Consider the following 1124136-nt stretch of genomic DNA (forward strand, 5'->3'; position numbering starts at 1 on the left):
CAATTCCCGATCTCCCTTCCAGTGAATACAACGCTATTAATGACCTCATCTTCGACTCTGACGAGGATTCCGATGGGTGGAAGTCTTCAGGGGCGAAGGGGGGGAACAAAGAGAATTCTCCAAAGAAAAATAAAGCCCCTGTGATATCAAAAAGACTCTGTTCGTCTGACAAAGCTGGAAACAACGAGAAAATAGTTCAAGACGACGAAAAAGGTCTTGAGAGACAGGACTCCCCCTGGATCGATGACATTTTCGATGAATTTTCGGACTCTGAGGAGGAGGGCACCTCCAAGAAGATGACGAAGAAGTCGCCAGTGAGTCAGAGACTGCAGTCTGCAGACTCTGGACTCCAGTCCTTGGGACCCACCCAGACATCGAACTGTCACGACAAGGAGGAGGGGAGTGAGAAGCTCGTGGACTCTGGGGTGAAGTCAGATCATCAAGACGACATTGATGAGCTCTTCGATGATGACTGGGACTTGCAGAACAAGTTCTGTCTGGATCTCTCGGACTTTACGAGGTGCACGATCATAGCAATTGACAGGAGGAGAATGTCCCTTCATATCACTGTTGCTGATCCAACACCAGATTCCAGTGCCACTGCATTGGTTATTTGCTCAGGCACCTGGATGGACCTGCTGATAGCTGTTGGTGAGTCAATAATAATAAAAGCGAGGAAGTCCTTCGGTGAGTGGGTGGTGAATAACGAGTGGGGCTACTGCATTACCCAGCCCGACATCCTGGTGTCAGGTACAACAGTGTCTGCCAGCCTCTTCTGCAACCGCAAAGCAGTTCTGGAGGCGCGTTTTCCAGGCCTCGATAGTCTCCCCAACCTGGAGCCCTCCGATGCAGTGATGACCTGTGGAAAAATCGTCCACGAGATCCTGCAGACAGCTCTGAGGAACAAGCTCCACACACTCGAGGAGATAAAGGCCCTCTCCCAGAGGCTCCTCAAGTGCCCCTCCACCATCCGCATGCTCTATGCCTCAGACATCACCACGGAGGCGTACAATATCATGATGAAGGAGTACATTCCAAAGATCAACGAGTTTATTGAGCGTTACATTAAGGGAAAACAGCCGAAGGTTCCGGATAAAGATTTTACTGGACAAATCGTGGAGATCCGAGACATCGAGGAGAATGTCTGGCTGCCAACGTTGGGTCTCAAGGGAAAAATCGATGTGACAGTCGAGGTGAAGCTTCATAACAGACGAAGAATCATGCCCCTCGAGGTTAAAACAGGGAGAACTGTCTTCTCCGCTCAGCACAAGGGACAGCTGTACCTGTACACGATGATGCTGAAGACACTGGGGTACGATGTGGACTCTGGTCTTCTTCTGTACATAAAGGACAATCAGATGCAGGAGATCAAGAGCTCGATACACGATCAGAGGGGGTTGATATCCATGAGGAATCTGTTGGCTCACTACCTCGCCAAACCAGCAGCCAGAATTGCCAACACTGGGGCCTCTGAGGGAGAGCTGTCGGTTGAGTTGATGGAGCTCCCTGAACCTATTCATCATAATTTCTGCAGGGAGACCTGTCCTTATAGAAATATATGCTCTGTCTTTGCTGAGGAGGATAAGAATCTATCCCTGAGTGATCGTCATCCCATCTCGGTTGTTCGTAAGAGTCTCACAGAGGAGCTGACGAAGGAGCACATCAACTATGTGACAAAGTGGCTCGCTTTCCTGGAGATGGATGAGGCGCAGAATATGAAGGAGGGCCGTAACGATAACATTTGGAACCTGGCGCCCATAGCTAGGGAGAAGAGGAAGACTGGGCTTGTGTGCATGGAGGTTTCCAAGGTCGTAGCCGTGGACAATGTGTTTTATCACGAGTTCGTCAGGGAAAAGGGGAACGAGGAGGACTTTCCGGTGAAGGACTTTAGACAGGTAATAGTCTGCATGAAATTGTTTTTTTGGAAACATCTTATCTTAATATTTATTTTATTGACTTTTTGTCTGTCTCAAATGGTCGAACACAGAAAATTGTTCCCACCAACCTTTCCGGGGGACGATTATTCTGAAAGTTTCCCCATGTCCCTAGTGTTTTCATAAACAATGACAAAGTTTTTTGTTGCCCTGGTGAAGACATGCTGCACTCTTCGCATACGAATCAATCCTACTAATCTCATCCTCGGAGATGCTGTAATTCCCTTCCCCATGAACTCTAACGGTCATCTCAAACTTGCCCCCTCCGGGGACGACGTCCACGGAGTACATATATCCCTCGACCTTGCTAGAATCGTTCCCTAACTTATGCACATCAATAATTTCATAGACCCTACGAATTTTCTTAATCCTAAATGTCGCGCAAAGTCTTTTCCCCTTTTTATCATTATAATCCTTCACAATACTCTCCACATATTCGAGGAATGCATTCGTCGCATTCTCATGCACTTTATCCCGAACATTTCCCGGTCGCAATGCGGTGCAGGTGCACCAGTGGGAGGAAATCCCAGCGTCCTCACATCCCCTCACAGAAGGTACTGGTTTCAATAAACTGTGGCACGTGGGGCACCCAGTGCTGGCTTCAGCCTGGCCTCCAGCCTCGACGACGATGTCCCTAAGTGTCTCGTATAGGTCATAAGGCGATGTCAGACGATGCCCGTTGATCCTGAGGGACCTCAGTACTGATTCATCATTTTTCATCGACTCCGGGAGTCTTATATAAATAAAGGGCAACCTCTCCTCGTACCAGCCGATGAAAGTCTCCCTCAAACTCCCCCAGCGCATCCCGTGGTCACTCATGAACACCATCAATGCGTCATCCGTGACTCCCGATTTGGCGAACTTCTTGAGCATATCCAGGAAGTGGTCGTCCATTGATGATGGCGCGTTCAGATTCTGATGACTGACTGTGTTTGACCAGAAGAAACCGAAATATGGAGATCCAAGGAAGGTCTTGGCGAAGTCCAATGCAGAATTGAAGATTCTGTCGATTGCCAGTTCAGGTCCTGTGCAGTAGTAATTGCTTTGGAACTTCCTCTTACCTTTCAAGAACTTCTCGGCTGCTGTCATGTAGGGCCTCATGTAATAATCGGTCGGGGGATTGACGAATCCCACTTTCTGGTAGTTGAACGTGCTGATCTCCACCCAGTCCTCGGCGTAGGCGGTGACGTAGCCCGCGTTTCGGAAATTCTGCCATAGAAAAGGACAGTTGTCAAGACCATAGGCTTGAGTTGGTGGGCAGTTTTTGTATGCATCCGAGTAATTAAGACCCGTGAGAATCGCCATGAGGTTTGGGAACGTGTTGTCTCCCATTTTGTTGTATCCCTCCAGGTTTATCCAACCGGTGTCGGTCAGGTAGTGCTTGGTCTTTGGGAGGGCGCGTTGGAAGTTCAGGTTGGAGATACTGTCTACTCCGAGAATTATAATGCTCGGCTTTGGTCGTTGGTCGGTGGTTTGGTTGAGTCTGCTCTGAACCTTTGCAGGATTCCAAATGGCGTGAACGTTCTCGTAGAGAATGTGAGGTTTATTAGAATGGCGGGTCGATGGGCCCTTTTGTCTGCATGTCAGCATGACGATTTCTAAGTCAGGGGGAAGATCCACGCGATTATCGAAGTCCTGACATTTTCCTCGGCTGGAAGGGGGAGAAAGAGTTAGCAGAAACACTTGGAAACCGGCGACAAGATCAATAAGTATTTAATTTGTTGTCTAGATGTCGATAGATTTTTATAGGCGACCGGAGGAAAATCTGTCGTTTTGTCACGCGGAAAATCGACTTTAAGTTGTTCACTAGGTTCGGAAAGTATTAGGTCAGATGTCTGATGAGTACTCACTCGATTTTTGAGTCCCAGTGTTTCGGGAGAGGTTCCTGTAGGACAGGCCGGGTAATTGGAGTCCAGCAGCAGATGAACTTTTTATATTTCTTGGCGACTTTTGGGTCAATTACCAGGGCGAATGAACCATTGACTGATTTCTCAATGAAACTTAGGGGGGGACCTGTTGAGCAGGGCTCGAATTTTATTTTTTTTACGTACTTTATTATTGATGAGTCCAGGGGGTTTTTCGAGGGCATATGGCATTTTGGATTCCAAACTAGGTAGTCCTCGACTCCCTCTGCAATTGTCAGATGTCAGGAAAATTAGATGAAATAGACGACGTTTGCGTTCAAGTTCATTTTGGGAAGATTAAATTATCCCGAGAAGGATAACTCGCAAGAAAAAATATTTCTAGCAACTTTGGCAGTTTTTAGGGGAACATTTAATGCAGATGGTCATCCAGTGCAAAGAAATTTCAGTTTATCCCGAGGTAAATTCAACTACTGGCCATTTATCTAAATTGGTGGTTACCGGATGCGTCATACGACCGAGAGCAAACGATTGGCGGAATCAATGTCAACCACCAGAATGTTTGGAGGAAAAAAAAGAACATTCGTAAATAATAAAATCACAGTCTTTTACCGGTTTAACACGTACACAATTGTTTTAGAATTGAATCATGATAATTAGTAAATAGGTCACGTCAAAGAGGGAACGGGGGGGATTCGCGATGAAGTAAATCAGCAACAAAGTCAGCATGAGAACGAAATATTTATTGGATTTTTTTTTCTGGAGCTAATGAAGCCCTCCGATAAATGTAGTGACGAAAATTCGACTATCTATTTCTAAAGAATTGATTGCGCCATAAGTTATCTTATCTCTGTTTACCTCTTCATTAATTAAATATTGGAGTATCTGGACGAATCAAAACATAAATTTATCGCTTTGACTGAGTTTCGGTTGAAGTTGAGATGTTGAAAGATTATTTTATGATTTTTCGCCGAAGGCCGCAAGCGTAAGGAAACTATTTTATAGGTCATAAACTAAGGGCCAAAATCGCAGGAAAAAAGCTGGGGAAGACAGCAGAAGACTTTTGTTCGGTTGGTCCGAAGTGTAAAGTTCATTTGAGGATTTCCTCACTTGTTGCAGTGGTAAATCATAGGTTCAACAGACAGGAGCACAGTGGACCTCGTAAAACTCACCATCTTCTTGTAGATCATACGTTTTGATCTCAGCTGACTCGAAATTGAAGTACAACCAAGTAATGAAGACTGAAAAAGACAGCAGTGCAACAATCCGTAGTTTCTTTCGAAAATTCTCGACGCACCTGTGGCCATTCAATTTCAGATTATTTCGCAGTCTGCTCCTGGTCGGACGCTCCTCCTTTACCGATGAAGACAATAGTGCCTGAGTCAATTGTAAATCTGTGTCTCCTGCCTCCAAATAATTTTCCACGTCCTCATCACTAGAGCATTCGTTCGCTATCGCAGTTCCGGTGGAGCTGCTCATGGTGGCTTATTTGTTAAAATATTATCTCGTATCACTTGAATTTGAAGTGATAGTGATGTGGGCCATGCCTCGGTATTTGCTGTCAATCAAACAAATAAATATTATGATCAAATGCGGAGATGATCAGACTCGACTGGAGAAATCCACAGGGAAAAAAATTGTGAATTTAAAAGCGTCAATACTAATGCATTCGCGGAAATGACTACGTACGTGATTGATAGTGAGTGTGCAACACTCACGGACAATAACTTCTAAAAACATATATTTACCGTCGTACCATGTCCTCGGGGAAGTTTATAGCTCTGGCGAATTTTTCTAAGTCAAAAGTTGGGTATTAAATTCGCTGATAACCGTTGGACTTTTGCGAACGGCGCCTTTTCGTTGTCAAACGCTGCAGACTCGACATGATTATGATTCAAGGATTTTATTACAGCAAATGGGGCGCGTGGTTGACTTCTTCTTTGTCACGTCCACTTCCAGTATTTTCATTCTTGAAATTCACGAACACAATATTTATCGCTTCGGACTTACTATCGGGCACGTAAACATTTAATGATTTGACAGAAGTTGGTAGAATTTTAAATCACCATATTGGTGCAAACTGTTAGAAATTTTCCATTGTGCGAAAGAAGAGACAACATTATTTAAAAATTTTTTCCCCAAGGAACGAATGACACTAGAAAATTTACGATGATGCGTCGCAATAATCAACGAATTCGAATCTAATTATCGTTCTTCATTAAAACAGCGCGAGAAAAAAAACGTCTGTATTTTACGAGCTGCCCCAGCAGACTAAATACCGGGTGTGAAGACCAAAAGAACCGTCACCTATTGACAAAGGCCCTCAGTTCCCTCGCCCCATGAATTCATTTATTGTTTATGTTTACATTAACATTTGAATGCGTTTTCTAACACATACTCTCATTAACTGAGATTAAAAACATTAAGATCTGTAGTCCAACACTTTTGGACCCAATAATTTCCACACAATTGATAGTCAATTTTGCTTAATTAACTATCAAATTATTTTTTATTTACTAACACATTTCGTTACTACCAACAAAAAGTTTCCAAGAAAATCCAGAAAATTCCCGAGACCCTAAAAAGACCAAAAGGTGAGACGTCCATTTGATTTTCATAATCTTACAAAAACCCTATCATTTAATCCAATCATTGAATTTTACCGAATTCCCCAGGTGTTTCATGGCGACGAATATGTGACGATAAGTAGCGAAAAACGTTACCACCTCGCCTCAGGCTTCCTCAACGCCGTCACCAAGACCTCCCTAGGGCTCCGTCTGGAGCGCGACCTATCAAAACACGAGGAGAAGATATACTCAATAGATATCCTCTCTCTACGCAACCAACTATACAGAATTTTCGGTACCCTAGGAACCCTCTTGAGTTCGAACGATATAACGCGTCGAATGCGACGGCTAATAATCGACAAGGAGCCAGCACGTTTCACCGAGCCCCTCCCGAGTGACTTCAACACCCCAGGAGCGCGTAGAATCCTCGACAGACTGAATAAGTACCAGCAAGAAGCCCTGACAGCAGTTTTGACAGCCAACGATTACGTCCTGATCAAGGGAATGCCTGGAACAGGTAAAACGGAGACCCTGGTGGCTCTCATCGAGCTCCTCTCCTACTTGGGAAAATCGGTAATCATCACAGCCCACACCCACAACGCGGTGGACAATATTCTCTTGAAGTTGGACCAGAGGAAGGTGGACTTCATGAGACTGGGAAGTGACAGCAGACTCCATCCAGAGCTCATCCACAAGTCCGAGTCGGTATTGACGAAGGACTGTGATAGCCCTGAGAAGCTGGGGCTCGTCTACGACAAGCAGAAGATCATTGGCATCACTTGTCATGGGGCTGGGCACTTTCTTCTGGCAAGAAGAATGTTCGATTACTGCGTTGTTGATGAGTGTACCCAGGTGCTGCAGCCGGTGCTGCTGAAGCCCCTCTACAGTGCCTCGAAGTTTGTCTTCGTGGGGGATCCTCAGCAGCTGCCAGCAGTGATCAGGAGCATTGAAGCGAGGAGGCTGGGGATGGATGAGGATATATTCAATCGTCTGGACAGCCCCAACAATACCAGGAGCCTGAAACTCCAGTACAGGATGAACCAGACGATAATGAATCTTGCGAATGAGTTCATGTACAAGGGGGAGCTCTGCATTGGAAATGAGACTGTTGCCAATGCCACCCTGAAGTTCAAATGCCCTGAGAAGGTGGCAATGTGTGAGAAGTGGGTGCAGAGGGCTCTTGATAATTCCTTGGAGAAGGCTGTCACAGTGCTGAATACAGGGGAAATCGCAAATTTTATCGCTCATACCAGACTCCAGAGGAGTTCATTCCTCAAGACGAAGGAACAGAGTGAGGGTGCTACCAAGGGCACTGTCAATTGGTACGAAATTGTTGTCATTCAAAGGCTCGTTACTGCTCTGATTAATGGAGGTGTCAGCCCTGAGGAGATCGGTGTCATCGCTCCTTTCAGGGCGCAGATCAATCTCCTCAGGACTGTCATCAAGGAGGACGTGGAAATCAATACTGTGGATCAGTATCAGGGAAGGGACAAGAGTGTGATCATTTTCTCATGCACCAAGAGCAACCGGAGGATTGCCGATCTTAAATCATCGGTGGAGTACAGAGTCCTGGAGGATCCCAAGAGGCTCAATGTCGCTGTCACTCGGGCCAAGCACAAGATAATCATCGTAGGAGATGTTCCTCTGCTGTTGGAGTATGGGCTGTCCACTAAGGAACTCTTCACCATACTCAGGAAGGATGTCTGGGATCTGGAGGATAACGTCGACGAGTTCTCGTGGGACCGACTTTTCAAGGACTTGGTAGTGTCTAGGGGGGACGAGGGGAGCCAATCAGGGGCGTCAACGTCGGGGGAAGATTAATTTAATTTTTTTTGAGATTGAAGGAGTTTATGTTATCATTGATTGTTTTGTTGATCACTAATCAATAGGACGTTGCCATGCGGTCCATTGATTTTTTTGCAGCAGTTTTGTTCGTGCACTCGTTTCATCAGATCTTTTAGGAAGTACAATACAATATTTATAAATCCATTGTAAAAATATTTTCATATATTTGGTAATTGTTCAGGATATTTTTCCTTGACTATTGTTTCTTGTCACTGCAGATCTCAAATTTTGTGTACTTCACTTCCAAAAATGACAGTATTCTGTTGATCGAAATAAATAAAGTCATTGTAGAAATAGCCTCAGTTATTTTATTCTATGAAAAATAAAGGATAGAAGCTACAGGGGTCGAATTAATTCTCACTGAACGAATGAAGAAAGCTAGAATTTCCTCTTTGGCATTTTTTGTTATAACATGGAAGAATAAAATTTTTTTTCATCAATGAAGAAAGAAATATCTACGTAATTATTTTATAAAACTGTTATTAATATTAATACATTTTCCTATAATAATATCAGAGCCAATTGAAAATGCTTCTTTCACAGATTCATTTTAATCAACGACAAATACGAATGATTATAGAAATATTCTACTGCATAGACGTTATTCGAATCGTAGTATTTATACAGTTTTGTTTATCATACATCAATCATAATCTTTAGTTATTTTTTAAAATGATTTTTCCTTGCATTATAAATAATTTTAAGTTCTTTTATCGACGATAAACCAAATACTGTACACGTGGGGGGAAAAAGGATATATCTCTGCCTGTTTTTTTTTATTTCAATGAGCCAATTACTTCTTCTGGATTTCACGATTCTTCTGAATCAGTATTCTGACTGTAGGCATCCGCGGTGAGTAAACGGCTAATTAAAATGGTTAGTCCAATGCGGATGGCTCTCGTCTTTTCTCAGCATGTTTTTTTGTAAATTCCTCGGCATTTTTCAAGTATTTCTTTCTGTCTTTGAGGAATTCCTCAGCCAAGTCTGCTCGAAGGGGATGCTCAGGCTCGGGATCATTGACTAATGCAATTAATGCTTGAATGACTGAAAAATTAAAACAGTTCTATTGTTATTGGATTAAGAGATGAAACCCATACAGTGACATAAATAATGGAATAGACTTCCAGTGGGATAATTAAATAATTGTTCATGCCTACCTTGATCAGTTTTTGTTGCTGGCTTCCAATTCTCAGCAGTGATAATGGGTAAACATACCTGTCCCTTCTCATCAACATTAGGATGATATATCTTAGTCTTGAAGGTTATTCTCGGTGGTTTGAAGGGATACTCCGCTGGGAAATTAATCTCAATACGAAATGCTCCCTTATTGTACGGTGGATTGTCCTGGGAATAATTTTTATTCATAACAAAAACGAGTTCAAGCCAGGACAGATTGTTAAAAAAAACGCTAGTCATCTGAGAGAAATTGGCTGTTAATTGTCATCAAGATTCGAAATTCTAAATTAATCAAAGTAATCGTTAATTTAAATGGGCAAAATTGTAATAATTCTATCAATCAGTCATTTAGGGAGGGAAATTCACAATTGTATATCATGACTCATTTGATAGTTGTTAGCTGATAATTTTTTCCCACTCACTGGTAATATGAGTCCTTGCCAATTGAGAATATTAGACTCATCTACTTGAATATTTGTAAAATTCTTCATGGACGAAGCCCTGAGGTCTCCCAATTCCTGAAAACGATAAACAAAACAGTTGATCACTATGACACATCTCCAGTATTTAGAACAAAGTAAAACCCTCGAACGTGATTTTCGTCACAGATCATTGAGAATCGAGGTCATCTTTAAAAAAAGACAATCGTTCCGCTGAAAAAAAAATAAAAACAAAGGAAAGTTGGGCAATTTCACTGGAGAAGCAGATGATTCAACAATTCTCAGCAGAAAGTCACAGAATGATTGAATTCCCACATTTTTTTTCTGCAGAATTCTTGAAACGTCCACCTCCCATGAAATTTCATCTTCTCACCTCGCAATTTTTTTTTCTGAATAAAAAAAAATGTTGATTTTACCTTTTGCAATCTCCTTGTAGCTGCCATTTTGAAAATAAATTTTACTAGATTTTAGCGGCAGGCTTGCCACGAATTAAGTCTCTTTCTTTTTATTTTTTTTTAATGTGAAAAACGTGTCAAGATCTTCCTCTTTCGTTGTCTCCTTCTGATGCTCGTGTTTTGATACGATGACGGTGGCAGTTTACTGGGCCAAATCGATCACAGAATTACTCAATGTATCACTTGATACCAATGATTGATTTATTCACAGGTTATATCAGTTTTTTGCTTTCACTGTAATTGTTTAGGAGGGTTTAACTCATCTAGAAATAACTTTGCACTGAAGATTATGAATGATTTGCCATTTGGGGCAAGGGGGAATAATCAGCGGTCGGACGCCATCATCGCATTTATAAATACCATGATGATTATTTTTATTTTTACCCCAACAATATGGCGATTTGGGAGGGAAGGCACTAGATCGGCCCCAACGGTTTGTCGTTTATTTTTACTCTCCTCGTTGCAGTTTCGTTGTTCGATTTTTCTACCAATATTCACAGTAATGACGGTATTTCGTCATTCACTTCAGCTTTTACGGACGAGCACTAACGCTTTGACGTTTATAAATTTTGATTTTTTGATTTTTTAACCCCCAGCATTGCCAACAGTAATCCCAGAATTTTCTAGGGATTTTCCGGGGCGCCATTTTGGACGCCTGAGAAATAGTCACTAGCGTGCGCAGCGCGGTGCGCGGAACACGAAAAGTGACGACGCGGTACAAGTTTCGCGTTAGTTCGCGTTTTTCAAGGGTTTAAGTCGGTTTGAGTCGTTGTTAGAAGTTTAGGGATGTTTATTTGAAGTTTCAAGAGACAAACAAATGTCTAGATCCAGTGACAATAAACGTAGGACGTGGGACAAAGGGTTTATGAGTTGTTGGGTCGTGTTTGGCCTGGGAGTGGACAATGCACGCGAAAAATGGTGGTTTTTGCGTGAGTGGGACCCGGTTCTGGCCCTCAATAGGTAAACAATAATAAACAACCAAGGGGTTGCATGATACCCCAATAGTTTTCTTAATATACCCCTGATTTGATGAGAAATCTGGACTGAGAGGAAAATGGCGACCGATTCGCCACTCCGAAGTGTTTGAGGTGCGAGGAAAACGTTTTATTATCCAGCAGTGAATATAAACAAAAGTTTGTGAAGTGTTTGGGTAGTTTGGGCAGTGAATCACGAATATCGGAATTTGTTTACGTGATGCAGAGGGAACTTTGTTTATGAACCAACAGACGATGACGAATTATCGGATCATTTTCGTCGATAAAATAAATTCTAAAACGTTGAAGCCAAGAAGGGAAAATTCTCGTCTAAAACATCTTCCATTAGTGAAATAATTATTTGTGATGTGAAATGTTGAAAATTATTTTTATGTGCGCAGTTTATCGGATGTGTAAGTGCGTGTGTGTGTGTGTGTGTGTGTTTAGACGACCGCAGTGTTGTATCATATCATGATGTTGTCACTCCAGGAAAATCATCGTGTGGATAGGTGAGTTGACAGATACATTTTTCAAGACCTTTTTCTTAAAAAAATAATTTTATTGCATGATTAAATCACACCAACAAATCCATTCGTACAAATATCCTAAGGCATGGGTACTGAGCTTTTATAACAAATATTAAGTCATTAAAAAATTCAAGACCGAGGTAACAATTCATCGTTCTTGTGCAATAAAAATATTATCCGTAATCATCACTAGAGACGAGTAATTAGTAATATTGGACCCTCGAGGTTTTATCATGGAAGTTACCACTCGATTTGTAATTCAGTAAGTAGGTAAAATTGCTGTGTAAATACTGCTGAGTTCATCGTCATTGGCGAGCCATCGGACAGGATCCTGACGATCTTTGAAGGTGTTTACTCGATGATAATAAATATTAACACTTAGTAGCTATAACAAAATTTTTGAACCCAACCGGTTATCATTGAAATGTCAAATTTTAAAAAGACCAATCGAGGCCGTCGAGGTTCGTCAGGATCCTCCTTACGATGAAGAGAAGACATAAATAATTTGTTAAATAAGTAGCAACATAATAGTACAGAAACAATCACTTGAAAATTCCTAAAACTAGACTGTAAATTCTCTTTTTGTCAGTTGTCCTTCGGAAGGTTAACATTTTGTGATTGTTAAAATATCACTAAAAAAATTCTCAAAAGACTTAGTTGCACTCTCCTGCTCACCCTGACTGGTTAAAAAAAATCAGTGGGCATTGTCAGGAGTATTAAAAAATATACAAAAATATTTCTCGCTGTTGGTGTCATCCCTGAAAAGCCTCCCACAGGAATAATAGTCGTAATTCATAATCATCCCCCTTCCTCGGCCCCTCCCCGAGGCCGACGAAACGAAAATAAATGCAGAGAAAATATTTTCTGACTAAACTCCATCCACAAACAGAATCCCCATCTCCCTTAACTCTAAAATCAAGTCCATAAAGAAGTTGGCATCATGCCCTCGACCGTTCCAGCAGCCGGGGTGAGTGTCTCCTCTCCCAAAAATCTGAGTGGTAAATCGACCAAGTGTCCCTTAACCCCACCAAGTATTTCCCTGGCAGTACCAGGATCAGAATGACAAAGTCCAGCTTCATTCTGATAAATTTTAAGTGTCGAGAAGTCGGTAACCTTGTCCGAGGGTATGCAATGAAAGACCTCCTCATAGATCTCAGTATTGCTCTTGCTCCAGGCCTTCCAAATCCCCGACCAAAATGACTCTTTGATCGGATCATCAACAGATATCCTCTCATTGGACCACAGTAATCCCAAATGTTCCTTGAACAGTTGTTTCCTCAGTCCCCCCGCGAATCTCCCACAGGGATACGATCCCTGATTCATCCTCCCCTCGGTAAACTCTTCGTCATGAACAATGACAGCAATTTCACTGTCTCTGCTGGCAATCATGCTTCGGTCGTTGATGTTGGCAGAGCCGCAGATGACAGTTTTGTCGTCCACGATCATCAGTTTACTGTGCACATAGATTAATTCAGTGACCATTGTACCATTCAGCCTCGAGTGTGTTCTGAGACCATGAAAGCTGATGTACTCACTGGGATCATCTATCCCAGCTTCGATTAGTCGATTAAGAATAGCGTCCTTTCCTCGGGATATCGATGAATAATTCCAGTGAGTTATCGTGTGAAGAGCAGTCCCCGAAGGCCCTCCCACCTCACCCTCAAACCCCGGTAACAGTGGCATAACAACGAATACCCTGAAGACTTTTCCCTCCCTGTGAGCCCTCAGAATTCTCTTCAACAGTGTCTCCCCTATCCTGTTCTTCACATTATGCCTGTCCATTGTTGCCAAAGTTATGAAAAATTGATTCTCAATGTAAATGTACCTCTCAGCTTTGGCAATAGCCTCGATATAAGCCTCATGAATGCTTTGTTCCAGGGTGTCAGCCTCCAGGAATCCAGCTGACCATGAACTCACTGACCTCAACACCTGGCACTTGACATTCTTCAACATTCCATCCCCAAACACCTGAGGACTACCAAAATTGCTGTAGGATTTGGGCAGTAAAAATGGGTAAGTCGCATTCAACTTTGATTTTTCCATTTTAATGGCATTCCATCGCTGGATGAAGTGCCTCGCAACGTCCCTGGCACTGGCCCCTTGGACCATCATCCCGACATCATGCCAGGGCATTCTCGGGGTGGTGCTCCTGTCCACGAGATCCTGATAGGGCCTCTCGAGGTCATAGAAATCCTTGACGATGAAATTCGTGTAGTCCTTACCCAACCAGAGTTTTGCAGCTCCGGGAAGGCCCTTTACGATGTCCTCGTTGTTCCTGAGGACTCCCTCGATGTCCACTGGCTCATGAACAACGACATTGTCAACCTCATCCTCATCATCGCTGCTGGCAATCTCCTGGGGATTGTAAACCATATTTATCAGTTCCTTTCGCTTCATTTTTACGTTCTGCTTGACCCTGTCTACGGTGTTCTTGGCCATGTCGAAGAGATTTTTTTTCTGAGGATCTGGAGTGTTGCATTTTCGATGCTCCATTTCTTGGGGTGGTGATAGCAGGGCCGTGTCGAATTTGTGTTGGGGTGGGGGAGAGAGGGACTGACGTTTGGGAATCGGTAGGAGGGGGAGGCACTTGGTGGTGGCCATTGCCACGGTGTTGGTGGCAATTGCCAGGGACAGCAGGACATGACTGTCAGCTGGTGTCTCAATTGTACGCTTGCTACTTGTGCTCGTGATCTTTCCTCTGGTTGGGATGTAAATGCTGGACTGATGGACAGCACCCAGGTCGGTCAGACAGTGTTCGTTGGTGTCCCAACGACCATAGCACAGGTCAAGACCTCCTAAAAACGCCACTGACTGGTCCACAACAACAATTTTTTCATGATGCGCCCAGAGGAAGACGCCAACACGTGCGTGATCTGGGTGACGAAGTACTTTTATGTTCTCCGGGCACTTCTCAACAAGCCTCTGCTTACTGTAGTAACTATTTATACCCAGGGCTAGCTCCACTTCTTTGTAGATCATTACGAATACCTTGATTCCTTCTTGGGCTTTTCGCTGGAGAATTTTATCCAGACGCCAGTAGTCACCATTGATTATTGGACGTTTCATGTAGATTTCGGGGGAGAGCCACCAGTCGGCTATGAAAATCTCTTCTTTGGCGGATTCCAGGGCATCAGCAATTGCTGACATGTAGCAGGAACCGTCGATGAAGAAGGTTGAGGGGGTGTGAGGACGGTAGGGGGCGAATGATTGATGGGGATTCGGCTGGATAAATGGTCTTCCTGGAATTGATTAGATGTCTTTGATGATTAGGTTGATCAAGCTGATGACGTTGAAGCTAGTTAATTGTCCAATACATTTCAGAGGGTGTGATTAATGATTTAAGGACATTCTTGGATTGATAGGGTTTGAATTGTTTGGATTTATCAAGAATTTAATCGTAAGGACGGTTATTTTAAATCCCATTGTTCTCATCTCACCTTGATCACTCGCTGCTCTCTGTATGAATTCCAACCACTCCCTGGCCTTTCTACGTGTCCAGCACTTGATGACAATATGCCTGCTTGAATTCATAATTTGCAGTCCATTTCTCAATCCAGTAGCATACATACCCGAACTCACTTCAAATCCATTATCCATCAGTATCACTGACTTGATCTTTCCGTCCTTTGGTGTTATGTAGGCAACAAAGGTGTCCTTGACAAGGAGATGTCTTCGATGCCACGTACCACAGAGTGCAGTGCAAAAGTGATAGAGTCTCACACAGCACATGCCCTCAATGAGACCACAAAAATTGCATCCGGCTTTTGCACTTGAGCCTGTTCGCTTCAGAATTATTCCCTCCTTTCCCTTTTCACCCAGGTCCTCGATAAATGATAGGTACGATAGTTCCATAAAATTAAGCTGAAATATCGTTTCAATTTCAAGGTGACTTGGGTTTTTTTTTTCGATAAATTAGTCGGTCTTTGAGAACTTACTGTTTCAGCGTGACGTTTGTAAAGCTCAATTCTTAGTAAATTAGTTAAGTAATCCTCCAATTCCTTCATTCGATGACTAACAAGCTCGGAGGGAAGGAGTACATCAGGTCGGTTCGGAAATCTGAAATAATTTTGAGTAAATAATACAGTAAAACAATTTTTATTTGATATTCACAGTCACATAATTCTTTTTTTTATTGAAGAGTCATTTCAATATTTTTTTTTCTTCACCGTCTCTATTTGTTCACTTGTTCAAATACCTTGGTAATGCTCCTCTACGTCTTCTCTTCTTATTCTCCTCTAAATTCTTCAGACTGTTCCTTCTCTCTCGATGGCTTCTCGTAGGAAATGGAATATTCAGACTAGCTCTGTACATTTTCAACTGGTTATGCAAATGCTGAATGTGTTTGTACCTCTTCTTCACGGTCCAAACAAATGGCCCATGTTTAAACTCAATTGTGTATAAATTTGGATTGATGGGATGTGTGGTAACACTTCTTTCATAGTCAATTATGGTCACTAGGATATCTTCTCCTGGGATAAATATATTTCTGTTGGGACTTTTAAATTTAACTGCTGGTGCATGAATCGAGGAGAATGGAATGATTTTTCGATTATCCCGGTTGGGATGATCGTCAGTTATATCGGGTAAATTTATCGTTTCTCCATTTTCCATTATCGTTATGTCGAGGGAGTCTGGAACACCCAGATCATCATCGTACTCAGAGTCGTGGGACAGACCAGCGTCCTCACTTATTTCTCTATTTAACGTTACGTTTGTTTCTTCGGGTGCTGTTGTTGGCATTGTAATCAGTTTATTTATTCTTTTTTGTTTAATCTAGAAATGTTGGTTGGCAGGAAAAATAATCGCATAGTTTGAGGAAAATAGCGTTTTAAAATTGAACATTGTCTGGAGTCGTTAAAAATTCATATTAAATCGGTTTCAAAGTGGTAAAATAACAGTTAAGACGAGAATTTCAATTCTCATGTTTCCCAGGGCTTTTGAATACCCAAAAAATTTAAATTCATCTGGTTGGAAATAGACCTTAATCGATCCTCATTAACGACAATCAAAACAGTCACGACTGGTCTCATGAATTCTCACTCAATCATCATGCCCATCAACTTTATTGCTAATAACTCGATTCTTTTGTAACACCCTGAGCAGTTTCATAAAAATCCTTGAAAACTGAACACAATGCGCTGAATGTTTTTTTTTTTTACATCCTTGAGATTGAGGTCACTGTGACGTGCACGTGAAAATATGAGGGTTTACGTCAATTCGTAGCTCGTCATGAGCTATCGTAATATTAATTAATGAAAGACAAAGAGCTTCTTCGTATCACAATCGACGTAGGCAGAATGTCTTTAATTAATTGAGGAATTTAAAGGATACAATTATTTTAATCCAGAGGCACTTCCAGAGGTGGTTTTTCGGTCTTGGAGCATAACTGGGTTTACGTTAAGGTTATGTACGGATTAATTTAATGATAAAAAATCATCCTCTCGAGTGTCTAGGTCTATCGGCGATAAAAAAATTGCTGAGATAAGGGAAACGAACGTTTGTGTCACATTATCACGGGCTGAACTGCTAATTGACGGGGTTTACTCGGTCAGACTGATTCACAGTCTGACACTTCATCTGATTCGTTCAATGAGCTTATCCGTCGCGTGCTAAACGGGCATTTAACTGGCGATATGCCACGGGTTTACACGAATTTACCCGAGAGTCTGGCGCGATGGAGTTGAACTTGGATCTTATGACATCCTAAATCAGATATTTAAATGACGGAGGAGGATGACCCATCATCCGAGATTTTCTCGACGTCAATTTGTTGATAAAAAATTACTAGTATTTTTTATATTTGTAGACACGAGGTCATTTTGTAATCATTAATTTTGTTGGGTCTTGATAAATTTAAGCTGCAGAAATTTAAATTGATTTTATAATAAAATATGATATCTTGATGAGACAAGAATTTGTTTTGTTGAAGTTATTTGCATTATCTTTGAATTTATTTCACCAGTTTTCTACTTTCATTGTTTCGATTTCTTGGATCATGATGAGGTGATTACACTCATCATTCTGCGATTAATAATAAGGATTAGAAATGGAGGGAAATGAATTGTTGAGGTTTCTGGGTCACGATTGAAAGGCCTCGTTTAATTTTTTTTTTCATCGTTGATGCGCGACACTTGTTATGAACTAGACAACGAAGAATCAGATTTAAATTAGGGAAATTTAATGGTTCAGGTGGGAGTTTGTGATTCAGTTATTGGGAAGAATTGGGGTGATTAATCGGGGGAATTACAGCCTCGAGAAATTGGACGGTTACCGAGGTTTTTGTAATGTGGTGCAATTATGAATCAGAAGTGAATGGCGGTGATTAAGGAATTATCTTGGCTGATTGAGGCTGATAACAGGAGAAAAAGAGTAGAGTCAATTTCATCAGAATTTTCGTCATTAGAATTATCGTTCGGTGGACGAGTGACACCCGCGATTTTTGAATTTCACCTCACGGATCCACCAAATATTTTTTATCGAGTCACATTACATCTCCACGGGGCGGGGGGGGGGGGGGGTGGGGGGAAAGAGAGACTCTCGGATGGTCCGGATACATGATAACGATTGAAGTTGATCTTGATAAATGTCTCTTTGTATCAATGTCAGAGGTATTAGGACGTGTGGGGGATTTCTGTCAGTGGGAGGTAACCTGCGGTCACCTGACCGAGTTTCGGGGTGTGATTAACTATCGGTCAAGTGGGAATTGAGTTCCACCAATGTCAAGGGAAAGTTGATAATGATGGGAGTGATGGGTAGGGTATTACGGTGATATCCGGTTGTTTTTATTCTCTAAAAATTTTATTTTTCCGGAAATACGTTTTTTTGTGGATCATATTCAGGAAAATTAATTTTCTTCGGGGAAAATTTGACAGCATCGACGTTCAGCCGATGGTCAAACGTTTTGTTTAATTACGTATGAGTTGCTCGTATGAAAATCGTAATTAAATAATAGAGGGAGATACAAAATAAGCAGAAATTTTTGGGTAAAAAAATTTATTGACAGAAAATTTTTATTTAAAAATACAAATGAACGTTCAAGGGACATTTTTAAAATAATTATCACATAAAATAAGATTTTTTGGGGGCGTCTGTGTGTGGATACAGATGTTCTTTCCTTGATTTCCCATGAAAAAATTTTTTTTTTGCGAAATAATTCATTTTTCGTCTCGTTAATTGACGAAAGTTCTCTAATACTAATGATTTATCTTTCCTCACTGTATGTAATAGTAGAAAATAGGCTTTTTCGACTGTTTACGGTCGAGTAAATATCCATAAGACAGATTGAACCAACAATCCACGTCGCCCTGACTGACCGGCTTGAGTTACCCATAATCCGGACTTTTGGATTTAATCTCTGAAAACAGTGTGCGTTGTGCCCCCCAGGGATTAATCTCCCTCCCTGTCTTATTGAGCTTACCAGTAGGAGGGACTTAAATGTATCGTGGTAGGGTAAATTGAACGCAAGCGAAAGGGAAAATACCGCGGTATCATGGCACGTTCGCCACTTTATTTTTTGTCCATTTTCTTCCTTTTCGTTTCATTCGCCGACCGGACTAACACACACAAACACACACACACACCCACAATTTGTCTCTCTTTTTCCCTCGCCACTGTCCCTGCCCCGTTTTTTGACACGGCAAATTCGATCGGCTTTTCATTTTACATCGACACTCCGACTGAGTTCACCACTCAGGGGAAACCGGCAAAAATGAACAGACGAATGACACTTTGATTCTGTATTTCGCTGTCATCCCTCGCGAATACATCGTATCATCCTCATCTGAGTTTAAAAATTGTGCGGGAATTCCATCGATTGAATCTACATGTGATAAATCATTCGGTTATTTGTGCTGTGACTGTTTTTTTTAAAATTGTTTTTATCATCAATTTTGGTGAATAGTGATATGCCTGGATTGCACTGAAATATTTTCATTGAGGTAACATTTTTTACTGCAATTAAATAATTAATTAATTACGATTTTTGGTGGTTTTTATTGACTTTGGAATTTTTTAATTCATTTATTGCGGTATTTTATTGCAAATGTCTTTACGTTTTTTGAATAAAAAATTATTTTAGGGCGTAAAAGGGGTGATTAACTTTGCAGAAAGAGAAAAACTAATTTAATGGAGTAGTGGACATTCACGTGGTCCAGTACGGAATTAGAAACTCACCTGATAGTGCGATTGTCGGGTTACGGTGACAATACCCCAACTTTAATTGAACTTTTCACTCATTTTGTTTTTCCACAACACAAGTAAATTGAATAGAGAATTGAAAAAAAAAAAAAAAACAAGTGGCAGACTGAAACGGTTCCGCAATTTTGCAGGACAGAATGGAGAATTGTGGAATATTAACTGCGCGAACGAGATTAACTGACCGTTTCTTGGGCACCTGGACAGTCGACTTTCACGAATGGAGACTGACAACCAGATGTTCTTGTTTAAACTTACGTAAAATATTAAAATTTGTATGTTTAGGACGAGTTTGGAATCGTAAGTCGAATCATCATGAGAAAGTTTAACAAAATGTCAAACTTTCCATATTTTTTTTTTGTACATCAGGGAAAACATTTTCTATTATCTCGATCGATATTTTTCCTTCGAGTGGTACCATAATATTTTCTGTTGCGAGTGAGAAAATTCCTATTTTTCCATTCACCCAGAAGAAATAATTGAATTTACTATTTTTCCTCGCTAAATCGCCGGACTTTGTTGCCAATTTATGGTCAACTGTTCTCCTCATCAAATTAAAATTAATTGATTGACTTTTTCCATCGGAAACTTATATCGATATCGATAGTGTCATTGAATGAGATGAATCGCGTGACAATACTACGATATCTCCCCGTAACGGTTCCTGGTGTACGGCTCAACCGGATCCGTTTAATCCCTCACTCCTCCTCACCCTTGTGACTTATTGCCATCGTAGTCACGAATAAATTCTCCACGTTATCCAGGTCCAAGGTCGACAAAATTAACCGGATTAATTTGCCGAATGAATTGGCCACATAAATGCACCGAAATTTAACCAACAAAATCAAATAATTACATGTTTTTATTTATTTCACAATAATTTCTTTGGCCTGATTACATTTCGAAAGTGACATTCGCTTCAGTTTTGTCCTATCGAAGTGTAACAGTGAATTCATGCGCGTCCACGTTTAATGCAGAAATTAGAAAGTACCGGTGGATCTTCGGAATAATTTTTCCGGTTATTTTCCGGAGATTTGGAAAATTGATTTTTGAGAGTGAGGAAAATCGAGATATTACCACTGATATTTAACGTTTCCTATGACCTACCGCAACTGGTTAATTTCAATTTTGCTTATGTCATTAATTTTTTCAGGATGAGAGAAATAGATAAATGGAAATGACGTTTGTTTGAACTCACAGGTCAGACATCGATCATTCAGTCGTCAAAATAACATTTAAGAGTGAGATAGAGAGATTTAATGAAATGTTGAATGAATCCTCAATACTTTCTCGAGAGTGAAACTGATAAAATGAAAATCAACAGTTACAATGCCCCAAAGATGAAGTTTTTAATAAAAATTGTATTATTCAATTTTCATTGTTGTTTCAGAATGGCGAAGAGGTCTTGGTTTATGGCGATCGTCTTGTTGGCGTTGCTGTTCGTCACGTCTGATTGCCTTCGAGGACCTACCGCTAACGTAAGTAGACATTTCAAACTATCGATAATACACCGGTTATTACTTGGGAAAAACCTATCGATTTGTTGAGTGATTGTTGAGGGATTTCGACATACGTCGAGGGCTTTAAATTTCTGTGGAAAATCGCGGAAATCTCGGGTGAATTATTGAATAGCGTAATAATGTGGTGATCAGGGAGTGATTAGAGAAACGGAAGTTGTTACAATGTATGGTTGGATGGGCAGTTGTCCATATTATTGCTCCGGGAGTTGCTAACACTCGGATACTCACCGAGTAATTTTCAATTGCATGGGGTGGGGATTGTCATGCTCATTGTTTGCGTGTGTCAATCGTAAAAATTACCCCAACAGTTTATACGAGCGGTAATTTTTATTTTATATTTTTTTAAATTTAATCTGAGGCTTAACATTTTGATCTTCACAGTCCAATAATTTTTCTTTTTATGGTTATCATGTGTGGAGAATATTTATAATTTTAATCGTTAATTTATTCAGAAAGAAAGCAAAGTTGAAATGTATTTTCAAAATTTTTAAAATACTGTTTCACATTTTTTGAGCCTGACGTGAGGGACAAATTTGAATATAAAAATTTTTTGAATGACTTTCCAAATTCGATGATTAAATATTATATTCAAAAGTGTGGCACGATATCCAGTCAATCGTCAACGAAAAAAAAATGTCAAACGCTGTCAAAATAACATTTCACTCGTGTGTGGTCGATGGGATTGATTTTTTCAAACTTGTAAGTGACAGGAGAAGCGAACGGTAGAATTTTCGTGACAAGGGTTCCTTGACCCCACCGTCAATTACCTCAACACAAAATATATACTCTATCATATATGTAATAAAAATATATGATAAAATATTGTAATTTTACTGAGAATTTTGGCGCATCATCGAGAGTTTCTTTTTGGTGGCTAAAATCATTCACCTTTTCGATTATGAAATTACATGGGTAATAAATTGTCTTTAGGGAAATCATTGGATGACTCCTCGGAGAAATTTTAATGAAATAAAAAAAACATCTACCGACACTCTCCTCGAAGCTGTTCCTCCAGGAAATATTTAAAAAATAATCGTTATGAAACTCGAAGACTTTTCTTCTTGCTCCACTCCTCAGAGGAGAGAGTAGTACGTCATTCCTCTATTAACACTGTTCATCTAGACTTTTTAAACATTTTCGTTCTTCCATGTACTTATTTGGATTTTATTCGACCAATACAATCGCAAACTCATGGAATTTCCCTGTAAAATTGTGTCACGATTTTACTCCAATGGTCACAGGTCCTTTGGACGTTAAGTCAAATATATATTTTTGTTGTTCTCCATCTGATGATTTTTTAAATCAGCCTTCACTGGATCTATCATCTTATAGATACACCACTGCCACTGTTTCCCTTATTTTTCATTTAATTTTAAATTTCGATTTAAACTTCCAGAGATCACACTAATGATCTCCACATCCTTCTCGTTCTATTGATGATCTCGACATGAAAACTATCGTTAAAATTAATTTATGATCTTGCCTCATCTCAAATATACTCAATCGTAATGCGTTCACTTCGGTATCACTCATAAAAGGAATTTCCACTTGCTCCTTATGTCAGCGAAAGTGGAGGAATAGAAATGCCGATCGACAGCGTGAAAATCATCAATTTCAACCGTTACATCTTGTCTGGTAATAAAACTGTTTGATCGCACCTTTCAAAGGCCATTTTTGGAGCCACTAAACTATACATTATATACTTTCGTGTAATAAAATCTGTCAAACTAATTTTACGAGAACTTCCACATTTTTTTCATCAAAATAAAGAAATATTGACAGAATCGACACGTGAACTAAACAATAAATTGCAAATAATTCCAATCCATTTTAATTTATCACAATTAACTCATTAATAAGTCATTCAAACGATTCATTACGAATTTAAATAATTCATTAATAAGTACATTTATTATTTGTTTTGGAGCTCATTCAATTTAGCTGAACTCTCGGTAATTTCCCATAAATTCCCCAGTTAATTTCAAATCCTCTCGTTCAAAAATTCCATAGACAGAAACTTTATAAATATGCAATACTAGATTTCTCGTGCGATCACAGTCCACGCCTATTCGCGCACCATTCGCCTGTACTCCAGCATGTGAGGCAAAAAAATCTTAACAAATAAAAAAAAAAATATCTAAGCTCGCGTTGAATGCTGGGTGACCGCAGAAACTGTAACTCGTGCTGTACTGCTGGTCACGCTGGTGCAACCAGGACCTGACCTTTCAGCACTCAGATGCATTATAATATAACATTTTGTGACAGCACGCGATGTGGGGACTATTTGGAAATTTAGACAGTCGTAGGACACTTATTTCCACTTCTTTTAATTATCTTTGTGGTGGTGCGGATGGAGAAACTGTCCCATTAACGATATGTCATTATTACCTCGGAGATACCGATATCGTGGAGTAATTGGGGGTCTTGAGCTGACAGGTGGAGAGTATTTCCTTCTGATTGGTAGTTAATTCCCCGGGGAAGTGGTATATCATCATGTGTAATGGGATATTACTAATTGTTGTTTACCGGGTCAGTAATAATTTGATTTAATTCTGAAGACGTTGAAGTGGAGGGAGAATTTTATTGTAAAAGTCTTCGGGAATCGGAGTAATCGATTTTTTAGTGGTAATAATTAATTAATGGGGAAAAATTATATTTTTTAAAAATATTTGTCTCATATATTCTCTACTTTATGTACTATGAAGTATATTCGTTGCACTGTGGTTATATATTTTTGTTAGACATTTTTCATGGGAATTTTGAGGCTCTTGAGCTGTTGAGTCCCACGCTAATGGTTTTAAATAACTAAAATTAAAAATATTTCAGTTTAAAACCAAGTAACCACATTCATCCTTTCACTCCACAGCTGTTTCGAAGAATTTACGATGAAGAAAATAGTTTGAATAATGCGAGTGCAGTTACACTTGAGCATTGAATATACAGTGAAATGTGAAATACAAAAATTTTCATTGGACTATTATTTATTTGTTTAAAAAATCAATAATTGTGATGAACATAATATCCCAGTATTTTCAATGTTTGAATTTTCAGAGCATGAATTTCCGTACTTCTGTTTATTGAATTACCACAGTATAATAATCCCAGCATTTTGTGCCTCGTGGAAAGTAGATTACAAATGTATGAAACCAAGTTGCCACTCGATATCTCGTACCTCACAGCTGTAACAAATAAAACTGGCTCTTTCCCAGGTTTATGTGATCACTAGGAGTGATCATAGCTCGTTGAGATGTGGTCAAGTGTAATGACATTGTTAAAAAAAATTGTAAAAATTAATTTTCCATATGGAAATTTTTTTGCATTTTTTTATTTCAAAGTTTACCAGTGACTTCCGGGTTTTATCCCTCAATTATTGCAATCACTGTAACTTCACATTTCTCTCATTATGCAATCAAAGCAATTTACCGCCAAATAATATTTTACACTCGAGAAGAACAAGTTGTAGTACAATTTTCTATTATTTCCCGCATCGATTGACTCCATGTCACAGTTCGCAGTTCGTTATATCACAGGGTAGATCATGTTCTCGTAATGAGGAATTTAGTGGGGAAATCGTTCTCGTTTTGCTGCCCACTTGACTCTGGATTGTACCGTAATCCGAGGAATAGATCAGATTCACCGCAAGAATTACACCTGTCGTCCTCTACATTGATGGTAATTTTATTAAACGGTGCAAGGACGATGGTTTTTTTTTGTTGAGGCTTCGTAACGTATTATCAAGCTCATTGAGAAATTATTTATCCTTGAGAATCGATTGTGAAATTGATGGAGATATTTTTTCATTCGGTGAGTTACAGCCGGAAATTCATTTGCGTGTTATTTTTTTACATTTAATTTTCATGCGCTGAGCTGAGGGCTCTATTGACATTCATTATAATTAATTCGTATTCAATATAATCAATACATATTTAATATTCGGTTATTTAATTGTTTTTTAGGGGACGAACATTATTAACCGCGAAATATCGCGTGGGGAAAAAAAATTGGTTCTTTGCTGATTAAAAATAATTAATGATTTCTGTGAATTTTGGGAAATCGATCAGGTATTGGGCGGAAATAATCATTCGTTCACTAAATCAATCTGTCCGTTTTCCACGTTCGGTCCCCCCCGTCACCCAAATAAGTATTAGTTTCGGTATAATCGGATTAGAATATTGTGATCTAATCATTTAAACGCTCGATCAAAGTTCCCGCCATTAAACTAAGTAGCAGCGATATTAAATGTTGATAAAAAACGTTGTGATATCTCACTTCTTGTAAATGCCGGAGAGCCATTTATTTCAATAAAAAAAATTACTCCTGAAATTTGAAGGAGAACTCGAGAAATTTCTCATAACATAAAAAAATTAATCAAAAATAATTAATCATCGTACGTGGACGAATTCAGTTGTCGATTGTGTTTAGAACCGATGGACATCAATCATGAAACAGTTCGAGAAATTCCCCCTCAACTTTCGAGGCGACATTTCAGAATAAATATCGACATTCGATGCAGTTGAACTTTCATTTTTTTTTTTTGTTCCTTCGTTCGATTGATTTTTCTCCACAAATCTCATCTGAGTGTCGAATTGATCTTCTTAGTGAAAGCAAGATTGGGCCCAACTTGTTGGGTATCAGTGACCCCAATTCATCAGACCCTAGATGATGTACAGATAATCATCAGGAGGTTAACATCCAACAATTGTGATGACAATTTCACCCCAGTCTAGAGTCAAGTCTCCCCTGTATTCGATTTTTCAGTTTCACTTCATTGAAAATTCTCCACTTTCTCGTCTTGACAAATTGTCACGGATTTCCTGCTGTTGTGTCTCACCAGCTCTCGATAGATCAAATAATCCGAGGATGTTGACTAATGGGCCGTCGATTGATTGATCCTGTGCTCGGGCGCTGGTTGATCGAGTGGCCGCATCGATAATCGAAGTGGAGAAGACTATTTTCATCACTTCGTCGAGTAAATGACGGATTAGGCACTCGGGGGAGTTGATTTGACCCTTTCGCACTTGGTAATTAACGTGGGAGGAAATGTCCGACGAAAATTTTTGTGTTGATGGGAGAAAAGTGGCGGAAAATATTTTTTTTCGGGGGTAAATAATTAACTAAAAAATTATTTATCGTCCGGGTGATGATGAGGAGATCTCTCTCGCGTCTCTCGGGATGGAACAAAGGCGATAGTAATGTTTACACGCTTGGGAGCAATAAGTAATTGTGTAAACCTTGTAATACGTCTAGACATTAAACCGCATTCAGTGTTTTCTCTATCGTAATTACTAAGTCGTGGTTTCTTTGTTGAGTGCTGGGAGCATAAGTAATATTCAATTTCGTCAAGTCTGTGAATTACTGGAAAAAAAATTGAAAGTTTATGGACCATTGGAGGATAATTCAGTGGATTTTTCAATAATTATTTGACGAATATAATTTATTTTATCACAACTTTGGTTTTTAACATTTTTAAAATTTTGTAAAGGTCTTAATGAAATTCTATAACCCTTCCACACAGTCAAAAAATACCTTCGAATATAATTGACAACTGTCAGAATTTTAATTAAGAAAAAAATGAAGTGATTATTTTTTATTTCTTCTCAATTAGACGATTTAAATTCTAATGAGATAATCGTCAATAAATTTAAAATATTGGCAATGTCGATAAATCATTATCTGCTTTATGTCGTCATCTGTGTGACATAAAAAAACGGAAATGAAAAAATAATCTAGACTTTCGACAGCGATGGTCGTCTGAAAAATGATTATTAAGTCCTTGCACTGGATGTCTCTTCCTTGCGAAACTCTTACTCCGCTTTTCAATGCACCACCAGTTGTTATTTATTCCCTCATCATTTTTTCCTACGCATATTCCTACCTCGCATGCCGATTGAACGTGGTTAATATCTTCATACTGCACTTTGCTCGGTCTCCCTCGTTACAATGTAAAGAGAGTAAAATTTTCCGAGTGAGCTCTTCGGCGATTAATGCGGTCAGTCCAGCTCAGTTGCATAATTTTCTAACTGGTCTTCTCCTGTCGCAATTTTTATAATTCATAATTGCATTTTCATTTCTATCTTCGTCTGGGGAACGTAAGAGGACGTTGAGAGGGAAGTTTCAAGAAAAATATAAGTATTACGGTGGTATTTGCGGGTAATTCATTGTGGGAAATTTATTGGATTTTAATGGGTCTTATTCAACAACACGTATGTAAAAAATTATGTAAATCATGTCTCACGTATTTTTTATATTCTCTTTAGTCATTTGGAAAATGTGTGGAACGAGGTGGAGTTGTGTATGTGGGTTGAAAATTTTTTGTGAGGAATTTTTTGGAAATTTTCGGAAACTTGAAGGATTTTTAATGTCACGAGAGGGAAATTATTTGATAAAAAAATTAAAAAATGGGATTAAAATATTTTTTTATTAAAATAAAATTGTTGGTTGATTTCTAGGGAGTAATTTAACGTTAGAGACTTTTAGTTTAGGTTTCAGTTTTTGATTTTTGTTATGACTATGGGAACTTCCTCTGGGATTTCATGATTTATCAGGAATTGATCGGTCACGAGAGGTGAAGAGCAATTAAATAGAAATGTCCGCACTTTCCATTCTACGAGGAAGTTTATGAGAGACTGAGGATAGTCTCATGCATATTTATAGTGATACAAGAGGTTACTAAACAAATTTTTATTTTCATGTGTTTTAATTAAAAAAACCATTAGCAAGTTTCCAGTAAATTCACTCACTCCATTCAAAAGGCGAATCAATCAGAGTTAATCATCACAGATCAATCAGTCCACCACCTTCAATGTCCCAATAATCACTCGATTCGATAACTGATCACCGCCATTGGCCCCTCTCACATCTCCAACCAAAATAATTTTAGAAACCGATAATCCTTTTACTCTCGATACCATCAAGCTCACACACACCGAGCGTTAAATAGAAAAATCTTACGAAATATCATAATTCGATGCGTTTATGCTAATGTCGATGAGGAGTAGATAACACCTGCGACCTTATCTCAATATTTTTTATTGAATCAGAGAGTGAGAGTAGCGATAAACGAATATTCATATATCGTCGTGTGAAATCTTATTTGGCTCCTGTACCGCACCAATTGACTTTCGGAAATTGACAGGACCTCGATGAGATCAGACTTTGCGAATGACATTGACGGACACTCCTCAATTGTAAAATTAGCATAAAAAAAATTTATTAAAAATCCTTTCTAAATAAATCAGGGGAAGAATTATGTGGACAACGCGATATTAAAGTTCTCTTCATCTTCCCATTTATTTATTATTTATTTATTTATATCGAAAGCAATCAACTCAATTCAGTTCCTTTGCTGATAAAAAATTCTTCTTCCAAAATTTATTTCATCCATATTTTTTAAATTAATTTCTTCAGAATCGGGTGACCCTATCGTACCATAAATTTTTAATTTTCTAAGATTTTTGTAAAAAAATCAGTTTAATTACCGAGTGTAGCTGTTCCAGCTGTCTAACATATCCTCCGTAATACCGATTCTCATTGCCCCCCCCCCCTCCTCATCCCACTGGAAGCTGTACTCCAGGCGTTGAAAGTCCTACTCAGTAGTGAACCGTTGTACACTTCATTCGAGTGGACCCAGTTGCACTTCACAATGTACAACAAACGTGAAAGGACCGTCTCTGCCAATTTAGCAAGACCACGCCCCCCCGCTATATTTCCGAACGAGTTTTCAATGTTTTCAGGTCTCAACGTAAATATTTTGCAACAGTTTTTTGATTCATTCGGCTGTTGGCTCGCGCGAGGTAACAGAAATAATTCATAAAAATAACTATTAATTGTTATTATTGATAAAAAATATTATTGATCGTTGAGGAAAGTATTACAGAATTTTTTTGATGAATTTCAAAATTTTTATCCGAATTTTCTCTGAAAAATTTCTCTCAGCGTAAGAAGAGGAGAATGTTCCTGATGATTAATGGGATTGAAATGCCTGGAAATGACTACCTCGGAAAACATTTGCTCCAGCGTTTAAAGTCCAAGTTTTTCCCCCCTTTCCCCCTCCAAATGTCAAAAAAAAAATCTGTTAAAATTTCTTTTTAACGCGATGATCCCTGGATCGGTTTGAATGTCCTCCGAGTCAGTGATTCCTCAAGGTGCAGTCCCTAAAAAGCTGGCCCACTTTCTCCACAATACACCAATAATTAATTTTACTATCAGGAATGAGCTATAATAATGCACAACTGGTTATTGAGATACTTTCACTGGTAAGAATACCCGAGCGCTGTGATTAATGGATTAATTAATGACTCGGAGAGAATGTTAATTGATGTTTGGGTGAGACATTGGATGAGATTAATATTCCGAGGATTTGTCATTGGATAATCGAGACGTCTAGATTTTCCAGTGAGTCGATTTGTTCAGTTTCATTAGCCTTTTGTTGTAATTAATATTTTAAATATTTCTTTGTTTCACACGGATTGTGAGAAAATTTATATTTTTTCGTACGATGCTGGGATGAATTGCAATTAAATCGCATGTGTTAGTTGCACGATTTTCATCCGAATAGGATAATTAGATGTTCCTTTCATCACGAACAATTAACCGATCACCAGTCAACGTGAGAATAATGCAGAGTCATTGGAGGATTGAAAATATTGTGCGTATTAATTTTTTTTTTATCGGACTTTTCCTTTTTTTTTCATCGAGAGTGGAAAAATGGAGAACGATAAATTATGTTGGGAGGCACATTGTGCTTGAAACGGAACTAAATAGTTCAGGATTTTTCCTGGAGAACCGTTGGAAAGGGCTGGCCATTATTCATATTCATAACTGTTGTGCTAAATTAAAATTTACACTAACAGCTGTTGAGTAAAAGTCGCGAATAGGAGTCAAGCTACATCCACTTTTACTTCCAGGGTCAATTGTTGGTGGATATGTTGCTAAGTGGAGCTGGTGGGATTTATCCTGGAGTAAATGGAGATGAGATATGGATTTGGTGGTGATCGTAGGGTTTTTACTTCGCATTAGAAACTTCAAACTTAATAATTTTGTATTTTCCTTCATTTTTGGATCGAGATAATGAACATAATTTTTTTATAATTACAGAATCACTTTTTTTATTAGAAAGGGGTTTCAAAGATTTTTGGAATTCACACGTTGATTGATTAATTAATAAAGAAGTCTGTCTAAAAATTGCAGACAGTGAATTATGTGAAATTTCAAGGATTTAAAATATAATTATGCAGTTAAATCTGATTGGATTAAATTTGGCCATTTTTAATTCGATAAAATAAGTCTACCACGCTGAACTAAAATATGTACGCCTCCGATATCCTTTCTAATCGACGCTGGAAAATACCTAAACCAGATTTCCATGTGAAATTATCTCAAGTTTTCGAGCAATCGCTGAGAACTGCGAGAAATCCAGTAAATCGGGTATAAACTCATCTCAGCAACTCGGGGATGTCAAATTGTAAATCTACTGGTCATTCCACTTTCGTAATCAGTTATATCACTGCCAATAAACAAGACTGTTGTACAACAATTTGCAAACAATGGAAAAAAAATCCAGGGACCGTGGGCCAACGATTTAATAACATATTTCACGATATTTCCATATTTTGAGTCACTCGGGGCACCCGGTTGCCTCTTGACTCTTGGGAAATCGAGGATCCATGATCACCAATCTCAGATGTCAATTTGTTGATTTCAACTTTGCAGTTTAACCGACAAGTCGTGTGAACGTCATGAAACCAACGAGCTGGACGTAACCAGTCATTAGGGAATTCGAAGATCGGTTATTAATCGATTATCGATGGAACGTAATGACTGATTGCGTTCGAGGATGAACTGATCGGTTTCGATGCTGTGAAAATGTTATTTCCTCATCGCTTCTGGAATGATCCCAATGGGTGACCTGAGGGCTGAAGAAATTCTTCTTCAGTTGATTTTTTAAAGCGAATTAAATAAAAAATTATCGCTTCAAAAAAATTCTTAATTTCTTCGATTATTTATTATTATTCTTCAATTATTTTATTGAGACACTTTTGTGTCTGGAAAATGTCCTCAAAAGGTCCTGGAAGTCCAGATACTCTTCTTCCTCTGCTCATGATGGAATAGATTATACGATTTCAAGGCATTTGAGGATTTTTTCATTAACAAAATAGGTTTTAGAAGCAAATAAACCTTCGACAAAATAATTCTCCGATTCCAGGAGCCGATCCAATAGTACCTGAAGCCATTGACCAACATTCCATAATTGCACTAGAGACAGCTTCACGAGGCTCTTGTGTCTCTGATCATAAACGACCTGACGTTACCCTAATTACCGAACAATTAGCACTATTGACTCACTCGAGTCGTTCAAAATTTTGCGGAGGTCATTCTCAGTTCTCGTCAGTTGAGAAATAATGAAACAGTTTGGGTTTATGTATCGTATCAAAGTGATTGTTCAATTACCCCTCGGTCAGAAGCCTCAAGCGAAATTATCAAAATGTCTTTTTCATGAGGAATGGCCATGTTTCACCTCCGGGAAACGTGTCCTCTGAATTTTTAACATCAAGTCAGCTATCCTCACGATAATTGCGTAATTATACGTAATCCGTTTCGTCACTCGGCAAAATTGCTCTCTTTATTTCTTCATGATCTTCATTAACACATTGGCAACATTGAACCGACACCGATGAAGCCATTCAATTTTTTTATGCTAATGCACCTGGATTGCCTCCTCGTTGAAAAAAAAAAAAATACTGGAGTGATTGAAACCTGTTCAGCACTCCCAAAAGCCCCCGATGACTCAATCATCAAGGTTCCTGGGATTGTAATATTTTTTTTTCGAAAAAAAAAAATTAAATCCCACTCTAAACTTAAAATTTTGAAATTTCACTTAAATATTTCACTTAAAAATTGCTGAATCCCGTCAAAGTTTAAATTGTGAATTGAATTTTTTGTACAGCCTTCTACATTATTTACAACAAATTAATCAGGTGCGAATGAGAGCAATTTTCCAGTTGCGTTGGATCAAGGTCAGACGAAATTGACAGTTGTGATTGGCCTTATTTCAACTCCAGGATTTATTTCACTTCAGTTTATCGGCGATAGCCCTTTGGGGTGGATTACAACTTTCACGTGCATTAAAATTGTCAAGGACGACCGGGGGCACACCCGGATTTTCCATCGTGCCCTTCAAAGCTTTTAGGGGGATCAAAATTAATTGAACTCCATTGAAAGAACTCAGCTGATTAATTAGCGATCAGTTCAGATATCGGTTTTGTACTTGTTGACAGCTGGAACTTTCCCTGTGATATTGCCCAACAGCTAGGAATCACATGGTGGAGTTTCGTTAGTTGTCACTAATGAGTTTCGGTGTCTTTCATTAATTTAGGAGTTATTTCAAAATTTTTGAAAGCCTCGGTGTTAAAATCCAAACAATCAAGGAACATTTTGCATTCGTAACCCCATATTTTATATCTGACATTAAAATTACAAGTCTCCACACCCTTCCACCAGCAATCACTCATTAACCTGATATTTCCAGGTCGACGTTTCGCCCTCGACGACGATCAGAGCACGAGGTGGCTCTCGCTTCAGTCCGAAGGTCGAGGAAACACCCGAGACGTCCCCGCAGCCTTTCTCCTCTCAATCGAGGTCGAATCGTCGGGGGAGGCCCCCAGTTACCTCACCATCCGGAAGAGCAGCTGACAAGAAGACTGAAATAACTACCCTGAGAAGTAGGCGTGACCGTGATCGTAATAACGAGGTGAGCAGAAGTGGAAAATTCATCGCGGAAACATCAAAATCCTCTCGGGGAAGGGAGATTTCAGGGTCAAATGTCAGAAGAAATTCACCACCTAGAGGACAGGTGTCCGACCACGAGGCTGATCTTGCTAGAGCTGCGAGCAGTGACAGGAGATATTTACCAGAGGGTAAAGACAGGAGAGGAAGAAAACTCGATCCTGATGTGCCCCTGGAGCTGCCCAAAGAGGGCCCTAAGGTGAGCAGAAGACAACGAGGACGAACCAGTGATGAAGTCATCACCTCCACCACATCCACCACCTCCACCACATCTGCTAAGCCCAGACCTACGGGACGAAGTCGTACCAGAGACTCTGGTGAATCCAAACGATCCTCTCCCAGGAGAATCACTGAACGAAGTACTGAAAGACGAACAGCTGAGAAGGAAGAATCAACGCCGAGGACCTTGGGACGAAGAATAATCGAACGCAGCACTCGGAGGAGTGATCCATCCGCCGGTTCTGATCAGGCACCAGCTGGTAGTACCTCAACAGTGAAGACCACGACATTCACGTCGAGGAAAAGTTCGGTGGAAACTTCGGAGTATGCGGAATACACTCGACGATTTCCTCCAAAATATTCGGTGTTTACACCCGGTGAGTTTGAAAGCTTTGATCCACTCAAGGACATTCAGACGGATGTGAAGTCCAGAAAATCACCTGCAACGACCTCGTCGAAGCTTCGCAGTACCGGGAGAAGTGGTGAATCGATATCACGAAAGACTCAGAACTCAATTGAATCGGATTCATCGACGAAGTCTCAACCTGGGGCCAAGGCCGAAAAATATGCTGCATCATCGGAGAAGATTTCGCGATTCAGAGCGAGATCAGAGATCCCACAAGCTCGATCCACGAAAATTGAGATAAATACATTGAAGCCTAAGGTATCCGTCAAGATCGATAAATTAAGATCACCAAAAGGTGAATATCAAGCTCGGACTAAGGCCCCGGGGAAAATCGATAAACTGCGATTATCGAGACAAGAAATTACCCCAGAAACGACAACTCAGTTTCTCGATACGACGCCCGGAGTGACAACACTTCCACCCGATCTCCAGGACTCGACACCTTTTCTCGCAGCTGAATCATTTCAATCGTCGACACAAGTGTCACCAATCGCCCTTTCCACATCGATCTCTTCATCTTCTTCAAGCAGAGAAGGTAAAGAGACGGTGAATAAACGAAGACAGGCCCCGGTGACTTCAACCCCTTCGAACAGGCCATCGCAACCGCCCCCGCCGAAGGACGATTATTTCAATCATGGATTGGGTTTCCGAGGGAGAAAACCTCACGCAGCATCAGCTTCAGGGACACCCCAGGGGAATCCCACGAGTGGTAATCCAGGATGGACACTCAAGAGACGGCCTCATACCTACGCTGATGCCAATCAGACAGGAGGAATGGCTCCCCCAGTAGCTGCCAACGAAATTCCTTCTGCTCCTCGTAGACAGGTGTCCTCGGTCATCTTCAAAATAGACAGGGAGATAACATCTGATGATAATTATCCGCCTGAGTTCAAGGCCAAGTTGGCCACATTGGTGAGTTGAGGATGGGAATGGGAGTGGTGTGATAATTGAGACAATATTAATTATCTTCTGAAGCGGTTGATGAGGCTCCATGAAATGAGGAAATTAACGAAAATAATTTCTTTCGATTTCTCTGTAGAATCGCTCTGACCAAGATGTTCCTTCCAGCGGCTCCAGGATCACCGAAGTGAGTACATTTTCGTAATTAATTTAATTAATAAATGATAATAATTCACATAGAATAATCCTCCGCATGGATAATACAACAAAACTCTTCTACAACTTAGATAAATAATTAAAAAATTAATCTTAACTAAGTTTTTGATGCTTCAGTGCCTCTACCTAAGATTAGTTACAATGAAAAGTTATAAAACGGGGAAAATTTTGTAGAAATTAGTTGGATAACACATTAAGACGCTATTTATTCTCCCGAACCGTATATAGGACATAATGATGACTGTTATTCGACACTCACGCTCGGTCGACCAAAAAGCTATCGACAGTGCATTCCCGGAAAATGATCAATTTCCGGAGACAGTTTCCCCATTTCCGGTAGTGACGACTCCGTTAGGGGAACCGGAGGAGGCGCTCGACGTAAGAAATTATTCTTGCTCCTCGGGTGGATATATTTCGGGCTGCGTATTATTTAATGTGGAGCTCCCCATTGAGACTGGGAATTAATTATCGCTTGGGAGATATTGCAATTAATTGTTTTTCCCCCTGGGTTTTGGTGACATTTTCATTTTTTCGCCATTTTTGTCGGGTGGATGATGTCTAACTTATTTTTTCATTGCATTTCGGGAATTTTTAAAGACCATAGACTATCCAGATATCCTACAGATGCTCAGGATACCCAGTAACATAAATTACTTGTTATAAATAATTAGGCATAATTGTTTTTCAGTCCTTCGATTTTTAAAAATTTTCAATCAAAATCGAACCGTTGGAAAAATCGGGAAAAATCTCGAGAAATAATTAGAAAGTTGATTTTTGCTATTAAACAAATTCCAGTCATTTTCCATGAATAATTCATAAACCGTCAATTATCTGTCATAAAAGCCATTTGTTCAGAGTTGTAAAAACCTGATTTTGTAAATATTTTCAAAATAATCAGCATGTCAATTTAAAATATTTCCCTTCGCCCCTTAGCAACATCATTCATGTGGCTTAATGTGCCTTTGCATCCCTCCGATTCGCTTGCAACCCCCTCCTCCCCGAAAAATCCCCAATTTAAAGGATTCAATTCGGCCAAGAGCGGAGATTCCCCAGAGGCCGTAAAATCCGTGTAGCCCCGCCTGCATTAATAATGTGGCCGTTGATCTCTTTTTTTTCCCCCTCTCCCCCCCCCCCCCATCTCCCGGAGAAAGTATCCAACAGAAATTACAAGTGTATGTGTGCTATCGTTTTGAGGTGGACACGAGGTGAACACGATTCGATACGTTTTATCGGGCGGTCGTGCGAGAGAGAAATATATTAAACTCACAAACCAGAAACAGAATATTACACAATTGGCCATTAATTTTTACATAATTAACGTTTTTATTTGCACGTGAAGGATATACAGGAGTGATCTGATTCAATTTTATTCACTATTCAATCCATATTGTACATATATCCCGTAGTCCTCAGGGTCCAGCGTACGGTCAGATACAAAAAAACCATTAACTATTTCAGTTATTGTCATCGGCCATGAAAATGTGGTCCTTCGTCCAGCCATTGATATCCCGGATTGGCTCATACTTCCGTACAAATTCCCCCTCTGACCTCGAGTATCCCAAATAAACCTTTCCACCAATCGACAGATAAAAAAAAACCCTTATCATATCGCGTTGCATCGGAGACATCTCAAGAAACCGGACACTCAGCAAACAATCCAAAATTTAAATAATAATAAAAAAAATATCAATCGTTGATTTATTGAAAACACAATGTAATTCACGAGCCCGGGAAAGTTTCTCCGAGTGTTCATCGTGGAGTGAATGCTGGTGAAATGAAGAACTGGATGATAAAGATAAAGAGCATGCCGCTTAAGCCTAATTATATATGTGAAATATATCATTAAAGCCTAAAACGAGATGAATTAAAATCACAGTTGATATGGCACTGTGACATATCGTGAATAAAAGTGCATGTGGGCATGATGGAAATTGACAATTTCGTTGGCTTTTCGGATGATAATAAAACCGATAAATAAAGTTTAAACATCGGATACGCTTCGGTGTGCATGAGAGGTAACTGGATTGAAAAACTCTAGAGACGAACCGAAGACTTTTCAGGGGTCAAAGAAGCGTCCAGGGAGCATTCCAATATCAGCCAAATCGAGGGAGAAGTTGGCCATTGCCAGGAGGCTCATTAAACCGGAGATCATTAGCGAGGAGGTGATTGGAAGCCATGAGATAAGAGCAATTTCCTCGAGAACATCCAGAACGACAACTGCTAAGGCCCCGTCAGGAAAGCGATTTGGTACGTCAACGACTGCTAGACCATCACCAACAGTTCCAACATCGAAATCGTACACCAGGACGAGTAAGAGCGTCCAAAGGAGTAACGTCAGAGTGGTGGAGACCACGAGTATTCGTAAACTTCGACCGGACAGGACAACGGATGACAATGAACTGGTCCAGACGACCCTCCCCTACTCCCCGGAGCCACCAGCAGAAGCTGTCAGATCGCAGACAGTCAAGTCATGGATCCTGTCTCCCAGAGGGAAGAGTCCCCCCCCGGAAAAATCCCCAACGACAACCAGAAGATCACGATCTCAGAGCTCAGGGGAATCAACGACAAGGTCGTCATCTCTGGAAGCAGTGACCCATATCCAGAAGATTTCTAGAACAACCAAGAGACCTAGACACTGGAATGCTGCGTACATCGATAAGAATTGGCAGGACCCGTCGGAGAGGTTCTCCGAGTCAACGGAATCCCCAGCCACGAGAAGATCCTTCACCCCATCCAGGCTAACAAAACCCAGTTCCTCGGAGATATCGAGGTCATCGGAATTGGGATCAACAACGGTGAGACCTCTTCAGCCGATAAAACGACGAGAGTCTCGGCCAAGAACTGCCACTTATCGTCGACATTCAGAGGGGCCAGTGACCTCAGTAACCGCTGCAACAGTAGAAAGTATTGCGATAACACCGAAGATACCGAAATTTCATTCATCTGTGAGGTCTTCAAACTCCTCAGAGCGGCCGGCAAGACAGGAACCCGCGGTGAGTGTTGCAGAATCCAATGGTACTCTCATCAACGATGGAAACTCAACGGGTATTTTCCTGACTAATCGAGGCAGCAGCGGGACAGCACCTGGGGGTGATTCAAATATATTTAATCCTGCGAGAACTACGTACTTGATCAGCTCCAATGCCACCTTGTTGGAGCAGCTACGAAGCACTGTTGCACCGTTGCTGACGGCCCTGGGTAACCGGACGCCAATTTTCTCGGCTGCCTACAGCACCGTCGATCCTGGAGTGAGTTTACTGGAGGGGGATTTTTTGACTGTTCAGGGTTGTCCAGGAGATCGAGATCGATAATTATTTGTGGACTTGATTATGGGAGAGTCATGTATATGAGGAGACACCAGGTCTTGTTAAATCGAGGTGGTTTTAAATTTTTTTTAGGGTCTCATATGGGTCTCGTGGACAGCCTGAACACTGTCCTTGAATTCTCGTTCGTTTTCATCTCAAAATTATTAATTTATCAATTTTTTAAAATAGAATTCAACGCGGGTGACGCCGAGCGGCTCACCAGCAAGATTCAGCGCCAGATATCGTGGTGCTGAGCTGTTTGTGAGAAAACCAAGTGGCCTTGATTCATCAGGACCCACAACACCACTCACGTCAAGCCAGGTAGGATTTATGATGCATTCAGGTTTTAAATCTTCATTTTTTCAGTTTTTTCGACAGTTTTCACAGCACCATCTGGCATGTTGATTTTTTTTTTGTTGCAATATTTTTTATTTTATTTTTCTATTCAATTCTGGGCCTAATCCGTTGGTATAAATTATCCTTAATATGACAACGTGATTGTAAATGAAGTGAGCAGGAATTTGAAAGCTTTCAGATCTTGAAATTTTCGTAGATCAATCGAAAATTGAAAAAATCACGTTGATCACTGTCGAGTACCACAATCACGAGTTTTATTTGAATAATGGAAACTTAAAATTTCTCACAAGGACACACGTGCACTTATTCCCACCAGGATAGAACCCACCATGCACAAGTGAAAGTATTCGTTTCGCTCTCGTTGAAATCGCGTTACACACACGCAGCCACCTAAGCTCGAGTAATAAAAAAAAAAACTATAGTAATAATGAAACAACAACATAATATTTAAACACCAGTTTGACCCGTGAGATCTAGAGCGTTAGTGGGTGGATAATATATTAGCGGTGGAGAATGAGGTGGGGTCAGGAGTTACGGTGGGTGAACATTATCCACGTTATTGAGAGACTAACAGCTTCAATGATTTCGCGTTTAAGAAATCTAATAATTCAGCAGGTGGCGAGCTTTTATTTTTAACATAAAAATTCCGCAGCATGCGCTGAAAAAAGGTTCAATTTTCCTCGATGCGACGATGTAAATTCAATAAATAAAACATTGAATCAATCAGGAGCTTTTCCCCAATTTTCCGATACGAAATTTTAAAATTTTATTTTTTTTTATCCGCCTGTCAACTCACACTGACCGAATGCCTAAAGCTCGTCTAATTTCAAGTGTCTGACAAGTCCCAAACTCATCACCTTAATTCATCGAATAAAAAAAAACAACTGTAAATACAAATAATTTGTATGTTAACAATCATAAATGTCACTGCATGATTCACCCTCTGTAAATGTGTGTACAGCACCGGCACGCAATTTCTGTTCCCAGGACGGTTCATCGCCCCAAATATCAGTCTCAAGTCCTGGCGAGCCCAAAGTCATAACGTTTTACCAGGCCCTGGAATCAGCTAGTATAACCAACGAAATTGACCAAACAACTGACAACGTACGTCAATCGATAATTGATACGGTACAACAGGTAGCGACCAATAACGAAACTAGTGACCCTAACGTAACGCGTAACGCTAACAATGACACATCATCAACGATAGAGACAAGTGTAGCGCCAGTAACAACGATTGATAGCTTAATCAATGTAGATGATACCCCAGTCCCAGATATCACAACCGCGATTATCACAACAACGTCCATTAATCCACCTGACACAACTGAAGCCGCTGATGTCAGTGCGACTTCAGTAGCTAGTGACACGACAGCAGAAGTAATGTCTTCTGATTCCACTATGTCCACCCCTGAACCAACATCAGTCACACCCAAGTTGCCCGAGATCGATGTAAATACGGTTGACAGTCCCATCGATACCTCGACCATCGAACTAAGTAATGAAGTGAATGATACGACAGACCCGACGACGACTGAAGTATCACCAGCTTCGATGGACTCAACGCCGCAGATCATGAGTTCGGTAACGAGAGAACCGATGGAGATCCTCATGACAAGTCTGATCGATTCGATGATGGCGTCGATGGAAACAACAGCTGTTGATCTGGATAATTCGATTGTTGAATCGTCAACGGTCTCGCCAACTCCCGAAGAAGCTGCTCCTACGGAAAGATCTTCAGAGACAACAGAAGTTGGTTTAACAACTTCAGAAGCCACAGCTGCATCGGCAGAAACCACCGGAGCTTCTGCACCCACCGAAGCAACGACAGAAGCTCTTCCTTCGACTTCAGAAGCAACAACAGGATCTGAAACAACTGTAGGTGCGGCAGTGATCGAAATGACAACAGAAGCTGATTCAACGACTTCTGTTGGACCAGAAACATCTGCCCCATCCGCATCTGTCGAATCAACAACAGAAGTCCTCATCACGACCCCCGAGACCGCCACTACGTCCCTGGATAGTCTCTCTCAACTGAGAGAATCGACGACGATTAATCAGGTAATGATCCAGGACAGCACATCTCCGATATCAACTGAATCTTTCACAATGGAAATTGGCACAACCCAATCCCCCGAAAGCACAACCCTTCGCGATGAAAATACCACCGATAACGACGTAAATCTCTCGGATATCGACGAGACATTCCTGAGTGAAATGATGAAGAGACTAATGAATGTCTTCAACATCAACAGTGATTCGTCGCATTCACAGAATGTAAATGCATCGTCCGGCGATGCTGGCGACCCAGCCCAGATGTTAGGTGGCTTTCTAGATAACACAGATAGAAATCTAACACTAGAAGTAGAGACTCTAGGTCAAGCGAATAATACAGTAGAAACAACAGCTCTAGGAGCTGAAGTGGAGTCAGAAACAACACAAGCATCACAAACAGATAATCCAACGACATCAGAAATTCAAAATGTTGAAACAACACCTCCTGATGTCACCACATCATCACCACCCCCAGAATCAACTCAGTCCCCAACAAAATTAGATGAAACAACCGCTAATGAATCAACAACACTAACTTCCACCCCCGAATTATCAAATTCCTCAACAGAAAGCTCCACCGATTCCCCAAATTACGATTCCACAACAACAGAACAAATCGCGACGACCCAATCCCCAGTCACACCAACAACCCCTGAAGATACAAGTACACAGATCTCAACGACAATCCCCCCAGATCCCTCGACCCCACAAATGGCCCCAGAATCGCCACCCCCTACAGACAATCCTAATTTACTTGCCGGTTTCCAGGACCGAACACCAGCAACCGCCCAAACGACGGCGAGTGACGAGCTCACCCCAACCCCAGACCCATCTCCAACCACCCCCGTCTCCTCCCCAACAACCCCCACCACCCCAATTTCACCTACCACCCTATCCAGCACTATTCAGTCTGATAGTGCGACAACAGTTGCACCAGAGTCAACGTCATCGATGGCTCAAGCCTCGTCCGAGTCGTCAGCTACAGCCCCCACGATGACGACAACCTCTGGGGCCTCACCAGCCACCACTGGGGCCCCAGTGACCCAGTACTCTGGTCGTTTTGGTGCCACTAGAATGACACCAGCTCCCAGATTCAGCTCCAGTTCGTCCACTCTTGTCCCCCTGAGGGATTACCACGTTTACGGAATTTATCCGAACAAGACAATAGTGAGAAAACGACCTGAGGACAATCTTATTGATGCCCGAAATGTTGACAGCCCCTACGTCATCTTTGGCATCTTCCCTGATGGAAAATTGGTTCGCAAGTACCCGAATGGAACGGTAATACCGGACCCACCGAGCAATCCGGTAGAAGTTGTCTTCTCGCTTAGTACTACCACAGCAAGCATAACTAACCGGCCAATACCAATTACGTCTAACCCTGGGAATAACAAATCGAATGTTTTTATTAATAATCGTATTATGGATAATTTAATGAGTTTACCAATTGGAGTCAGCGGTAATCGTAGCCAGCTAAATCTTGGACTGTCTGGTAACGCTATCACTATCGACGGAGATGAACCCAATCAGAGTGACGTTTCCACTTTATTGCCGGGTGTTGGTAACGTCGGCAACCAGAGTACCAGCAATCAAATGGTATCATTTGCCTCTCTCTTTTTAAATTAGAAAACAAAAAAAACATATGTGACAAAAAGTGATGCGACACTCTCTGCAATTTTTATCTTGTTAATTACTCGATGAATTTATTGAAGTCATTGTTTATTAACGCTTTCTCGTTTCTTCACGTTTTTGTGTAATTCTGGTCTATACTAAAATTCTACTCGTTCTCTTGTGGAGGAGGTAATGGAGGTCAGTCGAAAGGTGACGAGTCTCACGGGAATTTGGGATAATTAGAGTGCTATTACGGCAATCAAGAAAATTTTTTTCGGATGAATTGTCTTCTCTATAATTACATCATTTTTTATTATGAAAAAAAATGTGAAAAGTCGAATTTTAAATCAGACGTCTTTCATCACTTATGAATCATTAATTTCTCAACATTAAAAAAAATAGAAAAATGCGTATCGATTATTTTTCATTCGACTTTTATATCAAATAGTTAGATATTCTCTGGAACTCCCTCATATCCGAGGAACAGATAAAATAACTCACGTCATATTTCGCCTCATCTTCATTTACCCCATCACCCCTGAATTTACGTCTCTTATTTGCATTCTGCAATGTGTTAACAATTCCGCCAGAAGAATGCCGATTAAATCCAATAATTTACGTAAATTTATTCGATTATCAAGTTACAGTATCGAATGAAGTGGCATTGAAATCATCCAGGGACAGCGAAAAATATCGAAATATGATACACCATAATCGGTGACATGTATATACATACAATAATAATATTCATATTATTATTTATTGTAAATTACTGTGAATATTCATCATGCACTTAAATTGTACAGGTTTTACAGAGATCATTGCACTCATTCGCACCTATCATATTTTTTTTTTTACGTAGTTTTATGGTGAGCCATGAATATCACTTTCATTCTCTTAGTCATCTTTCGATATTACACACTTTATAATGCACAAATGTCTCGCTGAATTTACATTATCTCAAGCAAAAACAATAACGCTTCCTCTCGACTCTGAATTAAGTAGCAATAAATTGACGATATTTGTAGAGTGATATTCCGTTGAATTCGCAAATGGAATTGTTGAATGGAACAACGGAGATGGGATTATTGACGACAGAGGGACCACCATCATCAGCAACACCCTCCAGCGTCAATCCTCAGGGTGGTCGGATTATTCAGGACAGAGAGAGGGACAAGGCCAGCAGGACTAAGGAGGCCGGAGGTCAACGCAGCAGCGTGTACATTGGACAGGTACTGCACTGTTGTTGTACGAAGACAGGGAGAGAGAAGAGAGAAATTTAAATAGAATAAAGACAGTAAAAGTATGGGGAGATGATAAAAAAAAATGTGTAGACTGTGATTTATGGCCGATAGATATCGATAAAGGTAAAGTGGCCACTGGCACTTGATTTGTTTCAGGAGAAGTTCATCAACTACTGGAGTGATGATTCAGCTAATAAGAATGATTCGAGGGTAGTCAGTGTGAAGATTAATTCAATCACGGTTGGTACATGTTCTCTAAAACATTTTAATGATTTTATTTTATTAATTAAGTGCATTGCCCCCTCTATGAAAACGTCCACAAATTAATATTTTTCATTCTTCTTTTGTCCCTTATTTTATTAACATAATTATAATTCCCAGAGTGCTGTGAACGAGGGTCCAGTATCGAGCACAGGTCCACTACCTCCCCTGGACATAATTTCCCAGGATCAGGTCACAGCTCCCCCAGGTTTCCCCTGGAAGGATCCATTAGATCAGATCTTCGGTATCACAACTGAGTCCCAAGTGATTCGAGCATCAGTTGCCTCCAATACCATCGTAAGTATATTCTCAACCCAAAAAATCACCACCAATTCCACCCACATCGATCCCAACGAATAAACCGAGTGAGAGAGAAAAGTTAAATCCCAGCCACGATGATTCCAATGTAGATATTATCAACGTCGGTCACATAATTATGTTACAGGACGAACAGAGTCCATCGAGATCCCCGATCACTGTGCCTCCCATAAATCGGCTTGCCGAGGTCTTCACCCCCATGTTGAACGACGCTACGTTGGCAAGAGACACTTCGATCACGACCACCACTGTTGCACCTAGTGTCTCTACCACATTCAGTACTACATCTACGACCACCTTAGCAGCTACAACCAGTACTGCTACCACGAGGCCAACGACCACAACAACAACGACAACAACCACTGCGGTACCCAGTACAGTGCCAGTGACAATCAGCAGTACAACATTGAATCCTACAACACCGTCATTTAGTACTGTCGCTGGACGACCAACACCCTTTGGAGCTACTTTCGATGATCTAGCCTTTCTCAATTCATTGGTAAGTCTATTGTAGCAGGGGAAAGTGGGGCAAAATGGAATATCCTCAGTAATGAAAAACCGAACGATTTTTTTGTCACCTCAGAGCGTAAAAAGACACTTTAAAAATAGAAATAAAATCGGGGAATTTTCGGGGCTCGATCACGAGTTATTGGCAGTTGACGAGTTTCCATTTGCATTAATTGTTTGCAGTAATAATCGAATGATTATTAATCGGGGAATAAATAGGAATTTGTACCGAATATTCGCCAGAAGTAAAAATACGATATTTATTCAGTTACAGTCGAACCAGAACGGAAACTTCATCAGCAGTTCTACCCCGAAAACTCTCAATGACGTGGAGAAACTCCTGGCGAACCGAGTGAGTACCTTTTATGTTAAAAAATCCCAACATTATCCGAATTCCGTAATTTTGACGGATTTTTTTTCACTCTGCGACGTATCCCCTTAATTTAAATCTTACTCAATCCACATCCGCTATTTCGAACTGCTTAATACCAATCAATATCCAATCATCTACGCACTCACTGGTACCTGGAAACAAAGTGAATGAAATAAAAAAAATTTATATAAAAATCTGCGTCACGGATATGTGAGGTGGTGGGCTTTACTAACATGAGATCAATAGCGATATGAAATCTCGACGGGTCTGGCTGTGGGGTCGTGGCTTCTTTCGAAATAAGCCCGACACCGAGATAAAACCATAAACACAGCTATTAGCGTCTTATGCGACTAGTCACCGGTGAACGGTCGACAGCGGCCTTGTCTTCGTCCTTCGCAACACGAGCCAGTGACGATTGTAGCAAAGTCTGAACAATCGCCAGATCTGCTATATTTCCTCTCCACCATTTAAATCCTTCCCTCCGCCCCTTTTTTCTCCCCTCGTCATTATCACGAATGCTAATCATCACCGTAAAATCAACACCAGACGCCAGACAACTCCTTAATTTCAATTAATTCAATGTTAACGGACAACAACATCCATTGCCACTTGAATTCTTCCCGCGACTTCCCGGTCTCCCGCGCTATTATTTAAAATACCAGAGTCGAAAGGAAAATTGAATTCAGGGGATTAATAATTCAGTTAAAACTGCAGGAATATTTTTTACAACAAAATTACAAAAAAGATTCATAAAGATCATTGGACTGGGGATGTAACGGTTGATCGGCGATGCAGGAATGATAGATTAATCGATTATCTGTCGCGAATTCCCGGAATTGTCTGATTTTATTTCAGGTAAAATTAGTCTGATAAATTTATTTTGCAATAAAAACGTTTCCGGCTTTCTGATATAACCCCGCGGTCTCTCCTCCCCTCGTCAATCAGATCGATTGACGTTTGCTACTATCAACAATTTATAGCAGCACTTTATCAATTGTCAACATGAGTATTCGGTATTGTTTGAATAATTAATAACAATGGATAAGTGAATAAAAAATACTGTCGCTCTGGGGATTAACGGTGGATAAGCACGGCAATAACAAAACATTGATGAATTATCCATAACAAATTATATCCGTCTATCGAACAATAAATACCGAGAGAAGTATCTGCGAGCTTTGAGATGTGAGTTCCAATGGTGGGGTGTGGTAGGGAAAGCAGGGAAATTCTTCATGGAAAATTTCGTTGCATTTTTAATTGTCCAATTACCTAGTCCAATTACTGGACTGACTCAATTAAAAATAATATTTAGCATTAGGTGCAAATTAATATTGGAATTTTTCTCGAATTAAATCAATTGACAGTTGCTAATCAATATTTGTACAGATCTTCTCATGATTTACAACTCCCCTCTTCGCCTGGAGTCAGGAAATTCTCTGCAACCCCCTCACCAGAATAAACCAACACAAAACGATTGTAGAAATTGCACGATCTCCGAGGTCACCTGCCAAGTGATTCGACCTCCTCTGCACCTTCTGAATCGTGCCTCACGGGCATCTATTTCTCCCCCCGCCCGCACTTCATCAATTCTTGAAGTATTTTTTTTTCTCCCCCATTTTCGTGTCGATCGGTCTCTATCAGAAACGTATGGTCGCGTGCGTGCACCCACGAGTGAGTGAATTCTACATCTAAATTTTTTTTTAGACTCATTCCACCTTCTCACCATTTTTTTCCCCCCTGTGCACTGGGCAATTATGCGAATCGCCTCGTCTCTGGTGAATCGCCAACAATAATTAACGTTTTACGCGCCATTGGCATTGGACGTGGGTAACGAGGATGACGTCAGTGGGTGCACGTTATCCCGATCTCCTCGGGATCCTTTGTGAGACTTTTATTTTCAATGGATATCTTTTTTTTGTTGTTGTTGGCTTTTTTTTTATCCTCGTAATGTTTTTTTTTTCGTGGAGCCCCAGGCGATCCTGATGACACGCTTAGTCAGTGGATACGGTGGATATAACAGACCGGCTAATTACAAAATCTCTCATGTGAAATTGTCTCTAGCATTTTAGGTTTTTTTTATATTTATTTATTCAGTGATTTTTTTTTCACTGATGTGTAATTCACGTGTAAATTCATTCTTAATTTAATACTCTGCCACTGGCTGTGGCTAGCGTTTATAGTCATCCAAATGTCGTTCTTGAAGGCTACTTGTTTATCCTGGTGCATTATCGCCAGTTACTGCGTCGTATTTTATGGACAACTGTGCCTTGTGTTGAGGTATAAGCACATGGTGTCTCATTTACATGGTGAATGCTTGTAAAAATATATTTTTAATCATTGATGAAGATTCTTGAAACGTGATTTCTCGTTACGGCCAGTTGGATAAGTAAAGGGATCAAGATGGTAGTCGGTTTACTAATTGAATTCATTTTTATCGGTTGTGCTATCGGTGGAAGTGATTATACACATGACTTATGCCCTTTTAACTCTGGACAATGGTTTAGGGATTTACACTAATATAGAGATTACTTGGATGTGGTATTTATCATTTACGGTAATTAATAACAATTAATCATTACTAACGGTAGGTAATTACAATTAATTACTCCATTTTTTCTTCAGCATCTTCGCCACCAATTTCAGAAAAACATTAGAGAAAAAATCAAATGTTCAATAGCATAAAAATCATGAGAATCTGATATTAGAATTTTAAATCACGAACACCAATGAGACTTCCAAATATTGCTTGTTAATTAATTAATCGATTAATAATCAACCATCGAAAACGGCTGATTGTATTCAATTCTTAAAGAGAACCCAGAAAATATTAAAAAACAATAGTAATAAAAAATTTAAAAATAGGAAAAAAATTACAATATTAATCTCATTGAATTTCTGATGTTCTATTCTCCATCTCCCAACGATTTCTAAGCAAATTGCTGACGTCACTCTGTATATTAGTCTACGATCAAGGTCTCCCGTAACACACGTCTTAAAACTAACAACAATATCGCCAGTTCGGTGTATAAAAATGTCATAAAATATCGGCACTGATGAGCCCGTAGTAAATAACATTAACGGTTGCCTGGAAAAAAAAAAACAATGATATTCTCCACAGATATTATCCTTGGCACTGGGTAATGCCGGTCCCACTCGTTCACCAAAGGCAATTCAGCCATCAAATTCAGCACCAAATTCCCTGGATCCATATCCACCAACTGGCAGCACATCGCAACCGATAATAATCGATCTTCTGAAGTCGACATCGAAAAAAGTAGTTCTCAGTACCACTAGTGCACCAGTGACGTGGAAGCCCACGGTCATTGTCACGGCTTCTCATACAGGCCCTAGATACACTGCAACGTCGACACTACCACCAGTACCAACTCTACCAACGTCATCTCCGAAAATTGGTAATACAGTTGATTTAACGTCAACACAGATTCCCTGGATGTTTCCCACACATCCACCAACCATGAGGACCACTAGTACCACCACAACAACCACGACAACACCTCCTCCAACGACAACGACGACAACAACTCCTCGTCCAACGACAACGACGCAGAGGGCCAGCACAGCACGAAGACCACCACCAAGGCCATCACCAACGCAGCCACCATTCAGATTTGGGGCGAACCTCCTTCAGGCGATATTCGGGAGGAACATATTCGCTCCCCAGAGCACTCAGAGGCCGACCATCATCAGGAGACCTCAGGTGACTGTTCAGATCACTCCGAGAACAACAACTTCCACGACAACGACGACTCCCAGGCCCTCCACCACATTTTCACCTGAAGATGATGCCAAGTTCCTCCTGCAGCTTCTCAACGCTGCTAATAACGAGAAAAAACCTTCGAAGGCGGCTGGTGAGTTGTCGAGGGACGATGAGAGCTTCCTGAGGTCGATTTTGAATGGACAAGCGACGGTGAAGACACCGAGTCCTGGGGGCAGCACTCCAAGCGACGCTGCCTTGTTAGCGAAATTGCTGGAGGCTCAGGGAATCAGACCCTCCACTCCTGCTAATAATATCAGGGATCAGCTGGATTTCCTGGTGAGTTACAATTTTTTTTTTATTGATTCGTCTAGTGAGATGATCTTGTCATTTACCTCACCTGTCTAATCGAAGTGGAGGAAATGAGTTGTTGAAATTGAAAAAAATAAATCAATCGCGATGAGAATTGATGACTCGTTGCTGCGTCTTTCAGTCGAAGGGGGGCTCGACGACGCACTCACCCAAGACGACCCCGAGAAGAATAACGACCAGCAGGCCGAGGGTAACAGACTGGGCTCCGAGCTCTACTTACCCATCTCCACTTTTCAGTAATTTTAATTTCGGGGCGGACAGGCCAAGGGGACAGGGAGGGGCCGAGGGAGCCGAGGGCTTCAGGAATCAGATGCTGAACGCCGCTATCGGGGCCACGCGGGTCTTTAGTCAGTTTCTTGGTGCTGCAATTACGGTAAATGAAATGTTTTTTTTTTTCGTTCACTGGAATTTCTGGCGCTCCAGGGAATTCCTCGCTGGAAGTGGCTCCGCGTTATTTCGTCGATAAATTCAATTGGAGTCAGTATTAACCAATTTTTAATCAACAAAATGTTAATAGTGAAAATAATGATAATTATTGGACTATTCGTTAGCCTAATTTCAAATTTTTTTTTCTTCACAGGGAGCAGCACAACAGTTGCAATCGATAGTGAGAAATGGCACGCGAATAGTCTCCGAGGTCGTTGGCTAGTCGACGTAATCGCAGGAAGGAAAAACCAATCAATCGAAAATAACATTTTCGTCATGTAATTAATTTTCATTCGATCGTACAGTTCGATAGTACTTCCCCGTGATCCTTGAATCATCCCGATTACTATCTCAACTGAAAACATGATTTTTTTTTCTATTGTATTTAATTCCTTGTAAATGATGCATCCTCCTGGAGACATTGTTTCCTTTTATTAATCCCGGAAGTGACGAATTGGCGTTTACGAATATTCCGATGAACTTGGGAGGATATTCGTATGTCTCGTGGTGATACAAATCAATTCTCACCTCTTGTAATTAATCACACAGCAGAAAATAACAATTTGTCATTGATTTAATTGCAGGGGCGGGAGTGAGAGGTAAAACAAGCGCTTTGCAAACGTTTCTAGGGTAATTCAGTCATTTATTAATGATCCAATAATTGCTCGAGTACTCGTGAAACATTTGCAACGTTATAATTAGTATAATTACTTGTGTTTTTCATAAATCCATCGATTGTATGAATTCTTACCGATTTTTTTTTACCTTCATTATCTCCGGTGTTAACAGATATTAGTGAAGCTTTAGTGTTACGTAATTATTATATTTTGTTATTATTAATTATTTTATTTTCTACTGAGTGCAGTATATTGTGCTCTCTGGGGGTCTTTGATGATGCAGTAATTACGCCTGTGTACATGTATTAATTAATCTGTGGGAGTACGTTGTTTTTTTTTTGTAATATAAAAGAAATTTTAATAAATGGAGATAAAAGTGAAATGTCAAATTTCCCATGTACATAAAAATTATCCTGAACAGAAAAAAAACAGCGCCCTCAGCTGTCAACGACTGCGTGGGATAATTTTTTTTTTCACAACACAGTTGGGTCTTGCCAGGCACACACTTGTTCCACTGATTCTTTCTCTTCGTTGATTTTTTCCCCTAGTTTGTTTTTTCGATGAAGGCTTTTTTCACATGTCTTCTTTTCGGGAATTAATCACCAAGTGCGACAAGTATAACGACCATTAGAGGAATTAGGGAATTCTTCTGAATGGTGTTAGGTACAAAGAGAAGGACTAATTGCTGCATTAAAAAAATGTGTCAGAGGGAAATTATTTCTGTTAATAAAGATTTTAGTTGAAAAAATGATTTTAAATTTATTTTATATTTTTTTTCATTCGAATAACAACTTTCTTACAATAAAATTATCATTGTCATTTTTATTTATGTATTTTTTATGTCAAAATAATGAAAAATTAAGGAGTTCTGGTTGACACGAGTCAGGAGTTCTCGATCGCCGGCAACTCCTTCATTTTCTAGTATTTTGGTAAATAAAAAAAAATTATGTTATATTTTTTTATTCGATACTTTTTTATATGCGACGCGGAAATAATCTCAAGTAAAATCACTATCGTTCGCTTTACTTCAGGAATTGAATAAAGAGATAATCGCATTTTATTCATATCCTGTTTCCCACAAAGGGTTTTAAACCGCGAAAAAAAAAAATATCAAGAATTTCCTTATAATTCGGTGTCATCCATGAAAGCTCACTGCAAGGTCAGTCCTTCGCGTTCCGTTGGCATGTCCTGATATCGAGAATGGAAGGCAAAACAAGAGTACCGAGAGCCCAGTGAGAGAATTTTAAACCGAAGAACAAACATCACTCGATAAAAATAATATTAAAGTGGAAATAAAGTTTAAAAAGAGGAGAAATAATGGTATTTAAATCGCAGTGGCCCGGTGGCAAAGGCGAAATCGATAAATAACAAAAACCACTGACAATGGCGAATCGGTGAAATGCCATTCGTGCGATGGTGGTAATTTAAATAAATTAACGCCGGCCCCCCCCTTGGCTGATTCTTCTTACCTCCCTCGTGTCCCCCACCGTCAGCTCGAGGGTGCGCGAAGGGAGTCACTGGAGAAATCCTCGTGGAACACCCACGCGTACGTGAAAACTAATTTTTTTTAATGCAGATAATTACGGCTAATGGCAGTCGTCGAATGCACCGAACACTTGGGGATTTTTTCATTGCACAGGAGACACCGAAAACGAGGAGAAAAAGTCGAGCTTTGGTGCGCCGTATACTTGAATGTGAAGCAAAAAATACGTAACAGAGGGGGGTGAGGGTGGGGGGGGAGGCGGGGGCGTCGATATTTAATTTATCGGCTGAATCCTTAAGCAGATACCATTATCTTCTGGTGCGCTCTGGCTCGGAACCTGGCGAGACTCCCCGAGATAGGATCGAGGGAATCGGTTGTGGTATCGACCGGTAGAATTGAGACGTTCGGAGTTGTATTGGGTAAATGGTGAATACAGGGGGGTAAATCACACCATTGGATACAAAAATGGCTGGGGAATTGCCCGGAATTAACGGAAAATAGATTCGGAAATTTTTTCCGATATTTTGGGGATTGAAATGAGATGTAAAATAATTTTTTAGGGGTTAATTTGGGGATTAAAATTGCAAAAGCAAATTTATCGTCAAAACATTTCTCTCACGATTTTTCAATTTTTTTTTTGTTCAGAAATTTAAATTATTATAAGGGAACAAATTTTTATCGCACAGGAAAGTCTTATTACATTTCGCCAATGAAATGAATTCCAATAATGACAGGGATGTTATTTTTCCATAATCCATTGGTTCGTCGACATACTCCCAAGATGGTTTACTCCTCTCCCCACTAATTACACCTCGTAACACCTATTATTACAATCATTACCTCATAACTCTTGCTCAGAAGTCACAGTTACAAGTTCAATAAGTGTTGGTCTACTCGTTGCTACCTCGGAAATCCCCAGGTTCATTTGAATATAAATCTCCTCAGTCCTCAATCGGAATATCAACCGATGTTCAATCTTCCAGTGATGAGTGAACCTCTGGTAATTACCATAAAACGTTTTCCATGAATTCCGTGGTAGATAAATAATAGAATTGATAGACTGAACGAAAAAATATGAATAATTAATCTGATGTCATCCAGGCCAGGTGTATTATTTTTACAAACTCATGGAAGAATCTATTCATTGTTGATAAATCGATTGATGTGATTATTTCAAGGTTATCTCTAGGACTAATTATAAATTCCACGATTGATGTTGGATTTCAGGATTTTTGGTTTGACCCATTAATTTTTGCCTCGGAAATTCCACTAAATTTTTTATAATAAACTACAGAGACTGTGGGAGATAAAAAAATGATTTTTCAGTTGTTAAAAAATTACAGACGTAATTTCTTCATTCTCTCTCTCAATTCTTAATTAACCCTTTCGATAAAAAAATCATCTCTACGATTTTCGAATAGTAAACAAATTTTATTAATGACAAAGACCACTCTAACACTTGTCCATTGCCACAACGACTGTCACAGAGACTTTTAATTCCCTCAATCTGGTTTTATGTTTATGTTGAGAGTAATAATATAGATAAAGATGGAGACCAAGGTAATGGATGATTGGCCTTATAAATCTTGTATCCCGAGCACTTGGGATTTGGCCCGCACTACGGACTTACCTCCCTTCCCCTGAATCCCAACCCCCCCCAGCATCCCTCGCCGATCAGATTAATTAGCTGAGATATCCACCATCCACGTGAGGTATCACGTGATAATCATCATCTCGGTGGTAAACACGTAAGAACAAAGTAATTTTTTTTTTCTATTTATCGAGTTGTTTTGTTCTGCTGTTAATTTTTTTTTATCGCATCATTCTTGTTACCTTCGTACTCTTCTTGAGAAAAGAGTGAATCAAGATGAGAGAAAAAAATGAGATGTTAGATAACGGCTTGTTCATCTTGTACTACGATTCCTGGCATTTGTTATTTGTTAATTTATGGAGTTATCTGACTATTCTGGGATTTTCGGTCGAGGGAAAATTGCGAGGAGTCGTATTCTTAGGATGGGGTATGTCTGACATTTACATTTCCCCGGAAAATTCGATTTTCCTCATTCAAATGCAAATGACACGATAAAAAATTAATTAAAAACCAATTTTAAATGGTTCTTACATTCTAATTAATAATTACGTGTCGTGGGCCGCCAGGAAATTCGATAAATCGTTAAATAATTATTTATTTAAACCTCCCAAACATTAAAAAAAATAACAATAATTTTTCTGGTTATGAATTCCCCCATTTTTCGAACTACATAAATCAAAATTAAATCATAAAACATCGGAATCAGAAATAAAAACAATTATTTGAAATATTAATAGAAATAATTGAATTCTTCACTCGGTCGTTAAACAATTCATTTTGTTGGTGAAATGCGTGGAATGCTAGTTGACGATGTACAGTCTTTTTACTTGTCTTTTTTATTGAATTGATTGTGCAATGAGATTTGCACTCGTGAGACAGCCGGAAAATATGTAGCTAACGCACTTTACTTAGTCTCAATGCCTTCATCTCCCTCGTATTCGTGTTGAGCCCCGAGCACGTCTCACCAGTAGCCCGCCTACTCCTCAACCATCCTCACATCGGTATACATTCAACATTCATAACGTAACTATACTCGTTTGAAAACGATGGCGAATACATTTCCCACGGTTGTTGGTATACCGATGTCGCAATCGCAACAATACTTCATGAAATTATCCTGGCTATGAGGGGGGGGGGGAGGGGATCGATCGAATTCCAATTACTGGTTTGCTATTCTTTTTTGTATTGGGAAAGGGGCGCACATGAAACGCAGAAATCTGGAGTTGACATGAGTCATCTCTGATGACAAATATTTATTAATATTAACGCAATACAAATTTTTATGTTGCGGTAAATTTTTAATAATTTTTTTTTGGGTGAGGTAAACTCGTTCAAGATTTTTTTTCCATTGAAATATTGTTTAAATACAATTGTTTTATTGTTTTTACTGCTGGAATGGAGTCATAGAAAGAGTTATCTCCACTTTCAGAGAATAAAAATAATTTCTGATGATTTATCCGTTTACTCGAGGTGGGTAAAATATGGTGGCTTAATCCAGTGTCATATCACCAGTAGTCGACACCTTAATCATCGGCTAGAAAGGAATGTAGCTCCTGAAAACATGGTCACCAGTAAATTCCCCATAAAATCCCCCCGACGTTATTCCATATTCTCTATTTTCCCTCCAACCATCTCCATTTTTTCCCCTCATCCTCCAGTGAGATTAAAATTCAGATAACTCGGCGAATCCCATCTCGTTAATCCAAACACGGTTTTATCCCGCGGCTTTGAGTCACTCCCCTACTTATGATTATTATAACTTTATTTGTTCCATCGTCATTTGAAATATTCCGCACTTTCCTTTTCCAATGAGAGGGAGCGTAACAACTTCAACTGCTGTCAACGTACTCTCGTCGTCCTTCTGTCGATAATTATTTCACCATTTTACGTGATGAAGTGAACACCCGGGCTCGCACTATCGCCATTTCAAATATATTACTCCCCCTGAATTTTTCAGAATTCCTCAGACTGAAAAGACCCCAAGGTATTAATTCATGACCGATAAACCTAATGGATTGCTATTAAACAGATCGTAATGTCACGAGTGCTCATTGTTTCCAGCGCTGGGGACTCGGTGAATTGATAACGAAGTGACACAAATATAAAAATACCGAAAACCACTACCAAACATGTCAGCCAGTATTAAAAATCCGAAGTCAGTCGCTTTCGTTGCACTTTCCCTCAAATAAAATGATAAAAAAAAATTCAAAATTCGCGGGGAAAATTCAGTAGAAAATTCCGACTGGTGTTCGCCTTGATCTCTTCATCCTCCCCGATCCTCCCACCCCCCCAACCCCCTCGTTGGGAGCCGATACACGTTGCGATACACCTCGATCGGTTGCGGGTTTGTTCGATGGCGAGTGAAAACTCAAAACCCGAGGAAACAACCGGTCGAAACAAAAGCCCCCACCTCGAAATAACCCACCACCGGTTAAAAAATAATAAACAAAAAAATGAAAAAAAAGCCCGGAGATAGAAGTAACGCAGGAGCAAAAGGCAGAAAACACCGGTAGGCAGTTTTGTAGCTGTTTTTATCAGCTTCTGGGCATCGAGGGTCCAGGGGCCCGACGCCGGGACGCATCTTGGGGGGTTCGTGTGGGAACGTACGTCTCTTTAGCGTAGTTTTATCTCTCTTATCCCCACCACTGTTGCCAAGGTACCTCTCCCACTTCCACCAAGTCCCATACACTCACTCTTTCTTTATTTTATTTTTTAAATCTTCGTTTATTTTGATTTTTCTTTTTTTTTCAACATTTTTTTTTTCGCTTCCCCTTCGTCGCTCTCTCCAGCTCTTTTGCTGGTTCTGTTCTGTTCTGTTCTGTTTTTATTCTCCTTCATTCCACTCTCTTTTTCATCCTGAGATTCTCGGGTATACGGTGGGGTCACTGGGGTCAGGCCCCACCACGGTTGAAACGATATACGCGGTGCCCTATATTTACGCACGGTAAGGGCACCCTGACGGGGGCAGGAGGCAGCCAGGGGTGAGGTGGGGTTAAAAAAGGAAGTGCAATATGACTGCATACCTCGGTGCATACATTACCATTCGTGTACCCGCAATTCACTGAATTTAAAGTTCATGTCGCAGTGAATAACGAATTAAGTTTATTTAAATTAAAATAATGTCGGATGAAATGGTAGGTTGACTTGTGGGGGGTTAATTTAATAATTTCATGGAGTCGCGAGATGCATCATTGATTTTTATATTTTTGGGGGAACTCGGGGGTAATAAATTCCGAATTGCGGGGGGTTTGTTTAATTATGAATATTGGCAATTATGGAAATTTTATGGAATAAATCAGGGACAAGGGGCGGGGGAATTTATTGTTAATTGGGAAATAATCAAGTGTGGAGTGATCAATTGGATGATTACTGCGTCGCGTCAAAAATATATTTTCTCACTCGTGTAATTCTAATCTTTTTACGAATTAATTAAAAAGGCGACTAAAAATAAAAAATTTTGTAATGTCATCATCTTGAAGACGTCACTTCGGTTGAATATAAATAATAAAATCATTAATGTCAATGATAGTTTCAAGCAGTAACCAGGGTACCAACCGCCGGGCACATCCACTCGAAGGCCGATGAAAAATCACCAGCGCATCTTCAGCGAAATACCTCCTCCAATTCCCTCTGAACAATGGGATTATGTCTCGCGGGGGTTTGCAATTATTATAACCGAATTACTGGTAGTATACCCCCTCAGTCTACCTTTTTTCCCTCCCTGTTTATTTTTCCTTCGTTTATGTACTCGTATGTAGTGCATTATACCGCGACTTGGGCTTATTGTTAGTTGATGGAGATAAGAGGGAGTTAATAACAATCTTTCGTGGAGGATAGTGATTCAGGTCTATCGATCCAGGCATTAGTGGTCATACCAGGGTTAATAATACCTTTTTATACCCCTCGGTTGGTTGCATAAGACGGGTAAAAATACGTTATTGTTACGTTTCTGTGATTAAGGGGAATAACGAGATAAGTGGACTTATGAGATTTTCGATCGTCCTTTGAATATCTACGAAATTATTGATGAGTGGGGAGGAGTTAACAGTGAATTATGAGAAAGTCACGGGAATTGCTGATTACAGGAATGGGAATGGGACTCTTATCTCTCGAGTGCTCATTGATAGATTGGGGGAATAAAATCGGCATTAAAATCGGTGGTGATGATTGCTGGAAAAGTAACGGCGTTAAATAGATTTTTATTAACTATTGGAATTAAAATTCTCGCTCTTTCACCGATTTCACAAAGAGAAATCTCTTAAACGATTTTTTTCTTGCAAAAAAAATTTTTTAAATAATAATTTACCACAAATTCCGGTACATTGTTTCGGTGTTGATTATTATTAGAACTTTTCCATAAACAATTCAATCGTTTATGGTTTTTTTTTTGCGAAACTCTAAGCGACTGAGGCTGACACCTTTAGACGGGAAAAAATTGCAATTTTCGATTAAAAAATTGAATTGAAGGGTTTGTGTGAGGGGAAGTGGGGGAAAAAATTGATCGTCTTGGTCCGGAAATTTTGGCAACATCTGTTCGTGTAACAGGAGCCGACAAAAATCAGCCCAACTTAATATTATCTTTTTTTCTCCCCCATTCGCACGATGCGTCTCACAAACGTCATCACAGTCTTTATTTTTCCCCCGTAGTCTCACGATTTTGTCCGCCTCTCCCCTCCCCGTCTGAACCCTGGCCCATTCCGAGGGCGATTCAATGCGTATGGTAACGAGGGACTAATTCAGCTCCGGGATTTAATATTCCGGAGTCTCCACGTTTCTAACTTTGCGATGACGCAAATTCAATTCACTTATTTTCTCCCGCAGAAAGTCCGGATATGGGCGGACTGTTTTCGTGGGAGTGAGATAATATTTTTTTCATTCTCCCGACATTTTTTAGCACCAGAATATTGTCTTAGCATTCCCTAAAAATAGTAAAAAAAGGAGATAAAAATCCTAGACGAAGGGAAACGTTGGGATTGAAAGGGCTAAGAAACATCTGCACCAAGAAAAATTTATTTCGTCCATTTTTTAAAAAACAATTCACGGAAAAAATGCAAAAATAAAATAAAAAATTGAATACAATTGTTGTGAAACAAAATAAAGGGGTCAAAGGTTACCTTGAGAATAAAAAAAAAGGGACATTGAACACGCAACTTTGATATCGCAAATTATTTACGTGAAGTGAGTGAGATGCCCTCGGGTGGGAAATAAATAAGTCAATGATTGCAACAAACAACTTCGATCCATGTAAATTTTTTTTAGTTTAAAAAAAAAATCATAATGCATTTCGCAACAAAATGAGAATAAATGTATGCCAGTACGAACGCGGAAGATTTTCCCTGCGTTGCCGTAGGCCATAGGCGTCACTCAGTGCTATTTTTTCCTCTTAATTGTTGTTTTATTGATTTCCGCAGAAACAAATGGCGTTGGCGGAGGGTAAAAATGTTTTGAAAATTAAATAATGGAAAGTTCTGGTTCTAAGTACAAGGGAAACCACATATCCATTTTACTCTATTTCACTGGTAATTGAAAATTCACAAAGGGTATTAATTAACTATTAAATTAATTAATACCCTGGGGATAGTCCAATATTATTCTCAACCTTGTTCGCTATTTTTATCTGCGTTTTCCCTCATTACTAAACGATTAACCGAAAGGACTAAACAATTCCTCTGAATTTTCTAATGAAAAATCCTTCGGCCTCCGGATGACGCATTGTTACAAACAATTATTAATTACATATTTTTTATATTTTTCAGGTACTTTCACATTCTCTCGAGAAAACTGTGGAGTGAATCCAGGTGTCGCAACGTGGAAAATCCCGGGATTGACCCTCCGGTGCTCTCGCAACTTACGTCAGTTCTCGGTACAGTTACGCCCACCGGATGTTCTTAGAACTTAATTAATTAACGTCGAGTGATGAAGAAAAAAGGACAAATTGTTTGACAAATGTTTGTGGCGCGTGTCACGAATCGATTGAGACAGCAAATCATTGAAACGCTCGATGAGCATTTCCCATCATTCCACGACTTCAGATAAACTCATCACATTATTTATTCTTTTAAAAATGGCGATTGTCAATTGCAAAAATATTCTGCCTGAAAATTTCTCGTCGCTGACGTCGCAGACCGTCATGAATACCGCGAAAGGTGTCGCGGAATTCATGTCACAATAAAATCTGAGCACTTGCACTGGTGGCTTTCATCGCCAGTCACAAAAGGCTATTGTCTCGGGTATTTTTTTATAATTTTCAGTTGATAATTCAATAAAATATCATCGCGGATCTAACCCTCGCCCACGCGATCACATACCTCAGCTACCAGCGATACGCGCCAATGCGCCTGACAGGGGACATTCAGCACGTCACAGGGGAAGAAATGAGTGATTTTTATTTCAACAGTTGTCTACACGGAATGAAAATCAATCTTTATTATTGCTCAATAATTATTGTTCGCATTGTTCATAAAGTCATTGCCCTGTGCCGTAACGATGAGTGAATGTCCCAGTTGTTCACATATTTTTGAAGATAATTTTTATAAAACAACAAATCTCTAAATGAAAATCAAATTCTCGAAATTTATCTAAGAATTTAAATTAATTAAAATGTCTAAGGGCCACCAGACCTTTTTTATTTATATAATAGACAAATGCGTAAAAACAATCAATGAAAAATTATCTTCTGAAGACGAAAATTCTCTCTCGAACATTTTCCAAAGAATTTTTTAGACCATCAGAAGGACCTTCCGAGGATCTTGTGATGATTTTTCCGGAGATTCCTCCAGGATTTACAATAAAAATTTTTTTTTTCAGCTCAGGAGACGCCGACAGGATCGTCAGAACCCTCCTCCAAGAGCCTCAAAGCGTCGATGTCTCCGTTGAAGCCTCAGCGCGACGTCGAACCTCATCTGGTGGGAGAGACCGATCCACCGGTGGGTGGGTGACAGCCCGATGTGCGCATGCGCCCGGGCCTCGAGGCTCACTCTTAGTAGGTCGCAGATCTCGCGTACCAGCACGTCGCGACTGGCTCTTTCAACGTTCACTCAGTCACACGTTAGCCCTCGTCGAACGCAGTGAGACGGACGATATTTGTGGAAAAACGGCCACGCGATACCGGGGACATTTGTTTACAATCGCACGCGGTATAACAGTATTTACCCTCGTATCGAATTGTGTTTTTTTATTTGTGAATGTGAACGATGACTCAGGCCAGCTGTTCAGTTTGTTGACGCGATCGTTAGTCGTTTAATGTTGTTGGCATTTTCTGATGCCCTGGCCTCATGAACAACTGGAGAAATTGTTAGTGAAATTACTGGAGTTAATCGGCGTGAGGGCGCGGGGATTTTTAATCCCGTTGGCTTTTTCTACTGGCAAGACATTCAGCGGAGAATCGGCGATTTTTCTTCATCGGGAAAATGGTGTACGGCGGCGGATTCGAGATGGAAACGGTGAGTCCTTTTATTTTTTATTAAATCAATTTTTCTACCGATCGAATTCCAGTCGATGAGATTTTTCGACTGATTCGATAAGTGCTTCGAGATATTGGAAAGTGCGTGCGATTCCTGGATATGTAAATTCCACTGATCATTGATTCATCCACTTTCTACCGATTTCCAGCGATCAATCGACATAAAACGCGATTTTTACTGCACCACAAACGATTTGTAGATTTTTTTGAAGAAGATAATCCGTCGGACGTTTTAGAATTTTCTCTGCAAAATCAATTGCAGTTGATTCCCGAGGTATTCCAGGTCGCAACGGACCAGTAATTTATTTCCTCGATTATGAATCAATTAAAAAATTAACGACTTGATTAATTCGCTCGATCGGAGGATTTTTAATCGACAGAAAAGTCCTTAGAGGAAAAATTCTGGCTCAACCACCGGAATTTTGTCGTAATGATTGACAGTCGTATGAGCAAGTAGATAATTCCCATTTGGCGCGCATTCACTAGCACGCGGCTGACCCAGTCGCGACGGCTGGCTCGTCTGCGCGCGCACGTACATGCACTACTGTGCGAGCAACAAGTAGAGAAATCGCGCTCTGGAAAGCTAGGAATTGAACTAATTTTCGCTGTGGAACTGGGACTTTTTTTGTCAGGTGCTCTCGAGGTGCACCAAATATAACTTTGTTATTCGTTTTTAATTGCACCGGTAGCTTACACTGACAGCAACACAGCAACAACTGGAATCGCGTAAAAAAAACCGTTTCTGAGGTCTTTTCTATTTTTTAAAAAATTCTTTCCGGAATTAATTTTATTTCCAGTCTCGTAGGTCTTTGCAATCAGATTTTTTGTGCATCAAAGACCCACAATGAATTTTTAAAAGATAATAATTAGGAAAATACCATTAATTGTTTATGGTGTGAAATATTATGATCACTTGAGTTTTAAAAAATAATGCGAAACGATTTTAATCGATTTTAATCCTTCAATCGACGGTTCCCACTGTCGGTCTCCCAATCCATAACCAGAAATGACAAATATGGCTGATGATAATGTTAACGAACTAAAAACTCACCGGCTAATTGCAAGAAAACCGCGATAATTATGGCGGTCAGTTAATTTCGTGAAAGCAATCGGTAAACCGTGTAATTCAGTCAGTGTATTATTCCACTCCCCGGCAATTATTTTACCCCATATTTCATCCTTATCATTCCTCAAAGTCCATTAACTAAAAATTATAATCACCGGGGGAAATACGAATTGTGAATTTGAATGAACTCCTCGCTTCTGTCATAAATATGTTATTTTATTTTTAAACTCCCTGGAACAGTCGAAAAAAAATATATTTTTATGTTCATTCGTCTTGACTCTGACAAAGGAATAAAAATCTGAGAAGGACAGGCGTATTAACGAGATTTTGATGTCGAGCGATTAATTTTTAAATGGCTTTGATCTCGTGAAATTCCGAGGGATAAAAAGCCGGGAGATATTCATCAAGGCTGACATGTATTTTTCCTTTAGACAACAAAAAAATTATTTGTAAATGAAATGGGGAATAATTAAATAGGAGAGATAACAGGGTAGACCCGGGGCATTACGTCATCACAGCACAGCTTGAGGTATATATACCATACAATAAACAATAACAATTTATCTTGGGTTCCAATATAATCGGCCCATTGACGCGTCTGTTCCCCCCAAATTAAAAAAAATCATTATCTCACCCAGACACTTTTTAATTTCCCAAAAGAACCTACCAAATACGCTCAATTAATTTCTCTTGTGCAATCCCTAGCGTCTAATTATTCAATCCCAATTAATAAATCAACTGTGACTAATGAATCAATCACAATAATAAAATTGCGTTGTCAATCGAAAGCCTCAACATGTGACACAAAATCTAAAAAAAATTATTTCCCTGATAAAAAAAAAATACAAAATAATTACAATAATCATCAATAATTAACAACTAATTAACAACAATTACAACTGACATATTCACTTCTGATTGAAATTTATTTTTGAATAAATTAAACAAGGAAATGTGTAATTACCGTCGATGCTGGATTGACATGAAATAGAGGCCTAAAGGCGGCTTAAAAATTAATTCAGTCTAGGATTAAAATGCGGAATTGATTATATTAATTATATTCAAACGTCCTCGCGTGTTACATAGTAGTTTATTTCTCTCTTGGTGTTTTCAACTCAAAGTGAGAGACGATGAACGTTTTGTGTGACGGCTGGATACTTGGGTTAAGAGACAAGGGGGAGGGGGGGGGCAAGGGGGAGGGAAAAGGCTGACTTTCGAATCTACTAGGCTGTCTCGCACCAGCGACGCCCGTAGTTCTCCAGCATATAAGCTCAAGCATCGCCGAGAAATTCATTCGAGTTGTACGTGATGGAAAATTTTTCGCGGTTTTATAAAAGATAGCAACAATAATAGGAAAATATCACTTGTTGACCTTGACTTTTACCAATGCAATTGATTTTACTGATCAATGGAGTTGTTCACTGATTTACCATGACCTTCACCCCTTTCCCTCGATTAATTATTATCGACACGTGAAATTATCGCGATTTGGATGTCAATGGGACGGGAGATGGAGGGGAATTGGGGGAATTAGATGGGGGAGGGGGACGAGAGGGGGCTTGGGAAGATCGTGGGAAAGAGCTTTTTGAGGAGCTTCTGCGTGATTTTTGAAAGATTGTTGAATTAATTGGGAGAATACGTGGATTAAGTTGAGGAGAGGTACGATGATCGGTTAGAGGCGATTAATCGGAGTTAATGAGGTTAATTATGAAATTCCGAAGGATGAATTGGGGTCATTATGGCCCTCTCTTCTTTCCCGGAGTAATCGAGGTATGGGAATCATGAGGAAGGGAAAAATATCGATTCATCAATTTTGATTGATCGATAGCTTCTTTATTTGTTAATGACAGTTTGAAAAAAAAAATCCCCCGATCTTTGTAATCGTATCGTTATCTGTTATTGCTTGATAGATACTATTTTCAATTTAACGCCTGGAGTCATCACATCCAACACACCCAGTGATTATTACCGTGTGAAGTGAGCACATAATAGATAATTTCTCGTAAAGATGAATAGAATTAGTCGGGGAGTGAAAAAAAAATTGTAATTGTTGATGCGCGTGGAGTTTTTATATTTTTTATGTCCTCCATTGTGATTTTTTATAACCCACTGGAATTTTCTCTCGACTGTTGATAGCCGTTGAAATTATTGAATATAAATGTCCGACTGACAATGCAACAGTCACATATAAAAGTATTATCGTTCTTACTCTGAACTTTGTACGTATTTTTAATGGTATTTACTATCGCAATTCCACTTTATTTGTTATTTTGACTTTTTAATCGTCAAAATTATCGGTTTATTCGATGGATAAATTGACTTGTTCATGTGCTCACTCTCATGATATGAGGAAATCAGGGTAATATCAAACATTAACGAGATAATTGCAGCAAATTTTTATTTTTATTCATTTTTTTTTACCAAAATTTTTAATTAAGAATAAAATTAATAAAAAAATTCCTGCACAGAATTTTTCGAATAAAAGGAAACGGCTATTCGTCGAGGTGGTTTATCTGACGATCTTGACGAATTGTTGGTGAAAATTTGTGCTGATAAGAAGTGACTAAACATTTCCGCGTGAATTCCAGAAAATCCGGGGATTTCCCTCTATCAAGAGACCGGAATCGTGATAAGACGATAGGTCGAATGTAACCGAACTTTGGGACAGATGTTCTTTGACTTTCGTGAGCATAATTAATCAGTCGGAATGTTATAGCCTATTTTAATTAATAGTAATGAATTTTGTGGGGAAATTTTAGTCCGGATGAGGAATTTTCATCGCAGCTCGAGAGTTTTCCAACTAAAATGCGGTGGAAAATGAAAAAAAAAATCACTGGAGAATTTATAAATTCCCGGAAAGTTAGCGTGTCGATGTTCACACGATTCGCACGGATTATGGTGCCTCCAGGGGTGTATGGAGTGCATGTGCGTGCGGCCTTAAGAGCTTGTGAATCCCCCGTAGTGCCCAATTAGCCGGGCAGCGCCGGTCACGCCGTGGAATCTCCTTAAGGATAGGACCCACGCTGTAGCATTGTATTATATCAGTGTGCGAATAAACCAACCAGTAGCCAATACAAATCCCACAAATGTTTGCCCCTTCATCAGAATCCCATAAATCCCAGCAAAAAATCCAGCGACGGAATACGGAGAAACGTCTTCTCAATTTCTTCCGATTTTATTTTTAAATTCTCATCCAATAACGATGCGGTCATCGGGTTTATTCGACGATTTGGGGCCTCTCTGGGTCAGTTGCTTGATCGGTCCATTGATGCGTCTCCGGCTGGACTCGCGGCATTTTTTTTTTAATATAAATCTTCCGAATTGCGGGAGATTTCAAACGATTGGAAGTTGAGATGATGGATATTTTATTTATGTTTATTTATGGTTAGTTGTTATTGGGTTTATTTAATTTTTTATAGTTATATTCCCCCTCCACTTTCTCGTGCATCGACTGCTCGAGGCGACGACTCGAGGCGATCGTTCATTTGGAATCAAAATCGAATTCATCTCGGGTGAAATAAAAAATTAACGACGAACGCGTCGTTAATCTTGTTCTTGTGTTTGGATCATAAAATATTTTTCTACAAATTCTTGGTCATAAAATACAGTGAGTTAGGTATCTCAGGGGAGAACATAAATTTATCTTGTTTTCGTCACGGAATAAATTTTTTGATGAGCAATTTTTTACATCGGGTGATTTGTACTGCAGATTTAAATTGTTGATTGCGAATTTGTGACGGGAGGCGATGATGATTCAATTTTTGAACACCTCCAGAGGAAAATTTACCCTCTAAATAAATCGTTTAAATTAAACGTTAATTGTTTTTTGGATAAAAAAAAAAATTTATTAGGGTTTTTCTTTAAGAGAAAAAAATTGTTAATCGACGGGTTGAATTCGCTTTTGAATTTTCCAAAAACTCCTCGAGTGTTTCCTCTTCCCCTCTTCAGGACGACAGTCTCCATCGTTAAACCTTTACAGTCCTTAACCTTATACTTGTCGAGGCATAAAAATTTAACGCGGAAAATTTCCACTCAGTAAAACTTTCCCCGTTTACCGATAATCGAGGCTATTCTATTTTTCTCCTTCCACTTGAAAAAAAAAAGTCGTTGTCACAACGTCAGTCTTTGTACTGAGGGTGTGATAGTTAGTAGACGTCCTTGCCACGCCAATTCTTGCTGTGTCCACGCGGTGCCCCATTCTCCACAACCCGAGGGCGTGGTTGGGACCGTTTTCCACGACATTTTGATGCCTGCAGACCACGTTCACCAGGGAACGCACGTAAAGCCACGAGGATATTCCCGTAATTGCGATAAAACTCGTTTCCAACTCTCCAACATTTACTCGTGGGGTCATCAGTGCTTTTTTTTTTTTCGTCATTACTTTTTACGAATGGAGAGACTGATCCTCGGGACAGAAACGAGGAAATATTTGAATTTTCACGGAGAAAATGTACATTTGCGATTAATTGCAAATATTTCCTGGGAAAATTACTGAGATTTAAATATTTGCAATTCACTGCACGTTTTTGTTCTGCATAAATAATTCGATTTTTAGTATTTTTTTGAACTCTGTAATTTCTGGAATTATTCGACGATTCTCTCGGTTAGGACAACCGTTAGGTTCTTAACTTTTTACCACACACACGTGGGGAGAGTCACGTATGTTTGAACCGCTGAAGGTGAAAGTTTAATACGTTCGAGTGACTCCGTGAATTATGAGGAAAACGCCGATAAATTATTTAATGAAATTGGGTTTTTGGGTTTTTACGTCGTCGCGTGATAGAAATTTTGAGTGATATTGCGTGAGAATTCCCGGGTAATTCTTTCGGTAAAATAATCACGTACCGGTACATGATCTAATAACTCAGTGACGGATGATGTTAATAGACATTTTAACAGGCCATTTCACCCACGAAATTCCTGATTTATTAATCATCAAATTTCAATAATTTTCGGCCGGTCCGGTTCAAATATTTCCCGCCGAATTACCTCGCTCTCGAAGTCATTATGCGTTAGTTACAGCTGGAGATTTTCCTCGCTCATTTTTTTAATAATTTTCATCGGTATAATTGCGACTTAATTTTTTAAGCACTTGAAATTTTATGACGAATGTCTTTACGAAAATTCTACGTTTCCCATAATCCACTACTGACCATTATCCCCTGAATTGCCTCACTTTGAAAGCAATTATCCGACATTTTTTGCGAATAATTTTCGTGGCTGTATTTAAGAAAAATGTTGAGTGCTGAAGATTACATGGTCTTTGCAAAGGATTTCTCCGAGCGTTCCCTGAAATAAAATTACGACTTAATTAGTTAATGATCCAATATTTTAGTAATGAACACCGCTAGGAGACATGTTTATGGAATTTCACGCGAGAAGAATTTAACGATGATTTTTTATCCGAATTTTTACGCTCGAACCGACTCATTTGAATATTCCCGTAAAATTACCTCATTGTCTAAACAATAATTTGTATTTTTTCTTTTGTCGGTTGTATTTCCAGTGAATCTTCGGTGCTGGAGATTACAGTGTCTTTCAAAAGTTCTTCCCCGACCGTTCCCTCCAATAAAATTATGACTTAATTTGTTAATGATTCAATATTTTAACGCTAATGTTGCTAGGAGACATGTTTATGGAATTCCACAGGAGGATCGGCTGTGTAATCATGCATTTCATGACGATATTTTTAAACTGAAAATTTTATGATCGAGACCTACTTTGACTAGTCTGATAAATGAAAATTGGAATTTCATGGATCACTCGGTGATAATTTTCACGAGAGCGATGGCGATTTGACTCGGGAGACTAGAAAATTATGAAATTGAAAATTGCAATGATTATTCAGCCTCAGGGATTTACCGACTGAGTCGGACCGGTCAATTTACCGCCCCTGAGTGCCCCATTACAATCCTCATCACCTCAACTTAAAAAAAAACCCAAATAACCAATTAAACTTTCCACCGACTCATTAATCAATCGACTCGATTGATTAAATCCCTCAAATAATTTTTAATTTACTATTTACCCCCCAAACAATTTTCTAAAGTCACTTTCCCCTCACAAAACAAAATTTCCATTGAGTCCTCTAATTTCCTCCTTCATCGGACTGATAATTACAATTTTATTCTATCGTGGGAAGTTTTTTAAATAAAAAAATTTACCTCTCACGTTATTTTCAACAAAAAAATTCACTTCATTTAAATAACTTTGAGCCAAGTACATCAGACTTATTTAATGTTACTTTACAACATCCGATTTTCCCCTTCGATATTCTCTCAAAGTGCAAATGATCACTCGGTTAATTACGTTCACCTCATTAACTTCCATTCTCCCTCCCTTGTGCCCACGCATTAACGATGCCACAAGTCCTTTTCAGGTGGAATTTCCAATCCCACTCTTTTCACCCCTTCTCCCCCACCCCCCCTCCCACTCCCTCCAACCCCCCACATAAATCGCCTGTCCTCCCTGATCGCCAAACAAGAGGTGAAACAAAATACCAAAGAGCAAAAGAAATATCTATCCCCTTTGTTCTCGTTACAAACCCCTCGGGTGTGAGGAATGAGTTGTAATTGTTGTTTCTTTTATTAACCTAACGAAGCGTGTATAACCATCTCTTAACGAGGATCTGCAGTCTTATTACTCCGGGCAATTAAAATAGCTCAGGTTGCTCTATCATTTATTGATTCTGAATCGTGATTTATGGCGAATGCACCGGGACGAGGACAAAAGTCACTTTGGAATTCTTCTGGAATTATTTATAACACTCCATAAAGTCGAGTTAATATTTACGTTGGGTAAACGCGGTGAGTTCTAGGGAATTTAATTTCCCGGTGGATGAAGGGAATTTCAACCCCCGAATTTCACAGGTTTTTTTTTATTAAAAATAATAAATCTGGGGATTTATTGAAGATTTGCGATATTTATTTTATTGAAGTGTGATATAAAAATCGAAAAATTATTATAAAATGATAGTAAGGGTTTTGTTTTACATTGAAGTAATGGGTGACGGTAATTGACTTTCGTATTGATGATAATTATAATTTCTCGTGGCGTTTTAACTCCTGAAAATTCCGTTAACACGTAAAAATTTTGAACCACCCAATAATTTTCTTCTCCACCCCCTCGGTGAATTGAAATTCTTGTGGTTTTAGAGAGTGAAGAATTAGTCGAAAGTAGTAATTCCAGACAACAATGGAGGAAATCTACGATACACCACTCTCTCCGTGGTTGGTTTATTATAGCAATCAAAAGAGGCGAGAAATTGCGGCGCGGGCTTCGCGCAATTAGCCGTCACCGCTTCAGACCTCCACTTCGAATAATTACAACAAAACTAGTATTATTAACAAAAAAAAAATTAGAAAAATCACATTGTTTACCCCTCCCCAGTTAGCGTGAAGGGAGAAGTGGCTTTTTCCGTTTTATCGATTTCCCTTTTTGGCGGGAATTGAAAGAAAATATTTTTTTTGGAACCCCTTGACCCCTGTTCTTCCTCTTGTTGCGAATTTCTCGGTGATATCCCTTTCTGCGAAGTCGGCAGGACGAGGGCGAACGGTCAGGGCCGGCGCGTTCCTTGCGGGAGGTCCCCTCCTGGGACAATGTACGTATCTTTGTCTCGGCGGTGTCGCAACTGCTTCTGCGGGAGAGTAGTATGAGAGACCCGGTAGGTAAAAGGCGCCGATGTGGATCGCCAAGGAGTTGTGATTCTTGTGCAACAAACACGACTATAACAACCCTCTGTGTATTCACTGGGTTAATAATAATCGTGTGAGGATTTATCGGCCTCCCAGGGATTTTATCAATGAAAATATTATTTTTCAGAATTTTTTTTTTCATATTTTTGAAGGGGAAATGAAAATTTCCAATAAAATCATTTTTTCGACTGATCAATCGATCTATTTAAACTCATCTTCGGTATTAGCGGGAGGAATTTCAAATTTCATCACGGAAATTGTTGAATTTTCTCTCTATTATTCCAAAATTAATGTAATCACACATTTTTTATTTAACAAAAATTTATGTGACCCAAAAAATCACAGAATATATTGGAAAAAATTAATAATTAAATTCAAATTGTTGTGATTTAAATTTCCAAAAATTACTCTCGTCATTTCAGCAAAAACTTTCATTACTATAATTAGAAAATCATTATCGCGAGCAGCAGATGATTAATTATCATCAGTAATCCAGAAAGGTCAAGCCCTCCGTAATATATCAATATCCTCCCCCCCCACTCCCTCACCATCCGATTAACTCGGTGAAATAATTTTTGAAATATTCATTTAACAAAATGAATTCGTTCTCGATAGCCATGAATATCGCAAATGACTTGAATTCACATCGTTGGGCCCATTATCGCGTATGCTTTGAACCGGTTACACTTCGCGTAACGACACCGTGACGCCCCTGACTCCTTCGCACGATTGATCAGACTCAAAATCTACCACATTAATCAGCGAAAAAAATGTTGAGTGTGTAGGTGAATGGATTTTATAAATGCGATAGGTGAATTTTGAATAAAATAACACAGCTTTAAAATCACGGTGAGCCCAGTGTCCCTGAGTAAAAATGAAGCCGAATAAAATGCGAGACCGGGGGAAATGGTTTTTGAAAGGCGTGTAACGATTGTTGTTCTCGACTTAAGGTCGACCACCTTCGATTAACAATCACGGGTAGTTAATCAAATGTTTTTCTTTATAACTTTCGAGCCGGTGATTAATTACAGGGGAAAAAATTGAATATTTTTTGCTGATCCATCTTCATAAAAAATAATGACAAATTAAATAACAGGTTGACAAGGAATAAATGAATGGCAATTGATAACCAACGAATTACTGAATAATTTCATTATTTAATTTCACTCCAATCAATTAATTTTAATCCTTAAACAAAGTCAAATATTTTTAAAAAAATGTTGAAATGTCCGATTTAAATTCATCTCCAGACTTGAGTCTTTACCAATATTTATCATTAAAATTAGAGTAAATTAACAATCGTTTGGATAATTTAAAAAATATTTATCTCTATAAACTCGAGTCAGCGTTCGTCGAAAATTTATTCCTTTGATATTTAACTTGATTTTTGATACGTTCAGGTGAAAGGGAAAAAATAGATAATACAGACGATAAAACGAACATCCAACAATATCACGCCATAAATTTGAGCTAAAAGGAAAAATAAAAATAATGAAATAAAAAAAAATGAAAAAAACAATTGTATACAGTCCGAGAGACGTTTTGGCCTCCCGGTAACGTGAAATTTACAGCTTACCATTACAAACTCGGTACCGATATATATTTTCTTTGTCTTGTCGTTTTCAGAGACAGAGACGAGGAAAAGAGAGTCAGTATTCAGGTACCTCTCTGGGTCGGACGACGGGCGCACGCCGATGGTCCACACAGAGAGGTACCCTATACGTTCACCTCTCGGTTGTACCCGAGGTCGGGCTATTCGGTCTTGCAAAACGATTTGCCTGGTGTGTTTCCAACTCCTCCCGCACCTCCTCATCCTCACTCCTCGTCCTCTAGTCGCTATTCTTCTCCTTTATTCTTCGTTGATTTTTTTACCCCGCTCTCAACTCATCTCTCGATCTTCAGCCGTTGGGGTCTTGAACTTATTTTGCTATAAAAGTTTGCCAATGCGATGGGGGGTAGAGATGTGAGTCAAACTGATGTTTTCTCACATTTGTGGGGGTTAAAATTAGCTTAATAAATTTTATTGACGAGGCCGGAGGTATTTTGGGGTCGGGGAGAGGGGTGGGGGTGCGATTGGGTGGTTTAAAAATTATCCGGGGACTTCAAAGTGAAGATAATTAATTTTTTTGTCACATAAACATTTGTCGAGACGAAAAAAAAATTTTTTTCCTCAATTCTCAAGCTTTTATTTAAAGTTCTGAATTTTTTAATAATCACACAGTGACTTTCATCCCTTAAATCGTGTTCTTCATACAAAAAATATCAGCGACACCCCCCAAGACGTTGAAGAACAATTTAATGATTTAACAAAAAGGAAATATATTTTTTTTTTTGCAAAAAAATTGTTTTTTAAAATAAGGAAAGACTCACACTTTTTTCAGTCCCCTATCCCTCCTATGAAGAATCATCTGCTCGCTATAAATCATTGGCTCATCCTTAATTTCCCACAATTTTTTGACCAATAAACCCCATACACGGAATGTTTATGTGCGTGTGTCCGCGTTCCAATTACTATAGCGGTGCAACAAGTAGCTATTCCAATATAAAGTATTCCATGTGCGTACGCAAGGAGCCATGTAACACGCACGTCTTGTGGAGTTTAATAGTGTCAGAATGAGGCAGAAAATTGCACACCAGTAAAAGACCGCCAATATGTGTACAACACTATTCCTCCATTCATACTGTCGACTGGCAAAATCGAGTGAAAATTCACCGGCATTCCCTTCCTCGCGCATTTCTTCTTCACCTCCTTATTCTCCATCAGTTTCTGGTGCGTTAACGACTCACGTACCGGCTATTTATCATCGAATAAAACACCTGTGTGGGGATAACCCGAGTCCTTTCAATATTCGACGCAATTCGAATGTTATTTTATATTTTATACCGTCGATCGAGGGAAGGAAAATTCATTTATCTCAGTGAGCGACTTTTCCGTTAATCGCGGAACGAATATCTTCGTGGTAACGGGAAATCCAACGTTGGAATGTCTTTCACAAATATTTGGAAAAGTTTATGCCCTAAAAAATGACTCAAAACTGCTGGAGAACTTCCAAAAGTCTCCAGGAATTTTAGGACGTGGTAAACCGAGAAAATGGAATTTGTGTCGAGTTTTGGGGGAAAATCTTTGAGTTTAAGGAGTACAACCGAATTTTTGGTCAGACTTTTTGACGGACGGTGGTGTCATCCCTTCCATTAACGGAATTCCGATGCTGGAATTTTATTTACAATGTGAGGTGGTTGGTATGCTACCCAGGAATGATGGGAGAGTCTATAAAATATATTTCCGTGAAAAATTTCTCGTTTACCCGACGGGCATTTATGCACCGGCACGCGTGTGCACGTGTGCCCCTTTCCACTGTCCATGTCTCTCAATCGCTTCCACGCATGCGCAATAAAGTGCATTTGTATTCACGGTCAAGTCCAAATAATCCTCGTAAAGCATGTCTCGTGTCTGTGGGAATAGGGGAAACGGTGTAATTAGGGGAAGTAGGTTGCGTAAATTCACTTGACTTGTTTTCCTGACTTTTCATGGCCTTGAAGATTAAGAGTGAATATTTTTTCCGAGGGATTTCAGGGATAAGTAGAGAACCTTCAAGTTCAATTAAAGATTCCGGTAATAATTCTATCATTTTTTTTATAAATTCAAACGTTTATTGTTGCCATCACAATTTTTTTTGGGTCGCTATAATATAAAGTTACGATTTAATTAATATTGTAATCACTAATTACTTAAATTGATAGTTAATTTTCATCCTGAGTATTTACAAGATAAGGGGAGACTAATAAATTTTAGTAAAGTTCAATATTGGATTTTATAAATATTTTTAAAGACACGAAAAAAAATTTTGTTTAAAAATTAAACCTCCGGGGGGCAAAGGGGGGGGACGAAGTAGAGTTCTACCCCAAAAATTAGCCCCCCAAGTCTAATTATTCCAACTGAACTTGACCTACAAAGTGATTAATTATCATTTCGTCCCACGTTTCCTCCTCTCGAGCTCCAATTTTAATCCAAAATTTCTGTGTAATTAATTTCAACTGGAACTGGAGGTTCAGAATAATTTTGTTTTCACGCTCATTGATAAGTATTGAATATTGATAATTTTGAGGAATTTTTTCATCGCATTTTTCCCTCCCCCTCCTAATCGACCTGTCTCGACCGTCGACGCAGGTTTCGCGTCTGTTGGGTTTTACTGTGGCATTTACCGTTACATCCCGACACTCGCTGACTAGGACGTAGCTTCTTTACCCCTGTTCACTCACTCCTCATATCTCTAACACACACATATACACACACAGACGTGTAGAACCATTGCCTCTGCGAAAATATTGGCAAAATCAATCGCCGGGCGGTTCGGGTAAATGCTGAGGGGAAATGACGGGGGTGAAAGGGGTAACTGAAGTTATTTAAACAAATTCATTGGGACAGTTGTGATTACAGTTGACGTTGATGAATCGAAGTGATCTGGGGAATGAGCTAGTCATCAGTGGAACATGTTTCTAACAGCATGAAAATTTCCGGCTCCATTCGATGCGGAGAAACTTGTAGACAATTCGAAAAATTAAATCCATCTGTTGGCGAATGAATTGAACGATATTTTCCACGTGGAAAAAATATTTAATAACAATTATCAGATGAAAAAAACGATATATAATTTTTTCGTTGGGATTTGCACGTTTTACACGTCGTAAAAATTATTTAATTGATGAAACTAATTATTTACGTCGTTCTGATGATTTTTGACTATTGAAGAACCTGAAAATTCATTTAATGAGTTGATTGAGGAAAAAAAAATTGTATTCACTAAATTGAGATTGATGAGTTCCTCAAACTTGTGTGGAATACTCACTCGAAAAGTAAAACCCTAGAAATTCCCTAGAACTCCCCATTTTCCAAATAAGAGAATAAAAATTCTTCCCCTAATCGCAATTACCTGTTTAATCACCCGATAATCGTAGGAAAATCATTATCGGTGCGAGTGAATAACTGGAAACAATTTTCTCCACAATTTCCATTGCATAAAAAAAAAAAAATTAGGAGTAGAAAGATAAATACATGCCTCTCGATAACTAGGCAATGGAGAATTCGTAGAAGTCGTTTTCACAGAGTCGTTATTGTCTCTGCGTGTCGAATCCGTCGTCTTCAGTGAGGAGTTTTGTTATCTCACAGCCTCATGAAGCATGTATGGATGTGTGGATGTGTACATGTGTACCATACTCGGTATTTATAAACAACTTCTCGTGCAACTTCAGCGGTGGTCACCTGATGGGCTTAAGTACACCGGGTTGTCAGGGGGTTGGAGACCTGGCTTATCAGGTATGAGGGCCTCTGTCGTTTTCTACCAGTCGTATATTTGATAATCCGACACTGTTATCATGGGGTAAACGATCTGGCTGATGGGAAGCTCGGGTGGGGATAATTTCTAATCAAAATGTTGAGGAAAAATTTGGCCCGATTAGAGAATTTTTCAGGGGACGACACCTCTCCGGCGGAATATTCATTCGGAATAATTAGATATCGATGGGTCGATGGGCGGGTTTACCGTATTGAGTACCGGTGACGGTAGACTATCGGTTGCCGACACTCATAACAATTTTTTAATATTTTTTTTTGTCTGCACGGTTCGGAAATTTCTACTGAAATTTCGAGCGAGAAAAGTTGAATATTTTCACGTTCACTTATTTCCGCTATTTATTGTACTTTGTTAGTAACAATCAGTTGAATTATGACGTACTTAACGGAACCGCAGTTTGTTCAGTCACGTGACAATGAAAACTGTCAAATTAATTTAATCCAAATGATTACATACGAAAAATTCTTTCGAAATTCCGCGATTACTTCGGTTGACGTGAAATTGAATTCGTGTTTAGGACGTGATTATTAGCTAATTAAAAAAATCATTTCACTATTTCACAATAGAGTTAATTCGCAGAATTCGCTGGCTGTTCTCCTATGAACGTTCGAACAATAATTTCTACCGTCCGATAAAGATCCCCCCGAAAGGATAATTGACAGTCGTCGGCGCTAGCCGATAATCCCCCGATCTTTCTCCCGTCATTGGCAAAAATCACGATAGATGTGTCCATCGATATTCCAGTTACACCGACACAGGACCGTTAATTGTGGAATGACTCGTTCAAGACAGATATACGAGGCGAATGTTGATCCTGGGTAAAGAAAAGAAGGCCCCGGGTCGATGAAAGAGGGAGATTGCGGTGGGGGAGTCATTTGAATAGAATAGAGACTGTGATTTACGTATCGCTGCGCTTGAAAATTCTTTTCATAAATATTTTCAACTCAGTTCCATATAAAAAATTCACGAGCTAATGCAATATCTCCATTTTTACATTCACTATCATCCTGAATATCTAAAAATTCAGTTCACCCTCGAAATAATAATCAACAATTATTGCTATCGCTCACATAAAATTGTTAAATATATTCTCCTATTAATCACACGAATATTCTCCAAATTAATTAAACATCTCTAACAATTCTCCAATATTTACCAAAAAATTTGGAAAAAATATTCGTGATAATCAACCAAAGCCCAGAATCACTTCAATCAATTTTTTACCGATTAATTAATAACCAAATCCATCTCCCTTCAACACCAATAACAATTAACCCTGATAATAACATTCCCCATATGCAACACCGTCTCCTCACTATTTTTCTCGATCCAAAACCCCCTAAAATTCTCAAAAAAAAATATTTCTCAATCCACCACCAAACTTCTACCCCCATCCACACTCACCCCAATCCACCCTCCCCCACTGTACTCACCACCATCAAAAAATACCCCCGAGAATTAGTACCAAATAGAATGAAGATACATCACAGCAACAAAGTGCATATATCGCTACTTAATCTACAAACATTCCGGATACGATCGCCCCCGGGGTCTTATGAATATATTTTCAATATATCGCCGCTTTCACTCCATACACACGCAATGGTATAAAAAAACGGCCCAGAGGAGCAGAGGGAGAAATGAATAAAAAAAAAAAATTGTTAAAAAAACCATGAGGCAGTCTTGGGATGCATTCAAGAGAGTCGCGCACGCCTGGACATAAATTCGAAATGCCTTGGGCACATGGGGTATTGGGTATGTGGGTATGTACACAGTAGGCAATAGGATAAGGGATACCCAGAGGAAAGAGGGCTCGGGACGAGGACGAGGGCCACACAGAGGCCAACTGCAATGCGCATATCTATCTGTTCTGGAATATAAGACAGTGGATGGGGGGGGGGATGGGGCATGGGGTGGAGGGTGAGGGGGGAGGGCGGTTTTCTGAGAAGCGGGAGGCCATTACCGGTGCCAAGCCACATACTGATATCTCAATACAAACCCTCCTCCTTAGTTTGAATCCATTATAATATCCGATGCCGACGAGAGAGAGAGCTGTGTTGCATACGGGGAGGATTGGCTGGTGCTATTCGACGAAAAAAAAACGGGAATGGGTTTACAATGGGGTGCAAAGGGGGTGAATAGGTGTGGGAGTCGATTGGGTGGAAAATATGAATTTTTGGGGGGGGTTCGATGGGGAGAAATGGAGATGGAACGACGAGGGGTGCGATAAAATGGTAAATTTCTTGCATCTAGAATTTAATTTAAGCAATATATATATATATTTTTTTTTTTTTTTAATCGGGGGATGGATGTAAGGTAGTAATGACTGATAATCCGGATTAAAAAAAATTTCTCCGGAGTAAAAACAAATCTGGACGAGAAGGGGAATTTAATAAGTTTTTTCTGAACGTCAGGTAAAAATTATCACGAAAGCATCTGCTTCACCCTCATCCCCATATTTTACTTCGATTTTTCTGCTCCTCCCTTCGCTTCTAATCCATTAATTCCACCGTATAAAATCGCGCAAGCTGAACCAGATAAATCACAACATTGTCTTACAACATAAACAACGAGACAAAACCCAATGAATCAGAATTACGGAGAATCTTCGTCTGATATAATCGTAATTCAGTGAAAAATATTCATAACTTAACGAATGTATAACCAATAAATAATGCGTTACGAGTATAAACACGTTTTGCAAACGTAGCTGAAAGCATTATCGGCTTCCGGGCTATCTATCTGGGGATTTAGCTCTATCAATACCACATGCAGGTACACAACACGTTATCGATGTACCAAACAGGGGTAAACGTGGGTATAAACCATTCAATGGCATCGGCCAAGGCCTTTGCATGTTATTTCAATAATTCACGGATCGAAATTCACAAGGATAGTTTGGCTATTTATTGATGATAAATGGGGGATAGAGTGAAATCGAAGGTGAGAGTGGTGCTGCTCATTTGGCTGAATGCATTACTGGAGGATGCAGGAGGCTGCCAGCCGACCTGGGACACCCTGCGGTGTGTACACGGCTTAATGGCGCTCGGTTTACCGCTTTCTGGATGTCCATCTTACCTGGGGATTTATCGAGCTCAACGGCATCTCCACGATTCCATAACTTTCGAGCGGACGAAGAGAGAAAAATTATTAAATTATTGAAGACTCATTCAATTATTTAATTATCCTATTCATTACCATAAGTTCCATTGTTATAATTTTTTAATTAAGTTCATGAACGTCCCTGAGCTCTGATTAATATTATTATTTATCTCAATGTCTCGAATTTTTTTTTTCAATGCAACAAAATAATTTTCACATTTTTCTTAATTAATAAAAATTATTCTATCGCACTTTAAATTGCCAAAAATTGATTTATGATGATGAAAGTTAATTTGACATTTGACGAATTTCATTTTGATATTAATAAAAAATACTTTTGCTGAAAAATTATCAAAAATGTCAACAAAAAAAATTGAAATATTCTTCAGGAATTTAAAACCACATCAGTGATGAAATACGTTAATGCTACTTAACGTCAAAGACCCGATATTTATTTGGAATTCTAGCTTAATATCTAAATCCACATAACTGTAGCCACTATAAATATATCAGACCCCACTTATCCTTTTATTCCTCCTCCTCCACCTCCCCCTCGCATTCTTAATATTCACAGTCGTCGCAAGGACTAACACTCATCGCGGTACCACTGGAGTCACTGGATCTCCTTTTTTTTTTCCGGATTTTCATTTATTTTTCATGCACCCGAGTGCATACCCCACTCTATTTGTATCTTCACCGGAGAGAAGTCACATCTTTCGCTCACTTTCTATTCGGTTTGTGTATCGTATACCTCGGAATTTCACGACTCAATTCTCTACCTCCTCATCCTTTCGCTGTCCCCTCTCGGGTGAGCCAACCAGACACCACAGAATGGGCACCTTCAAGGCCGCCAACCTCTCAGCTTTTCCAAATTGTGGCTCCACCAATGACTTCCTATTCCCGTCCTTTTCTCGTTCACTGCGAATGGATAAGAGAGACGAGCACTGACTTGCGTGACTGGATTGCGAGAATTGCGAGGTTCGAGGGAGTCGGGAGATATGAATTGCCTGTGTGGGCATGAAGAAAGGGATTTTACGAATTCTGATGACGTATTTTTCCCCGAATTAATATAATTTATTGGTTGTTTTTGAAGGTCTCGCCTCCGCTCGGGAAATATTTTTAATGGTTTTGAGTGGTTTTTTATATTATGGAAAATATACCGGGGATTTTATTGAGGAACGTGTGGAGATCGTTCGGGTAACTATCAGAGGAGCATTGAAATTTTATGGGGAGTCGTAATAACACTCCGAGGAAGATCATTTAATTTTGGAAGTAAAATCATTTTTCGTGAATATTTGATCGAAATTTTGCGATCGAACAAATCAGAAACGTCGATTCCCCGATTTTTTAACAATACCATACACTAAATTTTTACTTAAATGCGAATTTGTTATTCCAAAATCATACTAAATCATAAAAAATTCTCTGGCGACCGTCCACTGTACAAAAATTCCAAAAACGCGCCCTCAAAATACGAAAAAAATTTCCAAGAGCCGGAAAAGTCGATAAAAAAATTTACTCACTGCGGTTAAAAAATCGTATGTTAATTGTGAAAATATTACTAATTTTTGTGCAAATCTCTAGCCGCGTGTCACTGCTTTAACGACGTAATAAAAAATCACGGAAGTTGTTGCGCGATTACGACAGTTTAACATGGATAATTATTCGCGTAAATTGTCGGTGAGAAAAAAAACCGGAGCAACGCGGATATTAAAAAGCCATGATGTTTGGTAAATTGTTTTATGCTAACTAACCATCCGACTGCTGGAATACAACATTCCAATGGTTTTGAATCTGCGCCCACGGACATAGCGGGTGTACCCGGTCATAAACAGCTGAGCTACACCCCTTCATTTTTATGTTTTCATTATTTCCAACGATCGAGACAGCCAAGGTCTATAAATTGAAGCTTTAATTGTCAGTTCCTCTTCGACTTCGGTGAATTTTTCCTTCATCTGCAATTCTGATAATCCGAACTACAGGGAAAACACCCGACGGCCGATTAAATCCGTCAATCCATCACCTTTTCCATATTTTTTTAATTAGACAATCGTTGGGAGAGTCTCCGGTCAATTTGATATTCACATCAGGAGAATTTAAATATAAAATAAAATTTTCCTGGACTTTCTTCGAGATTTAACATTTTTTTATCAATTAAATTTTGGTAATAAATGGGACAGTGGGAGAGACTAATTCGCACGGCTCGAGGGAGTGAAATTGAGTCGGTAGATTATGCAAATAAATTACGTACGGCCTTTACACCCACATGTACATACATATAGGAGTGTAGGCATAACGAAACCGGGAAAGAGAAAGAATATCCAACAATGGTGGAAGTGAGACTCCTAAACTACCGTAGAATCTATTAATAACACTAGAGAATAGATTGCAGTCGACGACATGGCGCATGTAGAACTCTCTCACGCAATTTTTAATTTTTTTTTTAACGAGAAAAAGATAAAATCCTGAGGTAAAATAAAATACATAAACTCATATAATTTTATTTAATTTATTTACGGACTTATTATCTATTTATTCATTTAATTCACGAGTTAAAGTATTAAATGAAGAAGAATTATGCTAAACATAATTAAAATATATTTTTTTGTAGCTGAATTATCAATTATTCAAGGTCTGAATTGACTTCTGATTTTTTATTCAACTTTTACCGGTGAATTAAGGCCATTAAAAATATTAAATAATTATGAAATTGAGATGGCACCTCGTCAAACGTAAACCCAGTTAACGTGAATAATTTTAAAGCTCCTGTGATGCTACATATAAACAATTTTTAAATACCCGACAACGAGTGCGCCTCATAAATCACCTGCCATCTCCCCGGGGCTTGATAAAAACCCCTGAAAAAGGTGAAATGTTTGTGAAAAAAAAATAAACAAAGTTCAGCGCACGGTTACTCGACGTGATGATGCACCGCAGGTCGTTACAGCGGCGCGTTATGCCCCCATTATGCAGTATTATGTTACTATTTACGCTATCACGGAGCCACCTATTTATTTGTCTTGCTCATCCAGCCAGACCCAGCGGGACGTCTCTGCCTCCACTTTGATTTTTTCCGGGACTGATAATCCACGTTTTAATCTAGGATTATAAAGATATTCCACGACATTATGCCCAGCGAATTAAATTCGCCAATTATTTTCTCGCATTCGGACGGCCATTTTCATCGGAGATTTTTTAATTTTTAGGGAGGGAAAAAATCAATAAAAATTGCCAGAAGGAAATACGGAAAAAATTACGTAATTTTATGATTTTTTTTTTTGTCTCGTTAAAATTATTATTGAATGGTAAAAAAAATTAGATTAAAAATAAGGGGAATGTTCCCTTGGAGGTATTGTAATAACGATTTATTAGACCGCAAATGAAAATGCCGTTAAATCGATTGGCATTCAATACTCCGGTGACGCGGCGTGACTCAGACGTCCTCTCGTTAAAATTAAAATCAGTTATTCCAAGAGAAATGATAATGAGATCTGTACGGTAATTTAATGAGACTGGTGTATGCCAATTCTGAAAGAATTAACGGTGGCGAAATCGATGTTTTTATAGACCGATTGCATTGGGAATATTCTACTTGAGTGGAAATGGTCACGCAAGTGTCAGACGTGCGTAACAAAGTTACTCCCGTCGGTGTTCGCTGTGTTGGGTCGAGTGGAAGTTAATTAAGAATTCCCATTTCAACTAGAACATTAACATTATCATTTTATTATCGGAACTTCCGAAAAATAAAATGAATTAGAATGAGATATTTTTCGCAATAATTTATTGGAGCCGAGAAATTCAATTTTTTTCTCAACAAACGCACCGAAGAGTTTGATTGCTCTTTATCTATTGAACTGAGTGTATGTTAATTTTGCGCTAAAGCTAGTTTATAGTTTAATAGAACACATTAACCGTAGAAAATATTTTCCAGTCCAATTATTCTCATTGAAATCACTGAGAAATCATAAAAGTCAGATTTAACAATAAATCGCGTGTCGCGCGTTCCTGCAATTACATCAATTATCGCACTTCGCGATCTAGATTAAACGCCTGTCATAAATACATCTCCATTATCCCCAACTACGTCGATACCCTTACCCCATAATTTCGCCCCCCAACCTCGATTGAACTCATCAAATTAAATTCATTACCTGACTACCAATTCCAACTAAATTAATTCAGCGCCAGTTGTCGCCATTTCTTTCACAAAAATCTCGAAAACTACAAGAACTAACGAAATTTTACATAGAACCATTTTTGTCGGGTCAAAAGAGATCTAAAAAAAGTTACTTATCAATAACTTTGCTGTTGCCCTTCCATTTCGAGATATCCTCAAAAAACTAAAACACTACCATCAAAATTCAAGAATCCCTTCTATTAAAAATTCATCGCATAATTTTTTTCATTAATTTGGAGAAGAAATTGAACTCACGGAATTATTATTCATCCAGTAATTTTTATCTCAAGTCCCCGGGTAATTTCCAGACCCGTTAATCAACGATCTACGGATTTATTACGGAGAGACAATTTCAGTTCTATTATTTTCTCAAATAATAGAAAATACCGGAGATTAGAGGCTGTTCTCGGTGTGATGGGGAAATTCAAATAATTTTCACGTAGACAATCGTCTGTCTCTGTGCCCATATGTGCGTTTCAAATTGTCTGCAATCAAAAGACAACAAGGAGCGGTCGCCCACACGCATCGAGTGAAACGCGGCCAGTCCAGTCACATGGGTTTGGTTTATATACATATTATTTACGTACATACTGGGCTGGACGAAATGAGTGACTTTACGATCTACCGTTGGGGTGGATTATTACGGTGGTACGGATAAGTGTCGAGAGATAGGTGACAGGGTTTTTATTGCCATTGTCTATTGTCGGGGATACGCGCGTGTGCCTCTGGAGGAATGCGAATGAACTTTCAACTTCAGGAAATGAAAGGGAAATACATTGGGGTGACGAGTTGGTGCTGTCATCATTTTAATTCACCGTCGTCAGTCGATTTTATTACAAAACTCAGAAAAACTGAAAATCGGAGTGAAAATTGTGTCAATTTATTTGTTGTCCATCTTAACAACTAATTACGGTTCGATTCACATTAATAGAATTTTCAAATAATTATTATATATTTATTTATTAACTTACAACGTCAATAAAAAAAATCACGATAAATTTTACAGGAGAAAAGTGAAATTTTTCTCGAAATTTCAATTAAAAAATAAAATCTCTTTACTGATCAGAATAATCAACAGTAAAATTTAATTATCGTCCGCTATGTTTTTCCAATTATCACAAAATAATATAAATTCAACGGAATATTTAAAACCACTGAATTTTCTCCCTGAAAATCGCTCTAAAAAAATTGTAAATAATTTTTCTGAGTTCCTCCCATATCAGCGCTCATAAACCCAAAACTCTCCATTGACTATCACCCCCATGTAACCCGTCCCCATGTAAAGTGCATCAATAAACTCCCCTAAAATACAGTGCAACAATCTCCGTATAATCGCATAAAATATCGAGGACAAATAACCCCGGTATTCCCGATATTTTGCTCCCCTTTATTATCTCGGTCGATCCTGGCGCGTTCCCTACGCACAATAGCGGTTTTAAAAAATAAAAAATAGTCGAGTCAAGAGGGAAAAAAATATCCCCCAGATACAGAATAATAAAAGCACCATTGGTCGGCAAAATGTCAACTTGGAAATAGTAAAAAGTCCATGTGACACGCAGGAGCGTCGATGGTGCGCCCACACGTATTAGCATTTCACCTCCTAGTGCAACTCCAACGGCCGTAAAATTCCCATTGCGATTGCCATTGGCTCTGTACCTATTATCTACCACTGGTCACCAACAATTTCCCACCACTCCTGATATACGATGACTTTAAGCGCATTTATTTATCGATCTGAATTTGTTAAATCGCATGATGAAACAACTCGTGGGCATTTCAATGGAATTCCATTGTCATTATTTTCATTACAAAAAGATAAATAGTATTTTACACTGTTGTACACGTCAATGGGATTGTCATCGAGCAGTCAAGGCAGCGAATTCACGGTAGATGAAAAAAAAATTATCAGTCTGACGGAATTGTTGGTGCGAGTGAGCGATGCGATGAATAAAATAGAGAAAAAAATAAAACGATTTGTTATACTCTATCCACGCCGCGGGAATTGACCTCGGGACCTGCAAAAGAAGTAATAAAAAAAAAATATACAGTCCTCTTCCTGATTCATACGACGGCTGAATTGAAGGCTGAGAAGGGGAATCTTGGGGATTCTTCGCTGAGCAGAGATCATCTTAAACGCCACACAACTGTCATGGCAGGAACACGTGAGAGTTCGGGTTATCAAAATTGTTTGTGTATTTTTCCTGATCTGTAATTTGGTTTTTTTTTATCGAGGAGAGTGAATCATCTTGGGAAAACCGTAGCTCAATAGTTCATTTTGATGGAGGAATTGATCGGACGATCGATCACCGCACTGACGAATAAAAGTGATAAAATAATAGAATTAATTTTTGGATATAAAAAATTACCTCTCCCTATCACTCGACTAAATACGAAGGATAATAATGTTGATAAATGAGTCAATTATTTGCAGTACAATTTTCATTCGATTATTGAAATAAATCGCCAATTGATTTGCTAATGAACTCGATTTTTCAATAAAAAATCTCGTTATAATTCGTTCGATCGCAGGAAATCGAGTTTAGATTCAGAATTTATTTACGCGTTAAATAGATAAAGTTTGTTTGCTACTAAATATATACTTTCTTGATTATACATTCCACTTAACGATTTAAAAAAACATTTTTCAACTCTTCTCCTGATAACAACTGCATCGCTACCAGGAACTGGTCCATGAATTCCCCATCAATATATCTTCAATTCAACAAATCACATATAAACAAAAAGTTTATTCACTCAACCAGTGCAGTGTCGCGTATCATTGTGTTTTGTAAACTTACCCTCTCCCCCCTCTTCACCCCCGTTATTTTTTCACTATCACAAACTGATAAAATCGCGCATTAACACTGAAAATTCCAGTGTCCGATTCACCAAACTACCAGTTTCATCCTTTAAATCGTGATAGTAATCGTCGCATGTTTATACACTCGTTTGCGTTGTTGATCAATGTAACGGATCGTATAATATCCGAGTGATCGTGTACCGGTGGACGAAAAACTGTTTCACGTGTTACCGTGAAGAGGATCGAGTTTATTTATTCGAAAAATCGATAATTTACGACGATCCAACTGCGAGAGAGGAGCTCTGGGTAGTTTGTGGCTGAGGGGGCGAAGAAAATTGTCTCGGTGGATAAATATTCAACCGGTACATCTTAATAGGTGAGAGAGGTATAAAAAAAATTTAACATAATGAGAATAAAAGACATAATTATCGCCATCTCCAATGAACCTTAATGAAAGGTGAAAAAGTCGTTGGCGTTATTTTTTTTCAATTTTTTTTTTTTTATAATGAAACGATAAATCCAGGGTCGTGGTCCTTGAACCCCTGGGGGTCGTTGAACTCCAATAGACGCTTTGGGCTTGAGATATGCCGCCATGTTGAATCGCTCTAGTTACGAGGTTCTCTTGTCCCGTCCAATCCCAATGGCCGTTAGGTTCTTATCCACCTTTTCTTGCGCTGATCGTGGCGGATTCAGCTTCGATCGGTTACACGTAGGGGGAAAACTTAACGATCCTCGGACGATCTAAACTGTCCTATTTAACGCGCGTCAATGCGAGGGGGTGAAGGGGGGAGGGAGGGAGAGGGAGAAAAGACAAATGTCGTCTTTGTGGGAGATTTGAATTTTTTACGCCGATTTTTTAAATCCCAGGGCAGATACCGATCTCATTCGAAGATCATCACCATTTACTTTGATTTATCGTTAGTTTATTAGTAATATAGAATAATGATAATGTTAAATTTTCATGTGAGACCTCCTTGGGAGGAGAATTTAATTGTTGAGTGATGTGGGATGTGGGCAGTAATGACTGAGGATCGATGGAAAATTGTGAAAAAAAAATTATTATAGATCTGTTTGTGGGAAGAAATATATCGAGCGGTCCCGAGATCTCACGATTTGTCAGAATTGCCCCCTCCGTTGAATTTACATCGGCATCGGAGCCGAGTGAAAACAAATCTCGGGGATATAAACCCCTCAGAGCGATATATTCCTGGCAGTCTCGTATATTTTTGAATGTTTGGACAAAGCTGAGATCCTGAGACAGCACCTGATACGCCATAAGCGTATCTAGCCGGCTTCACACTGTGCGAGGGGACACCAAAACGTTTAACATCTTCATGAGCCTCATCAGAGGACAGACACTCTAGCATCGTAAAACATACGCGAGACCGGTACCTCGGAGTATATCATAAACTGGCAAACTTTTATCACCTAAGAACATAAATAATGGAGGATATACGGGAATTTCCTATTTCATGAATTTTTTTTTTCGGGTATTCGAGGTGTCGTTGACATTTTACTGCTAAAAGCCCTTCACCAACTGTCAGCATTTTTTTTATAATTTTTTTCCGGCCAAATACGATAATTTTTAGGGCGTTGAGGTCGTCCTGAATTTTCCCCGCCTTTTTGACACTAAAAATAACTCACAAAATTCTTAAAAAAATTTCCAGAAGTTCCAATTGTTCCCCCTACAAGTCACAATACATCTAGCATTCCCCATAAAATTCTAAATCATCCCCATCTCCACTAGAAACCCCCAAAAAATTATTTCTCATCCCCAATCAAATCCACTCCCCAAATTTTCGAGTCCTTCTCCCCTCGCCCCTGAAATCCCTAAAAAAAAATCCCCGAGCAATTGAATTTCAAAACAATTCACCGGTGGATATCACCTCACCTCCCCTCAATTTCCATCCCTCGTTTCTCTCAATTTAATAACAATAAATCACGCTGATTGCTTCATCGGATTAGAATCGAAAATCACGAAACACATCTTTGTATATGTATCACTCTATTCCCGAGCGAATGGCGTCTATCTCAGCGTTTCCCATAAGCATCACCGAGAGCCGTCTAATCCCCCTCCCTCCCCCCCCCCCTCCACACCCACCCAAACCTCCCCGTCCACCCCAACCCCCCAATCTCTCCCCCTCTTACCTTTAGATTCCCAAGTGTTTCTCCACTGAGTAGAAAAGGCATAATCGTTTATTTCTCAGTGCCCGACCTTTTGCGATGCACTACGTCAAGATGTCAGAAATGCCCGACCCCGCCTTGGCGTAGCGAAGATGCACTTGGGAACGCTGTAATGGGCTTACAAAGCGTAACAAACTGATGCGAGGTCAAGCACACGACGGGCAATAAACACACGCGCGAAGATAAACGGCCTGAAGCCCTTTCCCTCCCTTCACTCACCCTGGATTGACCATCTCCCTTCAACCATTCTCGTTTTCATTTTTCCCATTTCTTCATTCGTCTCTGTAAAACGAGAAAAAAAAAATCAAACGCGGGAGAAATAAATAAAATGATAGAAAAAAAAATAATAATAATGTCGGGGGAAAAGTGTTTTGGCTGCTCTGTGAACCGAGGATATTGTGTAGTTGGGCCCTCCGGGGATGGGATGATACTCGTTGGTGCAGATGAACGAAAGGAGTGGATGATACTCAGGGGGTGATTTTAATGATGACAGATATTGTTAACACATTTTAATGGCTCAACGCTCTCTTTAGGGGCAATCAGAGTTGAGTAATTGGGGGATTATTATTTTTTGATTTTTGGGGGAGGGAGAAGCCACAGGTTCTCACATTAATTTATATTTTTTTAATTTATCGAGAGATACCAGGGCGACAACAATTAATATAAAATTAAAAAGGAGATAATTTGGTGAGAGGAAAATGTAATTGAATTGAATCAAATTAAATCGATAATTAATTGAAGCAATTTTTTATCTTCAATTGGCCGAGTCTGAAATCGAACTTCATCGTTTATTTATTCGCCTGGATTTTTCTTATTCCAATGAGATTTGATGGATTGTTGTTATTTAAATGTTTTCAGATGCCACAAACAGTGCCAACGGCCGCAGGCTTCTCGCCCACATTCGACTACACGACCTTTCAATTTGATCTGTCCCTTCTGCCCGACGATTACACGACATCCATCACTCAGACAACCCTGAAGGCACCACAGATTAAACAAGAGGTGCACTCACCGCGTCCAGGATCCCCAACGACCTACCCAAGTCCCCCATATCCCGGTCTCACTGGCCAATTGTCCCCGAATTATTCACGTGAGGCATCACCGGGGTATCCTACAAGTCCTTACTACGTACCCCAAAGCCCCCAGAGTGCACAATTGTATCCGACGAGTCCGGAGCCAGTGAAGCAGCCGGTGAAGAGGGAGAAGAGTCTGGATCTACTTGCGATACTTCAGGAGTCGAGGTAAAAAATTAATAAGCGATGATTTTTTTGTTATTTCAGTCTTTAAATAATTTTCATCAAAAAACAAATTTTTTATTCATGTTCTAGACTCTTGGCAGAGAGTCTCGGTTATAAGGAAGACTCCACCGACTGCACAGTCCCCTGCACACCCCCACGCACCGAGGAAGACATCTACAACACCCTGGACACTGATTTCTTCCCCAAACGAGAGGAATCCAACCCTCTGCTCAAGGAGATTCTCTTCAAAGAGGAGCCCCGCTCAATCAGCTCCTCCCAGTCGTCCTCACCAGCTCCACTGGAGCTAGAAACCTCGCCACTTCGCACCCTCCTCTTCAAGGACACCCGGAAGGACTCGGTCCTGCCAGAAACCCCCAAAAATACTCCACTCATTCCGAAGATTGAACTCCAGGACGCGGATCCTCTCTGTCGGGAGGACGAAATATTCAAGGATAATCAGAAGAACGATCATCAACTGCTGAGGGAGGTCCTCAGGGACACCAGCTTCCAGAGGAAGTATAATCTCAGACCTGTGGAACTCGGGGGAGTTGGCACTGGATTTGTGGAGGATATGGACAGCAGTGAGTGCGTTGGAGATCTCGCACGTGAACAGATCGAACCTGTCCTGAGTCTGGCTATTCAACAGCTCCAGAAGGACTTCGATAACACTTGCGTCGCCCTGGGAATTCATCCTGGTGAGTTCTGATACATTTTTAGAAATTTTTTGTTATGAAAAAAAATTCAGGAACCAAAATCTCTCGGACGAGGAAATTTTTTGTTTTCCCCAAAGACGAGGACAATTTTATTGGTAGCATATAATTAATTACATCTTTGTGGTGATTTAATTCATCTCAAATTAATTATTCTGCATAAAAAACATGTTATATTTGTAATATTTTCATTTTTCATTTGGATTCCCAAACTTTTTGCCAATTAAAATGTAAAATTTCCTCGTACTCTCAATGAATAAGTAATTGAACTATTTTTGTTAACTCTCATCGCATATTTTCACTCGACATTATCTCCCCATTTTATCCATTTTCATTCGCCGGCACAGTGTCGCCTTGCCGAAGGCACTGTACCGTCAATCACGACCGGTTCTCTCTCGCACTATTGGCTCTATGTCTCGCAAATGACGTCACGCGTGGAATAAGTTACGAGAAAACGGCACAGAGCGTTGCCACGTAGATTACGAAATCCAATGATGGACGTGTTGACTTTTACCAAGGCCGTTGAGTGGCCCTCCGGTACCAGGGCACTTCCGGCCCCCGAATATTTTCACGATGAAACGAGCTCATGACTTTGGTACATTTTCGACTGACAGCAACATTTAACTGACGGGGAAATCTGATAAAGTGATTATTGGGATTGCGTCAGGGTAGAGTCAGGGACATGTTCATTGACATAAAAATCGGTGTGAAAAGCCCAACAAATTGATATAGAAAATATAAACAATTTATTACGAGATATTTAAGAACTTTTTCCTCGACAAAATGTCATTTTCTTAATTGATGTTCTGCACTTTGAGATATCGCTTCCATAGTGATTTTATGATTTGATAAATTACTCGTTTAAATTTACCGCATGATTTATGAAATTATTCTGGTCCTCGAATTGCTTCTGTCGGCCTCGTTGGAAATGCTGATTATCAAATAAACCAATGAAATGGAAATGAATAAAATCACAACTGATGTTTTATCCCCTCAGAGCCCCGTCGTTGGAGTGCAGCAGACGTAGCAGCATGGGTCCAATGGGCGAGGAGACAGCTCCAGTTGCCGTCGGTCCCTCTGGACAGCTTCAACATCGATGGCGCAACTCTTGCCTCCCTCACTGAGGAGGAATTCTGCCAGCGAGCGCCCCAGGTAATTTTGCAGAACGATAAAATTTCGGAGAAAAATCAAACGAGTCCAGTTATCGTAAAAAAAAAATTCTCATCAATCTTTCAACACTATATTCACTATTTCCCCACGATCTCACCTATCATTATTATCAGATAATGATAATAATAGCGGTGGTAATACTCCTTCATAGCAATTAAAAATAATTAAACGACGTGAAAATTTCGAGAGGATCCGCTTGAATTTGCAAAACCGTAATTTCTTCCGGTATTTTTCACTGGTAATTTTTTCTGGTAAACAAAATAGCCTCTGGAATAATTTGTTTATATCAAATAGGAGTAATTCCTCACGATGAGCGCTCGAATAATAAAATTGGATGGGATTTTCTGAATAATTTTCATTCAACTTTCCTCTCGGTGCGGTAAACAGTGAAATAATTTTTTTAATAATGAAAAATTCACAGACCACATCCGGAAAATTTCACCCACAATTCCCGTCATTACGCAAAAAAGCAATTCTCCTGGCCGGCTGTACAAAGGCCGTCGGTGGAATATACTTTCATTGCACTGAATGGCGATCCTAACGGTGCCCGGACCGCGTCATCACTTATTCAATTTCATGGAATTACCGAGTTTTAAAACCCCAAAGTCAAGATTCGAGCACCAGTGACCACTCGATTTCGATATGAGAGACTAAAAAAAATTTTTAGTGAGAGGGGGGTGGGGTCCAGGGGGCCCAGGAAAGTCCGGTGAAAGTGAATTTCTCGGAAATCCGTGTGCGCACTTGAGTCGCGGTGGTACCTTTTGCTGCGTTTAAATATACGGCGTGATACATTCAAAGATGGCGAGTGGGATGGGGACATTATCGAGGAGAATTTTAACATCGAAAGTGAAGTATTGGATGTATTATGGGCTGAACGAGCATTAGAACGATGAGTCGTTTGGTGGTTAAAATTGAAAGTCAAGAGTCAGATGAATTATTCAGTGGAAAGAAATTGGTTCGATGATTTTTTTAGTCGGGGGAGGAAAAGGGATTATGAAAGTCTGGACAGCATTGTTGGCGGGATTTTTTTTTCATGAAAGTACAGTGTCATTTCTTGGATAGATTGTGGAGTCTTTATCAAGATCGTGAGTGAGGGCACATCAACTGATTCAATTTCACGTCAAAAAAATATTAACATGGATTATTCTTATCAGATTTTCTAGGTGAATGTGAGTTGGATTGACTCGATGTGGGAAGGAAAATCACGCAGACGATTGGAGTTTATTTTTTATTGCTGTGGGTGCTGTGGGTAAATTGTAATTCGAAAATGTAGTTTAGAATTAATTTGAGAAAAGCACAAGCACGAGGGGACTCGTGAGCCCATAAAATTCTAGTTCTCTGATAATTCCGAAAACTTGTCGAGGTAAATTTCCCTGGCACGTTTTTTTTTTTTTTCAAAAATTTCTATTCATCATTTGATGAATGCCCTCCCCGCATGTGATGTAACCGGAACTTGTCGTTCGAGCTTCAGTATTTACTCGCACCATTCACGTGAGAAAATTTATCGCAAGTGTTTCCACTGACGCACGTGATGAAGAAATATAATCTATGAGCGCGAGAATTTTTTGAAGATTTATGATGCCCAAAAAATGGGAAAACCCGAGTCTATCAGAAATTATTTATTGCCATCAAGGCATCGTCATTATTTTTCCACATCTATTCAATAAAAAAATGACTCATATGTTCCGTAATTCTCCTCGAAATGTGGTTTTAGAAAATGTGAGGAAACTTTTCCGTAATTTTTACGGAACATTTGTTTCCTCCTACGCATTTTTTTTCTCATAATTTTTATTCATTTTTTTTCTCTCCGCAGCACATGATTATGATAATTTCTGAAACCTCATCATTCCGGTAAAAAATCGTCTGAGTAATTCCGTCTCGATTGTTTTTCTTTCCTCATTGGAAGTAAATAGGAAAACTGCCAATAAAAGTAACGATTTGAATGAGCTTCACGAGTCTTTAATTAGCCCGATCTCTCACATTTAGAACCGACAATTTATTTCCATCAAAACTTGTAGATTATTCTCTCGTATTCCCTAACCTTCAGCGAGTTCGAAAGTGAAATAAATCACCGATACAATTCTACCCGACAGAAATCTAAAATTACTCACATTCATCATGATTCTTTGTATTCCAATTAGAGCTGCTTATTCGTGCTGCACAGTCGTAAAAAATTATCCTTGATCATTCTCCGCAATTTGTCAAAGAGAAAAACGAGAAATCGAACTGAAAAAACCGATTGGACTTAAATTCTCAATTATTTCAAAATTATCTAATTTTATTTACCCCAATCTTGTAATTTCCACCAAAATAAATCTCAGACCCCCAAGAAAATCCCCAAAAACCCAGCAATTTCCATAAAACTTGACCGGATTTCCTGATTCAAATTTCCAAATTTACTTCCCCGAAAAAAAAAAAATTCCTTTCAATAAAAAACTGAATCAGAAAATCCCCACAATTTATAACTCCAAAATAATAAAATATAAAATTATTTCCCAGGAAAAACTCAATATTATTCCCCCGTATTTACCCAACTTCGCTCTTCCCCATCTGCCAACGCCAATATTATCGCAAAATACGATCTAAATCCCGCTCATGATTCTGAAAATGTCCGTAAACTCTATAAATACCCCCGGCCATCTATTTCCAATGCAGTCGCCATTCATCATTCGATTTTGAAATTCCACTTCAATCCCCATGTGAGAAACACATCGTAGCTAATTTCAAATCCCGCTGCATCCAGCCATCGCATCATGAAAAAAAAAATACCAGCGAAACAGAAACATCAACAGGACACAGCGCGCCCAGGCGATCTATTGCGCTTGCGCACTGGATCGAGTTGCGCGATCACGATCGATACATTTTACCCGGGATATTCGCGTTCATTTTTCCCCTCATTCAATGACTAAATGGCATTTCGTAACGCAGATGAACACGGTATTACATACCCTCACCCTCCCGCCCCCTCTTTAACCCCCTCCTACCTCCCCCTTTCATACAGAAGTACTGAATCACGTGGAGTAATGGCGTCATGGTACATAAAATTGTACATAACTGCAGCTGAGGTGCGTTTTCATCTCCCTCATGATCACCTACGTTTGTTAAACACATATGTACAACAATTTCAAATGTTTACCAACGGCCAGTCATCGTGCGGGGGATTTTTTTTTTTTTTTTTTTTTTTTCCCGCTTATATGAGGTGTTTTACCGCCTGTGTCCGATTGGCTATGGCCAACTGGCGGTGAATACAACGATATGAGCGGTAACCATTCGAATCGGTATCACAAGTAGGTCAGCCATTGCCATCGTGCCTGTTGCGTTGGCCGCTTTCTCTTTGGTGTTTCTTACCTTCATACTTGCACGATGAGAATGGAACGAGGGAGACCAAATTACTCATATCGTGAATTATATTTGTTTAGGCATTGAACGGAGAAAGGAATTAGCGAGATTATAATCCAGGTGGGGAGGAGGGGGAGGGAGGGATGAGATGAAATAGGTGGAGGGAAATGGGGGAATTTATGGAGCGATGGGATGAGGAAAAAATTGATAATTTGGGAAATTATTAAGCTCATGATCGAATAAAGTAGTCACGTGATTGTTCCTGATTTGTTTAAATTTGTGGGAACGAGTTTTTGGGGGTGACCTCATTTAGATGAACAAATGGGTGATCCATTTGTTGTGTGACATTTTTGTATATTTTTATACAATAAAGACTTCAGTCTTTAAAATTGATTAGTCAGTCTTAATAATTAATTTACTGTATGATATCAGGAAACTTCGAGTCAGATTGGTTTTAAATGAAAGCTCACATGCATCTTCCTAGTGAAAAATATTCAAAGTACTTAGATAACTTTAATACCATCATTAATATTATTTTATCCTCGTAAAACAATTTTTTTATTCCATCAGGAAAGCTAATTTCCTCGTCACTTGAACTTTACGCAGCTTTCTATGAGTAGACATACAGACGTACCACTTTATTTCCACTTCAGATAATTGATTTTTCACGTTTTATCTCTCTCATTGTCACAGTGTGGAAGTATGCTGTATGCACAATTGGAAATTTGGAAAGCAGCGGTTGAAGAATCACCGAGAAATACACTAGCCGCATCCTGGAGTCCAGCTGGTGTTGTACAGCCAGCGAGTAATGGGAATCCCAGTCCGTCATCGTCGATGACCAGCGCTGGACCTGCCAGTGTTACAGCCTCATCTTGTACCATGGACTACAGCGATGGTAATTGGCCCGTTCTTTGGCGGGAATATTTCAAACACAAAATAAATTCAGCCCTAATTTTCCTTGCAATTTTTAAATAAATATTACCATCGTTGGAGAAGGCAATTCGATCGTCAGTAGACAGAGTAAATTATCCAAAGATAAATTAACACTCATTAACAGCTAATAATGATTGAAAATCAATTTTAAAGGGATAATAAATCCCTCATTTAAGTCATGAATGCTCCCCTGGGAAATTATAATTTTTAATTAATTAATTTTGGAAAAAAATTAAGAAGTTGGTCCTTCTCTCTGCGCAGATGAAGATGAAGACTCAAGTCCAGTGCAGACCCCGACAGGCGGTGGAAAAATGCGCAACGGAGGCTCTCACATTCACCTCTGGCAGTTCCTGAAGGAGCTCCTGCAGAGCCCCGGACTCCATGGCTCCTGTATCCGCTGGCTGGATCGCACAAAGGGTGTCTTCAAGATCGAGGACTCCGTCAGAGTCGCCAGACTCTGGGGCAAACGCAAAAATCGGCCGGCGATGAACTACGATAAACTCAGCCGTAGCATCAGGCAGTACTACAAGAAGGGCATCATGAAGAAGACCGAGCGCAGCCAGAGGTTAGTCTACCAGTTCTGTCATCCCTACAGTCTCTGAACCCGTTCGGAAAGCACAAGGTAGATCTCGATCTTCGTTCCAATAAACACCTGCTGTTCTAATTAATCATCATCGATTCGTGGAGAGGAAAAAAATTACTCGAATAGAACCCTTTGCTTGCATGAAAAATCTCGAGGCAATTCGTCTTCTGGATGATCACCAGAATGTCCTCTCACGTTTACCTCGAGTTACTTATCTCCGAGATAATCAACTAATTATTTGATTAATTGGTCTATAGCTCATCTATTTTCATGATTAAATTAATGAAAATGGAACATTGATCGAGACGATGGATGACACAGTACTTCTGGCTCTTTCTCACGAAAGACTCCCGAAGTTATCGTGCGATTGTAAATTTTTGCGTGAATGACGAATCAAATTCAAAGCGATAAAGATTCAAGTGATTGTGATTGATGAGTGACTTAATAAAAAAGAATATATCCACCGTTGTTGGATCATTGCGTCGACAAGCGGCGTTGATCCACGGCTGGGTGATAAGAGTACGCCTATTTTCGGCGATCATTAACATTAAGAAAAATGTTTCAAGGATTTTTTTTCCTATTTTTTTCCCTCCCTTTTTCCCTCGTCTCCTCTCTCCCGATCTGCAGCAGTGGAGGTACGTCCATTGTTCGCGATAATTCTTTGTCTTTTACGAAAGTTCTTGATTATTCGTTAAGCGAACTATTGTTTTTTTTTAGCCTCGTAGATATCTTTTCTCACGATTGCTTGCTGGACCTCGTCGAGTTGCTCTGTCAGGTGAAAAAATAATGATTTCTTCGCTCCTCGTTGGTGCTGTCTTGTGCACGCGGAACTTTTCGCTGCTGCGCGACAGCCGTTGTCAGAATAATCGAAAAATTGATGCGATAAAATGGAAAAATTCATCGCAGCATAAATTCAGGCCTTCGATGAAGCTGTTGAAGGGCTTTTTAGCGTTTGATATTTTTTTTAACCGCAGTTAATGACAGTAATTAATAATTTTTCTCGCGATCTTCTGACACAACGATACAGAGCTCTTGGCTCGACTTGGTCCGGTGATTTTGGTCCCATATATCTATGATATATTAATCTTTGTATGTTCCATGAACGATTTAGATATTAAGCAAACTCACAACGTTATTACTTCACCTCAACTAAAACAACAACTAATTGCGAAAAAAAAAATGACTCAAGTGGGTCAGAAAAAAATTCAGTGACTAATCAACTCACAGATGAATTATTTATGAATTATTGTTTCACTTAATGCTCATATTATTTCTCTCTGTCACTGGGATTGCGGTTCGTTAACTAATTTAAATTTCAACATTTTATTTTTCCGTTTAAATTGTTAAGACTAATTATTCCATTCTTCTTAGATGCAGTTTTGTTTGATGTTTAGTTAAGTTATTTATGTACTTCTGCTCTCATCTAAGTTATGGTTTCTTTCGGAGGTATTTAATGGATGTTTTTTTTTTCCACGGGAATTTATTATTATTATGTACATAGAGGGGTAGATGTTGATGGAGGGGTATACACGTATTTATACATGTTTTTTGATTCCAACTTTTATCAAGATTCTCGCGCATTGTGAGAAAGTAAACGTGTTACAGTTTTGAGACATATAAGTATTTTTAAACTGATTGTGAGATACGTGACTTGTTTCACAGCTCGTGATTCACGATGCACTGAAATCCAAATGGGGGAGAGGGTGAAATGGAAATGTGAAAAAGTTGGATGGAGGTGATAGGTAAATCATGAGCATCACATGCATTATTCATTCGAATATTAATTGATGCATTGAAGCAACATGTTATTCCATTTCTGTTTGAATTTCTTCTGAGATCGTCACAAACTTTTACATCGAAATTGAGAAGAATTTGTTGTTAAACAGGAGCTTCCACGCGGTGAGAAATTTTTCAGGGAAATTTATCTCCATGAAAATTCTATCTGTCACGTGTGCGGCATGAAAAATCTCACCATAGGTATAAGGATGGGTAATTGTTTAAAATAGAAAAATATATTTTAATCACTGTTGAATACTTGAAAATTGTGAACCTGAAAAGTGCCTGAATAATAAATTAATTATGAACGGCGAGTGCGTGAGGTTAATTAGGCATTGTATGTCTATTTTTCGAGAGTGCATTTACAGCTGTCAAGTATGATAATGATAATTTGTAAACCATAAGATAATTAATTTCAAGGTATCGGACACAGTGCAAACATCTGGTTGAAATTAATTGTTGAGTGATGGCACTATTACCGGGAATTTTATATTTTATAATATACTCTCGTTGGGGGTCTAGCTCCTCTAAGCGCTGAGGAAGATTCTCCAACACTCTTCGGTTCGTTGTCGCTGCGAAAGCGAGTTTACATAATGGGATCGTAAAGTGTGTGGACTGCGATACTTACTTGCTACATGGGATGGTGTAACCCATCGGTTTAACCCGCGCGTAGGGTTTAAAGGTCTTTCCATCAGCCGTGGCAACCACTTTGACGTAATTCCACCGCGTCATCGGTAATAATTATAAATTAACTGACTGAAAATCACCGCAGCGACCGATTTTTCCTCTCATCGTAAATTTTATTTAATTAAAAATTGAGAAGCGAGGTGAATAGCGGAGATAGCGGAAATCTGTCAAGACATTTGTTGTAGCACTCGGTTGGAGCAACAAAAAATGTTATAACAAAAATTTCGATATCTTTATTAGACCCCGAGATATTCATAAAAAACTGGCGCTGAATTAAAAATTGACAAAATTGACACTTGGCGAGTGTGAGGGGGTGGATTTTTTCCCGATGATTTGTGACGTTAATGGGCCATTTTTAAAGATCATTAGGGAAGTTTACTCATGAGTTGGAGCAATAAACAATTTTTCTCCCGCATAAAATGTCGGTATAAACCGTGGGAAATCTCATGTACACAAAGTGAAGTACCACATAAATTGATATCAACATTTCACGATTCTATTAATGTAACTCCAACCTTACGATCTTTACGACACATAAAATTCGTACTTCTCCTTCATACAGATTTGCGTTAATGTACCCATTACCATGCTCTCTGACTTATCCAGAGGAGAAATGAATAAAAAGAGTAACGAATGTACGCAGAAAACTGAGCTACATTACCAGAATAATGTGCACGTTTGGGTACACTATCAAGGCTACATATCATTATCACTGGTGCCCGCCAGTCTGCGATTAATCTCTCCTTTATGCCAGAGAACAAGATATCGAATTATAACGTAATGTAACAAAGTCATGACAAATATTGTAAATTTTCTATTGAATTTAAGGTTTATAATACTGAAAAATTAAGTGAATGTACTCGTTATATTAATAACATGTAAAAACATTGGAGCAATATTCACCGGTTATGTTGTAAAACACTGGAAAAATATTTTTTATAAATTGAGAAATATTAAAAAATGTATCGTAAAGGGCTCTTGTATTTTATCGTTCCACTTCTTTCCCATTTTTCGCGTCGCACTTGGTGATTAAAAATAAATGAAAAATATCTGGGGAATTCCCAAAAATGTTTGTGCATTTTACAAACAATTTTAGTCCATAAAAATTTAAAAACCCCATTCCAGACACCAAAGTATGATAATTATTGTCAAAATTTCCCAGCAAAATATTGCGAAAAATTCTCATTTCCAAAATACCTCCATCAACAATTTAAAAATTGTTCTCTGGAACCCCTGATAAGGATATTTACCCCCCGAACACCCCTGTCACTCGAATGACCCTCGTGATTCCCAAAAAACTCCTCAAATACATTAATATATTTTTCATTGTCTTCCTGTACCTGATGAAAGCCTCTGCAGTGGTCTGGTGTCCAGTTCAGAAGTACAATGGAACGGTGTAATATCCCTTTACCCTCCCTACGAAGGCTCACGGTCTCTCTGCGGCATATAAGAGAGAAACTTGGAAGAAAGATAAAGAGACTTGGACGTGCCATAAATTCAGCATAAAGCCGACACGATCGAGCACCGGGGGAAACTCACTGGGGGCCTCGGGCATTCCAATTTGAGGTGGGAACACGAGGGATACATTTTTTATTATTCTATTTTCCCCCTTTTTTTTCTCCCTCTTCCTCCCTTTTTTTTTGCATGCAAGGGATAACTGTGCGATATGAATCACGAGTGCTTGAGCCATTTTGTAAAAAGGTATACGTTGCATTATAGATATACGCTTATGGACATATCGGGATGAGTAAACCCTCATTGGATCAGATGGAGACGCTGGAATATGAAGGGAGTCAAGGGAGGAAGATGAGTATGAGGCGAATAAGAAGGTGAGGTTGATACCAACTTTGTACTGGGGCGCGAGTTGTGGGCGTCTACTGGCTGATTTACAGGGTTTTAATCGTACAATTAATCTAACACCTTGTTACAACAACACCTCCACCAGCGATGGGGTGGAAGCGAGGGGGGGGGGGAGGGGGTGGCTCGGACTCGGGGGGATTGCGGTGGTGGGGAGGTGGAGATAAGGTGAGAATTAAAAATTTAATGAACTGAACACAAGACTGTCTTGAGGCACCGAGGGCTGATGGAATTTGTGAGGGGGTGAAGGGGTGAATATTCGCCCAGTTGAGGGAGAACGGAAGAATAAATAGGAAATTTACAGATTTTTGGAGGAAAAAAAATGACGGAAACGGCCACAGATCATGTTAATAACTAAAGAAATTATGTAATCAAGTTTTGGGCAGTTGTTTTTTTTTTTAATTAATAAATATTGTATATGACCTATGGAGACCTTTTATGGCTCTGTATTTGAAAAATAAAAATTTAGCCGATTGAAAAAATTGTTTTTCCGTGTCAACGGTTAATGAACCGATTAAGAAACTTATTATTCTGTCAAGACATGTTCTACCTCTAATAATAGACAACGCAGAGTGTGTTGTACCGCACATATTAGTCATATATGTTATGGAATTTTCGGTTCGTTTAGTATCGCAATTCACGTGGCACGATATCGCAACGATTATTGCAGTGTTGCATGTTATGGGAAAAAACGACAGCAGTGTCGAGAGGTCGAAGTCATTAATGATACGGATAAAGGGCGAGGCGATATAAAAGGCGCAAATACCGCTTATACATAATTTTTTTTTTCCTCTTCGTACCACCGATCTTTCTACGAGAGGTACCGCGTTAAGCCGGCCCTGAAAGTCACCGATATAAATCCGAAGGTTAACGGGTTATACTGTTTCAATATAAGCGACACCACTGTTCCTTCATTTATTGTCGAGAAATCATGGTTTATGCGGTGATTTTATCAATTTGTGATTTTTTAAGGGGGGAGGGATGATGAGACACACCGGGGGAGTGAGTCCTTTGAGTGTAAACGAAAGGGACTCAATGATTAATGAATATGAAGAGCGACGTTAAGACGAGACTAATTTGAATTAAAAAAGTCGAGAAATATTGGAGGGAAATTTAGCGTTCGATTATTTATATCTAAAAATTAATAATGAATTGGAAAAGTTATTTGTTGCCTCGCGAGGGTTCGTAATAAAATCGAAATAAAATTCTCCATTTTTTTGAGGTACCGCCATTTTGTCGCTCCCTAATTATTCGCTTCTTCAACTCCTCCAGCCCCACAAATAATTTATTTTTCATAAATTTATTTTAAAAAATTGATATATTGATTAATTTTCTCGCTTTGCAAGATTTCCATATATTTTTATATATTTTAATATATTATATTTAATTGGATCGATGGGGCGAATAAATTAATATACCGAAAAATTGGAATATCCAGGTGAAAGCCCTCTGCGAGGGTGTGAAGTTCTCCCAGAATTTTGATTACACAATCAAAAAAATTAATGAAAAAAAATTAGTTGGTATTCAATACATATTTTTGCTAATTTCCCTAACCCGCTATTCCAAGCCCATTGTTTTTAACAAAAGCACCCCCGCACAAAACGATCTCGCTCGACCGTTGGCACCCAAGGACAACAACATTCTCCATGAAACTAATTGCCAGGTAAATGTATAGATATACTATGTACCAATACACGTAGGTGTATTTCGTCTGATCCAATATACACAACGTGTTGAATTTATCTGCTGCGAATTTGTTGGGGGAAAGCGAAACAGCAAGTGGTGACAAATAATTCCGATAAATTATTTTGATTCCAATGAATTTCAATTTACATTATTCAACTCAACAGGTGATAGTGATCTCAGGGTAATTCCATATATTCTAGGATCTAGATAATTGTTTTGGACATTTATTTTATTCGGTCGTTGATCGCAACCAAGTGGTGAGTATTTTTTGTTCGCAAACAATTAATTTCTGGACAATTCCCTGACAGTTAAAAATGATCTTTGATTTTTTTTTCTTCCAGCGCGATGTCCCCGCTGATTTCTGAGTTTGGAAAATAACTTTTTCCCCACTAGACGCGTATCAAGTTGAACAAACATCCAGTGACATTTATTGGACAATTTTTATTACCTCGTAACAATATATTTAGAAGTTACCAGCATTCACGAACCTTATTACCAGCACAAATTACATGGAACAACTTACGAGACGACTGAGACCATACGTACGATCAATTATTCGGTGACATGGATTAATATTTCATTACGTGTGTCAGGCGATCCGACTGGGAAGTTGAAAGTGAGAAAAAAATTCTGTAAAAATGACCTGACAATTTGGCAATCCAATTCTGTCCAGAAAGAAAGAAAAAAAAATCACCGAAAATGACTCGACCATAATTTTTCTCTAATAATTTATAAAAAGTGGAGGTTTGTTAGTAATTTTTATCTGTGATTGGAAGTGAGTGCGGGCAATAGTTAATGATAAATAAATCAAACTTGAATTTATTTAAATGAGAGAATGAAGATGATTGAGGTGCTAAAAATACTGTCGATAAGATAACGCCACGCCGAGAGACTATTAATATTCTGAAATCCCTATAAATCATCCTAGATGTCCTTGAGAAATATACGCAGCGTTGTGAAGAAGGAATATATTGTTGAGATGTACTGAAATAGAAAAATATTTTTTTCTGGATGTCTTTTGTGATATCAGGGGCGACGTGGATACGTTTGTATTTTCGGGAAAATTAGACCGGGATTTTAGGCGAAAAGTTCGTTGTTTAATTATGGAATTCATCATACCGATGCGTAAAAACTCATTGACAGTTGCGGCACAAGTCCACCAACTGCCAGTCTCGGGGGTATTTGACACCTCTGCATTACGAAAATTACAGACCTATTCAATTCCTTGGAATTTTTAATCCAGGCAGAGCTGTACAGCGCCCACGTAACGTCTTGGCACTAGTGAGTGTATGAAAAATAAATGTCAGAGGGAAATTAATAAAATTAATAATGAGAGAAAAATTCAATGAAAGTCACCAAAAAAATTCGATATTGACATGACCCGATTTCCTCCACAAAAAAATCGAGGGAGTGAGCCTTCAATTTTTTTGTGAGAGAGAAAAAAGGTATTTTTTTCGCGATTTCGTGCATCTTGGAACCTTACTGACATTCAGGGGACCCTAAAGCGCGAGGACCCACTTGCCCCAGCGCCGAAATTCGATCATAACACGTTTCAGATTTTTTTTTCTGATAATACGTGACATTTTCCGCCCCTTTTACTAAATATTTCTCTCGTGAATGGGGTGACTTACCGCTATAGTTAAATTCTCAGCAGCCCATGACAAGCACAGAAGCTCCAAACCGTCACCAATGACAACCAACATAAACTGGAGTCTTGTAATGGTATCTTCTTTCTGCGGAAGAGAGCCAAAGTGGAAATTTAGCTCGGGTTAATGGATTGCAGATAATTAAATATCCGATACTGGTCAAAATTTCCTGATAAGACGAGTCGATCCCGATCGAATTCAAATCTATGATTCTATCTTCATTCATTACGACACAACCCATCGTCCCAATAAATTATCTCTCACCGTTCATTACGGCACAATAAATATTTATTACGCCGCATTTCATCAGAAGAATAATTCATCACCGGGTCAATTAAAATATCGATTAACCGCACATTAATTGACCTATCACACCAACAACACGCGAGACAATAATTTTCTGTTAACAAAACGATATCTGGACATGCGAAGTATTTCTGATTCTATGAATCCTGATTTCGCTTGATTTGAGTAAAGATTAGAAACAATTATTGATGTTCTAATTGAAATAATTTATTAGACTCACTCCGACGATGTGAATGCCTCCACAGGGGACTGATATCATCGCGACTATGATCGCTGTCATCAGCATCGGCCGGACAATCTTCGTCATTTCGTCTATGTACCTTGAAAGGAAAATCCAATGATCCCGGGGTCACTAGATCATCTCTTATCAGCGAAAGATAAACAGTTACCATAAAATATGCTGATGTATAATGATGCAGTCTTTGAGTTGCTGGGTATTGTTGACATTTCTGATGTTTTCAGCGAGAAATTCCAGTTGAATTGTCGCATACCAAAGCAGCAGGGACACTTGACAAATAAATGCAACGATGCAGGAGCACTGGATGGCCCCTATCGTCTCCACCAGGTACACAATGTCGTAACCAGGGTGATCATCAAAGGGAAAGGGATACTCAGCTCCGAAGGGCAGTGGCTGGTCCGTTATGAAGGGACCGAATATGTAAAAACCGACGAAAACAGAACAGCTGATGTGATATATCGAGTGAAATGGAACTATTCGATTAACGTAATTTGTGAGTATCTCACGCTCGTGAGGATTGGCATTCTCCACGAAGGTCTCCATCTCCGCAATCAAGTACTGGAAATTAAAAGAAATATTAGCAATTAATTTTCTGGTAGGGAAAAAAAAAATTCTGATATTTTCTGGCAGAAAATTATTTACCTGAAATCGGTGATAGTGGCACTTGCCCACTGTCATCTTCGTCATCACCTGGAGCAGACAGGCTGCCACTGACAGAAATTCTGTGAGATGCATAAAATTGTCCCGGTGTTTGTACCCCGCGTTGAGCAATGCGAGAACGACTATCGTGCAGATGATGTACGAAATCCACCAGCCGATTCGAAAAATTATTTCTGATAATCGTGAGGACTTCAAACTCGGCGGCCATCCGAAGGATATTCCAGTGGCATATTTAGTGTACTGGATGGCAAATTCTGGTGTCAATGTTCCGCTCATAACTACAAGGCGTATAATTTCGAACTCTATCTGAAAGAAATTTCGATTTTTATTTGGGACTCTGGGACCGGCTCGAGAGAAGCCCAGAGTCCCCTCATCATCATCTCCGAGGAAAATGACGTGGCCATAGTAGCCAATTAACAAAAAAAAATTCACGCAAAAAAATCCTGTCTAGATCCGGGGAGCGAAGTCTCGAGTTGGTGATACGGTGGCGTATACGTCAGGGTTGAAAGCCTTTGCGGCGCCTGACGTGTCCGGATCTTCATCCCCAACTGGTGGATCTGCTCCCCAGTTACTAGACACTAGTCACAAGTCGCAGACGACGTTATTACCTGAGCATCGCGCAGGCCTACTTGATCCGTTGACGGCTCCTCAAAGTCTGGAGTATTCACTTCTCCGCGCACGCAAGTCGTATTATTATTTCATACCGGGTAATTGACGCATGAATAACAGATAATTCTTCTACAACTTTTTCCGTAGTTTCGAATTCATGGGGTAATAAATTCATGAGGTCCCGGGAAATTATTTTTTTATTAGTGGAGAGACTCAGGGGAATGAATTGCGAGGACATTGTGATGTCGGAAGCCGATGGGAGCTGTGACCTCTGGAAATTATATTTTCTCGATATTTTCTCTAATCGCGAGCGAATATTCAGATAATCATTAATAACATCCTCATGTAAACGTTCTAATGAGCCTTAACGACTCAAAATAGTTTTGAAAAATCAGATTTCATCCCCATTTTCCGGAGAAAACAATCGTGTTTGTGTAAAAACTTCGAGTAATTTATCTCTAAAACGAAAAAAATTGCCGATCGCCCAAATTAATTTATTAATCTACCTAATTAAATTAAAACGTTCTGTGCGGAACTGTAAATTTACCCAACTTAATTTAGAACAGTTTAAACGTAATGAATGTTATTCCATAATAGTAAATTACAGTAATCTTTTATTTTCTGAATTGAAACGCAGCACGTGCGATGGAATATTAATAAAAGTACAGGAGAAAACAATTCAAAAATTGCAAATCTGATACAGAAAATGAGGATAACCTTGGGGCGTCGGTTTATCCGGGAATAAAAGGGTGGAGGTGTAAACTGGAGTTTTATGAAAAATTTGCACGATAGTTCGAAGACGTTTTCACCTGCGGTGCCGTTCTGAAACGACTGTAATCTAGTCTCGATCAAAGACGGTGAGGTATTTTCCTCGTTTCAGGTGGTACACGATGTGAAAAAGTAAAAATGATAAAAAAATAAAGGGAATCAAATTTCATGAGAAAATGAAATAGAAATTACAGTGGTTTGGAACCATACGCCATGGATAATGGCCGGTAATGATCCTCTGCCGTACCCCTGGGAGACTCCCCACGTATCGATCATTTTTTTCCTGTTTAAACGCTTTGAACTGCACTTTCTTCATTTCCACAGTTGTATGTTACAATAATTAAATATTCTAACGAACTATTTCAGTCTTAATATGTTTGGTGTCAAAGGCAGTACTGCAATCGTCCAATTTTATTTATTAATTTGTTTCTATGCTTGAACGAGCTTCCACTCCATTAAAAACCAAAATTAACTAAATTTCCATCGAGAATTCCATCTCGGACTTCACGTGGTCGCTATTCTGAGATTTTTATCGCCTGTAGTCTCGAAAAATGTCAGCAGATGTAAACTAGAGTCTCTTGACTGCAGATAAAACTAAAAAATATCGGTAGTCGTAGCGACGATGTTGGTGTCGACGGTGGACCTCCAACGGTTTATCAACATGCGAATGCGAACATAAATCCAAATTAGCGGCACCGTAACGCAGAGCCGCAGATCGATCGGATCTTTCATACTGGTTTATGTAGTAACAGGGAAGAAGCTACGGCATATTGTGGGTGGAAGTACCCCTGTGTCTTCCACACACCTAGAGCCACCAGATCTTCCCGATAAACATTTCCTAAAATAAAAGTCTCACACGAAATGAATTCATCAGGTTTTTCGCAGTAATTATCATTAAAAAAAACTCATCAGTACAACTTTTCCTTTATTCACTTAGCGCACTAGTGTTTCAAATATGTGCTACGTATCGATCTGTAAAACTAAATGTACAAATATTCCCGAAGTCGTACGAGTCTGAGATGAAAAATTTGAAAAATAAAATATCCCTCGTATCGACTTGGTGTCTCCTATCCTGCTTTATACAGACAGTGTATCGGTATTACTCTGAATAATAATAATTACAAATAATTATACCATGTGGAATTCACTCATAATTCAACGTACGACCCCAATTATCGTATATCCTAATTCATGAGAAAATAAAATTCTGAGAATTTATCGCATCGTTGAGATCAAGGGTCAAACACTCGTCGATTTTCCAATTATTTCTTTATAACAATTACCAAACAAGTGGCTAAACGATTCCAGTCTACGTAACAACTAATTTTCCTATTTTCTGTTGAAAAAAAATTTGCAGAAATTTTTTTCGTCAGAAATATCTCAATGTCCCCCCAGTCAATTCTACATCTGTTGAAAATCGTTCTGTCTCTTCTTCCCTGACATAAAGAAATGGAAATCCACGAGTGAGTGGGAAGACAAAACCTATTCTTAACATAAATCTGAAATTATCAATAACACAACCCCAAATGGCTTCGATAAATTAATCACGAAAGATATTATGCTTGATTGCTGTGAATTGCACACTAAGCTGCCTCTGCAAATTTCACTGAAAATAATGGACAATTTAAAAAATTGATAATTCCATCGGTGACATGTATCATACAATAAATAACAGAATTTTTTTTTTTGTGCATTGCGATGTACAAAAGCGTATAATTTCTATTGCTTATCACGTAAGAATATTTATCTCTATTTCATTTGATTTATCATTAAATCAATCTCCTGAGAAGCCGAGGTACAATCCCGCAGCCCTCAATCTTCACAATTAAAATAAAGTCGCATTCACTCCATCACATAATTGAAAATATTTTAATCGGACACTAAAACTTATAATATTTCACACGATAAAATACAATTTATAGCGACGTGATTAGGAGAGTTTTCAAATCTTACAATTGGGTTGCTTGAATTTTTTTTACGGAGTAATAAACGAATTACGAATTTTTAATGAAAAATGTGAGATAATTTTCTTCACTTCATGAATCACCATAAATTAAAGATAATTATCGCCTTTAGGGCGTATCACAATACCTCGTGCATGGACGTTTCTTGATTATTATTCGACGTTATTTCAATTTTAATTATGTTAATTTCCCATAATGCTGCATTACAAAAGTATCTTTCTCACATTTTTCATTAAATCTTGTCATTCCGGTTTTTAAAAATATCAAGAGGCCGTCTCCAAGGGTTTCAAAAATGCTATCGCGTAGAGAGAAGTGAGGATTTTTTTTCAGAGACAGATAGATTACGCTCCCAAAAAATTGATGATCTGTTAGATTTTCCCCCTTCTCCAATACGATTTCCCAAATACTTTTCCAACTCAATACTTTCACTTATGCAAATAATAATGTAAAACATAGCGGCCTTGTATTACCTTTAACCTCCTCACCAGCTCCATAGAAAAAAAATATCCTTAAACTTCCACGTCCCCCAGACTTCTCTCACCTGTCACAGCACTTTTTTCACCCTTTAAATACACGTAAAAAAAATTCAAGCCCCTTCTCTCGCAATCCTTGCAATTCTCCCCAAGAAAACTCTCCCCTTACCACGATTCAAGCCTCAAGCCTCCCTCTCCCTTGCCTCTTCCCCTCACGTACCCCTCTCCTTAACCTTCTTCTCCTCCACAAGTTTGACATCTGTCACATGTAAATTATGAATACTTCTAGCAGCAAACCTGATGACTCCTTGCGTGGAAACCTGGGTAGTGTGCCTGAGATCAAGGTTCTTCAAAGCCTTGCACCTCGTCAGATGCTCCAAGCTCATCTCCGTAAGCAATCGACAATTTGATAAATTCAAACTCACAAGATTGGCGATTGCTTGAGCAGGTGGAGTGGATATCTGGGCAACTCCAGCATCAGTAACTCTTCCACAAGAGCTCAAATCAAGTATCTCAAGATGTGGCAGATGCTGGGATATATATCTCAATGCAACATCAGTGATATCACAACCAGCAAGTGACAAATTCTTCAGATGCTTTAGCCTCGATGTTTTATCAATCAATCCAGGCCTAGAATCGGTGGGTGGACTGAGTACCTCCCTGAGACTGGAGTCATTGAGTCCAGATACATGAGAAAGATCGAGACTGACCAATGGTGGACAAGTGCAGGTTCTCAGGGCACAGACACCTGCCCAGGTGCATCCCTTCAATGAGAGAGCTCTCAATTGTGGGAGCCTACCGAGTAGCCAAGCCAATTGTCTCTTAGCTACGTTCGACCAGTCCAAGCAGAGAGTTTCAGGTTGTCTTCTAGCAACTCCAGTCAAATGTGAGGCTGTCAAATGTGCATGGGACATGTCCATTAGCTTCCATAGGGTGGGATCAATGCTATATCTTGCCCAGGTACGACAGACACCAGCACAATTTGCTAAATCCTTGGGTGACAAATACCTGAATACTGCTAGCAATGCTACTTTACTATAAACAGCTGATTTGTCTGTTAACGGAACTGGGGGAATTTGCACTGGTCTAACTACCACTACGGGACGCTTGAGAGATTTGTTACTTGATCCTGTTAATTGGGCTGCCAACTGGGTCCTCAGAGCTGATCTTTGGTCCCCTTCAGCAGCCTCACGATCATTCCACGTCTGGAAATAATTAATTAATTGGTTATTTGAAGGATTGAGGGTTCGGGGAAGACACAGACGTGAGGATTTTCAGAGAGTTTGAGTTCTACCTCTGCGGGGTCGGGTCTTGCTCGTTTGCTGGGCGTTGTTGCACGCTCCGAGTCAGTTGTTGGGGCTGAGGAGGCCGCAGAGGAGACGGAAATTTTTCGGACACGGTTCTTGGGAGGACGGGGACGGTGGTCCACGTTTCTACCACTTTGACAGCATGATGGACATTCCCAGCTGTTGGGAATGTCCTCGTTAACTGTCAGACGCTGGGGGTCTATGCCCACGCAAGTTGGGTGGACTATGTCGTAGCAGATTGAGCATTCCATGAGAGTCGAGGGTGTCACGGGTGTTGGTTTACCTGGAATTCGTTTAAAATTTCATTACAGACGTTAGTCCTTATGGATAATTATTGTTTTTTGGTATTTATAAAATTAATATCTTATAAAAATATAATTTAATAATATTTTTGAAGATATTTCAATAAATATTCAGATGCTTACCCATAAGTGGGGCTGGATGCTGTCCCCAGCCGTCCAATTGACAGACTTTACAGGCTGCAGTGACAGGTAACATCGGTCTCAGACACTGTCTCATCCCGCATGTCTGCTTAGCTCTCCCAGTGCCCCCAAACTTAACCATATCCTGACAGTAAACACACTCTCCACAGTCTTGTCGTGTGCAGGCTTCACACTTCTTACACCGCGTTCGTCTTCGTCGTGGCACTGTCGGTTTCGTCTCCTGCTTGACTTCGTTGGAATTGGCAGAGTTTGGAGATGAGCGCTTGGTGTAGGTCTTTCTTCCTACCTTCATGCGCTCTCTTTCCACAATCGTCATCGGCGGTGGTGTCGGTAGAATGGGATTTCCAGTGACGGCAGCCTCAGGGCTGTCATGTCTGTGCTGCTCCACAAGACACCTCACATCGTGAATGAGAGCGACAGGATCTCTGATTAATTCAGGAACATTTTTCTTGGTGCTGGGCAGCGAATGAAGGTACATAACAATACTCTTGAGTCCATGAAGCTCGAAAGGCGTCAGATGCTGATGTGTCTGAACAGGTGGTGTGACATGTTGCCTCTGTGTCTCAGAGATGTCCAGATGGCTCCTCCCCAGGAGCACATGAACATACCTCTCAAGAACGTACCACAACATCTCAGTGAAGAATGGATATCTGAATTTCTGTGGTACCTTTGTCTGCTCCTCGACCTGTGCCACCTTCAGCTGCTTATCAATGCCAAAACTGTGGAGAAAATTTCCACCGAAGACCAGCGAGTCCTGGGGTGTGTAGACAGCGTGTATCCAACCAGTTGGAATGAACAGTGTCATTCCAGCAGTCAAACTAATCCTCCCACATCGGTCCACCATGTCACCGAAGAAAACATCAGATTGTTTTCCACTCAAAACCCACTCCTGGTACAGTGTCAAGTTCTTCTCGGTAGGTGGAATCAACCAGAAGATTTTTCCACCTCTCAAAATGTGGTACCAGACACTGGTGCCCCCAAAGTCCACGTGGAAATCCGTGTAACAGCCTTTTACTGACATCAGACAGTACTTCTGGACCTTTGGATACATCATGTCCTCGAGGAGATTTGTCGCCTCCACCTGGGACTCCTTCAGATGTCTCGGCCAGACAGTGTCCACCCAATCCACTTGGCGAACCAGAGTTGGCGATTGCACGTAGTTTTCTAATTTTGTGTGGGAGAATTCTAAGGAGATTACGTTCAAGAGTCGAGCCTTGTTCGGATCTTCGTAGTATCTTTGCCACTCCTTCATCGTCATGTCTTCGTTCTTCTGAGTGTTCACGTCCATCACGTCCAGAAGTCTTTTGGAACCTGAGATTAATTTTTTTTTAATAATTTTTCTGCTCAGAGAAAAGGGCAAATGTGGCTTTTATTGAATAAAAAATATAATCTTTTAGAAAAAATGTAAAACGCAAACGAGACAAAGAGGTTAAGTCACATACCAACACATGTTCTGACATCGTTAATGGAAAAATTAGAACTTGGAACCCTGAGCCCAAGTCCTGCTTTATCCTTAAATAAGAGAGGAATGCTGAGCCCATATCTCTGCAGAAAACTCAGATTGAGTTCAGCCCCAGTCATTTCCCTGAAGAGACCAGTGAAGTTACTGAGGTTATATCTCTCACACTCGATCTTCTCATCGAGCTGAAAGGTCCTTTTGCCCTCAATCTCCTCATCCCCTAGGGTCCAGTCATCTGTGTAAAGCTTTCTCGTTCTCTCCCTCTGATTGAGACACAAACAAAAGAAAATAAAATTTTAAATCATATTTACAAAAATTGTTCTCGAGTTGGTAGTTGAGGTACTCCATTATTGGTTAATGCTGTGATTTTCAGCCATTTGTTTACCAATTGACGCCTCCTGGGCAGCGAGGTGGTGTCATCGGCCATTGCGTACACGCTGTCAGAAACGTATCACCTTAAGCTCATTTAAGACTCGATAATTTAATGATTTTATTTGTCGGTTTTGTTGAGGGATGTTTAATGGTTTAGGGAATCACTTATTAATCACATGACATGTCACTATTACGAGTTTTTTTTGTTAAAAATCAGGAGTTGATTACTCTGCTGAAGTGAACACTGCAAAACGTGGTCGCCATACTGGAAAAAGGAATACCAACGTCTGGGACTCGAAATCTCTAGAAATAAATTATCTCTAGAATCTAGGGACATTTGGTTTACAGTTGTTTGGCGAATTATTTAAAATCGCAGTTGTTATTTATTAGTTTTCGGTTTTTGGAACTCACTGGAGGCAGTGGAGAAGTTCAATTTTTTTTCTGGAAGATTTGAAGATTTTTGGAAAATTCGCAGATCAATGGAGTTGGAGGTTAGGGAGAGAAGGGACGCTAATAGTTTGATCGATAGAATATATTTCTCGAGGAACTCCGGAGCAGGAGGTCCATGAGAAAATCATGACGCCAAAGATGAACAAAGGACCGAAGAGCCTGGTTCAAAGGGCAGTTATTACTAAAAATCCTGAGAAGGCGATCTCTGAGTATTTTCAATCAAAATTGGAAGCTCGTCAAGTTACGTGAGTAATAACGAGTGTTGATTGTTAAAATCATTATTATACATTTCAACTACAATTAAAGAAAATATCCGGAATGGGACGTAGCGAGACATGGACCCGAGGCAGAGCTGATGAAGGCCCAAAGAGACTTGACTCAGGCTGAACAAGAGCTCGAGGTAAAACGTGTTGAGCATGAAAACAAACGCCACGACATGGATCAACAGTGGGCTGAGATGAGGAGAAAGCAGAATGTGTTTCGAGAATCGTTCGTCAAATTTGATCAGTTCGTTCAGGAGAACAGGGAAAAACGAGAGAGGGCTGATAGGAAAATTAAAGAGGAGGGGGAACGACAGAAAAAATGCGAAGAAGATGTATTTCTCATTTTCATTTCTTCATTAATTAATTCCCTAGTTTGTCCCGCTATGACAGTCAGTCAGCTTCGCATATGATAAACAAATATCCTTGATTTGTTTTACTCAGTTTCTTTATTTAAAAAATGCATACATTTTCAGTTGAACAATAGATCGAGTTGTGCTGGTTTTTACAGATAAAAATTCTCCGGGATAAGATTGAGCACATGACACGAGTTCGTGACAAAATGCAGAGATACGTTAAAGATTATAAAATGGCCCAGAATTATTTAGAAAAAGTTATAAGTGAAACTGGAGAATTTCAATCGATAAGTGATATTTTTAATCGATTTGAGAGCCTCGTGGAGGCGAGAAAAACGTTGACGATGAATCAGGACGAGAATCTGAATGCCCTGGCGAAGACTAGCACTGAAATGGTGAAGACAAATAAAAATACAAACTCTCACATATTCAATAACAGTCGAATAATAAATAAATGATAAAGGGAATTGGTGCTTTAGCAAAAACTGACGGAGGAAAAGGGACAGAAGCTGATGACATTGAATAATCAATTGGCGACTCTCGAAAGTAGATACGATCGTGCTAAGGCTGGCGCCCTAAAGTGGGAGGGAATCGTCACGAAAATCAAATCCACAGCTGGGGATAAAAATTTGGAATTAACGCAGATCAGGTCCTCTTGCTGGAATATCTATCAGCAGATTTGTAAGCGGAAAGGAGTTCCAGTGGAGGTCGCCAAAGGTGATATTGAGAATCAACTGGTGCATATTAAGAGCACGATTTTGGAGCTGAAGAGAATAGTGAAGGCAGCGAATAAAAAAGCGACGAAAGAAGCTAAAGGTAGGAAAGATTGACATTCAATATTCATTTCGACAAATGACAAATAAATTAATTATTAATTTCAAGTTACGAATTCATTATTGACGATTCCATAATTAATTAGTGCAATTTGCTACGATAACAAACGTTTCGTTTACCAACAAAATTCCCTCGCTTACGCTATTCCCAGGAAACGTGGGAGCGCCTGAGGATCGTCTCGCGTGAAGCAACACAGGCACGTCCACTTGAGGAATACAAATGATGATTCAATGTTTGAAATTCATCGTTAGTCATCCTAGAAATTTATTGGTATCGCCTTTGAATAATTTTTTTAGCTGCTGGTAAGTGACACCCCGAGACGTTGTGCAAAATATCCGCGTGATCTTCCTCGAGAACATTTTTCAACTTCTCGGTGACTTCCCCACGCGTCAGGGGAGCTTTGGGACCTTCTGTCACGACTTGGAACTCTTCTTTTTCAACACATCTGTTTATAAGACACCCACGAAAATATACAGTGAGAAAAAGCCATTATAATTCGAAGATTTGAAAAAAAACCTGAGTAGAAAATATTACGTGGAGTCTTTCGTCAATTATTTGAAAAATGATATAAATATCGAGGGAAAGTGGAGGAGGAATAAATTTAGTAGTGAGTGGGAGAAAAAAATTAGTTAAAATCTCGATGAGTCACACTCACAGATTTTTAAAAAATTTTCTGGTACCTCCACTACTGAATCAAAGGACTTACAAAGGACAGGGCTGGGTAGGAGCGAGTTGGCTTAGCGAAGGAGCTTTAAATTTCGATCTTTTCTCCTCATCCAGTCTCGGTGCATCCGTCTTCCCCGTCCCAACGTCAGCCCAATGAACTCTCTGAAACATCTCCCCTATTCTCTTCTCAATGATCCCCAAATACAGCATCACATTATTCATAGTCACATGAGTGTTATCCCCCAGAAGATCTAAGATAGACGAATTATCACACTTGACGTTATGAAACAGTGTCTCAATTCCCTGGAGTAGTTTATCGAAGGTCTCGTTGCACTAGAACCGGAAGGAGAAAATTGAATGAAAATTATTAACTAAAGAGGAAGTGAGGAGAGGAAAATGACAGAAAAAAAAATCTCTCCAATAAAATTAATGATAATACGCTGATTGATCTCTGAACAGAACAGATTTTTCAATGATATTACAAACCTCAGTGAGACCGGCTTCGGCATCGTCTGCCTGTGCCGTCTGCTCCTCCAGCTGTTTTGAAATCCTCTCGAGGGTCTCCGCCTGCTGGCAGCCCCGCAGTACGTTGATGGCACGTGCCTCGTCGATTTCGTCTCTCAATTGGGCCACACGTGTTTGTAAGCCCTCGAGCTCGTCATTCAGTTCATTCACGTAATTGAATAGGGCGAAGTTTTCTTCCTCTTGCTTCAGGAAGTGAGCTGTTAATTTATCGATGTCATCCTCGCCTAGAGAATAGAATAAACGAAGTGAAGTGGTTTTTCATTTCGTGTATATTTTATTGTTATTCACAAGCTGCGATAAACTGGTGTCTTTCTATTTTTATTTACCAAACAAATCCTGGAAGATTCGTAAAATATTTTTTCCATAAATTCTGACCTGTGAATTGTTTAACAAGATTTAAAATCTCCGTGTAAGAAGCAATTTTATTTTTCATCTCCTCGCGTTTAGCTTCTCGTTCGGCTTCCTTCTTCGCCTGCAAATCCGCCATTTCCCTGTGCTGTCCCTTTATCCCCAGGAACTCCTGGAGCTTCAGCTCATTATCGAGAGTTCGTTGTAATTCGCACATTTCCGAGGTGTGGGCTTTCAAATCTCTCGCTCCTCTTTGCCCGGAAACCGGAACAAAACAGTTTTGTTTATTGTAACAGAAAAAAGCGAAAGGTGAATAAATTTGTTTGCATTATGCGGATGCAAATTTCAAGGATATTAATGGCGTTCTAAGCGTAAGGGAAGAGCAGTCTTCAGGCAAAAGTGGTAATTACCGCTCTCTGAGTGCGTGAATCTTGTTGAGCTCCTCGTCACGTTGATTGAACGTTATCGTAGCCTGTTCGATGAGGTCATTGATGACGGACTTTCCAGTATTGAGCTGGCCTATCATTTTAGCCCAGAGGATGTTGAACTGCGCTCGCTCCTTCAGCAGACTGTCTATTTTCGCTCGCAATTGACAATTCTCAGCCACAACGACGTTAAAACGCTTGGTCGCGACTTCCAACCTGTTCTCCAGGGTTGTTATCATGCGATTATGCTTCTCCGATATTTCTTTTGATTGGGCGTCTGTCCGAATTTTCATTTTTAATTCGTGAACTTCTTTAGACACCTGGGAAAATCAGGATTAACTGGTTCTATCTAATATTCAATTTTTTATATTTAATTCTGTGTTTTAAATTATCCAAATCGGTTGTTGGAAAGCCTCAAACATGATTTTTTATTAATTATTGACGGACACACAATTTTATTGATTTTCCGCCAAAATATATTTTGTACTCAATATTAATTCACCTTTCACTGCAGATGGAGAGCTATAATATTTCTAAATCTTTAACCAACCGCAGAAAACGTTTTTTAACGATAATAATTAATCCTCTGAACAGGAGAAAACATCATTGACATTTTATCCCGTACAATGACGACTCAACAGTCGTACTAAGTAAATTCTCCTTATAAACTAAAAAAAGACTGGAAATAAAAAATTCCTCATCAAAATAATATCGTAATCACTGATCCGTGATGAATGTACCTGACGCCTTTCACTCTCTCGATATGAACTAGCTCCAGCTCACCTTAATAATTTGCTCCTGAAGTTCATCAATCTGTTGTCGTTCATTTTTAATCATCTCGATGTACTTGGCTCTCTTCCCCAGGAGGCACTTGAGTTTCTCATCCATCTCGTTGTCCTTCCTGGAATTAGCCTCGGATTTGGCCATTTTAATCCCCAAAACTAGCTCAGCTTTTTCATACTCCAATCTTCCAATCATGTTCTCCTGATTTCTCAATTGTAATCGAGCTTTTTCCGAGTACGTGATACGATCATTCTCCATTATTCTGTACTGACGTTTCAGCCGTGATAATTCAGCCTCTGCCATCGTCTCCAGCTCCACTTCATCCTGAACGGGCTGTTGCTTGTAGGCCATTGTTACCTCGCAAATTAACCGCAATTGTTGATGAGAAAATGCAGTTCGATTGATTGATGATTCCTTGTTACTCCGAGTGATCGCACGTTCCCGGAAGTTTTCAATAAAATTGATACTTCCTCACCCGAAAGAAGTGCGCGGAAAAACCGATGCCAGATGCCTCAAGGCAGACATCTGCCATCTCCGGGGCACACGACCAGTCCACCAGCAGCTGTACTTTTATTGTTATTTCTGAATTTTTTCTTCCTGGTTGATTCTGCTTCCAGTTTTCCAGTGGGAGGAGGCGAAAATATGTTGACCCAACGGTTTACAGTTTGTGGGTATCCATGGTTACTTGACATGCGATATTGCTGAGTGATTCGACGAAGTCGTTGATGGCAGTGGGATTTAGAGTTGTTATTAAAAATGATGACGATGAGTTGGAAATAATAACCAATTAAAATAGAGGATTTTTTTGTTGGGGTTTAAATCCTTGCGTGAGACCCTGCAAAAAGGAAACTTCCTTTTGAACTCAGTAAATTCCCGAGTAATTATCAATATCCATTACTAGAAGATTCACCAATTTTTTATCCTACAAATCAATGAATGTACAACTAGATAAGATAGTAATGAAGAACCAGAAAAGTAGAGCAATAAAATCATTAAAAAACGACTCGATGAAGAGATTCCGATTAAATTTTCAATCTCCAATTTTTAATTTATGTCGTTTCAATAAATGTTACGTCAATCACAGCAAAATACCCTTTAAATCCCTTTTTTAAAAACCTTTTGATTCCTCGAGCTCACGAAAACTTCAATAAAATGAAAAAAAAACAGTAATAAAATCCAAATCCTTTCAATCACCAAAATAAAAAACCAAAAATGTGACGTTTGAATGACGTCGCAAGCCAGACCTTTCCCATCAAAATATTGACAGGTCACCGGCCCACAAATACATTAACAACTCCTAAAACTACTCAAAGAATTATTGACCACAGATATAAATCAATTAAGATAACCCGACGACTCAAATCTCCTCCCAAATGTGGCTGACTCACGCCACGAATTACGTCATTGTAAACAACCTCAAAACCCTCAAAACTCGAAAAGCTACTAAATTAATAAAATATGGCTACCCGACACTCCCAAAAAAATCCTTCGCCCCCTCAGGTGCTCCCCTCCCTCGTCGAAGGTGCTGGTGAACTATAAAAAACACTTCGAGGTGGGGAGCCCTCGCTGGTGGGGACGTTCGCCGGTGGGGGAGTCACCGCACGCCAGGTAACCTTCCAGTGTAAGATGCCGAGCCCTGGGCTTCGTACGTCGCGTCTCTTTCACTTCGCCTCGCACTCGTTGTCAGTGAAACCGAAGCACAAATAAAAACGTTGAGCACTTGCCGAGCTCCCGTTAACCTCGACCAAAACATAGACGACGATAAAAAAATTCTGTTGAAAGGAAAACGAGTCTCAATTCAATTCCTCGTGTTGTCTGGAGTCCCCTGTTCTGCATTCTCCTCGTTCACCGATTCCATAATATTTATTTTCCGTGGTGACTCACCGGAGCTGCCCCGAGGACACTCACCGGGCTCGTGTGCGATGGAATCTTTTGTCTCCTGGGCCAGTAAACGTGCGAGGGTAGTACAGGTGAAGCTAAAACACCTCTAACCAATCACCAACCACCAGCAAGATGTGAAGAAGCATTTGAGGCTATTGGCGTCTCGTAAAAATATCGTATCCCCTCAGGACGTGTCGTGACGGTTCACCCAGTGATGCCGATGCCGGGAGTGAACTGAGAACCGGAAATTTGCGCTTGAAAATCGCGTGAGTGTTGAAATTGTCTTCTGGGAAGTCCTGAGATAAAGGAAAAACGGTACCGGACTCATCCCTCGAGTGTATCCATCTTCCCCCCAGTGAGTACCTGAGGAACATCAACAATTCCCCGTCGAATATCGATCGACTCCTCGTGACGTGTCGCAATCGATCACAAGTTACAGTTGTACTCGCGTGCTTACGAAAAAGGGGAAAAAATTCGTTGGCTTTTTTTAACAAAGACGAGAGCTTATCAACGTTACGAGGATGATCATCGACGCCAGCTGATCTCCAGTGGAGTGTAAATAAACATGAAATGTTCAGGACGTGGATCGAGTTCAAGAACGTAGCCAGAGGTAAAGCCCTAGATCACGTCGTGATTTGATTGTCAACATCACAGCTCTTTGATTATTTGTAGGTTAGGTTAATTTCAATTTTTAATTTCATTCCGAGCACGTGTCTGTGCTGAACGTCAAGGATCCCCCTGCGGGCACAATGTCAGTGTCTGGTGGACGTGGGGGAAGACTGAAATGTCATTAGTGAATACACGTTACGGTGACAAACCAGTTTACTGAATGTTGAGTCCACTTTATCAATGTTTTTCACGACTCTTTCGCGAGGTATAATCGTCGTTATTGATCGTGAAAACTGTTTATCGTGATTCCGGAGGGGAAAATAAGTGTACCAGTGTGTCAAGTGACATCTCCAACGGCTGACGAGTGGAGAATAATTAGTTTGACAGTTTTAAAAGTGAAATTTATCGTTGAAAGTGAAGTGCAGGGAATCGGTGATTAGGTTGTGCTGGGGTAATGGGTGATCGGGCTGTTGTCCTGGGGATTTACCTGGGGGGAGTGACGGTTTGACGGCCTCGAATGCACCTGACGGAGGGTCGATAACAATAGGGGGTAGTGCATCTGCTCGACGAGCAATAATATATTAATTTTTTGGGGGAGAACTGCTGTGAGTGGAGTGAATATGTTGCCGAGGAAAGAGGGACAGTTGGAGCCTTATGCTCTCGAGGATATGATCTCTGATCTGCAGACGAGGAGGAGTGCTCTTGATAGGGATGAGGAGGTTGGAGATCCTCATGAACGACTTAAGCAGAGCGAGAAGGATCTTGTGCTTGCTGCTGAACTGGGAAAAGCTCTCTTGGAGAGGAATCAGGAACTCACTAGACAGTCTGAGGCACTTGCTGAGGAGTATGGCAGCAAACTTGAGGTGAGTCATCGATTGCTCAGCTGATATATTTTTTATAGGTGCAGTGCTGTTGATATTTAATGCTGACGATTCAGACAGCTGTAGAAATATATGATATTGTCACTTTCAGGTATTTTTTTCGTTCCTCTGGAGGCAATCAATCGAGGGTTTCTATTTTGAGAAACACAATATCGTGACACATCGCTTGCGTTGATTGCGAGGATTGTAATTCAGTAGAAATAATTGATGATGGGATCTATCATCGATAATCCAATGCTCACGATTTATCGATCTATTGGAAATACCTTTAAGATTATTCTTATAAAGTTCTGAATAAAATGAAAATGCCTTTGAAGTCCAACACCAAAATTTTCGTTTGATTCAGACGTTTTTTAGTATCAAAAATATCTACGAAAGACACGCGAAATTACTGTAGATGTTTAATAGTTAACGTGAAGGACAGACGATTATAACATTTTGATAAGTGATGTCAGAATAATACTCCGTTGATCACGATTCACTGATACTCGTTGTTATGATAATCATGAAAGTTATAGTACGAATGAGTAAACATGAAACATTGAACTTTGGCGACTCAATATTAATGTGACCGAGATCTGCCAAAGCTTGGGTTGAGGTTGATGTAGAAAAAGTGTTTGCTATTTCATTAGCATGTTTTTTTAATGAAACGGTTGTACCGATACCCCCTTTCTCTTGGACACGGGCTGGTGTCTCGTGTCATAAGGCATCTAGGGGAATTTACGACCCCCAACATAGACCTCGATGCTAACACATTTCTTGGCCGCTAGCCAGAAATTATTCCTGGAGGCCGCAATAAAATCATCGGGTTGAAGACATTGTTCCTTTTTTTTTGTTTTACAATGATTTAGATTGCACAATTTTTATTCTGACACCCATTAACATTGTTGCAATGTATTTATGGCGGATAATTAATTCCAAAATAATTCCAAGATTGTATGGAGTCATGGAAAAATATATTGAGATAAAAATAGAATGATTGAGGTTCACTAAAATCGTTAATGGAAGAAGTGATAAATATATAAATTAAATTAGTGGTTCACTGGATGTTTATGCAACAACGATTGTTTATTAATAACCGATAACAATAATCCTCGGGAGTGAATCATGCACATGTTTATGTCCATTAACACTCGATGTGTGCAATTAATTTCAGTAGAAGAAAATAGAAACCGCTTTAATTGACCTCCCGACGAGGCTTTTTCACGTTTTACTTTCATTCCCCGTGAGCTCAATCGGGTGAATTTTTTTTTTATCACAACGAAAGTGTTAATTTTCGTGACTAGTGCGACCCTGACTGACGTAAATTAGCGCGTGGGGTACGTTGACATTGAGCTGAGTGAAGTCAGCTCAAGCCACCTGATACGAGTGCGATAACACCGATTCCATGATAACAGACACGGGTCTGTATAATTGTAATCAGACGTGATAAAATTGGAAATTCGAGGTGGCTGAATGCTTTCAATCGTGACGAGTAAAAAACAATGGATTATTCACGAATAAATTGTGAAATAAACAATAAATGATAGAGGGGATTTTCACTCTTTGAAAAATGAGAGAAAATACTCGTTTCTCCGGTGGAAATCATTTCGAATAAAATTGAAATGGAAAATTCCAATAATATGTTTATTTCTCAGCTCTGTGGAGTCGCCATGCACAGGGTATAATGAGATTCGTCGATGTTCGGAGAGCCACGAAAGCGTGGAAAGAAGGCAGCGGGACTTGGGCAACATAAGTTTAAAAAAAAAGAACAGAAAAAAAAAAAATATCGCATCTAACAATGCCCGGTACCACGCTCTGTCTGCCTTACCGTGCTTTTTATACCGTTTTGTCCCATTTTTGACCTCAATAGTGGAATCGACGATAATTGACCCAGTCCTAATGGTCCTTGAGCCGTCATTTTTTAATTTAAATATTTGTTGGCGGTAAAAAATATTCAAAGGCGCGACCGGCAAATATTTTAACGCGTAATTTTTTCTTACAAAGATCAATTTTAGTCAATAGATATTCCACATAATTCGCGGGATTAATCCCAGGCCTAAATGGGATTTAGGAATATCTTACGAATTTTTTTGCGACGTTCTATAAATTTTATTAAATAATTCTCCTCGTGGTGGCAGAAATTCTGTCGAGATGAGCTCATTTTCAAATAATTAATTTCATTTGCTCTTTGCGAAGACTCAACAACTGCTGGGGATATTAATTCAGGTGTATTAATGGTCGATTAATAATAGTTTTTAATTAAAAACTTCGATTGAACTCAAAAAGTCCAGAAAACCAATTAAATAACGGGATAAAAATTAAAGAAAAATCAAATAGATCTCGCAGTTAATTTTGAATTTATTAGCAACAACATCTCATTGATAAAAAGTACAATTGTCCGCTTATTTCAATTGTGGGTAAAAAATAATAAACAATTGTGAGGCAAGAGGTGTGAGGTTATCTGACTTCCTGCGTGCAAAGTCTTCGCCAAAGTGCGGGAGACATCAGGATGTGAATGCCGGCAGCGTCTTTGTAATTAAACATCCGGATATGTCGGCCACTTCACCCTCAGTCCAACAATCCCACTGTTATTACTTATGTACTTGTTAATTCTTGGCACGTGCCGGTATCATCCCGTAATCAGTAATTCATACCTTGGGGGGCATAATTTTTTTTAACTCCACGAAGCCGGAGAATTTATATAATTCTGGTGGATTTGAAATGTGGGGATTTCAAGCGGAGAAATGCAGGAAGTGAATGAAAATAGTGTACTGTAGATGAGACAAGTGTATTAGAGGTCTCTAAAGGGATTTGGATATTTCTACGTCGGTGATTCTAGTGGGGCTTCGTCCACAATACATGAGCAATTTATAAAAAACGAATGGTGAATTGTTATTGCAAATGGCCTGTGGGAATTGTTGAGACAGGATCATTTATTTGATTGGTGTATCAAGGGCCTCGGGAAACGGTGAATATTAATTTAAATAAATAAATAATTGTGCTCGTACAGTTCAACAAATGTTGAATATTTTTTTACGCAATTTTTTATTAACTTCATTTATTTATTTTTTATTAATTAGTGGGAGGGTAACAGTGACTGGGACTGAGGTTGTGGTAATTTCTAGATATTTTTAAAATTGTTTGAGCCCTTTCTTTTCATTTTTGACATCACGCGAATGACGTGAATCGAGGATGAATGACGTACACGCAAAACACATCCGGTTGTGTGTACACGCGAAAAAGAGTAAATGAAGATGAGCAAAGGATGAAGTTTAAATATCTGGTCTCGGTACTTTAGGATGAAGAAATTCCTGGTTATTTATTGTCTTTGTTTGTGGGAGAATGGGATGGTATTCATGAATTGCAGAGGGAAAGTTCATATTTTGAGTTGTTTATTTGAATTACGAGGAAGTCAATGAAAGGATACATCATAAAGGGGTTGAGTAATCAAAATTAACGTGTCTCATGCCAGTGGAATAAAAATAAAAATGAAAAAATTTGCTGGATATTTCGAACACAAAATTATAAACAGTGAGAATGGGAACAAATTATTTAGCTAATTTATCCAAGGACTCGATGATTTTCTAGACAGATAGAGGCATCATTATTATTAATGATGTTTATGATTAGGAAGATTTTTATGAATAATTTTAATAATATTAAACATAATACACTGGCAGTAATGACTTGGGAAAATCCACGTAAATTAATCAATGAAGAAATAATCCCATTATCATACGATTCGCCTTTTAGGGCAGCTAATGCGACAGTCGTTGTATTGCAATTTGTAATGACCCAATTGACAATTCATGCGAGACAAAAAAAAAATTGCACATGAACTCGAAAACAGCTGGCAATAAAGTAGAATTGCACGTCGTAAAAATGAAATTGGGTGAAACAATTGATTATATTTATTTCAGTTTTCTCTCAAATGATTTTTTAATGCAAATGACGATTGATTTTTCACTTGTGTACTTGACAGACTGTCATTTACACGGTATAAGTACACGTATACGTGATCACAAGCTGTATTTATGGTCCTTACACTGCTCTGTATGCGGAATAGTGATACACTTATGCTACACTGGGTGTTTTTACCTCTCGGGATTTACCCAGTTAGGCAAACTATGCAATCCACCAACATTCAGAGTCGCGTGAACTCTTTTCAGTGCCTCATGTATTTAATTGGCGGTGTAAGACCAGTCTAACCCCGTTGTTCTTCATTACGATAGTAATTAGTCTCCTGGAATTGTTGAGTTTAGAATTTTTTCCTCATGTTTTTTGCTTTAATTAACTGGCGTTCTTCCTGACCCAGTGGCAATGATAATTTTCATGTTTTTTTTAATAATCAGAGTGGGAAGAGCTTGGGGGTTTATGTATTCTCATAAATTTATCAACCCAATTGGTACTTGAATACTTGGGGAGGGGAAATGAGAGCAGGTGAGAGAGAAAACTGGGTTTTATTGGGGTCTTTAATTTTTATTTCAATTTAAAATCAGGAATTATCGCCTCAGGATTTTTTTTTATTTAAATAATGCACACTTGAGGAGGGGTGGAAGCTGTAGTACTTCGGAGTGACCCTCAGGGGGCTGAGATGAATTTTTTCACCCCCCAGAAGTCGATATATTGAATTTTGAAAAAGTAAAAGTATGATTATTCATTAATTAAAGTCATAACTGCAGAATTGCAAGTAAAAATATTCGAAAATATTCTGCTGACTCAAGAATACCTGTGCAGTCGTTAACTGACACCAGTCTCTGTTAGTTAACATTAAAAATATTGTAATTGCAATTTTATTGGGACCAATTTGCATGTTACATGATGGAATTTCGCGTTTTTACGATTTTTGAAAGTAAAAACGCAGTCACTTTCCTCTGGTGAACATTCGAGAGCATTGTTCGTTATTTACACTAGCCTTGAAGATACCCATTCAGATAATAGACTCGAACAATACCTCGAAAGGTACAATGCCGGTCCCATTGAGCCTCCCCCGGGGGCCACTTTCTGAGTCCCACTAAAATTCTGAAAGCCACCGCCTGCTGAGGTTGTCACAAAATAAAATTTTAGAAAATACTTCAAAAAATGAAAAAAATACTCCTGATGTCAGTTGCAGTTGCAATAATTCTCCAGTCAGAAACACATTAAGCAATGAAAATCAGTCTTTGGAGAATTGGAACAGTTGGGACATTTAACGCTGACAAAATTCAAGCGAAGCAGAACAATTGTTAAATATCGACACTAATTATTTCCTTAATTTATCAGCTTTGTGGAATTTTCAGGAAATGATTATTTTTTATTTGCTTCATTGAACTGACCTGTAAATGAACCAATTACTCTACTGAACTTTTTTTCGATTCCAGTAACAGCCGGAGTCGAATTTATTTAGTGTTGTGGAGTTGAATTCAATTTAGTCAAATGTTTAGTAAATTTTTTGTTGATGTTACCAACTCAAGTCCATAGAAATAAATGTCGTAATTGTTCAAAGCATTAATTTGACGACAAAATGACCAGATTAATGATTTATTTCTACTTCATCATTTTATCACGATTTTATTGATTCCATCGTCTTCAGAATTGAATTAATCGATGATTACATGGAATTTTATGGGATTATTAGTATCGTCAATAACAATTGAATGGTCCGCCTTGAGTTGATGATCGTTAGCTAATGAACAGGAGATGGAGTCATCAATTCCTGGAATGATTTCCTGGTGAACTCTCGTTACCTGTGTGAAAAATCCTGGCTGTACCTATTTACAATGTCAGAAGTACTCTCACAAGAGCTTTCTGAGTAGGAATAAACCCTCGGCCTCAACTCGCACTATCGTCGATCGATTCTCTTGTGCGAGGGGGCATGCAAAAAAGTATGAGGGAACCGGAAGTCCAAATGAGACCGTTAGCATAGGGCGCATTGTGGGAGCCCACCTGGAAGTCCTCAGTGTAATTCGCTGGTTTCAGACTGCATTCAAAATTTTTAATACTCGTTTCACCAATTAGGGCGTATTGTTGATGGTTATCATCGTCATTTAATGAATTACGAGAGTGCGGAAGCTCCATTATTTAATAAAAAATACTGCAAATCTCATCGTTCAGGAGAATTCCATAAAAAAAAATTATTTGGACTTTTATTTTTGTCCTCAAAGGGGAATATTATTTACCTGGATTATTTTTATAGCTATAAAGGGCAGTGGGGGTGGGGGCGGGAACGAAATGGGAAAACTCGAGAGGGTGTACATGGAAAAATAAATAAATTATTTGAAAAAAAAAAAAATAGACAGAAATGGTCGTTTTAAAATTTTTTACTGGAATTTTTAGAACTACTTTCGCTTAAATGATTATCGCCCAACACTTTTTAACAGTTACATTGGGGATAAAGGAAGCAGAAGCCCTTGATGCAACCACCATAATTACCCGTTAGAAGCCCCATGGTTGTTAGGGCGTGAGAATACCGAATGGTAAAAATGAACGCGTCCCAGGAAACGGGAAACGCGAATGAATGGGAAGAAATAGTTTGTAAAAAAAAAAAACGTTTGTACTGGCCTACAAACTGAGACCCTCTGCAATTATCCTGCTCACTCGGATTAACACTTTAATTACCATGTTTTTGGATCACTTAACAATTGTTTAGGTCTCCCTGTGCGGTGAAAAATTCTGGGATTAAAAATTAACATTTAATTTTCGATAGATTGGAATGGGAAAGTATTTGCGTTCATTTGAGTAGCGAAAACATGTACTTTATCGGTTAGATATGTGTGGATACATCGGCAATACGAGTACTTGAGATATGTATCCAATTGCAGTTGAGATGAAACTCGAGATCGCGATAAAAAAAAAAAAATCTTAAAAATGGCGAAGATACGAAGGAAATTGTCGAAATGATTTTTTTCCTGACGAAAGTGTTCAATAAAAATTGTCTAGACTTCTTAAGAATATAATAACAATAGTTTGCAGGTAATAAATAATTTCCGGCAACATTTGTCGACCGTAAAAACAATTTTTCCAGTCGTGAAAAAAATTAAATGAGATCAAATCGCGAAAGTAAATTAAATTTTGTAAATATTCAAGTCTTTGAGCGGTTAAATCCCACCCAAATAATCAACCGGAAGTTGATCAGGGAATGCAAGTCATTGTAATTTCAACTCATTAATTAATTAGCACGTGGGTCGATAACATCTGGTTGAAAATTATGAGATAAATGAACTCATTACTCTCAAAATATAATAATAATCAAGGTGAGCGTCGTCGATGGTGAGAAGCGAGGTTGCACCTGACAAAAGGTGAAACCTTCGTATTTTTAGTTGCGAAAAGAAACGAAGATGTAAACCGATCCGTTGACCTTGCTAATTAGAAGTCCAAAGAGAAACAATGTTGCACAATCGGTGGATGCATATTTTCCCATTACCGGTGATTGTTTAAAATTATTGTGCGAAGTCGTTAGTGAAGGGGTGTCTGAGGCCATTTGCCGAACTTCCTGAATCATCATTAACTGACGTTAAAATTATTATTATCCCTATTCGCCCATTAGAAGGTCAGGAATAATAAACAATGTGACGAATAAACTGAATTGATATTTTGGAAGATAAATAAAAAATAAATAAATAGAACAACGAGAAAGAGGGCGAAGACGATTATCTCCTTTTCTAATGAATTATTCGCCAATTAAATTCTCATTGCGAAAATAATTTTTCCTCCGTTATTGTTGCGATAAAAATTAATGAAAGTGAGAAATGCGGATTTTACTCTTGTGATAATATAAAAATCAGGGCGATCTATTCTAGTCAATAAAATATTGTCGTAAAATTCGGTGACTCTTCAGTTTTCGAAATTTCATCAGAAATTAATTGATATTTATCCTGAATTTTCCCACACAAAACAATCTACTCCATCGAAAGAATAAGTAGCATTTGCCTCGATTGAGAAACTCCTGAAACCTTTAACTTAATTGTCTTATATTTTCTGCCTCGTCATTGCTCAATATATTGCGCCTGATGGTAATCTCCTCGAAATTATCACCGGTCACTCACTGAAAACTTCGAAATCAAAGACGTTACGATAGACAATGTAATGCAATTTATGTCAAAGGGGTCGAATTATTTACTCAGGTGATTTACTCTTCTCTGTCTCGTCGTGATTCGTGGGGATTTTTTGTTTCTTCGCTTCGCAGTAGTCGACGTGGACCTACATCGGTCACGGACCATTGCCGCTGCTATTACGGCCACCGGTTACAATTATACCTTCTGCAACGATACACAGGGAAAGTGAATTGACGTGGGGTACAATTCTAAGACGTAATACACTTCTTAGCAATACAGTGAGTGCCCAATACTCAATCACTACTCTTGAACTGGTCACGCCAATAAAACCAGCAATTTTTATGATGAATATCCGTTGTGGTCATTTTATCGGAAGTCTCCAGAGCCTTCAGATTGATTCAAAATTTTTTTAAACAAAAATTTGCATTAAAATTATGAAAAAACAATTTTTTTCTGAAGTTCATTTTCTTATTTTCTTTAATTTCCATTTAAAAAATGACCTGAATATATTTCTCTGCCTGTCACAACTAGAATACCTACATATATACTATGTATAGTGCATATATACTCTATATAGTATATATATGTATGTGGTCCAAATAGTTTCATAGATAAAAAAATTAATAGGATTTTTTTAGAGTTTTTTTTCGATTCTATTTCGATTCATGAATCGCCCTCGTCGACTGCCCAGTGATTTTCAACTATAACAATTAAATATTGTTATTCACGATTGCTTGCAAAATGGCCCCATTCGACTCGAGACACTCCCCAGGACATTTTCCTCGTTCGCTGAGTCTCGTGCATAATTTTTACTTTCTATTTAAATGATAGGAACGAGCGCCGAGGCTTTACTGCAGCCTCATTGGTACAGAAAAAATTTAGAAAATAGTATGACGGCCTTTGGGTCCGCTCGTTGACTTCAAAATGTATTGAATTATATAAATTCATTGTACCTCATCCGTAAAATGCATCTCAATTCCAGTGATGTACACTTTCGTTCGATAACTTTCGTTCCTTTTAGTCGTTGAATAAAATGACGTATTGGACGTTTTTTCACCGCAAAAAAATCGGTAAGTGTGTAGGTGAAAATGTCAAAAAATGACGACACATGGATGTTTACCATTTAAAAGTGTAATTCCTAAGCTTATCGTATGGTAGTTTCATTTTTACGCAATTGCAATAAATATCCTGGTGTCGTAGACGTGTGACTCACCCGAACGAATAATTATCGCAGGAAAATCGATCGGAGCCACTTGCGATAGCGAATGTTTAGCGACTTTCCGGAGGTAATCCATCATTACCGCATAGTGTTCTTTGGAAATAGTTTATAAAAAAAGTAGGAGTGGTCTTTTCTAATTAACAATCGCTGTTAATTTTTTTTCTGAATTTTTCAGGTGAAAATCAGGTGGAAATTTAATTATTTATTATTTTTTATGCCAAAATATATTTAAATATTCAAAGTAATTTATTTAAATGATTGAATTGATTTATTTAGATAAGTCAATTAAGTTATTTCAATGTTTAAAAAATTATTGGAGGACTTTTGTCGAATTAACTATAATTTTTGGGGAGAAAAAGTGTTTGCGCTTCATCTGGGGAATTCGATGGGGCAATATAACAGGATAATCTGCGACACCATGTGCTCTCCCTCTCCCGGAAGTTAGAATCCTTATCGTCAGTTCATCCAAACCGTTGTGTAGACATTCCACTTCTCACGATCCAGTGAAAAACAATTGTTGCGATACGAGAATTGTAATTCCCTCGTATTCAGGCTCTACAGCGTTAAAAATTCATTGACACTCTCTCAATTTTTTTTTTGCAATGTAAAATTGATGAGGAAATAATACATGTGATGTGACTCATCACATTGGCGGAAGTGAACGGGGTGCGAGGGACTGGGGAACATGTGGGTCACTGTCACTGCCTCGATGCCACCTTCAATCAACGCTGATGGTATGCTGGGAATGACAATAATAGTGATAAGGGCAAGTGGGACTTGCGGTAATCAGAGACGACGGATGACCTATGACTCGGGTATTACGGGACGATATTTTGAGAAAGTGAAAGCGAACGCGAAATGCATTTATCGTGGGATTAATCAAATTAAATGTTCAATTGGGTGATGGAGATGATATTAATTTTGATCAATTGGAGACGGAAAAAAAATTATTAAAATAAAATATCACTTGTGTTAATTATGGTCAGGATTGTAGTTAATTCTGCAAATTTTTCCGGATTTTTTTAGATAAATTTTAATAGATTTTTTGAATTTTTAAAAAATTTTCTAGTGGATTTCGTTGTAAGGGAACACTTGAAAAATTTATTCGATTAAAAAACATCCTGATTGGATATTATTAATAATAATGAGTTTGACAGCACCAAAATGACAATCTCACAGGACAATGAATATGTCAAGGTGAGGGAGAGATTAAAAATCTCGAAAAAAATGTAAAAAACATTGAAAAAAATTTATGTCCCGTGTAAAGATTATCTGGTACCTTCGTAATAAATAATTTATGTTTTCTGAGAACACGAATCAGGGTTCGATAACAATAGAACTCCTCTTCCGTCGTGTCCGCCTCCACGATCAGACACGAATCACCTTAACGACAAAATCTTCTATTATATCGATATATCTCTGATAATAGTACACGTTGAAACTATCCCTGTGCATCTGTTGTGTTTAAAAACCGCGACTTCATGATTGTCTCGAAATTAACGAGGCAGAAGCCCCCCACAACAGCACTATTTAGTCACGTTAATTGTCGCAAAATCCCGTTAATTTCGGCCACCCGTTTCTCGTCGTAAGTGGAAAATAGATTGCACTGGTAACGGATCAAGTAAACGATAACAATCAGTTAAAAAAAACAAGAACATTCTAGGGAGGCTATAGATCACGAAGATTCCATGTTCCTGTCATCCTTGAGAATGTTGAAACATCTTTTTTAAATGTGGAACTGGATTTCACGATGAAAGGGCTCATGCAATTTCCTTCCACATTTAAACAATAAAAAATATGAATGAAAATACCGCACGATACTGTCTTTGTTAAAACGTTAGTGTTTTGATGTAAAAAATATTTTTTTACAAATTTCAATTCGTAATTTAAAAGCTAATAGCAATTTATTAATTTAGTAATTCACTAAAAAATAATTAATTATCATCCAGTCAATCAATTTATTATTCTTTTCATTTTTATTTCCTTCTCATTCATTTCTTCAATGGGATAAACAAATCGCGTTCAACGCATTGATCTAAATAATTAAAAGAATAGATCAATTACATAGTTAAGTCACAATGTTTAAACAACGAGGTTACGGTGATGGTGAGCTTGTGGCCAGTGACTCACACTAAAATACCGTTGGGTTTTTCTACCTCCTTCACGTGTACCTCCACCTCAGCATCTCCATAATGTCCTATACTCACTTCTATCAACATTAAAAACCGGATTACAGTATAACTACACGTCCACACACCTCTGATCATTGAAAATTATTGGAGTGAGATCACAGTCTGACTCACCGTATGATTTTTAATCGAATTACTCAAGCAATTGCGAAGATAAATAATAAATTTTCACTTTTACGAACAATTTTAATTTCTAATAAAAAAAATACTTTTACCGTTGTTAGGTTCTTGCGTGCGTGAGGATTCTTACGTAAATCTCATCGAATTACTCCATTTGTCATGACAAAAAAACATAAAATAATACGGTAAATAGTTCATTATTGCATTTTATGCCTAAAATAATGATAAATAATTGGTTAAAAAATCGTACTCACTGGGTTCTCCATTGTTGAATAAATCCACCCGGAAATTATTAACTCGTAATTATGATTCTTGTTAACACGTGAGAGAAATGATGATAATCCATTTTTAGTGACGACAGAAAGCCCCAAAGTGCATTCCACGTGAATGCAGTGACAGCAGTGACACTTTCACACGTCTTTATCAAATTTATTTTACCTTCGCCTTTGGGGGCATGTCCGGCTGCTAATTCCGTTGATAAACGATGGATTCCTGGCCTAATAACTCTAATAGCTGTTAGAAACGTAAATAGCATTGTTGAAACACCCCTGGATGTCGTCCTGAAGGTGTCAGTGATCGTTTGGTGTCGATGGATCAGGAATTTGGGGCAAAATGCTGGAGTTATTACCGATGGAATTCATTGTTTATTTCAAGCGTGAATTATAGCTCGAGTTTTCCTACCTTTCACGTGTCTATTGGCACTGCTGACTGTGAAATGTACAATGGTGTTGGAAATTGGTCGATGAGTAACCACGGGATACCAAGGACACATTCCCTTTTGCCTCGATAAAAACAGCCGATGTCTGGATTATCGGAGTAAATGAGGAAGAAATTAAAATTTTACGTAATATATTTTATAGATTTTCTTTTATATCGTTTTTTCGGGTCTATTGATATTTTTTAAAGACCATTAACAGTTTATGGTTTTTAATATCGAGGTATTAGTCAGGGAAATGTGGGGATTTATGGAATCATTCGAGTATTAAATCAATGTCGTCACAATAAGACACTAATTTTTTCCAATTTGTTGTCGATGTTCTGGATATGATAACCCATATAAAAAATAAGATGTAATGTATTATGAAGAGGCAGCACATGTTCTGTGGTCTTAACAATTCACTTCTTTCACGGTTCAGTTAATTCATGACTCACTTTCCCCCATCGTCTCATTTTTTTTTCCCTCGCAATATTTCTTCACAATTATTTTTACGTTTTCAGACTATTTATTGCACGTCAACAAAGACTATCTGAGTTATCATAATTCCAATTTTAAAAAATTTTCCCAGCTTGACCTGGATTAGTATTATCGCACGGAAGGGTTGAACATCTGTTCCCTGTTAGGTTCTAGGTGTTTGTTGCTTTACAGATCAATGAGTCCATTCATGCGTCAATATTTCGTTCTGTTAACAGATAGTATTGACTTCCAATCGATTTAAAAAAAATTCAGAGTCCGAATAAATTTGGAAAAATCAGCTGTTCTCCACTACTTTTGCAAATACGTTAATCATCGTGATAGATAATTACTCCAGACGATATATGTGTCGTCCAGACCACAAAAACCATGTATGTAATGGTGTAATAAAGCTGGCATATGAAGACAATTAAATAAAAACTCTCATTTTACGGAACTGAATAACATGTGAAATCAGGTAATTTCGGGTGATTGATTTAATTGACGTAATTTCCGGAAATAATAGTTTGTAACCAGGCAATTTGTATTAATGGTGTTGGCTCCAGGTAGGCAATGCAATAAATAGTTGGGAGGTAAATATTGGGGGAAGAAATGAAGAGAAAGTGGAGGAATGTGTACAGTTTTATCGTATGGAATGTACAGATGATGTTTTACTAACAAAGGATTGGCGACTCCATTCAATATACTTCAATTTCCCTTCAATTACCCGCCCTCAAGTCCTTTGAGATATTGATTACATAACGAGAATCATTTTTTCGTATAAATTCCACGTACGTGAGGATTAAAAAACATATATAAACCATATAATATAATTAATTAGGTGAAAATGAGCTGAGCAATAAAATTGATAGATTTAAAAATTCAATCAATTCATTAATGACAGAGAAAATTAAATTAAAAATTTCCAAAAATCAGAGAATAATTTCTGTAAATTGAGAAGCTATTTCCACCAACATAACATTTTTCCCCAGCCCATGGGCTAAGAATATCAACCGCGAGATATCAATCACTCGCCAGCTAAGTCTCCCATCATCACAGAACCCAAAGTTGAAATAAAAAAAAAATGAAGAGCTTCTAACATATCACGCAATACATTTGTTTAATTGGTTGTTGGCTTGGTAGTTCTGTTGCGCAACGATTAACAACCCGGAGGTGAAAACAAAGGGTTCACCCATGGACAATATTACGTACATACGTGGGGGATTCCCCTGTGTAATGAGACCGTTGAAAGAGAGAGAAATGAAAATAAAATAAAAAGAGAGAAAAAAAAATAGCGTTCACTCTTGTATCTTGTAAAATACGTACTATTCACCCAGGAAAGGCAGAGAATTGCCAGCTATTCCTTTTTCGTTGGGAGTATCCACCATTCCCCAATGCACTTCGTATTAAGAGCGAGAGTTCAACTTTTACTCTGCACAATAACGTAACGCCTCAGTCTAGGGTAATGGGGAAGGAAAATTGACGGTTTTTATGGCTAAATGTGCCATAAATCTCGAACATCCGCCGTCAAAAAAGCCGAAGATAAAAGACAGCGAATCGAGGACTGAACAAAGACTTTTTGCTTTTCCTGAAGGCCTTGAAGAAGCTGTTGTGTTCTTTACAGCAGTTATTTTCAACGCCTTTCCCTCCACTGGAGGAAGAGGAGATCTCGTGATATACAAACAGAAATAAAACTGGATTCTTGACTTAACATCGTGGGCGGATGATTCAGAAGCCTCAGTTCGTACGTCAGCACAACCTGGACAGAATCCTTATGATTTCAATGCGAATTATTGTTGGAAATGTCTTTGGAAATCCCATCACGTGAACGGGGGGCTGATGAAAGGAATGAAATTGCGAATCTCTTTCGTCAGATTTTTCCGTCAATCGCGATTTTATTGGGAAATATTTGATTAGTTTTTTCCCATTTGGAAGGGGAAATTCTACTTGACAAACCGATCAATTGGAAATATTGATATATTTAACACTAGGGTTTATTTATTGTTTATTTTAATTCGATGGATTTTACTGGATGGCAAAGGAGAAATCGCTAGAATCGCAAAATGATTAATGAATGATTTAATCCTGAATCATCTCCATCGTCATGATCTCAGGTCACAATTATCGGCATTACATTACGTCACTGAATAGTTACCTGAAGGGGCGGATCGATTTTTTTGTACCTGATTTAAAAAAAAAATAAAAATAAACAAGTCAAGGAATTAACCGAGAAAATGATTTATTTTTCAGTGCCTCGAGCAGGAGCGTCATCTGCTCCGCAGGAGACTCGAGGAGGCGAAGGGAGAGAACGAGGCCCACGTCCTGGAGCTCCAGGCCGACGTGGAGACCCTCCGTAGTCAGTTGGAGGAGCAGAGCGATCGGGCCAGAAGAGCTGAGAGGGATCAGGCGACGTTGGTCGCTGAACTCACTGCTCAGAACACCAGATTAGCTGATCAGCTGCGAGAAGCAGCCAAGCAGGAGGAGCAGCTGTTGGCTGAGGTCAAAGTACTCAGGGAAAAATGTGCTGTCAGAAGCACATCACTTCAGGATCATGTGAGCAGTTTGGAGATTCTCAGGGATGAGGTAACCAATAAATTAAAATAATGCAAAATTAAAATTTACGATTTGTTAGAGAAAAAGCAGTTCCATTAACATCGGAATAACTGATAAAAAAAATTAGTCACCTTCACTTCGTTTCTTATCTCTCTCGGTATCATCTTAATAAAATATTGTTGTTAAAAATAATTTTCAGGTGCAATTTGTATCAGCACAAAGAACAGAATTGGAAAGGCGATCGTTGGAGCTGCGTGAGGAAAGAGCAAGAGCTGTGGCAGCCCTGGAGGAAGCTGAGGAAAGGGCTGCGGCCTTGGAGAGACTCAGCCATGAAGCGGAACACCGAGCGAGAATCGCTGAACAAGAAAGGTAAACAACTCGCCTACACCTCGAGGGAAATATTGCTTTTGAATGAAATAAATGATTGGAATATATTTATTATTTTTTTTAATATATTTTTATAAGAAGTCCAGGTATCCTAAGATAAATATTCTCTCTTAATGTATTGAATAGAGACGAACTAGCGGCTGCCCTAGCTACGATCGAAGCAGAACAGAGAGGCAGGTCTGGATCGATACACAAGGCACCGAGGTCGTTGCAAGCGGAAATGGAGTGCGAGGTGAGCGGAAGTTCACTCGGTGAGCCAGAGGACATCAGGGCGGAAGTGACGAGGGCGTGCAAACGTCTTAGAGAGCTTAGTACACAGCTCAGACGTGGGGAAGACGATTCCGGACTTCAGAGTGACTGCGACGAGTCAATGGTCGTTATTGTCAACGGATCGGAGAGTGAGGTATTGATAGTTTCATTGATTAGTGGGTAAATGAAGAACTCTGGACAATACATTCATCCATAAAGTTGTAATGACTTGATAAGACAAGCGGGGAAATTTTCTAGTTGTTTAATGGGTATTTTAGAAAGTGGGTTTTGATGAGTTGATCGATAAAGCTGGAGGACGAGGGAGAAATTGAGGAGAAAATTGACAAAAGTGGGAATTTTTTTATTTCATTCGATTTTATTAGAAATATTCGATGATAGAATTAATTCTCTGGGTAATTAATAATTTAAAAGATTTAGAAACAATTGTAATGGGTAATTAAATAACTTTCTAGGGCCCTGGAGTGTTGTCGGACTTAGTCGAGGAGATTTACAGTCTCGCCTTAACCGGAAGAGGTGCGCCAGGTGAATTGAACCTGGCAGTTGAACTCCACCGAGTGACCGAGGAGCTGGATCACACGAGACAGCAATTTAAACAGACACAAGAGGAATTAAAGCGTCGAGGTGAGGCCCTCCTTGATACGACGAGTAAATTAAGTGTCTGCGAAGCTGAATTACGTGGAGTTAAGGAGGAACGTGATCGTGCACGTGGTGACATTGAGGACTCTGAACTCAACAGAGACGAAGTGATTGCCCAGGCATATACAGTGAGGGATCAGGCTGTTGCCAGGAAGAACAGGGCTGAAGTGGAGTTGGCTAGGACAAGAATAGATGTCCTTCAGGTCAATAGCCAATTGATGGAGGCGATACAGCAGAAAATTGAGCTGAGTCAGCAGCTGGAGCAGTGGCAAATGGACATGCAGGCACTCATTGATGAGCATGTGAAGAGTAAACTGACACCTCCTAGTCCACAGCTCAATGGGAGTAATGGGGGAGACAGCCCGGATGTGAGCGCTCCAGCGAGGAAGAAGAGGAGCACTGGGAGCAGTAAAAAAATGTTCGGATTCTTCTGATTTTGTGATGTGTAGAGAAATTTTTTATTTTGAGAAATTTAGAGGAATATGGGGAGTGTTGGGAGAGGTAGTTCAATCGATAATTAATTGGTTCATTATTTTGTGGATATCCCTGGAGCCGAGAGGGGTTTTTTAAAAAGTTTATGGTAAAAATCCTCAAAAGGCAGAATGTAGCAAAATAATTTTTTATGGAGCATTTTATGGAAGACAAACTTTTTCCAGGAATATTCGGAAAATAATGTGCAATTTTATGGTTCATCTATTTCTCTATTTGATTATCTGGGTAAAGAATAGTTTTATTACTTGAGACTATTCGGTCCCTGGATAATTAATTAATTAATGTTATTAGACTCAATTAAATTACTCTCCAGAATTGCTGGATGTTCCAGGGTTGATTTAAAAAATATTGAGTTTGTGGAATGATCTCTAGGCAATTTGAGATGACTTTATTAGACTAGTTGATTCTGAATTTATTTTCAGACCTGTACATAATATATGTTAATTGATCAGTAGATTATTTTATCATGTACTGTTGAATTAACCAATGAAGCTCCGTCCTCATCGCGAAGTGACTTAAATAAATTTTGAAGATATTTATATTCTAGGATAATTACGACAATCATGTACGTCATGATCATGGGGAAGGGGAAGAGATGAAGGAATTTGACGATTTTTTTTATTTGGAAATAAATTTGAAAGTGCAATAATTTACTGAGATCTGTACTTTTGAGTTGTAGAAAGTATTTTTCTTTATTTCTTGTCTATTACCGTCAATTCCCAATTTCTGATCAGGAAATAGGAAACTTGCATGCAGATCAATTCATTATAATTCTGTTAAATCTTGAAATTTTACGTGAACAGTTTGAAATTTAATAAATATTCATCTCAACGCCAAATTATGTTGTTTAAATTAAAAATTGAATTTAAGTTGAAGTGTTGCCCACATGTCCTGCAATAGTTAATTAGAAATCATGACAAGAAGAGTTGACAATTGAAAAAAAATCATGTGAGTTCCCTATTCGATATAATTGACCCAATAATTTTTTCGGTGAGAAATCTGTTTTTAAAAATCATCGGAAATTGGGAAAAATTTAGGAGGAATGAAAACAGAATTGTAATATTTTTTTTAATCAGTGACATATACCATTCAATACCGACAAATGTAAATAGAATCATTTTGTCTCCATCGTTTGCAGTAACATACGAATAAAGCTCTCATTTTATTCACAGAATTTTCTTGATACTTTATTTCTATAATTTACTCAATCTATAATATACAAATGAATAGTCGATCAAGTTACCTCCAAAACATCTATAGAAGTGGATTTATCGATCTATCTCCCCGAAGACAATGTCCATGGTACCGATGATAGCGACGATATCAGCGAGGAAATGTCGAGGGCCGATTTCCTGGAGTGCTGCCAAGTGGGCGAAACCGGGTGCCTTGATTTTACAACGATAGGGCTTGCTGCTGCCATCACTCACCAAGTAAACACCAAATTCACCCTTGGGGGCCTCGATAGCTGTGTAGGTGGCACCAGGTGGCACTTGGAAGCCCTGGCTGAAGAGTTTGAAGTGATGGATCAATGCTTCCATACTTGTCTTCATCTCCTGACGACTGGGGGGCACGATTTTGTTGTCGTCCACCTTGATTTCACCGGCTGGCATTTGATTCAGACACTGCTCGATTATTCTGAGGGACTGCCGCATCTCTTCGACACGACACAAGTACCTGAAGAGAGTAAAAAATAATGTAGAATGGAAAAAAGTATTTTTTTAATATAAAAACTGTAAAAAATGTTCTTAAAGAATTATAACGAAAGTAAAGAAAAATCATTGAATTACCTGTCGTAACAATCTCCCGCAATACCAATCGGCACGTCGAAGTCAACAAGATCATAAGCATCGTAGGGTGCTGTCTTCCTGATGTCCCACTTGTACCCAGATCCTCGTAGCATAACACCACTGAATCCCCAATCGAGGGCCTGCTGTGCAGTGACAGTACCCACGTTCATAGTTCTGCTCCTCCAGATGGTGTTTCTGGTAAGAAGATCCTCGACCTGGTCGATCTGGGCTGCGTACTGGCTAGCCCACTGATGAATGTCGTCCATTAGACCCAGAGGGAGATCTTGGGAGACTCCACCAGGACGAACGTACGCTGCGTGCATTCGAGCTCCACTCACGCGTTCGTAGAACTCCATGAGCTTCTCACGTTCCTCGAAAAGCCAGAAGAACGGTGTCATAGCTCCAATATCCAGGGCGTGAGTGCCAATTCCCATTATGTGATTCAGAATTCGTGTGATCTCAGCGAATAAAGCTGGAAGAATTTTTTTGGGTAGAGTTTGGGTTTGACAAGTCGAGGAAGATGAAAATGATGTAATAAAAAGCTGCCGGGTGAATGAAAAAAATTGTCAACTCACTCCTGATGTATTTAGCACGAAGTGGCACCTCAATGTTCAACAATTTTTCAATGGCCATGGAGAAACACTGCTCATTACACATCATGGAAACATAATCGAGCCTGTCGAAGTATGGAAGTGCCTGCATGTACGTCTTGTACTCGATGAGCTTCTCGGTGCCACGATGAAGAAGTCCAACATGTGGATCAGCATTTTTGACTAACTCTCCCTCGAGCTCCAGCACCAGACGAAGTACTCCATGAGCAGCTGGATGCTGAGGTCCAAAATTTATTTTCGTATTCTCAACATTTCTCTCGATTCGCGGTGGCTTGTCGGAGGGTGGCATGTATTTCCATTTGACACCATCATTGGGCACCATGAGAGGCCCCACGAACTGCTTCACGTAATCCTCATCTGGGTACCAGTGGGCATTCCTCTGGGGACTGATAAATCGTCGACATTAGAGGGAATGATTATTTGAAATAATAACAGAACGATTGACAACGCCAAGTGCGTAGTGTTGAGGTTATATTGTCGTTACATAATAGCCCTGGATTGTTAATGAATTTCTGGGTGGTATATTATTTATTCACTTACTTGTAGACACTCAGGGCCCCGGAATTTTGCAGGAGGATCTTTGCATCCGGGGCGAAGGCCCCGGATTTCTTCAAAACTGTCCGGAGAACACCTGCGGCCATCTTCTACCTGAGATGGTCCACAATGCGCAAGACTGATGTCGGCTAGCCGGTATTGGAGGAGAGAATCGAGGGGAGAAGGGCAGTGATTTTGAAATAAAAAATAAACGAATCTCCTTTTGATGTAAAATATTTTTTATATTCGCTATCCACGATACCCGGACATTTTCTGGCATCTCCACTTATCCAAATTCATCCGTCATCAGCGACGAATTTTTTCAAAAAATGTACAAATTCCCGCCGCAAAATGGCGGAGACAAACGCACAGGTGGCGCCGTGTGAGTGAGACAACGCCATTTACTGCGCGTGATAGAGAGCAACAGACGCCGCGCAGCAACTTTCCCCGTTAATTGTTGAGATAATACGGAATAAATTGTTCTAAACTATTTAAAAAGGTGTAATAATTAGTTTAAACAGTTAATTAATAAAGTGTTGGTGGTTTAGGGCTGTTGTGAGCTAGTTAAATGGTGAAATGAGTGTTTTTGTCGGGCGTAGAATTCTCAGACCTCGATTTGGTCTATTTATACTCTCGACACCATACGACCCACGCGTCGATGGCGGTTGAGCAGTTCAAAAGTGTTTACCCATTTCACCGCATCGATTCTACATATTTGCGACGCCGTACGCATTAACACACCGGGAGGGGATATATTTTGATATTTTTCGTCGTCAGCACCTCGAAACACCTTGAATCAATCAAATAAACAATCGAACTCGAGCCTGAGGGTTTCATAAACCCGGTGAGTCCTCAATTTGATCGATAATTACAGTTTTAACCTGAAAATAACAAAATCCGGCTCCGGCATTTTTTTTTCTTTTGTTTTGCTCCGTTACTTTGGAGGATTATTTGCATCTTTTTATTTATTTTCAATGCTTTCTGCGTAGATTCTGTTGCTCTCGTGGTACCTTTCCAGTGGCACCTGGGGATTGTCTACCAATGTAAGTCTGAATTATTTGCATGGTCGTTTGGACAATTTTTAATAATTCGTTTATTTTCATGGGAAGATAAAAAAGTCCGCCATATTTTTCCTAACACTTACATTTTACCCCACATTCTAAATATTCTACACACTTCGTTGACAAAGTCAATAATATTTTCAATACTATTTTTAAACCAATGGCCAATATTCGTATCCTTTATTAAAAAATATCTTACACTTTAATTAACAATAGCAAATGAAAAATCGCGTTAATTCCATATTTGTTTCATTTTTCTCTTTTTCATATCGTCTAGTCTGCAACAAAAGTAAGCAATAATCTGAATGTTTATCTCCATAAATTTGTCATTCTCTCTCGCTTTAATTGTGTAATTTGTGTAGGTGTTGGCTTTCAGTACTTAATCCACTCAATTCGACATTTGTCTTTTTATTTATGTGCATATGTTAGTTTCATTATGTAATATTTCTTCAACTAGAATTCATGTTATGCAAAATTTAACCCAGTTCAGCGAGAACTGAGTCGAGGTCCTCTTGGAGGGATAGGCTCGCTTCACGCTGCTTCACTAGGTCGTCTTTCAGTCTGTCCACCTGGGCTTTGAGCAGATAATTACCTTTCTTCAGGGATGACATTCTTCCCTCGTGTTTTTTCACGATTGACTGAAATTTTTGATTGTCAGGTCAAGTTCTAAATTCTATTGGATTTCTCTTGAAATATTCTGGAGCAAAGGGCGATTGGGGTCGACTTTTCTAGACAATTATTTACATTAAAATATTTATTTACCTGTAAATTACTCTTGCGTTCCTCTGGTTCGGCCTCTTCATCATCGCTCTCGGATTCCTCCTCCTCGGACTCCTCAGACTCCGATTCCTCCTCAGATTCACTCTCTTCCTCTTCCTCCTCCTCCTCTTCATCGTCAGCGTCCTCGTCGTCAGTGTCTCCCATCAATTTAGCCATTTTATCAACTTCCTTTTGAAGCCCTTTGTACTTCTTCTTCTCCTCTTTCAATAATTTCTGCTGCTGTTTTATTTGTTCCTTCAACGCGTACCTCTCCTTCTTGGCATTAGCAGCTTTGTTCCTAAAATCATGTCACGATTGTTGAACAATTAATTCATTAATTAAGCAGACATCCTTAAATCCAAATGAGTCTACTGATGCCTAGGGAAAGCTTTATCATTTACTTGAAATTCCTAATCTTTGTATTGAGCAATTTAATTTCCCTCTGCAGTCGTTTCTCAGCCTGTGCCTCAGGATCCTCATCCTCATCCTCCTCTTCCGATGACTCCTCCTCCTCCTCTGTCTCGCTGGCTGTCTTCTCTCCTTTATCAATACTCTTCTGTGACGCTATTTTAGCGACATCCTTGGCACTCGGACATCCTGCCAATGCCATTCCTGAAACATCGTACCAGGTCCCCTCTGGAGTCTCCTCTGGATATTCTATTATGGGCTCTGGCCAGTCCCAATAAAACTCTGGGTGGAGAGAAGCATTAATTAAGCAGAAGCTTTGGATGTTTAGTTTTAGTGCTTGTGGTTAGTGCAGGTTAGCAGCAGAGGTATTAACAGTTAATTTTGTTAGAATAAATAATATTAACAGAGTAAAATAACAGAAACACCTAGAAATCTTTGATTTTTAAGGGATTTTGTTCCCGAAAATTTTACAAAATCCAATATGAAGGTGAAATGGAGATCAACTACACTCACCAGCCTTCATGCGTCTCTCCAAATTAGCGTACATCCTCTTCATCTCCTCCAGTTCGATTTTAGTTTTATCCCTCTCCTCAGCAACAACAGCAAAGTCTTTTTCAAGTTTCTCAACATCTTTCCTCGCTGCTTCAGCTTCTTTCTTCAACGACTCCTGTATTTTCTCATCCTGTTTCTTGTGTTCAACGACGTTTTGCTGGAGCTTTGCTCGTTCAAGCTCAGCCTCCATGTTCAATACTCTTGCCTAAAGTCAATCAGTTGATTAGGACGAGGGGAAAATTTGGTGGGGTACTTGAATATGATGTTATTGTTGTAATATTGCAATGACAAAAGCAGGGTAGCTTCTAAATCTACCTGCAGCCTCTTGTTATCTCTTTCCAGCGCTTCCTTATTTCGCAATTCCAATGCAAGCATCTGTTTGGTACTCTGCAAATCGTCCCTTACAGCATCAATGTCGTCCATCTCGTCGGGTACGGTCTCGGCGATGTCGGGTGTTGCTTCTTTCCTCTGTATCTGCTCTTCGATTGTTAATTGTCGACGGAATTTTCGCAGACCCTCCAGCATTGGCTTTGAACGATCATTCGTTTTTACACTCTTCAACTTCACCCCGGTTTGAATTTGGTGTAACAGCTGATTGTGCATGTTAGACTTTTCCGATTCAAAGACGAAATGAGGTTGATCTGGTTGGATTCATTAGGGGAGTAAAAATATTTAATTAGTCTGGTGATTTCTGGACTTCGCTATTAAATATCTGACGAATATTGGCTGGACATTGGGGCACTGTGGTGACTTTAAAAAATTTTTTTGATATATTTTACCTTGTGGATCAGCTATAACTTTGCTAACTCTTTCGATTATTGGTGCACTTCTGTCGTTACACTTGACGTGTTTCAATTTCTTCCCACTCTCCACCTCCTTCAATATACACGACCAATCGGGACGTTTACGAGGCCTCGATTTAAGCAACTCCAAAGTTTTCTGTGCTTTCTCACTGATCGGTGGTAGATTCTTCAGTTCAGGAACAACTTCCCTGGATGGTGGTGGTGGCGGTGGTCTAGGTGGTGGTGGTGGTGGTATTGCTGCTCTCGATGAGCTTTTTGATAGTGTAGGTGCACCTGTGTGCATTTGTAAACAATGTTAAGGTGGAATTTGTATTAGGGTCGATGGGGAAATGATCGCTGACAATTTGAATTCAGAACGGTCAGGGCTAATTTTGACTGTGGGTTATTTGCGGATGGTGTCAATGATCGGTGATTCGTTGAGGGGTGTAGGGGATTCAGTGATAGGTGATGTGGTGGTTGAGGTGTTAATTCACGTGGCCGAAGGGATAGGCAGCGAATCAAGTAAATAAAATGGATTGAAATTATTTAGGATTAATTTTGAATAATTGTCCAGTATTTCCATGATAATGACAGCGAGGATTTTTTAATATTAATGGAAAGATCCCTTAATAGACCCTGACGAAGGAAAATTATTAATAAATAGATCAATGGTATCAAATAAATATTTATTTGATCGGTAGAAGGAATCATCAATATCTCAATGAATTGTTAAATGTAAAATGACTCAATAAGTCAAATAAAATTCGTTAATTGATGTAAATTAGTCGATTTTCAAAATTAACAAATTGTTAGTTGATGTTTCTCATTTGCGGTTAATGGTTTACCTGTTGTGCTTTCACTTTTCGATATTGGCACTCTGGTATCAGTGCGTGATCGAGATTTATCGATACGCGTTTGTCTCTCCAATTGTGGTTTAGAGGAACTCGTGGATTCAACTCTTCCATTTTCCCCTAATTTACTTGATCCTTTGTCTGTGCTTGCTTTTGTTTTATTAGCTGAAGGTTTGATTGGTGCATTACGTTCACTGTTTGGTTGAGCTGGTATTATTGTTATTTTACTCTGTTTCCGAGCTGGAGGCGCTGGCTCTGCTGATTGCGATACAGCATCTGCAGGCTTTGGAACACTCTGTAATTAATAGAAAATATTTTCCTATTTGACTTTGTCGAGTTTCATGACTGTTATTGGGAGTGGCGATGATCATTATCGAGGCTCGAATTTCAATTCAATTGATTTCGACTACACTCTTCATTTCTGAATTATGTGACACCCCAAACAAATGATTTAAATTCTTTTTTCAACAATCTCTCATTTTATTTTGTTTAAAAATTATTTTTCCAATTATTCTCCCATGAAATGAATAATTTTCAATTGGCGGATTCCCCCAGATGATAAAAATATCACTCGATAAAAATTCCCCAGAATTTTATCACTGATTATCTGATTGAAAAGACAATTTGATTGAATTACCAGGAGGTAGGAGGGATGAGTTAATAAAATATTAATAGATGTCCTTTTAATTTTCGTATTTCGACCCTGGGGATATTCACCCGACGTCCACCTCCGGTTTAGGACTCCAGAACTGGGCCCAGCGATATCCATTCACAAATTCCGACAGAATTAAGACGAAAAACTACGTCAATCGATGCGAAAGATAATAAATTAATGATTCACACGCCGCGAAATGACAGAAGTCTCTTGGACATCAGACAAATCGATTGTCTTTAAATAATTAATTCCTCCTGCCATCTCTATCATCGAATCATATCGCATCGTCACCCTCGTGATCAAATGTTACACATCATTCCGTTATTTATTGACAGCGGAAACGTTTGCCGTTAGTTAATATTTTTTACTGTAAAATTAATTTATTTAATTCTTTCTTTTATCGACATTCGGTCTAATAATCTTTCATTCAGGACAGAAGTCAATCATTTATGCCCTTTATTTTGGTGCGTTATCACTGAATTTGTGAGAAAATAATTCTGAATATGCAAACTTGACATTGTTAAGTGTCAAGTGTCAGTAAATTTATTATCATCCCACGTGGGCGGAGAATCCAGCAGCCAAAAAGTATTTCTATTTATTTTTTTTTTGTCTCCTTGTCGAAGTCCCCTTTACAAATTGTTGTTGTAAAAAAACAGAAGATGTTTAGGATCTTCATTATCACCTCTAGACATTGCATTCTCCCTTGCGTTTGTGGAAATATTATTTTTAGAGGATCTCTTCGTGTTTCATTTGCGACGTTTGATGGATTTTAAAATGCAGAAAACATTAACATCTCGGGGTCGATGTTAACTCGGTTAAAAATATAACAGACGTTTGATAGGTTGAAATTTACACCGTTTGACGCTGATTACTCCCTTCCGCAAATGAGAAAGACAGTTTTGGAAGGGGTGGATCATTTATTGCGCGCCAATTTTCATTTCTTGTTGCGGTTGACAACATTGCAAAATATGAGAATTCATATGTTAAACGAGTTATTAGTTCCGTCGAGTTAGACTTGTCAGCTTTGACGTCAATTGTCATGTTTATTGAATATTTGACATTAACTCGATTAGATCACTCGCTAAACGGGCCGGCCATGATGTCAGAGCGCGATTAAAATGTTTTTAAAGTCATTTTATAATTTTTAAATATTATTTGTTGCTAGCGAGGCGACAGCTCGTCGGCAATATCGTGGGGATAACAATTTTATCCAAATAATTCGACGGGAAAAAGCGTAAAGACAAGAATACGAATGGAAATAATTTCCAGCGCGTTTGGCAAAAATTTTTTATTGTTTTGCAATCGTTGGGAAAAAAATGCGGATTTAGTTGAGCCGGTCCTTCTCATTAGTGGGACGAATGAATTTAAATGGAACTAGTTCTGGAAATAGTGGACGAATGTTAAGAATTTTTTTTTTTTCATTCCTTTCGGTTTCGAAGGAAATTTGCAAAAAATTACGAATCCATCTGCGAATTTTTTTCGTGGGATTAATGAAAAATATGAATTTAAAACATCTTAATTCACACGAAATACGAGATTAAGAACGCAGTAGGGAGCATGCACAGTAGACATTTGAAATAGACCCCAGAGCTTGAAATAATTCGTGACCCAAAGTCTCATCCCATCCACTTTCCACATTTCATCTCCACCTCATCCTCTTCCTCTTTTCCATTTCCCCCATTCTCCTTCACTTTCCCCGAACCACCACAAAATTTAATATCCTCATTACCCCAGAAAAATAAATCCCCGTAAAAAGTCTCTAAATCATGAAAAAATCACCGGTTATTTTTTATTCCAAAAATCCACTCGACGATCGTTGAAGCTAAATAAAATTCAACGCATCATTGTGGCGAAGTGCCAGTAGCCAATATTCATAAACAATCAATCGGCCCCGAGGTCTTCAAAGCCCAAATTTTTTTTTATCAATCGGAGATAATTATATCAGCCCCCAAAATAAAATGACAAAAGTCATTACCTTCAATGTGACTTTAGTGAAAGCTGGTGCATCATCAGTTGTGGGTTTAGATTCTCTTCTGTTGTTCAATGTCCATGGAGCTTGAGGCATGGGCAACGGATTGGGCCCATCCTTGACCCAAGGTGGCCTGAACGTTGTCCTCTGGGGTTGTTGACCCCCGGCGCCCGGCATTTTTCCCTCAATTCCAAAAAAACTCCCCAAACAAAATTCCTCTTCACCGAAGAATCTCTACCTCTGACACCCGACCAAGAACTCACGGAATGTCTTCTCTGATCTTCAATTAGCACATGATCATTCCAGTCAATGGAATAATCAACAGATACCGGGAATACCAAGACACCAACGACGATGACGCCGCAACTGTTCAACTCCTGGTGTTCACAATTCCGCTGTGAAAACCCTCAAACGTGTGGGCGAAAACGACCCACTTCTCCCACCACTTGATCCTCCACCGTCACCAACTTCTCAAGATACTAATTAATAATTGTCTTCCGAACACGTCTTCGTGAATATCTCTGATCTACTTTTCAACGACTGCCTCGAGTCGCAGACCCTCGATGATGACTTCAAACATCGATGGCCACTACCTCTCGGGAAAGAAAAAAATAATATGAAAAAAATTCTAGTGTCCGGGAAAGATTGAGAAGCTGGATGAACCAACCGCCGTCACTGAGCCCCCACCTCCCCGCCTTCTTCTTCTCAGGTTCGGTCAAAATGTTGATATTTTTGGTGTGTGACGTCACGTGCCGAGTGAACAAAAATAGATTACACACTGAGTGCTTCTGGGACGGCGCTGGTCTTCCCAAAATTATGATCATCTTTCTCGGATTCTGGTCAGCAGCATAAGCCTCTTCTTCGTTGGACAGAGGATTGGGCTTTCATAGTGCATCACAATACACTTGTGTTTACAATGGCGATTGCATAAGTTTATCGATCCACAACCAATCACAGGGGCTTAGATCGTTTTGGATTTCCTGTTGTGCTTCCAAATGTGCTTTTCTTGGTCTAGTTTGGCTGACTCTGATATCAAATTACTGAATAGGAGTACTTGGCCGCTTCGAAATAACACAATGGTTCTTCCAAAATTTTCTCTCCAGGGCGTTTCGCCTTTTCCAATAATTTTAGTTCTCAAAAGAATTTGTACAAAATATTGATCGGCTGGTGTCAGCGGTGCGAGTGGTACATCTCAGTCGTCAGGGAAATTCTGTAATTTTCGGCTATTTTTTGAAGAAAAAATTCCCTTCCTGAAATACTTTATGATTTTTATCTCATTCGGATCTATTTGACGCGTCTTATGTTACAGCTGACGTAGATGATGTAGACGTTATGATATATAAATCACTCCCTACGTTCATTAAAAGGAGAGTCAAATTTATTGATGGCAATAGTTTTTAAATAAAATAGCTGACGAGGAAAGAATTTTCCTGAGGAGCAGAGAGATGTCTCCCTCCAAACGTTAATCGTTAAACGTTAATTAAATTTTTGTATCGATTCCCCTGTCTCCAGGAGATTGCTAGAAATTATTGGAATTGATGGAGAGAAAAATTCTTTAGTCACATTCACACGCATTAACACATCCTCAGGCTTTGATTATCCGCACAATCATAAATCTTTCAAAACTCTTCACCACTTCACATCAAAGTATTCATCATGTCGCTTAAATGTTCGATGTTAGAAATAGAAATAATCTGGGAATAAATAATGAATGGACCCAAATCACTTAGGGTCGGGCGACTTGCGGAGAGGCGCTATCAATTAGCAGCTCAGAAGCGTAACGACACAGCATTAAAATTCGATTATTACGTACAAGCTGCAAACTACTTCGAGCGTGAATGCGGAAAAGCAAAGCAATTCAATTCGTGGAACGTTGACAAAGTTAAGCCAACGCACTGGGATAATATCAGGAAGACAGAAGCACTTAACAGACGCCAGAGCCAACTTCAAGAACTTCTGAGGGCAGAGGACGAAGTTTATAAGCGTGAAATTGACGAATCCAAGTCACAAAAGAATACAAAAGAGGAGATAACTCTCGAGGCGTTGAAGGAGAAGTTGAGGCAGAAGAGAACAGAGCAGAGCTTGTACCATCCACGAACTTGTCGAAGGATCCAATCGTACTTCAGTTATCCCACCAGAGAAGATCGGGAACTGCTGAAGGAGGTGATATCCTCTGGGCCGAGTAAATCATCACGAAAGAGCCTTGAGAACACAAATCTTCGCGAAATGCAGTCGTCAGAGGTCACCAACGACAGCCCCCAGATGAAGAAGACTGGACATGTGGACTTTACCAATCTCGCGGATCAGGCGAGTTTCAACGTCAGACATCAGGAGTTCATGGACAATCGTGCGGCCTCCACTCGATCCAACTTTGGTACACTTTCCGCCCAGAGATTTCAGGATGATAAGAGAGATAGTGACAAGGATTCGTCTGGACGAAGTTCTGCTGGATCGCAAGAACGTACCGACTTTTTTGATGGACAACCACCACAGGAAGGATGGAATCTGCCGAAGAAGTTCGCTGAGAGATACGCCAAGAGGAGCCTTCAAGAAACCAACGTTCGTGAGACTGGAGGACCAACTCTGAAGCCCAACTTCATCAACGGAACACAGGAGGAAAGTCATGATGATGTCAATGATGTTGTGGATGATTCCGTTCAGACCGACAGCCAGGATGAATCCCAGGATAAAGCCGACTACGTTGCTGAGAAGATGAAGTCTGTAGAACTTCATTCGCCGGAAAATCGGGACAAGGATCAACCCTGGGTACCAGAGTCGTCGAGCACCATGCTCATGTATCTGACTCATCAGGAAGTGAAGAAGAAGATCGAGGATCTGGAGAGCAGGGAACTGAAGGCCATTCACAAACAGTCCTGGGAGGAGGCTCTTCGTCTCAAGGATATGAAGAATCGACTGGAGCTGTTCAGGGACAAACAGTTTTATCTCCGGGATGACATCAGCATCGATCCGGAACTGAGGAAGTTGGCACTGAAGAGCATCGAGGCCCGGACCAAACAGCTGAGTAATCGAGAACAGTTCTGTGTACAGTCACAGATGTACAGGTAATTTTTTTGAGTTATTGGGTTTAGATTTTTTTGCGGAGGAGTGAGGCAACATTTATCGATCCGCGATTAACGCAAAAATTTTTAAACACGATAGTTGAACGATATAAATTCACCGAGAGTCAAGAGGAAATCGATCGTGATGTTCAACCGATTTATTAACAAATTTGCAACAAATATCAGAGACTTTTGATTGACGTTTCGAATTTGTCCGGAGTGATATACATTTTGTCTTCAGTCGTGATGAATCGTCGCGTTGACATTTGAAATTTAACGGTGACTTTAACATTTTTTTTTGGTAAATCACTCGAGGAATTAAACGATGAAAATTTCAACTTCCAATGCCAAGGATATCGGATTAATTTTCGCAACTCTCGCACTCTGATTCATTGAATATTTATGAAGCCGGTGTACACTAGTCTCATCAGGATGTCGTGCCAAAATCACTGTCACACCTCAACGAAACTAAAAGCTACCGGAGTTTGTTTCTCAATAGACCACAAATAGGCGATCGCACGGGCGTTCAATGGGCTTATTAACGTACCTGAAGATTATTACATTCTATTATTGCACCGTGTTCACATCGTTATTCATCGTAAATGACGTGCCACTCGCTCCATGGTCATTTTCATTTGTTGATATTTTGTTTACATTTCGCTCAGTGAGGAGGCGAAGCTCATGTGGAGTGTGTGGGCTGAGGAGGACAAAAAGCATTCCATCAGCGATGAAAAAGATGAGAGGGATTTTCTTCTGCATCAGCTTGAGGAGGAGTGGGATATTCTTCAGCAGGAGGAGAAGCAGAAAATATTTTATGATTATATGCAAATCATGAACAAATCTTTCTCACAGCATGAGATGGATCTGCTCGCCAAATTGACCAAACAGAAGTTCTAATGGATTTCGATGGGAGATCTTTCACTGACGAAACTCACGAGCTTTTGGTGGATAGTTGGTTGGGTTGAGGAGGGGGCATTTTTAGGTTCATCACACGCATTTTGTATTTTGTTAAGAGTTGACTATGTTTATTGATTAATTTAAGATTAATCCGTCCCTGTTGAGGCATTCAGAGACTAGGATTTCGCTTATTGTGTGAATTTTTCGTACTTTCACTCATTTTCACCGACAATTTTGATTTTTAGAAAAAAAAATTGTTACGATAATTGAAAATTTCTGTATCTCTACTGCCACTCTTCGATTAAAATGATATTGATGTTGATATTTGCAATAACAATGCAACACTGTGAGCTTTGATGTTTGTAGTGATGTCGCGGCGATTTAAATCGTCCGCCATTTTTCTATGTTGCATAAATGAAACACTAAATAGCAATTTGGTCGTTAATTAATATTTATCCCATTGAACCAATCGCACCGGTAAAGTAGAGCCCTCGCGAGAGCAGCGAAATTTCTGTTCCCCTGATAGTCGGCGAACGAGAAATCGCCGGTCTCCACCCGACGATTGACCGACAGATGTCGGTGGCCGTTCGTTTAAACCCCCAAAATGCGTCGACCGGGGAAAATTTAATAGCCGAACAAAAATATTTTCCCCGGATAACGTCAAAATTCTTATTGTTATTTTTTTTTCGCACAAATATTTTTAGAAAAACATTTGCACTGTTTTTTTTATTTATTGCAACAAAGAAATTGTTGCTGCTCGTTTATTGTAATGACAGCGACCTTCTCCCGGGAAAATTTCAGCTCAAGGTTTTCACGAGTGTCTCGAATTACAGTGATTTATAACAAATCCTTGTCATTGTTGTATTCACGAATGAACTGAAATACTCATCGGTTATCCACAACCGCGAAAAATAATAAATAAAATAAAAAAATTCATTGAAAATCGAGTTCTTGCTTTGGTGCAACTATTCGTGGACAATTTTCCACTTATTCATCCCACAATGATAAAATTAGTATGATCGAAGTGGCACAAGGGGCTGGGATGTCTAATTTCCATGATGATAGTTGGGGCGCGCACGGGCAACCGGTGGGGGCAGGATCTCAATGAGAATTGACTTTTTTATTCTCATTCTGGTTGTGCTGGAAGCATTGATGGGTTCTTTTGGCAATCTTTATCCAAAGGTGGGAGCGAAAAATATTGGGTTCGTACGGTCGTGTGGCGTGCGTTCGTCATGTCCGGGACGTGTTATTATAGCCATCAGCTTCAGGGTTCCACCGTCGCTACTTCCTCCAAGCTCAGGGTGTATAATTTATTTTATATATATATTTTTTTTTGCTCCACTCCCGTCACTCCTAGGCTTCCTCGGAGAGGAGAAAATGCGTTTTAATTAACATAGCTGGCATCGTTGCATCCCTCATCTCCAGTCAGCTTTCACGGGCCATTGCACGCCCATATACCACTACCGTCTTTGCAGGGAGATTATTTTACTCGGATAAAAATTCACGGAAATTGGGCTCATTGGGGGGAGGGGTTAAATTAACGTTTATGAACGCCAGTCATCAGAGCAAAATTATTTGATTTTTTTTATCGTTTGTTAGGAGCGGAGGAAATTCGTTGACTGCGGGGGATAATTTGGATTTTTTTGTCAGTTTTCGTTGATTGAAAAAATTTTTTTTTGCAAATGTTGTGGCATGTAAACATTAATGCCTCAAATGACTATAATGTCCGTATTTAATGCCGTCAAAATGGCGAGAAGAACCGAAAGTTTAATTTCTGAAGTTCAGGGACATTTTATTTTTATTCAGAATTTATTTATCATCAAAAATATATTTCCAAATAATTTTAATATTAAAATATTCAATTATTACTGCATTGGGAGCTTCTGCCGTTGTTTATCCAGGTGAACAGGTGTAAAAAAAATAATAATTTGATTGTTTTTTAAGTAGAAAACTTTCAGAAAAAATGTTTGAATGTCATCAATGGAAAAAATTGTTTCGTGTGATTGGGAAATAAATTTTCAACCGGAAATTTCTCTTCCTTTGATTGACACAATTTTTTTTTTCACCCTAAGCTGTCAACTTTTTTAATGGAATTTTTAGAATATAATTTTTCCCGTGAAATGTTCGTGCCGACAGCAAATGCAGCGCGGTTTGATGCACGCTTGACGAATAGGCCGACTAATTTGGTCGGCTGTCAGGAGCAAACAGGGTGGCATGGTACGCCGGAAGACCAAATTAGCAGGTTTCAAACGTTATACGTGTGTTATTAGGTTTGTGTTGACGTCGGAGGGGCTTGTTCTCAAGTTGTGTCGAAGAGGATTAGATTAAAGGGTCTTACGGATTGAAAGGTGTTATTGACTACTGTTTTGACAGACGGATATCTCACTTCACGATGGCTTTTTTATTTTCTTACGGTACCTCATTTTTTTTTTCGGGAAGTGCTAATTTGTATGGGGTTAAACCACAGGTTCAGGGAGCTAATGATGAGGTAAAATAGCCCCTGCGAGTGAAATGGTCCAGAGGATAATATTAATTCGCCGATTAAAAGTCCAGGAATTAATTTTTGGTTTTTTAAATCCAAAGATTTTTCTGAGAAATATTTTCGTCCGATTATATTATGTATTCACCTCTTATTTTACTTCATAATTGATGATTTAGTATCCATTCTAATCATCACGTAGTACTATTTACGATTCAAATAATCAAAATTACATTTAAGACCTGAAATAATATTTTTAAACGTTTTTGGCAGAAAAAAAATTGTTTAGAAAAATCTTTTACTATTATTTCACGACTATTATTCCCGCGTTGTTACGAGTGTTTAAACATCTTCTTTTAAATTCCGAAGAACATGATTTCTGAGAAATTAACAAATGTCTCGTATATCACCACAATATTAAATCAATTTTTTGTGCTAGTCAATGTGAAAGAAAAAGTGTCAAAGAAATGCAAACATTTATAATTGCATAGTCGTATGTCTCTTTTGTCGCTGGTTCTAGTCCATAAATTTTATCGAGTTGGAAATATTTATTTTTCTCTCCCATTCAATATTTTTCTCTTTCATTTTATACATGTTAATTTCTCCTTTTTTTTTCATTCATTCGAACGCCCGGAGAGGGGCAATTTGACGTTGCGGGGGCGTGTTCCAGGGATGACGGCTGAGCCCCTGGCATCCATGTGAATGTATGAATGTGTATAATAGGATGAAGAGCGAGGGGGGAGGGCAGGGGGTGGAGGGGTTATTCATACGAGAACCGGATAGAGTTGCAGTGTTGACGGATTAGCCACTCAATGTAACGTTTTTTGTCTATTTTTTTTTTTGACAGGGGGAAGAACGATGTTCGCAGGAGTTTCAGAGTTCTGGGGAAACAGGGCCGACTCCTTCCGCTTAGAGGAAAGGAGGCAATTAACACTGCATATGGGCGACAGCTAGTCAATCATTTTTCGGGGGGAGGAAGACATACAAATTTTCTCGGTCATGGCTTATCGCTCGTGTGACTGGGATAATTAGGGTGTTTTGGACTTCCATCGTTATTAATGAATTTTGTGGTTCAATGATTTTACGTGATTTGCGGGGAAAACCCCGGATTGATTACTATTTTCTATCGATGGATATTGATGTCAGTAACGACGGGGAACAACGAGATAAATTTGATTATCTGCGAGGATAGTTCTTTGGAAATATCTGCGAATCTAGGGGAGATAGCGGATTTTTTGTCGGAACGTTTGTTGTAGTACTGGAGTCGATCTACAAAAAAGGTCATGATGATAATCACGATATCTGCCCTAGATTCCGAGATATTTATGGTACAAGATTTTTTTTTAAGTCAAAATGAGCTCTAGCCTCTGTCGGTTTCCCATAACGAGGGGAAATAAGTTAATAAAAATTACTGGGGATCTAAAAAATTATAGAATATTGTGGAGAAGCGATGTAAGTCCCTACTTATTATTTACGGAATATTCCGTTATTTTTACTTGACCTTCTGTCATTTTTATTGAAATTTTTCCTTCGCGTGGAATATTAATTCGCGAACTTCGTAAAATTGACGAATTTTTCAACTTCAAATATTCCATATGGAATCAGTTCTGATTTCAGCTCTCACCTGTCCTCATTTCTCCGACCCATCCCCCATAATTCTCACGGCGATCTCACTTTTTCAATTAAGAATCATTTTTTATTCTCCTCTCGTGAATTAATTCGCGGGGAAAATAGTGATAAAATTATGTTAAAACTCGCGAAATTTTTCGTGCTCTATCTTAACACTGGAAATCCGAAGCTTCTGCGTGCCTCGGCTTTTTACAACCCAATACGGCGAACGGAGTTTAACTTGGTGGGGTGTGAGCGATAACGAAACGAATAAATTTTAACCGAAACTCAGTCTTTTTCCCAAAGTTTCAGTATTTTTTTCTTTCTTTTTTCATTTTGCCGTGACCCAAGCGCATGAGAGTTTTATTATCTCGGCCTTTCATTCTTTCTCGAGGGCCCTGTACATAACGGTAGGCTCTTCAGTGTTGGTAACAGTTGTGCTACCGTTTTACCTCATTCTAGGAGAGAGAACACCCTCGCAAACTGTTCGAGGCAAATTGCAAAAAAAAAAAAACGGATAACGAGTTTCCTCCATAAAGAGTGTGTAACGACGCGCCGCAAAGATTGTTGGGCTCTCTTTTACATTTAACTCATAATTTTTTGGAAATATTTTCTTAATTTTATGGTGAAATAAATGTCGACGCGGATGCCATGTGATAATTATATTGCTGTGTAAATTATTTTTTGGGAAACATTAGACCTCCCAAGACTAGCGTTGTTTCATCGGATTCTGGGATCGGTAAAAATAGAGCGAATTACACTTTCGCCGAAGTTACGATAATTGAGAAGTGTGATAATTGGTTTATTGAGGGTAACAGCATATTTACGTGTCAAAGGAAAATTTCGGAGAAAAATTCTAGGGATTTCACGGGAAAAGAGGGGCAAAGCACTCGCAGTGAATTTTATTGAGTTAAATATGAACTTTTTAACGAATTTCGGGTGAGAATTTTTCCTAAAATTCGCGGAAATTTTTCTAAAAATCCCGAGAACATTTCGCTTAATTTTTTATGTCCTTCGGATGTGTTTAGTTTCCTAAACACTATAAACTATTTAAAGAAAAATCATTCTGAAGAAAATTTATTCCCTGAACGAATTTAAAAAAAAATTATCCGTCAAATTGTCAAAAAACCGGACCATAAACTCTTTCCGATTTTCTCCGACCCTCTGGTGACACCTAAAAATCCAACTCCAGCAAAACGAAGCGTTTTACTTCCTCAGCACTTGCCACCCCCCTTCGCCGCCCACAAAGCGCATTTTACTCCCCAAAAAACAACAGCAAAAACCCCCCCAAAATTGCCAGACCGGGCGAAGGGAAAAGGTGGCTCACAGTAGAAATAAAAAAAAACCCCCAAAAGGGAATGGAAAAAAATAAAAGCCAGGGGGAAAAAAATGGAAGAAATCACAAAATGCGAAAAAAAAAAATACATCACCGAGGGGGAGGGCTGAAAAATAAAACATATAGGAGCCACCAAGCTACGTACGCTTTCTCGCGTATATCGGGCGCTCGGGGGTCTTGTACGTGTTCGCGCGTACGTTTATATAGGTACACCCTGTCTATAGGTACCAAATGGTAAATGAGAGGATAGACGCCGGGTACCGGACGCACATCAGAGCTAGCGGCGACCCAAAGCTCCGTCTACCGCTGGCTGTATGTGCGTCTCTCCCATACAGGGTGTCCCAAAAATACCGACAACTCTGCAAAAATTTCCTCCGATTGTCCAAAAAAAAAAAGTTCAAAATTTTTCACATTAAAAAAAAATTTATTCTCCAAACCCTTTCAAAAGCTCTCCCCCCCCCATTGTCGGCATTTAATCTCCCTCTTGTTTTTGGTTTTATCATTTATTTTGCCTTCTCCTCGATTTTTTTATTTCATTTTCGGAGTTTTGTGTTTATTGGCTGGGGCCGTTCATCTCGTGGCGCGTCGATAAATCAAAGTCCAATGGTTTGGGAATCACGGGGGCGGAGGGAGATGTGAGGGAGGTGAAAGGAAAAGAATGGAGAATAAACGTGAGTCGTGAGCAGCTTCTTTCAAATGACTCGCCGAGTGTAATGACGCGCATTCATTTGGATCCGCACGACTTCTGGAGCGGGAGCTTTATTGACCCCCTCTGCTTCCCACTACCACCACCCCCCCCCCTCTCCACCATGGTTACTACCACTGTGCTGTGATGCCTACGGCGGTCACTGTACCCCCCCCCTGTACCACCCCCGGTGTGTAGCCAATTGCGGGTTTTATGGTGGGCATTGGTACAATCGAATTTAGGTTTATTTCGGTCTTGATAAAAATAATGAAACTGCCGGGGGTTTTTTTATCGTTTTGGGCGGGTTATGGGGGGGAGGGGGTAGCGGAAGAATTTTTTGGAGAGAGAACATTGGGGGTAATTAGAGGATGAATCATTGAAGGGTTGAAAATCCGGGAATTTTCGGTTTTCGGGGGCTGTGAGGGGGTGAACTGCGAGGGGTGGGTGGGGGGGTTGAGAATGTTTTCAATTTTTTGATAGATATCCCCAGTAGATTTATTTATTTCTATTTTAATTAATAAGTCACCGAATAATTAGCCGGAGCTTTCAGTTCACCGAAAATTTTCTTCTTTAATTATTGAATCGAGTTGGTAATTGAATTCGGTACTTTCGGGTCAATTTATCGATCAATAATTAAGTTTTGAAAAATTGACTAATCGCAGAAATTTCCGGAATCGTTTTCTTCCGCCTCGTGCACTCGATCCACCGCAAAACAAATAATGCAATAATTCAGGATAAAAAAATAAATAATTCTAGGAAGTGGCTGTCGTGACAGGTGTGTCGCGTGCCAGTTCGATTACCCTGACCGAAAAGTAATCGGTAAATTAATCGTACTTTCAACAGATGCATTACATACCAATAAAACCGATAAAGAAAATGAGTAAGACAGGTGGAGAGTTGGAACTTTAACCGAGTGATTATTATCTGTGGTGTTATTTTGCCATCATTAGGTGCTTGAATGAATGATCAACGATACAACAATTTTGCTTGTTTCATGCCAAGTGGAATCCTCATCCTCGTCAAATTGCCAATCGACTTCACCAGCGTGTTCTGCGGTGTTATTACATCAAACTGATTTTATCCCCTTTTTTCCCTGATTTTTTTCACGATCGTATTTGTATCAATTTTATTGAACAAAGTGGATTAGCAATTTTGCAGTTAAGGTTACACTGAGCGTTGCGATGTAGACGTAATTGTGAGGTGGGATTTAATGGGCCTCTGAAGCAGATTTTAGTGTAATTAATTTATTACTTCTTAATTGACTGATGGGTTCATCAATTTATTTCAAATACTTCGTCAGAAATTTATGGGAATTTTTTATAGCGAAAAAAAATAGTCTAAACGGTTTATTAGCGATTGAACAATCTCTCCGAAAATATCCTGATTGTGTTCAACTCATTGATTGAAAATGAATTCATAATTTCTTCATCAGTCATTGAACTAATTTCACACATAATTAGCTGGGTAATGATTGCATCGTAATTCTCAATCGCTCTGTGTTTCAGGTCGTAATTTGTAATTCGTACAGTTAATTTTGTTATTTTCAATTGCGGGGGGAAAGGGTAAAACGTATCCTGGACAAATTGACTCCTTACCAAGATTACACGTAGATTCAAATCAGAATTGAATTTTTCTGGATACACCACTGGGATTGTAGACAGGTGGAGGAGAACAAAAAAAAAAGGAATTTCTTTATAGATGATATCTTTGGGTTCGTTGTTTTCTGCAGTCATTACATGCAGGTTCTGCAATCAAGTACAGATCGTATATTCACGGGGGGATTCCCCTGCCCCCCTCGAGTGTTTTCTGATTGAATCGTGCATTGGAACGATTTATCCAACTGTGACTGCTTCAATTTTACACAATTTTTGTGCTTCATTTTTATCCTTTTTGAGGGCTGATTGAATCAGGGGATTAGGGTAAAACTGGAATTGCTGGATTTGCTCTTTTCTGGACATGTCGCAAACTTATGACAATAACCACAACTCAGGATAATTTTTATTAAATATTTTTCCCGATAAAAGTAGTCGCCTCAGCGTCGACGAAAATTCTGATTCAAGTAAATTTTCTGAGTCTAGTTTTCGGGCGATATCTTCAAAATTAATGGAGATAGCGAAATTTTTGTTTATACATTTTTTGTAGTACTTAATTCCCTCCACAAAAAATGTTTTAACAAAAATTTTGCTATCGCCCCTAGATTCCGAGGTATTCACCAATAATTGATCAGTTGAAACTGACTCATCTCGATTTATGCCTGTGCTATTGACTTGTTTGGAGGGAGGGAGGGGGGAGGGATCAGGGAAATTGAGGGAAATCACATCCGGAATGTCAGGGGTCAATTTTTGAAGAAGGAAAATATAGGGAACAACCTCGGTCACGTAGCGAGGCTCATCGTTTCGCTCCAGATAAGCGAAGGTGTGCTCCCAGGGAAGTGTTACGTATCATATCACTTGCCTTCCACCAAAATGGACTAGGATAGAAGTGCAAAAGGTCACCAAGGCTCCAACATTTTCCAACATAACCAGATAAGACTGTACAAAGGGTGCCGTGTGGTCTCAACAATCTAGACTGCATATTCAAAGGTCCTGGTACCACGTGTTGGTGAAGATAGTGGAGGAGATTTTCTTTTACTTTTTGCACATGTGGAATATGCTGCATTCACGAGCGCGTGCCAACTTTACTGGGTCAATGGAATGATTCCGGTCCAGTGAGAATGGGCTCTGGTGAGGTATAGTACACCGAGATAACGATATGCTGGTGATAAAAGGGTTGCGCTAGTCAATGGAACGAAAAAATGATAAAAATATCTTTGCTGGTGATCACGGGTTTCAGAGATATTCGGAAATTTCGGTTCGGTGCGATGTATTGTATTTGCATGTTGTGAAATGTTGTAATTGTTTAGTTGAAAAAGACTGAATAGTAATCGTAAGAGATAGCGTATGATTTCGGTCGATTTCATACACTTTTTTAAAGTATGGAATGAAGCAAATTATATTTCAGGTACATGAATAATATATCTGAGATATATTTTTGAAATATTTGAAGAAGTGAATTTTTTTTTCGCGGCATATTCTTTAAAAATGATTAATTGAAAATTGACAGGGAAATATAAAAACAAATTTAATTGGCTCAGTTCATACAACATATCATATTCCGTTCCAAAGACACCCCTTTCCCCCTTAACCCCAAAAATCCTTCACTACTCCTCAAAAAATTATCCTTCATCCCCTGGAATTCAATCCCCCTCCTTCAACCCCTTTTCCCCTCGTCCAAAAAAATCCCTTTCCCCCCTTGTTCAAAAACCTCAACTTTCCGCACCCCCTCATACCCAAACCCCCCCTAAACCCCTTCAAATAATTCTCATCCCCCAAATTTCACCTCACACCCCTACCTTTTCCCCACTCGTTCGAAAAGTCCCATTTCCCACACACCCCCCCGAGCCATCCAATTTCTCTTCTTTCTGCCCTTTCTCCCCCCCCCCCCAAAACCGAAAAAAAACCCCCAAAAAAAATAATATATATACACTCGAATCACCCGGTGTACAAGCTCTCGGTGCCGAGCGTGTGCTTCACTCGCGTGTATTGCGGGCCACGACCACAGCGAGATCGCTACGGGCCGTATCGGTGTAAGAACCGTGGGTCGATGGGATGAGAGAATCGGGTGGTATAGTGGAAGTGGCGTCCGTTACCCAGCGTCTATCCACCGAGTTGATAGGTTGTTCGAGCGAGTGAGAACGGGAGGCCGCGAGATAGAATTAGAGGGAGAGAGGACTAGCCCGTTACACACGGGTACGTGGCAGTATTCGAGGTGGGAGGATGAACGACAGAGACAGAGACAGACAAGGGGGTGGGTGAGGGGGACAGAGAGCTCTAAAAGAGTGGAAAGAGGGTGGGGGGAGAGTGAGGGAAGAGGGACGAAGTGGATGGGAGGTTTGAGTGAAGACAAAGGGGGATGGAGAATGGCCTGGGCCCCCAGGGGGGAAGGGGGGGAGGATGGACAGGGGGTGGGTGGCAGGAGGGACAGGGGGTGAAGGGAGGGAGTCAAAGGCAAAGTACTGGTGATAAAGAAAGAGGCAAGTAGAAATGGAGGTGGAGTTCCTCCTCTTTTAATGCTTTTTCTTTTTTTTTTTTTTCTCTCTTTTGAATCCCTTTCTTCCCTTTTCCACGAGCCGTCCTCTTCTGCGTTTTGCGCTGGACCGAAAATGAGAAGCTCACTCGCACTCTTGTGGACGTGGGGAGGAGGGGGAAGAGTACAGTAGGCAGAAAAAAAAAAAGAGGAGTTTTAAAGATGCGATGGGGGGACGAGGAAGGGGGAGAAAAAGGAAATGTTTGAAAAAAAATGATGGGGGAATGAGGAGGATGGGAGGATGGTGTATGTTGGGGGGCAGGACTCTGCGTAGAAATCGTCCTACCGTGCTTGGGATGCTGCTACTGCCAATGGCTCCTCCTTTTTTTCCGTGGGATACCGAGGTTTCGCATGCTCACACCTTTCGGCGAGGTTTACGGGTTTATGGGGGGGGGGGGGGGAGGGGTGAGGGAGTTTTAGGGGTGTGAGGGCTCGGGGATAGGGATTTTTTGAGATTTTTGGGGGGAATTCGAAGGGTTTTGAGAAGAAAATGGTGATGTTTTTTTTTTTATTTTATTGAATGGTAATTCTGGGTTATTGGAATTTTTTAGGGGATGAATTTGAAAATTCTCTTGATTATTTGACGGTTTCTGAAGGAATTTTATGGAAATTCATGATCGGATAAGTTTATTTGGAAAATACAATAATTTTTATTTTTTTTTCGTACAAATTTTTTGCTATAAAAATTCTTCCGCATGTGCCACTCCCTCTGCAATTAAAAATTGTCCTCTTGAACAACGCGAACACCCGTCAAACCTCAATGACCAATTTCCCGTCACAACTTCCACTGGCACTCGTTCTCCCATTCCACTTGACTGAGTGAAATTGTCTCCAGCAATATTCCTCACCAATTGTCCCCAACTCTTAAGTCTCAGAATTCCTGGAAGCATCTTGAGAGCCGGATATCCTCCAGATGAAGTGGCCGGTAACATCGACTGTTTCTGAAATTAGAAGGTGAAATAAAAAAAGGAAGAAAAAAAAAAAAACAGTCAAAGTGAATTATCGAAGGAATGAATGAACGAAAAACCAGGTGCAAAAATACCAGGTCGTCTGTCTGACTCTTTGCTTCCGTATCCCCTTAGGGCTGTCTGATAATGAACGCCTCACCTCAATGGAGGAAATCGTAAAAACAACGCCATGTTCCTGTTTCACAGTCGTAAATCCCTTTTTCCTCCTTTTTACATTTTTCTTCTGTTGCGAATTTCTCCTCCTTCCGTCCACCCCGCAGCCGACAATTTCCGTCGTTGCGTAAGAACCTTTCAAAGGAATAAAAAAAAAAAAATGGGGAAATAAAAATACAGCCGTGATGATGGTCATTATTTTGACGCGTCCAGGTGGCCTCAACACAGTTAATACACACTTGTGCTTTGCCCAGGAAAAATAGTGAAACAAAACTCAAACTCCCGTGGAATTTATCGCAATTTGATTCGGTAAAAAGAGAAAAAAAAAATTGGAATTCGTGTGGGCAATAGTAATATCGTAAGTTCCAACGGCAATTCGCTACTTAATGGTCTATCGTTGCGTCGTACATATGTTACAAGTCGTAAATAAGTATTTTGCACACGAGAAACTACCGCACCCCCGGAGGCAGACGGGACATTCTCATCAATGAACTTAATGATTCACTGGCCAATTTGTTATCATTCTATACCGGTCTTTTCGCGAGTTCTCGAGTCGATTTAAAGACAGAAATGCGAGGAAGGTGGAGGTGTCTTTGTGGAAATTATTGGCCATCGCCGATATGCGGCCGACATTCAGCCAACATTGGCGGAATCCCGGCCCAATGTTGGCCACTCACCATTACATCTGCTTCCATATACTTCGTTCGGTAGCACATTCACGAATTCCAGAGAATAATCGGGGCAGGGCGACGAGTCACACCCGAAAATGACAAGTCCAACAGATTGTGATCTACTCACCCATATCTTGACACTCGTCTCACTTTCACGATGTTGGCTGGCCCGCAGACATTTCGGTTCTACACACGTGCCATTTTTACTCCTCTCACTTACCCCTCCTCCATCCCCCCCCCCCTTCGTTAAAATCCCTGACAACCCAAACAATTATCTCCACTATCCTATTATTAAACTGAATTTGTTTTTGGTTGAGTTGAAAATAGAGGAGTCGAAGTAGAGAAATTTTTTTTAATTCTCTTTTCTCTCTGTTGGTAAATTAACACCGTGGAATTCATCTACTGAGTGGACACCATAAACAAATCATTACTCTAAAACAGCCTGAGGGGATTTTTTTTAAACTGACGAGTGTGCGTGAGGGGGGAGGGAGAGGGAGAGGGGAACAAATGAGGTGAATTCCTCTACGAGTCACATCTAGCACGTTGGAGCCCTGATTGCCTCGCCCAACGATTTTTCATCCGTCAAGCAGCCACATACACAGATATTCATTTTTCATTTGCTCCTCGGGAACCTCCCACCCCTCCCCCTCCTCCCCCACCACCACCCTGGAGTGATACCCCTTGGGCGGTTATCGATTGCGCAAATCGAACGGTGAGGTATTTCAGGTAACAAAAAATTCGAAAGACAAAAAATGATCTTGAGATTTTTTCTTGTAAGTTTAACTGAAAGGGTCTTTGTTCGTTGTTTTTTGCGCTTGTTTTATCGATTCCCTGTCATGTGGGGATTTGACTGAACGATGAAGGACTTGTGTCCTTTTTTTTTAACCTGAGGATTTTTTATTTTAATTTTTCTTTTGTTGGGAGGGGGTTTCGTGCAGTCGATTCAGTTTTTTTTATATTTCTGAATTCTATTTTTTTTCTAGTGATTAGTGTAGTTGGAAAATATATGTTTACGGATGTTTGTAGTGTATAAACATGTGTGTAGGGTGTGAAGAGTGTGGAGGGTGTATGTAAGTTTTTGAAAAATGTATGAAAATTTTTTTGGGGCATTTTCATTCAATTTTTCTCGCCAGTAAGGACCTCGATCATTCACGGGGGAGAATTGATATTGATTAGTGAGACATCAATGAAAATCGGGGAAAGTGTTGGTGGGGAAGTGGTGACTCGTGGATGGTCTAATGAAAGAAACAAAAGGTCGAATGGGTAAGAAAGGCCAAACAAATTGAGCACTACCAGCGGGATGTCGAGACCACTGCAGGGGTCGACTCTTTCTTACCCGAAAAACCTCGGCGTTATCCCTCCCCCCTCGGTCTCAGCGCCTTCTTTTCTCTTGATCAAAAGTTAACCGAGACTCACCTATACGAGCCTTGATGGCTCATCTCCGAACCGAGACAAATGAGCGGCATCCGTCTGCGTCACCTGTCCGTCAGAACGTAACTTTCGTCTCGCTTCGAACCGCCTCGAACCACCCCAGTAGTCAAAAAATATATATTTTGCTTTATAAAATTTATTGAACGTCGGGAATTTCGTGTATTCAATTTACGACGCATCGGAAAACTTTTTTGGGGTTTTTGCATTCCCCAGAAATTTTCATTTATATTTTTTTTTTTGAAAATTATTCGTTTAAAATGAGAAAAATTATGGGAAAATATTGAAAATTATATGAAAATTGAGTGCACAACTCTTCCGTAATTTTACCCGAATATTGTTTTGACTCGCTGATTTCATAATTTTCTCTCCGTGATTTTCATTGGATTTTTCTCTCCCCCTCCGTCACCTCGACTTTCTCATTCGAGAATCTCGAAATAAATAAAACGAATGCATAAATTCCCGTTGGTATTTATGGATGTGTTGAAACTCATTGAACCTAAAATCTTAAAAAAAGGCATTAGATTTTTTTTACTGGCAGTGGCACACGGGGATAAGTACCTCCGCGGGCCCCTCTTTCTCTCCCTTATGCCGGCCAAAAGACTTATGGATATCCATAGCAACCAAGTCAAAGCCATTAATAACTCGAGCTTGGTAACGCCCCATCCTCATCTCATATACCTTTTCTTTTAAGTCGAGCGTGCGGCTGTTGGTTGCGCGCGTGAGCGGGAACTCTTCGTCTTCTTCTCAAGACTCCGGAGGGAAAAAAAAAAAAAAAAACGACACACAACGACTTGAAACAGGTAGATACGTGTGGAATATATTGTTGAGTATACCTGAGAAATTTAGTGGTCTCGGGGCTGAAACGAAATTTCTTTTGAGGAGTCAATGGGAGTGTTCCGTGCATCGCGGCTGCATTCATACGGAGGCGGAACCAAAAGGCCACTCATTGTTCGCAATTTTCGCGGCTGTTCAGACTTTTGTGTGGGTTTTGAAATTTTTCATCCATTCGCGAGGAGAAAATAAACAAATTCGTTATTTTAGGATAATTTTCGGGTGATTTTTGGAGGGGAAATCCCGGAGAACGCGACGAGTCGTGAAACTTTCCAGTCGGTATTGTTCATCTTCGCGGATTTTTTTTTCATATGAAAATTTAATAAATTTTGGGGGAATACCCGTACCCATATCCGAACCCGTAATACCCATTATCAGAACCAAAATTATCGAAAAATTTAAGTGGAATTCCCATAAAAAAATGGGGAACGTCACACGATATCGAGAATTTCGATAGAATATTCGGTAAAATTTCTTCTCCGCAGGACATCTTTCATTAGGCTAATGCCCAATACTTATTTATAATTTCGATGTGTTTTCTCCTTAATAGAGATCTCCGAAATGTGAAATGAAATGATTTCCATCCAGTAAATTAATTATTCGTAAATTCATAAAAAGAAAATCCCCGACCACCGTGGTGGCACTTAAATTGAGATACGAGCGAGAAACTTCCGATTTAACGGATTACGAAAAGAAAAAAATCGATGCAACAGACCCATAAAACGATGTTCGTTAAAGATACCGCGCATCAACCAATGATAATAATTCCAATAAACAACCTCACGTCTCCGTTGAACTCCGCCCTCTCTCGATGTAACACCAAAAAGTTCAATGAAAAATCAAATTTTAGTACAGCCACGAATGTACCTTGAAATATCGTAGATTTCTTATTCGACAATGACGGCATATACCGTTGAAAGGCCACGTTAGATCCACTAAATTTCAACAGAATGACTCGCGCATTGCTCTCGTCTTAATGATCCCAGAATTTTCTAGCTCCTGGGGCGCGCATCGAAACGCTTACGCTGCGGCACAACGAGTGATCTTCCCCTCCACCATTATTACTCCCTTTCATTATATTTTCATTCCCGCACTTGACCCTCAACTCAAATACAACATTTATATTTTTCATTTCTCTTATTATTATTTTTTTTAATCAATAGCAATTTTGCCACATTTTTTTCGCCCAGAATTTACCCCATCCCATGAAGAACTCAAAGCGAAAACACCCCATCACCTGACCCTCGATCAGTAGTTTTTTCAAATGACAGTGTTGCCATTGATTCCCCAGTGAGTACATGATTAAACATCGAGTTAGCCGGGCACAAGGGAGTGAGAATACGCACCCGAAACCTACGGGGTATTTGGACCCCCACGTTTACCAGGGGGGGACCACTGCAACAAGTGTAGAGACACGATGGAGAGGAGAGACGCGCAGTCTACACCCGTTCAGGGACTAGACCCCTGTCGTGTGGCTTTTAACAGAACAGTGATTTTCAAGTCCACACTTCTGTCATCAACAGACACCGGGTGGTTCCTTGGGGGGGGAGGAGGGGGGAGAGGGATAAACGACGATGATGATAAGGCGGACAACATAGATCTGGGGGTGCCGAGAGTTCGATGGTTTGTACTCGGGAAAAAGGGTTCACGTTCCATATAATATATTATATATTATTATATAATATATCTTGTAGCATATCCCCCTTACACATAATAAAGTTGTCGTCAAGACCCTTCCCCCTCCCCTGGGAACATCGGCGTTTGTCACCGAAATAAATAAAGAACACGCCGACCGTCGGCCGACAGTCGGCCAACATTCGTCGACAGTCGGGTCAATATCGGCCGATCGTCGGCCCGTTGCCATCTCCTAGGAGGGTAGATTTAACGTTTGGGGGTTCGGGAGCGTTGCCACCCCCACAACCTTGTTATGATGTGTTATGTATGATGTATAAGATGTTTTTTTCTGGGGAAATTGCCTCAATATCTGTAACCGCCGATTGCCACTTTAGGGTGTCATCTAAAGGGAGTATTTACGCGAGATCTTTATTTTGTCCCCGTGGTGTACGTGAGCCAGAGAATGAGACCGTCTTTAGCGTGAGGGGGTGGATATCGAAATAGCGGAGTAAAGTGAGACGTGACGGGGTTTCATAATCAGGTCCACTGGGCTCTGTGACCTCATCAACTTTCATGAGCCCTCACTGTTCAGTTTAATTTCACACGGATTTTTTCAATGGCCTCAAGAAAATCGGATAAATTACTTGGGGTAAATTGGGGGGAGGGGGGGATGAATATTGAGGGTTTCGGGAAAATTGTGATGGAGTTTATTCGGGAATTCTGACCGGGCGGAAAATGCTGAGCTGAAGGGACGTGTCAATAGTTGTCAATCCGGACGGAAAATTTATTCATTTGAGTATCAGATTTTTTGATGTGTTAAAAAATGGGGGAGGGACTGGCCTCGATATATCGAACGGTCCAGTCGATGTGTTTTTGGTGATAAATCGAAATGGGAGTTTAATATGGTGACAGAGGTTTTTATTTAATATAAATTGACGGCGAATAGTTCGGTGAAATTCAATTTCTGTGATTCATGGAATATATTAAAATTACTTCGGACGTATGTTCGATATCCAGGACAACTCCCCGGTCGATAAATCCTGGAGATCCAATTAAAATCGTCTCGAAGGTGCTAGACAAAATTCCTGAAGACGTTTCGAGAAAACAAACGGCTAAAAAAATCGAAAATCCTTTGTTACCGAATGCATTTTGCATCGCTCTTGAAACAAGGATAACAGGGGTCTGAGGTTGCGCCCCCTAGTGGACGCGTCAGCGTATCACCCGGAGTCCGCGATGCACCACGAAAAATAGAGGGAGAGGGAGAGAGAGAGAAATTTCTCCCGCATCCGAGCGGAGAGAAGAAGAAGAGATGGTGGTCTGGGGAGGCTAACTGATCATCGCATGCATTTAAATTGGTTCATTAAAATCTTCCCCCCCCCCCCTTTGCACACCCCCCCATTGGCTGGTGTGTGGCTGAGGGCCTCTTGCGCGTGTACCCTGCGTACACTCGATGTAGATCGAGCATCGGAATTTCACTTGCGCCTAGGAAACCCGGTTACATCTCCGCAATAAAATTAGCAAGAGGGTGGAAAAAAAAACGCGAACGAAATAACGAAAGGAGCGAGGAAAAGTCGGGGAAAAAATGATCGTCTGGAGACGCGGGAAAATATGAATTGTTAGAGGTTTAAATTTTCATTCCGATAGTTCGAAAAATTTATTTACAATTTTACCACGTCATTTGTTAAACATATGTTTTTCATTGGAAAAAAATTGATTTTCTGCCAAAATCTGTCTCCGAATCTCGTCTTGAGTCGCCAAAAAGCTTTGGGGAATAATTTTTGGAAAATTCCGGTCTCTGAAAGTTTAAAAAAACGAACACAACATTTTTTATAATTCGATAATCATTAAATTTCAATTGAACCAACGCCCACCGATCTCCAAACACACTCAACATACGCCCACCGATCCCCAAATAAAATGTGCAGAAATGTCACTGGACTCTTCGCAATTCCCATGAAATTTTGTGGACAGCGGAGTGGGGGATTGAGTGGCATTGAAAAAAAAGAAGTTTGGAAAGCCGATGGCACGCACTGCGTTCCAGACTGCGGGTCGGGGGTTTCAACGTCGACGCGTGTGTCCGTGACACTCGGATAATGGACGAGGCGTGCTGCACGCGCGTCCACGTGCAACCCCTGGTGGCTACACGATGACATTTTTGCATTTTTTATCTGATCCGGTGAGACGAGCCGAGAGTGGTAGAATGAGGGACACAGCGGGCTGGGCATGTTTATGCGTTTAAAATCGATGTCATAATTCGTCAGTCCAATAATGTCCTTGTAAATGTTTTCCTATTTCATTCTCATTGACATTTAGCGATCAAAATTCACCAGGACTTCGACGAAAATAGCAAAATTTTACCAGAACACATTTAATTACATTAAATGATTTTTTTAAATATCACAATTCTCTCAGATAAATATATTCCCTAAATAATCATTAATAATTTTTATTAATTACAAGGACATAAGGGAAGTCAATAATTTTTATTGTAAAATCATTTTTAAATGAAAAATATTACAAAAACATTCGGAATTTTCCCTGAAATATCTGAAAATTTTCACGTTACCCCAATGAAATTTCCATAACTCCACAATTATTTATCAATAATTTCCCTTCAACCCCCATACAAAAAAAAATTGTCTACACACAACTGAGAATTGGGGAATCCCCATAATCCGAGTAAACGAGTCACAGGTTATTCCGTCAGTGAGTGACACGCGCGTGACGATTTTGTCCCATCGCGGAGCTCTTCTATCGCCGAAGTAGTTACGGTCACGCGTCGCAAGACCCGAGCAATCATCCACAGTATATTTTACTACCCCTTGCCCTACCCCTTGAACGCAGTCAGGCTTTTCTCCACGCGGTGAGTCGTTGCGCAGTTGAAATCACACTCTCTTGATCTCTCTCTATCATCCAGGTCGTCTCCCTCTTACCCACCCACTGGCGTTGGTGCCGCTCTTCGACTAATCCCATTGCCACTCGACTGACGTGCCAGGTATAACGTGCACAGATGCGCACGCGATTCTTTCAGGGTGCGCACACCACGTGGGAACACGGGGTCTGTTCAACGCGGGGGTAAACATGAACGATCAAACGCGGATCACCCCCAATCAACCGGAGACATTGTCTCATGTTTTATGTGACAGCTTCCGGTGGAATCGGCATTTTTTTCACCGCATTGTGCCATCAACGAGGCGACTAGTCCGTCTGGTAACGATTTCAGGAGAAGAGCTTTCGCGACGAGTGCAGAAAAGTCGTTTTTATGGGCGCGTAGGGGAGGGAATATTTTGCAGCGCAAAAAATTACTTTTCTGCCTCGTGGGGTAAACAGTGTTTATCCTGTCGTCGGGGTGTCATCGTTGGGTTATTTTTTAACGAGCGTTTGAACTCTAGAAATTCACTCAAGTCACTCAAGTGATGGAGTTAATTTTTTTGAGGCGCGTGAATTCGATTGAAAGTGGTCATGGGATAAATTTCAAGGTAAATATTCCGAGCAAATAGTCGGCAGATGGGGATCCGAGAGAAAGCGATTGAGTACTTGAAAAGGGATCTACGGTAGCGGTGCCATTTTCACATGCGATCACGTCGTACCACTCTCGACACGTTCGGGATTAATTTCCATAATCCGTTTCGGTATTGAAAACTTTGTTCTTTTCACGCTCTTCATCTTCGTCATTTCCTGAGTGAACAAATTGTTTGAGAATTACGGAGGGAAAAATTTTCTAAACATGACGTGCATTATTCGGTAAAAATGGCGGAACTGTCATGTGATTTTTTACTGAATGTTCTGGACTTTTTTCTGAGGGTTCGGTGAATTTTTACCGAAATTTTGAAGAATTTTTCTGTCCGTGGGAAGACCCGACTGGTTCAGATCATTTTTTTGAAAATATTTGGACTGAAAAAATGTAATTTCACATATTTTAAATTTATAAAAATATATTTCTGAATATTCGATACGTTCAGACATTTATTTCTGTCGTACAACTGTCGGAATTGATGGGAGTTATATCATCCCCTTAATATTTATATAACCAAGTGATATTTTATGAAGACACTACATGCATGACACACTCGAGGGTGTTTTCGTACGCCTTGAAACTCTTCTACGTCCGATGGCAACAGCAAACATGTCCCCACGAGTACAAATAAACTCTATGATCGAGGGGGTGGTGTAGTCGTTGGTGGGGGGGATGAAGATCGAGTGGTCGAGCACCCACTGGTAAACACGAGATGCACATTGGAGTGCCCTCAGGCCTGTGGGAGGTGGATTTGCCCAAGAGTTTCCCTTGATGGACCTGTCTCAAGCACACACGCATCTCCATCTCCCCTGCGAACTTCATAATCCCGAGAAATCGGCGGAACGTCGGCTGAAAAGTTTCAGCCCAGTCAAGTGAACGTTCGTACAAAATCGTGTACCGTAATATTACACTGTTGGAAATTTGTGAGTGAAATTGAAGGAGATCATGTGCTTCACTGAGATTAACATGATTTTCCACAAGTACATTGATCGGAAAATTCGATTTTTTTAACTCGCTTGACTTAAACAAACTTGTGTTTGGATTAACAATAAATTTAGTTGAGCTAAAAAATTTATTTTTCAGCCGAAGAACTTTTTATTAAATTTCTAGTCAAGTAAAGTCACATATTCCGAATATTTGAAGAAAAATTGGCTGAAAATTTTCATTTGTTAAAAAAAATGTAGTGCAACTAAATGTGGATTAGAATCTCATTATTTAAAAAATTAGAAAACCTAATAATTATTATTGATCATCAATTAAATTCCTCTGTCAGTGCCATTTTCCAATAAAATTTCCAGAAATCTCGAAATTTCGGTTATAAAAAAAAAATTTCCTCTGAATTGATTCCGTATTTTTTCATTGATTCAACAGTACGAATTGATTCAATTAATTAATCAATCGTCGCTCCATGACTCGTGTAAAAAGTGCAATGGAAATATAAACACATCTCACTGGAGTGCGATCCACACAACCGACATACGAAATGGTGGATTGACTGACACTGGTTGTCGAGGGGGGAGGGGGGAGGGAGAGTTGTGAGTCTAGATGGGACTTGGGGTTAAGGGGGCTCCATACTGGACCCCTACCGGGCAGTTTTGTACCGTGGCCCAGGGAAGAGAGGTTAGCCCGCGCCCGAAAGAGAGGAGCCCCCCCGGGGCGATAATTAGGAGCCTGCGAGTGTTTCTGGCCCTCGAGCCACGACCCTTGATGTTTCACCGACCGCCCTGAAAACATCACCAGTCATCGCTGCGCCCGTTACCCCCCTCTCACCCCCAGTTTTTTTTTTTTTTTCATACCGTTGAATGTATCAGTCATGCGACTGAATGCTCGTTGACGCGATGAAAATTGTATTTCACACTATTGGAAATGTTTCCCTTAATTTTCCGGGCATTTTTACCGAGTGGTGATTTCAGGAAAATTTCAGGTGATCAGGGCATCAAATATTCAGAGTCTCAGAAAAAAATTAAAGAGAATTATAAATTTATGGTCAATTTTTCCTGGAAAATTCAATGGAGATGACTTGGTAGGACGTGAGGAGTGGCCGACAGTCAGCCGGGGATGGGACAGCATCGGCGAATGGTATTCTCGTCTCCTACGAAAATCCCATTCGCTAAATTCGGGAATAGTTCGTTAAACTTGGGCGATACCGATTTTTATTTAAATCGAATAAAATTCGCAGGGTTAATAACAATCAGTAATTATTTAATTACAATTACCACTAATTATTTACATCACCCCCGCGATAACCCCGATAAATTCCGAGAACAATGACGGTATAAATATTTTGGAAAAATTATTTTCACTTAGTTCTCCTGATCAACCTCTTTCCCCCAATTCATATTGAATTTTTTTTCCAATATTTTTCTGCCAACTACCCCCTCGACAAAGGGGTTAACCACGAATCCATCAAAAATCCATTCGTCTTCCTAGCTCGTCTCCCTCTACCTCTTAATTTCCTCCGGGAGTGTCAAATGTACTCGAAGTTGTTTACTGGGAATTGTGTCGGAAAAACAGATGTTTCGTGAAATGTTTGATGCTCTTGGAGGCTGTGGCGTGTGCCCTGGCCACTATTTTCCCCCGTACACTTGTACGGAAAAGCCGGTCAGGGCGGTGGAGGGGGTGGGAGGGGGTCGTAAGAATAAAGAAGCCGATGAATGGTGCGGGGGAGAGGGACAATCGACGCCGGCAACCAGATGACAGTGCCATGACCTAGGGAATCCCACGAAATACCTATTTCTTGTCGATGCATGTGGGGTATCCAGAGGCCGCGCCGCCCCGAGACATGAGAAATTGATGTTCCCCAGACCCGACCGACTCTCTCCTTGCGGTCGTTGTGGTCGCTTGTTTCTCTCCTTCATTCGTTTTTTTTTTTTTTTTAATGTTTCGTTCGCCTCCTTCGACGGCTCTCTCGCTCCTTTTTTTTTCTCATGGGGCCCTCATTTTATTTCTTTTGTTGGGTTCGATCGGACGGGGGTGTGGCGCGACCTTCGATTGCTGATGGTCGCGGTGAGGAGCATCATTTGGACCAACGGCGCTTGTACACCGGCTCCGTGATGATCGGTAATCGTCGTGTTGTGATGCGAATTTTATTGGGGCCGTTGCTGATGTCGTTCAATTACTTGTAAACATGTAGATAAGGTTTTTATGGTGGGGGAGAGGCTCACTGGCAATTCATAAAAGTGGCGATTCGGTTATTAGGGGTGGGAGGGGTATCGGGGGAGGTTGGAATAGGTCTCGAAAAATATTTTGAATTGTACCGATTTATATAAATAAATGTATAGGGGTGGAAAGTCAAAACTTTTAATTATCTTTTCCAGAAGTTCTAGAGTTTTTTTAAATGCAAAAATAATTACTGTATATAATTATAATTATATATACTTCGGCCTCCAAATTAACTCATCAATAAATATTATTTAAAAATCAGTTAAATAAAATTTAAACAGTCACTTCCCCGAATTTATTCGGAGAACAGTGATTTATCCGAATAAATTGCAAATCAAGAAATTAAATTTTTCTATATTATTTATTTCTCACCCCTGAACTAGTACACAACTTTTGCAAAAGCTTTTTAACCCATAAATCCCTGGACTTTGCGATTGCAAGCCATCAGAAGTCGGTCTGTAAGCGAATGTCACGGGGAATGAAGCTAAAAATCGTGGTGTATACGGGTGTGTGCATATCGGCTGTCCTCCCTGGCAGTCGGTTACGGTGATTGGATGAGAAGAGGGAAATTGCATTATATGAAATGTTTGACTGTGAAGCATCACAAAAGGGGTAGGCAAATGCATGTGTGTTACGTGCGAGGCCGTCGCACGCATAAACTCGGTTAATCAAGTGGAACTGTCTGTCGGGGGGCCCCGTTGAGGACAAAGGGCAATTCACCGACGGGCAAACGTTCACCAACGCTGGCCAGACAGGTGGCACGGGTCGTATTAACCATATTCCATACGTCCACCGTCTTTCTTCTGTCTCACAATGGGGAGAAAAAAAAAAATTGAAAATTATTTGATAAAAGTGGAAACCCATCATTACAAAAAATGTCTCAATCGTCGGATGCGAATAATTTTTGGGAATAGGGGGCGGGGGGGGGGAGATACTTCCGGTTCTAAATGCTAGAGGAAAAGCATTCTTGATATTATTATACCCTTCGAGCTTTTATTGGATTACTATTATTATTATTTTTTTTTATAATGAGAGTCAGGATTTTTTAATTGATTTTTTGTTCATTTTTGTTTCTTTGCATTTTTCTAATTATTGTCAGTCTAATCTGACAAGTTGTTTTATTAAATTACCATGTAATCATTAATTTTGTTTAATTAATTTTTTTAATTTTAATTAATTATTTTTTATTATTTTATTCAGTGAAAAAAAAAATTCTACTCGACAAACAATTTTTTTTCGAATAAAATAATTACATGGAGATGTAGTATATAAAGGAACTATCGTATATCATATATAATATATAATAAAAATGATTTTAATCGGCATAACAAAATAAAAATCATAAAGATCCCCCCCCCCCGCCCACTCATTCGTGATTTCCAGTCCAATTAATCCCCCACCCAATCAGGAAAAGCTGTTGACTGTGTTATCGCGTCCGAAAACTTTGTAAATTCACCCCGAAGTGGATACCGTCCTTGCGGTGGATGGGAAAAGCGACGGAGGGAATCGTCGCACGGGGGTGATTCGTGAGGGATGTTGAGGCGATCAGTCACCGGGGCCCCGGTAGATAAATCTGACTCATAAGTTATACGAACGAGGGACGAGAACCTTCTCTCTCCCACGGGGGGTATGAACGAAGGGCTTTCGTGTGTATATCTCGGATGCTGGGGCATTCGGTAGCACCGTATCAAGATCTCTTTGCATTTCTGCTGGGGTGGTAGGGGGAAGGGGGAAGGAGGTGGAAGAGAGGATGACGTGCGCCGTTCTCAGCGGGTAAGAGGGGTGGAGGGTAGAATGGAGGGAAAGGGGCGCTTATCTCTGCGTTATTCCCGAAGGGCGAGCCCCAGTGTCGGCCTGGGACTCGTCAGATAACGCAAAGCACCCCCTCACCAACCCCCGCATTGGTCCCGCCATTTCCCCATCTGAGGACGCCAACTCCGAGGGTGTCGAACCCATCGTTGACGCTATCCTGAATTTTTTTTTTTCCTTCTCTTCCTTCCCTTCGCCCTTTTTTTTCCGCGGGAATGTCTCATACCTCTTTATTGGCCCTTCCAACGCACTTTTTTATCTTTAGTCGCGCTCATTCGGCACGACACTTCGGGCTTTATGCCGTCGGGGATAAGGCGATGTCGGGGATACGTCGGTTATTTAATTTTCGGAAATCTTATCTCCTGCGCCTCGACTTGGGTGATTTTTTTAAGATTTTCTGGGGAGGGGATTGAGATGAATTGGGGGGGGGGGGAGGATTCGGCGGCTGCAGTGGACGAGATTATTTGGAAGTTAAGTGGTTGTTGTAAGTGAATTGTTAGGGGTGGGGGATTTAATTTGAGCGTCTTCAGAGGTGTTTGGGGTGCCTTCAATTTTGAATCAATTTTTTGATTATTTGAGTTGAATTGTTCATCTGATTCGCTATTTTTTATGGTGCGATGAAACTAATAATTTCATTTGATTGACGTAACTTTAGAAAAATAGATTCAATTTTTTTTCATTCCAGAATCTGAATTTTTATTTTTCATCTCAAGAAAAAAATTTAGAAAAAAATTTGTCGAGTTTCGAAAGGAAAGAAACAAAGTTTCAGGTGAACATGTGATAAATTCAGGATGAAAATAATCAAAAATTTATTTAAATTAACGAAAAATATCTATAACATAAAATATTCCGTGATTAATTGTCACATTTTTCTTTGTCTCTTTACAAGATGAAAGTGTACCCCTCACTCCTCGCGTACGTCCAACTGCACTAAAAAGATAAGCCTGTATCCCTTCCTCGATGTGTGTTATAGTTTTCCTCAGATATAAACCTCGTCTGAAAAGCGGCTCACGTGAAACCAACTCTCTGGTTCTCTTCTCTCGAGGGTGGTCGCTCGTTCGTGAAATAAGCTCTGCAAGGGTTTTGGTGGTTGCGCCTGGGGCGGCTTAAAGGTTACAGGGGGTGGTTATATATACTCGGGAAAACGTTCGAGGCATTCTCTGCTCTTCTATTCCGCTCTCCAGCGCCCCCTCGTGGATAAAAAAAAAATACTAACCCTGGGAAAGGTACATGTACAGGCGTCGAACCACAATTTTGCGCCCCTCCTACACTGCGACCCCCTACGATGCCACGGAATCCCCAGCTGCCGATGACGTTTCCACGTGGGTACCCGCGAGGCTCGCGTGCTTTCGACATTGACCAAAGCCAGACCGATGATTCCATGGGGTTTATCCCCTCCATGGGGTTTGTACCTTCGTCATGTTTTACTTTAACGTGCGCTCGGGATGTGACTGCTCTTGATCGACAGGTCCTTCAGCCCTTGAGTTTGAAGGGGATGAAATTGATGGTTCGGAGGAATTCCCGGGATCGACGGATCTGTTCCGACGCCGTGAGGGCGACGAGAACGGAAAAAAACGAGACTAGACGAGAGTCTCATAACGATAATAACGAGACGAGGGGAAAATAAACGGGAAAAAAATTTATTCTGACAATTTTACCCCATCGGTGCGGTAGTTTTCTTTGTTATCAAGAAAAAATTCCCTTCATTTCTCTAACCTAAAATAAAATATGACTATCGTAACGTAATTTTGACGGTGAAAATAACCTCACGTTCCCAAATACTTTGGAAATTTCCTCCCAATGGTACCAAAAAATTCCCTCACCTCTTAAAATCCAATAAGTGATCGAAAAAAAATGACATTTCAATTTTCCGTAAAAACGTTTTATCGACTCCCCCTCCTGCTATTTAATACGAAATTGTCTTTTTCCGATTGCATTATGGGTAAATCGTATTTCCAATGCAATTTGTCCAAAGGGGAGAGCTGCAACTGACGATGCGAGGATCAAAGCCCGAAGGAAATTGGCGATAACTCGCTCTTCCCCACTCCACTGAATAAAACATCTCTCCTCTTTATTATATCCCTTTTGTCCGTCAATGCATTGGACACACCTTGGAGAATTTGAGAGCCAGTGAATCTGCCCGAACAACTTCAGCCGCCCTCCAGGAAGACCTCACCGGAAGGAGCCGGTGAGCGTCAGGGGGTCCAACCTGTCAGATATCAATCGGGTCAATATATATCACAATGTATTTTCAACGTATCCAACAATCGTCATTTCTCACTCACAGTGCGTCTCAAGGGTGGCAGCCATTCATCTCCATCTTGATCGTCTCGAGAAATTCATTTTTTTTATCTCCTCTTTTTTCATTTTAATGCGACAGGGGATTTAGTATAACTTTGTCCTCAAGGCACACCTGTGAAATTTGCATAAGAAGAGTATCACAACAGTCTTTTTATAACAAGTCAACAGATTTATCACAACAAAACTCAGACGAAATTCTTCTTCAGAATTTTTTCCGTTTAATTGTTTAAAATATTTAATAATTACGACTGACGTCCGGATGAAATTCCAACGATGATATACTTACAACATATAATATTCTACCCCAACATATTTATTTACCTGCCCCTGAAAAATTAATTAAACAATATTTTCCATTTCCAGTCCATAAAACTCAACTTTTTCATACGAAAAATGTCGCCAGTTCATCGAATCTTCCCCAATCGACTCAGAAATCCACCACCGAAATCACCCCCCTCATCACCTACAAAAATCCACAACCGAGAAATCCCCGTAAACGACCCCATAAAAATACCAACAATTCCGAATGCTCATTGAAACCCCGGCAACGCCTTCTTTCGTCACGCACAGTAGCTCATCTCGCCCCGCGTCCCCCGGAGCTTCTCCACGAGCAAAAAAAAAAAAAAATTATATCCAGTAGCACCCACAGACCCGCAGCACTCAGGTGACTCCCGAGGATGATAACCCCACAAGATGCATACACAGATATCCAACGGAGATACTCATCAGAATTTATTTTTATAACCCAGCACTTTGCTCTTCTCTCATTCACCCAAAGTAATTCTGTCCCCGGGGGTTACGGTCCCAGGGTGGGTACCACCGGGTGATGGCCTTGTGCCTGGGTGTGGTTATCCATCGAAATAGTATTTTTCGTTGCCCCAGGGCCAGCCCAACACCGGCATAACTGGTCAACCCGGCGATGAGGGAAGGGTGGAATGAGGGGGGGGGCGGGGGGAGGGGGAGGATAAACAGCCCGTGTGGCGCATAAGTGGTTTCCGGCTTTTTCGGTTTATAATCGGCCCAGTCATTATCGAGAGTAGCGTCTTAGGGACGGGCCGTGTGCCTACTGTTGTGCCCTGAGGGGGTGGTACAGGGGGTGGGGGGAGGATGGAAGGGGTTTCTCAGACGATATCGATAGCACTCGTCTCACTTCGGAGGTTTGTCGAGACATCGTGATGCACATCCTCTCGATTTCTTTCTCCTCTGGTTGGACTGGTGGGGAGGGAGAGGGGGAAGGGGGTTAATCCGGTCATGTTGAATTCCCTGATCGATACTGCCGATCGACAGTTGTACGAAGTGCCAAGATCGGGCGCTTAACCTGGGGCCGGGTCCAGACCGGATACGATTGGGTGAAGGGGGTGGGAATTTTTTGGGGAATTGGTGGGAGAGGAATTTATTCGAGGGGTGGGTGAAAGAAATTTTATGGTAAAATTGTGGCGATGGGAAGGGAAAAGTATTTGGTAAAATTGATGGGAATTTTGGGAAAAAAATCACCGGTTGAATTTTCAGTGTCAGCATTCGGTTTTTTTCTTGGTGACTACTGCGCCCCCTCACCCCGGGTAACCCCTGGATTTTTATGGCGAATTTCTCCGGGGAAAGTTGGGAAAATTATTAAATTCTGCAAAAAATCATTTTTCAAATTAATCAATGACGAAAAAAAAATTATTTTACCCTCCAAATTCCACCAATACCTCTCCCCATCCCCACCCCCCAATGCCCTCACACCCCTCTCCCCCGAAAAATAAAAACCACCCATCAAACCCCTCTAAATTCATTCCACAATTTTCCCCAAAAATTCTCACTCCCAAAAAAAAAAATCCATTCCCCCCTCGATCCCCAACTCTACGTAGGTGTACGTAAGCCGCAACGGGTTTAATCACGGGGGCTATCACAGTCCCTAAGTGGGCTTCCTGGGCCTCTCCGAGAATTATAGATAATGCCCGGATAATAATAACATCCCGTGAGCCCCGCACCCTGGAATCGCTGTTGTTACATCCTCAATAAGTATACGGTGACGATCCGTACACACTCGCCCCGTTCCCCAGTTTTGGGTCGTCATCGTTGCAACGTGGCCCCTCATCCCCTCCCCCCGTAAGTCCCCGATAGCCTCAGTATCCTGTATTGGTTTGTGTCGTTGATTGTGGTTATGATATTGTCGGGTGAATGCAGCTGAGGTACCTCCACCGTCCCGAGAAGATAAATAAAATAAAATAAAATCACAATAAGAAAAAAAATCGAACGGGCCCATAGTAGAGGGTGAGCGGTGTGTGGGGGGGGGGAGAGGGTGGGGTGAGGGGAGGGAGGATAAGTATAGGCTTGAAGGAGAAGGTGGACCCGGAGGCCTCGCTCCAAGCCAGGGTTACCTTATGGCCCGGAGGCATGGAAGAGTACACGGGAGTCGGGCCCAGCAGTCTACGGGCCCCGTACGTGCCGAGCCACGGGGTCAGTCAGGACTCCCTCTTTTATGGATATTTTTATTTATTTCTCAGTCAATTTTTTTTTTTTATATATTTTTTTTTTTATTATTTTTTAATGGTCTTTCACTCACTCCACTTGCCATCGCCGTCGGTTGGGCCTTGTTCCACTGTCTTATTCAGACACTTCTCTCTTCGGTTATCTACCCTCCTCCCCCCCCCCCTTCCTGCCCCCCGCGACTGGCACAGCCATTAATGTTTAAAACGCTTGCAAATCCCTTCCCCTGGGTTCATCCGTTACTTTCACAAAATACCAGGGAGTTACCGCGATCTCACTGAGGTGGTACGTGTTCACTCTGTTGTTTATAATATATGTGGAGGTTTGGGGAATTATACATTATGTATATGGGGATATTGTGCCAAGTACACGACCTCTGATGAGTGGGAGATGGTGAGAATCGGTTGGGTCAGAGGATGGGGAATTATGTCAGGGTGTGACGATGACGATGGAACGGGTCAATCAATGGGAGTTGGTGGGAAATGCGAGGAATACGAATATTTCGAGGGAGGAGAAGATTATTTAAGGGTTGAGTGGATGTCCGGTAAAATGTCGGGGAGAATAGGATTCGGTAAAAATTACGGTACAGTTGAGCAGTTTTTTGGTGAATTGATAGGGGAAAGTGGAGAATATTTAGGAAACGGTGGGAACGTTCGGTATTTATAATTTTTTGATAGTTTTACTCTCTGTGTGAGGGGTAATATGGGAGATCCTGTGGGAAAGATGGTCCTGCGGTAATTATTGTATAGAATTGAAGAAAAAGGAGAAAAAAAATGCGGAAGTTCAGTCGGTTCCCGGGAAAATTTGATAAATTTAAAGAGAAAAAAAAATAGTTCCTCAAGTTCGGTAATTTTAACAGACAAATTTACATAAATTGTCAGCCTGACTTTGGATTGATTTTTTAAACAATTTTCAAAGACTGGAAACCGTCGGAATTGAATGAAAATTTGCTGGGGTTTGATGATAGAAATGAGGAATTAATTTCCAACACATTTGCTGTGAGTTTATATCGTTGTGTTGGCGACCTCGTCGACTGTGGGAGCGATCGAGAGTCGTTCCAACCTCTCCGCGATGCTGCGATCATGAATGCTCGCGGGAAGTCTAAAAAAATCCGATGGGAAAAAAATACCGAGGATGTTTAGAAAAAAGGTTGTGGCTTTTTAAAAATTCAGGGAAGATATTCACGGGAGATTAAATAATACCATGGGAATTCCCCCAACTTCACGAAGTTTCTAATAATCAGGGAACGATTTTCTATGATTTATTGGCCATCGATCTCGCGAATAAAAAAAAAAAGAAATTTTTATTCCCCGATTTTTATGTCGATAACCCTCGCCGATGTGGGGAAAATTGGAGCAGTTGGGAGACCGGGGATTCTGTAAAATTGAGACAAATTGTTGGGAGTTAAGGGTTTAGGGGGTAAATGCATGATGCGAATTGGCTAATCGAGGTCTGTAGGAGCACAATATGCCCCCAACACTTTTATTCTCCCCCTAGGATGAGTGACCGTAGATCATTCTCTATGGGCTGGTGCCCCATTCACCCGCCTACTTACGAATTCCTCCCTCGTTTTCAGAGGGAGGGGGGCTACAGTGACGGAAATGTTAGCGCAACATAATGCATCATAAAGTGGCGATATGATATTCACCCCTGCGACCTGTCCCCAAGTGACACACCCACTCTTTTTAACGTGGACACCTGTTTCACGGATATTTTTTTGACTAAACGCCCACTTCGCTCTACCAAAGTAGAAATTATACAATTATTTCCAGCCCTGATTTTTAAATTTTTTCGGTAATTTAGGGGTTGGATCATCTCCCAAAAAATAAGCTCACCCGAAATCTGGGAATTTCATTTTAAAAAATGCTATTTAATTTTTTTTTCGTCCAATATTTATCAATTTTTTCGTCTCTCGTTACGTTTTTCTCTCTCGATGACATATTGGACCAAATACCTCCCCTAATTACCCCAAATTTCATCCGTCGGGTGGCTCAGATGTGAGACAGTTGCGAGCCACGGGTGGGCACCAGAAAATCTCTCCTTTTTTTTCCAGTCTTTTTCACTCCCCCACACCCCCGGGGTCGTGAACTGTTCGTGCGCACCGCGGGGTGCGATATGTCAGGGTTGAGAATACCAGCAACGATGGGGGGTGGGAGGACAGATGGTGGGCGTACCATTGGCTTGCACGCTTCAACGTGCTGACGCCTCGTGCATATCTTTTTCGCAAAAGCGCACGCTTTTCAGCAACCCCTCTTTCCTACAATTTTATACACTGTATGCTATTTTCCGTTGTTACCTGATTTCAAAGGGGTGATCCGGATACGAAAGCACTGATTTTACAAAACGACACGCAAACTCACGTCCCTCGACCCAGTTGATGTGTCACGCGATTTATTTTTATTTATCTTATCATCAACGATAGTAAATAAAATTAATAAAATCGAATATACTGACCGCAATTATTAAAACTTAATTAATTACATGAGAGAACATTTGGGAGTTTAGGGTCATTAGATTCCAAAGATATTAATGAGTCGTCAAATCCTCAAAAAAAATTATTTTATCAATTAAAAATTCTGTTAATGAGTTCATCAAATGTACAATAAAATTCAAAATTTTTAATCGATGAAAATTATTAAAAAATAGATTTATTCCGATAAAATCAATTTCTCGTCTTTCCTCAATTTTTAATTAATCAAAAGACATGTCCACTCTCCACCTGAATTCATTCCCTTCCCATCGCTATCCCATTTTGCCCCCGAAGAACGATAAAGAGGAGAAAACCCGCTGTCTAATACATAATGTCCCTAATTTATCCGCACCGATAGTTTGAAAATTACGCCAGTAACATTAAGGCTAATTCGTGGGTGGTTGATCTCCCCCTACCCCTCTGGAGTTAATGGCGCACGCCAATGCAGAGTTACAATTGTGTATATACCACTGTTGTACACAAGAGCCCAAGTGGTTTTGTACCCGATCGAGGGGTTCGTATCCCGGACAAAAAAAAAAGAGAAAGCACCCCGAGGCCATATCCATTCGGTCTGCAGTCGGGAGAAAAAAAAAGGGACCATGAGAGGGGGATGGAAAAGCGAGTTTTAATGCCCCCTCACAGAGACCCTTCCAGGGGGTGAGACATCAAAGGACACGTGATTGTAGACCGTGACGAAATGCCACTTGACGCAGGTATAATTCCAATGACCGATGTCATCTGTATCATCTCCAGCGATGAAAAAAATTATTTCCATTTCCCATCAGCACTCGGGCGAGAAATTTTCCCCCCCCCGAAAATGGCGCGAGTGATTAGAGATTAGAGGGCGGGGGATAAATTACTTGTGACGAGTGCGAGAATTTTTTTTGGAGTTTTAAGAGGGTCGTAATTTGACGGGTGATAATGACAATCGGTAATCGATTTTTTGAGGGAAATTTGATGGCAGTTTCGAGGGTAGTGATAATAATTATTTTTTTATAGTGATAAGGGAGTTTGATTGGGGTAAATACGGTGTCATAACGGGATTTTAGAAAAGGGCATTAGTCCAGTCGTTCGGTGCGATCCCACAGATTTTCCTCTTCTGGAATCAAACGTGAATTACGATGGGGGAGGGTGGGGTGGATAAGGGGCAATTGCATCAGACTAGGACCACTTGCCAGCAACACCAGAAATATAAAAGGGGGTTGGAGATATGGACGCGTGTATTGTTTAGTCACACTGAGATTGCACGCGTTTACAAAGCAAATGGCTTGAAAATAACCGAGTGGAATGCCCCCGGCGCCCTTCAGGGGGAGAGGGTGAATGCCAGTAGTGAAAGAACGCAGAATAAAAAACTGGTTCTCCGATAAAGCTTTGAGGTTCGCTAAAAACTGTAGAAAAAAATTTGGAGTTTATTTTTTCGTAATTTCCATTTGTTTATTTAACGAGGGGAGAGACCAGCATTTCATCCAAATATTTTCATTGATCAAACGATAAAATAATTCCTAATTAATACCAAATAATAAAATATACTAACAGTCATACTGAACATAAATTATTAAACTAATAACAAATATTTTCAGTACAAAAAAATAATACTTTTTGTATACAATAATTCTTAAGGGTTTTTTTAAACCCTCGAATTTATCTTTTAATTTGAAATGTTCAATTCGCCATAAAAACATTATCACAAATTAAAAAAAAAAATCCACAAGTGTAGACTGGTCGGTAGAGTCGCGAGAAATTGAGGAATAACTCGAAAGGGCCTCTCCAACCCCGAAGGACCCTCCAAGACCGAGGGGTAAGCGAGAGGGATAAACATTGGCAAAGCCCAACAAAAAAAAAAAGATAAAAAATGGCCGAAGAGAGACGGAAAGAGAGGGGGGCGGTATAATCGATGCGGACATGTGCAGTTCCCTTGGGGTCTACAGCAACCCCTAACTCGCCAAACCTATTTATACAACAATGCTGTACGTACACCCCCATAAACCAACCCCGTGGACCGCGATTGGAATGGGAATGGGGGGCGCTCTACGAGTCTCCTCTACGCACATGTCATTCACATTAACTCACAAATACATGTACATGAGCTTCTTGCGGCGGTCGTTACACACACAGTGATGTACCACCCCAACCCCCTTCAACCCCTCGAATTTTCACGGGGAATATTCTAGTACAGTGGAACGTAAACACACGAATGGGGAAATAAAAGCTGATGGGGTGAATGTGCTGGTGCGCCCTCTCGACACACATTCAAACTGGGAATATAATCAACCCCTGTAGAACAGTTTATCTTGTACTGGGGGATCGGAGGGGGGAGAAATGTGAGAAGGGGCTGGTATTTTAAATAGGGAATACTTATCTACGCGTCAAACGATTTTGATAACACCAGTGGAGAAATAAAGGATAATTTTTGATTGATGATTTGCGGGGGTTAAAATAGGGATGGGGGGAGGGGAGAGTGCGGCAAGGTTGGAGCGTGGGGGTAAGGAGAGTACCTGAACGAGTCAAATTTTTACGGAATTTAATGGAGGGTTGGGAAATATTTATTGAGTGAATGAAGTTACTGGTGATGTTCCGGTAAGTTTTTATTGTACCGAATATCGTGGGGAGAGGCCACGTTATGGCGTCGTGGGCCAGCTGAGGCCTCTGATAATCCGGATTTTGGATTAACGTAAGCCCCGGAGAACTCACCACGCGGTCACTCGCCTATTCTCGTCCTGTTGCGCGTCAGATACCACCGGGTACAGCAAAAAATAATTTATAAACATTCCGACACCGTTTGCAGACGTTTTTCGAACGTTGAGGGGACCCTGGATATTTATCTGAATTTGAGGGATGAATTGGGGTGTTTAAATTCGTAGAAAAGTCAGTGAACAATGTAAATAAATATTCACATATATTTTTAAGTGTAAAAATTATTTTTTAGGGAAATAAAAATCGTTTTCAATCGGACAAATAACGTCACGATAATTTTTGAATGAAATCACTCCCAATTAAGAGTAATTTATCCCTAAAAGGGGCTAATGTGACTCATTAAAACTGTCACTGGTCATCAGTCGCACACTACACCGTCGGCAAGGGCGTGATTTCACCCGGGATTAAATGCATAACAACTACAATGCTCGTCGTACATCGAGAGCGAGGGATAAGTTACCGTCGGGACCACAGCAGTGACACGTGTACAGACACGTGAGTATCAGACGCGTTGGACCGTGACACGTTCACCCCCTCGGGCTTCCCTTTCCGTCTTCCATTCAACCCCATGACTTCCCCCCCACTCGACAGCCTTCTCTTATCGTTGCACATCTGAAACGTTATCTCGATCGCGCTTTTCCCAATCCCACGGACGATAAACAATCGTATCTAATTGATCTCAAACTCAAAGTCCGAACGAATGAATCTGATTCTTGAAAAAAAAATTATGAAAAAAAGTTGTACCGGATTTACGTGATAAAATTTGTTGAAAAAGTAGAGATTCCGATCTGTGATTATGTTTATTTGCAGGACAAAAAATTCTGCGAAGTCAGAGGATAATTCCACTCTCCTGCGGACGGTTTAGATTTTTTTTTTTGTAATGCAAACGCTCAGAAAGAAATATTTATCATAATTTACCTTAAAAAAAAAATTAACAACATTTCGCAATTTTTCTTGAATACTTTTCTTCTTGCGAACGGAGAAAAATTAAATTATAAATTGCATTTGGAATGAATGGAATTTTTTTTATGTAAAAAAATTAAATCACGATTTTGGGTTAATTTGGCTCTGAAGATGATCTAAATGGAATTACCCGGGGTCTCCTCGGGATCCAGCTGCCTTCGTCGCGATTCGAGTGAGGGTGGGAGGTGTACGACAGTCTGGGGAATTTTTCAAGCGCACACCACTACCCAAACCCCGAGGGAGAGTTTGTCCTGGGAAGACTCCCGGGGGAGCGCCTCGGGGCGCTCGAAGGCGGGTCCGCATCTGTCGCACTCCAGTCTTCATCTAAAAATTATTCTCACATTGTCTAACGCAGCTAAAAAAACAACTAAATCAATGCGACAAAAAATTAAAAAAAAACAAAAGCAAAAAACTTAAATGTAAAAGAAATAATTTTTGCAAATTTTCCTGTCGATTCATATTTTTTATTACAAGTTCTTGTTGTAGAGAACAAAAATATTTTGCAAAAATCGGGGAATTATTTATTTAAAGTCATGCAAAGCCCTCTCAAACCCTCGCATTGAACTCATCTCCACTACTGAATTATTCTTAGTGAGAGAAGTGGACGAGGAGGGCTCCGATGTACCCGGGATGTTTGAGTTTCTCCTCAACTCCCCGAAGACCAAGTGTGGATATACAAGTGATCCATCTCTCCTCTCCACGAAAACAGCACCCCCGGGCGCAGAAACACATCAAAATCGAATTCACCAGATGTCCGAAACTGTATTTCCCCACTGGTCGTTTCATACTCCGGGGGTTGTACATAGACTTCAGTAACGATGTTACTGAGGGGCCGAGAGGGGGGGTGGGGTGTCGAGAAGCGACTCGGGAGACCCATGGAGGCGGAAAAAAAAATTGAGACAGAAACGATTGCAACCGGTAATAAAGCGTGTAACTACAGCGGGGCCTGGGAAGGGCCGGGGAAATAGCAGGAAAAAAAATTGCGTTAGGTGTTATTGGCAAATCCCTAGAGCACTCGACAACCGCCAATATCAAAATAACATTTTGTCGATTGCGGAAAAAATATGTGGATTAAATCCAGTGAAATTAGTTGACTAATAAAATGGACCCAGAATTTTCTCTGATAATTTACACCGATTTTTTATATATTTCTTGTTATAAAAAATATATATGTAAAAATATATATATATATAATGTATATATATATATGAGTGTCAAATAATTATGAGATATTAACCCGGTTCATTTATTAACAACACAATAAAAAAATTAATTATGTAAAAGTCAAATAATTCCAAGAAACCTTTTTTGGAATTTTTTTTTTTCAATTCTCGGACTTACAACCTCTGCTTTTGGCGCTGACCCATAATCAAGTCCCATTCACATCCACTAGAAAGGGAATAGGGTCAAGAAACCTGAACAATTACGTACGGAAATACGAGGTGGTTTATTATAATAATATTTATAATCGAAGATGCATCAGCGGCAATAACTCACCCACCGACACAAACAGAGCGAATATCCATTCATTTTTTGTTTCAATATATATAATTCTTTATTCTTTCTCCATTCACAAACTCCCTCACTCTCCCCAAATAATCAATTAAATCTGCCATATATTTAAATATTTACACCGATAGCCGTCTCAACAGTTACTCGTTACACGTCCTATCATTAAAATTTTTTAGTATTTATAATTAAAATGACAATTAGTACAATGTTCTTTTTATCCTCATTACTGAGTTAAGTTCATACGTGTCTGTGTGTCAGTGTAAATTTTTAGATTTTTAATTTATCTCTGATCCCTCGTGCAATTTTTCACTGTTTATTGCACGTGCGAGACAAAGCGATTGATTTGTTTTTGTATCTACAGAATGCCGCCATAATTAACGATTAATTATAATCAACAAGGGGGTGCGGCGAAGGAGGGGGGTACATATTACACGATCGGGGGGTTTAATTAATCTGATTTTATACACAATCATAATAATATCTTTCTCATTAATACAGTAATAATAATTAATATTGCCAAGTACGTGTGACAAGTGATAAAATAATATCAAATAACCGAATTATTATCGTCACAACTGACTTAAATAAATCGTCAGCAACTCATAATATTAATCAATAAAATCAATAAAAATTGCAATAATTTTATATAATACAAAACAAAAAAAAATTGTTAAACTCGATTTACCGGGACGAATTCACTTTTATAGACTCGATAGTCTATCACTCCTTATTTCATTTAAAATTCATTTACTTTGTTCGAGTGAATTTAAATTATCATCTGGACGCTTACGAATAGCTTCAGATGGTACGTTGAACGTCGGGTTTGGTAGCAAAAGAAGAGGCCACATGATTAATTAAATGTAAACTCGTTCTACCAGACGAGGCCCTCGTTCTGCATCTGGTGTTGCTCGGGAAAACCACCGCCACCACCGCCTCCACCGCCACCCGGACCACCACAATTTGCGCCCCCACTGGGATTACCCTGTCCACCACCTGAGGACAATACAAGAAGAGTCCGATGGTTAACACTTGAATAGGGTGGGGGGTGAAGAGGGAGAAAAATAAAAAAAAAACTTTGCAAACGGATTATCGGAGGATATTTCCGTTATCAATTCAACTGAAATCCGGGGATTTACGCGCTCCACTTTTATTTATTTAAATATTATAATATGGGGTTGGTCGAAAGTACACGACAATTTCATTGAATTTGTTGTGCAAAAACATTAATAGCGATTGTTGCACAAATTAAGTTGATTCAGTAATTCATTAAAATTCGTGGAATTCATTTTGAGGAGCGGAAAATTCGCAGGCGGCGCCACAATTTATTGAATTATGGGGTGAGATAATTTTGAAGGGGGTGTTTCCTTGGGGACTAAGGCCCAATCGAGAAATAAAGTCTCGACAGGATCGGGTGACGATGATACCGAATAATAATTGAGAGATGATTTTGAATGAGTTTTTGATAATTACCCGAGGGCGCTAGAAACTCCCCAGGGCTTCCACCCGAGGTCGGTTGAGGCCCTTGACCTGGAGGCCCTGTGAGGAACTCGGGAGGACCACCAGCGGCTCCTGGTGGTGGGTATTCACCTGCCACCGCTGCTGCTGCTGCCATTCCCGCTATACTGGCTGGATCCAAACCTGTTACAAACAGATTGGGAACTGTCATCAGATTACATCGGGCCTTGTTCACATCTCCGAAATTCTGGGACTTGGGTGAACTAAAAAATGTCTTCATCGTCTCAAAATAAATACAAAACGAAGCGTAATTCCCCTCAAATCAATGTTTCCCTTTCAACACAAGAAGAATAATTTTTTCGTGAAGAGAACAAAGTCAGTCCGCGTTTTGTGAAGATAATCGTCGGGAAAAACTCACCAGGGTTTCCCGGGCCGGGAAAGGGCGGTCCATGCGGATGCGGTGGTGGATGCGCTCCGAAGAACTCGTGGTGAAAGGCCACTGGGCCACCGTAGGGAAAATCAGCGAATTTTTCGCCGGGAAAGTAGGGAAAACCCGGTGGTGGGCCGTCCTCACCGCCCAGCGCTCCGTGATTTAAATTCAGGGGAAATCCCCGCATTTTCCTCGAGCCGTTGAAGAAGGGACTCCTGCCCATTGTCGTTAATTGCTTCAGCCTACGCTCTTTACTTCTTTTGTTTTGAAACCAAACCTGAGGACGACAATAAAAAATTGGAGTTTAATGACAACGAGGCCTCGAGGGTGATTTTATCAAACTGATGACAAAATAATAATTTAAGTTATAATTTCCTCCTGAACGTAAGTGAAACCTTCGTCCCTTTTGCGCCGTCAGAAATTTATTTTTAAATATTTTCCCGACTGGATCACTGATAAATATTTCAAGGATTAAATACGAAACCCTGCGATATCAATTGTCGGGAAATTTCTGGTGAAAATTTCGTTCCTTTCTCGGCTCTCAGATTTTTTTTTTTCGATTTCTACCTGTCAATTATTGCTAAATAATTTTCTATCGCGATAAACCCACCGGGAAGTGGGCGCCTAATCCATCAAAACTGTCTTAAACGCGGTAAAAGGCGCATTACGTAACCGGCGCCACGATCACTCTCTCATTAACCCCTGAATATTTTTTATTCACCGCACCTGTATCACTCTCATTGGCAGACCAGTCTCTTTCGCCAGTTGTTCCCTAATATGTCTCGTAGGTTTCGGCGTTGCCGAGAACGCAGTCTTGAGTATCTCCAATTGTTTCGCCTTAATAGTAGTCCTGGGTCCCCGTCTCTTGGAGCCAGCACCCCCGTCGCCACTACCACCCCCCGCCCCACCGTCAGGACTCTTGTTCTCCGTCTGACTATCCCTCGTCTCGGGGTCACCATCTAAAGATCCTGGAAAAATCGATCAGAACATTCAAACTCAAATTCAAAATTTTTCTCTAAATAAAACCAAAATCTCACAAATGAAATTAAATTTATCTGACGTCACCCCATCGAGAAAAAAAATTTTCTACCACTCACAAATACAACTAATCATCACAGTTAATCATCACCACTAACAATAAATTCCAATTGATGATTAGAATTAATTAGATTATAATATTCGTTCGCATCGATCACAACGAATTATAATTAATTCCACAAAGTTTTCATGAAATAATAGTTTATAATTATAATTATTTGTCAAATAATTTCCCTCGCGATTACCCCTCGTTGCCCCCGTCAAATCAAACGTCCACACCATCATTAACAATTTTTCCAATTACTTCAACCCCCTCAATGAAAATAATTCCAACGACATGCAAATTTCGTTTGACTCTTAAGCTGCACAAACAGTTAGACAGCAGGTATATCCCAAGGGCTCTCGAGTGATTATGTATACGTATCCGTTACCCATCGACGCGCCGACAATCCTAGGGGGTCCACCCAACCCCAACCACATACCCCCGGAAGCTACTGATACAACCAACCCCTCGTGCTGAGGATTATTACCAGAAGAGTGGATGGCCCCAAACCAATGGGGCAACATCACGATAATCTACCAAAATTTCTAGCTGAAAAGCCCAGGGTGGTCCTCACCGCGCCCGGGGACTGAACAAAAAATATGTTTGGACAGTGTCACACCGCACAGGGCACAACCCTCGCCCGCACCGATGCCCTAAAAGTTTTATCGGGGACAAAAGCTGAGGCGAGTGGATGGGAACACTATTGTCATCAGTAGCTTCACGATTTTTTTTTTCCAGCCCTTTGTTTTCCTCGGGTCTGTTCTCTTCGGCTGGCTTCTCCCTTCTTTGGGGGTTGATGGAGGGGAAGGGGAGGGTATGGGGAACAGGGTACCGAGGCGTAAGATGGAGTTTTGGGTATCATGCACCACTGGACTCGAGAGTGAATCGTGTTTGTTGATTTTGGCTTCTGGAGCGTGAGCCATTGGGTCCAGGGACTTTGCGATTAGGGGCACTAGGGGGTGAGAAAATTATCCAGGAAAAATAGTCCACTTTTTCTTGAAGATTGGGGGTGAAAATGGCGGGGGATTTTTTAACGCGTCATTTTTATTGACAACGAAATGGAATTTTTGAATTTTTAATTCCAGAATCTGCGATTTATATTTTTTTTCGGGTAAAATGTTAAAAAAAATTAATTGCAAAGCGAAAAAATTGTTTTCGATATTTAATTGAGTCTAGGGAACTTCAGGATTGAACTGAGACTGCAATTAATTAATTAAAGATAACGAATTTTCCATTTTCAATGAATCTAATTTTTTTTAAGAATAAAATCTGTTAAAAAAAATATTAAAAAACGAAAACCGTCGGAGGAGTCCCCAGGTCATGAACCGTACAGATATCCTGATCTTAGAAACTCCCTCTGGGGGTGTTGGACATATTTCTCTCTCCTGAATGTGTCGTACATGAAAAATTCAAACCCCAGACTCGCAAATAAAAAATATCCTCCGACTTACCCTGATCCTCCGAGTCCTCCTGCTTGCAGGAGTCACTCCCCAGGGGTATATCACCCCCATGAACAACCGATTGATCACTAGCACTCCCCGGTCCAACCCCATGTCCCCCCAGATGTCCACCGCCCCCAGCATGATGATGATGATGTCCACTGCCGTCGTCATCCTCATCCTCCGAGCCGGACCCCATCAGGGAGTCTCCACCTGTCGGCAAAATCGGCGATTCTTTTACGAATCATCGAAAGGTTTTTCAAAGGTTAAAACTCGATTCTTTCGTCCATCAATAAAATAAAAACTATTCCATTTTTTTAACCAAAAAAAAAAAAATGAAAAATAATGACGTTTGGCGCCTGATCGGCACGTTCTTTTCGGTGGAGTTGCCTTGTGGTTTATTCCCTGCGGTTGCCTGGCGGCATGCGACAAAAGGAAACCCACTGCGTAACGTAACGACCCCTTCGTGGTTGGAAAAAAAAAAGAATAAAAAAAAACCCGCGATTGAGCCGAAAAAAATGGAGTTAAAAATGAAGATGGGGTGGGGTGAGGAGAGAGAGGCCCTCGCTCCAACGCTTCCCCCTTTTTTTGGGTGATATAAGGGCTATGTTGGTACAATCATATGCAGTGTTTTCACAGCTTGTTCACCCGTCGGCTGCGTTTCACCCTGAATAAAAACTGATTCGAGAGACTCCGTGGAATAACAGGGGATGAAATATTTCTATGACGCGTTAAACCGTGAGATTCATTTAATTTCAATGTAAATTGCACTTTTTTAATTCAATAAATAATACGGGAAAATGTTCGATGAGAATTGCGGAAGTCGATAGAAATATTTTGGGCCTTAAAAAAAATTGCTGGGTATTTATATTAAATTTAGAAATTATTATTAAATGTGGGGAATTAATTATTCGTTTTTGACGAAGGGAATCTTTGTTTAGTGACTGATTTATTTAGGCTCATTATTTTTATATGGTTGATTAACACAAGAACATGGGGTTTTAATTTTTTTAATTAAATCCTACGTTAATTGACCGATTTTTATAATTTTTATTCAACAAAAATTGGAGTCTTTCACTTGAAATATCCGAACAAATATATATCGATTAACCCTCAACCCACCCAAAATTAAAAACTAATAACAGAGTTCCGTCGTTCTCCAAACTCTTCACTGATCTCAAAAAATCGCGTAAAATATCCCTAAAAATTTGATACCCCAGTTCACAGGTAGACTTAACAGTTTAAATTCTCTCCCCATAATTTTCTCCATAAATAAAATCCTAGAAATCAAAATTGTCAGGCGGACCATAAAAAAAACCTCAATAATTCCACCTGACGTCTTACAATGTATATCTCCACCTGTTCCCCGGATTTATAATTTACAACGCCTCGTAAATTCGTCAGAGCATCCAATAAACCTCACGAATGCCCACAGTTTGATATTCAAAAGAAAATAGTTAAAAAAAAAAAAAAAAAAAAATAAAATGAAATCATCCCCGAAACGCTGAACAACTGGTGAACCAGAAGGCGGTGAAAAAAAAAAAATATATGAATTTCTGAATAAAAAAATGGTGCGAGTCACCGAAGCGTTTTCTAATCCTCTCGCCATCAGAATGAGTGAGGTGAGAGGGTGGCAGGGGGTGGAGGAGGGGTTGTGTAGGCAAAAGACTTGACTCTTGAAAATGTGCCGTATCTTTTCCACTTGGATACGCCCGACGGTCGACTTACCATGATGTCCATGAGCGTGATGGGCGTCCGGCAGGGGCTTTCCCGACAGGTAGTCGTTCTTGCAGACAAACTTGTTGTCATCCAGCACGTAGAGCTCCTCACCAGTGCTCAACTGTTTTCTACATACCAGGCAGGTGAAACAGTTGAGGTGGAAAACCTTGTCACGTGCTTTTCTCACTAAATCCTGGGGGCTTATGCCCTGCATACAACCACTGCATTTTGTCCCGTATCTCCTGGAAGACGTGAAAAAAAAATCAAATTATCACGTGTTTTTGAATTGAAAATTTTTTGCCGGAAATTTTTTTTGCCGGAATTTTTTTTTTGGGGATTATTTACTCGGAACTGGGGGTTCTCGGTGGTTTTTATTTCATGTACATTGGAATGGGTACATTGGAATTATGTGGATAGGAGGGAGGGGGAAGATGAGGAGATTTATGACGATTAAAAATAAATTATTCAGCAATTAGATCCTCGTTATGAACAACTTTGTTGAAAACATTAATTTTTCCCGCGTCATTATCGAGATAAGAGGTAATGAAAGTGTGAAACAGCAATATTTTGTTGTTTTGATAATCACAGATAACAATTCAACGTTTGTAAAACAATAATAACGATTTTTTTCGTGACTTTGGACAGAATTTTTGAAATTTTCTGTGGAGTTGGGTTGGAGTCTTGCGAATGGTCGAGTGACAACAAAATCATAAACAATTGGACGTTATTTTAACTGAATATGAGCCTGTAGGATAAATTATCTATTGACTCGAAGAGTCGAGGAGAAACCGAGAAAAATTAAATATTTATGTTCGACCGTTGCCGTTAATCAGTTTTTTCCATTACCAAGTGCAGACGCGGTCTCGTCTCAATCCAGGTATTACGATAAACTCGAGAGGAATACCAACATTTATCCGTCAAGGAACGTTGCTACTCATCCACCTGTGACATATTTTTTCCCCGCAGAAGAGCTCGCCGTCAATTGGCAATTGCGTCTCACCGAGTAAAATCCTCCGCACTCCCCTCTGAACGGCAGGAAAAATTCAGTAAAAATTACCGTACCATCGGTGATGACTTCTTGCTCTGATAATTAGTTTAAACAGCTGTCCGATAATTTTTCCCACTGGTCAAATAAATTTTACGGCAATTTTCCGCGAAGGGAGAGAGGGAGCGCATCGCGTTTATCAAATGGTAGAGTTTTTCGAGTCGAATTTCCTGTCCGTGAATTTTTGAAATTTTATGGACACTCTCCTGCGATGATAATCGTAACGAAAACAGGTGTGACGAAGTGATTATCCGTCGCACGAAATCGAAGGAAAATTCGTTTCGCTGATTAAAATACCGTAAAATAAATAGAGTGGAAACACGAGGAGATGCGATGTATCGGGGAAACAATTGTTCAAGTTTATTTGAAATAAAACTATTGCCGCGAATTTTAATTACAACTTCGGTGGACGATGAATACAACAAAATCCAATACGACGGGAGAAACATTGAGCCAATGAACAATGCTATTTTAACAATGAAAAATGAATTAACTCGATGAATTTCAGTAAAAGTCGAAGTGCGATGAACGTGAGAATAATTAAAATGTAGATTCCTATCGAATAATTTTAATTGCACGAAGAAATTAATTATTTCAGTTGAATTGAGTGGTTTAGTGGAACAAGGAAATATTCATTCCCTCCTTCAAGACAAATTTAATAACAATTATTACATATTTTATATAAAAAATATTTTCCATTGAATTATCATTCCGATTTACCGAATGTTTAAATTAATCTATTTACCATTCAACAATCTAATATTCACCGGAACATTCTCAACATTCATTTACCAAAATTTCCATCTCCCTAAAATTAAATTTCCAATTTTTTTTCAATTATCCCAATTAATTCCACCTAATGACCCCAAAAATCCGAAACCTATCAAATAAATTCCACCAAAAATACTTCTTCTCCCCCTCCTAAATTCCCCCAAACCCCATAAATTTATCGAGTGTAAAATCAAAATTCCGCGAGAAAAATTTCATCAAATCCTCCCCCTCCCTAAAATTCCCCCATCAATTACTCATCACCTTCTACTAGACCGCAGGACCTCACCCAAAAGGCCGACGACTCTCCTCTCACTCTAGAGAGAAATCCCGTCGGAATTCCAGAAAGAAATATAGACCAGAGGTTCCTCAAAAAAAAAAATCTTTAAAAAAAGGGGTGGGGACCCGCGGGCAACGATTTGCTACGGATCGCCGCGGTTTCTCGTGTCCCCTGGACATGTTCCTCTTCTACGTACGTCGTACACTCGGGGCCACGTCCATTCCCCTGTCCATCGTCTGTCGGCCCCTTGTCCCACGGATAAACACTTTTACGTTTGTGTAGAAACGTCGAGGGGGCAACAGGAACGAGGGGGGAGGGGAGGAGGCACATGACATACGAAACAAACGCTGTGAAACGCATTTAATGGCTTCGCTTTTCCGCGCACATGTACTCGCGTAGTTTTACCCTTTAACACGATATTAAGGGGTGATTCCACATGCGGATACCCCTGTGTACTCAGTTGAAAGGCGGAAGTCCAAGTAAAGTCATCGTCTCGGTGATTTCATACTCCTGACGGAGATTATCGTCTTTTTGCACGTCACGAGGATGAAAAATAGATGAAATGCGACTGGAGAAAAGGAAATATTGCGATGCAAATTGCAATCCTGTGGGGGAAATGAAATTTTATATGAATTTTTCATTTTGAATTGTGGGAATAGTCGCAATCATTTGTTTGGAAAAAATGTAATGATGGTAGGAGAAAATTTTGAGGGATTTCCGGTCAAATTTTCTGGGGATTTTGGAAAATTTGCTGGAGTTGAGGGGAGATTGACGTTTAAGGGAGTGAAATTTTCAGTGTCAGCACTGGATTTTTTTTCTGGTTATTAATGTCAGTTTTTCTAGAAAAAAATAAAATTCTGGATTTTTTTTTTGACTGGGAATACGCGGGAATTTCAAACACAGTTTATCAACGAAAAATAATAATTTTAGCATGAATATTTTTTTTTTCATATATGTAATACATATAGAATGTCATACGTTACATAAAATGTAATGGCGGAGTAGAAAGGCCCCGAAAAATCGTGAAATAATTTTTTAGGATTAATTTTTTCTTGAATTCCAGACAAAATGAAATATAAATTATAATTTTTTACGGTTCCTTCCATTTTATGGCATGTTCTGTCCCATTTTCCCTCGATAAACCCCATATTTGCTGCATTTGGACAAAGAGGGGAGGTCTGACGGAGGGGAAGGAGTTATTGAAAGCCCAGGGAGGGGGGAAACACGTGGGGATCGAGGAATAACACGGAATTAACGTGCCGGAGGATCATCCGTCATTCCACAAATCGTTAGGCATTAATGCGCTGATAATTTCGTCGGGGAAATAAATACTCGATGGTGAGAGTGTGGTGGTATCAGCTGACTCTGCGTTTATAAATCAGGGAATGACAAATCTCGCGGTTCGCCGCAAAACAGTTGGCTCTTTGATTTTTTTACGGCGGTCGAGAGACGGTGGAAAGGTCGTGGGAAGGTTGTCAGGGTTTCCGAGGTTTTCAGGGGGTGGAGAAGCCTTCGGGGAGTGGTCCGAGGGTAGTCTGAATACTCGGGATCGAGGGGTAATTAAAGTAGGATATTTTAGAAATTTTTTAAACAATTTTTCCGTTCAATTAATCTTTTTTTTAATTACCGTATATTCAGAAAAATATTCAAACGAGGACGAATTTCCCACCAAAAAAAATCTAGGAAAATTCGGAAAATCACAGAAATCCCTCCCAACAGCTACCTCCCACCCTGAGGGGGTGAGAGCAACCCCAATCCCCTGATATTAAATCCCACGTTCCACATCACGTGGAAAAATTCCGAATGGGCCAGTGTCCCGGCGATTCAGCCTCCAAAAATTCAAAAATAATAACCAGAAAAATCCAATGAGTTGTCGAGGGGGTTGAAAATAAAAAACACTGGGAAGTAGAGGATAACCGGTCGTGGCCAGACAGGATCGTAAAGATCCACGCGACTGAGGAGCGCGAGAAGTTAAAACTCCCGCGGCACCGTTCCCCAAGTTTCTTTTCTCTCGAAGGCATCAATTCTCCGGAGGGTTTTCGTCCCTCTCCTACTCCCTCACTGTCTCTCTCATTCCCTCGTTGAGTTTGCATTGAAAACGCTGAGAAATTCAGGCGCAACTCCACACGGGGAGAGAGCGAGAGGGGAGGCCTATCCTCGCACACGTCTCCGGGACGCTGAGAACGTGGAAATATAATAAATGTACCGTGACGAGTTGGGCCCTCATTCGTGAGAGTCCGTTGGGCGTGACGGTTTTTCTGGATATGCGAGAGAGACGGAGATTCTAGACGCCGTCTTGCCCCGTCTATAACTATTCCAGGAAGGTCGGTGGCGATATGAGACGTTTGAATTTGGATAAAGTCGACGGGATCTTGTGACTTTTTTTTTTCTCATCCTCCGGGGGGAGGAGGGGGGGGGGATTATGACAGACGGGGTAACTGACAGGGTCACGAGGGTGTCAATCAGGATTTTTTAAAGGGCGACTTGACGTCCCTGAGAAGATTTTCATTGATTTTAGTGATTTTAATGATTTTAATGTTTAAGAATTTATTATTTTATTTGTAGTTTTTTGTTAATTGTTATTTTTTATTTTACAGTTTGTTAATCAGTGGAGTGGTGAAGTGAGTAAGGCGAGTGGCTAATAGTGGATTCCAGGTTTGATTGGCGATGGGGTAAAGGGGTGAGTTCCAATAATTTTATTTGTATTTCATCTGCGTCTCTTTTTTTTAGTTTAAATTTATAGGATTTTATTATTTTTTTAATTTAAATTTTTGAGGAGTTGACTTGATTGTTATGAGAGAAGTGGAATGAATGCAGGAATTAGTGCAATTAAAAAATGTAGTGTAATGAAGGGAATTAGAAACTTCCGGGTGATTTAGTAAAAATCAATATTGAATCACGAGGTGTTCGTGGAAACGGGGAAAAGGCGGTGTCGGTGCCTCGGAAAATCAAGATAAATGTTTATAACAGTGACGGCACACTTGCAGATACTCGGGATTGATGAATGACGGTCTTTGTGATGGTCTGCCCTTTTGATGGCTGATGAATTCGCTCAGTGAGCGGCTGCATGATGCACACTGACTCTGTACTTTATGAGGTACTTCGTATCCTCAATGAAAAATCCAGTGGTAAACTAGTTAATTCATTGCGGGAGCTACTGACTATTGCGATAAACAACGAAACTCTCATTCAACAAAAAATTTTCATCATTTTCCTCCCCACGAGGAGAAAAATTAAAAAAAAAAATTGACCCGCAATTTGAATAAAATTACCCGACCCTTTCGCAACATTTATTGTCCATTTCTATCCTGTGCAAATTCCTCTCTTTTAATTTTTCTCGGTGCAAATAAATTAATTAAAAAATTAATTTCATCCCTCAATCGATCGCGTCTTTCTCGAGTGAAATAAAAAATCAGTTGATGGAAAAATAGTTCAAAATTTTCCGCCCTTTCCCCGATTTTGTAACGGAACAATCGACCGACCGATCCACTCACAAAAACGAAAGTGGAATGGACCAAGATCGACTTCATAACTCGACTAATAAAAAATCCATAAAAATTGGCCTGAATAACACCGAGTCAGAGGATTACGCCGGTTGTTGAAGTGTTGCCTTTTACGAGAGGCCAACTCCCACGAAAATGTCAAGGTCTAACACATATATCGAGCTCTCTCTCTCTCTCTCTCACTCGGTTATATATTTTTTTTTCCTTCAAAACTCCAGTTCGATAATTTCTCAAACGACCTGGAGACTTTTTTTTTACTGGTGGGGAAGTTATTCTACGTGTGTCGTAAAAACGTCACGGTGACGCCGACAGAGAGTCACACTTATGGCTTTAGCCGCTGTTGAGTTCACTGATGAGGATAAAGATATATTGAGGGGAGGTATAATATCGGGAGTGCCTGATAAATCTGATTTTATTGGAGGTTTTTTTTTAACGGAATGGGTGAAATATTTTTTTTTTTATAAATCACCGGCGCTGTTTGGCAACAAAAAACGACCACCCGTGATCCGCAACAGCTGTATAATCGTGATTTTTTTATTTGTGGAGATTGTTTGTGAATTATTTATGATGTCGCAATTATCGAGCGTGTTCAGCGTGTACGGAGACTAGGCTACATCGTAATTACGATCGAACATTGTAAAGGGGCAGTCGGTCGTGAATGAAACATGAAAAACGGGGAGACATGAACGAAGAAAAATATTCAATAAATATTACGTATCTTCGGTAATTTTTCGAAGGCAAATGTCTTTCATGAGAAAAGTTCAAATGATATTTTACGGAATTTTTCCGAAATGTTCTGTCATTTTTACTGAATATTTATACAAAAATATTTAATTAATAATTAATTGTGTCAATTTTCCGAAAAAAAATGATCGTACGATGAATTAAATTCTCCCGATCACTTCCGCAGTCGATAGATGAACTTCAGGTTCGATGAAATCAATAGTTGGACTGCTCCCATCGATAATTAATATATTTTAATTTGAATTAATAACTCGACTACTGATCGAGTGAATTCGGAACTCGTGAATTTACCTGAAGAAGTCGTTTCGGCAGAAGATCTTGGAATCTCGGGAGAAACACTTCTCCGAGAGCTCCACCTGACAGTCGAAGCATCTGACGCAGTCGGTGTGCCAGGCTCGCTCCAACACGTTCACCAAATATCTGTCCAGAATTGGCTTTCTGCATCCTGCACAGGTCAGGAGCATTGCCAGACCGCTGCACCTCCCTGCACACATTAAATCACCATTTTTAGTTGCCACCCGAACTCGCCGATATAAACATAAATAATTGATCATACGCAGAAACAAATTTTGAATAAAAATTATCCCTTCAAAGGGCGAAAAATTAGACTTCGGGGGCTAATTGTTGTGATACAACAACCCTCATCCCTCCTTTCACCCCCTAGAGGTCTCCTTTCCCCCCAAAAGCTCCTCCCGCATAATTATTTATAAATAATTATTGTTTTCACTCGTTTTTTAATGCCTATGTCCCCTCCTGAGTTCACATGCCTCGCGTGGTATCTAGAAGTCAATCAATTCCTCATCTTCCGAGGAATTCCCGTTTCTCTCGCATAAAAAAACACTTTCATTATCAATTCAAGTGTATAAAAAATTAATCTCAAGTGTTGTACCATTTGTACAACATTTTACGTAATAAAAATCACCGTTTTCCATCTTGAGACGTAGTTTACAGTCTCAAGAGCGTTTGGAAATTCTCGCGAGAGAGTAAAACATCCTGTTACTATTTTTTTCTGTCAATCTTGATTAAATTATCGATCAATCACGAATCAGTGCAACTGTTGATATTTAATATCTAACCAATAGCTTTTTCAAATTTCTCTCGAAAGGCAGAAAAAGAGGTTAAAATATACATTAAAAACGTATAAAAACTTTAATCGTAAATTGATAATGTTAGTGATAATAATAGAAATGATTTTATAGGAAAATCTGAATTTTAGTGTTAAAAAAATGACAAATGGGAGAAAAAAAAATTACAAAACTGTCATCAACGAGACAACAGCCAATGCCACTCTCCTCCGTAAAATTCATAATTTATTAACAGTCTGTCAAATGCCAACAAAAGCCCATCTCGTTAATAACGTTAAGTCACAACCCAACTTCCAGGAACAGCTCAAACATGTCAACTGTATTTTTTACCCATAAACTGAAGCAAAATGAAGCAAAAATCAAGTGACGAATGCCCCGTTCCGGAAGAGCACTTCAAAATATGCAACTGCATGTCCTCGAGTGAAGAGAGAGAGAGAGAGAGAGACAGGGAGAGAAAGAGAGAGAGAGAGGATCGCAAAATTTGTCACTAGGAGTCACCACACCACACGTGTGGTCTTCCCCGCCCTCGGTTTCCGTGAAGACCCATTTTCGCGAATTAATTAGACGAGTTTTTTGCTGGATGTCGTCCCTAATGAGCGGTTAATCACTGCGATAAAAAAAATCCTCGAAAAAAAAAATGGGGATAAAATTGAGAGACCGATAAAAAAGTCGGAGAGGGGGAATCGACTGAAAATCGTGAGTCGAGTCAAAATAGTGAGGAATTATCCTGACAAGTGGATTAATTAATTAATGAGGCAGGCGATCAACTGCGGAAATTATTGTCTAGGATAAAATATGAGAATAATTAATCCAACACTCATTACCGCTAATTAATCAGCTGGATTTTTTTTTTATTTCGAATGAAATCATTGCGAGCATCGATTGAATGGTAATAAAGTCAATTGAAAAAATTGATGACGCTTGGAAATGATTAATTCGGTTTTGAGTGACACTAATTATGTCCATACATTTGCTCTCACAATAAAACTCATCTTTATAACTCAACATAAATGTCACATTTAATCAATTTTGTTCGAAGTTAATCTTGCCAATTCATTTGTGATTGTCTGCCCATCAGACGATGGAAATAAATATTTAATAATATTCATATTTATATTTATATTAAATATGAATTTAAATTAAATATTTAAACCCCGGAAATGACCGAATTTGTTGAAATCCCCGTTCTCCCTAAATTGACTGAAATTTCAATGGTAATTTCGCCAGCCATTGCACTACCAAAAAATATTAACTGACAGTCCCAATGAATTCTGCAAATTAACCTAAAACTTCCCCTTCAATTAACCGTCAAATACACAAAGAGAAAAATCCAAAAAAATTCCAATTTCCCCCGTGAAAATTCCGCGACTTTTTTATAATTATTTTCCAACATTAACTCAAAATTCAAGGTCATTTGTTAATCCTTCTCCAACCCTTCCCCTCGTCCACCATTCCTCCAACTTTTCTCCCCCTCCAACCCCTAATAACTGACTCCTAATTTTCATTTTAATCCACCAGTTGAATCCCCAATTTTCACTGTTACCATAATAATAATATTATCAAAAATAATTCGTCAATTAACCTCTTCTCCCCGTATCCAAATGCCCTTCAAGTTCCTCTTTAATCGCCATATCTCGCCCCACACAACGAACTCGAACGTTTCATCAATTTTCTTTGACGCTTAACAACTGTTCGCCAACGCTGTGCCAGAGGACTAAGGTACTGCCAGTGGTTTTCCAACTTTGAAACTGGGCGGAGCCAAATCCCCTCCCCCCCCATCCTCCCCCACCCCTATCGATAGTCCTACGGCTACTGGCGCCGTCAGCGGAGCAACCACCCCTTCTTCCGCCTGTCGACGGTCCCTGCCCTCCACGTTCCTCCCCTCCAAAGCCACCGACCTTCACGATTTCTCAATTTTTTTTTTTTTTTTTAATCACAAGACAAGAATTTTAACCGGCGACTTTGATAATTGAAACCAAAATTTTCTGACCATTTTATCACGGGCTCCAGTACCATTCAATCGACGACGAAGTTGTCGTGCTGTGTAATTGAATTAATAGTTTGGACGAGATTAATTAATGTCTTTATCACCCGCGAGTGTCACTCGAGTAATATTAATGAAGGCTATTACGGAGGTGTCTCTATCGTGATTTGATATAAATATATCATTTGTCGTTGATATTTTTTCTAATGAGACAGCCTCATTTTTTTTATTATCAGGGGTGTTCTGAGGCACAACAGTAATTAATAAAAATATTAACAATGAGATTATCATAATACAATGTCAACAAGAGAAAGACGATTTCATCAAAGAACATAAAATGGATAAAAGTTGATAATTATCTCCGGAAAATAATTTGTTATCAAAATTAACGCATCTTAAAATTGAAAATACGTTCAATAATTCATAAATTATTGTCTTGTAACATTAAAATAATTTTTTACTACATGAAAAATCATTAATATCACTCTCAGGATATTTTTCTACAAAAAAAAAAATCTTCAATTCCTTGAAATTATTTAATTGTTTCGATTTTTTATGGTTTTTAATGGATTTTTGACATTAAAAAATCGGTAAACAACGAAAATTGATGTAAATAATTATTAATAAAAGGGAACAGACTCCTAAATAGATAATACAATCCCCTCAACCCTCGGACATGGGCCCCATAAAAAAAATTTCTCCAATTCATCGACTTAATTTTAAAACCCCAAATGACGTGTGAATTTCCAACGGAGTTGGGCTTTTATGGCACCGTAATCCCCCCATAAAAATCATCAAAAATTTATAATAATTCCTTACCAATATTATGGGCCTGGGTGAGAGCAAGAGGAGCACAGGAGCGAGGACCCCCCAGGGTTGTCTCCCTAATCCTCGGGTTGTTGTTGGCGCCAACCCCAGGGGTACCTCCCCCAGTACTGGCCCCGTACCCCTCCACCTCCCCAGCCACGGCACCGGCCGCCCCTGCCCCCACTCTATCAATGTTCAGTGGGCCCAAAATTTGTCCCTCAATCGGCCCAAATCTCTCGAATAGTCCCGAGGGCCCCAGTGCACCCACTTTTGCTGATGTACCCCACACGCTGGCCAACAACACTCACTGGAGCTCCCTTCAGAGCTCCAATCGCCGAATTAATCCAAATAAACAAGTGCGATCACACTCACAACACTGAGGCACATCAACAAATTACTGACATTAAAAATATCAATAAAAATACGTTAAATATCTCACCCGTCCAGCGAACGGACGGATCGTGCGGACTCAGCGCGTGTCAGGACGAGATTTTCGGGCCGAAAAAAAAAATTATCTCGCAAGCTCAAGCTCACGAGAGTTGTGAGGCTTCACGATCACTGATCACTGAAATATGACATCCACCACTGGAAATCACTGGAGCCCGAGCCGCGCGATGCGACGGATCGTCCACAGCATCTCACCACTCACTAAAAAAGCCGCCGGCTCACAATCGGCCCGAGTTCACTCAAATCCCCCGGAATTCTCGCAATTCAATTCCCGAATAATTGACCCCCGATTTATGTCGTGTCCGTCAGCGGGCGATTGACATACGAAAAAAAAAAAAAAATTTCTGTATGCGATGTTCGACGAATCCCGGAGCGCGCTCGCCTCGAGGTTCGCCAGCCGACTGGCCGCACCTGCGGCCTCAGACCCCCCCGCAGCCGCTCGCAGTTACTCCAACGAGTGAGCCGATGATAGGCTCCGCCCACTGGCACTCGCGCACCCCCGTATACCCGGCGCCCATTGGCGGCTGCGGGGCGGCAGGGGGCGGAGCCAGAGGCCGACGCACACTGTGACATGGCCGCGGAATGGCTGCGCACGGTGAGCATCTTGGATCCTCTGATTGTTGGTGGGAGTGGGGGGAGGTGGGGACTACTGAGCGCGACAGTAGCGGCTGCCGATGGTGCCGCCTCGTGACTGGACGGCTATCGATCCCCGGGTTGTGTCTGGCTCGCTCTCTCGCGAAAAGGGCGCCGGAGGTTTGTCTCTCTTCGGGGGATTTTTTTTTTTTAAACATCGAGTGTATAAACGGCTACTGAGAAAACGCCACAGGTTACCTCGATACCGCAGGGAGATTCTCGCGTGTCTTACATCAAATGAGGGGGGATGGGGGATAGATTTTTGGGTGGGGTGGCGACGAGATTTATGGACGGGCCGAAAGGGTGATGAATAAGTCGAATGGTTTTCAGTTTTCAGGGGATCATCGGGGGAGGAATTGGTCAGGGAAATAATTTCAATTTATTTTCTGGTTTTTGAGACGTGGGGGGCAGCGATTTTGGAAAAATTTGGGGATGAAAATAGGAAAAATAAGTGGATTTCTCTCCTCTCAATTTCCCCTGAAAAATTTCCCAATCAATACCCGAACTTCACTTCGATAATTTTTACTGAATTTCCGTACAGAAATATCTCGTCCTGCACGACTGCAATTCCTCATCGTTTCGACCTTTTTTCCGCTCCTTCTCCGCTCACAAAATTGAATTACATGTTACAATGCTAAACATAAAATAACGGAAGCGTCACGTCAAGCCATCAGAAACCCTTGAGTTGAATCTCTTCAGTGAACGGTAATACTCATGGGAGACTGAAAAAGCCGCACTTTCCCATATCCAAATGTCCATTTCTCTGAAATAGAAACCACATTTGAGATTAGACACATGAATGAAAGTTCCAGTAGTACGTGCTGGCTTTACACCCGCGGTATATTTTTATTCTAATGGGAAAACAATAATAATATCGCTATTTCACGAACACACCTGACTCGAAATCGTTTTCAGTTATTATGCGCCATTGTCCTGTGGTCGAGTTAGCCGCAAAAACTGATGCCCCTGTGTGCACATGGTGAATGCAATTTTCACGCGTTTATCTCTCGCGGTGGCGAGACAATTATCTCTGGCTTTGCATGGCATAAAAATACCCACCACCGGTGCCTTAAACCACTAAAGAGAGATAAGACTTTCTGGCAATCAGCACAGTAAAATGACAATTACGTACCTGAGAATTTTCACGATAAAATTCATTTGCAATTTTATTTTTCTGGATTTTTTTCCACTCGGGTGACGTTACCAGGGAATGGGGAAAATAGTTGTACTGAACTCGCGGTTTTTAATGTTGAAAATAAGCGAGTGGATTAATTACGCGAAGGCGTGACTTGTTGGCAAGTGGAAACGGTTCGTCCCTGGTCAGACGGTATCACCATCCGGGAATTATCCACTTCAGGTGGGGAGCGACACACTGCGGGCTCGGGAGTAACTGAGTGGCTGCTGGGATTGGGGCTCACATGATAAATGACGCAAAACAAATTTAAAAATAAAATTATTATTGAATTCAGAGGCTTTCATTGTTTATTGTTTATTGGGGTAATTAGGAAAAATTTAGCAGACAAACCTGGCCAGAGATTTTTATTGTATTTGCGTTAAACTTTATAGAAAAAGTAAATAGGATGCGATTTTTTAAAATACATTCTATGGAGTTCTATTTGTTGCTTAACTTTTTACTATTTTTTAACTTTCATTGACTTGGTTCTCGTGAATTCCTCCTAAGAATACTAATAACGTTAAATAATCTGGAATTTCATACATGAATTCGTTTCTAGACTAGAGTTTTGCACACTAGGTAATAAAAAAAATCTAGTGATGTCAACGTCAACAATTCTATCTAATTTATTGTCTAATTATTAACAACTAGGAAAATTGTGAAACGTCATTAACGTATTACGTCACACCATGAGAGGGAAGGCCTCAAATGCCTCCAATTAACCCTTTCGAAACTGAAAAGTGAATTTTTAATTTTTAATAATCAACAATAGGGCAGCGTGGGGCGAAATGGCACGCCTTAAACTAAAAAGTTCATTAATAATCCCAACCGACGATGACGTAACACTTGAATGACTCAAAAAATAGTCTTACTATTATCTAGCAACTTCAAAGTCTTGAATAACAACATCTAATCGATCTACAATCGTCAATCCTCTCTGTTCTCATGAGGATGGTATCCAATCCACTGTCTGATGGTCAAATCCATGGCATCCTCAACGGCTCGATCAATTGGCCTGATAATCAATGGAATTGAGGCAAGTCCGACAGCAGTGGTGAGCCAGGGGCTCTTCATTACAATACTCGTGGCAGGTCTTTGCAAAAATCTAACACCAGCGCAAATTCGGTTTATCACGAGACCTGGAATTATCACAGATGCAAAGCTCTGCCAGATGAGAGTATCCGTTGCTGACAACAACACTCGTTTATTCTTTCCTTCCCCACTTTCCTTCTAAAATAAAAAATTATTGTCTTGGGACAGGGAGATATTATTTTCGTTAGTTTCAATCAATTCAGTAACGATCTTACCGAATACTCCCTCGAACCCTTGTGTATGGTATCAGCCAGAACATAACCACTTGCAATTGCGTAACTCAACCAGACGATGGACTTAGGGATGAGACTTCTGAACGCTTCACCAACTTCATTGGTGTACCCTGAGGCAAAAAATAATGTTATTGTATTGTAAAATGACAAAAGCAATTCCCTCGACCCCCTGAGCTCGTCAATCTTCAAACCAATGTCTTGTACTCCATTGTTGGAGATGTAATCGATTCCGATCTCCTGAACTTCTCAAAATAAATTCTTTAGTCAACTTCCGGTGGATCTTATCGAAAATCGACACCTCAAATATTCATTATCCATAAAAATCTAACGAATTCCCCTCCCCAGCTTGTCAAGCGAAGAAAAATCACCAAAAGAAGACTCACCCAGATACCTCAAGCTCGTATCCCTATAAACATCGATTTCCTTCCCCTCCTTCATTCTAATCCCCAACAACGACGATCCCAATTGTTGTTCAAACCCAAAAATACAACCTAACCAACAAAAAAAATTGGTTACTGATCAATAGAACTGAAATTGCCGCTCTGTCCTCTCCTTTCCCCGCGTCCTCTGGAATTCCCTATCCTGGGGACTTTCCCACTGTCATGATCACCTGACGTTGCAGTGGGTCGACATAACCTAAAAGCAAAGTGAACTGCCGATGATTCCACTTTCACAGTTCTCGATCTCTCCCGGTTCACGTGAACCCCCTGCACTCTCCCTCGGAGGTGCAATGGTGCCGGGAAATTGGTGAATATTCGCCGAAAGTATCAACAAATACGTAATTATTTAATGTTTTAATGAGGGAAGATGCTCGACATCGACACAATATATCATTTAATTGGCGAACAAATTAATGGTATTGGTGACTGGTGGTGGTGGTACGTCAAGGAGATATCATGGCAATTAATTCTTGCACCAATAGCTTACGTACTCGTATGTATATTTATTTATCAATTGCTGAAGAGGGTTTGTCATCGAGCATGGCAACTACCAGGACCACCAGGCAGACTTCTACTTGTAACAGCACATCCAGACGATGAAGTCATGTTCTTTGGACCAATGATATATTGGCTAACTAAATTAAGAAGTAGCAATGTTTACTTGCTGTGCTTCACCACTGGTACTTAACAATTCCCATTGCTTTTTTGGATTTTTCAATATTTATGTTAATGGCTCGGTAGGGGGCAGGGAAAATTTGATGATGTGTCACGCCCATAACCGTCTTTTTTAATTGAAATTAGTGAATGATTTTGTTGGAGAATTTTGTAATTTTTCTGGCTTTGTCCTGTTGGTGGCCAGGAACATGATGATGTGTTTCCATATATGTAGTGCATTGTAGGTGGACATAGGAAGAGGAAACAGGAGCTGTGGTCTTGCGCAAAGATCATGGGCATTCCTGAGGGAAATGTAACTATTTTAATGTGAGTTGACTACATTTTATTTATTAATTTGTTGAGATGTTGCCAATTCAATCATTTTTGCCACGTAAATCCGATCGGTTAGGAAATGTCGTTAAGATGTTGTTATGTTTTTAATTAAGGTAATTCTTCCAGGAATTCAGAGCTACCTGATGACCCAAAAGTACAATGGCCGGGAGAAATAGTGGCGGAGCATATTTTGCAATATATAGAAACATATAAAATAAATGCAGTAGTTACCTTCGACAAGCACGGCGTCAGCGGGCATAAAAATCATATATCGTTGTTTTATGCCGTTGCATCGCTGTGCATCGAGAAGAAAATACCCTCCTGTAACTATTCTCCACCTCCTACACTCGAGTAATGACCCACCCGAGCGTCAACACTAGATCCATTTCATTTAATTCACTTCATTAATTTTAGATTGCAAACTGTACATTCTGGAGTCTGTTAACTTGATAAGAAAATACGTTCAGCTTTTGGATCTTCCCATTAGTCTCCTGACGTCTTCCTACTGGTATTTAGTCACTTATGAACAACGTAAAGTCATTCACGTAAGATTAACAACAAATTCTTTGTCCCAATTTCTCGAAAAATGACCAGAAGTCGGTAATTGTTAATACTCAATTTTTTTTAGAGAGCAATGGCGGCTCACAAATCCCAATACGTCTGGTTTCGAAAGTTGTACATGCTCTTCTCCAGGTACACCTTCATAAACACCCTCCAGGAGGTGAATGCTCTCGACGTGGAGTTGGATTTTCAGTACGACGATGATTAAAAAAATATTTGTAAAATTTTTCTCCCATGTAACTTAAACTGTAAATAGACCGAATAAACCAAAAATTTCTGTACACATTCTGCACTGCAATATTCATCTTTATTACCTCATTCTGAAGTCGAACATTACAATACGTACCTGAACGCAAACACAAATAGCGATTCAGGTGAATAAACATTAAATCTCGATTTATGAACGATAGTTGAATAATCTCTCTCTTTATATAATGCACTTTACTCATTTATTTTGTAGATGGAATCTACTCAAATAGAATTAACACACATTTTAGACGTGTCTTAATGCTCAGTACCATGTGAGGAATGAATTTTAGCTGTCGTTTGATATGTAGACAGTGTCGACAGTTTAAATCGATTAATTCGATCATTTGTACGTGAATTTTTTGATCACCGATGATTTTTTCTTCGTTTGAGACAGTTAAACTCACCTAACATTGACAATGTCCCTAAACATCGCAGAGTCTCGATAAAGCAATAATATATTCATTATTTATCTATATAATCTATATAGAATTGCATCTATAATTTATCTTCGTAATGTTTTTTTATTGAAAAATGCTTTGAGCGAATGAGAACGCAATGAGAACAGATATAATACTTTCTATATGGACGTATGTCTGAGAATTCTCCTTTAACACAACTTTTGACTCTTTAAGCTCCTTAATTTACCCAATTCATTTAATTTGATAAATTTGGCACAGCAGTAGTGGTACTTTTTGAGAATAAACTGCTCGGGTGGAGTGAAATTTCTCGTGGAGAAGTGGTGATTATCTTAATTCCCAAAAGATTAATTATTCAATCGGGGAAGATGTTCACCCGAAGGTGATCAAGCTGTTAATGAGTATTCAAATCTTCCCGTGAATCTCTTTGTGAGGTAAAATCTCTCGATATGGCCTAAAACGATTTTTTCCCGCAATAATTATCAGGTCTGATTAAAATTTAACTTCTACACCACTTCCCCACTTTGAACTGTTCATTCGATAAAATTAATGTAAAACAGGGTTCCCAGTTGGAAACAAAATAGGAAAATTGGGGAATAAATGACGTAGGCAAGTGATAAAGTTGTGGGATAGGCCTGCGAATATCTTGAGCTGCTGAAAAAAAATGTCATGATTCCTTTCTCACAGCCCTCAGATTTTTCGCTCTCATTATAATTCCCTTCTTCATCACTCGACTACAAAATTCATGAGCTTAATTAACTCCAGTGGAGTATTATTAAAAAATCGAATATAAAATAAAAAATTATCGCCAAATTGTGGATTATTGACAGCTGTATGAAATTGGCCTTCGAGATTATTTGTGTTTCTGATAAATTTGTACTTATTGTAGACAATGTTCTTGGTTGTTGATTAACCTAGTACAAGTATAATTGAAAATGCAATGGATACACCAGACCGGCCTTTTTGATTATCGCAATCAAATAATCCCCCCTCCCCCAATCCCCCTCATTAATCTCTAATTTGTTATAAAAAAATATAAATGAACACACTTTGTGCAACGAATGAATAATCGTACCGAATATCCAATGAGCAAACGTCATTGTCAGTAGAAAAATAGGAAATTGTGGTACAACTTAATTAATACTTCCGTGCGAGTTCGTAGAATGCAATGAATTTGTGCATTTCGCAGTTATAAAATTATATAAATAATTTGCCAAAGCTTAAGATTAAATAAACCTCATGTAATGCACAATCGTCTTTCACGTGAAATAATAAAAAATGAAACTGGAAGATATGTTTAATTGTCACGTGAGGCTTTTAAAAATTATTCAACTCAGCGAAATGATTTCCACATCTCGTTACCTACGATATGACCTCCACTTATCGATTTTTAATTACTGACTTCTCTTGACATGTTTTTTTACTGATAATTACCAAAAACGTGAATTTCGCTTTTCCAACATTTTCTCAGTATCTTTCCTTCCCGCAAGATCTTCCGGTCGATGGATCCCCAACTGAATAAAATGATTTTTCCTACTATGGTTTAAAAAGATGAAGCCAAACCCTCTCGAATTCACAACGAAAAATGCAGAAAAATTATTTCTCTCATTTTTTCGCTGAATCAAAAATATCTTTGACTTCAAATTCTTCTTTGCCTGCAAGTGATATCTAGGCACCTAATCTATAACGATAAGGAATTACCCGAAGAGCGATTGATGTTTTACGGCGATAGAGATTCATTTACCTCCCCCAAGTGATTTAAAATAAATGAATATTAATGTGGGAGACTTCAAATGGGGGTCAGTGCGAAGATCTCGCGGGCTGTGTCCTAGAACCTGTCTTTGCTGCGATGATGGGTGAGTGTGCCCATCCCATGCTGGGGTGACTCCCCATCACCAGGATCCTGGAGATACTGGAGCTCCTGAAGCTCCTGAAATTTCTCGTGATCGCGAATGTGAGCGTAATTGGCTGAGAGACACATCAGGTAGTGGACGAGACTGAGAATCACTAGCATGGAGGCCGCTGTTGCCAAAATGAACATGGACTCAGCCTTCTCAACGCCGTCCTTGCAGAAGTCCTTTATTTCCTTGGGGCCGCAGATCTTCAGATCTTCGTCCCTCATGTTGCTGGGGAACATGAAAGCTGGAAAATATTTTTCAAGATGAGCCAACGACAGGAGAAGAACTATTTTAACAAACGTATCTTACCAAATTGGGTAAAATTTATACAATCGGCAGCATCCTGTATACGAGGATTTCCACACAATCCCCAGAATATCGTGAAGATCGACGTGGTAATGACCAAAAAGGCGAAGATCAATAGCCATCCGAGTGTCAGGACATAAGTAATCGTCATGAACTGCAGAAGAAAATAAAAAATCAAGTGAATCGAGCCCCAAGAACTCCTCAGAACCTAGTGCTACATATGTCAAAGGTATTTACCACAGCACAAGTGATTCGACCTCCAACCCTAGCCCTCCAGGCCCGATAGACTTTGTGCCTTGTAGCACCAGTGGCGAGACAGCCCACACAGAGTATCATGAAGCCCAGAGCAGCCATACAAGCACCCAGTGTTGCGAAAATCACCTGCAGGGCTTCTAGCCAGGGCAGTCGAAGATAAAAGACCTGCGGAGGAAATAAAAATAGTCGAATTAATTCTACTACTCCTGGTATTCTACGTCGTCTCCGAGAAGAGGCTGGAGAAGTACAAAGACATTTTTTATTTCATTCATACCTGCTGCATCATGAGTGTTGTGAGAGTGGCACCTCTGTACATGGTGCCACAAAATATTCCCACACCCAGGCAGCACATGATCGTGGCAATCACGGTGGCATAGGGCACCCTGGACATGCAGTCATTACACATACCTGGAATAAACCAATGGAAATAACAAATTGTTCGAGGGAAATGTGAAAAAAAAATAATAGAAAATAAATATAATTCACAAAATATTATTTTTTTACGAAAAACCTTTTGTCAGAAAAAACTAATTAATAGTTCTCTAGCCCGAAAAAATATTTTCAATCAGCGTTGGCCGCCCGGGCTTACCATCGTCCGAGATATCATGCAGACTATGTTCTGAATACCTATCAACACTAACAGCACTTGCAACTCTATTCCTCAATGGGATCCTCACGATTTCCTCCTCTCTGGCACTACCGTACCTCTTCCCCATGATACCCTTTATCCCTCCAAAATGAAAATCAACAAAAACCGATTAAAGAATCTCGAAGTCACCATGAAATCGTCCAAACTAATTCAGCAATCGTTCCAGTCCTACGATGACTGATCTATGACTAACAAATTCCCCTTCCCTCGTAGTTCTCAAATTACCAGGAAGGAAAACCAATCACAGATAATCGTATCACCGACAGATCGTGTTATCACCACGAGTTTCGATAAGACAAAGACTAAAACACGACTACAGACAAGTCTCTCCACTTCTCCATATCGCAGTGAAGTGTGAATCCTGAGGACTGAGTAATGCAAAAAACCAGAAGTTTCCAGGTGAAACAAACGTTAGTCAGTAATGTTCTTACCCATTGTTGATGGTTCTTGATGTTGAAAAAAGGGTGCGAACGCTTCTCCAGCCACCGAACTCTATCCTAACCTCTTCCAGCCACTGACACTGATTTCACAATTGAAGGACTGTCCTCTCCCTCAAATATCTCTAATAAATACCATCCCACACGCAATTACGAAATAAAAACTTCCAGGACACGTCACAGACACTTGTTTACTCTCTCATTACACCATAACGATTGAGGAAACAGTAGCCAACAGATCTTGTCGTTCCTCTGGGCTTTGGGAGGGATTCAGTTGATCATTCAGACTGATGAAATTGTCTGAAAATCCCTGATAATCCTTTCTAATGAACTTTGAATCACAGATCTGTTATTATTCCAGGAAAACTGTTTTTATTTTCATTGGCACGCAAATGTCATCGGACTCTGCGCACCGTGTTGCACTCAATGAATCCAAAATGGCGGATTTTACGGTGAACGGAGGGACTGGAAAACGTTGGGCTGTCGATGTTGAGTCGAGGTGTAGTGCTGAGGGTTTTGTCTGGGAGTGAATGGCTTTTTGTGGCCTCGGAGTCATCTGAATTGCCTGTTGAGTCGGCTCGGTGTTGTGGGATTATGAATGGGAGAGGTGGTTGGAAGGGACTTGCCGGGGATAGGGAAGGGCTGGGGTGGAATGGGTGACACGATTGTCGGCCGAGGCATGTGAATCAGTAGGTGGGGTATGTTAATTGCACATTACAACGAGGTCATTACGACAAGAGCTGGGGTATTATCATTTTGTGAGGGCCATCGGAAAAGTTTGTACAGTAACTGACACTTTTATTGGTTCATTTCTTACGGTGAGAGACCTTTTTGTTTATTGGGAGACCTCAAGTCTGTAATCAGACAGAAACCGTTGCACATTGTTGTAAAATAATATACTTTATTCATTCTAAAAAAGGCTAGTACTTACATACCGCTTTAATCTGATACAAAAATAATCCTATAAATTATATCTCCAATTCGTTGAAGCGTATGATACACATTCCACTCATTAATCTCAGGAGAAATTCTACAGCCATAAAAATTATCTCAAATTCCTGTATTTTGGTTGGGCGAGATGTTTTATGACAGTCGGTAGGTTCTTCAATTTTTGACTAACCGCATAAGGCACTTCTGAATTGTACTGGTGATTCTTGGAGTATCTGGTAATAGCCCCTGTTGTACTTTCATAAACTATTCCCCCTCCGATGCTTTGAGGGCTCACCATCAGTGATGAGCCGTCTTTGTACTCCACTTTGATATCACCGGATGGCATTTGAGTTGCAACTCCAATACCGGGAACATTCACTTTGTTGAAGTTGTAGGTAGATACGCGCATTGAATTCGTCTTCCGCGAACGTGTTGTTACGCCTGAGACTACTGAGCACGTAGCATCAAAGGAAGGCATCTTGAAAGAAAAAAATGAGGGGAAAATAATTAAAGAATATGAATCAATTGAAAAGAATAAATTGCAGAAATCATAAATGATTCCCCTTGAAATGGAAAAATAAATAAATCACTCACAACCAAAGGACTGCACATAGTTCTGGACACGTTCTCCTTCCCCTGAGTCCCATCGCTCAGGGCCACAGGTCTGCGTCCCACGATGGCTGGAAAATACGAATGTCCTGTTGCCGATTCCAACGAGGCCAGGGAGGACTCCAGGAGGAGGCACCTCTGATAGCACTCCTGGTAGGCCTCCAGGTACTCCTCCATCTCCTCTGGTACGTCTCCCTCACTGAAAATACGTCCTCCCTCTCTCTCCACAAGTTTAACAACCCCATCGACCTTCGTCACCTTGATCCCATCGTAGAAGAGCATTTCGCAGTCAGGATGGGGTCCATTCTCCATGAAAGCGCATTTTCCTTTGGCTGTGTAGAGCGTCAACTTCGATGTTTTTGATTTCGCAAGTTTCACGAATTTCGCAGCGTAAAGGTATTTTCTGTGGAGCCTCGTCGGGAGGCTCTCGTAAGAGTAGATATTGTCAGCACCTCGTGAGGGCAGGGGCGGTGGCTCGTCTCCAATGTCCCTGATGTCAGGCCGGTAGAGGACAATTCGAAGTCCATCACTGGATATTCTACAGACGTCGCTTATTTTATCAACTGAATTATTTTTCTTCCTCAAAAATTCAATGCAAACTTCTCCGTTATCCAAAATCGTCAGGATAAAATTCTTCGTCCTGTGACGAACGGGAAGGAGCCGTTGAGTGTTCAGGGGGGGAATCTGGAGCTTAACCTGGGGCTCTGGGTCTAGGGGAGGATTATCCCTGGATGGCACTGGGTTCTCCCTTCGCTTCTGCCTCTCGTCGCCTAACTTATTACAGCTGTAGCCACTGCGCTGGGAGCTTTGGACGTTCTGGGGGATCACCCGACTTCCTGGAGGAATTATCCCAGAGAGAACTGAGTTCTCCGGGGGGCAATCGATGTGCCGCGCCCGGGCGTTGGAGTGATGACTTAAGGTGATTGGGTCGGTGGTTGGATCACTACGAGCGGAGAACTGGGGACCCAGGGGAGTTATCAGCGCTGGGGCCGTCGAGGCCCGTTCCTCTGAACGAGAACGGAGTCGAGGCACCCGGCCGCAGGAGGAGAGAGTTCGCCCCAGACCCGAGTCTATCATTACATCGCCGGACATCACTCGCAACATTTTTTCATGATGAGGTCTCTCCTTATCTAGCCGAGCAACAAAAGGATGCTTCGATATGTCCTTGAGTTTGATCCTCTCCAGGGGATTTTTCCTCAGTAACCGCTCGATCAAATCCCTCGCCATATCCGATAAATGCGAAGGGATCTTGTAATCCGCCATGACGACCCTCGTCAGAGTACTTTTAACAGCATCTGTGTCAAATGGCGGTCTACCGACTAGGAGAGTGTATAGCATGCAACCTAGACCCCAGACATCGGCCTCTAATCCGTGGGAAGATCTTGTCGCCACTTCTGGGGAAATATAATTCGGCGTTCCGCACATCGTCATGTGCTTCTCGTCGGGCCTGGAGAGCTGCGTTGCCAGACCAAAGTCTGCTATCTTCACTTGCATGTCTCGAGTCAATAACAAATTCGAGAGGGACATGTCTCGGTGGAGGATTTGGTGACAGTGGAGGTACAGAAGTCCTTGAACGACTTGTTTTATTATTTGAGCAGCTTGATCCTCCGGGAATCCATGTGGATATTCAGCCTTCAAGAACCTCTGTAATTCTCCATTGTGGCACAATTCCAACACCATGTAGACGTAGTTAATATCCTCAAAGGCAGTGTAGAGCTCCAGTATCGCTGGGTGCTTCAGTCGAGAATGAATAGACACTTCCTGGGCCACTCTATCCAACATCCCAGCTGCTTCCATCATTCTCTTGTCGATCTGGAATTTATTTCCAATTCTAACTGATAATTATCTATATTTCCAGCAAAATAAATTGCTGAGGTAGAATTCTTAAGCTGTTTTTTGGTTTTAGAAGACAGGAGATTCATTTTATATATTTTTTAAATAAATTTAAATTTATACATTGCAGCAACAAGTGCTTAGATTAACCTAAATATTACCATTTTGATCGCCACTTCCATCCTCGTCTTCAGGCATCTTGCCCTGTAAACGCTGGCAAATCCGCCCTTACCAAGGAGATTCAGTACCTCGTACTCCTGAAAGCCATCCCCAGTGAATGAAACAATTTTGTAAACATGAAACTCCGAAAATGACGTTACAACCGGATGAAATTTGAATTTCTAACCTCAATACGTTCACCGAGTCCTCCTGACAGCGGTGGCATGCCAGAAATACACCCTGGAACTTCAGTTCTCGATTTCCTTGCACTTTCGCACTGAAAGTGCAACACTCCAATCACTTATCATAAAACTTTTATTGAGTTATCCACACAATCCTGAAAGCTGGATTTGTAACGTCAACAAACCACTGAACTTTTTTTTTTACGCTTCTGTCCTCCATTTTGATTTTTTAACGGACTGTCACTAGAAACATGGGGTCCCTAGAGGGTCCGCCATGTGGCCTTGTCGAGGGAAGATTATGAACAACAAAGTGATCGAAATGGATAATTAATTTGATTAATTGAATCCAATGGAGGGGTGGGTTTAAGGTAGAAACTTCCTCAGTAATTATTCCTTCAAAATAAAAGATGGCTGACCATCCAGGATTTTTTACGAAGTCTGGGGACTCGGCCGAGTCCAGCTCAACCTCATATACCGACTCTTTTCTGCAATTTTGTCCATTATTTCAATTCTCACTCCACACGATTCCCCAAATGATTATTTTCTCTTTCCTTTTCTCTCCCTACGATAAGCCCTTGATTTTTATTTTCAAACTCGATTGCCCTATGACCGGGAAAGTGAGTCTGACTGGTGCTGCTGTCCATTTCTCTTCCCAAAAAGAAAATGGCCGGCCTCCTCCTGAAGAGACGTCCACCCAGCCTAATTCACCCTCAAAAATCCCTCAAATTATTGACTGTTCAGCCCTTCATCGACTCCTTTGTCAGTTTAACTATAAACAAATCCCCCCGAAGTCAACGACAGGAAAAGTGAAACGAAAAAAACTCAAAATGGAGGACTGAGTGTACGAAATTGCAGAAATGATCGCTGCGTGAGGCCGGATCATCATCCATCTTCACCGAGGAAATCATTTACACTCGAGTACGTTCAATTTACATATTATTCTTCATACGTGACCTACCGTGCTCGAATAATTCGTGTTTTGGGAGCAAGTGGAGCTTGGCCATGACCAGCTAGGTAAGCAACGATTAATTGAGGGTTTGTCAATCCGAATGCATTCCTTTACCTCCTAATCGTTGTAAGGGGTGTTCGAAAGTGTTTAGCATTGTTGTTGTGTTCAGTTAATTATAAAAAAAATAAAGAAGAGGCAGCAGAGGGACGGCGATGCCAGTGTTTGGAAGGTGATGCAGTTGGAGGCTATTCCCAGGTAATTTAAGAAGCCTTAGACATTTCCCTAAATTCATGACATCATTTGGCAAATTTCTAGGGTCCCTGTCTTTTGTTTCTGATTGCTCATCGATTATTTCAGGCATTTTTGGAGCTTAGAGGATCTCTGGGGGTAGTAAATTCACCAGTGCAAGGGCATGACGACCTTATTTGCATGGAATTACATTTTTAGATGCCGTGAAAATGACTCCACTGCCCTGGAGTCGTCCCCAGGTGAGAATTATCGTTCGATTGTCTTGGGTATGAAATCAAAATGTCGGATCTTTCAGTCTGTCAAGGAAATCAGCCCGTGGAGCTCTTCGATCTCATGGGAAAAATAGCAGTCATCAGTGAGGGGTTAACTAATGAATTTATTTTGAAGAATATTCACTGCAGGATGTGCCAATAAGAGTATCAACCTTATACCCTCTGCTAGAAATCCATCCCAGGATTTTTTATGAAATAAATAATTCCAGGGTGTTGTGTACATCATTTATCCTCCTTCCAAATGCTCAATATCTCATTAAGGAGATGGAGAGGTCATGTCGTTCGGTTGAACGAGAAAAACTAGATGACAATTTCAGGTGCTGATTGAGGAGAGGATTTTTTATCGGCGATGGTTGTAGTCCTTTCGATTTTCCCATTGGTTTCCACCAAACACAAAGCGATTTAACATTTTTTTCGAATTCAGGTCTCATAGAAGGTGTCATTTAAGCAGAACACATTTTTTTTTTATTTTTCGAACTATATGATTTATAACTAGAGGGGATATTTAACACAAGTTTAATATTTATTTTTCGTCATTTTTTTTATTTTATCATTTTTTTTCTCTCATTTTATTCATTACCAACACGAAGATCTATACCCTAAAACCTTAATTAATACCATAAACCTAAAAAGGATAATAACTCCGTAAGTTCACAATTACCACCATGTTTTTCCAAAAATTTTATTATCTCCATTCGTCATTACCTTTTCACCATTTTCCTCATTAATTTCGTCACAGGATTATTGGATCAATATACAAGGTAGATTGAAATAATTAAATCGACTCACACCCCCAGGTGATCAATAAGATTAATTTTTTTTCTCATTTCTTTTTATACAACAAAATAATGGTCTCTATTATCATTAAATTTTCATTATGAAAATTTCATTAAAAAAAAGAGCATCCTCGCATTTCACGAATTATCCCACAATTTCTGTTTTTCCTGCAATTCTCATTCCTACTTAGCCCACTAAATATTTACACAACAGAAATAACTCTTATATCACACGCTTTGTACATCCTCGACGAATTAAAATGGAAATATCAACTCTTCTCTCACTCACTCGTCACAAAAATTTCCCTCCCCTCTAGTCTAAATAATTTTTTTTTCCCTGAACAGACGATAGTTCTCATCGTTCTGTAATGAATAACAAAAAAATACCGTGTGCTCGATCATCCTCCATACCACATTACAAAGTATAAATTGTATGAAATATCAGTATTTCTTTAGTCTTTGTGCATTGGCCATTGCTCACCCAACAATTGCACACAATGCGGTTGAGGAATGATTGTTCATTCTTCTCTTGATGATTACATTTGAAAATTACTTACAATTTAACAAATACTCGCTAATTTTTTTTTTATTTACATCTTTACATCGATTTTCCCTCACGTTCTCTACGACTCCACGTCAACCACACGAGTCCACACACACCTAAAAATTCACCCCTTCTTCAGGCACAGCGAAATCACGGAGAAGAACGTGGGGGAAAATCGTGCGACCTGATAAAGCCAACCTTCTTTCATTCTTTAATTTCCATGAATTAATGTAGAAAAATAACAATTTAGTCCTCGAAATAAAAAATAAAACGGAAATAAATGCGTGGACTAAACGTAAAAAAAAAGGCACTGATAAATCATGTCGCACTTGTTGAACAAATTGTGATGAACCGTAACTCAAGTCTTCAATAATTCAAGTTGCAAAATTATTTTAACAAAATCGTATACTCGAATTTATACTCATTAATTTGCCAGAATGGTCTGTACCACTGGCACCGGTTCATCAACTTGATAATTCGGCAGTTTAGTAATTCACATAATAGAGCAGAGTCCTGACAATTCGTGGCCTTTCTGAACCGGTGGCAATACCGACAATTTCCTACCTTGTAGAGATGCTTTCATGGATGCCGGCACTAGGAGTTGAGGATTTTCCTCTTTGGGGGCTTCCAATGGTTGGGGCTTCTCTTTGGGCTCCTCAGGCTCTTTGTTCGTTGTTATTAGGGTCTTTGTGATGTTTATTTTGATTTTTGATTGGGATATGGGTATTGATGATGCCGCTGATTCTAGCTCAACGTTACCGTCTATTGAACTCGTCATTGCTGCCAGAGTTGTGTCTACTGGGGCTCCCGATTCAGGTACAAGTGGTTCTGGTATGGAAAAGACAGGCGTTAGTAGAGAATACGGAGAAATTGAAACAATTTTTAAAATGGAAAATCATTTTTCGTTAGCTTTAATTTTAATTCGCAGAATAAAGGAGCATAAATAGTGAATATTAAAAAAATACTGATACCACGAGGAAAAAATTCCAACTCCAAATTTTGCATGAAAAATTAAAAAATTGCAAATTATCTCGAATTATGGAGATAAATCAATCAACATCACTTTTGAAAGACAGTCCAGTTAGACCTTAAATTAATTAATGTATTAAGACAACGAATTATTGACGCAAGAAATAATATAAAAATTAAACAGATAATTAAAGCCAGACAGCAATTATTTTCAATAATCTGTCAATAAAATAATTTATGGCATCTCCTTAGCCTCAAAACGATTCAAAGCAAGTTTATAACTTCAGAAGGGCACTTACTAGGCTCAGGTTCAGGATCAATGGGTTCAGCTTTTACTTCCACGTTACTGAAGTCAAACACCTGCTCGTCAGTCTCCATAAAGTCAATCGGTTCCTCCTTAATCTTCACGAATTCCAAAATCTCGTGTTGGACTTTCTCCTCGACTTGTTCTTCGCTTTTCATTTCGACATCACCCTCAGTCGTTTCTGCAGGGCTTTCAATATTTTCCTCGTCCCCTGTTTTCACTTCTGCATCAGGGTTTTCAGATGCCTCGTCCTGGTCCTCTGGTTGTTGTTCTTCTACTTGTTCGGTGGGCTCCTCCAGGGGAGGTTTGTTCTCATCTGTCGACTCTTCCAAGATGGATTCATCTTTCGGTTGTACATCCGGGTCTTTCACGTCGTCAATGGACGTGTCCATTGATTCGTTGGCGTCCTCTTTTTTATCATCCTCAGCGTCTGTTACTGACTCGTCGAGAGACATCGCGGACTTCTCCAAGGCACGCTATACATTTAATTTCATTTCATTAGTGAGGGGTAGAAGAAGTTGTGAGTTGAGGTCACGTCGGCTCAACACTACAACTTAATTAATTAGTTGCTGATATTTTCCACCAAAAATCGATTTTTCAATTGCTTCGAGATTTAAAATTCAATCTGAATGTATATGAAACTATCTTGGTCCCGAAAAGGCCCATTTTCCCCAATTGTTAATATCAATGTTTATTGGAAAATATTTAATGAGAAAAATCAAGAAAAATTGTTCTGTTGAAATTATATCTAAAGGAATGGCTTGAAATTTATCTTCTCCAAGATAGTTCTCTGACTAATAAAACTGTCTGTTCATCTATACAACCAACATGATTTAATCTACATCAAGTTCTCGATTCATCGCAGGATGAGCAGTTCAATATTCCATAATTATTATTAATACCAATAAAACGACTAAATTACGTTTGTCCCACTTTAATGTGTTTTACAATCAATCTGCTCATCCCCATATTTAAAAATCGACGAACAACAAATTCTACCAACAAATAAGAAACATCAAAACCACATAATGGCAAATGAGAATGAAAATATTAATTTACAATGCAGAAATAATTTTTAAATGATAATTAAGAAGCAACATACCGCGATACATTTTTCCTATATATTTGCAAGAATGTAAAGAAAATTAATGTTCATTAACGACGTGGAATTCATCACATTGAGGCAAAAGAATATGCACGAGGTTTCGTCAATGTAGAGTTAACTAATGATTTCCAACAAAAATTCAACTCTCACCTTGTGATCCTCTAGACAGAGAGGATGGTAGTTCTTATCCTCGAAGCTTACAGCTGGTCTCAAATGCCACTCCTCCTTCTCTTCATTGTAGAACTGCTCAAATGCATCATGACACACTTGACATTGTGCATCCTCATCACTACCTGTTGGGACACTCGGTAGAATTGTTTCCTGAGGGGTGTCCTCTGCATTAGCCCCTTCTGTCTCAGCATTTTGCTTCTCCATTTCAAACCAACTTCGAGCTGTAAAAATTAATAATTTATTATTTCTAATATTCTTCATATCTAATAAATTATCCGAGACCATTAACAATCAATCGAATCAACTCACCTCTATCATCAGATTCTTCACAAGTCTCAAACTGCGTCCAGTCACTGGTATCATAATACCAAGCTCTGGAATGCGCCTTCCTAGCAGAGTCCCTCTCCCTCCTGTTCTGCCTGAAGTGCCAATCCAGATGAGCACTGTACTTCATGGGTCTGTCAGGCCCAAACCTGAGACTACACGATCCACACTGCATTCCACTGTACAACGGTACAGGATTGGCACTGGTCTTGAGTGTTTCTGGTTTATCAAACAAGATGAGTGGTGTGTCTGACTCCTTCTTCACCTCCACCTCTTTCACATCAGCAATGGCCCCAGTTATCTTGGGAACAATGCCAGTATCAACGAGCCTCTGGAACAGCTCATTCAGATTCAAGTTCAGTGGCAACACAGGAGGTGCAGGACTGGCCTTATCAGTGGGTTCAGCCTCGTAGGACATGCCCGAGGCAGGTGCCATAGCAGTGGACAATGCTGACGACAGCATATCAAGTTGTGAATCAGATTTGCATCCGGACGGAATATCACTAGCGTCCTGAGATCCCGAATCCATCTCGAGTGCAGTCGATGTGCTGAGAGCTCCCCCAGCTGTCTCCATCTTCTGCAAAGCTGGGACATCATTTCCACCCTCATCAGGACTCTCTCCCCTCATTCCCGTGATCTTGATAGAGCCAGCACGAACTCCCCTAGGCAGCACCGAAAATCTGATGAAATGTTTTTTATCTCCAATCATAATGGGCTTGGGTAGTCCTCCAAACTCCACAGCAAAAGGTCTACCATTCAACATGACAGTTTTCAACGAATCAGTGAATTCCAACGTGTGATTCTGTCCATCGAGCTCGAATATCTGTGGCTTTGAATCGAGAAAAACTGGCACCATTGTCCTAGCATTGATGATAAGATTGATCTTGGCAATGACAAGATCAGTTCTCTTGACCGAGCCAATTTTCACCTGTGGTGGAGGTCCCTCAAGCTTGATACTGACTTTCTTACTACCTAGATCCACAGTAATAGATGGACCACCGAAATAACACTCGTACCATCTGTCATCAATGTACAATTCCCTCGTGGGTGCTCCAAGTCTGATTTTATGAACATTATTCTCATACAGAAATTCTTTATACGGTTCGTTGAAACCGCACAGTATCGTGTCCTTATCATCAATGAGAATCCTACGAATGCCGTCTTGAAAGCCAATTTCCCTGGGATCATCCCAGGACATGAAGACAACCCCAACAGACCCATAATACCTGATCTCCCTGGGCATATTATCAATGTTGATGGATTTCATTGTGTCACTGGCGATCTCCTCCAGTAGTTTTGGGTCTGGACAGGGGAGTTCCCTGTTGGTTCTGCCCTGCTCGTCGGACGATGACTTGTCCTCCAGTTGTGGTGGTGATGAGGCTGGTGCTGGTGGATTTACAGGATTGAGATGGCTCAGAAGATTTCCACGCGGTGGTCCATTCATCAGGAGACTAGCTGGACCATTCATACTCAGCGGATTGATGCCCAGTGGGCCCATAGGACCGTTGCCCATTATTCCGGGGATCATGGGACCGTTGGGGTTCATTGGACCCATCATTCCTCCCATCCGGGGGCCCATATTGGAGTTGAAGCCACCGTGGAACTGATTGAAGTCTGGACGCATTGGGAATCTGGGATTTTGCCAGGGGCCCACTGGTCTGAACTCAGGGTTGAAGTGAGTCGTGGGACCGAACGGTGGGTGGGCCCAGGGACCGGGCTGCCACGGCTGGTTCCAACGGGGACCGTGTCTTCCGTGATGGTCCTTCCTGAGTCCCATGTCCCCGTCGTTGGCGGTGTAACCACCGATGTCAATTCCCTTCTCCCAGACGAGTGATCCTATCTCCTTCTCCTTTCTCTGGGCAGCTCGCAGCTTCTGGTCCTCGTTCATCTGCCAAATTTCCTGGATCAATTTATGATACTCAGTTTTGCTGATCGATCCATCACGCCACTGCTCCTCCGCTTGTTTCATTATTATCTCGATGTTTCTTCCACCTCGGGAGAGCTCGGATTTGTCGGTGTCTTTGGCTCGACGGTTGGGGCGACTGTCCTCATCACTGGAGAATCCTCGACGGCGGTCTTTGGTATCGTCTGACAGCTTGTAGAGACGGGGACGACCTAGACGATCCTTGTTACGATCACGATCACGCTTCTCCTCGGAGCTTGGCTGCTTATCACGATCGTTTTTCGAGGGGGTCTTCAGTTTTGCCCAACTTGCTTTGTTGTCCTCGCCGGAAATTACTGGAGGTGGGGGCGTAGGGGGTCTTCCTGCTTTGGGGTTCGTCAGGGTGCGCAGGTCTACGTCTTCGTGGCCGAATAATCTGGGAGTGGCGAACGAGAAGAAATGATTTTGGAGTCGGTAAGGGCAGGGGGAGAGTGAAATAAAGGTGACGGGGATATAAAGTGAAGGACATGAATTTTTTTTGAGAGGATAAGAAATATTTTAGAAGATACATACGCGTCAAACTTCTCCGTTTTGGTCCTCTTGGATGATCCCCCATCGATATGTTCAGAACTTTGTCGCTTATTAACTGACGGTAGAACTCGCAGATCTAAGTCCTCTTCTAGAAATGAATGACACGTCCATAAAATAAATGTTCAGAGCTGCAGTAGCAATAAAAATTAAACATATCTAATCTACAAAATACAATTGGATTAAATACAGTTGGATCGGACATAATCTATTTCGTGTATTGCTGAATGACCTCGGAGCCGTGTAATGCTACGATAAAAATGCTGGAATTATTTTTAAATCAAAAAAGTTCTCTTGTTTATGGAAATAAGCTCCTGATATCCCTTCATCTCATAAAAAAATTATTCCCAAATTAGGGTCCTGTTATGATAGAATAATTATACTACACCCGACCTTGAATAATCTCCTCAGCAATTGAGAGAAAAAATTATTAGCAATTATTTTACTCAAGGGAAACTAGAGGCTGAATAATTGAAGCAGTTGATTTGGTATCATACGGAGCTTAATTCCACATCAATATAAATAGACAAAAGACGAGAAACAAAGTTGTCGAATTTCGCTCCCATCACCATAAAATAATAAAAAATAAAAACTCACTCTTCTCACTGATGACGCCAGCAGCACAGGGTGGTGGCAGAGCAGCCCTAAGATCTTCATCCTTAGAAGCGGACTCAATAAGACACTCGTTGTCATCGACAATTCCAGACTGTTCAGGGCTGGAGCCCGGACCCTCCTTATTTCTCCTAATATAATTTCTCTGTCTGGTATTCTGCCTGATATCTTTGAAAGTTGGTGGATGAGGAGGTGATACAATGAGTGAACCAGATTGTTCCTCCTCAGTAAGACCACCTGTACCAACGATTGACGCTGCTACCTCCTTAGTATTTAAATTACGTCTTGGAATACGATAAGGACTCTGACTACGTTTTCTCCCTTTACCACTTAATTTTTTACGATTCTTTGACAATGGGGATGAGGACTGTGGTGAGGTACGTAATGACGTTGGTGAACTGTCTGAGCTCTCTTTGTCACGTGACTTTGATCTAACTGGGCTACCCTCACGATCTATTTTAATTAATTTCGTTGGTGAATTTGATGGCTGTTTTAATCGCGTTTTATTACCTAACTTTCTGTGTGATGATTTTGAAGATACTGTTGTTTTATCACATCTAGATGACGATGTATCACGCTTACTGTCTTTAACTCTATTATCACTATGTGACCGATTAGCATTTGTGTTAGACGATACTGATGATAATAAGTTTGCTGATAATGATGAATTTGTCATAACACCAGATTGATTCATTAATTTTGAATTATTTATGGATAAACTATTGTTACTATTGCTAGAGGTTCTTTCTTTCTTTTGATTTGTACGATTTGACACACCATCTTTACACGAATTTACTGGTTTATTGTTGTTGGTTGGATTATCGTTAATACTAGATTTTAACGATCCTTCGCCGATCGGTGGATTATTCATTGGTGGCTTTATATTGCTACCCTTTTTCATTGTCAACTGCTGCTTTAATTGATCAGAAAGTACAGTAGTTATTGACGATGTTGAGGTAACTTGGGAGGTTTCCACTGGGGGCTGTTGAGGAGTTGACTTCAATCGGGGGTCACGGGATGTTTGACGAGCTGATGCCACCATCAGGCTACTCGCTGGCGCTATTCGGGGACCATTCGTTGCTCCAGCATTTTTTAGAAGCGATGCAGCTGCTGCTGGAAACTGCAAGTCCAATGGAAAAATTAGTCTTTGACTTTTAATTGCCCTTTTCCTCGATTTTTCATTCATTAATTTTCCATCTGTACTGACCTGCTTGGACACCTGTTTCACCACTTGACTAGGCATCACTGGAGCCACTGGCTTTCCCTGAGTCGTCTCAGTCGTGGGTACGACCATCGCTGTTGGTAATATCTGTTGATCGAGACAAAATCAGTTGGTTTTACTTGTTCTTGGTTTTTTTAATGATCGAGGGAGAGAGGGAGGATAATTACCATTCCTGACTTGATGACACCGTCCTGTTCGTCCAACTCCTTCTGCTGCTCCTCGAAATTAAGTTTTGCCTGGAGTAACTCAAGCTCGACTTTTTGCTTCTGGAGCTCCAGCAATTTTTTCTTCTGGTTAATCAACTCTTCGCGCTTTGAATTTGGCTTTGCCGGCGTTAGGTCAGGGGAGGGAACGGCCAGTGGCGTTGGTGCGGCTGGGGCTTGTGTCGATGACACCTGTGACTGGATGGAAGAAAGAAAAAAATGCGAATGTAAACGGAGACCCTTCATCATATAAATTATTTATGAAATATCCGGAAGCTTGTGCTCGAGGGAAAGCTCTGACTACAAAAATAGAAGTCCCTTAGTGAGGAAAAGTGCTCGAGTACTTGGATTTCTCAACCAATGAACATCCGGTGGGATCGAGCAGACCACGACCTCTAATCAATTTTCTTCGTTAATAATAATTTTATAAGATAGAAAACATCCTGACACTCCCAGAGGCTTCTTTGAAGACTAGCCCTGGTTGGAGGACTGTTGGTCAAAAACTATTGAGGATTGGAATAAAATAGAAGGAGTAATTACCATGGATAAAAATCTTGGATTCAGATGGATTGATCCCGAAGATATTGTCGGTGGTGATGCAGTGATGGGCCATGCTGGATCGATACTCTGGACTCGTACATCAAGTGAATACAATTTAGTAGCTGGAAAAACTCCATTCCACGTTTGCCTCAGCTTCCACATACTGGCCCTGGTGGCTTCATCAACCTGTTCAGTGACGAAACACCGTGTCAACTCACTTGAAAAAATTCCCTGGATAATGTCATGCAACATAATTCCCAAGGACACCAGGAATTTTTTTCACCAATAAAAGTTCTCGTTTTTACGACAAAAGAGAAGCCTGGCTTTTGACCCTACACTCGAGGCTATTGATTGTCTTTTATTGTAACAGAGGTGGATAGCCTCATATAGGTAGAACTATTATCTTATAATTCATCTGTTATTCAATACCAAATCATCCCACCACTGAAGAGTGAAAGATGAGTTTAAACTTTATTTCTAAATAATTATTTTCCGAAGAATATGAAATTATCAAATAATTAATGAGGAATAGAATAAATGATTTAATTACCTTCTCGAAGACACCACAAAATGTATTGACAATGTTTTGTGTGAAGAGGTTTAAATATGCTCCATTAACGTTCTTGACGATTGAGTCGATGAGATAAAGGACCGGTAGCTTGTACTTGCTTTCCACCTGAATAAAACAACAACAACACTATCCCACTGTTCCAACGAAAACCGCCATTTTCTTCAATAATTATCTATCAATGACATTATATTCGTCACCGAGAAATTCACAAGGTCAACGAGGCAACCTCTCATGCTCTCCTTGATGTGTCGTGACAAATGACTAAATTTCATTGCCGAAATTGTCATAATTATCCTTATTCCTTAACTATAATAATTATTAATATCTACACTCGAGTTTAGATGATGGAAGAGTTGATGAACCTCTCTTTCATTCGTGAATTGTCAACGTATTATTTATTTAATCACTTCGATGAGGAAATTTAAAGGTGTAAACATCCACTGTACTGTAGACACAAGTGACATGATTCTCCAAAAAACGTGAAAATAAAAAAATATAAAAAAAAAACAGCCGGTAGTTTAAGTTTTTTAAATTGTTGAATTATCGATTTGCACTCTTTCTATTTATTTGTTCGTTTAAAAATTCATATTATTGATAAAAAAAATATCAGTTTTCCTCGAGAAAAAATATTTTTCCCCTTTTATAACGTCAATTGAAATCGACAAACAATTCACAGGCGAAGAAGAGAAGAATTATTACAGAAGAGAATGTGAGATAGAGAAAAAAAGTAATTCAAAAACAAACGATGGCTGCGGTGAAATGTCGGTAGTTTGTAAAAAACGGTACTTTATTTTTGTCTCCACATTATCATGGTTATTCATAATACTGAATATTATCACAGACAGAAGTATTACGTCTTTACTTTTTTTTTTGTACCGTAGAACATGAAGACCTGGAGAAGTCCAACTATTTTCGTACCCTCACTCAGGTGCACACAGTGTTCTTTTTTTTTAAATCAATTCTGTACCAATTTGTGGACTCATTAATTGCATTCAAATGTATAACATTTACATGCGGAAGTATTTTAAGTATTTTCACGTTGTTGGTTTTTTCAAGGCTCCAAGTTTACAGTCGAAAAGAATTTATAGTGCTGACGCTAATTTATAGTTTCTCATTCATCTTGTAAAAAGTAATGATCGTTGATTTTTAGATTTTATGGCAGTATAAAGATTACTATTTGCTTCTTTGGAATATTTTTTGTGCTTTGAAGCGATAAAAAGATCCAAGAAATTGAACAACTTTTTATGCAATTAGAATGGCTAGTTTCACATGTATTTTTATTTAACGAAGAGAAAGTTTAATTAAAATTATAAACCGATCTTCCTGTCAAACTGTCGAGTTCAAAGGGAAATATGAAAAATATGAGTTTCGTGGCTTCAAAGGTGAAACCCAAATAATTTTTTCCATAAAAAAAAACAGTTTGAGAAAAACCTGCTAATGTTGTTTACAATCTTTGGATCTCTCTAAATCCCCAATCATCAAAAGCCACACGACGTGCACTGGATCAAAACATATCGACTAACAAAATATATTTATTTTTCTGCAAAAAATTACAGAGATAATCTGAAAAATAGTCGATAAATTTTCTACCAAGAGATCTGATCATGAAATCATTTGCAAAATCTCATCAGTTCCCTATCTACACTCTGCTACGTTGTGACTAGATGTGAAAAGAGTTCTCCCTCCCTCGTCGAAAAAAAAACTAGTGATTAAAAAAATATTATCGTCTGATCGATCATTCATCGAGCCTTGAATATTTGCCAATTGGCCTGAAGTTGCTGGGGCCCACGTTGAATTAAACATCATCGTCTCAAATTTTTTCATAACAATTTGTTAATCCAACTCTAGATTTAAAACTACGGAGAATAAATAACCTTTTGTAAGTGATTCTCAACAGCTTCGACGATCGCCTCGGCGTGCTCGACGTTGTCCTCAGCGAGCATTGTGAGCATATTTATGAGAGGCTTTGAGTTGATAGTGAGATCCTTTAGGGATGAAAAATAATCATCCGCTATTTCCTTTGCCTTTGTCGACGTCATCCTGGCGCTGATAAATTTATATTCTTCTCCAAAATATCTCTTTCTCTGTACTATCTATCCTAGATGGTTACGGCTCCCCTGGTTCCGATTTTCACGTATTCTTCTGCGACACATAAAAAGCAGAAACATTAATTTTATTTCCTCATTATCATCAAATTAGCGAGATCAGACGATTGAATTGGTAATTTGAGTGATTCTCCGATGAAAACGACAACATAATACGCCATGTTTTTGCTGCATCGGCTCAAGGATAATCCTTACGATGTCCGGTGGTGAAAATATTATTGCTTATTGAGGAAATTAATTTTTGAGGAAGGACTTGGGGACTGTAATAGCCCGTTAGATTAATCAATGGCGAGACTAACGAGCTCGACTCAAATAAATAGTTGGGGGGACGTATTCAACTAAAATTGCGTGTCTTTACGTGATTATCAATAATTTTACGAAATTATCGCGGACTGTTTCGGAGAAATTCCCCATTTTTATCGATCGGGTGAGAAAATTGAGGGAATTGGCTTCAAAACATTATGAGGAACCACTGACGATTGCTGGGGATGTTTAAAAAATAATTTTTGGAGAAATAGACGTACAAAATCAAGAATCTGTTTCCAGTACTTCAATTTACCTTAAAAAATATCGCATAATACCGGGATAAATTGCATTTTTATGCAGATAATTTCCGCGATAAACCCACTGTCCTCCGGCTTCACAGATGGAAAACTTTGTTATTACGTAATTATCATAGAACAGCGATTTGAGCACAGAATCTCAGAAGACTTGTCTCGTAGTCCACTGAACTCTAAAAAAAAAATATGACGAAATTCCCTGACTATTCCCCCAGAAGACAGTTAACTCCCTCCAGTCCCTACACTGTCCAATTTTTCTCCAATTAATTATTGCCCTCGAATGACGAAGATTCGCGAGTTCCGCAGACTGAAATTGTTGCATTGACATCACTGCAATTCCAGTTGCATCACCTTGTCAACTCCACAATTACCACCATCACGAACATTCTCAAGTACCTCAACGTCGCGAGAATTATTTAACATCTTCGCATTTATTAACACATATTCCACGAAACAGAAAATTATGAGAAGAACTCACGAGCTCATGTTGAAGACTGAACTGTAACTGAATTACAGTTGATGATAACGAGGAGGACATTCATAAACCAGAATAACTGGAATACAAATGCTGTTAAGAGGAGAGAGAGCAAGTTTTAAAATCGTACGACTCTTTCTGGTGGGAATGTCTTTGAAACTAGTGGGTCAAGAGGAAAATATCAACAAAGCATTTTAACAGTCCATTAAATGTCTCACAGAATAAAAAAACCTTTCAACGTATTCTCGTAAATTCATGCGGCAATTCCTCTGCAATGTGACTCGACAATTGCACAATTTTCCAATAATTAACCCGACTATTTGGAAATTTTTAATTAGCGAAGTATTTGGAAACTATGACTGGAAATTTTCCAGGAAAAACCGCAGTTTCAGATGTTTTTTAGACGTAGAACTCGAAGAGGGATAAAAAAATCAATTTTCTTATTTCAAAGGAGAAATTTATTTAATTTATCTGCATTGTAAATGGGCTTTGGAAAATTCTATCATTTTATCTAGAATCCCTGGATTTCTATTATCTATCGTTTATCTATTCATTTATCGCTGTCAATCTCGAATCATCAGGAATTCCCCGAGTTTTACTGGATCCATTAATATTTTTTCAACGTCCGCCAAAACAATATCTTGATATTCCTGTAAAAAAAAAATACCAAAATAATTTAAAAAATATGTGAGGCAGACAGCTTCGAGACTAAGCGTTTAATCAGCTAACCTATAATGGATGGAGTCCCTGGGAAATACCCCATAGACAAACCCTTCAATCTCTTTGGGTGAATAAAATAATCTGTTTACAACATGACCTGAATGATAATGATTATCCCTGTCCTTCCATTGTCACTAGTTCCTCATAGAAATAACTTCTCGATAATTAAACTATAAAATTCCTTGCTAAATGGTTGCTAATGCTACCTATTATTTACTGCTGGTCATTACGACTGTCGGGGGAGGGGCAGCGGATCATAATTCGGTGTTTAAATCCCTTTTTCGTAAGACTGAGGGTAATGAGACATTCCTGGATGGTCATTGACGAGGCTCCAACATACCTGGCGCCTCTGGGAGGCCCAGACCCTTCACAAAGATAATCCATCGACCCTCACCAACAATTGTAGATGTTTATAATGAGCAAAATAATTAATGTTACTCCACGAAGACTTTTCATTTTTTCATTTAACTACCAATAATTCCCCCCAAAATACTGCTCCCTTTTCGTAGGATATCTCGAAATCCAAGGACGCTAGCAAAATTTACATCAGGACCTTTTTTATAGTCCTTTTTCTCTTCTCCAAAAAAGGTCCTGCACAAAATATCGCTAACTCCCTTTATTCTTGAACTATTGGCTTTCGAATCATCGAACCATGGAATTACCTCGACCCCATTGTCCACATCGCCACCGATTCTTCCTGATCGTCATAAAAATGACAAAGTCCTCTCGGAGATTCTCCTGCTGTGGATATCGCCAGTTGCAAGACTATCCCAGCACCATCCATACCCCCCTCAACCCCCCTGGCATCCCAACAAACCGTTGGAGAAAGGCTCTCACCCCTGTTCTCCCCCGGAATAATTAACATACAATATTTTCACCAACAAACGGACGCTTCGATAAGAAAAACCACCCGACACAGCTGAAATGTCCAGTGACGCACTCGTTTGACTTTCCTCAACACACGTAGTAACCAGCCTTATCACCTTCGTCCCAGGCAAAAAAAAAAAGTCCAGTTTTCAACGTTGTGAGGAAAAAAAACTGCGACGCCCGAAATCCATGATCAATTTGACGAAAACCTCGTGAGGATGAAAATACAACTCGATATTTATGTAATCACCATGTCCCGTTGGTGAAAATCAGAACGGCCTTTTCTAGATGTCCCACTGATGCCATATTAATAAAACACAATGGGTAAACAAAAAAAAAAAATCTCGTCGATTACCATTTTGTTTAATTCAAATGGCATTACTTACAAATTTTGTTTATTGATTGCAACAGAATGACTCAGATACTCACACGAAGATAACGAAATTGATTTCATTCACGCAGCTGGTGTTTTATCCAACGCCCCAGAGCATTCATTCCACTTTTACACGAGTGAAAAAAAAAAAAATTTGTAAACGTTACACCACGAACAAATCACTCACTGATTGCCGATGATGTAGGAGTAATAAGTAGTTAGCAATTTACCTTATCCAGGCATTGTGATTGTTTTTTGTTATATACTGAGATTAATGAGGATCAACTGCTGCACCTTTTCGCAATATTAACACACGCACTACTGGTTACGCGGAACGATATTGCCACGGTAAAATGGCGACAGTTCAACTCGGACTGAGGTTGTGAGGTAAAATGAGTGTGAATGGTACGGGGACTGGCATTGGTCGACTGTCGAGCTCTCGGGGCCGGAGGGGGACGCAAGACAAACCGGAAGTGGTGGTGGGGGACGGCGTGAATTCGATGCAGGCGACACCTGGCGACGTTTAATGGCGTCTTAATTCCTTCAGATTGTTTTTTATTCGTTAAAATTATTTGCAAAACTTCTCGTTGAGTCAATAAATGAGATTCTTCAGAAGATATAATTGATTCACAAATCAAAAAAAATTTTTAGTCGTTGGGATACATAACCTCTAAAGTCCCGACATTTTGTTGCTAAAAAATGGTCTTATGGGACAAACAACATTCAGGTATTCATCTAGTTTCCTTCGAAACAGACTGCATGAGGTTCTTGATGTTCGAGGTAGGAAAGCTCTGATTAAATGAGCTTTCAGTTATTACTGGAGTCATTGGAAAGTCATGGAACTTCTCGCAGTGTCCCCTGGGACATTAGAATGTTTATTTGAGGATCATGGAAACTCCAGGACATTAGGCAAAAGGTGGATAATGAGATTTTCATACTGGTGGTAGATTTTTTATTTTGCTAGTCCTCAATCAACGAAACAATCAAAATATTTGCGATTAACAATCTGATTGCTTCAATTGACGCTTTCAACCCAAATTGTTTAAATATTAAACTCATGAATGTCAGTTTAACTTGAGAATTTATTCCTGTAACCGATGGATTGTCCACTAGTGACACAAATGGTGAGGAAGTTCATTTTATACAAAGTAATGCGGCTTCTTGACGGTGACACCGTACTCAGCAACTGCTGGACTGAGATCCTCCATTGTTAACGTGTACCTGCGATCTTTACCCTTTGACTTTGTATTTTGATTGGCCCCTCTTGTCTTGCAATGCTGCAGTGCGTCGTTAGCAACGTCTGAGATGAATTTTTGAGCTGCTACAGAGATTAACCGAGCTCTGGAAGGATCAATTCTTTTCATTACGGTGATCTTTCTCGAGGATTAAATCGGTTAAGGGACTTACATGCGAGGATCTGTTGAGTTGAATCCCGCTTGATGCAAGTAATATTCACTTATTGCATCAGGTACCTGGGGGAGTCCAATTTATAATTCATGAACAGTATAAATAATGAATTTCAGTTCAATGAATCCATAGTATCGATGTCATGTGTCAGATATTTGTGAGTAAATCTACATTATAATTTTTTTTATTAGAGAAGTGATTGAGGGGGACTCACTGTCGGTGTGTAATCTTCCAATTGCACTAGGAAATCTGATAGCGGTTGACCCGCACTCTTTGTCTCCTCATTGGTTGGTGTGGTACTTCCTACTTCGTCTGATTCCATTGTTGAATTCTTCGTCGCTTCATTACATGACAAAATCTACTATTACTTTGGAATCAATAGGAATTTTTAGAACGTGAGTTCCATAACCTAACCAACAATGTTTGTATTTGCAAAGTTCTACTATTTCAGCTCCATGACAAAAATAATATTTGTTTCTCCATCACGGTGATTACATCTGTGGAGTAATTACCATTCTATAATTTATTAACTGTTATTCATTACCTTAGCAATTTTATTTTCCTTGAACAATTGACAGGTTTGCACAGGTTAACGTCAACAAAGTCGGTAATGCAGGACACGAGGTACTCGTGCGGTTATCGGTAACAAGGGAAATTATTTATTGGGAATGAGCGACTGTCGCTGAATCATCTTCAGGGCAGATTGTTTGACTCAAATGCTGCCCTTTCTATCTAAATAACATTCTTTACAATTAATTAATAATTAAGTTGATTAATAAATATTTCACGTGTCATAAAAATAATTTCGTATCGGTTAGTCTCCCACGAATGACCATCGATCGGTTAAAAATTCAAATCAACCGCGGGAAACAAATATTTGGGCTCCAGGAATATGAAAAATATTTTCCTTTGGCCATCGCAACAAATGGTAATTCACTTATTCAGGGAGAGACGCAGAAAAGAGAACAATGTAACAGTAAATTTAACAATATTTTTAAAGTTCTCCAGGTTCAAACGGTAGAAATTACCAGCGGTAAAGTCCATAGGCTTTTGCATTTTTGTCAGAATGAACAGAATCTTCCGACGCTCTGGCAACGGTAATTTATACCACCGACAATTATAAACGGAATAACGTAATGTTTCGGATCTCGTCTTCATTACTTCACCTACCAACGAATATAGAAATATTTGACCGTAAAGAAATATTGTTGTACTTCCAAATATTATCACCTGTCCCATTTGTTTATCATTCCATGTTGTTAATATTAGCATCACTAGAAAATAGAAACTATTTGATTATTCGTCTGGTCTGGAATATTTACCGTACTACTCATCAGAATTCCCCTCTTAGGGGATGGAAAGTAGTTTTTTCATTGACTAATGACGGAGAATCCATAAATTTACATAATTAGTATCTCCATCAATTCCCAACCGAGAAATCATGATCAGCAGTACGGAAAAGGGCGATAACTCACGAGCACTGCTTGTGAAGCACAAATTGTTCATTAAATGACACATAACAACGACATTATACACCTTTTCCACGTGCAAACACATTCGCAGAAGGTGATTGTGTCGCCTCACGAGTTCATTAATTGGTAAATATTTTCGGTCGCCCGATTCATTAATTTCACTGAAATTCATTGACAATATTTCAAACTGTCCGCTGAGGTGGCTGATAATGTGGCAGTAACAGGCGTCATTTCCACTAACAGACAAGTGCGTAACGCCGAGTTGAATACTTTGCACAACATACACCATGTTCATACTCAAAGGAAGATTTGATGTCCAATAGCCGGCACCGAACAGCACGTGCTGTCCCGTCAAATTTCTACTGGTTACCCTGAGGTTCAGGGTGACTTTATACAGTCCAAACAGCCCGCTAATTAAGAGTGAACCGCCGAGTAGAAGGACAAATGATGCTGTGCCAATCAGCGAGCTTTTATTAACGATTTCACGAAATTTTGGACTCGTCGTTGTTGACCAATCGTGAGCTGTCGAAATTAGGATGGACTCTATGTGTCTCCAGTAAATTCTTGGAAGCGTTATCTTCACTATTCCCAGAAATCCACTCAGACCAAAAACAACTGACTCTAATGTTGCATTTATATTGTCAGACCTGATAAGGAGATCTACCGCAAGCATAGTTATCAAGGACATCTACAATCGACACCGAAAAAATCAGATTTTGAAGGAAATATTTTTTTTTCAATGTCGAATTGGTCCAATTTATCAAGAAAAGTTTATAGATCGACCAATAATTGACCAACAATCGACTATGCAACAATAAACATCTAGTGCCGAAGTGATAATCTAGGTCGAGCGATAATCGCTCGTACGAGCAGGTCGATCACTTACTGAGCCCTCAAATTATAATAAAACAACAATTAAACCAGTGCAAAAATACATCAAGTACCAGAATAATTATGAGAGACGTGAAGCGAATTTTGGAGAACGTCTGTTGACATGTAAATGGCCAGACGCCCATAATTCCCGCTATGATTTTGTATATCCGGAGACTGCGACGAGCATCTTCAGCCCACAGATCCTCCAGATTTTTCTTCATTGTCCTTGAAGAACCGGTTCCACCTGGGAACTCCCCCGGGAGGTATTACGTCGAGGACAAGAATATACTGACTGGAGAACACCAGCTTGTTGTGGCGCCGAAGGAACGGTGGGCGACGACGTCGGTTGGGAACCGGCTGCTGCGCAGGTGACGTGTCTTCTGTGGTCGTTCATCATCGTATGGAAAATTCATAGGCGATGTATTTTACCTAGAGCCATCAAATGGGATAATGACAGGGCGAATACAGTGTATGTACTTCAAGTCAAAATACAGGAGGTACCGCTAGCCCTCTTCGAGCGGTTTCTTATAGCTGCGACGTTTGGGGTGGACAGCAGAGAGCAAAGACTTCAGGAAAATCAGCAGAAGGGAACATTGTTGATAGAACAAGTGGTAAAAATACGAGAGAAAGAGTCGGAATCAACCGGATGTGACAATCGATACTTCGGAGAACTGTTGGGCTGCAATAAATAATTTCTGAATTGATGAACTATCGAGAAAAGTCGAAACACAAGACTGCGGTAGCAGACAGTTTGTTTATTATTGGAGGAACTATTTAAACGTGCGTTATATTTAATTTTCATAACTATTTTACTATACTATTATTGGATTTTTCGGCGGATAAATTGTTTGATTGTAAAACCTAAGGAAATTATTAAACATAAAATACCTCAATCGATAGATAAAGGATTACTCCAATCAATTAATTGGTTGATTACCCAATTGATGGATTAGGATTAATTACGAGGACAGATGAAAATCACTATCTGGTTCTAGTATTTTTTTCATCCGCGTACTATTCCCATTTCTACTATCAGATCAATCGAACTTTACTTTTGCAGGAAGAGTCGCATTAAGGAGAAGAGTGAGGCTGTGAATTTGACAATATTTTTAAAATTTTCCAGATTCAATCGATAGAGTTTGCACGCCGTGAAATGCATTGGGTAATTAGTCTTCGTCAGGATGAACAACACCTTCTGGCGCTCGCTCGCTGGTAGATCATACCACGGGTAACTATAAATTGAATGAAACAGCGCTTCCGTTTTTGTTGTTATGACGTCTCCTCCGAAGCAGAACAAGAATATCTGGGCGTAGAGAAATAGTGTCGTGGATCCGAATATCAGGACGTCACCAAATTCGTCATTTTTGCTCCACGTCGTCAAGACAATCATCACTGGAAAATAGGACTCAGTGATAGCCTCTTGGAAGAGCAAAGAAAGTCGTGTGGGAGTCGGTTCCCCGTCTCCATCAAGCCCTCGGTTACAACGAGAGTCCCCAACAGGTACCTTCAAATAATCTACTTACAAGCACTCGTTATGTAGCATAAATTGGTCATTAAATGACACAGGAGGACAAAGGTGAACGTCTCCTCCACGTGATGGCATATCCTCAGGAATCGATTGTGTCGTTTAATGAACTCATCAATTGGCGATGATTTGGTGTCCCTGGAATTGGGGAATTGGTCCAAATCCAGTCTCAGTATGTCCAACTGACCACTGAGATGACTGAGAATTTGAAAATACGAGGCGTCACTTCCACTCACACACAGCTGCATCAGAGAAATTTGAACAGTTTGTGTTGCATATGTCAAGTACATGTTCATGGGAAGATCTGACCTGAAGCAACCGGCTCCAAGGGCCACGTGGAGCTCCGTGGAATTATCATTTCTCAGTTCGAAATTGAGGGCGGCCTTGTGGAGGATCGTCAGCACTGAGAGAGACAATGAACCGCCGAGAAGAAAGAGAAAACCCGCAGCACCGATCAGCGACATTTTTTCCATTATTTTTCGGGATTCTGAGCTAGTGGTGGTTGACCAATCCTGCGCTGTTGACACCACGATGGATTTAATATTTTTCCAGTAAATTCTTGGGAGCGTTATCTTCACTATTCCGAGGAATGCACTAGGTAGCAACACAGATGACTCTAATGTATCATTGATATTACCGCAATTTTTGAGAATATCTTGCGCTAGCATTGTTGCCATTGATATCTACGAAAATTGATAATTGAAAATTTCGGATTTCGGTGAAAAATTATTCGGTTCAGTATTTATCACAATTTTTCTGAAATATTCGGTAGAAATTGCGGAAGAATTCAGGCGATTCGCGATGGAAAATCGGTTTCCAGGGGCAGAGAAATTTTCAGTAAAAATTACGGGTCACGAAAAAAAATTAAAAAATTCAAACAATTCCGTGAGGGCTCCGTTAAATGTTCTACAAGACTCCGCATTGAAATAAGATAACAAATACCTCAGACATAAATAATTAAGTACCAGTATTATTATGATAAGAAGAAATCGAGTTTTGGAAAATGTCTGTTGACACGTAAACGGCCAGACCCCCATGATTTGGGCTGCGACTTTGTAAATTCGAAAATGACGTCGGGTGCTCGCATCCCAGAGGTCCTCGCTATTCCCCTTCGTCATTCTCCTGAAGGACTGTCTTCCCAGAGCCCTTGATTCTCCCCAGAAAATTTTTCTGAGACGACAAATGATAAAAATAATTTTGGGACAACCAACCGATGGCTACACCGGAGTAAACCGCGAACCCGTCGCACTGTTCGCTGTCATTCATTATCGTACGAATAATTTATACCCCACGCAGCCCCCGCAATCAGTGGAATTTTGTCTAGAGACGTAAAATTAGAGGTAATGATGGGGTAAATGCATGACAAATGCATCACGCACAAGGGAAGTCCACTTTCTTTGTGGGACTTTCTACTTTTGCTTTTTCCGATCGGTTTGGATGTATCTTCTGTCTATCAGAGGGGCTATCACGAAGAATTGCTGCTTATAGACGTGACAAGCCCCCGGACGAGAAAAATATTCGATAAAAATGACTGATAACTTAAAAAATGATAGATCATAATAGATATATCAATAATATTATATAATATATTATATTATATATTATATATTTATCTAAACATGTTGACAAGAAAAGGAATAGATCGATAAGAAAATTGTCCAGATTTTTTTCCAGAAATTTCCAATCGCATTCCACCAGATCTAATAAATAAAAAATTCCTGATTTTCCAGGTTCTGATTTCGCGCTCTTCTAGACGTCATCAGGCTGAGTTTTTATGAACAACGACCGTTTATAGAGCCCGACAATTTAATACACAAGAGAGGAGGTTAACAATGTCGTTTGATTCCAATTGGTAGTTTTGAGAGAAAAAAATCAAACTGCGTAGTAATCATTCAAGGGCACGACTATTATCCAGTGACTGACAGCGGTGCGAGGATGGCAGCCAAGGTAAGGATGATTATAAACAATAAAAATCGTGAATCTTTATTTACAAAACTACTGTGCCCTCCAGGGAACGTGACATCGCAGTAAAAATACAAAAATTGAAATATTCGGAGGGTTGAAGGGCAAGGGGTGGAGAATTGTCAGGCACCTGGGGATGAATTCTCTATAGACTGACGAAACTGTCAAGTTTGTCAGGGCAAGAACAACCACTTGCGCGAGAGCTTTCTCTGCTGAATATTGCGCGTCTATTTTTAAACCTGACCTTGAGCCGTTTGAGGCACATTCCGATTATTAAAGTTGATTGGCAGTTAATTAGCAATATTCATCCGATTTAATCAATTCTGAGCTCATGAGGGGCTCGTGGATTTAATAAAATTTGAAAAATAATTTGGAGTGGAGGGTTCCCTCCCCCACTTCACATGGAATGGGGCATTTCTATTGGTCGGTAATTGGTGGGAACGTTTGATTATTAATTGGCGGGATAACGCACGTGTCAAAGAAAAATTGTGGAAGGTCGGGAATGTCTTATATATCGATGTATTATTTTATTTTATCTGTTGATTTATGTTTTTTTTTATTTAATAACTGATCTTGACCTGAAATCGCGGTTATCTGGTTTCGCCACTCCCCCAGGGGTTTAAAAATACCCCATTATTTTAAGCTTGCGAATTGGCTTGCTGTTATTTCCATACATTATCTCTCGAAATACTTATCTACCTGACACTCGTTCTGTCACCGCTGGAGCGAATGCTAATTCATGTCTGATGGCAGTAAGACTTTGACCGAACGATGAAGACTACCTGGAGGGATAGAGACCGGGTGAGGGTGAGGGGGTGATCGGAATTTGAATTTTTTTCTCTACTTTTCATCGTCTTTTTTAAAAATTACTCATTGAGACTTTGGGTCACCTGATTTTTTTATTTAAAAAATAAAAAATCAAGAACTTTCTGTTGACTGAGGAGATGTGTTTACTCTTCTGTGAATAACAATTGAAGTGATCGAACTATCGGCTGGAAATATTTATATTATTAATTTATCTCTCACCATTAAAAAGGATTTTCAAAAGCCCCTGGATGGCGAGACGACACTGTCCACCCTATCGAGAGCTCTTATTGCAACTCCAGTCCAGCACGCGGCTCTTCCAGGATTCGACATGGACCGTGATGACCCTCAGTATTATCGGCTGCAACAGGAAGTTGACTGCGCCGTCGTTTATCCAGGAATATTAATCGGGGATGCGTAAGGAATTTCCTCTTTATACGTTCGCTAACGCTATGATCTGAGTTCCTGGAATGAATTTTCCTCTTTTGCTTCAGGACCACAGCAAAAAATAAGAGCTACTTGAAACGCATCGGTGTTACTCACGTGCTAAACACAGCTGAGGGAACGCGATTTGGTTTTGTGCCCACCAACAGAGATTATTACAGAGATGTTGGGATGCAGTACTTGGGTCTTCCTCTGGCGGATTTGCCATCCGTAGACATTAGCAAATATTTTTACACAGCAGCTGTATTCATTGATGATGCCATCAAGAGTGGAGGTAAATTAATTAGCTTTCAAAAATTATTTCAATTAAAAAAATCATCGCATAATTCCCAGGAAAAGTGTTCGTTCACTGTGTGATGGGAATATCGCGTAGTGCGACCTGTGTAATCGCATACCTGATGATCAAACGTCACCTCCTCGCTGAGGAGGCGATCCGTCTCGTGCGAAAGAGTCGCAGCATTCATCCAAACGAGGGCTTCCTGTACCAGCTGGCACGATTGGACAATCAGCTTCGGCGCCATCGGCTTTAATAGCTTAACTAGTTCGATCAGAAATTTATCAAAAAACGCTTTGGGGAATATTCTAGGGTATTTATATTACTTATTTAATTTGCATGTAGAGGTAACATTTTACGAGAATTTATCGGAAATGAAATCGTTTCGTTATTCTGTCGCGGAAATTTATTGGAATAAAAACGGGATTTATCGAGAACCTGTTGTCAATGCGTCTTCTTTTTATTCAGGAATTTTCCCTGAGAATGATTACTATTTTATCTATTTTATATTTGTAAATATAAAAAGCATGAGTGATTTTTATGCATAAATAAGAATAAACTTGAAATATTTTTTGGTTAGGAATGTGGTTCGCTGGATAAATTGTTCAATAAAAACGTTTTACTATTTTTTTATAAGAAAACTTTGTCCTTGATGTTTGAAAAAACGCGGGAACATATCCTAGAGAATTAAGAAATACCAACCCGACACTAGGGAACTTCTAGGGTTTTCTTCTGCCCAAAGTGTTCCCCCACTGTAATTTTTTTGGCGGTTGGTCGAAGTAGTATTTTACAATAAAAACATTTCCATCAAACATATCAACAAATTCCGATCAATGTTTAAATAACTCACCCCCCACAGTGTCACAATGGCGTACATAAATTGCAATGTGAGTGGTGAAATAGAGCCAAGAGTCCCTAGACATCCAACAGCAGCACCGGTAAGAACCTAACCTCTAACTTTCAAATTCTATAAACAAAACTTGACAGCAAGGGCATTCTATACTAGACTGAGACTACTCCAACAGTGCCAGAGGTGTCCCTGGCATTCGACACTCCCCAACAAAGAGGGACATTCTCGAATAAACCTAGATCCTCACCCCTGCCAACCTCATATGCCCAGTGGAAGCAGCAAGTGCCCCCTCAGCCCTCCAGCAGTCCTAAAATCGACGATGGAAAAGTCCAGAGGATATTCCGAAGTAGTTCATCACCAGGAGCTCCAAGCAGCTCATCATTAGGAGCTCTAAGAGGGGCAAATACAGCCCTTGCGATAGCCGAAAGGCCCCAGAGGCTTCCCCCAGGCCCCTTCCAGAGGGACTCTCGCCTGAAGTTTTACCAAAAAGTCGGGCCAGAATGTTCCCCATCCGAGAACAAGATCCTCCCCACCAGTAACCCCATGATCTCCCCTTCAAGAAGACCTGCAAGCTCTCTCTCACTGGCGCCCCGACCACAGGGGCCCTCAGACTTGATCGCAAAAGAAAAAATCCAGTCATCGCCTCCTCAGGAAAAACTGGACCGAGTAAAAAGCCCCTGTGACTGCCACTCCCATCAGTCAGACAACAACGAGATAATAAACAAGTTGCTGTCTTTGGTCCAGAGTCAAAATGCCCAGATACAGATGCTCCAGGGACAAGTGGAGACCCTCCTCTCAATGAGGACCGAAAGACCCAGAGACTTTGATTACCAGAGACTTCCCTTTCCTCCCCACGTCTCCCCGACTATCAGTGATCCAGCTGTTCAGAATCCACGCCTCCAGTACCCCAAATCCCCCCGAGATCTTCAGGACTTCGAGGAGAAACAGAGGGAGGACAAGTGCAAGCAGCTGATAAAGGAAAAAAAAGTATCCATCGGAGTCATGACGAGCTTTGAATTAACAGTTCAGGACGCAGTAGTTTACAACGTCGATGCTGTCCCGACGGCTCCAGATTATCAGGAACCGCCCCCTCTGGGGAAGACCCTCGGGAGTAGAACACCTGGAGCGACGGCAGTGGCTAAAGGCCCTCTTGAGCAGATCATCGAGGATTCAGAGAGTCATATGTCATCGACAGTTCAAGCCAGCAATAATTTTCACACATACTCATCAGCCAGGAAGTCACTCCAAGGGAATCTCCAGGGAGAGTCTTGTGTGGAGCCACCGCAAATCCACCAGCGAACTCCAGCTGTCATTCAGAGCCAGCCAAGTCGCCTGACGACTGAACCCCCACGTTATCAGCAGCCAGAAGGTGTCCAGAGGGATCACCAAAAATTGTCCAGTGGAGGGAGCCATATCCCTAGTCAGAAAAATTCTCCAGCTCCTCCAGCAGTTCTTGCAGCCAATATCAGGGATGATCCACCCCCTGAGGTCGTCACGAAGACCCCCAAGGTCGGCTGGACTCTCTACGATAATGTCATGTGTCAAGTTAATGAAATACTCCACAACACGCAGGACGGGCCGGGGGACGAGGGCCAGGAGATTGTCCAGGAGACGAGTGGGTCTAAACTCCGACTGAATGGAATCCAACAGTCGACTATGGAGCAGTTGAAATTATTTGGTTTCACTTTTGCTGACACGTCTGGATGCTCCGAGGGCAGGTCCATGGTCGATGGTAGGAGGATGAACCCTATTTCCATTGATGCTTCCTACTATCCACGATTGGATTATCAAGCCAATGTCATTCAGACCTCTGGGTCAGTTAGCGACAGCAATACCAGCTTGCATATGAAGGCACTGGCGATGAAGTACTTGGGGACCAAACAACTGCCCAATGTTTCCAGCCATCAGAGGGGAATGGAGCTGTTCACCAGCATGGTACTCAGTAATCTTCAGAATAATTTGCCTGGGGGACATGGGAATGATGGTGAGGATTCAAATACGCAATTTTAATGAAAAAACGGTTTGTTCAGCCCCTGGAATTAATTCATTATTAATTATTGTTTAGCCCCTCAGTTTGATAACAATCCCCGATTCCAAGGATCACCGAAGGCTTTACCAGACTTTCAAGGTGAAAATTATTTAATGCCCAGGAAACAAAGTCCACACAATCGACACAAAATATTGGATATGTCAAGCTTGAAACGTCAGCCCAAATTGCTGTAGTTCATTCGTTTCGATTATTGTTTATATTCTGAGTGAGTAATATGAGTGGCATGAATTATTTAAGAAATAATTCTTGATATTCATTGGTGCCATTTACCATTCTTTGTTTGTTCCAGAGGTTAAAGTTTGTGAAGGACAAGATCGATCGGCATTATTTAATTAATTATATCTGAACGCATCAATTAAAAACATTGGACGTTGTGCGTCTGCAGTGTTACCTCATATTACGTAATATAATTCTCTCCAGTATTTATTTTTTATATTGTTTCTATAATGACTGACTATTGTTCGCGAAGTATCAGCAGATTATAAACAAATCTATAACGCTAAAAAAGGATTGGAAAAATAATTGAATCCTCACTTTGAAAAATTGAAAATCGTAAAATCTGTCAACAAAATCCATCTTCCGCCTCCCTATTTCCGTCCTCGATTATATCCACAACCGATGGAAGGTAAGGAAATAATTCTTTCCATTGCGTGCTCGTAAAAATCTGGAAATTGGGTTACGGATGAGCCCCGTCCCCGTTCCACCGCCAGCGATGCCGAATGAATCCGCATAAAAGACCATTTCAGAACAATTCAGTCAATAATCAGCGATTTCAGAAACTACTGTGTGCCTGGTTGCCATAGTAATCCCCAATTCGTACAACTCAAATATATATTACTGATATCTTCCGTCTAATAGACCGCAACAAAGTTAAGGGCAAAAAAATTTCCATCCGCTTCGTTCAATTTTAAATTTTCGCGATAATATCAAACTGCATTAGTTGCAATGTGGGTGTGTCGCGACGGTACGTGCGTAGTGTGCCTTTGCGCATTCATTTCAAACTCAAGTAATATCCGATACATAGTTACCGCCCAGTTGTCACAGTGTGCGAGAGTTTATTTGTCAGGATGTTACAGCACCAACACAGACGTATTTTTCAATTTTCAATTCACCGCCAAATGCACTCAGCGACACGCAAATAAGTTGTTATCATTTTAGTTCTGTCGAGTGAATTTTAGATTTAATTTAGAGGTAAAACGAGATGAGTTGGCTTATCTCTAAGTTGTTTTTTAGCAATATTTCATGATCTGAGAAAGACAGCGAAATTTTTGTTATTACGTTTGTTGTAGAACACGATTCGCTCCGCAAAAAAGGTCCTATCAACAAATTTTCTATCTGCCTTAGATTGCGAGATATTTATTAAAAACGAACAGTAATTTTATAAGAAATTGTCCCATTTTTCAATTAAATTTTCATTGAATCTCTCCACGTAGGCTTCAATTACATTGTCAAAAAGCAAGAGCAGCAGAAAATATGTTTTGGCTCAGGAAGATCTCGGAACATCGGTCTCAGGACCGGAACCAGCCCATTCATGCGATTTTATATGTCCGAGGACTTTCCGAACACTGGGCCGGGACGGTACGATGTCCCGGGGGCCTTCAAGGCAGTTACTTCGAAGCCCTGCGTCAAGAGCTTCAGCCTCAAGGGCTACGGAGGGCTGGGGAGATTCGCTGTTTCGATAGCTCATACCGAGGATTACCCAGCCCCCTGTGAGTACAATGTTCCCTTGTTCCCGGACAAAGTTAAAGAGTCCAAGGTGCCCTTTGGCTCCACCGCCAAGAGAAAGGGGTTTGATACCAATCGAAACCCAGGGTGAGTTGATATTTCCATTGAGGGGAGCCACAAATCAATAATATAATTTGTAAATCAGTAGTTTTTACTGTTTAATTTGCTGTAATTGTCTTCTGATCCTGGTTCCCTCCCTTATTTATCGAAGGCCCGGGCTCTACCGGAACATAACACCCCTGACAAGGCGCATAATATTCGACCACAGTTTCGGTGGACGAGTGAATCTTCGTCTTGGAGTTGAAATTAAATGCTGCAAACGAAATACAGATACGTGTGGCATTTGCGAGGAGAATCCCATCGGCGATTACTGGCACTTGAACAACCGGATGTACCTCTGCCGGGGTTGCATGACTGTTGAACGTCAGCGGCCCAGAAAGCACACGAAAAAAGAACTGAGTAATTTTCGAGTGAGTGGCTTTCTCATTAAGGTGGAATGAATAACAAATTGATTAATTTTATCGATTTCTAAATTCAGAAAATTCGCGACTGCTCGATGATTCACTCGCACGAAGGGACAGACGCGAAAATCTGGCTAATGCACCCTGGAGTCATCCAGAAATGGTCCCAGAAAGAGGCCTATCTGTCCTCTTACTTCAAAGACTAAAATTACTTTCCTTGTGAGCCATTTGTATGTGACATCTCATTAATTATCATTTGTTGTTGGAATTTATATAGAAAATATATATGGAATATCAGTTATCTCGGTCGTTTTATTGTTTCAACGTCACGTAGTATTTACACATTCCTTAGACCTACGTAAAACTACTAAAAATTGCCTTCTATTTACAGAAAGATTATATAAAAAATATGGTAAAGGTAAATGCGTCGAGTTTCCACTAGGTAATTACTCGTATTTCCTAATTGAAGAGTACGACGTATCTGTTTACTGTAAAAAATTCCAACGTCGTAGATGAAACAGTTGAAAATTCCCTGCACGAAGACTGCATTCTTTCATGCTTGTAGTTACGTATACTGGCATTCAGCTGGTGCTGATTTAACAATAAAATTTTCTGTTAAAAAGTTAGAGTGAATCCCCGCTCCCTCTAACGTTTGATTTACGGTGGAAGAGTCCTCAGAATTATTTTCTGTATCCCCAGAATTTTTCGTTCTCTTCTCATTCCGTTCTGAATAATCATTGAGATTCTCACGAATTACCTCAATTCCTCTTCCATTAAAATTCAATTCCCTGACGAAGAATCCTCAGGACGTTCCTTCCCTTTCATCAAGACTGGTCGCCCAGGATCCTCGACAGTATTTCCCCCATCAGGAGCTTGCCTGGAGGCAGCCGATACCGAGGTCTCTGTATTCACAGAACTACAATCATCGATCTCACTTCCACTTCTCAGTGTGTTATTCTCAGAAACAGTTGTTACAGATCCCATGCTATTGCTTGCCATCAGCTCGTCATTACACGGTTTATGAATAACAGTTACATCGATGTTCCCATCGGTATTCTCAGGTATTCCAGACGGAGTGACGCGAAACAGCTCAGTGCTCTCAACTGGTGACAGTCGAGTCCCCAGAGATGTGGATTCCCCATCCAAAAAATTCCTCAATCTCCCCAAGCTCTTGTTTATCGTAGCACTGAAGCTCTCTGAGTACCTGGACTCCAGTCTCTCCAGGGTGTCATCATCAGGCGTCAAGGATGGACTGGAGGTCTGACCTGTTGCCTGCACCTCTGACATTTCAGGTAAATCCATATCTGGTAGTGCATGTCTGTACAACAGAGGATTCACCATACCATTTGAGTTCATGTGTCGAATATTTGAGGTAATGAGATGTGTCGAGAGTTCATCGTACTCAGAAGAATCATTTTGCTCGTCATTAATGAGCTCTTCTCTGACAATTGTCGATACTTTCTCCCTCTTCTGAGTCTTCGCTGGGATCTCATCCTCTTTAAGACGATCCTCATCACCACTGGAGGTCGAATTATTCCTCTTTGTCTCGGTCTTAACCTCCAAATTATTCGGCTGACTATTACTGTGGAAATTCGTATCAGTCTGCGTTGGTACAGTTCGCACATTCGCCTGGCGATTGCACTTGATGTCGTTGGAGAAATTATTGTTGTTCCTCCTGAGGCTGCTGATCAAGTCCATGATGTTTCGTTTCATGGGAAGATTGGCAATGGGGGCTGGAGCTGTGGTCAGCTGCATCGAGAGCTTGTCTAACAAATGACTTATATGCATTCGAGTGCCTCTAGCTGGATACCCCTGATCCTCCAGTCCATTGACCACTGGATCGAGGTTCTCGGGATCGTCGAGGACCCATTGGTCGGCCATGTGGCCATTGGTAATAGTCTGATGAACGTTTGAGCCGGAAGAGTAGCCTGTGTCTGTTAAATTCGCCTCTGGACTGCTGGTGACGTTGTCACTGATGTTCTGGAATTTATTAACTTCAATCTGACCGATCACTTCCCCATTTCCATTCGTTATGCGATTGACCAGCCCATTAGCTGGGGAACTGGTGTCCACAAGTGCTTCTCCAGACGTATCTTCAATATCCAGACGATTTCCGTTGTTGTCGTCACCCTCAGGCTCACCCTCTCCCTCGATAAAGTCAAAATCATTATCGAAATCGTCTTCAAAGGCTGTACTCGTGACGTCCAGGAGGCGAGACTGGAGGCGCTGTTTGATCTCATCCAACTCCGTCAATTTCTGTTTCAAGGATGAGGACAGAAATGACATGGAAGCGTCGCCCAGCCCCAGGGCAATGTCGAAGGCACAATCTGTTGGGATTTGAGAACATTCAGCAGAGGTTTTAGGGGCAGTTTGAATGTCGTTCCTTCCAGCCATTCTCTCCAGATCCTCAGGATAAGGTGATGAGAAATTCGAGTGATCCACAGGGGCTGGGGCTCTAGAAGTCCCCCCACACCTCGAGATCGACGAAATATTCTCCAGCGGTGTCACAGAAACCTTCAGCTGTCCATTAGTCTTCCCAGAAAAGTCGTTTATATCGAACCATCCAGACACCACTGGAAAACCAGCTGTCAGAATCGACAAATCAACAGCAGAAAATCCAATCACAATATCTCTTTCTCGATCAATTCTCCCATCGACCTCAGCATCCACCAATCTCCAAACCTTCATAATCAGTCTCATCTTGTCGTTCGTCAGGAACTCAGTCGATAACTTTGTGTCGCACCTCCAGTCGTACCTGGGATTACAGCTGTAGGGACACACATCAGTCCTCTCCTCCCGACCCAAGGCCTTCTGGAGGGTAACATACGTGCTGGGCTCGACTGGTCCATTGGACACCTCCACAGTAGGCAGGTGCAGAGCACACTCCACCTCAATAATTACCCTGAAGACCTCCTCATCCTCCAAATCGTCATCTGGGTCTTCAAGTCCCTTCACCCCTGGTGCCTCATTCTTCGAAGAACTGGGGACGTCGATTCTCTTCCCGACGGCCCCTGGAGCCGAGGGATAATCAACGCGCCCAGTCTGATTGTTCCCTCCAGGTGACTCGTTAAACTCAGCCCCTACCCCCACACTCCTGTAAATCTCCCTCGATATCTCGAAATTATCTCGATGACTCTCGTTGAAACTGTCACCCGAGAGACTCCCACTGTTCGATGGATTTGAACTCATGATCTGAGCGTTTGGATTCATCTCCATGTGATGATCTGACTCCCTCGTGGGGACTTGAAACTCAGTCTGTGCCTCCTGATTCGTTATGACTCTGGGGGCAGTCAGGGCCTGAGCAAGTTTATCAACAATTGTGTGAAGAACAGCTGTCTGTTCCCCTCTGAATTCCTCCGCTATTTTGAATCTCGAATCTGAACTTTTCATGTCTGAAACAGTTGAGATCTCGGTCTGACACTCCTGACTGCGAACCCCGAGCTCTCTGGTGTCTCCATGGAGATTCAAATGTTCCCTGAGGTCGTCATCAGGGGTATTTCTCCCCCGAAGATCCCTCGTCATCTCCAGGAGGGCTATCTGATCAGCAGTGCCAAGAGCCACCAGGGCTGATAGCTCTCCACAGAGTCTACCAGTGACTGGATTTGTTATCGGGACCCAATCGTCGACACTTATCACTGGAAACCGAGACTTGAGGAGATTTGGAAGAACCAGGGGATCTCTGAAGGCCACGTACAACTGGTGAACTGACAGCTTCGAGATACCTATGAGACTGTCCACACCAATGGGGCTCTTGGAGTAGATCTCGGTGATTATGCAGTTGTCCTTGGTTCTCTCCAGCAACTCTGGACCATAAATCAATGGCATTATCTGGTGGAAGTTGTATTGAGGGGTAGTCCCAGTGCACAGACGACTCGAGGATTTGTCCTGTCGCCAGAGGGCGCGACAGACGATGTAACTGCTCACAGTTGGAATATTTCTCCCTTCGACTATGTGAATCAGTCCATGGAGAAGGGTTTTCTCATCTGGACGCACTGGAACATCTGTTTTCAGTCTCTCATCAGCCCTCTCCATGTCCCTCCCAGCAGACGAGGCCTCACCACTTCCCTCACGCCTGCCAAAGTCCCTACGATCCGGAATCGTTGCGATTCCTGCGCTCGTTCCACTCGTTTTGGACTCTTCTCCAGTAGTGCACCTGTGATGATTCCCCTGGGACAGCTCCAGCACTGGGATGTTCTCCTTGGCCATGGTCACCGCGTCGATGAACTGCTTCCCGAAGTGAATTCTATCACTTCCAAGCTCAATCGTCACCCTGAGCTCCCCTATCTTTATCCCCTTCTTCACCACCGCCAGCTTTTGCGTGGAGCTCAGGTGGGAGGAGTTGACAGCGTCCCTGATGTACATTGACCCCACCCCGAGCTCCGTGGGGGTCCTCTGCTCCAGGTGACGATTGAATATCTTGAATCTCAGGGGTGTGTTCATCTGGAGATGAAGGTGCGAACGAGGGAGACTGTAGACTGCCTCGTGATGAAAATTAATTGTCTGACCGTCCTGTCGTCTCGAAGATATCTTCACTGGCTTTTTGCCCTCGTTAATCACCTTCTTGTTGTACTTCTTCACGTTCCCGAAGGCCGCGTCGTACTGCACGAAGTAGGTAACTGATATGGGAACACCATCGCCTCGACACAGACAGGAAGACTTGACTCTTCTGTATCCGGCTGGAGTCAGTGACAAGGAGTCGATGAATATCCGGAGGCTATCGACGTAGTCCATGGGGGTCGCCTCCTTCTGCTGGACTCGCAGACGATTTGATAGGATTTCCTCGTTCAATTCATCTGGGAGATCCTCAGTAGTTCCTCGAGACCAGCAACGATCAGCTGGTCTGTCGTTCCTGCAGGAGGTTATCGTGTCTGTCGCCATGTCTATGAGACTTGGGGTCGGTGATGATGATCGTAACTTCTCCAGTGCTCGTTTTTCCTCCTTTTGGGACATGCTAGAGCCCATGAAGTACTTGTAGAGGTCCTCAGGGCTGTTCTCTGGGTGATTACCCTCCAGGGAATTTTCGTTTGTGTCTGGTGAATCCTCTTCTCTGGTTTCCTTCAGCAAAATTCCTCGGAGCTTCTGGGCTTTAGCAACTACCTGAGCCACTAGCTTGTCGGTAACCTTGGAGGGAAGTTTCTCGGTCGTTCTGTTCGTACTGAACCTTTTTTCCTTCAGAATCGAGCGGTAGACGTGGTCTTCAGGGCTGAAGATGTCTCTTTCGATGGTGGGGGAAATATTGTGAGTGTGAGGCTTCTTCGGGGAGATGGTCAACTCGCGGACACCTAGGTCGAGGCCTAGAAGCGATGAGGGGGTTGCTAGGGAGGATCTGGTGTCCTTTGACTTCCTGGGGGCCCTGTGGGCTTCGCATAGCTCCAGGTGAACTGGAATGTCTCCGATTTTTGTTCCCACTTTGTTGGTTATACTGCAGTATTCGATGTACGGTTTTCCTCGGAAGATTTCCGGGAGGTCAGATATTCGCGCTGTGCCGACGACTTCGTTCAGGGGTTCGGAGATTATCAGGAGGTCTACAGTACAACAATTCGTTAGGTACTCCTCGAACAAATCCAAGTTTGTTCTTATTGCGTAGATCTCGGTGGTCTCCGCTGTCGTACGAGTGCTGGACATGGCCGGGTCCACCGGTCTGGAAGGAAGATGAACATTGGGGAGGATTGTAATAAAAAATATTGTGGAAATTCTCGCTGAGATTTTGAGGTTATGAACCACTGGGTTTTCTGAATCCTTTTATTTTTCTATTCGAATATTTAAAAGAACTGATTTTTAATTGGAGTATTGAACCTGTTGAATAACATTGCAAAAATGTTTTTAAACAATTGGAAGATCCATTGATTGATGACAGTGGATGTTCGAACCCCTTTGGTGGACGAGAATGAGACGAGAGATGGAAAGCTATTGTTAATCGTCTGTTGTCGTTAATTATTAGTAATAAACACTGACTTACCTGAAATGAGCACTGTCAGTCTCACCCCACCAGGTTGCAATGACAGTGACATCCCCTGGCCGTGTCCGATGCCAAATCACTTCACTGATCACCATTTTCAGGTATCCGTGAATTTTCCCCTGGACTAGAGGTGGTAAATATCTTGTTGCAACATCCAGATCCATTTTCCAATCATTCCGATACATGAAACGCTTGAAAATTTGAGAGCTGGGTATACAGAGACGTCATTTACGGTGCAGCTAGGTTAGCTTGATTTATTTGACGAGGACTGGCCATAGATTATGTAGCAGAGTAATCGGGAACAAAAATTGTGATTACCCGACGGTGGAGCCACCGTCCATTTTGGCGGTTGGCAGCGACAAAAAAATTATCTATGTATCTATGTATAAGATGGTCTATTGAGATAACCGATAGAGAGCACGACACTCACTGCCAAATTCAAAATGTTAGTCCGTTACTGAGGCACGTTAAAGTATCATCAACTGTTGTTGGACACAGTGAATTTGTTGTCATATTTTACTGCTATTTGCTTAATTAATAATTGTTACAATAAATCAGAAAGTGAATATTCCAACAGTGAAGAGGATAGATAGTGAAGTCGAAGCTGAATATATCGTGATTGTTGCTGTAATATTATTTATAACCCCTCCTGGAGCGATGATAAATAAATAAAACGACCTCCACTCCGAGTTTACCCCCAGGAAAATTGTGTACCACCTTCGATTTACTGTGATCTATTGTGATAGAGATCTCGAGGGCAGCTCGAGCTTGTTGAAGATGCAAAAAATGCTGAATATGGAGGGAAAAAGTGGGATGCTCAATCACGTACCCTTGCAGCATCAAAATGGAGTTGCTGAGACTATTGCTCTCATGCAGGAGCACATTGAGTGCACCAATGGCAGATACCGATGGAGTTATGATGATTTCGAGCTGGGGGCACCCCTGGGCAGAGGAAAGTTTGGGAGGGTCTTCCTCGCTAGGGAAAAGCGAACTCACTACATGGTGGCACTGAAAACTCTGTACAAGAAGGAGCTCATCCAGGGACGTGTTGAGAAACAAGCACTACGTGAGATAGAAATTCAATCACACTTGAGACATCCTCACATTCTCCAATTGTTAACGTACTTTCACGATGACAAGAAAATTTTCCTGGTTCTTGAATTCGCTGCTAGGGGAGAGCTTTACAAGGAACTCAAGAGACAACCTGGGGAGCGATTCAACCAGCATTTAGCTGCCAAATACACGTACCAAGTGGCTGACGCCCTCGATTACTGTCACAAAAACAACGTCATCCACAGAGACATCAAACCCGAGAATTTGTTGCTGGATTCAAATGGAAACATCAAACTTGCAGACTTCGGATGGTCTGTGCATGCCCCATCATCAAAACGAACCACGTTGTGTGGAACCCTGGATTATCTACCTCCTGAGATGATACAAGGTCAGACGTACAGTATCTACGTCGACCATTGGTGTTTGGGAATTTTGTGCTACGAATTCCTGGTTGGTAAGCCTCCATTCCTGAGCGAATCTCAACAAGAGACTTATACAAAAATCAAGACTGTCAATATTCACTGGCCACACTATGTGACTCCTGGTGCTAAAGACCTCATTTCAAAGGTAAAATTAATTCCTAAATAACTATATCTATATAATTTATAATTATACTATAATTATAATAAATCTATATTTTTTTTCTTTGTTCCAGCTGATCAAGAAGCAGAGCAAAGATAGAATTTCGTTATCAAACGTGAAAAAGCACTTCTGGATTCTCGAGTACAAAGATAAATCGACGTGATTTCAAAAATTGTCATTTATTATCTAGACTCCAATATTTTTTTAATACTATATACAAACGTAAGTTGTCATTAACGAATTATGGATTAATCTGATATCGTAGCATTATATGCTGAAAGTTTTATAACAATGGTGTTTTCACTACAAAAAAGTCTGATATTTTTCTCTGGCCTTTTCCACTGGGTGAGCATTTGGACCTCTTAATGCTTGTCTCGTGATCATAGGGGATATTGCTGTTCACCAATTTTTCAGACAGTGTGACCTCAGGTATGTCGAGACTCGGTGCGAATAAATCCAGCTGTGATATTCGTCTTTTCAGTCTCTCCTCCTCAGCTGTGCACATTTTGCTTTTTTCATTCTCGACTGTGACTTCAGTACGTTCAGCCAGAACTTGTGAGCAATTCATGTGCCTCTCGTTTTCCTTCAGAGATTCAGAGAATTCAGTCTTGACAGATGAATCAGGAGAGTCTGGTGCCTCCTCAGGAGCATCATCTGCATATTCCTCCACCATATTCCTGATTCTCTCCTCTTCTTCCTCTTCCGACAACTTAATTTTGTGAACTGACCTCCCTCTATCCTTGACTCTCGCTCTAGAGTGATAAATCGGTTGAACCACTTTGTTCTTGGCATCTCCATCATTTGGAGGTTTAACAGTTGAAAAATACTTGGTCAGTGGTTTCATTTTACTTCGATTAAATAAAAAACGGTAAAAATCCGAATGATCGGTTGTCGACTCGGTCTCGTATTGACGCAGCAGTGAAAAGAGTCGAGAAATATCGACATTGCGATCCAGAAGATGCCAGTACATGGCCCCAACACTGTCTCGCAGCTCGGTCTCACCAAATGTAAAATAAACCATTGAACGTCCTGCTGCTGCAGCTGCCATTAGTTGGATCAGCACCTTGAGCTTTGGATTCCCTCGAAATGCTCCACATCCCCAATTTCCTGTCGCTATCGCTGGGAGGGTGGTGTTGGGCATTACAGATGTGCTGAAGCCAACGTAGGCCTTATTCAACTCTCGAATAATATTTTTCATATTAAATTGCGAGTCTGCCTGGGTAAAATAAAGGGCATCGATAGCAACAATTGACGTTCTTCGTCGTCCACTAGTGTCCCTGGGTGTTTCGTCCACAAAATTTCCAGCGAATTTAAAACTACTGCTGTAACCCTCGTACCTGCTGTACCTCTCAATGCCAGTGACGATGAGGGCTTCAGTGTCGTCGAGAGCCTCTGTCACCAGCATCGTCACCATCAACTCGGGACATATCACAAAGCGAATTTCCTCCTGAACGCAGCCCCAGTTCAAGACTCCACCACCTACGTATTTGTTAGCAAAGTCAACCTGAAGAAGTCCAGCTCCTTCCGTTTCTATCGTTCCTTTGCTAGTTATGTGCAATGGAGGCAGTAAATTATGCAGTTTATCCCATCTTGGGCAGTTCTCCCTTGGGATGTAGCGACGCTCGATTGTTATTGTACCTTCCGGAGCTGTGGTTGTTACTCGTCTAAAATAATGAAACAGACACTTCAACTTCTCAGCAACAGCTGCTGATCTATTGGGCCTCTCTTCGTTGTAGCAGGCGAACAGGTTATTTAAATTGATGTAAGGGTACATTGCATATTCAGACTGGGGATTCGTCGAGTTCCTCCTTGGAAATGTGCAGAAAAAAGCGTTGGCCAGGAGAGACGCCACTTGGAGTTGGCTCAAGCTGATCGAACAGTTTGTGTGCTTTTTCAATAGTGGAATTGGCCCAGTGACCATTGCTGGGAGTTGCAATGCCAACTGTATCATCTGTGGGAGCAACGACTTGAAGAATATTTCAGCCTCCTCCTCCTCGACAACGTCAGTGAAAAAATGGTGAAGAGCACTGAAGTCCCATCGATCAGCGTAATTGTGATTGTAGGATAATATTGCTGTCTCCAATTGTGCAGTGGACATGAAACTTTGTAGCAATGATTCCTGAATAACTTCCCATCTCATTCGAAATTCACGGGGTTTCTCGGCCCCGCGGTCTATTGGGTACAGACTGTGAGGAGAGTTGGGCATTCTCACGTACCCGACACTCCATTTGTCGAGAATGTTGGTGGGATGGGGCCTTGGGAGCCCTCGATTATCCAGGGGCAGACGAAATAGGACTGTGTGATCGGATGATGGGGTGATTGGGGGGTGTTGATGGAAACCGAAGGGACCCAGGCCCTTCTGAATCTCATCCATACTCATTCCTCGCCATTCTGGCTCATCCCCTGGGGGCTCTGGCTCTGTGGCCTCTCTTGAACTTGGGTAGGATTCGTCCAGCAGAGGAATGTTGGAACACTCTTGTGACTCAGGATCAGAGAAGAGGTCTGGTGACATCGGCCCTTCTTCCAGGGTTATTGTATTTTCAGTCATTACAAGAATTGTTCGTCAAACGTCAATGAGTGGATGTATGTTTATCAACGGGGTTTAACCTCCAAATTCTCGTAACAGGAAAGCAACACTGTCCACGTTGGCTTTCATGAGGGTTAAATACTATTTTCCCCCAACACTTTGCACATTTTATATCGGTTTGTAATGAAAAATTAATTGAAAGAGAATTTCACTGCTCATTCAATTTTTTTAACGTTTACAAAACAACTACCACGAATCGAGTATTCACAGACACCCCGACTCATGGGTAGCGCAAAGAGGATAGACTAAAGCGCCGCAGCGGCCACAAGAGTTCCTACAAGCGTCAGCAATCTCCCCCACAATCCTGCTCTTGTCAAACAATAATCTCTGCTCTTGTCGGTGAAACAGACACATTGACACTATAGTTTACGTAAGGAGGTATTCCTCGTGAAATAAAACATCTTCGAGAGTTTATTTAGACACCAGAGGTAATTTGTTAATTGATTTCAGGGTCAAGATGTCGATCCAGGGTTTGATCTACAACACGATATTTAAGCGAACGTCGACGTTCATGCTCGCCATCATCGGAGGCTCTTTCCTCTTCGAGAGGGCCATAGATGTTACCTCTGACACCATCTTCGAGACTTACAATAAAGGCGTAAGTCAATTTGCCATTAATTTTTTATTTTTAATTGTCTCGTTGATTGTCATTTTATTTCTCGTGGGGGTATTTTCTTGGGGCAATGGGGGTCGGAGATGTAAGTGTCCAGGGGATTGTTGAGGTTATTTTTCGAATCAATACAGTCTCAGTTGTGAAAGGACTTATGATTTTCATGTTCATTGAAGGCTCGTCGATAAATCGAGTTTGTTCAATGCCTTTTTTTCATGATTTCAATTTTTCCCTTCACATTGACTGCACACATTCATCAATATGCATGCATTCTCCAATAAATATGTAAATTACTTCCACCATTGCATGCTGCATTGCATTCTATTCATACCTTTTCAATTCCACATCCAATATATTCTCTTCAATCACGAGAAACCCCCATCACCACTCGACGTTCCAACTCCATTCCAGAAGCTGTCCTCCAGCCATTATTTTCAGCTCTTGAAACCGCTAATTAATCCGGTTTTGCAGGTGTTTTTTTCTCGATAGTTTAATTATTCTTCCCTTCAACGAATGTTCTGCAAATAAGTCTGAAAATAAATACGAATGCATTGCTAACTTCATCATCTCTTGTTCCAGAAATTATGGAAGGACATCAAGCACAAGTACGAGACGTAATTAATCACTCCTGAGTGCGACACCGCCTTAGAAACTTAGGAAAACCATAAATTAATACCCTAAATTCTGCAATTGTTACTCTCAATGCGCAATAATGTAAATAAAGCCAGGTGCACGTGAATACCAAATGCACCCTTGACTCAAATTCATTCTTATCACTCTTCATTTGTATTGCAATCCGACAAAAGCCAATAGAGTAATAAAATTCCCTCTGCCCACTGAAAATTATCTCAAATTTCCATTGAAAAGCTCCAGCCCATGAATGTCAAGTACGTTTTACAAATAAATCGCAGAATCCGAACAAAAGCTGACTTTACATCAAAGGAATTGAAATGTCAGGAAAAATCAATAACATTAATTAAATCCCGGTTTGGAACAAAACCAAATCTCTTTCCCGTACTCTCCCCAGGTGAATTGGAAAATCTATAGTCTAGGAACTCTACACTACCTTCCCCAGGAACGTATCCCACCCTGACCCATAAAAATAATGTCTATGTGATGGAAAAAAATTCGCCCTCAGAATTTGGCATTTTTTTCAGAAATGAAAAGGAAAGAATTTAGGGTCGAACCTAACCTCACTTCGGGGTTATTCAGGGATTTTTTATAAATAAGAACAAGCTCAGGGCTTCGCTATTGACGATTGTGTGCCTGTTGTCATGCGCAGTGGCTGAAAGCTGGCTTTTTAATAAACCAATACACCTGTACCGTAAACGGGGGGAAGCACGATGGTGCCGTCAGTCTCGTTAACGTATGGACGATAACGCAAAATACTGTGGGATGAGTTGAACATCTCAAGGACACATGTAATTACCGATATAAAAAATAATCTAACCTTGAGTTGTGTGAGTGTGATGGGAAGTGTTTCATCGAAATGCATTGCAATTAGCACAATTGCCTTTCACTTGCACTAATTACGTCACCTAGTGGTGAAAACATCTCTCATTTCCTCATTCATAACCTTAAATATGTCTCTGACGTTGTTACTCACTCCCGTGTTTGTAAATAAGTACCAAATCGAGATGAATTTTCACGGACAACTCGTCGAGTTGTAATCGTAAGTCTGAGTAATTGATTTGTGAGGTTATGAGAGATTATGGGGACTCTTGGAGATCTCGGGCTGTGAGGGGTTTGTTGGTGTGATTTTTTTTTTCTCCTGGGGAGTGAATGTTTTGCTGGGAATTCCTTGGGACTTCTTGTGCCTATGATTTTTACGGATGAGTGATCTTATCAAGATCGTGTGAAATTAGAACGATGGGAGTGCGGGCCGAGGGGATGGTGTGATAGTTGACGGTTTTTAAAAGAAGGTGTGGTCAATTTTTAAGATTCTTCTGGGGGTTGCGAGGTGACAGGCTGATAAGTCGGTTTCGCGGGGGTTTCGGGATTAAGTTCAGTGGGGGAAATTGATTATTATGAGCTGATTGGGAGATTATTGAACCTTGATTCTGGGTGATTCGATCGTTTGAGAGGATTCAGTCGTGGAGTGACGATTATTGGAGTTGAGGGAAAATTTTTCTAGCTTTAAGTGAATAGATGTTTGCCTGAATCTCGAATGATTGAAGTTAAATTCAGACTGTCATTTCTGAAAAGTTCAATTTTCACCTCTGAATTGAGCTATTTTCTCTATTTAAAAAATATTGTTGGAGAATGAGCTCTTAATGACTTTTCCAATTAAGATCATTTCTTTTCGATCGATGATGTATCATGTTCTAGAATTAATCTAATGACAGTCGTAAAATCTGTAGCAACACGGTCAATCGTTCTAAATTCTCATTCCAGAGGCACTGATACTCCCAAAATCATGTAACCACCCTCTGCCATGAGCGGCCAAGACCTCCAGGAGCACTCATACGTGAAAGTGCTCTACGACTTTCAGTACAAAACCGCAGAGGGTCGTGAGATAGCCATAAAGAAAAATGAGCGGCTGTACCTTCTCCAGAAGACGAATGCAGACTGGTGGCAGGTGGTGCGAACATGGGAGCAGCGCTCCTTCTACGTCCCGGCGACCTACGTTCGAGAAATATCAAAAACATCGCGGAAGAACTCGGACGAGGAGCGAGACAGCAGCTTTGAGCCACCAGACCATCCAAAATACAAGAGTATGCCAAAGGAGAGTCACTCAAGTGCCATGAAGAACGTTAAAAAATGGCTGGTGAACGCAATGGATACCAAGCAAGAATCTTCCAAGCATTCCTTCACAGACGACTCCTACAAGCACAACGCAATGGACTACCAATCCCGTGCTGAGTTGAAGGTCGGTTTAGCAGCTATAAAATCAAAATCCCTGGAGCGAGACAGAAAATACGGCCAGAGTGTCGAGGAGTCCTCGGACTCTCCGAGGGAGCGAAAGCAGTCGAGAGAGGGTTTGAAGAAGCTTCCAGAGGAGAGTGATACGGCAAAACCACTGACAAAAAGCTTCTCAACGAGTCCAAAATCCTTCGACATTCCTTCCAGGATGGAGATGTCCCTCCAGGATCCCTTTCGCAAGGAGCTCAAGAGCTCCCTAGACCGGAGGCGAAAAATATCCGATAACACAGACTACGATAAACTGATAAGTCAAAATAAGGAGGAGACGAAGAACCGGAGAATTCGAACTCGATCGTCACGATCAGACGACTCCCAGATCGACAGCGATTACGACGATAAATTTGATCGCAGGAAATTCGAGAAGGCCCACAACATCGAGGAATCAGTGAGTAAAAATAGGAGCAGTAGAAGTCTGGAGCTGGAGGCCCATCAGTTCCAGAGGACCGAGAGGAGCCTCAGCCCGAAGCCAACGTATGGTAGGCAGCTGACGATAGCTGGACACATACCCTCTGACAACGATGACGACGATCACAGAATTCTCAACGATAAACGACGGACCTGGGCTGTCGAGGAGCTCATGTCAGAGCTGACGCAGATGTGCAAGGAGAGGGGAAGCAACAAAAAGCCGAATATTCAGATCAAGAGTACGGAGATAAAAGGTTTCGATCCTCTTGACAAATTGACACAAGAACTCCACGAAATGAATCTCCTAAAGTCCGAGGGCCACACACCGACTACACCGGGTGATTTCAAGTCCAGCTCACCGATGAATATCTGCAAGATCTCCATCAATTCAGAGGAGACCAGCCCCGAGCAGAGGGGGAGGGCTCCCCTCGAGGACGACGAAAACTCCAATATATCGGAGACATCGGATATCTCGACTGAGAACTCACAATCGAAAGCACAATCGAGGCAGAGGAGAAAATCACCGAAGTCGGCCTTCACGTTCAAGAAAACCGAGGGAATAGTCTCGACGAAGCCCCTGCGTTCACCAAAATCCCCGAAGATACTGGACGAGTACAATGAGGCGAATATTCTCAACGACGTATCCCCGGATGAGTTGATCGATGACGTTCAATCGTTATCTCGCGATAAGCCAGTATCGAGTCACTATCCAGAGACGATTCACTCGAGTCCCGATGCCCTAGAGAAGCCATGCTATTCGAACATCAAATCCCAGGGCTCCGACAAAGTTAAGATGCGGCCAAAGTTGAAGATTAAACAGATGGAAATCGGAAGTGAATTGAAGTTGACACCGTCACTGGAGAAATTGGCGAGTGAGATTAAATTTCAACCGGCTAAACGTAGTGGTGATATCGGTGAGACAAAAATCAGTGAGAGTTTGAGTGACGAGGGACACTACGATGACAGTGGTATACAGGAGGGTATAGACAAGTCTGATGACTCCTGGAGTCGACTCGATCCACCAGAGCCACCGAGGGATTACGCAAAATTTCGCCACAAGCTCGAGTACACTGGGAGCTTCAAGACGAAACGAGAGGGGAAGTACTTTCGTCGACGAGAGGAGGACTCTGACGATGATGACGAGGGGAGTTGGAAGAGGGGATTGAAGAAGAGCTCGACGATGCACTGTGCGACGATACCAGATGCCTATCGTCGATTCAGGAGAGACAATGATTTTAAATCGTTGATGTTGATGTCGAGTAAGCGGAGGAGTAGGAGCCTGGGGGATTTGAACTGCCTGGAGGAGGATGAGGACGATCAACCGGAGGTGTTCAGCCCCGAGAAGTTGCCTGTTAGCAAACCTGTCCCTCTGCCGAGGACCAAACTGCCAGCGAAGCTGGACAAGCTCGAGGGGAGGGTTGTGCCACTTCCGAGGAGGATTCACAAGCGTGAGGAGGGTTTCTCCGAGGATGATGTGTGGGTGCCCAGGGCTGACATCTACAGAAATACCAGGATTCGACCTGGGGATATTAACATCGAGTCCAGCACTGCTGTTGGGTTTAAAACGCTTCTGTGCACGTCTGACAGTGGATCTGATAATTGTTTGCAATCGAAAGATCTGTTGTCCAGCAATGATGGACTGGATCACTGTCGGGGTGACAGGGGGGGAAGGAAGATGAGTACTGGAAGGAAGGAGGGAGACAGGGGGAAGATCAGGGAGGTGGATGAACAGGTGCTGAGCTCCAATGCCAGCTCGGAGGCACTGCAGAGCCAGTCGGAGTCGGAGGTCACTGCGGCTTTTGAAGGATCTTCACAGCCTAGTCCTGTACATCGGGAGGCCGAGGAGGGGTATGAGTGTGCCATCGACCTCCCTCCAGGGTGGACCCAGAAGTTTGATGATATCACTGAGCAGATCTGCTTTGTTAATGAGGCTGGGGATAGGGTGAGTGCTTTGTTTAATTTTTTTTCATCAAATTTCGTCTTTTCCTGGTCAAAGCCGCTCGAGGAAAAATTTCAGTCAATTTTTTTTTATGAAATTCTTCTCAAAAATAATATTCCCATAAATGTCGACAATTTTGACATGTGTATTCCCCCGAAAATTGTTTATTTACTCAGCTCCCAACATAGAACGCATTAGGAATTATAACGAGCCAAAATGTGTCAACCTTTTAAGATAAACACATGTGTGTTACGGACACACATACCCAACCCTTCTCTCACACAAGTACAATTTATATTTCGTGGTAATTTTATGGATGTAATTAGTGAAACCCATGGCGATGGCTGATGACATCATATCGAGTTAATTGGATGAAATGTGTGGAGAGAAACGCACGTTTTGCGCACATCAGGGATTATTATATGATGCGTCAAGAGCGTTGTTTTGTCTCCTTTGCGAAGGGTCGCGGAGTTATACTTGACCCGAAGCTGATTGAATTCGTCATGCGTCTGGGCCAATTGGCCGATCACTTTAACTTTGACATGTCCCTCATGATTATCCGTAGTTTACGATAATAAATAATAAAACGAGGAAGAGGAAATTCTTGAAACAATGAAGAACAACTTTGGATTTATCTTACTGAGTAAACAAACCATTCGAGGCAGTTAGCCCTTGGACGGATGTCAGGCCCTTCCCGAAAAAAAGGCCAAACGAATTCCGAGATGAAACCGACGATAAAAATTACGAAAATTGGATTTAAAAAAACTATTAAAAATAAATGGGAAAATTAAACAAATCAAGGAACATAAGGGACCATTTGGTCTTCTGTCCCTTCAAATAAATATAACTCAAATACTTCTTTTGTCTTGAGAAAAAAATTAAATCCCACGACGTTGACATTCTGAATAACAAACGACTAGTTCACATATTTTTTACATCAATCGAAGGAAAAAAAAATCTATTCCTGGCCGCGGATAAGATAAGACGAATTGAGAATTTATCATCCACTTCGTGAATATCCCGAAGAATTCCCAATACATCATGTCAGTCGTCCCCTTCAATAAAACGCAACAGAGGCCTTCTGTTGCACCCGCACGACGTCACAATCATGTAAGGAATATATCTGACGTACGGGCCGGGCCTGGGTCGCTTTTCATTTTGATACCAACGTCCCAAACTCCCTTCTCCCCGCCTCTCGTGTACCCCTCATCCACCCCCGCGTTTAATTTAATCCGTGTGCGTGCGTATTACGAGGCCCGCCCGGTTTGAAAATACATTGGCACTCGTAAAACTAACTGGCTACTGGGCTGTTTGGCTTGTCTCGTGAATCACATGTGCATATGCCTCGTCTTCTCCTCAGTAGAGATCATTCAGTTCTCAAACAGTCCGGACACTTCAGTCTCTGCGTTACGCTGATGCTTACGACGTTGTTTGGGACAACTGACACGTTCATTAAGATAATTTACCAGTGGTTAATTTACTAATGTCAGTGAACTCAAAGAGTGACGGCAAATTGTTATTTAAATTTCGGAATTTGGGGATTATTTATGGAGATCGTTGCCTGGGACGTTTTTTTTGCTGATTTAATTTTTTAAAATTAAATTTCAAAGTGAGGATGAAAGGAGATACTGAGTTCATTAACGTGCGGTGCTGGGTGATAGAAAGTCAGTGATCTCTGGATTTAAAAACTAACGTATAAGAAAAAACCCACCCCCCACCTGATCGAACTCCCGCCCAACCGCAGACCTGATATTTTCGAATCAATTTAGAAATTCGATTAAGCTACACCGGTGGTGAGCTCCAGAAGCCCTGAAATTCCGAACATCTTCTAAAAATACACCCTTCCGCCTCTCTGATACCCATTATCGCGTACCTCCCACTATCACCGCTGTTAAATTGCAAGAGTACACCCGGTGGAACCCTCTCAGCTCGCAGTAAAGCGAAGCAATAAAAAATCTATAATAAAACTAAGGTAGCAGCGAAATAAGACAATAATAAATAGTTAGAACACATCCAGCAGTGAGCCATCACCCACCACCTGTTCTCCTCTAAACCCCGATGACAAAAAACTAAAGTCCTGAAGAGCAGCAAAAAAAAATCAGTGAAGAGGCCCTTTAAACCTGGAGAATGTAAAAAAATCCAAGAAGACAGTTCTTCCGACGAAGCAATTACAACTCTCCTATTATTATCCATAAAAAAAAATCTACAAGTTTCCAGCGCAAGGATGTGGTTACGAATTCCGTCGGTGAGGTCATAAACCAGAGGAATTCATCGTATCGCCGCTCGTTATCATAATATTCCCCAACAATGGACGAGGAGACGTGCGTTATGGAGGAGAAGAGTCTTCTCAGTGTTCACTCGACCATCAGATCAAAATCCCATTCGCAGACTAGCCTGTCAGGTTTTGCAACAGCCGATGTGCCGAGCTACACGTGGCTACCAGACGATTTGCGAAAAAAAATTATTGAGAGCTGTGAGGACGTCAGGACTCGCCAGGGTTACCCCGTGATTGATTGGCTTCGGCAAATTCGATCAAACAGCGATTTCTACGAGGCTGGAGGTGCCAGTGACAACCAACGGACAACATCCTTCCTGGATGATACCACTGACACTGATTACGTAGAGTCACTTGCCTCAGCAGCTGGGGAATCAATCGAACTGGATGATATCACTGAAAATCCGGATATTGTCTGTAAATATTATGATGATATTGTCGCTCGCTGTGAGGAGGACTTATCGTCTCAGTTTTGTGACGAATTGTCGGGTGATAACAGCGAGGGCGTCCTCACGAGCTCCGGGAATAGAAGTTATCTAGGAAATTGTATGGGCGAGAGCTTCAACGAGAGTGGAAATATTCAGGGATCAGTCATGAGTTCCAGGATTGTCTGTTGTGTGGAGTTGATTCAGAATGAGAGGGGATTCTACTTCGAGAAGTTTGGAAATGACTCCGGGGAGGACCTACCGGATCTTGCCATTGTTAATGATGACGATTGTGCGGTTAAATCCTGCGAGAGGTTCCTGGAAGACGCCACCAGTGATTTTGGAGAGTTTCAGAGACATTTCCCGGAGGATATGAAGAGCTTCTGTGGGGACAGGAGGGAGTCCTTGGGTGGGGACAGTCAGGCTGGAGGTGAGGAACGTTATTTGGTTCAGTGCGAAGTGGAAGTGGGGAATCTTGGCGGAAGGTCGGGGAGTGGTGCCTCGGGCTGTGGAGTTTACCCGGATAATCCAGGGTTTTGCGGTGATGGGGAGAACGATTTCGAGTTGGCTGGTGGAAAGGAAAATTCCAGTGTCAGCTTCGCTGAGTTGGCAGAGACTTTCAATAATTTTCATGATCTCCAGGAGGTTGATGAGGAGGTGGTGTACGATGAGGTGGCGTCTTCCGACGAATTACTCTACGATTCATGCAATAATTCCGGGAATCTTGATATCGAGGAGACGGGGTACAAATACTTTGGATCTGGGAGTTTGAGTCAGCAGGGGCTGATACTGGAGTGTGATGAGGACACCTCGTTCGAGGGAAATGAGGAACATATTTACGAAAATTTGTGGGGGGCTCGGGAGGGCCATTGCGTGGATGATGGGTCGTCCTCCCCGTCTGCGGGGACCAGAACCTCGGAGTTTTGTTCCCCTGATTGTGATCGGCAGGAGACGGTTGATCAGGGGGACGAGGTGGTTGGGTTCAGGAAGCGAAAGGGATCCGCGGGGAGCGATATCGAGGCGTGGAAGGAGCTGTTGCTCTTCAGCTGCGATGATGAGGATGATTTTACGAAGGTATTTTGCGGATTTATTGAATAGGTTTTTTGTGGGAACCGGAATTGATTTTTTTCGCAAAAGTTTATCGTCTCATGAGTCATCGCTGTGAGGAGAAGTCGTTCTGTATTTTATTCCGGATGATTAGAGGTTTCTACGGACTGAGCTCCGGAATTTTTAATTATAATTTTCTAATTCTCCCGGAAATTACCGAGAAATTTCCATCAAAATAAATTTTTCACCGGGATTTAACAGCTCCGGCTGTGCTTCTCAAGATTATTTTGATTGAAATTTAATCCTTGTGCTTCCTAGAACTGACGTATTTCATCCGAATAACCGAAATTGATAATAATAATGACAGATCAAGTGATTTCTTGTGAAAGAATTCAAAATATTTTGAGAGTCTATGGCATATCCTGGGGAGTTTCTCTCATAATTTTTGTTCCTCATTAAATATTGAAAAAAAATCTGAGCTTACGGAACTGTATTCGTCCACTAGGGCCCACGGACACTCCTGATTTATTCTGCGAAGCCCTGGGCTAAAGGGGAGTCCCAATCTTCCGTCATAAAAAACCGCACATATGGGCTGTGATCACGGCACTTATTCCCATACGATATTTTTAACATCTGAAAGAAATAATTACATAGATTCGAATGAAAAGAATTAATTCAAATTCAAAGCGTAAAAATATTATCAATACGACTCGTCATCCCCTAAAAATATAATCCCTTTTAAAAAGAGCTGAGGGCTCTAATAAAAAATACCCCGGAGATCATTTCCATTCCCCCAAATCAACGAATTTATAATAAAAATTATCGAACGTTTCAGTGGTTTTCGTCGAACGATGCAGAAGGTAAAATATACTTTTTCGAGGAGAACAGCAACGAATCATCCTGGCTACTCCCTACGATATCCCCTGGAAAGTCCCTCCCGAAGGCAGTCCACCAGAGTGAAGAGAAGCTCGATAGAACGAGTACATCAACAAACGATGTATCCCTGACAAAAAATACATCGAGCACGTCACTTCCAGCGAGCCAGAGCCTGACGAATCGTGATCTACCATCGAAAAAATCAGGAACGTCCCTGAATGACTGGCCCCAGTTATTCGATGGCAACATGAGAGTACTCAAGGAGGGAGTGATAAGCCGAACTAAAATAACGGAAAATGGAAAGAAATTGAGAAAGAACTGGAGCACCTCGTACGCTGTTCTGACAGAATTATTTTTATTATTTTTCAAAGACGCCAAGACATTCACAACTGTGATGAAGAGTGGCCAATCATCGGTGGTGGCCAAGCCCGATATATCTGTTGATCTTAATGGGGCGTTAATTGAACCCGGAGAGAGAGCCAGTAGTAGGAAAAATGTGTACATGATTAGCACTGTACTCGGACTCCAAGTGCTCATTCAGAGTGATAACACTTCATTGGCGGCTGAATGGTTCCAGGAGATTCATGGAGTTATAAGGAAATTGGTATGGATTGAATGTTAATTTGTTGATTAATTTTTAATTCCGTACTTTAAGCCGGGGGGAAGGATAGAGTGATATAGAGGGCCAATTAACCAATTTATTTTCTTGAAAATGACTTTCGTTCTCCCTACGATTTTCAGCCATCGAGTTCTCAATCCCAAGCGAAACCCTTCGCCGGTCCAGCGCCAGAAATGCGCAAAACTAGTAACAGTAAATCTCCGGGGGATTCCAAGGCTTCAGAAGAATCGAAACGTTCGTCGAAGATCGCGCGATCGAAATCGATGAAGATGAAGGGACTGGACGATTCCCTGGAGGATCTCAGTGGCACCGAGAGACAGACGAAAATCAAGGCAAAGCTACGGAGATTTTTCCTGAGACGTCCCACTGTCGAATCTCTAGTTAAAAATGGAATTTATAAAGGTGAGATTCCATTGATCATTCGCAAGAAATATATTTATATGTATTCCATATTAATTATTTATCCCCTTTCTATTCGCTCCGTAAAATTATTATTTCAGATGAGCCAGCATTTGGTTCATATCTCGCCGATGTATGCCCCCCCGAGCATCCCCGTGTTCCTGTATTCGTTAAAACCTGCATCGAAGTCCTGGAGAGTAACGAGGACAACATGAAGACTGATGGATTATACCGTGCAAGTGGCAACTTGAGTCAAATTCAAAAAATTCGCCTCCAAGTTGATCAGTACAAACTCAGTGTTCTATCCCAGGAGGAGGATGTCCACGTACTCACAGGTGCCCTTAAATTATTCTTTCGTGAATTGAAAGAGCCCCTAATACCGTCGAGTTTTTTCAAAGAGGCATTAAACGCCAGTATGCTTAAGAAAACATCAGCCAAAATTCAATCCTTTCGAGAGATTGTTAAAGCTTTACCACCACCCAATTACGATACACTACAATTTTTATTGAAACATCTGCTGAAAGTCACGTCTTATCAGGAGTACAACAGAATGCATATACCAAATTTGGCTATTGTATTTGGTCCAACGCTTATGTGGCCAGCTGAGGAGAGTGCAAACATGGCTTTAGATCTTATGCAACAGAATTTAGTTATCGAATGCCTTTTGTCCGAGTACAATAAGATATTCAAATAGATTTAAAAAAAAAAACAATTTAACGAAATAAATGAAATTATTTATTTTTAGATGATTGCCGGTTGATTGAACGTGAAAGTATGATTAACTCATTCATTCGGTTGACTTTTTTTGCATTGAGAGGAGCAGAGAAATTTTTTTTTTTTTTTGAAAAAATACTCCCAGAGGTTGTGCTTTGAAAATTACTCAGAAATACGTTTCATTATTTTTTTCACAATTCTGTGTCGATTGTGAGCCACATTTGAGGGATTATAATTATTATTAAGCGTTGGGAAAATATATTTTCGAGATTTTACACGTGAAATTGAATTATATACGTGGGTTGAGGGATTTCTCTGCTCCCCTGGGTCGGAAATTTATAATTTATTTCATTTATTTAATTAAAATCATTCCAATTCAACGCTAGAAGTCCCTATACTGAGTGTTGCCGGAGAGCCAAGTATTTTTTTAGATTAACGATTTAATAACGAGAATTATGATAACTCGAATGGAAGTTATTAACTAACGAATTGCTAAATTCGTTAAAATTCCGCGTATTCCTTATTTTATTATTGGAATTCCTGCGAAACCTACAAAAATGAAAACTTGTGCACAAAAATTATGAAACTAATTTTTTAAACTAAGGGAGGAGGAGAAAAATTGATATATTTGAAGAAATGTGAATACACGTTAACAACTCGATTGTAATTTATGTAAATATCCGATTGAAAAATATTTTATCGATAAATCATCAAACTCTTGGACAGGTGAGACGTAAATTTTAATTGATATGTCACTAAGCATCATATTTAGAGATTATTTTTCTCGTTATCGTGAGAAATGAAGGGCCCGATGGAATTTTTCTGTGCCTGAATACACATTCCCAATTGCTATCGTCGAAATACTGTTCAAGGGTTTCGATTATTAATGAGAATACCACGCACGTTTATTCGTATCTAACATGTTCTTCATACTGCAACAAATCGATAATCACTTGAAATTATTCATACGTTTTTTTCAAACTACTTTTCAAATTGGAACCAAAAACAAAAATCAGAGGAAACCATAGGAAATGTAGGAGAATGTTATCTGAAGATTTAGGGTCCGAGAGAGATTGATTATGAGAGATTAATCAGTAGAAAAGTGATGAAATGATAATTTATGTTAATTATTTCTATTCTCCGGTTGTCGAGGATTTTATTTGAAATTTCATTCAGGTAAAAAAATTTTTTACAACAAAGTAAGGGTCTCTATTCATAGCTGAAGTATTCAAAATTATCACGAGACATTCCACAAAATTTCAATTGATTTCTGTCAGTTCTGAAGTAATAAAATTTCTAGTTCTGATAATGACTGCATAATTATGAATAGTTTCACCACTCGACTACTGAAATAATTGATTTATCACTGTTACTGTTAGTGCCATGGCAGATGCCATTGGTTAAAGTTTTGAGATGTAATATTTTAATGAATTTCAACGCGTCCATAAATAGTTAACTGACGTTGATGATTATTAATACTTGAATTCTTTAATTAATTCTCAGATAAATTAATGAACGAAATTCCGCTGAATTCTATGATTGATTGATGTCGTATTCAAGAGAATAAAATTGATAACAACGTTCTTCAAGTGAATCCTGATGTTAGAGATAATGAATAGTTGCCTTAGTGGTTGTTTCAGCATTAAAAAAAATTTATTCCGGATCAGTGTAGAAACTGTGAATATCTTCACATTTATTGTAACAAAGAGAAAAATTATTGAGATGTTCTTATATATCGGTTCGACAGAGTGGAAAAATTTATTGCAATGTTCGATAAATCGTGAGCTATATTTATTTTTATAAAGGATTATATCGTCGCTGGGATTGGAAAGATCAAGAGAGATGGACAGGGGTGACGATGGAATAATGATGGATCGACAATTTATCGAATCCAGTTGAAAACAATCCTATGATATTTTATTTCTATCGATTCTCTCATGCATGTCTAGACGAAGGAAAATAGGTGTTTTAAAGTGAATAAAAATAATTCTCATTTCGCTTCTAACACTTCCATTCCAGTGTAACGAGGAATTACTGAAATTTCATGAGTGTATTTCTTAAAAACCGGAAGTGTGATAGATCGTTTCATTAGCACATGAATCAGTGGTATTCGATCCAGTTTTAGGTTTTCAATTTGTCGGAGAATATTTAAAAAAATTATCAACGTTTTAGAGATAAGACTGTCGATTTAATATGTGAGCAACTTCCAACAAAATGTGTGGCAAGTATTAGATGAATAACGAAACAAATAAATGATAAAGTAATTTCCCATAGCTTCCATTAGTTTTTGGGTTTAAAAAGAATCAATGGAATACGAGAAGATTAAATAACTGTAATCGTTGAATTCGTGCTTGAGAGTTTAAACGTGCAATCAAACCAGATGAAAATCCATAATAAATATAAATTTAAATGAATAATTGAAGATACGATGAATCAGATTTTATAAATATGTATCATTAGAATGAAAAATATCAATTATTTTTATTGAAAATTTTACTTACGTTCTTTGTTTCACGGTTTGAGGTGAGATTTGTTAGTTAATTGAATGCGTTATATTTTGTATTGATTAAAAAACTTTGTACCAAGAAATATTTTTGTCCTTTTTTTTAAATCCATTTTTTTCAGATTGTTTTTGAATTGTATTGTGTTAAGATGTAGTGTTTTCATTGTACATGACCAGTGTGCAGTACATACTCAGAATAAAAGTTATATTTATTGTTATTAAAGATAAACAATATTTTTTATTTGGACGTGAGAGGACTTTTCTATTTATTGAATTCATTTACTATGATTTATCGATTTCTTCTGGTAATGAGAACGTGTGATCTGGAACCTTCAATATTCCGCCAAAAATTTATTTGTTAATGATATTTGGTTTGATTAAACATTGTTAACTCTTAAGGAATGATGTAAACGAAACCTGCATGATCCACAACTGAATTATGTTGACTAAAGGTAAGTCTGTGACATACGAACTCGATGAAGAGGACGCCACTTTAGGTCATGTTATTTTTTTACCTTTCTCGTATGACAGTTCTACCACCGAATTATAAGATACCTCCTGACGTATGATTAGAACTATTAAAGGGCCTAATACCCTACGTGCTCACTAACTTCACTCGACTACTTTGTTTATCAATCCAACAAAATATTTAAGGTAACAATTCTGTTCTCCCATCATAATATTTCATCCAGCGAATAAATCCACTAACCAAACAACTAAAATATCTCAGCAACCAATTGATAGTCAATTATTTCTCCTAATGAGGAATTAAATAATTGCACAATGGCATCAGACAACCTGGACCCAACCATATCATCTGTTGACGAGGCGAAGAGTATGGGTCAGCCACTGTCAGACTTCCTAGTGCAATTGGAGGATTATGTACCAACAGTAAGTTCCCTTTTCTTCTTTAATTACGAAAATCATTAACAATTGCCTCTGTCCAGATACCAGATGCAGTAAGTGAATATTATCTACAGACAGCAGGATTTAACACCACAGATCCTCGAATGTAAGTCCCCCAATAGTTATTTCTCTGACAAAACTTCTCTAATAAGGATACTCTCCCTGTCAGAGTTCGATTAGTCTCCCTGGCGGCTCAAAAATTCATCTCGGAAGTAGCTAATGATGCTCTGCAGCACTGCAAAACCAGGGGAGCTAATCCGTCAACAAAATCAAAGAACAAAGATCGGAAATACACCTTAACAATGGAAGATCTCACTCCAGCTATTGCTGAGCATGGAATTATCGTCAAGAAACCTCACTATTTTGTATAAAAGTTACGATTCCTCAATATTTGTAATTCCAACCTATCAGCTTTACCGGAATTTACAAACTCTTCATTTTTAATCAGATTTAATTGTTACTCCACACAATTATTACAAGATCGTCGTTTGTTTATTACTGAGACTCAACCAGAGAATAAAAAAATGAATCCATCGACCTTTCCAGCACACTCAGGACACCCAGAACACAACGACAACAGAATGTAAACCGTTTTACCAATTAAACAATTGTTTTTATGAATTTTAACCTCCATCCTAACCTCAAAATATCCCCATAACGAAGGACAGAAGTTCGAATCGACGAATAACTATTGCGATAGTGAAAACGTACCATAAAATCCGAGTTCTCCCACTAGAAACCTAAATTTACTTATCGTTTTCAATCGTAAATATCTTTTTAGACGCTCACCAGTCCACGCCTGCGCACATCCACTCCCTGCGCGTACACACAGCTTGATGATTATTTCCGTATTTTCAGGTGGGATGCCAACTCACTCGAAGTAACAACACTTCCGATAGTGAGTACATACCATAAAATCCGAGGTCTCCCACTAAAAAACACAATTTATTTATCGTGTTCAGTCGTAAATACCTTTTTAGACGCTCACCAGTCCGCGCATGCGTCCGCCCGCGCCCAGCGCGTCCTCACGGCTTGCTGCTCACTTCAGTTCGGACGCCAATTCAGTCGGAGCAACACCGCGTCGGTCGCGTCTGTCGTTATGACCGACGCCGTTTGTTTATAGCCTAATAATTAAGGCTAATTGAGGCCATTTTGCCATTAATGCGCAGAATATCAACCCACCAGTATTATTTAACCACCAAAACTCATTTTCGTGGGGGTACCAACAGTTCCGGTGGTGAGTACGTACCATAATATCCTCTTTCTCCCACCAAAGACCACAATGTTTTTCTCATTTTCAATCGTAAATACGTTTTTCGACGCTTACCCGTCTGCGCATGCGCCCGCCCGCGCCCAGCGCGTCCCCACGGTTCGCTGATCACTTCAGTTCGGACGCCAACTTAGTCGGAGTAACAACGCGTCGGTCGCGTCTGTCGTTATGATCGACGCCGTCCGTGAATAGCCGAATAATCAAGGCTAATTGAGGCCATTTTACCATCAATGCGCATAATACCAACCCCCCCAGTGCATTTCAACCACCAAAAATCATTTCCACCCCCTGTTATCGCGGTATGAAGTCCCAACAAATCGCCAATTTCGTTGCATTCGTGGGTGAGCGTGCAGTTTTTCACGGTCCATTTGTAACGCAAAATAGGAATCAATTGGCCGGCCAGAGAGCGACGTTAATCGCTTAACTCCAGTGATTGGTCTCCTCATCTGGCTGAAAGGTTTGCATTAATTAATTCATTATTTTGTCATGAGTTTATCACACCCCTCCTGAACGCAACCCACGCATAACCCAGTGTTCGTTGAATCTCGTATGAAACCTGTTGAGGTAATGCTTCCGAACTGGCGGGCACTCATGATTTATTATTATTGTCATATATATTTTTTGTTTTCTCTTTCTCGACTATTTTTCACCTTGAAACACCGAAGGCTGTTCGCAGCCGGTGTGCACGTACAGCTATTTTTATAACGCAACCGGTGCTCCCCTCATCTGCATTCAGATTAATTGGTTGTATCAGTGGTGGTAAATTGTGTCTGTGAATTGTGGAATATTTAATTAGTCTCGATCATAATCAAAATAGCCTTTGTTTTTGCACGTTTTATATGCAATTCTTGGATCAAAGTGTTTATGGATTGACTGGGAGTTTATTTTTCACTGGTGTTTGCCAGTGAGTGGGTGAATTTTACAGTTAAATACGTGAATCGCATTTTGTTTATTACTGCGATTGAAATTAATTCACCAATTTCGATTGGTCGGCTTGTTATTTTTATTAGCAACTGCTTTGTGGTCAGGTTGATGGTGGGTTTGTGTGTACTCTCAAGGTTTAGGAGCGATAAAAAAATTTATTTGGCACTTGATGTTGCAGAGCTGATGCGGAACGACAGGGGGATATCATCAGAAAGGTGAGTTGAAGGGAATTGATTATTTTTTGGTAGATAATGACCGTAAGAAATTGAAGTTGTGTATCTGGAGCCCATGAGGGTCATTACGAATCCAAAAATAAATGAAAAATGGCTGGGAATAATTCATTGTTGACGAGCTCAAAATTAATCCATCAAATTAGATGAGTCACTTGGGATTACTCATCAGTTTTTGGTGAATATCTCAAGATCTAGGGGGGATAGTAAAATTTTTATCAGGACTTTTTTTGTGGGGGGAATCAAGGACTACAAAAAGTGTAATGATGAAAATTTCGTCATCTCTGATAGATCGGGAGATATTACTCGAAAACTCAAATCAGATGAGCCCACTTGTCGTTTTAGCACTTCGACAGGGATATATTCTCTACAATTGCTTGGGAGTAGTGGAGATTAATCCACCACGTGTGATTGCAGACTTCAGACAGTGGGATGAGTGGTGCAGTATCCATGTATGATGGATTGGAACCAGAGACAGGGAGTAACAATGTCACCCTGGCGCCAGGTGGTGCGACGAAGAAATTGGCACGAGGTATATCTCGTGCCACTGAGAATGCTGCCATCGTATCCCATGCTAGGACACAGCTGGTGTCATTTGGGACTGTAGATACACCTGAGTTTACGTTTTCCTTGCCAGATTTGTCGGTTTACCCTGGTAAGTGACTCATTTATTTGAGATTGTAGTAAGACATTCGAAGGGAAATCGGAATAAATCGTTTCCATCGGGCTCAGGGTAATATCGACAGTGCAAATATGTCATCTGGTACCAAAAGAGACTGTTGGAAGGTGGCAATGTGATAATTAACTAAAATACATCCGTGATTGAGATTGATAACAATTAGTTTGGTGGATCATAAATTTTTACTGGCGATGACAAAAGTGTAAGGAAGTTTATTTCGGTGTAATGGAGAGATGAACAGATATCGCGAGCCAGGAAGTTCATTTCAGCAGGGTCTCTAGCATGAAACGTAGTGGTTGACTTTAGACTCCAGGGTCTGATGAACATTAGGGGGAAATTTATTCATATTGGGCGAAAACATAAAAAATTGGGTTTTTTTCTTATCGGTACTCATCCATAATGTATAAGGGATTATCAGGAATATTTTAAGAATTGTTATCTCTGATAAATAACGGAATTTCCTCATAAAAATATCTCCTATATAAAAAAAAATCACGATCTACATTTTATGGATAAAAGCATGTAACGACAATTAGATTTTTTCAATTTTTTCCAATTAGATTCCTTCCGTCAATTCCTGGAAAAAGATTTGATAGAGGGGGGCTGCTTGACGTCCTTGGAGAATGCAGGGAGATTGAATTGGTGGTGTGGTGGTAAGAACAGTGGTACACGTGTACTGTGGCCATTGGCAACAACCGGGGATGGAAATTGTCTTCTCCACGCAGCTTCTTTGGGCATGTGGGGCTTTCACGATCGATTGTTGACCCTGAGGGATGCACTTCACAATACATTGTCGAAGGGTGAATACAGAGATGTACTCTTTAGAAGATGGAGATGGAGGCAGATGGGTTTGAATGCAGCCGCTGGCCTGTCTTATACGGAAACTGAATGGTTAACCGAGTGGCAGGGTATTGTGGAAATGGCATCGGCGAATCCACGAGGCCAGACGGCGACGTCTTATCAGAGTCTCGAAGAGGTACGAATCAAACGGATATTTCATTTGGTCATGAATTGGGAGACAAACGTAATTATTGAGGGGGTGGGGTGGTACCAAGACATTAACTTTGATGACTTCTCTCGTATATTTTAATTTCGCTACATTTAGGCCGTGTTTTAGTTGTTCAGAAATTTATTATCAATTTTTTTATCGCTCCATAAAATTGTAAAGTTGTCAGAGCCTCCGGAACATCTGGGGAAAACCTCAGACCCGATCGCTTTTGCCCCGTATAATACGAGGAATTGAATTCTTTCCTATTTTTAGTTTTGAAGTGCTTCTAGCGCAGCAGTTCTCATACGATTTCTTTTTTTAAGTTACGCCACACTCTGAAGAATATTACGCAGTCGTTTCACTCATGAATAAATTATTTTGAACATGAGGAATGTTTCGTGGTTCTGTGGGACTAGAAATTCATAGCTTTGATGCCGTAATCTGCCATTTTTTTTTGTTCATAAAAGTTTGATTGCGTCAGTGAAATCGTCAGTTATTACAAATGAACATTTTAGAATATTTTTTTTCCGGAGCTCTTCGGTTTTTTAGATACATTTATCCTTGTGAGATAAAACAATACCCAGAGTCACGTTACGAGCGTTTATCGCACGCCTGGAAATATCAGTCCAGAAATTTTTTGTTGTTATGAATCGATGGAAAATTCCTACTCCAATGAGAATTATTGATGATTTTTAAATTAACTAATACCTAACACAACAATGGCAACGACTTTAATTTCAGTAATTTATTAATTAAAGAATTTTCCGTCGAGCGATATTATCCAAATAATAAAATTATTTTTTTCAATGATAAGAGAATGGGTTTGTCATGTTAATTACTCTTTTCAGGTTCATGTTCTGGCATTGGCGCATGTACTACGCAGACCAATTATTGTCATTGCTGAGACTATGCTGCGTGATTCCGAAGGTGTGGCCTTGGCACCAATACCGTTTGGTGGGGTTTACCTACCGCTGGAAGTTACACCGGAAAAGTGTCATCGTACACCGCTACTACTTGCTTACCATTCGGCTCATTTTTCTCCACTGGTAACCGTCGATGGGGGTAATGATTTTGGCGATGGGGGTGGATCGGTTGAAGGGGTTAGCATACCACTTGTTGATCCGGACACGGGACAACTGCTGCCTGTTTTATTCGCCGTCGATCCTGGCCCCGATTGGGACTGGAGCGTCAGCTCACAGGATCTCTTACCTTGTCGACAGGATACGGTGAGTTTTTTCGTTATTTTGTTTAGATAATTGAATTTCTGAAGAAAATTTTTTTTAAGTAAAAAATGAAGACTAGGGGACATTACTCAAATGGAAGAACGATTTGTAATCCATTAGGTGATTGGGGGGCACCAAATTCAAATAATGATAAGCAATTAATTGCTTTTAAATCTGTAATTTCCCTTTGTTTGATGGGAGATTATTCAGACCCGGGAAATCAGTCATTGACCTGGAGATATCGAGCAGAGTTTCAAGAAAATATTGTATCGATCCAACAAACCAGATGGGATTGACATTTTTACGTGGAAAATAAATTTATACTGATTATTATTATGTTACGGATGATTCACTGAGCAAATATTAGTCATTCACCTCTTGACAAGTGGATAATTACATGTGATGATGATTCATGACCGAAATAAGTAATGGAAACCAAGACTTTTTGGGTTTTGTTCCAGATGGAAATTCTTATTAGAGATTATTTAGACTGTGAATATCAGACATTAACCTCAGAGGATTTAGAGAGACTCTCAGAGACGGACGGATCGAGCTCCAATAAGAGTAGAACAGCTAGACAGCTCTTGGGTGTTGCTAAGCAATTTGGATCAATTGGAAAGTCTGTGAGCAAAAGACTGTGGTCAATGGCTAAGAGGCCAAAGAGCCCACCGGCATCATCCACTGGTGCTATAACGGAGGGTGTATTGTGTGTGAGATTGAAGAGTCGACGCCATCAGTACGTGGATCAAATGCTCCAGAATTATCTCCAATGTGCCCACTCAAGGTACCTATCTACCATAATTAAAGACAAATTAAAACAATAACAATTTGACAGAGAACATTAATTTATGTTCTTTCGACAAATGAGACAAAAATTTTAATCGATTGGATCTGTAGTGTGGATGAGAGGGGGTTCCTGAAGAATAATTAAATATCGTCAGTATCCAGTCCCCAATTGTAACTGATTACCTTTTCCAACTCACCCCCTCAAAACTCTCCAACAGTCTAGTTTATAACCCCCATTCTATCATCATTACCTCCATTATTTTAATTCCAGATACTTGGAGACACATCAGAATGACGCCTCGGGGACTGAAATGAATTACGGGGCGGGTAAATCCAAGTTTTACGCTGCCAGCGATAGTGGTAGTCACGCCAGTGTCAGTAAACTTCAGCCAAAAAATACAAGTAGAGATCGTACCCTATATCTCTCCAGGTAAATGCGAATAAATTAGATTTTCCAATGAAGATATTAACAACTCCATTTTATCTTTTTGCTCCAGGTCAACATTTTATAATAACGAAATAACACCGGAGGACGCGGAGACACCGGAGGGATGGAGAAACGTTGATGTGCACGATGTACGTTGAGCAAAAAAACAATGTCATCCCCAACAAAGCAATTAAATGGAATTTAATTAAAATTCGGTGGGGGGGGGAAAAAAATAGCGATAAACATGAAAAAATAATTGATTGGTTTTGTTAATATTTCAGAGTGTACCACGTGAGTGTCGCAGTGAGCATTGCCAATTTTTTGGTTCACCAGAAAATCAATACTACTGTTCGCAGTGCTGGGCAAGTCGTAGACAACGATGATGAGTCTGTGTAAATTCATTATTTCCTCTCCCACGGTGACCCCATGACAATAACCCAACTATTTATTTTGCCAACGTTATTGAATAAGTCTGTCCAGTCCCCGCGAGTCCCAGGTGATTAAAAAAAATATTATTACATAATAGAAGCATGAGGATGTATAAATTTTAATGAGATTCTCAGAGTTAATTAATCGTAAAGAGTTAACTATTGATTATTTGTTCAGCAACGAATTGCGTTGCCTTTTCACGTTTGAGCTTAAATGCTATTTCCAGTGATTTAGCTTTAATTTGTTAACAATTTTGGGTAGGTGATTCATTAGGTTTATAGAATTTTAGGAGAGGTTTATCAATCGAGCTCGACGTGTTCAAACTACGGACGTAACCCACTGATATTCATAAACCAGAGATAAATAGTAGTTTAGAATTACTTGTTTAATTATCAGTTTCTAGTGGGTATCGGTCTAAGTGTCCAGGGGATGATTCAGATTGAAATATTTGAGGTATAGAGTATTTAATGCCTGGGGACAATCAATTGAGACTTGAATAATATTATGCACTGGTAGATTTCCAGTTTCGCGAGGATAATTTTTTTTTTAATGCAAGACATAATAGCAGGGATTTTTACTGAAACTTTTCAATTCGTAGAATTTAATAAAAAAGTATACACAACGTTTTCTGTTGAACTTTATATCCTCAGATGAGAGATAAAGTGAAATAGAGTGGAAAACCCAAGAAATCCCACTCTATTTAAGGAAAATGGAAAACCTAGTCAGTGGTTCTCAATTAAATTCTTATATCCAACCGGATCAAAGGAGAATTAAAAATTTTCAGTAAAAACCCTCAGCAAATTCGATAGTTACTCTTCTGCTATTTTGGAAAATTCTCCCTCATCAATTTTTCAATTTTTTATTTGATCCCTTTATAGTCCTCTTCTTTTTACCGTAATACAATCCTTTTTCCTTTTTTGTTCTTCCTCCAATTTTATTATCAAAATTCCTCTCCTCCCGGATATTTAAACTGATAATCATTTTGAGTCTCGACAAAAAAATGAAATTAATGTTACGATTAAACACGTTGATATGTGCCTTGTTTTTTCGTATAAAAACCAATATTGAAGACAAAGAAAAATACTCGAACGTCGAAATGACCCAAACATCACATATATATTTTTTTAAAAGCTCTCGCTGTGAAAATTCAATTTCTTTGAATCAACTCTTTACTTCACAATGATTTTTTGTTCTACTTTACGTCAATTATGACATTGTCTCTGCCGAATTAGTCTGACCCATTTGTCGACCTTCGAATTAGACGATAATTAATGATTAATTGATAAATTGATGATATCGACTCTCAACGAAAATGTTATATCAATAATTTTTCGTTAACTATTTGCTTGAAAAATTTAATCATTAAAAATGCAAATGATTAAGATTATTCTGTCAACCTGTGTGAATAAAATGTGAAAATATTTTTTTAACAATTTCTCATTTTCTTGTTCCTCTCATTCCAGGCGAATAGATATATATGATCGTTGAGGAGAGCGAAGTTTAAGGGCGGAGGGGCGATAGATAGCACCCCAGAGGCCCAATTGCCCTGTCTGAATGTGACAGGTGAGGTACTTTACAACATACATAAAATTGTAATATGTGATTCCCTGAGAAAACTAACGGAGGAGGTGAATTTTAGTCACGTCATTTGACTGGCATTCCGCCTCCATTAGTGCTATAAATCATAATATTTTGCGGGGAGTTTAAATACGGGCTTATTTCCCATTTAATGGCTCGCGCATGTCGAGAATAGCTTAGAGTACCGGGGTAAGGAGGGAATCGACAGTCGGGATGAGCAGAAAAAATTAGGAAATCGTGGTCAAGAAAGAGAAACGAGACTTCAGTAAATTTTCATCACGACAGTCATTACCAAATAATTAATTTTACCGCTCGTGTGGAACAAATCCTTTTAAAATAATTAAAAAAACAAATTTTAACGATTAGAATGCTCCCATTTGGAAAAAAAATTAAATTAATGAAGTTTCATTTTATATTTATTGAAATGAAAACTTATATTAGTTTTTGCTGCGAGTGTCGGCAAAAAATGGCCCCGTTGTTCGGTTTCCGGGTTTCATTTGGGTTCTGATAAAAGGAAAAATGTTATACAGAGCTAAAGTGAAAGTTTGACGTGGTATTTTGAGGGAGGAGGGGCAATGAGAGACGCGGTATACAGTGAGGATATGGTAGAAGCTTCCTAAAATATACAGAAGAGTATACCTCGTGTATATCGCACTGCTAGGGGGACTTTCCTCTTGGGTATCACACTCGTAAAAACTAATGTCACGGGGTATACATGTATAGGGGATACTGAGTGGTAGGGAGGAGGACGAAAGGGAAAATAGAGCGAAAGGTGAATGGTAATGGTGGATGTGCGAAGGATACTGAGTCGTTTCCAACTGAGCAAACGTGAAAATTGCTATCACACGATGAAATGAGACCAAATTCGGACCATCTTCGCTCATCCACTCAATTATTCAGTACTACTGCGTATGAGCTGACACTCTGGGGGAGTTTTCATTTTTTTTTGGTCTCGTTTGGGTGCAACAAACGTGGTGCGCATTGCAGAAAAATTTTTTAAATTCAAATATTGCTCAAGAGATAATTAGGGGAATTATTTTACTATTTTATCCTCGTTCATCATCATTATAAATAATAATGATAAATATTTATACTTCGTAGGGGGAAATGATGGGTGAACTGATCACTCGGAAATATTTCAAATTTATTGAAAAAAATTGCTATATTAGATAAATTTAACCTTGACCCAATGATTCTCTTCCCCCAAATATAGAGTCATTATCCCAAGGCCGAAAAAAAAACCCATCCTCCAGCTCCCACGCCAAAAACTACGTCGTTTATTTAGAAACTCCACCTGCAAGCTGAGCAAGTAGAAATACAGATCTCAATTCCGACGTAATGAGGCACATAAATATCCCGGAGGAATACGATGGGATGCACCGGTGGTGCGCAAGTGGATATGGAACCGTCGAACGGTACTGCGATAATTCTCCTGTTTCCCCATCTCCATCACCCGACTCTGGAGCAGCATCAACACGTACAACGACGTTGGAAACGTGTTTTGTGGATGGAGTAGGGTCTACAGAGTGTGTAGAATGTGCATTTCAAAGTCACCAAGGTAATAACATCTCGCAAAATTCAGTTCACTCGGAATATATTTTGGTATATACATGCAGATGTTACGTTTTCGTGTGGTCGGAAACTGTTTTACTTGGGCCCCATGGGATTGAGAGATATCTGGTGGGGACACGATCATCTGACGTGTACTGAACTCAATTTTACTTGGGTGAAAGAGGGCGAAAGTTATTAAACTTGTTCGGTAGCATTGAAAAAAGGGGTGGGCGATGGTTTTTAATGGAGATAAATGTTCAGGAAAAATTATAAACATCGCAGTATTTATTTTTTACTGAACATTTTTCCCATTTGATATATTTATCCAGGGAATGATTTCAGTCAATTGAAAATTTATTTTGGATAAACGGATATTCATCGCCTTGTGCAAATGGGGTTGTAACCCAACCCAGGGAGATTCATCCCCAACAATTAATATTGCGAGAGATATTGGTCTCTGCGTGTACTTTATCCCCAAGTGGGAAAGGAGTATCACGTGGCCGGCGGTAATTTGCGGACCTTAATACCATTCTCCTCGTTTGTAACGTACTACTGAAGGGGGTAAAGAGGAAAGAGGGATTGCTCATCCCTCTCCCTCGCTCCTCTGACGCTTCAAAGTTAGTACCAAACCGCATTGTCTAATCGAGGGGGTGTGCTTTAACATCCGAACCAGGGCAGAAGGTATATTGCTGGATCACGTGAACGGGGGCATTTGTTCGGGTAAAATTTAGACGGGCAAGAAAACGAATGGACCTAGAGGGTGAAATGATGCCGGGGCACGTTGATTATACGCGAATGTAGTTGGTGAAAGGGGAAAATTATTGTTAAACGCTATTTGCATAGAACATGTCATGGCAACAATTTTTTTTATCACATTTCGTTGAATAGAAAGTCGAATTTAATCAGCCGATTTTGCACTAAAAACATTATTTGAACTGAAAGGAATATTTCCTCTATAGAATATTTTTTTTTAATATTTTTTTCTGTGCGAAATTCGGGGTGGGATATAATCAGTGGTTATGGTCCGTACTGAACAGCCCTAATTTCCTTGATTTCTTCCTTTATTAAGGAATCGCTCAACTGACTGAATATTCTTTATTCTCATGATTATTATTAATTATTAACGGAGGATATCGTTGAATTTTTAAATCTTTTCATGACATTTTCACTGAGAATTTCGCCCCCTTTTTCACCTCATCAAGGTCAAATAGGCTGAATATTCCATGACCACTATCAAATGCAGATATCCATTTGTCCCATCAGATAATCATAACCACTCAACATCCATCACGCTGATCGTCCCCCCTTAACAACAATTTTCGACGTAGATTACCCATAAAACATTAATCGCGATGCTCTATTGGACTTTCAGTGTGTAACTAGGAATAAGCAGTGACAGTAATTGCGTTGCATGGTGCCCTATATGACATACCAAAATTTTGCCACGACATTTTAATGGTTACGCGTTACCCCGCTGAAGGGACCATACCTTTCCCGTTCATTTTGCATCACCCTGTTTATACTGCATTTATCCCACTCGTCCCGACAATAAATGTAGGGTAGTGCCTCAATTACCCGCAATTATCTCGATGCGATATTTATGAAATGTTTATCAGAGACGGTTTATTGTATTTCCATTGGAGATTGTCACGTACCGAGAAAAATGGCTTATTTGGATCAAATTAAAATCGAGTAATTGGTAGCTGGGGTGATAAACATTTTTATTTGGATTTTTCGGGTCAATGAAATTGCAAATTTTATCAAATTTTTAGTAAAAAATAGGCAAATCCTTTTTTTTCTTAGTGTAATACTTTTTCTAATTATTATTCTCTTTCTCTATGACGTAAAAAAAAGTCTAATGTCCTAATAGTTCAGACTATCAAGTAGAAAGTATTAGTTATGTGGGGTTGAGCAGGTGATTGAAATAAGATTCACGCCAGTGCGGTGGTCGAATATTTTATTTCCCCGTTGAAGATACAATGAATGATTGCCCAAGGTAGATCGGGAGTAGTGTGTCCGAGGAAGGTAGAGGAACGACTGTGTAGAAATCGGGAAGAGTGTGGGCTTATAAAGGAAAAGTGTAGGAAAGGGAATGCCTTGGGATCCCTGATCTAGGGTTCGGAAGGCGCCGGTTCTGGGGAGTTCCCCAGTCTCTAAGTAATGGTTTATTGGTTGTAAATGACCAGGGTTTGGGGTGTTCCCCAAACTGATGATGGTCGGTGGGTAATTAGCCTCCGAGGGTCAGGTCCGGGGCTAGACTCGGTTGGGGAATTTCCCATCGAGTTGATGGGGTGTCCTGGCGACACTGTCACCACAGTACCCCCCTGCCAGTGATTTGGATCACGATGATGATGCTACTGTCCTGCCTGGTAGTGGTTGGTGAACCTGACGCGTCTTCCTGAGCGCGTTGTTGGTGGTGTTGCTGGTGGTGGTGGTGGTGGCTCTGGTACTTCCGGCTCGGGTGTTGCTAAATTCTGGGTGGCTTGTTGGAGACCTGCTTCATCGTCAGCGATGACATAAGCTGGTTTCAACCTGTCGATGGAGACGTTCACGTCCTTGCCCCTGATATGGATGGTGAACGTCTTGGCGCTGCGGCGGATGACCCTGTATGGACCTTGATACGGCATCTGGAGAGGTCCTTTTGGTGCGTCATGGCGGACGAAGACTTGCTCTGCCGTGGCTAGGTCTTTGAACACAAAGGTTTTGTGAGCTCCGTGTCTGTTGACCTTAGCCGGGCGCAGGTTGGCAAAGTGCTGGCGAAGTTCCTTGACGTAGTCCGCTGGGTCGTCTTGGTGATTGACAGCTCGGGGGGCCAGGAACTCTCCAGGTAGGCGTAATGGCTCGCCGTATGCCAGGTCGGCTGCTGATGCCTGGAGGTCTTCCTTCCAGGCCGCTCTGATCCCCAAGAGCACCGTAGGGAGTACCTCCGTCCACGTGGTGTTCTCGTGGCACTTGATAGCTGCCTTGAGTTGGCGATGAAACCGCTCGACCATGCCGTTAGCTGCTGGGTGATAGGCAGTTGTCCTCAGGTGAGTCGTGCCTGCCAAGCAATTGAGGTGCTTGAACAGGTATGACTCGAATTGCCGACCTTGGTCTGTGGTAATGCGGAGGGGAACTCCGAAGCGACAAATCCACCCCTCGTAGAAGGCTCTGGCGACTGTGGGTGCCTCCTGGTCCTCCAGGGGAAATGCTTCCGGCCACCTGGAGAATCTGTCGACGCACGTGAGGCAGTATCGGTAGCCCTCGGAGATGGACAGGATGATCAGGTCCATGTGCACGTGCTCGAACCTCGAAGATGGTGGGGCGAATTCTCCCACTGGCGCTGAGACATGCCTGGTGATTTTGGCCTGCTGGCACTGGATGCAGGCGCGAGCCCACTCGCGGCAGTCTGCTTTCACGGACGGCCAAACGTAACGTTGAGTCACGAGTTTGACCGAGGCTTTGACTCCAGGGTGCGCCAGGTTGTGGATGATGTTGAAGGCTGCTCGGCGGTATGGAGGTGTCAGGTATGGTCTTGGTGATGGTGATGACGTGTCGCAGAAGACAGCTACGCCTGCTCCTGGGATCTGGATTTGCTTGAGTTGCAAGCCTGATCCTGAGCGTAGGTATGTTTTCATTGTGTCATCGGCCTGCTGTGATGACGCCAGGGCGGTGTAGTCCAATGGTGACGAAACTGCGTCGATGCGGGATAGTGCGTCCGCGACGACGTTGTCCTTGCCGGACACGTGTTGGATGTCGGTGGAGAACTGCCCGATGAAATCCAGGTGCCGTGCCTGTCTGGGTGAAGCCTTTTCCAACTTCTGCCGGAATGCGAACGTGATTGGTTTGTGGTCCGTGAAGATCGTGAAGGTCCTGGCCTCTACCATGTGTCTGAAGTGTTTGATGGCGAGGTAGATTGCCAGGAGCTCACGGTCGAATGCGCTCCACTTTACTTGAGCTGGACTGAGCTTCTTCGAGAAGAAAGCCAATGGTTCCCAGTCCCTGTTGACTCGTTGCTGCAATGCTGCACCGACGGTGTGGTTGGAGGCGTCACAGATGAGCGCAAGGTTGGCGTCGGCCTTGGGGTGAGCCAGGAGCGCTGCGTCAGCTAGTCTGGCCTTGCAGGTGGTGAAAGCCGTCTGGGCTTCCGGAGTCCAGTTGATGGGAGTTCTGCCCTTGATATTCCCCACCAAGAGCTCGTTGAGTGGTGCCTGGTCCTGTGCAGTCCGGGGTATGAATCTCCGGTAGAAATTCAGCATACCCAGGAACTGTCGGAGCTGCTTCGCCGTTGTTGGTGCTGGATAGTCCAGGATGGCTTGGACTTTTTTCGGCAATGGACGTGTGCCCTCCTTGGACACCAGGTAGCCCAGGAACTCCACCTCAGGCTGGCCGAACACGCACTTCTGTGGGTTGATGAGGAGGCCGTAGGATTGGAGGCGTTCAAATAAGGTCCCCAGGTGCTGTTGGTGTTGTTCTGGTGTTTCGGAGGCTATCAGGATGTCGTCGATGTACGCGTAGCAGAAGTCCAAGTCCCGTAGCACCTCGTCGATGAAGCGTTGAAAGGTCTGGGCGGCGTTGCGAAGACCGAACGACATGTAGGGGAATTCGTACATACCGAATGGTGTGGTGATCGCCGTCTTCGGGATGTCCGCCTCGGCGACCGGAATTTGGTGGTACGCCCGAACCAGGTCGATCGTGGAGAAGATCTCCTTGCCTCGGAGTGCCTGCGCGAAGTCCTGGATGTGCCGCACTGGGTAGCGGTCCGGAACGGTGCGAGCGTTGAGCGCCCGGTAGTCTCCGCATGGTCTCCAGTCATCCGTCTTCTTCTTGGCCATGTGGAGAGGTGAAGACCATGGGCTATTCGATGGTCGGGCTGTACCTCGTTGGACCATGGCGCTGAACTCCTTTTTGGCATCGGCCAGGCGGTCTGGGGCCAAACGCCGTGGTTTGCTGGCCACTGGAGGTCCTGGAGTGGTCTGGATGTGATGCTTGGTGTCATGCCGCGGAGCTGTCCCGGTTCCATCGGGTCTGGTGAGGTCGGGGAACTGCTGAAGGAGCTCGTGGTACTGCGAACTACCTGTAACTATTTTAATACTCGATAGATTAACATTTTCGACTTGCCCGGGTGAGGTGAGCGAGGTGATGGAGTCCACGAGTCTGCCGTTGCGGAGGTCCACCAAGAGTCCGTAGTGGAACAGGAAGTCTGCTCCGATGATGGGTTTGGAGACGTCGGCGATGACGAAGCTCCACGGGAATGCTCGCCGCAGCTTCAAGTTGAGGTCCAAGGAGACCGTCCCGTACGTCGCAATGGTGCTGCCGTTCGCCGCCGAGAGCTGATAAGTCGACTTGCGTTGCGGCCCGCGCACTAACCGTCGTGGGAAAACGCACAAGTCGGCTCCTGTGTCGATCAAAAAACGTACCTTGGTTTCCTGATCGGTGATGAATAGGCGGCGCGTCGTCGAGGCAGAGTCACTACCCGCCATTAGTGACTGCTCGGTCCGTTTCCCTGAGCGGTGAAATTGCACGGTCGTGTGCACATTTTAGCCTCAGGTCCGAAGCGCCGATGGTACCAACAGATGCGGTCGGTTCCGTGCTGCCGGTGCGTGGAGCGCGACCTGGACCTCTCTCGCCTGACGTTGCGGCCGCGGGGGGATCCTCCGTCTCCTCTGCTCGACCGCTTCAGGCTCTCGATTTCAGAGCGTAAGTCGCCGAATTGTTCCTCGAGGTTGAGGGCCAACTGGGACAGCTTGAGGCTCAGGAGCGCCTCAATGCTGTGCGCCGCTGCCTCAGCGACCTGTGGAGCAGCAGGTGGGATCCTTGGTCTCAGGATCTGGATGGTCTTGTCGGCCAGATCTGCAGCGTCGTCGAGGGAGGCCTTGCGCTGGGTGGCCAATAACACCTGGACGTCGGCCGGAAGGCGCGTGACCCACAGTGTCCGGAGAGCATCGTCCGGGAAGTTGGGTCCCGCCAGGTTTTTTAGGTGGCGCAGAAACTGAGACGGTTTCATGTCTCCCATTTCTGCGCCTTCTAGGAGCTTCCTCGTCTTCTCCTCCTGGGAGGAGCTCAGGCGCTTTATGAGCTCCGTTTTTAAATATGTGTAGGGGTTGTCCGCCGGAGGGTTCAGGATGATATCCCTCACGTCGGTGGCGTACCTTGACCTGGAGAGCTTCCCGCAGATGTGGCCGAATTTTGTTGATTCGGAAGTGATCCCGGCTGCGTGAAAACTGCGATCGGCGATGCCGAAGAAGAGTTCAGGGTCCTCCGGCGTGAACTCTCCTAGCTGCACGGCTACTCGGTTGATTTGGGCCGTACTCTCCATCAGGTTCTGCTGCTGCTGTGGAGGCCACGTGTCCTGCGATGGTGGTGAGGTGCCCTCGTCGGATGGTGCTCGCTGCTGTAGTGGCCGCTCTCGTTCCACGACCATGTGGCGTCTGCTGGTGCTCAGTGTCCACGAACTTCCGCTGGATCACGTCGGGGTCACCAATTTGTGGGGTTGAGCAGGTGATTGAAATAAGATTCACGCCAGTGCGGTGGTCGAATATTTTATTTCCCCGTTGAAGATACAATGAATGATTGCCCAAGGTAGATCGGGAGTAGTGTGTCCGAGGAAGGTAGAGGAACGACTGTGTAGAAATCGGGAAGAGTGTGGGCTTATAAAGGAAAAGTGTAGGAAAGGGAATGCCTTGGGATCCCTGATCTAGGGTTCGGAAGGCGCCGGTTCTGGGGAGTTCCCCAGTCTCTAAGTAATGGTTTATTGGTTGTAAATGACCAGGGTTTGGGGTGTTCCCCAAACTGATGATGGTCGGTGGGTAATTAGCCTCCGAGGGTCAGGTCCGGGGCTAGACTCGGTTGGGGAATTTCCCATCGAGTTGATGGGGTGTCCTGGCGACACTGTCACCACAGTTATTTTTTAAAAATGATTTTAATAAGTTATGCAAATTTCTCCAATGAAATAAAACGACATTTTCACTCCCTCGAATTATCGGTGTCAAGCCGCCCATTATCAGAGCTACCACCGCTCTCACTGGCTATAATTATGCGATACACATGGCCCAACGTTGAGTCATTATCTTGGGCATGAAAAATTGAGAGAAAAAGTGGGCAAATGCGGTGGCAAAATAGGGAAGTAGGGAAAAAGAAGGAAACAGTGCAGTAGCGAGTGAGAATTATCGTGCTGGGATTATAAATTCAGGGCGACTCACGTGTACAACGTTACACCAGGCTACATCACAGAATATATAAATTTCCAAGTTATCTATGCTAAGTACCGTTTAAAGTGAGTCTAATTGTGTCAGTGCATTTTATCAATAAATTATTCTTGATTCATTTTTATAGTTCACGCTTTACATTCAGGGACAACGAAAAATCGCGGTTATTCTAGTTCAAGTTCCATTTTGTATTCAATGCCTCTGTAAATAATTTATCCGGTTACATTCAACGAAAAATAAAATACGAAAGTAGGTAAACGTAATAAATTTCCAATAGAAAATTGTTCGCGGATGCGCCAAGATTTTTCTTCGATTTATTTCACCCACGAAACCTTTGATACTCTATTGCGGTTCGATACGCAACTGATGTCGATGAGAACTTTGACCTCTGAACCAAACAGAACAGAACGAGAATGTAAATAGGCAAAAGTTGAAAGAACCGTAAATTGAATTTCAGGGGGGAAACTAATTTCTCCATTACTACTGTGTGGTTGGGAAACTGAAAACTCATTTCTTTGGAACACATGAACCACTTTTAAATTATGAATTTTCCGCTCCAATTCGGAGAGGTAAATATGTACCCGGGTAAATTAGAGATATCAAAGAGTTGGTGAAGTGGTGGAATAAATTTGTTTCATTGAGGAATTTTCGTGATGAAAATCATCTTCGAGAGAATTTTCGTGACTTTCCTAAAAGACGATATCTACACTCCTATAAAATAATATACCATTTTCTCCTCATAAATAAATTATAATTGTTTATAAGCAGGGGAAGGTCAGCGGAGTGATTTAGGTGTCAGAGAAAGATTTTTCTCAATTAATTATTTAAATGAAAATTTAGAAAATTCTGTCGCGTCCACTCCGGCAACATTTTCCTCCCCTGTCGCGAGGCAGATGAAAATACCAAGAGACCCCATGAATACCAGAGTACAAATGGTGGAGAGAACATATGAGAAGAAAACACACGTAAGAAAAACATCGGAACTCGAAGCGAAGGAAGATTTTCAAGGGTATCATGAGAGCGGTTGGAGTTGGGTAACTTGTCCCTGAAGTACCGTAACCCCAGTGAAACAGAACTCGCTCAGTTTTCAAGGAATGGGTTTGGCCCAAGAGGGGACCTTATGAGCCGTACAAAATGCATGCCCTTCACCTCCACACTCGTTCCATCCGAATGGCAGCTCTCTCGCGAAAGGACACTCCATTCTAAGCGATTTTTTACATTAAACATTTTTTTTTTCCGCCCCAGGTGATTGAAAAATCATATCTCCACTCAATGATTCAATTGTTTATCATTAAATAGCTTCATTAATTTTATTTGAGCTATTAAAAACACATTATTCAGTGTTCCAGAATTTTATTTCACAATAACTAATCATCAGTGATTAAAAAATAATTTATCGCGCCTGAAAAATCGTGAGGCATTTCCTCAAGTGAATCAAAAATCTCTGAGAAATGATTTTGGCAAATATTTTTTTCGCGCGACGTATCATAAAAAGTTCCTTTTATGCAACTCCATCGGTCGTTCTTAAGAATCCTAAATTTATTACCCTGAATTTTTTACTGCCTACGTCTGTTCATCGGCGAACTGGCGGCGTTAGAAGAAATGAAAATTTAATTCTTGATAAGTCTCTCGACTTGGCTTCATTCTCACAATCTTCTTATCTGTTTTCTCTCATTTTGTTCACCTTCGTTTCTTCATCTGCCTCATGTCTTTTTTAATATTCCAGTCCTTTTTTTTTTCACGCGAACAGCCTGCGGGAGATACGGCTTCCTGTCGTTCCACAGCGAAGTTTAATATCCTATGATACCATCCACGAGCAGGAAACGTGAAATTTGTGGAGTAAAGTAGAGGGATGAGGGAGGTGTACACGTGATGTGTAAATAACAGGCAAAATACTGCATTCCCCGGGAGATGAGTGTATGCTTCCACCAACTGCTTTCGTAACAGGAGGTGAATATTATACGAGTGTTATAAAGACTAGTTATTGTACTGTATAACAATGTAAACGGTAACATTAGCATGTTTGGGGGTTGATGGGTACGGGATTGTGAAAAATCTCTTTGCTCATTAGCATTTTACATTTTACTTAGCGAATTTCAAATGAACGATATTCGAGGGAGAAATTTTTATCGCGATCAGTTATCAATTAATTTTATTTTATTGACGGATAAAAAGTAATGAGATTAATGAGGCGGAAATCTGTCGATTTAAAACGTTTTATTTAGTGAATAATTAGTTAAATTAAAATTAAAAATCCACCGTCTCTTTATAGTGATAATTAAAATGATTCAAATTTTGGAAATTAACTCACCACAATTGAGAGTAAATGAGAACAAAGAAAACAATTTTATTATTTGAAATGAGGTAAACTATTTTGCTGGAGAATAATGAGAAAATAATACGGAAAAATGGAGATGAGACGGTTGATTTTTTTTTTTCTGGTGAAATCGGACGAGACACGACATAAGCCACAGACAGACAATAAAGGATGAAATATACAGCGGGTAAGAAGACCTGGGGCTGCCCTGGGAAGCCCTCGGTCTTCTCATCTCCCTTCAGTTAATTACAAAAAAGCCGAGAATCATTAAAACCACGCTCGTTCAACTCATCCCCACTTTTTTTCCTATCAACCATAATTTTTCAGCCCTTTATCCCTAATGTTTTTTGCCCCCCACCGACCCGAGAACGACGAGAACTTTTTTACCATTTCCACCGAATTATTTTCTCCAGAAATATAAAAAAAATAGATAAGCACTTTCGGTCTGAAGTTCAGGAGTCTCCAGAGCAGTTTTCTATGGAACCCCTTATCACTAGATTTTATTCGTTTCTCTGCATTCAACTGAAAACAACAATGGAGAGAAGATTATTCCGTAAAGTACTGAGTAATTACGCAAATAGTTTTCGATTGTTAAATTCTTTCTGGATTTTTTTAATGAATGATTTATGGAAATTAAAGGGTCTTTGGGGTTCTCAGTAAATGCAGAGAGATGTCCTCGTATTAGAATAGGGCATAAATTAATAGAAATGTTTTTTTTGAATGAGATTTCACTCCAGAATTTTTATTAAAATTTTTTTCTCCTCGTGATACCCTAAATATTCGAAAAAAAAATTCCCCAGATGGTGTCACCCCCTTTTTTTGTCAGACTGACCCACTTGAAAAATCCTCGAATCAAGTCCCGTGTTCCCTGAACCGTGAAATATTTTTTCCTTTGAAAAAAAAAAACAAAATTGGCGTTTGAAAATTTCGACATCAGTGTGATGACTCGCGACCGTCTCTTCAAAGTGTCCATTTCCCCATACTATTACCCTAGTTCTCGAGCAGAAATGTTTTTCTCTCAGCAAAGTGCAATATCCCTCTTTCCACTGCACTATCGATCGTCGCCCTCTCAAAGTTGTCCCAATTTCAAATTAAACTCTCGAAAAAAAAAAAAATGTCAAGAGTAAAAAAAAAACCCAAGTGCTTATAAACGACTGCTCCGCAGCTATCAAAGTGACAATGCGACAGTTAAAACATTACGACATTTCATCACACAAATTCACAGTTCAGTGCTGTATAACAAAGAAGGAAAAAAGATTGAAGGGCCTCTGGATCTTGCCGTGTAGTTTTTAAATAACTCCTGGAACAAGTGCCCTTTTTATTACTCGTGGAAATTCGTTTGCAGTCGTTGGCTATTTGGCACGAATCTCCGCTCCTTGAATATAACATTTTTAATACTCTCGGCCATTTCCTCCTCCCATCCCCCATCATCTCGCACTCGCGAATCATTCCCCCTAAGAAAGCTATTGTGCCTTTCGCCACTTTGAATTGTTAAAGGACAAATTAAATTTCATGGTCAAGTGATCGGCAATTGGATAAAACGATTAAATAATTAGGAAACTTCAGGTACTAAACCCACCCCCGGACGATACCCTCAGAAAAAATAATATCGCGATTATTTTTCATTTTTATTTTAACCCCCAAAATATCTCAAATTTTCATTTGTAATTTATTTAAAATCCTGTGAGAAGAATATTTAATTGCAAGACAAATTAATTAATTGCCTAATATAATGGAATTATTACCGAATGTACCCGACGCGTTTTCCATTTTTTACCCGAATTTTCCTAAACGTAAAAATTTTTCGAAATTTTTCAAAAAATCTCGCACTTTTTTAGATCAACTATTTCATTGTCACCCGCGTTGAAATCGGGGTTGAAGCGAATCGAGCCGCAAAAACGTTCGATGAATTTCCAATTTCACCCCCCCCTGCCCCCTCTCGTTTCCGTAATTTCCGCTGCAGTTTTCTTCCCCCCTGTTTACCCCCACCGTAAATTACTTCCCAATCACGGCGTTGCCGCGTGATTTATCGAAATGAAAATTTTCAACTTTATATTCGATGATTGAGTGCGAAAAAAAAAAGAATGAAGAAGTGAAATTGAAGGTGGCGGACAGTTGGCGGGGCGGCGATTTGGGAGGGAGGGCGACAAGTCTAGTGCGCACATGCCTGAAACTCCCGCAAGCTCAGGAGTGGGGGAGAGTGGTTTATGGTGGGGGTTAAGTAGTGCTGGTGCGCCCAGTTGGTTGAGGATCGGCGAATAGTAGTGGTGGTAGAGGCACACTGTTATGGCCGATGGGGGTAGTTCTCTCTCTCCATCCCTTAACCAGCGCCATCGCGCCATCTCCGTGAACTAGAGTCCTGAAGACTCGGGGGTTTCTCTGTCTTATAACCTTATCCTGGGCTGCGTGCTCGTGTGAAGTGACACGTTTTCCACTGGCTCCGGTAATTTTTCATTTTCACCTCAACATTCGCTCGATGATAATTAATTATTCGCGGATAGATTGTCGATAGCCGGAGTGATCAATGGAATGATTGGTCTCGAGTGGTGATCGATTATCGATGATTCGAGGGAATAATATTTTTCGTTGACGATCGTTCGGTTGTTTTATTTAATTTTTTTTTTCCGGTATTTTCTTCGTATTTTCGTCCCTCTGACGTGTAGTGAGGAGATTCGATTGCGCGTGACTCGTCAAGGCCACGCGCTAGGGACGAGGGGCGCGAGGGGGGAGATAAAAAGGGGATGAAAGGAGGTGAATAAAAAACGAACAAGAACTGTTAACCTCTGCCGTGCGCCGCGTTTGAACATTACGCAGTACAGAGAGTTTTTGTGTTATTGTGATTGCAGAGTGTGCGGGGCAAACTGAAAATAGTCGAGGGCACATCGTACACTTGAGCGTTTAGAAAATACAAACAAACGGGAGGAAATCCGGGAGACAATACGCGGTGATTCTTCATGGTGAGTTTTTGTTTACTATTCGTTTGCATGTTGTAGGGTGTCTTTGGTATGTTACAGTGAGGGAAAAATGGAATTGTGCTGATGAAATATTATTTTGATAAGAATTTTGAGGAGATTTTACGAGGGAATTTCGAACATTTCGATGGGGAAATAAATATTATTGGAAAAATGATGGTTTTGGGGGAGTCTGAGGGGTAGTGGGGTGAGAGGATTTTTTAGAGTGGTTAATTTATTTAGTTTTAATTGTGGGTTAATTGAATTTTGGGGAGAATTGGGAAGGAAAGAGGGGATATTTTATTTTGGGAATTTTGAGGGAGTTTTTTGTCGGGTATTTGAAGGGAGAAATTGTATACGAGAGGGGATAAATGTTTACAGTTAGGGTAGTAGATGTTTAAGGTCTTAGAAATAATTGTTGACAGTTGTTGGGCGAGTATCGGAATATTTAGGGATTCGCGGAATGAATTGAATCGACAGTTTTCACGCAATTAAACTGGATGTTTTTAATTTACAAAAATTAGTTGCAAAATTAATTTTTTAATTGACGATTGAGGTAGACAGTTCCATATCACTGGTCCACTATTAAAAATAACTATACAATATGTAGCGCAAGGGCAATTTTCCAATTGTTTCACCCGATTTTCTGTGTTCAATTAATGAACTCCGGTTTCTTCGAGAATTTATTTAATTCCAAGTGGAAATCCATTTTCACTGAGTGGAATAATTATTTCAATTTGGGTGACATCGGGTGATCGACCGCTCAGACATGCTTATTTGAAATATTCACGGTAACCGCGTATGAATTATTGAGGTGGAACTAATCAACTGTCGTGGTTCGAGAGATTTCAGTTTTTCATTCATTGAATAATTAATTATCTCTGCCCTACGGGGCTAGTGTACCGCAGTACTGACCAGGTAGAGCTTTAAAAAGTTGAGTAGGGGTAAGGGGATAAGCTCACGAAATATCGAAAATTAATATCACATTTTTTCAAAATTAATCCCGACATTTTTTTGCCTTCGACAAATGTTTGCAAATGGTGGGAGGAAGTCGGAGCTTTTTTTTTTCGTTTGTGCGGCCAATCGAGCGGGCGAAAGCACCCCCTTTTATATTTTATTAGATAAAATTCTGAGTGAAGAACAAAAGATTTTTGTCTACCCCTCGTTGAGAGGGGAAATTTTTTTTTTCCCGACTTCTTTCGTTTCTTCGGGTTCGCCTCCTGAGGAGGTCTTGCGGTAGTTATGCGCCGTTCGACTGTCGCCGGTGTCGGGGATGTGCCAAGGGATACCGAAGGTGGTAGCGAGGCCAAAGGAGAACTGGAAGGAGGTGTGGGTGGATACGGGTCCTGAAACGTGACTTGGATACAATATTTAAAAGCCAACTCTACGTCAATACTCCTCTCGCGACATCCTCACGCATCTCGTGCTACCATATTCGGCTCTCATCTCGCGTATTTTATTTTTCTCTCTCTGAGGCACCGGAAAGGTGTATTCGTACGAGTATGAGTACTCGAATGCATATCTATTATTCCACGAATTAAGATAATATTTCGCAGTTATTATATTACAACTGAAAATCAAAAAACAAATTAGGGAATTACTGGTCAATTTGCGAAAAAGTGATGACGAGGTTTCCGGAGTTGATAACTCGTCACCCGGACGGGGAAACTCTATGATTTTTTTCCCAACTTAAAGGGAAAAGATAGAGCTTTATAATGAAAAAAAAATCGTTCAATTTCACTCTACCGATCCCAAGTTATTAACAATTAAAGACAGTTCCTTTTCCTCCACTTTTTCCTCCCCAAAAGTGACACTTTTTTCTCTAAAAAATTGTTTTTTCCCCACAAGTGCGAAAAGGGTTTTTAAATTACTTTTCCACATAACGTCCTAATAATATATATCAATATTTTCCTCATAATAATTCGATACTCTTAAAAAAAAATATAAAAATCAAATTTAAACAATTTCAGTCTTTACACTGAAAAAAAAAATTTTTTCTCCTGGAAAACTTACGCATTCGGGTCCTCTCCCCTCTACCCCACCTTCTTCTGATTTTCCTCTCCTCGGAAAACCGGTGGTGCCGCAGTTGGGGGGGCGTAAGTGAGGGGGTAAATCGTTTGAGGTATCGAGAGGGACGTCTGACCTTAACCCGAAACTGGCAACCTCCTTCCCTCGACTCAATACATTTCTCCCAGATATATATATATGTATATATCTCTCTCTCTCTCTCGGTTCTCCCTCGGCTCACCCTCGGCTCACCCTCGGCTTCTCCAATGTCCCAGTGTACTCGTCGCAGTGTATATAGTGGTAAGCTTTCGGTCCTATCTTATTTGCTCGAATATCCGTGATATCGCGACCGGTTCGTTTTATCAGGCCAACGATTTCGTTTACTCGATTCCAAGAGCACCCATAATGGAACTCAATATGTGGCTGAAATCGAGAAGGCATTACCAACGTCAGAGAGATACATGATTCTATTTTTGGGATTTTTTTAAGGTGACGTGAGGATGAGGATTTATGACGGTATTGGAGTTATTTGGTTTGGGGTTTTGATAATCCCTTCGGGGACGGGTGAAAAAGTAAAATTCTCAATTTAAAATTGTTGGAGTGAAGAATTTGTGGATTTGTGGATAGTAATCTTCTTATTGCTGAGGTGTTTGGAATTTACTTCCGAGTGAAAGGATTTTATTTGACAAAATTCCAAATTTTTAATTTTTTTTTTTCGTGTCCCGACGCAGATAAAACATTTAAATGCACAGGAATCGCAGGGGGAGGGGTGGGGATGGGTGGGGGTTATTGTGTGTGGGGTAGATTAAATTGTCGATATGTCAGTAATCAATAGATCGGGGAGGATTTGGTCTTTGACAAGTGTAGGGAACGATATTTCTAATGGCATCGAGTGCTCGTCGTTTTCTTCATTACTCTCCGAGATACCGTAGATCAACGTTAATCCCGAGAGATCCATTTTGACCCACTGTCGTTTACCATTCTTATTCTCGACGGTATTGTCCGGGAGGGTATACTGTCGTAACATAGACTGACCTCTATCACTGACGAGTTAAAATCAGAGACAGCTTGAGAAATGATAACAAATCGTATTTGATATCGTTTACAAAATTTTTTAACATCAGTTCTATTCTTTAGGAGGAGTCAAAAATTTATTTAGACCAATTAACAGCAAAAAAAAAATACTTGGAGTAAAAAAAAACTTGGAGAAACAATTTTTTTTTATTCAATTTAAAGGGAAAAAATAGTTTTCAATTATTTCGGATGAAAAGAAAGGAAATAAAATTGATAACAACTTCAGAAATTCCCTCTTCTTTCAAACAGTGATAATAGACTAGGGGAATCGTGTCCACTGATCTTTCAATATTTCCCCCTCCTCCCATTGGGTAAAAAAAAATCTGGTACCGAATGTCCCTTCGTGTTCATAAAATCGAGGAAAATCTATCGAATGAAATGACATCAGTCATCGCTCCCTGAAAAATCAATCTTAACAATCGTTCACGTAATATTTTCCCATCTTCACTCCTACGATTTTTCAATATGCCGTCAGGTGTAATAGCGAGAATATTCAGGAAGTGACAATTATGGGGGTAGGGCGTGGGAGAGAGAGGGGGGGGGTTGAGAGGGGTTGATAGTGAAGCACTGGATGTGGAAATGTGCGCGTGATTGTGAGAGCCATACGATGTCACTGTGGAAGGTACCGGTGGAAATGAGAGGGATGAAAAAAGTAGTGATGGAAGTCCCGCTTTTCTCAGCCCCTTTTCCGGGGGCAGTGAGATGGGGTAAACATACAGTATCACGAGGAGCAACGGGAAATGTTGGAAACGAGTAGCTGTGCGACGGCTCGTGAAATGAAATTGGTACGAAAACGATCGTTTATAAATTCGTCGGAGTGATTCGTTTTTTTTTTTACCACTGCATAGACCAACCTTTTCTCGTTATGCAATTTTTTTTTCACCCCCGTCGATTGAGTTGTGCAGCAATGACCGGTGGGCTTCGCGTATTGAAAAAAATAATGCGGGAAAAATGACGGGGGTGGCGGCGGAAATTTCCGGTGTTGAAGAACGATTTTTCGGGGGAATTTACTGGGGTAGAATATTATTTTAATTATTTGATATATGAATCATAATATAATATAATGTTGGAAATAATTGTTGGGGGTGAATTGATACCTTCGATAGCTGGATGGAATATTAAATTGATTGATATGAAGGTAATTACGTGGAACAGTGAGGGATTAATCGAGTCATTAATACGCATCGGTGTTGGGTAATTGAGCTTTGGGGAGGAGTCGAGGGGTTGGGGGTGAATAGGGGGATTGTACATTTTTTGGGATCAAGACTGACTTATTTACGGGTCAATGACCTCTTTCTTTGGACTGGGCAGTGGTGAAAATAAAGATAAAGAAAGAGCATTCGTCAAGAAATTTTATCCCTAAAAAAACATTTTATTCATAAGAAATTTGTCCGGAATTATTAAATTAATTTAATTAATTAAGTTGATAAAGAACCCTCTCACCAGTTCAATTTTAAAATATTTTAATGCAACAACCTCTCAAATTAAAAAATAAATAAAAATAATTTATGGTATTTAAAATTCGATTAATATTTTAATACCGATAATTATTGAAAATCGATGAAGATTGTAATCGTAAAAAAATTATTATAATTAGGGATGATGTATCAATACCTTACCTTTGACTATTGTGTAGAATATAAAATTACTCGACATACGAAGGTAATTACCTGGAACACTGAGGGATTAATCGAGTCATTGATAGCTCATCGATGCTGGTGAATTGAATTTTGGGGTAGTAGTTGGTCAATTTTCCCTGAAAATTAGGTCAAACGTGTATTTCTGGGGATGAAGGCTCACCGATTTAACGACGAGAATCACCTCTTTTCCTCTTGTGAATGATTGAGCGCCTGTGGTGCTATTGTCTGACTAATGAAGTTTGAACTACTGCATTTGAAATTTCCAATTCAGGATGAGATTTCGGGTTATTTTCCCCGTCGGGGATTTTTTAGGCTCCATTTTTCATCAGGGTTTTTCATAGTTGAATGATTTTATTAATTATCATTATTATTATATGGGAAAAGGGCGTCTGGGAATCCTCTCACCATCGAATGTCGCCTTTTCCTTTCAATCTCTGTTCAACCCCTTTCATGCCATTTCCGTTTGCTAACGATGTTGTGCCTGAGCTAATGAGACCCCCAACCCCCCACCCCACTCCACCCTCCCACCCCTTAATTCAGCCGACGATAGATTAGATCCCATTAAAATACATAAATATTTAGATTCGAACGTTTGCTGAATTTATCGTAACTGCAAATACACACGTCAACATACCCCCATCAGACCCCGAGTTCAAGGGATGTTACAGGAATGAAATGAAACGTATGGTGAGTGGCTGAGGGTGCGTGGGGAAGGCGTCGCCCAGGGAATGAGTGAGTGAGTGAGTCAGGGAGGGATGAAGAGAGAGGGAATGGTATTTTCGGGGTCTGAGGCGAGATACGTCCGGAGGTGGACGATTTATGGGGTTGGGGGCTCTGGTAGATCTCTCGCCTCCTCGGAATTTGCAGAAATTTACAGGGAAACGGAGAAGCACCAGTGTGAGCCAAAGTGGGTTGCATGTGTCTGTGTAATGTTCTCACTAACGCGCTTTTGCTGCAACTGAAGTAAAAGTGGGTGATGTAGAGTGAGGGTGGACCCACCGAGTGGGTCTAGTGAGAGTTAAAATGTTAACACCCAACGACACTGCTAGAGTGCTACAGTGTTACCCCCGTTTTCACGGTGTCAGGGGGTGGGAAATTTTCAGTAAAAATTATGGCACTCAGAATCCAAGTGACAATATCATTATTTTTTAGGAGTTACTTGAGAAAAAATAATATAATGGAACAAACAAATTAATAAATTAACTTTTAGATCAATTGACAAATCGTATAATTTTTTTTTAATAGTAAATTAATTAAAATTAATTTTTATTGATTAATTTGGGCTTTTACAATCTTTTTAAAACTTTGTTTACATTTAATGAATATTGTTTTACGGTTACAACAATAATTGATCTTTTAAAAAATTTTTTTATTCAACAAATGAACATTTTTCCGGACGCCAAGAAGAGAAATAGCGGGGGTGGGTGGGGGATCCTTTCAAGTTGAGGGTGCTTTTGACACCCGGGAATTTTTTCAACCTTTTATTACATAACCTCGTTCCTCTGTGATGATATTTGGACACGTGGAATTATGGCGAGGTGGATGGAGAGGAAAAAAAAAAGCCGAGGGAAAAAGTTCTTTGATGGTGGTGAGAGGCCTTGGAGTTTTTTTTTTCTTGTTCCTCCCTTCTTTTTCTTCGATGAAGGGAGAACACTGAATACACCGACGAGGGGCTCGGAAAATGGACGGATTAAGGCGCTCGATAAATCATGATCCTTGGGGGGGAGGGAGGGAGAGACTGCCGGAGTGAAATACCTACACCTGTTTCTGGGGTGATTACGAAAGGGGGGAGGTGCCGTCATTTTTGGTTTGAATTGAACATTTACATTTTTTGGCGGGGGTGGAAGGGCCGTAAAAAATGATTGGCTCAGATAATTCAAGAAGTTCAAGGTCCCTGGAAGGTCACCATATGCTTTCATTCATTAATTTTCATTTCTCGGAAAAAATAAAATATAAATATCATTATTTTTTTTTCATTAAACGATAAATTATATTCTATTACATTATAACTAAATTATGAGGTCTTCGCGCTTTGACTGGAGCTTTTCGCGAATTATTGGTGAACCGCGAATGATTGAAAATAGATTTGGGGGAATTTTTGAATCGATATGTGGAGGATATTTGATTTTTTTCGCGCGGTTTGATTTTTTTATTTGAACTATGGAGCGTGAATTGTCTATTGGCAGATTTTGTAGGTATATGAGCGAAGGGAGAGGCTCCTTATCCCTTGACAAACGCGCCCATTGCGGCTCGTTTGTCCGGAATCATTCTCAGTACCAGAATCCCGTTTTATATTGCAAATACCGGTTATGTCCGACTGAGCGTACTAACTGTCAAAGTGCTTTATCGTACCGGAATGTTTCAGGGTATAAACTGGGCAAACTACCAATTGACAGTCCTGTTATTTTACCTCACCTCCCATTCACGAACTACCATAAACACAGTTGAATTCTGGGTTCCAGAGGTGTTGGTATGTTTGAGGAATGTCCAGTTGGATTTTTTCGAATATTGCTAAATAAACACAACTACAATCATCTAAAAATTCCCTAAAAATTATGTTGACGTCATATTCCCTAGATTTTGTGGGATTTTTTTTAAACCCCAGGAAAATGGAAAAATTCCCATTCAAGACAATAAAATTTCCAGCACTAGAATATTTCTTGATAATTTCTCTCTGGATACGTTGACAGATATTTATCCTGGGCTCATTAACCTCAACAAAATGACAAAAATCTTCGTCATTATCATCACGTGAGCCAATAAACTCTCAGACATTGTAGACTTATCTTGTGAAAAAAAAAATTTTCTCAATGGGGATTACACTTGAGTCATTATTTATCGAGCAATTCTCGTGGTCTCCACCGGCAAAACGCCATATTGTGTTCCGCATTGTGACGCTGTACCAGGAGGTGAACCGAGTGGTAAAGTGTCTCGTGGATGGTGGGTCGCAGGCTCATCACCACTACAACCCACTGGTTAGAACGTTAGTAACGAGGAGCCGGTTTTCTGGACAGTGGAAACGGATTTTCTACTTTGGGATGTTACATTGCCGTATGGTTCACACTAAAGCTCCCAAAATTTATGACGTGAATTAACGTAAGACTTAAATGAAAGTTTGAATAGAGCGAGGGGATTTTTCAGTGAAACAATAGGAAGTGGATTTTGGGATTTTTATGGAGATTAAAAAATTTCATTTGTTCGATTCCGACATTCTCCATAGGTTTTTCATTAATTTTGTTAATAATAAATTCGGTAATTGATGGGAATGAATTGCTGGGGTCGAGAAGTGGAGTTAACTCATGGGAGGTCAAGGATAATTAACGAAATAATCAGTGAAACAAAAATATTTCAATTTGATGGAAAAATATTTGGAAGAAAACGATTCTACGGTTCAGTGATATGGATAAATCTACCAAATAATAAATGAAAGACAGCTATTGCTTACTGTATAACAAAAGCCCTGATGTCTCTTTACTTCTCACCACCTGTCGACGGTCGATACTGTACCAGGAAATATCCGGCTTCATGTCCTCTAGATATATAGAAAATACACCCCGGGTGTACATGACATACAGAAAAAAAAATATCTGTACATACCAGGATTCACATAGAGAGGGTTCCAAGCACAGACAAGTAGGTCGGATACATCATCCCCCTCCACCATCTCCCTCCCCTATCAAATAAAAAACAAATATTCTAGGGATGAATTTCAAGCAAAAAAATACGTATAGATTTTTTTTTGAATTTCTTTCTGCCAAAAAAATAACAGAGGCGGGGGGGATGGTCCACAGGGGGTGAAATTAAATCAGTGAACTCCCAAAGAATTCAAAACCGGTGATATCACCCCCAGAAAAATAGTTTATTTCAATTGAATAATTTTTTTACATAAATTTATGTTTGTTAATAAAAGGCTCAGAATCGTGTGGGTAAATCTCAGGTTTTTTTTGTAAAATTTGATTTTTTTTGGAATAAAAATGCGGAAAATGAAGGGATTGTCGATTGTAGGTGGAATAAAATCGTCGAACGTTCCACACATGTGAACACCAAAGCCACCCCCTTGATGGTGAACAATAAAGTAGAATAGCAGTGTAGAGACTGCATGATGAGTAGGATAGCACAGTCTATGTGGTATTTTGTCGAATGAGGGGGGGGGGGAGAAATGCTAGAAATCGACTATTATTAGGAGTGACCTAGATTACTGGTACCATTGTTTTCGTGGTGGGTGCGGCTTGGTTGAATATCCGTCCACCTCCATATGGTATTCTCACTAGTTTTGCGTTCAATAGGACTCAACTTCCCTGGCATACGGTGTCATCGACCTCTCGGTGATAATGGAAGTTTCACTGCAGTGGTTTGGTTTCATAACTTGATTGTCGGATTCTTCTATTTGTGAAGTTCATTTTATTTTTGTTAGGGAGGTGGGAATGAAGAGAAATGAGGGATCAAATGAATTTCGGATAATTAAAGTTATTTTTGAGAGTTGGGGGACATCTTCATGATTAATTGTGGAAGTATAGGATATTTGACATGAGTTTGGGAATTAAGGGAGGTATTTTCATCCCTCAAAGTGAGAACGAGAATTTTTTTATTGGGACTTGGGGGATATTTTACGTGAAAATATTTATAAAAATTGGATCGAATTTGGGATCGATTTCTGATATTTTTGGGATTTATAAGGAATGGCAGGACATATCAACAAGTTCATGGGGACCATATGGGGCCCATCGACTCTTGTTACCCTGAAATCTCAGCATTTGTTGGGGGAGGGAAAAAAAAGCATAGGGGTAGTATCAGATTGATGAGGGGAGAAATCGTTTAGTCCGAGAGTCACGAGGATAGTGATCGATTAGTTCAGGATTTTATTTTCAACTCACACTACGATAAAAAATCATTTTAAATAAATAATGTGTGGGTTGAAAAATCACGGCCATATTTAATTCTCCAATTAAAAAATTTTCAAATTTACCAAATTAATGATGATTAATCAACTGTCCCCCTCGTTATCAACAGACGGGAAAAATTCACAATTTTAATTTACTACAATTACCCCTATAGTTAATTGATCAATAAAAAATATTATCGTAATTTCCGGGGGAAGGAAAATACGATAAAAATTTCCACAATTCGAGGGGTAGAAATTCGGCAAAAAAAAAAATAGCCAACAGTGACCATGATTGATCATCAATTCTCCTCGTTATCCACCCGATATTCACCCAACATTCACTCCCACCCTCGTGAATGTATCATTAAATTTACATTAAGAAACGAATCTCAATATCAAAAGCAAGCAGAGCACACCATATACCGAGGCAATGGTGATGTGCATATATTCGAGTTTATGGGGAGGCTTTTCATGCCAGTGGCCTCTGCATCTTTCTCTGATTTCCCGAGGGGAGTTTCGTTTGCTTCTACGCGTGTACCAGTCTAGGGCGATCCTGGAGAGTGGCCTTTCCTCGCGCATCCACACTAGAGTGTGAGAAAGAGAGAGGGTGAGAGGAGGAATGACAGAAGGGACGTGTAATGAAAAAGAAAAGTACTGGAGAAAGAAAAGGAAGTTGGAGGAGAATGATATTGGCGTGTCCACGAGCTGGTGTAGCTGGAGCTGGGGCCACCAGTGAGGCATGATTTATTTTATCGCTTTTCCAGAGCCAGCATAATTCCACCATCCGTAGAGAGTTATATTTTCCGTCTCCTTCGGGGTAACTTCACGTAGAAACGACAGTCCGGGAGTTACACCCCCTGCGTCATCTTGTCCCGAAGCTCTACAATTCGGAATTTTTTTTTTTTACTTGACTTTTTTTATTGGAAAATCGAGAATCTGATGGTAGATCAACAGGTTCATGGGGACCATGTGAAGGGCTTCGACGTCTGTCACGAGGAAATTTTGGTAGTCACTTGGGGAGGGCAGTACTTGAGGTATTTTGGGGGTTGGAAATATTCGATAGATTTTTTTCCCTGAAAATTCTGAGTTACAGAATTTTTTTTTGATTTAATTCTGGTCGTTTGAAGTAATTAGGTGTTGACAAAATTGGCGAATTGTTTATGTGAATCAAATGAATGATTTATTCATTGAGACAGTTGGAATAATTAAAATGCGATTTTTCGGGGTATCAGACCCAGTTACCGGACAGGCAGGAGAGCATTTACTTTACGGTAAATTTTTCCGTTCTAAATGAACAAATGACTGTGAAACCATTATGGTTACCCAGTGTATGGGATATTGGTGGGCTGTACCAGATGGTTGGTAATTGCGGTCGTTGGATATTGGGGGTTAAGAGACCACGGAACGAGGGAAATATGAGAATTTATTTTAATTCAATTTTTACCGAAAGATTAACGGATTTTCCATGGGACAGGGAATGCAAAATTGTGGAGTAATTTAATATTTTCTGGTAGTTATTATGTTGAAAGTACGAGAAATTAATGTTGAAATTAATTTAACTGAAACATCTGAATCTGGTGATTAATTAAATGTCTAATGGTACCTTATGTCTCCCTGTGCAGGTGTTTTCCGAATGATAAACCGAGCGAGGCCGAGGGCGTCCCGTACAACAACTCTGGTAAGTAATTTAAATCAACTTAATCCACTTCAATTACACACTCGAGGAGTTGGCATAATTACCAAATACAACCGGGAACTTTGTTTCGTTGATTGTCTTGACAATTTCCTTTTCACTCGTTCGTTTTTTTTTCACTGGCCGAGGGGGAGGGGTAAAAATTCTAATCTTTTAAATATTTATTTGTCGTTTGGGAATTTAACTTCAGAATATTTTAAAGAACTCTGGAACTTTTGGGAATACTTCGTGTGAGAGATAATTATTTAGGGCCTTTTGGTAACAATTTCGATTGATCGACTTTATGTCAGCTCCTTCAAAGGTTTGATAATTCAAACCAGTCCGAGAACTCGACAGCACCAACTTCTGGGGTAATTAAGTCAAACCGTCTAGTTGACAGGCCTCCATTGTACCCGGCAAATGGCCTGTTTAGTCTGGATACACGTTTCCACCCTTCTATCACCCCCTAGTTCACCCACTTTGTGATCGTGCACAGATCCACTTGCCAATCGATCATTCCACCTCTTACGCTGTCATTGTCGGATAGAGTAATATCACTAGCAGATGGAAATGTTTATTGCATCACAATTCTCCGAAATTCTCAAGAAACATGGGCCTTGAAATTATAAAATATTGAAATTATAACATTTTTTAACTTTCACTGGAATTAAGTAGTTGATAAACTCAATCTCTTCGTCTTTTAAATTTTTAATTATCTGCAACTTTGAATCGATGGATTGTAACGTGCAGAATACAAAATTTCTGTCTTCCTTCATCGTATATCTTCCTCCCCTATTAGTCGTCTTTAATTTTAATTGCATGTGGTCTTCAATGATTCAGGGAATCGATGAATCACTGGGAGAAGAATTTCCTCAAATAATAGGGGAGTTCGTTCACAGCAAATGACTCGTAGAGTTTGATATGAATGAGTGAACAGCTAGCAACAGTTAACGAATTATTCACTTGCACTAGTAGAAAGTTTTCCGTCACATTTGATGGAACACCAGGTCGAGATTTTCATTGAGTTGTATAGTAAAGTTTAATGGAAATTGAAGTTTCGGAGGTAGTGCATTAGCGACGAAACAGAATAATTCATATTCAGAGTGAAAATGTATGAAACAGTCGCGAAAATTTCACGAATCAGAGGGAATTAAAATTGAAGGAGAAATAATTACTGTTCGAAAAATTATATCGATTAAAATTTGACATGTTTAGGGAACGGCTTAGAGGGTTGAAAGACCCCACGTTCTGTCGTGTCTGGAACTGATGGAGGGAATAATTAATCGAGATAACTGCGATTTAGATAATTGGGGAAGAGTTTTTCCATGAAATTGATTATTAACAACTGTAGTTCAGTTCAAGCAACTGGAAAGTAATTGTGAACAGCGTTGAAAAAGTTTCTTTAATGGTAACGAACCTCTTGAACTGGTAACGATGGATGTAGCTGCATAAGAGCTTTTGATGGATCGGTCATTTGTGAGATGAGAGTGAAAGAAAAGGGCATTCGTGAAGCTCTGACGAAGCATTTCTCATTCTGGGGGAACTTGGATTTATTGAAAGGTCACTATTGGGGTCATTTTCACAGAAAAAATACCGGAAATGTTGGGAAAAATGTGGTCATAATCCTTTGAGAGAGTCAACAAAGGACAAACCCAAAAAATCACTATCGACTTGACTTGACTCGATTGATGTTCTTGATATAAATAATTGTTTTTTGTCAACTGAGTCAGACCCAGATTTTCCTGGATGTTCACTTTCACAGGTAAATAATGTATTTGTTGAAGAAAATATCCAGTGATGCAAACATCGCTTATCTCACCAACACCAACACCAGAAAGTAAAAATTCTCCTGGGATTGCTCAGGGTGATCTTTCTCGGTTGGTGTCTCACCGGATGTCGACTTCCCCCCCCCCTTGTTCAATAATCGAACGGTAAAATATTTGTCAACGTGACTTAAACAACTTTCGATTGGTAGATTCACCTTTGGTGTCAGGATATGTTCAATCCCTGGGTGAAAAGAAAATGTGGGAATGTTCATTGGTGTATGTAGTTGTACAGATCTTCTGGTGCCCATGGGACTGACCCTTGGTTTTTCTGGGCTTGGTCACATGTGATTGAGAGCCAGTGGTACAACAAACCCCCCCCCCCTTTACCTTTCTCTGGTCCCTTCTGATGCGGGTTAAATTAACCCCCTGGACTTTTCTACCAGATATATACTTCTGTCACTGCCCCTTGTGCCTCTTTCTGTCCTACGGGGGTTTGGAAAGTTCAACTGGGGGAGACCTCGAGTACGTCAATCGTTCCTTTTTCGCAGATTTTTTTTTTTTTATCTCTCCCAGGGGATTTCATTCCACGATTTCACTCTGGTTGATTCATCAAAATTGATGACCAGCTATTTCATTCGCTGATTGAATTATTTTGAAATTGAAGGCCAGATTTGCGGGGGTGGGATTGAGGGGGAGGTTTATTATTGCCGATCACTAATTCAATCGCGGAGACCGATATAAATTTTTTAGAAAAAATCCTGGGGAAAATTAAAGTAGAAATCGTGGAATTATTTTATCTTGAGGGAATCAATTCCATCGTATTAATTCCTATTGAATTATTCCCTGATCCTCTTTTACAACCTCTTTCGATAGTCGATATTTTATTGATTGCCATTTTCACTCTAATTTTCGTCGATAATCGACGCTCGAATGATATCCACAATTGCATCGTTGAATCGTTGAAATTCCCATTTCATTGACAGCGAGACGAATATCGAAATAGTGATAGTACTGATGATTCAGACATTATCCCAAAATGGAATCTCGACAGCTTTCAATATTTCCATTTCCGCTTGAATATTTTCGATAACCATTGGAACATTCAAAAATCGTATCACTGATTGCTCCACTTGTCAGCAAATTTCCGATCGTGAGAATTCATCACGAATTCAATTTTTGTAATTTAAAATTGATTTATGATTACCTCACTCGTCAAACGACTTTTTAATTTTGTAAATTCATTAAAAATTTCATTTCCTCCTCGATTTTCGAATTTTAAATCCTTCGAGGATGATTGAGTACTCAGGAAAAAAGTAAATGGAAGTCCTCAGTTATGAGAAAAAAAAATTTAAAGAAAAAATTGTCTGGAGTCTCGTCTGCCAGTTGCTCTGAATGCTCCCTGGGCTATGACATAAAAAAGAATAGCACCGGGTGGTGATGGTGCAAGAAGTGAAGTGCAGTTGGTACCTGTTCAGTGTGGGTCACCATCTACTCTCGTATCCATTGTCACGCATTTTACGCCCACCTCTGGAGGGTCACACAGAATACCATCTTCTGTTCTTGTTGAAACACTGGATGTATCACCATCTCCATCCTGCCCTCTTTTACCTTTTATTTTTACCAGTTTTTTTTTTTTCTTCGCTTTGTTCTTGAAGATATATCACTACCTCTCCCTCTTTTTCGTTCTTCAACACGGTAGACTTCCTCCTACATGTACTCTTTTAATCTTTGGAAAGATACTGGAATGGCTGAGGCCAGAAAAGAGCTGTAAGACCTCCTCCAATTTTGGGTATTTTTATCATCAAGAGGGAGCTGGAGCCCTAGATCATTTCTACCAAATTATTTTTTTTATCCCTTTTAAAAAATCCAGCCCAACATATATTTTCGCACTTTATTCTATCAATTTATTTATTATTGAAATAATTTTTTAAATTCGCGTACGTTTTGGGAAAAATCGATAATAAAATCTTTTGTCATTTCACTTGATAATTTTCGATACTCTGAATATCGTTAATATATTTAAAAAATGGAGCTTTATTCTGGGGATGGAAAAACATTAAGTGACGCACCCACACATAAACGGTATAGGGTAAAATACATAAAGGATAGTGCCTGGTGGTGTCCTTGTTCCTGGGTGTCCTCATGTCGTTCATTTATATAGTACAGTGCTTTATCGTCATGTAGCGACTTCATTACTCGGTAGTATTAATAAAAGGCTGGGGTAAAGCACTCACTGGAAAGCTCCATCTTTCTGAAACACTGGCATTTGCCACTGTTGCTTTATGCCAGGTGAACGTAAAATAGGGGATGAAAAAAGTTGAGTTGAAAATGTTACTGATGTCGTTTAGTCCACCCTCGCTGTGATTATCGTTGTTGCTAAGATGATTTCGTTCAGATGAACCGAATGAGTTGAGTGGAGCTGAGCTACAGCTGAACTGTTTGTTATATTTCTGGAGTGATGCGGTAAAATGGTTTAGTATTTCTTTACTGCATCATTTGGGGTGATGGGGTGGTCCTGTGGTTGAATGGACGAATCGTATGTCTGAGCAATTTGGTCATTGGCTGTCTCGTTAAAATAGTTAAATGAATTTTTTTTCTCTTCAATTTTTTCGATGTTTAATATAGTGAAAGTGTGTCGATGTCTCGGGTCGTTACATTCCCGGATGAACTAACCTTGGATATGCAGTTGTGAACGAGCACTCGTGTAAATTAAACCCGAGTCCTAGAGCTCTTTCTGGACTTCTCTCAGGCGTGACGAAGTGGTCTGGTCTCTCGTTCTCGTGTCATACTCCTCATCCCTCTCTCAAAAGAGTCCAAATTTTCTTTCTACACTTGAAAAAGAAAAAAAAAAACATTTTTTTCCCACCACTTCTCCATCACCAGTTTTCTTCCCACTTCCCTACCTGCGAGCTTTTTTTTCATGTATGAAACTCTTGGTGGTAACTTGCTCACTCTCCAACTGTTTGGTTGCACACAACGCTCAAGGGTTTATGCTGTTACCACTTCACCCATAGTTTACGAAAAAATTCACGACCAAGAAAAACTCGCAACTGTTTTGTACACATACGTGTATGCAGTGAGTTTTATTTGTGCGCGTTATGCACTTGGGGTAGGGACTCTTCTGGGAGATTTTTGAGAGCTCACGAGAGTTGTGTCAATTGCTGTCGTTGTCATCGAAGGGGGAGAACAGTAAATGAAAAATTAAAAATTATTTCTCCTGCTGATTATAATTTTCAAAAAATCTAGTTGATCAGGATTTTGTTATAAATATTCTTGGTCATATAGTAAAATAAAATCGATATTCCCTGGTCTGGTAAACATTTAATTCAGATGAGGAGAAATATCTGGAATATTCAATATTCAATCGAATTGGGTTCGTTCATCCTCTGATGGTACCATCCTGGTGTCTCTCTCAGTATTTTTCTGATTTCCAAAGATGTAAATAGTTTTATTTCATCATAATGTTTTTTAAGACGGAAATAACTGCAAATTGTTGCTATCAGTGAAGCCAACACTTATCGAGAATGAATATCGGATTACGTGTTTGCAGTGGTTTTTCTCATGCAAGTGAGTTAGCTGTTAAATATTTCATGTAGGACGTTTATTATTTTTTTTATCGATCTCTCCAACAAACTGGGTATTTAAATTCCCCTCGTGGCAATTGCAATCGATATACATTTGAAGTACATTTTGGGAAATATATCGATAAGATACATTGAGCTATTCTTCATTTTTATTGGGGTCCCTCATCGAAGCAGTTGGATTGGCCTTTGATGAGTGATTGCTTCAGTATTATATACTGGTGAATTGAGGCGATACGATGCTTCAGTATTATCGTAATTGCATCGTAATTGACGAAATATAAAGCTAGGGCTGGTGGAGTGTACAGACGAGAGCAATTGTGATGGCTAGCCACGTACTGTTATGGTGGAAGTTGAGAGTATTCCTGGGGATAGGGTGGAAGAAGGTATCAGGAGTGAGAGCCGCTGTGGGTTGGCGCCAGGTTGGCTGGACTCTCCGACAGGGCGATCAATCAACCTGCTGCTGTTGTGGTTTATGCCTCGAGCTTCACCTTCGTGGCTTTATTTTTTTTTTCTTTTATTAGGGGGCGAGGATACGGTGATTAGGAATTTGATGGTGGAGTTTTAGAAATTTTTTCGTGTACTGGAGTCAGGAAATAATTTTTTTTTCCTTTTGAAAACTGCAATTTTCCGGTTTTTTTTTATTATTGGGGAAGAAAACACCCTGAGAGGGCCACAATGCACCCCCCGAAATGGTACCTGCTTTAAAAATTTTGAAGGGGTTGAAATAGATTTTTGAAACTCAATTTTTTTTTCACATTAAAACTTTGACTGGAAAAAAATTTTATTTTGAGAAAATAAAAGTTATTGTCTTTTGTTGAACTGTCAAATTAATTTTTGTAATTAAATAATACGTTTAATTAGAATTCATGACTCATTGTACGTCGTCGCAAGACATTTTTCCGGAATTTTTATTGTTATGAGAGCCCGTTGAGAGTATTTTCAGAGGGAAATGTCACCCCTTGAGAAACATGATTAATCCACCTGATAATTAACATAAATTTTGTATTTTCTTTTTCATCATCAAACCAGTCTAGTAAAAGCATGCCTCGAGTGTCCAACTTCCCTGACAAATGACTTAGATATCGAAATTCTTAAGGGTGGAGTTTGCCAGTCAGACAAATCGTCCAAAAAAAAAACCGTAATTTGCGTTTATTATTCCAACAACCTCGACAACGATAAATATCGAGTTGAGTTCAATTCCCTCCCATGAACTTTGTGACAAAACACGAACATAACATAACACGCAACTTAGATCCTCGAAAAGGGGGCACCATAGAAAGCTCTATCGGCGAGTCAATTGGGGGAATTTACAGGATTTTAACTTTTGTACATTTAAATTGGTGTTTAAGTACGTTTCTCTCGCCGGAAAAAAATCTACTCCGATTTAACAACCGAGTATATTTGTAAAGAACTTTAGAGACAATTTCAAATACCCGTGAATAACTTTCAAAATTTCTACGGTAATATTCCTTCAACTCGTGAATTATTCAACGAGCCACCAACGACAGGAAATGGGAGTGAAATTTTTTTATATCACGGGAGTACATTTTTCCCTCATCCACACACTTTTCTCCTTCACAAACTAAATATCAGGCGAGTGGGGGTGAGAGCCTTACGGCAAAAGCCATGTGATTGTTATAATTTTTCTGTTATTAGTCTCTCCTCATTTTTGCCAATTTCATTGGTACCTTCACACGAGAAAATTATCAAAAAAAATTCTAGTTCGAGTACTGAACAACAATTGCAATTATTTATTGCTCTAGTGGGGTAAAATATCTCCCCCTCAACTGATAATTTAAAAATTCCAAAGACGTTTGCGAATTTTTAATAAAAATACTGGGAAAATTCTTTTTTCGTGATTAAAAAATGGAAAAAAATCGTTAATATTTTTTGTTATAAAATGGATTACTGGAAAAATTTGGGGTATGAATTTCTTCGATGATATGTCTTTCCTTTTGTTCCTTTGACTTCTCCCGGAGTCCAAATAATACAATTTCATCTCACTTCCTTCATTTATCTCCTGAATTCTATTCTCGAAAATCTCTCAAGATGAATTGAACAGTCATAACCCAGAATGTATCCAGCTTGCTCGTCTATAAATCGGAGAGGTCAATTTTCTTTTTTTTTTCTCCATTCTTTCCTTCTCCCGTATTTCCGTCTGGGTAAATATCCAACCGGCGATGGTAGCCCGGTTCAAAGGAGATATCCAACCGACTCGATATTACATCTGACATGTTCCCAAAGTCGAAAATCACTCAGCCGTGAACTGGTGGAATTGCTGTTGCAAACGCAGTGATCATGACTCAGGATGGTATTTTAGGATTAATTGAGACTGGAGGAGGACTCGAAGGATTTATCCCAGGTGGTAGCCAGTAGTGTTAAGCAACAATTACATTTTACGACAAAGTTCATTACCTTTGGAAAATTATTCGCATTTTTATCTATTTTTATCAGCAATAATTCTCATGATTATTTTTCAATTGAATAATTTTCTTTACATACGAGCTTTCAAGCCAATAACCAATTTAACGGATATCGATGATAGTGTTAGATACGAGCGATTGAAATATGGAAATAATTTAACTATCGATATCGTAGTGGTGCCCTTTAAATTTAATGACTTCATGACTTGGAAATGTTGTCGGGCGTGGGCGCCCTCAGGTATGCTGATTCCTCAGAATAAAATCTGCATTGTATAGTCTCAGCTGAATGTTTTTCCTCGTACGAATAAACAAGCCGGATTGTGTTACGAACCCACTGTCGTTTCACCACTGGCTGAACCATGGGCCGCGTCGCAATCGTACACGTCCCCGGGGACAGAAATTTTTTTTTGCTAAAACGAGATAGTTACGGCCCTGTTGCATTTGACAATGCGACGTGAGTGCCTCCGCACCCACGAGGTTGTTGGGCTCAATGGCGTCATGACAGAAGCCAGTAACCATTGGCCGGCTTCAACGGGAAGTGCTAGACCCGGTTTTCCAGCCGGAGAGATTTGTTGAATTAAAATTATCGATAAAAACGCAGCAAAATCGAGTGTATAATTAAATTTTATTGAAAAAAAAATCACACGGGATAGCTTAAGACTTTTTGGGTAAATAGACACATCTGTAGAAGAAAAAAAAATTTATTTCGAATTTTTAAAGGGCTCGAAGGGATATTTTGGAAGAATCAAGTCAGTAGGACAGTGGATTTGACGTTTGACCAGTTTTTCCTGAATATCTTGGTACCTGAAGGAGATAGGAAAATTATTGTTATTACATTTCTTATAGAGCGAATTGAGTACTATAATAAATGTTATAACAAAACCTTTGCTATCTGCCTTAGATTTGAAGATATCGCGCAAAAACTCCACCAAGAAATACGTTCTGATTTCAGTTTACCACTTCGGTACTGAATTTTCAAATTTTCATTATATTATAAACATATTATGATGATATACAGCTCTATATTTATAATTATAAATAATGTATATATATATATATATATACACGTATAAATAATTCTTATTGTTATATAAATAAATTCCGGACAAGAGAGTAAATTTTTTCATACAGATTTCGATGAATTTCACGTAAAAATAATGTTAATATTAATTACATACATTAATTAATGACATTAATTACATACATATACTAATATGTCTATTATTTTTTATTGTTACAGATAACCGGCACCTCATTGGCGCGGTAACAGACCCATTCGTTATAGTCGAGTTTCTGTGATACCTATGTTGTGCGGTGAACTTTTAAACGGTGGCTTCGTGAGTGCGGGTGCGGTACCCGCGGTACCCTGTGGTCTCCTTGGCCTCTGGATACCTGGTTGTGTACGTGGAACAAGCCCACGTTTACTTACATCCCCCTATTTACCTCTGCTGGCTGAACTCCTTGCTGCTGGCTATCTGGAGGAACGGCATCTCGAGTGCCAGTCCAATATCGAGGACATGGACCTCGTAACGCGCAATCAGCATTCAAATACCAATGGACAATCCTCAGATCTCGATCTTGACCTCGACAACGACGAGAGTGCCTTCCTCGGTGAGTGAATTTAACAATTGAAATTTATACATTCTTTAGTTAATCGCATGACTGCATGATCCGTTGCACTCTCGACAATCGCAAAATACCGGAATAATTGCGAGTAAAAAATTTATTTGAATATTAAGTTGTCATTGCGATGTTTGCAATGGAGATGACACCAGGGAAATGCGAAAAATTACGTGATAATTCTCATCAACACGTCCGCTCCCCAGATATTTTGATCAATTACTGTACGCGAATGAGTTACTCAGGTGACTCGATATTTTCATTTTTAAACATCATCAGGTGGTAAATTAATTTATTACCGTTGGGACCGGGGAATTTATTCATTGTCACGTACCTGTCTGGCTGTCCATGTTGTCGTGGATGTCACTGATATCCGGGAAAAATTATTTGCGATCATTTAAAAGCTCCATTGGTTCCCTTTTCATTTTTTTTCCTTTAAAAAAATTTCCCTTAAAATATTTTTCAAAAATCTGCGATAAAATTTTCCAAAGATCATTCACAAGAGCTTCCTGGTGACTCACCAAGACCTGCATAATATTTTCGTAGATTTCAAAAGATAATTTCTTGTTTAAAGCTCCTGAAAAAAAATATGAACTGTCCAAAATTGTTAATTGAAAAATTAATTCCCCCATTGAAACGACAATCAGAACATTTTTTGAAAAAAAATTCTGAACCCAATTTCAAAGACATATTTTACCCACTCTACCATCAATTAACAGTCCTAGACATTTTATTAATCATTCCCTAGTCGGTCGAGTGAAATGTCAGAAGAACTCCCAGAATATCAAAGAACTTGTCCCCCAGAATTTCCTATTTACTTTCTACCCCTCAATCCCATGGGATTCATTAGTAGTACCAGGACAGAGGAACTTAACTCTTTTGAGCTTAAAATGCGAGAGCCACTTACCTCAGCCACTGCAGTTGCATCAAAGTGGCTGTCATCAGGTCTTCAGTTGATAATTTATTCCCTGAATGAGACACGATCGTACATAACAGCCTAAAGAGGTTTCGTGGTATGCAGGGAGGGGGGAGGGAGGGTGGCTGATGCAGCTGGGGGTGATTGGGGCGGTTGACTGGGGGGTTAGATGGAAGAGGATGAAGTAACGAAAGATGGCAGGTAGGGGTTTGTCGAAAGTTGAAAACTATTTTGGCGCGGGGAGGGATGAAACGAGCGACGAATTCTCAGTGGCGTACTTGGCACGACTAGCCAAGTGGCTGCGAGTCGAACGTGCAAGTACTGCGGTACTGGGGGTGGATGGGGGAGGAGGGAGGAGGGAGGAGGAGTGAAAAGTTGGTAAAATTAAATCGACCTACCTTTCTCTCTTGTGTCTGACCTCGATCTTGCCATTTTCCCTTTAGCCCGGGTCTAGGGGAGGCAAAAGAAAGCTCGACGTTTCGCCATCTTTTTTACCCCTTTTTTGGCATTTTTGGAGATATCGATCTTCGGGAGCTTCTGGGGTAGTAATCTGCTCGTGGGAACAACAATTTTTGAGTTTTATTTATGTTATTGGGGTGAGGGAGGGAGTGAATTTGGGGTTTATGCTGGGATTATGTGTTAAATGGGATTTTTTGGAGAGCTTTTTGATGGCAGACGTCATCTTGATTGATGATTTAACTTTTAATTAGTGAGATTCAATTTTTAAAAATTTATTTTTTGTATTAAACGATTAATTTTCAACGAGAAATTTTCAGGAAATTCAGGGGTGAAATTAGTTTGAGAATATAATGACAGGAGCGTTGACAGTTTGTAACTGAATCCCCAAAATTTTCTATTAACTCGTCGATTTTCATAATGAACTGGGAAATTTGAATCTTTATTATGAGATTCGGGAAACTATTGTTCACTTTGTGAGATAAAATTCACCTCATCCCCCGTAATTTCGAAAATTCTCATGTTCCTGGGGAAAAATATCCCAACTAAGTTATTACTCAGGGATTCACAAGTACTTAAAACCAGTAACAAGGCTCCGCCCTTCGCGTTGACGACCCGGATCAAGAACTCTGTGGAATAACTCGGGTTACATCCTCATCACGTTGCTCCTCGTCTTTCTCCTCGAAAACAAATCATCCTTCATTCCACTCGTTGGGATGACAATTACGCCCCTTTCAGTCTCCCCACTTACCCCAAAAATGTCCCAGGCAATTAAAAAAATTAAATAACTTTCCCAAAATCTGTGGGACACGATATTTTAGATAAAAATTAGATCTCTAGAGGGGGAACTTTTATGTCAAATTTTGGAAAGTTAACTTTTGTGATAAAATCCTTCGCGGGACCTTCGTCCCTCGTTTCACCCCTTGTCCCAATTATCACCTAAATTTCCTATTTGTTTATCAAAATTCTGGTGATTTTTCCCCTCAAAAAAAAAAAAAATCTGGAAACCGACTTAAATTGTCATTCCCCACGTTAAATCCACTTGAAAATTCATCCCCCATATTAGGAATATTCACCCCTGCAGAGGATGACATTAATGTACGGTTCAGGATGAACAAAAGAATATCCATAACAATGGAAATGGAGCAGAGGCGAATGAAGCGGTGAAAATTGGGGTATTCCCGACATTTCCTCGTACCATTATTTTCTGTTTGCTGCGTTGGTAGATAGCCCAGTTGCCTCTATCTCCAGCTCTGTTGGCTTCCACCGATTTGCGTATTGCCGAGATCTCAGATTACACAGGACCCAATGAGCTCAATCCAAATAAACGAGTTAACGGCCCTTCACTACTGACTATGAATCGCTCTAATTAATTTTCTGTTTCCGTTTTATCCATTTCTCGTTCCATTCTCTCACGTCCCTACGAAAATTGATAACATAACCTTAAATAAAATTGCTCACGATAGTTACGGGTTATTCTACTTGCGAATTACTCGCTGAACAAATACCGAGGGGGTGAAAAACTTCACTGCGAGTCACTTCAATTTTCACGATTACGTGGCATGACGTTTGCTAAATAAACGAAACGAGCGCGATGTCTCATTCCTGGTGATGAGTCACGGGATTATGGGATATTTCCTTCTTCCATTTGTCGTTTAGTTCGATATATCGAGTTTCACGAGCTGGGGATCGTATTCAACGACTGACGAATTGTCATGAATTTCCAGAAATTTATTTTTAATTATTAGACACCGGAAATTAGAAAAAATTAGGGAGAAAAATCATTAGGAAAATGTGGAAGGAAATTTTGGGTAAAATGACGGGGTAAAATGATTTTTTTTTTACGTGGGGAACCATCCCCTTTACGCGATCATTTTCTCCTCTGAAATTTCTTTTTTTGACGGGAAAACGAGTGGCCCCCGACGTCGGAACTCGCGGAAGTGATTAACCGTCACGACGAGAGAACATCCATACGAATCCACCGGGACAGACGCAAGGGCTCTCTCCCTCAAGTGAAAAAAATGAGGGAAACTACGGTATAGTGGATGCAGGAGTGAGTGAAGCCTCGGGGAGGATGGGGCGGAGGGGTGGGGGGCGGGGGGGGCGATGAGGAGGCTCCCAGAAGTACAGAAATGTACACTCGAGAGAGGAGAAATGTCAAATGCACCGATGCATCAGCCATTCCGGGGGAAAATGATGTTAAAGATTCTCATTAATTTTGACAAAACCCCTGGGAAGTGGCCGCAGATGATATTCGAATGCCGAGGAATGATATTTATTTACTGGGAGTACGATAAAATTTAATCAAACTTTTTTAATTACTGAAATGGAAGTGGAACTGTTTCGCGAGTGTAATGTACTTATTTATTTATTTATTTATTTTTTGGGGGTAATATTTTAGTTGATAAATGCCTCACGTGTTGGTCTAATTAGTCAATTATTTATTCATAAAGAGAGGATTTAAATTAACGCGAGTTGGTGGGGATATTTTTAAAATTATTTTTATAAATAAAAATTCAATGGAATTTAGGGATAGGTATTATTATGTTCATAACAAATATTGGAAAAATTGAGTCTATCCTTGTTTTGAAGTATACTCAATCAATTACCCTGTTTTTTGCACAAAGTTTTCCGTCACGGTTCCATTAAATCATGATGGACTGGAGGAGATTGAATAATTGAATTGTTCATTCGAGTTGTGTCAGTCAAGGGAGTAGATTGTGGTGGAAAAATGATTGAAATTGACGGGAAAAAATATTTCTCCCCCGTAGAAACGAATACACAACATATATCTTTTATTTACTACTATAAACAATTTTTAAAAACAATTAATCGTAAATCAACTGCACGATTTCACACCCCACATAAGTAGTTACTCCCCGCGTCGGTAAGACACTCGGTAAAATAATTTCATCGACTTTAGTCCACGAGTGGTAGTTTTTCTCGTATTTTTCTATCACTACCCCTCGAGATGTTGTCATCCCCCTTTATTTCGGGTACGACACGATGCGATTGGAAGTATATTATCCAAATTCCGTCGTAAATCTAGGGCCGTCCCTTTTTTTTCATCTGAACTCGGTGGTGGGTCGGGTCAGAGAGACGCGTCTACCATCCCTTACCAATTCGAGGGGGGGTGTATGTAGGATGTAGAGTGGAATTTTTCCCGGGTGGAGGAATCACGTCCGTACCTTAAGACTCCCGACAGGTCGTTCGATCCTTCGCCGAGGCTCGAGGTTAAGGAGCAATTCCCCAACGATGAATTTATGGCTCCTCAGGATTAGCACGTTTCGTCTCCAATAAAAGTCACGTGGCATTCTTTCATCCCTTTCCGGTGGAAGGGGGGGGGATGGGTGGTCCTAAAGCTATCGACTTTCACCTTCCTCATCTCGAGTGTTCGCAGATCGACTCAGTGATCACAACGAGTGAATTTTCGGTGGTGAAAAATTGTGGGAAATTATTGTTTAAATTAAAAAAAAAAATTATATTTTCATAATCACGGGAAATACAAAAATTTATTTTTAAATGAATGAAGGGAGTTGATATGTTTATGATTTTCTTCGTCTCTGTTGAATTGGACTCACTCGGTTTTTTATTATATTCGACACTCTTAATTCGCAATTTTTTTTATTAAAAAAAGGGAACATGAAATTAAAGTGAGAGTGGGAATAACCGACGCGTTAAATTCCACACTCGAATCTCCATTCACTCCATTCAGTCTTTCGGATAATCCTCTTCCACCCATACTTCCAACATCGTAATGGAAAAGGGAAAGAGAGACCGGAACGTGTCGCTAACGCAATAACATTTCAATTCGAAGGACGGAAATTGCCGAAAGGCATATATATACCGCCCTTGCCAGCCCCATCAGTGAGAGGGATGCTGGATGCTCTCGTTCCCCGTTGAATTTTATTTCATTGCCGTCATACTTTGTTCACTCTCATTATTTTTTTCTTTATTTTCCTTATCGACTCCACCTACCTCAGCTTTTCCGCCTACATTTTCCCTATTTTATTCTTCATTTTTCACGTACGATATATTCGTCAGAAAAAAATTATTCAACACATCCGGCTTCCGGTGATTGAAAAATAAATTCTAATGGCTTTGTCCCAAGGGTTGATTTCCTCGAAAAAAAAAGGAAAAATGCTTTGAGGAATAAATAAAAATTGTCACTATTGAGAGTGAATTGGAATGAAATTTCTCTCGCTGTTTACTCATCTCACTGAAACATTCATTATTTACTATTGATTACGCAACATCTGGTTGCATTCACAGGCCTGGTATTGTATAAGATATACAATCACCCGATGTCATTCGCAGTAATTGGAAATTGCCAATTTCGATGAGTCTACGGTAAATTCACGAAGCATTTCCAAATGCCAAACAATGTCGAATTACTCGTCCGAGTGTATCAACCAGTTCAATTCAAATTTCATCAATTTCAATAGTTCCATTGTCTTGGGTTTCATTGTTCATTGGCTCACGCTAATACGATCATTCAGGTGGAATATCTAATGTGAAATAATTGTCAAGAGCTAGAACTGATATCAAATGAGATTAATTTCTAAAAAAAAAATATTTTTCAATTTGTTGCTCACCAATTCTTCGATTGAACGCAATCTCCAGGTGAATATCCCCATTAAGAGAAGAATTCTGTCGGTGTTAATTACGTTTGTCAACCCCTCCCCCAGATAATCCACCATTAATTAATAATTTAAAGTTTTTTTATTGGAAAATTTTTGAATTATTTTTCTCTCGACTTTTGCCGGAGGAAAAATGCAAAAATCACGATAAAAATAATTGGAAAAATTAGTATAGGATCACACGTTAATTATTATTAATTATCGGAAAAGAAATGGGGTGACAATGACTCATGACACTTTTATAAAACACTCGGGTAATTTTAACCAAAAATTTCTCTCCCCAGGACTTTATAACGTTCTTAATTCAACTTTCACTGATTTAATTCCCCTTTCGCCTGAACTCGTATCATCAGATTATCCATTACCTCCCCCTTAATTCCCCTTCCAACAAAGCCACGTAACACACTGCAACTTAATCAGAGAATATTGGAGCTCAACAATATTTCTTAGACCTGTTATATTGGTCCTGTTGTAGACACAGTCAGCCGTCTCATATAGTTGAATTTATCTTCCTCGGTATCTTTTACGAGCCCCTATGTTCTTCCCTTTTTTTTTTTCAAAATAAAGACCGCCCTTGAAGCTAGAACAAATTAAGCACTGGAAGGACAGGAGGTGCTTGGGGAAGGGACACTATTGCAGAAGACGCTCAAGTTCTCGGGGCGTTTGGTTAAGGTGGGATTTGAGTTGGTGAGGTGGAGGGTGGGATAGGGGGGGGGGGGAAGCATCGGGGGTGGCTGAGCAAGCAAGAAAGGCTTACGTAATTGCACTAGCAACCTGAAAATACTCCCCTGGGAGTGTTGTATATGGGTTTTATTCACCCTCGGGTTTTAATTAGTGCGACATACTTTTTTTCCACTACTCAAAACAGTCACATTTGCGTATAATTCTCACTGATGAAGAACTTTATTTATTTATTATTTTTTATTCGGTGGCTTTTGAATGAGAAAATGCCAGATGAGAAGTAAATTCATTGGTTTGAGATTTAAAGATTTACCAGACAGTTTTTAAATGTTTTTTTTTTGATAAAAAAATTGTTTATTGGAGATTAATTAATTATTTATTTTGAATGAAAAAACATTTCGATAGAAGTGTTTATTTCGGGGGATAAATGGTTTATTCAATTGTAAAATTATTTGTTTGATACAAATTACTAATTTATTTCATATCACAATTTTTTAAGTCTTAAAAAATTTGAATGAAGATTTTAATTCTATTTTTAAGAAAATTGTTTTAGGGTACAACATTAGCGATATTAATTTTTAGTTGTACTATTGAGGAGTACCACAGTTTCGTAGATTTATCACTGATGAACAAGTGAATCCAGGTTTTTTTTATTTCATTCCGTCGCTTTTTGAAGAACTGGATTCTTCCCATTCCCGTTCCCCGGTCTATTTTCAATGGGTTTTGTGCACTCTCGTATTCTTTTTTTTTTTTTTGGATTTGTCTCGTTTTCTCGTGTGGAGGTTTCAGTAGTTTTTTTCGCTGCTGGTAGTATGGCTTCGAGCGAATCCGATACTGTTGGCGCGGCTCATAGAAATTCTTTTGACCTGCGAGTTCGTTTCGATTTGAAAAGGTAGAGGGAAAGGCCGCGAAGAAGTGTGAAATCTCACGACTGATGAAAGGAATAAAAAAATATTATTGATGGACACCGATGGGAATCGAGTAAAGATTCACTGGGGATGGAGTATCACCCGGTGGGTAAAGCTGATTAATGGGGGTGGAAAGGAGATTGTGGGGTGAAAAACCTCGTATGCAAATAATGATTGAATTTTACGCGAGTGCTATCATTTTATTAATTAAATGCCAATTAAAAAATTGTAATGTGTATCATGTCATCTTGGGGTTGAACACCTTTGACATTTTGATAAAAATATACGGTGAGAGCCTCAGAATTTGGTAATTAATGCTGAATTAATTTTAATCCAGTTGCGTAACATTCTGGAGCGAGAATTAAAAATTCCTTCTTCGTTATCCATCCAAAACACGCAATTACGGTCTCAGAATGACGTCCTGGGGTTGATGAGTCCTGAGCAATTTCGCATATTACAAAATGGTGCAGTGCTTTGTGAGAGGGTATTTTTCATTAAAATGCAGGAGAAACATTTTCCGTAAACAATTTATTTCTCCAGACACACGTCAAACTCGAAGTTACAAAAATTTTGAAAACTCCCTCTTCACATTACTCCTCAAATCCAACAATAATAAAATAATAAAATAATAAATAGCCTTGTAAACTCTTCCTAATAAATTAATTAATCGATAACAATAAAAACTAATTTATTCAGTTTCACTTCTTCTGCTGAACTGAATAAATTATTAATTTATAAATAGAAAATTGGAAAACATAATTTTATTAGTGAGTCAATTCCCTGATCGTCCGTGAATCGATCGGCGTAAAATTCAGAATGAAAAACAACCCCCTGCAATGAGACAATCATCCACCCATCAAACCCACCCGACAGGTGAGTGGCTGGACATTAGCTCCATGTATCTGTCATCACCACACGTGACTCCACACCTCCAGAATGATTCATGGAGTATCATTAAGCTCAACTTTCATTCCCATCCCCCTATCACACTCTTCACCCCCTCGGCATTCATTCCCTCCTCAAGCGCATGTACTGCATCATACATTCGTTTCGCGTTTCAGTGTACGTCTCCTCCTCCCTCTTTTTCTCCTCTTTCATTTATATATTTTTTTTTTATCGCGGTGAACATCCCTTGGGATTCATAAATTTCTCGCCCCGGTCCGGCACCGTACAATCGAATTATTGTCCGCAATATTCCGCCCACTCGCGTCTCTCCTGGTACTGGGGAAATTCTTTGTTCTTGTTTCATTGTGGTTATTTCATTCGACAGATTGTGGGACTCTCGTGAAAATCTGTCGTCGTGGGGAGGTTATTTGTCCCAATTAATTTGTCCCAATTAATCATGAGAATTGTGCTTGCGATTATGAGACATGTGATGAGATAAAAAAATATTTGGGGTAAAGAAATGGTTAAATATTTCGTTTGAGTTTCCGAGAGGAAAATTTCGGAAATTTTTGACGTTTAATTTCTCAGAAAAATTCAACAAATTAACTGAAGAATAAATTTTTTAATTTTCTAATTCTATATGGAACTTGGAAAAATTTTGGAATTTCATAATTTCATTTTTATTTAACTCTTATTTATCCTCTCGGTGGAGTGGCCTAATCTCTCATTAAAAAAAAATCCCAGTCGGTCTATTAAAATAATAAAATAAAAATCCTTACGTGGAAGGAACGAGTGCCCCAGTTGTCGGATAATTGGATCTGTCCAGGGAGTTGAGTGAATTTTTTAATGAAGAAAAACCCTGGAGATGAGCTCCGGGCTAACAAAGATTAGACGCAGTCTCTTCGATCAGTCTCGTAGATGTATTAAATGTTCTCAGTAATTAATTCCCAGAAAATCGATTGAGCTCTGCAGGTGACACGACTGTTACTCCAGTTGATACTGGATGCAGTCTTCCACCATGTACCCACCCTTATCCTCGCAGAGGACGTCACATCAACCGCTACACCAACATCACTACCTCTGCTTCACAGCGCGTACAGTGACAGTACGACAGCCTAAACTCAGGACACGGTTATGGGTTTTCAAATTAAATTTCCAACTGATGTAATTAACGCCAGTTATCGCTTTTAATTATGACGGTGTTTCTCGGACTATTACGAGTGGAATAGATTTTTATGGGGTGTTAATGTCGAAGGGTTTTTATTTCCTCTCGAGCTGGGGTAAAATTGAATTAATGAAACATTTAGGATAATTGACTTTTCATGTTTGCATTTTTATTGAAGCAAGGGAGAAGTACTATTTGGATGTAATGCACATTCGATTATAAATAAAATATTCTCCTAATATTTAATTGAAGGGTTTAAAGAAAAATTAAATAATAATTACCGGGAAAAGGAGAAAAATTAAGTTTTGAAATTTAATTCGGGAGAGAAGTAAAATTCAATTAAAAGGGGGAGTCGGAAATTATTTTGTACAAATGAGCCAATGGGTTAAGGCCCTTGAGAAATAATTTCTAATTGCAAATTACGTAAATATTTCCGACATTTTCACTGAATATTTTCCTTCCGCAGGGAAAAATGTATTGAGTTCAAATAAATTCCCCCATCTTTTTTTTACCCCACGTCTGACAACAATGTGCCATTACTACTAAAATATCCCCGGATTAGCTGTCTCAGTGTATCAATTTTTAAATGCGCCACAGGATACTCGATAATGATATGATATCGGAAATGTATTTTACGATCTAACGATGGAGTACGATGGCTCTCGACCCCAGTAAAAAGAGAAGAAATTTAATCTTTATTGGCAGACTTGGCTTCGATCCGCTTTTCTTTGATGTCAAAGCTATCTCGTCGGTTGGAAAAAAAAAAAAATGAAAGAACAGAAAAATAAGAGGTGAGAGCGAGAGGTGAAGGGAGAAAGGGAGACACTGCGAGAGTATTAAATCTTTATTAATAGAGACATCGATCGACAGGGTATTTTTTCGGAGAGGTAACTTGGCCTAGCCCCCTACCCTCTCCCATTGCCCTCCATCACCCCCGTCCCAGAAATATATCGACGCGATACCCAACATATCGATATTTCATTGGTCGGGGAAATTTACGTGTAATTTACTGCGATAAAAAAAATAATGTGACATATAAAATTGAAAAACTCATTAAAAATGTGACAGCAAAAAATTTTACAGAACAACGATTTTACAAGTGAAAAAAAAAATGGCTGATGTGACATCGTAGGATGTGCGTAAAACAGCGGATTATGTTCGTCACATTTCAATGAAATTTTTAATTTTATAATCTACTTTCACCCTCCAACAAAATCTAATATCACTCCTCCAGAAATTATTACTCAACAGCCCACAAAATTTCAAATCTTCTCTCGTACCTCCCCCACAATATTTCATTCGCCGCAGCAACTTTAAAAAAAAAATTCAGATTTATCTGGTGTCGAAGGTATTACACTTTCAGCCTTAAAAATCTGCGTTTTATGGGAGAATTTGCGACCTCTAGCTTCAATGCTATGCAGCGAAGAATTTCATTTCCTCATGGATGTTAAAGTCCCATCCCTCCCATCCCACCCCTCGGCTTTTTGTGAGGAACTTAAGGAGCAAAGCATCTCAACCACTCTTTGAAATCCCGTTCATTCCTGAAAAAATCATGTCAGTGAGTTATTTCCGGCCTCTTCTACCTCTCCCATTCTAGTTCTCTTTTTTATATCCCTTGTGGAGGGAAAAAAAAATTTCCTAGGAAAAAAAAAACGTTAATAAGCGCGCAGTCAATGTATACTCGGGTCTGAATAATTTAGCTGGCGGTACAACGAGTATTTATACGCCACTCTCGGGGAAAATAAAAAATTACCCAGGAACAAATTGTGAATAAAGAACCTTCAGATGTGCAGGGGCTGCAAAATTTTTCACAATTTACCGGCAAACGATGATTTAGGGAATGATGCGGTCTCCAATGTTCAGGGAAACTAAGTTTTTTATGTATCTCGATCTTAACGGAAAATTACTGAATAAATATCCAAAATTAATATTAAAAAAATGTTGAAATACAGATACATAAATATCTCACTAGATATTATTACTTGTGACCTATTTCTACATTTTTTACAATAATTCTCTCCACTTCTACAACATTTCCAACCCATATTTCTTCAAAAATCATAAAAAAAAATTAAACACCGGAAATTTACCAAAAAACAAATCATCCCCCTAGAAATTTCTCTCCTAAACACATCTGAAATATTTCTAAATATTTCTACCCCATATTTCCAAATTTAAAAAATCCAAAAAATTATTCAATTCCTCTCTTTTCTCCCCCTTTCACCCCTGTCCGTAAAACTCCGTTTTCGGGACATCCCGAGAGGTCCTCCGACCCCCAAAATCCATTCGTTCCCCGCATTGAGCACCCCTGGATGACGTAGTCCCCCCCTGCGATTGGTCGTTGTAACAGTCACGTGGCTGGAATCCACCCCAGGGTAGAGTTGTGGGATGCGAGAGGGAGAGAGAGAGACTACCCCAACTTATCCCCTCCCACCCCCTGCACATCCATCCAGTGAGACAGAGAGGTCGTGAGTCGAACCGAGACAGACAGTGGAGGGGGGCCCACCCCCCTCCGCTCCTTCAACCCCCTCTGTCCCCTTATCCCGCCCCCTCCCCTTGGGATGAGCGATGAGGGGTGCGAGTTGTACGACTGAGTGAGGGGTGAGCATCCAGAGAGAGGACAACACTCTGTCATACGAGTATGAGTGAGATAGAAACTATAAAGCGCGCACAGGTACACCATAGTATGCATGTGCGCGTGTTGAAGTGAGACAGAGGGTCGGAATTGCATTGGGGTTGAAGGGAGAGGGCGCCGATGTAGTTCGCCAGTCACTGCGACGTTCGCGACGCCCCAACGTCTGCTGGTAGATTTTATTGGTCCGGTTTTCTTAGCAAAACGCATTCGCAACGTATTTTTTAAATTTCGTAAATTTTGATAATTGTTATTCGGACAGACTCGATATTATTTTTTAAATAATTGTAACAATTGAGACTGTTGGGGGATCGGTGGATAATGACTTAATTAGTATTAGTTTTGCAATTGGGGGTGATTAATGGTCAATTTATATTTAATTATTTTATCGGTTTCGTTGGGATATTGTTGAGGGGGTTGTGATTGATTGGATGAGCGGGGAGGGTGGAGGGGTGCGGAGGGCGGTCTTTTGAGAGTGACAATTGAATTGGCGTCTTTGTTTTGGTAATTTAATATTATGATTAGCCGGTGGATGATTGGCTGCCTCGGGTCATTGTGAGGTGGATCGAATGGGGATCGGGTTTCATTGAAAAGAATAAAAAAAAAATTATGAATTTATTTTGCTGGTAAAATACTCACTGAGGCTATTACCCCGGCCATACGAGGGTCAGGGAGTACCCGGTACGTGACACGTAGTTTTTTTTTTTTTGAGGGTGGTTTTGTTTTTTTTTTTATTTGGCGAGTGCAAGAGATCGAGAACGGTGGCACGATGGTGCTCCACGGGACAAACCGTAAGTGCATTTCATGTCTGTTTTTTTTTTTCTTTTTTTTTTCAAATATTTCCCCTCGTCCAGTTTTATTTGTTTATCGATTGAATATTTTTTTTTTCTTTCCACCGGTTTTTGTGATGGTTTTATCGACTATTTCTGGGCTCATTGCAATGTTGATGTCATGCCAGGGGTCTTTGGCTGGCGATGGGGTATAAAATCTCGGATTTAGCGATGGTCTCTTTGCAGTCTCCAGTGGGAAAACTCATGCGACCCTGACCAGGCTCACGAATGCAATTGGAGGGAATAATAAAAATGAACATCGCGTGACGTGATACACGTCCTCTGACCTTCTCAGTACTTCGTGCTTTACACGCGATTATTCTGTTTTGTTGGGGGGGAGGGGGAGGTGGGATTAGTTTTTGAATTGTCGTTGTTTGTGGAAGGGGGTGGAGGGTTGTGGGTGAATTTCCTGGGGTAAATGAGGAGAATTTGGTTCAATATAATTTATATATATATTATTAATTAATAGTCGAACAATTCAAATAAAAAAAAATGTATTAAATTCCCTGGCCCATCATTTAATAATTCGAAAATTCATAAACTTAAATTTTAAAGAATGTTCGAGATAAAAAAAAAATCTGGAGATCCCCTAAGTCTTAGTTTTATCGAAGAAGGGATACCAATGGATAATCCCTCGAATCCCATTAATCGAGAATTGTCCCCGAAGGTACGCGAATGATCCAAAGTACGCAACATAGATAATTCCTGGTTACTGAATGCCCTGCAGACAATTATGTCCGGTGGCTGTCACGTAGACCGGGCTAGAAATGATAGTGATACTTTATAACGAACCCACCACTGGGAGGTACGGTAAAATCGCACTTTATTGCCTGCAATCATTGAAACGGGGGAACAATCCAAGTCGGATATTTTTCTGTCCACCAGGAAGAGGGAAGTGAATGAGAATGGGTGAAACTACTGGGTACAGGGGGTGAAGACTCGCTGGGGAGGTGAACTCGTAAACTCACATTACCAGTGGAGATCCAGCCTCTGGAAGCCCCAATGCATTAGCTAATTGTCACCGCGATACACGCAATTTGTTCAATTTATCGAAGGGCTCGTACGTCACTTTGGACCTCTACTGCTCAATTGTTCAATTGTTGATCATTAATTTAATGGATTTTATGTGATTTTGTTATCGAATTTCGTGCGCTAAGAATGTTATCTACTAACGATTAGTGAATTTACACTAATTCCCATTTTTTTTTACAATTCTGCAAACGTTATGAAAGGGTTATTCGTCATTCATCTCGATCTCCAGCGTATTTTCAACATTTATCACGATATGAATGAAGAAAAACCGAGGGATGATCTCTTCAAACGTAAATTCATTCCCCTGAACTGGATACAGTCCTCATTATTTTTAATGAGGCCCTCGACAATTGTTTCAAAAAGCCTCGAGCATGAAATCCACGTGTGGCTGGGAGTGTCAGTTTATTCGATAACAAAAATACAAGGACTTGTGTCCGATTAAATGATGGCTTACACCCATTTTAATTCGCCGGGGACACTCTAAACGTCCAGTCGTATATATCTGATATTGTAGCGTCGCGTGTTATCGCGGGATAACACGACCTAATCCCACCAAAATCCCATCTCGATTATCGCATACCGTATTCTCGGTATTAAGTGATCGATAAACAATTATCGTTGTTCATCCTACCTGGGGTACATGATTCTACGGGAGGTAATTTTTTGGTGTATGAAAATTCAAAAACAGAGTGACAAGATTTTTTTTCAATTTATCAAAATTTTCCTGGAATAACTAAACCAGTGGACAATTACGGAATAATTATAATTACTAGGAAATGAGCTTGAAAGTATTTTTATTTAATATTCCATCTACACTGAATAGTTTTTCTTTTTATTCCCAAAATCAAAGAAATATTTTATTTTTTAATTACGAACTTGTTTAAAATTTTCCATAAATATATCAGGCTCTGTAGAATCTTCTAAAAAATATTTTCCAGAGCTTTTTGGAGATTCAGTAATCTCCAGAAGCTCACCCGAAGACATTTTTCATGAAGATCTACAGAGAACAATTTTTTATCAAATATTTTTCAAAGGTAATTTTTTTGAAGATCATCAGGAGACAATTAATTATAATTAATTGTTGTATACTCTTCAAAATAATTTTCATAATGTTCATAAAAAAAAAAATTGACGATTCTGTCAATACCACAACATATCAACGAACAATTCCGCATTACCCTCACCCCCACCCCCTCCCATATTCGATAACCATAACAAAGAGCCATCGGAGTCTCCTTATAAAACACAATTACGTGCTTTAACTAAGGAGAGAATGCACTTAATTACCCCAAAAGTTAGGGAGTGAAGCTGCCACTAGAAGATGCCACAGTCTCAAGGAACTTTCAGTTACCCAGGGCTCACCCTCGGAAAATGAAAATGGAAACTCCGATAGGCTACACCCTGAGCCCGTCGCTGAGTGTAATAATAAGCGTCTCACAACTCTCCTCATCTCCACCCTCTCATGCTTCGTTGCACTTTCTATATCCTCTTAACCCTTTGCTGATTTCCATGCACACGTATTCGCATCAATAAGGGCGGAATATCTAATCTAATCGGTGAGATGCATGGCCGGGACAACCTGCCATGTTCTTTTACCTGATATGATAGGTGGGAGAGGGGGGTGGGTGGGTGGGTGGTGGGAGGAGGGATGTGAGGTGGGCTCGGTGATAAACACCACTGTTTGTTGGTGAATGCCTTGACACTGTGGTATCAGCTGAAAATAGAGGGCATCTCTCCGGATGTCCTGGCTTTACGGTGAGAGAAATGGATGCTGGGCATATAAATTTAACGTGGATTGTGTATGCTCACCTGACATCTCGATGTCTCTTGAAAAATTTCACAACACTGCAACGAGATGAATTCTGAGTTATGAAATTATTAATCCACTTCAGTGAGGGATATAACATTTAAATATTTATTTTTCCGTGACTGGGAGGGAATGTTTCTCGGTGAATAACACGTGAAAATCCAGGACATTTACATTTTTGATGTACAAAATTGATGAGATGAGTTGTTTAACACCCAGAGGAATTTTTAAAATATTTTTTTGACTAAAAAACCAAAAATCCTTTTTCCTACCGAAGGGGAAGAAATATTCAGGTTAAAATTACCTAAATTTCCATACGAATAATATTTTTTTTAAATTGTAAACCGATGATGAGTTTACTAAACATTATCGTTTCTCTGGAATTCCAAAAAATGGGATAAAAAATTTAACAAAAAAAAATTAAAGGATATTTTTAGTTTGATAAATCAATGAATCTATTTATCGAACGATACGGGAGCTTTTCTAAAGCAACATGACAACCTGGGGGAAGCTGTAATTCTCTATTTCCAAGCTTCTGATAGAAAAAACATGGCAACACCCTGTGGAATATCACCAGCTTATCTGAATGTTTCTCCACCGCTTGATACAGCCTCTAGAATTTTCTCTGCCACTGACTCACCGAGTTGATCCATAAATTATGCCACATTGGAGGCTACAGTGACTGTATATGCATATGGCTCACTGGTCCTCTTGAAGGGGAATCGGTGTGCAGTCTCGTGTGGTGTCGAGCTTCAGGCTCTCGTGAGCCATTCGCCCCCCCCCTTCATCACACCCCCCAGTAAAACCACAAACACACATACCTATGAGCTTGAACATCCATGGCTTTAACCACGACCTCCAAAGGGTCACACTATTTCATAGGCCAAAATTTACCTCCAAATATCCCACCAAAATGGACGTTTTACTGCTGTTATTTATTCCTTCAAAAGAACTCAAATCTTCAGCAAGAATTTTTTTATAAAAATTACTTAATAAAAAATATCCAACAAATCATCGTTACCCCATCTCCATTCCACAATAAAGTTAAAATTAATATACGATAATGTGACTTCTGGCGAGGAAATTGTATTTTTTTTATTACAATTTAATCTTCGGTTAAAAAATCAATTAAACAATTGGACAAATGGTCTCGTTAAATCAGTGGTACATTAACGACTTCTTCGGAGGAGACAATTCAAAGAGAAAAATGATCTGGAGACGAGGGATTGTACAGAGGTCAGGGAGAAAGGGAAAAGGACAGTCTGTCCGAAGGGTAGAGGCTCGCGAAACAAGTCGGTGGGTCGGTACCGGTGCAGGGGGTGGGTAAAGGATGAGGGGGTACGACATATTGCTTTTCGCACTACATGTATTATGTATGAGTAGAGGATACCCCGTTAGGGAAGTCTATTAATTCAAAAAAATTGTTCCGCTGGCTTTTGCCGGGGGGTGAAAAAAGAATTTTCCAGCTCTTTGCTGTACTACCCCCGCGGGTAAATGTTGAATTGAATTTTCTTTCACGAGAAAACGGGCTCGTTCAGACGTTTGCGTCAGTCTCCTTTGATGGTAATTACAATATTTTGATTATTCAGGTCGTTTATCAAAGGAAGTAATTAATATTTTCCCCCCGGGGGAAGTTCTTTCGTTGTGATATCCTCCCCCGGTCTTTTGAACAGAAAAATTTCATATTTTTGTGATAGACTTGGGAACAAAATGTCTGAAGATGGATTTTAATTCATTCGAATTCAATTGAGAATTTATTCTCTATTAATTCCGAATTTGTTTAATTTTTATCGTTCCCCCCTCTTTCAATTGCCTTTTCGGTAATTATTCTCCCTTTCTTCATTCCCACACCCCCCATTTTGAAGATTTACACTGGATGTCTTTGCGTTCTATTCCGAAATTCAAAGGAAATATATCAAAAGGATTTTCAACTTGAAGCGATATGGCAATTTTCCAACTCCATCCATTGGCGCAGTGTGAAGGCATGTGGAAGGATTGAGGTACAAAAATAGTACATATACATTTGCCCGGAAGAATGGAAGAAAAGAGTGATGGGTAGGAAGAATAGAATATGGGACACCCGAGGGAGAGCAATAAAAGGACTCCGGGTTTGATGTGAAACCGATAATGTCGTCGGGTGTAGACTGATTGCAGCCTACGTGGGTTCTACATAACACACGTTTACTTGAATAAACATGCAACCGATTTTTATGACTACCGAGATGTATTAGTCTTCTCTATTTTGGGTAAATGTACCTTCGATGTTGGGCTAAATCTGTTGCACGAAAATATACGGTAAATGCTGGCGTCGAGGATATCTGAGATTCCCAAGAAGAAAAGCCGCTTTTCTTTGAAAGAGCCAGATATGAACCATTGCATTACACGAGAAGGAAAAACCAACCAGTGCACTAACAAGATAAACGACTAATGGGAGATGTGAAAAAAAAAACACCAACATTTAGAGAATAACAGGAGAGGGGAAGGAAAGCTTCTCGTTCTATTCGTACCGAGTCGTATCTTCGCACATTTTACGATGGAGATTGCATGTAACATCTACACTGTCGTTGGGTTTTTAACGAAGGCAAAGGCAAGTTGGGAGAGCTCTGGTTAATATAAAGAAAATAAACGTCAAATGCGAATGAATGTGCCACATATAAAGTTTACTGAGAGTGTAAAGGAGCGGGGAATGCCCGTATGCTTTTGCCGGGTGAATTCCTTTGGGGAAAAAAAATGTTGGAACTTTTCTCTACCCAGAGGATTAGCTTCACGAAACAGTTGGCAAACGAAAAGTAAGGAGGTACAGAGCCTTTTTCCACCTTTACGAGAGAATTGAAAGATAAATAAGTGGATAGTCCTGCGTTGTTCTTCGAATCCAATAAAACCGCGCGGCGTCCAAACACCTTTTTCGACAATACGTCTTGATGTGTATCAAAAAAACGAGTTGATTACCTAGAAAGTAGATATGTACCAACAAACGAATCCATATTTCAATGATGTACATCAATTCAGGACCGTAGGAAACGATGTTGAAGGCTGCGCATCAAACCGGACTGTGACAGGTGATTTTGGTCATCAATCAACGACTGCTAATCGCCCCGAATTCGTCCCAAAATCGGTGAATAGACGTTGTTAGGTTGTCTAGGGGTGTAATATAAGTCAAAGTTCCAAACCACCTCAATATTAGATTCACAAAGATACCGAGAAAGGGACGAAAAAACGTGGTATGTCCGGGGTCCACTGGGGTTGGTAGGATTATGGTGAGAATGCAAACTGTCGGGCGATTATGTGGTCCTCGGTGTGAGGCTGCAACTGACAATGGAGAGTAAGAATAGGTGTGGGGTATAGTGAATGTAGATCGTAGAAAGGCCGAGAATTCACGGGAGTACGTTGGCAGAGAAATTTGGGGATTAGAGGGAGGAAATGGAGGGACTAGAGTATCACGCCTTGGAATACCTTCCGGGGATCGAGAGCAACTCAGAATATTAATGCGGCTTGTGAAACCCATTCGGTGGATGATAATGTTCTCTCCTGTTACTGCTAGCTTCCATCATTCCATGCATCGGTTTAATTTACTTTTTTTTAACGTGTGGTTTGCTAGTATTTGTCCAACGATACTGCCAGTCACGAATCAATACCTGGGTGAAATTTCAATGTACATAGGCTTGTATATGCTTGGTATTGTGGTTCATCCGGTGGTAAAATCGATGATGAATGCATATACATGGAGACCATGTAATAATAATTATAATTATACTCTGATCCAGTATTGATTCCACTGGTTAATGCGGTAGAAATAATTTTCTGGTTTTTTGGGTGGAAATCATTCAGGTAATTTTGTACTTTACATCGATTTTACGATCAATGACTGTCTTAATTGTTAAGTGGATCTTCGTTAATTATTTTAATCGATATTAACAGAGGAAACTGGAACGATTTGTCTGGTGTTGATTGGGAAAATTGGAGGATATAAATCTGAAGTTTTGGTTTAGGGTGATGGTCAGTTAGGTTTTCTCCGATAGTTTCTTTTTTTTTCCCGGTAAAATCTTTGAATACCGTCAGGTTGAATAATAATGAAACACCAGCCATATTGGCTACGTTCATTGGATCGATACTGAACTATTTATGAATCCTCCTCGCTGTTGGGGTACTCTTTCCAGGACAAAACGTCGGGCGTTCACAATACGGTGATAATATTCAACATTCTACCACTGAAGTGGATACGTTTTCAGGGGTAGCTACTTACCATGAATTTTCAAATATAATCATTTGCATGGTGTCTCGTGCTGTGTAACTGTACTTGCTCTGTCGTATAAAAGTCATCCCCCTCGTACCTCTCATTTCAATGAATACTTTACATTGTCTAGAGCTGGCAACTCGTGCCGGCCACGAGAATCAATAGTCGAATGTACGTTGTGACACATATAGTCATTGAGGTAGTTCTTGAGGCTCTAGAGGGAAAGAGAGAGGGGATGGGGTGTTGATGACAGGTTGGACAGGTACTTCGTGTCTATCGACTGTAATTCTTCTGTCTTCTCCCTCCGCAAAATTAATTTATCGATAGTAAAATCGTTATTTGAAAAATATGAGAAATTATCGATCACAAAACTTTCTTTTCATGTAAGGCTCTACACGAAAAGAAAGTTTTGTTGGGAAAATTAGACTTAGAATCAAACTTTGTCCCTCGTCGTCGTCGTCGTCCCCTGGAAATCTAATTTTTATCTGAAATTTCTTTCTGCCCAAAATTTGAATTAATTCAATTTTGAAAAATATAGGATACGATATTTTGTTTGGATAGATTTTTGAGTAAAAAAACCCACAAACTCATTTCCATAAAACTTAAAAAACTTTTACGTAAATTGGAAAATAAAAAAGAATATGGATACGATAAGTAAATTGATCACAATTTTCTCTTTTCAAGGGGTAAAAAAATTGCTTTCGTAATAGTTTATTTTACTCTCCATACCATGATAAATGTCAATGCAAATGGGATTACAATTCCGTTTTATTCCGCAACATTTTGTCGACCAGTGCAATCGACATCATCACTTCATTTCACCTCTTCATGTATTTCTCGTTTTATTCTCTACGTTCTCACTCGCGTTCAAGTTATATGTAACATATCACGCGGAAACACGTATTTGCTCTTTGGTACTCAGTACCAGTGTTCTATTCAGTTCTATCCACCGTGCGTGTTCGTGAAAACGTGGATGAGAGAGATCGATTTATTTCCGAAATAAAAAAAAAATATATATATATATATTGTACATGTGTTTCGAGGAAGTTGCACTACCACTCGAGCTCAAATAATTTGCCGAGTTGGTTTATTGAAAGAGAAGGGGAAAGGGCACTCGTGAGGGCACAATTGAGCCTATAAAAATTGAGAATTGTTACCGTAAACTGTTTATTGGAGGGGGAAGGGGGGTATTGAAAATGTCGCGGGGGTGGCTGCACTTTTTTTTTTTTCACGATAGGGTGGTGGATATTTTATCGGCGTGAATCTTCATAAAAATGTCGTGTGCTGGAAAAATTGGATTATGGAAATATTACTATGCGTGTCAGTACAGCACCCGGGACATTCTATTTCTCACTGGAAGATAGACGAAGGGGGAAAATTTAAATATTGAAATAAACGAGAAGTGAAGTATTGGAAGATAGTATTGGTAAATAGGGGCTTTACAAACTCTTCAACTGCATCGGAAGAAATTCAATTTGCTTTATTCTGAAATAAAACATCGGGTGAATTGTAGAGTTTTTTTTTTGGTGGATGGAGAACGATTGAGGGTTGTAAGTACTAATGATTATGGATTTGTCGGTCTAAAAATTTATATTTATCAATTTTTTATGCGGAATGTCTTTGGCGATTGTCGAAGTTTTCCCCAGAATTTTTTTTCCAATTCGAGTTCTTTTAACTTCTCATTAATTAATTTAAATTTATTTGGCTATAGTCATGGGTAATTTGGGAAAAAATTGAAGCCAATGGAATATATTAGACAATTGTTAAATATTTTTCCAATGTCCTGTGTCTAATCTCAAGTCAAGAAATGTAAACAATCGAGAAAAAGCTTGACTCGATTGTGGCTGGTGCCCTTGAAAGCTCAAATTATTCCAATCCCACTAATGACGTTGGCATTCAACCGACGATTCGACTAACACCAAAATAATTAGTTGCAAACAGTACATCCGTGGAAATTCAAAGTAATTCAACAGCATACACGTTGCCAAGACGTGGTACAACCCAACCATTGTCTGTTGAATCAACCCAGGAGGTTACCCATAACAATGTTTTCATGAGTATGTTGGCAAGCCAGTATCCTACCAGTGTTGGTAACGTGTAAAGCCAGTGACTCAGTGGTGTTGTTGCTGAAGAGATACACCACCGCACTGGTACTCCCAACAATTCCCACTATTTGGTACAACAATGATGAGCATTCGAATGCAGAGGTGGACCAGCCAAATTCTCATGGGTATAATGGGATCTCAAGTGGACGGGTTGAATCGTTGAAAATGCAATGGAGAAATCCCTGAAGTCATTCATAGTTGTCCTTCATAACCTTCACCAGTGGAAATTCATACCCTTTGGATTCACTAATTGCTAACAGTTTAAGTATTACGTGACTTGGACAAGTTTCGTATTCCAGAGTTATCGATTTTCGATGTTAACGAGGACAGGATAAAAGGGAGAATATGAAATACTGAAAATTTATGTAAGAAAACTTTGGACTTGACAGTAGTGGGGCTTTAATTCTTGGGTCAATTGGATCATACGATATTAGGTTGTAATCGGCTGAGGGAAAGACCTTTCTTCAAGATAAAAATCTACTCAGACGAGAAATATGACTAATTGAATGTCAATCAGAAGAGTGACATCACGATTTTTCCCTAATTTCAGATTATGAATTTATTGGAGACATCCAAAAATTTTTCCAGTCATTCCACACAAAGTTATGCTGTACAATGTATTGCAAATCTTATAACGAGTGACAATATTGTTCTCAAAATCAATTCTTCCAATTTTATTTACTAAAAATCGTCTTCTGAAGGCGTTAGAAACATTTTTATTTCCTCAACACCGAGTTCTTCCGATGATTCTTCCAACAATTTCTGTAAAATCTTTGGACAAAAATTTTTCTACGCAGTTGTTGTTGTCATCTCCCATTTATCAACCTCGTCCCAGCAATTTTCATCGCACATCGAAGTTCCTGAGATTTGAAATTCTTCATTATCATTATCAGTCTTCAATCTCGTGCTCCCCTGGGATGTGCAATCTCAATTATTTGTGTTCTCAGCAAGTTAATTCCTCCTCTATGACCAAGAGGCTAAATAAATAACCATCTCTATCAGCCCCACCTCCACCTCCCACCCCATCGGGATTCCAGCAGCATCTCCCCGGTAGTGAAATAGCAAAGCCACCCCTAGGGGTCGTATCCAAGGTCTATTAACAAGATCCACCTAGGCTGTCTTATTCTCTCACTATAACTATCAAATGTTGGAAAGTTTGTTAGTCAATCTGGCCTCTGGACAACCTTCCAGAGGCCATTCATTCAATGTTTCAGTGTCCCAGGATCACAATTAAACCAACACTCCATAATCTGAGATTGTGACGTTATTCTCAGGGGTGTATTTTGTATCGTCCTTTCCTTGATAGACCTCACGTTAATGATAATCGCGTTGGCTATTTAGCCCCGATGTGCAATAATGTGTAAGTGGGGGGAATTAAAATGTGAACTTGATGCTTGGTGGCCCTCAAGAAATCCACGATGAGCTTACTAATCGCCCTTAATACCACCAGTTTCAAACTTTTTTTTTTATCTGATCTCATTGCTTACGAGTTTGAGGATTAACTTTCCATGATAAGGGGGGGGGGGAACATTTAGGGGACTGTCTCATGGCTTATGCTTGTATATCATACTTTATTTAGAGTTGGCTGAAGATCTGGGTGATATTTTTCTCTAATGGGAGCTCGAAAAATTAGTTTATCCCACTATTCTCTGCTAAATAATATTCACTGGAGCTTTTTTGGAGTCTTCTGGAGATATTTCGATGATTCTAACATGTGATCAGTCCCATAATAATATCATTCATTCAATTATCTGATATTCAAACACCTGGAGATCACGTGCACCACTGAATTCCACATCATCTGGACTGAAATAAAAAATAAATAAATAAATATCCCAGACGGGTAACCGGATTATCCCAGCAGGGATGAAGGTATAAACGTGGGATGTGGGCATTAGCCAACTTCGCTGGAAGGAAAACACGAAAGATGAGAAGAGGGTGTTGAAGAGGGAAACAAAGCATACGCACATGTATGCTCCATTTGAAGCCCCACAACACACACATGCTGGGTGATATGTGTGAACGTTGATCTCGTTAACGTAGCCCATAGACGAAAAAAAAAAAAAGGGCATTCCAAAACTCCAGTGCAAAAGCTCCCCGAGTAATTTTGTTTGTCCTCTTCTTGTTTACGCTCAACAGGGTTGGTTAGATCTTGAAGATCGATACTTGTAATCCCTCGCTCTTGGCTGCCAAACCGGAAATTATTCTAAGCTCGATGTTGCCTCGCTGTCGTTGGCCCTTTCTCCTTTCTCCTGATTTTCTCCCCCTTTTCGAGTTAGCGCCCGAGGGCTTTTACCGTGGGCGAAGGAACGTAGAACACTTCACGCATTTTACTACGTTTTATGGTTTGTTTTTGTCTTGGTTGGAAAAGTGGGAGAATTTGGAGGGGGGAGGGGACATTATTCTTGGGGATTACGTTGGAATTGGTCTAGTGGAATGCAGTAATTTTTTTTTTTGGTTGTAAATATAGCTTTTGTGCTTTATAATGACAGCTGAGGTATCATTTGGTCAGATGGCAATTGATGATGATGACTCGTGTGGTAAAATGTGGGGATTTGGAGGGTCTTTAGATAGATTTGGAGGAGTCTTTAGATTTTGGGATTCAAAAAGATCTTCAGATGACAAATTCATGTCGATACTGTTGATTTTTTGGGAGATTTAAGGGATGATTATGGTTGAAGGTCTTCAGATCCTCAAGTTTTGGAATTATGGACAAGTTCTGATACCAGAATGAACTTTTAACAAATTTTAGAGCCCTGAGGGCCTTTGGAACACGACGATTTTCTCTCACTGTATTTTAGTAGTTCGGAAGGACCTCAATATCACGGTCTCCTTTAATTTATCTCCTAATAACAGACTTCAATCGTCCTGGACGAGCCTTGTGAGCAATGAATCGAATACAAATTACTGGGCAAAAGAATTCTCTCCCTTCAGCTGTACTTTTCTCCCTGTGGAGATATTTTTTTTTTTTTATCGGTATCCAGTTCCAATCACGTATTGTTTGTTCAGCGCTCTTCATCTCCCTCCCTCCCTCCCCTCTTCGTTCACCACCAATTTCGAAGGATGAAAAACTAGAGTGGAAATTGTTCGCCGATAATTATGCGATGGTGAGACCCTGAATGCAAGCAATCTTGGGATTATTAATGGCTCCTTCAATTTCAGATGAACCATAATATTCGAGAAGTTTGTCAGCTGTTTCTGGGATCGATAGTTCACCAAATGTCGGTTTATTCCGACCAATTTCGTCAAAGAGAATGCAGTATTAACCTCGTATATTCACCCCTAACTGATAACATCACCTCCGGCTACGTGAACTTTCCAGGATATAATTTCCACGTTCAATCGTATATCGTGGAGTTAAAAGTGTTCAAGTTTTGTCAGGGTCTGGTCGGTTAAATTATCAATGGAATGTGGTCTCAATCCCTCATGTCACCCGTCACTGTCTGATTCAATTCATCTTATCTCAAACGGGTTGAGGCCAAACTCCTGATTGCGGACATTCGAAAGTTTCGGTTGTGGGAATTTCAGTTGAGTTTAACTGGGATAAGACTAATTAGGCCTGATTGCATCCGGGTGTAACCCGGAGCTGTTGGCACTTGTGCTGGAGGGCTGGAGCTGGGGGAAGTGAGGGTACCGTTCAGGTGATGAATGATGAGAAATTTCGAAGGAAAATTGAGATTCATAATTTTTTATGTGATGAGGATCTTAGGGAGATCTTCGGAAAAATCGTCGCGAGATCTTGAGATCTTTTTCTTTTCGGTTGTTGGGATTTGGAAGGAATTTCCGGAATATTGGGAGAGCTCGCGAATTTTTTTCGGAAAAATGGTAATGACCGACATTACGCTCAGTAAACCGTAAATTACGGTTCCCCTAGTGTAACTTACCCTGGGATTTTTCTTGGTATCATTGAAATAATTAAAGAATAAAATTATCTTCTATGTGAGGTAATTTTCTTTCTCTCATTTAAGAACATCTGAAACTCCGGAGTAAAATTTCTGATTTTATTTTTTTTTGACAAATAAAAACCCGAGAACTTTGCTCCGACGAGAGTTTCTTCGGGGTTTGAGAGGGAAAAAGTGTAAACAGTTGAAAAAAAAAGAGGAGATGACTTGAATCTCGGACTGAGCAGATTCTCATAGTTTGCCGAGGTGAGGCCTCCACTTTTTTCACTATAAAAATTTTTCCCCCCAGAGAATGCAAATGCCTCCGACAGTTTCATTCCCATATCTCGTCTTATCTCGACATTCATACCCTACGACTTGCTCTTCTAATTTTTTCCTGTCATAAAAAACATGAGAAGAAAAAAAAATGTAATCAGGATGCTTTTTCGGTGGAAAAGCTCTGCAGAATGCAGGTGTGGGGGATAAAAAAAACATGGTAACAGAGAGGGTTCTGAAAGAAATTTGAATATATTTTGGTGAGTGAGTTTCACGTTTGAAAAAACTCGAGGCTCAAGCCAAGTCGTCCGTTAAATCTCAATTTATCGAAAAAAAACCGCTGATAATATCGATTTTTTTCTCGTCCAGCCGTGAAAGCGAATGCATAAATTCAACACACAAATGAAATTCACGGGATCGTTCATTCAAAAACTCAACATTTGCAATAAGCCATTTTTTTTATTGCTCCGTCATTTCAACTGAAAGCCAAATATGGGGGAATCCCCAGTGGAGTGTGAAACTCCCCAAAATCATTTGAAACCAAACCCCAACATTTTCGTCACTCACCAACAATTTTTACACCCGAAGAAAACACCGGATATTCATTGGTCAACATAAGCCCCATGTGTTCCCCATCGCGGCGGGAAAATTCAAATGGGGTGGGCGCCCTCAGTCTCGTATCACCATAAAATCACAGTAATTCTCATCATCGATCATCACCACCATCATTCTCCTATCCAATCGTTTCATATGCCTATCCAACAATTGTCAATTATCACAGGCATGACAATCACACGAAGACATTGATTAGCGTTTCCAATAAACTCAGTTACCGGAAAATTTACGAGATCGAGATAAAAACAACGTAGCACTCATCTTTATCATGCCATAACATGTCCAAAGGGGATTCATGCAGGAAGTTGGCAGACTATAGTGTCTCTCCTCACCCCTCCCCACCCCCTCACCGTTGAGCCCATGGAGATTGCCCGAATAGTGTACACATATTTAAACAGCATCTCAGACAGCGGTTGTAATTCACCCCTAACGAGTTAAGTTAATACGAAAAGTGGACATAATAGTTGACTTAGACACACACAGACTTGGTTTATGCCTCCATAACATGTCGGAATAGTCGCTCGTTGATTTACTCGCTGTTGGCATGAGACAGGATGACGATACTCCACTTTAACCAGTAAAACTCACGCAATAATAATTCTCAAGCTTCAAAAAGCAAAAATAAATTCAGATTAGAAAATAAAAAAAAATTGACTAATGGATTAAATGATAAAATTTTGGAAATGGGATTGGTTTTAAGCTGCCATTAACGTAAAAGCTTTTTGATTTCGGATGGGAGTACTGCATTCGTCCAGTATAATGGGCGAATGGGATACTATCGAGTGGATGAATTTATATTTTCGGTGGTTTTTTACGATAATTGGAAAAATCATTGGTGCAGGTCGGGTTATAGTTAATTACCAAAAAATCCAGAAGTTTGATTAAATTTCAGGAGGACAGATGAATATTTAGTGAACGTTGGGAATTTTTTTAATGAAAAAATTCTGGTTCTCTGGGGGATTTTTCAGGGCAATGACTGCGATAAAAAATGGTCTAATTTCCACTAAATGAGAGTATCATGAGCTTCCATAGTCGATCTTTTTATGCTTCTCGAGTACACCGTAATTACGACAGGAGAGACATGAGACAGACCGTCGAGCGTTATCGCTGTCTCAAAAGTTTTTTCACCGTCTTTTCATCTGACATTAATGTGTTTACAGAGTTAGTTTTCTTTTTCTCTGGCACTTTAATAATTTCTTTTCTCACCGCAAAGTCGTTGGCATTATATCGGGCTTTCAGATGATACCTGGAAAAACTCGGTGTGTTGTTTTCCAAAGAGTTGATGGCATCAAAGAATATAATTAATGAAATATTATCGGTAACTCCTGGGGTCGGGTGTTGAGTCAACAATGGGAATGGTAAGAACACTTGGCACGTTGTAATGGACAGGGGCGGGAGGGGGGGAGGAGGGAGCTTTACGCAATTCAAGAAGAACATTATGATTGTACTGTGTATTGGGAGGGGTTGCAAGTGTCCAATTATTCATTCCCCTTTTATTTTTCTTTTTCCCTTCTCTCTCGCAATTTTAGTACTCAACTACCATACTCTCATTCCCTCGTTGTTTCCCTCTTTCGGGATAGACGGAGAAGTTTATGACAATCATTTTCTATTTGCCAATTCCCTTTGGACGAAAATGTAATCAGAAAATATTACTCAATTCTGGGAAATTCATCTCGATCCAATTTTTTTTTCTCTACGTGCTGTTGGGTGGAGAGAAATGGGGATGAATGAAGTACCTGGGAGAAATAAATTGTTTTTGCGCTGAGGTAAAATGTCTTGGAGATGTACAAAAATACACTGTTTTTTTGGGAACTGAGGGGGAGTGTCAAATAGTAGAAGTCAAGGATTATTACGTATTGGCGAATTTATTCGCAAAAATTTAGAGGAGAGAGCGCGTATTTATCTGTATTCGATAGCTTTTTTTGGGGGGTGAATTATGGAGCATCTTCAATGGTCAATTACTCGGAAACAGCAGAGTGAAATCGCATAATTTTTTTTTCGTTTTAAAGCTTGAAAAGGGAGCTTTAAAATGAAAAAAAAATCGCTGAAGTTCGTTCGATCGATCTCCAATTATTGGAGGTTAAAGATGTTTCATGATGTCTCGGATTTTTCGTCTGAGGGGTTGATTCATAGGAAAAATAAATTGAAAGATTAATTAATATTTTCTTATATTTATTTATTCTATTGAATACAATCGTCCACAAACGAGACGAACGTGACTGTGAAGTTCGCCAGAAGCCCGGGATAATAAAAGCGACAAAAAAAAATTGATAAGCCAGGGAATATGAAGTTGGCAGTGTGAGGGATGTATGAGCGGTACCGTAAACATCGTGCAGAAAATATACTAGCGGTAATTTAAAGTGAAGGGAGACCCAGGAAGTCATCTCGAGACCTTGCCGAGCTTTTATGCCACCTGGCCGTGCTCCAAGGGGAGGTTGCACCGATCGGAAAAAGCTCCCGCTAGTCAACCGAGGCACGTACCCTGTTAGGACTCACTCGTGAATGACGTGTTTACAATTTGTGGATTAGGGCCCAATGAATTTTCCCCAATCTAAAATTTCCAGTTCAAATATTGGTAAATTTAATTAAGAAATAAATTGGTTCGAGTGGGGAAGTGTCGTCCAATTTTTTGTCATCAAAGATAACGCGATAAGAACCACCGGGGAAATTATTAGACTATGTATCGTTATTTACTCTGCACGATGGCTTAATTAAGAGGTCAAAGAGGAAGTATATTCACTCTACACTCAAAGCTTAAGCTTTTTCCCTCGAATGAAGCTTCTGATTTTTTAAAATTTAAGTCTATTTCACAATTTTTTATCCAAGAAAATAAATTATCTGGAATTTTTTGGGACTAACTATCTATTAAAACTGATTAATTAGACTATTAATTATTGAACAATCAGCTTTTTTAACGATCGTCAATTTAATATTATTCCCCCCCTCATTCCACCAAAATTTTTTCAATTTCTCTCACCACGTGACACTGAATAATGAAATAATTCTCATGATTTATTTCCCCCCCCCCTCCCCCTCCCTCCCAAAATTTTCACAATAAAATAAAACTTTCGATCAACTTCGGGCAATTTGCATGAATTACCAATGCGCGTAGTCATAACTGTCGAGAAAAAAAAAATGTCAGAATATTTACGAGACATAAAATTCCCAGTCATACATTGAACTTACTTTATGTACCTAAATTCTTATTTATGTGAAAATATTTTCATCCTGTCTCGGCAATAGTTATTCACATTTGTACGTGAAAAAAGAACTTGTGCTGCGTGAAACTGTAACGTGTTAAACTATGAAATGCGTAGGAAGACTTTTCTTCACTGGGAAAAATTCAGTTCCTTTTCCTTCACCTGTTCCGACATTTTGTTCCATAATTCACCAACACATCCCGCGAGTCTTCGATAAATCCCGGGCTTTTGCCCTTGATATTTACGATATCAATAACAGGTGCGAATAATTGAAGAAGAACCGAGGGGCAAGTGTGAGGGTGGGCGGGAGGAGGGGGTGTTATCGTGGAAATAATGGCCGCTCCTGTAGTTTGTTCTCAACTAATTTTACGGAGATGGAACTTCCGGGGAAATTCTCTATCGTGAAAATTGTACGAGGCTTTTTCTTCGCTTGGGCGAGAGGAAGATTGAGACTGTAATTAAAGCGAGCAAACTCGTGAACATCGAATTGTAGAATAGGTGGAAGAGCCCTCGGTGGAGTGAAGCTAATTAACGGATGAGAGATACGTTGTTTGAGGGTTATCTTGAATGATCGTGAGGGGTAAAGCCCATTTGGCAATAGACGACACGATCTAATCGATTTTCCCCCATTTTTATCATTTTAATTAATAATATGGAACCCCAATATTTTATTCGATAAAAAAAAATTCCTCCGGTTGGGGGAAGTTTCAGTCTTTGGGGGATGAACTTGATCTGAAGAGTTTCGAGTTTCTTCGGAAAATTTCTGAGTTTTTCAGGGATCTTCGGTACAAGTAATTTCTTCGGTGAATTATTTTAATGAGGTTTTGACCTATCGATCGACCCCTGAGACAAGACACACACACACACACATACACACACGGTCAATTTTTCATTCCGAACTGGCTATCCATAGACTATCGATTGCCCCTTCGTGCTAGGGATGTGCGCCACTCTGTAAACTATTTCAAGATGGCGTCATGAGTCACAGAACTGGGGTAGAACGTTAAACAGGATTATCCCACCCACGAGCATCCAGATTCACCCCCACACCTTCACTCACCCGAAGAACGAGAAAAAAAATATTTTTCATTTCCGTAAGTGCTGGAGTAATTAGCAAAAATTATCGACAATTAGAAGTGCCTAGGACTGCGATCGGACAGACGATAGAATTTTAATTAATCACTGGTTTTAACTTCTCCCTTCGGCCGGTGCGTGACTTGTGGCCCACGTTCGATGGTAATTTTTCTCCGATCCATTATTCGTAATATATTTAATCAGACGACGGTTTCTGCACGACATTCTCCGCCGTTCACTAATTGCATAGGTTGAAAATTGGCGAATGAAGAACCTCCTCTTTGACATTTTAGCAAATTTACCCCTAAATTTTAATTATCGCGAACAAAATTTGTGAAATGTCAGAACATTTCCGGGATTTTTTATTTGAATTTTTTTTTTATTGGAATAATCTTGAAAAATATTCTAAACAGCCCCACAAGGCTCTTCGCAATAATTGGCATCAGATATTTGTCTCCATGGGGACACACTCCCCATTCAATTTCCCCAACAATCCACCCCATCCTCCCCATTAATAAATTCCACGAAGAATCGATACCCAATCGTGCAATTTTCCGCGAAAAAAGAATAAACCGGTTGGGTAAAATAAATGGAAAAAATTACCCAGAACTCCGGACCAATTTTCCGGCCATAAAAGGGCAATCTCCACCGACAGTCCGAGAAATTTCAAAAATTAAACCCCTTACTCAGTGGTAAATAGAAGCGGCGGGTGCTGAAAACAAAATACTAGTTTAAAATGTCTATCTATGTACGTGGAATTATTCAACGGGTCTTACTGGTTTAAAAAAAAAATAGTGGGTCTAGAGGTGATGCAGGGAAGGGGTATATGCCTCGGGGGGTGAAGTCAGCATGCGAGTAATGGTGTTTCAAGGCTTGCGTGCGGCGCCGTGCAATGGCTTGGCGTCGCGACGTCTCACCGCCGCTCGACGAACGAGCCCGTTAGCTACTAACCTTTCTGTATTTTAAACACATACTTACATAGCACAGACACTGTACAATTCACGGGGTTGGGGGGTGGGAGTGGGTAGGGGGGTGAGGTGGTTACAGTACGTAATGCTTTCGCGTGCTGATTCCTCGCGAAGTTACTCTGAAAATATTTGGATATTTTCTTGTGGAATTAATTGACGTAATTAATTACTTGGGGTATTAATTACTTGAGATAATTGCCAAGGGTGTCGTCATAGTCATGATAATTAGGTGAGAGTGATTAGAGTGAATCAGAGAAAAAATAAATTTGTCGGGTTCATCAAAATTTTATTATCAATTTATTGAGGGGTTTCAGAACGTAATTTTTTGGGGTTGGAAAATGGGGGGGCTTTGAGGGGTAGATACGGTGCATGAGGAAAGGGATTAGAAAGAAATAGATTATATATTGATGGAAATAAATGGTGAATTGTTTTGCAAGAAAAAAAATTGTTTTCAATGGAACTAATTTTTTTTTTAAACGAAATAAATTTTTTTCATTAAGAGTGCTGATAAATTTTAAGACACAATTTTATGGTAACACTCAATTCACACTGCAATCTACCCTCCCGTGAAATTTATTACCCCAGCACTACCGCAAATGTTTACGATCGATTTTTATGGAATAATTAAATTGAAATTTACACTTTCCACTGATTTTCTTCATCAATTTTTCAATACTCTGTTGCAAAATTCACTCAACACATTTTTATACCATTTCTCACGGACTAAGTTCAATGGTGCTTTCACCCGATTATTAAAAATTTTCCTCTCCATTTTTTCGTGAAATTAAATTCTATCAAAAATGGAAAAATTTCATAATAATTTATGTAATGACATTGGCCATGAAATTTCAATTTTTTTTCAACAATGTAATGCGCCGGGAAAGGTGAGAAACCTCATTCTTATTCCATTTCCTGGCGTCATTGACCCCTCATTCCCCTGAAATGTCTCCTCGGGTAATAAAACCCCCAACGATCGAACGTGGAAAAATACCACGAGTGAGTTTCCAACCCGAACGTTGAAAATAAAAATAAAAAAAAATCCGAAAAGTGTTGGCGAGTGCCTGGGGTAGTCTCGGTGGCCAGTGGAGCTTGCAGTCGCGTAGATGCGAGACGAAAGCCCCGAAAAATCTTGACCTCTCTTGTTCGCCCAACGTTTGGCGGATCGTAAAGCTTAACGAGCGCTTTTGGGATTGGTCTGGCCTTTATTTTCGGTAACGAGAGAGAGAGAGAGAGAGGGAAAGTGCAGACGGTTCCCTTTCATTTTTCTAATGTCGTATAGTCCTGGCGTTCGAGCATGATACGCCAGGATTAACGCTGGGGTGAAGTAACGGGGTTGGAAATACTCAGGGCAGTTTGGGGATGAATTCAGTGACGGGGAGGACGGGGAAAGCTCTTTTATCCAACTTTTCAGCTGGCAGAATCTCTTTGGAAATTTTGTCGAGTTGTAATCACTTTGTTAAGCCCCTCGGGTGAGGCTTCAGGGGGGGGAGGATATCGGTGGAAAATGGAGTCGAATATTCTGATTAAATTTCTTAATCACCGATTTAAAGTACAATTTTTCTCGTGATTTTCGCACTTTAAAAATTATATTTTTTATTTTCTCTGGAGCTGTTATTTTTTCTCGGTAAAGTGTGATTTTGTTTTCAAATTTCAAACAAACGTAAAATCCTCAAATTCCACTAAGTAAAATTCCCCCATGAATAAGGAATTCCCTCCCCTAAAATTCTCTCCTTCGATATGAATATCACCTCTCATATATTCGACTAAAAAACTGAAACTCTCCCTCCCTTATTTTTATTGAGAACCTCAAAAGATTTAGAGATAGAATTTGATGGCATCACTCCCTCCCCCCCTCTCAATTCGTATTGCAAGCTGTTCTCCCATGAAATTTAATACCCCAGTGGTAAAGAAAATGATGAAAAAGAGGGCGAGAGGAGGTGAGGGTGGAGGGGTAGGAAAAAAGTCGAGGGAAACCACAGTGGAAAGTCCCACTTTGTCGATGAGGATCGATATACACTCGGTGACTCATCGGGGGCGCAAGAAGCCACTGCTCATTTTTGAACCCCCCTCTCTCTCTCGCCCCCTCCCTTCCACTCAGCCACTGAGATTTTCACTCCCTTTTTTTTTTATCCACGTGTCCCTCAGCTCAATCCTCTCCTCCTCATCTACCGTCTAATACTGAAACCGTGTTCAGAAAGTTTCGTTATCAGGGGAAGGGGCTATCGCTTTGGGCGATTCTCTCTCAGCCCTTCTTTTGTCTACTTTTTCTACCCTCGTCTTTGTTTCACAAGTATTTTTCAAGCAACATCTGCATTCACACTTTTCACTCCCCCCCCCGGCCCAACAATCCCTTTTCGTTCAACTCATTCCTGTTGAAATTCTCGTGTCTAATGGCAGCTGGACTCCTCGAGAAACTCGTCCGAGTTTCTTCAAGGGATGTGTTGGGTAATGGAAGGGGTGAAGATATGAATTTGTTGCAGAAGGGGATTGCGATCGAAAGGGGATGAATTAAATATTTTGAAATAACATCCGTCGGTTTTTTCTAATATTTTTTTGGTCTCTGGAAGACATCGAACGAAGGAAAAATTTTCATAATCATTAACTTAAAAACAAGAAACTAAACGTGATAATAATTTAATTAAAGTAAAATTATTAATGAATAATTTGAGATAACAATTTTTTTTAATTTTAAATGAGAATGCAAATATTTTGCATTACAAAAGTTGTCGTGATTTTTTTAAGTAATTAAAAAATCTCTTCCTTTTTCTGGATATAAATTAAATTTTTAATTATTATTGTTTAGTTATGTTACAATTTTATAATTATAGTGCTTCTGCACCTAAAATCATCGTCCGAGTATCTCACAAATTATTATTTAATCATTCAAGCCTCATAACGTCTGTTGTGTGACACATGCCACCCACGAATGTCACTTTTGCATGTGTCTCATCGTGGGCTGTTGGTGATGGTGTAAAATTTCACCAACATGGCAGCTCACACATCGAGTTATGGACGTATTTTACCGATGTCTGTGCAACATCCTTCACCGCGGTCTGCGGCTCTTGAGGAGTTTGAGTGAGTGTGCGGTCGGACGTTGAGGCCGTTGGATTTATCTCTGGCATATTCGTATCACCGCAAAATGTTACTGACAACAATTCCACATATCTCATACACACTATCGATATATATATCATATATATCACATATTTACACGCTTCACACTTGTGCTTGCCTCGTCGTTTTGCGTACATGACATACCTTTTTGGCGAATTCATTCAACAGCACACGAGCACTCAATCGATGAAAATGGGGGGATGAAAAATTTAGGGGTGGAAAAATTGAAAGGAGAGGGATGAACAATGTTGTGAGCAATGTACACTGATTATTTGCTCCCACGATGTTTCAATTAAATCAAATGAATCCTTTTGTAAATTAAAAGCTCTGTTTACATCCCAGAAGTGGTGCAAAACTCATTCACGGAACATTTACCCCAGGGGATTTATTTAATTTCATTAAAACATCTCCTGGGGCGCAAATTATTGCTGAATGAGATGCAGTGATCGTCAGTAATATTTGTATTGTTAACATTTTTGTTCGTATATTTAATTTATCTGTCGAATATCGGAGAACAATTTTTAAAGAATATTTTTCGAATAAAATTCAGAAAATTGGAAAAATATTTAAATATTTCTAGAATAATTATGGAAATATAATCTGCAGACGAGAAAAAATAATTTAACGTCGCATTAAATGGAATCGGAATTACCGACGCATATTACAATTTTCCAGAATAATAATTATTTCCCTTAAATTTATTTCTGATTGGGAATTTATAATTAATTTATGAGTGAAGTATTATTTGTATCGTGTGATATAAATTGGCGATTTTACCTACCTCTGATTAGCTGTTCATTAAATTTAATTATTTATGTCTTACTTAATTATAATTTTAATGATTTCAGAGAACGGCCTCTTGTCCTTTGAAAATCCCAACTACCAGTTGGAATCAGCGCGCTTCGACGATGCTCTCAACAGTAATGGCACCGGTAACTCGTTATTCGATGAGTTTTATCAAGAGTTGGTGGTAGGTGGTGGCAGAAATGGTGAAGTTACAGGTGGAAGTGGTGGACGACACGCACGCAGAACGTATGCGGCACTAGACCTGGGTAGCATGGGGGTTGATGTTACACAGGGACCACTGACACAGGAGCCAGTGGGTGCAGAAACACCGGACAATACAGCCAATCACAATCTTGGGTGAGTGATACTTCCATGAAGTTATTCTATCAGTTTTATTGAGAGTAAAAACCGAGTAAAATAATTATTCATTTACGTTATTAAATTGAACGAATGTTGGGCTCTTAGGAAACATTATTTTATTTTTTATTAATTAAAATTATTTTTTATTAATTTTTTTGTAGTCGAGGAGAATTATTTATTCGGTATTATTATTTTCGGATTTATTATTTTTTTTAATTCAATGGAGAACTGAAATTATCAAATAGATTTATTTATTTATTTACGCGGTTTTTTACTCTCAATTAATGCGGAAGTAAAATTTGTCGTGAACTCAAGCCCATAAATCTCAACGCGATGGAAAGAAAAATGGCGAATCCCTCAGCAATCAAACGTATTGACAAGGTGTCAGAGCCTTCCAAGTGACTCGATTAAAATTCCCTGTAAATGTCGTCTCCTCTAAATTACGTTGGAGACGTCACGAACGTTTGGATGCCGACGTTTTCCCCGTTGGTAGACCCGATATCGCATTATTCTCTCGATCCCATTCGTCTAACTAGTCTCCATCGGGTATAAAAAAAAAGGGGGGAGGGGAGGGCAGATAGGAGAGACGATTTGCGCATAAAAATCCAATTAAGCAGATACTTGTCGGTTTTACCAGTCCATGAGACTGATTCCGGGGCTTGAGGGTGCGATGGACCTGACACAAACGCGTTTTCGTATTTTCGAGGCGAATCAAAGGATGAAATAACGAGATATTCCACGGGTAACGGTGTTATTCGGTTGAAATGAGGAGTTAAAGTGAGGGTGATTAACCATATTATGGGGATGATGGTGATAGGGATTCAAGGAAAATGTCACTGACGGAGGGAAAAACATTGGGGATGAGAGAAAATTAAATTGCTGAGAAAAACGAGAATAAATTTTCGATTAAAAATATTTCACCGCGACTAAAAAATATTTTTCCTTTGAAATTAAATTCTTTTTCCTGTCTATCGAGACGAGAACTTCTTTGCTTTTGACCTGATAACAATTCTTATTGACTGACAATTTAATAAATGGTAATTTCATATTTTTTTCTCTCAGTGAACATTAGAAGACGAATAGAATTCATATAAAATATTGTCAATATAATTCATGCGATTCTCCATTTTTTTACTTCGTCCCTCAGGGATAGAAATTTTTCCCTGAAAATTGAGGTGCAATAAAAGAAAATGCCAGTGGTATATTCTCCAAGTTTTATCCCCCGGAGAGAGCCAATATTTTTTTTCCCAACGATTCTTCACAGAAACTTTTTGATGTCACCAGTAAAGCTGGATGATTCTCTCCCGAATGCACTACGTTGAAATTCACCCCAACGTATCAATCCGCGAAAATTCGATAAAACTCGTTTTCCCAACTTTTCTAAATTACAGTTTCACCCCCCTGCATGATAGTGAGAGGCCTCCCTTACCGACCACCGGCTCAGGGGCTTTCCCGAGTCATTAAAATAACCGAATGAAATGAGAGAGACCGAAAAATAAATGAATTCTGTGAACGAGGTGCCATGAATTCTCTCGTCCTTCACTTTTCCATTTAATTTGCTCCACTTCATCGGGTACCGTAGAAATCTGGGACCTGGATCAGGTGGGGTGCATTAAATGATAAGTGAGAATTATGACGAGAGAAAGGGCGCGAAGTTTAGATTGAATTCAATCTAAAGTTGCCCATGAAGTTGGCCCTTAGCTATCTTTCATAGTTGTGTCGATCTCTGGACGTCGACCCTCGTAACATTCAGGGCTTTCACCGGATTTTCTCATTTTATCGTTACTCCTGACACCCCCATCACCCCCAACAACTCGGATGTGTCGCCCTTCACTGCATTTTAATCCTTCCGAGCTCAATTCAATTTTCCCAGTTTAAAAATTTAATTCCTAAACTAATTAATTCTCCTTTCTATATTTTTTAAAAATTACTTTTAACAATTCACGTAAAATCCTCCATCTTCTCAACCCTTTCAATTCCCTCCTTTTAAATTCCTTTGTGGTCTCCACAATTCGTCCACCGCCTCAAAAAATCATTTTTCCAAGTCATGACCTTTTTATCCCCAAAATAAAACCGAAAAATGGCGGTTAAAAATTCCAGAGAGTAACATCTCAGCCCCAAATCCTTTTTCAAGTGAAAAATTTCCAGTACCAGCGCCAGAATTTCTCGTATAATTTCCCTTCGTAAAGTTCACTCCATTGAAAAATACCATCACGACAAATTAAACTCCCGCAAAAGGTTGCAGTTTCCATTTCATTTGGTTAACTCCGATATTACGGATAATACAGTCACAACATAGTCATAATAATCCCGTAAAGGTCGTCTAGATATTCAAGGGATGAACATCCTGATGTTATTTTTTTTTTCGGGCAATCGAGGGAGTTAAGGGAGTCTAGCAGACGTTTGTACAGTGGTTAAGTTTTGTACATTTCGATAAGCGTCTGGGGCCGAAGTCCTCGGACCCAGGAAGCATAAAACCATAAGGAAAGACGATGGGCCATTTGCCACGTAGTGGATATGCCACTGGGTATATCGAGTGAACGAAGAAAAGGGCTTTTCCTAGTGGCGAATCACCCGGAGGGCTCTTTCTTCTTGTGTATATGGTGGGACAAGGCCGCGAGGACCTGGGGATAGGTATCTTAACGATCGTGTCTGAGGCGAGATACATTGGGCGTGAAATAAGGTGCCTTTGTTAGGTGAGCCAAGGGGTGAGAGGAAGAAATGCTTTCCTTCGGGATACCCACGAGCCCAACTACACAACCCTTAACGCCCATCGTCTCTTTCACGCTTCGCACTTCTATATACACCTTTTATATTTTTATTTTGGCCCTTTGTTCCCGGTTTTCGTTGTAGCGATGACAGGGGTGATATTGCGAATGCAAAGAAGGGGTGGGGGAATTTTTTTTCTGGGGGCGAGGGTGGAAAATCGGACTTTACGAACGAGGAGAGGAAGTTGTAGGATGTGATTGGATGGCGCAAAGGTTTTTAAGGGTTTTTATTCGATAATTAGGGGCGGTGAGGGGGTGGAGGGGATGTAGGGGTTGTTAGGTGGGGTAATGGGTACATAAAAAATTATAAATTATGTATTTTTTATAGAGGGGGGATGAGAGGGAGAGGGAATGAGGATTGAGTTAGCACTTTGCGGATAAAAAATTTAATTTGATATTTTTTACTGATGAGAGTAATTTATTTAATGAAAAGTAAGTTAATTACATCATATGAAGTGCGGATTAATTCTGTATTCAGGTGTTTATTTTGAAAAATTAGTGGATTAATTTTATTCGTCTCTCGATCTCCTTCGGAATTTTTCGAGTACGCGAAGCCCACGGTAAATGCTCGTCACGCCCTCATCCAAAAATCCAAAGTCATCCCTTGCCCTCTATCACAGCTGAAATAGCCAATATGGGAGACAATACTCCCAGACACACACTCCCCAGGAAAAAAAAAATGATATTTGTATTCCTGTTGGCGGGTTATACCCTTCGCTACCCATATGAAAGAGACGAGAAAAATGATAATTTGTAATTTGTATTCCCACGAGATTGGCCCTCAGAAGGGTGTCGCACACGTGTACCGCACTGGTTTTCTTGGAAGAAGAGAACTTCACATTTTTTTTTTTTTTCGTCCACTTTTACCATTTTTTTTCGCGAAAAAATTCAATGGCCAGTCGAGAAAGCATTCGCCAAGGAAAAACCATGACTTTGTTCCGCATAAATTGATTTGCGATTGGTGAAAGATGAAATTGTATTTTTTATTCAAATTGTTTCCTTTTTCCATTCCCGTTGCTCGATAAATCCCATTAGTTCGCCGACTCTAACGGCGCACACGGGGTGGCTTTTTTATCCCTTTGTAATGCCCTTTATATTTTCTTTATGCGAAAATTCCCATTATTGAAGGTTAGGGGAGCGATTTGCAATATTATTAAACATTGAATTCATGAATTCATGAATTTTCGAGAATTTATTCAACGAACGATTTTTATATTATTTATCAAATTCTCCCACTCAAGGAATTTGTTTATTACAAAAATACCAGAATTAAAAAAATTATTTTCAATGAATCAATTCAATTAATTAATTCCGTTAATTGACTTAACACTTGACCATGTTTTTCTCCCTTATTTTTCACACTTCGGCCCCATATCCAACAAAATATCGGGCCCTCCCCCCGTTCACATTTTTCCACATGTTCGTGAAAATGTCTGGGAAATGGCAGAGGTCGGTTACGAGTATAAAGTCAAAGTAACAAAACTAGGGGGAAGGAAGTCTATCGGTATTGGACACGTATCGGATCGTTTTCTCGGACAATGAATTCCCCCTGGTGAAGTTTTCTCTTCTTTACCGAGTGCATTTTACCGTCAGTGGGTTTGATTGACACAGGAGAGTACCCGAGAGGGTAGCACAAGGAGAATATACCGTCAGAATCAACGGAAAGGGGGTGGAGGCGAATTGTGGCATTGGCTCGGTGGTAGACGGAGGGGGGGGGGGGAGGGGTTAAAACGAAAAGGATGGGGTAGAAGGGGTGGTAGCACACATTGATATTCCACTGAGTTGCCGGGATTTCATTTATATGCTAAACTCTGGTGAGGTCCGTGAATTTTTCGTTTCGCGTTTAGGACTCGCGCGGGGCCAACAGCTGAGATTTGTGATACGGTGGTGAACAACGATTACTCTTGGTATTTCGGTAGACGAGTGGATGTAGTGAAGTGGGTAGTTACAATGGGGGATGAATTAGAAGATGAATTGATGCCAATGGAGGATTGAATAGTTTTTTTTTTTTTTTTAATCGTTCGAGGAATTTTTTTACTATCGACGGGCGGTTGATTTTGCTCTTCTTTATTGGTTTCATGATTTATTTAATATGAGATGAATTATCAGAGGTAATTACGGGACTTACGGGTTAATTAACGAGGGTAGAATCAACTCTGGAATTTTTAGGAGCCATTTTGGGAGAAAAAACGCGAAAATTCGCTCGTGAGAATAATCTCTTTAGTTTTATGGAATTTTTAAATAATTATTTAATTGTTTATCTCTGACTACAACTCGACGATCAACTGGTTAATCATCTAGGCCTCATTTTCTGCTAATGAAATGAATATCGGGAGTAATTAACCGCCCCCAGAAGGCGCAGTTCATTAAATTCAGCTTCAAGTTACGGATTAGTATGTCCCCCCCTTTGAGGACACCCCCTCAGCGCATCTGGATCCCCATAAGACCCTAATCGATGTAGCAAAGGACAAAGGCCAACGAGGACGTGCTTCACACCACAGGTGTAATTAATCCCACCTCGGGTTTCCTCTCCGCGTTGGATAATCACCCCTTCCGCAATAAACCCTCATCCCCTTCGAAAATTTCAAAGTTTGAAAAGCAATCGCCCGTTCCATATTCGCACAGACAAAATCCCACTGAAAATCATCCCCTCCCCAAACTGAAAATACCTCCCAAAAGGTAATTCAGACGGAGGGAACCCCAAAATGGATAGATTCGTTTCAGAAAATTTCCAATCCCCAGAAAAGCAATTTTTCATGGGGGATGACGTTTATTCTTTTTGCAATTTTGACTAAATATTTTTCTTCGTGATTTCAAGTCACTTATTTGACATTGGAAGTGACAGAAACTCTCGTTATTTCCACAATTCTTGAAGAATTCGGGGCCACATGTGTTTTGGATATAAAGGGATGAGGGGGTGGAGTTACGGCACAAGGTGACTCGTCGTGTGGAACACGTGTCGCTTGAACAGTGTCCTCGTAAAGTTCGTCATATATTTTTTAACACTCCTTTGCCTCTTCGCTTGCCCTTCGTTGAGGGGTAGGAGGGGGTTAATGCTGCTGTAGCAGAGTATCCGGATGGTTTCTTAAGGGTTGGGAGGGCTGGTGAAAACAGAATCAAGTTCCAGCGGTCAGGGGCGAACGTGTCATGGACGTAGGGATTTCTAGAAAAAATAAATGGATCAACTTTGACATTTCTACGTTCCCCAAACCGAGCTGACATCGTTCCTTCCGGAGAAAAGAATTATCCATTTGTGATGTTCCGGAGAATGAAAAGAAAAAGAAAATTTTATGATTTTTTTGGGGTTCTTTCCCCCTGAATCCCAAAAAAAACTCCTGAAATTTTCGATAATTCGGGGGAACCGTAAATACGCAAATTAATTATGAAGTTTTCACTTTCGCTCAAGTTCTAATGGCGCGTCGGTAATTTTAATATTTTTTCTGCATTGCCGGCGCGTCGGTAATGTCGGAATTGTGGTTAAATGATCGATATCCCATTCAATATCACGAACGGACACATAGTTAGAAGGTAATTAACGAATTTTGAGATGAATCTAATCTCAATCATTTGGGAATAGTTTAGGAAAGTTTAGGAATACATTCGCATAGTTTAGGAACTAATAGTTTATTTATAATTAATGACTCTTTTATTGGCGTATAGTTAGCAGGTGGAGCAGATGATAAGTTCGAATCTTAATCGGATTTGCATAGATCGATGTAACATAATTTGGGAAGTCTAAAAAACATTAATTCAGAGTTTAGGAATTAACTGTTATTATTTAATTAATGGTTTTCTAATTGTGACTGGGGGGCAGGCTGCGCATGCGCATACGCCCTTGTGGCCGAGGGTATACAGGGTCCAATTTAGCCTCCTGCTGGTGGTGCACCGGCATGTTTTGGGGGTAATTTTGAACCGAAAAGTCCTTTTCCACTTTTCGCTCGGACGCACCCCTATCGAGACATTGGGGTGAAAAGCACGGCCAATGGGGCGCGAGAGAGAGGGGGAAAGATATTTCTCTCTCACTCATTGGCAATTTCAAGAGAATCCTTGGGGGGGGGGGTCTAATCATCACCCCCCCCCCCCCCGAAACCCAGAAAACGACTATCTTATGTAAAAATCGCGAAAATGTATAAGTTTATTAATAAATTGAGGATTTTGGTTAAAATTTTAAATCCAATTATTAAATAAACTAATGGATTTACGGGATGCCACCAGAAGACATTTGTTGTAGAAAATTTGATTCTCTGCAAAAAATGTCTTGTGACAAAAGGCCGTAAATCCATTTGTTTACTTGATAATCAAGAAAACACGTTTATTGCTCCGGATTCCGCGAAAATCGCGAGCCATCCCCTGGGAATTTCGACATCTATTTCGACGATTTTAAACATTAATTATCTAATCTAATCACCTCCCCCCCCTCCAAAGGATTGTTTTAAAATTGCCAATGAGTGAGAGAGAAATATCTTTCCCCCTCTCTCTCGCGCCCCATTGGCCGTGCTTTTCACCCCAATATCTCGATAGGGGTGCGTCCGAGCGAAAAGTGGAAAAGGACTTTTCGGTTCAAAATTACCCCCAAAACATGCCGGTGCACCACCAGCAGGAGGCTAAAGGGGACCCTGTATACCCTCGGCCACAAGGGCGTATGCGCATGCGCAGCCTGCCCCCCAGTCACAATTAGAAAACCATTAATTAAATAATAACAGTTAATTCCTAAACTCTGAATTAATGTTTTTTAGACTTCCCAAATTATGTTACATCGATCTATGCAAATCCGATTAAGATTCGAACTTATCATCTGCTCCACCTGCTAACTATACGCCAATAAAAGAGTCATTAATTATAAATAAACTATTAGTTCCTAAACTATGCGAATGTATTCCTAAACTTTCCTAAACTATTCCCAAATGATTGAGATTAGATTCATCTCAAAATTCGTTAATTACCTTCTAACTATGTGTCCGTATATCACGATTGCGTAATTCTTTCGACATAATAATTATTAAACTCATTATAATAAATATAATTTTTAAATTCGGTTTGAAAGACGATGCGATATTTTTCATCCAGAATTTCCTCGGACTATTTTTATTTTTGTTACCCTCATGAGAAAGTAAATCCTTCCCACATTATACGGAAGGGGCTAAAGGTGAAGAGTTCGATACATCTTAGATACAACACCTGCACAATGTTATTTCCGTTGATACTGCGGGCAATCGTGAAAGGGCGTTAAATTCTCCAGTTGAGTACTGAGGAGTACCGGACTGCCGATTAAATCGCTGGACCGGAAGTTGAGTGTAGCTCAAAGCCGGAGGAGTCGAGGAGAGGACAGGGATAGCCGAGGGACATGGGGACGCCCACAAGTGCCACCAGAGTGTATTATTATTTGAGAGTCACCAGGCCCTGATGGCCTTCGTCATATCATGCAGGGGTTGACTCTTTATTACCACAATTTACTGCGGGTGGGTAATGAGATTTAAGACTTTACCTGTCTCCACGTACTCACCCGCGGCGATTGAGGGAAAATCGTTATTTGGGGGATTGAAAAATATCAACCGGGTGAGGAGGAGGAGGAGGAGGTGATGGGGTGAATTATCGTCATATGAGGCTGAAGATAGAATAAACCTTTAATTAAAATTGAATAATTGCTCGTATCTGCGATGTTTAAATAATAAAATCATTGCAAAGTGTCCGAGAATGGGGCAGCAGTGGGGGAAAAATATTATTCGGGTCATTAAATATTTTTTTTAATTAAAAAAAAAATTTTGAATGAAAATTAGACCTCCAGAGGGTGCGATAAGGGACGAAAGTTGGTTTTATTATAGAAATTAGTCCCCGAAATTCAATTTTTCCGACAAAAATTGACCCAAAAATTTGTCAAGTCCCATTTTCATTCAAAATTTCTTTCCGTATCGAAGGATTTGACGCACTTTTATGGCCCACCAATAATCCCATCCCCCTCCCCCGCTGTGATATCCCCCATCCCCTCGTCGCAATCGTCTATTCTCGAGTGCCGCGGGGTGGAACGACCAGTGTCGATACACAAGAGGTTGAGCATCGATATCTGGCATCGGTGGAATGCACCCGATAAGCCCTCCACAAGACCTGAATCGTCAGTGCGAGTGAGTGAATACGAGGGAAGCGTGAAGAAGTGTTGTGACATAAGGGCGGTGGGGTAAAGGGAGAAATGGAGTGGGAGGGCTGAGGTTGACTGTACCCTATTGATTGGTCGTCTCTCCGATAGTATCGAAATCCCGTTGGAATAATCTCGAGTGACGTTGAATGCCGGCATTGCCACCAGTACTTTCCGGCCAAAGCCCATCCGTACAATTCGTGTTTCCTTCTCTTTTCGGAATAAACAGTGCACCCAGTCGACGGGTCATTTCATTTGTTCCCTCCGGTTCCTCCATTCCCATTGGTTCGCCATGATTTTGGGATATCAGGGGGATTAATAGACTGGAGTGATGGGAATACCGCGGATCGATAAAACGTGGTGACAGGAATTTTTGAAATATCTTTAGACAAAATGTCTTTTTCGGAAAAATTTCTCACCCTAAAATCCCTATTTTTTTTTTTTTGAGTCAATTAGGGAACATTTAATTATGAAAAAAAATGAAGAAGTTCACTGGATGTTAGGTAACTCTTGAAGGAATTTTTTATTGCAAATATCCCACGTTCGTAATTTTTTTCTCTCGTTGTTTTTTTTTTTTTTCGTCTTATCGGGAACATAAATAAGGAGTTTGTTGATGCTGAACCCGTCTACTTATCCACTCAATCGGGCAAACCATCCCCACTTCCTGTCAGGCCTGCAGGCACGTCGAAGACGACCCGATGAAGTGGGGGAATCGAAGTTCTGAATTTACTTTGAACTGAAAGTTTTCCCTCTCGAAAATTCTGTAGGGAAATGTGGGCGGGGGTTAATTGAACCCAAATTCAATCGTGAAACCCTTTATTTATTTACTCATTTTATTATCAACCGAGGGAGTGAAATTTCACGGATAGTTGGAGGTAAGAAGGGTAGTTTTTTTTTCGCGATAAAATTATTGCGAGGGAAATTTCTCCCTCTGCACTTCACGCGGTAATTTTCCGTCACCGTTCGCGCAAATATTCTCGCGTCCAAATTTCACTGGAGAATTTTCGCAAAATTCTTCTGGACAGCACTCGGGAAGCGGGCAAGATGTCTCCCCTATTCTCTCATTCCTTAGCCATCTTCACTCTCCATTTTCCACCCCCTCCATAAAACCCCCGAGTGAAGGTGGAACCCGGCCTGGCATTGACTCTCCCATAACTTGATGCTCGCATCACCGGGGGCTTTAAATTTTCGCGGGGATCCAACGACGACGTAAAAAGTAGAATTTCGAGGAGAATGGGGCTGTGAGAAAGGGGGTTTACAGCAATAGCCATCCAAGTGTTATATATACATGTTCCAAGATATTTTCCATCCCCCTCTGGCGTCCTCCCCAGTGCCCGTTGAATACCGTCAACCGCGCAATTATGGAGAGACTTTGGCCGTTGGCAAGAAAACCCTAGCCAAGAACTCTCAGTGGATACAGGGTAGTTTCCTCTGTGGTTAGGGGCCCACTGGGGGGTGGGGGGCCACTCCCTAGGCACAGAATCTTATTTATTTTATGATATTCCGGTGAAGTTCCACAATCCCCTGCACGTCATACCGCCAGTGAAAAAGTCGAGCTGAACGAACGTCGATTTTTCTTTTTTTTTCTTTAATTAGATTTGAAGGGAATATTTCGGGGGATTAAAGAAGTTGGAATGGATGGATTCTTTTTTTTTCGAATACAGGAGTTTCTTTATGCATGGAACTTTGGGGATGACTGCCGCTGGGATCAAATTCTTGCGCAATAACACTTTTACTATTGCGCCAGGAGAGGGTTGTACGTGAGGTGAACTTGGGCGGTTCGGTTAATCATGAGATTATCCGGCGAGTGACTGGCTTTTCGGGGAAAGTTCACGGCTTTTTTATTGATTATAGATATCGATCACATAACACTGGTCTTAATAACCTCATTCCCATAATTTTTCCCACCCAAAAGTCCTGGAATAAAATCAATTTAATAATTATTCATTTGGAGAATCGAATGGAAATTGATTTTCCCTCATTTTTATGAACAAAAAAAATTTAATTTTAATGTTCTAGGGATGTACAATAACATAAGGCCCAACAAAACAACTTATCCCAATAATTTATCCCCCTCCCCCTCCGTCACCCGTGATAAACACCTGGATATCAATAGATTTTGGGGAAATAAAGTTCATTTAAAAAAAATGCCCCTGAAAAAAAAATGCACATTCTGTCATTCACACTAAACAATAACGATCAATGTCCACGGCTATGCCTCGGCCATTAATCATTCGTTGATACATCCGAAAATGATCGGAGTGAGGAGGGGGGAGGGAATAAAAACAAGTTATACAAAGCGCGAGCGCATGGATCGACTCTGGACTGCATAGTCTGCAGGATTCAAGTAGTAAAGGCATGCGATGGTACGGCCGGATGACGTCACTGGGCGGAGCGAAAATTGGCGATTATAACCGAGTTCCCCCGAAGTCATGCTGCCCCCGCACGAGCGATTCAGTCTTTCTTCGGCCACTGTGGGCTCCTGGGCTTATCCAGGCGTTGTCCATATTTTTCATGGCACCTTCCTCGTGATATTTTCACATTTTTTTTGACATTTTTGAAGGATTTATTGGGGTGGAAAATTTTCTCGATGTATTCTGATTGATTGGTGATTCGATGCCGCATACGGAGAGTATAATTGTGCCAGTCGTTAATCATTTCTCAGTCGTTCCAACAGTGGTCCTTGAGCTATTGAGCGAGTGCCGGTGAGACACGAGTTGTGCGGGGCGTTTACAACGTGGGGAAAAAACAGTTCAATACTCGGGGGCGGTTTAATATTTTTAATGAATAATAATCCGAGTTTAGTGGAGGTCGAGCTTGTGCCTCGGATTCCAATAGCCGGGGACATCAGGAGCGCCGGCAGCTGACTGTAAGTTACAAACAATAACGAATTTTTGGGTTTTTATTTGACAGTAATGAATTTGGATCGATTTGATTTTTACTACCGGTCAGATTTTGGTGATTTGCGAGGAATCGAAGGCAGATAGCGAAATTTTTGTTATGACGTCTTATGTAGCTCTGTCTTGGTACTACAGAAAAGGTATTAACGAAAATTTTGATATCTGTCCTCGTTTCGAAGATATTTATCGAAATAGAATCGATTTCGAGGAAACTGAATTAGGAGAGTTTGGGAAGGACTAGAAAAAATTAATTAAATTAGTTGTTATTATATTTATTTTTATTAGACTGAACATTAGAATTAATTTGTTTTTAACTCATAAGGAATGTCGTACAATATTTTCAAACAAATGTACTCATCTTTTAACTTGGCTCCATACAATAATTAATTAAAAAATTGGGAAAATTCCCCAGAATCTCCCGAATCGATAAAAAACCCCCGAAAAAAAAATAATAAAAATATGATGGCCCTTAAATAAATCCACTCCATGGATAAGCTCGACGTCTACATATCATCTTGACTCCTCAAGTGCCCCCGAATGGAGATAATCTCGTCTCGAATTTCAACTTCAAACTCGGTCGCGATATTTTCGTCATTCGTAGAAGTACAGGAGTCCCTGACATGCCAGCTGAGCACTAAAAATTACTTTTATTTGAACTTACGCCTCCCCTCCCCCTCCTCCATCATCTCTTCGGGAGCTTTCGCGAGATCAATACCCATTAGAAATTGTTATTAAGCACCATAAACCATTTTACGAGCGTCGTCGATCCCCACCCTCTGCTCTCCACTCAACGGAAGTTCACCCGAAGTGAACGAAAATAAACATCAATAAAATGTCTGACGACCAAAGACCATTTCCACTGTCTGTTCAGATACCCTAGAAAACTCAAAACAGGTACAGTGAGAGGTGCATTATGAAATTACGAGTTGTTTCACACCGACTGTACACTCATGTCCCACCCATAAATCAACCAAATGGAATTTCATTCGTCTTCACGTCCCTTCGCCATTTCTCTTGTACTTTATTTCTTCCATATTGGAAATTACCATTATTCGGTTGGAAAATTATTCCTGACAGTTTCAAAAATTGTTGATACCCCTAACAATCACTTTACCACTCCCCCAAAATTTCCATTCATATTTTTACTCATAAATTACTGGATTTTTTTTGTGACCGAGAATTTTCTCGGAATTTTTAAAATTCAAATAAAAATTCCTATAACATTTTTCTTCTAACAATATTTTTTAAATGTCCCAAAGCTCTTCGATACTTATTCACCCCCATTTCGTTCCTCCATCTGTCATCCTTACCTCTTTCACCATCGGCCCACTGCAGGACGTAATCGCACCTCCGGAAGCTCGTCCGCACGTTTGCGATAAGCCGTCACCCCTTTCCCCTCCCCATCCACCTTCCACCTCCTTCTTCTCGCCCTCACGGAGAGTAGGACCACCCCCAAAACTGCAGCAGAAAATTCCGCCAAATTTTTTTTGGAAATAAATTGCAGATTTATTCACCAATATCCACCATAATAATTTATTTTTCACTCCCCTCCTCCCCCCGGTCAATCTCCAGAATTTTTTCACTGCTGGAGAACCTTGGACTCCCTCAAATCACGGACGACCCGGTTTCCCAAAAAAAAAATTTGATGAAATCCACCGAAATGTGCATTTGATGCCCCACGTACTCGAGGGCCGATTCGTGACGTGAAATATAATGTTACTATATACATATCCCGTTCCTCACTGAATGTAATGTATTATTTTTTTTCTCTGAAAACTTTTTGCTCCCTCCCTCCCCCCTTCTACCCCTTGTCCCGAGTGATTTACGATTTGGCTTACAGTTGCAGAAGCCCAGTCATGAACCCAACGCCGTAACTACCGACTTTTTCTCCAACATTTATCGCAAACTTTTATATCCACGTTACCATAAAGTGTTTGTAACAAATGGGGTACGCGAGGAATAGTCGAATTTTCAGTTTTTTTTATAATCTAAGTGCATTTTTGGAGAATTGAGCGGAATGTTGGGTTTGCCGGAATTTTTTGGCGTTTATTTTGCGGGAAATAATTAATAAAATAATTCTAGCATAAAATTGACTGGAAATTAATTTTGTAAATTGAATGGATTAGAGGGGGATAATTATACGGAGTGAAAAAAAAATTCTTGAGGTTGTAAATAATTTATTGCAGGTAAATAATGATTTTATTTTATGCGTAATGTATTTTATATTTTATTTTTTGTAAATTAAAATTTATGTAAATTCCCTCTGACGAATCGATAGATCGACGGAAATTCCACCAATTTTTGATTCTTCCAATTTTCTCAACTTCAAAACAAAATCCAAGACCAAGAATTCTAGAAATGAGAAGGGGTGGAATGATAAATGAACATAAACTTAATTACTGAAGGCGGTGGGTGATCAACGAGTGCAGGAATTGCGAGGAGGGCAGACAATCGACTCGCTCGACCCCTGGTATTTCGATAGCGAAAACTTTGAAAGCCTCTACCACCTCTCCAGAAGTGGCAAAGCGTTGGAGAAAGGCTGGGAGGGAGGGTGGTGTGTGGGTGGAATGAAATGGGGGTGAATTGGGGCCCGTTTTACCTCGGGACTGACGTGGGGTTGCACGAGTGGGAAACGAGGAAATGGAGAGAATAGCAACGGCCTCGGGGCTAGGGGGGGTTGTACAGAGCAGTCGAAGGGAGAGGGATGGATGAGGTTTACTGGGGGGTTGGTGGGGGTGTTGCGCCGGTGCCGTGCGTATTGATCGAACGCGCGTCGTTCCGACGCCAACGACGCTGGGGATGGTATACTGACGTTCGTGTGTACTGTGGGGGTTACGGAATCGAATGGTTGTGTGTGAGAGAGAGAGAGGGGGTGGGGGCGGGAGGGGGATGAACTTCTTGTTTGCTAATGGGATCTATTAAAAATACCGAATGTAACGGGAAAATTTCATTTGTGGACACTGCACTTATCTTCATTTATTAGCGTGATGAGGGTTTTAATTACCTCGGTATTGACACCCGTATTTTTTAATTGAAAAATTATGGGGTTGCGTTTCAACTAAATGAAGTTGATTTTTATTTAAGGTTCAGCAATAAAGAATAAATAATTTTGCAGAGATTATTCCGAAGAAAAATTCTTTCAGCGACGAATCAAGAGATTTTTTGGAGATTTTCGAAAGAACTTTTTTTTTTAATCGTAAATCTTTGGAGTTTTGATTGCTTCAACCCTTAGACTAGTTAACTCTCCAGTTTTCGACCCTCGATGGTCTGAATTATCATTTAGTAATTTTTTTTTGCGAATTTTTCAGCAAAAAAAATTAAATTCGTAGCTGGGGTCACTTGAAATATCTTTAGCTCGTTCTTTCCCGCTCTCCACTTGAAAAAATCCTCCAAAATATTTTCCGAGAGGTGTGAAAGCCGGAAAATGCAAGGAGATGCACATGCGGTTTCCCAAGAGCCTCCTCGAGAGTCCATTATGGTGAAAACGTAAATGGCAATCGACTACAGGGAAATAAATGAATTTGGGTGAAAGGGCACGAGAGTAGTGCAGCGTGTATGTGGTTTTCTGTCTGTTTACTCTTTACAGTTGAACAGACTCAAGGCAGAGTATCTCCATTAGGGAGTATCCAGTGCAACGAAATACCGCTCAGGGGCTTACCGTTGAACTTGTAGTTCGCTCACCTCCGGTTGCGAAAATAAAATTAAAACGAGAGAGTTGTACTCGGTGGATCTTTCGTTTAATCCTTTTGATGTTTAGAACATGGTTAGCGAGTGTGTTGTAAGTGCTCGCCGGTTCTCTTTCGATAGTTAATTAGAACGGTAAATCGATGTTTATCTCTCCACAAAAACCTCACAATATTTTACCGAACGGAAATCAAAACCTCCAATAATTCTGCAGTCAATTGATTTTTTTTTGCAGTGATGGATTTTGGAATTTTTTTTGTTAGGAATTCCAGGCGGATAAAATTCCTCAAATTGCGAATTAACTCCGTAATTTTTACTAAAATTCCCCTGTGTATGAAGGAAGTCAAAAAAAAAATAAATTATCCCTCCAGAGCCACCATCTGACGCACAACTTCTCCTGATCCAAAAATATCCAAAAAATCGTTTTTCAAAATGAAAAAAAAATTCCCACCAATAGTAATCCGAAAATACGTGATTTAGGTATGGCAGCGAGGGGGCGGAGATAGCGGAGTCGGCGCTGGTTGACGACAGTCTCAATGGGAATCCTACACCGTCATCGGCACTGCCCAAGCCATCCGCGACCCTCGATGCCGCTAGTTCAGACCACAACGTCAGAAAGTACGTACTTGTAACAGTCGTACTAATCACCACTGAGTCATCCCCCACCTCCCTATCCCAGTATCTAGGGGCGGATGGGGTAAAATGGAACGCGGGGTAAAGTGAAATTCGCAAGATTTTGATTCCCCAAAAACTGCTAATTTTCATGTGACTATTTCACCCCTTATATTTTTCCTCCCACGGGGAGTCCACCCCTCGGACCATTACCTATCAATAAATAATCATAAAACAACCCTTGCAAAATATTCGCCTCAAGTATTCGTTAAAAATACTCTCTCACCAGTGAAAATCTGGAAATTTTACTGTTTTCAGGGATTTTCCTCCCAATTATTTATTCAACGCACCACAAACCGTTCCATTTTACCCCACCCTCCCCGAGTTGTGATTCTGCTTGTGTCGAGGCTTGAAAAAAGAACTATTAGCGCTTGATAAACCGCCCATTGACCCAGAGTATTTGTCCCGTCTGATTCGTAGCCACGAGACAGTCCTCCTCCTGTATTGAAATTCACGTGCCGCTCATTCCTCGCACCCCTTTTCCCACCCCTATTCGTCTGCATTTTATAGGCGATTCCGATGGACCGCGAGCCATGGTGGCAATAAAAGCTTACGATCGTTTCCCAAGCCGGTGTGGAAAATTCACTTGGTCATTTCCACTGGATAGAATGACGATAATTCCCCATTGGAAACAAGGAAAATGTGTCGTTAGCCTATCGTACAACTCCACCAATCGTTATTCAATGATGCCGATCGTTTGATTATGAGCCGAAGTGGGAACTATGGTTTTATTGAAGGTACATTTGTACCTCAGTGTGACCTAGGTGGTGAGGAGAATTTTAATGGGTCGCGTAACATCTGGGTAAATTGAAACGATTTTTCTTTATGACATCAATTCATCTAATGAGGATGACTGGGTCGTTATTTTTCGGTGGAGTATTTTATTGCTGATGCTGCTGACTGGCTTTGTCTGTAATGCTGATTTGTAGTGAAATTTCATCATGATTTTACAGTTGAATTAATTAATTAAAACATTAAGCTTTTGCTGATTGAGCTGCGATCACTGTACTTGTCCTTAATTAAATTATCCAATTATTTGATTAATTGAATTTACTGTGACTTGAAGCAGGACGTCAGGAGGTGCCTTTGTGACAACAAAAAAAATTATAAACTTCAGATTTTTCTTCGAGTCCGAGATTATTACGGAAATATCATTTTTTTCGATCACAAATTGATAATTACTCATTACATCGTTTCGTTTGTGATTAAAGTTACTGCGAGAAAGCTGATAACGAGCCAACAGACATGGGTGGTGTACCCCACGTGGAGGAGGCCCTGAACAGTGACATCTACGCGATTCCCGTGAAGAGGCGTCAGCCGAAGGAGCCGAAAAATGTCAGTCCATCGCAGAACACAACCGACAAAATCATCGACGGCCGGGACTCCGAGACGAAGGACGAGAATCTTCCAGCCGGATGGGAGAAACATGAGGGTAAGTAACTACCTCGTCTTCAAAAGTTTCTGGTAACCAACAAATGGCCCACGTCCGGTGACAATGGTCTCGGGATGCCGTCGGTGTTTCCGCATCGAGACATCACCCGGATCTTCCGAATAATTTATCGGCCAAACCACCCTCGCAGCAGTGCAACAGGTGACTGACACGCGCTTTCCTTTCTTTCGTTTTACAGACAAGGACGGCCCCTACTACTGGCACATTAAGAGTGGGACCATTCAGAGGGAACCGCCCGAAGTACCGCTCAACTCGAAGATCGAGAATCGAAAGAGTTTTGTCAAAGATCAAGACAGTGTGAGTAGTCTACGAGGACTGGGGATTTGGCCATGAGATTTAGAGCTTTTTCGTGTAGAAAAATATTGATTTTTTGAGTATATTTGGGACGTGCTTGAAAGGAGCTTCCAAAGATGCCCCTGAAGAGCTTTTTGGTGACCTCAAAAGGTTTTTAGGAGACGAATTCTTCGCGATCGATTGGGTGATCGAAAAATTGTCTGAAAGCTCCTCTGAAAATCTCTTTGGATTATCAAAAAGCTCTCCCCGACTTCCTCGATATTCGAACACTAGAAATAAAATTTGAACAGAAGTGTTTTCATCCGGAAGCATAAAAAATTGTTGAATCAACGAATTTAATTTTCTCAATTCAGATCAGCAATTTTCACTCGCTCGGTAGCATGGTAAACACAGTAACAAGAAGTAACACAAGTTCAGCCCTAGATCAGGAAGTGGAGAGCAAGCGGAAAGAGGAACTGGCATTGAAGAGAAGGAGTTACCCAGCTAGGGCTGACTCCGAAGGCCGCGACAAACCGATTAGGTTTGCGGTGAGATCCCTCGGATGGACGGAAATTGCTGAGGAGGATTTGACACCGGAGAGGAGTAGCAAGGCTGTTAACAAGTGTATCGTTGATCTGTCACTGGGGAGAAACGATCTCCTGGACGTTGTGGGACGTTGGGGAGATGTAAGAACATTTTGAATTCTGCTTAGGTCAGATGGGAATCGATGCCTTCAATGAATTAACATTTTTCATCGTTTCCTCCAGGGAAAGGATCTGTTCATGGATCTTGATGAGGGAGCACTCAAGCTGATTGATCCTGAGAATCTTACGGTACTTAATACTCAACCTATTCATACTTTGAGGGTCTGGGGAGTTGGAAGAGATCACGGACGGTAAGTCAAAAGGGAAATAATTACAGACTTAATTTTTCCAAAAAAATCTACGTGTTCACATGAAAAAATAAAAGCATTTCAGACCTACAAATACACAATTTGAAAATTTAACTCATTAAAAAAAAATGCCATGCCTTTTATTATGTTTTTGCCATCTCTGCGAATGGATTCAATAGCGAAAGGTAAATGGGAAAAAATGAAATGAAAATACCGGTGAATTGATGTTTCAAATTGCTTTCCTCACATTGAAATTCAATTTCAGGGACTTTGCCTACGTAGCGAGAGATAGATCGACTCGAAAATTCATGTGTCACGTATTCAGATGCGACATTCCAGCCCGAACAATCGCCAACACCTTGCGCGACATCTGCAAGAAGATCATGATCGAACGTTCACTCCATCAGAACCTGGCTAAACCAGTGGACATCAATGGAAGAACGAGTCTCGCAACGAGACCGACAAATTTACCTACCGAACATCGCCGGTTTCACAGAAACGATCAGCCTCTTGTCAGTAAGTCCAATAGCTTATCGATTACTAATCGATTGTCTCGAAGTTTTTTTTAGGAATTCATTACTATTTATTTTTATTCCCCAGCGCAATCATTCCCCACCCCAATGGAGGAGCCGAAGAAGGTCCTCCGTGCCCAGTACCTCGGTTCAATGCAAGTGACGGCGGCCTCAGGTATGGAGGTTCTCAACGACGCGATAGACCATACGGTCACAAATACCCCCATCAATCAGTGGCGAAACGTCAACGTTGCGGTTGCACCCAGCATGATCTCTATACTGACACCAAACGTGAGTTGCACACATTAACTAATTCCATCAAGTCACGCACATGGCATTTCCCCAGGTGCCATAAATCCACTGTGATTGCCCCCTGGACATTAATTTCGGAAATTACCTGAAAACATTTACCCAATTGTTCATTAATTTTTTAGGATGACAAACTGATAACTGAGTGCCGCGTTCGCTATCTGTCGTTCCTTGGTATTGGAAGAAACGTTAAACAATGTGCATTCATAATGCATACAGCACAGGATCTATTCATAGCACATATATTTAATTGTGAGCCGAGTAGTGGAGCACTTTGTAAAACTATTGAAGCCGCCTGCAAGCTGAGGTATCAGAAGTGTCTCGATGCCCATCCACAGGGCTTCAGAAATTCCAGTAGTCTCAGTACACCGAGTGGACGGGGAATTGGTGCAACGTTGAAATCACTTGTGGGATCACTCACAGGGAGGAGAAATAAACAGGGTGAATCCTGAGACGAGGCTCTCTCGCTGCAGGTAATTGGTTGATAATTCATTTTTCCCGGTAGTTTCATTCAAAATTGCATCAGGATTGAACGGATATTTCATGGAGAATTGCAATCGGACAATTCCGTTGACAGATTAAATGACCAATTGACCTCGATTGCAAATCTGTCGAAAATTGGAGGGGGTATTTTTTGAGATTTTTCGTTTGACGGTTCTGGCAGTCGAAATTATCTCGTCTGTTCCAATTTCTGGTGTGAGATCATTCAGAAATTTTTCTAATTAAATTTTTATGAATGCGAGGGGTTTTGCGGGGGCGTTGTAACTTATTTAGTCGATATTAAATGGAAATATTAATTTTATAGTTCGGTTTTTGGCTAAAAACGCGAGAAAAACACGTCCTGAATTTTCTTGGGTAATTAATCATACGCGAATCCCTTCGTTAAAAGAATTTCGTTCACTTCCGAAGCTGAACTGACTGATTCTACTCTAATTCCCAAACTTACCTGGATCCATTGATAAAATAAATTGAATAAAGTCAATGGATTCAGGAGCTGTGGCCACTGCCTGCCGAGCGAGAGGTGATAAGACACAGGCATCTCCAATCCCCGTTGACACTTAAATACTTCGGGGGTTCCCCGCCGAGCGCCTCACTGAGGTCCCTGCTATCGCCCTCGTTGGACACGAGACGCATTCAGCTTGCCCGCTGGGAGTCCAATCCCTAGAGGACAACCAACCTCCCATTTACGCAGGTAGAGTGCAACAAAGATTATTAATCGTTATACAAGGATGAAGGTACCAGTGATAAAACTGTCGAGAGATTGGGTGACTCCGTTGATCCTCAGAAAAAAAATATGAGGAAAGTCCAGTTTAAAAAAAAATTATGAACCAGGCAAATTTAACCAGAAAATAAAAAAATACAGATCAACCGACAAAAATAAAACGTCACGCTTCAGGCGATAATTCGCATCGACGCTGCAAATAATAAAATAAATTAATGAAAAAAAAAAACAATGTGTAAACGCCACGATTCCAATCGGTGGGATCATGCTTATACGTATTGTCGATATGATGTTTCTATGTAATGTCTTCGAACTTTTCGTATGGCGCCCAATCAAGTGTTGCTTGTCCTCAAGAATTTAAAAAAAAAATGCGTCTCTTTCTCGACTCTGGTAATAAAAGAATTAGATAGTTAACGTTGCTAAATTTATCAGAGTGAATATGTTTTGCTAAAAATGAAAGATAAAGATGAATAATCCTGTATATAGTTCAATGATTGTAATGAATCTATAGGCGTTTTTGCGGGGCGTGAGAGGGGGGAGGAGAGGAAGAGGAGGAGGGAGGGAGGGAGGTGTCAGAGATGAGATGGGACGGATGATAATGTGGTTATTGCGCTGCGAGACTGTCGTACCGGGCATTTCGAGGAGCTATAGAGGAGCTTATCGTAATATAATATACGTATTCCCCAGTGTACAGACTCTATGAGAATGCTTTCATGCTGAGTGGAGAAAGAATGATACATCCGGACTCTTGACACATACACAGGTGGAAGATAATTTTTTAGAAGAGTCTGGGAATTTTATAGAGCAGAAAAAATTATTGAAGAACTGGGGGAATTTGATATTTGAATTTCTGGTGAGAGATGCCTCTGAGGTATGACTGAACAATACGATGGGAATTCAATAGAATTTTTTTATCAGTTCACTCAGTTGAATAGCAGATTATTTCTCGGAATCTTTGCAGAAGTTCCTCTGCATGAACTCTCGCAAGGTCTCAGGGATGTTCTTCGAGAATTCCGATGGAATTTTTTTGGGGAAAAATCCTGGAGTCTTTTAGGAAATTATTTCGAAAACATGTAACAATGCTGTGGTGACACATTCACGATATCGAACTCGTTCGATACAAATACCCTGCCACTTCACAATATCCCAAACATCTCACACGATTAAAATTTAATGTTGAATAAAAATCACATAAGTTGATAGGGGACTTATTTTTTATGCAGAAAAAAAAAGAAAAAAAAATATAGGTGAGCTTGCGTAAGAAGTGATATGACAAATATTAGAGCGACAGATTTTTGGGGTCGTAAAAAGTATTATTGATATTCAATTGAATAGCCCGAAGTCGATGAAAATCAGTGAGTATTTGAAAATTTTTGATGAAAAAAAAATATGTGTCTAAATTTTGGGATAATAGGATGTTTATATTGATTGATTATGCTCACGTGTGATTAATCCGAGCGAACAGATGAATGAGAGGTTCATCAATGTGGAAAAAAATACCTACGTAGATGATAAAAAAAAACGAGATACGAACAAGACATGGAACAAAGCTTTTATCCAGCTGATGAACGAACAAACCCCTGTCCCATTGTTCTTAATAACTCGAAATGTCTTGAAACTATTGAAAGTTAGAGTCCAGTGCTCTGTCACGCCTCTATAAAAGTAAAGATAAGGGAATAAATCAAGGTCAAGGGAAACGAGTAGTATGAATTGATAATAGTGAATGGGAATGAGGTTGATGTTGAGAGAGATGGGATCAAGATTGATGTCGAGACATCGAGTAGAAAAGATAATTAATAATAAAATTAAATAACAGGACGACAATTCAACCTTCACACGTCGGAGTGAATGATTAACTAATCATCAGTATCATCGTTGTAAATATGGAAACGCTGACCCTTTAATTGTGACTTGAAACAGTAGTTGTGCGAGAGAAGTGAATGAGATCGGTTGATATTTCCCTGAGACTTGCCCAGTGCATGAGTGAATGATATTATGTAATGGGATGGAATAAAGTGAATTTTCTCGTACCCAACGGGCACTCGCTCCTGTCCTCGAGCGAATTCCTTGAGGATTTTACGGGGTAGAAGTGGGTGAGAGGAAATCCACTCTATCGAAATTATAATATGCATAACAGAACGAGACGTCATCGCAACGTTTCGAGTATTTAGATGTAAAACACGAAATCACCACAGCAACAATAAATTTATAAATTCACATGCGCAGCAGATGACGGGACTCAAGAGAGAGATTTTTAAAATTTTAATTACGGGAAATTTACATTTGATTTTGTTTAGTTGGGATTCCTGTCTCAAATTCAATTATATATATTATATATATTTTTTTTCAAGGACAAAGTCCGTTGTAATTTAAAAAAAAACCGAACGTTAAAGTTATTTAGAGATTTTTAATTGGACATTTTCTTATTCGCGCAAATGCACGAAATATCTCAATGATGTACGTCATGTGCTCCAGACACTCACCACGAGAGAGTGAAATATATGTATTTAACGCCTTAATTTCGTTCCATTCATCAACGTACACAAGAGACAGGAAGGATTTTCATAAAAGAAAATTTTTCAAGAGAATGACAACCAGTGAATATTAATCCGAATCGTGTTCGAACAATAAACCACCTTAAACGAGCGAGGGGAGATCGACCGTTCGCTGGCGATGGATATTAATGTATTAATTAAGTAAATAATGAGCATTGCGCTGTGTATGTAAATCCGCTCCCTGTGTGTCTCTCTAGACATTTGATATTTAATTTTAAAATGTGAGGATTGGAGGGAAAATTTTCATGGATAACACGACGAAATATTTGTAGATATTTTTCCGTACGTGTTTATTGTTTAACTGAGGACTGAACATGGAGAAAAAAGTTCGTTAAAAATTATCCTAACATCGGCCCACATTTTAACGGCCGAAAGATCATCGTGGGGTGAAAATTGAATGAGTAATTACGGCTCGTTGACGTGACCGCTGGAACTAAAATTTTTCTCCCTATAAAAATTAATTTTAAAATACATTCAACATCACATTCAATTCATCACATAAATTTCCAGTGAATCGACTGGACAATTGGAATTTTCACATAATGAGAATAATTTTTCTCCATCTTTTTTCTCCCTGAACAAAACTGCACTAGCACGACATTCGAATGGAGATGTTATTAATGATGGATTAACTGAATGATATAAAAATACTCACGAGGCACACGACATTCGTGTAAATTCCCTCTCGATGATTACTAGATCGAGGGATCATTGAGACAAATAACCGAGGCCCGAGGACAACTCAAAGTCACGTAAAATGATGACTATTAGTAATGACATCTAATATAATTAACTGTGAATTTTAATAACCCTCTAAAGTTGTATGGTTACGAAAAAAAAAAATCATGACTTAATTAAATACACTACCAATAGAGTGGGGGAAGTGAGAAATCATTGTTCTGCACAAAAGGAGAAGACACGAGAAAGCTTCATCGATAATTAGGGTTTTAAATCGAAATAAAACCTCTGTGTTGTCCCCAATGAGAAAATTTTGAGTGAATCATGTCCAGTCATAAAAATTTTTCATCCTTCGCGCATTGTTATCGATAATTTTGATTTTTACATATGTAAGAGGACAATGAGATTCCCTGGACACTTCGACGTCATTTCATGAGACAAGAAGATGAGGCACAGTGATGAGCTTTTGAAAAAAAAAAATGAGTTACAAAATGAGATATATTGAATGAAAGACGAGAGAAAGAGTCGAGGAAAATTCACTTTGATATGCACCCGCCCACTGTACACGCCCATTCGTATGCGTAGTCGGTTCGAACCGATTATTATAACAGAAAACGTAAAAAAATGGATTAAAAACGTAAAAAAAAAATTACCAAGGATATTATAAAGCAAACCGAATGAAATAATGTAGCTACACCTGCCTCTTGTGAATAAATGCCTGTTTGTTTCTTTTCAAATGAATTTTTCGATGTAAATCTTTGTTGGGAAAGCAGGTTATTTATTTAATTTATTATATTTACATTGTGGGGAGTGTGGGGGTCTACGACGAGGGGAGAATTTTGTTAAAAGGCACTCGGGTGAATATCTCGTTAGCCATTTGGGCGAAAACGAGACCGAATGTCTCCTCGTAGGAGCCCTTGAGCTCTTTGAAGAGGAGATCTGCGTTCTCGTTCAAGAATGTGTTCATCTGATTGCTCAGAACTTCATCACCGTCGAAGAGATTGTCAAATTTCAGGAGAACCTTCTCCGGGTTGAATTTGACGGTGTACTTGGTTATTCTCATGTAAGTCTCACCGTCCTTTTCGAATTTCTCACCAGTGAATATATTTTGAGTCTTCAAGTTCACTGAAATTTTTTTTTATTTACCCAGATTTTTATTTTTGGTTTAAATGGAGAGCAGATGGTGAAGGAGAGATAAATTCGATAGTTGGAGAGACCATAGGGTGAGTATTTTATATATTTTTTGGTACGTAATAAAGAAAATTAGTATTTAATTACGGAAAAATAGTATTTTTTTTATTTTTGTACTTACGCATGGTAATGTTGGACCGGCCGTGACCTCGAATGGGCAGCACCAGAACTTTTCCATCCAGCTCGTAATCGGCGACAAAATCCACTTGTGGATTGAAGGACATTGATTTGAAGATGAGCTTCTCAAGATCTACCCTAAAATCAGAAACGCATTGACAACCCATTTTATTACGAAGGCAAATTTTATTTTATTGATCTCAAATTTTTCGTTATTCAAATTCCTCCCCACAATTGTTACAGGGAATTTATGTCAAGGGTAACAGACTCTTCTTGAAGACGACCTTGTGGGACTTTTCCTCTCCAGAAAATTCGAAGGTATAAAAATGATCTTTCGATTGGATTCGATTGCTATCGTAAAAGACAGTGGAAAGATTCGAAGGTTGTAACTGACAATTTCTTACTTATAATCTGAGATTTCGAGGCCCTTGGCGAGTCCATAAAGTTTTATATTTTTGTACTTCTGCTTGAGGTTAACGGCTCCTCCCCCTTCGCCGATGGACACTGAGTCGACTGACAGGGGGTCGATGGGCAGTACTTTCAGACTTTTCAACCCTGAAGTGTGAGACAAATTTTAATTAATTTCTTTTCTCGTATTTCTTGCATTTGGATTTTTTAAATAATTTTTTTACCGGATGCCAGCAAACCGATCGCCTGCTTGGCAGCTTCGGCAAAGCACTCCTCCAGTTTCGGCTCATTCTTCTTGCAAATTTTGAAACTCGAGGCTAAAAAAAACGTGAAATTTATTTTATACACTCCCTACGTGTCTTGCAGTATTTTAATTTGTAATAATTTTTATGAGAGTTTGTCATTGTTCGAAATAAACTGAATTCCGCGTCAGCAAAAAACCTGCGCTCGCTATCGTGACAACCTCAGGGGATCAATGACATTGGAAAATCGTCAATTGTCCACGAAATCCCAAAATGCTCAGCAAAAATAACAAAAATCCAACCACATTGTTCCCTGACTTCCCGGAAAAAATTTCATAATTTTTGTTAAACATTTCCCTGCGTTAGCCTTCGTCAATTAAAAATATTTTTCGTTGTTAATAAAATAAATTTCACTCACGTAATTCAGCACCGTACGTCATCACACAAAACAGGAGGAAAATTCCGGTGGCGAATTGCATTGTTGATTTAACGAGTCAATTAAATAGGAAATAATTCAATCCTTAATTATATCGAGGTAAAGTCGGTGCAGAATTGTAGGAATACGTGGAAATGTCTCAGACTGTCGTTGGGGGTTCGTGTGAAGACTGACTCGACAGAGTCAATCATGAACAGTATTTAAACGAATGCCCCTCCAGGTCGGCCGGAGGTGTCGTTCTTCCGGCTGATGGCAATGGGGACGACAAAAATTCGCAATGACACTCCGCCAATTAATTGTCAGTAATTTCAGTTGTATCTCCCACTCATTCAGATTTGTCAATCAAGATGTTAAATTAAACCCCCGTCTAATGACGAATTATGACCCTCAATGATAAATGCAGAGGTGACTCGAGACACCGGTAATTAAAGAGAGACAATTCGCGGAATTGTTCATGACAATAACTTTTTGTGAATACTAAATAAAATATTCAGGAGATGTAGTTCAACGATCACTCTTCACGGTTGGATTTTTTCCCCAGTGAACCTGGTCTTTTTTTAAAATCACGAATGAATAATTATTTCACAGAGAGAAATAACTAAAAAAAATGTGGTGCTGGTGAAAAAAAAGAAAATAAAATTTGCTGGACAGTTTCAAGTCTCTTAAACTCTCTGCCAAGTGAAAAATTAATTAAAATTTCATAATTAAATTATGAAGTCCTGGGTACTGAACGCAAGTGCTGGCTAATTTTATTCAAATGTCGTTCACCATCACCAGTGTCTGTATCCACCAGGAAATGAGTCCTACCATCTCGCTGTTTACTTTGATTTTACCAAAGAACTTTTTTCACCATTGACACGTCTATTTTTTCCCAGAATTCCTGTCCTCGACGGTATAACAAATAATATCTCAGTAATCATACTACGAGATGAAAGAAAACAATCCACTGTTGCATCAGAGGTTGTCCTTGCTATCACCACAGATTGTTTATGAATCCAAATGATGCAGCACGGAAAATGATCAACTGGTTTTTTTTGTTCAGTGAGTGAGTTTAAATAATTTTAGAGGGTTGCAGAGACGTTAAAGGACATCTCAAAGTTCTCAGCTGAAATTCCTGGGATAAAACGTGTCATCACCTCTGGTCGATCGCTACAACATTTACATTTCTCGATGTTTTCAATTTCAGAGTCACTTCTTGTCTTCTGCACTCACTTCGGAGATAATAGCAATTCTTCTCATCGAAATATAATTATCTTAGGTATTGACAGCATTCATCATCATCATCATAATTAAGTTGCCACATGAATCAGTGATTGTTTTTTTAATTATCTAGTCACACATGAGTAGAATTTTTTTCCTCAGTAGAAAAAAACGCAGGTATCGATTCTCGACCCATGAATTATCGAATATGAAATGCAGATCTCGACGAGAATTATATAAATTGTACGTAAATAATTCTCGATAACCCCAGCAAAAGTCGATTATTTTTTCTAAAGGTTTTGATTTAATTGCTGATTGTTATGTGCAATTGATTTTCCAGACGAATGAGTCCAGACTAGTTTTTCAAGTTTTTCTAATTAAGACGAGTCTAATTAAGACGATGGAGAACAGAAGAATAGAAGAATTTAACCCAAAGAAGCCAAAGAAAATTTTTAATTAAATAAATTGTTTAAGATGGTGAGGAACCCTTGGGATTAACCAGATTTCATCTGGAAAATCTTCTTTCAGTTGCGTTAAGCGAGTGCTAATGCAAGACCTTCATATCGTGCATTCAAATAGATCAATGAGATTTCTATCGTGCAACGTGAGAAGTGATTGATTGATTAGTTGGAATGATACATGAGTGCCTGTCGCTTTTGTTGCCTGTGGAAGTCGAGCCAGCGTCGAATTATTGACTGAAAATCGATGCCGGTGAGTGCTATGGAATAAGAAGCATTAATGTACGCGTGAAAAAAAGTCATATAACATTCTAGCGATTTTTAAAGTGAATTCTAAGCCCCCGAGTGATGATGGAAAAAGGTTAATGCGATGTTAATGATAATAAAAAAATCTTTACGAAGACGAGAATCTCACGAATGCCTCAATAAATGAAAATTGCGAAACGTTGTTTTTTGCACAATTTTATTTGAAAAATTCCACGTATGACAGCGTGAGGGTATCATAAAACATCACAGTATTTAGAACAATCGGTTCAGTCCCTCGTGTGCATTATAAAAATTCATTACCCCTTTAAATTCATTGAAAAAATTATAATGTGCGATGATTCCATATATTCTCTAAATTTATAAACAGTATATAAAGCATATATACCATCCATATACTCCATATATTTCCTAAATGGGAAATGAGCCAATTTCAGATATTTTTTTCACCATAAAACTTTTTTCTCGTGACTTTATTCCCAAAAAAATTTATACCTCGATTAAATAAATTATACGCCGCCCTTCTGGTGCTTAAGAGCAAGACTATCAGCTGGACAATAAGTCCTGAGCACTCCAAGATCAACCGCATGTCCAGTGAGCGGACAACTCCTATGTCTCCCCTTGCTCCTCCCAAAAAACTCTCTCTTATTCTCTCTCACAATATTCCTCGGAAAGTAGTGAACCATCTTCATCTGGGCAGTGGCACAGGGCTTTAGAGAGACCACGATATTGTTCCTGGACAATCTCCCCACTGGTTCAGGAAAGAGTCGGTCATTCAGCTGGAATTGCTCCAGTGATCCCGATGATTCGCACGACTGTCCACCCCCGCCAGACTCGTGCGTATCAAAATAGTTCTTCTCCCTGAACTTCCTCAACTCCAGAGTCTCCCTATCCTCCTCAGGAACCACCTCCTCCACCAGGTGCGAGAGACATTGATCACCGTGATCATGATCTCCCCGGTCCCTCGATTTTTTCGCACCCCTGTGCCTCTCGTTCACCAGACAAGAGGCGTCGTAGCAGCTTTTTTGGCTCAACGTCCTCACGACCTTCTCATCCCTCTTCCTCGACCTCGCCTCCCCTTTCCCCTCATCATCGTGTCTCGTCGAACTTATCGTTTTCTTCGAAACATTTCTGGATTTGTGAGCAACTCTCGGGGGTAAAATTGTTTCTATTTCTGGCGAAAAGTCCCTCGGATGTTCCTCCACCCCCTCATCTCGGTGCTTTGACCGAATGGTCTTTGGAAAATTTTTATCTCTTGATTTATGGGATCTGTTGATCCCGGAGTCATCCACGTAGTCCACTGGAATAATTGATGAGGTGTCTGATCGGTGAACCTCAACAGGGACCTCGATCAACTCCCCAGGGTGAGGATCAACGATCGTGGAGTCGAGCTGAATGTTGATTTCATTTCGCTGATTGGTGTTCACGATGTCAGTGTCGTCTCTGGTGACTTCCTTGAAGGTTCTGGACACTCCACCCTCGCTCCCTTCGTTCTGAACGTCCCGATTGTCCTGGAAATTTCGGGAAGACTCTCGTAAAGATCGAAGAGAGGCCACGGACTCCTCGTGGTTGGTGCCCTCTCTGAATTCTCCCGAGACTTTTCGCTGAACTTTCCGCAGGAATTCTGACCTCGGGGTGTAGCTGATGCCCTGGACCTTCCTCAGGGTCTCGGAACTGACTGCTGGGGACACCGGCACCTCCGGAGGGACATCACCTCTAGCCCTGAAGACGTCAGAATGACTCTTGCAGTAGAGACAGGGCTCGAGGCCCTGGTGAATGGTATTGGCCGATCTGTACCGGACTTTCTTGGGTCTCCTGGTGCAGTAGCAACCGGGGACCGGCTGCCTCGGTTGGGAGGTGTCCACACGCTTTGAGGAGATCAGGATCCTCCCACCAAGTGTCATGCTTCCTGTCAAGGACGTGGGGTTCAGGAGGCCGCTCACACCTGATGAGTCGTTACGAGTTGTCCAGGTGGATGAGGTCTCCTGGGGGTTGGGGGCGGATACGCTGGCTCTGGGGGTGTTAACACGGTTAATCGTTAATTTTTTTATCTCATTCTGAACGAGTCTGGAATTTTCTTCTAATTCCGACAAGATTGAACGACTTTTATTTCGTAAAATGGTCAGGTTGGACCTGTAAACATCTGCCATACATGTGAAGTTGGGTAATTGTCGAACTCATGTGAATAACGATTCCTGGAGACGTGAAGACGTGGTAAGTATAAATATTCATCAAATAAATATTCCAATTTTTTCATTATTCCATCAATATTTCTTGAAAAAATTGATGCACTCCAATTTCTGTTTAACTTCGTGTTAAATTCATTAATTAATTTACTTAATCCAATTTTACAGAATGTTATCTAATGGTGCACTCAATCGAATCCAATCTATCCATTAAAGAAGCCCTTTCCTCAAATATTTTTACCCCAATAGAAAAAAAACGTCCGAAAGACCCAATCGAACCCTCCAAAAACGCGGTGTTGTCTGTCTTGATTGTCATATGCACATGTGTTTATTCCACACCTCACCATCCCCTAACCTGTCTCTCCCATCCGCGAGAATCCCCCCAAGTCTCGAAAAAAATTCGTCACAATGTTTATCACCTCCTCACTCGCTCCAAACCAGTACAACTACTTCCTTCACTCCTCAATTTCATTCATAAATCCGAATAACTCCAAAAAAACACAATATTGACATTGACTTCTGAGAATCTGCCATCTGTCGGCCCGGACAAGGCAATTGTCCGCCATATTGGAACGACGCGACCTCCGAAGGTCCCAGTGGCGCACACAGAATGCTCAGTCCCCACACACGATTTCGGTTTCACTTTATTTGTCCCCTTTTTTGACACAATTATCACCTAAACCTCCACCATCATCAGGACAATTAATTAAATAATCTGACCATGAACGAAGTGACAAGACAAAGGGATCAGAGTGCCAGAGAGTTATCGATAAAATTGTGTTGTTTGGACTGAGTTTGTCGGTGGAGTTGTGATTTTTAGGTTAGGACGCAACCTTGGCGTTGCGCGGTGGCGGGCTGTGTTGGGGTGCACGCATGATAGCGTTGCTCACCTTGTTTATTATAACGATAAAATGAATTTCACTGAAGTTCATGGGGTTCAGGGACTGCCACAATTTTCTGAACTAACGTCAAGGCCAAATTCAGTATCTAGCTCGGGTTATCCGGGGAGTTTGGCACTTCAGAGTGGAGGACAAAATAGTGTTTACACGACTGCAGCTGGATCAGATCATGGAAAGCAACATTCACTGGTAAGAATTGTAATTTATCAACTTCCTTCAAGACTAGAAGAAAGACTGAACACTAAGCCCCATTTTTTTTATTAAAATACAGACCATTGGATGTAATTAAAAATATCTATTGCCTCTAAAACCAAAAATAATTGGCCTGAAGGGCTTCCCAGGAGAGTTTAATAGATAAGGAGCTCCTCCCCCCTCATTAATTGCTTTCTGATCTGGAAATTCATTATTTCTCAGACAAACGGATCAACGAAATACCCCGGCTCGCTCCTGCCCTGGCCCAACCCCAACGCCCTGATGCAGCTGTGCGAGAAACAAGGCCTCCAGCCTCTGAACATTCCTAGCTACAGTCAGAATAATTCCCTGCTGTCTACCCAGCCCAGTGTCAGTAGTCTGCGACTTCTGCCAAATATGTACCTTCCTCCGACCCCTCAATCGGACTCCCCCACAATCAAACAAGAGGACATGCGGAGCAATGACTCAGGTAATCCCCCAACTGACTCCCCTCACATTCAGCAACACAGTGCCACAATGGCTGAGTACCTCCAGAAGCTCCAGGCCACGTCGTTACCCCTAACCCTCCAACAGATCATCAAGCTCCAGACTGACCCTATCAAACGAGAAGACTACAAGGAGGAGAAGTCTGAGCATTCACAGAACAATATCCTCAACATCCCAAGTGTGCCAAATTTTAGGAATAATAGCTCTCAAAACGGTAACTACATGAGTTCCGACCAGATGATGCCTGAGATCAATCCCATTGATCTGAATGTACATATGGATGAACACGAATCAGCCCAGGGGGGCCACCAGAATGTGCCTCAGGGACAGAACATTAAGGTGGAGCAGCAGGTGCAGACGGATTCTCCAAAGGTCGAGAAGAAGATGAAGTTCAGGGCGAAAGTGGGGGAGATTAAGATAGCTATGGCCCTCGATGGATCCATGCTCTACTGCTGTCCTGAATGTACACTTGCATTTGCTGAGAAGACGGACATTGAACAGCACATTCAGGGACATGTTCAGGTACGATTTACGTTTGGAAAGGTTTCTAAGTTGAGAATAAATAATTTTCAAGCTTTTCTGGGGGAATAATTGTACTAGAAAATTCACTTGGACACAATTTACTTCATTACGCAATTAGATTTTCTCGATGCATTTGATTGGAGTTCGAGGGACTCTGTTGTTACATTAATTTTACTATTTTCAGGAAAGGAAATATCAGTGTAAAGAATGTGGCGCGATGTTGAAGCGAAAGGAGCACCTGGACCAGCACATGAGGGGCCACTCGGACGAGAGGCCCTTCAAATGTCCAGTTTGTCAAAAGGCCTTCAAGCGAAACGAACACCTGACAAGGCACTACGTTATTCACTCTGGTGACAAGAATTTCACCTGCACAGTCTGTCAGAAAGCCTTTTCCCGAAAGGATCATCTGAATAAGCACACTCAGACCCACCTGGGCATCAGGAAATCAAAGTCCAAGAAGGAGTCTGGTATTTCTGACCTACCCAAAGACAGCACTGACACGATAATGGACATTCCGAAACAAGAGCTCAGCTTCCTGTTGAAAGATGGTAATTTCATGAAGCAAGACTCAACATTCCTCCAGCACATACAAAATTTACAGAAGGACCAGAATTTTATTCACACGTACTCGGCCTTCAAGGAGCAGATGAAAGAGGGAATACATCAGCAGCAGGCAGTTAATATGAACGAAATATTACCCCAGAACACGAGGTATCTGATGCCATCTTAGTTTTAGGTGAGAATAATTGTCATTTTGTCAGCGAAATTTTTTTCATTTATGTATTACCTGGTTAAACCTGATATCAAACGACTTTTAAGATTCTTATGATCGAGGGGAATTATTTAATAAGTTGTACAGACTTCAATTAACTTTACGGCAGCGTTTTGTAATTAAACAATACTCGAAACGTTTTTAATGAAGTAACAAAGACTCGCCAGAATAAGACTAAGAGTTTCAAGTGAACTGAATCGATGGTTGATACTCCTAACATAATAGACAGAAGATAAACCAGTTAAATGGTTTTTTTTTCGACGATAATGAGTGCATAGAGAATTGCCAGGTTAGTTTTCAACCTCTCGCATAGTACTAATAGAATATCAATAATGTTTAGAAGTTTGCCTTAATCAAGAATCAATTGTTTTTTTTTAAGTTCCTCAGAAGTAATGAATCTCTCATACGATAGAAGAAAATAATTGCGTGAATATCGTAAGGGGCTGTGAATCAGCTACGTGTTCGATTGATTTCATTAATCGCTCAAGCAGAATATTCAATGTGCCAGTAATTAGTACGTATCGGTGATGTTTTTTTAAAGCGACTAGTTCTACCCAATCACTCAGCAATTATCAGTACTTTTTCCACCCCCAGAAAATTGTGGATTCCATGGTTTTAGTTGATAAACGACTGGCTGGAAATATCATGTGAGTAAGCCATTGGTGGACTAGCTTTAAAATATTTATCAATTATTTTTTATCATTACATCTAGTCTGCTAGTCGCAAGAGTGAAATTAATGTTGTGAATGAATTTGTGAGATTAGGATTTTTTTGTGTAATCGTGGGTAGGCAGTGGTGTACTTAGAGGAACGAATATGCGAACAAAGTTTTTTATTCACATACTTTTTTACTAGAATTTTCTGATAATTGGGATTTCGTATTTTAGATGTGAATATTTTTATTTGGTAACAATGACAATTTTTAATTAAAAAAGATGGTAGAATTGGATGAAAATTCGGAGAGATCTTAATTATCAGAAACAATTAATGACAGGTAGGTAAAAATAAACTGTAAATATTTTAAGTGGAGGTAAATAATGGAGAAATGTTCTCATCTGATGACTCATTTTGTACTAGAAGAGAGGAATATAATTTCAGTGAAATTAAATTTTTCGTGAGAGGTAACAGACCCAGTGGATGTAATTTAAACAAACGTAATGGATTATGTTGATACACAAATTCGTTCAGTAACATTTGGATACACTAGATTTAATGATTTCATCTGCATTTCGTATCACAAATTTGAAAGAGCGAATTTTTTTTCTTGAGAGGCGATGAACTGCTTGTAGGCTCATTCTGATGAAATAATGCGCCTTAATAACGTCCTAAGGAATATCGCACGCGATAGAACCAAAGACTCTGCTCATATTTAACACCAGTATTTGTATCTTCAATCTTCCAATTCTCCAGTTATCCTCCAGGTTCATTAATAACCAATAAAAAAATTGGTTTCGACTTTTTCTGATGAACAAGATGAAAATGCAGTGCGTACACTTTTAGGTAAATTTGAATACTAAAAAAACAATTCAATATCTAGGATAATAACAAATTGTTATGTATAATACGCCGATTGCCAAAAAGGGAAAAGAGTTAAGTGTAAGAGGGAGATGATAAATAACATGTATTTTTCAGACCGAAATATTTTTTAATAAAAATAAATGTAGTAAGATGAATATGAACTCGTTGATTCACTCATTTAACGTGTGTTAATGGTACTTCAAGTTGATGACCTTGGAATTTGTTTGAGCAATGGAGCAAATTGTGAAATGATGTTTACTTCGTAACACATGAGTTGCCAGGCACTTCACGTGGGAATTGCACGAGGCATCGTGCATACTGAAGACTCATTTGCAATACAATGGCAATGGATTTATTTGTGTTGTGTTCGTAGTGTTATTGTGATGATGTGATTTGGAGTAGGGAAATTGGAGGTATATAACCTTTATGAGTCTCATATATATTTTCTATCTAATTATGTTTAAAATCTTCCAATTTCGTGAATTGTTTTCAGTGCTTGAATGAGGCGATTAATTAGAATGAAGTTATTAATGAATTTTCACTGAGAAAATGGTAAGTCGACAGTGTAATTGATCAATTAAATAACTAATAATTAACCAGTGGTTAATAATTACTTTACAGCGCAGTCGAGTTAGTGATTTTGAGATAGGCCCCCTGAGTGAACAATATAATCGAGCTTAGCCACCGTAAAAAAGCTCTCGCGACAGCCGCAGGTAATTCAAAGCTCGTTTGAGATTTTCCAGTTTCCTCGGACTTGTCGATATCATCTTCATTATCATTAAGCAATTCAAATTCACTCAGAGGCTCAACAGCCTCCACATCCGCCCAATCGGTCGCGACCCGAGAGATCGACGACTCTTTGGGCATCACCTCCTCGCCGAGAAGCTCCACGTACACCGGAATTTCCGCACCCTCTTTTTCGTTGGCCGAGTGGTCGGTCTCTTGGGAATTCGATAAAATAAATTTGTAGGGCTCTGTGTCTGTCTCCTTTGGCCTTCCAGTCGACAGGATCTTTCCCACGTTGCTCACGTTCTCGGGCTTCTGGAACACGAAGTCGTAGGTTGCACGAAGTTTCCCTAGAAATTTGTCCAGGGGTTTAATGTCACTCGTGCGACGCTTGAAGGCTATCCAATCTTCGACCGGTGCAAATTTCGTTATTTGGGGGGAGGCTTCCAATTCAATTTGAAAAATCTGGAAGGAAAATACGTCTGGGGTTATCCACCTCGCGGAAAATCAATTCACCTGATCCAAAACTCGTGGAAATCAGTAGGAAAAATTTATAAATGATATTTTCTTATTTTTAGAGGAAATAATTAATTAATCGATGTCAGTCACTCACGAAGAGAGTAAATACAGCAGCGAAAATTGAGAGCTCCATAATTTCGAGTTTCGCGAAGGGATTTTTAACGTAAATATGCACAACTGTAAATCCCACCGATTACCGTCAATCAACTGTGAATTTTGCGGATTGCCCACGAGCTCTTATAGTAATGAAACCCCCAATAGCGTCTAGTCGCCTCAGTAAACCCACAAATCCCATTTGGATGACCCTCGGATCGACGGCCCCTCTCCCGGTGCTGTGCCAGCCCAATCCGGTCGTTCAAAAATTACTCAACCCTCTGGATTCACCTCACGTAGCCCCGGTATTGTTCCCAAATGAAACAACAAACGTTACTCATCAGAAGAATTTATTGTCACATAAAAATACGAAGTACGAACTCAAAGAAATATTCAGTGAAAATTACGGAATTTTTTAAGTAATCGAAGCTGGTGAATTTTTCCTGGAGAAAGTGAAAGCTGTGGAAAATTAAATTACATTTTTTTTTAAATGACGTGTAATTTATATTTTTCTTCTCGTAAGTACATTTCTTTTATCGAACACTTTCAAAGATGAAAATGTTCACTGAATTGCTCTCTCCCTGTGCAGCTAGGGAGTGATCACTTGGGATGCAGAAAGCACAATAACAGCTAGTGAATCATATTTTGAACTTGAGGGGAAGCAGACGTCTCAGGTCACTATTCAAATTGCTCCCGGGCTCCTTGAGATCCTTGAGTGCCTCCGTTATCTTTGCTTTAGTATCATCCCTGGTGACTTCCTTACGCTCCACGATTTTCTCCAATAGTCGCTGAAGTTGGGGACCAATTCCACCCTCTGCACTGGTCTCGAGGGTACGCAGTACCTCGTCAGTGTAACCCGAGAACTTGACGAAGCCCTGCCTTCTTGCATCTTTACTCAGTGCATCGTATAGTATGGCTAATTGCTCCAGGGAACAGCGGATTGTTATCCTTGCTCGTTTGAGGTAGGCTAATAGACTTGGCCGAGGTACTTGGACCACCTTTTCACCGATCATCGTAAATCTACAAGGGGTGAGTTAAACATTATGAATTTTTTATAATTTATTCCCTGGTAAATTTTTAAAATATTTAAATGACCCACCTGTTCTGGTGATACTCCTCCCCCTCATTCTCCCCACTGTCCTCATCACTTCTCTTTCCCCCAGTGGATTCCCTGGACCCCGAGGAGTCCTTGCTCCTGTTCTCCTTGACGATTCCATAAATTTCCCTCACGACGCTCTCAATAGTCGGCTCACCCCTCTTCCCCGGGTCCCCATGACCCTTCCCAGTGTTCTTATCAGTAGTTTCCATGGTGGAGGCCTCTGGAGGTGCCCCAGCTGACCCCTGGTCTGTCGCCAGACCATCAATGGGGGACGTGGGGTCATCCTGAGGACTCGGCGTGACTGGTGCCTCATGGTTGGCCTCCTGAATTTCCTGTGATGCTTCTGGGGTCTCGTGGTTGGTCTCTGGAGTACCGTAAACAGCCTCCGGAGTTTCCTCACTCAACTCCGGCTTCTGCTCCAGCGCTGGAGTGCTGGAGGTGATTATCGGAGATTCGACGATTACCGTCGCTTGCGGGGGCTTCTCCAGAGGTCTCTCTGTCTGCGCCAGCAGCAGCACTGGGAGCGGTGTTGGGGATCCTGGAGGTGGCTGGTGCTGTCCTGGGGCGTGCGGAAGTGTTGTAGGGAGGGTCGTTGATGAGCTTAACTCACCCTCTTCCGGCGGGAAATTTCTTATCTGATCTACCGCATAGAAAATTACCTGCATTGCAGCTGGTAAATAGGAGTTGGAGTAAATAGGTTTTGAGTACTGGGGCTGTTTCCTCGTGATTCCGGCGTTCACCTGAATGAGAGAATAATTCCTGGTCATCATTCAATACGTCGATAATATCCATCCTTCCATTACTAACTTCGTAGACTCAATGGCTTTAATGGCTTTAAACCATTGACCCAGTTGGGAGACTATGAAATTCGCTGGTAGCTGGCGGAAAAGGGAGGTGGGCGAGTGTAGAACAACGAGGGGATACTAATTGCAATTGGCAATGTGCCCTTGGGACATCGAAAATGTACAGAGCCATACGGGAGTACTCGGTCCATCAATAATTTAATACAAGTTAATTCTACTTATTTATTCATTAACAGGCATTTTCGGGCACAATTGCAAGATGTGCAGCATGTGCTGTTGGTCGGAGAGATTAATTGCATTTGGGTAATTTATTATTGATTTTAAATTGGATATTTATTCTCTAATTCAGTTATTGTGGGGTTTTTTTTTGTGGTCGTTTTTCGTGAAGGATTAATAATTATCTGCAATTTATTTTTGTTAGCGTTAGTCGCAAATTAACACTTTTTAAGGAGTGCTGGGATATAGGAGCGAGGAGCCTGGGGAATTCCGCATGCAATTGGAACATGTACGTCACGTCGAGTTCGTTAAATTCAACGACGCGCAGTCGAGTTTAAGGAGCGGAAAATTAATGAAATTGAAGTAATTTGTTAATTTTCGGAGACGTTTTTTTTTTTCTCTTCAATTTTCGAGAATGCTGGGAAATTGGTGCTTGGAGGGAGTTTTTTTTTCAATTATCTTGTATTTTAGAAGGTTTTAATTAGTCTACTCACCCCGAGCGCCATAAAAATCACAAGACTGAGGCTAATTAACTTCATGATGAGACAATAATCTCAAGTAAATTTCCCCACCGTTTCTTTGTTGAGAATTTTCAAAAATTGACTCAGTCGTTGGGACGAGCGACAAACCGAGACTGGAGACCTCCTCGTTGTGCCCCGGTAACGGTTTTCAGGTCTTTGGCTCGGTCGCCTTCGTCTTCAAGTTTATATCACCAATACCAACGTCACCGGGGCAACATACTCGTGTAAGTGTTTATGAACGCGAGTTCGGTTGCCTCGATGTCAAGGCATTTCAAATTCTCGGCTCTCCTCGGCTTTCAAGTTCAAGTTCAGATGACCGATCATCATTAATCCGGCCCCGAGCCGATGGCAGGAGTTTCCATGTCCCCCCCAGGACAATAAAACATTTATGACAGACATTTTCGTCGGAAAAATCCGTCGGAACGCGAATAAGGAATTCAAAATGAGTTCTACCCGCCCTAATAATTTTCCAAATTATTTTCCTTCAATTTACTATCGAAAAATAATTACAAATTATTAATTAGATTTTTTTCCCGACTAGAGTTAAAAGTTGATACCCTTTTACATCATCTCATGAGACATTAAACCTCTTAACGAAGATAAAAAGAACGTAAGAGTCGTCGTCTTTGAACGAGACCTTCGACGTTCGATTTTTACCGGGTTACACTGACACTCTGATCGTAAAAGTGTATAACAAATAAAAAAAATCTTCATCCAATAAAGAACGAAGGCCGGATTGCCAAAGGGTCCCATGGAATAATCCAGGGGTAATAAAATGAGAGGGAAAATCATCACGGGGGTTCATATTGCCAGAGCAATCGATAATCTTCTTCACACGTCTTCGGACACCTCTGTGGGACGTTCAAGAGATTAAAACTCTCCATTACTATTGTTGTTATTATTTTATATAAAAATAATTCAGGTTGAATACACTGGCAATGTTCAAGGCGAGTCGGTGCAGGATTTTAACCGGTTCCTGAATTTTATTCTCGTTGTTTATTCTCCTCTCACCCCTCACCTGCAGTCCCCTCGCCCTTCTGATACCAAACTGCACACGCAGGTAATATCGTATGTATTTTGCGTTCTCGGATGGATAATACATTACGAAGAATAAAATTTTGGTGAAGATTTAGCGTTTATTTATTTTATTTATTTATTTCTTTCAATTTTGAGTCTTTTGATTGTCTCAATTTTTTATTTTATCCGTTTGATGGGGAAAGGGAAACATGTGGAGAGAATATTGCGTAAAATAAAAAGCAGGAGCCAGTTTTATTTGCTTGACGATGATGCAAATGGAATGCGGGTGCCCATATGAGATTATTTTACGCTGGAATTACTGCTGGAAGGTGGGAAACTTATATATTTCACTGTAAAATTGTCTGCAAAACGCAAATATAAGTCAGACTGAAGTTTCAGGTATTTACGAGCTGAGCTCATCACGTTGTTTTCGTATTTGTCTGCTTGATGCTGCAAACATGAGGAGCATGAAGTGCATTATTCTTTACGTGCTGTCCTTGGTGGGTATACCTAGTGCTAAATGTGAAATTTAAAGTCGATAGTAAAAGTGAGAAGTTTGAGAGGAGAAAAAAAAAGTCGTCGAGAAACTAAAATCCGCTGGAATTTTTCATCTTCAAATGAACTTAAAAAAATTAGAATAAGTGAGTGGAATTATTTGTAACTGGAAAAATGTAAATTTGGAATTCGAGGAGCAGTGAAAATTCCCCAAAAACTTTTTTCTCTCTCTCAATTTAATTTTTTATAAAAATATTCTCAAATGTCGAGTGAAAAAATCAGTAGCAAAGTGCTTTTTCCATGAATAATATTAATAATAATAAATCCTGTATTATTTATAATATTTCCCCAGTGTCTCCTGGTGAATACGAAGCCCCTCGGATCGACCGACTCCTCCAACAAATTGACCCGAGACGATCAGGACGACTCCGAAGCCGCGAACACGAGAATGCGAACGAGGAAAATTGAAAATGCTGTTCCATCGTTTTCCCACGACGTGTCCACCGATGCGCGAGATCTGGTGAATGAAAAATCACCAGTGGAATCCACCGACACTCAGCCAACCGTGAATCCATCTCCTGCACCGGTCACATCGCTCCTATCACTCCTGCAGCCGCTGATTAAAAATATTCAATTTTCCCCCCAAAAATTCTGGAACGATCGGCTGAGGCAGTTGCGGGAGACACTCGCCAGTTACGGAATTACGGTGCCAAATAATTTTGGGTTCAATCAGACCCTCAGCCGACAATTGGGATCCAATGGCCTTATCCATGTTACTGGCCTCGGTGATGACGGATTTTACACGGACAGACTCGAACCCGCCGGTTTTTTCAGTGGTAACGGATGGTTCGCGAACAAGGGCGGCCTCCTGGGCGGACCAGGTGCGATTTTTTCTACTGGATCCATTCTCACGGATTATCCGACCCCTTACAAGAAGTAACGATGACTTGAAATAATTCGCTGATCCTCTGGGCCTCATCGTAGGTCAGAATGTTGAATAAATAATTTAAAATATTTACGAAAAATTAAGAAACTCATTTTTAATTTATATCACGAGTTTTCTGTACCGAAGGTCGAGCAGATCGACTGTTGAGTTGATGTTGAGGCAGGTTATTTAATATAAAACCACCCGAAGATAAATATTAAGGGACTAGTCTGGGGGAAAGTGGAGAAATTACCAAATAAAATTGAATTGTACCAAAAAAAATTATTAAAAAATTATGATTTGCCCAGAAAAATTCACCGAATGTCACTTCGCTCCGGAGTTTCTTATTTTTTAAATAAAAATGAATACATGTATGTTTATGTAATGATTCATGACATAACATCTGATTTTCGCCCGAGTCATGAATCACTTGACCCCTGAACTGCCGAATAAATGGAAAAATCGGTTATCCCGAGGGAATGCGGGAGAGAAGATGGCGAGGAAATGGAATAGCATTGAATAGTGAATGGAAAACGACCGCCTGAGGAGGGCCAGTGGGTGGTGGAGGTCGAGGGATGAAGAATGAAAGTTATTCGACGTCTCACGGGGGGTTGGAAGTCTAAAAAAAAATGTCTGAGGACGAAACTGGCGTTTAGAGAGGGGGCGGACCGGCGTGTGAGACTGCCGGGACGTGGAGGGATGGCAATGCCGGATTGTCGGCTGCTGGTGGGGATAGAGTGAAATCATCGTAGCGCGGTGGAACTAGTCGACCGAGTGAGTTTGCCGACGTCGGTCGAGCTGACGTTGCCCCCCTCGACGAAATCGAACCGATTGACATTTTGTTTGTTATTAGTCCTTGGGGGGTGATCAGGGGGATACACCGGTGGAGCCGCCGAGGAGAGGATAATGCCGGTGATAGAATGCCGTATGAACCTGCTAGACTCCTGCCACATGCAGACACGGTACAATTATTCAATTTTAGTTGATGAATTTGTTGTCAAATGTGTTTGTTGTTCCTGGAGATTTTTTTTATTTCTCTCGTACGACATTTCAATATATTTTAGTCACCGGAATTTTTTGGGAACCGGAGAACTCATCGACTGAGGGCTTAAGGTCCTGAGGGCCTTAAGTCGTGAGCTTTTGTTGTTCCAATATTTTTAATAATTTAATTTGTTAGTTAAGCCTCATTTGGGGTCGTGGGGTCGTCCGGCGCTTGACAGTGGGACATTTAACTTCGTGTCTTGAAGTAGCTATAGTTGTAGCTATAGTTGTTGTTGTTGTTGATTCTCGGAAAGGTCACGAGGGTCAACGCAATGTTTACATGAGTTTTAAATATAAAATTGTGTTGGAGGATTTTTATGCGGTTTCATTATGCGATAAAGCAATAATTTTCCTGCTCGATTATGTTGACGCGCGGATACGCCGAGGGACCGGTACGCTACAGCCCACCGGGGGTAGATATAGTGACGACCTTGAGAGCAGCTGGTGGGTGGGGGGGGGGACTGCTGGAGATAGTTGGGAGTTGAAGCATGCGCGCTCTAATTTCGGTTTTTTTTTCCTCGCTGCGCTTTTTATTCGACTTTGCACTTTCATTAATCATTGAAGATTGCACGCCCCGACGACTGATCGGGGCAAGTGGGTGTGGGAGTTTTTTTTTGCGGCGAAGGGGTGGCGGGTTGATTGGGTGGGGTTCGTTAGGGCACCGGTGAGGGGGGTTCATTGATGATGCGATGGTAGCGGTCGGGGACGTTGACTTCGATTCAGGAAATGGCTCGAGGGGGATGGAACCCTCGGAATTCGGCGGGGGGAATATTCATAAAGTCAATTTTGAATGATCCGGATATTTAAACATTTAGCGAAGCACAAACAAATGTTAATAAAAATACGAAGTGAATGCTCCGTGAAAAATGATGATCGTTATCACTTGAAATTTCGGAGTCGATGCCCTAATCAGTGAACGATCCACCAGCGCCGTAATTACCGGCCATATTTTTTCGTGTTACCGTTCATTTCCTCATTCGATCCTTATCCTCATCCGCCTCCCCCCCAAAATTACCAATTATCCATTGAACCGTAACAACTGCTAGTCGTTCCCCGAAAAGTCCCCAGTTTCCGGAATAAATTGACTCCGAGATAATGAATCGTTGACAAAAAAAATTCCCCGCGGAATGTCCGGATTATTCACGACGGGTGAAAAAAGTTCTTGACCCAAATACTTCCCCTGGAGTCGGTGATGCCGTCAACCCCAATAATCCGCCTCACCATGATATTCGATTGTTTCCCGACACCTCTCCATACACATCATAAATTCAGGCTCGCAGCCTCTGGGGCCTCCACCGAGCCGCGACGATCGCTGGAGAGAAATGACAACGAGGTTCTTCCAACCAGCGGAATGAAAAAAAAAAAATGACAATAAAACAAAGCCAGCGGGTGAAAAAAAAATAGCTCGAGGTATGGGAGAATGGTACGGAGGGTATGGATGCCGGAGAAAGTGAGATGGAAGAGCTGGTATATTGTCTGTGCCTCAGTTCCAGCTCCCAGTCGTGCTCTATCGATTTAGGAAGGCATAACATGACCGACCTATACAGTTTTCCGTATTACGCCGGCCGTCGGCCAACTTGATTGCCACGTCGACGCAGCCGCAGACATATAGATATTCATTTTCTTCAAGCACCACGTCCTTCACGTTTCGTAATCTATACCACGATAAACATATGTGTAGAGCGGCTGAATAACATATGCGAGGATTTTTTTTTTTACCTGGACCAGTAAAAGCTCTTCAAAATTGTCTTAAATTTTTTTTTAATCCCCTGAAGACACTGGACATATTTTTTCCCGCCCTCTTGGGAAGAGATTTGAAAGGCCGAAGGGGGAGAAACAGATTTTCTTGGGTCTCTGTAGTGGAGGGAAAGTTCAAGGTCTTGATAATTAAGACGGCATGAATGCAGTGGTGGAAGCTTTCAACTGACCTTTTGCAGAATTCCGGAAGCGTAAATTTTTGGAAAAAAAAATTCATTGAGTTGAATATATTTTCGATTTATTCCTGCGGGGGTTGGAATTATTAACCCCCCGAAACTCTTTTATTTTAAAAAATCTGCTTTTGGGGATGATAACGTGCATCCCCCACGTGTCACGCGTCCCCGAAAGCTCTGAAAACTACAGGGAACAAATAGAAAAATTTACACCCGAAAAATTCCCCTCACGAACCATTCCCCAGTGCCATCTCCCCCTAAACCCCATTATTTCCATATTGTTCGCCGCCCTCGACAACGAAATATTTGCCCCCAACATCCCCATCAAATTCTCACAGGGTGTATGCAGCACACCGAATGGCGAAGCACGTGCTAACCCGTAATTACATTTACTGGGGATCTCTCTACCCTTGTGATTACGACCCTGCACCCAGATGTCCCTGAACAACCCTGTACGAGAGGTACTCACATTTGGATAGCACCTGTCACTTGCCTCCTTCAAACCTGCTGGTACTATCCACCCTCACACGCGTTGTTTATTACCCGATCGCTCGTGATGACATGGGTTGGCACCTCTCCATAAACACTCCATCGAATCTATTTCCGATGAAAAAAAAAACGGTTTTTGTGTCCGTTGGAGCTTTCGCATTTTCAGGAGCGTGTCAAGGACATTTGGAATGAATCCCTGACTTTCGGAGCTTTCACGATTTTTTTTCTGATCAATCGCCATTTTTTTGGAATTAAAAGTCAATATTTGAAGATTAATAAATTAATTTTTTATTTAATGAGTTTTTTTACATCAAGAGATATTTTTTTGGTTTTTCCGACTAATTTTTTATGTAAACGTTCCATTTTCCTTTTCAGGGCAAAAATGCGGACTCTTGGCAATTCCTCGACTGTTCCCTAGACCGAAAAACCGACGGGAGAAATTCCAGCGAAGAAAATGACGGCAGAACGAGGAGAAAAAGAAAGTGATGAGTGATAAGTGATGATCTAAACATTTTCCATATTTTTTTCGATTCACCTCACGTCTCGTCTCGTCTCCGAAGTCAGAAAAAAAAATACCGGATAATTATTTCGCTCAGTGATGTATCAAAAATGAGTACGAGTGGTTAATTAACTCGGATAATTATTTACGGGTATTCCATTTCGACGGAGACTCTGGAAGTGAAGCGAGGGCTGTTACCAGCGGTGCCTTTGTATTCATTTCCAGCGAGTGCTATCGAGAAACTCCATTTTATTGGTAATTTCGGAAAGACCCCATTGAAAGCCGGAAATTGGTCATTTACTCGTGGGAATGGAAACTCGGTGATTCATATATCTCGAGGATTCGGGAAAAAATACTGTTTCCATCGAGAGGACGATACTGGAGGACTCTCCGGGCGCAATGAAGCTCGGGGATAACAGGACAACTGTCAAAGGTGGGTAGAATGAAACGTCAAGTGTTTATAGAAGTCTATTTGCATGCAAATGAGCCATTTTGTTAATTTATTGTCCCCTGAAATACTGGATTTTCTTTCCCCGATGAGACGAGTTTTTTAACTATTTTATTTGTCAGTTTTTTCGCAAAAAAAAATATTGTTTTTCGCTCAATTCCTCCTCTTCACGGCCAATCCTCACCCTTCTATCAAATCACAAACGAGATCTCAACTTTTTTTTCACCGAACAAAACGTGAACTTCTCCCTCCCTCCCACCCCTTAAATTTCCTTTTTATCGTTAAATTTCCCTCGATTCAAGGCCGAACCCTCCGGGAATCTCATTAAACAGTTGACTTGAAGAGAGTCGAGGGTGCAAGCTTTCATAAGAACACCCCCATTATTCTCAAGATTAATAAATAATCCTCCAAGTTTGTTCCCACCTTTCTTCTCCCGAAGACTTATTAATAAAGAACAATATCAACATTGTTGAACAATTTTCCCAGCAAATTACCGCTCCCCAACTCCTCATCAACTGAGCAAAAAGAGATTAAAAATCCACCAGAATTTTTCAATCTAGTCCACATTATTTTATCATAATCTCTCGATCTGTCAGAGGACGAAAAGGACTTCCTTTCCCGATCCCGATGACGAGGTGGTTCCAGTTGAAATTCCAGTTGATTCATTGCTGTAGATCCTGTCAATTTAACAATTGCCTTCGGCCCAGTAGTACAGCCTGTCTACCTCGGGAAATTGCACCGTTCCTGATATGCTTGATGCTCATATGCATGTACTGCGTGTAATAACCCAGGGTTGAATTTCCGTATTGATGTATTCATACGTGGAGCTGAATCCATTGATTCACCCGGCGCTGCTTCCTGGCAATGGCTCTCTTTAATGAGACCACTTTATTTTTTATCGAATGCCGAAGCATAAAGGGAAACAGGATAACGGAACTTGGAAAGTCGGTTAATGTGTTTAGGACTCTGTTGATTTTGTATTCTGATAGGTCTCTGGACTGAGGGTTTATCTGGTTTATCTTCTTATCCATTAATTCGAGATTAATTAATTAAACCCCGGGGGGAGGAGTGAAAATAACTTCAGATATTTGTTTAAATATTCAGGAAAAATTTATTTCTAAACGTCTTCTTCAGTGAAAATTCTTCTACATCACTTTCTACGCGGTAAAATATATTATATGAAAGTCAAAAAGTTGTATATAACCCTATCGTAAAGTAAATAAATTATATGCTAATTTTTGTTTCTCATAAATATTTTTTTTTGCGGGTTTTATCGTCGCCAATTAATTTAATAGTTAATAAATATTCTCGTTGATTCGTGGTGATTTCTGTACTGGTAATTGTTCTCAAGAGACATTTATCTGTAGTATAAACAATTCTCCGCGGTTGAAACATAATATTCCGAGTTTTTTCAAGGATTTTTTATACAATTTAATTTGTAAGAGTTTATTCGCTTAATTACGAGCTAACCGATAGTGGGAACGATGAACACTGTTAATTTTTCAGTGTTATCCGAGCTGCAGAGCGTGATTATTCAACGCATCTCCGGGGAATTGTGATACCGTACTTGGACAATGAAATATCAATAGCTGAAAGGTTAAATGTTCACTCGCCTACGCAAGTAATCGTTGAAATGCAACAGCTCACGGGAAAGCGGGCGTTAGTGGAACATTGTAAACCCCGGGGCAAACGTTTTTCTAGCAATTTTTTTACCGAGTGATTTTTTTATATTCTGGCGAATCAATAGTAATGCATTATACCATCCAGGTACTGCGTCCAGTGCTCCCATGAAATCCCTGTCAAATCCTCGCGATTTTACGAAATAAAATTCGGCCCGTGAGAGCTTTTTTCGGATAAAATTAGTGAATTTATTCTATTTAATAATTACGCTGTGAAATTAATAATCAGGGAGTGCTCTTGTTCATTCTCTCAGTGGATCCACGACTATCTCATTAATTCATAATTAGGTGGGTCGGTCGTGAAGGAGTTTGGGAGGTATTTCATGATCCCGAGGGCGGGGTATTTTATGATAAGAAATTTAGGGAGTTTTTATGATGTGAGACTAGAAAATCTAGACAAAAATTATCGAACATGATTAAATATTTCTCTAGGTATAACTGAACCCAGTGACCCCCTTAAATTAATGTTCTCTCAATTATCTGCTTTTCCACCAACAAACTGACGAATTAACATCACTCAAACTCGAATTTTATCATTTTCCAGCGTGCAACCTATGGGGAGATGTTTGTCAACGGAAAACCCGCCCACCGCGAATTGGAGAAATACCGAGGTGAGTATTGCCAGCCTGAAAACACAACTTTGACACATGACAGCGTTGTTTCAAAGGCCGACAAGCCAAAGCGTCTATTTGTCCCGCAGCCAATTTCCCTTTTCCCCTGTTTACGGTTGCGAGAAACGAGGTATAGAATCCCGCTGGGAAAGTAAAACCACCGGGAACAATTAATGGAAAACTATTACAGGGAATCCAGTTGTAATTGAGTTCTTTCATCTCTCGGAGTTCATGGCGGGAGGGGGGGAGGGTATTTTTTGTTGGGAGATGTAACAGCTTCCGCAGTCGTGAACCAGAGGCAATTATTGTGATAGGGCATTTGGGTTCATTAATAAAATTCAGATTTTAACGGAGACCCTCCAGCAGGGCCGCCATTTCTAGAGACAATTTACGGTCAGACTTTATGATCTCCTAATGACCCCAGAAAAAATTCAAACGGTCACATAAACGTGGGAGACTTTAAAAAATAATATTAAAAAAAATATCATTTGAGATAATTCAAAATTTGTTTTTATTTATTTTGAAGACTAGAAGTTTTTATTTAATTAAAAATATGTGAATTATCGAAGAGACGTGTTACCTGTTTGATAAACATAAATCCGTTATTATCAGATAAATAAACTAGGAGATGCAAATATTCGAATAATAGGAATTGAAAGTGAAATAGTCGCTTGTAACATCCATCAACGTCAGAAGTTCTCTCACCCCGACGTGCGAGAAAAAAATTCAAACAACGAGCATGGCACCCAATACCTCCATTTTTCATGAGCTCGAGAATATTGATGACAAAAGAAAGAGAATAGAAAAGCCTGACAAGTACACAGAAGAAACCGTCAAGTCCACGATTCGTCGGGTCTTATCTCTGAATTTTATTTATATTCATGGAGACACGACCTCCATTTTATCAGTATTTGCGGCTGAACTCTCGTGCACGTGGTCTAAGTGAAGAATCGATGGTGAGATCAGCCACACATTATCCAGTGCAATCTACATGACACTCGATAGCTTCAAGGCAACATAACTATCTCATCCGCAGTTTCAATATTTAAAAAATTAAATTATCGCGGGAGATGCGACGAGGGCAACTGGCGAGTCAACTAACTGAGTCCATAAATAAAAAATAATTATGAGCTGATTGCAATCGTCGAAAGCGCTCCCTCGAAATTATGGCATCCTCCCCCAAATCAGTCTGACCACAGTTGCATCATTCCCCTGCACTTCTCCACCCCTTTTCCCCTCCCCATGTGTATCGACACGCAAATAGATATTTTTACCCCCGTAAAGCTTCGATACAAGGCCGATCGATTGAAGTGACCGCATGTTACTTCGATGCAATGGAGCTGAAAATCTGGTCAACTTGTGTTTGAACTGAATAAACTAAACACAAGTTACACTGAAATATCAATAATCACGAGTTTACTCGTCTGATGTGGCACATCAAAGCGCATACTACGAGTGGAATTCATCGATCCATGTTGATCCATTCTGAGAATTTGTGCCAGATAACAGACCCATGACGTGTTATGGGACACGAGTGCAGTAGAACAATAAACAAAGAAAAGTGTTTTCCATAGAAAAAAAAAAAAATACTCAACATCTTTTATTTATTCTATTCATCTCATTACTATTTTATCATTACCACCCCCAAAAAATATCGAATTCATCGTTTTAAGTTACTAATTTATTTCGAGCTTCAGAGATTAACAAAAAAAATTCCCACAAGTTCTCGCCCCTCTCAATAATCCAGAAAAAAAAATAAAACACAAGTGGACTATCCAAAAAGCTCTGTCAGCGAACCCCCAGTCCCTCCACGAAAGCTCCCCTCGGTCTTTCGGAGGTTGATTCAAATCCCAACTATTGAATGCACTCGACAGTTTATTTTTACCCCTCCATTAATTCACCCACCTCCCCTTAATAGAGACTAACGTCGAGTGCGAGAGTCTATAAGAATAATCAGTCATTACCCTAGATTTCTTATTACTACAAGCCCACCCATTTTATCGCTCCCATTCAGAAGAGAATACCACTGGGACGCTTATCAGGGATAATCGAACGAGTGAAAAACAGTCGAAGGAGTGACACACATCGACTGTACAGGAATAGATACTTATGATGACGATAGAGTAAAAGCTTTGATGTGCTTCAGTGGATTGGAAACTATCAGGGTGGCTTCGCCATTCGACGAGCTGTGCAAGCTCAACTGGGCTGCAATCTGCTAACTATATTTAAAAGCTGTAGACATTCCTATTCTGACTGCACCACTGGGGCTGGTGGCCTGAAAAGATAACAGAGACATCCATCGGATTTTTCTTTTTTTTTTTTGTAATTTACTGGAGGTGGAGGATGTCTGGTGCCAGTTGAAATCAATGGATTGATTATCGAGAGCTTTTTGAAGAGACTGAGGGGAGAAGGTAACAACCCTGGGAGGTGCCTGAGCTTTCGGTGATAAGTTATTATCAATTCGGAATTTTCGGGGCGAATGGACTCAATTTTCACGCGCCATTTCGGCTGTTCAGGGTGAGGGGGAGGGAGGGGGAGGTCCTGGAGTGTTAAGAATTATTTGAAAATTGATTATGAATAATATTTTTTAATATAAAATTGAGGGACTCGTGAGTTGAATAAATTACTGTCTTCAGAAGGGATTTGACAATTTTCCATCAGTCTAAAGAGCTTTTTTGCGACTTTCTTTGCAGAAAATTTTGGTATCCAAGATATCCTGCGACAAAAATCCGTCGTAGGATCTTTTACACATTTTTCTGAAGATTTCTGGAAGAGCTTTTGCAGATAAAAAATTTTTTTACTGATGTCCTGCGAAACAAATTTTCCCAGCTGATGATCTATCCGGATATTCACCATAAAAAATATTTCCACGTGGAATATCCCATCAAACATTGTAATTCGCTCGTTCACTGATTAAAATCCCCCTCCGGGAAAATCCCCTCGGAGTCACATAATCTCGAATATCAAGTCCTCGAGTCTAAAAATACACCTCGAAATGCCCATGATCCTGGGAATTATTTTCGGTCAATGGCACTAGTGCTTTTGATACCCCTGAATGTATAGTCCACCCCCCCTCCCCCCTCCGCCCCTCTACCTCGAGTAAATGCGCATACTTACTCGTGTACAAAGGGAGCCTGAACCAATAAAAAGCTCTTACATCAGTACAAAGGATCTATATGTGTTGAAGGAGTTCGCGTGCTCTTCACCGAGGTCGACGTAAAGATGTTCTACGATTTTCGTGCAAGGCTCTTGACGAAGGTAAAGGGCAGAGTCTTGCCGCCCTGGCAAGGGCTCATCGCAGTCTCGGTCAAGGTCCCCCACCAGATTCACCTCTATTTAACGAGCCCCTGTTATCCTTCCACTCGGTCATCCCCTCTCGGTTATTACTCGGTTACTCCCAGCAATCCACGTGTTTTTTAATAAGTTTTTGCACTCGTAAACTACTCGCTGATCGTTAATTTTTACCGACAAGTGGATACCGCCGCGATAACGCCGACAGTCGACGGGAAAACCTTGAGTATGTGCTGCGTTGCGTTAGGTAATTCCTAGGGTATGGTATGGAGGACTCAATTTCATGGAGATTGTAATTGGATTCCTTGGTGAGTCAATTGATATGGTATCGGGTGCTTTGGTGCCAGTGAAGTGTCAGGTCGTTCCCATAAATTTTGTGAATCAAGTGATTTGGGGGAAATTATTAAACTGACGGTGGTGTCACCAGGTAATTAAAAATTCTTGGTGATTATTTAGGAAATTTTCGAGAGTAATTACGGAGTTTTAGTCCCAATTGTTACTTTAGAACTAAAAAGCTGTTTTTTTGTTGGCGAAAATTGAAGGAAATTGAGCTTGCGGCTCCCATATGGATGAAAATGAATGTGGAAAGGTAATTTTTTCACGATATAATTAATTCTCAAACATGTAATTATTAGGATTATTTCTAAGAGCTTTTTTCGATCCAAAAAAAAAATTTATTTGCTTCCCATTTCCTAAAGCTCATTATTTCGAAGATCCACCATCAAAAAAGATGAATGAAGATAAATTTGTTAAGGAAATCGTTTTCTAAAGGTCTGAGGACGCTTTTGGATCACCAAAAAGCTCCTCGGACTAACGGTACGAAGATCCTTCCGAAAAAAATCCAAAAATTACCGCAATTTTCGCGATTATTACTCCCCCCCCCGTGGGACCTCTCCCCCTTCACTGTCTACTGAACAAAGAAGGAAACTTCTTAATGCAAGTGTTCAACGAGCCGTCGGGGGAGGGGATTGTACGGTGTCGCATCGTCGGTTACGCCGGTCGAGGAGGCGCAGTGGTAGTGGAAGGGAACACGCGGTCCAAACTCTGGGTATGAGTAGCCGGCGGAGACCACGCAGACCAGAGTCAGCCTCTGGATCTGGCGCAAGTCAGAGGAGTCACTCTCCACGTTATTCGATACATTAGTTATGTCAGTGATTTGTTGTTGACGATCGTGGAATTACGATTGTGCCAGCTGTCACGAGCGATTAAAATAATTATCAAAAAATTTCTCCAGTTCGGGATTTTTATTTTTATTTGCGTCGGGGCCTGACGAATCACGTGGTGAGGGGCCCAGTCCTGGTGGGGCATCGCGATTAGTCCCTGGAGAGCACGTGATCGTGATTTTAACTGCCCTAAATATTTTTTGGTGGGATAAAAATTAAATTTACTTTGAAATTTATTTTTTTATGATTTTTGAAAATTGTGAGTTGGCTGACTTCCACTTTCCTTTGCTACTTGACCTGAGGCGTGTGCTCGCTGTGACATTTACTGGAGACTGGGATTTTACTGGAGGTGAGTAAGAGTGGAAATTTATTTCGAAATTCGACAGCTTTGGAAATGCCTCGCAGCGCAGTTTTTTTCCTCCGGATATCGGGAAAAGTTTTGGTATTTTCTATTGAACAGATGGTTAGTCTTCTCTTGGAGGGCTGTTGGAAATTTTTTTTCATCACCTGAAGTGCACGAGGAGGTTCGGTAAAGAGAAATGGTGTCTTCGAATGTTTCTCGCAAAGTTTTCTGCTTCAAAGTTTCTTTATGCTTTGTTTTCGAATATGAGTGTGACAAAGGTGCAGAAAATTTTTTTTAAAGTTCGGTGGAAAGCTCAGTGGGTCGGGCTTAAGCACAAATGGGAGAGGTGAATGAGGCGGGAGAATGGCTGGATTGACGAGGGCTTTAAATCTGAGGGGATTCGGAGAGGCTGTGGGCCCGGTTAAACTTTGGAATTCATTGTTATTCGAGGCCGATTATTTATTCAGTGGTCCATGGCTGGCTTGAGTCAGCCTTTCCACGGTTGTTAATAATTTTTTAACAATTTTACAGCTCTTAAAACTGCCGGAGAAGTCGAATTATATTTTTTAAACTTTTGGATAGAGTAGAATCTAGTGGTTAATGGCCGGCTAGGATCAGACACAGTTCTCGGATATATTTTTTATGCAAAATTGTGGGTATGAGGATTTTCCTAGAATTTTCCTTTACCCATTTTTAAACGATTTAGATGATTTGAAAGAAAAATATTTCGAAACGGCCCAGGAATTTCTGAATAAACAGAAAAATTTATTCGGTTTTACCGCTCGACAGTTTAAATTATTCGACGACTTTTCGAATGTTCCAGGAATTTTGTAACATTTACCTGACCCGTGGGGACCGCGGTGGCATTACAAACCCACACGTGTTTTCCCATGACGCAAGAATCGATGAATTTGGTGGAATATTCACTCATATGATGGTCCAGTTTTTTTTATTTAAAAAAATGAATTCAATGCGAAACAATGGCAGAGAGGGATTACGAAAACCATATAAATGTTTTCAATTTTCAACTGTAAATAATTCCACATTGTTGACTCAAGGGGTTGCATTTCCCAGTATATTTGTAATTATTCTCTCATCAACCCACTTCGACTAATTACCATGTGTAAATTCCTGCGAATTTGTGGAACATTTTCGTGTACAATATTCACAGGGTAAGTAAAATAATTTCTCCGGCCAGAATGGCGGGGGATTTCGTCGGATATTTCTTGTGCAATTGGGATGGATTTTTTAAAAGATCAATTCCCATGAATTATTCATCGAGTTGAAATTCGCATTTGTTTTCACTCGAAGAAACAAGTTTATCAAAATTATACACCAAGAATTGCAGCTAAAATAGTGGTCTGGTTTTGCGTTTCTGTCGTCATGGGTTACACTATTGCATATCATAGTTCAATAATATCGCGGGTCAAAGTCATGATAGAAGCATCGTATTATGGAAAATAATATTACATTATCATGAAATATTTTTCGATGTGAATAAAAGTCGATGACACAATGAAAATGAAAGGGGGTAGTTTTTGGATTTTTTGTGAGAGAAAAAAAAGGGCCTTTTTTTGGGTTTTTCCGCATGTTAGGGCCTTTATGATATTCAGGGGACTCTAAAGCGCGAGGATCAACTTGCCCCAATGGTCAAATTCAATCGTAACATGACTTTATTTCTCTCACAAAAAAAATCAAAGGGGTAGTTTTTGAATTTTTTGTGAGAGAAAAAAAAGGGCCTTTTTTTTGGGTTTTTCCGCATGTTAGGGCCTTTATGATATTCAGGGGACTCTAAAGCGCGAGGATCAACTGGCCCCAATGGTTAAATTTAATTGTAACATGATTTTATTTCTCTCACAAAAAAAATCAAAGGGGTAGTTTTTGAATTTTTTGTGAGAGAAAAAAAAGGGCCTTTTTTTGGGTTTTTCCGCATGTTAGGGCCTTTATGATATTCAGGGGACTCTAAAGCGCGAGGAACAACTTGCCCCAATGGTCAAATTTAATTGTAACATGACTTTATTTCTCTCACAAAAAAAATCAAAGGGTTTCTCCTTTTTCTCCCTCCTCTTTCCATTTTTCCACTCAATTCCACCCATCATTTTAATAGACCACTGATCGTCCATGACTCGTAGAAATCAGAGTTGTGCCAAGTGACTAAGCTGTTTCATCTCCACAGAATCGAAGGCTCATTCCGTTGATGAACAACTAATTTATGTTGATGAGATGATCCCACGACAATTTTCCATCGCACAAAAAATCCCAGCCTTCGTATCACTAGTTTTTTTGTCCTCAGCTGGAAGTATTTCCTCGATTTATCCAATTCATCATCCCGTAATGAGCATTCCTCCTGATTAAATCACAAGTCGGAACAATTGCGTTGAATCGTACAGTCACGTGAAGAATCGTATCCTGTCGTTGTCAAGGAAATCCATCAATCCACCGACTGACTAATTTAGAGAAACAAAATGCCGCCGACGAGGGTGGGCCGATACAATCCGGATATTTTCACTTCCAATTATTACACATATAGGTCAAGCACTTGTGAATAGAGTGTTTCCTTTTTTTTCCTGACTCATTACCAGACTCATTAGCTCAACTGCGAGTGTGTTTGTCGTGCGAGTCCGGTGAATGAGGGGTCGATTGAAAAAGTCCGACGAAGATGGTGAATCTGGTATTAAAATTCCCCGACTAATTCGATTAACATTCGTCAATTTTTTTCTCCTGGTTCAAGGTCAGCAGGAAAAAATAACGTGTTTTCGTAGCTCTTGCGGTGTCATTGTTGGGGATGAGTAGATCAACTTGGTAAACAGCCTTTTTGCTCATGACAAGAGGTCTTCGACGAGCGATGGAGACGTGTGGACTCAGTGGCTCGTCTCCCGACGATTATCGAGTGATTGTTGATCGTTTTCACATGTGTGAACTCCCCATCAGTTCAATATTCCATTCGAGAGAGGCAGAACGATGAGTCACTCACGTAAAGTGAGGATAATCCGTCCTCCAAGTGTTAATTATTGACCCAAATTAGCATTTTGGGACGCAGAGTCTTTTTTGTATTCAGAAAAACATTATTGAACCCACACGATAATTTATGAGTCCCAGTTCTCTATTTATCGTTCGATAAATTATTGTTTATTCGGATGATTAGTGAGGAAGTGCTGATGATTACTCTGACTTTCTCACAGCTTCGTACTTCGTACAAGTTCCAGGTAAATCGCAGGAACATTAATACCCAGTGCTATTTGAAGGGAAAATAGTTATCTCCCTCAGGAAGTTCATTATCAAGCAAAAGGGAATGTGAAATTGTTTTCATTTTCCCAGTGAATCCATTACCTCTCATAATTCTTTCATTCGTCCCATCACAAATTCCATTTATTTGTATCAACTGAGCAGCTTCAGTGGACGTAATGGGTATTTTACCATCCTGAGGAGATAAAAAGGACCAGTTCATCTACTTCATCTCTCCTCTTGCCTCACTTCTTCACCCAGAACCTGTGACTCGTCTTCCCTCAGAAAAATTTTGCTCAAACAATTTTCATTTCGTAATTTTCTCTGGATTAAAAAATCCCAATCACGATAGTTAATTTTATAAATAATATCCCTCCAGTCTCTTTATTGTTTACATCAGATATTTTTTTATGGAGAATCAGACCATCAAAATTTTCTCATTCAACACGAGAGCTCTTACCACCCGATCAATTCAATCCCAAGGACACGAAATACTGAGTCAAAGTTTATCACTCCATCAATCAGCTCGTGCTATCAGACTAATCGATTACCCCCCTCCTATTTTATTAACCGACAGTGCAAATATTATCATCCTCCTTGCGTCAGTCTCCGCATAATATAATCCGTAAACAGGGGAATGATGGATATCTTGTTTAATGCCTCCTCATGTATATTCATTCCATGTCTCTTCAATCTCCATATTACATTCGATGATGTTGTTAACCAGAAATACATGACACATGCGTCATTCACTTTCTTTCGATTTTTTCGTCCCATCATTTTCTCCACTGAATATCCTCTGGCCAACAACATCATCACTTAACATCTGAGTGATATATCATGGATGACAAACCGATGGCTTCCGTTGGAACCGGTGGAAGTATCAATCAGACCCATAATTTCACTCATTACGTGACTGACATTTTTATTTTTTCATTGTCATTCCATTCTGGAATTTTTTTTCGCAATTGCTGAAGGCATTTGAGGATAAAAAACATTTTTACGAAGATTTAATTTAATTTACGAAGAATAAATATAAATATAATATAATATATGATATAAATATATTATATGAACCTTTTAAAGTGCAATTAGAGTTTAGAATTCAGCAGGAGATTTTTTTCTAAATTATTTTTACCAATAATTACATTGAAATTGACATTTCGCTGTCATTTAAACGGAATTTCCTCATTAATTGATATTAATTCTTAGGAATTTTGGGAAATCAATTAAAATTCATCCCAAAAATTTATTTAGTTCTCTGGAAGTCCAGGAAAAATACCAGAATTTAGCACGACAGGAAATATCAATAACTCAGCAATTTTCAGCATAATTTTTGTCAATTCTTCCCTCTGCACTGTACCCCTCTCGCCTTCCTGTCGCTTACGTAACCCTCCTGGCAAATAAATCGATAAATACCCCCGAAAAAGTCACCGCAAAATTTATCCATGTTTTCCCTCGTGAAGATAGAGTATCTGCGTCTGACAGCTGAATGCGTCCCATCATCTGATACTCACACAGTCGTTCGATGTCATGGGATGACGCAGTTCATCTTCCTCATCACTCAAGCAACCAACCCACCTCTTTTTCTACATATCCACAATGTCAGACTATACGACGTACATTCCCCTGACGAAGGTTACGTGTCTCGCATCATAGGTCCGACAATTTAAAATTCATATTTTAACAGTCGCTCCAGGGGCCATTTAAATTGCAAATTTCACTAGAAAAATACGACACATTCGCTCAATCAAGATCTGTCATTATCCACCTCATCCCCTTTATATTTTTATGAATAATTCCATTATCGTCTGACGATCCTTTCCACCAATTACTAAATAACCGAAAAATTTCTCCTGAAATATTGAAAAATCTCCCCTTAAACTCATGTCGTCTACAAATTCAAAATTAAATGTTTCAGACACGTAGCAGTCGACGAAGAGTCCCCAGGCTCCTCCTGCCGACGTTTACCATCGGTATCGTCGGAGGTGAGCTGCCCCCATCAGGATATATCCCCAGGATCTCCTGGGAGCACTGGTCTCTACGTCACTGGTGATCATCGGTCTCTGAGCACAAGTCATTCTCCACCTGAGGACATTTCTAAAAACTCAAGAAGGGTGACTGCTGGTGCTACAGCACCCGAGAGAATCGTCAGTGTTGATAAACGACTGCTGGGTGTGTCAGACTGCCAACAAATCACTTGGTTACCTGGCAGTGCTGGTGTGCCGGAGGTGTCAAATGCCAGTAACCAGAGAAGTGTTATTTCCACGATTCTATCTGTGAGGGACAAATTGTCAGGTAGCATTGGTACCCTGGGGGAACTAGGGAGTGTTGAGGGAGTGAATACAAAAATAAATTGGAGATCCTACTTTCGAGACAGCTCCCACCGAGATTCAGCATCAAATTCGATAGATATCGATAACCCCCCGGAGGCTGACGTAGATTCGAGGAAGGACAGTGCTGTCTGCCTGGATGAGGACGAAGTTCTCCCTCTGACAGCATCACGGAGGCTCCCCAGAGTGTCCACCACCTCCTTCAAGGACAATGAGAGCCTCGACGAGGATCCAACTCGTCGTAAACTGCTAGGAAAGTACCAGCGACCGAGACGAGAGAGCAGCGGTTACTCCAGCAACTTGAGTACCTTCGATGAGGACAGAAGGAGCTCGACAACTGATGCCCTTCAAGGCCTGTCATGTCTGCGTGAACGACGAAGATCCTCGACGAAGCGATTCACCAGATTTGGGAGGGACGACGAGATCGATAGAATGCCAACAACAGAGATCTATCGTAAGGTCTCCAGTGCTGGTATCGAGATGCCAAATATCGAGGAGCTCAAGGAGATTCGGGACACATTCCAGGAGGATCTCAAGGGCCCGACTAAACTCGACGCATTTCCGGATATACAAGTGACGAGAGAGCGACGGAGATCAGCGAAAAAATCGATATTCGATAAGTTTGATGACAGCGATACGGAGATGTGCAAACGAATCAGTGGTATTGCCGTGGAGATGCCGAATATCAATGAGGACGTTGAGCTGAATGAGGTTGACAGGAGGAGGCACCCGGGGGAGACGAGAGAGCTCACCAGCAGACCCTCGAAGACGACCCTGATCGGGAATAAAGTTGTAGAGGATCGATCCGCTGGAGATGTCTCGAAAAACAGCTCCGCGATGCTGGAACATCCGACGTCGACGTCACCTCAGGTCGTGGAGGCTCCAAAACTTCGAGAGGAGCTGCGGGGGGAGACTGGGGGGACGCTGGAGGGCCAGAAGACGCCGGAAGGAAGTCGGAGGAAGCTGACAGTGAGATCGGAGAGTGCTAGGCATCCGGAGGAGCTGGCAGGGAGTCTGATACGAGGTCAGAGGAAGCGAGTTGTCCATCAATTCAGTTCTCCATGCTCCTCAAGCCTGGAGCTGGAGAGGATCCTGGAGAAGCCATCCGAACATGTGCCGTTGGAGACGACTGGGCAGGGTACGATAATCGTCGTCAACGCTGTGCGAACACCTTCGTCGGAAGAGCAAAATGAAGATGAGTCGGAAAGTCCTGAGGAGGACCAGAAGACCCAGACGACCCAGAAGGTCCTCCCCAAATCTATTAAAGTGTATCAGCTCCTGTCGACGCAGTCCGAGGACCGGGGGGACGGTGAACCGAGGTTGATGGATCGACGTATCTCTCTGCAGATAACTAGACAAGAGGATGAATCACCGTCGGGGAGTCTGGCATCGCCAGAGGACAAGAGGCTTCTGCATGCTGACAGTGTTCCTCTTCTGAAAATTCCTGCTGTCCAGGAGCAGGGGGTGAGCGATGTCCCGGGGGTGGATGTGAGGGGATTGTCACCGGTGAGAAAGGTATCATCACCTGGTGAAGTAGGCATGACGCAGAGATTGCTCGGGGACAATAGAAACGTTGGGATCAGACCTATCTACCCTTACTGCCCCTATTCACCGTATGGTAGTCCACAGGGATCACCAAGAACAAGGAGACGACCCCTGCGGGAGAGTAGGCGGGTTTCCATAGACAATAGACAGGGTGCACTGCAACTGAATCAATACAAGTTGCTTGACACTATAGGACAGGTAATTGCTCATCGCTTATTGTTGGAATTATCTTGTGGGACATGAAGACGTTTGTAATTTGTTTTTTTGATGTTCAGGGATCGTTTGGGATTGTTAAACTTGCGTACAACGAGGAGGACGAGAGTCATTATGCCATGAAAATACTGAGTAAAAAAAAATTAATGAAAAAAGCTGGAATATTTGGTCGTATGGCACCTGGAAGAAAGGGGGCATCCAATCCACTTGCCAAAGTTTACCGTGAGATAGCATTGTTGAAGAAGTTGGATCATCCAAATGTGGTGAAACTTGTTGAGGTGTTGGACGACCCCGACGAGGATAATTTGTATTTGGTGTTCGAGTTTGTGCAGAAGGGCGAAGTACTGCAGTTGCCAACGGATAAGCCCCTGGATGAGGAAACTGCCAGAACGAATTTTCGTGATGTGGTTATGGGAGTGGAATACTGTAAGTTGCAGTTGTAGCTTTTGTCAAGTTAGTCAATTCAATTTCATCCATTTCCCATTTTTTTTGTCACATAACTTCCACTCGACTATGACAGTATTTTCCATTCACGTGAACATATGATAATTTCGTTTAATTCTGGACTGCGAGTTTATAGAATTTTTGAGTCTCAGTAAATTTCGTATTCACGACGAAATTGAATGTTAATAAAATTAATATTATGTTTGTGGTAGCATTCATGCATTTTACATTTCAATTTTTTAATTACTCATGTGGCTGAAGGGCATCGGGAAAATCCATGTAACGATGACGATATACAACGCTATTGACCAACCCCATTCATTAAATTTTAATTGGGCTCCTCTTAAATATTCCATAACCTTTTACATCCGATAATTTCATTAACGTCCCTCCAAATCATCCCCTGAATTCTACCCCGATTTTCGCCCCCAGAAGTATCACCGTACCCTCACACAAATACTCTCAATCGAATGACGTAATTAACTTCGATTCAACCAAAATATAGTCTAATTTTCACAGATAAAAAATTTCTGCAACTACACGTTCGCCACAGAAATAATTCCGCTAATTTTCCAAGAAGTTCTCTTCCCCCAGAAATTCTTCTTCAACCCTTAAAAAATTCCGGAAAGCAAAAAATAACCCGCACAGTCACTAAATCAGTAATTTACCCACCATGTAAAGGGCTTAAATAACAGATAATAAATTAATGGTCATGTTCTTCCCCTCGTAAGTCACTCCCCTGCCAACTTGACACGTCGATAAATAGTGTGTCAACAACACGTCCCGCAAACGCGTTGAACTTTTCTCATCACGTGCTTTTCACTCGCGCGAACCTAATTCCATCCATTGAATCAGTCGAATGTGTGCAGCAATTGCAAAACATGCTGCACATGAATATGCTAAACATCCGGGCCACGCAGAACACCCCTTGCCCCCTCCCTCCCCCCTACCTATTCCCGAGGATGAACGGAAGTTGCGGGAAAGTTCGATTTGCACATCATCCCCCAAACTCCAAGTCATCCCCAAGGATTTCGGGTGGATAAACAACATGAACAGAAAAATTAACGTGTTCGTGGTTTCAGTGCATTACCAGAGAATTGTTCATCGCGATATAAAGCCCAGTAACTTACTGGTTGACAGTGAGGGCCGTGTGAAGGTCGCGGACTTGGGTGTCAGTGCGGAATTGAGGGCATCCGGTGAACTTCTGTCTGGCTCAGCTGGTACACCAGCATTCGCTGCCCCTGAAACCACAACCCCAGGTGCTCAATATTCCGGAACGGTGAGTATCGACACCAATACCGATGGATAATTTCCATTATCGGTTATTATCGTATCACTGATTTTTCATCGTTTTTCCGTCTTACGAGGGAGGAAAATATTTAGTAAAAATTGTGGAACACGCGATATTTTCGCAAAAAATATTTAGTAAAAATTCTGGAACACGCGATATTTTCGCGAAAAATATTCAGTAAAGATTGTGGAACACGCGGTAAAAATTACGGAATGCTACGACAAAGTTAGAAAATTTTAAACATTTTTTTTTTGAATTATTAGAGGAATTGTAGAACTTTGAAAAAAACAGAAGTATAAATTGATACGATAAATTTGGAACTATCGAACTCCGTTTTTTTCTCGAAGCGAGAAATTTTTTTCTGTTCATTCGCTCGAATGATTTAATGAAGGAATAAAAAGACAGTTATTACGAGGCGGAAATTTAATAGAATCTCCATACGTGTTAAACGAGATAGAAAATGAGAAATCAATATTCCGTTCCATTATGGCGCCGTGCCAGAAGTGCAGAACTTGTTCTATATACAAAAGACTCTTTGCATAGCCTGCTAGGACTGATATACGACATGCTATGACCGACTCTGCAATTACCGTTGAGTCGTCTGACAATTTTGGTTAATAGCCTTTTTCGCGTTGTGACGATAAGAACCGAACGAGAAAACTTATCCGGAAAAATCAGCAGTAAAATCATCGTAAAGATCCAATTGCTATCGTGTCCTTGAATTTATGATGATTACTCCCCCTCCAGAAATGGCTGTCGTGCGTGGAAATTCATAAATAAATCACACGATGACCCACGTCGATCATTTCATCGAAATCACGTTCGTAAATAGGATCCATTAAAATCTAAAAAAGTCTTCTCGTACACGAGGGCAGTTCACCGAACTCCTATTGAATCCAATGATTCACATGGGGCCACTGAAGGCACGTGCGTATCTCTCGGTGTTACAAAATGTACGTACGTGTGAGAGTTAATGAAATAAAGCCACAGCGAGATGAACTTTTGCACGAACGACAGCCGAGGGAACCGTCGGGGTCGCACAGTTGTTTTATTGTTTGGGTCGGCGTTTAATTGGTTTGTTGATTGAAGCCAACTGTCCAATTCCATTTCACAGACTTATGAGACAGGACTACGCGGACTAATTTGTCGATCACTTTCGTCAATAATCGAGACAATGGAAAATTTTTTTTTTCTGCTGAAGATCACTCACAACAATTAATTATTAATCACCTGATAATTTGATTTTTTATTTGTTTTCTTCGATTTTTGATTGAAGCTGTGTGACGTCTGGTCAATGGGAGTCACCCTGTACTCCCTCGTAACCGGAAGAGTACCCTGGGACGGATCCGGAAGTATAATAGGTGTCCAAGCCGCTGTTCGGTCCGAGCCCTTGCGTTATCCCGATAAGCCCGTGTTATCGGACGATTTACGTGACTTGCTGTCGCACATGCTTGCCAAGGATCCGGCAATGAGGCTTCCATTGGACGCCATTAAGAGCCACCGGTGGCTGACCAATCATGGAAATCAACCACTACCCAGCGAGGCTGACAACTGTCGACTTCCGGTTACAGTCACTGATGAGGAAGTTGCACGAGTCGTTACTCGAGTACCAAAACTAGACACACTCATTCTCATCAAGACGATGCTGAAGCAGCACAGCTTCCAGGTAATTATTCACTCCAGAGGTGGGTAATTAGTCACCTCGTAACTAGACATCGTGTCTTTTTTCGCTGGGTGATTTACCCTTTCGATAATTACTAATTTATTAATCAAAGTCAAACGATTCTTCCAACTGCCTCCAGTTTATTTCTAATTATTAGTTTTTTTTTCTGCTCATTCGTGGGGAATAATTAATTAACGACTCTGCGTTGTTAAGGGGAAACGTACCGGAAATTCCAGGTAAAATTGACCCAGAATAATACTCACGACTTTCACTCGTGAATTTATTTATCTAATTATAACTCTCCGCGTGATTCACATCAATGAAACGTCTCTCATTCACTCAACATACCTCTGTTATCTCCATTCACGTCAAGACCAGGATTTCATTCAGATATCAACAGAAACATTTAATCGATCGTCGGGAAGACACTGGCAGCCCATTCACCTCCACCTGACAACGATTTCCCTCCAATTAGTAATGTCCCCTAATTAATTGATCCTCACAAAAAAAAACTCCATAAAATTCTAAAAAGTAAAGGAAACTAGTTGTCCTTCCACCGAGTCAACGAATCATAAATAAAAAATTCATAAATAAAAAATAATAAAAAATTGAACCTCTCGAATTTGTTAATAAAATCCCTCATAATTATTCGGCATTTCCACACTCATCCGAAAATACTGAACAACCAATTACCGACGGGCATGACATCGACTCCAAATTGACCTCGCGTTTCCCATAAATTCAAACAGTCGTCCTCGCATGTCAAGCCGACAGTACATTTATTACCATCGGTGCCAATGACTCGCGTTCACACCGAGAAATTACTTTCATTTTCTTCCGACCGATTTATTCAACATTTCGGGGAACGAGGGACCCGATACTTGACCTCTTTATTGGATGGATCGGTCAATATCACCAGGAGTTCAAGGAAGGCCATTGGCCCGACAAATGTTGTACTTTTAACGGCGCACGTCATTTAAATAATGGCGACTACAACATTTATGGGGGACTGTCCCCTTCTTCGAGGAAATTGACGAGGATTTCATGTTAATTATTGAATAGATCGATAATTAATTAGTACGTAACTGAATAATTAATTTATTCTGAATCAGATGTTAATTATTCAATTGGAAAAATATTTGGAAAACGATTTTTGTGAACGAGTCGATTATTTTTTTTTTAGAATCCATTTCTACCGAGGAGGGTCGGCAAACCAACGGCGGGTGACGCTGTCCCAAGCTGTCGGAAGACTCCAGGCCCTGGGGCCAGTGATGGGACCCAAATGAGGGAGTCCATGAAGACCAGAACCGAGCAATTTCATCGAGCTGGGAGAAGCAACTCCGCACCCGATTCTTACGAATGGCAGACGAATGGAAGGTAGGGAATTATTTATTGTTCCTCTTTAATTATTAATATTTCTTAAACAATTCTCCACGATCGGCTGGTCGTACCGGAAATCGGAGAATTTCTCCCACATCTTTGTTTCAATGATGATTTGCTCTGTAGGCAAGTGTCTGTTGACACGTCACTGCCACCATTGACAGAGGCCAGTGTTCAGGAGACGGAAATTGAGAAACGGTGACCTACACCACTCTCCATTGACTCAAATGCCATGAGAAAATGATAGGGTTAACGAATCAGTGGGGACCAATCAATCGTATCGTTGATTGCTACATCAACAATTGTTCAACAATTCGGAGGAAACGATCATCGCAAATCGTTCGTACGAACCAACGAAAAATCATCTTCCAGGTTTACTATATATCGATTTTAGTGGTACAGTGATAGTTGCTGGTGAGCTCGCTGTATGGAATGTACGTTGAGCGAGTGAATATGTGATCTTAGTGAGGGATTTATCGTGAAAAGCCCGGAAGAGAGGAGATTGCCGATCTAGAGCGGAAAAATTCGTTTACTCTTCGCGAATATTTGAAAGATTATTCTCTCACGAATGTCGCTGGGAAGTTGAGCAAAGGGAATTCAACTTTTTATAGTCACGTTCATCGATTTTGAAGGGAAAAACATCTCGTGGCTTTTCATTTTTCATTGGTTGGAGGAAATTCATATGCATGCGCGAAGGAAAAATTTTAATTTGCAATTCTTGCGCGTATATCGATTCTAGAGGACCAATACTCGGATATTTTTCACGGTAATTTGTCGTTAGTCGATGGTAAAGTGTGAATGTAATTATTTTGTTGCCAGTGAATTGACAGTTATCATTCTTAAATACCAAATTATCAAGATATTTATGTCTGAACTATTAACGCTGTCTATTTTAGATTTTATCCGTGAAATGATTGAGAATCATTTCTGTTTTATTCAATTATCGAGTAGATTCCCCCTTTATCTCGGATATTGAATAATTATGATTGTAAATATGCAAATATGATCTAATTGTTGTTATCAGTGATGAGCGGATGAGAATTGCAAACCGCAAATTGCTGCTCAATCGAGCAAATCCAGGCCAGACTCCGCCTGTTCACTTATTTTGATTAATTAATTGATCGGAGAGGGGGAGAGAGTTTTTTTATTCTTAAAATTATGTAGTTAAATGTTACGAGTTGTAAAACAAGGGGGAGGATCAGGGTTCGTTCATTAGAGAATCCGAATTGGCAGTCGGTGGTCGTTACTGAGACTTAGAGGGACCACAGAAAATAGAGTTTAGGCAAGTTGATGAATAATGTACTTTAAAAATGATATTTCCGGTATAACAATAACTCTCTGGACGAAATAAATATTCAGTTGACATCTCTGTCCAGTTCAAGGATTTTTTTCCCAAGAATGAAGTGGGTTTAATTAACAATGAATCAATAGAAATGCTTTAAATGCATAAAAACATATAGAAAGTAATTAATTCATGTTAAAATAAATTTAAAGACGAAGAGGACTTCATTGACGATTTATTTCGGACAGAGCACTCAGCGTATCCTTTACACCCGATATTTCCAATTCCTATGACTGCGATATTTAATAATCAAATTTAATGCCCCACGAAGAAAAAAAATATGATATTCTTGTCACTGAATATTTATGGAGTTTTCATATAATGACCAAAATAATTACGAACCCACAGAAAATATTTATCACCAGCGAATCAATTCCTTTCACATTTTATCGCTCGAACTGTGAGTGCGTCTGGGTGAATAGCAAAATGTTGAAATTGATGATGCAACAACTCAATTTAAAAAATAGAGTGGCAACGAGGGTATGCAGTGAGTGAAACTTTCATGTGATAGACAGGGTTATTACCACGTAAACTTAATTACGGGACTTAAGATTATAATTAAGAAGAAAGATTAATCACCGATGAATAACTGACGTTTTGAATATTACTCAGTACTTAGAATTCGCTTCATAAATTTTTTATTCTCAGTGTCAGAGAGTTCGAGGAAATTATCGAGAGGAGTTCACACTTTGTCTATTTAAAAAAATAATAATTAGTAATTTTTGAAAAATGTTTCTTCATTTTAATGAGGCAGAAAAAATTGTGGGATTTCCTCTCGATTTATTTTCACGAATGAAATAATTTTATTATTCTTCCATTGTTGACTGACTTATCGAGATCTCATTGCAGATGTTAAAGTAAATTAATGAGGTAGAGCGTGAGATTTCTAAGCAGTGAATTCGGGGCCAGTGCATTTTTTTATGAAAATAAAATTCAATTGCTTGTGGATGATGGCCCAATCATTCGGTGGGGTAAACGATTTTAATGGGGATCTTGTCACTGTAGGTGATAGCTACTTACCAAATTATGCACAAAATATTTTATATACGAAATTCTATGCACTCTGCAGATCAATTTCTCCTTGTGTCGATAAATAGTTCATTGACTTTGATATGCGGTGCGCACATTCCGCTCTTCGTGTGTCGTGATATAGATGATAGGCAGTTTTTCCGATCTTCAATTGATAATTTTTAATCCTCATAGCCACATTCTACTTGAAATTCAATTCTTAGCACATGACTGACAATCAATTTTGCATTATGTGAAGTAGTTGTCAAATGAAAGCCAAAAAATATCAAAAGCTCACGATAGAGGTGGTAATTTAATTCATATGTAACGTATAGAAAGATTTATTATTGTAATTAAAAAATTGTAATGCAATGGATATTTAATAATAATTCTTCTAAAAATTTTCCCATCTTATATTGATGTTATTCTTCTTTTCGACAGCTGAATTATGCCCCGGTCCCTTTGCGATGCGATTTATATTCTCGGAATGAGGTAAGTGGAATAATTATTATTTTTCTCGAAGAACAATATTAAATCGAGGAATTTAATTATCCTCTCAGTTTTGTATTTCTTCGGGGCTTTATTGGACCAATTCCCCCGGATTCCGCCCACTTCTTCTTTAAGGAGAGGGCAACGGTAATTGCATCACCTGAAAAATAAATCAAAAACCTTTTGTTCTTAAAAAAAATTAATCTCGATCTATCAGGTCGAGATCTACCACATCTTCAGGGAATCCCTGATTTTCTTATACCTCCGGAGTGTGATTTCCCACCTCCTGGACTTCCCACCGAACCTTACCTTTCGACTCACTCGGATATGGCTTCCTCGCGAACGTAAACGGTTTTTCAACCTCATCAAAGATCCTCTGATTAACTAGAGTACTATTGAATTTTTTTCCAAGTGCCAGGGAGTCGTCCAGTGCCTTCAAAAATATGATCCACCTCGGCTTGAAGTAATCCAACACAACCCCAGACCACTGTTTATTCGCGTAGTCTCTAATTTCACCCTTCGGGCCCCACAATGTTATCTGATTACGAGCATTGTACTCGTACAATTGGCGCTCCTCTTCCGTGGTGCCCAGTGATCTAGCTTCACCGATCCACTTCCCCAGGAGAAAATGTTCGTTCGTCGAGAGGATATTCTCGACGTAATCGAAAAGCTCCAAAAAGTCTCTCGAGACGTTTCGGAATTTTGTTAAATTTTTTATTGCGTACGCCCTCATCAGGTCCTCGTAAGTGTCATCGATTCGAAGTTGAATCGATTGTCTCGTGAGGTCCACGAGGTCGTGCTGGTAGAGGGTATTGTTTACTCTTCCGTGGCGAGCTTTTAGGAAGGTGGTCCAGGCACTCCAAAGCTCTTGTGGGTCGTACCAGCTCTGAAATGCGGAATAAATATTTCTTTATCGATTTCTGGAAAATAGTTCACGTTAAAAATGTAGTAATAATTATTATGATGTGGCTGGCTGTCAATGGCGGAGTAGTCGATGAAAATGTTAATGGATATTCGTATGTATTGATGATGGCTCGTGCCATGACCTACCCAAGTCTTAATATTCAAGCTTGGTCGCCTGGTGAGGACATAATGTCCTCGAATCCTCTCAATGCCAACGAAATTATAAACAGTTCTTCCTAAAAGCCGCCAAGCGTCCGTCGCATACTCGTTCCAGGCACCGTATCGCCTCGTCGCATAGTTTTCGAACCTGAAAACAACCCCTTAAATCCTGGACTGACTGTCAGAAGGGAAAATAAAATTTACCATGCGTTGAGATCAACTGGTTCACGTCTGTACGCCATTTCATTCATTAATTCGAAGATTACGTAATTCTGGTTTATTCCTTCTGGTGTCAAACCTGTCCCGATCATCGTACTTCCTTTCATACTTCTGGCGTCGAAGATTCGCTAAGAAATCAATAATGAAGTGGCTAATAAATTAAGATTGGAATCGAGTCCTCTAACAATTTTTTTAAAGGAAAAATTCAATTCTATAATTAATAGAGAAATAAAATTGATAGATTCATTAACTAAGTTAATTTATAAATTGTGATGACAATTGGAGAAATGGTTTTCGATCTTTGATTGCAGTTTAATCCGCAAATATCTCTGAAATCGATACAAATAATTATTGACAGATCTGGGAAATTATCGGTCCCTGCCACTGTCGATAGATTCTTGCACTGGGATTGGTGGAGATAAAATCGGAAAAAATTATAAAGATAATTCAACAATGACTCTGACTGCCCATGAACTTGGAAGACGTTATCATCAATCTTTCATATAATCTTAACTCATTGATAACGCTACAGGAAAATATTTACTCTGTTGATTATCCTGGCTGACCCGAACATTCCCAGTGTTCCTCCGAAATTCTGGAGCATGCACCAGATGAATGGCTGTCCATAATAGGACTTCAGCCTCGAATATTGTGGAAACTGTTCTGACTGGAGATCCAGGACGATCATCTTCCCCTGGAGCCATTAAAAAAAAATCTAGTCGCGTTCTCATCTCGATTTAATTAAATTAATTATGTTTTAATTATTGTCTGTCGCGAATACGTACGATTGGGACCGATGTGACGAATGCTTCGACCCTGGGTTCAGTCCAAAAATCCAGGGCGTTGACGAAAAGCCAGCCCTGCATGACCCTTCAAAGAAAATCGACTGCTCATTCAATTTCTGAGTCTTAGAAAATTCAGAAAAAAATTTGAGAGGGAAATAAATTGTTTAGTGACATTTGACGTGTAGTTTAACGAACCATATTGCCTGGGGGTCAACCTCGGTCATACTCGCGAACACAGCCTGCCCAATGTTCCTCAGGGACTGCAACCCAGTGCTCAAGGGCTCGTTCTCGTTGAAGGTGTCGCAATTGTAGACGTGATCTGTTCCAAATTCCTCGATGTACTGGAATGGAGAATAGATACAAGCTCCAGGGCGATAAAAATATAAACAAATATTACGTGAAAGGTCCGTAATTCCCCAGGTTCACCAGAGGTCCCGTAAAAATAGTGAAAACTCCAAAAAAATCGCCAATAAATTGCGGAATTTCCACGTAATTTTTACGGATAATTTTCCGCCCTCGAACTTACCGCACGCAAGAACTTCTGACCAATGACCTTGAAGAGGGGATCAGTTGGTTCCACCAGTAAAGGACTAGCGTAAAAAATAATTATTAACAATATCATAATTAAGGAGATTTTTTTGGAAATTAATACGGTCGTTGCATTAATAATTGCAATTAGGTAAAATATAAAAAATTACCAACAATACTGGTCTTGAAAACCATTCCAACTACCGATTTTCGTCATATTGGCCTGTGGAAAAATTCTGGCAAAAGCCCTTGGAACGTGTCCAGCGAAGGCTGGAAGAATGGGAATAATTCCAAGTTCCCTCATTCTGTCTAGTATTTTATGCTGAAGAGAAACCGTGTGCTCGTGCCAGGAATTCGGCAGGGGTCCTCCCCATCCCCTCATGTTTCCCATTCTCGTCCTAATGACAAAATGTTAACCCAATTATCCCCAATAAAATTCACCGAACAATCGTCCGTTTACCAGGGAAGAAAAGCTGGCCCTCCGAGATGCTCATCAACTTCCTCCCTCGTCATGTTCAATTCGAGATAGATCTTCTGCCAGATGGCCTCCTGGCCGTGAAATGCCAGTGCCAAATTGATGCCATTGAGGGCCATCCAGTCGATGTTTTTCTCCCACTGATCCCATGACCACCAGGCTGAACTGTACCCAGCTGTACACACGTTCTGGTAATAACGAAATCTGCAGCATCAAGTTTAGTTATTCGGTTAGGGCATCAACTACATCAGCTACATCAGCTAGAGCTCCATCGATTATTTAATTGGGTAATAAACTATCGATCACCTGTCGTTCGATGTCACTGTTACATTAACTTCGGGCAATGTGTTGGGTAATTCCACTTGCATTCCCTCCCACGCTATGTGAGCGTTACAATAGTGCTTCAAGTAGAAGTGGAAACCCCAAGCTGCTGCTACCCCCGTCGTTGCGGTTATGTGGAGTGTTCCCAGTGAGCTTTTCAAAAGCTAGGGGATGAAAATTCATCGGAATTCATTGGAATTTCGTCGATAATCGACCAGGAAGAGTTGGGTTGCAGAGACGTTGGGATAAAAAAATATCTAGAATTTATTTATCTTCATTTGGTACCTTGAAAGTGTCACGCCCTTCAGGGCCAATCGTAGAATCAATTGACACGACGAAAAGCTTCGAATTCCTCCCAATTATTCGAGAAATCAAATCGGCGGCAGCTTCCGCTTGAACTTGCGGAGAAGACCGGGGCTTCAAGTGGCCGAGGGTATGTTGGAAACCTAGAGAAGGGCCTTTGTGCTTTATATTCGTGAAGTTCAAACCTTTCAAGGGAATTTGATGCTGATAAGCGACTGCCCAAGGGATTAGGAACTGAATAAAATGATCTGGGAATTCTGAGAGCTTTTTCGTGACCCAAAAAGCTCTACCGATAGTTTAATCGTGTCATAAACTATCGATCATCAGTCCTTTGATGGCCCAAAGTCAAAAAGCCCTTCGGGAATTCCCCGAAAAATTGTGAAAAAAATTCCTAAAAATATTTTCCCTCGCGGAAAATCAAAAAAAAATTCTGCGACTCTTGATAAATTTCTAAGACCTCACTGACTTCGATAATTACTTACCATTGTTACTCTCGTGATATTCCCACGCGAAACTAGGGCCCCAGACCCCGAGGAAGAGGCACCACAGGGCAATCCTTCCCGTCATACTTCGATTATTCCGCACGACGTGCTCAGCACCGCTGACCCTCTTGGACTATCAAAAGAACAACCAACCGAGACCTCCTACCTCCCCCCCCTTTCATTATCCTCTTATCATCACTTCCCCTCGACCTCCTGGTTCGTACACTCGGCTCCGAGAGTCATTCATTTTATTCTCTAAATGCACACTCACAATCGGTTGACAGCGGCGATAGAGTATCTCGCGTTCCATCGACTGTTGAACTTCAAATGTCAAATTTGTCTCGCCGACTCGATTACGTTATTATTTTTTGAATGAACGTGAAGTTCGTGGGTCGAGACGGAGCCACATGGCGTGAAGGAAAACATTTACATAGGGAGTAACTCCAGGCGGATTTATTATGTACAAACCGAAGTTGGACGATGTTCTTATTGGTTTTACGGGATGGGGTACGAGAATTTATGCTGTCATGGGTATTACATGGATAAGTCCCTTGTACATACCCTCGGGGTATTACATATTGTGTAAGTGCTCGGGGGGAGAGTTGGTTTAACGGGGTTGGGGGTGAGAAAATATTCCAGGAGGAGAAATCACTGTCTTGAAATATATTTACGAAATTTGATAAAAATTGTCTCCGGAAGAAATCGCCTTCTGAAGATATTTTTTTATATTATTATTTATTTATGTTTATTTGTCTGACAAATTATGAATTATGACATGTAATAATTTTTTAAAATACCTTATGCCTTCGGAGAAGATATCCAACTGCCCAAATTTAAAAAAAAATAAAGTCTCTTGATATTTTGATAGTTTTTATAGGATAATTTCAATTCATCGTTTTTCGACGGATCTAACGACTTGTTTAATCGATATTTTTGATCGATTCTTCATGAATGCGTTAGGGGTGGGTCGCACTGGGTTGTGGGCATGTGAACCGAGACATCATCGCCGATTTTCACGTTTCCGGTTGAGTAAAGCCCACAATAGATTCCCATCAGCGGCGCTTTTCCATCTACTCGGATTCTCTTCTCATCCGTTTGCTCACGAAACGCCTGCAATACCGTCAACGGCTCTTGCTCATTCAATACACCTGTCTGAGGGTCAATTCCGACCATTCTGCACCTGAAACGTCAATTGCGTAATCATAAACATGAAGCCATTCATCGTATTTCGAAGCCCGTGCATCATAGGTGTTGATTTCTTCAATTTATTTCTCAAAAAAAAATGATTAAACTCGCCTCGGACAGGGTTTCACATTTCTGATGACTGCGCTGTCACCGATTTTTATCCACTCCCAGTTGTCCTCGTCAAATGGCTCGGTGCCAGTTACCACGATATTTGGACGAAATTGGAGAGGTGAGATGGGATTTTTCAATCGTCCGTTCAATTCTTCTACCGACGACGTTGACAGTAACATGTAGCTCGCTAAATCAGCGAAAAAACCCTTGAGAATAAATAAAAAAATTAATAAATAAATTAACGCATTTTGTAGCTCTACATTTCCTTGGAATTTAACTCTTTGAATTTTTTTATTCCACTCAAAGCTGAGGAAATAAATAAAAAAGCTGCTACGCCTCTTCTCAATCACTTTCACTGATTCTATTTATTGTACCACATAATGAATTAAATGTGCGAGTCTGTTTACCGTATCTTCACTCCTGAGGGTCTCGTAAACCTTGGTAAATCGCTCCCAAGGTCCCTTCAGGATATTCCTCCTCCCGGGGAGGGCGATACCCACCCTAAGCCCTGAGTCAGTCCCCGTTAGAAATCTGCAGGCAAATCCACACAACTTAAAATTCCCTTTGAAAATTTCTCATTTAAATTTCTTGGATTATTCATCGAACCTGGAAATCCATTGGGCAGGCGCCGGTCCACAATCGATACATTTCACCGGTTCCCCAAACCACATTTTACAGTTGACAGCTGATGAATCATTCGTATATTTCGGTACCGCAAACGTCACATTTGGAACTCCAGTCGCCTGGAGTCGCACGTGGGCCTCGTCCACGGCGACGAGGCTCACCAGGATGAGGGTGGGGTAATTTCTCCCCGTTATGAACTTCCCCGTCTCCTCATTGTATACTAAAAACATCCTAGAAGACATCAGCATGAATCCAGGGAATTTAAATGGCAATTTTTGATTATTTTTCGTGACTTGTTGGACTTGGACTAAATTTTTTAATTTAAATCTGGACTTAATGGACTTTGAATGGAAATATTATTCTGTAAAATTATTTATTCCGAGGGGAGTGGAGTTAAGTCGAGTCACCTGTCTCGCAGGGTCAAGCCAGCTTTATCCTCCAACGCAATTCCATATTCAGTGAACTCACACTCAGGAACCTCTTTTCCTCTCCCTGACTTGAGTGGATAAAAGTACAATTCCTTTATCTGTCCCACTTTGACCCAGATGGGCTGTGGTAATTCTTTTATTTCCTGTCCCCTGTCCCCACGCACTTGCTCCACAACCAGAGGTACTTTATTCCCCACTTCTTCTTCTTCTTTTCTATTGACTGTATTTATTTTATCAGTGGAGATGTACTTCATTCGATTCCAGACAATCAGAACTATTGCCACTGTGGCACCACAACTGACAATTCCAAGGCGCCAAGACTAAATAAAATTTATTTAATTATAATTATTTAATTAATTATGAGCTAAAAAGGCGAAGTACAGAACTTGAAATTTGGAGTTCCATTTAACACTTGATTAGAACCAAAGACGTTTGGTATTATTTTCAGCGATTATATTTTATCAGCAATTTTTTTATGAGTCTTCATGGCATCGTAAGACGTTATCAAAGTCACCAACTCACCAAAAACCCCGTCATTTCGTCGGTAACGGTGTCAACGATCGAGAACGTCACTCCATTTTACCAGTTAAATTTACACCTCACGATTCTTGTGCAATGACAACTGCAGCCGGTGATAAAGTGGAATTTTTTTCTCCTGCATGTGCTGGTTCATTGGCTAGAGACTGACCTCTACTGTTGTCTGTTACATCGAGCCTTCTCCGGCTTCCCCAGGTGCATCGGCCATCGTCACACTTCTGCTCGCATTATCTAATTCTTTATCAAACGCTTCGGGTTTTTAAATTTCCCTGGGTTTTTTCAATTTCAATAATCTACGGGGTTAATTAGTTGATGATTTATATTTAAATTGACCTCACATATGTAAATTGCAAATAATAAATAAATTAATTATTGTAAAACGTGGGGAAGCTTTTTTCTTGAATAATAAACGTTAGGAAAGTGTTTTGTAAGTAAAAAAAATATTCTGGAAGACCTTTAATTGCGAAAAAAAAATTCCAGAGATGGAACTGTCCAAGAACGGGAGTTTCCGGACGATTTTTAATAATTAATTCACTAGTACCAGCACAATTTTGAGGGATTCGAGAATTCAGGAGATTATTTTTAGAGTTTTCACAATAGAATTCGGAGAAGGAGATGACTGTGCCGATTGCGATGGCACTAGTTACTGATAAAAGAAGTTGGAACTGCGGATTTCATATTCTCCTATTGGAAACAGCGATAGAAATTCGTGTCGCCTGATCCCTGACCCCCACCTTGATAAGGAGATCTTCACAATGGAGATAGAGTGGTGGGATTTTCCCAGAAATCATTGAGAATAGAACTAGTGTTTGAATAATTCATAACTGTATTTTTCATACAAAAGAATTTTACTAAAATACAAAGACACTATTAACAGGAACAGACAGAAATATTTGAATAATAAATGCATAAGAAATTGTATTATTGTCCTCAGCTTCAAGATTTTTGTCGCCTGATTGTCCCTCGATTTTTTGACTTGTTATTTCGTCACTGAGAATGGAATACATGAATTTTCGACACGAAAAAATTCTAGTAAAATATGAATGATATTTTATAAATAAAAAGGATTATGGTAGTGTGTCCAGAGAGTGTGGCCTAGTATCACAAGCCTTTTAATTATTTCTATAATTATATAAGTGCAGAAATTTTATTTCAAGTTCTGTGCTGATCTGACTCGGCTTTGGATTTTTTAATCAGGGAATTCAGGGCCCCCAGGTCCGAGAGGTAGTAGTCCGCAGTCATGGGACGATTCTGGGCCTTACAGGAATCCAGTTTATCGAGACCTGAGCCGACCCAGAACCGCTGGAATCCACAGGATTCGGCGAACTTCATGTCTGCAGATAATCTGTGATAATTGAAATTTATTTATATAATTTCTATTTATTGATTTACAGTTTTTAGAATTTTTAAAATTTTGGAAACATTCACTCACGAGTCTCCAATAAAAATGCATCTCTTTGGGTCAGTTATTTTCAAGTGTTCGACTAAATAATTCTGCAGTTGTTCACTCGGCTTCGCACACTCGATTGGTTTCTTACCACTTCGTTCTGCAATAATCTCCGAGAACTGGCCGATACCTGAAATTTTTTCAATCCAAACGGTGAAGATTAATTAATAATTTAATCTTGAATGTGCCTTCTCTCAATTTGACATCGCCACGAATTTTTTCGAATTTTATTAGTGAGATTGATTGCTTTGTCAGTCCTCATGCACTAAAAAAATATTAATGAGTATGAGAGTCATTTGAAAGCTAATAGATTTGATAGTCTATTTTTTAAAAAAGTTATCCCTCACCTAATAGCAACAAATCCTTGGCCACCACCAAATCTCTGTCCAATGCACCCGTGAGATAAATGACATTGTCTCGTGCTAAGTATAACGAAGCCTGATAAATCTTCGCCCAACTTAAATTTAAATCGAAATCGAAGATAACAGCTCTGACGGCTGGATCGAGTTTTACAAGGGCTGGTATCGACTCGTAATTTTCTACAAGTGTCTCCGGCTAAAATAATTAAATTAACGATCAGCATAAAATCCTGGAGAACTTCAACACAATTTTTCAATGAATTATTTCATCGCCATGTTAAAGGCAGTAATTAATTTGTGATTGACCAAGTTTTGATAATTCTTATCAATTAGAATTATAATTATCTCAGTGATTCATACCGGCGAGATAACGTCGATTCCACCGTCTTTAAACACCTTAATAAACGGTTTAGTCCCGATGACGAGTGCCTTTCCATGAAATTTAATTTTCTTCAAGTACCAGAGAATGACTGATGACGGAATGACAATTTGTTCCTAGAAAAATTCATAAAAAATTATTCCAACGTTCACCATCGGGTGGAACAGTAGAAACCTGCCTTCCAATCAACTTCAGACAGATTGTGAATATCCTACTAATTAATTATTTACTGTAGCCATTAATTACTCACAGGTGTTGCCTCGAACTTCATTTTCCTCAATTTTTCAATGTAATCATCAACAAGTTGACAGCTATTGTTGGAAACGAAGAGCACTCGTTTACCGAGACCCTGCAGTGTCTTCAGACTCGCCAATGCGTCCGGTATTGGTGTAGTCAAGTACCATAAAACACCTCGACAAATAATCAAACAAATGTCCGTTAATACTCGATAACAATTGTTTACATTTCACTCCACTTTCGGGAGATATAAAAAATTTAGAAATCCGAAAGCACTCGTTAATGATGAAATAAAATTATGACAGAAATATCAATTCCGGGAAAAATTACCGATAAAAATTTCAGAGCAATAAACAAATCACAATTGAATTGAAAATAAAATTTCAACGTTTCGAGGAAGAATTTTAATTTCCCCCAATAAATCTCCCCGACACTGGAATTTTCGGGGGAGCTTTTCTCCGTCAAGTCACCACCCTCAATTAATTAACGAAAAATAAATTGCTGATAATATTCTTACCATCACAATCACTCATAACCGTATCGAAGGAGTTCAAAAAATCGTTCATCTCGTCAGTGGAAAAATTGCGAATGTCTTTGGGCCCGTCCATGTCGATCAATTCAGATACAAAAATCAATTATTCAATTATTCAATTGATGTATCCACTCTTCACAATTACTTCACCGTTAAATTAATTAATGCACATTGAATGGTCGTGCGAATTATTTCGAAGGATCTCAAACGAAACGTCAGACGGGTGTGTTAACGCCGGAGTCAATGCGGCGAGTGGGATTCCGTCTGACGACAGCGGAGGGTATACCTGCAACTACTGCGACAGTACAGTATATGACAATTCACCAATGAAAGCCAATGGGAGTCATGTAACACTGGATCTGGACGGAGATACCATTGTTGATTCACGATGCTGAGTTGCTGTGGTGATGCTCGAATTTCCTGGAATGCCTCTGGTGATGGTAACTGATGAAGATGAGGAAGAGAACGAGGTCCATCGTTGGCAGCTCGATAGACAGAAATTGGACAGTAGTAAAAGACGGCTGAGGTCGGCCTGCGCAGGAGCAAACGCCGTCGATGAAAGATGGATTGGGCGAAAGGATCTTTTTTTTATACTGAGGATCCTTCGGGGATCCGGAGACGAAAGATCTTGCGACGATTGTTCTGAAGGTTTGGGGGAAATATTCGGTGGAGAAATAATTTTTTTTATTGATTAAAAAATTGATAAGTGACAGCACTATCTTCAGGGCCGCTGACTCCAAACCGCGTTAATACTGAGTTAATAGTCCTTTATGATAGTGGATTATTCGACTAAATTGTAATTGCGTAATTGATTGTTAATTAGTATCTTCATAAATTCTCCTAAAAAATAAATACGTCAGATTTAATTTTGGAATTTATCCCCCCGAACAATAAATGAGTTAATCATTGCGATTATATCGATCGGGGATATGCGATAATCATTAATAAAAAATCGGGGATATCTGCGGAGCTTTAGTTCGATAAATATTTCTCTCGTGGGGCAACAGATGTCGTCAGCTGTTCAAAAAGTCATATCTTAAAAAAATTTTGTCTCGGCCAGGAGACGTTTTATCTGCAGTAAAATTAGGGATCAGTCGATGGCTATTAAAAAAGGATTAATGCATTGCGGTTAATAGAATTTCAATTTATTAAGTATCCCTAGCCGTCAGTGTCTTGATTCTCATTTACAAAGGTAATATATAGCTTTTTAGCAATAATAATAATTAATCAATGATAATTGTTAATTAGTTACTACCAATTAATCAATAATGATAAATTCATAATAATATTCCTTGTTAATCGACAATGATTAATTCGCGATCGCACGTTCTCTTTCGGTCTCTCTTGGATATATGTTTTGTCTTCGGAAAATGCGACTCCTTTAAATTTTTTTTTTTCAACGTTATAAAACAACGTATTCCCATAAATACTCGAAGCTCACCAGCTGAATGTCTGCTTATAATCGTGACAGACTCCGTTTATTCAGGTTTTTTTTTATCGCTTACAATGATTTAAGCGCGAGCTCTTGATAATCAATTCATTTATTTTCTCATTCTTATTTCTCATTGTGAATGTCTCGATTCACCTCGTTCTTTTTTTTCTGACTAGAAATATATCGCCCCCCTCTTAGATCAATCGTTATCTCTTCATTTTTACAATTATTACTCGTAATTCGTAAGCTATTCAAGGTAAATAATTTTTTTTTTCACGTACATATAGAAACATTCGATCTTACGTGAAGCATGGAAACGTGGCAAGTTATTTTTTTTAAGAAAAAACTTTTCTATTGCGAGGAAAAATGTTTGAGAGCATTGTTCATCGAATTTTTCCACAGAAAACAAATTCTTTATGTCAAAATGTCAAAAACATTGAGATTTAAATGTTTAAGAGACTAAAATAAATTAATTCTATTGGTTTTTTAATTTTTTTTCTTTTTATAATTTTTTCTTATTGTCAAAGACTATTTTTCTTCGCAGAATAAAATTCCTGGTAAATATCTTGCGATAAATTGCACTTTCAAAAATTTTTCCTCAATAAACGCCGAAGTTTTTTTTCCTGAGGTGAACCTCCCCTTAAATTAAGAACAAGAGCATTTTCTCTGAATATTTCCCGGTTGAGAACATGAGGACACGCAAAGGTATTGAATAACTGAATATGGAACGTTGGATGGCGAGGGGTGGAAGGGGAGTTAATTAAAAAAACAGGGAATTCCCTTCAGAAATAAAAAAAATCCTACCTCGATGCTCTTAAACCGAGAAAATTGTTCTTAATTTGAGAAAAAATATCCGTCAATTTCTTCATTGTCGCGTGAATAAATTCTCTTCATCGATATAGCGACAGTTTTTTAAATTTATTATTTTTTTAGCTCTCTCGTTGATTTGCTTGATCCACTTCACTTCTACTTAATATTTACTGGTATTCGTCGTTATGATAATTATCTTGAAAATAACTAAAGCTTAAATCAACTGCCGGGGCACGGATTTCGTTATTTTGTTTAATTCGTTATCAGTGGATTATTGTGGAGTAAGAATTTAATCTTCAGGGATTCAGACGACTATCATACATGGGAATATTTGGGAGGAATTCGCGGATCAAAATACCAGAAAATTTACTATACTACTGATATAATAATTTATGGCAAGATTTATGGCAAAAAATTAGGGAATTGCACAACAAAATCTTTAAAATCAACAGTATTTTTTCTGGCAATATTTTCTTTGCGTGGAAGGGTAGCTACAATCCCTGCAAAATGATCTGGAGAGGGAGGAAATATTTTAAAAATTAGTACAAGCAAAAAAATATTAATTTTCAATTTTTTAAATCAACATTTGTTCATCAAAAAGTTTTTTGATTTATTACTGAATTTTCTAAAACGAATTTTTTTGCGTGAGTCGCGTTAATTAATCAGTTTTCCAATTATTTAATTTTCCTCAGCAGTTCCATTTTGCCCCATTCTCCCCTAAAAATAGTCTCGATAAATTCCGTGGCCCGGCGCATCCCCGTTCCATTATTACATACCTACCTATCTACCTATCTATCCCATCGACTGATTCCCACATTTTCCAATGTACTCATAAAATTCTCCAGTTGTTCTCTCACATCTGCCTATTACATCTGAACAATAAACGCGTTCGTGCAAAAAACACATCATGAGACAGGCTATTTTACCTCTAATATACATATCAGTCACTCATTTGACGTTTCTTTGTGCCAAGTTATAACATACGTTAATAATCGTATGATTTATTCATTTTGTTTACGTCACTCGTAGGACCATGCAAAAAAAAAACGATCACCATTTGGATTCTTTATTCAATTCGTCACTTTATTTCTTAATCTTTTTTTATTCACTCTCCTCTTGTTGTGATTTCCCTCTCATTCGTAATAATGTAAATAATTATTTGCGTATTTAATCAGCTTATATGTATAATGTATGATAAACTAACGGCACACAACTATATACATTAGAGTAACAGCATTCTCATGTACTATTTATCATTTTTGTTTCAACGAGGACGAACAAAATTTCGCGGAAGAACTTCGCGAATTTGCGAGAGGGGTTTGTTCTATTTTTGCGAAGAAATTGAATTGATTTATTTATTTTTAATCCCTCGAGTTAATTAATTGCATCAGTTTAGGTTTTTTAATGAGAAGAAAAGGTACAAAGGCAAATTCTCTTGATTGTTTATGTCAATCAGATCTGTTGCAAATTTTCCATCAAACCTAGAAACTCAAAGGGCGAAATTTATAATAAAAATTGGCAATTTGCAACGCTCTTCAACGAAATAGTTTCGCTCGTGAATATTTCAATCAAACTGCGCACCTGCGCACCGGATAATAATTCAAGGATATTTCCTCATTAGGCGCAACACAATGTTTAGTCATCAATCGCGAATATCATGTTGATAGTGTTAATTTCTTGTCACATTATAATAACTGTCTGCGCATCAGTATTTTTTTTAAAAAGAATCATCTGTCAGAGCCGCACACGACCAGCGGTTCGTTTCATATATAACTTTGTTTCTTTAATCTTCATTTATTTAAGGAACAGTATTTGTTTTTACATCTCTATTTATTGTTTATAATTTTTCGTCATTAAACTTCATTAACATATTCATTGCTCAATGTCGTTTATATTTTCAGCCTGAAAATACATTATCGGGAATGAATATTATTCACTCATCATCTCTTCACTTGTAATTTATTATTCAAATGTTACTAATTAAAAGCTAACAATATTTTCATTGGCTCTTTAGTTACATTAAACTAGAATTAATGAGGAAAACAAAATGAGAAAAAAAAAAATATCTGTAAACAATTATTTTGTACACTGTATTTTCTATTTTAATAATTGAAAATAAAAATGTCATACAATTTACAATTTCATCATTATTTAAATGTACAGTTATGTACTTCCTGGGAAAGTTTTTAATTTCATAATTATTAATGTCTCAGCGTTACCAACTGCTATCAATGATTCATCCTCAATAATAGTCAAATTAAGATGATAAATATTATATCAAACGCAATGAGTCATTTACATTGATATATCAAATTTTTTAGATGATCTTTTAGATTTTTTTTTTCTTTGCAATCGACTGATCGATTCACATCAATGTATGACTAGAATTGAACCTCTAAGAGGGGAGACCTTAATCTCTATGCCCGATTCGACTAGGTCGATTAAAATCGCACGAGATCGACCCTGAGACCAATTAAATTGGCATCTCAACTGTTATTCTCTCTCTCCAAATGCGACGACAAATCAAACTCAATGTAAAGATCATTCGATTCGATGTCACGTGTCTCTTACGCTTCCCAATGCATCCGCTCAATCATTGCTGTCATCTCTCTCTCTCTCTCTCTCTCTCGCTCATTTTTTTGTTATCAATTTTTATTTTTATATAAACCAATCGTTTATAAATTAAGCTAGATTATTTTAAATCGAAAATTATTGCACATTGAACAAACGTTTACCAATAATTCTCTGGTGCGTATTGCGAGATTCTGAAAAAGTATGTTTCGTATTTTTTTATTAATTATCGCTCACTGTTTATTTATTTCATCTGCAATTAATGATCTCGTGAGTCTTGAGATTTTCATTTACACGCTACGTATTAATTTCGAGGCGCTGTTGGCCGTTTCACATTATTTTTTTAAACATCTGCGTTGGATCTTTCGTTTTTTTATTAATAATTTAGATTAATTTAGTTTTTAAATCTCATATGTACCCCTACGGTAATACAATCTGCATTAACGGTTTTTTCTTGTGGGCAGGCGTTTGTTTAATTCTCTTACGTAACTTTAGTTTTAATTATTTTATTTAGTTATGTTTCTTTTCATTTTTTTTTATTCTTTCACTTCTATAATCATATGTGTTTCTCTCATTAGTGCCTACTTATGGTTAGTTTAAGAAGGAATGTAGTTGTAGTATTTTTCATCCGTTTTCGCTTCATTAAGGTATTTCCTCAGTCAACATTTTTTTCTGGATTTAATTCATGGAAAACTGGAATGATTTTTCCAGCTTTCGTTTATCGTTCATTCGCGAAATTGGAAACAGCAGATTTTTCAAGGGAGAGACCTTTTGTTAATTATAATTTGAACATTTATTTAATGAATCATTATCGAGAATTTTTCTGGAGAAAAAATAGGCGATAGTACAGGATAATCAAAAAAAATCGAAGAGAATTTTTCTAAACAATTATTTCACACATTAAAAATTAATTGTCAATTAAAAAATAAGCTTGGGACTGTATAAGTAATATCGTTCTGTCCCCCGAAAAATGGTTTGTTTGAATTATATAAATGCGTTCATTCAGACCCAAATATTTTTTTTATTCATTTTATTCACACCAAATAAATAATTTTTCAACCATAAACAAATATTTCCTTCACTCACATGCAGACTTTATTACTTAGAGGCATAATAATTATCAGCATTTAAGAAACTATTTATTTTACATAAACGAAAAATTCATTGGATACAGAAATAAATTGAAACGAATACAAAATTTCAAATGCAATTTAATTGGGTTCAAAGTGTCATTTCTCGGGGTCTAGCAGACACTTTTACATGAAAAAAATATTTCCACCAATTTTCCGACACTGAGGAAGTACCTTAATTCGTTACCATTGGGCTGAGCGGGAAAACCTTAGGATCAATCGTGAAAAAAAACCGATCGAGCGAGTCCAGCGCGTTCATCGGGCGGGACAAAAAAAAAATCATCTCCCAAATTCCCCCATCACTAATTATTCCCCTCATCAATTCCTGGGACAATCGGTTCAAGCACTATTTCATCGTTGTATGCAATTACAAACATGAGAAAAACTGTCGCTCGATTCACATTACGATAAAACGTGAATAATTCCTCTAAAAATTCCTAAATAAATTCAATTCTCTGAATTTACGAGTCATATGACAAACAGTGTTCCCTAGAAAATTACGGATCAACCAGTTATTCCATCATCACCCAACGACGTACCATTTTCCAAAGTCTCTCCCCTTATTCTTACTCATCTCATCAACCGCCGAAAAGAAAAGAAAATACAAAATTACAAAAGAAAAGGGATCGAGGGAGGGAGAAGAAACTAACAAAGAATTTCAGTAAAAATTAACTCTCGTCGACCAATAACGCACTGATTTCAAAGCAAAATCGATTCTCCTTGTCATGGAAAAATCTTGAAGATGTTGACAATTGCTTTCTCACATCGCCATTGAGGCACTTGACAGCGTTTCAGCCCCCAGACCCACCCTCCCTCCCTCTATGTGGAATGACTTGACCCGTTTGTAACTCGTAATTCGTCGATATTAATATTTTCGTTAATTCGTCAGCGTCTTAACGCAGGAGCTATGATGACCACTTCAGGTAGCATCAGTGCTACCAATGGCTCTTGCAGCAATGTAACCGGATCTACCAGCATCAACGTCGCTACGTTTACCAATTACCAGTTGTGCACGTCTCTGTTGGCTTCTCGTTGTTGCCAATAACTTACGATTAACCGGTTGTGCCTTTGGAAATGAAATGATATTTTTGGTGATACCGTGTGCATCATCAACTCCAGATGACTGATCGTTGTATTTCTCGGATGATTTGAATGTCTTTGGTGATGATATTGTTTGTGTTTTAGTTGTCTCGATGATAATCGTTGATTCTGGTGATTTATCACTGGCTCTAATGTCTCGGGGTGATAATCGAGGATTGTTATCGTTTGGTCCGATCGTTGATACTGTTGTTTTCGATGTAGCGATATGCGCGCTCGAAGGGTCTGTGCTACGTAGCACAGAGGTAGTATCAGACTTTCTAGGAGGGATTGAGGGAGTCCCATTCCCCAAATCACCAGCACAGCCATAATCGTAGCTGCAGCATAATTGACCGTCCTACGGGCGAAGGTAAATAGCCGTTAGTCAGTTTGGTTTATTCAGCTGTTGGGAGAGGGGGAGGTAATTTTGACTCACGCTTGTCTGGTCCAAGGAGAATTTTGTCAATTCGATTGATTATTGGAGGAAAGGGGGAGGAGAAAGGGGAACGACTTGGGGGGGTTATGAAAATTGTGATGTGCTGCTGGGGCTGGTCAATATTGCAGAGAGAAGTTTCTAGTTTTCAGGGAGAAGTCGATGGATTTTGAAAAGAAAAAGTATTTTATTTATCTCATAATTTTTTTTGAGTCGTATTTTTTTTTTGAACGATCCCCAGAGGCGCGTCTGGACTTTGGAGCTTTTTGGGGTAGACTTTGGGGTGGTGACCACTACTGGACCAGGTCAGAATGACCCATAAGTCTCTCGTCATCATAGGGGACCTAGAATTTCACTCAGAAGTCTGATAGGTGATGGTCCAGAAGGAAGGTCTTCCCTAAAGAATTATTTTGTTGAAGTTAAGTGGATAATTCATTCATAGCAAGACTGACTGATAGACACACGAGTTTTATTCCGCGAGGGCTGTCCTGTAAACCAGAAACTTCTCGTCTTCGTATTGTTCAAACAGTGTCGACCAATGAATTCGAAATAACTGTCAATCGTAATCAGCTGTTATGCCATTATGCAGCTGAACTCGATAACATAGAATTGGACAAAATTGACCTTCGGTCAGAAAGACTAACGTTCAATGGGCGCGACTAAAACACATATTATGTGATTCATTGTTTCGTCAGTTGGTTATAATCAATTGATTCACTGTCACCTTCGGTGGATTTTTGGTCTTGTTTTACTTTAATATAGAATCACTACCATAATTCCCTCTTGATTCGTCTCCAGGGCCAATCGGGAATCACGTTCTGTTGCAAATTTTCTCGTTATTCGATGATTATTATGATCACAAAATTTTGAGTTAAAAAAAAACATCACATACATGCGTTACATAAAAATTTGGGGAACAAAACAATGAATTCCCATAGTATGTCTTGGATCTTACCGTGAATAGCTAAACTATAGTCTACGGGGTGACAGTACTTCAGTGAAAGGGGTGATTAGGACTTCAAAACATTTTTAATTAACAATTTCAGTCGCTGATTGATAAAATATATTTTTTTCCAGGCGCTGAATAATTCAGGAAAATATTAAATATTCATGAGTACACAATGTTGACAGGGAACTTTGAATTTCATGGATTTTCTCGTGAAGTCTCGAAATTATTATCAATGAAATTCTAATTCTCTTTGTTATTCTAATGATTTGCCTCGTTCACTTGAAGTTTTGTCATCGTAAGTAGCGATTGAGAGCGCCCTTGTGCTTCTAATACTGTTTTATGTATGCAGACGGAGGGAGTGTGCAAAAAGACCCGAGTGTTGATTAAAAAAAAATATATAGTTAAATAAATAACTCCAATGAAGTGTAATAAAATGTGCAAAATAATGCGAATATGTAGGCGTCTCCTCGTGCGTTTTATTTCTCTCTTGACCGATCCTACGGGTTTACTTCGTATCATAGAGTTTTAATAAAGAGAAAATAAAATAACTTATGGTGATTCAGCGTGCTAACTAATACAGGCAAATATCAAATAATACAAATGAGAAATAACGATCATGCCATCATTCAGAGCGTGCAATTTAGACCCAGGGGTTCCCTTTGCAATAAGAAAATTTATATTAAAAATTTTTATACGAAACATGTGTCGAATTTCACGATTAAATCGACATGAATTATTCACATGAATTGCGTGCTACGAGCAGATATCATCGAGGATGATGTTGATGTCGTTGATAGATGAATTACGAGACGTGATTTTGACAGTTGAAGAGAGAAAAAATATGGGGGAGGAATGGGGGGAGGCATGAGAGACAAGCAGGCCTGCAAAAAATCGAGCTCAAGTAGCTGATCTAAAGGAAAAATAAATAAAAATAAATAGGCAGGTTTTAGAAGATATAGGTGAGGTAGAAGTGATGTGATTACCGATGCACACAACACGCGCTATTGCTCACCAATTGGGCGCAGTACGGCACCTGCAAGGATACCCATTGTTAGGCTCGTTAATCGGTTAGTTATCACGGGGGTTTATTAATGGTCAAGGTTAGCGTATTCAGGGTGATGTGTTTGCACGAACCCGCTCGAACTTTTAAATGTATTTTTTAAGAGTAGTCTAGTAAGGTCATCCATCAAATAAACTACTGAGTTCACTAGGTACTGGGGTAGAATGGGGTGGCCTGCAATTTTTTCTCGATTTTTCATCAGCGATATTGATTTTTTTTTTACTAGAATTTTTTTTTTTATTGTGGCACGATGTACCACTGAAATCCATTCTACCCCACTTTAATTATTGATCAACTACTAATCAATAACTTTCTACCTCTACACGTCGAACGTGGATAAGGAAAATGTCCGATCGAGTTCGTTGAAATAAAAATAATCAGTAGCACTAATGATCCATGCAGGGCCGACCCAAAAGCACGTGCGATCGTGATCTCTTGATTAATTAAATAATTATTTCATGTTAATTTATGTAAACGATGAAAGCTTCAAAAAGCAAGCCAGCTGTTATTCCATCACTCAGGCCTCGATCGCTCGAGCTTCCCCACAACTATTATTATATCCTTTAGCATCATAACTTAATTAAATTCAATGATGACATATGTATCAACCTATGATGCAACTTTAATTAAACTAAATCCATGAAAATTTAAATTAAAAGAAACACTGATCTTGCTACAGTTTGGGAACGCCCCTGTAAGGATACTAGACATCGCGTTGTACAGCGACTTAAATGTTAAATATCATGTTAAATAATTATCTAGCAGTTATCATAGTTCAATAAAATATTAATTAGAAATTAATACTTCAGCGCATAGCCACAGTTTCGAGTTTAACATCAAGATGAGGAGAAGTTAATGAAATCAGGTGTTCAATGAAATTCATGTCTGTATCGTACGAACGAGGATTACCTACCGATATTTTATATTCATTAAAAATCAATTGATCAAAATATATTTTTGTGTCGCAAAAAATAATCCAACATAAATAATGATTATGTCAATCGATGTCAATGTCTTGTGGTTATGGTATGTCTGTACTGTTGGAAGCATTAAGGCTACACTGATTGGGAAAAAAAATCGATGACAAACCTCATCAGAGAATCTCATCCTGATAATTACTTTCAGCGATTTTTGTACATATTTATCTGGGCAATTATCACCACAGCACATGAAGGTTAATTAATTGCGGAATGAACTTGGAAAATCGAAGTTATGTTATCGTAATTTCTCGCAAATAATTCGAATAAAAATTACCAGAGTCTATCGTTCACGAAAATCTCCATAATTTTTCTTCCCTCAGTGTAATGAGCCACTTAGCATCATTTCACACAAAGTCCTACATATTAATTAACTAAAATCGTGCAGTACTAAATGCAACCTGTTACTCTGTACAGTACTGCACGATAATTATTGTCATTTCAAAGTATCTGCAGCAGTTGTTCATAATTTTGATGATTTATTTGGTCAAAGCGAAGGCGCTATACACTTCGTTTACTGACCTTGTTCACATCAGAGTATCATATCATAATTAATCACAAAGTAAGTGACAAGATACAGTGAATATATCAATTTAAATATGTATTTATTCATGGCTGCACTTTGAACTATCGCTATTCCCCCCCACTTATTCTACTTCCCGTTATCCTAATTTATGGACTAGGCAACAATGTAAGTATAAAGTGATAATGAAAATATGTTTTGGTAGGTTGGCTCGTTAACGGGCCCCCTTACCTTGCATTCGCACGTTGTGCATTTGTCATGCGGGTCCTGCCAAGAACTGCCACTGTCATGAATTATACCGGCGTAACTGCACGGTCGTGGATGACTTGACAGTGCGATACCGGTAATATTCGTGTGAATTTCCCGTGCACAGGGATCATCCTCACATCGTGGACAACAATCGCCATCCTCGGTGACGGGGTTCGTACAGCTCACTGGGGGACATTCCATTTGCCAACAGTCTATCTCTCCATACTATAACAAAGCAAAAAAAAAATTTAAACAAATGTCTAAATATCCGGAATAGAAATTCCTTAATTGAATGAATCGATTTTAAAATTGAAACAACTGATTTTTAAATAAATAAAACTCCTAATATTAATTGCAATTAAATATTCATGAGATGCAATCAATCGCAATGGTCGATTGAGTTACGAATGTTCATTAAATAACGAATTAGGGATTAGAGGAAAAGCAGATAATCAAATTCATTGAATAACTGATTGTATGAAAATTAATGACTTCCGAAGGCGTTTCACGGTTCATTGAAATGCTGGGAATAGCACCAGCAGATCCCCAAATATTATCATCAAATTTCCCACCGACAATCGTCAGTTAAAATATTCTAATGCACCTACCAGGCACTCGCATGTTTGACACTGATAAATCCATCTCTCTCCGCTCCTAAAAATAAGATGATGAAGCTCCTGATGCCTGCAAGAGGCAGCAGGATCGCACTGTGGACAGCACTTGTCTCGTCTGCTGGATGGCAAGCTGCAGTCGCAAATGGGATCCCTGCAGGAGATGACACCGTCCTTGCAGGTGCACTGTCTGCAGGGGTTGCCAGCAGGGGCCAGTGTCTCCCCATTACCCACCTCCCTGTCCTCGAACCAGCAGCCTAATGACAATAGCAACAATTTAATCGTGAGGTGGTGGTGGATCCAGCAGACAGATTACGCTGAATCCCGGGGAGAAAATTTTTTCCTACAGAAGAACTTCCTGAGATCTGCAGAGGATCTAAACTGATCTGTCTGTGGGTCCGGATTAATTAAAAAAAATCTCCGCGGGGTAGACTGGAATTTAATTTGCGTCAGGGAGGGAGGGGTGAACGAGAAATTTGTTAGCAAAGTGAAGAAAGACTTTGAAGCCCCATTAATAAGCAACGAGAATGACTATTTCATTATTGACTCACTGAGCTTGCACTCTTGACTTGTCTCAACACCTGGACAATCGCACTGATATCCCCCATCCGTATTGATACACCTGGCAGTTGGATGACAGGTGTGTCTTCTCTCCAGAGTTTGGTCATTACACTCGTCAATGTCCAGACACTGGGTACCCTGGCTGCTGTCGTGTAATGCACTTCTGTAACCGGGCTTGCAACGACAGTAGTACCAGCCAGGCATATTGAAGCACGTTGATGAATGGTGACATCTGTGAAGATCACTCGCACACTCGTCCAGATCAAGCTCACAGCTGTTGCCAATGTAACCACGACGACAGGAGCATCTGCCAGGCGCTATACACTCACCCCCATTTTGACAGGTCCCATTGCACACCGCTTTAAAGTACAATAGATACGATGTTAATCAACTGAAGCTATTGACATTAATCACGTGGATTTAAGGGATGAACACGTAAGGGCGTTACAATGTGAGTGAGGGAAGATTGGTGGCCAGTTTTTGAGGGATATCTCGGCATCTGGGGGAGATAGCAAAATTTTTATTATGACATTATTTGTAGGGCAATTCAAGCTCTACAATAAATGTTATTACAACAATTCCGCTATCTCACTTCGATTCGGAGATATTACTCGATAACTCGATCTCATTTTATCACTTCGCTACTGAGTTGTTATTGACGATTAGACTTAATCATTTTTTATTGATTAGAAAAATTGGGGTAATTCAGAATAAAATGCGGGGTAGTTTGTCGGAGAGTTCGAGTCAGTTGACGAATTTTTTTTCTCGTCTGCCCCATTATTGGAAACTCCACTGAATTTCAAGTAAAGTCTGACGTTTCTCAACTCAATTTATCACAAACAACAAAAGTTTGTTCTCAGTATGAAGTGAAATTAACGACTGTTCTACCTAATCTACCGAACTAATACTAAGTGATTGTCTTAAGTGATTGTCTTTACGTTTGCAAGTGTATCCATCCCCTGTGTATCCCTCCTTACAAACGCAGTAGTAACTTCCAGCAGTATTAACACAAGTAGCGTGCTCTGAGCACGAGTGCTGACCAGTCGCGCATTCATCCAACTCAGCGCAGTTGAACTTGTCCACCCTGTGATACCCAGGAAGACACTCACACGTGTACGAACCAACCACGTTCACACATTGGGTATTAGCATTACAGTGGTGGCCCTCGGAGCCGCCCTGTTGTTTGCATTCATCAACATCTGACGATAAGAATCATCAATTTGGTTATTGATTTACTCACAAAATCGGGGGTGATTGATTGAGAGGATGCGTCGGGGAAATTTCAGTCATCATTAGACTCTGAGACCCTCTGGATTGATGGTCATTGGTGGGGGCGATCGATTATGCCCCACAAAAGCCTGATTTTTATTTTATTCTTCGAATTGAATGAATAATTTTTTTTCGAGGCTCTGATGTCTCTAGAACCGGCTTAAAAAATTTATTTGGCGATTATATCGATGGGGGGGTGATACTGGGATGTTAATTAAGCCTCCCCAATTAATTTACGATCTTTAAAAATTTTTTATAGGGATTTTAAGTCACTTAAATGCAATTTTAGAAGACAAAAAATTACAGAAAATAATTAATTAATTATCCAGTACCTCCCTGGATGCGGGGAAGACTTTAAAATTTCCCTGACGATCCCCTTAATCATCTCGTTATTCTAGTTTGTTGATTAGTTTTTTAGTACCATGACAGTTTTGGCCGTCCCCTTGGAAGCCGAGATTGCAGTGGCAGGCGTAGGTCGTCTGGAGATTCACGCAAGATGCATTTGCATGGCATTTGTGGCCCTTAGCGCAATAGTCGACCCCTGGTTATTTTTGTTAATCCGTGGCGTCAGGGAAGGATTAATCAGCGGCATTAGTTACAATGGTAGATATAAGCAAGGATATCCGTTAACATTACATGAGGGGATTAATTAATCTTCAGGTGAGTTAGTATAAGTTTGTCGGCACAAAGTAGCGAAAACATTGTCCATGAAAAATAGTATTAATATCGAATCTTTTTTAAATAATAAAAAAAATAGTTCTCAATCACTTGGGTTGTTTATTAGTACAGCGCTGAGACAGCTGCTCATATCTTTGAGAAGACAGTTGTTTCGATAATTTGCACTCGGCTGTTGCAGTTTTCAAAATTTTTTAACGCAATTCACCCGCCTCCAGAGTGAAAATATTTTTAACTCTTTGATTGACAATTCCTACCTGGACAGAATTTGCAGCACTCGTCGGCCACAGTTATCTGCTCACTGGGTGAACAGGGTAATGGTGGACATTTTGTCTTCGTTCTGGAGCACTCGGACACTCCATCGATGCACTCGCACTCGAGGCATTGCCTCGGGGACATCTTCTCACCGTGATCGAAGATGACACCGTGAGTGTAACATTGTTCTAAGCAAATAAATTCAATTAAAAATCTCTCCTCAATCAGAACAACATTCAGAGGCGAATGTTTCCAGAGAGATCATCTGGGAAAATCATTTTGACAGCTGAATATATTTTTATTAGTGAATTTTCTCTGGGACGTTGTTTGGAAAAATTATTTTCATGCAGAGAATTTTTTAAATGGAAACATTCGATTGATCCAGTGCTGGGACGTACTCAGACAGATGGGACAACATTGTCCCTCAGGTATAAGAGGATATTTGCATGTTACTGGTGCACAGGGTATCGGCCTGCACTCGATTTCCCCGTGAACGCAGGAGCACAACTGACAGTTTTTCTCCCACGTTGCTCCATCATCATGAACAGTACCATTCTCCCTGCATGATTTTTGGCACTCGCATTCCTCCACTTTGCTTATTCTACCCTCTGCAGCAGCTAGCTAAAAGGAAGGACGTCCATGTGAATCCCTTCCACGTAAATAACTTCACAGTAATAAGAAATAATTTATCATGAAATATTTACCCTACGAGTCAATTCGTTTAAATTGTGCATAAGTTGTTCAACAGTATTCTGAAGAATTGAGAACTGTCCGCATGTGGGACAGGAAGTGTCGAGCTGAGGGCACTGCGACAGATATCCATGGGCGCCTGGAATAAGCTTGACGTCTTGGAGAGCACCCTAGTGTCATCACAAAAAGAATTTTTATGAAAAGATAAATGCATTTGAAAAAGGAAAGGCGGGATTGTAATGGCACAATGGGAATTATTCGACGGGCCATTAGCCAGGAGCCATTTCCTCCCTTTTGCTGCAGGAAGTGTTCGAGAGCTGAGGGTGCAACTGGGGCTCACTAGTGCTGAGTCACGGTGACGAATGACAGGAGTTCGTCGGGTGCAATCACCTTTCCGACTACTTTGGAGAGAATGAAAAAATGGGGACTCGCGAGAACTTGATTTTAAGGGATTTAAAAAATTAATAATTAATTAGATCCATCAGATTATGATCCTATAATCCATACGTTATAGTCTGCAGTAAATTTATTCACCGGAAAGGCCAGTAATTTGCAGTAATTTCAGCTTTCGAGTCGTAGGAGAGCGCGGGGTAACTAGGACCGTCTTCAGTGAGCCATAACTCAGAAACCGCAGAGTGAAATTCGATGATTTTTTTTGAGTTCAGAGCTTGAAAATAGAGCTTCAAAATGAAAAAAAAATCGTTGAATTTCAATCATCCAATCCTGAGTTATTGAATATTTATATTCAGCCCTTCAACCGATGGATGAATTCTGCCTGTGACCGTCGGCACATCCTCGACGTCAATGAATTATTTAATTTATCTTCACCGATAAATGAATAATTTATCACCTTGAATAGAAAGTGCTTGGCATTTCTCTGGCCGACCCAGAGTTGAAGTTGTGGCAGAGTAAAATTAGTATCTGGTGGTCCAGGTCTGAGTAGGCGTCTGTAAAGCGGATGACAATCGACGAGTAGCTCGACCTGCGAGCCACTGATACTCAGTGCAACCCTGTGCCACGCACCGTCAGCAAGACGAAATGGAAATGACTCGACGTGCACAGCACCATCACGTCGGGAAACGTAGTGAAGACGGAGCTCGTCTTTTCGGCCGCTGCTCTGCAGCTCCAAATACCTGTAACATCGATTAACTCAGGTGATTCGCCACGTCAGATGATGAGAATTACAGCCGACTCTTCAACGGGGAGAAATCGTACCTATTATTACCATGGGAGAAGGCTACGATTGTACCGGAATTAGCTTCCTCTTGGCGAAGTGCTGCAGCAACAGTGAACTCCGGAACCCGCCGAAGTAGTGATGCCGCTCGCTCAAAGCTCGTCTGACTCAACTGGAGATCCCTCTCCTCGCCTGAATTCATTCAGAGAAAAATTATCTCAAGAGGTTTTTAAATCATCCCCCGACGGATTTTACCCCGTCATTTGCACGTGTGCAAAACCCTTTAACAACTAAAGACGACAATTAAAAATAAAATCAACTGTTGTATTAATTACTTAATAAATTTCCTAAATTATCGATTCAGTCCCTCATTATCATTGTCCTTCGAATTATTCCGCTCAATTGATAAACTCATGGGGAAAAATGTCAAGTGCCGAAGCCAACGAATGTTCCCCCTCGGCAAGTGGATATTCTCCGTTAAACCATGCGCATGATAAACAACAATTCATTTTCCGTAATTCATCTCAAATTTCTCGGATCGAGTGAACTTAATTTGGCGCGTGCAGCACCTGCCTCGTCGGTACGTGCCGCACGGTAAATACAGGAGAAAAAAAAAAATACCACAATGTTGAGTCTGGCTTCGGAACCCAGTCATGAGTGCCCATCCCCCCTCGCACCCCCAATTTTTCTCGTCCACATATCTCGTTTCAGACGTGGGCCAATGGCAGTATGGTAACTAAACACCGTCAGCGGTAATAATCTTCTTTGCCGGCTGAGCACAACGACGTTATCACTTCCGGACTGCGACGCAGTGGATAAGTAGTAAATGCCTTCTGTGTGCAGACACTGTGATGAGGAGAATGGGGTCTTCGATGGGGGAGAGGAGGGGAATAGATCATTAACGGGGGGGTGCGTAATTACCAGACTGAGGGGGACGTGTGGCAGCCGTCGGGGTGGACGTTGATGGGAATTTTTCACGCCTCAATTGACGGACGAATTTGGGAGCTTTTGTTTTTAATGTGACAGGAAATTTTAGAAAAAAAAATGCAAAAAAAACCGGAAACCGTCAAATGAAATTCCCCTCGCAGCGGGAAATATTCAATATAAATATAATTGTTAATTTGCAATAAATCAAAACCGCATCATAATTTTGTTTTGGACGTTTAGATGTTCATTGACGCGAAGTCCTCGTGAACTTTCCAATTTTTCTGAACTCCGTTGAATAAAATAATAATTTTCCGCATTATATTAATTTTTTTTTATCGTTAAAAAATAATTTTAGGGGATAATATACTTTTAAAAAAATATATATCCAGCGGAAATAGTTTTTCCATATATTTTCGATGATAGTTTTTGTCGTGGATCCATCGGACCTATTCGAAGTAGATAAATCCTCCACAGAAAGACAGAAAGGAGATAAAAAACCCGAGGATTAGGTGGAAATCCCCAATTTGTATCCTTGATGGTATTCTCAATAGAACTTGATGAGATCCCCACGACCATCAGACTGGACCATTTGTAGTCGCGACACGAGGGGTTGTGGTGAATCGCAATATCAAACAGAAGGCGCGAAAGATGGTCACGAGAAGGGCCGTAAGGGGACAATAACCATAGTCACCCTATCTATCCGTCTGCACATAATATCCTCGATATCACTACCTTTATTTGTTTTCTCAAAAACCTCCATCGGAGGGTTGTGTTCGGTCCTGCTTTGTGAATTCTGATGGGTTGCGACACAAAAAAAAATATCTGCGATATTCAGGGGCCTAAATTGCGCCTCAGACGTCACTTCTTGCACTTCTCACGTGTTACGCTCACAACTACCGTAAATTAAGGTGCGATAACGGTAATTTACGATTTCGTATGCGTTAATTACGAATTTTTATCGAACTCATTGAGTTAAAGAACTTATTTTCAACACGATGGAGTATTTCACGTATTTTTCGATGGAAGATCTTCAAAGAAATAGGGCCTTACGGAAATACTCGAAAAACAAACAAACAATCAGATAAACAAATTATTTCTGGACAAATTTGTCTTCTGGAAATTTTTCTAAATATTTCCGAAACATATTCCAAGGACAGCAGCAGTTTTTAATTAAAAATCACGAAAAATAATGTTAAAATAATTTTCAAAAATTGGGGCCTAATATTTTCTCACCCCTCATACCCTCCCCCAGTACTCCACTTTTTATTGGGTTCCTCGACCCTTTAATAACCCAAGAAAAGATTTTTTTTTCATCTTGGTGTCTCATTCGGGCCACTTGACAGCCCCTTGAACACGCAACTCACCCTGATCTCACTCTACGTATCCATAATTGGGTGGGGCCTTGGATAATTGGCTGAATTTCCTCGAAAGACATTGCGTGAACTCATGCATTGTAAGGTACGAAATATTTCATGTCGTTCATCATCCAGAGAAGGAAAAAAATGGCCAGACTGTCGTTAAATTAATATGTGTTTTACTGACTAATCATTGTTATTTTGGGGGCACACTCACCCTGGAGATAATACGCAGGTTTGAGCCTGGCTAGTCCTGGTACCTGCGTAACCCCCTGGCGTGTTCTATTGTGCAGTTGTAGGGCAGCTAAGAGGTCAATGCTACCCCCGAGATCACCGAACACTCTCGTTTTACCAGGTAACACTGGTGGTGATGTCGTTGAGGCTGTCGTCAACGACGTTGCACTAGACGTTTCATCGTCTATACTGTCACTCGTCGCTCCCATCACTGAAAATTAAAAAAAAATACATCATTATCTTGCAATGTTAATGAACAGTGCATAAACATTTCTACTGTCACGTTGGAAATTAAATAAATGCGTTTGTCGTTAGCTGGAGAATATCGTTATCTAATCTATGCAGGGACGACAATTGATTCATCAATAACAATTGTATATTTATTTATTCATTTGTCGTAAGTGAAAATACAAACCTCGATCATTTAACTTCTCGGAAATTTAGTTGTAGTTCGGTAAAATTGTGAATTAATTTAATTTTAAGTAAATTGAGCTGAGGAATTTATTTCCATCGACTTTTCAGTTCTAAATTATGAAGTTCAAGTGGAAAAACTCAAGTCAATGGCATTGACTCTCACCTCGTAACACGCAAAGAATAATTGCCGAAGTTTAAGGTCACATAAAATACCCAAGGAAAAATTCTTCTATTATTTCCGTCTATCGATCCACCCCCACCCCCCGACAACGACAATTTTCATCTTTTAAAGATGTGATCTTCCTCACGTCAGTGGCACATCGTACCCTCGATTATCAAAGATATAAAAGCCCCTTTCAGTACGTGACAGCGTGCCAAAACGAGATTAATCCAATTGACAGGGTAAGAGTGCCCCTTGCCGACTCTCTCAATATCAAGGGCCGAGACAAAGGAGCACGAGAGAACAATTTTCCTCACCTTCTCGATTAGATTAAACAGTCTCTCAGCCCTCGAGCTTTTTTTTCTATTCGCCAACTTTTCTGCAGACTCCACAGAATAAAGTGATTACAGTCATTTCGAGTTAATTCTTTTCTTATGGGAAAAATATTGCGTTTTGTGGGGATAAAAGTTGACGAATATACCGAGACAATTTTATTTAATAAACAATAGTGAGTCGAGTAAAAATAATTATACCACTCGGGGAAAAATTCCCCAACACTTCCACAATTTTCATTAACTGGATAAAAATTGTTGTATCAGAAGGAAAAAATTTTTTCTGCGTCAGAAAAAAAATATTTATCACAAATTAATGTTTATAACATATTGGGGTAGAGATGAGGGACCGATGAGGCATCAGACATGTTCATGGAGTATTAAACTAATTTTTATAAACAATTTCTTTCCGTTCTCCCACGACTTTCCCCTCAATCTTCGATATTATCATAATAAAAATATTAATATTCAAATATTTCCTCATCTCCCCAGAACGAGACATTCATTGGAGCCCCCCCTCGGGGTCGACGACCCTCAGCAACTCCAAGAAACCTATTACCTCCAGGAGAGAAAATATTTTCTCCAGGAAGAACTATGATTCAGTGTCGTAACAATGTCCGATAAATTGATGGAAAGGCGTGCGACTATCCCCAGTATTTTCAATCCCTCCCTGAATTACGTCAGCCCGTCTGAGCACACATGGAGACAGAGCGTCGGCAAATAAAACCAAGTGGAGATGAAACGGGAAGCTCCTGATGGTGATGGCAGACTGCCGGGCGTCTCGACGTCGGCAAATTCATTCGAGCTCATTGTTCCCCTTTCGTATTCCAAACGCGAGCATTTTCATTCCACGATACGCGAGTCAATTATTTACTGGTGGATTAGTCCATCCCCCCGGTGAACCCTTCCTGGCTTGGTAGCACTGATAGGCGAACCTTCTTTATCTCCACTGACACCGGAATTTCGCTTGAAACTAGCACGACCGTCTGCTGGAGTAACGATCGATACTCGAGAGACTCTAGCATTCGAGCTTTTCTAGTTTTGTTGGGTAACTGGAGTTCAGTTTAGGGGATGATATGGGCGAAGGGAAAAATCAACTGAGGACGTGAGTGATAGGGAAAGGGTTGAGGTGGAGTGAGGAGAAATATTTCATCAATTTTTCGATTTTTTAATTAGGGAGATAATTAATTCGATTGGGGGGGAATAATTTTGATTTTATTCGTTGGATTTTATTCTGGAAGATTTAAAAATTTTTAGAGAATAATTTTTTATGATAGTGGGACTGAATTTGTTGATGAAGGGAAATATTCGATAGTGGAGACTCGTGAGAATTTAGCATCACCTGATTTTTCAAGTGATGAAGAATTGGCGGTTTTTCACCGTCATCAGCAGGTGAATGACGGGCATTGCATCAGATCGTACGTTCATTGTCTCCGGTTACAATGGCTCTCACGTGGGGGTAATCCACGGGGAATTGTCTGTTAAAGGGACGTCAATGAAAGCAGATCCGCTGTTTCATGTTTAAAGTATTTTTTTCTTGAGATTAATCGCGCGAGAAATTACAGATTGTTTAATTAAGATATTCACCTGAAAGGTAAATAAATGGGGGGCATATCCCCTGAGCCATAATTTTCCTCAGCCCATAAATTACATTTTTTTTGCAGCACTCGAACTACCATTATTTCATTTGCATTTTTATTTTTAAATTTTAAATTGACTCTCACTCAGACCTTCCGTATTTCACTGATATTTTTATCGTGGAAACCATGAGGCCCTCGTCAGTCTGTAATGAATTTTCGATTAGTCTGAACTTCGTGAATATTTGTAGTTTCAATTTGTCGGTAGTTTCGCAGTATCTACCCCAGTACCGGGAAATATAGGCATCGAACACGAACGAGAGTCGAGCTCGATCGACTATACCATTAAAGTTCACCTGAGTCAGTAACAAAAATTTCAAAAAAAAATTTTTACCAAAATCGTTAGCCTCGCGAAGCCAACGTCGAGGCACGACTCGACGTGCACCTTCATCTTCGGGATATGGAGGACTGCAACGACATCGGGCCGATGGTTTATCGAGTAGTCAGGGTCAAGGTCAAAGCTAACTCGATCGACCGGTCGACGACATTGACATTGTGTCCTTGTTGGGTACATTTTCCGTTTTTTTTTTCAACTAAAAAACGGATAATTTTATTCTCCCGAGAGAGGAAATACTCGCGGATGGGGCCTTGGGAGACTCCATCCTGGCGAGGATTTGTCGCACGTTGGGGTGATCCGATAAGTGGTACAGACAAGAGATCGTCTAACGAGTGAAGTACAGAATGAAGACCGTGAAGAGCTCGGTCTCGAGACTTATCGCTTCCTCAATCACGTGGCTTTTGTACCGACGACGACCGGGGAACCGCAGGGGGACGAGAGGGACGCACACAGGACTGCAAACATTTGACCTCAATTTTTATGATATTGTTCGACTATTAGAGTTAACGATTTTTTTAATTAAGGGAAAATTACCCCACCCTGAAGACATTTAAACAGAAATTTATTGAATCAAATTGCGCGACAGCTCCGCAATTTTCATTCCATATTTTTTTTCTGTGGAATGTAAAAATTCCGGGCAATTCAGACGCTCATTAACGAGATAATATTCTCGGTTAATTGAATAATATGGGGATATTCAGACGCGGATATTTGAACGGGTCAGTGGTCTATTGTGAATGGGTCAGTCACCATCGAGACGTGTCCACATTAAGTCTAACGGCTGTATCAAGGATACAGTTATTTAAACCGAAAAAAACAACATAAATTACGTTTTACTGAGCGCAATTGACGATGTGCTAAATGTAATCTACGCTCAACGTGAATAAGATGTCTGGTGGCTTTTTCCGTCATGAAAACCGGAATTTTAGCGCCGCGTGAGCGAGAGAAAAATGTAAATTATGATTAACTTCGTTAAGAATTTTTCTTTCTCACACTCGAAATTCCCACCGAATATTTTATCACGAAAAAATGTTGTTTACCCTGGGGGTCTAGGGATGGGGTTGTTGAGACCTCATAAAAGCCGACAACTTCCACCGGAAATTTATTCATAAACAGAAGCATTTTAATCACCGGAAGATCCGGAAAATCATTATCAATCGCGAGATGAATTCCTGGAAGTTTAACACCACCTTCAGCCCTTGTGGAGGTCCCGGGGGATTTTTAACCCAGAGATCTTAAGCTGGCGACGATGTTATCAGAAAATAGAGTGTTAACACTTGAGATTTGTAAACAGCAGTTGTTAAGTGACCTGTTGGTCAATATTTACCGAGATCGGACTAGTTTATGACATGTTAAACACGGGTTTCATTCCCTCATTTTAGACCATGCGACGGAGAAAAAAAAAGAAATCCTCCCCTAAGGGCACGAGAATTCCCAAAAATCGTTGGATTGCGCGGTAATTTTTCCGGAGAATTTTTCTCGGTCGATATTCCAATGTTCCCCGAGGGTGGGTTGACTTCGGAGAAGTCGGACCCTCGTTAATATCTCGTTACCTAATTTTTTTTCTGTCCATTCGTTTATTAATCGTCGTAGGAATTAAGCTAGAGACAATCGTGTTCCCGGGAGCTCATTAACATGGTTCTTACAAACCCCGACAAATATAAAAAAAAAAAAATACCATCGGCGATCACGCGATCTCGATGGAGCGGTGTTATCTCACCGGCGGATCTCAACCTGGTGCTATCGCTTTGAAAAAACACTGGAGCGAACCGTTAACAGCTCGCCCCCTCACAATATCTTTCTTTCATATTTTCCCCACTATATTTGTTCCATTCCCTTAATGGAAGTTATTCAAAAATAAGTGCACTAGATTTAATGGAGAGCCGTTGAATTGTTCATTCAATTTTCTAATTCCATTCGTTGAATTTTAAATTTAATTCCCAGGGTAGAAAGTTTTTGTACCGTAGATCGTCCAAAAATCTTCAAATCAGCGAATCATTCGCTCCAAATAATTTAATTTTTTTTATTTATTAACAATTTTTATTCGGAATAACATTCGGAAGGGAATTTTCCAACAAATATTTTCTGAAATAAAATTCTAAACATTTTTTAAACGTCGAATAATTTTTTTTTGGGTCAGACAGATCCTTTGGGACTTTTTGATAGTTTTTTGAAGATCTTCAGCTCATAAATTTTTTTCACTCGCGATTCTTATCAATTTTTTCTCGTTTGTGGGATAATCATTACGTAAAAGTCGTCGGTACTTCCCACGAGGACGAGAATGAATCCTCCATTAATTTTTCAACGACAAAGTTTATTTATAGCCCAATGGGATTGATTTTTACCTCGTCCTTTTCAGGGATTAGTTTAAAAATAGAGCGGGTAATGTGCATCGGGGAAATTCACGCTCGCACGCAAAACGATTCAGGAGTTTAAGAGGTGGTTCAACCCGGTGAGTTTCAAAGATTGGCACGCTATGAATTTTTATCAGGGGCTATGAAATCATTACAGAATGTGGGATACGTGTTACAATGGTCGAGCCAGAGGGGGAGGTGGATGTGACCCTAATATCATTCCCTCCCTTCCTCGCGCCGTGTGATATTTCCACCGGGTTTGGCCGTAATACCCAAAGGTCGGCACAGTTTGCCACCAGTTTTCGGATTACGGCCGAATGCTCGATTGAATTTTCACGCACGGGTGTACGAAATTCACGTGAAATTACCTCGATACCGAATATTATTTGCATTCATCGAAACACCGATATTTCCATATGAATAATCTCAATTTACGATTTTTTGGCAGAAAAAACCGACGAGAGAGGAAATAATTTTAACGTTTTTTTTTTATTTTACAGGAGACAATTTACCGTAACTGACCCATTTTTTTATATTAAATTTTTTTAGATCCTCAGAGAAGGATTTTGTCGGTCGATTTTTGGTTTCAAAAGAATTCAGAATAATCTCCAAAAGATTATCGACAGCTTAAACAAATTTAAGTGTTAAAAATTCCCAATTTTTAAATTAAAAAAATGTATTGTCTCAGTAATTGACAAAATAATTTTTCTTACTCATAAATATTAAGCAACAAATATCGACGTTAATGAGAGTATTGCCCCGCACCGTCCAACGTCCGCTCAATCTGAATTTTTCACCAGCATTTCCGCGACTCCATTGTCCATGTAAAAGATTTTTTCCAATTTTTTCCTTGCGGTTCCCTAATGGAATTTTTCACACGCAATTGTAGAACCGCCACGAGGAATGAGTTTATTACTGCGGTGACATGAAGAGGTGGACGCCACCAGCAGACGCGGAAGCAGTGCTTTGAGAGTGAGCAATAACACCGACCACAACGGAAAACATGGAAATGCAAATGAGAAGGCAATGCGAGTGTCATTTGGTCCTAATGGCGTTTGCGGAAAATGGCTGAGTGGGTCTCACTTGCAAATCGACAAATTGCGATACCATAAACCGCGCGTCTCTCGCACACAAGTCGATTGGTCATGCACGAGCCTCCAGGGGTTATTGAGATATAAATTTTCAAGTTGTGTCAGATACAGCGAGTGGGCTGCACGCAGGGGACTGCAAATTTCTAGTCCTTGAAGTGATTCTTCAACAAAATTACAAATCACAATTCCACGAAAAGGTCAAACGCGCGAGATTTAAATTTCCCTCAAATATTCGAAATTATTTTTCCCAAAATTTTTCTGCAAATAATTTCTCATTCCAAATTACCTAAATACGCCTCCCCCTCCTCCTCCCTCTCCTCTCCCAGTTATTTAACGAATCGTCGTATTATCAGCGTTTGAAAAATTCCCGCGCCGACGTCAGAGATCAGCGATCATCACAATCGACCGCACATCAAAGGATAATAAATGAAACGATAATCGATTCTGCTCAGAATCCGTGTGATAACGTAACCCCCGGGATAACCCCACCGTAAAATGCTTCAATCCAGTGGTGGTTGGAGTGTCTCGACGTCGCGGCGCCATCGAGTACTGCAGAATCCATAAAAAAAATTCCTCCACAATATTCCATCATGGATGACACTTGGAAACGATGATGGTTCAAACAGTGGAAATTATGGACGAGTTCGAATAGCAGCAATTTAACTCGCAACTCGCTTTGATGGTTCTGGAGATAAAAGGATAGTCAAGGAGTATTCAAAGGCCAGGCTCGAGTGTCTTTCCTCGAGTTGTCCTGGAGGGACTAAACGAACCCCTGATGAGAAGAGACGAGACCATTCAATCGATACTGAAATTCGTTTCGCTGTCATTGTTGATTCACATGTCGTGAATTTACGGTGCCCTTTTATTTCCCCAATGCCTTTGGCCAGCAGTCAGAGTGAGGGTGGAATATCCTCCGAATTTCGTTGTCACTGGAGTCGGGGACATGTGGAGCTGACAGCTGGGGCACATCTCCAATTTCCATTCGATTTCAATTCAATTTTCGGGCGCGATCTTACGAGCGAGCGCTGGATATATTCGCTGGACTCGAAATCCCCAATTTTTATAAATTATTATCGAGATAAAAAATTACGCAACTCATCTGGAATAAATACCGACGATATGCCGAATGATAATTCATCACAATAAGGGTGTTATGACAATGAAAACATCCCCCATCGTCTTCCCCCAAAATTTCAGACGAATTTCCTCGCGATTTGATTTTCCATCCCCATAAATGGGCTGTCACCCCGCGGTCCCGCTGGTCGCGACCATTTAAAGGTAAATAAACCAAGAATATTCACTCCTCCCCAACCCCAAGAGCCGAACAACCCCCAACCCTCCCTTCAATAAAATCGTCCGAATCACTACCCCTTCACTGAGCACTGCCCTTTTTATTTCCCCACGTTCCGGACGGCTGTGCCACTTGGGGAGGGTGACAATGTTTCCCGGTGAAACTCAGTGGTCCCCGGGGATGCTCGACGGGTCCCCGCAGTGAGTGGCCCCACCCCAATTCGTTGATCACAGTGTTTTCACAACACAACCATTACTCCGTAAATTTTTACAATCCACTCGTTCTCCGGAGGACTAAGTGGTCGCATTTGGAAGTGCTCGTTAGGGTATTCCCCAGGGGTTGTCGAGAGTTCAGGGGTAAATTGTTTTTTAAAAACTTGTCACAACCCCAGAGACGATTCTTCGGGGATTCAATGGTGAGTAATTGTCCCTTTTTATCGAGCACTCGAGGGGAGGGAAAATTGCTGAATTCTTCGTGAATTTTCCTCATTTCGAGATGAGCATTTCCCTCGTCATTTCCCCGGCTTTTGTCACGCTGGGTAATCTACCGCTGGTTGAAAAGCCATTCTCAACTGCGGCATTCACCAGGCGCTCGTTGTTCGACTCGGAATGGCTCCAAATTTTTGAAATTATTTTCTGTCAAATGCCAAAGGTCAGGGAAAATTAAGAAAAGCGATGGGAAAATTTCCGCGCCCGGGTGCTGTGTGGAAATATATTTCTGGAGACATCCCCCACCCCTACATCGTATTTATGACGAATAAATCCCGCCGTCGTATCGCAAAAAAACGTAATTACCCCATTCACATTCCGCGAAAGCCCATCTTATCCCTCTGACAATCAATAATCCCGATGATAAACAGCTCTCCCGTCTGATCAATAATGAATTCTCCTGCCGTGTCAACGTCGAATCGCAGAAAGACGAGGGAATGAAAAAAAGGTCATCAAACAGTCGAGGAAAAAAATGTTCGTGCGCAACCTGGGCTACAACTCTCAATAATTCAAATGGTAATAACCTGGATTATTACCCTGCCGTCATCAGCTCGGGCGCACATCACATGAAAAAACGCACGTCAATATCATCGAACATGACTGAATCTACTTAACATTGACGTCTGCCAACGTCATATGTTCCCTTCCACCAACGAAAATTTTCCAGATTTTTAAAAATTATTCTGAACCGCCAAAAAGCTCTCAAATAATCTCCAAAAGATTCCTCCCACCAATTAATTTAATTTAATTAATTTTACTGGACATATGCTTCGGCGGAGGGTTATAGAAAACTTCTGAAACATTTTCAAGTCCAAATACTTCAGTTAGACGACAAATTTTTAATTGAAAAACGTCTGAACTTCTCCGGAATCGTCGTCTGACCCTGACGGCCCGAAACCACTAGTGATTTCCTCCCTTGCGGCTGTCCCGTTACGACGGCGGTTAATAATGCGTCGGCGAATGCAGATGGATCCATCGAAGTGAATAGAAATGACTGCCGAAGGCGACGAAGGTGAAGAGAGTCGGTAACATCATCAATACTTGGAGCTACCACATTCCAATGAATAATTGTCAAAGCCCGGGCTGGGCCAAGGCCGCCCAATTGGCCCAAAGTAGTTTCACGCCGCTGATACCACGACCATTAACGTTTAATGCCATCTTAAATGCGGTTCAGTGGCCGCACTGTACTTCGACGAATTTGATAATTGTTGGACACCACTGGTGTCTGACCATCGGACGATACCGAAAATTGAAGAGGGTTAAATGGTGAGATTCAAGAGTCAGCTTGATGATAATTCATGGATGGATATACACACACACACATACAACCGCCAAAGCGGATAATTATGATGACTAACGTTGAGAAGTATTTCCTCACTGTCGAGTGTGAGGGGATTGCAAGCACGAGGGAAATTGGAATGAGATCAATTTCCTCAATCGGAAATTGTCGGCGTCGCGGGGGTGGAGGGGGTGTGGTAAGCACGACCATTTTGCCATTTTTTACGAGGTGGTGAGGGGTGAAATGGTTCGGTATTTTTTTGTGGGACATTTTAAAAGCTTGTGGGAGGAGGGAAGAGCTTTCGAAGAGCCGGAAGAGGTATTCACGACCTTCGGAAGACAATTAAGAACCGAAATGTCGTGAATGAGACAATTTGACGGTCGAAAAAATTCCCGAATAAAAAAAAAGCTCTCTAGAGCTTCTAAATTTATTTCTGAAAGGGTTCGTCCCCTGAAGATCTTCGAGAATCCCGAAAAAGCTCTTCAGAATATTTTTCCGAGCATTTCCCCCACTGTTCTCCCCAAAAATGAATTTTTACCAAATTAAACAGACACCAAAGCACAAAAAAAATAAATAAAAAGCTCAGAATCTTCCGGCACGAAACCGGAAGCCCCCGGCGAATGTTTTATGATGGGAGATCACAGGGTCGCTGATAAAGGCGGTTATAAAGAAGTGAAAAAAGGAGAATTGTAAAAAGCCTTCAATGAGAAAGGAGAAAAAAAAATGTGAAATTTGCAAGCCAAAGCACGCCAACCGCGTTACGCATATAATCGTCACGTGGCCTCGAGGGGGGCTAGAGTGCTGCTAGACGATGTTTTTCAGGGGAAAAACGAGGAGTGAGGGGTGCGCCATGTTGTCTGGCTATCCCGCATTGCGCCAGTGAACTCAATGAAAGCTCCGGATAACATTCTCGCTCTCTCTCTTTCTCTCGCTCACACTTGTAGTGCCCCTTCGCTTCCGGTCTCCGTAAACCAGAATAATACCCGGACGCGCCGTATTTGTTCCAGGGGGAGAGGGGGGACGATATCGGAATCGGTGCGATTTTCTTCCGAAGACGAGGTCTTTCTTCCTGACCCAACTACAAACGAGATTTAGATAAAAATATTTTTCCAGCGCAAGCTCACTCCAGCCCTTATTCCGAGGCACCTCATGAGGTTCCTCCAGGTGAACGACTGTGCTTTCAATTTTTTTTTTGAAAATTTGGGGGTTAATGCGGTTTGAACCGCAGGGTGTGGGAGAAAATAAGGGGGAAATGGTGGAGAAAGTTAAGGGACACAATCTCATCTACAAAATAATTTTAATTAATGAGGAAAGGGGCAATTAATTTCGCCTTTTTTTAGTCTGAATGAGTGCCCCGAGCCCTGATTCCTCGTCGTGTGAACCAGTTTCTGAATTCACCTTTCGGTTCAGAGGAGCGAATTGTACGTGTCCTACTCTTGAACTTCCGAACACTAGTTTCCGTTTTTTACTGGCACAGAAAGCCCTTCAAACGTTGCCCTGCAATTACTACTCGGGTCATGAATTCCGCTGATTTGCAAGCGTTTAGAGGAATCTGAGCTCGTGCAACATTTAATGTCACGACTGGAATTAATAGACGGATCGATAGGGAAGTAGTTTGAACGAATTGAGGGAAATGTCAAGTCGTTATTGATCAGTTGACGGTTCGAAGAACTAGGAATTCATGTGGGGAACGTCAGGAGGAGGAATTTCTTTCAATTTAGTTTGAAATTAAGAACAATTTTCTGTGCCATTGAATGAGAAACCTGAGAAAGTCGAATTTCTCTGTCCTACATCACCCGTCTGTCTGTCACGAAATTACTACTGCAGATGAGCAATGAACTTGCAATTATGGATTTTATTTGCTACACGAGAGAGTGGAAATATTTTAAAAATTATTCTGAGTAAATTAATTAATTAAAATTTCTCAAAAATAAGGGAAAATCGTCAACCGGGAGATCTTCTACCCTTATTTATCAATTTTCATCCCACATTTACGTGAATTATTCTTCTGTGGGGTACATCGTCCCCGAGGAATGTCACAATCATAAATCTCTCGAGTGTTCCTCCCCCATCTGCTTCCAATGCACCTTAAATTCAGGGAATTGAAGAAAAATCCAATTCAATATCGATCATCAGAGTGAATCCTTCCACTTATTGGCAATCCCTTCTGACAACGCCATCTGTCCCCCTCCCATTCCATCATCGTCAAATCTCGTCATCCCCCGGTCTCCAGTACACGACAGTCAATGCCATTCTCTTCCCTCTTCCGCTCTATTTTGTCGGTAAATCCCGCCGATTCTCAAAAGATCCTGAGGAAATAGCATCACGCTCCGTCGACTACGTCTCTCATCCTCTGTTTCATCCGACAAGAGATCCCCTTTAACCGAGGGAAAATCAATTTGGCGACTCAAGAAAGGAGAAGAACTTCAGAAGAATCGTGGGTTGGTGGTACATGCGAGAGCTTTCGGTGGATAAGGAATTAGGCCGCTTTTCTTCCTTTATTTATCCAGGAGAACTTGGCCAACTGGAAACGGTATTTCCCCCAAAGTTTTTCAATTCTTTTAAACCCACAATGACCTAAATTAAAAATTATTCCGTCAACGTCTCCCCCTTTTCCAAATTTCCCTATCATAATGAGACGAATAACCACCCCCTCGAGAGGGAGAGAAATATTCAGGAGAAATTACGTTTTTTCCGTAATTCTGGAGCGAAATAACTCGTCGGGAATTTTACCGAATCACCAGGAAATTTTTCTGAAGGTTCGGTAATTTTTTAATCAACTGAATCTACTGTGAAAAATTACGATATTGTCGCGTCACGTTTTCCAGTCTATTCCGTAATTAATGAGCGAATATTTCTCGCTGTACCTCAGGCAGATGATTAACGATGTGGTAATTTGTCCTGCGGTGATATTTTTTTAAGGGCAGAGGAGCCAGGAAATATAAAAAATCGAAATTTCGTCCGGAAATCCGGACAAAAAATTCAACATCGACGGGAATTTCTGAGAAGCAAAAATCTATCACCTCCCCCTGACATTGAATTAGCACTAAATTACTGTACGTCTAGTCGTCGCGTGACGGTGAGTCCTGTACATGCAGACGCGACAGTTCAAAAAGCCATAATCCCTGACGATCGTGACTCAAAAATAGTGCACGTATCGATCCCACCGGTTGATTTACGGTTAAACAGTGTGGAATAGTTTCAAATAGACGGTAATTTTCTACTCGACGCTTTCTTCGTCTGGATCATTAGGGGAACAGCTCGAGGGGGAGGAAAGGAAAATAGTGATTTCATTTTTATTTTATTACTGGGGTTACTCGTGGTCATGTGGCGCGAGTGGGATAATCTTTGAGGATAATACGGAGTGAATGGCTACGAGAATGCAACGGACGTTGAATTGGCCGAATGCCGAGAGACATTAATTTTTTTTTTCTCCTCCGGTACTCCATCCCCATCTTCCTACCGCAGTTTTGTATCACATTAGGCTGGGGGCGGGGAATGGGGGGGGGAGAAGGAATGGACGATGCGCCTGGTCGTTTCCGAGATGATGCAAAAATTTTAATAGAAGTGACACATGAAATTTCAAGCTTCTGCGGGATTTTAAGGCAAAGGGGGAGTGACGTGGGGATTAGTGGAGTGTAAAGTTGTCAAGTTAGTGGATGTACTCGTGAGAGAGGTGAAGGAGCGAATACGGAGGTTGTTAAATAATTAAAGACGCCGCGGTAATTATTTTTGATGTTAATTGATTGAGCTGATCGAACATGAAGGAGAATTCTCGATGGGTTATTTCGGGGGGTTAATGGATGGAAATGCGGATGAAATTGTTCACTTGTGGGGTCTCCAAATGTGAGATGTTCGGGGGGAATTTAGTAATGAATTTGATGTTAATTAATTGACGCGGATTTTGGGAATGCAATTTTTTTAATGAATTCTTCGTCTACGAAGTGAATTTACTGGCGGTCTATTCTTCATCCGGAGTTATTTTTTGCATTCTTCATTGAGCATATTTCGGAGAAGTTTTGCAAGGGGACAGAGGCGAAATCAAAGTAATAAAACTTCAAGATCCATCCGCCTCCGGGGAATGCGAAACTTCGGCAGTCGGACAGGAAACGTAACATAAGACCGCTGATGCTCCTAATGATGTCATTCAGTGGTTTCGGGTACATTCTGTTTCCTTATGTCACTCGACCACATGTGAGGAGCGAGAATAAGGTCATCAACTGTGAGAAGTTTCGTGATTTCGACGGATCACTTCATTAAAATTAATGAGATTTGAAATTTACTTTTTATGCGATTAAATTGATATAAGTATTTCTCATAATTTATTGTAGTTGGACATTTTTTTATGTAGACAGAATATTTAAATATATATATGTATATATGTCTGTAGGTATAGGTATATATGCTGTGTTTTATGGTGTAATATTTTTTTTTCATAGAATTTTTCAACCAAAACTGAGGAACAAAATTCTGCATCTGGCGAATGTCGCTGTTCGCGTGATTCTGGAAACCAGAAATTTTTTTTTCCCCTCAGGAGAACCACCATAAACCAACTAGAGGATTATTAACAGGGGTAAGATTACTTTTACGATGTTCAGTCATAAAAATTTAATATCCAATTCGCGACACACGAGATGAAGAGATAGCGCTGGACGCTAGCGAATTCCCAACGTTGAAAAAAAATAATTGACACAATTTTGAGGGGAAAAAAATCCATGGGGAAGATGGTGAAACGATGGGGTATCAAAGTACCCCATAAATTCCGCGTAGTTGTGGATTCGAGGCTCGTAGCTACGCGAAACCCAGGGAATAGCGAGTCGGAGACTCCTCACTTTTTTGGCATAACGCGGTGGGGTATAACTCTCGCATGACGATCTCCAGTGCTTCCAGCACTTGGTTATGATCACTGCGGACTACTTATGGAATTCTATACACTACCCGACTCTTTCGCCTCTGACCTCGGCCGCCATTATTGCTTCTAGACGGGAATCGGATGTAACGAACGGTTATTGGCGATTCGCCAAATTTGGATATCTTCTGAGAACCTCCGGACTCAGATGGAAATGATTGCGAGAGTTTTATTGGAGGGGGCAATCAAAAAGGAAATCGAGGTCATTAGTCTAGTGACAGTATTTCAATTTTTCCTTCCGAAGAGAAGCGGTCGAATTTAATTTTCAATTTTTTGGTGCATTGAGATAATTTTTTTTCTGGATTTCCGGGGGATAAAGTGATGGGATAAATTTTTTTTCTTCGAAATATTGATGTTGCCTAGCTCTACTCATCACTATTAACGATAATTTAATTTATTGATCGATCATTTCAATTTTCCAAAGCAAAAAAAAATTAAGTGATGAATTAAATTTTTTTTTGGTGGTTTTAATTGATTTAAAAATTCGTAAAATCCAATTAAATTCAAATAATGATGAATTAATTGGCGAATTGTGTAATTGTATTCGGGTGACAATTGTCTGAGAATCACTCCACAAATAATCATCCCCTGATGACTGGATTAAACCAGATCGTGAAGACAAAAAAAAATCACGTGAAAAAAATCCTCAGACTTTCGCTGATCCACAAAATGAATTTCTCATGCCTATTCATGTGGCCGTGTGACACATTTGCACCAGCTGGCAATGTGTATCACCCCGTTGAATCTACCTGCGAGTACCACCTGTCGTAATCCACTAATCCCCAGGGGGGAGCTACACATTTTTCCCGAAGCGTCACGGAATTCGTGTTTCCATTTGCCTTCAATTGAATTTTAAAAAACCGGGGAAAACCACCTCAACCTTCGCCCTACATATAATTCCAAAGTTATAACGCGGATGGTAGGGAATAAATACGGAGCGAGATATCGATTTTTCGCGTAAGAAATGAGAGAATGATAACGGGATGGAATGGGTAAGTAGGTCATAGGATCAAAAGCGAGTGAGAATTTTGTTCAACTCTGGAGTAATCTCATCCACAGTGGCTTCCTTAGGGCTGTCGGGCCGCCGGGGGTTTGAGGTGGTTGGGTAGTCGGGGGGTGGTGGCTCGTGAATTCATTATTTTCCGTTTCCTCCCCCCCCCCTGGCTCGCCCTGTTCAGGGACCTCTCACCCTGGGACGCCCTCCGTGATTGCCTTTACGTGCCGCCGACGGACGAAATTTTGAGAAAAAATTATTTGAGAGACGATGAAAAATGAAAGGGTTTTTTTTATTGGGGGTGAGCGAGGGAGGAAAAGGAAGGTATTGACGGAATGTGACTCATTAAAAAATGAAATTGTTCCCGGGGAATTTTCTTTTCTGTGGAAGAGACGAAAAAAATTGGGAAAAATCTGGGTCTTGGGTTGGGACTTTGGGGGGGTTGTTTTTGAATTTTTCCAACCCCCGGAGGATGCACCACTCGGTGTCTGGGGGAGAGCGAGGAGAATCACTGAATGAACGTGCTCTCTCATGTTGAATCCAGCCCACATAGAAAACACGGTATTTTATTCAGTCGAACTCTGGAATTTCAATTGAATGTGGATGCCTGGATCAATACTATTCAATTATGAAAGCTCGTCAATATTTTCCCTCGTATTTGCTGTACGTCTCCAGTATGAGCGCTTATTTTCCCACATTTCATTCACTCTTTCACTGAATAACACGATTTTTTTTATATCCGAGGAAAATTGGATTGTGAGGGGAGTAACGTATTTTCTTCAATATTTTACGTCTGTTGGAAGGGTCGAAGGGAAAAAATCCCCGGATTTCCCTTACTTTTAAAAATTTCCTGTTCTTTCCCCGTAATTTTACCTGCGGAAAATTCCAGGAACAGAAAATTTACGAGGAATAAAAATTCACAAAATCGTAAAATAAAATTCTACTCGGAGATGACTCGACTTATGTCAATTTCAGTTAATTTATCAATATAATTTTCTCGTCCCTGGCGACTGTAAGACGCCCCTGACACCGAGGTCACCTCTCTGCGTGTCATTATCCCTCACAATAGACAAAAATCCACCTTATCACAATAATCGAGAGGAGCTGCGATCCAGAGGGTGACCTTACTCGGTGGCGCAGTTACACTGGCCAAAAAAAAATCAACCAGAGCGCCCCGGGGGTTGCCTACACCTGTCGACAATCAGTACTAGTTCAATTTCGGTAAATTGCGAGGAGTGTTTGTTGATAACAGCATGAAGTTGTTTGGAGCGAAAAAAAAAACGAGGTGGAAAAAAAAGGTCAGCGAGTGGAGTTGATGTAAAGGGATGAGACGCCAGACGCGATCAGTCAGATGTGGAGTAAAATGGAGGATGGAGGGGTGAGGCGACGGCTTGCCAAGAGATGGAAAATAAAGAAAATGGTGGAAAAAAGTGGCGGAGTTAACCTGGCGCCGGTGGAAAGGGCGGAAAATTGTAGATGAGAATTGGATGCTACGTCTACTCAATCCAAGTGGTCCTCCAGAGGACACTTGGCTTGCACAACACTTTTGCATTTAAATAGTTCCCCTCATTTCATATTTAACATTTATAAAGACAATTTGTCACGTAATTTATCCCAAGAAAAATTGAAAAAACCCTTCAGATTCTCCCAAAAACAGCAGAAAAATCATCAGAATTTTTTTTCCTCCAGAAAATTCTTCAGATCTTTAAAAAAAAATAGGGAAAAGTCTTCAGAACATTATTTTTTTATTTGCAAACATTTTCGAGAGACTCCCCTGCAATATTTTGCAAAATAAAATCGAGAACATCCGATAAAAATATTGTCAAAGACCTCCTGTTAATTCTTTTAAAGATTTTGAAAAGATCTTGAGGAGAAAAACAATTTTGCCAACTCCCCTAGTCACATTACCCGACGGCGATGCTTCCACGTAGAATCTGGGTGAGTAAACCAATAAAATAACGTATCAAATGAGCGTGTATCAATTGGCGACAATTTTATTATCCCCATCTCGCCCTTTGAGAGAAACTCCGCCGGTGAGTTTGAGTTATGGAGGCTGCGTGTTGAGTACTAAGTGAAGAATTTATAACTCAGCACTGCGGGGAAAATCAAAACACTGAGTCCACCGCTGTACGCGGATAGTAAATCATCGTGTGCGGGTAAAATAAACAGCCCGAGATCGGTTGAAACACAGTCATATTTGTCAAATGATTTATTTCGGCTGCGCAGTGAATATTTATCGCGGTATCTTATTACGGCTATTCGCGGTTTATCCAGAGCTTATTAAATCGCATAGAGAGACTCATTAGGTGTTACACCCGCGATTTATCTATTGAACCTGTTTAATTGAGTAATTGTGAAGACGTGACGTCGAGAGCTGCGAGGAAAATTAACATAAATTGAAGTAACGGAGATGCGTCTGACCGAGTGTCTGTTTCTACTGAGCCTTCAAGACGTCTCATCGTCGGCAGTTTAATTGTATTTAATTTCGTATTTTTGACGGTGAACATGAATTAAGTTCACGAATAATTAAAACATAATCGAATTATATTTCAATAATCATTAACAGGCGGATAATTAATTATTTGGTTGAAAATATCAGTTCAAACCCGAAAAAAAAAAATTTTCTAAGCTCACAGGACCTTAAAATATAAACTACTAAAAAAAATGTATATAAAATATTATGTACATGATATATGTATCTATTTATATCAATAAAAAATTGAAAAATAATCACATGGGATGCGGAATTCAATTTTAATGAAATTTAATTAATTAAAAATGTTTGTAAAAGTCGACTGAAATTCCCTCATTTATTTAAACAGTAAAATGAACAATGGGAAACTAACTAGCGAGTACTAAATCAAAAATTTCTCCACCCTAGACCAATAAACCAGAATTTCACATGAGTGCATTAACTCTGAGGAGCTGCATAACCCATCGTAATGCCCATGAAGTGTGGGCGACTGGGAATTGGCATGTGTGCACTGGCGAAAGGGTTGGAAAAATTTTGGAAACATCCTAACAGCACCGCTGGGTGTGCTATAATATTACCGATGGTACAGACTCGTAAGTTTTGCAGGCCCCGTGTGCCTGGGGAAAATAGAACGTATATAGAGGTCCATCAATTTCCGCCATGCGGACATTTACGATGTGATCGTAAAACCCGCAGGGAGCGTGCTCGTAGGGGATAAAAAAAAAAGCCACGAGATATTCAGTTGCGCCCTGCTGAAGGGCTTGTGCAACTGCATAAGTGAGTGCATATAGCGAGTGCATTGTGATGAGTCGTGACATTAATTGGTTGGAAATAAATTTCCGTATTCGGTGAAGGGAAAATATCGGCGAAATCATTAATCATGACAACAAAATAGTCCAGGGGTGGGTGGGGTGGAAGGTTGTAATTTTATGGATTTTTGGGCTATCTCATTGGTTCGAGGAGCATTAACTTACATTTGAGGTTGTGGTAGTAATTGGGGATTTTTTAAGCGGTTAAATTAGTTTCTATTTTGGGGGTCGAGTAACGGAGCTTTCGTTCGGGGCATTTCAGTCGAGGAATAATTTATTATGAGTTTATTGTTCGAATTTTGCGAGGTAGAATTTTTAAGTTGAGAGCGAAGGGTTGAATATGCGATTTAAAAATTGTAATTTGGGGAATTGGGGGGCAGGAGGCTAATTATGAATTTTTCAAGGATAAAAAGTAGAAGGAAAAAGGTGGGGATCGAGTTTAGATATCGGATCGGAGCGAATTCGCCTTATGGAATAGTAAATACCGGCCGTGAACCCCAATTGGGGTTAAATGGACCCCAGAATCGAACCAGTCACTTGCAATAAAATTTTGCGAGCCACATTACCATCCGGAGACATTTAGATGTGCTTTAGTGTCGCCTGCGAAAGCAAAATGCTCATTCTCTTTGAGCGCTAGCCGGACTATTTTTGTTACTCCTTCCCTTCCCCTCCGGTGAATGTTTTAATAAGCTCGAGCTTTGATACATTTCACAACCACTAGGGGCATACGCGAATCAAAATTTCAGATGGAATTACAGAAGCTTCAGTGCAGACTGGAAATAATCCGAAATATTTTCGATGCCAGAAAATCTTGACAAAATGAAAATAATTAAAATATGATAGTGTCTAGCAGTGTTATTATAAATAATATAAATTTTCCGGTAGAGTAGAGATGGGAAGATGTAAATTTTCAAGAGCACATGACGCTCCTAAATTTAATTTTTGTCTGGGACGAGGGAATAAAAAAATTCTCTGAATAAAAATGAAATTCTCTCGATTCACATTCACCTCCAGCTTTTTTGGAACTTCTCGGAACTATTCCTGAGGCCAGACGATCTGTCGAACCGTCGATGACTCATTGCTCCACCCGATTGTCAAGAGACAGTCAGTTGGCAGGAGTCTGCCAACAGCTGATGAGTCTACGAGACGATAAACGAGAAAATTGATTTTTTGTTGAGAATAAAATCGTTAATCTTCCTCAGTTGCATTTAAATTTCAAAGAAGTGGTCCAATTCTCACGGAAATAAACAATTTTATGGATGTTGTGGGACGATCACCAGTGAAATAAACAATTATCCGAATTTCGTGGGCCATAAATTATTTAATGTTACGAGTTACGTCTAGGAAGTGTTTACGAAGTAAAGTTGAAGTTGAAATGAAACTGAAGTAGTGAAAATTCAGTCTAGGATTGACGATCTTCCCACGCTTTACCTCAGTACATATGGACTACAAGTGTGGGAAGTATATGTTTCTAATTCTCACACAAAGAGAAATGAAAAAAAAATATATCAAATTTTTTTTTCATTTTTTAAAACCGGAATCGCGAAATTAAAAAATATTCTTCGATGAAATTCAACCCCACCCTCCTCCATTTTTTTTTTATCAACCGAAGAAAATTACCCAACAGTTGATCGCTCAACAATTGATAAGAAATAAATTTTATCAATAATTTTTTTTATCAATTAAATTGAGGGTTAATAGGACTATTTCGCTAATTACTTGATACAATTTCCGTAATATTACGAAACGGAATCACCAATGTAATGACAGAATGGCGATCGCTGCCCCCGGTACCACAAAAAATTATGTGAGGGGTAACAATGAGAGAGTCTAGATAAACGAATACTTGGCACTGACGATAGGCCGACAGTCGTTGCGGGGCTGGCGCGGAAATTTGCTAATTATAGAAACGACTCGTTGGACTTGAACCAATCCTGACCTTCCCTGCTGCGTCATGCGACCTAGAAAATGCACATGAAGAGGCTCACTCCGAACACCTTTGACAAGTCGCAAATTCCCGCCCACCCCCCCGACGAACCCTTTGGCAATTGGGGGAAAAATTTTCGAAAATCATTTGACAAAAGGACAGACTGAGTTGTGGATGATTGGGGGCGATCGATGAACCCCGAGGAAACCCCGGGAAGTCGGAGAAGGAGTGCGTCTGTGCGTCAAAATGAATTTTTCAAAATAAAAAAAATATTCCATCAATAAACAAAAAAAAAATTTCCCTCGTTCGACAAATACGCGAAATTAAAATAACTTCACTCGATTCAAACGGCCCGTTCTGCCCCGTAGGGGTATCCACGAACATTTCTATGTACCTATTGTTATTTAAATAGTCCGAATAATATTTTTTTCAAGTAAAAAAAAATTAATCCGTCGTAATAAACAATTTGGAAATAAATATCTCACGTTGACAGTAATTTTTTCAACTGAAAAGATTCTGTTCCCGATGGTAAACAATTCTAAACTTCCTGCGAACTTAAAAATAATTCAACATCGAAGTAACCCCTAACTACGGTGCAACCCCTCACCCAATAAAATGACAAGTAACATTAAAAAAGCAAAACAATTCCAAACAAACTCCTCAACTCTTCCACCGTTGAATCGTTCTCGAAGTCAACGCCCTGCCAAGTTGGACTATACATTTCGCTTCGGTGTTGGCTGCATTATGCAACCCCCGAGCAACCAATAGCCGGCGTTTCACCACCACCATGCCGGCAAAACTCTCCCCCCGTCAACCCCTCGGCCAGTGTAACTCCACATATTCCTCAACCACAATGACAAACAATAGGTCGAAGTTTTGTTGCTTTTATGCTGGTGTAAAGCGTCAACCACCACGGTTAAAAAGGCCTCTTATACCCCCCCGCACCCCTTAGCCTACGTTGCCCCGACGGGTTGCAAAACACCCCCGGGCGAACAAGACTTGGACGGAATCGAAGGACACACTACAGGGCCGTATCCACCTTATCGCTGGCTGTGAATATCTTTCTGATTTTTTAACATTCAAAAAAATTCATAAATTAATTTCTAATTAATTTCGAAAGCACATGAGGAGAGAAGACATCTCAAAAATTCATTTAATTTTAGTTGATGTGAGGCGTCGCTGTATCGTCATAAAAAAATTGTCCTTTTGTTTATGATAAATACAAAATTTCATGACGAAAGTTCGACTTCAACTTTTCCTGGTGAAAGATATTTTATCGAAGTAGTTCATAGAGTTTGATTGGAGGAGTTCAGCCCAGTTCATGTGCTAAATAGTCATCCTCTACATGACTGCCATAATTAATTAAAATATATCCACAATATCCACGTGAATAATATATTTTAATCACCATTAACAAATCTATCAAGTGAAATTGACTCTCGTGAACTTCTGATTTTATTCCCGGAGTTTATCTCGAAATCGAAGGTCGATAGCAAAATTTTTGTCATGACCTTTTCTGTAGATCTTTTTCTGCTCTACAAAAAGTATTCTAACAAAAATTTTGCTATTCCCCTTAGAATCGGAGATACGGACCCCGAATGATTGAAAACTGGAATCGACTCGGCGCCATCAACCCCTTCGCTACTAAAATAACGAATAAAAAAATTTTTGATTAATTTTAAAACACTTGCAGTGATGAACATGTGCCTTCAATGCCCAGGCCCTATCGCCCTATTTTATACCAAATGTCTGCAGAGCCAAACACATCGCATTAGAGGGATTACTTCGTAGATCGTAGTGTTAGGGAACTCGTGGCTCGCAATTACGGGATTGAGATGGTATCTCTGAGCCAGGGGGTGGAGGAAAGGGAGGGCGATATCGCGAATCGATTCTCTCACTTTATTCCAATGGGTATGCCTGTGTGAGAGGGTTTTCAAGGCAGTCACTGACAAATGGCTCAACCTACATCGTCGGACTCTACAGAATAGCGATTTGAATGAGTGTTAGGGTAGGCCATCGTATTTTAGCGAATGGCCGGGGGATCAACTGGGGTAGGAGGACTGTGGTAATTAATATTGTAGTGGAAATAAGGGATTAATGGGGGAATTGATTATTGGAAGTGCATTAGGAAGTATTGCGGACGTTTTGTAATGGAAATTGATTATTCGGGAATTTTCAGGGCTCGTTTGGAAAGTGAAATTTTTATTCAATTGTTTTTCAAATGGAATATTGATTTATTTATGGTTGTTATCGATTGATTGATTGATTTATCTATCTATCTATTCATTTATTCAATTGTTATTTTATTAGATTTTATTTGCCTTTCTCCGACTGAAAAATATTGAAAAAAACTTCAGGAAAAATCGTGAGGCGATTTTTTTCGGAAAAAAGTTCTGAAAGTTTATAAAAAAATTATTGTTATGGTCCGGAATTGTTTCTGATCCTTCCACAATATTTCCTGACTGTTAGGGAATTTTTTTTCCAATTTTCCGCAATAATTCCACAATTTTTCCCGATTTTTTCTTTCTCCGCGCATTAACTCGCCGTAAAAATCGAAATTTTATTGAATAAAAACATAAATCGGCAGCTGATAAATTCCCCCTTTAACAAATCGTTTTCTTTGTCGTGAAAATACTTTGAAAAAATTATCATAATGAAAGGGCCAGAAAAAAGTCCATTATTTTTCGTTTCGAGTAATTCCCCCCCGTCTCGTACCCAATTCACCCCCAAGGACTTGACACTCGAAAGGACCTCCGAGAGCCCTTGACAGTCGAGTGCTTGCGTTCATCGCAGGGGAGACGGTTAATTTTTCCGTAACAAGAGGGCAAAAAAAAACCGGCGAAAGAAGGTGGAACAGAACAAGAATGAGAAAGTAACGAGTGAGAGAAGAGGAGGGAGGTACACGCAATGTGATGGCAAATGAGGGTGACATGGGGGAAATGCAGTCTCGAATGAGTTTAGATATAAGGTACGATGACTGGTGAGCGCACATGGCCGAAGCACTAGCCGTGACAGCCAGCTGTCATAGCCATTGCTGTGTACTGGCTGTACCTTGCCTCCTGGTGCCCTCACGGGTGCCTTCATTCTCCACTTATACTTCCATTCCACCCACTCGTCACTTTACCTCTTTGCTCTCTACCACCTAAGCACGTATTTTCCCAGATGACTGTCGGCTCTCCTCCGGCAATTAGCTTGTTTTATTTGTTTCTTCACGTGTCGTTGTTGTCGTTATTTTCTTTTTTCTATTTTAGAGATTAGACAATTTGGGGAGTTTTAAGGATTTAATTTGGGTCGGCTCATAAAAGATTCTAATTTTATTCATTTACCGGAGAAATAATTCCCGGAAATTGTCCTGAGATTTAATTAATTTTCCCGGAATAATTCACGTCCAACTTCCATTTTTTTTTCACATAAAAATTCCTGGAAATTGCTCTGGGGTTTAATTATTTTTTGGAAATATTTCCAGTCAGATTTTCCCCGGAATTTTTCCCGTCACGCGCGAGTGGTAAAAATCGCTCCTCCAATTTCCTCCCTCGGGTAAAAAAAATTTTAAAGATCAATATTTATAATATCTCGAGATGGGGATGACGAGACGTCGGCTGGCAAAATAGAACCTGTGGGAAATAATCTCCCCCCTCCCCCTTCCCCCCTCACGCAAATGGACCGAGAATTTTCTTATTATCCCCTGGCAGGACTGACAAGGTCACCCGGGTAGTTTTTGATCGTCTCAACAGCGATTTCATCCGACGAAATTTGGGTCGACGCACCTTGGGCTGCGCCGTCTGCACCCTCGACTGTCCCTTCTCCTATTTCTTCGAAAAATGTTCTTTCTCTCCTTTTAAATCGCCTCAGCGAGTATTTCGAGACTTTCTTTTCATCGCAAGTATAAAAGGGGTTTTAACTCGATCGACTGGGGCCACAAGGCGCCACGCGGGGTAGGGATGTTTTTATCCCCAGGAATCCTCGATTTTTATCCTCTCGCTGGCGCATTCCAAAGTGTAGTGAACCGAAAGATCAAATATTTCTTTTGTATTCAAATAAGAAAATCTCGTTACCTTTTTTCCGAATTAAACTTGAAAGAGGCCTTTCTCAGAATTGTGTCTGAGCACGAAAATAAAGTTCATTTAATTAAGACGTTTGTTAGAATATTTTTGGGTGGAAACCCTATAAATCGTGAGAGTCTTCGGGTTTTTTCGGTTTTTACAGCAGCAAATGCTGGAAATAATGAGGCGAAATCGGCTGGAGAGGAGGACAATTTATAATGTATTATGTAATTGATATTAAAAAATCGTGGAAACTCGCAATTGCGGGTCCCCAGATGGCGGACGATCCGGTGAAAAAAATCGTGGCACGATGTACTCAAGAGCTGATCGAAACGATCTCTAAAAACTATAGAAAGAATACAACTTGTGAGCAGTTTGTATAAAATGTCTAAATTTAAGAGGTAGGGGCTTCCGCCGTCGGCTCCTCTCTTTTCTCGAATCGAAGTGGATTCAGTGATATACAACAAACGCCTTGGGCGGTCCCACCGTATACGAAAAGACTGTGCTAAAAAATACTCACGACGTTTATAATTCCCCCTCTCGTAGGCCGAGGGTATAAATAATTGTAAACACATTAATGTTGTCGAGCGACAGAGCCTATCCATTCCCCCGGTTCCTTCCTCAAACCGAAAAAGCTGAGAGCTTTGATCGAGGAGAAGACCCCGATAGATTCTACACCATCAAGTGCATTTATGCAGCTAGAAGTTGGGCTAATTATGTTAATTAATTTTTAAGGTGCAATGATAGTCGGAAGGGTTTTTTTTGGTGGGAAATTCGGGTGTAAAAAAATTATCTCTCGGTTAAAAATTATCAATAAAAAATATTTTACTGTTGCCGAGGGCAGACTAACGTGAGATCACCCGAGGATAAATTCCTGGAATGAAATTGCTGAATCAATTGACCCGGTGAATTCAATCGATTGCTGCGGTAGGCAGGACCACCCGAAAATCATTGAGCGAGTAAAAATTGATCAATTTTTCAATCAAGCGAATCATCCCAGTTATTGCACCATTAAATGACTAAACGTCTCCGCAGCACTCAACAGTCTCGATAAGTGCACAGATTAATCACGCATTTTCTGTCAATAACACTTGACATTGAAAATAAATATTTCCAATTAAAATGTCTCTAACAAAAAAAATATCAGCCCGCCATTTTTAACCATAAAAATATTCCCCCACCCTCACCAAAGCATATTCCCCCTAAATACCCTTCAACCCCCTCCCCACAGCCTCTTCCACCCCCAGGTACCTCTTTCGCAAGTCCTGGTGCCCCCAACGGTCCCCCACCGCTCCCAACAAGAGTCCCAAAACCCCTTAGTCCCATTACCCCAGCCCATCCACCCCCTCCAGCGATTTCTCCTCATCTCCGTTCACCCGGTTGATAAAAATCCCCGCGTCTGGTGTAACGTCTCCACCCGAGGACACGAGACGTTCCCTCATTATTCCTGAAGTCATGTGTTATATCCCCGGTAAAAAAAAAAAAATACACTTGGCAGCGGGCATAGCGCAGACATGGGGATAAATAATAGCAATGAGTACGTGGGCGCGGCTCGAAAGTGTCTGCGAACGATATTCACGAGTATTTCGTTAGCGACAAGAGGAACTGCGTCAACTGTATCACACTTGGTGGGCCTGTAGTTGCAGTTTAAAAATTGCCACCAGAGTTATCCCCCCCCCCCCCATCTCCACCGATGTTCGTTCGTTCGTATTTCCCTCATCCGATTTTTAAAAAAACATCAAGATGACACCGGTGGTAATAACACCGTCAGCTGTGATCGATAAAATAATTATAATTAATTACCTGGTGATAATGCAAGTGCAATAAATACAGCGGCGGTTGCAAACAATAGAAATAGGTGACTCTCCGTTCTATCAATTCTCCTCTCGCGTCGTATATTTTTTTGGCAGCATCCACTGGCCCGATACACCCCAGTCTGCCTCCACTGGTCCACTTCATTAGCACCAGTAAGACACGTTTTACTATCCACAAACGTTTCACCATCAAGTCGTAATTTATCACGCGATGTTATCAATAATTCATCGATGATATCTCCATTAACTGGATATTTATCATCACTTGTGCACGTTATTATCGGATATTTACGACGCTGATGGGTGCGTGCCCTTTGATTTGAAGGGCCGATCATGGCCTGGACCGGTCCCAGCCGGTACTGGTCTCGTCAGCGTTTCCGGTATACGCCGGCTTCTTCCTTGCCTACGTACTGATCAAATGATCTTCGAGGCATCACCACAACCCAATCGCCAACACTGGTAACTGACAGCTACACCGGATAACACGAGACCGGTGATGTTGTCGTATTTTAATAATAAATCGTTTGTTACTTTGTTTAGTCAACTTGTCCGCACTTTAACGACTCATTCACTGGTTATCAATTTATCACTTTCACTGGATATTATTATTGTAATTATTAAGCCGATTGTGGTGGAGAAAGGGGATTGCCAAGTCGGATGATTGACGTGCGATTCAAGGAGGTACGTTGTACAGACGAGGGGGTGAGATACCACCGAGCGAAACCCTCTAACGGGGCCACCAACCAATCGTTTCCCTTTGCCCCTCTATTTTATCATCGAATATCGATGCTAATTCCCCCCACCCCCCAGTGCCAGTGGCTATTGTCAATTATTGAAAAAATAATAATCGAGTGATAATCGTCCAAATCGCACCCCCTGATATCACCTGGTGATTGTACGACAATCGGGGGCTGACTATTCACCGCTAATCCGATAAATCCCTTCCACAATATCTACCCCACGCGGTCCTAGGGTTTTCCAAACACACTAGCCCCCCCACCCCCCCACCCACCCCCGCCCCCCACCGCCAATTCACCCACCCACTGTCAATTCAGTTCTCCTGAACGATTGACAACGACAAACATGAGAGCCACGTGAGTTAAAAAAAAAAAACAATTCTCGAAAAATCGTAAATAAAAAAAAATTCAATAATAATAACAACGAAGGGATGAACTTCCGCGTTGTAGGTACAAGTCGCCAGTGGCACTGCACTCGCTGATGTTCTTGAACGTTATTAACATCAAATACCATGTAACACATTAATAATAATTCTCGTGACTGTCTCATAAATGTCCTGGTGATTAATCACTCCCGTTTGGGGCGTTTGTTGTCGATATATTTGTGAGTTAATTTTAATGTTCTTGGCGAACAATTTGTATACCGGTGTCTTGGACTTTAACGTGGACACAATACCGGCATTGGCTAATAGCACGGCGGGGAGCTCGTTGAAGACTGCCACGGCGCTCTGACTACTGAGCGCCGAGGGCTCGCCAGGCAGCATCGGCGGTAACGCGTACAACACACGGGCGCCGGCCGACAGCGACAGCGGGCCAACCCGATAGTAGTGGAGGGCTCCACTTTGCCCCGCACGCGCGTCGTCGTCATACAAAAAAAAAAAACGTCCAACGAAACCGACAGAGACGGAATTTACATTTGGTATCGCTGATGGAAGGATAGGAGACGACCAAGACGATGGTATTGGAGGTGCTGGTGAATATCTCGGGATGTGGTGAACTCCGAATTTCTATCTCTCTCGCGTTGATAGTGTCATCGTAGTTGGCTCCCCTCTTATTTTTGTGCATCGGTGGTGAGTCGCGGGGGGGCTATCGGTAGCCTGGGTGAAATCGTGTTGTTGGCTGGTGGTTGGGTGGTGGTGTGGTACTGCGGCGATGCTAGAGCACCACCGGGTGGGAGGGGAGGAGCAGCAGCGCCAGCGAACGGCCGACGCCGGCGGTAAAATACACCGATGTAAACCCCCCCTCACCCACCCCCTTCCGGCATTCCCACCCACCGGCAATACCACCCTCGCCGCACTCATACCCCACCACCAGCCACCACCACCCTGAAGCCATCGTCCTGTGGGCGAAATCGATGCCCCGTGTCTGAAGCTCTTTTCCGACCGGGGGTTATCCCGCTATATCGTCAGCAGCGGGACACTGCCGATCTTTCTTGGGAGGGGTGGAAAACCGGTGGAGAGGGGCTTGACTTTAAAAATTATTTTAACAATTTTTTTTTTAATAATTTTGGGGAGAGAAATTTTTTTTGGAGCTTGTCGTGATCTTCGAGAGATTACCGCCGATTTTTAGATATTTATTATCGGTATTGGGGAGAGTAAATGTGAGGGTAGTAGATAAGGGTGTGAGGACCACTCCTTGTGGTGGAAAAAATTCTGAGATTTTTTTTTTCTCTCGGAAAATAATTAATCGCTAATTTGTGACGATCGTGAACTTCCAAAATCGGTTGATTCGCGTCTTTAGATTTTTGATTTAATTAATAAAAATGTTTTGAGGATTCCGGACAATGTAATTTAATGAGCCTTAGATCGTGTCGCTCCCGGGAAAATATTTCGGCAGAACAAATTGTTTATGTCAATGGCGTAGATGAATGTCTTTGAAATTAGAGAAGACTTGGTTTGTTGAAGATAAATGTGACCGCAGAGTTCGGTAATGTCGGGTGCACCCGAGTGTGACATCGCGACTCCTTCACTCGAGGAGAAAAGAAATTTTTTGTAACACCGTTTGGTAAAGGTGGTGCGAAGAGTGGACACGAGGCGGTAGGAAGCATCTGGAGGTGACTGGGTGGTCATATACTGCCAGGTGGTTGCAACTTGTTGTGGCAGGGGCCCTGTGAGCGCACGGGCCCTTCCGGACTGCTCGTTTCAATGCCCCGGGTGGTTATGCGAATAGAGGATATGATTCAAATCAATTATCGATGGGGTAATAACCGAATTTTTCGTGGACTCCCTTAAAAATTGTTATTATAAAATTTTTAATTGCAATTGCACTTCATAATCTTATCATTTGAATTTTTATTGAATAATGAACGCATTCAGTTCGATGGTTATTTGGAAAATTACGGAAAAATCAGCGGGAATGTGTGGGGGTTTCGTTAATGAATTAAATTATTTAGGGGATCCCCCGAAAGTTTGATAGATCACCCTTGAGATGATTGACGATTGCATTGATGAAGCTGCAGCCCTTGCGTCATCGTGTCATTACCTTATTGCCCTTCCGCAGTTGCATTACGTGACGCGAATAAAAATTGAGTGGGGGTGGTTGGAGAAGGGGAGCTCGGGGGGTGCTAACACCAGTGAATCACTGGTGGTGTTTAGGGGTTCAAAGGAAAGTCGCCACCTCCAGCAAAAAAAAAACCGAACCCTTTTCCAAACATCGGAATAAATTATAAATAGAATTGCAGATGAATTTTTCAAAATTTTCGGTGAATAATTGGCCTAAAATTCGACCATTTCATCAATGTTGACCCACAGACAAATATTCAATGAATATCTTAATTATAATAATTAGTAAAAATCGCTGGAGTTGTTCCAGAATATTTCCAATCCCTTCTGTATTTTTTTTTTTAACTGAAAATGAAAAATTACTGGAATTTCGCGGGAAAAATTGGAACAATTTCTTTTTCAATATTGGAGGAGGCTTTATTTATTAATTTTAATCTTATATTCATAACCATTTCATCCGAGCTGTCCCTTGGATCCCACCTAGCGACCGAAAACACGTGAAAAATTGGCAGCTGCCTGACACGGATCATTTACTGCGTATTATACCGATCCCTTGACCATCGAGGGATCCCACACCAGTCCTATACCATCCTCTGACCGAATTCGAGTGGACTACCGCAATGAGCACTGTCATATCCATCAAGGAATCATTCCAAGAAGTCCAAGGGGACTAGATCCGACGAGGGCCAATTGAAAAGAAAGAAAAACATTCGAAATAAATCGAAGAAAAAATATAGAATAAAAAAGCAGCGGCGCCTGTCTCCCCGAACCTGGACACATGCGCTATTGGAAGAACTTCATGTTCCTCGAGTGCTCCCAAAACTTTTAGTCGACCGATTCACTCCATCAATAATCCAACTTTGGATGAAGAACGTTCAGCTCTTTTATACCAAAACTTTTTCATGGAGTATGAGAAGAAATATTTTTCCAAAGACCAGCAGATATTTTTTTTATATCCCCAGATGATGTCCCGACGTTAATTGACAATTCCATATCAACAAATTACACTCAAAAGCATCCGAAATGTATTTTTAATTTTTTTTTCTGTGCAAAAATCTGCTGGAGGCGATTGACAAATATTTTTAATCAGACAAACGATTCCCAGAATATCTCAGGATTGAGACGATCAATCCGAGTCATAGTTCCTGGACGAGAATATCTTCCTGGCTGTGAATGCATTGTCAAACATCCCCTGAATACCCATTCCCCCCCTGGACGAGCAAATATCAATCACAGAGAGGTCTTATCATAGAGGCTCCTGTTCCTGGAGGTGATGGAGACCCAGCTGATGGTCGAAAGGCCACGAGGGGTCATCTAAAAATACCATCAGCGATAACTATTCCTCTCTATGAAAGACAATAGAAAACTACGTGGGTAGACATCACGATGAAGGCCAGCGCTTCATTCTTCTTCCTTATCACCCGAAAAAAAAAATTTTTTCTCGTCTTCCGTTGGTTTTTTTTGCATATAAAACTGCGCATACAATGGCACTCGGTGACCATTAGATACATTAGACAAAACGACAATAAGTTATCCGGAGAGAATTTTTTTTGTGATTATTTTTCCCACCCAAATTTCAGCCAATAGAATTGCACCATTTGTTGATATTTTGTATAGCCTACCTCGAATATCAGCGATTATTTTTCCCATCCAAATCTTGGCCAATAGGATTGCACCATTCGACGTTATTTTGTATAGTCAACACGGTATTTCAGCGGATATTCTTGAAAATTACACTGGAAATTTTGCATGTTGATATATATAAAAAAAAACAAATGTTGAAGTAACCCTCAATTGTATCTGACAGATTAAATGGCAATTCGTTGAAAATTATGTCTCATGGTGCAATTCTATCGGCCAAGATTTGGATGCAAAAAATAATCCCCCGAATACCACTCGAACTTCGAAATTATCTGATATTTCCCTCAAGGTTCCCTGCAAACAAATAAGCTCGTCAAGTTTTCCAGAAAAATCACTCGCGCTTCGCGCTCGTGATTTTTAAACTGGAAAACTTGACACGTTCATTTGTTTGCAACGAACCTATCGGGAAATATCCGATAATTTCGGAGCTCTTGTGGTATTATATGCGATAATTTTTTGAATATTTTGGTAAACAAACGACACTTAACCAAATAAACCTCTTTTCATGTCATGGCACAATTCTCTTGGCCGAAATTTGGATAGGAAAAATAATCCCCTGAATACCACTCGAGCTTCAAAATTATAGAATATTTCCCTCTAGGTTCCCTGCATACAAATGAAGTCGTCAAGTTTTTCAGGAAAAATCACTCGTGCTTCGCACTCGTGATTTTTTAGCCTGAAAAACTTGACTCCTTCATTTGTTTGCAACGAATCTATCGGGAAATATTCGATAATTTTGAACCACTTGTGGTATTATATGTGAATAAATTGAATTCTTTCCCGAAATATTCAACGGAAAAAATTACCAAAGAGGAAATAATTTGAATCGGACGTAATTTTAATAATTATTCATTATTAATGATAGTTATTTTGTGATTATATATCAATATAATATGTAATTATGTATAGTAATAACTTCATTCGGCAAATTGGTCTGATAATTTCTAATCAAAATCCTGAGAGGAGAGATTAATTATAATAAATCCCCCGCGTGATCATTCGTCGCATTCACGGGGCAGTTCCAAAGGTACCAATTAACACCGAAGGGACACCCGTTTGCCCAGTGATACCCATTGATAAACCGCCAACAATGGAAATTCTGGTTCATCGAGATATTGAAATCAATGCAATTTTGGCAATTCCCCTTTGTATCCAACCGCTCAACTACGAATGAATATTCATACGGTGGGTGGCATAGTTTCCACTTCATCCATTATTCACATGGAAGGGCGATTATCGAGAATTGAAAAGCGAAGGTATTATCGCCCGTTCGATACAGAATCGTATTGAATTCGGGGGATAATCAGCGGGCTAATTGAACGCATTCACCCGAATTCCAACTCTTCCATTAAATTTTTCCGTTGTAGTACCGTAAGGTGGCTTATTCCCCCCAATGTTCCCCTCAAAAAATTCCCACCCCCACTGCCAAAACCTCCTAAACCAACCCCAACCTTACGACACATTAAAAATCCCCCGAATTCCCCTCAAAAAATCCCCCAAAATTCTTTCGACGCATCGCACGCCCTAAAAAATCAAAAAAAAATCGGAAAGTCGTCTTTCCTCGTTCACAATCGCGAAAAAAAAAATTTGGCAACATTATCGACGATGGTATCGTGATTTCTAAGTGCAAAAGCTACTTGCAAATCCTTACCACATTGAATATAAAAATTCCATCGCCCTTGGCACGATAGCGAAGACGAAACGTGTGCAAAGCTGCGGCCTTCGGCGTCGTGGTCGTGCTTCTCGAACAAGTGGGACAACCCTCCCACCAGTCGGTGAAAGGGGTTAGCCGCCCGGTTCAGTGACAACGGCAAAACTCGAAACGACATCGTCGGACTTGGCTTCCAGCCATTTCCCAGCTATTGATCCACGACGCGTTATATGACGCGCTTCGGGCCCTACGTGTAATTATAGGTGTATCACAAATTTGTTTCCCTATCGCAACGAATAGGGGCGGAGGGGGGGGGAGGGGATCCAAGAGAGTATTTTTTTTTTACTCACCCCCTGTCCATTGGTTCGTGCCAATGGGGCTGTCAACGCACCAGTGGTTTTCGGAGGGCCGTCTGTTGCGTCGCTCTCTTCGTGCTCATTCCTCGGGGATTTTGTCTTTAATTCTCCTTTGGGAATCGGATGTAGACGGACAGACACCCCTTTCTGACACAGTCGGACGGGCGAAGGGTCTAATGAGGTCTTGGAAGCACGTGTCAAAGGGGGAGGGGGACTGGAGAAAGAGGGGGGCACTGAAACATTCAGTGAGTGAGTTACGTTAGTTACGTGCCCCCTCTCTCTTTCTCGTCGTGCGAGAGTTATTTATTGTTTCCTCCAGTGAGCCCCTTCTGTTTAACTTTCTTGGCTTTCTTTGGGGTTCGTGGGTGTACCATTTCGTGACTGGGGGTAACGTCAATTTTTTTTTTTTTATTTAGAATTTTTTGGAGAGAGAGGACAGCCGCTGGTTGCAAGTTGAAAATTATTTGGGATTTAAAATCAAGTTTTTTATGTAAAAAATTAATAAATATTAGTATTTTTTTCGAGGGGAGGATTTCAAAAGTGGGAAACTCATGTTTTCATCGGAAAATGTGTCAATAAAAAATTTTTCCCCTCACAATTACGGTTAATTTAGAAGAAATGCCGTTTAAATTTCCCTCCCCCAATGAAAAGCTGTAAAAATCGTGATTTCGTTTTGTCCGGATGAGATAGATGTCTCATCGGGCCCCAGGTGCAAACATCGGGGTGCGAACCTTCACTATGGCCTTGTCCATTCTCCTGAAGGTTAATTGTCACGAGAAACTGGCGGAGCAAGCGTGCAAACAGTGCAACGACCATTTGTAACAACAATTCTCTACCCCAATACCACACAGTCATTTATTTCCGGGGTTAACTTTCATCAATACCACCTTTCACGCTTGATGAATAATTCGTGAAAGGCAATAAAAATTGTCTTCCCCCTCATTTAGTCTTATTGAGGCGCCGCGATTGTCAATGGATCTTCACTAATTGAATTATCAGACTGGGAGGTTTGTGATTCTGGTGGAGTAACAATTTGGGATTAATTCTCACCCGCTGGGAAATGTGAATTATTGTCAGTGTGAGGAATTTTCGTCTGACAATTAACACTGGGAATGCTCTGACATTTTCACAACCCCCCTGGAGCATTGTTGCGAGGTTTACCCTCCACCCGCACCTGGCTGTCTATTACAATTCGACGAAAGCGTCGGCGCTTGAAGCCATTCTAATTAATCCGTTTGCCTTAATTAGGGAAATTTTTCCCGGTGAAGTTTGAAATTTTTCTGCGGATCAACAATATCTCATTGAAGTTACCCCCGCATCGTTAAATTTCCCGATTATTCATTCACAAATTAAATTCTATTAATTATCAGTCGCTAACAATCACAATCAGCACAATCAATCACTCAATAAAACGGACAAACACCTTCGTTACCCTCATTTCCATCCAGACCGTGAGCCCAATAAATCCTCGAAAAAACTTCATCAATAATCCATTGTCACATATAAATGAATGATCCCCTCTAATGGAAATTATCGACCTGCATACACAACAGTGAATAATTGCCACTGGGGTAATAACTGATGCCTCGAAACTATCTGGCGTATCCCTGAAAGGATATGGAGAATTGGGTGGGGGAGGAGAGTATTGGGCTTGAAGCTAAACCGCATTGAGTGAACATACCACTGTTCCCTTGTGGCTCAGGGTATAGCTCCAAACGCGCGTACAATCGATAACCAGGAATTAGTCTGCCAAGCTGTCTCACGTTAATGCCCTTGTGTATTCATGCATACGTTGAATTCTACTGATGACTGAAACCTATTTGTTTATCTTCCTGTAATGCAATTTTATCTGTCATTATCGCTCGGTCGAGGAGAGAATTTAATTGTTGAAAATAACTGCGATTATCTGCGATTATGGGATGGAGAAGGTTTCCAAGTGAAGTTCAATTAATTTCAACAAATAATGCCCCTCACATCTGACAACAATTTTGCTCACCAGTCCCATTTACTCCCCCCATCGATTTCATCGATTACTCGCTGTCATTAGCATATGTCTGATGAGTTTCGCCAATTAATAACCTGCCCCTTTCCAAGTTGAATCAATAGTCACGCGTTAACCCACCCTAGGAAGATCAACGAACCTTTCGTCCTGTCTGATGCATAAAGGTGTTGGAAGGGGTGAGTTGTCTGCGGGCTTTTGCTCACGCATCGCCTTTTCCCTGAGCTAAACCTTCACCCGATTCAAAAACGAGAATTTCAAACCCATAAATCAGTCTAATGAACGTAATTAAAATTTTATCCGAAGGTAATTTTGGAAAATTTTAGAAGCTCTGGTCGTGCACGGGGACGACCGTGAGGGTATTTGCGAAAATGGGATTCCCCGAAATGAGGGACTACTATTTTCACTGCGGAATATTTTTAGGTACCATATCAGTAATTGCACGGTAATTTTCCATGCTATTATTTCGTATCGAGTTAAGGGCGGAATTTTATTGTGACGTGGAAACATTAAATCGGGTCAAATTCGACTGACTCGCCGATAAAATGAAAATTTAAATAATTTTACGATTAATAATTGTCAGGAGAGTCACATCAACTAGAAAAAAAGTTCAAATGGCCCTGATACTTAGAATTTCCTAATTATTATTCAAATAAGAACTTCCAATCAAATTCCGACTTCAACTCGAAGTTGTAATTGTTAATATTTAACTTCCACAATAAATGTCAAGTGTTGGTAAAAAATTCAAAAAAATATGGATGACACAATTTAACGAATTGGAACTTGACAATTCCAATCAGTCATAGGTAGTATTTCATTCCCTTTTATTGTAAAAAATACATTCCACATATTTTACGCACAATTAATTCTAACCAACATAGTTTTCTCGATTTTTCTATTTCTATGGGTAAAGAGGATGGACTAAGTGAATATTGAGAGGATTTAGAGGCAAGTTTACAGAGAATAACGACTCCGGCGCACCTTACTCATGGGCACGACACTTTATCTCCGTAAATAATACCCCATCGTTTATAAAACCCCCAGTGCAACCGATACCGAGTAAAACATGATACAAGTGCACACATGAATCGTTTAGAACAATAATTGCTCTCCAATACATTGGTCTCGTTCTATCGAGGTAAATATGTAAATAAAATTAGAGCGAACACTCTGAGGCTGTCAATTTTGAATGAGCCAATAGGAAAAACAATAAACAAAAATATTATTCGTGAAAAAGCCGGGGAAAAATCACTGGGAGAACTGGTGGAGTGAAAAGAAAAGGAAAAAAGAGCGAAAATGTGCGAGGATAAATGAGGCCGTGAAGCCGAGGTACCGAGGGAAATGTGAGTAGAGGATCCGGAGTCGCTAGTCAGGATCAATACACGGACGATATATAACTTTTACGATGCCACATATTAGTTAGATACTCGACGAAAACCATCAGTATAAATTTCAAAGGATTTTCCGAGCTCTCAAATCCTCCCTTTTCCTCCCAAATATTTATTTTCCCTTTAGAAAAATCCCCCTTCCCCTTTGCTGGTCGTTCAATGAAATGAAAAATAGGTATTGAATATGAAATATATTTTCCCCATCACTCCACTGTCAATAGGCTGCAGTGTACCCTGAAAATTGCATGGCAATTCGACTGATGCACTGGCCCTTCGATGACTTGTCCCTCACTCGAAGAAGTCAACGACTTCTGCGAACTCTCTTGCACGGGCCTGTGCATGTGCCCATCTCTCTTCGGCGAGTTTATCAGTCAGTCCCCATTTATCGTGGTAGACACGCTGTCCACAGCCCGGACATTTTTTACCCCCTGAAATATTCGGTTGTTTTTTTTTTATTTTAATCATGAGGGATTGAGTCGATTGTGCAAATCCTGTTCTGCATTGAGAATTTCATCCATCATTTGGGGATATTCGAGGAATTTGACCCTGAACATATTGCCATTTTAAATGTCCAGGTATGAATTTTTTATATCGATTGTAAGTCGTTAAAAAATATTTTTAGTCTTGAAAAAATTATAGAGTTACCTTCCAGGCGAAGATTAAAGAGAATAAATTGTAAGTGGCAGCTCCTGAAAATGAATTAGTGTTTAACAACATATTTATAATTACCATGGAATGGAGGAGTATTCATGTACGTTCTGAGACACTTCAGATGAAAAAGATGACCACAATACAGCTTCTCCACATGCATATCGGCATTTTCGTCCATAACCGCGTCTTCTGGGTTTGGGGGAAGGCATTCTGCCTTGCACAGCTGGCAATGCTCGTTTGGAATTTTTTTTATAGTTCTGGGGAAAAAATTACACTTTACAAGTTTATTTTCCACGATTCCATACCAATAACCAATTAAAATTGCTTGCATAATGCTCACGTTATCAAGAATGACGCAACGATCTTGAGAGAGGGAGACGGTGTGAATATCTGATTTGGTTTTTTCCTCAGTGGGGGCTCGACGCATTTACGTCCCAGCTCCCGTCCCTGGCCGCAGAGGAAACGACCGAAGAGAGGAGGGAGATTGGTCTCAGCGTCTGGGTTAATGCTGTAATTCAATTAATTCCATTGAATTTTCATTTGCCGAATTTCGACGTAAATTACCCGATAGGTTAAATTTTAATGGAGTTCTTCACCTCACTGATGATGAAGGGTAATCGTCTGGAACTATCAGCTTTGTCTTATAGTAATAGAGACCCTGATGTACCTCAAGATTTATCGTCGATAATTTTTGGCGCAATTTTAAGGTGTCTTTCTCCTTCAGGAGCTCTTTTACGGAATTGATTTCATCGTAGCAACAAATCAGGGGATTTTCGTCAATAAAATTCTTTATGAACTTCAATGTTGGCAGGACCTAATAAGAGAATAATTTTTAAACCAAGAAAAAAAATGATTCTTTCACTCTAAAAAGTGGATTTTTCAATTACCTGTTCACTATTATTAATTTATAATTGGAGAAGTTTCTCAATAAATCACTTTGATGATAGGGATAGTAGTTAATATTTACCTGTGCTTTTCCCAAGCGACTTTTGCACTCTTTTTCACAAACTTCAGTCAAGCCCAACAATAACTTTGGCGACAAAGTTTTACTTTTCAATTCTATAAGCAGCACGTCTGCAGGATAGCCTTCAGGGAACTGTATGCAGGTTATAATTTTCTTGAATGATGTTTTCCTGTTGTAGAGAGCAAAATCCACACGTATAATAAAACAATTAATAAGTAAAGTCGAATAAATGATTATTGAGACTCTGAGTAATATTTTTAATTGAATTTTGATAATGTATTATAAATAAAATAATAAATTAATTCGATTCACCACAAAAGGGCAACTGAATTCTAATTTTACAATTGAATTGTCATTAATATTGTCTCCAACTCACGTTATTTCCACTCTGACTTGAGTTGGCACACAGCAGACGAGTTTGCTACCTTCAACGACATTTTCGCACAGTTTTGAAACTTCATCGAGCTCATCATCAATAAATCCCATCGACGAAAATGTTATAAACAATCCTCAATGTGTTGTACACTCGCCACGAGTTATAGAATCATTGATTTCTGCATAAACACCTAAAGATGCAGAACATAACCTCAATCTCGGGGACGCCAATTGTTTCACAAATTGCTCCGGGACTCGAAATAGACGAAAACATTGGAGATTATGTATTAAAAATAAATGTACTGACCTTGGAACCTTGTGCAGTTACCCCTGGTGCTCCAAATTCTGTCCTGAAGTCTCGGAGATGAGGGAAAAAAGTGTCAAAGAATTTCCATGCAAGGACGTCCAGATTCACGGAAGTCCTCAAATATTTCCCATCACTCTTATTCACTTTATGCGACGAACTTGATAAAAATAAACCGATGAATTATGTCACTCGGGAATTTGCTGACCGGACGGAGCAAAATCAAGCGAAATATCCGTCTTTCCATAACATTAGTCCTGCTTTATCGACTCAGCGCTCACCCACGGAGTAAATTTTAGGGCAATTTTTAAAAATAAATTATAATGAAGAATAAAATTGTTCATTTAGTGTAGAATAAATTCCCCCAACAAGAATTAATCTCAAAAAAGTGGAAATAATTTTTTCAAAGTACAGGCAGTGCAAAAAATTAACTTTTTCGTAAAATACATTTGTTTATTCAGCCTGTTAGAAAATTTCTCGACAGGCATTTAAAATCTCAAAGAGCACAGCAAATCATTCTTTGTTTGCAAATAGCCATTTGCAATCTATCAGAAAAATATAAACATTATTTTTCGGGGAAGAAATCATGATTTAAGAAACTTCTTCGAGGAACAGATTTGGGTAGAATCTCAGGGCTTCGATTGTGTCATCTCTGCAGGCCCTTCCATGCTTCTCAGTCACCAGGAGTCTCTCTCGTGCGAGGACGATGGAGATTCCTACTGACTGGGCTAATTCTTCGGCAGTGATTGAGCCTCTATCTCTCAGCTGTAATAAACAAATATTTGATACCTTATTGAATAGGTTATCCTACAGACCATCTTCTGAAAAAACATTTTTATTTGATTGTCAAATTCTAAATTCAGTCGTTAATGGAAAATGACACTTACCAATTCAACAAGAGCCTCGACAACAGCATTATCATCATGTGACCTAGCCTGTAGCACCATAACTCCACTATCAAACACCCTGAGTACCACTGGGAGGCTCAGTGGTGCTAGCTGTCGACATGCATTGAGCAAATCCTCTGGTGACAAGAGCTCCAGACCTCTGGCTCTGTTCACTCGACAATAAACGTCCGTCAACGTCATCATTCCCCCAACTTCCTGTACATTAATGCTTCAATTGAATTAAACATGCATTAGTTTGTTTTTGTTTGGGTAAATAAATGTTAAAAAAATTACTTTCAATGGTTCCTCCAATATCTGCGAAAGCTGCACAGCAAGCTGTCTAAAGTACTCATTACTGGTTTTGTACGCATCTCTGGTGACAGGATCATCAATGCCCATGCTCATCAGATACGATTTAAACCTCACAGTCTCATCCTCAGTGATGTCTCCCTGTCGTTCCTGCAATTTTTCCACAATTACCAGTGTCCTCGGAACACTCATGCAGTCACAAAGCCGACAATCACCCTTATCTTAGCTGATATCGTCTTCGATATCGTCACCATGTCCTTCGCCATCTCCATGAGCTTCCGGAGATCCTGGAAGGCCATGGAGATGCTGTTGTCGGTGGCCTTCTGGCGTTCCTGAAGACTCCGCTCAATCCCAATGATTCCAGTTCTTGTTTTTATCGTTGGCAGCTGAGAGGCAGCTCCTGGTGGGCTCTGAATACTCATTTCGGACATCGATATCGTCGGAATCATCGGCATTATCTCCCAGGTCCTCTTCATTATCGCCTCGGCGAAGTCTGAGAGAAACCTGGGGTCCAGGCCCTCTTTGAAAGACAATTTTATGTACATGTGGAAGCTGGTGTCCACTGGCCCTGGTAATTTGTCTAGAAGGCAAGTCCAGGATTATTGGAATGGTCTTTATCTATCCCTAAGCTATATTCTGAACATTCAGAACATTCTGAAATGTTTTTGGGAACATGGGAGCAATAAAATAATAGTTAAGTAATTAATTCACCTGGTGCAGGCTCTGCCAAGTGCAAAACCACCTTTCTACTCCTGTTGAAGGAGAAAACCCTTGCACTGTCTTCCTCGAAGAAGACTACGTGCTTCAGTGACAGTGACAGACAGACCTGACCCTGGGCAACGTCCTGGGGACGTCCCCAGATCAGTCTGTGACTCGTCAACACGACCTCTCCACCAGCAAAGTTCGTCTGCAAGCGCATTTCAACAGGGAAAATTTATTGTATAGACTTTTAGGCTTCTAGTATCGAAAGAATATTATTCAAACAATAATTATTATTAATTGACATTAGACGTCAATCATGGACTAGCCTGATTGTCGATGAATGATCAAACCAACCGACTCACCTTCGTGTCCCCATCGTACAGCCTCACAGGATGATCCCTCCGGACGTAGCCCTCATGGGGCATTAGCCTGGACTCCCGGTACTCGAATCTGTTCATCCTGGATCGGATATCTGAGGTTAAATCATATGATCTGCAGGAGAACCTCCTCGAAAACTTCCAAACACTTCACAGTCATCGGACTCAATGTGATTTTGACACATTCCGATGCTCTCGTCGGTATAGAAGGACCGGCATTACCTACAGGATTAACGTCGCTGCGCGTGCGCTCGGAGAGATGCGCCGCGCAAGCCGCGCAAGGGAATTTACTGCGTCATTGTCTAAGCGTCGGTCGGCGAACTGACGCCATTTTTGTGTTGTGCGACGCCGGGCTGATAAATTTAGTTAAATCGGTTGTAATCAGTCATTATCGTGTGACAATTCGATAGATTAATTAATTATCGGAATTAAGTGAGTTGTGAATGAGCTTTAACGGTTTGGAAGATTATTTTTGGCGATTATTAATCAGGATTCTCGCGGTTGCGTCATCCATACCTATTGCCAATGAGTGTTTTTAGTAATTGTTGTTAAATACTTGAAAGGATGATGACAACTTCGGTATTGAGGAGTTTGTGCAGGCTACAGGCGCCGCCGAGACTGTGTCTGCACCAGGTAAATTTTTGATGATTTTTTTCGGTAGAAAGTCGTTGAAAAAATTTGTGCCGGGCTTTGGCGTTGAGGTTGTTTATCGAAAATTGCAAGTACACATGGGAAAGCTATTTTTTTTTCAACTGATGATTGATATTCTTGTCTTCCCCATGGGGTGACGACTTTAATTGGCAGCTCGAGGGAATTATTTTTTAATTAAAAATTATTAATATGCGGTAAAACCAAAAATATCACTATTGAGACGACATCATAGGGTATTTATTCAATAGTTTACAATTAATTTTTTTGTTGCTTCTACTCGAAGAAATAAATTCATCTGGAGATCATTTCCCCTAGAAACTCATCTTTATGAGTTGGGAATTAATGTATTATGACGTGATTACAGTCTACTTCGTATTTATAATTTAATAATGAAGTCTTGTCCATTCCAATAAATTGGCACATTACAACTCCATTTTATTAATGGAGTAGATCTCGAAATTGATCCTCCAACTACCTAAGGAATTCCCCAGTTCCCCAGGTCGGAGACTCGATCATTAACTAGAAAGAAAAATGTTCACAGTGAATTATTTTAAAAACTGAAAATTGGAAATATTTCAATTTTTTGGTGACATTCGCCAACTTACTCATCGCAGTAACAAACACCCAGTTCAGACATTTCCAAATTTATCACGCGACCCTGACTCTTACACTTTAACAAGCATCTTTCGCCAGGATTTAATTTATCTAAAAAATACAATCAGTATGACTTTTTCAAACTGGTGCACGTTTTTGAGAGAGACCTCTCTCTCATCGGTTTACCTATCTCGTAGGCGACGGTGCAAACTACGAAAAAGAAGAGAACCAGGAAGTTGATTAGTTTCATGATGAGTTAATACCGAAAACACTTAATTTTCGAGTGACACTCTCGCGAAAATGACTGGAACGTCTTCCTGAAATGCGAAGAACACATCACACACAGTCAAGACATTATTTTCAGTTTAATTTAATAATTGAAACACAATAGAAGAATCAGGCGAAGGAAAAGTAGGTATTGGACACCCTCTTGCATGCATATTAATTACCCAATTAATTTGAATGATTTAATTATTTTTTTTGCTTGTCCTACACTAGCTCAAAGAAATCCTTCCCAAATACATCAACACTGACTTGAAAAATTCTTTGGATATTACTCTGACCGAATTTGATGTGACAGCAATAGCTGATTCTATTTATAAAACCATTTGTTAAAGAGTAATTAGTATTTTTTGAAAGTCGAAATTCCAGCATCTGCCTCAAGGACGTTGAGTGGAAATTCACAGGTGATTACGACATCGATACGAGTTAATTTGGTTTTAATAGGGATTACAAGACATTTTGAATTGTTCATAAAAAATTCTCAAAATCAGCTTTCCCATAAATTCCTCAACTGTAGTCTTTCAAATTCATAAAAGTCAATATAAATATTTTTTCGCTGGTCACATATCATCAAAGGATTGAGGGGGAGGAAGTTGCGGCCAAAACAATAATTCTAAAACACACTAATAATTTATGCACGACAATAACTACACTGTCCTATACAAATCCAATTTTCTACTTGTCTTTAACTTTTACACAACTAAACCTCTGTCGCGTAATTTTTTTGTGTCCGAGAACCTGCGGAACAAAATTTCTTATCGTCTGGGTAGAGCACAGATATCATTGGGATGAGGGTAAATATAATAGGTACTCACAGCAGTCGCCAATGAAGACCTCGTGACCAATACCGTCGAAAACTTCCCACAAATTCTTGCAAAACCTCCTCACCGTGATACTCCTATCCTCTGTTTATTTACAATTTATGTTCCAACACGCTAACGTACCGATATGAGTTTATCCGAACGAATGTGGGCTCCTGGTGGCCGTCGAGCGTTTTTCTAGAGCCCCGGGGCCACAGATAGACAATCAGATACTGTGTGGGTGAAACGTCAGGTCAATTGATGACGTCTGTTGTCAGTTTTCAAAGCCATGGGGAATATTTTGGGTAGTTCACCTGCTAGTGTTTGAACAGGCTGATAAAGACTCAAGGGGGGGATTGTTAATTATCTATTGGAATGGAATATCTGGACAGAAATGAGCTCAGAGGCGCTCTCCGGCTCAGCAATTTTTTAAAATTACAATCATGTCAATACACCGACAGTTGTGGTTAGATAACTCGTATGTTTTTATGATTTAATAAATGCATTGATGTCTTCATGAGACTTCGGAATAAATTTCCTTCTCAGTTTCCTGGGAACGACTTGCAATTTTTTATAATCTTTAGATTTAAGTTACGTTTAGTACTTTAATCCGATAATTACACGCGCCATCAGACTCGACAGTACAGTATCTCAAGGATACTGAGACAGGAGGCTAAAGAGCCACCAACAACGAGGACTCTTCCCAAGCAAAAACTTGGCTTCCTGCGGAAAACCCCAATTACGTGGACGAGCTTGTTCGTTGGGGCTGGCTTGGGCTGTGGGTTTCTGCTTTATCTGTACTACTTGAAGGAGCAAAAGGATTTGTCGCTCGAGAGAGAGCGCAGAAGGACAATTGGGAAGGCCAAGATTGGGGGACGATTTGATTTGGTTGATCCCAAGGGAAAGCTTGTCAAATCTGAGGACTTTTTGGGACAATGGGCTCTGATTTATTTTGGATTTACCCACTGTCCTGATATCTGTCCCGATGAAATCGAGAAGATGGTCGTCACGGTTAATAAATTAGGTAAATGAAGCATTCGTACCGGTAATTATTTTTTTTTTAATATAAATATTTGTTGCTTCTAATTTATTAAAAATTCTCTTCAAGTAGAAAAATGTTGAGAATTTTTAAAATATTTCTCAAGGCTTTAAATTAACGAATTAAATTGGAATTAATTTTTTTCTGCTGTTTAATACTTATTTTAAAAAATTATATTTCATTCCAATTTATTTTCTCTTCATTTAATAGTTTATTTATTAATTTATTTGATTTTACTTTCATGAGAAAAGATATAACTCACCCTCAACCCTTTTCATTTTCATCAATCAGAACAAAAGAAATTCAAAGTCCAGCCGATATTCATATCGGTGGATCCGACTAGAGACACCCCGGAGGTGGTTGGAAAATACTGCAGAGAGTTCTCCGAGAAAATCATCGGACTCACTGGTGATTTGGAGCAAGTTGGTGCAGCTTGCAAAGCCTACAGAGTTTACTACAGCAATGGACCCAAAGATCAAGACGATGATTATATTGTGAATATTTTCTCGATTTTTTAAATGTGTTTATGTAATTTACATTTATATCCAGCGGTGCAATAAATTGGAATTTTGTTTGTTTCAGGTTGACCACACAATCATCATGTATTTGATCGATCCTGATGGAATGTTCGTTGATTACTATGGCCAGACAAATAGCCCAGACCAAATTGTTGACAGTGTGTTACTGCATAACGCTAAATTGGAGAAATTGAAAGGTGGAAACACCTGGATTCCCTCCTTCATGCCGAAAGCCGCTGAATCAGCCGCATAATTAATTCAATTGTTCGAACTGTACAGTTTGTTTTCCATTTTTACGTACGACACGTAGAGATTATTTAATTGTTTATAGAGAGGAATGAATGTATTTTCAGTTGCGCGAGACAAATAAATTAATACGTTATATTGGTCTTTTTTAAGTGGTAATCACTCAATTGATGACAAACAAACAACAAATGACTATAATTTTTTTATCTCATTAAATACTCTCTTGAAAATGAATTTTTTTGTAGGACATCGATATGCCTACAGCCTTCGTCTTGGGCTTGTCCCGGAAACTTGCGTTTCAAAAACTTTTCTACCCCGTAATAACAAAAAATTCCATTCTTTCCTTCAAAAGTTGAGGGAACATCAGCTTATGGAGCGAACTTCCTATCAGTACAACCCCTCGGAATATCCGGGGCGGTATTGAATAAGTTCTGTATTTTTTTATCGGTAACTACGCAGGATAGCAGGGTGTAAACCACCCTTCCTCGATAACTTGTTGACCGCGGTTAGTTGCGCTCTCCTTTTGCCACTGTATTATTTACCCTCTCGCCAATATCCGACGCGTCTATCTCTTGTGAAAGTTAGGGTGCCTGGGGTATCGCGAGACCTTCAAAACTGAGTATTATATGAGTTTGCTGAAGTAGTCGGGTAATTTCAAGTTTGAAAGCACGTCTAATGATGTTATAGTAATTTGTATCTCTAGACTCGATTGATCTGCTCTTCCTCTTGTCGTCAACCCTATACTTTCATATCACATATAATATTATGTACTTATAGACAGAAATTCAGTTGGAAATAATGAATTGAACAGAAAAACTCAAGTAAAAAAAATATCTCAGCCAATTGTGTTTTATTTCACAAAATAATTGAAGGAACGCCGGTATGAATGTTGTACCTCGATCTCCATGCTCATCATCACAGTAATTTTGATAAAAGAAAGTCATTAGGCAGATTGGTCTAGCCACAGCGGGGAATATGGAATATCGAAAGGTCGTTAAATTGACTGAGATAATTTTATCCCTCATCTTCACGGTTATTACATAAGTAATCACCCAATCATCCTGGGATCTCTCGTAGGAACCTAATCGACTCGGATGGCGTGCTCTCTGAACATTATGGTTAGACAAATACACCCGAACAAAGTGTCGGGGATGTTCACAGGCGAAAGCAATTGGCTCGCCTCGTTTTCTCTAAGTGTCCTTCGAGTAGTCGCGTAATTACGCATTCCGATGGTCTTTCTCATTTCATTCGCGATGGGAAAACATTAGTTCTTCTTCGTTTTATAATTATAATGATTTTATAATTAAAATTTTTTTTATATTATCTTTAAAGATGGAATGGAATAATTGTTGCGAAAGATGTGAGTGAAATGAAATGGAATTTAATGGAATAAAATAGAGACTGTAATGAGGTAATATTTGCGAAGGGAATTTTGCGAGAAAAATTGATTGCGCGTGTTCACATCCCTTCATTTATGTATGTCGTGTCTCGGAAAACACTCGGCCGAGGGTTGGGAAAATGTAAGCTAGAAGTGGGGATGCACTAGTGCTCCAGTTCACAAGTAGGCTGTGAAGTATGAGAGGCTTGAGCTCTTGATCTCCATATGAAAATCATAGTTGTGGAGAGCTCTTCACCAATGGATGAAACGTTCCAGCTTACAATTTTTCATGCACTCCGGATATAAACTCCAGGGTAGCACGTATTTTCGCAGTACACATCGTCAACGATAGTAAATTCGCATCCCCAATATTATCCCTTGAAATACCGTAGACAATTGAAAAATCTTTACCACTGGTTTTTCAAGTGTTGATAGGAGACGTGAGCCAATTTAAAAATGAGGGAAAATTTATTATGGCCCCGGAATCATCTTTATTTCGCGAAAAAAAGTTTACACGCGATGAATTCGATCCGCAACGAACTGCATGGAAAACGGCAATGTGCACCAGTGATGCGAACCGTTTTTCATGTTGGCTTTTCCACCCCAGTTCACATTTCCACGAGGAGATGGCGAAAAAAATTGAAATCGCATGTTTTTCCGGGAACTTCAGACATTCACGTCCGATACAATTTTTTAATGAATTTACAGTCTATTTTGAAGCGTGAAAAACTCGGTTTTCATTTTTTCATTCCGGAACAATTGGGAAATATATCGCAGCCCGCGATTCATGGAAAAAAATCTTTATGGATTTGAATGGGAAAATTATCGATTTATTTCTCTTCGAGATGTTCCCATTCAATTGATGGAATCAAACGCGTAGAGTTGTGTTTTATTGGCTCTGCAACGCATGTTCCTACTAAAATGAAATACGAGAACTGACTATTACACCGGACATATTGCATTTTGATCTTTGATGAAATGGATCGCATATTTTACCGGTGATATATTTCGCAAACCTATAACATCCAATAATTTCGTCGCACGAATGGACAATTTACGATTTAAACCCTGAAATTTTGCATAAAAACCCGTAAACTTCTCCAATATACAGCTATATAACATTGTGGTTAATGACGTTATCAGAATTTCCACCAGTTGACAACAGCTGTTTCGTCCACGTGAAGTAAACCGATTAAGGTTAATTGTTTGTCCGCCGGAAATGAGCCAGAAGGCTTGCGCTACGTCGAACGACTTGTATTGAAATCCCGGGTGTTGTACTTGTATTGTTACCCGATAATATGTTAATTCAATAGACCGGTCAATTTGTCCAAATACCCGGAATAAAAATAACGTATCCCTCTCCCCAGCTGTGAAAAGACGTTTTTCAAACGATAAAATTAGTTTCACAGATAAGGAAGTAGAAACGATTACGATCGTCATACTCACGATTTTCTCAATGGATCGAATGATATGATTATCGATAAAAATTAATTAATTTAGTGCTTCCCAAAATGCCTCGATACATGTGCCACCACTGAAGGATGGATTAGGTCATTCCCCTGAACGATCTAATCCCCGATAATGGCAGTACATCGGCCCATGTGGAAAGTCGACACCTTTTTCGTCACTTGACATTGAAACCGCGCGTTCATTCATGAACTCCAGGTGGTCCGATGTCCCCAGAGTCAATTAAAAGACATTTAAATGATTTTTAATTAAGAAAAGAATATTTTCCAACCCTCACAGAAAAAATTAATTCACAAATAATTACATCAAAATGGTATTTATTGTAAAATATCAATTTCGTTGGACATATCATAATTTCCATAATTTCAAGCATTAAAAATTTCTGACAATTAGAGAGCATCCGTAAAATTCACCACTGCTATGACTAATTGATTAGAACTGTCATTAGGTACACCTGAAGTCTGAGGTAACACTTACATCCCACAAAACATTAGAAAATTCATTGGAGTGATCGTTTAAACTGCACATCATAATTACCGATAATCATTAATAATACAGCGTTACTTTGGACATTGATGCAGGTCATCTGGGAGTAAAAATAGTGAGCATTGACTTGTCAATACGAAATTCTAGTCATACCTGATCGATCGAATTCGCCAGCGAATTCCGCGATATTAATTTATGTATAAAAATTATGTCTGAGGTTATTCGGTTGAATTGCTCTCCTCCGGGATGGATCATAAGGCTGAGCTGCGTCTCTCTGGGGCTTTATGCCTTGTATTCTGCACAATTATCACCCGCGATCTTCCTGAGTCGGTTGATCAGGGAATGTTCTGCGGATAATGATGCAATTCAAATGCCAAACTGCAGCACTCGTAGTCAGTGCTGCAGCGGTGTTCCTCAGGGAGCTTCTCCGTCTTATCCGTTATGCGGATTGGACAGGCAGATACGTCAGACATCTGGAATTACTCTAACATCAGTTTAGGATCCTGGGAAAAATTATAATTAGGAGATCGAAGCGGTCGTTTGCTTCCGGAAGCACTGGTGTACCCGAAAAATTCGCAAATATTTTTTTCTGTGTCTACATATAGGCGAAAACGTATGCAAACAATTTTTTCTTCTATTTTTCAATAATAAATATGTGGGATTGATTTTTTTTCGTTGGTGGGGCTCATCAGTTCGTAATAAATTAATTTAAATTCAAGTGAATGGTGGGGTAAATTAAAATAAAATGGGTCTGGAATTTGCTCAGGAACAATTTCGGGTGCAAATGATTTAACAAATTCAAATCCTCCGGATCTTCTCACGCCAGGAAAATCAGGAAAAAAGTTAATAATTTTTCACGTACATGAGAACAAAATGAGAGGACCGACTGATCCGTGTATTTGCTGCAGAGTGGTGAAGTGTGAGTAGTGGGATGATCATGGGGATCTTGGATACCTGGTCCAACGCCCACGGTATCGAGATATCCCCGGCTGCTCGCTAAACTACCACCCCTTGTCGCAACGTCTGCAAGAAATTTACATTTTTTCCATAAGAAAAAAAAATCAGCTTGAAATTAGAAAGCTCATGGCATAACCGAAGACATAATTTTATGACAGCCGTAAAAAAAAGTATGCATACAAAAACGAATCGCAGGGTTGAGGGTGGTGGTAAAAATGTCAGGATGTCGTCGAGGAGAGTCGTTAAAATTTAACGCATCCTCGGACTCTCAGGTTGTTGCCACAATTGTAGACAGGGGCCTGAGTTTTTCAGGGGCTTTCGGTGGCCGCAAAATTTTTAAAAAATTTATTTCTGTCATTTATTGGTGAAAGGGACAGTTTTGCGTTTAAATGGAGAGCGGGAAAATGACTGAATATTTCAGGAGACTGGGGAGTGTCAATCGTCGGTGTTATTAACGCCCGGAGCTGTCATCGCATTGACAGGAAAAACAAATTTTATGGGTTATTCAACATGAATATTCAGTGCCTCCAAATTGTTGCTCGATCCCCGTTTTTATCGAAATTGACGAACCAGAGATTTAAAATGATTTGTTTATTAGCGAGAAAGTTGAATGAAAAAAATTATTCCGACGTCTGGTGTCACGTTGTTAACGAGCTTTAGCTATAAATCAGTTAAATAAAATACCTTGTGTGCTCGCCATGGAGTGTGTTGACCGATGAATTGTTCTTTGATGAAATAAACCGAGCCAGGGAGTTTTCCACCAGGATTTACGGAGTTTTCCGGCTTTTCCGTTACAGCTACATGCGCTGTTTGATCGGGTCGAGTGTCGTGGGCCCCATCTGCCCCGCAATCTCGGCCACTTTTTGCTCCTCAAGACCCTCGAAAGCTCGGTCCTCACCTCCCCATTCAAAAAACAGTACAACACCGCTACGAAGAAGCCCTGAAAGTTATTAATTTTTTTACGGCCAAGAAATTAATTATGCAGACCCCCCCATAAATTTTTTCAGTCATTAAAATTTCTATATATATTCTTTAGTTATTTAGAGAATGTCGAGTGCTAAAATGTCAATATTTATTTGGCATTTTAGAATTAATTTTGCAATATTCCTTTTGGCCGACAAAATATTCAGTTTTGCGATAATGAAGCGCGTAATTTTCTCCTGATTGACAGACACTAAGTATCCAATTTATTTACTTTCAACAGCTCCTTGTGACTAGTGCAGTGTCAAGACAAATATCCTGAATTATGGGAAGCTAAGGAGTGTCGAGTGTAGTGGGACGATTATGAGCCTCCGTTAAAAAGGGGACATGACTGCCATTTTTGTCCCCATCAACAATTAATGAACCCCTGGCGCCGTGAGGTGAGTTTCCAGAATTTTCCTTCACCACTTTAATTAAGTAATTGAGCAACTGATAACTCCGTCATTGAATAACAATCGATATTATTTAATTACCTGCACTGAGAAAAAAAATCTGCGAATCAAAAGACCGTTGGACAGGAATTCAAAGCGAGCTTTTTAGCGATTGGCAGAATAATTTTTTTTTCTCAGTACAGGACAACCCGTGTGTCCCGAATTTATTCGCGGTAGTTAACTACAGCTGAAACACATTGCAAAACTCAATTACACGTCCACCGACTGCGTCATTCACCGTAGAGAACGGTAATCATGAGAATGGAATTGGAGAAGAATCGTTAAAACGTCAAAAAATACTGTGACGCAGAGAATAATACATCACGAGTTTATCTTTATTCATGAACAAGCCCCAATCCGGGATTTACGTGTGTCGTGTAACAAAAAAAAAAGTCAATTTCCGAGCTGGAGGATGATCTTGCTGCACTCATGCTAATTCCCGCCGATTGGACGATTTTCTAATGCAAATTGCTGTCATTTTCGGTTGATGCGCGCGGTATTCCGTGATATTTCTGTCATTTAGAAACTTTGGGGTATCAAAATTGCGGCATTCTCTTATCTCGGGGAACATCCCGTCAGAATTCTTGGAATGAGCGGAATTCAGTAGTTTCTTCCACGGTATCATAAACTCGGGCTCTAACTCTTATCTGAGTAACGGAATTCGCGGCATATGAACCGCTCGATGGTGACATATCATCAGTTTCACTTTTCTCTCCTCGAGGAGAAGAAAATGAGGATGAAAATGTCAAAAGTCTAATCGCTTTCTGAATTATCCAAATAATTTGGATTATTACGGACCTCGGCATTAAAAACAAAAAATATATATGACTTTGACTTTTATTGACATTGTTCCCTTCAAACGAATGAACTTCTCATTTAATTTCGCGCAATGAATTTTTTCGACTCCGGAAACAGGTCAATTTATATGGAAATTTATTTTTAATAGTGGAGACCCCTCAGGCCATTGGAATAATTAATTTTCCCGTCATCTCTAGATCTCATTAAACAAAAATGAGAAATCGGTATTTTTCGTTCATTAGACGTACCTGAAAAGAGGCGAATAATTGATCCCCAAAGAGCCAAATGAGTTCCACTCTTTGATCAACTCCAATGCTGTACGACAGCCCCAAAAAAACTGTGTAATGAACCCCGAATAATGGAACAAGCACTAATGTACTCCTCGCCCATCTCCTGAAAGCCCGAAAATAGGATTAAACTTCTCAATTCAATTTGCCAAAAATTTCGAATATATCCCTTTGAATTTTCACTCCACTGACTTATATCTCTGGGTCTCCTCCGACACTGTTGATTTTAATTTCGAGAGTAAAACTCTCACGATGTTAACGAAAAGTACAAAATTGATGAGAATCGATAGAATCGTGGGCACTCGAATGATCAGGAAGAGCTCGGGAATTTCGTTGATGGTCCAGCAGTAGTTGTCATCATACATAGCTCTCACCATCACCCAGGGAATGACGAACATTGCTGGTAATCCTGGGATAGGAAAAAGTGAACTGAAATGGTCAATAAAATCGGAACGATGGGGTGAAATTGCGGATTTTTTTTTTCTTCTCCAGATAGCGTTGATGTCCCAGTTATTGACACTAAAATTCTAGGGCCTTTTTTCTGAAGGTCTGACACATAAATGTCCTCCCACTTATTTTTTAAATATATTTTTCAATGAGAAATAGTTCATTTGGTATTTTATTCATAAAATCGTGACAGTTTGGGCTCTACCGGTTCGAAAAAGGAATGAAATTTTTCTTTTCCTCGAGTATTGCAATACTCACCCCATCCGAGGAGAACGTAACCCATGATGCTGGAGTTTGAGTCGGTAAATAGTGCGAAAAAAACGAGATTATGGAGATAGAGGCCTTCCATGAGAATCCATGAATAATTTGCAAGAATGAAATACTGCCAGAAGCTGGTGAACACTTTGCATTGCCAATTATTATCATCATTCTCCAGTATATTATCTCGCCAGAACCTCTCACCATTTTTCGTTATGAGATCTGATGCAAGATCAAGCCCAGACACATGGAGAACGTCCTTGAGAAGGGCCATGAAGGCACGAAGTATAAAAGAGGCGAATAGATGCAGGTGAAGCATATTTCTTGGGCAACGTAATTTCCTAAATCAATTTTACAGAATCAATTTGCCATTATTTCTCGTTCAATGTCATTGGGGTTCATTAGTCACTCACTTGATCGTGGCCAGGATGAGAAATGCGAAGAGAAGAGTGGAGAAGGACACGGCGTAGCCGATGGTCGATGTCTTCGTGACGATAGGCAGATATCTCTATTAATTAGATAAAAAATAATTAGAAAGAAAAACCTGCGATGATTTTAGTATTTAATGGATTCAGGGGAATTATTCCACAGGAATCGAGCATTACCAGCAAATAATTAACATATTTCGCCTGATAATAATTCAAAATAATTAATTTTTCCTATTCTGTGGGACAATTAATTAAGATTTTTTTTTATTGGGACTGAATCAATTTTTTAATTAATTCTAATTAATTCATGAGCGTTTAGATAGACTTCGGCTCCTGTGGAGGCTCATCCTGCGATTGAATTCTCATTAAACTTCGTTGATTCTCAATTCCGTAACGTGAGCGTCAATTCCCTGGCGATAGTGAAAGAAGCTTCACTCAAATATTTAATTCCCTCGAGCGATTCTCGGTTTTCCTCCTCGAGATCTCGTGAGTCTGACAAGTGCGATAGAATCTCGCAATCGGTGGGTTTCCAAAGGGGTATTTCGAGTACACCATTTCACTGTTCACATTTTCGTTAGTTCACCGGCACACCCCTTCCCTGGGAGCCCTTTATTTTATTCTATTTATTCAATTTATTGTGAGGTACTTCGATTGGGAACAAATGAATTATTGGGGAGGGGGGTAAATTCAAAAGGGTTGAACAGCAAAAGTAAATTGAAAACTGCTGGTGAATAGTGGGGTATTACCGAGGGTGCTAATCCTCGCTGTCCATCAATAAATTTGCAATTATTGAGAGGCATTACAATTCTCGTAATGGGGTGAGGTACCAAATAAGCCGATTAAATTTAAAAAAAAATTAACTTCTCCATTTAAACGAAATTAAAATGTTAATACGATTGATTTTGACGTATAAATATTTTTTATTTGTAATTTTAATATTTGAGTCGTGAACTGGGGATATTTTTGAAAGAAAATAATTGAGAACAGGAACTTTCTTCGGTGATGCTCCAGGAAAGCTATGAAATCAGGAAAATTCCCCTGACGTCGATAACTTTTGCTCTCTAGCCTTCACCACTGAGACCTCGAACCCAAAGATTGCTAACGAAAGCCAGAAACTTTTTCTCCGTGATGCCTTTTCGGGGTAAATCAATTCTAAAATTGGATTATCTCGTCCTCCAGATGAGGAAGGGTAAATACCCCAGGAGAAAGGGTGGCAGACACCAGATGAGTTCATTTATACTTATCGTGTTTTGTATTGTCCGGACTACAGACGTTTACTTGAGGAGTTAATACCCCAAAAAGTATTCTTCCCATTTTCTCCTAAAATCACAACCCCCGCAGCCCTCAGGATAAATGCATGATTAAATTCCGGAAGGGAAACTTGTTTATCTCCACCGACGAGAGGGGTTTTAATCTTGCGAAGTACCCGGGGTGTCCTGCCCATTTTATATGACATAATTTAATAAAAGTCCAGGGGAAAAGCGCAGATACCCAACAATTTAATCAATTACCCCCCTAATTAATTGATTCTGACAACTCTGAGGGCTTTTATCACTTGAAAAAATCGGAGAGGGCTTCATATTTAGGGATTTCGGCAAATGTTCATTGAAAAAATATTTTTAAAAATTATTTTCCCACATAAAAAAATGTAGTGATGCGCCGGGAATTTTTTCCGGTTTTAAATTTCTACTTTTGCTATATTTGCACTCGAAATATTGTGTTGATCCATCACGGGAATGAGGAGGATCAAAATCCTGTTGTCGGGGTACACACCGAGAATTCCGTTAGGAATGTGCAGGAAGGTGGAAATAAACCGGAAGCATCTGCCAATTACCCTAATATGATTCCGAGCTTGAATGCATCTGTACCTTTATCAGAGTTGCATTGCGCTCCTGCACTTCCGTTATATCCATGAGCACTGTGACAAACTGGGTTGCGTAACACTGGGTATAGTTGCTCCACGTGCTGTTCGTCTCTGGCTTCATGTACCATTGGCCGTCGGGCAAACACTGGCGCGATGCATTTGCCTGGAAAATAAATAAAAAAAAATGACATTTCCGTTGGCTCCATTCGTATGATAACATTCGAGGGAATAAAAAGCGTATTCTGCGGGTAATGAGATCGAAGGTGGATGAGAAGGGCGAATGATTAATGAGATTTTACGCTGCGTCGAGGGAAAATACTCGCGGAATAAAAAATACCGTACGAGGAGAGAAAAGTCGGGGGAAAATTCTCGGGGTCGGCAGAACAAATTTGGTGGAATGCTGAATTTTTATATTTGCGTCGGATAAAATCCATCTCTCTCACCATAGGAGGGTTTATCCCGCTTCGATTCATCCCTTAGGACTTGATAATGAGCTCAGGATCGAGAAAAATATCGAAATAAATTTTTTTCATCGCAGAAAAAATTTCAGAAAAATTTATTTCTACCAAATACGGGAGTTAGTCCGTTTTAATCCACCCCCCGGAGGTCAATACACCCCGAAAATAAATATTTTCCCTTAGGACCGACAGTCTATCTGCCATTTTTATTTGAAAAATCGTGAAATCCTGAATTTTCTCTCCGCGTAATTCTCCTCCGGACATAAAATCAGATTTTTGTGGACAGTCACCTGTACATCGAATCCCGCGATGTACCTCGGGCAAGACAGGACCGCCAGGTCTCCCGGGGCTGTTGCTGGCCAACAGAGAATACCATCCCAGGTCTCCGAGCACCAGCCTTTGAAAAATAACTCTTCAATACAGACATTCTGGACGTCAGAAACTTAAGCTCTCGCTCGAGCCGCATCATTTTTCATTTTCCATCGCAAGAATGGGGGTGATTATCGCGATCGCCCGGGGCAAGGGGGGGGGGAACTATTTTTCATTTGACAGGAACTTTCCGGTGTCATTGCAGTGGGACATGTGAGCCGGGAGGCGAAACTTAAAACGTCAGGGGGTGCGGGAGCTTCAGTTGAGCGGGAGATGTATTAATTGGGGCTGTTGGAAGTTTCCAGGTGTCAATTAATTTTTTTTTTACTGGAAAAAACAATTTTTCGTCGTCATGGAAACCGTAGGTGAAGTTCGAGATTTATTTAGAGTTTTTTAATGACCGATTTAATGAGTCCAGAGGGATAAGGACGAGAGAAACGTCCGGCCCAATCGGATAATCAGGTTCACGTGGATTTATTTCATTTTAATTAATTATTTATTTATTTGTGGGGGTCCGGGTGTATCGTCGATCCAATAAATCTATTAAAGTCCCTTCAACCCGCGTATGTAACAGAATCAACTCAATTAATCCCAAACGAGCCCTCAAATTTTGATTGGCTCGTTGAAAATTGCCGGGAGCAGTGAAATTAATTCACTCGAGAATTTTCATTACACACATGAGCGACAGGTTTGATGTTCGCCAGTTACCCTGGCTCAAGACCCTCGTGATGCAACAGCACCAGCTGAAAGCATTGCCACCATTCCTCACCATGTTCACATGTAAAATATCCTCAGTTTGCAAATGGTCTGTGCATAATGAACCCTTTCCACTGGCCGCCCCTAGGTGGGCTGCACTCCTCGGTGACTACTTCGTTAACTTTACAACAGGGAAGTATTAATTCCCCCAGAGCACGACAATCAGCTAAGGGATGATCAAAAGTTCTGGAATACTTCATTATGTTTTTTTTTTCCTGGTCAACTTTTTGTGGTGAATTTTCTGGGGCATTTGCACTAGGATATACGACACGGGGGTCGGGACTAATACAGAGAACAATGGAATTGAATTTATATGGGTGCAGAGTTGCCGGTTGGAGTACAGTTGTTGAACAGAAAATCTAGGGGCAATAACTCGGGTCAAGCTCTGTTCATTCAACACTGGAGATGTGAAAAATTGAGAGGGAAAAATGTCGATTTGAATGGGCAGATGGGGATTATTAAATGTTTTTTATCCTCGATTTATTTGCATTTATTCGACGCCCGAATTCGCGAATCAAATGCGTTATTGAAAGGGATTTCAGGGGAAATATTTTAGTCGCGTGATATTTATTTTCGAGGTTTAAACAAAATGTGGAATGAAAAATTGTGGAACTGAGAGGAAACATTCGAGAATTCGATAAGTACATGTATTAACCTCCAAGGGAGTGGCAACTGGGTTGATATCTTCGCTCTAGGAAGGATTCGGTGCAGTGGAATTTTCTGAGGAAATGTGATAGCACTCCGGGTGCTGTGATGCGAGAGAAAATGCTGTACTATCGTACTTTTGTGACAATCGTATGGTGTCTACGTTCGGAGTATATTTTATCGCGTGCTACACTCCCATTCGTGATGGGAAATTTATAGCTCTATTTTTGGGATTCTCTCTTCAATCTTACCTGGACTGGGTATGGATCCGTTGTGGCACCTCAGGGCACCCAGTTCAAGCATCTGCTGCTGGATAGTGGGACTGTTGAAATCAATGTCATTCTAAAAATAAAAAATTCAATTTATTAAAAATATTTTGACCGAGAAAATTTCAGCTTTTTGTATCAATTCGTTTTATCCTCTTCGAGTTCACCTGATGGTCTAAATAAAACATTGTTAACTATAATTAACGGGGCCGTGTTTACGTGACAAATATATTCTGATTGAACAGCTAAATCTAACGTTTGTGCAACAAGTAATTCCACGGGATAAATCCCTCCATTGAGGAATTAAATAATGAATTTCATCCCCCATCTGTCGAGACCTTGTTAGTTGAATTTGAATCCTCTCAGGGGATTAGGAATTCTCCGCAAATGGTGTGTCATTGAACAATAGCTCGCTGAATGCCATCGAAAACAATGGGATACTGAACGCTGTGAGAGAGATACTTTGACCATAGACTCTGTGTATGAAATTCTAGAAAAAATTCTGGTGCATTCACCTGGAAATTCAAACTATGCTTCGAGGATTGTTATGAAAAATTCCCCAACTCTTTGAGGTATTTTTGTCTGCGGAAATTTTTCACTCAAGTCGAGATATGAAGAAGAACTCTAATAAATTGGCGACTGCTTGACTTTATCTAGAACTGTCACAACTTGAAGATATGTTCGGTATATCTGGGTCGCGGATATCTAACAAATAAATAAACAAAATAATACGATACTCAGAATTATTTTATTATAATTTTTCTTGTTTTTTAAGGGGAACTTATAGCCGCACATCCCCTTGATCGTTTTCTTGCTTTACATGTAGTTGAACAGGGGGGGTGCCCATCCCCTATCATTCTCGACGCCAGAATGTAAACACATTCATGTTTTATTAGATGCACTATTGTTTCGCCTTCCTGGAGGATCGTAGATGTGAAATACTCGGTCAGTAAATTTACCGAAAAGGGCGTACGGTGGAAGTTCTATCGCGTTAACGCCACTCCCGTGTTGCAAATAATTTTACTCGCGTTGTGCTCGCGTTTGGTTGATTTGTTAGTAAAGAAACACTTGAGCCATTTTATTTTATGGTCATTGGATTTTTAAAGGGGTCGGGAGAATTTTAAGCCCCACGAAAATCATAAATTAATTCAGTCGTGCGCTGGCGAAAAAGGTAATTAACTTACTTCACATGCACCGCAGTTTTCTGATGAATATCTCAAAAAATAAGGGGAATGGCGGAATATTCATAATGACCTTTTTTGTGGGGAAAAACAACCTCTACAAAAAAGTCTATATGGAAATTTTTCTATTTCTTTTAGGAGTCGAGATATTCATCAGAAACCGGGGCTTGAGGTAAGTCAACTCACCTCGTTTTACCACTTCACTAGAAATTATAACCTCGTTGCTGAATCCTGTCCTCTCCCTCTTCCCACCCCATCAAGCAACCCCATCCATCCTGCCTTCTGATTTTTCCATTTCCGTTTTATCGACAAGTTCGCTCTGGAACTGTCTCAGGAGAGAATATTGTATGCAGTGCGGTTAAACACCCGGACATCAACAGCTGTCTCCAGGTCGACCTGTCCCCAGTGAAAAAATTTTTTGTCCCCGTCAATGATACTCCAGCTCTCCCATCAATTTACATTCTCAATCTCAGCATTTGACAATCACCCCCTGGAGAAATACCTCCCGTCGTATCGTAAAGGGGAATAAAAAAAAATGCGGTAAAGTGGGGGGACAAGAATGACACAACGACTGCATTAAAAATAATTCACCCTCGTTTAATCCAGGGTAATGAAATTTTCCGTGTAGAATTAATTAGTTTCGGTATCACTCACATCCTATCGGGGATGAAATAAAATAACACTCCACCCAAAACGCAATATTCCCGAGTGGCGTTGATTCTTCGGATAATAATAATGAGAGATACACAGAGCGTGCAGGAGAAATACCACCTCTGTACACTCAATTTGTTGATGAAGCAAACATCAGGTGTCATGCACACGCCCCCACCAGCTTGATTCAGCTGAGTTGACAAGGTCAGAGAGAAAAAAAAAATTTCCCGTAATTCAATGACATCAATTAACTCCTAATGAAGCTTCTTCGAGGGGATGGTTTAATTCTTAGGGATTATTTTTCCATGTTTACTGAGTAAATTGAATGTAATGCAGAGTTGAGTTAAGTTATTCCAGAATTACTCAGAAGATTATCCAGAACTTTACTGTTGACAGTTTCAAAAAAAATTGTTTTCTGGTCCAATTCGATGATAAAATCTCGCGTTTATCGTTGGAGTCGATCGATTAAAATTTTTTATTTCGGTTAAAATCAACAATCAATTTTCGGAAAATCAATGGCCCATCATTCCATGTTTCTCCCTACCCAGAGGGTTCCAGGGAGCAGATGCTCCTCAGATTTTTATCATACACTCCTTAATAAGATCATTTTTTCATCGTAACGACCGTTGTCTTCTTTTATCCACGTGACAGGTCATTTCACCGATGGGTTCGGGGTTGTCAGTATCGGGAGGGCCAATTGCCGGAAGAATCATTGGAATTGGGTCGGCCCAGCCCCCCAATTTTCGTTTTACTCCTCTGTTGGCAGGAGTAAAACGCCGATGTTAGGGGAATTGAATGCGGGAGATTTTTTTTTATCTCAGTGAAGAGTGGATGTACTGGCGTAGTCCTTTGAGGAAGGTCGTGGCACGTGGAGTGCCGCAAAAATCGATGGATTGTCTCGATGAGACAGTGAGGAAGTGCATCTGTACCTAGAGGTGAAGGGAATGGGAGCATTGACAATAGGCAGGTGACTAGTAACCCAGGACAACACACAATTTACCCCCACAAGTTCAACAGAATTTTTCTCTCGAGAAATTTTTTATAAAAATTTGCATATAAAAATTTTTGCGGATTTCTGGCTAATTTTCTCGGGGAGTGAAAATATAAATTGACAATTATATGAATAAATATGAACATTTAAACAGGATTGAATTTAATAGACGATTCAGGACAAGTTTTACGAACAAACTGATTTATTTCATTCAAATAAATCGTTTGTGGGTAATGACTGTTTATTTACGATTCCATAAATTCACTTTGTAAAACGAAATTCATTAATATTCCAATGGAATATAAACGATTTTGAATTTGTGCTCCGAATTTTGATGGTATTCGATATTTAATTATTAAATCTGATGGGACTGCAATTGCGTCGCTCTCTCGAGTAAATTGTCGACTCCATTCACCGCATAAATTAATATTTATCTTCTGTTTGAATTATTGAAAAAAAATCAGGGACAGATATTTTTAATTCTCGAAACAATGATTTTGCGATGGAATTTATTTAACCCAAGGACAAAAAAAAATACACTGAAAAATTCTCTATCAACATTTCACGCGCAAATTGACGACGAAGAAGACCTGGTGCCATAGCACGAACTGAATCAATTGCGATCCTATCATAACAATGAATATTCAGTATCTGTGTGAGTCTAGGCTCACAAACCGCCAGTTTTGAGAGATAATAAATAATGAGACACTCACGTGGTTGGCCATGGTGTCTGTATCTCCTTGTGCTCTTGCTTTCCCGAACAGATGTTTCTGCAGCGAACGACGGAATGTTTAAGAATTCAGCCGAGCGGTCTGAAACACGCCATGAATATTCAAACATTCCGTTTTCCTCAAAGTCAATCTTACAATTGATAAATTTGATAAAAGTGCGTGGAGATGGGGTATGTTAATTACCTGGAGCATGATTAACTGGCTATTATTCCTCGAGGGTCACCTGGAATGAGAAAATAATTTCAAAATATTAGAATTATTTTTCTGGTCAACAAATTCCCAATTAGTTCTTATTTTTTGGTTCGACGAGGGCGAGAAGTCGATTCTCGAATTTCTTTTGCATAAATTATTATGGGAATTGTATAATTAGATCTGACGAATTAATTGAATATTTTCTCTCCTCCGGATTTATTTTTCGCAAATTTTTCATTAACAATTGTTCTGCTGTACCAGCAAAGGGCTGAAAAGGGCAAAGGAATATTTTGAAAAAATTGTGCAAGTGAGACTCGATGAATTTACGAGTCGATTGTTGTCTGACGCTTTTGTTGTCTCGGCCCTTTAGTGACAGGAAGAAATGAGAAAATGTTAAATAGAGTACATCCCTCCCCGGCACGTGTAGCGTGCGCATAATGTTTGACTCCTTCGCGCGCACAGGGTGATAAATTTTTCATCCCTTATATTTCTCTCTTTTTAACTTGTGTCTTATTCTTTACGAGCGAGATAAAGAATGTCAGTGAATTAATGAGCTTTTTAAACAGCGGGGGATTTATTTATTAGACATTTTTTTTAATCATTTAGAGGAAGACTCTCGGGAGGGTGTTCTCACAGTCGTTTTCCATTTTCCTGTTGTCTCTCGGTACAACCAGGTCGAGTTTTCGTGGATGAGAAATGGCGCTGTAGAGCAATTTGTCGGGGTGGATACATGGGGCTGGGGTGGCTCATGCCAACCGCGAGTCTTCAGTTGTAATTATTATGACAGGGTAATTGTATGAGTGTGGGGTGACAGCGGGGTGACGGGTAGATTGATTATTAATGGGAGAAAAGTATAACAGTAAAAAGTCGGTGGGAATTACCCCGATATTTTAAAAATCCCGCCCTGAGTGGTCTTCCCCTCTTTTTAAATCAAAGTTTCAGTTTAAAAAAATACTTAACATGTAATTATGAACAATCTTCATTTATTTATTTTCCCAAAAAAGTGTCTTCCAGTTAAAGGAACAAAAATATATTTTTTTTCACGACAAAAAAATATTGAAAAACGGGGAAACGCGTTATTAAAAATAAATATCAATCCTATAATTAATTAGTGACAAATTACAACAAATATTTATTATTAATTTTGTATAGTGCCTAATGCCTTCACCCCCTAATAACATATTTTTCAAAAAATCTCGCGTGAGCCGAACGTCAATACCGCGACCGCCCCCGCGATGTTCGAAATTCACTAAATACCTGGTCTTCCATTGTTCCCCCATTCACATCCCACCCCATCCGGCCTTCTTTTTTCAAACCCTCCGCCGACGTACAGCCACGGCAACGACACCCCCGCGTCAATTGATATTCTCCCGTATTCCGGACGGACTATTCCCATTTGAATAGAGCACACCATAGATTCCCTCTTCCATTTCGCATCCTCGCTAAATCTCTTCATCGTCTCTCATCAATTACAGATCAACTGGGGGTGAGTTGAGTGCCGCCATAATCCCTCCATTCGTCCAATTTTTTTTCACTGGAATTTACTGTCCGATACCGACTCGACTGAAGTTATTTCTGAGAGCAGATTAAATCGAAACGACGCGTTCGTTATTTTCCAACGGGGTGGGTTTGTCCTCTTGTCGACGGATTAGAATTCCACCCTTGCCAATCCTCTAACTGTTTTGTAACATACACCTCTCTGTCTCTCTCTCTCTCCCCCTCATCCCCCTGCAGCCCATAATGACCGCAGCACCTTTTCTTTCGCATTTCCAACCCTCAATCCTCCCCTCGCGTCTGCTCCTGTCAGCACCTAAATCCCCACGTTATTTATCGGCAAAGGAGTGAAGTTCTACTGGCGCATTATTTTGAAATTACTCATCCTTCGAGAATGGAACTTTGTGTTAACGAAAATGAGACCAAAATGACAAATGGACAGTCTGTTTTTTTCTATTTGTAGTTGGGATCGTTTGTGTTATTTGTCAAAACAGGCGGAAAACCCTTGGCGAGGGGAAGTGCCTCTTGAATTGGCTTTTTGGTGATAGTAACTGTGATATTTGTGGGAAGAAATAAGGGAGGGGTAGTTATTTATAATTATGAGGATCAAATATTGAATGAAGAGAGCCATCAAAAAATTCTTAGCAATTTTTATTGTTTTTAGGAATTTTTTTAGTTGGAAATTCAAGTTTTTAATTTTTTGAAGTGTATTTTATATAGTTATGGGTGTAAGGGTGGGGGGATAAACAAAGAATTATTTACACCCCTCGGCGAAATGAGAGGAGGATCCTGATATTCAGGAAGACGCAATCAAATCCCTTATCGGAGCTTAAAGACTGCCAGGAAAGATGGCGGGTGATGTTTATCCCGAAAAAGTTGGATTAGAGATTCGGAAACGAACCCTCAAACTGAGAAAAACTAATATCAGTCGGGCCGACCCCTCGGTGAGGTCAAGGGTTGAAATTGGGGGTAAGAATTTTCCGGGTGGTTGACACCGTAAGCTCCTGAGGTTATCAATTTGCAAATAAAAAAATACACAACACATTTATTTCCTTTATAAAAATTCTGCTTTTCCTGAGAACTTGATTGAACTGCGCAACTGCTAATTAACAAAAATATAACGAATAAAAAAATCCTTCAAGGCAAAATATGGTTCGATGCGAAGGTCTCGGGTATTTTCAGGGGTTCAAATGAAACAAACAATAAAATAAATATTCAGTTAATGAGCTTTTAAGAACTTGAAATAATTTTCGAAGAAATCCCATTGTCGTTGAATAATCGAGTCGTCGGACGCTTCCACTGTCGCAGAAAAGTTAAATTACAGAAAATTTTCAACTTCCTTTCGCAAATTACGATTCATCTGTTGACAAAGTATGTAAGCAACCCCACAACTCAGCAGAAATGTAGAACAATCCGGGAAATGGGTAGTTGTTGTGGACTCGAGTGTTGAAGGACTGAGACTTCAGTTGTAGTTTCGACGGGGCATGGCAATGGGAGGAAGAGCAATTGTTTACTGATGTCCACGAAGCAGGATAAACTTTTTAGTGGAGAAGTAGAGAGCTTTCAGACCTGCAATTCTATATCATCAATTCCTGCCCGACAAAGCAGGATAAAATGTTTCTCCCGTTATTGATGTGTCAAGACTGACAAAGAGAATGGAGAAGAATGTTGTGCGCCATTAAAAGTTTAGCGGGGATTTTTAAAACTGTCAAATGGCCACGGAAATTCTCCTGGGGAGCTGGGAAGAGCGTTAATGATGCATAAAGTGCATTTCGCGTCTTCTTGTGCTTTAAAGCACTCGAAAAAATTTTTTCTGCAAAAGCTGCGGAAATATTTGAACTTTCGCATCTCCATTACGCTAAATTATCACTTAATCGCTTGGGATCATTAATTAATTCACCCGATTCTCCCCGAATGGTAGAACTACCATAATAAAAAATCGCAGAGTTAATGAGGGAAAATTAATTAATAAAAAATTCCCACAGCCTCCGCTGAAACTTAAAAAATCTAATTCTCTTGATCTAAAATTTCTGGAGACCAGGAGGACTGACCTGAGTGTTCGTAAATTACCCCTCGATGAGGGAAATCCGTTATTTGCGGCTCGCCACACCCCTAACCCACCCCCCATGTGATCAAACAATTAACGTGAGAGCGCGACGTCTATTTCTTCTGGTGCGACTCCAGCTGTGTCACACGACATGAGTGAATTCCCATTCGTTAATATTCAAGCAGCGAATCGCGAAAAACGCGTGATAATGCATATTGGTTTTTGTTACGTCGGTCAACCGTGGACTAATGAAATCAGCGTCATGATGGCAGCCACTGTCAAAGGTGTAATTAGTCATGGTTTCTCTCGAGAATATTCAATGCTGGAACTAATACTCTCGTTGGGGCTTCGGCTCATGTCTATTTATGGTGAACGTGAATATTCATGAGAGAAGTTGGAGGATTTGAAAGTGGTCGGGGGGGGGGGATGGGGGTGGATAAGTGGGTTTACAGATTATTTGCGCAGTCCGGTCACTTTCATGATCGAATTTCAATGTAAATATCGGCGGCGATCGGTTTGGGAGGTACGGAAATCATCATATTTCGGTGGGTAAAGGGCGTCACAAAATGGAGGAGGAAAATTACGAGGGGTGGGGAGATGGGGTGAAATGTTCCAGAATATTTTTGGAGAAAAAAATTCGGGGAATTTGGGAGAATTTTTGAGTGGTAGTGAAGGATATTTTTGATCTGCAATATTTTTGGGAATATTCTGAGCACGTGGTATCAGGTATATTTTTGTGTACAGAGAAATTAAGCCGTCCACTCTTGTGATGGATTCTGAAATAATTGGAGCTGTCGGGGTTAAATGGCATTTGATAGGCTGCCTGCTGAACACCGGGCTATTGTCTAAATTAATTGCGATGTCAGCAGGACCTCAAAAGCCGGTGACGTCATGTCCTTAATACTCATTTGGGGAGGGTGGAAGGTTAAATGACCATTGATTCAGGCTGACAAACTCAGGAGATCAGGCTCATCCAGATAAGAGAAAAGTTCTACTTTTCCGGACAAAACAATTAAATAAATATAAAAAATTATGGAATCGTCGTGACGTCGCGATTTTCTGTTAAGCAAATGTCATGATAAAATGTTTATTTTTTTATTTAAAAAAAAAATCGCCTATCACATGCCCGTTTAATCGAATGCCCGTTTCTCCCTGACTTTGAAAAATCGAACTGTCGCTGAAACGTCAAAGAGAACAAAATTGAATCGCGTCGCATTTCTAAGACGAATTCCATCATGATTTAATCTTCCATTCAATTTAAAGTCACAACATTGAAGATTCAGGTGCAGCTGTTGCGTGAATTCCCGAGAATTTCTAACGATCTTGTACCACCTCATCACAGAAATGAGTTTGTGAATGTCGCGAATGGAAGGGAATGAATCATTAAAAATTTTCAACAGAAATAATAGTCCTCTGGAGTGAAAATAATTTTCATCTGTCAGAAATGAATAGGATTTTTTTTCCGGAACTCTCTATGAATGAAATGTAAACTCTTTTTTTACACTCGGTGGAAAAACCGTAGTGGGCATCTGCCAATGACGCGTATGAAGAGGTTTCGCTTCTCTCGTAATTTATAAAAATGACGAGACGCCCAAAATTTATGGCTCTTGTGCACTCTTGCGTTTCCGGAGGCGTGCAGACTTTCATCTGCTTGAAAATTATGATCTAAAAATAATTCAAACTGTTCGGCTTAGGCCGGGATTATGTCGGTGGTGCGTACACCAGGAAGTGAGGAAAATATTCAGATTTTTGTTGGGAAAACTGCGGTTCCTCAGCTGTTGCCCGACAGAATTCTAAGTAATTCATTTTTTTTTTTAGGAAAGATTATTTTTTGTGGAAACACTGGAGGGAAATTGGCGGGATAATTTATTAATCGTGAAGTACACAATTCAGATGACAAGGTGTGACACTTCAACCGGTTTTAAACCGGCTCCATATCGGTGAAATGTTGGGCGATAAATTATAGGGAAAATGTAGACAATCGAGTGGAGAATTTGAAATTCAATGCCACATGCAATTGAGTCCTCAGCTCTTTGACAGATCGGGATAATGTGCATTTGAATTGATCCGGACTCACGGGAATTTCCAGTGGAGACATAATTTCGCTTAAATTTACCAGAAAATTGGCTGCAATTTTCCGAATTGAGATTCCATTATAATTGATGAATGAAAATTTTGTGTTTCGACTGGTCATTCTCTCGAGAGGTAAAATAAATAACTTTCTGTTCAGGAGTGGCTGTCTATTGTGTTTATAATCGTGGAATTTCAATAACGAATCAAAAACAGAGGGGAAAGTCAACGAATAAATTCCATAGGGGAGGAACGCGATACACAAAATTCCAGAAATACCCGGAGGTAAAAATAAAAAAACTGAAAGAGAATTTTATTGAATTTCTTTTCTAAAAAATATTCGCGGTCAAAAGTAAAAAAAAAAATCCCATCCGACCCGGGCAACTCCCAGGAAATCAACAAAATTTTCTATCAACTTTCCCGATAATTTTCCGAACATCTCCCCATCACACTTGACTGCTTTTCTCCATTCACCCTCAACTCATCCGAAAATACCATAAATTTTCCGGTAATATTTTTCCGCCCTTGATCCGCAAATTCAAGTATTCCACCCTGAAAATATAATCCCCCGACCGGCCGTGAGGGTGTTCATCATGTCATTCAGAAAATGGAAAATGTGAATCCAGCAGCCGACTAGACACTTTTACGAGAATTGCCCCACGCGTAATATCATCCACCCTCCACCCTGAACCCTGAAAAAAAACCCCCGATCCCCATTGGGTTCGCAGGATGCGGCCGCAGCTCTGGGTAATCGGAAGTTAATCCATCAGTTGTGCATAAAGAGGAATGGAAATATCAAAGTGAAGAAAGATTATGCCGCGAGCTCACATATTCCACCGGAGCCCGTGGGCCCTCGCAACTTACCCCAGAGGCTTTCATCCCCATTTCTCCATTTCAACTTTACCCCCAAGTTCCAATAGGAATATAGATTAGTCTTGTTAAGGTAACTGAAAAATAAAATCAATCCTCCAGGGCTTTACCGCAAAACTTCATACAGTGAGAGTCAAAAAAATATATTGAAGAAGAAAGAAACTGGCGGCGAGATAAACTCCTCAAGAACTGCTCGTGCGATGCGATTTTTTAAAACAAAAACAATTTTTTTTTTATTAAACAATACGAGTGATGAAGTTATACTTTCAGTCGGGCGATTACAATTTTTTCTGCCTCGAGGGTGGGGAAAAATCCTTGATTTCTTTGGGGGTTTGACCGGTCGATTAATAGTAATTCATATATGTAGAGTCGTTTCCTAATTAATTTTCCCAAATTAATAGTATTTGGAGAACAGGCGGCAAATGACAGGCTCACACACCGACGTGTCCGATATACCAATCTACAACCAATTTTCACACGTGTCGATATTGTCGATCAAATTCCGATATGGAAAATGATATAATGATGAATATTCAGTGCTATTTTAGTATTTCAGATTAGTCTGATTAACATAATTGAAAACTAAAATCTCCCGTTATTTTTTACGTGGAGGACCTGACAGGATACGAGGACAGACGACCCTCGACAGGGAAACCCGTCAAGAAGCGATTATTTACAAAATAATTATTTAATAAATCGTAGTTCTGAGGGGATGGTATTTTTATCGTACGAAAGATGATTCAGATTAAACCGAATTGACCATGAATTCACAACTATAAATTTACGATCAATAATTATTATCTACGTCCTCATAAATTTTTTCTCTACCGTTTTACATTATTCCCTCCCCACAACTGGAAAATAAAATAAACCCTCGAAGGTTTCCCCCATAAAAAAACCCGAAAAACATATTCTGAATCCGAAAATAACTGTCAAAGAAATAATCCGGTGGAGACGTGTTCAAACTATGATAGAATTATTCAAATACAATTCACCCCCTTTTTGCTTGTTGGCTCAGACAGCTGCATTTTATTACACCCCCTGATATAATTCTCATCACGTAGGGCTGAAATGTCGTTTGCAACGAAAACGTTTCTCCGAGTATAGATCAGATTTGCAACTCTTGATTCTTCAAAATTACATCCCCTGACCCGGAAATTTCGATCGTGATGGCGATGTATTTTGCGAATATATCCGTGACATCCTGAAGTGCGAAAAACTGTAATTTCCGGTGCATTCAGGAACACCCGGGAGCCTTTGATCTCGGCCGTGAGAGAATATTTCCGGGAGAAATGTACGTCTTCTCCTTTCAATTAAGGAATATTCATTCCCACCATTCACTCATTTTTTTCTCGGATAGAGTCACAACCGGAACCCCCCGGGGGGCTCCGTAAATATCTTATATCACCGCTGCTCAAAGCGAAATAATTCCATTCACCTCAGGACATTCACGAGGGAGAGAAATTTTATTAAAAGAAAAATGTTGTGGATTGTGAATTGACTCGGGACGCGATGAGGAAACCTTTGAACTTTTTTTTAATTAGTTTTCCCATCGACGAGGATTCATTTTTGTTCGTGCGATTGATCGAGGACTCACGGTGGAATGATTGAGATGATTGCGAGACGGTTGTCGATGCCAATCGCAAAGGACTATGGAAATATAATTGGAAGGACTAGAAGGAACATGAGGGGAAGAAGTTGCCGTCGGTATGAGGATTATTTCAAGAGGATTTTTTTATTGTCTGCGCCATTGAAAAGAGAAATGTTCGATATAAAATGGAGAATTGATTGGCGATTGAACAATCGTGTCCACTTTACCACACGCAGCAGTAATTTTTCCCGGAATTTTCACCCGGAAAAATCCTGGAACTTTTTTTTCTCCCCCTGGAGAGTCGGAAAATCGTTGCAGTTGATTAAAAAAATTAATTGGGAACTTTGGAGACTGTGAGGAGGGAATTATCAACTCTTTTGATGTCAAGGACCTCCGGAGGATCTCCTGACAGCCGGTAATGTCACAGTTACATGTATTATGGCACAGTCAAGAGCTCTCACGACTTCTCAGGAGAAATCGATACTCTCTCGAAGCGATAATCTGGAATCCGACTAATTGCCGGCATAACCCACCCCTCATCAGGACAATATTTACCCTCTGACGTTGATAGAATATCCTATGACGTAAAAATATTGTGAGGAGGCTCCAGGGGAGGGAAATTTTTGAAAATGACTCATCGGAAAACCGGGGAAATTATCCCGACTTCCCGAAGTTCATTATGAAAATATTGACTGGAAATTATCAGGAGCTGGATAATTTTTAATTGGACTGTCAATCAATTCTATTGACTCGTCGATCAATTTTACTAAGTTAAATAATTTTTTATTACACGCGGGGGGAGGGAGGAAGCAGGAAAATTTGGTCGTTAGCGTCAGACGGTCCAGAGTTTCTTGATGTCGCTGTAAAATCAGGGGTAGTAAGGGGTGAATGAGTCTCTCCATGTGGGGTAGTTTGAAGTGAGTAGAAAAGGCTCGTGAATATTCAAAACTCCGCAAGCACTAAAGTTTCCAATGAAGTCAGCTGGAATTTCATCTGCATGCAGTTCATTACCGCCAACCGTGAGTGCCAGCAAATGAAAAAAAAATGTAGACTAAAATTTAAAAAATTTTCAAAGGTCTAGGGATTGATAAACAATTACCCCCTCTCTTCGGAAGAGCCTTTTTAACATTCCAGCCCCAGTATCACTCGCTCCCAGGGTAATTGCCTAATCAACAAAGATTCCACTCGCGCCATAAAGCATTTTCCCGTCGCTCCATCGAAGAGTAGAAAATTGAAATTGAGGCAGATGGATTGGGTATAACCAATCCCATCTCCCTCAATTTACAAATTGAGTTATAACAGCCTCATGAGTGGAAAAAAATTTCCCCTTTTCCTCCCCGATTGATAGATAACCACATGTTGATGAGATTTCTCACCGTTCCTCTTTATGCAGAAATTCGATAATCGAGTCAATAGCGAATACCTCTCGTCACTGCACTCAGGTGTTCTCGCAATTTTCAATGTAGTTGTGGTACCTACTGTACCATCAACCGGGCGCTCATGCGAATAAACATATGAATAAGCCTCAAACAAGTTCCATTGTTGATTAATTTAATTAACGGGACGAGGAGCGATAAAGGGCGAGGGGGAGAAGGCCATTGAGGAGGGGAATAAAGAATTCGAAATAACTGTCTGGGTGGCATTTGAAAAAGGCAGGACATAATGTCATTTAATTATGGCAACATGTGTTGACGGCGGGTCAAAATGTCAGGTCATGTTCCGGATATATTTGAATTTCCCGGGGTTTTATGCCGATTTTCGATGGCAAATATATTTGTTGGGTAAATACGAGGGGATAGAGTCGTCTGTGATAAATTACGATGATATTTTCCCGAAGTGCACGCAATGGAACGCGGGAATAACTCCACAGCTCCGTAAAAATTTCTGAACGTTCAAGAATTTTTCATTTTGAAAGAGAAGGAACCGGTAAATTTCTGGAAAATTTTATTCCTGCGGTAAAAATCGAGTGATTTATTCTGTTAAATTTCTTCAAATAATTTTTTTATCGACTTTTTATTGATCTTCCCCACGTCATTTTTATCAATCGACAGTTGATCTTCACCGAGGCATCAGGTGCACCGATTAGGGTTAATTGTCCGCCCATCAGAAATGACCCAGAAGTCTCGCGCCGACGGACCCACGACGGAGTCCCATGGGTGCTCCCCGGCAGCGGTGAAATGAGGTTACCCGAGGTGAAGCAGTACCTGCGGTCAACCCTCCAGTCACTCCAATTAATTACAGTCACCAGAGATTTGAATATTCGAGGTAAGATTGCATGAGAATATAATGAAGACAGAGGTGCGATCGGACGGAAAGATCTCGCATGTGATAGCATCCCCCAACGATCCGTTTCCACTCGAATGCGTATTAACTTTGTCCACGAGTTCTGTACACTTGTGCAGGCAGATTAATGGCCGCTTTAGTGTAAAAGTATCCAGCGACTATTCCAGAGTCATAACAGTCATAACAGTACGTTGGTACCCGGGGGTGAATAATGACGAAGTGCAATTTATGTTTTGCAAGAAAATTTCAAAAGTTTTAATGGGAAACTTGGGGTTTCTGGGGATCCTGTGAATAACATGATTGAGTTATCACGAAGCAATGGCCAGACGACGGCGAATGACAACTGTTGGCCGATCTCAGAGTTGAAACTTTAGAAACAAATATTTTGTCAATTTATTGGTTTCTCGAGGGAGAAACTGGAGAGATAAACAATTTATCCCGACCCACGTGAGAGCGGAATTTTCAGGGTTTGTTTTCGTGTAGAAAAATATGTTTTTAAAGGATTGTTCGGAAATGTTAAGAACATTATGTCAAAGGTAGTTGTCAAGACGATGTTTTGCAGAAACAATTTATTTTTTATTTATCTTCGGTGGATTATATTTTTTTAGAGGAGTTCGAAGGGAAAGTGGACGACTGAAGAGATTTTAAAGATTTAGAGGAGTTTATTCATTATTTTAGTTAAAAATTTATTCAGTATCAGGGGGTAGATGAGGGAGAACGTATTTTTGAGGGGTATGTGGGGTTTCGAGAATGAAAAATTCATAAATTTTTATAATTTCCTGATGGGTCTTGCGGAATGACCAACTCCGGACACCGGGGAGAACTGACCCCCATGCAGACTCTCTCCAGAAGCTCTGAATTTATTTAGAGGGTCGGAAGTATGATGAGGGTGGGAGATATAAAGTAAATTTAAACGTATCACCATTGCAAGACCAGAAGGTCGGAAAAATCCTAAATATTATTTTAAGGAGAAACGCGTTTCACAAGTGCTTTCGACTATAAAAATTATCTTACCCCCATTTTCCTGGGGGTCTATAATTCCCTCAGGATGGTTGTGGCCCTTAACGATACCAAAATAAGTCAATGAAGGGTGAATTCACCTGGAAAAATTCCCGGACCCCGTGTGACTCCCAAAAAATCGAAAATCAAAATCCCCAAAATTATTGAATTTCTCTCCTACTTGACATAAATGACCTCAAAGCCCTCGACGCCCTTAAAAAATTTCCAACGGCTGTCAATATCGTTCTGTTCCCACATAAAGTCATTCCACAAGTTTATCGGCGATCTCGAGGTTGAAACTAAAAATAATTGAACGTGGTGAACAAAGAGGTAAACACGTTCAGTCCTGAGAGAAAAAAATCAGGTGACGAGGGCGTCTACATTTTCACGAGCAAAATAATTTATCCAACTTCGCTGGAAAATTTTTAAAAACCAAAATCCAGTCACTTTGTTACTAACTTTGTTCTCCAATTCAATTCCCCCAATAATTCCGATCAACCCCGTAATTTTTTCAGCATTAAAATATTTTAAAATTAAATTCACTGAATTTAATCGCAAATACTTTCAATTTTAAATCGCGAGAGACAATTATTAAATAAAAAATCGCAGATCAATAGGTAACAATTGTTCCACCCCTAGAACATCGCAAGAACGCTTCACTGATTTTTTTTAACGGAATAATAAATATTTCTCTGGATTATTAGATTACTCAGACCGATCGTCACAACAAATCGGTCCCAGCAATGCGATAATCCGGATAATGCGAATAAAATTCCCCGGGTAAATGCGCCGGTACCGGGACACTCTCGCTGATCGTCATGATCCGGAGAACCTCCACTACACCCCTAACGATAATGTCTCACCAGTAGGGTGCAAAGGGGAGAAAGACAAGGAGTAACACCAGATATAACTCACCCAGTGAAAGACGTCTTCGCGCGAATGTTCATATAAATCACACTGTGTCACCCGGTCCAGGTGTCCCCCAGCATTACACCTTTGTCCCTCGCAACTCCTTACCGTTGTGATAAATCATGGCATTACCTCACCGAGAACAGCCCTCCCCAAGTACCACTTCACTGACTACTGAGTAACCGGAATTATCGATTGCCCGCGAAATCACTGTTTACACATATTTATCGTCACTCGTGTATTTACTCCCTGCGAGTAAGAAGTGCTTCGATTTATCCTCGACAGTCTGATTGAATGCCATCGACCAACTCGAGTGTATTTATCGCGATTCTGATTGCGGTGATAACGCGATACACTAGTACAACTGCGATAATAATAGTACGTTACACAAAAAATTGAGGGGAGGGAAAAAAAAATCGAAGAAATTTAATAACGAAAAATGCAACTTGGCGATTGTTGTTTGTGTGACAGGTGATGATGTGATGATCAGAGCACTCCAGATTGTCTTTCACGAGTGATGGAGATAATGAAAAATTTTACGACTCGGGGCTCTCCGTTGTGAGAAATAAACGGAAAATTTTTCATTCACCCTCTCAATTATTTATGTTAAATTATCCCTCGTCAGGTGGGTGAATTCTTGGTCGATTGACTCATTAATTAATCTTCCGGACTGATTACTTTTTTTAAATCGCTACGTCGGGGGCGAGAGCAACGTCCTGGCAGTGGAAGCGCGCGCGTCCGTCGACGGACGTCGTTTCAATGAGACTAGTCAGGGCTCTCGCTATATCCGACGAATCTTACGCATGTCCGTCAGAGTTTTCCGTCTGTCGTCGTCTCTGTCGCTCGCGCTTTCCCGGTATATTGCGCATGAGATTTTCACGACGGGGAATTTTCACCTCCCCCGTCGCCAACTGTTGCGCGTGGTGATGGACGAATCCCTTCGACAATGCAACATACCCCGGTGACGATGGATACAATGGGGTACACGTGGGGCATGTACTCGGGAATATTATGGCATCGATTGGGGTAACAAACTCGTCTGGCATCATGTTGATTTAATGTTGGGATTAAAGACGGGGGTGAAGACGTCGTGGGCAGCAGGTGGCCCTTAGGGGTAACTTAATCACGAGTGGAACGATTCGAACGTGATAACCGGTTTATTCGGAATTTCCTTTGTTTCCTGTCAGACAGGAAGTGAAGTCGATTTCGCGGAGAATTTTCTCGGGAAATTCAAGAATTTTCCATTTATTTATTTGATGCTTTTATTTTTTGGGTTCATTTCGAAGAATTTAATTGATAGAATAATTGGCAGCGTCAGTCCTTCGGTTGAAAATGAAAAAAAAACGCGTGGAAAAATTAAAAAATAATAACATTTTTATTCAAAACTTGTTTCATTACTTAAATTAGTTATATTTCAACGTTGTTTATCGATTTTATCGGGGTTTCTCCCGATTTCTTCCCCATTCGGACGAGAATTCTCAAACAATTTTGGGGAGACACAGCTCTGCCCTCAATTTCATAAATTGAATCGAACATACGCACGAGAAATAAAATAAAAGCCAATTCATTTAGATTTTTTTTTTGTTTTTCTGTACTTTTTGCACAGTTCAGGATCATTGACGAAACCACTCTAACGAATTACGGGTGCGCGTGTCAGTGAGACGTTCACCATCACATCCACCAGACGATGATGGCGAGGTATCGTAAATAATGAATTTTTCCTTCCGTCGATGATAAGGTAAGAGCGATTAAGATCGAGAGGATAAGTCGCGATGTCCGGGGAAATAAACGATAAACTGGTTGAAATAAATTAATCACATTTGGTTTTTTTAATCTATCGGGGGTGCAGAAGATGCGGATACTTCCGGATTTCACTCTCACCGATGAGAAAACTCAATACGTCCCTCATTGTTAAGTGATAAATTGTGTCGTTCACTCGGCTCGCGATGAAGTCCTGAATGCGTGGCACTATGTCCGGTTTCATTATCTCCAGGGCGTGAGGGAGGACATCCTGGATCACCTGTGGATAGCCGGAGATCAGAGGTGGAATTAGAGGGTATTTTTTTATCAGTAATCACTCGCAGGAAATTATCCACTTGTCGTAGGGGGAGGCCAGTGATTTATTGGCGATACTGGGGGTGCCCTCTCGACAATTACAAATATATTTTTGAGGGTGGAGCCGCGAAATTCGCTGGCATATATTTTTTTCCCTCCTTGCACCCCCATAGCGCGACGAATATTCCATTGAAAGGAATTAGCAGCCACTGATGGCCCATCCAGGATTAATTTCTCATCAATTATCACTCGGATAAATAATTAATTAGGGGTTACTCACCTCGTTCATGACCCTCCCGACCTTCTCATCCCCCATGAGGTTCCCCAGATATATCTCAATGTGCCCTATGGTAAAATCCATATCGAAACTCTTGAGGTACATTCCCCGCGAGTATCCCAGGACCGTAGCAAAGTAAACCCTCAAGTCGCTAATCGTCGCTGTGACGGGGCCCTCCCCGTGGATGGTGAACATGTCACCCAGCACTCCGGAGAGCCTGTAGTCCCCCTCCATGTACAACTTGGGAAAGGTCAGGTTCATCGCTATCGACGGGCCAATCAGCGACAGTCTCGCTCGGTCCACCGCGAACGACGTTATCCCCGAAATCGTCATGTTGTCCAGAAGTATTTTCAATCTGAAATTTCAAATTACTTTTCGTCAACATTCGGGTTTCCCACCGTCACGTCGTTCCGGTGAGGAGCCCGACAAAAACTCCGGCGATTTCTCGTTAACCCAACTGTCTCCGGAAGAAATTCGGTACGAATCAGTGGTCAAGTGGTAACGGGAGATAACCCAGTTTCACTCGAAGATGTGGTCAGACTTCAAGGTCGATGGCGAAATGTCCATTGAGACCTTACTTGTACAAGTCCCAATGATATTCCAAAATCTTCCTCATAAATATCAATCCATGTCCTTAGGTTCGAGCACATCTGTCGAGGTCTTCACTCCAAATCACGATTATTATCGTTATTAACACTTGACAACGAACGTATTCTCGATTTGATACCGATTTTTGCAATATCGAGTCGTAAAGTGATTGAAAATTCCCGATCCAATGAAAAAACGAATAAAAATCGATAGAAACTCTAAAATAAAATATAAAATCATGTAGAATATATTATATATTATATTATGTACACGAGTGCATTGATTTTATTTTTTTTTTAATTTTCGTTGTGAGGGAAAACTCCGGGAAATTCGCGGCTGATTTTTTATTTAGTTTATTTCCTATTGTTTTATTTTTTTAATGAAAATTTTACTCTGGTATTTACTCACTCGCCAATCTCCGGATTGTGGGTTTCGTAGTAAACTTCGTCAATTCGCACTGGCTCCAGTATCGGTATTCCAAATTCTGGAAATCCATGGGCCATGCGAGTGCGAAACTTCTCCAGCAATCTCCTAAGTTTAAAATCAAGTCCAATTGACGCTGCACTGTCGACTATCCTTTATGATATTAGTGTGGGTTGCGTGAGCGCCCTTAAGGTTTATTTAATAACTTACTGTAATTAGTGGTCATCAGAGCTGTGTTCATTAGGAGATTGCGGGGCTTTTCCACTGCATTCACCACTGACATAAAAAAACAAATCACAAATGAGTAATAATTCAAAAGATCTGAATCATTATCATTGACCCAATAATTAATTTGACCTTGAGAGGGCCCATTTGATGTTACTACAGGATTTACTGGGGCCAGATAATTTTTTTTTTGAATTTAGGGCATCAAAAATTTTGAATTTCCCTGAAGTGTCGGTGGAATAATTTCTGGGAGGAATTTTCCCGGGAAATTTTCCCCCTAAATTGACTCCATAATTCTTCTCTAAGTCCATTACATCTTCATAATTACATAAGTACCATAATCCGTAGCAGAGTCTGCAACGTGATGAAGTATTTCCTTCTGGCGTTGGACGACTCCAGTTACTGCAATAAAACAACAACAATTTGGCCATCAGATTTTTTTTTTCTTCATTAAAATTCCGCCAGGACTTCTCTATCAGGATTTTAAACCCTTAAACTCCTACCAAACTCTCGAAAATAATTTTTTAATTTATTAAACTACATGATTTTCAAAAAAACTCTCCATCCATCACAACGATGAGATTCCAAAAAAATTACAACTTCCATTAGAAAAAAAAATGTTTAACCGAGTGATCTCACGCAATTAAATCGTCTAATCAGCATAAAACTAGAAAATATCCTTAGAAATCCTGCCAGTCATTCATTCCCCGCTGAATCACCCAGACACCGAAGACAAAAATATTTATTCGATCTCTCGACACAGTGACGCAAAACAACTGCATAATTCGGACTTCCGTCGTCCATTAGATCTAATGTTCGTATTAGTTCGTATGTCAATGGCGGAATCCATTAAACATGAGGAGGAGGTCACAAACAATATGTTTTTTTATCGTTATCCGGAAAGTCAAGAAATAAAAAAATAATTAATCATCGGCACCGGACCATTCTGCGATCCGGTGATTCACGAAAGGTCAAACTTCATTTAGTGATGGCTCTTATCTGATATCGCATAATTATTCAACCGCACTCGAGGTACAACAGTCTGCACTGTCTTTGTACACAGCACTCATTAATAATGATCGGTTATTGCAAAAAATTCCATTATCCCCTGGTGATTCATATTTTCTGACAGTTGCACTTGATATTAGCATCCGATCAAGGAAAAATCCGCGAATCAGATTTGCCATCGACTCGTATTTTAAACGAGAAAAAATCCGTAAATCTGGATTTGCAAATTTTTGCTTGAGAATTCTAATTAAGAACAATATGTTGGGATTCCGTTAGAGTTCGCGATAGCGACGTCATTTTTCACACTATCGGGGTCATCTCCAGTTCAAAATGTCCGGAATTTCATCAAGATTTCTGCGGTATACATGACCCTAATATCGCACGAGTGGGCCCTCACACTGACCTCAACGCATCGTCATTCGCATCACGTTTTCGTAATTATGGATATGTCTTGCTAATGAATATTTTTAGGGGGAAAGATCAACCAATTTCCTCAGATATCGCATTGCACACAGCTCATTAATCTAATAACTATTTCAAACCCGCGATGAACTCTACACCTCCGCATTCCGTAAATAAAATTAAATGAAATTTTATCGCAATCATTTGTACTCCCTAAAAAAAAATCGTACACCACAGGAACAATTTTTCCGCTAAAAAAATCCTCCGCGGTTCAGTTCAAATTTCCCGCGTTTGGGTCACAACTCACTGAAATTAGTAGCACTATTAGCAACATTATTGATGCCATCGAGAATGAGAGACGGTCCCCTTTGACCCGCCGCGCTTTGACCGCTGGATGCCATGTTGAAGCAGGAGCCAATCAGCAGCGTCATGATAACCTGAAGTGTCGGCCTGCCAACGGCGGGAAATCTCATGATTTCTGGAACAAAACCACAGCCGAGTGTCGAAGAATTCCAAAAGCATCGGCAGATCGCACTATCGACTCGATAAATTCCCCCGGAAGATCGATAAATTAATTAATCGGAAAATCGGGGATCTTTCGATCGCCGGGTCGAAGCGATCGCGCGCGAGAAGGAAACACCACTGACAGGATGGAAAATGCGATTTTGCGGTAGCTCGAATCAACATAACTATGTGTACTGAGGGAGAGGGAGGACATTTCTAGTGAGTGTGCCCGGGCACATTCAAGTGGGCCCAATCGTTGCACGCGGTGACACAACCAACGGCGATCATCGCCCGGTTTACTCACCCGCGAGTGAGTGCGCATGCGTACGAGGAGGAAAATGTTTAAATGTATCGGCGATTTGTCTATCAGTTGGCATTGAATGTTTAACAATACGCGGGTAAAGTCTATGAGGAGACAGATAGTGGGGGGAGGGGGGCTGGGCTGGTGATTTTTTTTTTAATTAATTAATGAGAAGGCGCGAGTCGCGATGGGGGAAGAGATTTTTTTGGGAATTTGTTGTCGAAGGGGTGGAAAAGGCCGAGGGGGAGGACTCAAATATTTCGAGGAGTGGAGGGAGCTGGAAAAATAAATTAAGGGTCAGTGAACCCTTTTTTTGCGGTAAAGGCCAGTTCCAGTTTTAATGTTTAGATCTCCTCCATTTAATATTCCTTAATTATACAATATTTATTTTAAAAATCATTGCAAAATCAGCTCTTCCTGGAGGCGTAATTAGCTAAATTTATGCATCCCGGAACGAAAGTGGGAACTGGAAAAATCATTGAGTAATTATTTAAGTTTCCAGACGTTATTTTGATCCAATTCCCGGAAGAAAGTTACAATTCCAAAACAAATGACCTGACAATGACTGAGTTTTGCCTAATGAGCGGAGAAAATTCACCGTTTATTTAGCATTTATTTAAGAATCTTTTACTTCCCATTTTACACTCAGTAATCTTTACCCACCTTTATTTAAACATTTTCCTCACTAACAAAATCCGAATGTTGATTATCTCGACTCTTTCCTGGTGAACGTACGGAAAATTTGCGCAAGATGTTTTCGAAAAAACCGGGCCGTTTATTGCCCATTAAGTTGTGAACTCGAGTCATCGGAAATCAATAAAATTTCGTGGTTCGATGATAAAGGGAATGATTTTTTCAACGGGCCTCGATTTATTTTCAATCGTATTGCACAATATATTTCGATCCGAGTATAACCCACCTTTTCAATAATCTCATTGTGTCTAGTGCAGTAGAGGTTGCACGTGAGGTGCAGGTTGATACATGGGATGGAGAAATCACATAATCCTCACAAGATGGGCACCTCAGTAAATAAAAAATAAATAAAAATCGGCGGAAGGGTGGCAGCGTGTGAGGGAGAGAATTTATAACTTACGTGGGTTCAATAGCAATCAGCGATTTATTTATAGCGAATCGAGAAATAAATCTGACACTTTACTTGCAATTACTTTATTTATTTGTCCATTGACAGACAGAAAATTCATACCAGTCACCAAAAATAAAAATACCAGAGGGGCTGTGCTATTTAAAAATAATACAGATTTCCCCCTTGACTAGTGCCACTATGCAAATTACTCCGAATTAATTGAAAAAAAATTTAATTAAATCCAATGTCAGGACGAAGATCCCACGAGGCATTGGATCCGAGAAAAAATGAATTTGTCAGCCTGAATTGTCATGACTCCTTCATTCTTGCGTGATCTTACGTGTAAGGCGAATACGTGACGAGTGTTATTAACCAGTAATATGACTCCCCAAGTCCCCACTTCCATTGACTTATCTGAGTCCCTGATTTCAGCCGACAAATGACAGTAAACGTAAATTACATTTCATAAGGAAGAAAGTGTTCTATCGTGACCTTGAATTGCTCGAACAATTGTCCAGGTCCAATGGTTTTTTTTCGCGACAAATGTCTGGAATCGGAAAATTTTTCTCTCGTGTGATTATCCTCGGTTATTCGCTTGAGTGGGCGCAGGTTTTGGATAAATGGAGCCACTGCCTGCGTAGAAGGGCCTCTGGGGAATCGGATACACCGTTATAGCACCACCACGAGGTGAATTATCTGCTGGTAGACCTATCACTGTCCCCAGAACTGTCGCCAACAGGAAGAGAAATTTCCAGAAAATCTGAAAGAAAATTATGGGGATATTTCGGATTATTTCCAATTAAAATATCACTTTTCCATAATTAAACAAATTAACCGGTTGATTACACCTGAATATCCTCGATAAATAATTAATTATTTGAGCTTTTCCAATCGGTAATTGGAACCTGTCATCCGAGGGAGTGAATTAAATTAGATTAAAATTTAATGAAGTCGGCAAACGAATTAATTAATTATTCAGAATTGTTATTGATAGTCGGATAATCTCATTGAGTGAAAAAAGAGGTTTAAAAAATTTTTATATACGTTACCATGATTTTAATCGAGCGAATGATCTTCTTCCACTAGAAATTGATGACTGAAACGCTGAATTAAGTTCCGGTATTTTTATACTCCATAAAATCCTAGCCGACGTTTATTTATTTGGGTCATTACCATATGTCTGTCTTATTTCTGCGAATCGATTCCTATCACCACATCCTTCATCACGACACCATAACCGGTATATTATCCTCGTTGTTGACAGTAATTACCACTTCCCAGGAAATCGCAGGGGAGTGAGATAAAAATGAATGCGTGAAGGAGTGAAGATATGTCAGTAAATTGAACCGACCGGTTTAACTTTTACTTTTCACCAGTGAATATACGGAAGTCCCGGTCTATATACGTGAAAGCATGGAAAGTGATCGGTATTCATTGTATCTGTGTAAGGAGACACTCAGGGAAGTGTGTTATTGTTTTCATCCATTACCTTTCGTTGTCTGGCTCAGGGAATTTACGGTAATATTTTTTATTCCTTCGTGATTGTTAAAATAATTCCTGGCTCAATGCGAATCGTCAACAATAATTAGCCAATGGGCCTTGACACGCTTGTAACAACGTGACGCGAATATCAAATCTGATGGGGGGCATTGGGCGAGTGAATATTTTCGTGAGATCCGCGACATCCGCGAGCCGATTATTCTGCTGATCTGGAGGATTCTGTGTAATTGCGTAATTATTTTTTATCGCCATCTCGACGATGCTGGGGAGGAATGGAAAAACCGGGAAGGATTGTTAGGGAAATGTTGTGTAATTCAGAGGATTTTTATTTCTGGGGGAAATTGTTGGGTTCGAACTGCAGGCGACTGACGATTGATTGAGATTAATAAATCTTTATTTGTTGTATTCACATCAGTCGGGGCCGAGTCGGGGAATTCTGCGGGCGATTTGTACGATTTCCGTATAATTTAGTTGGCTCGGGTAGTATATTTCGAAACGTAAATTTTACGTTTTTTTTTGTGGTTGTTTTTATTGGATTTTTCTCTCTGTGGATTCGAAACAAATTTCGTCAATTTCGCCTTTCGGAGAGAACTCTGTCTTTTGTAATTGCTTGTATGGAAACACGGCAGCATAAACTGTAATGGGGACGTGTTCTACGATGGATAATGGTACACGCAATTATATTTTTGTGGTAGAAAATTAACCGTCGAGAGCAGTGGTTCATTTAACGATTGTTTAATTTTACCTCTGGGTGAGAGAGAAATTTTTCATTTTATTGGCCAAAAAATATGACGTTCTTTTATAATTTATTTAATGAGGACAAATATCGTAGAGTATTTCCCCTATTTGCCCATGAAAAATTCAAAAAATATTACTTAAAACCTCTAAAATCTAAAATTAAAACAATATTTATGAGCGCATGTGATGCAATCGATTAAAATCGTAGGGCCTATCGCCCTTGACGATCACAACGTGGAGTCGTCGATATGACACCAACATTATTCATAAAATTCACAGTATCGAGAGAGGAGTCGGATATTAAATGATCAGTCGGTCTGATCTTGAGATTGAAGAGAGATCATGCTCGAATTGAAAAGTCATGTGATTAAAAGGTGGCCTTCGGGGTCTCTCTACCGATGGTCCACATTCACGACATTCAATTGACCGGTGGACGTTTTAAAATTTTCTACGCAATACAAAAATGTACTGGAACGCATCGACATTATCTTAAAAATTTTAAGAAATGTCTGTACAATCGTACAAAATTGATAAGTCATTTTTTTTAGGGGTAATATATTCTTACATTTGGAAACCATAAACTATGAGTAATAATATTTACATCTAATGATTCCCTGATCGATAACAATTCGACAAGAGTCGATAAGACAATAGAACATGTTTAAGCTATCTTAAGAATTTTCTAAACGATAAAGTACGAGTAATAATATTTACATCTGATGATTTCCTAATCGATAACAATTCGACAAAACAATAGAACTTGTCAGATCTTGGAAATGTCTTAAAATAAATTCAATTCAACCATTGTAAAATATATAAAATAATTTTCTAATGTCTATTTTCATCGATGGGTAGGGTGGGGTCTTGATGAGTACTCGACCAATTAGCAGCTTCATAATCTTCAATATCCTGATCACTAACTCCAGGAGATACGTGGATAATGCTGAAAGTGTAGGGTTAACCGATTAATTAATTTCCATTAATTAACTGCGTCGCACCATTATTACTTACATTATTAAAACCATAACGGCGAGTTGCGTGCCGAAGGTGAGCCAATAAATGGCATTGGGGACTGAGTAGTACGCGACAGTGTATAGTTGAGAGTATAAAACACCACTGAATATGGGAACCGCATTATCACACACGGAAAGAACAGCAAAAACTTTTCCTTAAAAAAAACATTAAATTGATTAATTCTCTTCGAATTTATCAGGCGATTGTGAGGTAGTCGCTTTAATTATAGTACCTCTTTCCCCACCGGGGACCATCTTCGAGGTTATCGAACGGAGAACAGGTGCGACGACGGGTCCCAGGGCGGCCACCATAGCCCCTGCGAGAGAAATAATTTTTTTAATCACCCAAATTCATTATAATATTTATTTATATTGAATAAACGTGCGAAAAAAAATATCTGTCGTTGGAATATGCCCTGGAAGTCTTTTGAACATTTTCTAGACAGTTTCCATTGATTATTTTAATGCTCAATTAAATTTTACCTGCGTAGAATTCATTAGCCACTTTTGCGGATGCAAAAAGAATTCTTCCACCAGCATGGGATAAAGCTCCGATGACAACTATGTGCATGTCACACAGACCCATTTTACTCAAAAATGGAGCACCAATCAGCATAGCTACGACATAAAAATCAATTTTGGATTGAAAATCAATATGAAAGTGACCTTAGAAAATAATTTCCAGTAAAATCTATTCGCATTTTAAAATTTGTTCCCGTCGACAATTGAAAGCGGAATTTTAGTAGATGATTTTTACTATTTTTTAGTCATTAAAAAATACCTCCAAACTATAAGTAATTTATAGTCAAGTGAAAATTTATTTTTCTCTAGACATTTTTATTGCTGTGGTTTCTATTGTTCGGATTTCCAAGTTGTGTCGACCACGAAAACAAATCCATTTTATTGTTCCTTCATTTTTGCATCACGTGGATGACACTTCTCCACGCACATTTCAACCCCCCTTCCCCAGGAAATTATTTTTGCTCACTCCTCAGTCCTTACCGACAACGAAGAGAGTCGACTGGAATGTCCTGAAGCTGCTGAAGTCCTGGACATCCCAATTGAAAAATCGCTGGGTATACAGATAACTCATGGGTTTCTCATCCCTCTGGAAAGTGTAGAGACCCATCGCCAGAAAGAGGAACCACAGATGAAGCCTCGCAAATCTCGGTCGCTTCCTGGTCAACGTATAAATCGTTTCCGCAATGTGACGCTTGTCGAAGAAGTCCACGATAGGATTGACACCATAGAACGCGTGCTGTCGGGCATTTGTCTGCCACTTCAGCACAACAACTGAGTAGACGAAGGCGAGGAACAACAGAGATGTATTAATAGCGAACATGACGGCATAGGGGTTTTCGGCGAAAAATTGGAAGAGGTACGAGCCGATGGCGATGCCTGAGAACAAGTTAAGCACAGATTAAATGAGAAAGAAATAATTTTTTCTCCCAGTGATAATTTCGTTTAACAAAAACTTTGATATTCTACTGATGTGTCCACATCAACTCCATCATCAATGGCATCAACATACCTGTCGGCATTGTGCTTAGGTACACAATATCCAGGACTGTGACTCGGAAGGTTCTCCTTTCAACAGAAGACACATCGGATATGTAAGCGAAACAGCTCGCAAATATTGCAACGTCACCACCCAACATTCCCATTGGAATGGTAGCAGTGTAAATAATCATGAACACATCCCATTTTGGCATGAGTGCATTTACCACAATCATAGACGAGTAGATGAGTTTACCCAAGAGGCCAATGATCAGTGGCAATTTCCTGCCTCTCCTATCGCTCCAATTTCCAAAAAACATGGCCAGGACAATCGGTACTATGTGGCCAGCAATGTGATTCCACTGGTGAAAGTTCGAGACTGTTCGCTGAAGTTATTCAATACAACTTTACAATTTTAAATATCACATTTGACACTTTCTGCAATATGGGAATCATCAAAGACCCTTTAAATGAATATCAAATCACCTGAACCACATTCTTGGCAGTGAAATTGCGATTGATGTTCCTGCATATCTCCTCCGAGAATCCATGATTTACTATGCACGCCTTGTGGACAAAGAACGCCTGCTCCACCACAGATGTCACCATGTAGGCCATCATGTAGAGCCACATGGTGGGCTCCACGGAGATGCTGAGTATCCACCTGAAGTACTTGTGGACAATTCCATCGCGGTACATTGGTGTAACAATGTACTGAAACAGAAACAAGAACTCCACTCATCTGAAGAATAAACTGCTGATCTCGTGACCTGTTTCGTAACTCTGTTGTGGTGCCTTCAGTCCTCACTGACTGGAGGACTGATCCTAATTTAATTCATGATAAGTTGGGGACTTACTGCTGGTGGTGGAGGCCTCATTTCCGCAATCACGTGTGAGTCAGCCATTGAAGGAAAGTCTTGAGTGACTGGTAATATTTCAGTTCTCTCGTTCTGAAACCACTTGCCACAACTGCCTCGTTGGTCGAAATTGAACTGGTCACATGCCTCCCTGGACTACACTTAAAAGCACCGTCATCTGCAAACGTAGAAATACTAATGGTAATCGTTGTCTTTGGTGATGTGGGTAAAGTGTAATTTAATATTTTTAGGACTGATAAGAGACTCGCTGAGCCTCTACACGTCAACTCACTAAACGGATCCGTCCTGATTATTGTTATTGCATCTCACTCTGGGTGGGACTGATTGCTTATCTCTACATTCATAGACAGTATCTCTACATTAAGGAAATTACAAGTACGTATTGATGCTGATTGTTTTCACGTTGTCCAGCTGGGTCATTGAATTTGAACGATTGAGCATGTGATGAAATTCCACTTACTTGTTATGAAATACCAGAGCGTGCTTCATTTGAATCTCCTGGTACATCTTCTTAGCATGATAATAGCAACTACTGAGGACGACGAATAGTTCCAATTGTTTATGGTGATCATTGTGCAATAGTTTCACTGGAATGTCACTGGCCTATTGCCTGATGATTTTTCATTTAAAATTTGAACCACCTTTCCATGATTTTGCCGCTGGCACGGCGGCTGCCAGCCACGTGTTTAGGCTGTTATATCAGGATCTGCTTCAGATTAGACCCATGCGCGCGCACCCTCGGTATGTTTGTTCCTATTGATCGTCAGCCGTCTGTTGCGCATGTACAATCATCAATTGCGTTCTTTTTGAAAAAAAAACCTTGTCGAATCCTGTTGAACCTGTTTTTGAAATTCCCCGCTCTCCCTCTGCTCTCATTTTCTTCGGAGTTGAATCGCAGAGGTCATTAGGAACTGTTTTAGGTGAAAGGAAGAAACAATAACCCGTCATTCATTACATCGTTTTATTCAAAAATTCATCTCACGAACTTCGTAAAATTTGTCCATTGCATAATTTAAAGATGGCAAACTGTCTCATTTCACAAATAAATCGCAGTAGTTCTCTCATTCAGATATAATTTCAATTGTTCGTTAGGCCTTGAAGAAACGTCAAACTATTTTTTTGAATTTTGAAATTCTAAATCATCTAAATCATTCATTAAAATTTTAGTAATACTATTTTTTTTGTTTTCACTAGAATCATTTCTCTCTGTTATTGACTATTAGGTGGGACTTGAAATACTTTCGAGTCGATAATTATCATAATTCGTTTATCTTGATTCAAAATACATACTGTTGTCATTCTCTTTAAACTTAGGTATAATTGTGTTCATTGAGAGTTTTGCTCTTTGTCAAAGCACAAATAGACTAGTTATTTGGACGCTGAAGTATTCGATTGACAGTTAATTTCTTTCATTATTTTTTTGGGCATATACAGACATTTTGAAGGTACTTATGATGAAAGTTCATACGTATTAATTAACATCTTTATCACATATGTATTCTTAAGTACGCGTGAGACATTCACATTTGGAAACTTAAACCTAATGCTTCACATTTAACCAGTCAGGCACATTGAAATAGCACACGCTCTGGAAAATTATTGACAATATCACATTTACCACACGTAAATGACAGTCAAGCATATTTATCGCTGTGGCAATGTGATATAATGCAAACGGTATGAGATTCCATATTCTCAATATATATTTGAAGAGCGCCATAAATATATATTTTTCTTATTTCACGTACATAGCGCGTAGAACTTTTTCGTTATCTCCGTTTCAATTAGCAATTATAGATCAACGGTGTACATTCAAATTTTTCCCATATCTAATAGATAAATAGCTCTAGCTTTATCCCTCTATAACCGTGGTCCCCAAACATCATTAATTTCCACTCGAAGCAACGATCATATTGATCGATCGATCATTCGTTGTATTAAACTTCATCGACATGCCCTCATCCAACTCATATCTATTGACTAGAATACATTATCGAATATTAATTAGCACCAAAAATAATTGCGCCATCAATGCGCATGGAATGTGCGGAAAAGTGTTAAAATTGAGTTATCTGTTTCATCTAAAAATAAATATTTGTTTGTCTTCTTATTAAACTATTGTTGAACATAGAGGCCTGTTCAGTAACATTGGACTAGTAATAGACAATGTGATTATCATAATCGAATGTTATTTACAATGCCGTTGAGTAGGCATCATGGAAGAGCCCTTGAATTATTTTTCATCGTCGTTAAAACAATGTGACAATTCCTATCAATTTTCAGTTTAATGATTTAATAGAGAAACTATTAGCATTGGTCGTCATTGACCACTGCTATGTCTGGTAGTTTCAATGTCGACAGTCGGTAGTGCAGATCGCACAGAGAGTTTTTTTTTTATCATTTGACGTTTCCTAACACCCTGACCTACCTTCCACCGGTGCCTGTAGTTTTATTTATTTTTAAACAAAAGGTGAAGGTAATAATCTTCCTACCCCTGCCTTTGACACACACTTGACAACAACCGACTTGGCAGTACAGACAGTTGAGAGCTCTAATTCATATCACTGGACTCGTCAAGAAAGTACAAGTGCAACTACTCTACCAACTAGAATAAAAAATATACATATTCCACTGGGCAAATGTGCGTAGTTTCATCCAAGTTGCACTACCTCAATCCTCCCCACGAGTAATTCCAAATGATCCAATTGATCGGGACTTGAGAGCCTCCTGGTAATTCACAGACGTCATGAATCATTGAGCTGTGTGCCCACTTACCATTGAAAATTCACCGATCAGTCTCCTCCAGTCCTCGTGACCTTTTCAATCCCTTCGCTCGTTATCTACTCTAGAAGTATTACATCGAACATCAGTCAGTTAAATTAACCGATAGGATAGACATCTCCCAGATATCCACATTCTCCCAATGAATCAGCCGATTGGTACTCTCACAACGTCACACCATGACTCGAGTTGTTCATCTTATCTCCAATATTATCAATATGTCCAGCATCATTTTCCGGTATAGTAGTCATCTTGGACGGATCCCGTGGTCCATCGAGAAAATACGTGACCATACTTCCCTTACCCTTCACCTGAATTGTTCCACGACAGGTGAGTGGATACCCCTTAGGATAGAGAATATCACGAACCTCTTGGGTCACCTGAATGCCGTCAAGTACACCCGTTGAATCCATTCTCGATGCAACATTGACAGCATTACCCCAAATATCATACTGCGGTTTACGTGCACCAATCACACCAGCAACTACAGGTCCAATATTTATTCCAACTCTCATCTTGAAGTTATTGAAACTGTGTTCATTCACGTAGGCCAATTGATCGCGTATACGTAGAGCATAATCAGCCATTGCTGTGACATGTTTGAAGTCTTTGGTGTCGCGAGTGTTCTTAGTGAGGCCTTAATTAAAATTATCAATATAAAATATTAATTGATAGCTGTTATTCATCATGACTGAGTGTTAATTAACACGATGTCACAGTACCTGATGCTGCCATGTATGTTGAGCCAGTGCTTTTGATCTTTTCAATGTACTTGAATCGCTCTTCAGCAAGTAATTCATCGAAGTCCGCAATGATTTCATTCAACAGCCTCAAGCACTCAACTCCTTCGTTATTGGCCTCAAGCTCAACATAGAATTCCGAAAAGTTTGGAATGGACGCAAACATTATGCAGACAAAGTCACACTGCTCGTGATAGAGTTCCTACGAGAAGTGATATACAAGGTGAATACATTGTTGGTGAATAAATTTTAACAGGAATATACGGTAATTACTGACGTCAGTGTTGAAGGTAGAGAGAAAATGTGTTGCTACATGCTCAGGCAAAATATTAGCGAGTAGTTTCTGGTTGTAGGCTTTGAGATGCTCCATCTCCTCCTTCTCCTCCGTAGCTTGAAGTTTCCACAGAAAATCAAGACGATAAGTTGCCTCAGTGTGTTGCGAGTGAGCAACGAGAAAAGCCATGAAAAAGGTCACCAGTACACCAGCTAGCCATCTACCAGTCTGATCGATGTTATCCTCATTGATTGCTTGATAGATACTCACGGACAGATAACAAGCAACTACAATACTCAATACAGCCACTTTGAAAACTGATGTGAGTATCTGATACACAGCACACGTTATCATCACGAGCATCACCAGCACTGGAAATAACTGGAATGGAATTTACCCGATGGATTAATCACAATATTCAGTATTTATTTCAATTCGAGGTGGCAAATATAAATCGACTTTACTCACGTCAGTGAATAATGTGTAGTAACAGGGTCCTGGTGATATTGGAATACTTTGTACCACAACTGAAGAATTTTCATGGGAGGAAGTTGGGAATGTGCTGTTCCGACAGATATCGTTGTTGTCAAGGGTCACCAAGGGGGATAGAGCAGTTATGAATGTGAGGAAGACGACAATCGTGGCGATACTCTGGGCCACCATTCGATTCTCAAATACAGCAATTGCTGCACTTCTCATGCACTGCGGTACTCTCTCATTTTTCTCCGCCAGTAAGATGATGTTTATGAGAGTTATGATGAAGAGGCTGATGCCAGTGCAGGTGTAGAAGTAAATACTCCCGGACAGGGTGATTGCTATAGCAACAACAACAACAATGTACACGAAACCTGAGCATACGAAGTAGGCTGATAGCATACGATCACGTTCCCTGGAATATTTTTCCTCGATATCCGGACGTCTGAATGTCAGGAGAAATGGAGTGCAGTGTTCAGCACGGAGTCTGTCTATGCTGCGTGCATCAATGGCCCTCATCAGGTACTCGTTCACTTCATCATCGGGATCCTTTTCACTCTCAATGGTTTCACCAAAGCCAAGCTTCACCTGCTTACCATGCTGGGAACCGTGACCCATCATTCTCATTTCCTTGGAGATGTTGCCGTTCGCTGGATAGGGTTTTTTTATGTTGGGACTTGTCACGTTGTCCTTGAAGGTATCACCAGGGACTATTAAGTATGTCTGGATGTTGTGGTCCTTGAGGTAGGTGTTTCGCTCACCACCGTGACCCTCTTCCACTTCGTAATCACCACCGAGGCAGTCCAGTGTTTCTTTCGTTATGTGAACACGCCTGAGGGTATTTTAGATGTTATTGGCTGTTTGGATATTTATCGGGGAAGGACGATAGGGCCACTCACCCAGGGATACCACCGCTTTCCATGTAATTTGCCAGAGTCACGTCATTACTCCATACATCAAACTGCCATTTACGAAGACCTAGAACGCCACAATGAACTCGTCCAGTGTGGATGCCAACTCTCATGTTAACGTTGACAGCCATTACTTCTCGGACAAGGCTGAAATTTAATGGGGGGGTCTAATCGACTGTGATTGATTCGAGAACACTTAATTAATTGATTAATTGATGTGACGAGCTACAAAAAAATTACAAGTCAACTCCAACGTGATTTACACTGAGAAAAAAAATTGATTAATTATCAGGTGACTTATCTCTCATTCCAGTTTGCAATTATATTTCATATAGTAATTAAATTGTTCAGCATAATGACAAGGTCCTGAAATGAAATTGGATTACCTCAAGTATTTTTTTTTCTGCCAAGAATATTAATTGTTGGCTGAGTTAATTTTTTTTCTTAGTGTAAACCGATTTTTCGCATTAATTTTCTCGGGTGCGGTAAAAGTTGATGCCGTCGTAAAGGAGATATCTCCTTCAACGGAAATAATTCCCCGGAAATGAGAGCCTTATAGCCTCGTTCCGGTAGTGATGTGGCCAGTTGTTTGGATGGCGTTTTACCTCCTGAACTTGCCTTAATTATCCATCCACCCTGCGGGGAGATACTAGCGCACTGGCTTGATGTTTAAATTCACCGCTGGATAACAACTACCGCGGTATTTTTCGGTCTATTTATAAATTCACTGAGTTGCGAATCGGATACGAGTAATTCGATTTTTGGTCTGGGATAATTTGAGGTGGGTGGGGTGTACGCTTTGATGTTCCCAACAGCTGGTTTCAATGGTACGACAAAGAGATTTTAAACATTTTTTTTATTCCGAACATTTGAACTTTACGGTTTATTCTACTCGCCAGGTAAATTGTCTTATGATATCGCTATCTTTTATTCGGGTCAGCCGGGGATTCCCAGCTGAAGGAGATAATGTTTAATGCATTTCAGAAATGTTATTTTTTTATGGAGAGTATTAAAAGAGATATCTGTTGCGGAGGAAGCTGGGGAGATTGAACAGACGGGATTTCCATAGGCATTTCCGGGGGAGGGGGGAGGGGACTCAGGGTAAAACAGACCTTTGGAATTTTAGACAAATTCCAGAAGTATTTTATTAAATTACGGAATGTTTCCACAATAATCCGCAATTTTTATTGAATTATTTTTCCATCCGGATCCCTGGACTGATCCAACAAGGGGAAGGACACATATATCACTCCCCCCCTCACCTCCCCCCTATATAAATTATTAATTACCCTATCCTATCAAGGTCCGATTATTTAGGTAAAATTTGCACTTCATTTTTTAAAATTTCCTCCTCAATCAATTCAAAACGTTTTACTGTTAATATCGTAATACTCACGTGATAGCATCAATCATGTCTAGTCCCATTTCGACGCAACAGTGGGCGTGATCCGGTCTAGCCTCGGGGAGGCCTGATACGCAGTAATAACAATCCCCCAGGAGTTTGATCCTCAAACAGTAGTGCTCCGATGCGAGACGATCAAATCTGCAATCGACACAGGATTATCACAGATAGCGATAATGACGCGCCATAATCATATCACATATATTCCATCTCCCTATAATACTCGCACATCGTTCACGCGGAAATTGCTTAATAACTCGATGCATCGTATTAATTAATCATAACGCGGTGGATCAAATTTTGATGGGTTGACTGTCTTGGGAAATATACTTCCCTTACCGCAGCAGTTGCCAAGTTAACTCACCACTACAAAACCTTTAAACTAACACTCCCCTGGAGGTTTGTATCCCAGTTGTTCGGTTGCAACTCTCAAGTTTCATTGGAACTCCACCCCTTCAAGAATTTAGGGACAGTGACATATGTTTTTGGGGATGATACCGTGTGTTTACGTAATTGGACAAAGGCCCTTTTGATCTCGAATAAAAATTCAGTGAATTATGCGAAGAATTTATGGCAAAAAGTTTTCACAAACATTTTTCATCAAACGATGAATTTTTACTGAACTCCGGGGGGTCGGGGGGAGGGGGAGGAGAAAAGGAATTTGAAACTAGTCGAGCGATGTGGTAGTATGTGATCTACATACGAGTTTTCTGAGATGAAATATTGAAATTTCCGATGTATAGATTCACTCAAAAACTGGGTTATTTATATTGATTATTTTTCCCACCCAAATTTCAGCCAATAGAATTGCACCATTTGTTGATATTTTGTATAGCCTACCTCGAATATCAGCGATAATTTTTTGAATATTTTGGTAAACAAACGACACTTAACCAAATAAACCTCTTTTCATGTCATGGCACAATTCTCTTGGCCGAAATTTGGATAGGAAAAATAATCCCCTGAATACCACTCGAGCTTCAAAATTATAGAATATTTCCCTCTAGGTTCCCTGCATACAAATGAAGTCGTCAAGTTTTTCAGGAAAAATCACTCGTGCTTCGCACTCGTGATTTTTTAGCCTGAAAAACTTGACTCCTTCATTTGTTTGCAACGAATCTATCGGGAAATATGCGATAATTTTGAACCACTTGTGGTATTATATGTGAATAAATTTTACTATTTTATTTTGATGAAAACAATATTTTATTCAATTCCAATTACCCAGAGGCCTTCAGTTAAATATGCGAACTCGCAAGCTCCCCCCAACAGCTTTAATTAAAAACAAAACAACTTTCCGATGCCCCAAAAATTAATTAAACCTTCGGAAGTAAAAACATTTCCATTCGGGCGAAAAAAAAATTTTTCTCTGCTTCATCTGTCCCTCTAATTATTTCTTTGCTCCCTAATTATCCCAAGAATGGTCTTCCTCATCAATTAACATTAATTAGTTGATATTGATGAATTTTTACAGAAGTCCAGGCTCTTCCGCGCGTCTCAGGCGCTCCAGGACGACGGAAGCCTCACACTGACGGCTCCTATTAACCGGTAAACTCGTAAGGGATGAAGTGTCGAGCAAACATGAAAATAGGATTACAGGGGTAAGTACTGAAATATGCATAACCGTTGCAATGCTTTGCTACTTCCGCGCGGCATTTCCGCCCCCGGGGAGGATGCCCGGGTACCGTCGGCGAGGGGGGGGCGAGTGAGGGAGGGAGGTAATGGGGAAAAGTTTTCACTGCAAGTCATTTTTTCCGTTCCACTCCTTACCTGAATTATTTAGTGGCTATCGATCTGTCACTTATTAAAGTTTCACGGCAACTGCTTAGAATGAAAATGTACAGCACATTGATTTCACCGAACAGCCTCATCCACCACCGTGATTTCCTCGAATATTTGTCTTTCTCGCCGATTGCACTTCACTCTATGGCCTCTTCATCGCTGCTCGTTTTATTGAATTTTTCGAGTGCTCACGAGGGTGGGAGAGGAAATTTTATGCATTTCAGTGCATCGAGGGGGTTTTATTTCCCCTTCACCGGGAGTTTCATTAATTCCAGGGGATTTTTTTCTATTGATTGAATTGGTTGAGCCAGTGCAAACATTTATTCGCGATCATTTGCTATAATTTGGAAAATTTCACGTGAAAATTGCGGTGGAAATTAATTTCCATGAACTTCAAGGGATTTAGCGATAAAAAAAAAATTCGGGGCTCGGGAAATATCAACGGGACCAATATATTTAATTTTTTTTATCAATTTATTTTACTGGACTGCATTTTACTGCTCAACATCAAGCTCAAGCCCCCCTTCCCCCTCCCTCCCACCCACCCTGTCAGCTTTGATGATTTAATGAAATTCCCGAATAATCGGAATTTCATACCTCAAGTCTGTGACTCCAGATAGTCCCAATAAATCGGCAAATATTTATCGCTCATCACGATTGCAAATTCGACTGAACATCTCATCTAGTTTACAGTTGAATAATTCAATTTTCTATGAAAACCCTACACCAGAATCTAGTCGTTGAATGCATCCACTGAGTCAGTCTCCTGCAATAATTTTGGTAACGCATTGCTAGGCAAATGACTCAGCGATAATCGGGCTAAACTAATGCTCGATACAGAAAATCATTGTGCCATCATGCGTGTCCGGGAGTTCCCTTCACCTCCCCCCTTCCCGCCCCCTCACCGGGTATTATCAGATATCAGGAATACAATTGATCTATCACCACGAGCGTCATCTGTATTTCAATGCGGATTAAATGCAGCATAATTCATGCGTGTCCGTCATTCTGTCTTGAATGCATGTCTCGTTGAATGAAACTTGTAATTTCATTACGCGTTGCATACGATGGGGGATATTAATACAATTCTAGGGATTTACTGGTAATTTTCCGGTGAAAATGTCTTACATTATCGAGAATTCGCGGTCGGGTGATTCTGATAAATTTTACGTCACGAGAAAATTTTTATCTGAGTGAATTCGGTTGAGGGAATATTGAAGACGTGCCGTTATAGATAAATAAATTAATTAATAAGTTAATAAATTAATGAGGGAAGGGATAAATAAATTGATGAGTGATTTAATGAATTTGTTGGTTTCTGGAGACAAAAAATATTTGGAAATTTTTTTTTTATGAGATGTAACACATTTTCTTGCAAATACAATGGTCTGTGCTTTCTCTTAACTCATTACGAACTTCTATTGACAATTCCATTCTTCGGGAAAACCATACGGGTTTCCTCTCCCGAAAGTTTTGATTCTGAACGGATGATACACAACGGTCCGCTAAGGGGTTTCAGAGTGTCCCGTCTTTGTGAACTTTGGCCTCCTTCCTACCCTTGTTTTACTTGTGTGGACCCACATGATTCATGCACTGGTTACCCGGGTAATTGGATTGAGCTTTTTTCCAGTGACTCCCCGGCTTTTTCAAGTAATTAAAAATTTCGTTGATTATCTCTGTTGCACTGTCTATTTTTTTTTATGTCACGTCGCGTTTGGACTGTAAAATAATTATCGTAGATAATAGATAAGTCGGGCGATCAGTGAATATTTTTTTCGCATCGTAATCAGTGGATACTTTCGCGAAATATTCGAACAGAGAGAGAGTGAATGCAGCGGAGCCTGAATCGAAGACGAATGAGAGTGGATAGAGAATAGGGGACGATAGATCTTCAATATCGCCTAGACAAACCATATGAATTGCATCAAGTTGATCGTATCTTGGAATATGAAGAATGGAGCGAGGAAATGGCGGAATATTTATCAATTTTTATTATCATAATCCCGAGTTATTGATGGCCCACTGGGTGCCCTGTTCCTTTCTATTCCGCTCTATTATTCTTCGTAAAATTTCAAATATATATTTTACCATTCATGTGTGCGTAATTTATCATAAAATAAAAATGCACCGATGCTTGATAGTCCTTTTTGCTTCCAGATGAGAGACTTTTTTTCTTTCTTGTTAATTACGCATGAGAAAACATCGAATGCGGAATGAAGATGAGCTTTAACAATCGCGGATTATTGGAATGACATTTTTCATGCACTGAACATCGATTCTACTGTCTAAAAATAAATAATGAGCGGAAAAAAAATTAATTCTGAATTTTTCCTTCCCCCGGAGGTACTTCACATGTCAAAAATGACTCAGAACATCGAATTTACCAGCGATCGAGCTCTCATTATTTTTAAAACTCTTGGAAAAATGGGAACCACAACAATTTTAATTTTTTTTTCGCTCACCTCGTCTTTCCTCCGACAGTCGAGCCCATTGAATATTCAAAAAATAGTATGTTGTACTCTATAATTACCCCAAGACCTTGACCTTCGTGATAGACGCCCCCGGTTCCCCGGATCCTCGCGTATTTTAAAAAATCGAGTGTTTATCATGCAAAAATAATAAAATCTCACCTCGCAAAGAGTTCATTGAGCAGCCGCACGAGTTCCTCAGCGGTGCATTGATCGGATAGTGACGTGAAGCCACATATATCCGCAAACAGAATGCTGAAAAAAGAATTGGCATACATCACACATCGCATCGTCTTCCATTCGCGATAAGAAAATCCCCGCATTTCCCTCTGAGCCGCAAACAAAATTCCCAACAGACACCCGGGAGTGTTAAACTCGAGGGATCGCATGCCGTGAAAGAGTCAAAATTCACCCCCCAGATCCGATCCAGTCTCCCTCGGTTATCGATGAAATTCTCGGGGCAATTTTTAGGGGGAAAAAAATTGAGAAGTATAAATCACGAAGCTGGGCCTCCCCGTGTCACCAGAATATGTCTCCATTTTACTAAAAAAAAATGTTTCGAATCGTTCGAGAGAAAAAAAAGTTCTGCTTTCCTTTTCCCCCGAAAGTTCCCCCTAAATAAGAGACGATAAAAATTTCCGGAATTTATTGCTAGAAATTCGCAGAGAATTTTTTTAATTGTAATTCTCTCAATCAGCAGTCAATTGAAATCAGAATTGCGAGGGAGTATAATATTTACTCGTAAAAATTACTTCCCTCAATTCTCCGAAGCCAATAATAGCCACTCGCGGGTCAACACACTCACAATGAATAGTGTAACAATAATAATAATGATTGCGCGGTGTTTGTTCAGTGAATTGAATTACCAGTTATACAAAGAGCGAGTTGAAAGTTGTTTTATAATTTATTTCTACCCCCTTCGACCTGTTCTCGTGTCCCGGAATGACTCTTGTTTCAGGGAAAAAGAAATGGAGAAAAGTGTGACAGATGAAATGAAAATAGCGATACAAGAGACGAGTGAAAAAGGAAACTCGTCGGGGTGTGGACAACCAGAGGAAAATTGTAATTGCGCGGAGGTTTTTTATTAATTTTCGAGGGAGCGACATTGCGTTTGACTGCGGAGGGAAAGAATGTCAATTATCTTGTTTTATTTCGAGGTGGATGGAAATAATTGCGACGTTTTTTTCCCTGACAAAAAGATTTGAGTCACGGAAACAACTGGGAAATTTTTTATTTTCAAATTTTCCCGGAATTTCGGTGAGAGGGAGAATTCTTGGAATTTCGGAAAAAATTTCACTCAAATATGAGGGAAATAGACGCGATAACCAATGACACTCGCCGCACCAGAGCTGGAATTTTTACCCTTTCGTAAATGGAATTTTTCTCGAGAATTTCCTTCAGCGGATAAAGGAAAATAAAATGTGGAACGAATTCAAGTTGAATCGCTCGAATTTTCAATAAATTCTTCCGCAAATTCATAAAATCCCGTGCCCTTTACAAAAAAATACACAACATACGTCTCATATATTTTTAATAAACTTTCCCACGCGCTCCAGAATTTTTCCCAACAATTTACCTCCGTAAATAAAAAAAAATTGAAAATACTACGATGGGACATAAAATAGACCATCACCTGACGTTCTCATGCCTTTGAATGTAGATTTTATGAAACATTGTGTCCTTCGGTTTTCCGGCAATATCCGCCTTCATTTCCATCGCAACGTGCCTCGGCAATACACTCAACAGCAATCGCTCCTGAAAATAGAAATAATGAACGATGTACCCGGGGCTTTAACACAATTACCAATTATTAATACTCGCTGAATTATTTTTACAAAATTAACTCGGCACTGGAAACACTTTCATTACTTCATGAATGAGTGGCGATACAATGGCCGCCCTGGATGGGGTGGGATTATAACGTGGAGAGCATTCAGGTACTGAGCCGTATGGATGATATTCATGATTCACGATTGTTGGATCGGTTATTGTTTGGGAAAATTTGAAAATTGGGGTTCGCGAATATCCACCTCCGTGTCAGCTGCGGTCAGTTGTTTAATGGAAGAATGACAATGCTGTTGCACTGGGTGGAGTTTGTTGGGTTTAATGATTCAGTGGGTCATCAATTTGTTTTGAAATGGAGTATGGTTACACGAGGTTGAATTTTGGAATTTATCTCTCGATTAGCAACAAATGACTGCTGATGGCCTGGTTCTGGGGATGGGAACGGAGATAAATTCGTTGACCCGGTCGGGATATTTCTCATCTGTAATAATTGAATTAACATGTGCATTAATGGGTCAATCGTTCTTAATGAATGAATAGGTTCAATTGAAATCTCACCGGGTTCGGGAATCGTATTTTAAGGCTGTCGGCTAAGTGAACAGCCAATTTGCCAATTAGTTTTTTAATAAGTTCAGTGAAAATTATTATGAGTCAATGAATTGTTAACGAGGTCACTGGAAACATTATTTTATTCAGATGGAGACGCTTTTTTTATTCAAATGAGACTTTATTTAGTCTCCATTTAAATAACTTATTTATCCAATCGAAATCGGATTTATTATTCGTCGGAATAAAATTATTTGAGTTTGAATTTAGAGGGTAATTTTAGTAACAAAAATTCTCTCCCTCAAATTAACAAATAAATTTCAGTTGAAGTACATGAATTTCCCTGACATTTTCCTCACAGGATTATGATCCTTTATTAACAATTACTATCGTATAAATTCCCCCCAAAGATCCTCCTTATCATAAATTCCCTCTCACTCTGTCTCGCACCTCCAATTCCATCTCATCCAAATCATAAATAGCCTCATTACGCCGACTGAGCAATGGATCCTGACACTGACCATTATCCTTATTTGAAATTCTCTCTCCATCGGATACTCCGGGTATTCAAGTCTGTTTCAACTTTCTCAATTCTCCCAGAATGTCAAGGAGATCAAGAGACTCATTCAAAGGGGGATAATTGTGCGGTATTATGCGCATGCATAATGGTATCGTGATGAAACTGGCCAAGCTCAATCATCCTCGATATAAAGAAGAGGATCAAATACGGTAGATTTAATCTTTATGATAATAGGACGGAGCTTCCGAATTTTGTAATCAGTCTGTCGGGGAATATATCCAGTCACTGGGAAATCACCGTTAATTACACCTTGATACGTTCCGAAAGTTAATTCACAGTCGGCCCGGTGGCTCATGCATATGGAGATAAGAAGTGATTCTCATCGTACTTCGGTGGAATATTAATAATTTATGAGGGATGTCAACTGCAGTATCAGAGGAGTTGTACCACGTGTGCAATCGTTTGTGACTGATATATTTTCCGAGGAGGGTTCAGCGGAATGAAAGAGCTTTCTGATAATAGAAAATTTGCATTTGAGAAGGTGCATCGCAGGGAGAGAGATTTTTTCATTAAAATTATACCGTCGTTTAATTTTTAATCTCACGTAGAATAATTTTAATCTTTTTTTCTAAAAATAGTCGTGAGTTTTTCCTTTGATGTTAATTACCCATTAATTATTTTTTCGTTATTATTTTCGCGATTGTTATAAACATCGGGGGGGGGGGGGGACTTAACACTTTGATTGGATATCCAATAATTTGGAATAATTTCGCCGGGAATTTCCTGGTGATAAATTCCAAATACTTCTCCGCACTTTCGAAGTTCCTCGAGGAGATTCCCGGAAAAATCTCGGGTCTATGTTATTCGAGGAATTTAATTGTAAAATGTAAAGTGAGAAGGGCGGATATGGAAAACAGTGAAATGTAATTTCATATCGAGTTATTCGTGACATGAATACCTGTTGTTGATTTTCTCGCTGGGTGGTCAGCCGGGCTTCGACGCATTGACGTGTTTCCAGGAAAGCCTGTCTCTGAGCCAACTCCCGGGGATGATGCGTTAATGCACCAGCCACGTTCGTACCACCCACGACAACAATCGAGCTCAATAACTGGAACATAAAGGGTTTTATGGTTTATATAGTGAATGCGAGACGGGAAACAATACTCTGGGGGTTGATACTCCATTCAACAGATTTTCTATTCCCAAATTTTCCAAATCATCTACAAAATTCGTTGAGTTCGTTCGTTTATTCCCATAAAAATTAACAAATATAAAAACAAACCAATGAATCACCAAAAAATACATCAATTTTTTATTTAAAAAAACAACTCGATGACGTTACCACCAATTTTAATCCACCCCCGCTCTCCCAACTTTTTCCTCCCTCACTCCACTAATTCCCTCCGTTCCACGATAAAAGTAGAAACTCCCATTTTGCTCAGACGCTCATCTGCTATTTATTAACCCCATTTCCCCTAATCTCAAGGACAAAAACAACGAGAGTGCAGTCGAGTCACGAATATAACATTTTAGCTTAGCATGAGGAGAGATTCACCCCCGGATTTTGTCTCAAGAGGTAGAGGCCGCGATGGGGGCTGGTACCAAGTAGGTGGTGTACGTTGGGGGTGCAACCGAGTGGAAGCCACGATCGTTGGAACAAACCCCGGTGTGGTTGAACCTCAGACGGTCTATTTTTAGAAAATGAAAATCCCTACCCACACAACCAGGAGGTACAACATACCGGCAGATACAATGTTTAATAGGGATGGTGGTATGGAGGGGGGGAGTGCTGGGCTGCGTGGGTAACCTCACTACTCAGAGGGTTGAGGAAGTAGAATAGCCCGGGCTGTGGTCGGACACGCTCCAGATGAGTGTATTTAACGAAGAAAAAGGGCCACTATTTTTTTATGAGCTTGCGGACATTTATTTTTCCCTGGATTGAAGTTGCCGCGTATTTTTCTCTTTAAAATGACACAACAAATGGTTCTGGGGGAAATTTGTGGGTCAGGGAAAGCGAGAACCATTCATTATTTATTTATTATTGGGATAAAATATATGAGATCATAATTGACAGGTGGAATAATCCAGAGTAAATCCCTAGATCAGCTTTTTCAACAAGTAGAACACCTCAGTGTGCGGTCAGACCAGATGCTTCCCCGGGTTATCCTCCCCCGAAAATTCTAAAAAAAATGTCGGAGCTGACCTTGAAACCCCTGATGTTTCCTCGTCAATTTTACCCCGTCCACCTTCGTCATCCCCCCTTTTGTGGGTATTTTCCATTAAATCATCACGTCTACGGCGTCCAACGTTGACAATGAATCGGAGACCAAACGAGTCAGGGTGGGATGAAAATTAACCAACGATTCTCGACAATTGCCCCTGTAATGGTACGAAAGCCAAAGCGTACGTCCATGAAAATTTTCACCATCCACCCCTTCCCCTCTGTCACCCCCCAACCACCTTTCGGCCATCTCTGTGGCGTACGGTGGGTAGATTATTGAGTTTGCACAGGTTCACCGTCACAGAGAGACAGCTAAGTATAAAGGTACAACTATAGACATGTTGGTTGGAACACAAGGGTCGAAGAGTAGTATTCACGCCCGTTGACCATCCTCTCTCTCTAATTAAATCCGCGTCGTGTACCCTGGGCTATCCTGTGTCGTTATTAGAGCGCTCAGTGCTTACAGGGCTCTTTGATCTACGGGGTCTACCTTCTGGATCTTGTTGGCCGGTCAATTACTTGTATGGGTGAATATGCCAGAGGTTATATTGTGTCATTGGGAATTTATCGGGTAAGCGACGATGATCCGTCACTTCTGGGGAAATTTTTGGACACCTGGACAACCGGGGAATAGAATTTTGTCGGAAATATTGGGGGAAATGGAAGGACAGGACGGGAGTCAATGGATTTTGAGGTTCAAAGACAAGTCAATGGGTGTTGGACGAATATATATGTGTGTGGATGTGTGTGGAGGTAGTGGAAATAAATTATTCTGTTTCCTTCCATTTTATGGGACTCAGTTGAAGGTAAATCCTCTGACCCAGAGTTATTTCACTGTAATTTCAATTTAACCACAAAAATGTTGGGAATATGAAAGTGTACTGCATTTATGCGCCATAATTTTCCGCTATTTTGATCGTATTTAACGAATGCAAACTCGTAAATTTCATTAATGGAGTCGTAATGTTCCCTTCAACCGCAGGCGTAAAAAACATTCAAAAATCGTAAACAACTCCCTTCGATTTATGTCCCGAGTTTTCCCGGGGGCTAATTGAATTTTTTTTTTTATTGCTGATCGTTCTCCCAGATGGTGGGAGAAAGACGAAGTAAAGTGGACCGCCCGGAAATCCCTATTCGATTTTCCAAATCCACGAGATCGTTTGATCAGCCGACGGCGGAGGTCCGTTTCACCCGACCTGCCCTCGATTAATTCCCAAGTTGTAGCAACAAGTTGGGTGTAGCCGAGTCCCAACGACGGAGATCCACATATTTCATGGGGGAGAAGCAAGTTTAGGGTGGCCCCCGGAGACCCTTTCGTGAAATCTTTGTTAATTATTCAGTTCTCCCAGAAATGATGAGGACTTTCGGGTTGAAACGACGACAGTTCTTTGGTGACCTTGAGAATTCCAGGCAGAAATGTCCGGCTCTAGGGACACGCCCTGACCCGAGATATTTTTGGGTAAAAATCACCCCCTGCCGTAATTTCATCCCTTAAAAATCGCTGAAAATTCCTCTTCACATGCCCTAAATCCTGAAAATCCCAGGTCAATTAATAATTAACTATTAATTTCCCGGTTTTTCGTCTCACTTCCGCTCTAAACTTCCACTCATTAATCACCCCTCCCCCGATTTCCGAGTAATTATCGACCTCATTCGAGTCCAAGTAAAACTTTCTCGAGCGCACAGATTCTTTTTTCACCGACTGTTACCAACTCCCCGGAATTCACGGGTCCAGGGAGATTCAAATTCTCATACCCGGGTGAATATCGTAGCCAGGGGGAACCCCCTGGAGCCCACCCCATTGTCTTACATTACCCAGTGGATGGTGTACGTTACAAACGCCCGAATGTCCAACACGAATTCCTTCATTTATAAAGTTGTAATCGAGTTGGGTTTACCTCGGAGAAAACATGACCACTCGTCTGTATTCCATCCCCACAGTCGTCCTTGAAATCAACTTTCTGAATTTTCAGCGTTTTCATTCATTATTCAGGCGCCGTTGCGCCGAGTATTTCACATTAAGAAACTTTAACATTAACGAGTTTGCGTAACGCCGCATCAAATATTTTCCTATTAAAATGGCTTCTGGCAGTTAGTTCATTGCCTCGTTATTTCCCTTGATTACGCTGTTGCGTTGTACGATCTCCGGGGAATCACACGGAACAAGTTTTTATTCTTAAATTAAAAATAGCAGTTCATTCGCGAAATGTCATTGTTTAAGAAATTACTGGAGTTCGAGAAGTTCAATGGATATTTAATCCATTACATATCATATATATACACATTATATATATACATTATATATATATATGTTTAGTTAATTAATTTAAATAATTGTTACATAGAAAGAAAAATCGTAAATTAATATATTAGAAGAATAAATAATGTTCAATATTTTGGATCTGGATAAACCTTAATCCCTCGTTTGTTCCCTCCAGCGCATGAAAAATTGGAGTAAAAAAATTATAAAAATTTATAAACGCTTTCAGTCCTTCTGAAAATTTTATCCGCAAACGTCCACAAAGCATGTGGGATGAATGGTAAGCCGCTTATTTGCATGGGATTGGGTGGCTCTGGTCGCAATGGGTCATGCATATATATTTTTAGAAAATATTATTGCCAGTCCGACCAAGTTCATGGAAATATCTCGCGGGGTGTTGCTACAGGGGTGGATAACAGCAAAAATGTTTTTCCAGTTATGTTTCACTTCGTTCCAGCTCTCGGTAAAGTACTTGCCCTTCACCCCGACCACTGTCCGCACTTCAATTATCCGAATTCAAATTTCCCGGGAAAATACTTGAGGATTTTTTAGCTTTTTCCCTGTCACATTGCGGGAGGGAAAGTAGAGGGGAATTATTTCATTCCTCAGCCGTCTTATCACAACACTAATTAATATTTCACTGAATCGATACTACGATAAACATCAACCTGAGGCCAGAGGCGATGGAATAAATTATCTGGTCATGTTGAACTGATGTTCGCGGTTGCGAAGCGAGACCGAAGACTACCGAGACCCTACGAAGGTACCATCGGGCCATAGAACTTTGGAATCACCGGAAATATTTACCGGACAGTCTCACAATTTTTCCCCGTAATTTTCCCCGCATTTTCCTCTCCAGGCGAAGATCGTCGACAGACCCCCTGATGGGGGCACCTCCACAAATAACCTGACATCAATCATACCCCCTCCCCCCTTTCAAAAATATCGATCACAAAATTAAACACAATCACCCTCTCATGACGGCTTTATCATACCCCACGTTACCGAAGTCTCAATGAATATCCCAAGTCATTCCTCCCTATCGAGGCACAGTCAACCCTCCACGAACTATCAACCCCCAATCCTCCCAACCCTCTCGCAACTTGACCGGAAAGACAACACGTCGATTAATTGTGCCCCCATCCTCCCTCCCCCGTTATCTTCAATCAACAGCTGTTCGGAATTCTGTACCAGCCCGGCACAAAACTTTTTCCACCAAAAAAAAAAAAAAAAAACCATTTGAATATTTGAAGCGAGGTAGGGAACCGGCTGATACTCGGGGAAGGCTTATAAAACCACCGGGTTGAGTCCAACCCCGATACGCTTTCCCACGCGGTATATCTCACCCGACACGAGCACACGGTAAATCCCGTACCTTATGTAGGTCTATGTTCGAGGACTAGGCTCAAGCAAACTCGAGCGTGTAAGAAATATCGATTCTCCTCATCTCACCCTGTGCCCCCCCTTCACCCCCTCAGTCGACTTCCGCTTCCGGTTGCGAACGCTCTCGTTGGTGGAAGTTTGCGGATCGTCGATCCCTCGTTTCGGGGACTAGGGAATTAGGAGATCCATGAGAATGAGAAAACGATAAACAAAAGGGAAAAATCTATTGTCACTCTCAGGGAGAATAGGTTTCTCGAGGGTAGGTTTTTATTTTTAATGTATACTTATGTATTTGTGGATGTAGGGGCGGGTAGACGTTAAATAAATTTTTTGAGAATTTTTTTTTTAATTAAAGGTGCAATGGACGTGAGTTCGAGGAACAAATAATTTATTTGAACTGAAAAATAATCACAATTGAAAGGGAAAGAGAATGGGAGTAAATAAGGGGAAAGGACTTGCCAGGGAAACTTGTAAATTAAATTGAGTAAGGGTTATGACACAGCTTTAGGGTTGTAAAAAATTCAGGTTATTGTTTTTAGGGAAAATTGAGGGAAAAAAAATTGAATTGCTCTTCTCGATGGTGATTATAATTCCTCTGGGATTGTAACCTAATCCTCGTGTAGCATCCGGCATCACACGGGATTCCACTTTCTCATTAATGTTACTTGTTTTTACGTACTTCAACATCGTGTTATGAGGGAGGATTCCATAACAGAGCACTGACAATTCTTCATTACTCGGTTTTTCCGCACGACTGGGCCGGAGGGAATATTCTTTCGGGAGTAATTTGTCCCAGTTTTCCGCGTCTTTTATTGGTGGGACTAATTGGCAGAAAAAACAGTTCGCTGGATACATAATTTATCGGGGGTGCGTCCACGAGACGTTCATAGAGCATTGCTAATTTTATTATTAAAAGTTATCGAATATTTTCTATCAGTTTACAAAAAAAAAAATCACGGCCCTTCGGGGATAAATGATAGCGAATTTTTCATAGACTAAGAAAATGTGAGAAAAATTATTCTCGTGTTTTCTCGTGTCTGGAAAAATGATTTTTCCTATCATAAGGCTATTCCACCCCCAAAACGTCTGTCTGACCATTCGTCATCGTCCTCCCCTTGAATAAACAGGCAGAGGCCCTCCTGAGAACCCGACCGACCTCGTAAATTGCTCATATCAATAAGGGACTGGTCCCATAGTGCGAATAATTCCCCAGTTTTCCACTGACCAAACGGGGGTTGAAGATCGATCTAACAAGCGTAATCACGTTTTCTGTTACGCGTGTTACGCCAAACCGCTGGAGGTAACGTTGTTGCATCGTTGAAGCCCCGGGGAAATGTCGATGCCAATGTGCGGGACTTTTTTTTTTCTCCATTCGCCCAGGCGAATGCTTTACGAGCCACAAACTGTATGGGTCGTGGATTTTGTCCATACGTTGGCAAAAAGTTAAAATTAAACGCCCGATAGTCGAGGTAAAATGAAACTTTTCCGTTCCCACGGGGCCATATATCCTGGAGGTATGTACGTGCGCGCTGATTGACGATTTTTCAGGGTAAGAGTTATCCTAATCTAAAGGGGATGTGGTTTATAAAATTGATTGCGTCAGACACTGTGTGAAGTTCATGTAACAATTCGTTTGGAAAGTCGATTTATTTTTAAAAAATCAAAGGGGTTGGTCTTTGGATTTTTTTGTGAGAGAGAAAAAAAGTATTTTTTCCGTGTTTTTTCGCATGTTGGGGCCTTACTGATATTCAGGGGACCCTAAAGCGCGAGGAACAACCTGCCCCAGTGGCGACATTCAACGATAACATGATTTTATTTCTCTCACAAAAAAATCTGAAGGCCAACCCCAAGGGGCAGGCAAAAAATCGAAGGGGTCAGTCTTCAATTTTTTTGTGAGAGAGAAAAAATGTATTTTTTTCGCGTTTTTTCGCATGTTAGGGCCTTACTGTCATTCAGGGGACTCTAAAGCACGAGGAACAACCTGCCCCAGTGGCGAAATTCAACGATAACATGATTTTATTTCTCTCACAAAAAAATTCAAGGAGTTGGCGTTCTATTTTTTTGTGAGAGAGAAAAAATGTATTTTTTTCGCGTTTTTTCGCATGTTAGGGCCTTACTGTCATTCAGGGGACTCTAAAGCACGAGGAACAACCTGCCCCAGTGCCGAAATTCAACGATAACATGATTTTATTTCTCTCACAAAAAAATTCAAGGAGTTGGCGTTCTATTTTCTTGTGAGAGAGAAAAAAGGTATTTTTTTCCCGTTTTTTCGCATGTTGGGGCCTTACTGATATTCAGGGAACCCTAAAGCACGAGGAACAACCTGCCCCAGTGGCGACATTCAACGATAACATGATTTTATTTCTCTCACAAAAAAATCTGAAGGCCAACCCCAAGGGGCAGGCAAAAAATCGAAGGGGTCAGTCTTCAATTTTTTTGTGAGAGAGAAAAAATGTATTTTTTTCGCGTTTTTTCGCATGTTAGGGCCTTACTGTCATTCAGGGGACTCTAAAGCACGAGGAACAACCTGCCCCAGTGGCGAAATTCAACGATAACATGATTTTATTTCTCTCACAAAAAAATTCAAGGAGTTGGCGTTCTATTTTTTTGTGAGAGAGAAAAAATGTATTTTTTTCGCGTTTTTTCGCATGTTAGGGCCTTACTGTCATTCAGGGGACTCTAAAGCACGAGGAACAACCTGCCCCAGTGCCGAAATTCAACGATAACATGATTTTATTTCTCTCACAAAAAAATTCAAGGAGTTGGCGTTCTATTTTCTTGTGAGAGAGAAAAAAGGTATTTTTTTCCCGTTTTTTCGCATGTTGGGGCCTTACTGATATTCAGGGAACCCTAAAGCACGAGGAACAACCTGCCCCAGTGGCGACATTCAACGATAACATGATTTTATTTCTCTCACAAAAAAATCTGAAGGCCAACCCCAAGGGGCAGGCAAAAAATCGAAGGGGTCAGTCTTCAATTTTTTTGTGAGAGAGAAAAAATGTATTTTTTTCGCGTTTTTTCGCATGTTAGGGCCTTACTGTCATTCAGGGGACTCTAAAGCACGAGGAACAACCTGCCCCAGTGGCGAAATTCAACGATAACATGATTTTATTTCTCTCACAAAAAAATTCAAGGAGTTGGCGTTCTATTTTTTTGTGAGAGAGAAAAAAGGTATTTTTTTCGCGTTTTTTCGCATGTTAGGACCTTACTGTCATTCAGGGGACTCTAAAGCACGAGGAACAATCTGCCCCAGTGGCGAAATTCAATGATAACATGATTTTATTTCTCTCACAAAAAAATTCAAGGGGTTAGCGTTCTATTTTTTTGTGAGAGAGAAAAAAGTTATTTTTTTCGCGTTTTTTCGCATGTTGGGGCCTTACTGTCATTCAGGGGACTCTAAAGCACGAGGAACAACCTGCCCCAGTGGCGACATTCCACGATAACATGATTTTATTTCTCTCACAAAAAAATCTGAAGGCCAACTCCAAGGGGCAGGCAAAAAATCGAAGGGGTCAGCCTTCAATTTTTTTGTGAGAGAAAAAAAAATTTGTTTTCCCCATTTTTTCGCATATTAGGGCCTTACTGACATTCAGGGGACCCTCAAAAGCAGAAAAAAACTCTCCCCGGCTGAGAACCTCTGTGGATTGTATCACGAAATTGCCCATCTATTTTTGAGAAATATATTACAACCCGGAATGATTATTCCAGCGAGTTATTGCCAATTGGATTTCAAATGGCATTGACCAACTCAACGAGAGATATTTTTGCCTCACTCGTGATGATTAACCCGGTGATGTTATCATGAGGGAAATACACGGCGGTAACATGTCGAATAAATTCCCATGGTAACATCAAAAGTTATGTATTACAAGTTTCATTCGTGTAGACATCGATTGATATAAATAGATTCCTTCCTTTTGGATTAACCTTTCCATTGACCATATCCATTTATAGAATTTTTTTTTCACTATCAGGATCTACTCTCGGACTTCCCGACTTCCTGTCGAACTTCCACACTATCCAATTACGATTTAAACTATTTTTTAAACCCAATTTTACTGAATAAAAATTTATTTCAATTTCCCAACAAAAATCTTCATCAAATTAAATTCAAGTCCTGAAACTCTTTTTTTCTCTCCATTTTTCCTAAAAATATAACTTCACCCCCCTCCCCCGCGAGCTCTCGCGACTTCTTGAAGGTTAACGATCTCCATTCCATCCCCTCGAAGCCATTAAAATGCCCAGAAAACAGCACAAAGGGCTGCGAAAAGTTTGCCACTCCCCAACTCTCGGAAGCGGAAAAATTCCTTTCATTCTCTGCTCTTCCTCTCATATTACCTCAATATTAGGACTTCACGTATCCTGGCCCCTCACCACGGGAATACACATCCCAGGAACGTCGTCAAGGTATGAGTGACGAGTGTCCTCACTGAATTATCCTCTGTGCATGACTGTAGAAGCCAAGGTTGTACCTGATGCACAATGCTGCGGTACAGAGCGCAGTCTGAATGGATTTTCAATGCACTGTGCAGCAAAGCACTCGTCCACTGGCGAGGATAACTAGAAACGATAAAGCTTTTATCCTGAATACAGGAAAAAGCCATCCAGTTTCGTTTCAACCTGTAACTACATCCCCTTCCGCCTTCCTTCGTCGACATTTCTCCTCCGTCGACAATTGGAATCATCGAGTCGTAAAATAAAATATTTTCTGTTGATTTTTATCCAATTGCGGAGGAAAGAACAATCGAAATATTAGTTTTATCGACAACAAACGGGACATCGTGTGCGGTAGATGAAATTTGTAGTGAAAAACATTGTTTTTTTGGGAGATGGAAAAATAATAGATTGAACTTGAAGAGAAGTCAATAGACGGGAAAATATTCTGTGAAGTTATTTTTCGTCTGGTCGTGTCCTCCATTTTTTTACTCCGGGGGAGGGGGAATATCGGAAACTAGGGACCGACTGGATTTTTAATTAATTGCATTTTTAACGAGGGAAACGAGAGTTCAATTAACACACCATAAATTAGGAAAATTAACTTGAGTATTGTGGGTTTATTTAATTGAGGGAATTTTCATATGTTAATTGCTATTGCAATTAATCAATTGAAATTATTTTTTATGGAGCGTGAAGTCGGTGCTCATGATAGAAAATTAATTAAATTGAAACTGAAAATTATATCGATTTAATAAATAATAAATTGAATGAAGTCGACAGGATGACGTGAAATCTATCCTGTCGTATTTTCATTCTGATATTCCTGCGATGGAACGAGGGTGGGGGGTTTTTTCTCGTCTCAAGCGACAAAGGATTAATTTCAAACAATATTAAGCGCAGAATCTCGAAGAGTTCGGATGAAAGACCGGAGAGTTATCGAGAAATTCCCTTCGGCTCCAATTTCCTCATTTCTCGTTGTGTCATGTCTCCAGTTTGAGACGTCAAAAGGCAAAGGATTTTTACCCCAATTCCCATGACATCAAAAATTTTACGAACCTCCCAGAATTATTCCCGTCATTTTCCGGTATTTTTAGGGATTTTTCCGCGTCCAGGAATTCCCCTGTTCCCCCGGAATTCCCTCTAGTGCTCCCATTTCCTCATCTCTCGTCATGCGTCCCACGTCGGCCCTTACGCGACAAGTTGTCGGTCTTCCCATCCTCGGATTTGAGCGGAGAGTGACATGTCATGACAAAAAAAAATAGATTCCGGGGTCGTCGACTCGTTGACCGCTTCATGTCACTCATTTCCCGGTGCGAGACGTAAAAGTGGAGGAGGGAAGTTGCTGGGGGAGCGGTGAATGTCTTCCTGAGCTCTTTGCACGTGAGATGAAGACCGTCGGGGATTTCAGGGGTTCACGCGATTACTTGAACGACTCCTGGAGTACCTCCTTCATAGTTCTGAAGTGGAGTGACGAATACTCCGGCCGGGGCAGTGAATTTAATTTTTTTATTTCACGACGCAATACCTACTTCAATTTTTACTCTAAAAAAAATTCTTTGACATTAACAAAAACATAAATACTTGTCACATAACAATTTACAATGAATTAGAATTTTTTTTTTTAATTGGTAGAGACGTCTTCATGTTTTAATGTCAAAGTTTCGGTTTTGGAGATGAAAAAGTGAAAAAAAATTTTTTTTGGGGCAAAAAAAAATCTTTTTATGGCAAAAAAAAAGATATTTATAAAATTAAAAATGGGAGATATCCAAGGACCTTCATCAAACTTAAATCCTGTAATATTTTCTCCAGTTGTATCATAATTTCATGCCACACTAGCCCATTTCTCAGAAATCTCAACTCTATATCACTGTTTCCCCAGTTTCTAGTGCCTCGCGTGCTGATTCCTCCTCGCTCCAGCGATAAATTGTGATTTCCAGTGAAGAAACGATGACATATAGATGAATGCTCGTGTTTATTTACAACTTGATAAGGCACTGGAGATTTCTTGAAACATGAATAATGCACTGAGCATCAAGACCTCTCGGAATACCTTTTACAACTGGAAATACAGCCTCAGTTCTACGTGAGGGGTTTACGGTAGGAATGGGGGTCGATAGGTCGATATCAAGCTACCTGTCGAATGTGGAAAGTCATGGACAGACAATGGGTGTCATACTCTGAAAGCCTTTGCATGGAGAGGATCTGGGGAAAATAGACTGTTGTAAATATTTGTCGGGATTGAAAATTCCATTTTTCTGGGGGAAATAACATTTTCCATTTCGACTGAATGGGCTCCCGGGGGTTTCCAGTCATTCAGGGAGTAAATTATATTTTACGGTGGGGAGGGAATCGCTCGAGACGAGATACATAAGCAGAAGTGCAATTGCCACGTTCCAGGCGATTCCAATAATATCTGGAAATTGTGAAAATAAAAAAAAATTGAAATCGAGGATGAAAATTACCCCAGGGTGAGAGTGTTGTCATGCGATAGGTCGATGATAATTCAATATTTAAACTGTAATATTAACAATCGTGCTGCGACATTGATCAATAAGTTAGAAGTTTATAAATAAATAATTCCAAACGCGGGAATAATTCTTTCGCAACTCACTCCATTGAAAGTCTGACGCAATCTCGTTCGATCATCTCGTGCGATAGTATCGCGAATAGCCGTGAAGCCAGGATGGTGTAATCCTTTAATCCCTGATAGTGAAACCATGAGTTAAATGCCGCACGGTCTGGCCCGATCGCCGGACCATTCACAAACTCTGGGATTAATTAGCGAAAAAAAAATTTTCCGATCATTGAATCGCGAGATTCAATTGCACAGATAATCGACAGGATTTTTCCGCTTCTCTCGATGATCGCAATAAAATTGCAGATTTTTTTTCATTCTGTTGGAGTACATGTTCATTATGTTTATCGATCTCGCTCGGCAGTGCGGAAAAATACGCGAAATTACTGAAAATTCTCGACAAGGTGACTCGACACGTAGGTAATTACTACTGAGGACGCAGAACGCGATGGACTTTGCGTGCATTATTCACGGACGATTATTTCAATTTTATCGGTGACTTGTAACCTTGCGATGGTAACATCGGCTTTAACGTGAAGTACAATCGAGTGTTGTACGTCGAAGCATTTCCGAGTCAGGGAATTGATGCGGTAGATGATGGATAGCGCACAGATATTTCGTTAATGAGACTAGTGATTACTGCATTGATTACGGGCTTTGTAAATTAATGGGGAATTTATTATTTTCATCGATAGAAATTTAGCGGAATTCGAGGGGTGGAGGACCGCCCTTTCCCCTGTTATCGGATGAAATTCCCTAATTAATTAGTGACTCGGAGTAATTAAATTCCGCTGGAAACTTCCGGCGAAGAAACGAAAGAATTCAATTCAATTCTCGTGATTTAAAATTAAAAAAAAAAATCAAACGCTAAAAATAGGAATAGAAATGAATTGTTAACCGTCTGTTGACGGTTCCCCTCGGATGTGGGATGTGATGCAGCGATAAATTTCACTTACATGTGCCAAAATCGCTGGATAATCCTGCGAGTACAGTAGAAGAGCTCCGATGAGATGCGCCGTTGAAAATGCAACACCAGCGATACATGCATATCTCAGTCGTATGGGTAACAGGGCATATGCCATATAAATGAAGAAACATACAGCCCATGCTGCTGCCAAGGGACCACCAGTACGCAGATGATCCAATCTCACTGTCGGCACTGTGCTGGTAAATGCATCGGAGTCCCTGGGCCTTTCGCTGTCGTCGAGGATATCCATCTCTTCCCCTTCAAAAGCCGGGAGATACGCCAGATGAATATTCAGGGCTATCTGCAGTCCGAGTAAGGTCACCAAAACTGCACCACTCACACCAGCCAACCAAACCTCATTCATCCCTGGCCGTGATATCGCCGCTACTAAAACTGAATGAAACGGAGGGTGAAAAATATTGCCTTTTTCAGGGGAATTTTTTCCCCTATTACACATTGCAATTTAATTAATATAACCTTCGTAATATATATGTATATACGAGGCATATATATATGTAATTATGTATAAAATATTTTACCAAGTATTGAATTAATATTATATTATTAATTAATCCTGGAGAAGTCGAAGGGTAAACTGAGATAAGTCGCGTTGGACTATCGACCGATTTTTATGAATATCTCGAGATGCAAGCGAGATAGACAAAAATGACACTAGACCTTTTCTGTAGTTCTTGATTGGCCGGATAAGAAAGGTATAGATCAAATTTTTCCTATCTCTGTTAGATTCCGAGATATATATAAAGTTAACTTGATCCGTTTTATTTCCGGTCCGGTATAACTTCAGGTCCGACTCACATTTCTTTATTCATTTGTAATTCTATTTTTTTCTGGGGATTTAATTGATTTTCCTCTCCGTGGGGAGATGAAACAAACTGCTCCAGCTGTTTATTTAGATCTTTTTTAATTTATTTATAATGTTTCGTGTATTTATTTTCGATTTTCTATTTTTGCTTTCCTCCGGGGGGAAGGCCAACTCGCACTCGCTGAGTTTTCTTCTAATTCCTCACTTAACGTGATTGGGGTTCGAATGGAGTCATTTTACAGAACTCTTGTGACTAGGTTAATTAAAAAGGGGATCCGAAAATGAGCGAAAGGTGCGGGAATGAGTTTCCCCGGGATTAAGAAGATTTCGCTGGAGCCCTTCAATGTCAATTTGTCATGGGAAACGAGTTTAATTAAATTGAAAGGTTTTTATAGAATGTCCCATTCACTTATTACACTCGGAATTTACAGCTGACAAATTGTTTTCATTGGACGGACGAATGTTCTATAAAATTTCTATTAAAAAACTGCGATCTCCGGAGGAAATAACCGACGACTATCGATTGACATTGACTCGAAATATTCACTGGTCCTCTGCGATGAAAGGAGAACGGAAAATTTGAAAGCTCGGTGCATGCGAGTCTGAATAAATCTCCCTATCAGTAGCCTTTCTACCCAGTCATGTGCAAATATATTCGCTAAAAGGACTGATGCACTTTGAAAATAGAGGAAACGCTCGCTCGTGAGAGTATCAATCTTAATCAAGGTTTTTTCATCATTGAATCGTTCTCCATGCATCGACTACTATTCTCAGTCGACCTCTCGACTTTTCTCAGTCATTAGGAGCTCTCAACGATCCCCTCCTCGACTCCACGGTTACGATCTTATTTCAGCCTTCGGTAATTGAGGTACATTTGAAACTGCGACTCTAAGCGTGAAGCATTAGTCGACCTGATGAAAAATAGTGCACAGGCGTAGGCAGACAATATCACTGGGATTTATCAACATTTACACAATCGATACTTTACGGTTCCCTAGAAAATATATTTATAAATAATTGAACTGAATAAATCGTCGAATTTAATGCACCTCCGATTTTTTATAAATTGAGGAACCGGAATAGACAAATATTTCCGCCCCACAAAATAATTTACCTCTTCATAATTTCCCGAAACCGGAAACTTCAGGATATCTTCGCGTGCCCTGGCCTCGAAAAACTTTTTGCCGTGTTTTTAGACACACATTCGTGTGTGTGCATGTGGGGAAAAATTTTCCCAACGATTGCTGTGGAACGAACGGTTCGATTCAATTTTTTTTTCCAGCAATCGATGCACTTTCATACAACTTAGAGCTGATTAAATTCTAAACGACATTGTCTCAGCAGTTTTCTGGATTTTTCCATTTAATCTGCTTTACAAAGGTCACTCCTTCCAGCAGACTGTTCACTTTTTATTTTCCTACTGCCCCGAGACTATTAGGAATAGCTCAATACCAAATTACTATGAGAACATCTTATTTTTATTCCACCTCTACTTTAGGGGGTGATAAACCCTGCGATGCGCCATTTTACTGTCTTCAGCATCGGAGAAGTACAGAAACATTTATTTTACACCCGAGCAAGCTTCAAAAGGTGGAAAAGGCGCTCACGAAGAACCTAAAAATTGAAAATAATTTATTTCGTATAAATAAATGATTAATTCACGAAAAATAATTTTTTTTCTCTCGAATAATCGAAAGGGAACCTTTTACGTGAGTCAAAGGGACTTTTTTCTCTACTCCTAATGCATTACTTTGAAGGTTCTCCTTATCACCTTCTCCTCGAAGGCTGAAAGCCCTCGCTGGCTTTTTATCCCCAGCATATTCACACATTCACCAGTGACTGATGGACCAACCAAGATCACCAATCACTCTGGCAGTCTCACCTGCATAGATGGCGATGCAAGCGAACAACGTGAGTGACAAGAACAGATTTTCCGATCTACGCAGTAACCCGATGAAAGACAGATCACTGTTCACCACGAGCCGGAGCACCAGGAGGCCAAGGGCAATCGTCAAGCCAGTCAGGAGACCCAGTACGTGTGTCATGTTGCTCTGATTCATCCTCAAGAAGTAACGCTGATAAAGCATCTCCACCTATTGAATAATAATAATTAAATCGATGAGTGGGTGTCAAATGAAAGGATAATTTAAGGTATGTCGTGTCTTCATGGAAGAATCAATTACTATCGTGTGTATTGGTAAGATAATGGCTTTGCGTGACTTCGCCTTGGCCCCTGTCCTTGTTCATGGCCCGACCGCTTGGTTTATGGAATGGAAATGCGGCCAACGGGGCGACACAGCCAAATCGAATGAATAAAGAGCAGTTTTCGCAACGTTTTCAATTAATTTTCTCTTCTGCTCGGGTCTACTCGGGGGCTTATGCATTTTGATGAATGAAATGGGGGAGGAATTTGAGTTTTCAATACTGAAAATATTTTTATAGTGGGGGATATCAATTAATATCAATTTTTTTAAGTAATTCATGATCACATTCGTTGAATTTATTTTTCTGTATTATTTAAACATGGAATTACTTAATGATAATTTTTTTTTGGGTCATGAAGGAGTCGCGGAGGGTATGAGGGTCTGACAGGTCATTAAAAATATTTAATTTTGAATATTAAGGATAGGGTAGAGGGTCCTTGTGAACTTGAGCAATTTTTAAAGGGATAGATTTACTTCGATGAATTTTTTTCATTAATTTTCGTTAATAATGAGTCGGTAATTTTGAACACTTGAATTTTTATTGCACTGGGGACTCCTGACATCATATGGAGGGAATTGCAATGGTGGACGGACCTTAAATAATAGAACCATCATAAAATAAAACTATCGTTCGCTAAACTGGCGTCAAATTGTCGAAGTACTCGAAAAATAATTCATTTGAGAGGGAAAAAAATGTAGGGAAATTGCGAGCAGTCGGATGTCGAGTGAGTTGTTACTTTTTCCCGTTACGAGGTCATAAGTTTCCTGTTACGTCGCTCCTGGTGATAATTGGTGACAATTAAATTTAATTGATTGCCGATGCACGAGACGAAAAAATTAACCTTGTACTATTTTCAATTCTCGTCGTTTTGTATTTTTAGTCAGGTTCAGTTCAATGCGGACAATTTTAGGTGAATACGTTCATCAGAAATATAACATTTGACTGGTGATACGTGCACTGGGAAAATTCAAGTGGCTGAAATTTTATGGAGCCTTCTGACAAGAGAATTCGGAGTTTCTGGGTGAAAATCAGAGGGAAACGAGTCTGATGGTACTTGGAGAATTTTCATAAGATTATCTACGGCAGCTTCTTGAAAGTTTAATGAGGAAAAGCTTTCATTTTTATTAAAATTTAAACGATGATGGAAACTGAGTTTATGTGAAGACTCCGCTGGAGAAATATTCTCCAGGTCCTTTGGCGTTTGGAAACATTGTCAGACCCTTTCGTAAAATCAAGAGTCCATTTTGATAAAATAATTCAAGCATTACATGGCCTGAAAATAATTTCATTATTTTTCCTCGAGTGGAAGACACTTCCAAAAACTTCACAAACCTTTTCGAAATTTTTATTTCCCCCTGCGGTGCTTTATTTTGTTATAATGCGATTAAAATATTGAATCGCAATTTTGCCTCGTCAAATTTATGGACAGAATCGCATCGAGTGGTTGGGCTTTATGTAAGACTTCAGTAATGGAACCTATTGTCAGAGATCCTTGACAAAGACAACGACGAATGTCAGTCGATTCCAATCCATTATTAAATACGTTTGTGCAATTGATTTTTCTCCAATTCAGTTAACCCATGAATTTTCCAGTCTCTGAAATCACCCTGGAACCATTAGAAGAGAATCGAGGTCACAAAAAGGGTTTCTATCCCTTATATATATAACTATTAATTTTTTTTATCGATTAAAAAAAATCTCTGGATAAAGATCCTTCCAAAATTCCCCAATAAAAAAATCGTCTGCCTCCGTCGATTCCCCCGGGTTATTAATTCCGTCAGCTGTAAATTGACCTGACCCCATGATCATATGACCAAAGCAACCCACACTGACACATATGTACATCTCCCACGAAAATGTCAGTTCTTGAGCAAACGCAGAGGCGCCTCTCGATGTACTTATCCTGGGGCGGATCGTCTCCCCAAGTGGTACGTCATGCGAGCAAAGTTTTGAGGACTCGACATCGTGCTCGCTTTCAGCTCATGCGACGAAACCTCCCGGAGGATCACGAGGTACAATCTACCAGGGTATGACGATGCAGGCAAGTGCATAATCTACAACGCTGTCATGTCATGACTCGTGAGCACACGCCCTTCAGTTTTAATTCAATCGAAAATTGCAACGCGTCTCGGTGATTGTGATATTTACCGGAAAAATTGGGGGGGCAGTGTATCGATGAGGGGGAAGGCCAGGGGTGACCAGTCGATGGTGTGGAAGTGGTTGTATTATGCAGTAATGAAATTGTTATTACATCGGTGAGGACATGCCACTAATTGCGTCGTGAGCGGAGGGGTTTGCGCGGGATTATAGTAACGATAACGCGTAATTCCGGAAAATTTGAGGGATAGTCAATCAATAGATAATAACTGATAACCAATGGAGGGGACCACACTTGGAAATTACTATGATTATTATTGATTTATAATTAAATTAGTTTGAAGAGTCCGGGGGACAGGGTGCGGTAAAATATCCGACGGGATTTTTTGTTTATTTTATTTTTTGTTTATTTGGGTGGTGTATTTTGTTTTTTTATTTTGGGATTACTGGACAAAATGGCTCCTCGGAACTCTGGCAATGTTAACCCAACGTAAATATCAATCTATGGACACGACTCAAATTTATTCACGCGATTCAATAGCAATTTCGGGCGGGATATTTACTTCAATTTCCAGCTCGGGTATTTTACCTGTTTACAGAGGAACTACTAATTGAAGGGACTCGCCTTTCTATCGATTCACTTTCAAATGAGAAATTTCCCTTTAGTTCTCAAGACGAAAGTCGTTTCGGATAAAAAAGAAAATACGGAACATTCGGCCGTTTTAATTCCGAGGAAAGGAGAAATTGCGGATAATGAAGATTCTTCATTGGAGGTGAAATTAAGTTTCAGGAAAGTTTTTCGAAGCTCGGCAGACCCTGTCGTGCTTCAATGAGAATAATTCTGGCTGTAGATTAACACCAGGTTGGTCACCTCGTGAAGGAAACGTCGCACTGCGTCGATTTTCTTTCAGGAGCTGGCTTAGTTCAGTTTTGGGATCATTTGGGGGTCTGGTGGAACAGCCGGAGACAGATCTGAAGAGCTTTTTGGTGAAAAAAAATCAGGGAAAATCAGGGAATAAGTCAGATAATTTTTTTTGAGGTCCGAAAATAGTGCGGAAGCACCCTAATTAATAATTACTTCAAAATAAAAAAAAATACTGCTTTTTTTCAACTTTTTTATCAACTGACAGTTCTGGTAGAATTTTAAGGAACATCCGGAGCTGGTCCTGCCCACCTACGGAATATAATAATCCCTAGACTGTGAATGGAATATCCATAAAAAATATGGGTATCTTAAAATTTTTATCGCACTGGGGACTACCCATTGGCTTTGAAAAAACTTTTCACCATTTTCCCTCAAAGGCTTCTCCCCCCACCCCCCCGTTTTGACTGATATCCCAGTTCATACGAGTTTCAGAGTGAATTTCACTCGATTTTTTCCTCCACAATTGTTCCCCTACGCATCTATTCCCTGTGATAAAAAACGTAATTTCCCATTCTGTTGGAATTCCCATCATAATTCAGAATTTTTCTCGTAATGCACTCCAGTTCCATTGAAATCCAAATGTAATTTTTTCATTTCAACTAATAATAGAGAAGAATACTCCTTTAAGTAAAATATGTAGGTCATGCCTCTGCAGTGAGCGTGTTTCTTCATCTCTCTCATTTTCGATTAAAATCCGAAAAAAAAAATTGCGTGAAAAAAAATTCGCTCTTACGTTTAAATTTTACCGCAGCGCTGGCGAAACGTGAGGGGATTTCCCGACGTGAATGAATAGTATTTTCGCGAAGGACACGTGAGGTATTACACGAACAGGTCACGCGTCCCTCTGATTTCACCCTCGCATCCTATTTCGGATGGAATTTATAATATTTTCGCATGAAGAGCAGAAAAAAAATCATAAATTACCTCCGATTGCAGCAGAACTTTCCTAATTATCCTTCCCCATAATTAGACTTTTCAAATTATCAATTTGCTAATTTTTTGGGGGTCAATGGTACGTCTCAATCGTACAAAAAATAAATTTTCATTTTATTCGGATATTTTCTATTGAAATCAAACGATTCAATGATTCCATTTACTCCCATAATTCATAATTTATTCCAATAAATTACTTCTCTCGCTGCATTAACTTATTATATTCAAACTCGTCTCGAGTCACATCTCCCTTCACCAAGCGACTGCTCTCAAATTGATTAAAGCGCAGGTGGCGCTCCTGAAATCCAATCAGCCATCAAGATATCCCGATAATTATTATCAGCCTCCTGTCTATCCCACCTCGCGCCGAGGAGTTTATAATGATTATCGTCTTCCCAACGTTGGAGATAGTCCATGACGCATAGGAATAACGAAAGAAATTATTAAGACAGTGAAAAGTTTTACCTGGAGATTCTTGAACCTGTGGGATGAACAAAGGGCGCTGAGAAAGCGGCTCAGGGCGCAGGTTCTTCCACTGTCCGTGAGGCCAGGATTCAGACCACATTCAGCCAGTGGATCTCGACCTGTCGTGGCCAGACTCACACCAATCTCCGATCCAACCCCCATCTGGAGAGTTCCACAAATAAAGAACATCTCTTAACAGTAAAGACTGTTTTTTCAGTCGATGGAAAAGCGTTTCAAAATTTTACTCGATTTCTCTTCAATTTTCCATTATTTATTGCTCATTCTGTTGCAACATTTAAAGAGAATATTCACTAGAACAAGTCCACACAATTATTATTATTATTTATATAATTTAATTCCTTCAGATAATTTTTAAAAAATTTCTTGTCCAGAATTTTTCTGCTTTTTCATTTTATTTATTTTTATTATTAAAACAATTTAATAATTTAGTAAAAAATTACTGCGAAGGATAATCTCTAGAAAATACATCAATAGAATGACTCTCATATTGCAAAATTATTTATTTATTTATTGCAATATCGGAATTTAACGCCAGCGAAACCTGGAAATTTTTTCGGCGCAAAGTTCATCGAAAAAAATTGAAAAAAAATTAATAAAAAATTAATTAAAATTCCCTGAGCCGGAGCTCTCATTTTCCCTCGACTCACCGTGACTATAGACGGTCTAGGCCCCCCCGTGAAGTGTTCAATCACCTCCCAATTCGATTTTTTAACCGGTGTGTGAGGTGTCCGTGGTGTATTCGGGGAATGGGGCCCAGTGCTGGGTGTCGGGGCCCTCGAATTAATTTCGCGATCCAGCAGTAGCTCGATTGTAGGCCTTGCCTTGTCACCGCTGGTCACATGCTGGCGAAGGCTGGCCCATCGTCGGGTGCTCCTCACCGATCCTCCGGTCGTCGTCCGCGCACCGCCGAGTTCTCCCTAAAAAAAATAACATCCAGTTGATTCTATTACTGTCCCCAGTGCTCTGCACTGGTCATGACCACAAATGCGGATCGATAGTACTATACGCTATTTTCAGGGGATAAAAACGGTCCCAGACTGCTAATCTCCCTCGCCCTCTGCCCTCTTTTCTCCCCCCAACGAGCTCTATCTTCATTACATCCCCTGGACGTAATGAAATTTAATATTTTTGATGAAAAACTTATCTCTTCATCCTTCCGGAAACTTTCCATCAGGGGGAGGGAAAATAACTATGAAAAATGCATCGGAAGACGCCATCACAAAGAGGCATCAAACAAAAGCGAGCGTCAATTTCAGGTCGTCCGGCGATATACCCCGAGGGTAGGGTAGAGAAAAACACCGGTAGCTGGGCTTCTCCCCATGCCATGAACTACAAAGATACCGAGTATATCGTGCCATCATCGACGAACAACAATGCGAAATAAATACACCTGTCTCCAACGCGAATTTCATCGGTTCAACGTTCCTCACATTTCACTTCCTCTTCTTCTTCGTCTTCTTCTTCTTCTGTTTCCCTTCTACAACTTTTTATTTTTTATTTTCATTCAGTCTATCTGCCCTGCCGTTCGCAGACCCCAATGTGTGTGTAGAGACTGGAATTTTGCGTTCGAAGATATGGAAAATATATTAAAAACGAAAGAAAGTGAAAAATTCATGAGAATAAATTATCTGCGAGGAGCGAGCGCTGAAACAAAAATTTTTTTTGGGGGTAAAAAAAATTAGATGGGAGGTTTTTGCTGGGTTTTATGATAAGGAGAATGCCGTGATGATAAGAGAGCAATTTTTGGGACTCGGCGAATTTTTTGAGAGTTATTTAACGGGTTTTGAGGGCGGCTGACCAAAACCGGCGTTTCCACTTCGAAAACCGGAATTCACGGATCGTCTCAGTGAAAACGCCGGTTATGGTCGGACAGGGGGACCTTTGTCCTGTCTGATACTTCCGACAGGACCTCCAATTAGATAAGTGTACTAATTACTAATTTATTAATATAATCGTCAATATATTCCCACAAATACCTGAATTACACCCTGACAATCGCCATTTTCCTTTGATTTCCCTGATAGACTCCCCTCCCCCTGTATTTCCCATTTACCAAGGATAAATTATAATAGCACAAGCACAAAAGCTCCCTGAAATAGCTCTCCAGATTTATTTTAGGCGAATCACAACTTCGGAACTGCGAGAGAGTGGAAAAGTTTAAAGAGAGGAGCCCTCCACTGAATTACCAAAGAATTCGTGTTTTACAGTCCTGGAAGTGACAGGTTGTTAAATAAACCTGACCCCTCTCCTAGAAGACGTCTACAGTTACCCTCCCAGACCACACAATACTTTCCATCCCCTGAATAACAACCGCAAGCGAAAGTGCGTGCAATGAATTCGTGATCGGTTTTTTTTTCCGGCGCGACAAATATCGACGGACCTCCGATTTAAAAGTCCCCGCCATCTAAAATAATTCAATCCCAGCCCTTTTCATCCCTCCCTAGTATCGCATACCCTCATAACCCCCTAACGTCTCATCTAAAAAATACCCTCGCGTTACCAAATATATCTGAAGCCCTTTAGGGCCTCAAACGCATCAAATCAGTAAAATTCTCTTTTTCGACTGTCGTAAAGTCCCAGACGGGCCCAATATTTTTGGCACCCTCAGGAGCCCTTACTTCTCAATTTTAAATTACCGAATATTTTCAGGGGAATATGTGCAACACTGGGGCGGACAATTCCCTTTCTAAATTCATCTGGAAACGTATTTATAGTAACAATCAATCCAATCAGTTTGTCGTACGTAAGCGTCGGCCTAATAGGGGTTGTTTGCTCACTAGTGACGTTGCACCAGGGGCGTCTGCTTATGCGATTGCATTAAGTATATGTATGTTACCCCTAACATCGTAGACACGTGTGCATAACACTCACCGTATAACCGGGATTACGTGAACATATTCATCGGACATTGGTAGATGTGATCAGCCGAGTGACCGCATTCTGTTCGGAATATGTATAGTGTGTGTTCACACGGGATAAACTATATTTTTTTTTGTCTCGGTTATTCCTGTCCGGCCTTTCAGTGATGAAATTTGTTTCATTTAATTTTGTTATATGTTGCTGTCCTGTTACCAGTATTTTTTCCCATTTGTTTTCACCAATTGTCCACGGGGATGTTTATGTGTCAGCTGTTTCTGTCCAGTCGTACGTGAAGAGCTGTTTTTTTTTTCAACTGTTAACCACTTTTTTTCGAATAGTTTATGAGTGATGTCCATTTTTTTTAACGCCCCCGGGGTTGAATCGAGGGTTTATTGTGTCGTTGGAGGTTTTTTGTTTGTGGGGCTTCGGGGGTTCGCGGGAATTCGAGGGGAGAAAAAGTGGAAATTATTTCTGGAAAATCTTTCGGGAGCTTTTGCTGCGTTGGAAAACCTCCCCCAGGGAGTGGGCGTCAGGATTTTGAATAAATAAAATTTTTGAAGTGCCGGGAGACTCGCCCTCTCAAGCATTCATTTTTATTCGGGGGAGGGGAACATTTTTCCGCGAGTCGGGGGAAAATTTATGTCGCAGGTAATTTTCGCGGAGTGAGTCACATCGTCTTAACTCACTCGTAAGTCAGACATTTCCCGCGATCTCATTGAATTACTGAACATCATATCGTAACCATTACGTCGATGAATATTACATTCCCCTCGGGCGAGTTCAACCCCTAGTCGATTCCCCGGGTGGAATCGATTCCCCCGATCCTCGACTATTTTTCCAGAGCACAATTGGATAAAATTGCATATTCATCTCGTCCGAGCGCATTCGCAGAAAAAAGTCGAATCATCCCGAGTGGATCATCTTCACCGGATGAAAGGAAAAATTTATTAAGATCGAGTGAACCGCATCCTCGACTCCGGGGAGTCCACGAGTCCCTGGAAGGGAACAATACCGAAGTGAACAATGACTCGATATTCTGCAACGAATACCTCATTATCCTGATAAGCGTGAAGATAAAAATCGAAGGGTTGTGGAAAAATCATTGACCTTTGCATTCGATAAAAATTCATCGAACTGAAAAAGAAAAAGCTCCGACAGTCGGGGAAATGAGGAAATGGGCATACGGACTGGGCAGATGTCTCGATAATCACGTTATCAATTCAAATAGCCGGTCTGGGTTCCGCAATTATAACGAGGCGCTTCGCAAAATCGATCCTCCCACGTCGAGGCTTCATTTTCACACTCCATCACCCAGGAAAAAATATTTTCAAATATTTTTCCGTTAATAAGTGCGGAGGACTTCCCTCAAGGTTCCATAAAAATCTCGCTCATTATCATAATTAATTATATAAGTAATGTGAGAATTTTCTGAGGTAATTTGGCGCCATCAGGAGAATAAAGGTTTGAAGACTAATAATCCCTCGAAGTGAATGGATATTCGGCGGAAATATTTTTTTAGGTCGTAGGGCTTTTATTGTTGCTCGTGCATCGCGGTACCGGATGATGCTTGACGATATTGAAGAATTCCGCAATTTTGAATGGAGACGTGGGTATCGGGAGGAATTTCATATTCTGTATTACTTCAGTTACTTCCAGACTTGTGTCTTCTCATGTGGGTCTGCGGTGGGTTTATCGTCAATCATTTTTACGATTTTTACTTCCCCGTCGAACTTCGATTCTCCGAATGGAATTGATATCGTTCTATTTTTGGCCCTTTATACTATATTCAAATAAATTATTCACCAGAACATTTCGCGATTTTTTAAAAATCGACAGCAGAACATTTTCCCGTCACATGAATATTTGTCACAAAATTTTCTTGCAAACTATTATTACCAATATGTAAAATATAGTTGTTTTGTTGGCCAACATTTTTTGTGATAAGCGGATTTTTATCTGTGACTTTCCCAGGTATTTGTAATGAACATACAACAAATGACGTGGTCTGAGATTTTTTTTTTCAGGGTAGATTTGGTGAGATATTTTATCAGAATTTTGATGCATTCAAAACCATTTAATTGTTATTGCAACAGGTCTTGCGTCATTCGCGCGGAGTCGGCCATTTTTACGAGGACAACAGTATTATTTATTGCTTCTAACTTGACAAAATTTAATGAAAATCGGTGAGACATATACGATACGCTGCGATAAGATTTGCTGAAGCTATAAAATTCCTCGAGGTCGGTCTGAAAGCGAATGCGGAATTCGTTGAATTATCACTTCCTGTAATATTTTCAAAATATCGCGGATTGGCGCGATTCGCGAAAAAACAGCGCAGTGGAAAATTTTTCTTCTGTGAGAGTATATAATGGCCGTCATTATGTGAATAAGTGACAGTCGATTCTCGAACGGACACTCAATTTTATGAAACAATAAAAAACTTCTGGAATTCTCTGTTTTCCTGCAAAATGAAGCTCCTGTGGTGCCTTCTCTCGCTGTTTTTCGTGCTCTGCGCCGTTAATGTAGGTGAGTAATTAGGTAATTAATCTCTCTTATCGTCAATCAAGTCAATATTGCCAGTGGAAAATCCTATTCAACAATTTTTACGCGGAGAAAATTACTCAGAAAAATTCCGAAACAATTTACGTACCTCCCGCGAAGGGAAATTTTCAATAAAAATTAGTCTACAGTGCTGACAAATTGGATAATGAGTTTAATTAATTTTACTGATAGTTTTATAGAGGGTTAAGTTAATTTAAAAAATCGTTCACCAAATTTTGGAGAATATAGGGGACAGAATAATTTCTGTTCGGTAAATTTTTTTCATCTGCCAAATTTTATTCTTTAGCAGCATAAATTATATTTTTTAGGAGTCGTATCTGCGTCGGACGATGAGTTGATAGAGGACTGCAAGGAGAAGTGTGATTTTTTGGGCGCCCAGGTGCGTGTGCCGGAGACCAAGGCCGGAAAGACTTGTGTATGCAAAGCTTTAGGGGAAAACAACTAGATCGCGCACTTTCTGCGGATACATTCCTTATCAGGTAGATTAATTGCTGAAAAACTTTGAAAAATTATGAATTTCCCGCCTCCCCAATCCTCAAGGGAAATGTAAATTGTAATAATGTAATTTTTAACATGAAATCCTGATTGACTATTTGATCCTTTAACCAACAGCAAATGTTCTCCAAAATTATTGTCACATCGATGTAAAAATCGGATATAAAACTTCAATAAATCAATAGTAAGTCGACCATTCGCTCGTACTGACTAAATATTTATATAATAAAACCTGAGAAAATAATTTTGTTTTTTGAAAAATGTTGTTTATCGCTTTTTTTTCAGTTTAATAATACGGAGACATATTTTTTTATTGTTATGTGCTCCTCATCACTGCTGCAGATACAAGACCCTTCACTCGACCATTTTGTCCCTCGGAAAATTCAATTTCAAAAATTTATTGACCGTCATTTATTGAGCATAATTTCCCGTCGATTTTATTTCCCCTTTCGCGCTTGATATGCCACCAGCAAATTCAATTCCAATAAATTCCTGCGAATTCATCATCTCGGAAGACTCTAATGCATTTTCCGTCGTAAGTGATAGTCTCGTTGTGATCCCACGCGCTTTCGATTCAACCGGCGAACAATCGACGCTCGTTAGCCTCGCTACTGCGAAAATCGATTCGCCTACTCGTTCTATAGGCAATCGTTAACGCCAGCGTTGCAACATAATCATCAGTGGTGAATACATTAGCCGGAAAAATTGCACAAATAATTTAGCGCTCGGAAAACGCGGAATTTTTCCTCTCAAGTAATTGGGAAAAATCGAGATTTTTTGTGATTAAAAGATGTCGATCTCGATGCGCCCCTCCCTGTCAATAAGAAAGGTAAATTACCCACCCTTTGGCGATAAATTACTCGCTTTTTTCCTGTCGAAATTACCGGTGGTGTTTACTCCCCCGGAGCTGTCGGTGGAGCTGCGAAAAAAATGACAATTCCCTCGCATTTTTCCCGGACATTCGATGAAAAATCCGCAGAAATAAATCCCCGATTATTCGATTTATTTGGCGATTCCCGTCAGCCCTCCCCTTCCTCCTCTTTGAGGACAATAAATGGAAATTTTTCATATTCCTGTGATTTTTCATTCCCAAATTCCGTCGTGCTACAGTTCTGGAATTGCAAATTTTTCACTAAAAACGAGAAACTTTTTTCAATCCGCATGGAAAATTGAAACGTGGGGGTTTATCCTGAATGGAATGAGTTAATAATGAAATTCGAAGCAGTTATTGGAAATAAAAAATTGGAACACACGAGTTCCTCTGCAAATTCAGGATCACTTCGTCCCCCGCGCGGCGAACGAAGTGATCCTGGTCAACGTATTGGGCGGACACGAGAGACATTTTTCGTAAAAATTATCCCATCATTCCATACGGGGCTTGTTTTAACAATTTATTTATATTTGTGAGCGACGAAATGTTCGATTGCTCTACAGAATCAGTTTGTGGTCCAGCAATTAAATAAACTAATCAAAAAATAAAAAGAAAACATAAAAATAATAAATGAAAAATAGCTAAATAAATTTCTCGAAATGTCAGGATCGATTTCCCAGGGAATATTTCACCCAGACATAATTTAAAAATATCATAATCGAGGTCCTGATGGCCAAATAAATTATCCTGCCCCATAAAGTCGGCAATTTCGATTTTAAAGGGCGTCTCGATCTCCAACGTTTCCACTAGAATCGAAGAATCTCAATATTTCAACGAACCCAAAATTCCCGGAGTAACCGAATGAATTTTTCGCACTCGACGAAATAAAAATCACTATTTTCTCGTTTTTTTTCGCGCACACACTTTCCAGGGGAATCAATGACGATTAAAAAATAACAACTACCTGATGACTCCTTCGGCTTCCCCGCAAACTCAGCCGATGGCCCCAATCTCGTTTTGGCACCTCCCCGAGCTTCTCCATCTTCGTATCCAGCCGCTAAAAAAATTGTCTCCTTATTTATCAACTTCTGCGTTTCTTTTTCTCCCCTTCAATCGTCCTCCGAAAGCCAAGGGTGGCCCTGTACCGGCGTCCTCCGTTACTCCATTATTTCTGGTCCCTGAAAATAGAGAACAGGCACAGTGAGACGATTGCTCCTGCATAAGTTACCACGCTCTTATTCCAGATTATCCGCATTGTTTATTCTTACGCTCCCTTCATTTTTTATATTTCTTTGTTTTTATATCACGAGTTTAAGTGAATGTTTTTCATTCAGGAATAAAGTGCCCCCTCTCTTCATCGAAGAAAACGATTGTTTCTCAAGTGAGGGATTTCCTGGGGTTATTTATATCCCGGGAGTAAAAATTCTTTTGTTATTATTTTTTTATAATCGAGTGGGACATAAGAAAACCAGGAAAATCAATTTTTCATTTTTTTTTTCGTGTTCAATATTTTTTTATAAATATTATCGCACGACGAAAGGTGGAAAATCCCTCCCCATTACCGTTTTCACGTAATTTTTTATTTTTCCACATCTTGTGTGTACAGCAGGAGTCCTCGGCTCATTAGTAAGGAGAATCACGCCCGTGAGACTCCAGCGGAAAACCTCCGGAAAATTCCCAAGGACCCTTTTCTAAATGATGTATTACCATGTTATTTACAAAAAAAAAAACGAGAAACTCCCCCGGTTTGAATGCTCTCTTTACGGCGCCAAGTGGCAGGAGGAATTTTCACGAAGGGATGAAATCTAATTTTCCCGCGTTTTATGCCTGACCTGTGCGTAGGGGTAACGCAAGGATAAGTTCACCGTTGCAACTATTAAAAAAACAGAGAAGGGAGCGGAAATTCGAGGCTTTCTCCCGCAGTGCGAAAAAAAAATTTCTGCATGAATTTTTAACGGCTGGAAAGAATAATGAACTTTTATTCTCGTTAATTAACTTCACTCCAACGGCGAGCAAAATAATACTCCTGTTTCCTTGGGTGAAGGTTTTTTTTTCCGCTGCGAATAAAAATGGTAATTTAATTAGAGGTTTTTTTCAGTCTGAAGAAATACGCGGAGAACATGTTCTCCAATTTTTTTAAATAATCCGCATTATAATTGGAGTCAAGCCTTTGGGGATGCCGACGATGTACCGAGGGAAGGGCCCAGTAATTATTACACAAACGTCCGGAAAGTCTCCTGATCTGACCCCTCGGGAAAAATGACCCAATGACTTCGGAAAATTTTAATAACAATTACATTCGGTCGTAGAAATTTTTGAATTTTATCTCCAGTAAAAATTGCGGAAATATTTCCGGGGCAGTCGGAGATTATTTTCCGGGGATTTTCGCAGGAACGAAAGCGAAAAAAATGTTGAAATAAAAAAAATTTCATCGCCTGTAGGATTATCTTCCCATCGGCTGAGAGCTGGGGGTAAAAACTACCCGCCACTGCGACTGGAAATTCAGCCGCAAAATTCACCTGCACGAGAAACCGGGCTTTCTGTACTTCCTTGACTGTCGGATTATCCCGATAAACCCCTCCCTCTTCGTCCTTCATGTACCGTCGGCCCGGTACGTTGGCGCCTCTTGTCGCGAAAAAAAAAATGGAGAAAAAGCTCTTGGGCTTTAAACGCTCGGACAATCTTGCTGAGGGGGATTGTAACGGTTCCGTTGAAATTGAAACCTGGTTTGATAGGTATCGCCCGTTACGACTGCGAGATAAAACTCGTGAGAAAGTGCCAGAGTGTAACACCCGACATAACTGTTATACTTTACGATCCGACAAAAGCTCCAGCGAATCCCCTTTCCATAGTCAAAAAGTTGTGTATTTCCGGTGTTAAAAAATGGAATGTCGGGGAGACATTTCCTGAGGTGCGGTAAATTTAGGGTTAATTTGTTTTATCAAATTCAATAATTGTAATCTAATGTGGTAATTATAGTCAATATATTTATGGAATACTCAGATGAATAATTAAATTATATAATTAATATTGTGAGTGATTATAGTGGTGGTATTGATTTATTATTTAGTGAATAGAATTTTTAATTGGGGTGGGATAGTTCGGGAGATATCAGAACAATTATCGGTGGGTTTCGGAGATTTTTTGGGGAATAATAATTAGATTATAAGAATCAGATTAGTGTCAGTGGAGGGGATGCCACAAAAATCAGGTTGGCAACAGCATTGGACACCATTGGCACCGATGGCTTCGATTCAAAAATTTTGGGAATCAGGGAGAAATCCCTTCGCTTCCTCATTAATTTTCTATTTTTATGAATCCCGATGTGGTACTGTGGTATTGAGCAGGAAATTTAGCGTCGCTGTAGCCTGGTAATTGCGTAAGGTTCTTAGGAAGCCCTATGAAGGGCCTCTACACATCCACTCAGAAGCCACCGGGAAGCTCACACGTCTGTGTCGCCTTTGAGCCGCTTTGCAACTTACAGTCCGATGATAAGCGATGAGGCGACCGAGCGAGCCCTAACGTTAGGGTGGCTCCCACCCCGATACATCATATTTTTTGTCATTTCGCCCGTCAGCCGAGCTTCACGAACACTGGGCCTTTGTAAATCCCGACGTTAAAAAAATCATCGTCGAGGGAATAAAAAATATCCCCCGTCAGTTCGCAGAAATAATTTTTCTCGTCACGTGATGCGGAAAATGAACTTTTAAGCGATTCGCGGGCGCAAAACGTACCTTTTCCGCTCACTAAAATATGTAGGAACCAGAATATATATTATTTCGACGCCCAATGCGGAAAAGTAATTTTTCTAATCCCCCAAAGTCTCAAAAATCTTTTTTCAAGTCCAAAAACCGTGAAATCCGCTCTCGGGAAAATTCAGTTAAATAATTTTCCGGTTAATCCAGTTTGAACTGGCGATAAAAAATTGATAACTCAAAATCCGTTAATGCACTTTGTGGTCAGTTGTCGAGAGTAGCCGCAGCTGGAATTACCTCGAAACACTAATGAACTCGACAATTAAAACCTAAAACCTTTTCCAGGTCTTCTCTTCGCCAAATATTTGGTTTCAAAATTTTCCAACTTCCCACCGAAAGCCGATACCATTCACGGGGCATTTCCACCCCCACCCCCTCCCCTTCGGATCGATTCCACTGAGATTAATTTAGGCAAGGAAAATAATCAGCCAGTGAGAGTGCAGCGGGTCATATCGTTGTACTAGAGAGAAAGGTGAGACGCGCCAAAGAGCGAATTGGGTTAATCAAGACAGACTGGCGAAATAACGATAATAACGATAACGAGCGAGTCGCGGGTTCATGGTAGGTATTATCTGAGTCAAGGGGGCGGTGAGGGAGGAAAGGGGGCAGAAGGAAAGTTGGCCGATCACGCAGGCCAACTTCCTGACTCTCTGTGCCCCAACATTAAAACTCGAACATTAATGCAACTATGACGGTTTTATTCACCACGTGATTTTGAATATTTGGGGGTGAGAGGGATTTTTTTTTTCCACCGAAATGGACACGATAAATTAAAACTTCTCGGTCTACGGAGAATTGAAATTTCCTTGATTAAGAGATGAGATCCTGGGATGAGTTTTGTTGGGGCGATTAAACAGGACAAACTTCGGGGAAAATGGGGTTTAAATTCTCGAATGCCGACGTGTTTCGGTTTATATCGTTGGGAAAATTGAGAGGGAAGTTTGTAAATTTACATTCAGGGGGAAATGGACTGCACATTTTTGCGGGAGATTTTTATATGCAGAAGGGGGGGTGGTATATCAATTAAAATATTTTATGTTTATTGGGAAAAATATATTTTATGGGCACCGACTCTTTTCATTGAGAGAAAACCTTTTTCAAGAGTATTTTATGGAGAGTTTTACGTAGTTTAATTTATTTATTCATTCAATGATTTATTTATGTATGGAATAACATTCGTAAATAAATCTCCCCCAATACCTCTCCGATTTTGTAATTTGTGATACGAGAAAATCACTCAAAGTCTAATGCATCGGTCTAATGTATCCCCTCGAAGTCCGGGTGTTTTTCTACTCATCACCGGAGTTGGTAAATGGACGTGAATGTGAAGGTGAGATATCCCTCTTCCAGAAGTGCCCTGGAGAATTTCCCCACCCGTGTAACTTGCGGGAATATCGGAATTCCGGCATTTGTCTGTTTTAACTTTGTTTCTGGAAAACGTCAAGAGCTAATGGAGCATAATGGACTCCGAAGCCGGAAAATTTTCGATGGGAGACCCTCACGTGGGGAACCCTCACTCGACGAGGTCCGAACAGCTTCGAACTAACTCCAGAACTTTCATTTCAGTATGTCATGGTATTTATGGAGTGGCATGAGAATGAGGGATGCGTCCAAGGCTCTCGGCCTCTGGAGAACAGAAAGAAAATTATTCTTAAAGTCTAAACAAAAGATTTTAATGAATAAAATACTTGAGAACTTTCGTATTAAATAGTCAATCAATATTTAAACAAAATCTAAATTAAATAATACATTATACATATATATATTTTTTTTTCTATAAAAGAGAAACCAACAGATTTATTTAAAATTTTATTTAAATTCCATTGTGTTTAAATATTTATCCTGACAATTTCATAAATAATTTTCCTTCCTCATCTCTGACCCATTCACAATCGTGATAAGAATTTGTGTTGTGGGTAGCAGAGACCACCAGAGGCTCAGAGCCAACAAATTCTCGGCTGATCTCCACGACCAACCGGGCAAAGGGCGGAACAAGTGGAAGGGGTGACTTTGCGACTTAATGCGGATTAAATCAGGCGACGAAACAACGGGTTTCGGGGGCTCAGGGATTCGTTGAGGTAATTGTATACATAACAACAACCCCTCACCTTCGATGGGATTAGATTTTAATGACGCATGATTATTATCCATCGAAGGTCTTCACCCTGGCAATTATGCAAGAGCAGTGGATTACAGGGGTGATGATAGCGGGGTAATACGAAGAAATGTACAACGAGGGGTTACACATTCAACGTGGGAGGGAGACGTGCTATCAATCGATTCAGAACTCGATATTTTTAACCGGGAAATTGGAAAATTATGGGGCTAATGGAGAGCTTCGGGGACGGGGTCGATGATTAAGTGGGAAATCGAGTCGGTTTAATGCTCCGGGTTCGCTGTTTATGACGACAAGTTCATGAGTCAATGAAGCCCTTAGAGGTGGAAATTACGTTGAGAGATTAATGGAGTCTAAGGTCCGGTCGTTCCACAAATCATTTTTAATCAATTTAATTATGAAACGAATAAAATACGCAAAGCACCATTTTTTTATTACTGAGGGGTGACTATTTAATTGTTTGCACCTCCCCCTTGAATCAAAATCATCTTTTTTTTTGAAAATTCATTGGACTTTGTTGACAGCCAATTTTTATTCTGATTACAGTTGTTTTCAATTTTTTTTTGTCAACTTTATGTCAAAAATCCACTTCTCCCCATTTAGCAAGTCACCCCTGATGGGCTGCTATTCAATTTCCGAAGTATCTATTCACATCAGATAATAAAGGGCCGAGTGGAGGTCTTCTCCTAGAATAAATCCGGCTGAACATTCAAATAATTTCACCCCCAAAAATGGGGAGCGAAAAATTCACCAGGACTTCTCCCTGAAATCAATTCTCCCCGTAACAACACTGAGCGTAGTCACACCCCATATCATTAGGCATTCCTCCTTCAACTGTGTGATATCCAAAAATCATGTATCTCCGGACGTCATCCCCCTCACAACAAGAGTGAAAAATCGAGACCCACTGACTGAACTTTGGACGTTTTTTTTTCATTTTTCAAAGTGAAAATGGCAATCTGTCAAGCAGCCCTCGGTATCAATAATCCACGATGGAACTTTGCAACACGTGGACACGGGTAGAAGGGAAAAATGATGTCAAGAATAAAGCCTGAGACGCGGGGAGGGTGGGGCAGGATGAATGCCTTTAAATAATTGAGGATATTGTTGAACGTCTCAGTGGAATAAGTCGGGATGAAAAATTGTTTTTCCGAGGACGACAGTCACGTTATTATACTCGATACAATAACAACAGAGTCAATTGTCAACTGACACTTTGAGAAATTTATTACGGGATTTTTTAATTAATTATTATGAAATTTTTGGGATTAATTGAGGAAAATTACGAATCAATCAAAATTCAAATTGATTCTTTTCCACCGACTGATAATTGATTTCCCTCCGGTGCCTTTGATAATGACGATAGCCTTCGGTGGACGTGATAAGATCATGACAATGTCATCGACCGCCAGGACAAAATGACCGGTAATTATCTAGTAAATTAAATATTTCACGAAAACTTCTCCTCCCGGTTTTATCGAACTCCTCAATCTAAATGTCCTCTCCTTCTTCCGTAAAAATTCACCAATCCCAGCTTCGAAGTAACAATATTTCACCAAAATTTCCGGAAATTACTGCTATCGCAATAAATGCCCCGATCGATCTTCACGATTACAAAATAAATCGACGAAATCATCAGTCCCGAACGCGAGTTCAAGGCGATTTTCGAGAACGCGAAGGACAGTGATACCCTCTGCGGTGGATAATAAACCGGAAGACTGCCAACAAACACACCCTCTAACCGAGTAACTCACCCTTCCAATTTCTATTTTTTTTTCTCGCTTTCCGTATTTTCCTGGAAGCGAACCGATATTTTTTTTCCTCTTTTCACTCTCCGAAGAGCAAAGAAGAGAAATCCCATTCGAGAGCTGCGAGCTTCACGTGGATTTCCATTTTTATTCCCATTGATTTGATACAATGGCGCCCCACTCCAGATAAAAATTCAGGTATTTTTGTCAGGCTTGTTAATTCAAAAGCTGCCAAGCTAGTGGCGTGTCAGCAAGGGGCTAGTATCCATTCTTGCGTCAGAGAATGAATAAAGTAATAAAGATGCAAATTTGGCTGACCATTGTCGTTGAAGGTTTGATGAAATTCCCGAGAGGTGTGTGGGGTAAATAAATATGTGGCGAGTTTAACCCAAGGCCGAGTGGCTAAAAAAATATTTTTCCAGTAGATTTGGGGGTTGATATACACCCCCTCATAAACATCAGAGTTTCAATGATTTTCCAAATTTTTATAACCAGAATTTGACTACAAAAATCGACAAAACCTTTTGAAGAATTTATTTCGATAAAAATGATACTGAGGATAATTCCTAGAAAATTCAGGATTTTTAATTAAATAGTTCATGTATTATCTATATGTATATCAGTCTGTAAACATTGCATTCCATTCGAAGAAAAAATTCTTCTCACGAAAATTTAAACCGATTTCAAGTGGATCGAGTTATTCCTCAGATTGAATAGAACTTTTATTACTATTTTTTTACATAAACTCATTTATTTTATTCAAACGAAGATTGTCAGTCCCAAATAAACCATTTACCTCCGGGACGATCATTATTGTCCTATTGAATGAACGAAGAACTGAAAAAGCCCGGAGCCACTTTTGCCTTCTCAAGGACGAATAATTGATACAGTTACTGAACCACGTCTGATTAAATCCCAGCCAATACTACTGTCGCTGTGTACCGTATAACCGAGTCGGTGTGCCGCAAGGTCGAGATTATGGATTCGATCGATCACTCAGTCGCATAACGCCCCGGCAATCGCATGGCCCTCTAGGTCGCCAAATCGTCTGTGGAGATATCGAGCATTTAATGCCCAATGTTTACGTCCGTTTGACACACAGTCTACCCCCCTACAAACTCATTTTCCGCAGGATAATGCACACCGTGTGGGGAGGGGGGGGGTTCAGGGGTCCTCCAGGAGAGGGTCCTGGTACACTCAGGAGCGCGGAGTAATTATTTAATTTATTGGATTTTAATTGGACAAATTATTGAGAGACTGAAGACATGGAAAAGTCGCCAATTTAATTATTTAATTAAATGTTAAAATAATCTGGGATATTTTTTTAATAATTTGGTACTCGCGGGGTCAACAATTCATTTGTTATTCAAATTAATTTTCGGGAGGAGGAGGTCCACTTCGGGGTGAAGTGCCCTCTCAAAAGTTTGTAGTTAAACTCACTCGTGAACTTGGAACGAATTCCAAACGTTTCGGGATATTGATTTAATTTGTTGTAATTTGGAATTTGTTGAATGAATTCAACAAATTCCAGAGTCTCTTTATGTTATTGAGGACCTTCGTAATATTTGTCCTTGCGATTAACAATTAATATTCCTCTCGAGCTTTTAAATTCAACACCAGAACTCACTCCGCAGTCATAAAGATTTATATTTTTTATTAACAATGAAGTTCTCCGAAAAATCCGCCCCTCAACCCCCTAAACACCGCGAAATACGAACATCTCCGGACGGAATAATAACGATCGGCACCTCATCTCCACGAAATAATAAATTCAATAACTTTTAAATTGATTTAGAGACTACAACCGAAAGTGGGTGAAACCAGCGGCAAAACGGCTAAACCAATTGCATAAATAATCGTGAATATAAAAACCCTCTTACCTCGTCTCCACCCCTTATTATCCGTTCACTCTCCCGCATGACAATCTCCGGGGTATCGATATTTGTTAATGTCCAGCTATCCCCAAGGTCGCGCGTATTTGTTGTTTTTCGACCCTCATCGGTGCATCTCACCGCTCACATCACTGTCCAATCGATTCCCCAGGTCCCAATAATTTCAGTTAATTCACTAAACCCGATAATTAAGGGTGGAAAGTCAATTTTTCCAATCGATCAAATTCTCAATAAATTTTTCCCCCAATTTTCACGCGATTTATTTGTTTTTCCGTGAAACAAAAATTTGTATGTTGTCGTCACCTTGGAAATTCACCTCGCGACCACTTTGGTTAATTAACAATTATATCGAGGGCCGATTTTGGGGGGATAAAAGACCTGGTGAAGCCCGTGAAGTTTCTCAAGTGAGCGCGAGCCGTCTCACTTGAATGCCGCGCGCCAACTGAGGCTCACTTGAGCCAACTGGAGACTCTCCTTGCATTCGATGCTCCAACCGATTGTGGAGGAGCCGTCGGGTCGACGCCACGAGTTAACGGGGAGACCCCTTACCTTCGTTCCTCTACGTACAATCTCCGGGTATATCGTTATCACCGAGATCTACTGCCAAAATGCCCTTATCACTCGCCAACTTACACTTTATTGCGCAATTTTGTTTTTTTATTCATTATGGGATTTTAAGACGAGGGGGCGAGGGGGGAGGGAAATTATTTGGACACTTTGGTGCGTCGTTACCACGCACTCGTGATAGAATCTCGCCGCCTGTGTTTGCTTTTTAATCGCGAATTTGTGAGGGGGAAATTACTGCTAATGAGGTGAGGACACGCGATGCCAATGATAAATTCATAGGTTTCGATTGATCTAATTGAAGATTGATCGGCTAATGAAGTCATTTATTTTGTTAATGAAGAGGTGGGCTCTCGTGGAATTCATCCGAGTTATTTGTCCTATTGATTTTAATTTTTTTGGAGGTGAGAACCATTTTTTTATAATTTTTTATTGCTCAGGTTGGCAGGAATTTTTCGCTCAATTAAAATAGAACTAAAAATTGTGTAAATTGTTTTTAGGAGTGAAAAATGATTGAGGACTTCTTTCGGAGATGTAAATAATGTCCAGGCATGATATTTAACTGAAATTGTTAATCTCAAAAATTGAATGTAAAAAAAAAAATAAGATAAATCGTATGTAAAATATTTTGGGACAATTTTTTACGTCAGCGGCTACTACTGATTAATATTGTTATTTAAAATATTAATTTTGCATACAGCCTGGACCCTCATAACCATATGAACTATCGCATTCGAAATACTCCCCCCCCCCCCAATTAGTCAACAATTTTTCCTGTTAAAATACTTAAGAAAAAATTTGTTTCCCCGCAAATTATTGACGTTTTCCCAATTATTCATGTAATCCAATCACCCAAAAACCCCAAATAATTCCCATCAGTTTGAACTATCGCGCATGTTATCACCGTTCACCACTCATGCGCCAGGACTTGCGCAGTATCACCACTATCTCCGAAAAAGGGGGGACCAGCAAGTGGCGGAGTGACGGGAAAAAAAAAAAGGAAAACAAGAAAAACATGAAGCGAGTAAAAAAGACAGCATCCCGGGGAATCACCGATGCACTTGAAGCGAGATGTGACGTTGTTTGATTCGATTAAATACCCTCCCCCAGTTGGTCGTCACCTAATTGCATCGTAAACACGTCGATTCAATTTTAAATCCAGTGGTTTGAGTGTGAAAATAGTCGGACATCCGCGGGGGAGTGGACTGAGGTGGTGAGTTTGGAGCACAGCATCCTCACCGAGTTGGGGCGGTGTCAGGTTAGGTTTCTCAGAGAAAAGGGTAACCATTGTTTCTGTATTTCTCTCATAATTGTATTAAATTGTCCGTTGGTGTGGCCGTTGGCGATGGAAAATATCGGAATTTTTTTTTCCCGGAATTACCGACGATTTTTGACGCAACGTAATCGTGATTAATCGAGGGGACGGGCTTGGAACAACAGAAAATCGTGAATTTAAGTGATCGGAGTGGTGTCTCGACACTCGGGTGAAACACGTAGTTTCATCCTCGACTTTGATGGATTGTGTGGCGTCTGGGAGGCGCCATCGAGAGTTATTCCACTCGTTTAGTGTGGGACATTGGCGGATGACGAATGCCCTTCGGGCCAATAATTTTTATCGGGACAGACAATATATGCGTGGGGATCGAGGGGGGAGGGGGGATTGTTAATCTCGGAAGTATACACGTGTAGTGGTCTGTCAATGGGGGACGAACAATTTTTTAATTGTCCGGGGAGTTTTGCGAAATTGTCCGGAAGAATTGTTTTGCTGAATCTGAGGAGAAAAATTGTTGGGTTTTTTTTTTGTCTGTTGACAGATGTTAAATAAATTGTAGATATGCAGGTGAGGGCTGTCGGGGGTGAGTCGATCGTTTGATGATTTTTTTTTTCATTTTTTAGTCGAGATAACTGTCTTTATTTATTTATAAGAGTCAGAGCTGCGGGTGAGGGGCCTTCAGGATATTCTAATTTGTTTACTGGCGGAAGGACAATAATGTCGAATGTCCAATCCGAGGGGTGAAATTTTATTACTATTTTTATTAAACTAATGCAATTGTTATTGGATATTTCTCTCCGCGTGGATTTCGCTCTGATTTTTCCTGGACTTCCTCGCCGCATGTGAGAGTGACCTCGAGTGGAGACGGAGAAATTTAGGGACTAATTGGGAGGAACGTGAACAAGGGATACTCCGGTGTATCCTATCGACGTGCTTTGAATACCAACAATAAATCGATATGTAAGGCTCGGGGGCCAGAAAAATGCGGCCGACAAATTATCAATTCCCTGGAAAGAATGCGCGAGTTTTTTTTTATCGCGTGGAGATATTAATAGAATGATGGACTGGAAAGGGGGATCACTCGTTCTATTTTTAACCGAAATGCGGGTTTTGTTTGAAGTCGGAGATTTTTCGGGATTTTCGGAAATCACGACGGGCGTTACCCTTGTTTTGACACGAAAAAGCTGCGGGGAAATTGTGAGAGGAACCTCACAATTTTCTTTTGTGTAAATAGAGATGTAATTCACTTTTCATAATCCAGAGACAATTTTTTATATTTTATGAGAGATTAACGTACCTCGTGATGATATTTCAAGACTTTTTTATCTCTAATTTACTCTTCACATTTTTTTTCTGTTCAAAAATAGTTGAACTGTATTAAATTAATTCCAAATTAAAAGCTACGATTTAATATACAAATTGACAACTTTATTCAAATATTTGATGAAAATTTCTCTGGGAAAATACTATCACATAATTAATTCTATACAACTCTCTATTTATTATCAATTATTTTATCCAATCGAACGATTAATGATTATTATCGCAAAAAGTACCTGTAATTTTCCTGGAAATAATTCCCCCGGTGCAAAAAAATATGTTCGTCATTTGCCCGAAGGTTTGGGGAACTGACAGCTGGTGACTAAGTGTCCAAAAGCAATGATGGATGATGACGATCAGGAAGAGCTGCGCTGTGCCGTCAGTGACGTGGAAATCGAGGAGTACACGGACACCGAGGAATCACCATACGGTGGTTATCAGCCAATGGACAAATTGTTTGACACTGACCAGCCGTGTTGGCAAAAATTCGGTTTTCTGACGACACTTGTCATCCTCGTTGCCTCAATTACAACGTCGATCATCACCTTCCCCCTGTACCTGGAGAGCGTTAGTGCAGCTGCAAATGCATATTCTGGTAATTTTTCCAAAACTATTAATTTTTTATTTAATTATCTATTGATTTTAATTCCCTATCGCTTCATTTTCGTATTGAAAAATTAATTAATTCATTTTCCACCTTATCATCACCCTCCATATATTCTTTAATAATATACATATATAAGATATATATTAAGTTTAATATTAAATGAAGAGTCACCTCTAGTAGTTCAACAATTCAAAAAATTATCCCGCAAAATGGAATTGAAAGACGATAAACGAAGTAATAAAACGAATAAAAAAAACCTTGAAGCAGAAGCCCGTTAATCTCCCACCATAAAATACCCACCCCACCACCTTCACAGCTATATCCCAATACTCCTCCAGTCTGCAATTCCCAATTCTCCACGATAAAACATCTTCCAGGTCTCCTGTTCATCGGATTCTTCTCTACGTGTATCCTCAGCGTGATCTGTTTTATGGTGGAGAGAATTTCTCCACCACCTGCCCTCATTCCTAACAGTATGAGGATAAAAATTGCAAGATGTAGCATGGTGAAGATAAGTGGAATATACGCGTTATCTGGCATCCTAGCAACTCTCTCCCTGGATCAAAATCGAGTGCTCTGCCATCTCCAGGATCCCATCAAAGGGATTACCCTCGTTTTCTCCCTGGTTTACTATTTTTTCTTCTGTCGTAAAAGTGAGTAATCCACGTTTTTTCTCCACGATACAACGTATTGTGACGATTATTTAAATTTCACCGACGTTTTGCGATAATTTTTAGTGATGAGCCTCCAACGGATATTCTCCAGCACGACAATCATCGTGGGACTGTTTATTAGTGTCGACTATGGTCTCTGCGATGAGTTCAGGTGCAGGGGGAGGGAGGTCTCTGGGCACACTGTTAAGATGAGGGGACCCTGGGGAGCCAGAGCTATTTGGACACTCGTCTACGTCGGGGCACTTGCACTCTTCGCCATGTTCTTCACTCTGCTTGAACTCCATTTCACTACGGGGGTGAGTGTCCGGGTTTTTTCATTAAATTATTCAGTTTTTTTTTTCGTATCGATAATGTCTGATGATCGATCATTTTCGACGATGTCTCCACTGCAGAATAAATCGAATAATCCAGGTTCTTTGCACGCAGCAACAGAATATCTGCAGACTCTCTACAACTCAGCAGAATTCCTTCCTCTACACAGTGTCAAGATTGGTATCATCACGCGATATCAGACGGAGAGGATCGGAGGAGGAGGGTGGTCGTTTACTCCACGTAACCGATCCAGACCCAACGATAAAGCAAAAACATTTTCCCAAACCCCCGGTGCTCAACAGCCTACTCCAGATACATGCCATTGCACTGGTAGTCATCGTGGCATTCAGTTGGATCGATACACTTCCCGGAATTGGCAGGGTGAATTTAATCATTAAATATTTTGTAGTTCATCAAATCAGGAATTTATAGTTATCCAGGATGACGGGTTATCGGGCGATTTGACCGGTCAATTCACCCGGTAATTACAGGAGAGGTTTCTCCAACCAGTCACACTCTCGCCAGTTGGACTAACGATTGAAAAATCGATTTTGGATTTTTTTTTAATTATTCCGATTGAAATTATGCAAAAATTTGCTGGGGTGGGGGTGAACAGACCCGAAAGAACAGGCAGGGAAATTTTTCTAATGGCTCGAACGAACGAACCCTTTGCTGTACTATTTCCGACGAAAAAAGCGACGGAATTTCGTGTCACAGAAATGCCGCAAAAAAATTACCGGTCACGTTACCCTACCACCGGATTTTTCACCCTGTAATTAATTCCCCATTGGAGAGAAACTATCGTTGATCATGTTACCGTGTCACTAGGACACTCGACCGCCAACCTGAGCCTTGAATCCGAGAGCCCCGAGAAGATTTGCGAAATATTTCACCAAAAAAAAATTTTATACGATTTTTTTTTATTGGAAAAATTATTGACAGCTGGGTAAATAACCGGTCATGTTGCTCGACGTGCGACAGATCGGGAATACTCCCGAAACAGTAAATCCCTGGTCGACTTGGCGTACGTTACAAAAACCCGTCATTTTAACCCGTCATCTCCTGGTATGACATCTGGCTTTATTCATTATTCAACAGGGATTACCGCCGAAGAATTTATTAGAGACTCTCCAGCACGGGTTCAAGTGTCACTTCTGGGGCGGCTCCACTTGCTCAAATGTCGCCGGGCACGGATGGATTTTTCTCCTCGCTTACGTTACTTTCATTATATCCGCTGTCAATTTTCTGTCAATGTGCGAGAGCGCAGTCTTCACTGTTGCTGCCACCACTATTTCATTGCCTCTATCCGGGATTTGGTGGAGTATTTATAGGATGGATGTGGGAATTAACACAGGTGGATATCCAATTTTATTATTATTTTCAATCCCTTCCAAGTGGATTAACAAATAAAATCCTCGTCTATCAAAAAATTCAGAACAATAATTAAACAGATAGCAAAAAGGGCAATGCCCTTAATTTCTGTAATATTTTCATTACAGCATCAATATCCTGGTCACCAGGTGTCACAGGTGAGCTGATCTGCGCCCTCCTGGGCCTCCCCGTGGTCCTCCTGGGTCTGGGGCTCCTCATCAGGTCCCACTTCAGGGACACCCAGCCGTCTTATCAAACAATTCCACCCCCCGACTTGCATCGGGACATATGCCAAAGATGAATCGCCAATAAAAATTGTTAATCCATCCTAATTAGTCCAGTGCTTGTGCATCATCATAATTTGCATAGAAGAGAATCCGAAGCCATAGTGATGCAATCAGCAAGCGTACTGCTCCGTTACAGATGCCGTTCCACGTCGATAAAGATAAAAAAATGTTTAATAATTATTACGTCATGCCAAGAGAACATTCACCGAGCCAAATGATTGTCAATTCGTATATTGTTGCCATAGCTAACTAGTCTTCCTGCAAAGTACCCCTTATGATTTTTATATTCTTGGGAGAATTGAGGAGGAAGGGGGTAAATTGTGACTCCAGAAAAATTATTTATGTGACGCAAACGAATGGATTTATTTAAAAAGAAAATAAGATTTTCTCTCAATCGCAGAAGATGGAAAATAATGCAAACCAGTGAATTACTTATAAATATTGAAAGAAATAATTAAATTGCAAAATATGGGGTTGTAGCCGAAGCCCCTGGTTTCTGGATGCAGGGTCCTATTTTTTTATTCATTGAATGTTGATTAATGGAATAAATAATTGATCACGACAATATTATTGGAGCACGACATGATCCAGGAATCAATCCGAACCATAAAATCGTCCAGAAATTAGGGCCGACCCCACCCAGACGTGATATACCATCTGGAAAAATGTTACCCCTTCCCCAGAAGCTTGTGTTTCATCAACAGCTCAAACTCTTCAGCGCAGACAGAGCCCTAAGAAAAAAAACTAACTCAATGTATAGTAGTTTTATAGATAATTCGCAGGAGGAAATTTTTTATTTACCGATTTGTCAATGTTTCTATTTACTCGGATAATGAATAATCCATGAACAAGGTAGTTTGCTTTGACGAAGTGTCCGAGTACGAGAATAGAATTCAGTATTAATAAGTGTAAGGAATTAGAAGCGCAAAGTCTAAGTGCTCATGAAAAAGTCCATTGACACAATGAAGAAGTGTTGAAAAGATAGTAAAGATCGTAGTAATTATTTTTTATCATTTTTGGATGTGAAATTTATTAACGTACCTACTGGCAAGTTTTATCTCGTCTACTTTACAATTTATCCTCTAGTGATGTTAATTTAACGTATATATATGTGCCATTTTAGTGTTTTAATAATCAATGGTGACAAGAAAAAGGATAACTAACTGTTAATCAATAAATAATCGTAAATCTAAGGCAGGAAATGAAGACAATGTTCCACTAATTCGTTGAAAGTCAGTCATTATTACCAGAGCCAGAAACGTCCATGTTTTTATAATAATAAAGCCATTAACAATAAATAATAATCCTCGTAGACAGACGTACGTGTAGACCCAGTGGTGCGACTGAAACTAATCAACAAAAATACTGAAATAAATCACAAGCTAAAATTATGAAATCATTACAACGATTTGTTAGACGACTGTTGATCGTTAATGGTGAGAAAAATTTTTTATACTCGGTGTTACGGACATGGAAAATAACAAGGAATTTCAATAGATTCTTTTTGTCGCTGTGTCTCCTCTTTGCCAATCACCGATAGGCGTAGAAAAACAGTGGATATTATACATATGAATAAACTTTTAGACGTGATCTTGTAATTGTTGAACTGTTGTGAAAAAAAAATGAAAATCAAAGGAAAAAAAATTATTGAAAAAAAAATATATTAATCTGATATATATTTTGAAAAGTTATTCATCGATTTCTTTATTCATCCAAATGGCAGTCTGTGATTTTGTGAATTTTCAAAGTGGAATTATTAAAAATGCATAATTTTATGAAATGAAAATAAATCTCTCCGTATTTTTTTCCACACCCAGTCTTGAAAAGCTTCAGGTTCAAGAAAAAATCCAACGAATCCAACACAAGGAGTTGATTATACTCTTTACAGTAATTTTATTTATCATTCGCATTTACTTATGTTACAAAACATACTTGTTTTTCTGACACACTGAAAATATGATCCTATATACATTGAATGTATGTTTCTTTGTGCCAAAAATTTTGTTTAACCTTGTGTTTTTACAGGATAATGATTAATCAATCTCTCATAGGCTTTCTCATTATTTTTCACCATACGTGTCAACTATATTGGGATTATGGCAGTACATTTACAATAAAGTCTATATCGCCACATTAAATTTAATCATCTATATCGTTAAACAGGTTATTTCAAGTATGTACGTAAAAATCTGTATATTTTAATAATATGTGCATTCCACTCTATCATTTTTTTAGATTCACAACGTAAATTCTTTCAGCTTCATTTTACTTTCATCAATTGCAACTCATATTTAATTATTCAGATGAGAAAGATCCACGAGAAGAGTGCTGAGATCCCAGAAAAAAAATTAAAAAGGGAAAAAGAACTTGCGAAATATCTTAATCGTCTTATCATTCAATTACTCATGAATTTTACTATAATTATTCTAGACATTTACAGTGATCTGTTTTGTATGACTGCGATATGTTGAAAACATAATAAATCAAAGAATGAGAGGGGACATCTGTTGTCTCCCCTCCAATCATAATATTCCCCTCGACAAAGCGACAAATTCGCTAATGATACACCGAAAAGCCGATGAATTCCCCCGAAATCATCAAAAAAAAACAGTGAATAACATTTACTCGTATTGTCTAAAGATGCCACACGTCTCACATTTAAATTTCTCATTTACCATCTACCCTACGTATTCAGTCTAAATAATATTATTAAATCGTATTGAAAACCTAAGCCAGTGGATGCTACCAACATCGCAAGTGAGGTTTAATATTTACACTCATTAGAGACCCCATTTTATCACTTAACCAAGCACAACAGCCGTCGATTATTGTTGCTAAATAAATTCATAGAGACATTACCTCTCTAATTTAATATTCCTGGCAGTAAATTCCCTGAACATAAAGAAATCCCAATTTCGCCTAAACCTACTCATCTCTACATATTCGCCTGCACATCTCCTCCCAAAAAAAATCCTCTAAATCAATCGAACTAAAAAAAATCAACTGAACATCGTCTGACGACCCCTGTCTGTCGTCACCCCCCGGTAAAAATTCCTCCCCCTTAATCATGAAATACATATCAAGATGTGCTATTCCTGTGCTTCTTATTCTTCATCTTTCCACTCTCAAACTCGTCCTCACTCCTCCTCCTCTTCTCCTTCAGCTGCTTCTCCATTGCCAGCATGGTAATCATCTTCTTGTGGGAGTCCCCGACAATCCAGCCATGCTGCTCCTGCCTGTCGTCCTCCTCCTCGACGACAGGCCCCACGGGCACAACATCCTCATCGTCATCAGTAGAGCTCGACCAATAATACAGCTGATTAGCAGCAGCCCTCTTCCTCCTCCCAATAGCCACCCCCACAGCCTCATCGACCTTATTCCACGACTTCGTAGTCCTCAATTCCTCATCATCACTATCACGTTTGCCACTAGTGGACCTCCGTTCCTTGGAGCTCCTCCTGGCCTCACCATTCGATTTATTCCTCCTGCTCCCCGGCTTCGTCGATCTCCTGGATTTCTTACAATTTTTGCTACCATCAGGCGTCACCTCCTCCTTATCACCCTTATCATTCCTGACACTGGACGTGTCCTTCGTGTGTTCCTCCTTCCTCCTATTCCCATTACTCTTCCTCTCGAATTTATTACACTTATTCTCGGTATCACTGGTACCATTTTTTTTCCCTCTGTTCTCGTCTTTTCTCCCCTCATGCCCCAAACTCTTCGTCCTCTCCTTCTTCCCCTTGTCCTCCGGGGCCTGATTGCAGCCCTCGGTGTCCTCAGAACTCCTGGCTCCCTCCTCACCTCCCCTCTTCATCTTCACCTCCCTCAAGATCTCCTCCTCAATGGCCTTCTGCTCCTTGGCGATCATCAGCTCGTGCTTCTTCTCCATGTACCTCTCCTTCCGTTTCTCCTTCGATTCTCTCTTCTGTCTCTTCGATTTTTCATCAGCCCTCTCGTTCCCACGTCTCTCACCATCTCGGTAGTAAAACTCCTCGTCAGAACTGCTTATCTCAGCCAAAAGTCCCTGTTTACCAATAGCACATTTTCTCTGACGTCTCGTAGACTGAAATTCAACCAACTGATCCTTCCCCCTATCACCCTCATCAGCTGCCAATTCCTCTTGCTCTCGTATTCTCTCCCGCTCTTTCTCCTGGAGTTTCTTCAGCTTCTCCTCTTTCTTTTTCTTCGACTCCTGGACTTTTCGGCTCAAGAAGACGTGGAGGGGAAGGTTCTCAGAGGCTTTCTCCTTCGGTTTCTCGTTGGAAGACAATTTTTCTGGTAAATCCTCTGTCGGCACATCAACAGCAGTCTCGACTTTCTCAGCATTTTCCCTCCCATCATCCAAGTCTGTCTTTTCCTCGATCTTCTGGGCACTGTCCAGAAGAACCAGGGCCTCGTCCAGAGGTATCAGCTCGCTGTCCTCAAACTTCTTGTTCTCCACCTCTTCAACGTTCTCCTCAAGAACCTTCGGGGCCTCTTCCTCACTGTCTGAACTTGCCACAGAGCTGCCCTCCCTGTACAAATCATCGAGCTCAAATCCTCGCTCTGATCTATTCTCATCATCAGAATTATTCTCTCCATCCGAATCTTTCTCGTCAATCACCAGAGGTGAATCAGATTCAATTTTCTCACTGTCATCAACGTCTCCACTTCCAGCCTTGACTCCATCCATCCACTCACTGATCTCCAAGGTCTTGGCATCGTCAGCCTCAGCTGTCTTCTCCTCAAGCTCTTCTTGCTCACTCTCTGACGACGTCGACGACATTTCAGCGAATAAATTCTGCTTTCCCTTGGAGCACGTCCTCTGGCTCTTCGTGATACCCACCCCAACACTATCAGCCTTGACAGCTGTCACAAATTCGTCTGAGCTATCATCCTCGTACCAGGCATTTCGCGATCTCTTCTTGGAACCCTTGCTCTTTCTCTTTTTCGTCGTCTTCCCCGAGCACTCGGTTGATCTCCTGCTTCGGTGGTGTTTACGCTCCACGAAATTATCCATTGGACCTATCTTCTCCCTCTGATTCCTCTCCTCCTGGGTGAAGGACTTCAACGCTCCCTTGGTCTTCGGCAAGAACAAATCGCTGTCCTGGAATTTACGATCGATCATTTTGTCCAGGCGTTTATCAGCAGACTCCGTGGTCTTTCCATTGTCCAGGGTCTTTGCTATTGTCTTGGACATCAGATCATTAACGTTGATGTCACTGGAGTTCTTCATGTTGTTCACAATGGAATCGGTGGGCCTCTCAGACTGGGATCTGTACGAGGATTTTACTGAAAATTTCGCCTCACCACTGTCTTCCTCGTCAAAGTCGTAGACGTCCTTCACTTGCTTCTGGTGCTTTGTCCCGATAATCTCGGACTTTTTGTCGTTGTGACGTTTCTTACGCTCGGCGAGACCAATTCCGAACTGGCTCTTCCGGATGAGGGGGGAATTGGTCTGGTGCTTTGATTTCTTTGATCGCTGGCGTGGTGGGACTGGGGGCCTCTTACGATCGTTGAGTTCCTTCTTTCGTTCAAAGAGCTCCCTGATGGGGTTGCGGGGCTTCTTCGGGGGATCCTTGTGAGGGCTGTGGGCCGACGGGACTCTCACAGGCTTCTCCAGGGGTGTCGGCGTCGATGGAGTCGTCGAGGTCGGTACCTGGGCGCAGGCCAGCTCTGCCAGAACGTTCATTGGTGTTGATCCACTGGAAAATAATGGGACATATAGCGAATGGAATTTTGATCGAAAAAAAAAATATTTCGCAACATAATTTTGTTTCCGTTTGGATAAATATGTAGAGACTCACTTGTGATCATGTTTTCCATTGCGATGAAGTATATTCGAGAGTGCCTCATCCAGAAAGCCATCCATACTCGGATTCATCTTATTTTTGATAGGCAAGGACTCGAGGGGAATGTGCTTTGACGAGTAGTTCATACTGAAGTTGTCCTCCTGGAGTTTAACTTTCTCAGTAGATGCTTTGTCAGGCTGAGGGTCGTAGTACTGTCTATAGTTTCTGGATGTGACTTTCTGCCCGAAGGAGGTGGCAATCATGTTCTCACTCTCCCTCATTCTCTGTTGAATCTTATCCCGTAGTTTGTTGTTGTGTTCGAAGGCAACATCGAGACTGTCTTCATAACTGATGTTATCAGGACGAATGAAATCAGTTTGTGGAGTCCTGGGTGGGCTTACTCTCTCCCGGTGATCGTTTCGACGCTTGTGAGAGTCACCCCGGCGATTGCTGTTGTACATCTCCTCCCCGAGTAACTATAAAGATCGAAGGGGTGGATTGAGAAGGAAAATTGCAGAGTAATTAATGTTTCATGCAAGATTTGTTTTTTTTTATTCGGAATGACGTCGACTTCTACAGAATATCGGGAAAAAGTTGCAGATTGACTTCAGAACTATCCGATAAAATCTTCTATTCACTGGTATTCGAAAAATGCATAAATTGTGACCACCTAACATGTTATACATCGTCTATTGACTCAACTATTTATGGAATCCCTCTGATAGCTTTTGAAAATCCAATCATTATGATAACATAATCTCTCAACGACCACAACAATCACTACTCGTTTACCATGTCCCTCGAGCTATTAATCAATCTGTCGACATCATCCAGAACATAAATAAAATTAACAGAAAATCACGAATGCAGATGTACCAAAGTTGATGTGAATTAATACGTGTTAATTAAACGGTTTAAATTGACTACCTTTTGCATGCATACTGAGAGATATTATCTGTACAAAGCTGGGTCATTGCTCCTGCAAACAATTTTTCTTCCGTAACGTACACAGTGAGATAATTATCTACCATTAGTAAGGAAAATTTGATTAATTTACTCGTTAATTTGCGTTAATCAGACCCCATTGTTATTGCAATAAATCATGCGTCACTTTTACTTGTCGAAAGTAAAGGCAATTGATATTACTGTGATGATTTTGAATTGTTGGAGGATGTGAGAGCTGCGAGGAACATCTTTCATACATTTTTCTATTTCTGTATTTTATTTTCCAAATGTTCACAAAAAAACTTATCATCTCCTGACCCAACGGGTCCTCAGCTATTTAGTAAACTGTCCTTTGTCCGAAGAATAAACCAAACATGCTAGAACAATGAGTTTCTTCAAATGAGAAACTTTGTTCTGAAAAGTAGAAACTTTTCCCCTTTTTGAAACACTCGCCTAAAGTTTCCAGTTTAAAACATAAACGTTTAGAAGTTCTTCTTATTTTGGAGATATTTTTCGCTTTAAATAAACAGGTTTATTACGGTCATTTAACAAAAATTCCATCAGCCACTCAATAAACAAATAAATAGGAAACATTCCAGAATGTTAAATCAAAACGAATTTCCCAAAATCAGTAATTTCCTTCTGAAAACTAAAACCTAAAAACTTTTTCCCTCTGTCCTCGCAGCTCTCACATTACCTCAACCCATACCGAGAAGACAAGTTTTTCAAGAACTATGTTTTCACTGGCTTGAATAATTCATGACTTGAAAATTACCCACCGTAGGTTATCTCGCACTAAGAAATTTTATAATATTTTCATTAAAAAATTACATAATTAATGCTAAAACTCCACGAGATGAATCACAAAAATTGTAAGTAACATGGAACCATAATCAGTCAGTTTTTACTCCTCGCCAGACGCCCTTTTCAAAAATCATTGTTTCTCCGGGTGCAATATCAACTAAAAGCTAGAAACCCCCTCGAAAAAATCATCACAAACCTGATTAACCGACTCCAGAAGGCTCCCCAGACTGTTTTGGCTCTCAACATCCCTCCACCTATCCGGCACTTGTCGAGGGCCCTGAGACGACTGCTGAGTGTTCTCATCCCTGCTCTGATAGTCATCAGTTGGGTCCAGCTTGATCTTCTTAGCCCCCCGGAGTTCATTCTCAGTAGTTGCTTTCAATCTCGAGCAACACTCGACAAACAGTTCCTCATCAAAATTGAGAACTTTTCCCTGTCTTGGAATACCAGGTTTTTCCTTCATCTCGACGATCTCCTGAGGTACATCCAGAGCATTGTCCTCAATAGCATCAGTGGGTGCTATTGTAACGACCCCTGGACAGCTCTCTTGGCTCGAAAGAACCGGTGACCTTATCACAATCTTCTCACCTGAAAATTCCGTGGAATTTCCTCTCCTCGTCTCCACAAACCCATCATTGTTCAGGTGATTGCTGGTGGACATTGTTCCACTGTTCATGGAACTCTCTGGTGCATTACTCGCATAGAATGGTGACAAACGTCCACGCATCGACATATGTTCGTCCTCATCATCATCATCATTACCACCGTCCATGAAATCATCCCCCTCGTTGTAAGAATCTCTTGTTGTCACGGAAATGAGGTCAGGGGTTGAAGAACGCTCGCGTGGACAACTCGGCACTCGAGTGTGTATCGATTCCATCGAGTTTGTATCTTGCAGGGAGCCCTCCTCATTCATAATTTTACGTTTCAAAGTCGAGGGAAAAGTCGACACCGGTGACGAGACCTCCTTATTCCCCTCATCATGATAAACCCCTTCCGGAGATTTTTTTGATTTAAATTTGGCTTTTGGATCTTTGTTACCTGGACTCTCCCCAGGTAACTCACCAATTTTATTTTTCACTCCCAATTCTTTCTCTGGTGAGTCAAATGTCAGATGATAGGGAATGGATTCCTCCTCAAATGCTCGAGATATTCGCTCCTCAGCGCGTTTCTTACTCTGTCTACATCTGGAGTTAATTTCCAGGGAAAAGGATTCACTCTGTTTATTCGATTTACGAACTCTCTCAGTCTTGTCACTGCCCTTGTCCTTTATCTCTCTCACTGGCTTGTTTTTATCTGGTTTATCGTCGTGTGAGTCACTCTCTGACTTTGAATTCCAGTCGTCCAGGACCTCCATAACTTTATCCAGTTTTTCACCAGTGAATGCACGACCAAAAACACTCTTCACTATTTTATTTTTATCCTGAGATTTTACATTCTCAGTGTCACTGTCGTCCTCGCTGTGAGAGAGCACAAGTTCGGCTATTGATTTTTTCTTTGATCTCTTGTTACGATTTTTTGATTTTTTAGGGGATTTTTCGGGGGTGAATTTTGATTTCTTGGCAGAGTCAAAAATAGGGGTGTTAATTTTCATGTCCTCTACAGGTTTTGAATTGTTCAGGTCTATTTCACTCTGAGGTTTTTCTTCCTGAAGGCTTTTGATGTCTTCAAAGCTTGTGCTCGAGGTCTTCTGCTCACTCTCCAAGAAATTTTTTCCCTTCAACTTCTCCGTGATATTGGAGAAGTCTAGTGATATCTTGGAATTCTCCAAAGTTGGAGAAATTACCCCAGTCGAGGGGACAATCTCCTCAATGATTAACGCTGGTACCACAACCTTATCCTCACCTTGAGCCTCCTGATGCGTAAAACGCGGTGACTCAAGCTGCAAATGCTCATCAGCCAAATTAACTTTCTGTTTTGATTCAAAATTCTCAAGTGTCTCCGGGTCATTGACCTCTTTCTTCGTCGTCTCTGTCTTCACCCCTTCAGGGCTTATATGGTCAGTGAGAACGTAATCATCGTGCGTCATGTTCTGTGTTATTTTACAAATTTCCTCGTCCAACAGTTCCTCCTCGAGTTGAGAATTGAAGAGCTCGGGCTTCGCAGCCGTCTCGATGGTATCGATCGTTGAATTAGCCAGCGGTACTTCGGGCACCACGTCTTCCGCCCTCGTTTCCACCACATCGCACCCCGAAACTTTACCATTCGGATTTTCATCGTGAAGAAAACTATCCTCCAAACTCTTAACTTCCGAAGTTACTTTTTCAATGAGGGACAATGACTCCTGCTCGTTACAACACTTTGATACCTGTAAAATGTGTGATTGTGAAAGATTATGCTTTTTCAGGGAGCTTTTACGTGTAAAACTTGTAGCACACACGTCACAGAAAAATCTCGCTGCTTCTTTCGTAAATTTTTTCTTCTTCTCGACTATTAAAATTTCCCCGGATTTTGTGTGAACAACGGCAAAGTTACCTGAGACCCTCTTCTTCGGGCTCTGAGTCTCATCCTCAATAACTGGCTCAGTAGTAATTGGATCATTTTTCCCCGGAACTTGAGGATTTTGTTCAGTAATATCTTTATTTGTCTTCGAGACATCTTCAGTGAGTGCTTCCTCAGACTTCAACGACTTCACTTCCTTCACATCCGTGAGTACCTCAGCAACATTGGCCTCTCTAATTGTCTCCTCCAGTGGCCCTACGACGGCTTCACCCTCCGCTTCTTTATCCTCATTCACCACGCACGCGTTCTTCTCGTCCTCTTTGACTCTATCCACATCTGAAGGACTATCAATATCGTCCCCGAAGTCAAGCAGTTCCTCAATGAGAAATATATTCTCCTTGGCTTTTCTTCTCAATGTCTGTCTTCTTTGAACAGGTGCATCGTTCACTTTCTCAGCGACTTCGGTATATAAAACCTCAGCCTTCTCATGATTACTTCTCCTCTTTGATGACTTCTGCTCTCGATGAATCACCGGTGACAAATATCTCACTGTCCCCTCAATCGTAGCACTCGACGAATCATTGGTAACATCTGGAGTGATTTTTTCAAAGAAAGATTTCACCGAATTATTCATTCCACTCGAACTTTTATCCTCCAACTGATCACCTGTATTTACTCTAGACTTATCACCATCTTTGTCCTCCAGATTCACCTCTGTTTTACTTGTTAAACTCTCCCCAGATTTTATCTCATCGTCTGATAAATCGAGATGTTCATCGGCCAGTGATTTCTTCTTCGCAGCTCCACGACGTTTCGATTTTATTGGTTTCTCCGGAACAGTTTCCTGAACGATTTCCTTGTTTTTTAACTCCTCAAGTGCCACAGCAACTGTCTCAGAATTATTGAGAGCTGATTTTTCCACCTCCAATGGCTCATCGATTTTCAATAGTTTATTCAATAATACCAAATCCTCGGGTACTTTATCCACATCCAAAGGGCTCTCCAACGATAATTTATCCTCCTCTCTGACAACTTCACATTCTCCTGTTTCAACTCTCATATTCCTCGAATTATTAACTGACGTATTTGTCCTATTGCTGCGTCTACCTCTATTGTTCACCGGTATCGATTTATCCAGCTTCCTCACACCTCTCTGATTTCTCCGTGATTTTTTACTTCCAACAGTGGCGTAAGGATCAGATTCCACTGATGAATCTCCATTCGTTGTTTCACTCGATTTGTCCACCTCCGTATCACTGATTTTTCGTTTTCCTGTTCTCATTTCGTCAGTTGTGTCCGGGCATTTAATCGGTGTCGAGGTGCGTTTTGGTGGACTATTTATCAGTTTCATAATGTCAGTGAGATACAACTCATCCTCTATCTTGGCGTCCGGTACTTCCTCCTCATTCACAGTTTTTCTTTTGTTCTTTATTGGAAGAGTTCCATCCGAGGATCTTTTCTTTGATGTGCGTTCAATTTCTCGAGACTCGTCCTGATTAATCGATTGCAGTGCTGGGATATTGTTCACAGGGGGTGGAGCACTGGGTATATTCTCATCAACTTTACTGCTCTCTGCGATTTTATCAGAAATTGATATTTCCAGAATTTTTGTTTCGCTCTCTTTCGCTGATTCTACATTTTCAATTTTGCATTCATTTGATTGTGGAAGGGCTTCTGCTCTGGGTGGCGACTTGGGGGACTTCAATTCCCCATCGACTTCGTTTTCAACGGATTTGGGACCAACATCATCAAGAATTATACTCAATTCATCGACTGCATGATCCAACAACGATCCAACATCGTTATCAAGCAGCACATCCTTTTGTTTGGCTATTTTCGAGACAATTTTCTCCAGGAATGAGCCCTTTCCATTCTGCTTACGTCGTGAAAGATCCAGAATAATGTCATTCGAGAATTGTTCAACAGTATTTGTTCCAGCTGGTGCATTGTTACTGGAGTTATTTGTTTTAATCTGAGAATCACTAGACTGTACATCTCCCGATGGAGTACTTGCCTCCTGACACGGTTTTTCCCCCAGTCCCTCGATAGCCCCTGAATCACCGTCATTGTTCTCTTTATTAACTGAATCCACGGATAAATTGGCCTCACCACTGGTTGAATTAACATTAATACTGTTAGACGCACCACTAGCAACATTATTATCCCCCAATTCAACTCTACTCACTTCACTCTGAATGTTACCGTTGTGCGATTGTAAATTAATGCTTTCAATCGAGGTTTGAACTGTAAGGACAACACTCTGCTGCACCTCAATAGGTATATTGACACCTTCGGTTAAAATTCCAATGACATTATTAAGGGTGCGTTTGGATTGGCCGTCGCGCTTTCGTCCACGTACTTTTTTTGGCTTTGGTATTTTGGATTTTGTTATGTTTATTGGAGTCTCGGATGAATTTTCTTTACCACTGTCTATGTTTGAATTACTCGACTCCTGCTGGAGATGCTCGAAACTCAGGCTCACAAGGTCGTTAACCAGTTCTATTGGGGATGATTGCTTTTCGATTAGTTCGCACTCGAGTTCGATCTCGTTTTCTTTTTCCGGTGGATTCTCATCACTCTCCGGAGCTTCGTCGAGCTTTTCGGGAATTTCGTCAATTTTTTCAACGACTTCCTCAGGTTTTTCAAGAGTTTCTGACTCATGATGACGATCTGGGGAGGGTTGGGGGAGCTGAGGTGAGTCAGGGGCGACAATTGGCTCGTTTACGACCGCAGGGGTGGCATTATCTACTAATTTGGAGGTTTCGGTTTGGGGTGGAGGGAGGAGTGGCTCGGGGGGCGCTTTTGATTCACCTTCGTTGGAAACTACTTCGAGATTCGGGGGGTCATCGACATTTGGGGGAGATTTTTTCTCCAAATACCGGGGTGATTTTCGCGTTGCGCTGACGTCTCGCTTTTCATTCGCCGATTCCGTCTGAAGTTTCCTCTTACCTTTGATATTTCTTGGTTTGACTGTCTTTTGATTGGACTGCTTGGAGGTGTCTTTGATTTTTCCAATTGGAGTTTTGATCTCAACGCTGGGGGTGGTGAGGGCTTCGAAGGAGGATACTGTGGATTTTAGGACATCTTCCAGAGAGCTCCTGCGACCTCGTCTTATTCGTGTAGTGTCGCCCTTCTTCACAAGTGAGTTTGATCTACTCGTTTTGTTAGGAGGTCTCGTCGATGATTTAACTCTCTTATTTGGAGGATCACTTTCAGGTGCATTTTCACTCTCATTATCAGGCTTTTGAACCTCCTGAGATTTTTTGTTTTTTCTTCGAGGAATTTTGACGTCTTCAGCAGCCTCCTGATGCTTCTCTTCAAGGTCTTGCTTTGCTTTGTCGATATTATTCGCCAATGCCCGGCCCTTCCCACGTTTTTTTATACCGACCATCCCCTTAGTTCGACTCTGCATTCTCCCTGTCACTTTGGAAGCCGGCACCAGAAGTGGTAACTCATTAGGAGATTTAGCAGATTCAACTTGATGTGATGTCAATTTATCAGCTGGCTCAAGCGTTGGCATTTTATCCACATCAGAAGACACCCGGGTAATTCTTCTAGCTAATCCAACATTGATTCTTTCCCGGAACTTGGACTTTGGCGCCAAGCGAGTTGAACAACTCCTTGTAATTTGTGTACTACTCGAATGACTAGAAGAACTTAACTGAGTATCTAATGAAGTTGGATCGTTTTTAACCGGATTACGAGCAAACTTTCCGTCGTTACTACGCAACTGAGACTTAGCTTTCATCGACGCCTGCGGATCAGCTGGTTTTCTTCGTCTTCTCACTGGTACATTAACTTCCTGATTCTTATTCTGGGTATTTGACCTAGTGATTTTTGGCTCAATCGTCGCTGCCTTGATAGACGAAGTTTTACGATTCTTCAGTGATTTCATGCTCGACTTTCCCTGCATCTTGATGTTCCTTCTTTTACTGACAACCGTCACATTCTTATAAATTCTCTCGTTACCATTCAACGATGAAACTCGTATATTATCGTTGAGTCTATTTCTCCTACTGTTAACATCGTAATTACTTATTACACTCTCAATAGCTGCACTGATGTTGTCCCCACGACAACGTTTACGTTGAAAAGACTTAGCATTTTTTATCAATTTATTTCGTAGCACCGCTTTGCGGGACAGACGAGAAGTCGAAGTGATTTCCATCCCTCGTTGCTTCGATCTCGTTTGAATCTATCCAAAAAAAAACATCAAAGAATTGTTTTGGGTTTAGGGAATTTTTTTTTTCTTTTTTCGGGAGTACGGTGTTACAGACAACGAAAATATGAAGTGAATATTGCCGAGTACACGTGTATGTGATGAAGGATGGCGGTGGGAAAAGCTGATCAATACTCTACTCACACATACACCGGTTTGTTTCATGATGTGTCGTCTTTTGCGCGACACTGATGCGTTGTTAACAGAATTTAATGCTGTTGGTAATGGGTGATGTTTTGATATGTTTAAGTAATAGGATTATCTTACCTTGCACAGATGACCCTGCGAACGCAAATTAAGCTCCTGCGTGACTTTTCTGGTTGAACGCTTCGCTGGTAAATTGGCGAGCATTTTCTCGATACTTTCCCCTTTAATAAAAAAAACAAAAAAAATACAGGATTTAATGAATGGAGTTGTTTTGGATATTGAGCGTTGGTGGGTTGGGCTACAATGAGATACTGGTGGATATTCATTGGATATTCATTCGTTTTTGTATTGGAAAATTTGTTCGTGGTGGAGGGAGTATTTTCCAAATAGTGTAGTCAAGTTATTGATGGGCTGTTATCATTGATCCATGAATAATTCAGTAGTGAAGTGGTAAAAGATGATAAGTCGAAAAATTACATGGGTTTATAACAGGTATCACCGGGTGTGGTGGACCTGAATTTCTGCATGACCTGGTCCAGAATATTTTGGTCTGACTGATCAATTTTTGTTATTAATTCCTCGGGAATTTATCAAATTTTTACTTTTATTTTCATTGTGACTGCATCACCCCAGAAGTTTTATACTGAGACATTGTCTAGGGGTGGATGAATACTTTATATAAATTATAGTCGAGTAATCAATGGGGTGAGTGTTGCAGTCAGCGAGTGAATAATCAATGTGTGAACTAGTGAAACAGTAAGATTCGATTTATAAAATTATAAATACAATTCAACTGTTTAAAGACTATAATTTTTTTTGCAAAACTGTGACAATTCTGATGGAAATTTATATCGAGCTGTTTTCGGAGGTATTCACGGACAAATCAACTTCCTGATTTTGGGAAACAATCTGTGGATTAGAGGGAAACTTCCCCTCACACGAAGCAAAGTTTCCCTGAGTTTCTAGAGGCGAAAAAAAAAATTCAATTCCTCAGTAATTGATACTGAAATCCAATACACCTTGTACCTCGATTAAGTCACATTTTCTCTTATTTCGAGGCACTGTTGGTCCTAGAATGAGAACCCTGATGTGCTTGAAATAAGTCTTGGGGTTCTTGAATTAAGAACCGTTGGGGGCATTCAAGTATTACGTCACGCGATTAAGAAGGGGAGGGATCCTTTCATTTGGGACGATTCATGATGGGGCGTGGAGGGGGAACTGTGTTGTAATGTCACACCACAATCAATGACGACAACTTGAAGTTCTTAGTTTAAAACTCCCCGAGTTCTATTAACTTAACGATAAATTTTCAACCAAACCAAGGCACACCCCACAAAAGTCGTTTATTTAAATCAAATTTTATTTGCATTAAATAAATTCTCCATCAGTACTACTTTTAGTCTATTGGCCATTATTACGGTTTTTTTTATTCATAATGGTTTTACTCAATTACCACACGTATACCACAAACTGCCGGTCAATGTATTCAGCTTTACGAGGTGCGCTGGAGAATGAAAATGTATCGTAAACTGTAAAAGGTGTCAAGCAATATGTCCGGATATAAAACATTATTATTATCCTCTATTAAGATCAAATGAATGGCTCGAGTGAAATGGAATTTATAAAATTCAAATAAATGTACAGGATAATTCATTGCATTTTTTTTTCCTCCAAAAAATGCTGGATTCATTTAAATAAATAAAAAAAACTTACGATCACTCGGCCGAATTCTGGGTCCACTAGGAGTCTTCTCCTTCGGGGTCTTATTAACCTGATTCTTCGAGTCCTGGGAATTCTGAATATTCCTCTTCATGCCCCTCTGCCTCTTCCTCCTACTTCCAAAGGGCCTCCACTTGCACTTTTTCTTTCCATTCCCAAACAGTCCAAGCAGCCAAGTCTGATCTCCCCCGCACTCCAGCATGTGCTTATGCAATTCAGAAAGGCTGCCACAGGTCTTCAAACACTTGGTACAAACTTTTTCACTCAATATCGCATCCTTAGCCTTCATAATCGCTACCCCTCTACCTGGTAACACAAGATGCTTATCGAGCTCCGTTTGATCACCACTGAATTCCAAATGTGAGCACCACACATTGGGATGACTGATAACCTTGTGCTCCTCGAGATCCTTCAGAGTTTGATGCTTTGACGAACAAGCACCACATATATAGACCCGGGGCCTAGACCACTCACCAGTTAATTCAGCGTAAACAATTTTTTCATCCTTGACGGAGCCCCCAGGGCTGTCATCCCATCGTTTCAGTCTTATAAAATTTGCAAATTCCTTGGTAAATTGTGTAGTTGATACATTATTTTCATCGGTAGCATTGAAATCCTTCTCGTCAATGAAATTTTTCACCTCCGATACACCACAATCGTCTGAATCTTTTATCACATCACTCGGTATTTCTGAATTAACATCGCACTTTATCGATTCCAATGTCAATAATTTGTCCTTCAACAGCTGTTGCTTCTTTCTGAGTGTCAGCTGAGTTGATATATCAAATTTACTAAGATCACCGATTCCAGTCCACGGCTCCTTTCCATCGTATTTCTTTGGAAAATTATATTTTTCAAACGATACTCTACGGGGATGACAACTACTAACTTTACCCGGTTTCTGTGCATATTCACTCGAATTTTCCGTATCACCAGTGGTATAATCTTTATTATCCACTGGCGTTGCAGCTGTCAACGAAATGTCAATAGAGCACTGCACCTGTGTTGGCTCATAAAAATTTGCCTGATAACATCCAGCAAGTGAATTAGCACTGGGATGAAGTTTACCGTCCAAATGATGAAGTAAATTTTCACGAATGTTGCATGACACGTGATTGTAGAAAGAACTGTCAAAATCCTGTCCAGACATATCTTTAACATCATCACGCGGTAAAATATTTAATTTCAATTGTGTAAACATTTTAATCTGCGTGCGAGTGTCACGTTTGACAGTCTCTTTAAATCCATCAGATGTATCGCATTCGTTTGAACACGAGTGTCCAATATTATTTCTCTCATTGGGATGTGTATCATTGGTATGTGCTACAAGTGCTTCTTTGCTTGGATATCTCGTCGTGCAGAGAATACAGCCATGATATTTGTCAGTGTGACAGACAATCATGTGGTGAAAAAGACCGTCCAAATTATCAGAACATTTTTCGGAGCAATACTGGCAATTTGTTTTTCTACTATTTCTATCACTTCGTCTACCACCACCTATCTGATGTACTCTCTCTGTGTGCCGTTGACGAAGGGATATAGATAGAAATTTACGATCACAGTACAGGCACAAATGTCGCACAGTGGACTTTGATGAATGGGATGTGCTATCGTTGATATTAAGGACTGGGGCGACTTTGTCAAGGGGAAGACTGCATTGGAGACTAGTGTTGGATGGAGTTGGCTGTTCATCCATTGTTTGACTTATTTCATTTAAAATGTCTGTCAGTAATTCACAACATATTGTGGGAATTTTTTCAGCTGTATTATCAGGTGAATGATCGAGAGAACATTCTGATGATGATTGAATTTCTGGGTTTGAATCAATCGTCTCAGTAGCCACTTGAATCGATGTCATTTCAACGTCAATTGGTACAACTGATGATGATGATGTCATATGCTTTCTCTCATCCTCTATTTTCACTTCATCTTTTTCCGTATTTTCACTCTCACCTGATTGGCCGAGTGATAGACTGGGTATCGCCGGCTCCACAGCACTCGCCTCCGTCGACAAACAATTGATTTGTTTAACATCGTCATCGATGATTCTTGATTCATTGGTAGAATTATTGTAACCATTATCATCGGTTTTTATACTTTCATCGGTTCTCTCTGTCTCCGCGTCCTTGATGACGCCATTTAGCACCGTCATTACGTATTTTTCAAGCGTCTCGAGGTTTCTCTCGACGCTATTTCTATCGTTTGGGGGTACTTTGCGGTAGAGACTGTTTATGACGTTTGACAGACGACTGCGTTTGTCCTGGGTTGTTTGGACTGAACGATAATAGGTTGATGGTGGCTCTTGCTTGTCTGGGTGATGAGGTTTTGGGTAATTAGAGGGGGATTGGGTGATCACAGGCTCATCGACACTGCTCGTTGATGTGATCATTTTTGTAACTGCCGTTGGTGATGAAAAACAAGGTGATATGTTTGCCTCCGTGCACGACACACTTCCACCAAGAGTATCCGCCGGTGCCACCTCTGAAATTAAAAAGTTTTACATTTTTCAAAAGGTGAAAATTGACATTGAGAAAATTAACTGGAGGGCAGTCAAGTGTTACTGAATTTTACGCTTCAGAGAGTAGTTGGATTAAAAAAAGAAAATTATATTCTGTTATAATCTAGATTCAGAGATGCACTAGAATTTTTTATGTTCAAAAATTTACATTCAAAGCTTAAAAAATACTCCAAGTTTAGACTTTCGATAGGATTTTTTTTTCCAAGTAATAATTTTAGTTTTATATACTTTAATCCTTCACTCAATCTGCTGTTTATGGAGATAATATCAATAGGATTATCTCGATTTGGACATTGAGAAGAAAAGTTCTCTAGAAATTCATTTGTCGTATCACATTTTATCTGATGAAAAGAAAAACAAGTAGGAAATTGCTCTTATCTTCACATGGCATAGTTATTATGTTTTCGATTATCTTTTCTATTCCATCACATCGAAGGGACGACCCTCCGTTGTTTTACGGCAAACATATCTCATCCTAACAACAGGACACTCAGGACCTACATTTCCTATTGACATTTCAGTGTTTATATTTTCCTTCAAAGATCGTTTGGGTATTGAAATTTACTTTTTATCGTTTTTCTTGTGCTCGACTATTATTAATGGATTATTAGACTGATATTTTTTAAATAATCCCGACTACCGAAGGGCCTTTGTAGCACTGGCGACTGCATCGGGCTATTGTTAAATCATTTTAAATAAATATATCAATTCGTTCGTGTGTTCTAATTGATATCTGACACCAGTAACCTCATTATCTCAAACTCGGTCACTGGATATTACCCATTATCTCTTTAAAATCCTTCTCGTGGAAAAGAATACACGAGTCGCATTATTTTTATTCCCCCCTTTTTTTTTTTTATCATTCCTTCGTTAATTCTCATCTTCCTCGAGCGTGCCCTGCTTTTCCGGAAGTCCAGTCACCGAGCACCAGCGAGTGGAAGGGGCTGAGCGAGAATCGATAAGCGTCCACTGCCCTACGATATGCCACCTCATCGTTTCCCTCCGAATCCCTCTATTTTCTGACGATAATTGTACAATTAAATAGAGCACATCGGATTCCGTCGGGAAAATCGATTGGCTAATGAACAATTTTTTAAATCAATTTAACATACCTCGGAAATTTATCGATATTGAGATTTAGCGAAAATCTTTGATAACACATTGAATTATCAACGAATGCTCGTTTTCTTCCCTATATCAGTCAACGTGTCGGTTACCGCCCCTATGTTGCGAATCGATCGTTACGAGGGTAGAACGCTATGCGCGACGCCCGACACTCACCCACCTTTACTGGGAGTCAACCGGCACTGCGCCGGCACTCGCCGTTTTAATTCTTCATCAGTTGCAGGCACTCGTGTGATTCATTATCAGGGAAATTAATCACCAAGTCGAGGTGATTTCTTTATTTTCGGTTATGGGGAGGCCACACTTTTGGAACGCGAAGAGAATTTTTTTAAAATAACGTGGCTCGAAAATTTTTTCCACAGAATTTTTATAGATTTTGAACAAATCTAAAGGTCCAGTTTCAATCATAAAAACAAATAAAACCTCCGGTAAAATTCCCAAAGTCGATGAAGCTCGGTTGTGAAAAAATTCACGAGCTTTACCATTTATAAACAAATATAAAAAAAAAAATTGAATAAACATTTGCAAAAAGTCATAGTAGTGAAAAAACCATTGTGCGTTTCATGTTCAGTAAAGCCCAATAAATAACTGCTCTCTCGTTATAAAAGATTGTGCAGATTTTTGTATTGTTTCTATTTTTAATTTCATATTTCTCCAGCAATTTTATGTATTGGCGAACCCACTGGAAATATCCGAAACATTTTTTATTTTATTTGTAAAGTAACTCTGTCTATATGGTTATATATGTATATAAGATCCTCACGATGCTACCGCAGTATTTTTTTTTACTGGAATGTTTCGACCGTATAAACTCATAAAATAGTTTTGAATCCAGGGTGATGGGGTTTGAGGAGCGTTCGCATGGGGTTGTCATGAACTTACGCAGGTGCTTCCTTTCAATTCAAGGGCTTTATCACTTGTTCATAAAAGTTTCAAATTTAATTGAGCTTTAATTCTGTTTACCTGGACTATTTTACGAAAATTCAATTGACGAGTCGAGTTAATTTGCCAAGATGACTTTTAATTGGATTTGGATTGAATTGTTCACGAAATTCACGATTCAGCTGATTTCAACGAATGTGAAAACTGCCGTAGCAAATTTAATTATGAATAAATTTTTTTTTGCGGTAATTTAATTTAATTGCAGAAACATGAAACCATTTGTGAGTATTTTCGTTAAATTTTCATGACCCAGAAACCGCAGGTTTTTTTTTTTTTTCACTCAGTTTGAGAATCCCTCGCTTATCGTGAATAATCCGGAAGATTAGATAAAGAAAGAGAATTTCGAAATTCAGTGGAGTGTGACTGAAAAAATCCTCCAGAAAAAAAAAATACTTCTCGATTTTTTCAGAAAATAAATTTTAAATTGAAGGGGTTAAATCGAATCATGTTGCGATGCATAAAAATCACGGTTGACCTAACCGAATAACTCCATTATTACATTATTTCAACGTAGTTTATAGCATGTAAACTTGGAACTGACCATCGCCCGAAGGCCTTCACTCATCAATTTACATGTTACAGAAGCTAGACTGTAATTCCCACTACGAAAATATTGAATACAAATTGATGAGTAATCGACTAACACAAATATACAATTAGAAATATTTAACATCTCCCTAATATCGATTGACGAGGCTAAAACGACCAGATTGTGAATTAAAAGTCTGGCCGATACCGAGAACTATAAAAATAACTGGTCACAGGACAAGAGGGTTCATTCATCATAACAGAACAGCGGAAAAAAATATGAATTAGAAAAAATTGCGATGATCAACCGATTCCGCGAATATTTTCATTAACGTAAAAGTGGAAAAATTTTTTTTTGACCAGTACCGGAGTGATTTTTGATTCTCCAGTCCGTTTCAGTCCCAGAATTGAAGGATTTGCCGCGTTATTCAACCCCCAACATACATCCTCATTACTCAAACACAGATCAACCCCCATATATTAAATTTCTCCCCCAGAATAAAACACACTCGGGCCAGGCTGCGAGAAAAAAAAAATAGTAGAATAAACGAGGAGAAGAATGAGAGAATTGATGCCTGCGGCACAGTATCGTAAGTTTTTTTTTTATCCTAAGGCTGCCTCAATGGCTTCCCGGTGTGTACACGCAAAAAAACCTTCGCCAACTTATTATGAATAACGATATGCGAGCGAGAGAATATTCTAACGAGATTACGGGTAATTTAACTTAACACCGTAATACCGGTACATCCTACCCTCCCCCCCAGCATTCGTCACATCTCTGAGTCTCCATTATTTCATTGTATTAAAATAAATGTTTAAAAAAATATTCCCCCAGAATTTGACAAGAAATCATCCGGAAGAATGAGTGCACAATCTAGATAATCATAAAGTTAAATTGTACTTCAAGAATTTTCATTTGTAATCAAACAAAGAACGAGAAAGAAAAATTACACAACTGAATAATAATATAAAGTTGGAAGGAAATTTATCGAGACATTAAATATAAATTAAATAAACATTGAGTTCCAGTGCCGAAAATATAATTTTTTTATTAAAAAAAAATTTCCCTGTAAAATTACTTGACTTGTTCGATAATTTATATCCTTTTGTTGTCCATGTAACCCACCTTGATAACATGAAAATCCTTTAATCATTTTCCCCTGAAACCATTTGCACATGCAACATAAACATCGAGCTGGACAAAATTTTAATGTTTAATCCCATGAATTTGTCGCATGAGAAAGTAAAATAATAGGGTTCCAAATGCTCCAGGAGCATGCACTGGTGTGCGTATGTGACGTGTATCGACCAAACCGCCCATGAGATACGTAGATGGTGGAGGGGTCTGTCAGAGGGGGGGAAAAAGGGAGGAAGTACAGCCCCCACAGGGAAAGAGAGAGAATGAGTAACGAGTAAGCCCAGTGTCGCATGGTAACACGAAAATTAGCAACATAAATGTGAAAATAACTGGTCTAATAGGGATATCAGCGATGAATGGAAAATAAAATCCTATTTGCCGTTAATTACTCGACTGAACATTGCATTAGATATGGACAGCATTAGTTATGAGACTAATTGAGATAAAAATTATCAAATTACGGATTTTGTATTATTTTGGAGATTATTCTTAAAACTCCAGGGGATTCTAAACAATTTTGATTGATTTTAGTTGATGGAGAATTGATTAAATTTTTTTAATTGTTATAGAATCGTTGGAACCTCCCACATTTCCTGAAACTTTTCGCAATTCTCTTTGATTAATTTTTAAAATACTCCATGAATTTTTAGGATAAAATTCACTGGAAAATTTACCACTGGATATTGACACCAGACGAAGATAAATATTCAGGAAAAATTAATCTGTCACTTAGTTTTATAAAAAATTTTCGATGATTTTTACTAATTAATTTCTTCCCTGAGAAACAACTACCACATGACTTGATTAATCTCAGTTTTTCATGTTCATGTCGTTTGTTCTGAGGCTCGAGTCATTATATTCTGTTGTATATGTGGATTTTTGTTTGGGGTCGAGGGGAGAACTAAACTCACCTCTCCTGGGCACAGGCGGAGCCCTCTTTGGGGTGTCATCCGCCAACGGCGTTCTTCCCCTCATGATGTCCTAGGTCTGTGCATTTATGCGATGCTCATCGCTTTTCTCTCTGACGAAAAGAGCAGAAATTCCCCAGTTTAATAATGGTTAAATTCATTCGTGCAGAGAAACTATTTATTATGAAATTATTCGATGTGGAGTGGGGTGAATAATTTGGCAGTGAAGGGATTAAACCAAGATGAATCAGCATATGGGGTATGAATGTTCGGTGGGTGCGTTTTAACCGGATTTTTTTTTTCTTGATAAAGCAGATGCTTGAAAATAATCAAAGATTAAATCTCATTGACAAAGAATTTGATTCTATCACTGCAACTCCACAAGAAAATTATTATCAAAACAAACCTCAAGATCTAAACATATTTTTCAAAAACTTCCCCACAACAAAAACTAGACTTTCTCTGGCAGCGAAAAAAAAAAAAAATTCATAAACATAAAATCATTATTTATTTACAATCAATCGATTTTTATCTAGTTAATGAGCCTTCCTGGTGCATCATCACCTCAACTATCCTTTCACCACCAAATTCCATAAATTCTGTATTATGTCTACGTCAATGCAGTGTGTAGTAAGTCCATAAACAATGTCAACAAGCCATTCTCCAATGAAACTTAAACATTATCATCTGGTGGATGGAAAGGGACAGCGCAGTGGACACAAGGGGAGGTCAGGGGGAGGTGGAGGGGTGTAAAAGATAACTATAACTATAATTACAAGAGTGAGAGGGTATGTGGGATGGGGGCATTAAAAAAAAATGTGAGGCGAGTGCAACGGGGAACGCATTGGCGTTGGCCCAAAGCAGGCCAGGCTCATGGCTCCTCCAGGTATACAAGACCAAAGGTATGCCAGAGACTCTCGCCCAGTTTGAGATTCAGTTACACTTCCTACCTCCAAAATAATCCCACTACCACTTTATTCATCAAACTGGTCTACTACTGAAAATAGTCAACCGACAGACCCAGGAGATGACAGAGTTTTTTTTCCTTTTTTTCCCTCACAAAATCATGAGTCCAGGTTTAAATGTCCTTGGACGACTGTAGACGTCATCGAGGACCTGACGGGCGTGAAATTATTGCGAATTAAGGAGTTTTTAGTCAATAGCTATGATGACTGTAGAAGAGTAATGAGGAGACTAGACGAGGAGAAAGTTTTCAAGAGAAAAGAATTTTTTTTTTTTTAATTTTGTTGTCTCATTTTTCAGAGGATAAAATCGAGGGCGAATTAATCCTCAAGTTTTGCGATAGTGTTGCGCATGTTTGCGGTAGAGAATTATTGAAAAAGAAATTCTAGTGGAGAATGCAGTCAGTCTAGTGTGCGGAGGGAAAAGTCGGGGAAAAGTCCTGATGCTGGGATGCAGAAATGAGACGGAAATTACCGAATTCCCGGATTTTAATCGATAGAATTTAAATTCTGGATCAGCAGGGAAACTTTATGGTCAATTATTGGAAGAGAATTGCGTAAAAATTGAATAAAATACTTCGTCAATTAATTAAGCATAAATTAATGACGAGGGAGGGGCCTGGTAGTGCATACGCGTGACAAAAAATGATGCAATTTCATTATTTGACTAACGAGCGAATGAAAAATAATTCTCACCTACCCACACATCCAACAAAATGTCTGAACATCATTAAAAAATTAATCTCCCGTCATTAAGGGGCAAAATGGTTGGATTTATCCCCCCTGAATTTGACCTATTGGGATGCTTCCACTCGGAAGCAAAGGTATTAATGATAATGAATGAATTCACGCCTCCGGGTATACGAAAAAAAGTGTAAAGGTGAGTTTGGAGAATCTCTGGGTATTGCCGTTACTCAATCCTCAACACTATAAAGTCTGTAAGTTGAGAAACACTGGATGAAACACCCGCGGCTGAGGGGGATACAGCCAGGAGTACGCAGCAGGAGTATCCAAGTGCACGACTACCAGAGAGAATGAGAAAGACAACTGTGCTGGTCAATGGTGGCATCGTCATTACCATGTTACAGTCCTCACTCTTTCCCCATTTTTTTTTCCCCTCCTCCAGTCTACGTTTATTTTTTCTCCCGGGTTTTACGAGGGTTTATTTGTTTCTGGGATAGAAACATTGTTGAAAATTGATACGTCGAATGAGAGAGAAGGTACTGACACGTCAAGGTGAATTAATGCTGGGAGATTAATCCCTGATTGTAGCTGATGGGTTGAGAATATCTTCGGTTATGACGAACTGAAGAGGAATAAATTTAAATTATTTTTTTAAAGATTAGAATTTAATAAATTCTGATCGGACTATCGGTGGTCTAGTGGCACTGATAATACTCCAGGAGCCGATGATAAATGTCTGGAAATCTACTGACCAGAGAAAATTCTTAAAAAAATACCCAACTTAATAAATATCCCTGACTTCACTTAATGAAAATGTTATATCAAAGTGTTATCAACTTCTCTCGATGGATGAGAACCACTGATACGACAGAGGCAGAACTGAATTATTGAGCTCATCTGAATTTCAAAATCCTGGAGCTTCGGAAATTTCGAAGAAAGTTGGGGAGGTGGGGTGGGGAGGAATGGGAGGGGGGAATGGGCTCAGTTGTGTTGGGAGCTCCAACAATTGGAGAATTATTTAAATGTCGGGTGAGAATAATTGGACCTGGGTATTGTGACACTCTCTGACATTATTCCCGTGAAATATTTCGGGGGTTGTTTCACATATTTCCCTCATCCATTCACTCAATTTTTTTTTTTAATCCACTAGTGACGACAGATGTTTGATAATATCTCGAGGAATTCCTTTCACTGCTGATTTACAAATCTCCTGAGAAGAAAAAAGTCCCTTGATAAAGTCAAATCCACTGGATAAATCAGAAAATATCGCATTAAAAGGGGAGAATTCCTATTTTTGTTTTAAACCCACGAAAAATCCCTCAATAATTATTCTAATCAATGTAGTGACATTGATTCTTCCGAGAGTTTCCGAGATATTTCAGAATTATTCGGATGAAAAAAAAACCAGTCACAAATGCTTTTATCAATTGCGATAAATGAGAATCCCTGACACCGAACTATCACCAAACAACTGAACTAATCTGAACTCTCAGTATCTCGGGTGTCATTGGCACCGTTAAATAGAAGACCAGCACAACAGCCCCTTCACCCCCCCGCCCCTCCCCCTTCACCGATACACCATGTGCCCTCTATTCTCCAATTATTCAATTTTTCATTCCAATGTTTACACAAATGAATCCAGCTTATTCACCCACTCGATACTGAATTTTTCTTTTCCCTCGTTGAGTCTAACGTAGCCCGCATCCCCTCAATTCACTCGTGTTAAATTTTCCAATGAAATCGGTGATTTAAATCCGTTAAAATAAAACGAAAAACGAAAGTAGTTGTTTAATAATACTGAGGAGATACTTGGAGTCATCAATCACGTGCGTTAAGTATCTGAACGGGTTCCCGGTTGTCCAAGAGACACTTAACGTAATCCAAGTGGTACCAACTGTTGTGGTGACTAAATTCTGAATGTCCAGGGGATGTTGCCAAATCCCCCAATTTCGGGGATGAAACACACTTGTGGTACTTATGTTATGAGAAAAGTATTTGATAAAAAAATGAGTGGGAGGACAGGGAAAAATGGAACGCGAGTCAAACTGGTCACAATTTTTGATTTTCAATGAGTTGAGGAGCTTTTCCTGTCGGAAAAATGTTTGGAAAAAATTTCGATAACTTGTGATAGTTATTTTAAATAGTAGGGATTGGTCACAATTTTTTTCGGAATTTTCCCGATGAAATTTTGTTGAAAAATCTGGAACTGAGAATTTAAGGAAAATTATGGTTCGGTAAATTGCAGAAAATAAATCGTGAAACCAATTCCATCGGGTCTTTTATCATAGGATTATCGCGAATACTTCAGTGTTTAACAGGAAACACTGAAAGGAACTCGAGAGAAAACAAAATGGTCGAAAATCCTTGGATCCCGTTGGGGCAATTCCGAGTTCTGTCTACACTTTCGTGTTGGCTACCATACACTATCGATTTTCAAATTACCTTTCACGAAATTTTCCCATCGAATGACGATGTGTATTTTCACGGAACTAATTGTTCACAGACCCCATAGTGTTCCCCAAAAAATACCGCATTTCCGGGAAATAAACGGTTTATTTGATCAAAAAATTAATGATTGTTAATTGATAGCTAATGAATTCGTTCTATTCCCGGAGAAATAAATTGCAAAAAAATATTGCAGCCTATCAAGCGATAGCAGAACGAAACTGAAGCTGGATTGTCTATTTGCAAAAAAAAATTCCACGAGGAATAAACTTTTCCTTTGTAGTGCGGCGATAAAAAATATAATTCCGTCAATCAAATTTGTTTCAGACAAACAGATGCCCCTGAAACCATTCACTTCTGGAGTGAAACAAATTTGATTGGCACCAGTGCAATTTTTTCTCGGTGAATACTCCTCTACTCTCATTTAAGTTCAAAACTTTACGAAAAAAATAATAATAAATAGGTTGGAGCAAATAAAACTTGTCCTCTAAGAAGTGTAAAGATTAAATCAACAGCAAAGTGATAAAATACGAGGAATCCATCTCACTTCGAAAGAAAATTTTGGGGAACATTCCGAAGTGAAAGGACGATAAGATTTTTTATTGATAACACTTGCAACCTCCCCGACTCATCCCCTAATTAATTCCCAATTTTCTACGTCCACGAAAAATTTGTTGCTGTGAAACAAAAACAACCCTCCGTCGACCAAAATTTTTCCAACCACGTTCTCACTCTTTTATCAATAAAAATATCTGATTCTCGATTGTAATTTTATCTCACTCATTCAAAGACTTGAATTCTATCTTTGCAACCTATTGTTAAATAATTCATGATCATCCCAAGTCCTCTCCTCCAACAAAATAATGGAAGTAGCATTGAATAAAGATGAATTGATGTCGTGTTGGAACACGTGTCTAACTTGCGATTTTCCCCATCGAAAATCCTCACAAAAAAAAATCCTGCCCTTCCTCCACACTCTCAGGAACATGCGGAACCCAAATTAACGGTTCCATCAGATTTATCAACGAAGTTCCGAATGAATAAAAATTTCCAGAGACCAAGCAGATTTTTTAAACAAATATATCAGCAATATATTCTCGGTAAAAATATTTATTTTCCCATTGTCACTGTCCAACCCTCATCCCCATGGCCCTTCCCCTCGATTGTGATTAATTCACCCGAGCTACTCCTGGAGCATCGAAAATTCATAACTCATTTCAAACAGATAACCACCGAAATGCTAGCGTACGTTGGAGCTCTCGGCAGACGATCCAAATATCGGACGTCGAATGTACGATTTCCCCCAGGGCGTTCTGTGCAAAATTTACATCGGCAAAATGGACGCCTTGCCATTTCATACACTAGCTCGAGCTTTTCCAGAGACGCACGTTTATATATACATGTTAACATGTATGTGTTGGACATTTGTGTGACCCACTTACGTCACGGTCTTTCCGCCTTGGACTCCTCCGTACACCGCATCTCAGCTACGTTTAATTTTCCTGTCGAATCAAACTTCGATTTACGGTTATTTAGTTGAGTTATAATAATTTAATCGCGTCGAGCTGATGGTTTCGTGGACTCCTGATAGTAGGATAGTAGGATAGTAGGAGTAGATACCAGTGGTTCATCATTTTCATGGATTTATTCGACTACTAACTGGAGGCATGACTTATTCAATAAAGTGGACCATGATTGATGCAAGGTACGTGCTCAGCTCATCATGAATTTTCTTTCAACTCGTGCCATCATTTTTTATTTATCTAAACCATTCCACCGACATGCGAATTATCAGCGACGGGGAGGGTCATTAGATGTGTCGTAATGCCATGGGACAATTGTCAGGAAAGTTATTAAAAAACTTTAGCAGCGAAATTCTCTTAACGAGAAATAAAATCAACCTGAAGTCAGGGAATTAAAAATTTGGGATTGAGTTGCTCGACAGTCTAGACTGTATCATCAACTTAATGAGTTGTTGATACTCCGGAAGAATTTGAGCGGTGATTTTAGGATCTTTAAAGGAGTTGAAGAAACGAGAAGGAAAACTCCACTGGAAAAAGTGAAAAGAAACTTCCCGAAGTGCAGAAAATTCTCCACAAAAAATCTTTCCTATTTTTTTTCGATAAATCCCCAACTTTCGAAGATATCCCCAGATTCCTTCCGAAGGACCCACCTCCTTTCATCCCCCATTTCCATTGAATTTTTCTTTAACGACCAGAAGATTACCAACGTATTCTCCTCATTAAATTCCCCCACTTGAACAACCAACAGCACATTCATAGCCATTCCCCCAAAGAAATGAATAATCAGTGACTTCTCCAAGAAAATTTCCTCCTCATCTCCCTCACCCACCCAAAATCGACACTATTGCTCCTCATAAACCACCTCTCGTCCTCATCCATCCCTCAAAATTTCCAAGCCCTCTCTCACAACCTGGAGAGTCTCCTCCTAGAAGTCCGAACAAATTGTTAAACCGCTGTTTCCGGTCCCTGGGAACAACACGTGAGAACATTATTCTGCTCCCTCGTCCCTCTCGTCCACTCCTCGCCTAGTCTATTCTCTCGAAAAAAGAAAACTGAACAGAGAATGGGGCACCGTCGGCCCAACGACACTCCCCGCCCGTCGGCAGGGTATAAATCCCACTCACAGGAACCCCACCAACCCCTACAAACAGCCCCCAAAATCTCTCCCCCCAACAATGAAAAAAGAAAAACAAAAAACAGTACTTACGACATCTTTAACATCGTCACGAGTCACGAGGCTCCAGAAATATGGTCACGCTCACCGTTCACCACCATAAAACAACTCCAATCTCGATTGCCCAAGGGGCCATGTACTGTTATCAATTGCACCAAAACTCCCTATCAATAGATGTATGTCAATTCGTCACGTTTTCCCTGACAATAGGGTGCATATAACCTACAAATAACACTCGCTAATTACTCAACTCAATGCTCAGAACTTCAATCACATCATGAACTTCCACAGTTGTGCTCACGTCCAACCAATAAGTGCAATCGTGCGAGGACAAGGGTCCAAAATAACCTTCAAAACTCTGTTATCACAACAATGTTGATTCTCCAGGGGTTTGTTGAATTATTTTCGAACAATTTGGCATGATTTATCACACGTATCCCATGGATGACTGCCTACCGACGGGGATAAACTGCACTGGCACTGTAAATTCCCTCGACACTCCCACAAACACCATTAGCAGACACAGAAAGCAACTGAGGCACCAGGATAAACAACTGGCATTGCACTTCTCACGTTTGTTTGTTGCTAATTATGATCGGATCGGGGGCACACTGGGGGGACTTTAGGGGCTCGGGGAAGGAGAAATGATGACGGATGTTTGATTTTTGGCTGATGAATGTTCAACAGCCGCTCGAAGAGCTTATTTGGAGGTTTGTGTAGTGCCTCGATGCAGCCGAGTTTCCTGACTGAGCGCCCGACACTCTGCAAGCCTTGCCCCGTTCCCTCACACGGCTGCCAATACACGCGTCCGAAAGAATGATATTTTTCGATTGGTTTATTTGGGGGGGGAGGGGGCCACTGATAGTGGTGTGACTGTGTCGTTGAACTTGTGAATGTTTTTTGGGGGCTTTCACTGGGGGACTTGGATCAGGTTTTTGACTTTGTGGAGGCTTTGGCGTTCCAGGTTGGGGTCACTGGGGATTGGTAATGGCGGCCTGTCGGTAAGGGAGAGCCTAGTGGTGAGGGGGTTATCTGTTGGGGGCGCCACGCGTCAGGGGGGGGAGGGGTTGCATTATCGCCGGAGGGACTCAAGATGCCGTGTCGGCATGCAGATTCTGTTTGTGAGGCACGGAGGTCAGCACATATATTATTTATTTGTAACTACCACATACAGATTTCATCCGAGTCATATGTGAAATCGTGTCGGCTATTGCATCACACACGTCGACCTCCCCCACTGGACAAATCCACTTGGTAAAGTGAGTTGCGGGAGTCAGTTGCTGAGGAATCCTCGAAACGTGTCAGGGTCTAACAAAAGTTGAGAGCCCTTCCACAAGAAATTAATTGTTCTAAATTAATTGGTTGAAATAAAAATGTGCGGAATCTGGGCCTTATTCGGGGTTGAAGAGGAAACTTTGACGTGTGTTTGTGCTAATGTCAATAAAATTGTACACAGAGGCCCTGATGCCTTAAGGATAGAGTACGACAACCGGGTCAAGGTAATTAAAACAATCAAAATGTGTCTGCAAATGATTTTTTATGGACCAAAATGACAACTGCCTTTTACTCTTTCCATTCCATGAAAAAATCAGACACATTTCACTGTTTAACTCCTCAAGTCTTCATTTAATTATGAAAAATTATTCAGAATGCCTTTTTGGGGTTTCAACGGCTGTCAATCGTCGACAGTCTCTGTGGAATGCAGCCCATGAGGATAAATAAATATCCCCACGTATTTCTACTTTGCAATGGAGAACTTTATAACCACAAACAAGTAAGGAAAAGCTGCTGGGTCAGCACTTTGATTTGCAATCACTCGAACATTCCTCTTTAATGAATAAATAATGTTATTCTCAATGTTTTTAGCTCAAGGACAAACACAACTACGAGTACGCGACCAAGTGCGATGTGGAGGTCATCACCCATCTCTACATGAACGCCGGTATCGAGAATATCGCTAGCTCCCTGGATGGAGTTTTCGCGTTTTGTTTGATGGATGTGGAGGAGAGCAGAGTTGTTATTGGGAGGGATCCGTACGGGGTCAGACCTCTCTTTAGACTGCGAAGTTCAGAGGGCCAGCTTGCGATATGCTCCGAGAGCAAGGTACATGTTTTATCATTTTAATTTTTAATTACGAGACTGATTGATAGGACGTGAAGTGATTGAAATGCCCGAGCTATTTTTATTTTGTTAATTTAACTCTCATTCCTCTGGAACTCCCAACGTTCCCACGCGATTCTAAAAATTTTCCCACCCCTCCAGGGTTTGATCGGCCTCGCCGATCAAATGTCAGGGACATGGACCCTAGAGCCCTTCCCGCCGGGCCACTACGAAGAATACCGCCTCCTCCCCAATGGAAAAGTAAAATTAATGAAAACAGTCAGTTACTACAAACTTGGTGACAAGCCGTCCTTCGACGTCTTCGTCCCCTGGCAGTCCTTGGCCCCCGCAGACGTCCTGGGAAACATCAGAAAGCTTTTGACAGCTGCTGTGGAGAAGCGTCTGATGGCGGACAGGCGAATTGGATGTCTGCTGTCAGGAGGACTCGACTCTAGTCTCATTGCTGCCCTCCTCGTTCAGCAGGCGAGGCAGAACAACGTTAATTATAAAATCCAGAGTTTTGCCATTGGCATGGGGGACAGTCCTGACATCAGGGCTGCAAGACAAGTTGCTGATTTCATCGGTACTGAACATCATGAAATCATTTTCACCCCTAAGGATGTCGAAGACGTATTAGATGATGTTATTTATACCCTGGAGACCTTTGATATCACTACTATCAGAGCTTCAATTGGGTGAGATAATATTGTGAATCAATTCATTATCAACGATTGATCTTCCCGGTGAATAATGAACTATGCATCGATTATTTATTGAAAAAATAGATCTTTCAATTGTCCCTAGAGTCCCAGTTGTTTTTAATTTGGAAAAATACGTTTTTCTTGCTGCAGAATGTACCTTTTGGCCCGTTACATCCACCGTAACACAGACACAACGGTCATATTCAGTGGTGAGGGTGCTGACGAGGTAGCCCAGGGGTACATCTACTTCAGAGACGCCCCAAGTGCCCACGAGGGCCACCAAGAGAGTCTACGTCTGCTGAAGGACATATATCTGTACGACGGGCTCAGAGCTGATAGGACGACTGCAGGCCACAGTCTGGAGCTTCGTGTGCCATTCCTGGATCTTCAGTTTACAAACTATTTCTTGTCCCTGGAGCCTGGAATGAGGCAGCCCCAGAACGGCGTGGAGAAGCACCTGTTGAGGTCTGCCTTCGAGGGGGAGAAACTCCTCCCCAACAACATCCTGTGGAGGCACAAGGAGGCCTTCAGCGACGGTGTTGCTTCCATCAAGAAATCCCTGTTCGAGGTCATCCAGGACATTACAGATTTACGAGTCTCTGATGAGGAGCTCGAGGAGGCCAGGGTGACGTTCCCCCATTGCACACCTAAAACCAAAGAGGCTTTCTACTACAGAAAAGTCTTTGAGACTCATTACCCTGGGGCAGGGGAGAACTTCACTCCTTACTTCTGGATGCCACGATGGGTGAAGAACGTCAGCGACCCGTCGGCCAGGTTCATCAAGCATTATGCTGCCGAGAAGAAGGAGGAGGTCTAGATCTGCTCAATTCGAGGACCTAACATTTTGGAAAATTGATTCAATGGCGAGGGGTGATCTGAGAGATAAGTCAGCTCATTCCACCCCTTCGTCAGGGAATTGCTGGTGTCTGTTCTGAATTGATCTCAATTTTTTTTATAAAATTATTTTTTATGTGAGGAGGAGAGACTGAACGATGAGGTCTGTTAAATATTAGAAAGAAATGGAGATTGTTTACAAGAATGTAAATAAAATGTTTAAATTTGCAAATGAAGTTGTCACGTCATTGGAGCCTTAATGAACCTGAGCGAACAGTCATTTTTTTTAATGAGATTACTGGGTCATCTCCTGCACTGAATAATTTTAGAAGTCATGACATCAGAGCACGAAAGATAAGCGCGATTATAATACAAAAAAAAATTTCCATCCTTTAAAAAAATAAAAAAAATAAACCACTACCCCTGGTGGGACTCGAACCCACAATCCCCGGTTTAGGAGACCGATGCCTTATCCATTAGGCCACAGGGGCTTTTTCAATCGTAACCTTCTAACGCGTTAAGAACTCCGCACCCAAATAAAAATTGCTATTAAAAATAAAAAATGTTCTGAGCTCCCTTTTTGCAAAAAAATGAGCCGTCATGGGACGCCTGGCAGATGTGAAACATCGTGTGTGTACAAGTAATATGCATAAAAGATAATATTATTACAGGAATTAAATATAGCCTAATGAAAAAATGAAGTATTACGAGATTCTTACAGTAAATGGTAACTTTATTTAATAAACATTTATTTACATGATATAAAAATTCGATATTAGTATCAAGTTGCCACAATTTAAATATTTTCATCTGTGGCTTCAATAATAGTTATATTCGATTTTTCCTCTGCCGGTATTACTGTGACGATTGGTCGATGATAACTAAAGTACGTTACAAAAGTATTGGATGAAACACCATCAAGATATCTCACAAATACAGCATCTATTGTTGTTCCATATTTGGTAGTAGATTCTTTTGGATCGTTATTGATTTGCCATTGAAATTCTTTTTGAAGAAATGTCATTAATGGCATTGATTCAGCTCTTGCAAAATTTACACTGAAATATGCAGCTAAAAATAATGGTAGTTTATGTTTATTCGCTTTAAGAATTATTGAACCTGTTTGACTATAAGGAAATAACCTTTCATGTAAAAATGAAATGAGATGATCCATTTTGTTATTAGGTGAAATGTATATTACAATCATAATTAATTCACTTCCGTCTTGTAGTTTAACATGTGAAGAACACACATTTCCAATAGATGCAATAGTTTAAAATAGTCTGGTACTATTCGATTAATAAAGTCTGACACAACATTGATAGTATGCCTTGTGTTTAACTGATCAGGGTGACGTCCAGTTTCAATAATAATATTTTGTGATCCTTCTGATGATTGTTGGGAACTGAAATATTTAAAACAATATGATATTGAAATACACAAAAAAAAAAAATTTAAGTGTGGCTTCAATATACTCATGAACTCAAATCTTAGTTAATTATTGCAATATATGACTAAAGATTTGCAAGTATAAATTTTATTAATAAATTTTTCTATATTAATTCCTTCATGAATAATAAAAGAATCCTTAATTGAAGATAATATTAATATAATTTATATAAATTATTAATATGATTAATATGAATATAATTAATTAAATATAAAAATATAATAATTACATTTATGGAGACTTGAAAAATACGATCTACTTACTGATGACTTGGTAGTATACCATAGTGTAGTTTCACTTTCTTTGCACAAGGTTGATCACTTTGATCTTCTGAGTTATCACTGTCACACATATTTTATTGTCAAAAATTAAAATGAAAAATTAAATAAAACGCAGGTTATGTGTACCGTAGTAAACAACAACGTCGAACTGAGTGAGAAGCCACGCCGTACACTCTACTACACAGAATATAGATAGGCATACCTTAGTATAGCCTGGCGAATGCTCGCCACGGCAAGTATCGCCAGGCCAACGATTCAGTTTAGGGGTGCGCCTATAGATGTTTCACATCAAAAAAGTGTTTCTGTGCTCATTTGCAGACTTTGTTAATTAACTCACGTGATTGATGTCACATAATCGATAGAAAAAAAATCTACAGTAGTTTTATTTGTTTGCCAGCAGAGCGAGTTCCCCTAGTCATCATGAGCAGCTGCCAAACACCTCTTTTTGTTTATTCGATCGATTGTTAACATTAGAATCAATTTTTTATCGTCTCACAACAGTGTTATTTCCCATGAACAAACGTAAGAATAAAAAATAATTGAGAAACAGTGGGATTGTTACTGAGTGTGGAACATAACCTAAAAATTCACCTAAATATCCCGTTTCCAGATGATTTCCACGAGATACGCCTCTTTTATATCGGGAATGGTGATAGCCTCGTTGACATGGGCATTTAGTTTGTATTTGTACTCGAAACTTTCACAAAATCCTAACATTAATCCCACAATGCTGATATCGAAGTACGGGAACACCCAGGACGAGTCACTACTCAACCGAAAGATATTATTGAATAATGGCTTTGACGGAGGGAAGAAAAACAGTGATAAACTGATTAAGCAATTGCAACCGGTCCCGGTGAGACCAGCTGTGACACTGGGCGACGGTAATTATTCATTAACTCACATTTGGTATCGGGGGAACCCAAACGAGTAAAGATAGCCCTCACAAAGTCTTATCTGCTTTATTTTCGGGTGGGAGGGGTTTACGAGAAATGTTGATAAGACATTTTTTGTAGAGAATTTCACAGCCTACAAAAAAGTTTGAGTGACAATTTTTGCTTAAATGGCTCACTCCAAAGATATCGACAAGGTAAGGCATAAGTGATTTTTGAGTCATCTGTCAAATCGACAAGGAGATCTAGCGTACCATAAAGTCCCCAGGTCCAAGTATCTCCACTCAAAAATTGTCCTCTTGTCCCTCCTCCAGGTCTGGACGAGCTGGGCCTCGTGCACACTCCCGAGGAGGCCCGCAAACGTGACGAGGGTTACCAAAAATACGCCTTCAACGTCCTCGTCTCCGACGCCCTGGGTCCCCACCGCGTTACCCCAATCCCAGACACCCGAAACAAGCTCTGCACCTCCCAAAGTTACCCACCCATCCTCCCCACTGCCAGCATCATCATCTGCTTCTACAACGAGCACTTCATGACCCTCCTCCGTTCCCTGCACTCCGTGATTTCCCGCACCCCAGGCTCCCTCCTCCACGAGATAATCCTCATCAACGACTTTAGTGACAGCGATCAGCTCCATGAGGACATCCAGAGCTACGTTGAGAAGACCCTGAAGCAGGTGAAGTACTTCAGAACCGAGAGACGAGAGGGTCTCATTCGGGCGAGGATATTCGGGGCCAGTAAAGCCTCCGGTGACGTCCTGATATTCCTCGACTCTCACATTGAAGTCAACGAAATGTGGATAGAGCCCCTGCTCGCCAGGATTTCCACGTCCAGGACGATTGTCCCCATGCCAGTGATCGATATAATAAATTCCGATACCTTCCAGTACTCGGGGAGTCCTCTAGTCAGGGGTGGCTTCAACTGGGGGCTCCACTTCAAGTGGGAGAACCTCCCCGTGAACACCCTGGTCGATCCAGAGGACTTTATCAAGCCCATCAAGTCGCCGACGATGGCTGGGGGACTGTTCGCCATCGACAGGAGGTATTTTCACGAACTGGGGGAATACGACCCTGGGATGGATGTCTGGGGCGGTGAGAACCTCGAGATCTCCTTCAGGATATGGACGTGCGGGGGGAGCATCGAGCTCATACCCTGCTCCAGGGTGGGACACGTTTTCAGGAGGAGGAGACCCTATGGAAACGATCGCGTGCAGGATACGATGCTGAAGAATTCGTTGAGGGTTGCACATGTCTGGATGGACAAGTACAAGCAGTACTATCTGAGGGGAGTGGAGAAGATCGACTATGGGGATGTTTCCGAGAGGGTCAAGCTCAGGGAGAGACTCAAGTGCAAGGACTTTGCTTGGTATCTTGAGACTGTTTATCCGGAGTTGGCGCTGCCTGACGATGATGAGACGAATTTAAAGAAGAAGTGGGCGAAGGTTTGTCTTGAATTTAATTTGAAAAAATCATTTAACATTCATCTGTCGTCTTAATTAACTAACATAACAATTCAGGTGCACCAGCCACCAATGCAGCCCTGGCACACCAGGAAGCGAAACTATACCGATCAATTCATGATTCGTCTGTCGAACTCGGCGCTCTGTATCCAGAGCGAAAAGGATATCAAAACCAAGGGCTCCATGTTGGTGCTGGCTCCTTGTTTGCGTGTAAAATCGCAAATGTGGTACGAAACCGATAGGAACGAGCTCGTTCTTGGGCAGATGCTGTGCCTGGATGGGAGTGGGAAGAGACCAAAGCTGGGGAAGTGCCACGAGATGGGAGGGGACCAGGAGTGGAAGCATAAGGGCACCAGTGGCACGCCGATTTATAATTTGGCTGCTGGGACTTGTCTCGCGGTGGAGAAGGGGGAAAAATCCTATGTTGTTATGGATCTGTGCACTAAGAACGATCGGACATCCATCAGCTGGGATCTGGTGAGGTCCAAGATCCCCGCGAAGGAGGTCAGATGACCGAAACTTAAGCGAGGTAGGACCAGGGGCAAGCACATGGAGAACTGGATTTGATTACGTTGATGAGATTTAAATTGGAGGGATGGGGTTAAGGGAACTCACACGTTATTAAAATGAGATAAGAAATTTGTTTGGAATACAAAGTGGATGAGATTAGATAGGATGAGATGGAACAGATATTCCAGTGATGAAGTGGAAGATGAGGAATCCACACGTGTGGAAATACTGTATAAAAAGTTACAGAATCGTATCTTTTCATACGATTCATTCAGCTGAAATTTTTCTATAGAAATTCTTCACTCTGAATTATCAGAGCTTTTAAAATTAGGATCTAATTGTACTACTACGATGCTGTCATCCTCGTATAGATTTGTGATATTCTGAATGTGGGTGGCTCATTACGAGATTTCTGTTGCAATTTCGCCATGACGAATGAAATTCTACTGATGTAAAGTACTCATAGTTTTTTATCAATTTTTAAATTATGATTGAGATATAAAATTGTTTTAATGAATGTTAAATGTTTCAATGACGTAAATAAAGAGATAATTCGTTAATTGAACCTAATCGTTGTATTTCTCTTGATCAATCGGCCACAAAAATCACACGTAAAGAGGAGAATCAGGATTTGTCAACATAACCTATAACCTACCTTGAATTTCGCAAAGTCGAAAAATCATTTTTGGCAGAACATTTTGCGGATGTGAAGTGTCTTTCAACCCAAGGCCGCAAATTCCCTTCGACCAATCACAGAGCCAGTCATCAGCCATTCCTCCAGTGGTTCTCATCCCCCATTGATGACCCACCGCATGTGTTCTCCATGCATGTTTACAAGCATCTGGTGCTCCAAAATTTTGACACAATCACTCCCTGAAAACTACATGCACTAGTTATTGAAAATGACATCTTCCAAGGACCTTAATTTGGCCAGAAAAACCCTCATCGCTTCCCTGGGGGATAACGCCAAAGTGTGAGTGGTCATTAATTTTTTTATCGCCTCAATGAGCTGGTAAATGTGAGGGGAACGTGAGGTTAAGTCGATTATTGTGATTCTGTGTTTACAGGTATTTCGAGAAGATGAAACAGTGGTTCCTGATGAAGGTAAGTACTTCCAATGAATTTACCCCCAGTTCTGTCGTTTTTTGGTGAATTCAAGCAATAATTTTTGCTCAGACCTCGAAGGAGGAATTCGACTGCGAAGCACGAAATATCATGACTGAGGAGCAGGTGCGCCTTCACAATGAATTTCTTCTTTGTTTATTTAATAAAGTCAGGGGCCTTGCCACTGCCACACCAGGAAGGAATATCAAGGCTAATAATACTCATCCACATGTTGACAAAGACAAGACAATAAAAGAGAAGAGATTGCGATTGAAACGAAAGTTTAAAACTGATAAATCGAATTTTGAGGTGAGTACTGCCCCTATCATTTATTCAAAGCGATTGTTTATCGGTTGTAGATTGGAATTAGAATAATTTTACTAACTTTTCCAACTTCAATTCCATCTGGTGATTTTTTTTCCTTTATCTTCTTATCGAAAATAATTTTCTTCCGGACTATACAGCCGGCAGACGTGTACATAGAAGTCCTAAGTCAAAACTCATCACCAGTTGGTGACGAGCCCATCGGCGCCAACCGTTCCAGTGCTCAAGAGCTCGTTCTTCCCGATCGCACTTTTGTCCTGGCGAGGCTCATGCTGGCGGCGTGGGAGAATAACATGGACGGCGCCGAGGAAAATACTGCGCACATCATCATTGCTGCCACTCAGATATTCTTAAAAAATTTGATAACAGCGATCATCGCGAGGAGAAAGGGCTTCGCTGTTAGGGACGAGGGTTTTATTTATAATATTGGGGAGCCTGTGCCAAGTTCGTGGAAGAGAAACACCATTTCTATACCTCACAGTCTATTTTCCAGGTATATTGCCAACAATTATGTTTCTTAATGATTTAAAAACTGGTGAGAGTGTTTTTGTCTGCATGCAAATGTTTTTGTACCTTTTTTAGTACTCCGACAGACGTCATAGACTCCGATGGACAAGTACCTGCTGTAAAACAAAGTATTGACGATATCGAGCAAGCAACTGCCTTCGCAATGGCCTGTTCTTCGCAAACATTACCCCCTGAGCTGCCCCCCGTTAGTGTTGCAGATTTGTTACATACGTTACAGGTAAATACTTCACCTCCCCCCTCAGGAAATCTCACGAAAATCCTTTACAAACCTTCAGTTATTTCCCTGAGCCATTTCCTCTCATTAATCTCTTCTGAGAATGAAAATTATTCCATTATTGATTAGGTAATTTTTTTAGGTGCATAAAAATCTCATAAGCAATCACACCCTCTACGCAACGAATATGGAACGTTTGTTTACGTACCCTACTCATCCAACCTGGGACGATGTAGAGGTGAAAAAATTGTTGTGTTAAAATTGTTGAATTATTACTGACATTCATCAGATGTACCAAGCTCAAGACTGAAATAATAAACGATATGAGAGTAAGGGTAATTTAATCAACAACCTGAGTGTTTCTTCACCCTCACCAATTTATTTGTACAGAAGACAGAAGAACAGAGAGGATAATGTAATTGTCATGAAAGAAGTTTTGCGTAAAAATTGATTCTTTTGATAATATTATTTGCGGATTTCTCTGGAGTGAATTAGGGAAATATTTTTACAGCGTCTCAGAGCACATCGCATAGCATCACATTCTTATTTGGAATCTTCCAGCTTTTGTTATATACTTGACACCTTTGAAGGGCTTATATTTCTCACCGTACATGTCCAGCCCATTTACTTTCAACCCTGAGACTGCCAGTTGATTTATCGTGAAATGTACGTTTATCGCTGGATTTGATTCGGATGCTGTTGCTCCATTTTGAATAGTTATCTGCAATGGGACCAATGGATTGTCTTTTTGATAATTAAATGAAGACCTGCATGGTCCACTCTAGAGTGTGAAAAGTTGAAGAATATTACCGAGCCACGTAGATTCGGCAATTTCGACACATCTATCCTCCCAATATCCCAGAAGAGAACCTTGCTAACAGGATCGAAGGAATACTTCCCCTGATTGGGCATCAGAGTGCAGTTCAGAACGATTTTGGGCATAGGAATCTCGAGAGTGACGTTCTCAACGGACCGTCCAACAGTCTGTTTTGGCCCCACTGTTATATCCAACCTTCCACCACCTGGTTCCTTGAGACTGATGTTGTGCCTCACGTACAGAGGTATTGCTACGATACTCTGTGAGCCGATGTGGTACGAGAGTAATCGAAAATTACCGTCGGGGGGGATGAAAGATAAAATCCTCTCAGACTGAAATATTAACGAAGACACAACACGAGTTGAAAGTACTCAGAAAATTTATTTACAAATTTTCCTCACCTCCCATCGTTTGAATCTCACGCAGGGGTGGAAGCTGACGTCATCGAATAGTCTTGGATTCATGAAGGACAGGGTTAAATCAGGCATTCCACTGAGCTTGATGCAGCAATCGATCTGAAATAAATCCGATACACGAATTAATTAATTCATTGTGGATTTATTTCGAACAGATCGTTAATTGGATCATTGGTGTCATGTGATTAAAATATTTTTCTTGGAATCGAGCTGATTAACTCACGTATCCCTGGATTTCCGCAGTTACTGTAGCTCCAGTTCTATCGATAATGGCGTCCACCTCCTCCACAACATCGAAGTAGGCTTCATTGTTAGTGTATTTGACTCCAGTCCTCCTCCAGGGAACGTTGGACAGTTGTCCACTGGGTAAAATTGCACTGACACTGGAGCAAATAAACGACATTAAATAAAATCGAAAAATACATAATTAAATCGGTGACAGAGTAAGAAATTCCTTACTTCGATTTTCCGGTCACAGTATTTGCGATGGTCCTCAGAATATTCGGGGGTTTTATGAGTTCCTTGAGGATGTTGGACTCAGTGGCTAGAGGGAATCCATTGTCCAACATCTCATCCAACAACTCGTAAACGACGACGTAATTCTCCTTGATGATCGTCTCTGTGCATTCGCTGAAGTAATCCTCGAATGTGTCCACCACTCTATGCAGGAACTCGATGACAAAGAGTGGTGGAACTGCAATGATAATTTTTTCATTCACAAATCCAATAAAATAAACTAATTACTCCCTTTTAAGTTCTTGAAAAAAATTGTCTTGATGTCCTTGTTACCTTCTGTAGTGCACACAGCAACAAAAAACATGTTACACCTGTAAATACTGATCAAATAATGATGAGGAGTAGCAATGACAGGTGGTGTATCCTCAGGAGAGAGTACACGTCTCTGCTGATCGAAGAAATAATCACAGAGAGATCTTGCCACTGCACTTTTCCAGTGTTTTTCCATAAAAACATCCCTGGAACGGAAAAATCGAGCATTTGATGCCCAAAACTAACTGAGGGACAGACCTAGGTGCCCCCAAATAACCTGTCATCTGTCAAATGTCACCTTTTGCAATTAGAATTGCAAGAGGAATACTCACCCTGAGGAGTTAATGATAAACAAGCTGTTGATCATGTTGACAGGAAAGCTGTCTTAATTCTCTTTAAAAAATATTAAACTAAATCCACTGGAAGATCCCAAATAATTGATAACGAACGATACGGAAACTCAACAAACAAGACAACAACAATAATCCAATTCTGGGCAGTTTACATGGAGCAGACAGTCAGGAGAATCCTAACCTAACCAATTGTATTTTTCTGCTTCGCGCAGAGATCCTCTAATTGCTTCGAGCTCCAATAACAGCTGTTTAGGCGTGATAACACGTGTCAGATGATTATTATTGGCCAGTCGGCATTTGTCATTTTGAGTATTCGAGTATTATGCGGATGGTTGATGGAATAATTATTTATTTGTGAATATGTGTGATATGTTAGATCTACAGAGTATTGAGAACGATGGTAGGTATCCAATAAATCCCACGAATTCACAAGAAGAAGAACATTTTGAAGCACAAAAGCTCCAATGAAGGCTAATCAAATAATCTCCCACCTCCCCAGACTTCTTCCGGCAATTCCTGGATCCAGAATCAAAGCAAACGGATGCAACAAAACTCCTGACGGTCTCCCAACAATTAAAAAAACTCACCGAAGCCCTAGATGTCCTGGACACTGAAATTCATAAACAGGTGCTAGCCAACCACGAGGATTTATTGTCCCAGGTGACATGGGTCGAGAAGATCGAGGGAGTTCTCTCAATAATGCACGGCCACGTACAGAGTCTTCTGTCAGCGGTTGAGCGCCTCCGCTCGAAGATAGTGGAGCCCTTCAACCGAGTGGAAGCTCAAGCGGTGGTTCTCAGCCGCCTCCACGAGACGACGGACCTGCTGAGGCGAGTTGGAAGGGTCCAGCACCTCCTGCACTCTCAGAAGCTTCACTCCCAGATAAGTAACGTGAGCCAGAGCTCGGACATCATAAAAGCAGCGAAAAGTCTCCACGAACTGGAACAGCTGATGTCAGATACGGATCTGAGTGGTCTGGACATTGTGGCTGATGATCAGCAAGCGGTGAAGACCCTGAAGGCTTCGGTCCAGAGGATAGCAACCCACTCACTGACTCAAGGACTCCAGAAGGCTGACAGTAGTCAAGTGGCAACGGCGATCCAGGTATTTGAGAATTTGGGAATGCTGAAGAAGGCGGTGGAGAGGATTGAGGAGACAGCTCTGGAGAACATGGAGAGAGTGGGGAGAGAGGCTCTGGATATTTCTGTGCTCTCGAGTCAGGATGTCAAGCGAGGGGCACCAGGAAGAGCAGCTCTTCCCTCTCCAGGCACATCCACAAACGTGAGAACTCGCCTGTGGGAGAACCTCGACCGCCTTTTCCAGGAGGCTGTGTACAGTCACTGCGTGCAGATAGAGCTCCTCGAGCGAATTCTCCTGGAGCACCACACGAAGGAGTTTAACGGCTTCTCCGCTACCTTCTGGGACAAAGTGACAGCTCTTCTCTCAAAAATCCTCATCGAGAGGTCCCAGGCTTCGTCCTTCATCAAGCAAGCCCTCGAGGGCGAGTACCCCAAGTTCCTCCGTGTCTTTCTGGACTTGAAAAAACGCCTGAAAGAGCGACCCCAAGCCATCGGGACGTACACCATCAGCAGGGATATCCTCCAGCCATTCGAGAACGCCTACCTCTCTCGTTCGATCTCTCGACTCCTCGATCCTGTCCACACAATGTTCTCATCGGACTCCTCTCCCTCTCAAGACGAGATCGACAGTCTCATTCGAACTGTGACGAGTGAGCTCAGTGTTTCCCTCGTCGACGAGAGTCTCTCCACAGTCGTCGCCAAGAACGTGGGGAAAGCCGTGAGACTTTTCTGTCTCAAATGTGAACAGGGACTGGTGACAGGGGGTGAAGCTAGTCAGGTGATCGATGCCATGACACCAGGACAACAGACTAATGTCAACTTGGCGAATCTTCTCTTCTACCTGGCGAGCCAGATCAGCAGAGTTGTGGCCAATCTTGCTGGGAGTCTTCCAGCAGAAGGTGCCAGTGTCATTGCCACAGCCCTTGAGGATACCAACACATTGACCAAGAACATTCTGGCACCGATGATGGCGTCCATTACCGACGCCATCGAGAGTATCATCCTCACGATGCATGACGATCCCGACTTCAGGGAGACGTCCAGCCCTCTTGGGAGGGAAATCAGTTGCTCACTTTACATGAAAGAACTTCAGAGCTTTATACTGAGGGCTGTCACGACCTTTCTTGCTTCTTACAAGAACCAGGGAGCTGTTGCGGAGAGTTGTCATGCCGTTGCGTCCAGGTGCATCGAGTTATTCGTGAGACACGCCTGTCTCATCAGGCCCCTGACTGAGTATGGAAGGGCCAAGCTGATTGTCGATTTCGGACAGATGGAGGTAGCACTGGGTCCGCTGTGTAGAGGAGGGCAGTTGGGACTCCTGGAGCAGCAACAGTACAGAACCCTCAGGGCTCTGAAGGGACTCCTACCCCTGGGACCGGAGAAAATGGTCGAAAAGGTCGTTGAGATGAGGGGCGAGGGGGGCGTCCCTGCGTCCTTGGTGCTACTGCATTTGTTCTCGGGAGCTCCTCCCGAATTGCAGTCGCCTCATCAGAGCGCTGGATGGTCGATTAATCGATTGTCCCAGTGGATGGATGGACATCCCAGGGAGGAGGACAGGGTAGCCTTGAGCAGCGGACCTTTGCAGAAGTATGAGGGGAATGTCAGGCAGAGGGGAATGAAGAACTTTCATCCTTTATTCCCGCTGATGACGAAGCTGACGAACCTTGGGGATAAGTGAGGTGGGGTAAAGTGCGGGAAGGGAATGCCAGGCAACGATTCTTGATTTATTTATTATTCATCGCACTTGCTGAGAAGAGAAAATGTCTACTAATAATAAATTTCAATAATAAACTTAAGAGTAAGCTACAAAAATGTAAGGGGGATAAATAAAGAAAGACGTTCCACAATGCTCAACGTAAATTATATTATTTTTTCCAACGTTAGGTAGAACATGATAAGAAAAATAAAAATGTTGCTTTAAATTTAATACAAAAGTCTTAAACAAAAATACTGTTTTGTCATGAAAGAGCAAATACTGAAGTCTCAGTTCCACAGTCTTGTTGGATATCCAGTCTTAGAGAGGTAGAGTGCAGCCATAACAGTGGCCCCCAAAATGATGGGCCAGCTGCTCATCTGCTTCTTTTTGTCAGGGCCGATGTACTCTGGGAGTGGATAAACCACACTGTCTTTTTCTACATTCTTGGCGAACTTCAACATCTGGTCGAGATCTTTTCTCAATGATCCCAGGGTTTCTTCGGTTTTTTGGAGCTCGTCTTTGAAGACCTTGTTCTGAATGTCGGATAGGACCTCTTTGGGCTTGCCAAGCTGGGCGACATTGCTCTTAATGAACCCGAAACTCGATCCAATTACAGAGATCTGACGAGCCACGTTCCCTAGGGCAATAACTCCGTTGTAAAGACTGGAAAAAAATTTTTTTTTGCGCTATTTTATCTTGTTTGGAGCCAAATATTTAACAGAAGAAAAGGTGCAAAACATAAAAATTAGTTAAAACGCTAGAAAAATGCTCTTACGTATGAGCAAGGCTCTTGTTCAGGCTCCCGAGGCTTAGATGGCTCCATCTCTTCGTGTGGAACTGCATGAGTCCTTTCAAGAAGACTTTCCTATGATACCCCAAATCCATCCCCAGTCTTACGAGATCCTCCTCCTTGAGTTGGAGGAACTCATGCAGTTCCATTCCCTTGAAAATGGGTCTGTACCTGTCCAGGCCGAGACCATAAAGCACAGCAGCAACATCGACATTGACGAAGCCCTCCTTGGTGCCCTTGATCCCCGGGAAACAATCCTTCCACTCTGTGACATATGCGACTGGGGAAAAACTCTCGATCTCCTCCTCCTCGAAGTCCAGCATCTCCAGAATGTCGTCGAAGCGCTTGGTGGAGGCAATATCTCGAATCGTCCGGTCACGCCTGTCCTTCAGACTCACCGAGGCATTCCTCGACATCAAGATCTTGACAATCTCCGGGTGGTTCCCGATGACTGCGTAGAAAATAGCAGAACTTCCGTCGTTATCGACAGCGTCGATGTTCTTGACTTGCTCCAGCAGCTTCACAACAACACCTGGATGGCCCGATTTGCAAGCCAACATCAAGGCTGTTGTCCTGGTGTTGCTCGTGGCGTTTGGATCTGCCTCAGCTTCCAGAAGAATCGAAATGCACTGGAGGCGATTATCGGATTTTCCATGGATGGAGTCACATGCTGCCATCAGGGGAGTGTAGCCATTCTTGTGGATGTTTGGGTTGGCTCCTCGTTTCAACAGGTACTCCATCACCTCAGGGAGAAGGGCGTGGGAGGCGTACAGGAGCAGGGTCCAACCACTACTCAAGAAGACGTTTATGTCGTGGCCAGAGGCCAGGTAGGAGTCGATTGTCGCGAGATCACCTGTCATGCAGGCTGTTAACACCTTCAGGTGAAGGTCGTAGTCACTTGGCTGGGACTGGAGGTACTGCTGGTCGGGTTCCTGACCTGAGGGGTTCTTAGCACGGGGGCGAAGGACCTTCGGTTTATGGGGGTGCTAGGGGCGAATTTTTGGAGAGAATAAATCGCATGCAATAATCGCAAATTTTCTATGCAAAATGTCAGCTGAAATGATATCAACATATGGAACGATAATTGTAATAATGAAATGACAGAATGAGTGTAAATGAGGTTAGGAATGACTATTACATCGTCAGCGATTGAAAATCCATCTTCATCGTCAAAGTCCCCATCCGATGAGTCTCCCCATCCCACAGGTCTGTACGACATCTCCAAGTGTAATCAATCAGCCACAAATTTGGAAGTAATTATCTCGCCCTGTCAACCACACTATCAGCCGGCTTTTTCTTTTGTTTACATTCTGACCCAGCCATTGAATGCCAGTGGATAAAAAACATGGCGGCGTTTGCCACTTCTCTCATCCACCGATTTGTCGAGAACCCAACATAAAAATTGTTCTCGAATGGTAAATGGATATAAGAGAGTAGTCACTTCCTCAGTAGGAGATTACAACAGTCTTGAAGATATTTCCGTAACGTCGGAACGAATAGTGGAATTTTTGTGATCGTGAGGCTGTTAAGATCATTCACCTCTCAAGTAACCGTATGTAATTGCGTGACATATCTTTTCAAATTTATAAATTAATAGTCGAATTACTTAGAATCCTACCTAGACTTGTCTAGTCTCCTAATTTTCCAATTCAGTGCAGTATTACTCAGGGAATTCCTGAGAATGTTCCCATGAACATCTGAAATTTCTAGAAGTACTACCACTTCAACATATTCCAGATGGAGAGTTCTCTGCTGATTGCTTTTGACTTCGATGACACAATAATAAACGGAAACACTGATCATGTTGCCTATAACATGATCCCCGGTGGGCTCCCCGAAGACGTTAAGGAGCTGTACCAGTCAGGTGGAGGGTGGACGGAGTTTATGAGAAGATGCTTTCAACTGTTGCATGCAGCGAAAGTACCCAGAGAGGACCTGGAAGCAACTGTGAAGGCCATTCCAATGGTCCCAGGGTTCGAGGACCTTCTGGAGAACTTGTACACCTACAATTGTGAAGCGATAATTATCAGTGACTCGAACTCGCTCTTCATCCAAAACTGGTTGGAGCATCATAAGCTGAAGCACCTGATAAGGAGAGTCTTCACGAATGCTGCGTACTACGACGAGGATGGACTGCTCCACCTGGAGGAATACCACGTCCAGAAGTCCTGTGAGCTCAGCGAGAGAAATTTGTGCAAGGGAGCCGTGCTGGACATATATATGAGGCTGCGAGCGTGCCAGGGAATGAATTTCCAGAAGGTGGCTTATGTGGGGGATGGGAAGAACGACTTCTGTCCGATGTTGAAATTGTCTGAGAACGATCTGGTGTTCCCCAGACAGGACTACCCAATCATGAACTACCTGAGCAATCCAGAGAAACCCTCGGTGAGGGCGGAAATTATACCTTGGAGGGATGGCAATGATATCTGGAGGGAACTTCGTGCTCGAATAGATTTTTAATCGTTTAGAATGTGGAAATATTGGGTATGTGAATGGATTTTAGTAACTCCCCCCCCCCCTCTAAAAATAAAGGCTTCAATAATTATATTTTTTCATTTATTAAAAATTTAATTTAAATTGCATTAATTATAAAGTTTAAAAAATATAGTGCAAAAAATTCATTCTTATATATATTCTATAGTTTCCATAGAGGTTCATATTGATGAAGCAGAACTTCCATCCCCTGTCCATAAAGAAATGCTATTGTATCATCAGAATTTTCCGGATTTTCACATATTGTCAATCCTTGTAAGTCTGACACACACGTTTGGATGACTTTTCTCGGTTGCATATCCAAATGCCCGTTCCAAAAATAGTAGTCGTGCAAGACCACTATTTGGTCAATGCCAGCCGTCAATAATTGATTATGAGGCATAAATTTTATACCTGAAAAAATTATTTTTCAATAAATTAATTACTAATCAGTGAAATGTAATAGTCAAACAAATTATTTCAATAGTCAAGTGGTGAAATCTATGGGTTCCAAGGGTTTTTTCAAATTTTAAAATATTTTTATAATATTCGTTATTTTTTTAAAACTGACTTCACAACTTCACTCCCAAAAATCTCAATTACCTGTTATTTGTGCGGAATGGATTTCCCAGCAGGTGTACGCCTGCGTGATCGTCATCTTCCTCTCCCCAGATTCCCCCAAAAGTTGGAAAGCCCAGACGCAGATATGATTATCATCCCCTCCCGAAGCCAGAAAGTATTCTCCTCCCTTTTTCAAAAAATCATAGCAGTTAATTCCGGACCTGTGGACGTTCCAATTTTGAAAGGGCTGAAGCTTTTCTCCCTCAAGCCCGTCTCCATCCGCCCCCAGTGCCCCCTTCCCCCTCAAAATCCTTTCCCCCACGAAATCCACGTCCCAGAACCTAATCAATCCATCAGTGGCCATCGAGACCATAATCCACCCGTTCTCATCGGCAAACAAATGCACGTTCAGAATGCACTGATTCTTATAAGGAATCGCAGTCACCAAAAATAAATTCATCCCCTGAATATCGTACCCAAAAGCCCTGATGAAACCATCAGAGCACGCCACGAGGAGTACCACTAGATTCTGATCCTGCGGACAGCGCTGGGCCGACAAGTCCATGAAACGTGTCTCAGGATCCAGGCAATACGAGCCCTCCTGGGCCTGCGAGGACTTCCTCCTGTCCCTATCAGTCCCCTTGAGCATAAAGGACGTCAGTTCGACCCCGAGGATATCCTCCCCCCTGAGACTCTCCCTCTGGGTGTCCAGATCGACCGCCCAGACCTTCAGCTGCGCCCTCGCACCCGCAGAGAACACCAAGTTCCTGGACACCCCCTCGGTCATCTCCAAATTCAAAACTTCTAATTTCTTAATACTCGATATGTGTCCGTCGTAGACGTCCAAAGGCAACGCTTCCCACCCCGACTTTCCCTGCTCCAGGGCACTGACTCTGATGCTGCAGTCCTCGCCTGCAGACATCATAATCGTATGCTTGGAGGCGGTGGGGAGGATAGCTAGGGTGTGCACCTCCTTGGAATGATTCCCTGAAATAATTTTCCGACTCGAGTCGACGGAACTCTCCAGCGAGTGCACCTGTTTGTCCTTTATACAAACAAAATTAACGACATCATCTGTGAAGACACAGTCCCAGGACCTGTGGCCCCCTCCGCAGATGACTCTCAGGACCAATTTATCGAGGCGACTGCTGTAGATCATGAATTCAATCTCCTTAAACCCCAAGATGTAAACGTCGTCTTCGGTGTTGACGGATCTGCTGACCCACTCCATCGGCATTTTCCTCCAGTGCAGGGGCTTCAGGTACTCACCAGAGTCGTCTTCCAGGAGTTTATGGTACCGCAGGGTCCCGTCTCTCCCGGTACTAATGATCCTCCCCCCTGAGGTGCCGAAAGACTGAACCCCGAGCCTTCCATGAATCCTCGGGAACGTCTGCTTTGGGGCCGACGGGGCGGACGGGGACAGGTCGAAGACGATGATGCTACCCGCGCGGTCTCCACAGATCAGCAGAGATGAGGAAACTATCGCTGCTGTCGTCCAGCATTCCTTACTGGGGGGTAACGTGAATTCAGAACTGATTATGAGTTTTTTTTGGGAGAAATCGAGAACCTTTAGGACCCCCTGGCTCCCACAGACCAAGATGGTCACCGGGGAGAGCCAATGGAGGGAAAATATCTTGGAGTTCATCACCTCCTGATTGATAACCTCCTGAAGGTGCTGGTTCGAATCCTCTCCAGGGGTTTTAGCCTCGTAAATTATTAGGTGACCGTCTTGCGACGCTAGAGCGATTTTTTTTCTGTCTGGTGATGTCTGCATGAGACAGTAGCTCTTCAGTCTAGGGAGGTTCATCAACGCCTGGGGCGAGGGGGATCCCTGGCGTTGATTGGGGACGTCGTAGAGGAGCAGGTCTCCTCCGTCCAGGAAGACCACGAGAGCTCCTGAGTTCAGGTAACTGACGAATTTGGGAGTTTTCGTTTCGTACGTCAGGAGGGGGATCAGCGAGGGGGGATTGAGGGAGGTCGTGCGCCAGATGTTTACTCCACCATCACCTCCACCTGTTAATATTGTTGACTGGTCAGGGGAGGTCTCGATACTCCAGATGGGCGCTCCTCCGTGGGCCATTATTTTGGTGCGGAGGACGCCAGTTAGGGACCAGACGCAGATGACGGAGTCCTGGGGAGGTATCGAAGAAAATTATCCGAAAGAAAGTACCTACGTTATCGCTGAGATACAAATTATGGTGTCCTGACCAAAAGGTTATCCGAGGGACACCCTAGGGGGTTTCTAATTGGAAAAAATGCAATTGCTAAGTTATTTCTTACCTCTCCAATGCTGATAACGCTATCCTTCGTGATAATGGATTTCCATACTCGTGCAGTATGTCCAAACATGGTGGTTAGCAGCCTGATCTCAACGTTCTTCCAGTCTATCGATTTAGAAATCGAATTACCATGATTCCCTCCAACTTTCCATAATCTTATTGTCCTATCATCCGAGGTGGAGGTGATGAGCCTCAGTTCAGGATGATAGAATGCTGAGAAAACGACGCCTCTGTGTCCCTTCAAGCGATGCAGAACGGCCACATCAACCGAATAATCAATTCTATTATCAACTTTCCAAAGTAAAATCTCTTGGAAAACGGTGCAGCTGAATACAAGAATTTCCTCGGGGCTCTCTCGCGAGAGATATCCCCCATAGCAGATGCATCTCTCCTCGCACTCGACGTTCTTGGATTTTTCAGTCTCCGAATTGAATAAATAAAGATTGTTGTGGGAGAATAAAATATAAATATCCTGAGAGTCCTCCCTGAAGAACTCGGCTGCGATGATCCAGTCATCGAACACGTGAGGTTCATCTTCTATTGTTATATTATCAGGATTCGTTGCCAATGTGCAAATACTCAGGAATTTTCCTCCGAAAATAATTAATTTGTTCGAGGACTTTACGATATTGTGGATCACATCCTCGTGTAATGTCTCGATGGTCCTGATAAATTCATTATTTGAGGCTCGAAAAATCCTCAATTGATTTCCAACCCCTGGAGTATAATAAACAATCCAATTGTATCATTGAAATAATTGTCAACTAATTTTAAATGGATCTTAATTAATTAAAAAAATGTGAAGTCTTCATTCACTAAACTTCCTGCCATATGTTATCCCTGCGCCATTACAATTTACGAACAAAATCCCACTGGGAGTTTCAACTCACCGACGATGATGTACCCCTCGACACAGCAAATTGCGAGGGCATTGCAGGTTAATGCAACAGAGTGCATTGTAATCCGATTGGTTGATGGGATGAGTGCAGTTTATTTCACCAACAACGCGTGGATCTATGACATATTATTATTTTTCGGGGCACAGTGAGGTTAGCTTCCCATTGATGTCATCGCGATCCCTCTCCAAGCCCTAAAACTCATTAGTGTGCCCCGGGGCACAATTGCGGTAATGTATGAACACTTAGGTTAATAGTTCTCCATCGAGATATGGTCTCCATTGTTTGTCAACAATGAATTTTCGAAGTATGAATTTTTCTGATTTTTCTAAATATTTCCGAAGAATTATTTTTGTATTTTATTTCCAGATGGTGAAATATCTTTAATACTTCAATAAAACATACACAGATATCTCGTCACCTACCTCGTGGTATATTTACATTGGCCAAAAACCTGTTAAAAAATTCTGATGGCCCAGCTTATCATGTTTGCACATACCCAGGACCTGACACATGCTAATAAAAGCTATGGCGGAGTCGTCAGCACCTCCAAGCTCTGTCACAAGTTCTTTCGTGGCTGTAGACGTTCCATATCCGAGTCACAATGTTCCTAGTCCTTATTCTGCTGCAAATTTCATTGCTCATCCGTGGTGAGTTGCAATTATACTACGAATAAATGTGTCTGATTCTGCTGGAAAAGCCTCGTCAATGACCATTCACTCTTGATATCCCTGCGATTCCCAGACGTCAGCAGCATAACCGATGGGTACGTCGCAGAGCAATCCGCCTTTGGATTTGTTGCATCCATATGGACCAACGGTGTGCTCCGATGTACAGGAGGCATTATCCATCCAAGATATATCCTCACTGCAGCAATCTGTGTCAAGGACATACCACTCCATACAATGAGCATAGGTACCGGAAAAGTCGGCTTGTATGATGTCGGATTACATTTCTCAACAGTCGAACGAGTAGTGATTCACCCGGACTTCACAGTCTTTGTTTTTGGAGTTCAGGATCTGTCAGTTAACACTATCAATAACATAGCTGTGTTAAAAGCAAGTAGTTGACGAATTAAATAATTACATGACCTCAGAGAAGGGAGGTAGTGAGAGCATCGTAATTAATCAAAAACGATATGATTGATCACCTAAAAATTTCAGCTGTCCGCAGCTCTCCAGCTGGGCTCTGAGCGATATGCGATTTCTCTGGCTAATAACAAAGCCGCAAGTTGCGTCTGTCAAATAAGTGGTTGGAGTTCTGGGTGGGGCCCTATGGACCCCTCGAGACATTTGGTGCACTTTTTTGCCAATCCTTTGACTCCCCTAGAGTGTCTACAACGGGGCGCACTCGTGCTGCTGAATCATTTCTGCGCAATTGATTTATATGGGATGAGGAGCATAAGTTTGGTGAGGCTATTTATTTATAATTCCGGGAACTATTCGCGATTTTCCAGACCCAGACGAGCACACTGAAGTCTCGTCTGGGCCTCGCAAGCTGCCCTAGTTCCTTAGCATTTCCCACTTTTTTCACAGACGGACATCGGGGGAATATTCGTTTCCGAGGGTAAGGCATTTGGTATTATTGTTGGAAGCGTAGCACGCCCTGCGCCTGCACCTGAAGTAATCATTCTGCCGATATACCCATATTTATCATTCCTTTTTGACGTTCTCAAGGGCGTGCTCTAATTAATAAACCGACATTTCACAGTCTAGGCAAAGGATTCTGACAGATATTAATGTAAACAAAATTCTCACTTACTGTAACAAGTTAAAGCTAAATTAAAGCTCAGGAGATGTTCGAAGAATATGTCAAAATGCAATTGTTCATTCAATCACAAAACCCATGTTGAAATTGAAATATTTATTATCACAAACTATTAAATCAATCGTACAGTGTAAATATAATAGAAAGCTTATTCAATTAATTCATAATAAACTTTAAAATTTTCAAGGTATATGTATACATTTTCAATTGCCAAAAATTGCACCGTGCAACAAATACATGATTTGTGAAAATAATTCAATACCAATTAAACGACAGTAAAACAGAGAAATTAACACTTCATGATCTCTTCAATCGAGTAATTTGTAAAATTCCACTGATCGTTCGTACTCTGGAATTAAAAATAAATCCAGAAGTGAAATTTCCTCCAGAAGGCACCCTTTAATGACAGTATTGTATATCTCACTTATGAGTTATGTAAAAATAATCATCGAAATTAATCTACTATGTACACACAAAAAAAAATATAGAGTTTATAACCGATCAGTACTGTCAGATCATACAAATTTTTCATATATATATTTTTCATCTCCCGTGTGTTCCTTTAAAAGTGCACATCTCGTTTGCAAATTCACCATAAAATATATATACTCATAAATATAATAGATATGTTTATATCTTCATTTTTTCATGATTGAGAAATTTGATAACTCGATGAAATATTTTACTCTCCCAAAACTAGATAAAATTCTGTAATTTTTTTCTCTATCTCACTCTCTCTCGACTCCTCTCGCAACTGGCATTTCTCAATCAAAAATAATTCACTGTGGTCTCCCTAGAATCATTACAATGTTTACCGCAGACAGAGAAAATTACATATCTAAAACAATTACAGCGATGAATTCGTTAATTAGACATTAAAAAAAAAGGAAACACATAGTCTTAAACAATAACAAAATTCACCACATCCTGCTAAGAATCACAATCACTCAATTGTCCGGTCATCATTGCTACATCAATCGTCCTCTATCTGCAACTCTTATTTTTCTCTCGGATAATTGACTGTGAAGGCACTTGAATTTTTCCAGTTACAATTCTAGCCGTAAATGCGACAGAACAAATGTATTTTTCGTATGTCTTCAGATAATTTTAAACGTTTAATTGTCTGGATGCCGAATGACTTCAACGAAGCAATAAAAAAGGACATTTTTTCAAGAAAATGCCAGGTTTAAAAATTCATTCTATTTTTCTACGGAATCACTCGTTCCTAAATACACAATCAGAAGTTACAATTTCGATTTGTTTATGTACAAATTCATAACGCAATTTGTTTTTAGACAATATTTTTTTTTGTAAATTTACAATTGATAATTCTCTCAGTAAATTTCTATTTCAAAATAATCTTCGATAAAATGGAGAGAGCATTTTTCTACAGAAGTGCATTGTCGTGCGATATCACATAATTGGTCCATCGACAAAGTTTAAAAGATAATTTTATTTCTTACGGCTCTCCCCAATTTTCAGGTTGAAAGGCCCCGATTCAGGCGTGATGCGTCATTGCAGCAGGCAAATTATAAGTAATAGACTCTTATCAGCTTCACACTGAAGCCTCAATATAAATGTTTTTAAATTCATCTTTGAAAAAAAATGCGAAAGGGGAAAGAATTTGGTCCGACAGTTTCAGGATTGACTTTTATCGGTTATTATCTCATCACATGTGAATTGTTGCAGCTGTGTAACGAGCTTCACCTCGTCGCCAGTTCCACTGACTTGGACGGTACTGAAAAATTAAGAGGGTTATGACTATTGAAATTATCTAATCAGGGCATTCAAGTATTACGTGAGCAAGTTTTTTGTCTTTTCTCGAATTCCTCAACATTTTTATTCACGGGGACGATTCGTGATGGTAAATCACTAGTTCAACTGTGCTCATGCAATATCTGACTGCTTCCAGTTAAGACAGAATTATCGCATCATAAAGATAGAATACAACATACATCTCTCATCTTCGGTGGCAGGGGAATAAAGAAAGTTAATCATTGGTTTATCATCGTCGTAAAATTCGTATATTTTTTTAAAATGGTGATTTGATTTACTCACTCTTATTAGCATTTGACCAGATGCACTGTGAGGATTACGATAAGCGTAGGCGGCCCAGCCTGCCAGTCCTGCGATCAGTGAGACGACCAAGAGAATCCCAATTATTCCGGAGACTCCCATGTGATTCATATTCATGTGTTCATGAGCTGAAAATATCAAATTGATTCTCCACACAATAAATTCACCCTCAAAGTTTTCCAGAGCGGTCTGACTTAATTTTAACATCGAGAATTTTATTTTCATTCTACTGAAAAAAACTCACTCTGTTCCAAAGCAGAATAATCCTTGGAAAGTCGATTAGGTTCAACACTAGCCGAGGATTCTCCCTCGGCGCCGCCCCTGGCCAGCTCATGGTTAGCTGTCTGATCAGAAAAGTTCTTCTTAGCTGGACAACTCCCGACATCCTTAATACTCTTCATATCACAGTCCTTCTCCACCCAGTCCTGCCTGTTCCTGAAGATGCCTGTGCTGCACTGATTCAAATTTGGGCACCACTTACACTCGAATTTCGGGACCTTCGTCAGGCAGTCCATGCAGTTGTCCATGTCCAGACACGTGGGCAGGGCTTTGAGGTAGATAACTGTCCAATTTTGTATGTCCTGACGATTGAAGTTTACACGGTGATACTCGTAGATCGTTTTTCTCCGGACATCTGGAAGAGACAGCAATTGTGGATGACTAAAAAAATTTATCTATCACCTTTAAGCACCTGGATAGGGTCCAAGAGTCTAGATAAATCTTAAAATACGATCGCCAGCTGTCGGCGACACATACAGTCTACTCTCTGTCTAGTTCTAGTTCCATTTCGAAAGTTTCTTTCCACAACTTCTATTTTTAAATGAAAATACATACAGAAGTGAGTTTTGTCCATGATGTAGGCGTCGCTGAGACCCACTTTAACGGGATGGGCCTTATCCTCAATGTCTTCAACCAAAAGGGGCATCACTGCGTAAACAAATACGATATTTCCATTGCTGTGGAGGGTCACTTGGAACGTGAATGGGCCAGCCTCTTGTTTATCTTGTAGAATAACTTTTGACCACTCGACTGTGAAAGCCGTCCCTGGGAGATTAATGAATAGTTAGTGGGGTCAGTTGTTAATTGTTATCGACAGATAAATGCAGTGCATAAACGAGGAATTTATTCGTTATTTGTCAGTTTAATTATCAATGGGGAATTTAATTATCGTTTATCAACGGTTTGTCAACTACTTTGATTTCCGAGCAATATCTCCGAGTCAGAGGGAGATAGCGAAAATTTTATTATAAAACAAAAGAAATTGATTTAATTTAACTGCCCCACGAATAAACCCCAAGGGAAAATCGTCCAATTAATAATTTTCATTCCAGAGCGATAAATATGCTGAAATTACAGCTCCACTTTCGTAGGAATTCCCAACAATTCACTTACCATTGTCGGCATACTTTACATGACTATCGCCCGACAGTCGTGTATCGAAATTCGCCATCAGCGGGGCAATGTACTGTGTGGCAGCGAGCCAACTGTGCACAAATTCCCCGGTGTACAAGAATCCTCCTGTTGCAATTGTTATATTACGAACTTTATGACCATAAAATGGAAAATCAAAGGACAGTTTGACAGTGGCTGCCCTACGATGGCTGTCACTGAGGAGATCGTTGATCTGCTTATCCGGATGATTATCGAGATCCACCCAAAAGCTCCTCCCTATGCTCTCGTCCACGATGAACGTACTGTTGTAGTACTGATAATTGTCCTCCTCACTTTTAGTTATATTGTTCTGAGAGAGGGTTTTGTTAGTTACATCATTGAACTTGCCAATCATTATGCCATCTATGTCGGACGAATTTGTCGAGGGCTCGGTCTGGGTCAGGTTGACTTTTGTTGTTTTGTTGTCGTCTCGAGTGGGGCCTTTATCCTGCGTTGCATTTGCCCATCTCGTCTGATTCGCCCAGACGACCTGGGAAAGGCAATAAAAATCGTCGAGTTAAGGGACGATTTTATATTTCATCGAGAGCAAATGTAAATTAATTTTTTAAATTCATTCCCAACTTATTCTAATTAATTTTTATATGCCCCCCATCCCTCTCATTCACATAAAATTTTTTTTTTCAACTAACCGGCGCTCTAGTGGTGCTCGGAGGTGTTGATGCAGCCGTCATATTCTGTCCACTTTTTCCGGGCTCGGGTTTCACGGTCGGTGCAATAGTTGAAGAGATTGTTGGTGCAGTTGTTGAATTAGAGGCGTTGTCTGTCGAGTATGTTACATTGGCTGTTGAACCGGTTTTCACATTTATCAGTGGTGGATCATGAATAGGGCCCAGTGGTATTGGCGAAGTTGTCGTTGGATTGGTGGCTTGAGGTGGTTCAGCGTAACGTTTTTGCCTGGAAACATCGGCCACATCTCCATCCAACAGCACGTGCTCGACGGTTCGCTGGCTCTCGTCGATGGTATTGTAATTGTAAAAATCATCTGTGAACATTGAGAAGAGGTTTATCGATTGATGAAGGAATTTGTGGGCTCTAATAGGGATGATGCTTTATTTATTGGCTCAAGTGAGTCAATGGAGGGAGGGAGAACGAGACAAATCGAAAGGAGCACGCGAAACGTTCGGTATTGAAGTTGTCGAGCAGAGGCTGTTAGCAAATGTTTAATGAAAATTCGTTTCAATTTGCGATACGAGATATTTTTTCAAACAAATCCAGTCCAGAGCAGGAAAATATATTCATCTCACACAAGACCGGAGCCCGTACGAAGAGATAATTTTAAACTCACTTTAAAACGAATCACTGACAATTGTCCCATCCCCTCTGGGTCTCCCTGTTGCACACATTGCGGATATTTCTCAATGGCTTTTGGCTCACGCAAATGCTCAACTCATTCTAAAGAAGAACAGGAACGTCGGTGGCTATTCAATAAGTCTCATTACCGATACCCCGGCCTTCAATTTCTCCTCTTATTTTTCTGGAGATAAAATTTTCTCCAGTTCTTTTTCCTCCATCTGCTTTTGCTTAATTTTACTTCACGAGGAACATCACGAGTGGTCGATCATGAGGGTATAAATAAAGTGAGGAGGCACAGCGAGTGGTCGATTCACTCTCGAGGAGTATCGAACAAGGCACCGTTGGGTGCAACGGCCCACTTAGTGAACAGAAAAATCGCTCATGCTCGCAAAAAAAAATTAAAGAGTTAATACTGAGACCGCAGGTTGTTTGAATATGTTATATATTTGTGTATTATTTAATTTTATTTATTGATTCACGATTTTTTAAAATTAAATAATGATTTAAAATCCAATCACCCCATTGGCAATCCTCTGAGGTATTCTGCTCTTGAAAATTATTAATCCGCGAGTTTATTCCGCTCGAAGAAAATTTAATTTCTCAAAAAACAAATCGTTTCTCTCACCGATTACTCGATTAATAACCGGATGAAAAAATTCAATACCATTTGGAATCGAACTCGCAACTCGCACGCTAGCCGCTGAAAATTCTCAAATCGTTTTCAATAATTAACGCTGAGTCACGCCTTGATTTACAGCCCAGAGGAAGCGAAGTAATGAAGGAAGAGTTTTTCACATTCGATCATTATCTCGAATGTTTCAAGAGTATATCGAGTCGAGTGCTGCTATGAGGATTAGGTACTTGAAGACAAGAGGGAAGGGACGTATCAATATCAGTCAGCGTATTCTGCCTTGATTCTCTTCAAAATGCCATAAAATATTGCCCGGATATTTCATAATAATTAATTAAAATAAAAATCAATCCTCGAACCCAAAGTATGATATTAAAAATTTTTTTTTAATCAATCAAGCTCTCGATTAATAATAACATTGATTGTCTCGCGACTCGTGTGATATGGCGCGTCCTTTCGTGCCATTCAGTGCCAGCTTGTCATAATTATTTTTCCTGAAGAAGTATAATCGTCTTTAATAAATGTTGACGAACGTCGTCATGACAATCGATACAAGAGAATTATCGGAAATAATTATCGAACGAGGAAATAATTAATCCATTGCTGCGCATTAAAATTTTCTGTGATACAACAATTGCTCAGATTTTAGTAAATATCTCGGGACCTAAGGTAGATAGCCCAATTTTGAACATGACAGTTTTTGTGGAGAAATTAACAATCTACAAAAAAGGTTATGACAAAAAATCACCTAGCCCCCTTAGGTTCGGAGATATTCACGGAAAACTGGGCCGATTCTTCAGCAGATTTATTTGAAGAAAAATTGAAAATTCCGAGGAAAAGTCAATTTAATTTTATGGAAATTATTTCTCGGACTTTTATCATTCAATAATACATCCACTTGATCGTAAAAACGGGGATATCATGTTTACATGAAACGATTTGAATGGAGTTGAGAAGTGAAAGCTGGTGTGGGTTTGTGCGGTACATCTTAGTGGGATTCACATAGAGAAGAAAAGGTGTTGCTACTGTCATTTGGGAATAGATAAAACCCACTTCCTGTCGTAACTTCCTCAGAATGACTTATGAAGAATAGTAAATTAACGGGGGTGTGTAGGAATTCCGTAATTTTTTGAAAATTTTTCACGGTATTTACGGTGTCGAATGTCTTTTATGAAATGGAGGCGGGATAATGAGGGAAATAATTGAAGAAAATGATACGATTTGAATTGGAGCTGTCATTACTTAATAACAGAAAGAACTAATCAATTAAAAAATAATCAAAAAAATAATTGAATTGAATTGTATTAATATTTAATAAACCATCGAAAAAAATAAGTTTTACCCTTTCATTCAATTATTCTGAACAACAATTCCATTAAGATAAAAAAATCGTCACCTGAAGTCGACAACAAGCAGTCGAAGATCATGAGAAGAGCGAAACTCCCATTTGATAGTTCTTATCGTTCAATTACATAAAGAGAATAAAGTTCACATCATAAATTTGTCCTTCTCATTTTCTTCAACAAAAACAAAGACTCGTAATCTGCTCAGCTGATAAGTTGCTGAGCCTAAAAATAATCTTCTCGTAGCAAGAAAATTTATCTGAATGCACCATCCACCCGTCCTCATTAATCATTCCCCTTAATTCCGAGAAAATGATTTTCCTATACTATATTCCTCACGACACGTGACCTGCACATGAGGACCTGTTTTTTATCTCAAATTTCACACCCAGTGGACAAAAGACCACCGGATCCAATTGCATGTCTCAAGGTTTTTTTTATTTATTAATTTCTTATGGAGATGAACGAGAAATTTTTTAAAGGATTTATTAAAATTCCTGATAATTCAGGGGAGAAATAAAAAATAATTAAAATTAATTATCAATCATATGGAGTTCTTTAGCTTGAACTCATTCTCTCGCTGGATAGTTTTGCCATTAACTATTTTTTTTATGCTGTCGTCGAGCGAAAAATATATTTCCCAGTGGAAGTCGTAAAATGACGCAAATAGATCATTTTTGGTTGTAGTTCTGCCATCGGAATCGCAGAGTCCCTCAACAGATCGAGAATTTGCGATGGGAAATGCCGATACCAATTGGTTTGGCAAGTGAGCCTTTTAACATCCCACAACTTGAGCCTTTATTTATGAGGGGAATTGGCGAGTGTGAAACATCCGACAGTTAATGTCAGAACGTAAATTGTAGAGGGTTCTTGGCTTCGAGGATGTCTTTAACCTTTTTTCACTCCCCCGAAGGGGGATACAAAGCGGACTCTGTTCTTGGTGAACATGACCTCTTCATAAATTCGGGGGGAAAGGGTTTTTAACTGTTTGAGGAGCTGGGGAGTTAAAAATTTAATAAAAATTACCAGAAAAAAAATATTTTCAATGAAAGGACATTTACAACTCCATTACAGTAACGAGAAGTCCTCAGGAATTCCTAATTATTTAATTTAATCACTTTATGACCATTTTCATTATGTCAAGTCAGTCTCAAGTTCTGTCGGTTCATCAAAATTCCAGATTTACGAAAATCTGGAGGGATTTTCATCCACGAAATTGAAATAAAATCCGATACACATCTACGTACACAGCAACAGTAATAATGAGTCTCGCATATACACAGGTAAAAGTAAAGTTACATGATGACGTTGCGGAAATGAAAGTTGCAATACATCGTGAAAACTTTGATTTTCAACCGCTGGAAGAGATAAAGAATAAAAAAATAGTGTTATCGGTTCTCCCATTGGCTCCCCACCGCCACCCCTGGGAATGGGCGAGACGAGTCATTGTCACGCTTGAATCGGTGAGATCTCTGAGACACTGAGTCGTGCCACAACTCAAGAAAATTGTTGAGAAAAAAAAAAAAGAGAAGACGGAAAAAACACCTGAGCTCTCGACCTACTCACGATCACGGCGAGAAATAATTCGTTTGAAAGTCAACCGCAAGCCATTCTCAATTTCCCAGATTTCCGTAGATAAAAAAATAGAGAGGAAAATCGTTCGTTTGGATCGAATATCACTCGATAAATCGAATGCGTTTCACGTGAACAAGTCCCTAACCGTCTTAATTAACGTTTAGAACTGCGAAAATTATTTTTGCAATGAAAATTTACGTAAAATGATGGAAACATTTACTCAAACGATCGATGAAAAACTTTTTATAAAATCCATTCTGAGGATTTAAAAAATTCTATCAAATTTCGTAATTAAAAAAAATATTTCTCTCTCTGCGGATCATGTAAATTACTTCCCTTTCATTTCCCATGATTCTCCAAATATTTTGACGTACAATCGTGTTGTTAATCCTAAAATCCCCACACGAGCGCTCGGATGTAATTAAATCCTCACGAATCCGAGACTGCGACTAATCGTTTCGTCATTGAACTTGAAATTCAATATGCGAATTAATACAGCTGTCTTGTACCATTGAATATAATATCTCTCACCACCTCAGCGACAACAATGACAACAAAGTAACGAGGAATTTATCCAAAGGAGACAAATAATATCAGACCTCATTTAAAGATCGTACGTTTCCTTCGACAGACGGGAATAAATTCCACACGACTGCGATTATATTGTACAGCCTTTGCGTAATCCCAGAACACATTGCCGCTTACATAAACACAAGGACGTTTTTCTGAAAAAAAAAAGGACAGAAGAGACACTATACTCCGCGCAGTTATCTTGTTTGTACATTTAATGAGTCTTTGATGCGCACCTCCGAGGAGCCCTCACCAGATCATCAGAGACGTCATCGAATTGTCTGTCATTCCATCGTCAATTGGATATTTTATAATTTGTTGAAGACAGCGAGGAAAAACTCATTCGATGAGGTGGAATCGCCGACTTGATCGAGAAAAATGTCTTCAGCGTTCGAGTTGCGAAAAAACATTTGAATAAATCGGAAAAAACTGCGAATAAATTCCAATGCATTAAAAAATATTTATTACCCAACGTTTTGTAATGAACAATTGCAACAATGAAGAGAATTAGATAAAGTGAGTTAACATTTCCCGATGAGAGCTGTTGTGGACAATCAATAAAACGTAAAATTACAAATTCACTGATTAAAATTTAATATTCCAAGTAATTTCTGGTTAAACTCGATGATGAACACACTGGCGTCTGTTTTTTTATTCACCATCCATATTCAGACTCGTGGTTTGAAGCAAGAAGGACTGGTTCAACGAGTTCCAACCGGTCGTGATAGTGTAACATCGTTGAACTTAAAAAAATGTGGAGAAAAAAAAATGCATTGAGCCTTGGATTCACTGGGATTAAAAAATTCTATTATAAACTCAACGACCTGACGGATCTTCTCAGAGATAATGTAATCCGTTAGAGGAGATAACGTCCATCATTCGGGGATAAAAATCGAGAAATAACGCAATGAAAAGTGGAGATTGAGAAAACGAGATTAAACACGTTTTGCAAATTTTTCGTGTTGAAAAATATTGTCAGATAAATAATTATTCATTGCAACCAGCAACACGATTGTGGGGAGAATCATTATCAGGGAGCTGATTACGATCGTAAATTTCATCTACCGATTTCTTTGTAATTAAATTGAATGAAAATTAGCAGATTAAATTATCCTCTTTCGTTTTTCCTCAAGTATTTAAGATAAAAAATTCTGTAGACAGAAATTTCCTGTATTTTTAATGTCACCTTTTGTAATTCGTCCTGTCATTATATCCTCGAACAGGAAAAATCGTTAACCCGCAGAAAAAAAAATCCTGGAGACTTTCGTGGGGAACAGAAAATTTATTTAAATTCCAAAATCGTTCTGGAACTTGGAAAAAATATTTTTCGTCTGGATTTCCCCTCGAAAAATGACTGGAAAGGATCGTAGACATTGAGAGGCGGATAGAGGACCGAGGAACCCCACAGCTGTGAAAACAAGAACAATAACCCAGTCAACGACGACACCACCACTATCTCCTGCCAGTACCGGCTGCTTTGTTCTCCACGATGTTCAGCATGTACTCACAGCTGACTCTATCCCGTATGTCGCCATGTGGCATTACATCCCGAGTCTTCTCAGATTACGTGATAATTAAATATTGGATAAATTCTCGAGTAAACAATTGCACAATCGGTGAATTAATTGTGATGTTTGCAGATCAAGAGGTTTTATTAATATGAACTCGGTGAAGTCTGAATTCCGCTGGGAATTTCAGATTAAATTGTAATTGTAATTGAGTTATTTAATTGGGGGATCGGGAAAACGCATCTTGATTTCGTAATTAATATATGAATTCCATAATTGTCGTGGGAAGTGGACGGCTCGCGGAATTGTTTCTCGTTTCTCCAGTGCTAATAGAGCGCAATGGATTGTTATTTCAATCCAGGAAATTTCTCTGCTTTCTAATGGCCGTGCGCTCATTCCCTTACGACCCTTCGCTCTCTAGACAGTTACAAAATGTCTAGTGAGACTGAACAAAGGCACATTTGCCACTGACAAATGATAGAAAATTTCAGTGCTCATTTAAATAAAAATCCAGGAGATCAGTAATTTTTTATATTAATAAATACCAATTTTCTGATATTTTTCTTGGAAAGAAAGTATTTTACCGACTCTATCGTTGGCATTTTCCGCGGAATCGAAAGGTAAAATTAATAAAAAAGATGAATAGAGACCCGTAAATGCAAAATGATCGGGATAAAAAATATAAACAACTGAACGAAATAATTTCCAACCAACGAGTGAAGGGATTCGCATTGTTGTTCGCATACTCGGCCATTGACAGTGACTTCCTGTATCATCGTACCTCCTCACCAGCACGTGTTACATGCGCCAAAAATTTATTCCTCCGCAATTACGTTTGTCATTCTTCTCCTGCTAAGACGAGCTGATGAAAATAAGAACCCGGGGGCCTCAGGGGACGTTGAAATTAACGAACATGCGTCGAGCATGTGTGTGAAATTGCACACGGGGTGTGTTCCAAGAAAGTAATAAATCGTCATCCACCGGAGAAACCGAGAGTTGGGTTTCGTTGCAATGATCAATCACAAAATATTTTTTTTTTCAAGTCCCGAGAAATTTAATTGACACGAAAATTGAAGACAATGGATAATATATTCATTGAAACGTAAATATCTCCGTTTTGTTCTTTTATTTAATTTTCATACTGACCAACGTCTGGAGCACGTGATTAATCGTCTCACCATGACAACAGATAATGCGGATTATGATCTGGGAAACGGTAAATAATTTCCTCATCCGATTTCTTGAGCAGTGAAACGACCGGCGACACGAGCGAACTGAAATAAATTTTTTTTCCACTTCTAATTGCTCATTTTTTTTTTACTTTTACCCTGGAGCTGGAACAATCACCGGACGCATATTGTCGTTTTAACGTGTGCTGGTGCAGAGTGGCGCAAGCCAGTGAGCAAAAGTCTGGAACGATCCGCGTCGGTGGCCAACGCGAATTCGACACGCTCCACGATCATCCAACCTTTCCCTTCTAATTCTTCATTTTTACTATTTTTTTTACCCTGTCTTTTCTGGGTGTGCACGATTGCTGCGGTCATTGCCTGCTGGCCCTGACCTTCGGTCAACGTGAATGTGCATCTCCGTATAAAGAATAGGATCAATTTCCGAGGCCTGGAGAGACCGAGCTTATGCGCCCTCGAACTTTCGAAGTGAAAATCAAATCATCGGCAGAGTCAAAAAAGAAAAATTTGATTTCATTGTCAAGGTACTGATTAGAGCTTCAAAATGAGCTTAGATTAGAGCTTCAATCGAATCTAAAGCGATTAATTTTTCCAACAGTGAATTATCGTCTTAATGACTGGGCAGATTCATTATCAAGTGATGATAAATATTTTGTAAATCGAGGGAACAAGTTTATCGAGCTTGATCATAAATATATATATTTTTTAGAGGGGAGAGGGGGAAATGGCTCGACTTCTAGACCATCGAGGTGATTACGATATTATCTATCTCACTAATGACCCCCCGTTTGAATAATTATCAGGTGTTCCCAACAGCTATTTTCAAGTTCTTCAATATTACCACACAATTTTTTTTTCCTTTTCAAATCCAAATCTTCCCTTAATTTAATTTTTCAAATAATCCAGTTCCAAGCCATGAGACAGGACATAAACGTACGTCATAATTACAGTTATCGCATCGTTTGCATTATCTAGATTGAACCAGCGGCGATAATTAATTTGTCAAGTCTCACGTGCCAAGTCATTCCCAAGACTTCAAACTTTTTTCAATTAAAAAAATATTTCTCTGCAAAAAAAAAAGAAAAAAAAATTAATTTCAATGATTCCCTCAATCAATCCCCTAGCGATACACAGTCGTTAACAACTGCCTCCATCAAGACAAAATAATCGATTGCAGACCCGGTTGTCTTGACATTCAAGCCTCCATTAGCAGTAAAACCCCAACAATAGGGTCATCGGGTCAAGTGGTTGCTCTCAACCCATTCCATTGAATTAAAACAACGCGAGCGACAATCACCAAATGGAGAGTGAAACGACTCGAGCCTAGTCCCCCTCGGAAGGGCCACAAGCCTAATAAAAATAATAATAATATATATATATATATATAACATGTGATGTCTTGTTTCTAAAACGGGTCGTTCGTGACGCACGGAAAAGCGCGAAATTGGCGGGGTTCGTTGCACTCTAGTCGACGGAGACTGCTGGCAGAAAATTTCAAACGTGACTGTTTCACGGACGGCTGTATTAAAACCCACGGTGAGGATATACATTGGGGCTCTATACATGCTGAAGATGTACGGATATATATGCAGAGGCATCATCCACCGCTGGGTATTAACCGCATCGCCAGCAGTTGCCTGGCCTCGCCCTGACCACTCGTACATTGTGGGTTTGAAGAGCACATCTAAGACTTTACGGGGGAATAATTTTATTTTTATTTTTTTTCGTCTATTTCAAAATCCGAGTTCTGCGTTGTGAACATCATTATTGAGATTTCCAGGGAACGAAAGCGTCAATCGATAATTTATTTATACGATTTTTTTTTGTTCGTATCTGTGGTCGAGATAATCCCACAATTAAGGGGATTATTTATTGTCTCAGGTAGGTCTCTTTGTCTCCGGAATAGCAATAAATGCTCGCTCTGTGGATAAATTGGAATGCACTTTCAATCTCTCCACCTCTCAACCTTGTAATTCCGAGGTATCAAGTCATCCCCTCGAGAGAATGAATTAAATAAAATTTTGCATCATCGATTCGCTGGTCGGGAGAGGGAAAATGCAATTCGAAGAAACAATGGGACTGTTGAATACGAATGATGTCACTAATTGAGTATAATTTGTGGTACAATGGCTTCATGTCATCCAGATAGTTCTGGAGGGAGTGACAACGCTGACACATGGGGAGTAACACTCGAAAAATTACGTAATTTTTAGGAGTGAGTTGGGGTCTAAAAAAAACGTATGGATTTTTATCTAAAAAGGGAATTGGATATATTTAATTATGTTTTTGCAAAAATAATTAATTTGTGAATGCGGGGAATTACCCAATAAATTTGTCAGTGATGTGTAATTATTCTTTTGGCAGTTTAAAATTTATTTTTTCCTGTTACGTTCGACGACTGAGCTGAAGGCTATTTATCCTACTTTAAATAAAGTGTTGGCAAGAACATCCGGTGGCCAGATGGGGGAAACCCTTCAATAACACCCTAGATAAATATAAATTCTCATGAATTTCCAGAAAAATATTATTCTAGAATTTTTAAAATTATTTCCCCGTCACGAATTAAAAAATAATTTCCTCAATTTGACTAGGGAATCAACAGCAATTATTCATAATGTTCTACTGCATAAGGAAAAAATTATCTGTAATTTCATGTTCATTTACTTTTTTTGTAATTACGTAATGTTTTTTCATTCAGTTCAACGACACAATCGACAGGAAAAAAATTATCTGCTCAATGAACAAATAAAACTATTCTAAATTCCAACGTTATTCCTCGGATAGTAAATTCCGGAATTTAAATAGTACAAATGTAATCAAGTGAATTTAATCTTATTGTCAATTGCCATTCAAGTGGGAAGTGAGTAATTTCATGGGAAAATGTCGGAGCATCTTTTTTCAGCTAATAATAATTTTAGCAAATATGGTTCTCGACATTTCCTCCCAGTCACTCATTATCAAGATAAATGAATATTTAACCTGGTGTGAATAATTCCCTTGTTACGGTTTCACGACATAATTCTGTAATAACATATCTCAGAAATGAATGACCTCAGGAAAAAAAAATGCCGGCTGACCTCTTTCATATACCGTGTCTTATACCATATTCTCATTACCAGACATTTTTACGATCGAGTGACATTACTATCAAGACAATTGAGACCATAATTACCCAGAAAACTCAACGATTCAATTGATTTCAAGATCGTTTGAAAGTTACCGAAATATGTGACCACAGAATTGAAAAAAAAAACAATAAAAAACACTTTAGTATTGTAAAAAAAATTATTGCACAATACCCAGTGGTTTTTACATTGAAATATTTTTTTTTCGTCTGTATAAAGTCATATCCATTGAACTAAAATTTTTTCCCGCATCCAACCTCCCATTTCTCTCTCCCTACGGGCGATGGGGTGAAAATACCGAACGTCAATAAAATAAAATATTCGTTCCACCCCATCCAAAGCCCCAACAGCCCGTAAAAATCGACGTGTCCTGTTTTCTCCAGTTCCACATTCTCCTGATAGCGGAAAATCGATAAACCCCTAGTACAGCCCTCACGAAACAATTTCCACCCCCTTAATCACCTCAATCTCCCGAGAATATTACCCCGGAGACCGTGGAAGAAACAGCCGCGATTAGTAATGATTATTTTCTCTCATTGTTTTACATCGGAGGCCACCGGGACTCGTGAGTAGAATCAACATGACTATTGACTATGCAAATTCAGGTACAGTAGGAATGAGTCCTTCAGCGCCAGTGACGATCGGTCCGGGATTTTTCATTACCTGAGGCCCCTTTAATAAAATTCTGGCCCCTCGTCCTCCTCCCTGGCACTGACACGCGATTATTCAAGTAGATGGAGTGCAACTGGAATCGATATGAGAACGAAAATAAACAAAAAAAAATGGCAAAAAGTGAATTCTTACTGGACGGGTTAAAACACGCCTGATCGACCCATTTTCCGTAACACAGTCGTTAAACGCTCGGAGAGCTGAGAGAACCGGACCGTAGAAGGTCTTTGGGATTTTTTTTTTTAATTTAACAACGTAACCTGACAGGTTGATAAGACCCAGGCGCCAGGTATTTAAAGGAAGGGGGGAAAGAGGGGCTCGGGATTTTTCGTGAGTGAAAGTTTTTATGAAAATATATTTTACTTTATGGGAATTATTTTTGGGGTGGAGATTCCTTCGGATTATCTTGGAAGGGGTTTCTGGGACAGCCAAATAAATTTTGGGGGCCTCTTTGTTTCCCAGATATTTATGAAATCGTTGGAATGTGAATGTAAAAATTATCAGAGGTCGAGGGGAATTTATCAAGTGAATTTTATGGAGACTTTAGGGAAGTGTTAAGCAGAACATGTAGAATTTTTAGTGACCGCAGACTGAGATATTTGTTTAAAAATAAAAATAAACACAGGAATTTAGGAACTACTCGGTCTGAAGAATTTTATAATTTTGAAAGTGACTTCTAAATTATCTGAAAATGTTTTTATTGGAAATTAAGGATTCAATTCCTAATTGAATTTCGTAATCGATGATGGAACCGTCAGTTCCCTATTTTTCTGATTTCTGTTCGCGAGGTAGACATTGAACTCAAAAAATTGAGGTCTATTTTCCCCACATGCGTCACAAATCTATCTATATAGCTGTCCAAAACTGACAGTGTCCTCTCCATTTTCTCACGTAGATTCGACTTTAATACGATTCCATTGGACCTCGATACAAATGCCCATATAAATCATAATTCTCCCTCTCGATTCTCGTTCCAATTCTCGAAAACAGATTATTCAAACACGAAGACGTGGCGAAACAGGTGTTTCTCCGTTCTCGAACTCAAGCATGAGTTATAAATAATACTGCGCAAGGCAGTCGTAACATTTGTTGTCCATCGATTTGTGAACTACACATGTATAGATGTACATAATGCCTCGAAAGTCATTTGCAATAATCGAAGAATTAAGAGAGTCTGTCGTGATTCTACCAGGATTCCATTTGAGTCATCACATCGACTAAAAAGTTAACCATAAAAGAAAAATATTCAACTTATAAATATTACAAAACAGTATTAAAACATTTTCCAAGAGTTAGAATTATTTTCTGTCACAAATATCAATTTTCATCAGCAAACTGTTTTATCGACTCGATCATCACATTGTTAGCTGAATATTACTTTCACAAATGGAACTTCTAATGACAGATGAAATCGTCATTCTAAGAATTCATATAAACACAGGAATTCCGTTATCCTCACCAAGTATTCCCCAAGTCTCAACTCCGTTACTCCTCAACCTTCAATTTTTCCCTCAAAAATAAATCGTCTGAACCACTGAAATAATTATCGAAAGACCTGAACCCCCTGCTGGAGTAAAATAACACCCGGAAGTCAAAATTACCCCCCGGAGTCAGCGATCTCATCAGACGCAATGAGTGATCTCCAATGCCCCCAGCCCTGGCGACAAAAAGGCCCCGAGAACTAAAAACAAATTGAACAATTCAACAACAGCTATGATACGGGTGCGGGTGTACATATCAGACACATTTCCCTTCTCCCAGGCAACCCCCAGGCCCCTCACTCCCCCGTCAGGAGACGTATTTTTTTCCTCATCGCCGTATGAAAATGTGGACATTAAAGACTCACCTGAAGCTCCGAGACTTGATCCAACAACAAGGCACAATGTGAATCCAACGATACACCCACGGACCGAGAAACACCACTGTTCACACGCCATATTTTTCCCTTTCAAAACTGATCAACAGACTGTTCTCGCCAATCGCCAGCAAATCAACTCAGACGGAATTAATCCTTTTCTCCCCGTCGACTCCACAGACTGTTCGATCCCTCGGCGAAATCTTCTTTTCTCAACAAAAAAATTTTTTTTTTGTTTTGATTCCCCGAAGGAGCCGACGTCCTTCAAGCTAGCCGTCCCTCGAGGTCGCTCCTCCCCCTCAAGCACTCTATTTTTTTTTCTCTCAACTCTTTCAAACAACACTTTTTGATTATGGAAAATTTATTCGACTCGTCCCGGACTTTTTGGGGGACAAACGGGGGTAGGGGACGGTTTCAACGGCTGGTTATCTGGTAACACTGGGGAAAAATGCGATGGTTAACTTGTGGGGAACTCGTCAGCGGAGAATTTAAACCGGTACTGCAAGGCCTCCGGGTTGTTGGTCGTACGACATTGTGGTACGAACTGCCGACAAGAGAGAATATGAGAAACTCTTGTGTTCGGGGAGAAAGAGAAGGGAATCCGTTACACGAGTCCGCCATCTTGAGACGTTTCTGAAAAAAGGGGGAGGTGGCACCACCTGGCGGCTGTGAGCCTGGTAAGGAAGAAAATTTTATATTTACTTAAGACTTATCGTTACACGGGTGTTTAATTAGCAGGTATGTAATTAATTCCTTAATGAAGTCACGTCAGATCATTTGGCAATCAGGGATCCGGGCCCTTTCTGCTCCAGCAGACCCACGAATAGATTTTTCAATATTTTACTTTAAAGGAGATATGTTACGTTTATAATCATGATTAATTATCAACTCACCCTCTGATGATGATTGATTTCTCATTAATAATCCCAGTCTTCGGGAAAATCGTAGGAAATTGGCGGCGTCGAACTACCTGGTGACACGCTTTCAATTTTATCGTCACATTGGAAGTTGGGGGCTGCGTTTATCGTGTGTGTTTGGTTCAAAATCACCTGTAAAAATTAATTAAAAATTATTAATTCAGGGGAGACCCAATTTACCGAGTCTCAAAAAAGCTTTTTCCCCCCATAGAACACTCACAGTTACATTCCACCCCTCAGGGTACGTCCTGTGGCACTTCCCCAGGGCCTCTCCAGGGAATTTCAATCCCCCATCGACCTCCACCTTCTGTTGATTCCTCCTCCGCATCCTGTACCCCCTATCCGCAGTCCTCCTGACCAAATCCATACCCCTAGCAGCCTCCAGAGCATCAGTCAGCCTGGCATCCCTGATCCTCATGATGTCCACCACCTCCTTACGTCGCTCCTTCAGCATCTCCTCCGAGAGGAGCCTGTCCTGGCAGTCCCTGACATACAGTCCGCACTCTCGGTGCCTCTGGCACACCACCAGGATCATCTCTCCATCGGATCCCAGGGGATTCACCCCTCTCTCCTTCAGATACCGAAGCACCTCCCCCCACACCTGCCCCCGAGAGAACCTGAAGAACTGATCGACGATGCAGAGAGTTATCGCGTCCTCCGGGTGCAGATCATCGGTTAAAATCTTGTACCGATCCCTCGTCCTCTCGTAGACTTCGGAATTCTCCAGGAGCTGCTTCCTGATGCTGTAGATTTTCGGTCTGGCTGATCCCAGCCATGACTCCATCGTCGGGGAGTAGCTCTCGATGGTTTTCGTATAGAACGAGTTCCTCCACTGGGCTCTCCCCATCAGGGGCAGCTCGATATCCTGAATGCGGCCATCGGGGGTCCTTCTGACGCCGATTCGCCGCTCCTCGTCCCTCCAGATCCTGGAGAGCAGAGACAGGAGTCCGCGGGACTTGTCGAGCCCTCTCCAGGTGCAGAGGTGGGGAATGCAGTGGGGGTCCAGGCACATGTCTGATAAAATTCCCAGGAAAACGACCTGGGGGAGACAGGGGGACTTCTCCAGGCAGTCGAGGATCAGATACGTCCCTCCGAGCTCTATGAATCGGGTGAGAGTCGGTGGTGAGGACATGAGACTGGTCCAGGTGTAGGAGCCCAGGGAGATGAGTAGTTTGTCGTCGATGATGAAGTCCTGGGTATGGGAAAATCGATGCAAGAGGCTTTCGATAATTTTTAGGGAGTTGGGCGGTGAGGTGGATAAGGGGGAAGGGTCGGCTTGGAGGAGGAGGTCGAGGGGTGTTAGGAGGAGGGTGAGAGTTGTCTGGGTTTGGAGGGGCAGCTCGGGGAGATGTGATATTTTGGTGATGAAGTCTGGAAAGAAGGAGAGGATTCTTATTTCAGAGTTAATTAATAGAAGGAACAGTTAATTCATTAACTGTTAATAATTTTCTCATGATTGTTACTCATTTGTTCTGCGGACCCTTCAGATCTTTCTGAAAAACATTTCTCCACAATAATTACTTACTAAAGAAGAGACTAATGATCCCCACAGTCTTGAATCGAGTCATTAAAGGGCTGTTCTGCAGAGCTATTATGGAAGATATAGTCCTGAGGGACTCAGTAACAATCAGAGAGGTCAAATTCATCGTCAGGCCCCACTCCAAAATTTTTAAGAGCTTCTCTGGGCCTTGGAATTTGATAAAATCTTCCCAGAGAGCAGGTACAAGTCTTGACAACGTCCTCATCACGTATGAAATCAAATGAGAGGAGTCGAAATTTTTTTGCTCCTCGTCGATGGGTAGCAGTCGCAAAATTCCGGAAATCACTTCGTTCTCTTTCATCATCTGTGGGAAATTTGGTACTAGTTCACTTCCATGGAATTCAGGGAGTCATCTCCGTGGGAGAAGTATAAGGAAAACATAATGAGTGCGAAATGAAATTACGGAAACGCAAAAGTGCGAGGTGACGAGGTGGCAGGAGATGGCTAGGAGAATCTTCACGAAGAACAGATCTTCTTGAGTCGCAGGGATTTGTAACGATTTTAGTGGAATTATGACTTCAGTTGCTAATCCAGAACTGACGAGATTCCAGGAGGGCATTGCTACCGCTCCAGCGAGGATTATCATCGCTAGATCGTTTCGGATCTTCTTCAGATTAGAATTTGAAGAAGACGCTCTAACACTTGTGGTAAAGACATTCTTCAGGGAACTGCAATTAATTAAATAACCGGGATTTTTTCGTGCTTGAAATTTATTCCGTTAATAAAAGGATTAACGTGCCTCGTGGTATCAGAATTTGGGGGCGATAGACTTCGTAGACCTCGGGGGAAGTCCTCCGAGGGTTGCATCGATCGCATCAATGCCCAGAGGACTCGCGTTATCAGGATGACTTCATCTTTTTCATTTTTTTCGTGAAAGTTTTTGAATAAATATTCTAATTTTGGTAGGAGGCAACTTAGAATATTTTCTCTCAGCATTTCATGGCCTATAACACGGTGTCAATGAACATTTAAAGGTCAGAAACTAACAGTCGTTATTTAACAAACGATCTATGGATCAAATAAATTATTTTTCCTATTACTACTTTTTCAATTAATAGTAAATTATTAATTAAATCGTCCGGGCTCACAAAAGATTTCTGATGTCATCGCTAAATGACAAATAACTTCCAGAAGGTCCTTCAATACTTCTGTAGGACAATTATCAATTAATCTGCAGAGAATCCCTGGAAGACTGGAGTTCTCCACAGCCTCCAGCAAATATTCTAATTTAATTGTGGCTACGTCCGGGTGCTTTGGGCGAGTTAACAGCCCGTGAAGAGAGGCAAGGAGTTTTACAATCTCCTCCTGTCTCGGCAGGAGAATTAATAAACACCCCAGATGCGTGAAGTAATGCTGAAGGACTTCAGAGCTCGTGAGGTTCTCCGAGGGCTTCTCCACCTCCGGAGGACGACGGATGGCGTCTAATATCATCAGCAGGGGCTCCTGGTACTCGGGAATTTCCCTCGTCTTCCACGCGAGGAACTCCAGGACTGCCACGATGTCAGGCAGGTCTTTGAGTTTCTACTCGTGAAGTTAAAGACTTTTTTTTATAACTTCCTCAAATAATTATTTGCTGCCCCTGAAATTCCCTGGGGATATTTTTAATTCGAAGGATACGTATCCCCGACTCCCAACTTCATCTAGGAACTCGTGTAGGAGCTTATCAATCCACTGTGTACTGTCCTCTGTCACGGGATCCCCTACGAGTTCCCTCAATTTCTTCAACGATTTCCCACTCCACATCTTCGGGATGTTTTCCAGAGACTCCAGGTTCTTCCTGGGAGTCTTGGCAACAACACCAGTGCGATAAATATCCCTCCGGACGTCCTGCATGCCCTCCTGAACCCCAAAAGATCCCCTGGAGGTCCTTTACTGTTTTCCAAACTGTCTCCAGATCGGCGCGGTGACACTGAAGGTAAAAAAGTCCTTTTGCTTTATCGGTCAGGGTACACCCCTCCATAATCATGAATAATTACCCTTCAGAGTGTTCTAGAAACCTCAAAAAAATCAAAAAAAGCTCGGGGTCTTCTAAAAATTGTCCAAAAAGGTCCCTGCCCTTCCACAAAGTCTCCACCCCCCCCATGAACCCTTCGAAAGGTTCTGATCAAATGATAAAGACGCCCTCTACAACTCTGATGACCGGCGATGCCGCCATTACCGGCAACTAGTCTACCGACTGCTTTACCGACCGAGTCCCCACAGCGTCAGACACCGACTTGTTTGCAGCCGCCATATTGGAGCGTGTGCGTCTCCCAGCAGGGCGCCCCATGTGTGTGAACCGTCCCACGACTCCAGGATGTCTATAGTATTCTTTTGGACGCCGTTCAAGTTACAACTGTTTAGTGGTGTGTCCTCTGAAGCCAGTGATCGTGAGTGTGTGGTTTTAACGTATCTTAAAAGGCCACGTTAATTGCTCCGAGTGCTAAATCCCACTGATTACAAGGGATCGGTTACATCGCATGTGCAGGAAGGCCAATTTAAGGATTAATCAGTGATTGCACCGAGAATGTGACAGACCAACAGCGACCTTGGGCGCACGGTGAGTGACCCTTTTGAATGGCATCTTATTTCCAAGTGCTCTATGTACCTCACCACCTCCTCCCAACGCTTACGGAGTTTTCACCCGGGTTTACCCACATGAGGGACAATGTTTAACAATCGGGTAACTCCGAATTTGGGGAAATGAAGAGGTTGTGGAACGCGAAATTGCACCGATAAGACGTGCGACGGTGTCGGTCTTCCCTGAAGGGAGGAAAATATTTGATAAAAATTCCGGAGCGAGGGGAGGTACCGGGAACTTTGACTGGATTGTCGCGAAATTTTTTTTTAATATTCTGGGAAAATTGCGATATCACCACAGTCATTTTTTAATCGAAGGGAATTGAAGTCGAAGGGATGTGGGAACTGAGAATATAATTTTTTATAACCAGAAGATTATCTTTCCCTATTTTTATTTTCGTAGGTTGAGGTAAATGTTAAGAGTGACTCCTCAATGAATTTTTACTTTCCCAGTGTAATGGAACCATAACTTGAATATTTAAGATAAACATCTGAATAAATTCTAAACAGAAGTTGATATCGTTAAAAAAATGCTGGTTGAGTTCATGCTCCAGTGCATTTTAGAAAAAAGCCAGAGTATTTAGGGAAAATTGATAGATCGAGGGTAGAAGCAAAAATAGAGGAAATTCTGAACAAATCATAAAAACATAAATATATTTCATTTTTCCTTTGACAAATAATTCGCAATCCCAGATTCTTCTCTCGCACGAACGTTTTCTATTTCTTCTCCAACTTTTTACGTCTTCTCCGCCTTTTGAGGCGCAGCAATCTATGAATAATGAGAATTTGTCGAGTTTATGTACGAACCTAGTCGGCAAGTTATCCCATAAATAATCATTTATTTTATACTTAGAGTCATGAAAGCCCCGATGAATTTACAGCATTAGTAATGTGTTTATTGGTTTACCGACTGCGTAAATATCGACTTATACTCGTTATTAAATCATTATCGCGGAGAAATTATTCACACCAGAGGACAGATTTTTTATAGCATTTTTATCTGTATTTTTTTCAATTTAATCATTCTTCAATGAAACTCGCGCCGTTAAAAATTGAATTTCGCAACGAACCTGCGGCCTTGCCTTTCAGGTGTTTTCACTTTTATTTCGGGGAGTCGATAGAGTACGAGGGGTCGAAATTATCTCGATACTCATCGATATATTTTTTTCTTAATGATATAATAGTAATTTCCCATTTAAAAATGATACAGTATATTATTTTATTTTATTCTGCAATGTTTTTACCATTAAACATTTTCAAAAAATCATAAATCAATGAATAACATAAATGATTATACAAATATACAATAAATTTATTATGTTCGATCTTTTAAAAGTTGAATCAATTGGAAAAGTCGATTATCTTTTCCATTTTTTCAATCAATCAATCAAGAAAATCGTGAAAATTCAGTAGGTTGACTCCGCTCCCTCCCAGGATGATTAATCTAGGGCTGAAAGTCAGTATCGATAGAACTTTACGATTATCGAGAGTTTATTAAATTCACTAGGTGAATTTCCACCACATGCGGTGGCGAGTTCGACAACCCATTGTTAGTTTACACGATCGATATACCCAGTACACATTGACTCTACAGCATTTCATCGTGTAGAGAACGTGTCTATGTATAAATAGGCTGAGGGGTGGACGTCAGGTCACAAGGGTATGTCTCTCTCGGGAGGGGGTGTGGGGTGAATGAGGGAAGGGAAAAAAAAAATTCAGCTGTACGCGTGCCAGGAAAGAGAATAGGGGGTTCACCCGACTCGTGTTTTCGTCGCGCTACCAACGTAAATCGATATTTCGAAGGGGAAAACCACCCCCCCCGCTGCGGGGTTCGTCTCAATCTGCGATACATGAGTCACTCACCCTCGCAACTACCGTACACACGCCAAGATGAGCTTAACGCCAATCCCCTCTTCTTCTGGGTGGAGCTCGATTCAGTTCTTTCAAAAGGTTTTTGTAAAATTAATGGCATGTGAGGGGTGAATGGGGGGAGAAATAACTGCAGTCGCGAGTTTTTTTTTTGTTGAGTGGTTGGAAGTCTTTTTGGGGAGATGAATTTCCTGAGAGTATTCAAGGGCCAGGAAAGGAGTCGGTGGGGAGGGAAAGGGAGAGACTGAGGGTAAATTTTTGGTTAATTATTTAATGGAGGGATTTTTTTAGTTGTGGTGGAATGAGGGGAAGAGGGAGGTTTTCGGGGATTTTTCATGAAGCTGGCAATTACTGGAGACATTTCAAGTAAATCTGTAATTTTCTCACGATATTTTTTTGTACTTTTAGATAATTAAAAATTCTAATTTTCGGTTTGGAAAAATGTTTCAACATTTCGGTGCGGGAGTAGTTGTTAACGAAATTATTCTAGGATTAATAATGACGTTTCTATTGGACCGTGATCGGAGGAATGAACTAGGCGATCCGGTGGGATTTTAATGGAGGTAAATTTTCCCAGGTAAAAAAAAGGGTCTCTCATGGTCTACCTGCAGTCATTCATGGAAAAAATTATTCGACAATCAATCAACTGGTACATCGGTTACTAATTAACATCGCGTCTTCTATAACTGGCCTGTTATCTCGGGAATGTCGGTTCAGGCGATCATTTTCCGATCGAGAGAAATTTTTTTTTTTATGAAAACAATTTTTTACATCAGGATAATTGAAGAAGGGGAACAATACGTTGTTGTTAATTTTTATATGAATGGAATTTCCACGAACAGGCGTATTTGTCATGCAATTGTGAAAGCCGGGGCTTAATCAGACACCTCCACAATTAATAATTTTATATTTTTCTCTGACTGAGAGCGTGGAAACGAGCGGTGAGGAGAGATTCTTCGAGAAGAAATTTCTCAGCTACAAAAAACATTTCAACGCCTTATATATTTCCCTGATGAATGAGACGATAATGGTATAATTAATGATAACAATCTTGTCTAACAGTTTCAAATCCCCAGTCATCGGACTGTTTAGAGGGAATGAGTGATGTTAGAAGGAAATAACAGAAGATTTTTTCATTACTAACAAAAAAGGGACAACTATTAAAAATATTTATTGTTGTTTAGTTGAAAATATCATTTATCATTCGAACTTCATATTCAACACTAAAAAAAATCTTCTGCAAATTCCATTCCGCTCATTCATTCGCTTCTGTTATTTTTCCCCTCCTCTGTTTCACGCTCGACAGACAGAATGAATTTCCCGCGGAATTGACCCGAATTCACCGATGGAAAACTTCATAAATAGATCACCCGAGTGATCAGCTCTCTCCATCAACTCCGAGTATAAAAAAATTTCCCCTTCAATTCGATTTTTCCTCAAAATTTCAAATTTTCAACGTTAAAATGTTCCCCAATTTCGGTAAAATTATAACGACCTCAAAATTACCAAAATTTATCGGTAAAAATTCCCACAAAAATTCATTTTAACTTCTCAACACTCGTTCGAAGCCGCCCATCGCCAACAGTCATCCGAGACTCGGCCAACAGTTGGCTGTACCTCGGCCCATTGTTGGCAATTTTTCATTACCTACCATATTCCAATAATGTGTTCATCGTACCGTTGAATGTGGATAAATTCAACCGGCTTCACCCCAATTAAGATGTTTCGAGTATTTTCAAAATTTCCCTGCGGACTCACCGGCCAATAAACATCGTCGGGCATTGGCTAATTTACGATCTTTAAAGACGCCGTTGGAGCGTGAAAAATCGTGTACACACATATGCCGAAAACCCGTTTACTTGTATCAAAGGAGTGGTGGCTGAGGTGTGTGGGAACGGGTTCCATAAAATCGAGCGTTCTTCCGTGAAACCTTTATCTGTGGTGAACATCTCATGAGTCCACGATGGATAATAGTACGCGGGGTACGCGGGGGAGGGAGAGACTGGGGATATGTGAGTGTTTTTATATTTTTTTTTTATTTCATGTATGGAGTGTGTGTACTGTACCTTCTCATTCCCTGGTGGGATCCAAGGGGAAGTAGCTACAATTGTTATACTTGAAAGGGACGGAATGGAAATTCACGCGACTTTTGCCCGGACATTAGCGAATGGGGCCGGCACACACGAGGATTTTTCTACTTTTTTTTTTTCAATATTTTTTACCGACGAGGTGACGCGCCGCGGAGTTATTCCAGGGTAATTGAATGTTAAAGGGGTAATGGGGATAAATATGATGGGGGGATAATGTTCAACGTCGTCGGGTTTTGCGATTTATTTAATGGCGAAAAATGGACGGGATGAGACGGTTTTTTAAAGACAATTTTAGAATGATTTTGGGGTGAAGGACCTCGAAGGGCATTTATTCTCTTTTCGTTTTATTAGGATTTTTTTATAGAAAGAATAAATTACTGAGATGCAATAATTCTATTGTTTATAACTATATTTGGGGGGAAATACCGAGGAATGTCGGGAGTAAAGGGACTGAAAGGGGGATTGAAAGGTTAACGGAGGTAATGGGGATGATATTTGATGAGGGGAATAATCCCCACTGCCTTCAACTCTTCAAATTTATTTTATTTATTTTTAGTTAATGACGAGGTAAATTTTTCCGTTGTTTTAGCACAGAAAATACCTTATGGTTTACTATTAATACAATCGCTGTTTGCAATATTGAAAAATTTTTTTATGGGTTTTAGGGGGCAGCAAATCATAAAGTATGATTTGTTTTATTTTTCCTAGCTGTACATTTATTCCACTAGGACTTGAGTAAAGGAGAAAATATCTGTAATCTTCAACAATTCAGTTAGACTAGAGATGCCCCTGGCATTACTTCCTTATACTCTTCATTATCTAAACAGACATTTTAGATATTCAATTTAAATAAAAAATATATTGCGGGAAACAACTGGATGAAATAAAAATGGGGTTGAGGGTGTGGAAAAATGTTTTCCACAGCGATATAAATTATATCTGATTAATTTGACCTTGATATAATCACCTGATGACTTAATCTGCCCTTTCGCCACTAATCGGAGCGGCAAAAATCCGTAAATTCCAGGATTTACAGATTTCTTAATTAAAAATTCCCTGGAAATTCCTCAATCATCGCGTGGTTTTTACCCGAATAAAAATTAAGTTTCTCAGGGATTTTTGTACCGCTCGTTCGTTAATAACACGCGAATTAAAAGCGATTGAATACCTCACGCACTCTTTTCATAGCCCCGACCTTGAGTAGAAAATACAGACGACTCGTATTCACGTGAATAGTTATACCGGGTGTCTCAACGCATCCCCAGGAGTCTTGATACTCTATCGGTTCAATCTGCCGCAGGGAAATAAAAAATAAAATGAAAAAGTGTAACAAAGAGTATCTCGAGAAGGGCCTCGAGCGTGTCGGGTAGCATTTGAGAAGGGTCTCGACGTCCCAAGGGACTCCAACTGCCTTCGATAATTGGTAGAACCGGATTCCGTACATGTTCAGGGGATATTTTCTTCTCTCTTCGTTGCATTGTAATTAATAGCTTTTGGAGAGATTGGCGGGCTACTCTCCACGAAAATGATACCTGAAGAAGACCCACGCGAACTAAACGTTGCGATTAAATGGCTCGGGGACATGGGGTTTAGGATATTAGAAAAAATTCCATTCTCACTTTTTTTTTCCCATCAGTCATTTTTTTTTTTTCGATTGCATTTTTTAACACTCGCAAAATTTTGAGCTCGAAATAGTTTTTCGATGCAATTCGATTATTTGGTTTTAAGGGATTAATTCAGTAGCGAACTCGTAAAATTAAATGAGTCGATTTATCTCTGCGCCCAGTTTTTGGGAAAAATCTTGGAGTCTAAGAGAGATAGGGAAATTATTGTTATTACATTTGTTGTAGTGCTCATTCTGTTCTACAAAAAATGTGGTAACAAAAAAATTTCCATCTCCTCTAGATTTCGATATATTCATGCAAAACTGGTCGATAGTCAACCGCAATTTGTCTCGTTTTATCCAATAATTAACCGATGATTATTTATTCCTGTTAATATTTTTAAATTTTAAATTTGATTCACTCAACATCCATCAATCATTACTCCCCCAGTGCTGTTAATTCAAAAACTCGTTTTTCATCATTCACTGGCCATGAAAAGCCCGAAGAATTAATTACTCCCTGTAATTTGCTGAAGATTGTGTGGATAAACTTAGTCTCTTGTATAAAATAAATTTTTCATTCTACTCCCTTCACTGAAGGGCCTCTCATACGTATCCAATGAAATAACGTCTGGGCATTGGTTGTAGTTCGCGTGCCAGTGAGACTGGTCGATGGCTCTGGCTTTCTGCAGGTCGCTTATACATTTTTTACCTGTATCTCCCCTCCTGGCGATGTCTCTTCACTCGTTTTCTCTCCCTCCTCACCATGAATTTCCTCCGGTCAACTAGTCTCACGATTCTTCCTCCTCACCTCACTTCCACCAGGTACGATGAGACGGGTGTAGTGGATGAACAAAACGACTTCAGGGAGAATGTCGAGGAGATACTTATTGGACTTGGCGTTTTTCCTCGACATCCATTTCCTCCGGTGTTTACTTTTTGCGTGATTCAAGCGTGCAACGTATCACATAAAGGAAACGTTGATAAACTATCAAAACTCGTGCATGAGGAGATGAGGTATCATCAATTATCCGATGACAAATGATTGGATGAAGTTCATAAAATATATGAAATAAAGAATTTTTGATTTTTTTATGGAAAATTCCAGCGGGAGATTTTGGATTATGTCTTCACAATATTTTATGACACCTTTGGCTGTCACATTAATACCTGTAATCTCCATTCACAGCTACGGGATTCCTCCCGGGATTTGAAAATGTCTCTCAATTTTTGAAGAATTTTATGGGATTTGGGGAGGGGAAAATCGTAAAACCGGAGTCGTAGGTTGATTCCTTCATTTTTCGTGGCTCCACATGCGTGAAAAACTGTCTTCTGTCATTATTTTCTTCTACCCTTAACCCACTGCAACTAAAAAAGACTAAAAAAATTTTTTTAACTGATATTAATCACGAAAAATCATCATCTGATCGATTAATTTTTTTTTAGATCCCTCAGAATGCCGCCCTCACGATAACCACCCCATCACCCCCAAAGAAACGTAAAATGTTCAATTTGTGATATGACGAGGGCAATATGGATGCTCACCGTGGCGTGTTTGCTGGCGGGTCTGGCTCACGTTGCGGACTCTTACCTGGCAGTATTGTCCTCGACCCTGGCCCCAGGTTCCCTCATCTTCGAGGCTGGTATACCACGACTTGGGGGACGTAGAAAATACGAGGCGTCATCCCATACCGCTCGTTTTGCCCGAAAACTTCTTCGCGTTCATCCTCATAATGGCCAGGTAACCCTGGCGCGCTCCCTCAACTGCGATGGCCTTCAATATCCTCGTCTCTTCACCTTTCACATTGACTCAACGAGCCAACGACTTGGCCGGCCCAACATTGACTTCTACAGTCTACCCCTGAGAATTTTGATAACAGGATGTGGGGGTGAAAATCAAGATCTTGCAGCGACAAAGGGCTGGATGGCAGAGACTCTTGCATCCTTTGCGATGCCAACTCCGGATAAACTCACGGAGATATGTCTACGTGCATCTCAACTAGTTGCATCCCTCCAGAGCTTCCTCCCTGAGACAGTTGTGAAGGAGTGCGAAACGAGATGGGGCGGAGTCGCGGACTCTAGATTTTTGATAGAAGATGCAGCTGGTGATCTGGTGTCCGCATCCGAGCAGTGCTTGGTGGAGCCTTTGTGGAAGATCGCGGTCTCGATGACCCTACGTTGCACCACAAATCATCTGGCAGATGCTGAGCATCGGCTGAAGATAATATTCCATCATCAGCAGCTGGATGATGATGATCTGGGACGAAGAGTCCGTCGAGAGCTGCGCAATCGCTCACCCTTTTTCGAACAGGGTCTGTACACAGTCGCTGTGGAGGAGGAAAAGGAACCTGGTGAATTGGTCACTGTGGTGCGTGCTAGGGACCCAGAGGGTGGCCCTGTTCATTACTCCATGATATCACTTCTCGATGCTCGGTCTAGTGCCCTTTTTCTTCTTGATGCTACCACTGGAAAAGTGACGACACGATCAAAACTCGATCGAGAAAGTGTTGATGTGCATTATTTCAAAGTCATGGCTGTTGATGATTCCTTTCCACCGAGAACCGGCACGACAACTCTCCAGGTCAATGTTCTGGATGCTAATGATCATGCACCGAGCTTTGAGTGGAATGAGTATGAAGCGCCGATCAGGGAGAGTGTGCCATTAGGATCTACTGTTATTGCGGTTAAAGCGACTGATAAGGATTTTGGAAGAAATGCAGAGGTTGAGTACTCCATAGTGTCCACCACTGGTGGTGGTGTTACATCATTGACAGAGGACTCTGCGACATTTAGAATAGATCCAAAATCGGGGGTTGTCACTACTAGAATGTCCCTGGACAGGGAGAAAACTGAAGTTTATACTGTGATCATCAATGCAGTTGATCAGGCGCCATCACCCGCCACCAGAAAATCCGCCACCACAACTCTCATCGTACGTGTCCTGGATGACAATGACAACTATCCCCAGTTCTCTGAGAGATCCTATTCCACGACAATCTCCGAGGATATGGATTACACCGTGAATCCAGTGATTGCCAGAATTCGGGCGACAGATGCTGATGCTGGTGCCAATGCAGCGATAAGATACGCGATTATAGGTGGAAACACTCAGAACACCTTCTCCATAGACTCTTTAAGTGGTGACGTGACTCTTGTGAAACCACTGGACTATGAAACAACGGATTTGTATAGAATTGTTGTTAGGGCACAAGATGGTGGCTCACCAGCGAGATCAAATACAACACAATTGCTCGTTCATGTTCAAGATGTGAATGACAATGCACCGAGATTCTTCACAAGTTTACTCCAGGAGACAGTGTCTGAGGGTGTGCCAATTGGCCATTCAGTTGTTAGAGTACAAGCGTATGATGGTGATAAGGGACTGAACGCATTGATAAAATATTCAATAGGGGCGAGAGACTTCTCTGGTGCATCAACCGAGAATTTTCCCATCGCTGTGAACCCTGAGACCGGATGGATTCACACGACAAAGCCGTTGGATCGTGAGCTAAATTCTCGGTATCAATTTACTGTCATTGCAACAGACTCTGGGGAACCACCAAAATTTGGAAGTGCAACTGTTGTCCTCACGGTCACTGATATCAATGATAATGATCCAACATTTGAGCCCAGGAATTATGAAACTGTTGTCTCGGAGGATGATCCACCTGGGACTTCTGTGGCACTTGTCACGGCTAGTGATCCTGATGAAGATGCCAAGATTCATTATGATATCACTGCTGGTAATACTAGAGGAAGGTTCTCCATTACATCGCAAAATGGTGGGGGATTGATTACGGTTGCTCAACCGCTTGATTACAAACAGGAGAAGAGATTTGTATTGACAGTCACGGCTTCTGATTCTGGTGGACGTGCTGATACTGCATTGGTTTATGTTAATGTATCAGATGCCAATAACTTTGCACCGATATTTGAGAATGCACCGTACTCGGTTTCGGTGTTTGAGGATGCACCGGTGGGAACTACTGTTCTTGTGGTCAGTGCTACGGATTCCGATGTTGGACAAAATGCTCAGGTGACGTACAGTTTGGGGACCGATGGAGATGGGTTGGAGGCAGCTGAATTCACGATTAATCCCCAGACTGGGGCAATTACCACTACTAAAGCCCTGGACAGGGAGAGGGCCTCTGGGTATCTTCTCACTGTCACTGCTAAGGACGGAGGGGTACCATCTTTGTCTGATACTACGGATGTTGAGATCTCGGTCACTGATGTCAATGATAATGCACCCGTTTTCGATGCTGGACAGTACACCGGGACTATTCTTGAGGATGTTCTTGTTGGGACGAGCGTTGTCAAGGTCTCCGCGACAGACGCTGATATGGAGCTGAATGGGAGGGTGAGGTGAGTTGAATTCGTTTTTATTTATTTATTATTAAAATTCGAGAGAATTGAAATGATTTTTATTGGATTAGGGTAGAGGTGGGGTTGGGGTTGTTGGTGGGCACGTGGTCGGGTATATTGTAGCTCTAGTCTGTAAAACTTTAGGGCCAATAAAGGCCATAAAGCGGCACCTACAGAGGTGTGAAACCAACTGTATTATGGTACGGGGAATTCCATGTATGGTTCGATTGATTCGAGAAAACACTTCAGGAATCCCGTTGGAAATTCGTTCAACATCATCTTCACAGTAAAATCGAATATCTGAGTCATTTTTTCACATTTTTTTATCGCTCGAAAATTTTTTCCTCGAAGTCTTCGAGTCTAGAAATTCCAATTTTTGTTTTGTTGCACCCAAAACCGATAAATCCATTATTTGCCAGGTACACTCTCGACGATGATGGGGATGGAGCCTTCGCGATTGACTCCACTACGGGTATCGTCAGAACGGCAAAACAACTGGACCGTGAATCAGTGGCGCGGTATACCCTGAAGGCAATGGCAGTTGACCGAGGGATTCCCGCCCTCTCCTCGACAGTCCCCATAATAATCAAGATCCAGGATGTCAACGACTCGCCCCCTGCCTTCGAGAGTGACAAATTGATTCTGTATATTCCGGAGAACTCACCAGTGGGCTCGACTGTCGGTGAGATTTACGCCCACGACCCGGATGAGGGCCCCAACGCAGTCGTTCAGTATTCGATAATCGGGGGTGAGGATGCCAACAGTTTCGGATTAAATTCCGCCCAAAGTGCCGATCGCATCGAGCTGGTGACCCTCGAGGAGCTCGACTACGAGTCAGCGAAGAAAAAATTCGAGCTTTTCGTCCGAGCTTCCTCACCACCCCTGCGCTCAGATGTTCTCGTCCAGGTGATGGTAACGGATGTGAATGACAATGCTCCTGTCCTCAAGGACTTTCAGATCATTTTTAATAACTTCAAGGACTTTTTCCCCACGACCTCCATCGGCCGAGTGCCGGCTTTCGATGCCGACGTTACTGACAAGTTAACGTATAACATTTTGGCTGGGAATACAGCCAATTTAATATCCCTAAATCGAACATCTGGTGCGATAATGTTATCACCTCAGTTGAATACAAATGTAGCACGAGTGGCGACGATGGAGGTGTCAGTATCCGATGGTGTTAACGAGGTTAAAGCAACCATGACAATGTCCATCAGACTTATAACTGACAAGATGTTACACAACTCGATAACCGTGAGACTCGATGACATGACAGTCGAGGCCTTTCTGAGTCCCCTCTTGAATTATTTTATTGATGGTCTCGCTGCCATAATCCCCTGTCCACGTGAGAACATCTTCATTTTCAGTGTTCAGGAGGACACTGATGTGCAGTCAAAAATTTTGAATGTCAGTTTTTCAGCGAGAAAAGTCGAGCCAGGAAATAGCGATGAATTTTACAGTCCTCAGTATCTCCAAGAGAGGGTCTACCTCAATCGAGGTATCTTAGCAAGACTTTCTACCCTTATTGTCCTCCCCTTTGATGACAATCTCTGTGTGAGGGAGCCCTGTCTCAATTACGAGGAATGCGTAACTGTCCTGAAGTTTGGAAATGCCTCGGGCTTTGCCAGCAGCGATACCGTTTTATTCAGACCTATTTATCCTGTGACAACGTTCTCCTGCGAGTGCCCGAGGGGTTTTACTGGTAGTAAGGAGGCTTATCTCTGTGATATGGAGGTGAATCTCTGTTACTCGAACCCCTGCACCAACGGTGGCACCTGCCAGAGAAAGGAGAGTGGATACACCTGCGTCTGTGGGCCGAATTATACCGGAACTAATTGCGAGGTGTCTCTCAGCAGTGACACCTGCTCATTGGGGGTGTGCAGGGGAGAGTCACAGTGTGTTGATCGTCTTGGTGGTGGTTTTAGCTGTGAAAGGTGTTCGTTGTCGTCCCAGGAGAGTGCCAATGATTTTTGTGAGTTGAGGGCTAGATCCTTTGGTCCAACGACTTTCCTCACTTTTGGATCGTTGAAGCAGAGGCACAGAATCCACCTGAGGCTCTCCTTCGCGACTGAAGCACCTGAGGGCCTTCTCCTCTACAATGGAAGGTACAACGAGAAACATGACTTCATAGCTTTGGAGATTGTCGACTCAAAGGTCCAGTTTAGCTTCTCCCTCGGGGATGAGATCACCAGGGCTCGGGCTGAGATACCAGGAGGCGTTGCTGATGGCCAGTGGCACCAGGTGGAGATCGTTTATATCAACAGGACCGTCACTGTTGCTCTTGATGGGTGTGATGTGTCTTTGGCACTGAGGTATGGTGACAGACTGGGGAAAAAGTGGGCGTGTGCTGGATCTGCTGAACAAATTCTTGAGCCACGATGCACTTCCTTCACCGAGACTTGTCACAGATTCCTGGATCTCACTGGGCCGATGCAGCTCGGTGGACTTCCAGCAATTCCCTCGGACTTTCAGGTTCATAATAAGGACTTTGTCGGCTGTATTCGCGATGTTTATGTGGATCACAAGTTCCTGGATTTAAATTCTTTCGTTGCTGACAATGGAACGAGTCTGGGGTGTCCTGAGAAGAAGGCGTTCTGTGACTCAATGCCCTGTCACAATGGTGGCATATGCAGGGAAGTCTGGTCTGGATTTATATGCGAGTGTGAGGAGGGCTTTGCTGGCCCCCAGTGCAGCGATGAGGTGGGAAAACCATGGAGATTTCATGGTGACGGTGTCCTGAGTTTTAATCCTCTGTTGAGGCCCATTCAACTCCCCTGGGTTACTGCCCTTAGCCTCAGGACCAGGGCCACCGAGGCTTTTGTCATGATCATTCAGATCGGCCAGAATAGCTCTACCGTGTTCTCCCTGAAGGACGGTAGATTGGAGACAACCCTGGATGGGGTTGATATCATCAGAACACCCACTCCTATCAATGATGGAAAGTGGCACAGATTCGAGATCATCTGGCAAACTGGACATGTATCATTGGACATCGATTACAGGAATAGGCCCACGATCTCTCCACTACCAGCTAAACTACAGGGGCTCTATGTGGGGAGAATCCTCCTGGGAGGGGCTGATCAAACCCTCAGTATTGAACAGCCCTTCTTCGATGGATGCATTCAAGATCTGAGAGTTGGAACTAATCAGTCTATTCTTCAACGACCCACTGGCCTGGAGAATATCGGCACTGGCTGTATTGCTGATGATGAGTGCACTGTTACGTGTCCTGAAGAGGCCAGTTGTGTTACTAGATGGCAGTCCTCTGAGTGCGTCTGCAAAGCTGGAAGGGTCGGTGAACAGTGCGAGGCAATTTGTGATGTTAATCCTTGTCACAGTGACTCTGGTCAGTGTGTCGAGGATACCGGGATGCGGAAGGGATACAAATGCGAGTGCAACAGCGAGGAGTATTCTGGGGAGTACTGTGAAGTCAGGGTGGATCAGCCCTGTCCGGCTACCTGGTGGGGATCACCCGTTTGTGGCCCTTGTCACTGTGACGAGTCGAAGGGGTATAATCCTTCGTGTAATAAGACCACGGGGGAGTGCTATTGTAAGGAAAATCATTATCAGCCACCTGGGCAGGAGGAGTGCATCCCCTGCGAGTGCTATGCTACTGGTAGCTATGGACCCAGGTGTCATACTGAGACAGGTTAGTGGTGATTATGGGTATAGCGAATTAATTGAGAGGGAATTGATAAAGGGAACTTGATAATTCAAATTTTAATTTGTATGGGAAAAAATATTACATTAATAACTGGATAAAATTCACAGGTCAATGTCGATGCAGAACTGGAGTAATTGGCAGAGCCTGCACCGACTGCCCGAATCCCTACGCAGAGGTGACCCTCCGAGGGTGTGAAGTTGTCTACGACGGCTGTCCCAGGTCCTATTCACAGGGCCTCTGGTGGCCACGCACTAAATTCGGTCTGAATGCCGTTGAGGACTGTCCAGGTACAGCCGAGGGTAAGTCCTCGCGCTCCTGTGATGACAAACTCGGTGGCTGGCAGCCCCCAGACCTCTTCAACTGCACTTCCGAGGCCTTCATCGAAATTCGTTATCAACTTGGTGCTCTTGAGAATGGAGATCTAGCTCTGAGTCGAGATGTGGCTGTTAAAATGGCAAGAGACCTTCACAAAGCTGTGAATATCACAAAGTCTATGTACGGTGCTGACGTTCTAGTCGCTGAATCCTTGTTCATAAATTTACTGAGGTACGAGGAGAGCCTGGCTGATCTCCATCTCACTCACAATCAGGATAAGGATTATGTGCCTCATCTCGTGGCTATTGCTGGGGCTATTCTCAGCAAGAGACACTTGGCCAATTGGGAGAGAATTTATTCCCTGAATGGAGATGGTCCGGATAAAATTCTGGATGCACTTGCCAGGTATTTGAAGATCGTGACAGGATCCCAACATAATACCTTTACCGATCCCTTTGAAGTTGTGGATCCCAATGTCGTTATGGGGCTGGATACTGTGACATCCGAGAGCCTTTTTGGGTATGAGGCGATGGAGTACAAGGAAGACAAGTCCTTGTCGACAGTGAGACCCTCAGAGGCTGATAAACGAGTTATCCTCCCTGATACCTCGTCCTTCATGTCGAGCCCAGCTCATCTGGGGCCCTACATCAGCTTTCCCAAGTACAATAACTACATGGCCGACCCCAACAGGTTCGATCCTCACTCGAAGATCAGGGTGCCCTTGAGTTTACTGGGCATCAAGCCTGTGGCTCAGGGAGAGGTCAATGATGTCGAGCCTGATGACACTCAGAAAGCTGTACTGAGTTATGTTCAGTACAGGGAGCTGGGGGCGATACTTCCTAAACGGTTCGACGACTCGGTGACTGTCAGGTGGGGAGTTGAGGTCGCTGTGGGGTCACCAGTGGTGACCGTGTCTGTCTTGGTGCCTTCGGAGAATGGATCTAAGGCGTTGTCGGGTTCTTCCCTGAGATCCCCGGTGCAAATTCAACTCTGGATCATTGAGGACGATGGCATGAAGCTCCGGGCGAATCCCCAGTGCGTCCACTGGAGCACAGCCCGAGGAATTGGTGAGTGGAGTAGAATTGGATGTACAACTGAAGCTGAAGAAGTTGATTCCTCGGGCCGGCAGATGGTTAATTGCTCCTGCCAGGGTGTCATCCTTCAAGTTAGAAACCTTCAGCTGGCCACCTTCGCCGTTCTTACTGATGTCCTGGACCTGGAGTACGTCCCAGAGCCCTCGCTCCTCGAGGACGTCACCAGCTACAGTTCATTTTTACTAGCCCTTCCTCTACTCCTCGCCGCTCTGTTGATCCTTGCACTGATCCGGGGAGGAGGTACCAACTCCAACAGTATACACAAGAATCTCGTGTTCTGTGTTTTACTCGGGGAACTACTGTACCTGGTGGCGTTGAAGGCTAGAGGTCCACTGGTCGCCAACGAATTTCCGTGTAAATTGACAGCTATTGGGCTGCATTATATGTGGCTATGCGCCTTCGCCTGGACTCTAGTCGACTCAATCCATCTTTATCGAATGCTGACGGAGATGAGGGATGTCAATCATGGGCAAATGAGGTTCTATTACACCGTGGGTTATGCAATGCCAGCCATAATAGTGGGCCTTACAATTGGAGTGAGAGCTGACCAGTACGGAAATTTCTACTTCTGCTGGTTATCAATTTACGAGACAGTCGTCTGGGCCCTCATCGGTCCCATTTGCGTTGCTGTTCTCCTCAATTTCTGTATTCTAATGATGTCCGTAAAGGCGGCCTTCACCCTGAAGGAGCACATCATGGGATTTGGAAACCTGAGGACTCTGCTGTGGCTCTCAGTGGCTTCTCTACCGCTGCTGGGCACCACCTGGACCCTGGCAGTACTGAACGCCTCCGAGAATTCACCTATGCTCTCGTACCTTCTGAGTGTAGCTGTATTGGTGCACGCAGCGTTCAGCCTCATTGGCTACTGCTTTATCAATGGAAGAGTCCGGAGAAATTTGTACCTGAGCCTGTTGAAGTGCGTGGGGAAGAAGGCACCTCTGCTCGAGGCAAGTGTTGCCAATGGCAGTAGTAGCCAGAATGTTAATGGCCAGTCAAGATCGGCGTTGGCTTATGCCTCTTATTCGGGGACTGACGCCTGCAGGAGGGTCCACGTGGGGGTATCTACCAGCAGCACGACATCCAGGAGCACTAATAAGACTGGGTCGAGCCCTTACAGGAGTGACACACATCTGAGACACACTAGCACGAGCACTAGCAATTATAATAGCGATCGGGATCAATATGTGTCGAGGGCTCATCACAGCAATCTTCATGTTCATCAAGAAAATCCCGAGCCCCGAGGAGCTCGAAGGGACTCAGAGTCTGATTCAGATGGGTCCCAAGGGGGTGGAGGTAGAAGCCTTGACCTGGCGAGCTCTCACAGTTCAGACGACGACGAGGTGACCTCAAGATCCCACAAGAACATGGGTGTCTCTAACCAGCAGCCAGTCTCCCGCAGCTATCTCCCCAACATTCACCCCACCTCTGGCGATCACTTGAACATCATATGCTCTAACTCAGAGCTCTTCCCCAACATAAAACCCATGTACGCCCCTCGCTGGAGCTCCCAGTTGCCCGAAGCCTATCTACCAACGAATGTCGACATCAGGGGAAGTCAGTGGTCTGGCGGCACCATTTCAGATAACGAAATGGCGTCCAACAAAACCTCCAGCCCCAATCCCCTTCCCTACCCTGATATTAATTCACCCCAGAAGCTGGAAGAGAACTGTTCTGAGGGAGAGGAGAAGCCTCATCACATCGGGGAGAAGTATCTGTTCCCATACACTGCTGAAGAGGACCACACCATCTCCCCGACTCCTTACATGCTCTCCATGAGCTCCAGAATCCTCGGATCTAGCCTCAGCCATCACTCCCAGGGTTCCCATCATGATAATCACAGTGGATCAGAGAGGTATGGGAGCCTCAAGAGGGGCACAAGTCTCCATGGCTCCCATCATGATAATTTGAGCGGCTCCGAGAGGTATGGCAGTCTCAAGAGAGGCAAAATCACTGCCAATGTCCTCGATGCACCCGAGTACATCTTGCCTATGGGAGGCAGAATGCTCGCAACATCTCTCAGTCATGATCTTCATCACAGTGGTGAACTTGCTGCACTCAGGGCACAGCAGCATCAGCAGCATCAGCCACATTATGGGCAGACAATCACTGAGACCGAGTGAGTTCTTTGGAGATTTTTTTTTTGAATTTATCAGGGTTTTATCAAGATTAGTAGGGGACCCTGGGAATGTCTTATTGACTACCAGGAGGATCCCATGATTAATCAGAAAATAAATCCAAAATCCCAAACAATCTTTCACACAAAAAATCCCTCACAGGAAAATCCTGGATTTGTCCTCACTCCCTCACCAAAGAAATTAAAAATAAACCCCTAATTACATCCGAATCCCTGAGATTAATTCGCATAAATCGTCTTTTATGTTCTCTCTATTTCCTAATGTTAATAAAAATATTTCTAAGGTGGGGTTGGAATATTCTCAGCTAACAGTATTTTTTCTCTAATAATCTGCTTACCTGGACCTGGTGATGGTTATAAACGACAGTGAAGAGGTGAGATAATCTTCCACAATTCCCCCCGCCCCTGAATCCCCCCCACCGAGCCTAATGAAGAGCCCAGACTCTTCCTATTTTTTAAAAAAGTATTATCATTTTTCAGGAAGGATACTAACGCCGAGACACCGGTTTGAGAGAATCCGTCTACAAGGAAATTACCGTACAAACTGAAATACCTTAAGGCTTAGCCATTTTTAAATGCAATTTTACAACAAAGGAGGAGCAGAGAATTTAAATATTAAATTATAAACAGAGGCTGAGAGAGAGAGAGATAATTCAATATTTTAAGTGGCCATTACCGTACTTGAGAACATGGAGACAAAATTAATTTAAGCCATATTGTAATTCATTAGCCTGTATGTGTGAGTGCCTGTACGTACGCCTAAAAGATGCTTTATTTCCTATTCTCAATCAATGTATTTAGTTTTTTTGAGAATTTAATTAATTAGTCACTGGGTAACAGAGCAATTGTCGTTAGTAAATTGTCGTCTAATTATTTTATAAATAAGCATTAATGATAAGTGAAAGTATAACGACAATTGCAATGACTGGAGATGCCCAGTAAATGATCTCTCTTTGCTCATTTCGAAATAATTATAATCTATATAATTGTCTATTCCATAATCAATTCAGTATCGTGCAATGTACACATTCCACACTTTTTTTTTATCATCATTCTTTTATTCAGATTTTTTATGTAATTCTTAAGTTTTTTACAAATGTTTTTATGGCTTTTTTTTACCCATTTTTAAATTGTAATTTTGTAAAGCCCTGGAACAAAAAACCAGGGCTCCATAATACTCAAGATTTTTGTATATATTTATACGAAGAAACATGACAAAATACATAATTTATATATATCCTAATTTCAGGACTATCATTTAATACATTGACCTTGGAAATTTGTATTAAAAATTATCATCATTGCCAGCACAAAAGATTCGCTATTTTCCTGGTCGAAATTTTATGGAGAATAATCCATTATCTCATAACTATGCAAAATACTTCAAGGTCACGGCGGTTTCCGCTCCTGGCCGCGGTGGCACTAGTTGCAAATAATAATAATAAAACAAAAAGTAAATGGAGGGGATACATCACCGGCCGCTCGTCTAGAGCTTCCGCTTGTTGCCACCGCGGCGCTAGTGGCGAATAAAAAATCTGGCGGGCAAAATCAGGATAATTAAAAATTCTCAAAATAAAATAGATTTTTCTTTTGGTTCTTGCCCATTTTCACTGAATATTTATAAATTAAATAAAACAAATCAATTAAAATGGTAAAATATATATTCTGAAAATTATATTTTTTACACGGAATTGGCCTGATTTATGTCTAAAAATTATATAAAATATAAATTTTAATTTACCATATATTTTATATAAATCTTACACATATTCAAATAATTAAAATGTCCTATATTATACATACTCTTCGCACATTTTTCCACGGACGATTACACAACAATAAGTCCTAATGTAAAATATCAAATAAAAAAAACATCCAGCGCTGAGTGTGATAATTGTTTTTTTTTTTTGGAAAATACGCGATCGACTTTAAAATTTGTTGATCTTGATGAGAATGTTAATGATCCTGTTGTACCACAATGGAATGAAGGATACGCAGCTGACAAGCCTACTCGGATTTATTTAAGCTTAAAGTAGCTTATTAAATATCTACGTTCGCGATTTCGACGGTGGGACTAACTGCTAAGGACTAGGATGATGCTAGACGGTGCTCTCCGTGTCTGAGGCGACGGAGAGGGTCTGTAGTTTGGGTACCGAGTAGTTTTCAGCGTGTGTAGCTGCGTGAAGACGGTTGGTAGGGCGCTCCAGGGTTGATGGTGCTGAGGGTAGGTCCTGGTTGGCTTTCGGTGGAATAGGTGGTGGACTTGACTGTAAAAATGATAGCTGGAATTAGTACAGCATTTTTGGACTCCAGAACTATTCACCAGGTGGCATTAATACGCCTTGTTAAACTTTAAAAATTAACTGATGAAGGGACTCAATTAAATCGTCTGGGAAAATTTTAAAAGCATTACCTCCTGGCTCAGAATAGTCGTCGACCCCTGGAAGCCCGTCCCCACGAAGCTTCCACTGGAAATACTCAGTGCACTTATCACAGAAGGCGGTGAAATATTCATCATATCATTGCTCCTGGACCTGGGCTCAAAGTCCTCATAACTGAGATTATTCAAATGGCTCAAGTGGCTCTGGAAATCCAACAAACTCGTCGTCGATATTCCGCTATCCCTCAGATCATTAGCCTCCTCCCCATCGTCCTCAGTGCTCCACTCATTGTTCCTCTTATGAACTAATCTCTTGGGAGGAGCAGGAGGTGCAGATCCCACCTCCCTTTTATCGGGGGTGCAGCCCCTGGGGGGGAGAGGAGGAGCCTGTTCAGGTCCAGGTTCACTCCAGGAGCTTCTCATGCTCGCCTGCTCATTGCCCTCGGTTGGAGTGGGAAGGGAATGCCTCAGGGGCAGTTTAGGACTCAGGGGCTTGCTCAGGGTTCTGTGATGGGTCGGCCTGGGTGGAGTCGAGCCGTAGCCCACGGATCTCGGTCTCACTTCCCTTTGAGGAATCGGTGGAGGTGCTCCATCGACTCTTGTGTAGAAACCCTCGTCCTCTGGGAGGCCATCGCTGTCTGCCTGTGATATCCTCGAACCAATTGTCTCCAACGTTGCTGGCCTTTGCTTCTCGGTGATCGGAAGAGGGGGTAGCGGGGAGTTTATAATACTGTCTTGGTGGACTGGCCTCTGCCTTGTGAGGGAGCCTAAGCCGTGCTTCAGCTGAGTGAACCTGGACACATGAAAAGATAGATGAAAATTAATATGATAATTCAATAAATAATTAGTAAAATATACTGTCCAGACGTTTGTCCCAAAAATCGAACCTCTCGATCAGTCGTTTGTGCAATGGTTGCACCCCAGCCGGTGCTATCTGCCCATGAAGAAGTAATCCTGACTCCAGAACACTCATCTGATCCAGGATGAGGTTCTTCAATTTATTGACATGAGGCACCATCTCAGGATTTTGCCTCGAGAACTCTGGGGTTAAGAAGGCCTCCTGGTACTTGGTGATGCCTCCCATCACATTAGCATCGATGATCCCCTGAAGGCGCATGCTGAAGGGGTTGATGTTCCTATGTGGCTCGGCTGTGTACTGGGCAACCAGTCTTCGCAACTCCGTTTCGACGTTCTGCATCGTTTCGCAGGCGAACTGCACCGGGGCCAACAGCTCCGTTCGACGCTCGATAACTTCGAACCAGCGCAATATTCCCGGGAGCTTCGCCTCGGTGAGAAGAGTCGTTCGCTCAATCCACAAGGATTTAAACTCATTCTCACGGTCCACTGGGCCCCGATGCAGGGGACGATCAAACGTGAATTTACGAACGTCGTTGACGAGGTAGAAAGCGACTATACGATCTGGTACTTCGGAGGAGCTACAGGCGAGGCTCGACTCCTCGGGAATTGGCTTGACATTGCAAATCTGAATGACTGGCAAAGGAAGGAGGTGAGTTACTTTTGTAATTACAGGGTTTATTCCGAGGGGGACGAAGGCGCTGAGAGAAAGGGAATTTACTTGGGAGACTAGAAATTGAGTTGACATTTGGGTAGAGAAAAATCCTTTTGACTTGACTTTCTGACGATTGTCCTTATACCTCTTCAAATAATTTATTTAACTTACATTGTCCCTCGGAGGAAATAATACTCTCATCCGGTGGTGAGTTTTTCATCAATATTTGTGCACTTGGAAATTCAGTCTGAAGTCTCTGAGTGAAGGCACCTATCCTCTCGTACTCCAGGCCCCGATAAATAAACAGTTTATTCTGAAAATACAAATCAGAGGTTATCTCTTATCCTTCCGGCAGATCAGGCGCAAACAGGGGAGGATAAAATCAAATAAACATTGTTTGCCGACAGTACTATATTTCTCCGAACAATTTAACTTCAAAAGATTTTTTTTTTCTCTGGAAGTTCTGCCGGAATATCTTTCTCAGTATAAACTGTTTTCTTACCCTGACGAACAGTGGAAAACTGAGTCCGTAGAATCCCACCCTAAAATACTCCGGTTCCGGTCGCAATTGCGTCAAAATATTGTCCAGGAACTTGGCCTGCATCTTGAGAATCTGACTGAGTTTAGCATAATCGTACAGACGATTTTCGTAGAGAACAGCCAATTCCTTGCAGAGGGGAATGCCCTTTTCCCAGCACTTGCCCCTGTCGAAGTAATGAATAATTTGATGGTAGAGAACCTCCTTTCTCTGCCACTCGGGCTGCTGGGGATGAGCATGATCAGCGGGAAGTGTCGTTGCATCCCAGCTCAACTGGTCGGCGTAGAGTTTCATTGTAAATCCAGCCTCTGTGTAATTTTCAGCCGCAAGATGAAGATCATGCAACTTGTATATGTACCTGAGGTACATTTCCTTGCGGTTGAATTCATTTTTGTAGAAGTTCTGAAGAAACAGCGAAACAGGTCCCATTTTTCAAAATTTTCCCTCACACTTGATTTTTTCTCGACTATTACTAATGATAAGAAGATATTTTGCAAGTCTAATAATTATTGAATCGAAAAATTATTGAAAATAAATTTTCTATCACGTGGATGCGTATCTGATCGTTAACTGTCGCTTGCTAATGAGTGAAGGATGCTTATAAAGATCCCAGCCACGTGGCGTTGTTAAAATTCACGGTCAATTATCACACTGGTTGGCAGAGTGTTAACAACTCATTTGCCAGAACGTGAATCGTTTTATAATATTGTTGGAACTGTTTGTTTTTATTACCAGTAAATTTACGGTGCATGACATGCGCTTGTCGCGATTCTCGTCTCCCTGAATAACGTTCCTGTAATCCAGTAATCTCTCGAGAAGTCGAGTAACCGAGGTAATGAATGCGGTACCACTGTCCTTCCATGTTGGATCCTCGGACTGCACTCGATCCAATAACCTGAGTTAATCAAACAAGTTGACCAATGACTCTATTTAGTCTAATTATTCTTAAAGTTAATCTTTCACACAGGTAAAAAAATTGACATTGAATTTTTCATCTCCTCGATTAATATTCTAATGTAAAAAATTATTCTCCAAGACTTACACAGCACTGAGATGCTCCCTGTAGCATGAAAAAAAATCACAATGATTAATGCAACCCCACACCCTCCAGCTCGCCTTCAAATTAAATATCTCCTCTTCCTCAATAGCTATCGATTATATTATATTAATTTAAAATGAAATTATCCATTTGTTACTCACATAGTATTAAACAGCTGTCGATACTCGTCATCCCCCTTGTTCTCACTGATAAGAATATCCAGTTTATCAATGAGTTCCGACTCGACGGATTTGAAGCTTCCCCTTGCCCTCTGCTCACATTCCATCATATCGAAGAATATATGAAGAGTCGCCTTCCTGAGTTCGCTCTCAGGCACAAGTGTGACCTCCAAGAAAGGTCCTACCATACCCGGAATAAATTCCAATTTCTTCTCCCCTAAATTAGACCACATCGAGAGTATCTGGAAGCCCATGAGGACCCTCATATCCCCGTATTTCTCCACGATCTTCTCCCTCTTCACCTCGGAGAAGTGCTCGAGCTGCAGTGATGGCTGTGTCAAATAAGCGACTGCGAGATTGAAGTACATGGACCACAATTGCGAGTCAAAGTTTCCATGTCTAAATTTGAAGGCGAGAGGTTGCGCCAACTCCTCGAGACTCCTCAGAATGACGCTGTTGGCTTGCATCCTGATGACGAGCCAGTCAGGTGGAAAGATCTCCTGTCGGACCAGATCCTTGAGGACAAGGAAGGCCCTGAGGAGAAAATCCTTGAGAGGTTTTCTCTCTCCCCCTCGGGACAGCTCCTCCCAGAGTCTCGCGTAATGATACTCATCGAGCTGCTGAAGAAGGCCAATGAGACAGGCGACGAGGCACCCCAGCACTGGCCCGTTTGCATTGATAATTATTAGGATCGTCTGGACCAGAATATCCAGCAGGGAAATGGACAGTGTTTCTATATCGTGATGAATGCAGTTGTTAACTTTGTTAGTGTCCCTTCCTCGTTTATGTAGAAAACTGAGGATCTCCCCTAGGATATCAGTGCACATTCTGAGCTCCTCTCTCCTAGCCAAGTGGGTCTTCAAGTGTCTGCACATCGTCGATAGGAGGAGATTGCGGCTCTCATCGTCCTGGAAGAGAGACGATGTCACCAGATTCTTGATTGCGAGGAGTTTCGCTTGAATCAGCTGGAGCCGGGGATCCCGAGGGATTGAATCCAACATCGTACACGTAAGTTTGGCCACCTCGATGGCAGGCAGAAGCTGAGTGAGTTCCTCGAAGACAGCGGACACTGACATCAGCAACGCCCGCTGTGAATCCTGCACTATCTCATACGGAAACGTGAGCATTTTATTGAGCGCCACAAAAACCGAGAAAAGATCCCTTCGGAAGCTATCCTCATACTGTCCAGCAGTCGCCCTGGCGAACAGCAATCTGCTCTGAATAATAAACTTGAAGATGTACTCCAACGATCTGAAGCACTTCATGATCGGCTCCTGTTTCTCAGCTGCTGTCACCCACTCCGCACAGTGTTGAACACTACTCAGGAGTCCCTTGTAGACGAGGGCAGCGGCAAAGTGTCCGGAGATATAAGCGTCCATCACCGGCTTGAAGTGCTCGAACTTGGAGTCCTCCAGAAGACTGAAGATTGACACCAGCACTTGAAAGACTAGACCAGAGTGCGTCGTTGAGTTTCCGTCCTCCGTGTGGAACATGGCGAAGAGTGCGTCCAGGATATCCTGCAGGAACTTCACCAATTCCTCACCATCGAGCCTGAGGACCCTACCCAGGGCCTCCGATATTTTGTCAGGATGTGCCTTCCACTGGAGAAGACTCAGAATGTCAACATTCTGGGTTAATTTGGTGCTGCACAGCAGTGTAGTTATGAACACAGCCTCTTTGGGGGATCTAGTAAACGGGGGAATCCCCGGATAATTTGGTTCTCTAGCATTGCTTGGCAGTGAGAGATAACTGAGGGAATCCAATTTGGCACGTTCCTCACATCTGTATATGTAGAGCTCGTGTGAGCCATCTTGAATGGTGGCACCACCGTCCGGATCCATTAGCCGGACAAATGCAAAGTCAAATAATTTTTTGTCATTTTTTTCACGTGTCGAGCAATGACGAAATTCAAATCTAATGTGACTACCGTAAAATTTGTCTATTGGCACTGCTAATCGCACGGATTCACCCCAGTAGGGGCTGTTATGATGGTAGATAACGAGACTCTGGTACTCGGAACTACCCTCAGCACCTGCTGCACCGAACAGACAGGACTCCAGAGGTTGTCCTTCAGCATCGAGGGCCAGCATTGTCACCTCGATATTTTTACCCGTCGACTTACCACCACGCTCGAATTCACCTCTCTCCAATCTCAGGTACAAGTCATTTCGCACATCACCTGGCATTATAACGTCCGGAAAGCCGAGCTTACGGGTCAGGCTTATGTTTTTAAAGAGGAGGGGATTCTCATCGCGTACTTGTGAAAGCTCTCCATGGAGAACACGCAACGAAACTACTATTCCGTAGTTAGGTTGACCTGGTAGCGAGGAGCACTTGTTGTTGCGAATAATCTGCTCGTGGAGTTGGTGGAACTCTTTTTCTTCGCCCTGGTATACCTGATAATTTTTGCATTGTGAATAATTGGATAACTGGGAAGACTTTCGAGGGGAAATTGAATTGAAATCACCGGATCTTTCAAACTTTCATTCTCTATAAATTTTATTGTTGTCGGATTCCTCGTTCATGGAGTTGACAGTACTCCTTTTATTGTCCTCGCAATGTTCAAGGAACTTTCGGTCAAAGGGATTGCAGTGGGAATTTAATGATCTTTGGGTTGAAGTTTTTATTTCCGGGATAAGTGAAGTTTGAGAGCTTCGCGAAGTTGTTCTTTTTCCGAGGCCTCAACTTTCGGGAGAGGATTAAATATTAATGGTGGCTGAATGAAGTAAGTTTTGGAGATAATCCTGGGGTGGGTTAAACAAGTCTAAGTTTTCTGTTTATGTGGGCGTTTGCAATTAAAACGTGGCATAATATTTGATTTTTTTACGAATTAATTAATGAGCAGCCGAGAAAAAAAATTTATCAATCGTAATTTGAATTTTGTATAAAATTTGCATCATAAAATTTTCTTTCCTGCCTTCGGGTTCAAACTTTAATTAACCTCTGTCAATTACCTTGAACGTCATCTCCAACTCTTCAGCATGATCCTGTGCAGCCTCAGCCAGTGGCAAGACACCCACTCCATGGGGTCTCCTGTAAATGGCACTTCCTGCTTTATTTTTACCCGAATCCGAGTAAAGCATTCGTCCACATCGCATTACATGAGCAATAACGTACAGGTCACGGCTCAAATCGGCATTACCAAGGTCCGTGAATATCGTACAATTGCTGTGCAACTTCTCCACATAATTTGAGAAACCCTCCTTCGATATTCTCACCAAAAATCTCTCGCTCAGGTACTGTCCACGTCGTGAATCATACAGAGAGAAGTAAATTTCCGCGTCTTCACCCACTGAATGACCAAAATCACGCATGCAAAAGTACAGGTGATGAGTGAGGACTTTCTTGTGCTCCTTGCGGCGCAGTGTTCCCCGGGCCGATGCACCCTGGGAGTTCTCCGCGCTCTGCACGTGCTGAGAAATAAATCAGTGATATAAATTGTTCATCAAGAATATTTTTTAGGAGATAGTGTAGGGTAATTACCACGTGGTAGAGCTCCACCACGGACATCGTGTCGGGATCCACCATGTGAGCGCCCTGACGAGGCACCAAATCCAGCCCCAATTTTCTGTAATTAATTAAGAGACAAGTGAGTAATTGCTCTTCTGACTGAAGAATTTTTTAAAAAATTTTCTATGATTTTCTACGATAAATATCGATCAGAAAAATTTCCATTGTCTCAATTTGCTCTGGCGTTAAGTTATTCAAGTTCCCATGACCCCGAGCGCATGCCTTACGACCGATGTATTCAAATCCGCCTATACCCGGTGCCCCGTGAACACCCCCCGCGAATGGAATGCAGGTATAAGGCGCGAGGGTTTCTGGTGGAGTGCCAGCCGATGACCAAACGTGCACAGAATTTTTTAACATTTAAAATTCACCTGAAAATTCCCCTCACACTCCCTAACGATCATTTCTAATTAACCCAACATTTCTTCCGGCGACAACCTCGTTATTTGACGTTACTTAATTGGGTTATGTAATTAAAATGAAATAATTAAAAATTCGTTGGGGAATTTTCGAACTGGCGAACAATTCGCACAAGTTTCCGAGGAGACTGTACCACCCACACTCCAAATTCGCTGAGGGGGTTCGTTTTTGCCCCGAATTTTCTAATTCCAGGGGTGGAGGGTACGTAATTAATTACCCAGGAAGTGCAGGGAGTTGCAAAATCAATTGTCAATCAACATCTCCCTCGAGGAATCGTCGAATTCGAAAAAAAAAACTATTTTAACGCACCCGACATAAAAGTTATATAATAAATATGTAAAAAAAAATTTGTTTACCTATGTATTTATTTTTCTAGGTAATGAGCATTCCCTCAAGTTATGTAACTGTCAATTACGTAAATCCTGAGTCTTCCTGGGGGAAATAAGCGAGGGAAAAAAATTTGTCTCTTCAAATATTTCGAGAAAACCTCTGGTAATTCGCATGACATCCTTGGGAGACGCCTGAAAGTTATTTGCCATTCGCAAATTGCCCATGGGGAATCAGCAGTAAATGGCGGAGGCCATACCACTTTCACGATTACCCGTCCAGGGCTTTTTACCTCATGGGAATTTGACCTGGGGATACCTAAAAATGAGTCTCGGCGTACGAGCGTGCAGAAGCCTTCCGGTTGTGCACAACGACTCCCACACCCTTTCCATTTTACTTCACATGGGCGTAACATGCGAAGGCACTCCGGAACCCCAAAATGGGCTGGAAAGGGCTGGAATTGTCCAGCTTAATTGCTCCCCCAGAATTTATCGAGATGCGAAGGGAAAAAATGAGGTGAAAATTTTTTAAAATCCGTCGAGTCCTGAAAATGTGGGGGGACAATGAATGCGGGGGCAGAATGGGCTATCTGGGGAGTTGAATTGGGGCCCGATTGGGACTCAGAGCGCCTCTGAATGGCCAAAAGGCCCCATGGGCTGATGGAATGCAGGGGAGGAGCGCGAAGGGAGACTTCGATGCGTGGAGACAGGCTCGGGCTCTGTCCGACGGTGGGACCTATGCCCCATTCCAAAGATATCGGATCACATGGATACAACTTGTACCATGAATATTCAACGATGAGAATATGCGAGCGCAAACCGTTATCGGAAGATGATGAAAATTTACGTCGTTTTGGCTGGAGATTTTTTGGGAGAAATAAGTGAGTCTGAGAGGAAATTTCAGAGGAGAAATATTTCTGAGTCTTTCTAATACTTTTGCGATAATTACGTAATTGCTGAGAATTTTTTGGGTGATGAATACTTGAGGGGAAGAAGTCGAGAATTTTTTTCGTGCGAAAAGCAATATTTTTATTTAAATCATCTAAATCGCAGGTGAATCGACGGATTCGGATGAAAATTAATTTAATTTAGAGATTTTTGAAGACTCCAGGGAATGTCTCAGTCGTGAGAAATTTCGAGAATTATTTCTGCTGTGAAGTCTCGCATAATTCTGAGATGATTGCGTAATTCACAGAGAGGGAATGTTGGAATGAAGGAGTTGAGGGATATTGCGGGAATATTATTTTTTCCCCCCGAGAATTAAGAATTTCCCAAATAATGAGTTCCGCCAAAAAAAAATCAGATTAAAAATATAAAACTTGACGTAACATAAAATTATCCTTCTCCCACTGACATTTGAGACTCCCAACTCAATCGTCGCAAGACATAATCGCAATATTTCTATTTCCATAAAATATGAAACTTATACTCATCGCAAATTCGAAGAAAGAAGAATCTGCACTTCTCAGTAACGTAATTTTGCCGATTGTACGGATCCGTTTCAGTAGCAAACTTGTCCGCTATAATTACAGTCTACCCAGGAGGGCCCGAGTAAACTCTAATACAACTCTCTCTGGTTGGCTTCCCCAACCATTGAGCTAGTGTTCAAACACGATTATTGGCTCTGGTTTTGCTGTTGAGGAGATAAACGATCGTTCCTCAACGCAACCCGACTTCCTTCGTGTCCCTACAATTCCCCACGTTCAAAGAAAAAAATATCTTCGCGAAAAATCACTCCATCAATATAAAAATTGCGCTCAAAAATTACCGCATAAAAAAATCCAGAGCCCCTCCCCTCCCTAAGGATTGAAGGATTGTTATTATTTTCAATTGAACAATTATTTTCAACCCGGGAATATTTTTTTTAATGAAAAAATTACTCATGAGGTCGACAGAATTATTCATGTCAGCTCCGAGGAGACTGATACTCTCTATCAGGACATGTGAGCCACTCCCACCATCAAGACCATTGTTTTTTTAATCAAAAATACTTTCATTTAGGGGCGAGGGGAGGGAATAACATATCAGATGACACGAGGAGCGTGTCAGCGCTGATATGGAATTATCTACTGACTTGACACTCGGGTTTTTGGTTTCCACCTGTGGGAGTGGTTTATTTTTCGCTGAAAATTCAGTCCTGAGGGTGTTGAGTCTAAGGGTGAGGGAGGTTTTCCGGTGAAGATCCCCGAGGGGTTCAAAAATTTGTTCCAACCGATTCGACATTAATTTCATAATTTTTTAATTTTTCAGAATATTTCGAACACCTCAAACAATCGGAAATTTTCCACTCATCAGTCAATAATTAACCCCCCCCCCCTGAATAATTGATTTCCTTCTCGATAAATCAAAATTTACATTTTTCAATTATCTCCATTCCCTGACTTTCACCTCGACCTCTCTTGCATCTACTCCGGGTGTCGGTAGATACATATTCTCTTATATACCCTCTCGATAAATGTCAGTTCCCCTGACAACATGTACATATCTGTATATGGATTTGAAGAGACAAAGATGAAACTGGGGGTGGCTGGTGAGGGGAATTTGTGGAGGCAAACCCATGATAACCGGTTGGTCTCTGTATATGTATACGGTATGCAGTGGCGTCACGTCGAAGAAGGCACCGACCTCCTCTTTCAGAGTCCACAGTTGTACATACAACACACGTAGCATCTCTCCTATCCTGTCTTTTTCAATTTCTAAGAATGAGAATAAAACCGAAACGTCAAGTAAAACCGAGCCGACTCATTTTTTCCCTGTGAATCACTCAATAAAAATTTGAAACGTGTCAAATTATTATGTTTTTTGTTTTCATTAAGTCAACATACGAGACTGACGAATGTACTTCGTTAAAAATTATTTTATATCGTTAAATTCCCAACAGTTTTATTCCCCTGACTTTAACAACGAGGGAACGAGAGGATTACACTGTTGCAAACTGGCTCTCAGTTGTAAATTGAGTCTGGGCGCAGAGTGCGGTAAAAGGATTGAAAGTAATGGATGTCAGGGTCAAATCCCGGGAGACCCCCGCATGCGGTCAATTAGAACAAATAATCGCGAGATTGGCCGTGTCCCATAGTTCAATAACGTTTATTTCATATTCAGCGAAAAGCTTTCTCATTATCGATTGCAGAGGGGAGGGGGAGTGACGGTAATTGGAGACAATTCCGTAATTACTCACTCCATTATGACAATTGCATTCCTACTAACGAGATAAAAACTTTAATGAATTAATTTCTAGCAGGAAAAAAATTACTGCAGTACATTAATTATCAATTATCTACTGATTGATTATTTTTTCATTAAATATCCGAAATAAAATTGCAACTCATTTTTTATTTATTCAGAAAATTAATTCCCTTTATCTAATTATTAATCAGTCGATTAATAATTAGATAAAAATTGTAATCAGCGTTATCTCATGACAGAATCAATGACCCCAGGGATTTCCCACCCCTGATCCCTCATTGGCCCACCAATAAACGTTGAGAACAGTTAATGAGACCGTGGATTGCCTCCATTCATTAAGTTTTCTTCTTTTAAATTCTCTTAAAGTGTATAGCGTGTTCCGAGGTAGTTCCAGTAGCCGATGGATTTCCGTGTATAACTCGAGGATATACCTCTACCCATCCACGACTTTCACCGACTGTATTTGTGTAATTGTGTGAGGGTAAAATCAAGAGATCTCCCATGAACACTGGGAAGGGCTGGGGCTCAGGTGGACGGTGGTAGCCCCGGGACATTTCCCTCCCGGGGTCGCCCTTGCTCGCTGCGTAAGCGAGCAGCATCAGAGAGGGGGAGGGGCAAACGAGTCGAGAGAAATAAAATTAGTGGAGGAAAAAGTGGAGAAGTTGGCGGAGTAAAGTAGAAAGAAAAATAGAAAATAAATGGGAGAATCGAGTGGACCGAGTATTTAGGGTTGTTGGGTACTTGCGGATGGTGGGGGATGACACGAAGAATTATTGTTATGCGGTATTTAATTTATTGGACGTTAAAAATAAAGAAATTAAAATTAGGGAACAAGGGTAGTTGTGGGTGTAGAAAGGTTGGATTAAAATGGCCTTGAAAATTGCCCCGAATCGGCGAAATTAAATTGATAAATATATTATTAGCATATTTAGGACCTGAGGAGGTACCTCAAGTAGCCTTGAAAGGGCATAAAATGTTTTTTTAAGGGAAGGAAAATTCAACATTTTTTTTAAGGAAAGGAATGAAATTCAGCAAAAAAAAAGGGAGAAAAAATTGCAAAAATCGTAAAAATGATTTAATAATCTTCTGAGGACCTTCAGAATATTCTGATAACACCAGTACTTCCAGTAGATAATAGATAAAATTCTGAGAACTTGGGGAAAGTTCTCAACACCCGTAGAAGCAATCGGAGCTTGAAGAAGTTGAAAAAAAAAAAAAATTGAAGGAACTTTAAAGAGCCCAGAAAACGCATACACCCGAGCCGAGGGGTTCGGCCAGAGGATGGGGCGAACAGGTTCTCGGTTAGTTACCGTGTATTCACCGTGCTGAAAACCTTGGCTCGGATGGCCCTCGCAAGCTGAGTAGTCTACCTCGTGGTATGTATCTCCCTCACCTTCGAGTGCAAGAGCCATTCCTTCATTTCTCTCCACCCGGTGGAAATATCGAGTTATCGTCGTGAAATTATTTCACGAATTGATGACCATCGATTTCGGTAAATTACCAGATACAGTCAGGACCAGTCGCAAGGGTGGATTAATGATGATAAGGGATAGGGGGGGGGGAATCGGGGTGATTAATGCAGCCATGTCTGGAATTAAATGATTTAATTATCGAATCGTTATCGGGGAATGAACAATGCGACGGAAAAAATTATTCCGTTGACTTCAGATGAACTCAGTGACTCAATTAGCAGCGAGTAATTAATGCATTTGATGAGAAAAAAATTCCTGGAATCCAGCGAAGTTATTTCAATCAATTTTTAATTTTTCGCGAGAATCTTGAACATTTTTATCGAGACATTCGCTCCGATGAGGGCTTACATTCACGAACATGTGCTTAATCGGATTAATATTATCATAACTTATATAGTTTGCTTATCTGAAAGTTCAAGAGATATTCCCCCGATGTCTAGTCTATTAATAGACAATCTGGGTACATCCGCAGAATTTTATTTGAATAAAATAAACTTCCTTATTCACTTGAACTCTAATTTTATTTAATTTTCACGTCACGTGATGGAATAAATACGGTCGTAAACTACACAGCATGAAGAACCTCTGGACATGACCCAAAAAATAGACGTTAAGGTTGACCAATTACCCCGCTTTGAAGGTAAAAATGGCGTCGATATAAAATATTACGAAATAACTCAGAAATAATGGCTGCGCTTATGAACTCAATTTACGATCCGTAATATTCACCTTTCGACGAGGCCAGTAATACGGCAGCTGTGCAGTTACAATGTCTTTGTCTCCCTGCCCTACCGACCGAGTCTCCCCTCCCCCCGCGGCCCCTAGCGTAAAAAAAATCCCCAAAAAATCCTGAAAAACCCCAAACATCTTCCCTCCCCTCCCCCCCCCCCGCACCAATTAATCCCCCTCATTACTCGTAAAATCGTGCACCCGGACTCACCATCCTCAGCGTCATTCCCTCGTCTCTCTACCGGCCACAATATGGCGGGTGGTGGGGCCCCGACAGTGAGCCCGAGCGGTGAGTGAGTGAACCCCCGAGTCAGTCGCTAGCGAGTCGCACTGTCGGGGCCCTGAGTTGGCGCGACGCGCGTCCCGTACTTGTAATATTCAATTAAAAATCGGTTGATTTGAGCTTAAATAGAACAAAGCCCCAAATACCGAGTGAATAGTCAGTACCTGACAATCGATAATTCGATCAGTCGATCGACGAATCAGTGGATTAATTAAAAAGCTTCGGAACGAGTGTGAAACGAGGATTGTTTCATTGAGGATTAGGTGAGCGTCTGAGTGTGAATTTCTCCGCTCGAGGAGAACAATTCTCCTTCCCTTAGTCATAATTTACCCAGTGCTATTGTCTCAATCTGACTCCCGGAGGGGTTCAGGGATAATTTTGTGAATTGAAAAATCATGAGCTCTGGCAGCTACCGTGATAAACATGTGATACTTGAATACCATCAACAACAGGACGACCTCGTGTAGTTTTGTTGAAGACTAGGGCCTTGAAGAAGTGAAGATCGTCATGTGGAAGTAGAGCACAATTTGTCTGATAAGATGCCACAATGTGCTTTCGTTTGTTCCCCCCAAGTTTTATGGCGACTTTTATCTCTCTGAATGTTAAACATGGACATGTGGATGTCATTTGTATCGTTAGAGAGGGAATTAAGAGTTTATTGAGGTGCTGGGGGGACTACGGGGCTGGGTAAACTGTGGGGCAACGTTGGGATCTTGTCTGGGTTTTGCTAACGCTGTTGCCAGCATTTCAAGACGGTTATGGTGTGGGCAACTGCCGTTCCCTTCCCACACTCCGGACACCTTTTTGGGTTCGAGAGTGATTGTACTGCACCTTTCCCTGGGTGAAGTGATACTAGAGGTTCAGGTCGTGGAGTTTTTTCAGGTGCTTTGGGGGATTTTATGGGAATTCGGGGAAATTTTAGGTTATTTGGAATGGTCTGTGGAAAGGGGGAGGAGAAAATGGCGGAAGATGGGTTTGAAGGGGGGAATGAAATGTCTCTTGACAGTTTAGGATTGTCTGTAGGGTTCGGATTGAGATGATGCATCGGAGAGATTTTTCGCAAATATTCCAGGAGGGAAAAGATTTAGGGGAAAATGTCATAAAGTATTTTTTGTGGAGAATTTTGTTATCTACAAAACAGGTTTCTTCACATTTTTTTGTTAATTTACCGGTTTTGGAGATATCTGTGGGATAATGTCGTGAGGTTCCGAGGTGAATTGAAGGTGAGCTTCAGGTTAACTTGGAAATATTATATGAAGAACTTTAGGGCAAAATTTGGGCTGACATTTTTCATTTACGAGACCAATTGACAGAAAAATTAATTTCAAATTCTTCAGGAGTTATTTCTGGAGTCAAGAGGTACAGAGAAAGCTTTTCTAAAAAAAATCCCCCTTGTCATTCTTCTCCAGCCCTCCCAGTTTCGAGCTCCCCCACACAGATGAACCGTAAAATCCATCCCCTCTTGTACCTAAAAATTCCCAAAATTTTCTCATCCACAGAAATGTTGAAACACTTCCGGGATCCCCCTAACACCTGGACACAACGGTCTCCTAATGATAGCGCGTGTAAACCCACGATAACGACCATAAAGATTAAAATGTTTTCCACGTTCTCCCCTAAATGTCAAGATTTTCTTCTTTATCTTTCTTAAATATTTCCGTTCATCGAGAAAAAATATCCCAAAAGTTAATTCTTCAATAAGATGACGGCCTCGGGACTCATTTAATTCCGATTCAATTGGAAACAATTATATGAAGTCAGAGGAACAAGCCTCAACTAAAAAAAACTAGTGCAAATAGGCTTCAGTTGACTGATCGTGTACCACGAAAAATAAATGAATAAAATTGAAAAATACAACAGTAATTAATTCAGTACTTCAAAAATAAATAATATACACTATAGAAATAAATTATTTGTATTTTCGTTTTTGTTTAATCCGCCAACTGTTTCACAATTAATCATTAAATGAGGGAATTTTTTTTTATCATAACTCTATAGCTTCCGTTCACGTTGTTGAAATCAGTTTAATCTCGAAAGTTTGATTGACGTTTCTCCAATTTCAAATTCCAATTTAACTGGAAAAGATTTGCACCCACGCAGGCTCTCATGCATGAACCCGTGTCGAGTATTCGAAGCGTATCTGTTGTTATTCCCACGTGAAGATCTCCCAGTCCCTCATTGTTCTCGTTTTGGCAGCTTCAGGGCAACGGAATGCCGTCGAAAAACCCGTTTTACGTGTTTTTTCCCCATATAACGATCTCCACCGATTTCTCCCATTTTTTTTTCCCTAGCTCGAAACAAGCGTCTGGGGGAGTTGGAAAAATTGGAGACCCTCCAGGCGATGTGGAGAACTAACTGTACGCTGATTACACATTGTAAATGCCATAACACGCTCTACTCGAAAGATCGTTGTCCTTTCACCGTAGAGAAATGGAAATCACGTGGGGATTTATGAATACCCGGGTGAATTGTCGTTCGAAACATTCGAGTGATGCATTTATCATTCCCTGAGAGGCTCAGGTCTGAACATGAGTCAGGGTCACCATGACGCACGTTAAATAGTTTTTGTTTGTCTATTTGTTCAATGGGTTATGGATTGTTTAACGTATTCCTGGTGACACCAATTTACGGTGGTTTTGAAAGTCTTGCGGTTCGTGGAGATATTTATGCGGTGGTTAGGACAATCGTTCAATAGTTGACGGAAATATTTTATGTTAAAAGAACATTATGTGAATGAAGTCGTCGACAATTTAATTTTCATAAAATTTATGGGAGAAAATGGCCTCAGTCATTTTCTGGTGAATTTCAAAATTCTTTTATTCTCAATTTTAGGTATTTAATGCAATAAAAAATCGTTTCGTCTTATTTCAAGATTTTTTGGGGAAGAAATAACTGAGAGAAGTACCAGGCAAATGAGGCACCTCGTGACTGAAGCCCTACTCCCCATTACTCGCGATTACTACACTCCTCAGTGGCCTCAGTCAGTGAATGACCATTATTCAACTCATCCGGCATGAATTCCAGCTGGAGCGCGTGCCTGTGTGGCCTCAAACTCTCGTGAAGAGTCACACAATTCCCGTGTGTCAAGCCAATGGAGATTATCAATTTCGGATTTATCCATTTGCCTCCGGAAATGAGCCCTCCATCGCTCGTCTTTTCCTGTTTTCGAGACTTGGGTTATTTGTCCCCCGGACTGGCCTCCAGTCGTCTGGAGAGGATATTGATGGCACTGAGAAATCAATCCTCTCCATCCCAAGGTTTTGTTTTCAATGGAAGCATTGTGAGTGGGTAAATCGTTGGAAGCTAATTGACTCTGGGTATTCATTCCCCGATGCAGTCATATTTTTAAGAATCTCTTTCATAGAATTCTTCTTACGGAGAGTTTGATAATTTATTTATTTAATTGAGTTCGTCGAGGTCTCGTTACTCTCGTGGAATTCTTCAGACAATCCACTTGATTGTCAGTTTCATCAATTTTTATTGATTTAGGAATTATTTTTGACGAGGGATTTTAATTTCAGTATTTGATTGCTTTGTAAAACATTAGGATTTATATCCATTTGAAATTTATCGGGGATGACGTTCACAAAATTCAGAATTGAAACAAGAAATAACATTCCTGTGGAAGATCAAGACTGAAAATAATCTCCAAATTCATTCATTCCTGCGGATAAGACTTTTATGGAGGCACTTAACGTCCCTCGGGGTCAAAGAACTCACGGTACCCCACCTGAATCCCAAAAAATCACCGAAAAATCTTCCCACGCTTTCGAATAATCCTTCGCCGAGAATAACCCATCCCCATACTCATTACTTATTCGCCTCAATTGACTCGAATAGACAGAAGGCCACACTTGAGTAAATGCTCACACTCGAACCGTTGGCCTTGTCCATTTGTAACCCAATACCTGAGGAGCTTGGACTCCTCCAACCGCAGGACGCGAATAAAGGAGAAATTAAAATTGCAAGTAAAAAGCACTCGCTGTTCTCCGGTAGCTCTGGAACCGGTGATTCAAGTTTCTCCGGAGTTAAATCCAGTGGCTGAGAAAATCCGGGGTGAATCAACTGTTGACTCGTTTCTTCTCAAGTTGGTGATTGACCTCCTCGTCGCTGTGGCACGCGCAGTCACAGACTCGCTCGATTAATTGACTAATAAAAGTTTAAATGAAGAACGCTATGAGTTTGTTAGTCTTGTGACACCATTTTTTTTTCTTCCACTCGTGACATTATTTTCGAACGAAGACGACTTCGAAATGACTTTTTGATGAATTATTCCGACGTCGAAGGGAAATTGCAAAATTTTTATTGCGATTTTTTTTTCGTCGGAGCCGGGAACATCATCTCAAGATAATTTTATTTTTATTGTTAAAATTATTGAATTTATGGGAAATGTGGGATTCAAGAACACTTTCAACTCCGTCATTTCCTTGGAATTCTCACGCATTTAATCTTCGATCCGTAAATTTCCCACGATTTCCATTGTTCTCCAGGATTTATCGGCAGATAAGTATTGAACTGAGAAGGTTGAGTCCTTGAGTATCTCTATGTACTTGGCCGGTCATTAAATTAAATGTTCTTCACGGAAAAAAATCTAAATAATAATTGTACCCAATTTTCCATCTAAAATATTTCCCAATTTCCTCACGCAGTTGTCCCGCCTATTATTATTATCCCCACTAAATTTATTTAGGCGGTTTTTTGTTCTTTGTCACAACAATTGTTTTACTTTCATTACAGCCACTGAGGCACATCCAGGATGGCGGTGTTCGGTCTTGTATCGGCCGTGGCCGGTTTCGTGAAAGTGCGGTATCTCATAGACAAGGCCATTATCGATAATATAGTCTTTAGGGCGCACTACAGAATTACATCGGCCATTCTGTTCGCCTGTTGCATCATCGTTACAGCCAACAACTTGATCGGTAAGTGGAGTAGCTTAAAAAGGATTTTTTTTAAAACCCGGGTACAAGATAAACTGCGAACTCGAAGTTTATGAATAACAGTGATGCAAGTTTTCACTGGTGTCTTCCAAGCTGTTCACCACCTGTTTGCTCTTCTACATGTGTCGGAGAGATCGCGGGATTTATTTCAGTCGTCAAGTCGGCTTTATCACTTTCTCTTGAGTCATTATTTACGATGGCCTGGCGGATAGATCAACTATTATCCGCAGATATTCAGTAATTAATTTAATTTTAGACCTAATGCCAATAATCACTTCTGAATCAATTAAAATACGGTGAATTGGTGTTCTAGGGGACCCAATAAATTGCATAGCTGATTCTGCAGTCCCTGGGCATGTGATAAACACCTTCTGTTGGATAACCTACACCTACACCCTCCCTGCCAATCAGATGAAGCAAGTTGGAACCCAAGTTGCTCATCCAGGACTTGGTACTGACACCGGCGAGAAGAAATACCACTCGTATTACCAGTGGGTACCGTTCATGCTCTTCTTCCAAGGGCTACTGTTCTACGTACCCCACTGGATGTGGAAGCAGTGGGAAGAGGGCAAAGTTAGGATGATCTCTGAAGGTATGCGTGGGGCAATGGTCGAATCCAAGCAGGAGAGACAGGCCAAAGCCTCCAAGCTTGTTCAGTATATCATGGACACACTTCATCTGCACAATAGTTATGCTGCTGGGTACTTCTTCTGTGAGGCACTCAACTTCGTGAATGTCGTAAGGATTTCCCTCATTTCGTTAATTAAATTTTCTCAGTAATTTTTTTCCTCTTCGAATTAAAAATGAAAAATAGAATATTTTTTTACTTCAGTCGAGAATTTTTTTTCATTTGTTCAACTTTTATTTTTAACGAAGTGAAATTTTCGTCTGAAGTTCGTCTCAAGTTTTCCCTAATGAGATTTTTTTCTCCCTTCAAGGTTGGAAATATTTTCTTCGTCGATACTTTCCTCGGCGGTGCGTTCTTGACTTATGGAACCGAAGTGGTTAAATTCAGTAACATGAATCAAGAGCAGCGAAGTGATCCCATGGTTGAGATTTTTCCCAGAATTACAAAGTGCACATTCCACAAATTTGGTGCATCTGGAACCATTCAGAAGCTCGATGCACTTTGTGTTCTTGCATTGAATATTCTCAATGAGAAGATATATATTTTCCTGTGGTTCTGGTTTATTCTACTTGCTGCCATGTCTGGTCTGGCATTGCTATACAGTATGGCTGTTGTTCTATTGCCAAGCACGAGGGAGGCCATTCTCAAGAAGAGATTCAAGTTCAGCACGTCATCCGGGGCCAGTTCACTCGTTAGAGAGACTCAGGTGAGTTTTTTTTTTTATCACGTGAATGCCAGTGAATTAATTCTCGGAATTAATTCGTATTTTTATTTTATGGAAATTCGCGGGGGTGAGAGGAATTTAATTAAGTTTTCTGGGGTTTTAACGAGGCGCTGAGGCAGATAAAATCTGGAGTTGATGCAAATTTTGCCTCTGGAATTAGTGGATGTGGGAGTGAGGGAACGGCTTTTTTTTAGTGAGAATTTGATGGACTGAAGAAATAAATTTTTCGGATTAAATGGCAAAACATATTTTCCAAGATGACACGATGCGGAATTTAACAAATTAAATAATTATCCGGGTGTTTCAGGTCGGTGATTTCCTCCTCATCCACCTTTTGGGTCAGAACTTGAACATGATGCTCTTCAGCGAGGTACTGGACGAGCTGTGCCGTCGTCTGCACGTCGGCTCGAGCAGTGGTGCTTCCCCAGCATCAGTTCCATCAGCCCCGAGTACCCTCGAGATGTCACCGATCTACCCGGAGATCGAGAAGTACTCGAAAGATACAGAAATTTAAACCCTCATAAGCCCTCCCCCTCAATTATCCTCCCCTTATTTGTGATAAACACGTTAGGGTGCCTTCGAATGCAATGAGGTTGCGCTATCAACGTGAGTTGAATCAATAATTAATCATTACTCTCCTCCCTCCCTGATGAGATTAACCGCTCAGTTCCTAGCGTAACCGAGAGTATCTGAAACTCTTTCTTATTCAATTTTATTAATTACTTGACTTGCCAGGCCTAGAAATTTCAACGGCAACATTCATAATTTTTTTCTACGATATTTTTTTTTGTGTTCTCTATTTTTTTTTCTCGTTACAAACGGTGCAATGCTCGAATGATTTAATAAAGTTGTAAAATGATAGATGTGCAGGATTTTTTCAACGTAAATAAAATAAAAATAAAGTGCAAATTTATTGTCGATTCGCTTTGGATCAGTGGGCTGTGACTCAATCGATTCCTCATGCAAAGCGAACAACTGAATCCGATGAACAAAAATCGAAATAAAAATACCGCTATCGAGCCTCTGCATGATTTTTTTTCTTAAAAATATGAATGGAATAAATACCGGACATACTCCAATATTTGCACGAATATTTTCAAAAAGTATGATTCTGCAATTTTAATAATATTTCTCACGCTTCAACCCCATTTATTCGAGGATCTATGATTTACTGGTAAAATTACATAAATAAATGTCTCGCATTGACAAAAAATAAGCCAATAAATCTCCACTGAAAATATGATAAACTATTTGAGTGCATGATCCGTCCAGGGCGCCATAAAACGTGTTCCATAAACTTGTAATCATTGAATTCCACGACATATTTTTAATCGTAATAAATCGCTAATCATCGATCATTAGAGACTAGGAGTTAGTTGCTCAATAAAGTAAAAAGACAAAGGTGCCAAGTGTTTTAAAAAAAAAAATTAGTGAAGCTTAAGTTATCGCTCCATCTCATTACCGTCCTTGAGTTAACTATTATCCTCATTCATTTATTGCTCTCCCCCGTAACCTTATTCAAATGCCAATAGAAAACTGGCGATATTGAATATCATTGCGGTGAGTGTTTGCGAGTTGTGATCGGATTTGCCCCTGGACACTGTACTCTATCAAACGGAATTGATGATTCAATGGATAATGATCAGGATTCGTCAGATACTTTGAATCATCTAGCCCTCGATGATTTTATCTTTTAAATAAGGCTTATTACTTCTTCAGTTCAGCAGCGAAGGTCTAAAAGTTTACTCATAATAAAAAAAAATTACTCATGGAATAATTCCACGTGAAATTGTTGATAATTATGGAAGTGGGTTACGATTATCTCATTCATGAGCTTCGAACAATAATATTTTAGCAGATGAGACAATAAAAAAAATCACTAAGAGATTCTGATCCAATCGAGGGGATCATAAGATTGTACTAATGATTTAGTCGCATCGCTGCTGATCTCATTATAACGTATCGTTAAATTATCCAAAAAAAAAGCCTCTCAAACTCGAATTGTCTACGAAGAGTGTGAATTTCGTAGTTGAATTGAATTCAAAGATGAAAGCTCTGAGACGATGAATTAACGAGGATTTTATATAGACAAATGGTTTATCTTTCGATTCAACTTGAATATGCAATTCATAGTTTATTACTCGTATTATGACCAGCACGAGGTAGTCGTCTGGGTAGAAATCGACGCATGAAGCTAAGTGATATGTTCTAGGGACGAGAGTGAGTACGAATTGAGTTATTAGGTGGAACTGCCTTTTTTAGATTTATACTAATATGTTAAAGTAGATATTAAGAATTTTGAGTGATGAAAATATAGGAATGTAATGAAATATTTAAGGATTAAATTGTGTTAATTTTCATTTCCACAAATCCAACCATCGTCTGGGATATCTCTCTGCGAAGTGTTCATGCACCTGTCAAAAAAATCATGCACATTCCCTGAAATAATCTGACCCACTCACCGATTTCCCCAATCGACTTTGTTGATAATTCGAAGTTTGAGCTCTCGCGTTTGATCTGTGGTGAGTGTACCAGCCAATAATTGCCTCCGCCATTCCAAAAGTTCCCTCATAACTTTTCTGAGTGTGTTGAATTTGTATATCTCCCGTTCCTGTTGACAAAGGATACATTGTGCATGAGTCAGTGGAGCTGTTGAATAAAGTCCAATGTGATATTTCATGTTGCATCGAGTCTCGAAGATAAATTTTTTTTTTTTGTTGTTGTGCATGTGCTTTTATGGTGAATCGAGATAAGGCACAGTGGATGTGATTCAGAGGATTTTCACTCTGGGAAAATTCACATCGCTTGGCACTGAGACTCGCAGGTCGATACTAAGAGAAGTTGAGATTGTACGGGCGAGAAAAATCACGTGAGATTGGAAAATATTTTCCGTTAGGAGAGGTATTTTCTTTTAACAAATTGCTAAAAAAATATATCAGTTGTCCCTAATCTAGAATTTTTATTAATAATTAAATCCTTCAACTCTGCCTCATAATTACCCAAAAAATTCTGAAAAAAAACTGTGAAAGTGCCGAAAAAACAGAAATGTTTACAAAAGCTTGAAGTCTCAAGTGAAACACTTGTGCGAAATTAAAAAGCAAGGATGAAGCCAAATATACAAAGCATGCTCCAACGAAGACAAAAAATGAAGTGAAACGTCCACGAAAACGAGAAAAAAAAATACGGAGCAAAGAAAAACCTCGTGGATAAAGAGTGGTAAAAACGAGCGTGATAAAAAAAAAAGTGAAGAAAAATTGTTGGCAGACGTTTTATACTCACTACGTATAGTCGTTTCCAGATAGAACCCCACTCTCGTAGTACGAGGGTGACTTCCCTCACCACAGGATCCTCGACGGGTATAACGGACTCGAAGAGGCCCTCGTTTTCTATTTTGCATGGCTTTAGGTGAATATAGGAACTTGGAAATATGCCCTTCACTGCACGATTCTTCGTGGAAAAGCCGCGGTACCAGTCTTTGGAAGGGAAATTTTTTTACATTAATTTTTAGTGCCAACTGGGGAGACGTTATTTTATATTATTTTTACGATTCAGGATATCCAAGGGGGTCTGAGCTTTTTTATACTGAAGAAAGGGAAAATCTTCAATTTAATTTGAAAGAATCACATGGAAAATACTCTCATTATTTTGAGAACAAATTAGAGAATCGTCAGAAAAATTTTTTTCCGGATTTTTTATTATGTTGTGACCTAAAATTTCCCTGAAAAAATATTTTCCATCCACTTTTCCCCTCAGTTTCGTTACCTGCACATTCTTCCAATATCTGCACCGTCTCGCCAATCTCCAGGGGCAGCCCATACCTCGTATCGCCCCGCCAATTATAAACGGCTGAAACAAAACAAAAAAAAATACCAATAAAATCCAATAATCTCTCGATACACCCCTTCCTCACCGAATAAAAAACATTTTTTGGAACCCTCGGGGTTTCGCAAAAAAAAATCCTGAGCTCAAAATTTCTCAGTGGAATTCTCTCGTCACTAAAACGGGGATTAACCGGATGCCCGTGCGACAATGTGCGTATGACAGGGACTTCCGGTCCGACGGGTACAGTGAGAGACAACGCGAGATGCATCTCAATGAGTATTTAACGTGAAGAGTAACATCAGTGTGCGGCTGGATAGTTCTCTCTAGCGTATCATACTCAACATCCTGCTTTCAACGAGAAACCTACTTGGTGACTTCTGTCCACAGAAGGCCTCAGTGCGTGACTCGACGAGCGGTTGGTGCATTAAAACACGTGTTCCTACCCATATGAAATAATAACGCGTATTTTCATTGCACTCCCATTAATTCATCGATTTCCGATATTTATTTTTTACGGCAGACGCTTCATTGAGGGGATAATTATTGAGTTATGGATTATATTTTACGGATTCAGGGGCTGTTAACCATAATTTTTTATTGGTGAACAGAAGGGACAGGAAGTCGTTATTTATTTTTTTAATTGACTGGAAGTAATTTTGCATTGAAGTGATGGAATATAACTGAATTAATTTTATTTTGCTACTGTTATTTTTGCTGTTAAATTTTTTTTCATTTCTCCCACTCCTCAATCCCATTAACTACATTCAATGAATTTTTTAAATCTCCCAACACCATTTTTCCTCAAAATCTGCATAAAACCATTGCATATGTCCTTCTGCATTTTCCCATTCACGACAATTAATTATTCCCGACGAATTATTCCTCAATCCCATTAATTTGTCAACCCCACAATGCCCCCCAGACAATAGTACCCACCCCTACCTGTCGTCCCAATCCCCCCAAGAACAATTAATATGTAAAATTCATCCGGTTGTGTGTGTAGGTACATAAAAGTGCGAAGTTCACACGTTAGAGTTCACGAGTGAATGTCGAGTGAGGGTTGCTCTCCCATTATCCATATATCCCGGAACAAAGGATCTCCAGCGACACGTTGAGGTCCCCCTTCTCTCATTCCAACCCCTAGCACATTTTTTTTTCTTCTTCTCCTCCAACTTTCCCAGAATTTCCCGGGGAATCGAATCAATAGCTTCCCTACTTTGGTATGAAACATTTGCGAGGGGGAATATTGAAGGCTAGAGAGGGGTGGGGAAGGGGAGGAGGAGACGAAGATGCAGGCAAATAGGGGGATGAATGAACCGTAATATACGGGCATGGGGTGGGTGGATGAGGCGCAGGAAGGCCTGCAACAAATGACTCGACCAGACGTAAACAATGTGCCACGAAAATCGTTGGGTACTCGACACAATGTATTACATAGTGATGGCGGGTTATATTGATCGTAACGTGAGGACTTGAGGGCTTTGTTGCCGGATGGTTGTTAGACGTATCTTATGGGATGTGTTAATATTTAATTTTTATGAGAAAATATCAAGTCGAGCTAATTGATAAATTATCCATACGTGAATGGATATCAGGGGTTGGTGGGCACCTGATATATGAGGGCAACACGATCTAGACCCTCACAATCGTCGATCATGTTACCGATTTTTTTTCTGTGATTGTACATGAGATAAATCGACTTCCCAATTTTTTTCAGATTTATTAACGCAGCCAATACAATAAATTTTGTCGTCAAAATTGAACAGTCCATCAACGATAGATCACCGTAAATATTCCCCCATCGTAAACAAATATTCAAAAAAAAAAATTTCCCCCCATCTTGTGAATAATTAAACCTGAAAAATTTATGATTTCGTTCTCTGCATAATTCAACGAGCTCGAGAACCACGAGACACTCTGAATTTTAGTTACAAATAATGTCGTGTAAATTCCTAACAAAATCAATATTTCATGGGTGAAATACCACTGACAATGCAGTGCTTTCTGCACGACTGGACGTTTGTAAATTTCCATCACTCATTGGAGATCCCACGACAAAGGGAAACAGTAGAGAATAAAAAAAATCGGTGGATAGAAGAGATCATATTAAACCGAACGATCTTGGATGATCAATATCCCAGCGCCAATAATCTATCCACATCAATATTACCATTACATAAATTCAATAATCTCAGTCACATTTATTTACGACTACTCAAGAATTCCCAGCCCATTCACCCACTCCCCATTCCCACAAAAAATTCTCTCTGCTCGCATTTCCAAGTGAAAAGTCGATGGACATAAACCCGCACCGTGCCAATGGATGCTGAGAGTAACTGTAAAAATTCCTCTGCAATATGACTGGAGAAAAAAATACGAGAGGAGAAAGAAGGAACGAAAGAAATTGCCAGAGGAGAAAATGAGTTCACCATGAAGCGGAATAAAAAAAATATTCACATTTCTCCGTCCTTATTACCCATCATCTGACGAGGCACCTGATTCCTGGATGAAATGCAATACCCCAGTAAGCAGTATTTTCCAGCCACATTGCAGAAATAAACCGTGAAAAAATTGCATCCAATTAAATTCAACTGTCGAGTCATAAGCGTCAGAAAATATTTATTAAATGCTCGAGTGCCACTCCGGAGTGATATGAAAGTGCAATCGATTGAAACAAGTGGCTGATAGTAGAAAAATATCAAATCCCACCATTGAATTTCCGTCTCGCCCTTCGGGAGCTACTGCAAACAATTTTTTTTCACTTTTCATGGATTGAATACAAAATTCTGCGGTGACACAATGAGTCGCGGTCGTCGATTGGTTGATGATTGATTCGGTGGATGAACGATTTGTCAATAGAATCTGATTTTTTTCTTGAGGGAAAAATCGAGAGGAAAAATAAATGTCATGATAAAAACTCGACTCAGAGTCTGGTATCGAAGCTGGAGGAGTCATGGAGTTAATAATTGTATTTAATCATGGAAAATAAAAAAATGTTATCAACAATCGATGAATCAGCCTTGAAATAAAGCACTGCAACTCGACAGAATGTCCCCAGCCCCCAAAAAACCCTCGTCATTTCCCCCAGCATCGCCCTTCCCCCAAATGATGCTTCAATCAACAAAGATGTCATGTGCCACGCATCAGGTTCCCCACTCCAATGGGGACATCATTCAGCGAAAACCCATCGCAAAATTCCCCCTAGCGAAATAAAAACCCAAAAGCTCCTGCACTAATGGATTTTTTTGTCATTCAGCCTTCCTCCAAATGCATAATAATCGGCCATCACCGCTGCGAACAAAAATGGCACATGTGAAGTGGGTAATCTTGTCCTCCCATCTTCATTATTACTCTGACAACAACAAAAAAAAAACAACTGCTATCTATGCAGTCGTTATCAACGTCCGCAGAAACTTGACTTGTCACTAATACAGGTGCACCGTAGATATTCAATAACTGGTTAATCCAATTGAGAGTCATAAACTGGGAAAAGCAACGAAACAAATGGGCCAGACGTGTCGAGTATTTTCTCTCACCCATTCAAAGGCATAATACGCCCTAAGTGGATCCAGTTTCAAGTACTACTCGATCCACCTGATCCTTTCAATTATCTCGTCTCTACTTTCCCTCATAATGCACACACGGATTAGATCCCTCAATGAGTGCACCGTAAATGAGATCGATAGTTTCATTCATGAAATTCTGTGGATACTCAGCCCAGATGTTTAACTCAATGTCAAACCAACAATTTATGAATAGACTTCATTCAACTAGAATTTTATTTTTATTGTGAGGATGCAGTGCACGTGGAGGTCCCCGAAGACGGAATGTTATCAACCCCCTAAATGTTTGGATAAGAAACGTCTAGAAAAAAATTCCCATGAAAATTCCTCCCAGATAACTGAATCCCAACAAAAATGGTCTTATCAATAATTGATGAATAGACTTCATTCAATTTTTATTCCCATCCCAGGGGTTATTGAAGGGCTAGTGCACGCGGAGCTCCCTAAACCCTAGGACCTGATAACAGACCGTTATCCACCCCCTCATTATCTCCATAATTCCATAACCAGTGAAGATGTGGACAAAAATTCTTTGGATAAAAAACCTTCCAAAAAATTCCCATAAAAATTTGAAGACATCTCCATCCCAACGAAAAATGTCTTATCGACAATTGATGAATGGACTTCATTAATTGCTCATTCAATTCATTCACTGGATTCCTCAATTGTTTTCATTCTCCAATTTCAACCGGAGCGTTCTTGATTTTTCCCCGTGTTTATTTACATCCCAAGGTTCATAATCCCCTGGCATCCGGATGATGGTGGGAGTCTAGTTTATTTACGTCCAATTGCAAGTTGGACCCGTCGTCTTATCAAATCCCCCCGGTCCTTTTTACTCTACTCGAATACGATCAATGGATGAATGGAGCAAACTAACAGACACTAATGTATAAGCGCTTGCGTCAAGTTGCCTACGGTTTAAATGAGCACGTTCTTTTTTGAGATCGTGCTGAAGCGTTTGGGGAATTCAGCGAGTCCATGAGGGAGATGAAATAAAATCTTCGTCAACGATCTTTCTGATCAATTTTATTTTCCCAATTTTTTCGGTTTTCTCCCCATTTTTGAGGTTATTGTCGTCCTCAGATGGCAGCAAATAAACTGGAGACTGAAATTAGGGGGAGGTTTGAGCCCTCTGGGGAATCAGAGGGGATTCTGACAGCTACAGGGGATGAGATTAATGCGGGTATGATTGAAATTGAAGTCATGAGCGCTCACTCACCGACTCCGTATTTTGTTGTTTTAGTTGTTGTCCACATATTTGGAGGTTATTTTCTTCATTCACTCACAGTTACATTGTTGACGGGGCACTTTTTAATGACACTGGTACTTTTCACATCACGAGATTATCGGAAATAAATGATACATTTGGGTGTGTTGCTGATGGGCATGAGGGCACGACGATGTGCCACACTCTGGACTGTTTGTGAGCGCCCAGCGTTGCCGCATTCGACAGTTTTCGTGTTGATGTTTCCAGCGGACTCGCCGGCAACAATGGCCGACAGCAAAGGGGGAGAGCGTCACGTGACCGGCTACGGCGGAAAGTTCAAATGCAATTGCTGGAGACCATTGCGGTAAAAGGAGCGCGAGCTTTGAATTATGGGGTTCATTTTTTTTATGACAAATTGAACATATTGTGAAGAAATTGTTGTAAAGAATCTTATGTCATGAAAGGGATGGGCATTATTTTTTATGAGTTTTTGAAAGGAAATAATCAATGATCTCGTGGCCGAACCAATTTATTTTCAATAAATACAATTAATCAATCGTACAGAGTCGAGTGCCATCGGCGTCTCAAAATAATCAACGATTCTTTCATTATTCAAATTATTTACAACCCACCAATCTCACGGGTCTGAGCCAAAGTGCAATGCCCGGTGAATTTTTCCAATTGGGATTTGCATGAGATTTCTCTTACTGGATATTTATATTTTTTTTACTGGATATGAAAGTGTAATGAAAAATATTAAACACAAATATTTTTCCCAGAATTGTCGTATTTCACCCGTTCTTTCAGTAAAAAAATTATTTCACAATCCAATGAGGCTCTCGTCTCTGCTCACAGTTCTCTTCGGACTAGGGGTTTAAAAGCTAAAAGATGGCTTTCACTTTTCTTTCGTTTGTATCTCTCGACGAGCTCTTAGAAGTTTATGGGTTTGCCAAAGTAGGCAGCGAGATGGGCCTCTCTGAGTGCCTCAGAACAGGTGGGATGGGCGTGACAGACCCTGGCGACGTCCTCAGCACTGGCGCCGTACTCCATCGCGAGGACAGCCTCGTTGATGAGCTCACCAGCAGCTGGCCCAATCATGTGGACTCCCAGAATTTTGTCGGTGCTGCTGCAGGCCAGAACCTTGCAGAAACCATCGGTCTCCAGGTTTGTCTTGGCCCTGGAGTTCGCCATGAAGGGGAATTTACCGACTTTGTAGTCAATTCCCTCCTTCTTGAGGTCCTCCTCTGTCTTGCCAACCCAACCGACTTCTGGGTGGGTGTAGACGACACTCGGAACACAGTTGTAGTCGATGTGAACAGCACCTAGTGGTGGAAATGATTTTTTTTGCCATTTCATTTATTTATTTATTTACTCTGGGACATTTCGAGAGGAGAGATCTTTCAAGTCTTACCTCCAGCAATGCCTTCCACTGTGATGATGCCTTCATCCTCAGCCTTGTGAGCCAACATGGGGCCATGAATGCAATCGCCAATTGCATAAATGCTAAAAAATAATTTAAATAATCGGAGATTCGAAGGACGAGCATTTTAGGACTCAAATTATTATTTAAAATCTTCCTGCCCAAAAAATAAAATATTTAACTCACTTGGGGACCACAGTCTGGAATCTGTTGTTAACCGGCACTCTTCCCTTCTCGTCTCTCTCAATTCCCAAATCCTCGAGCCCCAGGTTCTGAGTATAGGGCCTCCTGCCCACACAGACCAGCAGCACATCGCAGCCCAGCGTCTCCTTCTTGCTGGGATCCTTGGCATCCTCGATAGTCACGTTGATTCCATCGCTGGTTCTCTCAGCTGCTGTTACCTTGTTCCCGAGTTTGAAGTTCAGCCCTTGTTTGGCGAGGATCTTCTGGAGGGATTTGCTCACTTCTCCGTCGATTCCTGCACCTCCTATCGATGGCATGAACTCAACAGCTGTGACATCTGATCCCAGCCTTGATAAAAAAATAATTTATTACTGTCTTTGGAAAGCTGGGATGTTTTTTCTTAATAATTGAAAAATTAAAATGAATTGGTGATACCTTTGCCAGACAGATCCCAATTCCAACCCAATTACCCCAGCACCGATAACAATCAGTCTTTTGGGGACTGGATTCAATGAGAGAGCCCCCGTGGAGGAGACAATGGTCTTCTCATCCACCTCGATCCCAGCGAAGGGAGTTACCTCGCTCCCAGTGGCAATGATGATGTTTTTGGTGTTGATAGTTGTCTCCACGGATCCATCAGGCCCCAGAGCACTCACTTGGTTCTTCCCCGTTATCTTCCCATGCCCCTTGACCCACTCGACCTTGTTTTTCTTGAATAAACCGGCGATTCCCCCCGTCAGGGCTTTCACCACGTTGTCCTTCTGCTCCAGAAGCTTGCTGAGGTCCAATTTAACGTTCTCAACTGCAAGAATATTTTTTTACATAATTCTGGAACCACAATTTTGTCGATATATCGATTCGCTGGTTCAAGCCCGACTTGGGAGAGCCCTCCCTCATTCTTCTTTCTCTCAATGCATCATCCACCCAATTATTAACTAATTAAAATCCTCACCAACGACTCCACGGTTATTCAAGTCCCCACTATGTGCCATGTGGTAATAATGTGAATTATTGAGAAGTGATTTCGACGGGATACAGCCGACATTGAGACAGGTGCCTCCCAGGGTTGGATTTTTCTCAACACAGACAGTCTTCATCCCAAGCTGAGCTGCTTTGATAGCAGCAACATAACCTCCAGGTCCAGCTCCAATGACCACGACATCAGCATCGATGGAGCTGGCGTACCTCCTCTGCTGCATCGCCGATATCGTGGGGTTGACGACACGTTTGACAACTGCAGGCTATTGACGAAATAAAATTACCATCCTCAGATGAATTGATCCAACGATCTGTCCATCGACAGTTGACGTCAGTTCGCCTGTTATTTGGTCATTATTTTTGGAGTTTGATGGGCATTTGCCCTTCATCTGGCGCCCAAGGGGTTAGCTTGAAGGTTATCTTCAACATTGGGAGGGAATTAGAGACGTTGAATGAATGGTTGACTCACCCTGACTGTTGTCATCATGCTCCAGATATTCGCCTGCATCCTGGTGATTTTTTACACTTTTTCGCTGAGGTTCCAGGGAGAGAGGATTCGCTGAGGTAAATCAAGACACCAAAGGGCAGTCAGTGCACTGGCTCTCTCTCGCTCTGTCCTCCGGTCGTTTCGTAATCCTCATTCGTTTTCCAGATCTCGAGAAAAAACTTTTTATTTCGGGGATCGTGCGGTAGGTGACGTGATTCGCCTCCGGAAGACTGTCCTGTTTTACCGACGTTCGGGCGGCGAGGGCTAGATGCCGGTGAGTGTTCAAATGAGGGAATATTTTCACTTTTCATTCTGTTGTTCACATCGCGCCGAAAAATTGTTATGTCATCAGGGGATAAAAGTATTATCAAATGATTTTTTATGCTTTACACAAAAGTATTTTTTTAAATTCATTTCGATTTGATTCTTTGAATTTATTGTTGAGTTTAATTGCATTTTTTCTCGGAGTAAACAATAACTTCTGGAAACAACATTGTAGGCGCATCTCTGTGATGACGGGAACATTCTCAATCCATTTTCCGACTTTCAGACTTTGGAAATTATCGGGGGGAAAAAAAAGCAGGAAAATACCGAGAAATCTTGGCGGAATATTCTGCGCAATTCCGGCGGACTTCATTGGAATTTCAGGGTAAAAAAGTTGGGAAAAAAAGAGCTTATAAACGAGTATTTTAACATCATTTACATTGTCAGTGTGTGACATTAATTCCGTCTTTTTTATCGATCTGTCTGAGTTTTCATCATTCCCATTATGAAACAATGTCACGTAATTATGTGAGCAGAGAGATAAAACTATTGTATCCGCAAGAAAATTCTCTTTACTTTTGAGTCAAAAAAATACAAACTACAAAAAAATATACTGAGTTATCCTGAAGATAAAATTGCGTTGGAATATCGCCGATGACTTCTCCCCAAAAATAAAAAAATGCGTTGAATCTCCCCGAGGGGTTATCAACTCTATATCAATTTCGAGATACATTTCTCGCATCCTCGGGATAGAAAAAAATAACCACTTCAGTCGAAAAGCCCCTCAACATTAAAAAAACATTCGATACTGGCCGAAAGTACGATTGCAACTTCCCCCAAATGATTACAAAAATTCAAGGTTGAACATCATGCCATACTGAGGGTCACCAGATCATCCAGATAGTCCCTCCAAATATCAATCTCCTCCTCGGAAATAGTCACGAATCTGTGGGCTCATTTTTTACGTCAATTTCCCTCTGATGACCCCTGACAAATGAAGCATACCGAATGTTCCTTGTTATCTGGTGCAGAACGGAAAACGGCGAAGCTGACGAGCCGAGAAAGACGAAGGTACCGAGCACAACAAACTCCCCTCCAGACGATACCATTTGCTGACTTTCACATATCATTTATTAACAGGTTTTTTTTCCCATCGCAGAAAAAATTCGAGGCGAACACTCCACAGCAATTAGACGAGCGTTGATTTTTTCACAGGGATCACGTCCTTTTTGCCACTCGGCCGTAAACTGAGGCTTCACAGCTCCTGGAGTGACGTCTCCGCGGCTGCGGAAACCGCGGGAAATTTTTTTTTCAAATGTATGAATTTTTTTATTGAAAAATACTTTCAATGCTGTCACTCTCTCTTTCTCCCTCCCTTTTGGGAAAAGAAGTCATGGAAAGATCACACTCGGAAAGACGTCATCCTTGTCCCAAGATCAATCAAGGCCACACGCCGTTGTCCTTCAGTTCACCCCATGAACTATTCATCGTTGAACTGGTTTACCAGTTTTTTTTTACAAATATGGTATAATACTCACACCTCACCAGTTTACTCCCGAGATATGAATTACAGTGACTGCATTCTCACTTGATCAGAACGTCCACGTGGAAAAAATCTATTGAGAAATCTAGTGTGTGGGTATCTACCTTCATTACATTCTTATAGAAAATTATTTGTTGAAGAGAAAATGTGGTAAAAAAGATAATCAAGTTCTTCAACATTTATTCCCTGGGGCTCAGGAAAAATTCTCTGAAGTCTCGGAATTGTTTGTAAAGTCCGCAAATTCAATTTTTTTCAGTCAACAATTTTTCCAGAATATTTCTGGATGTGGAGGATGAAAAAACGGATACGATAGAACTCAGGTGAGTTTGACCCTAGCGATAAAAACGGCCGATTCATCCAGCAGCAAAAACAGAACATAATTAGTACTTCATCATGAGCAACGTGAGTTCAAAGTTTTCGTCTGATTTATTCATGCGCAGAGCTCAAGGCACTCCAGAAAAAAAAACAGGAAATATCGTTGCATGTTGAAGGATGGATCAAGGGAGTATAATCCCGGCGCAAGGTCCTTCGAAGCTCTCCCCTCCTCCCCATTTAAAAATTTAAAAAAATGCGTAAACAAAATAAATTCCCGAAAAATATCAGCGCCGCACCGTCGGGATATCCCTCACATCTTCCGCAGATCGAGCGTCGATAAATAAATAATTAAATGCGCACATTTTTTGTTTCTTCAACTATCGGGCGGAGATCAACTCATTCACAATCAAGAAAATTTTCATATCTCTACAAAAAATAGATAATGAGCTGCTGGAAAAACTGGTAAATGATGATACGATCATTTACGGAACTCTCACCCGTTGACTTTGGAAATAATTTATTTGAACAGCTAATTTATTTAAAACTTTCTTAAACACTCACTATTAATTATCCCAAATGGTCAACTGGACACCAAAGGCATTAGACTGTTGACGTCTAATGATGGTCTTTATTCTTCCGAAATTTCATGCGTCACACTCCAGAAAAATTCCAGTTCCCGGTTCAGTAAAATTCTCTCTCACACAACGGAACGACAATTTGTCTTTTAATTCTTTTCATGATGTCTAATGACTCCTCTCAATTTTGTTCTCTAACGTTTTGTCATTCGTTTTTGTTGGTGGAGTGAAGGCCACGACTTTCGCGGCGCACGTGGGACTCCACTCGAATTCAGGTACTGCGGGGAACCCCAGACTGAATGTGAAATACGAATTGCGAATTGAAGGAACGTACGCATTGAATTGTTTATGGGCACTTTAACCCGTTTACCCTGGTAGCACGTGGGTCAGTGCCAAAGAGTCGGTCTCTTTCTGCTCTGGCTGTCCTGTTGATTCTTCCTCTCCTCGCAGGACAGCCCATTACTACAATATTATTCTTTATTATTATTTTAAAAAATAATCATTTCCAAATGAAAGAAAATTTTCCCTCAATTTTTTTTTGAAAGAAAAAAAAATTTCTCGTCATTTTTTTTTTCCCCGCGGGGGGAAAATGTATACAATGAAATGGCGTATAGTTAATGAGTTTGTACGACGCTTTGAACGATTTTTCACTCACTGAAGGACACCCTGAGTGCATAATTACGGTCGAGGCTCATCAACGATGAACTTCACTCAAAACATCACAAATATTTTTTTTATCATTCGAGGACATTTCGAGGGGCAAATTTGAATTCATGAAACACATTCTGATTCGCTGGTTTCTGGAGGAATCGATTTATCGATGACATCGGAAAATAATCACGTCGAGGGAAACAGAACGAATGACGAAGGAATTTGGGTAAGTTCGGTTCTTTCCGCCATTAAATTTTTTTTTACTCCCTGTGGCCTCAGGGAAGTCGATGCATTTCTTGCATAATACGGGCCCGGGGCAGAATGGGATGCGCACGTGAACGAAACCACGACAGTCTACGTGCCTCGAATGCGGAAGATTTGACAGAGAAATGTCATGGAACGCGAAAAAAATGAAGAGAAAATTATGAGATCGTGACCGGAGAGTTGGACGTTTGCCAGTTCAAATTATTGTCAATCATCCGGTATTTTATTGAATCATTAAATCATGTTCAACCTTACCTCATGAATTTATGAATTTTCCTCCATTTTTCCGGCCCTCGATCCTCTAATTTATTTTTTTCAGAAGAATTTTCTCAGCGCGCCATAATCTGCACTGCCGGGAAATAATGACAGTTTAACAGCCGCTTCATTAGTAATTTTTACGATCCAGGTCTTTAAATGAATTTTAACTTCCACATTTTTGAGTGACTCTTCAACTTTTCCGATAATCCATTTCCCAATTTTCCCCGGCAATAAAATGAAAATACCGGCCGCCTCATTAAAAATTAAACGGTCAGGTAACTCCTGGGGGGGGGAGGGGAAGGGGGTGAGAGAGTATTAAATATACAAATCCATACCGTCCAGTATTTTGTTAATTAAAAAAATTTGATGCCTGAAATTAATCGAGTGGCGAATGTCGAATGTCTTTTTGTGTAGAATCCGCCGGCTTCTGGTACCCGCGACATTGACAGGCGATTCGTACCCGGTCAGCATTTTAATTCCAGTAATATTTCTCAATGCTTATGTAACTGGCATTATCCTCACTAAAACAATACCCACTCACCTCGAGCATCTGTGCATTTGAATATCGTCAGCCACGTCCGAGGAATTCTCCCATTTTCGTTATTTCCCGGGCCGACGGGGTTTAATTAATCGGTCAGGACTACCTGACATTGACAGCGGTGCCTGCGTCACTGAGTTTAAACAAAGAGACGATAGGAATGGATAACAGACATCCTGCATGGTCAGGTCGTTATGTCCATTTTTGTTTGGACACGTGATCGTTGGCATTTCGTGCTGGAAGCCATCCGTCAGCTATCGTAACTCAATCATCTGCAATATTTAGCAGCAAAAGGTCGTAATGAGCGGTATTTTTCCGCTCGTCAGGGCCGAAAATTAAGCTAAACATCCGAAATTAAGGAAAGAAACCGAAAGGTTTCGGAAAAAGTTGTGAATAGGAGAATATTATTTTTATATAACGCGAAAACATAAAAATTATGCAACTGCCAAATTATCCTCATTACGAGAGCTATAAAAATAATATTAAATGTACTGCCGAGTCGAGAAATAAATCATGAGAATTGCAGGGTCGATTTGTCTTTCATTATTTCTATTATTTTCGAACGAAATAAATTTTTAAAAATGTTTCTGAACGATGACGAATGATTCCCTCCATCAAATGTGTCCGCAGAGAGATAATTATTGGAAAGTTCACGAATTTAATTCGCGGAGATGATGAATAACAGGAGAATCGGGTACATAAACACGTAATTTAAGATGTAATATCTCCTAATAATGATTAGGTTCATCAAACTCCCAGCACGCTTCACACATTCTAAACTTCCTCAGTCGTCTCAATCCACAATTCCCCATTTCACAAATCCAACAAATATATTTCCCCTCCGAGTGCCCTCAATGCGCAATTTATTTTCCCCCCGATGTTAATTATGTCTGACATTAGCATCCCAAACATTTATGTAACTTGTTACTGTGCCCCCAGCCATCGGGATCGTAATGATTATGATGTAAAGAGTCCAAGTGTTTTATTTTTTAAATAATCAGCGGGGACTTGCCGTCACCTGGCTTTCGTTCCTCAACAGGTGAATATTTTTTCCACCGTAAAATGTTATTATCGGAGTCATTTCTCGGACGCTGGTGAAACTGGGGTATAAATTTTCATGGACGATAGGCCCGATATATCGCGATGTGCGTCGGCAGGCCAGTAGTCCACTTATTGCTTCAGGAAGCGGGAAAATCAAGATTTAACACGGAGGACAGTGAGAGCAAAACGCGAGTTTCATGGTTTGTGATTTGAGCCGTTTGGAGTGAAACTAAATTACTCAAATGTATCGTTTCTGATGCCTGAGGAGGAGACGCGGCTTCATCTCATGATTTATGACTTGATGGAATTTTTTAACTCCTAAATTAAGGAAAAATTAATTTTTTCATCAATCAGCACACCATTATTCCCCTCTGAAAAATGTATATTTACACAGAAAGAATTATACAAATTATCCAAAATATATATGTCTATTTGGAAATAAATATTTTTAAAAATACATTCACATAAGAATATTCTACATAATTATATACACACGATAAAAAAATTCTGTACAATGCGAGTTAAACATTAGAACCGAGAGTTCAGTCATAAATTACGAAACAGCTCGTTGAAAACTCGTGAACAATTTTCTCAAAAAAAATTTGACTTCATTTCCTCCTCACTGAAGTTAATTAAAAAAACCCCTAATTTTCATAACTCCACTACGCACATAATTCCCCCCTCCCCGCCCCTGTCAATTTTTTTCATTTCATCTTCACACGAATGATTGTCTCGTGAGTACAATCGCCGAGAAAATTATGATTATGCTAATGAGTAGAAGGTTTTTCCACAAGTACATGCGTGGGTTACTCAAGCAGCGAAACCCACTGGTTAGATCGTTTCGCAAATACTCGAGATTATGCGCTGGGATGAAATCGCATCCAACGTGCACGGCTTTGATTATCGTGGAGTATATCCTGGGAAGAGTCGTCCTCACGAGAGGGACGAGAGAGAGAGAGCGAGAGAGAGCGACAGACAGAGAGAGAGAGCGAGAGAGAGAGAGAGACAGACAGAGAGAGAGACGATTCGTTGACGTAAAAGCGTGTGGTTGAGTGGATTTTTCAAATTTTTTTTGCCTCGAAACCGCGACCGGTCACGCAAGTGTTTACTCGTCTTCAAGAGCTCGCGATACCGGAGACCGGCGATATTATCCGAGTTATGGGAATTGATATAGTTAACAAATGAACATTCAATCAATATTTACGCGGGAAAATTGTTTCTCCCGTCGTACCACAAAAATTCCGAAAAAAATTAGAAAAAAATCGAAATCAAACTGGAAATATCGATAAAAAATATCGATATATCCCCGTCCAACGTCCACTACTTTGACGTACCGAAAGGTATTGTCTAGTCCTCGAGGAAGAGCCTGCAATCATTTTATTATCGAATTGTGACGCAGAAAAGTGGCAAAATTCGAAAAATCTCATTTTTCTCGTAAAAAAAAATACAGCTCCGTCTGCTGAGTCATTGCACTTCGAATGGCATAAAAATATAACCACAAATGATGTAATGACTGCTGCGTAACGTATGCAATAACTTTTGAAAAAGTGTAGACTATAAAATCAAAATTTGATGTTAAAATTTTTTTTCATAGCCTCACGAATCAGTGAGAGTTTTTTTTTTCCTGTCTCGTGGCCGGAAGTTACGTCGCAAACGGCGATGAAAGCTGGCCGATGCACAACAACAGTGCACATCCCATTCGTGGATTTTGTATTATGTTGATTGATGACCGGTCATTGAGACGCACAAGCACATACCCGAGGAATGGAAAACAAATAAAAAGGTGAATTATCGTCATGTTCGAGGCACTCGAATGCCTCTGGAGAATGGAGATACGATGGAGGCGGTGATAATTGTGTACATTGATAGCACTATCCAGGGCGATGAGTGATAGGGGTAAGCGACGGGTATTTCAGTCTCGAATTGTTAAAACAAAACGCAACAATTAATAAAAAGCTTAAATTCCAATTTATTTATTTTTACGACATGACAGACTTCAATGATTTACCATCGTCATTGGTTTTTTTATAAAATTTTGATTGACGTGCTTTTTTCGAGCAGTTCATGACACCGATGACAGAGTTTCTCGTTTCAATCAGAAGTTTTTACTTCATTTAAGTGTAATTGCACTGAAGTATCGCATAATTAAAATTTTAACGCTCAATCCACATTAGACTCAGTGACTCAACTGAATTATTTCCCCTCCTTCAAGTCAAGAATCTACTTATTTTAAGTGAAACATTACATTACATTTATTTACATTTTTTTACGACGAGGAAAAAGGATTTTGACGACTTGGGAAATAAAAAAAAACGTGAGGCTTTCGGACGAGACAATAAAGCCCGCAATTATCCATTAATTACTCATTAAGTTAATTCACTAAACAAATTGTTTCTTCTCTCAAATAGATCTGACTCAAATCCATCAGTTTTTTATGAAGAAAAATCTTCCTGATGAATTTAATTAATATATTTTCTTTCCTCCTCTGCCGATTTTTTTCCCCAGCAAAAAAATTGGTAATTCAGTCTCTTCATTCATCTCCCAAGTTCTAGGCTAATGACCTCGTTACAGAGACCCAGTTAAACATTTAACTTGTTGCAACTCCACACTTTTCTCCACCGATGACTCGATATCATCACCGAACGCTCGTGTCAGCAATCGCGTGTCAGCCGATCGTCCGTTCCCCATCGTTTCATTAAATACTCCAACGCCTCCACCGTTCAATTATCACGACATGGATAGCGGTGCGATAGTGGTCAATGTTTGTCACATACCCGTGGGAATAGCGATCGGAAAACGCCCGAAGCGCCGGGAGTCGCCGATGAAACCAAACGACCACCGTAAAATCCTGGGAAAATCGAGACAACCGGGTGAGCAATTTGTCGCCGATTCTCAAGCAACAACTGACCGATCTGCCGAGTAAATTTTGTTTTGAGGGGATGGAAATCTCGAAATTTAAATCATCAAAATAAACCCGAGCACCAGCCGGCAAAACCTCGTACGAAATCGGTTTAAAATTTCCGAGAGAAACGATTTTTCGCGATGGAATAGCGGTCCTACCTCTTGGAAAATCTTTAAAAAAAGTTCATGAATGTGGATGTGAGCCTGTAAAGTCCCTTTTCATCCCACCGTCCGAAAAGTGAAATTTTACGGACCCGGAGTAATAATTTTATCGCGCAAAAATATATTGCGTAATAATTTCTCAACGATCGCTGAAAAGTATCACAAAATAAAATAATGTTCCCCAGAATGAAGTCATCGGGCTGAACAGCAGGTGAAAAATGGGGAACATGGAGAAGACAACCACTTTCGGAGATCGAATAAACCTGTACTCAAATAAAAAAAAAATAAAAATGTCCACATTAACCGATCCAGGGGCCACGACAGAATTGTCCACCAAAACAACTCGTGAAAAATGGTGAATATCAAGGGAGGGATAAACCTCGGATTGGAAAAAGAGAAGGTGGAGGTCTCGGTTTGTTGTCGCAGGTGGGGGCAATAATAAATCGTTCACCTGAGGCTCAGGCCCGCACCGTTGGCTCTCTTGGCAGGCAATAGCCACCTTTAGTGTCCGGGCCGACATCGGGACGATCGTGTCTCTCCTCACGTCTTCAAGTCGACGTTCAACAGTCGACATTGGCTGGATAAATCGTCCGCAATAATTAAAAATTCAAATTAATTAAATTTCTTCAATTCGGAAATTTAATTTTCTCGCTGATTAAAATGATCTAATTGTCACCGCGATGATGTGACAAAATACTGGGGCAATAGCAACGAATAATAACGGCGAGTGAAAAGTGACACTGAATTATCATTGGCTAAATCCAACTGGAGAATAAAGAAAGGAATTTTTGTAATTTATTCTCGTACAAAACGTAACGTTGAGCCCAGCAGTTCGATTCCTCGTCATCCCAACATTAAAACACGGCATACTTGGCGTCGACTTTCACCTCCGTGTCGCTGAAGAAACGATCAGCTAACTTCGGTTATCGTAACCACAAAACAATTTTCATTCTGTTTAAATTCTATGAAAAAAAAACATTTACACCCGCGAAGTCTGTTATTCCAGGGATTTTTTTATTGCTTTACGCTGCTGTGATTGTCTGAATGAAAGTGAGAAGAGGACGAAGTTAATGAAGATTATCGATTCCCTTTTAATGCAGAATTTATTAGCATAAGGACAGTGACCAACTCCGTACAGAGATGAGAGTTAATCGAGGAATTTGTGCTAAACTTCAAGGAGGATTTCTCAGACGATGGTGTAAGTATTTTTTTAATTATTAATTTGGTGGGGGTGAGGGCTAGGGGTTAGTGGGATCACTCGTTCGCTCGTTGGATTTTTAATCGAATTTTTCGCCCGAAAAAATCCGCCTCTCCATTTTTTGAGGGTCCTGACGTGTCTCAAGACGTTTTGACAATTTAAATTGTTGTTCCGGAGTTTTTAAACACTCGGTAATTTTTTTTTACGATCGTGTGGCATTAGAAAAGCGTTTACTCTACAAAGTGTCTCATAATTTCTCCCAGCGCCGCTAATTACCCCGATATTCAACAATTAAAATGATAAATTATGTCGACTCGCGGCACCCGACGACCGATTTTCGCGCGATATCAAGAGCCAGGTGAATTGATCCACTTCCACTTCCACTTCAGCTCTGTAATTTAGAAAATTAGGTGTTGATGTCGTCCTTTTTTCATCCGCGTAACAGCCGTCTTACGCTATCAGCTCGATATACATATAACGAGGTATTGGGGTCACGATGCAGACATTGTTCTCCGGATGTGCCGTTCCAGTCGGATAGATTAAATCACCCGGATGATGGACCACAGAAATTTCGTGGGTCACTTTACCCCCGGGAATATACCTACAACGTCACTAAATTTAAAGCCTCAAAAAAAAAATACTAAATAAATAATAATAATAATAAATACTTCAATCAAAAAATTCTTTAGTTGATCTTGTCATTGATTAAATTGTTATCAGTACTCCAATAAAATTTATCCCAGTCCAGGTGTTTTTTATCTGTTGTATGAAAATGCCTGCGTTTTGTCGCCTCGACGCGCATCGATGTCACCGGAATTCAGGGCTGTGGGGGTGGGAAGGGATGATGGGAGTCACGTAGGCACGAGGGTCTTCTCGAGCGTAACGACCTTTGCATTACGCTTGGACGGGCGAATGCACTTGTTGATGCATCTGATGAAGTTGTAATTTTTTGATGATTCACGGGCGAATAATTACGGCCAGGTCGACCTGCATTCCAAGAAGGTGATGCATGTCCCGAGAACTGTGGACAATACAGGTGCCCGTTCTGCCCCGGCGGGGTTGTGAGTGACGTTAGTGAGAGAGTGTGTGATTAGATGAGTTGATAATCAGTCAATCAGAGGGCGGGAGGGTATTAAATTGTGTGAAATCATTCGAAATATTTTTTTTCCCGCGAAATTCGTGTCTGACATCGTACGTCTGCATTTAAGGGGATTAGTTACGGCTTAGGGCGGGCCGGGGCTCAATGAAAGCGAGTCTTTCGCCATCTGCATGAAAACCGTATGAATCGTTGGATTAGAAGGAAAATTTCGAAATTCTGTAACTGAACTTGATTATCACCTCGTAAATTCCCCGGGAAATTTTCGAACGGTTTTTTTTCTCTCGAATGAGTGTCAATTAAAAACTCATCTTCTCTCTGGAACTGATGACTTTTCCCGCACTTTGTCATCAATCAAAGTTTTAAAATAATCACGAGTGGATTCCCTCGATCATCAGCCGATCTCAATCATCGAGTAATTGTTCAATTATCTCGATAATGATCGGGATCAGAAAAAATTATCAAATATTTTTTTCCACGCAATCTATTTGATTACGAAAATGATTTCTCAATATTTTCTCACTTGATCGACCATTTCCTACGTATCGCGTGCTTGGAATCGAATGCCTATGATTTTGGAGAAAGACCGATTGCTGACCTTGTAAACCGAAGGATTTTTTACTCAAGTTTGTCAATAAAATTGCGTGAGAAAAATTTGAAAAAAAATCAGATGTATTCTGTAGTACTTTAAATTATATTTTCTACTGAACTATTATTTTTCTAGACATCCTCAGGCCATTGTCTACAAATTAGTAATTAGTGGGGAATTTCCTCTATGAAATTAAATACAAATAAATCGGTTGGTAAATATTTTGAGTCATTTAGACTCTTTCATTTGCTTCCGGTATTATTTACTTCTCTCTACTTCTTCTATTTAATTCAAATATCAATTCTCTTCGATCCAAGTAAATATCCCGTCTCCAGGATGAAGGATACACTTTCGCACAGAGGAAATATTGAAAATTATTAAAGAAATAAAATAAATACTATTTAGGGTCCGGTCGGGCTTTTAAATCGACCACAACATTTTTAATTCAGTTTCGCTTCTGTCATGTAATCGCACTTTCGTAAAATTTCTTCTGTGAAATGAAATAACCTCTCGCGAAATTATTTACGTAATTTCGCATCGCTCATGTAATATAAATGACACGATTTATGCTAGTGTCAATTGCAGAGCAGCAGTTCTTCAAACAGGAAAAATAGTAGGGAATGGGGCAAAAAAATGTACCGTTGCCCGGTGTCTGTCTGTCCCTCACCGGCACCTGTTCTCGGTAAAATAAGTGGAGTTCAGCCGATATTTGCCGGTTACACGCATTTTTATTGTTCTCAAAGTGGTGAATTGTTTAAACAGTCGTAACGGGAGCCTTGCACATCCACTTTTCAGTGTCGCAGGTGATAAAGGAATATTTATCGCTTCATTTGACTGTGGGAGTGCAGACACTGTCCTGTTCTGAATAATTAACCCGTTACGGTATTATCCAAATAATCGAGAGATCAATTACTCAATAATTGACATGAAAATCATCGTATCGTAATTTCAAAATCGCGAACGTCTCTCGTGTTTATTCCTCGTTGGCTCGCGAATTTAATTCTGAAATTTTCAATTACGATTTTTATGAGGATTTAATTCCTGTCTCGATCTCGTTGACTCCTGTCAGGATCATCCACCATTTCCGGGCGCTCCCACCGCGTGTTTACATGACCCAGTCATTTTTATTCCGGAGGATAAAATTCGAGAGACTCGTGAGGAGATTGTCGGAGTGCATTGACTCCTTCCTGTGGTATACCGGTGAGTCAATTCGATTTGTCAGGTTTTGACATGTAAATTAGCCTTTGTCAAGGCACTCAGCTATTGTACCAGAAGTTTATATTTTTTTCTGGTGGTTTTTAGGACAATAGAGGCCTGCAGTGAAATCTGGGGAGGAAGGGGACGACGTGACGAATTTAATTGTGCGTTTAACGTCCGAGTTAATGACTCTGAGAAGACATTTTCAAAGAGAAAATGTCTGTCATGTATCGTACAAACTCATTTGGGCCTCAGATGATTTTGGTTGACAACCCAATTGTTGTTCAAGTGAAAAAAAAATTTTTTTCACTCGAATTAATTGTTTTGTCGTAGTTTTGATTGGGAAAGATTCGATTTATTTCTATTTCGATTGATTTCGTAGTCGAATAACTTCGAGTCCATTGATGAGTCATTTCAGATCGGTTTGGAGGATGATAAACATGACTGTGCACTTCTCGAAGGCTTTAGATCGCTGATTTTTGGACTCGAGGCTGGCCTGAGCACAGACTAACCTCAGTACGAATTTTAGAATGTTGTTGGCCAAGGTGGTGACGACGGAGAGGCACCTTTGCCCAGCAGTTTCAAAACCGTTACCGCGGAAACTTTCTATAGTCGATTCATCGCTCGTACGATCGGCCAGCCGATCTCATTGGCCATTCTGATGGACTTTTCTGTTATTCCGGCTGTTTGTTTTTACCTTTTTGTCCATTCAAACCTCCAAATTGCCTATTCCTCCGCCGACTGTGCGCCGATCCAAAAAAAAAACATGTGAAAGGCTTCAGAAATCGTTGGGCTCAGCGATTCTAGTCATTTTTAGTTTTTGCGAATGGAATTATTGTCTTCTTACAACTGAGGAAAGCGGTAAAGTTGTTCCAGTCGATCCTGATTACTGGTTATTTATCAATAATTTTTTTAGAATAATTAGAAAAATTTGTGAGGGAAAAATAATTTTTTTTTCTTTATTTTTCATTGAAACCCCGAATTTTACCCTCGATAATTTGCAAAATTCAGGGAAATTATTAACAAACTATTCCAACTATTTAGGAATTTCAAGTTTTATCCAACAGTCCCGTGTTATTCAGCGAAAAAAATTTCTCCACTTCTCTCACTCGAAGAATTTAGTTTTTCAATCGAAAGGAAATGTTCGCTGCAAAAATCCAAAGTTGAGTGAACGAGGACACGATATACGCACCGGATTCCACGGCTGGTGCAGCGGGGCCAGGGGGTCGGCCTGAGGTGAGTTGAACCGCGTTTGTACACCGGCTCAACGAGTTTTCCAGTGTCCACACACACGTGTGCGATCCTCCGATTTTTGATGAGAGCCACTGATCGAGCTCTTTCCCAACGAAATGCGAATAAATATTTGAATGTTTCAATTGCGACTTCCAATGTCGATTGTTCTAATTAATTAATGGGGCTTCAGTCCTATTTTAATAATTAATAATTCAGTTTATAGTTTTCTACGATAAAAGAAATCTAAAGTCATTGAGACGTCTTTAAATGTTTATTTAGTTTACGTTGTACGCAGGACAAGAGCATTTTACCACTTGTTTTTGCCTCATCGCAGGTCCTTTTTTGCGAGCGGCTCCGGGAATTTTGTAATCGCAATGATTGCGATGGATAAAATTGTAGACGACCTTTACTTGTGGTTGGATTTCGTGGCCCGTCTGTTGAGGCGGACGGGGATGGGGATAATTAGTGCTCGGATAAGGTGGAGTTGATGTCGATGCGTTGGGGATAATTAGGGAGAATGTTGAAGAGAACTGGATTATTATAATTTCCGATTATTTTAGTTATTATTTTCCCTGACGTAATCGCGTTTTAGGACGTCATATCCATAATTCCGCGAACACGAGGAATTTTCACCTGAGAATTCGGAATTTCGGGGGTCGAAATTATTTCTCGGTAAGAGAAAGAGTAATTGTTTCAAGTTCGTGGAGACGAGGGTCATTGCCACCTGGGGCTACACTGTAGACTGGCTGAGGATAATTACACGCACGAAATTGGTGTCCAGATGATTATTATTATTTATCAGACGAAATTTAGAAAAATCAGATGAGTTAAAATGAAGAAAAAATGGAATTTATTGATATTTATGTACATTTTATTTATTTAAGTACAACAAACAAATACTCAATAGTTTAATTCACCCCGAGTCATCAAGTGGATCACCAGTGGCACATGTCATTCACCTGCGAAAGTTTTCCACGAGTACCTCAGGCACATTTAACTTCTACTATTGCAAAAGTAGATTCTGTTCTGTCGTAACGATACGAACTCCGCGCGGGCGCACCATAATGTTCTTGCTCTACTCCTGTAATCACTGGTAAAAGGAGGGGAGGGGTAATGGTACGCACGTTCCTCCAAGTCCTGCCGTCGTGGAGGTGCATTAAAAAAATACGTGAGTCGTATAACAAAGTTGTTATTAATGAAGTTTCGTTAAACGGTCGGCTGTTCACGTAGATCCCGAGAGCCCCAATTTTAAAGTCCCAAAGTCCGGTGCGGTTCATTTTCCAATAGTGTCTCTAGAAGCCGAATTGCAGTGTCCAAATTCCATTTATTATTCGGGAAAAATATTGCGGAAGAACCTGACGTAATTTGTTTGGAGGATTTTTTCGGAACTACTTTTGTTTAAGAAATTTTCACACTTTTCAGAGGGTCAGAAATGTTTGCACTTATAATTATCGTTGATGGGAATTTTTGGCAACGAAAAATATTTTATATTTGGGAGTGACTTCCCAAGAGTTTTGAAAAATTGTAGAATTGTGAGTCGTTAATTTTTTTAGTTCACTACACGAGAATTCCCGAGTCTCAGTCAGGGAATTATTATATATTTTCAAGACCACCGATTTTTTCAATATTTTTTTATGCGGTTTTTCAAGAGGACTTAGTCGGTGAGACCTCACCGCACACACCTTTATAGTTTCCCAGGATTTTCGATTATATAAAATATTTTTTCACTGCGTTCTCGACTTTTACAGATATTGCGAGATAATTATTTCAGCGAGTTAATTTTCTCCAGCATTTAACGATTTTTTTCCTATTTTATTCCTGAATTTTCTTTGGATTTGAAAGTTTAAAAAATACCTCAATCCCCACTCCATGAAAATCTCTTTTTAACCGTAACGGATGTGCGAATTTATTTTCAGAGCATACCAACTGCTTTCTAGGCGAGATACCAACTCGTACGATCGTCAAACCGATTTTTTAACTATTTAGAGGCGCGTTTTAACGAGAAAAAAAATTTTTGAGGGTTTTAAAATGTTTTTTAAAGTTTAGAAAGCATGCGGGCCTGGAAAGTTGTGTATCCTCCAATCAGGTACAGGTACAGTGTGTGTCGTGTGGGAGAATGATCATTTGTTTTATGCAGTGGGAATTGGAGCGCCGAAAGTGCCGCTTCCTATCAAAATAGGAGGGGGGGAGGGGGAGGGGGATACGTAATAGATACTTCTGAAAATTGTCGGGGATTTCTGCTTCATGTCACTAATAATTGCGGATACTAGTTTCACTTTTTAGTCAGTGATATATCTGGGTCATTCTAGGAAACATTTTTCAGGATTTGGAACAATCGGAAATTTTATAGTTTAAGTTGAGGATTTTTTTATTTTTAGAAATTCTGAATGAGAGATAATTATTATGGATTAGTTAAAGAGCCTATTTAGTACCCATTACATGCAGTATATTGTTAGAAAAAAAATATTAGAAATAAATAAAGTTGTTTATGTGGTTAAAAAAAATTCTGCATCAGATAAAACCATAAAACTATTTTTTATTGTTTTTCTAATGTGGAATCGAGGGCTTTTATATTCCCACCAATCACTGTATCAAATAAATAATTTATTTAATTCAAATAACGTGTTTTCTTATTCTAAACAAATCCCATTCGCCTGTACTTTCTCAAAGAAATTCGAAATTGTGTTGGAGAATCGCATGAGTGATCAGAACTGCTAAAAAAAATATTTGGGGTTAACTATAATTTATTTGAATGAACTACAACTTTACCACTACTTTCGAAACCCTAAGGTATTAATTAAATAATTTTTATTGGACAGGAAAAAATTTTAATCGGGGAAGAGTGGTACTGATTTTTTAAACATCAAGAATTATCCTGTAAATTCTTGCGATTGTTGACAATCTCCCGTCGTGTTGAAGAAATAAAAATATTTGAGACTGCATAAAAATCAATGACCCACATTTGACATTTCACCACACGCACTGGCAAGTAGCAATAATGTCTTTCGTAATGGCCATTGGAATTTTCGTTCAGCGCAGGGCTGGTGAATTTACGATTATGCATGTCTGTATGATTTATAAGATTATTCCACCGGTTCTACCTCGATTTATCGATCTCATCAATTCCACTTCTGCTCACTATTTTTTTCGTTCTAGATAAAAAAAAACAGTCGTCATACAGTGTAGCAAATAACGATAAAAAAAGTGCTTAGAATGTAGAATAGAAATTCATGAAATATTCAGCGGAAATAAGTTGGAATAAATCGCATAAATTGGCAATTGTTGCACCGAGAAAAAAATCATAATCGGTGAAAAAATCAATGAAAATGGGATTTTAGATTCCATTTGCTTTTATGAATGTTAATCATGTTGCAATAAGCTGAATATTGCATTGATCTTGACATTGCAGTTGAAAATTCATAGCCTCGAGTGATTATTGATAACAAATTTTCCTCGAGTTTAAAATAAAGACATTTAAAACTCGAGGAAAAATTTAACATCGGGTTTTGTCTATAAAAAATAAGGTACAATATTTCACATGACTCTGAGGATTAAACAATAGTGTATGGGATTAAGATACATTTTTTTAAATTAATGAATCATTAAGAAATAAAATAATCGGTTTGCGCAATCCATCACGCCGTTGACATTCGATTTTATCTCCAACTTCACCTGAAGAAGCAAAATCAATGATTACGTGTGATTACCGATGCAATTCCACCTGAACTCTCTCAATTTCCCTCACCTCCACCCGTTAAATAATCAGCTGTTGTTAACCTGCGAGTAGTATCGCACGTTCATCGCTCACACGCCGCGTCGAACTGCAATGAATTAAACTAAATTTGCATGAAGTCTGTTCACCTGAAAGTCTCATCTCCTCCGCGATTTACAAGTGAGATTTCATCGATTAAAATCCCACTCTCGCAGTTTCCCCGACCGCACGCGTCCTGGAAGTACATGTCCAGACAGCGGCTGACGTAACACTGTTTGTATTACTTGGAAAACGCAATGACCTCCCGGGGAAAAATTAAATAATTTTTTTCAAATTGTTACATTGTGTTTCAAGAACGAATAATTCCACTCGCATTGTGAAGTGCCTCTGGCGAGTGGAATTATCAATAGACAATTTTCCAGTGATTGAAGTAAAAAAATAAGAAATTACTACTGAGTAATCAGCCTTCGGGCGCTTGGAAAAATGGGAAAAAATTATTTCTCGCAGGAAAAAAAATTATTACGTGAGCGCAGGGCGATTTTTGATTTCCAAAAAATTATGGAAGGGTCCCTGAAGGTTGCAGGGTCCTCAGGAAAAATTCCTGCGGTTCCAGGAAATTTTTACAGACCTGCCAGGAATGTTCAGACGAACAATTATGAAATGTTCGCTATTTTTCTCGATTTTTTGTGTGATTACGGAATCTCCACGTGGTTTTTGTCTCTTCGCGGAGTTTTCTTGGACTCGATGATGAAGGTGAAATGGAAATTAAATTCGGGAATGTTCCCCTCAAGGACCGGATGGATCAACTTTTTTTATTCATTGCCAAGTGATTTTATTACGCTTTTTTAATCTCACTGTCCTCGTCCGCTGACGGCATTCTAATAGCCCGCGGCATCCGGCGATTATTTGCATAAGTAGTCTATTGAAATCCATTAATAATATTTTTATGAACAGATTTTTAGAGATCCGGTCTTCAGGCTTATCCCCGAGCGAAGACGATCCCACTGATATTTATAAAATCCTCCACCCATTATATTTTTATTTATAAAATTTTGGACCTAAATAATTTTAGAAAGCATTGCCATCATAATTATCATAATGAATTAATTAAAAATCCATCGGAAGGAAATAAAATTGAATTTATTATTTTGTAACTCGATAAATGACTCCATTGGGCTTCCAATATTTTTTTTAATGTACAATTTTTAATTTACGTTTGTTGAAAATAAACTGGGTTATCATTTCTTCGATAAAACTTTTTCCGCGCAACGAAACCAGATTAGACTTCTCCACTCTCCCTCTACAGCTCCAAGAAAATATGGCGGTCGCTAGATGAAGGATTAATGAAGCACTTAAATAGACGAATGCCAACGATTGCATTTTAATTCTTGCATTATCGCCTCGCCTTCTCTTTTTTGTTTGAAATTCTCAATCGTCTCGATCGGGAGAGCCTTGATCTTTAGCAATATCGATCCCGTCTTCTGTCTCCCCATTGGAGAGAGTCGTCACTACCTTTTTTATTTACAAATTTTCTTATTAAAAAACAGCAGAGTATTTTAAATATTTATAAACCTCAAGGCTGTAAAATTCATCGAGTATCAAAAATTACTTTAAATAACTAAAATAATCAAAATCACAGCTCTGCCAATTTTTTATTATTATTAAAAATGATTTGCAAACCCCTAAAGAATAATATGAATAGTTTAAACTAAAGAAAAATGAATGAGTTCCATAAATTATTTGATTTTCTTCGAGCAAAACGGATGATTAGTTGTGATGAAAGAAAAGTGAAAGAATATTTTCTATTTGATGAGCGGTTCCAGTATTCCAAGTGAAAGTTGAAAGTGAAAATTCGGCGGTATCGCTGGAGATGTCGGCTGAGTGTCGGGGGATATGAATAATGGAAGGACTAGCCAGTGCAGTGGAAATTTTAAAGGGATGGGTTCAGTGGACGGATGACCTTTTCAATGACGCCGAAACGCCGCGAGGGATTCCGTTACAACCAGTGGCGCACAGACCACGTGAGGTCCATCCTCAAGGACACCCTGTCCCTGACATTCTTCGCGGTGAGGTCAATGTGCAACGAATTAGTCAATAGCGATATTTCGTTGAGCAATTCAGCCGATGGAAATCGTTTGCATCCACTGAATTATTCATTTTATCTTGAATTTAAAAACCGACTTTTTTTAAGTGGCACTCGCGGTTTTTTAATGTCTAATGATACAGGGAGAGGTGATTGGGGGGAAAATAAAGTGACTGGAAGTTTCGAAAGACCGATAGACGCGAAATCAACGGGAATTTTTTTTTTCATTTATAATCAGTGGATTGGGAGTAAAATATTCTACGGGAATTTGTTATCTTCCCCTTTGTGAGGACGAGGGGAGGGGGAGGGAACGGGTGATTTGGGGGAGTGGCTCATCATTGATGATTCTGAACGAGTGAAAGTTCCCTCAGTGATGAGCCACTTGGGGAGAAGAATTTTATTGTAATTCTTTTGCGATGGCGAAAAATGTTTACGAAAAGTTAACAAAAACGACGAATTTAAATTAAAAAATTTTATACCAAATAATTAATCACTTTCGGATGAAATAATTAATGAATAGATGATGATACATGACACTCTGCAGCCTTCTATCACTAATTAGTAATGATAGGATGAAATAGAATTTTTTTTAGTGAAAAATTGTTGATCTACAACTCCGATCGCCTGACATTGTAACCCAGAGCAAATCGGTGTCGAGATAAATATTTGTTATTCGTTCGATTCGTTAATGCGGAATTTTCCCGGCGATTTATCGAGACTGAAATGATTCCGACAGATTTCCGATGGGAAAAAAAAATTAGAACGTGTGCAGTTCGATTTGCAACGCGGAAAACTCTAATTTAATTAATGCAATAACAAAATAATTATTGTATTTATTATTTCATGATGAAAATCTTGAAATTTTCAGTTTTTTAATGCCCAGTAATTTTTTATCCGCGAAAATACATTCACCAAATCACTTTGTTACGCCTCCACTTAAAAAATAAATTACAAATTCTCTCCAATTTCCTCAAGACTTTAAACAACATTTTCCCCTCGCATTACAATCGATTTTGCACTGTCGATCTGGCGAAGTATCTCATAAATGCCCTGAAACCACGCGAAGTGAAAAAATTGAAGTAACAACGTGGAAAAGCGGATCCGGATGAAGTTACTTCCGGTGAACACCTACATTGCATATTCGAGAAAGTGATGGTGCATCGGCCGAATCGCATTCGGTCATATATCACTTCCGCATTGTAACACCGTTCAAGTTTATTCCTCGGATCCATGCTCGAGGGAACATCAATAATTCCTTCCCCCTATTAATTCATCGATCACCAAGGAACACCGACTGACAATTCCTCGAAGGCAACTCGATAAAATCCAGTGACAATAGCATTGACAAATCTCTCATGTCATCAGAAAAAAAAATATTATTCGTACTGAAGTGCTAAGCAATCGCGGATTTATGCTCGATTGATGATAAAAAACATTTTGCTAATTGCGGAATCTGATAACCAGTATTTATCACCGACGGTAATAATTTTTATGGTTTGTCTAATGAGCTTGTTGGATTAGAAAAAAAATGTGAAAAACCTTTCGATCATTTATGCTGATGAACTGAGTGGAGACATCAAGAGGCAGAAGGACAATCAGTCAGAGATAATTTTTTATTCTTCTAAAATAAAAAAAAAATTGCTCAATTATTTTTTTCTTATTTACGGATTTAATTAGCATATGAAATTCACCGCTTGTTAATTAATCTTTTTGTTTGTTTTGTATACTCGAATAATGATGAATCAGGCGGAGGAACACAGTCGATCGCCGGGATTTCGTTGAATAATAAAAAAACAATAATAAAAAAATTGCTGGGATCTGCAGAATTGTTCTCAGACGTGTCATAATGTTTACTTTTCCATTAGCAAACACGCAATTCTCCCTCGTGCGAATAAATGGCGCAGTAGTGTATTTTTAATTTTGTTTATTATTTATTTACTTTGATTTCCCCCGAATATTTGAAATAATTTTCTTCTGTACTAAAATCAGTTTTTTTTTTTTAATTCCAGGGGCCGCAGTGGCAGCCGGAGCTCTCCTCATAGTGGCCGCAGCCCTCGTGGCCACCCTCTTTCCCAACATAATGGAGGTGATAATAAATCGCGAGGTGGTCCTCAAGGAAGGTGGCAGGTCGTACCGTTGGTGGCAGTCACCCCCAGCCGTTCCTCACCTGAGAGTCTTCATTTACAATGTCACGAATGCCGATGAGTTCCTCAACGACGGCGACAAGCCCATTCTCCAGGAGCTCGGGCCCTACGTCTACATCCAGAAGTGGGACAAAACTGATCTCACATTCAATGATAATGACACTGTCACTTATCACGTGAGGAAACGGTACACATTCTCGGAGGTTTGTAATCATCGATTCTCTTCATTTTTAAATAAATCCTGGGGCGGGCGGTTGTCATGGGTTTTGTGGTCAGTCCCTCGCTGATGCGAGTGCACACATCCCTTCCAGTCACTCGCTAATTACCTCATTAAATTGGAGTGATTTTTCATCTGTAATTTTCGTATCAACTCGCTGCAACGCTCCGTCGACTCTTCTAAGTCGTTGATGATGCTCGTGATATCCACGAGACGGAGAAAAATACTCGAATCAACATTGTTACATACAACCAAAGTTACTTCCGCGATCGTGTCTCAACATTTTAGAACAAAAACGCCGACTTCCCTCATTACCCCGTCCTCCGGTGCAATTGAATATTTGCGCATAAAATCGATGGCAAAATCAACATCTCAGCGCGACGAACTTCTGATTCGGTTTGTCCGTAATTACTTCACATTCACTCGCGGTGAAAGTGATTCCAGAATCAATATGATGTAAAACTCGTCCACCTTTGGGGGAATTTTTTTTATTCGCCGCGTTATTAGGCGATCCGGTGATTTTCCATTCAAAAATATTACGAGGTATTGCCCGGAGATATTTTATAGGTGAGAGGGAATTCATAGAGACTCCTCACAGAAAAAAATCATTTAAATATTTAATTTTTTTTAATACGAAATTCAGAAACGATCGGAAGGTCAAGGGAAGCCGGTGTGATCTCATGGTGACGTTGAATTCCGTAATTTTCCGGTGTCAACAAGATTTAGAATGACTCAGAGAGCACCATAAAATCGATTTCAACGATTTTTTCAACGATTTTTTCACATATAATACCACAAGTGGTTCAAAATTATCGAATATTTCCCGATAGATTCGTTGCAAACAAATGAAGGAGTCAAGTTTTTCAGGCTAAAAAATCACGAGTGCGAAGCACGAGTGATTTTTCCTGAAAAACTTGACGACTTCATTTGTATGCAGGGAACCTAGAGGGAAATATTCTATAATTTTAAAGCTCGAGTGGTATTCAGGGGATTATTTTTCCTATCCAAATTTCGGCCAAGAGAATTGTGCCATAACATGAAAAGAGGTTTATTTGGTTAAGTGTCGTTTGTTTACCAAAATATTCAAAAAATTATCGCTGATATTCGAGGTAGGCTATACAAAATATCAACAAATGGTGCAATTCTATTGGCTGAAATTTGGGTGGGAAAAATAATCATCGATATTTTTCTTCTCCCCCGGAATTTCACGCCTTCAATTGCAAAAAATTCACTTTTATAATAAATAAATGGAAATAAAATCAAATTCACCGATTACCGATCCTCCAGGAATTATCGAACGGCTCCGAGGAAGACCTCGTGGTGGTTCCGAACGTCCCAATGTTGTCAGCAACGAGTCAGTCCCGTCACGCGGCGCGTTTCCTCCGTCTGGCGATGGCCTCGATAATGGACATTCTGAAGATAAAACCCTTCGTCGAGGTATCGATCGATCAGCTGCTCTGGGGCTACGAGGATCCCCTCCTCAAGCTCGCCAAGGACGTTGTCCCCAAGGAGCAAAAATTGCCGTACGATCAGTTTGGTCTTCTCTACGGCAAGAATGGCACTCATCCCGATACTTACACGATTTTCACTGGTGCCAGTGACATCACAAAATACGGTATGATAGACAGATTCAATGGAAAAAATAGAATTGGACATTGGACAACACCGGAGTGCGATACATTGCTCGGTGGTGATGGCAGTATATTTCCACCGCATATCACTAAGCAGACGGTACTCAAGATCTTCGACAAGGACCTCTGCAGAGTTCTGCCACTTGTATTCAAGGTAAGCCGGATTTTTCATTATTTTTTTCCCATCTGGTGGAATATTTACGAGAATTTATTTATTGCTACGACTCAGAGGACTCGCGGCACCAGAGAAAAGGAGAAATTGCGTTTTATTGGAAGAATTTGCGGTCAATTTGCTCGCAGTTATGGACTAATGGAGAGAGTCCATTGAATTTTATGAATATTTTTAATGTTAAATGGATTTTCATACCGCGAGGGTACGGTATTGGTCGGGGGGTGCAGTGAGGATACCCCAGATTTTTATTATTTATTAATAACAATAAATAATTTGTCTATATATTTTTCTTGTTGAAAGCCGCGTTAAAATGTCTAGTTAACTATCGAACCGCGTTTTGTGCCTCAAGTCCAGGCGGTCAGGGAATATTTATTCGAAGGACAATTTGTAAATTAAACAATCAGAGAAATAGAAACGCGAAAAATAATAAAAATGAACCTTCAACTTTCCAATCCCGTCACAATATAATGACACTGATTACCGAGTACCGTAAACAGAGCTCAGGGACAGTTGTAAATGAACAAATAATTTTTAATTTTGTTTTTCAATGATTTAGGAGGTAAATTGATAATTTATTCTTCTGAATCGGGAATGTTATAAATAATTGCGCACTGGGTACTGTGATTTTAGGAAGAGGTAACAACGAACGGAGGCGTCCCCGGGTACAGATTCACTCCCCCAAAAGACGTATTCGCGTCGCCGGAGAGGAAGCCCTCCCAAACCTGCTACTGTCCAGGAGGTCCACCCTGTGCTCCCGAGGGAACGTTCAACGTCTCCCTCTGCCAGTACGACTCCCCCGTCCTCATCAGCTTTCCCCACTTTTACTTGGGTAAGTTTTCAGCTTAATAAAAATAAAAAAAAAATAAAAAAAAAAATTGCCATTAAAAAAAATATTTAAATGGCAATTCTTTCATTAAATAATTTAATTTAACTTCGTTTGCTTTCCCCACCTGTCTCTACGTAAGTTCAAAGTTCACTGAACTATCTGACAATGCCTGGCAATCTCCTGGAGGCAGAAAAACCAGCACCGTCGACCGGGAATGGAGTTTTCCGGGGCGTCAAGTATAGTTCCATATTTTTTTTATCCACGAGAAACACTGAAAATTCGTGGGAATTGTGAACAATATATTCCCAGACGTTTGGTGTTGTGTTCCGTTAATTTGCCGTGGGAAGATTGAATTTTTTATTAGCGGCTTTCATTCATTATTATTTCTCTCATTTAAGATGCTGATGAATAATTTTGCTTTTACTTTCGAGAAGACATTAATGATTCGAGTGAAATACGACGACACAAATCTTAAAAATCTCATAGAAAAATCCTGTCTTCAACTATTATTACTTCCACTTCTTCTATTGTTTATTAAATAATTTTTCCTCTCCCGGACAGCAGGAAATAAAATTGTTGACTTCAAAAAATCATAAAAATTTTCTCTACTTTTTTTCTGGTGATATTTCCATCTGTAAGATTGACGATTAATTAATAATCGGAATTATTATTAATTTTTCAGCTGATCCGGCGTTACGAGACGCCGTCGTCGGTATATCACCTCCAGAGGAAGACAAACACGCGCTGTACATTGACGTACAGCCTGTGATGGGCACAGCCCTGAGAGCTCGAGCTCGAGTGCAAATCAATCTCGCTGTGAGCCAAGTCAGGGACATCAAGCAGGTTGCCTCCTTCCCAGACATAATTTTCCCCATTATGTGGTTCGAGGACGTAAGTATTCTGACCATAAAACCAAACTCAATTCGCCAATCTGGGAGAGAATTTAATGCCTGGAATTTTAATTGGGGCACTTGGGTTTCCGCTTCAGTTTTCTGGTTATGCAAAAATACTAGACATCCAGGAGTCTCATAAAATAGTTAAGTTCGCGCGGATTTCACGGGGCATCTGGGGGAATATCGATTTCGCGGCTTATTGCCCCGCGGGAACAATTACTCCAGGAGGAGTTGATTGTTGAGACTAAGTGTCTAATTATGGAGAATTAACCGTTTTCTCAAGTTTTTATCGCATGTCGTTGGATTTAAATTCTTCAAGTGTTTCTGAGATTTTTTTCAATGATGGAAAATTATTGGGTTGATCGAGAATTTTCTGAACGCGAGAAAATCAATCGCTGGTTCAGTGAAAAGTTATTTAATTTTCCACTCCTGAATTTTTGAAAGTTTGAGATTTAGAGGCCGTAAGAAAATTCCAGGGAAATGCTTTTGAATTCTGTGATGAAGAGAATGTTAATTCGATTTAATTATTCTGCAGGCGGTGGATGGACTGGCGACGGAGGTGACGTCCCTCATGAAAATAGCAGTGGACGTTCCCCCGATAGCTCGAGCTGCCATTTCAGGAGTTCTAGCGGCTGTCGGTGCAATTGTCCTCGTGGGTGCTCTCTTCTGCCTCGCACGGGCAGCAAAACGTCAGGAGAAGCTCCATCTGAGCAGTCCCCTGCCCCCGGGCGCCAGCACAAAGCAGGGGAATCTCAACCCCGCCTTCCAGGGTCCAAAATAAATCCCCCAATTCGACGACATCAATTTTTTAATAAATCACCCCAAAGCGAAGGAAAAAAAAAATGTGGTCTACGATGGGGAGAAAATTCCGTATTTATATGTGGCACTGGCATTATCGCGCAATTGTTTGCGAAATAATATTCGTGCAATTATCGTGGGAAAGGTGAGGTGGTTGCGGGATGTACCACAACAACGAGAAATAAAGTGAAAGCTGAAGAGTGGGAAGTTACGAACAAGTAATTCCTCCACGTTAAATCCTTTACTCCTCATTATTTCGTGTCTTTTCTCGAGCGATTCTACTGGCTGAACGCACATGGCGAGATCATTAGTCGTAGTGGGTCGAGGTCGAGAGATAAATCAAATCTCGAAGTAGGAAATACAATTCTCAGTGTTTTTATTTTCCTCTGAACATTCGTGACGCCCATCGTTGTGCCCTGCGAATGAAAAATTATCGAGATTTCCTTCGGAAAATTCTCTCAAATGACTCTCATATCCCTGGTATTTTTATAATTTATTTTTTAAACAATTTCAACGAACTGTACGCAAATATTCCCGGATATTTCCATTGCCACCAGAAGCTTCGAAATTTCGCTTCGATTCCCTGGCGATTTTCCCGGCATTCACCTTTCGCAAATAAAAATCTGTATTGACTTGTCACGTCTTGTCTTATGATTCTTGGAAGTGAATGGGAATTCCGAATCACGAAAATACGAGGGAAAAAATTAAACTTTGTTTAGTCTAGAGATAATGTTGAATTTCTCGGTCGGGAGATCCGCGGTGGTAAATATATTTACGTAGGGGAATTATTGCGCAAAGTCGTCGGGAAATTAGTTATAATGACGCTCAAGATATGCTGGGACGATTGGTTAACATCGGGAGTCTCGTTAAATTCAAAATCGAGTGTTTTACTGGCTTTTGACAGGTCGACAGGTCATTGGGTGCGCTATCACGCACCAGGTGCCTCAGCGAGATTTTCAATCCGTCCAGGGAGAGGGGAGGAACATGGGTGTGTGTTCGAAATTATTGTTATTAAGTATTTCAACAACTGGACTATTATTAGAGTAAATTGAATGTTTCGACTCTGCCCCCAATTAAGCTCCAATCGATGTAATTATGTCTCATTTGTACTTTATTTTATTCTCCTTGTATATGTTTTATTATAAAATATTTTTAGGCTCGTTAGACGATAGGTGAACATTGTTAGGTGATGATGCAGAAACATGAATTTTGTACAAATAAAATTGGAAAGACCATTTGTTGTTTTACTCTGAATGTCCCGAATAAAATCTTAAAAATCGACGTCTGGTTTCATGACTCAATAATTCGATTGGTCGACCAATTTACCAGCAGGTCACAAGCTCAAATCGTCCGACTAACCGATAGGAAACCCCCGTTCCCCCACCCAGCACGAGATTACCCCGATACCCGAGTTTATCTCCTCGAGGTTCTCGACAAACATAATGTCTGCAATGCCCGATAAGAACTGATTACCAACTAATAATAAATAATCGCACAGACAGCAGAGCTTGCATGCAGCCCTCAGCCCCCTCCCGGGTGATATCCCCAGTTCCCTGAATAATCATCGACAATAAACAATTGCACAAGTTCAGGATTTAATCTCATCAGAATTTTATACAGATACATTAATGTAATTATCAACTAGTTGTCCATTTACAATTCAATTAATCCTCGTTTGTAACCTAGCTAATTTATTTATCGCACGAGAATACTAAGAGAGTGTCTGGCGATCTCTCGTGTTATGGAATTACGCAATTGATCGAAATTGTTGAATAATTCTTGACAATTTAACGGTGGAATAATCGGCTGATCTAGTCTTCCATATTTCGACTCGTCTGACTCTCGACCAATTTTTCATTAATATCTAGGAATCTAACAGAGATATCAAAATTTTTCTTACGACACTTTTTACGGCACAATTCAAGCTCTACAATTGATGTCTGATCGAAAATTGCGTTATCTCCTTCAGATTCGGAGTTATCGTTCGAAAACTCGACTGCGAGATAACTCGACTCATCACTTTACCACTCACTACTGCACTAGACCTGAGGGACATTAAATAAATTACTGAGACAGCAGTTCTTAACTTAACAGTCTTATCACAACTCCCCTACGTCATCAGACAAAAAAAACGAACGACCTATCGTCACCGGGAGATTCAAACGGAGAAGACGTCTCGTGTCCCCCGACTGGTAGAAGACTCTTCCTCTAGAGAATCGTTTCATCTCTTTCCGAATTGTTTCTGATAATTTTTCACTACCCGAAAGCTCGTCGGCCTTCATCCACTCTCTTGGAGGAGCTTGTCCTGGCCCGATCTGTTCCGTTTGAGAACCGCGTGGCGCTTCTGATTTCTCTGAAGGAGGAACAACAGCCCTGACGTGGAGAACAGGACGCCGAGGAGGCTTCCCCACTGGAAGAAGGCCTCCACGAGGCCCACGGTGAAGTATGCGTGAGTTAGAAGGCTCAGGATGGTCTCCGGCATCGAGTCGATGCCGATTTCAATCCACAGGATCGGCAGGATTTGCCCGTGCTTTATGTTCTCGAGGAAGGGGACTCCAGTCGCTTTTCGCGCTTCCACGTTTATCTGGATTCTCGAGTGACCGCCAATCAGAAGTCCCAGTCTCTGTAGCAATTTTTATTAACAAAATTATGACATTAGAAAATTATTATCAGTTAATTTGAATGGTATTATCATTAATTTTCTCCGGAATTTAATTCTAAAGTGATTAGAAATAATTTTTCTCCACAAATTGCGTCTCAAATCCACCGATACCGCCCCCTTATCACCCCAGGTAAAATAATCGATTGTAATAGGGCCTTTAGACCCACCGTTTATATTGAAACTGAATTGAATCTCACCGGGTGGAGCTCCAGGTGGGACTGGTGGAGGTCAGCGACAGGGTTCAGCCCCTCGATGTTGGCGAACAGACTGGACTCCCCTCCGAGGAAGTGGGGAAAGGAGACCACCATCGGGGTGTCCAGGGCACACGCCGAGATGTTGAAGATTCCCTTCGGGGGGCACGTTCGATCGGATGCATTCACTCTGTACTTCGACTTCCGGGGGCAGAAGCAGTGGCCCTTCTCAGGGGAGAAGTTGAAGCCGTCCAACGGAGGTTTGAAGCTAGAGAAATTTTTTATTTAACCAGCGAAAGGATTTTTAACACCTGGAGGCGGCACGATCCTCACCTGATCGTTGGGATTCCATATGACGATGCTTCCCCCGCTCTGTCGAGCTTGAAAGTACGACACATGTCAGCTGCGTAAATGTCTAAAGACCTCGACTGGTTTCGGTACATTTCAGGTGGATAGAGAAAACCCGCGGAGCCGTGGACTTTGTCGCAGTCGTCGTCCCCCCACATATTGCGGATCTCCCTGCCGTTCACACGCTCGATCATCCCCATCTTCGATAGATCCCCCTCACCGGTGTGCATTGTCAATACGTCTTTCGATACTCCCTTTTTCTGAAATAATTTAAACAAATTCAAGTGTCTCTTCACATGCCCGCGACGCCAGTGACTAAAAATAAATAAAAAAACAGCCGATCCCTTCAATTTTCATTAACTAATTATTCTAAAAATCATTAAATACCCTCAGGGCACCCCCAGACCTCCCCAAGTCCCTGTCATTTGTCCCTGAAGGGTCCCAAAGAATTGGAAATTTTTTTTTTTGTAGAATTTCTCGAGTCTCCTCTGTATCATCCCCTAAATCTCCCCCCACTCTCGTCTACAACCCTCCCACTTACCCCCAGACTGTTTCCCTCACCTCCACACCCCCTGACCTACCATCGCCAGCACTCCGAACTTCTCCATGGGCACCTCCCCGAGGAAGCTGAGGAGGGGTTTCGCGGCGTTGAAGAGCTTATCATCGTACCCCCAGAGGAACCCCCCAACCGGAAGTGGCACAAATATCTTCGGTACGAAGGTGCTGATAGCAACAGTCAGCCCCAGCTGCGTCACAATAGACATGTCCCTGGCGAAGGCCATCGTCGTCAGTAGTGGAATATTCGGTACAACGACGACATCGTCGTCCGGACTACCCCCCTCCCACTGGAAGGATCGTTTCTCCTGGAAGGAGAGGGTACCATTCGGATAGAACACCGTATTCACCCGCGTCAGGGTCTCCCTGTAGATGTAAGGGCCGACCTCCTGGACTTTCAGCTTCACATCCTCTCCCCGCGTGAACTCCTCGACGTTCGTGTAATTAAAAACGCGAATTTTGTAGACCGCTCGGATGGGCGGACGCACCCACCACTCCAGCATGGGGGAGTCCTCGGTGACCACCAGGTTCGATATTATCGCGTCGGGGAAGAAGGTTGTCCAGGTGAAGATTATGAAGATAATTAGGCTGGAGATCGCGATCGATATCAGCGAAGCAATTAGACACTTTTGACTGCGACATGTCCCCTGGGCCAGTGACGCACAGGTCTCCGGGTCTCCATGGACTTGCGTCATCCTTACGCACCACTTTATCGCTCAATAAATCTCGGGAATTTGTTTATAACTGCGCGATATATTTTTTTTAATCTCTGAACTGTTCCTGAAGAGACGATTCGTTTTTTAATCCCGCGAACGATCGATTTTTTTTTTAATTCAGGGACTGTTCATGCTTCAGTTATAATTATGTGATTAATCTCATTATTTAATTGAAGACCGCTCGGTGATGAGTTATTTAAATTATCAGTTATGGAACTCCGGAACTAATTGTCCTGTTGAGGACCGAGTGAATCGGCAAATGGCTCTGGCCTGACTGACGGCAGCGACGGGTATCCGTCGTACAAGAATGATCGTCTCCTCTTCGCGAGGTTTTTCATTCCAATTGAGTGATAACCTTCGCCTGGGAACTGACCCTTGAGAGCGCACCTCGGTGATAATCACTGGCGAGATGTGCTTAGGACGGGGCTTCTTTAAACGCCCCGGCAGTCAAAACAGTCTTAACGGGTAAGTAATTGACAGTAGGGGAAGGGGAAGGGGAAGATTAGGGTGTCTGAGAATGCCCCGAACAATGCGAAGATATTTATTTATTTAATTTCTCCACATTCCTCGAAAAAATCCTCGTCAATAATTTTTCCTCCCAATATCAGCTCCTCAATTATTTTTTTTATTAATTAAACACTCGGTAATTTCGCGATGCAACAAATCATGCACCAATTACCAAGACGTAATCAGTAAAAATTGAACGAAATCTATTTACCAGTAAAAAAAATTGGGTGATAATTTTTTTAGTGTCTATGACTGATTACGAGCCCTCAGACATTACGTTACACTTACGATTCGCGACAGAGGGGAAGTGACACGGGGACAGTTTATCTCCAGTCACAATAATTTTTTTCAACTTCTTTTAATGACAGTTTTGTAACAATAAAAGTAAATCGCAGCAGACTATCCCGGTATATTGCACTTATCCGGAGAGATAGACATACCACCACCCAATTTATCCAGTTAACGGTGATTGAAGGAAAATAAATCGTCTGATGCACGACGTAGGCCAATCGCATGTCGCAATTGTTATTCCGAATATCTAATTGATCAGACAAGTAATAATTCAATAGGCAGATTAAGCTGAACTATTTATTGATCGATTAATGATGGATATTATTCGATAAAAAATTGTAAAGCAATGTCATTTCTTGTGAGACGATTATGTAGAATAATTTCGCTTGAAAATTAAAATACAATTTTTCGTTCAAAATTTTGAGGAAAAAAAAATCATTTGAAAAGAAATTTTTTTGGCAATTTAATTTTTCGCGGCAGCCGAAAGGACAATATTCAGGGGCCAAGTGACCTCTGTCTGTCACAGGCGAAACCTCCACGCCTCGTAGAATTTTAAATGTTCCCCATCTATACTGTGTAATCACAGAACGACGATACAGTGTAAATGCCTCCAATGTCTCTCGCCCAACCATTGGCCAGCTTCACCCCAACTGACCAATGAGAATAATTGAGGTTAACCAGACTTACGATTGCATATCTGTGTGGAGCGCGTTGACCAGTAAATAAACGAACGAAACATTCTGAAAAGTCAAATGTGCCAATGTTAAGTTAAGAATTAAAATAACTCGTGCTCCACGATTAAAAATATAATATTAAATAATAAAATCGTGGTAGTGGCGTTCCTGAATGTGAAAAATTCTTGTGTGCTTAACCTGTGGCAGAATAGTCGTCTCGACAGGGATGTCCTTCTTTATGCGTTTCGCAGTAAGTCAGTAATTCCCCCTTTCTTTTCTCGAGAATCGAACTCGTCACAGCGTGTCTCCACCAATTTCAGTTACTTGTGAACAACGAAGTTAATAAAAACTGCCTAAATCATGTGATAAATAATTATCAGTCGTTAAAATTCACTAAACCATAACTAAATGTTCTTCTAATAAATAAATGGGTATCAATACCCAAGCGTTTAACACACAAAATTAATTCTCTACTCTGGAATCGAGTAGATTGTTCTCGAAATTGGTTCACAAGGAGCAGCAAAATCTTCCCAGTTTTGGGGACTGTCATTTTCTCAAAATAAATGACTTCACAAAAAAACGATGGATAATCCTGACTCCAAAAAGCGCAAACGATCAGCTCCCTCCACTCCCACCCTAAAGTTAACTGAATGTGTCCGGGAGTTCATGCTGCCCCAGGCCTACCCCAGCATGGCAAACGAAGTGAAAAAGCCTTCAATGAACGTGACCCTGGAGAGATCCTGTGGTGCCCCGTCCACCATAAACCTGAAGATAAAATCCGGAAAAATTGATCCAACCAACAAACTTCAAAAGCTGAAGCTGAAATCTCCAGATGGTAGGGACTTGGGTGAATTCGACGTGCAGGTACTCCCTCAATTGAAGAGTGAAAATGCCCTCTCGATGCTGAAGAGCATCAGTCCAGAAACCCCCCAGCTCCCCCTGAAGGCCTCAGGGATCCACCCAACTGCCCTGTCCTCCGTCAAGTACCTCTCGAAACCGGTACAGGAGGTGAGAGCCAGTGATCAGTCAGCATCCCACGGTGTCCTGATTCCCATATCTCCAGTGATAGTCAACGGAAAGAACTACACACTGCAGACCGGGGCTGGCCAGCAGATCAAAGTGGCAACCGATGGGCCTGTTGACCCGACGACTCCTGGGTCCCTGGACTTCAAGAAGATCCAGAGGATTGGGAGTGTCAACAGCAAGAACCCGAGGACACTGTCATCTGGCATGAAGATCAAGCTGGTGGGTGGTCTGGTTTCGGAGAAGCTGAACGGAGGGAAGCGAAGCAGTGAGGACTTGATAACGAGTAAAAGAAAGTCGTTGGAGGCACCTGTCGCTCGGCTGGACTCCAGCAAAATCATCAAGTTGGATGCCTTGGAGCCAGTGAGCGGAGAGAATGACATGTACTACATTGTGCCTGATGAGGAGACCTTGGGGGCCCTTCCCGGGGTGAAATTGCCCGGCCAGGAGCCTGTGGAAACTCCCAATGGGACCGTCAGGCTGGTGAGAAGTTCCCTGGGACGTGTTAATCTCCTCAGGAGAGAGAAGAAAGAACCGAGTACCTCCACTGGATCCACAAGATCCGAGTGCGACAGCACGAATATTGTTCAGCAGGACCACGACTCCCCGGTTAATAGAAGCGAAGGGGAATCTAATGACGTCGATGGGAATGATTTGAGTGTCCTGGGAGAGGCCCTGAGATCCCTACCTGATGTTGAACTGAGGAACAAGGCCCTGGAAGCCCTCAGGAGCGTGGGCATCGGTGTCGAGAGACTCATTCCCAAGAAAGCTGTTGAGCAGATTTCTGTGAAGGATTCTGAGACGCAGACTGAGGTGTTCTCCCTTCTGGATAAGGAAAGGAACGGTTTCGTCAGGGCTTGCGAGGACGTTGAGGGACTGGAGAGGATTTCTCTGACGGAGAGACAATCGGACATGAAGGAGGACAGGTGGAAGATGACCAGTGAGAACGGGAGGCTGGCGTTCGATGGATATGAACTAGATTTCATGCTCAATAAGCTTGATCGTGAGGATGAGAGAGTGATGAAGGTGAGGAATATCATGAAATACGATCCTGGGACCAAGAAATTGTACAGCCAACTGCAGAGGGACTTTGAAAATGTCAAGAAGTATGATGAGAATGGACTACTCGCGATTCATAGGGCTGTTCTAGATAACGACGTGCGTTCGCTCAAGAAACAGTTGCTATTTTTGAAGGCTTGCAAGATCAGTGTGGATATACCTACGCAGGAGGGACAGGTGGGTTGATTTTGATGAATGAAGAACGTAATTAAAATGTTGTTTACTTCGAGACAAGAAATAGTGAAAATAATAATTTATTTTTTCCACCAGTCGAGTCTGGAATTGGCGATAAAATTCTCCAGGTTACAATACATAATTCACCTGCTACTCGACGCTGGGGCGAATCCAACGTCATCAGCAAGAGCACATGATTCAGCTTTGACAATGGCCAGCAGAGAGGGACTGTCCTGTCTCCCTCTGCTCATCAAACATGCACCAACACCTAGGACTCTTGACTACCTCGACTCAAGTGGTAAATATTAATTATCATAAGAAACACAAATCCCTTGTTATCTGGGCTCTTATCACCAACTATTCTATTTTAGAACCCAATTAAATCCCCATGAAATTTAATTACATAATCTCTAATAAATCATCTGTAATTACTCGTTTTCGCTTTCGAGGATTCGCTGCAATCCATCACTGCTGCCAGACTGGAAACTACGATGGTGTGATAGCTCTGATAGCAGCTGACGCAGATGTCAACATTCGCGATGGGAAATCAGGAAGAACTGCACTATTTCACGCCCTCGAAAACGATAAACTAGAAATAGCCAGGGAGTTGCTCATCAGTGGAGCTAAACCTAATCTCCCCAACTTTTCGGGGCACATGTGTCACCATCTGATTGACGACACCAAACACGTCTCCTTGAAAGACTTCTTGACTAAATCAATGAAGTAGGAGGAGACTGCTGGGAAATTGTAGGTGACGAGTGCGTTTTTCAATTTTTTTTGCAGAAATTTATATTAATTGCAAGTCGGTGATTACCATTGGACATTTTAATAATTTTTTTGGTGGACGTATATTATTTCGCCAATTACCTAGTGTACTCATCCAATCCAATTCAGTAATTAATGATGGGTTCTCTCATGATTCGGTTCAGTTCCACTTCAATTGAGAATTTATTTTGTACTCATCAGTACTCTTGTAAGAATTATATTTATTGAAGCATCAACTGGTACGAGACTTGTAATCCATTACATCACGTTAATTTGAAGTGCAGTAACGTGACCTAACTCAGATGGAAGTGCGTAAGGACAAGTTATACGTAATGAAGGATTTTCATAATGTAGAATTAAGATGCATCCGTTGGTATAATAATAAAAACTGTTATCAAACTTTAATAGATGTGTGTGTTAATGAATTCACCAGCCCCTGGCAGCATGACTCATCTTATTTATTTACGTTAGGGCCTGGCTGTGAACTGCGTCCTTGACGTTTATCTCCCAGTGGATTAAATTCAAGTCTAATGACTGATTTAATCAACTGATCCATTTGCTCCTCAAATCATTTAAAAAATCCCCTCCTTTTTATTATTGAGAGAATTAAAATAATTCGAATTTCCCCCGTTCATTTGTCGAACGTTAAAGCTGACCCACATGTCCTACTTTCCACGACAGTGCGACCTCGTAAAAATGCTTGAGGTTATGACGCGATTTCCACTTGTTTGACGATAGTAAATAAAATCGAGTGAATTACTAAAAACCGATAAAATTATCACCCGGAGAAGTTCTCAGTGTTCAGTGCGAGGATTAAGTGCCGGTGATGGATCACCCTGGCCACGTGAAGAGCCAGCAGAAGAGGTAGAAGAGCCAATTATATCACGATTCTAACCTAAGGACCATGACCTCCTATTCCCCTCCACTGCTTTGATAACAAATTGCAATCAAGTTGACGAAAATAATAGCAAAGTACCTTCTGTGATACCGGTGAATGTAACAACTATCTCTATTTATCTTTACGATTTTCCTCGGCATCTCTGAGGGTGTTTTGTTGGTTATGTTGTGAGCGAATGGTGACTTTTCGGTTGTAGTTATGATGCGGACGACGATTTTGCTATGATGAAGAGGATTAAAATGGAACCGGAGACAATGTTGACGCAGGAGGATGACATCATGGCTCAGCTGCACCAGGAGAGCTCCGATCTCGAGGTAGAGCCGAGCTTTGCGTTGGAGAGCAACAATGGCGAGGACAACACTGAGGGGGTGCTTATGCAGCATATGGATATCAGGGAGCCTCTGTCGACTCTGAGGAATTTACTCGAGCAGAGACTCGGGGTAGAGCTGACTGACTACTCTTTCTGGCTTCAAGATGCACAAATGGTAAATTTTTCCAAGTTACCTCGGATTTTTAAAATCAAATAATCCCATAAATCATGAAGAAGTGATGACTATTTTTCAAAGCTAATTGTCCACCAATAATTTATTCATTAATAGTGCATTAAATGGGATTCATTTTATTTTATATGACGACTGACCAGAAAATTTTCTCTCCAGTTGGAGAGCCATAAAAACTTAGTAGACCAATGCGTCCAAGGCGAAGGTCTAGTCCAGGTTAACGTCCAGATAAGGGCCCCCCAGAGGAGGATAAATATAGTGGACGTGTTGAAACCAGCGGAGGACTACGTTGAGATACCAGAGGGTAATTAAAGTTTCGACGATTAAATTCTCGTTTTCGATTTTTCTACACGTTTTATCATGTTTTTATAGCACCCCCAGCAGCTCCCCAGCCAGATAATAAACAGAATATCATCAGGTGGTCGGTGGATGCTCAATACAAACAGGAACAGGTAAAAATGACAAGCAATTAAAGTTCAAGTTTAAAAATTGTTTTATTGATAAGTGGCATTAATGGATAATGCGGTGATTGGTGCAGGAGCGTTTGAAAATCCCAGCGGACCCTAGGAGCTGGACCCAGACGCATGTGAAGCACTGGCTCCAGTGGGCAGTCAGGCAGTTCAACCTGGTTTCCCTCCGGTTGGCCGATTGGAACATAACTGGGGCGCAATTGTGCGACCTCACGCTGGAAGAGTTCCAGGCTAAGGTCCCTCTCGACCCTGGTGAGGTCTTTTGGACACACCTGGAGCTGTTGAGACAATGTAAAATTGTTGGTGAGTAGCTCAAGTCATTATTGAATAATTTGTCTGAGTGAGTGCCCTCTTGGCGGCAGAAAGTTCTACAGTTAAAATTTAATGCTTCATCATTTTTGGAATGACAATTCCAGACATGAATGTCATTAAAAAATTTATAGGCCATAAATAAATGAAGTTTAATTTCACTAAAATAATTACTGACTTAATATGGAAGCTGTCGTACAAAAGGAGACAAAATTGGAAGAGTTGTCAGAGGAAAAATCCATTAAAATGCGCACCAATGCAAAACCGTCAAAAGCTCGTGTGATGAGTCAGCACACACGTCTCGTGGGTGTACCAATGCAGGAATCATCTCATACACCACTAATAACATCAAGTCGCACAGTGAACAGCGGACAAATTCAGCTGTGGCAATTTTTACTCGAATTACTGACAGATCGTGAGCACAGAGATGCCATAAGATGGGTGGGGAGTGATGGAGAATTTAAGCTGAATCAGCCGGAAGCGGTGGCACAACTGTGGGGAGCACGTAAGAACAAACCCTCAATGAATTACGAAAAATTGAGTCGTGCACTGAGGTATTATTACGATGGGGATATGATATCGAAAGTTCATGGCAAGAGATTCGTTTACAAATTTGTTTGTGATTTGAAGCAACTCCTGGGGTACTCGGCTGCTGAGCTCAGCAGGTTGGTTGAAGAGGGCAAGAGATATTTTTGATTAATCTACATTGATAGATTATTAGGGAAGGGATTTTAGAGGAATATTTCAACATATTTTTTCATTCAAAAGTCCTCCATTGGGGAGAAAAATTATGTAGCATGTTTTTCGCATTATTTTTGGTTAATTAATTAATTTCTTTTCATTCGGGGAATTTTGATTGCCTCCACCATAAATAATTTCAGAAGAACAAAAGGAAATATTGTTTTTGTTGAACGTTTTAAGAATTATGGCGAATATTTGTGTTTTTTTTTATTCTTCGTCGCTGAGACGGGGAAAATGTGAAAAGATATTTTTACTTAAACATTTATTTTTAAAATTACGAATGAAATAAATTCTAATTTTTGATTGGATATTTTAATTATATAAATGAGAGCATCACGAACTCAGTTACCTGCTCAACAATTCGAAGGTGTGCAGCACCCATTGCATTTCTATGTTTTTATAGCATTGTAATACATCTGCGACTTGAAAGTGTTTACAAGTTAAGAATAGATATTGTATAATCACAATATTTTCACTCGTTTATATGTTACACTGGATCTTTCCCTCTCTTGTACATAAGAACTGTCAAATAGAATAAGGACTTGGATAAATAACAATTTTCTCAACAAATTGCTCTCTTATTTTGCCAACGAACCTTTATTTTCCATTTTTCCTTATTCCATTCGCACATTGATTCACAAAAAATCAATCCAAGTTCATTACATCTTCCATAACATATGCCAATAGATTACTCAAAGTCAAGGAACTCAAGACAGTTCTTGAGAACCGGAACTGAACTCCAAATGCCCTCCCACCCTCTAATTATTAATTTCCCCCTCTCATCCTCGTTCATCAAAAAAGGCAGAACTCATCGCCAATACCAGAGAATCTAGCCTGTGAGATATCGGACGCGACGTCACAAGTTAGGGTCTCAGGGAACCGGCGAAGCGGTGCAGGCATTATTTCAAAAACAAGACAAAAAAAAAGTGTTTTTTTTTTCTCAAAACTTATGTTTTTTTTCTAAGTCGCCTGACCGCCATTGCCCTTCGCAAATCCCTCTGTCCAAACCAATTCCCCATTTTCGTTCTCATGCAAAAAAAAAAATCCTCAACTTTCTTCCCTCTCACTTGCCCACCCCTCCCCCTCGCCGCCGTCATCACCGGTTCATCTCACCCAGCACTTTCTTCTTCATTTCTCCTCCACCTCTGAATAAAAAAAATAACAGAAGGACGACAGCCAATGCCTGTTGGCCCTCCCCTTCCCCCCCCCCCCCTCAGGAAAAAAAAATTCACCGACACATGGAAAGTGGGGGAGGGCTTTGGTATCCAACGTTGGGGCGCCGACGACCGGGAAAGTTAGCAAGTTGTACAGTGGATTTCATATCTGCAATGAAACATTATCGCAATTTCCCTACTATACAACCTACTACCTCACCCAGGCATCGCCGCAGTTATCTCTCGATTTTTGTCCTTAAAAAAACCGAAACAAATGGCGGAGTTGATTGAATGACTGATCGATCTGTTCGATCACCTGATTGTGGGCGATTCTGAGGCGTCGGAGGGCCAGAATAATTAGAAAAAAATTTTTTTCATTGACCAATTGACGTTTTTGTGATAGACTCAGCTCTTCAGTGATGATCTTGCTGCTCCCGATGATCCGAATGTCTCGGGCTTGAATATGTAATATCAGTGCTGTTGGGACGATATGTCACAAACGACGGCCTGACTACATGTACCGGTAGAAAGGAGCTTGCGGTATGCATATAAAATAGCTCACAAGTTCGGATCTACGGGTTAGTGTCATCAAGTAAAGCTGCCGGACGTCAATGAATTTAATCAAACAATTTATCGATTGTCAGAGGCTCAATCTGAGGTACATTCCACTCTTCCTGATGTGTCTCTCCTTTACGATGAATTAATAGTATTTATGTCTTGCGATTTTATCGCCTTGTCATCGTCCCTGTCATCCGTACTGCCTCCGGGGAGGTGCACTCTGGCGATGCCAGTCCGCCGATTGACGACCGGATTATATGTGTGGGCCCTCGTCTCGCTCGGATCTGGTGCTCTCTGTTCATTCGCTTTTCAGGTTCTTTCGGGATTTCAGTCGCTCTCGGATGGATTTTTTTTTTTCCACTGGGTTTTTGTCTTCGAGGAGGGGAGATAGGAGAGTCCGGGCCAGGTGGTGTGAATTCAGGTTCAACGGGAGACCCCCCGGAGACGGCGCTCACTCTCTCTCACCTGGAAGCAATAAGAAAAGAGGGGTTAATTCATGATGACGTTTGGACCGGCAACGGTGAATTATCGGGAGATGCGAGTGGGAAAATTAAGGAACAATTCATGTTGTGGGGAGTAGGAAGACGGGAATTTTTGACGGGCGGGATGAAGACGTCGGTAACGGTCGGACTATTCGCGGGATCATGGCAGAATGAGGGAGGTAATTGATACGGAATTTTTCTAATGGACGACCTGGACATGCGGTGATTTAGAGCATTTCAGGAGGGAATCACATTTTTAAGTCGATTCCGGGTGATTAAGAGACATGAGAATGACTCGAAAAAATCGACAACCTGATATCTTATTTGCAAAACCTGCATTCAATCCCTTCGCCCTTATCCCTCTCCTCATTTCCCACTAAATAAATAAAATCCCTGATCTTGACTATCGTCGCCTTCCCCAGTTGTCAATTGAGAAAATCCATTACTCAAGGGGAAGATCTCGTTCTCCGTCAACGAAAAATGAATTGACAATTTTTGGAATCTGCAAAATCAGTCCCCAAGTGATGGATCCTCTCACTTTGGGTTAAATAAATAAATAAATAAACAAGAGAGTCGCTCACAAAATGCGAACTCCCCGTGGGCTGACGCCAATGGCGGGGCCAGCGTCCGGGGAATAAGTCTGAGGAAGAGAGCAGTGGAGGAGGAGTACAAGAAAAAAAAAATGAAAAAGGTGGGATCCTCCGAGGGACGAAGGTAAAGAAGCGAGAGAGATGGGAGGCAACCTCCGAGGGCCATTGTAAGAATGCCCCATCCCTCTCACTCCCCGGCCCCGCTCGTAGACAGTTTAATGGCCTCCGTGGGCACTCTCCGGCGGCCAGTCGGGGCCAGGGCTAAGGGCCCGTTTCCAATTGACCGATTAAGCCTCTCTCTCTCGTCGTGATACGCATCGTAACGTTAACAATATTATTTTTTTCACATTTGAAAGGAAAAAAATGGACTTTCTCCCCCATTTCTTCCCTCGCAACTCTTCATTTTATCCTTTGTTGCATGAGAATATTTTTCAGATACGAATGAGGAACAAAAAGCAAGGCTCAACTGTTGAGTGAGGCCCCTCATTATTCCCCCACTGATCGTTACACCGAGAGATTAATATTTTTCCACTGGTGATCATTGTAATCAGCTCGAGACAACGATTTCAATGTCTCATCTTTCTTTTTCATCTTCTGTGCCTCCTCGAGTCTTTTTCGAACCACTAAACGCTCGAAACTCCTCAACCCTGCAGTTATCTACCCCTGTATTTTTCTATTGCTCGAAATAAATTGTGTAAAAGTGTTACATCTTCGGAAAATTATGCATTCGAAGGGCCCAAAATTTTTTAGCCATTTTCAGTCGCCCGTTGTTCCACCAAAATCTTTATCAGAATTTTATCAGCAAAGTATATGATTAGAAGAAGACAATTGTCACTGATTCATTTTAATTTTTTTAGTCTCGTCAAAGCCAGGATTAATGAGAGAATAGATCACTGATGAATAATTATTTTTTTGGGCTTTACAAATTCATTTTTCCTCTCTACACAGAATAACTCACATCCACATGGTGTGGATGTAATCCTTTTGAGAATTGAATTTAATTCTGTGTATGGAAGTTTAGGTTTGGAAGGAGCCACGAACCCCAAGATCCGGTCGCCGAAAGTCTTTTATTCCTCCTCGTCTCATTCGTCCCTTCGGACGTGTTTAGTTCGTTTTTGGGTGCAGTTTTATGCAGAGAAATGATCTTTTCATTGCTTGTAAGTTCTTTGTAACGATAATTTATAGTCTTGGGAGAAGATGAGGAGTGAAAAGAAGAGGAGAAAAGTGTTGAGCCCGTGGTTTATGGGATCTTGTTAATGTGGCCCCATTGGTACAGCACGAGTTGGTGATGGGGTGTGCGTAAAATTGGTGCTACGATCACGAGAAATAGTGCGAGTGGGGATTTACGTCGTTTTGGTTCGTTAAATTCTAGGGAGAGAGAATTGGAGAATTTTTCGCGGGCCTGATGAGGCCATTATATTTTTTACATCATTTTTTCCGAGGTTTTTCCAGGGGGGGAGGGACAGTCAACAACTGCGCCCCAGTAATTGGGTATGATTGGGTATGATTATGACGTCGCGATCATATTTTTATTTTTTATTTCATAAAAAACATTAAAAAATACAAAAATTATATTTTGATTTTGCTTTTAGACTTCCGAAGAGTCCAGTGATTATCATTAGTGGATATTTATTACTATTTAGTGATAGAGAAAATGATTGAGGGCGACTGCATTCAATTTTTTCATTTTAATTAACTTTTTTAATTGAAAAAAAAATTTATTGAGAGAACAAACTCCAAAAATCCAATTTGCCGCGAGCTTTTTTCCCCTGGAACGCCATTTTTTAATGTAAATCCCTGCGAAATAGAATTCCTGAGGGTTAATCGGGTGAAAAATAAAATAAAAAATTATTTCTCTCTAAAAACGAAAAGATTTTATTTTCCTGGGGGTGAACCTCCCCTAAAGTTCTTGTCTCGTCTTTAAGGTTGAATGGAGTGTTTCTCTCTCGGGACAATTTTCGATGAATTATTGAAAAATTCAGGGTTTCAGTGAATGCTGACGATGTTTGATGAATCTTTCAGGCTCTTCCCCTTCCCCTGGGGGGGGGAGGGGGCTGCGGTTGATAGGATACGGTTGAGCTAACGAAGTTTCGTAGGCGTAGGACGAGGGACGGTGGGGGACAAGGGGGTAGAATGGAGATGGGTAGACGCGTAATCACAGGGGCGTTGGATTAGGGGTACAGAGGGGGGACGGTTATGGTGGAAGGGAGGACGAGGGTCCCGGGGTACAACCGCCATATTATATTTAGCGAGACACGCTAGTGTGAATGAACTTCGGGCTCACGCAGGGACGAATTAGAGAGACGGGCACCCCTGGTGATAGATATGCTGAGGGATTGTCTTCGGTACTGATTTTTTTTTTATGTTAAAATGGCAAATTGTGTCAAAATACAAAAATCTTTCTCTTTAGTCATTTCTAGGTCCCTAATAACCCGGGAAAAATTGACTCCAGTCGGTTAAAAATTAATTCGCATGAATAAAAATTAAAAATACAAACGATTAGGCAATTAAAATAATTGAATAATTAATAGGGTCAGAGGTTTCTGAGGCAGAAGAGGAGTTAATGTAATTTGTTGTTCGGAAAGCAGTGAAAAGTGAATTTTCGGTTAATCCAGTTTTTGGAAGTTCACTTCGGAGGGAATTTAGTATGTGTTGGAAAAGTTGATTGAATTTTTTCTCCTGAAAAAAGTGAGAAGTTGGTGTAAGTGACTTCGATGGAGGATTGAGGATGAAGGGATAATCATTCAATTATTTTCGCGTTGAGAGTAATTCAATTAATGAAGGAGAACACTTTTTGAATCATAAAAAAAAAATTTGAGACGCTCCGAACTAATTTCTCCCTTTTTTTAGTTGATAACACGAGTTGATGGTTTATCTTTCAGTATTTTATATCCAAAAATGTTCAGTCCAGGTCCCGAGGGTTCAAAGGGCTCGCCTCTTTGCGGCGTAGAAGAATTTAATTTTATTCCATCTCCAGGAAGTCACGGGGTAGGTTTTAATTTGCAGGAGACTTTTATTCCGGAATTCTTCAAATACTCCGTGGCAATTCGGGAGACACGAGAGACTGGAAAAATGCGAGTGAAACAAAGACGTGAAGAGGAAAATAGAAAGCGCAGTTTCCACGGCAACACATCGCGAGCTTTCATGCATTTTTCTATTTTCATAGCTAGAGCCCTTGACGCGAAATGGAGAAAATCCCATTTTTAGTCTTTTGAAATTTTTTTATTGATATTTGCCGGAGCCCGAGGCCCAACGAACGCCGATAGAATGTAATAAAATCCAATAAAGGGCAAAATCGTCTGGAAAGGGCATTTCGGAAATATTTCCCGTATCAAAGCCGATCCTGGAGATTTAATGCATGGGATCCACCGGGTTCAGTTGAAATAACTTTACGTGGATCGAATAATTATTGACAAAATTCAATTCCTCCCAGCGTATCACAAAAATAAATACCTCACAAATTATTAAAAAATTAAGTCATTAAGAAATCGATCGAAATATCTGCCACGACATATCGATCATCGAAGGGCATTACTATTGCCTATGTGGCACCATATTCAAAAATAATTCCATGACTGGCACAGTCCTATCCCCGCCCACCGGCTAGACGATCCCAACCAATGACCGTGCGCCGTTCTATTCCTAGGCAACCGATAGGCCTGCACACTTGATTCTCTGCACGGTCACTCTGTAACCTCGAAGGGGAATCCCCTCTTTCCCGCCCCCGGGGGCCCCACACAGTCCTATCCCACATGGAAACCCCAAACGTCAAAAGCCACCAGTGCGACGAGTGAGAAAAAAAAAATGTCAGATATTTCCCCACCGTAAGCGGAAAAGAAGCGAATGAACAGGGGTGAAAAGCCAAACTGCTACTTATCATAGCACCGAGTCACTTGTGCGTAAAGTGCATCGCGTGCCACTGGCGGAAGGAAAAAAGAGAGCAGTGGGCTCATCCCACTTGGGTTCACTAGCCAGCTATTTATGGAATGAAAATACGGGGTTATTACACACACGGAGAGAAAAGTGCAATAAAAATTATCAAAGAAAAAGGGAAAAATTTTTATTTTCCTTCCGAGAACTATTTATTTTTTTACTGATTTTTCCTTTCGACAGATTCGGCTATATCGTCGTACTAAATGATAAATGAATACTATGAGAGTAATAATGATGATTTAGAAAATTAATAGAAACGTCTGCCCTAATGTGGAATTCGTATGAAAATCGACCAGAAATTATCATGTTCTCCCCAGAGTCGACCCAATTCTTTTTCGCTAATTCTCCTCAGGGTATCGGAACGAATAGAGATAGCGAAATTTTAGTGGGAAGCTTTTTTGTAGAGCAGGGCAAGATCTATAAAACAGGTACAGTCTAAAATTTCCCTACGACCCTTCATTCTCGAGCTACACCCCAAGAAACTAAACGAAAACTTTTCTTCGAAATTCAACTAAACATCACCTGACTTCGAAAAATAATATTTACAAGAAAAATAGCCCGACGACGTTCCCCAACGTCTCAACGGAAAAATTAACAGCCCCTCATCATCTCCAAAGCACGAACAGCCCTCACTCTCCCCAGACGTTGATCCTAAAGAGACATATTTATAACCCCTTCGTGCCCCGCCACCATCGCAATGAGCATTTGCACAAAATATTCTGGCTGAAGCCCCACGGGCGTTCGTTGCGGGTCAATCGATAATTTACCCACCTCGACGTCCCGCTAATTTAACATGACAGCCAGATAGAGACCCGTATACGAGACACCGAGTAGTTCACAATTCCCGTGTGCAATTCGTCCCACCATTCAGGGGAATGCAATTTTTTTTTTGTTTTTTTTCATCCTGAATGGCCAATTGAGACACGCGTGCGTGCCAAACTCGCACAAGTTTGGTATTGATCTTAGCCGGAACTAGTTTCCGTTTCCGTGTTTCCGTCCGACGGTTTTTGGTGTTGTATATATAACGCGCCGGTCGCCCTTCGAAACGCGCCGCGCACACGGTCGCGCGCGCTCTAAGGTCGAGGACCTCGACGCTCGGGGTGTTTCACCTCGGCTCAAGTGAAAGATGGTTTGAGGAGTAAAAGAGAGGGAGAGAGAGAGAGAGGGGAGAGAGGGGGAGGGGGGTATGACGACAGGGCGAATATCAGCACCGAAAATGTGGCGAAAGCCACTGATTCTTTTATTATTCCGGCTTTGAGCCGCTCGAGGGATTAATTCCGGGGACAGATAATTAATTGGGAGGGGGGATTGATTGCTTTCATCGGGAGAAATTAGGGAATAACATGAGTTAAGTGAAAATTCATTAGATTATTCAATTGAATTTTTTAGTATTTAAATTTATGGAATTTTAAATATTCGGGTTAATTTTTGAGGTCTTGAGGTGCCCTGGGGGTGGGTTTGAGGACGAGGGGTTGTTCAAGTACATCGGGAGAAATTGCTGAATAAAATTAAAATTCATTTTATGTTGTAATTTGATTATTTTTTGAATTTTAAATTATCGTAGGGAAAATGGGAATCAACCATCGGTCTAATTAAGTGCATTACATTCAATTAATTAATTCATTATTGAGAGATGGAGGGGTTAATCAATGAATTGGTTAATAAATAGATAAACCATTATCGTCCATTTTCGGGCGACAGCGGGTGAAATATTAATTCCGTTGGCCCGAACTATTGCATCGCAAACTAATGAAGTATCTGAAGACTTCGATCAACAACGATCTCAATTATTAAAGCAGTAATAATTATTAAATGTCAAAAAAATTGAAACAAAAAGCGTAAGTACTTCATCGGGAGCGGATGGGACAGACAGAAATACCTGGACAATTTATATAATGAATGGAATTAATTTTGGGGGAATAAAAAGACAGATAAAAATAAAATTTAATTTTGACTAGTCTCCACGAGGTACGTTACAAAGCCCATTTGTCCGATAAGATAAAATTAGCTAAATTCAAATAGGCCATTTCTCTCGGTGAAATTCAATCGAGGAAAGCGAAATGGAGGCTCTGAATTCTGTAATCAGAGCATTACACTGTTTTTACTGATAAGAGCGACACTATCAGTTCTCGTCTTTGATGTTTGTCCTCAGCACGTGTTATTTTTCATGATAAAAAGACCTGTCGTGAGTGCTTGATGCACCGGAATTTCACGATAAAAGAGAGTAAGAGCGGGCGTGGGCATTACATGGACAAAGGAAAATGTTCACCGACGGACGTGCCAGTGACCAGCGCCTGCGGAGACGTCAATCGACAGTGCGCGCGGTCTGCCATTAGCCGTCCAGTAACCACTGGTTTATCGTCATCAGTGCAATGTCACTGGCCTGCGTCGGGGCCGCTTGATATTGAAAACAAGGGAGAGATTGTTCGTGATTAGCGGGCAACATTGTAGAATCAATTTATCGGCGGTTTTGATTCACTCACGAGGAGGAAAATCGTGGAGGAGCGCCAGCGTAAACTGCACCGCGAGAAATATTCGACGAATATTGCGGTTCGTTCGGGAGCGAAATGTGACGTTCCCGCGTGGAAAAATTAAAAAAAAAATATTTGGGACAATTTTGGATATTATCGAATACATAAAGAGGTTTACAACGTCTGTAGGAGATAAATAATTTATGCAAATGGCGGTAGACTAAAAAATCCCGAATGGAAAAGCAAAAATTGAAGGAATAATTGGAATATTAATGGCAATTAAAATCGGTCGGGACATTAATTGAAATTGGATTTAATTCATTGGAATATTAAGTGGAATTACGGGACTTAATTTCCAGCTGTAATTAAATTGAAAAAACATTCCAATGTCTAGTGACTTCGGGTAAAATTCCTCGAGGATTTTTCTCTGGGAAATTTGACAAAAGTTGAGGGAAAAAACATTTCTCCCACCTGGACCTGATTATTTACCACTTCTCCCAGTCTTGGAACTCCCTTCTGTCCATTGATAATTTTCCCAGTCCTCCTCATCGAGATTTATGATCGGAATACACCGCCACAAAATTGAATTTCAGCGGTGATACCCCGTGCAGGAGGTATAGACGTCCTGGGCGGACATTAAACTCCGGATTTCATCGCGAGAGCGGCCCGAGTTGCACATACACGAAATCGGACGATTAGATCGCCCGACGAGCGTATGGCGTTGGAGTTGTGAGCCCAACGAGAGCTGGAGAGGTACCCGATGCATACAGAGTGAAGCGGGGAGGGCTATTCATTTTTTTTTTTTGTGCCCAAGGGCGTGAAAGAGAGACCTGAAATCTCCTGTGTGAGAGCGGTGGCCGTATGCAGCGGCTTGTACAGACGGCTTTTATTGCGATCGATATGGAATTTCGGGGGAAAATTCCGGGGGGTGAGCACCTCACCACACGTTGCAAAATTATTTCATTCGATAACAATATTCTTTGTCAATTACACGATGGGAAACATTCAATGCGCGTTGGGAAACTCAAGTTCGATTGTCAATTACGAGAAGACTCAAGTGGCGGTACCGCTTTTTATTTATTTATTTATTTTTATTTTCTTCTGATAAAATATTAATTTCCGTCATTTAATTTTTTTACGAGTGAGCAAAATTGTTAAGTCAGGAAGTAGCAATTCTGAATGAAGTAATAATGATTTAAAGCGTGGAATATAACGAGCGGTTCGCGTATCGCAAAATTGCAGCTTTGAAACACAAGATTGCGTTAAAAATCCAGTAAAAATGGGCGAAAAAAATCTTCAGGTCTAGTATTCCTTAACAAATTTTCAACCAGTCAATAAACAACGATTCGTAATCTTTCGCCGATAATATCGATTGTTCTTTTACGCTCGCCAGCAGTATTTCCTCTTCTGCGAAAGCCGCTTAAAATAGAAAACCTGCGAAAACTGGAGCAGAACTCCAAAAAGATCGTTTTAAACTCCATTTTAATTTTTTCCCGTCATTATGTCAAATAGATTTCAATCTAATTTATTTGAAACTTTCATTACGCGAATTATCTCTCACCGTCCGACTGTCCAACAATTGAATAAAAACAGCTCTGTAATTATCCCCCAAAAATATCGATTTCTCGCATCCCCTCACCCCGAGGCGTACCCCCCTTGCCCCAAGCCACCCCCCCCCTCCCACCCAAATAGAAAACCTGCGAAAACTGGAGCAGAATTCCAAAGGAAGGCACTTATCACTCTCTTGGGACTCCAAAAATAATGAGTGACGAAGAATGACAGAAACCATTCGCAAATAGACCAAACGTCACTGAAAAAAAAAATCGATACTATCCCGTCAACAATTTTTCCAGGAATCCTATCCACCCGCCCACGCACTGCAATGAGTTTCCTCACCGTTTTCATAACCGCAGTAAAACTCGTTCAACTTCCGAGAAATCGTTGACGCATTGCTTCCACATCTCCATCAAAATCCACCCCATTTCCGGACGAAGTGCACTAAGAATTCCCCCGAGTGCATCAAAATTTTCATGAAAAAAAAAAAAATCCCAATGTCGGCACCAGCTCGGCCGTTTGTACTCCAAACTGAGGGACCTTGAGGTACCACCGTCGGGGGGGCATCCGTCAAGGTTCACCGTCACTCATCTCGTCTCACCGTCACTCCGTCCAGCGTAAATTCTCGAGAACCGGGAATTCACCCGCTGGCACCGATCACCGAAACTTCACTCACAGAAACTCAAACCGAACTTCACAAAAAAAAAATAATAATAATAATGCGAATCGTCAAGTAATCCCTTCTCCACTTCTCGGAAGCGGTCTCCACAGAAGCGTTTCCACTCTCGAGAGATAGCTCGACCAATCACAACCCTCAGGGGCTTGCACTCACTCTCTCACTGGTTAAAAAACATTTCACCCGACGAAACAGCCCCGGAAGTGCATCAAACTCACTCGATTTGCGAAAATCTCATCGCCCTGATCATCGTCAGGGATTATTTCACCCGGTGACTGAGGGGGACTCGGGGTAAAATGGGACGAACAGAGGTGGGAGCGAACCGTGAGCCACCTTGAGCAGCAACCAACTGTGTGCAGTGTTGCGACGATGCGGTGGGTGCAGTGTGCGTCGCCCGGGCGAAACGGACGGCACGAGAAACCCGTGAGAAAGGGGAGAAAAGGATGAGAAGGACGCGAACTGTTGCACCGGCTGAGTAAAAGCCACCTCCATTATTACCGTTTGTTTAAAAATTTTCGGATAATTTTTGGGATTTTTTTTTCTGTCAAATTCCTCGGTTTTACCTATTTCCTCTATTTCTTCTCTCTTACCACCAAAAAATATATTTATATAATTTACATAATTTATATAAATTATATAAATTATATGAGCTATACAAATTGATTAATTTCCTCTTCCCAGTGCCTCGAATTGATTATTAATTTAATTAAATGCAATACATATTGATAATACCGTAGTAATTCATATCGCATCTGTTGCCAAACTCGTTTCCCAGTTACTAAAAAAAAAACAAAGTGTTGAATGGGGGTTGGGGAGGGCCAGAGGAAAGCGGTTGTGATAAAGGATGAAGAATGAAGAAGAACGATTCAGTTATTTCGACGATTAATTCCTCGCCGGGTGTAATCCTCGGGTGATGCAATGATGATGACTAATTGTCCGGCTGGATCGAGCCCGAGGAGTGCGGCGAAGGGTGGGGTTAAATGAACCTATTCCGGAGGAGGTCGAGGCATCGCTCACGCGAAAAAATGAGGCGGATAAAAAAAAAAAAAAAAAAAAAAAATAGCAAACGACGGGGTCAAACGGCACTGGGGGTTCAGTGACACGGAGGGAATCCACTTTTCCTATACCACCATCTCTATCTCGATGCAGACGGGGGAAATGAGAGTGGGTGGGGGGGGGAAGGAGTGGGGAGAATTATGGGGCACATGGGCGATGAATTTTCAGGGAATTTCTGCGGTTCCCCTGGGTTCTGCATCGCGGATATATTTTTTTTCTTCTCGGTCGGTGGTTTTTTTCCTCGATTTTTGTTTGTTAAGGGTTGTGGGACCGATGGGGGGACGGTGGGGGAGGATTTCATGTTCTGGGAGGGATTTAATTAGATGGATTGCTGATGGGAAGCCAGGACTAGAGCTATCACGCGTGAGAATAGAACGAAAAGTCTTCTTTGTTGAAAAAATGATTTAAATAATTAAATAAAATTCGAGATAATTATTACCATTTTTTCAAGGGGAATCCCAACATAAATTTGTAGATAAGGGAAACGTATTTGGTTATTTTTCAACTCCAGGAATTTTTATCTAGATTTTATGGATGGGAAATAAGGCGTAAAGGTATGCGATAATAATTATTCTGATGAATTAACCATTAAAAAAAATATTGTTGAATCAATTACAGTTGCCGGGAAAAAATTATCAGCGATGAATAATTAATGCGATATGAATTAATCGTTCCTCCATTCGACTATTGACTGGACTTCATTCATACTATTTAACTATTTTATTAGTGACGAGATAAATCAATCTCCTCCAATGATGTCAGTACCTCCTCATCTCTTATTTATTAGTCACTATTATTTACCCCATTATTTATTTCCGCGTAATTGATACTGAAAAATATCATCGGATATCTTCGAAGGTATCATTCGGTGGGAAATAACTGTGGAATGTTAATGAACGTTAATTTAAATTGAATAGAAACACGGATGTATGAACACTGGTATTTGATTTGTAGCCCCCACTGTGCTGACGTTATAGTTCCATAAAGGGCGCGGAGGAGGGGCAGGGGGTGAGATGCGTTGTGATCGCGGAGTGCACATGGCCGATGGCCGGAGTGCTATTCTACTGGCAGGGTTGGACCGTCGGGGACCGGTGCCCCGCGCTTATATTTCGGGAGAATTATGCACCCGATGGGAAATGCAGGGAAAATGGGGGGTGAAAAAATTCTAACGGCGTCAAAGGGATTTCAGTGGACTGATGGAGTCCACTGCAAATACGTGGACTCTTCACTAGAAAAAATAACATCAAAGGGAGAATATTTTCGGTCAGTGGAACAACAAAACAGAGTGAGAACTGGAGAGTTTGCTGTTTAGGTTGGACCAGGTTTTTCCAGGAAAATTGCAGCTGTGAATTTTTTTTTTGGAGGTAAAAAAAATTGATTGACTTTTTCGATTAAAAGGGCACTCCTTTGACGATTGAGACGGGAGGAATAATTTTTTCGAGTAAAAATACTGGAGACTAATTAATTAAATGAATTTAGCAGATTTTCGGACTTCTCGAAGGGAAAATTATTTTTTACTTTTGTTTCTTGATAAAATTGTTTGTAGGAGCATTTATGGTGGGGTGAATAATTTTTTGAGGCATGAAAATAACTCGGAGAACTGAAGTTTCCATTTTCCTACGAAGTATCCCTCTAGGTACCTGAAAGAAAAAATTTTCAGTGAAAAGAGAACGCACCATAGCAGACTGTCTGTCTCTCACGGACCCTATTCACTGAGGCTGGAAACCTCGCTGAGGAAGCGGGTGAGCGCGGGTTGCGGGAGGGTCAGAGGTTCGTTGGACGAATCATTCCTGGTGTGACGAGTGTGTGAGGCCCCCCCCCCCCACCCCTCGGGAAACGCACTGCGCACACTCCGGAGATTACATAGTAAAGACAAGTGACCTTTGGCAAAAATCATCTTCCTGGTTTTCTAATTACTGCTGCAATTAACTCTCGGTTGCAAATCTTTTCCAGAAATATTTCAAAAAATTTCTTCGACTCAATTAGATGACGACGGAGGTCTTTGTTTCTATTTTTCTAATTTTCAGAGGAAATTATCATTTTCTTTGGCCCAAAAAAATCAAATTTCTTCAAAGAATTTTCTTAAATTCAACCGATCAAAAGAATTAACGAAAAATCTTGAAAACCGAAGAAGACAACAAAAGAAGTAATAAACAATACTCGGGGAGATTTTTCTGCTTCACTTCTTCCCATTGTTCGATCAGTTATCCTCCTCCCCCCGCCCCCCTCTCCCACCCCACGGTCATTTTTTTGTGCTCCTTTATTTTAGGTTTCCTTTTACGACTTTTCGGCTCCGTTCAGTGGGCAAAAGGAATCGGGTTTTAGTTGAAGGAAGTGGTAAAGCCCTTTTACCTTGTGGCTCAGCAAAAGAGACAAAAGAAATTTCAATTTTTTTTTCCCCCTGTTTTAAAAATTAAATTCCCAACACTGAAAAATATATATATATACTCACGCACCTGCACCTGTGTGCGGCATATTTTTATTGAATAAAAATTCTCCGGATTTTTCGGCTGAAAAATGAGAAATAAAATTTTTAAGGGAATACGACTGTGGACTTTGGCAGTCGGGCTCGATATACCGAATGAATATAAATGCAGGAGATTTTTATCAAGCATTTATGGTGTATCCTGGCAGGAGGGAATACACTTTGTGAATGTGTACGGTTAAGCAATTGAGGTACGATCGATGCTGGTATGGCCCTTCGGGGGAAAACTTTTTACCGGAGTATCACCACTAGTTTCAGGGCACTTGAATTTCCATAAGTTTGCGAAAATGGGAGACAGAATGGGGGGGGGGGGGGGCGGTCGGGGGATGAAGGAGATTCGAGAGAAGACATTGATGAATGGAGGGTTAATTGAAAAATATTGGCCGATACTTTCCGATTATTTTTCCATTATTAATGGATCGTAAAAATCGCTGGTAAATTTTCCACTGAGAGTCGGTGAATAATTTCTTGTAATTAAATAATTTTCTAATTATTCCGGAACAATTCGGCAACCGAAATGATCGTTTTCGGGGCACCCACCCCCCCGGGGCCACGGAAAGCCTCATTATCGTGAGAGTACACGGCAACTGTTTCCCACAAAAGCCCTAAAAACCCCAAAAAGACGGGAATAAAGTTCGAGCGTTGGACACAGGGTCCGAAATTCGTCGAGGCGGCAAATCGAAAACCCGTGTCCACTCGGACTGACGTTAGGGGGATGCGGTGTAGTATCCACACGAGGTTTTGCAATGTGCCTGCACTTGGCCGAGAGATGAGGAACAACAGGCTGCCGGACGCCCCCGGTGAGGAAATATTCCTCCTCTCTGGTAATTCCACTCGTGCATCTCCGGTTTACCTCGGCCCTCCTCTATTGATCACGTGGCCACCAGCCGCGGATATTCGAGAATATATTATGCCAATTCTACGGTAGGTAGGACAGAGGAGATATGAAATTGTTCGTCTTAAATCACCGGAATTGAAATTTTATTCCGACTTAATAAGAGAAAAATTGAATTATTTGTGAGGAATTTTCCAGCTTCAAATATTTTAATTGAATGTCATTCTCTATCCTTTACATTTCCCAATTAATTAACTAAAAAATACCCAGCGAATTAATGGGAATTCATTGTCCAACTGAACCGAGACAAAAAACGCATGAAATATTTTTTTTTCAATTGCAATTTTTAATGAAAATTTGACAACTATAAAGAAGTAGATATGCTCCGTATATATTTAACAATTTACTCCCCTAACCCCATATTACGTGGGTTTAGTATATATTTTATGTGACATATAAATCCCGATATTGAAGTTTCTCCTCTACCAAATACATTATAGAATACGAAATAGATACTGGCAGGAGTGAGGTGAGCCAGGCCATAGTTACAGCTTGCAACCAGTCTCGAGCGTCCACCAGGTATAGATAATGCCCGTGGAGGCCTGCGCTCTCGCGTTGCACCGACATCCCCCCTCCCTCCCCTCCCTGCCGGGTTTCTGGTGTTGTATAGTGCGACCAGCAGTAGAACGGGAAAGAGGACCTCTGGGAGTGAATTTACAATTTATACCAACGCGTCGAACCATCCATTCCTGATCCTCCAGGAATTTTCGGACTTTATCCCTCGTTTTTATCGCTGACCGAGGGAATTTAAAAAATAAAACTATCCGAGGGGATGGAGACGTTAATTAATTATTTTCACATTTTTTTTTTTCCAGAACCACCGAGAGATGAAATAATTTGAGATGTTTATAGTGACAGGGGAGGATAGAACGTTGTTGTGGATGGGAAGGGGGCGGAGGGGGTGGAATAGAGAGGCTGGGAGTAGCGCGATGTTATAGACCACCCGCTGGCTGTTGCATCGACCTCTCCGAAGGGCCCGGAGGTCGATAAACCCCTTCGTGTGGAATTTCTTTGTGCCGCACGGTCATTTCGAAAAGAAATTCCCATTTTTTCGGTGCCCCGGCAAAATTGAATTCAATATTGATAAGGGATGGTTATCAATACGGCGATGGAAAAATTCCAGGGGTTTTATCGGCCTCCATCGCGCCAGGGCTTAAGGTCGATAGTTTTTATGTCAATCGTGAATTGAATTGAATCGCAAGTGCAAAAGCACATACCAGAGCACATGCTGGGAGGTGGAAAAAAAATATTTGCGAATTTTTAATCAATTAAATGAGACGAAACCTCAAGCCATTAATTTCTGTCCATAAACGTCACCCCCAATTACCGAGGAAACATCCCTCCCCATACCCGACAATTACATTCTGAGTGTTCATTCAATTGCGTGATGAAATGATTCCCCTGAAAAACTACTGGGTCCTCTAACCCACTCGCGTGATGGCCACCAAAAAAGCGTTTAGTTTTAGTTACAAACGATTAGTTCGCTCGAGTGCTCCCGTATTCCCATCCTCGCGTGACCCTCCACCGACTATTCCTTCGAGTCATGGGAATAAACTGAGTCTGAATATTGTAATCCATCCGCCATTGAGCAATCAAAAATTCACCCCTAAACTGTATTTAATTCTAAAAAAAAGATAAAACCATAATTTGATCCCTCGTCAAGGCCATCAGCTAACGATAATCGACATTATCATGTCGCGAACCCGCGGGTCCTTAGACCGGATAAGCGCCAGGAAATGTCCCCGATTTTTTTTTGGAAAAACACAACCGTCAGATGTTAAAAAAATTGGAATGACTGTCTCCTTCCATGGAGATTGATCGCACGACCCCAACACTCAATCTAAGCCATCCACGTACGTACAAAGCATTCAGGAAGGAGGCAGGGAGCCTTAGAGAGTAGCTCTCCCAGACGCACGAGAGACGGAGGAGAGTCGGCCCCGAGCAACCTCAGACCCTCTTTCTCTCGTCTCGTTTCCCCACCCCATCGGCGCCTTCTCTCCTCCTACTCGCCTTCCCAGTCGTCTTCCACTCTTCCCATTCCCCCCCCCCCCCCCACCCCCAGAACTTCCCCACTGCACGGCCCGCAGTCTTCTCACCCTCAACGAGACGACGGGCTCCAGCTTCGCTCCGTTATACACATCCCAATGTCGAATAATGTTGAAGTAATATAAAACACGTCAAAGAAAAAGAACAATGCGTGTAGTTGTATCGAGGAGGTCATTGAACTCACATCGACAGTTGCATCAATTACTGATTTTTGGATGAATGCATCGGACCCTCCAAAATGTGTCTTCATCTGCAAAAAAAATTCTAAACGACTTTTTATAAAATACCCAGAAGTGTTTAAATGAATTAGAATTTTCCAAAAAAAAAATTAAATAAAATAAAGGGAAGTTCTGCTGCATTTTTGCAACCCCTTTTGCAATTGCGTTGACTCGTCTCGTTTCACCACTTAAATAATTGACCACCGCCATTACCCAGATGACGCTGGTAACTTGGTATTTTTCCGTCGTTACCCTGCACTTCTATTGTTCATGGAAAATTAATCAACTCGACTCCAAAGGTTCGGATGGACTTCGCGATGTTGTTCGTGAACACGCGAGAATGCCAGTGTGCCAGGTGAACGCAGGGCGGAAATAAGGTCAGCGGACGGAGAACAGCGTGTACGCGTATATACCGTACGCGAATTTGATTGTATTTTCAAGGGTAATGTTCGCCATGTGGTGCGGTCGTGAGGATCAGAGAAATTAGTGGGCTCTGGGACTGTCGCGGGTATCGTTGACCCCAGTGCATCAATTTTACTTCGTAACAGGCGGGCAGTAAATCGGTACTTTACACACGCCAGGCCACCTCCAGGGAAATCCGCCATTTTGTGTAATTAGGGATAAATAACGGCGCGAATGCGCCCCCAGAAATTAATTTTTCAAACTGAATTAGCGTACGGAAAATGTGGGTTCGCGCACGACCTGGGAAAAATAAATTCTTGTGCGGAGGATTTTTCGTGGAAATAATTTTTTTATTACCTTAACAGCGCTAAATTATTTACAGGTATTTTTTTAAACATAAACTTGTCCCCAGACCCTCACTGTTCGGTAATGGATCAAGTTTCCAAGAATTAAACATGAAATTCCCACCGAGTAACTCTAATCAGTAAAATCGTTTCACTCAGCTCTCGGTTGCAATTTCACATCGATTTCCTGAGTCCTTCCGCTGCATTATCCCCCACCCCCTGAAAAAAAAACAACCACCGAATTTTCCCTCAACCCCCGGACGTTCCCCTGAAAAACCAAAAAATTCTAAAACTCTCCCGAGAAATTTTCGTGATGTCTGCGGTCGTGTTGGCGACGAAAAAAAAAATGGAAGGGCGATATGAGAGCCGGCGAGGTGAGAGAGGGCTTTTGTGACGTTGCGCACCCGGGATAAAATACCTAACACGTGCGCGATGGAAGGAGAGGCCGGTGTAACGTGCGAGAGCACCCCCGAGAGGATCGGATGGCTAGACAGACGTGAGACGGCCTTCGGCCTTAAAAACGAGTTGGTGCACAATGCGCAGTGCTGGAAGACAGACCGGGGCAAAATGGAATATTCATGTTGAGTTATTCCTCGACTTTCATCCGTTGTCCCTTCGTCTTCCGGAGGGAGGGATTGGAAAGGGATTTTTTTAATTTTTTACGGAGACGAAAACTTCTCATGATTTTGAGGGGAAAGGATTTGAAATAAAATAATTGTTCAATAAAATCGAATGACACATTAATTTTTGTTGTGCTTTGTTGACAACCCAACCCTTAAAAAAAAACCCGGAGGAAATGGGAAGGTGAAGGACTGCAATTTGGCGTCAACTGCGGCTTATTTTCGCCCCAAAAATTCCCTCCCATTCTGTCTCCACCGAAGAATTGATTGATAAGGGAGGAAGGGAGAGCCTGGGGGTGGGTTCGCAGGCCGCAGGCCTACCGCAACATTGTTACGTGCTTGCGGGACGGTCATCAGAGTGGAAGACTCACACAACAGCCACCCTCCCCCGTCGTCACTCTATTTCTGGAAAAAGGAACGAGGGGTGAAAGGGGCCTTCAACAGTTGCCAAAAACTCCCAGGGAAGAAGGTCGAAAGACGACTCAACTTTTTCCTCGGGTTGACGACCGACTGGTAAATGGTCTAGAAACATTTCCACCCCCTTTTCATGATTTTTTTTTTTCATTCATTTATTTTTACTCTCCTGTACCGATTTTTTACACGTGATTTACTGATGGAAATATCGCAAGAGGTGAATGGAGATTGAGGGACGTGGCATCGGGGTTTATTTAGTTGTCGGGTTTTGCGTGGGTGGGGTGGGAATTGGCGGATTGATTGCGGCCGAGTGATAAGGGAAGTCGTATTGAGAGACACGTGATGTGTGAATTTTTCGACGAATCGATGGCTCACTGCCTCCGGCTAATCAATTAAATTTCCCTCTGTCTCATTACCTGAGAATAAAAATGATTAAGAATAATGATAAATCAGGTCATTATGTTCCTCATTAAATCTCCGAGATGGAGGCCCTCTCACAAAGTCCCTAACCCTCTAAAAAATATCCAAATCCTCGCGTTATATTTCCATTTCCCTTTCGCCTCAAAAATCCACCATTTTTTGGGGCTCGTCCCCGCCCCGTCTGCACCCGGAAAATTCTCCACCTGCATCCCTCTCCCTCCCCTTCCTCGAGCTCCGCCCCATTTTCCAAAAAAAAAAATCTCCCAGCCCGAAGATAAAATGTAAATCTCCCGACCAATGACTCACAACGAATTATGGTAATAAATGCAAAATAAACTTGCTGCCCATTACCCCGTGATGATAATTATCTTAATCGAGTTGAGACGAGATGTATTTATCCCCCTCAGCACCCACACCATCCCCATTGTTCCTCAATATCTCCATTATAACCTTAACGAGATCCTCAATGCCACAACAAGTGTGACGATTATCGATCCGTCGTCGGGGCAATCGAGTGAAATAAAATATTCAGTTTGGAGTTCCCCTTTGGGCGAATGAAGAGCCAAACTAGTGAAAAAGGGCTAGTGCCCAGACGAAATTTCTCCTTAATTCCATCGGCCTTCTGGTGCTGACTATTTTTCCAAACGTATTTGTTCCTGCTGCATGAACAATACAAAAAAGAAGGGTCAGTAAACTTTGGGAGGTAACTCGCGAGAACGAGGGGGGTGGTGGTGGCAGAGGGTTGACAAAGTAATGCACGTATGCGCTTATGCATGAGCGCAGAAATCAGCCTCGACGTTGACCCTATCTACTCGTACCTTTAACAAATAAACGTACAACTTAGTTCAGACGGACCTAGGCCACTGGCCCCTCGTGGACAGTCGATTCTTTAAAACGTTGACGTCGACGTCTCTACATCATGTACCTCATTTCCGCAGATCGTTTATCAATGCCCGGGCTTTTTGTGAATGAAGGCGTTAACTTCATTCGGGTATTTCATATTTATGGGAATTTTCACGGATGATTTAGGGGGTTGAATTGATTTGCAGGACTTTTTGTGGACGAAGGGAGAGAATGTTGTTTATAACTCGGAAAATTATTAACTGAAAGCAACCGTATTTTTTCTGCCAGCCCTTGGGCCCTAAAATCATTTTCTTTATCGGTGAAACTAAGAAAGAATCACCTCCTCTCTACCCCCATAAAAAAATCAATTTCAAGCTTAAAAAAAATTTAAAAAAGGGGGTGGACACGTGAAAAAATATTTTTCACCCCTCAATTAATTCTTAAGAAATACAAAGTTGATTATGGTACGCAAAGCTTTCGAAAAAATATTACCCTCTACCCAAATCCCTGCAAAACACTCACCATTTTGCCCAAGGCCTCCAAAACAAAAAATATAACATTCCAGACCTCAAAAATCTCCCCCAACAATTCTCCCCTCATCCCCATCTCCTCATTCTCCCCAAAAAACTCTCTAAAATCCCCATAAAATCAACATGCCCTCCCGAATCCTCTCCTCCCCTCCGCCCAAAGCAATTTTCAAAACCTCGAAAAAAAAAAATCATTACCTTCACGTATCCCGGCACAGAGTCGGCCTGCCGATTGTCAAGCTCTCTCCAGAGTTCCTTGAAACTAAAAAAAGCCCGTAAAAAAGAGGAAAGTAGGGGTAGCCGTCTCCTGGAATCCTCGATTCGATCCGAGTCGGAGCATCGTGGAGTCTGCGGTGCGGCCCCCGAGAGTGGGATATGTATCCCTATAGCTATCGCTCGTTGGTGTCAGGTCGCCGCTCCCCGAGAGATCACTGCCCTCTTGCGCGTACGACTGGCTTCCATATCTTTTCCTTCCTCCTCATTTTTTTTTTTATTCACCTCCATCACTGTCCCACACACCACCGGTTGGCCCTCATTATCCAGTGGCGTGCCGATGTACCACTGAACACTGGGACACTCTCTTCATCACTGAACATGTGAAAATACTTCATGAAAATCCCCGAATACCAGGAATTGCCAACGCCAAAGTGGGTGCTTTGCCATATTTCCGGCTGTTGAGTCTCGCTCAGCAACAGCCATCACCAAGAGCAAACCCAGGACGAGGAATATGGATCAGTGTCTCCAGAGAGGCCACGGGGGATCATCAAATGAAGTGGGAAAAATCATCAAATCAATTGTCTCCAGATCTCACCTATACACCGCTTCGGCCATGTTTTTTTTTGTCCGGGCGCTGGAACCGACCCTCATCTGACGATTTTGGAAATCAAAAGTCACCTGCAGCTTCTCCCGGTGGACAATTTTGGATACGATTTTGCGACACGGTCCAGACATGGACCAGTGTCGGGCAATCCCTGGGGACAGTTTCCACCGATGGGAAATGGAGATAATTGCTTTTTTTCCTCGAACCTCTCCTCCTCTCCTCGTTCGACCATTTTTTTTTTTTAACACGCGATTAATGCGAACACACGTCCGAGAAAAAACAGTGCGCACGACACGCATGTACACGAACACGCGGCTACTTCGGCATCCTTGCTCTCGTCAGTATCACCATCTCTGTCCCACGTCTCGTTTTCATGCCAACTCCCACCACCCCGTCTGACCGAATACCCACACACTATCACTCCTGGTACACTCACTGAATTACATGCAGTTGGCGATACCGGGGAGTTTTTTTTTTGCCGATCGATTGGAGAACATTTGGAGACACTTTTTCGCGAACTTGTGGCTTTTCATTGCTGACGTTTAAGTCGGCGAATCAATCGACGAGTCAATTCATTCCGGCTTACAGTACTGTACTACCACGCGGGCCACGATACAACACTCATACAGGGACAGGTCGGGAAAGGGGGGGGAATCGCGCGTCTGCTCTGCTCATGTGCGAAAAAATCTGCAATAGTGCCATCTGCAGGAGCGACGGTGAATCACGAAATTCGCGAAATTAAACGGCGGAGAAGGGGTCTTTTAAGGGTGTAAACACACACAAAGGGGAGGCGAGAGACCCTGGAGTCCGGAGTCTAGACCTGCTCGGGACCGAGGGGGAGGAGGGTATTTCGAGAGGAAAATTATGGGGTTTTCTTTGGATGGAAAAATATTTCTTGGGGGAGATGTCTTATTTTATTAGGGTCACGTTAATCTACTAATTGCATTAAGGGCGGATTAGACTAAGTCGGCGGGATGAACTCATTGGCTTTGTGAAAGAATTTTTTTTATCCTTTCATGTTGGCAAAATTCTGTCTGCACGTTCGGAGAAAATTCAAAGGGCATAGGAAAATCTTTGAACAGACAGCGACTGTCTCTAGTGGTGCTGTCGTCTAGGAATTTATTTTATTCGGCTCCAGGAGAGCGGAAATAGAGGTCAAATCATAAACTATCGAGTAAATGTTTTTATCCCACGAGAGCTGAAAGGAAATATATGTTTTAAACTTTTATAAATGGTTTGGGAGTTCGATGATTAATAGGTACATACTGCAATCAATTATGTCTGTCTGTTACTTTTATTTTTATTCTCCGTTTATGTATAATAATATATATTTGCATTTTGACGTAAATATCGTATATATTAATATCTGAATTTATGTAAATTTACTTTGTAACCTTAACTCTCTCATTTTGTTTATCCTCCCACATATAATAAATTAAATAAATAACTCTTGACTCGTTCTCTTTAATCGATTAAACAAAAATATTTTACAAAAGTAAATATAGCCACAGGTATGTGTTACCAGGTTATTAAATCTCTGTTGATTAATTGCATCCATCACTAGAAATTTTGGTATTTTAATCTCCTCGAGAACAGTATAACCGGACATCCGCAGCCCCAGCCCGAGATTTGTGAAAATAACAAACCAACAACGAGACGATTTCATTTGTGTTTCGCTCCCTCGTGAGCAAGAGAAAAAATTGAAAACATACGTGAAGGCGATTGATGTCACTCAGTCAAATAAATAATAAAAACAATGATCGTTAAAATTGAATGCACACTCGATGAGAGATAATTATTTCACGTGAAATAGTCAACAATTCGAGATTATTAAATTGGAATTTCATAAATATTAAATTAATACAATACAAAAGAAGATAAATACAAGGGTTAAATCTTCGTGAATGATTTGGTGACGAAATTTAATGAATTAAATTACGAGTGCAATTTAAACATGACCATTGGCTGTCAAGCTGCTCCTTTTCCCTTAAATCTACTGACTCGCCTCGCAGTCGAGTCGGTAAAGGGGTGAGTAAGATAAAATGGCGACTTGAAATTTTTTTTTTTCAATCCAAAAGTCAACGCCCTTCGATTCTCCAATAAAATAAAATTTTTCCTCCAACAAAAATCTGCTCCCTGTCGTGACAAGAGAAATTCAGAGCTCGAATTATGAACATTATAAATCAAATTCAAGTGCCCCATTTAGTCCCACCCTCCCCCAACTCCACTAGGCAATGCTGGTTCCTTCGTTATTTTTTTATTCGTTAATTTATCCTTTTTCTCTTTTTTGTTTCTCTCTCGTCCTTCTTTTTACATGCAACTATGTCTGGCGTTTTGTTACAAATGTGAATTGGGCTGCTGTTGCTCATAGAACAGTACGTAGGCTTCACTAGATATAACAGAACTGACTGATACTGGTGATATACGACTGTCGTTGTACTCGTGCCACTCGCCGGTATATGGATGCTTGCAATAGGCAGTATAGTGGCCAGAGTAAGGTGTACCAGAGTGATTAGCAACACCATACAGATTATAGGTGCAGCCCTGTACATCTGGGGCAGCAAAGGCACTGAGATCCAAACCTGTCAGGGGAAAATCAACTAGGACACTTAGTTTTGCACGGAATCTCTCGGTGGGTGAGAATCTCTTCAAATCTGTTTATGATTTCGTTAAGGAATAATTTAAGACGAACGGAAAAAATCCTAACTGGCGTCATGATGCCTTCTTAGAACTGAAATATCATCAGGACATTCCCAGTGACGAGCCCAAGGCTTAAAAAAAATAATAGTAATAAAGATAAATAGTAATAATTATAAAAAAGGATACGAATGACAAGAATCTTCGGGAACTTCTGGATAGCAAAACTCTTGGTGCATTTTCTTCTCATCTGACACTTGGAGCACGTCGGTTTTTCATCTCCATCCATCACCTCGGCCTTGGTGAAGTGCTCCAGACACTGATTGAGCTTGACAACACCAGTTCGCGCTGGTATTGGGAGACTGAGATCCCAGAATGGGTCAAGTGTCACTGATACGTGATCGCAGGTGGTGCAAGTCAAGGAGGAACGTAATTGTCCAACGAAAACATCCACAATCGTGCTGTCCTCACTACGGAGGTAACGTTTCCAGCTCTCAGTTGCCTTGAGACTGTCCCTGAGCCATCACAACATTTATTAAAATTAAAAATAATTTCCTAAAAATATCAACGAAGCCTTTAAAAATATTCAGTTCATTTATTTGAATTTTCATTCAATTATATTTATAAATAAGGATGTATAATTCTTTGAAAGGGATTTAAAGACTTGAAACTCACGAGTAATGATCCGATATGTCAGTTAATATCGGCGTTGGCTTGACAGTCACTCTGTTGACATCCTCGTGAAGTCCCTCCAACAAATACCTGAGGAACTCTTGAGCATCTTGCTGCGCATACCCCATGAATCTTGGAGCAAATCTCTGTATCTGGCTCTTGAGAGCTGTTGTATTGACAGCCCTCTCACCACTGTCCTCCCAAAGTTCACAAATTACCTGGGCAAAGGATTTTATCAGGGCACCTTTCATACTGGATGTCGTTATGTTTATATCGCTTAAGTACTGGTCGTTTCGTAGATACTCGAGGAGAGGTCGAGTGTTGCTCAGGCATTGGATGACGCTGTTCATGAAACACTGCAAATAAAGGGAAGAGTAAATACTGGAGAAGCTCCATCCTGTCCTTGACGAGACAGGAGAAGGGTCTCGGAAATTATTTTCAGCAAATTCGTGCTCTTGACGATCCATTTTGTTCTCATATTTTTATTTATGGACATAAATCTTGCGATAAATTCTGTAAATATTATGATATTGCTGAAATCAACTCACTGTATTTCCAATATTCCTCAACCCATTGAGCCCATACCCCTCGTCCCTCCTCCCAGTGGCTCTACTCCTGACCGGCTTGGTCGAGCTCTCCTCCTACAAAAAAAAAATCATCATCAAACAAACACGACAAACAATCTTCTCCATTACTCTATTATCCGTACATCCGGTCAACCAGCAAGGATTTCCTCTCCACTTCCGGCTTCCCTTAGTTAAAACCACACGTGTTAGACACAATTACATCACCCGGAGGAAAACATAACCGAAATTAAAAAACTGAGCCTATTATTTAAAGCTATTAAACCTTCTTCAAATGCTCCGAGCATCATTCGTGAAAAGTGAAGCAGCTCCACTCACCTTGACCCTCACCAGAGTCCTCGGGATGTCGTCTACATAATTTGATCTTGTATCATGTCGTTTAGGATTATGAAGGGGTGCAAGAATGCCGATAAAAAATGCTAGGCCAAAACCAAGGGCCGCTGCAGTCCAGGCAGACCACAGGCACCAGTTTATTACTTGAACAAGAGCCAGTTTACGTAAAAAATAACTTGCAATAGAACGGTACCGAGGGTATCGCCAGATGGCGTCATAATATCGAAGACTCCCAGTCGATCTATCCCATTAATTATCGAATATATTTCCCCAACCCCCCGAGGTGATTTGGTGGAATTATCCCCGACAAATTTGTGAATATTTAACCGAACTTTTTGGAGTTGAAGCAAACGTGAAAAACGATCGTTCGTAACTGAGTGAGTGTTCCACTGGGATACTGTCGTATTCTATTAATAAAAAGCGTCGAAATGTTTGAGCTTAGAGAGTTAGACTGGGCTTGCGAGACGTTTGAATAAAAGTTCCAGATGAATTTTCACCTTTGGTGGGTGATAATATCTCTCTTCCCTTCCCTCGACATCATTTAACCCGATTTTTCACCTGCGAGATAATACTCACTATATCAACCACCACCAGGGACTAAAGATAGACGATATATCGGTCATGGTTGTCATCGTCGGCGTGTTTTATCACTGGCAAAACCACAAATTCCAATCGATTGAAATGAACAAAAGAAAATAATGAAACACTCGCCACAAAAATTCGGGAAAAACTCAACTTTTATCTCCGTCGCAATATTTAATATCCACAACACTCAAAGCAATCGTTTTATGAAACATTTTTGATTCTATATTACTGATAATCCACGTGCCACTGACCAAATATATTGTATCAACGGCTGAGACCATTATCCCTTAATAATTCCAAGTGCTGTCGTCTCAGGCCTCGAAAATGTAATCGGGTACCACCGAGGACCGATTATTCAAGCCCACTGGCGTCGTTAAATGTCGACCTGGCTTATTGCTCAATAACAAAACTGCGGCCACTGCCAAAATGAGTAATTGGGCGGGGATTTGGTTGTCAAAATGAAGCGAAAAAAAATTTCTAGCCGATGAGTAACAGCAGTCGATGAAATTATTCCATCGATAAATCCAGCAATCGTTATTACGTATAGAAAAATAATTAAATGAGGAAATTAATTGATTAAGAGGATATCTATAAGAATATTTTTCTTGCTGATGAGGAAGAACAGTGAGTGATAGAAAATCATCAGTGAATTAAAACAGTAAACTAAAAGTTACCTGACCTGTCGAAAGGATCCACAATTTTATTTTAAAAATTATAGCCTCCAGAAGCCCCGCCAACCCCTCAAAAAAAATTACCGTCCCCCAGATTTTCCATAAAATAAATTCCAAGGCATTCTCCATTCACACATAAAAAAAACTACTCACAATAGAATCTCCGAGTCCCCGATAAACCGCCTGATGCACCCCAACAGGCCCACTCTTCCCGGTACCGCTGCCCCCTCCAACCTCCTCCCCAAGTCCATCATTCCATCCAAAAATATTATTCCTCCTCGACGTGGACGGTTTTGAGGAATCCTCCCCATGGCTCCCAGCCGGTCTCCCAGTCACCCTGAAGCCGTTCTCACCACTTCTCCCATAAGAATTCACCACCTCCTCCAGCACCCCATTGGCCCCCTCCCCATGTCCCTCACTTCCATTAGCTGTCCACTGGCCCTTCCGTCCCTCCCTCGTATCCACCTCGTTCAATCGTTTACAACACTCCTGTGCATTATTGTTAGTCACCAGAGCATTACCACCATCACTCTTGTCTTTCCAAGCTCGATTATTAGTAGCTGTTAGATTTTTTCCATCAGATGCTGCCTCCTCACCACCACACCATCCAGAATCACTTGCTGATAATAAAGAAGTCGACGAGACCTCTTGCTTTTTGTTATCATCAAATTTCACATCATTACAGTTAACATTAAAATCACCATGATTGTTATTAGCATTACTATCACTCTCATTAATCGACTGATTAATATCACTACGTTCATTACACTTTTGGGTCTTTGTTACCTCGTAATGTCCCTTGGAATAATCAACATCATCACGACCAAGCAATCCACTGGCCAATGGTGTACGACGTTTAGCCTGACTTGACCATCTGTCAGTGCTTATCGAGTCCCTCTCATCACCACCGTAAAGCTCAGCTAACAATGGTGTATACGAGACTCTACAGTGGCCATTAACTGGTGTTGTCTCTCGATTACTTGAAATATTTGGTACGTAACTTGACGGTGAGTATTTCTGATAAAATTCGTCGGGTGTTAGTCTCGATGCTGGTGTTGTTGCCCGTTCACGAGTACTAGAGGCTGATGATCCTGTTGATGAGGCTGATGAATTGCCAGCTGATGAGTACTTTGGAATACTGGCCGCCGACAGTGAGACGACTGAACTTGTGTCGCTGTACAACGAGACTGATCTGTAAAAAATTTTTAACACACCATTTGATGAACTCTAGTCGCTGCGGACATGTGCGTTATAGTTTGGGAATTTTGGGCTGGGGTCCAAGGGCTCTTATGCAATGATTTTTTTTTATGTTTAATCGAGTGGCGTATTGGGGACATCGTCGAGGAGTTGTGGAGAATTTTAAGGATTCACTGGGGCTGTCAATTTTTATAATTTTTCTGTTTAATTACGAGGATTTGGAGAGGAGTTGAGGGTGTTGGGGTATTGGGGTGAGGTTGGACTGGTAGAGACGTAAACATTGGGGCTGGGGAAACTGAGCAGGCGCGATCAATCGATGGGAGTCGCGAGAGGGGCGGGGGGGGTGGAGGGGTTGTCATGCGGATGTTGGAGGGCTGGCTCAGGGGGGAAGGAAATGCTGGCGGAGTCTTTCCGGGATGTTTCGAGATTTAACGACTAGAGTGAACTGATGGGTCAATAAATGGGGGTCTGATGCGAGGTATCGATTCTTACGGAGATGAGATTCGGGGGAGCTGTTGGTGAATGAGGAATAAAAGAGGGGTCGTAAAAGGGAAGATTTATGGGGCTTTCAGATTGGAACATAAATTTTTTTTTTTTTAAGAATTTTATTTGATTAAAATTTATGATTTTCGAGACGGATTGCTGATTCAATCAATAAATCATTGCGAAAATTATTAAAAAATAAAATCAATACAAAAAAAAATTGTCAGACGCTTTACGACATCACTACACGATCGCTCCCCATTAAGAACAAATTGAATTGAATTTTTCATAATTGTCTAGGTCAACACTAAGCATCGCTTTCACTCGCCAAAGGACCAGAGGTTCCAGAAGGGTCAGGGCTGTTCAGTTATCGCGTTATTGTCGACACCCCTTTCGAGGTAATACCCGAACAATGAATAAAGAAGAAACAGCCACCTGGTGAAATTTCATAATTATGCCAGTGACGAGTGTCGTGGTCATGACCTTATTTTTATCCCTCCATGTACGAAGTACACACAGGGACACGATAAACCCCCCCTGAACGAAAAAAACTACTTCCCCTTTCACCAAGTACCTAGACCACTAATCGGCTAATGCTGTTGTGACAGTCCACGAGGTTTTTCGACTAGTTTTCGTGGTCTCGTATGCGAACAAAATACAGAGAATCCAGTTGGACGTGTTTCACTGGGGCAACCCCAAAATACTGTACATTTGACCGTGTCAAGAATGCAAGTGTGACCTAGAGGCCCCTTCAATACCACTCGTGAAGCGTTTTATTTATTTTTTTTTTTCCTCCTTTACTCTCGTCTTTTTCTTCACAAGATCTCTTCTTTTTATTTCACTAAGCCAGGGACGTGGCCTAGACCCTATAGAGGTGAGGCGTGAACCCTGTGGACCCTTAATTGGATCATTGTGGCTGAGAACGGGGACAAAAGCCATGGACGTTGCCTTGCCTTTGTCGTATTCTCAGTTGTTTGGTACCTCGAAATGCGCATGCTTTCGGCATGCTTAATCCCACCTTCAACCCATTTCCACTGGCTTAATCGGTTTACAGGGTATGGATGACAGCTTGGGAGGGGGACGACGACATTGTTCATAAACTGGTGAGTTTAAACAATAGAGGGGAGACGGATAATGCGGCGGAAAAGTGATTAATTAATTGTGAGGAAAATCTAGTATTTTTCGGCAACATAGATCGACATCATATAATGTCACTTGATAAACCCACTAGAGGGTTCAAAAATCGAAGCCCTGGCCTTCAAAAAAATTTAGAACGTTGTTGCAAGATTGATTTATCCCCCAATTTTTTTTTCCAATAAATCATAACTTTTATCGCTTCAAAAAAAATCCCAAAAAAATTCCCAGTGATGCATCGACCTCCAATGTTTATCCCACAAACTTTCCATTTACTTTTCCCTCCCCCAACCTCTCCCACGAACCTTAATTACAGATTTCTGCCACAAAGTGAATGGTGAGAGGTTTTTCCGTTCCATAAAAATCTAAAAAAAAGTCAAAGAAAACGACCGGAATTGCCGCAAAAGCCTCTACTTATCGTGTTCGCATTCTCCTAGTGTTTTATCCCCCTTTTCCATTGACGTAAACCGTCTCAAGAGGTGCAACGGCCCCTCACCCATCAGTCCTATACTGAATGAAGTGAAAGGGATTTACATTCATTATTCATTGGGTAATATTTTTTTTACCTAGATGGAGAACACTGGATTCTCCTCGTTGGCAATCGATAGCTCGATGTCGTCGTTGTAGTGTAACTCCGCTCCAACGTACCCATTGGCGAGCGAAATGAATTGAATTTAGTGGTTGTCGTTGAACTACCAATTCCAGACGTTGTTGTTGTACTGTTTGTACTTGAGTATCTTCGACTTGGTGACAGTGGTGCCATTGTATTGGCACTGTAGGAGACTGCTACTGCACCTGGATGACCACTACGATGGTATGGCATTGCACCGAGATCGTCGACGTGCAATGAGGTGACAGCCAGTTCAGGATCTCCTGGAAAAAAAATTGTATTGATATTACTGTCATCCATTTAAATGATTTCTCCCCCAAAATTTCCTCATCAACGATTTTTTGAATTAATTATCGAATGAAAAATGCAAATAAATTCCCACGTCCCCCAAATCAACCCGACGCCTTGAAACAACTATCGCCAATTCCCCAAACCACTTGAAATTCAATGCTAAGAAATCCTCCAATCGTATCCCCTCGTCCACCTCACGCATTCGAAATTATGTGTCGATAAGGCAGCGTCCAAGGGCGCGTCATTGAACATCTCAAGTACCCGACAGTCCCAAGGATTTTGCAATTTATGGGACAACTCAAGCCACCAACTAACATTCCAAAGACCGCGAATTTCTCTCACCCCCTCTCACTACAACGATTTCCCCCCCCCCTCAGCAATGAATTTTTGTGGATTCATTTAGTGGCTGACCCACTTAACGCCTCTCTCGTACTCCAACAACAAAAATTACTGGAGTGATTTTTTAAAAATAACCTCACCACGATTTTAAGCTCCCCTTTCTCTCCGATAATCCACCGAGCACGCGATCACCTGGTGAAATGATGAGACTTTATTGTTAAAAAAATCCCTGCACTTGTCCCAGCGCGAGTGTTCTCCACTCGAAATATGATTTGAGGCCGAGTCGAAGGTCGCAATCGCGTGATGGAACGATTTTTTATGTCCCTTTATATATGTCTGTTGTCCACCACCGTGTAATCCCCCCCTGGGCCAATCGCTAGAAATTTTTCCACAACATTGAAACCACCGGAAATATTTATATCCCCTATTTTTCATCAATTTCGTACGTGAAACGTAATACCCCGAGCCTGTCGAAGATTGACTATGGAGTTGATGATCTGAATGCATGAAAATGTCTTGCAGCCAGTGACAAGAAATAATACAACATGTGATCGTTAACTCAACTCGATAATTGTGGGCTTTGTCGGATGCCTGGAATGGAGGCTGAAGTAACTTGTTTGTTTCCCTGTTTTTCGTTTATTTTTAGAACTCTGTATGTGTCGAGTGGAAACTCGCCTGTAATGTTTGTTATTCATCTAGAAAATCAGTCGGTGCGTGGAAATGTCAGGATACTTTCACCGCAGGGAATTCCGTCGCTCGTGGCAATGATTGCTTAATTATTTTTAATTGAAAAATTACCAGTTATTTGAATCTATGAACGATAGTATTTGTCGTGTCATAATAATCCATTTCTTCTCATCGCCAATTGTTGCAAATAGTTCTTATGAAAAATACCAATCCATTGGATTGGAATTTTCATGAGCTAAATTTTTCAATTTTTTTTTGTTCAACTCAACCTCACGTCTGTCATCGATCTAGAAAATCTGTCATCATTGATTATCATCTCTCGACACACATATTTATCAATCACTCAATGAAAAAAATAAATAAAAAATTAGAAACCCGACAACCGGAGTCATTATCCGACCCAACAAAAGATGCTGAGTGATTCACACGTGTTGGAAAGTATACTTAAATAAATTCCAAACGTTTCAACCAGCATCCTCTCAGTGGCGACTTTCCAAATCCCCCTCAACGCATACAGCAACGAACTGTTGGCATTTTCTATTTATAAAAACGCGTGATAATTCGCCGTCACGAAAGCATGTAGTACAGGCTTCTTCGATCGCACGAAAATCTAATTCAAGTGGAGAATAAAAACGTTAAAAAAAAGAAATGGGCACGCGCTAGTGCGTTATTTATCGTTCGTTGAGTTATCAATTTACAAAGCGCAAGTTCCAAGCCCACCCTTCCCTCCCTAACCCCGGAGGGCTGAGGAATTTTATTTTTCCCTAGAGAGCAATGGATGATTTATGGAATTTATCGTGTCGACCTTCCTGCCACACCACAATTACGTAATTGTATGCATGGAACGATCAATTTTAACACACCTCCCGTCGCTCTAGACTTGTAATTATGCTTTTTCCTTGATGAAAAGTTGACGGAAGAGAATTAATTCCCTCTGAAGTATTTTCTTTTGGAGTTCAACTTGGTGAAGGAGACGCAATTGATTTTTTTTCAAGGACAGCTCTTCACTGGGGAATAAATTTTTTCATCTCGTTGGGCACGAAGAGAAATAATTAGAAAATTTATGGAATCGTCATTTTTTCTGGCGGATGGAAACAAAAATTGAGGAACCATTTTAAAAAATTATGGAATTTGTATTGAATATTCTCTTGACTTTGCAATTGATTATTAAATCGGGTAGACGCAGATGGGGAGTGCCACGGACGAGTGTGACTGTAATCCCTGGTGCAGACGCTTTGTCGGACCCCCGGGGGGACAGGAGGGGGGTTACGTCATTGAGGATAAGCCTCGTTAACGTACAGATACTACGGCGAGATTACACACTGATGTGCGATGTTTTACGCAACTGATTCAGGGTTTTTTTCGCGTTCTGATAAAACGTTGATTCATGAATTCCTGTTTATTTGTCATATGCAGCGGTAATAAGCGGTCATAGGGGGGGCAGGCCAACTGAGGAAACATTAAAAAGCTATCGTCCCTCCCACTCCTTAATAAATAAATTTTGTTCTAATTGAATTTTCATTCATAGAATAAAAAATATTCAGGAGAAATTGTACTGTCCCCAAAAAAATGACCTGTTTACCTCATATTTTCGGAAGTTGGGGGAGCGAATTCAAGGGGGTGAGCTTGCCTGATCGATGAGGGTGCGTGTAGGCCAACTATTAAGGCCCTTCCCTACTTGTATCCGATTTGAGCTTTTATATTTCAGTTCTTGAGTCTCTGGTCTTATTATCTGACACGGAAAATGTGATTTGGATGGCAAGGGCTTTGGAGAAAATCCAGAATGACGGGGGATGACTTTCTAGTGCTGCTGATTAGGTCAGAAGATATAACACAACTTCAGGGTTTTTTTTATGATGTACTCTGAGAAAAAATAAATAAAAATAGTGATAAAAATCAGTAAAAAATTAAATAGTCATTCTTCTCTCTCCCTCTCCAACTCCGAAATTGACGTAAAAATAAATAATGAACATAAAGACATTCTCAAAAATTCTGGAAGCGACTCGAGTTACTCGTGTCACCTCCCTCGTCTCATGAACTATTTTCACCTCCAAATTACCACCACAAATTTGTGACTCCTAATTTTTTTTTTTCGAGATCCCCACACGTAACCTAACCCGTCCACCAAAAACCGGTGAATTTTCACACGTGCTATTTTCTAAAATTACGCCTGAAAATTCATTTATTTTGGTTGTTTTGAGAAAATCGAGATCGTATCATCGCAGGTTATAAACTCGTAACCGGAGAAAAGCCACTCGGATGCAGTGTATCACCGGATTTTTATCCCCTTTATAACCTATGCGCCCACGTCACTGTGAGTCTTCGTGACGTGACGATGAAAATACTCACAGCACTTTCAAGATTTCTCCACAATTCCCACCTAATTATCCATCCAAAAATCTCCACCGAGTGACACCCACTCGTTTCACCCACAAAATACCGGCAAAATCATTCACTTCTCCACCCTCTACCTTCACCACCTCATCCCAGTGAAATTTGACACCCAAATCAGCATAATCAAGCTCTGATGACGTCACAACTCATCTATTTGTTCGTTAATTCTCTTTTTATGGAGTGAGTGGAGAGTTCAGGCTGTGGTTAGACGAAGGTCGGATGCAGATGGAATGTTTTCCTCGGTATTTCACTAAAATTCACAGCACCTTCAACTGTTTCTCTCAATTACCCACTGGGGAGTCTCACTCCATTTACCTATCAAAATCACGAGACATTCGCCACCGGTTGAGTATAACTGAGGGGATAAGGTAATTAAAAGGGGTACGTGCGTCCACTCCGATCCCCAGTGCCGAACTAACCGGCGCCAGTCACAAAATAATCCAATAATATCGCGAGTTATCGTGGAAAATGGACGATTTTTTATCCACCACACACGACCGGGGACAAATATTTACCTTTCTCCGGGCGCTCCCCTTGGTTTAAAAACACTCGGCACTATTTTCCCTTGCGACACACACCGTAAACTCAACACAAATACTCGGAGTTATGAGGTTTTTTTTTTGTTCAGCCAGCAACGTGCGTACAAACAATATGGCCGACGGGAATGCAAGGTTGCCAATTTTCCTGTTGATAATTCATTCTTTATTTTCCACACTACAATGTTGTTACGGGGCACACACTACTCGTTGCGCTAGCGCATCGTGGATGAATAAGGATTTTTTTTTTGTCAAAATCCCTTGACCGACGCACATGCAGCGACTTGAATGGGGGGGGCTCCGTTCGTACTTGCACAACTCTAAAAATGAACAACTGAACAGAAAATTTTCAAACTGTGAGAGCACCACTGTGCAGGGATTCAACTGTTGAGACAAAAATGTGGTTGTACATGTGGACCCAGCGCCACATGTACAGCTTAGCTTTTTGTCTCGACAGTTGAATCCCTGCACAGTGGTGCTCTCACAGTTTGAAAATTTTCTGTTCAGTTGTTCATTTTTAGAGTTGTGCAAGTACGAACGGAGCCCCCCCCTTGAATGGCGGCGAGAGCGGTGCTGACGTCGCGCGGGCAGTTGAAAAGTTGGGGAGTCGGGGGTCTGAGTCGTTTGCGAGAGATGGAAGCACCTGATTCGTTGGAGAACATTGGGGGGTGGGTGGATGGAAACGGGGAACCCCGGCGGGGTACAACTTGACAGTATAAATGGTATTAGCAAATTATGGACGAAGTGCAGGTGTGCATATGTGTGATTACCTGGATGGCTGGGTGTGTCCATCGTTGATTACTGAAGCTCAGGAACAGCTTCTGAACTTGCTTCCTAGGGAGATGTACAATGCCTGTGCTCACAGATGACTGCGAATTTTTGATTGATGTGCATCCAAAGATTTTGATCAGTTTTCATAAAATCATTTCTTGAGGATTGGTGAAGGCAGGCAGGACACCCCTCTCCAGCACCTCCAGACCCTGAATTGCGTAGGAATCTTATTTTATCGTCTGTCACAGTGTTGGTGGGCTGCGTATGGAATCGGAGGCTCTTGGTCGGTATCGATTGTTTCGATTCCGATCTACATACGATAGGACTGAGGAGTATACCCCTCAGATTTACCCCCTCTTAGCCCAATCCTCACTGGATTCTCGTCCCCTCAAATACCAATTCCCACAATCCGACGGTACCAATGTTGAACAAAAGACTGCGACTGATAACCGAACCGTTGAACGTAACAGAAGGACTCAATTCGTCACATCATTTCAATTTTTAACGGTGAGTATTTACGATTGTCCCAAGAAGAGATAATTTGGATGGGAAAAACATCAATAAATAAAGATATAAATTTTCTTCCTGCTCTACAAAATTGTTCTCGAACATGGGCTATTTTATCTGCACTCACCTCAAGGTTATGGATCAGTTGAAGACGTCGACGACTGCTTGGCTCGTTAAAAAATTTTTTATAACTTTATCTAGTTCTTTCCAGAATGCCAAATTGAATTTTGACGTATGGTTGAGTACTTCTATCGGAATATCCGTCGACAAACTTTGGGGAGCGATAAAATCGATGAGATCATCCCCCAGGTTGTTTATTCTGTCTCGTTATCAAGTGGCCATCGCAGCCCAATTTTCGAAAAGTTCTTGGAGTACGAGTGGTGTTTGATGAAAGTCTGAGGCAGAAACATCGTCCGGGAACGTTAGTCATTAGTCACCATTGGGAAAGACTCACGGGAAACAAGATGGCGACCTTGGAAGCTTCTGAACTTGGAAAAACAAATTGTTTGTCTCCAACGTCTGACGGAACTCCTGAAGTAGTTATCAATCCGTCAAATGAAGCACATTTGCCTATTCAAAAAAATGAGACTCAAACTTCGACGATGTGGCAGTCACAGAATCGAGAAGGTACCTTTTTTATTCACTTTGTCTCGAGACTGATCTCCTTTTTTTAAATTTATTTTCAATACATTGTTCAGACTTTTATCTCGTTTGGGTGAGTGATATAGGCCAATTCCATTCTGTTGAGCAGATGATGAAAAATCACCCACTCCAGCTGCAGGAGAAGTTCTGGAGAAAGAGATCGACGCCAGTTCCATATCAACATTACCGATAACTACAAAAGTCAAAGCTTCAATGTCAGTCCCAGGGCCACCGAAACAAAAGTCAAGTTTGAAACTAAAATCAAGTCCTCTGGTGACCGACATACCCTTATCATTAAACATAAGTGGGTCAGATGGTGTAAAATTACCTCCATGGATTATCACTACGAAAACAAATCTTCAATTCAAATGTCTACTCTGTAATCAAGAGCTAATGGGATTCAAAAACACTTTCCAACACGCTAAAAGTTGGAGACACATGAAAAAACTTGATGTACGACGAGAAAAGCAGTGTTTCACCAACGAGAATAATAATCTATGTGGACCATTGGTAAATAAGATCGGGAAGGTGTGCTGTGAGAGCAAGGGATGCCTCTCAGGTCCAAAATTAAAACGATTACCATCAAGCAGAAGGGATGTGAGGGCTGGGGAGCTGCCCCAGGGAATTATAGGTACTAACCGACCTTGTTTATTCAAATGTGTCATTTGCAATTTGATAGTAAAGACATATATAAGAACTTTCGAGCATGTAAAAGGCAAGAGACACCTGCAACAACTGGATTTACAAGCAGGAAAAAAACTCGCAAGCGAGAACAATAGCCAGTTGAAAAAAAATATGAACAAGCTATCTAATAACACACCTCCAAAGCGAAAACCATCGCAGAAGAAAATCAGAGTGCCAACCATGCCATTGTCGTGGAGACTCGAGAATAGGGATCCTGACCCTCCAGTGCCTCCCGCGAGATCCCAAGGCCCCAGGAAGGTTCCCCCTGGGAAGAGTAAGGAAGCCATCCAATCGTGGAGGACTTCGGGACGAATTTCTTACGCTGACAAGGTCAAAGAGGCACTCACAGAGTCAGGAAAAAGGAAGAAAAGGAAATCGAAACGTCGGATTTCTAAGGGACTACTGACATGTCACCTCTGTGCTGCCACATTCGAGAGTCGGTTTTCTAAGGAGCTCCACTGTCACATGACTAGCCACGTCTGGAACCGGTTCGTAAAATCAGCAGAAGATGCAGCCCCCCACGATGTGAATAAACTGCCTGACGAAAGTCTAAAAGAAAAATCTGGTGAATCCGAAGACGAAGAAGATCTCGAGTTTGATCCCGGACAATCGACGCAGGTAACAACGGACAGATTCCCGAATTTCGCAAACCAATACCTGGACATCTCCCAGAGTCACAAGTTGAACATCTACGCAGTCGATAAGCAGAAGATAAAATATTTGAAGCTCGGGGTTCTCCTGTCCTTCAGCATCGACAGAGACAGGATCTACTGTCTCGTATGTCGAAAGAGCATTGAGAATTCCCACGAAAACTTCTACACGCATTTGTGCTCAGCCCATCATCTCCAGTACCTCCAACAGATGATGAAGGATCACGAGACTTTCAAAGGCTATCCGGACCAGCTGAGCGACCTAGCTCTCGCTCACGAGTATATGGAGGAGCTCTCGGATAACGTCGTCCGCTGCCACGGATGTGGGACTTCCACTGAGAATGACTCACTCAAGTTGAAGGAGCACATAGAGGATCCAAATCACGTAACCAAGTGCTTACCCCTGGGTGCTAACGCCAAGAACTGGTTCACTGCCTTGTGCTCAGTTCCAAAAGCTAATTTCTACAGCACTTGGAAGTACTGGTGTGTCCCCTGCAACGCCAGACGGACCACCGAGGCTCAATTCCGAAGGCACTTGAGACGCGAAGCGCATAAGCAAAGAATGGAAAATTTAAAGGACACAATTATGATTTTCGATTACTGCGTCAGCTGTGCATCTCTCTGGTACGGCTTCCTGGAGACATTTTCCTACCACTCGGAGTGCAAAATGCACAAGCACCTGGCGGTAAACAGTCCCTTCGTGGTCAGCGAACTGCCGTACGCAGCGAAGAGGCTGCTGCAGGCACCGGAGAAGACAATCGAGCAGATTCTTGCGAGAATTGAGGCCTGCAGAATCGACAGCAAAAAGCAGGAGGATCTGCTGATCAGGGATCTGGTGAGGATTTCTGTCGAGGCTTATCCCAAGGTGAAGGTTTACCCCTTCGGTTCCAGGGTCTCAGGACTGGCCGGACGCAACAGCGACCTGGACGTCTTTCTCGACTGCGGCGGCAAAATCCAACAGGCACTTTTTCAAATTACAAAAATCCAGCGATGCCTGGAGAAAGATGTTCAGAACTGGAATATTTGTCGGGTGATTCGAGACACCAGAGTTCCCATTATAAAGGCAATTCATAAGCCCACGGGAATCGACTGCGATATATCGTTCGACAATGACTTGAGTGTGGAGAAGACCAAGGTGATCAAGACCTTCTGCGAGAAGTGCCCTGACTGTCGTAGGCTCATTATCTTTCTGAAGAATTGGATGGGTCACTGCGAACTCTCTGGGCAGCAGGGGATATCCAGTTACGGCATCGCCTGGATGGTTGTCTACTTCCTCCAGGTGAAGATGATCATTCCGACGATTCATGAACTGAAGGAGAGGAAGAAAGAGTCGAGGAGCTGTGGAAGCTTGAAGACGCTTATCAGCACTGATTTTCAGGCTGCTGATCATGGCCAGGGGTTCAGGGAACTTCTGGGGGAGTTCTTCAAATTTTATGAACTCTTCGATTATCGAGATTACGTGATTTGCCCCCTGGTGGGAAGACCTGTGGCGAAAGCAGATTTTCAGTGGTCAGCTGTGCTACCTCAGGATATGACGACTTACATAGATTATTTTTATAAGGAGAAGGGGAATCAACAGTTTAGTCTTAATTCGACTATGTGCCTCCAGGACCCTCTCGATTTAGCTCATAATATTACTAAATCTATGCATAAGTGGATGGTCAACAGGTTCAAGAGCTTCTGCTCCTTCAGTGCACAAATTCTTGATTGTAATGCCTAAAGCTCACGTGGAAGGGGAGGATCAGAGCTTTTTTTAGTTCGATGTTAATTTTGTGTTTATGTTTTGGATCGAAGACATTAGGCCCCTCAGTTTTTTAAGACTTTTATGGCGCAGTCAGGAAGAATTACTTAGTCCTTTCCGCTGAATTATCGGCGCATTCGCAATGTAGGACATCAATTTCTTAAAATTTAAACTTGGAAATTTAAATTTGTTACTTTAAAAAAAAAATCAGCAGTATAGTGATCTTTTCTATTCTCCGCGCCTAATCAATTCCTTCAGGAGACGGCCATTCGTGTTATGACGATTTAACCCTGTTGATTGATTTGAATTTATTAAGATGAAACTGAATATTAATTTCAACGTCAGTATTTTTGTTCTTGTCCTAGTGTGTCCTTTATGATCGGTTGGAACTACTATCTATTTTGTGGCGTCATCATATTTAATAAAATTGTAATACTTAATCAAATTCGTACAATATAGAATATTTACATGAGATTGTTGGTTCTTTAATCATTTCTATCCATTTATTCTTCAGTCCGATTGTTCTAGAGTTAAATTATGCTAAAAATATCGAATTTACAACTCACCATTGACCTTGACGGGCCTGAAATTCTTAATAGGGTTCTCCTAAAAAAGGAATGATAATTGAATTTATCACTAAGTCCTCAGTAAATATGTGGGACAGGAGTTCTGAAAGATATTTCTTGTTCTATCTTCCTCACGACCTTCATTTTTCCTTGGCCAAATGGCTATTATTCGCGAGTGCACTATTACTAGTTCAGAAATGATAACTTGTGTTTAAAAAAAAAAACACGTAAGCTATGGTTCGCTTATTACCTATAAGATTTGACCACCAATGGGCAGATGCCAGTTCATGAGCAACAGCAAAAGGTGTAGACATGACGGCAATGCATATTTTTTTTATCGCGATGGTGATCGTGATAGCGTCGCAGCAATCAGTAAGACAAAAATCCTCGATAAATTGAATTTTATAGTAGATTTGTTGATATTTAATTAACTATTCATAGCGTAAGGGATGCTAATTAATTCTGATTCATTTTTTTACTGGGGAGTCTTAACATTTTACCGAATTTATCAACTGCGAACAATTGTAATAATTCTACTCTCGGCAGGAGTCGCTAAAATCCCCATGTCTCGAGACATTTGTCAACAAATTTTGGAAAGATTGCACTAAGAGAATTCAAAAGGTGCCTGACAATTGTCGTGAATCGGTATCCGGAGACACTTGCAAACAGACGACAGCGTCCTCAAAGGATTTGTACACCATATATTTATGCGCTATGAAAAAGGATAAATTGGTAATTGAGAAAATCTTGTTTGTAACGAACTATACGTTTATTGGATCTTCTCATAGTAGTCTTAACGTTAATCGTTTTGAATATCATTGGATAGTTCTCTAGGGACGGAAAAAATTCAGCAAAAGACATGGAGAACGTCGCAGCTAAATTTCAATCATTTGTTGATGAAGAAAAGAATAATGCCCGCCAGAGTGTTTACGATGCCGCAAAAGACTGTGCAGAGTTCGGTAAATATTCTACAGAGAAATAAGTCTAGGTTGATTGAGACTAATCCAATGAATTTAATTGATTCTAAAACATAATTTTATGCAGCATGGGAGTACGGTAATGACCAAGATTCGAGGATTCTGCATTTTACGGACTGCTGGGTCGATGGTGAGGGAAATCGCAAGCTACAGGAGCAAGTTTTTTGCCAAACTACTGCTTGATAATAATAATTTGATATTGTTCATTTATGTAATCATCCCTATGGGGATATGAAAGTGTTAAAAAATAAAATTTTCTGAAAGTATAAATTATTCCCATTGAGTTTTTCTTTTTACAAAAAAATTGTCTTTAACTTTAGTTACTGAAGACTTGAAGAAATGCGTAAATGTTTCGATGAATGCGGATACGAATTTCAACTTGATTATTTTTATTGTTATCCTGCATATTTCATTGTATCACGTTTAATAAAACGTTAAATATTCATAAAAATTTTTTAATTCATCATTCAAAAGAATGAGAGTTCTTTTCTTTGAAAAATAATTTTATTTAAAAAAAAAATAAGAGCCCATAAATTTTTAATATCACAGGGCGTGCGTCACTCTCGGAAGTTATGCATTCGGTTTTGCTGCATTTTATTGCTCAATGATAGCGACAAATAAATAAACGTAAATATTTGTTCTGAGGTCACTAGATAATCTCTTGAAAAAAATCGCTGTTAATATTTGAGACCCATAGGGTTGACTAATAAAATTTCCCAGGTAACGCAATTGATTGAAAGCTGATTGGATTTTGGTCAGAATTTGTTATAGGAAGAATATTAATGTTAAATATGGCTCGCACATGACAATAGAAGAGACCAGGAACTGATGAACAAATTAAATAAAAATTTAATCAGCTACCAGGAACACATTGAATTAATTTTTTTTTCATACTTATGCCCTCTATTTCTCTTTGACAAGATAGCCATTTCCTCATTCGATAATCCACTACCATTTCTTCACTAACAACTTTATGTTTTCGAAAAAAACCCACGTCAGCTACTGCTCGTCTCTGACTATAAAATTTGTCCGGCAATTGCCTGATACCACAGTTAATAATCAACTCTAACAGGTGCGGACCAGCCATAATCAGAATTGTTCGCAAGATGAACGCAATGTTGAAAGGTTTCATCGTGATTATAATGCTGATAGGAGTGGAATCGCGTCGACGTAAACCGCGTGAAGATGACGACGACGAGGTAAGTTCAAAGAAATTTCAGGTTCTCTACATTTTTTACCGAAAAACATCCAATAGAAAATATTCCGACAAAAAATCATGTGATTATTGTTCGGATTGTTAGGCATCTGAACCCAAACCGTGTTTTCATCGCTTCGCCGAAAGGACCTGGGAGGGGTGCGCTGAAAATCCGGACAGGCTGCAAAACGATTGCTGGTTTGACGAAGATGAGAATCCCGACAACTGCCAAGAAAATCTCGAACTTTCGAAGGATCTGTACGATTTATATGTATGTGCTGGTCTACAACAAAAATGGGTAGGCATTAAATATTACAATTCTGAAATTAAAACGACTTGGACGTTAATTGATTGAATGAAATAAAACATATTAATGATAGTTCACCAGTTCCGGAACTGAAGCACAGAATATTAAAAAAATAGCCGAAGAATTCAAGGGTTACGCGGCGAAGGCCGGGAAGAGTCTCCAGGAAGAAGTCTACAATGCGGTTGAAAAATGCGCAACTCATGGTAAATCTTTCTGGACTATGTTCATTTAAAAAATCGAAATGCTATATTCGATCTCACCGTTGTAAGATCGAATTTATAATTATTCCGCTTGACGAAGGGGAATATCGAACCTCGCATGAATTATTCTCTTCTAATCATTCGTTCGTATGATTTTCCGCAGGAATGATGTACGGAGACGACGTGGAAATGAAGATCTTTCAGTTTCTAGATTGTTGGCTAAGCGATGAGAATCGCATATTACAGACAAAGGCCTTTTGTAGACGCCGCCGCCGCCGCCAGCACTAAGTGCATTTTATGTTGTTCTTTGTATTTCACTTAGAGGAGAGAACACATTTATAGAGAGTTGCACTTCTGAATAAAATGTAATTAATTAAATTATCAAAGGACTTCAATCATTTCCTGACGTCTATAATATTTGACAAAAGCTAAGGACGTGAAAAAAACACATTTCTGTAAAGTCTTAAGATTTATTGCAAAATATGTATATGAATAAAAAACACATATGTAACATTCGAAGACATTTTATAAGACAACCTGAAGAAACAAAATTCACAATTTCCCTCAAACCTATTTCTTGTACATCATTATCAACCATTGACGAAAAAAGTGTCATGTAAATATTTACCGAAGGATTTGCCACTAGACCTACAGTACCGTCGAACTTTGAGTTCTCAGTTGAACATTCCAGGAAGAAAACCCGCCCTATCAACCGCGAGGTAAATAGTCTCGTCAACGGGGGGAGTCTTCACAGTTTATTTGAATATTTAAATTTTCTAAAGTCTCTCATTAATTCTCTTGCCACTACTGAGACCGGAAGTGAGTATTAACCAATGGCTTTGAGGAAGGCACCGCTGACTATCGGAGAACATGATTTCAGGCTCATCACCACCTTTAAATTTGACTCTCCAGTTAAAATCACGCGTGGCTGCACAATAGAAGGATTTATCCGAAGATAAATCATCAGAGCCAACGAATAATTACGAAATAAAATGCGACTAGATGGCGTAAAGACACTTACGAAATAATTATGCAGAAATTTTGCAGAGAATTCGATGGAAAATTCTGTTGATTTTTTAAATAAAGTTCAGGCAATTCTACAGTCAATGATTTAATTAGTAAATATTCTATGTCATTTGATTATCATCATTTAATGAATAAATGTAAATAGAGTGGGGTTTTCTATAGAATTCTCTGGGATTTTCCGCGAGGTTTTTCGCACTGGGAAGCTCAGACAAAATCCTTAAAAATCAGTAAGACCGAATTTTCCATATAAAATTCATATAAACACACTCTAATAAGAAATGCATGGAAAATGATCAAAAAATCCTCATGAAGAACTCTGTAAAACAAAAAAAACTCTCTTCTACTGTTTAAAAATAAGAAGCATCCACATGAGGTTTCACCGAGTCACCGAAACATCAAAATCATTGCGAACATCATTTTGATCCTTAGTTCTGTATAAAAAGAGAGGACAGTCTCTATGAGGCTGCCCAAAAAATCTCAAACGTTTGCATTTCCAACAAATTCCATAAAACTCTAATTCTCCTCTTAAAGCTATCGTCGTAGTAGTATTTATAAGTACGTATAAAATTCATAGTTTAACGATTGAGTTACAGTTAAGCATTAAGCATTCTTTGGTCAGTTTCGTTGTTCCTTCGATAGCGAAAATTGGTGGAGATACTTGACGATCTTTGGCACATTGACATGAATTTTCTGTTACTGGGAAATTTCACTCGACGATTGATGCTGCCGCTTCGGCATCCGGACAGGCAGCCGAGAGCTCTTTTACTTCATTTGTAGATTTATTATTACTCCTGGTTAAAAACAAAAATTGTAATTTACCAATATCCAGGGATTTTACCGCGAAAAACCCCATTGAAATTCCGCGAACCTTAAGAATTGCAAAAAAAAATGGATTCCCATGTTTTAAATAAAGAAATTATACTCATTAAGGCGAATAATTCTGCCTCGTCTTTTCGCAAATGAAGAAAGACAACGACTGGAATTAAGAAAAATGGAATTGTCCCTGATTTTTTCAATCAACTTCAAAAACACTCACCTGACATCTTCCCCGAAGCTCTTGTCGCTCTCATCGGTGGAGTCGAGTCCTCCCTTCTCCGGGAAACTCCTCCACTTCCCCTCCGTCTCCCCCAGCTCCATATGCCCATTCGTATACCCGTTCTCCCCTTTCCCCTCCCCGGATCCAGGAGTCCTCCTCAAGAACTCCATCCTGCTGGGAGTGAGGAGTTCCTCATAATACTCAGGAGTCTTCCTCTCGACCCCGGCCCCCAGGGACCCGTACTTCCTCGGCAGTGAGACACTCCTGTAATCACCGGTCGTGTCACTGAGCGTTGAGCTTTTGTAAATCCCAAGATCATTCTCGAAGTTCAGATCCTGATACCTCCGGTGCGTGGAATCAGGCGAAATGGTCGTAGGGGAGATGCGGTACCTCCTCAGGTGATCCATCTCCCCCGAGTACGCCCCCAGGCTACATCCAACGTCCGAGTACCTGTCCCTTTCGATCGGTGACTTCCTGTACCTCACGTGATCGTCGTTGTACATCGTGACCGGTCTCTCGGATCGCCTGGGTGACGCCGAAAGAGACTTGACCCTGTCACTATCCTTACCACTGAAGCTGAACTTCCTGGGGAGCGTTGACGACGTGGGAAGGGGACTAATGCTGGAGAGGCTCGAGGGAGAAGCTGTGAGGGAGCTCTTCCGCTTGCGCTCATTGAATCTCGAGTAGAAGCTTTTGCGCCTGATTCTGTCGATAATCGACTCGGAGTGATCACGACCTGGGGGACAGTACGTCGGGGAAGTGGGGGAGTGGAAGTCCGAGGAGCGTTGGTTGAAGTCGTTGGAGCAAATTGACCAGGAGTCGAAGCTCTCGCAGTCGTCGGTGGGGGAGAGAATGTCCTCAGAGAATTCCGAGGCCCGGGGACGTGAGGGAGGTCTCGATCTGGAGTCAGGGAGAAGAGGCTCACCTGGAGCGACACGAGGCACCTCGCCTGTCAGGGAATCCGATTCTCTCTTCTGGGGAGACGCAGTTGGGAGCGGATTGTCCGGGGGCGTCAGCCGAGGGGATTCTCTCCTGAGACCCGAGGGTGGCTTGAAGCTGTGCTGGGGGACTTTGGAGAAATCCAGCTTCAGATTGCTTCGGTTCACCCGGGGCTTTGCCTCAGATCCCGGGGGGTCTCGTGGGGGAGAGAGCGATGGAGATGAATTTTTTGGACATGACTCGAGTGTGAGAGTCACTGGAGCGGCGGAGACCATCTTCTGAGGCTCTTCTGACGAATGATTAGTAATTTTTTGAGGTAATGAGTTCTCCACCCTCTTTTGACTTTCCTCAGGCGCAGCTTCGACCTTGATCGCCTTCTTCTCAACCGATTTCTCCACTGAATTCACAGGACATGGAACTGAGTTCGATTTCCCTACTCCCTTGTTCAAGTCTTCCGCTGGGACTTCAGGTTTCGTCGCAGCCTCCGGACTCTTCTCCTTCTTAAGCCCGATCTTCTTTAGGGATAGAGATTTCAAAGGTTTCTCTTTGCTCTTCTCCTCCGTTTTTTTATCTGAACTCTCGGACTTTTTGACGACTTTCTTCACGACCCGGACAATCCTCTTCTTTTTGGTGCCGTCCTCCCCTTCCTTCTCCACGATCTCCTTCTTGATTACCACCTTCTTCACCCTCTCGTCATCCACCTTTGGAACCGATCCGTTCGTCGACAGCGGTGCCGTCGCCGACTTCACAGTTTTCTTCTTCACAACAATTTTTCCCTCGTTATCAGTCGCCTTCATCTCAGTCTTCTTGTTGTCCACTGTCTTGTCGGGAGACGTTTTCTTCGGGGGGGAGAGCCGGATGATCGAGGAGCTCTTCTCGGTCTTCTCCGAGGACTTTCGGTACTCTGGAAGACACCTGTCGGATCGGGAGTCAATTGACTTTTCCGGGCTCAATTTCTTCGGAGATTTCGTTGACGATCTTTCCACCACTGATTTCCGCTCGACGCTCGACCTTTCCGATGGAGTTTTCTCCTTCACCTTGTCCACCGGGGACTTCTCCTTCCCCTTGTCCTTCGGTGGAGACCTCTTGGACTCGCTGATCTTATCCAGCGATTTTTTTCTCTCCAGATTTGTCCGCGGGACCTTCGGCGTGATTTTGCTTTCCAGCTTTGCCTTCGTCGGGATCTTACTCCCCCCGGTCTCCCCGGTTATCACACTAGTGTCGGACCTCGAGCCCTTGTACGTATTCTTTCGGAATTTACTGAGGAGAGTGCTCTGCTGCTTGCCCCCGTTCACCGAAGTCTTTGAATCGTTTTTAAAGAGCCCGAGCACCGAGGACACTTTGGACTTCGCTGGTACCGGAGAGCTCTGAGGCTCCAGTGATAAATCCTCAGCGCTGGCGATCTTCCTCAGCCCTCCAGGACTCACCTCCTCATCACCCTCACCAGCTGCTACCGAGCTCTCCTTCTCAGGACTTCCGTTCGTCAGCTTTGAATCATCATTCGACCTCAATCTCTCCAGTTTCCTCTCGAGACTCTGGAGGAATGAGTTCTTCGGACTCTGCCTTTCCCCCCTTCCTTCAGGGTTCGATCCATCGTGCTCACCGCCATCTTTGACACTCGACTTCTCGTCTATCTTCTCTCTCGTCAGAGTATTCGCTTCATTCTTCAGTTCTTTCTCCTGCCTCTCGTCCTTCAAGTTCTCCCCAACTCCCTCCTCGGCCTCTTGTTTTCTCCTCATGAACCTGGACTTCCGCCTCTCATTCTCCGCCGCTTTCTGCGCCTCCTTCTCCTTGACATACTGACTCTCCTCCCTCGGGGTGTCGAAGAAGTCCGGCCTCAGGAATCTCGAGATCTTCCGCTTGACTTTCGGCGATTTATCTCTCTCTGACTCTCTCGTGCTGCTCGAGCTCCTGAAGAACTTGCTCAAGAGCGACCTCTCGGGGGTCGACCTCCCGGTCCCCTCCTCCAGTCCCTCCCGCCTCTCCCTCCCAGCCGACGCCTCCCTAGTCAGGGATCCGGATCTCAATCGCAGACTGGGAATACAGCTCCTCCTCTTCGATAAAACCGAACTCGTCAGGTCGCTCATCGAGCCCAGCAGCTCTTTGTCGCACTTGTCCGTGTCTCGATAGCTCGACGACAGGTTGGGATCGAATTTTCCGATCCCCAAACTCCTCAGCTTCGACTCCTTAATCAGATTCTCAGCTGCCAGCAGTCGATTCTCGAATTCCTTCGCGTGAGCCCTGAACGAGCTCAAGTCCTCCTGAGTCCTGGAGGTTGAATCCGTGGGGGACGTCTCCCCGGACTTTGAGAAGCTCGACGTGTCCCCCAGGTTCGTGGTGGAGCTGCCCTCGGATATTGAGAAGGCTCCTGCCACCTCAGACTGCTCTCCTGGTTTCTTTGGACTGCTCACGAGGTCCGTCGGCTCCTCCTGGATCTTCTGCGTCTGGAATGACTCTCGTCTTATTCCATTGCTCGGCGACTTCGTCTGCTCTCGGTATTTTCGCCCCAGGGTCATCACCTGACGGGGTAGCGGTGGAAGCAGCTCGTCGTTATCCTCGAACAGACTCACACTTCTTCGAGCTATCCGGCTGTCGCTTCTCTCCTGCTTCTCGCAAGACTCCAGGAGACTCGCCGCTCGACGGAGGCTCCTGTCACTCGATCTGCTTCGGTACGATGCCAGCGAGAGGTCCAGGGGATCCGTCAGGCTCAGCGGCTCCTCCGTGGAGGATCTGTGCAGACGCTCCCGCAGAATCGATGGGGATCTTGGCAATGACAGACGTGTCTTCTCTATGAACTGACGCGACAGACGACGCGCCAAACATGGGGTGAATTTCTTATCCTCATCCGGGTCCTCCTGCAGCTCCTTTATCATCTTCAAGTCCAGATCCGTGTCGTCACTTTTATCTGGAAAATAAGGGAGGAAAGAACAAACACTTTTCGCAGATCTCTGCGATTTTCTGGATGTTTGGAAATTTTTTTGTTTCTCTGGAGGAGATTTTTTGGTGAGGAAGAGTGGGGAAGAGCTGTGCCTCCAGGTATGAAAAATTTGTGAAACGAATTGAATCCCATTTGATTTTTCTATTTCAAAGAATGATGAGTTCAATGGAAAAATTTATTTGATATTGTTGGTATTGTAAATTGGTCTTGAAATGAAATATCTGACGTTCAGAAATTTTTCATACACGGCATCTCTGTTAGTACAGTACGTGTGACACTAATTAGAGGAAAAAATAGGTTCACAGTTGAATATTCAATATTTACACTCCTTTATTGTTTAAATACAAACTTTGACTTTGACCACTAGTCTTCACTAGTCATTATGTTTCAGTTTTCGTGTTGGAAGTGAAGCAGTTCTACTTATTTGTCTGCTCTCTGAGTAGACGGGAAGATCTTGAGTGCGTTTGACAGCTTTTCGTTAAAGCTGCCATCGTACTATCTCTTCTGTTTGGCACAATTTTAATTACTCTTTTTAACGACTTTGTTACACTCAACTGCAGAACCATACAATTACTGTTTCAATGTTAAGGATATCCAAGTGTCTCTTGGAGCTTCTCAGAAACTGCATTGCAAGTTAAAAAATTTTCAGAATTTAATTTGTAAGTCTTGCCATCATTTCACATTACTTCTCTCTATAAATCATTCGATAATCTATTATTCTGTATAAAAATATCTATGCTAATGCTAATACTTTCCATAATTTTCTAGTAAATTAATAAATCAATAAATGTCATGGACTCTGAGTAAAATTTATAATACAAAAAAAATTTAGTACGATTTTAGATAAAAAATCCCCCAGCAACTCAAAATGAAATAAAAAATGAATCCTTTAAATTTCTAATACTAAAATCACTGGAAATTAGAAGAAAAAAACCATTACAAAAATACTTGGATATCCCTAAATTCCTCCAGAAAATAACTACTCGATATAAAATGGCAACAGAGATGCACTGACCCCCTTGACGCTCGAAAAAATTTAATAGAAAAACCCAACGAATCAGAAAATTCTATTAAATTATTTCACTCGTCCCCCTGAAACTACCATGATCTAATCCAGGGTAGCAACAAGCAAAGCATTCCGTGAACAATGACAGGAACAAAAAGGAAAAAAAACGTCTCAATATTAAAACTGTTATTTAAACTCTCAATAAAAACATTAAATTCAGCCATTCTAAACGCCGGTTAGTCATTGAGTTCCACCATTACTTCATTAAAAATAAATCATAAATTCTTCACAACATTTTTTGTTTATCTATCGCACCTATAGCGATAATATAAAGGTCTCAATTATCGACAGTCAATTATAAGGATTATATTACACTCACTAGCGACGTCATATAAAAATTATCACGTAACAATGTTAGTTCCAACGATAAAAATCATCAAAAGTACAACAAATCTTCGAACACTCAGTGTGATTTATTCTGTGAGAAAAATCATACTCTGGCGTTCAAAGAACTTCCAACAGTGATACCTACTAGCCCATACATTAACACCGAGCATATTGACTTTTTTTTATTGAATATTATTTAAACATTACATCCGATTGAGAATCCTCAGACGTCCTGCATGTGACAATCTTCAACTTTCTTTTAACTATACAATAACAATATCCAATCTCGCATCAACGAGAATGGTTCATATTGAAAATTAAGAACAGGAGTATCTCACATTCTCTGGTTCATTGAATTTTCTCTTGTCGATTTTTTATTTTTTTCTACAACTGGAGGAGTATGTCAATGAGGAGCAAAAAAAAATTGATGACTGCATGATCTGATTCCTTGCTAGATTAGGCAAGTGGCTGTAGTACCTAACTTGATATTTTCCTATCTAGTCATTTTTTTTCTACTGGGGATTACCGTCCACCCGCCTACGGAGAGTCACTCGCACGGTCGCTGCAACAACCGTGAATAAAAGACCGTGAGTCAGTTAAACTTCAAATGAATATTCGAAAAATGTCTCCAACTGATTGAAGAGTCGACGATAGACTTTTAAACAGCTCGAAGGGACTTTGAATGAAAAAAAAAAATACTACTTGAATGAATGAAGGTGGTTTCGTATGGCTTTGCTATTAAATATCAGAACGATTACTATTCCAATGGGCACAGAGTAATGTCTTCATGAATTTGTTTATGGACGTGTTTTGTAAAAGAAAAATTCCATGCTCTGATAACTCTGGTAGATGCTAGGTCATTTTCTTCCGGGACATTTGCTATTACGCTGTTACAATGAATGAAGGTAATTAAATAAAATGATGTGAACAGAATTCGTACATAAGCAACGCAGCAGTGAAAATAAATCTAACGGTTTTAGATCAGAATGTAAGCTATTAATTCAATTGTCATTTCCTGATTTTTTCAATTTCAAATCTCTTGCAGGACTTGCAGGTTTACATTTTTCTTATTATTCAGTAATTTATTTTTATGAAGTTGCCGTGGGGTTTAATTTACGTGCACTCATGCTTTGGACGTGACAACTGCAAATTATTCAGAGTGGAAAGACTCAAGGGAATGAGAGATTGAGAAGATTCATTTTATTCAGAAAAGTCAAGTCAATGCTCATACTCTTGAATTAATTTTCGGTCCTCAATTAACCAACAAATGGTCTCAGCAAAGAAATGATTCTTCCCAATTCTCCCAAGGAACATTGACACCCCCAATAACTGATTCAACATCAACTTATCCCTTCGACTTATAATTCTGTACCCACCTACGTGTTAGTACGAAATGTGCAAAAACATCTACAGGCAAAAAAATAAATGATGTCATTATTGGGTATGAAAAACAATTTAAAGATGTATGACAGAGGTGAATAAACCACTAAAAAAAATTAACAGAAAAGATGTGCTTTGTCTATCAACGACTCGACAACAGCTAATAGTTACTAGGAGTAGCATACAAAATTTCATTGATCCAAACGTTTCGTCATCTCATCGTCAGTCGTGTTCATCGAGTGAATGATGAAACGTTGGATTTTGTATTTCAACAGAGATGTCTCACGACTCTACAGAAGCTTTGCTGTTTTACTGTTCGTAAGTACAAGTTGATGAGAACAAGAGGGAAATTTTTTATTGTCATAGAGATATTGCGGAAGCGATACTACTGGCTAATCACATGATCGTCAAGCTTCTGAGAAGGCGTGCCACAACATTATACAACATCAATTATGTATCTCTTTGATTTTATGGTATTTCTACATTTATTTGTACTGGTCCTTGCGGTGAATCGATCTTGAGTGAGCGAGGGAATCTTAAGAAAATTGTTCAGACGTTCCAAAAAAAATAAAAATCATCAAATGTCGAATTCAAGGTCTATGTCATCCTCTTCACATCAAAAATTGATTCCACCACGAATCGTAGATCAATTAAATTGTTCCACGCTCTTACCTCTGGGCAGGGTGTTGGAGGAGCCAGCATCGAACATGCTTTCACGTGAAGGTGTACTCCTGCCGAGGCTGTTGGGGGTTCCTGGGTTCGACGACATTGCCGAGTCCTTTCTGCCGAATCTCTCAGTGTCCCGGCTCGTGGAACGTCTGAATGGTGTTTCTGTCATCCGCCTGAAAAATTATTTAATCGTCAATTGATCCTCGAAGTAGTGAAACTACTGGTCTCAATGGTGATAAGCTCGGTAATTGATAAGCGTGCTTGAGTGAAGGCACTCGACTCCAGGAAAATATTTTCTGAGACTCCACTTTAAGACAGTGACTTTGCGATTAGGACAGTGCAGTTACCTCTGATACTACGAGATAAATCAAAAGATCATCTGAATTACCGTAAGCCGCGAGGACGTGAAGATGAAAATTAAAGTGACGCTAATTGAAAAGACAGCGAGCAATGCTTCTAATTATTTATCTTGAATTTGATTACATCTCAGATTGACTCACGTTGTGATTATCTCCGTCTCACTGAAGCACTCGTAGCTTGCACGGATGAAGGACAATGTTAAAAATCATCGATGACTTATGGATGATTGACAGAAAAATTTTAAAGTGAAGCGAAATTTTTTCCAGCAAAAAAATAATTACCTTGAAAGTGGCTCATGGAGTCCCCAAAAGCCCTGAGAAGAGTTGGAGCCCAGCCTGTCCAGCAGTCTACTCCTGGGGAAGCATGTGCCCCTGTTGTCATCAACATTCAGACGTTGAGTCAAACTTCTCACCCTGGACAGCAGAGTTGAGAATAAATTCTCAGCTGTCAGTAACTCAAAACCATCGTCATCATCGTCTTCCCCGGAGGAGAGACTATCAGCGTGTTCTGGGGCTTGTTTCGAGGGCCGGGAACTCCTCAGACGGTGCATATGTCTCTGGAGTAAGTCATCGCTATCCCTGAATGAAAACATTATTTTTTCTTGCGATAGATTTCGTCAGGATTCAATTAAAACATCAGAGCAATGAGTAAAAATTACCTGTGAAGACTCGAGAAAGGCGACTCATCCTCACTCGCATCAGAAAGGAGAGATCCCATTCTCCTAGGTCTCCCGAACTTCGATCTGGGTGCATTGACACTCGTAGGGGTGCTGTTCTTGCTCTCCGGCTCGAGACTCCCTGACCTAGGCGTCACATAACCACCCCCTTCGACAGCGATAGGAATAATGTATTCCCGAGGGCTCTTCCTGATAGGCTCAGGCCCTACAGTCGATCCAAGTGCACTGTCAGTGTCAGAATCAGCAGTCGACTGCCTCGAAAGAGACCCTGACTTTTGGGACGATGATCTCTGTGGCATTGGGGGCTTGGCATGGGGTGGTGGACTCTGGTGTCCACCCTCCACCGAGATGGGGATGATTCTCTCCTTGATACTCGATTTACCTCGATTCTCGGGCTCCAGGCTGGCTGATCTACTGGCCTGGGGGACGATGCCAGCCACTGGGAACGCAACTTCTGACCTCTGGGTCCTTAATTTCTGGGGGTGGAAGGCGTCAATCTTCGCCTCGACCTCGGACTTGAAGGGGGGCTTGGAACCTGATAGGATAATCTCCGCTTTGCTCGTTTTCCTCTGCCTCGGGAGGGTAGCGCTCTTCAGGGTTATCTCCATCTTGCTTGACATTGTTGGCTCCTCTGACAGCGATGTCTCCAGGCTCTTCGACCCCGGGGATGTGGGGAACGAGGCGTCGGCTATTGGTTTACCAGATGTTATCTCATAGTCTGGGTATTTTTCGTCAACTGGTGTTGTTATCGAGATTGTCGCGTTCCTCACATCGTTGGGCCCCACCTGGATCTTTAATCCGAGCTTCTTTGGGTCTGGAGTCTGCGGGGTCATGGGTGGAGAGCCGTTCAGGGATTTTTTTATTGGAGGCTTACCTAGAGCACCTGAAAACGTCGCGCAATATTTTTGTTATTAAGAACTGTTTCTTCATTATAAAATAGACCAATAAAATTCTGAGCGCCCAATACTCACCTGAAATTATATCGACAGCCCTTTTCTTCTCCTCTCGTTTCCGTTCCTCCTCTGAGTGATCTGCTCCCTTGGCACCGCCCTCACCACTCGCACCCTTCTCCTCCTTCTCCAGCTTCTTCTCCCCTGCCTCCCCATTCCCTTTGGGACTCTGTTTCCCTGCACCAGGTGAAGCGATCGATGATAGACTAGCCTTCCTCTCGAAGGCCCTCTTGGCACCACCGACATTAACCCCAGGTATGAAAATCTTCTTGGCCTTGTCTGGCTCCATTGATCCACTGCTCGCCAGTTGATTGAACTTCTCAGCAGTCTCGAATATCTTCGACCTCCTCCTCTCCGTGGGTTTAGCTGGACCAACAGCAGCATCTTCGTCCACAGACTTCTTCAAAGCCTTCTCCTCGGTCTGTCCTGCATCTCCTAGGCAATGAGCACCATCAGGAGGGGCCTCTTTAGCCTGTGAATCTCCAAGACTTTGTCTCTGTTCATCCACCTCCTCTTTTCTTGCTTTAGCAGAAGCTCTTGGGCTCTTCTCCCCCACGAATTTCTCCTCCAGGTTATTACCCACCGACTTAACCTCTCCACTAACCTCATTCCCCTCAATGGGAGTCTTGCTCCTCTCCTTAGACTCCTGCGCGTCCTTCAGTATCTTCAACAGGGCATCAGCAGACTCTGGATCCCTCAGATCAACGTCCATAGGTTCCTCAGTGATGGCAGCCCCGATCGGTGCAGAGTGATGCCTGGAGGAGGATCTGTATGCCTTGGGTTCCCGCTCCTCATCCTTTTCCTTCCTCCTCGACCTCTCCTTCTTCTTAGTTCCAGCAGCAACAGTCTCCTCCATCGACGGGGTCAACTCGAGCTTTCGCTTCGTCTCCCCAGACGCTGTGTTTCTCTCCTCCTCCATTCCCTCTACAATGTCCCTGAGTTTTTCATCAGTCGATCTGTCCAATTCCATAAGACTCCCCACGGAGTGACACCTCGTGGGAACAAGAGTCTCGGATGACATGCTGGAGACAGGTGGCTCAGGCCTGGGATCCCCCACGACTAGTTTATCAGCACTTGCCGATTGTGGCACCAGTGACAGCAGTAGATCGAGTCTAACGGGTGTCTGAGCTGCTAAATCTTCAGCGATGTCAAGACAGTTCTGATCGTATCCCTCATTCACCCACCAGTGACAGCATATCCTCTCTATGTCTGCTCGTCTCGAAGGGCACTTCGTCAGCATGTCTTTGATGAGGGGAGACGCTGGTGAGGGGAACGTCGGCTCGAAGTAATCAGACGCTGATATCTGTCTGGTGAGTCTTTTGAAGTTGGAGCCGTCGAAGGGCATGGCACCGTAGACCAGTGTGTACAGAAGGACACCGAGACTCCAGCAGTCCACCTCGGGGCCGTGATAAGGGGTTCCCTTGACGATCTCTGGACTTGCGTACAGAGGACTTCCGCAGAAGGTGTTCAACAGCCTCCTATCGTCGAAAACATTCGACAGACCGAAGTCAGCGATCTTCGCATTACCAGACTGATCCAGGAGAATGTTCTCCAGCTTGAGATCTCTGTGACAGATCTTGTGCTTATGGCAATAGAAGACGGCTATCGAGATCTGTCTGAATATTCTCCGGGCCTCTTCCTCTGCCAGGACTTTTCTCTCACTGAGGTAGTCATACAGCTCACCACCTGCTGCATACTCCATGACTAGGACCATCTTCTCACGATTCTCGAATACCTCGTAGATGTGGATTATGTTGGGATGTTGAACACTCGACATTATCTGAATTTCCCGACGTATTCGTATGAGATCAGCCTCGGTTTCTATTTTGCATTTCTTTATGGTTTTTATTGCCACTTCTTGACCGGTCTCTTTGTTTATTCCCAGTTGAACTTTGCCGTAGGTACCCTGACCCAGTTTTTTTATTATATCGAATCTGGGGGAGAGAAAGAGAGTTTCATTGACATCTGGGGCTGGGATTTAGGTCAGAGGAGGTGGGGAAGTTCTATTTACCTTTGCTTTAATTTTCTTTTGTGATTATGGAGGCGAACACCACCCGTGCTCTCCATACCTCCCATTATATTGTGTATGCTCGCTTCACCGACCACCATTTTGAGGGATTCTTAGGGGCTGCAACTAGATCATAACGGGCTTCTTAGTCACTAGGGAGTAGTGTCCTCGGAGGATGGAAAAGGAGTCGGCAGGGAGAGGTGTAAAATGGCCAACATAATACCAATACAAAATATTATTATTAAATAAATGGTGTAAAGTCCAAAATATCGAGTGCCTTCCCTGACCCCGTGTCCAATGTTATCTATTTTTCCCAATTGTTTTTTTTTTCGATCTTTCATCAGTAAAACCTACCGGCCAAGTGTCTCGCCGATCTGATCGGGACCTAGATGAAAAGACAGAATGAGAATGTAGTGGAGGGTTTATTTTCGGTGCACAGAAGACGCCGTGTGTCGCCCTGTCGTTTCTTCTTGGCTTTTACTCACTTCAGTAAGGAAAAAAAAAATAACCGACAAGTTTAAAACACACATGTGTGGAGGTCTTGTTTCGAAAACCGGCAGCAGGCAAAATTCGCAATACAAATACTAACACATGAAATCTGGTAGTCAACGAGATACGTTTTTCGTTCAACATTTTGGTGGAGTCACGCCAGAATTTCAAGTCACTTGTTCAAGGTCTTCGAACAATGTGAGGTAATGAGGAGTCAGCGAAATCATCGAATTTATAGAATTAGTCCATCTATGCTCAATGAAATTTCATGCCACATGCCAGATAAATAAAATAATTTCCGATCTGCAGACAGACGGTTGGATTTATCCTAAAATGGCCAGATTTCAGGTGAAAGTAACAGAAACGGTGTGAAGCGAAGCGAGATGTTGTAAAAAAAAACCATACGTGCATCTGCGTGAGTTGCTGTCTGACCATATGTCCAGAACCGCATCGTGTCAGATTTTTTTTCTCGAAAATCACATGAATCACCCCAACTCGAAGACTAATTATAGGAATTCCTGGAATTTCGTGAGTTCTAAACTCCTGCCATAAAATTCAAGTGTGAAAGGAGAGAGGAAAATCAAGTGAATGTCTCCTGGACATTTGAGGACTGGAATTTACTGCCATTCCGAAATAATTAATTACCCACTTTAATCAGTCGAATTATGTATTCAGTGATCACACGATGTTTCCAAGACGAGCAGAATTATTTATATTATATTTATTTATATTCCTGGACGACTAAGGTCTGACTAAATGGGCCTACTCCACTTGAACCGTTTCCCAAATGACTATTGATTTTCGAAGCATCATTCTAGATCAGTCAACAGGAACGAGTAGAATTGATAAATGAACCGCACGCCTCGGAGTTTCTCCTCTGCTCACAAAATTCATCAAACTCTAACAAGAAAAGTTGGCAGTGGACCTTCCATCACTATTCATATCGCGCAACAACTTTCAATGGCTTTTCCTCATCTCATTCCACTCGAATCAACGATTGATTGCGGTAGATAGTGGGATAGTTAATTAAGGAAGCAGTAGTCAGGTCATTGTTCCATTAAATAGACAAATGAAGTTGACCAGAAAGACCTCGGCAGTGAAACCCAATTTTTTTTCTCCAGAAGAATATACTCATTAGATGTTTAATTAAACGTCGAAATATCCTCGAACAGATCATTATACATGGGACGAGACATTCGACGTACAACGATCAATAATAAATGACAATAATGATCAATGGTTTCACATCATGTACATGTGAGAGGTGAAATATACCGGCTTCTGTTCTCGATGCTTGATTATTTCGTTCGATTATTTTTAGCGTCAGGTTAGTGCCGTCGCGTGGGCATTAAACCGGGGGGTGACGTCCTAGTGACTCTCATTTCACTGGGGTCATGTTCAAAATTATGAGAAATGAAATAATTATCAACCAAAACTTTATGGAATTACTTGGTCGAGGTCGTAACCTTGTTGAGGAGCAAATGCAGCTATTTGCGTTTTACAACCTACTCAAATGGACATTTAGCATGCAATGTACTAGAAATTCTAGATTTTCGAATTGTAACGCAATAGAGAAGCTCGTGGGTTTATTGACTCATAGAGAACACCCAGTAATTTTCCCTTATTAAATTAATCATCAATTAAATATTGAAAGGTCCAATTCATTCGACCAACGACGGATTTACGCCAGAAAATTTTGTTTCTGTAGAATTTAAAGAATTCCAAAAATAAACATGATAATTAAAATGTTATTAGTCCCGTCATTGTGGGGGGAACAATTGGAGAATTTCCCCAGCTGTTGAGTCACCTTAATGAGCTCCACCTGCTCCCATTGCACCGATAACTCATAAAGACAGCTCGTTCCAAAGCCACATGAAATACCCAGAGGTAAATAGGAACAATGATGCTAACAGTTGCATATCCCCAACACATGACGATAGCAACAGAAACATTCTGGCTTCTCCATGACGTCATCCGGCTTTAACGTCACATAACGGTCGGTCAGGTACACTCGAGGTGATTCACACAATTATTATTATGTACCGAGGAATTTCGCATGTTGTTTTCTCCAAGTGTCTCATACACCGTAAAATTCGCTCCTTACGTTCTATTTTTGGGTTTATCAGGGGTTCAATTTTCTAGGAGCAATGGAACACCTGCGAAAAAAATATATAAAAAATGTAGGGGCTGCCAAAACGGAGGGTAATATCTGTCTCTCGAACACCAAGTTGTCCCTGAATTTTATGTCCCTCCAGAACATTTCTCGAGACTGTTCACACGGTATTCGTCATCATGCCCATGTAGTTGGTAATGACATCACTGGCGAGACTAAATATGGAATGAGTGGTTAATAGATTTATTGGTTAATCGTTCCGGTTGAGCGCAATGGATCACTGACTCTTCTACCTCTTCGGATCCTTCAAAATCCCCCATCAAGAAAATGACTCCAGTCCAGACCATTAAAAGTCTACGATTCCTCTACCTTTTGTAGTAGAATACAAATATTTAAATGATTTTTTAAGATTAGATCCCACTGAACAGGGATTTATTTCGGGTTTTATTGAAAAATCCGATCAATTGATCCCATCGAGTGAATCCCTCAAACAATTCTGGGTTATCAAAGGGATCATCCCCTCATGTCCGACCCTATCGCTTCCTAATCCCCTTAATCGCCCCTCGGGTGTCCACGAGTCAACATTCCGGAGGAAAAACATCAGATCTTTCTCGTAGTTCTCGAATTTTCACTCATGATCGAGTGATTAAGCGATTATGTGGCCGTACTTGGTCACACGCAGGTCACTATGCGTAAGAGAAGCAATCAGCAATTCTAGTAGGTAACGACATTACATGGGATGTTACTCAATTTGGAATCAACCCATTTGACACGCTGGTCATGTAGCCACTGTACGCTAATCGAATTCATTATCTGTCGTAACAAGAGCATCTCGAGGGAGGGACGAAATCCAGGAGTTTTCTCCTGATTTCGGTCTGTGATTGCTAGAATTTTTCTACTGCACCGCGTCTGACACCATCCCAACTGAATCCCCTCGGATAATCGTCGCAAACCCAAATATTTTTACACAAAAATCCTCAGAGGATTTTATTTGAATTTTTTTATCACTTTGTTCAATTTTTGAAGTTATCAAACTCCCACAAGAGACCAATTATTGCCAGTTGTAAATATTTACATGAAAAATAAATAAAAACTGTCGCCCAAGTGGAGTTTAAAGAAATCAAAGACCTGCATAAAGTCAATGACCGAGAGGTTAAGATTCAGTTAGAAAAGAAGACTGAGAGACCAGAAATTTTTTCGAGTGCTCGTGGCATCTTGAAAGCCTCATCATAATTCATCTCTAGCTCAACCGGTGAAAACTTCCCACTTCAAAGACCTCCGGTTCACCAGGTCCAGTCCCAGTTCTCAAAGTCTCTCGAACAGCTCCCCAAACTCATCCTGTCAATCCTATTGACGACTCAAAACCTCTAAACATGTAATGCAAGTTGAGTATCTCTCAGCAAGCTCGGTATGTAGGTTCCTCGAGTACCAAAATAGCCAACTGATATTTAGTTAAGCCCTTACACCGAATAGACCAGTGGATTACCCTCAGAACCCCCAGTGGCACTTGCTCATAATCCCAACGATGAATAAACAAAAAAAATCCCCAATCTATTTCTCCTCCTGAATAAAAATAATTGGTGAAAGGGGGACAGTCTCGCTGCTGTGTGGGTGACGAGCACAAGACGAATACTAAACTTTCTTCAGTGAAGACGTCGAGCAGCAGAAACCACCCACACATCGTCAAAATTCCCTCAGCATCTTCGTGAGATTAAGAATAATTCACACGACAAATTGTCGAGGGGCCACGAAATAACCACGATTTATTCCCTATTTTTCCTCCGACAACTCAATGAGAATCCCGAGCTCACCTAAATATAGAACAAATTTAATATCCCTTACCGTGAACTCTGGAGCTAAATTATCCTCTCGTACAACTGGACCTTTTCAGGCTTTTTTACTTGAAACCGTCTCTCTCTCTCGCCCTCTCGACTCCTCGGTGTCGCCGTTATCTTGGGACAATAATTTTAAAAAATCCTGTCGGCTCTTTTCTACTCCCAATCACGTGTTGTTCACAAGTGTTTACACAAGAATTAACGCTGATCTTGATGTAATTAAATAACCCGGGGCGCGGGTAGTCGTGTTAATGACCAGTCAGTCGTTTTCTTCATTTGTTTCCACTTCATTTTGTAAGACGTTCTGCCAGAAACGATACGGCACACAACTCTGCCTCTTCCACCATCTTTATTTACTAATTTTGGACACTGCACTTGGGGAGAGTGTGTGGGTTTGAGCTGCGCGGGTGGTCCGCGGGGTGGGGGTGGCGGGAAAGTAGAGGGCGCTGGGGATGATTTAAAAAAAATTAATTGTCTCTGGAGACTCATCGGGGAAAAAAAATCGCATTTTTGTGTGAGAACAGTTTTATTCATTCCACCATTTTCTAACAAACGTGCAGTTTAACACTGTCATGTTCCAGGTCTCGCTTCCTGGTCTACATCCTCCCAATGGAGGAAATAAATCAGTAAACAATTCAATCAGTATCTACGTCGTGGCTGTTCAGCATGAAACAATGTTATCATCGAGGGAGAAATCCGGGACTACAGTTCAACGGTATTCCTCATTATCCCTCAGCGTACTTCGGTCATTACTTGTCGAAATAAATGTGTGTTGAAGCCTTCGATCACCAGGATCGCTGTACATTGGCATTATATGATAAATGTCTCAGAGCTTCCGAGCTAATCCACTCATTTTTCCTTGTTCAACGCCTGAATAAATTCTTCAAGCTTCTCCTGAATTTGTCTCACGCGCTTCAGCTCCTCGGCGAGTTCAACCCTCCTGCCAGTGAGCAGTTTCCTCTTGACATCACTGTCCTGACTATAATCCTCGAGCACCTCCTTGATCTCCTTATCGAGCCTTCTGGCCTCTCTATTCATAATCTGCTGTCTCAAAGCCTTCGAGGTGACCTTCAGCATTTGCTGAATCCTCCAGAACAGCACGACATCGCTGCACTCAGTTTCATTCTCATGACCATTATGGTACATGTAAAACGCCTTCTTGCAGTCATACGCCCTCGTGAGACTCTGCTGCAGGAAAAATCTCCTGTACACCGGATGCCAAGTGGACCTGACAAATTCATTATCAACATCATGCCCGCACCTCTGAAGATTCTTTCTGACAGTTGTCAATTCGTCCTGGGTAAGTACAGGTGCATGCCTCTTATCAGAATAAAGAATCTTATCGAGTTCGTTCTTAACAGCCGTTCGTTTCGCCTGCTCCTCAGTCTGGCTCTTCCAGTAGAAGATCCTCTCCCTTCTACCCGGACCCAGCATCTCATACAACAGTTTCTCAGTACTCTCGAGCTTGTCCTTGACAGAGTTTTCGAGAAACCGGACAGCCTCGTCCCAATCCCTCTTGTCATTGACATTTCTGTCCTCCAGGGTGTTCAGCTGAATGACCCTCAGCATCTGGGAGGCCTTCTCCTCCCAGGAGTGCCTCTGAATCGCCTCATTGACGACCGCGTTCTTCAGATTATCGAAAATATCATCATGATCGGAACTCTGCTTCGCCCTGCTCATAAAATTCTCAAACTCCTGCTTCAGGCTCTCCCAGCCACTCTCGACACTCTTCGCCGGTAGCTGCTGCTCAGCCCATTGCTTCAGTTTAATATCCACTGCTGTGTTGAAGGTACCAGTGTCCCCAGTCTGCGCTGCTGGCAGGTAAATATTCTCGAAAACATGCATGGACACCTTCTCCCAGATCCTTGTCATCAGGACCTCCTCCCAGTGTCTCGGTGACAGCTGTGATAGATTCACTATTTCGTCCAGGATCTCTCCCCTGGCTTTCTCGAAGAGCTCGTCCCTGTCCAGTTCTCGCAGCCGCGGAAAGTTGTTCTTCCACTCTGTCTCCAAGTTGAATCTCGTTGCTTTGAAGGCGTCTGCCTGCTGCTCCACCGTCTCCCGGACCATCTTCCAGAAGCACTCGGAGACTGCCAGGCTCAAATTTCGCGTTGTCACTTGGCCGGACATCACAACACCGTCCTTAAAAAGCTTTGAACTCCTGAAGAATTTCTCCTCATAGTCTTTTATCGTTTGAATACTGTCGTCTGCACGACCACGACCTGTCACCACCGCAAAGTAACCCAGGGCCTTCATGGGGAAGAGCTTGCCTGAGAGAATCTTACGGACTCGGTCGGGATTCGCGAGGTTCTCCTCTGCCATGTCCACCTTCGTGAGGACAAAAATAGTCCTCTTCCCATTAGGATCCATCTGTGCAACAAGATCAGTGACATTGCTTCTCTCAGCATCCACAGAGCCATCCTGAATGCACAAAATAATAGCATTTGGATTGCTCATGTACTGCTGGGTCATCTGTCGAATGGCATCCCTGGTATCTTCAGCCATATCAACAGTGACAGTGCTGATTATCCCGGGGAGATCAACAAGAACCATTCGCTGGAGCCCGGGGCCCTTGACTGTCATCGATATCACATCCTGACTGACTGTCTTCCCATTTTTCACGCTATTCTTCATTCTCAGCTCTACTTCACGCCTTAATTCCGCTAATTCTGATTCCTTCGTGAGGTCAAACTCCCGGGAGCTGTCTTTGAACTGGGCGATGTGGTAAGGGCCCTCACTAAGGGTTACCTTCACAGGCGCCCGGGTCATCATCTCACCCCCGCCCCTTGGGAATATCCTCGCTTGGGCAATCATCTCCAGTACAGAAGTCTTCCCCGAACTCTGATCACCCACCACCACAACTCTGGGTAGATGATCAGCAGTCGAATAAGCACTGTCATAATCATTCAGCTCGTCCAAAACGTCGCTGTACATGTCTATAAGAGACTTCTTAATTTTTCGACTATTGATCTTCTGATTACCCTTCAGTAGCATTTGCTTCCTCAGCTCTTTGTTCTCACGTTCAAGTCTCTCGAGTTCACGTTGATATTTCAATTGCATCTGCATGAGTTCATCCTGCATTGCGTCCATCCTCTGTTGGGAAGATTGAGCTTTTTTCCGATCCTCCTCGTAATCGCTGCTCAGAGGTCTAGCATACGCCACTGCACTCTTCGTCAACTCCTTCTTAGTATCTAAAAAAACAAACGAGAAGTGTTTCACGTATCGAACGATCAATAATTCCCTCGTTGAAGATTGGAATGTGCCTGATCGTACGTTCAGCAAGAACAATTCCATGAATGATGTTATTGAGAGGCTGTACCAGAAGCATAAGTTGCAAATTGGGAAGGTGAATGGCGAAAAAAGGACATTCCAATCGTGGGTAATTAAGCAGAATAAAAGGCCTGCCCCATTCAGTATTGTTGCAATGTTTAATTTACTTATTAAATGAAAATAATCGGCTATAATAATGGCGAAATAAATAATCCTGGGTTAAACATATTTGGGAATGCTGAATGGTCAGACTGGTTGCCATCCACTGAGTGAAAAGTATTATTCTTGTACATGTTATTCGAATTCAAATCAATACAGAAGAAAAAAATGATAAAAAAATCTTTTGAATTCAAATGATTTAAGAATCCTTTTCCCTCGGTGTTAATAAATTTTTTTCTTCTTTTTCGTTTTTACTACACACCTGAATACACTTGGTTTGCTATGGCTGTGAGTGCATCGAATAAACCTGAATAGAACAGACCAAATCATATAAGTACGGAAGGAAAATAATTCTACCCCATGAATTTTGTTTTTTTACTCAATCTGGGGGTTCATTCATGCAAATGTTTAAACTTGAGGATTGTAAATAATCAGATGAAGTGGGGTTTCTGATGTGTGAACATGAGAGGAGGCAATTCAGGGTGGATGAAGCAGAATGGGGACAGCCATTGGGGATTCCGGATTATTTGGGATCTAAGGGAGTGTTTACACGGCATGAATCACACTAGCAAGACTCACTCGTCGACGAATCCCCATTTTGCTCCTCTAGTCTCTGATTCTCAGCTGCCTTTATTGCATCCTCTAACCTCTGGTTGAACCAGTACTTGTATTCTCGATACTTGGCTTCACTGTATTCCTTTATTCGGGGATCTGAATTCATTGAAATAAATGTTTACAATTTATAGAAGTTATGATAATGCCATGAGTTAAAGGGCCCATTGAATCCTGGCCCTCCTCACCGATTTCGATTTTATCAGCTAGAATATTCTTCATATCCATCAACGATCCTCTGAAGTCCTGCCACTGCTGGTCAGTTGGCATGAGATTATCCATCCACTCGAGCCCTGGTAGGCCTTCCTTCCACTGTTCGTATTTCTTCTGAAGGGTAACACCACCCCCAACAGCACCCCCCAGCAACAAATACCGAATCTTGAGGACTCCCCTCAACACTCGACCCACTATCATTGCATATCCTCGATGTGGATTGATAAAGTAACGGCTCTGGGGGGTGCAAAGCAGGGGTCGGTAAAATCTACTCAATTTCCCGGACATCAAGTTTCTCGTTGTGATTACAGAAATCGGGTGACGAGAGCTTTTGGATATCAGCAAGATGCTGTGTCTGGAAGGACAGGTCATGTTGTAGTCAACTAACAGCAATTTTTATGTTGTTTTTTAATGGAAATGAGATTAGATTTGTTTGCACCCTTTATTCTCTGGGAATTGTGGGGAAAACATGTAAATGTTTTTTTAATCGTTCTATTTTAACTCTGGAGACATAACCTATCACCGGCTTTAATTGAGCCCCAATTGCTGGATAATGAGAAAATAAAAAACCTCCGCAGGAAGTCTAGTGTAATTTCGTTCTCCCACAGAGATTGGAACATCATAAATGCCAGGATAATTACTCAGAAAATGAGATAAACTTACCCAAAGTTTCCACTGAAAATTTGCTTCATGTTGACGATCTTTAGCGAACCTCTGATCACTCAAAACAATTTGATATTTATTAGAAGAAATGCATACACGTTTGAGCATGAATGCACTATTAAAGCTAGAAGTTTGGATTATAACCGAAACACAAGACTAGTTCATCTGCAAGTAGATTTCCATAACTAAAAAAGACATATATGTAATATATTACATATATTATGTATTATATATTCGATATGAAGGACCATGCCTACAAAATAGATGTTGGTGGCGACTTCTGTGTGCTCCAGGTGGAAGCCTATACCGACAGAGTGTCTGTAAGCAGGGGTGTCCTCTGTGTGCACCATTGTTCACTACCCAATAATAATTAATAATTTGTGTGAAATTGATAATTAGAGCAATTACACTAATGGCCCTGTCCTGAGGTCTCAGACAGCTCCATGTACCTCCAGGATTCTCCTCTGCCCCTGTTACTTTCTACCATTTTTCGAGACCAAACACTAGGAGTTCAGAAGGTGATATGAACGAACATCTACGTGAAATAACCCCTTTCTGTCCTGCCTTCCTGAGACATCCCGTACTTTTTAGAACCGAATGCAAGCCTCAGTGAATTGAACGAGAGACAATGTTTCGGACAAGAATATCTTCAACAGTATCACGAGCTCATCAGGTCACAGTAAGTGGACATGTATCAATTAAACTTGTCATGTCTTTGCTCTCCTGATATATAACGTACGTCTCACAACCGAAATCAAGCCTCAACAGACAGTATTGATGTTTCTGTATTCTGTCTTTTTCTTCAAATGTTTTTGCAATTTTAATTCTATTGAATTTCCGTTGACACATTCACTGTATTCAGTTCTGAATATCGAATTGTTCAAGTTTGTCTCTTTCCATTCAAACAATTAAATTAACATAATTTCAACAAAATTGGGTCTTGCTGATTTTCACCGCAATATATTTATTGTTAAAAGCAGGTTCCGCCCAAAGGATGACGTAGAGTGAATAGAAATTTTAACAGGAATGCAATAAAATATTTATTGGATTCGCCAGATTTTTTGGAAGTTCAATTCCATTTTTTTTTTGTTTCGAAACGAAGGAGACACCGATTTTTCATTTTGGTTCCGTTCTGGCTCAAAAGTACGTCATCACCGGCGTGAATTTTATTATTTAGACAAAAGGATGACTCAATTTTCCGTAGAATAATCACCGAAGTGTAACAAAAGCCCAACTGCAAAGTTTTCCGTCAAATAATTCTCCCCCAAAGATGCTTTTGTAAATGGCGTCATAAAAATAACCTGATCAATTGGCCAATCATCGTCAACAAGTCACGTTTTCCATTTTCCCAGGCAGCCAATCCCAGCAGTTCACGGTTCACTCACACAGCGAAAAACCCTCAAGTATTTTGATTACGATTATTCCCACACTGAGCTCTGCTGTACTGTTCAGTGCCGACTCATCGTCACCAGAATATTTTTTCAAAAGGACAGAAAAATCATCCATTTTTGGCTCCCCCGCACTTTATACTAAATAAATATATTTTAGTAATAATTAGTACATAGAGGGAAGAAGAATATTATTCACAGACGTTCACACCTCAACCAGTGGGAAGATGATAATCACGTTGAAAAATCTCCAGCAACATACTTTCACTGTTGAAATTGATCCATCAAAGACGGTAAGGAAATCATATTATCATTCTAATTAATAGCTCAATGTTGATGATTTCATCGTAATAATATTGTTCAGGTGAAGGAGCTCAAGGATCAAATTGAAGCACAAAAGAGATGGCCAGCACAGCATCAGAAATTGATATATGCGGGTAAATTATCAGACATAACCTCAATCTCAAGATAGGGTTGGACATATCGTTCATTATCATTGCAACCAGTGATTGGGGGATAATTATACTGAGGGAAGATTGCTGGGGGAACTGAAGACGTTAATTCGTACATATTTTTCAGGAAAAATATTGACAGACGATCATCCACTGACCGAGTACAACATCGATGAGAAGAAATTCATTGTAGTCATGGTTACAAAGCCAAAAACTGCTAGTGCCACTGCGACCAGCGAAAGCCAGCCAGAGGAGAGCAAAGATCAGTCAACAACCAGGTAATTACTATCAATTTTCCTCTATTTTTTATCACATTAAATAATCATAATAATTAGAGGCCTCCACCTTGGCAACAACAAAATCCCCGAGGTTTCAAATGAATTAAGAGAAAACTGAAAAGTTTTAACCTCAAAAATTATACTCCCCCAGTGCATCATCAGCTGCTCCCCCAAATCCACCAGCAGCTCAAGCAGCAGCGCGCACGACTCCCGTAACCACTCCCGAAAATCCCCCCGCAGCTGACGCAAGAAGTCAGCCGGAGAGTGCTCTCCTCATGGGTGAAGAGTACAACACAATGGTCAACAACATAATGGACATGGGGTACGAGCGTGAGCAGGTCGAGCAAGCCCTACGAGCTAGTTTCAATAATCCTGACAGAGCTGTTGAGTACCTGTTGACTGGTATACCAGCACAACTGTTCGAGGATCCCCCCGAGGTCGACAATCCCGAGGGACAGGACACTATCGCTGATCCACAGGGGGGACAGGATCCCCTTGCATTCTTGAGAACGCAGCCACAGTTCCAACAGATGCGCCAGGTTATCCAACATAATCCACAGCTACTCAATGCTGTTCTCCAACAGATCGGACAATCAAATCCAGCATTACTACAGCTCATATCTCATAATCAAGAGGCTTTTGTTCGTATGCTCAATGAACCTGGTAAGATAATGAGTCAGGAAAAAATTCCAATAGATTCAGAATTTAATAATTCCTCTAGAATGAAAGAAAAACAATGATAATCGATGTTCCTGCAGTTGGTGCAGCAGGTGGTACTCCGACCCAAGGTGCTCCAGCCTCATCTCCAGCAGTTGGAGCTGCTCGTGGAGGTGCAACAGGTGGTGGTGGTCCAGGCGCTGGTGTCATACCTGTATCACCCCAAGACAGAGAAGCAATCGAGAGGCTCACGGCGCTAGGTTTTCCCGAGCATCTCGCCCTCCAGGCGTACTTTGCCTGTGAAAAAAATGAAAATCTTGCTGCTAATTTTTTATTATCTCAGAATCTTGATGACTGAACACCACTGGGGAGTTTTTTTGTTGCATGTGGTTAAGTTCAATACCTCCAGAGCTTACGAGACTGTTAAAGAGATGAGAACGAATGCATCGTTCCAACGACAACTGGAACTGTTGTTCCCAGTGGAAAATATGAAATGATTAGCGTGAAGAGAAAAGCATTTGTATGATTCAATTACCCTCCCTCTTTTTGTCTTATTTAATAAGCCTTCGCAGAGTGTTTATTTTTCATGATTTTCTGGGTTTCAGTTTGAGTTAATTTTTTAATGTTTAGTGCCCGCAGCGATAGGTATATACAGCATATTTTGAAAATTACACGAATTTTCTGTTCTCTCAAGCGAAAATACTGGAACCGCAATTATCAAGTTATTCACCAGAGGGAATGAATAGTTTCAAATTAATTAATCTACGAATATTTTTTTTATCGAAAAAAAAGGAGACAAACGATGTAATTGATTCACGTTTCATGGAAAACGCGAAGATAAGAGAGGAATTTAATAGAATGTAATATTCTAATATTATATCTATACATAAATTGTAACAATCTAAAAATTTCTATCTAAGAGCAAACGAGGAGAATAAAAATAGAAAATAAATGAATAACTTACTAAACTATTTCATTTGACTTTTCTTACATCGAGTGATCATTCATGGATTAATTTTCTAGCCGTACAAAAATACACCTTTCGCGCTTGATTATTTTTTTTCACGAATGATTGTGCTCGTTTTTTAATTATATCACTTTTTATTCGGATTATTATGTGACTCTGTGATGGTAAAGGGACATGACTTCCTTAGTTAAGTTGATTCCAGCGCAGAGGAATATTATGTAGATCAGGAGAGCTAGTGGGAGGACCCAGAGTATTCCTGCTGTTCGGTGAAGGATTTCAACGCCTAAAATTAAGTTAAATTAATCGAATGAAGATGATTATGATACAAAAAACCATAATAATATAGTTTAAACCAAGTTGGAAGATAAAAATTTAATGGACTTACTGGTGTATCCTAAAAATGTTATGTACACGTAATAAGAAACAGCCACAAGCCAGAATGTGTTCCCAAAAAATCTGGCAGTGAAGGAGTCAGAATTGATGATTGCTGGAATAAAAAAATTAATTTACAATTAAGTAATTGATGAGAGTAAACTAATTCAAATTTAATTTCAACTATTACCATGATACACGAATAGCTGGAGGAAATTCAGTATCACCAGAGGTGGGAAGAATGCATTCAAGTGAATATCGAAGGCATATCCCCACTCGACGTCTTGAGTGTGATCTGATCGTAAATAACGATTGGTCACGAACCTGAAACATAAGTAAACTAATAATAATAAAAGGTAATTGATAATTGATGCCTATTCAGTGAATAGATGAAAAATTAATTTACCAAAATACTGTGGCAACACATAATCCAACGAGTATACAATCAACAAGAATTGTATACATGAAGAATTTAAAAAATTGGGAGAAACTTAATCCTAAGACGACAGCAAATCCCACTGAAGAGACCAAAAGCCATCCAGCTAGGAGCACCAGGAATGCAGGGTCGTCTCTAGCAAATTGTTGTTTAGTCTCTGAAGAATCAGGAAAAATCCGTTAGCGATTGAGAAGTTTCAACAATAGTCTGTAAATAATTAATCTCGTGGGATTGTGTGAGTCAAATAATTACGTTTTCGATTCTGAAAATTTCTATACACTTTCTGAGGCGAGGCCAGAAGGAAGACCATCTGCCAGGCTGCAAATTCGAAGTCCATTTGTTGGAACTTCAGAAGTTTCCTCAAGTATTTGTAGCATTTTGTTGCGGCCCCCATGCAATTGGTTCTGAAATTACGTCGCACTAATTGTTTCTGAATTCATTGTAATGATTGTCGTGAATGGTACCTGTAGGTGATGGGAGATGGAAGCGACGAACTCGAGCTGAACATCACAGGTGAACTGCAACGACTTGTTGATGGTGACGTTGCATATTTCATTTTGTGTCTGCAATAATATCGACGAACTTGTCAATTAAATCACAATTACCATGGTATTTTGTGATTAGATTGGTATCAAAGACAGGGGAAACACTTGACAGAAACTGTCTTCAAGTATTGACAATTGATGGTGAAATCGAGGAACCAAATTCAACTTCAGGATGATTTGGAGTCTCACAAATTATTCCAAATAAATAACTGAACCACAATTGTGTTCAGTATCAACAATTAATCCTCAGATCTTGCCATCAATGAACAAACACTCAAAACAAACTAGAAACCCCATCAAAAACGTCAGATCACTGGCACAAGTCGTAGAACAGATAAACCCTTCCTCTCCCACTCCCACTTCCTCCGGGTTTCAATAATCGCCAAAAAATGTAAAAAGCACTTGGCTGACAATTGTTGACGCAAAAAAACAAAATATTACCGGTCTTGTTCCTTCAACTGATGGATCGATAACACATGAACATTTCCACGAAACACATCAACCGAGTGAATCCACATAGAACGACAGAATCTCGTGAAAACCCGCCCTACATCCCCTGTTTTTTCGCAGGTTCACGAATCGATTGTCAAATGATCGATTAGAGAAGTGACATAATCGATCCATGAAATCCGCCATTTTTGATTAGTGGCTCGTGTCGCTTTATAGGAGAGAGTATAGAATGTGCACTAGTGTATGTCGTGAATTTTCTTTTTTCTTTATTTATGTTTTCTACAAGTCTCATCCATTTCCGTGAAACATCAAAAATATAATCCGCCTACATGAAACCAACTCCACCGCTGGCATTATGATTGTGTGTGAAATTCGTGGATAAAGTGTTGTTGTTGTTTGATTTATCGCCTGGAGAATTCGAGAAGGTATGGACATACGTGTTGTTCACCCATCAGCATGTAATTTAATTTTTGAAGCATAGTATTAATTAACCCGGAAGCCAGGAATTATTGACAACAATGGAAGACTCCTGCTCATCCGAATGGTAGACATTTGTTGTTAATTTTTTTTTGCGAGGAAGATCGATGCCCCGGCATGATCCCCCTGGATTCCTGGGGGACTCGACTGCCTAGCAAATTCGTCATCCCATGTCATGCTTTTTTCGCACAGATCCTTGCTCCCACCCAAGCGATATGTTGTTTCGTATTTTGTTTGTGAGGTTAAATGGGGATGAAGGTGGCCACTCATTGCCCACCGTAACCCTGAATTCACTGGGTGAGAGTGGAGTTGAGGATGAATTATCTAATTTTTTATTGCCTGCGGGGAAGAGAAACTGTTGCAAAACGTCCTGGGATTGTCACTTTTTCATGACTTGTCACTCCATGAATGGAGTTGATAAGGAATTTTTTGAGGTTAATCATTGGTGGTGATGGGATTCATTTCTTTATTGAATTTCGTATCTCTGTGGATTACAATCAATTAACAACAATGACGGGGTCTTGTCCAGGCCCCTTTTAATGGTGGACCTTTTTTTATTTATTTGTCTTCTTTACCACTCCTATGAATAAATGTTTGCCAGTCGTATTCTCACCAGTAACCAATCCGTATTTTTAACTTTTATTTATGGGGAGAAACTGGGTAAGGAGCAGGGTTATATTTAATTTTCCGGATTTAGAAATGCAGTTATTAATATTATCAAGCTGGGCGTGAATGCACCGAGTAGAGGATGAATTACCTAATTGTTAGTGCACGTCATTCATAAAAAAATCAGTAGAATTTTCTAACCAATTGTCTTGGTTCTAGAATAATAATTAGGATAATCGCCATGAAGAGTCAAAGCACGCTGAACAATTTCCAGGAAACTCTAGCGACTAGAGATGATAGAAATCGGTTTGAGAGTGGTCCGAGGTCACGACTGGAAGTGGAAGGAGCAGGATGGGGGCGAGGGTCATGCTGGAACGGTTGTGGAGATTGGAACACTCCCGACAGCTCCTGTGAATGGCGCAGCTGCCTCCAACGCAGCCAAGAAAACACCTGACAAAACAGTGATCGTCCAGTGGGATCACGGTGCGAGGAGCAACTACAGAATCGGTTACCAGGGCTACTACGATTTACTGGTGTTTGATAATGCAGCTGCTGGTGTCCTACACGACAACATCGTCTGCGATGGCTGCAAGCGTCCTGACTTCGTTGGAATCAGATGGAAATGCGTGCAGTGCTTCGATTACGATCTCTGCACGCAGTGCTACATGGATGATGTACATGATCTACGTCATGTGTTCCAGAGATTCCAGACTGCTAATGCTGCTGGTGTTAGGCTGCCCCCTCGAGAAGGCTGCACGAAGATACCTTTGAAGGGGATATTCATCGGGGCGAAAGTGGTGAGAGGTCCAGACTGGAAGTGGAGCAATCAGGACGGAGGTCCAGGCAAGATCGGTAGGGTGATGGATATCCGTGGGGGAGACAATGAGAGCAGTCGTTCAGTTGCGACAGTGACGTGGGCTTCGGGCAGCACGAATGTCTATCGTCTGGGATACAAGGGCTGCGTTGACCTCTGCTACGTCGAGGAGGCAAAGTGTGGCACGTACTACAAGGAGCATTTGCCAGTACTGGGTCAACCTGTAGAGACGATTGCCGGAGACATCACTGCACCAACCTGCACCGATGTCTCCAACACTGCCAGTCCCTGCCACTCAACCTTCAATGTGGGAGACAAAGTCAAGGTCCTCAGGGGCGTGGACACGCTCAAAGAGATGCAGATTGGTCATGGGGGGTGGAATCCCAGGATGGCAGAGTACATTGGAGGAGTTGGGACCGTTCACAGGGTCACTGACAAGGGCGATATCAGGGTACAGTACGACAGCTGCAATAACAGGTGGACTTTTCATCCTAGGGCGTTGGTTAAGGTGGTCGGTGAGGAGTCCTTCAGCCTTGGGGATGTGGTGCAGGTAAAGAGTGATGTGACCCAGGTGAAGAATTACCAGCAGGGACATGGGGAGTGGATTGACGTGATGAAGAGTGCATTAGGTAAAACAGGAAAAGTAATTAAAATATATCCGGACGGTGATCTGAGGGTAATATTGGAGGGCCACACGTGGACATTCAACCCCCTGAGTGTCATTAAGATCTCGTCTGGACCCGAAGGGGAATTTAAACGTTCCCAAGCACCTGCCATGGACTCTCCAGCGGCAGGTGGTGCAGCAAATGAAGTCGAGAAACTCCTGCGTGATGCAGCTCGTGGTGAGGCTGGTCTCTCATCAGTTCGGGAGTTTCTCCGTAAGTACTCAGGTAGTGTCGACGCCCGTCCCAGTGGCATAGGCGGTGGTAAGAAGACCTGTCTTCAGGTAGCCGCTCACCAGGGCAACCGAGAGCTCTGTGTACTCCTTCTGGACGCAGGTGCATCATTAAGAGCTGTGGACGAGGACGGAGATCCACCTTTGCACTACGCAGCCTTCGGTAATCAAGCTGGGGTGATGGAATTCCTCATAAATCGAGGTGCACCCATCGACGCTGTCAATAATTCTGGCTGCACTGCCCTTCACGTATCCGTCAATAAACAAAATTCAAATTGTGTTAAAATTCTGCTGCGTCACAATTGCAATGTTAATTTGCAAGACTCTTATGGAGACACTGCACTGCACGATGCCATCGGGAAGGACACTACTGACATTATTGATGCGCTTATCAACTGCGAGAGGATTGACTTCACCCTGAGGAACAAAAGGGGATTCAATGTCCTTCATCATGCTGCGCTGAAGGGAAATGCACATGCTACGAGACAACTTATGACGCGAATCCAGAACTTGGTGGATGTGAAGAAAGATGACGGTTTCGCGGCCCTGCATTTGGCGTCTCTGAACGGCCACCGAGAAGTCACCCACATTCTACTGTCAGATTCAGGAGGCCGAGCTACAGTGGACCTTCGTAACAATCGCCGTCAGACTCCCCTCCACCTGGCAGTGTCTCAGGGTCACTGGAGCCTCGTGGAGCTCCTGCTGAGCCACAAGGCCGATATCAGGGCAGTCGACGAGGATGGAGACACAGTCCTGCACATTGCAATATCAAGAAGTCGTCATCTGCCACCAGTGGTGCCCACTCCAGAGGGTAATCGGGACTCACCGAGAGTTCACGCCACCTGGCAAGAGTTGGTGAACTCCAATGGTCCCACTGAGCTCGCCCTGAGCTGTTTCCTCATGAGCTATGACAGCACCAGTAGTATGTACCTGGTGAATGCTAAGAACTCCAAAGGAAAGACTCCCTTCGATCTTCTGAGCTCTGAAAGGAGTGAGGGCGGTCTCCAGGACCTCCTTATGTCCTATGTCCACCTCAGGCATGAGCGGAGGGACCTCGTGGCCGTGGAGACAGGTGTGGATGTTGCTGCTGAAGGGAGTAGGAGTACTGATCCCCTTGAGACGGCTCGTGATGACGCATCGGAGGCCGAGGAGATGATGAACGACGTGGGCAGCTCCACTAGACATGAGAACCAGGGCGAGGCGTCTGAACTCGCTGAGGAAGAAGCGACTGAGAAGGGGGAATCCAAGGAGAGAGAACATGATAAAAATTTGGAGAGGTTGAGGTACCTTGAGACCAGGGTCGCTGATCTTGAGGAGGCGAATATGTGCAGCATCTGCATGGAGAGGAGAAGGAATGTCGTTTTTCTTTGTGGACATGGCGCTTGCGAACGCTGCTCTGCACCACTCAAGACTTGTCACATGTGTCGGAAAACTATTACCAAAAAGATCAATCTTTATTGAGCGAATGGGGGGAGGAGAGCTTGAGAAGATTTAGTAAATGAGAGCTCGTGTGAGAGGTGGATGTACGATATCCATTTTTCGTAATGTCTGATTTTTTAATGGAGGACGAGAGCCAGTGGAAAGTCGATGAGCTATCTGCAATTATGTTGCAATAAATAACATTTTTGGAAATTATTTCACTCTCTTGTGCAATTCAACTTTCCACTTCCTCTAATCGTATAAATAGAGAAATGAATTTGCCAAAATCGAGTAATCCAGTACGAGGAACTGCTACTCTGGGTAGCCGAATAATTACAAGTTAAAAGAAATCTACTGAAGTTTTTCTATTAAAAATTCTACTGAAATTTCTACTAGTTCAATAGTCGGCGAATTTTTTTAGCCAGGAATTTTTAATAGAAAATATTCTGTGGAAGACATCAGTAATGTTTTTAATTTTCTACATAAATTATTCTATTGAAGTATTAGAAAATCGAGTAAAATAAATTTTTGATAATTAATGATGGCATGGAATTGTGTAGAAAATGTCTCAATGATTCTGTAGAAATATGGAATTTGCCTGATTTAGCCGTAAAATAATTTTAATTCGAAGATTTTCTATATGAAATAAGTCAAAAGCCAATAAGATTTTGCGTGAGAATTCACCAGATTTTTTAATGAAATTTTAACGTGCGTGTACGCTCATATTTTTAATAAATTGTACAGCATCGTGCCATAATGCTAGCTTCCGACTATTGAATCATGTCAATCTGTCACATTTTTTGATGTAAAACGACAAAATCTCATTAACATTACTACATATAAATTAATATTGACAATTAGCACAGTAATTTATTAGTGTTTCACTCATTGTGAAACACGAAAGCAGCAATTTAACGAGCGTGAGAGTAATCCAATCAGGTGAAAGACGTATATGTTTTTGTATAGTTTAAAAAAAATTTTTGGATTCCCACGCTCTCGGCATTTTTTAAATAAATACAACTGTTCACCCAGTGGCAACTGCCGTGTCGTGAAAATTAAGAAAAAAACGTTTATATTGATGTAGAGGTATATAGATTATATTATAATAATTTTAAAAAATTTATACTCACTGATAATTAATCAGGAAATTTAAATAAATGAATTTAAAACGAACATTGATTTTTCCCTTGAAAAATCCCCCCCTTAGGTCTTCTCCACATAAATTAATTCCGTGTTATTAATATTATTAATTAAATATCGAATTTTTGATGTCGTTAATTCACAGGATATTAGTTAATGGAAAAAAAATTGTGACAGTCAAAAATGTTTCAAGAGTTCCAGGAATAAATTGAAGTAGGCAAATAAAAAATCACAAATTGAACTTAGCAAGCAATCTTATTTATTTTGGTACTCCATAGTGTTTCAGTAATGTGTATGATACAATCTTGAGCCAGTTTGAAAAACTGCAGTAATATTCAATAATAATGACAGTAGTAATAATAATTCATCCTAAACAACCTAAGGCAGTATGCTATTAGGGTGATACAATGTATTATTTATTTATAGTACGATCTTATGCGCAAGTAAGGATCTACTAAATCTACCTAGAGGATGGCCCAAACGCGTTCACAATTTTCACTCTCTTGCACTCGATCTCCACCGTTAATTTCCCTAATTCCTATCAATTCTGGCCAACTGTCAGGACCAACAGAGGCTGCAGGCATCCTCGTAAAAACCTGATAAGTATAAGCACTCGTGGTTCAGACAGACAAATCTCCCAAGAAAAAATTCCTAAAACGTGTCAGAAGGCCTGACCTTTATCATTTCATCTACTTTCTCCCCTTAACAGCGATAAAAAAAAATTGTCTGGGGAGGGAGACGACCCACGTGAGCCACACCCCGAAAAACCCCATACGAAATAACACTTCCAATAATAGAAAAAGAACCAAAAACGAAGTCATAACTTCAATCAAGGAGCGATGACAATTAAATTTCTTAATCAAGGGGGCCTTCATCTATCGCTTGATTTTCCTACTTCAATTTTAATTTGTTAATGAAAGGAATAATAATGAGAAAAAAAAACGTACTTCAATGATCTTTCATCTGTAATAATCTAGAAAAAATCATTGTTTTTAATGAAAATTGAAGCAATAAATTCATGATAACGATAGATAAAGAATCCACAATAAAAAAATATCAGCGCGATCGCCCCTTAAATTATCAACAATCGTCAGATTAATACAAATACCAATAACTCAAATGTATCTTCTTTCTTTACACCTGAAATATCTAGATTATATCCTCCAATTACACCGGGCTGTCCCCCAATGAATTTAATCACCTAATCCCGGATTATTGAATAATCGTAACGGTGGACAGCTATACTAAAAAATATTCATTAAATTGCTCGTTGAAAAAACGGCGATGATTTTCTCATTAACTGATTACAGAATATTTCCTAAAAACGCCAGTTGGCCCTTGCTTTTTTAATTAAGCAAGTTTAATAAATCATTGCACTGATTACACAGTCCTTAAGACGCAGTTCCCGGAGGTCACGTTGCACTTAAAAAATCAACAATTTACCGACGAAGATTAAACAATGATTATTAATTAAACTAAAAAGAAATACCACCTTAGAATTTATTGTCAACTATGTTGGGTTGGAGATACGTGAGCGAATCGATAAGTTCGAAGCAGGTGGATTTTTTAAAATTTATCTTTCATTCATTTATCATTTTCTTTCCAATTTCGTGAAACTACCGTGGGAGCGAAAGACGCTCGACGATTGATAATTTTCAAGCTACCACTGGACCAGTGGTCGCTTCGGTCTCATTCTGGGGCTCTTTAGCGTTAGTACTGCTTGATGAGGCTGTTGTGTTGGGGTCGTGGGCTCCTCCGGGCGTTGGCGTTACTGCTGCCCACTGGGTCGTGTAGGGAGCAGCTCGGGCTTGTCTTCTGGCTTTTCTCTTTGCACGACGTTGCTCCATCACAAGACGGAGACGACGCATCTTTCCTTTTGTTGCTTCGTTCTCCTTCGAGAGCTCTTCTGAAATGTTTTTAGAGAGGGGTTGACATGGGGCTGATTTATTTATCTTCAAATGAATATTCGTTTTGTCATTTCCGCTAAATATCATTAAACAATTGTCCTCGGAGAAATCAATTAAAAAAATACAAACCCATGGAATAAGTGGGAGTAGTCTCCGGTGGACTCTCAACAGTTTGTCCCCCAGACCCCGCAGTTCCACCAGGTAACTGCTGGCGACCACTGGAATGTCTGTGATGATGTGATGATCTGTAATACCCAACACTCGTCACTCCCGATGCCGGTGTTGCGCAGAGTAAGTCATTCAGAATGTGAATAATTGTGCTTATGTCACGTTTTGGGCGCCCATTGCGATCCTGAAGGGCTGGATTCAGAGTACCACTGAAGGTCCCCGAATAAACCCCTTTCCCATGGTGATGCATACTCTCGATAATGGCGCCTTGTCTGCGTCGTGCGTGTTCCTGAGAAGCGTGAAAAATAGGGAAAATTAAATTACCGAATTACATTGTGAATGTCACAAGAAATCTCAATAAAGATGCACGTGAGATTTTTTTTTCCGACCGATGAGGCATTTATCTGTGAAATTACAGACTTGACACTAGAATTTATTCAATAAACAATTCAAAAACTCTAAACAAGATCAAAAGAATTCTCAATAAGAATCGTCAATCCGAAAAGACCTACGAATGCCGTCACCAAGAGCTCACGTGCACCTCCGAAAAAAAAAAAATCCAATAAAAAAGGCTGGGGAGCTGGCTTCGGTAAATATACCTCGGCGAGGTCGACCCGCGAGGTAAGTACCTCAGAAGACAGCTGTTTCAATTTTTGCGTGAGATTTCTTGATGCCTCAGCAAGTGCCCTGGTATCAAGTGTAGCAGCAACTCTCTCGCTCCCACTAACCCCACTGCCACTCCCCTGTGCACTCGTCTCAACTCCATGCTCCTGACTATCCTCCCCCTGATGATAATGATGATGTCCCATTGTACAAATCTTCTTCTTTGGTGGAGTGCACGATCTCGCCTCCTGGCTCTGTTGATTCGGCGACAGTGGAGGTGTTGTGTCGTTAAGGCTTCCTGAGGTAGCTTGGTTATCGCATATAACCTGCTTATTTCTCCGATGATAATGATAATGATGATGATGGTGGTGATGATGGTGATGATGATGATGATGATTGTGACGATGATGAGTGAATGGACGACGATGCCAGAATGCTCTGGACGAATTTTGTGAATCAGACGTTCCACTTGTCTCGCACTGACTACCACATGACGATGCCGACATTGATCGTTCACTCGTACAAGGATTTGTCGTTGTCGTTGCTGTTGACAGGCTTGTACTGCAGCTGGCAGCCTGTAGTGCTGATGCCAAACTGCTGATTAACGACGATGTATTACCACTGGTCCCACTCTGTTTTGTAATTCTCATACTTCTTGCTACATGATCAGCTCGCCGGTGGCTCGTGTCGTTTGTGCTTGATACTGGTGATGTTGATGCTGATGATGATGATGAGCCACAGGTCTCGCTACTGTCACCGCTGGCTGTCTGGGAAGCTCGTTGAACAGCCGGTTGGCCGGGGGTGCCAACTGGTGTGGTCGGCGTCACTGTTGACAGTTGCAGCTGTATTAGCATCATCTGATCACCGAGACGCATTGTCAGATTCAAGGGTGCTATCCCAGACAGGAAGTCGTTCACCTGGGAATCACTTAACGACTCGAGTGCTTGCATTACACTCTGCTCTGGGCGTTGTCCCTGGAAAATAAATAATATTGTCATTTTAAATTACGAGGGGGAATGGGGGGGTTGAAGGACAATGAAATGCGTTATTGTGGAGGTTGAATGAGGGAGAGACCTTGCCAGGGCCCCTCAATGCATGGGTATTTTAGGTACTCCCTTTTTCTTGAATTATTAGGAAATACCTTCGGTGAGTGGCAACATACGTTAGGGTTTTGTAGTCGTTCCGTTCAATGGTGCATTCACATTCAATTCTTCAAAAAAAAATGAAACATATCTTTCTGGAGAATGAAAAATAAATAAAGGAATCCTCACGATAATTCAGTGGTTCGTCCAATTGTTTAAATTTTAAATTGATAAATTTCAGGACTTAATGATGTCCCAACAATTTTCAATAATTAATTCCTTCCCTTTCAATACCCCCTCCCGGGCATTCACTGGGGATGATTCCCACAAATCGACGGTGGAAAAAAAAAAGCGATCGAATCCCAAGAAGACCCTGAGTCGGAGGAAACCTCGCGGTTCAACGAAGCTCCACTGTTGCTCTCCGACCGGGGCATTTCTGGGTGATCACTTGGCCATCCCTATGTAACTTCACCGAACACCTAACGGACTTCCTTTATACTTTAAAGCTTCGCCCTAATTTAATTTTGAAACCTTCATATTCATTCATTACGACGGCCATTACAATATAAAAATAATTCCTAAAATTCTCCCTCATTATTTCTCTTCTCTCTAATACATTTTTTTTTAATTATCAAAACCAAAAATTAGTGAAAGGCCAGCCAGATATTGTCGAATAAAATCGCAAACGACTTTCATAAATCATTCGAGACTCCTGATGAGTGAAAAATAAAGAGAATTTTATCAAAATATTCATCCCCCTCACCCTTCACCCATATCACCGATTTTCATATCCACTCTGGACGATAAACCATCGTCCATCGATTGCTGATGAATCCCAAAATGCAACCTGCTGTCCCTAGCTGTTTCATGTACAACTCATGCGTCCCACGTGTCACATCCCGGGGGCACCAATTAAATAGCCAATGGAGGAGGGGGCGGTGAGAGACAGAGAGAGAGGAGAGAAACGACACTGTGGAGCCAGTGAGCTATGGAGCCGACGGCTTTTTCAACCCCACCCACGTTATCTAGATCCAGCGGGTAGAGGCGTCGCTGGTACAGAACGTTGAATTGAGCATTGAGAAATGAAGGCTCCCTCCCTCGTGTAGCTGGACCCCTGGTGGGGTAAGCCGACCCTCGTATTGCCATGTCCCTGGGCAACTGAACCATACAATACTGCGACAGTTTAACATTCAGAAAATCGTTGGACTCCTCCTCGGAATAGCCTGCATGATTGGTATTTTTGAAGGGCGATTTGTTTTATTGGGAAGCGCTTCGATGGCATTCGCATCATAATATAATTGCTTGGAGGAGGTAATTGAGATTTCAATGCTAATGGGAATGAGAGGAGGGACCAGAGGATTTTCCTTTGTTGTTAATGGATGGGATATCGCTGGGTTCATTAGAAAAACCCGAAAAATTACGAGGAAATTGTCAGAAGGAAAATTTTTTGACAAAATGTGGAGTCTAAGAAGCTTTAAGGACAACTAGAGAGGAAAATCCCGAAATTCAGAGGACATTGTAAACTCTTAGGACAAAGTTTACGTTATAAACTTTATGATTCAGTTAACATTAGTAATTTCCTAATGTTATAGACATTTGAAAACGCTCCCAAGGTCCTCTTCAGTCACCTCAGCAACTCCACGAATAATGAGAGAAGAGAGAATGGATTGAATTCGATTGTCGGATGATGTTGAAGGAGCGAGTTACGAGGGTGACGATAAGGGCCTCCGCGACGTTGCCAGAGCAAACATTAAGAGGGTATTTCCCACGCGGTGGTGCTGCATGACCGGGTTTGACCGCTGTAATTTTTGGGTCCGAGTGAGAGGCCCTTCTTCATGACAAAAGAATAATTTCTCATTCATCTGGTGCAAATGCTTCGAATCAATCGATTTTTTTCGACGTTCAGCCCGTAAACACTTTTAAAAAATTCGACAACAATTGAGGCGGAATTTTTTTAACGCTCAACTGGTTAATTTAATCGAATGAATTAAGAAAAATGTATCATGACCGAGAAACCAAGTGACCTGACCGATACGTCCGTATGCCCATAGCTAACGGTGTTTATCCAGAGCGTTGCGATATACCCGCAATGCGTCGATCTTCCGCTCCAGTCTAGTATTGTTTGAGAGCACATGTCTATCTCTTGGCTTATCGTGTTTAGCCTTGAATGATACAAGATAATGATTGTTGATTTGAAACACTGGATGTCCTATTTATAAAACCGATATGATAATTCAGTCGTAGAGTGGCTAGATGAGAGGAATCTGTGGCCACTGGAGTCTAGTTTTTCAATAGAAAGGACATCACTATTTTCAAAACTATTTTCACTATTAGCTCCTACCCGGTCGTCGTCCAGGAACTGATTTTTATTTTTTTTTTCGAGCTTGAGAGTGTAAAATGTTCATAAAAATTTCATAGGTTTATTTTAGCACTCCAAAACCCCAATAGCAGGAGAAAGGGCTTCGTCATTGAGCAAATCATTGATCCTGACCGCAATTTCTCAATACAATATTCCCTTGACCTATCCATTATTAGATTTTTATTCATCTAGGATTGCAGAATACCACGAGAAATGAACAAGCGCTTTCATGTGCTGTTCACGAGGGGGGAAACTGAGGTAAAGGAATTTTTCTGCAATGTTTGAATCCTGGTGAAATGTTCTCCTCACTAACAATTAAAGAGAAGCCATTTTCTCTCACTTGGTGTCAACAACTCGAAAATTCAACTCCGGAATCATCTCCAATGGTTTTTATTCTGTCTCGTCCTCCACCTGAACACCAGTAGCTATCTCTCTAAGAATCAGACGATAATTTTAAACTCCTTCATGTCCCTGAGTTTGTAAATAGGTAATAAATCCGATATTCCAAGAACAGCCTTCCATCACTGACAATAATGAAATCCTCCTATTTTCCGTGGAATTTATCGCCCGAGGAATGTGACGAGTACGTGAGATACTTTATTTTCATTTGCAGTAAGAGTAAACAGGATTATCGTGATACTCTAATAGCGATAATAGTCTCGTTCGTTTGAATGCTCTTGGTCCATTATCTCCAGAAAAAAAAAGTCTCGTATCACCGAGACTCGTCACATACCAGAGAAGAATGTCTCTGAACAGAATACTCGACAGGAGTGACAATTTTCAGTCATTAAAAATGCGATGATATGTCTATTTTTACACTCAGCATTGTAATTCGAGTAGAGGAAATGCGTTTCAGGAGTTCTCTGGTGAAACGTTGCAATTCTTTCGTCAAAATTGTCCCGAACTTTTGGAACATTGAATTTACTGGCAGAGAGTGAGGTTATGTACGAAATTGTGATAAGAAATTGTGAGTGTTTTTCATGTGAATATTTTATAAATCTGTAAACCATCTACTGGGAATGTACATCGACCTTTGGCACTGGTGGTAGTCTAGATAATCATCAGGAGTCTCCAATGATCAGGTGTTTTTTTTCCCTCTTTATATTTTATCTCATTCCCCAGCTGTTGTCATGCACATTATTCAAGAATCGTTTGGAACAGGTTATGTTGCAAAATGAATAATTTTTCGGGATAAGTACCACAAATTATCGCTTTGAGTATCGTCTTTTCTTCACAAAAAAAAAATCATAAAACACTCACCATGAGCCCGGTCTCCACGCTGGGGAGCAGAGTCAATCGGCTGCCATCCTGCAGACGATTTTCCTTGAGTGTGCCTTCCCTCAGCTGTCTGGAAAAATCCAACAAAGAGCGTTAGTTCTTTCCAACGTATTTTTCTTTTTATAAAAACCTGACCCGAGGATGAATTGGACGATAAAATCTAAGCCTCCAGTCTCCTCTCTTCTCCAAAAAAAAAATTTAAAGAATGGAGGTACGTATTGTAGGTGGGCTCAGTTGTGGAGGCTCCTATGGCCAGGTTTATCAAAAAATAAAGTAGATAGAATTGAAAAAACCCAAAATTTAATGTAATTAAAAACGTACTTTTTCTAGCATCGCTAACAGGTAAAATTACTGGCGATCCCTGGGGCAACCTGACCACGGTAGCATTACAAAGTTGGAAGCATCCAACTTTAATATTGATCGGTGTGAAAGGCATCACATGAGATATTCCCAAAACGAGGAAAAGTTTTCCCCCCACTTTCTCGGAGTCCCCCCTCAGCAATTAAAATATAACGTTCCAAAATTCTTTGACATTTCCCCCAAAAAAATCACGCTTGACCCGCACAGTGAAGTCGACAACTCATAAAACCTTACGCTTCCACCGTCTCTCGAAAAAAAAACTTTTTTTTCAGAATGAAGTGGTATAATTGAATCGCCAGTAAAAACAAAAGTTTCATCGACAACTTTTTCTTTCGTTCAATCGAACTTTCGTTCTCGTTGTTTCCCCATCTGTCCTGCATGGAGCTATCGAGCTTTAAAATTCATTCATTAAAAACAACTCGCCCCGAATGCTCCGCATTCTCCAATTTTCAATCCACATTTTCTCGACTTTTCATTCTCACCTCTTGAAATATTCCTGACAACTCCAATTTGTCGTAATTAGCACTGGATGTACGCGCAAAAATATTTCTAATTTCAATTTTATTCATTTTATTTTTTGCGTAAAAAATTAATTGAAAAATGGAGAGTTGAAGTGAAAAATATTAAAGTTAATCTCTTTCTGTGATTAAAGACGCGAAAGCAGTCAACGAATGCATAAGGACATCAGCCAATTTTAAATTAATTACTCACCAATAGAATTTCCCCAGTAAATTAGTTTGCAAAATTAATTTATATTCCCCATAATTATATAGCCAAAAATTAATGAAAGTGATAAAGGACTATATTTTAATGTGTCACCCACGTAAAGAGTGGGATGCTGTGCGCAGTCGTAAAGCAGTTGTAACGAAGGGTGTGCGCAAAATTTATTCACGTCCCCAGATTCTACACGGCGAGGCGTTTACCCACGAGACGCCGTCGAACATCGCCCGCCACCGCTCCCTAGCCTGGTATACAACGGCTAACGCGTGTATGTATGTATCACTGGTTGAGTCCAACACTTGCGCTGGGAGAATTGGACGCCAGGACCCCATACACCGGCTCCCAACCGACCCTAGACGTCCTTGATGCCTGCGACCCTCACAATTACTACGGGAGAATACCCGGGTAAAATCCCGCATCATAGGGGGGAAAGGGGGAAATTGTTGGAGGTGAGGTGAATCGACATTTCAGCTGGTGTTCATGGTAAGGGGTAACAGAGGGCTGCTGATTTATCCAATTTAAGGATGTAATGACTGAAGAATTAATAATTCATTTCTCTATAATTTTTTCAGATCCAGGAAAAAAAATATGAAAAATTTAGAGCACCAACTGGGAACCGAAAACCTCAAATATCCCCCTCAAACATCTCCAGCCATTCGAAGTGAAACAAGAACATATTCTCCTTCACTTTCAAGTGGATTTTCTATTGCCACAAATGGTCGAACACATTCATAATTTTTCATTTCAAGCTGAATGCTTTCCATTCATGTCATATTAACATTTTTTTTTTTCTCAACACACATTGCGTGGAAGTCTGTGTTATTCTCAATTCCCTTCTTTTGTATGTTCATTTTTTATATTTTTCCTTGGGTCATAAAATTCCCGGCAACCCAGTGTTTTGTGTGATTCCTTTCTACTCACGGAGTTTCTAATTTTCTCAAAAACAAAAATAAGGATCACGGAAAATGAAGAATTTCCTTGGGTATCGGGCAACACGGACATCGTCATGGTAATAACGGTAACATAACCGTAAATCCCAGGGTCCGGACAAACGGCCAACTGTATATTCACCGGTCGTGCTAACCAGAATTCAACATTTGAGCCTTTTATGGGTTATTATTAATGACTGACAAATGGCTGGGTTTTTTTTTTTCCTACGAATGAAAGCGGAATGGAAGAGCCAGAGGGACAATAATTGGATAATACGCGAGAAATATGATAAAAACATCACTTTCCCTCGTTCGTGGATGCAATCGAAATTATTCAAATTTAAATAAAAGAATATTTTCACTTTCGAACTATCCAATGACATTTTGTTTTTTTATTTTCAAGTTGCGTCATGGTATCATCAACAGTCTCGGCCAATGGGACGAAACGTCTGGTTTTTTATGTGCAATAAACATCTATGCAATTTTTTTATTTCCATATTATTCATATTATCCTCTCATTCGGGAATAAAATTATAAATATTGAAGGATTTTTAAGAATTCCGGAGAAATGACGGATAAAAAAATATAGAAATGAAACATTCCGTAATTCCAAAACATTTCCCAGGAAAATAATCGATCAAATAATAATTTATCAATCATTATTCAATAAACTATTGAATATGTGTGCAATTCCATGATAAAAAATACAATTTTCTTGTCTCGGGGGGGAATAAAAATCGTAGAATTGAGACGAAACGAGTATAGAATAGACCCGACATCCCGGAGCGTCCCACTGACCTTACCTCACGATATACCATTTTGGCCATGTGCAGAGGCACTCCAAAAAAGGTGTATCGAGGTGAGTAAGATCCCAAGAAGTGGCAACGAGGCCTGCCCCATTCTGTATCCACAATGTGAGAGCATACACTGTATAGTCCACCGGGTTTATACATACGAATGGCTATATGTACGCATTCAAGTAGCTTGCAAGGGGTCGAAGGACGAAACAACCAATGGGTAGAGAGGAAGAGAGTGAGAGAAATGTTGAGCTATCGGTGGAGTGAGTGAGAGAGACGAATAAAGCGGCATTAACCATACGACTCTCACCACTACCACCCCAATCGGCTTTGGTCTCTCATCTTCGATCCGTTGCCGTCCGAAATATGCCCCCACGAAGCACCTCTCTCTCACTCTCTGGTTTCATCTCACTCACGCTTTTAGGACCTTTATTCGGGGAGAGTCAACGCATTACGAAGACTTTTCAGGCGTTTTGAATACGACTCCACTGTTGAGAACTTCACCATTGGGATTGGGGAACTCAATAGGGGAGACTGGTATGAAGCATTTTGATTGAGGATACCTCAGGAATACACGATGCGATTTCGACGAGTCAGGTCTCATTTTCAGGCTTAGACAACTATCTTTAACGTGGAAAAACCTAAAGAAATTCCACTCTAACGTTCTCGAGTTAGGGCCGATTTAGAACTGCTCTTGTTTGCTCAATCTACGCCAAGTTAATTTCCCTTTAACATGAGGTTTCGTTGGGTATCTCGAGAACCAATAGATCTAGCGAAATATTCATCAGAACCTTTTTTGTAGATCTAACTTTTTTCTAAATAAAATATATTGACGAAAAAACCGCTATCCCCTATATATTTCGAGATAATCACCAAAAACTCTTGCCCACTGAAGTGAAATCTCTCACTTTCAGGCGTTAAATAAGTCGAGAGTGTAATAATCCCTCTTAAAATTAGAATACAAAATAACTCATTTCCGTTTCGTTGAACGTGAAGATGAAAAAAAAAAAAAAAAGTCTTCAACGCAACATGAAATCCGCTGTGAAATGGATGAGCATATCTCTTTAATCTATTTAAAGGGTGATTTAAAAATCCCCTCATGTATTGAGAAAAAAAATTATTGGAATTTATTTAAAGTCCAGACACATCAGTTTGCAAAAGGGCAAAAGATGAGAAGGGATTTGCATGTGTAGAAAAATTGTTGCCCCGCTGGATGAGTGTGGCTGATGCCCAGTGTGACGCACACACATGGTCCAAAGGAGCATGAGGGTGCAGAAAGTGAGACAGAAGGGGGGGGGGGGGAGAGAGAGGAGAAATTGTAAACGAGGGAGAAGGAGATTCTATCTCGTGGCGAGTCTGTCTCGAAATACCTTACCCGACCACGGGAGTAGTCTCCCAGACCCCCTATTCCACAGCCCCGCGTGATGTATTTTCTACCCAATGCATCTGTATTCGTATTTATCAGCTTCTTTTCTCGCTTTCTCTCTTACACCAAGGTCCCTTGGGTCACGTACACGCTGTTGAAAAAGTTTTTTTTTCTGGTTACATCAGAATAATTTTCCAAAAATTGTACTGATAGAGATGAATTTTTCCTCTAAATTCAGTCTTTTGAATTTTAAGGTTATGTTTACGTTCATGAAGAGAATATCGTACCAGAAGAACATGGTAGTCTCTAATGGCTGCTTACAGAGGTAATTTTCAACTGATAATATGTTAAAAAAAGTCTGGCAGTTCCACCAACAGCTTCACACCAACCTCCAACCAATTCTCCAATAATTCTCCACCTGTTAATTAACCAAACATCACAAGAACTAACGGAATTGGGCGGTCGTGAATATCCGTGACGAAAAAAAAAGAGGACAAGGGCTTCATAACCTTCACTTCTGAGTTTTCCCAAAAAACGAAAGAGCTCCAATAAAAATGCCGTTGATCCGCACTCATCAGAAAGATCCGGAAACTCGAGCATTCTCCCCCGAGTAAATACAGAATTCCAGGCGCATTCGTCATCCGGTACAGCTCCAGATAGTAAAAAAGAAATCGAAACGTGTCTCTCGATGCTGTTCAATACAGTACACAACCATCGGTGTGACCCAGCCGTTGTACCTGAGTGTGTCTTGAGGCCTTTGGGCACTTCGGGGCGTCACAAAGGAAACGAGGCGACGCGCTGGCATCGGGCAGAATTATAACCGAGCAATTGAACCCCACGAAAAAAAAAAAGTCTCAGGATCTGAGAATAATCCCCTCTCCAACTATTAGTTCCAATCATGGACATTTTTTTTTAATGCTGACGTGAATAAACTCCAGTTGAGTAGCTGAGTGTGACCAGGGAAATATGATTTTTCCGGGCTGTCGGGACGATGGGTATTTTTTATTCACGTAGAGCTGGCATCCCAGGTGAAGGCCAGAGATGGTGAACCACACGAGTAAAAAAAATCCCACCTCAACAGCCCCGGGACCAGACTTTTTTTTGTGATTTTCAAGTTTCTGGGATTGAAATGCCCAGCACCAGTTCCCTGTTCTATCTAATAAATATGGTTTGACTCTTGTCATTTGTTCCCAAGATGTGCCTTTCCATTCCCATAATTCCCAACTTAATCGCAATTTTATTTAAATCCTCAATTTCCCACTCAACATCTGCAATTCCCCAACATCTAATGTTTCGACCTCTGTTTCGCCTCCTTCACTCCAACAATTCCAGTCTCGTTCAATCGTCAATTCCCCTCCTTGTCCACCACCTACTCTGGTGCCCGAGCAATTGTATAAAAACCGAGCAGAGCGTCTCTACCTCAATGCCTCTTCCCTTTTTCTCTCCAATTTTTTTTTTCTCGTTTCAAATGTGGCCTAGCGGAGGAGGATCTGTCGGCCCCCGCTACGCCCACGGATCCCCCTCTGCTCCATCCCTCCCCCGCGGATACCTCGTCGCGACGACATCGTCCAGGCATCGGACAGCCAAAAGTGCAGGCACAGCGTTGATTTCCCACTCGTATCGTTTTATTTTTCTACATACATCACCATTTTTTTTCCCTCTCAGTGCTCTTTTTGAGAGAGAATATTTTTGGCGATGAGGAGATAATGAGATCCGTATTTTTTCACTCAATTCGTTATTACACTTAATGAAAAATTAAATTTACATTTAATTTCTCATTAAATCAACAGAATATATTTTTATTTGAGGAGGTACCACGTTTTTTTCAGTAGAAAATTCTTTTTTACCAAAACCAAAACCTGATTGATCTCATTGGATCATTGAAATAATCCCTTTCCCTGCGACCTAACCTCACTATTTATTTTTCGTCCTATTTTCAAGTTTTTCAGGGAAATTCCTTTTACTAGTTGTCGACTCATTTCTTGCCTTGAATTATGCTACTGACTAGCCTCACTTCCCCTAGTTATTCATCGTCTCCTGCTCATGAATCAACTTCTACGAATTATTTGTCAAATAAGCATTCAGTTCCCTAGCTATCCAATGATCATCAACGCCAGTTTTTTCACCTTTAATTTACTTTTAACGATCGCCAGTAATTTTCCCCATTCCTCCTCCTAATTCACTAATTTGCCTCTGATATCCCATTTTCCCCTGATAACATCTGGGGTTACCAAGTGTATAATCCCCCCTTCAATATTCAGAAACCCTGTCAAGCCCAGATATCCTCCAAGAAACCCCAAGTCTCCTCGTGAGGAGGGCTGACCCACGTCTTCGATTAACAAACATCGAATAGAGAAAATAATCAGTTTTCATTTGGCCCCCACGCCCTCCCTAAACATAAATAATCGACTTACCTCTCTCGATGAAGCAAACAAATTCTCTCCTTGGGTACTTTGAGCCTTTTGGAGATAATTTTCTTGAGATTTTCAATTGTCTCATTCCTCTCCACTGTGATATCGAACAGTCCTCCTGTCGTAGGTGTTATACTTAAAGTTATTTGGTCATTATCAATAATGGGTATACCAACAGGAACACAGCCACACCCTGGTGGTGATGATGGTGACGTTGGTGTTGTTACAACTCCACCAGTTGGATAGTGAACATTTTTATCATTAATGTCAATTGTTTTAATAGTTGATAATTTTTGACTGGTGCTTGGACCAGCCGTACAGTAACTCGTATCGTTGAATGATGTTACAGACATTGGCGTTGTTGCTTTGGTTGTATCAGTATCGTGATCGTTAGTCGTTGCATTTTGGCTAGTGCAGTGGCTGTTGTTATCACTTTTATTGCCACTTGTATTATCCATTGCCGTTACGTCCGAGGACGGCTGTTTTGAGCTACCGTCCATTGTTGTTGATAATGCAAACGCTTCACGACTCTCACCTTTGCACGCGCTCTCCTGTACACCCCCTTCCGCACACCGCACACTGTCGTCGAATACGTGAGCACTTTTATCGACGATTTTTGGGACTAAACAGCCCCAATTTTATTGTCAAATGCACTTATCACACCGATGGTGGAGATATCACGGGAATTTGGAGGTAATTAAAGCACTTGCGTCAGCATTTTTGGACTCTTCACGAGATCATTGGTTACACGGGGGTTTTTGGGGGATGGACGGGGTCTCCAGACTTCTGGGGATGGACGGGGTCTCCAGACTTCTGGGGATGATCGAGGGGTTTTCGGGGGGTTGTGGGTGATTGATAACGATTGTGTGCCGCTCACTTCACTTTTTTTTATCACCCATTCGCCCGTCAACTCGGGGAAAACCCTTGCACGACTGGTCTCTGCCCTGCCACTGATGATTACTCGATTTACAGAGCCACTGGTGGAGGGCCGAATGTGCACGACGTACCGGAGAGGGGGAGCGAAGGCACACGAAGGTTCGACCAATCAGCGGGGGAGATCGCCATGCATGAGGTGGAGGGGAGGGGGAAGCGGGAAATTTTGAAATCCGCTTTTGCCAAATCAATTTATTGACCGCTGTTTTTGGTATAATTTCTTTATTTCTTATTGTCCAGCAATCTGATATAACCTCAATATTCCCATAAACTTTCTCACCCAATTTATGAACTAAATTACAATAATTATCACGTGCTTATTTCAGTCCCCCAGACCACTCGGCACTTTGTCACAAGAAATACAATAACTTTTATTATATTAACTCACAATGATCATTTTTGTCTTGGTAATTTGTGGCACTTTCATTAATTGATTCAATACGTTCAAAAAACGCATAGAAATGCTAGATTATACCGCTCTATTAATTGTATATTTCAATTGTCTGCCCTATCCTCATGGCTGCACTCGAAATAGCAGTAAACGCAATTCATTCGTTCCAAAATTATTATGTAAAAACTATTGGAGGAATTTTTTTGATCGTTATTATGTAGAAATTTGTAATTTACAATATTTTAAGGTTAAGTTTTGCCCCGAATGTTCGACCGATCTCTTGGTTATCAATCCTAGATAATGTGCGACTTTTTAAGTTAGTATGAGGAGAAAGGTAAGGAGAATAAAAAAATTTGATTATAAAAATTTGTTGATGTCATGAATTTTTACGTTTCAGAGCCGCAATTTGGGCTGATGGCCAAGGAGAATTTGGCGACTGTGTAGAACCAGAGAATCATCGGATAGATCGATTTGATGGAGTTATCCTAAAGACTTTCTTTGTCTTTGTCTGTACAACTGATCCACAGAAAATATTCTGCAGAAATTTGACCGTTCTCTAGACTCTAAGATTTTTTTTGTAATATACCAATGTAAAATCAAATTATAAAAACAGGACAATGGAAAAAGAAAGTAATTGAATTCTCGCAATAAAAAAATCCAAAGTGTCTTCTCATTCATTTAATCACCACTTCATGCACACATTCGATGACTCAGGAATATTCAGAGTAAGGAATTGAAAATTCAATAAAAAATCAATACTTTTCTTTAAATTTGAGGTTAGGAAATTCTCTGAAAATTATCCCTCACTCCACACAACCTCCAAATTCCCCCTATTTTCTTTTATTTACACCAATGACTCGATGGGTCAGCTCGGTGGGTTTTCTCAGTAATTTCATGGCTATTGTTTACTCAATTGGACCTACTTTGTTTTTCTTCTCGTTCTGAGTTTCAACCACACCTGTACCCATTCCCGTCTAGCCATCGGCCACGAGGGACACAATAATTCATGAGCCAAATTCTTCGGTGTCTGGCTCAATTGGTTTAAATTCGTAGGACCCCCTGCCATCCATTAACAGATAGTACTGAAACAATAATCAAGAATTACGCGTGATGAGAGGGTTAGGAGTAACTGTGGGCCTTTCTGAGACTTTTATTACTTGTTATTCCACACTTGACCTTTTGAACTATAATTTTTCATTACCTCGTGATGTTTCCATAATGATCGTCTGTGGGAAACCGTGAAGAGTGTGATATTAGCCTGTCGACAGTAGGAGTACATGGAGTCCTCCACATCCATACTGACTGCACTCGTACACTCGTCGAGAATTGCAAACTGGGGTTTGTGGTAGAATAATCTTGCCATCTGAAAATCAAGAACGAAGGGGCGTAAAGGGAATTTATTATGTTATCCATTGATACTCGAAAATAAATTTCGGGAAGGACTCACAGCTATTCGTTGTTTCTCGCCTCCAGACAGAACATCCATCCAATCAGCCACGGTGTCCCACCCCCCCTCGCGTTCTAGCAGATGTCCAAGCTGAACGAGGTCCAGATATTTCTGGAGATCCTCGTCCTTCGTGTTCCCACGTCTCAGCATCTCTGCTTGAGTGTGGGGGTAGATAACCTGGTCTCGAAGGGTTCCTAACGTCATGTAGGGTCTTTGGGGAATGTAGAAGAGTTTACCACTGGGGGGCTTGGTGACTGTACCCCCCCAGACAGGCCAGAGCTATTCAAATGAGAATTAACGATCACTGATAACTGACAAGTCAGTAAAAAAATCCGTTACATGATTAATTGATGGACTGCTTGTTCCTTCTTCCATTATCATTAATCATTTTAATTAATTATTGCTCATCGTGAGCTTGACTCACCTCCCCTAGAACACGGAATAGAGAACTCTTTCCACAGCCATTTGGTCCACAGACGAGCACATTTATTCCCGACTTGACTTCGAAGCTCAAATCTTTGATGAGAACGTCTCCATTCGGGGTTATCAGAGGTACATGCTCGAATCTGATGATGTTATCCTTGGCAACTATTCTCCCAGAGCCAGGTTTACCAACGGGCTCACTCCTCCCCTCAGCCACCATTGTCCTTTGGTATTTTCCCTCGTTCAGGTCCTGCAGAACACTCCTTATCTCGGTAACACGCGCAGTGAAACCAGCCAGTCGTGTCATTTCTCGCCCAGCAAGAACGAGACGACCTATGGCTTCGGCTAATTTCACCAACATTCTCCCGTTCTCGTAGTAGTGCTTGAAACGGTGTTGAGAGGTGCCTTTGAGCATTGAGTGGTCCTTTTGGAAGAATGGAATGCTTACAGCGTAAAATCCAACCACCGTTGCTACGTCTGAAAATCCAAGTTCGAGTTAATCCACTGATAAGTGAGTTGTTTGGCAATTAATTTAAACTTTGGTAATTTTATTTGTGATGAAGATTACAATAAAAAATTTAAACCCTCACATTTTCCGACGAAGTTGTCGATAACGCCCATAGCGACTTTGAACTCCAAGAGCCCACGTAGATGCTTAATCTGATAAAAATGGGGAGAATGTGGTGGAGGAGATTAGCAGGTTCCGTTGGCAATGGACAAGTTATTAATATTTAGTTTAATACTCACTAATTTATGGAAGCTAGCGAAAAGCGTCAATTTCTCCCGATTATTCCCTCGGTAGAAGGCTATCTCCTCCGAATTCGTTATCAATCGTGAATTTATGTGACGGTATTCACCCTCCAGCCTCTGTTCCTTCGCCGTCATGGAGGCGATGGGCCTTCGCAAGTGTGTGAGGAAAGTACCTGCTATTACCAGATATCCCAGCATCATTGCGGGGGTCTGGAGGAATAGTAGAGTAAATAAAATGTAGTGAACAACAAACATAAACAATGATTTCCATGAATTACTACCTGTCCACCCAAAGAAGTCGTCAATCTGTAAACGTAAATTGCAATATCGAGAATTGGTTTGGCAATGTTGCTGTAGAGATCAGTGCAGCTGTCACAGAATTTATCGATATCTGTTGTCAACAGCTGATCTGGATTGGCAATGCGTGTGTCCAAATTAGTCATTTTGTAGTAAGTGAATCCCCTGAGGAGTAAATAAGAAAAAATTTCATGTCTACCGTATTGGCCCTCGAAAATTAATCACTGAAAATTCATACTTGAGGTACTGCTCCAGGAGATATCGAGTCACATTGGCTCTCATCCTCAGCTTCATCTCCCCAATTCCGTATTTGAGTAAATTATTTACGACTGATATCTGGGGAAAAATTGAGAGATGAGTGGATATTTACTGAAGCGTACGTTCAGACTTGATGTGTCGATGGTTAATTACAATGAATTATTGACTTACTGCCGGTAGTGCCGCTAAAAATGTTAACAATAATTTTTTGAAGCCCTTGCCGTCCATGTTGACAATGGCACTAGAAAAAAAAGACGAATCATTTTTTCAATCTTGGCAAAAATGAAAATTCTAAATTAGTCATTAAATTATTCCCCAGTACCCTTCGATAAGCGTAGTTGTCCTGATCATCCATAAATCGCAGAGTGACCTCCCAATGAGGGTACCCGCGATAAGCAGGACAAAACCGGCCTCGGGGGAGAATGCACCAGGTACTCCGATAGCCAACAATCGGTAGAGCTGACGGAAGAAGGCTGCGTCAACGTGCGCCTTTGGGCCCTTGGGTTTTCCTTGCTAAAATGGTCATTCCAAGATCAATACATTTTTTCCCTCCACGATTCTTCGAAAAACTCCTCCTCATTAAATATTCACCTCATTAATGACGTACTGCACATCATTTGCCGGCCACAAAACCCTGTACAGGAAAATGAATGCACGTTTGGATTTTTTATAATTTTTTTGGTCAACAATCATAACAGGTTTTACAGCTTCACAATTTTTTACGAAATTTCCACATTTAGACTGACGACTCAGTTTATTTCCTATATAGTAAATGTCAATGCAATTTCAATTGTTGTGTTAATTCTCAAAAGAAATACTTTCAAAGGCACATCAAATTGCCATCAGAACTTATCAAATGGATTTTTGAAATACATAGGCTTAATTGCCCATAAATTTGTCATTCACATGGTGGAATTGCGACATATCAAATTCATATTACACAACGTGTAATTGACCTGGTGCATGAGTTCCTCAGGGTTCCCAATGAACATCTAATAATGAGAATATGGGGACTCCATTGGCTTCTCCAAACAACATCTTCAGGAATATCCTGCGACGGTGTTGAGTCACCCAATCTACCAAAGTTCACTTGTCCTCACCCTCCCCTCGTTCCTTCACTATTGCCTTCTCTTAAAAAATAATAATCACCTAGCTTTGGTAGTCCTTTTATTCCGCTTCCTCTTCAGCAGCCAGATCAGTGCACTCAGTGCAAAAGCTCCAGCCGCAGTTTTCCTCGTCACGTATTTACTCAAAACAGGTGCCATGACTCCACAACAACAATTTATTCAATAAATACAACACATTAATAAAAAATTTATCAATTTTTGTTACTATGCACTAGTGAATATACTACACTTTCCCACGTTATCCAGTGGACAACGCGTGTTATCTCTGCTGTGTTGTGCTACAAAGGTGTAGCACCGACTACCACTACACGAGTCAAATGTCGGCGGAATACTGGGGGAAGGAGACGGTGCAAATTATTCGTTCTTTTTTTAGCACCTGGTGGGAGTTAACTGTCTCATTTCCCTGTTGGTGTCACTGTCCCACCACGTGTCATGGCTTCCTAGCAGATCAGCTGATCAGTAAGATGGCGGCGAAGTGGATGATTCGACTTTCTTTGAAATTCCAGTTCTTCACTTGAGGGCACAGGTCAATAATTGCCAACAAGAGTCAATAGTCATTATCATTGCTATAATTGTGATTGGTCTGTTCTTTCTAGGGTTTCAGGAAACTCCTCAGTTCCCCTTCATCCCATGAAATATCAATTCAAAAAGCTTTTATAGACTTTGAAACACTGTCCTGAGCTGATGGATTAAAAAAAGGTAAGCAAGAAAACAAATGTAGGTCTGTTTGGGAGATGGTGGGACTGAAGGACAGTGAGATTGCTCTCGTGATCTTGGTAATTATGCAGTCACGACTGATCGACCTTTGAAGCAGTTCACAATCTCTAGGATCAGACTGGAAAATTTATACGATGTTAATGAAATTATGCACATTTATTGCATTGCATTTGCGATTATTACAGACATCCATCGGACATTGTAACAATGTTTTTTATGGTTTGAATATTTAAAAAATTCATTAAGTTATTTTGTAGTGTATTCACACATCACTGATTGGATGTTGGGCTTGGAGATTTGACAGCAGATAACCAGATTCGGAATGTTGTTAATTAATTATCTGATGCTTCGAGAGGGATCAAAAGCACGAGAAAATAATTTGTCAAGAGTAATTTTAGGGAGTTGTTTCTAGTCGAACCTGAATAACTTTGGTGGAGGTCAAAGGCGAACGTGCTGGACGTCCGTCAGACGATTACTCAGCGATTTTTATTGATCAGAGTTTGTGTTTTGCTTCACATTAGCGATGAAAAGAGACAGCGACTACTATTGGGGTCTCAGATTGAAAATTCTTTATCAATCGCTGCTAAAACGAGAGGGTTTTCGTTGTAATTGGTGTAGTTGACGCCATATTGTTTTAATTGGGCAGGAAGAAATCATTTTGAAACATAACTTCACTCCTAATATTTATAAATACGATAATCGTTGGAATCCCACACTTCAAACCAAAAAAATTACAATAGTTCCTACAATTACTATTTGAAGAAACGCGGGTAAATGAGCCGCCATTTCTCCCATCCAGAGGTCGCCCCGAAAATGGCGGTCAGTTTTCAATGGGTAAAAATAACCGGTGAAATAACCTCTTGTTTAATTTGACGTAGTGAATTCGCGAGGGGCCGGAGGGGTTGAAAGACCAGCTGCAGCAGAATAAAACCTGAACTACGTGATCTGCGCAGTTGTGGCTTTAGCACTATGTGAGGATATTCCTGATTTTTAAAGGGGGGAAAATAAGTTATAAATCGTGATTAAGGGACTGTCTTGGGAAATTGGGCTTGCCCGTTGGGCACTCGCAGCCCAAGATTCCACAGAGATGTCGATTAGGACAGTAGCACAACGTATTGTCCAAAATGGTAAAATTATTCTTCGATCGCTTCGTAATAACGAGCACTATTCATCCTACACAAGAGGTCAATTCGACAAGATACACGTTGTGCAAGTAGGTGAGTACGTTGTCAATTTTCAGTCCCAACATTGAGTGAATTATTATTAGTATTGAGCCATGAAATGATCGATTGGAGGTGAAACCGATTGATTGAGGGGTTTTCCTGACCTTTTGGCGATTATTCAATAGGAAAATCCCTGAGCCCGCTGCCTCAGGGTAGCAGCAGCACAGTTGCAGCTTCGAGCACTAACCTCGGATACCTCGGGGCTCAGGCACGCCGGCTGTTTGTTGACAATATCCTCAAGAGAGTCACCAACAGTCTCGCAGCGGATTTGAGGAGACGAGCAGCTCGCAGGCTACTTTATGGAGATTCAGCACCATTCTTTGCACTTGTCGGTGTGTCACTGGCCTCTGGCAGCGGTATTTTGACTAAGGAAGATGAACTCGAGGGAGTTTGTTGGGAAATCAGGGTGAGAATTCACTTAAGGACCAGTTTAAAGAGAAATTTAGTGTTGACGATTGATTTTTATTCACTCATTCACCGCCTAGAGACTAATAAAACCCTCAGAATCCACACAATTCCATTCAAAAAATAATTTCCTCGAAAGCCCTCTAAAGACCTCTAAAGAATCCTGAATTCCCCAGGAGGCGGTGTCAAAGCTGCAGTGGACGAAGCCGCAAAACGACCGAAACTATGAATCGACCACTACCACAGAGGGTTCTCCAACCCTGAGGAACTTCGTGATAGGTCCACCCATCGCCAAAGGTTGTTCAGCTGTCGTCTACGCGGCCAAATTCAGGGAGACCGACCCAACTACCTCCCCAACCGACCCCATTATCGACAGATCTTCTACCGACCCCACCCCCTTTCCCTACGCCCTCAAGATGATGTTCAACTACGACGCCGAGTCCAACGCCCTGACAATCCTCCGGGCTATGTATAGGGAGACTGTGCCTGCCAGGAAGTACCACGCCAATGACGAAGTTGCTGTTTGGGAGCAGAGAATGGCTGAGAACAAAAGGACATTACCACCGCATCCCAATATCGTGGCTATGTACTATGTCTTTGCTGATCGAGTTCCACTGCTTCCGGGATCCAACAGGATGTACCCTGACGCTCTTCCAGGTCAGTCATTATTATTTATGTTATTCTTTTATTTCCTGGAGGAAATAAAAAAAATCCTATTCTTCCAGCCCGCCTGAACCCAGAGGGCTCCGGTAGAAACATGAGTCTCTTCTTATTAATGAAGCGATACGACTTAACCCTCAAGCAATACCTCAAGAACAAGAGGGAAAACGGGGGAATAAATATCAGGGAATCGATTCTACTGCTGGCTCAACTCCTTGAGGCCGTGGCCCACATGAACGCCCATGGGATAGCCCACAGGGACATCAAGACAGATAATATTCTACTGGACACCTTTGAGGAGGCCAATTGTCCCTCCCTCGTTGTCACTGACTTTGGCTGCTGTCTCGCTGACAAGCATCATGGACTGTACCTCCCCTACAGCTCCCATGACGTCGACAGGGGTGGAAACTCTACTCTGATGGCACCTGAGGTCATCACTGCTGAGCCCGGACCCTTCACCAGCATCAATTACACCAAAGCCGATCTATGGACTGTAGGGACCATTGCCTACGAGCTGTTCGGAGCGACAAATCCGTTCTATGGCGGACAGGGAGGGAAAGCTGAGCTTAATAACTTTGATTATGGGGATGAACAGCTACCAGAGGTAGGGGGACAGGTGCCCAGTGTCATTCGGGAACTCATCAAGGGAATGTTGAGCAGAAGTGTTTACAAGGTGAATAAAATATTTTTTTATTCGGTGAATTAATCGGCTAGGAAACATAAATAACTTGTGATAATAATAATTTTTTTAGCGTCTCTCCGTTGATATGGCAGCAACTATTATGCAATTGTACTTGTGGGCACCAAGTTCTTGGCTTCGTAGATACAGTAAATTACCATCGAGTAATGAGGTGAGAATAATTCTATTTTAAGAGGTTTTGATAATTTTATCGGAGAATTCGGGACGTGTATCTCGAGAACTGAACGCAAAATTCAATTAAAAATATTTGACGGTTTTTTAACAGATAATTCAATGGCTCCTTTGTCTAACGACCAAAGTCCTCTGCGAAGGTCGGGACATCACCCTCCCCTCGCCAGCTGAATCTCCCACGACTGAAATAAAGAAACCGAATTTACGAAACTACGAGAGAGCTCTGTCAACTCGCTCCTGCGGAAGACGCACGATGCCTGAGTATCAGCTCATCGCGAGCTTCCTCACCAGAGTGAGTCTTCCTAACGTTCGCGACGGCTTCAAGTGGATTCACAGGAATGTGTCGAACGCGGGTATATAGAGTGTTAATTATGTCAAAAAGTTATTTAGTAAATTTATAGTCAGTTGTGCAGAAGCTTCTGAACTTGACGAAGACATTGAAATTCATTTGCGGGAAAGAAGAATCAAAAATTCCGGTCATTTTGGGGCTGCGGAATCATTTGCTGTTTTTTTTATGGAGAAATTATTTCCAATTATATTTTTGATACTCTGAGAAACACAAAAAAAATCTTGTGGTATCCCAGGTAAAGCCTGCAGACACCAAATGGTGGAGGGATGGATACGATTGCTTTTTGTGTTCCAAAGACACTTACAGAGGGATTTTATTAAATTTATTTGTTGATAATGGACGTTTCTCCTTCATTCTACATTTATCGATGAGTTAAATCGATCATTTTAGTTTTTATTGTTCACAGTATTCGCCTAATCGAGAGATTAGTTGTAAAAACATTAATATTCACTCTGCATGCTTTCGATAGTCAACGGATTGTTCTTCAGTTAACACCTGAAGTCAAGTGTTTGTAAATAATGTTAAAGCCGAGGATATCGTGAATTAAATTTATTTAAAAAATCCAGGCAAGTGATTTTATCAGTCAAACTATAATAAGATCCTTACGAATTCACGTTTGTCGTTTGGGTAAGTTATTCTTCACATGGGGCTTCCCACAGGTCTTGAGCATCTGCTTCATGTCCTTCAGGTCCAGGTCCCTGGTGTGCGCCAAGTCTTCCAGATACGTCAGGAACTCTTCGTAATTAATTGCACGTTTTTCGAATTTAAAGAAGCATAAATAGGCGTCGGTTTTTGTTACTCGATTCATGTCGATTATTTTTGCTGACTCGAGCCAGCTACTAAGGGCAGAGAAGGGCAGTTGGGTGACACTCATTGCGTCTGAGATTGGATCCAGGTGGCAATAGGCTGGTGGAATAATTTATTTTAGGAGAAATTCCCCGGAATTTTTTCGCAGCTGCAGAAAGTTGTTTAAAAAAAATTTTGGTTGTGGATTTGGAGAGGAAATTTGGGTCATTTTCTTCAACCATTAATTATTAATTATTTAATTGTTTTTCATTCGACAAGACATGACAAATATTCTTCCGTTCCCTAGACTAGATTTTTCAAGACGAAAAAAATTAAAAATACCTTCAAACATTTCCCTCAACGGTATAACTCTTCGCACATCCTCTCGTGAGAGTCTTGGTTTTGCCTCCATAATAAACATAACCAAATATCTAAGACATTCAGAAAGAGCGAAGATCGAACGTGAACAATTGATAATAGGAATGTACACATTGCAGTCAAATTCATTGCATCCAATTCTCAAGGAAAAATTTTCGTCCTCAACGTTCCCTTACGCATGAAACGTCGCAATAAAAGTATTTTGATGTATCAAAATAAATGCTAACATTGATTGATACTAATATCATCAATCAAGTAGATTAATTTCTAAGCAGACGAAAAAACGCACACCTACATTTATAAAAAAAAATTTGAATTTATTTATGCCCTCTTCCACCGTCTATCCGAGATGCTAATTAATCTTCAGGACCTCTCTCACACTGTCACAGCTAGTGACAAAGTCAAAAGCACTGTTGTAGTCCAGAATGACATTCTTCAATGCCTGAAGTCTCGTCATGTAGCTCTGATGAATCTTAGTTCCCTTTCTTTTGTATCGAACTGCGGTTAATAACTTGCCAAGGGTATAGTGTAGCCATAGTACGTTGGTGACGGGTTCAAAGGCCTGCCAGTTGTTCTCCACCTGTTCCCTCATCAATCTGTATATCTCAAATTGGTACTCACCAACTGCTGTAAAGAGGGAGGGATCGAGTGCCAGGTCGTTGAAGATGCAACAGCCCTCGTAGGACATCCGGGAGAGAGTGAAGTCAATTATGGCGACTCTGACACCCTGACAGGGGAATTTAATGTCGTCACCGTTTAATCTGTAATTTATTTCCTTCTCGTTTGTCCGGGAGATCAGGATATTTCCCCAGTGGAGATCTCGGTGTTCGAAGTCTAGGGATTTTTCGGCGACTGCGAGGGTCAGAGCAGTCTGGAATAATTTTAATTGGTGGGAGGAACATTGATTTAATGCTCAGACGAAATGAATATGAAAACGAATGGACAATCATTAAGTAATTTTTTAAAATGAATTCTTCACCTGAATAAACGACGAAAAAGCTTCACTGGCATTTTGAAAGACAAATCCTTCGAGATCCTTCCCTCCATCACCAAGTTCCAGAGCAATATACAACTGGTCCTCCTTAAACATACTGGGGCAATCGTTATCAGACTTCTTCTCCTCGTCGTACGCCTCCCACAGGTTCACCAGCTTCTCAGGATACTTGCCCTTGAGGCACCTGATATTCTTCACCTCCACGAAGCCGTCAGTTCTGTGGATCTCATTTGTCCTTAAGTCGTGCAACTCCTTAGCGATTACAATTTCTGACAATATCTCTTCGAACTTCTTCTGTGGCTCACCGTTCACGAGCTCTTTCCCCTCGATAGGGATTATCTTAATCACAGACTTCGCCCTGCCGTCGTCAAACAAGAATACTTCCCCATAAACGCCCTCACCGATTTTACGACAGTCGTTCAGGTATTCATCGCTGTAGATGAGAGAGAAGGAACAGCAGTCTGTCTGGTTACATCTGCTCAGGACAATATTTCTGGCTATAGTCAGGGGTTGGGGTACTCGTAGATCACTCCCTGAATTTCGAAGAGCGTAACTCGATTTTCTGACTGGTGGATTTAATATCAAATTCATTTGTTATTGTCCAGCTGATGAGTAATGAAAGGGAAAAAAGAAAAAATTATTAATAAACTCACCTGCCGTTGGCGCCAATGTTTTTCGATCACTGCTGGTGGAAATCCCATAGGCCTCGTGGAACGAAGACTCCTGAACTTTGTTGACGAGGTTACTCCTGCGGTCCGGTACGACGCGAATCGACACCCGGCGAATAAATCTCTTCGGACTTGTGGCTTGAGAGTTATCTCGATTCATGGACCATTTCCTCAGGGAATTTTCTGTGGAACTCCGAGATGCCCTGGAAGCGCGGACCTGGGCGCCGTCATTATCATTGCTGGATCTGCAGCTTTGTAAGCCGCCTGCATTGACAACAAAAATTCAGAGGCCTTCAATGGATTTTTCTTCGCAATTTTTAGTCAAGAAAATTTTTAGTACTAAGTATCGACCCATTGACTAGATGATTGGAGACCAGATTGCAGATTAACCTATTAGGGAATTTTCCACTCGTGGACACTCTTTTTTTTCCATTCTTAGTCGTCCCACTTCATGCAGAATTTGAAAATATATTTTTAAACAATATTCTTCACGATGAATTAATCTTTCAAAGCGTGATCTGAATTTTAGTTATTTTATTCAGTTATTTATTTATTTTGATTCATCAAATACCGATAGAATTGATTTTTTTTCATGTTTTACCCACATTGTCCCAAGTATGAAAAAAAATAATGGGCCCCCTACCTTGACTCTGCATATTCAGCACGCTGATGACACTCTGTCTCCAGTTCTTTCCCTTGCCAGCAGCGAGAGCCTCAATATCACCTCCCTTCTGAATATTATTAAGAATAGAGAGTGACCTAGCCCAGGATTTCCCCGGTTTCAAGAAGACCGACTTCATGCCACCACTGGTATCCCCATCATTCCCCAGGGCCTTTTTCTGAGTTGCTTCAGTGCCTTCAGTGCTTGTCTTCTCCTCCTCCTCAGAGACGACCGACATCCTCTTGTTATCATTCTCCGAAATCACAGCCAGTCGACTTTCCCGAGTTCGATACCTGCTGCGTCTGTCCGTGATGTTGACTCCATCACTTAACCGGGTCAGAAGAACGTTGGGCAACTGTATCTTCGCCATCGTCAGTTGTCGCTCCTTCAAGGCATCGACCACCTCCTTGTCTTCCTCCATCTCTTCGTTCGAGGCAGCATCAGACGACTCAGCTCCTGACATTGTCTTACCGCGTTTCCCATTATCACCTGGGGCCTGTGTTGATGGGCCTGAAGACAACAGGGATGAGGCATCAGCCTCGACTTCCTGAACCTGGCTTTCCTCACCTGTGATTGAGAACAAATGAGAGGAAATGTCGGTTCCCACTTCCTGGAGCTCTGTCTCTTCTCCTGGGGGATCAGGACACAAGCGAGAAGACGAGGCAGAGTTCAACCTCTCAACATCACACGAATCTTGGTTCTCCTCGTCGTTACTATCCTCAAACATTAGTGGGGACATACTCCCGGAGGACGACGTGTCCACTGTCCTTCCTTCAGCCTTTACATCGTTCTCGTCAGCAGAAAGACGAGAAGAAATTTCTATCGTTGAAATCGTATCGACCGGATCTCCCCTGGCTTTACGAGGAGACCTTCTACTCGGAGGCTCTCCTTGAGATTCTTCAGGATCACTCAATTCCACTCTCGTTCTTCTGTCCATGCTCTCCTCCGTATTCTGCGTTGAAGAAAACAGCTGCCTCTCAATAATTTGCTTGAGAGAGTCATCAGTGATTCTTGTCCGGACTATTTTTGGTGGAGATAATGGGACAGGCCTCTGACGTAGCTGAGCTTCCACCTCTTTTTCTCCATTCTCCTCTTCCTGATTTTTTCGGGTATTTGAGCCCGAAGGGGACATGGGAATGGGGGACAAGTGCAAGCCGGCTCCCTTCTGCCTGATCCTGGACATCAAAGGGGTGCTACTCCAGAGGCTCTGATTTATAGCAGAATTCTTGGACTTTCCCAGGGTCTCGTGAAGCTCGAGGACTACGGAACACTTATTGAGGACTAACTTTGGCGAACCAGTACGCCCATCTTTTCCTCCTCTATTTTTTTCCATCACAGGTGACTGGGGTTGATCCTTCTCCAGGTGATTCTCCCCAGTTTCATTTGTTGATGTACTGTCATCAGTGGAAAATAAGCTCCGTGACTGAAGCAACTCCTCCACAGATTGAGATAATCTTTCTGAAGACGGAATTTCTGATTTTTCGAGGGCTTCGCCATTCTCTAGAGGATGGGAAGTTCCTGGATCGTCTACCTGGAGACTCTCTCGATGAATCCCATTCATGAGCTCTCCATTTTCTGGTAATGAACTGACCGGTTCGGTGGTAGAGTCCAGTGAGCTATTGTTATTATCAGAGGATTTTTCCCGGATAATATCCCTCAGGTTCAGCCGGTGGAGACTCACCCAGCAGTCGTTAATTGGGCTAGTTGGAGACGACAGAGGAGACTTCCCATATCCCTGTACGCTCTTCCTCTTCAGGGATAATTCCTCAAGTCTGTTGTTTCTCACTGGAGTACTGGGTGAATTCAGATGGGTCTTGATTACTGCTGGAACGGTTTTTCTTATTGGTTCGGTTGAGTCGAGCCTCTCGATGCTGCTGTCGTCTAGACTTCTCCCTGTAATCTCAATGACTGAAGAATTCTCCTGCTGAAGGTTGGAGGAGTCCAGATGAACCTGGGGGAATGCCGCATCAGTTTCTGATGATTGATCTTCTGAAAGTGCTCGACTACTCAGTCCATTTGTTGTTCGGGTGGGAAAAGTGCGGGGAGAGGTCCTTCTTATCATTTCTCTGGAAGACTGCGTCTTTTTCTCCTCATCTTGATCCCTCACTTCATTTTCTTTGTCTTCATTCTGTGATTTTCCCAGAGATTCCAGTGATGAGGTCAGTGACGACGTCTTCCTGATTCTCTTTTCCATCTCTCGATCGCTGTCGGCAACCCCATCGTCGTCATTTCCTCTTCTGTTCCTCCTTAATCCCTTATTCGTGGGAGGTTTTTGGGGATTCCCATTGACTTTTGGGACACTTGCAGTGGTTTTCCTCTTCTTGCCTCGCTTAGGTGGAGCACGGCCCCGGGATTGGGGGATGGGAATGACTTCTAGTTCACTGGTGTCGGAGCTACTGGAGGAGCTGTAAAAAACGGCTGAATTCCCCTGTTGAGGGTCCACCGCGGGCTTCACTGGCTTCGCTGTTTTTCTCAGTCGGTCGAAGGTGTCGTCGAGGGGTCCATCCTTGTTGTCAACGTTCTCGTCGCTTTCTGAATCTGAGAAAATCGCTGCGGAGGGAATTATGGAGCTGGCTGTCACGGATCTTCTCAGGTAGGTTTTTGGCTGTTTCGGAGGGTTCCTCAAGTAGGTTTTCATCGGCTTCTGGTACATTTTGATCGCAGCTCTGCAGAATTATACTGCCGCATAAATCATTTGGAATTTATTGCATAAATGGTAGTTTTATCCCAGAGAAGGGTGCGGTAAAATTGATTTTCGACGCAAATAAGGTCTATTGATATTCATAGAAAAGGAGGTCTACTCAAAAATTAATTACTCAATCAATAATCGAATGATTTGTTGAAATCAAAGAGACGTTTCATTTGTCTTGGAATTGAACATTCTTAAGAAAAACGTCAAGTGACCATTTTTCCCCACCACAGATGGGAAAGTGGCGGGATCGGTCCTGATAGGCTTGTCAAAAGATAGTACTTTAATTCCTAAAGTTTTGGATTTTTACCTGGTGCTTCACTAAAACTATGGGTAATAAATAAAAACATTGATATTCAGCACATCACGTCAGTACATTTAAGACAACAAATACAATCAACTAGACAACAACTGGGCTTAGCCGGATTTGAGGTTATGTATACAAAATAATCCACTCTGCCATCTGGTGGATGGCGGGGAATGAACCCATTGAAGGGAATATTCAAAGACAATAGAAACTTCATTAGCAGGACATGGTGGCCGCTGGAGAAGGTGTCAACTGACATTTTTCACGCTTTTCTGAGCCATAAATCCCCTCGACTCCTTCGCAAGAGCTCTTGCTCAGTTACATTCAAGTTATTTATTTATTTATTCTCACTTTGTGCCTCTTTTTTGGGGACTCATGTTTTGGATTTTTGGTGTTTCACAATTGCGTTTTTTGGGGAGCGTTTTCTCCAGCTCTTGACCCAGAATAATTAGCGCTTATCTTTCTAATCCATTCCTAAACCACTCTCACTTCTTTATGCGTAATCCGAAGATTACCGAGCCCCTCCGGGGCCGCGCGAAGTCAAGATTAGGATTGACTTTCTTTGACGCGTGCCCCATGCGGAGGTTGAGCACAACGCAGAACAAAGTTTTGTGTATTTTTGTGAGATTATTGCATGCGCACACTACTACTCTCGCGTCAGTGGTCAGCATTTCCAAGACATTTATATCTAATTGACGAGAATTTCGGATATCGTGGATACATCGACCCTGTATACATCAGGTAAGTCCTCGACCTTCACATATATCCTACCTGGGTGACGTCGATAATTCTGTGTTTACTACTATAAATAGGTAATGGTTCATGCTGGTCAAATTTACTGCCCATGGCGATTCCCAGGAGGAGGGGTTCATTCATATGGAATTTTTTATTTCGTAATTAGGGCGTGGGTATTTACGGAAATCACGTCACTTTTCATTTAGAATGTAGACCAATTAACCACATCTTGGGTGTAAAAAAAATCTTGGACCTGGATTTTTTTGGAGATTGTAGATTCAGAAATACTTGCGAGAAGTTTATTCAAATGTTAATGTGTTTATTATGCAGGAGCCTGTTGTCAGTGTTTATCTTACGGTTTTGATCATTGAGAATGCTTTGGTGGTATGAGATGCCCGCCTCCTCGGCGGTTTCCAGTCTCATTCAGCTGATAATTACGAATTCAATCGATATTTTATCCAAGAGAGGATATTTACAGAATGGGATTTCCCCCATGATGATTCCATTTTTGTATGAATTTTTTGGTGATAATGGAGGAATGAGAGAAAATGAAATAGAATAATTGAACAGTATGAACGCAAATGGTGGAGCTGACCTTCAAATTGGAGTTGGGGGAACTGAGAAGTCATTCATTTATTTAAGAGACATTCTCAGCTCATTTTCGTGGGATGTAATAAGTAATGATGTGATTAATGATGAAGATAATGAATAATTTATCATTTTAGTTAATTCATCATCATGTACAAAAATGGACCACCCCCTTGCTATGATCAGCCTCCACCAACCGCACCACCTAGTTACTTTCAGAGTGTAGGAGGTGTCCCACCCGCCAGTCCATATACTGCAGCACCAACATGTAATTATTCCCATTTTTCTCATCAGCGAGACTTAATGAAGTGCATGTGTGCACCCTGATCTGAGTTTATATTTTACCAGATGCTCGGGGACCTCCGATTGTCACCACAATAGTGCCACTAGGCTCTGGACCTACTCACACTATTTGTCCTCACTGTGGTGTTGAGATTGAAACAGATACTAAGTCAGAGCCTGGGATGATTGCATATGTTTCTGGTGCTGTTATAGCATTACTCGGGTATGCAATCATGTCGTATAAATTATCTGTTATTATAAGGGGAGTTGGTCCGGAGATTGAATTGATGGGGAATTAATTGACCTGGGAAACAGGACACTCTCGTTAACAGACAATTTTTCTATTTTTTTTGTAATGTTCCAGATGTTTCTTTGGATGCTGTCTGATCCCCTGTTGTATTGATGAATGCATGGACATTCACCACACGTGTCCCAACTGCAAAATATATCTCGGAAAGCACGCGAGATAGGCCAATCTCCCACCCCAAAAATTATCAGCACAATTGAAGGACAAAACAAGAACACTATCACTGTAGTATCTACAGACTTAAGACTTTCAATAATTATGTTGACACGAATACGAATCTCAACTGCAAAAAATTGTGCACTGTCTTTAAACACAAATTGATTTAAGATGAATGTGTAACGAATGAAATAATTTAATTGCCAGGTAATTGATTATGTCAATGGCATCTCTAATGGAGGATATTTAAAAGAAAATAATGCAGCTATTTTACTACGATTTTAATGTTTTTTTGAGCACGTTTGAACGAAAAATATTCAAAAGGACGGTAACAGAAACCCTTTTGGTTGTCGAAATAATATATTCCTATTTTTTCGAGGAGCATTAACAGTCTCAGTGGCCACAAGATAGTTAATTAGGGAAAAACTGTGCCTTTGTCACTAGACGAAATACAATCTCATCAGCAGGGAATTCTGAAAGAATATTTTTTATTCCTTTTGCTTTGAGGATCGAGTGCCTTTAATGATAAGGTTTTGGAGGATTGGAAAATTACGTGATCACTTTGATCTCTATTTTCACAATGTGGATTTAATAAAATTGCTTTTAATAATGTATTAACTCGAGCAAATGTATTTATACTGACTTTCAGATTTATGGAACGTAATAAATAAAATTATCGAATGTGTCAATGGTTCAGTATTTTTTTTCCTTCCTCATTTCTTTAAAAGGATAAAATGCTTTCGTCCATTTCCTGGCGATGGTCATCAGAAAAAATCTACCTCTTTCCCTCAAATTTTTCTCACAGTTCTGATAATGCCTGACCTGCACAAGACAATGAGTGTTACGTGTGGGCTCCAACATGGTTCCTCTAACCGAAACCCTAGAGTACATACAGACCACCCCAACCTCGTCGCATTTTCTCTCAGTGAATTTTCCAAATTCTCCCTTCCCCCCATTGCTTTCTACTTTCAAGTGTCCACTTTATCCAGCGACAATAATCAAGTCCGAAGTATGGGATATGATTTATCGTTGATGTGATACACGTAATGACTAACCTCAAAGGTGAGTTGGAGAAACTTTCCCCGTACAATAGCACGTCAAATCAGTTTCCAATGACCATTCCACTCTGCCAGAATTACATTGCCTCCAGGTATTGAAATAAATTGTCAAAATGTGGAGGTCTGTTCGCCTGGAGAAGCTTTCCCTCCCCTGGGGATTCATCAAATCCCCTCGTCCCCTATTCGCCGCCAAATGCAGAACCATTACATCAACAAGTGATCCTCCACTTCCTGAAGATGCTCAAGTGGTGATCTGTGGGGGTGGAATCATGGGGGCAGCTGTAGCTTATCACCTGGCTGTGATGGGATGGGGTTCACGGACGATCATACTGGAGAGTGGACGAATGGGTGCGGGTACCACTTGGCATGCATCTGGTCTCGTTGGGGCATTCAAACCGAGTCTGGCACAAGTTAAATTAACTCAGGACAGTATTTCTCTTTATAAGGAGCTCGAGGGCAAGGGTCTCCCCATTGGCTGGAAGCAGTGTGGAAGCCTGTCCTTGGCTAGGACGAGGGACAGGATGACGGCGTTCAGGAGGATGAAGGCCCAGTCTGTGTAAGTGAAATTATCAGATATTTCTGTCATTCTTTTTCATAAATGAATGTGAGTTCATTCAGCTCCCCAACTTGCCGACTACTTCCCGAACTCCCAAGATGATCAAGTCTCCTCTCCAACAGCTCCAGAGACATAGAATGTCACCTAGTAACTCCCAAAGAGGCTCAGGAATTGTGTCCCCTAATTCAAGTGGAGGATCTTGTCGGTGGAATTTGGATTCCCGCCGATGGAGTCGCAGACCCCTACCAAACCTGCTTGACATTGATCAAGGAAGCGCAGAGACAAGGGGTCCAGGTATTCGAAAATTGTCGCATCACCAGAGTTGACACCAAAGATGGAAAAGCTCGGGGGGTGGAAACGGCCAGAGGAAGAGTAAATTGCGAACATTTCGTCAACTGTGCAGGATTTTGGGCTAGGAACGTTGGAAAATTGAGTGCACCTCATGTCAAAGTACCCCTCCACCCAGTGGAACATTATTACCTCCACACCAAGCCTGTTCCTGGCCTGGATCCAATGACTCCTGTAATTCGTGACGTGGACGGTTATGTGTACTTCCGTGAGAACAGCGGGAGGATTCTAGCTGGAGGTTTTGAGCCAATGGCCAAACCCGCCTTCGAGGACGGAAAAATACCCGAGAACATTGCGGAGAGAGTCCTGCCGGAGGACTGGGACCACTTCCATGTGCTGTTGGAGCAGATTCTCCATAGGGTACCAGCCCTAGGGGACGTCCAGCTAGAGAGGCTGTGCAATTGCCCCGAGGCCTTTTCCCCTGATTGCAAGTGGATCGTTGGAGAGGCACCCGAAATCCGGAATTATTACGTCGCCGCTGGAATGAAGACGATAGGAGTATCAGCAGCAGGTGGTGTGGGCCGTGCAACAGCTGAGCTCATAATAAATGGCTCAACGTCCCTGGACATGTACGAGATAGACGTGTCCCGCTTCCTGGGCCTTCACAACAATCGAAAGTTCCTCAGGGATCGAGTGAGAGAGGTTCCTAGCACTCACTACGCCCTGCAGTACCCACACATGGAGTTCAAGACCGGGAGGAATCTCAGGATGTCACCGATCTACTCGAAGCTCAAGGAGGCTGGAGGTGTCTTTGGTCAGGTGATGGGATACGAGAGGCCCTCCTGGTTCCAACGAGACGAGAACAACATGGACCCATTTGATGGCCAACAGACCTACAAAATAGCCCACACCAACACCTTCGGCAAGCCCCCCTGGTTCGACCCAGTGGGCAAGGAGTACGCAGCCTGCAGAGAAACCATAGGCCTCAGCGACTACTCCTCCTTCACGAAGCTAGACCTGTGGTCCAACGGAGAGGAAGTGGTGAATCTTCTTCAGTACCTCTGCTCTAACGACGTTGACGTACCAGTGGGGAGTATCATTCACACTGGTATGCAAAATCATCGTGGAGGCTACGAGAACGACTGCAGTTTGGCCAGGATATCCCACAATCACTACATGATGATTGCTCCAACGATCCAGCAGACTCGTTGCAAGCACTGGATCAGTCGTCATCTTCCAGCCGACGGGTCAGTGACCTTTTCAGACGTCACGTCAGCGTACACTGCCATCTGCATCATGGGCCCGGCAACAAGGTCACTCCTCACTGAACTCACTGACGACGACCTCAGCCCCAAGAGCTTTCCCTTCTTCACGTTCAAGGAGCTTGACGTGGGGCTAGCGAACGGCGTCAGGACGATGAACCTGACGCATACTGGGGAGTTGGGATACGTTCTTTATATTCCAAACGAGTTCGCTCTCCACATTTACTCCAGACTGGTCGAAGCAGGTGCCAAATACGGAATAAAGCATGCGGGTTATTACGCAACACGAGGCCTGAGAGTTGAGAAATTCTACGCCTTCTGGGGCCAGGATCTGGACACCTTCACGACACCCCTGGAGTGTGGAAGATCCTGGCGTGTTAAATTCGATAAAGACATTGATTTCATCGGTCGTGATGCACTGATCAGGCAGCGAGAGGAGGGTGTCACTCGGAAGTATGTGCAGCTACTCCTCAATGACCACGACCCTGACTTTGACACCTGGTGCTGGGGGGGCGAGCCCATCTACAGGAACGGCAAGTACTGCGGCATGACCACTACCACCGGCTATGGCTACACCTTCAGAACGCAAGTTTGTCTGGGATTTGTTCAGAATCTGGACGACAGAGGAAGAACCCAGGAGGTGACGAATGAGTATGTACTCTCTGGGGATTATGAGGTTGACGTGGCTGGGATCAAGTACCATGCTAAGTGCAATCTTCACAGTCCAAATTTACCGACCAAATTCCCAGATACCGAACGAGACTCTTATCACGCAACGAGGGATAACTTGAATGCTTGATTGAGAGAAATAACATTATTAAATATTCAGATATAATCTCTCCAGTTTGACACCTCTACTATTAATCAGGAAGTAATCAAATGTTTATAACAAACGTCTTTGAATTCAAGGGAAGTTTTACTGTTGTTTCTTCGTATTTAAAATCATCAAAATAGTCGTCTAGTCGTCTTCCCTAGACTTCAAAAAGTTTCAAATAAACCAAATGTCAATAATAAAATAAAAAAAGACTCCTCCGGGAAAAACCTTGCGACGAATCTGCGATCAACGAATCTTAGTAAATTGTGCAGTTTATTGCTAGGTAAATACAATAATGGAATATTCTCCAGGAACTAATGTAAGAGAGGAAAAAATAATATTTTATAACTAACAATGTAAACTCTATTGAACACCATTGTCTTTGTCATTTATACATCACTGTAACGAATAATCTTCGTGGAGATGAGTATTGTCAACTATAATTTTGTGATATTTTGTACTCAAATATATTTGCGATAGAAAAGCCCCTCGCTTACTCAGAATTTTCATAAATCGCCACTCCCTCCAAGGACACGATTCTACCACAAATTCGTAGTACATCAGCCCATGCTTTCGATTTTCAAACTCCTTTGTACAGTTTACAGAGACATTTTTATTAAAATATTAACATATCAATAGTATCATTATCTTAATCACCCAATTAATCATCATGATAATAAACTGGTGTTACCCTAATAGTATTATTATGATTCATCATTCCTTAGAAATAGAATCGGATCATTAAACCAGAGGAAAAAAAATATTGAATATATCTCAAATTTCCCCCTCAGAAAGTATAGTACACCTAATGATTAATTCTTTTTACATGTGATTAATTAATTATGTACGATATTTTACTGTACATTAAAGAAAATAATTGATTAAAGATAAATGGATATATAACTAATGTAAAGATTTCTTATCACTCGGGCATTTCTGGCTCTGGAGTTGGCTGAACTTGTTTCTGCACCATGCAGGATCTCGCCACTGATTCGAATAGCCTAAAAAATGAAAAAGTTGATTGAACAATTAAAAATCAGCGGATTTAGGACATTCTGAGAACAATTTCTGTTCTGAAAGGTTTTTTATAAATTCATAAATTATGGATTTCGATTATGGATTATGGAAGACTTACTTTTCGATTTCTGGTGCACAATGAACGAACTCATGATCCCAGAACTTGTAGTTCCTATTCTTGATGAGTTCGATGAAAGTAATAAGCAGTCCCCAGGGATGTGGTCTATTCACAATGAGTCTCTCTAACAGAACCCTGGTAATCTGCTCCTGGATAGCCTCAGTATTGGCCTCAGCGAACAAATACAGGAGAGTGCAACTGAAGTAATGTGTGTGACTATTAGGATACCTGAGCTGATTGGCAATAGCATTTAAAAATAGATATCTCCCTTCGGTATCCAAATCAACAGCAAGATTCTGGAAAATATCCATATGCGCAGAATGTGCAATGGTGGACATGTTCGGTGTGTGTCCCTTGTTCCTGATGAAGGCAATTGCCTGAGTCCCCACATACAGGACGAGAGCATTCATCAACAGAATATTGTATCTCATGCCAGGCTCCTGAGACACCTGGAGATTGCTCCTCAGCTCAGATAGGAACGTGACAGGGGCCCTGGCCTTGAGATAAGAATCCAATTCCTTCTTGAAACTCAGGGGCTGAATCATAGATGCAAAATTCGTTAGCACTCTGGGTGCATGAGCAATCTCCTGCAGCATATCGACCTTAAGATTGGGTGTGAATGGGTCGGGCAGTCTCATGTTCCTGGGAAAAGCGCTGAGTATGAGGTTCCTCATCTGGATGCAGTTCGGGGGAATGACATCGCAGAATCCGTAATGATAATCGCAGAGGAACTCTGGAAAATCGTGAAGCAGCACCAGGAGAACTCTCAATGTACCCTTATAGAGAAGAGTCACAGGTTTAGCGAGCTCAGCGTTCCTCAGGTAGGGAGCGAGATATCTGAACAGATCGATGAGCAACTGGGCATAGGGGCCCCAACCCTTCTGCTGGGGTGTTATCGCCAGCATACGTCCGATGAAGACCCTGTGGGAGACCAACTCCAGCCAAGCGTAGCAGAAGCCCGGTGCCTTGGCAGGTCTCAGGATGTGGAGAGTGTGACAGTAGGCTGTCAACACCTGGAAATTCACTGCCTCGAGGACAGGCTCAGGTGCGCACAGCTCCAGGAACAGCATGATAAAGACTCTGTGATAAGGCAGCTGCTGGAACTCATTACCTCGAAGCTCGTGGTCCTGAAGGAGAACTCCAGCGACGATGCCCAGGACTTTGTTAAGGAGATTGATCTTAGTGTGTGTGTTGGTGGTATCCCCTGAGTGCTTCACAAGAAGAGCGACGAGACGAACGAAGGCATCGAGTGTATGGAAACATTTGGCTCTTATCACTGACGGCGCTGCATTAGTCTCAGAAAGCGCTCGATAGCACAGATCCACACACATCTGAGTGCTGAGCTTGAAGAATCTCGTGATGAGATCGTCGGTCTTGAGGATCCCGTGAATGTTCATCTGGTGGACGAATATGCCGAAGGCCTTGGTGGGATCACGAGCATGAGTTGGGCTATGATGCATCGTAACCCACTCCCTCAGGAGATACTCTGTCTTCTCCATGAGACCTGGTGGATCATCGAAGTCTCTGGTTCGAACTTGATGAATGCCGGAGTGAATGTGAGCTGTTGGCCCAGCTGGCGGACGATCCGCCAAGATCCCGAGATCCTGGTTGGCTCGAAGGGCCTCGATGAGACTCGTTAATCTGAAGAGGGAGATACCTTCTGGTGGTGCTCTGTGCTGGGTCATTCGTACTAGGATTTCGATCGTATTGTACAGGTCAGACTCGGTTACGTGGGTTGTCTGACGCTCATCGATTAGGTACATCTGTACCAGCTGCATTGCAAAAGCCGTCGCCATGACACTCCCTGCATCCATCGTTTGGGCCAAGGCTATGTCGAATTGGGCAAAGTTGACGAGGTGGGATCGTATTAGGCAGTCGACTGCTTCAAAATTGTATCTGAATTCATCTCTGCACTCGGTCAAGAACCTCGTCGAATGTTTGTTTGTCCACTGCATCCCATAAGCCCTCTGATCCTGAAGGCACTTGAGGATCCTAAGATGCACCTCCCGATACCTCAGGATGATCTCCGTATCTATGACACCACTGGAGATGGTGGGGCCATCCAGAAGTCCCTCAACACTCTTCTTCAGTAGAGACATTGCAGCCCCGGCGTCCCTTGACCTTCTCGTGAGGATGATGGACTCAAGAAGATTGTGTAGAGCTGCATGCTGAGGTGGTGGTGCTGCTGGACCCATGGTACCAATCAGCAGCTCCACCTCACCCGCGAGTTTCTCCAGCATCGATCCAATCTCGTCATTGTTAACAGCTGCGTAGACAGCCACTTGTTGAGGAGTGGCAATAGCAACTCCTGGATTATTCGGGAATGAAGTCTGCACTGTCGGTTCATTTATCGGTTTGGGTATAAACAGGGCCTGAGTTTCTCTTTCCGAGAGCGGCAGGAATCCTGGAATGTTCCTGGCGAACTCCTCGTAGACGGCCATCTGCTGTGGAGTGACTCCCCCCGTCTTCAGTCTGATCTGTTCCGGGATTCTCTCAGCTTGATACTTGACCAGAGGATCGACGTATCTCCTCCCTTCCTGTCTAGCGAGTTTCCTGAGCTCCATCTCGTTCAGCAATCTCTTATCCATCTCTGGCATTGCCTTCTCGATAGCTGTCTTCTGAACGAAAGCACAGGCCAGTTCCATGTTGTCCGCTGCAACGACATTAGCTGCTTGCTCAGCTACCTCCTTCTGCTGAGGTGTTGAACCCACCATTGCTGCCAAAAAAGCATTCTTCAGGTTCGTACTGATGGATGCAAGTAACTGATCTCTACAGGTAATCATCGTCATTCCAGCTGTCAAGTTTCTCACCATGTGCCTGGCTGCTGAGCGCATTCTGACTTCTTCAGAGTCGAGAGCAAAGTCTTTCCGAACAATTTGTTCGCTTGTGGTGAGAGCTATCTTGATGGAGCGGTCGACCACCGGATGAATCCATTCTTGAATGGCTCGTTCAATAGCCGGTCTAATAAACTGCTTGAGATGTGGATGAGCCTGGAAAAGGGATAGCTGATTGTTGACCGTTATGTGCTGAGCTATGCTGGAAATATTGGTGACACTGATATCCATGTAGTTGAAGCGAGGCTCTGGTGGGCCAATGGGCAACGATGGAGTGGTGTTGGCAGGCTGTGGAGGCTGTGGAATAATATTTCCTGGGGCTGTTGTCCCCACCAGGTCCTCCATGGTCGACTGGGGTGCCTGCTGGTTCGACGTAGCTTCTGATTTTTTATTCGGTTGGGACAATTGGTATTCCAGATTTCTCAGCTTCTCAGGATCCTTCAGGTACACCGCTGGCTTGAGCTCAGCAACGTCTATACTCAAATTCTTGCACAAAACTTCGATCTCGAATTTCAAGTTAAGCTTGAGATCGGGCTCCTGGTGGAGTTCAGCTAGGACATTCATTATCGCCATTGTCCAGGGATTGGGGGGTCTGAAGACTCGACTTTTGGCACAGCTCTCGAGAACTTTAGCGACGAATGGAACAACATAGAGGAGCTCCTGCTGGCCCTTGTGATACGCCTCAACGAGGAGGCTCTTAAGGTCGATATCAATTTGCAAAATCGGTTTGTTTCGTCCCAGGGTCAGCATTCCCAGCCAATGTCCCAGATTCTTCAGCAACGAACGGTCCGAGAAATTAGCAATTCCCTTGTCACTCCTCAGCAACACTTTGATGTTCCTGAAGGTCTCCCTGGTGACCATCTTGTTGATCTCTGGAGCTTTCAGGCAATCCAAAAAGTTGGAGTACAGTGCATGAAAATTCAGCTCTATACTAGCTCGTTTCATGACAAGATACTGTGCCATCCAAGGCCAGTACTCCTCGGTAACGATTTCCTTTATCTCGTCACACTTCTGCTGAAGATTCAACTGACTAAGATTATTGAAGATGAAGGCTGTCTTGTCTTGTAGTGTCTCTGGAGGTGTCGTTATCTTCTCCTCCTTGTCAGTGGCAACCAGCAGAGTATCAATATTCGTGGCATTGGCGATGGAGGGTCTTGCTGACAGCGAAGTTGTAGCAGTCGTCGTGGACTTGACCTGAGTGACGCTCGTTGTGGCGGTTGTGGCTGCAATTGCCTTGTAGGTAGTTGTGGGTGGGGCCAGGATGGCAGCCAAGTTTTTCGGAAGAACTGCGCCCTGGGGTCTGTGGGGTGGCTCCTGCCCCTGAAGGCCGTACTCGATGTACTCGATCAGATGATCTGGGAACTCGTTGAAGTGCTGGATTGCCCGGACGTGCTCGCAGTAGGTCTGGTACTCCTTGAGTCTCCCCTTGAATCGATCCAGTGCAGCCACGCCGAAGTAGTACATTTTGCTGCCCTCGGGTTTCCTCAGGGCATCCAAAACGAACCGTAAGGCCAAACCGAGGGTCATGTAGGTGCTCACCAAGCCTCGTTCAATGATCCCACCGAATAATTCAGCTGTTATGTGCAACTCTTTGTCGGGATACTGAGGGAAGAATCTGTACTCCTCGAAGAGGTTTCTCAACATGCAGCTGAATACCTCACGCTCTCGCTTCGTACCAGTCTCTTGGAACTTCTTAAGCATATCAAGGACTTCATCGATGGACAACGTAGGATGTGGTGGATGATTGTAAATCCTCTGGAAGTAGCTATTGGCCTCGTCCTCAATCTCCTTGGACACGGTTTGCCCCATATCTGGGAAAAGACTGGACATAGACTCGATAAGTCTATTCTTCTCGATGGCAGAAGGGGGCACCAGACGAGCTAGGGCACCGATAGTGGAGGCCCCTGAGAGGACAGCTGGGCCCTGTGTGCCCACTGGGCCAGAGTGCAACTGAGAGGATATCGGAAGCATTGGGAATTGATTGGGTGAGGGGCCCATCAGTCTGGATGGAGAGCCTGGCGCTGAGACCAGGGGCCCAAGGGCTCCAGGAAGATTGAACGACGACGATGATGGGGCTATACCCATCGATGCCAGACTGGAGCTTATGTTGCCAATTGTATCCACTGGCTTCGATGAGAACAGAGGGTTCGTTAACTTCGGAGTATTGAAGGGATCCAGAGCTGGGTGACGAAGGACTCCGACTCCAGGTGGTGGAGGCCTGTTCATAGCGCCTTTTTGCAGCATTAGACTGCAGTTCTGGACCATTGTCATTATGGCTTCTGAACATTCGGGGGAGACGTTGGTTGCGCAACTTTGGAGGCACACTAAAATCGTTGTTATGGTTTCATGGGGCAGTTGACTAGCCTTTGGAAGGCTCGAATCTTCCTTTATGGTGTTCCCTGTTACCTGTGGGCACCTTCTCTGCAAGAACTTGACAGTGGCCGCCACAAAACACTCGCCATGATCACGAATTTTATCAGTCAACCATTTCTCAAGCTTCAGGTATTCCCTTCGTGACGCCAGACATGCCAGATCGATGACGAAGGAAAATGTTTGGGCATTCAGGAGGGTCGAGAGGGCTTTCAAATCCTGAGCCACATCCAGAATCCTGGATAACCTCGTCTGGTCGTGATCCCCCCTAAAGTACCACTCAGCCATCGAGTGCATGATTATAGTCTTGATCTTGGTGTTGTTGACGTGCCAGGCATGATGAAGAATCACCGCTGAATTGGGGTGATTACCCAGGAAGATTGGCATCAGGGTGCCTAGGAGCTCTTGCCTGAGAGCCGTCAGTGGAGGGCTTATCTGAAGTAGAGCGAGAACGAGGACATCAGGACAATTTTGAATGGGCCATTTGAATAGCTCCTGAACAGGACCGTAGAGTCCCCTCTCAGCCATATGCAGGAGTAGCTCAACGACATGCAAGGATCTCCAGGTCTGAGCCTCCTTGCTGTCCCCCTCAGGTGCTGACTTCAGAACGTCAACAGTCACAGAATGATAAGCATAATCAGCAAAGCAGAATATATCGGGATTCTTCAAGATCTGCTGAATCAAGGAGAATTGAGCCTCCACATTGTCCCAGTGTCTGTAGAACAGCTCCACTGGGAAGACATCCAGGGGATAGCCCTCATGTTGGAGACCAAGACGAAGACCTGTGATCAGAAGATTCAACCCCTGCCGATCTTTTATATGAAACTCCACGTGATCCAGTTTCACAATCACTTCATTCCACGAAAGGGTGGACTGTATGTCCTTCAGGGTTTGAATGAAGACCTCGATATTCCAGGTGGTAGGTCTGCTGCTGTCGGAGGATTTGTCTTTGCTGGAGTCTGTGTTGCTCGAGGTATTTCCCCAGAAAGCCTGAAGGCCTCCAGCATCATCGAGACCGGTGCAGGTGCGTGCCATGTGAGCCAGCACCCTTGCTGCCACCAATGGGGACATCTCCCGTATTCCCAGGTTGGCCAGAGCTCCTCGACACTCATCAACACTCGCCGTGAATCCATAGCCCAACTCCATTATCAATTCTACAAGTGAATTGTTGTCCATTTGGCTGCCCGCCATTACGAAGTTGTTGTGGATCTGGGGGATTTCCCCCTCGTCTGGATAGATGAGTGGTGCAAGCACCACTGGGACGACCTCCCGGGGAAAATCACGACGTAGGTTTTTCAAGAATTTCTGGAGGGAGTCGGGAGCGACGTTTAGGGAACTCTTTGGGTCGAGCGCCTGAGACAGAATCAGGTGGAGGACCTCAGGGGACGAGTCGTGGAGACCCTCCTCCTGCTGCTTGCTCGGGTTCTCCGAGTTTGTGTAGTTTTTTATCAACTCTGGCAACTGCTTACGGAGGTCTTCGAGCGCCAGCTGGCGGAGCTCCGAGGACGACGAGTGACGGAGAGTTAGGGCGAAAACCACGTTCTGGACCAGAGTGAGGTTCAACACTCGGCGCAGGTGGGGAAAAAATTTTGGCGATGGCGTTAGGGTCTGAAAACATTGTTTAACGTTTCCCTAGGTATTTATTTATTTTTTTCAGGCACCTCCAATTTTGAAAAATCTCAATAGAAATTTATTTCACTGGAGAAAAAGTCATTCAAACACTTGAATATCTTTAAAATGTGTTCGTTCCCTTGTAGTATTTCATCTCCCCCAGATTAATAACCAATAAAAATTATATTGTCGTCAATAAAATTCACCTGAGGAGAAATACACAACGCAAGATATTCCCCCAAATTTCCTTGTTATCAATGATTAAATATCCCCAACATTAAAGTTTAATCCTCAGATATACAAAGTCATTGCTTAAAAACATAAAAATTTCCTTCGTTTCCCCACAACAAACAGACAGAAACAAACAATGACGAAAACTTACCTTCTGCTGATGCAGCGGATGATCAACAGCGTAAGTGAGGTTAGATATGAGCAGTGGTTTCCCCAGCAGATTGTTGCACTCTTGTCTAAGAAGTTGCACTTGGTAATAATCCTTGGAGCTTGTGCTAGGAGGTTCGCCCGCCGAAAAGTCAACGTAAGAGAACAAACAGCGCAGCAAGTGTCTGTTCGCCTCAAGACCTTTCCAACGTACCAACTGGAATGGAGAAATTACTTTCGGTTTACGGAGTCCCGCCACAGCCCCCCAACTATGAAAATCTTAACTGGTCAACATCATCAAGCTCAATGATCCGATTTTCTCAAATGACATGTCATTTTAAGCTTTGAGTAAGAATATTAAGAATGACTGAAAAAAAATTGCATTCCACTCTGCCAATCTGGAGATATTGACATCTAAATTGGAGCAGCTTGCCCCTCCTGAGGGCATCCCCGTTCCCTAGGTCTCATTTATTCCGTGAAAAAATATTAATTAGAATAAATTACGGATACTTACGAATGTTATCTCCTCGGCACTGCCACGATAATTTTTCTTATTCAAATTAACAACCAAATAACTTATTTGTGACAAAGTAAAAGATAACGAGTCCAGGTTCATAGTTCCATGAATCCGACCTCGAAAGCTTCAAACGTATTTGAAGCTTTCTTCGGTATCCACGACTTGCCTCCCGGTATTCTCTCCTCTTCATAAGCATGAAAACTACATTTGCACAACTCTACGACCAACATCGGGATCAATATATTGTAATAATTGTTGATTTCTCGTCCAACAAATGGTCCAACGCCTTAACTCCACATCGCGAGCTTCTCGAAAAATCCTTAATTCTTCCGTTAACTTGGTGATTCAAGGGGCGATCGGGGAGGGAGGAAATAATGTTTTTTGAGGGATTGAATGCACCGTACGAGAAAAATTTATGCACTACTTGCAAGTCTTTTTATTCGCTGCAGACAAAAACGTTTTTTACGCGAGCACTCGGCAACACTCGGCCCAGCACGCGTTCATCCGTTTTTGATTGGGACGCTATTTTTTTCGTCCGATCGGTGATCACCAGGTTGTAGACCCGAATCAATCAGAGCTCTCAGTATTTTGGATTTTCAGATCAACAATGGGAAATTCATGGGGTTAGAACAGACTTTTCTGAGATTTCTTTGGGATTTTTTAATCTTTTTCCGTTGAAACACAGGAGAACACTGACACACGCACATAATGCGTCGCGTTGATGGGGCGAATATTACGGGCGAGTTTGCAATGGCCGTTGGACATACTTTTGTATCGACCTATTACCAATGGAGAAATTTTCGAGAACAATTGGGTTTTACCCAGTTTGAAATTTAGAATACATTCCGAAATTCTTTAATTATTCTCCGAGGTCAACGAAAATTTTTCCAGAAGTCTTGAAGGAACCAGGTACATGGAGTGAAGGAACAAATGTAAAAATAATAATGAGACGTGTCTCTGCGACACAATAATCAACGTTAGGTAATCGAAGTGTTCATGGATATCTAAGAACTTCAGTTAATGACTGAATTTGCCCAAGAAAGTCACTGAACCCCATCAATAATCAGAAATGCCTTGATCCCGCGGGAAGACTCGAAGCCCAATAGCGCCAGTCCGCAGAATGAAATACCAAAATGGCACGGCCAATGGCGCTACTGGAGCGGTCCTCCGCCATCATCCATTAGTTCAGTCCTCTCATGTGAACTTACGGTACTCATAAACCCTCAAGAACCCCACAGTAATCCCGCGATCCCCAAAAAACCCCCCAAACAATGCGTGAAAATCGTGTGAAATCCCGAGGAAGCCCTCTGTAACCGACTCCCCCTAGCTCCCCATCCCATTCCGCTATTGACTCTCCCAATAAATCCTCACCAAGGTGCCGTGTCCCGGAGCAGGGGGAGGGGATTTTTACGCGGATTGTACGCTCGAGGGGGGCCAAAAGTGGGGAAAACTTTTAGAGCCCAAGAATAGCCCATCGAGCCCCAAAAGAAAAACGGTCTAGGAAAAATAGAGTAAAACAAAGTGCAAAACGTTGTAAAAGGGGGAGGGGTTGTGCCGACGGGCAGAAGAGCCGACGAGGGAATCAGAGTGCCATCGGCTGCCCAGCGGTGCCCACTTTCCACAAAAAAAAAAAAACCCAAGTGATAATCCCACCCAAGAGTTCGATAATTGCCCCTCAGTGCCTGAAACAAAAGCCCAATCAAGTGAACCATCCCGAAAAAGTGTAGACAATTGTTGCTGAATTCATTCGTTCGACAATCGTGAAACTATCCAAGTGAATATCGGGAGACTGGAGTTAACGACGGATGCCCCTCCCACTCACTCTGATGAACTAAAAATTCACGGACCACTGGAAAAACTCAGTGATTCGGAATCATCATCATCATCACCTCGAGGCAATCGCCAGTGAGAGCATCAACCGGTGTAATATCACATTAGCGTGGCTCAAGTTACATTTTGAAATGTTTTCCCAGTGCAATTCGTGAAATTGTTATTGGGCTTTGGGTATTTTAATTAAGTGAGTGAGAGTGTGATAAGTTCGTTTGTGATAACTTTGGTGAAGGTGAGAGGACATGTCACTGGAGACACGTTCCAGCTCGGCCCTGTTCAAGCGGGCCGAACAGCTCAAACGTTGGGAATTGTCGGAGACCAATAGTCAGCCGGCCCAACCGAAACAAATAGCACGTAAGATCAAGTTCTCGGCCGACTGTGTCTTCTTGGCTGCCTGTGCTGCTGGTGATAAGGAGGAGGTGGTTAGGCTACTCCAGAAGGGTGCTGACATCAATACTGGAAATGTCGATGGTCTGACGGCCCTGCACCAGGTGATTACAGGGATTTTATTGGATTTTTGGGGACGTGGGTGGGTGCGGGGGTGGACACAAGGGGTTGGAGACGTTGGAGATGACCGAGGGTATGGCTCAAGTGACCATGTTTCACTGGCAAAATGGCCGCTGGCCTCCTCCAGCTGTCTAATTTCAGAGCCCCGGTTGATGCCAGATATCGCTAATGCACGTCTGTCAAGGCACTTGTCGTGTCACTAGGGGGTGGACTGGTCACCCAGACGTGGGATTATCTTCAATGGGGTTGCTGATAGAAAGAATTAGCCTGTCGAGGGATTTTTATGTGAATCAAACGTCATTTCAGCTGCAAAGTGGCTGTCAAGTTCAATTTTTTGAGTGATTCTTGCTCCTCACGCATGTCCCATTTTTTTTTGCTTTCCTCTAGGTTTCTTTTTACGCGAAAAATATTGAAATTGATTTTCGAATCATTTGACAAGTGAATTGAGAAATTTTCTGCTGAACACGAATGCTAATACTCCTGTGGTTATTTAGAATCATTGTTCGGGCGCTGAATGATGGCAATTACTTTTCGTTATGAGTATATTCATTTGTAGAAATCATCTTGAATCCCAGGAGAGGGGAAATTGTTGGCAATACTTGTCATCTTCGTTTCTTGTTTTTCTTGAATGGGAGAATTTTCTCAATGAGAGACAAATATTGTCAAGTTCAGTCTAGAATAGTTCTCAGTTTCATTCACACGTGGTGCTGTCAAAAAATCCAAATTGTAGCCGCCTTTCAAGGAAAACCTCGGTCCAGCAGCTCTCCAGGTACAGGTGAAAGACTTTCCACTTGGGGAAACCAATTTCAGTCCTATTTACGTAATTACTAGGGCAAGACCACTCGTCTTCCACTTCAGAGTGAGATTTCCCAGTTTAGACTGATATTTTCCCATCGACAACTCAAATTATTCCCACAATAGAATCGCTTCAAAAATAACGTGAAATCCAAGATCAATTGATTCGCCGAAAATTCGTCTGAATATTTTTAATTCATGAACTTCAGTCGTCAATCATCCTCCGGATGTTTCCCTCCCTAATATCGAGCTCTTTGTAATTTTCTGAATATTTTACCCTCCGAGCCATCAATTACATAATTCAGGAATTTTGTTTTTACATTATGCAATGCCAGCATCTGGATAAAAAAATGTGTAAAAAAATCGTTGCAAATTTATGGTATAGATGGAGAAAACGTGCTTCGCTCGGGTGACTATTAATAGATTACCTATTAGAAGTCAGTCCCTGGTGTACGTCCGTGTCCACGATGGTTTTGTCAGTGTTGTAACAGATGGTTTATTTTTCTCATTTCACATTTTTTTTCCTCTCATCTCTTATTTTTTTGGCTGTGAGCAGGCCCTGTCTCGCGACCGAGGAGGTAGAGCCAGTGAGGTAACAGATAATTTTGGGGCTTTTCGAAGGCGAAAAATAAACGTTCAACGTGATTTTTTAACACCTCGTGGGGGCTTCACTTATTCACACGTGTATCATTGACTCACGGGGGTTATTAATATATTGTGAATTTTTTTTTTCATTCCGCAGGCCTGCATCGACGATGATCTGGACATGGTGGAGTTTCTCGTGGAACAGGGTGCTGATATTAATCGTGGAGATAACGAGGGGTGGACACCGTTACATGCCACCGCCTCCTGCGGATTTATATCTATTGCTAAGTATGTCGACTATTATTTTTTTATTTTGCAATTCCAATTTATAAAACCCTCGCATACCGAAACTAAACTTCATTCATTAAATTCCCCTCTTCCACCTCAATTTCCAGGTACTTAATTGAACAAGGCTGTAATCTAGCAGCTGTAAATAACGATGGTGAGCTAGCAGTGGACATCGCTGAGAGCAACGAAATGGAGGATCTCCTTCAACAGCACATCAACAAAGCAGGTACACAAGACGATTCCCATTTCGCAATGTCTCCGGTCAAATAACGTCTGGGGGTTAATGTAAAATGAGCCTTTTCACTTTTGTTTCAACTCAGGCATCGATTGCGATCAGGCGAGAAGCGAGGAGGAGAGATCGATGTTGAGTGACGCGAGAGCCTGGCGATCTGGAGCACCCGGTAAAGATTCCACTCATCCACGCTCTGGTGCTACTGCGCTTCACGTTGCCGCCGCCAAGGGTTATATAAAAGTTATGAACATACTTTTGCAAGCAAGGTGCGATGTCAATGCACAGGATTACGATGGCTGGACACCACTTCATGGTGCAGCACATTGGGGACAAATTGAGGCTTGTAAACTACTTGTTGAGAGCTTTTGTGATATGGATATGAAAAATTATGCGGTAGGTTTAAAAACAATACCCTCTATTCATCTCTAACTCAACATGTTCTGACTCGTCCTCATCCCCAGAATAATCCAAAAAATATTTGGAATAGGACAAAGCTCTCTTGTTCCAACTGATGTAGAGGGTATTTTATTCCGATTTTCAGGGCCAAACAGCATTTGATATAGCGGACAATGACATTCTGAAGGCTTTAGAAGAGTTACAGAAGAAACAGCAGACGATGGTGAAGGATCACCCCCAGTTGAATAACAAAAAACAACCAATGATACCAAAGAAGAGGTACAATTTCCTCTGGATATTTTATTCAGCAGCTGTAGTCGTAAAAAACATCAATTGCAATATTAAATTGACAATTAAATTCTTTCAGAGTGTCTCCAACCATTGAGAATGCTGTCGTGTCCCAAGAGGGTAATGAAACGTTCGAGGAGGAGACACCCAATAAGGTGATAAAAGTTGAACTAGAAATTCAGTCGGATAAAGAGGATACGAGTGCAGGAACGAATAGTGATGTTGGTGAGTTACTCAGCCAGTGGCTGTTGTCACTCAATGTCGTAAAAATTATTTACAATTAATTAGTTATTAAGTTATCGATGAGCTCATTAATACATGAATTTCGTCTGCATGCTGCTTGGATAGAGAGTGGAGAAGAGACTGATATTGAAGGGAGCGAAGTTGAGGGTGAGTCTGAGAGTAACTCAGACACACAGACTTCCTCAGCCTCCAATCGGTCTAATACTTCCGATCAGTCAGTAGGTCTTACAGATGATGGTAAGGGGTGTGGATGAAATTTAATGAGTGGACTTTTAATTTTTTTATGATTTAGATTAGATTTTTATCTGATGCACGGACAGAATTTTTTCTATAGTCTAGTCATTTTTTATTCATTTATTAATTTGTATTCTACGTAAAAAAATCCATAAAACTGGATCACGAGTTCTCAGATTTTGATTTCAATTGCATCAGTCCAAATTATACCTTCCAAACAACAAATTGATCATTTACAATTTTGAATTATGCAATGCGGAAGTCTGCTTGTATAATGAGCAATTGGCTCGGTACATTTCAATTTCGAAGAATTGAATTCAAATTGGTCTCATAATTGGAATATGAGAATTGTAATTTTTAAGGACAAGGTCCCATCGTGACCGACTATCTGTTATAAAACAGGACTCCATTGTATGTGACAGATCTTTTTGTCGATAAATTATTGAGTCAGTGATCAAGTATGGTCTTCGCATAATTAATTATTCGTTATGTAATGTTCACGTGATTGTTTAATTCTTACAGAGAAGAAGAATAGGGCTAATAAAGATGACACTGGACCACTCAGTCCAGTGCCCTCCACAGAAATATCCAAGGTGCCTAATCAAGTACGTAATTAAGGGTTAATTATTGCCTATAAAATAGCACTTCTGAGATTTATTTTATACATTGGTTTTTTTTTTGCTGAAGGCTCCAATATTGCCACCAAAACAACAGCCTGAAAATACGGAAGAGGGTATTATTCCGTCCTGGAGGCGCTCCGGTTCGTTTAGAAATAGAATTCAAGAAGCTGAGTCCACGAATTCGTTAACATCTAGTGAGTATAAATTTTTCTCACAGTAAAAATCCCAATAATTTACAAATCCTCCCATTCAAAAAATAATTAATTTTGGTTTCACTCATATTTTATTTAAATGTCTGGGATATCATTCGTACTCAATAAAGCTGTGAATGAAAGATGTCCTCAGCAGTTATTCTTGAAGTAGTCGCTCATGGCAAAGCATTTTTTTTAATGCAGCCATTTTTTCGGACATTTGGAGATTTTATTTTTTTTTTTTGTGTAGAAATGGAAGATAAGGATAATTCACCGACCAAAACCCCGATAATCCCCAACAAAGTAAACCCCGAGCCCGAAGTCGTTCTCCGGAGGACTCACAGCTTCGAGAAAGACGAAAAGTGAGTAAAAATTAACTGATGGCATTCCACGCTGTACTAATGAGAAAGAGAAACGAAGAGCGCACTTTTGTGGCTTCTAACGTTTTTTTTATTACTAGTGGATAACCCCTGAGTGATTTTTGGTTGTTGAACTCGTACCTTGATGCCAGTATCTAAACCGAGCCCTTAATTTGTCAATTCTCTTGCTTATCTTTGCGTTGTGACTAGCAGAAATATTCAATTTTTTACATCTGGTAATTAATGCTCATTTATTTTCAAAAATCCTAATTATCTGCTGATTTTTCGGCCATTTTAAGTTCGGCCATTTAAGAAGAAATCCAAGACGATGTAAAAAATTGATGGTAATTTCTCTACGATGCTTTATTAAATTACTAGAAAAAAAATAAGTAAAAATAATTGTAAACAATTAAGTGACAATAAGAACCGTAGCAAAAGTACGCATGGCATGATGCATGTTACGCAGGTTCTATGAGCAGTACCTGGCATTGCAAGCTCGAATCATGGCATCTTCCTGCCCCACACTCCACCGCTGTCATCAAGCTACTCCCTACCACACCAACGCTACGACCACTCGTTCTGCGTCCTTGCGCGAAACTCACAGGTATACCAAGCATGTTTTGAAATTGTAACTAAAGCCAGCCATTTTTGGAATTAAGTTGGTCGTCGAGTAATTCAGTAAATATTTGTGAATTGAGTACTTTCCTAATGAATTAATAATTGATCATCAACTATTAATAACCAATAAAATCCATAGAATATCGCTTTGCCTTCCAGCCCGCGTAATGCTTGCTATCAAATTGTCCTCGTAAAATAACTGATCAATTTATTTCCCCAAATTTAGAAAAAAAGAGGTGAAGCTCAACCTGGAGCTACCCCGAGTCCCGCAGGAGAGCAACGCCACGTCCCCTACATCTGCCTCAAACAAACTCTTGTCCTCACCAACACTGCCAACTGGTACCAGCTCCGCCAGTGCTACATCCACTGCCGTAACAACAACAACAACAAGTCCAGTTCCAGCCAATCAAATTCGCAGGTATGATTACTCAATCGTTATCATCTCTATCTCATTCATCATTCACTTATACTATTCTTTTAATTAAAACAATTGCGATGAGAATTTGTGAAGCACTGAGCCATAAATTTCATTCGAATGATTAGCGTACAATCGGTGGAAACAAGCTCAGCAAACGTTTCACCCACTCGTAACACAGCGACAACAGCGTCAGCGCCAAATACACCAGCTGGAAGCAAACTCAGTCCTGGAAATATCTTCAAGAATTTCTTCAAGTGCGTAGTTATGGGCCAATCGACAGAAATTATTTTACGAGACTTGAGTTTTGTGAATTTCACGTGAACCTACAGTTTTGGTTTTGTTTATTGGAACATTAAGGGTTTCATTAGGAGAATTAGAAAAATGGGACAGTCGTTTGAGGTTTTTAGAGGAATATTCGTGGTGGTGGTGGATTTTTTTTTCTGCGGACATTAATTCTTAGTGTAAAGAATCAGTTGACGCAGTTAATTTCAGAATTTTTTGTGGAACTCTTAGGAAAAAATAAATCAATCCAACTGCTGTCGATATTCTATATGAATTCCAGATCGCTGTCATCATTTGGATTTTTTAAATGAAATTCCTCTGATAGTGGGATGAGTGCAATTGTGATTCACACCGGAATAATTATTTTTTTATTGTGCATTGTGATGGTAGAAAATGGAATATTTTTCAGTAACAAAATAATCCCCAAATCAAGAATGAAGTTATCAGACCGTAACAATTCATCCCCTTTCTCTTCAGAATTAGTTTATTCGAAATTTATAATAGTTTTCGAATCATTATGCTTCACCATTTCATTATTGAATTCATCTCACTAATTTTCTTGATTCAAAAATTTTTGTTCAGCATCAGCATGAGAGAACAGCAACAAGACTGCTTTGCCCTGCGTTTTTTTCCATTATTTTATTCAATTAATTTTTTTATTAAGTCCGTGGAAGTATCGAGACTTTAATTGATTCGTATGAGGTCTGCTGTGTTAATTTTCCGAATTTCTCCATTTCCATTCCATTTTTCCATTTCTCATTTCAATTTTTCCATCTCTCACACGTCTAACGAATTCCTCGGTTGTGGGTGTTGTCAACATAGGAGGGCTATTCCACAAATTAATTTATTAACGCTTCATATAATTTGCATTCTACTCTAATTAGGATCACGAGATAAATTTCATTCTTTCATAAGAATAAGAGAATCTCGTCGAAAGACAGATCTATTTTGTCAATCCCCTCGGCTATCCATCAAAAGCCGAAGGATAACTGATTTATTTTCGTGCCCTCCGCTCCGCGATCTTCAAAATTTAATTCCCTAAACGATTGAATCAATGTCTCCAGATCATTTGTACCACCTGTTCGTGATGAGGAGAGCGAAACCCAGAGGAAGGCCCACGCGAAGAGAGTCCGAGAGACTCGACGATCCACTCAGGGCGTCACTCTGGATGAGATAAAGAGTGCAGAGCAACTAGTGAAGAAGAAACAACAGCAGAATAACGACACAGCTCCAACGTCTGCACCCCAGGTAGAGCTTCAAATTAACGCTTCAAAAATTGAAACAGGGTTAAACAATGTCCCTGAAGCTGCCGAATCAAAATTCGGTTACAATCTCCACGGAACATATTTGAAAATGTATTTTAATTGTATTTTACACTTGTTTTTCAAACGAAAAAAATTGCCGAGCCATGAAAGCGAGGCTGGGATCAATATTCAGGAACATATTGAGTCTATCAGTGTCTCGCGATTCATAAAATTGGCCGCCATATTGGCGATTCCGTACGACATAACGATAGTTTAAATTCTTGCGAAGTTATGCAATGAAAAATTGAAATCGAACCTTGTTAAAATCGCTATTACCTCGGGAACTATTCGGTGTAAGAATTGCTATCCAGTTAATTGTCGTAAAAAGTTCTAGCCCATCTTCAAATCATTCCAAATTAAGAATTTCATTTTTTTTTCTCATATTTTTTAATGTTCTGCATAGGGAACAGTTGTAAATTCGATATTACGTGTACGAAACATTCCAAGAAGCTGAAAAAATACAGATAAGAAAACTATTAATGCGTGGAGTATTTTACTGGACAATCCCGTAGTTCTTGTGTTGTCGTGGAGATTTTTTTGTGTTGTCTGAACAAGTGTACATGTTAATTATCCGATCGATTTTCCCAGTGTTCATAACAAAAATCAGGGGAGGAGTGGTAAATCGCGAGAATTTAACTCCAAATTATAATTGATAACTCCAAAAAAGATCGTTCTCAAATGAGAGCAATAATACGTTCGAAGTTAATGAACTAATTCTGTAATTAATTGAGCAGCAAATCGAACACAGTTAACGTTTCACTAGGAATGCCATAAGATATTCAATCTAATTACAGAATTGAAAGACTCCTTTCCAAATTCATGTGTTTTGTTTTCATCTTTTTGTTCCTCAATAACTCAGCCTGCAGCTTCACTCGGTCAAACAGCCTCGATCACAGCTACGATAACAACAGCAACTCCTACGACTGTAACTCCAAACAAATTACCTGAGGAGACTAACCTGCCTGAAAGACGACCCTCGTGGCGGTTGAGGGTAGATAATGGGAGCAAGGTTTGTTGGCTTATTTTTTTTTAACAACACAATGCACTTTGTGCAACTTTAGGTCTCCCCAAAAAAATGTGTTCTGCAGTTGGAATTACTCACATTCTTCATCACATTCTCGCTTTTTCATTACGTATATTGAAAGTCCCTTATTTACCTTTGCAAATATATATTTTTTTATTTTTGTCTCCTTGCGAAAAATTCTCCAAAATAAATATTCATCATAAAAGGAGAAAAAAAATAATATGTCATTCCCACGACAGTTTCAGTTGGAAGACGCCAACAATAAATCATCGGACACGACAACAGCGTACATAAGAAGGCCTTCGAGTGGAACGGGAATACCTAGACCCAGTTCAGCTCCAGTGGAAACAATTACCACTGGTACAGCCGATGCAACGGTTACCCTACCACTCAGACGAACCTTGAAATCACCTGAGGACAAAGGTAATTATTTCATCATCGTGCTCGTCCATCTCTCAAATTCACGGAAATTAGTGCATTAACGATTCATGCAGGAGAGATTATCCTTATTTTTCATTAAAAATATGGTTTTTCTTATTTTTTGTTCCAAGAACAAGACAAGGAGAATGACAGTAGAAATGTCCAGGCCACACAGGCAGTCATTCAGAGGCGAAGGAGGCCCAAAAGAAGATCGACAGGTGTTGTTCACGTGGACATGGATGTTAGTAATAAAATATAACAAACAAACATTAAAAAATCGCCAGTCTCATTGAATAAAGTTGGAGAGAATCGGGCTCGGAATAAAAATTTACAGAATTTTTTTTTAGCAAAGCAAATTAAAATATCTCTGCCGGAGCCGACTGAGCCTCGACTCACGAATGTTCAATATTGAATTTTCAATTTCCGTGTGCTCAAATCAATTTAAATTTCTCATTGTTATCGAGAATAAGAATGTCCATTCAACCCCAAAATAATTTCCAAAAATACATTATAAGTAAAATCGCTAACTGACGTCATGAGTCGATAGCTATTAATACAATCTAGGTGTTCCGTTTCGTTGGTCTGAAATTCTGGATGTTTCACGTGCTCGTGAAAAGCCCCAGACTTCGTAATTTTATGTTTACGACGGCATTCGTGCACATGTGTTATTTATAATATATCATTTCTCTTTAATCTTATTTCAGGAGATAGATCCAGAGAAGCAGGATGGCTCTAGTGTTGGGGAAGGTGAGGAGACGAAGAATAATCAGACTGAGGTAATGTACGATAAAATTTCCGTGACTTGCGATTTTTTTCTTTTTGGAATTATAAACATTTAAATTTGGAAGACATTGAGATTTTATATTTATATTCGGATCACTGTCATCGCCCCTAATAACTGCAATGTATCCAAAAATTGTAAGCCATTGGCAGACACTCCGTCTAGAATGAAAATCCCTCAGCGATAATTACCACACAACACTAGATCTATTTTACACTCAACCAACTTGTTATGTGTTATTTTGGGTCAACTACGAGCGAGATTAACCCCTATTCTTGCATACAGAGTATTAAAAATAACTGCAATTCTCAGTGAGCGATTGTTGAAAAATTACTTTGGAAAAAATCATCACCATCGATTGATTTCGCGTGGAAAGATCTGAATAATATATTTTTGGAGGTTTTAATTTTATCCCCCCAAAGTCAACAAACTTCATTGACCTCATATCCATCCAAGGAACGCAAAACAATGGGATTAAAGGGAATAAAACAATGGGATTGAGTCATTGAGCGTTCGATGAACTCTGAAATATCGATAGGACATTTCGAGCTCCTGACATTTTCCACTCGTTTTATTTGTCTTTAATTAAATCGCGGGGAAATTTTTCTTTGCTCCTACTGTCTATTTTCTTTTTTTTCTCGTGATGATAGAAGACCAAGGGCCGTTGGAATCAAAAATACGCGCCTTGAAACGCAACGAAAAAACCTTCAGCTTTGAACGTGTGTTGATGATATTTATAGAATCAATTTTTCGTGGGGGTAAATACGAAAACTGGCTGATGACTGTGGAAGTTTTACTGGGTAGTCTGCATCAGTCAAACACTAGCTGTCAGTAATAGGCGATCTGTCTGATTAATAGTGATATATTTTGATAATTTTAGTCAAGAATTTGTGGATTGATTGACTGGTGGACACGAGGGAGTTGATGAGTGGGAATTTCTGGGGTTCGTTGGAATTCACTCGTCGTGGTGGAGGAAATAGATCAGGAGTCAAGTAGGACAACATTGGAGACTGATTTTTGTATTGTTAAACGAAAAATTGGGGTTATGTTGGGGTTCAATGAAGGAAGTCAATAGACTTAACTAAAAATTTATTTGAAGTGAATTTTTTCGAAGATAAATGCACGTCCACAATTTACCTTCTGAAGAGTAACAATTTCGGTTTAAAATTGTCCTCAACTTTGTGTCTGACTTCTGCCTCATTTCTGTCTCATCATAAATCCTATAAGGCCTCGACGAACCCCTCGTCACCACGATAATTAAACCATCAGTAGAAATGTTGCCCCTTATCTCCTGCACTAATGAAACACGAAACAGTTTCGCAGAATGAAGTGACTCGGGTAATAAAAAATCAAACACAATAATTGTGATTGGACCAATAGACACAATGTCATCCTACCGAAAAAGGACTCAGTCTAAACCGACAACTGCTGCGGGTTTGCGTGCACAGGCATCAGCCAGTGGTAGTTCCATATTTGGCAACAGACCGAGGAGTGTCGCGGGATTATTCAGTCCCAATCAATCGTCGTACTCCAACCTCTTGGGTATTTCACCATCGAATTCCTACAGTCCCTCGGGGTTGAGCAAGTCATCAAAAAATTCTTACTTCAAGAATCCATACACAAATTCTATCAATAATCTGAATTATCAGAATCCCTACACAACCTATGGTGGGACAGCCTCAGGGTACGGAGGGCTGACCCTGCCGTCTCACTCCTCCATCAGCTCACTCAATCTTGCTGTCCCCTCCACCAGCTATTCCTCGAATTATTCCAATCGCTCTGGGAATGGCTCGGGAGTTAACAGCCGGAGGGCTGTGCAGAAAGCTGAGAGCTTCAACAGACCCAAGTCCAAGGTCTCCTCGGACTTTAGCTCCAGGAGCTCGAGTCTGCAGAGTTTAGCTGGGTCGGAGGGATATGTTGTAAGACATCGGATTTTTAGGGGCTATCGATATTTTTTCGCAACAACAATCTTATTCCAATTATGGAACAATTGTACCTAAACTTCAATATTATTCCAGAGTGGCAACGAACGCTCCGGTCGATCGAGCCGCCTCGGCTCAGTCACGTCAGTATCCTGCGAGGTACCGTCCACTCCGAGTAGAACAAAATCTACAAACTCCGAAAATGGAGAACTGGATTATAAGAAACTCTGGGAGGAGTCCCAAGCGGAGAACGAGAGATTGAAGGACAAGCTGAGGAGGTCGGACGACCAGCTGAAGGAGACCAGGAGTTTGTTGGAGAAGGCTCAGAGTAATCAAAATAAAGCTGCCTTGTCGGAGGCTGAGAAACGGGAGAGACGGGCGATGGAGAGAAAGCTCTCTGAGATGGAGGAAGAACTCAAGGTAATTCATGTCTTACACTTCTTCGAGGGTTCTTTTTTATTCCAGAGCTTCCAGTGGATTATTTTGTTGTGTCTGCACTATCGGCGATACACAATGTACATGTCATTGAATTATATTTTGTTACGTCCTCCGTTTTTTGGAGAACTTCAAGGGATAAACGATGAAGTCTTCAATTTTTTCCCGGAAATTAATTCTGGGAATATTTTCAAGCAGTAAATATGAATAGGCCTGCACGAATGATTTTTTTTTCGAGACTGTTTTGTCTGTATCGAGGCGCAAGATTTTCTCACTTTATTTCATCTCGTTTACCTATTATTTATATTGAACTCCAGGGTACAAGGGCTTGGTCGCAATGGCTTTTCTTTCTTTTAATTTTAATTCACAAGTTACTGCATCTATTTTTCATTGAAAATTAAAGCTGCATCGATGCCGCCTTGAGTCTCTCTCTCACGCTCTGAACTTCGATTTTTTTTTCTGAGAGATTGACCTGTTCTTTATTTTTTATTTAATTGAAATACGTTTGGAGAGGAGCATTTTCGTGTGAATTTATTCGTTATCTGTCTCCTGTTTCTCCCCTTTGAGTTAAATTTTTTTATTTAATTTTTGTCTTGGGGCTTTAATTGAATATTGGAAAGGTGTAAATTTTCAACTACTTGATAAATTATTGGGCTAACTGTTTCCACTGTTTACAGCAATTGCAAAAGCTCAAAGCCGAAAATGAGCGATTGAAAGCCGAAAATCGGGCACTTACCCGCGTCGTATCCAAACTCACCAATACTACTAAATAGGTAAAGGATATAATGAAAGAAAAAAAAAACAGAAAACAAAACAACAGAAACCAACAGCATCTGCGTTTAACAAAGTATCAATAAAAAATTTACGTTATTACACAGAGACGTTTTTTGTTCATTAATTCATTGACCACCACGTCTTTCTATTTATCATTTTTTCCCAAGGGAATTCTAGTAGGTCTATTGTAAATGTCCTTTAAAACGTTTTTAGGCCAACTCAATTTCAGTTATTGAATTTTTATGGACAAAATTATTTTTTTGACATATAAAATTAGAGAGACTACTAGGATGACCCTGAAGCAATATTAAAATATTAAAATTCATTTTGGAAGCATTTCATTGTTAAAAATACTAAGCTGCGTGGAATAACTTCAAAATTAAACCTTTACTCTCATCGCTCACCAGTTACTCGTATCATCTCTAATTTTAACACGAAGAAAATCATCTTCATGTCGAAGTGGTAAAGCATAATGTGAGAATCCGTCATCTCATTAATTCGATCATCCAATAAAAAAATTGGCAATTAACGAGACAAGAAAATTATTGGTTTTTCCACTTCACACGAATTTTACTGGACAGTCGAACCTTTATATAAGATACCTCCACTCTAACTATTAAAATTATGACGGAGACTTGTTGTAGTGAAATAAATTCTTATAAATCGTTCTTGCACAAATTAATTAGTCATTTTATTTGGTTAAAAAATCGTAAATATTTTTTCAACTGCTCTACTTTCCCCAAGGTATCTTATATAAAGCCTCGAGTGCATCGCCATCACGATAATTATTCGTAAATTAATTGAACATCATTGAAACTTACTCAACAATCAGATAGACATAAGAAATAGTGGTATCGTAACTCATTATTTATCCATCCATCGTAACACCTTCTAGCGGCACGTCAATGCGCATGAGTTAATTTTGGGACAAGGCACATGGCTTCATCCAATGAAAGAAATATACACGTTTTTTGGCATGAGTTTTTCTTCTCATTTGCGAGTTTTTATTTTTTTTCTGAGTTAGTGAGTCTTTTTCTTGTTCCTGTGTTTTCAGCTCGTTACTAATTTCGCGGAATGAATCCATTTACGCCTCTGATTATTCTAGTATTTACTCTAGATTAGTGGGAGGTACAAGTGCCTAATTAATTAAATGGCACTTCAGGGACTCCCCACTGCATGAACCGCCTGGCATGAGCTGAAAACATATTCTGTACCTCTGAGACCTCGCGTAAACCCGCAGAAAGATAAAAATTTGTTAATAAAAAATGTATTTCTCTCCAAGTACATCCGAATGATTTACCAGTTCCCTAATTAATTAAAAGTAATCTAGGGCGTGTTACAGCAGCTGAATTAATATTTTTCTGTTCTGTCGCCTGACAAATGCCATCAACGAGACAAGGAAAAATGTTTTTATTTTATCTTCTAGATGCTGGAGCAGTTGAAGTGCGAGAACCAGAGGCTAAAGGACGAAAACGGAGCCCTCATAAGAGTTATCAGTAAGCTTTCCAAATAAACAAGTTGATGAGTAATCTTTGGTGCATCCAAAGTGAGAAGACGATAAAATTAGAATTTTGGGAAAGGCTGCAAATTATTTGTTAAATTGTATTATTTACTTTATCCATATTTTAACAATTCAACATCCATTAATACAATGTTGACTTACTGCTGCTGCGATGAAAATTGATTAATTTTTTGTGTTAATAATTTAATTTATTTCGAAGGAATATGTAGATTCAGTTACTATTGTGGCTGTGCCGAAGGCAAATAAAGGCGATTAATAACAGAAATAAAATTCTTAATGCAAATAAAATGGAATTCGACCGTATGAAACATAAAAATCGCCTTCAATAATGTCTCAGTCGCTACTAAAACGAGAACTTTTATATCGACATTGTAAAGATTTAATAACGAAATTACGACTAAATTAGACGATTTTTTAAAGTTTAAAGCAATCGATATTGATTGAATACTTGACGACACTGTGAATGTTAAATACTTTGTAAAGACTCGATGTAATTATGTAGATACATATTCTTTTTCTCAAAGATCTGAAACAATGAGAATACTAAAAAAAAAAATATTCATTTTTCTATCACTTTCGCTACGAGGAGGAAATTTGATTTGCGAGTAACTTAGGATGAAAAATGTTCACGTTATTTATAAAATTATACGTCACTGTACACTGCAATATGGGCGTTTGAACTATGGTGATTGTTTTTATATAATAAAAGAAAATCGTAGCTAAACACATTGTAAGCTGAAAGAATGAACAATGTACATTTTTTTAAATACAACAATATTTAACAAAAAAACTTACAAATTATTTGGTAACTACGAGGGGGTGGGTAGATAACAACACCAATTGTATAGTAGTTATCGTAATATTGGCATTGACGCATTTACCTTTTTACTTCAACAAGTCCTCTAGGATTTGCGTAACCTTTCTCATGTTGGCTCGATCCTCTGATCGTTTGAGAACTGGTTTCAACAAGGCGGTGAACACTTTCTTTTTTCCTGACTTATATGATTTTACTAATGAGGGATTATCATCCAAGACTGACTGGCAAAGCTCCTTTAATTCATTGTAATCGTTTATTTGCTGCCATCGGTTCTCCTGTACGATCTGGGTAAAAAAATATAATCCTGAGAGAAATTCTAGGAGATCCTAAGAGATGTCTTACCTCAGTGGGCGAAGCAATCGTATCAATCCTGAGCCTCTCCAACAATTTTTTAACCACCATTAAATTAATTGTTTGACTTTCCAATAAGTCGATTATTTCCCCCAATTGTCTCACCGATACTGATCTACAAATGGGGCGCATCAAATTAGAACAATTAACTGAATTGATCATTCAATAATTCATAAATTATCCACTTACAAGTCGTCTAATTTCATTTTATTTTTGTTTAAATACTCCAAAAGCTCGCCTAGGAGTATATTGCCCGTGATCTTGGGGCTTCTTTGGGGCTTCTCCCCCATGATACCCTCAAATAATTGAAGGAGCACTGGCTCATTAACTATCCTTTCAGCATACTGAGTAGAAAGGCCAAACCTCTCCCTGAGGCTGGCTCTCAGTTCCTCGGGCAATTCCGGTAACTGGCTCTTCAGGCTGGGAACGTCAACCAAATTATGACAATTCTTATCCTCCTTCCTGAGGTGGAGACGAAGGGGTGGTAAATTGGGCTCTGGCATGAATCTGTAGTCCTGCTTCTCCTCCTTATCCCTCATCGAGACGGTCTTGCGTCTCGCTGCGTCCCAGGATAGAGTCTCATTGACGATTTTCTGGCCCTTTTCCAGGAGATTCTTTTGTCGTGCTATCTCGTATTTTATCGCTGCAGCTACTGCTCGCACGCTGAAGATGTTTTTCACCTCCGTCCTCACACCCAGGGGCTCGTCTGGACGGTGCACTGAGATGTTAGCGTCCACTCGAAGTGCACCCTCTGACGAGTCGTAAAATGGAGGAGGAAAAATTTTTATTTTATTTATTTTCATTCATTTTCCAGTACTATTAGATTTTATGATTATTCATCTATAGAAAAGCTTTGTGACTGCAGAAAAAAATTGGGAAATATTGACCTTCCATCTTGCAAGAACATGCATTCAGTCTCTGCAAAACAAGACTGAGTTCTTTAACAAGAGCTGCAGCTTCTTCACCATCAGAAAGATCTGGCTCGAATACAAATTCCATCAGAGGTACCCCAGCTCTGTTCAGGTCTACAAGACTCCTAGGGATTTTAAGAGTAAAAAAGCCATCAAACGAGTAGAGTATATTTGAAAAAAACATTCGGTATGCGTTCGGCATTCGGTGGAGTTGATTTACCTCGCCCTGGGCTCGTCATGTAGGCTTTTTCCACTGTCTTGTTCCAATTGTAACTGCTTCAATTGTGATGACTTGAAATAAGGCTCTTTGTGGATTCCCGGAGTAAAAACAGAGAACTTCAACTCTCCTCCTACTGCCAGGGGTTTCCTCTGTTGTGTTATTTGATAACCGGACTGGGAATGGTAGAGATGGAGAAGGGGGAACGATTGTTTGATTAATTTTCCTCTCAAGTATTTTCAATTGTCACGGTGACTTACCGGTAAATCCGCGTAGAAGTAGTGCTTCCTGTCGAACAGAGAGACTTCGTTCAACTGTGAGGAGAGGGCCAGAGCAGCCAATACCCCAGCTTCCACACATTTTTTATTCAGTACCTGCGGATATTCATAAAAAAAATACTTGATGGTCGATTTTCTATTAATGGACCACTAATATAAATAATTTATGCTACCGGAAGAGTTCCCGGTGTAGCACAATCGAAGAACGAGACACAGGAATTCACCGGCTCTCCAAAATCCGTGCTCGCCCCAGAGAAAAGCTTGGAGGCCGTTGAAATCTGTGCATGAATCTCCAGGCCAATCACGGACTTCCATTTTTCACTGGACAATAAATAAGTCTGTATCTAATTGTCAATCAGATTGAAGGGTATTGTTGTAGTCCTCCCCTAATGTGACTATGTTGGAGTTGACACTTACGACTGTTTCTCTACTTGCGTAGCAAAAGCTCGGGTTCGTAATTTTCCACAAGTGAATGAACGTGATCTGATGGTTGATAAGCTCCTCATGATGTAAAAGCAAATTAATAAACAATTACCCTAGAGGTTAGGAGCCCCCGAAATATCAATGAATTCCAAAAAAATAACGTTTTCGCGGGAGTACATGAAGACAGACCTCAACTAAGGGTGCACGCACATTGCAGTGCGTGAATTTTGAGGTTATGTCGTGTTTATTTACGTTCCGTTGACATAACGTTGGAGTACTACAAACAGTTGATATCTCAGCGAATAAAAAGAGGTTGAAAAATGCCGAAGGTCGTGTCCAGGAGTATAATATGTTCTGACACAAAGGATCAAGAGGAATACAGCGAAGAGAAGCCCTTGCACATCTATTATTGCTTGTGTGGGCAAATGACGTTGATTCTTGGTAAATAAATTGTCTACTAACTCCACTATTGATTTGTCCCTTGAACTCTTTCTTGTCTCATATAAATCCTAATATTATGACATTATCAATGTGGAGTTTTTTTTTATTCTCAGATTGTGCAATTGAGAAATTACCTCTGAGGAAGCGTGATGGGGCACGAGTGATTGATGGCAGCAAACGAGCTCACAAAATGACATGTGAGCAGGACGAAACTGTATTCTTGAAACGTCAAGAGGGAATCGAAAAGCAGTATCGACAGAAATGCAAAAAGTAAGTTCATCTATTCAACCAAAAGACAATTTAAAAATTAAAAATATCGAGATCTTCCTCTGGACGGAATTTACGATTTATTTCAGATGTGGATTATTATTATATTACAAGCACGACCCTTTGGCGAATATCGTGTTCGTAGTGAAAGGAGCTGTCATCAAAAGCTCGGGAGAAGGTCCAATGACTGATATATACAATCAGGTGGCTATTGAGAAGCCAAAGAAAATCATGGTCACCAAGCACACGAAAAATATGGGGAAATTCAGCTCGGTGACAGTCTCTACGATAGATGAAGAGGAGGATGAAATAGAAGCGGTGAGTAGTATCCTGAAAATCGGATGGGAATTGCTCCCACCCGCATATGGGACGTGCAAATATGTGGATTGTGATTGTAATTGTGCATTTTTTACAGAGAGAAGTCGCCGATTCCTATGCAAATAATGCACGAATTATTGAAAAACAATTGGAGAGGAAGGGCATGACCAAGAGGAAAACAATGCCTCCACCAGAAGTCGATCCATCCAAGAGATCGAGACCTCGAGGAACTCTTCTAGATGTTTAATTAGTCTTTATTATAAGTATATTAATACCATCAACTTTTGTGGAACGATATCTTAAGTAAAATACCTGCAGATTTTATTAATAAAAAAAAATAATTGAAGTGAATTAATCATGTTATTATTTTTAATTAATTGATCATGTTTGGGGTACGAATAAATTTCGGGAGTAACATTGAGTTCGAAAACTGATTTTCCAAAATGGCGAATGGTAGAACAGCTGTTTTGTAAAACAAATCAGTGACGACAGTGATAGGATTTTAGGCAAAACATACAACACCTTGACGGTGTGAAGTGCAGCTGATTATTATTGTTACATAAATTGGAGTACTTTGAACTACATAAGCAGTAACTGGGTGACATAAATAAAGATTTGACCGTTTTACGACAACAATCGACATCAAAATTACGACTAATAGCCTGTCGGTTTTTAAGGTTATTTATGTTTGTGGTAGACTGTTGCAGACGGTGTTGTGTGTTCTAAAAACCGAATCATAATTTAGTAGTTTTATAAATCAAAAATAAAGTAAAAAAATGGCACAAGAAATGGTGAAATTCACAAAACTCCGGACAGCAATAGATCCCAATTTTTGGGCTAAGTTCGCCGAGCTAAAGCTCGATAAATACAAATTGGAGGAGAAAACAGAGATATCGGTCTGGGCAAGTTATAGCCTTGACAGATCAACCAAAACAAGGAGCCCATTATTGCTCGACTGTACGTCATTTAACGAGTAAGGTGCCTCATTAGTGGAAAAAAAATTCTCCGCATTACTCTACTCTCCATGTTTTTGTTTACTGCAACCCGTGACCTTTTCTTTCCCCAGAAACGTCGAGACCACATCTCACAATGGAACAGTTCCCTGTTCGGGATACCTCATAAACACAAACACCTTTGAAAGCTTTAGGCAGATCCACCCAGAAAAATTCATCGAAACAATCGGCCAACACCTTCTGAAAGCGATAGCCGACGGCACGGCCTTGAGAGACCCTTTAAAATTGACCCTCTTCTTAGTGCTCTCCTACGCAGACCTCAAAAAATACCGCTTCCACTACTGGGCGGCCTATCCCACCCCCTTCAGCATCCCTGAAATGTTTCACCAGGTGCCCCCAGAACCGTTCACCTCAAAATTCTCTAAAACCGCTCTTGAAAAATTTAAGAGTGACTTCAACGCTCTAGAGCCAAAAGCCAAGTGTTTTTTCTGCATTATTTCATCTTCGATGGAAGATCTGAGGATAATTCCCTTGTGGGAGGGAGTGGAGGCAGTAAAATCGGATCGTGAGGGTTCTGCCAACATTATGTTTGGATTTTTCGATCCCTGTGACAGCCCAGAGCCAGGTAAAACCAGTCAGGATTGCCATTAAAATAAATAAAGCTCTATGTTGTATCTTTTCCATATTTTTATTGTAATTCCATTTTTGTCTCTTTACAAGAAAAAAATTTAATAGGGCTCAGAAATTTTCCAAAAAAACATTGATTTAACCTTCTCAGGTTGGCCTCTGAGAAATCTCCTCTGCCTGCTCTTCTACACGATCCCCAAGTACTCCGCCACCCAAAAAATCCGAATAATATCGTACCGAGGTGAGGACTCCCTCATCTACGAGCTGAAATCAGGTTCGAACCTGGACGAGGCTCAGATAAAATCGGACATAACAAAGGGGAAACTAGTCGGTTGGGAGGCAAACATGGGGGGAAAGATGGGCCCCAATATCGCAGATCTCTCCCAATCCATGGACCCCAGCAGAATGGCTGCTCGAGCAGTCGATCTCAACCTGAAGCTGATGAAGTGGCGTCTGGTCCCCGACCTGGATTTGTCAAAAATCAGTAAGTTGAGGTGCTTGTTACTGGGGGCGGGCACACTGGGTTGTTCGGTAGCCAGAGTTCTGATTGGCTGGGGCATCAGGACCATCACCTTCGTCGACAACTCCACAGTGTCCCATAGCAACACTGTCAGGCAGAGCCTGTACAGCCACGAGGACGCTGTCAAGAGGCGGTTGAAAGCCGAGGCAGCGAAGGAGGCGCTCCTCAGGATCTCCCCCAGCTTTAATGTCGAGGGGGTTGTCCTCCAGATCCCCATGCCTGGTCATGTCGTGGGCCAGAGCCTTCTGGAGTCCACCAGGTCTGCTGTGAAGGCTCTGGAGGAGCAAGTCCTCAAGCATGATGTTGTTTTTCTCCTGCTAGACTCCAGGGAGGCCAGGTGGCTGCCAACAGTTCTCTGTGCTGCACACGATAAAATCGCCATCAATGCTGCCCTGGGGTTTGACTCATATACAGTGCAGAGACACGGAACGAGGAGAGGTACATCCGCGATATCTCCAGATCTCTCCGTAAGGTGAAGGACGACGTGAAATATTTTTTAGATATAAATTTAAATTATTTACAGAATTGTTAATAAATGAAATATCGAAAAATTCTTCGTCCAGGTACCCAGTAGGAGGTGACCTTGGCTGCTACTTCTGCAATGATGTCACCCAGCCCGGTAATTCCCAGATGGACAGGACTCTCGACCAGCAGTGCACAGTCAGCAGACCTGGTCTGTCTCCAATCGCAGCTGGACTCGCGGTGGAGCTGATGGTGGGACTAACCCAGCACCCCAAGGGGGTCGAGGCGAATGCCTTCGTCGAGGACGGTAAGGGCTACAGCAGGAGCGAGAGGGAGGACTGCGAGGGCCTCCTCGGGGCGGTACCTCACACGATACGTGGATCACTCTGGAGTCATGAGATGAGACTCACGATCACTCACAGGTTCCCCTCGTGTACCGCCTGCTCGGTTCCCGTTGTCACTGAGTACAGGGAGAGAGGCTTCGACTTCATTTTGGAGGCTTGCAATCAACCGAATTATCTGGAGAGGCTCGCGGGCCTCGAGGACTTGTTGAAAAATCCTAATCTTGATGAGGTAGGACGTTGGAAAACTGGTTAATAACCATACAAAAATTGCAATATAAATGATTTATTTAAAAAAATGAAATTCACGGTTTTGTTGCAGTTGTGCTATGCTATTGACACATCCAGCGACGAGGAAGACAGCATAGCCCTATCGAAAGTGTAAAAATATTCGGGGGGCCGGTTGTACCAAGCTCTGTCAGCCAAATGAAACGTCCGAATAAATCGATGCCTCCAATAAATTTATTCCACTGTTAGGAAATTTTAGGAATGAATCGTGTTATTGGCAAGTAATATCGACAATTTACTTATTTATATTTTTACATATTTTGTATTTTTAAAATTATTTATTAATTAGTTACGCTAATTAGAAAATCTCAATGGAATTAATTTATTCTATTTGTCGCGAGGACATTTCTTAATCAACTGATAATTTTCTTAGCTGGGCCTGGTACAGCTGGGCCGCAGTAATAAATAATTGTGGTGAAAATGGACTGAATTGAAGACGTGAAAAAATCTAAACGCAATCGCATTAATTTAACGTTCCTCGTAGCACTCTTTATAATTTTGATATTTTAGATGAGCTTTAACGCATATGCAGAGTCGAAACATTTGTGCCGCCGAAATTCCCCAGCTGTATTGTCCCCGTACTCATGATTTTTACAATAAATTGTAAGTGAACGAAAAATCCTCTTTCATCGATCGCCGCTGATATTCACGAGGCGAACTCTTGCCTCTCTCTCATTTTGAATGGGAAAAAAGCAATTGAAGAGATGTAAAGGACAGAAAGACATTCAATTGTTGGACAATCTCACGATCAGATAGAATGAAAAATAGACTACGGACATTCCAATCGAGAAAGCTATCGCCCCTCCACAGACATCTAAAAAAATCTAACAATTGTGTCTGACTAGAAGAAAACACTAGAAAAAAACGACGTGTCCTTGCTTGGAGTAAAGTCTCCTGACCTCGTAGCACGACTCAAGAATGGTGTGAAAGCAGTTCCAAATGCGTTCGGAATTAGAATATAATTTGAATCCGTCAGAATGCTGGTATGTGAATAAGTTAGACCAATTAAACATATTTAGCTACTGTCGGGATTTTTTTCAGGTTTTTTAACGGATGGGGGAACATATCAGAGGAACTTCTTCGACGGTAAAAATGATTGCAGAGGTCCCCTACAATTACTGTCCTTATTTCTGAAATTTCCGTACCAGCGACGTCTAGGGACCCCAGAGAATTTTTATTATGACAGTAAATCAATTAATTAACATTAATTGAAGATAAATAGTATCGATTGGAGGGAAATGGCTGGAGCTGTACTGGAAAAGCCAATTTTTCCTCAGAAATTCCGATACAATTTCGTGGGAGGTTATCACAACAATGTGGAGGGGGTTAGCTACAACCTCCTCCAGCGACATCTGTTGGCAGTGGTGCGCGTGATTTCCTCGCGAGAGTCACTCTCGAGATTCCTCGCTATAGATTACCTTACGAAATTCCGTGCATTCCAGTGTAACGTATAAAGTGGTAAAACTCTTTCGTTATAAAAGAAGAAAATAAGGTAGTTGAAAGCTGGGTGAGGTGGTGCGGTGGAGGGTCAGGAGGGAGAGATAGGTAAAGGCAGAAGGGAAATACTCGTGTGGATAAGTTGCTCGTGTCAGACGTTATATGCCAACCCCGTGTGGTACCGTCCGCCCGCATACCATTAGATTTTCTCATTCCGTTTTCAATGGAAATAAACGGAGCGAAACGTCTACGTTTCACCGGTCAATAACAAGAGCCTTCATTCTTCGTTATTATTTTTTAAACAATTAAGTTGAGTCGGTGGCAAGTGTCAAGTGTCTTGAGGAGTTGCTGAAAATTATTGTAAAAAGTGTTTGGATATTTATTACACATCAGGTGAGTTGAAACTCGCTTTTTCGTTGTGCGACATTATTTCGTTTTAACCAGAGGAATGCAAGGCCTTACCTTTTTAACGCTACGCCGCATTCCTTTATTGATTTGTGCCGAGGGACGTATGCAGTGGCCGCTGTATTTTATTATACGTTTTTTTTTCAGGTTAATTCACTGATTAATTCGTTTTCATTAACAATTTGTCCTTTTTTATTATTAACTTGAATTATTCGAATGTATCAATTGTCTTATGAATTCAGGACTTTCCACTTTGTTCCTTTCATCAGCCAATTGTGCACATAATAATTAAAATAATAATAATAATAAAGGACAATGAGAATCCTTTTTTTATTCTAAAGAATTTTGATTCGTCGATTGATTCAAACGAATAGTTTTCCACGAACAATTTGTCGATTTTTTAATGACTGAGAATCTTCTTTTTTTTACTTAATCACCAGTAAAAAATATAAATAAAGAAAAATTATCCATTCCTTTTTATTATTAGAAAAACTCAGCTCCTGAGGCCAATGGTTTTACAAAAATTACAGGAGCTTGAGAAATTATCGAAATAAAATTCGTCCACTCAACAAAAATTTATAATTCATTATTTTTAACATTGTTCACAGCCCCACACGTGTTACCACGTGTGTGCATCCACACACGGGTAATATCAAGCGTGTCATCGTCCTACGTTGAAAGGAATTCATTCAGAGGCGCTTTGTTTATTCCTCGGGTGAGGAGAAAAATCGGTAAATTTCGTCGTCAATTCGTTGATTTTATTTTTAAACAATTGCATCCACTTCATACCAGAATAAATTCCCCTACGGTTGGAATTATCCGATGCTGCGGATATTTCGCGCCGAAAAAAAAGCGCAATCGAGGTATTAAATTCCTCCGCTGTTGGATTGAAATTAGGGGGGGTGGGGTGGGTCTGAGAGGGGAGGGGGGCGGTTGATTCCGTTGGAATTTTGTTTTTCATTTCGATATATTTGTGGTTTTTGGACATGCCTCTTGGGATACGTATGCGGAAGAACGACCCCGTTTGTTTTAATATTGTTTCGATGAGAATGTGATGTTTGAAGTATGTTGAAAAAGGGGGGAAGGGGGGGTGTGGGCTGGGGGGAGAGGCACTCCGTGGCCGCGAATACGACGGAGTAGTATACGTAGAGTAGAGCCGAGGTGGAGACGTTGCGGAGGAGTCAGGGGTAGAGGGGAGAGGCCGAGGAGCTCCTGGTGAGGGGTCCGCATTCCACAGACAATGTCACGTTTTTTTAATCCCCATATTTTTTCGATTTTATTTGTGACTGCTGGCCTTTCCGGGGGATAGAGGGAGGGAGGGTTGTGGGGGACCAGGGATTTGAGGGATTTTTTAAAAATTTTGTGGGGATTTTTTGGGAGTTGGGGTATGTAGACTGTATTTGTGGACTTTCTGTTGCAGAAGGAGAATTTAAAAGACGAGGAAAGTATGTCGGCTGTTGAAAGTGCTCTCGATGTCCTCTCCAGGGCTGCCACGATGATGCAAGGTCAGTATTTTGACGGCGCGGGGGTTGATACGGGGGTGACATGAGCATGGGTGTTTTATTTTTTAAATTGGATCTGAGGGAATTTTAGATTGCAATTTGATACATTCAGTTCCTCTGCAGATGAAAATCCTCAACCGAGATATGAAAATTTATCGTAAAAAACTCCCACGCATATGTATACGTGTCGAAAACTATTTGACACATATTCACGACATGACATAAAATTGCGACAGGAATGTCTGTCCACTATCTGTGAAATATATCGTTTCGAGCTAAAACAAACATTTTGGGCTGACACATGTAGGTGAGAAATTTTTTATTCACTGGCAAGGAACCTCATGTGCTCCATATCGCACTCTCGAGTTCCAGTCTTTTATCGTTATAAATTAATGGAAAATAATTTTCGAAAAACATTCAATAGTTCTAAGAGGAATCAGTCGTCAATAAATTGAGTAGTTACTGATTCCGAATTTATTTGACTTTCATTAGAGAATAAGTAATTAATCGATAGTATAAAAATAGCGTTAAAGTGCGAATCAAACGTGAAATTAGATTTTTTTATTGAACTTAATCGATTGATAAATTTTCCGTAAAACTTTCTCGCGTGTTCTCTTATCGAAAATCCATATAGTTTTTTTCCATTCCCCAATCCAACTCATATTCCGGTAAACATATGTATCTTATCAACGGGAGTTATTCGTCACATGTGGCAGATGAACACATATACATAATGTGCGAATAGGGAACTAGTACATATGAACTGATTACATGTCAATTCTATTTTCATTCAAAAATTAATAACCTCATAACCGATATCTGAGTATGAGATATTTATTTTTACTGGCGACGATTATTTATTGACAGTACAAAATTTACATTATATTTCGTTCATCTCTGGGTGAAATATATCGTCCATTTACTCGGTCAATCATCAGTTGGACTAATAATTTTCCAGAGTCAGAAATAAATTCATGTTTCCACATATTTCCTCACATACCGATGGACAATTTTCCTCACGAGCTGTTTTGGATTCCTCAGGGGTTATCCATAAACATTCCGAGTGATAGTGATGTGGCTAAATTTGAAACATACGTAATTTCTCTTTCACTTTAAAAGCGTGCGTCGTGTGAAAATTCATTGGATGCCTAAGCGATTTCGCCATGAATTGACTCACAGTTGAGATTTTTTCTTGGATTCGATAGATAAGAGACGGAGTTTGTTTTCAAAGTCGTATCTCCTTGGTATTTTTTCATTCTTTCCCCCTTCATCGAGATAATTCTCAATGAAGAAATAATAACGAGCCCCAAATTAATTCGCAGTCCCATTATTTTCATCAATTTAATAATCATTTTGGTTAAAAAAAAAACTCTTTGAAATCAGGATTTATTGACGGGTTAAATTCTAGTCTGTACTTGACTTTATTCCACTTCCCTTTGGAGTAATCTCAATGAACAATTGTAGTCGTTAGATAAACATTAACTGTTGCAACATCAGCCCTGCCAATTGGGAAATGTTGATTGGTTTTGTTCCCGTGATTAAACTGAATTTAACGATGGGAAATCTTCTTAGAACCCCACATGTTAACAAACATCTCTATTTTATCCACTGGTACAAACAATCGTTGCTTTCCAGTGATGTCTGTTTAGAACTACTCTTTCATTTGATTTCCAGGTAGAAACACAAAATTAAAATTGCAATGCCACTGAATTTTTAGTTCTTTCCAATCCTCTCCGGTTTCTCTTTGTCTGTTTCCTTGTGTCGCAAGATAATTTATCGTTAACTCCACTGATTCGGGGGAAACGCGATGAAGTCAGAACGAAAAATCAGGGGAGGGGGAGGGGGGTATTTACGAAGTTGCAGTGGTTTTTATTTGCAAGAAAAAAATATTCCAACTATTATTGATAATTTAAAATGATATTCATTTATGGGAAAATTTGGTAAATTTTTTATAAACTGTCATTGCCTTCGTACAGTTCAACCAATTAAATATTAACGTCAACTGAAAAATGCCATGAATATAATACGTCAGTGGAGAAATATTTTCACGAGATTATAATGTTTTTTGTTTTTAACTGATAGGTACCAAGAATTCAGAATGTGATTTTTCAATGCCTGGAAACGTTTATTTAAAAGAGATTAAGCGGAATTCACGGATAACTTTATAGTTAAGACGAATTAAAATTTGATGAATTCTTGAGAGGATGTGAGAGGGGAAATCATTAATTCAGCGAGATGTTTATAGTTTTTTAAATTACATAAAACGCGGAGGAATTTCTTTACGAGATAATAATGTTTTTTAATCGATAGTTATTAAGTCCCGGGTATGTTAATTATCCCGTAAGATGGAATAGATTATTCGAAATTGATTGAAATCAATTAGAAAGAAATAGTAACCAAAAAATCTGTGGAATCTATATATTTTTCCATAACCAACCATCGAAGTAAAGTGATCACCATCGAGAGATTAATTTTCCTCACAAAAAATGAGCCTTCGACGATGGAAAAAAAAACTTTATAAATAAAAATTCAACGACACGAATGAGAAATTAATTTCTCCAACCCCTCAGTGCTAAGAGCCCCGGAGCAACTTTTTATTAAAAAAAAAAATACATATACACACATAGTTTCAGATGGATATTCGTCTACCTGAGAATAGCCGAGTCAGCAAGGCCGCGTAGGGCCCAGTGGGGGAAGAAGGGGGTAGAGTAGCGGTGGGGTGGGGGGTGGTAGTCGGCCCCGCGATGCGGCAGATGAGCCCGCGTTGAAGATGAATGAATGAAAGTATAAGACAGTCGTAAGGAGGCATTCAACAAAACCACCACTCCATCCAAAATTCAAAAATACATTCTACCTCCACCAGCCCCCGTCCACTGATTTTTTTTAACAATTCAATTGTGCCGGTGTGATTGCATAAAGAGCTCATACTTTTTTCATTTATTTTCATTTGTCTGGTGTATAATGCCTGCGGTTTCTCCAGCACCAGTGAATGCATGTCGGAAAGATTCAGTGTTTTGGTTTTTTATCTCCGTCAGCAGTTGATATTCACGAGAATTCCCGTGAATTTAACTTACCGAACTGAAGGAAAAAGTGATTTATAGAATTGTGAAGTGCAATAACCTGAGGATTTCTAGTTTAATTGATTGTTGGTTAATTTGTCTGGGGAATAATGTCGTCGGTGCATAGTAACCATCACGTCAGGGTGGGAGGAATGGGGAGGAGTCATTATCTCTGGCAGCCCTGGCTTAATTTTGATATTAAAAAAATATTCGGTAGGTATCACGTACGAGGATCATTAAGACAATAGACAAATAGGCGAGTGGAGAGAGACATTAATAAATTCGCATGACAGCCAATTAATTTCGAAAATCGTCAAAATCAATGGGGAAAAAAATACTTCTCCTCTTACTCAATCAAATATTTAACAGTCGGTTCATATTAATATTTGATTTACAATAAAAAATAACTCCTGTTGCCTCCGATGGACTGGGTTTTTTTTTAATTTTTCTGTTATTATTCCCGAGGCCTTCGTGACGCACCCAAATTACCATCTCCGATACTTCGGTTTTCTTTCTCATTGATTTTCGTGTGAATCGCCTATTGAGTGATGTGTGGAGGGCTGCACCGAGGGTATGGGAGAGTTAAAAAGTTAATTGAGACTGGGCGATGCACCTGGGGGGGGAGGGGGAGACAGGAATAACAACGAGTATATCCGAAAAACGTATCCCACCTTATCCTCGAGAGCGTTCCATTCATCTTTCCAGCATCCCATCGTCCTTTACGAAAAACCTGTTTCGAACTGCCCCACCGTGCATCCTCTCACAGCTATTAGGCACTTCCTGTCCCGTCCTGGGAACCAAACGTTGCATCTCAAACTACTCTTCCCCATCGTGCCTTCTCCCCACCTTTATTTTACCCTTCTACGGTTTTTTTTTTCGTGCGTGAATGGAGGAGATACAGAGTTTAGGATTTTTTGAGATTTAACATGCAGATGGACATTCTCGAGGGCACGCAGCGAGAGATAAGAGAGGAAAGTAGGGGGTGCATCAATTTTTTTACCCCATTTCACCGTTCGTTTTACGTTCTCGATTATTTATGGTATATTCCATCGATTTAGGAATTTTTCTCAATAATCTGGTGATTGGGAATAATTAATGAGAATTAATTAACTTTTTTGGCGGCAAATATTTGGGAAAACCGGGAAAATATGTCTTTCTATTATGAGCCTGTGGAATTTCCCATTTTTAATTTCCTAATTTATTATTATTCCAGTCAATTCAGGAATATCCATTAAGTCTAATTAATTCTTCATCCATTACAGAGGATGATTGCGTACTAATGAAATTTTTTCGTCTCGCAATCGAACGATTTTAGAAGAGAATATAAAAAGACCTGTTTTATGACTTATGAAATTTTTAATAAAAAAGTCCCGTCAATTTTTCTTTTGGAATTATTCACTTCGGTGAAAGAACTGACTCGTTCTGTTTTCGTCACTAATTACTTTATAATTTACACCCAGAAATTTTTCCTCCCATCTGCATTAAAAAACGAAATGAAAGTCCACTGGGATATGAGATGACGTAAGATCGGTTTAGATTGTCCGTTCATTATTGAAAGAAAATATGAAATAATTATTTCTCCGTGAGAGGAACAAAATACTGTGAAAATTTCGAAATTAGACTCAATTGAAAATTTTCCCAAATAAATCATTAAAAAATAGATATCATTGGAATATTCATTGGAAATTTTTTTACTTCGAGAATTTTTGCAGTTGTAGAAGAATGATGATTCATTCAATATCAAATGAAGAAACGATTTTTTTTATTTTTCCACACTGCGATAAACAAGAATGCACGAGTCAGGAGACGATAACGAATGGTTTTTGGTATTTATTTGTGCAGAGGAGAGGCCAAAGACGACGAGTCTGCATAGAAAACCGAGCAGTGCGTGGCGACGAGAGCGTAGGAGGGATCCCATTCAGAGTGAGGCCCTCGATATGTCCGCTACTCGTGTCCATCATCACACCAGGCCCAGTGTTATCGTTCCTACTGCACCTCAGCCTGGTACGGAATACAAATAATCTCATTAATTCTCACTCAGGAATTCCATTCACGAGAGCAAAGTTCGAATGACTGTCGTCGTGATACATCCTATATTTTACAAATTCAAAGCTGAGAAAATTGTTTATCTTGAATGACTAATAATAATCCTGATAGTCGAGTGATTCAAGGGATGGAAAAGTCACGAGTTTCATTCAGTATCACTGGAAAATGAAGTTGTGACTCTTCCCTCGTTTTTAAAGAACGTTTTTGCTGAGTCAGTGATTTTTCTGGAACTGTTGGATTTTTTTATCAAATAAAAGAATTAATTAAAGTACTGATAGTGATTATCAATGGTGATAATTGAACGGTCTTTTATTCTCCTCATCTCAGGAGCGACAAGTGATGATACAGCTGTGACACCTACCCCAAGTGCAACCCCATCGACGGCGATAGGTGGCCAGAGAACCGGAATTAGAAATCCAGCGGGTGTTAGTGATCCAGCGATAGACGAGCACTTCAAAAGATCCTTGGGCCTTGCAGAGTACGCGGCAGTTTTCAATGCATCCTCCAACGCCGACAGGGAGACGGGACTCAGTGGTGATTAATCCCATCCCCGAAACTCCTCAATCCAATAAGACTCCCTCGCATTTTTTAATAATGCGATTGTAAGGCGATTGAAATTCTTTGGTAAAAGATAATTTGTCTTTTCAGTGGACGATCACTTCGCTAAAGCCCTCGGTGACACCTGGGCGAGGCTGCAGGCGAACGGAAACAAAGAGTCAACATAACGAAAGGGGAAAAAATCATCGAAAATCACAGGAAATGTATCTGAAAAAATTTAATCCCCTCCTTCTTTCCATTAGTTATTATTTAGCTTCTAACTCACCAGCTAAATAAGTACTTTAGGGTGGTATAAGTCTTACCAAGTGTCTGATGTACCCAAGTATTTCATTAATTTCCCACTTCACTAAAATTTAGATGAGAAAAAAAAATGCTGATGACTCAGTGAAGTAATCCTAGGATGTCAAAAGTCAATTATACCGAGGACGTTAAAAATATGTTAAATATTGTACATAAAATAATTACGAGACTCTGGTTCCTCTGCAGCTGTCACAGTTGTTGCTAATTGCGAAGTAAATTTATTTATTATCCAATTTTGAAATTCCGGAGTAATACATCAGTAGACTTAAGATTTTGAGATAATTGGAAATATGAAATATTATGGAGTTTTTTACACAGCCAGGTGTATCAGTTTACGTAATGTAAGGATAATATTATGTATCGAGTATACATTGTGATTATATAAATATATATTGAGGGAATGTATCCGAGGTGATCGGTGGATAATTTTTCTGCGTTGACGAGAGGATAAAAATATTGAGGAATAAATTATAAACAAATATTATGTGACTGGGGGTTAATTTTTTATCAGTCCATTAATTTGTTGAATATTCTGAATATTTCCTGCACTCTGAGGTATTTTACGCTGTGTTTTGCCTGCTATATTTTACCTGTTATAATTTGTCATTCTTTCTACTTGGAAGAGTACCAAGAGGAGCAGTACTGATTTCAAATGGTGCTAGGACGTTTTAAGGGAACCCCAGCACTCACAGAAGTCAGTACCTCTGCCTTCTCACTGATCATCGATTCGTCAATGCTTTTAACCCACCTCCAACGCGGTTCGTTCAGTCTCTCACGGGCCAAGGATCTTCTCCGTGTTTTTTATTCCCCTCGAACCGGGAAGAACAGGCGCACGAGAGGAGTGCAATCAGGCTTTTGTCAGACGAAAATTTAAATCGTTACATTTCACCACTTCACAGACGATAAATAAATTTCCACACAGTAAACTAAAAAAAATAGGTATGCATCTAAAACAATAATTTCATGCACTAATTTTTAAATTTTTTATCCTCCTCGGGATAAATTTTTTAATGTTCCGTCATTTTTTAATCGAATAAAACTTTACATTAAAATCATGGACTTCTCCAACTGTTCTAAATTGTTAAAGACGCGCTAGGGACGACATAGGTGGGCCCCAAGAGACGAGCAACCGAGAGACACTGTCCCAGGAGCGCTCGGATGGCTTCCTATATGCTGGCAGCCTGTTCACTTGCCGTAAAGCAAAATGGTAACTTAATATTAGACTTGAATATAAGTACGGTAATCCCACACCACAGTCCAAAGTAAGTCTACACCTATCCCGACGTCCTTCCTCCCTCCCTCTGGCCCCTCTGACCGACTGTTTTTTTTTCTCCTCTCCTTTTAATTGTTCCTTTTTTTCCCCTCATTGTGTCTGTCGCCCGCCCTGAGGTGTAATAATGCCACTGGGTGGACACTGAATCCTGGGCCCTAGCCAATTGCAACCTCATCTCCGTTATTGTCCCATTGTTTTCCAACTTTTGTAGTTGTGTTTAGTTCTGGGGGTTGATTTTTAATGGAATTGTAACTGAATATGGCTCTAGGATAGAAGTTGGTGGAACACATTTCGGAATGATACTGTGATATTGAAGGGGAAACGTGATCTGAGGTTTTCTAGTCCTTTGGAGTTTTTTTTCGTGTTTAGACAATAGGGCACAGTAATAATTGTGGTGATATCATTACTGAAAAAGTCAATTGGTTTATGAGGAAATAAATTGGTGGAGAATCGAGGGAAATGTTTGCTTTGGTTTTCCACAGTTCCATTGATTAAGTGATCCAGTAATTAGTATCCATAATTTAGTGAGAGAGAAGAGAAGTGCATGAAGTTATGCCGACCCAGTATTTTCTCGGGAATAACAAATCCATTGATCATTTGTTTATATTTTACATCCCAGGCGTATCTTGTTTCGGTACCAGCCGGTTGACCACAGAGTCTGCACGGCATCGTTTTCCTCTCCTTTTTATTTCAATAACCCTTTTTTCCCCTCTAAACCGTAACGCTATCGGCCCCTCATGGTTCACTTGGTTGTAAACTAATATATATCCTATCTCCCCAAGCTCCAAACAACGAAACCGGAAAAGCAGAAAAATTTAATTCTGAAAAATTAAATGAGCTCCTAAAGAGATTATTTGTTGCGTTCTTGTTGTCAGCCAGCCAGTAAATTTTTCTTGTTACCAGGACGAGTGCAAAATTTACTTAGCAAATGCTCTAAAGACTTTTAAGCCACGAGCTTTTGAATATAAGTTAATTAAGTTCTCCCAAAAATTTGTTTTTGTCCGATCCGAGGAACGCCTCGCGACGCCGTTTGCCTTGCATCGAAATCCCCTGGATTCCACCCCCATTTCGTGGTACATGAACATCAACTCGAAATAAAATCTCCCATTACCAGCCAACTGCCAGTCCCCACCCCTCAAAAACGAAAATCTTATGGATTTTGTTATCAATATTTAATTTTTAATTAACTGGAAAAATCGAAGTAACTTAAAGTTTCAATAACTTCGGATTGAATGAACCAATTTGGACGAGACACATCTCATTTTAAAGGTATCTTAATAAGCTTTAAAATGAGATGTGAACCGTGAAATTCGACTCTGCCGTTTTCGAGATATCAAAGTTTGAACACGCCTCTTTCAAAACTTCACTTTCGTCTAAGTTATGAGAAAAAAATTACTGAGATCGGAATCCAATAGAACTTTCCAGTAAAGTCTCAAAGTACAATCTCACCCTCAGCTGAACCTCCACAGTCCCAGTTCCACCTGGAACCAGTCAATCCGTAAAACACCGTCAAACCATATCCGTTAACCCACATTCTGCGTCGTTTTTCGGCAGTAAAGTGCAATAAAAGCGCAGGACATGCAATTTCATTTACCTCGCAGTTGATTGGCGCTTGCGCCGGCCAATGTCGTCCAATTCAAACTGCCAATTCTCTGAAAAAAAAATCACACACACCTCATTATCAAAATCCGCAAGGAAGGAAGTGCAACGCCTGAGACAAAAGGTAGGAAAAAAATCACAGTTAAAATCTCAACAAATGATATTTCGAAAAACGTATAACCGTGGAGCATAGCAAACTCGTAAACTCGGGACACGACTGATCGAGTGACCGAGGGGGTAGTCATCGCGGGGAGTAAACCCCTCCTGTTTCCATACAGCTTGTATAGAATTACGGTTTGTGCTGCTGTGGTACTGGGACCCCCGTTTTTACTCCTCGTCGCTTTTTTTCCCCCTTTTGGACATACGGAATGAAGAGAGTGAGCTGACGAACGAGAGAGCGAGATGGAGTATGGAACATACGAAGACCGAGAGGTGATATTGGGGGGCAACGGACATTATTGAAGGGGAGAAGAAGTGGCCCGCCTTTTTCCCCCCTTCAGCAACCCCCTCTCTAGTCGAGCGTTCCTTTATTCTCATTTCTCTCTCACTCCCCCGGTCCTTTTTTTTTTCCACTGAGCTCACGCTCGCGTGAATCATGCATATCGATTTTCTCTGGTTTGTGCAGGAGTGGAACACACTGGAGGGATCTCCAGCCGCTGATTTCCAGGGCTTTTGGTGAGTTTTCGGGGGCTGACATGGCCGATTCCATGATCTGTTTTTGCGCCGCCATTGAGGAGCTTCTACCCCCCCGTACATAACCTCAACTTTCTGGGCGACCGAAGGATCGGCCAGGGGATGGTCAGAACGTCAAGGTAAGCACCCCTCACACCATTACCAAGACCTAGGGTCTTTTTCCGGTCTTATGGACACATTTCAAGGGCATTGATTCGGTGCTGGTGAATTTTGTCAAAAAATGCCAGCATTTTCGGTCGAATTACCTGGAAGTTTCCAGGATTTTTTGTCAAGCGTTCAGTTGGGATTAAATAATTTGTTTTCCACACTGCAATATGACGATTTGTACGGGGGTGGAGATGCGGTGGGGTGTGTTCCTGGGGTTTTGTTGTTTAAAACTAGGGAGGGGAGCATGATGGGGTTCTGGAGATGTCGGGGAGACTTCTCCCCCCTCTGGTTCTACCCAGGAGACAGGATATTTTATCAGATTAGCGATCACTTTTGGTGGAAATGGGATTATCCGTCAATCCCGGAGGTGCACTCGCTGGGGAAGATATTGGATTGCGCAGGGTAATGGGGATTTCAGGCACTAGTGCGGAAAACATTTTCGGGTTTGGCACAAAGGGCGCTATAATACAAAGACAATTTCCCTGGGATCTTGTCATTAATTTATTTTTAAAGAAAAAAAATAATCCGAATGAAGAAAAATAATTTTTGTCTGTAAAAACGTGACGCGCTCCCCCTCATTTTTCGTGATATTCTCAGCACTCTGCAAGGCCCCCGGCTTCCCCAGAATCCCCTTCACGTACCTCACGCACATTTGATTCTCTTCAGCACAATGCCCATCCGCCCTCTCTCTCTACCGCCCCATTTGGCGAAGCACTCCTGCGCGTTACAAAACAGAGGATTGTCGATCCTCTTGTTCCACACGTCCTTCCACCGGTGGATGAAGATTGGTGTAAAGGGTGGGAGGCTGGCTTTTTGTTTTTTTTCTACGCTTTTTCATGCACAAGGGGGGCTAAAACTCTCAATGATCGAGTAATAAGGCCCCCTTTGTCTTTGCGACTCCAACTGTTTTCTATTATTTTTCACATTCAGGAGAGGGGAGGGGAGTTCTTTATTTATGGTGTGGTTGAGCAATTTTGGATGATTCAATTGTTGGTGATATTAGGATTAGGCTTTATGAGTTCAGTATTGTTTATGGAATTTGCAAAACTTTTTGGGTTAATTACAACTCATAATTGGTTGTAGAAAATGATAAGAAAGGGCAAGGGTGTCGCAAAAACTATTAAACAATGATATACTGAAGAATTGATCAAGTGAAATGTCATTTATAATTTGGAGAAAGTCGGAAATGAAAAATGTTTGTGTTGACATTTGATCTGTTGACGAGGGGAAAATTAAAAACTAATTAAAGGCAATTCAACATCCAATCACTCATCCTTCATGTTGTATAAAGATTTTTTTTCCATTTATTTTTTATGTAAACACTTTATATAAGCTGTAACATTTTATACATACGACATTGATATACAATTCAATAATTTTATTTACTTACAATAGTCGAGTGAATAATAGGTAAAGTAAGTCAGTCGTGCAAACCCCTGCACTCATCATCCTTTACGTTAATCATTCACATGATGCAGGATTTATAATTTATCTATAAGATCTGAAGACTATCACCAATAAATGAATACATCCAAAAGTGCGGAGTAACATTTGGATCGAGATTAACTGATTTTCACACGTAAAATATGCAGAAAATAGACGTTAGTTGAGTCAGTGACTGGAGTCATAAATTCGGTTGTGAGTTCACTGAGAAATTTATTAAGAGGATAACTCTTCTCTCGTCAGTGTATGGTTTAATGGAATGCTTGAACATGCTTTAATCACATTGTTTGAATTATAGGCAATCAGTTGAATCTTTAATCTACAATATCTTTTTGGCCACGATAAATAGTCCACTAGTTTACGATTTCAACGAAAGCTGCTGATGATTACATGAAATTTTAAATAGAAAGCGATTTTGAACTTTCGTTTTGTTCCCTCATTAGTCATTTTTAATTTTAGTTGCCTCCAAATTGCTGAGTTCATACGCAATTCCATTCCAGATGCCATTGAATTCAGCAGTGAAAATTTAGCTATCAGAATTTTTAGCTCTAGAATTTTTGGCTGCCATATAAGTCACAAAATGTATTTAATCTCTCTCAGGCTCAAAAACAATTCCCAGAAATTGATTTTAGTTAATAATGCATCGCCTTGAGATTCATTTTTTTCATTCACCAATTTTAAACAGTAAAAATTGGCCGTTAGTCAAAGATTAAAATTTAAGTTATTTCGATCGAAAAATTTAAATAATGACATTAATCTGGATATAACGGTATTTATAACAGTAGTTGGATTGTGCCTGAATGTCCTTCGAATTTTCTTTCGATTTCGTTTCAAGTTTTTAGCTCAAATTATATCTCTCGAATTATGAATGAAGAAAAAAAATCGAGAAATATTTTTGCTGAAGCCATAATTTGAAACCGAAATCTACGAACATTGGAAGAAGAAAAGCACATGAAATAATATTTAAATAAAAAAATATAATACTTAGAATGAAATATCTACAACAAATCCGAATCAATGTCATCATTTTGCTTTCCCACACGATCAAGACATATCACTAGATCGTCTCTGCTGATAAAGCTCCTGTCAAGAGTTCGTCTTTTTGCTCTTGACCCTCGGCGATACTGAGTATAATTTTCTAATGATGGTAACTAAGTCGTTCTGGGGGAATAAATTCTCAATAATACCTTCTAGCAGAACATAGAGCAGTCTTCTGTTGAGTACGGGACGTTGAAATAATTCAAAAACACGTAATAGTCCACATCGTGTAGTTTCACTACCAATGATATGTTTCAATTCGTCTGAGAGGCAAGAGAGGAGGGCGATTTTAGCTGCAACGCGAGTTCGATTTTTCGTCTCGTTGTCTCGTGGAGGTCTAGCCTCTGCTCTGGCCCCATTCGGCCACTGGCTTTGTCTGAAGTGAAAAAAATTATTGAGAGGTGACAAGGCCCACAAAATTCCAATAATTGAAAGACAAATGAACAGAACTCACTTGAACAACTTCAGATAAGTAGCAACATTTTTAGGGCTCGTCAGTAGTGAGACATATTCAACGATTCTCCTGTTCACAATATCCCCAAACATCGTCCTGATGATCTGCCTTAAGAGTGTGACGATTCTCCTCCTCAGCCACTGATTCCTGACCTTGAGATCGAACACTTCGTCCATCAGGAGAAGAATAATTCTTAACGGAATATTGTCATCGGTCTCAGCATCGATTCCCGCCCCGACCTTGACGCTCTCATAGAGAACACTGTTCTTCCTAGAGTTCCCAAAGAACTTGCTGATATTATCCATGACCCCATCGACAGTGCTGAGCATATTATCAGGCATAGTCTTGACAGCCTGTGTCACACTCTTCATGGAGGTTTTCAAGGGGTTCACCAGTGTGTCAATGGTTCTGGAAATTTGCCCCCCAGTGACTCCCTTGTCGTACTCCCCTTGCTCCAAGAAGGCCAGCAGCATGTTCTGCAGGCCCATATGTCCATCAGTGATGGTGGGCTTCGTAAGCTTGCAGAGCCATGCATTCAGCATCGCCATTCTTCTCTCCAGGACAGTTCTCTCCACGTTGTGGAAGGCTTTCTTCGCCGGAAAGGGTAGCTTCGCCAGGTCGTAGTACTTCTCCTTGATCTTCTGATGGAGATCGTGGAAGTCGGAGTATCTCCGGTAGATGTGCCACTTTTCCTTGTAGCCAGAGTCGTAGATCTTGGCGACAGCAACAGCGTAAATTCCATAAGTCTTACCCCTGTCACTAACGACCCCGGTCTCAATGATCTCCGCTGTGATCTCGAACCTCCCCTGCTGGAGCTTCTTGATGGCATTCTGATCGCAGGCTGTGTCATCGAGTTTGATTATCTGCTCGGCATGGCCTTCAAGATAGAAGGACGCCTCCTTGCCCTCGAGGATTCTCCCCTCGACGTCGAAGGGCCTCTTGCAGTTGCCGTCAGCGTCGGTCTCGTCGTAAGCCGCACTTTCCCGCTCCATGCTCGTCAAACTGGCTGAGGAATTGGAGTTGGATTTTACACTGTCACCACAGGAGTTTTTGACATGATCATTCCCGGGGAGCTCATCCATCGGATCCAACTCGTTGTTCATGCTTGACAGGCTGATACCATCCAATGACTTGCTATCATCCTCCTTCAGGAGATCCAATTCAGCCAGCAGTTTGACGTAAGACATGGAACGCTTGAAGGAAGGAAGGAACCTGCAGGGATTTTAATTTTTTGGAAAATTGTACAGAAAATTCCAGGGAAAAAACTGTAAATTGAAAAATCGTGATAGAAACAAAATTCCCAACAAACCTATCCTCGTTCTTCAGTTTCTCATGGCAGCAACTCTGCAGCTCATCGAACCAAGTCTCCTTGACAGCCTCCACCTTGATCCTCACCAGTAAATTCTTCACCAGGTTATCATCCAATTGAAGTCGACTGACAGCTTTATCGCCGAGATATTGCTGATGGATTTTTAGAGCAGCCTCTTTTAAATTCTCAAGATTAACATTCTTCCTCTTGGACTGATTCGGCTGACCACCCGTGTGGAGCTTCTGCAGCTCGATGTCCGATATCTGCTGTTCAGCCGACACCCTCCAGCCATAAATATTTAAGTAGAAGTACAGATAAGCCTCTGCGTTGACGCTCGTCATGTAGTCGATGAAATAGCTCAATGCAATGTTGTTCTTAAGTAATTCGTCGAGGGGTAAGTTGACGAGTTTGTGGCCAGGAACGAGGAGACGATTCCAGTCTGGTGGTACACCAACGCCATCAGCCTCGTTGTCAAGACCATCCTGCATGCCGACTATCCTCGTCTCAAGGATCTTCTTCACGTACAGGAGACTGTTTAACTGCTGTTTGACGGTCAGATCATCATCACCCCCGGAATCCTTAGACCTCAGGTGTGCAATCTCGCTGCAGACGATGTTCTTGGTGGCAGTCAGCTCCTCCAGGCTGTCTGTTATCCTTATTATCGTTAGGAATACGTCGCTGGGGAGCGTTGAGTCTTTGGTGCACAGCCATATGCAAGCCTGATTGATGTAATCCGGATCCGAGAAGAGGTTCAGCAGGGGGATGATTATGGCGTTCACCAGGAGCTCCCGGAGGATGAATCTCACTGTCAGACAGTCGAAGTCGGTCTTTGGGAGGAGTAAATACAATAGAATCTCGGACAATTCTCGCAGGAAGGTTAGCTCCTGCTCCTCGTTCGTACAGACCAAATCACGACTGATCAGGCTGTTTTCCATTTGAACTTCCAAGTCAAAAAAGATATTCTCGAGGTCATCCTCATCGCGGCAGTCCAGGGGCTCCGTCAACGACGTCAAATTTGGAATGTAAAATTTTGACTGGGAGTACCAGGAGATGTCCGTCTCGCTCTTGTTTCGCCTGTGACTTGGGGAACGCTTTGGGGTGCCACTGGAGTTGCTCGAGCTCGTCTTCGGAGCCTTCGGCGGTTTCATCTTTGCACGTGCCTGGCGGTACAGACGCATGTGGGATGCTGCATCATCGACTAGACGAGTCGTCAAGTAAGGAATCCAGTCCACGTCCTTCACACGATTCGCGATGTTGATGGCGATTTTTTGAGCTGTGTCACGGACTGAACGGGGAAACTCGTCGTCATTGGTTAGAACGCTGTACCAAGGCTCCACGTAGTCACGGAGAACGAAGTCCAGGATCTCCTGGAGGGACTCGTCAATTATTGGACTACCTGTGACACGCTTATCCAGGGTAAAGGTGACTTTGGACTTTGAGAGTTCATCAATAGTACGCTGCAGTTTTTCAGTCTTCTTGAGTAAGTTTTCTCGGTTAAGTTTGATATTTTCCTCGAGGGTTGGCGCATATTTTCGATATATACAAATTAATGTTCCTAAGATTACGACGAGGAGGCAGAGAATTATTTTAATTACTGTTCCTAAACCGAATAGGGCTATCAGGAGAATCACAGAGCCTCCAAGTCCACTGTATATCACCAAATTCATCTGGGAAACAATGAATTTTAAAGATTATTGTTATTTAAAGGGGCTGGGCATCCATGGGCTAACTTTGAAAAATTTTCATTTCCTTTATTTATTAGAAAAAATTTTTTTCTGGAAAAATATCTCTTGGGGCATTTGATTTGGTTCACTAAAAACATAAATTCTCCTCAAAACAAATTAATTCCTCATAAAAAATACTGGGTCAAGTCCTGATAAATCCCCTCATCACCAACACCACTATCAATATCCCCCCAAGAATCCGAAAAAAAATTTATTATCAAAACAACTCCAGAGCATTCGAAAAAACACATTGATAAGCTCGTGATTACGGAGCAAAACTGGATAAATCTCAAAGGCCTAGTGGCATCATCACCAAACAAGCCAAACGCAAGCACAGATTAATGATTTTAAAAAAATAATGATTGTCGCGAGTTCAAGCGTCAAGGAGACACATACGGTTCCTCACGTATCGATGAATTCCAGGTGTAAAGGCAGGTGTAGTTGAATATACAATTGCACATACCTTTGGATTACCAATTGACCAGTGTATCTGTCCACAAACATATTTCCTCCTCAATATGCGTGATTAATGAATAATCAGTCACCTAATCAACGGTTTATTTACATTTCTCCACGATACAATAGCTGAACAGCACGTATGCAACATTATCACGATAATAATACGTCAAAATCACGAGTGTCGCAAACTGTAGCACTTGTCTTACCTTTATTATTTATCACCGGCAATTTTTCGTCACATTTTTACGTTTCATTCTTAACGAGGGAGTACACGATCGTACATACCGACAGTCGCGTTATTATCATCTGTAGAATACTGCGCATACGCGTTTTTTTGCGCAGCCGTGCTATGGGAAATTTCCATTGGTTCGAAACCCATTGAGTGGGCGGAGCCACTTTCTAACCTCAAACTTACACGTGAAAGTTTCAGTGGATTCGCAGTGTAAGACAGGTAAGTGTTTTTCGATAATTATTGTAAACAGTAATGAACATTATTTCCAATTAATATTGTTCATGTCCATGGGCATTACTTGAGGTGCAGGGGTCAGGATATTTGGAGAAATACTTGTGAAAATTCCATTTTTTTGTCTTGTCTTTTCTCCTCTAAATTTAATCGATGTTGTTGTTATTTCTACGAATATCTGGACGCCCTAACCTCAATTGTAATAATCAATTAATTTTGTCGGACACTCGTCCACTAATTGTCAATAAATTTGAGGCTATGTAGCATGATGGTAGATTAAACTCAACACGTCAGACATTGTTAATTGATCTATTCATTAGTAACAACAATACAATAAATAATAGCAGTGCATGATGTGACATAATTTTGAATAATTGCAGGGTTCATTACAGCATTATTTCAATATAAATAGTGTACTAATAAGGAGATTGTGATTGACATTGTCTGATGGGTTGGAAACCCTCATCAATTCTAATATCATACCTCCGACTCTATTGTTCTACAATGGTCTTTTCACTGTCTCCACCGGCTTCCGTCAAGGGAATGACGACCCTCGATCGTGATAAATTCACGCGTGTCCTTGAGGTTCCCTGTTTGGAATTAAAAAACATAAATCAAGATGAGATAATGCCGATCATTAAAAAATTTCTATTGAAACTGAGACGTTGGAAATCTGTACAAAAAGTGGACGACAGTTTGATCGTTTACCTCAACCCTGAGATGGTGGAGAGAATGGAGGATCTGAGCGAAAGAAAACGAACTTTTTTGTCAAACTACTTTCACGCAATTGGCAAGAGAAAAATCACTATTAATTATGAAAATTGGACCGCGGAGACCATCCTCGGTGCTGTCATTCCCGAGGACATTGGAGTTCCCAGTTCCTTCACAAAAATCGGCCACATTGTTCACGTAAACCTCCGGGAGAATCAACTACCCTTCAAACGATTAATTGGCGAGGTTTACCTAGACTTCGTAGTTCAGGCAAAAGTCGTTGTTAATAAACTAAACAACATTGACACGGAATTCCGAAATTTCTCAATGGAAATACTCGCTGGCGAGGGCGACACAGTGACAACAGTCAAAGAAAATGGCTGTCAATTCACTTTGGATTTTGCCAAAGTCTACTGGAATTCGCGATTGAGTACTGAACACGCAAGACTCCTGGAGTACATGAATCCGCGTGATGTCCTTTATGACGTCTTTGCCGGGGTTGGCCCTTTCGCGGTGCCTGCAGCACGAAAGGGCGTCACGGTACTGGCGAACGATCTCAATCCAGAGTCCTACAAATGGCTGAAAGTCAATGCCCAAGACAACAAAGTCCAGGGCTTGAGCGCTTTCAATAAAGACGGTAGGGACTTTCTGAGGGAAGACGTTAAAAGACATTTGTTGGATCGAAGGCGTAATAATCTGTATCGACCTGTACACATCGCCATGAACCTTCCAGCTCTAGCAGTGGAGTTTCTTGATGTCTTTCGGAATTGGGCCAACGATGAGGAAATCAAATTGATCGTGAGACTTCCCCCTCTCGTTCATGTGTACTGCTTTGTTAAAGCGGGCAAGAGTGAGAATGTCAAGGTGTTGGCGAAAGAACTCGTTGAACAGCATATTGGCACTGATCTTTCGCTGTCATCGCTTAGGGCAATTCAGTATGTTAGGAATGTCGCACCGAATAAAGAAATGATGAGGGTGTCGTTTTATCTGACTGGAGAAATTATGAAGGGTGAAAGACTCGAGGAACCGGCGGTTAAACGAATGAGAACTGATAGTGGTGAAATTGTAGGTGATAATGGGGAAAAACAAAATGGCGCAGGCGAAGACGAAGAATGTATTCAAAGTGGTGAAAAAATCGTCGTTGAAAAGTAAGGGGATAAACAAAGAGGACACCAAAAAGAAAGTGAGTTCAATATTTTTTCTCTCAGTTTTTCTGGTGTTTTAAATTCATTGTCAATTATTTGATTCGTTTTCCAGGGGAATTCCCATGCTCTGAAGAGGAAGAGCACTGACAGTATCAAAATTATTGACCAAGAGTTGGTGAATCTAAGAAGCAAGGACCCAGGAATGCAAGCGACAATCTCGACGCCATCTCCAATAGCCTCGAAAATAATAAAACTAGGCAAAAAAGACAAAGTCAAGGTTGATCTCAATGATCATACCCTCAAACAACTCCAGATTTAAAGAAAAAAAATATTAATTAATTTTGTATAGATGTATACATATAAAAAAAACTAAGTTAACTACAATCTTTTCTACAACCAGTAAATATTGCCAGGAAATTCTTTATTACAATTGATCGAGTGAACATTAAAAATCAAAATTGGGATTCAATCAATCGACATAATGGTTGATTCGTATTCGTTCAATTGGGTGAATTCACTACTTCTGTGGTGCTGCTCGCTGTGTCTGATGGTGGTGGTGCTTCCTGAAGGTCCAACCAAGGTAAACGTTTTTGAAGCTCCAATCTAGGGGAATAACATTTTATCACAGCCCCAGAATGCAATATTTTTTCATTCTGTTTTTTTAATGTGTCGTTTCAATTGAAAATTCACTCGGTTGGGTAGGTTACCTGTATTTTGGATGACTTATGGCGTAAACATACGGGTCTAGACATGCCACAAATTTACAAGTGCACGCGGGAATCATTGTTACACCTGGGGTCAAGAGACTCTTGTTGCCAAATGCACCAATCATGGCCATCACTCCATATGGCGTCCACGAAGCGACGAATAGAAAGCAAATAGTAATTGCAGCCTGCAAAGGGTCATTGGCAATGTGATAGTGATTGATTCTCTTCTAGGTATTCTTAGTTAATTTTACCTTGGCTATTCGTATCTCGGCCGATTGTGCATGAGTATTGGCATTACTCCTGAGACTCTCGACATTCATTTTTTTCGCCTGCTCCCGAAGGCTCTTCTCATGATTCACTACGTGACTGACAATTTGGCTATAATAAAAAATAATGAGCAACATTGGTATAACATATGAAAATGTAAAGATTGTTCCAACAAAGTAACGGGTCTCAGCCGTGTCTGTGAGGTAATCGAAGGTGCAGGTTGTGAGAAATCCTTCTGGGGCGAATCTTCCCCATACACCCATGACTGGCATGAGAGCCCAGGGTATCACATAAACCCAAATGAGTACGATGAATAATAGCACATGGCCCTTGGATAGTTTTCCATCCAGGGGTCGTGCAATTGTCCTAAAATCCGAATTTTTTCTTTAAATCATAATAACGCTGAGAACAAAATCAATTTTTTTCTCACTATTAAAATTAAAAAATTGCCTGTATCGGTCGAATGCTATAGCTGCATTTGTAATCGCTGCGCCAATTCCTGACAGTGTTCCCATAACACCAAAAATTTGGCATCCAAGATTACCAAGAGCAAAGCCATTGTGATAGGAGTTGTAAATGAAAATGGGAGTTTTCAACATCATCATAAAATCGCAGAATGCCAGGTTTATCACAAACATATTTGATGGGGTTCGCAGTGATTTTGCACTGAAATAATAATTAAAAATTTCACTACTGTGGATGGAAAAATTATTCTTAATATTTTAATGAAATAATACTTACACACCAAATATCCATATGACAAGACCATTGCCCAGGAGTGAAACAAAAGTAAATCCTATGTATACAAGAGCCAGAAGATAATGAAATGCGGGTTTTGGTTCGGGATAGGCCAGCCAATGCTCTGGTATGTGAATCAACTCCTCAGGAGGTACATTCCAAGCCAGTAGACGTGGCGGACCGGCTGGAAGTATCCTGGCTTCCCAGTGCAGGCTGTCGTTCAGCATGCTCGATAGAGTAATCGCCTGTGCACTGATGGCCCACTCCCGCACCTAACCGACTTTTTTTAAACACTATCATTGGCTTTTATACCTGGCCTATCTCACCGCAAATCCGATATTACGTTTTTTTTTTTCTTTTTCATTTCCCCTCATCATCACATTTTAGTCCCCTTAATTCAGTTATTTCAAGGCTTCCTGCCAGCTTAGCCGCCAGATAATCCGTTATTGCCCTCGGTCGACGAAAAATGGAGGAAAAGTTGTTGTTTACGGGAAAATTGGAAAGACTAAAAAGATATAATAAACGTACGGCTTTCCGATAGTTTTAATTATTGATTTCAACTCGTCGACAGTTGGTTTAGTCTTTTTCTCTTCCACCGGTGGTTAATTTTTTATCACAAAGTGGAAAATTTTTCCTCGAAACTATAGATTTTCATTATTAATACGGACAGGGTTTATTCGAGGTCCGGGTTTTCCATCTTCGTAATGTAAAATATATCAGAGAAGTGGGTTTTACGGGTACGGGAAAATTAAGTAGGAAAAGTCAATAGAATTTTCTCATAAATATATTTTTCTAAAAAAAATTGAGCTATCAGATTTTTAATAAAGTAGTTCAAGCTTTTCTACAAAATTTATAATAACGAATTGTACTTAAATGCAATATCCAATGCTGTTTGATTCTCAGCTGCAGATCGTGAATGCACCTGGAATAGAAATATTGGAGAAGATCAATTAATATCGGAAGCCTCGTTATCGCAGGTAGAGATGAGCTACTGACCGTGCCATCTATGAAAGAATATCACAAGAATAATGAGTAAATGCGAATTCTTCGAGAGTATGGAGTTGGAATCTCCCGTGAAATAATTAACATCTACTTCACCCTCCTCCGGAATGCTTCGCGTTCGCTTCTCCATCCACTGGTATGCCTCCATTTTATATTTTTTCAGTATTTCAGGACCAACTTCTTCCCTAATTCGTCTGTTGTAGTTGTTGAGCCATTTTCGCTGTGTGCGACAATTTTTTTGGTGAATTCCAAAATTTTTAATGGCCTTTGAACGTCATGGGCTACTTGAATATTTCTATATCTGTTTATTAATTTATCAATAGACCTTCTCCAGTATTTCTAAATAATTTTCCCCTGTAGCCCACGACCTTCAAACCTCTTGTAACGATTTTTTTATGCGATTGCTTACGTGAGATTTATTCAGCATTCTGATATCGATAAGTTTAGGTTCATAAGGCACCAGCGTGACATCTCGAAATTTCAGTAATTTCGCATTTTTTATCTCCTGAAAGAGAAATGAGCCATTAATTCCAAAGATAATGAAATGGAATATCCTGGGAAATGCCATTCAATTGAATTAATTATATTAATCTAATTCACTCACCGCCTCAACAACTTCGAGAACATTTTCTAATCGAATTCCAAATTTTCCATTGCTATAATATCCCGGTTCGTTTGACAAAAAGTTCCCCGGCTGCAGGCGTGTGCTGCATCCCGGTGTGATCGTAGTATTTTGAATATACGAGACGCTAATGGGAGCTGGAAATTGTTAAAAAAATTCGGGTGATATACGCACTTGCATTATTTTAATTTTCACTCATTAATTGAAAAAATTGTGACCAACACTCATGAACGGAAAGAAAATGTCCTATTCCGTGACCAGTGCCGTGCATGTAATCGTATCCAGCTTTCCAAAGAGGCTCTCTCGCGAAGACATCGAGCTGATCAGTCCTCAGATCAGCGGGGAATACCATTGATGCCAATTGAATGGAACCAATGAGAACTTGGGTGTATGCCCTCCTCTGCTCCTCAGTTGGCTCCCCAAAATGAAAAGTTCTTGTTACGTCGGTTGTTCCATCTGACATGAGAAAATTCGAGTTATCCTTTCGAGTGTCTAGGAGCACGTGGGGTAAAATGGAACTCTTGGAAGAAACTTATTTTTCAATTAACAATCAGAATTCCCTTCAAATTATTTAAATTCCATTTTGTCCCGTATTTTATTCATTCAAAATTCCCCAGAAAATGAATATAATTTTTCCACCGAAATACTGTCCTCCCGAATCAATGACCAACGTCGAGTCTCTTCCAACGAGGGCACTAGTCCTCTCAGTGGGTTCATAATGCGGTTGTGCCCCATGCTCTCCATATCCAACGATTGTTGGAAATGCAATGCCCTGATTATAATCCATTTCAAATCTAAAGCTGTTGATAGCTCTCACAACTTGCATTTCATCCCATTCTTTTTCATTGATACTCATCTGGAACTCCATATCAGCCAAAAAATCACACATCACAACCGCATCTCTAATATGAGCTCGTCTCATTCCATTTTTTTCAATATCATTTTTTACGGCTCGCAGGGCAATGATGGGTGAGGGTTTGAACAAACGTTTTGTCAGTGGAATCTGAGGGAAAGGTTTTTTATTTAGGATCATAAGACAGAATTTTTTATTTCCACTCGATTGATTTTTATTCCACTTACAGATACGTATATCTGCCTCGATACACCTTGGGCGTAGCCACAGGGTGAGGGTAACCAGACCTTCGTCCATGATTGGGACAGTGTTCGTAGATCATTCCAGATATCTGAGTAATTAACTATTCTGTAAATAGTAAATAGAAAGGAGGGCAACATGATTAATTTCATCGAGTCTAGTGGCTAGAAGTCATTTAAACATTTTTTTTTACGTTCTTTGGGGGCCTATTTTGCCCCACCCCCCATAGAATTTATTTCTGGTAAATATTGGATAAGACTAGACATGATTGCGAATTTTCTACCTCACACAGTCAGCGTAGTAACAGCCATCGGTTTTCAAATGTAAATCAACACTTCTTTTGATTTTTTTCCGATCGGTGTAAAGAAGAATAGCTTCAGGAGTTAGTACGACGTATGCCCTGAGCACTGGGGTATTGGGGAGGTCCCAACCCCTTATATTCAACAGCCAAGCGATATCATCCAGTGCTGTGATAACGAGGCCATCGGCAGATGCATTCTCCATGAGACATCTGACTTGGTGAATTTTTTCAAGCCATGATTTACCCGCGAATTCATTTTTCAATTCGTAGGCGGGATGATTAATGTCTGCTGTACGATTCACTTGCCAGATTATGTCGATGAGGTTTTTATGGACAGCAACGAGGTGTATCGACCATTCCGCTGTGTAAGGTAAATAGTAAAATAGTCTCAATGGAATAAGGAACGGAAATGAATAATTAGGATTTAAAAATATTATCAGATAATTATCACGTAATTACCCAATTCTTTTTCCCAATCGAGCCAAGTTTTCGCTGGAATTAATTTGGGATCAGCTCCTATACGAGCATCAGAGTTATTCTGAAATTCTTGTTTCAACCACTGGGTCATGGAGGGGACCTATTGAATGAACCAGATACAATTAATTTCCCTAGAATATTTTTTTTTGATTATATTAAATAAAAAATACCACTCAGAATACCCACTTCCCAGGCCTCCCATACAGAGTATGGAAGGTGAACGATCATCGATGACTGCAGACTCGAATTAAATTCAAGTCTACGAGTCGTCCTCACGCTCAGGGAAGAGGGTTATACCTCTTCATCATGGCTGCATCAACTCCACTGTTGAGTAGAGAAAATGTGAAGATATACTACAGAAATGATCCTGTGAAGTATGATCTTAATGTTTCAAGCCATGGTCAGGCCTTACATCGACTCCTCAACGATCTTTGGTTTGGGAAAAAAAATACGGCGATACGCCCTCTACTGGTAGGGCCTACGGACTTCATCCTACGGCGGGACTTGGACTAATGCTCGTACTTACGCTTTCGTGGCCGTATTCCATGAGAATCCAATTACAGTCCAGTTGATGATCTGCCTGAATGTGATATCTCCCATCGGTCCACAGGACGGCTTTATTTCCGGTTATCAGAGCTTCTCCAGCACTACCACGAAATCCCGTGAGGAACTCACGTCTCATATAGTGGGGCAAAACGGTTTCGCTCTGAAATCAGGTAAAGACAGGGGCATAATTTTACCGTGCGGAAAAATAGTAGTTGTCGTCTTGATGATTTTTTCTGGTAATTGAAAGCCCATTAGTTGTTTTAAATCACGCGAAGCCATTAACTCGGTTATGTTGACAATAAAAATCCACGAAAACATAATTATTATTTGATGAAAAATACCTCCGGGGGGGCCTTCCGTGCATGTGATAATGGAATCGAGCTCTGAAATTTTTTTTTTCATTGAATCGTTTCATTTAATCTCGATAAATATAGAACCATGAAATAGGCATCATTACCTGGTGATCATCGTTGGAAGTCACAATATATCCATCGAGGGGCTTATCCTGTACGGATGTCATGCGAATCATTTCGGATCGTAATTGTCGGAGCATGATGGACGAATCATACCGATCAATTGGCTTGCTGGCGTTTCTCCCACCTGGACAGCCTGTTCTCGGTGAGCCATTGTAATTTAGGGCAACTTGAGTTATTCCATATCCGCCTTGATTTAATAGCAGTCCTGATGATGATGATTTAAAAAATATACTCATTCAATGTTGAGTGGAATAATTTTCAAAAAAAAAAAAAAAAATTTGGAGGCGCCGGGTATCGATCCCGGTACCTCTCGCATGCTAAGCGAGCGCTCTACCATCTGAGCTACGCCCCCGATTGAGGATACAAGGTAGCCCCTTAGGCGCGGTTTTATATTTGCGATCGCAATATTCGACGGAAAAAAGGAACAAGAAGAGGGTTCAACAAAATTAATGAGAAAAATGCGAAAAAAATCTCTGGGATGACCTTGTTTAATGCCCAATAAAAAAAAACCGAATCAGATAATTTAATACGTTGGGGATTGCAAATGGCCTCGAGTTGATAATGATTTCTGAACCATTTGTCTTGCAAAAAAAATGGTATTTGATTGTTAATCGGGGTATTTACATGGTAGTATTTTTTTCATGCATCCTGATCGGTTGTTTATCGTGACAAATTATTGAATACTCATCCATCGAGTCCATTTCATTTTCATTGGATCATGCAAGTCATACTGCGTCACGGTTACACAATGTCCTGTTCCTAACTCTCAATCAATTTTCATTGACAGAAACTATAAAAACCACGACTGAGGCCTAAAAAAAAAGAGTTTTGTTGTGAGCATCGCGATGTGGTTGATACGAATAATTGTTTGCTGCTTGGCATTGGGATTATCCCGTGGGGCTGATGAAGTTGAGGTGTCCATCTCTCAAGGGGCCCTCAGAGGGGTGAAAACAAAAACCATTCGAAATGGAGTGGAATATTACAGCTTCAAGGGAATACCTTATGCGAAACCTATGACTGGGGCCAATAAATTCAAAGTAATATGTTTTTTCAACTATTTAATGTCATTTAACAATAATTGAAAAACCGATTTGAAACTTATTTGATAAAAAAATTTGTAGCTCGCAAATTGAAAGCTCCAAGGACGAACCATCGAGAAATAACTAATTTTGCATTAATTATTCACTCGCTGGAGCCTCTGGGATTCGCAAAACCCAGTGGTTTCGACCCACATCGGCACGCCGACTGTTTAAAAAAATTAATGAACAAAATTGTAGATTTCTGAGCTCGCAGGGGGTTGGACTGGAGTGAGAGACGCCACAAAACATGGAAACACTTGTGTTTTCTTCTGTATGGTGCAGCAGAAACTCGTTGGAGACGAGGATTGTCTCTTTTTGAACGTTTATACTCCAACTATTCAGGCAGGAAGTGGCAAAGCAGTGATGGTGTACTTCCACCCTGGCGGATTCACAGGAGGCTCCGGTGATGATGATCTCTTCGGGCCAGATTTTCTCCTCGAGAAAGATGTCATTTTGGTAACAGTGAATTTCCGATTGGGAGCAGTTGGTGAGTAACTGAAGGTCGTGTTGGAATAAATCGAGTATTCAAATATTCTAATATTCTGCTGCGATCAGGATTCCTCAATACTGGAGATGCTAATGCGCCGGGGAATGTCGGTTTGAAGGACCAAGTTCTGGCGCTGAACTGGATTCGCAATAATATTCGAAATTTCGGTGGATGCTCTAATCGAGTGACATTGTTCGGCGTCAGCTCTGGCGCTGCGTCGGTTCAATATCACATGATTTCACCGATGTCGGAAGGTATCGAATTATGTTATTCGTTTATTATTAGGGAAATCATTTAATTTAATTATTCGCTGTTCAATTTGTAATGAATTCTTCCCTCTGTGCATTTTTTTTTGAAGCGTAAATGCTAATGGGATCGATTTTATGCTAATATTCTTTCGCGTGGAAACACAGGGCTGTTTAAACGAGCAATTATTCAGAGTGGTTCGGTGGCAAATTCTTGGGCCATTTCCTATACTCCGAGGGAAGATGCAATGGCACTTGCTGATAAACTTGGTATTAAGACAGCGGATACTACGGAATTGGTGGAGAAACTCAGTAACATTCCTACCCCCCAAATTGTCGAAGCTAGCGTCGAACTGGCGCATACTCTGGTAATATATTGAATGATTTTATTCAGTAGGGAAGACTTTGAGAAGATATATTAATAAGTTATAACTATTGATAACTATCGAAACTTAATTTTTGTAGAACTTTTTGCGTGGCGACATGCATTGGTTCCTGCCGTCCGTGGAGACAGATTTCGGTCAAGAAAAGTTCCTTCCAGCGGACCCATGGGTGCTGTTAAAGTCAGGAAGGGTGGCTGACGTCGACACCATGATTGGTACGACTTCCCAAGAGGGTGGATTATTCACACCAAGTAAGAAAAAAATTTCATAATTTCCACTGAAGTATTTGGACGCAAAAAAATTTTGAATATTTGTCTGTCCAGTGGTCCTGCCGATGGTTTCGAATTTCAAAGACAATTTCCAGCTATTCCTCCCCAAGGATCTCAACATGACAGACTCAGATCAGATGAAAATGATCGGGGAGTCCATCAAAAAATTTTATTTCGGTGATAAAGAAGTGGGTGAGGGAACGACTATGGAGTTGACTAATCTTTTGACTGATGTTTTCTTCGGCTGCGGATCCATGTTAACGGCTAAAGTCATGAATTCACGATTGACTAGCCCTGTTTATCAGTATTTATTCAACTTCGAAGCCCCATTTGGATTTATGAAAGCCTTGTTCAAGATGGAGGGAGGTAATCCTAAAGATATTTTTTTTATGAAAAATATTCTTAAAAAAATAATTATACAAAAAGAAAAATAAATTTTCTCTTCTTTTAGGGATCGTGCACGGAGATGATATGACATATCTTTTCTATTCGAATGCCCTCCAGAATAAATTACAGGCTGGTTCACGTGTGGAAACTCTGACTGATCAGATGATAGAGATGTGGACGGATTTTGCTAAAGAGGGGTATTTATTACTTTATATCATTATGTAATGTTTCATTGGAATGTGAAATAATGAAAATAAGCTGTATAAATTATCGTGGATTTGATTAATTATGGGTTCTATTTCAGGAATCCCACCGTTACCATGAGCTCGGTTAAAGTCAAGTGGGAACCGATGGGCGATAATGGAAATTACCTGGAAATCAACGACAATCTCGCCATGAAGACGTCAGTCTTCAAAGATCGGGTAAATTTCTGGGCTGGTGTGTATAAAGATGTGCTTGGGGATTATTTCAAACTTTTTAATTAATTAGAGTTCTAATGGAAATTCACCAGTCGCTTAATACGTTTGAGGTAAAGTGTACTTTGAAAAAAAAATAAAGGGCAAGGGCTCATATGGTCCTTTGGTCCTTTTTAGAATAGTGATACTTCAAAATATTTTTTGAATTGTCAAATCGTCATTGTTGTACTGGTAAAATTCATTTTTTTTCGCACGTTTTCTCCCTGAGGCGTTGTTGCACCTATTGCTTCGTCACTTGCTCCGCAGTCTAGAAGTTACTAGGAGAGTAGAGATGGTAAGGAGATGACAAGTACGAAATGGATGAACCACTGTGGTTGCCTATTTCGGTAATTTGCCACTCACTTCTCTAGCGTCAGTAGATTAAGTTAACAGACTAGTGAAGAAGTAAAACATTCTAAAGTTGTTGCTAGCTGACACAATTCTCTATCGAGTAGATGTTTTCCGACGTAACTCCACACAATGTGAAGGGAATATTCCATAAATATCATGTTACATAAACTACGATGTTGCACAACGACAGCAGAATTATTGGAAATTACTTCATACATTTCAATTAATGAAGAGATGATTAAATTGACATGCCGAGGAGAATGCGAAATAGATGAATAATCACTGCCTAAACTCTGCTGAGAGATGACATCAAGATGCTGCGGGATTGAATCGTATTTCGAGATGACGTTCAACATCTGTCTACTAGGGGTTTATCTATCAGCGGTGGTAAATTTTTAGTCTGTGTGGCGCTTTCATTTCTCTTTCATTATTTTATTCTACTGCTGCCGCCATATCGAGTTCATTTTGTCAGGATTTTCCCTTTTCCTGTATTTTATTAGGAATTTTTCCTCGTATTTTCAAACACATCGTATATATGACTCCCACGTACATACGCCCTTTTAACATTGTTCTTCATAAATAATTTTTCCAGGAAAAACTCATGTAATAAATAATATTTTTCAATAAAAATATTTTTCGACAGAAAATTATATTGAATTTACATTTTTTTTACCATATTTCCCATTAAAAAACCCGCCATTTTGTAAAAAAATTCCCTCCCCTTTATTTAGTACATAATGTATATAATCCCATGTACAGTATTCATTTCTATTAAAAATTACATAAATAAATCTGATTTTTTTCTGATGGATCATTTGAATTGAACGTTATTTCCCGCCACGTTTAAGCGCGAAATCGCAGATACCTCTTTACTACTCCTATGATCCTGTTACTTTCAGCGATTTTTCGAGACCAAATATTTGAATTTAAATGCCAGGAGCACATCATATTAAAAAGTATACATGTACATGTGTAAACCTCTTTCTATATCCTACTCTCCTAATACACCACGCACATTTTCAAACCGAATTCAACCTTCAATAAATGAATCCAGCGACAATTTTCGAAGCAGGCAATACCCGATTGTATTAGGAACATAGGATGTGCGAGTAGGTGGCACAACCAGGAGAGAACGCCTCTTCGAATATCATGTTCTCCGGATACATTTCTCACATTTCAGACCCGAATAAACCGGCCCAGTGCCATTATTTGAACCAGAATATCTTCAAATGTATCAGGAACATAGAATGTAAGAGTAGGTGGCACGCAAAAAACCCCAGCGCTTCCTTTATCATCATGCTCTCCTGATACATCTTACAGATTTTCGAGCCGAACAAACGGACCCACCGGCATTATTTGAACCGCAAACCGTTCATAGGTATCAGGGATATATGATGCACAAGTAGGTGGCACGGCGGAACAGCGAATGCTCTTTGTATATCATGTTCTCCTAATACATCGCGGATGTTTTAGAGCTGAATAAATGGAAGCAGGGCTGATATTCACGGCAGGAAATTGTCGCGCGCATTAGGAACACAGAATGTATGAGTAGGTGGCACGCCCAAGCGTGCTATGGCTCCCTATCTATCATGTTCTCCTAATACATATCCTATGTTTCAAAACCGAATTCAAGCCCGGTAAATGCAAAGAGAGGCGACCTGTCTGACTTCTACAACCTCCTGCTCTCCGGATACATATCGAGTGTTTTTGAACAGCCTTTGAGGCGGCTAAAATGAAGTAGAGACAGTATTTCGAACCCGAATATTGTCAGACGTATCAGGAGCCCATAAGGCAGCACCCGGTCGGTCATGAGTATGAAAACTCTTTCGATTTCATGTTCTCCTGATACATATCGTGTGTTTCAGAACTGAATTTTCGTTCGACAAACGAAAGCAGAGACAGGATTTCTTCCGATAGATCAGGAGCACAGAGTGTGTGTGTAGGTGGCACAACCCCGATAAACGAAAGTAGAGGCAAATATTCGAAATAGAAAATCGTCGCGCGTATTAGGAATATATGATGCGCGAGTAGGTGGCACGCCCCGGTGAGATAGAGCTCTATGTGTATCATGTTCTCCTGGTACATATCGTATGCGCTAGGACTGAATTGAAGCCCGATAAATGGAGGCAGAGGCAATATTTCGGGCCAGAATTTCTTCCCGTGTATTAGGAGCATATGATGTGCAAGTAGGTGGCACGTCTGCGATAGAGCTCTTTGCACCTCCTAGTCTCCTAATACATCCCGAACGTTCTGGCACCGAATTCAAGCCTCAATAAGTGGCCAGACTTAATGTTTCTTACCTTATGGCTTGATTGCATCAATTTTTACGTTAAAAATTTTTTATTTATTTCCACGATGGATTGTTAAACCCACTAATTAATAAATAAATAAATTTCTGTATTTGTTTATGTATTAAATTAATATTTATTTAAATAAAGCCCTATTTTTTCTGATTTATTTTGACGTGGTAAACCGAAAAAATTTGGCTCTCCGTTTTTTCAAAATATCTCCGAAACTAAGGGAGATATCAAAATTTTTGTAATAGACTTTTTTGTAAAGCTCAATTTTCTCTACAAAAAAGGTTATGATAACAATTCTGCTATCTCCCTTAGATTACAAGAAATTAATTAAAAACTGGGTAATTGTCCACAATGATTCCTTGAATTTACGATTTCGTGGCTGATTTCAAATGAAAAAATTTAAATAATTCATTGTAGACATTACAACTAATAATATCATTATCATCATGACCGTCATCATTGTCATCATCAGTATATCAGAAATCAAATTAATTATCAACATGAAAGTGCATGCGCTCCACCCTCTGAACTGCGTAAAATCGATTTCGCCAGCGATTAATGACATTTGACCCCCATGTGACATATGTCACCCTTCCTATGTAACAGAGAGAGTATATATGAATATGCCGCGGTGTAGACAGAGAAAAAGTATTCCCTTGGAAAAAAAAATCCATCGGAAAAAAATAAAATAAAATGAATCGCACGAATCGGCGGGAGAGTGAGAGGCTGTCATACGCTAGGAGTATCACTACCACATGACGCCTCACTGACGATGGATAAAGTGCCCAATGGTAACGCATCCAGTGGACAACCTGCTTGGTACCTCCTGGAATCCTGGCACCAGTGAGACGCGACGCTGCTTAAGTGACCGGGTTTTCCATGGTCCCAAGGATCGTCAGCGGTGCTGGTTGAAATTGAGCTAGACTGAAGTGTTCTCACCGAAAAAAGATGCATCAGCCTTTTTTTTCAGCTTCTTTCGAGAGGCCGAAGCGTCGCGGATGCCCGCCACTGGGACAGGGATGCAGAGACCCGAGGAGGTCGATAGCCAGTGGTTAACCCCTTCCATCCCTTGTGCAAGGGTGGAGGAGCAACCGGCGACAGTTTGGAACTAGGGGTGGGAGGTATATCTGTATTATCGGGTGGATTGGACAAATAGGACATGCGTGTCTTGCTGGTCATGTGCGCGGATCTATCGGCCTTTATGATGTGATTAGGGTGAAGTACAAATTTTCTTTTAATTAAAAAAAAACGTTGACAAATAAATTATTCATAGAAAAATCATGAAATTCTCTAATTATTTCTCGACGACAATATAATGACTTTAATATAACACTGACTCTGCCTCTATATTGATTTTTAAAATGGTTCTATGGAACTTATCTTCTCAAGAAGAAAAAATATATAAATAATCGTCTGGTGTAGTAGAAAATGATTTAAAACAATTATTTCCTGTTAGTAAATTTTTATTTATATTTTCTCCAAATAAATTCCATGTAAATTAACAATTTGTATCCGCCTTTTATCCCTCCAAAAGTTCGGTCGCATAAATTATAAACTTTCCAAATGTTTTTTTCAAAAATTATTGTCCCCAGTGGCCCCCAGGTACAGCCGAATCTCAGCTCACCAGATAGTACCAAAGCTTACGTCTATCGGGAGAGAATAAATATAAGAACGACTGAGGATCCGCCTCCGGTTTCATACAAACGGAAACCGGAAGTCATGGGTTGGAACGGGCGGAACACTGGTCAACCAGGGTAGTATGAACCCCCGACAGGGCGCCTGACCTCCCTGGGTCACCAGTATTCACTCAAAATTCCCATCTAACGATATTTAAAGCATTTGAACATTTTTCAAAATGAAGCCCGTTTTGTCCGGTGATAGAATACTTGAATTTCCGTCAAAACGTTGTAAACGTTGGAGCCCAAAAAATTTGCAATCATTCAGGATAGCATAAGGTGGATGGAATTCCCTGGGTTTTCCAGTGGGGGTTAACGTTACACATTACACCAATACATCGAGTCGATACAAGCTACAGATGTTTTTACGCCCGTTTGATTCTACGTCGCAGGTACTAGCTGTCACTCGCGACATGCTCACCTGGTACGTGGCGCGACATTTTGTGTTGAAAAAAATTCCAATTTCTTGCTTCTGACTTTTGCCAAGACTCTCCGTGATGTGTGAGGGATGTTCTGCCGACAAAAGTCAACGAGTCAATTCTCCATAACGATATATTGGAGAATATACATTAAATTTCATCAATGGCAGGTGCAATTACTCGACGATAAGCGCGAGGAATTGCTAATTGCATTTAAATTCGACCATCGCGGGCCCAGAAAATGTCAATGCCACGAATTTAAAAAACTATCAAATAGTTAGGGGTATATAATAATAATAGCACTGGCAATATTTTTTTTGTGTACAGATATTGGATAAGTGACAGCGTCAACGAGCAGGAATGCAGGAGTCCGCGAAGGCTAACAGTCCGGAGACTTTGATTTTATCCGTCGGAGTGGAGGTACTGTGAAAACACAAATAATGAGGGACTTTTTTATACTTCAATTGTGAAAATCGTTCTTCTAAACAATAAAACCAAAATAATAAAAATAAGGCCCCAACAAAAAGCGCGGGATCCCTGAGAGCTTTTGTTAATCAATATAGAAAAATATTCAATGCATGCGAGAGCCATTCGTGGCAGTTGTTTAACACAAAATCAAAAATAGAAAATATATTTTCATGTACTAGTCTGTTACGATTGTAAATAATGTACATATGGACATTACCTGAATAAAAAAAAATCAAAAAAGGAAGGAAAGAATCCAAGTTATCCAAGTGATCAATTACTGCACCGAGAATGTCCTCACGCAATGTCTGGCCGAGAAATACTACCAGGAAAGTATGACGTACAAATATTCATACCTCCCATAATTTCCTCCCCCCGAAATTGTCATCAGAATTGAATGACTCCGAGTCAACGTCTCCAGAGACTAATTTCCCATTCGAATTTTTTAATGCATCGATCATTGACCGCAGGTGTTTTTGAATTGGTTGACGTCTCTTCAAGGCGTTGGTATCCCTGAAGACAATTAGATCAACCCCTGAGCACAGAACCGGTGATAAACCTATTTGTTGATAATTTCGTGTGGCACGCAATTTTTATCTCGTGCTCACGCACGCACTATTAGGATTTCATGATCATCACAATCACGTTCTCTGTCGTCGTGAATGGTGATTTTGTCTAAATATGGGGGTATATGGGTGAAATCTCGGTGAAATCGTCTGCTGAGATCGAGTGACATATTGAGTGACTGATGAGATTGATAACTATGTCAAAAAAAAGCAGATAATTTATTTTAAAAAATCCGAAGGCGTTGGGATGTGCCGACAACGAAGAAAAAACATGCGGAGCAACAGGAGAACACGAGGCATGTGGTTGACGAACAGCGGAAATGTTCATTTTTCGCCCTCATTCGCGAACAATAACAACTGTCGTCATCTACTTCCAAATAAATTAACATTTATTTAATTTATTATTATTATATTTATTTATTGAATTCCACGAAGGGTCTCTCCTTCTCCTATGCCATTGTGACTGTTAATTTATTTTTATTAATAGCTCAGTTAATTATTTTTTACTCGGCGAAGTCTAAGGCTCAATGGAGTCTGTCAAAAGACCCTCGGTATTTTTTTTTGTGAAGCAATAGATTTTTAAACGTTAAGGAATTGTTTAGATGTTTAATAAATCGCGGAGGGGTTGAGGAACGTGTCAACAGTCAATAGAAAATTCAAAATACAAAATATTTCATTTCATTTTTATTTTGACGCCCGAATGTATGGCGCGGGTAGACTATTATGTGTACATGATGGTAAGGGGAAAATCTAGTTGTGTGTCAGACTGGGAATCTGGCAGTTGTTGGTAAAGTACGGTTTAGAAATCACCGGATCGCATGGGGCACCAGGAGGTCGCCGACAGAGCTAAACGCGCTTAGGGTAGAGTGCGAACACCTGCCTCGAACGGAGACCTCTTTCTTCTCCAGAGATCTCTCAGGATTCTCGAGTGTTGCAATAATCAATTGTTGCTTAAAATAAAAAAAATTCAGTTTTTGGTTCGATAAATTTCAGGCAGTAATGAAACTAGTGGACTGGCAAACATTTTTTTCCAGAATTCCAGGACTTCTTAGTACTGAAAATCGTTGCGAAAATTTCCCTGATAATTAATATACGGTACAGATGATTATAATTATATAAATTAAATAAATATATTAGTGAAGTCGAGAGGTCAATGCGTCAGATAATTTTTTTTCAACGAATATTTTTGGCAACAGAATGTTCGGATCTATTTCCTCACTACGCGGAATTTAATGAGACAAATTTTCCACGAGTGATGTCATGACAGAGTATTTTTTACTGTCTGTCAACGGCTCCGCGAATTCATTGATTTTTCAGAACAGCAAAACATCATTTGTGACTGTCACCTAAATGAAAACACGGACTTGGTGAGTAAAATTGAGACAGCCCTTTTTACGACCCCTCAATTTATGATTTATCACCTCGACATTAATTCGAAATCTCAATAATTCATTGTGTCTGCCCCCATTCGCGGTTATCCCCTGAAACTGGCTAGTAAACACTGTAAATCAAGAAGTGAGCAGTCTAGAGTCTCCGCCTTCACCGTCATTGACATCGAGAACCAGCGATTTGTAAAAAAAAATCCCAGGGCCGGGTGAAGCCCTCGAGGACATTAAATCGCAACGGAACAATTGTTCGCAAGCTTGAAAACCCTTTCTATTTCCCCTGCAATCTCATTTTCCCCGATATTTCGCATTTATCCTTGTATTTAGAGCACATGTCTTTTCCCAAGGTGCTCACTAATAATATATTACCAATATCGAGCCCCGCATTATCTATTGTATCTCCCCAATGTATCCTCCCGTTTATCGTTGCCTCCAGCTCACCCCGAAGGTGAACACATAAATGAAAATACATGGCAGGGCTTTTCCACCGCAAAAACGTCCCACTGCAACAGAATACAACATAAAGTTGTGTACGTGGCTGACCTGATACAGACACCAACTTTCTCGCGAGCATAACCCACGTATAAGTAAAATTAATTAGATACATCGCTGTGGGAAAATACGAAAACTTTTTACGATCCCCTTGAATTTACCGACGAGGATGAGGGGGAGAAAAAAGCGAAAACTCCACCTGTCAACCTCCTGTCACAGCATGACTACCTGCTACCCCGCGCTCCTCCTTTTCCGATAATTTACCACATTCATTAGCATTTCATCCCGATGTTATTGTAATCGCTGCACTCCGAGGGCTCCACGGAAGCCTTCATAAATGCTGTTTTTCCCCGCTTTATTTGGCCCTTTTTATGACGTCCAGATGATGTGCGGAGAACCTGCGCCGGTGACCCACCCCAACCCCCGACTCAGTATTTGGCGATGTATTGAGTCGATATCCTGTACGAGGATAAATCGAAGGAAAATTACGAAAATTAGAGTATCAATGGTTTTTGCTATCGATTTACTGTTAAAAGGAGAAACGAAAGGAGATCGAAATCGAAGTGCACTGGGTGACGACATGGGGAGGTACAATGGCATGAGAGGGCGAGCGTAGCACGAGCCTTCGATCTTGTTATTATAAAAATATACATTCCCATCGCCGGAGGAATAGTTTCGCGGGCTAAAATTGTTCGGGGGTGAATGGCGTCTTTCATGTTTATCGGATAGTTGGCGATCGGTGTTCGGATGTGGGGAAATTCTGGGGGGGATTGTCCGGCAGTCGTTCGTATTTTTCGCAATCTCGAATATTCCGCGAACAATATCCGGTCAACTAAAATTCCCCAGTGGTCGGGGTGGCTCGCTAAATATAACCATTTATTGTATAATTAATTTAACATGTAGCGTGGTAATGAATATTCATGTTCTTTCTGGAAGTAATTCGAGCAACCCTCGGCTGGCTGTCGTTTAAAAATAAATAACGGAGAGAAAAAATAAAAATTAAGAAAAATATATTTTTCTACTCCTGTACCAGCCCCCTCCCACCTCCCTTTGAAGAATCCGCTTATTTTCGTGACGGTGAGCCTTGCGAGAGCAATAGTAAAGCGACTGTCTCTGAATTTGTCACGGTGAATTACTCCTCCAGTTCGGCGGAATTTTATGAATCTTCTCACTCAATTTTACATACGCACATGTGAGAGAAATAGCACGAGGAACGCGGACTTCAGTCCGAGGTCGATATTAATAGTTCAACCTAGTCGTCAAATGTTGCGGGCAATGCTCGCTAAATTCTCACGGAAAACGCTATACTGAATTTACCGAGTGAATCGTAATGCAGAGCACTTTATTAACTGAGGAGTCATCGAAAATTTGCTCAATCATCAGCAATAGTGTTTGTCATGCTTTGGAAGATTAAATTTACTAATGGTTTCGATTAATCAAGAGTATCGCATCAAATTTGTATGAGTAGAACTCGCTTATGCAGTTTCCAACGGGTGCCACTCTTAATTATTCAACTTTGATACACAGAGAGGAAATCTCATTGACGATTACTCCTAAAATCGCATAATGATGCAAAGTTCTCTCTCCTCTCTCGGGAGAATTAATATTTTTTTCTGAATAGTTTTCCCAAGGACCGGGGCCTTTTCATGAAGCCGTTATTATGTCAGTCTTAATTGCATAATTTATGTTGAATCAGTTAATGATAGAAGTCACATCCCCATGGTAAATGATATTTGCTGTGTGCAATCAGGTTGACGAATAGTTGATTATGCGTGTGACTCTATCGAGCGCCCCATACAAGATTACCATTCCCCATGAATATTCATTTAATGATTAATATTCATTTATGCAATACGGATTAAAATGTTCAATAGTTGGGATGAATTTTAATAGAAAAATAAACTCATCATTGCATTCGATTTTTCAAGAGTTATCGCAGCTTTTTTTTGCATTAAGAGACATGCTGGTGGCGTGCGAACGAAAATACCCGAATTTTCGTGGAATAAATGGAGAAAAAAAATGATCAGACCCCCGGGAGCCCAATTACGAATGAATTTTCGAGTTTGACATGAGTAAAACGAATATTCGGCGATACAAATTTTTTCCTCAGTGTACTGAGAGAAAATACAAGGAGTGGATCGCGGAATTGGGTCACACATACTGCGGCCACATAATCCGTCGGCTGAAGCGAAAAAAAATAATAGCCCGTCATTTTCACCAAAATCTCTCGATGGGGAATTGGAAATTTTTTTGAAAAATCCAAGATGACTGATTGCTCATTAAATCCAACAAGCGCTTTCCTTTCTCCTAAATGAGATCTATCCACGCCTTCGTTAACTCATTTAAACAATAACGATGATTGATCTGACAGTCACGTTAACACGATGCTATAGACACAAAAGCCCGTGGTCGGGCCCTGAGAATGTGACATTGAACTTAACTCGGTAATAACCGGAGTAGCCGTGCGGTCAATCGTTTCAAGTTAATCCTGTCCAATACCACTTTGATTATTTTATGAGTGTGAATAATCAATCCACGTACGTCAATGAATTTTTTTATTCTTCGCCCATCAAGCCCTCGTGACAATGATAGGCGAGTATTGTGTGTAACGCGGATGTCACATCCAGTGGCCCTTGGGCATAATTTCCAATCAACTCCACTCCATAAAGTTATGAAATATTTTATCGGTCGGTAAATGAATTGAACATTCAATTAGGGCTACTTACCTAGAACGAGAATAATCAAGTGAATCCATCGCTCTGGATTTATCATTTTCACGTCAATCCTCGAGAAGACTTCATTCACCGTGAATTGACATCAGCCAAGAATGGGAAATTTAAACTCTCTCGCTGTAAAAAAAATTGATAAAAAAATCGAGTGTCGAGTAGGCGAGCTCCAACGGTAATTCGCGCTCAAGTGTCATATGACTGAAGATTTTCGATGACGATTTTCCGAGGGAGACACCGTTAAAAAACAAAGACAGCGGTGGTCTATGATGTGTTCCGCCCAGTATTTTTAGATCCCCCGTACTGTGCATCACTGCTGATTCTGCGGTTACTCTCGAGGGTCTCAGGATGAAGAAGTGGGCGAAAAGTGGTGGGAAAGAGATAACTAGGAAGTGGCGTTCGTTCAACAGTTCTTTTTTTGTCTCCCCCCCTCAATCTTTCTTCATCGTGTCAGCAATCAGTTTAGCCCTTGGTACAGCAGTAAATTGAAGCATAAAAAAGTCTGGAGCAATTCGTCAATGATGTGAAAAATTAATTGGGCAATTTTGGCTGTTCATTGAAATGCAGCCATTAAACATTCACGTGTCACATTCATCGGCTGTACTACGAGTAAAATTGTCAATTATTAAGTAGATTTTTGGTCCTCAATAATTCATAAGAAACTGTCAGTTGAAGGAGATATCTTGAGCGAATTTAAACCACACCCTCGAGAAACTCTATTCCGTTGAAATGGACTTGATTCATTCCCGATATCGCTACATATACGACCGTGCCCAAGCCTTTTAAATCCCGTCAGAGGGGCTTAATAGCATGATTCATTATTAAATGAGTGGTTTTGAATGATGGCGAAAGGGGGTGCGATTGAAATTTTAATAGCCTTCCTTTCATATTAATTATCGAGATGAGTCTTCTCAAATTATGAAAAGAACATTCACCATCCTGGCAGGTTTATTTCACCGGATAATTGAATCCGATGAGTTCATAATGCACCAACCAAAGATTTATATTATTGATATTTATTTATTTAATCACTGACTCATGGTAAATTATCGTTCACATAAATTCATTTTCAAATTAAATTCCATTATTACTGTGATTTCCACTTTGTTTTCCATTATTGTTATTTACACTTTTATTTTTTTCTTGATGGCTTTATTATGAAAAAGGATGTCTCAACATTAAATATATCTGTATTTTTATAATGCTTTCATTGTTACATTTTTTTTTCAGATCGCTCTGTCAATTCTGCTGTGTAAATTGCACAATTTTGGAAGTAATTTTTGTTTCATTGAAATGTATTCCCCCCGGCAGTGTAGGCTAAATAAAAAAAGTGGTGGTAGTGTAGATGAATACAATTTTATCTAGCAATTGAAAATATTTCAGATACTTGAGAGTCCCGCGTGAAATTGTTTTTTCTATGCACTTTCTGGGCGTTTAAAGTAACACGCTCTAATCAACAATAATAAATTATTAAATAACTATTCACAATGTTCTCTCATAGGCGATTAATTATTACTATAGATTGCTGACTTCAGAGGCTTCCCTTTAATATATTATTACTATCGTTATTATTTCATTGATACATGTCTTGTAGCTCTTCTCTTTCATTGATGAAAAAGATCGAAGTTTGTTAAATATAAAAATCAGTTGTGGTCGTTAAGTAATTGCCAACATTATGTATAATGAATCAACTATTTCTAATCTTAGAAATAGATGTACGTACATTATCCTTCTTTTTTTTTTATCGCATCATATAAACACTCTGTCGCAGTAAAACAGTAGTTACATTGGAAGAATTTTCAGTAAATGTTTCATTTTACATTATTCGTGAGAAATTATTATCAGAAGACTTAAAATTCTGGAAAATATATTTTTAAAAAACCTGATCAATGCAGTATGATAGTCATCGGCACGCTTAAGTACCACAAATGCCATTAAAATTCATGTTGTACACTTCTTTAATTTTATTCGGAAGATTTTTTTTATCGCCAACACTGGCTCGTTTACAAATCCCTTTTAATCATAAAAAGGCGTGTCATAATCAATTACTCTGTATGAAAAAAAAAGTCAAGACTTCCATTTTATACTTTACATTTTCGTTGCAACAACTACACAATCGCATTTGTCCTGAACTAATCAGTACGACACACTACTCCACAAACCTCATACAGAATATGACTTTCATGTAATTTATTATGTACACTTGTAGGCTCAATACACATTTCCCTAAGTATCGTTTTCTTCATCTCATTAACTCCTCATTTATTCATTAAAATTGTTAGCTAAATGGTTCTCTTGATGATTAGTAAATCACCAACTGTCAAGCATACATGTACATAACTGTATATAGATTGTTTCCATTTTTATCTGGCACCTCAACCGCGCAATCAAGTTTTTCAATCTTTGATTGTAAAAAAAAAATTGCACACAATCGCATCGTTATGGTGAATATATTGGTAATTGGCATAAATTGGAATTTGCATTCATGATTGTTAAGTGTATTTCGTTTCCCACTTGCAGCCTCGAGCATCAATCATTCATTAAAATGCCTCGATCTCTACATATATACCTCTGTTTATTTTTTTGTCCAGGGAAACAAAATTAAATTTTCCATAAATTTTCAACAATTAAAAAATTTTCAGTCGAAGGAGCACTTGTGTGAGGGACAGCTAAGATGAAAAACCGAATGGCTGATGATACTAATTGGCTCGTAAAGAGACGGTGAATTATTTAATGAGCTTTCATATATTTTTATCAGCCTGTGGAAGGCATTCATCAGTTTTACCAAGTTTTAATCATTCACAAAATTCATTACACTAATTTTTCTATTATCGTTACAGTAGCTTCAGCATTATAATACACGATACGTGAAGCTAGCAACGAGTCAACAAATTCACAAATTGAAGAATCTCATTGTACACAAGAATTATTGCCTAGTAAAAAAAAGGAGAATTAGCGTGCGTCCTCAGTTATTTAGGCCACATGAATGATCATGTACATTCGCGCAGAAAAATCGATAGGAACAAGTCATCAATCCCAATCAGTTATTTCAACAATAATCAGGCATTCACACACGTCATCACCATCACCCACATAATCATTTATTTACAATTATTCTAGTCGACGATTGATAGTTCATTTTCACTTCATCTAATTTTCAATCGTTGAGTGGAAATTTCATTAATGCAAAGCGCCAATCGTTCAATAAATTGGATATTTTACCGATCAACCCATTGGCAATTCTATAAAAAAAAATTCAACTGATCTTGATTTATAATATTGGTTCAGCCCGGTAGAATGGCTTTCCTTTGATGGGTAAGACATGTGCTTCTGAATTGAAAACCCAGTCATCGAGGCTTATGAGATTATCATCGCTGAATAGCAGATAGAGATACTGTGAACAAAAAAATTAATTAATTACGAAAAAAATTCATATGCAGTGTTATTAATTTTATTGTTTAATTTTCTCTCAATTTCCTACAACCCTCTGGTTGCATTTCAAAATCCACTCGTAAGCGCGGGTCAATATCATGAATAATTACGACGACAGAGTCATTTCGCAGAGTTCTAGGATCCATTGAAAAGCCCATTGACAGTGTAGGCCCTGAATTAATGAAAATGGCCATATGGCTTATGGCCATTATAGGATTACGATTGATTGTAGGAGTGCAGTATGAGAGAAAGAGAGACGGTATCATTGCGAGGTGGACGACATAAAAAGTTACATGAAAAAATTGACGTACAACGAAAAATGCACTTCATCGGCTTTAGCTTTTAACGCCAGGCATAAAAGCTTACAGCTCTTGACGACCGATGGATGACGTTCAGGTCGATGTATATATTTTTTTTATTTCTACACCTCTTACTCCCCAGCCCTTGTTCTTCATCGTGAAATCAGGTTTTTTTATGCTCTCAGCTGTAAAACGTTAACAGCTCTCCCCCTTCGTTTCCACTGGATTTCACAAACGTGACGTGAATTTATGCGCGAATTAATGAAACGATAACTCGAAATATTTTTCAATTAAAGTGACCCCCGTTGACTAAAGCCTCAGCTCGTGATGTATATATTTGAAAATTTAATTTACCTTCAGTGTCTCGGCAAAGAAGAAACTCTGCTGTACGTCGTCCTTTGGTGAATCTACCAGATACACATTAAGGAGTCCCGTGAATCCTCCTGGTACACGACAATGCTTTTCCAGCGCCTGTACGGCTTCCCAACCCCACTCTCGGTATTTAGGATCCTTGGTAAGCCGCCACATCACGAAGTAGGACTCAAATGTCTACAAAAGTGAATGTCAGAATATGTAAAAAATATTTCCTCCATTTCAACCATAAATTTGCCTGTTCCAACTTTTTTTTTAGCTGAGAAAAACGAACTCATTGATTTTTAATTATTTTCATGAACAAAAAAAACTAGGCATCTATTTTTCATTCGACTCCCCCGTCCCACCCTGAGAAAAACCCTCATGCAACCCCCAGTTTTATTTCTCACATGTTGATACAAAAAAAATTATATTAATACGTACTGGGGATTGAATGAGATTATGTAATAACAAAAAATCACCGAGTGTTGGCGAGTGATAAAACACTCGCAGCCATTCTCAATTGTATTATATTACTGATTGTACGAGTGGTACTCAGTGATATCCACCGAGAAAAATACTCCATAAAAATCACATGTTTTCCATGATTTCAATTGCCGTAAAATTTCTCTTCGCGCGAAATAATAAGAGTAAATAAATAAAAACAAAATAAAATTCATACCTCAGGCCGGAGGATGTAATATCTTTCGCCGCTCCTGAGGCTCCGTGCCTCGTTACCCTCGATGAAGTGGAAGACCTCGGGTCCGAGTTTAGTCGCACTACGATCATAGGATTCGTGACAAGTATTTGTTAGACCCGCAGCGATCTCCATGTATTTATCTGTCACCTCGTTCTCTTTTGTTTTAGCTCCCAGTGAGAACATTCCACCTGGCAAAACGGTCACAAGCAGTTGAGATGAATAACTCAATCAATAAGTTTTCTTTATTTTTAAATTACCTGCAAAACAGGCGAGATGGCCCATTTTATACTCGGGTCTGTCGAACTTCAAATCCATGATATATAGCAATCCACTTGGCGATTTTTTAACCATATTTTTTACAACGGCTGCTGTTGCTTCGTCATACATTTCGCGAGCCTCCACATCCTCTTTTCCTGACTGAATCCACGCTTTCAGGAGATATTCATAAAAACTGTCCCCTAGCCCTCCCAGGGACATGTGATCTACAGAAAAAAATAAAGTGAAATAAATTTAATCTGTCACGTTTGTAAAAATACATAAAAAATTATTTCCCTTGATAATTAATAGTCAGAGTACACTCGAGACATATCCATTATCCGTAAGTGAGTAAGATGGTGTAATTGAAGAGGGTTTAAACCAAAGATGAAAAAAAAATGTCGAAGTACTCACGTTGGCCCCACTTTCCAGTTCGCGGATTGATGTAATTTGGATAGAGTCCCTTTGGCTTTTCCAGATTTTTCAACACTTTTCTCACATGCTCCACTTTACTCCTGAACACTGGATTGCCAGTTATATCACTGAGATACGCAAATTCAAGATGCAAAGTGCCAATTTCAGAGAGAATGCTGCAGCCACTGCTTGCCCATCCGTAATTTCTACTCGTCTGTAAATTTACTCAGTTAATTAAAAGGAGATAATCCAAAATTCATTTGAAATTGAATTAGGCAGAGGGAAGAAGAAAAATTCTCATTGAACAATAATTAATCAGAATGGAATATTAATCTGGGAAATTCATTAGTCACACATCCAATGAACGATTCGTATCAGTAATTACATTGGCAAGTATTAATGATTCTGAAGCGTTGCAATTGCTTATTATTCGGCGAAAATTTTTGTCCGACAATTCAATTTTATGTGCATTAACTTGAATGAATAATCAGTCTGTTGATTAATCAATCAATTCGTCTGGTATGCAGTGACTGTTCGTTATTGAGGCTGCGATACCGATTTCACAGTGAAGGATACAGTCTGAAGTTACAGTGTCTCGACTTACCCCAGTGTGCAGGTTGATGAGGGAATGCGGTATTCCAGTTTCCGTTTGAAACGCCGGTAGCATCCGCTCACCCAGCTGACGAGCCTTCTCTTTGAATATCTCATCGCCTGTGAGGGCGTACGACGATAAAAGACTACCCAAGAAGCGGATATTCGTCTCAAATAATGACACTTCCGAATTCTGAAATAATAATTAATGGAGCCGCCACTTATTATGTTCACGGAGAGGAATATTCGATAAAAATAATTATTAAAATTATCTCTTTTGTCATTCCGGAGCGAAATGTGAGTGCGGAAAATTTTGTGGAACTCTTAGGGATTTTTTTTCGGAGCCTTCCGGCATTTTTACCGGATTTTTATCGGAAAAATTACGATATCAATTAAATTTTCTCAGTCACTTCCGTAATTGGCAAGCAAACTTCAGCTCCGGAATTTTTATTGAATATTTCTCTCCGTCATTCCGTGAACTAATTTTATTTTATGTGGAAAAAATGTTTGGTGAACTAAACTCTGTAGAAAAAATTGTTAATTTTTTTTTCTTGCCATTTTAGCATAATTTAATCCATAAAAAACATTAATTGAATTCTTAGTCTCTTGGAAAAAGACGAATTTATTGATCGCCGACCTTTTCAGATGATCTTTCCACCAGCTTCCAAATAATTCCTCCGTTATTTCAATTATTATCTCCAACATGGGGCATAATTATCAATTATTGCGATGGAATATGTAATTCCGTGGAGTATTGCCCTCTCCTGCCCTCCAATTTATATTTTCAATTTCCCATTCCGCAGAAAAATTAATGACTATTCGAAATAATTATCAACCTGATTTGCACAAATGAAAAATTCATATAAAAAAATCCAACAGAGAAAAATGAATACATTAAATGAGTTCACTTTGAGCTTTAAATGGATTTTTTTCATTTTTCAAAGACAGTCCTTCGAAATAGAGAACGGACTCCTCTTGCAATTCACACAGTCATTCGTATAGATATAGAATCCTCGCGTCGAGCTCTTTCCCAGGGGTTCTAGCAAATATTTTTCGAAGGCGCGGGTCGATGTTAGCGCGCTCGTTATAGCAATTCAACATTGCTAGTGTGTAGGCAACTGTTGGAAGGCTCTAATGGATATACAGTTATTCATATACGTCACCTATTTTCACGCAGAAAACATGGAAATGAAGGATTGAAGGTCAGACGAGAAAAAAAAATGCATTTTTGTCCGTTTGTTTGGCAATCACGAGTGGTGGATGGACAGTCTAGTCAGGGGGAGAGTGAGGGTAGCAAATTATTGGTGAGACAATTAGCAACCACGCCTTCATGCATCCAACGTCTGTGTATTCCTCCCATTTTCCCATTCGCCCTTACCCCCTCCCCCTCCCTCCCCCTTTGTATCTACCAGTTAATTAGGAAATTGAAGTTGACTCGTGAACCATGAAAATTGCTGGTCCATGTTTGCCCTTTTTCTTCTTATTTACCTGGCGCACACTTTTTTAAAAAATTAGCACTGAGCAAACACTCGTTGTGTGAATCAATAGTTGCTCCCTTGCAAAATAGGTGCATCAGGGAATTTAATTTTTTCTGAAAGGATTACGATAGTCAAAAATTTCATTCAATATCGAAGGGTCGTCTAAATAATTGGTTTAGGTGAAAAAAATATGGTCAATAGCAGTGGCAATTTTTTTTTGGAAACGAGAGCATAACGAAAGTATAGTCATTAATTCGTCAGTCATAGAGTATTTTATTGGGAAAACCCTTTGAATTAATTGAAGGATCAGTTTGTTAATATAAATCAACGTCTCGCCTTTCAGAAAATTAAAATATTCTCGCCCAACTTTTTTGCCAGCGGTATTCAGTGTATCCAATTTTTTTTTTGAGGAAAAATTCTTGACAGAAGTGAAGATGTACTTCTGGAAAAGCCCTTGTCCTCCCGGTCCGCATTTTGTAAAGCCGTCGAAATGTAGCGCTAGCCGAGATAATTCTTGTGATACACCTGAGGCTAACCGAAAGAGCTTATGTACGTTTTGAATTAATACATGCGAGGGCTGCGGATCGCGGTGAAGGAGGCGAGCAAGGGAGGGGTCAGTGTATGTAATACATATAAAGCCCCACATGAGCCTCAACTATACCTGTAGTGGTCGGCGTTTCATACACTAATGGTGTACTCTAAGTAAAAGTGTAAGCTTTGCGACAATTACCGCACGGCTGGATATTCAATATGCCTTCCCCCACTGGAGGGGCCCCTTTCCCCCACCTCCGCATGGAGAATTAATTTATCACACTTTCGCTATTTATTTATGACACATTATCATCTGTAATAATTCACTAGTGTTCCCTTTTCTATATTCATTTGCACCGGGGAGAAATATTGACTCGGATAATTTACGTGCCGCGATCGTACTTTTTCATTTCGCGAGAACTATGCAATAAAAATTAATTATGACTATGAATCATTAAAAAAATATTTAGAATATATTTACTAATGGAAATACAAGTATTTGCAAGCTGCCAAAAAATTCCGAAGACACATTTTCCGTCTGGGATTGAAAAGTAATTAATAGATAATTTTTTACCGCATATTACTCTCCATTTTTTAATGGTAAATGTACAAACGCAGGGGGAGTGTATAATTCTCTTTTTTCGCGAAAATCAGGGAGTCTCTGTGGAGTGGATAATATTGCAAATGTGAATGACAGAATTTCCAGGGAATATTGCGCAGCGGGAGCAATAGGATCACAGTGGAAGAGAACTCCTGGGCGAGAAGTGTAAAACAGAGTATCAAAGGAAAAAGTATTCAGCTTCGCTAATGAGCGGCGCAAGCGACGCGTAATTTACTAACTAGTTAACGAATCATTTCCCTCTGTTGGCTTATATTTTATGAGAAGGTTCGATAATTATTCAATAATTATAAAGCTGCTGGTACTTGAAAATCCCGGTCCTTTAATTTATGCCGAAACGAAAAAAAAATTAATAATCTCAGATTGAAAAAAAATATTGTTCCGCTTTATTTCGCGTGACAACTCGATAAGCCAGGAGAGTTCCAGAAAATATGTCTGGACATAAAGTACAGTAAGTTAACGGCGACAATTGTTTTTCCTCGACTTATCGATGGCCAATTAATTTCAGTTTCTTTCTGCATCGATTTTATGTAAATATTCACTTGTTCATCAACAAGTTCTCCATCGGTCGGCCATTTCGGATTAATAAATTCACATTTAGAAAATGGAAATTAACGACTATATCAGATAACCTAGCCATAAATAAAGGGGCCAATCCGTGTCTCTATCTCATACGTCGTACTGAAACCATACATCCGACGGGAAAATTGCAAAATATTACCGCAGCTCCCACCCGCTGTAATAGTAGCGATTTATCCTAATAATACTGCCAAGGTTTTCGGTGTCAGAGATTGTCTCCGGAGTGAAGAAGAAAGACACAGTCCAAAGTGTGAAGAAAAATGGGGAAAAAGAGACGATTTTTTTTTGGAAATATATCCTCGAGTTGTAGAAGTTATTTGTGCTGATCAATTACGAGGTCATGTACAATTTATTATTCATTTAATCCCGTAAAACTAGATAAAAGTCCCTTTCAACTAATTTTATTGGATTTGCGATTTAATTAAATTATCTCACCCCCCTTATTTTTATTATGCCCTTCTTTGTCAAACTAAATGTCTTTCAACATTGCGTGAAAAAAATCCATTTAAAACTGACAATATTGTTATAAAAATGAGGAAAATTCTCGACGAGAAGATGAATGAATTTCTTAACAAACATTTAGCAAAAAAAAACTTTAAATTCATTCCATTTGTTCGGCGCTATAAATTCGGCTTTATCCCCTCTCTGATAGCTGGAATATCTTAGCCGTTGCACGTACCCTGGACCTTTTTTTCTCACTCTCTTCTGAAGCTACTGAGAGACCTATAATCTCGAAAAATCTTGGTTTTTGTCATCGCTATCAGTGCGAGTGAGCCATGACTCTCAAGTGTTGAATTGTTTCAACGTGAAAAGCGTGCGTTTTTTTCAACATTGAGAAGCGGCTTTATCCAGGGGGGGGGGGCGGTGAGGAGGGTGAGGATGAAGGTGCGCAGCCGGGGGAATATGCGAGGCAAGTTGGAAGGAGCCAGAGAAACCAAGATAAAGGAATCAGGTCGGGGTGAGATGTGCATGGGAATTATCGTGGTAATGCACGACCTGGGAGGCCCGTTGGCGAAGAATGGGAAGCAAGGGGGCTGAGCCAATGGTGAAGAGGGCGTAAAAGAAAGAATAAGTGCTTCGGTGGATAGGAGAAGAGTGCGCAGGCACGTTAAAACGAGAAGGTGCCCAGTGATCGTTAAAGAAAACGTTAATCCTGACAAGCAGACCATTACCTCTAACTCCATTGTTTTATTTTATTATTTTTTTTTTCTCTCATTTTGCTCATGTTTTCATTTCAACATGGCAAGTGATGAATGAAATCCAGTGGGTAGACTGGATGATTTCAGTGGTAAATACACGCCTCGAGGAAAATGGCTGTTGAGAGACTATCTCAATCAGCACACATTCTCAGGGGTAGTGTTCTGGGGTTAAGCTACCAAAGTGATGTATTTATCCGCGGGGAGGAGTATCCATTTCCTCGCTCCTACTCTCGTCAAGGAGAACCAATGAAATTTTTCATTACTGATTTCGATCGGTCGGGACTGTTGGATTTATTTTTTTTTTCGAAATTCCGCAGTGGAAAATATTTCCCGAATATTCGCGAACAGTGGTAGACGGGAAAAAACATGCACTCGCGAATAAAAATTGATAAAAGGGAAACAACTTGACGCAATAACAAAGAAACAGGTAAGAAAGCTCTCCAGCTCTGTACTTGACATAGCTTATATTCAACCGCGACTTGAATTATATGAACGAACAATGTAACGAGAGCGCAATAATACCGTTGCCTCGAGAAGCGCAGTGGTAACCGTTGAAAAAAAAAAAGCCCGTGAAGTGAAACGAATCAAAAGGGTTATGGTAGTACGAAGCAAACATCTTCTCACGACTTAGTGAGAGTTTATGAGTGGGAGTGCGGGTGCCTGTGGTGGATGAAAAGGGGGTGAGGATATCTTAAAGCGCAATAACCAAGAAAGTCTCTGGCATCTATTCTTCCATCCTCTTCGCTCGTTCACACATTCACCGGTTCTTTTTCTTTTAAAAGCTGCGTGTATGTGTGTGTGTGTATGTGCTGTGAGCTTTTTTTTTCCTCCCCAGCAGTTTCTGTATTTCAACTCCTGTTTTCCACTATGCACCTACCGAAACCTTTACAGAAGCTTTGAAATCCGCAGTAAAGACCGTCAAGGCGGAAGTTGAGTTTTGAGAAAGAGGGGAAAAAAAAGTTTGCGAAGAAAGAAAAGGAAAATAAAAAAAAAAAGCCAAGAAACAAAGAGAGAAAAAAATGAAGAATGAGTCTCCTTGGTCAACGAGTTACTCGCTAAGTTTTTCAACGTTAGCCTTTAATTTCACCCACGGGGTTTAAACCTTGACAGCTCTTCCTTTATCCCATTCTATACTACTGTCACGCTACACATAAAACAGGATTACAGTAGTATTATGAATGAACGTAGCTTAAATATCATAAATAAAAATATAAGATAGTGCAATTGGATTTAATATTTATACGACATTGATTATTATTTTTATGATAATTATTTCTGAGGTGAAATAATTTTTTTTTTCAACTGTGTCAATTAATTATATCAAATGATAATTCATGGAGATTCGAGTTGTTAATCGTCTCGGATATATTCTGTTAATTTGGCTCTATGGGTGAATGGGTTTACCAGATGGTGTGTTAAAAGGCACTAGAACTGTACGTGCTGGCTTCGCTATGCGGTATTGAAAGCCTTGGTTTTAGACTTTCGTCTGTTACTGGATACAGTTCAGACCACGTCTGACCTCTCCCAACCTCACAAGCCCCAAAGGTCCTCTGTCGGAGGGGGACAAAGTAGAGAATTTATTTCATCGGTTTTTCCATAAAAAATATATGCGCCGGGGGTTTTAGTCACACAGTAAGAGTGTTTTTGACATTTTTGGTACTTTTAAGGTGTTGGTATTTATGTATTGGTTATGTTGTATGCAAATTTGAAGCGAATTGTGGGAGGGATGTAGTGCAATTACAGTGCAGGGGGGTTAGAAGATTTTCAAGGTATTGGGGGATGTTTTAAATGATTTAAAATGCAGTCGTAAAGTTGTCGTGAGTAAGATCGTCATCTCATTTCATGTAAAATTTTTTTTCGCCAACTAGCTTGTCAATTTTAATAGCGAGGCCGATCTTCACCAGAATTTTTTACCTCCCCGAGGAATGAACCGGGCTCCACGGTAGTGGATGGATTCCCATTTAAGTGGTCTTCACCCCCTCGAATTCCACATAACATAGGAGCTGTTAGCTTTGTTCACAAGCGGCTCTAATTCCTCCTGAATTGTCTCCTCTCCACCCCCAAAAAAAGTGTCGGTAAGTTTTGTTGCGTTTGTTGTTGCTTTGTTTTCCCCACTTTTGATGAAACAACAGCGCTCATGCATCATTCTCAGAGAGAAGAAATTGTACAACAGGAGGGTAAAAAAAAAATTCAACACAGTTCTTTTGTTACCACTGATGAGAGAGATGTAAAAATTCCGAGTAAATCCTCTCAGTTCAAAAATATCTCGGGAAAAATAACTCTGATGCTCGAACGGTAATTGGATGGTGCACTCAAGTCTTTCGTGCCTGTGAAAATGTGCGTGTAAGATTGACGACTAATCTCACTCAACACTGGCAAATATCACGCACATAGTACCACAGAGAGGAAATATTCGATAATCTCGAAGCTTTTCGGAGATTATATTCGATAATTCTGGGGAGTTTAAAGGAGACTCCAGCGATGTCATTTAGCAATAATAAATACAGAGACGCTTATGTTCGTTTGACAACAGAGAAAAACTCCTGGATATTTTTACTTTAATGATCAGTGATGTTGAAAACTTCTCGGAGTCTTCTATTAAAAAACTTCAAAAGGGAGCAACCTCGAAAAATGTTCTCTTCATAGAAAATGTCATAATAGATCTTGAAAATTGGTAAAGTTATTGAGTTACACTTGGGACGGAGCAACCAAGGCAATAGTTAATCCATAGATCCTACTCTGAAGTTTATTTTTAAATTTATTTCCACTGGGTGGAACATCCCCGAGAAAGGGTGGAGGTGGCTAGATTTTTACTGGACTAGATGGGATCTAGGGCGTATTGCGCAAGAGATTTTCTTTAATAATTATCCCTAAGTGGTTTTAATTCAATTTTCTTTCAGCGTAGAATTTTCAAATCACGTTATATTATTTTCGGGAAATTTAATTATTGAATTGGTGCATTAAAAAAGGGCGTAGTACGTGGTATAATCGGCTTTAGCGATTAACAATGAAATTCTGCACAGTTGGAACAAGCCAGCAAAAATGTTGGCGCATATTTCAAATTATGTTTGCTCTGCCCGGACAAAAATATTCAATAAAAATTACGGAATTCTACGGAAATAAAATCAATTACAATAGATTTTATTGAATATTGCCCTCTCTGAGTAGGAGCATTTACACGTAATATGGGCTTTGACATTATTGAAAAATAGATCATGAATGACTGGGAAGACTTTGAAGCTCCAAATCCGCGCTGTAATCTCGTAATTTTTCCCTCCTATCTGTAATCTATTTAGTCTCAAATCTCCACTGTGTTATTTTGCGCTAGATAGTGGTAGGTATAAAGCCCTGTCTAGCCTGACCGGTGGTGTTAATCCCCGAACATTGTCCCATTCTTTCACGCTTAGTCATGCTTACAAAGGAAAAAAAAAATTGTCGTTTGGGATCGATTGAGTGGAATGTGCTGCATCGCACGTCAAATTTATGGGCCATTTATTTTCAATAAAAATTATCCGAAATCGTCACCGCATTTTCATCTACTACATACACCCATGAAACATATAATATACAAATATATATTCGCCACATCGTTAGAGTAGCAAAAAGCAGGACTGCAGTTTAGAAGGGAAATATAATAACGAAGAAATTCAATTCCCCAATCTAGTCTGAGGTTTTAAAGTAAGTTTGAAGGTAAATTGGGTAAAGGTGCCGCGGCATCTGTCGTGCTCACGACATCGTCATGGCACGTCAAGGTAAAATTTTCTCCACTACTTCCACTGTCAACAGTGTCACCCTTACGCTAGTGTAGAAAGCCTAGCCTTCTAATACGAGAAGTTATCCACTTGGAAATCCCCTTTAATGCTGGAGCCTCTAGCTACCAACTTCGGATACACCGAGCAGTTGAGTTTCAGGGGTTGGATAGAGGGACATTATATGCTGTATACTGGCTGGAGGTTGGCTACTTTGGATAAAGAAAAAGTCTAGTTATAATCCAGACAGGATTGGTTTCCATTGCCTAGTGAAATTCCCTAGAGTGTTGCACACTGTATATGTTTGCGAATGACTCGCGGGCTTTGTCGACTGAACTTATAGCATTAATATACATAATAGTTTTGTTAGTTATAATAACAAGATGGAACTTTATAGAATTGAGTTATTTTCGTCTCGGGCGTTTCATGCACTGTTATTATTCATTATTTATTTGAATAATTCATTCGCGATTTGTGGAGTGGAAATTATTTGGAGGGGGACGGTATAAAAAATATATATGAGGTATATATATTTCGTTTATAGTTTTTGTTGATTGATGGCTTCGTCTAGGGATTTTTAACAGCTTTTTAACGGTGAAATTAATTTTTTTTTCAACTTACGATATCGAAGTCGAGGTTCTTAGCTATCCACGCTCTGCTTTGATTGAATTTTTCATGCAGCCCCATGATATAGAGTGTATCAAGAGCATCGACAATGGTGGCACCCATGGCAGTCGTACCAAAGATGCTGGCAACGTGTTCCTTCTTCGATATAGGTTTGAGTTCATTCTTGCCCCAGGCATACGTAACGTACTGCTGCCAGCCGTGCAACATCATCTGAAAAATAATAAACGATTGAATAAATTGAAGATAAAGGCTGTCACCGTATCTTTTCGCAAAACCGCCGTACTGTAGAAATAGAACTGACAGACGATTAAATGGGTAATGTAGAGAGAGATTCAAAAATCATGAAATTATCGATTTGCTTGAAAGTTTAATGGAATTTTATATTCCATATTAATAGTTAGTGAATTTTCAGAAATATCTGAACTTTTATTACAATTTCCAAATTGCATTCGATGCTACTGTCCTAAAAATTAATTGTCAAGTGTCTCTGGAACTCCAGTTTTTTACGAGTGTATTTGAAATTTTGTACATGAACAATTCGCTGAGAAATGTACTATCTGTCAATGAAAATTCACTGAGGAAGAACGGCCAGAGTAAGTCGTAGACTGGTGAGAATGGGTTCGAGAATGTTTCGACAAGATCAGCTTTGTAGAGGTGTCGGATGAAAGCCACGAAACTTGCACTTCATCCCCTTCCAACCTACTACCGTATACCAGCAGTAGTTTTCAAGTACTTTGAACATTTACATTCGTTGTTTTCCCCCCTCAAATGCTTCGAGTACGGGAATGCATGCCACCTTTATTTTCAAAGTCTTGTCACGTGAAAGCTATGATAATTGTTCTTGAAATTCTGCCGCTGTTTCTGGCAAAGTAATCAGCGCTTTACGATAGCAAACGAAAAACTAATTATTGTGTTAATCATTTACCCTTCCTTTTTTCCGAGTGAAAGACTTGTAATCGTTTCATTATTTTTTTTTTCATGGAACTGATTGGTTTGTCTTGTTACACGCTGCATGAGATAACAGCATCCTGTCTAGTTTGTGTACTAGAAACAGAGCTTTTCATTCTGCCCGAAATTCAAGTAATTGAATGAAAAAAAAAACCTCTTAATTTCCACATCTCCACTCGGAAAAAGTTCTTCGAGAAATTCGGTCCATCTGTCTACTTATTTTTTTTTTAGTTTGGATGGTGTGATTATCTCCACCGTGAGAGGTGTGAGATACAGCAGCATATGATGGTGAGTTTCAGATTGTAATGCAATGGAAGAAGAAAAAACCTCAAGTTTTTATCAAAGCTCAGTAGTGAATATATATTCACAAAGACGGTAAAAAAAATAGACGAGTGCTGGAGCTCCTCGTTGCTTTGACCTTTGTACTTTTATCCAATCTAGAGTATAATTAATTCCTTCCGAAAAGATTCACCAGACAAGTATCACATTGACGTGATTGTTCTCAGGATCTTTGTTCACTTTCTTTACCAAATAGAATCTTTCTTTTTTTTTTCATTTCCCTCTCCCCCTCTCTCACTCTCTCTCTCTCATCCCTCGTCTGTATCGCTGTCTACTCCAGGGTCGGGGCCAAACCGTTCATCTCATTATTCCGCATACTCACCAGGGAATATATATATATCCAACCACTGATGCTAATGGGAAAGACAGAGAGAGTATCTGCATCTTGATTCTACTAGGTCCAATTTTTCTTGTTCGCTAAGCGGAAAATTGCATTGACTTTTTTCGGTACCCAGTGGGGGGGCCAAAGGCGTTGTATGAAACTTGAATGAAGGCGTATACATGGTAAGAAAGGAAGAAGGTCTGAGGATTATATTGGGGTAGGCGACGGGACTGTCATCATTTTTACGGTAGGATGCTTCAAGATTATAGTCGTTCTATTCATCGTCAAAAATTTCGGACGAACGAATGAATAAGTGAGATGAAATTTTTCATAATCCACTTGGGCATCAGTGACATCGAACATATCTACGAATAAGCTCTCAGCTTTTCAGAGAATAAAGCAATAAAATACGATATTCAATCCACTCCCTCATGTCCTCAAGTCAGCGATAGAATTTTTTCCAACTGCCCCCACAGAGTCGGGTTTAACCGTAGAATTTGTGAGGGTATGTACAGCCCATAGGGCGTTAAATAAATGATGACCTTATAAATAAACAAATAAGCACGAAAAGCTCGTCAATAATGATGGGATATCGACAAGTGAGATATGAGATTCATTCGTCGAAATTTACAAGTCCAATGTTCTGACACGTATTAGCGTGGCAGTGGGGTATATGTCATGTTATATGTATGCTAGGGGGGAGGTGGAGAGGGTGGGTAAAGTGGCCGACGCCAGTATTGTTCATCATCCACCTGACGTTGGCTCAGTTAATGCTTGAAAAGCGAGCAGCTTCCTCACCCACAGTTGTGTACCAAGTGAAGCCTCGCTAAACTGTCTACATAAACGCCGCGGTCCATCATCATCACGGTGTGGTTCTATACATCTACATGAATCCTCCTCCTTCGGGTTTGGCTCAACATCCAGCATCGTCAACTGCGTCCATAATTACCGCTTTGTTTATCATTGTGAGAGGCGTGAGGCATTGTGTTCAAGAAGGGCTTCAGCCAGCTTCTAATAGTGTGAATTAATCTTTGCTTAAGCGATGGGGGGAAACTACTGACACTGACGCCGACTATCCCACTGTATAAAGCCCCAGCTGAATGCATTAGACCTTCAATCCTATTCTATACCATACTTATTATACGTATAGGTAGTACATGACACCACACATATATCACTCAGTCATCCAGTGTTAAATCTACCACCATCCGCTACCCCTCAGCGTTTTGCTGTTCGCACAGACATGACACCCTCTTTCGTCGTGCTCCTGTAACTAGCATTTCATTATGAAAAGCTCGTTTTCCATTGTGCAGACACCTCTGTCGTTGTCGTCGGTGGGAGAAAGCACTAGACAATGAGAGACGTTTTGCTGGGGCCACTGAATTCCTCGAGTTGTCTCACCGAAGAACCGAGGGTGAGTGAGAGAGCGAGGGAAAGAGCTGGTAAATTATGGACAAAAAAAAAATACGTCTCGAGTGAGAAGAATTGTTCTTGAGATTATTGGAGGGACAGATATCGTGAGATTAAGTTTATACAAAATGGTGGATGTCACTCAGATGATGTAGAGCTTTTCTCCATTTACCATATGCATATATATCAGACAAAAATACAGGGATCACCGGAAAGGTGGTTCCAATGACTAATTTCTGGAGCACTTCCTGATAGGAAACTGGTTTAATGTGGCATAATGCTTCTCAGCATGAAAATGATAATGGAATATTGATTAGTTAGATAGAATAGTCGTACAATTCGTCACTGTAACCGGTCGTAGGGGGAGTGTAAAATATTCTCACGACGTATCGCATTTTCTTCATGAATCATATAATTAATAATAATGATGATGATGATTAATAGTAGTCCGCTGACATATATCAAAATTAACAAAGTTCACAGTTCCTAATTTTAACGTGTAAAAGTTGGTCCGTATGCTCGGTAACAAGTTGATACGGTCTAAATGATGGACCTAGTGCACTATTCTAACAGAATAATAGCTATCAGTCCTTGGAATAGAGTTCAATGTTATACACCCGTAGTTATAATGCTCGCGAAATTGTGTTCATCAGTGTCCATTTAAATTCAGAAACTTCTAACAAATGATTTTGCAAAAATTGTCCTATGGTATTGTGTGTTAGAATGATGAGACGATTCACAGGTAAGACAATGATTCCTTGAATAAACAGTTGGTTATTGAACAAACCTCTTTGACTTTCTCGCGTCGTTGATTGGTCACGTCATCCAACGGTGGATTTGGTGACCTGATGGTATAAGTTATCGGTGCAACTCCAGGTTTAGGTGCAACAGCCGACTCTTGTTCCAAATAATCTGGTGGCCTGTGTCTCACATTAACCGGACGTCTGTCCCTGATTTCATTCATCTTATTATCCTGTTTGGGTACTGAATTGTCGGGAACCCAGGCTGGATTAACCTGGTCAGATCTCTCTCCAGGGCCAGCTCCGCGGTCTACAACGCTCGCTAAATCTCGTCTAGTTATAAATGTACCAGTTAAGAGGACAATCAACACCACCGAGACGAGACCGCTAACTGCTAGTCTCTGTATGAGTCGCATTTCCACAACACTTTGTAGTGTCCACCTGTCCTGACCCGATGTGCCGTTTTCGACGCTCGTTATGCTGGATGTTTATCACCTCGGTGATTATTAATAATGAAAAATATATATTGGTGTTGCTCCTGCAGTCTCTCTTGTGATTCGAATTATTCACGTCCGGTTGGCTGAGCTTTTTTTCACTCGTGAGCGAAATTTGATATTTTAATTAATCTTCAGAAGCTCTAGAACTGCTTCCATCAAACATATGTCCATGAATTTTCCCTCGAAATATCGTATATTGATTCACAAATGGTGAAGAAAACGCCCGAGTATCTGAAAGACACCATTCTCCTATTTTAAATATGTCATAAAGCTTTTATGATGGCACTTTAGGAGCTGTCAATTGTCACATATAAGTCTTCTCCGGTCTACCGCAAGTCATTGTCAGTTTACATTAACCCCTACACATCAGTTCAATCGTGGATGTGATAATTGCAAGTTATCGTTTATTATTATCGCACAGAATAGGGAATTTCTGAAAAGCCCAGGGGAGAATAATTCGCTATTTTAGTATATCTGAAGAGTAATAAATACAAAAAGTAAAGAAATAAGTTTGAATAGTTCTCGATATATATCTTGAGAGGCGTATTGGAATAAAAGTTCTGGAATTTTATAAGTTTTTCAATTAAAAGTATTCCGAGATTTATGGAGAAATGTGCGGAGAATTGTTGCCTCTACGTTTCTAGAGTGAATGGTGATATCAATTCAACTGGAAAGTTGAAAAAAGAGGAAGATTGGTTATGATCATTATCGATGCTTCGCTTGGGAGAATTTCTATGCTACTCCATGGTAAAATTCCTACTGCAGTTTAATATCCAGTATCTGTACACAGAGATGAATAGACGAAATTGAGAAGAGAATTTTCTCACTCCAGAAACGTACGCATCCGTACAACATGGTTTTTCAGTTTTTTATTCAACTCGTGATTGAAAAATAGTGCAAATCTTTCTTCGATAAAATCGATGGAAATGCAGGATGGAGAATTTCCGTCTGAAACATGAAAAGAGAGCTCGAGGTATCATCGGATGTGCAGGAAGATCAACGTATCTTCACAATCACCCTTGAGTCTCGTTTCCACGGGATGCTGACCACATCAGCTCGTGAGAATCCGTCTTCAGGGGGCGATAATGCGGATTGAACTCAAAGTAAAGGAGGAAAACTCACGAAAAGTAAGGAGACTGGTAAGTTCTTTATCCATCAAAAAATAAAGTGGAAAACTTATTTTATTTTGTTTTCAAAGTATAAAGTTTTTGAATAAAAAATTATAGCTCTCAAGTTACTCACAATGTCGTCTTTGCACAGACGAATACAGGAAAAATTTGTTGGAATTTCGACGGAACAGATGCAAAAACATCTCCGTCTGTGAAATTCAAACGATTTTTCATTTTATTCGGACCATTTGGGGTCCATATAAAATATCCCCAAAGGGTGTTTGAAATTCAGACATTTGTTTTTGCTGCAGATGTGTCGAGAAAAATAATTCAACCCTATCATATCAGACTATCATCCCGCACATAGGAGCAAGAAAATTTTTAATAATAAAATGAATAGTCTATGATCACGCGAAGGGTCAATGGATGCACGAAAGGGAATTTAGTGCATTGTGGAAAATTCAATAAATGGGAGGATTATATCTACGCGAATGCAATCATCCCCACAACCTCAAAGAATTTTCGCCAACGAAAATTCACGAATAATTTTCACCTGAATATCATATTAAGAACATCGGGCGGAATAAATCGGTGGAATATTAAATGAAGTTCAAGAGAACAAATGGATTGGAATTAAATATATGATACATCATATGCCATTCAGAGTTGGTTATTCATTTTTTTTCCATTCGAGCTATCCGCTCAGCATGGACACATTGATCGAGTAATTTCAAACAATGAAATCGGTCGGAATAACTCTATCCATGTGAAATGATTTGAATGAGACTCCCTAATTGCATTATATTCATGAATTTTCTATACAATCATTCCTTTAAATTTTCAGAATATTTATTTCTCTACGGAGAATAATATTCAATAATACAATGTTGGGCATTTTTTCCATAGAATTCCATAATTTCTACTGACATATCCAATGATTTTATATATTTTCATAAATTGCTAGAAATCTTGGAATTTTCATGATAGTTTCACCCTTTCAAGACAGATATTCTCTACTCAATAACTTTCACTCATGTATTCGGATGGAAATATAATATCGGAGTGGATCGGGGTGGATCGGGGTACAGTTTCCAAGACTTGTGTTTTGGTATCGGATGGAGTTCAATTGGCAGAATGAAGGGCTCATCTACAGCCACTCAACTCTAGTTCTCGACCACGAGTCAGAATTCAGAGGGAGCACCAATTTCTCGTATACGCAGAGTCTGGTTGTACGTTGGGTGGGCAAAGGGTGGGAGGGGGATGGGGGGGATTGTGCCATCCCTCGAGTTGCTGGGTTTCCGGCATTTGGAATTTTGCTAACGGGCAAAACTTTGTCGTACCCAAGTCGTGGAAGGAGAGGGATGTGTTTGTTGGACCAAGAGAAGCCGAGAGAAGTGTTCCACGCCTTGGGAGCAAACGAGTGGCTAAAGGGGTGGTGAGGAGTGAGGGGATGAATAGGGAGGGGTAGAGCCCACCCAAGACGGATGACGAGGGATAGGTCGACTGGTTGGTTTGCACTGTGACTAGTCTGGCAAACTCATACGTTAGTTTGGTAACCTGGAGGTGACAACCTGGAGACTTCAGGCGTCAAAGATGTCTCGGAACTTGCCAGGGAAACAGTCCGTGTTGATTTGGCATTCATTATATGTCCGGGGTGTTTGATCGTAAAAGTGAGCAGTACTGCTATAAAGTTGACGTTCCATGTTCATTAAGAATGAGAAAATGTCAAGGCTCTCGTGAATTTCCAGGGAGAGAGAGAGAGAGAGAAAATTCGACTGAATCGAGTTTGTCAACTGATAAGGTTTGCTGAGGAAGATTTTTCATGGCATTTGAAATGGACTTGATCTTATTAATTTAATAAAGGTCTATTTGCTTTTGGAGTGCTCATTTCAAATCAAAAGGAACTTGTTCATATATTTAAAAAAATTCCAACAGCGTTATGAAACATCGTTGCTACGCCTCCGCTGACAACATCGCATGATGTCTTGTCAGCTAATGTTTAATGACTCAAGTTGGTTATTGGGTTGTATTAGTGACAGACCAAGTTTTTATGTAAACGCTTTAATGTACAGATAAAAGACAGGCTCAGCCTTGTCGAACTCCCGGAGACTCTCAGCTGTTGCCAATGTCCAATTACGGTTGTAATATGATGTTATAGGATGTTTCCCGATTGCTATTAAAAAGTTATGTAAATTACCAATTACAGGTGTAGTGACGCTGAGAAAAGAGTGATTTTTTCGTGGAATACATGATGGGTTCAACCCAAAAATTATCATTCTACCAATGATAATTAAAAAAGTTTATCTGTCAAGAGTTCGGCGGTTAGGGGAAGTGCCTGAAATGCCTGAATCTACGCAACCAATACTTCACGTGCGTGATGAGAGTCAATTGAATCGTTTCCCTCGACAAAGGATCGCTTACGAAGTCCGAGCACTTTCCCAACATTTTCTTTTTCTTTTTCATTAATTTTCCTCTTACGTTGCAGTTTTCGTTGTTTTCTTTCTAATGTTTCGCAACGACTCCACCTTCATTCATAGTAATTCCCGTCACGAACTCACCCAGGTACTTTATATCCCCGACGACAGACACGTTTCATCCGGTGAAGCGTGGTTGGTACAAGTCCCCAAGAATCGACAGAGTCAATTCACCATTTTTTTAAAACCCCTCCATCCACTACCTACGTTCTGTTTAGATACAAATCTCCAACACTTGAGTGATGTCGAGCATTGTCAATCTAAGAATAGAACTATTGTGGGTAAATGTCTCAATCATTGACGATCGTTTCCGTGCACCAGGCTATTTAGGAAAAAGGCCAGTGTGTGTTGATGGAGCTTGGCAAGGCACTTTGAAGTAATCATTCCAATGGTAAGGAATTTAAACGCATTCTGAGTTTTTGTGTGAGGGAATAACTTGAGAAATCGAAGGAACGCAACCTGTTGGCTGCCACATGGCAATTCGCAATACGATCAATTCCCTTGGGTGCTTCTACGCTTTCCGATCAGTTGCACTCGAGATGGCAGAGAAGATAAGAGGGTTGAGGAAAGTACAGAGAGAAAGCAAAATGAGGAGGGGGCGGGCAGAGGGGGGGATGGAGAAAAGGGTAACAAATAGCCGAAGAAAAGAAAAAAAAAAAGAATCGAGAATGAGAAAGAATTGAGAGGAATGAGAATGAGTTACCCATTGGTTTGCCACCGTGTGCCAGGGAAAGAGTGAAGATCGATGAGTCGCTTTTGGTTAAAGTCTTTTGCCGGGCCGTTTGACCTCAATGACGTTCATTAATTCGTTCAGTCGTTGCACTTGTCTCAAATACAGTGCAAAATATCACGCCAAATATTTTCATTTATTTTTCTTGATTTCTCAGCAAAAAAATTGGTGACTGAATTTCACACACCTTTTGCAGGTATTTTTCACACGTCTGAGTAATATCAATTTTTTTTTATGTGTGAAATAAATTATTTAATCGAGCTGGTATACTAGTAAAAGTTAATTCTTCGTGTTGAGTGTATTACCAGGAAACATTATACCTTTTAAGAACTATTTTCGGATCAAGAGGACAATTAACTTCAGCAAGTTTTACCTCTCACATCGTGAAGGCACTTCTTAGGACATGTATTTTCGTGGTACTTGAGAATAACACTTGGAGGTAATTTAAAGGAATTCTAAATCAAAATTATGGGTGATAGAAGCAAGAAGAGTCAACGATGCCAAGTGGGTCATTATTCCAAGTGGACCTTTTCGAATGGACTGCGACTATACATATGTATATATATATATATAACTTCAAATAAGTGATCTTCACCAACTTTATAGCCTGAGCTGTATATGTACCCTCAGGAAAGTTGGAAGAAGAAAATTACAGTGGTTTTAATTACTCTGTCAAGATTTAAGGTATTTTTAGTTGTAAATCCGTCAGGGTATCAATGTAATCGCCGCGAACGAGGACAAAATTCGATGGATCGATCCCTGATTACACCATAAATAAACCGCAAAAAAATTAAAAATTCTCCTCAAATATACGTACATATAAGTGGAATATGGGACAACGAGGGATGTGATGCTAGCGAAGAGAATATATGTATAGTTGAAGTTGGGCTCCAGCGAGTGCTGTGTATATTGAATTACGCAGCGATCAATCGTTCACAATTTGCCATCACTGGCGTACATAAATCATTGAGAACTATTGATTCCGCAAAATACCAGCGATCTCGTGGCGACCCGGTATGCAAAGGAAATACGGATTTTCCGTTTATACGACAAGTTTAGCATGCGTGAAAAAATATCACTAGCATGACACTACCGCCAATAGATAGATAATTCCACCTTAAAAGAGCATAATTATCGGGCATTTGAATTTTTTATATCCCATAACGGTGGTGAAGTTCTATAAACCGTCCAAATAATCAAATAATTCCTCTGGAGTACCAGTACAACAGTAGAAATTTATTTATAGGAGTCATGGCTTCAGCAGATATTTTCTCCCGAGCTCATAAAGCTCTCTGCGAATTACGATGTGCAAATGTCAATATTTAATGGGATCGTCAATTAAAAAAAAAGTATTAACATTTTGATTGTCTGTGGAAGTCGAGGATGAATCGAAGTAATTTTTTCTACAGCGAGCCAGTACTGATTCTGGATAGTTAAAAAGTCTTGATGAAAATCGAGAAAAGTTCTCTCAGTGTTGGGAATTTTCCAAGTTGTTACGCAACAGTCGTCTATTCTCCTATTTATGTGATTGCTCATCGATAATGATTTCGTATGGACAACGCAAAGTTGGCCGTTGGGGTAACTGAAGAGCTGGAACTTTTAGACAATGATGACACATAAGGAAGTCCATCATTTTCATCTGTCATTGAAATTTTATAATGAAGATTGATTTGCCTGGTCTTTCATAGTTTGTAATCCAGTGAGAGATCAAAAATAACAACGATTGGGGAGATTATTATCGCGACTGTCAGACTGAGATAGGATTTCAGCGAATAAGAGTCATCACGTCAAGGAAATCTTCACTCGGTGCTGGCACCGTCCAACGAACCCGTCGGAAAAGTCAATCTGAAACGTGATTCTATTTGGTTATGTTGGAATTTGAGCCCTCCTTGTGCCGAGTAATCAGGACGATGCGAGCCGATAGAGTAAAATTTACGAGATTGAATGAAACTCAGGACTCAGTAATCTCTCAATTAATTAAATGGCTATTTTTAATGGTTATATCCACTTGAGGGCTTGAAATTGGAGTTCAGGTGGAGCATTCAACGGATAAGTTAGCTGAACAATGATTATTACTCTATGAATTGAGAATATCTCTAGTAAGTTCTAATATTGCAAGGGTTACATCGTATATTGAATTAGAGAAACGATATGTACGACCAGATAATCCACTTTAATCCACAGTATTTTTCAAAAATTTGAGGATCATCCAGATCTAGTGAGATGTGGCGTAATCGTGCGATGCGATATCCATAAAATAGATATCGGGCCATGGAAAATTTAAAATCGTTCCACTCACTTTGTAATCCGATTGGCTACAACCCAACTTTCCACTGGATGAAAGTATCAGAATAATAATAGATTTGGTGACTACCTTTAACGAACGTGATAAAAATCCACAGGAGTCTCTCTCCATGTTTTATGTGAGAAAAATATGACAGGGAAAATATATTTGTCTTTCCCCTGTCCATTTTTGGATAAAATACTTCGAAATAGCACGTGAGGTAAAACAAAAGCCCGATAGTTATAAGAATTTTATTTATGTCTGTCATTATCGCTTGTATTAATTAATCTAAATTAATAATTCTGGACAAAGACAGCACAATGGATTTATTCAGAGGGAGAAAGAGGTTTTTTTTTCCTCCCAAACTTCCCAGGAATAACATCAGGGAATATTGAACATCATTATCATTCTGCTGAAGCTGGACGAAGCCCTACAGGCGCTTCACAATAGACTAGTAAAATTAATTAGCATGTGATAATCGAGAAATTCATCCATTAACCGGAAAACATTTGTATGGTAAACTTCATCGCATTACATGGCGAATAATTGCAAGGTATATTAACTGATGAGAAATACCAAATAAACCAAATTACAAAGAATCTCATAAGGGGAACAGACGACGTTCCCTGAAAAGAGAATATACATGAAAAGAAACGGTTTATAAAACTGTGCGCTGTGTAAAATTTGATGAGCGAAAAATGTCTCTTGAATATCTGAAGAAAATGCAATAATGATTACTCCGAGTTATTGCAATGGCACACATTCAAGATGAAACTACGTGAAAAAGGTGAGAAGAAAATTAAAATGGAGACTGATATAATTACGTGAAAAATTCATGGAAATTACGCTGATATTGATATCAACCCCAAATGAGATTTTTTTTTTGGCCAAAAGAGGGTCTGTCCATTCCTTTTTAATTTACCCTTTACATCTCAGTAAACCGTAAGTATAGATATAATTATTTTCTCGTGGATATTGTTGACGGGAAAATCAATTCAATTCCGAATTCAATTTTTTTCTTTTAATATTCAAGCGCCTCTACGAAATCCTCTTGAGAAGTCATGTTTGAGAATGACTATAGCCTGCTATGATTCTTGATTAAAAGTCCTAGAGTCTTGTGTGTATTATTCTAGATAATGCTCAAGAGTTCAGCAATCAGCCATAACCAATCAGGATTTTATACGAAGCTCGAAAGTTCGAGATTCAATGAAGTAAGAAAACCTACTTCGATCGATTAAAGTACTGCTGACTGGGGGAGTTTCCACCAACTTTTTGTGTCTAGCTATTGGATTTGGGCGTATTCGTTTTCCCAAACCTCCCAATATATTCCCCAGATATTTGTTAATTTAAAAAAATATTCCTGGATTTTTTTTTATCAAAAAATCCAGAGCTTCGTACCAGTCACTACTCACTGTTTGATAGTTCGAAACTGCCATGACTTTTTCGTACGTAAAACGAGAAAATTTCATGGAAAAAGATACTAATATAGCCTAAATAAATGTTTACGATCGGCTTCGTTATCCCTGTCGTATTCTCACTGCGGCTAGCGTCATAAAATTCCAAATGATGAACATATCCATGAAAATTTATTGTCGTCAACGGACCAACGGACATTGTAGTAACGCTATACGTGTACAGATGATATTGATTTTTTATGTACCATTGGATAACAAAAATAATTCAAACAGAGGCATTAAAGTATAACTGATAGTTTTCACGAAATGGTATACACGAGTAGAACATGAATTTATCTTACATGAGAGCCAGTTGCACTGGTTTATTCATATTCGTTTACTAATAAAGGATATACGTAGTGGTGATGCTCGGTGGAGGCTCAACGATACCCTAGCGACACATTCACACGAGCTATCGCTTATAGTCCTGGTCTATATCCACTCCATGTGGAAAATATAGCCGATAGTAGTCACAAAATGGAGACATGAAAAACATATTCATTGGGAGAAATTTACTTTCCCCAATTTATTGCCAAAATATTTTTGTTGGTCGAGGGTATTTCACCCAAATCATAAAAAAAAATAGTTATAAAAAATGTATTGCAAGAGAATGAAAATTTACAAGGGGTTCTTCGACTCGAGAAATTTCAAGCAGCTGAATTGCTGGAGTGGAGAATGTTATTTATGAAAGATAATAAAATAAGAAGTGAAAAAGAAAATAGAATGAAAATATAAATTCTCACAATTTTCCTGAAGCTGGAAAACAAAATGACGAGTATTTTTCCGGTACATATGGCAACGTTTGTACGGAAACATTCAACTAGAAAGGGTGAAGGGAAAATGTAAAATTGGTAAATATGCCCAATTCTCGCATTGGAAAGGCCTTTAAGTTCCACATTCTTTGAGCTGGTTCCCCTATTTTCCACCATTTTCTCAACAGAGAGGATAAAATTAAAGGCACAGAGTGGAGATTCCAACCCGCCCTTTCATTCTACGGAGCACGAGACAAGAGCGAAATGGAAAAATTGTTGGAGCCCATTTCGTAATGGAATTATTATAGACATGTACATTGTTTTGTGTCTGTTGAGCCAGAATGCTGTGCACCAATATGTTCATCTTCAGGGAGAAACGATAGAGATAAGGAAGAGAGAAAAATGGAAATGCCAGTGATGTGTGGAATTGAGGGATCACGATTTGTAAAGGCTTGGCTGAGCTGGACAGACATTGCTTTACGGGAAAAAGAAATTACAGGATATCCACGACGCAAAATCATTGGAATACCTAGGCAAAAGACCGAAAGATGTAGAAAAGAACGTTGCGACCATACCTTTATATCGACTTTCAAACTCTTGGGAATGCTGGACTGCTTGATGTCTCACTTTTATTGACTTGTCCTTGTGCTCTCTCTTCCCTCAGGATTTCCACCCCTTTCCCGCCACCGAGACCCCCCCGGGCATTTTACCGAGATAGTTTTCAACGAGATACCAATGTCTTGGTGAATTCCAATGTTTAATTGTTTTTCACGCCCGAGAAAAATTTTTCAAGACAAAAAAAATTTCCCAGCCCCATGAATGTATAAATAAAAATACTAATAGTCGTACAAATGTTTGATTGTGATGAACCAAACAGAATGGGGATAACGTACAGGAAATCCGCGACGGTGGATCGGTTTTCCACTCGGTGGCGTGATAAACCAACGAGCCGGTGTACACCAGTCGGAGGGAACTAATTTCTCCGACGAATGAGTATTTATCGGGAATTTGGGCGAACACGCCTGGAGGCCTAAAACCCACCAGTCGAGTTGCGGGGGCTATTGCAACAGTCTATATCGAGACCCCTGTACTACCTCTCCATTCTCGTGATATAACTCGTGTATATCCCATCATGACTGTGGACCGAATGGAGCGCGCCTGGCGTTTTCGTTCCATTTTCCTTGTTTTGCTTTGGCTATCCCTCAGACCGAAACAAAGCGGATGAAACAGATTCAGAGAGTTTTAGTCTCTACACGACTGTTGGTGGAAATTGTACCAAAGTATGAAAATAACTCCGATGTACATCATTTCGTTATGTGCATTTCATTGAATTATTAATACATATGCAGCAGTTCACGAGAATTTTTCCTTTCAAAATCTCATTTTCACGTCAGCAGCAATACAAACGAATAAGTTAAATGCAAACTGTTTCGTAATTATGTTATCATGGATTAAAAAATATTTTCATGAAGTCGTGGAACCCGGTGATGTCGTAATGAATCAATCAATCAACAAAATGTATAAAAACTGTGGAAAATACCCGGAAAAATTCACTGGAATATTTCGCCGCGTGTCATTTAATTTTCACTGACCACAAGAATATTTACACTTCACAAACCTAGTTAAGTGGTGTATCGTATATTGCATTCGAAATACCGAAAACACATATAACGACGTTAATAGCCAAAATTAACGGAGAGATATCACTGAGGGCATTAATAGCCGCGCAAACATGATGCAGTATCTCTATTAGAGTGTACATGCATGCCACTCTGTACTATTGGAAGTGAAATGGCACAGCTTGCAAACAACGAACCTTAAGCTTCCAATGTACCCAGTGAGGCTTGTATCCATTACGTGTTAGTTGCTATTGCCTGGGATAAAACGAATTTTGAGGCGATCGGGGTCGTGTTATTTCTTAGACAGACATTTTTAATAATAAAAAAAAATCCCGCAAAAAATATAATTGAGTGCAAAACTTGACCTCCGTTTCGTCTCCGAGGGAACAAAATATTCCACTGTAAAATGAGAACAATGTTGTCCATTTGAGATTTTCTTTTTTCCTCAGTGTATATTTTTTTTTCTATTTCCTCCATCATTTAAATATTATTCAACACACCACACGACAACTCTTTTTTCATCCTATTTTGTGCTCGTTGTCGACCGCTTGTTTTTTCATTGCACTCTCTTTTGCATCATCACTAGTGCTCTGAGGGTACCTCGTTAAAACATTTAACGTGTGTGATGTAGGTATAGAGAGGGGAAAAACGCAATAAAACTGAAAAATTGACGATAAAAGTTTTCATGCGAATATAATAATGAAAAAAAAAAATGTGAAGCAGACCAAATTGAAAAGGTGCATAATTGACTGCAGCCTGTATTCACAGATACTTTAATTCGATATCGTGGAAAAATACTCAATTATCCGTCACGGCATTGCTGTCACAATAGAGAACATAATTATCAAGTTCGTGTGATGCTGCTTCCCAAATGGAGTCCATTATTTTCAATCCGTCATTTTTTTTCAATTTTTTAAATTAATCCTCGGTGGTAAAAAATTGCCAAACCAATCGTTCTGACGAAAGTTTTCTTTCTATTTTTGTGGAATTTTTTTCGCAGTTCTGATCGACGTTTTATTTTCACGGAGATCTAACGAACGGCGTAAATTGTTGAATATCCTCGTTAACGATAACCAAACCGTTCCCCGTTTTCTACCAGTGCACTAAGTCCAAATTGTATTGTCTGTTCATCAATTATGAAAGCATCATACTCGCTCGTTAGAACGGATCTAACGCCAAAATTCCTAATTCACGCCATGAATGAGAATTACCACTTGCGTGATTACACCCGATGTTGAATGGAGAGTGAAATAAGATCGGTAATTGGCTCCGTACAGAAATAAATATTCAATAAAAATAACGAAATGGTTAAATAAACATTCTGTAACCCATCCGTAAAATTTTCCTCGGCCACATTTCTGTACGTGTAGAATGGCGATTGTTTTTAATTTGAAAATTGCGAGAAAACCCGTAATTTTTATGAAATATCTCTCTCCGCGCGACCGTGTGGCCTCTGCTGAAATAAAAAATATCAAAAACATCAACTGCTGGTGATCTAATAAACTGTCAACAAGTCCCTCAATTTGTTGTTCTCGTACTTGTAACTCTCTTTATTATTTTTTTTCCCTCACTTGAGTAAAATGATAGCCGTAAACCTCCATTTTTCCACCATAAATCGTGCTGCCATGTTGCCGAGAATGCTGTGAAAAATTCTTCCATGCAACTTCCACTGGTGCACTAGCCGAGATTTTTATATTTTTTTTTTTTATTCCCAAGTTATTGCAGATCAAATACAGTGAGACTATATTTTTTAAGCCCGATAATAGAGTTAACTGGTAATCGCGTTAGTCGATATTTGAACGTGATATTTTCTCCCAGCAATTGGACTTTCTTAATTACGTTTATACGTACATGGGAAATATAGGAGGACTCTATATGATGAAGTAGACAAGTCCAACAGGTTGGCACAATGGCATGTATACTAACGTTCCTACCCTCTTGTGCAGTTCCATAGATTGGTCCTTGAATTTGCGCAAACAGTTTTACGCCAATATCGTATCTTTGGAGTGCAAATTACGGAAAATTATTCAATTCAACAGGTGTTGAATGAGTGGCTTCAAATCAATGTCGGATTTTCTTTTATTTGAGGAAGGGGGGGGGGGGAAGAGAAAGACTTCATTTGTCAAATGGAAATTGCGATGCTTGAGGGGAATGCAGGAATTTTATACGTAGGGAGCGATTCAATAAAAAAAATTCATTACTCATGTGACTCATACGACTTTCACGCGAGTACGACCTTGAAGTGATCAATTCCACTAAATAACTCTGGTTCACAATTTTTTTTTCATATTTCTTCCGCTGAAATTTATTCATTTATTCGTATATCTTGTTTAACGTAAAAACTCTATAAAAGACAAATGAAAAAACATGGAGAAGAGCTCACAGCTGAATGTCAATTAGTTTTTCTCCGGCAATGAAACCGAGTGAATTTCATTAGCATTTCAGTGGAGCCAGAGTCATTGTCCATGCAGGAACTAGTCCAAAAATATATTCAGTTATTTTTTCAGGGGTTCGTTTGACTGAGAAATGGAAAATTCAACTTTTTTTTAGTCAATGAAAATTTAACTCATCTGCAGACAGGCATTTACTAATTTCTCATATTTCTCTCAGCAGTCGGGTTGGAAGTTGTCTCTTAAAATCATTTAAAATGAAATTCATGGTAAAGAGTAAATCTAAAAGTAATTTACCAACACAACAATTTAGTCGCTAAACGTTTGACAATTCGCATCTTGAATTCCCCCCCTGTAGGTATTTATATATGACAAAGTGGAAGGCAAACGAGAAACTGTGAATATTTAAATGACTCCGGGCCGTTCACCTGCCCCCTGGCAGGCTTGCAAAAACAACTTGGTGGTTATATTCCATGTGACTGGCTCGTATATCCAAAAACCAGTCGGCTGAGCCGGTTTCGATGACTCTGTACGAATTATTTACTGATTATACATGATTGGGTATGTAGGAGATTGAATTATCCCGATTGAACGAATTGTCAATATGATAAGGTACGTAAAGAGAAATGTTCGGTGAAAAATGAGGGAACAAAATACGAAATGCACATTTTTTAAACATAAAACTCTGTAGAAAATTCCCAAGTCATATTCCCCAATTTTATTCCACTTTTATATGGATAATTATTCGTAAATTTTATTTCCACGTAATTAATTGTACGATCACCGTAAAAATTAATGTTTGAATTCTCCACATATCTAAAGACTAAAAATACTCCTGAATAAAATTAAAATTTTTGTCTGAATTCCAGAGGAACAGGTGCTTAATTCATGTTCAACATTGGGACAAATTTTTATTCTATCCAATCGTTTGTCGGAATAAATTAAAACATCTCCGAAAAATTTGTGAATTTAACGGAACCAAATTTCTTCATTTTTTCCCCTCCCCTCATAACTTTGAATCAGTAAAAAAAAATTCCCACCAGCTGTTTGTAAATTTTATCTACAACTTTTTAAAGGACAATTTTCAGTCTCTCTGAAATTTTTTATTCTCCCATAAAATGACACACGTTTCATGGAAGCCGATGTGGAAAATGAAGAATTATAGGTCTTTGAACCTAACATCACGAACAGTCTCTTAAAATGAGGTCGCGTCCGTGCAGGACTTGATCTTCAAATCCGCTGTCAAGGCTTAAAGCCCTGAAACACGACGAACAATTTCCGAAATATCCGACAGAGCACGTCTCCCCAGAATCCCCTGGAACTTGTTCGCTCTCAGGTTCATCCTCGTTCGTGCATGTGTGAGGATTGTGCGAGGAGACAAGCGATAAAACTACCTATCCTAATCTTCACTGAGTGAACAATAGCCCCGATGGTATGAAACACATTGCGGTGAGGAATGTGTACAATAGCCTCTTCCCTGTGTGAATGAAGAATTAGGAAAATGCCGAGTGGTTTGTGTGTTCAGTCGCATTATGACATCCCCAGCCCTACAATTCACCACTTCATTACGAGTGGAGGATTGCACAAAAGCCTTTTCCACCTCTAATTTCTCATTTTCCTTCTTATATGGAGAATAATATTTTCTCGTCTTGAATTGCGGCGAATTGGATTCTTGAATTAAGAACAATATACTTTATTTGAGAAATTATTTTCCCCGGGGAGGGTGTTATCCACGCTTGGTGGACCACAAAACAATACGATCGACTTGATAAATCATCGTGACACACCGGAGAGTGTGAGTTTATTCTTTTATTAATTTTTGCCACTGTCACGAGAAACACAAGGGACGAACAACACTACATTTTCCTTCTTCCATTAATTTTTTTTTCCACTCTCCACTTCTCCTCACTTTTATCACAACTTCAACACTGCAACTGCAGCAGGGATTGAAAATGGAACGTCGAATGTGAGTGCACTTCGAGCTGCTGCCTAATCCGATCAGTCGAATTGAGACAAGAATCTTATTTGTATTTTTATAAAAAATACCAATGGATTTTTTTCAATGCCCAAGGAATGAGCTCCGAGGAATCTGGACCAATGTCATTTCATTATGAGAAGACAATTAAATATTAAATACTTTTGCATTTAATGCATGATTATAGCCTGGAGACAATCGAGAGGGCCTTTCCATTTGTGAATCACTGATGAAGTGAAAATAGGTGAATAAAAATCAAGGATCAACGTCACAGGAACAAAACGATCTTTGAAGTGCCATAAAAATCCACAATTTGTGTATGGTTATCCACACATGTTTTATGCATATGCGAAAGGTATTCAAGCTGAGGTTTATTTACGAGCGACAGAGCTTTATGTTACCGCGCGTGGTGCATGGGTGATCGTGTATAAGCGGCAGGACCCGGGTGGTGAACGCGTTCCACAACGGAACTTGGTGGTTCGCCCTATCGACAAAGTGGCCGTTAGAGTGCCACGCTTCTGTACACATTACACTCTATACGGCCCGCTTGCCATTACAAATAAGGATGAAACGTGCAGCTGAAAACCACTTGTTTTTTATATTACCAAAATTTTAACTCCTCCCTCGCATCTCACTTCCGCCCGAACTATTTGCAATGCTAACGAAATATACCGTAATCTGTTGGTATGAATAAAAAGGGTATTTTTATTGCCTGCGAATGGATGCATGGAATCCATTCAAATTTTAATATAAACACATTAAAGGGAAAAAATGAGGAGATCACTTTTAGAGCTCAATCCGCGTTCACAGTTCAACCCAATTTATCGTGAAAAAAAAAATTAATGGTTTTCATTTTTTCGGGCAGATTTTGTTTCTAAATTGTCCATATGACCCAATCCTATCATCGGTAATAACAGTCCAATTCCCTGACCGATTGTTTCTGCAAGCAAGGTTTCTCGATTTATTTATTGTCAATTGGATGATACGGACAAATATGTACAATCATAATTTGAAAGGCTGTTGCAAATGTCTAGAATAAAATATGAAGTGCCCACTCATTTTTTACCAATTCCCCGGACACAGAATTTTATAAAGAATTTTTTTTTTTCCTAAAAGACTGCTATATTTGCCTCTGACTCCGACGCCTTCATAGTTCAGTGCATGGGGATTATCGCAACCTCGACTTTACTGCATAATGCATCACGTTGACACGTATGCAAACCCACGCGCTCACACCAAGAGTGCAGTGATGTTAAGAGTAACTATGCAGAGGGCAATTGAAATTTCCCTTTCTCACGTGTTCCTTTTATTATTTGCTGATATTCCCTTATTTTTCTATGCACTCTGGTCTAACACCCTCAGCCCAGGGATTTTTAATTTCTTCACTTTAAAGAGGATATCCTCTGAGAGGCTGGTGTGCATAATGCAGACCACTCGTACGATATACACGTAGACCAAGATATCCAGATGGAGAAAAATAAGAAGAAGCGGAAGTGATGGGAGGAAAGGGAAATGAGGATACAACGCTGGGATATCTTGTACGGTGAATTTGCTCGTCCACGGAAATATGAGAAGCGTGTTCCGGGCTACTTTACAGGCGGACCGTTTTCATTTTTTTTTTCTCTCTCTCTCCCTTTCGTTATATTCTTCTTCAGAAATGCTGTAGGATACTCCGGACTATGGTGGAGTAGAAAAAAAAGTTTATGGATTTTACGTCAGAACCTTGACAATTTTCTTATCCATCTTACTTCATAATTCAATGAGAGAAAACAGTGGGAGAGAGGGAGGGAATTAGAATTGCCGGAGGGCTGGCATTTTGGCCGATATATTTTTTTAAAACTTGAATAATTCATTAAATAATCCCTGAATGAAAAAAAAATCATCACTCTCAACGGCTGTCAATGAACACACGTTCGGAAAACCCCTGAGATAAAATAGAAAAAAAAATCCGATAAATTATGTAACCGTTCCGTGAATAAATACCAATGCAAACACATAAATTATCACCAACTGCTCGATTATCTGAGGAAGAATGATCGACCAGCGGTACGATAATCACTTCGAAGAGTTGTTTATGATGTCAAGTGTCGCGTCAGTCAGTCAGTAAATTTGTCGTCTCCTCATAAATTGGGAAAAAAAATAATTCCCCAACCAATTGACAGCTCCCAATTGTCATTGAATACTTCGTAATAATTCATAAACCTGATGCCATACCTGTCGCAGCCGTGAGCCACATAAACTCTAACAGCAATCACAATTCTAGACAATTTTTTTTATTTCGCTGAATAAAATATCACAAGTTTTATCACAGCACATAAAATTGACTGCACGTGTTATCACACATGTACATTCGTACGTCACTATTCTACCCTCAAGTATGCACTTGCCACGTTGTAGAATAATTCGGTGATAAATACTGTACACAAAAAAATTTGCCAAATAAATAAATAAAAGGGAAAATTATTTGGTGCAAATTGTCGGTATTTTCTTGTACTTCAGTGCGAGTTATCTGGATATTTTCCTCTTCCTTTCCAAAGTATATTCGTTTTTCAACAACTTTTTTACTGGGCGGCAATCGTTGCAGGTCGTCCCGGCCGTTCTCATCCAACTCACTCGTCTCAAGACGACTTTAATTATACGCCGCAACAATTTACGGGCATCCGGCGCGTTGTACCAGGTATATATAACGTCAGTGATAGTGACTTTTTTCAGCAGTTATTTTTTTTAAATTTCTTTACCCATTCGCTACGGTGATAATAAAGGACTGATATGGATTTTATTTTTTCTCTTTCAACACTAGAATTTTTTTCATTCAATTTAATTGACAATCACATCCGCGATAGCAGTTGCACACTCGATTCCCGATAAAAAATCTCGCGTCACGGTCAAACGATTGGCATTATCAAAACAAAATTGATAAGAATTATTATTTCCTGTAGAGGCCGCGAGATACTTTGCCCCCGTTCATCAGTTAATCGCGGATTAGACCGAGAAAATTTTTTATTTTAACTGAGAACAGAAATATTCAATTTTCCGTTCAACTGTCACGTGAAAAAAAATAATAATTAACAGCCTTTTACGGTGAATAATAATTCACGATACTTGACAATTCATTCAGAAGATTATTCACTCCACGATAAACTGTCTCGTTAAAACTTGACACATACTATTCTTCGTTATTTACATCAACAGCATTGATAAATCAAAAAATTAATGCACGATAAATAAGGACAGAGTTGGTGTTACCACGTCCATCGGAGCACTGACTTGGCTGTCTGAACACACTCACGAGAAATCGCACACGGGGTAGCTCTCTGTTCATTGGCTTTCCCCACCAATGCGCGATGTGGCGCGCCACCAGCATCAGTTCAACATACGAAGCGCCGGTGTGACTCGACTGTGACCGAGCCGACACGATGCGGCGCGAAGATTCGGTACTACAAATCCACCCCCGGCATTTCCCTCCCCCCTCCCCCAAAAACCGGCTTGAGATTGCTTATGAGTGTATTATGTTTACTTCAATGTGTGGAGAAATTGAAGATGAATGAGTCATCACGGATCATTAAGAGAATAAGAATTACATCCGCAATCATGACGAGGAGGTGGGGATAATGCCGAAAGGGATAACAATTTAATTTTGTCGGCAGAATTTTTATGGTTTTCCATTCTTTTACTGCCAAATCCCCGGAATTTTTATTGCTATTTATTTTCACTAAAATTTCCGAGTACATGATAAACGATTATTCCATAAAATTCCAGTGAAATTTTAATGAATTCGCAAAATTTTCCCTCGAATCGGACTAACCATCACTCTCACAAAAATTGCTATCATGTATTTCACGAAATAAAAAAAAAATTCTAACGGTGCACCCCCGATATTGAGATTTGCGTGTTCATTAAATGAAGTTGATGAGAATCAGCAGGAAAGCCCCTTCAAGGTCCACCCCAAGGACATTTCCGACGGCTGATTAATGTTTTTTCGTAATGACTGTTGAGATCTTTAACACCGTTTTTACGATAATTCTTTTCGACTTGAAAAACCATTCAATTTTTGAATTTCCTTTCTGACGAGATCCAGAAGGAGTGATAAACGATTAAATGCATTGTCGGTAGTACATATTAAATAAATTCCCAATAAATTTACCCCTTAAATAAATAAATAAATTAAATCATTAAACAATCCCCGTAAACTGATAGCCGTCCGTCAATAACGTGGCAATCGTTACGCTATCGGAATAGTGATATGCGTGCCGTTGAATTTAGTTAATTTCCCTAGTTAACTCAACTCTCCATACACCGCCACGCTGTTTTGATGTACTTCACTCTGAACTTTGATCTAATAACCATTCGCACGCGATGGCGATTATATCTTCATCGTAAACTGATGCCACGCGTGGCTAAGTTGAAAGAGCGTTGAGACAGCTAGCGGATTGGATATGAGGAAGATGGAGAGCTAAGACTCACGTTTTCCCACCCCCCCCCCATCCCCCTTCCAATGGCCCACTCGATTGAACCGCCCTCGGTCTTTCTGGTGAAAAGAGCCCCCTCCCCCTCCCCATCGAAACCACCCCAATCACATTGCCCGCCGCAGGGAGGAGGGGATGAGTTTAACTTCAAGCAACAATTCGAGCGGGATAACATTCTCAAATTAAGAATATTTGAGAAAGAGCCTTGGGCCACCGCAATATTATAGTACTGCACTTGGCTTGGAAAATAATAGCTTTGAAATGTTCATCGGAAGATTAAATTTACACTTGAAAGACGTGAGAAATGCCCTGCTACATTGAGCCCATCGGATTTTCCTTTCTGTATATGTGTGTGCATGTATACGTCTATATAACTTAAAGTTTATCCAACGGAATGGATCCACGCTTTATTTGCTACCTCCTTGAAGAACCGATGGCTTCCCCCCACCCACCCACCCCCCTTACAACCCCTCTTCCACTCCTCAACGAAAAACGCAATGCACCTGAGGTTTTTCCTTCAACTTATATCTCTTCTTATCGTCTCATCTAACAGCGCAAAAAATGTCAATATTTTCCATCTATTCTTCTGATAGATATATGATCATATATTGGAACTACGCGAGCATCGCTCAGTCTTGCCGAAGATAACGAATATATATGCGATTGGACGAGAGTAAAAAAAAACTGACAAAATACAAGTTTTCAATGATGTTCTTTTGAATTTTTGAAACTGATAGAGGCTAATTAGAGAATTGTTATCGATTCGGTAATCCTAATGAGTTCCTCAGGTTAAATATTTGCAGACAAACTGCCGAAAAAAAAACAATGGGTCTATCATTAAAAGTCATTTCAATTAAAGACCAGTGAACTTTCTTTTTCGAGATTCTTAAACTCAATAAAACTTTTATAGAACGAAAAAACACCTTATGAGTGGCTCACGGCTTGGGGGCCCTTTTATGAAACGTGGACACGTTTCACAAAGTTTCTCCTCCAGGGTCCTCCAGTGCCCCACCTTTTTTCATTTTTCTGTTTCAAGATCTTTCCTTCTGCGGCATTACTTTTACGATTTCTTCTTTTTCCTCTATTTTACAATCACTAGATATGATGTTCTCATAGAGTATTATTTCTTCTTTTAGTGGACGTGCCAGATAGTATTCCAGGTGATTCCAATTTCGCTTCAACGATTGGTGATGCAATTTGAGTGTCATACACCCGAAGAATGAATAAATTTAAGAGTTTAATTTATCGTTGAGTATAACGGAATTCATATTTTCCCATAAAGTCGTAAGAATTTGATTTTTCATTCTATATTTTTCATTTTTCCGAAATCCATCAATTCAAAATTGCATTACGATTCTCTCGGAATTGTTATAGCTCGAAGCGTTGAGAGCTATAGCATTCGTATTAAATTTTCATTCTCCCATTCTGTTGAAAAGCTAATAACGGCGCCAAAGCGAGTGTTACGTTGGCATCACTTTGTGAAGCATCATTCCTCGCGTTTCTCGCTTTTTATGTGGCTCAAAGGGCCCGCGATAACGAGGTGTCATAACCTTGAATGTTAAGAAATCCCGAGATAAATACGAATTTTCACCGATAAAAACCTGACAAATGGAGTGGTTTTTTTCTCTAGTCCCTCCTACGACTGCCATCCTGAGAAATTGACACGAAGGATTATCGTGGAAGAGATGAATATAAGAAAATTCAATGTCAAAGAAAACGATAGGGCCTATCACTCAGATTGATGCATCTCCTCGAGCGGGCGTATGTGTCACAAGGAAGAAAGTATGTGCGACAGTTGAGAGCTTTCTGTCCACAATCTTGTGGATTTTTCACCGATTTCGTCCTTAAACACAATAGTGAAAATATTCTGAACTAGCCACAGGGATATCCTTGAATCACTGCTGAATCTACCCCAACAACCCTCTTGACAATAGACAAACCAAGGAAAAGGTCAACATTGCGATGCTATTCTTGACTGAACGAAGACTTACAATAATTGCGTCTGCACTAGCTCTCTGCATACCAATGCCAACTTGTATATGTTGAAAGAATGCATTCAAGGGCTGTGTATACCCATCCCAAGTCTTTGAAACTTCAGACAATTTCCATACAAAATATCCTCCCGAGTGCTCTAAATTTCTATCATAGTGATCTCGGCCGTTTGAAAGCACGAAACGTACTCATCCACTTTTCGGTCCATTTCTAGGATATTATATTCATCCAAAACCATTCTCATTTTATTTTTTCTCATCCCCAAATTTTTTTTTCGTTCCAATGAGAGAAAAAAAATTGGAACAATGTTAAAATAACCAAGAGCGATGAAAAGGCGAGTGAGGAATATGACTTGATAATAAAACTGAAGGATAAGAATGATCCTTCAGATTGTGAAAAAGAAAATGTAACAAAAAGTATAGTGGGACAGATAAAAAATGTTGATATGACAGTGTTGTGCGAAACCATCGTTCCATCCAGGGACTTCGTATGACGCTTATTGGAGATGGCTTTTATTTTTATAACCAAGAGAAATGGTGAAGGTAAGCAGTAGACTTTTAACGTAGCTGTGAAATGGATCGTTAAAGGAATACTGAAGTACCATCTTCAAGGATCATCTAGACAGTTCAACCCGGAGAAATAGTTTTCCCAGTTCCATAACTATGGCCGGGATCAATGTCTTTTTTTTTTCACCCCATAAATATATTGAGAATACAAATCGATATTCAATTCATTTATCCGCGAAAAAAAAAATTATCCAGTTAAAAACTACAGATAAAGCAATTACTCTCTCAATTATAGCACTAATGAGCTTGAAAGTTTGTCATTGTAGTGCGTTGGAAGTACTTAATCGGATAAAATTGTTCATTTTCAAATTGTCAAGTATCACTGAAGGAGCAAGCACTCGTTTACCCCGAAACATCATTAGGAACTTGATTAACAGAAGAATGAAGAAGAAGAGAACATAGGGCGCGAGACATATCATTGAGTATCCACTTGTTGCTTCTTCACCCATACGACATTTCCACTGTTTCTCAACTACTTAACATTTGCCTTTTGCCGTCCCTTTTCCGACTTCTCTTAATTCCCCTTTTTAAAGAATAAATCCGAACTTTTGATGAAAATGATTGCTAAATTAATTTTTTCTAATCATAGAAAAGTTTCCACGAATCGAAAAAACTAATCCGAAATTAATTAAATACTCTAATGACTTTGACATGAATTTTTAACATTAAAAGAAATGTTAACATATCATCGTTTCGCACTGTCAGATGCCCACATCCACCCTTGTTATATGGATCAGTAATTCAAGTACGGTTTATTGGGTAATTAATCGTTTAATTGATTAAAAGGTATGACGGATATTTTTGCAGTATAAAGCAAAAATTAATGTAATTAGCGGCGTAAAAATTGATGACTCCGTTGAATACGATTTCGATAAAAACTGGAGAATTTGATAGTCGAATACTTGGCACAACGCCGAATATTCGTGTTGACCCGGTACCGAGGCATTTACACCAGTGTCTATTTCACTCATATTACTAACCAAAAGGCACTACCACAGTGTGCATCTCGACGTGAATTAATTGCCTATAAAGTCAAACTGCTATTTTTATGGACAACAGGGTCCAATTACACTCGCTCGTTTTTCGTGATTTCGTTGCTGGAAAACTTGTTTCATTTCCTACGGAATGTGTCAGATTGCAGGAATATGAGGGAGATAGTTGCAATACTGACGGCCAACAATTCACATCTGACCATACTTGTGTTAATGGAATCAGTGATAATGTTAGAATAGAAAAGAATAAATGCCCACACACACCGGTTTTTTTTTTAAATATGATAAATAAATATTGGACCAGGTACGACATTCATTTGGCACCTAATCGACATATTCATTCATCCATTTTTAAAAATGTACCATGAAAAGTGATGTGTGATGCGGTCAATAGAGGATTTTCATTCAGACTCACTGGGGAAATTTTGTATCACATTGGTGACTCGATACTGATAATTTATAGAATTCTCAGCGGGTTCCACTAGTGAATCTCCCGATACCTCTGTCACATATATTCAACGTATATATTCAGATGAGGAATCGGGGGAATTGATAAAAAGGTGCGTTTTCCCAGTAAAAAGTATAAAGCAACGAAAAATCTCAATTTCCGTATGTTTAAAATTCATGCACCAAAAGTGGTGGAGCCACAAAAATACATAGACCGTAGAATAAATAATGTGGTTGAGCAAAAAAAAAAACCACGGGAATTCCCACGGAATTTTCTTCCAACTCCAAATGGGATCTTCATTAATGCCGTCCATGGGATTAATGAAATACCGGGTCATAGAGTTTTTCCACTACTATCACAGTTCGAAAAAAAATTCTAGAGGGACTCACCGACTTCTGCAGTCCGGATGTACATCGAAATGATCAATCAATTGCTTACCTGCAACAAATAAAGAGAGAAAAAAATATATTACACTGACTATTGAATATAAAACATAATAATTGACTAGCTGATGAACAAATAGAAGCATTAATTATTCCTTACTCAGTACAGGGAGAGGAAAATTGAATAAAAATCCGAAAAAGAGGGAGAATTATAAACCGTAATCGAACGATTGAAATTTTGTTACTGAATAGTATCCCCTGGTGGAAAATTATCAATATCCAATTCTCCCTGATTTATTAGTCACCATCATCATTGATTGTAACTGAGAGAAAGCAGTCAATTGAAATAATTTTCCGGTATGACTTGAAATAATCCCAAAACACTAATGGCAAAGGGGATGCATTAAACAGCCTTTTGCCAGTAACCTCTCCATCACTCCGACGCGTAGGCGTACTAAAACTATCAGTGGTATCTTCACCCCGGGTGAGAAGAACTAGGACAATAGAATGATGGATGTACCTTATCACTCAATTATAATTCAATACAATAAAAAAAAGCCTCGCCCGATTCTCCAATATTCAGCTGTGACACGCGATGTATAAATTATGTATTACGAATCGGGAAAAAAAATAGAAATGTCTCCAAAACGACCAGAATAGCCCACTCGATAGCGTCAAATGGATATCGTGTTAGGGGTGAAGGAGAGGGGATTTAAGGAGGAATGAAAATGTCTAGTAGCACATATAGCCCCAACTCATGAGGGACCGAGGGTGTATATGGGCCGGTGCGAGTTCATTTCGTGTGGCCACAAACTAATCTCAAGTCTGAAACGGAAGCGTGAACGGGGTTGGAGAAGGGTCTCGGCCCTCCTTTCCCTCCCGCAAACACACGTGCATACATCTACATTCGAGGAAATATGTCGGTGAAGGCGTAGGACTCCTGAGAGGTTCGGATAACGTATTGATATTGTAGAGGGGAAAAGATTAATATCCTCTGTAAGTTTAACTATTTATACCTGAGCCAGAGCTTGACATTCCACTTTGAGTTTGCATCCAGTTGGAGAAAATTTCCGATTGAAAACTCTTTACTCTATCTCATCGATACTGATTGAAATGTTAAAATGTCATAGACGATGGCTACAGATGTAAAAAAAAATAAATAAATAAATAATGGAACTGCAACTCCCTGAGACAGGAGTAATCCTCGACCGAATTTGTAACTTAATTTGAAAGAGAAAAAATGTGTTCATTCGGTTCCTATGTGTTTATGAATACAGTTGAGTCTGACGATCGTCGGAGCTTTACTAGTTTTTTGTCAGTGACAGTGACAAATTAAAATGTTTTCATCCATAAAACACATGCGCAGAGTCCGTGCAATGTCCTTGGACAGGAGTGGAGAGGATTTTTTGATAAATTTCTAACATTTGTTTTTGCACGATATTTATATACCTGGGATAGGACAGAGTAGAATAAAAAAAATATATATAACAAGAGACAGGGGAAAAATCTTCTCATATGTCGTATGTACACTGTCCTGTCAAGCTGCCTCACCTGTCCAAAAAACATTTTTTACAGTGACATATTTTGCTGATAGGACTCGTTCGTTTAACACGATAAACGATACAAAAGTATCTTCGATCAATTGGTGTCTTTATGTCCCTTTCAAAAAATTTTCCACGACAAATACAGATATATCATGAACAGCTGAACATATCGGATCAATTTTCACCCGTAAAAAATAAAACATAATAATTATTTGAGACGACTATTGACTGCTTGAATGCCAGGGCCGATTGAATAAATTCAATTAATAATGAAACGTTTCCATTGTGCCCTTCGTAAAATCAATACCGAACTGCCTTTATAATCAGAACTTTAAAAGTTTTCACTTTAATTTGCAATGAGCCGATAATGAAGGAAATACAGATATAGAGGTAAAGGAGAAAGCCCATGAAAATATATATCCAGTGAGCGGAAGTTTATGATTATTCTGCATGTAATCGATTTTTTTTCCCTCTCCATCCACCGAACGGCGATGATGAAGAGCCCAGTCTAAGAAGAGTTGAAGGAATATTTTTTTTTTCTTTTTTTTTTTTCATAGAAAGGTATTACCGAAGAATATGGAGGTGAATGCATTAGGGGAATTTATATTGCCTCGAGTTTTTTTTTCGGGAATGACTAGTACATTCACTGGCACATGTAATGGTTAGAAAAGCTGATTATACCAGATCTCCAGGGTATCATCCTTACTTTTTATGACGGATCAACATAAAATAGGACTACCATCATTTATGTCCATCTTATTCCACGTGAAGCCATATTTTTATGTTCCATCTAGACCCTGAGGTAATCGCGCTTGGGAAAAAGACCAGGAGAAGTTGAAAAAAAAAAAAAAAACCGAAAAGTGCATTTATTTTGGCCACTATCACTTGTGATGACGGCGCAGCTTTCCGAGACCGTTGATACTTTTCACGCTTCACCGGAGCTTTTCGGCTATTCTGGTGAGCGGGTTGAGTATTCCAAGGTACATGGGCTCTGCGAATCCGTTACGCTCCAAAAGGTCCTTTGTTCCGAATGTTTATCGTTCGGACCCAACCGTCGATCCAGCCTGTATCGTTCGTGTTCAGTGATGAAAGCTCCATCTTTTCTAATATGAAAATACGGCATGCTCCATGAGCATGAAAACAATATTCGTTGGGAATTGGGTAATCCAATCGCGGGGGAATGATTCTATTTACGAAGCAAATGGTGGGTTTCATACCTCCAAAGCGTTTCTCTCTTGATAAAATACAAGAGAACTCTATCGACAGTGAATTCTCAATTATCTGATTCATCCACCCGCACGATAAAAAAGATTTTTATCATTCAACAACAGCGGGAAGTACATCCAAGATAATTCTGGAAGATGAAAACACCGAAAGAAATCGATTTTTTTTTCCATCAAAAATTACTTCAGATATTCCTTCTCCGTGCAATAATTCCGTGACAGTTGAGTAAAATTTCCACCAGTCACAAATCACTTCGGAATTACGGAAAATATACGTAATTTTTCGTGAAATATAAGTGGAAGTTGGAAAATGCATTAATCACACCGCCTCGGGGGTCTTTTAGCCACCAGCCAAGATACCGGATGCGTGAATGAATGAAAGAGAAATAACTGTCAAACGAGTGAGAGTTTCACCAGCCGATGCCATTAGCTCAGGTCACTATAAAAATTCGAACGAGTGGAGCCGCCGAGGGCCGAGTAAAATCACTGAGAAAGGTTAATAAAGAAGAGAAAAAAAAAGCGGAAGTGGTTTCTCCACTTACGTTGTACGATTCTGCTTCATTTATGTAGTGTCCCCATTAGCAAGAAATCTACAATAAAAGACCACTCGTCCATCTTTCCCCCCTAGTTATGTTTTTTTCCCTAAGAATATATTCGAATCTCCATTGGTCTTTTCACCGGCAAAACCAAACTGTCTTGATATTGCCTACAGATGCTATTTCAACCACTGGAACTTGTTAAAAAAGATTCTCGTTAAAAAAGTACGAGAGGTTTCTTCAGTGAGTGCTTTCAAGTAGCCCACGCGTTCCCTCCCTCTCAACGTCTATGAAAAATATTAATAATGAATGATAAAAGAACATCTTCGTCAAACTATTCGACTTGAAAAATTATTTTTTATCAATTATAACAGTCTGTAACCAACTGAATTGAATCCCCCCACCCAATATATCTCACCGAATATACATCAAAAAGCTGAGCTCACGTAGTCCCAGGCCATTCATGTATATCTAAATCCCCTCCATATATTCTAAATGAAAGAGGACCAAGCACATCTGTTTTTATATGCAAAAGCGACGTTGGTGGTATCCTCGAAGCATCCACGCGATATTTTTTCGCGTAACGGCAACATTATGCGACATCTGGTAAGATCATCCAGAAAACAGACGTACCACTAAAACGCATTTATTCTGGCTAGGATATCCATACCCATAGAATTTCCTATGCTCAGGTTACCTAGCCATCGATTAGATCGTATGAGATATATGGAGATAAATATTTACAGCTTTATCTTCGATAGTGGATCATTACAAATGATATTTCAATCAGGAATTGTTGTAAAAAATTTATCCCTAATCTAATCCATTTCCTTCATGTGTACAGACGTACATTCTTCATTTATTTGCTCATGCAATGTGCACCTGGTACTTTTGGCTCAAATATACTTGTATAATTCATAGGTAAATTCGAGTTTAATCCAGCTTTGGTGCATACGAAACTGTACGTTGACCGGCTGAAAGTTATGAGACTCCCACGTGTGTTTCACTACTATGGTCGCGGTTAGGACAAGTTATTAGTTGTAGGCTTCGTTAGATCCGTCCCTGGCAGCTCATTCAGTTGGTGAAAATGGTATTTTTTTTCTGGATCAGTTAGATCCTCCATCGATTATGGAATAATCAGGGATTATCGTAATCTCTACGTTTGCTGGATTTTTGGCTTCCTCATGGAAGCACTGATGGTTTTTCCAGTGAAAATCGCACGTTTTTAAGATTATTAAATTTTTGGGATCGATGTCGAGCTCATTCCACCACTACAGTCATACGTGTACTCAATATTTTCAATGCAGGTGGCTATGAATAATACTGAGAGCCCTTAACATGCTTCCGACACCCTCCACTAGGTTCCTATCAAAAGACAACAATCTAGTCGGGCTGACTACAGTGGCTCTCGTTGCTATGCATTCACCATCACAAATTCCACTCGTTTCTTGAACACGTACTTTATGATTCGCGAAAAATATAGTTCAGATAAATTATTTAGAAAGCTGTGACAAATTCTTGTGGCGCACCAGCGAATTTTATTAACGAACGCAGGGTGATTCATAAAATTTTTCAAAAGCTCCCAAAGTCTGTCACACTGACTTCACATATTTTGTTCTGCCCTCGCTATATAATTCAGCTAATCAAATTAACGTATATTGAAATTCACAACTTGATTACGAGATGGCATACATAAAAGCTTTTGATACAGAAAATATGGAAAACCATTTCCATGAATGTCCAGTGGAATGAGCGAATAATTCAATTTTTTTAGTTTAGTGAACATCAGCAGTGAAATAAAATTTGCAACAAGAGTTGATGAATAGAAAAAAAATTCTGTAAACTTCGCCAACCGAAAGCACGGAAATATTTCATGATATATTATAAACCAGTGGAGAAATTACAGTTGCCTGTGGTTCGGTTGTTATTGATGGTTATTGATGCTGAAGGAATTTCTGTTTTTATACTGACTCACACGAAATATATATATATATATCAAGCAACGGGGAGGAGCTATGATTGGTAATATATCGAGAGAAGGAACTGCCCTCCCATTGGCTATTTAAATTTCCTGCCAATTATTTCAAAATGTTAATTAAGATATCATTCCCGAAGAAACATGAGACCATCAGAATTTTTTTTACGATAAAGTCCTGATGTTTATCACCAGGCGGGAACAACAATCAGTGAATCGTATTGTCTTAACAATATTGATCCTGTAATTTACAATAATTAGTCCATTGTCGGTCCAAGTACCAGCAAGATTGCCACTTACTCGACGTGCTAGGGCATATGAGGATGCCCAGTTTGTGGTACAGCGAGAGCGACATTTACTGTAGCCCCTAACAGGGACATTAATACCGAGGTAAGACGACACGACGTAGTCGTTTTCCCATGGGACCTTTGGTAGTCAACTCTAGCCAAGAGACTGACATAAATGCGAGGTGGATTACGAGCTGGTTCTCATGTGTCTAGAACTGTCCCAATAAATAGACATCAGTGGCTCATGTTTTTTTAATGAAATCTCCAAGAATAAAACATCAAATTAACGCACCCCCCCGGGTGTCAATGACGAGTGTCATACAAATACCATAAACGATGATAATGCATTTATCAATTACCATCCCATCACCACTGATTTCAATGTCATTGACATACAGAAGATAATATTTGATAAAATTGCGTTCTTCCTCTGGCGTTTAATTCCTGCCGTACGTCAAACTCCAACGACGACAAATTGCAAACGATAAATCGTCGTCTGGCGGCGCTTATGCAATGCGATTAATCATGCACTTCAACCGAGTCAAGTTGCCCAAGGTAGAGGGGGTGAAAAATAGAAAAAAAAAAGAAAAAAAAACAGAAAACGAGTCGGGGTGACTGGATGAGAAAATGAAATGAGAGGACAAACGAGAGGCCAATCGTTCTTGAATTGCAATTGTCATTGTGGTTCGTTGACTCCTGCGATGATAATCATCGTATTTTCAGTCGAGAATACTATTACTGATCTGAGAAATTGTATTACTCTAATCTAATCATTCAAATCTGAATTATTTTCTCTTAAATCGTCTAATGGGGTCAATCACTCGCATTAAATTTCATTTTGCCCCAGGATTCGATTTTTCCCCAGCTCCCCTCCGAGAATCGGACATTAAAGTGAAGCATTAAATCACGCAGATAGTTACATATCCCGTATATTCCACCCTCCCCCTCACCATCAGTGCCGCCCCCTTCAGGGCAACACCAGAAAGTTGCGGTAAGTGACGAGCCCTAGTTGGTATTCAAAATCACCGCAAATTCCGTACGCGTTTGGAATTGATGGTTGCATGTCGTTATTTCAATATTCACGTCTGCATGCAATGGTCAATATGAGTAACATCTGTTAAAGGAGATGGCAAGTTTCCCTGTCTGTACACACTGCCATCAAAGCAGTTGAAAATGCAAAATTAATTTCACGATTTGTTTGATAAAAATTTGTCAAAAATGTTTGAATATAATGAGAACTTCTGCATTCAGATAAAATACTGGAATTGCTTTCATTTTACGTTTAAATGGGAAATGAAGTAGACGAGAAAAAAGAAAATTCCATTTACAAACGTAGAATAAAAGTTACAGTGAATAGCCCGCCAAGGAGAATAAATTTTGATCGCCCTAGTCATCCCAAAGCTTGACTCAAACCACTGGCTGGAATAGTATTGAATTCTCTCGCAAGTTTTAAACATCCTTCAGCACCGAATGGTTATCCAACTTTACAGCAGTCAATATTTATGATATCGACAATTGAAGTATTAACAAGTGAGAAATTACCCTAGCAATTGCCCAGATTACAACAGTATTTCCTGATCGATTGGCAATATGCTACCGAATATTTTTTTAACAAAATCATAAACGACCCATAAGGACACTTCATAAATTCATTTTTTAACGATACACCCCATTGATACTCGCCTTCAAATCAATCCATAACACCATAAGGTCTCCACCATAAAATCATAAATAAACACCTCATTTCCGTCATTAACCCCTCAACTGTAGCATTTCCTATGACATTTGCGACCCTAATATCAGGTAGTTTGATCGTGTTAGAGGAGTTCGTGAGCGAAGACGTAAATAAAGCTTGTAGTAAATTATCCTTGATAGCACAATCACGGCTGCCTCCAACGCCAAGGTGGTGAGACCAAGTGGAGTACAATAAAAGCGAAAGAGATGAAGGTTAGAACGGGAATGGTTCGTACATTGAAGTATTATATACCCATATAGTAGTAAGACCGAAGGTCCTGTGGGACAACAGGACGTTCATACATATTTATGAAGATTCATGAAGGAAAAGCTCTCCCCCACCCCATTTCTTGGCTTTCTCAGCTGTCGTATTCAACTCTTCTATCATTTGGCCTTGGCCCTATGCCACCATCACCTGTTCCCCACCTTTTTTTTTCCTGACATTTTATTTTACCATACAATTGCGCATGTTTATAATGCATAATGCACGAGGAAAAAAAATTTCTCGACGAAACTATTTCGTACTTTGATCGGGGAGAACAAGGAGATGCGCCTGCATACGGTGATGATGAAGATCAATATGTATTGGATTCGAAAAGCATTGAAACTTGGGGTGAAAAATTTTTTCGAGTATTGAACGTCAAGAAAGAAATATTGAGAGCTAATCGAAGTAAAAATTCCAACGTGGATGTCTCAAAGAACTGAGAAATACAATATAGTCTCATGATTGAGACCAGAAGAATCGAAGAATAGTCCTAGAACTGAAGCCAATGTGAATCCATTCATATGACATACCCAATGTCGAATGATTTCCGCTCGTGCGCAGGCTAGTACTACGATCGAATTTCCCCAGGTTATTCGTGCATAGACAGAGGCCGACGCTTGCCTGGCAGCGGAAGTGTACAACGGTGGCTGGCATCATTTCCGGCTACCACTGTTTAGTTTCCGTTGCTTCCGACAGCTATCTATATCACTATGTCACAGCATCCACGAGTATGCGACGATTTCTGAAGAATTATAAATCACTGACACTGGACTGCCGGTAGGTAATGTTGAATTTCTCATTCTTGCCTTTGATGTCTCATTAAATTCAGTCTTCAACCACTTCAGCCCACTTCCGGTGACTTCAGTGATGACCACACGCCGAGATAATTGTTCAGTAAAAATTACGAAATTATGTGGTAGAATTAGTAGTGTGGTAGTCTCAAGGAGCATCTTCACGTTTGTTTCCACATCTTTTTCGTTTTCCTTGACGACTTGGCAGAGTTGGTGCACTAGGTAACTTCGGAAAATTGTATTTCTCCTGGGTGTTGGCATCCAACTTTTTAGGGAAAATAAATGCACGTTACTGGGTAGCGAGATGTACAACATGACAGCTGGGTTTAGTTACCAGAATAAGGAATTTTCGGTTTCCTTTCACTGCCATATACCGTAAAAGCTAGAGGAACTTTAGCCTTTAAAGCCTGTGGGCGCGTTTCCCAAACTTGGTGAACAAAACAACTGAGAGCATTTCGTTTCGCTTTCCGCCTCACTTAATTGACGAACTTTAGTCGTCACTATGTCACCCTTGCCAACGTTTTGAGGCGTTTACTTGACGAAACTACTTTGTTACCAGCGGTCGTCGCACTTGTGTATTTCTTAAATTTTAATGACTTGGTTGTTTAAGTTGAGGATAATTATCCAACAATTTTGTGATTAATTTTCACCATTGGTTGAAGACATTCGTTAATTCACAACAATTCTACCATTGGATTTTCGGCAAGTAAACTTATAAGCCCTGGGCATGGTACTAACACATTCTGATGAAAACAGCATTCGAGTTATTCTATTAAATTGAAGCAATCTCCATAGTTGCATTTGGCTTTCTAGCTCCAGAGAGGTTACTCCGGTGGTAGTACTTGCAGATCTCGGGCTGATTCATAATTGGGGTAACCTTGCATGGATACCATTACTTCTACAATTGCGGCCTTAAATATTGTCCTATCACAAAGTTTGCCACGAACACACAATCCAATTGGCGATGCTGGAATCGGATACGTTCCAGTGTTCGGTAAAAGGATAAAGTTATCAAACTAAATCATTTTAGATGGCCCACCGATTCAGACTTGTCCAAAGCCACAGTAACGCAGCATATGCCATATAAACAGCAATCAAAGCCAAAGTTAAGTGAACATTGGCCATATTCAGAGAACTTTAGACATACGAGTGCGTAAAATATGGGATCAATAAAATATGACAAACTAACTCATTCAAAATTGTTGATGTAAAGCACTTTATGCCAGGACATGAAACTTTCTCAATTCTCATACCCCTAGTAGTCAGTCCACTTGTTCGTTAAACGAACTAAAATACCCGGGGAATTTTCTGAACGTATCATTAAATTATGAATCGTACATCGCATCGGGTGGCCGTTTCAGTCTCATTGTTTCTTGGATGTGTCAATTGTTTTCCTCTAATTCTGTATTTTTCGTTGGTTGTACAAATACACTCGACTGAAGTTGTACAATCGAACAGACGAGTTTAAAACAACGACCTATAGAACCAGCCCTAGAAGTAACCGAACAATATACCACCCTCTTCAGGAAGACTCTTATTTCTCTCCCCCATTGGTTCAACGGATTTTCGCTTCAGTCTCCATTTCGACCTCAAAGCACATTCCAATAAAATCCAATTATTTGTGATAGTTGCAGCATGCGCACACATTTCCTATTTACTCGTGAATGTAAAAAAAAAATGTATCACACAATCCCTGATTTAACATTCACCGCTGATTCCTCCCCAATAATAATCCCGCGTTTAGGATCGACAGAAATGTCAAAATGGGAGATGGGAATGTCCCTGGCGTCAGCAATAATAATTTAATCAGTCCATAATTCGTTGCCTAAAGGATCATAGCACTAATTCATTCACTACTCCTCATTAGAGAGATTGAAAATTTGGGGTAATTGATGAACAAGTTTTCTACATCAATGTTGTCTCAACATTCAACTTGTACAGAACATCCGACGTTAACCCATTCCCCATTTGCATTTCTCAAACTCTCTTCATAAATCATTCGTCCGATGTTTGGTAGTCAGCAAATTTATTGTTGGTACCTATGGCACTCGATTCATCAGGAGAGAGCCAACTGACACATAGGAGTATGCCAGAAGTAAGTATGCTCACATCTGTAACACCACTACTTGAGGAATATCAACGCTTTCATCTAGAGCCTCCCTGTTCTCTGACCTAACAGAATCAATATTCTGGATGATGCACGGTCTCACGTGCATTTGTGCTTTGCATACGTTATTTCGAGGGGTCAAATGGAAAGGCCCATTGGAAGTTGTGGAGCGGGCGGGTACGAACGAGAGAATATTTGATAGAAGGATAAGTTCATAGTGATTTGGCTATTTGGATCATCGATTCAATATTTTTTTTTCATGAGAGAAAAAAAAAATATCCCTTCGATGCAGATTGTGATGCAGCGAAATAACGCATATCAATTTTACTTTAGGCACTCAGAAGCTTATATCATATCTGAACTGACATATTTGCAGTGGTCGTTAATCTTAATCTCCAACATATTTGCAGAAGATGGAATGTGAATGTTTTTTCGGCAAACGATTAAATGACAATTGCTGGATCCTTCAGGGCTTCACTCCTTTTGATTGATGCCCCATTCAATTTACTTTTATGAGAATTTGGACACCATTTTTTTTTTTTAATTTTTCCATGGAGATTTGAGAGATTAACGTAGAATCTTACACTCTCAAGTAATTCGCGAGAAGTGGCTAACTATTATGGAGGAGATCAATCTCGGAAAAGTTTGAGGAAACTCTACAATTTCTCAACAAAAAAGAAAAGAAAACGTGATCCATCAATCCAATGAATGAACGAGGAAGGTATCTCACTGGAAATGATTCCTCTCCATTGATCTTTACCAACTTCAAACTACATCCTACAGTAGAATCGAAATTAGCTAATTATCAGCAGATAGATTACGAAATCCTTCAGCTCCTCCACCGGGATTTCAATGGGCAATATTCATTAACTTTGAATTTCATTTTCACTCTTAATCCACGCTGTCCTGCTCACTCTAGTTATCTTTTAATCATTCCTCAGTGAATAATTAAAAAATTCATCAAGCAGTTATCAATCCTCTTTAAAAAAATCCCATTACTTGACACATTATTTTCTTCATTTCACTTCTATCTCCGGAGATTCACCAAATGAGTATTTTGGGTGGGGTGGGGGCGTATGGTAGAAACACAGCCGGGCATTATCGCTAATGAAATCAAGACCCTTTCTTGTGATGTCGGGCAATTAATGCGGTTTTCCTCGTGACCGAGAGCTAGACCGAAGTAGATAAACCGTTGCAGAAAGCTCAAGGAATAGGTACTCTCTTTTAGAATGCCACTGAGAAAGCCCCGAGAAACGGTGGAACGGTAACTAGACTGATAATTTCATGGGAATGTTGCGGTCCAGAATGGTGGAACAAAAAAAAACTAGCAAACCCAGCGAAATCTTGAATAGAATTGTTAAACGCCTTGCCTAGTGTCCCATCCATTTTGATAGACCTGATTCTATGGAATTACATTAATTGAAATCCTGCCCTGGTACACCAATGTACATCATGTGCGTCCAATGAAGATTTAGCTTTAGGCATCTTATTCAAAGGGGATTCTGTGTTCACTGGCTCCATTCATTCGGAAAATTTACCTTTAGAATTAATTATTTGACGGGACTCATTGGGAATATAGAGGAATGATGTGAAAGGGATGCACGAATCAGTGGGACGACTGGTATTTCACCTGTCATCATTCAAACATTCTTCGTCCAACCCCAGAGGAGCTTTTATTCTGATTACCACTTTCACCCTGAATTGGCAAATTTCATTGCCAATAAAATTAATTTTTAAAGCAAATAAATTTCTTAAATAGATGCTGCCTTCAAAGTTCGTCAGTGCATACTCGACTTAATTGGGCTAATCAGGTCTTGATGCAAAGCGAATTGGAATTTTGGGTGGAATATATGCAGACGTTTCAGAATTTCACCCAGACGGTGGTTTTCAAGCGTCCCCCCGCGCGTAAACGTCTGAGTCGTTGGAAGGTATTCCGTTAATTAGGCCGATGGTTGGTGAATTATCCGCATCTGGTGCTAAGGGGATCAGTATAAAGTATTTTCCCACGTATTATCACTCTGTGCTTGACGAATATATCCCACGAGAGGGAAATGATTCTCGGATTAAAAAAATTTTTTTCTCTTCGCAAAGAGATTCACGTACGGTTAAAAGACTTTTTTCCGTTATAATGGAGACAATGAGAGTAACTTCTACTGTAGTATAACACCGATATTCCCTTAATGAACCTCTGGAAACTAATATTCAAGTTTTCAACAATAGAACAGTTGTCACTTCACGAAGCAGTTGAAATGAGTGGCAAAAATGTTATTTGAGAGAGAAAAGCAATGGAGCGTGAAGACACTGAGGGAGAAATGCCGTAGAAAAAAATTTAATCTTGGCTGAGTATAAAGGAGTGGATAGAGAAAATACCTGAAGACTTAGGAAGAAGGGCGAATATGGTATCAACGAAAAGCGAGACCAATGGCCCATTTGAAAAAATATTATTGCTAGTGTTGATTGAGTATTCTTCCCCTTGACATTGTGACTCACAAGGAAAAATCAGAATTTAAATTTATTCAGACCTTCTTGCCACTGACTGAATTGACCATTTAATGATGATGAATAGACGGAAGAGGGGCCCGACTAATTGCCACAATTCTCACAACTTCGAGGGAGTAAATTACGAGGCTTAAATCGTTTGAGTAAAAAGTATCATAGAATAGTGACGCAAAAAATAGTCTTAAATCGACTGAACGGGCTTAAAAGGTCCTGCCGACGGTACTTAAGTATCTGAATCAACTACGAGTCCAGAAAAAAAAATACAATCCACCGGCTGTGGATTTTTTTTCAAAATTCAAGCTTTCCTCAATAATGCTCCACGTGTTATAATAATTTAGGCGAAATAAATGATCAAAAATTTCATGCATGAATTATGAAAAATACGTGAAAGGGACTGATCCCTTACTTACCTTTTTAACTGTGTCCCTACGCCGCCGCACCACTGGATCCTTATCCTCTCCATCGGGGAGGATGACACGAATGGCTGGACTCGATGATACTGTTTGTACAATATCCTCCTGTCGATTATTCGGTGACCATGCTACAACACTACTACTAACACGCGATCTAGATTCCACAGCAGCGTCGGGCTTCTCCAACGTTTTTTGCTGCTGATATTCTTCATCAATTTTTGCCTGAAACAATTTTCGTAATGATTTAAAAATCATCTATCTTCGTGGAACATTAAGATAGTGTTATATTGGAATTAGCTTTAAACTGTCCATTGTCCCAGAACATTTTTTAATATTCGTACAAAATTGAATTTAGGGAACTAGAACTAGACATTATTCAGTATAAAAAAAATCCCTTCCCATATTCATTCAATTCTGAACCCATGCAGTGTCATCTGAAATGCACCTGTGGACTCCTGTGGTACAATACGATTCTGAGGACAATTCCAGAATCAACTCGGATTATTTCAGAGTCGCTGACAGCGACATCTAGCACATCTCAGTGGAGCTAAAGCCTCCTGAGATTGCCAGGTGATTGTTTAAATTACGTGGGTAATCTTGAGATCACATCGAAGGTCTCAAATGTATGTTGATTTTGAACAAATAATAATTGTTTATGCTCGGGGAAAAATTTCACCGCCATATTGTCCTGAGAAATTTGTGAACTTGGAGTTTACTACATCTCCATAATTACGACCTTTCATTTCATCTAATAACGGGAATTGCCTATGCATTCCCTGGGAAACATTTGCTATGCCAGAAAAAGCAACTGATAACCCCAATCAGGTTAATTTGTTGCCCTTTTAATGGTTTATAATACCCTGAGTGCTTGTCTTCGGGCAACAAGAGGGTCAATAGCGATAAGTATCAACACAGGTGTTACAGATTCATCACCCCGAGAGTAATGACAATTTATGGTGTGGGTAATGTCACCTGTCACCTGTCACCTGTATTGATAATCGTCTTGAAGCCATCAATATTTAGTCTATCAAATCAGATTATTCAAACAGACACGTAGAATCCAGATGATATTCTAATTGTTTTTCTTAATTGTGAGAGCCAAATAAAAGGTTTAGGCATTTTCAACTCAATTAGGTTATGATAAGGAGACGAAGCCAGACAGAGAGATGAAATTATTCAAGTGATGAGATAAATTTGATTGTAAGAGAATTAAGCTAATGAGGTTGGAGAGGAAAACATAACGTCCAATTGAATAACTAAACCTTCATCTTGGTTATCACTTCATGAGTGAATAAATTAAGGAGTCAAACAAAAGCAGGAAAATTGATGCTTTAGTAGAGAAAAAGGGCTATAATCTCACGTATCAAGGGAGATTAATCTCTGATTATCAAGTCACCTACGTGATCTATGAAGAGCAACGCTAAATAAAATCAAATTGACAATGGAGAATGGAAAATAAGTTAAAATAGACACGTGTAACAGCGTCGACGCGAATGTGAGAGATCGAAACCATCTGGTCTAACCTGTAGCTTCTGTTTGTCCTCGATGATATGGATATCCTCGTCCTCAGCATTATTGGGACGTTCCAGCCCTATGTGAATGACGTTAACACCTCCACCAGGACCGTGAGAGTCTCTGGAGCCCGAATAACCGTGTGGTGGTGCTGGCAGGAGTAAATCCGGACCAGCTTTTTGGATTTTTTGATACACTTGATAAACACTGTTATAAGCACTTCCGGTACTACTCAAATCCGGGAGAAAAAAAAACGTACCGAAACACATTGCACTGAATGTCAAAAACACAAGCACTATGAGATACTTTTCTTTTGCACGAAATGAGCGACGAGAAAACAGTGGCACCGGGACGCCATTAACAAAACGCTGGTAAGACGGGAGTACATTAGTGGCATTCGTCATTTCAGATAAAACAATAAACACTCAACAAGGTCGATATACTTTACTGGGCATTAATTAAATCAGCACGATACCAACGTTTGTTGCTATTTCACGAGCCATCACACGCCATTACTGTCCAGTGGGTGAGAGTGAAGGGGACACGTGACTAGTGCCATCTGGACGTGATCGCGAGCGGCTTCCTCGTTGTTCGGTGTGTGACGAGCGATCAAGTAGGAAATATGAATTTAAGTTTGATATCCGTAGAATCAGCAATAAGCCTTCTATCGTTAGAGTTGTAACAAATTTTTGGCATTTTTTGTCTAATGTATTTTTGCTGAATTGTGGGCACTTCTGGAGTTCACAAATGGAAATAAATATTCCGGAGGATGAATATGCCTTATTTTATCATTTATGTCAATATTTATCGCGATTGTTCAGTAGTGGGATAGAGACTGTAGGCTCAGACCGGAGGACGCTGAGCCTAACAAATTTTGGACATTTTTTTGTCAAAGGTAATTTTGCTGAATTTTGGGCACTTACCGCGTTCACATATGGAAATCGGTAGTCTTGGGGTTGAATGTCCATTATTTTATCATTAATGCCAATATTTATCACGATTTCTGAATACGGGGACAGAGATAATAAACTCTGACCGGGGGACGCTAAACGTTGTTGCACACCGTTGCGAATGCTGTTTGCAAATATGGCCGACCAACCTCCCGCGCACACGAGTCCCACGCATTGCGCATGTCCACCGCTACGCCGCCATTTGCAGAGGGCGTAGCGGCAGCTAACTTTTCAAAGATGAGGAATTACCATACAAAAAATATTAAAAACATAGATATTGATAATAAAAATATTTAAAATACAATAGAATGTAAAAAATGGATTTTCACGGAGGATATTGGTCAATATCATCGAGGCGGCAAATTCAAGTAAGCCAAGTAAGACGGAAATCACTTAAAACTTCTCAACATGAAAATAGACATATATTTCAGTATTTTTAAAACAAAATACCGTTTACATTGAAAAAGAGCTTTACATGTTGAAAAACATTGTACATGTTCCTTAAATAAAGACGAATTTAAACATTAATAATTATCCAGAGCGAATAATACGCATTCACTGGAGAGATCAAGTATTTCCCATCCTTTATCTCCTAATTATTTTTATATATTTTTATCGATTAGACGTTTTTCAGATACGTTGTACGGAAGATGTCTAGTATCACAATTCTCGTAATTTTTAGGTACTACTGTATAGCTGCAAATAGTTTTTGTACAATATTCTATGTACATTCGATTATGGTAGAGTTGGAGATAGTGTTCTTCTCGTGATAAAAATGAAGATAAAAATTCTCATTAAACACCTATGGAACCTTCAATTAATCTTGATTAATTAATCAAGAATTTACCAATAGAATCTAGGGAATATTTCTCTACATATTCCTGCCTATTTTATTTGGGTAAAATATTTGAAGCCATCGATTAACCAATATAAGGCACAACGGTACTCATGGAATGAATTTCCGAATACCAATCTGTAGAAACCTAAAGATCGATTGAATTACCTATCACTAATTAATTTCCTCGATAGGATAAATGAAAAAAATATATATAATTGTTAGCGTGAGGTGATGATTTATAATCTATATCCACCCCCTACCAACTTATCTCGTCATAATGAATTAATACTTAATTGGGAATTCATTAGAAAAATTATATTACCTAAAATTCTGAGTGTGACATACCACATCAGAAATAACAATTATTTTCGCGGCTCCTTGGACAGATCCATTATCCATTTAAAAAAATAAGTAAAAGCTGAATTTGTACAGATAAAAGCCCCTCTCCAGGAGCCGCTGAACACTGAGCAGTTCTCTGGAACCCTTGGCACCAGGGAGACTGGGGTAAATGAACTTTAGAATTATTCAAAAGGCTGACACCTCAGGGATCTGTTCATTAATTGAGCTCAGTCTCATCACAGAGAAAAATTTGTACTTTGCAAGCAAAAAAAATATCCCCTCGTCAACAGTTCAATGAATTACCAGCCTTCTGCAGGTGTCCATAATAACCCACTCTCCCCTGCAACTACGATCCTTCCATGTCCTGTGACGTTAAGTCCAAGTAATCTCACGTTTTCGGTCGAAACCGTGACATGTAAAACTCGCAGTCCGAACAGTAACCGACATTTTCGGGAACTGTTTTCTTCCGGCACAAGTTACATGGCACAGGTTTAGTCCCAATGGATGGCATGCCAATGGTTTGACCCTTGCCAATACCATTGACAGTACCATTGGCTTGAACTTGCATCTGCTTAGCTTGTTTTGGAATCGGTGGATGCTGATAATTCGGGTACTTTGCATTGGATTGTATCTGGCCATTTTGAAGTGAATGAGGATAAGTCTGATTGGGCGCCAGTATATTCTGCTGGTCGACCTTTTGCCCAGCCCTCTGATAGCTGTCGACCCTCGGCTGATAGTTCTGGCCTTTGTGGAGATGCTGATGACTCTGCGGAGGTGACTGATGCTGTAGTTGACCCATCTGTTGACTGCTTTGCAGCTGCTGGGGCACCTGATTCTGCACTTGCGAATGTGGATGAATGAGACGACTCGGTGGTGGCTGATACTGCGGCAGCTGTTGGGAAATCCTCATTGACCCGTTGTGCTGCTGATATCCCTGATATCCATTCACTGGATGTTGATTCTGATTCATAAATTGTTGGTACGAATTCAGAGGTTCATTGGGCTGCTGGAAATACTGCTGATTGTACTGAACAGTTATTGGACTGGAGTTGTGACTGGGAAGTCGCTGGCCCTGACCATTCTGTACTTGTGGCTGCCCCGGTTGTTTCCCCAGCTGAGGGTGATCCAACTGAGGGTAACCAGGGTGACCAGCATGTCCATTTCCATGAATTTTTTGCGTGAGCTGCTGAACATTGGGCTGATACTGCTGGTGCATCTGGACGGTGTAAGGACTCGATGGTTTCTGCATTTGAGCTGCCGGAATCGTTTGGTTTCTCGGATGTGCTGTGCAGATCTGGGGATAGCTCTGGATTGTTGCTGATGACGAGTAACAATGCGATGGGGAAGTGCTCTGAGAGTACCTGGCTTGCGCTGGTGCATGAGGCAAGTACGGAATTTTCTGTTGATTCATGGAGTTCAGGTAACTGTCCCTCACGTCGCTATTGGACGTTGGATACGAATTCCTCATCTCTTGGGCCGACTCCACGATTTCGTTAGAGCTCTGTCTCACGACACTGCTCTTCACTGGGTCTGAAACGCTGACAATGGGGTTGACACTCTTCAGTTGATCCTGGAAGGGAGTCGCTGGTATGCTGTCAGCCTCGCTCTTCAGTGGCAGCGTTTGCTGCTGGAATTTCATGGCAGGTGCATTCTCCCGATTAATCTCAGCTTCTTGCAGGCTTCGGATCTCCCGCAGGACCTCCGCAGTCTCTGGTTTGTTCATGGCAGACCGGAGAACCCTCTCGAGAATGGGATTTGGAATGTAGGAATCTTTCTCGTCGTCCTCGGCAGTCGCAACAAGCACTACTTGATCGCAGAAGGAGACACTCTTTTTCTTTCCAATTCTGTTCCTCGTTTTCCTCGGTGCAATGTCCTCCTCGTTAGGAAGAATCGTCGTATTTTGAATGGTGTTCTGCATTGCCACTTCGCTTATGTCATCCTCAGGGTAGTCGATTGGCAGACCGTTCTCGTGCGGTAACGTCAGAGACATCGACAGAATCGCAGCGTTTAGACTGTTCGTTACAGGTGCTGCCGATGGCACAGCTGCAGGGACGTTCTGCGTCGAAGTGAAGTCAGAGCTGGTGCCCGTGGGCATTTTATTATCAGTCTTTGGAGATGGAATGTGATCAGCAGCCATCGGGGTCAATATTTCCACTGATTGCCTTCGAATTTCGTTCGCGTTTACATTCGGGGAATTGACGGGCTTCGCATCCGATTCGTTTTGAATCTCCGGCTGCAGCTTGATTTTCTCGAACCTCGCAGCCATGTCCCTCACGGAGGAGGCCACCTTGGGACAGTCAATGACATCGTGCCCGGGCGTTTGCACTGCTGTTTGATTCAAACTGTTCATCATCAGGTCACTCGTTCTCCTCGCAATACTCTTCGGCACTTGCTGACCGTCCAGTGGTCCCACCCTCTTGACTTTCCTCTCCGCCTGTTTGGCCTGCAGCTCCTTCAGCCACGTCTCACTCGAATTTTTCTCCTCCTCTTCCTGACGTGCCTCCACCTGATTCTGCCTGCTCTCTTGCACCTGCGAGGCCTCCAGCATGTGCTGCCTCTTCAGCTGCAGCTGGGCCAGGAGAGTACTCAACTGTTGGATTTCAGTCTGTGTTTGTGTCATCGGCTGAACGTTCGTCGTCACCTGGGGATGGGGATTATCCACCTCCAGGGGTGAGGGTGGAGGCGGGAAATCTTCGGACGTCTGTCTCGAATGAGCTACACCAGCCACTGGTGGATACGGTGGTGGTGGAAAATCTTCACTCGACTGGCGTGAATGGGAGACAACTGTCGCATGCACTGGGTAGGGGGGAAGAGCATCCACCTGTGGTTTACCAGGGCTCTGCTCATTGTGAACGTCAGCGTGTGTGACAACTAGCACCGGTTCGTACAGAATGCCATTGGCATATTTCACAACGTCATCCTGAATCTTGGGGTTATCATAACTCGCCTGACTCGGCATGAATCCAGAGTGTTTACTCTGATCATTGTAGGAAGGGAGAAATGGTAGTGAATGTGGCTCCGACACATAATCCTCGTAGTTCTTATCGCTCGAGGAGTTAGTATAAAAATTTGACGGATTTGAGTGACTCCAGTAGGCGTTCGTCGTTATTTCTTGCTGCGAGGGATTAACGCATTGCTCATTAGCCATCATATTGACGGGCTGATCGGGCTGTTGCTCGTTGCGTACTTCTCCATGACACTTAGTCTTGCTAAGTTGGGAAGTCGTCCTGAGCGGCGGCGGTGGAGGGACCTTGGCAACGTGCAGTGCCTTGCCAACGCTACCATGAAAGCTCTTCCTCATCAATCGACTGCGTTCGAGGTTGGGATTGCCATTAGGGGTCACATTTCCAGTAAATTCCAAGTGTCCTTCGGACAAATAACCACTCAAAGTCTGTCCAGGGTTGTTTCCCTTGAGACCGAGGCTGGAATCATCAACAGATTGTTTCGGTAGAGTGCTGGCTGCATCCTGATTGCTAGAGGGAGGTGCCTGCCCTTCACGAAGATCGGGCATGCTTCGATTTTTCCGTTTTATCAAACCTCCCATCAGGAGCTTCCTCCTGATCTTGTGCTGCTTCTTTCCTTTCTGATCTCCCGCCTGCTGTCCACCGTCGGCATTTTTCATTCCACTTTTCGTGGTCTCTTTGCTCGTGTCGTTTGATTTTTCAGTTTTGACGTTCTTCGGTGAGACTGAGAGTCTCGAAGGAGCGATGGAAAAGTCCTTAGAGACATTCTTATTCCTCTCTTCACTCCTCGCTCTCTTCTTATCCTTTTTATCGTCATCGCACCTCCTCACCCGGCCTAGAATACTGGTCCTCTGCGTGGGCCTTTCATAAAGCATGTACTCCTCATCCTCAATCACACTGGACGATTTATTTCGAAGGTTTTTCTTCTTCGGTAACGTCGCATAAATCTCAATATTCTTGGTGACTGGTTTCTCCAACAACGCAGATGCATTAACCAGCAATTCCCGACTGTTTTGTCTCGAGTGATTCCCCTTGTCCCTCGAATTTTGCCTAGAATGCTGTCCTGACTTGCTATTCTCCCGTGAATGCCTCCCAACCGCAACAACCTCCTCCTTCTCTCCGTTGACGGCCACCTGCTCTTGCAGAATCCTTCGATGAAGACTCCTAGACCTCATGACACAAGTGTTGTGAGTTATCCTGGCTATCGTGATGGTGTGGGGATTGTTGTAGGGTGCGTCCATAGCAGCCCTGGCCTTACTACTCGCAGCATTGCAAAGGGCAGCTGCTGTTCCCAAGTCCCCGGCGTCCTCGGCAGCTCGTGATTTATCCAGCAGGGCATCGGTCTCCTTGCAAAGACGCTCACAATCGTCGTCCAACGCTGTCTGGTAACTCTCAGGTATCTGCGCTAGTTGGAGATTGTGCTTCAATGTCTGCTGAAGAGGTAAACTGTCATTCGATGATAACGAATACGAATCGTAACCCGCGTCATAGTGACCACTACTGCTGCTCGACATTTCTCCGGATTTGCTAGTCGGACTCTTGGGAATTCCCGCATTCCTCTGCATTTTGTTGACGATGTACAGGTAAGGATTATCCATCGTTGTGGATGAGCTTGAGGACGCACTGTTCCGATCCCCCGACCAATTACCCGAATCCCGACGACGCGAGACATTCAGGTGATCTGGAATGCTGATACCGTCCTGGGGTGTTGCACCTGCACTGAGACTCCGGGTCAATTGCATTTGCTGTTTCTTCTGCTGGTGCATCACGTTCTCCACTGCCCTGCGGCTTATGTACTTCGAATCCACAGCTCCGTCAACACTGTCCACACTGTCGTTACTGAATATCGTCTTCTGAATGTCTGTCAAGTTCTGATAATCGTTGTAGACGCGCCTCTGGGTGTAAACATGCGGTGGATGATCAGGATTGGGTGTTATCGCACGTCGGGCTGTGTTGTTTATCGGTGGTTTTTCTGGGCTAGGAGTTACCGATCGTCTCGCACTGGTCTTGAGTGGGACTTTCATGGTATTACTCGTTGGAAATGCTGTTACGATTTTTGGGGCGTTGTCGGTGTTGACGGGGGTACCACCGGGGGTCGCGTAGAGCAGCAGAAGGGGCTGGTATCGACCCCTCCGGCATTTCTCCACGACCTGCTCCCAGCGGGGACCGATCTCCTTCACTGTCGCGTCATCAAAGTAGATCCAAACCTTCAACTTCGTATGGAAGAAAAAGGTGGAGTAGTGCTTCCCGTAGTAGGTGACGACCCCAACTAGATTGTGAACGGTTGATGTACCCCATCTTGAGTCAACGACACTGTGGAACACGTCGATGAGACGGAGATTTGTACCGATTGTCGCAAATACGTCCATTATGTGTTCCAGGGACGGCCTCTCGCTGTCCCAGACTACACCCACCGATACTATTTCCGGACGATTCATGAGGGTCCGACATATTTGTATTTTAGCACCACATGCACTCGGACAATCGCGAATATCTCCCATCCCTCCTGCACACCTCAACAATTGGCCGAAAAAATCGGGACTGTTTTTGTCGGCGAGAGATAACGGATGTACTTGCGACGTCAGCGCTGATGCTGACACGTAGTGCACCATCTGGAAAGGGAAATACATTTGTTCTTCAGTCTCTGAGCCTGGCTAATCTTAATTTTTTTAATAGGAGGTCCTTTGATTAATTTTTCTTTTCAAATTAAAATTTCTACAGTGGTTTACAATAATTTTTGTTGACTTCGCGTATAAAATTACTAATAACAATTGACGCGACATTTGATACAAGTCAATCAAGTTGTCCCACAAGCTTGTCATGGGTACAAGAGTGTCGTAGGCGTGAGGACTATTTTATTGTCCAGGGGATTCGTTAATGCTATTGAGAAACACTTGATACATATCCGTGGATTATGTGAATTGATATGGGGGCATAATACTGCATACGATATCTCCAGTGGAAAGCCTCCCACGTATTATTTCATAATGAGAGAGAAAAAAGGTGATTGCACGGGTATGAATGAAAGATGATGGGAAATTGATGGGGATCGTGTGAATTGAAAGGGCGATGGCATTAACTGCCTTATGCACCCGTAATTAAAAATTTAAAACAGTGATATTTTACGATTACTGTTCAAACGCTAATTGCCAAATAATGACGGTAAAAATCGTAACATAAGAGGTTAAACGGGCGACTCGATATTGATTTTTGATAGATTTTTAAGCTGGTGATTAAAACATAATTAGTGGGGAAAAGGAATTCCAGGCGATGACTCAACGTTTTGACTTTATCGAAAATGACATTTTTTGGAGGTGTAAAAAGAATTTTTGAATTTCTGCCTGATATTGAATTATTGTCAATATTCACTTCGATGTTTACTCACTTGGGTGAAAGGTAAGGGCTCGGAGGTAGCACCACAAGCTCCGCACACACTCTGCTCCACCAACGTCATGGCGAATTTCTGATGTGCCACACAGTGCCTCGCACTGCACATATCCTCGGCCTCTCCATTTGCGATGTGCAAGTGAATCCGGAGGAGAATATTTTCCTGTTGAGAGATTTAAAAATCCAATAGAAGCAAACGAAATTGCTATTTTCAGCGAGTGGTATAATTCACTGGAAACGCGAGGGCTGAACTTTTTTGTGTCACGTATACATGCACCACATACCAACACGGAACAAACGTGTGATCGTAATACAAATGAGAATAGGCAAGTGATTTAGAGTTTTGAGTGGTTTCGTGCACTGTTAGAATTTTGTTTGTAACTTTGACGACAGAAAACGTGAATATTCAGAAATTAAATTATAGAAATTTAATTTTTTTCCTGAACTTTAACATACTCGTACCTATTGACCTTTGCATAATTATTTATTCATCATGGACTATTTATCCTACCGGCCAAATCAATTAAATCGATGGATTACGTGGTAATACTTACGAAACACTCCGCGGCATCGTCCATGAAGCCCAGCTGAAACCGCTGCTGGTCTAGGAAACTTTCAGCGAGAGCTCTTCGTAGTGCATCGGGAGGTAGTGCACTCTCTTGCGAGAATTGCAACTGTGAGAACAAATCCTGGAAGAAAAAATCATAAAAATTCTATGAATCTTCATTTTCATTGTTCATCACTGATAATAACGATTGAAAAATGAAGGCGATATTGGAGGAAAAATCCATCGGTTAATCTGACGCAGCATCTTACGCATGAAATTCCTGCATCGAATCGTAGTCCTGTCGCTGCAATCTCATTACTTTCTCTGGGAAAACGAGTCACGTTTTTTGTCTGTATCATACGGATTAAAGCGTATATTTTTTTTTATATTCATATCTATTTCCTCAAAGCAATCACTTCATTGAACGACGGTTGTTCATTCGAAACGGCTCCCCAAATTTTAACGCATTCCCTGAGTAAACAAAAAAAAATGATCCTGACGATAATTAATAAAGCCCCTGATATTGAACCCGCAGATTGAGATCAGTCCGGAGATTACATCTATGTCTTAACGAAATGATTTCTCCATTCGATTGGGAAATATTCAACACTCGATTCTGAACGTGATCGATCTCCAGATTAAAAAAACCGAGGCCCGAAGGAAAAAAAAAAGGGGCCCAGGAGAAATAGTTAGCAATCTATCAGCTGAAGGTTGTGCCTTTCCTCAATTATTGATAAATATTTCCAATGAATTAATCACCCTCCTCCTTAATCAATTACGCAAGGGTTTTTGGGGTAGAGAAAAAAGTTTAAGATTTCCCGTCGAGGAAGACATACTTTGTGGGACTCCTTTGAATCAACTGATGCTGAATCTTCGGTCTCGATCTCACGATTGGCCTTTTCACCTTTGGTCTTGTCCAATACATCAAACTTCTGATCCCCATTCTCTCCCGGATTTTCATAAACTGTACTAGCAGCTGCATCATTCGGCTGTTTAACTTTAATCCACTTCAACATGTCTGCAGCTCTGAATGAAACGTGAAAATTTTTCAACGTTCCTCAGTAAATCACAATCGAATGTCAATCCCGTCTATGAAACAAACCATTCACTCTCATTTCACAAAACGACAGCCCTTTCAGTTCAATTTGCCCCCACATTGCCGGCACCAGATTCATGACAATAAACCCCAGGTTAATTATCCAAACAGTATCACTATTAGAAAAATTACGCGCCACACAGACCGAAGCTATTAAAAATTCCTCAATTCTCTCGGAAACTTATTTTTATTCCACGAATAATAGAAAGGTGAGAGACGTGGACGCCCCATCGAGGAACAGAGGAACAAAAGACTCGAAGGGCTAGCTAACGCTGCACACGATATCCCCACGTGATCGCTCCCTCCGGGTGACTCTCCACGATATCCAATGCTCATTCAGCCACATTTTTTACATCACAAAAAATCATTATTATTCAATCCAGCGATAATCCCGAGTAATGCAACTGCACCGTCTCTCCCTCAATCTCCAGACCATCCAGCAGCTCATGCCAACACTTGTTACCCCAAAACAACACGTCAAAGTATTCCACCATTGACCCAAAACTTGTTAAACACCGGAACCGCAGTTGTGAACAAATTCCATAAATAATCCACTGAAAATATCACGTTATTTTTCCTCCAGCCTCCCAGAGTAACGTAGTACGCTAACTTGGCGCACGTACCTTCGGAACAGCGCGTAAGAGAGTGCTGACTAACTGCCCCCACCTTGCTACAATACGAGAGGAGCGCCCCGAGGGGCCCAAGCAATCCCGCGCCAAGTCCCCTTTCTGGCGAGATAGATCTTAGAGGGTCCCAAGCAATGGCTGACATCATTCTGTAAAGCAAGGCCTATACATTCACCAAGCTGGTTTTCCACTTGGTCGTGCCCAGAGCGCACATAACTACTACCTGTACACCCCCTTCCTCCCCCTCCCCCCAAATGATTCAGTGTATACGTATTATGCCGGTTAACTTGTATGCGTATTTCCAGTTTTCGTACAAGTAAAAGTATAAGTGGAAGAATGCGCCGATTTCTTTCCACGTTGTACATGCTACAGTAGCAAAGTGTTGGTGTACGGAGGCTGCACACAGCATGCATGATACTCAATGCCGAATGCAACTGTAATGCTGTGACGTAAATTCTCATTGCTCCTCTCAACTCGGGAATTTGTCGAGTGAAAAATGAGATCGAACGCTCCTCATCGACATTATTTTTTATTTATTTTCAACTCCGGTGATTAAGGATTTTTTTAGAAGATTTGATGCCCATTGTCATTAACCTGAAGCCCTCAGGAACAATCGATCGATTTATCGAAGGCAATTGAGTGGCGATGTGTTGACTTATCTCGTTTTATCACTTCGCCACTGAATTAGATTAGAATGTCGTTAAAATGTAGTTTTAAAAATGGGGTTTCAGGTTTAATGGATCACTAGCGCGACTGACAATGGACAAATTCGCAATGATTTGTTTTAGTGGCTGGTAATATGAGACAAAAGAACAGCTTTCAATGATGGTATTCCCACCACGTCTCTCCCAAGGTGGCTGAGATGTGACCAGCGACAGATAGTATTATTTTATGATGATGTCAGACCTGAGATGGCGATGAATTTTACACCCGAGATGAATGTGAATTTTTGGTAGAGAAAGGAAAATGAGATTGCTTATGTTACTCACCTTCAGAGCACAGAAGATACAGGATTCTCGCATACAAGCGTGTCCGGATAGCTCGCGGAAACTCCTCCGGAAGATATCGAGATGCCACAGCACCTGAAACCAGAAATGACGCATAGGGTCAATTTGGGGGGATATTCATGGCTTGATTTTATGGGTAATTCAATATTCCACAGACTCGGGGGGAGATAATAATTCTGAGGAATGTTGCCACAACCGATAATAAGTAGTTTCTGACACGTACAGGCCTTATTACTCTACATACCGATAGCATGCAAAAAGATTTAAACTATAAAATGGAGATACCGTTTTTCTAGTGTAAACCTGGGGTTGGGTGTTCACAGGAAAATTGAATACAGTTTTACCTTTGCCTATATCGAAATCACAATCTTTCCTGGAAGCTAAACAGACTGGCACTATTTTGGAATACCAGTTATACGTGCACTGACAAAAAAAAAGTCTTTTGACGATTGTGGTCAGGAATTTAGAGATAAAAAAATTTATATCTGTCCACGAAAGAGAGGCAATTACTGATTACATCGCCGGCATTTGGGTGGGATTCCTCGGTATTGAGTAAATAGTAAGGATACGTGAACATCCACATCCTGTGCAGTTTGCAATAGTTAAAAACTAATTTGCGTCAGCTCACACCCATATACAGAATAAACAGCGACTCCGTTACTAGCATAATCTCCAGAAGTATATAATCATAGTAAAAATTATTACATCGTGGGAAAAGCCAAAATGGTACTGAAAGGACAGAAAGGGCCATAAATAGAGGGATAGAAATCTCGAGTCCCTCGTTTGCTCCCGCACAGGGGAACAAAAAAATTCAGGCCCTGATGAACCTGTACAAAGACGTGTTCGACCTCAGGCAGGTGAATACGAAGGGCACCTTCTACTAGGGGTGTCCAAGATACCCTAAAATGATGCAGGTACATGGGGATCCCACCGTGCAGGCGCGTCTGAGTGGTGTGTCACACAATAGCCGTGGAAAAACGTGACTGTGTATATACGGGGGGAAAATTGAAGGATTTGAGAAAATGTTTTTCAGCGGGTGGCACTAAATTTATGCCAGCAAGAGCATTCCCATGGTGTTCAATCACGCACAGAGAGAAAAATCAAAGGAGATTTATTCCAGAGTTTTAGAAACGGTGGGACCTCGCAGAATTCTTCACCAGACGTCTAGCAAAAAAAAAATGCACTAATGCTCTGAGGAAAAATTCTGAGATATTTTTAATTTTCTCTTTTTATTGCTTCATGAAAAATTTATGTCGACTCGTCACTGGCCTTTAAAACTCACAACCTTTACAGCACCAAAAAATATAAATTGTTATGAATTTACTTCTCATAATTTTTAATGACTGATTTTTTCTATTCTCATGGAGATTAAATCATAAACAATAACAAAGTGAACAATTACAATGAACCCTCAGAATAAACTTGCATTACTCAGTGTAAAAAATGTGCTCTGTCGACTATTAAAACGGAAAATTAGCAGCGAGGTCTTGTGGAACGACCACAATTTCCCCTCCCATTTTCCTCCTCTTTCGAAAGAGTCGAGTAAAAAAAAATGAATGAGTGTTTCACTCTACGTTCGTGCTCCGGCACATAGAAAATACCTCCACTGAATCTTATATGAATGACTTTGGAATTGTAATGCGAAAAATGACGCTTACACGTGTATGCTTATCCTCTCGACTTTTATCGTGTGCACTGTACCCAACCCATGAGAATCCACAGCGAAATACAAATGGTGTGGAACGAAGTGTGACGCGCAGTGCACCACAGCAATGTAAAAATGACTATTTTACTATGAAAAAAAGGGGAACGAGACAGGTGTGGTCAGCCCTGTGCATGAAATCATATCGATAATTCGGCAGGGGTTGCGGCGCATCATGTTTGTTTAATCGATACCAACGATTAACCAGTAGTTCATCTACTTTTTACAACCCAATGGTGGAGGTGACTTGTGAAATGACTTCCTGTCGGTCTTTCCACACCGTAATTCAGTCAGAGCAATAAATTACACTCAATGGCAAAACAATATTCCCCCGCAATTACCGTCGCGTTATTAATTCCCCCGACGGTAAAATTTTCACTCATTCGGAGAATAAAAATTACAAGAAAAATAATAATAACGTTAATTTTTTCCACGATGTCGAACATGGAATTGAATACTGTGCCCTTCATAGCTGCAATTGCTTCGAGGGACTTGTCCTCCAGTCGGATGTCACTTACAATGCCCACTCAAGCATTTCTCACTGTTCTCTGAGCACACGCCTCGATCTAACGAATTAATATTTCATCGGAAGAGTATTTTAATATTCAACAGACCTTTGCAATCTGGAAGAGAGCCCTCCGGCTTTGAAGTGGTTCGTCCTGCTTCATTTTCATCCCCTCACACTTGCGAAAGGGAATAAAAAAAAATCACCCGCCACTCACCGGGAGGCACAACAATATTCACTCAAATCTCTCCGCCAACTGGGGCCTACAGTGTCACTCGATTGGGTGATATATCAACGACAAACATGATCGGATGCTCTGAGCGATCGATACGCAATGCTAATTAATTATTAAAATCAATCGAAACTCAATCTTCACACTTTTATTGGAAAACGTGAACGTATGGCTTCATATCAATACGTGATGATGCCAGCGTCGCTGCAACAATGCGAGGGGTAAGGCCCAAAGTGATCGGCGTCGACGGCAGTGCCACCGCGACCGCGCGGTCAGACCGCCAAGTTAGAGGATAGGGCGCAGAATCTTCGGGGCCCCGTACCGGGCCCCAACGCTTCTCCAGGTGAGTATAGTATATTGTTACGAAATGGTGAAGCGCAGGCAGAAGATTCTACAGTCAAAAATACGGCAAGAGGGCCCTATAAGGCAGACACATACTATCGCACACGGTTTTACTACTGAGGTGGGTGAGTCGGGCATTGCGCGGACAACACAAGAGAAACCGAGTTGTAGGTGCTACGGTTCAATGAGGAAGGGGAGAAGAGAAAGGAAAAAATATAAAAAGGGTCAAACAAAGGGGACGAGGAAGAGGACGAGAAATACGTCGTATATTACTACGAAACTTTACGACTAGACGTGAGTTTTTAAGTTCGTCGACTCGAAAATACCCTCACGCCTTTGTACCGGTTTTTCCTGAATCCAATCGGTGATTTTGGAGATTGATAAATGCCGAGAGAAGCTGATAACATCGACTGAAATTGATTTTCATTAGTCCAAGATTTTTATTATTTTTTTATATTTTTTTTCTGAAGCTAAACGGAAATCCACTTCACAGGAAAATTCCTCCGAAAATTTCACGTCTCCTGTTGGTCTCTACCAATTAATTAATAATTTTATGCCGACGATTTGACCTCAAGTTGAAGTCAATTATCTTTCGTTATCTCGGAAAATCCGACGGCAGTTTCCCTCTCGCACCTGACACCTTATCTTCCCCGGGATTTTGTTGATTTTACCGGCTATCGTCTGTTGAACTCAACGCACGTATTTGCATACCCAGTATTGTTGAGTTATGACGAAGGACTATCGTCCAAGGGGAGAAATTGGCCCAATTAAAATTCAATTAGCCGTCACGCGCCATTGAGCGGCAGAAATTTCCCGGTTAATCCTAGTCATTTCCATTCTGACGTTCGCTGAACGAGCATTATTCTATTTTTATTTATTTATTCATGATATTCAGCCTCACGGCCCTTCAAATTCACCTGTGACGCAGCCACGAGGAATACAATTTATGTAAAAAATAACCGCTTAAGTATCTTCTTGCATTTCCACAAGACTGCTTGCAACCGAAAAACCTTAGTAGTGTATTCGGTGCTGAGGCATCTGTTACTGATCACTCGTAATCCATATGCCGCCAAATGCCAGCAAGACGAAAGGTGCTGACGCGATTTCAAAATGAAAAAAAAAATTCAGTTTAAAAAATGCCCACAACAATTGAATCATTAGGTGAACAGTGCCGAGGTGTTCAATTACAAAATCTTAAATTTTTTATCCCAGTAAAATTACAGTGGAGATTATCCATACGTACAAACACCGAGGGGGAAAAATCGGGAGCAATATTCTCCATTCCAAACTTTTTTCCCCCATAAATCTTCCGAAGGCCTCGAAAAAAAAAATATTAAAACCCAAGAGCTGTTTTCAGCATCCGCAATATTCCCCGAGTGGATCCAACTCTTTCTTCCTCCACAGCGGATCTAACAACAGAAATTCTACTATTCTTGCGCACGTGCGCGCTATGGGGCCTTACAAACAACGAAGACAAGACGATGGAGACAAAAAAGACGGCTAAAACATTACGGCAATCCAGTAAAACTGGTTTTTCTATAGTACCCCGCGCATTTGCTGCGCTGTGGTACATTCTAACTACGTTCACAATAGGTACAGATGCACAACGAAATTGTAATCCGTAAAGCGCATGCAACCGTAAAGCCACTATATTTCGCAAAATTTAGCCCTCGTTATCCCTCGTTAATGCCAGAATTGCCCAATAAATCGGCTGAATATGAAATTTTTTAAAACTCCTGCGACTAGACATCTTCTCCAAGAAAACCCCCAAATCTCAAAATCCTCTCATCTAATTGAACCCTCGATGACCAAAATGAGCAGAACTTGTATTTGTTTTGAACATGTTTTTCCTGTCCTCGAGAAAGATCCTGGGATGAAGCAGGAAAGTCAAAAACCGGTACCAGAAATCTCCAACCGGTAAAAGTTTCGAGGACAAGCCAAAGAGAGATGGAGATGTAGTGGAGGCGGACGTTGAACAAAGATGCATAAAAAACCGGTTTCCCGAATGGCAGACAGGCAACAGTGGATAGTAAAAGAGAGTTTTTACTATAGAGTTCCTCACTCCGATAGGTAGAATACAAGAACCAGTCTTGGCAGTACAAATTAGAGTAAAACTTTACCGTAGTTAATTAAAGGGATTCATCGCCTGTCGGATTAGAATTTTCTATTGATGAGGCACTAGCGTTACTCACGCCAGAGTTGTAATCGATCATTGGAGGAATTGAGGGGTTCCTCTCGAAGGCCATGAATACATTCAAACGAAAACCTTCAGCTTGTTGACCTTTCTCTTTAAAGTCTCTTCGGTTGATTCCGAGTATTTTTCATTTCTCTACTGTTGGCGATTTTTCGAAAATTTTTACCAACACAGAAAAATCCCCCTAAATTTATTTCTATCTATTGATTAGTTGGGCCTCTGGGCCCCTCTTCCCATTTTCCCGCAATAAACAATTCCAGTTGTATCGCACAGGGGGCGCCACAACTTCAGGAACGGGATAAGGACCTCCGGTAGCAGGAATAGTCCGTCCGTATGACTCACAATGAGCTCCCCAGAGACATATAAAGCACAAACTTGAATCATTACCTGAGGATATTGACCCATTGTTATCGTAATTCACGCCCTCAGCACGAATAATCCATTCCCGCAAATACAGCTGGAGATTAACTCATGCACAGTCTGTATTTATGAACATCAACGTGATTATTATCATAGCAGGCATTACAATCCTGCTTTCCAATTCCAATGATTTCGGTGGGATTGATAATGCGAGAGGGCCCTTTGTCCTGACAAATACTCATCGACAATGCCAAATACACGCTCTCAATCTAAATTGGAAATTGTTAATACCATTGACAACGCGAGCCAATACACACTGCAGGTCGTCTTTGCCAATTTCGAATAGTCTCGTCATAAAAATCTCACCGCTGAGTACTAGAAGTCATGTGAACCTACGCAGAGGAAAAACAGTTCCGGTACGGGCTTCCGGTTTTGATTATCCCTGCTCCTACTTTAACACTTCTTTCAAACTCCCCACTCACCCTCCTCCTCACTCCTATCCACCTCATTCGAACTCCCCTATTTCCATCGTCAAAAAAAAAACCCGTATTGTCCGTTCTCCCATATCGTGGCTTCGCTCATTCGCTTTCCTTTGCGTGGTCACGGTACTTGAATCACGTGGGACCTGGAGTATTACCCAGCAGATTTCACAGAGCATGTACCCGTTGACCTCGACGAATTGGACATCAAAGGGAAAATTTAATCTGTGTATAGATGGGAGGAAAAAATGCCAGACTGCTTGGAATATGTCAGCTTATCGGGTGCAATTAATTCGATGGGATTTTTACGATCCCATTAACTGGATTGTGTCAAGGTTATTAGCTTTCTTGAATCTACATATTTCTGATTGAACTCAATTATCGACGTGTGAATTTAATTTCACAGATAGTGACGCGGTCACGTAGAAATTAGACAAAAAAATGTTTTTCTATAAAAAAATCACGAGAACAAAATGTTTTAAAAAATAAATTTTGTACGCCCGAATCATTTTGTCGTTGTTGGGCGAGCCAACGTATGTATCAGCCCCAACACCCGGCCGAGCACAATGCTCCTATTCAGGAGCACGAATAAAAATAAATCTGGTCCCCCTCCTATTTTTTTTGAAACCACCAAGTGTTACTGTTCGTTAGTCCCAGTGTAGCACCTGCACCCTCAGGTGAATCAGAGGATCCACCAAATGCACACCTGCTTCAAATCGACTTGTGCAACAGGTTTCGTCCTCACTACTTTAGGATACAACTGTACCTGTTGAGTTTGGCTTCATATGCACTTGCATACCATTATTTCCAACCATAACGAAAAGCCCGGATATACGGCTCAGCGATTGCCATTAGTAATATCGTATTTGAGGGACCTCCAAGACTCTGTTCATTGTTCTTGATTTAGAGCTCGTGAAGGGCACTATCTGTATCTAAACGTCCACTCGTACTTAATATTTCAATTTATTTGGGCCGTTGTAATTGGAAATTCTACTGGAGATTTTTTAAGACGACTTTATCACGTTATGCCAGAGGATGGAGATCGTGTGGCGACCATTATCTCGAGGTCCTCAGATTACGCCACATCGGTGAAAAAAATTGGCAGACGTGTCCCAACCAAAAATTAATTCCAAGTCCTCCACTGCTATTATAATTAATTGGCACAGGTATTGAGATTATAAAGTCCCTCACAAAAGCTACTTCTGCTGAGAAACATTGAATTCTACGGAATACACCCCCTCCCTGAATGCTACTATGAATTAAATTCATTTTCCATAACATGAGCCTTGAACCTAAAATGTAACCCACAACTGTGAACCCACTGGAGTAGGTGAAGACCGGATGAAGACGAGGTCTAACGTCTCTAGAGTCCGTACCTTCACCTCTTCTGAGGCACACGGGTTTACACAAGGTCCCTCTCACGATCGGTAACAAAACACTAGTATAATTTCACGGCTTGGCAATGACCCCCCGAATCTGTTTCAATCATGGAAAAGCATGGAGTAGACGACGAAGGGTTCACCACCAAGGGTAATTACTTCCCGGAAGCCGTCAACACATATTGAAGTTGCCAACATAAACGGTGCTAACATCCACCTTTCATGTTCAACCATTTCAACTGCAGATGAATAACGCAGTACCATAGCTGGGGACAATTGAATAAAATTTATTTACCTGGATTGCACTGTTGAGGAAGCAGTTATTCTGGCCAGGTTTATTCAGCAGTCCTTTGGTGCCATTGAAGCTTGTGTTGTGATCATCACCACTCAGCTGATCATTCTGGATCTGGCCCGGATGCTGGGCATGCTGATGAATTATTTTCGAATGGTGGGGCGACTGCAAGTACTTGGAGTAATTGAGTGTCGTGTCAGACTCCATTTCCTGGTGCAGCAATTCCATCATCGTCATTGTGGCAGACTCTTACGTTATCTGAAGAGAATAAAAATATCAACTGCATTAGATATCCCAGGCGAATGGTTGAATTTTCAAGAGAATTTTTTTCTAGGGCGAATTAGGAGCAATTCCATTTGAAGGCAGGCTTTGCTGTGCTATCGCACGCAGCTAGCGGCTGCCCTCCCTTCTGTATACGTTGCTGTACTCACCTAGATAGCATCATTGCGTGCAAAAAATATGTGATTAGCTTAGATGCACCAGACAATTAAACTGGCACACCTCGTCGGAAGGGAAGCACAAGGGAAGCAGACTATTCCCATGCAGGCGCCTCATCAAATCACCAGTTATGAATAGCAATTCGGTGGAGGTTTGTTAATAGCAAGCAGTGGGAACCATGAGAAAGGACTATATTTTTAACATCAAGTTAACGGGGAAATTAATCGCCGAAGAAAGTGACGATTTTTTGTTTAACGTAGAAAGCCTCAAATTTCTCGATTCATTAATTTTAATCGTGGGCTCGATTGCCAATTTCTTTATCCTCCTGGCACTCGCAGTGGGAAAATCGGTTCATAATTCCACGGGTTCTTACATCTTCAGTCTGACTGTCTCCAATATCGTTTCGCTACTAGATATTCTAGAGGACGTCCTCCAGAACAATTACGACATGGAAATTTATCTCGATCGAGCTTATACTGATCGAATTGTTTTCCAGAGTTCGCTGCTTACGATTATTGTATTCAGTATCGATCGATATCTCGCGATTTGTTGTCGTGATTCTACCCAGCAAAAAAATCTATCAAAAACTACTGTAGCAATCAAAGCCGTGTTCATTATTTGGGCATTCGCAACTGTAACAGCGGCATTTGAACTTCATCTTTATGAATTATTTCGAGGAGAGACTGGCGTTGCAGTTTATGTATTTTTTACAACAATGTATCTGATCCAGTTTTGTGGAGGTGCTATCGGTTTGAATGTATTAACATTCAATGCACTACGTGGAAGGGATCGACCGAACGATGTTCAGCGGCCTCACGAAGCGGACGCTTTTCGATTATTGGGTAATATCAGGAAGAGTGGGAGTATGGATACCTGACTCATTAATATTTTGAGAATCACTTTAATTGCTCAATTACACTCTTGATAAGGGGAGTTAATTCTCTTTAATCAAAATAATGTGGATTTTTTTACCGCTCGGGTGCTTTCGTCAAGTCCGCAAAGTGATAAGAAAATACTAAAAGAACGTATTTTTTTCAGTGGGAATTATTTCCGTTTTTGTAATAACAATACTACCAGATACAATTACAACGATACTTTACTATGTCCCGTTGACCAGTTGCTGTAAATTCTTCACCATGTGTGCAACATACTATCTAAAAAAATTTTCAATTATCATGGGACCAATCGTCTGGACTTGTACGTGCCAATTGCTGAGAAAAGCCTTACGGGTGAGACCATTTTCGATATTGCCCAATATGTCGTTAAAAATAATTTGTCTGACGTAAATTACCCTTACAGATCGTTGTGACATGTACATGTACTAAAAAAAATCGAGTAAATTTTTCAACTCGAAATAAAACCTTCTAATCCTCTCAATCAAAAGACGAGAGCTCATAAATAAATATCAAGATATTCTGGCACGGATATTATTACTTGATATCGAATGATGAATCTCCGCCTCTCCACGGTTGAATTAATAAAGTAAATTTATAGAATCGATAGATACGGTAACATAGATTCCTGTTGTTAAATTTGACGAATCACTTCGGAATGAAGGCGTCACTTAAAAATCGATTATGCATTACGCTTTCACGAGGCATCGATGAATTCCAAGAATCACTCCTGGAATTATTCAAAGAATATAACTATTTTTCTATCTCTCGAAGACATAATAATTTTAGGCACACGCACACTGCCACAACTATGCGCCAAGAATATATTATATTGCGTAGCCGATGAACTTATGAACCGACAATTCCACCTATAGGACAGATAGCTGATGAAAATCATTGGACAATCGTGCATTCAAACAATGTAAAATCAAATAAAACGAGAAATCCTGGAAATGTGCGGCGAATGTTTTTAATTCAAACATTCAACGTTTATCCGGTGTATAATTCACCGGAATGTCAGGAGATGCAGTTATATCCAATAGAATATACAGATGATGGTGTACGGGCTCATAACATGAAAGGAATACCTACATAATTCAAAACCACAGCAAAACAAGTGGCAAATGGCTCTTGTGTTTTATACACCAGTTATTTTACGAATAGACGAAAAACACGAACAGTTATTTGCTACATTATTGTCCTCCATCATATGTATAAACTTTCTGGTATGAATACTGCAAAATATTCACAAAAGTCCCAAACAAATTCACATGAAAGTCAGTAAAATATCCAGGACCAGCACTGGAATTTGATCAGGGCCACCAATTAGCACCTCTATTCCCGTGCCAGCATGAATTAATTAGAAAAAAAATTGCAATATTTACCATAATCCTCGGCATCACCCTAGCAGCTCCAGGTCTTCAATGTCGTGCAACAAGTGAGTGGTTATTTTCCCGGTTGAAAACTTTGTCACTCTTCCACTGTCGATTCGATAAATTCGATAAACACAATTCAATTCAGTTCGTCAGCACATTTTTTCACTTCAACGCATTTCATTACAATTGTCACACAGTAATCACCAACAGGGTATCAAATGTTGTTAACTCATTGGACAACAGGTACATCCACAGACGAGGGGATGATTGTCCGTCGATAGTCAAACTTCTCATTGCTGTCAACAACAAATAGTTGGACGTCACTTCACTGCCATGTACGACGCGAGAGTCCTCAATGTGTACCGCTGATACACTGGGCCCGGCCCCATGTTACTTCCAGCTCGGAAGGCAGGAGTTGAGCAAGATGGCTTCTACTATGCTGCCTCACGATTGGGCGCAACAGCATACAGTAGTCAACATCGTGCCACAACTTTCCTCACAGTATGGCCTCTTTTTTTTACGAGGAACATACCGGGCTATACACGAGTATATGTACATATATACCATGTAATGGTTTGTTGTATGACAGGGAATATTATGATATTCCGGACAATAATTCATTTGACCGAATGAAATGAGTTCGATGCTGATGTTTACACGAATGTTCTCCATTGTTTGCACAATTGTTCCTCGACAATGTTTATTGCTGCTGAATGTATGTGACATTCCCAAGGTGGCATGTGCTTGGACATTTGACATGTCCATTCCACAGTTACTTGATAATGGGATTTTTTGTTATTCAGAGTGAAGTTAGTCATGGAGGGAATTATTAAAACTTCTTTTTAACTTGGTCTATCATACTGCCTTCCGTAACAGTCTATCAAGTCCAATTAATAGCAGAGCTTTAATGATATTTAGGGACACTGAGAGAGATTTAATCATCTTGGGGGAATTTTAATTAAGACTCTAAATGAAGGTCCCGAATCAAAATTATCGCCCTCCCCTCACATCAAAAGATATTCATCAAAAACAAAAGACATGGAGATAAGAGGACTTTGGTAGCTTGTTCTATGATATTACAACTAGATGTATTCGTGTGAATGATCAAAATCACATTCTCACGGAAACCGGGTCCTTATGCGGAAGTTGAAAATCATAAAAACATCATAAAACTCAATAAACGTTGATTTAACCTCAACTCTTGAGATAAATAAAGCAATTTCTTAAATGATATTCCAAATGAAGAGTAAAAAAGGTATCACACGAAAATTGTAAAGTTTTAAAATTCCTCCCCATTATTTATGACTATCAGTGTAACCCTCCGTTAATAATGAACATCTCTAACCTATCGGCATTCCTCCAAAGACCGCAAACGCCCAAAAATGTCTAGATTTTGATCCCCATTTATTATCAAAATTTTTCAGTCTTCCATCAATGATTATACTGGTAAAAAATGGGTTGCAGAGTTCGCAAGAAGATCAAGATTAAATAAAAATATACTGTGCACTGGACTATGTGAATGAAACAATCAAATCATTCGATAATCTAATTATTCTAATAGCTATTCAAAAACCGTAAATAACAAGGAAATACTCGAGAGTGATTGAAACATCATCATTTTATGCAAGTGACCAGTGAAAATTATTGCATCATAGAAACAGTTATTCTCAGTCTCTCCTAACGAGCAGTATTATATATTCGTTATATACTACAATAAGGACTATGGACAAATCGTCGAGGTTATGATGACCAGTAAAAAGAAGGTATGTTACTCAATAATTGCTCGCTAATAATGAGTACAACCGATGAATTACAAAAAACGTAACAAAAGTTTGGTTACGTTATTTTCAGGTGTCAATGGAGATGGTTCACTGACGAATGGATTATACCCTTTGGAGCAGACAATTTAATAATTTAAAAAAGACAGGAAGAAAGAAGAATGTATTGTTTACAGTGGCTAATTCCAGTTTTACTGATACCAAAACCAGTAAACCCAGCCCTGCTTCAAACTCATGTTATGTTCATGGTATTGTACCTCATCGGTTTCTTCCTTGAGCGAAAGCCATGTATAATATGCAGTCTCGTTTTTGTTGCTGCTGTTTCGTTAATATGTTACAGCGGAGTAGGAAATTGTTTATTCTGGAGCAACAGTTGTGAATAGCTCATAAGTTACCAAGCATGTTATCGAGTGATTTTTGGAGGTTAGGGTTAAGATGATATTGACCATTGATTGTTGATAACGATAATCATATTAAAGTGGTAAACCGAAGGAAAAGTCTTTCTTTGATAATTGCTGATTTAATTGAGTGAAGGGAGTGATTATTGCAGCCTACAGTGCTCTAGAAGATTCGCATCTAAATTTTATTAATTGTGAACTAGTTACTACGTGCTTCCTCATCAAGACATTTTTTTTTCGTGGATCAATTCCACAAATAACTCAAAAATGCTTCGTCAAATGCTTCAACTCTTCGATGAGTCATTTCTATATTTACAAGTAGGTTCTTTGTTCGTCGAGCCAATGAGGCACTGTAAACCGTCATGACCCAGAAAATTAAGGGAATGATTTTGTGATAATAACTGAATCAAATATTCTTCTGCATTTAAATATTTCAGCTAAAAATATGGGAGAATGGAGGAAGTAGTTGGTTTTAGGGGAGGAGGGACAGAATGGACATGGGCTATCACTCTACTTCATTGGGAAAAGAAAGAGTTGCTCTTTGTAAGAGATAAATATCCCATTTCACAACGGGTTCAATTTTTAAACAACTCGAAGATGCCCAGTTTGGTCCAGCCTTCTCAATACTCTCCATATTATACAGACGAATTTTGTTTGATCAAAATCAATTAGCGATTTTTGTTTGCTGATAGCATCTTGGGATTTTTGTAGCATTCAAGGGCATCTACTATCATATGCCTCTTAGGCAATTGAGGAGGAATTTCAAGGGATTGTAATCGCAATAGATGTTATAATTGCGCTGACGTATTCAATTTTTCTATGAAATTTATAAAGCAAGATGACATTAACAAGAGTGATAGAGTGTAAAGAATTTAATAGTGTAGATGATGCAGTTTGTTGGATTGATACCGTTTTTCAGAGCCAAATAATAGAATTCCATAATAGCAAAATGGTGTGTACAGAACAAAAAGAAGAAATACTAATTAATGACGCATAATAAATGAGACAGAGCAACATTTTTATCCTGACTTTCTTTTGATAACCCTCAATTAACTTTATAAAAAAGGATTTCATCTCGTAAATGTTGAAAGCTCCTTCGAGGAGTAAAGTCTGAGAATAGCTGTTCCATATTATTAATTTATTGAATTGTGATTTGTGGGAGCTACTGCCGATTTTTCACATGATTAAAAAAAAAAAATATTCGCGAATTCAACCAGATGATGGAAGTCATCAGTCGCAAAACCCCTGATAATTGACAAAAGAGATTTGCTGTACCGACAAATGGTAGACAACATAGTGTTACAAGGGTCACCTACAATGTTGGCAGTATCAAGAGCATGACAATTGAAGGTTAGCTTGAATGAAAACGCGTGTGAAATCGATGTCAATAAATAAGAGCACACGGTTGATTCTTGTGATTTGAAATGATTTGTGCATAAATTTCCAAAAGTTTAATTATCAAATTCATTGAATACTCAATTACCGGACAACAATGGCCCAAAGTTCACTGAGTTTAGCAGAGAAAACATTTATTCTACATGGAGTTGATGTAAGACTGTTTTTTTGTAAAAAATATTTTAAAATATTAATAAGACCAGAAATAATTGGTTATATGCAATGACAGCACCAATGCTTTGTTACCCTAAAAATTCTAACATCGAGACATTTTTGCAGGCGGATTTTCGAACCGATGGTCGCTCTCGATTAGAATACCGTGCATTAGAGATCGAAACGAATATAATGCCACAGACGAATGGCTCAGTTCGCCTGAAAATAGCAAATACTGATGTCCTCGTGACCGTCAAGGTTGAATTGGACACTCCATCCCTTGACCGACCGAACGAAGGCAAGCTGGAGTTCTTTGTCGATTGGTAAAAAAAAAGACTCACCACATGATGTCCAATAACTACTGAATGTTCTTGCAAACTCCCCTATTTTAGTTCAGCCAATGCAGCCCCGGAGTTCGAAGGAAAAGGTGGTGAGGAGTTGGGGACTAAGATCAGCAATGTATTATCCAATGCTTATCGATCTGCCAGTACTCTAGACCTGAAAGTATTGAGTATTTTGCCTAGTAAAAAATGTTGGAAGATGTATGTCGATGTATTGGTAAGTCCAGTTCCCTTTCCCTCCCATTGTCTGGGCAGAATCGAAACTCATTAGAAAAAAAAAACTATTCGCAGATTCTGCAGTGCGATGGGAATTTAATTGACGCGATTGGAGCAGCAGTGAAGTGTGCTCTTTTTGCCACAGAAATACCAAAAGTCTTAACCGCCGCAGTAGACGGTGACGACATAGACCTTCAGTTGTCAGACGATCCATTTGACTGTGTCAAATTGAATGTCGAGAATTATCCAGTTCTCGTCACTTTATGCAAAGTACAGAAATTTTCCATACGATTTTTTACTTGTGAGGAATAATAATACATTCAATGAATTAATCATTAATTAAATAATTTTTTTCCCTAAAATTATTGCCTCACAGATTGGAGATAATTTCGTGGTGGATCCAACAGCCGACGAAGAGCTGTACGCAGCCGCTAGCCTAGTGATGTCAGTCACACCAAACGGAAGAGTTACCTCAATTGTCAAAACCGGATATGGAAGTCTCCAGCCATCAACACTGATCAAGACTGTTGAGGTAACTATCCCCCATACGATAGAATATGTAAGACAAAACGTGCTTTTTAATCGAGCCATTAATCCAACTATTTCGACAGTGTGGTAAAGAAGTTGGCAAGAGGCTGAATGATAGACTCATGGAGGCATTGAGAAAAGAAGAAGCCACCGGACCACATCGTCCAATCTTTGGTTTTCTTAGATAATATTCCGACATTTGTTTTTTTTCGAATTATAAATTACTTTGTACTCTTTTATTTAAGAATAAAAATCATCTCATTTGGGTAACAAAATGGTACAAAAACTTGTATTTATTTAATTTATTACAATACTCGTGATTCTCTTCTCGTTTCTTCATGGATATATTTCAACACTATCGCAGCATTTTTCCCATAAAAACCCTGAGTAGAATCATTTTCCACACCATTAAAATCCGCTTCTGCAGGAACTGTATCCGATGAATGCTTTTTTCCTGAAGAATTCCATAAGCTGAGACATTTAACCCACACGATCTCTTCATTGTAGTGGAAAACAGTTTTATACAGGTTTAAACAGCACTCTTGAAGTACAGGATGTTGATGTAAATGCAAATAAATCTCTGTCATGTCCAGTAGCTGCCAAAGCTCTCTCTCCCGAAGCTTCAAATACCTAGCCATTGAACCTAACTGCGATAAGATCATTCTTTGCAGTTTAAACATCTGCGTGAATTTATAAGCGTTTTTGCTATCCTTCCCGTAACTCTCTTTCCCCGAAATTTCTAAAAACTTGGCAACAGCAGGACTAACTTTATCAAGAGTGCGAGCACGTACGAAATCCTCCGAGGTTTGCACAACAGTAAAAAGCAGCTGCCAGGCACGATTAATAATTAAAACATTCGACTCTTTAAAACGATCCACCAGTGGGTGCCACAGGAGATGAACAATTGGTAAGAGCTGATCCGTCCAGGGACGCAGAATGTCCAGCCCTCCCTGGAGTATCTCCATGGCAATCAGTGTCTCTGGGATTTTTCTCGATGGCACAAAATGGAGACTGCACTTCATAACGTCTTCTACTAGCTTGATGTGCGAAGGAATCTTCCTTTCTTCAGGGTCTTCTCCTAAATGAGTGTATACAGAATCCTCTTCAGGTCTTCCATCATCGAGGTCCACTTCTGAGTCATCATCTAACAGCTTATCAACCTGTTTAGCCTCGTGGTGCTCTACCAAAGCATGAATCACTCTCTCAACGATATTTTCCGAAGTCGTCACTTTATCCTGCCTCACCTGGTGTTCACAGACTTGGCGTCTGATACACAAAATAAAAGTATGCAATACCCTTAGTATGGAATGTGAATTGCTCCTCTCAGGGGCAACCTTGAGCTGTCCCAGGGCTTCGGCAACAATTTCCTTCAGACAGGGAAGAAAATCCAGAGTACTGTACTTCATGACGATGGTCACAACGTCCAGAACGCCGAGATTTCGCTCAAGTCTCCGTAATTTGACAGTAACGTGATAAGAGATGTAATCTACATTATCCCGAAGGAAATTCGTGATGTCAGAGTATCCCTGGGATTTGGCAAGCTGTTCTAGAGTGCGGAGACCAATGGAGCTGATCAATCGGTTCTTGTTCCCAGCCCTTTCGATAATGAGGTACAAGGTTTTCAGCAAAAGCTGCTGGTAATCTTCCCTCATTATCGAGGCGAATATCCCCAGACCCTCTATCAGTAGACAGCTCTGTACGATATTGCTTTGGACCTGTGAGAGTGTGTTCTCGTCTCTTATCTCAATGGGGAGATACCACAGCTCATCGTCGATGTAGTGATTGATAACTTGAGGATACAGAGTCTTGAGTGCGGGATTCTGTGCCATGCAGGTCCAATTGAGCAGCAGCGTGAGCTCCTTCTGGTAATGTGGCATGTCAGACATCAGTTGAATTATGCTGTCTATCAGAATATCCACATCTCCCAGTCCTCCCAACAATTTACAAACACCTATTAATTTATCGCGGACTATTGAGTCCAAGATGAACTTGAACTTTATCCACGAGGTCGTTGATAAGTGGGTGGTGTCTTCGATGGTAGTTATCTGATTCTCGTCCAATATTGAAACCTCACGACAGTCCAATTCAATAACATAGATGAGAGCCAGGAGGAGTCGTCTCAGGTGAGCCATCGAGGTCATGATCTTCGGCAAACGTTCCTCTCCAAAGGTCCTCAAGTATCCAGTCAGCTGGTTCAAATAGGACAGCTGAGCAGCACTCTCTGATCTCCTCATGATCCTGGGGAGTTTAGTGAGCAACCTGTAGAAGTTCTCCTCCAACATCCCAGTTATTAATCTCATCTTCAGGTTGCAAATGATCGTCTGATTTATTTCATTCAAACAAGTCTTTGCTGGCTCTCTGACACTATCTTCATCATCTTCGGACAAGGTAATTACTACGTCCACTAAATCGGGGATATTTTCGCTCAGGTTCTTGGTACATTTGGTTATTAATAAAGAGACTGTTGTGAGGAGTTCTCGTCTGACTTTGTGATGTGAATGTTGCGTCAAATTGGAAAGGTTTTTCAGGGGATTGCTGAGTTTTTCAGATGCTGCCTTTAGCCAGTCGACACTTCGAGTTATCTGAAGATATTTTTCTTTTTCGTCTTGACCATTAAATTTCAGTTGCATCCCCAGTGGATCAGGGGACACCACTGAGGTAGTGATTGGCATGGGGAGCATTGGTTCAGAGTTCTGAGATGGTGAATCCTCCATGACGAGGGAAATCACTCTACCCAGTGCTCTGATAGCCATCTACAAATGTCATGAGTAAAATATGTCAAAAAATATCTCCTGCATGCTAGACTAGAGAAAAAAAATTTATTCAGGTCCCATACCAAAGTGACTTTATGATTCTGGGTTTCACTCCCCTCAGCAATATCGAGCATCCCACGAACCACCCCAGGCAAGTAAAGCATGACTACATCTGCCACTTGACCTCTCAGGACGACGTCTGAGGCGTCAGCCTCATCGTGGACGTACGACAGAGTCATCAGAGTGTCAATAGCAGCAATTCTCAGTGCTGAGTATTTCTCACTCTTGGCAATGGAAACGCAGAGGAAGAAACTCTCACTGAGTCTCAGTGAATTATCTCGAGTGTAGATGGACTCAATTACGTCTGACAATGCAGATAAAAACAAGTACTTGAGACAGTGCATGACACTCATTTTTAATTCCTCGTGTTCTGAAATTACTGTTAAAAACGAATCAAGAGTGAGAGATTGTCGTGGTTTTTGAACTTTCATTTATTTAGAATTGTCACTCACACACAGTTGGCTGATTGACATCCTGGACTTGACGGAGAACAATCGAATGTAGTTTAAAAAATAAATCTTTTCTCATGAGTTTTACTTCTTGAAGGACTGCCTCTATCACCCTGAGCAAATGCAATCTCGTCTCTGTGCTGACAATTAATGCAAGGACTTTCTCAAATTATACAGTGGACGCGAATGGGTTTGTTTACTCAACAAGGAAATAAACAAATGAGTGAACGTACTGAATGACAAAAATTTTAATTACCTGGTACTACCACTTTCCAGATGAATAAGCGGAGGAAACAATACGTAATCCAAGAGATTTTGTAAAATGGATTTAGGCACATTCCCGAGGCAATTGCGAATATTCTCAGCATTTTGCTTATTCGGACTCCGGACTAATAAATCGCAAAGTGGTTTGAGGTTAAAGAATGCCTCATGCATTGTAATTTCATTCATGCTTTGACAATATAATTTCCACTATCGAATCACTTCGCTTCTGATTCTCGCAATGTTGACAAATATGTGAGCTAACCTTTAAAAATCTCCTGGACAAACCACAATACCGTCTAATTGCTTTTACAAGATATTGATATTGAGAATCAGATGTTCCGTCAACCTACCGGTTGGGTAAGTTGGTATTACAAGGACATCTGTTTGACGCTCGGAGCAACTCCTGTAATGAGCAGGGAAAGCGGTATGATTCAATTTATGGACTGGTTAACGTATCATTTTTTTTGGTAAAACATAAACAAGAACGCTGGTGTTTTATTTGAACATTAATTTTCCCCTCGGGGCAAACTTAACATAAACAAAAACAAAAATATAAAAAATAGAAATAAAACTGTGTACTTTGGAATTAAAGTGGCTCCCCTTCAGTAAACCAACCGCTTTGTATCGACATCACTGACATTCCTTTCATCCAGGAATGTGGTGAGATATGTGAACACTTTCTGGTACGCCTCAATAATCTCCGGTGTGAGATCAGCCTTCACCTCCTCTCGTTGAACTGTACAATTGAACCATTGTCGAAGAACAGTAACACGTGCATAACAAGCAGGCACAGATAAATCAGTCCGAATGCTCTTCAGTAATTTGCACTTGGGGCAGGCTCGGAGCTTGTCTCCATCGTTCCGAGCGACCCAATCACATTTACTAGAGATACAGAACGTGTTGGGGGGATGCTGCACCATAAAATCGAATAGATGTTCCGCCAAATCATCAATGATTCCATCAACATACTGCCAAGGAGCGCGATCACAGCTAGCCTCGGGACATGCCACCAGAACTGGAACATATTTTAGCCCCTCTTTCCTGAAAAATCCACACATCTCTATGTTCGTTTTACACTTTCTGCATTTGAAAAAGAATCCTTCAACAGTAGCAGGTTCCTTCGCATCACTCTGCAGAGTGTTGGTCTTTCGATGTTTCTGTTCTGGACTCACTTCCAAACAACTGGCCAAAAAATCAAGTTGCAATTCTGGAATTGGCTTGAAGAGGTGTACCAGCGGTGGCAAGACCTCCTCCGATAAATAATACTCCATATCAGGTCTGAACTTAGTATCCGTGAGATAGGAGCGTTTTTCTGGAGGATTGTCTGTCCCATCCTCGCAGATGATGTAAGACAGGGAGTCTCCCTCTCTCCACGTGTTGGGTGCTGTCTTGTTCAACCGCATTGCCAGATCTGCATGTGGAGCGTAGATACCAGTGTGGGCTTCTGGTTCACGAATCAACCTATGAGTCGTCACTAGAGAAGGAATGAACGCATCCAACATGATATGCCTCTTCATTCCTGCGATTCCTTGGAGGTAGGTCTTAATATTGGCGAGTTTCTCCTCGTGGGTCTGATCACTGAAGACCTCATTCAGAACGTAGTACACAGCAGTTTTGACAAGCTCACAAGAGTAGGTATCTTTGAGGAGTTTTCCTTTGGATTCCAAACGGAAACCAGTTGAGCCATCGGAGCGACGGGTGAAGTAAAGACCAGTGTATAGCTTCCTGTTTGCTACGAGGACATATTTGTAGGTCCTCTCATGCTCCAGTTGGATATGGTCGTACTGTGTTTGTACTGTGTCCCTGATTCCGTCAGCAATCTTCAGAGCTATGTCCAGATCCTTTTGTTTGGTATCAATCATCATGGAATCTGTGTCACCATAAATGACACCGTAACCTAATGACTCTGCTATGGTGCATGCCATCTTCAGACATTCCCGGCCAGTTTTGGTGATGGTAGCAGCCAAATTGGGAGCGTAATATCGAAAATGCACTGAACCAAGACATCCGTACAGAGTGTTCACTATGAGTTTCAGCGCTAGTTGTTGTGTTTCATATGCCAGTTTCATGGATTGTGGGATGAATGGCGATTCCATCAGACGTTTGGTTTCCGCGCGATTCTGAATGATTCTCTCAACTAATTTAGGAATTACTCCCGCCCGTCTCCTAGGGTCAACTTGAACATCTTCCAACTTCTTATAGCAAACCCCCGGCATTGTCGAGAAGCAGAGGTTGTACTCCCGGATGATACTAGGATAGAGAGATTTGTAGTCCATCAGCAGGACTATGTTATCGTAGAATGCAACATTTGCATCCAATACCAAACCACCCGGGATGTCCTTTACAACCTTGTTCTCCTTGCGATCAGGGAGAATGTAGCCTGCCTCGTAGAAGGCGTGCGTCAGCATGAAATCGTTCATGTCATTTCGCAGAAATCTCGGAGTCTTTGATAGTATGTAACCCGCGACTTTCGTCATTTCCACCATGAGGGGAATTATATTTAGGAAACGAGTTACCTGCAGTATACAATCTGACTCTATTCGCGTGGTCTGAATGAGATCGATCATGCCCTTGGCTGAGTTGAAAAACTCAATAACCTTCCAAGGAGCCAGTGGTCGACCAGTTGCAACTTTACTTCTCAAAATATTTGAACAAACTGTGTCGAACTCACCTTGAAGTAACTTGGGGTTAACCTCCTTCAGGGCCACTTTGATGTCGCACAAGGGTCGATGCAGGAGACTGTTGGGTGTGCGAATTTGAAGCCGCTTCAGCTTCATCATGTCCTTTTTTATTCTACCAATTCGAGAGTCATTGGGCACTGGTACGATTGCCGCGACTCCATTAAGTAATACCCTCCAGGATGCCTCGCAATCGTAGCCCAACAAAATGTCTGGATCCAGGGTTGTGAAGTAGTTTAGGAAAGCCTCGAGCAGAACCTGTATCGTGGGGTGCTGGAAGACGTTGATGCCCGTGGCTTGGGCTAAAAAATGGCTTCCAGCATTTACAAGGCCTGCAAACATGAAGCACTTCTCCTCCATCACGGATGTTTTAGATGATTTACCAGAAATACACAAGTTCTTCTGTGTAAGCGTATGGATCATGATGACTTTCTCAACTTTTTCGAATGTCCTTGTTCTTATATTCACAACTGTTGTGATCAGTGGTGGAATCTCCAGGTTGATGCCACTGGCTTCTTTCATAACACTAATTGTCTGCATATCTCTACACAATACGTGACTTTTACACCACGTAATATTTTCATGAGAATCATTAAACTCTACATTGTGGATTTCCAGCCAAGAGGGGCCTTTTATTCCCCTATCGGTTAATAGAATCTCCAGGGTACTTGCAGTAGTGCCAAAAATATGGAGAATGGCTTTCTGACTACCACCGTGCTGTGGAAGTGTGGGGCAGCTCGGTGGATATTCAACTTGCAAGTAACCCGCCTCGTGTGGAACTCCTTCCATGTGGAATGCATAGTTCTTCGTGACAGCTCTCGTTGAATAATGCGTCACACCATACTGATTCGCTAACGCGGGGAACGCAAGGCCTAATGACTCTAGATCGTATCCTGATGGTCTATTGGGGAGGACAAAGATCCTCTTGGGGATATTTGTCACTACAACGCAGCAGGAAATGTACGTCTTCATTATTGGGATGAAGATCTTACCAAAGAGGTAGACTGTGCCAGGAATCTCATCTTCGCTGGCGTCCAGATAGTAAAATGGCAGGACAGTAGCGCCTGCGTCGTTCTTAACCAATGCACTTTCAAGGTGAAGGCGAGTTATTCTTACATGTGATTGTCCTGGCCTCTCCATCATGTGTTTTGTCTGTGAAGGGTGATTAGGAAGGAGCTAAGTTATTAAGCACATATCCGTGAATGCAAAATTATACGTTGGAAAATATAAATAAATCAATGAATACATTGTAAAGGTGGGCGGGATCCTTGTGGCGGGATTGAAGTCGCTTCCAATGGATTGTTGTAGGTAATAGTTAACTTTAATCAATAAACCAACTATTAAGTAATGCAAAGAAAATAATAATGTACTGCCGGGGCTCTTGTTGCTTCAGAACGTCTACGATGAAAGAGAAATGGAGGGACGCTTTCTGAACAACTACGCACTAAAGTGTGATTTAGGGAGGTATCGTCATGCGAGACACAGGAAACAAGGGCTTGCAAGCGCCACGAGGGCGCGCGGCGGTGACTTTTTCCTTTCCGCAGCTCCTTGTCGTCCTCACTCAGCCCCCAAAAATCGCAGCCCTTCCCAGCTCATGAGGCACAATGTATAGGTGCTCCCCTCTGTTATTCATTTCCATGAAACCATGCTCATACACCGTGCGTCGGTACAACTCATATTATGTTTCTTACTTAGTGTTTCGTCCCATGCGATCGATACCCTTTCCCACAAAAATGATTTATCAATGTTTTTAATAGAATGGTATTTATCACAGTGGAGTATCAATAATAAAATATGAGAAAAGGATATGTACAAACCTAGTCGGTAGATTTCTTTACAAATAACGTAGAAAGAAAGATGTAAAAAAATGAGAGGTATCCTGTGGCCAATCAGCGGAGGTGACGCTTTGGAGAGTAGCCGAGAGAGCAGTGGCAAGTCAACCAATCACTTGCCAGAACGACAAAGGGAAACAGAACAAGAGCACTCTTTCGGGCCCCTTCACGAATGCTCACGAACACAGTAATACCGTCTGTCCGTTCGTTTCTGCAGTTGACAATACAATATTTCCCTAATCTCACACTATTTTTTAGTGAATAAATTGAGTTGTTGAGTTTGCATGGATTAACCCCAATGGTAGACACATGTGGAGAACAACGAGTTAAAATCCTGTATCAGCGGAAATAACGTCGCAGTTGACGCGATCACCACAGAATCAGGATGAGTTTCCTATTGTAAGTGTCGTTTTTTTCCCTCTCGAAATGGAGTTTTCAACATTATTTTCCTGCTGAAACTATCGCCAGTTGTTTCATATCAGTGATGATAAGATTTATTAGGTGGTGGGTAAGATGTCATTAGACTCAAGTATTTCCGTGTGAAAAATTCAATCGATTGTTGAACCGGTCGTTTTGTAAATTGACAGTACACCTCAGACGTATATCACCCCTCCCCCTCGGACACCTTCTCTTATCAGACAACTCGGGTGCTTGACCTGTAGAACTTGACAGTATTTTTTCGCACCCCACATCTTAATGAGCAAAACAATGTCAGTAGATATGACAGTGATTTTTTAAATCAGCTAAGTAGTACTACGATATTCCGTACTGCTGTTGTGCTGTGCAGATCACGTCATTACGACAGATTTAGTCTCGTTCGTGAGTCACTTGTCAAGGAAATGCACTGTTTCACTCTCAAGTGCAAGAAATCGATTATGGCATTGTTATGACGTGGTTTCTCCTGCTCATTATTGAATTCTAATTACCCCCTTCAACGTGAAAACTTATCTTCCAAACCAGTCTAGCCAGGAAAAATATATCAATGACTCGATGGAAGTCAAGTCAAGTCAATGCACTTTCTCACTCTCAAGTGCAGGAAATTGATAATAAAATTATTCCAATGTGTTAAGTCTTTGTCATTATTGCATGATGATTATTTTCTTTAAAGTGGAAGCCGGTCTTCCAAAACATTCAAGCCAAAAAAAAATATTCCTGAGGGGACACACCAGTATGACTTGATGAAACATGCTGCAGCCACCTTGGGCTCTGGAAATTTGCGACTGGCTGTGATGTTACCTGAGGGTGAGGACCTCAACGAATGGGTGGCTGTTAATAGTAAGTAATAGAAAATTTCCACTGGAAGATTGAAAAAAAATCAGGAAAACCTACAAGACATTCATCGATTACTTTTTTTTTTATTCAGCTGTTGACTTCTTCAATCAAATCAACATGTTGTACGGTACCATAACTGAATTCTGCACGGAAGAAAGCTGCTCGATAATGTCAGCTGGGCCCAAGTATGAATATCATTGGGCCGACGGTCACACAGTTAAAAAACCAATAAAATGTTCAGCACCTAAATACATCGATTATCTGATGACTTGGGTTCAAGATCAGTTGGACGACGAGACACTCTTTCCCTCAAAAATAGGTCAGCAATTCGAATAAATTGAATAAGTTGAAGTCCCCTTGATACTAGTGACTCACTAACAACTGTTGAATTTATTGCAGGAGTTCCATTTCCAAAAAATTTTCTCTCCATTGCGAAAACAATTCTCAAACGATTATTCCGAGTTTATGCGCACATATATCATCAGCATTTCAGTGAGGTGGTGCAACTGGGAGAGGAAGCACATTTAAATACATCCTTCAAGCATTTTATATTCTTTGTCCAGGTGATTAGCCAATTACATTGAATATTTTTCCTTACTTGCTATCGTTAAATTATTAATTGTAATTTTTACATCATTTTTACAGGAGTTTAACTTAATTGAGAGACGAGAATTGGCGCCACTGCAGGAGTTGATTGAAAAATTAACAGCTAAGGATGCACGATGAATAAACTACCGCTGGTAACACGAGCAAAGTATAAAGTAAGGAAATTCCTCCAAAGAATCTCAACTCGCTATTATTCTCTTTTGTTTTCTAATTACACTCGTAAATTGAGATATGTTGATAGTAAAATTCAAAGCAATACTGCAACAGTTTAATAGAATATTATCAATTTTTCGCCGATCAACAGATGCGTCTGATTCACATTTGCAAAATGAATGAGTTTTAGTAATGAGTTTGATGGAATTTTTTAACCAATGGAATCGTGTGTTGACAAGAGCGCCAACGAGATTTGTAAAATAATTTTCCGTCTCACAATCGTTCAGTTCTCTTCTCTTCCATTGAATTATAGAGAAGAGAGAGTTTAAGAAAAAACTACATATGTTTTTTTATAATTTATTGTGTTCCTCTTTCTTCTACCGCAGTATGAAATTACACTGGGTTTCACTCGAGGGTTTCTGATTTTTAAGTCACGTTTTGGGACGACGTTAAGTTAATTTTGTTTTTTATTATCATTTTTTCGTTGTTTAATGTCACTTATCATTGTTAGCAGACAACTAGTAAAATTTTATTTAGATAATGGCATTTTTTTAGATCGAATATGCAATTGGGCGATTACTCTAATTAATCTTCATGCTTCTTAATTAAATACATTATTGTTGCAATCAGTTCGAATAATTCTTGAAGTATACGTCACCCAAGTAATTGATGATTATGGACACGTCATTGGACGACTACAATACAAGGTCTGTGAAACATGAAGCTATTACCGTAAAGCACGTAAAATAATTAGAGTTACAATATTAAGAAAGACGAAATTACAATTAGGTACTGGGTGTGAGGATCAAAAGGAAAGAGAAGTTATATATTTTATATATAAAGCCTTTGCGCGAATTTTCTGGATACAAATTTGCCTGTAAATACCCATTTGAGGAAGAAAAATTTTTTTTATCAATCGGTGTGAACTCGGCGCTTGACAAAATGTATGTTTATTGCTGTAGCATTGTAACTGTGGACTCACCGCTTCGGGAAACAAAAATACATGCGTTCAAAGTAATTTATTTGAGGATACCCATTCAAATATGATTTATTTAAACCGTACTTAAAAGTGGTGGAGAGAAAAGGAATTTTTTCCCCATAAAAAATCCTTCGTCTTTCAGTTTCAAAGTCTCAGTTGAGTTTGATGTTATTAATATTATAAATATATCGAAATTACCGCAAGCAGACCAGTAGATAACAAAGTCACAAAGAGTTATCGCAGTCAAATCTCAGAGCCCGAAAAAAATCGCCTCCTAATTTTTAAAAATACAATTTCACTCCACGATTGCCTTTGGTACAGTAAAATTTGTCGCGTCCTTTTAAATATTTTTTATTCAGCATTTCTCTGTGCTGCATTAATTACCGTCTCCCGGGAAGTGCGAAATTGATTGTAAATATCCGGAGATTGGGGCGAGCAAGGGCGCATTGTCTGTACAATCCAATCTACCAATAAATATAATGAATTTTATTTTGCACTATAACTACACTAAGAATCCCCATTCCGGCAATATATTTGAACCTCAAAGGACTACGTATGGGCTTTCTAATGTAACAAGTGCCGAAATGAACAGTTGTTGCAACTGGACTCCAACCCCATTCAAGAAAAATCATAGAGATACAATTAAAATGGGAAATTTAATGTATTTGCATATACTATTTTCTGAGATCTCACTGTACTACACGAGAATCATTGAAGACGATAATGCAGTCTGATTTTATTCTCGAATTTTTAATAACTTGAGAGTTCACAATGATTTCACTACAATAATTCCGAAGCTTAGTGCAACTGTTACTTGTAAACAATTATACACATGTAACTGAGCGAATAAAGAGGTCATTGGTTAAGTAGAACGTACTTTTGAAATTGCGAAGATGGGTAGTTCCTGTGGGGAAAGGGCAGGGGTCTCGATCGACGAAGAGATAATTTCAACTCTTCACCCTCCCCCACAGAACCCCATACAGTTGAGGCGTTCTCATCAACGCAGTAAGCTTTTTAGACTCCTTCTGTTATCATCTGTCGCGAGAGTACATAGTTTGTCTCACGATATATAATATTAATTTAATAAGTGACAATGTGCTTCATCCATTGATATCGAGGAACTAATGTTCATTGAGGAATAAAATAAATTGGACTGCTCAATTCCGAGGGAATTGTCACATTGGAGCTGATTTTCGTCGCCTCATGTCAAGTTACCTCGTATCGCTAGTACGTTTAATGTATTTTTTCGTTTGTTACGACGAGAGATACGAATGAGAAATGGATAGTTTTGTATGACCAGAGGTCGTTACTGATAATGCCTGTGCAGTGTAAATAGTATTAATTCCTTTGAAAATAAATGAAATTGCAATATGAACAAGTTGTTGGTGTCGTATCAAGAAATATTTATCATGAATAATATTAACTACCAAATAAGTGAAGAAGACAATGATTTTCCCTCGAAACGGAAGACAAGCTAATTGAACGGGTTCAATGGTTGGAGAATAAATTGAAACCTTTGTTGTGGGGTACAAAAGAGTATTCAAATTGGAGACATGAAAATTTATCGTCTCGATAAATGCATTAAAAAAGGGGGAGAAAACTTTTCGTAACAAATCAGTCTGGTATGACTTAATAATTACAGGTGAAAATCGCAAGTCAGCGGTATTCTGTCAATATTTACCGAAATACTTGCACATACAGTTATTGTAATTATTGTGAGGATATGTATCCCAAAGAATACTTTATTGAATGTCGTAATTCTCGGACATTTGTGTATTTGAAATGATGTCATTTATCTCCAAGAGAAGCCATAGACGTCACATTAATTGTTCACGAAGCAGAGCCATCGCATAAACACGAGCGTCCATTGTTTAAAAAAAAAAATCTATTTAGAGAAAATTATTAGCACTTCCAGCCTAAACAGCGGAACAATGCGACCAATTACTTATTCTTTGAGAAAATACAACTAGGAAGCATGTGATATGCGCATATGAATGATGACCGCCAAACGTGAATATGGAACTGTGAAGCCAAATGAATGTTGTCTTCCCGCGATGCGAATGACCCAGTGGCACGTGGCTTAATTAATTTTCCACTTTTAAAGTAGTAGTTCAGTTACTGTGGAGCCTTAAGGGAGCAGTGTCATTCTTGTAAGACCTCTCCAGATTTTTTACCATTCCACCCAGTAACAGGTGACTTCACCACTTCCCAAATAATCGAAAGCAGGGAATTCAACTTTTACGACGTTGAGGTGTGTGAACAGGCGATTTGTTGGAGAAAGGAAGACATCATTTTATGGAGACTTACCTGCGGATCGGGTGTACACTCAAAGAAAATTGGCTTCGGCAACGCTGATGGTGCGATGACATAATTAAATAATTTTCTTGGGAGCATTCAATTGCGGACGATTGAGCGATCCATGAATACCAATATTTATATCGGGAATGACAGTCATCACTGCTTGAATCTTATGTGAACACGGTGAACCCGATGAGTTTTCAAAAAAAATGTCACGTGTGTTGAAAATGACAGGGAGTGGGTACAGTAGAAATAGTCATTGATTCTTGGATCAGTTCGTCTGGATTTATAGGCTTAGCTAAACGCACTGGGAGAACCACGGATGCTAAATTAATAAAATGGTGAGTTTTGTGTGGAGTTCACGTATTCATGATATTATGGCTGATACATTGGCCGGGCAGAAAAAATTCCTGAAATTTTTCATTTCATTTTCCAGTTTGAAAAACATTTTTTCCGCAGAAATTCCTCGGTTATAGTTATGTTTGTCAACACTTGCGCTCTTTAAACATTGACATCATGGTTAATCATGGGCATATACGAATAAATAATTATCGGAATTTAGTGAATGAGTTGTTCAATCATATTTTCGCATTGTCAGAAATCGCGAGTCGGTGCTCACGTGGATTATGTCAACGGTGATTTTCCTAATAGTGCGAATAGTCCGAATAGGCGCGACTGATAACTACTTATTTCTCGTCCTTACATATTCATGCAGTATCATCATGATTTTCCAGTCCACCATTTCTTTGCATTTAATGAATAATACATAGAAATTATACTGGACCTTCGGTTTTTATGAGCCCATCTCCGGCGATGGAACTGGTCCGACAAATGGGAACGGAGAGGGATGGGAAAAAAATTTTAATTAATTAGAAAAATGGAGACAGAGGTTCAGCTCATCGAAGTAAATGCATTTTAATTTATTTATTTATCACAAAATTCTATAAGTTACGTGTCGATCTTAGTCTACATATTTCGAAGATTTTCAGTCATAAGTTCGATAATTTTTTGCATAATCCTTGAGGATCTCTCCCGCGAAATACAAATGAGCAAATACTGGGCAGATTTTTTCTTCTCCAGTCACTTCACTTACACAATATTTTTAATGCATGTCTGGTCTACTCTTAAGTTTGAATATGTTATCGGGGTATTAGCTACGTATATTCTTCCTCTCGATTCTTCTTGAAGGCTCACAAAGTGAAGACGTCACGTCGGTGAGTCTTTCAACTCCCACACAAAGCCACAAGGGGCCGAGTTCGGGACCCTAGGCGAGAGAGGTTTGACTAAGTGGTCCCCACCATGTTCCAGGCATTTCGAACGTGGATCCATTGTCACTCCTTTAAGTATCCAATGCGTCCTCAGACAGACTTTAGTCTCGACCAATCGCTTCCCATGAGACTGAGTATTCGGTGTTATTGAGAGTTTTCGCAATATCATTGCGAATATTTTGGAGCATTAAATTAACAAGTCGTTTTCTTTTATTTCCATCCTCCGCTTCTTTCGTTATAGACTCGCTAAGTACAAACTCACGTGGAGGTGTGCAAACTGGTCGTACTGACATGGTCTGACTGGTGATATTTTTTCATTTTTTTTCCTCTTTATAGAATTGGAAACTCGTTTTCCTAGGATTCGGTTAAAACGTGCGGTTGACATTGCAACATGTGAAAACGCACCGGTGAACGTAATTCTGGAGTAATTATAATTGGTCTTATTTTATTTGCCGCATTCATTTGAAGGAGTACCGGGACGAACACGGGGAGAACGGGTTTCTACCTCGTCTTGGTATGAAAGCGTGAAATTTCCAAAATTTCGAGTATGTGAGCGTGAAAATGAGGACAGGAAAGCATCCAATTCTGACGTAAAAGTAAATTCAAGAGGATCGTGACGGAATCATGGCGTTGGAGCTGTCATTTTTGGCGGTGCTCTGCAGTGAAATGCGATTGAATGATTTTTCAGTAAGTACACGAAGAGAAATCCTCACTAAAAATCAATCGTCTCCGGCCGGTCAGTAATTCCTACCTAGATCGCCTCAAAAAAATTGATATCGTGATTTTTTCCTCTTTGCTTTGCAATTTTTATTGAGTTGTTCTCTTCGAGCACTATATAAATTTAATTAGCTGTTGGAATTCTTCCGCATGCATTAATAATCTCCTGACTAAATGCGTCAACATTTTTTTCTTCCCTTCCAATACTCAGAGAAGAAGCGGAGGGACTCATTTCATTCGATCTACAATTTTTTTATCGCTTTAGAGCAGCGTGTGTGACAGACCTTAATGAGCGATTAATTATCAGGAAAAACATGTCACTGCGACGTGCAAAGTTCATCTTCTGACTACGCCGGCCTATATTACAGCTGTTGATTAGATTATAGATCCAATTGGCTCATTCACCCAATTATTTATTACAGGAGGTGTTGAACGCGATAATCAAACGATTGATAAGATTTTTTCTCATTCTACTGGGCTGTATTACGATCCCAATTCTCAGACTCCGGGGATTCCGAAAGCAAAGGAGATGCCCTCCCATTGGAAATAAAATACTGTACATGTCAGCAACGGAATTGGCAGCAAAAATCCGTAAACAAGAGGTTTGAATTTTTTTCCCCGATACTTCTAGATTTTCCAGCTCCTGTAGCTGTCCATTGTCTCAAATATTCGATTTATGCGTGAAAAATCAGTTAACTTGTGAGGAAGTAGTCCTGGCGTACATCCAGAGATGCCGAGACGTGAATCCAATGTTAAATGCCATCGTTGAAAATCGATTCGATGCAGCCTTGGAAGAAGCCCGCGAGATCGACGTTTCCCTGAAATCCGGTGATAAGCCAGAGGAGGTGTTGAAGCGCGAAACTCCTCTACTGGGTGTACCAATTACAGTCAAGGAGAGTATTTCAGTAGCAGGTGAGAGCGACGACTGCAATTTAATTTATTTATTTAATTTTTTAATTTACAATCCTTTATTTCTACATTATCCCAAGGTTGTTCTGCAGCCGGATGCAATCCACTCACTCTCATGACCTCTATATGAGCAAATAAATAATTAATTGACACTGCACAAGTGAAAAAAAAACCAAAGTTTTTATTTCATTCAGTAACTCTTCACAATAGCTGGCCTCAATCCCATGTAAATGAAATGGAAATTGAACAGGGAAAGTCGCTGTTGATTGGAATGTTAAAAGGGTCAAATGGTGACAGCCTACTAATTGACATTGGCCTTTAGTGTGTCTTCCTCCATCCCTCGGAGGGAATTACTCTCTGATTTTTTCGATAGACGAAGCCTGAATTTTTGAACAGTTTCTTTCAATTGAAAGTGATTGCCGGAATAATTTTCGACTGGACAAAAATAAAACTACAAATTCCCAAGACACCAATAGACATTTTCTCCGTGTGATACTCCGCGGCTCACGTTACCGCTTCATGATTTTTGTGCAAATAAATTCCGGTCATGTATTTACTCAGTAAATTGTCCGCGAACAGGGATGAGTCATACTGCTGGACGGAGAACCGAGGAACCAGTACATGCACTCAACGATTCTGACGCTGTGAGACGTGCTAAGAAGGCAGGTGCTATTCCGCTACTTGTCAGCAATACCCCGGAGATGTGTATGTGCTGGGAGACATTCAACAACGTCACGGGCACAACGTGGAATCCTTACAACACTAATAGAACACCCGGTGGTTCTTCGGGGGGCGAAGTACGTCAATACCAATATCAATATGATTTTATAGTAAAGAAAAATTGCTGAGGACTAATCGAGGCCTTCAATTTTTTCGATTAAAGGCAGCTCTCGTGGCTTCAGCGGCATCCGTCCTGAGCATCTCCTCGGACATTGGGGGGTCTGTACGTCTGCCGGCATTTTTCTGCGGGATTTTTGGGCATAAACCTACACCAGGTAATTTAATTGATCGCTTATTGGCGCTCCCCTCGTTTTCAGTAACTTTTTTGTTGAAATAGAGTGGGTTGGGGCGGACGGGCATTACCCGGACTGCGATGATCCTGACTGGCTCACCTTCTTCACGATGGGTCCCATGGTGAGGTACTCGGAGGACCTCGGTATGTTCCTGAAAGTACTCACGCGCTCCGAGGAAGCCGTTGCGCGACTGAATGAAGAAGTAAACTCAGTGAATTATAATTTCATCGTCCGTAGTGTTGAAATTAATGGGTAAAATCTTCAGGTACAACTGTCGAATATTAAATTCTACTATATGGAGGAGATTGGATCTTCGGCGGTTCGCAGCGTTGACGGAGAAATTATTTGTGAAATGCGCAAGTTCTTTAAACACTTGGAAAATGTTCAGGGGATCAAAGTTCAACAGGTATGGGGCGCAGTCTTTCATATTCGTGTTATCGACATGAGTCCTTTAGAAGAGGAAAAAATTGCGGGTCTGACAGATGTAATTTACACTTCAGATTGAGATACCGGAGATGGCGTACGCCTTTGAAGCCGCCACGTCAATGCTAGTGAGACTGGATGGAGTGGATACCATCTATAAAAAGGGGGGAAACCCTCGAGTAAGCCCATTCAAATGCGGGAGTACTTAGCACTACAACATTTAATTATCACTTATTTTTTCAGGAGTGGAGAAGTGTCTTTGTCGAATTTCTAAGGTACATTACCTTCAGGTCACCCCACACTTTTCCCAATTTATTCTACGGAATATTGAAAAAGCTCGGGAACGCGTTACCCGGTAGTCACTTCAAGTGGTACGAGAAGAAGAATAGTCTCATAAAAAAACGTGTTCAAGTAAGATTCTCTCTTTTATTTAATTTTTTCAAATAACATTGATGTCTATATATTATTCTTGAAAACGCACTAGACCGAGTAAAAAATATTTCGGTTTTTTTTTTCTCTCAACCAGGAGATACTCGGTGACGATGGAGTTCTCATTTTTCCGTCCTTTCCATCAGCCGCACACTATCCCTACGAAATTTACCACAAAATATGTGACACCACGTACATGATGATTTTTAATTCCATTGGACTTCCGGTCACACAATGTCCAATGGGTCTGAATAGAAAGGGCCTGCCGATAGGACTACAGGTTCTCATTTATTATTTTACACTTCATAATTTCAACATTTATAATTTCGGAATGTCTTCACTTTCCTCTCATGGCCTTGCAGATTGTGGGAAATGCTGGAAGAGATAATTTGACAATAGCTGTAGCCCGTGAGGTCGAGAGAGTTTTCGGAGGCTGGCGAGAACCCCCCAGCACTGAAGTAATTGCTTGATAAATAACAAGAGTGCGATTCACACCCCCCATGGCCAGTCGAATCGATTGGATTTGATGTTTACATAATAAGTGAGTGAATGAGAGCCAACGGTTGACACCAAATATATAAGTTTTGTTTCTCTTTTATTTTTCTGTGAAAATGTTGAACATTCAGTGAATATTCCAATAACTTGTAAATAACGAAATCTTAAATAATTTAATATTGAATATATTTCCAAGTATCAGTGAAATGTAGAATTACATGCCCCGGGATACCGCATAAATATGTTATTGTAACGAAAATCACGGTTGCATGTGACGAAAACCTGAATTCTCATTTTTAATAAATAGCTTCTAAATAATTCTCTCATTATGCTACTCAAAAATTATGCGAAAACACGATAATTCACTTCTTTCAAATGGGAAGCTCGATGCCTTTCTCTAAATCACTGTAAATAACTACAACAGCTGAAACACTGTTTCATTAATTGAATCAAATGAATTTTCTATCGAAAATGTGAAAAATACTTTTCACTTTTTACGATCACCAGGATTTGTGTACGGCTTACCACCGTGTCGCTCCCATTCTCGATTGAACTCGTGCTCGAGAATCTCCGCACCTCGTTTCCTGGTTAAACCAGTCTCGTCGAGGCTCAACTCACACATTTGCATATCATCGATACCTGAAAAGTGTTAATTCAGTAAATAATTATGAAGACCCATATTCAAATCGCGTAATTCTCTGCTTAAGCAGTATAATTTATCGACAAAGTTTGTAAGTATTTTTAATATTTTTTTACCCGCTGTAAGAAGTATGGGAGGCTTGTCCGGGTGTAATTCCATCTGTCTCGCTACGTATTGTCCATCGAAATGTGCATACCACCAACCGCGTTTCCCAATGCTGGTCGGATTTTCCGGTTGTGGGGGAACACCAGGGCGCACAAAGGGAATGCGGAAGAATCTCTGCGATGATTCAACAATCTGTTGTTTCAGGGGGTTCCGTGGGGATTTAGCTGCTGCAATAGGGTAAATTAGGATGTTATGGACCTGGCCGAATTTTTCGTTCTCAATGTTTCTCAGTTATTTGCCTCCAATATTTTTTTTTATGCACTATATTGTTCTTGGTGTTGTGATTGTTTTTGTATAAGAACATATGTAGAATAAAGCTCGTTTGAGGAAGTACTGGGGAAACTAATTAATATAAAAAAAAATAGTACCGGCTTCCATGATTGACTTTGGTGCTCTCTCGTTTTCATACATGGTAGTTCTCCTACGATTTCGCGCCTTCCAGGCGTGATAAACCTTCAACCGGCGATGAAATTCGTGACGACAAGCCTGAAGTAAAAACAGTGATTATCCTGTGCCTGATGTGAATCAAGTCTCAACAAAAAGAGTCAAAATTACCTCAAGCAATTCGATATCACACGATGTATTGATAGCGTCCCGCAGCTCGGAATATTTCCACTTCGACAAATCGTACTTCTTGTTGGCCGCCATTGCTTGATGATTTCGCACTTGCTCTGACCTGTACGAGAAGCAAAGATTCAGAATAACATGACACGTAAGTTTAATTGGATTAACAACTCAGTAGATGAATAGTAAAACATAGTGATTGGGTATTTAATCGAGATGAGTCGCATGATGAGAACAAAATGCATCGATGAACAGTAGAAATTCAAAGTGCCAGGAGAATTTTTTACAACATTGTAAGGATATTATTTTGTTATAATTCATTTCATCACAAGAGTCATGCATTATTTTCTACACATAATGATGATTAATTCAACGCTTCAAGTGAGATTAATGGGTAGGAAAGATGATGGGTAGATTATAAATGAGTTTACTCAGGCACTTGTAATGCCAGCCATGAGTTATATGAAGCATTACTTTGCAAACTGGTGAGTATAAGAAATTAATATATTAAGGGAATTGTAGCTCGAGTGAAAATTTAATTAACAATCTAGACTTAATCGAATCATGCAGATGCAAACACCCGGAAATATTTCTATACCTGATGAGCCTGTTGTTGTTTGTTGTGGAAACCCGCGAGTCTGAGCCACTGTGTAATTACAATAAAATTTCGATCGTGAATTTTGAGTTTTTTGTCTTTGTACAGATGGTCTGGCAATGCCGACTATTCGAATCATCATACGATGCTTCGTGTGCACTATTTACTGACAATAAAATTCTCATGTTTAATTGACACAGTGAGCATACCTTCGGGGTAGTGGAGGAGAGTCCTCGACCTGTCCATTTGATTCCTGAGCAAGACGAACAGCCAGATCATGGTCTCTTCGTTCTTGCTCCAGTACTTCGCGGTATCGGTTTTCCTCGATCGCTTCTGTCTCCAGCTCAGCCTGAGAATGACATGACAAATGATTCCACTTCAATTAATCCGTTAATGCCATTACAATTGATTTTAAAAAATTGGCCATGAGGAAGAGCATTTTTTTGTCCTAGTCAAAGCTTTTTACCTGTAGGGCTAGTGCTGTCTTCTTATCCTCCTCTTCCTGTCTCTTCCTGTTCTCCTCCTCTGCCTTTCTCCTCGCCTCGATTTCAATTTTCTTGCGCCTGTTCTCCTCCTCCTCCTTCTTCTTCAACAACTCTTCCTCCTTCCTCCTCTTCTCCGCTTCAATCTCCTGCTGGAGCTTGGTCAACCGCTCCTGCTCCTCCTCAATCTTCTGCTGCTTAACCATGTCCTGAAGGGCGGACATTAGCTGATTGACCCCATTACTCAGTTTAGTACACAGGGCGTCTATTTCCACCCCCTTAATCCTCTCATTCCGGCGAATTGTGTTCATCCCCGAGTCAATCTCCGACTGGAGAGTTTCAATATCTTTGAGACTCTTGTCCCTAAGCTTTCGCAACTGATTAGTAATCTCGTGCATTCTAATCAACTGGCTCTTCAAGCTCTTCATCTTAACGATCCCCTTGATCCTAGCCTGATGATGCTTCTTCGCAAGGTACATGCGAACTGTCTTCTGAATAACAATCAGGTGATTTCTTCTGTAAATAATCTTGTTCTTCAATTTGATCACCGACAACGCGCAGAACTGCAATTTATTCCATCGCGACCTCACCAGCCACTTCTTAACATTGGCCACGAGTTTCTGCAAATTATCCGGATCTGATTTCATGATCCTATCGAACTCTGCAAATTTTCCCGGTTTGAAGAAGACCCGGGTGATTCCAAATTTGAAATCTCTCTTACTCAACTTCAGACTGTGAAGCAGAGCTTCGCAGAAAAATCGCGGATCGAGTCGTGCCAATTCCGGTGGTAAATACGATTTGTACATATTGTAGAGCTCCTGGAATGGAACTCTACTGGGATAACCATTCTCCATGAGCTGGAGGACAGACGTCATGCCCGAGCAGCGAAGCTGCCCCAAAATACTTCCCCCATCGAACTGATGGTCCACCATCTCGTTATTGGGCTTGATGCAGCGAATGAAATTCGTTCCATTGCTCTTCAGCTTGTCCATGAGTTCTCCCAGCTGTGTTTTAAATTTACTTCCAACACTGATGAACGTCAGTTTCCCCTTTTGCGTGGGTAGCTTCGCAAACTGCGTCCGCAAGAAGTGATTTCCACTCTCCTGAATGAGTCCCTCGAGCGAAGCGTGAAGTGCGTCATTATTTTTCTCGATAAATTGATTAGTTTGGTAGCAGACACCACCGGCGTAGTGTCTTATCACGAACCCTTCGTCATCCCTGAGCTCCCTGTGGGCCTTCAATTTCGAGGTCCTCGGTAACGTGATTCTGAAGTGTCCTGACCAAGTTCTGTGCACTTCACTGGTAAAATGGGCAAAACTCTGGGTTGGCAATTTCGACTCCTCGTCCAGGAGGCTGAAAATTCCGTTCATCTTCGACTCAATCAGATCGATACAGTCCTGATTGTCGGCGTAGGATATTTTCGGTACATTCAGCGATTCTTTCGCGTAGAGGTCCTGCTCGTACTTCAAAATTCGCTCGTTGAAGAACTGCTGGAGTTTTTCGTTGCAGTAATTTATGCAGAATTGCTCGAAACTGTTGACCTTGAAGTACTCGAAGCCGGCAATGTCGAGGACGCCGATGTAGTAGCTAGAGGCTTTGAAGGGAATGCTCTGATTGATGCGCGATACGATGTGATCGAATAGTTTACTGTAGATGGCTTTGGCGAGGGCATCTCGTGCATTGCTGGCCTCATAGACCTTCAGTGGTACCATTATCACAGTTCCCTTTACCCCACCACGACTGGTCTGCATGACTTTCGATACGAGTGACTGACGCAGCTCCTCTGGGTCGACCCCGAGGAGTCTGGCTGTGATTATGACGGCCTTCTCCGAACGACCGGCGATTCTCGAGCCACCCTTGGTGTCCTCCGGATTGTCCTCGAAGGCGATGTTCCCCAGGTGTAGGACCGCCGCCACCATCGTGTATATGTCCATTTTCTCCGCTGGTGTCAGCCCCAGACGTGTGAATGCCTGGTCGACCTCGGTGAAACCGTCGACATCGTCCAGAATCGGATCAGATAGGGAGCCCTTCGACGTGTGGTCCTTGCTCTTCTGATTATCGTTGAGCTTCTTCTCGGAAGCCGAGTTGCAGAAGTACTGCGTGCAGCCGTTCCTGAGGTATTGAAAGTCGTCTGGCTTCGTAATGCACAATTTGGCGCGCAGATCTGGAGGCGCCCCAGCGCACATCATGTAGAATACGTGGTAATTTCTCTCATCCGAGCTCTGGAGACACACCCTCGATTTTTCCAGGAGATAGTGGGAGATGTAGCCCCCAACTACCTGACATTTATTGTCAAAATGCACTTCCATGAATTTTCCAAAACGCGAGCTGTTGTTGTTGCGCTTTGTTTTTGCATTTCCGAAAGCCTCGAGGACGGGATTTGCGTCCAGGATTTTCTGCTCGATTGGACCCGCTGTTGACCCCCAAAGATCGCAGAGATAGCGCAGAAGGTACTTGGTTGACTCAGTCTTTCCGGCTCCGGATTCCCCGGAGACAATAATACTCTGCGATTGCTTGAATACTTTCATATCGCGGAAGGATTTGTCCGCGATTGCGAATACGTGAGGGGGCGTCTCGCCCAGGGATTTCCCTTGGTACGATTTGATCATCTTCGGGGAATAGAGGTCCTTCACTGGGCAGTAGGGATTGACTGCTATGAGGATGTTTGCGACATAACTCTGTAAGGGATAGAACAGTTACGATTGCGAAAAAAAAAATCGCAGGGAATTTTAAGGAAGGAAATTTCTCCGCTAAAATTGTGTAAGCCTTTTTATTTTATTTTTTAGTAATAGAATTTTTAATTCCCTGATTTTTTGGGGCTTAGTGCACTCACATATATGCGATCTTTGAAATAACGAGTGCGGATATTGTTGAGCAACGTGGCCTCGTTCAAGTACATCAGGGCGCAATTGTCTTCGACATCTTTGGTATACTCGCCAGCTGGATACACTTCATCGAGCGGACACGTGCGCTGGGGAAATTTTGAATCCAGTGGTACAATCAGTGCGTCACCATCGACCATATCCGCGAATTTGCCGATGATAAAGCCCTCCGTCGCGTCTCGCACCCACACTTGCTGGTTATCCATTGTGATTAAGATCTCTATAAATAAAAATATAATTTGCATTCTCTTGTTCCGGGACAAATAGAACAGAAATTTAATTTTAATACGTCATTCATTCAATTGAAATTATTTTTTTTTTCCAGAGTCATGTGCCTGTTTTGCCCCAACGATGCCAGACAGAGGAATTCGTGAAATTCCGAACATCTGACGTCTCAATGTACAGTTTTCGCAGACATGACTGGGGCGTGGAGAGAGTGACTGTCAGGATGATGGATTGTCATCGAGATAACAGATAAGAAACACTCCTTGAACATTAATTGCTCCAATTTCATTTTTCATTGGAAATAGTCAGTCTTCGGGGAATATTTTTTTTCCCGGGGATACCTTGACCCTCACAAGTCGTATAACTTCACGAAAATGAGAATGAGGACTTTAGTATCGTGCTAAATCTTATCGATTTTTAAGGCAACACTTCTGCGGCCTCTTCATCAATACCCGTCAGCATGACAACTGCGCTGTCTCCCACAGCAAAATTAAAAAATTAATATTCCTCGAGACACTTAGCCCGAGCGATTAAATTAAATGAATTAAAATAATAATTAATTGAGACATCAGGTCTTGAGGGGAATTTACCGGATTGCGCGAATGAAAGTCGTCATTTTTATACTCATTCCACATGGGTCATTAAACAGGGCGGAATGTTGAAGTATTTAATTTCCACTTTCGACACGTATGTGGAATCTTCACAGCGCAAGTGATTGTGAAACCGGATGGCAATAATTAGCAAAAACATTTTCAATCTGTTACGGAATTTTCATTTCTTCAGCTTCCTTAAATTTATTCATTGACTTGGATGTCACTGCCAAGGTCTAATGTGTTCAAATAAAATTGAGGAATGTCCTCGTAATTATTATAGAATTTTTTCCGCAACATAAATAAATAATTTCATCAACAAAAAATTATTTTCCTTCTCTGGCGAAAACCTGACGCAACGTCGAACAAAGACGCGTGGTGAACTTTTGATATTACGAAGAGGGACTCGGTGAAAGACTAGAGTTTCAACGAACCTCGGGAAAGTCGGGATAGATAACAGTACGAGGAGGAACACCGCGTGTTTGCAGTTTATGTGTCAGCTTCCTTAAACTTTTCAATGTTGATTTTATTTCCTCGTCTCGGACTCTCTGCATCCCTCTGAATATTCCTCATAACGGTTAATTCCAGTACTGCACGGAACAGCTGCACCGAGAGAACTCCAACTTTTTGCCATGAAAAGCAATGAGCCTCATTCTTCTCCTTTAACAGCTGAGTATTTCATTACCTCCAAAGTGCAGCGATTGTTGATAAATACCCGATTATTCGGTGCTCTCGAAACCCTTGACAGAATATATTTCCCCGCGTATCGAAGTAAACATTCACATTTTCGATAATGAGCTTGAACGTCCGGCCGGAAGTTCAGGGGTTTCACAGCGGATATGTTTGAGAATCGAAAAGGGAATTGAAGGGAAATTGTCGCGTCCAGGTGGAAACAGGAACAGGTGAATAATACGCCAAACTGTTGGCGACACGCACTGATAATCATATTCTCCCTTCCCATTACAACATTGTCCCCGTATTAACCCAGACTCGTGGCTTTTCCCAATCTCCCATGGTAATTAGGCATTAAAACAATTCAAATATTATTTTCACAAGATGTTGTTAGGATATTTTTAGAATTTGAGGTGGCGTTTCCGTGAGTTTTTGTTTCAATTCGTTAGTCAGCGAGAAAGTAAGAGGGTCCTCTGTCTCTTTTTATTTTACCCCACCTGGTCACGGCCACTGAACCCGGGACTGCCTGTTACCGTGTTCGTTGGTGTTCATCAGCCTACACAACACATACCACATGAGTATCTCTGCGTGGCGCACCAGTGCCTGTAGCCATCGATTACGTAGGTAAATTACATCTGGGGAAGATCGCTGACGTATTCCATTGCACGTACCATGACATTGTCTCGTGACAGACCTCATATGGGTCTCTCACCGGTCGTTTCGGGTGTCCCAATGGGATTTTCCGGACAATCGAGGGGAAAATGATTTTTCTACACGATTCATGTTTTATTAATCCTCAAGAGAAAATAGTGCATGGGGTGGTTGCAGCAGAGGACAATGACCTGTCTTGGGAAATTGTCTGTGCGAGGATGCAACAGCAATCGTCATTTCCTCAGCTGTCTTGCGGAAAATCGCAGGTACAAAATTTGAAAATTGAAGGGAGTAGTCTATTGAGCGACAAAAGCCAGTAAATTTTAACTAACAATACCTTTAAAATTGAATTAGAATATTTTTATTTATTTTTATCATGAACTGGCAACGCTGATCTATATTCCTTTCACTTGGCTCGATGACTCCTCTTCCCTTTTCTGCTTTGAACTTGCGATGTTGCCGCAATCAGCCCGATTTCAATCGGTGTCTTTATCCCTCGTCCATCGGTATGGGAACACTCTCAATATTGAATACGTGGAACACCCATTACGGAAGACCGAGAGTCCCTCTGACATTTATCTTTTTAAATACAGCTATTTCACCCCTCCACCACCTTAATGTCGAACGATTGAATCACTCTAATTACCGGTTTCGCACATGTTCATTCACGTGTGAGATATCCTGATTATGCAACAGCAGAATATTACAAAATAAGGAGCAAAAGCCGTCGATAATTTTTCGAAATTTACTCTGCACCGATAAATCCCTCTGCAGGTGAAAAAAAAATCCTCAATCATTGGAGTAAAATTATAGAACGACCTGAGTCATCAAAACCAATCAGTTCTAGCTCCCTTTTTTTAATTTTTATGGATTTTTTTTTTCTCTGTAGCTCGGCTCGATAGATTAGGAGTGTGATTGCTCATTGCGCGTATTATTTAGATAGATAGCATCATCCTGATGCCCTCGTTGCAATCGTGAGGTATTATTAATTGGTGCTATCGCTCCCCCGTGATCTTGACCGCTGTTTAGTGCAATGAATGAAGTGCAAAAGGCCACGCGTAGGATGATGTACTGACGCATCGTAGGTAAATCCAATTGTCGAATGATGTTAGCCTACATGTCGAGTATGGAAAATACTCCTTGGGGTGACATAAATAGATTTGAATGAGATAAACTATGAATTTATATCTATTCCGCGAACGCTATCAGGATTGCTGACTGATGGATAATCTCTTCAAAACAAACGTCAATGGAAACGATGAGGTGTCCGCTCACATTATTTTTAAATTCATTTTTGTGCCTGACAACATTGTGCTTTCGCTGCACATAAATAAATTCATTAATTCAGATCAATGAATTTCTTCTATTGGGCATTATTTTTTATTTTAGCTACGATTCTTTGTAGTGAGAATGAAAGTGTGTAATTTCTGTTTTTGATTGCACGAAGAGAAAGTGGGTCTAGCTTGAGATGATAGGAGATAGCTTCAGCCATTAAATTCTTTTTCACGATTAACCGTCTCAGTCGAATGCACCGAGAAACTTATCCCTGTGAGATTGCAAAAAGTACGAATGGCCATGTGGGCCCTTGTGACGAGCCGGGGAATATTAACGCGTGATGGTTTCAAGGTGGCGATGTGATACCATTGACGATAATGTATTTCACCCGCGGTCACGGTTCCATCAGCCTTTTCCACGGTAATTCTAGCTCTTTCAAATTTTACTCCCCTCGGGAACGAGAATTTGCTGCTCCATTTTAATGAACTGTCGGATGATATTCGCGTACATCGGTGGAATAGTAACCGCTCAAAGTATCTCATGCCGGAGAAACTGGAGATGTGTCAAGTGGAAGTGAAATTTTCTGTTAATTTGACTCTCAGAGTTACGATAAAAATAAAACTCACCATGAGATTCAGATCCGATAAATTTTCCGCTCGATGAGACCGTGGGCAACGGTATTTAATGAGTGTTACTTTCATCGCTTTTCGGAGATTAAAAAATAGGGAAATTCAAATTGATTTTTATTTTATTGGCGATTAGAATATAAACTCGAGAATTTAATGACGATCTCGCGCGATTTTTCCGGTTAAAATTACGTGACACCTCAGAAATATTTTTAATTTATCATCAATCATTATTAAATCATAATAATAATCGGAAAATGGCCATTCCGCCACTTCATACCTCCGGTAAACCATCTGTTGAGAATACTCCGAGTACGTCTTCACAATAAAATGAATATTCAGAGATGGACAGAGGCCGTTACTCTTACAGTTATCAAAACCAGTAAAAAACTCGAAATTTAAACCCAAGAATTCTTACCGTGAAATGTCTGGAGGCACTATACAATAAATAATCCCGCGATAACTCGTTTATCAAACGAGCGTTATCATTAAAGCCACTAGTAGATCGGCGAAATGTAGGTGAAGTGAAAATAAATGATTTTCTGATTCTTTTGTTATCGCAGTCGACGAGACAACATTCAAGGCGACACTCCAGGTGTCCACGTTGATGTTTCTCGCATTATTGGTCTGACTTAAGTCAATTGTTGAGCTTCAATACCTCGACAGAGCAATGGGTGAAGGAATACATACGTGGAGAATTGGATTGTTCAATAATAGGGGAAAAAAGCTTTGAATAACCCTGGGGAAATCTGGAGTAGCACTCTGGTCTATCCTATTGACGTTTTCGAATTGAAATTTCAACTGTTGAACTGTTTAATACTATTTGCGAAAATTCGTATGAATGATCTGTTGGAGTGTCCATGAGATGACGTTTCAGCCTTCAACAGGTGTGTTAGAAGCACTCGCTTCCGCGAAATGAACTCGGTTCCAATCGATCAAATCGAAATGCAATCGCGGTGGATTGGAGCTCATCACCGGTACCGCGGACGACCGGAGTAATTACGGGGAATAAATTGAGAATTATTAAGGGCATTTGCCTGATTTACTTACCCGACAACCGCTGAATCGAATTAACCGTGAATACTGTACCCGCAGACTACGCGAACAGCGCGAAGTTCCGCGGTGGACTGTTGTCTGGGCCCCCTTGTTCGACAGGTTTCGGAGAAGTTCGTGGAAATTCGTGAATACTCTGTTCAGCGCCGCCTGAGCCGCAGCATTGAAAATTCTTGGATTTTTACCTGGGATAAGGGAATTTATCTTTCCAGTCGATGGTTTCATGAGGAAGTTCAGTCGCGGACAAGGAAGATTCTTCTTCCCCGGGAAATTACAATCTGTCGACTCAATTTTAAATTTTCAAGTTCTTCTTCTCTTTGTAATCGTGGATTTCACAAAAGTTTTGGCGATTGATTAATTTGTTTTAAAGCCTCACAGAATTTATTTGAATTCCAGAATTAAATTCCGAGTTAAATTGATAACTGGAGATAGTCCTAAATATTGCTCTAGACAATGTATTTTTCGCCAGATCATAAAGAAAAAAATTGAAACAAAATGCAGTTATTCTAGTTTACCAACTGACGAGAGAATGACGAGGAGGAGAACATATTCTCACCTGAATAAGTACTATTTCCACTGAATAACTGAATCATGAAATAATTGACAGTAATTTCTCTTCCTCTGGCAAGTCCGAGTGCTCCCAAATTTGAATGCGATTTTTTCAAAATCACAACAAATGGCGGTCATCATGGTGTCACCTGCGTGCGCCGATGACGCCGCATGTATGCGCAGAACCCATGGAAACCGAGAAATCCGCGCAACCCGCCATGCGGAGCCTCAATTTAAACATTACTCAATGTGAAAAATCCTTCACAGCTTTAAAAAAAATCAATGGAGCCCACATAATCCCCAGGAGTTATTAAAAATCAGATAGGAAAGCCAAATGAGGGCAGAAGAATGCATAAAAAAAAATTATTGCATGACTCCTGATCATTATTTTTCGCGCACAATCCCGCGACGTCACCGATCCGCCTTCGAAAGATCTTTAGAATTTTCTCTTGTTGTTAATGACTTCCTCGAGACCCAGCGGAGCAAGTAAACGCCGAATAGTTGGTGTTCAGTACCAAGAAGTCGTTGATTTCCATAGGTCAATCGGAAAATAAAATTATAAGTGTAAATGATCTCCGTCATCGGCAGTAGCTGCGAGCTGTCGTGTCAGGTGAAAGGTTCAGCTGTTTCGAAAATGTCTGCAGTAACAGCCACTGCTAGACTATTTCAATTTAAACTGGGGAATTTAAGTTGCGTATAGGATTATAAAATGAAGAAGCGCAACCGCAGCACTCGGGAAGACAAACTCAATAATCGCTCAGGCCAAGCCCCCCCCCCCTCCCTCCCCCCGGCAGCTGGAGTTTCCTGTCCTACTGGCATTTCACAACCACTAGATGACAAAATCTTTCACACAGATGCAAGTTGTGACAAAGATAAAAACCTGATGCAATTTCATTTGAAGTGATTGTTCCCGTCATTGTCGAGTTTACTACCACAATTATTATGATTGAAGAAGCATAAAAATATCTAGCTGACGGGCTACAATGAAATTCAGAGGAAAAAACCTGGCAGGACACGATCTCTCCGGTTTCTGGGAAAATAATAATGATGCACAAATTGCTCCACCAATATCTCCATGTACCAAAAAAGTTTACTCGACCAGGGGACTCCCGGAATTTTTCCAAACTGCTCGGACAGTGATTGATTAACAGCCCAATAAAACGATGAAATCGAGTGATTAGCCGCCCAGGACGATTCTCCGAATGAAGCGAATTAAGCAAATGTTTAAAAAAGTAATTTACCTGGAAATTTTCCCATTATTCATCCGGGGAAAAACATTGCGGATTCAGCATGCGGAAATTCACAGCTATTTTATCATATCCAAAGGCCAAACTACATATTTATGAAGGTTCATTCTTTCGCTTTTTTCAGTTAAGTGTGAGCGTTAAAAATTTCTCAGAGACTTATCTTCTTTGCAGCGTTTATGACAAATATGAGAAACCCGTAACGGTCAACAAAGGAATAAATCACCCACGTACATATCGTTAACTGTCGACACGACTCATCTAACTACCGGTATTTTTTCTTTTTCGATTGTGAGGAATAGTTCGTTATGCCTAAAAAGCATTGTCGATGGAAATAGTGAAATTTTCGTGTTCAAGGATATATTTACTTAAATTCAATTTAAAAAATGCAATTTTATGGAAACAACGATTTCACAGCTCGTCCACATTTTTCTATTTCTTTTTAATCGACCGCGGCATTATTAATCCCCATATTTGAAGAGTTTTGGAATTTCTTATCACAGATACGCCGAGTTATCTCAAATGTGAAATGGATTTACACCTCACTTCACATGATAGCCCGATTTAAAATTGTCTCCACGTGTGTCAAACTTCAGTGGAATGCTTCTTCGTCTTGAAAACAGAGATAAAGAGCGTGTCCTCCTAATGAACTGGATAACGCTGTTGTAAACTGATAGAAGGAAATAATTTTATTGATGTGTTTTTTAACTTAAAATACGATTATATAACTTGATAACGGTCCCTTAAATGAGATGCCATGATAAACTCCACTTATTGTTTTCTGAGGTGCATTTAAAAATTTAAAAAAATGGTCCAATTCATTTCAACAACTGATAGTTGAAAATTAAGAATCGAATAATTTAATAGATGTCTTGTTGCTCGATTATTCGAAAGGTATCACCTGGGCCTATACACGAACAAGTCTCGATCTTTGATACCGACGAGCCAGTTAACATCGCGCATTCCTCGTTCAAGTCAATGAATAATGTTAACATTTCATAACATTCGATGACATCATTTTGAAATTGGAAATGTGGAGCCATTGTGGAATTGGCTAGGCCACTATAATTAACCAGTCACGGGTGGTAGCTGTGAGTTTTTCACTACCAGATGTTCCACCATCATTTAGGAACATATATTGAACCGAATTGAATAAGAAATTACGGTTCGTTTATCCAATACTCTTTGATGGCTATCAGAATCGCAGTAATCAATGCCATTCTCAAGGATTTGTTGGTCATAAGAAGATTACCTTCATTTATTATCCATTTACGGAATCTGAGCGACTCCGTAAGGATTTAGATATCTTTATTGTGCTGTAAAAAACGTTTTATTTTTTTAATTAATTTGGCCGGCAGTGGAATTTCATTTTTCAATTGTCAATTAATCAACCAAATAGACGTAAATAACTCAGGGATTTTATTACTGATAAATTCCTTTTTCTGAACGCGGAATATTGCCGCAGGCCGCGACGAAATAAATAATTAACTAATATCTCATCACCAGGCAATCGATTCTACCTGATTGTCATCCAATGCATAATTTAATTGCTCATGCACCTCCAGAATCGGAGAGTCAACGAATAAAATAGAAAATGCAGACTTGAGGAGATGGAAAATCATTTTAAAAAATTAATAAAAAGTCACTGACATCTCCAACAACTGAAAAACAACCCATTGCAACCCCTGTCATTTAATATCGATATCGAACTCTCCATTTGAATCTGTAAAGTTCAAGTGAATTTGAGAGAATGTAAAATCCCAAGACGGGAGAGAACTGCTCTCACGAACCCTAGGTGGGAGTGTCAGGGTGAACCAATGCCATTTCGTCCTGAGTCTTTATCGTTCCACGGAACGGGGGAATTCCCTGGGACGGTTAATACCGCGAGCCACTTCGCGGCCAACTGTCTATTCTTTTCGCGCGTCTCGACATAGTGTCAGAAGAGACTTGGCGCGCCGGTAGTCGGTACCGCGGGTGATTTTGCGTGGCAGCTAGTGGAGTTTTTTTTTTTCCAAATTTATTGTGTACATATTTCTGAACCGGTGAGTGACGTTATTGTGTACTATTCATGCTTTACTTGTTTTTATATTATCAGTTGGTTTATTGTTCAATCGCCTGTTTATGATATGTGGTAGTCATGCATGACTACACCACATTCTCCCCAGTCGGATTTTTTCAATAGAGAAATAGGATTTAGTAATTATAATTAAGAACTCCCTGAAATACTACTGTAAATAATAGGGTCGATAGGGAGTCATGAGTTCAGTCTTTTCGCCGTTTTCTTCCCAAGTTGTGCAATTGCATTTGATCATTGGAAGATTGTCAATTAGACACATGCAGTAGGAATGTCAGAAGGTGATAGGAAAAACATCGTATTGAGTGAGTCATGGCTGAACGAAATAGGAATCCGCGGGAAATATTATACGCTTGGATGAGAACTGATATCCGCATCACGGCCTCCAAATATTATTCTTCCGCTGCTTTACAAATTGCATAAAAAGAAGTGAAGTGGGATACGCTCCTATATCTGTTACAAAATTTACCATTTCATCGCAGATTCAGCGTTTCAACGACGTCTCACGGAATGTTATTATCAAGAGCGCATAAAAACTCGTGTTGAATTTGCGCGCTGAAGACCGACACTTGGTATATTTGTGGTAATGACTTTCCGTTAAAACACGATATACGTCATTGCGAATGTTAATGTGTGTGGCTACTCATTATAGACCTTTGAGGTGAAGAAAATTGATCTGATGAATATATAATTTTTATATGTAAAAAATTTTCACTTTCTGGAACCGATGGAGAACGTCGAACTCTTTATTCAGGTATTCAAATGCTGCTCTTTCTTAGTACAGCAATTATTTGGTAGGGATTTGTGACGTTCTGAGGAGACGGTACTGGAAAGGGACTATTTACGATGGGTTGTAGGTCTCACTCGGGGTGGTTTAATCCTAAATGTGCGCCCAAATTTTGACGAGGGACTGGGGCCTCTCGGGGTATAAAATTTTATTTTCTTTCTGTTCCTCCCAAGAGGATTTTCCCAGGTCATAATAGACAGTCTCTGGGTATCTCTTCTTGGGAATAGACGCGTCTTCCTGAATCAAGTAATCGGAATTTTTTTATTATTTCACTGTTTCGAATATTTATTTAGTCGCGTGCTATACATTTTAATGGAGTCCAATCAAAAAACATTTTTTTTCTGACGGAAATTGACAGAATCCAGAGGCCAGACAGTGAGGAACTGAGCAGGTACGTCGGTATAGTTTATTTATTCGGAATGCGGAGAAGGAAGTGAAGAAAAAATAATTTTGAAAGAAAAATCGCTTGGAATGTCATCCGGACATTGTCACGTCAGAAATAAAATTGTTGCCTTTAATTGTCACGGTAGCCTTCCATATGGAATAAGGATAAAAATAGCGAGAATTCTCGCATCCCAAGAATTGTGAGACGAATTTAATTAGTATTGAAATAATCACAATTCCGGGAATCACAGAATGATGTGCGTCGTCTCAGGTTTTTGATGTATTCGGTGACATCAGCGGTTGCCAGACTTGAAAAATACTTACCAGAGTCAAATTGACAGCGATAAGTGATCCTCCAATTCAACCAGCTCCTCAGTATACGACAAATCGACGAGGTGCGTTTAATATTTGGAAATTATTCGCGTATTTAAAGTGCGCCCAGGGATGAGCTCTCTTTCATGAATGGAATAGTCGGTAATGCGTGGCATTTTATCAACATTGACATATCAATCATCACCCGAAAGATGGCGGCAATATTTATAGAGCATTTGATTTTGTAAAAATCATTAGCGCCTCCGTGAGAATGTGTGTGAATGGGAATACAGAGAAGCAATACAGCTCGGAAAGACGTCATTATTATTCCCACCTCCCATGGGTTTTTTTTATCACTCACGTGAATATTAGAAAAACAACTATTATTCTTGTTGAGGTTGAGGCAGTCTCTGGTGCTTTTTTCCGTACCGGGAAAGAGGAATCGTTCCATTTTATTCGGAATTTGGCAACTCTTCTCCACTCTACGGCCCATATTTACCTGGGAACCGGCAATTTGGCCGATATTTGTCGTAATGGGTTCCCCATAATTTCGAAGCCATTCATTTCACGAATCCAATGGAATCCAAGCGTTGAATTCTTCCATAATGAGTTAGAATTGTTCTCGTTATCTTCTTATCAGAATGACATTACGCCCATGAAAGCAAGAGAAGCATAATGGGAAATATTCACTGGGAGAATTCGTCCAATACGGGAACATCGTAAGGGAATGTAAGGGATCGCCTTGAAGTAAAAATGCAGTAATTACGTCTGTCAGACGTGGGCCTCCCCCTCGTATCCTAGCGCGTGTGTACTTTCACTGCATTACAGATGGTGTTCAGCATTCGTGACCAAGTCACCGAGGGAGCAACACCAGTGATGTGATCGGTTAATCAAGTGTTACACTCGTACAAGAACTAGTGCCGATACTGTTGTGATAAATTTCAAGTAATTTAAAACTCAAGTAATGTAAACAGAGCCGAATCAATGGAGATTTTGCGTCTTGGATTTTTCGATTGTGATGTGCCTTACACCCTCTCACAATGTAACAATCCGCAACACTTGTTATCGGCTGCGTAGCGATCGATTAGAAAGATCTCAATACGATACCGGTATATATATCTGACCATGTCAATGTTCAAGTCAGTTAATACCTTACACTAGGTACAGATTCTTCTGGACTCTCGGTTGTGTGCAGTACCTATGAGATACCATATACCTGCCATTCATCACGCCAAGGACGACGGCATTGATCAGAAGAGGGATCCCAGTAGAGTCAAGAATTTACAGTGTATGTTGGACACGTCGTTATCATTGTTTAAATTGAACGGTTGAATTTCACTTTTAATATTTCTCACATCAGTCACACCGGACGCATGCATTTACTGCCCACATTTATTTTTGCCAGTAATTGGGATACTTCGAGGGCAATTTTCTCTGTCCTATTGGTTAATTTTCCGGTGAAAAATATGCTTCTCCTTTGGAAGAGCCTTTCGGCCCCCGATCGTTATCGGCTCATCTCGATTTCCCTAGCACGCGCAGTGATAGCAATTTTATTGTGAAATTAAATAGAATAGCTTTGAAAATTCCACAGCCAAGTTGACGAAATAATTTTTCCAGTAATTCGAAAAAATTTCTTAATGAATTTGCCGTCAACTTTATTTCTGAATAACCGTAATCTATCATTTTGGAGTGCCTCGAGGGCCACGACATAAGACCATAGCTATAAATGCCTTTAAATTACACATTCATTAGTAAATATTTAACTGAACCTCCGAGAAGAGGTATAACAATTTATTACAGTGAGTGAAAATATTCAAAATATTTCAACAAATTAAATAACTATTATTCACCCCTATTTTCATTCCCTCATTTTTTATTTATAACTTGAACGTTAATTTGATAAATATACCACCTCTTGAAATAAACTGATCGATGGCTGTGCCATAGGTCATTTCATTAATTAACATTCTCCCCTCAACCCAAGCGATTCAATCCCGAGGGAAGCTGTGACAAATAATTAATGGAAAAATTATTTCTAGAAATACTCTAGTTTGCATATCCTGTCCAGTCCACTCATTCACTGTGGAAAATGGAGAGTAATGAATTCACAGAAATTGTGACATGATCGAGCCCATTCAGCCCTCTCACGTCAATCCCCTCAGCGAGCATTGCACTTACGTTAATGCACTCCACCGATTATTACAGAAAATTTATTCAATCCACGCCTCCATGACTTAATCAGATATAAAGTCTGATTATGCTGTCCACGGTGTAGGCAATTTTCATCGGAATCGCAATGTTATATCGGTTTGAAATTTAAATAAGCGGTTTTTAAGTTATTTTCTATTTTTTTCCTCTACCGCAATCTTCACTCGTATAATTGAAAATTTCTGGATACGTCCTCCGATATTTTTCCATCCTGTCGGTTTACGGTCAATAAATACCTGGAGCATTAAATTTAACGACGAGACTTATAGACATGTCCATTATACCGGCGCAATTACTCTCCTAGGGAGGGTAAAAAGTTGAAGTGTCCGGATATAATGGCAAAAACTAGCTGTGTCTACTCTCCAATGTTGACTAGGCAGTGCCAGTCTCAGGACATTGTGTCGCTTTCGTTAATTTCCTGACCACTGATTCCCCAGTGAATTTAGCACATGACATTCACCTCAAGTCGGCAACAGCAATGATTCAAGAATAAGTAATCAAGCATCAACGATCGCTAGTGATGATTCGAATTGTGTAATGATACCGGTTAATTTTGATGCTGAAAAAATTCATCATGTGATTATCTCGAATGATAAACGCAAAATATATCAGATTATTGAGTCAAGGATGTTCAGTCTATCTTGTGGAGCCAATTCCTTGCCTGAATTGTTACTTCATTACGAGAAGTTGAAGTCGGATTACGTGTATTTATCATTCAATTTTATTTGCAGAGACTCTAAGAAAAAAAATGGCCCTCCACGAAGATCATACCCGAGACCTTCTCCTGGGAAGTATATCACCAAATGTCAACATCACCAATAAGGATAATGACGCAACTGCTGTTCTCACAGCAAAAGCTGTGACCATGGTAGTTTTATGCACTGTCAGCATATGTGTGGGACTCATTCCAATCCAAATCAGCAGGTGTCTAAAATGGTCATCCTCGGAAGCTATGACGAATCCTAAGTAATACTTCTCACTACTATTTACGTCATTTGGAAATCCCAACTTTTTTTATTTCCCTGAGAAAGCCCATCTTGCATGGCTTTTTCTCTGACTGAATATAATAATAAATTCGTGAACTTTCAGATCCTTCAAAATAGTTGGAATGCTCTTGGCATTTGGTGGAGGTGTTTTATTCTCAACGACATTTCTCCACATGTTACCAGAAGTGGAGGAGCACGTAGGTGAACTCATTGCCAATGGCAGCTTACCTACTGTCAACCTTCCACTCGCACAAATCTTCGTATGCACTGGGTAATTATTCGCAAGACAAAGTCCATTAAATTATAAAAAACATTACAACAATCAATTCATGTCCATTGCAGATTTTTCATTATGTATTTGGTAGAGGAGATAGTTCATACGCGACTTCGTCGTCAAGAGAAAAAATGTGCCAAACAGATGGATACGGACGTCAACCAAAGTACAAACGAATTAGTCGAAAATGGCCCGATCAGTTACTCGACGAATGGTCACTCGCCCAAGTGAGTTATAACGATTTATAACAAGAGTTCTTTCAACCGTCCGTTGTGACGTAATTCATTCAATTGAATTACTGTCAATTATTCATATGGAGATCCTCTGATTTTTCCAGCTATGGTCACGGTCACAGCCATCTTCCGACAGCTGTACTTGATGACAAGTCAAATTTCGTGTTGACATCCCTCAGAGGTCTGTTGATCGTCCTGGGCCTCTCAGTTCATGAGCTCTTCGAAGGTCTTGCCATTGGTCTCGAGGGATCCGCTAATTACGTCTGGTAATATTTGCCAGCAAGCGAAATATTTTTTTCACTTATTCCTACCCGCCGATAATGATCAATGAATTAATTAAATTGTAATCAGGTATATGTTCGCTGCGGTAGCTGTCCACAAATTCGTCATAGCTTTCTGCATCGGTGTGGAGCTAATAGCATCGAAAACAAATCGCTGGCTCAGCATCGCTTACGTCTGTACATTCGCCGTTGTATCGCCATTGGGCATTGGGATAGGAATGCTCCTCACTGGAGGCGAACAAACAGTCGCCAGTGGACCTCTTCCGGTTATTCTACAGGTACGTCGTCCTTTACTATTATTTATTTAACTGCCAGCGCATAATAATACATATAAATATGAGTCATTGCAAATAATATGCGCCGCAATAAAATGATCTCTCTGTATTCTAGGGAATCGCCACTGGAACACTCCTGTACGTGGTTTTCTTTGAGATTCTCCAACATCATCGTGATGGCATCCATCAGTACCTGTCAATTCTCTTTGGCTTTATCGTAATGTTTGGCCTTCAAATCGCAAGTACGTATTTAAAATACTCTAAGTTGAATGCCATTCCGCTGATGAACGATCAGATATTCTGCTGCTCAGACTTTCGAGACCAAGATAATCATGAATTTTCGAAAGGTTGAGAAGTCGATTTTTTTTTACCGAAAACTTTCACCAATCTCTTAAATTTCCTTCGTTTGGGTGAACAATCACTTCACATTTATATGGATAGAATGTCAATGCTGTAACTCACTTCTCGCTTTCATCTTTCGACCTCTTCAATGTTTACCACTGAAGCCGTAATTTGTTGTCTACATAAGTGCTACGTAATATGTAATACTTCATGTATTTTGTCTCGAGACATGAAGTAAGGATGTGTTACGGTGCGAATGATTCACGTTAGACTTGATAAGCAGCGATGCAACAATAAATCTCGGACGTGAGAATTGTTCTGTCAATATTGAGAGAATGGACAAAACCATCGGTGAATGACCATCAGATACAAACCTTCGGAGGAATCGTTATCATTCGTTTATTTTGCTTTCCCCAATGCTTAGAAAAATATTAGAGAGTCACTCTTCACAGGACGTGGCCCTAATGAGTCATAATTAATCCTAGAGACGTCAATTATGTCGAGAAAAAAAATTTGCCAATGACCTGTCCCAGGAGTCAATTGATTTACTCCACCGGTAGCTCTCCTAACATGAGGTGCATTGATAAAAAATCATCTGAATAAAGTAATTCGGAGAATTATTATCGAACTGTCCAGTCATTTTATCTCTATGCAAATAAGAGATATTTTTTCTGAGGTATTCCTCACACATGACTCAAGGATTTTTATCAATAACTCAGAGCCCGGTCTTAGATAATTTGACCAATGTGCATGTCGACCGCTGGCGCATCTACGTCAAAAGCCAAGTTGTCCTATCTAGCTCGCGTGGGTGAGAGAGGTACGAAAAGGGGATATTGAGGAAGGGGAGAAGGGAACTCGCGATTAGCCGCATAGATGTAAAGTCACGTGGAAGTGGCGTTTAGTGTGTGGTGTAGAGTGTGGAATCGTGGAGTTGATGGTGGAGCGGGAGGTAAGACGGTGGGCGAGGGGATAGAACAACTACCCGAAGGCCCCCCGTTCGAGGAGTATCCCGTTCGTTGTGCCGCGAGGACGTCAATTTTTTTTGACTCGTCAGCTCTCCCATATCTTCAACGTGATTTTCACTTTTCATCTCTCGTCTCCGTATGGAACAGACCTGTCAATTGCTGGGATTCTAAATGAAGAGATTCTTGTCCAGGGAATGGACTGCACTGACAAGCTGCTAAAAATTATCGACACGTGTGGAGAGATTTTTTTAAAACAATTATGAAGATGGAATGGTGGTGGCATTGACTGGCTTGACATTGTGCAGTTAATTCGTCAGTTACATTGGAGGCAGGAAGAGGATTCACTGGTGTGTCATGAGAGAACTCTAATCAACAGAACCCAGTGACAAATGGTACACGAATTTTCTAGGAAGAGAGACTGTGATCCTCAATGAATAGTTGACATTGAAAAATGTGAAGTAGTGAGAGAAAATAAAATTGAACAATTGGCATTTGGAGTGTCGTCAGGATCACGTGAAAGTCTCCAAACGATAGCAAACAATCCCGCTGGTAACTGATACATTGTTTCTTCAACTTTGGTTACTGCAACAATTAACACTCGAATGATTTACGAGTGGACATCGTTCGGGTCTATTGGACACCGATAGCACTATCTCTTACAACAGCAAAGTTGAAGAATGAACACAACTGAAGGGTGACAATAGACAGTCAATAAGTCAACGTCTCAGTGCAGTGAAATCAGGGAGATATGGAGAATTCCGAGTCATTGATACTGGCGAATCAAACGGCCCAGTCGTTGTTGCTAGTTAAAATTGGGGCAATGTTTATTTTGGGACTGGGCTCGTTGGGATCGGGAATGCTACCACTTGCTGTTGGTCATTGTAGACTGAAGAGGAGAGAGAAGTGCGGATTATCCAGTACGTCGAGCACATCGACTAACGCCTCATCGACAGTTGACACTTCTGCTCAAGTACGCTTAGCATTGTTCAAATTATTGATCCAGAGTTTCTTCAGTTGTTCGATGAGAGTAGCATAAACATATGGCATTTAACAGATCAATCTTTGATGATAAAATATTCCTCGAATAAGAGCTAGTCTTCAGTGAGGAATTACATTTTAGAGAAAAAACATCCCAAGCATTTAGTTCCGTTAGAATATTGTTGATAAACTCCACAAAATAATCTCAATTCTATTGATGCTCAGTATCTAATCTCTAAGGTTGAAATTGATTAAAAAAATGAAGGAAAAATAGACGTGTACTGGAAGAAACTCTTGGTCTTGAAATTGATAACCCGTTGATTTATCAGAAACAAATACATCAGCTCCCTACAAATAAATATTTCTAATCAAATTCAGGGTTTGCTGACCTCCTTACTCCTCTGTTTCGGTGGAGGTGTCCTACTGTTCACGACATTTCTCCATCTGGCCCCGGAGGTCCGCCAGAGTGTCGAGCGTCACCAGTTGAATGGTCAACTCTACACTATCGGCACCCTCAGCATGGCTGAATTGCTCTTCTGCATCGGTTTTTTCCTCGTTTATCTCGTGGAAGAAACGGTCCACGTTACATTGACAAAAAAATCCGAAAGATCGGAGGATCTTCTTTATAGAACTGTATCAATACGCAGATGCTGTAACAAACAATTACCGACACCTGTCTCCATAACTACCATGTCCACTGCAGGCGACAAATCATGTTCCTCGTCGTGGGAGGTCAATGTCACTTGCAGACACGATGACATAGAGAGGAGAGATCTGAGTGGGCTCCCGGAATTAAAAAATCACCGGAGACGAAGCTGTAAAAATGAACAAATATTGCCGGTTGTCTTTATTCCGCCATCAGCGGATCCTGCAACTGATGCTGGCCGCGAGGAAGATCGCTTCGTGACGCCTCAGAGTACTCCGTTACGTACCGAAAAAATTCCTCACGAAGTCCATCACCACACGGACACCTCGGCTCGAGGATTGCTGACAGTCGTTGCGTTATCCTTTCACGCGGTTTTCGAGGGCCTTGCGGTTGGTCTGGAACCGGCCGTCACCTCAGTTCTCTACCTCACAGCAGCCATCGCCACGCACAAACTCGTCATTGCTTTCTGCGTTGGCATGGAGCTCTACGTCGCCGGGGCATCCAGGAAAACCATCTTCGGGTATCTCTCAGTTCTGTCCATAGTGACGCCCCTGGGGATCATCATCGGAGTTGCCCTGGGATATTTTAAGAATGATAGCGATAATCTTGGCCCTATCCCTACGATACTCCAGGGCATGGCGGCTGGAACACTTCTTTACGTCGTATTCTTCGAAGTTCTCGCGAGAGAGCGGGCTAATGATAAGAGCGGACTGCTGCAGTTGCTCGCGATAATCATAGGATTTATGCTCATGCTCGGACTTCAATTACTTAGTGAGTTTTTAGGGAGACAATCGATTCAAATATTTCAGGAAAAATTTTACAAGGCCGGAAAATTCTAATCATCGATTGAATTGATTGGATATGCAATGAATTTTTTACGATCGCGTCATGTCTTCGTAATAACGAGTTCTCGCGTTTTTCTGCCGATATATTGAGCGCGAATACGTAACTAACGCCATTTGGAGCAAATCGATCAGCCCCACTTCCAGCACAGGTAGAGAAGAAATAAAAAATAGTTGAATCTTCCACTCAAGGTGGCTAGAAACTTTTCTCAGGGTCATGTCTGATCCTGCTAAAAAGTCACGGTCACACGTGCATCGCGTGCGCCCAAATCATTCACTATTGATTATACAGCAGAAGTGATCGCAACATATATCTGAATGAAGCACTGAATTTTATTGTAGCCCAAATTAATATATTGTAATTAATTATGTATTTACAATCATCCGGATAATTGCGATATTTGTTCATTCGCTAAGAATTCTTAGTCATGATGAGGCTGTGATATTAACGTGGAGTATGATTCTCCGATTATCTGCTACTCTGTTACGAGCTATTGATTCAACAACCAGCCAGAATACCCCTCAATATCATGAACGAAGACAGACAATTACCCTGGTGCATGTAGAGGTGCTTTGATAACCGTTTGTTTCCCGGAGAAGAAATCGTTTTGGGAGAGAATGTCGAGTGATTTCTACAATTTCCAGATCAACTCATTTTCTCCACAAAAAATACAAAATTGGCTCGTAGCTGCTTCGTTTTATCACGCCAACATTTGTTTAATAAATTCCCCGCAGAGATAACGTCGACTCGAGTTGTAAAATAAATTAAGTATAGTCGTGCAGTGGCCACGCACATGAAAAATGTGATTATAATCGCATCGTTGCTTTCTCTGCCAGTGGCATTGAATGCAGCCCCGAGGTCAATGGACCGATCGACTCATCGACCGACTTTCAATCAGCTTTCTTACCCACCTATGACCAATTCTAAATGAGATTCCTAACACCTCTCTTCTAGGGCTTTCCTCGGGAAAAAGTAGAGCTCAATTCCTAGAATTTCATTTACGAACTTGAGACATTGAGTGCTCGTGGTCAATATGCAGCTACTTATTTATTGTTTATTTGTTCTATTTCAGCATCTCACGCGCATTCGCACAGCCATGGCCACGGACACTCGCATGAGCATTCTCACGAGGGTGAGGAGGGGCTAGAACATCATCACGATCATCACGATCATGACGAGGGAGAGCACACACATGCCATCGCTGATACAATCGACAGATTATCTTCGACAGTCGCGGAAGCTGTGACTAAAGCTATCATGACTTCAAAAACTGACTCATGAGTTCGCAACAGAACATTTCATTGGTGAAGTTAAAATAAAATGAGTCAGTCCTGAAGAGTATTTTTTTTTTATGAGGATCTAGGACAACAAAAATGCCCAACTTTCGAGAGTTTAGAAATACTCATGACAAACTCATGATTTGACTCGCCTCATTTTATCTCTTCCATCACTGACTTGACAATGTTCCACGAATTTTAAATACTTCAGGGAACTCGTGAAGTGTTTACCGACAGGCATTAGTTCCTGGTTACGAGACAAAGGGTAATTTTTCACAAGAAAATAACTGTTAAAATTCTGTATAGATTGTTATCGTCCTTCTAGGCCGCTGAGGATCACTTGTGACACAGTTCACTGCATTTATAGATTTTAATTGACTCATTTCACGTTCATTGTGATAATGATCCTCTCTCAGAGGATGTTGATTCATTGGCTCCGAGGAATTAATCATAAGGACAGAAATATTTTTGTAATAGAACGATGTTTGAGGTGTATGAATTAGACTGACGATACTAAGAAACACATGCCTGGAGAAACGGTCCCTGGGCTGTGATCTATTGTACATAATCCATCAGTTGAAATATTTTTCTTCCATCGTTGGTATATAACTCAGAATATTATTCATGAATACTTCGGTATATTATTTATACTTCAGCTATTCGTTAGGGTAATTTTATTTTATTTACGCCATCTTCCGCTCTATGAAGAATCTGAATGACAGACGACCAACAAGAAAATCTAGATTTATTATCATAATTATCCTAACGGATGAACATTTAATTCAACTTCCAACCCAATCGATCGAAGGAAATCGATCAATTCAATTGTTTTAAACGCGGAAAAGTACAAATTGCCAGTAGGAATGAAAATAAAAAAACAATTGTACACAACAATAAAGAATTTTATTATCATAGTTCATAATAAGTATGCTGTTGTTAATTTTTCATCTCATAAGCACCTATGGTAATCCTTTGAGATTATTACTTCTTAACAACCTGACTATCCACGAATTCAAGATAGCTATGACCAATTTTGATAGCAGCCAAGCCAGTGCCCAGACCAGCTATTGTGGACACTGTTGCATTAGGTGGGATGATTGAGCGTAGTACTGCCCAGACCAGGACAGAGCCAAAGCTCAGGAGAAGTGCTCCAGTTATACTAAAAGCATTTAACGTTGAGTCAGTAGAAGAGAGTAAAATATTTTTTTTAATTTCTTCTAAGCCCCTGAGCTTTATTTCAATAGAAATAAATTTTTTAGTCTTTGTTCCATCAAATAAAAATTAACTTCATGGGTATGACAACTTACACAAAAGCAAGTCAATAAATCAGGTAAAGGGGCCAATAATATCTACCTATAAGTAATCCTGACCGCTGTGGGGGCAGCTTTCATGTGTTCCCTTGTATAAAGATAGGAGGTTGTCCCCACTAGAGCACCCCCCAGTAAAAAGTTCGTGATGTCCACCTTGGGGAACACTCTGCAAAAAATCCCAACATATAGGTTATGAAACGCTAGAAAAATTGAAGTCAATAGCACGATTGCGTAATACCGAATCTCATGCGGTGACTTTCAATCATCAAGTGATGATTTAAAAGCGCTACTCATCAATAAACTTTACCTCATAATTAAATTAGGATTCATGACATTGACAGAGAGTCCCATGTAGGCCCCAACACCGAGGGAAGGTGCGTAGAATTTTGCTAAACTGCATTTTGTGATTGGACGAAGTCCAAATTTGCCAAGAACGTTGCTGGTGGGTGAATCTCCAGAACCAGCCATTTCTGTATGTTATATCGAAGTACCCACTAATTTAATGACTCTATATTATCCAAAGAAAATGTCGACAGCTCTATTAATGAATGGATAAACCTCAATCGATACTTGTGAAAAAAATTGCTAAATTGATAATTACTTGAGTGATGATGAAATTGGAATGAGCTGGTGATGAGTCCTGACTGGATTTCACTGGTTGCGGAACGAAGATTGAAGAATGGAGAAGAGCATGAACTCATAAACGAGCATAAATTTTATACGGAGTTGGGAGATGGTGGCGCTGGTGAACGACCTAACGAAAAAATAGATGTGAGCCGGCTGACACGGAGGGATTGTTGTGGGTTTGTGTATGCAACGAGAAACAATGTCACAGTTAAATAATCTAAAGAGAAAAAGACCGAATGGGGATAGTCGCTCCGAGGACGACGATGACAGTAAGTGCATGAATTTTATTCATTAGATTTTACAATTTAGAATGCTCTTGACTCATTCACAATTTTGAAGAGTGTGAGGTTAGTTTGACGTTCCACATGACAGTATTTTACTCTAATAAATGGCATTATTCATCACGATGCAGATAATTCGGATGCTACATGGAGTAAATCAGATCCTCCACGTCTCTGTCCCTACCTCGACACCATCAACCGACAATTTCTCGATTTTGATTTCGAAAAATTGTGCTCAGTATCTCTATCTCGAATTAATGTGTATGCTTGTCTCGTTTGTGGAAAATATTTCCAAGGAAGGGGGACAAATACACATGCATATACCCACAGTGTTGCTGAGAGTCACCATGTCTTTTTGAACCTCCATACGTTGAAGTTCTATTGTCTGCCTGATAATTATCAGATTGTTGGTGAGAGTTTAGACCGTCACAAGTTCAGTATCTCTCATATTGCCTGAACCTTGAGTGTACTCTAATATTATTCTTTGATAGATTCATCTCTGGACGACATAAAATATGTACTCAACCCCACCTTCAATAAAATCCAGATTGTCCAGATGGACAAGACAGACAAACTGTCCAGAGCCATTGATGGCTCCATGTACTCCCCAGGAATCGTTGGTATGAATAACATAAAGGCCAATGACTATTGCAATGTTGTTTTGCAGGTGAGATATCTGGCAATAATTTAATAGAACTGAATTCTGATGATTATAATTGTCTGAATATTTTTTTGTTCTCTGCCCACCACAGTACCTTTCGTTTTCTAGGCCCTGTCCCATGTCAGTCCACTCCGAGACTTTTTCTTGAGAGAATTCAATTATTCCAAAGTGAAACGACCACCTGGCGATTCTTCTTACCTTCTCGTCCAACGATTTGGGGAGTTGATGCGGAAATTATGGAATCCACGAAATTTCAAGGCCCATGTGAGCCCTCACGAGATGCTCCAGGCTGTAGTTTTATGGAGCAAAAAGAGATTTCAGTTCACGGAACAAGGTAAACGATTAGAAGATAAATAATCTGAATTTTTATTTATTTGTCAATTATTTTAGGAGATCCTGTTGATTTTCTTTCATGGTTTCTCAACGCCCTACACCTTGCCCTCAATGGCAGTAAAAAGCCAAATTCGAGTATTATTTACAAGACATTCTTAGGTCACATGAGGATATACACTCGAAAAATTCCACCCCTTGAGCTTGAGGAGAGCCAGAGAAGTGAGTTACTGAATACTGTTGAATATGGTGAGACTGTCACAGAGAGTCCATTTTTGTATTTAACTTGTGATTTGCCACCTCCACCATTATTCAAGGATCAATTCACGGAGAATATAATTCCTCAGGTGAGAACTCATTAGTCTGTAGGGAATTTTACCCCAGCGTTGACTCCACAATTTTATATTTTGTCTTCACTTCAGGTGAATCTTTACACACTCTTGAATAAATTCAATGCAGTCACAGAAAAGGAGTACAAAACCTACAAGGAGAATTTTATGAAGCGATTTGAGATTACAGAGCTTCCGCCTTATCTAATCCTATACATAAAAGTGAGTAAATAATCCGTGAATTTAGTAGTCCGATAACTGGTACTGAGAAATTAATTTTCATTTTTCTTCGCAGAGATTTACGAAAAATACGTTTTTCGTTGAGAAAAATCCAACAATTGTGAATTTCCCAGTCAAGTAAGGCTTCCTCATGTTACCGAGTCGTATTTAGGAGCTCATAAGATTTATTTTTAGTTAGAAATAATTTTTAATATTAGGTTTAGTTGTAATTTATTTATCGTCATCTAGAAATGTGGATTTTGGGGATATATTGACGCCGGAAGTGAAGGAAAAGCATCCTTGCTCCACGTACGACCTAATCGCCAACATTGTTCATGATGGTGAACCTGGTCAGGGGACGTACAGGGTTCACATTCTGCACAAAGCTACGGGTCAATGGTATGAACTACAGGATCTCCATGTCACGCCAATTTTACCTCAAATGATAACCCTGACTGAGGCGTATATTCAGGTGAGGGGAATGACAGAGCAAATGAAAAACCAGTTTACAATTTAATTAAATTGCTCGAAGATTTTTATTCGTTATTGCCTCCATTACAGATCTATGAATTGAGAAAAGAACCTGGAGCAGCGTGTAATACACCTCAGGAAAAATCCAGGACTTGACTCACACCTCGTTTTAATTTCAATTGTCAATAAATACAATTATAAAAAATCGTGAACAATTATTTCCTTGCTTAGGTTTTGAAGACCAGGGTTCCCTTCTTGAAGCCAGTTTTCAAATATTGGCGCCACCGCCGCCGCCACATTAATGTCTGTTTTGCATTTTTTATTTATTTATTCATGAATTTATTTATGAATGTACTTCATGCGTGCATTACCCTCTTGTTAAAAAAAAATCGTTTATCAAACGATCGATTGTCGAAAAATCGATTACCCAATGATCGATTCTCCAAAAATCGATTATCTCCATGAATCCCCATGTGGGATTAGTGATCCGTGTAGGATAAATTGAACTTTAATCGCTCAAAAATACTTGATAAAAAAATGAAAGAATCCAAGGGATGGAGGTCAGTAGGTCTGCACCTTCCCCCACCCCCTGGCGTTTCCCCGCAAAGCCACGAAATACATCAAAACGGAAGCTGTGGAACGTCTTCAACCTGTTCATGCAAACCAGTTGGAAGTTCTCCTTCAATTTCCACTATTCCTCTCGAGCGTCTCTCTCTCTCTCTCTCTTCCCCTCCTGGTGACCAACTACCGGATTTTCGAAGGGTCCCAAGCCCAACTTCAAGTGGTTGAGAAATTTTACAGACACAAAACTGTACATATATAGCACCATGGCTACCAAGGTGCTGAAGTGGGGGTTTCGGCGACAAGTGGAGGGGAATAGCGTCGCGCCAAGCATGTAGCGTGTCCCAATGGACGGGGGACGATTGAAGTCAACGGTAAAGACTCATTTGCTTGCTTTATGACACTTTGGTGTTATCCATTTGCATGTTTATTCCTAACCAACAATACCCAACTCGATGTTCATTAACACTGTTCAATATTGCCATGTTGTTCCCAGGATTGAGTGTGTTTAGTGTGTGTTACTGCAAGTGTAATCATGACAATTCAATAATTCACCCAAAATTGGATTAACGTACATCACCGAGGGATATTCTTCCAGTTGAATTGTAAGCTGTGAGTACCGTATGTAGACACGTGCATGAAATAACTGTTATGAATTTTCAATTAAGACGTGTTGAATCTTATGGGATGAAATAACGGTAAGAATGCCAGGTATGTCGTTATCACCGAGGCAATGTGGAGCCTCTTTCAACGGCTGGGTGACACATTTTTCGGAGATTTCACCTTGCGTTTCCCTTTCTATTATTACAAAACACATTACACTTGTCGTTCTTGCCCCCCTAAATCGTCTCCGGAATTGTCTCTGGAGAATTCTTCAGGCTTTTCAATTCATAAATTCATGGGTTGTCGCAGAATTATGCGGGAAAAATGAAAAGAGGGAGCGGAAAAAGTCAGGTACTATTTATAGACCGTAGGCAGGTGGAAGCCGAAAGCCATAAAAATGATGCCACAAGCTGAGAAAGACTATTTAATTTTCCCCAATCCACTGACTCTATAATCATCTGCGAGTCCAAAATTCCTGACCTCTTCTGTTAAGGGAAAAATAATCCGGGATACCGAAATAGATATTGAGCGGCTTCACTGGGTTGCAAGTCGATTTGTCAGGACTGAATTTCCTGAATGTCCAAATATTTGTCATCACGCTCATCACAGATCCGTGAAATTCATTTGACAAGGACTTATCGCCCTTATGAAACACCTTTCGACCGAATAATTGGTGTGAAACGGAAAATTCGATTCCGTATTTGAAGTTCGGCCCATTAACTTGCGATTTTTTTTCTTCTAGAACATCTAGAAAGACTCGTTGTATCTCGAACAAAGCCAGCCATTTCTTCACTCATTTTCCACATGCCTCGACATCCGTGTGGACGCACAACAGACGTATGTGAAGTGCTACTTTCCCACGTAGGATCTGCAGATGTAATCGAAAATCCATTGTACGAGACTATTTGGAGAAACTAGATCAAGAGGTAAATTTACCCGAACGAAATTAAAATGATTTTTTCCTGATTCTCTAAAAGAGCATTGACTCAACTGTAGAATGAAACCTATGAAAAAGACCCGATTGTAGATGCAACGGTTTGCCTATCTAAGAATCACCGTCATTTTTCCCAGTTTCCTCTGTATGTAGTACTCCAGGTGAGACCATCCGTAATCACTATATCCGGAGCCAACAACTTAGCGTAGATCCATTCGAAATTGTCGAAAACAGTAATAAAAAATCTTTTTGTTGCGAGAGAATGCCATTCTCAAAGGGAAAATAGACATTCACGATAATATGATACGTCAAAGGATATAGTTGGGATGTTTTGTGAGAATAATTCATCAGGGTAACTAGTGCACCGCCCATGAAGCGGGCGTAAATGCGTTGTACGTTACATCCTCATTAATAACGCAGGTTCGCCCTCCGACGTAATTTATATGCGAGTGGATATGTTATACTTTTTTGCACGTATTCTATTAATTGTACTTTGCCCCATTGGCTGAATAAAACCACTGCATTATATCATGCACAAAATGCAAGCCTAGTCCGATAACATAGAAATGCATGAGGCGAGCTCGTCAAAAATGCGATTAAAAAATTGATAAAACGGAAGAAAAAAATCCACGGGAATTTTTAATTATAGAAATTCGTTAGTCCAACCGTTTTTTCTCGAATGACGAATGAGTGTCCGGGTTGTACATATTGGGAAGGGAGAAGACGCCTCGAGGATATTGTAGCAGGTGCGTGCCAGTACTCGGCGTCGCAACTGCAGCCCTCGCTCGGGTAACTGAAAAAAAAAACCAACGGTAGCATTATTTTACTGCTGATGTTTCGTTCCTTTAAAATGTTATTTCCCCTTTAATCTCATCTCTCTCGTATTTTTTATTGAGCTGACATCGTTCTATGAGAAAAAATTAGCCAACAAAGTGTTCAAATTTTATGGCAAGTTAATTTTTAATTTGCGCTTTTCCCTTTGTTTCAGGTAGAATAGCATAATCATCCCCACGGAATAGTCATCAAGCTAATACTTAATTCACCGTGCTCCAATGATGGGAGCGTTTGGTCTCTGTAATAGAATAGGCCGTCAGAAGAATAACGGCTGACAATGGTTGAAAAGAAGAAGCTGGTTCAATGTCATCGAAGTACGTTGCACTACCTACACGTCATGGCAAGATAGTCCAGTGAATAGTATGACGGGCTATTCAGATCCACATTTTGTTAGGGCACTCTCTCGTGATCCAGACAGGCGGACACTTCAGGTGAGGAGAAAAAATCAATTATGCTGTGACCTCGGTCAGTTATTGAACATGAAGGGTCTATACACGGGTCATTCTGCATGGGGAAGGTGAAAAGATTGTTTGACATGATTCCATTCATCGATGGAATTTCAAAAAAACTGTCAAGACCGGAAAACCCCTCCTGTTCTATATATCCTAAACGACTCTAGGCATTCATTGTACCCATCTAATAATTTTTTTTTAATAAAGCTATTATAAAATACTCAAGAATGATAAAAACGCGCCTTAATGACCCAGTTATCGATATTGAGGTCTCTGATCATTGAGTCATCCCAGATGAGAATACAAATCATCTGAGGTAATTGTTTTGCAGGATCTCCAGATCATTTACTACGGATTACTCGGATTGGAAGCATTACGGCCATGCAGAGACTCACTTCTCCGTGAACTCTGCAAGATTGTTAGATATGAGAGGCACCACGCGAATCATGTATTATATTAGTAAGTACTGGCCAATGTCCAGAGTAATAGACGATTTCCGCACAACATACTTGAATAATGTGACGCATCGTTCTTTTGATACTTTGAAAAGAGCTCTTCTTCTGATTCTGGGCCACTTTGTCAATTGAAATATTCCGGTTAACAATTGTTGTCTTACCAATGCATAAATCATCGAATTAAAGATCGTGAATTTTATCTAGTCATTTTAGCGTGGAGATTCACCTGTAGTTAACTCTCCCAGGATCTAAGAAAATATGTCTTTCGTCCATTGTTCGATAGTATTTTGAAATTCCCCATGAAATTGTATTCTAGCACCGGTGAATTGGCAACGAGTTGGTACATCCTCCTTTCCGGTTCAGTCTTCATCGATGGATCAATGTTTTTGCCTCGCTCAAGGTAATAATAATTAATGCCAATATACTCCGGTAATATCAGTTACTCTCGCGTCCATGGACCATAAAATATACCCACAGTGCGCAAACACGTTAATCAGTAATTCTACCGCGATTTCAAACTTCATTTGCACTCAACCGCTGCTACCGCCACATTATAAATATAATGCCCAGTTTTTCCACATCATCTCCGTCATTTTTTTCATGCACATTCCAGTTTTTGTTTGGAATTTTCTGATTGAATTGTCCTGTCTGGTAAACAAAGGGCGAAGTGTTACATAGCGCATTATCGATTTCCGATCGACGACGAGAATGAAACTTTAACACTCTCTTCTCATAAGCTATATCTAGTGCATCGATTTAGTAACGGATGATGAAATTGGGGCTGCATTTCCTTCTCGCGTTTTATAAAACTGTTTTTTCCATTATATTTTATTTGCGGGAAAAATGTGCATCCTTGATTTACTGCTGGTATGAAAGTTTGTTTCATGGAGTTGCCAACAAACTGGTCCATTTAACTCCGGCGAAGTCCTGTCGGAAATGTCAGTAAAACTGTTCCTATCGCAGTGACGCAAACTCCAAATGTTGAATTTCTTCGGGAAATTCGTTTTCGTGCTCTATTATATAACAAATACTATATATTCTATGCAAATAGCAATCATGTGGTCTCATTGAGGGAGATAAACGTTCGGTATTGGAATAAAAAAAAATTTTTCTTTCAATTTCATTTAAAATTTGTTTCAGCTTTGGGAAGAGAACCGGCGGTAGCCCGAGACGTCCTAACGAGTGCTTCGTCCTCGAGGCCTCTGAAATGATAGCCGTAAGTTCTCCAGAGTCGATACAAGTTCGATATTTATTCTTGGATATAAATGAGGCGCAATTTGACTCGCCAATTTTTAGGTCTAGATAAATCCCGTAGGGAAAGGGGAAATCCGTCTCCTTTCACTCTCAGCTCGTAATGGCAATGGATCTCTATGAGAAATCATGTATAGCTCAACAAATATCAGAAGCAATTTAAATCGATTTATTTTTTATATTCAATTTATTCAGTTAACAATCTGTCTAGCAGGGAAAAGCACTCTCCATTATCTCGGGTTCATCAATCATATAAAAATGATCTTTTATTAATTAGTGACGACCGCGATGACTCCATACGTAAGATATAGTCAATAAAGTTCATCGAATGACGTAATCGTCATGTCGTTGTTTTGTCATTTCAGATTGATTACCCGGAAGAGCATGCCGGTGGGAAAATGTCCCGACCTTCACACCCTCAACCTATCGGCGATGCACGCCAGGTCAATTTCGTTTTCGACGATACGGTAAATATTCAGTAATCAATCTCTATTCATCTTCTCTGATTCTTTAATCGATAGAATTATTTTCTTCGTGTTAAATTTATGCGGCGGGTTCCCATGAATGTGTGTTTTTGGAATTCTCCGTTGATGATAAACCGGAAGTTGTTGGTGAATGATTAAAAATAACGGCTGGAATGTGTCCAGCGGTAATTATAATGCATTTAAGATAAACGTTAATTAATTCTGAGAAATAAAGGTCGCCTCTAGTGCCGAATGCTTGGTGATAAAGCCTTATTTTTGCGGAAAAGTCTCGGACTTTTTTTTTTCATACTCTGCAACTTCTCCGCGTAGTTAGGGTTTTCCTACAATAGTGTTTGGAGAAATTAAGGAAATTCCGGGACTTCCATTGATAGAATAGACTATTTTCTCGGATGTTCCACATCCCATCCGGAAATTCCGTCGAAAATTGGTTATTGAAATGCGTTTACGAGACAGAAGTTAATTAATTCGTTTTCCTGAATCAGTTTTACTAAAGCCGATGAAAGTGCTGACGAAACCTTTTATTTGGCGAGCCGGAAAAAACTGCGGAAGTCTGCGATAAATTCAGAACAAACTATTTCCGAAATATTCCACATCCTAACGCCCATGTCATATCCGCAGTCCGGAACTTGAGGAATCTCTCGAAATCGGAAGTTGCGGAATGTCGCCTCACTCCGAAATAACTCAGCAAAGTGTTAACTTTCAATAGATCAAAATTTTCCTGGGTTTCAGTGGTATTTCAGGGCACCTGACATTTTCATTGAATAAAAATCCCCATCCGTGCAATATTGAATGTTCACTTGTCGATTAATCTGCGAAATAGAGCCGCGATGCAGGTTGCAGTGTAACGGGGCATAGAGAATCATTAGTCGGGCGGGCAGTGGCCTCCCTCTCAGCGTTGTTCCTCTCGAGATATCCTAGAAGTTCATTCCTTCCCTTGCCACCGCCAACAAACACCTTCAAAGAACGTTGCAGTTGTGTCGGTGCGCACCACCAGGTATCCCCCGATCAATCTCTCATTTCCACAACCTAGGAAAGTGGAATGAATGTCTCACGAGTGGTTGGCCGTTTGATACATTTGGTGTGGGAAGGAAACTCCATTCGTGATTTATTCATTTGGGCATATTGTTTTCATCTCGCCAGCCATTTCCAGTTAGAGTTTCTCTTTTCTCCATGAATTTAAAAAAAAAGTCCCAATCTCCAAAATAAATTCCGATCGAACAAACCAAATAGAATAGACGGAGACTCACCTGTCAATTGGGAGTGAAAAAGATAAATTCCAAAAGTGCATTGATGGAGATTTACACGAAGAGGGGACAAGCTACAGGTGCCCCGTTGTACCCCCGGGTACCTTCTGATGGATACACCCCTGTCTCCCTCGCTCGTTTATGCGGTCATGTGACTGAAGTGGGATACGCTCGATGTTAAAAATGTGTTGGTGTTCTTTGGTGGTACGTTGCGCAGTGCGAGAGGCTGAGCTCTGGCGCATGGAGTAGTAATTCTGAATGAGCAAGAGAGATGAAGAAGCATGAACGCGAGAGGTGTACAGCGAAGAGGGGAGTAATGGGGAAAGGGACCGACGTTCGACGATGAACGAAGCAGCGCCGACCGACGACATACCCAGGCCAGATTTTCATTGCGTTTATTGTTCGGTTGTGTTTCTGTTCAGCTCATAGAGAACCGCTAGTCTTCGTGGTCTAACATGGGGCTGTAACAGCGGTACCTAGGTGTATTCGAGAGAAATATAAAAAAAAAAACGAAGAACGGCGAAGTAACAAGAAAGTCGACGGCTCCATAGCTATTTAACGCTGGTGGATAAACCCACGGGGACTGATATATTTTTCGCTTGTGCTGTACATAATTGCGAGTCGAGTGCCAGAGCAATGCGGGTGAAATAGAGCAAGAAACAGTACGTGCTTTACTGTGCATGTATCAGTTCAATGTGAACAATGTGATGATGGTGAGAAATGTGAATACATTATGGATTGGCAGGATGAATTAATGGGTTATCGATATTACTATCACTGGAAGTGATACATTTACTCCACTGAGATCAAGGATTTTACATCGATAAACGTGTATCATACACGATGGATGCCTTCGGGATGTACCAAGTGAGTGTCCGGAATTGTTAATAATTTTTCCTGCTGTTTTAACAGCATTTGAGTGAGCTACATGGGAAATATCCTATTCCAAAATGGCCTTGGTCAGACGCACCTCTCGTATATTAGTTAAGATGCGGGGGCCTCGACGCATGCTACAAGCCTGTCGTGTTTTCTATCTTGTCTCTTCCCTTTCACCAACAATGTTTTCCATCTTTTGCCAGTGTCAGATCAGAATGAGGTTTCAGATCAATTTGTACTCATGACATTTGGCTCTCATTATTGTTTTTCATTCTCCAACCATCACGGGTTCCCTTTGTTTTTTTTTTCTGTCACGATGGGCGGGGGGCCGTCGTTGACAAATAATTATCAATGATTTGACGATATCAGATTGGTGAACGGTTGTACCATGCACCCAGCTTGCAATATGTGAATAGCCATCGTGCTTTCTCTAGTTGACTCGCGATATTCTCCAACGGTTGGATGCACCTCGTACGTGATGACATGTTCAATGATCCTAACCTAACTTACAAATGCACCTCGATACCAATCACGCCCATTCTCGGTATTTCCCTCCCTGGTAAACGTCAATGACTGGAGTCCATCCTCCAAGCTTTCTAATCTACCAACGAAGAAATGATAGATTCTCTAGCCTCTGCTGGAGAAGCTTCTCCGACAGATGAACAATTATGTTTTAACTTTAATTATCATTGACTGAGGGAGAATGGAATTATTACATTCGCTGTCAACTCCCACATTAGGGAAACAACATGGCGTAGTGACTTGCTCATTTTTTACCGTATTGTTTTAATAAATTCTCACAGTAACAAAACAACCATTACAGCTGCATTCTACAGCTAAACAATCGTTGAAAGGATGACTGATTGTTCGATTTTCATTGTTGCTATTGCACGCCAGTGTGGTATCACCCGGGGGGACATATTTGATATGTACGTTGGTTTGTTAATTGTATCATTTCACTGCTGTTTCCTAACATTGATTGCATTTTGTGGAGGCGTATGCCTTAGTCACAATGCAAATGCGTACCAAAGATCACATTTACTCAAATGGACAAATGAGAAAGGTAATTGGTTCATACGCTAGTTGACGTAATTGTTCTTTATGCAGGAAAACTCAATATGTTGTCAATATGAAGCATGTCTGATAACAAATGATAATGAAATTAATCATCGACAATCGAGACTGCGATGATACTGACGCGAAGAATGATATGTGTTCCAGAAAAATAATGGAATTCGCATTAATTATTTTCTGGTAATTGTGAATTTTTATTGTACAGTTCACGCAGGGCCTTGCGGGCAGGCCTGAGCTGTACCAAAAGTCCAACAGGAGTAGTCACTCCAGTGACACTAGCTCAGCGTACAGTGGGTCTGACACAATGACATCCGTCCAGGGCTCATTGGATGCTGATAACGATGAAGTGGATTTTTCTGGTCTCGTTGAGTCCATCGTTGATAGCGATGAAGAGGAGGATTTGGCTGAGAGCATGGATGTAAGTTTCAATAGTAATATTTCAGAGATAAAGGTGTGGTAAAACAAAAACGCTATTAAAAAAATACAATAAAATACAAACAGGAAGTACTGAGAAAACGCTCGTAGTAATAATCCCAGTGCCATAAATTATACGGAAAAATTTACATCCAGCTACTTTTTTCATGAACAAATCTATTGAAAAACGCACGTGAAAGTCTCATAATTTTTAATAGCACTGGTGCAAAAACTAAATAGATTTTTCAACCAGAATCTAATAAACATTCCGGGGAATTCCATGTAGAAAGCGGTAGGCATCCCTAATAAATTACCAAGACAATTGAGCATTCAACGAGAGCTAGTGAGAAAAAAAAAATGTGCTGTTATTTTCCATCGCTCGACGAAGGCATCGATTACCAATAAACCAATCTCCCCATTATCTTGCAGAGCTTGACTGTTCGCGATACAGTGCGTGAATGCCTCGAGAAAGATCCAGCGGAGCGAACCGAAGACGACATTGAAATCCTCCTGGAGTTCACCCAGCATTTGAAAGCCTTCACCAACATGACACTCGCTGTACGGCGAGCGCTGTGCGCTGTTATGGTATTCGCAGTGGTTGAGCATGCAGGTATGATCGTGCTGAACGACGGTGAAGAACTTGACAGTTGGAGTGTTTTGATAAATGGTGCTGTTGAGATTGAACACAGCGATGGAACAATCGAACACCTTCACCTTGGTGATAGTTTTGGTATTCTCCCCACTATGGAGAGATTACTTCACAAGGGTGTTATGCGAACCAAGTGTAATGATTGTCAATTCGTGTGTGTAACGCAGGCTGACTATTTTCGTATTCAGCATCAGGGTGAGGAGAATACGAGGAGGCACGAAGAGAACGGTAGAGTAATTCTTGTAACAGAATTACGTGGTGCTATTGACGGTGGTAATCGTCGTGGTCACGTTGTCATCCGAGGTACACCGGAGCGTTTAATGCTTCAGTTGATCGAGGAAAATAGTATAACAGATCCTACCTATGTCGAGGATTTTTTATTGACCCACAGAACGTTTATCGAGAGCCCTTTGTTGGTGGCTGATCAACTACTGGAGTGGTTCAGTCAGTCACACGTGAGAGATCGTGTAGCACGAGTTGTGCTCCTATGGGTTAACAATCACTTCACTGATTTCGAGACAGACCCCTCGATGATGGAGTTTCTGGAGGCATTTGAGAGCGCCCTCGAACGTGAAAAAATGCTGGGACAGCAGAGATTATTGAACATTGCTTGTGGTGCGAAAGCAAGAACTAGAAACGTCACCCTGGCACGACCCACCCGGGATGAGGTTCTCCACTTCAGTATTCTCGGTGGTTACGAGAGGGGCTATGGTATATTCATATCAAAAGTCGATAAGCGATCGAAAGCTGAGGATGTGGGACTGAAACGAGGAGATCAGATACTGGAGGTAAATGGCCAGCGTTTTGAACACGTCAGTCATGCACGAGCCCTCGAGTTGCTTCGTAGTTCAACTCATCTCAGTATAACAGTCAAATCGAATCTGCTGGCTTTCAAGGAGATGCTTCAGGCACCGGATAATTCACCGAGACCCAGGGGCCGAATTCCTAAACCGGAAATACCAAGGATACAACCGGATCCGCGAGCTAGATTATCGACTCATGTAGATCCACTCCTGACGAACACCCAGCTGAATCCCATGGTGGGTGGTGTTCCACTTTTCACGAATGATAACAATGTTTCTCCCTGCAAGGATCCGAAAAAAGAGCACAAGGGCTTCATGACACTCGGCCCCAAGAGAAGATTCCAAAAAGCTCTGATGAAGATGAACATATTGCCAAAGAACACTATAAATTCTGGTGTGCATGCTGACGACTCTCTGGCACCTCCTCATACACCACCTGGCACCGGTCTATCCCATACAACGAATCTCTATCACTCGAGAAGTAATCCAGATTTAACATCCCTCTACTGCTACGAGGATTCACGTGCACCAGATTATCCTGAGCACGTGCTCAAAGTGTATAAGGCTGATCAAACATGCAAGTACCTGCCAGTTCACAAGGAGACAACGGCCCACGAGGTTGTGATGCTGGCACTCCAGGAGTTCGGTATAACCGAGAGTAGTTCGAATTTTTCACTGGCTGAGGTCAGTGTTGGTGAGGGCGGAATGATAAAACAGCGAAGACTACCAGATCAATTGCAGAATCTTGCTGAGAGAATAGGCTTAAATTCACGGTATTACCTGAGGATAAATGGTGTATCTGAGACACTAGTGGCCGATGATCAAGCACCGGAATTAATACGTGAATCTCAAGTGCACTTTCTTCAATTGAATGCTGTTGAAGTGGCAATACAATTGACATTACAAGACTTTAGCATATTTCGACAAATTGAATCGACAGAATACGTCGATGATTTATTTGAACTCAAGAGTAGGTATGGTGTACCTATGCTCAGCCAATTTGCTGAACTAGTCAACAGGGAGATGTTTTGGGTAGTGACGGAGGTGTGTTCGGAGTACAATCTCGTAAAGAGAAGTAAAATTATTAAGCAGTTTATTAAGATAGCGCGACAGTGCAAGGAGTGTAAGAACTTTAATTCAATGTTCGCTATTGTCTCGGGTCTTGGGCATGGGGCGGTGTCAAGATTGCGCGCCTCGTGGGAAAAATTACCGAGTAAATATCAGAGATTATTCAGTGATCTGCAGGAGCTCATGGATCCCAGCAGAAATATGAGTAAATATCGACAGCTGGTGGCATCCGAGCAGACACAACCGCCCATTATTCCCTTCTACCCAGTTGTCAAGAAGGATCTTACGTTCATTCATCTGGGAAACGATTCACGAGTCGAGGGTCTCGTGAATTTCGAAAAACTCAGAATGATAGCGAAGGAGGTGAGGACACTCACCAACATGTGCTCGTCACCCTACGATTTGCTGACAATGCTGGAGAGAGGGGGACAGCCACCGAGTTCAGCGATGGTGGCATTAAATCAGATGACAACTGCCAATCAGGGGGGCCAGACAGCCACTGTGAAACGTAGGAAGAAGTCGACAGCTGCCCCGAATTCGAAGAAAATGTTCGAGGAGGCGCAAATGGTGAGACGTGTAAAGGCGTATCTTGCCAATATGAAGGTGATAACAGATGAGGAACGATTGCATGCGCTCTCTGTCGAATGCGAGCCACATGCCGGTACTGTGCCAGCTGTGGCTGCTGCACCACACGGCGGCAGCAGAGGAAGACGACATCCTTCGCCGACTTTGTCGACAACCAGTAGCGCCAGTAGTACAAGTGAGGGCAGAAAAAGTATTCAAGGTGTCTTACCTTTATATCAAATCACCTATCAGTCTCCAAGCATTGCTGAATAGTTTTGCATTTAATTGATATAAATGGTTGCATACCTAAATTTCCACTCATAAGAATTCCTTGTGACAAAAAACCACAGGAAGAAAAATCCTCCTGAATAAGGGGAATAAGAATGATGGGAATTTTGGCTTGTCACCGGTTTAAAAAGTTATTCACCATGGAAACTGTCAGGAACGTTATTCAATATTAATTTTTAGGTACAAAATTCGGTGCAGCCTCTCCACAAGCTGTTCGAAAAATGCTAGCTCTCTCTGATCCCCATAAGACTCGCCCCTACCAGCCGAAACACTGTCCTCCCATCCACCCAGTTCCCGGATTAACCCTCCACGCGAGTGGCCTCGAGCCCAGTCCTGGCGCGCCAAGGAGGGTGGCCGCCGGTACTCGGGTGCCAATGCACGAGAGATCCCACAGTGACACTCCATCCGGTCTTCCACCTCCCGTTGACCTGAGCGCTGAGAGCAGCAGTGTCACCAGTCTCAGCAATCTTCAACCTCTGAGAAAAACATTAACAAGTGGTGAGTTCAATCTGTCCTTGTGTATCTAGTCCTTCGCTAGTTCAGTTGATTTAGTTTTTGTCTGACTAACTGAGGGACGGCTTCCACGTTTGTCTTGGCCCATGGTGCACTTGAGTCTCGCTATTTTCAGCTGTTGGAGTTCTCCCTACATTCGCTTCACTACAAAATCACGAATAGCAATGATGAGGATTATTGCACGTTGTCACGTCATATCACAGTTTTCGTACTTCATTTTTCAGACAAACAGGAAAAATATTCTTAAATCACTTGAAATTAAAAGTCAAAACCTTTGGACAGGTGAAAAAAATTGTTATGGACACCATGGGACATACGAGATAGATCAGTAAACGATAGATTCAGTGAAAAAAAAAAAATCTATGAATAATCGAATGTTAATTACTGGGTTGAATCGTGTATGATGGAAGCATTTTGGGGCATTTGTGTAGGTTCTGTAACAAGCAGCGACAGTGGTCACAGTACACAGTTGGACAGTCACAGTGGTAGCAGCGTGGAAGCCGGTGGAAGCCCACCACTACCACAGAGGCGACACTCCTCCATGCAAGGTATGTTCCATTTATGAAACACACTGTTGTCATGGTGATTTAACTGGTACCATAAGATATTATCAACCAATTCCACCGAAAACTGATGAAGTACTCAAAACGAACGCGAGTAAATATGGAAGGAGAGGAATATATTGGCAGCTGAAATAAACGTGCGGAATAATGTTTATTTTACGACTGTGACAAGTAGTTTATAAATTTCGTATCTCCCATGGTAACATTTCACTCCGTTCTCCACATAACACAGCGGGCAGTGCATTTTCCCAGCGTTATGGTGAACTTTCTCAGGGATTTCCATTCAGCCTGATCGCTTTTTATATTCTCTCTGATACTCCTCCATTATTAAAAGGCCAATGGAACTCATGAAGAATGAATACAAAAGACTTCAATCATTTTCTTATGCTTTCGTTTTTCCCTGAGATAAATGGAAATAGTCTTATTTAAAAAACGAATGCCTATGAATATATTTGGGTAGGTTCAATAGCCTTCCACCCCTTCTCCACGTTGAACAATTATTTGACTGTAACGGGGAACAGAGAATTTCCTGAAAAAAAAAAACGAGACCAAAAAAAAAAACGTGGTGTATATGTAACGCAGGACCCATTCGAGGAGGACTGCCCCCTTTCCCTCATGCAGTAGCAGTGCTACCTCCGCTTCCTGCTGCCCAGAACCACAATCATCTTCATCATCATGCTCATCACCATCAGCAACACCATAACCAACAATCCCAACTTCCTGGAGGTGAGTGATCTCCATTACCTCGTATAAATCCATAGCTTTCGTTGCCTCATTATTCGTCATTGCACTCCTAAATCCACGGATAAAACTAACATAATTGCGCAAAAATATTATCGGCTGTGTAGTGTTGACATGCTTATGCTAAAAAATCGCTACTGCATACTAAACAATGAAATAACTGCATTGTCGTTGCTTGTGATGGTTATACAGCTCACAGGTTTGTGTATTGGTCTTTTCTTCTGGTACATCTCTCACGTAAATTGTAAATTGTTTCTTGTGTATTTCGTGCAGGTGATTTCTTTCGGGGCTCTAATTGTAACATGAACTACTCATTAATTAAGGGAGAAAGCTTCAATTGAAGCCCTCACTGCGTGACTGCATTTCGATAACAAGAATATTCAATTAATGAAAATAAACTCAACAAAAAGTTGTCGTCGTCGAGAAATTCTGTTGTACCTCCCGGACTGACGCGCGTTGGGCTACTATATATATTTTTTTCTAAATGAAGCAAAATAAAAACACAGAAAACGAGACAGTCGAGGGCTTTCAGGTACTGGAGGACCGGGAATGAACGCGGGACAACATCATAGTGGAGGAACATATCTGATGACTAATAATATGATGACAAATCCAATGAATATGATGAGAGCTGGACTGGGAACGGTACAGTGTCGTCAACCACCTGCGTACAAAGTAGCTGCACAGATGGCCAGATTACACAGACTAGGTCGTGCTCACAGCCACGAAGGAGTTACCTACCGCACCAATCACGATGATGGTACTAGCATTAACGCTACACACTTTACTCGTTCATAATTTCACACTTGCTTAACCCATGTATTATTAAACATTGTGTTCAAATTTTGTGTGTTTACGCTACGGTTGTGGGTTATTAGTTGGCCCGAGGCTCTCGTGATAGGGTTCGCTCCGATGTAAATAGTGTGGTGGTGGCTAGTCAATACGGATTATCGAGGATTTATGTATTTTTTTATGTACATATGTTTCTGCATGGCCTTGGATATTTTAGGCTGGTGACGAGGGGGAGAAAATTATTGTCACAAGGGGATGAACCCCTGGTACCTGTGGGCTGGGGGGTTTTAATTGGAATCTGTCTTTGTGACTAATATCTAATGTGGTGGAGCACAAGCGACTTCAACAGCTGATTTATACTCCAATGAAAAAAGGGAGGGAAACGATGTTCCTGTAAATATAAACAATTCGATTTTCATAGCTTTTCGATGGATTATAATTTTAGGAATGATTTAGCGTAGGCCCAGAGGATCGATGAATTCCAATGATAAGTGGATATTGTCCCTGGACAATTATCATACCTGTATTGTTGCGATATATCCAACACATCGACGTTAATTGCGACTTTTGCGAAAATTATTCCCTCAGCTTTTCTCCTCCTTTCTTCACTGACAAAGACTGCATTCTAGCAATCAGCCTATTTTCTTTTACGCTTCACCTACTAGACGAAATTCCATGCATATTTGAGAGAAAGTTGAACAATGCTCGGTTGGCAGAATCCTGGCATGCTGACATTAGGGTTTTGCATGAGCATTTTTATTGCTGCGTATGAAAGTCGAATGAAAGATATTAGATAACAAAATAATAATAAATGAACGAATTACTTTATTCACAAATAAATTATATATTCATACACCTCTCGTATCTAATATATTTCATCAAATTTTTATAGTTCCTTGGAAAAAAAATCATGCGACAACCCAACAGACAAAAGTTTTTCCAATATCCAATAATTAAATGCCATAAGTGCGCTGGAACGATTTTCATTTGTGTCGTTTGCACAATTAATCAGTTGTTATTGGGCTCCAAGGACTTAGCGTGAGTGGCATTGTCTTAACGAGAAAACTTATGTGTTGCAGATGACGAGGATACTCAAGTGTCAGCAGTCTAACTGGCTATGAGAGAACAAAACCTCGCTTAAGTCTTCTATATTTTCTATTTAATCCCTATGGGAGGAAACAAGAGAACCGAATCTGTTAAAATGTAATGTTTACTTGAGTACAAAAATGATAAGAGACTAAAACACATAAATTCATAGGAAAGGGAACTGATAGTCTTGCCAAAAATTTACGTGCAGGATTAGAAATACGTTTTTTTTATGGAGAGACCCGATTCGTTCATTTTTAGGGACCTTTTGTTTTTTTCAAACATTTTATTCTGAAAAATTCATCACGGTATTGACTATTTAACATTAATATCTCGATTATCATGTATCGTATCCACGAAAAAAGGCATGAAATTTGAGAATAAGTGAGATATTAAATAAAATGGGAGTGAAGTAATGGTTTTTTCAATCATTACAACGTCATCACCCATAAATGTGTAATAAATTGAACCCAAAGATGTTATATATCGTGTAATGTCGAGGCACGTGAAGGCGTCTGTATCATATTAAATACTAGTACCGAAGCCCTTTTAAAACTACGTAACTATGTAAGTTGGTGTAAATAACCCGAGTAAATATAGATAAATCAAGCCGAAGAGAAGATTATAGGTTTATTCCGTAAAATTACGAGTCGTCCCCCTGCAGTTAATATTTTTATTTTCATTAATAGAAGAAAAACAATTATGGTATAAGACAGGCGTAACAGAACGTATTTTCAAGGAGATTAATTTATTTATGCATGGTGAGAAGGTTAATGCAGACTGCGATCTGTGAACGATGAAAATTTTGTTATTTTATCAATTTTTTTTATATGTATAGTAAATAATGACTTAATTAGATGTCAGTGTATTCATAGGAAGGAAAAAAGACCACTGTAAAACGGACCTAATTACAATTGAGCAATACTCAACATCAACGTCCGCCGGCCGCGATTGAGACAAGCTGCAAATTTATTATGATGTTATCGATGTTTTTAATTCATAATATCGTATTAATGGATGATTTTCATTTTTTATAAATTTTGAAGAAATAACCCGATTCAATTTAATATCAAAAGAGCTCAACTCGTAGAAGGATTCCTTCATTGTTGGGATTCATCATCAATCAATGATTTTATGCAATGAAAATATTCATCGAAAGCAGATGGAGAATAAAAAACAGAATCAGTTAACAGTGCATTAATCCTTCTATCAGTATTCGTAAACACTTTGGGGAGATGATTAGAACTCTGTTGGACTTATTGATAAGCTTATCCTTTATATCACCCTCGAATTATCTTATTAAACAGAGTTAGTGTTTCAAGGACTTACATTATGTATAACAAAACGTAAATATTATATATCCTTGTACATATCTCTCATCATTTGATGTATTATTTAGGTATATTCATGGACCATCCGAATCCTTTCTCTCGCCTGTTGTTACTCAATGCAAATTCTCCCACTCATCCCCTGTACGTTGACTTTGGTATCAATTTTACATTATACATTTTCTTTCTACTGACACATGGACGTTTGTCCATCATTCCAAATGCATCGTCAGCTTCAGCAGAAGAAACATGTACTGGGTATCATTTGCGTATTGGCGGGCAAACCCTGAATAATTCATTGAGGTTCTCCGGTTTATATTTTTACATGAAAAACCAAACAGAGGCAGATGTTTATGAAAATCCGGAAAATTGACAAAACTTGACTATAGAATCACTGTTTTAATTTTTGTAACTGGAATGGTAAAGAGATTGTGACAATGAACACAAAAAAATAGATGGAGATGGAGGAAAGTGGGGAAAAGTCACTCGGAAACCTTTTGTATTGATTTTTGTTTAATAAAAATCATCAAACTGTATACTCATGTTCATCGTGATTTTTTCCTTTTTATGCCAAAATATTTCGAGAATAATTTAAAAGGGAATTCAAAGATTCCCGCGCACAACAGCATCTTCTTTACCGACGCTTGGTACGAGTTGCAGCTTTATCTCTGAGCTGCTACAAGCTCAGTAGCTCAGTGGATCCCCACGCCTTTGCTGAAATCGTACACAAGCGTCGCATCCACACGTAGTTCCGCAATATCTCCATAAAACTCTAAATGTGCCCGTAAAAACTGAAAATGTGTAGTCCATCGAACGATCTGTCTTTAGTGCATTGAAAAGTGGTAAAAATATAATTTTATTCTGTCAAAAACCCCTCCGGTTGATCGGCAGACAACCTAACCTGCAATTGTTTACTACAGAGCACGACTCGTCGAAATGGCGGTTGGGACAACCAAAGTCGTCCAAGTGACGAACATCGCACCCCAGGCTACCAAAGACCAGATGCAAACGCTGTTTGGGTACCTGGGAAAGATCGAGGATATTCGGCTGTATCCGACCATCAGGGATGTTGCTGTGCCAGTTCAGTCGCGAATTTGCTACATTAAATTTCACGATCATGGGTCTGTTGCTGTTGCCCAGCACATGACTAATACTGTGTTCATTGATAGGGCTTTGATTGTCATTCCTTATCAGAATGGAGATATTCCTGATGAGCAGAGAGCATTGGAGCTCACTAATAATGGCACTGTCGTTCCAGGTTTGTTTCGAAAAAAATTATCATTTATCCTCAGAAAAAACTCTTTCTCGCCGTATCATATGGTACCACGAGATTTTGTTCATTGGGACAGGTGAGAATAATTTACTGTATTTGTTTTCCCCAGGTTTATACCCCTCCGAACCGAAACTACCTCCAAACGTGGTAAACTCGATCGAGGGTATTCCCCCAAACCACGTCATAACAACAATGGATCCAAAGCTGGAATCCAACGGTCTGCCTCCGTATCCAAACCTACCAGGTCATCTCGATAGTCGTAGAATCGAGGAGATCCGGCGTACTTTGGTGGTGGCGAACCTGGACTCCTCCGTTTCGGTGGACCAACTGCTGGAGTTTTTCGTCTCCAACGGCGTGGAGATAAAGTACCTTCGTCTGTGCACAAGGGACTCCGACACAGACCACTACGCCCTGATGGAACTCAACGAGCAGTCGCAGGTGGTGAATGCCTTGTTGTTGAATGGAAAAATCCTAGCAGATAAGTCGATCAAACTGTTCCATTCGACACAGGCAATAGCGAAGCCCGAGGCGAAGAGCAATGAAGCAGCTCAGAAGGAGATCGAGGAAGCGATGTCGAGGGTGAAAGAGGCCCACAATCTGATATCAGCAACAATCGACCCAATGATCGGTATGCTAGCCAAGGACAAGAGAAGCCGGAGTGGCTCTCGTGGGAGGAAAACAAGGTCGAGATCGCGTGGACGAAGCCGAAGGTCGAGGTCACGAAAGAGATCGAGATCTAGACATAGGAGATCACGCTCGCGACATCGTCACCGCTCCAGGTCGCACTCCAAGCGATCTAGATCGAAGGAGCATCGACGCAAATCACTCTCCAGACGCAGGAGCACCTCTAGAGGTAGGCACAGGTCTAGATCCAGGTCGAGGAGCTCGAGATCCCGTAGAACTAGGTCGAGATCCAGGGATCGGAAGAAGAAGTCACCGAGGAGAAAATCAAGGTCGAGGTCCAGGAGCAAGAGATCGAAATCCAAATCCAGGAAGAGGTCCAGATCGAGATCTAAGACGAGGTCTTCCAAGTCTAAGTACTCGGAGAAGTCGCGGGACAGAGACAGAGATAAGGAGAGGAGCAAGGACAAATCCGAGAGCAATGGGAGGAAGAGCCATGAGAAGGACAGGGATAGGGAGAGGGAGAGAGATAGGGATAGGGATAGGGATAGGGACAGGGAGAGGAGCGAAAGAAAGAGAGAGAGGCGTGATAAGGAAAAGGACAGAAGGTCTGAGGAAAACCCTGGCACCTCACGTGCTGGATCTGACTACAGCGATGGGAAAGATAAAAATGACGATAATTGAGACACAATATTTCGCGAAAAAAAATGTAGAAACTCCTCAGTTCTCTCTTCATATTTATTCAAAAATACAGGATGAAAAAATGATGTGAAACTCTCACGCAGTGCAATTCGCAATAATTTGATTAAATAGTAGAATTGATCCCTCTTTTCCTGGATGGTTTCGTCGATTTACTCCTGGTTCTTTCGACGAGGAAGCAGCAATGGCTTCCTCTCAGTTTCCATTAAATTATTGGAGTGCCTGCAATTGTAAAATAAATTTCTCAAACCATTTATCCCTGGTTGAAACTGGAGACTCACCCCGGATCCATTACATTGTTGTAATAAACGTCGTCATAGTGAGGTATCTTCACAGGAACGTAACCCACACGGAGGAGGTCCTTCTGTGCCCTTTTAGCTGTTGATCGACGTTTCAGCAGTACCTTGTGAATGGAATATCAAATTAAGAGACTTTTGTGTGTACAAGAATATGTGCAGTTGAAAAAACATTTGTGGTGGAATAATTTACCACTCCGTCGTCTTTATCAGGAAAATTTTTAGACATTCTGCCTAGTTCCATCGATCCATCTTTATTATTTCTATCTCTCATGTAATCCAACTCATTTGCTCCTATAAAACAGTCAATGATATTGTGAATACTGCGTTGTATTTCAATTATTATATATTTCCCCACCACTTACGAACAACGTATTCATCGTACTGATCCAGAATGTTTATCCCTAGAAAATTTGCAAGAGTGTTGGGACACCTGAGGTCCATAACTATCAGAATTGCTGCGATTATCAGGCACAATAAACCTAGAAAACGCTTATGGCATCAATTTGTGATTTACCATTTATTAAAATTTAATAAAATCGATAAAGATTTCTACCTCCGAAAACTGTCAGCCAAAAAGATGATCCATAAGACGTTACCAACGCTCCCCCTTCGAATGGAATAACCAGGGGAATGGGATTTCTTACTGACATCCATGTTATACAGCTGGTTAACTCTAGGATACCTACTAAAGCGGTGAAATATGCTGCGTACCTCCCAACTAAGTGTAGAAAAATATTTGCGAGGATCCAGACCGTGAACGCTGCCCTGATAGTAAATCTACGTATTATCCATTCGCCTTCATTAAGTTTAAATGCGGCGAATACAAAATTAACTGACAATCAACTCATAATAACGCACCAGAGTAAGATATGGCAGTACCACCCGGCAGTTCTATAGAACCTCCCGAATCTTATATTTTCTCCATCGATGATGAGGTAGTCCACAATCCAGATGATAGGGATTGGAGTACCTCTCCTCTGAGCTTCCCTGAAGGTCCTCTGTAAATGTCCAGCTAGTAAAAAAGCAGGTAGTTAGTCGGGTAACTTATCAATTAGGCAATTGACTGGCGGACTATTACAATTAGGTCCAAATCCGAATCGTCCTTGGTCCCAGGTCCACGGGAATCTCTCGTTGTAGTTGATAGTCTCTCCAGCGAGTGGAGTATTTGGTTCAGGATCAGCTCTCAATGTCACGTTTATCGAACGCAAGCCAATTTTAATTCCTATCGTGGCATCAATTTCGGTTTTTTCACCTGCTCTATAAGGGGTCTTCGTCTGAATGTGACTCACCTCCCACTCTTGCCCATAATTCGATACTGAAAGGGTATGAAAGCTGAGGAATTCAAGAGTTTCGGAAGCTCATAGGTCCAATTACGTAAATAATTCTTTGAGAATCTTACACATTAATGAAAGGCCAATTAGAATGCTAAGTCCAACCTTGAGAAATGAGCAGAGGCTCTGAAAAAATGCGAGGGGAATGTTTACTGGTTTTGATAATTGTCTTGGATCTGTCTCACCTTCTTCCGGCTGTATCCAAGGGTAACGATTAAACTAGTCACTGCTAGAACCACGAATGCAAATAAAATCGCCACTTCGTCGAGATCGACAGTAACAGGGGATCTATTATCCCCGAACATTGTGGGCAATCCATTGGTTCTGCTTAAATCGAACATTTTTGAATCTAACACAATTCGCTTATGTTCATAAACTGCCAAAATTACTAGATTGCGTGTTAAAATCGGGAGAGGCTGTAATCAGGGAGCCACACAGTTTGAACATTCCCTTATCACTTCGAGCTTCCGTTTTAGTCATTGAAAGTAGGCGGAAAGGATACCTACACTGGCGGGGGTATTCAGTGGAATGATGAAGCGTAATTATGATAATTCGAGCATTAAAATTTGAATTCTGGAGTTATTTTCCAGGTTTAAAGGGCCATTTTGTTGAGGGAGCGGGAAATGCCTCGGGATTGACGTAATTAATTCAGAAGAAAATTTACAAGTTCATAACAATTATATTTATAATACTCTACAATCATAAAACGTAATAAAACGGGAAAAATCTCATATACTTAGGTATTGTGGACGAATCTCAGTTGCTAGGTACGAGCGGCTTGTTGTGCTTGGAGCGTTTGGTGTTGTGATAGAGATACGAGTGAACCCGAAGGCTGTTGCTGTTCTTGTACTTGTTCCCGCAGAGCTTGCACGTTAGGCTTTCGAGGGGCCCGTGAATGTATCTCACGTGGAGTTTGAGATTTTCCTTTCTCGTGAAGTGCCTCAAGCACCAGGGGCAGGAGTACATCCTTACGACTTTTCCCCTCTCGACTCGGAGGGTTGGCCCGAGCTCGGAGATAACTCGAAGGGTCGTCTCCAAGGGAAGTGTACTGTGGGGAATTCCTTTCACTGTTCGGCGACCTTTTGAGGATTTCGGCTGGGACGACTCATAGGGAAACGTTTTTGAGTAAGTCATATCGTCTTGGTGACCTGATAATTAAATTTATTGATTGATTTGCGAAAAAAAAACTTGACAAAATGAGGAAACGTTTGGGTCATTAAAATGTAACGTTTAAAGTGATATTTAACGACAATTTTATCTTGAAAAATAATTTGGAATTACTAATATATTAGTAATAGATTCATGTTAATAGTTGAATAAGGATTTCGAATATGTGATGCAATAGTGTAGTTGCTGTTTCCTAAAGAAAATTCGAAAATCATTTGCGTCAAAAAGCCATTGACATCGATATCAGTGATTACCTGGTGGCTCCTCCCCGTAATCTGACTGATAAGAGCTGCCTTCCACCGGTGTTTGCCTGTCATTCTCTAAATTGCCTGATGCAACACCTGAGGTCGACGAACCCATTCCATATCTGTAATCTAATGGTTTGTCCTTAGGCAGTTGATGGGTATCCGAGGTGAAATCTAATGGTTCAATATCAGCATTGGCTATTCTATCAACGCTCATATAATTCTCGTTGAACATTGATTGTATCGCTGATTCATCGTTTTCGGATTTTAAAACATTTTCCGCGGGTACTTGAAAGGTAGCACTGGAAGACGTTGGAATTTCTGATGTGTTGCTGGATGGAAGATCAGTCTGCGAGGAACTGGGATGGTCGAAGGACCGTGGAAAGTCCTCCAGAAGGTCTGGCGACTCCACAGACTCTGCCATCTCCTCGTGTTTTTCAGATTTCAGATTTTTCTCAAGGAGTTGACAGGATTGTTCATCTGGCTCTTCTTTGTTCTACAAGAAGGATAGAAGCTATTATCTGGTGAAACGATGACAATTCAATTATAGCAAGACTCGATAACATTCCTAAAGAGTCTTTGAACAATTGATTAAGCAAAACGGAATTTAATGACTTTATTTCGCTCAGAGGAATTTATTTTATTACTGTGAAAAATTGTTTACGATAGTCATTGTGATAAGGATTTAATGGTGAATGACAATCCAATGGTAATGACCATTTTCTAATTGATAATGAAAGTTTGTAAATTTCCAGGTGTTCTTAGGGCAGAAGAAAACCCTTTTATTGTGAAATTAGGTGAAATTATTTTGCTCTTACATAATAATTATTAACTTCTTTCCATAAAAAGACCTCATCGACTCGATTAATGCGCTGTGCAGCCGATGGAGTAACTTTATCAATAAAGAATAATAATTGGAAGAGAAAGAGACTCTAATAATTAAGTAAGGGAACGACAATTACCTCATTTTTGTCTTTAGTTAGCCCCTTGATCTGCAGTGTCTCGGCGACTTTCAAGAAACTAGAAATATCCTCCTGCTTGATATTTACTTCCCCTTGATACATAAACTGTAGCATTGCGTATAAATCTCGATAATTAACGTCCTTGAGTATAACAATGGGGTGTTTGCAATTGTTACCCTGTAAAAACACAAATAAACTCAATTCTCCAAGACAATTTTACTTGAACTCGCTACAATACCTTGAATAAATCTCTGAAGTATGTGCTGCATACAGACAAAATTAATTTGTGTGCCCTGAGTATTTTTCCCTCAGCAGCCAACGTGACATCCACAAGGTGTTCATCAGACAGTAGTGAGTACAAACCCGAGGATAAATTCGTTGGAAAACTATTCCACACCAGAGAAAATTGTTCACCAGCCATTGTTTATGATAATTTCGATATGATGCTAGTCAACAATTGCTCTGGACGAACCTTTTATGACAGCTAGAAAATATAAATACGCAGTTCCAGAGAAAAATCAGTTGTTAATATAATTTCAATTATAATTACCTGTTTATTATCTAATAATAGATAGCACCTTCTCCTTTTCTGTCCGAACAATTGGTATGAACGCAAACACTAACAGATTTTCAACAATTGTGATAACATTCGACTAGGATAACAAATGATATCACTGATTAATAATTCTCATTTTTAATCGTCAACGATTTAACAATAAAAAATAAAAGTTTGATTTAACGTTCTCAACGTTTTTCTTGCCAAATTTATTTTATTGAATTTATTATAACCATCAATCTTGTTATTTGATTCGTGTTTTGAGGTATAATCGGGCATAATGCATAACTGCACCATGAATCATGCTCACATACGAGGTAATTTTTTATTTACTGCGGCGGATATATCATATGCGTGCTTGAAATATATGGAGAGGGGGGTAAAGTGTGAATTGCCAACTAGCGACATCATACGACAAGAATTTCAGTTTATCGGTCATTTAAATTTCATCTAACACTCCCCCGAAGCTGTAATACTCCCCCTCGCCTCATTTTCTCGTGATAACGGACGTCTTGGAGTCGAATTGAAACCTCGACAGCGACTGGCCTATTGACAACTTTCAATGCCACCATTTTTACATTCCCCCAGCTAAATAATTTTTTTTGATTGATACTCTCGCATTTGAAAAAATAAAATTAAACTGGCTTCATTATTGGAATCGATTTATTGCAATGATCTGCATCACAAAAAAATAATGACAATTTACATCGCCTTCACATATATTTAAGATTAAAATACAAGTTTTCATCTCGTAATAATAATGCAGTTCAATTGAAAATCAATGGAGATTAACAGGTAGAAAATTTTCAATACTCCATTCTGGGATTTTTACTGTGAGGTGCGACTTGTTAATTAAAAAACTTGATTTAATGGTCTTTCTCTTGTTCAATAGTTCTCAGCTAGGGACCCAGATGCATCTGTTTTTTTATTCGATGCACCTGCTTTCGTTTCACAAATAATAAACCATATGTATAAATAAAACTGAAAAAATAATTCAATGTGTACGAATTAACACTATAGCTGCTCAAAATCTCGTTGAAATTCTAGTTATTTTACATCGTGTTCTTTTTCTCCATCCCCTAGTGGTTAATTGTACTTGTCACACACTCTCTCGATTATTAATTCCACAGACACATTCTACAGTTAATGCCTTATTGATTTATCCGTTTATTCTTCGTAATTTAATTGCATAAACGGCGAGTATTACGTGATTACAGGGTGCATGAAATTTATTCAGCCAAAATGAGCACCACACATTAGAAACAGCGACAGACGTTCCTCAGAACGAAGCCCAAAAAAATAAGTAGGATAACAAAATTTGAAAAAATAAAATTTCACTTATTTACTTACAAATTTACAAATAAAAAAAAAACGTTGAAGCACGCAGTTTTCTCACCAAGCGTTAAATAATTTTCGATTTTTTAAAACTAACAATCACGTCGTGCATTTCATTTCTACCCTTTGGACATATTTTGGACTCTTATGCTTCGATGAATAATTTTTAAATCGTTAAAAAATTTGTCGTTTCGTTTCAATTCTCATCGTAAGCCATTTTCCATCACTCTCTCTATTTATTACATTTGTATAATATAGTCTATCAAGTAATATTGTTTATGGGTGGTTTTTGTTGTCTTCTGCTTATAATAACGTGCAAGTAACCCCATTAGAAATGCTAGGCAGTCTAAAGTGCCAGTGGATTTCATTCAGTATTGCTGATTTCATTATTGCGATGGAGGAGAAAATTTCAGTTTCCTCTCTCTTTGCTCTCTACCTTCAATAGAAAAAGAGCAAACGCTCCTGAGCACTCCCAGAGAGCAATTTCCACCCACGTTTAATGTTCAAGTACTGGGTAATTGCACGTATGCAGATGAGAATTCCTAAAATAATACAACATAAATAACAGTAAACGATGAGGGATGGTAATTCTAAAGAGACGCAGTTGGGAGTAACTTACCCAGTGCCATGATCAGCCACCACAGCCATGAGTTAGCACGTGATGCCAAATCTGTTGAGTGCTTAACTATCAGTGTCCATTTAGTCAGAGAAAGCCCAAAGCCAGCCAGGGCCCCATATCGTGCGGCAATTGTGTGGCAAAAGCACATTGATACCAGGAAACCAATCCAGTTGAATAGAAACGCAACTGAATGATTGAATAAATAAACATTTATTGTTGGTACATAATAAAAAAAATTAAAAACATTATAAAACATGAGGAAACAATTGATCAGAAAAATTGAGAAACTTTCCTACCCAAAAAAGCTGTAAAAAATATGAAATCTGTGCCAAGAAGTCCACTCTCTGGATCCCCCTCGGTAGCACTGGGGTCTATGGCGAGGATGGTCAATGGCTGTTGGGCTCTGAGACCACTCTGAATAGTATCAAATTAATTAATCAATCACTTGGTCCGTTGATCTTTACGATACCTACCAAATTCATGGAAGTTGGAATTGGTTCTCCCTGCAGAGTCTTCTCACGTTGTACTTCTTCATAACTTGGTAATTTAGTTGCCAGTTCGTAGGGCGGAGGGGCTGAGAAATCTGGTTTTGGTGGCGGGAGATCGTCATCGCTCTGAGAAGGATGGAGAGTCAATGAGCATAGAGACTTGGCTCTCAATCTCTGGAGATACTTGAAAGAAATAATTACCAACGACAGGACATTCATTTGTCGACTGGAAGCTCCTGAGTGTCCTGGTTCTTCACTGGGTAATGCCACTGTCAAAGTGGGAAATACAGCCGACGAGGACGCGCCACTCTGGACGACGTCGTTGCTGATGTGCGACTGAACAGAAACAAATAATCTCTGAGTCATTGTTTACACACGAGGCTTTCAGGGACATTGAGAGGTGTTAATAGCCCTCATTGCCATGTCCAAACGCCACTCGAGAATTCACATGTGATTGAGCAGTGGACTGTGACGATTCATGACATCACAGACCAGTCGATGAAGACGTGAATGCATCAGGATCATTTGTGTTCTTGGCACTGATATTCTTTATGTGTATCGGGGCTCCAAAAATATCGCAGAAATAATGGAGCCATAAATCGAGTAAAAAATGTCAATTGAATGTGTTTATCCCGGAGTATCCAAGTAATAGACACTTAGTGCCCTTCAGGAGTGACGGGAGGGCAAAGGGAATGAAGTTTCCACTGAAGAAATGTAAATTCCACACACTCCACGGTGAAGGGAATTATTTAAACTTCGAGGAGATATTCTCTTAGCGTCTACTCACCATTTTGCCCCCTTGATAGCGCTAGCAGTTGCCCGAACAATAGTGGAATTTCACAATAATCCAGGAAAATATGCAAACCCTCCCTCGATCGAAATTTGTTATTTCTTAATGAAACAGAGTTTTCCCAGAATCGATGGCTGAGCTGACAGCTGGTAAATTGCTTGAGACGTGAATAAATCCTGATCGTCTAGGCTCACGGAGTCCGAAGATCCTGCTTTATCGACTGCTCTCACCGATCATTTACTCAACAATAAACCCCCGAATCATGAAATAAACCCGCAAAGCATTTCAAACGACCCCAAAAAAAGTAATATAATATTTTAACTCAAATCTTCATTCCAATAATTCCCGATAAAACTAAAAATAGAAGATTGCTGAATTAATTTGAAGCTTCCGCTCTAATTACTGTTTGCCTCTGACGCTAGTAGCGCCACCGCGCTATCACCAACCGAACTAAATATGTCTGCTGCAACGGAGTTCAAGACGCGACCGGAAGTCGTTTCTCTGCCGGGTAGAAAATTAATTAATAATGGCAATTTTAGGCGACGGAGCTGTCGAAAAAAAAACCCTCAGTGTCTCTGAATTATTATTTTTATATTGTGATATTGGTGAGTGAACATTGAGAGGAATTCTGGGAGTTTTTTAAGCGCTTGATGCCGGATTTGACTGACGTAGTCATGCATCTCGTGGAGTGGGGGTATCGAGTGGTTTGGATCACGGGGTGATACACAAACGACGCTATACGGTTTCTCCAGTCAGTCGCTTGGCAAACGCTCGTGTGGAAGCATCTGTTATCGACATGTCTGAGACATACAAGGTTGGAGATCTCGTATGGTGTGTATCAAAAGCCGATCCAAAAGTGTGCGCTGATCGATCAATTACCGACAAGTGAATTTAATTAATAACAATCTTTCAAAATTCCAGGGCAAAGATGAAGGGTTTCTCACCCTGGCCCGGCCGGGTAAGTCTGAAATTTAACTCCATTGGTTCTTTAACGGTTTTCCCTACTGTTATATTTCAAGTGAGCACTACTGCCGCGCGCCACGCACCAATTTCTCCTCCCGCCATGTCATTTTTGGCGGGATTACTTTCCCCGTGAGGGTCTCGGGCGGGAATTGGTGTATTTCGTGTTGTTTTTTTTCTATGGGGCATTTTTGGTGTTGTTTTCGGTTTGACCTCCCCCGCGGGGGACACCAACACTCCCGTCGCATCGCGGGATTTTCGAATTCAAATTGGCGCCAAGGTATCGGGCGAAATAACCTAAAATATTTAGAAATTTGATGAAGGGGTTGATGTTGTGGAGTGGATTGATTGATTTACATTTATCCTTTGGGTTTAGTCAATCAGGAAGGGTTACATTTTGATGGCCGTGGTTTATGGAGTAATAGGAGGTCATTTTTTTGGAGCGAAAAGTGGAGGGAAAGACGATTTATAATTTTAAAGTAGATCATTTTTTTTATTAGTTTTTATAACAGAATAGCCTGTTATTGTGATTATTCTGAATGAAAAATGATTGTTTACGTCGCCCACAGTGGCTCAATTTTATTATCATGGAGTTACAGTGTATTTGTTTTAATGATCATTATGGAGGAAAAGGTCTGCCTCACATCACTCCAGTGCTTGCTGCACAGACGTCACTTGGTTATTCGGTTGAGGATTACAATTAAATGAGTTTTCTGACTGTTGATGGGATAACGAAAGTAGCTTTCGGTGTTTGTTTACTTCATTGTGAAATTCCTCCCTCATGTGTAGGTCAAATTTTAATTAAATTCCGTCATACGGATCACTCCTATTCTTTTTTATTATGCAATTTTCCCGGGAATTCCCCGGAACTCTTGTGAACGTCTTGAAAATAAATTTTAAATTCCTTTGAACGTTAAATATTCAAGTCCAAACGTCGATTAGACGGACAGGCATTCAACACATATTTGATGTTCATATCCAAAGGTGTCCAACCCGTCAAAGGACTTGAAGAAGCCCTCGCATAGCAAAAAGTCGCCGATTTATTGCATATTCTTCTTCGGCACGAACAACTAGTGAGTATTACCCATCCCTTGACACTACTTCTTCACGCATAAACCAAGAGCCCAATTAAATAGAAAATTCTCTGATTCTCTAGTGGATGGATTGAGGAATCAAATATGAAGTCTTATCGTGAGCACAAGGAGACCTGCATGAAGTTGAACAAGAGCGCCGCTTTCAAAGACGCGATTGAGGCTATAGAGGAATTCATTGCCAAAGGACAGGTAATGATGCGTTTTTAAAATAAATAAAAAAATTCCCAGCCATGATTGTCGATTAATTTCCCCCTCGTCAAATGTTTTTCATCTCCCCAATGTTAATGTTTCGATTTGTGCATCAGGTGTTTGAGGACGGCTTGGATCCGGATTCTCTCTTCGACAGGCTGAAGGAGGAGAGCATAGTTGTTGAGAAGAAGACTCCAAAGATTACGAAGCCTCGTAAGGTACAGTATCAATAACAAGTACCGTTGAAGTGTGGGATAATTATTAAGGGCTGTTTTATTAACTCATGATTGTACCTTTGTCTCTAGGAAACTCCAAAGGCGAAGAGGATGGACACGAGCGTGGAACGTCGTCCAGCTAAGAAGCCACGTCGTGAGTCGAGCGCGAGCAATAGTAATCGCATGGGTAGTCCAAGTCCAACATTGAATCATTCTTCACCATCTCCACCAAGGAAATCAACTTCTACTTTACTCGATAGACCAGCCAATATTGCGAGACCTGTAAGTACAGTTAATCATTTGATTTTTGAAAAATACTTATGGATAAATTAAGGTTGATAATTATCGGCCCAACTGATGACAGTATCGGAGAATAGAATAGTCCAGAAAAATTATTGAATAATATTTATTAGTTTTAAGGAAATAGTTCACGCTTTGGTTGAAGGAATAGTGTTTGAATTTGATTTTAGAATATTTTAAGTTGTTTCTAGTCAAAAATTCTCGAGCTATTAAAGTAAACATGGGTTACTTCGGTTTTTTAATCGGAATCTGATAACTAATCCCTCGAAATTTCAATGGTTCGATCGGGTTTTCCGAACGAGTAATTAGAGGTTTTTCAACTGGAGGTGCTTAGAGTAATTGCCCATGTGGGCTCGAAATTTAGGATTTTGTAGGCTGAATCATGCTTGACGATTATAATCGGAGAAACCCAAACAGTGGTTCTCAATATGGGGAACTAGTGCGCATGCCCCCTATCGAGTGTAGCGGACTACCCGCGTATATCTCAAATAATGTTGACTTTGACCAGTTTCTTCATTGCTCTGGATTATGTTGTTTGTTTGAGTTCATTATGCCAGCTATATAATTATTTAAAATTCCTCCAAATTACCCTATGAATTTTTTTCGCCTCGACATTTATAAATTATTAATTTTTTGCAAGATAAATCCATTCGGTTTTGATAATCACTGATGAAATGACAAGACAATTACTTTTTTCTCAAAGGTAACGCCACCGCTTGACGTAGAAACTCTGTCGCAGACTCTAAAAGAGAAGAACATTCTTCCCTCAAATCTTAAATTCGGATTCCTCGGTCTCGGTATAATGGGCAGTGGAATCGTAAAGAACCTCATCAACAGTGGGCACAGCGTCATCGTCTGGAACAGAACTCAAGAAAAGGTATGTACCACATAAACAGCAATCACTCCCTCAATTCTATCTCTTCAAGTTACCCCTCTTTCTCTCGATACGACACGTCGTCTAGGATATTCGTCTTCAGTGTCGAATAGGAGACCGAACATGCAACGATATATAATTATCGGTGGCCGTAATTTATTGCAACGGGTGTTACATTTTCTATCGTATATTTATTAATATTTACAATGATTAAATGAACTATTTACAATTAACAACTAGATTGGATTATATTGACGTCCAATTCGTTGACAAGTCACAGTCGAGTTGTCGGGGAATCGACAACGAGAATTTCTTTTTCTTTATTGCAATGAAAACAAACTTATTTTTTACGAAATTCAATGGTCTAATCGATCCTATGGAGAAGTGAGGGAAGACAAAATTGCCGGTCGCCAACATGGCGGAGCCACTCTTCACTCTGTCATACTCGTTACACCGATTACGTAATAACACGAGTCGTGCTCGACTTGTTCGTTAACGTCACTGATGACGCTATCTCGGTTGATAGTGGTTAATCGTATTCGTACTCTCCAAAAAAAATAAACTATCCGATAATATTTTTTCAAATTTAATCAATGAAAAATACCAATCGCTAGATCTTTGATTAGAACTATCGTACAACTGAATCTAAATTCGATACGCTCCAATAATAATTTATGGAAACAGCCCCAATTGATCTAAATTCAACTTTATTAATTTCTTGTTTCGTTAAAACCGAGCAAAAATGATGTCTCTCCACTGTGACATCTACACAATTCCTCGAAATTCTCTTTATTATCCGTTCCTTCTATCAGACTACAGGTGAGAGGATAATTCCCTCAATTCATTTGATTTCTACCTAGTGATAATTTAATTCTACTCGCACCCCTAAAAATTCATACACAACTCAAGGGTTGATACTTATGTTTTACTTATGAATATAATCAGACAAGATGATCATGTATAAAAATATTTATGCGGAAGGAAGCATAAGTACCAACTTCCGGGGAATGGAGAGACTGAGAGTGCAACACTCCAGAATTCCAAATATTTCAATCAAGAATCACATCGTACTTGTTCATCCACAATTCTCATTCAACATCAATTGTTAGCATACAAAAAAAAAATTGTTCCTCGAGCAAATCGACAGTCAATAACTCGTACAATCAACAATAACTTGGAAATAACTTAATTATCACGTTCGTATTGTTGTCAATAATACCCAGTAGAGCATTCAATTCTCATGACTCCATTGAATACAGTAGTTCCACATGGTACCTTCAGTTTCAAAATAGCGGAGAGGAAACAAGCACTAGACTGATGAGTATCAACTAGTCGTCGTTAATTGCTGCTCCATTAATTATTGAATCGTCAATTGACAATTTGGCAACATGCGTTCCGATGTACGTTACTAATAATAACCGGCTACAATCGTATTGGCGATAAAAATCCGTTAGTTGGGGAATTCAATAAAAATCTATGAATTTCTTTGTTAAAGTCATCGGAAGACGTATTTTCAGATCTATTGCGCCATTTATCGCAGGACCATAGCCAGAAACTTCATCATCTAGTCCTGTAATTGCCAATCTCAAGTTCACGTGACTTATTCTCAGCGACTGAACGTTGTGTTTTATATTTGCAACATATTTCGGCGTTTTGTTGGCAATTGTCACTATGTGTTACTTCATTAATCATTACCATTCAATCAAAAGTCGCGTTGGACATGAAACTGCTGTTTCTCAAATTCTCCGCGATTAACCAAAAATAACAGTCTACTGAACATAATAACGAGAGCATTCTGAAGTCAGTGGTCTTCATTCAGACAATCGAATCACTCAGGAAATACATGTCTTCAATCTTTATTCTCAATTGACGCCTAGGAATTGGCAGAAATAGCGTAAAATTTACTCTACAATATTCATTCAATTGATGAATGCTAGTGTGAATCCAGGAGTTGATGAATTCCTCGACAATTTTCCAGAATGAATAAGAAAAAAAAAACATAGCAAGTCTCTCGCATTATCCTGGCACACATTGGTTTATTAATCATCTGCTTCTTTCAAATCACTCGTATACAATCGCGTCAGGTACAGCAGTACCTGAGCAGCAGTATCGTGACACAATTATCCTCGAAACATCTATGGAAGGCACATCGCCACACGTTGAACTCGTTCGAAAATTGAAGAGAGATAGAGAGAAAAAAAATGATCACGCCTCATCTCGTATCAATCACAGTATTCGTAAATTATTTAACAATCAATGTTATTTATCACACTTTGAGTTTATTACAGCCGTGTTTCACGTGGCAATTCCGGCATACTTGCTGATGGCCCGAGCAGTCCAAGTACCTCCGGTGTACTTGCCTGCTCTTTCCCAATAAATTCAGCACTGGTGCCACGATAAACCGGTGTATTGACATCAAACCCCTTAGCCACTGGCTCATCACACTGCTCATTATCAGTACGAAACAATGAATTACCCCTGAAGTGTTCGAACGGTGGCGGTGGCCCGTCCTCGATGTAATTAATGTGAATTCCATCGATAAATCCAGGACCGTGTGGACTCGCTGCTGAAAACTCAGTTGGTGTGTAATACTCACTATTGAGATCTTCATTGCTCGCACAGCCGTCCAATCTGTCCAATTTTCTTTTGAAGTAAGTCTCCATTTCGGGACCATTCATGTCTTTTTCATCGAAAACACACGAATCACTCCTACCACACGATCCACTACGACAATTATCGAAATACAGATTTGGCAGATTTTCCAATACTTTGTTCAATGTCTGTTGCTGGTACTTGTAGCTCTCACGCAACCGAAGTACCTGATGTGCACTGAACTTTCGTATTTTGTTACGTTGAAAGACGTAGTTCTCACGCACCCAGTTCAGCTGGCCAGTTGAATAATCACGCACACGTTTCACCTGTTCAATACCACCAAATTTCCATCGTCAAATTCTTTTGCAATTTTTCGATGTAGCTGAAACTAGCGGTTCATTCGACCGTGGGTAATTTAATGTCGGCTGATTTCTCATTGGTGGATTTTTTTTTCCGGATATTAAACCGCGAATCATTAGCTAGTTTCAGCTTGACTTGATTTTTCTTGAGTTGAGGGAAAAAAAATTACGGGGAAAATTGATGGCGACATTACCTGATCGTAGTACTGATCCTTGAGTGTCGTTAGGTGGCTCGTACCATAATCCCTGATGTCCCTAATGTGCCGCATTTGTCCTTCGTAGCTGTCCCTTATCCACTCAACTTGCTGCGCACAATTGTCCTTGATCCTGTGAACTTGCTGGGTGTAATTCTCGCGTAAACGCTCCAGCTGCTGACTCTTGTACTGCTCGATGTTATCAAGCATTTGGTATATTTGTTTAGCACGTGTACCGCGCCTGCAGCAAGAACACCAGCTGCAACAGCCGCATCTGAGACAGTGTTATTAATTTGATTTTTATTCGTTCTTGGTGACATGAGCAATTAGTCGGGGAATTAAAACTCAAACTAGCGGAGCTTTAGCCAACGAACACACTAATCCGGAAAATGTAGAGAATTCACGGTTCATCAACTGGAAATAAATTTAATGTTGATTTAAAGATATATATTTTTAGGCCCACGATAATCTCCGCTAGTGTCAGCTTCATCCCGGGAGAGAATAAAATACTTACCGACTGAATGCATAACGTAGAAACTGTACAAACAGAGTTAGCAATAGAAATATTACAGTACAAGCAGCACCAACAACTATACTGAATATTTTAATTTCATAATAAGTTATAGGATTCATCTTGAGGTAAACGAAGGTAGTCATATTGGCAATTGGATTAACGGCAAAACACTTGTACCGTCCAACATCCTGTCTAAGTAAATGAGTTATGAGAAGTGAGCCATTATCCATCAGTCTAACGTGTCCCATATTCCCTAAATTTCTCATATCCTGAACGCCATGATGAGCTGCATGATCGTGAAAAGCATCGGGGAATGATGGATCCGGATTCCAATGGAATATCTCCAATTGGGGTGTTACCCAGGTCAACGATGGGGCTGGATTGCCATTGAATTCGCACTCCAGCAATACTGAACTATTCAAACGATGCAATACCTCGGTATTGGTGACATGGGTTAAGAATGGGGCTGTACAGTTTAAGTAACGTAGAGCCTGGATGGTGTCAACAGTCTCAGTTTGTCCACAACTCAATCCAGATTCAAATGCAGTTCTGTGTGCGTGACTCTCGGCCCACTTAACGAACCAAAACATTCGGCAATCACATGCCCATGGATTTCCCTGTAGATGAAGATGCTCTAGGCGTTTAAGATGAGCCAGTGATGCTGGTAAAAATGTTAAATCGTTGTTGCGAAGATTTAAATTACGGAGTTCAGACAAATGATTCAGGGTTTTGGATTCAATGCCACGAAGAGGACTGTCGGATATCGTGAGATTCTCAAGCTTTGAAAGGCCAATTAAATCATCATTCCTGAGTACTTCTATTCTCGTATTGTCCAGTACCAGTGATCGTAACTCGGGGACTGGTCTCCAAACATCTCTCGGTAATTTCGTCAGTCTTGTACCACCAAGATTCACGTGTACGAGATTAGTGAGGCCCTGGAATGCTATATTGGATAAATTAGCAATGGGATTGCCGGATATGTCTAGATCCTCGAGTTGTGATAATTCTGAGAAGAAGCTCCTTGGAAGTATATCAATGTCATTGCTCGATACATCAAGATGCTGGAGTTTTTTTAATCCTGAGAATAAACGACTAGGCAACTTGGTGAGACGATTCGAGGACAACCGAAGACTGAGTAATTCACGATTTGGCTTGAATGTGTGATCCGGCAATGATACAATACGATTACCAGTAAGGTCAAGATGTATTAAGGATTTAACAACGACAAATGCTTGATAAGGAAGAACAGCTATTTGATTGTGCGCCAGTAGGAGTATCTCCAATGATTCTAATCCCTGAATAGCTGATCTGGGGAGGCTTGTCAACGAATTGCCCGTTAAATTGAGGTATCTCAGACGATTTAATGGACCTAATACGTCCTCTGGCAATGTTGCAATACGATTGTCACCTAGATCCAGGTGTTCTAATAATGGAGTTGATAGAAAAACTCCTGGCTCTATTCTCTCTATTCCACTTGATCGCCATACAAGCCACTCTAGAAAATCTGATGACTCCAGTGCAGCCACTGATAGTTCTGCTGCCCTGACATTTGTCAGTACAACATTTTTTGCATTTTGTGGTAGACCGAGGCCTAAAAAACTCCTTCCTATGCAGTAAAAATTCTCCCCGTCGCACTGACATCCCGCTGGGCACACGACAATCTCTGTACACGTTGCACAATTTATTATCACGAGGATTATCGGTATTACCAGCATCAGAGGCGATTGGCAATATCTCTGAATAATGGACACACGGATTTTCATTACTGGTATTTGATAATTTATATCGTAATGATGATCTCGAGCCACCTCCCATCTCCTGTGGCTCTGAGGCCGTACTCTCCGTAGAGCCTTTGTTCTCTCGTTTATAATTTCAACAATAAGCCCCTGTTAACCGCCAACAAAATCAATCAGTCTCTGTTTGTTTCACTCATTTAATCGCGATTATCACGAAAAACGGAAGGGGACAGAGTGAGGGGAAGGGACGGGGGATAGTTAACCGTTGGCGAAATATCCAAACGCTCTTCCAGTCAACCTATTGACAAATTCATGGCTCCACTCTGATGTCATAATTAACGGTGGTTAAACGATTGTTAATAAATATAGAGGCTATTGCTAGTGGTGATCATTTAATCTCGTGTGCTACTCTGGATTGAAAAATTCTATTCGAATTTTCCCGCTCACGTTAAAACAACTTTCCTCACTGATGAATGCGTGTCACATGACATGATAGCAGCTGAATTTTCTTCAACATAAAACAGTTGCCATATTTCACATGACGCACTCAATACACAACGTTCACCAGACAAAAACTGACTGAAGCAATGGTTTCGGAGCTCCTCGTGGCCTACCAGCGGTGAACAGCTATCTGGCAACGTTGGAAACGTACGACGGGGGGACTCCTGGTGGCTTTGCGCATGGCAACCCTGTGGGAATGCTATCCCTACCCTGGTGCTTTTTTTTTTTTATTACTGTAGGCCAACTGAGAGACCCGCTGTTGTGCGGAACGAAAAGCAAGAAGGACGAGAAAGATCGACCAGGGGAACCCACGCAGGCCTGGGAGACTGAATTCCCTCGGCTTTGCTCTGCATGTCTCTCTCTAATCGAGGGCTTTAACCATCTCCCTCGGTGGCTGAAACTCCGAAAAATCGTCCACGAAATTCTTCAACAGAGAACTGGATGAAGAGTGCGCAGCTCCAAGGGACATAGAGCCTTACTCCATTGGAGAGATTTTTATTTGTTTCTCCTGGAGATGTGCACTGTTCCGAATGTTTATTTATATTTCATATCTGCGATACAATTATGACGCGCACGTCCGCCATTTCTCAGCAGTGAAATCGTTACGGTGGAATGGAGTTAATGAGTGTAGGTTGCTCCATAATTATTACCATATTTTATGGGGTAATTAAGGGTGTTGTTAAAATTTTGATTTTAGTGAGATAGCCCGAAGGGGATAATATGCTCATCCGAAAAGCAAAGCATACCACCGACAACTTCATTCTGTCCATTAGCTATTTATTTTCATTATTTACTATCTTTTCATCACAAATAGACTTTAATCCTCGGCGATTAAGTCTTCATTGTCAAAGCAAATGTCTAGAGACGCACAAATGGTTTTTATGATAGAGATTGAATTGTTCTGATGTCGCAGTGAGACATTGCTGCTTGGGAGAATGTGAAGGAATTTTATCACATTTATCAGAAGAATTAATCAAGATTTAATGATTATAGTTTACATTATCTTCTGTTTAACCTATCGCGACAGAGCTCGACTAAAAAATTAACTCGATTTTAAATCTTCATCCTCAAGTCCAGGGCTAGTGTCAATATTTAGAGGTGCCAATACCCTCGGCTATTCATCCCTCGACGTCGTCAGCACTTCTGTCCTCCCATTGTTATTCGAACAATGACTTGAAACGGAATTGTTGGAAACAATTGCCATTGTCAAATGGTCTTTGATGATTTTCCCAAAAGAAGAGAGTCAAGACCTTCAACTCCCCCAGTCACCTCATTTTTTTAATGTTTGTCAAATCTATTAATACCCTGGCAGAGAGGAAATACTTGAAATACAAATTGTAAAGTGTGACACGAAATCGCGGAGGATTTTTTTTCTTTGATTTCTTTCTTCGAAATCCGCTATTTCTGGGTGGGCTTGTAGGTTTTCTCAGTCAGTATCACTGCGTGGTAAATTGATAATTCAAGTAGGAAACGTATAGGTAGCCGATGTGCGAGGTCACTCGCTTCTATTTCATGCAAAAGGTCAGCTTCAAAATTTACGGTACCTGTTTCTTGCAAATAAATATCGAACTTCCTACGCGAAAAAAAATGTTTCCATTGACCAATAAAGTGAGTGTATACTCTTTATTGGGTCCACGTTTAACATCTAACTATTGCCTTGTTTGTTACTGCAACTCATTCTTATTAACAAACTCATAAAACATGACATCGTAATAATTCCAAGGCACGAATGCACATTATTTCATTTTTTATTTTACATTATCTTGAATGTTTCCAAGTTTATTATTTTACATATTAATTCAGTGGTGAATATTTTCAGTCGCGATGCACGAGGAATTCACAACTCGATATGAACCGTGAAAAATACGCATGTTTGTTTAAACGAACGATTATCGTCTTGTTATCGCATACGTGGCAGCCATGTCACGACAATAATAACATGCACACGAGCGCCGTTCAAACACGAGATATACTCCTTCTCACCTTACCACTTATCTCAGTAATCCTCTTTTTATTTCTATCCTTGAAGAGCTCCTTCCGCATATCCCCGAAGGATTTTTATTACCCTCGGAAGTTCTCTGTTGCAAGAGCACGAGATTTCATATTCTCGAGTCATAAAAATACCGAGGATAACATCTCTAGCAGGAGAAACTCAAAGAACTTTAAACATTTAACGTACGATAAAATGCTACTTATTTTGAGAAGTTCAGGGACTTGGAGAAAAAAAAGGGAGACTTGTGAATGGATTGAATGGTCGCATTCACTCGGAACATTCATCCCCAATCGTTGGGGGATGACGATAAATCGTGATTGAGACTTTAGGTCTTTTCAAGGATCTTTCGATGCGCTGGTGTAGTCGTAAGACAAAAGCTTATCTCGGTATTTCCCGAGGAAGCCGGAGAGCTGTTTCAAATGCATCCGACTATTCGTACTTGGTATGTTGGGTCACGTCTGGGATATCGACGCAGCTTTCGTTGGTCATGGTCAGGGAAAAACTTTGTATGTGTGCAGTGGAATTATCTGTTTCATTCCAATGAATGCATTTGAACTGAATATCAATGCAGTTTGATAAATTGTTGTACAGGACGTCCGACATTGTTCTCCAATAGTTTTAAATGAATATAAGAATTAATTCCCCCCCTATAGTTTCGCAAGCACAAAGTTCTGCGACAAATGCACATATTCATCCAAAATTATTTCATCGCACTATTTCTGCACTTCCGTTGATACTCATCACGTCTCGACAATTCTAGAAATGTTTAAAAATAATCAAAACCGATGTTTATTTGCAATGAACAGCCGAGTGTTCCCAGACGTGCTATAAAAATTTCGTAGAGTGGGAGAAAAGAGGACTCATGCGTTGAAAGGAAATAAAAGAGTGCATAAAGGGCGGATGGGGTGGGTGGTGGAGGAGGAGGAGGGTGCCGCGGTCATGAGCGGTTGCCTTCGGATCAGCTGGGCTGTGCGCAGTGTTGCCATTCCTCGGTTGACAGCGCACAGGGGTAACCAGCTGCGATCAATATACCTCGGCACTGGCAACACCGATCCTGAGGGGGAATCAAATGGAGACTCGCCTGGTACGAATGCCTTGCACTGTCTTCTCTTGCTCTCTCTCCAGTATTTCCTCACTCTTAACTTTTCTTGGATTTTTTTTCCCTCCCATTCGGAGTTCCTCCGGGGGCTTTATTCTCACTCACGTCGAGTACCATATGCTCTCTCGCGCCATTCATACTTCATTTATTACAAGAGAATTTATTTAACCTTTGAGGTCTTCCCTTGGATCCAGCGTTCTTAGATGAGTTGGATTTTATCTGTCGTGAGAATTCATTTCATGCGGGAAACAATATTACTTCCGGGGGATTTCTGCACGTGGGGATGTGTGGGTGAGCTGGGGAGGGATTATGGAAAAACATGAGGTTGTACACACGTCGGACACAATCGCTCACGTCGAGCATAATGGGGATTAATATAAAACAGTTTCGAAAAGGGCAGGTCACATTTATCGCGATAAGAATTTTGTATTTATAATTTCGGATTAATGAAGAACGATTTATCTTTAGAGGGTTTGATTTTACAGGTTTATGTATTCGTTGCAATCCATAAAATTTATTTATTTTTTATTTAAAACTCTCCATAAATAATTTTCATATACGTCACCACTTCCAAGTATTATCTTCTGCCGGAGAAAATTAATTTGCTCGGGATCTTTCATAATTAGACAATGTGAACAGAAATGAATTAGATTACCCAGGTGAATACCGAGGTCAAATTCCCGCGGTTATACGAAGGTCGCGAGAATGGCCCCGGATTGGTTGTAACACCTCGTGAGTAACCCCCGCCCCTGGGATTTATCGATTCATCCGCGTATCGAATAACAATAATGCGATAATAAAAATAACCCAAATGACTATTAATCATTGTGTAATCGACACATTTGTCCAGCGAACTGCAATTTCTATTCGACGAAACTTGTGTTGATTAATTCATTCCCTGCATAAAGGAAGTAATTAAGCAACGGTATCCTCTTGAATTAATTAAGAGCGAAAAGAGGACACGAATCACTTGAAATTAATTCAAAGAACTTTTCGTCACAGCAAGTTGTTCTCCATAAATACTCGAGATCTCGGGCTGATATAGCCGGTTTTTGAGAGTGTGTTAGTACAATTGCTAAGTATAAATGCAGCCGGGCATTAACCCATGACAATGAAAGATGAATAAAAAAAGAGAGAAAACAATGTTCAACTTCCGGTGGATATAGAACGTTAGTGCCATTGCTGAGGGCTCGATGAAAATACTTGTGATGGACACGAGGTCGATAGAATATTCTACTTCCGGCATCAGGTTCATTGTTCTTATCAGTACGCCTACTATTTACCCTGATAAGAGTAGTATAAATTAATTATCTTAGTGGAGTTCAGGTGGGCTTGATGTTGAAATTTTCAACAGAATTGTTGCCCTGAGTGGTACTTTCACTTATGAACAATCAATGAGGTATTAATTAGAAGCGATTGTGCAATGGAAATGGGAATTAATCGAGGGAGATTCACTCGCTTCATCCTAGTGAATTTATTAGAGAGGTTTTTTGTTCGACGTCAGCCACTGCGTACATTATTCATGACTATTCATGATAAATTATTAAAATATCGGAATATAATGAGGCTGAGCTCTCATGAATTTCAGAGATTCAATCTACATAGAACTTCTAGGAAAATTCCAGCTCATATTATATTTGGATGTCGTATTCAGGGCATTTTTAAGTATCGATTGGTTTTTTTTTTCAGTGTCAGCCATTTTTTATAGACCACGCTATGCCTTCATCAGGCAGATTGGCTGGATTATTTTGGAAGAATCCCCTCAAGAACAAGCAAGAAATATCCACCAGTTCAAGGTCCTAGGTCATGAGTTCCACGTGTCGTTTGCACGCATGTGCGCAAAGTGCTCCACTTTTCGTTGATTGCTATTGTCTCCCGATTTTCCCAAGAAGCCCACAGACCTTTCAACAATAGTGGGAATCCTTTTAGTCCAACACAACGGACAGGGGGTCAATAAATCATCCTGAGAAGCTTCCGCAATTGATGCAATATTGACGTGAGAATTTTCTTCGTCTTTTTTTTTATTCATATCATGAAGCAAGGATTGGGACCAATGTATTTTCCTTTCTTCCTTGAGCCGAAAGCAATTGTTAATTGAAAGGCAGCTCGGTAGGTTGAGGCCAGCCGGTGCGGTCTGGTTAGTCCCCGGGTGTTCTTAAGCCCGTTCTGTATTCCCATACAAAAAGGTAACTTTTTCACCGCCCGGCAACTGCAGACGTGGCAACGGCGCCTGCTATCGGACACCCGTCCAAATGCCCCCGTGTGCATCCGTCTAGAGGATATAAACCCGCCGCCATTTACCACTAAACGTCCAAATGCTGGCTCTTTTTATTTTTCCATTCATTGCGGTTATCGTGGAGAGAACCCAGACCGTTTTTTTATATTTTCCTTCACCTGGAGCTTCCATTATTTTTAATTCTATCACCAGTGGACTTTTAGATGATATCTACGACTCAAATTTTTCTTATCAATTCTTTCGGACACATTGGACAATTATTTTTCCTCTGCTACGAGGACAAATTACCCAATGTAACTCGAAAACCCCAGATGCCAACGATTTTGCATGCTCTGGAGCCCTCATCCAATTACCCGAGAATTCATTCATCATCGGAATGATCAATCCAATTGGCGTTGGTGCATCTAAACCCTCGAGTATCGTGCAGTTTATCCTCCTCGGTACATTCTAATTTCCGTTTGCTGGGAGTGCCGGGATCGGGAGAAAGATAATAAAACAGTAGTTTCATCATGATTGCATAATACACCAAGTCGATGTTGAAAATTGGTTTCAAGTAATGCTCTTGGGGATTCATGGTAGCATTAAACATGATGGCAAGGTGTTTCATGGAATCATGGCGTCGATTGGAGCATGAGGCGTTCGGAAATATTCCGCCCAACTCCAGAGTATTTATTGCACCAGCCACTGGGCGTTTCCGAATCGGCGTCTGTCCTTTACTTTTTTTTTCTCGAAAAATTGAGGATGTGTGAGCAATGGCGGATGATGACAGGATGTTGAGGATATTGGGAAAGGCGTTGGGTGTGATGGCGTCGGTTGATGATGTGGCGAAAGCGCCTGTAACGGCGTCATGTAGCTACGTGATGAGTTCAGTGAGGCCAATGGCGTGGGGATTCCTCGGGGGAACGCCATCTGTTATTCCCTTGGTGAAATACTTTATCATTCTCTGCTTGTCTGCTAGATGGTGCTGGATACTCCGAAGGGCGGGAGACTATTTGAAATTGTTTTAACATATTGCCTTAACGGGAGCAGAGATTAATTGAGGGATTTTATGTGTTCCAGTGCCAAGACTTTGTGAAAGCTGGTGCAGAGCAGGGATTGACCCCGTCAGACGTTGTTCTGGCTGCAGACATCACGTTTTCGTGCGTCGCAGATCCTCAAGCAGCTAAAGACGTAAGTACCACTCGTTGCTGTCGTAAAAACTGAAGCCTTTACCGCTTCACCCAAAGAAATGTCTCGAAAGAATAAGCAATTAATCTTTTATGTTGATTGACAGATGGTCTTTGGTAACTGCGGAGTCCTAACAGAAATATCCCCGGAGAAGGGTTACGTAGAGATGACGGGAATTGATGCCGAGACCTCCCAAGACATTGCGGAGGCGATAAACACAAAAGGTGGAAGGTACCTCGAGGCTCAGGTCCAGGGGAGCAAAACTCACGCCCAGGAGGGAACACTGGTAATTTTAGCTGCTGGTGACAGATCATTGTTCGACGAATGTCAGTCCTGCTTCGAAGCAATGGGAAAGAATAGTTTTTACCTTGGTGAAGTTGGAAATGCCTCCAAGATGAATCTTGTTCTTCAATTGATGGCTGGGGTCACGCTTGCTGGGCTGGCTGAGAGCATGGCACTTGCTGATCGTGCAGGACTGCAGCAGAAAGATGTTCTCGAGGTGTTGGAGCTGACCTCGCTAGCCTGTCCCGCTATTTTGGATAAAGGAAGAGGTAATAGCCGCCACTTCGTTGATAACTTTATTCTCTGTGATAAAGAGACTAATTGAAAATATTTCATGTGTAATTTTATGTTAATCCTGACGATATTGATGTTTCAGCAATAATCGAAGGTGGTTTTCCAACTCAATTACCACTTCAACATATGCAGAAGGACTTGAGATTGTCCCTGGGTATGTCGGATCAACTCGAGCAACCATTACCCTTAGCAGCAGCTGCTAATGAAGTATATAAACACGCTAAACGTCTTGGATACGGTGAACACGATGCATCAGCTGTTTATATTCGAGCCAGGTTCTAACCAGGGGTTTAATCCATCGGGGCTATTTGCTATAACCGTATTTATTGCAATACCCAAATTGTTCCTCCCCTCGAGGCAGATTAAAATGAGTAAAACACGTTGTGGATTGACTTTAGAAGGATTATTCGAATGTATGTGCAGACAGTGAAATTCGATACGAGCCCTTTGTAAAGGTATTTGGAGAATTGCTTCGAGAGGGTTAACAATGGCACAACAATGTGAAATGCATAACATTTTCCTGTTTTCTTTAATTTCTTTTTTAATGAACTTATTTTTTTCCATTTTTGTTAGTAAATATATAGAATTTGATAAATTTGTAAAGCGAAATTGCGAACGATCGGAGAGTTGACCAATCAATTGAGAAATTTAAAGAATTTTATCGGTCTATTTTGTTTTTCTGTTTTAAAGGGAGTGATAAGAGGCTCGTTCCTGATGTTTTTTTCTATCTCACGAGTGCAGCCTACCAGTGTAGACATATATTTCTCTCTCAGTTAATCGTCTATTCAATGAATGAACTAACCATTTTCCAATTTTTCTTTTCCTGAAACTCTTGCGTTTTTTATTGCCTTTAGTAAAATAATTGACTTGAAATATCGAGAA

The 1124136-nt window shown here is 40.6% G+C and overlaps 123 protein-coding genes, 6 long non-coding RNA genes and 3 other non-coding genes across 295 annotated transcripts in view; 58 read left to right on the forward strand and 74 right to left on the reverse strand.

Annotated features, from left to right (window-relative positions):
- Dna2 (DNA replication helicase/nuclease 2) overlaps positions 1–9229 on the forward strand; it is a 9568-nt gene extending 339 nt beyond the window's left edge. For both annotated transcript variants that reach the window (XM_064131714.1, XM_064131713.1), the window contains 2 exons: positions 1–1895; positions 6472–9229. The exon at positions 1–1895 is cut by the window's left edge. In XM_064131714.1, coding sequence (XP_063987784.1) covers positions 1–1895; positions 6472–8184 — 3608 coding nt within the window. In that variant the 3' untranslated portion in view covers positions 8185–9229. The remainder of the gene's footprint in view (positions 1896–6471) is intronic.
- LOC135167968 (uncharacterized) lies at positions 1914–6068 on the reverse strand. Of its 5 annotated transcripts, none has more exons than XM_064131723.1 (4): positions 5553–6068; positions 4969–5354; positions 3785–4064; positions 1914–3585 (listed from the first exon to the last, which is right to left on the reverse strand). In XM_064131723.1, exons 2-4 carry the CDS (start codon positions 5273–5275, stop codon positions 2055–2057), a joined length of 2118 nt encoding a protein of 705 aa, XP_063987793.1. In that variant the 5' UTR covers positions 5276–5354; positions 5553–6068; the 3' UTR covers positions 1914–2054. The 5 variants fall into 5 exon arrangements, with proteins under 5 accessions (XP_063987793.1, XP_063987790.1, XP_063987794.1 ...); XM_064131720.1 differs by having other exon boundaries at positions 5545–6068; XM_064131724.1 differs by lacking the exon at positions 5553–6068 and adding an exon at positions 5486–5503.
- LOC135167975 (ubiquitin-conjugating enzyme E2 L3-like) lies at positions 8672–10817 on the reverse strand. The gene is made up of 4 exons (XM_064131737.1): positions 10241–10817; positions 9807–9902; positions 9366–9552; positions 8672–9252 (listed from the first exon to the last, which is right to left on the reverse strand). Exons 1-4 carry the CDS (start codon positions 10265–10267, stop codon positions 9086–9088), a joined length of 477 nt encoding a protein of 158 aa, XP_063987807.1. The 5' UTR covers positions 10268–10817; the 3' UTR covers positions 8672–9085.
- A 974-nt stretch (positions 10818–11791) lies between these two features.
- On the reverse strand, positions 11792–17396 carry Pld (Phospholipase D). 2 transcript variants are annotated; one of them, XM_064131351.1, is made up of 5 exons: positions 17112–17395; positions 15976–16553; positions 15716–15836; positions 15218–15641; positions 11792–15019 (listed from the first exon to the last, which is right to left on the reverse strand). In XM_064131351.1, the coding sequence occupies exons 2-5, from the start codon at positions 16518–16520 to the stop codon at positions 12696–12698; spliced, it is 3414 nt and encodes a 1137-aa protein (XP_063987421.1). In that variant the 5' UTR covers positions 16521–16553; positions 17112–17395; the 3' UTR covers positions 11792–12695. The 2 variants fall into 2 exon arrangements, with proteins under 2 accessions (XP_063987421.1, XP_063987422.1); XM_064131352.1 differs by having other exon boundaries at positions 15976–17396.
- On the forward strand, positions 13657–60202 carry LOC135167788 (mucin-2-like). 13 transcript variants are annotated; one of them, XM_064131325.1, is made up of 17 exons: positions 19359–19717; positions 21364–21451; positions 33021–34814; positions 34942–34989; positions 35247–35396; positions 37070–38266; positions 38513–38644; positions 39668–40741; positions 41504–42331; positions 43375–43578; positions 43747–43830; positions 43972–44148; positions 44297–44668; positions 44945–45028; positions 48168–49103; positions 49258–49509; positions 49717–50930. In XM_064131325.1, the coding sequence occupies exons 2-17, from the start codon at positions 21365–21367 to the stop codon at positions 49783–49785; spliced, it is 7488 nt and encodes a 2495-aa protein (XP_063987395.1). In that variant the 5' UTR covers positions 19359–19717; position 21364; the 3' UTR covers positions 49786–50930. The 13 variants fall into 13 exon arrangements, 12 of the variants coding, with proteins under 12 accessions (XP_063987388.1, XP_063987387.1, XP_063987393.1 ...); XM_064131327.1 differs by having other exon boundaries at positions 19362–19717; positions 39668–39784; XM_064131318.1 differs by lacking the exon at positions 19359–19717 and adding an exon at positions 13657–13793 and having other exon boundaries at positions 39668–42331.
- A 104-nt stretch (positions 60203–60306) lies between these two features.
- Positions 60307–95619, forward strand: LOC135167816 (DNA-binding protein D-ETS-4-like). 3 transcript variants are annotated; one of them, XM_064131388.1, is made up of 6 exons: positions 60307–60695; positions 87948–88330; positions 88418–89022; positions 90035–90189; positions 94240–94441; positions 94741–95619. In XM_064131388.1, the coding sequence occupies exons 1-6, from the start codon at positions 60663–60665 to the stop codon at positions 95079–95081; spliced, it is 1719 nt and encodes a 572-aa protein (XP_063987458.1). In that variant the 5' UTR covers positions 60307–60662; the 3' UTR covers positions 95082–95619. The 3 variants fall into 3 exon arrangements, with proteins under 3 accessions (XP_063987458.1, XP_063987461.1, XP_063987459.1); XM_064131391.1 differs by lacking the exon at positions 60307–60695 and adding an exon at positions 84942–85290; XM_064131389.1 differs by lacking the exon at positions 60307–60695 and adding an exon at positions 84942–85281.
- LOC135168066 (uncharacterized) lies at positions 63358–76677 on the forward strand. The gene is made up of 3 exons (XR_010299979.1): positions 63358–64000; positions 64370–64465; positions 64541–76677. It is a non-coding gene; the product is annotated as an uncharacterized LOC135168066 (long non-coding RNA).
- A 2539-nt stretch (positions 95620–98158) lies between the features above and the next one.
- On the reverse strand, positions 98159–104646 carry LOC135167831 (uncharacterized). 7 transcript variants are annotated; one of them, XM_064131433.1, is made up of 7 exons: positions 104527–104646; positions 103901–104224; positions 103410–103816; positions 103241–103340; positions 102700–102801; positions 102188–102346; positions 98159–98962 (listed from the first exon to the last, which is right to left on the reverse strand). In XM_064131433.1, the coding sequence occupies exons 2-7, from the start codon at positions 104192–104194 to the stop codon at positions 98942–98944; spliced, it is 1083 nt and encodes a 360-aa protein (XP_063987503.1). In that variant the 5' UTR covers positions 104195–104224; positions 104527–104646; the 3' UTR covers positions 98159–98941. The 7 variants fall into 7 exon arrangements, with proteins under 7 accessions (XP_063987503.1, XP_063987497.1, XP_063987498.1 ...); XM_064131427.1 differs by lacking the exon at positions 98159–98962 and adding an exon at positions 101186–102052 and having other exon boundaries at positions 102282–102346; XM_064131428.1 differs by lacking the exon at positions 98159–98962 and adding an exon at positions 101186–102052 and having other exon boundaries at positions 102282–102346; positions 103901–104220; positions 104527–104585.
- Positions 104647–106200: 1554 nt separating this feature from the next.
- On the reverse strand, positions 106201–111578 carry LOC135167801 (jmjC domain-containing histone demethylation protein 1-like). Its single transcript, XM_064131361.1, has 5 exons — positions 111327–111578; positions 110925–111204; positions 109465–110793; positions 109027–109322; positions 106201–108937 (listed from the first exon to the last, which is right to left on the reverse strand). The coding sequence occupies exons 1-5, from the start codon at positions 111366–111368 to the stop codon at positions 107945–107947; spliced, it is 2940 nt and encodes a 979-aa protein (XP_063987431.1). The 5' UTR covers positions 111369–111578; the 3' UTR covers positions 106201–107944.
- A 176-nt stretch (positions 111579–111754) lies between these two features.
- LOC135167837 (coiled-coil domain-containing protein 42 homolog) lies at positions 111755–117545 on the forward strand. 2 transcript variants are annotated; one of them, XM_064131441.1, is made up of 5 exons: positions 111755–112008; positions 112070–112358; positions 112535–112774; positions 112859–113195; positions 117461–117545. In XM_064131441.1, the coding sequence occupies exons 1-5, from the start codon at positions 111890–111892 to the stop codon at positions 117490–117492; spliced, it is 1017 nt and encodes a 338-aa protein (XP_063987511.1). In that variant the 5' UTR covers positions 111755–111889; the 3' UTR covers positions 117493–117545. The 2 variants fall into 2 exon arrangements, with proteins under 2 accessions (XP_063987511.1, XP_063987509.1); XM_064131439.1 differs by lacking the exon at positions 117461–117545 and adding an exon at positions 113365–114629.
- Positions 113478–116795, reverse strand: LOC135167818 (coiled-coil domain-containing protein 63). The gene is made up of 6 exons (XM_064131393.1): positions 115961–116795; positions 115163–115497; positions 114780–115003; positions 114366–114628; positions 113920–114212; positions 113478–113658 (listed from the first exon to the last, which is right to left on the reverse strand). The coding sequence occupies exons 1-6, from the start codon at positions 116309–116311 to the stop codon at positions 113478–113480; spliced, it is 1647 nt and encodes a 548-aa protein (XP_063987463.1). The 5' UTR covers positions 116312–116795.
- A 51-nt stretch (positions 117546–117596) lies between the features above and the next one.
- Positions 117597–137557, forward strand: LOC135167820 (bicaudal D-related protein homolog). Of its 2 annotated transcripts, XM_064131397.1 has the most exons (6): positions 117597–118451; positions 118514–119313; positions 134296–134628; positions 134798–134967; positions 135112–135388; positions 135708–137557. In XM_064131397.1, exons 2-6 carry the CDS (start codon positions 119071–119073, stop codon positions 136323–136325), a joined length of 1641 nt encoding a protein of 546 aa, XP_063987467.1. In that variant the 5' UTR covers positions 117597–118451; positions 118514–119070; the 3' UTR covers positions 136326–137557. The 2 variants fall into 2 exon arrangements, with proteins under 2 accessions (XP_063987467.1, XP_063987466.1); XM_064131396.1 differs by having other exon boundaries at positions 117597–119313.
- Positions 130413–134041, reverse strand: LOC135168060 (uncharacterized). Of its 8 annotated transcripts, none has more exons than XR_010299974.1 (5): positions 133372–134041; positions 131556–131677; positions 131129–131489; positions 130970–131022; positions 130413–130774 (listed from the first exon to the last, which is right to left on the reverse strand). XR_010299974.1 is itself a non-coding variant. In XM_064131911.1 (4 exons), exons 2-3 carry the CDS (start codon positions 131644–131646, stop codon positions 131167–131169), a joined length of 414 nt encoding a protein of 137 aa, XP_063987981.1. In that variant the 5' UTR covers positions 131647–131677; positions 133372–134041; the 3' UTR covers positions 130413–130774; positions 131129–131166. The 8 variants fall into 8 exon arrangements, 5 of the variants coding, with proteins under 5 accessions (XP_063987981.1, XP_063987979.1, XP_063987980.1 ...); XR_010299975.1 differs by having other exon boundaries at positions 130970–131037; XM_064131911.1 differs by lacking the exon at positions 130970–131022.
- Positions 137544–139478, reverse strand: LOC135167828 (NADH-ubiquinone oxidoreductase 49 kDa subunit). Its single transcript, XM_064131421.1, has 4 exons — positions 139322–139478; positions 138746–139167; positions 138171–138642; positions 137544–138057 (listed from the first exon to the last, which is right to left on the reverse strand). Exons 1-4 carry the CDS (start codon positions 139420–139422, stop codon positions 137652–137654), a joined length of 1401 nt encoding a protein of 466 aa, XP_063987491.1. The 5' UTR covers positions 139423–139478; the 3' UTR covers positions 137544–137651.
- Positions 139479–139746: 268 nt separating this feature from the next.
- LOC135167821 (uncharacterized) lies at positions 139747–150741 on the forward strand. Its single transcript, XM_064131398.1, has 4 exons — positions 139747–140159; positions 140305–140358; positions 148083–149414; positions 150077–150741. Coding segments are annotated over exons 2-4 (1566 nt in total). The 5' UTR covers positions 139747–140159; positions 140305–140356; the 3' UTR covers positions 150309–150741.
- On the reverse strand, positions 140526–147056 carry LOC135167808 (uncharacterized). 3 transcript variants are annotated; one of them, XM_064131374.1, is made up of 8 exons: positions 146359–147056; positions 143723–144023; positions 142875–143171; positions 142411–142736; positions 142057–142300; positions 141537–141825; positions 141139–141433; positions 140526–141014 (listed from the first exon to the last, which is right to left on the reverse strand). In XM_064131374.1, the coding sequence occupies exons 1-8, from the start codon at positions 146527–146529 to the stop codon at positions 140853–140855; spliced, it is 2085 nt and encodes a 694-aa protein (XP_063987444.1). In that variant the 5' UTR covers positions 146530–147056; the 3' UTR covers positions 140526–140852. The 3 variants fall into 3 exon arrangements, with proteins under 3 accessions (XP_063987444.1, XP_063987446.1, XP_063987445.1); XM_064131376.1 differs by having other exon boundaries at positions 141537–141747; positions 146359–147035; XM_064131375.1 differs by lacking the exon at positions 146359–147056 and adding an exon at positions 144366–144605.
- Positions 150742–161076: 10335 nt separating the features above from the next.
- On the reverse strand, positions 161077–162104 carry LOC135168020 (uncharacterized). The gene is made up of 2 exons (XM_064131835.1): positions 161649–162104; positions 161077–161482 (listed from the first exon to the last, which is right to left on the reverse strand). The coding sequence occupies exons 1-2, from the start codon at positions 161856–161858 to the stop codon at positions 161219–161221; spliced, it is 474 nt and encodes a 157-aa protein (XP_063987905.1). The 5' UTR covers positions 161859–162104; the 3' UTR covers positions 161077–161218.
- A 24908-nt stretch (positions 162105–187012) lies between these two features.
- Positions 187013–204383, reverse strand: LOC135167823 (LIM/homeobox protein Lhx5). 4 transcript variants are annotated; one of them, XM_064131401.1, is made up of 8 exons: positions 202241–202381; positions 199865–200057; positions 193243–193475; positions 191527–191727; positions 189721–189962; positions 188983–189271; positions 188580–188768; positions 187013–188102 (listed from the first exon to the last, which is right to left on the reverse strand). In XM_064131401.1, the coding sequence occupies exons 1-8, from the start codon at positions 202287–202289 to the stop codon at positions 187981–187983; spliced, it is 1518 nt and encodes a 505-aa protein (XP_063987471.1). In that variant the 5' UTR covers positions 202290–202381; the 3' UTR covers positions 187013–187980. The 4 variants fall into 4 exon arrangements, with proteins under 4 accessions (XP_063987471.1, XP_063987469.1, XP_063987470.1 ...); XM_064131399.1 differs by having other exon boundaries at positions 191527–191748; positions 202241–202380; XM_064131400.1 differs by having other exon boundaries at positions 188580–188747; positions 191527–191748; positions 202241–202379.
- Positions 204384–206051: 1668 nt separating this feature from the next.
- On the reverse strand, positions 206052–207604 carry LOC135168058 (mitochondrial fission process protein 1). The gene is made up of 3 exons (XM_064131904.1): positions 207412–207604; positions 207011–207138; positions 206052–206933 (listed from the first exon to the last, which is right to left on the reverse strand). Exons 1-3 carry the CDS (start codon positions 207464–207466, stop codon positions 206631–206633), a joined length of 486 nt encoding a protein of 161 aa, XP_063987974.1. The 5' UTR covers positions 207467–207604; the 3' UTR covers positions 206052–206630.
- A 65-nt stretch (positions 207605–207669) lies between these two features.
- Positions 207670–209301, forward strand: LOC135168050 (N-acetylglucosaminyl-phosphatidylinositol de-N-acetylase). Its single transcript, XM_064131895.1, has 5 exons — positions 207670–208148; positions 208368–208449; positions 208582–208778; positions 208870–209000; positions 209084–209301. Exons 1-5 carry the CDS (start codon positions 207836–207838, stop codon positions 209222–209224), a joined length of 864 nt encoding a protein of 287 aa, XP_063987965.1. The 5' UTR covers positions 207670–207835; the 3' UTR covers positions 209225–209301.
- On the reverse strand, positions 209302–213734 carry LOC135168049 (neuronal membrane glycoprotein M6-a). Of its 3 annotated transcripts, none has more exons than XM_064131892.1 (5): positions 213221–213734; positions 212415–212548; positions 212123–212305; positions 211889–212039; positions 209302–211823 (listed from the first exon to the last, which is right to left on the reverse strand). In XM_064131892.1, the coding sequence occupies exons 1-5, from the start codon at positions 213222–213224 to the stop codon at positions 211510–211512; spliced, it is 786 nt and encodes a 261-aa protein (XP_063987962.1). In that variant the 5' UTR covers positions 213225–213734; the 3' UTR covers positions 209302–211509. The 3 variants fall into 3 exon arrangements, with proteins under 3 accessions (XP_063987962.1, XP_063987961.1, XP_063987963.1); XM_064131891.1 differs by lacking the exon at positions 213221–213734 and adding an exon at positions 212730–213132; XM_064131893.1 differs by lacking the exon at positions 213221–213734 and adding an exon at positions 212652–212673.
- A 209-nt stretch (positions 213735–213943) lies between these two features.
- Positions 213944–217289, reverse strand: LOC135167802 (serine/threonine-protein kinase PLK4). Of its 3 annotated transcripts, none has more exons than XR_010299923.1 (5): positions 216945–217289; positions 216760–216855; positions 214751–216577; positions 214158–214634; positions 213944–214080 (listed from the first exon to the last, which is right to left on the reverse strand). XR_010299923.1 is itself a non-coding variant. In XM_064131362.1 (4 exons), the coding sequence occupies exons 1-4, from the start codon at positions 216981–216983 to the stop codon at positions 214272–214274; spliced, it is 2325 nt and encodes a 774-aa protein (XP_063987432.1). In that variant the 5' UTR covers positions 216984–217288; the 3' UTR covers positions 214108–214271. The 3 variants fall into 3 exon arrangements, 1 of the variants encoding a protein (XP_063987432.1); XR_010299924.1 differs by having other exon boundaries at positions 213950–214080; positions 214162–214634; positions 216945–217288; XM_064131362.1 differs by lacking the exon at positions 213944–214080 and having other exon boundaries at positions 214108–214634; positions 216945–217288.
- Positions 217290–217575: 286 nt separating this feature from the next.
- LOC135168064 (uncharacterized) lies at positions 217576–218565 on the forward strand. The gene is made up of 3 exons (XR_010299977.1): positions 217576–218143; positions 218246–218376; positions 218433–218565. It is a non-coding gene; the product is annotated as an uncharacterized LOC135168064 (long non-coding RNA).
- A 501-nt stretch (positions 218566–219066) lies between these two features.
- Positions 219067–233713, reverse strand: Pcf11 (Pcf11 cleavage and polyadenylation factor subunit). Of its 10 annotated transcripts, XM_064131335.1 has the most exons (15): positions 233551–233711; positions 233377–233446; positions 231364–232010; positions 230095–230362; positions 228200–228325; positions 227650–227835; positions 227074–227307; positions 226892–226993; positions 225670–226804; positions 225058–225163; positions 222588–224920; positions 222258–222499; positions 222105–222119; positions 220998–221478; positions 219067–220557 (listed from the first exon to the last, which is right to left on the reverse strand). In XM_064131335.1, exons 4-15 carry the CDS (start codon positions 230257–230259, stop codon positions 220223–220225), a joined length of 5460 nt encoding a protein of 1819 aa, XP_063987405.1. In that variant the 5' UTR covers positions 230260–230362; positions 231364–232010; positions 233377–233446; positions 233551–233711; the 3' UTR covers positions 219067–220222. The 10 variants fall into 10 exon arrangements, with proteins under 10 accessions (XP_063987405.1, XP_063987406.1, XP_063987402.1 ...); XM_064131336.1 differs by lacking the exon at positions 231364–232010 and having other exon boundaries at positions 230095–230359; XM_064131332.1 differs by lacking the exon at positions 231364–232010.
- A 544-nt stretch (positions 233714–234257) lies between these two features.
- LOC135168062 (transcription initiation factor TFIID subunit 10-like) lies at positions 234258–235412 on the reverse strand. Its single transcript, XM_064131915.1, has 4 exons — positions 235272–235412; positions 234942–235066; positions 234728–234792; positions 234258–234661 (listed from the first exon to the last, which is right to left on the reverse strand). Exons 2-4 carry the CDS (start codon positions 235047–235049, stop codon positions 234460–234462), a joined length of 375 nt encoding a protein of 124 aa, XP_063987985.1. The 5' UTR covers positions 235050–235066; positions 235272–235412; the 3' UTR covers positions 234258–234459.
- A 46-nt stretch (positions 235413–235458) lies between these two features.
- On the reverse strand, positions 235459–236351 carry LOC135168059 (odorant receptor 2a-like). Its single transcript, XM_064131905.1, has 2 exons — positions 236203–236351; positions 235459–236001 (listed from the first exon to the last, which is right to left on the reverse strand). The coding sequence occupies exons 1-2, from the start codon at positions 236282–236284 to the stop codon at positions 235661–235663; spliced, it is 423 nt and encodes a 140-aa protein (XP_063987975.1). The 5' UTR covers positions 236285–236351; the 3' UTR covers positions 235459–235660.
- Positions 236352–236367: 16 nt separating this feature from the next.
- On the reverse strand, positions 236368–237499 carry LOC135167953 (uncharacterized). The gene is made up of 3 exons (XM_064131690.1): positions 237144–237499; positions 236497–236887; positions 236368–236435 (listed from the first exon to the last, which is right to left on the reverse strand). The coding sequence occupies exons 1-3, from the start codon at positions 237291–237293 to the stop codon at positions 236368–236370; spliced, it is 609 nt and encodes a 202-aa protein (XP_063987760.1). The 5' UTR covers positions 237294–237499.
- A 164-nt stretch (positions 237500–237663) lies between these two features.
- Positions 237664–240240, reverse strand: LOC135167833 (odorant receptor 46a-like). The gene is made up of 3 exons (XM_064131435.1): positions 239563–240240; positions 238596–239280; positions 237664–238464 (listed from the first exon to the last, which is right to left on the reverse strand). Exons 1-3 carry the CDS (start codon positions 239713–239715, stop codon positions 238121–238123), a joined length of 1182 nt encoding a protein of 393 aa, XP_063987505.1. The 5' UTR covers positions 239716–240240; the 3' UTR covers positions 237664–238120.
- Positions 240241–240386: 146 nt separating this feature from the next.
- On the forward strand, positions 240387–242518 carry LOC135168055 (dual specificity protein phosphatase 3-like). Of its 2 annotated transcripts, none has more exons than XM_064131902.1 (4): positions 240387–240544; positions 241596–241780; positions 241858–242081; positions 242141–242518. In XM_064131902.1, exons 1-4 carry the CDS (start codon positions 240533–240535, stop codon positions 242335–242337), a joined length of 618 nt encoding a protein of 205 aa, XP_063987972.1. In that variant the 5' UTR covers positions 240387–240532; the 3' UTR covers positions 242338–242518. The 2 variants fall into 2 exon arrangements, with proteins under 2 accessions (XP_063987972.1, XP_063987971.1); XM_064131901.1 differs by lacking the exon at positions 240387–240544 and adding an exon at positions 241185–241360.
- Positions 242519–242659: 141 nt separating this feature from the next.
- On the forward strand, positions 242660–246556 carry LOC135167809 (uncharacterized). Of its 2 annotated transcripts, XR_010299925.1 has the most exons (5): positions 242660–243019; positions 243088–244915; positions 244997–245186; positions 245271–245382; positions 246415–246556. XR_010299925.1 is itself a non-coding variant. In XM_064131377.1 (4 exons), the coding sequence occupies exons 1-3, from the start codon at positions 242948–242950 to the stop codon at positions 245152–245154; spliced, it is 2058 nt and encodes a 685-aa protein (XP_063987447.1). In that variant the 5' UTR covers positions 242660–242947; the 3' UTR covers positions 245155–245186; positions 245271–245491. The 2 variants fall into 2 exon arrangements, 1 of the variants encoding a protein (XP_063987447.1); XM_064131377.1 differs by lacking the exon at positions 246415–246556 and having other exon boundaries at positions 245271–245491.
- On the forward strand, positions 245927–247459 carry LOC135167954 (uncharacterized). The gene is made up of 5 exons (XM_064131691.1): positions 245927–245945; positions 246058–246123; positions 246415–246793; positions 246846–247176; positions 247245–247459. Exons 1-5 carry the CDS (start codon positions 245927–245929, stop codon positions 247371–247373), a joined length of 924 nt encoding a protein of 307 aa, XP_063987761.1. The 3' UTR covers positions 247374–247459.
- Positions 247460–258429, reverse strand: LOC135167793 (C2 domain-containing protein 3). Its single transcript, XM_064131343.1, has 3 exons — positions 258290–258429; positions 253127–253394; positions 247460–252808 (listed from the first exon to the last, which is right to left on the reverse strand). The coding sequence occupies exons 2-3, from the start codon at positions 253309–253311 to the stop codon at positions 247948–247950; spliced, it is 5046 nt and encodes a 1681-aa protein (XP_063987413.1). The 5' UTR covers positions 253312–253394; positions 258290–258429; the 3' UTR covers positions 247460–247947.
- Positions 253556–254972, forward strand: LOC135167842 (aurora kinase B-like). The gene is made up of 2 exons (XM_064131447.1): positions 253556–254746; positions 254835–254972. Exons 1-2 carry the CDS (start codon positions 253904–253906, stop codon positions 254922–254924), a joined length of 933 nt encoding a protein of 310 aa, XP_063987517.1. The 5' UTR covers positions 253556–253903; the 3' UTR covers positions 254925–254972.
- On the reverse strand, positions 255045–257428 carry LOC135167807 (poly(ADP-ribose) glycohydrolase-like). The gene has a single exon (XM_064131373.1). It carries the CDS (start codon positions 257307–257309, stop codon positions 255045–255047), a length of 2265 nt encoding a protein of 754 aa, XP_063987443.1. The 5' UTR covers positions 257310–257428.
- LOC135168063 (cytochrome b-c1 complex subunit 9) lies at positions 257806–258721 on the forward strand. Its single transcript, XM_064131916.1, has 2 exons — positions 257806–257946; positions 258538–258721. The coding sequence occupies exons 1-2, from the start codon at positions 257806–257808 to the stop codon at positions 258574–258576; spliced, it is 180 nt and encodes a 59-aa protein (XP_063987986.1). The 3' UTR covers positions 258577–258721.
- Positions 258722–259263: 542 nt separating this feature from the next.
- Positions 259264–272314, forward strand: LOC135167794 (uncharacterized). 3 transcript variants are annotated; one of them, XM_064131344.1, is made up of 5 exons: positions 259264–259379; positions 260353–263227; positions 267807–268451; positions 268589–268868; positions 268967–272314. In XM_064131344.1, exons 2-5 carry the CDS (start codon positions 260393–260395, stop codon positions 269557–269559), a joined length of 4353 nt encoding a protein of 1450 aa, XP_063987414.1. In that variant the 5' UTR covers positions 259264–259379; positions 260353–260392; the 3' UTR covers positions 269560–272314. The 3 variants fall into 3 exon arrangements, with proteins under 3 accessions (XP_063987414.1, XP_063987415.1, XP_063987416.1); XM_064131345.1 differs by lacking the exon at positions 259264–259379 and adding an exon at positions 259402–259630; XM_064131346.1 differs by lacking the exon at positions 259264–259379 and adding an exon at positions 259680–259880.
- Positions 272315–272578: 264 nt separating this feature from the next.
- Positions 272579–273609, forward strand: LOC135168061 (transcription initiation factor TFIID subunit 10-like). 2 transcript variants are annotated; one of them, XM_064131913.1, is made up of 5 exons: positions 272579–272736; positions 272813–272973; positions 273030–273094; positions 273158–273361; positions 273437–273609. In XM_064131913.1, the coding sequence occupies exons 2-4, from the start codon at positions 272866–272868 to the stop codon at positions 273357–273359; spliced, it is 375 nt and encodes a 124-aa protein (XP_063987983.1). In that variant the 5' UTR covers positions 272579–272736; positions 272813–272865; the 3' UTR covers positions 273360–273361; positions 273437–273609. The 2 variants fall into 2 exon arrangements, with proteins under 2 accessions (XP_063987983.1, XP_063987982.1); XM_064131912.1 differs by having other exon boundaries at positions 273158–273609.
- Positions 273610–274084: 475 nt separating this feature from the next.
- LOC135167812 (OTU domain-containing protein 7B-like) lies at positions 274085–281377 on the forward strand. Of its 4 annotated transcripts, none has more exons than XM_064131382.1 (9): positions 274085–274225; positions 275361–275397; positions 275830–276067; positions 276652–277067; positions 277928–278305; positions 278764–279086; positions 279360–279518; positions 279586–279664; positions 279797–281377. In XM_064131382.1, exons 3-9 carry the CDS (start codon positions 275845–275847, stop codon positions 279896–279898), a joined length of 1680 nt encoding a protein of 559 aa, XP_063987452.1. In that variant the 5' UTR covers positions 274085–274225; positions 275361–275397; positions 275830–275844; the 3' UTR covers positions 279899–281377. The 4 variants fall into 4 exon arrangements, with proteins under 4 accessions (XP_063987452.1, XP_063987449.1, XP_063987450.1 ...); XM_064131379.1 differs by having other exon boundaries at positions 274090–274229; XM_064131380.1 differs by lacking the exon at positions 274085–274225 and adding an exon at positions 274273–274715.
- Positions 281378–282948: 1571 nt separating this feature from the next.
- LOC135167805 (protein Fe65 homolog) lies at positions 282949–377547 on the forward strand. Of its 6 annotated transcripts, XM_064131365.1 has the most exons (14): positions 282949–283080; positions 295424–295534; positions 306754–306809; positions 315817–316187; positions 352464–352758; positions 368724–368861; positions 370127–370347; positions 370544–370662; positions 371013–371324; positions 371406–371533; positions 371796–372046; positions 372131–372333; positions 372477–372824; positions 373330–377547. In XM_064131365.1, exons 4-13 carry the CDS (start codon positions 315881–315883, stop codon positions 372801–372803), a joined length of 2301 nt encoding a protein of 766 aa, XP_063987435.1. In that variant the 5' UTR covers positions 282949–283080; positions 295424–295534; positions 306754–306809; positions 315817–315880; the 3' UTR covers positions 372804–372824; positions 373330–377547. The 6 variants fall into 6 exon arrangements, with proteins under 6 accessions (XP_063987435.1, XP_063987436.1, XP_063987439.1 ...); XM_064131366.1 differs by lacking the exon at positions 282949–283080 and having other exon boundaries at positions 294845–295534; positions 373343–377547; XM_064131369.1 differs by lacking the exons at positions 282949–283080; positions 368724–368861 and having other exon boundaries at positions 294846–295534.
- On the reverse strand, positions 288535–289476 carry LOC135167955 (uncharacterized). Its single transcript, XM_064131693.1, has one exon. The coding sequence runs from the start codon at positions 289474–289476 to the stop codon at positions 288535–288537; it is 942 nt and encodes a 313-aa protein (XP_063987763.1).
- A 16-nt stretch (positions 377548–377563) lies between the features above and the next one.
- LOC135168053 (protein takeout-like) lies at positions 377564–379387 on the reverse strand. The gene is made up of 5 exons (XM_064131898.1): positions 379183–379387; positions 378747–378839; positions 378519–378669; positions 378119–378252; positions 377564–377931 (listed from the first exon to the last, which is right to left on the reverse strand). Exons 1-5 carry the CDS (start codon positions 379241–379243, stop codon positions 377627–377629), a joined length of 744 nt encoding a protein of 247 aa, XP_063987968.1. The 5' UTR covers positions 379244–379387; the 3' UTR covers positions 377564–377626.
- A 1917-nt stretch (positions 379388–381304) lies between these two features.
- On the reverse strand, positions 381305–383873 carry LOC135167819 (uncharacterized). Of its 2 annotated transcripts, none has more exons than XM_064131395.1 (2): positions 383664–383873; positions 381305–383135 (listed from the first exon to the last, which is right to left on the reverse strand). In XM_064131395.1, the coding sequence occupies exon 2, from the start codon at positions 383024–383026 to the stop codon at positions 381632–381634; it is 1395 nt and encodes a 464-aa protein (XP_063987465.1). In that variant the 5' UTR covers positions 383027–383135; positions 383664–383873; the 3' UTR covers positions 381305–381631. The 2 variants fall into 2 exon arrangements, with proteins under 2 accessions (XP_063987465.1, XP_063987464.1); XM_064131394.1 differs by having other exon boundaries at positions 383728–383856.
- Positions 383874–384219: 346 nt separating this feature from the next.
- LOC135167825 (zinc finger protein 892-like) lies at positions 384220–389696 on the forward strand. 6 transcript variants are annotated; one of them, XM_064131410.1, is made up of 8 exons: positions 384220–384396; positions 384622–385407; positions 385592–386468; positions 386559–388109; positions 388190–388248; positions 388318–388409; positions 389001–389552; positions 389624–389696. In XM_064131410.1, exons 1-3 carry the CDS (start codon positions 384220–384222, stop codon positions 386135–386137), a joined length of 1509 nt encoding a protein of 502 aa, XP_063987480.1. In that variant the 3' UTR covers positions 386138–386468; positions 386559–388109; positions 388190–388248; positions 388318–388409; positions 389001–389552; positions 389624–389696. The 6 variants fall into 6 exon arrangements, with proteins under 6 accessions (XP_063987480.1, XP_063987477.1, XP_063987475.1 ...); XM_064131407.1 differs by having other exon boundaries at positions 385592–388109; positions 388297–388409; XM_064131405.1 differs by having other exon boundaries at positions 385592–388109.
- LOC135168057 (uncharacterized) lies at positions 388103–389175 on the reverse strand. The gene is made up of 2 exons (XM_064131903.1): positions 389036–389175; positions 388103–388887 (listed from the first exon to the last, which is right to left on the reverse strand). Exons 1-2 carry the CDS (start codon positions 389072–389074, stop codon positions 388312–388314), a joined length of 615 nt encoding a protein of 204 aa, XP_063987973.1. The 5' UTR covers positions 389075–389175; the 3' UTR covers positions 388103–388311.
- Positions 389673–391929, reverse strand: LOC135167836 (uncharacterized). Its single transcript, XM_064131438.1, has 3 exons — positions 391647–391929; positions 390134–390873; positions 389673–390054 (listed from the first exon to the last, which is right to left on the reverse strand). Exons 1-3 carry the CDS (start codon positions 391689–391691, stop codon positions 389673–389675), a joined length of 1167 nt encoding a protein of 388 aa, XP_063987508.1. The 5' UTR covers positions 391692–391929.
- A 2942-nt stretch (positions 391930–394871) lies between these two features.
- On the forward strand, positions 394872–420463 carry LOC135167796 (uncharacterized). Of its 2 annotated transcripts, XM_064131349.1 has the most exons (9): positions 394872–395072; positions 397947–398503; positions 400742–400808; positions 410752–412906; positions 412984–413347; positions 414448–414644; positions 415933–416322; positions 417503–417696; positions 417826–420463. In XM_064131349.1, the coding sequence occupies exons 2-9, from the start codon at positions 398470–398472 to the stop codon at positions 417899–417901; spliced, it is 3477 nt and encodes a 1158-aa protein (XP_063987419.1). In that variant the 5' UTR covers positions 394872–395072; positions 397947–398469; the 3' UTR covers positions 417902–420463. The 2 variants fall into 2 exon arrangements, with proteins under 2 accessions (XP_063987419.1, XP_063987420.1); XM_064131350.1 differs by lacking the exons at positions 394872–395072; positions 397947–398503; positions 400742–400808 and adding an exon at positions 404660–404688.
- On the reverse strand, positions 420334–424866 carry LOC135167803 (alpha-N-acetylglucosaminidase). 2 transcript variants are annotated; one of them, XM_064131364.1, is made up of 13 exons: positions 424714–424866; positions 424214–424374; positions 423914–424092; positions 423593–423811; positions 423303–423530; positions 423131–423194; positions 422800–422945; positions 422605–422689; positions 422364–422513; positions 421805–421947; positions 421589–421748; positions 420848–421424; positions 420334–420698 (listed from the first exon to the last, which is right to left on the reverse strand). In XM_064131364.1, the coding sequence occupies exons 1-13, from the start codon at positions 424796–424798 to the stop codon at positions 420598–420600; spliced, it is 2298 nt and encodes a 765-aa protein (XP_063987434.1). In that variant the 5' UTR covers positions 424799–424866; the 3' UTR covers positions 420334–420597. The 2 variants fall into 2 exon arrangements, with proteins under 2 accessions (XP_063987434.1, XP_063987433.1); XM_064131363.1 differs by having other exon boundaries at positions 424214–424386; positions 424714–424851.
- Positions 424867–425375: 509 nt separating this feature from the next.
- LOC135167835 (mitochondrial amidoxime-reducing component 1-like) lies at positions 425376–428253 on the reverse strand. Of its 2 annotated transcripts, none has more exons than XM_064131437.1 (7): positions 428053–428253; positions 427584–427835; positions 427041–427381; positions 426616–426864; positions 426417–426540; positions 426010–426215; positions 425376–425893 (listed from the first exon to the last, which is right to left on the reverse strand). In XM_064131437.1, the coding sequence occupies exons 2-7, from the start codon at positions 427596–427598 to the stop codon at positions 425659–425661; spliced, it is 1170 nt and encodes a 389-aa protein (XP_063987507.1). In that variant the 5' UTR covers positions 427599–427835; positions 428053–428253; the 3' UTR covers positions 425376–425658. The 2 variants fall into 2 exon arrangements, with proteins under 2 accessions (XP_063987507.1, XP_063987506.1); XM_064131436.1 differs by having other exon boundaries at positions 427584–427891.
- Positions 428254–428406: 153 nt separating this feature from the next.
- On the reverse strand, positions 428407–430844 carry LOC135167841 (uncharacterized). Its single transcript, XM_064131446.1, has 6 exons — positions 430538–430844; positions 430034–430194; positions 429765–429899; positions 429393–429600; positions 429031–429175; positions 428407–428943 (listed from the first exon to the last, which is right to left on the reverse strand). Exons 1-6 carry the CDS (start codon positions 430626–430628, stop codon positions 428751–428753), a joined length of 933 nt encoding a protein of 310 aa, XP_063987516.1. The 5' UTR covers positions 430629–430844; the 3' UTR covers positions 428407–428750.
- Positions 430845–433856: 3012 nt separating this feature from the next.
- Positions 433857–476844, reverse strand: LOC135167799 (protein kinase C-binding protein NELL1-like). Of its 6 annotated transcripts, none has more exons than XM_064131353.1 (14): positions 475856–476844; positions 449498–449725; positions 447040–447190; positions 446675–446957; positions 445839–445994; positions 445533–445755; positions 445137–445322; positions 444626–444745; positions 443874–444134; positions 442926–443294; positions 442372–442631; positions 441746–441988; positions 439967–439987; positions 433857–437930 (listed from the first exon to the last, which is right to left on the reverse strand). In XM_064131353.1, the coding sequence occupies exons 1-14, from the start codon at positions 476199–476201 to the stop codon at positions 437415–437417; spliced, it is 3363 nt and encodes a 1120-aa protein (XP_063987423.1). In that variant the 5' UTR covers positions 476202–476844; the 3' UTR covers positions 433857–437414. The 6 variants fall into 6 exon arrangements, with proteins under 6 accessions (XP_063987423.1, XP_063987425.1, XP_063987427.1 ...); XM_064131355.1 differs by having other exon boundaries at positions 439938–439987; XM_064131359.1 differs by lacking the exon at positions 433857–437930 and adding an exon at positions 438895–439864 and having other exon boundaries at positions 439938–439987.
- LOC135167826 (uncharacterized) lies at positions 462415–594907 on the forward strand. Of its 8 annotated transcripts, XM_064131411.1 has the most exons (11): positions 462415–462619; positions 463337–463470; positions 500331–500487; positions 520984–521197; positions 543673–543799; positions 590365–590661; positions 591051–591326; positions 591411–591643; positions 591774–592040; positions 592758–593013; positions 593159–594907. In XM_064131411.1, exons 6-11 carry the CDS (start codon positions 590406–590408, stop codon positions 593329–593331), a joined length of 1461 nt encoding a protein of 486 aa, XP_063987481.1. In that variant the 5' UTR covers positions 462415–462619; positions 463337–463470; positions 500331–500487; positions 520984–521197; positions 543673–543799; positions 590365–590405; the 3' UTR covers positions 593332–594907. The 8 variants fall into 8 exon arrangements, with proteins under 8 accessions (XP_063987481.1, XP_063987487.1, XP_063987485.1 ...); XM_064131417.1 differs by lacking the exons at positions 462415–462619; positions 463337–463470; positions 500331–500487; positions 520984–521197 and adding an exon at positions 531446–531508; XM_064131415.1 differs by lacking the exons at positions 462415–462619; positions 463337–463470; positions 500331–500487; positions 520984–521197 and adding an exon at positions 532028–532158.
- Positions 485559–488699, reverse strand: LOC135167839 (uncharacterized). The gene is made up of 7 exons (XM_064131444.1): positions 488437–488699; positions 488131–488320; positions 487758–487923; positions 487387–487604; positions 487131–487298; positions 486869–487047; positions 485559–486567 (listed from the first exon to the last, which is right to left on the reverse strand). Exons 2-7 carry the CDS (start codon positions 488238–488240, stop codon positions 486428–486430), a joined length of 981 nt encoding a protein of 326 aa, XP_063987514.1. The 5' UTR covers positions 488241–488320; positions 488437–488699; the 3' UTR covers positions 485559–486427.
- On the reverse strand, positions 488861–490905 carry Vps36 (Vacuolar protein sorting 36). 3 transcript variants are annotated; one of them, XM_064131423.1, is made up of 6 exons: positions 490694–490903; positions 490341–490536; positions 489845–490209; positions 489615–489779; positions 489321–489536; positions 488861–489198 (listed from the first exon to the last, which is right to left on the reverse strand). In XM_064131423.1, the coding sequence occupies exons 1-6, from the start codon at positions 490787–490789 to the stop codon at positions 489025–489027; spliced, it is 1212 nt and encodes a 403-aa protein (XP_063987493.1). In that variant the 5' UTR covers positions 490790–490903; the 3' UTR covers positions 488861–489024. The 3 variants fall into 3 exon arrangements, with proteins under 3 accessions (XP_063987493.1, XP_063987494.1, XP_063987495.1); XM_064131424.1 differs by having other exon boundaries at positions 489117–489254; positions 490694–490905; XM_064131425.1 differs by having other exon boundaries at positions 489180–489251; positions 490694–490905.
- LOC135168051 (protein SCO1 homolog, mitochondrial) lies at positions 491024–494976 on the forward strand. Its single transcript, XM_064131896.1, has 4 exons — positions 491024–491341; positions 493669–494059; positions 494366–494568; positions 494657–494976. Exons 1-4 carry the CDS (start codon positions 491273–491275, stop codon positions 494843–494845), a joined length of 852 nt encoding a protein of 283 aa, XP_063987966.1. The 5' UTR covers positions 491024–491272; the 3' UTR covers positions 494846–494976.
- On the reverse strand, positions 491581–493675 carry LOC135168065 (uncharacterized). The gene is made up of 4 exons (XR_010299978.1): positions 493051–493675; positions 492140–492270; positions 491965–492064; positions 491581–491878 (listed from the first exon to the last, which is right to left on the reverse strand). It is a non-coding gene; the product is annotated as an uncharacterized LOC135168065 (long non-coding RNA).
- LOC135167815 (secretin receptor-like) lies at positions 497971–524356 on the reverse strand. 3 transcript variants are annotated; one of them, XM_064131385.1, is made up of 13 exons: positions 523130–524356; positions 510852–510891; positions 510651–510749; positions 507100–507190; positions 505369–505475; positions 504625–504783; positions 502742–502836; positions 502329–502675; positions 501816–502032; positions 501585–501729; positions 499811–500066; positions 499032–499192; positions 497971–498642 (listed from the first exon to the last, which is right to left on the reverse strand). In XM_064131385.1, exons 3-13 carry the CDS (start codon positions 510660–510662, stop codon positions 498505–498507), a joined length of 1728 nt encoding a protein of 575 aa, XP_063987455.1. In that variant the 5' UTR covers positions 510663–510749; positions 510852–510891; positions 523130–524356; the 3' UTR covers positions 497971–498504. The 3 variants fall into 3 exon arrangements, with proteins under 3 accessions (XP_063987455.1, XP_063987457.1, XP_063987456.1); XM_064131386.1 differs by having other exon boundaries at positions 497972–498642; positions 502329–502669; positions 523130–524353; XM_064131387.1 differs by lacking the exons at positions 505369–505475; positions 510651–510749; positions 510852–510891; positions 523130–524356 and having other exon boundaries at positions 507100–507182.
- Positions 524480–528824, reverse strand: LOC135167838 (uncharacterized). 2 transcript variants are annotated; one of them, XM_064131442.1, is made up of 6 exons: positions 528409–528824; positions 527028–527093; positions 526677–526742; positions 526452–526614; positions 525459–525810; positions 524480–525143 (listed from the first exon to the last, which is right to left on the reverse strand). In XM_064131442.1, the coding sequence occupies exons 1-6, from the start codon at positions 528572–528574 to the stop codon at positions 524958–524960; spliced, it is 999 nt and encodes a 332-aa protein (XP_063987512.1). In that variant the 5' UTR covers positions 528575–528824; the 3' UTR covers positions 524480–524957. The 2 variants fall into 2 exon arrangements, with proteins under 2 accessions (XP_063987512.1, XP_063987513.1); XM_064131443.1 differs by lacking the exon at positions 528409–528824 and adding an exon at positions 527333–527608.
- Positions 530050–587367, reverse strand: LOC135167795 (uncharacterized protein). Of its 2 annotated transcripts, XM_064131348.1 has the most exons (21): positions 586898–587367; positions 578363–578576; positions 571259–571528; positions 570591–570752; positions 565848–566058; positions 563132–563535; positions 550258–550407; positions 548082–548203; positions 546611–546703; positions 542193–542339; positions 540785–540943; positions 539880–540717; positions 539415–539792; positions 539120–539339; positions 538778–539034; positions 534244–534520; positions 533725–533859; positions 533475–533558; positions 533240–533396; positions 531040–533171; positions 530050–530750 (listed from the first exon to the last, which is right to left on the reverse strand). In XM_064131348.1, the coding sequence occupies exons 2-20, from the start codon at positions 578438–578440 to the stop codon at positions 533057–533059; spliced, it is 4257 nt and encodes a 1418-aa protein (XP_063987418.1). In that variant the 5' UTR covers positions 578441–578576; positions 586898–587367; the 3' UTR covers positions 530050–530750; positions 531040–533056. The 2 variants fall into 2 exon arrangements, with proteins under 2 accessions (XP_063987418.1, XP_063987417.1); XM_064131347.1 differs by lacking the exons at positions 530050–530750; positions 531040–533171; positions 533240–533396; ... (2 more) ...; positions 534244–534520; positions 546611–546703 and having other exon boundaries at positions 536570–539034.
- A 279-nt stretch (positions 594908–595186) lies between the features above and the next one.
- Positions 595187–624227, reverse strand: LOC135167786 (microtubule-associated protein futsch-like). 2 transcript variants are annotated; one of them, XM_064131313.1, is made up of 7 exons: positions 623345–624227; positions 616527–616636; positions 609359–611845; positions 607766–607866; positions 601034–607474; positions 599104–599564; positions 595187–599001 (listed from the first exon to the last, which is right to left on the reverse strand). In XM_064131313.1, the coding sequence occupies exons 2-7, from the start codon at positions 616588–616590 to the stop codon at positions 596397–596399; spliced, it is 12159 nt and encodes a 4052-aa protein (XP_063987383.1). In that variant the 5' UTR covers positions 616591–616636; positions 623345–624227; the 3' UTR covers positions 595187–596396. The 2 variants fall into 2 exon arrangements, with proteins under 2 accessions (XP_063987383.1, XP_063987385.1); XM_064131315.1 differs by lacking the exon at positions 616527–616636 and having other exon boundaries at positions 623345–624226.
- Positions 622104–627178, forward strand: Asns (Asparagine synthetase). The gene is made up of 6 exons (XM_064131392.1): positions 622104–622319; positions 624486–624810; positions 624960–625085; positions 625178–625414; positions 625574–626106; positions 626263–627178. Exons 2-6 carry the CDS (start codon positions 624685–624687, stop codon positions 626927–626929), a joined length of 1689 nt encoding a protein of 562 aa, XP_063987462.1. The 5' UTR covers positions 622104–622319; positions 624486–624684; the 3' UTR covers positions 626930–627178.
- Positions 627179–627364: 186 nt separating this feature from the next.
- Positions 627365–627437, reverse strand: Trnar-ccu (transfer RNA arginine (anticodon CCU)). The gene has a single exon. It is a non-coding gene; the product is annotated as a tRNA-Arg (tRNA).
- Positions 627438–628875: 1438 nt separating this feature from the next.
- On the forward strand, positions 628876–632104 carry LOC135167811 (polypeptide N-acetylgalactosaminyltransferase 35A). Its single transcript, XM_064131378.1, has 4 exons — positions 628876–629199; positions 629288–629561; positions 629885–631011; positions 631087–632104. Exons 2-4 carry the CDS (start codon positions 629288–629290, stop codon positions 631540–631542), a joined length of 1857 nt encoding a protein of 618 aa, XP_063987448.1. The 5' UTR covers positions 628876–629199; the 3' UTR covers positions 631543–632104.
- A 248-nt stretch (positions 632105–632352) lies between these two features.
- Positions 632353–634085, forward strand: LOC135167840 (transcriptional adapter 1-like). Its single transcript, XM_064131445.1, has 6 exons — positions 632353–632512; positions 632607–632643; positions 632716–632952; positions 633108–633460; positions 633550–633712; positions 633852–634085. The coding sequence occupies exons 1-6, from the start codon at positions 632442–632444 to the stop codon at positions 633966–633968; spliced, it is 978 nt and encodes a 325-aa protein (XP_063987515.1). The 5' UTR covers positions 632353–632441; the 3' UTR covers positions 633969–634085.
- LOC135167829 (AP-3 complex subunit mu-2) lies at positions 634067–636222 on the reverse strand. The gene is made up of 7 exons (XM_064131422.1): positions 636043–636222; positions 635732–635916; positions 635402–635636; positions 635166–635325; positions 634928–635041; positions 634520–634858; positions 634067–634430 (listed from the first exon to the last, which is right to left on the reverse strand). Exons 1-7 carry the CDS (start codon positions 636075–636077, stop codon positions 634245–634247), a joined length of 1254 nt encoding a protein of 417 aa, XP_063987492.1. The 5' UTR covers positions 636078–636222; the 3' UTR covers positions 634067–634244.
- A 48-nt stretch (positions 636223–636270) lies between these two features.
- LOC135167806 (conserved oligomeric Golgi complex subunit 5) lies at positions 636271–638991 on the forward strand. The gene is made up of 2 exons (XM_064131372.1): positions 636271–636463; positions 636563–638991. The coding sequence occupies exons 1-2, from the start codon at positions 636424–636426 to the stop codon at positions 638818–638820; spliced, it is 2298 nt and encodes a 765-aa protein (XP_063987442.1). The 5' UTR covers positions 636271–636423; the 3' UTR covers positions 638821–638991.
- Positions 638988–640907, reverse strand: LOC135167827 (ankyrin repeat, SAM and basic leucine zipper domain-containing protein 1). The gene is made up of 3 exons (XM_064131420.1): positions 640767–640907; positions 639614–640614; positions 638988–639501 (listed from the first exon to the last, which is right to left on the reverse strand). Exons 1-3 carry the CDS (start codon positions 640845–640847, stop codon positions 639126–639128), a joined length of 1458 nt encoding a protein of 485 aa, XP_063987490.1. The 5' UTR covers positions 640848–640907; the 3' UTR covers positions 638988–639125.
- Positions 640908–641039: 132 nt separating this feature from the next.
- LOC135168054 (probable phosphatase phospho1) lies at positions 641040–642558 on the forward strand. Of its 2 annotated transcripts, none has more exons than XM_064131899.1 (3): positions 641040–641180; positions 641366–642112; positions 642270–642558. In XM_064131899.1, the coding sequence occupies exon 2, from the start codon at positions 641366–641368 to the stop codon at positions 642086–642088; it is 723 nt and encodes a 240-aa protein (XP_063987969.1). In that variant the 5' UTR covers positions 641040–641180; the 3' UTR covers positions 642089–642112; positions 642270–642558. The 2 variants fall into 2 exon arrangements, with proteins under 2 accessions (XP_063987969.1, XP_063987970.1); XM_064131900.1 differs by having other exon boundaries at positions 641055–641180; positions 641282–642112.
- On the reverse strand, positions 642171–645970 carry LOC135167800 (tRNA (34-2'-O)-methyltransferase regulator WDR6). The gene is made up of 4 exons (XM_064131360.1): positions 645831–645970; positions 644942–645657; positions 642704–644792; positions 642171–642514 (listed from the first exon to the last, which is right to left on the reverse strand). Exons 1-4 carry the CDS (start codon positions 645895–645897, stop codon positions 642264–642266), a joined length of 3123 nt encoding a protein of 1040 aa, XP_063987430.1. The 5' UTR covers positions 645898–645970; the 3' UTR covers positions 642171–642263.
- A 374-nt stretch (positions 645971–646344) lies between these two features.
- LOC135168052 (serine protease 29-like) lies at positions 646345–647643 on the forward strand. Its single transcript, XM_064131897.1, has 4 exons — positions 646345–646486; positions 646581–646894; positions 647000–647245; positions 647372–647643. Exons 1-4 carry the CDS (start codon positions 646441–646443, stop codon positions 647522–647524), a joined length of 759 nt encoding a protein of 252 aa, XP_063987967.1. The 5' UTR covers positions 646345–646440; the 3' UTR covers positions 647525–647643.
- A 41-nt stretch (positions 647644–647684) lies between these two features.
- LOC135167814 (plexin domain-containing protein 2) lies at positions 647685–665420 on the reverse strand. Its single transcript, XM_064131384.1, has 7 exons — positions 664879–665420; positions 651761–652113; positions 651072–651600; positions 650514–650723; positions 649924–650313; positions 649662–649807; positions 647685–649341 (listed from the first exon to the last, which is right to left on the reverse strand). Exons 1-7 carry the CDS (start codon positions 664967–664969, stop codon positions 649273–649275), a joined length of 1788 nt encoding a protein of 595 aa, XP_063987454.1. The 5' UTR covers positions 664970–665420; the 3' UTR covers positions 647685–649272.
- A 14-nt stretch (positions 665421–665434) lies between these two features.
- LOC135167956 (cilia- and flagella-associated protein 69-like) lies at positions 665435–667645 on the reverse strand. Its single transcript, XM_064131694.1, has 4 exons — positions 667330–667645; positions 666025–667175; positions 665781–665936; positions 665435–665561 (listed from the first exon to the last, which is right to left on the reverse strand). The coding sequence occupies exons 1-3, from the start codon at positions 667643–667645 to the stop codon at positions 665805–665807; spliced, it is 1599 nt and encodes a 532-aa protein (XP_063987764.1). The 3' UTR covers positions 665435–665561; positions 665781–665804.
- LOC135167957 (uncharacterized) lies at positions 667559–669174 on the reverse strand. The gene is made up of 5 exons (XM_064131695.1): positions 668962–669174; positions 668433–668865; positions 668332–668352; positions 668115–668288; positions 667559–668046 (listed from the first exon to the last, which is right to left on the reverse strand). Exons 1-5 carry the CDS (start codon positions 669085–669087, stop codon positions 667694–667696), a joined length of 1107 nt encoding a protein of 368 aa, XP_063987765.1. The 5' UTR covers positions 669088–669174; the 3' UTR covers positions 667559–667693.
- A 415-nt stretch (positions 669175–669589) lies between these two features.
- LOC135167787 (protocadherin-like wing polarity protein stan) lies at positions 669590–688280 on the forward strand. 3 transcript variants are annotated; one of them, XR_010299921.1, is made up of 6 exons: positions 669590–669883; positions 676912–679830; positions 680250–683479; positions 683602–687019; positions 687322–687411; positions 687502–688280. XR_010299921.1 is itself a non-coding variant. In XM_064131316.1 (5 exons), the coding sequence occupies exons 2-5, from the start codon at positions 676985–676987 to the stop codon at positions 687546–687548; spliced, it is 9525 nt and encodes a 3174-aa protein (XP_063987386.1). In that variant the 5' UTR covers positions 669590–669883; positions 676912–676984; the 3' UTR covers positions 687549–688280. The 3 variants fall into 3 exon arrangements, 1 of the variants encoding a protein (XP_063987386.1); XR_010299920.1 differs by having other exon boundaries at positions 687518–688280; XM_064131316.1 differs by lacking the exon at positions 687322–687411 and having other exon boundaries at positions 687518–688280.
- A 400-nt stretch (positions 688281–688680) lies between these two features.
- Spg (sponge) lies at positions 688681–717762 on the reverse strand. 2 transcript variants are annotated; one of them, XM_064131330.1, is made up of 14 exons: positions 717503–717762; positions 712661–712744; positions 712178–712371; positions 711361–711509; positions 696167–696251; positions 695638–696096; positions 692666–695079; positions 692508–692525; positions 692198–692360; positions 691430–691867; positions 691099–691240; positions 690305–690908; positions 689451–690210; positions 688681–689304 (listed from the first exon to the last, which is right to left on the reverse strand). In XM_064131330.1, the coding sequence occupies exons 1-14, from the start codon at positions 717537–717539 to the stop codon at positions 689137–689139; spliced, it is 5715 nt and encodes a 1904-aa protein (XP_063987400.1). In that variant the 5' UTR covers positions 717540–717762; the 3' UTR covers positions 688681–689136. The 2 variants fall into 2 exon arrangements, with proteins under 2 accessions (XP_063987400.1, XP_063987401.1); XM_064131331.1 differs by lacking the exon at positions 692508–692525 and having other exon boundaries at positions 717503–717761.
- On the forward strand, positions 702610–711243 carry Inx3 (Innexin 3). The gene is made up of 5 exons (XM_064131434.1): positions 702610–702872; positions 707347–707528; positions 707860–708284; positions 708485–708880; positions 709206–711243. Exons 2-5 carry the CDS (start codon positions 707366–707368, stop codon positions 709410–709412), a joined length of 1191 nt encoding a protein of 396 aa, XP_063987504.1. The 5' UTR covers positions 702610–702872; positions 707347–707365; the 3' UTR covers positions 709413–711243.
- A 241-nt stretch (positions 717763–718003) lies between the features above and the next one.
- On the reverse strand, positions 718004–720730 carry LOC135167824 (dihydrolipoyl dehydrogenase, mitochondrial). Its single transcript, XM_064131404.1, has 6 exons — positions 720541–720730; positions 720046–720334; positions 719529–719895; positions 719097–719441; positions 718902–718993; positions 718004–718812 (listed from the first exon to the last, which is right to left on the reverse strand). The coding sequence occupies exons 1-6, from the start codon at positions 720577–720579 to the stop codon at positions 718421–718423; spliced, it is 1524 nt and encodes a 507-aa protein (XP_063987474.1). The 5' UTR covers positions 720580–720730; the 3' UTR covers positions 718004–718420.
- An 8805-nt stretch (positions 720731–729535) lies between these two features.
- On the forward strand, positions 729536–748094 carry LOC135168169 (scavenger receptor class B member 1). 3 transcript variants are annotated; one of them, XM_064132109.1, is made up of 7 exons: positions 729536–729998; positions 730077–730268; positions 742188–742525; positions 743827–744324; positions 744973–745171; positions 745851–746059; positions 746597–748094. In XM_064132109.1, the coding sequence occupies exons 2-7, from the start codon at positions 730211–730213 to the stop codon at positions 746840–746842; spliced, it is 1548 nt and encodes a 515-aa protein (XP_063988179.1). In that variant the 5' UTR covers positions 729536–729998; positions 730077–730210; the 3' UTR covers positions 746843–748094. The 3 variants fall into 3 exon arrangements, with proteins under 3 accessions (XP_063988179.1, XP_063988178.1, XP_063988177.1); XM_064132108.1 differs by having other exon boundaries at positions 729536–730268; XM_064132107.1 differs by lacking the exons at positions 729536–729998; positions 730077–730268 and adding an exon at positions 739887–740161.
- Positions 748095–748437: 343 nt separating this feature from the next.
- On the reverse strand, positions 748438–751712 carry LOC135168170 (scavenger receptor class B member 1-like). The gene is made up of 4 exons (XM_064132110.1): positions 750642–751712; positions 750046–750320; positions 749719–749980; positions 748438–749482 (listed from the first exon to the last, which is right to left on the reverse strand). The coding sequence occupies exons 1-4, from the start codon at positions 751308–751310 to the stop codon at positions 749138–749140; spliced, it is 1551 nt and encodes a 516-aa protein (XP_063988180.1). The 5' UTR covers positions 751311–751712; the 3' UTR covers positions 748438–749137.
- Positions 751713–752783: 1071 nt separating this feature from the next.
- LOC135168168 (uncharacterized) lies at positions 752784–756229 on the forward strand. The gene is made up of 3 exons (XM_064132106.1): positions 752784–755062; positions 755156–755357; positions 755509–756229. Exons 1-3 carry the CDS (start codon positions 753386–753388, stop codon positions 755784–755786), a joined length of 2157 nt encoding a protein of 718 aa, XP_063988176.1. The 5' UTR covers positions 752784–753385; the 3' UTR covers positions 755787–756229.
- A 233-nt stretch (positions 756230–756462) lies between these two features.
- LOC135168171 (DNA-binding protein Ets97D) lies at positions 756463–759312 on the forward strand. Of its 3 annotated transcripts, none has more exons than XM_064132111.1 (6): positions 756463–756688; positions 756919–757207; positions 757382–757526; positions 757595–757674; positions 757761–757995; positions 758192–759312. In XM_064132111.1, exons 1-6 carry the CDS (start codon positions 756651–756653, stop codon positions 758695–758697), a joined length of 1293 nt encoding a protein of 430 aa, XP_063988181.1. In that variant the 5' UTR covers positions 756463–756650; the 3' UTR covers positions 758698–759312. The 3 variants fall into 3 exon arrangements, with proteins under 3 accessions (XP_063988181.1, XP_063988182.1, XP_063988183.1); XM_064132112.1 differs by having other exon boundaries at positions 756464–756820; XM_064132113.1 differs by having other exon boundaries at positions 756464–756814.
- Positions 758978–781848, reverse strand: LOC135168172 (uncharacterized). The gene is made up of 2 exons (XR_010300005.1): positions 780629–781848; positions 758978–760919 (listed from the first exon to the last, which is right to left on the reverse strand). It is a non-coding gene; the product is annotated as an uncharacterized LOC135168172 (long non-coding RNA).
- A 677-nt stretch (positions 781849–782525) lies between these two features.
- On the reverse strand, positions 782526–795314 carry LOC135167897 (ubiquitin carboxyl-terminal hydrolase 2-like). 6 transcript variants are annotated; one of them, XM_064131574.1, is made up of 8 exons: positions 795174–795314; positions 790113–790419; positions 787519–787924; positions 786886–787383; positions 785108–785200; positions 784563–784915; positions 784077–784402; positions 782526–783904 (listed from the first exon to the last, which is right to left on the reverse strand). In XM_064131574.1, exons 1-8 carry the CDS (start codon positions 795193–795195, stop codon positions 783588–783590), a joined length of 2322 nt encoding a protein of 773 aa, XP_063987644.1. In that variant the 5' UTR covers positions 795196–795314; the 3' UTR covers positions 782526–783587. The 6 variants fall into 6 exon arrangements, with proteins under 6 accessions (XP_063987644.1, XP_063987639.1, XP_063987640.1 ...); XM_064131569.1 differs by having other exon boundaries at positions 786886–787924; XM_064131570.1 differs by lacking the exon at positions 795174–795314 and adding an exon at positions 794383–794555 and having other exon boundaries at positions 786886–787924.
- Positions 795315–796145: 831 nt separating this feature from the next.
- Positions 796146–799872, forward strand: LOC135167892 (uncharacterized). Of its 3 annotated transcripts, none has more exons than XM_064131558.1 (2): positions 796146–796308; positions 796433–799872. In XM_064131558.1, the coding sequence occupies exons 1-2, from the start codon at positions 796146–796148 to the stop codon at positions 799375–799377; spliced, it is 3108 nt and encodes a 1035-aa protein (XP_063987628.1). In that variant the 3' UTR covers positions 799378–799872. The 3 variants fall into 3 exon arrangements, with proteins under 3 accessions (XP_063987628.1, XP_063987629.1, XP_063987630.1); XM_064131559.1 differs by having other exon boundaries at positions 796168–796308; positions 796380–799872; XM_064131560.1 differs by having other exon boundaries at positions 796169–796308; positions 796410–799872.
- A 305-nt stretch (positions 799873–800177) lies between these two features.
- On the forward strand, positions 800178–801214 carry LOC135167906 (uncharacterized). Its single transcript, XM_064131585.1, has 4 exons — positions 800178–800336; positions 800511–800696; positions 800791–800923; positions 801009–801214. The coding sequence occupies exons 1-4, from the start codon at positions 800277–800279 to the stop codon at positions 801122–801124; spliced, it is 495 nt and encodes a 164-aa protein (XP_063987655.1). The 5' UTR covers positions 800178–800276; the 3' UTR covers positions 801125–801214.
- Positions 801215–801979: 765 nt separating this feature from the next.
- LOC135167905 (uncharacterized) lies at positions 801980–803021 on the forward strand. Its single transcript, XM_064131584.1, has 4 exons — positions 801980–802140; positions 802243–802434; positions 802517–802646; positions 802807–803021. The coding sequence occupies exons 1-4, from the start codon at positions 802048–802050 to the stop codon at positions 802929–802931; spliced, it is 540 nt and encodes a 179-aa protein (XP_063987654.1). The 5' UTR covers positions 801980–802047; the 3' UTR covers positions 802932–803021.
- Positions 803022–803151: 130 nt separating this feature from the next.
- Nuak (Nuak family kinase) lies at positions 803152–820829 on the reverse strand. 2 transcript variants are annotated; one of them, XM_064131544.1, is made up of 9 exons: positions 820463–820829; positions 816022–816144; positions 814032–815944; positions 813043–813943; positions 812666–812962; positions 812525–812560; positions 812028–812197; positions 804706–808549; positions 803152–804460 (listed from the first exon to the last, which is right to left on the reverse strand). In XM_064131544.1, the coding sequence occupies exons 2-9, from the start codon at positions 816117–816119 to the stop codon at positions 804376–804378; spliced, it is 7344 nt and encodes a 2447-aa protein (XP_063987614.1). In that variant the 5' UTR covers positions 816120–816144; positions 820463–820829; the 3' UTR covers positions 803152–804375. The 2 variants fall into 2 exon arrangements, with proteins under 2 accessions (XP_063987614.1, XP_063987615.1); XM_064131545.1 differs by lacking the exon at positions 812525–812560.
- Positions 820830–820962: 133 nt separating this feature from the next.
- Positions 820963–825766, reverse strand: Opa1 (Optic atrophy 1). 3 transcript variants are annotated; one of them, XM_064131562.1, is made up of 6 exons: positions 825630–825766; positions 825373–825557; positions 824685–825064; positions 824464–824595; positions 824147–824191; positions 820963–823646 (listed from the first exon to the last, which is right to left on the reverse strand). In XM_064131562.1, exons 2-6 carry the CDS (start codon positions 825399–825401, stop codon positions 821305–821307), a joined length of 2928 nt encoding a protein of 975 aa, XP_063987632.1. In that variant the 5' UTR covers positions 825402–825557; positions 825630–825766; the 3' UTR covers positions 820963–821304. The 3 variants fall into 3 exon arrangements, with proteins under 3 accessions (XP_063987632.1, XP_063987631.1, XP_063987633.1); XM_064131561.1 differs by having other exon boundaries at positions 825373–825664; XM_064131563.1 differs by lacking the exon at positions 824147–824191 and having other exon boundaries at positions 825373–825664.
- Positions 825767–825906: 140 nt separating this feature from the next.
- Positions 825907–829118, forward strand: LOC135167902 (UV excision repair protein RAD23 homolog B). Its single transcript, XM_064131581.1, has 6 exons — positions 825907–826051; positions 826725–827053; positions 827125–827197; positions 827340–827490; positions 827642–828153; positions 828249–829118. Exons 2-6 carry the CDS (start codon positions 826988–826990, stop codon positions 828503–828505), a joined length of 1059 nt encoding a protein of 352 aa, XP_063987651.1. The 5' UTR covers positions 825907–826051; positions 826725–826987; the 3' UTR covers positions 828506–829118.
- LOC135167903 (protein unc-50 homolog) lies at positions 829104–831063 on the reverse strand. Its single transcript, XM_064131582.1, has 7 exons — positions 830909–831063; positions 830387–830485; positions 830175–830326; positions 829893–830079; positions 829677–829810; positions 829500–829601; positions 829104–829397 (listed from the first exon to the last, which is right to left on the reverse strand). The coding sequence occupies exons 1-7, from the start codon at positions 830983–830985 to the stop codon at positions 829261–829263; spliced, it is 888 nt and encodes a 295-aa protein (XP_063987652.1). The 5' UTR covers positions 830986–831063; the 3' UTR covers positions 829104–829260.
- Positions 831064–831122: 59 nt separating this feature from the next.
- Mib2 (mind bomb 2) lies at positions 831123–836301 on the forward strand. Of its 2 annotated transcripts, none has more exons than XM_064131565.1 (2): positions 831123–831342; positions 832220–836301. In XM_064131565.1, the coding sequence occupies exon 2, from the start codon at positions 832294–832296 to the stop codon at positions 835168–835170; it is 2877 nt and encodes a 958-aa protein (XP_063987635.1). In that variant the 5' UTR covers positions 831123–831342; positions 832220–832293; the 3' UTR covers positions 835171–836301. The 2 variants fall into 2 exon arrangements, with proteins under 2 accessions (XP_063987635.1, XP_063987634.1); XM_064131564.1 differs by having other exon boundaries at positions 832275–836301.
- A 203-nt stretch (positions 836302–836504) lies between these two features.
- Positions 836505–851241, reverse strand: LOC135167898 (midnolin-like). 2 transcript variants are annotated; one of them, XM_064131576.1, is made up of 5 exons: positions 850252–851241; positions 843648–843735; positions 838973–839920; positions 838305–838632; positions 836505–838174 (listed from the first exon to the last, which is right to left on the reverse strand). In XM_064131576.1, the coding sequence occupies exons 1-5, from the start codon at positions 850746–850748 to the stop codon at positions 837924–837926; spliced, it is 2112 nt and encodes a 703-aa protein (XP_063987646.1). In that variant the 5' UTR covers positions 850749–851241; the 3' UTR covers positions 836505–837923. The 2 variants fall into 2 exon arrangements, with proteins under 2 accessions (XP_063987646.1, XP_063987645.1); XM_064131575.1 differs by having other exon boundaries at positions 838943–839920.
- LOC135167911 (uncharacterized) lies at positions 843144–847302 on the forward strand. Its single transcript, XR_010299945.1, has 3 exons — positions 843144–843469; positions 844926–845228; positions 845318–847302. It is a non-coding gene; the product is annotated as an uncharacterized LOC135167911 (long non-coding RNA).
- On the reverse strand, positions 847472–850241 carry LOC135167910 (uncharacterized). The gene is made up of 2 exons (XR_010299944.1): positions 848125–850241; positions 847472–847988 (listed from the first exon to the last, which is right to left on the reverse strand). It is a non-coding gene; the product is annotated as an uncharacterized LOC135167910 (long non-coding RNA).
- A 994-nt stretch (positions 851242–852235) lies between the features above and the next one.
- On the reverse strand, positions 852236–856191 carry LOC135167899 (ATP-binding cassette sub-family D member 3). The gene is made up of 12 exons (XM_064131578.1): positions 855897–856191; positions 855339–855381; positions 855070–855260; positions 854919–854988; positions 854728–854825; positions 854474–854654; positions 854190–854402; positions 854033–854102; positions 853444–853919; positions 853020–853298; positions 852774–852935; positions 852236–852654 (listed from the first exon to the last, which is right to left on the reverse strand). Exons 1-12 carry the CDS (start codon positions 856010–856012, stop codon positions 852577–852579), a joined length of 1977 nt encoding a protein of 658 aa, XP_063987648.1. The 5' UTR covers positions 856013–856191; the 3' UTR covers positions 852236–852576.
- An 85-nt stretch (positions 856192–856276) lies between these two features.
- Positions 856277–860664, forward strand: LOC135167900 (serine/threonine-protein kinase Pink1, mitochondrial). Its single transcript, XM_064131579.1, has 8 exons — positions 856277–856400; positions 856471–856573; positions 857470–857808; positions 857940–858220; positions 858396–858876; positions 858945–859552; positions 859632–859730; positions 859845–860664. Exons 3-8 carry the CDS (start codon positions 857679–857681, stop codon positions 860109–860111), a joined length of 1866 nt encoding a protein of 621 aa, XP_063987649.1. The 5' UTR covers positions 856277–856400; positions 856471–856573; positions 857470–857678; the 3' UTR covers positions 860112–860664.
- Positions 860407–860973, reverse strand: LOC135167909 (tubulin polymerization-promoting protein homolog). The gene has a single exon (XM_064131587.1). The coding sequence runs from the start codon at positions 860971–860973 to the stop codon at positions 860710–860712; it is 264 nt and encodes an 87-aa protein (XP_063987657.1). The 3' UTR covers positions 860407–860709.
- A 153-nt stretch (positions 860974–861126) lies between these two features.
- Positions 861127–866974, reverse strand: LOC135167889 (uncharacterized). 3 transcript variants are annotated; one of them, XM_064131547.1, is made up of 5 exons: positions 866934–866974; positions 863569–866252; positions 862911–863189; positions 862243–862823; positions 861127–862134 (listed from the first exon to the last, which is right to left on the reverse strand). In XM_064131547.1, exons 1-5 carry the CDS (start codon positions 866957–866959, stop codon positions 861616–861618), a joined length of 4089 nt encoding a protein of 1362 aa, XP_063987617.1. In that variant the 5' UTR covers positions 866960–866974; the 3' UTR covers positions 861127–861615. The 3 variants fall into 3 exon arrangements, with proteins under 3 accessions (XP_063987617.1, XP_063987618.1, XP_063987620.1); XM_064131548.1 differs by lacking the exon at positions 866934–866974 and adding an exon at positions 866586–866882; XM_064131550.1 differs by lacking the exon at positions 866934–866974 and adding an exon at positions 866586–866882 and having other exon boundaries at positions 863569–866265.
- A 189-nt stretch (positions 866975–867163) lies between these two features.
- On the forward strand, positions 867164–869339 carry LOC135167907 (cell death-inducing p53-target protein 1). Its single transcript, XM_064131586.1, has 4 exons — positions 867164–867323; positions 868043–868173; positions 868254–868410; positions 868552–869339. Exons 2-4 carry the CDS (start codon positions 868056–868058, stop codon positions 868655–868657), a joined length of 381 nt encoding a protein of 126 aa, XP_063987656.1. The 5' UTR covers positions 867164–867323; positions 868043–868055; the 3' UTR covers positions 868658–869339.
- Positions 869340–869483: 144 nt separating this feature from the next.
- LOC135167896 (pyruvate dehydrogenase phosphatase regulatory subunit, mitochondrial) lies at positions 869484–873114 on the forward strand. Of its 2 annotated transcripts, none has more exons than XM_064131566.1 (3): positions 869484–869712; positions 869784–870264; positions 870387–873114. In XM_064131566.1, exons 2-3 carry the CDS (start codon positions 869822–869824, stop codon positions 872611–872613), a joined length of 2670 nt encoding a protein of 889 aa, XP_063987636.1. In that variant the 5' UTR covers positions 869484–869712; positions 869784–869821; the 3' UTR covers positions 872614–873114. The 2 variants fall into 2 exon arrangements, with proteins under 2 accessions (XP_063987636.1, XP_063987637.1); XM_064131567.1 differs by having other exon boundaries at positions 869801–870264.
- Not1 lies at positions 872883–882229 on the reverse strand. Its single transcript, XM_064131546.1, has 4 exons — positions 881471–882229; positions 880961–881173; positions 873764–880575; positions 872883–873629 (listed from the first exon to the last, which is right to left on the reverse strand). The coding sequence occupies exons 1-4, from the start codon at positions 881570–881572 to the stop codon at positions 873551–873553; spliced, it is 7206 nt and encodes a 2401-aa protein (XP_063987616.1). The 5' UTR covers positions 881573–882229; the 3' UTR covers positions 872883–873550.
- A 401-nt stretch (positions 882230–882630) lies between these two features.
- On the forward strand, positions 882631–897857 carry LOC135167890 (protein phosphatase 1 regulatory subunit 12A). Of its 7 annotated transcripts, none has more exons than XM_064131551.1 (21): positions 882633–883794; positions 885348–885478; positions 885586–885704; positions 885799–886103; positions 886252–886385; positions 886474–886619; positions 886743–886874; positions 887394–887476; positions 887559–887685; positions 887933–888044; positions 888508–888645; positions 888886–889077; positions 889203–889331; positions 890424–890607; positions 891523–891672; positions 891927–892110; positions 892239–892348; positions 892812–892883; positions 894907–895230; positions 895923–896018; positions 897446–897857. In XM_064131551.1, exons 1-20 carry the CDS (start codon positions 883546–883548, stop codon positions 896016–896018), a joined length of 3117 nt encoding a protein of 1038 aa, XP_063987621.1. In that variant the 5' UTR covers positions 882633–883545; the 3' UTR covers positions 897446–897857. The 7 variants fall into 7 exon arrangements, with proteins under 7 accessions (XP_063987626.1, XP_063987621.1, XP_063987625.1 ...); XM_064131557.1 differs by lacking the exon at positions 882633–883794 and adding an exon at positions 884493–884579; XM_064131556.1 differs by lacking the exon at positions 891523–891672 and having other exon boundaries at positions 882631–883794.
- On the reverse strand, positions 897019–900672 carry LOC135167901 (glutamyl-tRNA(Gln) amidotransferase subunit B, mitochondrial). Its single transcript, XM_064131580.1, has 8 exons — positions 900533–900672; positions 900289–900436; positions 900098–900211; positions 899841–900013; positions 899597–899745; positions 898899–899460; positions 898701–898824; positions 897019–898642 (listed from the first exon to the last, which is right to left on the reverse strand). Exons 1-8 carry the CDS (start codon positions 900619–900621, stop codon positions 898427–898429), a joined length of 1575 nt encoding a protein of 524 aa, XP_063987650.1. The 5' UTR covers positions 900622–900672; the 3' UTR covers positions 897019–898426.
- Positions 900673–900837: 165 nt separating this feature from the next.
- LOC135167904 (STING ER exit protein) lies at positions 900838–901915 on the forward strand. Its single transcript, XM_064131583.1, has 4 exons — positions 900838–900979; positions 901093–901249; positions 901336–901564; positions 901662–901915. Exons 1-4 carry the CDS (start codon positions 900859–900861, stop codon positions 901809–901811), a joined length of 657 nt encoding a protein of 218 aa, XP_063987653.1. The 5' UTR covers positions 900838–900858; the 3' UTR covers positions 901812–901915.
- A 111-nt stretch (positions 901916–902026) lies between these two features.
- LOC135167923 (uncharacterized) lies at positions 902027–905374 on the forward strand. 3 transcript variants are annotated; one of them, XR_010299947.1, is made up of 6 exons: positions 902027–902537; positions 902631–903142; positions 903296–904136; positions 904228–904699; positions 904790–904976; positions 905266–905374. XR_010299947.1 is itself a non-coding variant. In XM_064131650.1 (5 exons), the coding sequence occupies exons 1-5, from the start codon at positions 902341–902343 to the stop codon at positions 904850–904852; spliced, it is 2085 nt and encodes a 694-aa protein (XP_063987720.1). In that variant the 5' UTR covers positions 902027–902340; the 3' UTR covers positions 904853–905374. The 3 variants fall into 3 exon arrangements, 1 of the variants encoding a protein (XP_063987720.1); XR_010299948.1 differs by having other exon boundaries at positions 904790–904972; XM_064131650.1 differs by having other exon boundaries at positions 904790–905374.
- Positions 905375–905808: 434 nt separating this feature from the next.
- LOC135167942 (transcription cofactor vestigial-like protein 4) lies at positions 905809–914546 on the forward strand. Of its 5 annotated transcripts, XM_064131677.1 has the most exons (6): positions 905811–906585; positions 907206–907328; positions 908018–908102; positions 913001–913162; positions 913532–913738; positions 913853–914546. In XM_064131677.1, the coding sequence occupies exons 3-6, from the start codon at positions 908045–908047 to the stop codon at positions 913927–913929; spliced, it is 504 nt and encodes a 167-aa protein (XP_063987747.1). In that variant the 5' UTR covers positions 905811–906585; positions 907206–907328; positions 908018–908044; the 3' UTR covers positions 913930–914546. The 5 variants fall into 5 exon arrangements, with proteins under 5 accessions (XP_063987748.1, XP_063987747.1, XP_063987749.1 ...); XM_064131678.1 differs by lacking the exon at positions 907206–907328 and having other exon boundaries at positions 905809–906585; XM_064131679.1 differs by lacking the exons at positions 905811–906585; positions 907206–907328 and adding an exon at positions 907737–907812.
- Positions 914547–919056: 4510 nt separating this feature from the next.
- Positions 919057–924467, reverse strand: LOC135167917 (sorting nexin-13-like). Of its 2 annotated transcripts, none has more exons than XM_064131635.1 (4): positions 924408–924467; positions 922019–923685; positions 920710–921921; positions 919057–920631 (listed from the first exon to the last, which is right to left on the reverse strand). In XM_064131635.1, exons 2-4 carry the CDS (start codon positions 923683–923685, stop codon positions 920304–920306), a joined length of 3207 nt encoding a protein of 1068 aa, XP_063987705.1. In that variant the 5' UTR covers positions 924408–924467; the 3' UTR covers positions 919057–920303. The 2 variants fall into 2 exon arrangements, with proteins under 2 accessions (XP_063987705.1, XP_063987704.1); XM_064131634.1 differs by lacking the exon at positions 924408–924467 and adding an exon at positions 924206–924401.
- Positions 924468–924557: 90 nt separating this feature from the next.
- On the forward strand, positions 924558–927116 carry LOC135167934 (tRNA (guanine(37)-N1)-methyltransferase). The gene is made up of 3 exons (XM_064131666.1): positions 924558–924652; positions 925045–926558; positions 926633–927116. Exon 2 carries the CDS (start codon positions 925112–925114, stop codon positions 926525–926527), a length of 1416 nt encoding a protein of 471 aa, XP_063987736.1. The 5' UTR covers positions 924558–924652; positions 925045–925111; the 3' UTR covers positions 926528–926558; positions 926633–927116.
- LOC135167937 (opsin, ultraviolet-sensitive) lies at positions 926925–928524 on the reverse strand. Its single transcript, XM_064131671.1, has 5 exons — positions 928236–928524; positions 927945–928160; positions 927479–927860; positions 927228–927412; positions 926925–927123 (listed from the first exon to the last, which is right to left on the reverse strand). Exons 1-5 carry the CDS (start codon positions 928457–928459, stop codon positions 927021–927023), a joined length of 1110 nt encoding a protein of 369 aa, XP_063987741.1. The 5' UTR covers positions 928460–928524; the 3' UTR covers positions 926925–927020.
- A 143-nt stretch (positions 928525–928667) lies between these two features.
- LOC135167922 (xaa-Pro aminopeptidase ApepP-like) lies at positions 928668–947019 on the reverse strand. Of its 2 annotated transcripts, XM_064131648.1 has the most exons (13): positions 946435–947019; positions 932731–932954; positions 932615–932656; positions 932254–932433; positions 931710–931827; positions 931233–931611; positions 930937–931057; positions 930496–930859; positions 930079–930312; positions 929839–929993; positions 929644–929739; positions 929229–929454; positions 928668–929154 (listed from the first exon to the last, which is right to left on the reverse strand). In XM_064131648.1, exons 1-13 carry the CDS (start codon positions 946478–946480, stop codon positions 929132–929134), a joined length of 2208 nt encoding a protein of 735 aa, XP_063987718.1. In that variant the 5' UTR covers positions 946481–947019; the 3' UTR covers positions 928668–929131. The 2 variants fall into 2 exon arrangements, with proteins under 2 accessions (XP_063987718.1, XP_063987719.1); XM_064131649.1 differs by lacking the exon at positions 932615–932656 and having other exon boundaries at positions 946435–947015.
- LOC135168257 (small nucleolar RNA U3) lies at positions 931896–932111 on the reverse strand. Its single transcript, XR_010300016.1, has one exon. It is a non-coding gene; the product is annotated as a small nucleolar RNA U3 (small nucleolar RNA).
- On the reverse strand, positions 933029–933101 carry Trnaa-agc (transfer RNA alanine (anticodon AGC)). Its single transcript has one exon. It is a non-coding gene; the product is annotated as a tRNA-Ala (tRNA).
- LOC135167926 (esterase FE4-like) lies at positions 933558–936196 on the forward strand. The gene is made up of 8 exons (XM_064131653.1): positions 933558–933786; positions 934027–934315; positions 934384–934569; positions 934729–934928; positions 935026–935194; positions 935267–935578; positions 935664–935796; positions 935904–936196. The coding sequence occupies exons 1-8, from the start codon at positions 933595–933597 to the stop codon at positions 936082–936084; spliced, it is 1662 nt and encodes a 553-aa protein (XP_063987723.1). The 5' UTR covers positions 933558–933594; the 3' UTR covers positions 936085–936196.
- Positions 947020–947434: 415 nt separating the features above from the next.
- On the reverse strand, positions 947435–1005100 carry Alpha-man-ia (alpha-Mannosidase class I a). Of its 2 annotated transcripts, none has more exons than XM_064131651.1 (9): positions 1004046–1005100; positions 1002520–1002744; positions 961253–961468; positions 952490–952669; positions 951886–952099; positions 951474–951698; positions 951199–951404; positions 950520–950714; positions 947435–949828 (listed from the first exon to the last, which is right to left on the reverse strand). In XM_064131651.1, the coding sequence occupies exons 1-9, from the start codon at positions 1004436–1004438 to the stop codon at positions 949706–949708; spliced, it is 1977 nt and encodes a 658-aa protein (XP_063987721.1). In that variant the 5' UTR covers positions 1004439–1005100; the 3' UTR covers positions 947435–949705. The 2 variants fall into 2 exon arrangements, with proteins under 2 accessions (XP_063987721.1, XP_063987722.1); XM_064131652.1 differs by lacking the exons at positions 1002520–1002744; positions 1004046–1005100 and adding exons at positions 965065–965745; positions 982516–983589.
- A 733-nt stretch (positions 1005101–1005833) lies between these two features.
- Positions 1005834–1026373, reverse strand: LOC135167912 (uncharacterized). 3 transcript variants are annotated; one of them, XM_064131588.1, is made up of 6 exons: positions 1025989–1026373; positions 1023276–1023530; positions 1015770–1015862; positions 1013066–1013200; positions 1012510–1012674; positions 1005834–1011736 (listed from the first exon to the last, which is right to left on the reverse strand). In XM_064131588.1, the coding sequence occupies exons 2-6, from the start codon at positions 1023507–1023509 to the stop codon at positions 1006550–1006552; spliced, it is 5814 nt and encodes a 1937-aa protein (XP_063987658.1). In that variant the 5' UTR covers positions 1023510–1023530; positions 1025989–1026373; the 3' UTR covers positions 1005834–1006549. The 3 variants fall into 3 exon arrangements, with proteins under 3 accessions (XP_063987658.1, XP_063987661.1, XP_063987660.1); XM_064131591.1 differs by lacking the exons at positions 1023276–1023530; positions 1025989–1026373 and adding an exon at positions 1018104–1018417; XM_064131590.1 differs by lacking the exons at positions 1015770–1015862; positions 1023276–1023530; positions 1025989–1026373 and adding an exon at positions 1013895–1014868.
- Positions 1023872–1025086, forward strand: LOC135167958 (uncharacterized). Its single transcript, XM_064131696.1, has 3 exons — positions 1023872–1024573; positions 1024640–1024689; positions 1024733–1025086. The coding sequence occupies exons 1-3, from the start codon at positions 1023889–1023891 to the stop codon at positions 1024994–1024996; spliced, it is 999 nt and encodes a 332-aa protein (XP_063987766.1). The 5' UTR covers positions 1023872–1023888; the 3' UTR covers positions 1024997–1025086.
- Positions 1026374–1027331: 958 nt separating the features above from the next.
- On the forward strand, positions 1027332–1029175 carry LOC135167944 (bladder cancer-associated protein). Its single transcript, XM_064131681.1, has 2 exons — positions 1027332–1027742; positions 1027831–1029175. Exon 2 carries the CDS (start codon positions 1027919–1027921, stop codon positions 1028138–1028140), a length of 222 nt encoding a protein of 73 aa, XP_063987751.1. The 5' UTR covers positions 1027332–1027742; positions 1027831–1027918; the 3' UTR covers positions 1028141–1029175.
- Positions 1029176–1029320: 145 nt separating this feature from the next.
- LOC135167938 (exosome complex exonuclease RRP42) lies at positions 1029321–1031010 on the forward strand. Its single transcript, XM_064131672.1, has 6 exons — positions 1029321–1029704; positions 1029830–1030026; positions 1030096–1030261; positions 1030336–1030530; positions 1030637–1030792; positions 1030872–1031010. The coding sequence occupies exons 1-6, from the start codon at positions 1029648–1029650 to the stop codon at positions 1030974–1030976; spliced, it is 876 nt and encodes a 291-aa protein (XP_063987742.1). The 5' UTR covers positions 1029321–1029647; the 3' UTR covers positions 1030977–1031010.
- Positions 1030987–1034668, reverse strand: LOC135167918 (TELO2-interacting protein 1 homolog). Of its 2 annotated transcripts, XM_064131637.1 has the most exons (5): positions 1034577–1034668; positions 1034307–1034439; positions 1034054–1034209; positions 1033625–1033980; positions 1030987–1033541 (listed from the first exon to the last, which is right to left on the reverse strand). In XM_064131637.1, the coding sequence occupies exons 2-5, from the start codon at positions 1034416–1034418 to the stop codon at positions 1031094–1031096; spliced, it is 3072 nt and encodes a 1023-aa protein (XP_063987707.1). In that variant the 5' UTR covers positions 1034419–1034439; positions 1034577–1034668; the 3' UTR covers positions 1030987–1031093. The 2 variants fall into 2 exon arrangements, with proteins under 2 accessions (XP_063987707.1, XP_063987706.1); XM_064131636.1 differs by lacking the exon at positions 1034577–1034668 and having other exon boundaries at positions 1034054–1034190; positions 1034307–1034500.
- On the reverse strand, positions 1034587–1038939 carry LOC135167916 (DNA polymerase alpha catalytic subunit-like). 2 transcript variants are annotated; one of them, XM_064131632.1, is made up of 4 exons: positions 1038810–1038938; positions 1038239–1038712; positions 1034894–1038144; positions 1034587–1034717 (listed from the first exon to the last, which is right to left on the reverse strand). In XM_064131632.1, the coding sequence occupies exon 3, from the start codon at positions 1038133–1038135 to the stop codon at positions 1034917–1034919; it is 3219 nt and encodes a 1072-aa protein (XP_063987702.1). In that variant the 5' UTR covers positions 1038136–1038144; positions 1038239–1038712; positions 1038810–1038938; the 3' UTR covers positions 1034587–1034717; positions 1034894–1034916. The 2 variants fall into 2 exon arrangements, with proteins under 2 accessions (XP_063987702.1, XP_063987703.1); XM_064131633.1 differs by lacking the exons at positions 1034587–1034717; positions 1038239–1038712 and having other exon boundaries at positions 1034917–1038144; positions 1038810–1038939.
- Positions 1038940–1038999: 60 nt separating this feature from the next.
- LOC135167940 (MOB kinase activator-like 1) lies at positions 1039000–1043212 on the forward strand. The gene is made up of 5 exons (XM_064131674.1): positions 1039000–1039223; positions 1039933–1040099; positions 1040188–1040415; positions 1040496–1040659; positions 1040742–1043212. Exons 1-5 carry the CDS (start codon positions 1039210–1039212, stop codon positions 1040820–1040822), a joined length of 654 nt encoding a protein of 217 aa, XP_063987744.1. The 5' UTR covers positions 1039000–1039209; the 3' UTR covers positions 1040823–1043212.
- Positions 1043213–1044315: 1103 nt separating this feature from the next.
- On the forward strand, positions 1044316–1049704 carry LOC135167927 (fatty-acid amide hydrolase 2-B-like). Of its 2 annotated transcripts, XM_064131654.1 has the most exons (12): positions 1045494–1045668; positions 1045737–1046087; positions 1046540–1046719; positions 1046810–1047029; positions 1047606–1047823; positions 1047910–1048021; positions 1048084–1048241; positions 1048305–1048445; positions 1048540–1048641; positions 1048706–1048873; positions 1048989–1049171; positions 1049254–1049704. In XM_064131654.1, the coding sequence occupies exons 2-12, from the start codon at positions 1046025–1046027 to the stop codon at positions 1049359–1049361; spliced, it is 1653 nt and encodes a 550-aa protein (XP_063987724.1). In that variant the 5' UTR covers positions 1045494–1045668; positions 1045737–1046024; the 3' UTR covers positions 1049362–1049704. The 2 variants fall into 2 exon arrangements, with proteins under 2 accessions (XP_063987725.1, XP_063987724.1); XM_064131655.1 differs by lacking the exons at positions 1045494–1045668; positions 1045737–1046087 and adding an exon at positions 1044316–1044473.
- LOC135167915 (myosin heavy chain 95F) lies at positions 1049470–1059934 on the reverse strand. Of its 4 annotated transcripts, none has more exons than XM_064131628.1 (9): positions 1059804–1059934; positions 1054666–1054934; positions 1051817–1054510; positions 1051560–1051699; positions 1051354–1051401; positions 1050747–1050867; positions 1050560–1050677; positions 1050143–1050355; positions 1049470–1050025 (listed from the first exon to the last, which is right to left on the reverse strand). In XM_064131628.1, the coding sequence occupies exons 2-9, from the start codon at positions 1054918–1054920 to the stop codon at positions 1049874–1049876; spliced, it is 3741 nt and encodes a 1246-aa protein (XP_063987698.1). In that variant the 5' UTR covers positions 1054921–1054934; positions 1059804–1059934; the 3' UTR covers positions 1049470–1049873. The 4 variants fall into 4 exon arrangements, with proteins under 4 accessions (XP_063987698.1, XP_063987697.1, XP_063987700.1 ...); XM_064131627.1 differs by having other exon boundaries at positions 1050143–1050358; XM_064131630.1 differs by lacking the exon at positions 1051354–1051401.
- Positions 1059935–1063482: 3548 nt separating this feature from the next.
- LOC135167932 (zinc transporter ZIP3-like) lies at positions 1063483–1075389 on the forward strand. 4 transcript variants are annotated; one of them, XM_064131663.1, is made up of 8 exons: positions 1063483–1063641; positions 1068096–1068330; positions 1068454–1068621; positions 1068693–1068851; positions 1068962–1069123; positions 1069209–1069416; positions 1069529–1069655; positions 1074260–1075389. In XM_064131663.1, exons 2-8 carry the CDS (start codon positions 1068113–1068115, stop codon positions 1074466–1074468), a joined length of 1251 nt encoding a protein of 416 aa, XP_063987733.1. In that variant the 5' UTR covers positions 1063483–1063641; positions 1068096–1068112; the 3' UTR covers positions 1074469–1075389. The 4 variants fall into 4 exon arrangements, with proteins under 4 accessions (XP_063987733.1, XP_063987735.1, XP_063987734.1 ...); XM_064131665.1 differs by lacking the exon at positions 1063483–1063641 and adding an exon at positions 1064561–1064851; XM_064131664.1 differs by lacking the exon at positions 1063483–1063641 and adding an exon at positions 1066003–1066444.
- On the reverse strand, positions 1075346–1076515 carry LOC135167941 (uncharacterized). Its single transcript, XM_064131675.1, has 4 exons — positions 1076376–1076515; positions 1076082–1076244; positions 1075818–1075940; positions 1075346–1075623 (listed from the first exon to the last, which is right to left on the reverse strand). Exons 1-4 carry the CDS (start codon positions 1076473–1076475, stop codon positions 1075446–1075448), a joined length of 564 nt encoding a protein of 187 aa, XP_063987745.1. The 5' UTR covers positions 1076476–1076515; the 3' UTR covers positions 1075346–1075445.
- Positions 1076516–1076533: 18 nt separating this feature from the next.
- Positions 1076534–1078936, forward strand: LOC135167929 (ubiquitin carboxyl-terminal hydrolase 39). The gene is made up of 9 exons (XM_064131658.1): positions 1076534–1076670; positions 1076814–1077092; positions 1077174–1077349; positions 1077452–1077677; positions 1077734–1078020; positions 1078096–1078224; positions 1078298–1078359; positions 1078471–1078693; positions 1078783–1078936. Exons 1-9 carry the CDS (start codon positions 1076586–1076588, stop codon positions 1078846–1078848), a joined length of 1533 nt encoding a protein of 510 aa, XP_063987728.1. The 5' UTR covers positions 1076534–1076585; the 3' UTR covers positions 1078849–1078936.
- Positions 1078937–1079494: 558 nt separating this feature from the next.
- LOC135167913 (rap guanine nucleotide exchange factor 6-like) lies at positions 1079495–1096806 on the forward strand. 19 transcript variants are annotated; one of them, XM_064131593.1, is made up of 15 exons: positions 1079560–1079627; positions 1079750–1079865; positions 1080599–1080782; positions 1081779–1082055; positions 1082408–1082535; positions 1082848–1082931; positions 1083672–1083747; positions 1084148–1084249; positions 1087667–1087879; positions 1088305–1091179; positions 1091428–1091745; positions 1092192–1092308; positions 1092906–1093049; positions 1093597–1093824; positions 1094936–1096806. In XM_064131593.1, the coding sequence occupies exons 4-15, from the start codon at positions 1081987–1081989 to the stop codon at positions 1094965–1094967; spliced, it is 4386 nt and encodes a 1461-aa protein (XP_063987663.1). In that variant the 5' UTR covers positions 1079560–1079627; positions 1079750–1079865; positions 1080599–1080782; positions 1081779–1081986; the 3' UTR covers positions 1094968–1096806. The 19 variants fall into 19 exon arrangements, with proteins under 19 accessions (XP_063987667.1, XP_063987663.1, XP_063987666.1 ...); XM_064131596.1 differs by having other exon boundaries at positions 1079750–1079858; XM_064131597.1 differs by lacking the exon at positions 1079750–1079865 and having other exon boundaries at positions 1079495–1079627.
- Positions 1096807–1096952: 146 nt separating this feature from the next.
- Positions 1096953–1099664, forward strand: LOC135167930 (probable splicing factor, arginine/serine-rich 7). 2 transcript variants are annotated; one of them, XM_064131659.1, is made up of 3 exons: positions 1096953–1097112; positions 1097191–1097528; positions 1097653–1099664. In XM_064131659.1, exons 2-3 carry the CDS (start codon positions 1097207–1097209, stop codon positions 1098846–1098848), a joined length of 1518 nt encoding a protein of 505 aa, XP_063987729.1. In that variant the 5' UTR covers positions 1096953–1097112; positions 1097191–1097206; the 3' UTR covers positions 1098849–1099664. The 2 variants fall into 2 exon arrangements, with proteins under 2 accessions (XP_063987729.1, XP_063987730.1); XM_064131660.1 differs by having other exon boundaries at positions 1096957–1097528.
- On the reverse strand, positions 1098885–1101015 carry LOC135167936 (dual oxidase maturation factor 1-like). The gene is made up of 9 exons (XM_064131670.1): positions 1100679–1101015; positions 1100562–1100619; positions 1100241–1100477; positions 1100021–1100174; positions 1099716–1099927; positions 1099525–1099641; positions 1099353–1099453; positions 1099145–1099266; positions 1098885–1099085 (listed from the first exon to the last, which is right to left on the reverse strand). Exons 1-9 carry the CDS (start codon positions 1100832–1100834, stop codon positions 1099016–1099018), a joined length of 1227 nt encoding a protein of 408 aa, XP_063987740.1. The 5' UTR covers positions 1100835–1101015; the 3' UTR covers positions 1098885–1099015.
- A 137-nt stretch (positions 1101016–1101152) lies between these two features.
- On the reverse strand, positions 1101153–1103758 carry LOC135167935 (zinc finger and BTB domain-containing protein 14-like). 2 transcript variants are annotated; one of them, XM_064131668.1, is made up of 5 exons: positions 1103418–1103758; positions 1103106–1103339; positions 1102868–1103044; positions 1101915–1102401; positions 1101153–1101641 (listed from the first exon to the last, which is right to left on the reverse strand). In XM_064131668.1, exons 2-5 carry the CDS (start codon positions 1103286–1103288, stop codon positions 1101250–1101252), a joined length of 1239 nt encoding a protein of 412 aa, XP_063987738.1. In that variant the 5' UTR covers positions 1103289–1103339; positions 1103418–1103758; the 3' UTR covers positions 1101153–1101249. The 2 variants fall into 2 exon arrangements, with proteins under 2 accessions (XP_063987738.1, XP_063987737.1); XM_064131667.1 differs by having other exon boundaries at positions 1103106–1103351; positions 1103418–1103757.
- Positions 1103759–1104068: 310 nt separating this feature from the next.
- LOC135167939 (NEDD4 family-interacting protein 1-like) lies at positions 1104069–1106813 on the reverse strand. The gene is made up of 6 exons (XM_064131673.1): positions 1106653–1106813; positions 1106067–1106201; positions 1105851–1105991; positions 1105674–1105791; positions 1105378–1105563; positions 1104069–1105300 (listed from the first exon to the last, which is right to left on the reverse strand). The coding sequence occupies exons 1-6, from the start codon at positions 1106653–1106655 to the stop codon at positions 1105197–1105199; spliced, it is 687 nt and encodes a 228-aa protein (XP_063987743.1). The 5' UTR covers positions 1106656–1106813; the 3' UTR covers positions 1104069–1105196.
- Positions 1106814–1107354: 541 nt separating this feature from the next.
- The window catches only part of LOC135167931 (cytokine-like nuclear factor N-PAC), an 18404-nt gene continuing 1622 nt past the window's right edge, over positions 1107355–1124136 (forward strand). Inside the window, exons 1-10 of the mRNA XM_064131661.1 lie at positions 1107355–1107486; positions 1107577–1107613; positions 1108600–1108688; positions 1108772–1108898; positions 1109015–1109116; positions 1109204–1109395; positions 1110117–1110290; positions 1122571–1122681; positions 1122785–1123229; positions 1123337–1124136. The exon at positions 1123337–1124136 is cut by the window's right edge and continues 1622 nt beyond it. Coding sequence (XP_063987731.1) covers positions 1107452–1107486; positions 1107577–1107613; positions 1108600–1108688; positions 1108772–1108898; positions 1109015–1109116; positions 1109204–1109395; positions 1110117–1110290; positions 1122571–1122681; positions 1122785–1123229; positions 1123337–1123536 — 1512 coding nt within the window. The 5' untranslated portion in view covers positions 1107355–1107451 and the 3' untranslated portion in view covers positions 1123537–1124136. The remainder of the gene's footprint in view (positions 1107487–1107576; positions 1107614–1108599; positions 1108689–1108771; positions 1108899–1109014; positions 1109117–1109203; positions 1109396–1110116; positions 1110291–1122570; positions 1122682–1122784; positions 1123230–1123336) is intronic.
- Positions 1110459–1116320, reverse strand: LOC135167921 (leucine-rich repeat and immunoglobulin-like domain-containing nogo receptor-interacting protein 3). The gene is made up of 3 exons (XM_064131647.1): positions 1113947–1116320; positions 1113433–1113706; positions 1110459–1113205 (listed from the first exon to the last, which is right to left on the reverse strand). Exons 1-3 carry the CDS (start codon positions 1115707–1115709, stop codon positions 1112570–1112572), a joined length of 2673 nt encoding a protein of 890 aa, XP_063987717.1. The 5' UTR covers positions 1115710–1116320; the 3' UTR covers positions 1110459–1112569.

The sequence above is a fragment of the Diachasmimorpha longicaudata genome, chromosome 12 (genome assembly GCF_034640455.1).
Source record: "Diachasmimorpha longicaudata isolate KC_UGA_2023 chromosome 12, iyDiaLong2, whole genome shotgun sequence".
Lineage (NCBI taxonomy): Eukaryota > Metazoa > Arthropoda > Insecta > Hymenoptera > Braconidae > Diachasmimorpha > Diachasmimorpha longicaudata.

Coding starts and splice junctions, on each gene's coding strand:
- LOC135167968 (XM_064131723.1), bottom strand. CDS start 5,275: ATGAGCAGCTCCACCGGAACTGCGATAGCGAACGAATGCTCTAGTGAT. Junction 4,065..4,968: donor GTATGATCTACAAGAAGATG/GTGAGTTTTACG, acceptor TGACAATTGCAG/AGGGAGTCGAGGACTACCTA. Junction 3,586..3,784: donor CACTGGGACTCAAAAATCGA/GTGAGTACTCAT, acceptor TCCCCCTTCCAG/CCGAGGAAAATGTCAGGACT.
- LOC135167975 (XM_064131737.1), bottom strand. CDS start 10,267: ATGGCAGCTACAAGGAGATTGCAAAAG. Junction 9,553..9,806: donor GGCAAGGACTCATATTACCA/GTGAGTGGGAAA, acceptor AATTATTCCCAG/GACAATCCACCGTACAATAA. Junction 9,253..9,365: donor AGCAACAAAAACTGATCAAG/GTAGGCATGAAC, acceptor TTAATTTTTCAG/TCATTCAAGCATTAATTGCA.
- Pld (XM_064131352.1), bottom strand. CDS start 16,520: ATGCCAACAACAGCACCCGAAGAAACAAACGTAACGTTAAATAGAGAA. Junction 15,837..15,975: donor CGTAGAGGAGCATTACCAAG/GTATTTGAACAA, acceptor AAATTATTTCAG/ATTTCCGAACCGACCTGATG. Junction 15,020..15,217: donor GAGAGCAGCGAGTGATCAAG/GTGAGATGAGAA, acceptor AATCAATTCCAG/GAAGACCATTTATCCAGCCG.
- LOC135167788 (XM_064131318.1), top strand. CDS start 21,365: ATGGCGAAGAGGTCTTGGTTTATGGCGATCGTCTTGTTGGCGTTGCTG. Junction 35,397..37,069: donor AACCGGAGGAGGCGCTCGAC/GTAAGAAATTAT, acceptor GACGAACCGAAG/ACTTTTCAGGGGTCAAAGAA. Junction 38,267..38,512: donor ACAGCACCGTCGATCCTGGA/GTGAGTTTACTG, acceptor TTTTTAAAATAG/AATTCAACGCGGGTGACGCC.
- LOC135167816 (XM_064131388.1), top strand. CDS start 60,663: ATGGTGTACGGCGGCGGATTCGAGATGGAAACG. Junction 90,190..94,239: donor TCTGCCAGCGAGCGCCCCAG/GTAATTTTGCAG, acceptor TCATTGTCACAG/TGTGGAAGTATGCTGTATGC. Junction 94,442..94,740: donor TACCATGGACTACAGCGATG/GTAATTGGCCCG, acceptor CTCTCTGCGCAG/ATGAAGATGAAGACTCAAGT.
- LOC135167831 (XM_064131427.1), bottom strand. CDS start 104,194: ATGAGCGGAACATTGACACCAGAATTTGCCATCCAGTACACTAAATAT. Junction 103,817..103,900: donor GCCACTATCACCGATTTCAG/GTAAATAATTTT, acceptor TTTAATTTCCAG/TACTTGATTGCGGAGATGGA. Junction 103,341..103,409: donor ATACATCAGCATATTTTATG/GTAACTGTTTAT, acceptor TTTCCTTTCAAG/GTACATAGACGAAATGACGA.
- LOC135167801 (XM_064131361.1), bottom strand. CDS start 111,368: ATGGCCGATGACACCACCTCGCTGCCCAGGAGGCGTCAATTG. Junction 111,205..111,326: donor TGCCCAGGAGGCGTCAATTG/GTAAACAAATGG, acceptor TGTCTCAATCAG/AGGGAGAGAACGAGAAAGCT. Junction 109,323..109,464: donor GCATCCAGCCCCACTTATGG/GTAAGCATCTGA, acceptor AACGAATTCCAG/GTAAACCAACACCCGTGACA.
- LOC135167837 (XM_064131439.1), top strand. CDS start 111,890: ATGACGCCAAAGATGAACAAAGGACCGAAGAGCCTGGTTCAAAGGGCA. Junction 112,009..112,069: donor TTGGAAGCTCGTCAAGTTAC/GTGAGTAATAAC, acceptor CTACAATTAAAG/AAAATATCCGGAATGGGACG. Junction 112,775..112,858: donor CGAAGACTAGCACTGAAATG/GTGAAGACAAAT, acceptor TTGGTGCTTTAG/CAAAAACTGACGGAGGAAAA.
- LOC135167818 (XM_064131393.1), bottom strand. CDS start 116,311: ATGGCCTACAAGCAACAGCCCGTTCAGGATGAAGTGGAGCTGGAGACG. Junction 115,498..115,960: donor TTCAGGAGCAAATTATTAAG/GTGAGCTGGAGC, acceptor TGATTTTCCCAG/GTGTCTAAAGAAGTTCACGA. Junction 115,004..115,162: donor ATTCACGCACTCAGAGAGCG/GTAATTACCACT, acceptor TTCCGGGCAAAG/AGGAGCGAGAGATTTGAAAG.
- LOC135167820 (XM_064131396.1), top strand. CDS start 119,071: ATGTTGCCGAGGAAAGAGGGACAGTTGGAGCCTTATGCTCTCGAGGAT. Junction 119,314..134,295: donor AGTATGGCAGCAAACTTGAG/GTGAGTCATCGA, acceptor TTTATTTTTCAG/TGCCTCGAGCAGGAGCGTCA. Junction 135,389..135,707: donor TCAACGGATCGGAGAGTGAG/GTATTGATAGTT, acceptor ATAACTTTCTAG/GGCCCTGGAGTGTTGTCGGA.
- LOC135168060 (XM_064131911.1), bottom strand. CDS start 131,646: ATGTGTCCTTGGTATCCCGTGGTTACTCATCGACCAATTTCCAACACC. Junction 131,490..131,555: donor TGCCAATAGACACGTGAAAG/GTAGGAAAACTC, acceptor TAATAACTCCAG/CATTTTGCCCCAAATTCCTG.
- LOC135167828 (XM_064131421.1), bottom strand. CDS start 139,422: ATGGCCGCAGGTGTTCTCCGGACAGTTTTGAAGAAATCCGGGGCCTTC. Junction 139,168..139,321: donor GGGGCCCTGAGTGTCTACAA/GTAAGTGAATAA, acceptor ACGATTTATCAG/TCCCCAGAGGAATGCCCACT. Junction 138,058..138,170: donor GCGGGAGATTGTTACGACAG/GTAATTCAATGA, acceptor TACTCTCTTCAG/GTACTTGTGTCGTGTCGAAG.
- LOC135167821 (XM_064131398.1), top strand. Junction 149,415..150,076: donor GTACAGTCACAGATGTACAG/GTAATTTTTTTG, acceptor CATTTCGCTCAG/TGAGGAGGCGAAGCTCATGT.
- LOC135167808 (XM_064131374.1), bottom strand. CDS start 146,529: ATGCCGGGCGCCGGGGGTCAACAACCCCAGAGGACAACGTTCAGGCCA. Junction 144,024..146,358: donor TCACTAAAGTCACATTGAAG/GTAATGACTTTT, acceptor TATTAATTACAG/AGTGTTCCAAAGCCTGCAGA. Junction 141,434..141,536: donor ACAAAGATTAGGAATTTCAA/GTAAATGATAAA, acceptor ACATGATTTTAG/GAACAAAGCTGCTAATGCCA.
- LOC135168020 (XM_064131835.1), bottom strand. CDS start 161,858: ATGACCATCATCACGGCTGTATTTTTATTTCCCCATTTTTTTTTTTTT. Junction 161,483..161,648: donor TTACGATTTCCTCCATTGAG/GTGAGGCGTTCA, acceptor TTCTAATTTCAG/AAACAGTCGATGTTACCGGC.
- LOC135167823 (XM_064131399.1), bottom strand. CDS start 202,289: ATGGCGATTAAAGAGGAACTTGAAGGGCATTTGGATACGGGGAGAAGA. Junction 189,963..191,526: donor GGAGGACTCGGAGGATCAGG/GTAAGTCGGAGG, acceptor CGATTTTTCCAG/GATCTTTAGATGGTGACCCC. Junction 188,769..188,982: donor TCCCGGCCCGGGAAACCCTG/GTGAGTTTTTCC, acceptor ATCTGATGACAG/TTCCCAATCTGTTTGTAACA.
- LOC135168058 (XM_064131904.1), bottom strand. CDS start 207,466: ATGAAGGAGGGGAAGGAAATCGATGTTTATAGGGATACGAGCTTGAGG. Junction 207,139..207,411: donor TACGAGCTTGAGGTATCTGG/GTGAGTCTTCTT, acceptor TTTTTGCCTCAG/GGTACACCAATGAAGTTGGT. Junction 206,934..207,010: donor AGGGTTCGAGGGAGTATTCG/GTAAGATCGTTA, acceptor TTTTTATTTTAG/AAGGAAAGTGGGGAAGGAAA.
- LOC135168050 (XM_064131895.1), top strand. CDS start 207,836: ATGCTCGACATCGACACAATATATCATTTAATTGGCGAACAAATTAAT. Junction 208,149..208,367: donor CTTGCTGTGCTTCACCACTG/GTACTTAACAAT, acceptor AGTGCATTGTAG/GTGGACATAGGAAGAGGAAA. Junction 208,450..208,581: donor GGAAATGTAACTATTTTAAT/GTGAGTTGACTA, acceptor TAATTCTTCCAG/GAATTCAGAGCTACCTGATG.
- LOC135168049 (XM_064131891.1), bottom strand. CDS start 212,856: ATGGGGAAGAGGTACGGTAGTGCCAGAGAGGAGGAAATCGTGAGGATC. Junction 212,040..212,122: donor GTCGAATCACTTGTGCTGTG/GTAAATACCTTT, acceptor TTTCTTCTGCAG/TTCATGACGATTACTTATGT. Junction 211,824..211,888: donor TATAAATTTTACCCAATTTG/GTAAGATACGTT, acceptor AATATTTTCCAG/CTTTCATGTTCCCCAGCAAC.
- LOC135167802 (XM_064131362.1), bottom strand. CDS start 216,983: ATGCCACCGCTGTCAGGAGGACTCGGTGAACGTATTGAG. Junction 216,578..216,759: donor TGGAAGTGGCGATCAAAATG/GTAATATTTAGG, acceptor AATAAATTCCAG/ATCGACAAGAGAATGATGGA. Junction 214,635..214,750: donor CTATGTGCAGTCCTTTGGTT/GTGAGTGATTTA, acceptor TTTTCTTTCAAG/ATGCCTTCCTTTGATGCTAC.
- Pcf11 (XM_064131333.1), bottom strand. CDS start 230,259: ATGACGTCGACAAAGGCAAAGGAAATAGCGGATGATTATTTTTCATCC. Junction 228,326..230,094: donor TTGAGAATCACTTACAAAAG/GTTATTTATTCT, acceptor TGTTTTATTCAG/GTGGAAAGCAAGTACAAGCT. Junction 224,921..225,057: donor AAAACGGAGAAGTTTGACGC/GTATGTATCTTC, acceptor CGCCACTCCCAG/ATTATTCGGCCACGAAGACG.
- LOC135168062 (XM_064131915.1), bottom strand. CDS start 235,049: ATGGAATCAGACGAAGTAGGAAGTACCACACCAACCAATGAGGAGACA. Junction 234,793..234,941: donor TGGAAGATTACACACCGACA/GTGAGTCCCCCT, acceptor GGACTCCCCCAG/GTACCTGATGCAATAAGTGA. Junction 234,662..234,727: donor AACTCAACAGATCCTCGCAT/GTAAGTCCCTTA, acceptor TGATCCTTCCAG/AGCTCGGTTAATCTCTGTAG.
- LOC135168059 (XM_064131905.1), bottom strand. CDS start 236,284: ATGTGTTTGCACGTGGAAAAGGTGTATAATGTCGTTGTTATGTGTCAT. Junction 236,002..236,202: donor GTGCTTCACAAGCAGTGCTC/GTGAGTTATCGC, acceptor TCTATTTTCTAG/TGATGCTAATATTAACAACA.
- LOC135167953 (XM_064131690.1), bottom strand. CDS start 237,293: ATGAAGAAAAATCTGGAGGATCTGTGGGCTGAAGATGCTCGTCGCAGT. Junction 236,888..237,143: donor CGTCTCTCATAATTATTCTG/GTACTTGATGTA, acceptor TGTCGATTGTAG/ATGTCCTTGATAACTATGCT. Junction 236,436..236,496: donor GACATCAAATCTTCCTTTGA/GTATGAACATGG, acceptor CTTGTCTGTTAG/TGGAAATGACGCCTGTTACT.
- LOC135167833 (XM_064131435.1), bottom strand. CDS start 239,715: ATGACGAAGGGGAATAGCGAGGACCTCTGGGATGCGAGCACCCGACGT. Junction 239,281..239,562: donor TTCTTATCATAATAATACTG/GTACTTAATTAT, acceptor CAATTTTCGTAG/ATATCAATGGCAACAATGCT. Junction 238,465..238,595: donor ATGCTACATAACGAGTGCTT/GTAAGTAGATTA, acceptor CCTATTTTCCAG/TGATGATTGTCTTGACGACG.
- LOC135168055 (XM_064131901.1), top strand. CDS start 241,331: ATGAAGACTACCTGGAGGGATAGAGACCGG. Junction 241,361..241,595: donor CCTGGAGGGATAGAGACCGG/GTGAGGGTGAGG, acceptor ACCATTAAAAAG/GATTTTCAAAAGCCCCTGGA. Junction 241,781..241,857: donor GGAATATTAATCGGGGATGC/GTAAGGAATTTC, acceptor CTTTTGCTTCAG/GACCACAGCAAAAAATAAGA.
- LOC135167809 (XM_064131377.1), top strand. CDS start 242,948: ATGGCGTACATAAATTGCAATGTGAGTGGTGAAATAGAGCCAAGAGTC. Junction 243,020..243,087: donor GACATCCAACAGCAGCACCG/GTAAGAACCTAA, acceptor ATTCTATACTAG/ACTGAGACTACTCCAACAGT. Junction 244,916..244,996: donor TGGGGGACATGGGAATGATG/GTGAGGATTCAA, acceptor ATTATTGTTTAG/CCCCTCAGTTTGATAACAAT.
- LOC135167954 (XM_064131691.1), top strand. Junction 246,794..246,845: donor GATACCAATCGAAACCCAGG/GTGAGTTGATAT, acceptor ATATAATTTGTA/AATCAGTAGTTTTTACTGTT. Junction 247,177..247,244: donor AAGAACTGAGTAATTTTCGA/GTGAGTGGCTTT, acceptor TTCTAAATTCAG/AAAATTCGCGACTGCTCGAT.
- LOC135167793 (XM_064131343.1), bottom strand. CDS start 253,311: ATGTATCGGAATGATTGGAAAATGGATCTGGATGTTGCAACAAGATAT. Junction 252,809..253,126: donor ACTGACAGTGCTCATTTCAG/GTAAGTCAGTGT, acceptor TCTTCCTTCCAG/ACCGGTGGACCCGGCCATGT.
- LOC135167842 (XM_064131447.1), top strand. CDS start 253,904: ATGCAAAAAATGCTGAATATGGAGGGAAAAAGTGGGATGCTCAATCAC. Junction 254,747..254,834: donor CTAAAGACCTCATTTCAAAG/GTAAAATTAATT, acceptor TCTTTGTTCCAG/CTGATCAAGAAGCAGAGCAA.
- LOC135167807 (XM_064131373.1), bottom strand. CDS start 257,309: ATGACTGAAAATACAATAACCCTGGAAGAAGGGCCGATGTCACCAGAC.
- LOC135168063 (XM_064131916.1), top strand. CDS start 257,806: ATGTCGATCCAGGGTTTGATCTACAACACGATATTTAAGCGAACGTCG. Junction 257,947..258,537: donor TCGAGACTTACAATAAAGGC/GTAAGTCAATTT, acceptor CTCTTGTTCCAG/AAATTATGGAAGGACATCAA.
- LOC135167794 (XM_064131344.1), top strand. CDS start 260,393: ATGAGCGGCCAAGACCTCCAGGAGCACTCATACGTGAAAGTGCTCTAC. Junction 268,452..268,588: donor ATGGAGTTATAAGGAAATTG/GTATGGATTGAA, acceptor TACGATTTTCAG/CCATCGAGTTCTCAATCCCA. Junction 268,869..268,966: donor TAAAAATGGAATTTATAAAG/GTGAGATTCCAT, acceptor TTATTATTTCAG/ATGAGCCAGCATTTGGTTCA.
- LOC135168061 (XM_064131912.1), top strand. CDS start 272,866: ATGGCATCAGACAACCTGGACCCAACCATATCATCTGTTGACGAGGCG. Junction 272,974..273,029: donor TGGAGGATTATGTACCAACA/GTAAGTTCCCTT, acceptor GCCTCTGTCCAG/ATACCAGATGCAGTAAGTGA. Junction 273,095..273,157: donor AACACCACAGATCCTCGAAT/GTAAGTCCCCCA, acceptor TCTCCCTGTCAG/AGTTCGATTAGTCTCCCTGG.
- LOC135167812 (XM_064131379.1), top strand. CDS start 274,150: ATGCGCAGAATATCAACCCACCAGTATTATTTAACCACCAAAACTCAT. Junction 276,068..276,651: donor AGATTTGTCGGTTTACCCTG/GTAAGTGACTCA, acceptor TTTTCCAATTAG/ATTCCTTCCGTCAATTCCTG. Junction 279,087..279,359: donor CTCCAATGTGCCCACTCAAG/GTACCTATCTAC, acceptor TTTTAATTCCAG/ATACTTGGAGACACATCAGA.
- LOC135167955 (XM_064131693.1), bottom strand. CDS start 289,476: ATGGTCGTGGAACGAGAGCGGCCACTACAGCAGCGAGCACCATCCGAC.
- LOC135167805 (XM_064131365.1), top strand. CDS start 315,881: ATGTTGTGCGGTGAACTTTTAAACGGTGGCTTCGTGAGTGCGGGTGCG. Junction 370,663..371,012: donor TTGTCAAAGATCAAGACAGT/GTGAGTAGTCTA, acceptor TTCTCAATTCAG/ATCAGCAATTTTCACTCGCT. Junction 372,047..372,130: donor AAACGATCAGCCTCTTGTCA/GTAAGTCCAATA, acceptor TTTATTCCCCAG/CGCAATCATTCCCCACCCCA.
- LOC135168053 (XM_064131898.1), bottom strand. CDS start 379,243: ATGCAATTCGCCACCGGAATTTTCCTCCTGTTTTGTGTGATGACGTAC. Junction 378,840..379,182: donor GACGTACGGTGCTGAATTAC/GTGAGTGAAATT, acceptor CGTTTTTTTTAG/CCTCGAGTTTCAAAATTTGC. Junction 378,670..378,746: donor GATCGGTTTGCTGGCATCCG/GTAAAAAAATTA, acceptor CTCACACTTCAG/GGTTGAAAAGTCTGAAAGTA.
- LOC135167819 (XM_064131394.1), bottom strand. CDS start 383,780: ATGAAATTGAGGAGTGAAGGAAGTAGTTGTACTGGTTTGGAGCGAGTG. Junction 383,136..383,727: donor GGTTTGGAGCGAGTGAGGAG/GTGATAAACATT, acceptor TAACACCCCCAG/AGCCAGCGTATCCGCCCCCA.
- LOC135167825 (XM_064131407.1), top strand. CDS start 384,220: ATGAATTTCACTGAAGTTCATGGGGTTCAGGGACTGCCACAATTTTCT. Junction 384,397..384,621: donor ATGGAAAGCAACATTCACTG/GTAAGAATTGTA, acceptor ATTATTTCTCAG/ACAAACGGATCAACGAAATA. Junction 385,408..385,591: donor ACATTCAGGGACATGTTCAG/GTACGATTTACG, acceptor TACTATTTTCAG/GAAAGGAAATATCAGTGTAA.
- LOC135168057 (XM_064131903.1), bottom strand. CDS start 389,074: ATGGAGCTCTCAATTTTCGCTGCTGTATTTACTCTCTTC. Junction 388,888..389,035: donor CTGCTGTATTTACTCTCTTC/GTGAGTGACTGA, acceptor TTTTCCTTCCAG/ATTTTTCAAATTGAATTGGA.
- LOC135167836 (XM_064131438.1), bottom strand. CDS start 391,691: ATGAAGTTAATTAGCCTCAGTCTTGTGATTTTTATGGCGCTCGGG. Junction 390,874..391,646: donor TGATTTTTATGGCGCTCGGG/GTGAGTAGACTA, acceptor TCTCTCATTCAG/GTGAACGCCGGAATCACGAG. Junction 390,055..390,133: donor GAGGAGTATCACCAGAACAG/GTGGGTCATTTA, acceptor CACCCCTTGTAG/ATTTACGATGATCGGTGAAA.
- LOC135167796 (XM_064131349.1), top strand. CDS start 398,470: ATGAAGCTCGGGGATAACAGGACAACTGTCAAAG. Junction 398,504..400,741: donor TAACAGGACAACTGTCAAAG/GTGGGTAGAATG, acceptor ATCATTTTCCAG/CGTGCAACCTATGGGGAGAT. Junction 413,348..414,447: donor GGTTATGGGAGTGGAATACT/GTAAGTTGCAGT, acceptor TCGTGGTTTCAG/TGCATTACCAGAGAATTGTT.
- LOC135167803 (XM_064131363.1), bottom strand. CDS start 424,798: ATGACGGGAAGGATTGCCCTGTGGTGCCTCTTCCTCGGGGTCTGGGGC. Junction 424,093..424,213: donor AAGGGCGTGACACTTTCAAG/GTACCAAATGAA, acceptor TTCATCCCCTAG/CTTTTGAAAAGCTCACTGGG. Junction 421,425..421,588: donor GCTTGAATATTAAGACTTGG/GTAGGTCATGGC, acceptor TCCGCATTTCAG/AGCTGGTACGACCCACAAGA.
- LOC135167835 (XM_064131437.1), bottom strand. Junction 426,865..427,040: donor GGCTTGACCCTGCGAGACAG/GTGACTCGACTT, acceptor GATGTCTTCTAG/GATGTTTTTAGTATACAATG. Junction 425,894..426,009: donor AATGTGAAACCCTGTCCGAG/GCGAGTTTAATC, acceptor TTGACGTTTCAG/GTGCAGAATGGTCGGAATTG.
- LOC135167841 (XM_064131446.1), bottom strand. CDS start 430,628: ATGGACGGGCCCAAAGACATTCGCAATTTTTCCACTGACGAGATGAAC. Junction 429,601..429,764: donor GAATCGACGTTATCTCGCCG/GTATGAATCACT, acceptor TAATTATTTTAG/CCGGAGACACTTGTAGAAAA. Junction 428,944..429,030: donor TGCATTTTTATTGGAGACTC/GTGAGTGAATGT, acceptor CAATTATCACAG/ATTATCTGCAGACATGAAGT.
- LOC135167799 (XM_064131353.1), bottom strand. CDS start 476,201: ATGATCGGCCCTTCAAATCAAAGGGCACGCACCCATCAGCGTCGTAAA. Junction 444,746..445,136: donor GTGCTGCAAATTCTGTCCAG/GTAGGAATTGTC, acceptor AAAAATAACCAG/GGGTCGACTATTGCGCTAAG. Junction 442,632..442,925: donor AAGTCAAGAGTGCAAGCTCA/GTGAGTCAATAA, acceptor TATTGTCATTAG/GCTGCTGGTTCGAGGACAGG.
- LOC135167839 (XM_064131444.1), bottom strand. CDS start 488,240: ATGGGATTTATTGATGATGAGCTCGATGAAGTTTCAAAACTGTGCGAA. Junction 487,048..487,130: donor GTTGCGTCATTCTTGATAAC/GTGAGCATTATG, acceptor TTTTTTCCCCAG/AACTATAAAAAAAATTCCAA. Junction 486,568..486,868: donor GAATACTCCTCCATTCCATG/GTAATTATAAAT, acceptor CGAATATTTCAG/GGGGTAAAAAATGTCCGGGC.
- Vps36 (XM_064131423.1), bottom strand. CDS start 490,789: ATGAACAGATTCGAGTACCGGGAGTCCAGGCTAATGCCCCATGAGGGC. Junction 490,537..490,693: donor TGTACGATGGGGACACGAAG/GTGAGTCGGTTG, acceptor ATGCGCTTGCAG/ACGAACTTTGCTGGTGGAGA. Junction 490,210..490,340: donor CTTGGCAGAGCCTGCACCAG/GTGAATTAATTA, acceptor CTTGCCTTCTAG/ACAAATTACCAGGGCCAGTG.
- LOC135168051 (XM_064131896.1), top strand. CDS start 491,273: ATGATGACAACTTCGGTATTGAGGAGTTTGTGCAGGCTACAGGCGCCG. Junction 491,342..493,668: donor CGAGACTGTGTCTGCACCAG/GTAAATTTTTGA, acceptor ACGCGCCATCAG/ACTCGACAGTACAGTATCTC. Junction 494,569..494,656: donor ATCAAGACGATGATTATATT/GTGAATATTTTC, acceptor TGTTTGTTTCAG/GTTGACCACACAATCATCAT.
- LOC135167815 (XM_064131385.1), bottom strand. Junction 504,784..505,368: donor TCGCGGGATTCGATGTACAG/GTGACTGTCCAC, acceptor TTTATTTTCCAG/GCAAATGCATCGCGCCAGTG. Junction 498,643..499,031: donor TCCTCTCATTTTGTTCTCAT/GTACGTGAAAAA, acceptor GAGTAATTCCAG/ATGTCTGACGTATCTGCCTG.
- LOC135167838 (XM_064131442.1), bottom strand. CDS start 528,574: ATGAGATTTCCCGCCGTTGGCAGGCCGACACTTCAGGTTATCATGACG. Junction 527,094..528,408: donor TAATAGTGCTACTAATTTCA/GTGAGTTGTGAC, acceptor GTTTTATTGCAG/TAACTGGAGTCGTCCAACGC. Junction 526,615..526,676: donor TCTGATGACCACTAATTACA/GTAAGTTATTAA, acceptor CATAAAGGATAG/TCGACAGTGCAGCGTCAATT.
- LOC135167795 (XM_064131348.1), bottom strand. CDS start 578,440: ATGGAGAAGCTCGGGGAGGTGCCAAAACGAGATTGGGGCCATCGGCTG. Junction 571,529..578,362: donor GAAGCCGAAGGAGTCATCAG/GTAGTTGTTATT, acceptor TATTTTTTTTAG/GGAGAACTCGGCGGTGCGCG. Junction 533,559..533,724: donor GGCTAATGAATTCTACGCAG/GTAAAATTTAAT, acceptor TTTCTCTCGCAG/GGGCTATGGTGGCCGCCCTG.
- LOC135167826 (XM_064131411.1), top strand. CDS start 590,406: ATGATGGATGATGACGATCAGGAAGAGCTGCGCTGTGCCGTCAGTGAC. Junction 591,327..591,410: donor TTTTTTCTTCTGTCGTAAAA/GTGAGTAATCCA, acceptor GATAATTTTTAG/TGATGAGCCTCCAACGGATA. Junction 591,644..591,773: donor AACTCCATTTCACTACGGGG/GTGAGTGTCCGG, acceptor CTTTGCACGCAG/CAACAGAATATCTGCAGACT.
- LOC135167786 (XM_064131313.1), bottom strand. CDS start 616,590: ATGAGGGGAAGAACGCCGTTGGCGGATGACACCCCAAAGAGGGCTCCG. Junction 611,846..616,526: donor TCCGCCTGTGCCCAGGAGAG/GTGAGTTTAGTT, acceptor TTTTAATTTCAG/AGGTGGCACCGGCGGATACT. Junction 599,565..601,033: donor TTCTGGAGTCGGTTAATCAG/GTTTGTGATGAT, acceptor CGATCTTTATAG/TTACTCGGGGAGGAGATGTA.
- Asns (XM_064131392.1), top strand. CDS start 624,685: ATGTGCGGAATCTGGGCCTTATTCGGGGTTGAAGAGGAAACTTTGACG. Junction 625,086..625,177: donor AACTTTATAACCACAAACAA/GTAAGGAAAAGC, acceptor CAATGTTTTTAG/CTCAAGGACAAACACAACTA. Junction 626,107..626,262: donor ACTATCAGAGCTTCAATTGG/GTGAGATAATAT, acceptor TTCTTGCTGCAG/AATGTACCTTTTGGCCCGTT.
- LOC135167811 (XM_064131378.1), top strand. CDS start 629,288: ATGATTTCCACGAGATACGCCTCTTTTATATCGGGAATGGTGATAGCC. Junction 629,562..629,884: donor AGCTGTGACACTGGGCGACG/GTAATTATTCAT, acceptor TCCCTCCTCCAG/GTCTGGACGAGCTGGGCCTC. Junction 631,012..631,086: donor TAAAGAAGAAGTGGGCGAAG/GTTTGTCTTGAA, acceptor ATAACAATTCAG/GTGCACCAGCCACCAATGCA.
- LOC135167840 (XM_064131445.1), top strand. CDS start 632,442: ATGACATCTTCCAAGGACCTTAATTTGGCCAGAAAAACCCTCATCGCT. Junction 632,644..632,715: donor AACAGTGGTTCCTGATGAAG/GTAAGTACTTCC, acceptor ATTTTTGCTCAG/ACCTCGAAGGAGGAATTCGA. Junction 633,713..633,851: donor ATTTGTTACATACGTTACAG/GTAAATACTTCA, acceptor TAATTTTTTTAG/GTGCATAAAAATCTCATAAG.
- LOC135167829 (XM_064131422.1), bottom strand. CDS start 636,077: ATGATCAACAGCTTGTTTATCATTAACTCCTCAGG. Junction 635,042..635,165: donor CTGCGGAAATCCAGGGATAC/GTGAGTTAATCA, acceptor GATTTATTTCAG/ATCGATTGCTGCATCAAGCT. Junction 634,859..634,927: donor TGAGATTCAAACGATGGGAG/GTGAGGAAAATT, acceptor TTAATATTTCAG/TCTGAGAGGATTTTATCTTT.
- LOC135167806 (XM_064131372.1), top strand. CDS start 636,424: ATGTGTGATATGTTAGATCTACAGAGTATTGAGAACGATG. Junction 636,464..636,562: donor ACAGAGTATTGAGAACGATG/GTAGGTATCCAA, acceptor CCACCTCCCCAG/ACTTCTTCCGGCAATTCCTG.
- LOC135167827 (XM_064131420.1), bottom strand. CDS start 640,847: ATGTCGTACAGACCTGTGGGATGGGGAGACTCATCGGATGGGGACTTT. Junction 640,615..640,766: donor GATTTTCAATCGCTGACGAT/GTAATAGTCATT, acceptor ATTCGCCCCTAG/CACCCCCATAAACCGAAGGT. Junction 639,502..639,613: donor AACAAGAGCCTTGCTCATAC/GTAAGAGCATTT, acceptor ATTTTTTTCCAG/TCTTTACAACGGAGTTATTG.
- LOC135168054 (XM_064131899.1), top strand. CDS start 641,366: ATGGAGAGTTCTCTGCTGATTGCTTTTGACTTCGATGACACAATAATA.
- LOC135167800 (XM_064131360.1), bottom strand. CDS start 645,897: ATGCACTCTGTTGCATTAACCTGCAATGCCCTCGCAATTTGCTGTGTC. Junction 645,658..645,830: donor CGAGGGGTACATCATCGTCG/GTGAGTTGAAAC, acceptor ATTATACTCCAG/GGGTTGGAAATCAATTGAGG. Junction 644,793..644,941: donor GCGTTATCAGCATTGGAGAG/GTAAGAAATAAC, acceptor ATACCTCCCCAG/GACTCCGTCATCTGCGTCTG.
- LOC135168052 (XM_064131897.1), top strand. CDS start 646,441: ATGTTCCTAGTCCTTATTCTGCTGCAAATTTCATTGCTCATCCGTG. Junction 646,895..646,999: donor ATAACATAGCTGTGTTAAAA/GCAAGTAGTTGA, acceptor TAAAAATTTCAG/CTGTCCGCAGCTCTCCAGCT. Junction 647,246..647,371: donor GGATGAGGAGCATAAGTTTG/GTGAGGCTATTT, acceptor CTTTTTTCACAG/ACGGACATCGGGGGAATATT.
- LOC135167814 (XM_064131384.1), bottom strand. CDS start 664,969: ATGGCGTGTGAACAGTGGTGTTTCTCGGTCCGTGGGTGTATCGTTGGA. Junction 652,114..664,878: donor ATCAAGTCTCGGAGCTTCAG/GTGAGTCTTTAA, acceptor CAATGTTCACAG/ATGATTTTTACAATTACAAT. Junction 651,601..651,760: donor CGAGCACCACTAGAGCGCCG/GTTAGTTGAAAA, acceptor TGCCTTTCCCAG/GTCGTCTGGGCGAATCAGAC.
- LOC135167956 (XM_064131694.1), bottom strand. CDS start 667,645: ATGAAAGAGAACGAAGTGATTTCCGGAATTTTGCGACTGCTACCCATC. Junction 667,176..667,329: donor GATCATTAGTCTCTTCTTTA/GTAAGTAATTAT, acceptor CCTTCTTTCCAG/ACTTCATCACCAAAATATCA. Junction 665,937..666,024: donor CTGAGGGGTGGAATGTAACT/GTGAGTGTTCTA, acceptor TAATTTTTACAG/GTGATTTTGAACCAAACACA.
- LOC135167957 (XM_064131695.1), bottom strand. CDS start 669,087: ATGTGGAGTGGGAAATCGTTGAAGAAATTGAGGGAACTCGTAGGGGAT. Junction 668,866..668,961: donor AAGTTGGGAGTCGGGGATAC/GTATCCTTCGAA, acceptor CTTCACGAGTAG/AAACTCAAAGACCTGCCTGA. Junction 668,047..668,114: donor CTTCCCCCGAGGTCTACGAA/GTCTATCGCCCC, acceptor ATAAATTTCAAG/CACGAAAAAATCCCGGTTAT.
- LOC135167787 (XM_064131316.1), top strand. CDS start 676,985: ATGACGAGGGCAATATGGATGCTCACCGTGGCGTGTTTGCTGGCGGGT. Junction 683,480..683,601: donor CAGGTGTCATACTGAGACAG/GTTAGTGGTGAT, acceptor TAAAATTCACAG/GTCAATGTCGATGCAGAACT. Junction 687,020..687,517: donor CAGACAATCACTGAGACCGA/GTGAGTTCTTTG, acceptor ATCATTTTTCAG/GAAGGATACTAACGCCGAGA.
- Inx3 (XM_064131434.1), top strand. CDS start 707,366: ATGGCGGTGTTCGGTCTTGTATCGGCCGTGGCCGGTTTCGTGAAAGTG. Junction 708,285..708,484: donor CACTCAACTTCGTGAATGTC/GTAAGGATTTCC, acceptor TCTCCCTTCAAG/GTTGGAAATATTTTCTTCGT. Junction 708,881..709,205: donor CACTCGTTAGAGAGACTCAG/GTGAGTTTTTTT, acceptor CGGGTGTTTCAG/GTCGGTGATTTCCTCCTCAT.
- Spg (XM_064131330.1), bottom strand. CDS start 717,539: ATGTGGACAACAACTAAAACAACAAAATACGGAGTCG. Junction 696,097..696,166: donor TGGTGGAGCTCTACCACGTG/GTAATTACCCTA, acceptor TTTATTTCTCAG/CACGTGCAGAGCGCGGAGAA. Junction 691,241..691,429: donor GTTTTCCACTGTTCGTCAGG/GTAAGAAAACAG, acceptor TTGTATTTTCAG/AATAAACTGTTTATTTATCG.
- LOC135167824 (XM_064131404.1), bottom strand. CDS start 720,579: ATGCAGGCGAATATCTGGAGCATGATGACAACAGTCAGG. Junction 720,335..720,540: donor GCATGATGACAACAGTCAGG/GTGAGTCAACCA, acceptor TTTCGTCAATAG/CCTGCAGTTGTCAAACGTGT. Junction 719,442..719,528: donor TTGGGATCTGTCTGGCAAAG/GTATCACCAATT, acceptor TTTTTTATCAAG/GCTGGGATCAGATGTCACAG.
- LOC135168169 (XM_064132107.1), top strand. CDS start 739,996: ATGGAAGGACTAGCCAGTGCAGTGGAAATTTTAAAGGGATGGGTTCAG. Junction 742,526..743,826: donor AACGGTACACATTCTCGGAG/GTTTGTAATCAT, acceptor CCGATCCTCCAG/GAATTATCGAACGGCTCCGA. Junction 744,325..744,972: donor TTCTGCCACTTGTATTCAAG/GTAAGCCGGATT, acceptor CTGTGATTTTAG/GAAGAGGTAACAACGAACGG.
- LOC135168170 (XM_064132110.1), bottom strand. CDS start 751,310: ATGACGCAAGTCCATGGAGACCCGGAGACCTGTGCGTCACTGGCCCAG. Junction 750,321..750,641: donor AGTTCGGAGTGCTGGCGATG/GTAGGTCAGGGG, acceptor AAATTATTTCAG/AAAAAGGGAGTATCGAAAGA. Junction 749,483..749,718: donor CCCACCTGGAGCTCCACCCG/GTGAGATTCAAT, acceptor AAATTGCTACAG/AGACTGGGACTTCTGATTGG.
- LOC135168168 (XM_064132106.1), top strand. CDS start 753,386: ATGGATAATCCTGACTCCAAAAAGCGCAAACGATCAGCTCCCTCCACT. Junction 755,063..755,155: donor TACCTACGCAGGAGGGACAG/GTGGGTTGATTT, acceptor TTTTTCCACCAG/TCGAGTCTGGAATTGGCGAT. Junction 755,358..755,508: donor TGACTACCTCGACTCAAGTG/GTAAATATTAAT, acceptor TTCGCTTTCGAG/GATTCGCTGCAATCCATCAC.
- LOC135168171 (XM_064132111.1), top strand. CDS start 756,651: ATGGATCACCCTGGCCACGTGAAGAGCCAGCAGAAGAG. Junction 756,689..756,918: donor GTGAAGAGCCAGCAGAAGAG/GTAGAAGAGCCA, acceptor TTTCGGTTGTAG/TTATGATGCGGACGACGATT. Junction 757,996..758,191: donor GAGACAATGTAAAATTGTTG/GTGAGTAGCTCA, acceptor TTAATATGGAAG/CTGTCGTACAAAAGGAGACA.
- LOC135167897 (XM_064131569.1), bottom strand. CDS start 795,195: ATGGACACACCCAGCCATCCAG. Junction 787,925..790,112: donor ATCCAGTGTTCTCCATCTAG/GTAAAAAAAATA, acceptor AATTTTTTACAG/ATCAGTCTCGTTGTACAGCG. Junction 784,403..784,562: donor GACATATCGGATCATTACTC/GTGAGTTTCAAG, acceptor GTGATGGCTCAG/GGACAGTCTCAAGGCAACTG.
- LOC135167892 (XM_064131558.1), top strand. CDS start 796,146: ATGGCGACCTTGGAAGCTTCTGAACTTGGAAAAACAAATTGTTTGTCT. Junction 796,309..796,432: donor GCAGTCACAGAATCGAGAAG/GTACCTTTTTTA, acceptor TCTGTTGAGCAG/ATGATGAAAAATCACCCACT.
- LOC135167906 (XM_064131585.1), top strand. CDS start 800,277: ATGACGGCAATGCATATTTTTTTTATCGCGATGGTGATCGTGATAGCG. Junction 800,337..800,510: donor TGATAGCGTCGCAGCAATCA/GTAAGACAAAAA, acceptor TACTCTCGGCAG/GAGTCGCTAAAATCCCCATG. Junction 800,924..801,008: donor AAAAGACTGTGCAGAGTTCG/GTAAATATTCTA, acceptor AATTTTATGCAG/CATGGGAGTACGGTAATGAC.
- LOC135167905 (XM_064131584.1), top strand. CDS start 802,048: ATGAACGCAATGTTGAAAGGTTTCATCGTGATTATAATGCTGATAGGA. Junction 802,141..802,242: donor GTGAAGATGACGACGACGAG/GTAAGTTCAAAG, acceptor TCGGATTGTTAG/GCATCTGAACCCAAACCGTG. Junction 802,647..802,806: donor TGAAAAATGCGCAACTCATG/GTAAATCTTTCT, acceptor GATTTTCCGCAG/GAATGATGTACGGAGACGAC.
- Nuak (XM_064131544.1), bottom strand. CDS start 816,119: ATGGTGGTCGGTGAAGCGAGCATACACAATATAATGGGAGGTATGGAG. Junction 815,945..816,021: donor AAAAGAAAATTAAAGCAAAG/GTAAATAGAACT, acceptor TCTCTCCCCCAG/ATTCGATATAATAAAAAAAC. Junction 804,461..804,705: donor AGCTTCGGGGAAGATGTCAG/GTGAGTGTTTTT, acceptor GTTTTTAACCAG/GAGTAATAATAAATCTACAA.
- Opa1 (XM_064131562.1), bottom strand. CDS start 825,401: ATGAAGCAAATTTTCAGTGGAAACTTTGG. Junction 824,596..824,684: donor AGCTGATAAAATCGAAATCG/GTGAGGAGGGCC, acceptor CAATGAATTCAG/ATCCCCGAATAAAGGAATAC. Junction 823,647..824,146: donor AGCAAACCAAGTGTATTCAG/GTGTGTAGTAAA, acceptor TTGTTTTTTTAG/ATACTAAGAAGGAGTTGACG.
- LOC135167902 (XM_064131581.1), top strand. CDS start 826,988: ATGATAATCACGTTGAAAAATCTCCAGCAACATACTTTCACTGTTGAA. Junction 827,198..827,339: donor TCAGAAATTGATATATGCGG/GTAAATTATCAG, acceptor CATATTTTTCAG/GAAAAATATTGACAGACGAT. Junction 827,491..827,641: donor AAAGATCAGTCAACAACCAG/GTAATTACTATC, acceptor ATACTCCCCCAG/TGCATCATCAGCTGCTCCCC.
- LOC135167903 (XM_064131582.1), bottom strand. CDS start 830,985: ATGTGGATTCACTCGGTTGATGTGTTTCGTGGAAATGTTCATGTGTTA. Junction 830,486..830,908: donor CAGTTGAAGGAACAAGACCG/GTAATATTTTGT, acceptor ATATTATTGCAG/ACACAAAATGAAATATGCAA. Junction 829,602..829,676: donor CCAGCTATTCGTGTATCATG/GTAATAGTTGAA, acceptor TTTTTATTCCAG/CAATCATCAATTCTGACTCC.
- Mib2 (XM_064131565.1), top strand. CDS start 832,294: ATGATAGAAATCGGTTTGAGAGTGGTCCGAGGTCACGACTGGAAGTGG.
- LOC135167898 (XM_064131575.1), bottom strand. CDS start 850,748: ATGGACGGTAGCTCAAAACAGCCGTCCTCGGACGTAACGGCAATGGAT. Junction 843,736..850,251: donor TGTTTGCTTCATCGAGAGAG/GTAAGTCGATTA, acceptor GGATTTTTCCAG/ACAGCTGAGGGAAGGCACAC. Junction 838,175..838,304: donor TACTCCCACTTATTCCATGG/GTTTGTATTTTT, acceptor AAAACATTTCAG/AAGAGCTCTCGAAGGAGAAC.
- LOC135167899 (XM_064131578.1), bottom strand. CDS start 856,012: ATGGCACCTGTTTTGAGTAAATACGTGACGAGGAAAACTGCGGCTGGA. Junction 855,261..855,338: donor TGCAGTACGTCATTAATGAG/GTGAATATTTAA, acceptor TGACCATTTTAG/CAAGGAAAACCCAAGGGCCC. Junction 854,403..854,473: donor CGACTTCTTTGGGTGGACAG/GTAGTAATTCAT, acceptor CTATTCCTCCAG/ACCCCCGCAATGATGCTGGG.
- LOC135167900 (XM_064131579.1), top strand. CDS start 857,679: ATGTCGATTAGGACAGTAGCACAACGTATTGTCCAAAATGGTAAAATT. Junction 857,809..857,939: donor GATACACGTTGTGCAAGTAG/GTGAGTACGTTG, acceptor ATTATTCAATAG/GAAAATCCCTGAGCCCGCTG. Junction 858,877..858,944: donor GTACCCTGACGCTCTTCCAG/GTCAGTCATTAT, acceptor CTATTCTTCCAG/CCCGCCTGAACCCAGAGGGC.
- LOC135167909 (XM_064131587.1), bottom strand. CDS start 860,973: ATGAGTGTCACCCAACTGCCCTTCTCTGCCCTTAGTAGCTGGCTCGAG.
- LOC135167889 (XM_064131547.1), bottom strand. CDS start 866,959: ATGAGTCCCCAAAAAAGAGGCACAAA. Junction 863,190..863,568: donor GCTGAATATGCAGAGTCAAG/GTAGGGGGCCCA, acceptor TTGTCAATGCAG/GCGGCTTACAAAGCTGCAGA. Junction 862,824..862,910: donor AACATTGGCGCCAACGGCAG/GTGAGTTTATTA, acceptor TAAATCCACCAG/TCAGAAAATCGAGTTACGCT.
- LOC135167907 (XM_064131586.1), top strand. CDS start 868,056: ATGTACAAAAATGGACCACCCCCTTGCTATGATCAGCCTCCACCAACC. Junction 868,174..868,253: donor ATATACTGCAGCACCAACAT/GTAATTATTCCC, acceptor ATATTTTACCAG/ATGCTCGGGGACCTCCGATT. Junction 868,411..868,551: donor GCTGTTATAGCATTACTCGG/GTATGCAATCAT, acceptor GTAATGTTCCAG/ATGTTTCTTTGGATGCTGTC.
- LOC135167896 (XM_064131566.1), top strand. CDS start 869,822: ATGTGGAGGTCTGTTCGCCTGGAGAAGCTTTCCCTCCCCTGGGGATTC. Junction 870,265..870,386: donor AGGATGAAGGCCCAGTCTGT/GTAAGTGAAATT, acceptor CCTCTCCAACAG/CTCCAGAGACATAGAATGTC.
- Not1 (XM_064131546.1), bottom strand. CDS start 881,572: ATGAACCTGGACTCGTTATCTTTTACTTTGTCACAAATAAGTTATTTG. Junction 881,174..881,470: donor GTGCCGAGGAGATAACATTC/GTAAGTATCCGT, acceptor TCTCCATTCCAG/TTGGTACGTTGGAAAGGTCT. Junction 873,630..873,763: donor TGTGCACCAGAAATCGAAAA/GTAAGTCTTCCA, acceptor TTCATTTTTTAG/GCTATTCGAATCAGTGGCGA.
- LOC135167890 (XM_064131551.1), top strand. CDS start 883,546: ATGTCACTGGAGACACGTTCCAGCTCGGCCCTGTTCAAGCGGGCCGAA. Junction 886,620..886,742: donor AGGAACGAATAGTGATGTTG/GTGAGTTACTCA, acceptor CTGCTTGGATAG/AGAGTGGAGAAGAGACTGAT. Junction 888,646..888,885: donor TCCTTGCGCGAAACTCACAG/GTATACCAAGCA, acceptor CCCCAAATTTAG/AAAAAAAGAGGTGAAGCTCA.
- LOC135167901 (XM_064131580.1), bottom strand. CDS start 900,621: ATGAGGAGCTTATCAACCATCAGATCACGTTCATTCACTTGTGGAAAA. Junction 899,461..899,596: donor ATGTTCTTGCAAGATGGAAG/GTCAATATTTCC, acceptor ACGACTCGTCAG/AGGGTGCACTTCGAGTGGAC. Junction 898,825..898,898: donor AAAATGAAATTAGACGACTT/GTAAGTGGATAA, acceptor CCCCATTTGTAG/ATCAGTATCGGTGAGACAAT.
- LOC135167904 (XM_064131583.1), top strand. CDS start 900,859: ATGCCGAAGGTCGTGTCCAGGAGTATAATATGTTCTGACACAAAGGAT. Junction 900,980..901,092: donor GCAAATGACGTTGATTCTTG/GTAAATAAATTG, acceptor TTTTATTCTCAG/ATTGTGCAATTGAGAAATTA. Junction 901,250..901,335: donor TATCGACAGAAATGCAAAAA/GTAAGTTCATCT, acceptor GATTTATTTCAG/ATGTGGATTATTATTATATT.
- LOC135167923 (XM_064131650.1), top strand. CDS start 902,341: ATGGCACAAGAAATGGTGAAATTCACAAAACTCCGGACAGCAATAGAT. Junction 903,143..903,295: donor CTGTGACAGCCCAGAGCCAG/GTAAAACCAGTC, acceptor TAACCTTCTCAG/GTTGGCCTCTGAGAAATCTC. Junction 904,700..904,789: donor AAAATCCTAATCTTGATGAG/GTAGGACGTTGG, acceptor GTTTTGTTGCAG/TTGTGCTATGCTATTGACAC.
- LOC135167942 (XM_064131676.1), top strand. CDS start 911,269: ATGTCGTCGGTGCATAGTAACCATCACGTCAGGGTGGGAGGAATGGGG. Junction 911,372..913,000: donor TGATATTAAAAAAATATTCG/GTAGGTATCACG, acceptor TTATTTGTGCAG/AGGAGAGGCCAAAGACGACG. Junction 913,163..913,531: donor TCCTACTGCACCTCAGCCTG/GTACGGAATACA, acceptor TCCTCATCTCAG/GAGCGACAAGTGATGATACA.
- LOC135167917 (XM_064131635.1), bottom strand. CDS start 923,685: ATGAATTTGGTGATATACAGTGGACTTGGAGGCTCTGTGATTCTCCTG. Junction 921,922..922,018: donor AAACTGAAGAACGAGGATAG/GTTTGTTGGGAA, acceptor AAATCCCTGCAG/GTTCCTTCCTTCCTTCAAGC. Junction 920,632..920,709: donor ACTTATCTGAAGTTGTTCAA/GTGAGTTCTGTT, acceptor TTTTCACTTCAG/ACAAAGCCAGTGGCCGAATG.
- LOC135167934 (XM_064131666.1), top strand. CDS start 925,112: ATGGGTTGGAAACCCTCATCAATTCTAATATCATACCTCCGACTCTAT.
- LOC135167937 (XM_064131671.1), bottom strand. CDS start 928,459: ATGCTGAACGACAGCCTGCACTGGGAAGCCAGGATACTTCCAGCCGGT. Junction 928,161..928,235: donor GTCATATGGATATTTGGTGT/GTAAGTATTATT, acceptor TTATTATTTCAG/TGCAAAATCACTGCGAACCC. Junction 927,124..927,227: donor ATAAGTCATCCAAAATACAG/GTAACCTACCCA, acceptor TTATTCCCCTAG/ATTGGAGCTTCAAAAACGTT.
- LOC135167926 (XM_064131653.1), top strand. CDS start 933,595: ATGTGGTTGATACGAATAATTGTTTGCTGCTTGGCATTGGGATTATCC. Junction 933,787..934,026: donor CTGGGGCCAATAAATTCAAA/GTAATATGTTTT, acceptor ACAAAATTGTAG/ATTTCTGAGCTCGCAGGGGG. Junction 935,797..935,903: donor ACGGATTTTGCTAAAGAGGG/GTATTTATTACT, acceptor GTTCTATTTCAG/GAATCCCACCGTTACCATGA.
- LOC135167922 (XM_064131648.1), bottom strand. CDS start 946,480: ATGATAAATCCAGAGCGATGGATTCACTTGATTATTCTCGTTCTAG. Junction 932,657..932,730: donor CTTCCAACGATGATCACCAG/GTAATGATGCCT, acceptor AAAAAATTTCAG/AGCTCGATTCCATTATCACA. Junction 929,455..929,643: donor GAATGCTGAATAAATCTCAC/GTAAGCAATCGC, acceptor TGTCGCACACAG/CGAAAATGGCTCAACAACTA.
- Alpha-man-ia (XM_064131651.1), bottom strand. CDS start 1,004,438: ATGACGAATGCCACTAATGTACTCCCGTCTTACCAGCGTTTTGTTAAT. Junction 951,699..951,885: donor AACTGGAAAGTGGGGCCAAC/GTGAGTACTTCG, acceptor TTTTTTCTGTAG/ATCACATGTCCCTGGGAGGG. Junction 950,715..951,198: donor ATTACATCCTCCGGCCTGAG/GTATGAATTTTA, acceptor TCACTTTTGTAG/ACATTTGAGTCCTACTTCGT.
- LOC135167912 (XM_064131588.1), bottom strand. CDS start 1,023,509: ATGACGATGATGGAATTGCTGCACCAGGAAATGGAGTCTGACACGACA. Junction 1,015,863..1,023,275: donor TCCTCAACAGTGCAATCCAG/GTAAATAAATTT, acceptor TTCTGGTTTCAG/GTGCTGTGGCATCTCGATAT. Junction 1,011,737..1,012,509: donor AGCCCTTACCTTTCACCCAA/GTGAGTAAACAT, acceptor TTCCCTTTCCAG/ATGGTGCACTACGTGTCAGC.
- LOC135167958 (XM_064131696.1), top strand. CDS start 1,023,889: ATGAGAAAGGACTATATTTTTAACATCAAGTTAACGGGGAAATTAATC. Junction 1,024,574..1,024,639: donor TAATATCAGGAAGAGTGGGA/GTATGGATACCT, acceptor ACTCTTGATAAG/GGGAGTTAATTCTCTTTAAT. Junction 1,024,690..1,024,732: donor TGGATTTTTTTACCGCTCGG/GTGCTTTCGTCA, acceptor AAATACTAAAAG/AACGTATTTTTTTCAGTGGG.
- LOC135167944 (XM_064131681.1), top strand. CDS start 1,027,919: ATGTATTGTTTACAGTGGCTAATTCCAGTTTTACTGATACCAAAACCA.
- LOC135167938 (XM_064131672.1), top strand. CDS start 1,029,648: ATGGCCCAAAGTTCACTGAGTTTAGCAGAGAAAACATTTATTCTACAT. Junction 1,030,531..1,030,636: donor TTCTCGTCACTTTATGCAAA/GTACAGAAATTT, acceptor ATTGCCTCACAG/ATTGGAGATAATTTCGTGGT. Junction 1,030,793..1,030,871: donor CACTGATCAAGACTGTTGAG/GTAACTATCCCC, acceptor CTATTTCGACAG/TGTGGTAAAGAAGTTGGCAA.
- LOC135167918 (XM_064131636.1), bottom strand. CDS start 1,034,500: ATGAATGAAATTACAATGCATGAGGCATTCTTTAACCTCAAACCACTT. Junction 1,034,191..1,034,306: donor CTGGAAAGTGGTAGTACCAG/GTAATTAAAATT, acceptor ATTAATTGTCAG/CACAGAGACGAGATTGCATT. Junction 1,033,542..1,033,624: donor AGAATCATAAAGTCACTTTG/GTATGGGACCTG, acceptor TGACATTTGTAG/ATGGCTATCAGAGCACTGGG.
- LOC135167916 (XM_064131632.1), bottom strand. CDS start 1,038,135: ATGATGGAGAGGCCAGGACAATCACATGTAAGAATAACTCGCCTTCAC.
- LOC135167940 (XM_064131674.1), top strand. Junction 1,040,416..1,040,495: donor ACTCTTTCCCTCAAAAATAG/GTCAGCAATTCG, acceptor AATTTATTGCAG/GAGTTCCATTTCCAAAAAAT. Junction 1,040,660..1,040,741: donor ATTTTATATTCTTTGTCCAG/GTGATTAGCCAA, acceptor TCATTTTTACAG/GAGTTTAACTTAATTGAGAG.
- LOC135167927 (XM_064131654.1), top strand. CDS start 1,046,025: ATGGCGTTGGAGCTGTCATTTTTGGCGGTGCTCTGCAGTGAAATGCGA. Junction 1,048,242..1,048,304: donor TTGCGCGACTGAATGAAGAA/GTAAACTCAGTG, acceptor TAAAATCTTCAG/GTACAACTGTCGAATATTAA. Junction 1,048,874..1,048,988: donor TCATAAAAAAACGTGTTCAA/GTAAGATTCTCT, acceptor TCTCTCAACCAG/GAGATACTCGGTGACGATGG.
- LOC135167915 (XM_064131627.1), bottom strand. CDS start 1,054,920: ATGGATAACCAGCAAGTGTGGGTGCGAGACGCGACGGAGGGCTTTATC. Junction 1,051,402..1,051,559: donor TCTCCTCCACTACCCCGAAG/GTATGCTCACTG, acceptor GTAATTACACAG/TGGCTCAGACTCGCGGGTTT. Junction 1,050,026..1,050,142: donor TCCCATACTTCTTACAGCGG/GTAAAAAAATAT, acceptor AACACTTTTCAG/GTATCGATGATATGCAAATG.
- LOC135167932 (XM_064131662.1), top strand. CDS start 1,071,469: ATGGAGAATTCCGAGTCATTGATACTGGCGAATCAAACGGCCCAGTCG. Junction 1,071,691..1,072,076: donor CAGTTGACACTTCTGCTCAA/GTACGCTTAGCA, acceptor AATCAAATTCAG/GGTTTGCTGACCTCCTTACT. Junction 1,073,116..1,074,259: donor GCTCGGACTTCAATTACTTA/GTGAGTTTTTAG, acceptor GTTCTATTTCAG/CATCTCACGCGCATTCGCAC.
- LOC135167941 (XM_064131675.1), bottom strand. CDS start 1,076,475: ATGAGTTCATGCTCTTCTCCATTCTTCAATCTTCGTTCCGCAACCAGT. Junction 1,076,245..1,076,375: donor CCAATTTCATCATCACTCAA/GTAATTATCAAT, acceptor TATAACATACAG/AAATGGCTGGTTCTGGAGAT. Junction 1,075,624..1,075,817: donor GCGGTCAGGATTACTTATAG/GTAGATATTATT, acceptor AAATGCTTTTAG/TATAACTGGAGCACTTCTCC.
- LOC135167929 (XM_064131658.1), top strand. CDS start 1,076,586: ATGCAACGAGAAACAATGTCACAGTTAAATAATCTAAAGAGAAAAAGA. Junction 1,076,671..1,076,813: donor CTCCGAGGACGACGATGACA/GTAAGTGCATGA, acceptor ATCACGATGCAG/ATAATTCGGATGCTACATGG. Junction 1,078,021..1,078,095: donor CGGAGAATATAATTCCTCAG/GTGAGAACTCAT, acceptor TCTTCACTTCAG/GTGAATCTTTACACACTCTT.
- LOC135167913 (XM_064131597.1), top strand. CDS start 1,081,987: ATGACGGGCTATTCAGATCCACATTTTGTTAGGGCACTCTCTCGTGAT. Junction 1,082,536..1,082,847: donor GCGAATCATGTATTATATTA/GTAAGTACTGGC, acceptor ATTGTATTCTAG/CACCGGTGAATTGGCAACGA. Junction 1,083,748..1,084,147: donor AGGCCTCTGAAATGATAGCC/GTAAGTTCTCCA, acceptor TTGTCATTTCAG/ATTGATTACCCGGAAGAGCA.
- LOC135167930 (XM_064131659.1), top strand. CDS start 1,097,207: ATGGCGGTTGGGACAACCAAAGTCGTCCAAGTGACGAACATCGCACCC. Junction 1,097,529..1,097,652: donor TAATGGCACTGTCGTTCCAG/GTTTGTTTCGAA, acceptor TGTTTTCCCCAG/GTTTATACCCCTCCGAACCG.
- LOC135167936 (XM_064131670.1), bottom strand. CDS start 1,100,834: ATGTTCGATTTAAGCAGAACCAATGGATTGCCCACAATGTTCGGGGAT. Junction 1,099,454..1,099,524: donor GTACGATGAATACGTTGTTC/GTAAGTGGTGGG, acceptor ACTGTTTTATAG/GAGCAAATGAGTTGGATTAC. Junction 1,099,086..1,099,144: donor AACAATGTAATGGATCCGGG/GTGAGTCTCCAG, acceptor TTACAATTGCAG/GCACTCCAATAATTTAATGG.
- LOC135167935 (XM_064131668.1), bottom strand. CDS start 1,103,288: ATGGCTGGTGAACAATTTTCTCTGGTGTGGAATAGTTTTCCAACGAAT. Junction 1,103,045..1,103,105: donor ACTTCAGAGATTTATTCAAG/GTATTGTAGCGA, acceptor GTGTTTTTACAG/GGTAACAATTGCAAACACCC. Junction 1,102,402..1,102,867: donor TAACTAAAGACAAAAATGAG/GTAATTGTCGTT, acceptor TCCTTCTTGTAG/AACAAAGAAGAGCCAGATGA.
- LOC135167939 (XM_064131673.1), bottom strand. Junction 1,105,564..1,105,673: donor ATTTTTTACAGCTTTTTTGG/GTAGGAAAGTTT, acceptor TCAATCATTCAG/TTGCGTTTCTATTCAACTGG. Junction 1,105,301..1,105,377: donor GTGGCTGATCATGGCACTGG/GTAAGTTACTCC, acceptor GTATTATTTTAG/GAATTCTCATCTGCATACGT.
- LOC135167921 (XM_064131647.1), bottom strand. CDS start 1,115,709: ATGAAAATCCGTGTGTCCATTATTCAGAGATATTGCCAATCGCCTCTG. Junction 1,113,707..1,113,946: donor CTACGTTATGCATTCAGTCG/GTAAGTATTTTA, acceptor ACACTGTCTCAG/ATGCGGCTGTTGCAGCTGGT. Junction 1,113,206..1,113,432: donor AGGATCAGTACTACGATCAG/GTAATGTCGCCA, acceptor GGTATTGAACAG/GTGAAACGTGTGCGTGATTA.